The 1,153,433-nt window shown below is 43.4% G+C and overlaps 4 protein-coding genes, 1 long non-coding RNA gene, 2 other non-coding genes and 1 pseudogene across 37 annotated transcripts; 6 read left to right on the top strand and 2 right to left on the bottom strand.

Annotated features, from left to right (window-relative positions):
* The first annotated feature begins 27,652 nt into the window (after window positions 1-27,652).
* On the top strand, window positions 27,653-28,256 carry LOC117311929 (chromobox protein homolog 3 pseudogene; annotated as a pseudogene).
* A 42,697-nt stretch (window positions 28,257-70,953) lies between these two features.
* NR3C1 (nuclear receptor subfamily 3 group C member 1) lies at window positions 70,954-201,989 on the top strand. Of its 11 annotated transcripts, none has more exons than XR_012330897.1 (10): window positions 71,748-72,254; window positions 74,668-75,879; window positions 168,687-168,853; window positions 174,884-175,000; window positions 181,530-181,808; window positions 182,322-182,466; window positions 186,293-186,423; window positions 197,100-197,257; window positions 197,833-199,908; window positions 200,457-201,989. XR_012330897.1 is itself a non-coding variant. In XM_073802652.1 (10 exons), exons 2-9 carry the CDS (start codon window positions 74,681-74,683, stop codon window positions 197,983-197,985), a joined length of 2,349 nt encoding a protein of 782 aa, XP_073658753.1. In that variant the 5' UTR covers window positions 71,748-72,254; window positions 74,668-74,680; the 3' UTR covers window positions 197,986-198,002; window positions 199,687-201,989. The 11 variants fall into 11 exon arrangements, 9 of the variants coding, with proteins under 9 accessions (XP_073658751.1, XP_073658749.1, XP_073658754.1 ...); XR_012330898.1 differs by having other exon boundaries at window positions 197,833-200,674; window positions 201,252-201,989; XM_073802652.1 differs by having other exon boundaries at window positions 197,833-198,002; window positions 199,687-201,989.
* On the bottom strand, window positions 171,961-222,295 carry LOC141278335 (uncharacterized). The gene is made up of 3 exons (XR_012330899.1): window positions 222,140-222,295; window positions 172,797-172,854; window positions 171,961-172,236 (listed from the first exon to the last, which is right to left on the bottom strand). It is a non-coding gene; the product is annotated as an uncharacterized lncRNA (long non-coding RNA).
* Window positions 222,296-244,413: 22,118 nt separating this feature from the next.
* ARHGAP26 (Rho GTPase activating protein 26) lies at window positions 244,414-728,706 on the bottom strand. Of its 5 annotated transcripts, none has more exons than XR_002174220.3 (24): window positions 728,167-728,706; window positions 612,787-612,882; window positions 611,109-611,170; window positions 606,090-606,161; window positions 600,525-600,626; window positions 593,822-593,932; window positions 586,551-586,655; window positions 584,960-585,089; window positions 581,289-581,389; window positions 573,832-573,926; window positions 555,332-555,410; window positions 480,870-480,906; window positions 452,129-452,194; window positions 447,578-447,652; window positions 428,671-428,758; window positions 426,915-426,973; window positions 425,076-425,181; window positions 354,593-354,752; window positions 330,719-330,857; window positions 317,555-317,708; window positions 265,450-265,725; window positions 259,575-259,666; window positions 248,282-250,455; window positions 244,414-247,889 (listed from the first exon to the last, which is right to left on the bottom strand). XR_002174220.3 is itself a non-coding variant. In XM_019924624.3 (24 exons), exons 1-24 carry the CDS (start codon window positions 728,318-728,320, stop codon window positions 250,367-250,369), a joined length of 2,313 nt encoding a protein of 770 aa, XP_019780183.1. In that variant the 5' UTR covers window positions 728,321-728,701; the 3' UTR covers window positions 244,414-250,366. The 5 variants fall into 5 exon arrangements, 4 of the variants coding, with proteins under 4 accessions (XP_019780183.1, XP_019780184.1, XP_019780182.1 ...); XM_019924624.3 differs by having other exon boundaries at window positions 244,414-250,455; window positions 265,450-265,479; window positions 265,615-265,725; window positions 728,167-728,701; XM_019924625.3 differs by having other exon boundaries at window positions 244,414-250,455; window positions 265,615-265,725; window positions 728,167-728,699.
* A 54,614-nt stretch (window positions 728,707-783,320) lies between these two features.
* FGF1 (fibroblast growth factor 1) lies at window positions 783,321-893,000 on the top strand. 5 transcript variants are annotated; one of them, XM_073802645.1, is made up of 7 exons: window positions 783,321-783,546; window positions 787,615-787,838; window positions 801,592-801,748; window positions 870,637-870,839; window positions 886,049-886,152; window positions 889,444-889,523; window positions 890,827-893,000. In XM_073802645.1, the coding sequence occupies exons 4-7, from the start codon at window positions 870,671-870,673 to the stop codon at window positions 891,041-891,043; spliced, it is 570 nt and encodes a 189-aa protein (XP_073658746.1). In that variant the 5' UTR covers window positions 783,321-783,546; window positions 787,615-787,838; window positions 801,592-801,748; window positions 870,637-870,670; the 3' UTR covers window positions 891,044-893,000. The 5 variants fall into 5 exon arrangements, with proteins under 5 accessions (XP_073658746.1, XP_019780181.1, XP_073658745.1 ...); XM_073802644.1 differs by lacking the exons at window positions 783,321-783,546; window positions 787,615-787,838 and adding an exon at window positions 791,326-791,710; XM_019924621.3 differs by lacking the exons at window positions 783,321-783,546; window positions 787,615-787,838; window positions 889,444-889,523 and adding an exon at window positions 791,330-791,710 and having other exon boundaries at window positions 890,830-893,000.
* A 13,160-nt stretch (window positions 893,001-906,160) lies between these two features.
* Window positions 906,161-906,267, top strand: LOC117311958 (U6 spliceosomal RNA). The gene has a single exon (XR_004526148.1). It is a non-coding gene; the product is annotated as a U6 spliceosomal RNA (small nuclear RNA).
* A 26,314-nt stretch (window positions 906,268-932,581) lies between these two features.
* Window positions 932,582-932,654, top strand: TRNAE-CUC (transfer RNA glutamic acid (anticodon CUC)). The gene has a single exon. It is a non-coding gene; the product is annotated as a tRNA-Glu (tRNA).
* Window positions 932,655-1,128,175: 195,521 nt separating this feature from the next.
* Window positions 1,128,176-1,141,109, top strand: SPRY4 (sprouty RTK signaling antagonist 4). Of its 13 annotated transcripts, none has more exons than XM_073802639.1 (4): window positions 1,128,176-1,128,420; window positions 1,131,484-1,131,548; window positions 1,137,629-1,137,689; window positions 1,137,907-1,141,109. In XM_073802639.1, the coding sequence occupies exon 4, from the start codon at window positions 1,137,954-1,137,956 to the stop codon at window positions 1,138,851-1,138,853; it is 900 nt and encodes a 299-aa protein (XP_073658740.1). In that variant the 5' UTR covers window positions 1,128,176-1,128,420; window positions 1,131,484-1,131,548; window positions 1,137,629-1,137,689; window positions 1,137,907-1,137,953; the 3' UTR covers window positions 1,138,854-1,141,109. The 13 variants fall into 13 exon arrangements, with proteins under 13 accessions (XP_073658740.1, XP_073658741.1, XP_019780176.1 ...); XM_073802640.1 differs by lacking the exon at window positions 1,137,629-1,137,689 and adding an exon at window positions 1,133,089-1,133,139; XM_073802641.1 differs by lacking the exons at window positions 1,128,176-1,128,420; window positions 1,137,629-1,137,689 and adding exons at window positions 1,128,430-1,129,378; window positions 1,133,089-1,133,139.
* Window positions 1,141,110-1,153,433: the final 12,324 nt, after the last annotated feature.

Below are 1,153,433 nucleotides of genomic sequence, written 5' to 3'. Positions count from 1 at the left end.
GGCATCATTATAGTACCTGCCTCATAGGTTGTTGTGAGGAATAAACAAGATAACCAGTGTAAAAGCATGTAGTTCATTTCCTGGCACGTAGCAAGCCCATGGCAAATGGTAGCTATTATTAATGGTGGTGGTAGAAGAAGTAATGGGCCTCCTTGACATTGCTCAGGAGAATTAATAAATGTAGTAAAATAAATAAATTCCTGCTGCTACTCATCCTGAAGCACCGTATATATTTGCCCTGGTGAGAGCAACTAGACCATTGCTAATAAGTGTTGACAGTTGCGAGCATCTGCTGTCAGTGACTTTCCTCTTCAGGCTCATATATAAAGCCATTGTTTTGGTACTCTGCTTCATCTTAACACAAAGTAAGCACTCAACAAACATTAGTTCTTCTTAATAGTATTATTATGCCACGCCATACTTCTCCCAATTGTTGGTCTCACAGACTTGTTCTATCCAGTTTCAGGTGCCCTGGAGGATAATTGCCCATCTATTTGAAATGCCCTCCTTGGCATCCAGAGTTAATTCTTGTCTACTCCATAGAGCCTACGTTTTATGTCAGACTCTCCCAAACGTACCCTCCAGGTATCATGAAAGTCTATCCAGCTGTTTCCCGGGATGTGATGACAGGCAAACTGACAAACTTAATTTTATGAGCGTAGTTGTGAAGGTTCTCTGTGCCCTGTGCCCTGCTGTTCTCTGTGGCTAAGCTTTCATCAGCAGCTTGAGGGCGGGGTCCTGTACCACCCATCCAAGCACATCTAAGCACAGGGCTTAGCCTGCAGTGGGTCTTCATTAAAGCTGGTAATAGACACTGCCGGGAAAAACTTCTAGGAAGCACCACCTCTCTTCCTAAAAGTTCCTGGACAGAGAGGCACAGCACTACCAAAGCAAACTTCCTGCCGCACACAGTTTTACCTGGGTGAACTCTCCTTGTGAAACTCCAGTGCATGAGCCACTTCTAACAGTCCCATTTACTTTTTAAAGAAATGAGGCTATTTTCTTCTCTATTCCACCATTCCAGAAAACTATCTGTAGATTTTTTTTTAAGGCAAGAACAATCTAATAATGAGTAATTTCACTGGTCTATATTTAGTAGCAAGGAAGATTTTTTTTTTTAGGTCACTGCAGGGAAGTTCTCAGAAACTGTAAGTTGGGAAGGGCTGACAGAAGGTAGATGTCATAGTTTTTTTTTTCCTTCTAGAGCAGAGGGATTCGCCATCAGGAACCAGGTCTCAGAGAGTAGGGACTCAGTTTCCTCATCAACAAAACGGGTGTTATAGTACTTACCCTGTGGGGCTTTGGTGAGGATTAAACAAGATAGCAACTGTAAAACGCTTAGTTCAGTTCTTGGACACTCTTGGTCCATCTCCACCTGTCCAACTGTCGGCCACCACCTCCATTACCCCCCCTTCGCTGGATAGCCTCATGGCTGGTTCCATACTTTAGGCTCCTCCCTCTAATCTCCCAGTTTGCCCTTGTCCTTCCTAAAGCCTAGCTCTGAGGTGCCTCTCTCTGCCTTGTTATCTTTCTAGACTTCCTTAGGCCTTGGGCTGGTATTCTTGGCCTCCATCACTACACTACATCCCGTAGTTCTAGACCTGCCTCCCACTACCTGCCTGCACAGTCACTTAGAGTTTCCCAGTCATGCTGTGTGCCGTCCAATAGATAGCTAATACTTTGATTAAATGAGATGATTTATGTAAAGTCATTACATGAATGCCTAGAACATGATAAATAGTATTGTATTGATAACTATTGGCATTGGCATTTTGAAATATTTTGAGCATACAGAAAAGTTTAGCATAGAAAGTAACAAATACTCATGCCCCAGCCACTCACCTTTATCAAATCATAATATTATGCCATATTTTTTCATATCTTTTTTAAGAAGCAAAACATTCCAGGTGTTACTGAGTTGAAGCCCCCTCTGTACTCTTCCCACCTCCCATTCCCATCCCTCCCTTCATAGCAGTGGCTACGGTCCCAAATTTTGTATTAATCATGCTTTTATATTTTTATCTTGTGTTCTAAAATTTTATTTAAGTGGTATAGTGTGGTCCATAGCCTTTTTCAAATTACATTTTTGGTCAACATTATGTTTTTAAGATTTATCTGTGTTGGAATATGTAATTTTAGTTAATTCATTTTCATTACTGTGTTGTATTTCATTATAGGAGCATTTTATAATTTATTCCTTCCACTTTTGAGAGACATTTATATTGCTTCCAAAGTAGAGATAGAATAAATATCAGAGATCGTTGTGCAGATGAGAAAATGGAGCTAGAGAAGGGAAGTAATTTGGCTAAAGTCGTAGAGAAGCTAGTGGACACAGGACTTTAAAGGAAATTATAGTACCCTGCAGTGGCCAGTTTTTGTTTGCCCAACAGACTTTCCCATTTGCTTTTTTCAGATTCCTTAGAAGAACTCATTCCTCATTCCACAAGACCCTGTTGGGAGTCATTCCCTGGCCAATGAGCACGAGAGCCCATGACTCAGTGGTGGTCAATCACAATACCAAGTTTCTTGGTGAACAGTGATGGGGTCAGAATAGGCCATGTGACTTAAGCAGAGCCAATCAAAATCTGTAACTCTGGGGCTTCCCTGGTGGCGCAGTGGTTGAGAGTCCGCCTGCTGATGCAGGGGACACGGGTTCGTGCCCCAGTCCAGGAAGATCCCTCATGCCGTGCCGTGGAGCGGCTGGGCCCGTGAGCCATGGCCGCTGAGCCTGCGCGTCTGGAGCCTGTGCTCCGCAACGGGAGAGGCCACAACAGTGAGAGCCCCGGGTACCGCAAAAAAAAAAAAAAAAAAATCTGTAACTCTGACAAGCTGAAAAAATACATGCCTGGGGTTTCCAGAAAATATTTTTCTGCCACGTAGAGAGAGTCTACCTCCAGCCAACAAACAAAGAGAAGCAGAGACAGAGGGGAGAGAGAAAAGAGAGAAAGACACAGAGAGGCTTAATGACATTGTTTGAGCCTTTGGAGAAAGCATTCCTAAACTTCTCATTTATGAAAGCTGATCAATACCTGTCCTTCTCCTTTGTTTTTAGCTTACCCAGTTTGACATGGGTTTCTTTAACTTGCAAAACAAAAGTCCTGACTCTGTTTCCTCCTCTTTCTGTTCTGTCACCACTGCACCCCCTAGATATTCAGTAAGCAGTTAATTGAAAATGATGATCGCGGTGAAGTCATACGAATACCACTAACCTTGGACTTAGGAAACACAGCAAGACTAACTGTGGTCAAAATTATAATGAGCCATTTCTCTTCTCTTGTATATTTTACTCTGACCTGTCATCAATTCATTCAATACATATTTATCATGTTCCTACTGTGTGACAGATGGAAGATGCAAAACAAGAATAGCACAGAGGACATAGAGGTAATAAAATACTTTTCTAAGTATTTTGTAGGAAGTGGTACAATATTAATTCTAAATAGACTGCCATTAGGAGATAATGCCTATTCAAATACTTAGAGAAAAAACTAAAAAGCCAAGAAAGGAATTAAATGGTATATTTAAAAATACCTGATTAGCCTAACAAGAAATAGGAAAGAACAAATAGAGGAATGAAGAGGAATGGACAGATAGAAGACAAATAATAAGGCAGTAGTCTTAAACTCAACATTATCAATAATTACATTAAGAATAAATAGCTTAAGCCACCAATTAAGAGGCAGAGACTTTTTTTTTTTTTAGTCCAATAAAATTTTAATTTTTTACATTAACAATTGTATTTCCCATTTGCACTTTTTTTTTTTAACATCTTTATTGGGGTATAATTACTTTACAATGGTGTGTTAGTTTCTGCTTTATAACAAAGTGAATCAGTTATACATATACATATGTTCCCATATCTCTTCCCTCTTGCGTCTCCCTCCCTCCCACCCTCCCTATCCCACCCCTCCAGGCTGTCACAAAGCACCGAGCCAATATCCCTGTGCCATGCGGCTGCTTCCCACTAGCTATCTACCTTACTACGTTTGTTAGTGTGTATATGTCCATGACTCTCTCTCGCCCCGTCACAGCTCACCCTTCTCCCGCCCCATAACCTCAAGTCTGTTCTCTAGGAGTCTGCGTCTTTATTCTGTCATACACAGTGAAGTAAGTCAGAAAGAAAAAGACAAATACCGTATGCTAACACATATATATGGAATTTAAGGAAAAAAAAAAATGTCATGAAGAACCTAGGGGTAAGGCAGGAATAAAGAGGCAGAGACTTTTAAACGAGAAACAAAAGCAAGACCTATTTGTTGTCTGTAAGATACACACTTTAAATATCAAGTAAGGTTAAAAGCAAAAAGATGGAAAAATATATCATGCAAACTGTGAGGAAAGCTAATGTGGCTACATAATATCAAACAAAGATGACTTAGGAGTAACATCAGAGAAAAGGACAAACATTTCATAATGACAGAAGGGTCATTTCATCAGGAAGACATAGCAATTATAAATGTGTATTAACTTAGAAACAGAGGTTCAAAATACATGAAGCAAAAGCTGACAGAACTAAAGGCAGAATTAAGATAAAGTTACAATTATAGTTGGAGATCTTAACCTCCCTCTTTCAGTAATTGGTAAAACAAGTAGACAAGTAGACAGTAACTGATAGAGCAAGTGTTGTATATAGAATATCCAAATGCTATTAATCACCCTGACCTAAATGATATTTATAGACCATATGAAATCACTGCAGAATATACATTATTTCCAAGTGCATGTGGAATACTCACCAGAATACCCCATATCCTCAAATATAAAATAAGTCTCAATAACTTTTAAAAGATTAAGATAAAAGCATATTCTCTGACCACAACGACATTAAGTTAGAACTTAATACCAATAAAATATCTTAAAAGTCTCCAAATATTTTAGAACTAAACAATGCATTTTTAAATGACACATGGACCAAAGAAGAAATTAGAAAATATTTCAAAATGAATGCTAAAGACAATACAGCATATCAAAATGTGCGGGATATTGGTTAACCAGCATTTAGAAGGAAATTTGTAAATTTAAATGCTTATTTAGAAAAGAAGAAAAAGGGCAAAAATCAGTGATTTATGTTTACACCTTAAGAAATTAGAAAGAAAAGAGCAAATCAATACCAAAGTAAATAGAAAGAAAGAAATAATAAATATAACAGCAAAATTCAATGAGATGAAATGAAAGACAAACAATAGAAAAATTTAACAAAACAAAAAGGCTATTTTTTGAAAATATTAATAAAATTGATAAACCCGTAGTGAGACTGATTAATGAAGAAAGGATGAGAATACAGATTACAAATGTCAGCAATGAAAGAAGGTGTGTCGTTACATGTCCTACAGACATTAAAGGGTAATAAGAAAATAGTATAAACAGCTTTATACCAATAAAACTTGACAACTTAGATTAATTGGACAAATTCCTTGAAAAATAACTTGTCTTTCCTTGAAAGACATTCAAAGCAATCCCAATAAATGTCAAGTTGGCTTTTTGAGGAAAGTGATATGATGATTCTACAATGTATATGGAAATGAAAAGAACCTGAAACAGCCAAAACAAGTTTGACCCAGAAAAATAAATTTGGAGGGCCTCACACTACCTTATTTTAAGACTTTCTATGAAACTACAGGAAGCATGACAGTGTGGCATTGGTATAACAAATAAATCAACGAATCTGAATACAGAGTCCAGAAGTAGACCTACACGTATTTTTCGATTGATTTTCAACAAAGAACCCATGGCAATTTACTGGAGAAAATAAAATCTTTTCAATGATTTGTCCTGGAAAAATTAGATAAGTATGCAGGAAAGAAGGAAGAGAGGGAGGGAGGGAGGGAGGGAGGAAGGAAGGAAGGAAGAAAGGAAGGAAGGGAGGGAGGACTTTATACCATATACAGAAATTAATTCTAAATGGATCCTAGAGCTAAACATAAAAGCTTGAACTTTAGACCTAAACATGAAGACTTCTAGGAAAAAACAAAAAAAAACAAAAAAACTTAGGATAGGGCTTCCCTTGGTCGCGCAGTGGTTAAGAGTCCGCCTGCCGATGCAGGGGACATGGGTTCGTGCCCCGGTCTGGGAAGATCCCGCATGCCGCAGAGCGGCTAGGCCCGTGAGCCATGGCCGCTGAGCCTGCGCGTCCGGAGCCTGTGCTCCGCAACGAGAGAGGCCACAACAGTGAGAGGCCCGCGTACTGCAAAAAAAAAAAAAACTAAAAACTTAGGATAGTATCTTCGTGAGCTTGGGATAAATGAAGATTTCTTAGATGATACAAAAAGCACTAATCATAAATGATAAATTAGACTTCATAAAAATTTAAAACTTCTCATTAAAAGATAGGGATAAAATATTTATAATGTATAGATTATGCACAAAGGGTTTGTATCCAGATATATAAAGAACTATTGCAAATTAATTTAAAAAAAAAGTAAAGATGGGCAAAAAAACTTGGATACCTCACAAAGAAGATGTATGAGGGGCCAGTAACACATGAAAGTGCTGAATACCTTTAATTAAAACCATGAGATACAATTTCATATCCACTAGAGTAGCTAAAATCAAAAAAGCAATACCAAATTTCGGTAAGCATGTAGAGCAGCTGGCATTCTCGAATGTTTTTGGTGGGATTGCAAAATGGGACAGCCACTTTGTAAATCTGTTTGGCAATTCCTTATAAGGTTAAAGATACTCTTATTCTATAACCCAGCAAGTCTACTCTGAGGTGTTTATTGAAGAGAAATAAAAGCATATGTCTACACAAACCCTATACAAGAATATCCATACCAACTTTATTTAACATCCAGAACCTGTCAGCAAATGTCCATCAGCAAGAGAATGGATAAACAAACTGTGGTATGTCCATATAATGGAATAGTACTCAGCAATAAAAACGAACACAGTACTGATATGTCCAACAACATAGACAAAACTATTGTGATAGAAATCAGAGCAATGGTTTTCTGCAGTAGATTAGGATTGATTGGAAGGAGGCACGAGAGAGCTTTCGAAGGTAATAATAAGGTAATGAAATAATAATGAGGTAATGAAAGCATTCTGTGTCCTGATTGGAGTATTGGTTACAAAAGTCTATATGTTTGTCAAAGCTCACCAAATTGAACAAACATTTGGAATCTTTGCATTTCACCATGTGTAAAATTTACCTCAGTAGAAACAATGATCTCTTTTCTATTAAAGGGGAGACAGGGTGCTACTGAAGGAAGATGTACCTATGAATCCTGGCTTGACCGCTTACTAGCTAAGTGACCTTGAGCAAGTTACTTACCCTTCCATAACTTACATTCCTCATCTAAAAATGGAGATGATGATAATACCAATCTCATTATGTTTGTTGGGAAGATTAAAGAATGTAGCCCCTGAAACCGGCTTAGCACAATTCCTGACCTGATCTCCTGCCTTCCCAAGTAGGCTCAGTCTTGAAGACCTAGTTAGTCCTTGTATCTTTCCTATGAACTCACCCTCTTAAACTCTAGCCCTCACCACTTTGTTCTTGATCCTTCTCTCGCTCAGTACTTTGTTTCTTCACCTCACATTTTGATAGAGCCCTCTAGCACTCTCCTCCTTTTCCCTGTGTTTAAATGTGATCCCCACAGTAGACTACAAGCTCCTTGAGACCAGGACTCTCTCTGCTATCTTCACACCCCGGGAGTACGGGAGGTACCCAGGTGGTATTCCACAGTTGCTTCTCCGTGTTATTATTTAATTTGTGAATAGGTGATACAAAATTTTAAGGTGGAATATTCAGTGATGAATCTCACATTGTTCAAGAATTTTAAATAATAAAAAATATTCAATGAAGAGTCTCTTTCCAATCTCTCTTCTCTCTGGTTCGCATGCCCCCAACACCACCAAAAAAAAAGAAAACTCCTGTTATTCCACATATTTCTCTGTGAAAATATGATACGTATTCTTATTTTTCCCTCTTAGTTACATAAAAGGTAGCTACCATAACACTTGTGCATTTTGTTTTGTTTCAAATGACAATGTATTTTGAACCTCTTTGCAAATCACTCATAGAAATCAATCATAAAATGTCCTATTGATTCATGTGCTATAGGTTATTTCTAATCTTTTGCTGTTACAAAAATGCTATAGGGAAAAACTTTTTATACAGACCTTTCACACATGTACCAGTACAGCTGTAGTATAAATTCTTAAAAGTGAAATTTCTGGGGTAAAGAATCTGTGCATTATTAATTGATACTGTCAAATTGTCCTCCCTAGGAGCTTACCAATTTATATATCCACAAACGATGACTGACGCAGCTTGTTTCCCAAAAGCCTCGCCAATAAATGAGTGATCAAACACTGGGATTTCTACCAAAATCATAAGTAGAAAATGGTGTCTCAATGTAGTTTCTCTCATAGGAACCTGAGACTCTCGTTATATGTTTATATACCATTTGTTTTGTCTTCTTTGTGAATTGTCTATACCTATCCCTTGCCCATTTTTCTTTACAATTGTTGGCCTTTTTCTTTTCAGTTTCAAGTCATTCCTTATATATCGGAGAGATGAATACTTTTCAGTACGAATTGCAATTTCTCGGTGTGTCCTTTGAATTTATTCTCCGCTCTTGTGGTTTCGAATGCTAGGCCAAGTGGTTTTAATTTTTACATACTTTAATTTATTCTTTTATTTTATGGCTTCTAGATTTTGAGTCATAGTTATTAAGGCCTTCATATATATTTTTTTGATTTGGCTGTTTCATTGTACAACAGATAACCATCCAAAAAGATGGAAGATTTCACTGTAAAAATGGAAACCTCAGGAGTATTAAAAGAAAAGACAGATGCTCCTTGACTTGAGCTGAGTCCAATTTAATGGACACATTTTGCACGTTTGGGGACCCACTTAACTCCACATTAGACACAGAGAAGGAATCTTGCTAATCTTGCCTGGGGACATTTTACTTTGATTATCCCGTTGGCTGAAACATTGATGGCAGCTCTAACTGGGAACTCATGTTTCTCACTCTGGCTATGGTCCAGACACTTTTTCTAAGTTGCCGCTTTTGTTGCTTTTGTTGCATTTCTTTGTTTTGCTTTGTTTTCTCATGAGCAGGAAAACAAGCAGTTGTCAGCCACAGTGACTCAGAGACCCTTATCATTGCCTTTTTCTGCCTATCACCGTGGGCCAAAACAAGGGAATTAAATCGTTCACGCATTCACTCATCCAACAAATGAATGTATTAAGCATCTATTAAATGTAAGGCAGCCTGCTCAGTGCTAAGCAGACATGATGGAAGAAAGCAGGCAAAGCCACTACCTGCCTGAAGCTTATATTCTAGCATGAAAGGTTGATCTTAAACACGTCATAAGAGCTAAGTGCCAGGAAAAGTTATAGGGTGTTGTCAGAGTTTGTAACAGGAACCCCTGCCCTAGTCTGACAGATCAGGGATGAATTCCCTGAGGAAGTCTCTTTGGAACTGAGTATTGATGGAGTAGGAACTAATCAGGCAAAAGGCAGACAGAGACTTCCAGACAGAGGGGGAAAACCAGAAGAGAAATGGCCCCAAGGCCAGAAGGAGCATGGTGCCGTATAGGAAGCAAAGAAGGGTGAGGTGATTGGCTTGGAGAAGGGAAATGGCATACAGGCTACACAGGGGCTGTTGTCAGTTGGGTTCCCTGGCTCTTGGGATCACCAACTAGGAGGAGAAGAGGAAAGAGTAAGATTACGTGGACGGAGAAGTTGGGCTATGGTGCAGTCACAAGACTTCAGCTGACTCTGCAGGGAGCTCTGAACTGGGATGCCCTTCAGTGTTGGGACAAGGGGGACGGCCTTCCTGTCCCAATGTTGAATAGTCAGTAGGCCTGGGCTGCTCTCTGCCAGCTAGTGCTGATAGTTGAGGACTGTCAGATGGCAGCACTGCCAACAGCTGGGAGGAGAAGTCCTTTGTCCTGGAAGGGAATCTGGGCAGCAGAACACAGTAGGAGCAAATCCCTATGAGCATTTCAGGTCATGCTAAAGAATTTTAATTTTGTTCCAAGTGAAGGAGGATGCCAAAGGAGAGTTTTACGCAGTAAGAAAAATCATCTGATTGACCTTTAAGAGTAGTCTGGCTGCTTTATGTACATATTTTAAGTGGATGAATGTGGAAGAAGAGAACGCACTTAAGAGGCAATTGCGGGCTTCCCTGGTGGCGCAGTGGTTGGGAGTCTGCCTGCCGATGCAGGGGACACGGGTTCGTTCCCCGGTCCGGGAGGATCCCACGTGCCGCGGAGCAGCTGGGCCCGTGAGCCGTGGCCGCTGAGCCTGCGCGTCCGGAGCCTGTGCTCCGCAACGGGAGAGGCCACAACAGTGAGAGGCCCGCGTACCGCAAAAAAAAAAAAAAAAAAAAAGAGGCAATTGCAGTGGTGGCAGGGACTTGAGTGGTAGTGGAGGAGAGAAGTGGGAGGTGGGAAGGAGTTTGACTGGGTTTGGCCACAGTGTCAACAAGATTTACTGATGGATTGAATGTGGTTTGGTGGGGAAAAAATAGAGGAATCATAGATGATGGCTTTGGATTGAGGGTTTGGATTGGGCAGTTCCTAGACGGTGGTGCCACTTAATAAGATGAGGAAGACGGGAAGGAGCCCTGTTCTAGGCCTTCTCATCACATATCCCAGGAAATCAACTTTGTAATACAGTTGTCAGCTATTTTCTATCTTTGTGCTATTCCAAACACACAAGGACACGTTACCCATTCTTTGGGCCATAGTTTTCACTTGAAACACAGGTCAAAAGCCTCTCATCCTTCAATGTCCAGGTCCAGTGCTACTTCCTCTGTAAAACCTTCCTTTTTCATAAAAACATTGGTGTGTGTATAGATCCTGATATTTTATATTTGGGGAAACTAGAAATAAGGGAAATTAACTGACTTGCCCAAGACTGTACTGGATACCAACAGAGCTGTGACTAGGCTTCAAGTCTCCTAATTCAGTTGCTGAAAACTGCATTAAGTCAAGGGAGAATGGAAAGTCAACAAGGAGGGGCAGAGTGAAGGCCAGATCAGTTAGGAGTTGATTATGGAGGTCCAGGCAAGAGATGATGGTAGCCTAGCCTAGGGTGAGAGTAGGGAGAAGAAGTGAACATATCTAAGAGGCTTCTAGGAAGTAGAATGGCCAGGACTTGGTGTTGGTTTTGGACAGAGGATGTGAGGGAGAGGCAGGTGTCAAGAGTAACTCTTTGGATAACCTGTCTTTCCCCAAGCTTGGAAGCACCAAAAGAAGACTTGGTTGGTGAGGAAAGATCATGAGTTTGGTTTTAATTTCATTGTTCAGACCTGAACTCATACCTCTGGGGTTAGGGGCTTGGCACTGGGGCCTCCCAGTGGGATCATTAGGTGACTAGTACTTGAACCTCTGTGGGAAAACTGCAGGGCTGGTGCTCAGACCTCGAATGGCTGTTTGTCCCTGGTACTTGGAACACCGAGAAACAATGGACTAGAGCTTCACGCTGCGCCCTCTCCCTGCCTGTCTCCTGCCTTCCAAATTTCCATCCCTGCTTCCCACCGGCAGAACCTCACTTGGAAACTCAGGTGTCTGGGAAATGCAGTATCACAGAGCAGAACATGGGGCAGTGAGCTTGGGGCTGAAAGACCTTAGATAATAACCAGAACAACAGGTTTAGGGAATGAGCCCTGGGTTAGGAATCAAAACACTGGGTTTTCTTTCCAGCTCTGCCATCAGCCAGGTGTGACCTTGAACATGTCACTTCCCATCTCTGAGTCTCTTTTCCCTTCCTTCAGATGTGTAAACATCTCTTTGATGTTGCACATACTTAGGTGTCTGTCCTTAAAGAAGCCTTCTCTGACCCCCATCACTTAGGGATTTGGTGCCTCCTGTTCCTCATATAAACACGCCTCTCCTAACCTCCTTTTTAAAAATTTACCTTACTTTTTAACTGAGAAATACGTAACACACAATTAAAAGCACAGATCTTAAATGCTCAGTTGGGTGAGTTTTTGACAATTGTATACACCCATGTAATCACCAGTAAACTTTGCCATTTTAAAAAAATTTTATTTATTTTTTATTGAAGTATAGTTGATTTACAATGTTCTAATTTCTGCTGTACAGCAAAGTGACTCAGTTATACACAAATATATATTTTTTTAATATAAAATTTGCCATTTTAACCATCACTTAGTATACAATTCCGTGGCATTAATCATATTCACAATGTGTGCAACCATTACTACTACCTGCCTCTTAGTATCACATTGCATTTTACTTGCCTGTTGATAAGTGTGAATCCCCTAATAGAGAGTAAACCCTCAAGGGCTAGAATCATGTGTTATCCCAGTGATTGGCGTTTAGTAAATACTGGTATTTGTTGGTTGGTTGAACAAGTGAGTGAAGGAACGAATGTCTAAAGTCTCACTGAATGTGTCTTTTTATCTAGTAACTATAATAGAGTCATCTAACTTCTCCTTTAATTCTCCTCCCTTTCTCAAATGTTTATTAAGTATCAACAGGTTGTGCTAAGCTCTAGAAATCAAAAGACAACCTGGGCAGAATTCCTGCCCACAAGTCCACAGCCAGGTGAGGGGGTCCAGACAAGTAAATAAAGTGTAATAAAACAATTAATTCTTAGGAGGAAGATGAGCAGGGTGGGAGTTATGGTTGCAGAAATGAGGTTATGCCTTATACTGACTTGGAAAATCAAGGACAGCTTCACAGAGATTAAGAAAACAGGCTTAGTGGTGTTGAGTGGCAGGGTGGGGTGCAGAGTCTAGAGAAACTGCAAGGAATTCTTTAGGGCCAGAGTCAGGGTCCTTTCTCCTCCTGGAGTCCCACTTTCTGCCTCAATGCATGAGACTGTTTTTGGCAGAGAAGTAAAATAGTGTCATTAATTTTTTTAAGCATAATGGGTTTTGCTTACCCCCTTCCCACCCCACTTCCTCTTCACTAAGGTTCTTCCTTGTTTCTCAATGCTTCCCTGTTTCTCAATGTTTCCCTTGAGTTAGTTTCTCCTCTTTGTGCATGCTTTCTTTAAACGGGTGGCTTTCATTATTTGTGGCTTCTCATATAAGGTCTTTGTTCAAGACCTTGGGGTTTTCCCAGAGAAAGCCATGTAAATCTCTAAAATAGTTTTACATATTTATTGGTCTCATTCAAAAGTAGCTGATAAGGGAATCTGTACGTCCTTGCTACTATGAGTACTCATATTCACACACACACACACACACACACACACACACACACACACACACACTCTCTCATGTCCCCCACTCTACCTCACTCTCCCATTGTATGTATCTTAAGGACTCAAACCACTAAGAAGTAGTTGTCTGTGGTCAAAATGGTGTTATCAGACTTTAAATAACTTAGGGACCAAGATGGTCCCTAAGGGCTGGGTGATTAGATGGATGAATGGATGGATGGATGGATGGATGGATGGATGGATGGATGGACGGATGGACGGACGGACGGAAAGGTGAATGACCGAGACAGTCAAGCTTCTGCAATCATGCCGAGGTCACCCTTAGTAACAACCCTTAGTAGGCAACTCAGAATGGGTGTTGGCAATAATGATGACAATAGTAATAATACTGATGATTGTGTAATGTAAGTGCTACAACAGAAGAATGAGAAGATGTTCTGAGAAAGGATGTCAATGAGATTCCAAAGAGTTAGTCAGGGCTAAGACTTCATGCTCTCCCTCTTTTGTTCATTGAACTGAATATTTATGGGGCAGTCTTCTTAGGCATCACCTTTTGTTCAGCCCCTACTATGCATTGTCGTGAATACAAAAGAAGTAACAGATGGCATCCTTGTGTGTTTTAGGGTAATTCGTGACCTGACGTAAGAGATCCCCTTCTCCTTGTCAACCCTAAATTAAGTGATTGGGTGAAAGATTGTGAACTCTCAAGCATGGGAATCACCCAAAAGCGTTTTTCAATAAAGACTTTATTTTCTACTCAAGATGATATTAAGTAATAATAAGATATTATCCACACTTTTTCTCAGGTTCTAACTATGAGGCATCTTACTTAGATAGTTTGAGAAATCCAACCAAGATCATACCCTATTTTCAGAAGCACAGATAGAGAGGTCCATCTATAGGCAAGCTCAGTGGAGATGTAGGGGGAGGACATGCCTCTCTCTCTTTTGTGCCCAAAATGGTTTATTCAGAGAAAGATATAAAGATGTAGAAGAGTATCTCATGCTCTCCTTTCCACCTCTCATTGTCACAAGGGAAATTACACATGACATTGGATTAGCCCAAGTGTCGCATTGCCACGCAGTCCAAAACTCCCTCTTTGCCCATATGAAAGAGGGATTGTCGTGTGGCCAGGAAGATTTCCAGAGGATGCAAAGCAAGGTTATATGAAGACCCTGGCTTCTGCCCAAGAAGAAATTTGACTCCAGTTGCAGAAATAGAAATAACTCAGAAGTCCTACAAGCCAAGGGTGAAAAGATGAACCAACCTCACCAGCTCCTCTTATGAAATGAAGGCGGAAGTATTTGACAGTAAGGCTATAAGCAGAAGTAGCAGCAGCTAAAAAGGCAGGAAGACCTGTGTGCAAGGTGAATTTACATTCGAGCCAGAAGTGTCAGCAAGCACAAACTGTGAGGGGGCGCGTTGTGCTTGGCACACGTTTTCCACACACAGCTCATTAATCTGACGGATTCCAGGTTAATCGTCACCTCCCTGAAGAAAGCTCCCTAGTCAACCCTATCGTCACCCCCTTACCCCACTCCTGCCCCCAGATATGGAGACTTGATCAGGGTCCCCTGTATATGCCCTCATCAAATCCTATGTTATTTAGCCCATTACATTAATCACATTTGTGATTAGTCATTTACGAGATTATCAGTTGCCTCTCTCTCTCCCTGACTGGGCTATCAGCTCCCTCGAGGCAGGGGTCACGTCCGTCATTTTCTTGCTGTACATACTCAGTGTTCGCACAGTGCCTGGTTTGCATCAAAAAATAAATAGTTTTTTGAAATATTTAATGAGAAGAAGCATTTACTCTGCAGAGGACACAGCCTTGAGAAGATTGAAATGAGGAGCCTGGCTTCGGAAGACAGGTTGTTGCAGCGATTTACTTTCCCGCCAACAGGGTACGAGGGTTCCCTTTTCTCCACATCCCACCCGTCACTTGCTACTTGCGGTCTTTTTGATGATAGCCATTCTGACAGGTGTGAGGTGATATCTCGTGGTTTTGATTTGCATCTCCCTGACGATCAGCCATGTTGACAAACTAGTGATTACCAGTGGAGAGGCGTATGGGATTAAAAGATACAAACTACTATGTATAAAATAGATAAGCAAGAAGAATACTACATTGCAAGGCACAGGGAATGTAGCCATTATTTTGTAATAACTTTAAAGGGAGTATGATCTATTAAAGTATTGAATTACTGTGTTGTACCTCTGAAGGTAATATAAGATTATAAAGTATACTTCAATTTAAAAAAAAAAGAAGAAAACAGGTTGCTGTTGCTGTCCCTGGAGACATACCACCCAGCCTCTGGGTTTGAAGCCCTGGGCCCCTAGCAACGGCACCTCTGGGGTCCCAGTTCCTGCCGCAGGATGCTTAAGGATGAATACTTGGTTACCTACATATGCCCCCAAAACAAATAGCAGAGGGAACGAAACACAGACTACGTGCCACATAAGCAGAATTATTACTAAAATTAATGCTTCTCAAAGCCTCAGAAAGGAGTCAGTGAATTAAAGGTTTATATTAACCTCATTTCACTTTTCTTTTCATTTACAGGAAATTGTTTTAATTTTCCATGTGCATCTGTTTGATGTTTACGTCACTGACTGTATTAAAAAAAAATAGCTGCAACATTCTGTTTTGTTCTAAGTTATTTAAATAGAAAAAGGACCCCAATCGATATCTTATTAGTTGCTGTATAATAATTTGTTTTCAAAGTACTGGATTCTTTTAACATTTAGGATACTATACATGTCTTTCCTATTTGGGAGTGAGAGAAATATTTTTTAAGAACATCATGTTCAAATAAATAAGGAAAACATCTCCCTTCTCTTCAGTGGTCCTAGGCATCGTATTTTATATGATTAACTTAGATATCCAGGCCATTGAACTGTCTGGGTTTTCTATACTTTTTGAAAGAATAAGGCTTTTTATGGGATAGGTAGAACATTACTTTGAAGCAGGGTTTTTGGACCTGACAATTCTTTGTTTTGGAGGCTGTTCTGTACATTGTAGGATGTTTAGCCTCTCCTACCCGATTCCAGTGGCATACACCCAGCTAGAGTTATAACAATCAAAAATGTTTCCCGGCATTGCCACGTGTTCCAGGGAGCAAAATCACCACTGTCGAGAACCGTTGGTTTAGAGGGTGGGAGAGGCTAGCAGGCAGAGACTGTTTCTTCATCCTTCAAGAAAGGCAGACCTAGATGAGGCAAGACCCATCTTTGGCCTTTTTGGTCATATTGGCCTTTTTGGTCATATATTTTCCCAATCACCAATTTGGTCTCCTTAAACCACTTTGGACTGGATGCCGAAATGCTTCATAGAGTCCCATCCCTTGGTGAAAACATGGGACAGAAAATGTCTTTCTGAAATGCCTGGAGGCTTCCCTCCCTATACAGTGGAGAGAATACTGTACAGGCATCTAGTCAGACCAGCAGTCTGCTACTTGTTCCCCATGTGACTCTGGGGACTCCCAAGCCCCTCAACTATACAAAGTCCTGGTACAATACTTGGTTCCCATATCAAAGAATGGTTGGAAGAATGAAATCAAAAGGTACCCAATTTTGTTTTGCACAAGTGACAGAGTCAGACCAAGTAATACCTGTCAATGTAATGCCCTTTCCTGAGAAAATTACTTTATCAGTGGCAGGTAGAACAGAGTGTGGTTATGGGTCTGGTCTTTGAAATCTGAGCAGCCAGGGCTGAAAGCAGCTACCTCATTTTACCAGTTGCGTAGCTGGTATACCGACTAGGACACATAACATCTCTTAGCCTCTCTTTCCTCATCAATAAAATGATCGTAACATCTATTATAAAGGGGAGACTGTGAGAATTATAGAATATATGCGAGGCACATTGTACAAGTGTCCAACATAGGAGAGGCACCCACAAGTCATGTTTGCCATGGCTGTTACCATTGTTAATAAGTGCAGAAAATATTATCTGCTGTCTGGCTCATGGGAGAGACATTTGGGAGCAGAGTTTCCCTTAGGATCCCTAAACCAGAGCTTTAACGGGAATGTCCACTTAAATTGCTTTGCTTAAGTCCAACAGCGCAGGAAGTCATGTTGGAAAGATTAGTCCTTTGTCAGGCTTTGATGGCAAGAACTGTGTCTTATTCATATCTATATTCAAAGCACCTAGCACAAGGCATGGCCAGAGTAGATGCATTCAATCCTCTACTTGACAGGTTAAATTTCTAAGCATCTGCTGGGTACCAAAAACAGTTCTAGGGTCTGGAAGAAGGAACAAAGATGAGCAAAAACAGGTGCAGTCATGGCCCTCATGAAGACAAGAGTCCTATTGCAAAGACTGCAAATCAAAAACTCACAGGGAACAGGCAGATGTCAGAAAAGCCACACAATCTTTTTGGTCTCTTTAATTTTCCCACTTATGGTAGACACATAGTTATAGAGAAATCATTCTCAACCTAAAAAAACCCAGCATTATAAAAATGCTAGTAAATGGCAGACACTATAGTCTCAGTTTTAGAGACAATAGTGCATGGTAAGAAGTGTGGTTCGCAGGAGAGGAGAATGCTACTACTGAACAGTAAAGGTGGCACAGTCTCCGAATGGTTTTGAGATTTCTGGCTCAGATCAGTCTGAAGAGAACTGATTTTCGATAGTGGGGTGCTTGTAATGGACAGAGGGTGGCAGGCAGTTGCGAGGGCCATGGGTAAGATACAGTATGATCTCCAGAAGACTGGGTTATAGGAACCATATTCCCTGAGTCCCTGAGCCCACAAGGCTGAGCCACGTACCTGACAGTGTAGGCAATGTTGCACAACTAGGACGATAATGACTGGCCTACCTCTTTATAAAGATCTTTTTTAACATTCACCCAAACTATAGAGATGGGGAAGGAAAAAAAAATACTTTTCATTCAGTCGTCTTGAGAAGACTGTCAGAAAATTCCTCTCCAGGTGATTTTAAGTATCTTGTTCCTGTGGGAAGAAGCCAATAGAATTAAGCATCCCTCTGCTAGATTAAATCTTAGTGCTTTTAGAATGGTTAATGTGTACAGGGCTTGTTAAATGACTGGGGTTGGTCTTCATCTCCTGGATGCCTACGATTAGAGTCTTGACGGAGTCACATGGGATGCCCCAAGAGAGATTAGGACCACCCAACTTTTTTTTATTTTTCTTTTTCTAAAATTTTGGTCTTTAGGCTGAAGCATCACAGGACTCTGGATAAGGAACAGAATGAAGGTAGGATTATAGGGAAAGGCAAAAGGAGCTAAAGGACATTGAAAGAGGAGATTTCAAAAGAGTTTGGGGTCATCATAGTTTTAAAATAAATGTGGAGCAAAATTCCAAACTGTGCATTATTTCCTTCTAAATAGGACATTAGCTGGGTCATTTTTAATTAAGAGGTCTGCAACATTCTACATATAAGAAATTGTGCTGTTTTGTGGTCTTTGTCATACAGGTTTCAGACTCGTCTGGTTTTCTCTTGGCACACTTATAAAAGCAAGTATAAACTGAATGCTATTTTAATAACCTTTATGGTACAGTATTATATATTAGATGCAATTCATTGTTTCTCACCCCGTATTTATTTCCCACAGCATACCACTGCTTTTACATTAGATGTTTACCCTACAGGGAGAAAAATGGGTCTGAAATATAAAGCTAGCCCTTTCTTTTTACAGACATCCTGTAATTAGCCCAAGTTTTCATCTCTTCACAGCAAGATCCCGCTGCACAAAAGTTCTCTTTTCTCAACATATTTTTGCCAGATGTTTCCACCAAAAAAAAAGTGTAAGGCAAAGTATTTTGTGTGCATTGGTGCATATGACTTCATCCTTAGTAACTGCCTCAAAATGCTCCACCTCCTTAATTAAGTGAATTAGTTCTCCTTCAGTTCCTGTGTAGAGAACATCTATTGTCTCCATCTTCACAAACTCTCAGCATTTCAGCCATGTGTGACTGTCCCGTGCGCCCTCAGGAGGGGTCAAACAGCTTCACTCACACTCATACTATATTTTTAAAACCCAGAGTAAACACTTTAGGTTTTTGACCGATGAGAACTCAAATCACTGCAAATTAACATGTGAAATTGCTGTTCTCTCTCCAGTTAACCTTACAGTTTTATCTGATTAAAGGATGATTCTACACTCTGTGTTGAAATATTATGATAAGTTTGCATCCGTATTAGCAGTCAGGCTCTATTTTGTTTCAGACAGCAAGGTTTTCAGCTTTGCTAGAGGATACTTCTATGTATTCTAAAATATTTTCCAGAAGATCAGCGCCCCTGAGGCCAGGGAGATCAGGAGAGGCAGGAGGGAGGGACTCTCTGGGAAGAGCAGGAGAGGAGCAGAGGGCGATCGCCTGGCCCACTCGGGCAGGGGAGGCTGCTGAGCTCCCAAGCTGCTTCCTTCCCTATCTGAAGCCCCACCTAGGCCGCGTGGGTCCTGGAGGCATAGGAAGGAGGCCGGGGAGATCAGGAGTGACAGGCTGGAGGGGCCATCCAGGAGGAGCGGGAGAGGAACGGAGGGCAACTGCCCCACCCACTTGGGCCAGGGGAGCCTGCTGAGCTCCCAGGCCGATCCCCTGCCCTCCAGGCCACATGGGTCCTTGGGGGCATAGGAGGGAGGCTAGGGAGATCAGGGGAGGCAGGTGGGAGGGGCCCTCTCAGACCCCAGACTGGAGGGCGTTTGCCCTGTTCTCTTGAGCCCAGGAAGCCTGCTAGTGCCCAGGTGAGGTCCCCTGCCCTCTGAGACCAGGCTGGGGGGCAGGCCTGGGCCCCTTCTGTTCCTTGAGCCTAAGCCCCATCCCCCACAGCCCCCAGCACCATTTCCAAGTTAGAGAACTTTCCAAGTTAGAGAAGCATTGGACCCGCCCACCACCCAAACCTCACCCTTGCTTAGGCCCCGCCCTCCACAGCCAAGGCCTTCCCCCCACCACACTTTTTTTTTTCTTTTCCCTCGTCCTCTTGTTTACTATTGTGGTACTGAGGTACCTTCCAGTTGTTGATTCATTTATATTTTTATTTTTACATTATTTCTAACATATCTGTTAGTTTCTTAGTCTAATTTTATTTTTTACTTTGTTATTGTTCTCTTTTTTTTTTTGCCACCCCACATGGCTTGTGAGACCTTGATTTGAAAGCCCAGGGTTGGGGGGAAGCTGCTGTGGTGGGAGCTCCGAGTCCGAACCACTTGACTAACAGAGAACCTCAGACCCCAGGGAATATTCATCATAGTGAGGTCTCACAGACTGCCTCATCTCAGCACCAAGACCCAACTATTCCCAACAGCCTACAAACCCCAGTGTTGGAAGCCTCAGGCCAAACAACCAGTAAAACAGGAACACAATCCCACTCATAAAAAAACAAAAAAAAATGAGATGGCCAAAAAATATGTCACAGATGAAGGAGCCAGGTAAAAACCTACAAGACCAAATAAATGAAGAGGAAATAGGCAACCCACCTGAAAAAGAATTCAGAGAAATGATAGTAAAGATGATTCAAAATCTTGGAAATAGAATGGAAGCACAGATTGAGAAAATACAAGAAATGTTTAACAAACATCTAGAAGAACTGAAGAACAAACAACCAGAGATGAACAACACAATAACTGAAATGAAAAATACACTAGAAGAAATCGATAACAGAATAACTGAGACAGAAGAACAAATAAGTGAGCTGGAAGACAAAATGGGGGAAATAACTGGCAAGGAACAGAAGGAAGAAAAAGAATGAAAATAATTGAAGACAATCTCAGAGACCTCTGGGACAACACTAAATGCACCAACATTCGAATTATAGGGGTCCTAGAAGAGGAAGCAAAAAAGAAAGGGTCTGAGAAAACATTTGAAGAGATTATAGTGGAAAACTTCCCTAACATGGGAAAGGAAATAGTCACCCAAGTCCAGGAAGCACAGAGACGCCCATCCAGGATAAACCCTAGGAAAAAGACACCAAGACACATATTAATCAAAGTAACAAAAATTAAATTGAAAGAAAAATATTAAAATCAGCAAGGGAAAAACAAAAAATAACATAGAAAGGAATCCCCATAAGGTTACTAGCTGATATTTCAGTGGAAACTCTGCAGGCCGGAAGGGAGTGGCAGGATATACTTAAAGCGATGAAAGAGAAAAACCTACAACCAAGATTACTCTATCCAGCAAGGATCTCATTCAGATTCGATGGAGAAGTGAAAAGCTTTTCAGACAAGCAAAAGCTAACAGAATTCAGCACCACCAAACCAGCTTTACAACAAATGCTAAAGAAACTCCTCTAAGCAGGAAGCACAAGAGAAGAAAAAGACCCACAAAAATAAACCCAAAACAATTAAGAAAATGGTAATAGGAACATACATGTTGATAATAATCTTGAATGTAAATGGATTAAATGCCCCAACCAAAAAACACAGACTGGCTGAATGGTTACAAAAACAAGTCCCATATATATGCTGTCTACAAGAGATCACTTCAGACCTAGGGACAACATACAGACTGAAAGTGAGGGGATGGAAAAAGATATTCCATGCAAATGGAAATCAAAAGAAAGCTGGAGTAGCAATACTCGTATATGATAAAATAGACTTTAAAATAAAGACTGTTACAAAAGATAAGGAGGGACACTACGTTATGATCAAAGGATCAATCTAAGAAAAAGATATAACAATTATAAATGTTTATGCACCCAACATAGGAGCACCTCAATACATATGGAAAATGCTAGCAACCATGAAAGGAGAAATCGACAGTAACACAATAATAGTAGGGGATTTTAACACCCCACTTACACCAATGGACAGATCATCCAAACAGAAAATAAATAAGGAAACACAACCTTTAAATGACACAATAGGCCAGATAGATCTAATTGATATTTAGAACATTCCACCCCAAAGTGGCAGAATACACTTTCTTCTCAACTGCACACAGAACATTCTCCAGGATAGATCACATCTTGGGTCACCTCAAGCCTTGGAAAATTTAAGAAAATTGAAGTCGTATAAAGCATCTTTTCTGACCACAACACTATGAGATTGGAAATCAATTACAGGGAAAAAACTGTAAAAGACGCAAATACACGGAGGCTAAACAGTGCACTACTAAATAACCAAGAGTTCACTGAAGAAATCAAAGAAGAAATCAAAAATACATAGAAACAAATGACAATGAAAACACGAAGACCCAAAACCTATGGGACACAGCAAAAGCAGTTCTAAGAGGAAAGTTTATAACAATTCATTTTCACCTCAAGAAACAAGAAAAATCTCAAATAAACAATCTAACCCTACACTTAAAACAACTAGAGAAAGAAGAACAATGAAAACCCAAAGTAAGTAGAAGGAAAGAAATCATAAAGATCAGAGCAGAAATAAATGAAATAGAAATAAAGAAAACAATAGCAAAGATCAATAAAACTAAAAGCTGGTTCTTTGAGAAGATAAACAAAATGGATAAACCCTTAGCCAGACTAATCAAGATAAAAAGGGAGAGAATGCAAATCAATAAAATTAGAAATGAAAAAGGAGAAATCACAACTGACACTTCAGAAATACAAAGGATTATAAGAGACTACTACAAACCAGTATATGCCAGTAAAATGGACAACCATGAAGAAATGGACAAATTCTTGGAAAGATACAATTTTCCAAGACTGAACCAGGAAGAATTAGAAAATATAAACAGACCTATCACAAGTAATGTAATTGAAACCGTAATTAAAAATCTTCCAGGGCTTCCCTGGTGGCACAGTGGTTGGGAGTCCGCCTGCCGATGCAGAGGACACGGGTTCGTGCCCCGGTCCGGGAAGATCCCACATGCTGTGGAGCAGCTGCGCCCGTGAGCCATGGCCGCTGGGCCTGCGCGTCCGGAGCCTGTGCTCCGCAACGGGAGAGACCACAACAGTGAGAGGCCCGCATACCGCAAAAAAAAAAAAAAAAAAAAAAAAAAAAAAAAAAAAAATCTTCCAACAAACAAGAGTCCAGGACCGGATTGCTTCACAGGCTAATTCTATCAAATGTTTAGAGAAGAGCTAACACCGATACTTCTCAAACTCTTCCAAAAACTTGTGGAGGGAGGAACACTCCCAAATTCATTCTATGAAGCCAAGCAATTTTGTAAGGTCAATAGTGGAGGTGACCTTAGGAAATCTGATTCAGCCCCCTTTTTTTGGTAGCTGGCAAAACAAAGGGAGTTGCCCCAGTCATACATCTAATTGGTAAAGACATCTTGACCCTCATTCTCTATTCCACATCTGCTAATAACAGATGGCACTGAATTTTCATGTGGAAAACCAAAAGAAAACAACAACAACAAAATCCCATCACCTTTTATCAATGACATAGGCTTAGTATCACTGATGATGATGCTACAGATACTCCTACCAGTGGCATGTCAATATTTCTCTCCAACTATTTATTTCATGGGTTGGGCTGATGTAGCCACGCTCTCATTTAATAAACTTGGAATACAGCACGATTGTAAGCTCCCAGAAGGATGGGTGGCATAGGGTTAAAGAGGAGGAAAAAAGTCTTTCTAGTTAGATATGAGTCCAAATCTCAACTTTACCCTTTATAGAAATGACCTGGGCAAGTTATTCAGTTTCTCTAAGCCTCAGTTTTCTCATTTAAAAACTGAATTTTTTAAAATTGGGATATAGTTGATTTATAATGGTGTGTTAGTTTCTGCTATACAACAAAGTGAATCAGCCATAGATATCCCCTCCCTCTTGGACCTCCCTCCCATCCCACCCATAGGAACTTCTTCAGAGGGCTGTTGTGAGGAATGAATAAATGCATTGATGAGCATAAGCATGGATAGTGTAATACCTGGCACACAGCAAGCATCTGACATACAGCTTTTGCTATATTTGGTTAAAATCCCAAAGCTTGGGTGGATAGCCCTAGAGTCTGTCATACAGAGTGAAGTAAGTCAGAAAGAGAAAGACAAATACCGTATGCTAACACATATATATGGAATTTAAGAAAAAAAAATGTCACGAAGAACCTAGGGGTAAGACAGGAATAAAGACACAGACCTACTAGAGAATGGACTTGAGGATAGCGGGAGGGGGAAGGGTAAGCTGTGACAAATTGAGAGAGAGGCATGGACATATATACACTACCGAATGTATAATGGATAGCTAGTGGGAAGCAGCCGCATAGCACAGGGAGATCAGCTCTGTGCTTTGTGACCACCTAGAGGGGTGGGATAGGGAGGGTGGGAGGGAGGGAGACGCAAGAGGGAGGAGATATGGGGATATGTGTATATATAGAGCTGATTCACTTTGTTATAAAGGAGAAACTAGAACACCATTGTAAAGCAACTATACTCCAATAAAGATGTAAAAAAAAAAAAAAATCCCAAAGCTTGGCAACTGCCTGGATTAGAGAGGCAGGGAGAAAAGGAGCAGAAGGCAGCATCACAGATGAGGGTGAGGTTTCAAGCCCAGGTTACTAGACATTCCTAGTCCTCTCCAGTATCCACCTTCTCTCTCCCTCCCAAACATGAGAGACCCTGCATTTCCCAGCCTCCTATCAGTTAGGTGGGGGCCATGACTGGCACTAAGGTGAAACTAGTAAGTTGCCTAAAGTAAAAAATATAAGGAACCACTGGCTTTTGGGGTCACACCAGTGCCAGTCCTGTGTTTGCATGACCCAGAGAGCCCATGCCTCCTTAGATGTCACACTAAGGGCTTCACTCCTCTCAGCCTCGTCCCACCCCTGAGTAAAGCCATGTGACGAGGGCTGGCCAGTGAGCTGCACCTGGAAGTGACCCTCAAGAGTCAGTACTGGACAATCCTCCATGCCCTCTGCCTCTGCCTCTGCAACTGAGGAGGCTGCCAGTTCTAGATGGTGGAGCTCAGTGGCTCCATGTCAGAGTCCCTTGCCAGCCTACATGGACATGTAGCATGATGGAGAGAGGAAATTGTGTTGAGCCACTGAGGTGTGAAGAAGCTTTTTTTTTTTTTTTTTTTTTTTTGCTGCTGTAGCGGCTGCAACAAACCTAGCCTGTTTTTATTCTCATTATTAGCATTATCCCAATCAAAATAAATCACTTCATTTTTGTCACTCTTCTGAGAATCGAGCCCAGGCAGAGTGAAGTTGAAATGTTAGCCTTGGCCCTTTCTAGTTGTATTTTCTCTGAACTTCAGTTACCTTGGTCGATAAAATTGCACTAATAAGCCATGACTTGCAGGGTTCCTGGGTGAGGTTGAAGTGCGGGGTTGCATTCTAGCTGGCTGTAAGTGGGAATGTCCTTCTTGAGAAGCTTCTCGTGGCAAGGGAATGTCTCTGTGTCCCCAAGACCCAGCACAGTGTCTTGGCATGTTACAAACGTTTAATAGATATTTGTTGATTAAGTTAAAAAAGACCGCTTTACAAGTTATAACAAATTTTCTACAGAGTAAAAGCTATGAGCCATCAGTCAACCAAGAAAATGGCCCAGATTTTCTCCTGGGTCTCCCTGTGAATCTCTTATTCTTTCAGTGCCTGCATCAGCTGAGTTGTCAAGGTTACCTGCATCATCTTTGAAATATTATTAGATGTTGACCCATATTGTGTCAAAATTATACATAGACCTGAATGTGTGTTTGCCTCCCCTACTGTTCTGACTACTCTCACTCTCTTTTCTCATCTGTTTCCCTCATTCTACTGTACTTAAATTGATGAAAGAGTTTAAAGCCTGGCTCTTTACCAGAATGAGATATTCTGTATTATACTGACGCAGTGAGATTTCAAGGGACTTAGATTCAAACCTTGAATAAGTTGCAAAGTTCTTTTCTTAGCATTTAGGTGACATTCCATCTGTTCCTTCTAAATTAAGTAGATACGACCTGGAGTTCCCCTCATAGTTCTGATCAGTTCTCTTACATTCTTAAGCTTTCATCATTACCACCATCATCCCCACCCTCACCATCATCCCCACCCCCATCATCTTAAGCTTTCATCATTATCACCATCATCCCCACCCCCGTCATCTTAAGCTTTCATCATTATCACCATCATCCCCACCCCCGTCATCTTAAGCTTTCATCATTATCACCATCATCCCCACCCCCGTCATCTTAAGCTTTCATCATTATCACCATCATCCCCACCCCCGTCATCTTAAGCTTTCATCATTATCACCATCATCCCCACCCCCGTCATCTTAAGCTTTCATCATTATCACCATCATCCCCACCCCCGTCATCTTAAGCTTTCATCATTATCACCATCATCCCCACCCCCGTCATCTTAAGCTTTCATCATTATCACCATCATCGTGTCAGCAGTGTATTTATCTGGTCCTCTGTTACTCTGTTTACTCTAAGTGCTCCACATGCCTTGTATCACTTAGAATAGTGAAACACATGCCAGTATTAGTCCTATTCTACAGATGAGCAAGTTAAGGTTCAAGAGAATAAGAAACTTAGATATCAGATATAGGTAACTAAATACCAGAGCAAAGATTAAACTCAGGTTCGGTTTGACTCCAAATCCTGTGACCTTACCTTGCCGTTGTACTGACTAAGCAAGAGAAACACGAAGGGGATCTCAAAGGTGACCCAATTCCTTCCTGTTTCATTAAGTTTTAAAACATATATTTGAAAAATGGCAGTGATACCTAATATTCTGAGTATTTCAGTAGGGATGGGAAATGGGGAAGAATAATTGGCAGTCCAGTCTGAAGAATTGGGCTTAAGTAAAACATTACTTAGAAAAATATACCCCATTTCTTTATAACTTACATTTTTAAGAGAACAGGAAGGGGAGACAATTTGGCAAAATTGTTGATTGAGAGACAATTTTTTTTTTTTTTTTTTTTTTTTTGCAGTACGCGGGCCTCTCACTGTTGTGGCCTCTCCCGTTGCGGAGCATAGGCTCCGGACGCGCAGGCTCAGCGGCTATGGCTCACGGGCCTAGCTGCTCCACGGCATGTGAGATCTTCCCAGACCGGGGCACGAACCCGTGTCCCCTGCATCGGCAGGCAGACTCTCAACCACTGCGCCACCAGGGAAGCCCCCTGAGAGACAATACTTTTTAAAAGTCACATTTAAATGTGTGCATGGCTAGGGACTTCCCTGGTAGCGCAGTGGTTAAGAATCCGCCTGCCAATGCAGGGGACATGGGTTCGAGCCCTGGTCCGGGAAGATCCCACATGCCGCGGAGCAACTAAGCCCGTGAGCCACAACTACTGAGCCCGTGAGCCACAACTACTGAAGTCCGTGTGCCACAACTACTGAAGCCCACACACCTAGAGCCCGTTCTCCGCAACAAGAGAAGCCACCGCAGTGAGAAGCGCGCACACCACAACGAAGAGTAGTCCCCACTCGCCGCAACTAAAGAAAGCCTGTGCACAGCAACGAAGACCCAACGCAACCAAAAATATAAATAAATAAATGTATATAAAAAAAAAGTGTGCATGGCAAGATTAAAAAAGTTAAGGAAAAATAGCTCCCCAGCCCCCTCCCCCTCAGATGTGGCTGGAGCTTGAGGCGTGTAGGGCTGGAGACGCGGCAGACCTGGGACCCAGAGCGGCTCGGAGGCGGTGAATAATAGCTCTTCAAGTCTGCAATAAAAAATGGCCTCCAATAAAACTATATTGCAAAAAATGGGAAAGAAACAGAATGGAGAGACTAAAAAAGTCGAAGAGGCAGAACCTGAAGAATTTGTGGTAGAAAAAGTACTGGACCATCATGTAGTGAATGGGAAGGTGGAGTATTTCCTGAAGTGGAAGGGATTTACAGATGCAGACAATACCTGGGAACCCGAAGAAAATTTAGATTGTCCAGAGCTAATTGAAGCATTTCTTAATTCTCAAAAAGCTGGTCAAGAAAAAGATGGAACAGAAAGAAAATCTTTATCTGATATCACTGATATCATCAGTGAATCTGATGATAGCAAATCAAAGAAAAAAAGAGATGCTGCTGACAAAACAAGAGGTTTAGCCAGAGGTCTCGACCCAGAGCGATAACTGGTGCCACAGACAGCAGTGGAGAATTCATGTTTCTCACGAAATGGAAAGATTCAGATGAGGCGAACTTGGTGCTGGCAAAAGAGGCAAATATGAAGTGTCCTCAGATTGTAATTGCTTCTTATGAAGAGAGACTAACTTAGCATTCTTGTCCAGAAGATGAAGCTCAATAATTGTTTGCATTGCTTTATATATATATATTTGTTTTTTGATTTATTAGTGTGAAGAAATAACTACATTCTAATGAAAATCAAGTTTGATATGTTCGTTTTGAAGTAGTATTGGGGAAGTTGTGGGGTTTTTGGGGGGTTTTGTTTTTGTTTTTTTTGCATCTGTAGCACTGGTTACTTTGAACAAATAAAAGCTTTCTGTAGTTGCTTCCTTTAGCAGAAAAGAACATTTGATACCACGGTATATTATTTCCTCTGCATTAGAGAACAGCTTTTCTAAATGTTGGGGAGAATCTCCATAGTCATTACTTAATCAGAATTTCGAATTTGCATTTAACTCATATATGCCTAAGGACCATTCTGGGTTTTTTGTAGGTGTATACATAAAATACGTATGTAAATGGTTTGGGGTTTTTTTTGGTTATTGTTTAAATACATTTACCAAAACAAAACCAGCCTTTCACAACCATGGATAAGCCCATGTTTCTGGGATTCTGTCATTTTGAGCAATATAAGAAATCACTTCAACTTAAATTGAAAATTTAAGTCTTAACCTTTCAAATTAAATAATTTTGTAATTAATTAGACAAATTAATGTAAACAATTTAAATTGGATATTTTTTTAAAGCAGCCCTATCAGAATCTGCATCCATATCTACCATCATATAAAGGCAGTTTTATATGTAAAACCCCTGAAAGGAAAATTTTATCTCTGTCGACCCAAATGAAAAAACTAGAAAACTTCTGGTATGTTTTAATTAGCCAAGCAAGACTTAGTTAAATGGATATTTAAAGCTTCCTTTTGGCAAACGATTCTTTTATAAGAAGTTGAAATCCCCGTGCTGTGTTTACTGAAAGACTGTGATACATGGAATGTCTCAGCCTTGTTCATGGAAACCTAATCAGATGGTTAGAGATGTTGGCAATTTAGGATCTGCAGGAATAAACGAGGGAACAAACTTTTCTAATCTAAACTTGACCTTCGTGTTTTTTCAAACTTTACCCCAACCCATTCCTTACATGTAGGCTCAATCGTCTCAGTATTTTGGGTTACTGGTGCAGCAGAAGCCAGGAAAAACAATAACTTTGTAGTAATCAGAATATTATTCAACTACATATTGTTTACTGTATTTTAAATACTGGTGAACAGTGGTCAGTAAATAGTTTTATGTTCCTTTAAAAAAAAGTTGATAAAATGTATACTAATATTATTCTTCAGGCTAATTTAAAGCATTACACTTTGTTAAAAATAATAAAATTTTCTTTCGAAAAAATGACCTTTCAAACTGAATTTCTTTAACTCTTGAGGTTGAGCGTCCTATGTCTGTTGGCCATTTTTATTTCCTTCTGTGTGAATTATCCATAAAATTTGCCATTTTCTATTGAAACGTGTGTATATATAAATAATTTGCAAGAACATTTTATATATTATGGAAATTAGACCTTTTGACTGTCATTATACTGTATTTCCCAAGTTTGTCATTTATACTTTCTTTGTTTATGGCATTTTCTGTAAAAATTTATTTTTTCACTGTTATGTTTAAAAAGGTAGCTTTGATACTTCCTATAACAGAGAAAGAATTTGGATGTTAAGCCTAGTTTCACAAATCTATTTCGTGCCAATAACAAGAAGGCAGGGAACCACTGTATAATTTGTGAGGCAATTTGCAGAAGACTTCCTGTTAGTCTCTGGCTTCATTAAACGATAGCCGTGTGCTGATCTGGCTACTTTCCATGCAAGGCCTGAGCCACCCTATCAGCACTCACATCAGTTTGCAATGCCTGGTTGATCAGAATAGGTGTTAGCACCAGCCCATAAAACTACCGCTAATTTATGGATTTGTTGAAATGTTGAGTGATTTGCTGCTGAGAGAAAGAATTTAAGAAAGAGAAGGATGAAAGAAAGCTGGAAAGGAGGGAGAGGGAAAATAAACAAAGAGAAAAGGAAAGGACAGAATAAAAGCAAAGGAAAGAAATAGGAAAAGAAAAAGACAAAGAAAGAAGTAGAAAAGAAAGTTATTGAAAGAAAATGGAAAGGTAAAAAAGGGAGAAAGAATAGAAGGAAAGGGGCTTCCCTGGTGGCGCAGTGGTTGGGGGTCCGCCTGCCGATGCAGGGGGTGCGGGTTCGTGCCCCGGTCCGGGAAGATCCCACATGCCGCGGGGCAGCTGGGCCCGTGAGCCGTGGCCGCTGGGCCTGCGCATCCGGAGCCCGTGCTCCGCGGCGGGAGAGGCCGCGGCGGTGAGGGGCCCACGTACCGCAAACAAAAACAAAAACAAAAAAGAATAGAAGGAAAGAAAGAAGAGAATCAAAATATAAGTGAAGATGGAGGATAGATGGATGGATGGGTAAATGGATGGATAGATGGGAGGGAAAAGAAGGAAGTGAGGGAGGCAGGGAGGAAAGAGAAATCAAAATATAAAACTTCAGGCTAAATTCATTTCAATTATACAAAGAATCATAAATCCTAGGGATGAAAGGGAATACAAAGTTCCTTTAAATCTAAAGCTCTCCTTTTGCAGGAAGAAAAGCTGAAGCCCAGTAAGGATGAGTAAATTCCCTCAAGCTCACACAGCATGTTCATAACCGCATGAGAGTCAGATTCCAGCCCAGTCTCCTGACTTGCAGTCTAATATACCTTCTCTCACATTTTGTTTCACTGGAAACTTGCTATTTGTTTGAGTTGACTTCCAACAACTTCCAACATAAATAATATTATAGCCCAAAGTGGGCCTTTTGCTAGACCAGAAAATCTTACCCCATGTGATTTTATTAAATTGTAACACATTGTCATAACAGAATTTAACCTATGATGTGTAAACACCAAAAAAACAAATGAGCTAGCAGTTCCTTCCTACTTTAAAAAAAAAAAAAAATTAAAAGGGAAAGCTGTTTGCAACCTGTAATAGAAAAATGTATTTCAAAAGAAATAACTTGGGAAAAGGCCAAAGTCTTCATTACTATTTGGTAGAATTTTGATTTTGTGCCATAGGTACCTGAGAAACATTGTGCTTTTGTCTATTGCTGTTTAGGAACAGATAGTTAAAGAGAAAGAGAAGCGGGAGGTGGATGTAATTGCAGTTGGCTTTTCATTTCAGTGAGTGTGATTTAAGTTCGAGATATGACTTTCCTAAGAAGGGGAGTGGATGGTGAATGGTTGAACATCAAAAAGAAAAATTATGAACGACTGGAAAACCATAGTATTTCTCCAAATGCCCTTAAACACAGAAAAGATCCCCTTTCACTTGATGTAAATGTGCCCCTCATTCTTGTTGTCAGGAGGCAGGACTGAGTGAGACCTCAGATTTCTTTCACTCCTATGATTCTCTATGATCCTCTAACAGTATAAAAAAAAAATCCCTTTGCCCTAAATAACCAGTTATTTTTTCTGTAAGCCCATTTTTATTATTTTTTGAATTTTATTTTTTTAATACAGCAGGTTCTTATTAGTTATCTGTTCTATACATATTAGTGTATATATGTCAATCCCAATCTCCCAATTCATTCCACCACAACCCCGCCTCCTCCTGCCCCCTGCTTTCTCCCCTTGGTGTCCATACATTTGTTCTCTACATCCGTGTCTATTTCTGCCTTGCAAACCGGTTCCTCTGTACCATTTTTCTAGATTCCACATATATGCGTTAATATATGATATTTGTTTTTCTCTTTCTGACTTACTTCACTCTGTATGACGGTGTCTAGGTCCATCCATGTCTCTACAAATGACCCAGTTATTGCTCTGACTTTCTATTTTACTTTGGCAATGGGGAACTTGCTTCATTCTATTAATTTATTTTGGATGACACTCTGCTATATTATCTTAGCTGTTTAGAATTGGTGCCAATGCTCTCAGAGTATTTAGTTTCATCCATTCATTCAACAAATATGTATTGAGCTAAGTACCCACTGGGTACTGTTTTAGGTGTTGGGCATACAGCATAAACATCACAGATTAAAAACTCTGCCCTCACAGAATCGGCACTCGGGTGGGAGGGTGGGCAGAGATAGACCATAAATAAAGTGGTATGATCGCATATGGTGTGTTAGGAAGTAATAAGTGCTACTGTGAAAATGAAACAAGGGGCTAGAAAGGGCAGGGGTAGTAAAGGAGCCTTAATTTTCAGTAAGATGATATGGAACCAAGGCAGATGGACTCTCTGATGAGAAAACACTTGAGCAAAGACCTGAAAGAGAGAAGGAGTGAGACACAGGTATATGGTCCCTTGGTTCTAGTATCCCCGGTGGACACCAAAATCCATGGATGCCCAAGTCCCTTATGTAAAGCGATCGAATTGCCATTGGCAGTTGGTTGAATCCACAGATGTGGAACCTGCGGGTACTGAGGGCTGACTTTATCTGAGGCATCTTTCAGGAAAAGGGAACAAACCTGAGGAGAGACCTTTGGGCTGAGTGGCGGAGGCACTGTGAGTGAGGGGAAGAGCTCAGAGAGGTTGGTGCCCAGAGCTTGTAGGGCTGAGTAGCCATTGGAAGGACTTTGACTCTAACTGTGAGTGAGGTGAAAAGACAAGACACTGGGGATGCTTGAGCAGAGGGCCGTGACCCACATTTTCACACTATCACAGTGGCTGCTGGGTCGAGAACAGCAAGAAGGGCAAGGGCAGGGGCAGACCCACCAAAAGGGACAATGCCATTCTAGGCAGGAGGTGATGATTTGTGTCATGATAGTACTGGGGAAGGAGGTATGTGGCAGATTCTGATATACTGAGGCTAGAAATAAGAGAATTTGTTAACGGACTGCATGTGAGGTATGAAAGAAAGGGAGGAGTCAGGATGATTTCAGTACGGTCTCATTACCTTCATTCCATTATATAGTCACATAAATCTTCAAAATCCACTGCAACCCTCTTCTTCTCTACCTCCAGCCACCCCAGGTCCAGTTATATTTACAGCCAATATGTTAATACAAGTTGTCTGCCATTAGGCCTTACAGAATCTATTCTGATTTTCCCTTCATATGAGCTTACAGAGTCCAGACTGAGTTTGACTGTCATTGTAACTAGATTTTTGTTATACATGTTTCTTCTTCCTTTCCTATGGTTTCTAGAATTTTATTTATGTTTTCATGGCCTGATTGTATATGAGCTTCTGTTGTTATTTTTAAACTGGGGAAGCATACTTGGGAGGGAGGGAGAGATGAAGGAAAGGAGAAGGGAATGGATGGATGGATGGATGGATGGATGAATGGATGGGGAAAGAGATAAAGGGATGGTACAGCCACTGTGGAGAAAAGTATGGAGGTTCCTTAAAAAACTAGAACTAGAACTACCATATGACCATAATTCGAAAAGATACATGCACCCCCATGTTCATTGCAGCACTGTTTACAATAGCCAGGACAATGAAGCAAACTAAATGTCCACCAACAAAGGAATAGATCAAGAAGATGTGGTACATATATACAATGGAATATTACTCAGCCATAAAAAAGAATGAAATAATGCCATTTACAGCAACATGGATGGATCTAGAGATTATCATACTAAGTGAAGTAAGCCAGACAGAGAAAGACAAATGTCATATGATATTGCTTATATGTGGAATCTAAAAAAAAAAAAAAAGATACAAATAAACTTATATACAAAACAGAAATAGACCCACAGACATAGAAAACAAACTTATGATTATGGGGAACGGGGGGAGGGATAAATTAGGAGTTTGGGATTAATATATACACACTACTATATACAAAATAGATAACAAACAAGGACGTATTGTATAGCACAGGGAATTCTACTCAATATTTTGTAATAACCTATAAGTGAAAAGAATCTGAAAAAGAATATATATATAACTGAATCACTTTGCTGTACACCTGAAACTAAAACAACATTGTAACTCAACTATACTTCATTTTTAAAAAAAAGAGAGCTAAAGGGAAAAAGCTAGGCAAAGGTTGGGGTGGGGGGGTTGTTGAGAGAGAGAGGGAGAGAGAGAGGGAGAGAGAGAGGGAGAGAGAGAATATGAAATGGCCAAATAATAAATAGATAAGTTGAGTTGGAAAGTAAAGATGTAAATGCAAGGAGACAGAGAGAGTAAAAGAATGTGATGGCTCAGGATAGGTTCATCACCCCTCTCGGAACAATTAAAAAAAATAAGTGTAGCCGGTGTAGCAGCAGTATGTCCCCAAGCTGATGACTAATAGAACTTAAGGTAATAGTTCACATTAATTTATTTTGAGGCAAAGGATAAAAAAAGAGAGAACAAAATTTAAAAGACTAAGAGGAAAACCTAAGTTCAGTATATGCTAATTCAGAAAAATGTTTTTATAACTTCAAGAAGGAGGACAGCATTCTAAATTTATTGTTCTAAAAAGATAGCAAGATAGGATAAATAGTAGCACCAGGATGATGACTTGGATGTGTTAAATTTATCACCTTGAGACCAGAGTTATTTATATATTCATGCTCCATATCCTTGTATGATAGCTTTTAAGAATATATATAATAGAAAAGCAGAAAAGAAACAAGTGAAGGAAACAGAGTGAAGAGGAAATATTGATAAGAAAATAAAGTGAAGGATAAAATTAATACACAACCACTCACCTCCCTCAGAAAAAGAAAGAAAAACAAATGCAAACATGAAGTTCTGCAGAGTCATTAGAGATAGTCTATAAGTTTGGTTTTGAGCTCCTTACCAACCAAAGCAAAGAAGAAAATATGATAATGTATAAAAACCTACAGTTTCTATAAGGTTAAAATAAACAAGCACTATTGTGGAAGCTAAGACTAAAATGTAAAGAAGCTGTGTTCTGTGGGGCCACATAATAAGGATAAAGACCTTGACGATATTCTTTCAACAAATACAATAACACGTTTCTTAGAACCAGTTTCTTCTTAGGCTCTTAATGAATTTTTCATCTTTTCCCCTTCTTGAGCAAAACATCACCTCTTAATTCTGATCACTTTTATTTCATATTCATTGTTTTAGAACAATTACAAATGTACCATAAAATGATCGTTGCCACCATGGTAACCATTTGACCTGGCTGTTACTTTGTATATGCCAGTTAACGGGATAAAAGGGCAACAGTTTCTAGGTGTAATTTCTGCAGATATTTTATGTAAAACAATGACATTTTTGCAACTTCTGCCATTTGACCTGTGTCGAGCAAGCTTTCTGGAAACAAATCCACTTGACAGATTCCACTATGATTAGGACTGAATGAAAACCTTCTGATTGGGACTGAAGCCATGATTGTTGGTTGCACTGTGGGTGTTCTTAGGCCGGGACAGTTCTCTGGGCGTCACCATCATTAGTATCAATATGGCCACATAATCGGTCCCTCACTTTCGCAACCGTTACAAATGTGCTTGAAATGGAGCTCATTTACAATCTAAATGCATGTACGGGATGGCAGTCAGGGCACTGTGCTAATTTAGGTATTGTGTTTTTAGGGGCAACAAAAGATATGCTAATATTTTCTTCATCTTCAAATTGACTATAAATTGTGCACCCTTGTATACCTCCTCCTCAGGCAAATGAGGAAGTCCCAGTTGTTAAAATGAATGTATAAAAATCAAAATGAAAGTTTTTATCCTGGCACCTCTGCTGGATGACAGAGAATTATCAACAATGGCAATATTGCCCTGGAACACAGGATTTCACTTCTTTCCACTGGGTAGTCAGAACGTGTGTGGGGATTTGCTCTCAGCCCCTCCAAAAGTCCCCTCTTCCTCTTGTCTTAACCCCTCTCCCCCTCATTCTTGTGCCTGTGCAGACATCTGAGTCGCCCACTGATCACTTTCACTTCTGCTGGGGAAACTACAGCACGCTTCTTTAGAACGTGGAGAAAAGGTAAAAACTTAGATCTTCTGATACCAAATCACTGGGCTTTGGAAGGTCAGTCATCTGTCAAGACCAACAAAACCATAAAATGCCCACGTGTCTCAGAGGAGCACTGGGGCGTAAATGGGGAAGGAATAAAAAAGAGTCAGAAAGGGAAGAGAAGAAGAAAGAAAGGCAAAGAGGTGAAGACAGAAACAGTGTGGTGTGAATATCCACGCACTCATCTATAAACGCTTGTTGAGCATGGGGAAGTGCCTGGCACCAGACGTCACATGTTAGTTTCCACTAGGGTCTGACTCTGGGAATATCTGCTGAATCAGTAGCTCTGAGCTGAACAAGGAAATTCACCCAAATTAAGAGAATCATGGTATTAACCAGGGTCACTCCAAAAAAAAAAGTTACAGCCGAGAGGAAGAATCCTCTGATCTGAATTTTTCTCATCTTGTGAAATTCCCTGCTCCACGTTCAAAGCAAACAACACATCCATGGTCACCATTTGTCCGTCAAGGCCTGTGCAGTTGGCTTCCTCTGGAAAAAGGAATCTGCGTCACTACTAAGCTAGATTTCGTTCTTCTGCTATTTCTGAGTGTTAGCCCAGAAAGGGGCCAGCTTCTGTGAGCAGGGCTGCAGAAGCAGGTGCAATTTATGTCCCACAGATACTAACTTTGATAAGCACTTAATGGAGGCCTACTTTGTGTAAGAATGGAGAGAAACAAAGTACAGCTCCTACCCTCTTGGGGCTTTTAACTGTAACTTCATGGGGAGAATTTTCTTGTGTGTGGCTCCTTCCCTCAAAGAACAAAGAAGGCGTGTCAGAGGCTGCTTCAGTCAAGTGTCAGGGAAGGGAGGTAGGTGGTATTTTCATTCCCATTCTACAGCTGGGTAAAGTGAGCTCTAACAAAGTCATGTTACTTGCTAAAGGCCACCCAGAGGTCAGAGCTTCAGAAGAAAAAAAAAAATTGATCACAGGGCTGATGTCGTGTAGCTGGGTAGTTTAAAATGAAAAGGAAGAAAACATTCTTATCTAAAAAGAAATGTGTCGCTCTGAGTTTCTCGGTTTCATTTACTCAGCAAGTAGGTGCCACGCACTATTCTAGCAATGAGGATATAACGAAACTCATATGGTGCTAGATAAGAGAGCCAGACAAGGCATTTTTTAACATATATATGGTGCATCAGGTGGAAAGTGCTATGAAGAAAAGGAAAACATAGGGGGTAAAGCATGCTGGGTGGGGGCTGTTTTAGATGGAGTGGGTGGGAGGCTTCTCTGAGGAGATGACGTTTGAACAGATGTCTGAATAAAGGGAAGGAGCTCGTTATGTGGTTATCTGGGGGACTCGGGGCAGGGGAACAGCAATTAGAAAGGAAGGTGCTTGGCAAATTTGAGCAACAGCATGACCGGAGCACACAGAACCTGGGGTGGTGGGGAGACGCGGCCAGCAAGGCCGCCAGGGGCCAGGGGGTCACCTCTGGCTTTGACACTGAGTGAGACAGGGAGCAATAAAGGGTTTTAAGCCAAGGACTTGCCATGACCTGACAGTTTGAACAAGATCCCTCTGGCTGGTGTGTGCACAGACTGGAGCGAGGTGAGGGGAAGCAGGGAGGCAGTCAGGAAGCCGTTGCTGAAAATTATCCTGTAAATGAGAGACGGTGAATCCTCGGGTGGAGGTGGAACAGAGGGCCTGGTGAAGGTGGTCGTTTCCACGCAGGTTCTCAAGCGTGAAGTCTGCAGGATTGGCTGAAGGGTGGGGATGGGGTATGAGAGAAAGAGGCTTGCAGATCAGAAAACTTAGCTGTGCTGTCAATCTCTTACAACCTCATATTCCAGGATACCCATCGGGCCAAGGAATACCCACCCTTCTCCTGGACACCCGGCCTTTCAGCCTAACGAGATGACTCTCTGTTTAGTCCTGGTTCCACCCATTGCTAGGTGAGAGCTTAGGGCCCGTGAGGGGCCCTCTCAGGTCCTCAGTATGTTGGCTGAGAATTAGGGGTGGTCATTTCCTCTCTACTCACTTCAAAAGGAGGTGTTGAACAAAACTCTAGAATTTAGGCATCTCAGGCTTAGGGATTATGATGATTAGTTAACATCATAAGCACCTTCAGAGTTAACTTTATGAGTCAGCTGAGTTGACTTTGGGGTATTATTAATAGATTCCAGGAAGCTCCCCTGCCCAAAAGTCTCGCTCTAATGGCCTCTCATGATGAAAGGGTTTCACAGTTAGTCTGATTCTTCCCTGTTCAGGCATCGTGGACCCCAGACATACTCCTTTAAAACAGAAACTCTGACTCAAGCTACTGTCGGTCATTTGCCATTTTAGGTGAATTTTCATATCAGGTTGCCTTTCTGCCATTATAGCTGACTTAAGTTTGAATGGGAGGAAGGAAAGAATGAATATGGGGCAGAGGATGCGACAGCTGGGGAGTTGCTGAGTATGTTGTGGACAGATTGAGAAGATCCCTTGCAGGGAGAACCTCCAAAAATACATTCTGTCTATTGTGAAATATTATCCAGATTTGCCTCACGTCATAGTGTCTCTCTCATCTAATAATAATGCAGTCCTAGAAGGGCACCTCCTTGAAATAATTGCAACAAGTAGCTACGGAAACCAAACTGTTTCAGAAAAATGTTGAATTCATGGAGAACAGCATGCCTTAATAGCCCCTTTGGCTTGCTTTGTTTAAACAAACTCCCCCCAAGCATCTCACGCTTCGCTAGTTATGAGTGTCCCTACATTACCTCAGCCTTTTACAAAGTTCTTTTCCCCTAAATATTTCTGGAAATGCTCAGGGATACTGACATGTGATCAGAAATAATTTGGCTGACTGTCCCCACCATGGCGGGAATCCATGGACTGAGACTCTGACGCTTCCCCAAAGATGCTCCTCGGGGCTAGAAGTCTGTCCCCATCCCCGTGGCTGTTACAGTGACCATCACCTGCAATCCTGGTGAATTTGGAATACCTGCCAGTTCCCTAAACTGGAAGCTCTTATCACATCCCTGCTCAGCAAAGCAAGAGGAGGACGCTCGGGGTGACATTCAGCCAGAAGTCCCACGGCACGTTTGCTCAACCTCAGAGGTCACAGTGGCTCGTGGTAGGGCTTCCCCACAGGAGGTGTGAGAGCCAAGCAGGGCACTGTCAGCCCCCACCCTGACAGTTCTCCCCGAGCACTGCGTCTCCAAGGTTGAAACTCTGCTGCTGTCACCCTTGCAGCTGCTCTCATCTCCTCGGGGAGAGTCGTCTCTGTGCCCAAGCCAGGATAACTGGAATTCAAAGTCAGAGGATGTCGTTGCTGTAGTACACTCAGCTAGGGGACCCGCTGCAAAGTTGCTTGAGTGCCAATGTATTTCTACCGTTATAGGGTTATCATTCTCCCAAGTCACACCCACTGTGCCTTTCTCCAAGGTTGCAAACATGCCCCAGGCTGCCCGGATCTGGAGAAGTTCTGGGATCAGTTGAGAGACTCCCTGTAATTCCCACTCTCCACTACTGTCAGCCTTTACTCCTGGAATTGCAGTGCCAGTTTCCTTCTTCCCTGGAGGCTCCTGTTCCTCTACAATATGTCCTCCACCTGGGAGCACCTCGTTTTGCAGATGTTGGTTTGCAGTGCATTGGTGGGCAGGATTCCAGTCTTTTCTCGGTAGGTTCCAAAGCCCTTCTATTGAAAATCAGTAGAGACAAATGAATACATTGGGAAAGGGAGTGGACTAGTTCCCTCCTAGAAGCTCCGGAGCCACAGTCTACGCCAGGTCCTGGACTCTGTCGTCCTAAACCACGTCTGAACCTTTTCCCTCTTCTCCCCTGAAAGGACAACCAACCGTCCATCCCATGAAGCCACAAAGACTAAAACCTCCTCTCTTCTCCCCCCATCTGTGTTCAAGGAACATTGTAGATGATTGAATTCAGGACTTGTTTAGCTGATACTAATGGTTAACTGTGAGTTCCTAAGTGGAAGTCAGAATTATCTGCAAGTTCAGAATGGGAATGTGTTTTTAGTGTTTGCATGTAAATGCTCAACACTCCCAAACAGGGTGGGACCTGGTTGAGGAGATAGGCTGTGAAATATAGGCTACCAACATCTTTCCTTAAAATAACATGCATTGTGAAACTTTTCTCCTCATAAAAGTAATATATCTTTATTGGAGGAAGTAGAAAATTACAGAAAAACATGCTGAAGGAAATAATAATCAACTGTCATCCACTTCTGAGAGATAACCATGGTTAATATTTTAATGCATTTCCTTTGAAATTATTTAGCATAAATTAATATATTTTAGAAAACATAATCTAATATAAAGGCATGAAATACATTAAGATTTTTTTTTAATTCATTTGTTTTATTTATTTTTATTTTTGGCTGCATTGGGTCTTCGTTGCTGCACTCGGGCTTTCTCTAGTTGTGGTGAGCAGGGGCTACTCTTCCTTGAGGTGCACAGGCTTCTCATTGCGGTGGCTTCTCTTGTTGCGGAGCACGGGCTCTAGGAGCGTGGGCTTCAGTAGTTGTGGCACATGGGCTCAGTAGTTGTGGCATGCGGGTTCTAGGGCGCGCGGGCTTCAGTAGTTGTGGCTCGCAGGCTCTAGAGCGCAGGCTCAGTAGTTGTGGCGCACAGACTTAGTTGCTCTGCGGTATGTGGGATCTTCCTGGACCAGGGCTCGAACTTGTGTCCCCTGCATTGGCAGGCAGATTCTTTTTTTTTTTTTTTTTTTTTTTTTGGCGGTACGCGGGTCTCTCACTATTGTGGCCTCTCCCGTTGCGGAGCAGAGGCTCCGGACATGCAGGCTCAGCGGCCATGGCTCAGGGGCCCAGCCGCTCCACGGCATGTGGGATCTTCCCAGACCGGGGCACGAACTCATGTCCCCTGCATCGGCAGGCAGACTCTTAACCACTGCGCCACCAGGGAAGCCCCAGTAAAGATATATTTTTAAAAGACAGTACTATATGTGTTTTATACACACAATTTATACATACCGATATATATGTATATATAAATATGGATTACTAGTAAGTATAATACAATAAGTATACCTATACTTATTATTTTATTGTAAGCATTTTCCCAGGTAATTAGGAAATCATGGGGTTTTTTTAGAGAGGTTTGTTTATTAAATAACAATAGACCACAATGTTTCAGGTATCGCATATTCTTTGTGTTAAATAGATACAGAGTTAACCAAAACCTGCATGTTCACATGCAAAAATCCTCTTTGACCCTTTGTTAGTTCTCGTTACCTGTCCTAGCTTGAGAAGAAAAAATGTCATTTTCCTTTAAGGGGAAATCATGATTTATGATGGCAGCATTCCATCTTATGGATGCAACATAATTTATTTAACCATTCTCCCACTGGTTGAGATTAGGGAGCTTTCTAGTTTTTTATTAGCACACAGTGCCTCTCTTATTCTTAGTGAGGTAGGACATATACTTAGGAGCAGAACTTCTTTCTCAAGGGATAGATATTTGGCATTTGTGGGTATAATGTCATGCGAACAGCCGGTTGTAATGTGGTACCAGGTTCTAGGTGGGTGACTGGGCTGGAGAACAGGCAGCAGCACATGGTTCAACTTCAGCTTTTGTTTCTGGTGGGAGGAATCCAGATACCCAGTTCCTAACATTCTTCTATCTTAAAGTGGATACATTACCTTGTCAAATCACTTAACTTACCTGCCTCAGTTTCCTTATCTAGAAAATAAGGATAACCTCATCGGTTTTGTAAACGGTAAACTCCTACACAAGGTGAAGCATTCGTTTAACCATATAATGTGCTTATAGAGCTAAGTGAATTCATCAGTGCTCTGCCTCAGACGGCTGATTTTGATTTCTGGATCCATCGTTCATTACTTATTATTATGTAACTTAGGCAAGTTACTTAACTTCTCTTTTCCTCCATTTCCTCATCTATCAAATGGGTAATAAAAGCACCTCATAGGTGAGGATTAGGTAAGATCATGCTTTTAAAGCATGTAGCATGCATTCGTTACTATTATTGTCATTGTAACTTACTATTAAGCAGTGGGTTTAGACTCAGGGTGAAGCTGTTTGGAAGTCACTGGCTTCCCGTTGAATGTTCTTAAAGCACTGGTGGTGTGAGTATGTCTATATCATGCAGTTACAAATGTTACCAGAATACCGAGGTAACTTTATTCAAAAGGCCCAAGCAAATTAGTAAAGTCAGTGTTTTTCAAAATGTGCACCTGGAAGTTGTCGTTTCTGCAGTGTGCCCCAGGGACCTGGTAGGGAATGGCGTGCTAAATTGAATGGTAAGGGCAATGGGAATTTCAAGACCCGCCCCCCACACACACCAAGAGCATAGCTTTGTTTTCATGGCAAAAATTGTTAGCTGATGAACAAAACCATTTCTCCTTGGACCCACAAGTGGACCCCGTGTCCCAGATCCCCTGCAGGTAGGCGTTACCATGTGACATCGTGGGCCTTGTAGTCTCGGTCTCAGCTGCCCACCTCTGCCACTGCTGCATGAAAGCAGCCCTAGGCAGTGTGCAGACAAATGCGTGTGCTATATCCCAGTGCAACCTTAGGAAACTTTGCTGTAGTTTGCCAGCCCCTGGACTGGAGCACAGCAAGCAAGGAAGAGTTGTACCACGTGGCTGGAAAGGCAGAAATTGCCCCATAGGAAAGACCTTGTGGACCCCAGCGTGAAGTTTTCCTTTTACCCGAAGAGCAGAAGGGAAGCCTTCATAGGGTTTTGGAAAGAGTATGATCTGGTATGAATAAGCCCTCAGTCGACCAGTATTTCGGTTTTCAATCACCATGTGAACCACTGGTCGCCCTTGATTACTTCCTCTGTAGTGCCTCCTCCTATGGAAACTCAGAGCAAGCTTCTGACTGAGATGGTATCAACAGCCAGACCCCAAGGCGCCTCATGTGGCAGCATTTATAACCTTGGTGAATTTGCCGCGGCTTTCGCGTTAATCCAAGGCAGTATCGGAACCCCGAATCTGTCGGCCCACATCTCTTTCTTCCTGTCAGACTTACACTAAGTTCAAATGATAAACGTGTTAAGTCAGAAGCCCAGCTTAGTGACTGTCAATGAAAACCATAGTTGCCACCAGTGAGCTGTCCCCACCGACATACCTACATTGGAATAACATAACAATAATCCTGATGGTTGGCGTCTACTAACATGTGCTGAGTACGGTATGAAGCACTCAGCCTGATTACCTTGTGTCATCTTCACCACAAGCCTAGCAGGTAGGAACCGTGGTTAAGCCCCCTTTACAGAGAAAGCCAGAGGTTATGTAACTTGTAAGATGACAAAGCTAGTGGGCGGTAGAGCCAGGAACTGAACCACATGGTACAAACTAGAGTCGGGGCTCTTAACTGCTACAACATGGTGTCCCAAAGAAGGCAAATATGCTCAGAAGGTTGCTAGGGGACGTTAAATCCACGAGGGAAAGGAAGGCAGAAAATCCAGTTTTAAGGTGCAACCATTTCACAGAAGAGTGATATCGCCGGCCGGTCCTCACCTCACAAAGTCCTTTGGTTACAGCCTTGCACCCACTTCTACCCTGGCCATGGCCTTCCTGCTAAAACAGGAATTCCCAAATCCTGTTATCTCCCAGATGGGGCCTAAGAAAGCAGTTCTGAGTTTTGTTTTGCCAACGCTCTTTTCCCTCTGCATCTGGTCTTATCTGCCATTCTGCCCCTTTAGTGACTTTGCATCTATTTTAAGTGAACTTCATAGTCAAACTATGAGGGTAATTCCTTCCACCCCACCCCACCATCAGGGCAGTCCCCAAACATGATTAATCATCCTTACCTAATAACATGCAAAGTGCTTCAGAATCCTTATTTATATCCTCCTGTAAAAAAAAAAAAAAAAAAGGAAAGAAGGAAAGAAAGCAGCCATATCTGAAGTGGGATGTTTCAGAAGAACACAGTTTGTCCCACTAAATAATGAAAATCCTTGTCTCTAACAGTGTGGACCAGGGCTCTTACTCAAGGGTTAGAAATGTTCACAGGGGAGAGCATCCAACTTTTGAACTCCTTCAAAGAAAGCAGCAATGGAGGAAAAGGTCTGCTTTGGTAAACAAAACGGGGTCCGTACGATTTATGAATTACATCCCCATGAACAAGTCAAATCCTCCACCTACTAACATGGATACACCACCCAGAGAACAAGCGAGGTACTTCACTGTGAAACATGTTGGGGGAGCCAGTAATCACGGGGCCTCATGGGCTAACCCCAGATACACAGCTGTTCAGTGCCCTCCAGAGCCTGCACATCTCTCAAAAGGACGAACTTGTGACTTTGGGACAGTGTTTGACCCACGAATTAGTGCAACATAAAGTTGTAATAAACTTTGTTTTTTCAAAGTGCTGCTTTAATGAGCAGATGAATTATCATGTGGGAGTTTAAAAATTAGTCAACAGACTCTTAACAATCAAGTCCTTTAAACTTGGCCCTCCCTTGCCCTCTAAACTACTCTTGATCATAATCTAAATGAACCTTAACTTCTCACCTAGAATGGAACACATGTATTCTTATAAAACAAATATTAATGGAATAACTCTTGTGCTTTATTCTTTTAGCTGATCTGTATCAATGTAGCAACATTCCAAAGAAAATAGAAAGCATATGTTTTTGGTTTTTAATAACATTTTTCTTTTTTGTTATTACCACGGACATAATTCACATAACGTAAACTTAACCACTTTTTAAAGTGCAATTCAGTGGTATTTAGTAGAGTCTTAATTTTGTACAACCATCCCCACTATCTAATGCCAGAGCATTTGTATCACCCTGACAATAAAACCTGCACCTGTTAGCAGTCTCTCCCAATTCCCTTCTTCTGAAACCCCCTGGCAACCACTAATCAACTTTCTGTCTCTGTGGACCTGCCTATTCTGGACATTTGACATAAATGGAATCATATAATATATGGCCTTTTGTGTCTGTCTTGTTTCACGTAGCACAATGTGTTAAAGGCTCATCAATGTTATAGTGTATATCAATTAGTACTTACTCCCTCTTATGGCTGAATAAAAGTCTGTTGAATGGATGCACCACATTTTGTTTATCCATCCATCAGTTGATGGACATTTAGGTTGTTTCCACTTTTTGGCTCTTATGAATAATGCTGTTATGAACTGCCATGTATAAGTTTTTGTGTGACTATATGCCTTTATTTCTCCTAGGTAGATACCTAGGAGTAGAATTGCTGGGTCATATGGCAGCTCTATGTTTAACTTTTTAAGGAACTGCCACAGTGGCTGCACCATTTTATAATCGCATCAGCAATGTGTGGGAGTTACAGTTTCTCCACGTCCTTACCAGCACTTATTATTTTCCTTTTTAATTTTTTAATTCTAAAATTTAAAAATTTTAATAAAATTTTTTAATTCCTTTTTAATTTTATTTTTTTAATTTAATTTTTTAATTCTAATTAATTTTTTAAATTTTTAATTTAATTTAATTTTTTCTAATTAATAATTTAATTCCTAGTGGGTTTGAAGTGATACGTCATGTGTTTTTTATTTGCATTTCCCTAATGACTAATGATGCGGAGCATCTTTTCACGTGTTTATAGACCATTTGTGTGTCTTCTTTAGAGAACTGTCTATTCAAGTCGTTTGGCCATTTTTTAAAACATAAAGTGGTCTTTTTATTATTAAGTTGTAAAAGTTATTAATATATCCTGCATCTAGACTCTTATCAGGTACATGATTTTCAAATATGTCTTCCATTTTGTGGGTTGTCTTTTCATGTTTTTCGTTGTGTTCTTCAAAGCAGAAAAGTTTTTTATTTTGATGTGGTCCAGGTTATCAGTTTTTTTCCTTGTTTGCTTGTGCTTTTGGTATCATATCCAAGAAACCATTGCTTAATCCGAGGTTATGGAGATTTACACCTGTGTTTTCTCTAAGTGTTTTATAGTTTTAGCTCTTAACATTAATTCTTCGTTCCGTTTGGGGTTAATTTTTATATATGATATGAGGTAAGGATCCAACTTCATTCTTTTGCATATGGCTATCCAGTTGTCCCAGCACCATTTGTTGAAAAGATTATTCTTTCTTCATTGAATAGTCTTGACATTCTCAGCTAAAATCAGTTGTCCATGGACATAAAGGTTCCTGGACTCTCAGTTCTATTCCATTGATCTAAATGTCTATCCTTATGCCATTCCACACTATCTTGATTACTATGACCTTGTAGGAAGTTTTGAGGTCAGGAATTATGAGTCCTCCAACTTTACTCTCCTCTTAAAAGATTATTTTGCTCTTCTGGGTTAATAACTTTTTAAAACATCAAGTTAAAAATGAAGCTGCAACTCACTAAAGAAAGACAGTTTCAAGCAGGCACTGTGACCTGTGCTTGGTATATGCTACTTTTGAAATGTTTATTGCATAGACTGGATTGGTTTAATCTCTAATTCTGAATGCCAAAGTCACTTCTTCTTTTGAGCCTTTCCTCAACCCTTTCTCCTTTCTAAGAAACCAGTAACTTCTTCATTCATACACTGTACATACATCTATCAGCACCTGGAACATTTTATTATATTTATTTCTTTATATGTCTATTTCCCCCCTTAGACTATAACCCCGTAGAGGACTAGAATCATGTCTAATTTGTCTCTGGATCCCCAAAGTCATGTCCTGAGTAGAGGGCCAATATGTGTTTGTTGGAAAGAGAGAAGACAATAATGAAAGAAGGGAGGATACTTGAGAAGGGAAGCAAAGTAAAAGAGAAAGAGAAAAGAAATAGCTAACACTTACTAAATGTTTATAATGTTCCAGGCATTGTTTTAAGAGGCGTTATCTCATGCATTCTCACAGCAACCCTATGAGATAAGTACTCTTATACTCCCCATTTTACAGATGAGAACCTAAGTGACGGGGCTTCCCTGGTGGCACAGTGGTTAAGAATCTGCCTGCCAATGCAGGGGACACAGGATCGAGCCCTGGTCTGGGAAGATCCCACAGGCTGCGGAGCAACTAAGCCCGTGTGCCACAACTACTGAGCCTACGCTCTAGAGCCGTGAGCCACAACTACTGAGCCAGCACCCACAACTACTGAAGCCCATGCACCTAGAGCCCGTGCTCCGCAACAAGAGAAGCCACCGCAATGAGAAGCCTGTGCACTGCAACGAAGAGTGGCTGCCGCTCGCTGCAACTAGAGAAAGCCCGTGCAGCAATAGAGACTCAATGCAGCCAAAAATTAATTAATTAATTTTAAAACAGAACGTGAGTGACAGAGTTCAACAAAGTCACACAGCTAGCAAGTAGCCTAGGCAGTCTGGCTCCTTGGTCATGTTCTTCAATACTATGCCAGGCTGCCTGTCAAATAAAGACTAAAATAAAGATCCTTGGGCTCCCTTTAGAGACTGGTTCAGTAGGTTTGAGGTGGTGCCCAGATATCTGTACTTTAAACAAATTCCCACATGATTTGGTGGAGCGCTCAGTTGGAAACCGATGCTGTAAGGAATGGCCAAATAAAACACAATGGAGGGTCAAAGCCAGGAGGATTTTGCTGTGATGTCACGCTTGGGAGGAAATGCCAGGAAAAGCAAGAGAAAACTGGGTACTAGTAAAGACGAGGGGGAAAGAAAAACACAAGCTACTGGTGGTCTAAACAAGAAGTAGAACTGACCAAGCAGTGAACACGTCAGCCACCCCCTACTTTGGCCCCCAGCTGGCCCTGGCTGTGACTGTATGGCATATCCTGCAATGACATGTACCTTCTACCAAGTCCTCATCATACCTAAAATAATAGGATTTCAGAGCATCCTATGAGCAAATAAATGAACCATAAGGGCAAATAAGAACGAAGAGTAAGAGAAAGAACTAACATTTACTTACTTCTTCTTATATGCCAGCCTATGTTCTAGATACTTTATGTATAAGAACTTACTTAATTCTCATAACAATCCTATGGGGCAGGTACTATTGTCTTCCCTCGTTTTACAGGTAAGGAATCTGAGGTACACAGAGGTTAAGAAGCTTGCCAAGGTCACATGGTAACAAATGGCAGAGCCAGATTCAAACCCAGGAAATTTTGCACAAGAGCTCACACTCTCAGGCTGCTTCTAGACGAAAGATAAAAAGGAATGAAGGATGAGGCCATTAATGGTGCGATTTAGAAAAGCTACTTGGCGGGACTGCCCTGGAGGCCCAGTGGTTAAGACTCTGCACTCTCAATTCCGGGGGCACAGGTTCCATCCCTGGCTGGGGAACTAAGATCCCACGTGGTGCACGGTGTGGCCAAAAAAAAAAAAAAAAAGTGACTTAGTTGCAAATTTTCATTTGAGAAAAGTGAACACACAAACCCTTCTGAGGCCCCCTGTTGCTGACCCACCTCTGGTAGGAATGTTAGAAAGACCAAAGGGCACTTGGCTCCCTCCTCCCAGAGACTACAGGGGGCACCATGGGTGGCTGGTCATTTGGACTCCTGTGGCAGTGGAGACAAGCCAGTACTGTTCCAAGTGTCTAAGACTCCCAAATTAGGGTTAATTGAGTCTCTTTTTGGTAAATTTCATTAAAGCAACCATCCAAAAAAAAAAAAAAAAGAATGTATTTGTCCTGAGTTATCTAGGTAGGGGAAAATGACTTTTTTAAATGACCACTATTTTGGTAGCAAGAAAAGTTTGAACGATGCTACCAGGAGCTCTGAAGGAGCCCCCTTTATCTCTGGAGATTTTAAAACATGTAAAATGTCTGGAGGATATACTTTTGCATCTGACCTTAGGATCTGTAGAAACATTGTTTGCTGTGTTTCCTGATGGTGACTGAAAGCCAGCAACGAGTGGGTTACATCTAGGGCAGGGATTGTCAAGCTCCACACTGCTGGCATTTTAGGCTGGATAATTCTTTGTCGTGGTGACTGTCCTGTGCATTGTGGGATGTTTGGTAGCATCCCTGGCATCTACCCATCAGATGCCAGTGAGATTCCCCCCCTTCCAGCTGTGATAAACAGGCATCGCCAGCTGTTCACTGGGCAAAAATTACCCCCAGTTGACAACTACTGATCTAGGGGAAACCATTGTAATTAATGGCTCCTCTATGATCTCTTCATGCTTTGCATGAAATGTTCACATTTCAAGCACAGTGCTTCAAATACTCAGGTGTTATCCCTAAAAATATTTATAAACAAAATACATTTAATAGCAGGATATGAATATGTTTGTGTCCTTGGAAGAGGGACACATATGTTCTTGGTGATAGTAAATTGGTAATACTACTATTATTATTACTATTAACTATTACTACTACTGTTATTAGTGTCAAGTACTGTGCTAAAATTAGCATAAATAATCTCATTGAATCCTCACAACAGCCCTAAGAGAGAATCCAATCATTATGCCCATTTAATAGACTGGGAAACTGAGGTAACTAAGTCAAGATCACATATCAGATCAGAAGCATCAGAGCCTGTGTCCTTTCTGGTTCTGCCCTAGTCCAAGCCAGTTTCTTTCTCACATCATGAGCTTTGTCATCTCTCGAGAGGCTCACACTATATCTATCTGCCCCTACTCGACACCAACTCTTGTTCATCCTTTAAGTCTCAGTATGCCTCCTCCAGAACCTTCCCTGATCCCTGACCTCCTTTGTTCCTGTCACACCCTGTACACATCTTCATTACTGCATTTACTGTGTCACATCATCTGTTTGTGTTTCTGACCCCTCTTCACTGGGAGAGCTTTGAGGGTCAGAAGCTTCCCTTACTTATCTCTATCTGCAGTGCCTTACATATAGGCATACAGGAGGGGCCCAATAAATACGGGCTGTCCAGTAAAAACTCTGCAGCTAGGAACAGGATTACTTCTGCATGGGTTGAAAGAGATAGGGACCAGAGCGGAGAAAGACAGTTGAAAAGAGGAAAAGAAACGTTCCCAAGATCATGTAGTTGAGGGTGAGGCAAGAAGCGGTCCCCAAAGCCAAAACTGAAACCCAGTCCCTGTCCCCCTGCTCAGTGCTTTGTCCACTGTATTGTACAAACATTGATGGTCAAGTGAGTTTGTTTATTTTTGGCTGCATTGGGTCTTCATTACTGCGCGGGCTTTCTCTAGCTGTGGCGAGCGGGGGCTATTCTTCGTTGCGGTGCGCGGGCTTCTCATTGCAGTGGCTTCTCTTATTGCAGAGCACGGGCTCTAGGCGCGGGCTTCAGTAGTTGTGACACACGGGCTCTAGAGCTCAGGCTCAGTAGTTGTGGCGCATGGGCTTAGTTGCTCTGCGGCATGTGGGATCTTCCCGGACCAGGGCTCGAACCCGTGTCCCCTGCATTGGCAGGCAGATTCTTAACCACTGCGCCACAAGGGAAACCCCTGAAAGAGGTTTTGATGGCACTGATATAAGTAAACAAATGAATTTGTGGGTTGACACATGACCAACAATAAATTCATAAAAGGTAAATATTGACATCTGAAGATTATATGTCACTATGTTTACTGTGTAGAGAACTGGACCAGGAATTAGGAAGGCTTGCATGTTCATTTTGGTTCCTTGGCAAATCAGTGAAGACTCCAGTCAAATCATTCCATTTCTCTGTGCTTTTCTTTCTTTTGGCTGTAGAATCTTCCTGGTTAAAGAGCATGTAATCAACTTCTGTGCTTTTAAATGTCTTTCTCTATTTGAGCATGCTCAGCTGGATTGGGAAAATCTGTGGTTCTCTTGGGTTTTAGAAGGATAAAATCCCACAGTGATCTGTAACTTGGGTGGTTTATACAATTATAGAACCCCAAAGCTTTGGGGAGCCTGATAAATCATACAGTGACATTTTCCAGCTGAATTTCTTTTACAGAATCCCCAGCAGGTGCTCAACAAGTCTCACTTCACATTCCATGATGTAAGGAGGAAAGTGGTTCAATTTGAAGGAAGCTAGTGCAGTGCGCGCGCGCGCACGCACGCGCGCGCGTGTGTGTGTGTGTGTGTGTGTGTGTCCTTTCTGATTGGCGTATGCCTATGTGTCCATCTCACGTTCTGTAGGGCTTATGATCTGTTGGTTTCCTTACATTGCCAGTCATTAGCACAGGGCTTAGTGACAACAATAATCATGTAACGTAACAGTACTTATGAAACGTCAGAGACTGTGCTAAATGCTTAACATAGAATAGCTTGTTTAAGCTGTATAAGAAACTTATGAAGCAAATACTATTATTACCTTTATTTTTCAGATAAGGAAACTAAGACTCAGAGAGGTTAGCTAACTTGCCTAAAGACGCATGTCTACTAAGAGGTACAGTCTCAAGTTTATTTCAGAGAGAGCTGGAGCTATTAATAACTCAATAAATGTTTACTGAATCCAATTAATGATATCCCTATCTACCACCACCTCTCATTCCCCTGCTACAGATGAGAGAAAAGTATAAAGTTTGCATATGGAAAACGATAGCAATATTTGTATAAGTATTGTGGATTTAATTCAACTGAAGATTGGTTTTTCATATTATTGGAGGTTTTCCTTCAGCTATCAAGTTAGAGTTTCAAAAACACAAATTAGAAGAAGATATAAAAATATTTTAATATATACTTCACTAAGCTGTATTTACAGATACTGTATTTAAGTTAATATATTATCAAGTCTACTATAAACAAATCAGTATGGAAAGCAGAGTAATAATTTAGGCTTCCCTAAAGAGAAACTAGATAAGACATTTCTTTTGGAATATTACCAGGCTTTATTTTTTTCTTTTAAAGCACAACCTAAAATAGAGAAGCAATTTCTATATTAATAAAAAAAAAAAAAGGAAATCTGAGGCAGATGTAGCCAGCATGAGTGAATTAACTGCAGGTTGACGTTCTCATTTATAGACATGTGTTTTAAATAAAGAAGGAGATTGACCATCTCACCTAGTTAATCATTAACTGGAAACTCTAGCCAAACTCATGAAGCAGGTAAAGTTTATTTTCAGGCGTTCAACTGGCTTCTCTCTCTGGCTGCTCTTTTGGGGTCACCCTAGATGCCTAGTAACCTTAGCCTGCCTCTCTCTTCCAGCAGCACCCTGTGTTTGAGACCTTTACTTCTTATGTCAGGATCCTTTCAGATGCAAGTTTTAAAGAGCTAACACCAACGGGCAGAAGGGAAAAAAAAAAAAAAAGAATTTATCGGAGTGTGTAATTGTCAAGTCTAGGGGTAGCCCTAGCCTGAGGATCTAGACATTCATATTATGTAATTGAGAATCTATCTAACTCCAGATCCCTTTCCTTTTTCTTATTTTTTTGTAAACCTCTTTCTGACAGAGGTTCTAAGTAGTAGAATACAGCTGCTCCAAGCTGGAATCTTATCAGCTTAGCTACTCCTGTTGCAAAAGGGCAAGTCCCTGAAGGTCTTAGAATGAAGGCTCATTTGTGCCTGTCTCATGCCCATCTCTGACCTAAGGCCAGTCCTAGCCCATCTATAGAGTTTGGGATGGGGTTAATCCCATCACAAACACATGGACTCAAGTTGGGAAGAGGATAGTTTTCCAAAGGAAAATTGAGGTCCTAGTACTACCATATGCGGAGAGTGAATGTGTGGCAGGCATGAACAGTATCTACCCCATCTGGTTATCGTAGGAGACGTACCAGGCACCCTCATAGGATGGAGATGGAGCATCAGAAGCCTGTGGTGCCCCTAAATGATCCCATGCAGGTGACTCTTCTTAGTTCATATGTAAACCAATCCTCTTGGATTTATAATAAGTTAACATAAGGATGCATCCAGCAAAACTGGATCCATAAGCAAGATGTGAAGGATCTTCAGGTGGTAGCTTGTTTTGCATAGCCATCCACGACTAGTGCTCTAACTGAATTCTTCTAGAATGCCTAGAGGAAGATGACAGTAGAAATTGAGCTGGTAATAGGCAGTTTTTTAATAAGCCCATTAGTGTGGCACATTTGGGTGCTTAATGGTTGTCATGAATCACATTTGCCTGAGTAATTCCAATTCTGTACTACAGAAATACTTTCACAATGGTGCATAAAGATATAGATACAAAGATATTCATTGCAGCATGGCTGAAAATCGTGAAAAATTGGGAACAACTTAAATATCTGTCAATAAGGGAAAGGTTAAATAAATTATAGCCAAACAGTGGAAAGCTGTGCTGGTATTACCTGAAAATGTTTTATGGAAAGATGTCCAGAAATATCTTATTTGATGAATAAGGTTGAAAAAATGTATAGTAAAATCCCATTTTTGTTTTCTTAAGAAACTGTGTGCACATGCATAGACAAGAAGGGTCTGAAAGAATGCACACCAACTCGTTAAAACTGTTACACCTGCAAGATGGGATCATATGGGGGAGAGTTTTTACTTTTTAATTTATGCATTTCTGTCTTCTGTATGTTTGGATTTTTAAAAATAAGGATTTTTTAGCATGTATATTTTAAAGTTCTTTTTAAGACAGAAGTAATATCTAAAATTATGTTTTGGGCTTCCCTGGTGGTGCAGTGGTTAAGAATCCACCTGCCAATGCAGGGGACACGGGTTCGAGCCCTAGTCTGGGAAGATCCCACATGCCATGGAACAACTAGTCCGTGTGCTACAACTCCCGAGCCTGTGCTCTAGAGCCTGCGTTCTAGAGCCAGTGCTCCGCAACAAGAGAAGCCACCGCAATGAGAAGCCAGTGCACCGCAACGAAGAGTAGCCCCTACTCGCCGCAACTAGAGAAAGCCCGGGTGCAGCAACAAAGACCCAGTGCAGCCAAAAATAAAATAAATTAAAATTATGTTTTTTTCTTCTAATGCCATCCATACGCAGATAGTCATTTCTTCTTGGGAGCCCCCAATGTTCCCTCTGTAAAATCTTTCTCCACTTACCATTTTCATAACTCATACCCTCACTCCTCACTGCTCTCCATTTGCTCTACAGAATGACCCAGTCAAGACTTACAGCATTATTAGGCATTATTTCTAATAAAAAAAGATGGACTTCTAAGGCATATGTGGAATGTACTAACAGAATAGCCATTCAATAACCTTTTATTTTTTCCCCCCTCACAATTTATCCCCTCACTAATATCAGGGATTACTTGAACTCTTTATAATAAAACTAAATTTAGATAGATGGATAGATGGATCGATGGATGGATGGATGGATGGATAGATAGATAGATAGATATCTCATATGTGGAATGAAATTGAGCAATTCGAAACAGATTTGTTGATCTGATGAACAGAAACACATGCGAAATCACAGGGAGGTAAAATAGGAAATGAAAATCAGGACCAAGGAAAGAGGAATAAAAATATGCTGGACATAATTCAATAACTATTTGCTGATGGTAATTATAGGGATGGAAAACCCATCAGGCCTATGGAGCTAAAATTAATCAGCAAGTATTCATGGAGTGTGCCTCCCGCTTCTATTACTGGTTCTGGCTTCCTGCCTGCCCAGTGCCCAGGCTGGAGACATTTGCACGACAGTCAGCTTGTCAAGACAGAAGGAGCAAAATAAGCAGGCAGAGGCTCACAGCAGCCTTCTAATACCCCATCATGTTCACTGGAATCACAAGCAAGTGAGATAATTTCCTTCTGTGAAAGGCTATAAAACTAGCTTAAAAGTTGTAAACATCACTACGTCAACTTAAAAGAGCCGATTACTAGAGGTATTATTTCTGCAAAGCAATAGTCAATTCATTTGTACACTCTGAAATTTTTAAAGTACAAATCCTTATTCTTCTATTAAAGTTGGGAAGAGAAATCAGTAGGACTTGTAACAGCTATACTTAATTTTCAGGGTTCTTTGTTGACAACCATTTTAGGTCATGACTAATTCCCCTAAAATGTAAAATATGATATTTGTGTCACTGTTAGTATTTTGATAAATAGTTGTTGTAGTGGACATCTGTTGTTTTCTGCATGGCCTTTTCTCCTACTTTAATTTAAAAGCCCAGTTACTGGGAGGAGCATCTCTCCTCTCTCTCTCTGTCCTTCTCTCCTTCTCACTCACTCTCTCCCATTTGTACCCTACTTTTTTTTTTTTTTTTTTTTTTTTTTTGCGGTACGCGGGCCTCTTACCGCTGTGGGCTCTCCCATTGCAGAGCACAGGCTCCGGACGCGCAGGCTCAGCGGCCATGGCTCACGGGCCCAGCCGCTCCGCGGCATGTGGGATCTTCCCGGACTGGGGCACGAACCCGTGTCCCCTGCATCGGCAGGCAGACTCTCCACCACTGCGCCACCAGGGAAGCCCTGTACCCTACTCTTAAATGTCAGTGGTGGGCACTTGACCTAGGCTTTGGCAAGCAGAGTATACATCCCTTACATCTCTTGGTCATAATCATTGCTTCAGGGATGAGCCCATGACCCAACTAGACCTATGAAGCTCCTCCCAAGGACATCCACTAAAATTTTTGGAAGAGAACTTTCCACGGAAGTTACTAAGCTGGTAGAGTGTTTTAAATCCAGGTGCTGCGGGCCACCAAGTGGAGATAACTTTCCCAGGAATAAAGCCAAAACAGAGGAAAGTAAAGCTAAGAGAGAGAGTTCAAGTCCTTTTGATATCATTTGAGCCCCTGCATCCAACCATGCCTAAAACTAAACTTCCTTTTGACCTTTAAGTAAATCAGAAAACTTTCTTTTTGCTTTAACAGTTGGGTTTCTTTTAAATCCATCACAAAAATGTCCTGATAAAATACTAATGGCAAATTTTCTTTGTGTTATTTCCATAAGAAATAACCAAATAAACCGGAGAAGACCTTTCATAATTCAAACGAGTCATGCTCACCTCCTAGAAGCCCTCCTGACCACCATCTCTATGCCCACACCTTCCTCCCTACCTTTAAACAGCCAGGTGACTTGATGCATATGTACTGTAGGTGCAGCTATCACCACATTTCTACCAGTCTGCCTTATTTGATAATGACTTGTTACTGTGTCTGTCTCCGTGTCCTCCAGCACACAGATTGTATCTTCATAATTTTTACATCCCTGCAGCCTTACACTGGGGCCTAACATATAATAGCTGCTATCTTGTTGAAGAAATTGTATTTTGCTGAAGAAATGAATGAATGGGAGAGAAAAATAGTCGGAAAAGTCCCTTCTGTTAATAAAGATTCCATGATTAATGGGAACTGTGGATAAAATAACTAGTATCAGAAGACCAAAGTATACCAAACTGATATATCCAAACTGAATCCTCAAACTGTCAGTCATTGGTGGCTGTTTAGTTGAGAAATTGTCTTTTCTCTGGTCATTAGGATTGAGAAGCTGGGTGAATGGGAAGGAGGTGGTTGTTGTTTTTGTTTGCTTGTTTGTTTTGCAAAACATCGGCTATATTTTAAATTCCATAAAATTTAATAACCTCTCGCAAAATGCTAAGACTGAAACATACAACCTGTAACATAGAGTATAGGTTGTAGGTTGTAAGGGTGGAAGCAGGGAGAGCAGTGGTAGCCAGAAGCTTGCTGGTAACTAGAAGGCAATCCAGTAGGGCGGCTTACAGTAGGGGCCTTCTGTGACAAAGCAAAGAATAACAAGATACTGAGAAGTGTAAAAAGAGGCAGCACTGTCTGTGTAGCACAGGGTGATCAAGTGAGAGCAAGTTTTACAATTAATATGGGCGAACTCTAGAAAAAAAATCTACTGCAGGGCTTCCCTGGTGGCACAGTGGTTGAGGGTCCGCCTGCCGATGCAGGGGACGCGGGTTCGTGCCCCGGTCCGGGAGGATCCCACATGCCGCGGAGCGGCTGGGCCCGTGAGCCATGGCCGCTGAGCCTGCGCGTCCAGAGCCTGGGCTCCGCAACGGGAGAGGCCACAACAGTGAGAGGTCTGCGTACCGCAAAGAAAAAAAAACAAAAAAAACCCCACAAAAACAAAAAAATCTACAGATTGGGATAGGATCAAGGCATTGGGATGCAAAAATAATCCCTCTATGTGGGCAAATATCTTTTTTTAATTAATTTTTATTGGAGTATAGTTGCTTTACAATGTTGTGTTAGCTTCTGCTGTACAGCAAAGTGAATCAGTTATACATACACATATATCCACTCTTTTTTTAGATTCTATTCCCATATAAGTCATTACAGAGTATTGAGTAGAGTTCCCTGTGCTATACAGTAGGCCCTTATGAGTTATCTATTTTATATATAGTAGTGTGTATATGTCAATCCCAATCGCCCAATTTATCCCTCCCCCACCCTTTTCCCCTTGGTAACCCTAAGTTTGTTTTCTACATCTATAACTCTATTTCTGTTTTGTAGATAAGTTCACTTGTACCCTTTTCTTTAGATTCCACATATAAGCAATGACATAGGATATTTGCCTTTCTCTGTCTGACTTACTTCACCTAGTATGATAATCTCTAGGTCCATCCATGTTGCTGCAAATGGCATTATTTCGTTCTTTTTTATGGCTGAGTAATATTCCATTGTATATGTGTACCACACCGTCTTTATCCATTCCTCTGTTGATGGACATCTATGTTGCTTCCATGTCCTGGCTATTGTAAATAGTGCTGCAGTGAACACTGTGGGGCATGTGTCTTTCCGAATTATGATTTTCTCCAGATATATGGGCAAAAATCTTAATAAAATTTCGAGATGAGTAAGAAAACTTCTGAGTACTTGAGTTCCAGTTATGACATGTTACTGGTATTTGGGGTTTCCCCTCCCCTTTCCCACTGCAGAGCAATCAAGCCTAACTTTCTTCATGTGCTTCAAAGATCTGGACTTGAGCTCTAGCACTGCCTCTGTTTCCTTCCCTCCTTCCACATGCTCCTCCCAACTTCTCTCAGGGGCAGCTTTCTATGCACTCACTTCCTCCAACCACTGGGCCTTCTCAGTCTTGGCCAGACAGTCTTCCTTCAGCAAGGGCAGTTTCTGAAAGTCCATCTCTTCCATGGAGCTGCTAAATGACTGGTTCGCCTTCCTTTGGCCTCCAAAATGCTTCCCCTGTCCAACCATATCTTCCCACCTCTGCCGCCACCACCCCAGTACAAGCCTGTGTCTTACCCTGGACCAATGCGCCTGTCTCCTCGCTGCTCCGCCTGCTTCCTGTCTTAGCTTCTGCACCCCAGGCTCCACGTTACAGGCGGAATAAGCTTTCAAGTAGTAAATTAGATTACATCCATAATCAGTGTGCTGATAAATGTTTAACAGCTGCTGGGAGAGAGTATCTATGTATCTATTATACATTTTACTGATATAAAGAATGCGTATCACACAATTTACCAAAAAGTAATAAAATATACAACACTTTTTCACAGTAAATTCTATCCATATATAACCCACTGATTTTCACAGAACGGTTTCAGTGATTTTTGCCAAACTCTTGTATCCATAGTCAACCTACAGCTGCAATTCAATTATGTTTGGCAAAAGCAGATCATGTTTGGTTAATATTCAATTCAGCAAAGAAGGTGCTCATGCCACTGCAGTTCAAACATGAATGTTGGTGATTTCTTTACGTTAATGGGCGAGATGAAAGTGAAACAACAAAGATGAACGTTCGGACTACACTTTGTCTACAATATGAGTGCTTCTTTGCTGATCAGATAATAGTTTTCAAGTGCTGGAAAAATATTTCCTCAATTTTTTGTGTTATTCATAAAGGAACACACTTTGAAGTTCAATCTTTACTGTTAAAATGTTCTCCTATCACTTTCTTAGGTTTAGACAATCAACACAATAAATCAAGCTCTGATTTGCAGTGTTTTCCAATTTCCATAGTGTAAATACTACACCATGATTGATTTCAAACTACTGAAATAACATTTCTGAATGCAAAGTTGGGAAGAGATGCTGTATCACACCAATTATATAGGCTATCCATTATGCAGGATGGACAGAAGTAACTTTAAAGCATAGATAATAGTAAAATAATTAAGAAATGACGTTTTGAGCATTTATTACCGTTCTTTTTAAAGTATTTTATTTAATTGTAAGTTTCTAAATAATTTCGTTTTTAATCTTGGCCATGATGAGCAACTGACTGACAGAATTCCTGAAAATTTAGCAATCAGCTCCCCAAGCTGGTACAGCTGGCTCCAGCATTCTTCTGAATTGTCACTCCTCTGCTCAAACTTTCAGGCCACCCATTGCACTGATTATCTGGGCAATGAGTAAAGAGAGGCAATGACAATTCTCAATAAAATTAATAAGTCCTTTTGTTGTGATGAATTAACAATGAAAAAATTCTACACATCCCTCCCTGTTTTCCCAAGCTTGGTGTTTAAAAACTCCTTTGTATGCATCACCCTGTTTGACTTACAGATTCCTGTGAGGTAGCAGGGGTAGATATCATTATCTTTCTTTTACAAATAGAAAAGCAAGACTGAGAAGTGAATGACTGGCCCCAGCTGATTGAGTTAAGCCAGTGACAGAACTGGATTTCAAATTCAGGTCTCATATTGACAAACAAGAGGCTACAGAAAATTTGATTAATACTGACATCAAATTTAAAAGTTGTAACCAATGTCCTTTTTAACACTTCGGAGTCTGATATAAAGTACATTCATATCCTGTTAAGGGACACCCGCCCCCCCATGCCAAGGATGTTTTGATCTTTTAACGCCACTATTTCTAACTTAGCTTAAAACAAAACAAAAGCCCAGGGTGACCTAATAAATAAATAAGGTGTAAGCACTAAAATGAAAATGTAGGTTTTCAGAAATGAGCTGAGGTCCCACCTAGAAATGGAGCCAATTGAGACAATCTCTACCAAAGGAACACGGGATATAAAAGGAGATTAAATCAGAAGAGGAAGAAAGCTAATGACATAATGGCCAGCCACAAATGCCACGGATGAAAAACAAAGTACATAATACTTGTTACAGTGATTCAGTGTGCTTGCTCTAATATCTCCAAACACTAAAAACATTACTTTCCTGCTCACTGCAACATTTATCTCATTTATCTGCTGATATTTACTTCAACGTTGAATCAGGTACTGCTTAGACTAAGCTCTGCCGGCGTAAAGAATGTAGACTTAACAGGACACTCAGAAGCATATCATGCATACGAGTACAAATTGTGATATTTTAGGTAGCTTATGATGAAATCATTGAAAGCATCCTGAGAAGCAGCAAAACACCAGGGATGCTGATAACAATTTAACATTTCCCAGTTCATGTGAGAATGTTAATTCCAATTACAAAAAGAAGTACCAAAGTGGAATTCATTATGATTAAGAACTTGCTGTTCTAAGTGTGAATTGTTTATAAAAGGCAGGTCTGGTGTAAAATGCAAATATTGAAGCACAGAGAGATGGGGCATTCGAAGCTCAGCTGGATTCCCTTGAACCTCTTACCTCTAAAGTTAAACAAAAACAGCAGTGTTTCCCAAAGACAAGATACTATTTTAAAGAGACATCTAATAGCTATGATAGCTGTAGGAACACTTTTGTGTGTTTTTTTTTAACGTCTTTATTGGTGTATAATTGCTTTACAATGGTGTGTTAGTTTCTGCTTTATAACAAAGTGAATCACCTCTACAAATACATATATCCCCATATCTCCTCCCTCTTGCGTCTCCCTCCCACCCTCCCTATCCTACTCCTCTAGGTGGTCACAAAGCACTGAGCTGATCTCCCTGTGCTATGTGGCTGCTTCCCACTACCTGTTTTACATTTGATAGTATGTATAAATCCATGCCACTCTCTCACTTCGTCCCAGCTTACCCTTATACCCTTCCTCGTGTCCTTAAGTCCATTCTCTATATCTGCGATTTTATTCCTGTCCTGCCCCTAGGTTATGCAGAAACTTCTTTTTTTTTTCAGATTCCATATATATGTGTTAGCATACGGTATTTATTTTTCTCTTTCTGACTTACTTCACTCTGTATGACAGACTCTAGGTCCATCCACCTCACTACAAAAAACTCAATTTCGTTTCTTTTTATGGCTGAATACTCTTCCATAGTATATATGTGCCACATCTTCTTTATCCATTCATCTGTCGATGGACACTTAGGTTGCTTCCATGTCCTGGCTATTGTAAATAGAGCTGCAATGAACATTTTGGTACATGACTCTTTTTGAATTATGGTTTTCTCAGAGTATATGCCCAGTAGTGGGATTGCTGGGTCAAATAGTAGTTGTATTTTTAGTTTTTTAAGGAACCTCCATACTGTTCTCCATAGTGGCTGTATCAATTTACATTCCCACCAACAGTGAAAGAGGGTCCTCTTTTCTCCACACCCTCTCCAGCATTTATTGTTTCTAGCTTTTTTGATAATGGCCATTCTGACCGGTGTGAGGTGATAACTCATTGTAGTTTTCATTTGCATTTCTCTAATGATTAGTGATGTTGAGCATTCTTTGATGTGTTCGTTGGCAATCTGTATATCTTCCTTGGAGAAATGTCTATGTAGGTCTTCTGCCCATTTCTGGATTGGGTTTTTTTGATATTCAGCTGCATGAGATGCTTGTAAATTTTGGAGAGTAATCCTTTGTCAGTTGCTTCATTTGCAAATATTTTCTCCCATTCTGAAGTTTGTCCTTTTGTCTTGTTTATGGTTTCCTTTGCTGTGCAAAAGCTTTGTAGTTTCATTAGGTCCCATTTTTTAATTTTTATTTTTCTTTCCATTTCTCTAGGAGGTGGGTCAAAAAGGATCTTGCTGTGATTTATGGCAGAGTGTTCTGCCTATGTTTTCCTCTAAGAGTTTTAAAGTGTCTGGCCTTACATTTAGGTCTTTAATCCATTTTGAGTTTATTTTTGTGTATGGTGGTAGGGAGTGTTCTAATTTCATTCTTTTACATGTAGCTGTCCAGTTTTCCCAGCACCACTTATTGAAGAGGCTGTCTTTTCTCCATTGTATACTCTTGCCTCCTTTATCAAAAATAAGGTAACCATATGTCTGTGGGTTTATCTCTAGGCTTTCTATCCTGATCCACTGATCTATATTTCTGTTTTTGTGCCAGTACCATACTGTCTTAATTGCTGTAGCTTTGTAGTATAGTCTGAAGTCCAGAAGCCTGATTCCTGCAGCTCCGTGTTTCTTTCTCAAGATTTCTTTGGCTATTCGGGGTCTTCTGTGTTTCCATACAAATTGTGAAATTTTTTGTTCTAGTTCTGTGAAAAATGCCAGTGGTAGTTGGTTAGGGATTGCATTGAATCTGTAGATTGCTTTGGGTAGTAGAGTCATTTTTATAGTGTTGATTCTTCCAATCAAGAACATGGTATATCTCTCCATCTGCTTGTATCATCTTTAATTTCTTTCATCAGTGTCTTAGAGTTTTCTGCATACAGGTCTTTTGTCTCCTTAGGTAGGTTAATTCCTAGATATTTTATTCTTTTTGTTGCAATGGTAAATGGCAGTGTTTCCTTATTTTCTCTTTCACATTTTTCATCATTAGTGTATAGGAATGCAAGCAATTTCTGTGCATTAATTTTGTATCCTGCTATTTTACCAAATTCATTGATTAGCTCTAGTAATTTTCTGGTAGCATCTTTAGAATTCTCTGTGTATAGTGTCGTGTCATCTGCAAACAGTGACAGCTTTACTTCTTTTCCTATTTGTATTCCTTTTATTTCTTTTTCTTCTCTTATTGCTGTACTAAAACTTCCAAAGGTATGTTGAGTAATAATGGTGAGAGTGGACAACTTTGTCTTGTTCCTGATCTTAGTGGAAATGGTTTCATTTTTTTACCATTGAGAATGATGTTGGCTGTGAGTTTGTCATATATGGCCTTTTTTATGTTGAAGTAGATTCCCTCTATGCCTACTTTCTGGAGAGTTTTTATCATAAATTGGTGTTGAATTTTGTCAAAGATTTTTCTACGTCTATTGAGATGATCATATGGCTTTTACCCTTCAGTTTGTTAATATGATGTATCACATTGATTGATTTGCATATATTGAAGAATCCTTGCATTCCTGGGATAAACTCCACTTGATCACAGTGTATGATCCTTTTAACGTGCTGTTGGACTCTGTTTGCTAGTATTTTGCTGAGGATTCTTGCATTCGTGTTCCTCAGTGATATTGGCCTGTAGTTTTCTTTTATTGTGACGTCTTTGTCTGGTTTTGGTATCAGGCTGATGGTGGCCTCTTAGAATAAGTTTGGAGTGTTCCTCCCTCTGCTATATTTTGGAAGAGTTTGAGAAGGATAAGTCTTAGCTCTTCTCTAAATGTTTGATAGAATTCACCTGTGAAGCCATCTGGTGCTGGGCTTTTGTTTGTTGGAAGACTTTTAATCACAGTTTCAGTTTCAGTGCTTGTGATTGGTCTGTTTATATTTTCTATTTCTTCCTGGTTCAGTCTTGGAAGGTTGTACTTTTCTAAGAATTTGTCCATTTCTTCATGGTTGTCCATTTTATTGGCATATCGTTGCTTGTAGTAATCTCTCATGATCCTTTGTATTTCTGCAGTGTCAGTTGTTACTTCTCCTTTTTCATTTCTAATTCTATTGATTTGAGTCTTCTCCCTTTTTCTCTTGATGAGTCTGGCTAATGGTTTATCAATTTTGTTTATCTTCTCAAAGAACCAGCTTTTAGTTTTATTGATCTTTGCTATTGTTTCATTCATTTCTTTTTCATTTATTTCTGACCTGATCTTTATGATTTTTTTTCCTTCTGCTAACCTTGGGGTTTTTTTGTTCTTCTTTCTCTAATTGCTTTAGGTGTAAGGTTAGGTTGTTTATTTGAGAAGTTTCTTGTTTCTTGAGGTAGGATTGTATTGCTATAAACTTCCCTCTTAGAACTGCTTTTGCTGCATCCCATAGGGTTTGGGTCATTGTGTTTTCCTTGTCATTTGTTTCTAGGTATTTTTTGATTTCCTCTTTGATTTCTTCAGTGATCTCTTGGTTATTTAGTCATGTATTGTTTAGCCTCCATGTGTTTCTATTTTTTACAGATTTTTTTCCTGTAATTGATATCTACTCTTATAGCCTTGTGGTCGGAAAAGACACTTGATACGATTTCAGTTTTCTTATATTTACCAAGGCTTGCTTTGTGACCCAAGATATGATCTATCCTGGAGAATGTTCCATGAGCACTTGAGAAAAAGTGTATTCTGTTGTTTTTGGATGGAATGTCCTATAAATATCAATTAAGTCTATCTTGTTTAGTGTATCATTTAAAGTTTGTGTTTCCTTATTTATTTTCATTTTGGATGATCTGTCCATTGATGAAAGTGGGGTGTTAAAGTCCCCTACTATGATTGTGTAACTGTCTATTTCCCCTTTTATGGCTGGTGGAATTTGCCTTATGTATTGAGGTGCTCCTATGTTGGGTGCATAAATATTTACAATTGTTATATCTTCTTCTAGGATTGATCCCTTGATCATTATGTAGTGTCCTTCCTTGTCTCTTGTAATAATCTTTATTTTAAAGTCTATTTTGTCTGATATGAGAATTGCTAGTCCAGCTTTCTTTTGGTTTCTATTTGCATGGAATATCGTTTTCCATCCCCTCACTGTCAGTCTCTATGTGTCCCTAGGTCTGAAGTGGGTCTCTAGTAGACAGCATATATACAGGTGTTTGTTTTTTTTATCCATTCAGCCAGTCTTTGTCTTTTGGTGGGAGCATTTCATCCATTTACATTTAAGGTAATTATCCATATGTATGTTCCTCTTACCGTTTTCTTGTTTTGGGTTTGTTATTATAGGTCTTTTCCTTCTCTTGTGTTTCTTGCCTAGAGAAGTTCCTTTAGCATTTGTTGTAAAGCTGGTTTGGTGGTGCTGAAATCTCTTAGCTTTTGCTTGTCTGTTAAGGTTTTAATTTCTCTGTCGAATCTGAATGAGATCCTTGCTGGGTAATCTTGGTTGTAGGTTTTTCCCTTTCATCACTTTAAATATGTCCTGCTACTCCCTTCTGGCTTGCAGAGTTTCTGCTGAAAGATCAGCTGTTAACCTTATGGGGATTCCCTTGTATGTTATTTGTTTTTTTTTCCCTTGCTGCTTTTAATATTTTTTCTTTGTATTTAATTTTTGATAGTTTGATTAATATGTGTCTTGGTGTGTTTCTCCTTGGATTTATCCTGTATGGGACTCTCTGTGCTTCCTGGGCTCAACTGTTTCCTTTCCTATATTGGGGAAGTTTTCAACTATAATATCTTCAGATGTTTTCTCAGTCCCTTTCTTTTTCTCTTCTTCTTCTGGAACCCGTATAATTCGAATGTTGGTGCGTTTAATGTTGTCCCAGAGGTCTCTCAGATTGTCCTCATTTCTTATCATTCTTTTTTCTTTATTCTGCTCAGTTATTTCCACTGTTTTATCTTCCAGGTCACTTATGTGTTCTTCTGCCTCAGTTATTCTGCTATTGATTCCGTGTACAGTATTTTTAATATCATTTATTGTGTTATTCATCACTGTTTGTTTTCTCATTAGTTCTTCTAGGTCCTTGTTAAACGTTTCTTGTATTTTCTCCATTCTATTTCCAAGATTTTGGATTATCTTTACTATCATTACTCTGAATTAATGTTCAGGTAGAGTGCCTATTTCCTCTTCATTTGTTTGGTCTGATGGGTTTTTACCTTTCTCCTTCATCTGCTGTGTGTTTCTCTGTCCTCTCATTTTGCTTAACTTACTGTGTTTGGGGTCTCCTTTTCACAGGCTGCAGGTTCGTAGTTCCCATTGTTTTTGGTGTCTGCCCCCAGTGGCTAAGGTTGGTTCAGTGTGTTGTGTAGGCTTCCTGGTGGAGGGGACTAGTGCCTGTGTTCTGGTGGATGAGCCTGGATCTTGTCTTTTTGCTGGGAGGGACTATGTATGGTGGTGTGTTTTGGGGTGTCTGTGAACTTAGTATAATTTTAGGCAGCCTCTCTGCTAATGGGTAGGGTTGTGTTCCTGTCTTGCTAGTTGTTTGGCATAGGGTGTCCAGCACTGTAGTTCGCTGGTCGTTGAGTGGAGCTAGGTCTTAGTGTTGAGATGGAAGCTTTTGCCGTTTGATAATACGTGGAGCTGGGAGGTCTCTGGTGGACCAATGTCCTGAACTTGGCTCTTCCACCTCAGAGGCACAGGCCTGACACCTGGCTGTAGCACCAAGACCCTGTCAGCCACATGGCAATAAGATGTCCTTGTCAAATGGGGTCCTAGCTGATTCTGAACAGAACCATGAGACACACAGAGACATTCCAGGGACAGTTTTTTTAAAATAAGTTCTGACAACCCACATAAGATGCTCGTGTTGGCTTAATATAAAATTAACATATTCAATGGACTATCATATTCAAAATTATTAATACATATAAAAATTTATTTGATTCCCATTTTCATTTGATATCATAGATCTAAAGTGGGGTGGAGGGATAGGATGATAGAATCAATGGAAACTACAGCCACGACAAGGAATCATGGGCTATAGGAAAATAAGTTACAAGGTCTCCTTATGTCAAAGGAAACATGTGATAAACAACAGTAAAGGTGGGAATGAATGTGGTATACGCTGTGCTCTTTCTTCATCAGGCTGTCTCTTAACTGAAACTACTGAATGCATTCATCTCAAGTAATCCAGGTTCTCCATTCTCCCTGGAAAACATACTGATTGATGCAGGGCAGGCTGAACACTGGGGCCGAGATTACTTCCTGTACTCCACACATTGCTGTTCCCACCAGTTATGCTCTGTGCTTACCAACACTTCCTGGTGTTTTGGGAGTTTTTTTCCCCAAAAAATATGTTTATTCCATTTGTGTCGTTCTTGTAATTACTTGATTTAATTAAATATTAAGTAAAATGATGAAATATGAGTAATAGAAGAAATAGTTGTTGTTCTATAAAATCTAAATGGAAAAACGCCCTATAAATAACTGCTGTCAAACTAGGTGGATGTAAGACTACTTTAAAAGATTGTGGCAAGGGCAGGGGGGATGAACCATAAAAATTTAGAAATCTACACTCATTTTGTAAGTATTTTAATTTGTTGCTCTTTAAAGAAAACTGGGGAAATCGTAATACTACATATTAATAATAATTGCTAATGATGATCGAACACTTAATATACCCCAGGAATTAGTCTAAGCACTTCACATATATTGAACTTGTTTACTGTTTATAATAACTTGAATTAATACTATTATCATCCCCATTTTATAGATGATGGAAACTGAGGCACAGAGAGTTAGGTTGCCCAAGGTTACATTCTTCATAGAGGTGGTGGAGGCCAGCCAGCCAGTCTGGCTCTTAACAGCTATGCTGTACTGATGCCATGTGGGTACAGTTTATACATGAATGAAAACATGGAACGCCAGTCAGTGGGCTCCCCAAAGCTTTAGACCTTCATCAGAGGATTAGAAAATAAATGTTCAATCACAGGTTGTAGGTTTTAAAGCTTAAAATTTCCAAGTATAATTTTTTTTTTAAGATTCCCTTGCTTTAACTTTTTTTTTTTTTTTTTCCGGTACGCGGGCCTCTCACTGATGTGGCCTCTCCTGTTGCGGAGCACAGGCTCCAGACGCGCAGGGTCAGCGGCCATGGCTCACGGGCCCAGCCGCTCCGCGGCATGTGGGATCTTCCTGGACCGGGACACGAACCCGTGTCCCCTGCATCGGCAGGCAGACTCTCAACCACTGCGCCAACAGGGAAGCCCAACTGTTTATTTTTTAACTGACTTTTTAATTGAATTAAATACCAGTCCAGTCCCATCAGTGAGAAGGTTTTACCCTCTACGAAGGGGCAAGTGAAAACGGTGGTCTTAAGTACATACCAGAATGGGAGTTGAGATCTGTGTACACTGGCATAGGGATTTACTGTAGATACTTGAGCAGGAGCATGACAGGATTTCATTGATTTGGAGGAGTAATCTGGCAGTGAGGGCTGGATTATTTTAATAGAAATGATACAAGAGATGAACAAAATGGGAGAACTCACTTGGATAATATATCAACTGCTATATAAATGTAAAAAGTGGTTTGGTTACTATTCAGGTTTAAGGTTTTATTGACCTTAGGACACAGTCTCAGACCCTTTCCATTCCTTCCTTCCTTCCTTCACTCATTCATTTAACAGATATCCACTGGGCACCTACTATGCGCTAGTGATATAGCGATGAAAAAGACAGACACAGGCTCTGCCACCACAGGGCTTTTATATTCTAGTGGAGGACACAGAAATTTAACAAATGAATCCAGAAATAACAAACTATCACTGTAATGTGCTACCAAAGTACAGGACAGTATAGGAACAAACAGTAATAGGTCTTTGTTTGTTTTAGGAAGGAGTACTCGGGTGTTTAAACGTAAGACAGTTAAAATGAGGATCTTGAGTACTACCTGTACACATTTCATTAACTCATTTGGCCTCCACAACAATTCAGTAAAAGTGATATTATGACTAGTTGACTGAATGTTTTACTATAACTACGTACTGGTCTGTGTTGTAGGAGTGGGACATATAGCAATGAACAAGACAGAAAAGGTTCTTGCCTTGATTGAGTTTGGATATATTACCTTCATTCTCACCTTTGCTTCTGAGACAATCAAATATATTCCCCCTCAGACGGGGATTCATCCTATTTCTTCTCCTGTAGTAATTATAACTTCCCAGGGTTACAGATTAGTAATTTTCATATCTACAGATTTAAGATAGTATATATAAAACACTTTCAATGGTGCCTGGCAGATAGCAGAAGTTCAATAAATATAAACTACTGTTAGAATTGCTGTTGTTATTACAATGCTTAATCTCATGTCTTTTCTGGTACACTGGATTTCATTTCTTGAACTAAATTCCATACACACTTACTGCAAGCCTATCATGGAATTTACATACTCTTTCATGGAAGTTACAAGATCAGTGAAGAAAAATCTCGTTAATAGTGTCTATTTCTATCCTCCATGCTTAGCTGTGTGGTCTTGGATACACCTCAAGCTCTGTAAGCCTCAGTTTCCTCATGTTGAAAAATTAGAGTAATACCTATCCATTCAGCTATTGTCAGCAGAAGTGGGCAGCAGACGTGTGTGTATGTGTCTGTTGGGTTAATCAATAAATGTTAGCCATAAAGCACAATTCTAACTCTGAAAAGCAAACACTGGGCTAATCTACAGTTTGTGCATGCTTTCAAATGAGCATGCAAGACTAAAGAATGAGAGTTTTTTTCTATCAAATTAAAAAATTAACAGGCATATTTAGACCACTGAAAAGAAAAAATCAGGAAAATTCCACACTTTTGCTCCATTGAAAGTGTTTTCAAGGGTGATTTTTAATTTGAAATGATGTGTCCTCTCCCATTTTAAAGTTATCCACTGGACCTGCAGGAAAAAATGAGTGGGGAGAAAGTTAACTGGGAACTCTTATAAAAGCGGATGTTGTTTAAAAGCAGGGTATCCACCACCTACAATGTGAACAGGTAAGAGAGATGAGGTGGATTTCTTTTAGAGCACAGATTCAACTATGCAACAGGTTTATGGTATGGGAAGAGGTACTTGATTAGGTATCTGTTATGGTCCCTTTACATATATATGTACAAATTATTATATGTAATATACTACATATATAAATAGTTCCTACTATTCTAAGCAGATGTACAAGGATGATCATTTCAGTACGTTACTTAACTCATTTTTAAAACATGCATAACATTTTGTATTGTAGGTTTGAGTCTTGATTTTTTTTTCATGAAGCTGTTGGTTGTTTGGGGACCCAATGCAGCAAAGACATCTGATTCTAATATTTGAGACTCAGAAGGCAGGACACCTGGCAGGTAGGCTAAGTAGCGTTCTCGAGTCAATTCTCATTTACTATCCACTATGAGCACCCAAGACAGGGGCCTCCCTCCAGTTGACTTGAACCAAGGGAAAGAAAAGAGGAATCATCTCGTCTGTATCCAGAGGGGTTTTGTTAACAACTGGGTTGCTCGGCTTTCTTCATAAAAATTCTCCTGGCTGAGGGTTCTAGCAGCCAGGGTTGGCTGAGGGTTGGCAAAGGTCTTGGTTCCCTTCTCTCTTCCGAGGCTGTGAGCGTATCTTCCTTTGCCAAGATGGCGGCCCTGGCATCATCTGGAGGCGGCCCGCGCAGATCGCCTTCGGGCGGGCGGCTCGCTAATAGCCTAGTTCTCTCCCGTCATCTCGAACGACACACGGGGCAGCGCCTACACCCCAGAACCGAGAGAGGGCAACCTAGGCTGCCCGCTAGAGAGAACCTTGGCCAAGATGGTGGACGCGCGGCCGGGCGGTGTCAGCTGCCTTTACCAAGATGGCGGCAGGCGGCTTCCGGCACGCACTCCCCCCAAATCCTCTGCAAGATGTCAGGGCAGAGCAGCTGCCGCCGGTCTGAGCGCGGCCGGGCGCCCGGGCAGAGCTAGGTGGAGCTGCGGCAGCCTCCGACCCCGGCTGCAGCTGGCAAGCGCTGTCACCTGTGGGGTCGCAAAAGTTACCTCCCCAACCCCTAAAGCAACACAGCACAACCTTCCTCCGAGTCACACAAATCATAATATGTGCCGCCCAAGGTAGGCGGCTCGATCCCGGCGTCGCCCAAGCCCTCCAGACGCGGCGAGCTGGGGAAGGGGGCTGGGGCGGGGGCCACCGGCGCGGACTCCTCTCGCCCCACTCCCCTTTCGTTGGGGACAGGCCACGTGCTTCCCTCGGACAGAGGGGGAGGCGCGTAACGGGAAGAGCTGGAAGGAGTTTAATGCTGACATTTTAAAGCTGCGTGTGTTCTGTTTTATTTGGAGGGATGGGGGTCCCACGAACACGAAAGGGTGGGCGACGCATTGAGGCGAGTGCAGCAAATGTCAAGATTCGGGGGAGGGGCCTCCGCGGGAAACTTGGACGTGGGCCCCGAAGGGGGTGGAAGGAGAGGTCAGGAGTTGGGGTGGGGGAAGGAGGGCGTACTGTGCAAGCAACTTACTGTTTCGCTTGCAACTTGCTTTTAAGCCTGACACCTCCCGCTTTCCTTAAAAATAATAATTTAAAAATGCAAAGAAATCCAGTTCGCTGGAGGTTTTGCATTTGGCGTGCAACTTCCTTCAAGTGTGAGCGCGCTAGGAGGGAGGGAGAGATGGGGGTTGAACTTGGCAGGCGGTGCCTCCTTCTGCCGCCGCCGCCGCCGCCTCGCAGGCTCGGAGAAGAGGGTGGGGGACAGTCGGGGCGCAGGGGAGGGTGGGTTCTGCTTTGCAACTTCTCTCCCGGTGCGAGCACGCGGCGGCGGCTGCAGGCAGGGCCGCCCAGACGATGCGGGGGTGGGGGACCGCCGGCACGCGACTCCCCCCCGGCCCAGAGTATGTATGCGCCGACCCCCTTCCCTGCCCTCCCCTCCCTGAAGCCTCCCCAGAGGGCGTGTCTGGCCGTCCGGCCCTACGAGGGGCCGAGACGCCGCTGCACCGTTTCCGTGCAACCCTGTAGCCTCGTGCGAAGTGACACACTTCGCTCAACTCGGCCCGGGGGCGGCCGCGCGGACCACCCTCGCGGCTCTGCTGCGGGCCGCGCCCCGGCTCCCCCAGCCAGCCCGCTGTCACCCGCAGGGGCGCTGACGGTTGCTGCCGAGGGACCGGGCGAGCTCCGGAGTGGGTCGGGAGTCGCAGAGCTGGGCTGGGGCGGGAAGGAGCAGCGAGAAGAGAAACTAGAGAAACTCGGCTTCCCTCCGAAGCCCGCCCCAGAAAGACCAGGTCGGCCCCCGCCGCCGCCTCCTCTCCTTTTTCCTGGGGGGTGAGGGGTGGGGGTCGAGGAGAAGCCTCGGGCGCCCAGGAAGCAGCCTCGGCGGGGGCCGTGCCGGGGGGCCGCGGGCGGGCAGGCGCCGTCGCGGCCGGGGTGGCGGGGCCCGCGCGGAGGGCGTGGGGGCGGGGGCCGCAGCCGCCCCTGCAGTTGCCTAGCGTCGCCAACAGGTTGCACCGTTCCCCGCGCCGCCGCGCGGCCCCTCGGGCGGGGAGCGGCCGGGGGTGGGGTGGGAGCGCGTGTGTGTGCGAGTGTGTGCGCGCCGCGGCGCCGCCTCCGCCCGCCCCCAGCTCGGTCCCGCTCGTCTGCAGCGGCCGGGCGGCCCTTTCGCTTGTCCGCGCTGCCTCCCCTCCTCCTCCTCCTCCTCCATTTTGCGAGCTCGAGTCTGTGAGGGGAGCCCCAGTCACCGCCCGCCCGTCGGGGACGGATTCTAGTGGGTGGAAAGAGACGCAGCAGCCGGAGCGGCGGGAGCGGCGGGGCGCCGGCACGGAGGACGCGCGCCCGAGAGCCCCGGCCCGCGAAGACGGGCGCGGGGCGGGGAGCTGGCTTGTCAGCCGGGAAATGGGAGACTTTCTCAAATAGGGGCTCTCCCCTCCCCCCATGGAGAAGGGGGCGGCTGTTTACTTCCTTTTTTTAGAGAGAAAAAAAATCTCTCGCTCCCGCTCCTCCTGCTTTCACACGCTAAGTTGTTTATCTCGGCTGCGGTGGGAGCGGCGGACGGTGTGGGGTGAGTGGCGCCGCCGGCAGAGGTAAGGGGAGGGGAGGGCCGGGGGCTGGGCCCCCACGGGCGCTCGCTCCCCGAGGTGCGGGCCGGGGCCGGGAGGCCGTTCGGGGGCGCCGCGGGAGCCTGCAAAGTTTTATTAGCTTCGGGTAGTGGGGGTGGGGGCTGGCGAGGGCCGGGGGACGGTGACGACAGGGCAGCGCGCGGGTGACAGCGCTGGCCTCTTCCTCTCCCTGGACCGCCGTCCCCTGGCCGAGGGGGAGGAACCCGAGCTCTCTGCGAGTGGAGCCTCGTCGAGCCGTCCGGGTTTCCAGGCTCTCGTTCGCTGGTGAGGAATCCTGGTCTCTCTCTCTCTCTTTTTTTTTTTTTCCTTCTTCCCCAAGTCCCTTTTCTTTTCCCTCCCAGGGGGCCTCCCAGACACCCATTTTTTTGGTGAACGCTGAGCCGCGTCTGAATCCTGCTCGCCCGACTCTGTCCGCTCCACCCTAGAGCGCCCGAGCGCGAGCAGGGTTTGTGTCGAGGCTCCAGTGCGTCTCCTTTCTGGCGGGCGCGCAGGGGTGTGTGTGAGTGTGTGTGTGTGCGCGCGTGTACACACGCAGGGGGCTGACAGCCTGCTACTCGGAGACTTCGGCCAGGGCTGGTGTTATCTGGTAGAAGTGGGCGTGTCGGAGAAAGAACTCAACAGGTCTGGACATATTTCTTTTTTAACCTCGCGCTTTTCTCTACCCCCCCCCCCCCCCCGCCCCGCGAGGGTTTGTTCTTTAGCGCTTGGCATCACTTCGCTCCTGACGTTTTGAAGTGGCCCCTTTTAGAAGAAGACCCTCCCGAACCATAATAGTTTCGTGGTGCGATTTTTGACAAGCGCTAGTCGGACGTTTTGAGGTTGCAGACTTGGTAATTGCAGCCTTGTAATGCTGCTTAAGACCCCTTGGCATGGTTCATTAAGGCCAATTACTGTGACAGGGTTATTTGCAATTTAAACGGGGGGATAAAATCGTTTGAGGGATCGTTTCGTTTTATGAAGTATTGTTTTGGTTTCGAGTTTGAAGGCAGCTGTCAAAGTGGCGTGGAAATTCATTAGGCTCCATTTGATACCTTGTGTTTAGAGATCGTTATCAGCTAAACACGGCGGAGGGGCGGGGAGATAAGCAGTTTACCCTCAACCTCAAGATTTGTAGTGGCACGTCCCCACCTCTCTGTCTACCTTCATCACGCTCCACTTTTAGCGAGGGCCAGTGAAGTTTATGCTTCTTAAAGTCTCTATACGGGAAAACTCGCCTTTCATTGGACAGGATTTGACTATACTGTCGCAAATATGCTTATCAAAGTCTCTGCCCGCCTCTTAAAACATCTTGATTGTCAACAATCTTCTAGCAACCTAACCCTCTTGAGAGTAGGCTCAGAATTAGGATAGGTGAAGGTTTAGAATGCAGGGAGAATTATTCTGAGCATTGTATTATTTTACTTGGATTTATATGAATGTGATTTTACAGTTCTGGGGTGGTTATTTTTCCCTTTGTTTTTCAATACTTCGATATATGGAAAGGAAAATCTTAATTTAGAGACATAATAGTATTTCATACTGAGGGTCTTAAGCAGTTTTAAAAGAAAATGTAGCTTCATCTAGATTTTATTGTGTTGTAAGGGTTTGAGAGAGCTATATTTCTTATACCGTATTTAAAATATTGTAATGAGAAGCTACTACACATTCCTTTTTAAATCTAAATTTTAGTTAGCTTGTATACAGTGTGTTTCATTTCATATGTCCAAAATTTGAAAGCAGGCACTATTAGGCACATTCAGTAAGAAATATCGGTTAAAAATAGGAGCCTTTTCCTACCCTATTGGAAGATGAGCAGACCATCATTGTTTATCTTCCAAGTAAAATGCATGGTTCACCAGTAGATTGTACTAAAAGGTTTGGATGTGTGACCAGCTGGTAGGAGAGGAATTGGGAGTAATTAGAGATAGAGAATTCTAGCATAGTGTTTATCAGATTTTATGTTTATTAGTTCTCAGAAAAGCCAACAGCCTTGACTGGTTGAAAAGAGGTAGGAATTTCAATGATCATACTTCCTTTTTTTTAATTAAATACTTTGACATCAACTTGAACCTTCAGAATAAACAGATGTAATGAATTATAATGTCCGTGATTAACAAAGTTACCAATTTGTGAGTGGCAGGATGAATAGCCAGGCTTAGTTTGATACAGTTTTGTTCTCAGCTGTGCAAATGGACTGCATTGTACTTTTAAATGTGGCACACTGAATGCGAGCAGGAGACACGGCTTTTATTTTACGGAAGTCAGAATCTACTCTTCTGATAACAAGGAATTAGATTCGGAATTAACTAAAAGGTTCATTTAACAGGCTCTTACTAATCGGATCACGGTGATAATGTGATTTTATAGCTTATTATGTCCCCCTCTCTTTTTTTTGTAGCTGATATTCACTGATGGACCCCAAGGAATCATTAAGCCCCCCCAGTAGAGAAGAAATCCCCAGCAGTGTGCTTAGTCGAGAGAGGGGAAATGTGATGGACTTCTATAAAACCCTAAGGGGAGGAGCTACTGTGAAGGTTTCTGCATCTTCACCCTCACTGGCTGCTGCTTCTCAGGCTGACTCCAAGCAGCAAAGACTTTTGGTTGATTTTCCAAAAGGCTCCGGAAGCAATGCGCAGCAGCCAGATCTGTCCAAGGCAGTTTCACTATCAATGGGACTGTATATGGGAGAGACAGAGACAAAAGTAATGGGAAATGACCTGGGATTCCCACAGCAGGGCCAAATGAGCCTTTCCTCTGGGGAAACAGACTTTCGGCTTCTGGAAGAAAGCATCGCAAACCTCAATAGGTCGACCAGTGTTCCAGAGAACCCCAAGAATTCAGCATCAGCTGCTGCCTCTGCTGCCCCCACAGAGAAGGAGTTTCCAAAAACTCACTCTGATGTATCTTCAGAACAGCAAAATTTGAAGGGCCAGACTGGCACTAATGGGGGTAATGTGAAGTTGTATACCACAGACCAAAGCACCTTTGACATATGGAGGAAAAAACTCCAGGATTTGGAGTTTTCTTCTGGGTCCCCAGGTAAAGAGACAAGTGAGAGCCCTTGGAGCTCAGACCTCTTGATAGATGAAAACTGTTTGCTTTCTCCTTTGGCAGGAGAGGATGATCCATTCCTTCTGGAAGGAAACTCAAAAGAGGACTGTAAGCCTCTTGTCTTACTGGACACTAAACCTAAAATTAAGGATAATGGAGATCTGATCTTATCAAGCCCTAACAGTGTGCCACTGCCCCAAGTGAAAACAGAAAAAGAAGATTTTATTGAACTCTGCACCCCTGGAGTAATTAAGCAGGAGAAACTGGGCCCAGTTTATTGTCAGGCCAGCTTTTCTGGAGCAAATATAATTGGTAATAAAATGTCTGCCATTTCTGTTCATGGTGTGAGTACCTCTGGGGGACAGATGTACCACTATGACATGAATACAGCATCCCTTTCTCAACAGCAGGATCAGAAACCTATTTTTAATGTCATTCCACCAATTCCTGTTGGTTCAGAAAATTGGAATAGATGCCAGGGATCTGGAGATGATAACTTGACTTCCTTAGGGACTTTGAACTTCTCCGGTCGATCGGTTTTTTCTAATGGCTATTCAAGGTAAGATTAATGCTTTCTGTTTCTTGAGAATGGTACATTTAAGATCAATTGATAGATTTAAATATTCATTTATTTGAATGTGTTCGACAACAATTCAAGTGCTTTTTCATGTGAATAAGTTTAAGCGGGCTCTTGAAAGTAGGCATGGTAGAAAACCTAAGTGATTGGTCTGTACAAAACCCTTCCCAGTATTTTTTTTTTTTCCCCCTGAAATAATGGTATTTAGTATCCCATTGGCCAGTAATAGAAATTTTTATGTAAAAATTTAAAAGAATACTGCTCATTTACAGGTGTCTTTAGTAAAAAATATGTAAATTCAAGGGGCTATAGTGTTTAGAAATATATATTTATTGTGCATATTTTTAAAGCTGTTTTAGAATATGCTCTTACACTACGATGAAAAACACCCGTAATACTTCACGTAATCAAACGTTGTGCTGTATTTGTACATTTGTGAAGTGTTAGCCTGAGGAGATTGAAGGGTTAAAAATTAGAAGTACTAACAATGAACCCTTTTCTTCAAACTGAACCTTGAAGAATCTGAGTTCTGAGATTGCTAAAGCAATGCAGTCAGTGCGCAGTGTACCTGACGAGAGTGTTAGACGTGGGACTTGCCCACAGCGTTCCTGACCTAAAGCAGATAAGTTGTGTCTGCTGATTGGTCTCTTTAAGAAAGGAATTGGTGGCAACACGGTGCTTGATTTTACTTTCAAATGTTCTTACAAGTTCTCAAGTAGATAGCTGATGGCCAACATTGTTGAGCTTCAGTCTCAGCTATGTTTGATTTGTTTCTCTGTCTCCTTCTTTCTGCATCATTTTTAAGTATATTGACATTTCCTTTTGACCTCAAAAAGGTCTGTTAAAATGTAATTACCAGGAGAAAGTTCTAAATGTAGGTGTATCTTCCTAGGAGTTAAGTTCTCTATCCTGCACCCCCACCCCCAGTTCAGATAAATGTATATCACATTTTAGGTGTGAAGGAAAATATAAAAATGTAATTGTAGAGACACAAGATTGATTGATTAATCAGTGGGTTTTTTTGAGGGAGGAGGAAGGGCATAGTAGACACAGTGATTTCTTTGTATGTAAGTACTGTAAGTTCTTAAATATTCGTGTTCACATTAACTAGTCATTGAAGATTTTATTTAAAACTCTCTTTAAAAATGCTTTTTCTGTTAAAGGTATATTCTAATACTGAGGTGTCTCTTTTCTTTCCTCTTTAAGTAGGAAGCTTTGCTTGTTGGGGAAAAAATTTAGACTTAGATTTAGGCTATGTTCTGTTCCTTTAAAAGGCTTAGATGTTTCTTATCAAAAGAAAAAAAAATCCTTGGCTCTTGTGTGTCTTAACGTAAACTACCTACTAATCTATTATTAAAATAATAATTATCTTTTACTTAGAAGAACACTTCAGCTTTTTATTGCTATCATTCTGAATTGAAGGTTTAAAATGTTTTCAGTAAGGAGATTTGAGATGTTATCGCATAAGCTGTTGTGTTTAAACGTTAAAAGACATGCTGTGTTTTAAATTTTTCAATCTCAAATTTTTGGCAGTGGAATTGATGATTGAATGTGCTTGTTTGTCTTGAAAGAGTAAGTACAGTTGGTTTGACTAAGCTTTCTGTAGGAAACTTACATTGATTTATAAAACATGGAATCGTACAAAGAAAAATCATATATCTTAGGAAAAGCTTGGTGATTATTAATGCTTTTTGTTCTGATAATCAGCATGGTAATGTTATCATTTTCCTTACTGTAAAAAAGGCATGGAACAAGAACTTACCATTTTCCATTCACAATGAACTTTCATTAAGCCCTATAGAATCTAGGATCTGGAGAGTAAGTCTTAGATGAATATAGTTATCCTTAAATCATTAAAGATCATTTTAGTACTTTTTCTAGTAGTTTATAACATTTAAAGTGTGTCAGCCTCATAACAGCCATATGATAGTAGACAAAGCAATGATGATGTGGCTCTTTCAAGATTCTTTAATATCCAGTGAAATGATTATTTTATGCCGATGTGTGAGTTGGAATTATAATCAGTAGTTTGTGTCCTAATGAAAAGGTATAATATCTTTACAGGATAGTTTGAGAAAGCTTGAAAATTTTGTACCTTATGGGATTAACATTGGGAACTGTGATTACCCAGAACAAAGCTTCTTCCAAATAAATTGAAACAATGTTTCTTTTTCACCATCATTGAATTAGCCTGTTGTTTCCAAACAATAGCCTTGATATAACTAAAATTGGTTGCTTTCTCTTCTCTATATGTTACTTTGGTTCCAGCCAAACATTAAGGCCAGTGACCCTGAGTAATCAGCAGGTAAATCAACATGTTGAGACAACTATACTGAATACTGACTTTCTGAATTTAGATATAGAAATATTAAATCCACTAATAACTTGCCTTCTATTTAAGTTTTTTTAAAGCAAAAATTGTAATTTGACTTTTTAAGATGTCACCTAAAATTGCTTTTTCTTAGTATGCTTGAAAAAAGTCACTTTACACTCTGTTTTGGGAGGGAAGGCAATTCCTTCTGATGTGTCAACATAGCACAACATCCAGTTATTATGTTAAATTGTAAAATTATGAGTGTCATGATTGAGCATAGTAAAGTTTTTTTTTTTAAGGTTTAAGTTCGTTGATAGTAAAACAAGAGAAACCTCATTGATACTCAAATACATTCTTTAAGTAAAACGAACTAGCCATTCTACCTTAATATGCTTTTTAAATTCTGAAATTCAGTAAATTTAGCATAAACGTGTAACATTGATGAAGGCAGATTTCTGCATGATTTGATTTTCAGCATTGTTTTACTTGAGCATTAATGGTGAAACTGCTGAAAAGAGGCAAAGAAGTAAATGGTTTCAGGTGGAATTAGAGCTTTTATTGGGATTATGTTGAAACTTTAGTGTTAAAAAGTTGATCGTTTTCTGAAGAGTATGATTATTGGAGAGAAAGAATGACGCAAGATGAATTTGTAAATTCAGTCTTAGGTGGAGTTTAGGGCTCTGTTGGTTGCCATTTAATGAAGCTATGAAAATTTATGTAGATTTTAACAGCTCATTATTAATTGCACCTGTGTCTAATTTTATTAACATAATGCAAATGAAGACCTGTACAAGCATAGGATGAGTGAAGCAAATTCTGTCCCTTTTTCATTTTTCTAATTAACATCATGTTGAATGTTTTCTCAGAGAAGGGAGGCATAAAGAAGAGATTTTTATTGATTTTCCCCCTTTTTTATGGATACTTTCTTTACTTCCTTTTTCCTCTCCTTCCAGAGGTTCTGCCAGTGAGTGTTTCAGTGTCTTTTTTAACCTTAATGTTTCTGATATTCACTCATAAAACGATTTCTGAATGTTAAAGGAGATTTGCTTTTGGCTCTTTGTGTATTTTTAGCTTTATGATAATCTTTTCCTTTTCTTAAAACCCTCTACTTCTTTATGGCTATATTAGTAAAAGGAAAAAAAAAAAACACAAGGTAAAACACATTGTGTATTCAGGTGTGTCAATTTAGTGTGGAATGACTCCAGTATAGAAATGTGTGATTAGCGTGTGGTCAGATTTTATTGAAATTACTTCTTGTGATGTTTCTTTGGCTAGTCCATTATATTTTTATAACTGATAAAATAATTTGTATTATAATGCTGTTTTGGTTTTATCTATTGATGTTACAGATATTTTAGTTAATCTGACCACTTTCAACATTATGTTGACTGTTTATAAATTTTATGAAAGACCTATTCTGAAACATACCTTCCATAAATGTAGCTTAAATGCAAATTGTAATAGTAGTAAAATTCATATGTGTGTAGAGATCACTTTAGGGGCTTTTTGAGATTTTAGTGAAGGAGAGATTGACTCAAAAGGGTTTATTTTAGTATGAGTGACTAATGTGAAAGAACATCTGTATTAATTGGTTGATTATAAGTCTTAATCCACACTGGCCTGCAGGTGATTGAAATAGGCTAGTTGTTAGGAAATCTTAATTTACGTTGGGTTTAAAATAAGCCTGGGACATATTTCTTAAAACCCACTTTTTCTTACTTTTAAGATCACACCTAATTTTACTGAGCAGTAAGTTCTCATTATGTACTGCTGTTTATCTGAGCAAATTAAATAGACAAAATAGGTTTGTGCCTAATAGCATTTACCCTTCTGAGGATATCCTGGTAATTGGGTAATGCCGTTTTTACAGGTATTTGCCAAAGTAATGGGCACTTGCTTCCATATTTCTGAGTCAAGGAAAATGTATATTGGTAAATCGTGTTGCAAAAGAATTTTCAAGAAATATTTTGTTGAATTAAACTATAACTGAAAAAAATCAACTACTTATTGACCTCTATAGAAGTGTTTCGAAGCCCATGCTCTCCTTACTTCTGTAACTTCAGAGAGCCAGCTGCTCTCATTTCCTTCTGGCTTGTTCTACTCGTGTTTTGTATTTTCAAGTAAATAAAAATATTCTTATGGGGAACTTCCATTTAGGGGAAAAAAAAAAAGAAAAGATCTGTTAAGTGTTCCTCTCTCTTTGAATTGTGCATGATCATTTTTATGTTAGCCTGGATTAGAGTGTGAGTTTTAATGGTAATTTTTGTATTGATTTTACCCAGTAAGTTATAGTTTAGAAAGTAAGCAGTTTTATAGTGGTTCAAAAATTAGTTGTAGAGAGTGATTTCAACCCCCAGACACCTAATTTTGACAGGTTGCCTTTTTATTCCTCACTACCGTCACAAATGTCCCTTGAATACCGGTTTCCAGTGGAGTTTGTGAATTAGAGGGTATTGGGGGAAGGCAGGCAAGAGAGGGAGGGGCGGTGGAGATGTGGAAAGGTGGAAGATAAGTTTAGAAACATCAAGAGCAATTCCGAAAACCAACAATTTGGATCAGCTGTCACGAAGTCAGAGGACTAAAAAAAGAAAAATTTAGGGCTGTGTTTCAGGATTACAATTTAGTTTCTTTTATCTGAGGTAAAAATCTAAAGCTAATTGTGGCAATATAACCCTGATGTTTATAGGATTACGTTGTTGTCTTTTGCTATACTTTATTACCAAAAAAAAAAAAAAAAAGATGGAATGGAGATTTTAATTCCTTTTAGATTATTTCAGCTAAGATCAAGTTCATATTTTCCCCATTTTTATAGGCTGCTATTTAATCAATAACAATCTAATTACTGGCATGTAGTTGAAACAAGGATGATGTGTTATGTTGATATAACCACTTTATATTTCCTAGTGCACTTTGACATACACTGTCATCTGACTATGGAGTACAACCCTCTTCTCTAGTAATATATTTCCATGGGTTGCATATTTTTCTGCTGGAATGTTAAGGAAATAAGTTCTTATTTATGTTACATATATATAATAAATTATGGGATTCTGCAGTTGCCAGATGGTCATTTAAACTATTTATATTGCAATATGGTCCTTAAAGCCAATTATTTTGAATGGAGATGTGTCATCACCTAATTTTATCTCTGGGCCAGTTTAAATATTAATGACTTATCTTAGTAGAGCTGCATGCTTAAACATACTTTTCCAGAGTAACTCAAATATTAATTTTGAGTGCTTTAAAACTTTTTTTCTTTTGAGCAAGTTTCAGCGAGATTAAAACTATCTATAATACAACAAATTTAGTGAAAGCCTCTTATTTTAGAATTTTTTTCTTTCACGCTGTTAGCGCTCCAAAAATATCTGTGGGGAGAGAAAGGTTTAATGATATGATTAGCTGTAAATGTTTAGCACGTTATCTTACATGGAATTTTAATTTTTTTAACAATTTGAGAGTTCAACTTAAGTATGCAGTGTTTAGGACATACAGTTTGTTGCAATAAATGTTAACTTTTCTTTTTACAATAAAATTAACCTTTATTCTAGTTGATTTCATAATTATTCTTAATATTTAGCTGTGGCTATTATGAAAGTATATTTGATAGCCAATTTTTTAAAGCTATTGTGAAATGACATCTAACTTAGTACATGCTTTATTATTTCATGCTGGTTGGGGCAATGCAGTGACTTATGACCTTATGATTGTCACATGTTGAACTGTAAAGCTCTACCGGTTTGCTATGGACACTTTTACTTTGTTGTTGTTTTACTGTTTTTGTGCTTTTGTAATTATTGGGGATAAGGGTTTTCTTAATTTTAAGATGATATAAATTGCAAGTTTGGTGGTTTTTTCCCCTAATCTTCAAATCCCTTCCAAACAATTTAATTTAGTTATTCAATAGTAGAAATAGTAGAAGGAAGTAGACCAAAAATTAGAAGACTTGAGTTCTCAGGCTGAGCTGAACAAATCTATGACCTTGAGTAATTAGGTGTTTTAGAGTCAAAATATTTTCTTTACAATTATATACGAATTATTTTCAAAACGTGTGTGTACTTCTGTTTCTAAAATTCTACAATCTTCTTAACCTATTGTTTTAGTGAAGGAGGCAACTGGGGTAGGGAATGATATACTAAAACTGGGTCTTTGTACATTATCAAGAAGTACAAGACAAGAATGAACCCAGATTTGGTATTTTTATGAAATAATAATTTAAAATAACGTAGTTGGTGGTACATAGAAAATAATATGTAAACACTGTTGTTGGTAGAGCCAGAGAGGTGGGGCTCTTGGGTTCTCAAGCTTGCTTTCTATGTTTGGTACAATGATTTTAGATTAGAGCTTAAGGGGAGTTGAGAGCTCATCTACTCCCCACACTCTCATTTCTGAGATGAGGAAATGAGACCTATAGAAAGTGTCTAGAGAAAGATCACAGAATTAGTTAGTGGTATCACACTTTGAATACCTAATTCTCAATAGTCTAAACTCCTCAGCAGGCTTCTCTCAACATCTAGTCTCTAGTTGTAGAGATCTGAAACATAATACAGATGAGGCAGGTATTCTATGAAAGTTACTTTGAAGTTAACTATATTGTCCATATTCTTTCCTATATATTTTTAACCTTAAAAATCTTAGGAAAAAAGATCATTAAAAATCTTTAATTTTGTGGCACCACTATGCTAAGGACTTTGTATGCATTCATCTCATTTAAACCTCTTAACAATGCTATGAAGATTTTTAATTCTAGTTTCTATATTGTTACTGATTCTGTCCTTAACTTTGCAGTATTGAAGGCAGCTGTTATTTACCTTAATTTTATAGGTGGGGAAATCTGAGACATTTAAAGAAAAAAAGAAAAACATAGGAATACTTAATAGTGATCTGAAGGGAAATATTTGATATTGTGTTAGAAATCCCTCTTGGATCTTTAATAATTTTTATTTGTCATCAGTGAATTTGTAAACAAAATATAAAGGAGAAATGGGATCATGCCTCTCTGCTGTCTTGCATACATTTGTGTAGTCACTTACGGCTCCCTGTCACAGTTTCAGCTTCTGGAAAATAGGGAGAGCACCCAGCATTCTTGCTTGCGAGTCTTATGCATGGTGGTTTACTTTGAAAATTAAAAAGTACTATAAAAATTCAACGTGGAATTCTTAAAGCTCTGCAACGTCTACTGAGCTCAAACCAGCATGACCCTCACTGGCTTAAGTACATTGGGACATCTGTGCCTATGGAGGTATTTCCTATTTATCAAGCACTAAGACTTTTTCAGTGTCTACTATGTATAATCCCTGAAGGGTCATGGATCCCAGTTTTATAAGGACTAATATATTTAAAACTTTCTAGTGCCAAGATCGCTTTTTTACATTGATATATTTTTCAGTTTGGGGTTTTTGTTAGCTTTTCAACGCCATCTGAACTTAATAGCCATACTGATAACTTCAATCACATTGTTATCTTTTTCTAAATAAACGCCAGAATACCCCCCTTTCTGTTTTACTGTCTGGTATTCTTGTAAAATCAAGTATGCAAAGATCCTTTGTCATTAAGAAACTTTAATTTGAAAAGCTGTGAGAAAAAGAGCTTCTGACTATAATGAATACCAAAATTTATCCTAAGTTCATAAATTTGGGAGAATTATGAAGCTCACTTGACTTTATTTACTGACTTTTTTCTTTTTGATAAAGTGGTTGAAAAAAACTGCAGAAAAATTTAGTGGATTAAACCAAAGATATAAATCTCTTTAGATAACAAAGAACCAAGTACAGAAACACGTTAAGTGGCAGTTTCTTATCACTAGACACATACAGTGGGCTGGTGTCGGTGCAGTCAGTGGGTACTAGGTTTTGAATATAATCTAAGAAGAAATGTTTCTAAAGGATAGGTAAGAAAAATAGGTGAAATAATCTCTAATTCAATATATTAGGGATGAGTGATCCTTTAATTGATAATAATCATTAACAAGATAATAATCACTTAACAAGATAATAATCACTTAACAAGACTGTGCGGTGCTTTGGGGGGTACCAAAGACACTATTTGAAAGAGAAAACAGAGAAGCCGGAAGAAAAAGTTAGAACTAAGAAATCCATGGAAGAAGAAAATGGAAGTTCTAAATGCCAGTTCCAGTGTCTGGTTGAATCTGATTTTTCGAATGCCTAAGTGCTTCTGTATGAATACTGGGAAATATATAAGCAGCCTAGTTACACTGTGTTAATAGGTGGACGAGCCACAAAGGCCTGTCCTAGGAAGGGAATTCTTGAGATGGGTGGAGTGGGAGGTTAACTACAACATCTCAAAGGTCCTTCCAACTGCTCTGGCAGCAGCAAACACTTACTGAGCTAGGCATTGGGCATCCACAGATAAAGAAGAGAGATATCCCCAACCGCGACTTCACAGATCTTCTCGAGGTCTTCATACTTGTTCCACCCTGCCTCCCACTGCACCCCACCCCACAACTTTCCACATCCATTTTGCTTTTTGAAATGTCCACTTACCCCAGAAGGCATAACTGAAACTTCATAGAGGAGGAGAGTGTGTGGATGCATGGGAAACAGGAGTTGATTCAGTTATTTGGGATAAAAAGGCGGTAACAAGGAGTCTGAGACAGATGGAAAGAATGAGCTGATTAGATGAGGAATGAGTAGTTGGGAATGAGCCAGCAGGAGACTTCGTCACCTGTGGAGGAAACTAATATGTACAGTGTTGTCATCCTATACATTACATGATATAAGACGAGGAGAAAACATGATTTGCGTGCTTAGTGCATAACCTCAGGTTATACCCCCTTGGTGTAAGACTTTCTTTTTCTTCTAGTCACTTAAGAATATCTCCTAACTCTCTAGAAGAAGCATAATCCTCTTTTTAGGTCCCCTGATGCATTTTATGCCTGGGAACATTCTCCTCCCGGATATCTACATGGCTCTTTCTCTCACTTTATTCAGGTCTCCACTTAAACATCAGCTCCTAAGAGAGGCCTCTCTGACTGCTTTATCTGAAATAGTAGCATCTTTCACATACTCTTCCCTTCCCCTCAACATTATATACCTAATTGTTTGTGTCTTATCTGCTCACCTGCTGAAACCTGAGTTCCATAAGAGCAGTGATATTGTGTGCCTTGCTTATTCCTATATCCCAGCAAGTCGAAGAGTGTCTAGCACATAGTAAGACCTCAATAAATACACGTTGAATGTATGAATAAACAAACTTCACATATAAACTAAGATGTATAAGGATGGATTGCACTCCTGTCTTTCCAGAGAAAGGATATGTCAGCAGATAGTATCACTGAGAGAGATGGTAGCCCAGGTTATCTTCTCCAGATAGGAAACAGGTTTTAAGATGGGTAAGCGCTTATGTATCCAGAGACAAAGTGTACATAAAGAATTTTATTTTTAATGGTTGTCAGCCTTTAAGTTGGCTCTAAGACTTTGAAATGAATTGCTCTTTCACAGTGTCTTACAACAACTCTGGTACATTTACCATTGGACAAATTAGGGTAACCAAAGCTTTGAAACGAAGAGTTTGAGGTTTGGCTTTTTAAAATTTATCCTGCTTAAGCTAGTAACCTTTTGTAGCTTTCATCTTTATGTTTTTCACTTGTTTAAGAATTGAGGTTATGCTTGCAGACATCTAATGTGTACATTTGTGTTGATTTATCTAGACAAGTCAGGCAAGAAATCATTTTGCCCATTTTTCAGATAACTGTGTGTATAATGACTAAATACTCCAAGAGAGGAGGTATCTTATTTTTGCTTGAACTTCCAGATTATCGTTCTTCAGCTTATTTAGATTTGACTTATTCTACCTATAGTTTTGACTTCTTCTATCTATGGTATATAGCAGCAATTCAAAGTTAGTAGGATAAGTTATCTCTTCCACTAAGAGTGGTAGGAGAGTTCAACCTAATATGGTAAAGACAGTCACAGAAAAGAGAAAATGTAAGGTAAGTAGGTATTAGCTAAAGCCAGAAAATCAGATGTGGTCATTTAAGAATGAACTGCTTTAGTATTCAGGAAAAAAAGAGGGGAGGACCAAGGACAGTGCTCTGGAAGGCATCCAAAGAGAGCAGCCACAAAAGATAATGAATAGCTGGAGAATTAGGAGACAACAACTTTAAATTGGGGCGGGAGAGAGTGGTATATGCTGTCAAGTCAACTAGGATAGAAGAGAGAGAACAGAATATCATAAATACGAGAGACTGTTGTTGAAGCCAGTCTTTAAAATGTATAAACGTTCTCAGAAGTCTCAAAGTGAAATCCTAAACGGAACAACAACACAACTAGATTTAATTTAGTTATTTAAATTCAGAAAGAAAGGAAGAAACCCTGAGTTTGAGATCTTAATCGGTCTTTCAAATTTAGTTGAAAATATTGAAGTGGATAATAAGAAACATGCTTGTGAGACCACAAAGACCCTGACACTGGGTGAGGAGTAAGAGACAAAGGCAGGAAACCAGGGGGGAATTAAGTTTCTGTTCCCGGAGAAGCCAGCACAACAGAAAAACAAAAAACAAAAAAAAAACTGGCCATACCCTCATTCTAATTGACTGCAGCCCTGCTTTCACTGTTATTCCCCTAATCAAAAAATGTCTGTGATTCTGTTACTTACAGCATTGCGGTTCTCCATCTTCCTTCCACCACAACCCATACGCCAAATAGCAGCCACGTGGATACTCCAGAACCCTTGGAGAACGTGGGTTATGCACAATTCATGCAGCTGTATCCTGATCTGTCATATCCAGGAAAGCACATCTGAGTGTAACTGAGATCATAGGATAGTCTGTGAATTGGCTCTTCTAAAGATGGTTTTTGTTTATTACTATTTTCACAAATGCCTTTTCAAAACTTACAAAAATGATGTGTTCATTCCCTTCAGCAAAATTATACCAAGAAAATGTAATAAACTTTTCCTTATTGTCTCTCCTTTCCTCTTTCTTCCTTCCTTTCCTTTCCTGTTTCCCCTTCCACATTTCTGTATACTCATATAAGCATACACACGCACATATAAAGCGTTCTGGGTTGTTTGTTTTTAAATAAGAATAGGATCATCATATACCAGTTTCTCTGCAGCCTGCTTTTCTAACAGTACACGCTGAACATCCTTCCAGATAAACAGATGTAGATCCCATTCTTTTTAATTAGTTGTACAATGTTCCATTCAGGTTGTTTCATGATTTTTGCCACTACAAACAAGGCTGCAATAGACACCCTTTTCTGTGTATCCTTACAAATAGCAACTTTGTTTCTAAACATAGATTCCCCCAAAGTAGGGTTGCTGAATCAAGGGTACATACACTTACATTTTTGACAGGTATTTCCAAATTACTTTCACAAGGGTTACAGCAAATCATTCTAAGCTGGCAGTGTTTTTACTTTATAATGAAAATACGTAAATCATTATTAATAACAGATTCCCTGCCACAAGTCCTAAAATTGATCACAACATACCAGCGTGCCATATGATGTAGCTGAGGACTACTGCAGTCTGGAATTCAGCCTCATCCTCTCTGCTTTTAACATTGTGTAACCTTCTAGACCAGTTTGATGCCCACTCAACTTCGTACACTTTCTTTTATGTAGCCCAGCCCATAGTAGCCTCTTCCTTCATCTGATGGTATCCAATGGCAACTACTAACCATACAGGTTTTTATACCTAAGTCAGTGATACAGCACATAGTAGGTGCCCAATAACTATTTGTTGGATTAATACTGTTTTCTTTATTTATTATTTATCTCTTCAACTAGATCCATTCTTTTAAGACAAGCAAAGCTAATGCTACAGCACTTAGCACTTAAGATACTCAGTTTAGGTTGGCTTTTTAAACAAAGAACCACAGAGAAGAAGAGCAAATAACGTGGTTTTACCTTTAGTCATATATTTTACCCCTTTCAGGGCAAATTTGGAACTGTAAGAATCCAGTACCAGCAATAACAGTAACAACATTTGTGTTCAGCAGTTACTATGTGCAAGGCACAAGTCAAGTTGCAAAGGATACAGCAGCGAGCAAGGCCAGTGTTGTTTCTGTCTTTGTGAAGCTTATGGTCTTATGGATGTTACATTTAAAATATTTGTAGGAAATGTTAAAACAATGGTGTCCGATTTCAGGCTCTTTCCAGCAGAGGCTGTGGAATATTTATCTCTTCATTCAGCATTTAGTGCCACTTCTGCCAGGCACTGAAGAGAAAGCCCAAAGGCAGCCAGACCTTTGCTGGGAGGGCAACTGCTTGTTGGTGATAGACCTGTTTCCCAAACTAGCTTCACCGTTTCTGTATCTGTGTGTAGCAGCAAAGGAATAGACAGAGTAGTTGATGTTGGCATATACGCCAAGGGCATTCCTTGTTCAGGAAGGGTGCCAGTCCCCATCACTACCTAAAACACAAACCACCAAGGAGTGTGCTCCTGTCATTCACTTCAGTGGAAGCCAGTCTTTCTGTCCAGTCCTCACTTTTCATATGAGGAAACTAAGGCCAAGTACAGTTAGGACAGTACTGTGGGTAAGAATTAGGACTCTGCAGTCAAATTCTCTGGGTATGACTGTTTAACAGTTGTGTGACCTTGAGCAAGTTTGTAACCCTGTAAGCCCTCAGTTCCCTCACCTTTAAAATGGGCACAATGAGATGACGGGTATAAACCCCATAGCACAGTGTCTGGCCGTTGTAAAGCACTTGTGAACTGTTAGCTAATTTTAGTGACATGGCTAAGATTAGACAGCTCCTTAAATGCCAGAGGTTCCTGCTTGAGGACTGTGTCCATTATGCCAGACCATGCTATTCATAAGCTGTTTTTAATTAAGGTAATTCTTAAACTAGCTTCATTGTGACCTTAACTTTCAAACTAAGTAATTATAGTGACATAATGGAGCCTTTCACCTCTGGTACCATTATCAGATTTTTTGGCTGTAAGTTTGAAGAGGAACTGAAAAATGCATATGTGATGGATGTTTTGTTAAAATGAGTGCAGAGTGCTTCCCTTCTGGCTCTTCTCCACTCCATCCTCCCTCCCCACCACACTCCTCTACTCTGAGTCACTCTTCCACTACTTGAACCTCTTAGGAACTCCGTTAAGGTAAATCAGGATAATTGTCTGAAGAAGAGCAATCCTCTCACGTCTTGACAAACTTTTGCGGTTTTATAAGTAAGTTCATTGCTTCTGTCATCTGATCTCTTTATGTATCTTTAGCTTCTTCTTAAAGAGAATATTAACTCTCTAAAAGTCATATTACAGTATAAAGTTTCTACCTCTTCAAAGAGGGACTTTAAGAAAATAGTTTTTTAATGATTCAGAATGAATTAAATCTCAATTAAAAGGACTTGACTTTCTGGATGTAGATTTCCAAATACCTAATTGTTCATGTTGATATCTAAATTTATTCTATTTCAACAAGCTTTTCCGTGTTGGAGCCATCTTTCAGGAGCAACTTTGTTTCACTTTCTCTGCTTTCTCAAAGTGAATTTGTTTGATAGCTGTATCAGGTAGTACTTGCTCTATAACAAACCGTCCCCAAATTTAATGCCTTTAAAATAATACCCATTTTTTTTCCTCATGAGTCTTCAGGTCAGCTGGGCAGTTCTGCTGCTCTGGCCAGGCTCAGCTGATTTCAGGTGGACTCACTCAGTGTGTCTGCGGCAGCTGGCTGGTTGACTGTAGTGATGAAGGCTAACAGCCCTGTCTCATTATCCAGCAGGCTCTCCAGAGCTTATTCAGAGTGTACCAGCAGGGCTCCAAAAGAACCAGCAGAAGCATGCAAAGCTTCTTAAAGCCTAGACTTATTTCTACCTATTATCAAAGGTTCTATTGGTCAAAGCAAGTTATAAGTCCAGGTCAAGATTCAGGCAGGAGGTGCAGGAGCGGCAAAGTTACACTGCAAAGGGCATGACTAGAGGGAGGGGTCCTCTTTTGCGTTGTGTCCCAATAGTTATGGGAATTGGGTGGATTTGAAATTGTGATCCTTCGGTTGGTGATATTCTAATTGCTTATGAAACTTGCCCAGGGTGGAAAGGCAGAGTCATTGTGACCAAAAGGATAAAAGCCTGGAATTCAGAGACTGAGGTTCAGATTCCAGCTCTATCACTTATTTCTGCAGTCCTGCACAACTTAACCTTCCTGGTAGGCACTCAGTAATGGTTAATTCACCTGTGTAATTTATTATAAAGAAAGGGTTAGGTTAGGTATGTGCTAAGTACTTACATAATTGCTTTTATTCATGGGTCCCATACTCTACTCAAGGTGTAAGACTCAGTTACTTCTTTAGAATAAAAAGGAAGGAAAGCGTGTTAGGGAAGGGAAGAGGAATATTTGGCTAATTGTGGCCTCAAAATGAAGTGACCATTCACTGGGGAATTTCCCTATAAGAAAAGAATGGCTGAGACCCATAGTTAAGAGAGAAAAATCCATAGGTCTCTTTGGGTAGGATTCACTGTGATTCGTGGGGTGAGAGTTAGACACAATCCAAATCTACATTTTAAAAAAAGAATTCTGGCCCCTCTTAGACACACCGGGTGCCTTAACATCAGATTGGGGAGCTGTCATACCTAAATCAGGTGTTACATGAGATAGGGAAAAGAACAGTATCATCCCACATTAACAGTTCTAAGTAGACTGCTTTTAAAAAATTAAAGGAGCCACCTAGAAATAAAATCACATGAATTCTTTTCCTTGTGCTGAAAACAGTTGTCATATTGGGTAGCAACTAGACACAAATCTCTCTATCCTACTAGTAGGAAATAGAAAAGGTCACACAGACACAAACACACATATATATGGTAAAATTAAATTAGCTCAACTCACACAAAGAGCCAGGTATTTCAGAATCCAGACAATCAGAAACGTTAGCTGGAGTTCTTATTGCCTCTTCTAGGAGGGTACCGGGTACATGATCTCAAAAACTGAAAACTGAGACGGAACCACCTCTGGCATCAGCTAAGGGTGTGAACACAAGTCAGGTGATTTGTACCTCAGCCACCTTTCATGCTTAATAATTACACAGTATTCTAAGAAAAGAACATTTGGGTATATAGTTGACCCTTGAACAATACAGGTTTGAATCTTGAGGGTCCACTTCTATTACTGAAAAAAATCTGAGTATGCACTACTATACTACACAGTCCACCGTTGGTTGGATCCACAGATGTAGAACCAAGGACGCAGGGGATATGGAGCGCCAGTTGTAAAGTCATACTCAGATTTTCACTGCGTGATGGGGGTTGGCAGCCAACCCCCATGTTATTCAAGGGTCAACTGTACTTATTTGATTAATGATAAATAAAATATTTTAGTGTGGACAACGAAAGTGTTTAGTTTAGAAGCCCTTAGTATTTTTTAACGCTAAGCTACTGGTATTTATGGATTTCAATCTTTGCGGTTTTTTTTTTTTTTTTTGGATCATTTCCCAATTTCATTCTTTACAAAGACAATTTTCAACCATAAACCAAGGGAAACCAGCTTCCCCAAATATACTTAGGATCCAGGGATATTTTCCCGAAACATTAATGCTAATTTCATGTCAGTACATGTTTGCCAAACCAACAAAAATAGACTGTGCTAAGGAAAGAACCTTAGTTTGGAAGGACAGTTACTTGGAAAGAAGAAAATTTCGTCAGGCTTGTGAAGTTTAGTACTCAGAAGTGGATGGTCATAAAGAGATGGCAGTAGAAGAGTGTTTCTCCCCACTAGTACCTGCTGATCATGTGGGCCACTAAGTGTATGACTGAGGACCTTCCACCTGTTCAGTGTTGCACTTGTGCTTCAGGGAAGGTGGAGAAGTCATATTCTTCCTGATCTCAAAGGAGCCTCCATCTAGCTGGGGAGACAGGATGTAGATCCATAAAGTAATTAAGAAACAATGAACTGTAGCAGGTGCTGCAGAGTGTTCCAGGGCAAGACAGAGAAGGTGAGATAGAAAGAATCCTGTAGAAGAGGAGGCTCCCTTAATGTCATAGATCTGTAGGGCCTCCAAGTCCTTATCGGAGAACTTATCTAAGGTTCCTTACCACTCTTAGCAATCGAATTGCTACTGCATTTGTGAGACATAGAAAGGCTGTGCTTAACCCTTCCAATTTTTCAGTTTATTTCTCCCACTTCTCTTGTGCGTCAAGTATGAGAACGTTTTCAGCTTCCTGTAATCATCTAAGTTTACTCTCTTTTTCCTCTACACCTTTCAACTTTCTACTGGGTAATGACTTTTCCTATTTTGCTTAGAAAAATGCTAATTGGCACAGACCTAATTTCAGGAAGCCTCACTTGAAAGCTGAGGGTTGCCAAAACTGTGGTAGAGCACTGTGCCTCCTTTAAAAGGGGAAAAAGAGGGAAAAGTTGCAAAATACCAAACCCTGCCCTGTTTTTGCATCTCTCAAATATTCATCCAGAGACCATTAAGAAATTAACACGAATTTTTTTGAAATAAGGATTTTTTTCTTAGTTTTTTAAAAACGCACTTTACACTTAACTCTTTTATTCCTCTTTCATTAATCAATTGGGCAAGTAATGCAAACTGATAGTCTCAGAGGAGTAGATTGACAGAAATTAGGTGGCGGTGTGCTATTATGATAGATGCTGATCTTTTGATTACTTTTGATATTTTATGTGCTTTCCAGAAGTTGACAATTTGCTTGTAAATGGAAGTACATTATCTTCAATTCTTTAAAACATGTAAAAAATTTGAGTAACATTCTAATTTGTAAAATGTGTGTATATATAAAAATTTTGTCTCTTAAAAATGTATCACAGACATCTTCCATGTCAAACAAATCTTTCTTTTTTCTTAATTTTTATTGGAGTGTAGTTGATTCACAGTGTTGTGTTAGTTTCAGGTGTACAGCAAAGTGAATCAGTTATATATATATATATATATATATTTTTATATATATATATATATATATATATATATATATATATATATATACACACACCCACTCTTTTTTACATTCTTTCCCCATATAGGCCATTACAGAGTATTGAGTAGAGTCCCCTGTGCTACACAGTAGGTCCTTATTAGTTATCTATTATACTATACTATCTATTATAGTGGTATATATATGTCAGTCCCAATATTCCAATTTATCCCTCCACCCCACCCTTACCTCCTGGTAAGTTTGTTTTCTACATCTGTAACTATTTCTGTTTTGTAGATAAGTTCATTTGTACCCTTTCTCAATTCCACATATAAGTGATATCATATGATGCTTGCCTTTCTCTGTCTGACTTCACTCAGTATGACAATCTCTAGGTCCATCCATGTTGCTGCAAATGGCATTATTTCATTCTCTTTCATGGCTGAGTAATACTCCATTGTAATACTCCACTTCTTTATCCATTCTTCTGTTGATGGACATTTAGGTAGCTTCCATGTCCTGGCTATTGTAAATAGTGCTGCAGTGAACATTGGGGTGCATGTATCTTTTTGAATTATGGTTTTCTCTGGATATATGCCCAGGAGTGGGATTGCTGGATCATATGGTAGATCTGCTTCTTTATTTCTAACATCTAAATGGATATACTATATTTAACCAGATCTCCACTGAAGGGAATTTAGATTAACTCATTTGTTCATATGTCAGTGTTGCATGGTTCATCTCTGTGTTTGTTTATATATGTATATTTTCACCCTCACTCTTTCAAGTCTTTCTGTAGGTTTAAGTCTTAGAAAGGAAAAGTTCTGAAACTGCCTTAAGTAACATAAGAAACATTAAATAGTTTTCTTGTATTTTTCTTTAAAAATTATGTGTCCTCTAATGATTAGCTTTCACTGACATGTTCTACAGAAAATTCCTAAAATCTTTGGTTTAAGAATAGGTGGGGGCTTCCCTGGTGGTGTAGTGGTTAAGAATCTGCCTGCCAGTGCAGGGGACACGGGTTCAAGCTCTGGTCTGGGAAGATCCCACATGCCGCGGAGCAACTAAGCCCATGCACCACAACTCCTGAAGCCCGCGTGTGTAGAGCCCATGCTCTGCAACAAGAGAAGCCACCGCAATGAGAAGCCCGAGCACCGCAACGAAGAGTAGCCCCCACTCACCGCAACTAGAGAAAGCCCACGCACAGCAACAAAGACCCAACTCAGCCAAAAATAAATAAATTAAATTAAAAAAAAAAAAAGAAAAAAGAATAGGTGGGATGACTAGACTTTCTTAGCTGAAAGAGTGAGGGCCTGAGAAGGATTTTGGATAAGTTCAAATATAGCTGCTGACCTGATGTCAGCCTGAAGTCTGGCAAGGTTCTGTGTTGAATCTAGCATCTCCCTGCATGCCAACATCCCATTACTGAGATCTGTGGTTTTCATCACTCCATGATAACTATCCCAAGTTATAAGATAGGGCCTCTGAAAACAGGCAGAATATGAAGGCCTAAGGAGCTTAGGAAAAGTAGCATAATCTAGATACTAAATGAAAACGTGACTTGAGAATTCAGGTCCTTTCTTCTTGATTCACCATGAGTTTTTAATCCCACTGCTCTGTAAAACACTCCCCGGGCTGATAGGAGGCTGAGGCAAGTTATTAATGATTTAGAATATTGGAAAGTTAAACAACATAAATATTGAAGAGTGAACAAACGTCGGGAAAAGACAATAAAGGCAGTGGCATATTTTATATATTTAATAGAGTGGCTTAAATAAGACAGTTGTAGAAGCTGAGAGACAGGAAAGAAAAAAATGAATCTATGTGGTATCTTGAAAACACATTTTTCTGTTTTACCCTAGGTACCTTTTTTTTTTCCCTCAAGGTAACAGTAGTGTGTGTTTTTTCTTTAAATTTCACACGTCTGTAAACCTAATAAATAGGTTTTTTCTATTTTTTTTTATACAGCAGGTTCTTACTAGTCGTCAGTTTTATACACATCAGTGTATACATGTCAATCCCAATCGCCCAATTCAGCACACCACCATCCCCACCCCACCACGGTTTTCCCCCCTTGGTGTCCATAGGTTGGTTCTCTACATCTGTGTCTCAACTTCTGCCCTGCAGACCGGTTCAGCTGTACCGTTTCTCTGGGTTCCACATATATGCATTAATATACGATATTTGTTTTTCTCTTTCTGACTTACTTCACTCTGTATGACAGTCTCTAGATCCATCCACGTCTCAAATGACCCAGTTTTCTTCCTTTTTATGGCTGAGTAATATTCCATTGTATATATGTGCCACATCTCCTTTATCCATTCGTCTGTCAGTGGGTATTTAGGTTGCCTCCATGACCTGGCTATTGTAAATAGTGCTGCAATGAACATTGGGGTGCATGTGTCTTTTTTTTTTTTTTTTTCCTTGCGGTACGCAGGCCTCTCACTGTTGTGGCCTCTCCCATTGCGGAGCACAGGCTCCGGACGCGCAGGCTTAGCGGCTATGGCTCACGGGCCCAGCCGCTCTGCGGCATCTGGGATCTTCCCGGACCGGGGCACGAACCCGCGTCCCCTGCATCGGCAGGCAGACTCTCAACCACTGCGCCACCACGGAAGCCCGCATGTGTCTTTGAATTGTGGTTTTCTCTGAGTATACACCCAGTAGTGGGATTGCTGGGTCATACGGTAATTCTATTTTTAGTTTTTTAAGAAACCTCCATACTGTTCTCCATAGTGGCTGTATCAGTTTACATTCCCACCAACACTGCAAGAGCGTTCCCTTTTCTCCACTCCCTCTCCAGCATTTGTTATTTGTAGATTTTCTGATGAAGCCCATTCTAACTGGTGTGAGGTGATACCTCATTGTAGTTTTGATTTGCATTTCTCTAATAATTAGTGATGTTGACCAGCTTTTCATGTGCTTCTTGGCCATCTGTATGTCTTCTTTGGAGAAATGTCTATTTAGGTCTTCTGCCCATTTTTGGATTTGGTTGTTTGTTTTTTTAATATTGAGCTGCATGAGCTGATTATATATTCTGGAAATTAATCCTTTGTCCGTTGATTCGTTTGCAAATATTTTCTCCCATTCTGAGGGTTGTCTTTTGGTCTTGTTTATGGTTTCCTTTGCAGTGCAAAAGCTTTCAAGTTTCATTAGATCCCATTTGTTTATTTTTGTTTTTATTTCCATTACTCTAGGAGATGGATCAAAAAAGATCTTGCTGTGATTTATGTCAAATAGTGTTCTTTCTATGTTTTCTGCTAAGAGTTTTATAGTGTCTGGTCTTACGTTTTGGTCTCTAATCCATTTTTTTTCCCATATAATTATAGAGTCTATTTATTTATGGAATAAAGGACCAGCTAACAGTATAATCTACACTAAAGCCATGATAATTCTTCATGAACTTAGTTGGGAGTTATCCAAAGTTCTTCTGGGAGTTATTCTGAAAAGCAACTCCATTATCTTCTGACATCAATAATGTGAACCATCATAAAGGATGTTTCAAGAGTCTGGCTAGTGAACTTCATTTCCATTTTGCTTTGGATCAGTGGTTCTCAAACTTCAGTTGCATCAGAATTACTTGGAGAGTTTGTTAAAACACAGATGCTGGGACTCATCCCCAGAGTTTCTGCTTCAGGAGTCATGGGGTGGGGCCTAAGAATCTCCAGTTTTATTAAGTTACCAGATGTTGTTGCTGCTGTTGGTTGAGGTCCACACTTTGAGCAACATTGTTCTAGTACCCAGTTAACATGCATGGAAGATACCTAGTCTACATTTCTAAGTTGGCCAGCATCCAGGGAATTTCAGGGGTCTTCCAAATGCCATCAACTCTACTGAAGCTCTCTAGAGATCCCATGAAGCTCCAGACATCTCACAAACCCTTTGGACTTCTAGATAAAGATGTAAACATATGAAAAACCCAGAGGTAGGGGGGATTACAGTTCTTAAATTTCTAGGAAAGCTTCAGGCCCTTGGAGGCTTTGCTGACTTTTGAGTCCAGATCATAGGGTTATCCTGCAGCCTACCTAATTATATACTTGGTCCAGTTGATTTTGTTTTGACTTAATTCTCCCCAGCAGACCAGACCCTGTGATACTTTTAGCATCTCGCCCCTGCCCAATTATGCCTTTCTAATATTACAGGCCTATTACATATACTCCTAAATTCACAGCCATTTCAGTGAGTTTTATGATGATTATAATTTGCTTTCCGGTCCCTTCCCTCCCCCCCCCCCCACACACAGTGTATTTTATTTTTACAAGAGATAAATAAACTGACACCAAGCATTGTAAACGGATGACCACAACAAAAGCAACAATGATTGCAATTACCAAACACGAAACACACTCATACCATGCCATAATATTGACATTCAGTCCAGTAATCGTCCACTGTAACAGCTCCTTTACTTTGCTGTGAAAATTGATTTGTATATTTTTTGCCTCTGAGTCCTTATGGGATTTTTTTTTAATTCAAACAGAAAGTCACAAAAATTATAATCATCCTCATTAGTTCACTCAGTCCCATGTAATTAATTTTTTTTTATCTTGATCTTTTGTTAGCACTTTTATGAATTCATCAGTTTTCCATTAGAGGTCTGAAGATGCTTATTCATTCAGTTCAGCAGTATAGTCAGTTACCAGAAACCTGTACATGTCAGAGTCTTTTCCATGCATTCCCTGAAGATGAAACCCTTTTATAGGAACATTTTTGAAAAAGTATCAGAGTACACCCAGAAAGGTCTGTAAATGACAAAAGACTTAAAAATGACCATGGTTAAAGATTTGATGAAAGTTCATAATAATGCAGTTGACACGGAAATTTAGTTATTTCTGAGATATACATTTTAAAGTAATAACTAGCATTATGACTTATTATACCAGAACATATAAGATTTTTAGAAATTTCATGTAATGTCTGAAACATTTACATTAACATATTTCCGTACAAATAACCCAAACAAAGTACAGTATTAGTTGTTTTTCTTGTTTGTTTTTTTATACTGCAGGTTCTTTTTTTTTTTTTACATCTTTATTGGAGTATAATTGCTTTACAATGGTGTGTTAGTTTCTGCTTTATAACAAAGTGAATCAGTTATACATATACATATGTTCCCATATCTCTTCCCTCTTGTGTCTCCCTCCCTCCCACCCTCCCTATGCCACCCCTCCAGGCGGTCACAAAGCACCGAGCTGATCTCCCTGTGCTATGCGGCTGCTTCCCACTAGCTATCTACCTTACGTTTGGTAATGTATATATGTCCGTGCCTCTCTCTTGCTTTGTCACAGCTTACCCTTCCGCCTCCCCATATCCTCAAGTCCATTCTCTAGTAGGTCTGTGTCTTTATTCCTGTCTTACCCCTAGGTTCTTCATGACATTTTTTTTTCTTAAATTCCATATATATGTGTTAGCATACAATATTTGTCTTTCTCTTTCTGACTTACTTCACTCTGTATGACAGACTCTAGGTCTATCCACCTCATTACAAAAGGCTCAATTTTGTTTCTTTTTATGGCTGAGTAATATTCCATTGTATATATGTGCCACATCTTCTTTATCCATTCATCTGATGATGGACACTTAGGTTGTTTCCATCTCCGGGCCATTGTAAATAGAGCTGCAATGAACATTTTGGTACATGACTCTTTTTAAATTATGGTTTTCTCAGGGTATGTGCCCAGTAGTGGGATTGCTGGGTCATATGGTAGTTCTATTTTTAGTTTTTTAAGGAACCTCCATACTGTTCTCCATAGTGTCTGTACCAATTCACATTCCCACCAGCAGTGCAAGAGTGTTCCCTTTTCTCCACACCCTCTCCAGCATTTGTTGTTTCTAGATTTTTTTGATGATGGCCATTCTGACTGGTGTGAGATGATATCTCATTGTAGTTTTGATTTGCATTTCTCTATTGATTAATGATGTTGAGCACTCATTCACGTGTTTGTTGGCAGTCTCTATATCTTCTTTGGAGAAATGTTTTTTTAGGTCTTCTGCCCATTTTTGGATTGGGTTGTTTGTTTTTTTGTTATTGAGCTGCATGAGCTGCTTATAAATTTTGGAGGTTAATCCTTTGTCAGTTGCTTCATTTGCAAATATTTTCTCCCATTCTGAGGGTTGTCTTTTGGTGTTGTTTATGGTTTCCTTTGCTGTGCAAAAGCTTTGAAGTTTCATTAGGTCCCATTTTTTATTTTTGTTTTTATTTCCATTTCCCTACGAGGTGGGTCAAAAAGGATCTTGCTGTGATTTATGTCATAGAGTGTTCTGCCTATGTTTTCCTCTGAGAATTTGATAGTTTCTGGCCTTACATTGAGATCTTTAATCCGTTTTGAGCTTATTTTTGTGTATGGTGTTAGGGAGTGATCTAATCTCATACTTTTACTTATACCTGTCCAGTTTTCCCAGCACCACTTATTGAAGAGGCTGTCCTTTCTCCACTGTACATTCCTGCCTCCTTTATCAAAGATAAAGACCATATGTGCGTGGGTTTATCTCTGGGCCTTCTGTCCTGTTCCATTGATCTATCTTTCTGTTTTTGTGCCAGTACCATACTGTCTTAATTACTGTAGCTTTGTAGTATAGTCTGAAATCAGGGAGCCTGATTCCTCCAGCTCTGTTTTTCATTCTCAAGATTGCTTTGGCTATTTGAGGTCTTTTGTGTTTCCATACAAATTGTGAAATTTTTTGTTCTAATTCTGTGAAAAATGCCACTGGTAGTTTGATAGGGATTGCATTGAATCTGTAGATTGCTTTGGGTAGTAGAGTCATTTTCACAATGTTGATTCTTCCAATCCAAGAACATGGTATATCTCTCCGTCTATTTGTATCATCTTTAATTTCTTTCATCAGTGTCTTATAATTTTCTGCATACAGATCTTTTGTCTCCTTAGGTAGGTTTATTCCTAGATATTTTATTCTTTTTGTTGCAGTGATAAATGGGAGTGTTTTCTTGATTTCACTTTCATATTTTTCGTCACTAGTGTATAGGAATGCCAGAGATTTCTGTGCATTCATTTTGTATCCTGCTACTTTACCAAATTCATTGATTAGCTCTAGTAGTTTTCTGGTAGTATCTTTAGGATTCTCTATGTATAGTATCATGTCATCTGCAAACAGTGACAGCTTTACTTCTTCTTTTCCAATTTGGATTCCTTTTATTTCCTTTTTTTCTCTGATTGCTGTGGCTAAAACTTCCAAAACTGTGTTGAATAATAGTGGTGAGAGTGGGCAACCTTGTCTTGTTCCTGATCTTAGTGGAAATGCTTTCAGTTTTTCACCATTGAGGACAATGTTGGCTGTGGGTTTGTGATATATGGCCTTTATTATGTTAAGGAAATTTCCCTCTATGCCTACCTTCTGCAGGGTTTTTATCATAAATGGGTGTTAAATTTTGTCGAAACATTTCTCTGCATCTATTGAGATGATCATATGGTTTTTCCCCTTCGATTTGTTAATATGGTTTATCACATTGATTTGCGTATATTGAAGAATCCTTGCATTCCTAGAATAAACCCCACTTGCTCATGGTGTCTGATCCTTTTAATGTGCTGTTGGATTCTGTTTGCTAGTATTTTGTTGAGGATTCTTGCATCTATGTTCATCAGTGATATTGGCCTGTGGTTTTCTTTCTTTGTGACATCCTTGTCTGGTTTGGTATCAAGGTGATGGTGGCCTCGTAGAATGAGTTTGGGAGTGTTCCTCCCTCTGCTGTATTTCGGAAGAGATTGAGAAGGATAGGTGTTAGCTCTTCTCTAAATGTTTGATAGAATTCGCCTGTGAAGCCATCGGGTCCTGGGCTTTTGTTTGTTGGAAGATTTTTAATCACAGTCTCAATTTCAGTGCTTCTGATTGGTCTGTTCATATTTTCTGTTTCTTCCTGATTCAGTCTTGGCAGGTTGTGCATTTCTAAGAATTTGTCCATTTCTTCCAGGTTGTCCACTTTATTGGCAGAGTTGCTTGTAGTAATTTCTCATGATCTTTTGCATTTCTGCACTGTCAGTTGTTACTTCTCCGCTTTCATTTCTAATTCTATTGATTTGAGTCTTCTCCCTTTTTCTCTTGATGAGTCTGGCTAATGGTTTATCAATTTTGTTTATCTTCTCAAAGAACCAGCTTTTAGTTTTATTGATCTTTGCTATCGTTTCCTTCATTTCTTTTTCATTTATTTATGATCTGATTTTTATGATTTCTTTCCTTCTGCTAACTTTGGGTTTTTTTGTTCTTCTTTCTCTAATTGCTTTAGGTGCAAGGTTAGTTTGTTTATTCGAGATGTTTCCTGTTTCTTAAGGTAGGATTGTATTGCTATAAACTTCCCTCTGAGAACTGCTTTTGCTGCATCGCATAGGTTTTGGGTCGTCGTGTCTCCATTGTCATTTGTTTCTAGGTATTTTTTGATTTCCTCTTTGATTTCTTCAGTGATCATTTCGTTATTAAGTAGTGTATTGTTTAGCCTCCATGTGTTTGTATTTTTGACAGATCTTATCCTGTAATTGATATCTAGTCTCATAGCATTGTGGTCGGAAAAGATACTTGATACAATTTCAGTTTTCTTAAATTTAACAAGGCTTGATTTGTGACCCAAGATATGATCTATCCTGGAGAATGTTCCATGAGCACTTGAGAAAAATGTGTATTCTGTTGTTTTTGGATGGAATGTCCTATAAATATCAATTAAGTCCATCTTGTTTAATGTATCATTTAAAGTTTGTGTCTCCTTACTGATTTTCATTTTGGATGATCTGTCCATTGGTGAAAGTGGGGTGTTAAAGTCCTCTACTATGAATGTGTTACTGTCGATTTCCCCTTTTATGGCTGTTAGTATTTGCCTTATGTATTGAGGTGCTCCTATGTTGGGTGCATAAATATTTACAATTGTTATATCTTCTTCTTGGATCGATCCCTTGATCATTATGTAGTGTCCTTCCTTGTCTCTTCTAATAGTCCTTACTTTAAAGTCTATTTTGTCTGATATGAGAATTGCTACTCCAGCTTTCTTTTGGTTTCCATTTGCATGGAATATCTTTTTCCATCCCCTTACTTTCTGTCTGTATGTGTCTCTAGGTCTGAAGTGGGTCTCTTGTAGACAGCATATATATGGGCCTTGTTTTTGTATCCATTCAGCCAATCTGTGTCTTTTGGTGGGAGCGTCTAGTCCATTTACATTTAAGGTAATTATCAACATGTATGTTCCTAATCCCATTTTCTTAATTGTTTTGGGTTCGTTATTGTAGGTCTTTTCCTTCTCTTGTGTTTCTTGCCTAGAGAAGTTCCTTTAGCATTTGTTGTAAAGCTGGTTTGGTGGTGCTGAACTCTCAGCTTTTGCTTGTCTGTAAAGGTTTTAATTTCTCCATCAAATCTGAATGAGATCCTTGCTGGGTAGAGTAATCTTGGTTGCAGGTTTTTCTCCTTCATCACTTTAAATACGTCCTGCCAGTCCCTTCTGGCTTGCAGAGTTTCTGCTGAAAGATCAGCTGTTAACCTTATGGGAATTCCCTTGTGTGTTATTTGTTGTTTTTCCCTTGCCGCTTTTAATGTGTTTTCTTTGTAGTTAATTTTTGACAGTTTGATTAATATGTGTCTTGGCGTATTTCTCCTTGGATTTATCCTGTATGGGACTCTCTGTGCTTCCTGGACTTGATTAACTATTTCCTTTCCCATATTAGGGAAGTTTTCAACTATAATCTCTTCAAATATTTTCTCAGTCCCTTTCTTTTTCTCTTCTTCTGGAACCGCTATAATTCGAATGTTGGTGCGTTTAATGTTGTCCCAAAGGGCTCTGAGACTGTCCTCAGTTCTTTTCATTCTTTTTTCTTTATTCTGTTCTGCAGTAGTTACTTCTACTATTTTATATTCCAGGTCACTATCCGTTCTTCTGCCTCAGTTATTCTGCTATTGATCCCTTCTAAAGTGTTTTTAATTTCACTTATTGTATTGTTCATCATTGTTTGTTTCATCTTTAGTTCTTCTAGGGTCTTGTTAAATGTTCTTGCATTTTGTCTATTCTATTTCCAAGATTTCGGCTCACCTTTACTATCATTATTCTGAATTCTTTTTGAGGTAGACTGCCTATTTCCTCTTCATTTGTTAGGTCTGGTGCATTTTTATCTTGCTCCTTCATCTGCTGTATGTTTTTCTGTCTTCTCATTTTGCTTATCTTACTGTGTTTGGGGTCTCCTTTTTGCAGGCTGCAGGTTCGTAGTTCCCGTTGCTTTTGGTGTCTGTCCCCAGTGGCTAAGGTTGGTTCAGTGGGTTGTGCGGGCTTCCTGGTGGAGGGGACTAGTGCCTGTGTTCCGGTGGATGAGGCTGGATCTTGTCTTTTTGGTGGGCAGGTCCACGTATGGTGGTGTGTTTTGTGGTGTCTGTGGACTTAACTATGATTTTAGGCAGCCTCACTGCTAATTGGTGGGGTTGTGTTCTTGTCTTGCTAGTTGTTTGGCATAGGGTGTCCAGCACTGTAGCTTGCTGGTCGTTGAGTGAAGCTGGGTGCTGGTGTTGAGGTGGAGATCTCTGGGAGATTTTCACTGTTTGATATTCTGTGGAGCTGGGAGGTCTCTTGTGGACTAGTGTCCTGAAGTGGCTCTCCCACGTCAGAGGCACAGCACTGACTCCTGGCTGCAGCACCAAGAGCCTTTCATCCACATGGCTCAGAATAAAAGGGAGAAAAAGTAGAAAGAAAGAATTAGTAGAAGAAAGAAAGGAAGGAAGGAAGGAAAGAAGGAAGGGAGGGAGGGAGGGAGGAAGGAAGGGGAAAAAGAAAGAAAGAAGATAAAGTAAAATAAAAGTAAGATAAAATATAATGAAGTTATTAAAATAAAAAATAATTATTAAGAAAAAATCTTAAAAACAAAAAAAGACGGATGGTTAGGACCCTTGGACAAATGGTGCAAGCAAAGCTATACAGACAAAAGCTCACACAGAAGCATACACATACACACTCACAATAAGAGGAAAAGGAAAAAATCATAAATCTTGCTCTCAAAGTCCATCTCCTCAATTTGGGATGATTCGTTGTCTATTCAGATATTCATGTATTCCAGAGATGCAGGGTACAAGTTGATTGTGGAGCTTTAATCCGCTGCTCCTGAGGCTGCTGGGAGAGATTTCCCTTTCTCTTCTTTGTTCTCACAGCCCCCAGGGGCTCAGGTTTGGATTTGTCCCCACCTCTGCATGTAGGTCGCTGGAGGGCGTCTGTTCTTCGCTCAGACAGGACGGGGTTAAAGTAGCTGCTGATTTGGGGGCTCTGGCTCACTCAGGCCGTGGGGAGAGATGGGCACGGAGTGCGGCCGGCATGATGTTGCACCAGCCTGAGGTGCGCTGTGCGTTCTCCCGGGGAAGTTGTCCCTGGATCCCGGAACCTGGCAGTGGCGGGCTGCACAGGCTCCCCAGAAGGGAGGTGTGGACAGTGACCTGTGCTCACACACAGGCTTCTTGGTGGCCGCAGCAGCAGCCTTAGCGTCTCATGCCCGTCTCTGGGGTCCGCGCTTTTAGCCGCGGCTCGCGCCCGTCTCTGGAGCTCCTTTAAGCAGCGCTCTTAATTCCCTCTCCTCTTGCGCCAGGAAACAAAGAGAGAAGAAAAAGTCTCTTGCGTCTTCGGCAGGTCCAGACTTTTCCCCGGACTCCCTCCCGGCTAGCCGTGGTGCACTAAACCCCTGCAGGCTGTGTTCACGCCGCCAACCCCAGTCCTCTCCCTGCGCTCCGACGGAAGCCCGAGCCTCAACTCCCAGCCCTGCCCGCCCCGGTGGGTGAGCAGACAAGCCTCTCGGGCTGGTGAGTGCTGGTCGGCACCAATCCTCTGTGCGGGAATCTCTCTGCTTTGCCCTCCGTACCCCTGTTGCTGTGCTCTCCTCGGAGGCTCTGAAGCTTTCCTTCTCCGCCACCCACAGTCTCCGCCCGCGAAGGGGCTTCCTAGTGTGTGGAAACCTTTCCTCCTTCACAGCTCCCTCCCACTGGTGCAGGTCCCGTCCCTATCCTTCTGTCTCTGTTTTTTCTTTTTTCTTTTGCCCTACCCAGGTACATGGGGAGTTTCTTGCCTTTTGGGAGGTCTGAGGTCTTCTGCCAGTTTTCAGTAGGTGTTCTGTAGGAGTTGTTCCACGTGTAGATGTATTTCTGGCGTATCTGTGGGGAAGAAGGTGATCTCCGCGTCTTACTCTTCCGCCATCTTTCCCTCGTCTCCTGTTTTTTTTATACTGCAGGTTCTTACTAGTCATCAGTTTTATACACATCAGTGTATACATGTCAATCCCAATTGCCCAATTCAGCACACCACCATCCCCACCCCACCGCGGTTTTCCCCCCTTGGTGTCCATAGGTTTTTTCTCTACATCTGTGTCTCAACTTCTGCCCTGCAAACCGGTTCATCTGTAACATTTTTCTCGGTTCCACGTATATGCGTTAATATACGATATTGGTTTTTCTCTGACTTACTTCACTCTGTATGACAGTCTCTAGATGCATCCATGTCTCAATAGATGACTCAATTTCGTTCCTTTTTATGGCTGATTAATATTCCACTGTATATATGTACCACAGTTTCTTTATCCATTCGTCTGTCAGTGAGCATGTAGGTTGCTTCCATGACCTGGTTATTGTAAATAGTGCTGCAATGAACGTTGGTGTGCATGTGTCTTTTTGAATTGTGGTTTTCTCTGGGTATATGCCCAGTAGTGGGATTGCTGGGTCATATGGTAGTTCTATTTTTAGTTTTTTAAGGAACCTCCATACTGTTCTCCATAGTGGTTGTATCAATTTACATTCCCACCAACAGTGCAAGAGCATTCCCTTTTCTCCACACCCTCTTCAGCATTTGTTGTTTGTAGATTTTCTGATGACTCCCATTCTAACTGGTGTGAGGTGATACCTCATTGTAGTTTTGATTTGCATTTCTCTAATAATTAGTGATGTTGAGCTTTTCATATGCTTCTCGGCCATCTGTATGCCTTCTTTGGAGAAATGTCTATTTAGGTCTTCTGCCCATTTTTGGATTGGATTGTTTGCTTCTTTAATATTGAGCTGCATGAGCTGTTTATATATTTTGGAGATTAATCCTTTGTCCGTTGATTCGTTTGCAAATATTTTCTCCCATTCTCAGGGTTGTCTTTTGGTCTTGTTTATGGTTTCCTTTGCTGTGCAAAAGCTTTGAGCTTTCATTACGTCCCATTTGTTTATTTTTGTTTTTATTTCCATTACTCTAGGAGATGGATCAAAAAAGATGTTGCTGTGATTTATGTCATAGAGTGTTCTTCCTATGTTTTCCTCTGAGAGTTTGATAGTGTCCAGTCTTACATTTAGGTCTCGAATCCATTCTGAGTTTATTTTTGTGTATGGTGTTAGGCAGTGTTCTAATTTCATTCTTTTACATGTAGTTGTCCAGTTTTCCCAGCACCACTTATTGAAGAGACTGTCTTTTCTCCATTGTATATCTTTGCTTCTTTGGTCATAGATTAGTTGACCGTAGGTGCGTGGGTTTATCTCTGGGCTTTCTGTCTCGTTACATTGATCTATATTTCTGTTTTTCTGCCAGTACCATATTGTCTTGATTACTATAGCTTTGTAGCATAGTGTGAAGTCAGGGAGTCTGATTCCTCCAGCTCCGTTTTTCTCCCTCAAGACTGCTTTGGCTATTTGGGGTCTTCTGTGTCTCCATACAAATTTTAAGTTGATTTGTTCTAGTTACCTAAAAAATGCCATTGGTGATTTGATAGGGATTGCATTGAGTCTGTAGATTGCTTTGGGTAGTATAGTCATTTTCACAATACTGATTCTTCCAATCCAAGGACGTGGTATATCTCTCCATGTATTGGTATCATCCTTAATTTCTTTCATCAGTGTCTTATAATTTTCTGCATACAGGTCTTTTGTCTCCCTAGGTAGGTTTATTCCTAGGTATTTTATTCTTTTTGTTGGGAGTCTTTCCTTAATTTCTCTTTCAGATTTTTCATCATTAGTGTATAGGAATGCAACAGATTTCTGTGCATTAATTTTGTATCCTGCACCTTTACCAAGTTAATTGATTAGCTCTAGTAGTTTCCTGGTGGCATCTTTAGGATTCTATGTATGTAGTATCATGTCATCTGTAAACAGTGACAGTTTTACTTCTTCTTTTCCAATTTGTATTCCTTTTATTTCTTTTTTTTCTCTGATTGCCAAGGCTAGGAGTTCCAAAACTGTGTTGAATAATAGCAGTGAGCATGGACATCCTTGTCTTTTTCCTCATCTTATAGCAAATCCTTTCAGTTTTTCACCATTGAGAATGATGTTTGCTGTGGGTTTGTCATATATGGCCTTTATTATGTTGAGGTAGGTTCCCTTTATGCCCACTTTCCGGAGAGTTTTTATCATAAATGGGTGTTGAATTTTGTCAAAAGCTTTTTCTGCATCCATTGAGATGTTCATATGGTTTTTATTCTTCAACTTGTTAATATGGTGTATCACATTGATTGATTTGCATATATTGAAGAATCCTTGCATCCCTGGGATAAATCCCTCTTGATCATGGTGTGTGATCCTTTAATGTGCTGCTGGATTCTGTTTGCTAGTATTTTGTTGAGGATTTTTGCATCTGTATTCATCAGTGATATTGGTTTGTAATTTTCTTTGTAGTATCTTTGTCTGCTTTTGGTATCAGGGTGATGGTGGCCTCATACAACGAGTTTGGGAGTGTTCCTTCCTCTGCAGTTTTTTGGAAGAGTTTGAGAAGGGTGGGTATTAGCTCTTCTCTAAATGTTTGATAGAATTCACGTGTGAAGCCATCTGGTCCTAGACTTTTGTTTGCTGGAAGATTTTAATCACAGTTTCAATTTCATTACTTGTGATTGGTCTGTTCATATTTTCTATATCTTCCTGGTTCAGTCTTGGAAGGTTATACCTTTCTAAGAATTTGTCCATTTCTTTCAGGTTTTCCATTTTATTGGTATAGACTTCCTTGTAGTAGTCGCAGGATGCTTTGTGTTTCTGTGGTGTCTGTTGTAACTTCTCCTTTTTCATTTCTAATTTTATTGATTTGAGTCTTCTCCCTCTTTTTCTTGATGAGTCTGGCTAATGGCTTATCAATTTTGTTTATCTTCTCAAAGAACTAGCTTTTAGATTTATTGATCTTTGCTATTGTTTTCTTTGTTTCTATTTCATTTAGTTCTGCTCTGATATTTATGATTTCTTTCATTCTGCTAATTTTGGGTTTTGTTTGTTCTTCTCTCTCTAGATCCTTTAGGTGTAAGGTTAGATTATTTACTTGAGATTTTTCTTGTTTCTTGAGGTAGGCTTGTATAGCTATAAACTTCCCTCTTAGAACTGCTTTTGCTGCATCCCATAGGTTTTGGGTCTTCGTGTTTTCATTGTCATTTTTCTCTAGATATTTTTTTATTTCCTCTTTGATTTCTTCAGAGATCCCTTGGTTATTTAGTAACGTAGTGTTTAGCCTCCATGTGTCTGTGTTTTTTACCTTTTTTCTCCTGTAATTCATTTCTAATCTCATAGTGTTGTGATTAGAAAAGATGCTTGATATGATTTCAATTTTCTTAAATTTCCTGAGGCTTGGTTTGTGACCCAGGATGTGATCTATCCTGGAGAATGTTCTGTGTGCACTTGAGAAGAAAGTGTAATCTGCTGTTGTTTGATGGAATGTCCTATAAATATCAATTAAATCTATCTGGTCTACTGTGTCATTTAAAGCTTCTGTTTCCTTATTTATTTTCATTTCAGATGATCTGTCCATTGGTGTAAGTGAGGTGTTAAAGTCCCCCGCTATTATTGTGTTACTGTCAATTTCCTCTTTTACAGCTGTTAGTAGTTGCCTTATATGTTGAGGTGCTCCTATGTTGGGTTCATATATATTTATAATTGTTCTATCTTCTTTTTGGATTGATCCCTTGATCGTTATGTAGTGTCCTGTCCTTCCTTGTCTCTTGTAACATTCTTTATTTTAAAGTCTATTTTACCTGATATGAGTATTGCTACTCCAGCTTTCTTCAGATTTCCATTTGCATGGAATATCTTTTTCCATCCCCTCACTTTCAGTCTGTATGTGTCCCTAGGTCTGAAGTGGGTCTCTTGTAGACAGCATATAGATGGGTCTTGTTTTTGTATCCATTCAGCAAGCCTGTGTCTTTTGGTTGGAGCATTTAATCCATTCACATGTAAGGTAATTATTGATATGTATGTTCCTATGACCATTTTCTTAATTGTCTTGGGTTTGTTTTTGTAGGTCCTTTTCTTCTCTTGTGTTTCTCACTTAGAGAAGTTTCTTTAGCATTTGTTGTAGAGCTGGTTTGGTGGTGCTGAATTCTCTTAGCTTTTGCTTGTCTGTAAAGCTTTTGATTTCTCCATCGAACCTGAATGAGATCCTTGAACGGTACAGTAATCTTGGTTGTAGGTTTTTCCCTTTCATCACTTTAAGTATATCATGCCACTCCCTCCTGGCTTGTAGAGCTTCTGCTGAGAAATCAGCTGTTAACCTTATGGGAGTTCCCTTGTATGTTATTTGTCATTTTTCTCTTGCTGCTTTCAATAATTTTTGTCTTTAATTTTTACCAATTTGATTACTATGTGTCTCGGCATGTTTCTCCTTGGGTTTATCCTGTATGGAACTCTCTGTGCTTCCTGGACCCGGGTGGTTATTTCCTTTCCCGTGTTAGGGAAGTTTCCAACTTTAATTTCTTCAGATATTTTCTCAGGTCCTTTCTCTCTCTCTCCTCCTTCTGGGACCTCTATAATGCGAATGTTGTGCATTTAATGTTGTCCCTGAGGTCTCTTATGCTGTCTTAATTTCTTTTCATTCTTTTTTCTTTATTCTGTTCTGCAGCAGTGAATTCCACCATTCTGTCTTCCAGGTCACTTATCCGTTCTTCTGCCTCAATTATTCTGCTATTGATTCCTTCTAGTGTAGTTTTCATTTCAGTTATTGTTATGTTCATCTCTGTTTGCTTATTCTTTAATTCTTGTAGGTCTTTATTAAAGATTTCCTCTTCTCGATCTTTGCCTCCATTTTTTTTCTGAGGTCCTGGATCATCTTCACTATCATTATTCTGAATTCTTTTTCTGGAAGGTTGCCTATCTCCACTTCATTTAGTTGTTTTTCTGGGATTTTATCTTGTTCCTTCATTTGGTACATAGCCCTCTGCCTTTTCATCTTGTCTATCTTTCTGTGAATGTGGCTTTTGTTCCACAGGCTGCAGGACTGTAGTTCTTCTTGCTTCTGCTGTCTGCCCTCTGGTGGATGAGGCTACCTAAGAGGCTTGTGCAAGTTTCCTGATGGGAGGGACTGGTGGTGGGTAGAGCTGGCTGTTGCTCTGGTGGGCAGAGCTCAGTAAAACTTTAATCGGCTTGACTGCTGATGGGTGGGGCGGGGTTCCCTCCCTGTTGGTTGTTTGGCCTGAGGCAACCCAACACTGGAGCCTACCTGGGCTCTTTGCTGGGTCTAATGCAGACTCTGGGAGGGCTCGCACCAAGGAGTACTTCCCAGAACTTCTGCTGCCAGTGTCTTTGTCCCCACAGTGAAACAGAGCCACCCCCTGCCTCTGGAGGAGACCCTCCAACACTAGCAGGTAGGTCTGGTTCAGTCTCCCCTGGGTTCACTGATCCTTCCCCTGGGTCCTGATGTGCACACTACTTTGTGTGTGCCCTCCAAGAGTGGAGTCTCTGTTTCCCCCAGTCCTGTCTAAGTCCTGTAATCAGTTAAATCCCACTAGCCTTCAAATTCTGATTCTCTAGGAATTCCTCCTCCCGTTGCCCGACCCCCAGGTTGGGAAGCCTGACGTGGGGCTCAGTACCTTCACTCCAGTGGGTGGACTTCTGTGGTATAAGTGTTCTCCAGTCTATGAGTCACCCACCCAGTAGTTACAGGATTTGATTTTATTGGGATTGCGCCCCTCCTACCGTCTCATTGTGGCTTCTCCTTTGTCTTTGGATGTGGGGTATCTTTTTTGGTGAGTTCCAGTGTCTTCCTGTCGATGACTGTCCAGCAGCTAGTTGTGATTCTGGTGTTCTCAGAAGAGGGAGTGAGAGCACGTCCTTCTACTCCGCCATCTTGGTTCAGGCTCCCATAGGTACCTTTTTAAATGAATTATTTCATACATATCAAAAGAAGTATATAACATATGTATGATTTACAGAATAATAAAGCAAACACTTCTTTGTACTCACCTCCCTAACATAAGGAAGAGATCATTACGATTACCTTTGAAGCTCACTGCATGCCCCTTCCCAGTCATATCACCCTCCTACCCAACCTTTGGTAACTATAATACTGAATTTTGTGTTTTTGCTTTCTTTTGCTTTATGATTTTATTACCTATTTATGTATCCCCAAATGATACATTATTTTGTTTTAGATGCTTTTTAACCTCATGTAATGGACTCAGGTTGAATGTAGTCTTTACAACATATTTTTTTGTTGTTGTTGTTTTGTTTTGTTTTGTTTTGTTTTTTTGCGGTACATGGGCCTCTCACTGTTGTGGACTCTGCCGTTGCGGAGCACAGGCTCTGGACGCCCAGGCTCAGCGGCCATGGCTCACGGGCCTAGCCGCTCCGTGGCATGTGGGATTTTCCCGGACCGGGGCACGAACCCATGTCCCCTACATCGGCAGGTGGACTCTCAACCACAGCGCCACCAGGGAAGCCCTACAACATATTTTTTTTTAATTCAATATTGTAAGTTCATCCGTATAATCTGAAGTATATTAATACAGATGTATGTTATGCCTTTGATTAAATATAGTACATTTATCTGTTCTCCAGTTAATGAACGTTTGGGTTCATTTCCAGTTTTCTGCTGTTTCGAACAATGCTGCTGTGAAAATGTCTCTTAGTGTACCTTCTGTAAGAGTGTTTTCCTAGGGAATTATATCTAGAAGTGGAACTACTCAGTGAGAAGGTATACACATCCACAATTTATAGATAATTCCAGATTGTTTCCAAGCAGTGTTGTAAGTGTTCTTTTTGCCCCACATGCTCACCAACATGTGGTAGTGCTGGTCTTCTGTGCCAGTTTGGTGTATGTGAAATATTTACATTTTTATTCTTCATGGTACCATATAAGTAGATTTTAAAAAAATATTTAGAAATCAAGGCAGGTTTTTTTTTTTTTGTTTTCTTTTAATGCAGAAATTGAGATTAGGACTTGGAATAAACATTGTTTACAAAAGTGCCTGAAAGGAAATCTTTTTGGTATTCTGGAGCTACTCTGCCTCATTGAATAAAACTAGTATGTTAAATTACACATGTATGGTTTAGAAGTCAGAGCAGTAATTGTGCTTATGGAACAGAATGATAGTAAGCTGTTTCTGAGTGACTGTACTAAGGACACTTGCTGTGAGTCCTTTTCGGCCTCCCCAACTTATAGTTGCTAAAAGTTCCAACAAGCTTTAAAGACTCATGTTAGATGAGAATGATGGTGACCAGCTGTGTTAGAACATGGGAGCCTACTGCAGAAAATTTTGAAACTTACTACAAGTGTTAAATGAAGGCTAAGGAAGAGAGGTGGGAAAAAAGGTTGGAGAGAATCCCTTGAGCAGTTTGTGGGAAGACAAAACAATTATTTGGGAAAGGAAAGAAAAATGTGATAGTATTTTACCCTAGCAACAGCGGCATAGGTAATTGTAAGTTATAGTAACGCAGAATTCTTAACAATATACAGAACATTCCCATTTTTGATCCCATTTAATGATAATGCTAGGAGAAATGTATCATTTACCACTGCTTTATTGATAAGGAGACAAAAGGTAAGAGAGGTGAAACAAGTTGACACCCATCTGGTAAGTGACAGAGATGTCGTGCATCCTCAGGGCTCTTCTTCTCAAGCTCACAGTTCTTTTGCTTCATACTTTTCTTACTCCTGAGCGTCACAGCTGCAGTTTCTGCTGAGGGTAATGTCTGTCAACAAGCACTGCTTCTCTGTCTTCTGAGCACTCTGATGTCCTGGTAAGGACTAAGAAGAAAAAGCTGAATTCCTGCTCAGGAGCTTACAGTCTTATGGAATGATGAAAAAGACTGATACGTAACAAGAAGAGATCAAAATGGTTTCTAATTAAATGCTAGACTGTGCAGTACAAATCTGCTCTAGTTGTAAATCAGAAATCAAGGGCACTTTCCAGAATGGAATAAAAGTGCGAAAATTGAAAGTTAAAGTTATTTTCAAAATTCTAATTGAGTTTTCTTTTAAGAAAAGCACATTCATTCTGGTATTTAAGGTATTACTAATTTGTCTGGTAACTTCAAGTAGCCACGTAATGTAACATGGATGTACATATAATGAAAAAACAAAAACATTTTTAAAGACTACTACCCAAATGTAAAATACAGTTTTTTCCTTTTCTGGTCTTTGGTCAATTAAGGACTCATTTAGTTATGAGTAAGACTCATGGAAAACATTTAGTTTCCTGTATTTCTATACTTTTATTAATAGCCCTCCATACTTTTCATTTGATTTTTCATTTGGCTGTGGTGTAAAGAATTCATGAACATTTACAAAACAAATTTTAACAGTTTTTCTGAATTGATACATCGTTAGTGTCAGATTGCCTTCACAATCTCAGATACTAAGCTTCTAACTACTTATAATTCCTGATAATTTGCTTTTATATAGAGCTAATTCATTGTATTTGAACTTGAGTTTTCTTCAAGCCATTTTATGGATTTCTTGGGAGTCATTAAAAACTTCTAAGTGAGAACTTTTGGGGCTTCTGCATCTGTCATGAAATTGTTCAGGCGAGTAGGTGTTTGAGTAGGGGTACAACCGATAATAGCCTGAAGCCAGACCACTATAACCTCAGCTAAAGGCCAGTCATTGCTAAAGCCTGGGAAGACCAATGTGTTGTAATACACACATCTGTAGCCAGTGTCCTTAATACACTGGCTTCATGTCTCAAGACTCCCTTCTGTAAATATGCAGCTTCAGAAATTCATTATCATTCTGCCCCAGAAGAGAGAATCTCAAAATTAACTTATTCCCTCATTTTAAGTAAAGTTGGCTAAATAATAATGACATATTTATAATTAGTGTCTTTTTGAGAAGGATGATGATAACGCACATTATACTTCAGAGTTACCATTTTGTAGGTCTTTTAAAAACAACAAGTCAATAGGCTTCCTCTGCCTGGAGACTGTGCAAGTGGTACCATTTTGTCATTGGCTCCTAGCTGCCAGCCCAAGATGACATAAATTCAGCCAAAGAGAGCAAACTTAAGTTGATAGCATCTGCAACGTGTTTCAGAGCTATTATTTTTGAATAGATATCAGAAAACATCTTTTTTGAGGGTTGGGGGAAAAGGGTTTGGAGGGACTACTATTATGAAGATCCACTGAGCTGCTTCAGCGTTGTACTAGTATCTTAAACCAAAGAGCAAGATTCCATTTTAATCTCCTTTTCCATGAATTTTTAACTTTGTCCATTAAAAAAAAACCTCTCCACTGAAATACATTCTTTATTAGCCAAGTGAGTATTTATTATAACATCTTTCACAAATTGTATTATTGTTTGATCCTCATAGTCTGGTGAGGTACTTAGAGCAAGTATAAAATTATCCCTATTCTTTTGAATAAGAAAACAGGTTCAGAGAGATTAAGTGACTTGGATGTTAGTTCAGCAGAGCCACGATTTGAAACTAGGTCATTACTTCTTAGTCTGTGCCTTTTCCCACTATACTTGAGTGCTTTCTGCTTCACAGAATTATAAACATGAATATTTACTTCTCATATTTTTCATTCAAAAGTGCATTGATTTTGTAAATTAAGGCATTTCTGCCCATTTTCATGGTTTTCAAGCACTTTCATCCATAAGGAGCTCCCTTTGAAAGCTTTTGTGAACATCTTTTATCTCATCTTTCGAAGAAGAATAAATGACTAGTGATTGGTCAGATTCCAGTTCCAGGGAAACTGATTAGAAAAGATGCACAGGTACCAGTGTGCTCACAGCTTTCTTACAGTTACACGCATTATTGTGTAGAGCCTCTTCAGCACGATGCCCAGATGACCTGATCACCAAGCCAAATGTGAAGTCCTGGATCCCAACCTCAAAACCCATAATCTCATCTTCTCCAATGAGTAGAGGTAAATGTACAGTAAGTAGGAGATTTCTACAGATGAAACATCCTTAAAACAAGTTCTAAAAACACTGTGATGGCTTTCAAATTTCCCAGAATCCTTATATCCAATATGGTTGAACTCTTCTCAGAAAAAGAAACTTATTTGAATTGCAAAATCTTAAAGATGTCTTAAAATAGGTGACCTTTAAGGTACACTCTAAACTTGAAACTGATACTTGAACACACCTTCACCATCTGATTTGATATTGTCAAAATGTATGAGGAATTAGAGCTCTAGTAAGTTTGGAGTAGTTGTCTCAAAATAATATAATTCTACATGATGGATTATTTTTTCCTATTTAATTAAACTTCACATTAGAACAGGATTTTTCAGCCTCAGCACTACTGACATTTTGAACTGGGTAATTCTTTATTGTTGGGGGATGTTCTGTTCATTGTAGGCTGTTTAGTAACATCCTTGGCGATCAATCATTAATCTTTTTGTCTCTATGCATTTGCCTATTCTGGAAATTTCACATCAATGGTATGCAATAAGTGGCCTTTTGTGTCTGCCTTCCTGCAATTAGAATGTTTTCAAGGTTCATCTGTGTTGTCACATTTTAACAGTACTCCATTCCTTTTTATGACTAAATAATATTCCATTATATGACTGTACCACATTTTGTTTAATCCACTCATCAGCTGATAGACATTTAGGCTGTTTCCACTTTCTGGCTATTGTGAATAATGTTGTTATGAACATTCGTGTATAAGTTTTTGTGTGGACATATGTTTTTTATTTCTCTTTCATAGATACCTAGGAGGGGCATTAATAGATACCTATGTTTAACCTTTTGAGGAACTGCCAAACTTTTGCACAGTGGCTATACCATTTTCCAGTTCCGCAAACAACATATTAGAATTCTAATTTCTCCACATCCTTGCCCATACTTGTTATTCTCTTGTCTTTTTTGTAAGGGCCATCTGAGTGGGTGTGTGTATCTCATTGGGGCTTTGATTTGCATTTCTCAAATGACAAATTAAATTGAACATATTTTCAAGTGCTTCTTGGCCATTTGTATATCTTTGGAGAAATGTCTGTTCAAATCCTTTGCCTGTTTTTTAATTGGGTTGTCTTTTTTTTTTTTGCGGTACGTGGGCCTCTCACTGCTGTGGCCTCTCCCGTTGCGGAGCACAGGCTCCAGACGCGCAGGCCCAGCGGCCATGGCTCACGGGCCCAGCCACTCCGCGGCATGTGGGATCCTGCCGGACCGGGGCATGAACCCGTGTCCCCTGCATCGGCAGGCGGACTCTCAACCACTGCGCTACCAGGGAAGCCCTGGGTTGTCTTTTTATTGTTGTTTGTAAGAGTTGTTTATATGTTCGGAATACTAGACCCTTATCAGATACATGATATGCAGATGTTTTCTCCCATTCTGAGGGTTGTCCTTTCATTTCCTTGATCGTGCTATTTGAGTCACAGATGTTTTTCATTTTAATGAAGTCCAGTTCATTTTTTTCTTTGCTTGTGCTTTTGTTGTCATATCTTTGAAAACAAGTTGCCTAATCCACTGTCACAGATTTTTCACCTGTGTTGCCTTCTAAGAATTTTATAGCTTCAGCACTTATATTTAACTCTTTGATCTGTTTTAAGTTGGTTTTTGTATATAGTATGAGGTAGGGATCAAACTTTATTCTTTTACATATGGATACCCAGTTGTCCCACCACTATTCGTTGAAAAGACTAATCTCTCCATTGAATGATTTCAATACCCTGGTTGAAATCAACTGACCAACCATAAATGTATGGGTTTATTTCTGGACAGTCAATTCTATTCCATCAGTCTACATGCCTGATTTTATGCCAGTACTACACTGTTTTTATTAACTAATTTTTCATACTAAGTTTTGAAATTGGGAATATGAGCCCTCCAACTTTGTTCTTTTTTCAAAATTATTTTGGCTATTCTGTGTTTCTTGCAAATTCACATGAATTTTAGGATCAGCTTGTCCATTTCTGAAAAATGGCAGTTGGAATTTTGATAGAGATTGCATTGAACCTGTAGATCACTTTGGGGTATATTGCCATCTTGACAGTATTAAAGTCTTCCAGTTCATGAACACATGATGTCTTTCCATTTGTGTAGATCTTTAATTTCTTTACAGTGTTTTGTAGTTTTCAGTATAGAACTCTTGTGCTTCTTTGGTTAAATTTATTCCTAAGTATTTTATTCTTTTTGAAGCTGTTGTAAATTTGTTTTTTGTGTTTGTTTTTAGTTTCATTTTCAGATTGTTCATTGCTGCAGTATAGTTATGCAACTGATATGTTGTGTTATTTTGTATCCTGCAACTGCTGAATTTGTTTATTAGCTCTAGTAAGTTTTTCGGGTAGATTCTTTAAGATTTGCTATACATAAGATCCTGTCATTTCCAAGTAGAAATAGTTTTGTTTCTTCCTTTCCAATCTGGATGACTTTCACTTCTGTTTCCTGCCTAACTGGCCTAGCTAGAACCTCCAGTGTAATGCTAAATAGCAGTGGTGAAAGTGGGCATGTTGTATTGGTCCTGAACTCAGAGGGAAAACTTTGTTTCAGTATGTTGTTAACTGTGGGTTTTTCATAGATATCCTGTATCAGATTGAAAAAGTTCCCTTTTTTCCTAGTTTGTTAAGTATTTTTATCATGAAAGGGTGTTGGATTTTGTCAAACACTTTTTCTGCATCTACTGAGAAGATTATGTGGTTTTGCTTTCAGCCTCTTGTATAGTTTATTATATTGATTGATTTCATACACTGAACGAACCTTGTGTTCCTGGGATTACACTCACTTGGTTATGGTTTATAACAGTTTTTGTATGCATCTAGATTTAGTTTGCCAGTATTTTGTTGAGGATTTTGCCCTTACCTTTATAAGGGATATTGTTCTGTAGTTTCATTGTAATATATCTGTCTGGCTGTGATATCATGCCACTGGCCTCAGACCAAGTGAGGAAGTGTTCCCTCCTCTCCTGTTCTTAATTCTTCTTTAAACAGTTGGTTAAATTCACCAGCTAAGCCATCTGGGCTTTGTTGGAATTTTTTTGATTACTAACTTAATGTCTTTACTTATTATAGGTCTATGATATTTTCTGTTACTTTTTGAGACAGTTTTGGTAGTTTCTAGAAATGTGTCCATTTCATCCAGGTTATCTAATTGGTTGGTATACAGTTCATTGTGTTCCTTTATAATCCTTTTTATTTTTCTAAGGTCAGTAGTAATGTTCACACTTTCATTTCTGATTCTGGTCATTTAAGTCTTCTCTTTTTTTTTTTTTGGTCAATCTAGCTAAAGTTTTTATTGATTTTTTCACTGAAGCAACTTTGGGTTTTGTTGATCTTTTCTATTGTTTTTCTACTCTCTACTTCATTTATTTCTACTCTAGTCTTTATTATTCCTTTATTTATGCTTCTTCGTTTTCTAGTTTCTTAAGGTGGGAGATAAAGCTATTGATTTCAGTTCTTTCTTCTTTATAAGGTAAACATTTACAGCTATAAATTACCCTCTTAGCACTGCTTTTGCTGCATCCCATAAATTTTGGTATATTTTATATTTTGTTTTCGTTTATCTCAAGGTATTTTCTCATTTCCCTTGTGGTTTTTTTTCTTTCTTTAACTAATTATTTGGAATGTTTAATTTATATATATCTGTGAATTTTCCAAATTTTCTTCTGTTAATTTCTAACTTCATTCTGTTGTGATCAGAGAACATAATTTGTATGATTTCAGTCTTTTAAATTTTATTTGACTTGTTTTATGGTCTAATGTATAATCTGTCCTAGAGAATGTTCCATGTGCACTTGACAAGAATTAATGTTATTCTTTTGTAGTGTTTTTCTTTTGGAGTGTTTTACAGATGTCTCTTAGATTTATTTGTTATAGGGTGGTGTTCAAGTGTCTATTTCCTTGCTAAATTTCTTTCTAGTTCTGTTATTGAAAGTGGGGGCATTAAAATTTCTAACTAGTATTACTGGGTTATTTCTCTTTTGTTAGGTTTTGCTTCATCTTGTTGTTTGGTGCATATATGTTTATATTTGTTACTCACTTTTATCATTATACACTGTCCATCTTTGTCTCTGGAGACAATTTTGGTGTTGTCTACTTTATCTGATATTAGTATAGCCACTCTTGTGTGTGCTGTTTGAATGGAATGTCTTTTTCCATCTTTTTATTTTCAGTTTACTTCTGTCTTTAAGTCTGAGTCTCTGTAGACAGCATATAGTTGGATCATTTTCTTAAATCCATTCTGCCATCCTCTGCCTTTTAATTTGAGAGTTTAATCTGTTGATATTTAATATAATTATTGGCAAGGAGGACTCTTTTGTTCCTTAGTTCCTCCATTACTATCTTCTTTTGTATTAAAGTTTTCTAGTGTGATAATTTTAATTCGCTTGTCATTTATTTTACTCTTATTTTTTGAGTTATTTTCTTACCGGTTGCCCTGGAGATTACATAGTCTCTATATATCTCTATATTAGATTGTTATTGTTACAGATTTCATCTTTATATATTTTGTGCCTGTCCACCTTGATTTATAATTACTGTTGATGCAGTTGTCTTTTCAATAAGGAAGGGAAAAGGAGTTATAAACAAAAGATACATTTACACTGTCTTGTGCATTTACTTATGTAGTTACCTTTCCTTGTGTACTTTATTTCTTCATGTGTATTTGAGTTACTGTGTAGTGTCTTTTCATTTCAGCCTGAAGAACTCCCATTAGCATTTGCTGGAGGGCAGGTTTGCTAATGATGAACTGCTTCAGTTTTTGTTATTTGGGAATGTATTAATTTCTCCTTCATTTTTGAAGGATTGTGTTGTCAGATATAGAATTCTTGACTAACTCTGAATTCTTATAGCACTTTGAATAAGTCATCCTACTGTCTTCTGGCCTGCCCCTGGATAGTTTCTGATGAGAAATCACTTGTTAGTCTTATTAAGAATCGCTTGAACATAATGAGTTGCATCTTTCTTGCTGCTTTCAAGATTCTGTCTTTAGCTTCTGATAGTTTATGATGTGCCTATGTGTGGACCTTTTTGCGTCTATTCTTTTGGAGTTTGTTGGGCTTCTTGGATATTTTTCATAAAATTTGGCATATTTTTGGCCACTATTTGTTTAAATATTCTTGCCGCCCTCTTCTCTTCTCCTTATGTGACTCCCATTTTGCATATGTTGGTGTATTTCATGGTGTCCCAGAGGTCTCTGAGCCTCTGTTTGGTGTTTTTGTTTGTTTGTTTTTTTCCATTTCAAGTTTATTGATTCTTCTGCCTGCTCACATCTGCTTTTGAGACCCAATAGTGAATTTTTCATTTCAGTTATTTTACTTTTCTGCTCCAAAATTTCCATTTGGCTCAGTTTCATAATATCTCTTTATTAATCTACTCAATTTAATGACACATTTTTGTTTTTACTTTCCTTTAAGTTCTTTAGACATAGTTTATGCCATGGAACACAGTTAAAACAGCTTTGTCTAGAAAGATCAACATCTAGGCTTCCTCAGTCAGCTTCTATTCTTTTGTGCACTTGCCATACTTTCTTATTTCTTTGCATACCTTGTAATTTTTTTTGAAAACTGGATATTTCAAATATTACAATATGGCACTTCTTCCCCCTTTGCAGTGTTGGTTGTTTTCGATGTGTATCGTAGATGTTGTGTGTTTAGTGACTGTTTGAACTAATTCTGTAAAGGTTGTATTCTTTGTCCATTGTGGACCCTGAAGTCTCTGTTCCATTTGCTTAGTGTCAATTAATGATTAAACAGTGGTTTTATTAAATATCTGGAAACAATAAAATTTTCCAATCTTTGCCCAGGGGCTCAGTGTGTGTGTTAGGGTGAGCCTTTAACTTTTAACTCCTGGAGTTTACAATTCTGCCTTAGCCTTTACTTCCAGCTTCCATAGAGATTCAAGGTCAATAGGAGGTGAAATCCTAGGGCCTTCTTAGATCTTTCCTGAAGCCATGCATTTGGCCTTCTAGATTTCCAGAATATGTCAGACCTTTTCAAAGCTCCAGACTTTCCTTCTAAGCTTCTGGTTAGTTTATTGTTTGCCCCCAACTGTTATCCATCACCTCAAGCAACAGCAAACTAAGACATTAGCATGAACATTGCCAACAAATCCCTCACCCCCAGCCACACATTGCAACCATGCCCCCTACTGCTGAAATATAGCACTTGAGCACTGAGCCAGGTCTGAGTTAGGCAAAATAAAGACACTCTTTTTGAGGTGGTCTTCTAGGGAGCCACCAGAATGGTCAGAACAAATAATTAGAATTCTTTGCAAATAAGGTTCATTTTACTACCTCTGGTACTAGGAATGTGGGCTGTTATTTTCATGACTACTGCTAAGCTGGAGAGTAGGGGATGGGACTGAGTAAGTTAAAAACACCACAAAGTTTGCTATTCTTAACCAAGAATCAGTGGCAGGGCTGGGGGTGGGGTGGGTGTTGGAATAAGCATTGTCTGGGTTGCTGCAAGCCTTTGAGGGTTCCAGAAACATTGGTTCTGACCGTTTGTGCCTTCTTATTCTTTGCTCCTAGCGGGGGTGGAATCTGGAGTTCCTTACTCCACCATTTTTGCTAATTTCACTCTTTTTTAAAATTTTTATTGGAGTGTAGTTGATTTACAATGTTGTGTTAGTATCTGCTGTACAGCAAAGTGAATCAGTTATACATATATCCACTCTTTTTTAGATTCTTTTTCCATATAGGTCATTACCGAGCGCTAATTTCACTCTCTTATATTAAAAGTGCTTTTTGAAAAACCCAAATGTTTTTTCTCTGAAGTCTCTCCAGTTCTGAAAAATGGAAAATACTGTCATGGCCCTTTGGTTTGGAAAATGAATTCATATTCGCCAAAAGCCAGCATTAGAGCTCTTGCAAACTGTTTTACTGTTGGTCTTAACTTTACAATCTATCGTCTTGTATATTGGCTACTACACAAGTGGTCCTGAACTGTCACAAGTTCAACTTTGGAACAAATGAGCTTTTTTGTAAAGAAGTTGCAGTTGTTTGAAAAGTACATATTTATGCCTTTTCCACCAAACTGCTTTTCTTGGGAAACCTAGAAAATTCTTATAGCAGCTGACAAACATTTCAAGCCACTCTATGGTGGTACTGCCCACCATCCAGAAGTTTCAGCAGTAGTGTCATCTTTATCTGTATGGTGGTATTTGAGCAACTGATTGATTTAGTAGTGTTTTTCAGACTGCTCTGAAGAACTGTCACGAACTATAGTGGTAACTCCAGGAGATGGGGTCTAACACAGAGAAATCTACCCAGGTTTTATTACATACCTTTCCAGTGAAGCTTTTCTTTGAAGAAAGAGTTCTAGGGTTTTAAAATTTATTTCAAATGCCATTTGTTATATTATATTTTTATGTAATTTTAGTGAAATTAATTGAAAATAGAAAAAATTATGGTGCTGATATAGGGATTGTAAAACGTGTCTTTTCACTTATCACAAATGATTTTTAAAAATCTAAACATCTTTCAAAACCATATCATATAATACACTAGAAGTAGTTTTACTAAGTTTGCAACTAGTGGCAGAGATTAGAACTCATGCATTTAGTATATTTCAAAAAAAATTTTTATATTCCAAAATTTTGATCAAATATTTTGCTATAAAAAATGCCTTGGATAATTATTCTTTAATCACGTATGTGAAAAATGTGGCTTTTCTTCTGCAACCTAGTAAGCTTTTCACAGTATCACTGTGGCTTTTAAATTTTTACTCAACAGAGTAAGCTTGAAACCACACATACCACTTTAAACTATGCATTCATGTATGCTTTTTCCTATAAAATACATGAAACTCAAATCTGTAATTTTGAAATTCAAAAGTGGTTTTATTTTCTTTAATAGAAATAAAAGCTTGATTTTTAAAAATCCAAACCGAGGAAACAATTGTGTACTTTGGTACATTTCTCTATTAATATTGATTATATACCATGTGGCCCATTAATTAATAAAGGCAATCACTTCAGAATTCATGAGTGGCAGAAGTCACTGAGTACTTTGGGAAATAAGAGGAGAAAGCTTTTGTTGAGGATCATTGAGGAAGATTCTAAGGCAAAAAGGGGCAGAATAAGCAAAAATCTAGAGGTTCATTATAGGCACTCAGAACATACACGTTAAGTAAATGAATGAAGGAATTTAAGTTGGCATATTGAGGGACACTGAGAAAACATACTGACTGGAAGACAGTTCCTGCAAGAAATTGGTGAGAGAGATGCTACAGTCCAGATTTTGGTGGGCCTTGTTAAAGTTCTGGCTTAATTTTTATAAGGAAAAGAAGGTTTGATAGAGGTTTGGAAATGAGGCTTGGGGCTGATAGTGGAGACAATGTGAAGTTTTAGGGCAGTGCTTTCCAAACTCTGTTTAAGTACAAATACAAGTTTGATGGTAAGCCTGGCATTCCAATTTCAGTTTTACTGGTTTCAGCAAAACAGCTTCACTGATCTGATTGCTTCCCATATAGATTAGTATTATGACTTTGTATAAAATATGCTTTATCAGTATGATATCACTTCTACCTGCTTTATGTGTTGGGGGTTCTGCATAAGGGTTACTTTTTAAAACGAAGCATTTTGCAGCTAAGGGCTTGAAAACTCTTGTTTTAGGAAAATGGATTAAAGCAGGTAAAACTACAGACAAAGAGCAGAGTTACGAGGTTCTTGTGTTCAGACTTCTTTGGTAACATTTACACAGTAGCATTCCTTTCAGAAATACTTAATGGTACCAGATATTAGACAGTTGTAATGGCTAAAGTGTTCAGAGGATGCTACAGTATTCATGACTCATAATCAAAATGACATTAAGGCTATCCCTCTTCAAAATTACATCATTTACTTGTGTGGAATACTTGCTGTTAATGCAGGTGTCCCAGAGCCTTTCTTCCTTTCTCATGTCCTCTTGTGACCTGTGCACTGCTGAACTAACATGGGTCTCACTGAATATGATTAAGAAAAAACATCTCTGATGGAGAAGTCTCTGTATACTGAATGTTAAATAATAATGTCTTTTGGAAAATGGCAGCAAAATATTTGAAAGGATGACTAAAGAAGTAAAAAGAACAAAACTTAACAATTCTATAAATGTTTTGTTTATTGGGGTGGGGAATGGGAAGAGCTGCTGGTAAGAGAGGATACGAAGAGAAGAGATGTCTACTTTCATTTCCTTGTAGCCCAGCCCCATTCAGCCAAATCCTGACATACTTTACTGAAAATAAATTTCCTATTCAGCAGCACATAATAACCTAAAGATCAAGGCATCTTAACTGGGCTGTTTTCAGATGAAAGAACTGTTCATTTGGCTTGAAAAGATATTCAAGAAAATATCTACTAAAGTTTTTTCTTGTTTACCTCAGGTTTTCTGGTTACCTATTAACCAAAATTTCAGAACTACTTTAGTTCTGGATGTCTAACAACTATCTAAGGGAAGGTGAGGCTTGGGGGAAGATGAGATGATACTTAGGAATACATACCACCTTAATATAAGAGACAATTAAATTACAATTATGAAGGTATGTATTTTTCAGTGAGGACAACTAATATATTACCACAGTATTTTCTTTTTTATCGAGTGTTAAAAATGCTAATTTGAAGGTACTACTCTGAAAAACTTACATAAAAGATAGTGGGGGAGGTGAAGAAAAGGAGGAAAGCAAGCCCATGGCATTACCCTATTTGTAGTTCATTACCCTATTTGTAGTGCCTACATTGCCCTTCTTTCGTTCAGCTCTAAAATGAGGATTACAGAATTCATTTAAATTCTTTTAATTATAGAATTATTTTTCACTTAGTAGGTAAAATGTACATCTTTTGATTTCCTTCAGTTTCAGCTTTCTCGTGCTTTGATGCTCAATTTTATGCAGAATAGAGTTGTTTTGTTAAACAAAACTTTTTTGTTTATGTTTTTTTCATTGGTTAAAATTGAAAGGGAAAGTTAGATATTTATCTGAAAAATGGAACTATTTATAGAAGAATTATATTTAACTATCAACCTATTAAATTTGAATTTTGTCAATACTGTGCATAATCTTATTACCAGGCTATTTATCACTGTGTTGACAAACCAACTTGCTGTCCTGTAGAAAATGTACTAGGAAATACATTACCCATATAAAATAAAACTTTCAACCTATTTAATGAATAGTTGATGATTGTTAGCCCTTTGGGTTTAGAAGTGACTGAGAAAGTGAGGAAGTACCACTTTTGCCTCATCATTATTTTGAAATCCTGTTTATAAGCTATATAATTCCCAAGGCCATGAGTCTAGCACCTTTCCAGGTATTAACTGTTGTAACAAAGACAGAATTTGATTTTATTTACCTAGTGAAGTCTAATTTAAACCTCACACCCTAGTGAGATCTTAGAAATAACATGTACTCTGACCTGTAACTAGTCCCAGTACTCTGTGTATGTCCTCTCTCTTTTGGGGCTCCTAAAAGAGAAATTTAACGTAAGTATGATGATCATTAATACTAAACCCCCCACCCCTAATTTTTTTTAGAAAGTAGTATAGGATAGTTTAGTAAGTTATTTGATAGAATTTGCACATGATTTTTTTAAAGAAATGGAAATTGAGAAACAAAAAAGTTAAAGACGTGGCAGAAGAATTATTATCATAGGACCAAAGGTTGCAGGAACTAACATTCCGAATTTACTGGGCATAACGGACTTAGAACATGGAGAAACAAACAGACAAAAAACAACCCATACTAGCTCCAAGGGCCTAAATAACCCTACATTTAATAAAATGATTCACTCTGCCATTTGGGCTTGGAAATTAGGTAAAATTACTGAGATAACTAGAAAATGTCTGTCATGAAATGATTTGTTTAGGGTCCTCTAATAGTAAAAGGTGTAAGTCTCTAGAACCTACTGAAAAATTGACTCAAGAAGCATGTAAGAAGAAGCCAGAGAAGCCAAGTCGTACATAATAGTTCTTTCTGTTTTATAGTAGTTAGCTTTGGATGTTTCTGTGGTCTTACTAGCTTCGCCCTCTTTCCACAGAGGCTGTTGAAGGTATCTATCATTTCTGTGTTCGGTCATCTTTTTGCTCCAGATATGCACCTTTAAAAGTACTTTTGGTTCCTAGGGCCCTTTGAGCTGGGGTTTGTTCAAAATGGTTGGTGACTTGATTCTAGGATTATTTGATGAGACATGCCCTTTTTATGTCTGTCACTCATTTTAACATTCATTGAACACACTGAGTGAAAGATAGGTTCTGAACTTTTCAATGGCAGCTGATAACAATGATAGCAGATAATCTTGGGGAGACATTTAGGGAATAGCGATAGTAGACAAGTTTGGTCCAAAAGAAAAAGGTTTATTACTACCTGGTTTTCCCTAAACTAGCCAGTGTGGGTGGGAAGAGGCTCTCCCAAGCGCCAAGTAGCAAACATGATTTCTGAGGGCAGACCAGGAATCACTTGTTTGAATCATCGTGCTATTCTTACCCACGTCTCTCTTGTTAATGAGAGTTCATTGTTTCTGTTTTTTACTCCTCCTCTGGACATTCTGTTTATTTTACTATTCTCAATCTGCACACTAAACACTGCGTATTTAAAGGTTTCAGTCTAATTAAGTTCAAATCCATTTTAAGATAGATATTGTAGCCTTTAAAAGTTATACTTAAAAGGTACTTAAAATGATTAGAGGACACCACTCATTCCACTGATAAACTATTATTTTAAGATTGTCTATTGAGGGGCAATTATTTGACTTTAAAACGCTGAGGTTATGGAAACTGGATTATAATATTTTAGAGCAGTATTAAAAGTAATACCTCTAAGAATTTAATAAAGCTTATAAACCTCTCTATTGCTCTGTCTTGAAAAGACAGTCTGACTCTGTCTGTAGGCATTCATTCTTTGTGGCGTGATTGGTCGACAAGGAGTAAACAACTTACTGTAAATGGGCACCACGCCAGCTGGCTTCAAGCAGCCTCAAGCTTGTGATTTGCAGTCAGGGTTAGGAAAATGCCTTTTAACTTATTCATTTCCGCTTCTTTTAAACAGGGAAAAAAGGCACAACTATACTGATTTAAGTACCTCACAAGATCTTTAGGAATCCCATGGAACTTATCAGTACTATTTCACTGGGTCTGAATACCTCTCACGTAACAATGATAAGTTTTAAAAGGCAGTTTTAAATATTAAAAGAAATTTTTCGAATTGGCTTGCCCTCACCTTGTCTATTTGGGATTCTGTTTGGGAGCTTCTCTGACCTAGTTTCAAAGAATTTAATTTACTGGCCAACACTATTTTGGGAAAAAAATGTTGTACAAAAAACTGAGTTTGGGCTTCCCTGGTGGCGCAGTGGTTGAGAGTCCGCCTGCTGATGCAGGGGACACGGGTTCGTGCCCTGGTCTGGGAGGGGATCCCACATGCCGCGGAACGGCTGGGCCCGTGAGCCATGGCTGCTGAGCCTGCGTGTCCGGAGCCTGTGCTCCACAATGGGAGAGGCCACAACGGTGAGAGGCCCGCGTACGGCAAAAAAAAAAAAAAAAAAACTGAGTTTTTTTTTTTTTTACTTTATTTTTTTACTTACATAAGATAAACCCAAAAAATATCTTCGAAAAGAGGGAAAGAACTTACCTTTCCTCTAAAGATGTATTATGCCCAAAGCAATTGTTTGGAGCTGATGAATCATTTAACCACCTAAGCCAACTGAGGGTCATCCCTGCATGAAAAGTGGAGGCTCCTGAATTTTGTACAATTTTTTATTGAAAAACTAGTCAAGGCCTAATGGTCTTCTTGAATATTCTATTATACTGTATCCACAATTCAAGAAATGCTTGTGGTTAGTTTTTTGTTTTTTTAATTAAGGTTAGAGCAGTTTTGTGGAACCAAATTATTAATTTGAAGGTTTCTAAAAGATTTTTGTAGATTTTTATTTACTTGGAAATTGGATGAAGGACATTTTGTCTAAATTAAAATTTACTTCAAAAATTAAAGCATTAGGGGGGACCTTCAAGATGGCAGAGGAGCAGGACATGGAGAGCACCTTCCTCCCCACAAATACATCAAAAGTACATCTACATGAGGAACAACAACTACAGAACGCCTACTGAACGCTGGCAGAAGACCTCAGACTCCCCAAAAGGCAAGAAAATCCCCACGTACCTGGGTAGGGCAAAAGAAGAAAGAAAAAACAGAGACAAAAGAATAGGGACGGGACCTGCACCTCTGGAGGGAGCTGTGAAGGAGGAAAAGTTTCCATACACTAGGGAGCCCCTTCATGGGCGGAGACTGCGGGTGGTGGAGGAGGGAAGCTTCGGAGCCATGGAGGAGAGCACAGCAACAGGGTTGCAGAGGGCAAAGCAGAGAGATTCCTGCACAGAGGATCAGTGCTGACCTCACCAGCCCGAGAGACTTGTCTGCTCACCCGCTGGGGCGCACAGGGGCTGGGAGCTGAGGCTCAGGCTTCGGAGGTCAGATCCCAGGGAAAGAACTGGGGTTGGCTGCATGAACACAGCCTGAAGAGGGCTAGTGCACCACAGCTAGCCGGGAGGGAGTCCAGGAAAAACTCTGAACCTGCCTAAGAGGCAAGAGACCATTGTGTCGGGGTGCGCGAGGAGAGGGGATTCCTTCCCTGTCTGCCCACAGAAGGCAGAGCACTGCCTAAACAAGCTACAGAAACAGGTGTGAGCCGTGGCTGTCACCTCGGACCCCAGAGATGGGCATGAACCGCTATTGCTGCTGCTGCAGCCATCAAGAAGCCTGTGTGCGAGCACAGGTCACTCTCCACACACCCGACCCCGGAGCCTGTGCAGCCCGCCACTGCCAGGGTTGTGTGACCAGGGACAGCTTCTCTGGGAGAACACATGGCGCGCCTCAGGCTGTTGTGATTTCGTGTTGGCCTCTGCCGCCGCAGGCTCGCCCCTCATTCCAATTATAACTACCGTACCCCTCCCTCCCCCCGGCATGCGTGAGCCAGAGCCTCCTAATCAGCCGCTGCTTTAACGCCGTCCTGTCGGGGTGGGAACAGAAGTCTGAGGGCAACCTACACGCAGAAGTGGGGCCAAAACCAAAATTTAACCCCAGGAGCTGTGCAAACACAGAAGAGAAAGGGAAATCTCTCTATGCAGCCTCAGGAGCAGTGGATTAAATCCCCACAATCAACTTGAGGTACCCTGCATTTGTGGAATACCTGAATAGACAATGAATCAACCCAAAATTGAGGCAGTGGACTTTGGGAGCAACTGTAGACTTGGGGCTTGCTGTCTGCATCTGATTTGTTTCTGATTTTTATGTTTATTGTAGTATAGTTTTTAGCACTTCTTATCATTAGTAGATTTCTTTATTGGTTTGGTTGCTCTTTTTTTATTTTTTTATTTTAATAATTTTTAATTATTTTATTAAAAAAATATTTTTTTCCTTTCTTTTTTACTCCCTTTTCTTCTGAGCCATGTGGCTGACAGTGTCTTGGTGCTCCGGCCTGGTGTCAGGCCTGAGCCTCTGAGGTGGGAGGGCAAGTTGAGGACATTGGACCACCAGAGACCTCCCAGCCTCATGTAATATTAGTCGGCGAGAGCTCTCCCAGAGATCTCCATCTCAACACTAAGGCCCAGCTCCACCCAGCAGCCAGCAAGCTCCAGTGCTAGAAACCCTATGCCAAACAACTAGCAAGACAGGAACACAACCCCACCCATTAGCAGAGAGGCTGCCTAAAATCATACTAAGTTCGCAGACACCCCCAAAACACATCACCGGACACAGCCCTGCCCACCAGAACGACAAGGTCCAGGCCCACCCACCAGAACACAGGCACCAGTCCCCTCCACCAGGAAGCCTACACAAGCCACTGAACCAAACTCACCCACTGGGGGCAGACACTAGTAACAATGGGAACTACGAACCTGCACCCTGTGAAAAGGAAACCCCAAAGACAGTAAGTTAAACAAAATGGGAAGACAGAGAAATATGCAGCAGATGAAGGAGCAAGGTGAAAACCCACGAGACCAAACAAATGAAGAGAAAACAGGCAGTCTACCTGAAAAAGAATTCAGAGTAATGATAGTACAGATGATCCAAAATCTTGGAAACAGAATGGAGAAAATACAAGAAATGTTTAATAAGCAATGTTTAACAAGCACCTAGAAGAACTAAAGAGCAAACAAACGATGATGAACAACACAAAAAATGAAAAATTCTCTAGAAGGAATCAATAACAGTATAAGTGAGGCAGAAGAACGGATAAGTGACCTGGAAGATAAAATAGTGGAAATAACTACTGCAGAGCAGAATAAACAAAAAAGAATGAAATGAATTGAGGACAGTCTCAGAGACCTTGGGGACAACATTAAACGCACCAACATTCGAATTATAGGGGTCCCAGAAGAAGAAGAGAGAAAGGGTCTGAGAAAATACTTGAAGAGATTATAGTTGAAAATTTGCCTAACATGGGAAAGGAAATAGTCAATCAAGTCCAGGAAATGCAGAGTCCCATACAGGATAAATTGAAAGAGAAACATGCCAAGACACATATTAATCGAACTGTCAAAAATTAAATACAAAGAAAAATATTAAAAGCAGCAAGGGAAAAGCAACAAATAGCATACAAGGGAATCCCCATAAGGTTAACAGCTGATCTTTCAACAGGAACTCTGCAAGCCAGAAGGGACTGGCAGGACATATTAAAGTGATGAAAGGGAAAAAACCTACAACAAGATCACTCTACCCAGCAAGGATCTCATTCATATTCCACGGAGAAAATTAAAACCTTTACAGACAAGCAAAAGTTAAGAGCATTCAGCATCACCAAACCAGCTTTACAGCAAATGCTAAAGGAACTTCTCTAGGTGGGAAACACAAGCAAAGGAAAAGACCTATAAAACAAACCCAAAACAATTAAGAAAATGGTAATAGGAACATACATATCAGTAATTACCTTAAATGTAAATGGATTAAACGCTCCAACCAAAAGACATAAACTGGCTGAATGGTTACGAAAACAAGACCCGTATATATGCTGTCTACAAGACACCCACTTCAGACCTAGGGACACATACAGACTGAAAGTGAGAGCATGGAAAAAGATATTCCATGCAAATGGAAATTAAAAGAAAGCTGGAGCAGCCATACTCATATCAGATAAAATAGACTTTAAAATAAAGACTATTACAAGAGACAAAGAAGGACACTACATCATGATCAAGGGATCAATCCAAGAAGTTATAACAATTGTAAATATTTATGCACCAAACATACGAGCACCTCAATACATAAGGCAAATGCTAACAGCCATAAAAGGGGAAATCGACAGTGACCCAATAATAGTAGGGGACTTTAACACCCCACTTCACCAAGGGATAGATCATCCAAGATGAAAATACATAAGGAAACACAAGCTTTACATGACACATTAAACAAGATGGACTTAATTGATATTTATAGGACATTCCATCCAAAAACAACAGAATACACATTTTTCTCAAGTGCTCATGGAACATTCTCCAGGATAGATCATATCTTGGGTCACAAATCAAGCCTTGTTAAATTTAAGAAAACTGAAATTGTATCAAGTATCTTTTCTGACCACAATGCTATGAGACTAGATATCAATTACAGGATAAGATCTGTCAAAAATACAAACACATGGAGGCTAAACAATACACTACTTAATAACGAAGTGATCACTGAAGAAATCAAAGAGGAAATCAAAAAATACCTAGAAACAAATGACAATGGAGACATGACGACCCAAAACCTATGCGATGCAGCAAAAGCAGTTCTGAGAGGGAAGTTTATAGCAATACAATCCTACCTTAAGAAACAGGAAATATCTCGAATAAACAAACTAACCTTGCACCTAAAGCAATTAGAGAAAGAAGAACAAGAAAACCCCAAAGTTAGCAGAAGGAAAGAAATCATAAAAATCAGATCATAAATAAATGAAAAAGAAATGAAGGAAACGATAGCAAAGATCAATAAAACTAAAAGCTGGTTCTTTGAGAAGATAAACAAAATTGATAAACCATTAGCAAGACTCATCAAGAGAAAAAAGGAGAAGACTCAAATCAATAGAATTAGAAATGAAAAAGGAGAAGTAACAACTGACACTGCAGAAATACAAAAGATCATGAGAGATTACTACAAGCAACTTATGCCAATAAAATGGACAACCTGGAAGAAAGGGACAAATTCTTAGAAAGGCACAACCTGCCAAGACTGAATCAGGAAGAAATAGAAAATATGAACAGACCAATCACAAGCACTGAAATTGAAACTGTGATTAAAAATCTTCCAACAAGCAAAAGCCCAGGACCAGATGGCTTCACAGGCAAATTCTGTCAAACATTTAGAGAAGAGCTAACACCTATCCTTCTCAAACTCTTCCATAATATAGCAGAGGGAGGAACACTCCCAAATTCATTCTATGAGACCACCATCACCTTGAGACCAAAACCTGACAAAGATGTCACAAACAAAACTACCGACCAATATCACTGATAGATGCAAAAATCTTCAACAAAATACTAGCAAACAGAATCCAGCAGCACATTAAAAGGATCATACACCATGATAAAGTGGGGTTTGTCCCAGGAATGCAAGGATTCTTCAATATATGCAAATCAATCAATGTGATACACCATATTAACAAATTGAAGGATAAAAACCATATGATCATCTCAACAGATGCAGAAAAAGCTTTTGAAAAAATACAACACCCTTTTACGATAAAATATCTCCAGAAAGTAGGCATAGGGAGAACTTTCCTCAACATAATAAAGGCCATATATGACAAACCCACAGCCAACATCGTTTTCAATGGTGAAAAGGTGAAACCATTTCCTCTAAGATCAGGAAGATGACAAGGATGTCCACTCTCACCACTATTATTCAACATAGTTTTGGAAGTTTTAGTCACAGCAATCAGAAAAGAAAAGGAAATAAAAGGAATCCAATTTGGAAAAGAAGAAGTAAAACTCTCAGTGTTTGCAGATGACATGAAACTATACATAGAGAATCCTAAAGATGCTACCAGAAAACTATTAGAGCTAATCATTGAATTTGGTAAAGTAGCAGGATACAAAATTAATGCAAAGAAATCTCTTGCATTCCCCTACACTAATGATGAAAAATCTGAAAGAGAAATTAAGACTCCCATTTACCACTGCAACAAAAAGAATAACATACCTAGGAATAAACCTACCTAAGGAGACAAAAGACCTGTATGCAGAAAACTATAAGACACTGATGAAAGAAATTAAAGATGATAGAAACAGATAGAGAGATTTACTATGTTATTGGATTGTAAGAATCAACATTGTGAAAATGACCATACTACCCAAAGCAGTCTACAGATTCAGTGCAATCCCTATCAAACTACAAATGGCATTTTTCACAGAACTAGAACAAAAAATCTCACAATTTGTATGGAAACACAAAAGACCCCGAATAGCCAAAGCAATCTTGAGAAACAAAAACGGGGCTGGAGGAATCAGGCTCCCTGACTTCAAACTATACTACAAAGCTACAGTAATCAAGACAGTATGGTACTGGCACAAAAACAGAAATAAAGATCAATGAAACAGGATAGAAAGCCCAGAGAGAAACCCACACACGTATGGCCACCTAATCTTTGATAAAGGAGGCAAGAATATACAGTGGAGAAAAGACAGCCTCTTCAGTAAGTGGTGTTGGGAAAACCGGACAACTACATGTAAAAGAATGAAATTAGAACACTCCCTACCACCAAACACAAAAATAAACTCAAAATGGATTAAAGACCTAAATGTAAGGCCAGACACCATAGAACTCTTAGAAGAAAACATTCGCAGAACACTCTTTGACATAAATCACAGCAAGATCCTTTTTAACCCACCTCCTAGAGAAATGGAAATAAAAAGAACAATAAAGAAATGGGACCTAATGAAACTTCAAAGCTTTTTACACAGCAAAGGAAACCATAAAAAAGATCAAAAGACAACCCTGAGAAGGGGAGAAAATATCTGCAAATGAAGCAACTGACAAAGGATTAATCTCCAAAATATACAAGCAGCTCATGGAGCTCAATATCAAAAAAGCAAACAACCCAATCCAAAAATGGGCAGAAGATATAAATAGACATTTCTCCCAAGAATATGTACAGATTTTCACAAACACATAAAAGGATGCTCAACATCACTAATCATTAGAGAAATGCAAATCAAAACTATAATGAGGGGCTTCCCTGGTGGCGCAGTGGTTGAGAGTCTGCCTGCCAATGCAGGGGACATCGTTTCGTGCCCCGGTCCAGGAGGATCCCACATGCTGCGGAGCAGCTGGGCCCGTGAGCCATGGCCGCTGAGCCTGTGCATCCGGAGCCTGTGCACCACAACGGGAGAGACCACAACAGTGAGAGGCCCGTGTACCGCAAAAAAAAAAAAAAAAGGGCTTCTCTGGTGGCACAGTGGTTGAGAGTCCGCCTGCCGATGCAGGGGACACGGGTTCATGCCCCAGTCCGGGAAGATCCCACATGCTGCGGAGCCGTTAGGCCCATGAGCCATGGCCACTGAGCCTGCGCGTCCGGAGCCTGTGCTCCACAACGGGAAAGGCCACAACAGTGAGAAGCCCACATACTGCCAAAAAAAAAAAAAAAAAAACCTATAATGAGGTACCACCTCACACCAGTCAACATGGCCATCATCAAAAAGTCTACAAACAGTAAATGCTGGAGACGGTGTGGAGAAAAGGGAACCCTCTTGCACTGTTGTTCGGAATGTAAATTGATACAGCCACTGTAAACACTATGGGGGTTCCTTAAAAAACTAAAAATAGAACTACCATATGACCCAGCAATCCCACTACTGGGCATATACCCTGAGAAAACCATAATTCAAAAAGAGTCACGTACCACAGTGTTCATTGCAGCACTGTTTACAATAGCCAGGACATGGAAGCAACCTAGGTGTCCGTTGACAGATGAATGGATAAAAAAGATGTGGCACATATATACAATGGAATATTACTCAGCCATAAAAAGAAATGAAACTGAGTTATATGTAGTGAGGTGGATGGACCTAGAGTCTGTCATGCGTAGTGAAGTAAGTCAGAGAAACAAATACCATATGCTAACACATATATATGGAATCTAAAAAAAAAAAAGGTTCTGATGAACCTAGGGGCAGGACAGGAATAAAGACGTAGACCTAGAGAATGGACTTGAGGACATGCGCAGGGGTAAGGGTAAGCTGGGACGAAGTGGGAGAGTAGCACTGACATATATATACTACCAGGTGCAAAATAGATAGCTAGTGGGAAGCAGCTGCATTGCACAGGGAGATCAGCTCGGTGCTTTGTGACCACCTAGAGGGGTGGGATAGGGAGGGTTGGGAGGGAGACGCAAGAGGGAGGAGATATGGGGATATATGTATACATATAGCTGATTCACTTTGTTATATTGCAGAAACTAACACAACATTGTAAAGCAATTATATTCCAGTAAAGATGGTAAGAAAAAAATTAGAGCATTATATCTAAGAAAAATATGTGTCTTTTGACAGTAAAATCTTACATTATCACTTAAGAATAAAGTAGTACGTTAGTTTGTATCTTTCACCCTTAAATACTTTAAAACCTCTTTCAAACCTGAAAGTCTTTAGGTAGGATTTAACTGCATGGCATAATACCTGATTATTAAAACAAGTCAGTTAGTTTTCTTTGGTGAAGAGACATTTATTGAGGTGGCATATGTTTCCCTTTCTAAGATCACTTAAATTCCTGTCTGTTCTTTCAATGCATTTAAAACTAATATAACTGCACGCTGTAAACAGAAGGACATTTGATTTTAGATAGCATGTCCTTTCATTGTTAAAATATGAAAGTAATTTTTTTAGAGCATACAGTGTACTTTAGTGAATGTTTCAATTCTCCCTGAATCAGTATTTTTAAGTTTTCTTGGGCCATAAACCCTCTTGAGAATCTGATGAAAGTAACTGACCTGCTCCCAAAGAAAAACTTCACGAGACACAGATACATACAGTGGCTTATCATTTTACCAATGAGGAAATTCTTGGAACTAGCTAAAGCTCATTCATGAAACTCGAGTTAATAAATAAGCCCTATGGTTCTGTCAACATTTCAGAAAGAATACAATCTAGAAGGGTTAGGTTTGAACATCTCTGTTGTTACCAAAGTTTACGGAACTCAAATAATGTGAAACTCCTTTCCTCTTGAAAAATAAAAAAAGCAGGTCAGAACTGGGATTAGCATTTGCCATTTCATACAATAATGCTTTACTTATTTTGAATTGTAATAATGGGCTAAAAATTAGGATATTTGATGATGTAAACAATACTAAGAAATTGGCCGTTATCTCTAAAAAGTATCCATGGCAGTTTACAAAAAAAAGTGAAGTCGGGACATTTATCTTAATTTGAATTAAACTAGAATTTAGTAATGACAGGGGCACCAAACAAATTATTTTGATTGTGTGCCCCAAGAATGTAACATATAAATTATATGTTCTGTCACTTCTAACTGGTGCAAAGACTGTGATGAGTAAAAAGTAGCTAATCACCAAATTAGAATCCCCTGGGAAATTCTCAGGCTGTCGAGAAAATAGCAGATTTAATAAATTTGAATTTGGGGGCTCAGGATTGGTTATTTATATACTGATAAAGCCTTCTAAATGCTTCAAATATTTCTTCTGAGAATTGCTGGTAACATGATAGCTGTGGCCATTATAGGAGTATTCTGTCATATTTAGATATTAACAATATTTTGTGACTGAAAAATTAACCCGGCATGTAAAAAAGGACAAGTTATAAAAGATGTTGAGATTTTCAGCAATATGAATGAAAATGTTTTTCCTCTAATTGAGAACATGATAAATTACAATTACAGAAGGGGAACAGACTTCATGGCATTCTTCTATAAACCAAGAAGATATGTCCATGATAATCAATTCATGCTATTAAGTGAAATTTTAAGTTCACAATAATAAATTTTTGCTGTACCAATCTCAGTAAGAAAAAGTTTTTCATAAATATTATTTGTTTGGGATATAGGATTTATAAAGTGCACAGTAATCTTCTGATTGATCCTAGTCTAGGATCATTTCACTTATATATCTATATATATGTGAACATATATATGCATTTTATTTGTATATCATTTATTTCATTCACCACGTAATGTAGTACCAAGGCAAGCAGCATAAATTATAAAAGGGCAACATTTTGCTAAGCATTTTTATCATCACTGCACTGCATCAAGTGTGTGTTTACCCACATGTGTCATTGTGCAAAATCTTAGAAAGCCACAAAAAAAACACCCAAAATTAAGGGAATGGGAATGTTGTGAGGGATTCAGCTATGCCTAAAATTACATAACAAAACCCACTTGACCTGTTAGGTCATCTTTAATACCTCTTTAGATGTGTCCCAGGCCTCTCTGATCTGTTTGGAGTAAAATTGGTCTGAAAGTCTTAAATGGTTTTTGACCCATATTATTATTTCCTAATAAGCATGTGGTATAACTGGAAAGTTATGAAGCCATGACACTTGCTGGTCTAGTGCAGTATGTACAAACTACTGTCTTCCAATTACAAACCATTGGACAGCTTCTGCAAGATTGGTAGGGGGAAAACCTTTAAAAAGAAAGCCATTATTTCTTGTCATTTTACTTAGCTGAGAATGTAGTAGAACGAGTGAACTGATAAGAGGATGGAAATATTTTCTACAAACAGTTTAGTATTTATAAAATTCATTTCTAAGTGTTTAAAACATCATTTCCAAAAAATAAAATAATAAAAGAAAACACCATTTCCCCTCTTTAAGCGATATGTTTCATGCCATAACACAACAGGGAGTATCTGAGTTATATGACGATTCTGCTCTGTCAGATGTTTTTGTTCATGGTGGTGAGGTAAATACAGCCCCGGACCCATCCATCCCCCTTTTTTTTAATAAAAGAAAAAATTACTCTCACCTACGTGCTTATAATGAAAATCTTGACTTTTAAAAAATGTTTAAAAAAATTTTAAGATCATTTTTTACGAAGTCAAGTGTGTGGGGTGTGGGCTGTTAAGAGTGTGGGCAAAATGACTGGACACAGATTGGTACAAAATAATGGAAGTCTTTCAGTGTCACTCTAAGGAGTTCGGATTTTATTCTGAAGGCGGTAGAGAACCATTATGTTTTTGACCCAGGATTGATTTGCTCTAAGCTGTATCTTAAAAAAATTACTCTGGCAGTCACCTGTAGGATTAGTTATATATTTATTGCTTTGTTTTATTTGAGGAAGGGAGAGCTGCAGAAGAGAGACCATACAGAAAGGTGGTTATATGAGCCATTAACAAAGATCAGGCAAGCAGGAGTAAAAGCATGAACTGGAGTGGTAGCAGTGGAGAAGGAAATACATGGACAGACGTGAGAGTCACTTGGAAGATATGATGAGGCAACCGATTGACCTTGGAGAATCACTGGTTTTTGTCTACACTATTGACATCTTTCCAAAGTTACCAATTACCTTCTTGTTCTTAAATCCAGTGGACACTTTCCAGGAACCTACTGTGTACCAGCCCTGTGCTAGATACCAGGATCCTGTTTGTAAAGGCTTCTTCCTATGGTTTTTGTAACCTAGTACTCTTTCTAGTTTTCCTCCGTCTACCTCTCTGGCCTCCTCTTTGCAAGTTCCTCTTCCTTTTAGAGTTGCTCAGAGCTCTGAACTAGGCCGCCTTCTCACTTTCTCCCTCTTCCTGAATAATCTTATCTCTTCTGTTGCTTTGGCTACAAGCTGTCCATATGCAGTGGACACCTGTATTTTCTGTGTCTCCAGCTCAGATGCATTCTCTCAACCTCCTGACACTTACTTCCAACTACCTACTGACTGTCTTCTCTTGGATGAGTTATAGCCCTCTCAAGCTCAACATGTCCAAAATAATTCATCAACTTATTCCAAGCCATGCTTCCTTTTGCCTCCTTCTTTGATCTTATACTCTGTCCTGCAGCTAGAGCATTCAAACATACAGATAATGATCAGATCACTCCCCTGTTTCTAATGCCTTACGGTCTTCATTGCTTCAGGACAGTCTAACAGTTCACCGTGATTTCAAGGATTTTTAGGATCTGGCAATAAGCTTTTTATTGTGTAACTTTTCCAAACTATTATTTCCCTCTTTCTTGCCTCTGTGCCTTTGCATAATGCTGTTGTGTATATATCACCCCACCTCTAACCCAATATCCTTTCCACCTGGCTAGCCAGCTCCTCCTCGTGGGTAGCCAAAAGCCAGCTAAAACTCACATCCTCAAGCAAGCCCGCTCCTGATCCCCCACATCTGGGTGAGATGTCCCTCCTTAGTACCAGGCATTTTCTCTATCCTAGCATGTATCCCATTGTATTACAGCTACCTGTTTACTTATCTCTGTCTCCCATTAGTCTAAAAGTTCTGTGAGAGTAGAGGACTGTGTCTGTCTTTTTCACTGTGATATACCCAGTGCCTGGTACATGATGGGTGCTCAATAAATATTAAATAAATATTCAAAATATTTATGCAAAAAATAAATGTGAAAAAGTGAGCAGGAAGAGAGAGGAAGTTGGAAGGCAAGGAAACAAGACTATGAAAGATGTAGGAAAGGAGCAGGATAAGAGGTAGAAGAGTTGAATTTGTTTTAGGAAATACTGTGTTTTAGACCAGTGTAACTGAAGCAAAAAACTGAGGCCTGGGTGTGGGCAGAATCATCAAACGATTGGTAGTGGTAGGTGACAGAATGGAAAGATATCCAAGCTCCAAAGTAGACCTAGAAGAAGGAGTAAAGTCCTCTAAAATGATAAATACTAGCAAGGAGGATTAGGGGATGGAAAGATAAGCCTATTCCACGTACAGCTCTCGCACATAAGGGATTACTGAGTCATGGTAAAGAGAGTAACAGCAGTGGTAGAGGGAAGGAAGAGATTTCTAATTCCTCTTCTTGGCCTTTAATCTCAGACTGAAGCTGTGAGAGGAGGAGTAGCCATCGTCAGACAGTGTCGTAAGGAAAATGGTGTCAGCGGGGAAGCTTGGGTGTTTTGTAAAGCAGTGCAGCTAAGGAAAATTGTGCTAACATTTTTTAACCAGCACCACCAAAAAAAGACAGTATGATCATCTTTGACTCTCCATCCTTCCTCAGGGACTTGGGAGGGATAAGAAGAGAAGAATTCTTCTGAGTGTAAGAAGCTTCTACCCTCCACCCGTTCCTTATTTCAGTTTTTACCACACGTTACTCAGCAATAATTAGGAATTTGTATAAAATTTCACTAGGATGGCATGCATGGAGAGAAAAGTAATTATTTGGATGTTTTCCTCTGCCAATCCAAGGAGTATTTGTGGAAAAATATTTACAGTATAGTAAAACCCATTCTCCTTCTATATTCATATACAGACTTTAAATTGAGCCCTTAAATTTTTTTAAAAAGGAAAAGCAATTAATCTGACAAAAAAGTATATTCATATAATACTGTGTTGAATGAAGGAGTGATTCAGTGGATAAATGCATGAACATATTTATGGATAGATGGATGGATATGCATAATGATAAGGATAATGGATGGGTATGGATAATGCATCTAGATCGACATCAGGGCTTGGCAGGCGTACAGCCCACAAGCCAAACCTGGCCCTTCAAAAGCCATGAGCCAAGAATGGTTTTTACATATTTAAAGGATTGTAAAAGCAAACAAGTAAACAAAGAGTACGTGACACACGGTCCACAGAGTGTATAATATTTACTGTCTAGCCCTTTACAGAAAAAAACTGCTGACCCTTCATCTAATCATTCTTTTCAGTGGGTGTATGATATTCATCATATGGATATATATAGTCTGTTCTCATTATTCTCTCTAGTTACGTTCCAGAGTACTCTCAATGAACATCGAATTAGCAAATACTGAGAGCCAGATACTACCAGGACAAATACAGGGTTAGGTTTCTATGATCCTTTGTTCACAATATTTTTGCCAACCTATCAGTATGTAACCTTGTTTCATGTGTGTTCCTATTTAAAGCTGCCTTATTTAGTAAGTATCACTGATTCATTTACATTGAACTCATGGCCAATAGCACTGTAAATCAGGCCTGATCAAAGCTTTTCTGATACTATATCACTCCTCTTAAGGTACATCACAACCTTCTTGTGCTTAGGAATACTAAACAGTTCATTTTAAACAGGGAAGTCACCAGCAAAAACACAGAAATGCAAAAACATGGCATTAAATATACCACAAAAAGGACACTTGTTTACAGTATGAGATCTGAAACATAGTGTTTCATAGTGTCATTTTGTTTGACATCAGCTGGGAACACGTGCATTAAGCAACTCAAATTTTTCACCATTCTGTGCTCATCCACAAAAGGCCAGGAAAGCACTGTGAGCAATTGATTTTGGAGTTAAAAATAAATTTCAGCAAGTAGGCGAACTTGCAAATACGGAAGCTGCAAATACTGAGAATCACCTATACCAGTTTATCTGATCATTAAATAAGTTTTTAAAAGTAGTTTTACACTACCTTAGAACCTTCCCTGATTTTTAGTCAATGTTGTAGCTTATAGTTTCAGTGGGCATTTTCAGTAGTTTTATCAGAAGTCACGTTTCATATCTTATAATTGAAGTCCCAAAGTATGCTATACGAAAGGTGAGTTGACGATGTGAGGCAAAATCAACAGATATCTATCATCATAACTTTTGAGCTGGAAAAAATTTTAAACCTTCACGGAGGTCCTGAGATTTGAGATGAATACTAAAGAATCGTGTGCAGGGTAACTCTATCAGGCTACCTGTATTTTGAGGGTCTGGGCCTCAGACCAAAAAGACACAAATGGACAGGAATTCAGGTAATATGGTCAGAGGACAGAGTTTGAAAACTGACACTGGAGTGTGTACTTAAAGGAGCAAGAGCTCCACCTGGAAAGGCAGACTGGGCACAGGCAGTGGAGAGCTGTATTTGCTAACTGAACAAACTTGGCCTCTATCTTCTACAAAGCAAAGCTATTGTCTTTTGAGGGATTGCATAAAAGCTGCATTTTTAAAAAATAAATTTATTTATTTTTGGCTGCGTTGGGTCTTCGTTGCTGCACGCAGGCTTTCTCTAGTTGCGGCGAGCGGGGGCTACTCTTTGTTGCGGTGCACAGCCTTCTCATTGCGGTGGCTTCTCTTTGTTGCAGAGCATGGGCGCTAGGCGCGTGGGCTTCAATAGTTGTGGCTTGTGGGCTCAGTTGTTGTGGCTTGTGGGCTCTAGAGCGCAGGCTCAGTAGTTGTGGCACACGGGCTTCATTGCTCCACAGCATGTGGGATCTTCCCAGACCGGGGCTGGAACCCATGTCCCCTGCCTTGGCAGGCAGATTCTTAACCACTGTGTTACCAGGGAAGCCCGAAAAGCTGCATTTTAGTGGCATATAGTTGATAGAGCTTTTACCTGCCTGAAAGTATCGATGTCATTTCACCAAATGATATTCCTCCGTGTACAGTTTGGTCTAAGTTGCTACCATGGGAGTGCGATTGCACATTCTTGACTAGGGAGAGGTGGTGGCTTTTTTGAGCTGAAGTTCGTGGGTACCAAAAGTTCCTACCTAATTAAGCTCTTGGCAATCTCCATTTCTATGCATAGTAAAACGGGTTTCCCAAAAAGTCATTGTGTATGCCCTCTCGTGTCTATGACAGATATCAGAAATGTCATGTAATTTAAGTGGAATTTACAAGAGAAGAAGGTGGCCTTTAATTCTTTAACAGTGTGATAACCCTGTAAAAATAATTAACATAAGATTTGGGGCACAGAGCTAGTGGCACTGGCTTAAGTTACAAGTTTTCGTGTGCAGATTTTTTTCTCTTTGTTTTTTTTTGGGGGGGTGGGGGGTGGTTCGCGGGCCTCTCACTGTTGTGGTCTCTCCCGTTGCGGAGCACAGGCTCCGGACGCACAGGCTCAGCAGCCATGGCTCATGGGCCCAGCCGCTCCGCGGCATGTGGGATCTTCCCTGTCCGGGGCACAAACCCGCGTCCCCTGCATCGGCAGGCGGACTCTCAACCACTGCGCCACCAGGGAAGCCCTTCTCTTTGTTTTTTAATAGAAGTAAGGGGGAAATGCCAGTACTAATTCCAGTTTCATTTCTTACAAATGGTAGTGACTGCAATTTATAAAAATGTTACAGGTTTTATTCCCTTTTGTAACAGATGAGAATATTTTGAATTTTAGTCTCTACTTTCTTACCACTTTAATAAAAGACAATTAGAATAAATTGCAGTTAAAGATAATTGCAAAAGATTTTTATATTTATGGATATGTGTATATTTGGCATTTTCTGTATCAAATACACATTTTATATACTGTTACATCTAAGCATCAGGAAAAGATGGAGGGGGGACTTCTTATTAAGAGGAGCTTCTCCTCTGAAAAGGGATGTCTTTTACAGTGCTACTTACTGAAGCCTGTATTGTAAATCATAAGACACTGAGCACATACAAGGTCACCCACTTACTGCTGCTTTGGTAACATTAGAAACCAGTTTTCAGTAACCTTTGTAACATGTACTGTGTTTCTGCCAAGCAACCTTTAATTATAAAAGAATCTTACTTGATTTTCTGATTCTAATTTTTTCTCCCTAAATTTAAAAACTGCTTGCTACGTTTTTAGTTTTTAAAAGTATAATTAAGTTTTGAAGTTTCTGGCCATTTCAGTTTTGCTGCTATACTTTATTAACATCTTTTAAGAATGCTTCATTTTGACCACTCCTGGGATCTGAAAGTTATTTTGGTGGCAGTCTTTTCCTTGTAATCCTGAGAGTATCCAAATTTGGGAAATTTAAATTTTCTAGATCTATAATTTTATTATAGAAACACAAAAATCCAGTTTCCTATATATTGTTCAAGGCCCTAGGCCTTTTGTCAAATTATTTTAATGTATTGATGGCATAGTAAATGGAAAAATCATAAACTGATGCTGACTTTTTAAGTAACTGGATAGAGACCTGTTTTCCTCTTCCATCCTGTCTCATCTTTTCTTCGGGAGACCACTCTGTATGGATTGAAGATTTGAGGTCTGTGGGTGGGACCTAGGTGGGAACAAATTAGGAGACTGTGCCATACTGCAAATGGCAAATGCCCGAAATTTTAAGTTTGTTGTGAGGAAGGGGGAAAAAGGAAACAGTGAAACAGTGACCCTGACATAGCCCCTTGGCTGACCACAGCCACTGCTCATTTAACCAAGCGGATATCAGCTCAGTCGCTTGCCAGTTGTCTCTAGCTTTTCAGTAACTTACTTTGATAACCTAGATTTAGGATTCTGACAGCATGCAATGTATGCCTCTCAATAATCTGCCCTTTATTAACGGTATAACATTGTATGTTCAGCATAGTGGTTAAGAGAGTGGCATCTGGAGTGGTCTACCTCATCTGGGATCCAGATACAGATATTTGCTAGTTGTGTCGCTTTCTTTGGGAAAATTACCTAACCTTTCTGAGCCTAAATTTCTTCATCCATAACATGGGGCTAATAATAATGCATGTGCAAGATGAGAAATTTGACGCCACTAGTTGCTAGTTATATATGACCTTGGGCAGGTAACTTCTCTGAGTGCATTTTCCCTGGCTATTTGGGGATAATAATAGTATCTACCTCATATGGTTGTAGTGAGGATTGAATAAGGTAAGGTTTTTCTAAGGGTTAGAAAGAGCTAATATTTATAAAATACTTAGACCAGTGTTTAGTACATAGTAATTACTCAATTGTATCATTGCTGTTATTTTGCTATGGCTCTGTTTGGTTGACTTGTGTGCTAACAGGATACACTGAAGTAGAGTTTAAGAAGTGACTTCATGTTAGAGAAAAGCAAACTTTTATACAATGATGATAAGTAGTGGAAGACTGTTGGGAGTCTGTTTTTCTCTCTTTCGTGTCTAATTTATCCTAGTCCTTTTAAAGTCTGGATTCCCCAAACTAGATACAGTAATAATGTAATATTTAAATGCTAAGTACTGTATCACAGTAAAGTAACTTAAAGACTGCTCCATGTTATACCTTACGGGAACATAATTAATAAAACTGTAATTCAGAAAAAATGCTGGCCTAAAATTGATTTATAAAAGTAAATGCTTTTTATTAACTGTCCTTTTATAAATTAATTAACCACAAACAGTTGAGTGAGAACATATGCAATTTCTCTCTCTATAATGTTGGCTTTTTAAATCTATATTACTTGCTGTATTTGGAAGAGCACAGAAATGGAGATCATAAAACCTGGACTTTAGTCCTAGTGCCATCACTAAATCCCTCAGGACCTTGCAGAGCTTCAGTTACCTCATCTCTAAATAGGGATAAGAATACTGTTTACCTTCCAAGAATATTATGAAAATAAGACAAATTGCTAATGTGAAAATACTTTGAAAAGGTTATGTATTATCAATATACACAGGATGACAGTACTGGGACTATTGCTACTAACAGTGCATAAAAGAGAGGCAGCATAGAGCACGTGCTGCTAGTTAAGGGCATGGACTCTGTGTAGCTGGAATGCCTAGAAGAGAAACCTGGCTCCACTAATTGCTAGTTACATGACCTTGGACAGGTAACTTCTCTGAGTTTGCATTTTCCTTGTCTGTTTGGGGATAGTAATAGTACCTACCTCATGTGGCAGCGGTGAAGATTGATTAAGGTAAGGAATGTCAAGTTCACTCACATTGCTTGGTCCTTAATACACACCTGCTATTACTGGTTCTCACGAAGATAGTGTTAATTGTTGCTGTTCATCTCTGGTTGTTTGCCATTATATGTCTGAGTTAGAGAATCATGGACATTAGAACTGAAAGAATCCTGAGAAAAGTATCAGGTGCAGCTCCTGCCACCTGCAAGATAAGTGGCTTTATCTGTGAGTCCCAGAAGAGGGAGCTTGGAATTCCAGGGAAGCTAAATGAGTTATCGATGGTCACTCAGTGAGTTGGTGGTAAGACATCTGGAATTTCTCTGGTTGCCCATTTCTGGGAATGGGGGGACAGGGATCTGCTTTGCACTAAAATGCTGTGCCTTTCTAAATATGAAAATGCACTATGACCATTTGTTACTAAAATTTCTGTCTTACCACCTTTCCCTAGATGCTATCTAACGTTTGCACTTCATGGCTTCCAGATCTCTTGGGACCTTGGTTAGACAGTATTTTCTACTGTTCTTTAGTATCTTTCTTGGTCCTGTTCTGTTGTCTTTACTTTGAGGTTCCCAAAAGAGCCATACTCTATATCAAAAGACCTCTGCACACGCTACCTTTTCTCCCTTGACCTCACTCCCTCTTCTCCTTACCTTTCCAGCTTTTAGCATTGATGTCATCTCCTCCAGGAACACTTCCCCGACACCTCTCTCTACCTAAAGGTCCTTCCATATTCTCCCATGGCAGCGTGAACCACAGAATATTATAACTGCCCATCTCCTTGCATGTCTCTTATAGTGGGCTATAGAAGCTTCATGAAAACAGAATCTGTGTCTATCTAACTTCTCATTGTGACCCGAAGTACATAGCACGTTTCCTATCTCCTATAGCTCCTGGTTAAGAATTCGGTCAGCCTTCCTTCCTTGCTCAGGACTTTCTGGATCCATCTCAGAACATTTTGGGGCATCTCCTTCTCTTGGTTTTGCTAACATTTTTCTTACTGCCTTTTTTTTTTTTTTTACATATTTATTGGAGTATAATTGCTTTAAAATGGTGTGTTAGTTTCTGCTTTATAACAAAGTGAATCAGTTATGCATATACATATGTTCCCATATCTCTTCCCTCTTGCGTCTCCCTCCCTAGCCCACCGCTGCAGGTGGTCACAAAGCACCGAGCTGATCTCCCTGTGCTGTGCGGCTGCTTCCCACTAGCTATCTACCTTACGTTTGGTAGTGTATGTATGTCCATGCCTCTCTCTCGCTTTGTCACAGCTTTTCCAATTTCTCCTAAAAATTGATTCTTCAAATGTGTATGCATAGTAAATGTTATTGATCTGTCATCAAAATGCAGAGGAGCACAGAACTCAGTAAAGAAGCTCCTCAGCAAGAGGTCTGAGAATCTAGATTCCAGTTCTCAAAGAGCTACCACCTTGGTGGCCTTGGACAATTGACCCTCTGAGCCTGTTTCTTTATTCTTTTTTTCTTTTTTTGGCTGTGGTGGGTCTTGGTTGCTGCGTGCGGGTTTTCTCTAGTTGCAGCAAGTGGGGGCTACTCTTTGTTGCGGTGCGAGGGCTTCTCATGTGGTGGCTTCCCTTGTTGCAGAGCACGGGCTCTAGGTGTGCAGGCTGCAGTAGTTGTGGCACGTGGGCTCAGTAGTTGTGGCTTGCGGGCTCTAGAGCACAGGCTCAGTAGTTGTGGCGCACGGGCTTAGTTGCTCCATGGCACGTGGGATCTTCGTGGCCCAGGGTTTGAACCCATGTCCCCTGCATTGGCAGGAGGATTCTTAACCACTGCGCCACCAGGGAAGCCCTGTTTCTTTATTCTTAAAGTGAGGATAGTAGTAGAGCTCATTCTGAAAGATGTCACCAAGATGAAAATAATCAAGATAATTCCTGTGCTGCATTTGGCACAGTGCCTAACACATATTAAGTGAAAATTAACAATAATTAATTGTAGATTAAATTAGCAAATTAACAGATTAAATGAGGTAACCAAAAGGAAAGAAATTCTGTTAGAACATGTTTCAGAGCCTTTTTTTCTGTGAAACACCTGCAAGGCACCTCTTTGTTATTCATACTGTTTTGACTGTGGCTGTCCTGGATTCCTGTGGAAGGTCTGAGTGACCAATTTGTCATTTTGAACGTGGCGTCAGTAGAAGAGCTTATGACTCATCAATCACGTCATCCTGGACAAGCATCAAATGGGTGTGAGCCAGGACATGATGTGCTGAAAGACATTCATTTCTCCTCTTTTCCTTCTCTGTGTTTTCTTTGCCACAAAACTCTAGTCATGTCAAGCCCAAACGTTCCATAGTAAGAACATTTCAGCTCAGTTCATAATAAAAATTGAGGGCGTTTGTGTATATTATCTGTTGTAAATTGAATAATGCTATATTCAGTCATAATTTATTTCAAATAGGTCTTTTCTTTCCCAAGGATTCTACTTTAATAATGAAAGAATAATAATTCTTTAAGAATATTTAAGAGCAGGTTTATATTAAGTATTTAATGTCCTTTCACTTTCAACTTTCTGGTTGTAAAGCAAAATAACTATATTAATACTAAAGGATATGAAGCATATGTCCTGTTAAAAGAGTTTTGGCAGTTAGAAGACTTGTCTTCTGGCGTTGAAAAGGCATGTTCCTTAGGGCAGCTGTGAACAGTATATACAGATGTCCCTGAAAAGACCAATGGTGGATGTAGTTCTTTGTACTTTTGTACAGATTGGCATTCTGGTTGCTGAGTGATTGACTTCTGTTTTCAGTTCTTCTGTTCAAACTCACTATTGTTCTAATGACTTTGCTTAAGTAGAGCACCTCCTTTTACTATAAGCCATCAGAGCACTTACCTTTAATTTTTTAAAGTACGCAAATGAGAACCTCATAAATTAAAGAACAACTATAATTCAGAGTCAACCCATCCAACCAAGCCTTTGGCAAAAGGAACTTTCCTTTGATTTGCTTTCCTTTAACATTCTACGGTCAATTTTTGCTGATTTTTTTCTTTGGAGCAATGACTTGTTTAATATATTTCAGGCTTTTGACTTAACCAAGTAATATAGGTTAATATTTTGAAACTACAAGAGCTTAGAAAACATCTGAAAGAAGAGTTTTGCATACGCCCACAGATTGAAAAGTTGTTTCATTTTTAATAGATGAGCTGCCTTCATTATGTATACTTAATGGCTGGCACTCAAAAATATTTGGTAAATGAATGATACCATCTTTCAAAATATTTAACCCTCCCAGAAGGCAGAACCAAGGTTTGGATCTTCTAAATTTTTGCATTTCCATGTAAATTTTGAGAGTCAGCTTGTCAGTTTCTACACACACACAAAAAGCCTGCTGAGATTATGATTGGTATTGCATTCAGTTTATAAATCAATATGGTGAGAACACACATAACTAACATTTTATATCCTTCCATTTAGTTAGATCTTCTTTAGTTTCTTTCAACAATGTTTTCTAATTTTCCCTTAGAGCTCTTACCTTTTTTTCCCATTTATTCCTATGTTTTGTGTGTATATATATGTATTTGTTTTGCTGTACTCATAAGTGACATTAATTTTAAATTTCATTTTTGAATTGTTTGTTGCAATATATAGAAAGAGGGTTGATGTTTGTATATTGTGCTCTGTCACCATACTAAATGTATTGATTTATTCCAATTTCTTTTTAGCCAGTATTTCTTTGAATATCTTTCTGCTTCGTTCTCACTGTCTTCCACTTCTGAGACTTCATTTACATGTGTGTTAGGCCATCTGATATCGTCTCTCAGGTCCCTTAAGTACTATTAATTTTTCATCAAGTCTTTTTTACCTCTCTGTTCTTCAGACCATATGAAAATTCCATGGATATTGCGTATGTAACAGTTCACTTAATCCTCCTGTTTTTTGTAAGGTACCTCTGCCCTCAGCTCTGTCTGGAATCCTTCATTCCAGAGCCCTTTTATTTTGCTCTTTACAGAGAAAGGCCTTCAATCTTCTGTCTAGGAGGGGATAGATAGGGTGAAAGGAAGGATGATAACTTCTAGTTTCAAAAACTGGGATCAGAATAACAGAGGAATCCACCTTGGAGGAAACAGAAAATATGCAGAGAGAAGGGACTTTCCAAAAACCTATCATCTATATGCTCAGAGATAAGAAAAATATTGCATTCATCAAATAAGAGTAAGGGGCTTTAAAAAAGGGAAGACGTTTTGGAGAATAAAAGCAAACTCTTGGAAATTAAAAAGGTGACAGCATAGATGCAAAGCTCAGTAGAAGGATAGGGATATTAACCCAGAAATAAGAGCAAAGAGACAAAGAAATGGAAAATAGGAGAGAAAATGAGAGGACCAAAGAGTTCCAGAAAGAGAAAATGTAGACAACAAAAGGAAAGAAATCATCAGGGATTGGAATAGGAGATGTAATATAGGGATTAAGTTATTTGTGCCTTTCCCTATTTATTTTACTTAGAGTTTGAAAAAGAATTTACTATAGAACAAAGCATACATAAGAATAAACAAAACACACGTATATACAATTTATTGAATAATTATAAAGCTAGCACTTGTGTCAGTATCATGCAGGAAAAGAAAAAGAACATTGCCAGTACCCTGGAAGCCTGCAGTGTGACCTTCCCAGATTACAGTCCCATTTTGCTCCCCCTCCCTAGAGGTAACCACTATCCTGATACTTACAATTATTTTCTTGCTTTCCTTACTACCTATACATACACCCTTAAACAATATCTTAGTTTGCATCTTTTTGAAATTTAATGAATAGAATAATATTACATGTATTATTTTGTGTCTAGTTTCTTTCTTTCTACATTACATAATTCATCCATGTTCCTATATTTAACTGTAGTTCACTGCTGTTTAGAATTGTACCACTGTTTATATATCCGTTCCATTATTATGAACATTTGAGTAGTTTCTAGTTTTGGTTTATTAACAAAAAATGCTGCTGTCAGCATTGGTATACATTTTACTGTATATGCACATTAATGTCTTGATGAATATTAATTTCTTGGTGTATGTCAGGTGGTGCAGTTGCTGGATCATAGGATATTCTTGTCTTCATCTTTACTGGGTAATGCCAAACTGCCTTTAAAAGTGATGTACCATTTAAACTCAGTTCCTTCTTATTGTTAAATGTTTAATTTTTGGCAATCTGGTGTGTATGTAAAATGGTATTTTATAGTGGTTCTAATTTACATTTCCCTGATTACTAACAAGGCTCATAAAATTTTGGAATTCCTATCTTATAAAGTATCTGTATAAGTTTTTTGTCCATTTTTTCTAGCAGGTTTTCTGTCCTTTTATTTGAAACGTAAATTTGTAAATATTCTCAGAGGACAAGTGGCTGGGGTGCTTTTCCTTAGATTTTAGCCTAAATCCTGTATCATTTTGTCAGTTCACGAGTGCTTTTAAGGTGATTTTTCAAAACATTTTTTATCCAGCATTTTGTTTTTGTCAGGCAAGTTGGCCGCATAACCTGGCCTCCCATTTCTAACAAAGAAAGCTGTAAATGCTCAACAGACTTGGAACCAATCTTCCTGATTTTGACCCAACCTTTAACCCAAGTTTCTGAGCTTTTTGGAAGTTCTGTCATACTAATTAGGTTGCTTCTTAGCTTTCCCCACTGGTAACTTAACAGACCCCAGGACACTCAATCCAATATAAAATATTGCTGGTATTATCTCTTCTCTTTTTCCCCCCCAGCGCTATTGTGGTATAATTGACAAAAAAATCACTTCTCTTATCTTTATTCTTAGAGGTTTATGCCTTTTAAAACAAATGTCATTACTCTCATTTTACTGGGCTCCAGAGGGAGCTGAAATAAAAGCTTGCGTTAAAAATATCATCTTTAACCAGAACTATAGATGGCTGGTCATTTTATTTTCAAGCTCACAGACACTTCAAACAATAATATGGCTAAAAGAAGTATTAAGTGAGCAACAGTACAGGCTCTGATCATCATAGACTGTACCATCAGACTTGAAATATTTTTAAATTGATTTAAAGTTAGGGCTTTATAGATACATCCTCAGTGGACTAAGTGTTGAAATAATGTCTGAAACATTCTTATAAATCAAGAGAAGACAAATACCCCAGTAGAGAACTAGGCAGTGATCATCGCTTGACAGCTGACCAGATTTGTTTTCTGTTTGGAGTGGATGCAGGGACATGCATGTGCCTGCTTTCCTGGAACCAAGGGGAGGGTAGGCAGTTTAACACCATGTGTGAAAAGCCCTAAATTATCCATTGGCTTTCCTTGACCTTCTAGGTATTTAACTTAAGTATATAATCAAAGCTGTTTGGAAAGGTTTATGCAGTGGTATTTATAATAGTGAAAAAACAAAAACAAAGAGTGACCAATAATGAGGGACTGGCGAAGTTAAAACTTTGCCACCATCAGAGAATCATGTAGTAAAAGGTTATCTATTGACATATAGGACGTTTTCTCAAAATGCTAAGTAACGAACAACAAATGAACCATGTCTCACATATAAAACGCTGAGCCATCTATAGTATTATCCCCAAAATAAATAAGATGAAGGATTTGTATAGAAGTGTTTGCTGGGTTTTCTCTGACAAAAGTAAGATGGCATTTCTTTTCTAATTTAAACTTTTTGGTGTTTTCCAAATTTCTTAACTAAATATTATTTTTATAATTTTAAAAAGTATCTTCCAGTTTAGCTTTATTTGGCAAATTACTTTTTTAATGTATCTACTTGTATATTTCTAAATGAATGTAAAGCAATAATCTTGGAGTAGATTATGGATTAGATATAAAGAAATAAACTAGGAAAAAATAGTTTGGGCTTTTTATGGACATAGTAACAAGTTTTCCTCAGTGTGGGGATCATAGTTGTATTGAGTTTATTCAGTTTTCCTTTCCCACATGAATGAAAAATGGGGCAAGTCCACACCTAGAACCGCCTTAGCAAGTAACACTCTACTGCACATGATGCTTGCAGGAAGAAAAGCAATTTTCTATTCCAAATGAGACCTTCAAGCCCACAAATAGAGTCAACGAGTCATTTCAGCTACCCACTGCAGTGGCAAGAAAAGTGTGAGTCTTTCATGGTCTCTACCGTAAAACTGTTTCTCATTCTTTTCAGGCTTACACTACATTTCAGAAATAAAAATTATCTTTATATTACTCTTTTTGGGGACTATGAGAAAAATTGAAATTTCAGACAGGGATGTCAGATCTGCACTGGTATTCAGCACGTTGTTTCCTGCATACAGAACTAACTGCTTACATAAGAACTCAATTTTAAAACACTCTCTAATGGCTGACTGTTCACGTTCTTATTCTTTTAAGGAAGGGATGTGGTTTAGTTAAAAACAATTTTTGTAATACTTTTGATAAAGTGTTTAAGATAAGTTTGTGAGAATACAGCGTTGATTTTGTTTTTAAATCTTATGCAAATTATTTTAGAAAAAGAATTACTATTATTTGATCATAATTGCATATCAAATTCAGAGCTTGTAGATTGCAAGTTTCCCACTGCAACAGTAGCTCCCATTTATCTGTTCTCAAAAAAGTGCTGCTCGTGCCCTTGAAATTTTTATACTCCTAGGAATATCCCCAAAACTTTTTAAAGCAAAAATCATGTCATCACTTGCTTTCAGAGTTTCTTTCCCATTCCCATATGGTTTCTGAAATGTTAGCAGACACCATTTTAGAAGAAACAAGTTACTTGTCTAATATTCTAAATTGAACTGCAGTAATCTACAGAAAAATTAAAGCTTGCTTGTTCTTTATTAAGTTCAGCAAAGTGAAACTATATGATAGCTTATGTTGCTTATCACTGTTATGAAATTTTATTGAGAAAATCTGTACATAGATAAACATTGAAGTCATAGTACATTATATTTTCAGTATGTTTTGACTGATATTTAATTATATAATTTAGCAAAGGAATTTTAGAACAATTCACATGTGTTTTCAAAATGTAGTCACCCTTTTTCATCTATGTCTGGAGAATGCACGGTAAATAGATAATAAATGAGTATTGGTGAAAAGTAGTAATTCTAGATCTATGGTAACTGTTACTTTGGGTATCACTTGACCTTAGTTTCTCTGAAATAGGAGCTCTTAACATCCTATTATCACTATAATGTTGTACTAATTTAATCTACCATATAGTTAGCCAGAAGTCTATTATTACTGTATGTGCTAAAAATTTAAAAAGCAGTAGACTTTTCAAATAAACTGAAAATACATCTAAATAATTTTTTTTAATTTGAATTCTGATTCAGATTTAGACTTTGCCTCTCAGTATTATTTTTTATTTTATATTGGAGTATAGTTGATTAACAATGTGTCAGTTTTGGGTGTACAGCAAAGTGATTCAGTTATATATATATATATACATGTATCTGTTCTTTTTGAAACTCTTTTCCCATTTGGGTTATTACAGAGTATTCAGCAGAGTTCCCTGTGCTATACAGTAGGTGCTTGTTGTTAATCTGTTTTAAATATAGCAGTGTGCACGTCAATCCCAAACTCCTAATCTATCCCCGCTGCCCCCAACCATAAGTTCGTTCTCTAAGTATGTGAGTCTGTTTTGTAAATAAGTTCATTTATATCTTTTTTTTTAGATTCCACATATAAGTGATGTCATATTTGTCTTTCTCTGACTTACTTCACTTAGTATGATAATCTCTAGGTCCGTCCATGTTGCTGCACATGGCATTGTTTCATTCTTTTTAATAGTGGAATAATATGACATTGTATATATGTTCCACATCTTCTTTATCCATTCCTCTGTCAGTGGACATTTAGGTGGCTTCCATGTCTTGGCTATTATAAATAGTGCTGCAATGAACATTAGGGTGCCTGTATCCTTTTGAACCATGTTTTTCTCTGGATATATGCCCAGGAGTGGGATTGCAGGGTCATATGGTAGCTCTATTTTTAGTTTTTTAAGGAACTTCCACACTGTTCTCCATAGTGGCTGCACCAGTTTACTTTCCCACCAACATTGTAGGAGGGATCCCTTCTCTCCACACCCTCTTCAGCATTTATTGTTTGTGGACTTTTTGATGATAGCCATTTTGACTGGTGTGAGGTGATACCTCATTGTAGTTTTGATTTGCATTTCTCTAATAATTAATGATGTTGAGCATCTTTTCATGTGCCTCTTGGCCATCTGTATGTCTTCTTTGGAGAAATGTGTATTTAGGTCTTCTACCCATTTTTCGATTGGAATGTTTGGTTTTTTGATATTGAGCCTCATGAGCTGTTTGTAAATTTTGGAAATTAATCCCGTGTCGGTCACATCGTTTTCAAATATTTTCTCTCATTCTGTGGGTTATCTTTTCATTTTGTTTATGGCTGTGCAAAAGCTTTTGATTTTAATTAGGGCCCATTTGTTTGTTTTTGTTATTTCCATTACTCTAGGAAATGGATCGAAAAACATCTTGGTGCAATTTATGTCAAAGACTGTTCTGCCTATGTTTCCCTCTAAGAGTTTTACAGTATCCAGTCTTACATTTAGGTCTTTAATCCATTTTGAGTTTATTTTTGCATATGGTGTTAAAGAGTGTTCTAGTTTCAATCTTTTACATGTAGCTGTCCAGTTTTCCCAGCACCACTTATTGAAGAGACTGTCTTTTCTCCATTGTATAGTCTTGCCTCCTTTGTCGTAGATCGATTGACCATAGGTGCGTGGGTTTATTTCTGGGCTTTCTATCTTGTACCATTGATCTATATTTCTGTTTTTGTGCCAGTACCATACTGTTTTGGTGACTGTCGCTTTGTAGTATAGTCTGAAGTCAGGGTGCCTGATTCCTCCAGCTCTGTTTTTCTTTCTCTAGATTGCTTTGGCTATTCAGGGTCTTTCATGTCTCCACACAAATTTTTAAGGTTTTTTTGTTCTAGTTCTGTGAAAAATGCCATTGGTAATTTGATAGGGATTGTACTGAATCTGTAGATTGCCTTGGGTAGTATAGTCATTTTGACAATATTAATTCGTCCAGGTTAAGACCATGGTGTATCTCCGTCTGTGTCATCTTTGATTTCTTTCATCAGTGTATTATGGTTTTCCAAGTATGGGGCTTTTGCCTTCTTAGGTAGGTTTTATTCCGAGGTATTTTATTCTTTTCGATGTGATGGTAAATGGGATAGTTTCTTGAATTTCTCTTTCTGATCTTTCATTGTTAGTGTATAGAAATGCAACAGATTTCTGTGTATTGATTTTGTATAAAGGGTCCTGGGACTAGTTCTCTAACTAGTTGAGCTTTAATTTCTAAGTCCTGAGTTTCAATTTATGCTTCTATACAATGGGATTAGTAACATCTGCTTTCAGGATATTAATGAGGATTACAGAGTATATATCAGGTGCCTAAGACGTAAGAAGTGCTAAATGGTAGCTGTTATTATATAGTCCAGTTGAATATATAATTCTACTACCCTAGCACCTTTTTTAAATTAAATAACTACAGTGTTGTTTGTTTTTTTTTTTTGGCTCTATCAGTCTTCTTGACATCAGTGGACATGTTAATTTATGTCCATGATTTTCTTCTAGTCAATAGATGTAAATCTTCCATCTATAAAACTGGTAGTGTGGCTAGACAGCTCCTTTCTAGTTAAGGCTGTATCCTATTAAGTGTTACGAATTTTTCAAACTAATACAGAAATTATTCACATCATTGTATATCCCCAGCTGGATACTTTGGTGGAGTAGTATATTTCATAAAAATTAAATGCATTTCAAAAAATTCTAAGGTCTAATATGGTAGTCAGGCATAACTGCTTCAAAGCTCCTCTAAGGGCAAAAATGGTGTTTTGAATATGCAAAACACTTCTATTTCTATTTTTGTATTTTTGATACGAGGTCTCTGTGTTATTAACTCATAATTTAATGGCTCGTGTGACATTGTCTTAATAATGTAGAATGTGAATATGCTAATTTAAGACTTAAGTCAGTATAACAAGAATCTAAAGGAAAAATGGAAGTGACTAGGATACTTTTGTATCTTTTTAATTATAGATAATTTCTACTTCATTGTGATAACAAGGATAGTCAGAAGAAGGAAAAACAGAAATTATTTTTGATGTTTACCTTTACCTCAGGACTATCTACTTGATGACTCACACACTCTTTTAAAAACTCTGTCAAGCTGAACAGATATTACCCTGCGGGTCCCTGCCAGATAACACAGTGATGAGGGTAAGGAGCCTGGATTTTGGAATCAGACAGTGCTGAATTCAAATCCAGATTGTGCTAATGCGACTTTGGCCAAACGCCTGGCTTAATTTCTGTATTCTCATTTGTAAAATGGACTAGTGGTAAGGATTATTTGAGATAATACATTTATTAAAGTCCTTAGCCATGGATCTTGGTTTGCAAAACTAAAAGTCAACCAATTGGTGTCCAATACTATTATTACTATGATGGGAGTGTTTTGTTCCACCTACCTGAAAACCTTCCCAGTCTTAAATTTTTCATCTAACTGCCTGCATTGCAGATGTCCCTAGAAGAGGAAGGAAGAAAGGAATAAGTAACCTTTACATCATTCCAGAGACTAATTTCTTATTCCTTTCTTCCTTCCTCTTCTAGGGACAAGTTCACCAATGTTCTCACTGTATATAAATACTTCAAATTATTCCTTTAAATTGTTTCAGTGGATATCTTAGAATCAGGGTGTGAAGTGAGAGCATCATCATCAAAACCTGAGGGAAATGCATATCAGTAAGGAAGTTCTCATACTAATGTAAGAATCTAATTTAGAATCAAGTCTTGGCTTTTGACTGAAGGTGGGAGTATGTGGCTTTAGACCAAGTTCAGGTTGGTTTTGAGGGTTTTGTTCTTTCCTTTATACTAAAATAAAAATGAATGTAGACACAGCTGTTCTGCATTTTGTTTGATTTTATAAACATCTTAGTAGGAATTGTGCTAATTGTACAGTATGAGATATACATTAGTGTGACTAAATTTTCAAATGATACACAGACTGTCGCACAATTATAAGGCAATTGTTTTTACCTATTTGACCTGCTCTGGCAATCCTTATTTGGCCAGAAATCTTTTGCAGATCATGTTCGGAAGCAGGCACAGGGAATTTGCTTCCTTTTGCTGTATATCACTGAGACATCAAACCACAGCCCTCAAAGTAGAAGGCAGTTCATCCCTCAATTTGAAGACCTAGATCCACCTCATCTTCTCAGTTTTGCCACTTCATTGTAGGGAGGGAGGTGGAATACTGGTTGAGAACGCTGATTTTGGTGTCAGAAAGCTAGGCATTTGAATCCTGACTTTGCTAGTCACTGTGTCACTGTAGGCAAGTCAGCTTCTCTAAATCTGCTTCCTCATCTGTAAAACACTGAAAACAGTACCCACCTCGTACGTTTGTGGAGAGGATTAAAGGGGATAATGTATATAAAGAAAGAAAGAGCTTGCAGAGTGGCTCCTAGTAGTAGTGAGGTGATAGATGTTTATGAGATTGTACCCATAATACAGTTAACATGTTAGCTGCCTCAGATTCTTTTGCAGAGTATAAAAAGATGTAACATATAAGTAAGCTAAATAAAATAACATATACTGGACACTGTAACAAGATGCTGGTGATATAAGAGGCCTAAGACATGGACCCTACCTAAAAGGAATTATTGATGGAAATATAAATCAAAAGATACCATGTGTAAAGTGCTACATGGCAGTGTTTAAGGGAGTCTAGAGGTTGTCTTGGATCAGAAAGGCCACGGCAGACACTCCAGGCTGGAAGAAGAGATCTCAGGACAAGCTTCGAGGGAAATGAGGCACATAGTAGTCCCTTCATAAATACTTGTAGAGGGACTTCCCTGGTGGTCCAGTGGATGGGACTCTGCGCTCCCAATGCAGGGGCCCTGGGTTTGATCTGTGGTCAGGGAACTAGATCCCTCCTGCCGCAACTAAAAAAGATCCCGCACATGATGAGGAGGATCCCATGTGCCACAACTAAGACCCGGTGCAGCCAAATAAATAAATAAAATAAATATTAAATAAAAAATAAATATTTGTGGAATATAGGATCCCTAAGGTGATAAAGAAACCAAATGGTTCGTGTAGAGGAGTGGGAAGACATATAATTGGAGAAAGAAAGAGGAACCAGATTGTGGACCATGTTGGGCTTGTACTGCTTATTACACGGAAGGGCCTCGGAGATTTTTAATTATGATGAGAAAAATGAGTTTTAGCGTTGTAGGGGACATAATGGAAAGAGAAGCAGCCAGAGCCAGGAGGACTACTTAGTATAAACCACTGCAGTGGTTAAGGCAGGAGGTGAGGGAAGACATGCATTAAGATGGAGGCAGAGTGGACAGAAAGGGAAACATACATCATAGGGAATAATAAATAGGATGTGGAAAAGAGCTGGAATTGGCAACTAAGTACTAAGGGTTACTAAGTATAGTGAGAGGAAGTCAGGTCTCTGAGAACAGAGTAAGATATTTAGAAATATGTGGTGGTTGTAGTTGAGGTGGAAATGCACAGCGTTTTTTTCTTGTCAAGCGTTTCACAGCAGTTATATTACAAATTACAGTAAATGATCAAAATTCCAGAATCCAAAAATTAAATAATTTCCTTCAAACTAATGTAAAATGAAATAAAATACAAACCATCAACTTAACACTATTCTAAATTAAAGTACAAACCCAAAACAGACCACAGTTGTGAAACCTACGAAGTAGACACACATGACTGAAACCAAAGAGGACTCCCGAAGTCCAAATAACTGAACGTACAAAATACAAAAGATGCAGGTACAAGCCCCAATTAAAGCTTATAATGGAATTACAAATAATTATAATAACCACAGCATTCAGCTATGGGACTTGACTCCTAAGTTACCCACTGAGTAGCACTGTAGGAAGACAAGGTATTACCACCCCACTCCCTAAAAATAAAACCCAAGTAAAACTACAAATACATTGGTATATGAGAAAAAACAAGTCATGAAAGGACATTCTTAAAAATTAATCACAACTGAGATTCAAGCTCAAAAATTTTGTTCTTGCCTTATTTGAAGATGTCACATTCATAATTCTGCATGTACTAAATCATAGTTATTCTTGTGTGCTCTTAAGAAGAAAGCATCAGATAGAACAAAATCAGGTCTTCATTCTAGAAATAACCATGTAATGAAAAAAGTTTTCTCCTCACTGTGCTTGCTACTTACTCTTGGTCTTAGTGTTCTGTTACTAGAACATCATTACTCCTCCCTTCATTGAAACTCATGTCCCTCAGTGCAGGCCTGAGCAAATGGAACTGAAAACATGAAACAAGATTTCATCTCTTAGGAACTAAGTTACCCAGCACAGCCACTAGACTGAGGACTGATCCTTCCAGAGAGAAAGAAACACAGAGGAAAACACGTTAGATTAGACTTTAAGAAAGGAGCATATAGATAGGGTGACCATATTCTCTCTTCATATAAATAAAAATACAGGTCCAAAGAAGTCTTTCACAGACCCAAGTATATTCTTGCCTACTTCCTACCCCTACCTTGGGAAATAGTGACAGCTTCTTTGGAGTTTATTGATTCAACTCCTTCATTTTACAGACAGGGAAACTAAGTGCAGAGATGTTAAATGACAGGCCATTGGTGTCTCAGAGATCTAAAAAAAGACATCTCCTCCAACAGTCATCCTTTACTGAAAATGTTCCTGGACACTACAGTACAGCTTTACAGAACAGGCTTTGTTGCTCTAACCTCCTCCCTAAGATGAGTGAGTATAAATGATGCATAGTTTGAGGAAACTGTCTTAGTAGGCACCTAAAGTTAAAACCAATAGAAACCTCTCTCAACAAATGCAAAGCAAAGAGATTAATCAGTCTTTTTTTTTTTTTTTGGCTTGCTAAATAAGATAAAATGCACTCTGCTAAAACCATTTAACAGAAATATTGTGAAAGCCTTCCCCCAGAGTATTTTTCTATTTGATTTGAAAACTATTCCATAGCTTATTATCAAACAAATCAGTAATCCTTTAGCTAATGCAGGGATAAATGGGCAGTCAGAAAATATAATCACCTGGTGTGTGCAGCTGAGTATTTACATGTTTCCTAATGAACAAAGATAAGAAAAGTGCAGGTGACTGTAATGTGTAAAAATCACCTCTTAGTGCTAGTGCTAGAGGGAAAAATAAAAGCAAATTACTAACTCAAGCTAATCACTAAACTGGTATAGTCCCTGGCCTCAGCTCTGTTTTGAATCTCTTTTTGGACTTGTCTTGAATCAAAGAATATTTACAGCTACCTCAGTAGGGCAGTTGCTCCATTTTAAAAGATAGTTTAGAAGGTCTTACAATAAGTTTCTGGTCCTTGTTGAATTTTCTTTTTTTTTTTTCTCACTTTATGTTGCTTAAAGATTTATAGCAAGGATTTCTTAACCTCAGCACTGTTGACATGGAAGCTGGATAATTATTTGTTGTGGAAGACTGTCTGCTGTGCATTGTGGGAGGCTTAGCAGCACCCTAGCCTCTTCTCACTAGATACCAGTGGCATTTCCCGAGTTGTGACAACCAAAAATGTCTCCAGAGGTAGCCAGATGTCCCCTGGGGAGTAAAACTGCTCCCGATTGAGAACCACTGCTTTATGGTATTAGGACAAAAACTGGTAAGCCAGTGAGAATATACCTATTCCATTTGTAGTTGGTAAAAATTAATCGAGTTGTAGCAGCTTTATTTCCAGGATTTTTTCCCACGTTAATATTTGCTGTCTGAGATAATATCAGTTTTGCTTTTTTCCAAAATGAATTTCTTGCATTTCATTGAAAAATTGTTGATTAAATTCACTTAAATTGAAGGCTAAGCCAACCACACCATTTGGGTTTATCGTAGTTTATCGTCTCTCTTCCTTCCTCCGTGGGGGAAAGCCTCTCACTTAGTAAGCAATACTGTATCATTTCGCCAAGTACATTACAGTCCCCATTTAGAAATAAGGCAATTGAGATTTAGAGACATTAAAAGGTCACGAAGCTACTACACTGCAGTTAGGTTATGAATTCTAGCATGTCTGACTTAAAGTCCTCACTGTCCTCTTTAACAGCAGTTCTCAACATGTGATCTATGGACCCCTGGGAGTCCCCATTCCTTTCAAAACTATTTTCATGATAATACATAGTCTTTATTTGCATTTTTCACTCTGTTGACATTTGCACTGATGGTACCAAAACCAATGATGAGTAAAACTGCTGGTGTCTTAGGGTACAGTAGTCATTGTATTTAACTGCAGTATACTCACAGTTAAAGAAGAAAGCAAGCCAGTTCCACTTAAAGATACCTTTGAGGAAGCAATATACTAATTCACTTAAATCTCCACCCTTTAATATATGTGTCTTCTTAATATCCATTTTGTGTAAAGCACTTATGCTGCATATGGTATTTGATGGTTGTCTCAAACAGTCTTACATGTGCTTTTCTTTAAGTTGAGAGTTGAACAAACTACTTTTTTCATGGTATAGAATGGATAAACTACGGGTTTTCAGCCTTGGGAATTTGGCAAATGTTTTCTCAGAAATGACTGAAGTGAGCTTATCACTTCAAGGAAGACAAGTGACAGTACTTGTTGCCAATCAATAAAAATTAGAGTTTCCCAAACAAAATGCAGAATTTTGGAAACCTTGTATCTGCCACTGTGAGCTTGACAAATACAACTCTTACATTGTATAATGAACTGTGTCAACATTTGGAAGATCTGCATAACTTAGTGAACCAGTATTTTCCAAATGACTAATGCATGACAGTTCAAAATCATGCATGGGTAAAAGATCCATTCAAAGTACAAGACAGACCAGTGGATTTTAATGTAACACAGGTACAAAAAAGTGCACTGATAGGGTTTTAGATTCCTCATTGCAACACTAACGTTCACGAAACTAAACTGTCGATTTTTGGTGCAGAATCAAGAAAGAATATCTACAATTACCTGAACTTAAGTTTCTGGAGGACCATTAACCTTCCCCTGTCTCACAGAGAACGTTCTTCAAAGCACTTCTCATTCCTTGGGATCCTCCAGAAAGGAAGGAGAAGTTGGGGGAAGGGAGAAAAAAGGAGTTAATGCCTGAGGGTTAAGGAGAAACATATTGTTTGATGATCACCAAGCGTGTGCCACTACTTTATGTAACTCAAATATATAATCTACACAGAAGATCCTAAAATGGTACTAATAAGGAAAAAGAGTCAAGGGTTTATCAGCCAGCCACTGTCACACAGTTGTTAAAGCACTGGAGCTAGGATGTAAGTCCAGATTTGTCTATATATATAGCTGAATCACTTCTTAGTAGTACTACCATGACACTGAAGCAGCCAAAAATATTCTGCTACTCCTACCTAGATCAAAGTTTCTAGGTCCACTGTCATTTCAGTAACACATTTTCATGTATGATATGACCTCTGTATCCTCACAGTGCATGGCATACAGATACCAGGAATCGTGCTGAAAGGGTGTAATTTACCCGCACGTTTTACATGTTTCTTAAGGTGTGTGTAACTTCCATCCATCCGTGATCCTCCTTTCATCAACTGCCTTTCTTGCAAGAAAATTAAATAGAAAAACCTGCTTTATACGTATCTTTTCTCTCTCTAATGTAAACTCAGTAGCCTCAGGAATAACTTGATGTCCAGCACTCTTTCCATTTTGAGTGGGAGACAGCATTCAAGTATTCACCTGAAACAACATATTTTGCTATTTCCACTCTTCACTTAAAAGAAAGTTCTCTGGATACAGTCAGTTCATAGTAGAACCTCTTAGCATCTCCAGAATGTTTGTTTGACACAGCTGTAAACACACACTGAGCAAAAGACGGGGACAATTCAGCTTTTCTGTTCAAAAGCGGGTGTAGGGCTTCCCTGGTGGCGCAATGGTTGAGAGTCCGCCTGCCGATGCAGGGGACACGGGTTCGTGCCCCGGTCCGGGAAGATCCCACATGCCGCGGGGCGGCTGGGCCCGTGAGCCATGGCCGCTGAGCCTGCGCGTCCAGAGCCTGTGCTCCGCAACGGGAGAGGCCACAACAGTGAGAGGCCCGTGTACCGCCAAAAAAAAAAGCGGGGGGGCGTGTAATATGCAGTCTTCTTATGGTGTGCTTTTTCTTTCTTGTTGTCACGTGTCTTTATTAAAAGATGATGATTCTGTATGGTTTTCCTTTGAGTTCTAACCATTTTGTTGAACCAACCCCGCCCTTTTAGCAGTATCATAGGGTCACAGTTGCAATTGAATAACATTTTGTGTTCTTTCATTTCTCCCAATGGGGTTCACTGTAGGCCATCATAGTGCTCATATTTGTGTGACAAAAACTGATTTTTTTTCATTGATGTCAGTGGTACACTTAGCAGCTTTCCATGTATTTAGTTTTTATCTGATGTAGCCTAGAATGACTGCCAGAAGGGATGCCGAAGGCCTGACTTAAGTTCCAGATTCTTAGTTGCAGTTTGATCAGTCCATTTGTTCATGTAGTTTTTTTTTTTCTTTTTTTTTTATGTCTGCATTGGGTCTTCATTGCTGCGCGCGGGCTATCTCTAGTTGCGGCGAGCAGGGGCTACTTTTCATTGCAGTGCACAGGCTTCTCATTGCGGTGGCTTCTCTTGTTGCAGAGCACGGGCTCTAGGTGCATGGGCTTCAGTAGTTGTGGCTCACGGGCTCTAGAGCGCAGGCTCAGCAGTTGTGGCGTGTGGGCTTAGTTGCTCCGCGGCTTGTGAGATCTTCTCGGACCAGGGCTCAAACCTGTGCATTGGCAGGAGGACTCAAACCTTCTCGGACCGGGGCTCAAACCAGGGCTCAAACCTGTGCATTGGCAGGAGGACTCAACCACTGTGCCACCAGGGAAGCCCTGTTCATTTAGTTTTAACTTTCTCTTTTGTTTGCCATCTCTAGCTCACAGTTGAGTGGCCTGAACGTGTTTTGCATGTGCTCTAATTATAACTGAGAATTTGGGAATACTGTCCTAGATTTTAGACTTAATACTACTTACATAATACTTATATCAGGCTTTCTCATAAAATCTTGTTTTCCTGAAAGAGAAAACAATGAACATTTATCAGGTGCCTGCTGGAGGGAGGGAGGAACTATGTGCTAGACTTCCTGTGTGTTCTCTTGTTTTCACAACACACACACAGGTGATGTCCTTCGAGTTTACTTGTGAGAAAACAGAGGTTCAAAGTAGTAGATACCTATCCAAGGTCACATAAGCTTTGAAATGGTAGAACTGGGATCTGAAACATGTCAATTTGACCACAAACAGGCTCCCTGATCAACCTCCAGCAACTGCGTGACCTCATCTAGAGGTGATGGCATCCTTTTCACAGGGTTGTTGAGAGGACAGATGAGATTCTATTCATGAAAGTGTATTAATACTATAAAATACTACCAAAGTACTGTTTAAACATTTTTAATATGTATTTCTGTGTGAGTGTGTGTGTGTATATATATATAAAATTAGTTGAGGAAACATTGTAGAGTTAACCTTTCAAATCAATAAATATTGCACTTATTTTCCATAAACTAAATATACAAACAACTGGATGGTCCCTAAAAATAGATGTCAGATGACAGAGATTGGCTGAGCAGGAATAGGAGCATCTTCAGAACAGAAGCCAAGGAATTTTTTGCTTCCCTAACACATTGCTCTGTTCACTCACTCCAAGACCTTCCTACTTCTCTGTAAAACTCTGGCCCAGAGCAGCTCTGCTACATTAGTCACAAGTTTCCATTAATCAAGGATGGTTCGTGCCAGACCTACAGCAGAGTCATTTCAGGTTATTCTCTTCCATTGTAGGCTTTCAATATGCACTCAGTACACTCTCCCAAATCTAGCAGGGGATCAATGCCTTGTGATGCAGAAGCATCCAGAAATTCTCCTTGACAGTGTTCAGAGAACAATATGAAACCCTGGGGCCTATTCCCAGAACTGGAGTGGTGGGAATGCTGTCAGTCGCTAAGCCTCTAGATAAACATAGGGTTGGCTAGCTTCGTTTGAGGACAGAATTCAGGGGGAGCTTTGGAGTTTATCGACCTAATTATTTAAAGTGACATTTACAAAACAAATTGTCATTCTACAATTAACTTTAACTTTTTAAATATTTATTTATTTAAAATGTTTGGCTGCGTTGGGTCTTCGTTGCTGGGCGGGGGCTATTCTTCGTTGCGGTGCACGGGCTTCTCATTGCGGTGCCTTCTCGTTGCAGAGCACGGGCTCTAGGCGCGCAGGCTTCAGTAGTTGTGGTTCACGGGCTCTAGAGCACAGGCTCAGTAGTTGTGGCGCACGGGCTTAGTTGCTTCATGGCATGTGGGATCTTCCTGGACCAGGGCTCAAACCCGTGTCCCCTGCATTGGCAGGCAGATGCTTAACCACTATGCCAGCAGGGAAGTCCAACTTTTAACTTTTATTCCAAAAATAGAATAACAAAAAAATGTTACTTAATAAATATAATTTCTAACCATGTTAATTACCCAAACAATTTCTTAAGTCAGTTTGCTCTGTGATTTAGTTTAAGCATATTCGTAATTGAGATTTAATAATAATTTATTATTTATGAATAATTTATCCCTAAATGCCATCTCTTTTAGAGAATAGGCAGATAAAGAAAATCTCAGGGAGAGATTTCTTATATAGGTGATGAACAATACACTTTTAATGTGTAAAGTTCCAAAATCAACAGATTGCTACCATCCGTATGTTTGAAGAACACATGACCAGAGAAGGAATTAGCAGTCTCTAGAAACTATTTTCAGGGACTCTTTTTTTTTGTTTGTTTTGTTTTTGTTTTTTTTTTTGTTTTTACGGTACGTGGGCCCCTCACTGTTGTGGCCTCTCCCGTTGCGGAGCACAGGCTGCGGACGCGCAGGCTCAGCGGCCATGGCTCACGGGCCCAGCCGCTCCGCGGCATGTGGGATCTTCCCGGACCGGGGCACGAACCCGTGTCCCCTGCATCGGCAGGCAGACTCTCAACCACTGCGCCACCAGGGAAGCCCCCAGGGACTCTTTTTAGTTACACAAGGTTAGAAAGGTTAGGAACTCTTTTGAGTTATACAGTACACAATACAGTTTGGGTTCTAAAGTTAGCATGTAAGATGAACATTCCTTAGAAATATACAACATTGGAAACCACTGTATCATCTATAATGAAGGTTTTATAGTTAATCTTTCCTCTAGCATTAAAGGGATCACTGTTTCGTTGGTTTATAAAAATATATCTTTATAAGCAAATGTGGCAAAATGTTGAGAATTGGTGAGTATAAGTAAAGACTATACATCCATTGCACAATACTTTCAACTTTTGAGTGTTTGAAAATTCTCAAAACAACAAGTTAGAAAAGGAATATTTATCTTTTGTGGTGAGAAATCTACAAAATGAAAACAAGACCTAGCAGGAGAAGCAGATTCCCATTTTCCATCTTTTTCTCCAGGGCATATGTACACAGAGTGGGGAGGGCAGCATAGTCCTTACTGTTGAAAGCCCAGTGCTGGAAAAAAGTCTTACTTGCTGCAAGCCAGACTAGAAAGTTGTAGGAGGTAATGTTTCTGCACCATTCTCTTCTAAGTCATAAAAAACTGTCATTTCAGCTAGGATGACATTGGAATGAGAGATGCTGGACCAAACTTTAATACAGTCATACCTCAGAGATACTGCTGGTTTGGTTCCAGACCACAGCAAGAAAGAAAATGTTGCAATAAAGCAAGTCACTTTCCAGTGCATGTAAAAGTTATGTTTACACTATACTATAGTCTGTTAAGTGTGCAGTGTGTCTGAAAAACAATGTATATACCTTAATTTTAAAATACTTTGTTGGGCATATACCCAGAGAAAACCATAATTCAGAAAGACACATGCACCCCAATGTTCATTGCAGCACCATTTACAATAGCCAGGTCACGGAAGCAACCTAAATGCCCATCGACAGACAAATGGATAAAGAAGATGTGGTACATGTATACAATGGAATATTACTCAACCATAAAAAGGAACAAAGTTGGGTCATTTGTAGAGATGTGGATGGATCTAGAGACTGTCATACAGAGTGAACTAAGAAAGAGAAAAATATCATATGTTAATGCATATATGTGGAACCTAGAAAAATGGTACAGATGAACCGGTTTGCAGGGCTGAAATAGAGACACAGATGTAGAGAACAAACCTATGGGCACCAAGGGGGGAAAGGGGTGTGTGTGTGTGATGAACTGGGAGATTGGGATTGACATGTATACACTAATATGGATAAAATAGATAACTAGTAAGAACGTGCTGTATAAAAAATAAAATAAAATTCAAAAAAAATACTTTGTTGCTAAAAAATACTAACCATCTGACAATTTTGCAGCATTTGTTAAGTGCAATAAAGTGAAGCACAATAGAACAAATGATGTGTATATTGTAAGAAATTTTAACTCAAGCAGAGGAATGGGTAGAATTGTAATGAGACTTGAATGAAATTAGAAAGATCCCTGTACAATATCTTAAAATTAGAGGAAAAAAAATGATGTCCTAAGGAATCTTTGGCGGTTGATGGAATATATATCTCTTGATCATGGTGGTAGTTACACAATTATCCATGTAACAAAACTCATCAATTGTATACTTATAAATGGTTAATGTTATTGTATGTAAATGATACTTTAGTAAAGGTGATTATAAACAACTCCCAAGCAACTAAAAATTATAATATCTAAGTCCATTCTTTTTAAGGGATACGTTTTTTTTTTTTTTGCCACGCCCCATGGCTTCTGGGATTTCAGTTCCTTGACCAAAGATTGAACCTGGACTACGGCAGTGAAAGTACCAAATCCTAACCACCAGACCCCAGGGAACTCCCAGGGAATACTTAAAAAGAAATTACCTCACTCTTAATTTTGTATAGAAGAATAAAACGTTATTTGACTATATCTAGGTAGGATATTTTAATGCTTGCTAGTACTTGAAGCCAGAGTTCAGTGTGAACATGCTCACTGTGGAGTGAGAAGGTAAGAGAACTGTATTTTGATACTTCTGTGACAGTCATGACAGTTAAATCGTCACACTGCTTTCTTCCTTTTTTAGCCCTGGAATGAGACCAGATGTAAGCTCTCCTCCATCCAGCTCCTCAGCAGCAACGGGACCACCTCCCAAACTCTGCCTAGTGTGCTCTGATGAAGCTTCGGGATGTCATTATGGGGTCTTAACTTGTGGAAGCTGTAAAGTATTCTTCAAAAGAGCAGTGGAAGGTAGTGTGTGTTTTGAAGAGTTTTATTATTTCTCTGGTTCCTATTTCTCAGAGTGGATTCTGAAATTTCTATTATATGCAAAGCCTATTAAGGCTAGAAGTCAGTAAAAGCAGGGGGAGGAGGGTAGCTCCTAAGTGCTCTAGTGGGGAAGAGATACTTTAAAAAACAAACTAGAATAAAATAGAAAACTATAAACTGAAGGGAGGGAGTATGGTCAGAGAACAGAAGATAACTAAGAAAGTGCTATCATGTGAAATGATGGTGTTAGGTTTCAGCAGTAACTAGTGCTCATTGTGTTAGTATTATGGGCTTTAATTCCCATGAATTAGCTGGTTTTAAAGCCACCAACTATTCCAGTCTGGCAAAAATGAGTGATAATGAGAACTGTGAGGGGGAAAAGTGTTTTGTTTTGTTTTCCAATAAGCCAGGCCTGTGCTTTGTGATATAAATGTGGTGTAAGACCTGATCCCTGCTCTCTGGGAGGTCACAGTGTACTTGGAAGTGAAAGATGACTTAACAGTTACAAGGTACAGAGATTATAATACAGAGGAGCAAGTGACAAACTGCCTGAGGAGGTCAGGAAAGAAGGTGTTTTAGAGGAGGTGACTTCACTTGACAAGTATTTATATTCATGTAAATTTTACCCTTGTTACAGATTCAGCCTGCACATCAGCTCCTTACAGAAGGAAAAATTCATTCCATAAGCAAATTATTGGAAGTCACACTAAAATTTTCTAATATGACCAGTGAATCCTCTTAGAAAAAACTGTTTTGTAATTTGGTTATTTGTAAAGCATTTGGAAGGCAGTGTGGCCTGAATGGATTACCTAAAGCTCTGATTAGATAATTAGATTTTTTAAAAATTAACGTATTCATTCACAGTACGAGAAAGATTATTATCTGGCTTCAGTTGAGTTTGCATGTCCTTAAGAGTTAGATGAGTCATTTTCTTTTGTTTGGATTGCTTTTCATATATTAACAAACTATAAAATTACTTGTGTTATCCCGCAGAGAGCACGGGGATGCAGGCTTTAACCAGTTTGGTATCATCCAACTACTGAGTAGAGTCATTAAGTAAAGCCCACCCCTAATTAATGCAATGTCTCTAACAAAGTAGATGTTATTTACCACAGACAGAAGCTTCTTCTTGTCCTTACTTTATTCAGCACTTTCTTCACTGATTAGTTCTTTCCATGGTATATATAAATGCAGTGATAACAGTATTACAGTATTTCTGTACATCAAAATAATATTGACAAATTTTAATTCTGAAAGTGAAATTCAGAATGAGACAATGGAGCCTTAAGAGAAATACAGGAATTAAAAAAATTTTTTTTTTCATTTGTCCTCATTTTAACTAAAATCATTCCTTAAAACAGGGCTACAAATTCCAATTCCAGTGCCTACAGGGACTGAGTGTGGGTCATTCTGGCCAAATATAATACAACTGGGCAAGGAAGGGCAGTTATTTATGTTAGAGAGTGCAAGCATGCCCTACCTAAAAGCATCCAAATGCAATTTAAAAAAGAAAAAAAAAGCTAAACATACTACAAATAAGACATCACTGCAGGCCATATGCCCTCTGGCCTTAATCTCTGCTTTAGAATTAAATTCTTATACTTGTTTTAAGGTAAAATTTCATTGAATATTAGCTATACTATTTCAAAATGTATACCTTACAAGTATTTCAGTTAAATATGATAGCTAGATTACATGATTAATAAGAAAGGTTAAAATGTGAACTGTGTTAAGTAAATCCTTTATTTGGACTTAAATTTTCTCCAGGGTCACTTCCAGCTCTAAAATTCTGTAATCATTTGCTAAACTAACTTCATGGCAGTTCTACTTTTCCTTTCTAGACATGATAGAAATCTGTTTTTAAGTCCAGATACATATTTTGGAGCACTTTCTTGAACACTTACAAAGATGAAGCTTGTATGATTTTCATTACACTACATTCATTCCATTTTTTTTAACACCTGCTAGATATTATAGGTTGTCCACCAAACTGGCAAAGTATTGTAAATACCCAAACATTTAAATATTTTTAGGAAATTTGCAAAAGTTTTACTTATTTATTATCCATACAACCCAGATCGAGGATTGATATTTTGAATTTTTTCATTCATTATTCTAGGAGTTGCTTTTTTGCATACAGAGAAGAATTTGGGTAGCTCCATTTCTTGAGATGTATACTAGCTGAATGATCTTTTTTTTCTCTGAGTCCCTTTTTCTTATGTTCCCTTTGCACAAATTGCATATAATCTTTGTTGGTGGGTCATAATGGAGATGGATATCAGCTACCCTTCATTTATGACGTACCAAGCACTATGTTTTATATGTCATACCACTTAATTAACAGCTCTGTGGGATCTTAGATGCTATTATGATCCATATTTGACAGACTAGGAAACTGAAGCTCACACAGTTTGACAGAGCTAGGATTCAAACATAGCTGTCTCCAAACAGGCTCTTAATCTCAATGCTACACTGACTTCCTGAAAGGATAAAAATCGCATCTCCTGGCCGTTTATAATCTAGTTAAATACTGAGATGAAAGCAATAACAAGGGAATTATTTACTAGCTAGTGTTTATTGAGTGCTTACAATGTGCTAGGCACTATTTTAAGAACCTTCTACACAACTGCCTTTAACCCTTGCAGAAGCACAGCAAGGTAAGTGCTAATTTTCCAACTTTACAGATGGAGAAACAGGGGGTTCGGGAAGGTTAATAAACATTACTAAGATCACACAGCTAGGCAGTAGAGCTGCAAATCAGACCAAGGGCTTCCTGGCCCTTTGCCAAGTGCACTTTGCACTATACCACACAGTTTTTGAGAGCAGTAAAGAAAGATGCTCAAGCTGACAGTCACAGTTCACATTTGAAACTTGGATACTTCCAGTAGGGTATACAAACTACAGAAAACCCTAGGACATGCCCTTTGCTGTGCTGCCCATTTCCTATACCACTTTCATTATCTTGATCATGTCCAAGCATCACTGTTCTATTTACTACCTAATATTTTTCTTGGATCACTCTTGTTTATAACTTTATTTTAAAACAACTTTACTATCTCTACCGTATTAGTTATCTATTGATGTGTAACAAATTACCCCCAAAATGAGTAGCTTAAAACAAGAGATGTTTATTGTATCACGCAGCTTCTGAGAGTCAGGGATTTGAGAGCAGCTTATTAGCTGGGTAGTCCTGGGACTCTCATGAAGTTACATTCAGACTGTTGGTGGAAGCTGCAGTCATCTGAAGGCTTGTGTGGGGCTAGAGGATCCACTTCCCAGCCCATTAACATTGCTTTTCGCAGGAAGCTTCAGTTCCTCATTATGTGGGCCTCGTCTAGTGCTGCTCTCAACATAGCAGCTGGCCTCCCCTGGAACAAATGATCCACAAGAGAGGCTGTGACAAATATGGGAACATAATATCTTTATAACTTAATCTCAGATGTGATATACTTGTCACTTGTGCTGTATTTTATTGGTCACACAGACCAGTGCTGGTATAGTTTGGGAAGGGACTATCTAAGAGTGTGAATACCAGGAGACAGAGACCACTGGGGGCCATCTTGGAGGCTGGCTACCACATCTACCAGAAATAGAAATAGAATCAATTGCCAAAAATAGATTTTTACCATAAAAATATAAATACAATGCAAACAAAACAATGTTGAGAAATTCCAGCTGGCCCGAAGGCTCTTCTCCTGACATCTGCTCTCTCTTTTTAGTTAGAAAGGGAATTTACCAAGTGGTAAAGGACACAGGAATTCCAAACTAAGATGTCTTATTGTCTTATCAAAATGATTGACAGGGAGTGACTATTAGTGGTACATGTCCATGCCTTGTAAATAGTGACCACTATTCTTTTTATAGATAACGCACCCAAAGGCTTGTCCAACTTCATACTAATAACCAGAAAGAGCTGATTTGAACTTACGAAGGTACAATGCCCCCTGATCGTGTAGCTCAGATTCTTAATTGTGCTCGAGACATGCCTGGGATAAAGAAATCATTATTAGCATAGCATGCACATTCTCATCTTTTGGTTAGATATAAATAACGCATTGAAACTTTTTCTGTGTTTAGCAATGAGTAATTTTTTCAATTAACTACAGGACAGTGATTCAGGGATATTCTTACGGGGTAGAACTTCTGTGTATTATAACTGCTTCAATTATGATGGCATCTGTTGTTCCTACTTAAACTGTATAGAGGATAGAATTATTGCATTAGTGCTTCCATTTCATGTCCAAGTAAGGAAGCTAGCAAACTTACACAATACAGAAAGGAATTGAAACAGCTCGTACAGACATTTGGCATTGGAGAACAACTCTGGAACAAAGCTGAATTGTAGACCATTAGTCAATTCTGTGGCCTATTTCTCACAAAGAATTGAACCTGATACAGTTAACCATCTACCCCAAACTAATGCTTAACAAGCAGTGTGATTTAACATGTTAGGAAGAAATGAATATAGTTTATTTTCATCCAAGTCAAGTAGATTATTCTAGGCATAAAGTATCTTTTCCCAGAAGTTAGACTAGGTATATTCAACCTAATGAATTGATGATTATGATTTTTTCTCTTTTCTTTGAATATGATTTATTTTTGAGAAGACAAATGTCCTGTAGTCTTCTGAAGACCATCCCCTCTAGTGTAAAGACACAGACTCTTAATTATCTAGTGTATCTATTTAGATATGCTGGTCTTGTGTAGGAGGATCCTTTCAGCTTTTGCCAGGCTAGCAAATCTTCAGATAGTTTTCTTCAACAAAAGAGGGTACAATTGAGGGGAGGGAGAGGGTAGGAAGACTTTCTGTCTGTCCCTTTTTTTGTTGTTCTTTTTAATTAATTAATTTATTTTTGGCTGCATTGGGTCTTCGTTGCTGTGCGCAGGTTGTGGTGAGCGGGGGCTACTCTTCGTTGCGGTGCGCGGGCTTCTCATCGTGGTGGCTTCTCTTGCTGCAGAGCACGGGCTCTAGGCGCGCAGGCTCAGTAGCTATGGCCCGAAGGCTTAGTCGCTCCGCGGCATGTGGGATCTTCCCGGACCAGGGCTCGAACCTGTGTCCCCTGCTTTGGCAGGCGGATCCTTAACCACTGCACCACCAGGGAAACCCTTTTAAATTTTCCTTGAAAATTTCTGAGAGGTGAAAACTGCATTTCTGCCTCTTAGCACATTTAATACTGGGTGGCAGAAGATTTTAAACAGTAACCATCTTTAGTATTTGGAGTCAAAAAGCATGTGAAATAATGAACAAATCTCCCTAAGTCCTATATACAGTAGCTTAGTTTGCCAGGTCTGTGATACACCTAACTAATTGCTGGCAACCTTAACATAATTTAAGTGTTTACCTATCATTTTATTTAAAAATTTGGAAGGGGAGCATGCTTTATTTGCATACGGTGGTGCAATGCTGAATTAAAGTCATTTTCCTTTTGTGACTCTCACAGTATTTTTAAACCAGTTTCCTCTTTCTCTAGTCCTCCTTAGCATTAAGTTAGAAATCATAATAAAATAATGAGATCTTCTATAAATAGAATAAATAAAATACAGAGATCTTCTGTAATTGGTAGAAGAAACAACTGTTTAAAGCACAATTTAAAGAACAGCTTATCAAGAAAGAGGTTACCCCTGGTAGGTAGGGACTGGAAGGGGGCAACAAGAGGGTTTGTGGGGGAACTGTTCTGCTTGATATGAGAGCTGATTACATGGAAGTGTTTGGCTTATGAAAATTTATTAGGTTAGGTGGTACACTTAGGATTTGTGAGCTTTTCTATATGTATACTGCAGTAGAGTTTTTTTTAATGAACTATGTTTGTCAAACAGAATATGAAAGGCTTTTTATTTTAAGTTGACCTCTCAACTTTGTAATGAATGTAAGAAAGTACACTGTATGTTTCTTAATCAATGCCTTTGGTCCTTGGCTATGTTCCACCCAAAACAACAACAACAGCAAAGAGCCTCTCCATAAAAATATCCTTTAAGGCCTGTGAAATTTTAACAGTGTCTTTATTTTCCATATAGGACAGCACAATTATCTTTGTGCTGGAAGAAATGATTGCATCATTGATAAAATTCGAAGAAAAAACTGCCCAGCATGCCGCTACAGAAAATGTCTTCAAGCAGGAATGAACCTGGAAGGTAACGTAAAAATATCTAAAATGAACTGTCTCTGCATCATATAAAAATGTATTGTTTTACTTTTTAAAATATACATAAGCAGATGTAATAATTAAAAGTTGGATTTTTTAATGAGTATTTCATATTCTGCTTAAGTTTATTCACCAACTTTTACTGTACACAGTGAGTTCAGTGTAGCCAGACTATATGCTAAGAAAGAAAATTATGTAATAATGAAACTTATAAGACTTGAAGAAACATTACTTTGATCTTTCTTCTTTTTTCAACCTCAAAACTATTTGCTACGGTTAGAAATGTTTTTATACTAGATATAGTTACATGTCCATTATTCTGTTATTTACCTTTTACTTGGCACATATGTGTATATATAAATCTTTTGTTACAAATCTACAGGGGGGAAAAAACTCCTCAAGGAGGCATTGGATGGGTTTTGTTTGTTTTTCAAGCAAAGAAGAAATCTGAAACTAGTTATAAGTTTCATATCCTGGTTTATATAACAAGCTGTATAATTAAAATTGATCTCATCATTTAAAATCTTTCCTCTGGAAAAAACGTTTGGAATTTTGCCTTAGTTGAAACTGCAAGTTCCATGAAGGTGGTAGTGGTGATCTAGTAACCCCTGTGCACTTTGATTCAACAGGTACTCACCAAGGCAAGCACTAGACATAAAACAGTGTCTGCATTCAACATCAGTAAAATAGTGCCTGTATTCAAGTACTTTACTGTCTAGTTAGGTTGCAGAGTCAAACACAAAATGGTACAGCACACTACAAAAGGAATAGAGAGCTACAGGAGCAAAAGGAAGGTCACCTAATTCTGTCCTAAAAGGCAGGGAAAGCTTCCTAGAAGAAGCAACATTGAATTTTAAATCTAGAGAAGTTGAGTAGGAGTAGGTGGAAAGTAAGGGCAGAGGCATGATCAGACTTGTTATTTTGGAAAGACTAATCTTGTCGAATATGGTGATATTAGAGGGAGCATGGAAACCATGTGGTTCTTTTGACAGAAGAGAGACTGTTGGTGCTATCTAGTACACACTGTGTGTATATGTTTTTAAATATAAAGTAGATTTATGGGTGTGACTGTAGTCTAATTCCCCAAACCAGACACACAACATTATCTTCTCAGTTCTTCATATTACTTCAATAGCAAAAAAGACAGATTAAATTAGTCTTTTCTTCACCATGTTTTACAGACCTTCATGACACACCAATCACTTTATTACAGAGTGTCAACATGTTAAACATTGCTTTAAAGAAAATGATAGCTGGGACTTCCCTGGTGTTCCAGTGGTTCTCTGCGCTCCCAATGCAGGGGGTATGGGTTCAATTCCTGGTTGAGGAACTAAGATCCTGCATGCTGCACGGTGCGGCCAAAAACACAAAACCCAAAAAATATTTTAAAAAGAAAAAAGAAAATGATAAATGCCCATCTTCTTGTAGGTGTTACAAAAGCTACAGAGATTGATTACACATTCATGTAGAAGTTCACTTTCAGTACCACAAGGATAATTTCTTCTTGTTACCAAAAAACCCAGATAGTTATTCCTAACTTTCTTACATATCACATCTCTGTGCATATTCTAGTTTCATTTTTCTGTTCTCTCACCATTTAAATAAATATATATTAGCCCGTGTCAGGTTTTAGTGCTTGGTTTATATATTTTTTTCTCCAGCCCCAGTTTTTCTACTTTCCTTTAATCCCCATGTTTTCATCTCAGCTATTTTATATTTAGAAATAAGTTTACTCAAAGGACAAGCTCAAATAAAATTCTGTCATATCACTAATATAGTGTGGTTGCTTACCCAGTAACATTTTAGATGCTTTCCCAAATACACATCAAGCTTTACTTTGATCTTTGGAGCTTTAAGCTCTTTTGAGCAATTCCTCCCCTATCCCAAGTATAAGGGAATTTTTTTATTCAAAAGAAATAAGATATATCACCTATAAAATAATGATTCTGATGGACCAGGCTAGTAAGTTTGTCCCATTTCTCCTCCTTCTTACAATTTAGTAACAGCTGTAGTGCCCTTTGCCTTTACCTCACCGGAAGACCAAGGCAGCGAGTGACATCTCATTTTCTCTGTATTATCAAATATACCATCACTGCCATTTCTAATCAGGTCTCCCGTTGAAAAGTCAACTTTTTTGAATGAATAAAATTTAAACGTACAATTTAAACTAAGCTGCAGTTTCTCAAAACACAAATAAAAAACCACACGGCATGCTTCTATAAGTTGTCATATAAAATATCAGAATACTGGGGAAACTAGCCTTTGTCAAGAGCTACTACATGCTAGTCTTTGATATACATTCTTCTACTCAAAGAGGTTATTTTGGACCCTCATATTAAAACCACCTTCAAGTAGGACCAAGATTATTAACCTCATGTCCACTTACACTACACAGTTCTAGTTTGTTATTTAATCATATATTAGCTATTAGGTAGCACGTATCGTGCAGTTGATAATGTAACTCTACTTGTAGAAAAATTTAAAGGAAGGCTTTAAAAAATCTAATAGAGTTTTTGTGTATATGTGGTTTTAGTGTGAAAGCCTCACTTTTGTTTTTAATTATTCCAGTATATATAAAACTTTTATTTGGAGTAGGTATGTGTGTGTCCCAGAAGTATTTGGTGGGCAATAATACTTAATAATACTTAGTACTTAAGCATGAAACACATGGCTGAACTACATTGTTCTTCTTTGTTTTTCTTTAAACAATCTTTAAAAATGTTCTCTTGTTCATCGGAGTGTTTCCCCTAAGCAGTTTCATGATAGCCCTCTCAGAGTAATTTTGCAGACGCAGTCACCTCTCTCAGAGCCCAGTGCTCTCCATAAATGTAACTTAGTACTGCAAGTGCTGTATTTTTATACTGTTGCTCCATACCAGGTGACTCTCAAGATTTATTTTAAGGCAACCTTCTTCACTGCTTAAAGTGCCTGGCCTTTGAGTACAGTAAGTTTTTTAATGGTGATCCTAAATGTTTTTTCATTTTAAGGTGTATTGTAATTATTCCTAATTATAGTTTTATTTTTGTCATGAGGGTCAAGTGGAACTTATAGGCAAGGAGGCTTATGGTATCAGATTTCATAACTAACATTTTTAAGCTAAGTTTTAAGCTAAATAAGATTTCTTTACTTTTCTTAAGAATGAAATGGAGCTATCACAGACTCGTGAACACTTCTGTAGCGATCGTATATTGACTGCTAATCTCCTGTATGCTCCAAGGGGTCAGGAACTTAGAGGAAAATCTTATTAACTAAATTGTGATTAAAAATAGTGATTGCTTAACTAATTCAATTAACGACTCCTTGCCACAGCTTTGTGAAAATAGTACAGAGTCAGCACAACACAGTTGGGCTCAATAGGCCTTTCTGAGCTTGAAGCATCAGTTCTTAGATAAGCAGTAAGAAATTAAACTGATTATATATTGAGTACAGAAGATGATTTTTTACCTTTGATCTTTATTTTTTTACGTTTTTATTTTTTATTGAAGTATAGTTGAATTACAGTGTTGTGGTAATAACTGCTATACAGCAGAGTGACTCAGTTATACATATATATGCATTCTTTTCATATTCTTTTCCGTCATACTTTATCACAGGATATTGAATATAGTTCCCTGCGCTATAAATTAGGGCCTTGTTATGTATCCATTCTGTATGTACCAGTTCGCATCTGCTAATCCCAAACTCCCAATCCAGCCCTCCCCCACCACACTCTCCCTTGGCAGCCACCAGTCTGTTCTGTGTCTGTGAGTCTGTTTCTGTTTTGTAGATAGGTTCATTTGTGTCCTATTTCAGATTCCACATATAAGTGTTATCATATGGTATTTGTCTTTCTCTTTCTTAGTATGCTGATCTCTAGTTGCATCCATGTTGCTGCAAATGGCATTATTTTGGGGTTTTTTAATGTCTGAGTAGTACTCCACTGTGTACATGTACCACATCTTCTTTATCCATTCATCTGTCGATGGAGACTTAGGTTGTTACTGTGAACAGTGCTTCTATGAACATAGGCATGCATGTATCTTTTTGAATTATAGTTTTGTGTGGATATATGCCCAGGAGTGGGATTGCTGGATCATATGGTAACTCTGTTTTTAGTTTTCTGAGGAACCTCCATGCTGTTTTCCACAGTGGTTATACCAACTTAAATTCCCACCAACAGTGCAGGAGAGTTCCCTTTTCTCCACACCCTCTCCAGCACTTCTTATTTGTAGACTTTTTAATGATGGCCATTCTGACTGGCATGAGGTGGTACCTCATTGTAGTTTTAATTTGCATTTCTCTGATAATTAGCAACGTTGAGCATCTTTTCATGTGCCTATTGGCCATCTGTATTTCTTTGGAGAAATGTCTATTTAGGTCTTCTGCCTATTTTTCAAATGGGTTGTTTCTTGTTGTCGAGTTCTATGAGCTGTTTGTATATTTTGGAAATTAAGCCCTTGTCAGTCACATCATTTACAAATATTTTCTCCCAGTCTGTAGATTTGTCTTTTCGGGTTTTTTTAATCGTTTCCTTTGCTGTGCAAAAGCTTGTAAGTTTGATTAGGTCTCATTTGTTTATTTTGGTTTTCATTTCTATTGCCTTGGGAGACAGACTTAAGAAAACATTGGTACGATTTATATCAGAATGTTTTGCCTATGTTCTCTTCTAGGAGTTTTTATGGTGAGAAGACTTTAAAATCCTCCAGTTCGTCCTTGTCCTTTCTTCTTTGTTTTAATGTGGAGTGTAGGAACACATATTCTAGACAAATTTAAAGTTATGGTTAATTGAAGTTTTTACCGTACTGTTTCAGTATATTGACTGGGGATATGCATGTTCTTGTTTACTTTGTCAACAGCCAAGTACATTCCACGATTTGGAGATCTGGGTGTCAGTGAGATACCTTTGGTTGTTTAAAAGTTTCCTTACGTGTAGGAGCTCTTCCTTTTTTAAAACTTTATCACTCCTCTGTAGACTTGGACTATGTGAATTCAAAATATTCCGCAACTGTATTTTACCACCAGTTGTGGCAATGATCATTCTTATACAGCGCTTAACATGTGCCAAGAACTGTTTTACGCATTTTATATACTTTAACTGACTTAGTTATCAACGGACCCTATGAGGTAGGTACTAATATTATCCTCATTTTACGGAAGAGGAAACTAAGGCCCAGGGAATAACTTGCACAGATACCCAACTACTCAGTGGCAGAGAGCCAGGATTATATTCGATTATATTCAAACATGCTGGTTTCATATTTATGCTCTCTCTACTACTACAGCATAGTGTATCTTCAATAGAGCGTGGTAAAATAAATTAGAACAGATCTATCGTGATCCTGTTTCTCTGTTTTGAAATGTTAACTAAAAATTCTTAAATGTCTCAGCACGGAGCACAATAAGAAATGGGACCATTCTATTCAGTGTAAACAGCAGGGTTTTTTCCCTTTCTAACACTGTACATTGAGATACATAGTTCTTGCCACCACATCTGTCCTCCACAAACTAGGTACTTTGGCATTTTAGGGACAGACGATCTAATAGTGATTAGCATTTACTTTTTCTTCTTTCATACAAATTACATTCCTTGCCCTTCCTTGGAGTTCTGAGTGCTTTCTCTTTAGGAATACTAAAATTCTTTTCTTGCCTAATATTTTTATTTGTCACTAGAACAAGTAAATTCAAGAGTGAATACTAAAAAAATCTATAGAATCCATGCTGTAATTTGACTGTACTGTTCCAAACTAAGTCAAAAATAAAAGATGGTTTTAGTTACTTTATATATTACATGAAAATGGATACTTTAGGCTTACAGAGTCATGAATATAAATCTCTCATAAAAGGGAAATTATCCACTGGTAATTTATGTAAAGAAATTTAAAGTTTTTGTCTTCATCTCCACAAAGGTTTTTAAGTCCCATATAGTATCCATCATATAAAGGTAAAAAGTAGATTCTTCTGCTGTTAGAACTAATACTGTTTGTTTTTAGTGTGTGATCTCCTATGTCATCTTACTGTCTTGATAAGAAGGGGACTTTGTGCAAGCGTATAAACGGTATCACTGTCTTCATTACATATACCCATAATTAGATTAACCGTAAGCCACAGTTACTAGTCTGGGATTACAAACTGAGATTCTTTCTTTCAGTTGATAATAAAAGTAATTTGCTTTGTATAACTAATGACAGTTTTTACTTTGGAGAGAAACTGAAACAGAAATTACTTTATGGAAGAATCTAGGTGAGTGATTTGCTTATATTGTTTTAACATAGTGTTATAAGACACTTAATTTGATATAAAGTATAACTATAATGAAGAATGGCTTATCTGTAGAGGAAATTAATAAATGAACGGTTCCTCTTGATCCTTTGCTTTCAGGCAAAAATGTGTTTTTCTCTTATCATAATTGCTAAATAAAAGATTTCTCCTCTTTCAAATTAAATAGTTGCAGAAATTAAAATACCTCTTTAATGAACTGTGCTGCCCAGATTTTCCCATTACAGCTGATTTCTGTGTATTTTTTTTTAATATACCCACAGCTCGTAAAACAAAGAAAAAGATAAAAGGAATTCAGCAGGCCACTACAGGAGTCTCGCAAGAAACTTCTGAAAATTCTGCTAACAAAACAATAGTCCCCGCAACGTTACCGCAACTCACCCCTACCCTGGTGTCACTGCTGGAGGTCATTGAGCCGGAGGTGATATATGCGGGCTACGACAGCTCCATTCCAGATACAACTTGGCGGATCATGACTACACTCAACATGTTAGGTGGGCGGCAGGTGATCGCAGCGGTGAAATGGGCGAAGGCGATACCAGGTAAGATGCAAAGATAACGCAACTAAGGCACAAGTCTTAGAATCTTTTAAATAAAACATTCGGGCTTTCTATCACCCTGGTCCCATGGCCTCCTGCCATCCCCACTCCATCAAGGGGGGAAAGGGTATAAATATCAGGGGAAATTTTTTTTTACCTTAAATTCACTGAATGAGTATCATCCCAGAACAGGACTCTTGGCTTTCTATTTTACTATTTAGTATAGCATTTTACTATTTAGTATAGCATTTTACTATTTAGTCCATATTTACTCACATAGACAAAAGGTGACAAAAATTGGCAACTCTTAAGTTTTCTTACATTGAATGCTATTAAAAAGTACTGAGGGCTTTGGTCTTAACATGTCAGATGACAAAGGAAAACTGTGCCCACTTTGTGCTTCCTTTCCTCTATCTGTTAAGAGTCCTCCAAAACTGTCTTTGGCAGCTCCCAGAGAGATGATCTTCTCTTTGGCAACTAGAATGTTTCCTCATACCTTTATTCCTCTTAATTCAGGATTCAGGAACTTACATCTGGATGACCAAATGACCCTACTGCAATATTCATGGATGTTCCTCATGTCATTCGCCCTGGGGTGGAGATCATACAGACAATCAAGTTCCAACTTGCTGTGTTTTGCTCCTGATCTGATTATTAATGAGTAAGTCATTTGTGAGTCATTTTCCTTCAGGACTGAATCAATCCTACCAGGTATCTTGGAACTGGGCAAACTTGAAATAGAGTTTATCAGTGCTTGAGGCAGGCCAAGTGTAATGCAGAGCAAATTACACGTGGCATTATTACTGTAATTTAAGGATTTTTTTTAAATAGTGAGCATCGCTTTGGGTCAGTAAAGTCTACAGCAAGTAAAAAGGAATCTTACTGTGGCCTTGTTTTAATTAGGTAACCCTATTTCAGAAAGGAAACAGATGCAGTGTTTGCATTGCATGATGCAATTCATACTGCTCTTGCTTTCAGCAGGGACAGTTACAGATGGGGATGACAGGTATGGACCCAGAGACAAGAGGTATCTCTTTGCATGGCAAGGCTCACTCAATGTCTGTGACTTGGAAAGAACATGAGAACAAGATTTTATTTTTAAATTTGGGAGAGAACCAACCACACTTTAAGATTTGATCAATCAGCTGTTCTCTAGTCCTCTAGGCCTGTGAAATACTTCAGATATCCATTCCCCCGTACCCAGTGCAGTTGTTTTCTAACTAGTTTTCCACCTCCAGTTTATCCTCCATCATGCTAAGTTTTTCTTCCTAATGCAGTTTGATCATATAATGGATCACCCCGACACACAGGTGTCTTCAGTGAGCACTCAGGGCATACTCAGCATGGTTTCTGGCTTTCCAGAATCCAGCCTCACTTTATCTCTCGTTGTTCTCCTTCACATACTTTGTTCCCACTCAGCGTGATCTGTTCTTCAAACATACCCCTAGCTCATGATGTTCATACCACCATGTAAAACCTCTCTGCTGTACATCCCTAGCTCTCATCCCTTTCTACCTTTTTGTACTCACAGCTTATTTCCTTTATTAGAATGCAAAGAGGAGAGTCACACACTCACATATACCTACCCACTGGTCTGGGCACAGTGAAAACTGAAGGAGATTTGTGTTCATGTGAAAAAAGATAGAGATGTTAGAATTGTGAGCTCTGGGTGCTCCTAAGAATTCCCAAAAAATTAATGAAATCTTAAACCACATTATTAGAATAATAGTCTCGTTGTACTCTATGTGAGTTAACCCATCATTAGTAGTTTGTGTTCAGGATGCCATATTAAAAGTAACAGTGACTGTAAATATGTCCAGAGTGGCAAGGAGTTTGGAAATTAACATCAGCTGATGAACAGAGGATGAATGGAGGAAGGGGAAAAGGACACTTGAGAACGCTGAGGACAGCCTAAAAAGACATCCTGTGAAGATAAAGCAAACATATTGTTTTATCTGTTGGGTATGCCAGGCATAAAAAGAACAGGTAGAAGTTATACAAGAGCATCTATCTGAGCTGAGCTGAGTGTGAAATGGGAGGGGGCTTGCCTGATGTAGTAAGCTCAAATTATTGTATCTATTTTAGTAGAGACTGGATGGTGCTAGCTCTAAATATTTTAAAAGAGGCTGAATTATTGAGTTAGACTTGGGGTGGTTGCTCTATTGGTAATACTTATTTTCCAGCACAGTATTCATTGAATCATATTTGAGTACTTACCAAGTGCCAGACACTATTTGAGAGCTTGAGCTATAAGAGATGAGGCCCCTGCTCACATACTGATGAGGAAAATCAAATAAATGACCAAAATTATTTCAGAGAGCCATGACAGAATAGTGTGGGGGGAGGGGAGAGGGGTATAGGCTACTTTAAATTTGGGGACCACAGAAGGCCTCTCTAAAGAGCTGAGTGCTAAATAGTACAAAGAACAGCTTATAGGAAAGGTAGGGCATCTCAGGCAGAAAAGATGAGTACAAAGGCTGGAAACAACCTTGGCATGTGTAAGGAACTGAGAGAAAGCCACTGAGGATGTTCTGTGAGTTTAGAGAAGTGGACAGGGACCGAGTCAAGCAGCATCTTGTAGGCCATGAAATAGAGTTTAGATTTTATTCTCGGAGCATGAAGCAGCCAGTGCGCGGGGGAGGGGGGATTTCAAACAGGGGAACATCAAATACTTACCACACTCCTAATTTGTGCCTGGTACAGTATTAGCAGAGAACTACAGCAGAGAACAAGACAAACAAAGTTCCTGACCTTTATGGCTTACACTCTAGTTGAGGAGACACAGAGAAGCATCAAATAAAGAATCTCAGACTGTGATGGAGTTTTTACTAGAGAGAGGCCTTTTTCAGATAGGGTGGCTAGTATTTGAGCTGATGAGACCTGAAGGAGAAGACCAGTCTTCATAGTGAGAAGAAACATGACAAGAGGCGTGTGAAATATGTACTATAATCACACTCTTTGTATTCCAAGAAGCGGCCATAGCTCTGCCGTCAGCTGGTAGGCACTGCCATGTGGTTCACCAGACCAGATCTCCACCCATACTCCTCTACTTTAAAGAAAGAAGTCACCTTGACTATCTGTTGCCAAAAAAAAAGACTGCTCAAAACCACTGCATCACAACTTGACAAGATTTTAAGTTGTTCGATCAAATTTAACGGATAAAAATATGTAGCTTATATGTATATTCAGAGACATTTGAAATTTCTTAGTACTTGCTCCTCATTTCAGAATCTGACCATGCTTGCTTAAAAAGTTAAAAACATGTTGACTGGGCTTCCCTGGCGATCCAGTGGTTAAGACTTCGCCTTCCAATGCAGGGGGTGTAGGTTCGATCCGTGGTTGGGGAGCTAAGATCCCACATGCCTCGCAGCCAAAAATCCAAAACATGATCAATGTTGTAACAAATTCAAATAGAGAGTTTAAGAATGGTCCACGTCAGACAAAAAAATCTTTAAACCAAAACAACATGTTTGACTACATTTACTCTTCTTAGTCACTTGCAATTTGAAGTCATTTAATTGGGATTAAAACTGTGAACAGGTTTATATGAAACACCAGCATATCCTCTTTTATAAAATTAATCTAATTCAGAGTTTTTATTTGGGGGGGCACTCAAATTTAGACTTAAACAGTTACAGCATAACCTTATAGCATAACCTGGTATTTCTTACATAAAGTAGGAGTTAACAGAAATTTTTTCTCAGTGTTCAACTTTATTGGAGGATAAATGGCTTACAGAAACAATAGCTTTTAAGTGGGCATTCTTATTTCCCATTCTTGTGTCCTTATGCTGTTGTGATAATAATCATCTTTTTTTTTTTTCCTGTTAAGTCCAAGATCACTTTCTGTCAGAAAATTAAAAAAAAAAAACAGCTCTTGAAGTATTTTTGAAAGCATGAATGAGGCTCAGTTTCAGGCTCTTAGTGTCATTTAAAAAGTCTGAGACTCTATTTGAAAATCATAGATGTGATACTAACTGTTGAGAATCCTAACTGAGAATTCATTTGGGGTACCTTTAGTGGGAAGAATATTCAGTTTCATAATGTCAGTCAGAGACAGATTTTGGGTATCAGAGTCAAGTTCTAATTCTGACTCTCTACATAACTGTAAACAGTATCACATACAGTTGTCTTTAGAATGGAATGCTGTGAAAGAAAATACCGTTTGATTTTCAAATGGGTAGGATTTAAAACTGTGTTGTCTAACTGGACATACTCAAATACTACCATAAAACCTTTATTTAAATGAATAACTGGTAATAAATTCTGTAGAAATAAATTATAAAATACTTAAATAAAACAAATGTAGAAAAATAATTTCTCCACTATATTAAGGAAAGCTTTCCAAAATTCTAATCCAGAGAGAATTAGCATTAATTGCAATAGTTAGGTGAGTTCATGGCTTTGCAAAATAGAACAAAAAAGTACTTTTTTGGGGAACAAGAATTATTTCTTCCTAACTCAAACACTGATATTTGTCTTTCACAGGCAGAGAATGGCTTTACCCTGCATGTATGACCAATGTAAACATATGCTATATGTTTCCTCTGAGTTAAACAGACTTCAGGTATCTTATGAAGAGTACCTCTGTATGAAAACCTTACTGCTTCTCTCTTCAGGTTGGTAGAACACCTACTCTCTTCTAATATTCACCTGAATATTCAAAAGCATAAAATATAGAAGTCTAGAAACAAAGGTTTATTTGTATGTATACAAAGCACTAATAATTATACCAAGTCTAGTTTCCTGCTAGTCAGGTACCTTAGATTTTCATAAATGTAAATTTTAGAAAGGTACAGCCAGTGATACCAAGATTCATAAGATAGATAGGTATCATGGAGAAATGGAGAAGTATATGAATCACATGGCAAGGAGGAGGCGGGCTCTACCGACCTGTAATATCTACAGCCTTCTTCCTTCCTGCAACCTTTGACAATGCCGAAGACACAGAGAAGGAATGCCAACAAGAATGATTTTTGTTTCTCTACTACACTGTTATTTGGTGACAAATTTTAGTTATACAATGAGTACTACTGCGTATAAGAAATTACGGATGAGACCTAATAAAACTTAAAAGCTTCTGCACAGCAAAGGAAGCCATAAACAAAACGAAAAGACAACCCACAGAAAGGGAGAAAATATTTGCAAACAAAGTGACCAAGAAGGGATTAATCTCTAAAATACACAAACAAACAGTTAATGCAGCTCAATATCAAAAAAACAAACAACCCAATCAAAAATGGGCAGAAGATCTAAATAGACATTTCTCCAAAGAAGACATACAGATGGCCAACAAGCACATGAAAAGCTGCTCAACATCACTGATTATTAGAGAAATGCAAATCAAAACTACCATGAGGTATCACCTCACACCAGTCAGAATGGCCATCATCAAAAAGTCTACAAACAGTAAATGCTGGAGAGGGTGTGGAGGAAAGGGAACCCTCTTGCACTGTTGGTGGGAATGTAAATTGATACACCCACTATGGAGGACAGTAAAAAGTTTCTTGAAAAACTAAAAATAGAGCTACCATATGATCCAGCAATCCCACTCCAGGACATATATCTGTAGAAAACCATAATCCGAAAAGATACACGCACCCCAGTGTTCACTGCAGCACTATTTACAATAGCCAAGACATGGAAGCCACCTAAATGTCCATCGACAGAGGAATGGATAAAGAAGATGTGGTAATACACAACAGAGTAGAGTATTAGCCATAAAAAAGAACAAAATGATGTCATTTGCAGCAACATGGATGGACCTAGAGATGGTCATACTGAATGAAGTAAGTCAGGCAGAGAAAGACAAATATCATATGATATTGCTTATACGTGAAATCTTTAAAAAAATGATACAAATGAACTTATTTACAAAATAGAAATAGAGTCACAGATGTAGAAAAACTTACGGTTGCCAAGGGGGAAGCAGGGGGAGGGATAAATTGGGAGATTGGAATTGACATATACACACTACTATATATAAAATAGAAAACTAGTAAGAACCTACCATATAGCACAGGGAACTCTACTCAATACTCTGTAATGGCCTATAGAGGACAAGAATCTAAAAAGAGTGGGTATATGTATATATACAATATAACTGATTCACTTTGCTGTACAGCAGAAACACAACATTGTCAATCAATTATACTCCAATAAAAATTAATTTAAAAAAAGAAATATGGGAGAAACAGATATAACCTACAAAAGGTGTGCTTGATTACTATTAGAAGGTTGGTTAATGCAGCACTGGAGCTCGACTGCTGGACGGAGGTATTCTATCTAGAGTTTATAGAACAATCTTGAAAGTTTAGATGAAGTTATTGGTGTATGAACTTCAGTGAGACTACTTTCAGCTAGCAAAGGCATATTAGAAAACTTCTGAAAAATAGAGTATCTTGTCTATCTTAGTAAAAATACGGCATTTTCAACAAAAAGAAGCCTTCATTCCATTAGTAACTGTGGTTTCAAAGTTGCTGAATAACTGTAAGCTGTGGATGCTCACATGACTATATCTATTTAAGCTTTTCCAAAGCACACATCAATATTAATGCCTTCGTACTATCTTCATTTTACAAAACGTTGTTTATTTAATGTCACTAGATTTAAGGAATATTAATATTTCAAAGTAAGAAAAATACTCATTTTTAAGGTTACCTGTAGCAGTACTCTTGTTAAAGAAGTGAGCTTGATGTTGTTTGAGGAAACAGTTAAATTTCTGATCATGAATCATTTTGATTGGTAATATCCATGTACAGGTCAGTGCTAAGATACTAACCTTACTGGTAAAAAATGATGCTTTAAGTTTTATACATTCCAGACTCACTGAGCTATATTTTTTTTTTTTATTGTAGATGATAAGAAAAAGTAAATTGAACCAGTATATATCACTGGTTCTTTAAAAAAAAATAAAATCAGAAGAATGAAAATACATACCTTAAGATATAATTAGACTTCTACTCTGACAGAACACTGATAGGTATCCTTACCTCCTGCTAAAAAAATGCTGGACTAAAACTTTGTGCAGGCAGGTACTGAGAGAGGTAAGCTGCACTCTGAAGCTAGCTTTCTCTTAGAGGATATTTGCAAAGCCTGGTAAATTAGTATACGTAGTAAGTTTAAAGACAAGTGCAACTGTAAAAACAAAACAAAACAAAAAAACAATGATGGCTCTAAAGGCAGATTAGACACATCTGAAGAGACTTTAATCTGAAATACATATCTGAAGAAATTAGCCAGAATACAATTTTTAAGATGCATATATATGTGTGTATACATGTATTCATATTTATATATGTGTGTGTTATGTATGTATGTAAGTGAACAATGATAAGAGGCATGATTGAGTGAGGAGGTCTAAAACAGTGCTTCACAACTCTTTTCATGTCAATGCTATAAAAAAACAGCATTCATACATAGCACAATGAGGTAAATGAATAAGGCTACTTGCAGCCAGTGGCAGCCAGCATAACAGACATTATCAACACATTTGTAACCCATTCATAGCACACCGGTTGAAAAAGCTCTGGTCTTATTATAATCATCAGAGATCCAAAATGAAAGGTGAAAAGACAGAATGGCTGAAAACTTTCCAGAACAGCAGCAATTGAAGAAAGTGGAGTAAGTTTTTTCAGAAAGCTAAGGAAAAAAAAACTGAAAAATGAGGGTGGCTTTCCAGTTTCAGCTCTCACAGTTAAACAGCTTGGCAGTTATCACTCCCATCCTCACAAATAACTAAAAGCTGAGCAAACTGACAGTCAATGACTTTTTTTTAGATCCATCAGTGAAGTAAGGTCACAGGGCAAACCACTACCTGAAAATCTGGAGAAACAGGCAAATACAGAGAAGCCCAGCCAAGATCAGCTTTCTGGAAGCAGAAGCTACTGGAGCCAGTAACATAGGAACACTTACAGCATTTTTTATGAATTTCTGGAGACCAAGTGAGGAATAGCTGGCATGTTAATAAAAACTCTGGGGACCCAGTCTTAGGGGGTTGTCCCCCACAGTTTTCTGGGGTTTACCTCCAGAAGCCCCAGCAGGTTTTCAAGGTGAAGATCAGAGAAAGATTCCCTCATGTTTCTGACCTGGAGAAAAGGGGCAAATAGATAATTCCAGCCCCCTGTGTCTCATGTAAGGGAGGAGAAGGAGGGAAAAAAAGGTTCAGAAGCACGTCTAAAGGTCAGAGCCTACGGACTCAGGCCTACTATAATTAATTAAGAAAAAAGAAAAACCTGAGATTTAACCATAAAAGTATAAAACACTCCACATCCCCAACACCTTACAACCATATGAACAGAGTTCCAGTATAATCCAGAATTACAGCTGGGAGAGCTACAGAACACAGCTATTTAAAGAAGGTGTTCTTAGGGAAACTCCAAGACAACAGGGGAAAAAAATAGGAACAAGGAAATTAGAGGAAACTGAAACCTCTTAACACCTATAGCTTCAGAAAGCCTTAAACACAACTGCTCCTAGCCAGATTAAAAGCCTAATTAATTACCTCAGTTCTGATATGTCATATCCAGCTTTCAATTTAAAACTACAGTCTGGAGAGAAAAGCATCAAAACCAGACTCAGACATGACACACATGTTATAATTATCAGATAGGGAATTTAAAATAACAACAATTAATATATTAAGGGCTCTAATGGAAAAAATAAACATATAAGAATATATGGGTTTTGTAAGCAGAGAGGTAGAAACTCTAAGAAAGAATCAAAACGAAATGCTAGAAATTAAAAATACTGTAATGAAAATGAGGAGTGCTGGGCTCATCAGTAGATTTGACACAGCCAAGGAAAAGAATCACTGAGCTTGAAGATACCTCAGTAGAAACTTCCCAGACTCAAATGCAAAGAGAAAAAGGAATGAAAAAAATGCAACAAAACATTCAAGAACTGTGAGGACAATTACAAAAGGTGTAACATACAAGTAATGGGAATATCAGAAGTAAAAGAAAGGAAGGAACAGAAGAAATATTTGAAGCAATAAAGGCTGATAAATTTCCAAAATTAATGACAGACGCCAAAGCACAGATCCAGGAAGCTCAGAAAATACCCAGAAAGATAAATAAATAGCAAAAAGTCTATACCTAGGCATATTTTACTCAAATGACAGAAAACCAAAGACAATAAGGAAATCTTGAAAGAGGCCAGAGGAAAAAACAGCTTGCTTGTTCCTTATAAAGGAACAAAGATAAAAATTACATTAGAATTCTCATTAGAAACCATGCAAGCAAGAAGGTAGTGAACTATTTAGTGTTGAAAGAAAGAAAAAGATCACCCATGTAAGATTTGGTGTCCAGTGAAAGTACCCTTCATAAGTGAAGGCAAAAGGAAGACTTTCTCAGACAAGAATCTGGGAGACTTAGTCGCCAGAAGACCTGCCTTGCATAAAATGTTAAAATAAGTTCTGCTGAGGAAAAGAGATTAATTTAGTTCAGAAACATAACATTTCATTTTTCTTCTTAATTGATCTAATAACTGTTTAATAATAGCAACAGTGTATGGGATAATTATAACATATGGATAAGTGAAATGAATGTCAGCAATGTTAAAAGGATGGGGGTGAAGAATTGGGAATACTGTTTTAAGGTTACCTGCACTTCCTATAAAATAGTACAGTGCTATTTGAAAGGAGATGTAGATTAGTTGTAAATGTACATTGCAAACTCTAGGGCAGCCACTAAACACAATTTTAAAAAGAAGTAATAATTGATATACTGAGAGGAGAGAAAAATAGAATCATATGAAACACAATAAAAACTAGAAAAGGCAGAAAAAAAGGAAATAACAGTGAGTAGCAAACAGTCACAAACATGTAGATATTAATCCAGATACCTCAACCACTTTAAATTTGAAAGGCCTAAGTATACCAATAGTCCTTTTCTTTTTTAAATGAAGGTCAAAAGAAAATGTGCCACCACAGATCCTCAGTAAAGTAATATTGAAGGATATACTTAGGCTAAGGAAAGTAATCCCATCTTTAAAGAGGGAAAAAAGAACAGAGAAAGTGGTAAATATTTAGATACATTTAAACTGACACTGTATAACAGTAATAGTGTCTTTGGGGAGTTAAAAAATAGAACTAAAGCACACAATAATTACATACATGCAAGAAGGCAAGAAGGTGGGCTTCCCTGGTGGCTCAGTGGTTAAGAATGCGCCTGCCAATGCAGGGGACACGGGTTCAAGCCCTGGTCCGGGAAGATCCCACATGCCGTGGAACAGCTAAGCCTGTGCACCACAACTACTGAGCCTGCGCTCAGTAGGCTGCGAGCCACAACTAATAAGCCCACGTGCCACAACTACCGAGGCCCACGCACCTAGAGCCCCTGCTCCACAACAGGAGAAGCCCACGCACCGCAACAGAGTAGCCCCCACTCGCCCCAACTAGAGAAAGCCTGCGCGCAGCAACAAAGAGCCACTGCAGCCAAAGATAAATAAATAAATAAAATACATTTATTTTTTTAAAAAGGGAAGTTTGATAAGTTAAAAATGAGTTTAAATTTCAAGGATGACAACAAGAAATAGAAAGAGTGTACAGAGTATACAAAGTACATACCAAACCATGAGTGGTTGGGGGGAGAACATGGTAAGAAAAACCAATCCAAAAGGATAAAAGAAACGAGAGGTGGTGGGTGGGGAAGCATAAACAAAGGCATGATAAGAGGAAGTAACAAATAGATGGTACAAATAAATTCAAATATATCAGCAATTTCATTAAATATAGATGGACTAAATGCTCCAAGGCTCCAAGATGAGAAGATATAGAAAGTGCAAGACTGGATTAAGAAAACAGTCCAACTTTGTGCTATTTATAAGAGATACACCTAAATAAAGATGTTGAGTGGCTGATATACTATGCATAGTGTAACCCAGTGGTGGCAAACTTTCTGTAAAAGGGCAGATGGTAAATGTTTTCAGCTTTGCATACAGTCTCTGTCAGTAGTACTCAAACTCTGCCCCTTGTGACGTGACCACAGTCATCAACAATACTTAAGGAGAACAGGCATGGCTGTGTTTCAGTAAAACTGTATTTACAAAAACAGGCTGCAGGTAGTGGGTCATTGCTGACCACTGCTTTACCCAAAAGAAAGCTGAAGCAGCTACATTATTATCAAAATAGACTCTAAGGCCCCCCCCCCAAAACAGTTCTATATTTAAAGATACTCATTAGATAAAGCATTCTACTCACCAGGAAAATAATTCTGAATATATAGCCCTGAACTACACAAAGCAAAAATCCCAAGGATTATTGGGGGTAATTTGGAATGGATGAAATTCTTTTAAATATAAATACTGAATAGGATTTCTCCCCTAATTATTTTTAGAATGAGGACAACCAGCAGGGAAAAAAATTTATAAATAAGCAGTCATTATTTTAAAAATTAGCAATAACTAGATTATTTGTAATATAATAATGTGTAAAAATTAACCCACTTTTAAAAATGTGTAAAAATTAACCCACTTTAAACATGGCAGTGATAAGAGTATCACTCCTGATTAAGTGGCCTTCATTTTCACACTAACACTGACATCTCAGAAGTGTCGACTTTGCTTTATGGAATCAGGACGTTTTCATATGTATTCTTTGGTCTAATCCTAACCAAAATCCTATGAGTGATATACCACATTAAAAAATGAAGGATAAAAACATATGATCATCTCAATAAATGTAGAAAAAGCATTTGACAAAATTCAACATCCATGGGAGGGAGATGCAAGAGGGAAGAGATATGGGGATATATGTATAGCTGATTCACTTTGTTACACAGCAGAAACTAACACACCATTGTAAAGCAATTATACTCCAATAGAGATGTTAAAAAGAAAAATTCAACATCCATTTACGATAAAAACTCTCAACAAACCCAGTATAGAGATAGGGTACCCGAACATAATAAAGGCCATATATGACAAGCCCACAGCTAATGTCATACTCAGTGGTGAAAAGCTGAAAGCTTTTCCTCTGAAATAAGGAATGAGAGACAAGGATGCCCACTCTAGCCACTTCTAGTCAACCTAGTACTGGAAGTTCTAGCCAGAGCAGTTAGGCAAGAAAAAGAAATAAAAGGCATCCAAATCAGAAAGGAAGAAGTAAAACTCTAACTGGGGTCTGCACATCCTGGGTGGTCTAATTATTACTGCCTGTTTAATTGTAATCAATAAAGCTATTTGAAAAAAAATTTTTAAGAGTTGTAAAACCCTCACTATTTGCAGATTATCTAATTTTATATATAGAAAACCCTAAAGATGCCATCAAAAAAAACTGTTTGAACTAATAAATTCAGTGAGGTTGCAGGATACAAATTCATTTTACAAAAAATTAAGAAAATAATTCCATTTACAGTTGCATCAAAAAGAATAAAAAATATAGGAATAAATTTAACCACAGAGGTAAAAGACTTGTACGCTGACAACTGAGACGTTTCAGTGAAAGAAACTGAAGGAAATAAAAATTAAATGGACATTCTGTGCTTATGTATTTGAAGAATTAACATTGTTAAAATGTCCATACTGTTCATAGCAATCAACAGATTCAATGCAATCCCTATCAAAATTCCTATGGCATTTGTCACAGAAACAGAACAAACAATCCTAAAATTTGTATGGAAGCACAAAAGACCCAGAATAGCCAAGCAATCTTGAGAAAGAAGAACAAAGCTGAACACACGCCCTGGTTTCAAACTATATTATAAAGCTGTAGTCACTAAACAATATGGTACTGGCATAAAACCATTCACATAGATCAATGGAACATAACTGAGAGCCAAGCAATACAGCCGTGCGTATACTGACAAAGGAGCCAACAGTATACAATGGGGAAACGACAGTCTCTTCAGTAAAGCTACATGCAAAAGAACGAAACTGGACCACTATCTTACACCATACACAAAAAATAACTCAAAATACATCAGACTTGAACATTAAGTCCTGAAATCATAAAAGTCCTAGAAGAAAACATAGGCTGTAAGCTCCTTGATGTCCGTCTTGGGGTTGATTTTTCGGATTGGACACCATAAGCCAAGGCAACAAAAGCAAAATAAACAAATGAGACTATATCAAACTAAAGAGCTTCTACACAGCAAAGGGAACCATCAACAGAATGAAGAAGGAACCTACCAAATGAGAGGAAATATTTGCAAATCATATATCTGATTAGGGTTAATATCCACAACATATAAAGAACTCATACAACTCAATAGCAAAAAAACAAATACCCTGGTTTTTAAAATGGGCGAAGGACCTGAACAGACATCTCACAAAGACATACAGTCAACAAGTACCTAAGAAGGTGCTTAACATCGTTAGTCATCAGGGAAATGCATGCAAATCAAAACCACACCTTACATCTATTAGAATGACTATTATCAAAAAGCCCAAAGATAACAAGTGTTGGCGAGGGTGTGGAGAAAAAGGGGACCTTTGTGCACTCTTCAGGTAATGTAAATTGGTGCAGCCACTATAGAAAACAGTGTGGAGGTTTTTCAGCAAATTAAAAACAAAACTACTGTATGATCCAGCAATTTCACTTTGGGGTATTTAACCATAGGAAACAAAATAAGATATGGAAAAGAGAAGTGCACCCACACGGTCACTGCAGAATAATTTATGATAGCCAAGATATGAAAACAGCCTAAGTGTCTGCTGATGGATGACTGCATAAAGAAAATGTGGTATATATATTCGCTGGAATACTACTCAGCCATAAGAATGAATGAAATCTCATCATTTGCAACAACGTGGATGGACCTTGAGGGCATTATGCTAAGTGAAATAAGTCAGAGAAGACAAATACCATATAATCTTACTTGTATGTGGAATCTAAAAACAAAAGCTCATGGACACAGAGTACAAACTGGTGGATACCAGAGTTGTGTGTGTGTTGGGGGGGTGGGTGTTGAGGGATGGGAGAAATGGGTGAAGGGTTTAGAGAGTACAGACTTCTAGCTATAAAATAAATAATTCATGGCGATGTACAGCAGGGTGCCTACAGTTAATATGATACTGTATATTTGAAAATTGCTAAGGGTAAAATCTTAAAAAGTTGATCACAAGAAAAGTTTTGTAACATTTATGGTGATGGATGTTAACTAGACTTATGTGGTGATCATTTTGCAATATATACAAATATTGAATCATTGTGTTATACACCTGAAATTAATGTAATATTATATACTAATTATATCTAAAATTTTTTAAATAAAAAAAATTTTTTTAATTCACTGAGAAAGAGTAGGAAATGGGTTCAGGGAGGTTATACTCAAGTCCACAGGGCAAGTAAGAATGAAAAAGACTTCCTTCTCCTGAACCCACTGCTTTTCCTCTATTCCAGCATTTTCTAAGATGTCAGCAGCAGTGAAGTTTTAAGTTTGGGAAACAATGTGTTCCCCTCTCTGGAGAGTGCATCATTATAGCTCTGAGAAGTCCTGAAATCCAGAAATCTGCCTAACTTTGTATTACACACTTAGTTTTGTTAAATTCTGACCATCAAATCCTTTTTTTCCTAATCATCATTAACACAGAACCAGAGTTCCTAGGAGCACACCTTAAGAAATGCTAGCATGCACAAAAGTCATAATCTCTGCAAGACTAAGTGAAATCATGGTTAACAGTCTGTTCACAGTCCCTCTTACTGGTATCATTTTTTGAAGAGTAGTGTGAAAAACTGATTTTATACCAACTTTATGATCCATGAGGTATTTTCTATATTTCTGTACATAAGGAAAGGCAGATATTTGCTCCCCAGTAAGGCATATATATAAGCCACATAAAAAATCAAGTTTCTTTTTAGATTGGAATTGTACCAACTCAGTATGTTAACACAGTGATTAATAAAATGTATTTCATGCTGATTTTAAGGTCCTAATTGACTGGTGATATCACAGATATTCCAAGATGTAATTGGAAGAATAAACACTGTTTTGTTGAAACTGTCTATGTCTGTACTAGAATTAAACTCAAGGGCAGAATGACAGTCAGTGTATTATTCATTTGGTCTTCAAATTAGCTTTGTGAACTAGGGGGGAAGGTGTTGACCATCTCCATTCATAGATGAGAAACAAAGTGATAAACCCAAAGTTAAGTCTTCCAATTTTCTATTATCCCATATTCTCTCATGGCTGTATTTTCATAATCCTTCGAAAATGCTTATGTTTTAATGGAGTGCATTAAGAACAGATAGACTGTGTAAACCATGAACTGTGCTACTACTAATAAATGCCCTACTTGCATAAATGAAAAGTTATCACAAGAAAATTCTTTAATTGCTTACATCTTAACCTTTTAGTTCCTAAGGAAGGTTTGAAGAGTCAAGAGCTATTTGATGAAATTAGAATGACCTACATCAAAGAGCTAGGAAAAGCCATTGTCAAGAGGGAAGGAAACTCCAGTCAGAACTGGCAGCGGTTTTACCAACTGACAAAACTCTTGGACTCCATGCATGATGTAAGTGTCAAACAAAAATCCAAATATCAAAAGAGACATAAAGTATGTCCTGATTAGTGTATATAATTGTATACCACTAGTTGTTGGGGTTTTCTTTTTTTTTCCCATTTATCGATTTTCGTGATGGTTCGATTTCAACCTATAAAGTTCAGTTTGGCACACATTTCTCCTAAGGCCAATTATGAAATACTGTTTCATCTAATTATGTGCATCTAACATCATGATGCTAGTACAGAATTTAACAGCACTATTTTTTTTAAAGGTAGAATTCCTTATTTTTGTATGAATTTATCCAGTAAGTTCGAATGTGTCCTTCATATACTATGGTACTGCAATTCTTCACGAAATACTTAATTCCATATAATTCTATATACAATTAAAGAAATTCAAAGATATTTGGTACCTGAGTGCTCATTTTATTTAGGTAAACTTCTTTTTCACCTGGGGAATTCCAGCAGAGATTGGTATATTCTAAGTCAGAAATTAAAAAAAAAAAAAAAGAGGCCAACAACAAGCATGAGATATCCCTACTGCTAATTTTTTAAGACTGTTCATTACTATATATTCTCTTGCAGGTGGTTGAAAATCTCCTTAACTATTGCTTCCAAACATTTTTGGATAAGACCATGAGTATTGAATTCCCAGAGATGTTAGCTGAAATCATCACCAATCAGATACCAAAATATTCAAGTGGAAATATCAAAAAACTTCTGTTTCATCAAAAGTGACTGCCTTAATAAGAAAGGTTGCCTTAAAGAAAGTTGAATTTATAGCTTTTATTGTACACACTGTCAATCTGTCCTGTAGCAGTTTTTTCTTTTTTGTTTTTGTCTGGTTTTGGTTTTTGTTTTGTTTTAAATACGCACTACATGTGGTTTATAGAGGGCCAAGACTTGGCAACAGAAGCAGTTGAGCCATCACTTTTCAGTGATGGGAAAAGTAGAAAGTGATAGTTGGTGGATCCCAGAAATTAGAAACAATAACATGGGGGTAAGCTCCACTTTCAGAGAAGGGTGGCACCTAAACCACCAGTGCCTGAAGTCTGCGTGATGAACTTTCTGCTCATACTTTTCACAGTTGGCTGGACAGAATTTCCTAGACTTTTTGTTGGTGTACTTTCCCCTGTATAGTTAGGATAGCACTTTTTGATTTATGCATGGAAACCTGAAAAAAGTTTACAAGTGTATATCAGAAAAGGGAAGTTGTGCCTTTTATAGCTATTACTGTCTGGTTTTAACAATTTCCTTTATATTCAGTGAACTATGCTTGCTCATTTTTTCTTACATAATTTTTGTATTCAAGTTATTGTACAGCTGTTTAAGATGGGCAGCTAGTTCATAGCTTTCCTAAATAAACTCTAAACATTAATCTTCTGTGTGAAAATGGGTTGGTGCTTCTAACCTGATGGCACTTAGCTATCAGAAGACCACAAAAATTGACTCAAATCTCCAGTTTTCTTGTCAAAAAAGCTCATATTTTGTACATATCTGCTTCAGTGGAGAATTATATAGATTGTGCAAATTAACCGTCCTAACTGGTGTAGAGCACCTAGTCCAGTGACCTGCTGGGTAAACCATGGATTACAAAAGACTAATTAAAAAAAATTTAAAAATAAAAAAAACTACCAAGAGGCCCTGTTTGTACCTAACGCCCTATCTCTGCAGCGGTTAGATGGCAAGAAAGTTGGTAAACTGTCTTTCAGGACCTTTTGTTGTAGTTCGTATAACTTCTTAAAAGTTATGATTCCAGATAACCGGCTGAAACACAGCTGAGAAGATTTTAATCTGTCCAAGTAATTCCTCCCACTAAACTTTACGCCCCCCCGCCCCAAAATCTGTAATATGGCAAAAGTGGCTAGACACCCATTTTCACATTCCCATTTGTCACCAATTGGTCTTTCTTTCCTGGGGGTACAGGAAAGCTCAGCTACTGATTTTTCTGATTTAGGACTATATGTCAGACTTCCGTGTTCGTAAAACTATACATCCCTTACATCCTTATGTGTGCCATGGAGTTCAACAAAAGTCATGTGAATTTCTCCTCCTCACTGTTGAGAATAATTATCATTTTAAACAAGATAGAAGCTGTAGTAGCCCTTTCTGTGTGCACCTTACCAACTTTCTGTAAACTCAAAACTTGTATTTACTAAGCCACAAGAAATTTGATTTCTATTCAAGGTGGCCAAATTATTTGTGTAATAGAAAACTGAAAATCTAATATTAAAAATATGAAACTTCTAATATATTTTTATATTTAGTTATAGTTTCAGATATATATCATATTGGTATTCACTAATCTGGGAAGGGAAGGGCTACTGCAGCTTTACATGCAATTTATTAAAATGATTGTAAAATAGCTTGTATAGTGTAAAATAAGGATGATTTTTAGATGAGATTGTTTTATCATGACATGTTATATATTTTTTGTAGGGGTCAAAGAAATGTTGACGGATAAACCTCTATGATTTATAATGTGTGCGAGCATTCATACAGGCAGCAGTGGGCTCAGAAACCAAACAGGTCTGCTCTAGAGGAAGAGGGAAATGGAGACTGGCCCTGTGTGCTGTGAAGGTTCGCGAGGCTCCATCCCATTGAGGTCAGAGAGGAAGTAACCCTCTGCCTCCCAGAATGGCCACCCTTCTCATTCCAACAGTGAGTCTGTCCGCGCAGGTTTAGTTTACTGAACCTCCCCTTGCGCTAAAGTGTGTAATCAGGGGACAGAAAGGCGGTGCTTACACACCTACAGGCACCATCACGTATAGCCTCTCCAACAGTTTAATAAAAACAGAGGCTTTAGAAGTTTGGCAATAATACGCATAGAGGTACCAGCAATATGTAAATAGTGCAGAATCTCATAGGTTGCCAATAATACACTAATTCCTTTCTTTCCTTACAAGAGTTCATTTCCAAATGAGGACATGTTTATGTTTTCTTTGAATGCTTTTTGAATGTTCTTACTTTTCGGTATTTTAGAGAAATTATTTAATAAAAAATGTAATCATTTGCTTTTTGAATGCTCTCTAAAAGGGGCTATTCCTTTGTAATTGTTTAAATTGATCTCAAAGTATTTTAAAATGGTTTGTAACCCAGCTGGATGTGAAATTTTTGGTGCCTAAGAAATACCGCTTGAATATTATCATCAGCGACAGTGTTACGTTTCAGAAAGAGCTTCTGAAAGATAAATTATTATTCATTTATAGAACGCTGCAGAAAGCACATCACACGGGAATCTGGACTTTAGCCCCAACGACCTTGGCTCCCCCAAAATAGAGCTCAGTGAATAAAAGATATGTGCACTTTGTGGTTAAAAGGAAATGGACTGACACTCATAAAACTATAGGAGGCTGTACATTAAATGGAAAAAGAAGCTGTGACAATTTAGGATATGTGGGAAAGAAGAAATTTACCTGAATTATGTGTGAGTATAATTATGGATTTAAGTGAAGAAAGCTATGGTGCTATTTGAAAGCAGCTTCATCTTCTATGTATGTGGTATCTTGCCATCCCAAGCTGTTGACGTTTGTAGTAATTTCAGCGAAAGGTGACGTGCCTAGGTGACTCACAACAAATCTTGAAAAGTATTTTTAATTACTGGTGGAAAAAAATGACCCTCTCTATATTTTTAGGCCTTGCTATGGGATACTATACAAGTGCTTTGGGATATGTATACCCAACTGTCTAAAACTATGAGGGAACCCTAAAAGAGCACCTTCCTTCTCCTGGGGAAAAAAAAAAAAGACACCCCAAAAGGAAAACTAGCATGATTAGTGTTTATGAAGAGCTTAATATTTAGCACAGGATGAGCTCTGGATATGCATATAAAGGAAAGCCAGCCTCACTTCAGAACTGGGGGATGGGAGAATGAGCAATTCCAATTTCACTTATCTATCTACACAACCTATTATCGTTAAGTCTTATCATTTTAGTTCTCTGTTAAATATCCTAAAAGTACATCACCATGAGATAAACAATATTATTATACTTTGATCTGATAGAAGTCAAGAACTGTGGCAGCCCTCAGTGAGATTTTGATCTTGGTGGATCACCCAAAAGACTGTAGCTGTAGAAGAAAGTGTTTTTCTGTACCTGGTTTGAGAATTGGAAGAGAAAATAAGAGTGTAAGGAGGACATGTTAACCACTTGGAATGGAAGTTCATCGTTTTCAGTCAGCCTGGTCCACCAAGGATTAGTTACCAGGTTTTTGGGAAAGGATTACCTTCTCTCTAGAAAATGCCTGAAAGAAGGATTTTATTTTCTGATGAAAGGCTGTATGAAAATACCCTCCTCGAATAACTTGCTTAACTACACATAGATTCAAGTGTGTCAATATTCTATTTTGTATATTAAACAAATGCTATATAATGGGGACAAATCTATATTATACTGTGTATGGCATTATTAAGAAGCTTTTTCATTATTTTTTATCACAGTAATTTTAAAATGTGTAAAAATTAAAACCAGTGACTCCTGTTTAAAAATAAAAGTTGTAGTTTTTTATTCATGCTGAATAATAATCTGTAGTTTAAAAAAAAAAGTGTCTTTTTACCTACGCAGTGAAATGTCAGATTGTAAAATCTTGTGTGGAAATGTTTAACTTTTATTTTTCATTTAAATTTGCTGTTCTGGTATTACCAAACCACACATTTGTACTGAATTGGCAGTAAATGTTAGTTAGCCATTTACAGCAATGCCAAATATGGAGAAACATAATAAAAAAAAAATCTGCTTTTTCATTATATGACTCCAACATGCTTTTGTAGAACTCATGCAGTTCCAATTTTCCTGCTTTTTTCCTCCCTCTTCTACTGAAGGTGGAGTTACCACTTCAGGAAGCTTAAGATGCTAAAGTGGACATTTAAATGTCAGTGTGGCAATGGTTACACGCTAATATGGCAGAAATTCAAAATGAGCTTAACCCTGGCTTCAAAGACCCGAAGACTGTCCCATCCATGCCTCAAACGGTCATGTACCAACTACTGTTAAGGGAAGGAAGAACTCACTCACTCCTAAGCCTTGAACTATAACAGTCTTTCTTTATCATGAAAACTGATATTTTATGTAAATAAATGTATTATCTAGTCAAAATTCTTATCTTAATTTCAAATCAGCTCTTTCTTCAGAAAAGGACATAAACATTTAGTAAATATAGCAATCTATATAGTATTTCCAAAAGCATATTGTGTTCAGGTCATATCCATGAACTGGATGATCTAACAAACTTTCCTATCAATACTCTTCTCTCCACAAGTGACCTCCATCCCTAAGGAAAGGGTATTATGATTTTAAAACCAAGTTTGCCTTACCCGTCATATGTGCACCAAGTATTTGCTACGTACCCACTATATGATAAATACTGAAGCTAGAATATGAACAAGAGAAATACTATTGCTACCCTCAGTCACTTGCAAAAGTGTAAACAAACCTCCTTTCCCAGTGTCTTAAGGTACAATGCAGAAGTGCCAGATGATATGGCACCAGTATGTATACACATTATTGCTTTACCATTCACTTCAAGTATTAGCCTTACATTTGTAGAACACTTGCACATACATTATACTAGTTAATCCTCGCCTACCCAATAAATGAATGAAATAAAAACAAATTCTGAGGAAGACATTAACTCTGTTTTATAAAAAAGGGGAAAAGCTCAGAGTTTAAACTGATTCATACCTGCTAACTCCCATCTTATTGAAGTTTGAATGAAAAATCTTTGTAATGAGGCCACATTTATCACATGTCAGAGAACATGCCTCTAGTCTACAAGCTCCCAGGGAACTGGTGTTGCTTTTCTGTTGTTAAACTAAGCTAGTGTTTCACATTTGCTGAGCACTTACTTTGTGCCAGGCATCATGTTTCAATATATTATCTCATTTAAACTTAGCAACCCTATAAAGTGCTACTATAAAGTATACTATTAACCTCATTGTATTTATATGAGGAGACTGTGGCTTAAACAACTAACTTGCCTAGGTCACAAAGCTTGGAGTGGTTAAGTACGACTTTTTTTTTTTTTTAAACAAACACTGGGCATCTGGCTCAAAAGTCCATGTTCTTAAGCACTACTGAGAAATTATTAATACAAAGCTCCTAACTAGATTAAATGAACCTATATTGACCATTCTATATCAGCCTTTTGACATCATCTCATTTAATCTAATCATTTTTACTACCATATCAATTTGGACTTAGACATTTAACAATGATAATTCCTTCTCTTAAAAACATGTGTCCTGGGCTTCCCTGGTGGCACAGTGGTTAAGAATCTGCCTGCCGATGCTGGGGACACAGGTTTGAGCCCTGGTCTGGGAAGATCCCACATGTCGTGGGGCAACTAAGCCTGTGTGCCACAACTACTGAGCCTGCGCTCTAGACCCCGCGAGCCACAACTACTGAAGCCTGCGCGCCTAGAGCCCGTGCCCCACAACAAAGAGAAGCCACCGCAGTGAGAAGCCCGTGCACAGCAACAAAGGAGCGCCCGCTCGCCACAACTAGAGAAAGCCCATGTGCAGCAACGAAGACCCAACGCAGTCATAAATAAATAAATAAGTTTATTTTTAAATAAACGTGTCCTATCCCTTGGGGATGTTGATGGTAAAAACAGCTGCTCAGAGATGCAATACCCTTTGGTTTGTCAAATATACAAGGAACCTGTCTCACTAACACCTAAAGGAAAATCAACAAACTTATTTCTTCAAGCTATATAGGGCACATAGGCTACACTCAAAGTGAGGAAGACAGTTGTTTTTAAATGAAAATTGATGCAAAGTTTATTCTTAGTTTGGCAAGTAAGAGCCTGATTTTGGGTGCTGAAAATACAGAGGCATTTACACTAGTTGAATATGTTTTTAGACCTTCAGCTAATCTCTATTAACTGGCAGTAAGTGGCTCTTAAGAGCATTAGTAACTAAAGGGGTCTCCTTTTTTTTTTTTAATCAAGCTTCTGTTTCCCAGTTAAAATGAAAAAAAAAAGCATTTTGCTAGGGAAACATTTTTTACTTTATTCGGTTACAGACATGCTAATCTCACAATAGTTCATACAGACCAGGGATCCCCAACCCCCAGGCCATGGACTGATAGTCCGCGTTAGGAACCGGACAGCAGGAGGTGAGCGACAGCAGGCAAGGTGAGCGAGAGCGGGCGAACAAGCGAAGCTGCTTCTGCTGCTCCTCATTGCTCCCCATATCACTCTCACTACCTCCTGAACCTAACCCCCCTCCCAGGTCTGTGGAAAAATGGTCTTCCACAAAACCGGTCCCTGGTGCCAAAAAGGTTGGGGACCACTGATATAGACCACATCAGAAACCAAAAAAACTTTCCTAACTCTATCCAGCCCACTTGAATAAAAAGTTTATACTGTTCACCTTCTATACCCTCTCCATAAATAGTCAATAGAATAATATGTGTACACAATGTAAATATGCCATAGCTTTTCTATTAATGTGGCATGGTCTTGGAAAGTACTGTCTTTGAGTATACATGGGATTATACTGGAAATAAGAATCTAGATCATCCAAAGCCATTAGGGTTGTTTGCTAGCATTACAAGGAACGGAGATAAAAATAAAACTCTTGGCAGAGGGGAAGATGGTGCAAGAGTAAGGCGCAGAGATCACCTTCCTCCCCACAGATACACCAGAAATACATCTACACGTGGAACAACTCCTACAGAACACCTACTGAACGTTGGCAGAGACCTCAGACCTCCCAAAAGGAGAGGGGATTAAGAGCGCTGCTTAAAAGAGCTCCAGAGACGGATGCGAGCCGTGGCTAACAGCGCAGACCCCAGAGACGGGCATGAGACACTAAGGCTGCTGCTACCACCACCACCAAGAAGCCTGTGTGCGAGCACAGGTCACTATCCACACCCCACTTCCGGGGAGCCTGTGCAGCCCACCACTGCCAGGGTCCCAGGATCCAGGGACAGCTTCCCCGGGAGAACGCACAGCGCGCCTCAGGCTGCTGCAACGTCACGCCGGCCTCTGCCGCTGCAGGCTCACCCCGCACTCCGTGCCCCTTCCTCCCACCCGGCCTGAGTGAGCCAGAGTCCCCGAAGCAGCTGCTCCTTTAACCCCGTCCTGTCTGAGCGACGAACAGACGCCCTCTTGCAACCTACATGCAGAGGCGGGGCCAACTCCAAAGCTGAACCCTGGGAGCTGTGCGAACAAAGAAGAGAAAGGAAAATCCCTTTCTCCCAGCCTCAGGAGCAGCGGATTAAACCTCCACAATCAACTTGATGTACCCTGCATCTGTGGAATACCTGAATAGACAACGAATCAGCCCACATTGAGGAGGTGGACTTTGAGAGCAAGATTTATGATTTTTTCCCCTTTTCCTCTTTTTGTGAGTGTGTATGTGTATGTTTCTGTGTGAGATTTTGTCTGTATAGCCTTGCTTTCACAATTTGTCCTAGGGTTCCATCTGTCCATTTTTTGTGTTTTTTTTTTACTTTAAAAAAATTTTTTTTCTTAAAAATTTTTTATTTTAATAACTTTATTTTATCTTACTTTACTTTATTTTAATTTTACCGTCTTTCTTCCTACTTTTTCTTCCTTTTATTCTGAGCCATGTGGATGAAAGGCTCCTGGTGCTGCAGCCAGGAGTCAGTGCTGTGCCTCTGAGGTGGGAGAGCCAACTTCAGGACACTGCTCCACAAGAGACCTCCAAGCTCCACATAATATCAAATGGGAAAATCTCCCAGAGATCTCCATCTCAACACCAGCACCCAGCTTCACTCAACGACCAGCAAGCTACAGTGCTGGACACCCTATGCCAAACAACTAGCAAGACAGGAACACAACCCCACCCATTAGCAGAGAGGCTGCCTAAAATCATAAGTCCACAGACACCCCAAAACACACCACCATACGTGGACCTGCCCACCAAAAAGACAAGATCCAGCCTCAACCACCAAGAACGCAGGCACTAGTCCCCTCCACCAGGAAGCATACACAACCCACTGAACCAACGTTAGCCACTGGGGACAGACACCAAAAACAACGGGAACTACGAACGTGCAGCCTGCAAAAAGGAGACCCCAAACACAGTAAGATAAGCAAAATGAGAAGACAGAAAAACACACAGCAGAAGGAGCAAGATAAAAACCCACCAGACCTAACAAATGAAGAGGAAATAGGCAGTCTACCTGAAAAAGAATTCAGAATAATGATAGTAAAGATGACCCAAAATCTTGGAAATAGAATAGAGAAAATGCAAGAAACATTTAACAAGAACCTAGAATAACTAAAGATGAAACAAGCAACAATGAACAACACAATAAATGAAATTTAAAATACTCTAGATGGGATCAATAGCACAATAACTGAGGCAGAAGAACGGATAAGTGACCTGGAAGATAAAATAGTGGAAATAACTACTGCGGAGCAGAATAAAGAGAAAAGAATGAAAAGAACTGATGACAGTCTCCGACACCTCTGGGACAACATTAAATGCACCAACATTCGAATTATAGGAGTCCCAGAAGAAGAAGAGAAAAAGAAAGGGACTGGGAAAATATTTAAAGAGATTATAGTTAAAAACTTCCCTAATATGGGAAAGGAAATAGTTAATCAAGTCCAAGAAGCACAGAGAGTCCCATACAGGATAAATCCAAGGAGAAACACGGCAAGACACATATTAATCAAACTGTCAAAAATTAAATACAAAGAAAACACATTAAAAGCAGCAAGGGAAAAACAACAAATAACACACAAGGGAATCCCCATAAGGTTAACACCTGATCTTTCAGCAGAAACTCTGCAAGCCAGAAGGGACTGGCAGGACATATTTAAAGTGATGAAGGAAAAAAACCTACAACCAAGATTACTGTACCCAGCAAGGATCTCATTCAGATTTGATGGAGAAATTAAAACCTTTACAGACAAGGAAAAGCTGAGAGAGTTCAGCACCACCAAACCAGCTTTACAACAATGCTAAAGGAACTTCTCTAGGCAAGAAACACAAGAGAAGGAAAATACCTACAATAACGAACCCAAAACAATTAAGAAAATAGGAATAGGAACATACATATTGATAATTACCTTAAATGTAAATGGATTAAATGCTCCCACCAAAAGACACAGATTAGCTGAATGGATACAAAAACAAGACCCATATATATGCTGTCTACAAGAGACCCACTTCAGACCTAGAGACACATACAGACTGAAAGGGGATGGAAAAAGATATTCTATGAAAATGGAAACCAAAAGAAAGCTGGAGTAGCAATTCTCATCTCAGACAAAATAGACTTTAAAGTACGGACTATTAGAAGAGACAAAGAAGGACACTACATAATGATCAAGGGATCAATCCAAGAAGAAGATATAACAATTGTATATATTTATACATCCAACATAGGAGCACCTCAATACATAAGACAAATACTAACAGCCATAAAAGGGGAAATCGACAGTAACACATTCATAGTAGGGGACTTTAACACCCCACTTTCACCAATGGACAGATCATCCAAAATGAAAATAAATAAGGAAACACAAGCTTTAAATGATACATTAAACAAGATGGACTTAATTGATATTTATAGGACATTCCATCCAAAAACAACAGAATACACATTTTTCTCAAGTGCTCATGGAACATTCTCCAGGATAGATCATATCTTGGGTCACAAATCAAGCCTTGGTAAATTTAAGAAAACTGAAATTGTATCAGGTATCTTTTCCAACCACAACACTATGAGACTACGTATCAATTACAGGAAAAGATCTGTTAAAAATACAAACATATGGAGGCTAAACGATACACTACTTAATAACGAAGTGATCACTGAAGAAATCACAGAGGAAATCAAAAAGTACCTAGACAAATGACAATGGAGACACAACAACCCAAAATCTATGGGATGCTGCAAAAGCAGTTCTAAGAGGGAAGTTTATAGCAATACAATCCTACCTTAAGAAACAGGAAACATCTCGAATAAACAACCTAAACTTGCACCTAAAGCAATTAGAGAAAGAAGAACAAAAAAACCCCAAAGTTAGCAGAAGGAAACAAATCATAAAAATCAGATCAGAAATAAATGAAAAAGAAATGAAGGAAACGATAGCAAAGATCAATAAAACTAAAAGCTGGTTCTTTGAGAAGATAAACAAAATTGATAAACCATTAGCCAGACTCATCAAGAAAAAAAGGGAGAAGACTCAAATCAATAGAATTAGAAATGAAAAAGCAGAAGTAACAACTGACACTGCAGAAATACAAAAAATCATGAGAGATTACTACCGGCAACTCTATGCCAATAAAATGGACAACCTGGAAGAAATGGACAAATTCTTAGAAATGCACAACCTGCCAAGACTGAATCAGGAAGAAGTAGAAAATAAGAACAGAGCAATCACAAGCACTGAAATTGAAACTGTGATTAAAAATCTTCCAACAAACAAAAACCCAGGACCCGATGGCTTCACAGGCGAATTCTGTCAAACATTTAGAGAAGAGCTAACACCTATCCTTCTCAAACTCTTCCAAAATACAGCAGAGGGAGGAACACTCCCAAACTCATTCTACGAGGCCACCATCACCTTGATACCAAAACCAGACAAGGATGTCACAAAGCAAGAAAACTACAGGCCAATATCACTGATGAACATAGATGCAAATATCCTCAACAAAATACTAGCAAACAGAATCCAACAGCACATTAAAAGGATCATACACCATGATCAAGTGGGGTTTATTCCAGGAATGCAAGGGTTCTTCAATATATGCAAATAAATCAACGTGATACACCGTATTAACAGATTGAAGGAAAAAAACCATATGATCATCTCAATAGATGCAGAGAAAGCTTTCGACAAAATTCAACACCGATTTATGATAAAAAAGTAGGCATAGAGGGAACTTTCCTCAACATAATAAAGGCCACATATGACAAACCCACAGCCAACATCACCCTCAATGGTGAAAAACTGAAAGCATTTCCACTAAGATCAGGAACAAGACAAGGCTGCCCACTCTCACCAGTCTTATTCAACATAGTTTTGGAAGTTTTAGCCACAGCAATCAGAGAAGAAAAGGAAATAAAAGGAATCCAAATCAGAAAAGAAGTAAAGCTGTCACTGTTTGCAGATGACATGATACTATACATAGAGAATCCTAAAGATGCTACCAGAGAACTCCTAGAGCTAATCAATGAATTTGGTAAAGTTGCAGGATACAAAATTAATGCACAGAAATCTCTGGCATTACCATACACTATGATGAAAAATCTGAAAGTGTAATTAAGAAAACACTCCCATTTACCACTGCAACAAAAAGAATAAAATATCTAGGAATAAACCTACCTAAGGAGACAAAAGCCCTGAATGCGGAAAATTATAAGACACTGATGAAAGAAATTAAAGATGATACAAATAGATGGAGAGATATACCATGTCCTTGGATTGGAAGAGTGAACATTGTGAAAATGACTGTACTACCCAAAGCAATCTACAGAATCAATGCAATCCCTATCAAACTACCACTGGCATTTTTCACAGAATTAGAACAAAAAATTTCACAATTTGTATGGAAACACAAAAGACCCCGAATAGCCAAAGCAATCTTGAGAACAAAAAACGGAGCTGGAGGAATCAGGCTTCCTGACTTCAGGCTATACTACAAAGCTACCAATAATCAAGACAGTATGGCACTGGCACAGAAACAGAAATATAGATCAATGGAACAGGATAGAAAGCCCAGAGATAAACCCACACACATATGGTCACCTTATCTTTGATAAAGGAGGCAGGAATGTACAGTGGAGAAAGGACAGCCTCTTTAATAAGTGATGCTGGGAAAACTGGACAGGTATATGTAAAAGTATGAGATTAGAACACTTCCTAACACCATACACAAAAATAAGCTCAAAATGGATTAAAGACCTAAATGTAAGGCCAGAAACTATCAAACTCTTGGAGGAAAACACAGGCAGAACACTCTATGACATAAATCACAGCAAGATCCTTTTTGACCCACCTTGCAGAGAAATGGAAATGAAAACAAACAAATGGGACCTAATGCAACTTCAAAGCTTTTGCACAGCAAAGGAAACCATAAACAAGACCAAAAGACAACCCTCAGAATGGGAGAAAATATTTGCAAATGAAGCAACTGACATAGGATTAATCTGCAAAATTTACAAGCAGCTCATGCAGCTCAATAACAAAAAACAAACAACCCAATCCAAAAATGGGCAGAAGACCTAAATAGCCATTTCTCCAAAGAAGATATACAGATTGCCAACAAACACATCAAAGAATGCTCAACATCATTAATCATTAGAGAAATGGAAATCAAAACTACAATGAGATATCATCTCACACCGGTCAGAATGGCCATCATCAACAAATTTAGAAACAATAAATGCTGGAGAGGGTGTGGAGAAAAGGGAACCCTCTTGCACTGCTGGTGGGAATGTGAATTGTTACAGCCAGTACGGAGAACAGTATGGAGGTTCCTTAAAAAACTACAAATAGAACTACCATTTGACCCAGCAATCCCACTACTGGGCATATACCCTGAGAAAACCATAATTCAAAAAGAGTCATGTACCAAAATGTTCGTTGCAGCTCTATTTACAATAGCCAGGAGATGGAAACAACCAAAGTGTCCATCATCGGATGAATGGATAAAGAAGATGTGGCACATATATACAATGGAGTATTACTCAGCCATAAAAAGAAACGAAACTGAGTTATTTGTAGTGAGGTGGATGGATCTAAAGTCTGTCATACAGAGTGAAGTAAGTCAGAAAGAGAAAGACAAATACTTTATATGTGCTAACACATATATAGAGAATCTAAGAAAAAAAAAGTTGCCATGTAGAACCTGGGGGTAAGACAGGAATAAAGACACAAACCTACTAGAGAATGGACTTGAGGATATGGGGAGGGGGAAGGGTAAGCTGTGACAAAGTGAGAGAGAGGCATGGACATATATACACTACCAAACGTAAAATGGATAGCTGGTGGGAAGCAGCCGCATAGCACGGGGAGATCAGCTCGGTGCTTTGTGACCACCTGGAGGGGTGGGATAGGGAGGGTGGGAGGGAGGGAGATGCAAGAGGGAGGAGATATGGGAACATATGTATAACTGATTCACTTTGTTATAAAGCAGAAAGTAACACACCATTGTAAAGCAATTATACTCCAATAAAGATGTAAAAAAAATAAAAATAAAAAAATAAAACTCTTTCCAAGTGGTGGTAATAGGGGATAGTGTGCATAAAAACCAAACAAAGATTCAGAGAACATGAAACTATATCATAAATACCTCTTGATCAGTTTCACTACCAAGTATGTGGCAAGTGTGCTAGAGGAGTCAATTAAAAGACCACTAAGCCAATACTAAAACTTCAGCGTGATGTTCCTGCCCTCAAGGAATCAAAGATGAGACACGTGGCTCATCAATTCCATTGCTCTGTGTCTATTCCAAAGGAAAAAAACATGGGCACACGACGAGTTGCATGCAGATATTCACAGCACCATTATTCATAATAGCCAAGAGGGGGAAAGAACTCAAATGTCCATCAACACAACATTAATGAATGAACACATACACAAAATGCAGCAGAGCCACACAATAAAATACTACACAGCAATAAAAAAAAGATAATGATGCATGCTATAATATGGATGAATCTCAAAAACATTATGCTAAGTAAAGGAAGTCATACCAAAAAGACCACATATTGCTTGATTTCACTTATATGAGATGTCTAGAGAAGGCAAAGCTATAGAGTCAGAAAGCAGATCAATGGCTTCCTATGGCTGGGGATGGCATCAGGGCCTAAGTGAAAATAGGTATGAGGGAACTGTATGGGAAGATGGAAATGTTCTAAAATTGCATTATAATGATGGTTTTGCAACTCAGTAAATTTAATAAAAATCACTAACATGTACATTTAAAGCGAGTAAATTTTATGGTATGTAAATTTATGGTATGTAAATATAGATATCTACATATAGATATATATAAAATATCTAGGAGTGGACAAGCAAAGTATAATTGCCATTCACTGTATCAGAGGCTGGTACAAAGTACTTTGTGCAGCTGTTTTTCAGGAAAGCCTATGAAAAGGTGTTTTCGTTGTGCCGGGTGCTAAAGGAAGAGTTGAAGTTCAGCACAGACAAGGACTTACTCATTTAATATTAATAGATTTCTCTCCCAATCTTTTATATGTTGTACTCACCCTGAGATAGCAACCATGCACAAACAGACTGCCAATGTGACAGATAACAAAAACTCATAGCATACACGACTGCTCATTTTAAATACAAAAGAATGTGTGGCACAAATACTGTTAATAATTTTAGACCTTAGTAGTTACAACTTCATAATGAGACAAATGTGGGTTCAAGCCTTACTTTTGTCCTTCACTAAGTCTGCGACCTTGGGAAAGTTCTACAGCCACTTTAAGCCTACTTCCACAACTGAAAAATGGAAGTAATACCAACATCTTAAAGGAATGAGAATTAAATGAGATACGACATATTTAAGCTGCTTTAGTTCAGATACTACCATACAGCAAGTGCTCAAGACATGTTAGATTTCAAGGAAATATAAAAGAAAAATCTAAGACATCTAAGGAAATCTAAAAGAAGAGGGGAATTTTGTTTTTAATGCTCTCCCAAAAAACATACATAAAGGGTCAAGGTGAATCAGATGAAGAGTGATGTGAACACCAGAACTGCATACAAATTTCCAACCTCACATATCCTAATTAATAAAAGTCACACTGTTTTGTTACTGGCCTGCATTTTCATTATCCTGTACATTCCCAACTACCAGACCTTGGCAGGGGTCATCCAGAGGCACTCAACATTCCTTCAGAGAGGGTCTTCCATTTCCAACCCATATCTGAAAGCATGAGAAGAGCAGTGCCAAGGCAGTAAGATCAAAGGAGAAGTGGGAAGTTATAGATTTGATCTAAGTCTTCTGTGCAGAATTTTTCTTGGTCAATGAGAAGTCTGGCAAAGAAAGGGAACCAGCCTGTTTACCCCACATGGAGAGTTTCCCAAAGCTATCACTGTAGCTGATACGTATAAATATGAACTAAATTTCATTAACTGTTATTAGTGAGAGGGAGGGCAATCTGAGCTAAAAATCAAGATTGTAAATTTTACATAGCCAAGGGAATAGAAAACATATCCACACACAAAACTTCTACACAAATATTCACAGCACCATTATTCATAATGCCCAAAAAGTGGAAACAATCTAAATGTCCATCAACTGATAAATGGATAAATAACATGGTATATTCATACAATGAAATATTATTTAGCAATGAAAAGAAATGAAATACTGATACATACATTTTTTGGATGAACTTTGCAAATACTATGCTAAGTAAAAGAAGCCAGTCAGAAAAGATCACATATTTTATAAACCCATTTACATTAAATGTCCAGAATAAACAAATCTGGACATTTATTATGGACAGAAAGTAGATTTGAGATTCCCAGGGGCTGGGGGAGGAGGAGGGGATATTAAAGAGTGACTGCTTAATGGGTACCAACCTTCTTTTTAAGGTAACGAAAATGTTCTAAAAGAAACTTGTATTGATGATTGCACAACTCTGCGCATACAAAAAGCCTTTGAATTGTACATTTTACCTGTACGTTTTTTGGTATCTGAATTGTACGTTTTTTGGTATCTGAATTATAGTTCAAAAAAAGATGTTTAAAAAAAAAGGAAAGAGGGACTTCCCTGGTGGCACAGTGGTTAAGAATCCGCCTGCCAATGCAGGGGACACAGGTTCGAGCCCTGGTCCGGGAAGATCCCACATGCCCCAGAGCAACTAAGCCCGTGCACCACAACTACTGAGCCCGCACGCCTAGAGCCCGTGCTCCGGAACAAGAAAAGCCACCGCAATGAGAAGCCCATGCACCACAACAAAGAGTAGTCCCCACTCAGCCCCCGCTCACTGCAGCTAGAGAAAGCCCACACACAGCAATGAAGACCCAATGCAGCCAAAAATAAATAAATAAATTTATTAAAAAATAAGAAAGGAAAGAACTAGATAACCTAATTAGCCCTATATCTATTGAATTGAATTTTCAGTTAAAAACCTTTCCATAAAGAAAACTCTAGGCCCACATGGTTTCACTGGTGATTTCTACCACACACTTAAGGAAGAAATAATACCAATTCTACAGAATCTCCTCGCAAAACAAAACTGCACAGGAGGGAATACTTCTCAATCCATTCTAATCCATTATGCTGATACCAAAATTAGACAAAAATTACAAGAAAAGTACAGACTAATATCCCCTGTGAACATAAATGGAAAAATTCTACACAAAACTTTACCATATAGTATTTAACAATCAATTACAAGGATGACACATCATGATCAAAGGGTTACACAAGGAATGCAAGATTGGATTCACATTTCAAAATCAACCGATGCAATTCACAACAGTGAAAAACTGAAAATGAAAAATCCATATGATTATCCAAATAGATACAGACAAAGCATTTGACAAAACCCAACATACACTCCTAATTTAAAACAAACTCTTAGCAAACTAGGAATAGAAGGAAACTTCCTCAACTTTATAAAGGGTATTTACAAAACATCTTCTGCTAGTATCATACTTAATGGGAAAACACTGAATATTTTCCTCCTAATTTCAGTAAAAAAAAAAAAAACAGGGATGTATATACTCTTACAACTTCCATTTACCACTGTACTGGAGGCTTTAGCCAATACAATTAGGCAAGAAAGGAATAAGATGCAATGAGATTAGCGGGAACAAGTTAAACTACCTTTACTCATAGACAACATGATCATCTATCTAGGGAATCTACAAAAAAGGTACTAGACTTCAAAAAGTTAAACACAGGGGCTTCCCTGGTGGCGCAGTGGTTGAAAGTCCACCTGCCGATGCAGGGGACACGGGTTTGTGCCCTGGTCCGGGAAGATCCCACATGCTGCGGAGCGGCTGGGCCTGTGAGCCATGGCTGCGCATCTGGAGCCTGTGCTCCGCAACAGGAGAGGCCACAACAGTGAGAGGGCCGCGTACCACACACACACACACACACACACACACAAACACAGAATTACCACATGACCCTGTAATTCCACTCCTAGGTATAAACCCAAAAGAATGGAAAACAGGTACTCAAGCAAATACATTTACACATGTTCATAATAGCAGCACTATCCACCACAGCCAAAAGAGGGAAATAGCACACATGACCATCAATGGGTGAATGGTTAAATAAATTGTAGTATGTATAAACAATGGAATAGTACTCGGCCATAAAAAGAAATGAAGTACGAATTCATGCTACCATGTGGATGAACCTCCAATTAAGTGAAAAAAGCTGACACAAAGGGTGATATATTGTATAATTTCATTCACATGAAATACCTAGGATAGACAAATCTATTGATATAGAAAGAAGGCTGTTGGCTGGCAGGCTCTGGGGGAAGAGAATAATGGGGAGAAATTACTTTATGAGTAAAGGTTTTACATTGGGGTTATTAAAATATTTTGGAACTAGACAGAGATGGTGGTTGCACAACACTGAGAATATACTAAATGCCACTGAATTAAATGGTTAATTTTATGTTTTATTAATTTCATCTCAATAAATTACTAGTTTTAAAAAAAGCTACTAGAACTAATGAGTTTAGCAAAAAAAGAAAATTACAGACCAATATCACTGATGAGTATAGATGCAAAAATCCTCAACAAAATACTAGCAAACAGAATCCAACAACACATTAAAAGGATCATACACCATGATCAAGTGGGATTTATCCCAGGGATGCAAGGATTCTTCAATATACACAAGTCAATCAATGTGTACACCATATTAACAAATTGAAGAAGAAAAACCATATGCTCATCTCAATAGATGCAGAAAAAGCTTTTGACAAAATTCAACACCCATTTATGATAAAAACTCTTCAGATAGTGGGCATAGAGGGAACATACCTCAACACAATAAAGTCCATATACAACAAACTTACAGCTAACATCATACTCAACAGTGAAAAGCTGAAAGCATATCCTCTAAGATCAGGAACAAGGCAAGGATGTCCACTCTCACCACTTTTATTCAACATAGTTTTTGGAAGTCCTAGCTTCCAAATCAGAGGAGAAAAAGAAATAAAAGAAAACAAATTGGAAAAGAAGAAGTAAAACTGGCACTGTTTGCAGATGACATGATACCATACATAGAAAATCCTAAACATGCCACCAGAAAACTACTAGAACTAATCAATGAATTTGGTAAGGTTGCATAAATAAGAACACACAGAAATCTCTTGCATTCCCTATACACTAACAACAAAAGATCAGGAAGAGAAATTAAGGAAACAATCCCATTCATCACTGCAACAAAAAGAATAAAATACCTAGGAATAAACTTACCTAAGCAGGTAAAAGACCTGTACTCAGAAAACTGTAAGACACTAGTGAAAGAAATCAAAGAAGACACAAAGAGATGGAAAGATATACCGTGTTCATGGATTGGAAGAATCAATATTGTTAAAATGATTATACTACCCAAGGCATTCTACAAATCCAAATGCAATCCCTATCAATTTACCAATGACATTTTTCACTGAAAAATGAATTTTACAAAATCTTAAAATTTGTATGGAGACACAAAAGACTCCCAATAGCAAAAGCAATCTTGAGAAAGAAAAATAGAGCTGGAGGAATAAGGCTCCCTGACTTCAGATTATACTACAAAGCCACAGTCATCAAAACAGTATGGTACTGGCACAAAAATAAATATAGATCAATGGAACAGGAGAGAAAGCCCAGAAATAAACCCACACACCTATGGTCAATTAATCTATGACAAAGGAGGCAACAGTACACAATGGTGGAAAGACAGTCTCTTCAACAAACAATGTTGGGGAAACTGGAGAGCTACATGTAGAAAAATGAAATTAGATGATTTCTTAACACCATACACACAAAAACAAACTCAAAATGGATTAAAGACCTAAATGTAAGACCGGACACTATAAAACTCTCAGAGGAAAACATAGGAAGAACACTCTCTAACATAAATCACAGCAAGATCTTTTTTGACTCACCTCCTAGAGTAATGGAAATAAAAACAACAATAAACAAATGGGACCTAATGAAACTTAAAAGCTTTTGCACAGCAAAGGAAACCATAAACAAGATGAAAAGACAACCCTCAGAATGGGAGAAAATATTTGCAAATGAATAAATGGTCAAAGATTAATCTCCAAAATATACAAACAGCTCATGCAGCTCAATATGAAAAAAACAAACAACCCAATCCAGAAATGGGCAGAAGAGTTAATAGACATTTCTCCAAAGAAGACATACAGATGGCCAACAAACACATGAAAAGATGCTCAACATCACTAATTATTAAAGAAATGCAAATCAGAATTACAATGAGGTATGACCTCACACTGGTTAGAATGGTCATCATTAGACAATCTACAAGCAATAAATGCTGCAGAGGGTGTGGAGAGAAGGGAACCCTCTTGCATTGTTTTGGTAGGAATGTTAATTTATACAGCCACTATGGAGAACAGGATGGAGGTTCCTTAAAAAACTAAAAATAGAATTACCATATGACCCAGCAATCCCACTACTGGGCATATACCCAGAGAAAACCATAATTCAAAAAGACACATGCACCCCAATGTTCACTGCAGCACTATTTACAATAGCCAGGTCACAGGAGCAACCTAAATGTCCACTGACAGATGAATGGATAAAGAAGATGTGGTACATATATACAATGGAATATTACTCAGCCATAAAAAGGAATGAAATTGGGTCATTTGCAGAGACGTGGATGGACCTAGAGACTGTCATACGGAGTGAAGTAAGTCAGAAAGAGAAAAACAAATATTGTATATTAATGCATATTTGTGGAATCTAAAAAAATGGTAGAGATGAACGGGTTTTCAAGGCAGAAATAGAGACACAGATGTAGAGAACAAACGTATGGACACCAAGCAGGTAAAGGGGTGGTGGGATGAAATGGGAGATTGGGATTAATATATACACTAATATGTATAAACTAGATAGCTAATGAGAATCTGCTCTATAGCACAGGAAACTCCACTTTGCTGTGCAGTAGAAACTAACACAACATTGTAAAACAACTATACCCCAATTAAAAAAAAAATGGGCTGAAGACTTAAATAGGCATTTCTCCAAAGAAGATGCACAAATGGCCCACATGAATATGAAAAGATGGCTCAGCTTCACTCATCATTAGGGAAACACAAATTAAGACCACAAACCTTCTACCTGTTAGGATGGCTATTACCAAAAAGTCAAAATACAACAAGTGTTGGTGAGGATGTGGGTAAACAGGAACCCTTGTATACTGTTGGTAGGAATGCAAAATGGTGGAGTTGCTATGGAAAACAGCATGGAGCCTCCTCAAAAAATTAAAAACTTAAGTACCATATGATCCAGCAATCTCACTTCTGGGTATATATCCAAAAGAATGGAAATCAGGATCTTGAAGAGATATCTGCACCCCCAAGTTCACAGCAGCCACTATTCACAACAGCCAAGATGTGGAAACAATGTAAATGTCCATCAGGGGATGAAGAGATAAAGAAAATGTGGTATACATATACAATGGAATGTTATTTAGGCATTAAAGAGAAGAAAATTCTGCAATATGCAACAACATAGATGAACCCAGAGGACATTATGCTAAGGGAAGTAAGCCAGTCATAGAATAATAAATAATGCATGATACCACTTACATGAGACATCTAAAATAGTCAAACTCATAGAATCACAGAATGGAATGTTGCTTGCCAGGGGCTGGGGGGAGGAGGTTAAGGTCAGGAAGTTGCTAATCGATAGGCATAAAATTTCAGTTATGCAAGATGAAGATCTGCTGAACAACACTGTGCCTAGTTAACCATATTGTATTGTACACTTAAAAATTTGTTATGAGGGTAGGAAAAATTTACTATTTTTCTGGCTCACAGAGCCCTCCTTGAAGAAAGAGCTTAATGTACAATGTCAATAAATAATTTGGAAATACCTTCAAAGTCAACGGCGAGGGTGACTTATAAAGCAAAGAAGAAAGTTTTGTTACTGCATGTGTTTAGTAATGCCTTTGAAAATCTGTGTTTAGCAGTTATTTCAATAACATTATATAACAGTCTGAAGCATTAAAAACGGACTGGGGCAAGGGAATGTAGTCAAAAGACTAAAAATAATTTTTATCTAAATTATGAGCTTTTTCAAGTATAGCTGGTACTTTCAATAAAGTCCACAAGAGAGCTGGCAAATCTCAAGCTATAATTAAGAATTTTCAAAGATTAATCTGTACATGAAAGCAAATAACACAACAGTGGAATTATTCAAATTGCAGGCTTCAGGAGGTCAAAAATAAGACAAAGATTTAGATTAAAATGCTGATTTTGTAGTGAACAGACCTCTAATCCTAAAAATGTGAAAATATACTTTCTACCATGGAAATACAGTGTGTCAGCATCCTCCAGGATTGTTACAATTAAAAAGACAGACAATAAAAAGTGTTGGCAAGGATGTGGAAAAACTGGTATCCCTATACATTGCTGTTGGAAATGTAAAGTGGTGCACCCACTGTGTAAAACACAGTGCACTTCCTCACATAGTTAAACCTAGAATTACTGTATGTCCCCGATATTCCACTCCTAGGTATATATTCAAGAGAATACTTTTTCTTACAAAATAGTTTTTCTTACACAAAAACTTGTATATGAATGTTCACAGCAGCATTATTCACAATAGCCAAAAGGTGTAAACACCCAAATGTCCATCAACTGATGAGTGGATAAATAAAATGTAATATATGCATACAATGTAGCATTATTCAGCCATAAAAAAAGAACGAAGTACTGTTACATGCTACAACATGGACAAACCTTAAATGCATGTGAAGTAAAAGAAACCAGTCACATAAGACCACATATTGTATGATTCCATTTATAAGAGATATCCAGAGTAGGCAATCCATAGAGACAGAGAGTAGATGAGCTGTTGCCAGAGCAAGGGAAGCAGGGAGAGAGGAAATAACTGCTAATGGCCATAACGTTTCTTTTTCAGGTGATAACAATGTTCTGGAATTAGTGCTAATGATTGCAGAACTTTGTGAATATACTAAAAATCACTGAATTGTACACTTTGAAAGATACAGTGCATCAGAGCAGGGTGATACATCTGATTAAACAAGGCACAATCTCTGTGACCTGGGGGCCATGAACAGTTCAGCTGTTTCCCACTTAAATATATCACAAATTACATACCTTCTTGTGGCCAAGTATCAAAGACAGACACTGTCAAATCACAAACATGAACCAGAAAGCTGATATGACACCACCTCTCATGTACAAAGCTGCCAGAGATTCAGCTGAAAGGCTGGATTTTGCTGAAACCTCTTATGGTTGATGTGTTCCAAGAATTCATCAATAAATACACATTTAAGTACAGAGCTGAGAAAATATTTTTCCCAAGCACTTCTTGCTCTAGCCAGATCCATCTTTTGGTCTTCAGAACTACAGGAAGAAAGTCTCAGCATTATTTTTACCTTGAATACGAATGTTTCCAGAATATACTAAATTCCTGACTAAGTGTTTTATAAGAAACTGTGTTCTGTGTCTACAACATGGGAATAAGGCACTGTAATACATATGATCCTAAAAGGACCCATTTCCCCTACCAGTTATGGGTAGATGGGAAGAAATTTGTCCCAAGCATAGTAATTAATATCACCAATGATATTCAATAATCTGGAAAAGAGCTGTTGACTACAGCAGAGGTTGACCTTCAATTATAATGAGGGTCAATAAAGGGCCAATTACCCAGAACATTAAAATTCACCGACAACAGCTTTTAGCACTCCATTTTTAAAGAAAAAGGATTATGCCCTTAGTGTTTACACTCCAAATCCAAAATTGTAGGATGCTATCAGGGGCTCTTATAGTCAACACAGACACTCAAACCAAGCTTGTAGTACCACAGATTACATGTGCTTCACAGCAAAGGCCTACGTTTGTGTTGATCACCTACCCCCAGAGCTTAGCACAGTGATTAGCATTTTATTAGTAACATTTCTTAAACTAATATTTGATGAAATCCAATCTAAAATAATGACCTTAAGCCACTGTAAAATGGGAATTTAAAAAAATATAACATATCCCTCTTATACCTCTACTTACGAAAGCAGTAGAGGAAGAGAACTTTTAGAGGGATTTTTCACGTTCCCTTTTTCTTTTTTTTTCTTTGCGGTACGCGGGCCTCTCACTGTTGTGGCCTCTTCCGTTGCGGAGCACAGGCTCCTGACGCGCAGGCTCAGCGGCCATGGCTCACGGGCCCAGCCGCTCCACGGCATGTGGAATCTTCCCAAACCGGGGCACAAACCCGCGTCCCCTGCATCGGCAGGCGGACTCTCAACCCCTGCGCCACCAGGGAAGCCCTCAAGTTCCCTTTTAAAGCACATACTGACTATAGTCACTCTTCCAAGAGCAAATTAAATAAGTACAAAGAAATACTGTACAATAGACGTCTACCATCATTTTCGCATCTGGGGCAAAGGATGAGCTTGGATAAGTTAAATACTTTATTAGCCAGGCTGCCCACAGGAAGGGACTGATTATTCTCTTTTGACCCCATGATAAAGGATTAAAATGAAGTCATTTGTTCTCAGGTTCTAGGGACAAGCTGGCCACACGTGTTTACAATGGACCTCCCGTACAAACACAAAAAGAGAGAGAGCAGAGGGCAAATCCTAGGTGTTTCGTTAATAGATTATACCTGTAGTGAAAAGGGTTTCCTCTGGTTTGGGGCCACCACCTATAGGCTGCACTACAGTATCCTGTGATAACTGTGTAGCGTGAACAGACAGCAGGCTCTCACCTCCACCACCTACAAGTTACGTGAGCTTAAAACTCGTCTAGGCTTTAGGCTCTTCATCGATAAAACACGTAATCATCACCGCAGCTGACTCGGGATTTGCTCAAGGAAGAAATTAGCTTCTGTATATGGAAAACAGCTGGAACAGAAAGCAGATACTCGAAAACATAAATCCCCTCCCTGAACCTGTCACTGGTATCAGAGGTAAACCCAGACACACACACACACACACACACACACACACACACACACTCCACAAAGGTTTTCCACGGCAGTTTTCCAGCACGTGCATCCAGGGTGCCAAAAAGAATTAGGGTGTCCTTGCCCTCGGGGAACGTCCAGTCAGGCTCAGGAGATGAGCAGCTTGAGCGGCTATACAGACTTATCACTAGGCAGGCCCGGCTGCGGCTGAACGCCTGCCGAGCCAGTGTGAGGCAGACACCCTACACACCTGGGCGGGTACTTAAAAAGCTGGGCCACAAGTGCTAAAAACTCGACTCAAACCAGCTTAAGCAATACTACAATAAAAAAAAGCCGTACCTCAGAGAGTACGATGTTGAAGCTCAAAATCGGCTTCTGGCAGCACTCACCTCTGCACACGTCCGCCTCAGGCCGAGATGGGTTTCTCCCTCGGTCTGCAACATGGCGCCGGCCACCCGTTTGCCTGCGGCAGAGACGCAGGGCTTCCTTCCAGACGGCCTTTAAGAGCCCATACTTACTTCTCATTGGCCCAAACTGGCTTGGGCCTGCCTACCCTTCAACCAATCAGTAGCAAGAGAGAGCTGACTAATCATGACTGTCTTAAAGCCTAATCAATGGGTGGAAGGGACGCTTCAGAGTCAATCGCGCTGTCTATTACAAAGCACCCAGTAAATGAATATTTGGTGAAGGAATGGATAGAGTAATGAATGGCTGAATCTATAATATAATGGAATATGTGCTCTTTTTGAAGGATTTTTTTTTCCGGGGAAGGACGGGGGGGAGGGGTGCTGCTTTTGATTTGAGTTCCATATAATTACAGTCACCTGAGCATACCCGAAATGACTTCATTGGAAAGCTATCAGCAATTAGGCAGACCACCATTAATATTACCAATCAAGTAGTACGAGTCAGGCAGTATGTAGAGTGTAACTTGGGCTTAAGAGCACAGGATTTGGAGACAGGCCTGGGTTCAAATCCTGTCTCTACCATTTACTAGGTATGTCATCTTGGACAAGTTGCTTAACCTCTGGACGTCTGTTTCCTTATCTGCCAAATGGAGAAACCACAGTTCCTACCTCACAATGTTTTTGTGAGGATTCAATAATAAAACATAGGTGAATGGTCAGTATACTGAATATTTAATGGATGCTAGCCGTTATTACCATTCACAATAAATCCATCCCAAATCAGCTTTACTTTCATGTAAACTGTACGTGAAATTAGGAGAGGAAAGGCACCTGTTCTCTGGCTGATAAAGCATTAAAATAGTCCTCTTATTAGCTGGAAGAATTGGGAGAAGGCAGGCTGCTCTTATAGAAGGTAGACTGGTCCTGTTCTATGATAATGCCATCCTGGATGCCCTGCCACTAAGAAGGCAAGCCACAGATAATATTTTTGTTTCTTCTCTATTTTTCTAAAATAGACACATGTTACTTTTACAATGAACAACAAATAAACAGTTGATCTTAGTTAAGTATCAGAGTGACAGGCATGCACAATAATTCTTTGGAGTTGACAGGAAGATGGGCTACTGTGAGCTGGAAGACCTCACTGGAGTAGGAGGTGGAATCTTCAGCTCTGGGAGGAAGACAGGGAAGGAAGTGGGTGGGGGAGGGGGGATATGCCAGAGGAATAATATGAGCCCATCTTTGGGGACAGGAACATATGATGAACAGTTACTGCTTTGGTGCTGAACATCTGTTTACCGTTCTTCTAGTAACACTCCCTCCATATTCTTTGGGAGAAAGGACCCTCTATCATTCTCAGTTCACGTGCTGACCTTGCCCCTGAGCTTGACTAGGCAGATGATGAGTCAGCATATTCCATCCAAGTAGATTAGAGGTGGTCATGGGAACCAAGTTGGTCCAGGGTAAAGCCTAGAAGTTTTGCTGAAATTTTGGGGACAGAGGGACTCTCTGAGGTACTTTAGCTGATAGAATGCCCACCTGGAGCTATGCCCACCTGGTGGCTATGTTGGTACTGTGAGAAACCCTGCCTGAAAATGAAATAAAGCTGAGGGAAGAGACAGAGGGGGCAGCTCTCTGATGACGTCATTGTGCATCTGGATACAACCATTTCTGAATGCAATTGCATCTCCTGGTCTCTTCACTTCTGTGGGCCAACAAAATCCTTTCTTATTTAAGCCATTCTGAGTTTGGTTTCTATCACTACCAGCCAAAAGAGTCTCATTCAGGGACTTCCCTGGCAGTCCAGTGGTTAAGAGTTCACCTTCCAATTCACGGGGTGAGGGTTTGATCCCTAGTCAAGGAGCTAAGATCCCACATGACTCTTGGCCAAAAAAAAAAAAAAACAACCAAAAACATAAAACAGAAGCAATATTGTAACAAATTCAATAAAGACTTTAAAAATGGTTCACATCAAAAAAAATCTTTTTTTAAATTAGTTATCTATTTTATACACATCAGTGTACACATGTCAATCCCAATCTCCCAATTCATCACACCACCACCACCCCCGCCCCCCGCTTTCCCCCCTTGGTGTCCATACGTTTGTTCTCTACATCTGTGTCTCTATTTCTACCTTGAAAACTGGTTCATCTTAAAAAAAAAAAAGTCTCATTCAGTGGCATACCAAAAGAAGGCATACCAACAGAACACCTTGCAGGGAGGAATATTTTATCATGACCTGGTTTAGAACTGCCAGCTCAGTAAAAAAGCACACCAGCTCTTAGCTGTTTGACTTCTCTATAGACAATGTATCTCCTTATTGGTGGCCCCAGGCACACTGCTCCTACCGTCCCCTCCCACCCCATCCCCACTCCCCATCTCTGCCCTGGTCCCATACAGTCAATGAAGAGGAATCATAGATTTTGAAATGCTTATGATCTCAGAAAGGCTCTAATTCAATCACTCCGTTTATCAATAAGGAACTAAGACCTGGAGAGCGAATAAATTTGGCCAAGGTCTGACTTGCGTTGGTTCAGAGAAGCGTTAAGAAGGGGCAGCAGAGTGCCCGAGTAACCCATGAAACAGATGAGCAACATAAAATAAAAGTCCTCCGTGGGCCTGGGGCATTTCTGTTCCCGTGCCCTCTGCTATCCACCGGGTGCGGGTATGAGTGGGGAGTTTTTTCAGTCTACTGCTTTCATGCTCAAGGATTCAGCCACAGCCATCAGCTCGAAAGACTAGTCTATTTTTATCCAGGCAGAGATTCTGGCACTTGGACCACGTCTTTGTTTCAAACACAGCTGAAGAGCTGGGTTGGAAGAGCAGAGATCTCACCAAATCCCTTGTACCTCCTCACACTGGCACACACCATCTTAAGATCAGGAGTTCTCGGAAGGGCTTTTGTGGATGAAAAGCTAGGAAACTGTCCCTAAAACAGTTTACGGACATCTCCGGATTAGGGGTCCACCAGCAGTTATAGTTTCACATATGTTGATGAGGGATAAGATTGAGACCCTAGACCCGCCCCTCCCTGATCAAAGTTAGATGACTGTTCTGGAAACAACAAAATCCCCACTGCATTTCCCATCCCCCCACCCCCACCCCAAACATCTTTCCCTTTAGTCACTCTTACCCTGGGTTAGTTGTAAAACAAACAGAAAGGCTGCTCTCTCCATTTCTGCCTACACCCTTAATTTGGTCCTGCTGGGCAGTGAAACAAGTACCTTGACGAGAAAGAAGGGGTAGAGAAGGACAAAACTACTGTGTTATTAGATTGATTTTCTGTTGGGCATTTGGCCCTAGACAACTGTTTATAAGGAAGGTCAGGTGTCTGAAGATCTGGGTTCAAACACCAGCTCCAGCAGTTACAGGCTTTGTGAACTTGGACGAATCATTCTGTGCCTCAGTCTTCTCATCTGTAAAACGGAGCCCATCGTACCAGCTTCACAGGGTGCTAAAGTGAAAGGGAGTCAAGTAAGTTCTCCCTTTAGTGTTCATGGATGACAGTTACCAGGTCAGATTACTGCCTGCCAAGTTCCTTTCCCACATCTCCACACTCAAAGAATCCAGCAACAGAGGCCCGTGGGACACTCGCTGGGTCGCTGACCTGGGCAGCAGTCCTGCTCGAGCTCAACTCCAGACATCCTGGGTCTCAGACCGGTACTAATGTCTTTAATGGCTCCGAGCTACACTCATATTTACCAGAAATACATAAATCAGGTAATTATGGGTGGCACAAAACAAAACAGGGCCCAAGGAAGGTCAGGCTGACAGAGCACAGAGAAAAACTCCCCTCCGGCGCTGTTCCCGCCCTGGCCCAGGGTGGAGGCCAGCAGGCCCTCATCTGTCAGGTGGGAAGCATCAGCTGGGCCTGAAGAGTTAGCAGCTGTTTTGCCTGGCTGTGGCCTCCCACCTCCAAACAAACCTGGTTGCTTTCTTTTTTAACAATAAGGTAGAGGCAAGGTACTCTAAGTCCCTTCCCAGAAGGGAGGCATGAGCGCTCCATCCTGCAGCAAACAATCCTTTATTCATCCTGAAAGAATCTTCCAAACTCTTCCTAGGCCAGCAAATTCCCTATAGAAGGCTTCTGCAGTGGAAGCAGCCAACTGTCTTCAGAGGGAATTTTCTCCTTTATGGTTGAAGTCTGCAGTGGCCTGTGAGAGGAATGGTTTCTGTCCTACTTTGTTGGTCCCGACAGGATGACCATGGGACAAGGCCCTTTCAGCAGCTCTGTTCTTCACAGATGGAGCCTTCTTTGAGTCACAGCTTAAATGTTGCCTCCTGCTTGGAGCTGTCCCTGACCCCATACACCCTTCTGGCACCAGGAATGTCTCCTTCACAACTCTCACATCTTTCATTTTTGTTCATTTCTTTATTTGTGCACATTTGACTAATGCAAATCATTTGTTCCTGGCTGTCTTCTCTACAGGGCTGTGAGGAGAGGAGGGGTCAAGTCTGTCTTAATCATACCTGCAACCCCAGGATTTAGCATTGCGCCTGGGCCCCAGTGGGTGGGTGTTGAATGGGTCTCACCCATGTCACTTCTTTGGGCTTCAGCTTCTCCAACAACAAAGGACAAGCTTCTGGATTACCTGACAATACTGAAAACCCTGTGATTCTGTGAGGAGAGGGCTACAAAGAGCCCGGACAAGTTCACCTCCATGAGTCAGGCTCCCACATATAAGCAAAAACTGAGGGAGGGCTTACAAGTTTCCAGCTAGCAGTTATGTTGAAAAGCTGGGCCATGCCGTTGTCGGATGACTCATTGCAGATGCCCTCACACCCTCAGCAAGGTTAGAGACCTCATCGGAATGGGGATTCCTGGCCAAAATGCAACTGGAGGTTTAGCATGCCACAGCAGCTGAACAGGAAGGGTACCAGGGAGAAAGAATAAAGGCGATTGGACCACACTAGGCCTGGTCTTCAGCTGAAGCATCTTCTTCCGTGTTTGGGGCTCTACCCTCCACCCTCCAGTCCCCCAAGCCTCTCACCCCTCCCCCCAGAGCCCTGGACTGAAAGCTCAGGCAGGCAGGAGTCCCTGGACCCAGCTCCAGTCTCTGGGCTCAGAGGGAGGAGATAGTCTTACTGCAGACTCAGAAGTGCCTGTCCATGGCACAGACTAAGGATGTCATTTCCAGCTGGGGGTTCACAAGTGCCAGTTTTAGAAAGGTCCTCCTCCCCCCTTCTGTGGGCTCTTTCTAGTCCTGTATTTTAACCCCGAAAGGGATCCATTGTGGCAATTAGCTAATCAGATAAACCCCTCTTCTCTGCCTTTTCTCTTGGCAATGAAGAGCAGTTTACACGCATATTGAAATCAAAGTGCACTTACCCTTTGAATTGTCTAAGAATCTCTATTACTGCTACATTTGCATTCAAAGTGTGAAAGGACATGTTCAAGGACATTCAGGGAAAACTTGTTGTAGTAGCAAAAGATTGAAAGGAGCTTAATGTCCATCACTAGGAGATGTTGAATAAATAAATAACTACATCCCCAAGTGATGCAGCCCTACGTAGCCATTAAAAAGGAAGGTCTCTATGTATCGATACAGAAATATTCCCAAGAATATTAAAGAAAGCAAGATGCAGAAGAGTGTTTACAGCATGCTGTCATTTACTTAAAAATCTGCATATACCTAAATGCGTGTTACATGTGTTGAATTATGTCATCCCCAAATTCTTACGTTGAGGACCTAACGCCCAGTACCTCCAAATATGATCTTACTTGGAAGATAAGGTCTTTACAGAGGTAGTTAATTAAAATAAGGCCATGAGGTTGGACCCTAATTAAATATGACTGGTATCCCTATAAAAAGGTGATATTTGGATACACATGCACAGAGTGAGAACGCCACGTGAACACAAAGGCAGAGATTGGGTGATGCACCTACAGGCCAAGGAATGTCAAGGATTGCCAGCAAGACACCAGAAGCTAGGCAACAGGCATGGGACATACCCTCTCTCACAGCCTTCAGAAGGAACCAACCCTATCAACACCTTGTTCTTAGACTTCTAGCCTGCAGCAGCCTTGGTAAGCTAATACAGCCTCTGTGTGTGTGTGTGTGTGTGTGTGTGTGTGTGTGGACAAACACACACACAAAAAGCCCAATGATATGGATTGCCTCCACAGAGGGAAACAGAGGTGGGAAAGAAAAATCTCACATTTCTTTTATACCTTTTGAATTTTGGACGCAGTGTGTCTATGTATTACCTTCTGAGTTCCTCCAAGCTCCCCACCCCAACCCCCAATAAATCATTATATATACAAGCAAATAAAAGTAGCCTTCAGGAGACTACCCTCCTCACCCAGAAAATAACCACGTCTTCCCAATCTAACCTTCAGGTATCAATATGCTTTCACCTCTGGTGCCAAGTCCGACCGATTGTGAGGGTTTGTTTCTGGGCTCGGAGGAGGAGAGTTCATCAATCAGTTAGCATGTCTGCCAGGTGTAGGGAGGGACCAAGGGGCGGGAGCTACAACATCGGCCAGCCCTGACCTATCCCATTACTGGCCCAGGCTGGGAATTTCAGGTTGGTTTGGGAGTGTAGAGGGTAGTACACAAGTAATCCTCATCTTCCTGTAATGGGAAGCCTTATTATTATGGAGATCTACTACAGTGTATGGGTCAGACAGGTGGCTCCCGAATATGTGACAGGATGACTCAGCTCACGTCTGAATCTGGGCCAACTGTGTGTGAAGAAATCCTTCTTCCTTTCTGGAGTAAATGGGCAGATGGATAGTCATCGTGTGAATCACAAAGCCCAAGGCCCCAAATGTTTGTACAGATGGAGAAAAATGAGATCCCGTGCAGGAGGCGCCCATCTCCTCAGACTATGGGGTCTGCCCCCTGCATGTACTGCATCTGTCAGAATGCATGCACTCCAAGAGGCAGACCAAGCCCCCGGGGTGGAGGGGCGCAGAGCCTTGGCGTGACCACAGGTACTGCCTGGACCTTGGCCACCTCCCAAAGTAGAAATGACCAGAAAGTTGGAACAAAACTCATTGTGGAAGAAATTAGAACAAAGGCTGTTAAGTGAATGCCAGGGTCAGTCTAACCCTGCTTCTAAATATCATAGGAAAACATGACCATGTGTGCAAATGGACACCTCACATGTCAGCATTTTATGCTGTTTACATATTATTCTATCTCTGGGGGATAATAGCTAAAGCCTTTTAACAAGATCAGCTTTTTCTCTGATCTCATAGAAAGTAAATTACCCCAGCCAGCAAATCCAGGATACATTTTTTTTTTTTTTTAATGGCCAGAGACATCCCCTCAGAGATCTGCTGCGAAGGCAGGAGATCAGGGAGACAGGTAAAGAAAGAATACAAGTTCACCTGGAAGAAGGTTGAGATAAAGGTGAATTTGGAGCCTTGGACTCTACCTTGCATAAGAACCAACATTCTAGTATTTAGGCAAGATTATAAAGCTACAGCGAAAGGGCGATGCTTCTAGGGCACAGTGGTGCTCTGTGGTACTCTAGGCACGTTATACATGTCTTTTCCCCAAGACAGGCAAGTTCAGCGCTGGGAGTACGTTAAGTCAACAGCACAGAATCCTCGATCATGAAGAGGATGCAGTATAAACATAGAAACAACCAATGACAAGGCAGACTCGCGGGTTATACTAACAAAGGCGCGGAAAACATGCTCTGGGAGCAGAGAAGAGGGAGACAAGGAGACTTCCTTTCCAGAGAAGGTGACTTTTGAACTCAGTTTGAAAGGTAAGTAGGGATCTTCTGGGTTAAAAAATGGAGGAGAAAGGAGAGTCCAAACAGAAGGAAGACCTCGTTCAAAGGCTCACTAGTGAATGAATAAGGAGGATTCAGGGAACCAGCAAGCAGCCTCGTATGCTGGAGGGTGGGGATTTGGGGAAAGATGAAGCTGGAGAGGTGGGCTGAGCCTTGCATGCCCACTCGAGAGTCCACACTCCATCCTTGAGTCGCTGGGGGAGCCAGCACATGCTTCACCATGGTGGGAGAATCATCACATTTCCTACTCCGGAGGTAACTTTGCCCTTAATGTGAAGAGTGGACCAGGCTTGTGGGACCTGGTAGAAGGGAAACTAGGTAGGAGGCTGCTGAAATAGTCCAAGGGAGAGAGAGATCATAAAGACCTGAAAGTCAACATGTGACATGAAGAGGGAGAATCAGGTCTGGGCCGTTTGGGATTTGGAATGGACAGGACCTTCCTAAAGGAACAGCTCGGGGGAGGATGATTTTGAGATTTCCAACTTGGCTTGTGACATCACCCAAAACAGAGGGCATAGGAGAAGGGGGGGCAAGGTGTCATTTTGGACGTGCCGAGGCTGAGGTGCCTGCGGGTCATCTAGCGATGTCCGGCAAGCAGGCAGAGATATGGGTGTGGAGCCCGGGAGAGAGGAGTCTGGAGGAATATCTTTCTTATGACACATTCCTGTCAAGCCTCCATTCCTGGGGTTTGGCTAAGGCCACTGTGGACAGATTGGTGGCGGGGAGTGCTACTCTGAGATCCTGAGTGTAGACTCTCCCAGTCCTAAGAGCGAGGCAGGTTTCTTCCTCTGCCTCTGTGTGGGGACCAGAATTTGCACAGGCTCGTGTGCCTGGCAGAGAGTGGAAGTGAAAACATATTCCACTGTTCCGGGGGCCTAGCACTGAAGTTCCGTCTTCAGCCACATGTTTTCCAGGTAAACTTCTCACCCAAGATGAACTTCTTGCAGAATCACAGAAGTCTCCAGAACCCCAGGGCTCAGCTAGCGAACTGGAACCTTGAGATGGGAGAGAAAGAGGCAGGAAGAAGCTCTCTCCCCACGCCCCCGCCCGCCATCCCCAGGACCCCAGTAGGAACTGAAGTCAGAAGAAAATCAACACTAAAAGCAGTTGGTGATTGGTGTTATCAGAAGATGGGCTGGCCAGGGCAGGTAAAGGAGAAGGAAAGAAGTTCCAGCATATTTTAATGGAATGGCTCTGATTCTAGATAATTTCAGAATGACATCATAATAACATTAGTTTATACCTGAAGATACGTCAGGATGCATGAGCATAAAAGCTATATCATTTGCATTATCTCACTTACTAAACACCACCCTTGTGAGTTTGGCTCTGTATTAAAGTTATTACCCCCATTTTGTGGATGAGGAAAATTGGAGGCATAGAGGTTTCATGACCTACCCCAAATTGTCTATCTGACGAGTGGCGTATCTGAGTTTTGGAAGCAGTCTGTCTGACTCCAGAGGTGCCCTCTTAACCACAAAGCCCCAGGCTCCCCAGCATATGTGTGCAACTTTGTGCTGCTAAAAGTACTGCCACATATTTATGTCCTCCAGATGGACAGCGACAGGGCCAGGACTAAACTTTTAACCTGAAATGGCTTTCTATGGAGTTCACTGGGGCTGGAAGGGAGACCCAGGATTTGGTGCACTGCTGTCGCTTCCAGGCATATGAGCCTGAGACATAGCATCAGTCAACCCCACTGGCCTCCACCTTATGCAGGATGCACTTCATAAAACCTGCATTTCCTATAAGACCACACAGGGACCCCAATCCTTGGACCACAGCTGCCAAGAGGAACTGAAACAAAGTGAGTCACAGAAGGCAGATGGAGAGTCACATTTTGTACTGCAAACCCAAAACGCTCTCTTTAGCAAATCCTCATGTTGGTTTTGTACTCATTTTCCTCTTGGCTTCTAAACTCTTTAGACTACACCCAGGGTTTCATTACTGTTGTTAATTGATTAACAACAGAAACTGCTGTCAGTTACTTTGTGCGCTGGACATTAAAAAAAAAAACCCACATAATTTCAGACTTACAAAATGTTGCTAAAATAGTGAAGAATTCCTGGACACCCTTTCCCCCCCACACCTCAAATGTTAGCATTTGCTCTATTTACTTTATCTATCAATCATTTTTTTCTTTTAACATTTAAGATGTTGTAGATCCGATGCCCTCTATCCCTCAGTACTTGTGTATATTTCCAAAAAGTCTGCCTACAAATCCTGCCTCTCAAAACCACAATGCAATCATCTAAATCATATTAACACTGATGCAATACGTTAGTTACCTAATCAGTAAACCTTACTCAGATGTTGCCAAGTGTCCCTGTAATGTTCTTTTTAGCCCAAGAAAATCCACGATTAGGTGTTACATTCCCTTTGTCACGTGTCTTGACATCTGGAACAATTCCTGAATCCTTCTATTTCATGACATTGACATTTTTGAAAGGAACACACCTCCGTTTGGTTTGTCTTCCTCATGGTGAGATTCAGGTTATATACTGTTTTTAGGAATTCCACTGAGGACATGATGAGTTCTTCTCAATGCCGCACAGAAGAGACATGCTGTCAATTAGTCCTAGTAAAAGGTAGTGTCCGCTGGTTTTTTCCACTGTAAAGTCACTCTTTTTTTTTTTTTTTGGTGGGGGGTGCCTCTCACTGTGTGGCCTCTCCCGTTGCGGAGCACAGGTTCCAGACGCGCAGGCTCAGCGGCCATGGCTCACAGGCCCAGCCGCTCCGCGGCATGTGGGATCCTCCCAGACCGGGGCACGAACCCGTGTCCCCTGCATCGGCAGGCTGACTCTCAACCACTGCACCACCAGGGAAGCCCTGTAAAGGCACCCGTTTATCCTTGTGATCAATGGGTCTCTTGTGAGAAGATACTCTGAGACTTGGCAAATATCCTGTGATGAATCATCCATTGACGATTCTCGACTGACTCAAATACTGTTATGGTTGCCAAATGGTGGCATTTTAATTCAGTCATTCCTTCTGCCATCATGAGTTGGCTCTCAACTGTAAGGAGGAGCTTTCTTGTTCGCCTTATTTATTTATATTGACATGGACTCGCGAATTCTTACTTTATTCAGTTTGTTATAATTCTTTACTACCATCTTTTACTTTGACACTCAAATTGTCCCAGATGTCTGCCAGGTACTTTATGTAAGATATTTCATATAATTCTCAAAGCAACTCTATGTAGTAGGGATTATGATGATCCCTATTTTGCAGACAAAGAAGTTGAAACTCAGAGAGATTAACTTTTGTAATGTTTAATTGGTGGCGTTTCCAAATTTTGATGCCAAATGCTTGACATATACGTACATATACAGGTATATGAATTCCCCCCCCCCAATCCTCCTGATGTCCCTGCCATATAGGAATTATCCCCTCCCCTCCTATTTTAAGATGGGAAAATAGGCTCAGAGAGGTTAAGTAATCAGTCACAAAAGCTGTGATGAGAATTCGGAGGCCTAGTTGAAATCCTATGCTGTTCTTCAGCAGACCACGTTGCCCCTTTAAGCTGTTTTTCCTTTTGCAGATGGGATCCATAAGCATCTAGTCTTATTTAATTCTACTCAGGACAGAGGAGGTAAAGCTGTGGCTTTTTTACTCATTGCCTGCATTTGTAACTATTTTTGCTTTGGCTAAAAGCTACCCTGATTCTAATCAGCACCAAAGCTAGGAAGTTGTGGTGATTTAGATCTTGCCAGAATCCTTGGCGCTCTTGGAAGTTCATGGCAACTGAGTTACTAAAAAATTTAATCTCTCAAGGTGAATGTGTTCATTCCAGTTTTTAAGGAAGACTTTGGTGAGGTCGTTCATCATATAGTCACCCTTGGATTTATTGTCTATGTAAGTATGGATTTTTCCATTACTATGCTTGTGTTAATCACAGCACAGTGAAGAAACTTCTCATTCATGAATCTGTAGGCCAAGGAGAGTTGCTAATAGCTACCTAAGGAGAACCCAGACATTTTTGATATTTAATTGAAAAGGAAATGCGTGTATTAAAGCATCAATCATGTCCAGCTTTGACCCCAGGTGACCTCAAAATGAGGTTTGAGGACCACCAGACTTACAATCACCCCAGATGCCCATTACAAACACAGAGTCTGTTACTCTAGGAGGTGGATCGAAAAAGATCTTGCTGCAATTTATGTCAAAAAGTGTTCTGCCTATGTTCTCCTCTAAGAGTTTTATAGTGTCCAGCCTTACACTTAGGTCTTTGATCCATTTTGAGTTTATTTCTGTGTATGGTGTTAGAGGATATTCTAATTTCATTCTTTTACATGTAGCTGACCAGTTTTCCCAGTGCCATTTGTTGAAGAGACTGTCTTTTCTTCATTGTATATTCTTACCTCCCTTGTCATAGATTAATTGACCATAGGTACGTGGGTTTATTTCTGGGCATTCTATCCTGCTCCATTGATCTATATTTCTGTTTTTGTGCCAGTACTATACTGTTTTGATTACTGTAGCTTTGTAGTGTAGTCTGAGGTCAGGGAGCCTGATTCTTCCAGCTGTTTTCAAATGGGACCTAATTAAACGTAAAAGCTTTTGCACAGCAAAGGAAACCATAAAGCCCACAGAATAGGAAAAAATATTTGCAAACAAAGCGACTGACAAGAGATTAATCTCCAAAATATATAAACAGCTCATGTAGCTCTATGTCAAAAAAACAAACACCCCAATCAAAAAAATGGGCAGAAGATCTAAATAGACATTTCTCCAAAGAAGACAAACAGATGGCCAAAAAGCACATGAAAAGATGCTCAATATCACTAAGTATCAGAGAAATGCAAATCAAAACTACCATGAGGTATCACCTCACACCAGTCACAATGGCCATCATCAAAACGTCTACAAACAATAAATACTCAAGAGGGTGTGGAGAAAAGGGAACCCTCCTACACTGTTAATGGAAATGTAAATTGGTACAGCCTCTGTGGAGAACAGTATGGAGGTTCCTTAAAAAACTAAAAATAGAACTACCATATGATCCAGCAATCCCACTCCTGGGCATATATCTGGAGGAAACCATAACCCGAAAAGATACATGCACCCCAATGTTCATTGCAGCATTACTTACAATAGCCAAGACATGGAAGGAACCTAAATGTCCACCGACAGAGGAATGGATAAAGAAGATGTGGTACATACATACAATGGAACATTAATCAGTCATAAAAAAGAATGAAATAATGCCATTTGCAGCAACATGGATGGACCTAGAGATTACCATGCCAAGAGAAGTAAGTCAGACAGAGAAAGACAAATCTCATATGATATCACTCATATGTGGAATCTAATTAAAAATGATATAAATGAACTTATTTACAAAACAGACTTACAGATTTTGAAAACAAACTTATGGTTACCAAAGGGGAAACGTGGGGGGAAGGGATAAATTAGGAGCTTGGGATTGACATACACACAGTGCTATATGTAAGATAGATAACCAACAAGGACTACTGTATAGCACAGGAAACTCTACCCAATATTCTGTAATAACCTATATGGGAAAAGAATCTGAAAAAAGAATGAATATATGTGTAACTGAATCACGTTGCCGTATACCTGAAACTAACACAACATTGTAAACCAGCTATACTCCGATAAAATTATAAAAACAACAACAACAACGATACAAACACAGAATCTGGGGCCTTGTCCCAGACCCACTGAATCAAAATTCTTCAGTTTTAGCAAGCTTCCCAGAGACCCCTGATGCTCACTAAAGTGGAAACGGATGCTAGGGCCTCTGACCCAGCGTTGTTCCTGCGTACTCACAATGATGCTGGCTCTGTACCAGCAAAGTCAGCCTTTAGGCTACTTGACCTCTGCCTTGCCTCTTGCCCACAGCAGTTATCAAGGGAAGGTAATCCGCCAGTTTCACTGCCCTTGGGGAATGAGCCTGGGGTGGGCTCCCATCTCCTCCCTCCTGCAGGCAGCAGGCAGCAGAGGGAATGCATCGTCCCTCAAGTACTCTGATCAACATCAAGAGTTCTCACCTTCTAAGGGCAACTTCCCTTGGACATCAAATTTACAGGAGTGAAAAATCGAGTTGACCTACATCACGTGTTTAAGCCAAGCCATGTGAGTCACAGGACACTGCATTCTGACAAGTTATGGCTTTGGTGTCTGCCCAGGTGTGTTCATTTTGGCCATGACTGGAGACGAAAGTGGGGAGAAACACATGATATGCGGGGCTGTCCTTTACGGGGGCGATGGGCAGAGCCCACACAGCCCTAGGTGCTTCCCAAGACTGGTAGACTGGACACACTAATGAATATGAAACAATGCAACAAACATCTAGAAACTGCCAACTTTTTCCAAGGTATTGAAGAAATCCACATTGTAATACTATATTATTGATTTTGGAGGATGGCCAATTTTATCAAGTACATTAGTAAGTGTCATTTCATTCAATGGAAACAACCTTAGAAGCATTCTTAGGTCCATTTTACAGATGAGGACACTGATACTCAGAGAACATAAGTGATTACCTCAAGGTCCAGTTGTTTGGAAATGGCAGAACCAGACTTCATGTCAGGTTTTCTGACTCCAAATCCAGTGCTCTTTCCTCCTGGGAAAGGATCAGACAATCAAGGGGGAGAAAGGACTGCACAGAAACCACTCTGAAGCTTTGTCTAGAGCTCAGGACTTCAGCTGTAAGTGAAAGAATTCAATTCCAACTTTGGAGCAAAATAAGAGTTTATTGGCTTATGTAACAGAAGAGCTCAGGTATGTCTGGACGCAACACGGAGTGCTGGTATTCTTTTTTTTATTTTATTTTAATTTTTTGATTGAAGTATAGTTGATTTACAGTGTTGTGCTAATTTCTGCTGTACAGCAAAGTGATTCAGTTATACATATATATACACATTCTTTCTGTTTTTAATATTCTTTTCCATCATGGTTAATCATAGGCTATTGACTATAGTTCCCTGTGCTATACAGTAGGACCTTGTTGTTTACCCATTCTATATATAATAACTTACATCTGCTAACCCCAAACTCCCACTCCATCCCTCTCCCAACCCCCCTCCCCTTTGGCAACCACAAGTCTGTTCTCTATGCCTGTGAGTTTGTTTCTGTTTCATAGACAGGTTCATTTGTGTCATATTTCAGATCCCACATATAAGTGATATCATGTGGTATTTGTCTTCCTCTTTCTGACTCCACTTAGTATGATAATCTCTAGTTGCGTCCATGTTGCTGCAAATGGCATTATTTCATTCTTTTTTATGGCTGAGTAGTATTCCACTGTATACATGTACCACATCTTTATCCATTCATCTGTCATGGACCTTTAGGTTGTCTCCATGTCTTGGCTACTACGAACAGGGAGCACTGGTATCGTCTCTCTTAGCACCACTTCGAGGCTTTCCAATTCGTAGGCAGACTTCCCCAACAAGGAGACAAGAGGGCCGCCAGCAGTCCTCACAGCTTCAAATCCAGAAAGAGAAAGTCTCTCATCACCACAGTCTAAGAAATCCAGAAGTTGGTTCTCAGACTTCATTGGGTCTTGGGCCCATTCCTGGATCAACCCATTACTTTGGCTGAGTGGATCTGATGATCTCATAGGACTGGCTAGGGTCACAGGTTCACCACTGGATCCAGGGTAGGTTGGTGTCAGTCTACCCAAAATCCTGGGACCTGAGAGTAAGGGAGGGGTGGCTCCCCAGAGAAAAACTGAGGTGCTGTTAGCAGAAGAAGGGGTACTGGCTGCCAAACAGGCAAAATACAGCTATTCCCCTTGGGGTGGAAAAGATGAAGAGCACTTGAGCCTGAGAGAACCCGGGGGGCACAAGTGGGAGACAGCACCTTGCACTTGGGTGTGGACAGAGTAGGTGCCCAATAAATATTGATAAATGAATGAATGAACGTTGCTTCAGACTGTGGTAGAATAATGAAGAGTGGGGGCCTCTGGGGCATAGGATACATAAAGGAACACTGGAGAAAAGATGCTGGGGCCATACTGAGAAGCACCCTGTGTGCCATGCTGCTGTTTTTCAGGTCATGAGAGCTTCTGAAGGGTTTCTGATCAGGGCTGTACCATGGTCAAATTTGGAGGAAATAAACCTTGAAAATTTTGAAGTGCTATACTAAGCAAGAGCATTATGTTCTGTGGGCCAGGAGTGCCCTGCTTGCCTGTGAAGGTTTTCCTGTGAGCTGTGGAATCCCTTTATCTGAAAGTCCTTGAGACAAGAAAACTGTGAGCACGTCATGGGGAAGGGTCGCAGCAGGCTATCCCAGCCTGATTAGACGCACCCTTTCAGGGCCTCCAAGTATGTAGTCCCACCCAGATGAAGGTGAAGGTCTGAACTCCAAGACACTGGAGTTTCTCAGACTCACATTTGCGGGATGGTCGAACAGGTCTGGGTGTGGCCCTCAGGGTGTGTGAACATCTTTCTTAACCAAGGAGCACTTGACGCCATGCAATCCCATGTCGTGATTAGGCATGATTTATGGGCATTCTCTATCACAACTGACTGGGGGTCCTTGACGAGAATTCCAGGATGAAATGTCTCAACACTAATGTACCCCCGGGATGAGCCAAATCGTCAAGAGACGACTTGTATCAACTGGGGTTGGAAGCGTATGGGCAGAGCGCTCCGAACGACACCATTCCTCCCTATTCTTATGAGCAGTCATGGCTGCTTCTGGTCCAGAATGGAGAACAAATGTCAGAATTATTAAAAAAAAAAAAAAAATGCTGTGCTTGCTGAGTTCAGGCATCAAGGCTCCTCTTTTGCTGAACTCATTCCAGGAGTGATCACACTGGAGCAGTGCTTGCCCATTTTATATTGCAGAGAATATTTCAGATCTTCTGCTTGCTTTCTGAAGCAACTTTTCTAAGAGGTGCACTACTAAAATCTCAACAAATAAATACTCAACATAAAGTATGAGGTCTCTCAAATAAAGAGAAGTAGCAGACAGAGTTCATGCTAAGAAGTCATTTGAGGATGGGGGGGGGAGGGGACGGCACTTACCATGCTTCCCTGATATGACAAATTCACCTGCTGTGACCTGGATACCTTGTCCCAGGATGAAGCCCTGGCACTGTGGATTTCACTAGGTCCCGGGCCTGTTCCTGAACCAACCAATCACTTTGGTTGGGTGGATGTGATGATCTCAGAGCCCCAACCAGGGTCACAGGTTCACCACTGAATCAAGGATGGATGCCAGCCCACCCAACCCCATGGAACCTGAGGGTGGGGCTCCCCAAAGAAAAACCGAGGTGCTGTTAGCAGAAGAAGGGGTACTGGCTGCCAAACAGGCAAAAACAACAAGGATTCCCTCCTCCCACCAAAGGGTGAGGGAAGTGAAGGACATTTGAGGGCTGGAGCTCCAGAAACCTTCCCCAGAGTTGGGGCAGTGTGGGAGTTAAGAGCATCTGCCCACTGGGGTTGAATTTCTGCTCTGTTACTCATTAGCTCAGTGACTTTGAACAGGTTACCCAACCTAATATTTGGCTTCCTCCTCTCCAGGATAGGGTACCAACAGAACCTATTTCATAGGATTGATCTGAGGATTAAATGAGACGATGCACGTAAGGCAATTAGTATAACGGAAGTGCTCCATAAATGAAACTGACTAGGTCACTGTCATCTTGACATGCAACAGTTCAACCCCACTCCCCGGGGGAGACCTGGGTGAGAGCCTCACTCTGTAAGCAGACCGTAGTGGAAGTCAGATGTTTTCTGTGTCCTAAAAGCACCCACCCACCGTCTGCTTTGAGTTCTCATGCTCTTTCCTCAAGCTCTGAATTTTTAAGATCTCATGACGTTCAAGAGGGGGGTTAAAATGCCAAAATTCTCTATTTTGGAGCATTAATAGATCACGCTAGAAACACTGGCTCTCCCACAAGAAGACACATGCTTGTGGGATTTCTCTGGTAGTCCCATAACAGCCTGAAGGTCTGTCGTCGGCAGCTGGATTGGGGTGGGGAAAGGGACCGTTTTCAAATTGTTACATTTTAAAAAATTTGTACATCATATATTGCCAGCCAGAAAAACATGGCTGAGCCCTCTGCAGGGACTGCCTCCTTGCTGTGTCCTCAAGGATGCTGGGACTGGCAAAAGATTGCAGCTGGAGTCCCTGGGGCTGCCCAGAGAACCAGGAGTGTCTGCACAGAGCTCCAGAAGCGGGGAGCTTTTCTCCCAAGATGAGGGAGCAAAGGGCTCCTTGGAGAAAAGAAAGTTTTTAATCAAAAAACTGCCTGCTCTTACTCCAGCCACCGTAAAACCAAGCTGTTTGTCAGAAATTGTACTTTCTGAAGGGCTCACTACTGCAAAGGCCGTAAGGAGGTGGTTGATATAGTTCCAAGGAGGGAGGAGGCTGATGTGGGGGATTGAAGAACCAAGTCAAAAATGGAAGGAAAAACTTCCATCCAATTAAAAAAGTTTACGCATTTATGTAAAATCACATGTGCGTATCTATAAAGAAAATTTAAAAAGAAACCGTAAGAGCGTATGGGCTCTAGAAGCAGACAGACCTATGTTGGAATTTCAGTTTCACCACTTCTTAGCTTGTGTGACCTCCCTGATCCTCAGTTTCCTCATCTATGAAATTATAGTATTCCCTTCACATGTTTTGAGGATTCAGTGAGTTAAGGCATGTATAGTAGTGTCTGGTACTCAGTAAGATAGTGATAAATGTTAGCTGATATTGTCATTTATTGAGAGAAGACAGAAGGCTAAAGACCAAGGGAGTAGGGGTACAATTCTCAGAAAGACCTTATCTGCTCATGTTCCAATCATAGTGAACTCACCTCTCTTTCTTTCTTTCTCTTTCTCTCTTTCCCCTTCATGCCTCAGTCCTTGCTGTCCTTGTGCTTTCTCTCCATTTTTCAAGATCTCCAATGTCACTTCTTTGTGAAGCTTTCTCTGGTACCTGCCTCCCAAAGAGAAAGGATCAATCTTCCCTGGAGCCCGGGACTACCCACCACACACAGAAAGTGTAGCAAATTGCACATGGTAAACTCTGGTTCTTGTAGACCTGCCATCACCGAGGCCAACTGTGAGTTCCCTGGGGACAGAGATCATGTCATATACTTCCTGGTTTAAACAGCTCCTGGCACACAAGAGGTCATCACGAAGTGTTTGCTGAATGGAAGCATGAAAATAGAGGGTGACTGCTCTAAAAAGATGGCTCCACTCTAAGGAAAAACAGAAAGGAAATGGACGGAAGCTGCATCCTGGGAAACTTCAGTTAGACACAAAGAATTCCCTTGGTGAGAGTGTTAGATACCAGACCAAGTTCCCATGGGACAGTGTGGAATTTCCTTTAAGGGTCTTGAAAAAGGAATACTTCTTGTGGGTGATTCTGATGTGGGTTTGCTTGAAGGCAGGTCTCCAGCCTGGTTTGAAGTTCATAAAACCACCCATAAGTAATTTAGATGACAGAGAAGGGTCGGGGCTCTTGGTCAGCTGGCCATCCAGATGGTTTCTTGCACCAAGTGCTAGCAAGGAGGCTGGGTAAGAATGTGGCTGTGTGTGTCTGAACAGAGGCTGGGAAGTCTCTCCCACAAGCCTGAATCCCGGGACGCAAGTGAAGAGAGTAGCTTGCCAAGGACCACAACATTGTCACCGCGTGTTCAAGCACCCACGTCTAATGATCCCATTTCTTTCTTTCAACCGGAAGTGCAGAGGAAGACAGGAGGGAAGGACTGGAGTCCAGAGCAGTGGCCTCCCACCTCCTGTCACATGGTCAGCCCCCCAGGGGCCATCTGGCCCCTGCCACATGCCAGGCCCTGTCCTGATGGAGGTATTAAGAGGGTGACATAAAATGTCAAACATTTGATGACAAATAATGAGTTAATTATAGGTAGAAAGTACTATGAAAGGGCAAAATGGTATGATCAGGAGAAAAGGTGGAAAAAGAAAGATGGTTCCCCTTCACTGTCATTCCTCCATCTAACACAGGCAAGGCAAGCATTACTCTCCCACATCTCTTTCACAGATAAAGGTTCAGAAAAGGCAGAGAATCATTTAATAATTTTAAAAAAAGTCTTTCCAATAATCCACACCCCCAAATGCAAAAAGGACATACAGCCACTGTGTCAAGAGGAACCTTTTAGTTTTAGGGTACACACAAGACCAAGAGGTCACCAAATGTGATTTGGTGCCTAGAGAAAGGACCTGTGAATTCAAGTCTTGACTAAATTTGCTGCTTGGTCTTGGGAAGGCATATCGGCTACCTGGGTTTTAGCAAACAGAGCCTGGGGCAGGCCTCCTGGGGTCAATGTCACAATACACAGTGTGACAGGAGTTGCCAAGTGCTGTGGGGATACAGTGAGTCAAGGCTTCGATCATTTCAGCCGAAAACCATCCTGCTCTGGTCCCCACTGGCTGATACCGGCCAGGTAACGCAGGGTGGTGGTTGTGAAGGATGCAGCCTGGCTGGGTACCGCTGCAGTCTCTCCCATGCGCTGAGCCTCGCCGACCCCGAGCAGGAACCACGTTGGTTAGAGGCTCCCTTGGCTGCTGTGCAGGCTGAACTCAGGCAATCCTGACTAGCCCAGCACAGTTAATTAGCTGCAGCTTAGCACAGTGCTATTAAAAGCAGGGCGAGCCAAAGACACTGTCACATCTGGGTAAGAGAGACATGTGGTATCCGAGCAGAGGTTGAGAAAGAATTGAGAAAAGAAGGAATGAAAACCCTGATTTCATTCCCCAAAGAGCAAATGTGTTTGAGGTCTGAGAAAATCTTTCATTTACGTGATTTCAAGTATCAATCAAGTCCACGTCTAACCAAGGTGCTCTTAGGACCAATCATGCGGCCGGAGCTAATAAGCGAAAAACACCAAACCAACCACAGGATGTGACACAATTTGAGCTCTGCTCTGGCGGCTAAAAGCAACAAGAAAATGAACACCTTTCCCATTAGAAAAACCGTAAGAGTAGAAGTGATGGGGGAGTGATGGGAGTCTGGCGGAAAGGGCAAGGACATAGATAAGATACAAATCCGTACATACATTTCATTCTCCACACGATGGGCATCAGTTATACATGTGTGCCACTCAGGAGGTCTCACCTAGGTACCCTATGACCCCACACATCTATGAGGCTTCAGATGCTGGGACAATTTTCCAGCACAGGGTGTAAGCTCGGGGAAGGCAGAGGTGCTGTGAATCCGTGCTGTTCATAGGGGTAAACAGCCCTTATTAAGTGGCAAATGAGGACAGTATAAACAGTTCACATGTGACCCACATATTCAAATAGTCATCCCTCAGAACGAGGCACCAGGGGATACTCACTCGCCTTCTGCTTGCCCAGGGCAAGCTTCTGGAGCCAGAAGCCTTGCCCTCCATCCCCAGAGTCCAGGCTCCCCTGCCCTCTCCTTCTGGCTCCTCTGTTCTCACAGCAGAAGCTGGGAGTGAATTGTAAACCTGGGTCCCAGGCTGCAACTCAGGATGTACCTGGAGGGGATATGATGAATGAGACAACTCAATAACATGAGCTGGCCTGGGACAGCATGTTACAAGTGACTGATTTACAACCCTGGGGGACACGCCCAGCTGTGTGGTGGGACTGTCTGTATTTTGGCTCTTTATTCCATCCTGTGTTAATGAAGTTCCAGAAAATGGTTGATTTGATGATCAAACTGAGGGAGAATAAAATATGTATTGTAGGAGATAAAGTCAGAAACATTCATTGGAATGTGACTCTTTGGGGCTTAACTGTTTAACATGCATGACAGCTTCCCCTCAAGTTCACGAGCAGTTGACCTCTCCCTAAAGGAAATCAGAGCTCCCCAGAGCACATCAGAAATCAGCACTGTGGTTGTCACCAGTGACCTCAGGAGCCCAGACTTGTGATCTTTGATCATGGTCTTTGCTTATTTGAAAAAAATATTAAAATATGCATCCTGTCAAAACTTTATCAGAAACTCAAGAAACAAACATACCACCAAATGGAAAAGTCATTTAATTCAAAAATCATACTTCCACTAGTTTCACAGGGATTGTCACATAAACCAACCGAAAGTAAGAAAGCCAAGTTTCAGAGGCCACCCAACAGAAACTGTATTTTCTTTACAGATATGCTTAGTGACACAAAAGCACATTTTTTTTTCTTTTCAAGCCTGAACATGGCAACACTGTTTTATGAATAACAGGGAAAAAGTTCTATTCTAGTCACAAGTTACTTTTTAATTACGAAATAGGATTCTACACACACCAGTCGATATTCAACACTGAATCGAAGTTTAAAACAGTGCATTTATGTTTTTCAAAAAAAAACCTTAAAGTGCCATTTTTAAGTAGTTTATTGATATTACATCACACAGCACTTTATAATACACTCAAAGGCAGCCTAAGTTGTGAATTAAACATGCAAATATTTTCTTCTCCAAAATATGGACAAAATGTCTTTTAGAGTGCTTGTGAACACTAGCCTACTATGAACCCCTAATTGTTTATGAGTTTGATCTTTTTTCAACATGACTCTTAATAAGTTAATAAGGAATAGAGCTATAGATAGTAATCATCTGATAAATACGAACAGAGTTTTCAAATGGCACTTAAGTTACATCTTTGCTCGTTCTGATAATCAATAGCCTCTCTTGGTTCTCTGATTCTCCAACTTCAAATCTTAAAGGCTGTCAAGGCTCAGCAACCGCCAGCTTAGGCGGGTTTTTCTAGAAGACAGTCTGTATCTTTACATATGTAAATGTGAGCTGTACATATACATACACAAACACACACTAATACGTATACACTTAAGAATCATCAGATGAACCTCTTTTCACAGGTTCAAGGTTGACCCTGGCATCTGGATACCCAAGGAAGCTGCGTGTAGGGTCTGTTTGGACAATTTGGTAGAAATGGTAGATGTAGAAATGATTGATGTCAAATGTCTTGGCCTCTCCAGGTAATGCTGACACTTTGTCACTACTCTTGGTTCTCGCTGACTACACTAAATGGAATTTTGATGTAATAGTAATTCCTATACTTACACGTGTCCAGGACTGTGCTAAGCCTTTGCTCTCTAAGGCATTCTGCCTTGAAAACTGTTTTCATCTTGTAGTGTCCTGTAAAACTTCTGTAAAAAAATTAGCTGTGAACTTTTTATGTGATAGATTTCCCCCCCTATTAAGAACTGTATTTATCCCTCTTTTAAAAAATCCAAAGTTCTTCAGGATGGTTTGCCTTTCTCTTTCTGCTCTTAGCCTTACTTTATACCCAATCCTTTTTCTCCTAAGAATACAAGTGCTTCCATTAGGAGATCACATTTTAGCCAGGGCTGGCTCTGAATGACGTCTGAATTCTCTATATGGCCTCTCCCTGTGCTTTGGGAAGCTCTTTAGTTAGACAAGTACTGTAGGTGGTGGAAGGAAACAAGCTAATTATGACTTGGTGGAGTCTGGTCTCAGGCATGCTGTAGGTTTGTGCAAGGTCCATTATTCTATGGCTGTTGTCATCTGGAGGTTACATTTAAAGAAAAGTGGTTCAGCACACCAGCCTGGCTGCCAAACACATCTGAGCATGATAAGATACATTTTTTAAACGCCGACACAGGGTGTGTGAGAGGACACCCAGTTGACTTGAAAGAGATGTGGGGCAGGGCTGTCTAGGTAAATGATTACTGTCAAGTTTGCCAGTCATGACAGATTAACTCCCTAGACAGTATAGCCAGGACATTCCTTTTAAAGTCAGGTAGCTAAGTGGCTGTTTAGTTTCTTCAGGGCTGGCTACCTACTTGGGTAACACGGTTGCTCATAAAACATTCGATGCTAGGGCGAACTGTGAGTGCCATGATGGCCACTGCTGTACCTGGGAGTCCTGGGTCTATAAAAATGGATGGTCCAGACTTGCTTCTTCTGGAAACAGAAGCCAGAGGATGAAAGGTGCCAGTAGACAGTCATGAGTAGTTGATCATGTTATGTTCAGTCGATTATTTCTGTCTCCCCACTCCACAATCACGGATGTTTTTAGAGTCTATACAGTCAAGACAGAGCTTTTGGTGTGACAGGGGTTGCTGTTTTCAAGAGACACAAACTCTGATGGTAGAAGGACTTCCCTGTGAGCTACAGGTATGACACACATAACTGCAGAATCCTGGCAAACAGTGAAATCACCTTGTCACTAGCATGACTCTGTGTTGCTAATGCCGGTTGGCCAATACCTGATTGTTCATTTATTCTCCTTCTCTTTGCCTTTCTATCCAAAAAGCACTCAGCAAGAGGACATGAACTAGAATTATGCTGAAGAAACAAACAAACAAACCCCAGTTTGGTGTGACAGAAGAAAACACACAATGGCTGTAGAAATACTAAAACACTAAGCTAAAAACTGGCTCCAGTCCTAGGATACAAAGGCCAGCAGTGCTATACAGGGTCCATCCCTCTATGTCCAGATTTGAAAACAGAAGAGAATATCATCAGTCTTGAGCAAGTCAGGACTTTACTTGCCTGGGCGGTGGGGGAAGAACGTGAAACTAGTTGTCTTCTCAAGGCATGGCATTCTGTAACTACAGAACTCTGCTGAGTACCTGGAGGAGGTGGGAGAGACTGATCTTGATGCCCCCAAAAGACTCAGGCTATGTCTGCCTACCTGATCCCAGGGCCTTCCAAAAGCAACACGAGGCTCCTGGGAAAGCTCAGGGATTTTGCTCAATAGTATTCCACTCTGATACCCTAATGTGCCCTAAGATTCCCTATTCCAGAAGACAGAGTTAGAGGTGGGGAGCAAACACAGTGGAGGGTAAAACCTATTTTCAGCCTTCAAGTTCCTTCTTCTTTGTCGGCTCATATCCTGAACGGTGTCTCCAGTTCTGTAGATGATGGGAAGGAAGGGAGCCTGGCCAGGGCAAGGAAGCAGAGCAGCCATCTGTCAGGGCCCAGCACGGTCCAGAGAAGCTGGGAAGGGGTCTACCTAAAATTCCCATTGGCAGTAGCTCCATTTCCCCCGGCTTTGGATCAGAGGTGAATGAGGAGGGAGGCACATGCTTCCAAGTGGTCAGGCTGGGGCCAAGTGTCGGCAGGTAAGCTTCAGAGGAACTTCCAAATCCAGGGCCTGGGACTTGCGGCCGTCCCCACGTTAGCTCTAGTCAAGGTTCCAATGGGGCAGGTGGTGATTTCAAATGTCCAATGTGTTAAAAGCATTATGCTGCACTCTTTCTATTTGGAAAGCACAGTGGTAGAGAGTGTGCTTGTCCCTCTAGCCCCTTTGAACAGGTCCCCAAGCTGTTCAAAGTCCGCAGGGAGGAGGTATAGCCTGCTCATATAGCCTGCTCATATGTGCCCTTTCTTCTTGGGTTTTCAATGATAGCTTTCCTGAGTCCCATCTCGGTCTTCTCCAGTCTTAATTCTTGTTCCCTGATTCGGAGGTGGTGCCTCGCTCACTGCTGGGTGAGCTCCTGGGTAATAGCTGTGTCATCCTTGAGCTGACGGAATGAATCACAATGACAAACTCCTATTAACTTTAAAGTCATCTAGAAAGCTATAACAGCACAATCTCCACCCCTCTGTGGAGGTTTTTCTTTGTCTTATTTTGGAGCTATCGGGAATCTGAGATGAATAAACATGTTTAGGGAAAGGGGAAGAAGCAGCATGTCAAGAACGAAAGATCCTAAGAAGCCAGGTTTTCTTGGAACTTAGACACACACATTTGCAAACTAGCTTGGACTCCTTTATAAAGCCTTAGAAGATGTGCGGAAGAGTGAGATACAAGGAGCATGCAATTATCCCGTCTTCTGTCCTGGTACCTTGGGGTATCAAGAAATACACCTGAGAAGAAAAATGAAACAAAACAAAAAAATCTAACCCCTGGCCTCACCTGTTTAAATCCTGAGCTTCATCTTACTACTGGGTAGGAGTTCTCGGAAAAGTTCATTGCCTGAAGATGCTCCTTCCATCTCCAAATCCAAAGCCCAAGAAATGCTCAAAAAACCACATCTGGATAAAGAAGACTGAACACCATTAACGTGTCACGCCCACCAACAAGAGCCAGCAGAGTGTGTGGAAATATCTTCTCCTTCCTCAAGGCCAGAGAAGGGATGATCTTGACTCTCTTCGACCTTGTGTCCCCTCTCTCCCTCGTATACACACCTGTTCAGCAATCAAAGCTTAAATGTGTGAAGCAACTAGCTTATAGAATATCAAATATAAAACTTTGCCATATAGTATTTCAAATCACTCTATTTACACGTTTATCTTTTCAAAAAAAAAAAAGTAAAAGATACAGTAATTCAACACAATTCAAGTTTTTCTTTTCCTCTTTAAAGTTCCCTCAAGAGGAATTCCAGAAGCAGGACACACTCTGGAACAACGCCACCATCCCGAGGGGCTCCTGTCCTGGAGAGCTTGACAGTCCCTCACTTCGGAGTTTGTCTGCCCAGAATCACTCTTGCAAGGACATTCAAGTGTGGAAATACCGGGACTCTCTTCTTTGGAAAGCCAAGTGAATTTGAAATGTCCAGGCCAAACTTCCCCACCCAAGGCAGTCTTCCACATGCCCCAGCCCCTTCTGGACCAGGAAATTCTCTTTCTCAGAAGGTACCCATCCCACCTTCCATGCCCCAACCTTCTGGCGTCCTCCTGAATCACAATGGCTTATGCTATTAGTCTCATGCCTCAATAAGCCTGAGAAACAATTCCCTTTTTCTGAGTGGCAGTGAACATGTATGTCCTTTTAAACTAGAGGCCATGGGGTTAGTCCAGGAATCATGCCTGAAAGCTGCCAGGGCACCAGTGCTGAGCAGCCCAGGGCACTGCCAGGGGGCTAGTCAGTGAAGGGCTACAGGCAGGCGAGGACAGGGGAAGGGACAGGTGAACGGGAGGGAATGAGTCAGTGGGAGGGTATTCCCCTTCGGGAGGCAGCACGTTGCCCTCTAGAAAGCAGACACTAGTTGCATGGAAGAACAGAAATATTAAGCCTGTATGTAATTTAATCTCAAGAGGTTACTAGAGTTTGTTCCAAATATATCCTGGTGCTGCTGAAATTCATCAGAAAGGGAGCAGTTCCCAGCTGCTATTCTATCTGCCCCCAAGTAGACCTTGATCTTCGGCTTCAGGTTGTTGGAAAACCATTCAAAAAACGGCCAAAAAGCAGGGAGAAAAAAATACGTCACGCAAAGAGTGTGTTATTTTTTGGTTTGGTTTTAGAGTAGGTTGGGTTGCCGTGGTTACGAGGCAATGGCAGCCTTCGGTGGCAGAGAAGTTCCTAGCTTGGGATATTATGTTCCTAGCTTGGGAAGGGGGCCATGGGGGCGGTGTGTGTGCTCCCCTGCATGAGAGGACTGGACAGAATTCTGCTGGTGCTGGGACAGTGGCTGCTTGAGAGATGGTGAGAGACTGGATCTTATGTAAACAGCGCCATAACCCTTCTCCATCCTGCATGCAAACAAACAGACCCAGCCGCCTATAGCACGGCAGGTCTCAAGTATTTAGAGGTGGGGTAGAGAGAGTGTCTACTGTAAACAATAGCTGTGGATCCAGACTGGATCTCAGGCCACTGCCCAGCCCTGTCAGAGCCAGCTATACTGCAACCTCCTGGGGACTGCTTACATCTCACTTACTTCCTTTATCAGAAGGTTGGGGTTTGGATGACTACTGAAACAAAATGAGCACCCCACGTAGGGTGCTAAATGAGAGAAATGGCTTTGTAAGCCTTTCTTGTTATCAAAATCAAACGGCCTCCTCCGCTGATTTACTTCTGTTTCTTGCAGTGTCACCGCACGTCAGCTGAGATTATCATGGGGATGGGTGACACCAGAGTTCACAGAAACATTCGTGTTGACAGGTAGCAGCAGAGTCAGTCACCCTGCACTTCTCAGCGGCGAAGAGCAATGGCCCACAACAATGGAATCAGCCGTTGTCATGGACACCATGAAAAGCTCAGCAGTTCTGCCAGGGCCCATGGTTAGAGGAACTCCACGTAGTTCTCGGGGATGAGGCCCGTCTTTCCATTCAGAGTCCCCTCCAACCAGCCAGGCTCCTGAGATGGATGCACTGTACAGGAAGCGGGGAGAGAGTGAAAAGAAATGACGTTACAGATAGGGTAGGAGGTGGATGCATACTGTGTATGTGTGAAGGAAGTTTAGAGATTGGTGCAGTCGCTCGTTAAGTTACATAATTCTCAGATTTGTTTAAACCAGAGTTTCTCAACCCACTGGGGGACCTGGTGAAGGTCATTCTGAACTTTCTCCATAATTAAAAGGGGAAGAGACACAGGCATTCAAAATTCTGCATACAATTTTAGGCGTTTCATGGACTTTCTGAAGTTCCTGGTTTAAACTATAAAGAAGTAACAGACTTCTGCATTTTAGGTTAGAGGTCACAGTTATGATATTCTACCTATATATTTACCTAAGTATCCATCCATCCATCCCTGTACTCATTTACTTACCCAGTGTTGACTATGTACCAGATAAAGTACCTATGGAGGACTGCTAAGAACTAGTCCCTAAAGATATGTAGCTCCTAATCATGCATTGTACTTCCCTCCGAATCCATACCCTCTGCTTCTAATTTCCTTGCAAATTCCCTCTGCAATTTTTTTTTTTTTTTTTTTTTTTGTACTTTATACTCTTCAAATAGCCCTCTGGTGGTTCCAACCATACCCTTCTTTAGTTTTCTTTCCTGTTCTCTGGAGTTTTCCTCCTTCCTATACACAAGTCTGAAAGCTGTCTTCTCCCTCTCTCTATTGCAATTTAAAAAACTTCTACCCTTTTGATTTTTCCACATCCAAAGAATATATACCCAATGTTCTGTGATGTCACAAGCCATCTCCATGGAAACTACTGTGATACTGTAAAAATTATATACAATCCAGCTGAGTCTGCAAAGCAGCCAACAGCAGGAAGGAAGAGAGAAGGAATCCTGGACTTGGAGAGGAGGGCTGTTCATGTTTTTTGAACTGGGAATATACAAATCACTCTTGGGCGAGGCAGGACATTTGTTCTTACTGTTTTAGGAAAACTCCAATCCTCTGAGATTGTTTGGAGAGAATGAATTTTCCTCTATTCCCTTCCTAGGCCAATTAAGTGACTTCCTGAGCTTGTTTTAGAAAAGCATTTCCGCCCACAACACTACTATAAAACTCTAGTTTCAGTTTGTAGGGAAATAAGAAAGAACAGAGACCAAAGGAAGTAAATGGAGAAGCAACAGAAGGACACACACTGAGGCTCATAGAAGATCATGGTCAACCTTGGCTAGATCTTGAAGGCTTCTTTAGGAAAAGACAAGGTCAATCATCTATGAGGTGGCCTCCAACATGTTTCCCTGATTTCATATCTCTAGGCCTCAGGAATAAACCCAAGTAGCGAGGGTACTTCGGATTCATGACACCACACAAGGAGGAGTCTGGGGGACAAGTGCCGTGGAAGAAAGAACACAACACAACTGAAAAGCAACCTGGTCTCTCCGATGACCAAGATCTCCCAGCCTACCGCTAAAATGCTAGCACCCAAACACCCCTGCCTTCTGCCCATCCATCCAGCTCACACTGCCAAGATCACTTCAGTTTCTTCAACCTATCAAGTGATAATAAAACTCTCTCCCCCTCAGTGGGTTCTTGTGAGGGTTCAGGAACCAATATGAAGAAAGCACAGGAAATACTCAGTACAGATGAGTCAGTAGGAGACCCTGTGTCATTTGATCAGCCATTCAGAATGGTCAGCAGGATCCTCCTGGTAAAAACCAAGTAAGGACCTGGTCTCCACAACCACCTAAACTTGGGGAAATCTCAGATGTTCAGAACCCAAACCAAACAAATCAAACTCACTCCCCAAAACAAAAGACCTAGAAAGAAGAAACCAACCAAACACACAAAACGAAAAACAACAAAAAAAGACAAACCCTCCGCCCCCATCTGACAGCAAAGCTCCTAGTTGAGTTGCTGTTCTACCGGATGCACCGAGTCCATCTCTCTCAGACTTTCTCCCTTCCTGGCCAGCTGTTCAAACACAGCTCAGGTGCAGAGGTGGTAATGTCTGTAAACATTAGAAATGGAATTTGCAGAATAAGGGGAGAATCAGAGGGGACAGAGGAGGCCCTCTAAACTAGAGAACAAGAGCTATGTCATGGGGGACGACAAGGGACAGTGCAGCCTTCGGGTCAGATTGCTGACTCAGAGTCAGCAAGTCAGGCTTTAGGAAGGGATGGTACCAGACCAGGTGCAACAGAACCACCTGGATGCTTATTAAAACTGCAGATTCCTAGGCCCCAGCACACATCAGTTACAGCAGAATCTCTAGGAGTGGGGCTCAGGGATCTGCATTTTAACTCATTCACATAAAGTTAAGTTATAACTCTTCTGTGCCAAAATGCCTCTGTAATGAGGGTGATAATAAGAATTAACTAATGGAGGACAGAGGCAGCCCCAGATGCCTCTGGCTTTCTGTTGTCTTTTGTTGCCCTTCCCCACACTTGAAGGCTTAGCTGAAGTCCTACCTCCTCCATAAATATCCTCATGGAACCCCATCTACCTGCTCCCTCCCTTCCCCTGGCTCCTGGAACGCTCATAGTACATTCCACATATTATTCATAGGTCCTTTTTTTTTTTTTTAAAGAAGATGTTGGGGGTAGGAGTTTATTAATTAATTAATTTATTTTTGCTGTGTTGCGTCTTCGTTTCTGTGCGAGGGCTTTCTCTAGTTGCGGCAAGCAGGGGCCACTCTTCATCGAGGTGCGCGGGCCTCTCACTATGGCGGCCTCTCTTGTTGCGGAGCACAGGTTCCAGAGGTGCAGGCTCAGTAGTTGTGGCTCACGGACCTAGTTGCTCCACGCCATGTGGGATCCTCCCAGACCGGGGCTCGAACCCGTGTCCCCTGCACTAGCAGGCAGATTCTCAACCACTGCGCCACCAGGGAAGACCCATAGGTCCTTTTAATGCTGTTCAAATGTGTTAAGCTTTGTTTCCCTAGTTTTTTTTTTTTTTTTTGCGGTACGCGGGCCTCTCACTGTCGTGGCCTCTCCTGTTGTGGAGCACAGGCTCCGGACGCGCAGGCTCAGCAGCCATGGCTCACGGGCCCAGCCGCTCCGCGGCATGTGGGATCCTCCCGGACCGGGGCAGGAACCCGTGTCCCCTGCATTGGCAGGCGGACTCTCAACCGCTGTGCCACCAGGGAAGCCCCCTAACTAGTTTTTTAGTGCATTTAATTTTGTATTCTATCACTCAACATTCTTCACTGACTCCCCTCTGGTGAATTATGATGACAGAAGCGAACACGCTACAAATGATGACCGGGAAACAGCCGTGGACTCAGAGAGTTAAATATTTATTGACTCACTCGGACCTAAGGATCCTAGCTTGTATTATTATCATCCTTATTTTACAGATGAGAAAATTAAGGCTCAGAGAGGTAAATTAATTTATTCAGGCTCCCAACGGTAGACCCAGAATTTGAATCCAGCTTGCTTGGTCTCAGAGACCAAGCCCTTTTCCACTACATTATGCCTCTATCCAACCAGAGAATGGGATCCTTGAGGGTAAGAATGATGATGCTCATGGGGAGCACATACTGAGCAGTGGGCCCTTTGCTAAGTGCTTCCTCTGCATCCCCTCTTTCCATCTTCAGAAGGACTATGGAGTTGGTTCTATTATCCTCATCTTACTGATGAGAAACTGAGGCTCAGAGAAGTGAAGCATCTTGCCCCAAATTACACAGCTGGTAGACGATGGAGGTGGATCTGGACTCAGGACAGCTGACCCTAGGGTCTGTGGTCTTAAGCACTACCACTTTGGCCTAGCCTAAGGCTCTGGACATCGAGGATGCTCATCGTAAGTACTTGTTGGGTTGAATCGCACCAATGTCCAACCTTCTGAATTGCACCAGTGTCCCATGTGCTATATAAACACACAAGGTGTTGCAGTGAGCTGCCTGGGCAGCTCTCCAGCCCAGCAGGCATATAATAAATATAAGCTGCTGCTGACACGGGCGTGCTTCCTGCCAACTACTCTCTCTCAGCTCAATCCATATACACTCCATACACCCCTGCACAGGCAACTCATGCTCTCCCCGCTCCTTCGCTCACGGTGCACAAGGAACAAGTGTGTGACTGAGATCTCTAACGGCGGGCTGCCCCACAGGGAAGTAGCACTGGCTGGAACAGGTGCAGACCCCCGTGTAGTTGAACGCATGGGCTCATTTAACAAACGTTCATTCAGCACCTACCACGAGCCACACACTGTGCTAGGTCCCTGCACATAGGATAGAACAAGCAGAGGAGATTGTGCTCTTGGGGAGGGACCATCTACAGTAAGTAAGCACGTAATTGTAGGTAGTGATGAGGGGAAGGAAAGAGACTGGGATACGGAAGTGGGTGGGTGGCCAAGAGTTCGAAAAGCTAAAACCCAAATCATCCAGGAGCCAGCCGGGCAGTGGGTAGTGCAAGTGTAAAGGCCCCAAGATGGGGAGAAGCTTGTTGTGATTTCAGAACAGTGGTGTGTAAGTTTTTCTTAAAAAGCCGGCTCGTCAATGTGTAACTACTCAACTCTGCCACTGTCTTGCTATAGATAATATGTAAACACAAAGGCGTGAGTGGCTGTGTTCCAGTGAAGCTCTGTTTACAAAAGCAGGCAGCGGGCTGGATTTCACTGGCCGGTCATGGTTTGCCAGCCTTATTCGAGAACATAAAGAAGGCCTGGGAGGCTGCTCTGTATCAAGGGAGGGTGAGAGGGGGCCACACGGCAGGGGCGGGACCTGCAGGTCCTTGTCAATAATTCTAAGAACAACAGGAGGCAAGATAACATGATGTGACTTCCATTTCTCAAAGATCAATCTGGCTGCTGTGTAGAGCCTGGGTTATGGGGTAAGAGTGGACGCAGCAAGACCAGTGAAGCAGCTGGTGGAAATGCCCGGGGGAGACATGGAGAGGCTGGGGAGGCTGAAAGACTCCGCCGAGGAACTCTCTGGGAACCCCGCTGCCTGAGATATCCTTTATCAGCAAAGGAAACCCAGGGCAGCCCTGCTGTGCACTCACACTGCACCTGGTACCCCAGCAATGAAGGATCCAGCCCATGTCAGTTCTTGATAAAAGTATCCCAAGAACCCAATTTTAGTGAACGCCATGTGAATATTCCCGGTATCACTAATCATGTTGCTTCTAGATGACTAATGTTCCTGAGAACGTGAGTTATTTTTCTTTCCAGTTACTGTATGAGGTGCTCTTGGTGAAATGGCCAGTTTCCTAGTATACTGGCAAGGGCTGACACTGGAGTTATTTCTGAGTATTGCACAGCCATTGCCCACTGCACAAAGTCCAAGAGCTGACGGAGCAGCCTCTCCAGATTCACAGCGGGCCCCTGGAATCCAGAGGCTTGGAGATTAATCATTACGAACAACAGACTTTCCCCTCAAGGTGCCCCTCCCTCTTCCTCCTCCTCCTTTCTGCTTCTTGATCCTGAAAAAAGACAAGACACACACACACACACACACTCACTCACTCACTCACTCACTCACTCACTCACTCACTCTAACTCTGTCATTAGGAAACTTTCTTCTGATTGGTCTGATGATTTAATCTGACAGCTACAGAGCATCCAACTTATATCGTCCTTACCTGGAATCTTCAGCAACAAATTACCGAGAGAGAACAAGGAAAAAGATCTCTCTAACACGTGAATAGTGCTTTCTCCCTTTAATGCCCGATTACTCCTAAAGAGGTGAAGGGATGGGGAAAGTAGGGTCGAGGTAGTATTTTCTAAAACTTGGACATCATAAAATATTACCAGCCAACCAGTCTGAAATCTGGATGGACATTTTGTCAGATCCTTCTTCGACTGCAGCTCAGTCAACACTGTGAGGTGTTGTCTTTGGGGCTTAATTTGGCCTTTTGCTCTTCAGGGAATTGGAAAAGGTCACTGGCATTGCTAGTTAAAAAGAAACTAGTGTCAATGAACGCTGCCCCTGGAGACCATGGGAAGGCGGGGTAAGGCCTCTGACTCTCTCCTGCTCTCATCTGTCCTTGTAGGATTTATGACAATTACTGAGTGGAGGGGCGGGAGTAGTAACAGAACCTGCTGGGAAGGAAAGGACTTGGCAGTTAAAAATCAAGTGTCTTTTAATTTCTTTTTTTGGTTAGCTACTTAAACCACTTCAAAAAAGGAGACTTAAGAACTGAAGAAGGTGGGAATGCCAAATGGTGCAACCCCTCTAGAAATCAGTTGGGCAGTTTCTCCAACAGTTAAACCTAGAGTTACCATATGACCCAGCAAGCCCATGCCTTGGTGTATCACCAAGAGAACGGAAAGCCTACGTCCCCACAAAAACTTGTATGCATGTGTCTATAGCAGCATTACTTATAACAGCCAAAAAGTGGAAACAATCAATATGTCCATCAATCAATGAATGGATAGACAAAACGTGGTATATCCATCCAATGGAATATTACTCATCAATAAAAAGGAATGAGGTTCTGAGGCTTACTACAGCACGGATGACACTGGATATAGTGCAAAGCAAAAGAAGTCAGTTACAAAGACCATGTACTGTATAATTCCACTCACATGAAACATCCAGAGCAGGCAAATTTACAGTGACAGAAAGCAGACTAGTGGTTGCCTAGGTGGCATGGAGTAGGGTTGGGGTAAATGGGGCATGACTGCTAAAGGGAACAGGGTTTCTTTGGGGGTGAGGAAGATACTGTGGAATTAGATAGTGATGATGGTTGCACAACTTGAAATGTACTAAAACCCACTGAACTGTACATTTTAAGTGGGCAACTTGTATGGTATGTGGTTACCTCAATAAAGCTCTTTAAAAAACGGAAGAAGGCTGTGCTCAGGAAGAGGAGTCCCAAACAAGCCACACACACACACACACACACACACACACACACACACACACACACACACACACACAGACCTTCTGAGAGCTTAAACCAACTCTTCCCCCGGGATCGGGGGTCCTTTGTGTTGTCAGAGTGAAGAGCTGATAGGAACACGGCAGTCCCTTGCCCATGGGAGTAGTGGACTGTGGTTTAGAGGACAGACCTTTAAGCTCTGGACTCGCCTGTAGATGTAGGCATCTCTCAAATATTGCTCACTGGTAGGCAGAAGACCCTCCCCTGTCGACAGCATAGGACACAGAGCCTGTGCATGCAGCCACTCTGATTCGTCTGCCGTGAGAACTGTGTCATGTTATGGCTGGGCAGTGACTCTCCCACATGGGCCTGTTCAGGGGACACTCTCCAAGGACATGGTCTTGGACAGCCTTCAGGGGACCCACTCCTACAGGTGTGCCAGGACCTAAAAGCTCTAGCTGCTGACAGGAGAGGCAGTTGGGCTGGCTGTTTGTACGCTTTGATTTTTAAAGGACCCAAAAGAAAGTCAGTGGAACAAAGGTTTAAGGACAGTGCTTTAGAGGCTCTGAGAACCCTAAGTGAGGATGCAGGCCCAGAAGGCCACACGCAGTTGTAGGCTCATCCCCAGCCCTGCTGGCTCAGAAAGTCGAGGTCTGCCGAGTGGGACCTGGGAATCCCCCAGGTGCTCTGTGACCTCTTTCCTGTTCTGTCTACCCATATGCCTGATTACTCTCTCTGCCATGCTGAATGCAGGGGCTGGCCACACAGGTGGGCAGTCCCTTTGCATACGGATGCAGTCAAGGCTGTTCCCCAGGAGCCCATCTCTGCTCTGGCTGGGACCTCAGGGCCCTTACAAATAACCAGGACCCAGGGTGTCTAGGTGCAGTACCTACTGCCCAGCTGGGCTGTAGCAGCTAAAAAGGAAAAACTGTCACTGTGAACGATCAGAGCATCAGGGTCTTTTTCTGACATGGACGTAACGAAATGATGGTCATCATCGTAACAATAACAACACACTGAAAGCTTAATATGTGTTGAGTACTATTTTAAACGTGTGATGCACACTACCTCAATAATCTCTCAAAACTGTCTGGTATCTTTCTATGACAGAGGAGAGGACTGAGGCACAGAGAGGTTAAGTCACTGCTTGAGGTCACACAGAATCAAGTGGTCAAGCCAGGGCCTGCGCTACGGTGGCCTGAATCTAGAGTTCAGGCTCTCCGGTGCTACATGGGAGCCTTGGCTGCCCTGCATTTCTGGGTCTCAGGCGGGTGGTAGGAGACACCGTCCCGACCTGGGTGGGACCGCGCAGCCGTGATGGGAAAGGAACACTGGGTAGTGTGCACTCACCCCTGCCAGGGAACCCTGCCCCACCCCACCTGAGGTCAAGAAGGGGGGGCCCAGAAAATGTCCAGTTCCTGAAACCAGACAGCTGGTTTTTGCTTCCTCCTTTGAGCAAAACAAACAGACCCTTTCACCCAGGGATCCAGAAGGATTAACCCCAAAGGAGAACTACATCTGGAGGAAATCTCAACTGTAACAGAAACTTGGGCCTTTCCCCAGAATCCTGATATTTCTTGTAGGCAGATAATAAGTTATGACAAATTATAACAACAATTCCATCAAATTGCATTTTGAAAAATATTCCTTTTTTTTTTTTTTTTTTTTAGGGAGGAAAACAAACAAATGATGCATGAAGCAAGTCCCAGGCTCACGGGGCAAGTGCTCCGAATCCACTTTCCCATCAGGATGCCTGTGCACCAGCTGGTGCCTGGCAGGGCTGGTTCCACTGTGGGGTCATCCACCCGCTCCCGGCAGCTGGGGGAGGACGAGCAGGAATGCAGCGCAGCTTATCTGCCCGGAGCTCACCCAATGCCCCACCGTCTCAGAAACAGGCCTCTCCTGCCGTGGACAGTGAATCCCACCGAACCCAAGGCTGGGCACAGACCCTGCGGCTTTAGCCTCCTCCCTGAGCTTCTGACCACTCGCAGGATCCCCGTTCTCCACTCCTTCGTCTCCTCCCTCCGTCCAGCCCCCAGATGCTCAAAGCCTGTGCAGGTATCATCCCATTTCATGCCCACAACACCTCGATGACACTGGCTCTGTCACAGTGAGGAGGTGATTCCACGCGTCCTCTTTTTTTTTTTTTTTTTCACTCGTCCTCTTTTGATAGTGGCCCCTAAAGCTCTGCTGCTGCTCTGTTATTTTGGGAAAAGACACCCCACCCCACCCCATGCTCCTTTTTAGTCTTACCTGTTCTGTTGAGATTTTCCTTAGGTAGAAAGGAACTTTGACAACGCCAGTGATTTATTTGAGAAACTCACCATTATCGAAGACCGTCCCTGCCGTGAATGAGAGCTCTGAGTCGTGTTCCGCTTTGCAGGCATATAAGGCTTTTGCCTTCCGGAACGGTGTGCTGGGGGAAAGCAGTTTATTTAGCATTTTTTAAAAACCCTCTGAAAGATATTTAATCTCTCTTCCTCCCCCTTCCCTGCAAGCCACCGAGCCTTCTCTCACGGGAAGAGCCTGACAAGGCAGTCAGATGGCAAAACACGAGGTGGAAAAGTTGCAAAGGTCACCAGAGCAGAAACGAGAAATATGCAGAGGACAGCCATAAGCCTGGAAAAACCACACTTCTCGTGGGCTCACCTTGTGCCAAGTTTAAACCTGACTTGTAGGAGCTGAACGGTGGGAGGGCAGGCTGGACCCCATTTCTGGAGCAGGACTAGCTAGGGGGGTCAGTGGAGGCAGGAAAGAACCCCTAACTCTAGAGAACACTCACAGCAGACCCTGCTGAAAGCGGCCAATGCTCGGTGAGTCAAAAGGAGAAATTCTAGCAAAGCCAGGTTTCAGCTCCAGGCCCCGGGCTGACGTTGGCTCTCCCACATGTTACTTATTTCTCATTGGGCTGGTGGAGCAGGTTTCCAGAGCTGCAACTCCCGGAACCCCAGGGTAGGGCAGGGAGCAGACAAGGTGTGGGTGTGAGCGGTTACACACGTGTGCGTATGAGCATACGTGTGCACTCATGTGGGGAGGAAGAAGGGAGAGGGGGCATGATGCAATTTTCTTGTGCCTTTCTCATCCCAGGAGTGCTGACAGCCACACTCACTGCGAATCAGAATCACTTTAAAAAACGCAGATGTCTGGGTTCTACCCTGACTTGCAGATATCAGTATTTTTATAAAGCTCTCCAAGTGACTCTCATGAGCAACCAGGGCTGAGAACCATCCTTCCAGAGCAGGGGCTGGCAAACTCCTTCTGTAAAGGGCCAGACAGTAAATATTTTAGGCTTCATGGGCCGTATGGTCTCTGTTGCATTTACTCAACTCTGCATTGTAGCACGAAAGCAGCCACAGGCAACATGTAAATGAATGAGTGTGGCTGCGTTCCACCAAAACTTTACTTACAAAACACGGGGGGCAGGCCGGATTTGACCTAACGGCTGCAGATTGCTAACCCACATTCTAGAGTGCAAGTCGCAAGTACTGGTAAATCAATTTTTGCTTTGATATCCAACCAGTCCCAAATGAGCTATGGACTTCTCAAGGGTCACAAGAAAAATGACATTTAGCAGTCAAAAGTTGGCTCTTTATTTGCTGAAAGCAATCTCTCTCTCCCTCAAAGCCAGCACATTTAGGGGCTCTAGGGCGGAGTAACAAAAGAGGAAGTAGGTCCTCTGGGTTAGACAATTATTCAAGGGATATATATTATTTGCTTTCTCTTTATTTGGCTAATGGAGAGCCTCAACGACCCAGGGACGCTAAACCTTCATGGCGCATTTATTTCTAGTGGCTGAATGAGTTTTAGCTGAGCCATGGTTGGTCTCAGGTAAATCCAGAAAGGGTCAGAAGAGGCAGGGCACTTCGGATCCTTATGGAACTGATGCTCTTGGAGTCACCAAGTCCAGCTTCCCTCTGGGAAAGAGAAGCCATGGATGTTTGGAAACCTATACCAGGGCCAGAAACCTAAAACTTTTAGCCTTGGTTCCATGAAAATTGAAGGAAAGATGACTTAAAGGGTCTGTTGTACAGATAAATGGTTATCCAGAATTTGTTGCCAGGGTACGGTTTACTGGTGTTCTCGCTGGTCTTCTAGTAGCCAGGAAATGATAACTGGGTGGGAGAAAACTGGGAAAGTGGGAGAACACGAAGTGGGTTCGCTGGTAGTGAAGGGAAAAAGAGTCTTTAGGACATAACAGCTCCAACTAGAAACCAGCTCCTCCTGTGTACTTATCATTAATGTCACAATCAAGTTCAGGACAAGGGGCACATTCTGTGATCTAACTAAACCAAGTCTGTGTGTTGGCCAGCAAGGGCCAAACAGCCAATGCGCCGCTAAAATTTTGTTTTTGTTTTTGGAGGGAGTAGGGAACAGAGAGGAGGAGTCATCTGGCTGTGAAACGCGTTAAAACAGCCAAAACTCCGTACGGACAGGCAAGTGGAGCCTGTGATGACATGGAAGGTGGAAGGAGAATTCAGTAGCCATGAGCCAGGGTCACTGTCCCTTGAGGATGGGGAGAGGGCACAGGGACCAGGGACGGGGAGATAAAAGGTGAGGTGAAAATCATCTGAGGCAAGCCTCCTCTGGCTGGATTTTCACAGAGGTTACTTATTAACCTCCTCAAATAAAGGGAATGGGACAAAACAGGGACAAGCCAGGGAAACCAACTGGGGTATCTGGCAGGAAGTAAGCAGAGGGAATGGCTCAAGTGCCCAAGATTATCATTCAGGAGGAGTAATTTTCCACTAATATCCGGTTTTAGGAATTTAATAATGATAACATTCAATAAAACAGTACATTAAAAATGAAAACAAAGGTCAGGAAAGAGCTTTTTTTTTTCCTTGCTTTTCTCTCAAATTGAGAGGTGACAGACAGTCTACAAGAAGGTCTTTTCCTCCGAGACTTCCTCCTGCCCCCTTGGGATGTGCACAGGACTGGGAGGGATGATAGAGGGGTGCTTAAAAAGGAGCTATTCCTGTTCCCCAGGACTAGGGTTGCCAAATAAGATACAAGGCATCTAGTTAAATTTGAACTTCAGATCAATGAGGAATACTATTTTAGTATGAGTATGTCCCAAATATTGCATGGGACATACTTATACTTAAAAAAAAATCATTTGCTGTTTACAATTCAAATGTAACTGGGTATTCTGTATTTTCATTTCATTTGCGAAATCTGGCAGCCCTACTCAGGGGAAAGTCTTCTCTTTGTAAAAGTTTGTCAGCCCGAGTCCTCCATCCCATGCCATACTCTCTCCCTATCAAAAGCCCTGAGCGGTTTGTGTTAGGTAGGGTTTCTACCAAAACAGATCCTGCTGGCACAGAGCTTTTGTTTGTAGGCTTTGGCTCTGATTAAAGAAATAAAAAAAAAATCCCCCCTAAGCATCTTTGGTTCTTGGGCTCCCTAGCTCCCTATTCTCTGCAAAGCATCTCCACACTGCACACAGAGAGCCTGAGGCGCCCGTGACTCTTCTGTGACAGCGCCCTTCAGACCTCAGCAGGGCCTTCAAGGGCATGAGCAAGCTTGGAACCTTCTGCTTGTTCATTGTTAATTTTCGCCTGTGAGCATGGCACAGGGCCAGGAAAAGCACTCAGAGGAGTTTCCCTCAATTGCCCTTGCAAATCCTGCAGAATGACAACCCACTCTGCACTGCACAGGGAGCTGGGCTCAGCTAGACTGGCAGCGTGCGACAGCTTGATCATTTAGGCATAATTTCCAGGAGCCCCTGTGTGAATCCAAGTTATGAGTTCGGGGCTGGGAGCTTTTCTAGGGGAACAAGTGAAAGGAAAGGGAACTGCTCCTCCAGAGTCCCCTTTCTCTGCTGTGCTGTGAAAGGCATCTCCATTCCTGAGCTTGAACTAACAATGCTTTGGAGAGGGGAGACCAAGCCACTTCCAGAGGAGATGTTATACAGAAGTTCATGGGCCCATTAATCAGGTCTAACTAAGTTTTTATTTTTAAAAGCTCTGCCCAGGGAAGGAAATCTGAAGCTTCAGGATCTGGAAGCGGATTTGGGGGAACGGTTCGTTGGACCTGAATAATGGGTGTATGCCCCCACCTCTTGGCTGTATACTGCAACAGCAATCGGGGATTTTTGCCCTCTCTGTGGGCTAGCTCCCCAGCTGTGTCCCCATCCGTGCTCAGCTTGGCACACATGGTCAGCTCAGTGATAGCCAACTGCAAGCCCTACTCTGCCTTGCCTATTTCAAAAAGGCAGCTTCCTACAGGGCTGTGGAACAGCATCAACCAAATGGTGCCATTGTAAGGACGGCCAGAGTGAACAGTACTGTGTAACCATGAACCCAAACACACGGGGTGAGCAGATTCTATTGCCACTGTCCACTGCCAATCTGGAAATATCAATACTCTGGGAAAGGTGCAGCTCAAGAAGTAAAACCTGGAAATATCCTGGAAGATGGGAGTGGGGAGGTGGAGATACTGGAGAGGCAATAGGGCCCCAAAGCTTAGAGATATAAAAAAAGTGAATACCATCCAAGCAGAGTGCACTTCAGTTTTTTTAGCTGAATGATTCTACTGTCCTGAGTCCCCCAACCCATTCTGTCCAAGGGCCAATATTCTGAAGATTTTATTTCCTTTTGAACGAATTGAAGGGGCCACATTTTGGCTCTGGTTCAGGTCTCATGGGGCAATCAATGATCTAACCAGAATAGCCCGAACCATATCTGGCGTCCTAGAAAGTTAACATCTCCCAAAGTGCCTAGAATATACCTAAGAAATACTTAGGAAATAACTTGAGTGTCAGAAAAAGTATAATCTGAATTTTTACCTTATTCCCAGGGTGAGGATAAAACAATATAGTGAAAAGCTATCTTTTCCATCTTCAAGGGAAAAGCTAGACAGAAAACCTAGAGGAGCAGGTCAGGCTCTGGGGCCGGGAAACATGGGAACTTAAATTTGGGGCCACCCATGTGTTTGGAGGAAAGAATGCTGGTTGAGGGCAAGAAGTCCTGAATTCTGGATTGGATCTCATGAGTCGTGTGACCATGCACAAGTCACTTCTCTGTGCCTTAGTTTTGTTTCTCTGTAATAGGGTTCAGGCCATTTCTTCTCATTCTCACACGAAGATAGAATGAAATGATAGATATGGAAGTGCCTGGAGGAGAATTAAGTTTATATATATATACATATATATATATATATTTATATATGTGTATATATATATATATATATATACACACACACACACATATACACACACATATCTACATATGTGTGTGTGTGTGTGTATATATTTATGTATGTATAAATAGCATGGGGTTTCTTTTTTTAAAAGTGAGACTCAGCTTTATAAATTATTTAAGACCCTATGCTGGGCCCACCCCTTAGGAAAAAAACAGCTATGAGAAAAGATGGATGAAAAATTACTGCCAAGGCCCAAAATACTTATGATGCTTCAACTGGGCTCTGCGTTTTGGTTGTCTGAAAGCAGAGATTAAGTTCGAGAGACACACATGCTCAGGACCTACATAGCAGAGGGATTCTTTTTCCTGGATTTAAACAGCTTCTTTTCTCCAAAAAACTCAAATGTAAAGAATTAAGTGTCATCAAAGCAGGGAAAAACTATAGCTTGGCCCCTGGGGGGAGGAACTAGGTCAACCCTCAGAATGAGGTGTCGCCTGTTCCAGTGAGAGCTAAGGGTTCACAACACGTGGAGACAGATGTAGGCTGCGAGCACCAAGCATTCCTGGGACTACATGGGAGGTGAGGAGGCAGCCACGAACAACTTAAAGAGAAACTGCTTCATATCCCAAGCCTTTACTCTGTGTTATATTCATCTCTCTCCCAACTGGTCTGGGTCTCATCAACTAGGTGTCAGTACACAAGGCTGAAAGCCCAACCCCACAGATAAATGTTGCCTGATGCTATCTGATAAAAATGAGGGAAGAAAAGGCCGGTACGTGTCTCAGCACTGCTCCCTTTGATATTATCTTATGCTAAAGCACAGAGAGCCCCATGGTTCAGAGAGTGATCCAAACAGGAGCCCATTCAAGAGGCACTCTCTCCCCAAACTCTAGGCATCACAGATAAATTCAGTAACCAGAGGAAGGGCTCAGAAGGGTGTGGAAAATGCCATGCTGGTTCATGCAAATAGTCCCTCCCAGCTTTGGTCTCTGAGGCTGGAATCCCTGCTCAGCTTTGGATAAGCAGGAACGGATTGGTCATCATCTGTGACTTTACCTGGAGTCTTCACGAACCGCTTCTTCTGGCCTGTCAAAAAGCAAGTGCAGGTTTGGATGGCAGGGAACAAAGTTGACGAGGAGGCTGAACACTGCATGAAGAGAGGACCAAGCCAATGAGAGAACAACAGCAGCAACAGAAAAGCAAACAAACCCTGCAACAGACCTGATGGGGGATGAGTCGCTGGACGTGGATGAGGTGGGCATAGGGCTGGATGGCGCCGAAAACATGGGCCAAGATGGCGAGAGGGGTGAAGTTGGGCTTGGATTCGGGGGGCTGCAAGACATAACCACCAGAAAACTCGTCAGCACACAGGGAAACCACACGGGAGCACAGGAGGTTCAGGGGAGGCCAAATGACAGGGAGCTGGAGACCGGAGGAGCACTGAAACTGTCCTCAGTGCCAAGTCACATCTCTCCAGACCAAACTCCGTGTCTTCCAAGTAATGCCCGCTCTGGAACTCCTCGGAGTGTTAACATGTCTCTTCGCCCTGCAGAACAACTGCTTCCTAGGTGGCAGGAGCTTCCTCAGTTGGGTCCATTGTGCCTTTGGCCATGGATGAAAAAGGCCCTGAACCCACGTCCATGGGTTCCCACACCCACATCCTATCACCGACCTCCATCTGGGGCAGGGCTAGCTCATAACCAGCCTTCAGCTTCCACCGTGTGAGTGTTTTTAAAGTCGTGCCTCAGCAAAAATGACCATTCTTCTGGGCCACACAGGCCATTCCGCCAGGAAACAATTTCCTGTTTACATTTTTAACGAAACGGGCCGTGTGCCATTGGAGACCCGGAGAAGGACTGCGTTAGAAAAGTGATAGCGGATGGAGGACAGGGCTGGACACACACCTCTCAGGAGAGGGCATACAGCTATGCGCAGGGCCTAGTTGTCCCTCTGAGGTTTGCTCTCCAGGCTTATTCTTTCTTTTTTCATGGATTTTGGGCATTTTGACGCTCAAAGAAAAAGTCTCAGATGGAAGGCAATGAAAAAATGAGGAACTGAAAGCTTAAATTTGTCATTTTGTTTTATTTTTTGATGGGTGGCTGATCAAAAGTTTGGAGAGGACAGGTTGAAATTACTCACTAAAATATGGTTTGTGGATTTTAACTAGTCACGCTAGCCCTTTGACTTATTTCCACAAATTACACAAATAAACATCTTAGTAACTCTGTAAAATTGCATTAAGCCACACATAGTGCAAACAAACATCAATGACTGAGAAAACAGCCCGGAAACCACCCAGCCACAACACCACCTGCAGCCCTGAGCCCCAGCCGGTGGCTGGGTTATGTGGCCCAAGCACTGTACAGAGGTGAAAATGACAGCAATCCGGTTCCAGGGGAACAGACTTTCTAAACATACTGGGATTTAGCAAGAACACATAAATGTCCTGCTGAATGAGACATCTTCAATTCAGAGGAGAGACTCAATAATGGCCTTAATTATCTACAGCTATAAGATAAATTCCTATGGAAATATACAGTAAAAACCCATTGTGTGAGTTCATCAGATAACCTCGGACTCACTGAAAGAAACATTTATTAAATGTCACTATATGCATTATATTTCTAGAATACAAATTTCATGAGCAGGGATTTTTGTTTACTTTGTTTACTGCTGTATCTCCAATGCCTAAAACAGTGCCCAGTAGGATTTCAATAAATAGAGTAAATTAATGAATCTCATTTAACCCAGCCATCTAGTCAAGAGGCACTATTATAATTCCCATTTCATAGATGTGGGAACTTGGGCCAATTTGAGGCTTGCTAGAAGATATCCAGGCTGTAAGCGTCAGGGCCGAGGTTCAGACCCCAGTGCCCTGGCTCCAAGCCCAGGGCTGTTGCCACCACAGTGTACCACCTCTGGGGTAGCAGGACTTGCTCTGATCCTCTAGGCTGTACCAAGCTTCTTTACAGACCCCGCCAGAGCACTAGAAACCTTAACCACTGATTTATGAGTTTCCTTTAGATGCCTACCACATTTGCAGGGGAAAACGGGAATGCAGCAACAGACAGGCCCAGCAAGACTCGACACATTGTAAATTCCAACAAAATCCCCAATTCTGCCTCCAGTCTTGTGTGTGGTAGATTCCTATAGCAGATGGAATTCATATAACAGAAGAGACAGAATTCAAAGAGTATGGCTTTTTTCTCTTTGCCTCAATTATTCCAGCAATAACTACTTATTGAACACATTGTGTGATCAAGACAGTAAGTGGTATACAGCTCAGCATTTACCAAGGTCCCCGACTTGATGAGCTTACAGTGTATTTGACAAGATGGGACAGATTAAAACACAACTGTAATATAAGACAGTAAGTAAGCTTCATCAGCTAAGGGATCAGTTACCCTATGATTAGTTTAATGCCTGCTCCCACACTTGATTCTGTCTTGGGTCCCGGAAGGAAGTGCTGCCTTATTTCTACTGGGCAGTCAGTCCTCGGTTAATCCACAACTGCAGCTGGTAAGAAGGGCCTCGCTTTCTGTCCCCTCCCTACAACTGCCCCCCCTAGATGGTGACCCAGTGGGCAAGGCCTGGCTATTCCAACTGCAGCCCAGCCTGGGAACCCAAATTCTGACCAGGGACAATCTGGAGGTTTATAAGAGCAGCCCAGGCCCAGAGGCCTGAACTAATCTGTTCCTTTGGTCAGTGGCCAACACAGGACAATTAAAAAGTCCTTAAGACCTTTTTTTTTTTTTTTGAGTTTTCTTTTTAGTGGCTTTTCTAAGTAGGAAACACCTCCAGCTTCCTACCTCAAGTGTACCAAGAATCATGCCTTTGGCTAAAGGCATAGTTGGAAACATATTCTATGAACACAATGTGGGTTCTGAATGTTTTTTCACATCCCTGGATATCTAAGTGGTTCTTGGCCACTTAGCACATGGCTGAAATTATCTGGGGGTGCGCTTGGAATGCAGGACGTTCATAACGATTATAAGAAGATACTCTTCAATCTCCAGGTCCATTGCCATAGTATTAACTGTGAATTTTAAGAACTAATAGAATTTCACTTGTTTGCTTGTGTTTTGGTCATAGCAATAACATTTATTTGCCATAAAATAACCACAATCGAAAACTTATTACCACTATGCTTCAGTGTAACAGTAAAATGCATACTCCACAGTACTTCAATGATTTTTTAAACTACGGATTGGAATTATACTCTTTGTTAATTTGTGCTCCAGAGGCACGTCAACAAAACTCAACGTCAACAATACTACTGAACACTGTTATACACCACAATGACTGATGCCTGTAGCAACAGAATGACTGTAAACATATAAATGTTCCTCAAAGAAACAGAGAGCATATCATGTATCAGTTTTGATGCAACTTAGAGAACACACAGGTGGAAAATAAGATGCACAGGGATGACGATAATGGCCCAAGACTGTTTGTATAATCTTATACTCTGACCACAGAAGTGTCTGGCTATAGGTTACTTAAAGTGACAACAGCACTCCTAAAAAAATCCAAGACATGGGCTTCCCTGGTGGCGCAGTGGTTGAGAGTCCGCCTGCCGATGCAGAGGACACGGGTTCGTGCCCCGGTCCGGGAAGATCCCACATGCCGCGGAGCGGCTGGGCCCGTGAGCCATGGCTGCTGAGCCTGTGCGTCCGGAGCCTGTGCTCCGCAACGGGAGAGGCCACAACAGTGAGAGGCCCACGTACCGCAAAAAAAAAAAAAAAAAAAAAATCCAAGACAAAACAAACTAAAAACGGCCAGCTTTGGTATTGACTCTGAAACCTCCAATATCGAATTCTCAAAGTCTCTTTCCATTAATGAGGACAAGGATAACAAATGATTGGTGTTAGGATAGGAGAAAATAATTTTATAACTACAATCTTAGCAGATGATCCCCTAAGGCTTCTCTACAACCTCAGAGTCCAGCTGAATGCCCTAGCACATTTTTCACCCTAAATATTCCTGGGGTCCTGCCAGGCCCCCCACATCAGGGCCCAACTATAGCAACAGCAGCTTAAACTTTAAGGAACACTTGTTGGCCTGGTTTGGGTTCAAGTGGAAGGCTTGCATCGGCTTTAGTTTGCTAGTCCACGGTGTCCTCAAAAGGAGTCACACAGCCCCAGCCAGTCCCTTTGACAGTGACTGGACAGGGAAGAAATAATAGTTTGGGAAGATAAGGCTCAAAGGCCTGGCAGCATGCTGGGATGTGGCTGAGTGTGCAAGTACAGTGTGTGGCAATATCATCAGCTTGACACCCTTCTGTGGTGACTCACTTGACTGATGGGGCATCTGGAGTACCAGCCAGGGCATGACTACCAGGCCGTGGACAGGGCTGTCCCAGCAGGCTCCCAATCTGATCACGGATGTGGCAGACCCTCTCATGGCTCCACAGCATGGGAGTGAAAAACCTGAGCTGGTATAAGATAAGCAGTCGGCAGACCATTAATCTTTAATTCTGATATGCAAAATTACAGATGGCTGTGTAGGAAACTGGGAAATATCACAAGAAAAGCAGTAAAATCACACATAATTTATACTGCTGATAATCACTGTTAACAGCTTGCCAAATTTCTTCACTTGTCTTGGGTGGGGTGGTGTTGCAGATAATACTACATACATAGTAGCGTATTTTTTTCACTTAAGTATTTTCTGATGTCATTAAGTAGCCTTTGATATATTTTAAAAACCATAAAACTCTTTTCCCACTAATGAGGCTAAAAATAACAAACAACTGACATTAGTTCAGAGAAAATAATCTTTAAAGTACAATCTTGGCAGATGACCCCCCTGAAGACCTCTCTACAAACCCCACAGTATTCTCAGACCTACAGGATAGTCTACTGTATGGTAAACCCTGATTTATGTACCCCTTTTCTTATTGTGTACATTCAGATTATCCCTCTTCGGCCATAGTACTGCAACTCACATTCTTGTAGAGGATCACTGCCTGTGTCTCCAATTGTTTCCTTAGCATGAATTCCTGGAAGTCAAATTAGTGAGTCAAAGGCTAGGAGCCTTTTTTAAGGGTCCTGATACATCCTAGCAAATGGCCTTGCAGAAAGGTTCGACTGAATTGCATTCCCACCAACAGCGTATGGGGGCTGCCCCTCCCCTCTCACCACGGCCCCACCAGCACAGAGAACGAGCAATTGAAAAAATCCGATGGACATTTTTCCCCCAGCCCACAAAGGTTACCTTGGACTCTTCTCTTTCCTAGCATTTCCAGTGGTAAAAACAAATACAACTCCTCTCCCGTGTCGTTTCCATCTGCAAGCAATGTTTAATTTTCTAAAGGGCATTCTGCCAAGAAGGTAGTGTGGGGAAGGAGACAGGCAGATGGTTAGAGAGACAGACAACCGCAGCCTGTGGGGGTGCTGAACCCCTGGCCATGTGGCGTGGCTGATCCAAGAGAAACAGGGAGTGGTGGGTGGCTGGCTCAGTCTAGGACTCTCAAAGACAGGGCTAGGTAGGAGGGACGAGGTACACATGGGGAGCCAAAGAGCGTCTCGCCAGCTGCGCAGTGTGGAGAGGTCACAAAACTGGCATCGACGTCTCTCTGCCAGGCAGTGGTCTGAGACCTACGGGCTGGGTTCCCGGTCACGGATCTCAGGCTTGACCTGAATGCTCACTCCCTCAGTCCCCTTTCCCCGTTAGGCCTAGAACGGGGATGGTGCTATTAAGTTCAAGGGGGACTGCCTGTATTTTTTTCTTCTTTCCCCCTATAATGAGAGAGGATAGAAAATTCCATGAAAACCTGTAAAGTCCCATCTTATCTAGTCCTGAATTAGTGACTTCTTCTTCCTTGGAAAATATCCCTTTATGTCTTGAGTTAAAGCACCACAAAAGGAGAGGGAAGATCAAACTCCAGTTGGGAAAACAGGGTCAAAAGGAGTCCTGGTAAGCTGGAGAGTGGTGAATCAGAGTAAATGACACAAAAACCAATTTCTACTTGTTGAAAATTTGAACGTATTCTTTACGTGTCCGCTGAAGCTTTTACAACACAGAAAGCCTATCTATGTCCTGAATTTTCAGTATGTGCTTCACGACTTTACAAGAGGAAAAGTCCACATGCCCCCAAGTTGCACTGCTCTGTATTCTTTTCTGACTCTTACAAGTATGCACAGTATTTACAGATTCTTTCCCCACATCTAATATAATTTAATACACATTTTTATTCAGATAATAACAGAGTCCTGATTCTTATTTTAATGAGACTAGCTGGTGAAATCCCCTTAAGGCCTAAGCAATTATATGCAATTGCTTTGAAAATAGTTTTTAAATAATTTGCTTTTAAAATAGCTTGACAAGTCTACAGGGCAGTGGTTCTGTTTTTCCAGCTTTTCAAAAAAATTTCTGAAGTTTAAGTTCCAAATAAGTTTCAAACTCAGATGGAGTATGTTGGAAAAGGCATATAATTCTGAGATTAAATAAAATCCAAAATCTTAGAATAGAGAATCTGTTATCCTTAAGGTTCCTCCAAGTCAATAAATCGAACCCTCTCATGCACAATAACAAAGAAGTACAAGGTAGAGGAAACAACTCTGGATAGGAAGTAAAGATGCCTGGACAATGGTCTCAGTTCAACTGCTCACTGCAGGGGAAAAACCCTCAAGGGAAAGAAAGGACCAGCAGGGTAAATGGAACAGACGCCTCTATTGTGCTCTGCGCTGCACAATACTAATCGAGGGGAGTATTCTTTCCTCGTAATTAAACCTGAGGATAGCCCCTCAATCTTCTTCAAAATCACATTTCAGCTACATCAGAACTGGTTCTTAAAAAAAAATGTATTTACTTTCTTTCAACTAAATAACCTCACAATTTATGAAGTTATTTTTAAGGAAACGCAGAAGCGTTTGGGGAGCACTTCGAAGGGTCTATAAGGTGACATTTGCTACTTCAAAAGACTGGAACGGTTGCCGAGAAATCCCAGCATCTCCTTACTATACCGAGTGCAGTACAACTGTCATTCTCTATATAGTGAAGATATTGCAAAAACAAATGTATTCACTGTAACTGAAACAGAAAAGCAATAGTGCCACTAGATTCAATCCTCTACTATCCTGAGGCATAACTTAGGTTTGCTCTAAAGTCACCATTCTAATGCTGGGTGTGTTTAAACTAATCTTAAAATTTACAAGCAAGAAACTGTAACTGCCTCAGGGGATTGAGAATGGGGACTGGGTACACAGGCACAGACTGGACATTCACTTTATATTTTACATTGGTTTATACTGTTTGAGTTTTTAAATCGTAAGCCTATATTATTTTATAATAATAGTGGAAAGCACTCTTCTATAAATGGCACTAGGATAACTGGATATCTATATGGAAAAAGTGACACAACCTCTACCTCATATCATACCTAACAAATGATTTCCTGGTGTATTACAGGTCTAATTGCCAAAGGCAAACAATAAATGAGGGAATGCCTCTGAGAACTTGGGTTGGGATTTATCCAACAGGGCATAAAAAGCACTAAGCATAAAGGAAAATACTGATATACACGACTACATTAAAATAAGAAATTTTATGTATCAAAAGACAACCTTAAAAGAGAGTAAAAAGACAGCCTACAACATAAAAATACATAAGGGCACATACAAGACTATACACAGAACTCCTACTGATCAGTAAGAAAAAGGTAGACCACCAAGTGGGAAATGGGCAAGAAACTTGAGCAGGGACTTAGAAGAGAAAATGCAAAAGAAGGGGGCTCACCCTTTCTGTAATGCAGGAAGCGTAGATTAAAACCACAGTGAGATGATCCTGCTTACCTACCAGAACGACTAAGATAGCTAATATCAAAATGCTGAAAATACCAAGTGTTTACAAAACATGGAACAACTGCAATTCTTACACTTTGCTGGAGGAGGGGTGCAAACTCCTCCACCCACTCTGGAAAACACTTTGGCCTTATCGAGCAGAAATGAAGCTATCATTCTCCATGACCTCACAGTTCATTCCCAGATGTATACCTAAAGCAGGGGTCCCCAAACCGGGACTGCACGCGGCCTGTTAGGAACCGGGCCGCACAGCAGGGGATGAGTGGCGGACGGGTGAGAGTGAAGCTTCATCTGCCACTCCCCATTGCTCCCTGTTGCTCACATTACCACCTGAACCGTCCCCCTGCCCCCACCCCCCAGTCCGTGGAAAAGCTGTCTTCCATAAAACTGGCCCCTGGTGCCAAAAAGGTTGGGGACCACTGCCCTAGAGCACAGTGTGTATATATGAGAAGACATATATGAGAATGTGTACAGCAATTTATCTGTAAAAACAAAAACTGGAAACAAGCTAGAAGTTGAGCACAAGTAGAATGGAGAAATAATTTTAGTATATTAATGCAATTATGCATTCTGCTACAATGAAAATAAATAAATGAACTACAGCTACATGAATGACTTTTAAAACTGTTGAGCAAAAGAAGTCAGACTCAAAATAATAAAGCAAAATATTCATTTTAGGGGTGCACCAAGTCAATCATTACTTGCAGATTCTGCAGTTGTGAATTCACCTATTTGTTAAATTTATTTGCAAGTCCAGAATCAGTACTCAAGGTGCCTTCATAGTCATTTACGGACACACACAGAGCGATGAAAAACTTAAGTCACCCTGAGTCACCCAACATGCACATTCCCAGGTGAGGTCAAGCAAAGGGACGCTCTGCCTTCTGTTCCAGCTCTGTAGTGTCCCTACGTGCAAGAAGGCTGTGACATGCCTTACAAAGAAAACATGTGCATGACTTATAGCGCTGTTCGCCCTGAGTTTAATGTTAATGAAGCAATAGTAATATTAAGTAAGGTGTCTTTAAATAGAAACCCATGTAAAACAAGGTTATGTACTGATGGGTTGACAAAAAAGTTGTAACCAGAGGCTTGTAGGAACCTAACCCTGTATTTCCTGTAGGAGCAATGGTATGATATTCACTAATTCAGTGTCTGTGGTTACTTCATGGACTGTTACTATTGCAAATAACAAGAACCTGTATCAAAGAGCTAAAAATATAAATAAAAACAAGGAATTGATTACTGTAAATATCAGATTAGTGGTTACCCCTGTGGGGAAGGAGAGGACTGTGATAGGGGAAGAGAAAGTGAGAGATGTGGGTGCTTCTGGGGTCCTGGCAAGGTTGTATTTTTGACCTAGGGGGCAGTTGCTAAACAGTAATTTGTGAAGTTGTATAATACATCTCACGTACTTTTCTATATAATAAAAAATACGTGCAAACCTACCTTAAAACACTTAGGGACAGTAAGTATATCAGTGTATTAACAGCATTCTCTGGGTGATGAGAGTAAATGTAATCTTCATTCTTTGTGCTTTTAGAATATTTTCCATATTTTCTACAATTAATATGTTACATTTAAAACCAAAACAATTAATACATGTTAACAGAAGAAATACTCTCCCTAATCATACAAATGGCTACTTTTATTCTCTAAAGGAAGGATGTTTTAATAGGGGCAAAATGACAATTCCGTCATTGTTGCACCAATCCGTGGTTTAGGTTGCACGATACAGTTGGCAGTTCCCAACTGTTTTTACTGTTTTTCTTCTTTTTCAGTCAAATACAATCAACAACTATTTACTGAGTGCCTTCCATATGCAAGAACTAAATTTCCCATCCTTCTGTCCTCACTGAGGAATTATGTTGACTCCTCTAGAGCCTTTTTTATTGGTAAAGTTATTACAGTAAATCAGTGGTGTTTTCCTTTCCCCCGCGCATGGGGAAGTCGAGGAAGGACATCTCTGATGTCGCATTCTGAGTCTGCGGACAAGTTAACAACACTGGCTGAAAGTCCTTGGCCATCTGGCATCCCTTTCTATACGGTCTGCTTTCAGGGAGTACTTCCTGTTTGGACTAGGGAGAGGAAAAGGAGGGAAAAGGATTTAATAAGACTCTAAATGTCCACTGATGAAAACAAAGGAATATCTAAAATTAGAAGTGGTGGCCCAAGATACTTGGGTGGCCTACCAGTAACCCTAGGGAAAGAGGATTCCTTGAAAAAGGAGCCTAAAATATTTCACTATGTTCACTACTCTCAGCAATAGAAAAAGCACTTCTGCTAAAGATAATATCCAGGACAATTAAATTAAACTCCTACAACACACAAAGCTTGGTCCGGATACCATGAAAGGCGTATGAGGCAAAGAGATAAGGAGACATGAACTTTGATGCTAAGGCCATTGGACTTTTCTCCCTGCAAGCAAATAGCTGGCTTCTCTCAAATTCTAGTGTTTATTCTTTAGTCTAAACATGTGGAAAATTGTTTCTGATCCGATTTTAACCTCCTCAAACGTCTTCCCCACTCCATTTGTATCATCTATCCCTGGCCTTGCTCCTTCGGTGTGACCATACCCAAACCCCACTTTCTCCCTACCACCATGCTTGCCCTCCACAATGGCTGGCTCAGGCGGCAGCCCAGAAATGCAATCTCACTGGGCTTCGTGGTGATTTTCACCCCTTGTTCATTTGGTTCTGGGGAGCTTATTGACTGGACTGGAAAAAAACTTTAAATGATTTTCCAGCAAAGTCACCCTTTCCAGTGGAAAAAAAGAGTTTTAACATCTGTGAACAAAAACAAACTGAAGGAAAATGATTTATATATTCTCTAGTTCTTGTGCTCCAAAGCCAAACACCCACTAAGAATTCAATGAAAACAGACACACCAAAGTACCATTAATTCTAATCTCACAAAATTAAAATTTCTATTTTTTTCAGATCTGAGGTAGATACAAATTTACTAGGAACAATCTATGAGTGACTAAGCCAATTTACAATGTCAACAAGAGTTTTCAATACAGAGTGCTTACCCTAAAAGAACCATTCGTGGTGATGATTTCAAAATGCAAATCTGATCATGTCATGTCTTTGCATAAAATACTCACTCAATGATTCCGCATTGTTTCTAGGGTGAAGACCAAGGCCTTCCTACCTTGACTACTCTAAGAATCGCTAGCCTGGCTTCTTTACCTTTTACCACTTGAATCCATCCTACTGCACATCATAACTACATGAACCTCCTAAGCACATAGCTTAATAACTACTTGTTGAATGTTGTTCAACAAATAGCATTTTCCCACTCATAAGCTCACCAATACCTACTGCATGTAGAATAAATGGCTTGCCCTAGTCGAGTGGGATATGTAGTCACAATTTACTCGTGCCCACCAGTTTTCCAACTCCCGTTCTTCTGGTTCATTTGGAGAAGTTCTTCGAGACCCCAAGCAATACAGGTGGGTCCAGTGTCCCACCGATGTCACCGTATTGGCAGGCATGTGATCCAGGCCGGCCAGTGAGAGGACCCCCCCTTCCTCCTGGCCACAGTGGGTCAGTGATGGACAGGTAACTGATCACAGTTCATCCATGGGGTCTAATGTATGAATGCTCTTCTTAATGGATGCAAAATCTAAATGTATTGGCTGAGAGTAACCAGAGATCCTTTTTTCCTATAACATGGCAAACATCTGTCTGCAAATGAAGTTTTGTTTTGTTTTGGTTTTTAAAAGAGGGAAGAAGAGCCAAGCAAAATAATAATTTGGGCTCCTGGATTCAATTGTGCTCGAGGTTAGATTCGCCCTGAGATTTCCCAAAATTGTAAGCTTATAACTTCCACTTTTTCCCTAAGCTACTTGGGTTTCTGTCATTTGAAGGTCTTTCACAAGACGTCCTCAATGCTCTTCTTTGCAGTCATTACTTGCCTCCAAGTCAGCAAACTTTCTTAAGGGCCATTTGGTAAATATTTTAGACTGTGGAACAACAGGCAAAAATTAAGGGTATTACATAGCTACTTACATAAACATTTAAAATGTAACAGTTTAACAATGTAAAAACCATTCTTATTTTATGAGCTGTAAAGTAAAAATAAAAACAAACAAACAAACAAAACCAAGGTGACAGGCTGGATTTGGACCATGGGCCATCGTTTTCCAACCCCTCTTGTAGTCAAACTGGTTTACACGAGCCATGAGCATGCTGTAAGCCTTTCACTGCAATGTTCTTGCTGGTGATGTTTTTCTCCCCTGGAACGTCTCTTCCCTTGCCACTAACTACTACCCAGCCACCACTCAAAGCCCATCTAAATGTGAACTCCCACCTGAGGCTTCTCTGATACCGCAACAAAGTGAGGTCTTTCTCCCCTGAATCCTCGAGGACTCTATTTCTCTTCCAGTCCTGACCCTACCTTGCATTGTAGTTCTCCTAATCCTCTTGCAGCTCTTGCACACTGGGAATGCTTAGTCAGTTTCTTTGGAATTGACAGTATCTAAAGGCTACACTGAAAAAACAAAACAAAAAAAAAACCCCAAGAAACAAAAGAACTCCATAGGATCGAAGTAATCAGTAAAGGTTTATGGATCCACCAGAAGCACAGGGTAAGCCACGGAAGCCAGACATTTCTGAATCAGAATTATCTGACATCATAAAACAGAACAGCTCTCACTCCAGCGTTGCCATGACAGCTGTAGTACAGCCACTTGTTTGCTTGTCTAGGGTGGTTATGCCGAACAAGTACGACAGAAGGGGCATTTTGGACATTTCGGGCCTGGTGGGGCGGGAGAGGGGCACGCTAGTCTAGGGTTTGATGGACTCCTGTGTCTCAGTCTGCTCACTCGTGTGAGCAGTCAGCAGTCCCTTCTGACTGCTGCATAGTGTTGCCCAAACTCAGTCATCTGGGCCTCGGCCTCCAATCTTCTTACCATTGTATGTGTTTTAATATAACAACAGATACTATAACATATAGTATATAATATTAATATATAACATTTTAATGTTTTTCTCTAAATTGATCTTCTTAATAAAACAGAAGCATCTACGTTAGTCCATTCTAAATAATAAAACCTCACTATTATTAAAATGAAGAAGAAAAATTCACCCAGGCACCATTTAAAACTTTCCAGTACCTCAGTGCCACAAGGCTCACATTTCGGACATTTCTGTTCTCAGTTACCAATCTTTTTATTTCCTCTTGCAGAAACATAGCATCTATTTTCCCAAGATCTATTTAATTACCCCAAAGAGCGAAATTATTTAATAAAAAATGTGTATGTCTATTTCAGGCAAGGTGTTGACAGTCATTTAATATTTTTCCCCTCTTAACTTTGATATCATTTGTCTATACTATCATCATCATCATGTCAACATTCACTTACTGTGTTTTGCATTCCTGTGAGAGCAGGATTTTTAAAGGTAGCTTTATTAAGGGATAATGCTATGAAGCTGACTCCCTATTTTAAGTGTACAACATGGAGAGAGTTGTGTAATCATCACCCATAATCCAGTTTTTTAATGCTTCTAGCAGCCCCAAAACGTCGCTCCTGCCATTTGCAGACAAGCCCTGCTCCTGTAACCAGCCACGGGCAACCACCGATCTACTTTCTATCTCTAGAGATTTGTCTTTTTCCAACATTTCACCATAATGGAGTCATACAATGTGTGATCTTCTTTGTCTGGTTTATTTCACCTGCAGATGTTTATAGTGGGCCAACAGCTTTCAAAAGGCAGGTGAAATGAAGATGGTAACAAACACTGAGTACTAACTTTTACTGAATACTCGGTATGTACCAGTCATTCTGCCAAGCTTTGGGAGGCATTACCTTATTTAATTTTTCCAAACAACCTCAGGAATAGGTACTATTATTCTCATTTTTCAGATGACAAAACAGAAGCTCATAAAGTTTAAGGATCTTTGCTTCAAGTCAATCGTCTAATTAGTGGATGAGCTGGGATTTGAAACTAGCCCTAACTCTTAGCCACTGCGCTATCTGCCTGGTGTTTAAAAAAAAAGTCTCAAGATGAAACCAACTGAGATTTTCCTTTTAAAAAAAAAAAACAACCAAAAACCAAACTAACAAACAAAAACTTTTCAACTCACAGGAGAAAGCAATATAGAGTTCACGGTGCTAGGGAAAAAGCCTTTGAGGGTGCCTGGAAGGGAAGGTTCACCACAGCGGGCACTCCAGCACCTGCTCAGCACAGCGAGCCTCCACGGGGCACAGACCGCCCCCCCACCCCGCCGCCCCACCTTCTAGGCTCACTGCTCCTGCCTCCCAGGCAAACCGGAAGCGGCCTGCTCCTCGCAGTACCCTTCATTATATACGCCCTTGCCCTCAATCTACTGCAGCCTTTTCACTTTGTTTAGAAAGCATGCATTGGAAGACATAAAAAATAATATATTTAAGGCTGTTTATGAGCAAATTTCCTCCAAAAGCCTCAACCTGGTCCATTTGTGCCATCTGTTACAAGGGAAACTAGAAACCACCTGTCTGTCTGCCTGAGCTCTGCTCTTATCAAGGAAGTTGTAATTACCTCTTTGGTGAAGGATTTGAATCATTACAGTAAATCCCTTATTCAGCACATATTGTATTAGGAAGGCATTCTGACCCTAAAACCCAGGGTTTTTATCCCCTTGCCCTGCACAGATGCAATAAAACCTCAGCTCTTCAAAGCCTGGCAGAGTGAACTGTGCCTTAATCTTGTTTGTTATTCAATGCTAAATATTTACTAAACAAATATTTCCTGCACACTTAACTACACAGCAGGTGCTTTGCAGGCACCTGGAACACAGCAGAAAACAGGTGGAGAGAGGCTTCTGCTCTCAAGCAGCTTATGTTCACTCACAGTGAACTTGAAGGCAGGGTGTGAGCACAGGCTGGGTGGAGGGAAAATATCAAAACATCCATTTGCGTTCCTCATCTGATCCTTATAAGATCTGTATTTTATAGATGCTTTCTGATGTGTATAAAACAATGAGTAGGATAGGTAAATACTTTATAAATAGGTAAATAAAAACAACAGACACGTATTAGAGGTACCTGCCCCAAATATTTTTTTCTGATAGTATTTTGATCATCTTAGTGATTAAAATTGTTTAGGAAACACTATTCTTGTGTGTGTGTGTGTGTTAACAGACAAACAAGTAAACAACACATCACTTTAGATGGTATTAAGAGCTATGAAGAACATTTAAAAAGCAGTGTGAAGGTGACTGCCAAGTGGGAAAGGGTGGGTGGGGTGATTTGAATTCCACGGATGGGTCTGCTTCTTTCAGGAGTAACATCTCAGCTGAGAGGTCCACGCAGGAGAGTGCTCAAGCCTCCTTCTCTTAAACACCAGAGCATCTTTTAATTTTAACCATTTGGGATTAAAACAAAAACCAAGCCCCATTTCCTCCTAAGCACCCTCACAGTCTCTTTGCTTAATCATAGAGCCTTTTCCTGGAACACCGTGTGAACTTAATGGAAAGGGTCTCAATTTTGAAGGGAAGAACTATTGAAAGAAGATCAGTAGTAAAGGCTGTCCTGGCTATAGCAGAATTCCCAGTAGTGGCTGGTAACAGCCAAACATAGATTTTCTGCAAGAAACTGTTTCCTCGTAAAGCTAAAAAGTCATTCCTTTGGGGGAAATAAGTGTGTGCTTTTTCAATGAAGTCTCTATGTGCCCTAAAATAAGTATGTTGCTTGGCTCTTTTCAGAAGAAAGAAATCACATAAATCCCAAACCAACCGACAAACAGCCTGCAGATGTCTCTTCCCTTGTGTGAACTGCCACATCTCCAGGTCCCTACAGAACCAAGCATGAGGTTAGACACCCTAGATATTACACCTCGGTTTTCTGGATCACTCTTTCACTACCTGAGGTATGTAACATCTCTGAAGTTCTACTCACTTTTTGTCACTATATGCACGTGAATTCGCCTAGAAGGGTATTTGCGGTAAGCCTTCTACCATGTCATCCTCCAAGGCCCACACCATGTCTCTGCCAGATCCTCTCCTCATCATCACCCAGGCTTATAGGGACAAGATAGTACTCTGCACATACTTAACCTTTCTCTCATCCTCCCAGGAAACTATGGAAAGGAAAGGAGAATCTCCCCAAGGGAAGACTATTGCAAATCATACAATTTAGGAAAATACAAAAATGAAAGCGAATAAAATGTATTTTCCAAAATAAGAAGTTCTTGCACCATCACGTAGCTGAATGAGTCCAGCTGGGTTGGAGCCTAAAAATCTGTATTTAAAAAATGTTCTCCTCACTGCCCACAACTCCAACCCCAGCCCTGTGGTTCTGATATGCAAGCAGAGATGGGAACCACTGATCCTTGGCTTCTACAGAGTTCCAAGTCAGCTTTGGAGATTACTAGCAAATGGGAACACACCAGGGACTTAGTAGCACGCACCTTGGTGATTATTTTCTTCCTATAAAATTTCTGATTTATTCACATGGATCTTGTTATTATTTTTGACACAGCAAGTATGTGTAAACTTGTTCGCCAGTGTCTTAATAAAGTGTCAGTGCTTATCTGTGATTTGGTCAAAAGAACTGAAGGAGTTCTGAGGAGACGGATCAGTTTAAGCTGGAGGAGTTTGGGAAAGTTTCCCTTGAGTTGGAAGGTTCCCATTTTCCATTTTGGGGTTTCAGATTAACGGGGGCTGTGGTCAGCCTTGCAGCTGGAAAAGGAGAATCAGTGTCCAGGGCAAAACGAGCCCCCCGCTCTCTGCTGAAACAAGACGTGGCAACAGCATATACACAGGCTTGCTTTGAAAATAACAACTCCCACTGGTGTAGACTGCTTACAACCCTCCAGGCTCTGGGCCGAGCACTTTTGGTCTCTGCCTCGTCCCAATAACCCAAGAGGGCCGCCCTGACTTTGCAGAGGGGTAAGAGGAAGTTTGGAGAGGTTGAGTCGTTTTCTAAGAGCCAGAAAGCGGGGGTGCTGAGACTGAAGTGAGGCAGCCTGACTCCAGTACAGCCTCTTCTGAACGCCTGTGCCCGCCGCTCCCCTCCAGCCTCCCCCGGCCCCTCACAGAGTCCTGGGCATGCATACTCCACAGGCGAGGCGCACAGAAGTGCCTGGAGATGGCTGATGCCAACACAGTGAGCCCACTTAAAAGGGAATTTGCTTGAAGCGCCCTAGAATCTGTTAAAGCAGGTAAATCCCAGTTCCAAGATCAAATGTTACAAATAACATTACATAGAAAATAAAAGAAAAACGGTTTGGGAGCCTCTGAACACTTTCATTGGTTGTCTGTTTTCAGAGAATCCCTGCCGTATTTGATAAACAGACTTCTAGATGAAAACACTATCCTTAACAATAGTGAATTAACAGTTGAGTGCAAGAGTCTGGGGTCAGACAAGGCTCCAAAACTGCTTTGAATCCTGGTTCTGCCACTTATTAGCCGTGTGACCATGGGCAACTGTGCCCCTCATTTTCCTCCCCTGCTTAAAATGGGGATAATCAATAAAAGCTCTACCTCAGAGGATTGGTGAGAATTAAAGGGGATCATACACATAATACACTTAGCATACTGAAGCTTGGTACGCCGTAAGCATTCACTAAATGGTAGCTATGATGATTAGGATATGCTCGACTTGTCCTGAAAAAGTGATTCTTCTATTTTAAAATGAAACGTGGACTTAAGGACGCAGTACTTGTACCATCTATAAATCCGAAGGCACTGATGCAAACAGAAGTGAAAATGAAGATGAAACTGCACCAGTACCTGCACCAAAAGGAGAGAAAAAGTAATCTGCCTCCAGTTCTAGGGCTTTCATCCCAGGATCATTTCCCCTCTTAGCATAGCCCTGTCACTTGTGTCTGCACAGCAAAGCCCCCAGTGGAAAACACACAGAGGCAAGTTCAGAGGCGCTTGGGTTATGTTACCAGGGCAGATCAGTCCACTGGGATCAAATAACCTACGCCCAAAGCCCAGAAGTTCATGTTCAAGTGGAGGTGTCAATACTGAGCTGTGGCTCATCTAGGGACCTTAATTAAGCCCCAGCCTCTTTTTCAGGGCAGGCCGACAGGAGGTGTCTGTTTTTCCATCGGCTCTCACAGAAAAGCTGGTGGTGTTACGGAAAGTGGGCCTGGGAAGGTGGGCGGACAGGCACTGCCCACCGGCCCACACTCATTCTGGGCGTGTCTAGGGAGAGGATCTGAATTCCCGGGTGCACTTGTGACAGCCGCCGGAGAAGCCCACGTGGAGAGGGCGGGTGAAGAGACAGAGTAATAGGATAACACTTCCTTCTTGGCGTGCGCCTTCCCCCAAGGATGATTACACACTCTTAAAAGCAGCACCACATAGGTTTCACACAAAAGCTGCTGGAGATGGTGTTGCTCATTCTTATAATATTCTGCAAGGTGAGCAGCCAGGGTCGCCATCATTAAGTGGACAAGGTAGGCTGAGCCAGACCCTCGGACATTAGGGCTCAATGAATGGCTTAGTTTCTTGGGATGGTGGGCAGGCCACTGCAGCAGCTTCCCTTCCTTCTTTGCCTTCTAAGCCACGGGTTTCTCAACATCTAACTTCCCCATCCCTGTCTTCACCCCTCCGCCCACAGGCTAAACACTGGTTCTTTAAATAGGGAGGCTCTTTCAGGAAGAAAGGCGTAGGGAAGACTCACTGAGAAACTTCCCACAGGGAATGCAAGGTTGAGTGGGAAGAGTTAAGGGCTCTAGGAGCAGGTGGAGTGAGGGCGGGAATCCTTCCGACTTCATCTCGCTCTCCTTTGAAAACCAGGGAAAATGTTACCCCAAAGGGCCTCAGTGAAGACTGCATGAATCTATATCCACAAAGGGCCGGGTGCCACATCCGGCACTAGAAAGCACCCCCATAATAGCAAGCATTGATAACTTCCTGAGCTTGACAAACTAGCAGAATTAAGGAAAGGAATAAATAACCTTAGGTTCTGGGCAGTTATATCTGCCTTTCCAAAGTAAAACTAACCAGGAAGAAGGATGCCAGGGCTTTGCTTCATTCACACATCCAAGGCCAGCTTATTTTCTCTCCTCCTTCCCACCCCATGGTTTTTGGTAAAAAACAAAAACAAAACCAAAAAGGGGGCATGTCCCAAAATATATATTTTTTAATACATAAACATTTATTTTTTTAAATACAGACAGAAAACCTATTGTTCCTGTTTCTAGCTATAAAAGCAATTTGTGCTCAATGTAGAAATCAAAGAAACAATGAAAGGCAAAAATAAAACTAAATACAACCCTCAAAATTAAAAATAAAACTACCAAATGATCCAGCAACTCCACTTTGAAGAAAACGAAAACACTAACTTGAAAAGATATCTGCACCCCCATGTTTATTGCACCATTATTTATAATAGCCAAGATATGGCAACAACGTTAAGTGTCCGTCAATGAATGAATGGGTAAAGAAGTTGTGGTACATATACACAATATTATTTGGCCATAAAAGAGAAAGAAATGGTGTCATTTGTGACAACGTGGATGGAACTTGAGGGCATTAGGTTAAGTGAAATAAGTCAGACAGAGAAAGACAAATACCATATAATCTCATTTATATACGAAATCTAAAACCAAACCCAAAAAGTCCACTGAGCTCATAGATAAAGAGAACAGATTGGTGGTTGCCAGAGGCAAAGAGGTGAGGGGTGAGGGGTGAGGGAAATGGAGGAAGGGGGTTGAAAGGTACAAATTTCCAGCTATACAGTAAATAAGTCATGGGGTGTAATGTATAGCATGGTAACTACAGCTAATAATACTTTTTGCATATTTGAAAATTACTAAGAGAGTAGATCTTCAAAGTTCTCAACACAAGAAAAAAAATTTTGTAACTATGTATGGTGTTGAATGCTAACTAGACTTACTGTGGTGATCATTTTGTAATATATACAAATATCAAATCATTATGTTGTACATTTGAAATTAATATAATGTTACAGATCAATTATACCTCAATAAAACAAAAAACTAAACAAAACCAACTATCAACATTTCCGCCCACATGTACCACATGCCGACTGTTTTAGAACCTTTACATGTATACATATGCATTCATGCGTATTTGTTTTGCCCATTAAAATGGCACCATAGCTTACATACTCTTTTATTCTGCTTTTTTCAATGAAGTAGTTTATTATAAAAGTATTTCCATGCCAATAAAACTGATCAACAACATAATTTTTAATAGTTTCACTGTAGTCCGTGGCTGTGTGATAATTACCAAATTATCGTCATTGTTGGACACTGAAATTCTTTCTTTTTTTTTGTTGTTGTTATAAATAATACTGTGATGAAAGTCCATCCACCTCTGCAAATACCTGTGATTATTTCCTTACGATAAATACTTACTGAGTCAACGGGTTAGGGTTAGCCCATCTGAAGCCATCTGACCCATTTCCATACTATGCCCAAGAAAGGTCATGCTGTTTCAGAATCCCACCCACAGCGGGGCAATTTGGTCTCACAAATGGACCTCCCCTTCTTCGGTCTCTTGGGTATATGGATTTTGTTGCTTCTGTCAAACGAGCCCATCAAACCACTGAGACAAAAATGGGGCTGATCTAATCTAGGTTCAAATCATTCCTCCAAAATAAATGTGAGCTCTAAGAGGAGACTGCTCTGAACCACTGCAGTGTTTCAGAACAAGGGGGTGGTGAGAGAAGGCAGGGGAGGTTTGTTCTGCCTCAGCCTCTTCTCCTGAATTGAGAATTACTGGCTTCCTCCAGTCCATCAATCAGCAAGCCGTGTCTGAACACTGAACTACAGCAAGGGAATGAATGAGCTTATATATAGTAGGTACACACATGCTGAGCACAAACGTGACCCTGGAGACACTCCGGCAGGTAAAATGTCCTTTCATAACCCTCATGGACTCAAGGGGGAATGTTCCTCATGCATTTTTTTTAAAAAGGGGAGACAAAAGGATATGTGATAAAAAATTAATCTGGGTTGAAGGCTCAAATATTCATAATGAGTATTTCAGCTAGTTAAAAAGAGGCATTTCTCCAGCTCCCGATGGTCAAGAAGGGACAGCTGGCATTTTGGAGTTGGCAAATTCCTCCTGAAAGATCAATGTTGTCTCTGTATTTGATAGACTGATCTGGTCTAAGGTTTATTTGTTGACATAGATAATGTAATATTCAGACCATCAGCGTGTGCACACATATGCTATTTTCCCTTAACCCCTTTGCCTCCGTGAAACTTTCAGAATCTGAATGCTTTACCCACGTAGTGGACAGTCAGAGTTTCTGACCAGGGGCAAAGGGAACTTCAAATGAGGTGGCTACCAGGCAAGAGGAAGAGACAGAACAAACAGTGTTCAAGAACTACAGGTTATCCAAAATTCTACTGAAACTAAGAAAACGGAGTCCTTCCGCAAGTGCCTTCTACCATCTCCCCCATCAGAATCTCTGCCTGGACCACAGAGCGAGGCTTGTTTCGATGTCTGCGAGGAGCAGGGTCACTGCCGTGGAGCCTCAGGGCTTACACTGGTAACTGGGGGCCTGTGCTGGACACCTAGGCTCGGGTGAGGGAAGCCATTCCCCTGGTGCGCCTTTGCCCATAACCAGAGGCAGTGAGTGGTCCGGGGGAATTTCCACTGGGGGGGCGGCTGCTGCTTTCTGGGTAAAGAAAGGGAAGGGAAGAGCTTAAGAAATGAGTTGCCTGGGCTTCCCTGGTGGCGCAGTGGTTGAAAGTCTGCCTGCCGACGCAGGGGACGCGGGTTTGTGCCCCGGTCCGGGAAGATCCCACATGCCGCGGAGCAGCTGGGCCCGTGAGCCGTGGCGTCCGGAGCCTGTGCTCCGCAATGGGAGAGGCCACAACAGTGAGAGGCCCGCGTACCACAAAAAAAGAAATGAGTTGCCTGGAGCCAACTCATTCTGCATGCTGTTCCCCAACAGATGACGGACTGTCGGTGCGTTTTGCAACTGCTCAGGGTGGGGGGCAAACTCCCAGTGGGTTAGTGCCAAAGCCCAGGGCCTTGTGTCCTTCCAGAATACTAGCTGAGATGAGTGAAGAGTAGTAATAGTTAATATTTACACAGGGCTCATTTCAAGGCAGGTCACGGAGGGCTCTGTTCTCATTATCTCCTCAATTCCCTGCCACAAACCCAGCAGATGAGGAGCCTAGATATATGAATTTGGTGTTCTGGAAAATCACAGAAAATCTTCCAGGACATTTTTTTTTTGCTCTGGGTCTACCCCAACCCACCTCCTGCCCTCATCTCCGGAAGTACTCGGCCAGGTGTTGTGTCTACATGTTTTGAGAGGTTACACTGCCACCAGAAACAGCCCAAATTCCCCGATAGGCCCTATCCAGGAAAAGAAACAGGCTCATGTGCCGCTTTTAAATTGCATGGGGTATAGGAGAAGAACTCTAAAACCAAACTAGTCATCCTGATGCCGATGTGTTGGGTTCAGACGGAGTCAACAAAACTAGGTGAGCATACGCCCGTCAGGGCTCTCAGCAAGTGGCAGCATCAGCTTCCCAAAGGACCTGTGCTCTAAAGGATCAGGCGCACTATGATTAACCGAGGGCCACACCGTGCAAAAATAGTTTCCTTGACGTGATTTATGGAAACAACTACTTACAAAGGATTTGAATTTGAGAATGGAGTGGCTAAAGATAGAGAGACTATTTACTTAGGAACTGGCATGGCCAGGCCACCATCCAGTGAGAGCAAAGGATTTGTCTCTATTTCTAGGAAACTTCAGGACATCCTGGCCTGACACATCGGGTGACGAGTACATAAAACTCAGTCGCTATGCGGCTAATTTCTAGGCCAAGTACTTCAGGCAGGTGAGAAATTATCTTGTACATCTTCCGTGTTAACGACAAGCTCTGGATAAAGGAATTCTTAGCTCATGAACAAACAAGTTTTATTTTTTTCAAAACAAAAATGGATTTATTTAACAAACAGTTATGAAGCATCTGCTCTGAGCCAGGCCTTATCCTGGGTGCTGGGGGTCCTATGATAGGCAAGACAGTATGATGCCTGCTCTCATGGGGTTTAGAGCATCTCGAGGAGAGATGGACAGGTAAGTAAGTGAGTTATGAGGCAGGATAAGATTTCAGACGGAAAGCGCTATGAAGAAAATAAAACGGGGAGATGGGGTAGACAGTGATGGGTGGGGGTCAGAAGGGTCAGGGCAGGCTGGGGCATACGAGGATCACGGAAGAACCTTCTAAGGCAGCAGGAACAGCTGTTGCTAAGGTCATGTGGCACGAACGAACTGGACTTGTACAAGGAACGGAGTAAGCACAGGAGCATGGCAAGCAAGGAGACAGCCATGTGAAGTGAGGCCGGAGAGGTCAGGTAAGGTAGTCAGCAAGGGCCAGGTCACGTAGGCCAGGATACAGAGTTGAGATTTTATTCTGTGTGCAACTAGAAGGCACTGGAGAGTTCTAAACAATTTCCTGAATCTGAAGCGTTAATAAACATTTGATGTATTTATAGAATTAAAAATTAAGAAACAAAACAAAACAAAACAAAACCACCCGCCCCCGAAAATCTCAAAGGTGAGTACCATTTCCTAAGTGGGAAGCCCAAATTCTACTTTTTGCAAAACTGATTGTCCAGAAATCTTTTTCAATGTATTTTATCTGTCTACTCCTTCCTGTAAAAAACAAATTTGTATTACTAAGTTCCAGGCACTGTGCTGGGTTGCTGAGGAGATACAATGGAGGAGACATCATCGGCCCACAGAGACTGTGAGACAAATAACCAGGCGATGACAACTTGCTGTGATAACACACTATCAGGGGATACGTGCTTCCCTAATATGCAGGGGTTCCCCTACCCAGTCTAGGAGGGAGGGTAGGGGCGAGTGGTGAGAATTAGGAGAGGCTTTCTGAAAGAAGTCATGTTGAATAACACAGCTTCCCTGGAGGTGAGAAAACACAGGGCGAGGTTGAGGAAGTGAAAAAAGTTCGGTAGGGTCCAAGCAGAGGGTTTAAACAGAGTCAAGCAAGGGTATATCACCCAAGGCCTCTCAGTTAATAAGGATTCTGGAGTTTATGGTATCGATGGTGGGGGAGAAGCATCAAGACTTTAAAGCAGGGGAGTCCAGATTTGCACATCCCAAGGGTTACAGTATAGAGAATGAGCTGGAGAGACCAGTCAAGGGTCAAGAAGACCAGAAGGGCAAAGCTCGGGCAGGGGTGGAGGCAGCAGGGATGGAGACAAGTGGGCTGGTGTGAGAGGGGCCGAATTGACAGGTCCAGATGACTGACGAGAAGTCAGTGATCAATAAAAAGGACCGTAAAGAAAGCTGGCCACGTTTCCAGGCACCAGATGGAGAGTGGTAAAATGCATGGAAACGGGAAGCACAGGGTGAGGAAGAGGGCTGGGCGCAGGGCTGCGAGAGAAAGCCTTCGTGCGTGGAGTCAGCTGGCATTGGGGCTCGGCAGACAGTTGGACACACGGGTCTAAAGAACAGGCAGAATATCTGGGATACGGACAGTCTTTGGCATGTTGCTGGCAACCAGAACCACAGAAAGTGGTGCGATCCGTTGAAGAGTTAAGAAGAAGAAATAACAACTTTTAAGAGCCTTCAGAGGAGACAAGCAGAGAGAGAACAAGAAAACCAGCGTGTGCGGTGCCGCCTAAGACAAGCCAAGAGAGGGTTTTAAACAGAGGGGGCCGCTGACCACGCCCAATACTGCGAGAAAAGAAGCAAGATGGGGGCTGAGAAGGGTCCGTGAGGTGTGACAGGAAAGACACTGGTGACTTGAGCAGAGTCAGCAGGGTAGCTAGGGACAAAGCCCAGGCTGAGCGGGGAGGGTGGAGTGGGGGGGAGGGTGGAGTTGGGGGGAGGACGTGGAGACGGGAGGGATGCCTATATTTGGTCTCAAAAATAGGGATGAAACAAATTCAGCACAGAACTTTCCCCACATTAGCAAATCAAATGTAGATTTTCCAAACATTGGAAATAACTCCAGATATAAAAAATGGGAAATAAAAGGGTCATTTCAGAGGAAACTGCCTGAGGCAAGAAAAGCTGAAGAAACCCTCTCAAGATGTCTCCCTTCAAATGCCTTGTGGGGTGGCCACCCAACAGCCTGGAGCTAAGGACCCTGCGTCCCTCCCGGTGAGCTTTGCCCCAGGTCTAGGGGAGGTGATGCCAGGGAACCAGACTTCAACTGCAGCTTACTGTCTGTTCTGAGAAGCAAGGGCAGCACGCAGGGGAGGAGAGCACTGCCAGCAGAAGAGAAAGTCATGGTCATGAAAGGCATCACAGGTGGTCATGGGCTGGTCCAAAAAGCTGACATGGTTACTGATTATGCTGGGGGTGCCAAAGCTCTCTCCTCGCTGCCTCTCCCGCTTGTCTATCCAACAACTATTTTCTAAACACCACCTTGACGCCAGCAGAAGTACTGGACACTGAAGAGCAGTGAGACCCAGTCCAGTGGGGGAACCTGGTATCTACACAGAAGAAAGTTCTGCAGTTAGTTAAGGGGAGCGTGGTGGGCTCAGCGGCCTGGAGTCATAGGATGGATTTCTCTGTCTGCCCTGTGCAAGCTGTGTGACCTTATGCAAGGGAAATGATCTTTCTGAGTGTCGGTTTCCCCATCCGACAAATGAGGTCATAGCAGGCTGCCTCCTGGGTGACGGCGAGTAAACGTGAAGGTCTCAGTTCACTGTCTGGCACCGCAGGAGCCCTGGACAGATGGCGGCAGCTGTTGTACTAATGACAAAAATCGGCCCTGGCTATTGTGACAACTCAGAAAAGCAGTACCCCGTGCAGTCAAGGACAAGGGGGTCAGGGAAGGTTCCCCAGCGGTGCTCACAGTGGATCTTGGGAAGGCTAGCAGACGTCAGCAAGTGCAGGTGGGGTGGGGGACACCAGGCATGGGGAACTGCAATCTCCTGTCTTTCTACGTCTCTCGCAAAGTCGTTAACCCCACACAATGAATACGATGCTCTTTTTTTCTGGTGCTGATGCCACAGCAAGAGCCCAGGACTTGGAATCAGAAGGTCCAGGTTTGGAGGGCAGCCTCCCAGCTTAAGATTGCCACACCCAAGAGAACACACCACCCAAGCCCTCTCAGCCTCAGTTCCTCTCATTCACAAAAGGTAGGCGCTCGCTGCCCTCACTCTTCCGTCAGCCAGTCCCTATTTATCAAACACCCACAAACAACACTGTCAAGTGCAGGGCACACAATCGTGCACCAGGGACAGGCGTGCCTGTGAGGTATGGTACAGCTCAGTGCACGAGCCAGAGGAGTAAACGGGCAACTAGAGTACAGCGTGCAAAGTGCTGTGATTGGCGAAAGTGCAAACATCAAATGAAATACTCTATACGAAGTGGCTCTGAAAAGCAGGAAGCCTCATCAATATATTCTGTAGTATTATTCTAATACTGCTAGCCAGATTCTAAATCTCCCAGGAAGTTTTCCAAACTTGTAGTCTGCTGACGGCATCTCGTTTCCAAGGCAGCTACGGGTCAACGTGTACATCAGATAGGTGTCTATGTCCACTCTATATATGCTGCTAGGCTCTCTGCGGTCTGGTAATCAACTGTGACAGAGCATCTTGGCATTCGATAAGGCCTGCCCACCCTGGGTAGCATTAGGGTTGGTGATATCACATACATTTCATGGATCCAAACCCTAAAGGCTTGTGATGCAGTCTGCTATGCCGATCCCTTTATTCAACGTGCACTTTGTGGCAAAACGTCAGCTAAGAGAGGTCCTGAGAGGTGGAGGGTACAAAGACAAACAAGATGGCTCCTGGTTCAAAGATGATCAGTTTAGTTAGAAAGACACTGGACACTAAGGTGAAGAGGTGTTATAATTAATGCTATGCTGTATCCAACTGGAGGGATGATATCATCTATCACTCAAACCAGGACTGTGAAAGAGGGGTGACACTGCTAAATTTATACCTGGGCTATAAGCATAAATTGAGCTATATGGTCCCTAGATAGAATATAGGGGTCCAATTTTCACTCAAAGTAATGGCACATAAATGTCAGAATCAATATATATATATATATATATTTTTTTTTTGGCCACACCGCCTGGCATGCGGGGTCCTAGTTCCCCGACCAGGTATCGAACCTGTGCCCCCTGCAGTGGAAGCACGGAGTCTTAACCACTGGACCGCCAGGGAAGTCCCAGAACCAAAGCATACTGATACTGTAGCCTGATTTGATGTAACTCACGTTTTTGCTTTCCAGGAAACTAGTTACCTCTTTTCATGCTTCCTTGCAATATATATATATATTTCCACATTGGACCCTAAAGGCATTTGGATTTCAAGATTATGAGCTGAAAATTGCATAAGGATGATAATCAGATACTTGAACCTTTTTTTTTTATGGCAGAAATTTACATTATAGTATTGAAATTTAAGTTTCCATGCCATTTCTACCCTTCTGCCTGATGACTTGCCACTTACGTTTATGTTAAACCCCCATCTAAAGGTATTTCCTCCTCAGGCTCCACAAGGAACTTTCTAAGTGCTTTTGAATATTAACATGTAACAGCGTTCTCCAAGCTACCCTAGGGCTAAGCCAAATTAATTTCTCATTGTTAGACTCGCTTTCTATATCCAGTGGTAAAAGGGCTTCTACTTTAATGCGTGTGAGCGTGGAGGGGATACTCCCAGAAAGATGAACTGGAGGAAGGACTAAACATATGCTGGAGACATCCATATGTTATGGGGTTCAGAAGTCACTCTCCTGCCTAAAGGGCTCCCCTGCCAGGCCTGCAGGTAATTTCCCACGTGAAATTCACTTTCAAAGAAAAGTCCCTTTGGATTAAAGCCCACCATCTAAGAAGTGAGCTTCTGTTCATAAACATGCAACTAGACTTGGTGGCCTGATATGCTGATATCAGATTATCTGCAGTCTACAAAGCAGCAGATGTCTCACGACACAGGTGACATGACTTTCCATCTTTCTTAAGGGACAAATGCTTGGCCAACCTTTGGCTCAGAGAAGACATATATCTCATAAAGATGATTCTGTCTCATTTCACAGGTCATATTTCAGAGGAGAAACTTAAAAAGTGAAGAGGAAAAAAAGTCAAAGTTGGTTAAAAATTCCTTATGTCAGTTCTCTCCCAAACCTAAAAAAAGAATCAGAAAGAAACACAAGCCTGTTTTTACAAAAAAACCCTCACTCCTTCCCCCCATCAAGTATACTAGACAGTATAAAATTTCTGGACCAGGTAGATATTAGGAATCTTCTACATTTTGGTATCCATAATCCTTCATAACAAGAAGCGTATAATTTTTTTCAGCCTGTTCTAATAAACACTAAAAATTTGGTTAAAAAACCAAAATCTATTCTGAAACATGTCTGAAAACACATACTTGCAAAAGAAAAACATCATGCCAAGCTGCGGAATGGCAGACATCCTTTCTTCATGACAAGATGATATCAAACAGATTTTCCGTTAGTGTCACCAGAGTACCGCAGTCCCTAGGCATTTTGCTTAATGTGTCCCATGAGTTGCCTTTCATGATGTTTACCAATCCCTTTGTTTATAAATTCTGCCAGCTGCAAGCATGACCCTAGATGCCTGAACTTTTCCTGGTTAAAATAATACAACCACTGAGGTCACTTGTGAAGCACTAGTAAGAGTTAGCCCTTATGTTACCTAAACAGCCATAAACAGGAGAGAGACTTTGGGGCTCCTTTTACATAGGAAAGGAAAATCTTTTTAAAGTGCTGGAGCAGATGTATTCTGAGCACGTGGGTTCTCTGGCATTCTTCCTGTAGCTCCATATCAAATTTGAAATGTCGTTAAATCACAGGTTTACACTTAAGCTTGCTTATCTCTCGTAATGGACTTGGACACATATCAAAGAACTTGCCCATGGGCACTTATCAGTCCCTGACAGGCATGAGGCTTAGGAGTTCAACATAGTACTTCATTGCTCACTTGTTTAGAAACTCAGATGTAGTGTATCAGCCAGTATTTGGATAAGGGCTCCAATTACCTATGATCCTAGGTAATCCTATATTGCTCCAGGGTTGCCTGGTTATAAACTACAGCTTCAAAATACTCTTATGATGGATAATTCACAGCCGTGGGCTACAGGTCTGTCTCTATATCTATAAATAAAATATATGAATACCCTTCAACTGGTTTGGAGAATGGGGAGGTTTCTCTCTTTAATTTTCACATTCATCGATGGCTTTGAATGGCTATTACCTCAGTTGATATTTCCAAACATTATAAAAGGGTATCAGTATCAAAGGTAGACAGGGAAAAATAAGTGTCCCTTCCCACTGACCCCCTCTTCAGAAGTAACCATCATTATGAGTTTCTTGTACTTCCTTCTGGAGATATTACATGAACATACAAGCTTATGTGTGTATGTATGTGTGTGGATGTGCCTGTACGGGCACCTGTGTGCGATTCCCCCTTCTTTTTTTTTTTTTTTTTTTACATTTGAGTACCTGTCTTTATTAGGAAAATTATAAGTGCATATATATCTTTTCATTGATATGACTTCAAAGTAGAAATTGTTGTTTCTCAAAAGGAGTTGTGACTCGTTAAAAAAAAAAAAGCACACTGCATATAGAAAGCTGCCTTCTTCTGGACCATTTTCACATTATGTGGGAGATGCAATTTAAACAATACAAAATACAGTATTTATCACATTTAACACTGAACCCATCACTGCTCAGAGACTGAGAGTCCAGCAAGGTTGCAGAATAACAGCCTATGGGATTTCTCAACATGGCAATGTCAGTGGTCTCCTTAGGGGACTTGAAGGTTTCCAGGGAACATTTCCCAGGGATGGGAAATTTCCCAGGGAATATGTGTAGAGGGATCAGGATCCCACAATTCTCATCCAGCTACAAAAGGATGCACCACCTGGGAAATGTGATGAATTCCCAGTCCCCCTTCTTTTTAAGAACAAATAGTAGCAAGTTTTTACATTGTTCTGAACACTGCTTGTTTTCCTTAACAATATATCCTGCAGACTGCTCACTCCATCAGCCCATGAGGAGATGCCCTCTTGTTCTTTTTAATGGCTACATCATATACCATTGCAGAGGTGGATCTTATTCAACTAGATCTTTACCAATGAACACGCAGGTTGTTTCCTATCTTTTGCCTTCTAATCAGACAGAATCTCTGAGCTGGAATGGGACAGAAGGGGCCCTGTATAAATACTGACGTTTTGTCCTACTCACTACCATCCTTCTTTTAAAACACACTGATGTCTAAACAACATGGAGAGACTATTTGGAAGAAATGGACGTCAGCCTTCCTGCTGCTACACACAGAAAGATAAACCCTCTCCTCTCTTCTAGAGCTAACGACTGGTTTCCAAAGCTGAGGAAGTTTTGGCGTTGCCCTTGAGCAGCAGCTGAATCCTGGTAAGAGGAGCTACTGGCTTTGCCAGAACCCAATTCATCCTGTTGGGCAGACCAGCCTGGGCACCCAGGCAGCCTCCATCAAACAAAAATTCTCTGTAAGGTAAACCTCTTAGGTTAGGGAGCCTAGTGTGGAATCTAGGTCACAGTCGCCCCTCCTTTCCACATAGCATCATGCAGGACTCTCATTCTGGTGGGGCTCTAATTTAGTACTCACACAGGTCTTGGACCAAAAAAAATCCCTAAACAGCAAGGTGGTGAAAAAGTCTCTGGAGCTGGACTGCCTGGACTTTGGGCAAGTTACTTAACTTTTCCAAGGCTCAGTTTACTCTCTGTAAAATGGGAAAGTAATACCTACCTCAGAGGGTAACTGTGAGGATTAAATAAAATAATGCATAGGTAAATTGCTAAGCAAAGTGCCTGAACTTCATAAGGGCTCAAGAAAATGTTAACTACACTACTATTAATAAAACAATCCAAAGCCACTTCTTTTTTTTCTGAGAAACATCTTGACCTCACCTTAAAAATAGATCTGTGGTGAATTTTGGCCTTGGGGTGATGTTCTGGTCTCCTGACTCCTCTCTCTCCAGGCCCCATGTTTCTTACACACCCCGCAGAATGGCTTGAGCACACAGTATCTTCGCCTCCTTGTTTGTGTTCAAGCATTTCCAATTGCCTACAAAGTCTCCCACCTTCACACGGGTAGCTTTTACTCACTTCCCAAGACACAGCCCACAGGGTGAGGCTAAGTGTCCCTCCTCTGGATCCCACCGTGTCCTGAGCCCACCTCCCTCACAGCACCGTCAAGCCGTCTAGAAGGGACCTGGGAGCAGGTCTTCGTAGGAACTGAACCCTAAATTCCTGGCACCCAGCTCAATGTTAGCACGCCATAGCTACCTGGTAACTGCTTGCTGAATTCAAACGAACCCCATGGTGACAAGGATTCCAGTCAGCCTGCTTCATTTCCTCAATAAAACATAATCTATGCTTCTGGTATATTCTTTCAATCAACAACACAGGTATCTGCACTTCAGGTGTCTATACTCTTAAAAACCTCAATTTAGAGTCACCTGTCAAAAGCAGGGCTGAGGTGACAAGAGGACAGCCTTCCTCTAAGAGAGCTCCTGCTTTCTACCTGCCATCCCCGTAACCAGGCAAGTGACCAGAAAACCACACATTTTGTTGAGATTGTTCTCCTCCCTGCAGCACGGTAAAAACGACCTTTCAATACTTCAGTTTAGCATTTTACTCTACAATTAGTCAGAACCAATAGGAGAAACAGCTGTATCTAGAGAGCCTGACTTATTTTTTGCATACAACTGCTAGGAAAGATGTGGTCTATTGCCCTATTCCAAGTCATTAATGCAGAGACTCATATGACAAATTAATATCAGAACTTGCAACTCTTGCTGAACGGTCATGCTTTGCTTGAAGAGAAAACTGAATTATACATTCCGTCATGTTTTTCCCTTCTTCGTCATAGCTGCTAGGTAGCTCAGGGCCCTTTGATGGTGAATAACCCTCTTCTTCTCTGAGCCTTTGTTAAGCTGCTATTCTTTATTCTCAGTTTACTCTACTGCGTCCGTATTTTGAGAAAGAGCAATGAGCCTTACGTTTTTGTTTGGTTATCAGCAATGCTTGGAGGGCAGGTGTCACCAGATACCTGGCACATGGAACACATTTGCCTGCACTGTTACCCAACTGTGCTCTAAACGCACAAACACCATACAGAACTTGTTGGCACACAAAGACTTGAAGTAAAAAACAAATGCCTGCACTTGGTAAAGGCTTACGAGTCGTGAAAAGCTGTCCTAGTTTTAGCTGGCAACAGGAGCCAACTGTGTATGGAACGGTTGCTGCACAGATTTTTGAAATGGATACGATGCCCAAGCTGTAAAGCCCTCCTTTGATAAGTGTACTGAAATCACTCCAGCCCTTAGGGGCACAGTTGTACCTTCCAAGCAATAAAAGGAAGGAAAGGGAAAAAACGAAGAGGAAGTTCAATCCCCAAATCGCAAACCTAAGAGCAAACTGGAACTGCAATCAGTATGTTCCGGGATTGTGCCGACACCAGAGATGAAGGGTGGACTTGCAAACATCCTGCTGTCCCCTCTTCATTTTGGAGAGAAGTGTAAGCGACAAACAGATGGTCAGCTTTTGAGGGACAGTTTTTAGTTTTGTTTTTAATGGCAGAAAACGAACAAATGAAAGGAAATCTCATGAGTATGAAAAAACACTGCTTACCTGACATTAGAGGGTTATGGAATGCTTAAGGAGAGATTAGCACCTCTGCCAACATACTTGCAGTCTAAAGAGTTGGCTGTAGAAAGCTGGAAACTTTAGAAGGATGCGTGCTCTAAAACTGCATCCCCTTCCCCTTCCTTCCTTGTGATGGGAGAAAACGGCCACTGTCTTCCAAGGATGGGCTGTATCAGTCTTATCTCTGAGTATCTGTCAAAGCTCCAGATCTCAAGTGTGGCTCATGTCCAGGCTACAAACCATGGGCAGGAATGAAGGACTGGTCCTCAAGACGATGGAAGACTTGTTGGCCTGGGGGCTTATACAGGCCTCTGTTCACATTCTGGTTCTGCTTCCTCCCAGCTCTGTGATCTTCGGGATATCACTTCATCTACCTGAAACCCAGTTTCCCCATCTGTAAAACGGGGATGTTGGTGGTGTTTGTTTACCTCGCTGGGTTGTAAGGAAGATTAGATAATGCACGTAAAATCCTGAGACTAGTGTCTGGCAACAGTAGACAGCCATTAAACATTCACCCTTTTTCCTCCCTGGAATCCCCCATTTTCATCCTTTATATTCTCTGTCCTTTGTTACAGCTTATCCCACCTCCTTCCTGTTCTCCTCTCCCTCCCTCCTTCTCTTAAACTTTGGCCTGACCTCTTTTTACAGGCACTCATTCACCGCTACTTATTCTCCTACATACTTCTTAGCTCCCCTAACTTGCCCAGCACCTGAACTTTAGTGATATAGGGAATGGAGGGTGAGAAAGGGAGAACCAGTGATGGGGCTGCTGCAGTCTATCTCTTTTCTAGCCCAGCCTTAGAAGTCTGTCTTCACCCAACCACCTCTAATAGAGCAATCAAGCATAGAGGTTGGTTGGGGGTGGGGAATACTGGAATCCGACTACCCGGGTTCAAATCCCACTTGTACCCTCAGGTAAGTTAGGTAACCTCTCTGTCCTCTTTCCTCACATGTAAAATTGCGGTGATAATCCCTCATGCATTATGATGATGCTATAAATAAACACGTCAAGTACCTGGTACATCCGTGCTTACTGAATGTTAGCTACCATCATTGTCACCACCATCATCCTATATTTTATGGAGACTTCACCTCCCCTCATAATATTTTCAACCCTTGAGAGCAAAATTTGTGCTCAGGCCCTAGAGGATCAGGCCCTAGAGGATCAAAGTAAGGTGGAATTTTCCAGCAGCTCTATGTGATCCTGGCAGAAGAGTCGGCTCTTATCCACTCTCGTAGGCTTTGGACAACATCACCACAAGTTGGAGACTGGCGCATAGCTCAGTGAGTCGGCTGTTGGCTGCCCTGCCGTTTCTGGCAGGGCACCAGAAGATGCCACCACCCAGTGGCCTGAGGAGCTCCCAGAGCCGCTGAGCCCGAGGATACACTGTCCCCGTGTGTTCACGGCTCTCACAGAAGAGCAGGGGCCAGTGCTTTGAGGTTCCCTTTCCTCCGGTTAATCACATGCTAGATGCACTCCTCCGCACACTGTCATTAACACTAATGGAGGCCGGGCCCTGGCACACCAGTGTCTGCCACGCGTCCTCTAATGATCTGTAATGGGCACTGATAATGAAACCTTTTCCCAGAAATTTGTTTTTTAAGTGAATCAACTTTGTCCAGAGCTAAGTAATAAAGATGACATTTTCTTCATTTTTTAAAACCAAAAACTATGCTATTCTGGAAGGAGCCAGTTAACTAGGACTAAAATAAGAAACTCTGCAACAACCATTTGGACTCAAAAAAGGGACATTTTCAGAGAACATATGAGGAACTAGTGGGAACAATAAAAAGCAGTACAGATTTGCCTTCTGGCATGTAAAGGCACCAGATCCTTCACTAAATCCATGTCAGAAAGACCTGCAGAGTCGACATTTATGGTCTGGGCTGCCTCTCCTCTGGGCACCACCCCTTCTCCATTCTCACAGTCCATGTGCTCTGAGTGTCCATCCACCTCCTTCCACCCAGACAAGGAGTAACAGGCGACGCAGGCCCAGCCCAGCAGAGAATCACACCCTCTGGCCACAGATGCTGGGTAAGGGATTAGAGAGGTGATTCAGTTTGGACTGAGAAGAATCAGGCCCAAAGGACCTCACACTTTTAGGGAAGAATCAGGCCCAAAGGACTGTTCACACTTTTAGGGAAGAATCAGGCCCAAAGGACTGTTCAAACTTTTAGTGAAGACTGTTCAAACTGTTCTCTTCTCCCAGAGCTGGAGTTTTAAGGAAGTCAGTCCAGCTGTTGGCAATCATCTTACAATCAAAAGGAAAGTGCTTACCTAAGAGAATAGTCAACATAGAGGAAGACTGAGCTGAGAGATGGCAAGAGCTGAGTCCCAATGGCACGATGGCAAGACCTGAGTGCCTGGATCCATGCATTCCTGAAGCAGATTTTCCTGTGCTTATCAATTATGTAGGTGAACCAGTAAGTTGCATTTCAGCCTAAGGTAGCTGGGCTGAGCTTTCTGTTACTTGTATCAAGAACCCTGATTGGTAAATTTTCTCAAGCTGACACACACGGTCTTGAATATAATGACTGCCTATTCACTGAAAAGATGTCCTACTAGGGAAGTTTATACTAGTGCTCAATTTCCAGAAACACGTGAGGAGGGCAGGAATAGTCAGCTCTTAGGAGAGCTCAGAAAGGCACTGGATTGCGAGAAATGCAAACACTCCAAAAGCAAAGGCTGGACAGTAACTTCTACAGTGCATGGTGCTTTGTGACAATGTGTCAGCTAGAGTTGAACAGCGGGGATGCAGTTTCCGTCATTCACTTATAATTTGAGAAAGAGAATGGATGTTACTGATCCGAATGAAAATAAATACCAGGCTCACTTTAGTAGGTTTAGCACAGTAACTGAAGGCTAAACATAGCAACTCTGTCTAAGGAGTAAAAAAAAGCAGGAATTTTCTGTAAGGCTATGTGATCCCTATTTATATTCTCTCCTTATTAAGCCCACTAAGACTCTGGCCTGCCCCAATTCTCTCCGAGCTGCTTTCCCCATTCTGAGCTCAGAGCTACTCTCTTTGAGCTATCGCCTAACTCCAAGGTAAGCAGCTCTTGCTGAAAGCTAAAGGTGTCAGGATTTGTCTGATGTGTTTGGTGCTGGACTATAACACAGACAGGAAGAATACAAGCTTATTTTCAGACCTGTTTTGTTCAGTTTTTACAACAGAAAACTCAGAGCAAAAAAGCAGCAGCGGAATGTTGTAGGGTCTTGTGTGACATTTAGAAATGAAAACAGGCCTTTTGTGGAAAAAAATTTGGCCTAAAAAAATAAAGAAGAGTTCCAGATGGTGAGGTCTATTTGACTGTGAACCAAAAGTGGGATGAAAGTAGGGAACATCTCAGGCAAGTCAATTATACAAGATAAATCGATAGAAGATGTTCCACTGGGATCCAGCTACCATAGAGTTCTGGAATGGGAAGACAACATTACTAGGCTTTCCCAGCTGTAGCACCTAAAGAAGTAAAGAACCATATTGACATAAGAAACAAAACAACAGTAATATTATAGATGAAAAGCGTATGTTCAGACAGAGTCAATTACGAGCAGCTCCCCACATATGCCTGGTATGTTCCTGCCTCTGAGCCTTTCCCTACTGTCCCCCTTGCCCAGAACACCCCTGGTCCCTTCTGTCTAAATCCAACCCATCTTTCAAGACCCAGGTTCAAGTGCCAATCTGATCACAAAGGCTTCCTTGATCGTCCTAGCTCAAAGCCATCTCTCCTGTTGGGGAATTCCAGCGGCACCTCATCCTGCAGCATCTAGACCATTTGAGTCTTGTTTTACAGTAACTGTATATTTTATATATCAATAATATATATGATTATATAGAATGACTATATATTCTATTTTTTCTTTTAACATCTTTGAAGTCACCATGCTGTCCTTTATATCCCTAGGATTTAATTTATAAGTGGAAGTTTGTACCTTTTGACCCCCTTCACCCATTATATATATATATTTATATATTTATATATGTAGATAAACTAAATTAATATATATTTATATATGTTATCTATTGCTGGGATCTCTCACTTTAAGGGCACTATCCCCATCTAGCTCATCTTTAACATTATGTGTTTACATATTGAGGACATTCAGTAAATACCATTGAATGGCTGAGGAATACTTTGGTTGCAGAAGACTGAAACACCGTGAACTAGAGGAAGGAAAACGGGGCACAGGAAGCCACCTCTCTATCTTTTGTTTCTCTATGCACATTGGAATGACAGCAACTGGACTCTCTCCCTGTGGGGGAACATGGCTTCTCACCATTCTAGGGGGTAAAACAGATTCTTAACCCAGTTCCAGTTAAAATAATCCCCATGAAAATATTAGGGTTGGCCTGGCTCGGTCATGTACCCCTACCCCCCATTTCCCCATACTATTACCAGAATTGTGGTGCAAAATCTCTATCAGTGAGGAACGAGGTTTCCCACCAAGTAACTCTACAAAGAAATCAAATTTAATTATTTAAGCACCCATGTTTTTATTATAACCAGTGGACATCTTTCTAAGATACAGCACACGTATTTTCTACTTTCAAAACCAGAATACATCAAGCGGAGTTTACTTTATTGAGGAATCAGGATTATAAATGTCAACTACTGTCTTGTGCTGTCATATAGTTGTGACCCAAGGGACTGCTGGGTATGAAGGGTGACCTGCTCTTTATCCAGACCTCTGTATTACTACCATCTTTACATATTTTTTTCTCCTAAGTTCTCTGTACCTTGCCTCATCAGTAATTATTAAGTTTTGTTCTGTGAATGAAGAGAGTGAAGTGTTATATTCCAAAATACTGGAGAATGGGACATCTTGGAGTCAAGTTTGTTACAACTGTGTGCAAAATAAGGTATACATGTTGGGCAGGGCAACCTTAGAACCTGCTCTCCCCTCTGTTCCTGCTGAAAAGTTCTGTCACCCAGCCCCTGTGGCCACAGATGACTAAACTGCAGAAGCAGCTAGCTGGCTCGGGGTCTCCGCTCCAGAGGCTGGCCACCAGCCAAGGACAGGGCCCGGCACAAAGCTGGACTCAGTCAGCCGGTCTCACCCTCAGGAAATCGGGCTGGGAATCAGAGAATTAGGTAGAAGCAGAAGATGAAATTCTGTGAAGAGGGAAGCTATGGGGTACCACCGGAGCCACGGAAATCCAAAGCTGTGGACGCAGAAGCCACGAGGGGGAAGAAGATGCACACACAGAATAAGCCGGGTGTGAGCATCAAGCAGGAGCAGCTGGACGCCACAAGGGCCAACACACCTGGTAGGTGAAGGGTGGTGATGTGGAGCAAAAACAGCCACCCGACTTCGTTTTGGTCCCGGCCTTCCTCCAAGTGGCTCTACCTCCCTGTAGCCCCAGCTCTTTCCAGCCTTGCCTGGGTTCCTGACCTGTGTTTCTGCCCATCATACTCCCTTAGTCCCCTCAAGTGACCCGAGGGTAGCCAACCAGGCTAGAAACCAGGTGAAGGTGTGGGCCCTTCCAGCTATTCAGAGTGCTCTGGTGCTCGCTGTCAGGTGTGCGCTGGGACTGGTCTAGAGGGGGAGGGGCTGTGATACTCTGTAACTCAGATATGCTGGATCCCTTCTCACCCCGTGCCCACCAGGAAGCAAGACGCAGCGCCTCAGTACAACCACCCAAGGACACTTCATGTCGTCAACTATTGTTAAAATGACAACTGTGACATTCATCAGGGCAGGTAACTTTTACTGAGCACTTACAACGTGCTAGAAGCCACACTTAGTGCTTTATGTGAACTATTTCATTTAATTCTCAGAACAACCGTATGAGGTAGACACTACTATTACTCCTATCAAACAGACGAGGCTTACAGACGTCAAGTAACTTCTTCATGGCAACACAGCTCATAGGCAGTAAAGTCAGGACATGAACTCAAGCCTGTCCCAGAGCCTACGCTCTTAACACTGTGACAGCCTGAATAATGAAAACCTGACTTGTACCGAGGACTTCGTGAGATGACATGGAAGAGGGGTCACATCACACACCGCTTATGAGAAACTCGTAACATTTCCTTTGAGATAGTTCTGTTCCCCCAAAGCTCCCCACCCAACTGACAACGCCCTCATCTCTCTTCCCTCGTCTCTCCCCAGTCTCCAGAACTCTCAACCTGGACGCCCCACTCAACAAAGCCAAAGCCTGCCCTGAAGAGTCCTGACCCCACTTCCAGATTTGCAAAGATGCACACTCCAGTCTCTCAGCTACCATATGGAGCAAAGGCAGCCCCACGGTGAAGCACGGGAATGCGGTCGGGAAAGGATCACATTCTCTCCATAGAAAAGGGAGTGTCTTTAGAGGTGGCGAAACACAGGGCAACTCATCTGAGCAGAGACAACATCTTCTTTCTCTTCTTTACTATAAATCCTTTTTTTTTTTTTAAAGATTTATTATTTCTTTATTTTTGGCTGCGTCGGGTCTTAGCTGCGGCACGCGAATCTTCGTTGAGGCATGTGGGCTCCTCGTTGCGGTGCATGGACTTCTCTTTAGTTGTGGTGTGCGGTTTTTCTCTTCTCTGGTTGTGGCACGCAGGCTCCAGGGTATGTGGGCTCTCTAGTTGAGGCGCACAAGCTCAGTAGTTGTGGCATGCGGGCTTAGTTGCCCCGTGGCATGTGGGATCTTAGTTCCCCGACCAGTGATCGAACTGGCGTCCCCTGTATCGCATGGCGGATTCTTTACCACTGGACCACCAGGGAAGTCCCCTTTACTACAAATTCTTGTATTTCTCGATGAACCTGGAGTAAAGCTAAGCCTGAGGCTGCGGCAGGACACATCCAGGGTTCTGCTGGAAATCGCACTGCTCTCCTGTTTTGGGGGTCCCGCATACTGATTACATATTCATATTCTAGAGGAGGGTCTTGGGTTTCTGCTGAACATTTTGAACACAGAGACCCAATTCTTCCCGAGTGGTGCCAAGTTCAGTGGGTTACACGGTGAGCTTGCTTGTACTAGGTGCACCAAAAGTGAGGAATAAGGAGGGAAGCCGGCTCGGACTGCGTTTCACCAGGAGCATTCAGGTCACTGCTGACAGAGCTCTCTATGGCCCGATTCAGAGCAAGCTGTATTCAAAGTATCAACTCAGCTCAGGTTCTATTAAGCCTCCCTTTGTATCACCACTGGAATTGGTTACTGAACCACACCTTGAAAAGGATAAACTCCAGTAGTTGACATTTGTGGAAGTGGAAGAAAGGCCTGGAAAAATCAGCTGACTTTGCAAAGAAAAATACTGCAAGAAGAGTTTCTTTCTTTGCAGTGATGAATCAGGGTGCTTGCTTGTGGACATATCACCTAATTGGCTCACGCTGAAATTAAAGGCAGAATTAATAACTGGCTTGTGAGGCAGAGGGAATTTAACGTAGAATTTCCTTTGAGACAAAGAACCAGAAAAAAGAGCCCTCGTCCTCCATAGAGATTTAGGTGTTGCATGAAACTTTACTAGCAAAACTTCTCTTGACCCACAGCAAGGCATAGTCTCTTTATACTTATTTTTCCTGGCTACTCTGATACAGAGTTTAAAGAACTAGTAATTCTCAAGAACTTTCCTTTTCCATATAAGGTCAGAAAACAATCCTTCGAAGTATGAATTAAATTTCAATTTAACAGTATATTTGGTGTAGGGCTTTACACAAGAAATTGTTACAGGTTTTTGCAACAAGTATTAGTAAACTGCTAGTTTTGGGGTAAGAAGAAAAGTACAATTGTCCTAATGAGAAATCCTCTTGTTAGGTGTGGAAAAAATTTTTGAAGTGTAACATATTCAAACGATCAAATTCCAACTTTTCATTCCTTTCAATATTTTTTTCTCTCTACATCATTCTTATGCTCCAAATTTAAAATTCTGAGGCATCTAAAATGTTAGATCCATAGTGGAAAAAAAACAAAACAAAACAATTGGGAATGGTACCATTTTCTTTCATAAGCCCAGTGCTTGAAAGTAGGCAGAGTCTGAGAGGTAGAAAGTCTCCCAGGTAACAGAATAAAAAGGTTGGGTCATAAAACCAGAACTCCTCCCCCGCTCTCAGTAAACTGGACCAAGGCAGACAAGGAAGTTACAAACTTAAAGCAGATCTAGAAGAGATTATTGGAAACCCCGCCTATACAACGTAAATTGCAAAGGCACTTCATTCAACCATAAATATTTTTGAATGAATGACCAGACCACTCACTTATGACTTAAAATCTGTCTCTCACTGGCAGCAATGTTCCCCTCATGTCCGTAGATCTGATTTCCCCCATGTGGACTGTCAGAGATTTGAGGGGAGAGTGTTGTTCAGTCTCTTTCCTAGTGCCTGGAACGGTGCCTTAAACGGAAGGTATTTATTATGTGTTTGCTGGCTGCCTGGGAAGGGACTGTCCATCAGATCTGGCTGATTCTGGAGGCTGATGTTGGTGGGGTCTCCAGGCGCAGGTAGGCTACACTGGCAAGTATTCAACTGGTGGTGCCGTACTCTAAGAGGACACATAAAGCAGAGCGAAGTCTCTGTCCCTGAGATTTAAGAAATGGTAGAAGCTCGAGCAAAAGCAGTCAGTGGGGCTCCTCCGCTAATAATTATTTAAATTGCAGCCTTCACCTGGGACAGTGCTGGGTCTAACTGCTGTCTGCGATGATCACCTTGGCTCTGTCGGTCACTAACACGTGGACCTTGTCTCTACTGGATTAGTGTGTCCGGGAGTCCCATGATTCCACTTCTTAATTCTTGATCTTCTGCCAGTTTATTTTCACTGTGACAATTGCGCATCGTAAGTACCCCCACAGGATGACTCAGGGCATATTTCCTCTAATTCCACTTTCACACAGAGGGTCAAGAGAAGAATGGGAAAGAGGATGTGTGTGTGTGAGGGGGTGGGGGGCTGTTTCTCCCCCAGAGGAAGCAGGGAGTTACATGGCGCTCCTACTACCACGTCTGTGTTGTAAGGTAAGGTGTATGGAAGCTAGGGGAGGTGAGGGTGTAGGCTTCCTCCAAGACAGAGTTGAAGCCAACACACTTATTTGAAGATCAGAAATCTCTGCTGTGCTCCAGCTTTGGATTTCCCAACTTGCAAGCAGTACTCTTCAAGTCTAAATGCTGAAGTTAGTGGGCTCCCACTCAGTGAGGTCTGACTTGATACGCCGACAGCCTTGGCAATTTCCTTCTCCCATCCCACCCTGGGTGCCGCTATCCTTAAATTCTAATCTGCCCATTTTACCTGCTTAAATCGTCTAAGGTTCTGAGTACAGTAGTGAACAAGACAGACAGAACAGGGCTTTCCAACTTGCTCAAAACCCAAGATGATTTTTCTCCTACGTCACTGCTTTAGTCACCAAAAAACTAAACAAAACACCTATTTTTAGTGTGTCTGATCCCTAACAGTATCGCTTCCTCTACTCTTACAATAGAAGCTTAAAAGAATGATAAAATTACTAAATTGTTCCTTTTTCATTAGCAGGAAGCATGTGATCTTACTATCCAGAAGGTGGGGAATGGATAGTGACGAACACAGGTGATTTAGGCCATGTGTCTGAGGTTACCAGAGCAACTGCTAATTATTATGGAGTAACTCTAGCGCAGCTCCATAAAGGTCAGGAGTTAAGGTTTTTCCATTATATATTCTGCTTTAAAATAGGGCTTTTAAAGGAAATTGGGTAGATGGCAGATGGAGAATGACAGATGAAGATCAGGTGAAAGAACTATATAGAGCTCAAGAAAATTGAACTACTTAAATTTCACCATGTTGGTTGAGAGGATGGGAGAGGAGCTCATGAGTAGCTAGCTGACTTTCTTGTTTCCTAAGTTAGGGCTTCCTAATTTAATAAGAAATCTGAAATCAGTCCAGACGTAGAGGTCTAACTAGATCCACTCTACTTAGCTCCCTGAGACAAATTTCCTCTGCTGTCCTACAAGAGTTACCATTTGCTAAACTGACCTGGAGTCCTGGACAGACCAGCTTGGAGTGGAGGAGTCACCTGGCCACTGAATGAATGATTCAAATAGCACTAACTTCATTTAAAACATACCAAAAGCATCACCTTTCTGTAGGACCCTTATTCTTCAATCAAATAGCAGGCATCTCACTCAGATCATTAGTTACTGAGGATACAACAAATGTTAAAGGTTAAAAAAGAGAATTGTTTCTCACAAAGATGTACTCCACAAATTTAAGAGAATAAATAAAAGAATGTCAATTTCAAAAAAAAATGAGTAAATCTATTTTATTTTTTTTCTTTTCTTTTTTTTTGTGGTACGCGGGCCTCTCACTGCTGTGGCCTCTCCCGTTGAGGAGCACAGGCTCCGGACGCGCAGGCTCAGCGGCCATGGCTCACGGGCCCAGCCGCTCCCCGGCATGTGGGATCTTCCCGGACCGGGGCACGAACCCGCATCCCCTGCGTCGGCAGGCGAACTCTCAACCACTGCACCACCAGGGAAGCCCCGAGATCGCTATTCTTTTGAAGGATCTCTGCCATAATAATACCATCCATTATGAGAAATACATTTTCCCCCTCAAAAGTAGAGTATTTTAGAATAGCATTTCCTAAACAGTGGGATCCTGTTTTAAGAGGCTGAAGAGAAGCACTGTAAAACCATCTTCTGCAGTCAAATACATTTAGGAAATGCAGCATAAGACATGCCCCTTGGGAGATTCACAACGGACATATTAAAGGCACAGAAGTCCTCTTGTCAAGAATCGGTTGAACTTTGTCCCACTCCATTCTTTCCACCTGTCTCCCATTCCTGCCTCAGTTTGGGGAATGCTGACCCAGAAGTCTCACATCTTTTGTACATGCTGATGCTGACCCACCACTTTCAGTGTCACATACCCTGAGATCTCTTCTTCCGTCAATGCAAGGGTCTTGACTTTCTCGTGTTACACACATAGTATGTGCTCAATAAAAATACCTATTGGCTTGATTAGTTGATGTACTCACCCTCTCTTGATTTACGACCAAAAGGCAAGCATTTGCAAAGCAGCTGGCTGGCTTCCTTGGTGAGCTGTAAAGTATAGCACTGGTGAGCTAACTGGGTTCCCCTGAGGGCCAAGGGCAGGGTGCTCTTAAGCTCCACTACTGTTATCACTGCAGGGACAAAGTGCCAGCGATGACACACGCTTGGCCCTGAGTGCTTTACATTGAGGTATATCCAGATGTTTTTCTTGTGGAAGTCTATCAGCCTAACGCATTATGACCACGGTTCTCAGACTTGAGCATGTGTCAGAATGACCTGCAGGGCTTGTTAGAACACAGATTGCTGGGCTCCTCCTCCAGAGTTGTTGACCCAATAAGTCTGGGTGGGGCCTGAGAACATGCATTTCTAATGAGCTCCCAGGTGACACCAATGATGCTGGTCACAGGGCCACACTCTGGCAAACACCGTGCTGAGCTAAGACCCTGCCCTGGAAGAGCAGCATGCAGAGACCAAAGCAGACTACAGTACATGGTTTTCTATATTCTTAATGCAGAGAAGGCATTAAAAATAAGACCCCAAGGCTGTTTCCAACTAGAAATGTGTTCCTAGCTAAGGACGCATCTGCTTTCCAGACTGACTAAGAAGGTTTAAAAAGCAGTACTTGAACTCAAATATGATTTTAATTTACCCAATTTAGGATCTGGATCAACCAATAAGATTCCTCCAAATTATATACACAGGGAGGGAGACAGACAATCTCAGATCTAACCCAAAGCGAGAAAAACAGCCTTTCAGAGTTCCTTCCAAGTCCACTTACAGGCATAATAATGCTGAAAGCCATGCAAAATCGTAAGCCTATTTCCTTCCCTAAAGACACTACCAAAAACTGGAGATTTAAAATGCCTGACACCTACTTACACATATAAAATGCAGCTAAATCCAGAATGAAATTCGTTCGTTCATATGTTTAATTAAACCCCAAGGCTTCAGCATCTACTCCATGTCATGGCAAATGGGGGAACTGTTTAAGATTATTTGGTAAGATTAATTAGTGTACAGAAGAAAATGCAGACCCTTTATATGATTTTAGCTCATAAAGGGGGGAAGAAAACAATCTGTGTGAAGGAAAACATCGTTCCATTTGTGACTTCCACTCTGCTGGAAAACGGGGATGCTGGCTGAGCACTGGAATGATGGCCAGTCCCCGCCTCCTCCCATACCCCCTCTGCTGACACGCTGGAGCGATCCAAGCCCACGGACAGCCCTGGTGCTTGGGAAAGAAATCCTGCTGGGTCACAAAGTGTGAGGCCTGCCTCGATCGATTTTTCTGTGAAAAAAAAGAACCGCTAATAACCAAACACATTTATCCAATAAAAATCGGATGGGTCACCAGGCAGGAATCTCCACCCTCAACCAAGGGAAGCCAGCTGGGCTCCTGACTGGCCCGGAAGATCTTGGCTGGGGAATGGGAAAAGCTGACAGGAGGCCTCTCAGGAAACAAGAATGTGGGTCATGTCAGTGACGAATCTCTGAAAATGTCAAGGGAAGCTGGCCTGGTACTTGGAAGAGCTGTGGCTATGGTGGCCCCAGGAGCCTGAGATGTAAGAGGGAAGGTTCTGGGCTTGTCCAAGAGACAACCACGACCAAGCAGGCTGGAGCCACCGTGGGGGTGGTGAGGAGTAATAAGAAAAGGCACATGACTCCTTGTGAAAATCATTACGCTTTCGAGCTATTTTTCGAGGTGGGGAATGCCACCAAATTTTCAGGCAAAACTGTCTCGAGAGACCTTTTCTGCTTGGAGGTAGGTAAGAAATGGTATCCTCAATCTAACAGGAAAGATCCTCTTCCCACAGCAAACTGACTCAACCACAGAGGAAAACTTCCTCTTTCAAATCCCTGCATCCCAAAGAATGACAAAACAAAGATCACTGGAGCAAAATCATAGCTGCCTGTTTGGGTGTAACTCTCTTGGCATAAAATAGCACTTAGATGGTAAAATTACTTTTAAAAATATGCCATTAGTTATCAGTTGTCTAATGCCTTTTATTCCTTTAGTGATTCATTTGGTCCCAATAAATAACAGCTAGGCATGCAGCTTATCAGGTACCCCATGGGATGTGGAGGTTCCCACATGTCTCAGGAACAGGCTTGCCTACCCCAGCTGGTCTAGGTTTAAGATGGGGCAGAACCTGACTCTACAGTAGAAGTCCCCTTCTTTTCACTGATACTCAAAGACTGACCTGACAGAGAGCTCCAGGCTACCAAGATAGTAAGCCTGTGTGGAGAGATGAGCAGAACAGCCTGGGACATCTCTCTGCACCCGAAAAATACACACCAGGGTTGACAGAATAGAGGGAGAGAACGGATGGTGTGGAAGAGGGCCTCTGAGTCATTACCGGTAACTGCCATTCACAGTGCTGTACATGTAAATGATATGACAAAAGGTGATCTCACTTAACTGTCACAACACATTTTTGTGGAGGGTATGATGACCCCATTTTACAGATGAAGAAACTGAGGCAGAAAGTCCTAAAGTAACTTGCCTCCTTCCCCTCCAAATCTGTACCTCCTTTACTCTATGTTGGTTTTCTCCACAGAACTTCTCAACATTTGATATTTGAGATACTGATGTTACCTTACTAGAATATAAAATCAATGAGCGCAGAAATTCTAATCTTTCTATCACTCTATCTTCAGCACTCAGAATAACACCTGGCCCACAGTCAGTGTTCACCAATGTTTGTTGAGTGAATTTTGACTGAATAAGCAAAACAGAAGTAAAGTTTTAGAGATCTCTCTCCAGGCAAGCTTTCCCCAGGTTTCAGATGAGAGCCGCTGAATCAAATGCAGCAGGAGCCAACAGTGCTTCAGAGAAACAACTCTGCCTGGAAGCAGGCCTTGTTTATCCTCCGAATTCCAGGCACTGTTCTCTTGCCGCCTCTCACTGGCCACTAAAACCAGAGAGGACGGTTGACTCTGGCAGAATTTGAAGGCGTCTGGCATGCACACATCTTTTAGGTAACCAGAAATAACTTGGAAACGCATGTGTGTGTGTGTTAAGCGGAAAGGATGAGAAAAAATTAGTTTTATTGATGGGGCTACTGGGCAGTGAGTTATTTTTTAGGGGTGGGGACCACTTAGGCAGAGAGAACTCCAAGGCTGGGTTCCTCCATTGCTGGAATCATCCTCTGCTCTCCTGGCCTTCTTTCAATCCTAACCAGCCCCTCCATCCCTACCCCAGCGGTCTGAAAAAAGCCTTCCCCTGGTCGGTTTTAATTTGGAGGAATTACTGCAGTATCTCAAGTCCCTAGTGGGATGTCCCCTGACTTCTTTCTCAGCATTTGTTTACTTCCTCCTTAAAAATTACTGTCTCCCAGAAAAGCGATGGCACGAGGCCATCTCTGTTGGTCACTGGGAGAGGAGAGAGAGACTTATTTCTGCAGTCCTTTGTAAGCACCCAGTGAATGACCTCCGTTCTTAGAGACAGGTCAGCCCCACTCCTTCCAGCACCGGCAGCGGGCATTGGGCACGTTCAGGGGCATGTTCAGGGCCAAGGAAGAGCACCAGCCAGTCGATGTTGGTGCCAGGATTAAAACCTAGGGCTTCCTGCTTTCCATGCCTCAGCCATTGCTATGGGTTTTGTTTTGTTTCTGAACTTCTTAGAATCTCATTTATGAGTCATTTTCTTTCAAAGAAGATTCTGAAAATGGAAAGGCTAATCTCCATGTGCCACTATGCTACAGTGAGAATCTTCCATACCTGACCCAGGCAGCCCAGTGCCATCCCAAGGAAGTTGCCCATGACTCTGACTTGTGTTAGTTAACTATTGCTGAAAAAACTGGCCTAAATTCAGGGGCTTAAAACAACCACAATGTATTCTTTTTCATGAATCTGTGGGGGTAACTGGGCAGCTTTTCTGTTGGTCTTTCCTGGACTCATTCATGTGGCTGCATTAGCTGACGGTGGCCTGGGCACTGGGCTTGGCTGGGACAGCGGGCTTCCTCTCTCTAACAGTCCTTCATCCTCAAGGAGGCTCGGCTGTACTTTTTACACGGTGGCTGGGTTCCAAGAGGAGATGGGAGGCTGCAAGGCCTTGTGGCCTGGGCTTGGAAGTCATATAATGATCAAATCAAGTCAGAGGGTAAAGGCCGGCCTAGATTCAAGGACTCCACCTCTTAATGGGAGGGGCTGCAAAGATTCTTTGGCCGTATTTAATTTATCACAGGCCTTGGAGACAGAAAAGAGAGAAGATAGTGACTAAAGAGTATCATCTGTTACCAAGCAACGTATGAATTTAGTGTGGCCAAATCTTATAACTTTTCAGAAGAAGCTGGAAATCTAGATTAAAAAAAAATTTACTAATAGACTACTTTTTAGAGCAGTTTTAGGTTTACAGAAAAATGGCTCAAAATAACTTAAGAGTTTTCATATAACTCTCCCCTTTCCCTAAGTTTCCCCTATTATTAACACCTTTCATTAGTGTGGTACGTTTATTGCCACTGATGAACCAATACTGATACATTATTATTATTGCTATTATTATTAACTAAAGTCCACAGTTTACATTAGGATTCACTCTTTCTTTTCTATGGGTTTTGACAAATGCATAATGTCTTGCATTATGCATTTAGTAATATCTACTATTAGGATATCATACAGAAGAGTATCACTGTCCTAAAAATGCCCTGTGTCCTTCCTGCCCACTAATCTTTTTACTGATTCTATAGTTTTTCCTTTTCCAGAATGTCATATAGTTGGTATCATACCATACTGCAGTCTTTTCAGAGTGGCTTTTTTCTCTTAGCAGTATGCGTTTATGGTTCATCCATGTCTTTTCATGACTTGATAGCTCACTTCCTTATATCACCAAATAATATTCCATTGTCTGGACGTGCCACAGTTTGGTTATCCATTCACCTGCTGAAGAACAACTTGGTTGCTTCCACGTTTGGGCAATTATGAATAGGCAGGATTTTGTGGGCCTAAGCTTTCAACTCATTTGGGTAAACACCTAAGAGCGTGATCGCTTGATCGTTTTGTTTTTTTTTTTTTCGGTACGTGGGCCTCTCACTGCTGTGGCCTCTCCGGTTGCGGAGCACAGGTTCCGGACGCGCAGGCTCAGCGGCCACGGCTCACGGGCCCAGCCGCTCCGTGGCATGTGGGATACTCCCGGACCGGGGCACGAACCCGTGTCCCCTGCATCGGCAGGCGGACTCCCAACCACTGCGCCACCAGGGAAGCCCCTTTGCTCAGCTTTTAACTGGGTGGTTTGTTTACTTACTGTTGAATTTTAAGAGCTCTTTATATATTTAGTATACTGGTCCTTTGTCAGATATGTGTTTTGCAAATACTTTTTCCTAGTCTGTGGCTTGGCTTTTCATTCTCTTAATAATGTCGTTCCCAGAGTAGAAGCTTTTAGCCTAAATGAAGTCCAACTTACCAATTTTTTCTTTCATGGATTATGCTTTTGGTGTTTCTTTAAACAGTCATTGCCAAACCCAAAGACACCTAGATTTTCTATGTTGTCTTCTAGAAATTTTATAGTTTTGCATTTTACATTTAGGTCTATGGTCCATTTTGAGTTAATTTTTGTGAATGCTGTAAGGTCTGTGTCTAAATTCATTATTTTGTGTGTGTGTGTGTGTCTAGTGGTTCCAGCATGAAATCTGGATTTTTGTGTGAAGTGACCTGATCTTAATGGTTTGTTCAATCTTTTTTTTTTTTTTTGGTGGTCGTGGTGGGGGAAGAACTAAGTTCCCCCTCGCCCAACACACACATCTGTAGACTGTTTTTCTCCATCCTGGATTATCTCTGCCTCTCTCATCCCCTTACCTGAAATGCTCTTCATCCACCCATATCATCTTACCCAGTGCCCACCTCACATTTCATCTACGCCACTTTTCCCGACACTGACTGGTTTGTGTACCTAACAGATACCCAGTTAAGAGCTGTTGAACTCTAAATGCACTTCTGAGCTCTAAGCCCCATTTAGCACTGCCATTTACCACCATTTTTCCTCCTCAGCCAGAGTGTAAACTCCCGGGGAGGCCAGGAATCCTCTTTTTCTCCTTTACCCCAGGTAGATCAGCAGAGGTCTGAGCATAAACCAGGTCAGCACTATTTGCTGACCATTTTAGATGAGCTAAACTTTGGTGTCTCGGCTCACCAAGTGTCCTTTGATCTTTAGGAGAGACAGCAACCTCAAGAGGTCCAGCTGAGGACCTGCCAAAGATAGGCTCCCTGCAGCCTTGCCCTGGCAGGCCTGAAATGGTGGCATCTCAGATTCTGATGCCTGATTTAGCATTATGTCCACACAAACAAGAGGACCTTCATCTCCTTGGAGAATTAGAAAAGATTTACAAAGGAGACAGCAAAATGTGGCCTCCAGAGTACCAAGGGACGCTGAGTCACAAACAAGTTTCTTTCATTATGATTGTTATGTGGTCAGAAGGATCATTCCAGTCATTATGAAAACAATGAAAAACAAATGAATGAAATAAAAAGAACACACAGTTTTCTGGTGACTGGTTTCCCCACGCTGTGCCTAATTTACAGTCAAGGTAATGGTAATCCCCCACCCCTCGACCTGGTCTTGTGTTTTCATCTGCGTCATTAAGTGTCCCCATTCAAGGAGCTCTGTGCACCTCCAAGTGAACAATGACGGAAGGAATGAAAGGGTCCAGGACCGAGGCTGAGACCCAAGTGGTCTCGGCTGGTTGCAACTGAGTCCCAGCACCATGGCAGAGGGTGCCTCAGAATTCACTGACTCAGGGAAGTACTGTGGCTTCCGCTTGCCGGGATGACCTCTCATCCATCTGTCGGTGGTCCAATCCCAGGCCAGGCCAATCCCAGGCAGAATAAATCTGGCAGGCACAAACTGGGCAACAACATCTCCTGGCCCTGGGTTTCAGAAATGGGTGGAGAACCAGCTGCAGAGTGTTTAGGGCTGCTAGCATGGCCCTCATCAGGTCCGTAGCAAACGCTGGTGTCAGCACTGCTTCCACCTCAAGAGCAGCCCTCCTGGAGCTCAAGACTTCCAGGTATCAGTTAGCTATTCACTGGGCTTGGAAGACAACAGTCTTGCGGGAAACACACCCACATTCCTACCTCCCATCCTCCACCAGAGGCAAACAAGTGGACTGTTCCTGGCCTCATCCTCCCTTCCTTGGGAAAGCCCCCCAAACATACACCAGGTAGGGATGCATCTGGCGTGAAGCAGGCAAAGTGACCCCCAGTGTTTTATGTAAAACAAATCACATCTAGATAACTGAAAAATAAAAAATCCCAAGCCCCCTCCTCCATGACCTGTTTAAAAGACCAAACCCCCCATTTCCACATAGCTGCCAAAGTAGCCTCTTTGGACACACTGTACTCAATGGTGACTTGGGGGGCTCCCAGCCCCCAGCAGCTGAAAACAAAGATTAAAGACCACTAGTTGGTGCCGCCGGCTAAAATCAGGGAGTCTTAAGCAACCTGGGCTAGAAATTCAACCTTGCTCATTCTGAGCAACAAATAACTCCAGCAACTGCAAGGAAAACGGCTCCAGGAGTACCCTAGAGAGCCATCCATCAAGGAAGGGAGGCTCCACAGGCAAGTCTGGCCACGGAGAACCAGAGAGGACTCACTGCCCACAAGCTGAACAAGTTAAATTATTTTGAGCATTTGAGGCTAGTTCTTGGTAAAAAAAAAACACCACATCATCTACCTGATAACAGGTAATTACATTTCTTGAATATCAAGGTAGGACTTAAAGCTGCCAACAATGAAAAAGAGACCTGATTTTCTCAATGTACAATTCCATCTTACACTGTTGCTGCATTTTCTAAGTGCCTCATATCCATTTTAGAGTCATTTTTCCTTCCAAACCTTAATATCCCTCAGTCCCTTCTAAGGCAAAAATTGTTAGACCCATTTTGCAGATCTGTAACTATGTTGGCAAGATAGAAAGGCGGAGCGCGATCATGCAACCACAGCAGGGAGAGGGGCAGGAAAAGGTTCTGACATCCTGGGGCCTCACCAAGAGAAACAACTGTCCTGAAGGCAATTTGTGGCTGAACCTCAAACTATTTTCACCAGAGAAAGGCAAAGTCAACTCTGTTCTTCCTGAGTCTTATACAACTGTGGCTGGAGAGTCCAGCTGTTTTGTCATGGCCTCACATTCTTTATGCAAAGGCTCTAGTGGACAAGATTTATGGGGTGGTCCGAAGAAGCAGGCTAAGTAATGTGGGATGTAACCACAAAAGAGAACTTTCTGGCCCAAGCAGAGTAGATCTAGTTTCCGTGGAGGGTTGGACAACCAGCCTCAAAACTGCCTGTCTCAGCTGTGGGTGCTCGACACCCAAGAATGAAGCAACAGAGGTTCTTCTCCTTTAGAGAATGTGCTCTGTGATCACGGTCATGCTAAGGTTTGAGGAGTTGAAGACTCACAGAGCACCTGGGAGCTATTTTCTCTGGAAGTGGACACAGAGATAGCACTGAACATACTCAACATAATCAGGGAGAAGGGAAACTGTGACAACACAAATGAGTGAAGCAGACTTAGCTACAAATCTACTGAGCTACTACAGTGCCCGGATGTTTGTAAAACTAAAAGAAATTGCTTTTCATGCCCAGCAGCCAGCACAGGCAATGAGCCGTCACCAAAGCCATCTCAGCAGGTAAATCAAACATCACCAAGGCCAAGAAGCGGTATGTTAAGAATAATGATTCCCCTTTGAGATGATGACGCTTAAAAACTCCAAAACAAACTTAGCCAAGCTTCCAAGTTGAGGGAGAGGGTTTAAATCAGGTTCATGGGACAATACTCAAAGTCAGATGGGGCCAGACAGCACATTCTGGGCAGAATGGCTGAGCAAGGGCTCCCTGTGGCCAGCAGCCCGACGTCATACTTACAGTGAGTTGGGCCGGGTGGGTTTGAGCACATCCAGGTCTGGGTCACTGGAGTTCATGTTGGGCTGTAAGCTGCTGCTAGAATTAAGGATGCTGTTTGCGTTTGATGAGACGACAGATTCCAAACTGGAGTCGATGAGGCTGTTTCTCTGTTCCTCTGGGGGAAGAAAAAGCCACAAACTCCATATTAATATTATTCCATAGGGAGAGTCTGCTCCTACCTATACCAAAGTTTACAAATAAAGAGATTAGATGGAGCTCTCTGGTGCCAATGAAGCTACGAAAAGGACATAAGAAAGGATAAGAATTACAAGTGGGAAAGGAAGAGCCCAAGAGTAACAGGTGACTTGAAACTTTAGAGCAAAACTCCGTCCTCCACTTAACAGGACACATCTCCCTTGACAGACGGGACACATCTCCCTTGACAGACAGGACACATCTCCCTTGACAGGACACATCTCCCCTTTCATATGACCAGCCTTTTCCTAAGAGTGGCCCCACCACCGCACCACAAATTGTGTCTTCTTTGGACTGGCAGATGGTCAGAACAGAGAGAGCCTTCAAAGCCCCCTTACAATCAATCATATCCTCTTGGTTTGGTGACATTCACCCTTTATTCTAAAACTCCTGCCCCCAGCATGGTCTTACTTGCCTAAGCCATGTCCTACCTTTGACCCTATAGTACCATGCCATAAAATATCTACTCTTTGGACATCCACTTCCTTATGGCTCTGCAGTCTAAACCCCTGACCACTCCCCAGATAGACTCTTCTGGGTTGCTTCTAGCTCCAAGTATTTGATGTTGAGCTTCCAGTTAATTCTTTGATCAATAGATCTGTAAGGACTACAGAGTAGTCTGCATATACAAAACTGAGTCCATGTTCCAAGCAGTCACATTAGTGCTTGGAGAATATTACCAAGTCAGAAGGGAGAAAACCCGAGTTCCCACCACTGACTGGCTGTATGGAGTCAGGGAATATTCCTTGACTCTCTGTTTCTTGGTTAATGCAGCTATAAAATAGGGAGCATGAGAAATGCCTTACACAGCTCGGGGAGCTGTCATGAGGATCAAGTGGGATCACAGGCAAGAATGCGTTTTGTAAACTTCAGAACCTTGCTCAAAGAAAAGAACTTTCTGTTTCTTCACATCTTTAAAAACTTGGAACCATGCACTGAAGAAAACATTTTGGGGATTATTTAGCCAAATGGCATGGGCACCACTGCTGCAGCAAAACATTAGAGACATACAATGTCATTCTTGTTCCACATTCCTTACAAATACACCATATTGGAATCAACCGATGTTTTGGGCAATCAGTTTACGTATCAAGAAATGTCACGTCTGGGTTAATCCTCACTGGACCTTTCTGAAATGAGCCAGAGGTATACCATATCCCTAAGAAGAAGACTAGGCTCGCTGATATGGTAGTTTAGAGGTCAAGAAGTGAACTCAGCTCTCTTTAGGCAATAAAAGGGATGAGGCCATGATAAAAAATACTCTTCCCTTGCACTACTCATGTATGTAAAAATATACTTATGAAATGATGTTAGAGTAATCTTCACATTAGGTACACACATACAGAAACACACAAACATACATCTATACACCAATACCACCTAGTATCTTGGCAAATTCTCAATGCCATGTTTGAAGCCCTACGGAACACTTAAAAACCCCGTGAGGCTTATGGGAGATTCCTGAACTCTAATTAGGTTTTGAGAAAAGTAGATTATTGATTCCTGAGGTTTAGAACTATTCATATTTCAAAAGCTTGAGTTCCAAAGAGAAACAACAAAGAAAGAGAAATCAAAAGAGTTACATTGAGCCACGATGTAGAAGGACTAACAGGGCCTGCAAATGGGTACTTGCTACCAGGAAAAAAAACAACTCTAAAATTACATAATTAGAGGATCATTGAGGGAATGGACATGCCATTTATCAGTATGAATCAGTATAAGTAAAATTTTCCTTTGCACAAAATACTCATATCAAGACTCCTGAAAAAGTGTGAGGAGCCCAAGACTACCTTCATTCCAAGGGGAGTAAAGATGACACATCTTTGGGGCTCAGTGGAGATGTATTCTGCTTCATATGGGAGGAGAGATGAAGAGTTTTATTAGCTCTGGTTTGAGGCCAAGTTCGCAGGACATAATAATCTGAGTTCATAGGAAATAGAAGAGTATAACTAAAGCTCTTATTTCTCTGTGATTACATTTACTTGTCCATGAGAGGGTTATAATTCTATGAATTAAAAATAATGTCATACAAAAAGAATATCAGCTTTTCTAAAATATTATCAGGACTTTTTTTTTTTCTGCCTTACGATGCATTAGAAAAACAGAGTATCTGAAATGAAACCTTCTTCGATTTTCATTTTTTCAATAAATATTTATTGAGCTCCTCCTGGGTACCAAACCCTGACCCCAGACAGCAGACTCTGACACTAATTCGCCGGTATTTTAATCAGATGTATACTAGACTATTGATTAACTTGCACATATTCACTTGTTCATATGTTTACCTTTCTCAGTATAAGCAACCTAAGGTTGGGCATGTGACAGACAACACTTTGAAATCACAATTTAAAAAAAAATTATATAAAGATGCTTTGCTTTATAAAATATTTTATCAGAATCCTAATGTTCATAAAAAGATCTGATTCTAAAAAATGGACTTAGGTAAAAGTTTTAAGAACATATCTCCCATTACAGTATTATAGACTGGGTCTCTCCACGAGCTAATGAGGAAGGCCGCAGCATGTGGAACATGATATTTGTTTTTTCTTGTTTACTTAAAAAAATTTTATGCTGGGGGGGCTTCCCCGGTGGCGCAGTGGTTGAGAGTCCACCTGCCGATGCGGGGGACACGGGTTCGTTTCCCGGTCTGGGAAGATCCCACATGCCGCGGAGCAGCTGGGCCCGTGAGCCATGGCCGCTGAGCCTGCGTGTCTGGAGCCTGTGCTCTGCAACCAGAGAGGCCACAACAGTGAGAGGCCCGCGTACCGAAAAAAAAAAAAAAAATTTATATTGGGGTATAGTTGATTTACAATGCTGTGTTAGTTTCAGGTGTACAGCAAAGTGAGTCAGTTATACATATACATATATCTATTCTTTTTCAGATTCTTTTCCCATGTAGGTTACTACAGAATATTAGGTAGAGTTCCCTGTACTATACAGTGGGCCCCTGTCGATTATCTATTTTATGTATAGTAGTGTGTGTTAATCCCAAACTCCCGTAAACCCACAACAGAACGAGGATATGGGCGGATAATGAGGACTCGACTGTCCCTGGACTGGCAAAGTCAACAGAATAAAACAGATGGCTACGCCCAAACTGAGCCTGAGGATTTCTAGTATTCATTTACTGGAGGACACAGAATTCTTTCTGCAAAAAATAAATTCTTTTTGAGATTATATTTTGACTTATAGTTAGATATCTAGGACCTGTCACATATGGTGTAACCTACAACAAAACAACAACAAAAACAAAAGATCAGGGAAAGGAGTTTTTTGTCCAAAGAGAAAATGCCAAAAAATTAATCATAATATTCCATAGTTTTGCAGACAAGATGGCCAAAGACGCAGACTCTTTACTGATATCCCTCCATGGGCCATATGATAAGGAAATCTGAAACCTGGCACTCTCTGACTATAAGATCACTACAGTTTTCTTTGACAGGAGACCTCACGTAATGAGACTGAGAGCTTCTAAGCGGACAGATGTCTAAGCTGAAATGCTGACGATCTTTCCTGAGGGTGAGTAGGAAGGTGATTATTCCAGAGAAGGAGTGGGGAGTGAAATCAATAGCAAATCAAATGTTTAGTGGTTAAGGCAAACTATACTACGACAAATTCTACAGCATTTGCAATCCGTTAAGAAATAAAGAGAAAATGATTCAGCAATGTCACTCGAAACAGGAGGACTTTTGTCAGGTGGGCAAATGAATACTTGCTCCTGACAGAAAAACAGAATGAGAACAGGCAGCCTAAAAGATTTTTTTTTTTTTAATTAACCAAATCACTCAAATACAGAGCTGGACTTCTCTGAGTCACTGATGATTCAAACCAGCTCTGGCATCCGCATCAGAAGGTGTAAGAAGGACCGATGGCAATTATATTGCTGAAGAAAAAAAAATTACAGGCTAGTGGGCTGAAAAAGGAAAACAACAACCAGCTATGAGTCAAACCGACAAGATCAAATGGCCAAAACAGAAAGAATGCCCCCAATGCAAGAGTCTTCTGGAACTGGCTGAAGGCAGTGAGAATGCTTGCTTTCCTCAGGCATGTTTGTCCACAAGAATCTCTCTTCATATTAGTCACAGAAAACAAGAGCTCAGAAACAAAGAAATGATAAAATAAAAGCCCAAACAATTGTAAACATGCATGGGTAACATGTTGGATGCTTTCATGAACATGTGTTCTCCAAGGAGTGACAAACTGGATGTGGACTTGGTCCTTAAAAACACACACTACCGAAGGGCAGGGCCACGTCTGCCCTCACAGACTACATCAAGCATCCATGACGATGACCGGTGAGTCAGTGTCAGCTCATACATTCCTGGTGCCCAGGCCGTGCACAGTAGAGATTAGAGCTCCACAACAGTCATGACATACATAATAAGCATAAATAAGGCAACACAAACGATCAGAACGTATTCTGTTAGCACACAGGAGGCAGTTTTGTGTGATTGAATTTTTCAGGTGCTTCGGGCAGGGACCACTAATGTCCTTGAAACCAAAGTACTAGTTACAGTGGGCAGAGTCTGTGTTTTTTTGTACAAATCAGGAGCGGAAAAACATGAGTATGCAACCAAATCACTGCAACTAAAAAAAGCAACCGCAGAATAATTTTGGTGATATTGTACTTGTTCTGGGGGTTGCCATGGAAATCTGGGAGCTAAGCTCCTTCACTTTCCATATTTACCAAGTGATTCCCGCTCGCTCCGATGACAAGCGTGCCACATCCAAGACGCAGGGTCTCTTGATCACAGAACTCAGAGGCGAGGCCAGGAACGCACATGCCAAATCCGCCTGGCTCGGCAGGCCTGAACACGTCTGGCCCACTGAATACTCAGAGCTGGAGGGTAAATAGGAAACACAGACCTTCGACGCCACTTTGAGGGAGGTTTCTCACCATGCACAGAAGTCTGTCATCATAGAGGCTGATATCTCAGCTTTCCATGAGGTCTCAGACGAGTCGTCAGAAAGAAGATCTTTAACAGCAGCTCCTGACGCCTCACAGAGCCCAAAGGAGGGAACTCACTCTCCACATGATCAAACAGGAAGAAAAGGGAATCGCAAGGCAGATGGAGGTTCTGCAGAGACCCAGGGCGTTACACCAAAAATATTAAATGCAAAACGTTTTGCAAAAGCAAAACGCCCAGAGGCTTTCCCGGGCTATGGTGGAGCGAGAGGTGTACTTTCTCTTGCTTGTTAAAGTTTTGCAATGAAGCCTGTAATGTATCATCTTGACAAGACAAGGATAATAGCATAGCAGCTTAATGAATTTTGCAATAAAAAATGAGGGCACAGCAATTTCTGAGTTTACCATCTCTGGGAAACACCCAAGTACACAGGAAGCTTGGAATCAGACTTTCTAAAGCAATTTTTCTCCTCTGTAGCTTTTGCTGCTGATAAGAGTGGTGTGCCAAGCCCCACTAAAATCTGAGCTGGTCTGCTTTCATGCTGACCCAGCCTCAGTCCCTACGATAAAAATAATCTGAAGAAGTAGTTTGGGCAGCATATTTGAGCACATGAAAATAGGCTGGGCAATGTTTTAAAAAATAATCTTAAAATGTAGTTGGGGCAATGATGGACTAAACAGGGAGGTGATGAGTGAAAAATGTGGTCAATGTTGTTTGGACCCTAGATGCAGGACATGATATCACAACTTCTGGCAGGTTGTCTTCAGCAAAACCACCACTGATTTTGGTCCCCTGTGGACTGACTGACATTCTCTCCCCATGGTGCCCATAATAACCCTCTGCATTGCAAAGGGAAAGAATGCCAGTGAAAATGGAGTGCATGAGAGAATGGGGAAGTCATTGTGGCTGGCCCAGGACGGAAGTGATTCACTGGGATGAGACATGGAGGTACAGTGGGGAGCCTCTCCTGAAACAGCATTTCAAAAACCACGGCGTAGGAACGCGCCTCTAATTAATGGCTGGACAGGGAACTGAATGGTCACAGTTAAGCAGACACTCTGCTACTCACAACATAGCCCTCTTTCTTCCCTGAGAACTTACTTTTCAGGAGGGACAGTCTCCCTTTAGTCTATGGTTCCCCGGTATCTGAGGAAGCCTACATACAGACTGCTTACACCACTGCTCATGAGAAAGAAGAAAATGATAGATTTACTTATTTTTATGCCATGACTCATTGCAAAATGGGTTTGAGATAGTAAATGAAGTGTATGATTAGAGAGTTTTGTTTTTATCGCGTAAAAATTAGGCAATACATAATAAATATGCATTCCTCTCCAACTGAAAAGTACAGAATAGCATACAAATAACCTAGATGTATTTTGGTGTGTAAAAGTCCAGTTGTTTTTCCATACGTAGAAACAGACACCTATTTTTTTCTTTTAACAAGGTGGGATTACATAATGCCTAATGCTACAATATCTGTTTTACATAGTGATAATGCCAGAGATGAGAGGCTGGAATATGCTCTTTTTTATTTAATGATCTACCTTGAACTTTTTTCCTGCCATGAGCTTTCCACAGCATCATTTTTTAAGGGCCACATCAACTATGCGGTTCTCACTCACACATGGTAACCATACATAATTAAGATAAGAACCACATTACACCTTACAGTCTGTGTGACAACAGGAATCCCTGTGGATAAACATGGCGTCTGCCAAAACAAACAGGTGTGTCCAGAGCGCCCAGGATCTGCAGCGGCAACCTGAGAAAAGACACATGCTGCAGCTTTGATGGCTCCGAGAGAGGTATTACATAAAGCTCTGAACAGTATGGATTCCCAGTTATTTTTCAGCAAGGAAGACACACATGTTAAGTACATGAGCTGAATTCTCAACCTCTCCCTGGGCCTGTCTGGGAGAGGGTCCAGGATGAATTAACTGAACTAAAAGAATTAATCAGAGCGATAATCCCAGCTGCCAGTTAACAAGATCCATGTAAAATAAAGCCTAAGAATCCATTCCCACCCCACCAAGGCTGCACAACTCGTCCCAGGCTGCTGAAGTGCTGGCACTCCAGCATCAAATGGACTCCCTCTGGGGCCAGGGAGACTTCGCATTACCCTCACATAGGGGCCTCTCCTTTGGACTCTGCAGGCTCCAGAGGGGGAATATTTTCTTAGTCAAACATAAAGTAAGACTATAGCCTGATGATAATCATCGTAATCTGAGCTAACATTTATTAGGTGCTGAGTATGTTCTAGGCCCACTGTCAAGTACTTTACATGCACTGGCTCTCTTAATCACGGTAATTCCCCTCCAAGGAAGCTATTATTAGTGATTGATTTTACAGATGAACAAATGGAGGTTCAGAAATGAAAAGTAATGGACTCAGGCTTCCCTGGTGGCGCAGTGGTTGAGAGTCCGCCTGCCGATGCAGGGGACACGGGTTCGTGCCCCGGTCTGGGAATATCCCACATGCCCCGGAGCGGCTGGGCCCGTGAGCCATGGCCGCTGAGCCTGCGCGTCCGGAGCCTGTGCTCCACAGCGGGAGAGGCCACAACAGTGAGAGGCCTGCGTACCGAAAAAAAAAAAAAAAAAAAAAAAGATTAAAAAAAGTAATGGACTCTAGGTCTCAGAGATGGTGGGTGATAGAGATGGCATTGAAAAAAAGCATTGAAACTACAGAGCCCCTGCTTCCAACCACCACCAGCCTGCCCCAAACCCCAACAGAGAGTCTAAGAGACACTCCGCTAATGACAGAAGACAAGCAACCTTGACAATCCCTCCCTCCCCCAAGCTAGTGCTTCTCTAACTTTAGCTGGCATCAGCATCACCAGGGTGCTTTTAAAATTACAGAGGCCTGAGCTCCAGGCATGACCTGATTCAGAATGTACTGGGGAGGAGACCAGGCATCTGTATCTTTCAACAAGCTCCTTACATGATTCTAATGCACACCCAAGTCTAAGAACCACACTTCCAAGAAACATATTTTAACACCTTGGGACAGGTATACTTTGGAGATATTTTGGGTTTGGTTCCAGACCACTGCAATAAAGCAACTATTGCAATAAGGCAAGTCACATGAATTTTTGGGTTTCCCAGCGCATATAAAAGTTATGTTCACCCTACACTGTTGTCTATTAAGTATGTAATAGCACTACGTCTAAAACAACAATATACACACTTTAATTACAAAAAAACTTTATTGCCAAAAAAGCTAACCATCATCTGACATCGCAGTGTTGCCACAAACCTTCAATTTGTGGAAAGCGCAGTATCTGCGAAGTGCAATAAAGCAAAGTGCAATAAAAAGGGGTATGCCTGTGTTAAGTACTAAAAATTCGGGACAAAATAAGTGATACGTGTCACCCTGCAACCTTTTGGAAGAAATCTTAAAAAGTACAAGACCTGGGCGCTTGGTTCCCTCTAATCCTCTGGCTCTACCTTCTGCAGTTGCCTGGAAAAAGTATAGCTTTCACCTAGACATACCAGTCCAATCTCTGCTGCATGATGTATCTGCGTGTTAACTTGGAGATTAAACAGTAATCTCCTTTGCTACCATTCATCTGGCAGCACAGTCGAAAAACCTCCTTCCATCTGTTCTAAAGTGATCACAAACGAGAGTGACTGCCTTGGCCCAGCATATTAAGTGACTGCTGAATGCACACTGCTTGCTGCAGAGCTGGGGTGACATGGGGGGGTCATCGTGTGGCTGCTGCTTGCCACCGTATTGAGGAACCCATTCAATATGGTTCAACTGCCTCCGTGGCAACGCTGGACTCTGGGACAGATGGTTTTTATTGCTTCCTTAACTCAGTGTAGCAAGGTTTTCACTTCGGCAGCTCAAGAAGTGACAACATGGCATGGGGAAGGGGCATGACTTGGGTACAAATCCCTTCTCTGCCGTTCGCCAGCTGTGTGGCTGCTTAACCCTTCGAGCCCTGGTTTACTTGTTTGTAAAATGTGGATGATGAGAACCTACCTCATGGGGTGATTACCAAATATAAGGATGAGATGAGATAACACTGGGAAAAGGAAAAAGCCATCTGGAGAAGACTCCACTACCACTCTCAGATTAAAGTGGAGGAGTCTTACAGAGGTGCCTGGGCACACAACTGGTCTACCCACACGGAATGAAAAACTCCTTCTGGAAAATAAAACACACAGTGAGCATCAACTAACATGCCAGATACTTCCATGACAATCTGAGGCCAGAGTGTTGGCACAGATTCACTTCTAAGAGATAAGAATGGGCTCCAACTTCTGCACAGGGCAGGGGCACTGCAGCGAGGTGAAGGGGAAACGTGTGCTGGTGGGAAGCACCCAAGGGAACTACTCTGGGAGTTCTGGGCTCATCAAGCATGTCAACTAGGGGCTGAACAGAGGGCTGACCCATGGATCACAGAACAAATATTAAACTGCAAGTATGCCAATGAGGAGGAAAAACATAACTGAACTCAAAAGGGAGTAGGCACACAGACATAATAGGAAATGAGGTTCTGAGAGTATCATATGAAGTCTGAAGGTAGAAGAGAGGTACATGGAGATATTGTGTAGGTGTACGTGTTTGTGTGTGTGTGTGCGTGTGTTCTCACAGGTGCGATCCCTGTAACAAGATATCTACTCTGTGGCAAGAATCTGAAGAAAGGTAAGGTCATGTGAAACCTGGAGAGGTGTCACAACGAATCCAGAGTGCACAACGTGAAATCGACAGATGAATGGCGAGTGTCCACAGTGATATAAACAGCTAATGGACAACATCTGAACCCAGTTCCGGTTGAGCAGACAAAGGAATCTTGAGTTTGTGTGTTTAGGTTAAGAAGAAGGATCTGAGCCAGTCAGAAATTTAGAGCAAGCTCTGTGGACTCCAAACTGTGGTACGTATTCCACAGGTGGACACACAACAATTCTAAGGTCAAATGTGGATGAACATTTTTTAGCTGAACAGTTTCATATTTATTTTAATGTATATTAGAGAGTAATACAGTAAGACAATAAAATTCACGTTGTAGAAATTTTACTGAGTAGGATGAGGCCGTGTAAAGAAGTGAGCTGCTTTCAAATTGATTTATATAAATATATTAAACAAACAACAGTGCAAAAGTTATGTTTTTGTAGCCCAAAGAGTGAATGAAGGCCTATGTAAATGATTCAAGTTTGGGAAGTACTGAGCTAGGTATGGAAAGAGGCCTTAATCTGAAAAACATCACTGTATGGAAATACAGCATTTTTTTTCCCCCCACAAATTACCTGCAGTCTTCCCCAGCATTTTAACTCCAAAGAGTAAACTCAGTGAAGTGCTTTGATAGTCTTCTATCTTTGTCCATAGACCAAAGGGGAGGGTTTGTGTGTGAAAACAGTACACTGTGACCTGCTCATCTAACGGTGGCGAGTGGCTGCACCGCAACCTAGGAGGGGCGAGAGCTGGCAGAACCTTCCAGCTCCTGCTCCTATGGTGCCTTTCCAGGCCAGCCTGGACGTTACTCTAATTTCCCAGGAAAATAAGGGTTTCTAAAATCAACTCTAAAAAGTATATGTACACACGCACCCCTATGTGCTTTCCAATGAAAATGTTTCTGCAGAGAAAGGGAAGAAAGTTGAGCACCCCACAAATATCTGCGCATATGGAGATTCCAGCCCCATTTCCAGGGAGCGTCTCCTCGTGTTCAGAGGGAAGATGTAGTGCTTCACTGTCTTCCTGTCTCCCATCCTCCTGTCCCCTGTGTGCAGACAGGGACGGCTTGATCTGCAGCTTAGGCACGTCTGCTTTCACACATCCTTAACTTTCACCTGCTGCCTCGTGTGATAAAATTAATCTTGGGCAAGGATCTAATTGATTTTCTCCTAATCGCCATCTTCTTTCTTACATGCTCCCAGAATATGCTTTAAGACCCGATCCAGAGCTGCCTCTGTTTCCATCTAACCATAAACTCGGCACTATTTCAAGTCTTAGAGGAATTTACCAATATCGTCTGATCTGTCCTGATCTGCACTGTACATTGCTTAGTACAAAACCTTAGGTGACTGTGGCTGTCGTGGAAACATGAGAAGCATCTCACCCCACAGCTCGATGCTGTGTTTGTGGCAGATGTGGGTGAGGCCAGGCCTGTTCCAAGTGTTCTTTGTTACAGACCACAGCAAGAACGACCCCAGCCAGATACTTAAGGGAACACAGGCTATTGTTCGATGGGAAGCCAATCCCAGTATGGGTCAAAGCCCTAAAACTGTGCATATCTGCTGACCTAGAAATTCTTCCAGGAATTGATCATAAGGAAATCATCATGAATATGAACAGATTTAGCTATGAGGATGATTATAGTGGCTTTACTCATAAAAGCAACACATCTGAAACAACGTCAGTGGTTGCACCAACGTGCATATTATGTGATATGACGACCTCTTTAAAAGCAGTGACCTCCGAGGGTGGGGAAGATTTGTGTTCAGGAGTAATGATAAGGAAGGCCATTACTTCTGAACGACAAAGGGATAAAAAACATTTTCTGTAACAAAGATAGAGATGTCAATCCAGATATGGAGTCTCTTTTCTCTTCAAAGCAAAGAGGGTCATTTTTCTGATTTGTGCCTTTACTGTAACTCATAGAGAATATTATATATATTATATATATATACAATAAATATCATATTTATATAAATATATAAAAATAAACATATAAATACATAAAAATATAATAAGTATATAATAATAATAGCACCGCCACACCTCCCAGCATTTACTGAGAACCATCCGAAGTGCTTTATTCCTCACAACAAGCCTATAAGGAAACTGTTATCCCTGTTTTCCAGAAGAGGAGATTGAGGCCATGCAATGGCAGGTAACTGGCCCACGTCACACAGCCAGGGAGCAGCCAAGGAGGACTCTCACCCAGGCGCCCGGTGCCCATGAGTGCTTTCAACCACCGCGTTCTCCTGGCTCCCTGAATGCACGCATCTGAGAGCAGTTATCCTGCCGACTTACCATTACTATTCACTTGTCTACATCCTTTACTCAAATGTGAGCTCCTTACAGACGAGGTCACGTTTTTATACTCCCTGGTGTCTGCATGTGATTAAACAGGAACTAATAATAGTAGCAGCAGCTCTCCATCGATGGCCCTTGCCACGTCTAGGCCTCTGCCAGCTGCCTAGCTGCATAAGTTCATTGAATCCGCACCACTTCCCTGTGAGGTAGGCCCTATTATCCCTACTTTACAGACAAGTAAACTGAGGCTGAGAGAAGGTAGGAGGCTTGCCTGAATGCTGTCACCGGCACAGGGACCCAGGGCTGCCTGCCTTCGGGCGCAGCTGGGACCCTCGACTCCCACCCTCCACCCCTGGACTTCCTCATTACAAAGGCTGAAACCAGACTGGAGATTTGAGGGCCCAGTAACCCAGCTGCTGCAAAGCACTCAGAAATCCAGAGGTGAAAACAAGATTCGATACAGCTGTGGTGAGAACACTCTGCTACTTGCAACAAGGAGGGCAATGCTCTCCTATTAACCCGTGAATTAATTCCACACATTTACTAAGCAGCCACTGTGTGTCAGGCCCAGGAGAGGTGGCGGGGAAGGACGAGCAAGCCAAACAAGGCCCCTGTGCAGAGAGAGCCCCACTGTAGTGGGGCGTGTGACTCGCACAAATAAGCACCGAGTTACAACCCGAGAAAAGGAAGGGAAACTGGTTCTAGGGGAGCCGCTAACAACAGACGGGCCGAACAAGCGACGCCTGAGCTTAGATCTGATCGTGCGGCTGGAGGAAAAGGGGCTCAGCTGTCTGCCCACAGGGGACTGGGAAAGAGGATCCTGGGCGGCGTGGCCCTCCCTTTCATCCTCAGCACCCGCTTCCTGTCCTGTCGAGGTTACTCAGCCACGGAACCCGGGAGGGTACAATGGCCGATACAGTGTCCTCAAGGACACAAAAGGCAGCAACGCACACAGAGAGGCTGGAGGTGAGCACCCCGGGCAGCTGGGAGGAGGCCTGGATGTCCCCCGGGGACCACGCTGGCCCTGAGTAGTGGCACTCACGTTTCTCTGTTGACTGCATGGTGTGGAAGAGCGTCAGGGGCCTCTCGCTGCAGGATGGGGGCTTGGAGTCACTGCTCTTCTTCCGAGACAGGTGCAGCTGGGCATTGGTGAGGGGCGCGTCAGGCACGGTGTTAAATATCTGCAAAATAGTTTCATAAAAAGGTTACACGCTACTGTGCACTGGGGAGACAGCACAGGTCCAGACAAGTACGACCGAAAAGCCTGATGGAGTCTAAGAATCAGCAAGAAAAAGACTGAAAAAGACCACCAGGATTTGCTCAGGACTCTATTTTAAACATCTCTAGGAATTGGCACGAAACATCCTCCTTTGGAAGCGCATCCCGAGGTTCGGGAACCATTCACTTCCACTTCTCACCCCTTCTGCTGTCATTTCCACAGATCTGCTTTTTGTTGTTCTCTCTCCGGAGCCAATGGAAAGCTGCTGTGCTAAATGTAAGCCACTGTCTGCGAAGAGGGCTTAAAGTTTTTTGACCACCTTTGTCCAGAACGGATGAACTAAAACTACTTTACTTTTCCTCATTGGTTCTGTTTCCCAGTTCTTAACAACTGCTTCACAACTTTCTGAGGCTGTGAAACATGCATTGAAATAACATCCCCCCAAAGAAGCCCAGAACAGGGCAGCATCTTCTAGTCCTCAACCCCAGAGGGAGCACCTAGTTCAGCAGCTTTGTGTTATCTTTGATGCCGAGCATTCTTTTTCTTATTTAAAAGAGGGAAAAAAGGTTGTTTCCCCCAAATCTTGATGATAGAAGTAACATACATACTACAAACAGTTTGGAAAATGTAGAAAAGCGTCAGGAAGAAAATAGAAAAATTCTCCCAATTCCACTGTTTAGAGGTAACCACTGTTAGCATTTGAGTTTTATTTTCATATGAGGTTTTTTCTTTTAAGCTTACATTGCAAAAAAAAAAAAAGTCTATGGTAAAAACTGAGAAGAAAATTACATAAAAATCATGAAAATGCTCATCTTTTTTCCTACAGATCCAAGTACGACAGAATTATTATAACAGCTACCACTTACATGGCGCTTACCATGATTACAGTCACTGCCACGCAATATCGGCTCCCTAGGGACCAGTCATTGCGTGTATTTTCCATGTAGCTCACTCAGTTCTGAGTGACCTTGAACTTCAAGTACTGTCCTCACCATTTATAATGAAGGACTGAGGCAGAGAGGTTAAGCTGCCACAATTACAGATACACTTACAGATGATAACATAGAAACCTATGTCCCTAGATTTTCTCAATTCCTTTTAAAATGCATATAATAACAACAACACTAATTCATTCAATCTAGAAAGATCTTTTCAGCATCTCCTTTATACCAGGCACTCTGGGTACAACAGTGCTTGAGGCCAACACGTCTCCTGTGGTTAGAGAATTTGCATCTAGTAGCTGTGATTTACTGAGTATCTACCACGTCAAGTGCTTTGTATGAGTTATCTCATTTAATGTTAAAGCACACTTCTCCATAATTGGAATTCTATTCTTTATACAGTTTTGTATCCTATACGTTTTCTCTAACATTATATTGTAACATTTCCCCCTTCATGAAGAAAATCTTTACACCTGATTCTTCCTGGTTGTATAACACACCCACTGTATTAAGATATCAATATTCATTGATCCACTCATTATCATCTCTTACTCTCTGGAGCTGGCCTCCTTCTGGATTTTCTCTTTCCCAACGATCACGAGTAATGAGAGCACAGTGGTGGCACCTCCACTCCCCTCACCTATGCGTGGCCCTAGACACATCAGAGTTTTTCTCATGGCTTTCTCTCCTTTGTGTGTGCATTTAAAAGCAGAACTCAGAAGCTGAGACATAGGAAGCAAAGTCATAAGAATGATAAGAATTTCAGCCAAAACAGCTGCTCTCCATGAGTTGGCAGGTCCTTGGGCTCCAATGATGCCAGCCAGCTGGTTCAGTCAGTCTTGCTCCCAAACACAGCTGTCTGAAAACATCATTATCATATTTTCCCTAGGGGACTGAATTTTCAACAAAATAAATTGAATCACTACATAGCTGAGTTCAACTGGGGAGAGGATGTAAGGAGAGAAGGGGACCTAAAACAAAAACAACAAAAACCTCCTGGCTGGGCTTCCCAGGTGGTGTAGTGGTTGAGAGTCTGCCTGCCGATGCAGGGGACACGGGTTCGTGCCCCGGTCCAGGAGGATCCCACATGCCGCGGAGCGGCTGGGACCGTGAGCCATGACCGCTGAGCCTGCACGTCCAGAGCCTGTGCTCCACAACGGGAGAGGCCACAACAGTGAGAGGCCCGCGTACAACAAAAACAAAACAAAACAAAACAAAACCTTTTGGCTTCCAGAGGAGTGGGAACCCCTAAAAATAAGTACCAGTGTTACACATGTCACCAGGCTCCTTCTGAGCATCTTCAAGGGAAGAAAAGAGAAATTATGGTTGTTGTTGAGCTCAAGGACCACTAAGCTTCTCAGAAGCTCTCTCCCGCTTTGTTCTGTCCTCCAACAATGCTGAGCCAGGGCTGCTCCTAAGTGACACCCCGTGCACCATTACCACTGGCACTTGCTCCTAGATAGGAGTGTTTGCCCCTGCCAGCCACTGTGCAAGGTACTTTACATGACTTATCTCTAAGTCAAAGGTACTAAGCAGGATGACCATTCCACAAGGAGAGATTTCCTAATGCCACATGGCTTAGCAGGAGAGGGGCTGGGATGGGACCCTAGGGCTGTAGTTTCTAACATCTCCACTCCCCACCTCTGCAGCGGTCCTCAGCATTCAGCTTTTCTTCTCCAGCTAATCTACACTACAGAAGCCAGTGCCCAAACCCACAAGTACAGATTTCAACAAATAATGATATCCCTTAGCACCCTTCTGCCTCTGGCCTTAAGTACAGCATGTTCGGCAATCCGAGCTAAAAAACATCTGGGAATGAATTCAGACACACTGATAGGTCCCCACCTCCTTATGTCTGGCCTCCAAATTTTTTCTTTTCCTTTTATTTTTCCTTTTTCATTTCTTTTCTCTTATTTTTTTAATACTTTTTATTGGAGTATAGTTTCTTTACAATGTTGTGTCAGTTTGTCTCTTTTCCTAAAGAGCTACTGAGAATGAGATCCTCACTCAACCACAATGTGAAGAAAGATAATGCACATGCATTTTCACTTCAACTGTCACCAGAAACGTGAGCATTTCTTCTTTCCTAAAAACTGTAGTACATGCTGGAGAAACAAAGAAGAGTGAGTCGTGAGGAAGGACCATGGATTTAGACAGATGCGTGGAAAATTGCTTTCAAAACAGTGTTTATACACGGGCAAACGGGAGGAGACACGGGAACACATGAGAATTACATTCTGCTCATTGGCTGCTTTCTCTAAAAGGAAAGCTACTGGAGCATACTAGAATCAGTTCTAGGAGATGGAGACTTTCACCATGGGCCAGAGCTACAGTCCTGAAGGCCAGCTCTCTGGGTCTCAGTGTGAGCCAGGTCCAGGCTTTTGAAGAACTCCGAAGGGCTATTCTTGAGATCAAATGATGTGCAAGTGAGGCCTGCTGCGAAATGTGGAGTGCCAGACACAGGACTGTCACCACTATGATTACACATGGTTTTCCCAGGCACCAGAGCACCTCTACAAATCAGACCAAGTCAGAACAGAAGACACAGACCTTCACTAAGGAGTCTGGGCAATCATTCCCCAAATTACTTTTGTTCCTTTAACTCTGAAACTTGAATACATGCAAGTTGTTAAAAGGCTGCTCACTGCCTGGCTACCTTGTCAGCCAGGCCAAAAGATGTGTCTGTGAAAAAAGCTTGAGTTGAATTCTGATGAGAATCCAAACGCTTCACAGTTTTGCTGGTTGTTCCAATCCTATTTTGTTTGGAAGGGATGACTTCAAGAGAATCCCATGAAGTTTCCTTCGTTCTGTTGAGAAGAGTCACTGTACAAACGCCTCTGCTGAACGATGGAAGCATGAGCTCATGTAATCTCTGAGCAATGCATTTATGGAGCTCTACCATGTGCCTGGAATAATCTCATTTCACAGAGGCTTTCCAACTTAACACAAAAGGGGGGGATTTATTCTGTGCCCCAAGTGCCCCATTAATTCTGTTCAAACTTACAAACGAATTCTGACTTAGTCAGGAATGCCTTAGAAATAAAAGTTACAAGGAAGGCTGTAAGCCTTCTGGAAGCTACCGGGGAGTAAGATTGTAAAATAAAATAAAAATATGATTCTGGGGCTTCCCTGGTGGCGCAGTGGTTGAGAGTCCGCCTGCCGATGCAGGGGACAGGGGTTCGTGCCCCGGTCTGGGAAGATCCCACATGCCGCGGAGCGGCTGGGCCTGTGAGCCATGGCCGCTGAGCCTGCGCGTCCGGGGCCTGTGCTCCGCAACGGGAGAGGCCACAACAGTGAGAGGCCCGCGTACTGCGCAAAGAAAAAAAAAAAAAAAAGATTCTGGATAACGCTCCCAAGTATCCCCAATTTCAAGCTTCCTGTAAGTGGAATTAGCAGACCTGCAAATACCAAGCTGCTGTTTCTCCTTAAGCTGTGTGGCAGAGTGGTCAGGGGTGACTTGGCAGAGGCCGTCACATAGAACTGGGCTGAGTCCTGATCCAGCTGGTCAGTGGGCAGACCTACAGCTACACTGACTTCACCGTCAGAGACATTGGCATCACTGCCATGTCACGGATGTCACCTATATGTGGAATCTAAAAAAAAAAGGTACAAATGGACTTATTTATAAAACAGAAACAGAGTCAGAGATGTAGAAAACAAGCCTATGGTTACCAAGGGGGAAAGGGAGGGAGGGAAAAATTGGGAGATTGGGACTGACATAGACACACTACTATATATAAAATAGATAACTAATAAGAACCTACCTTATAGCACAGGGAACTCTGCTCGATACTCTGTAATGACCTATATGGGAAAAGAATCTAATATATGTATAACTGATTCACTTTGCTGTACAGCAGAAACTAACACAACATTGTAAATCAACTATACGCCAATAAAAATTAATTAAAAATAAACCTAAACACCATCCAAAAAAAGTATATATATATAGGAAAGGAATTTACAGTCATTATATGGGTATAAAGCAAATAGGTGTTGGAGCTATACAGACTTGGGTTCAACTCGGGCAAGAGCCTTAACCCCTCTGAGACTGTTTCCCTTGTGTAAATGGGGATCTAACACCTGTCTTGCAGGGATACTGAAAAGCTAATGCATATTAAATGCTGAGCACAGAACCTGACAGAGTGGGCTGGAGGTAGTGGTGGTATAAGTGACAATAAAAATATCCAAAGTTTATTGAGTGTTTATCATGCTGTTATTTACATGGATTATCTCAGGATTTTACTCTACTATTATTCTTGTCATCTTATAGGTGAGGAAACTGAGACTCATTGAGACTAACAGATTTGTTCAAGGTCACATAAATGAGTACAGCTGGACTGGGACTTAAGACAGCTTAGCTGGACTGTCTGGGTCTTAACCACCTGTGGCCTTTATACGTGTCAGTAATTTGAGAGACAGAGGACGAAATGCAAAGATCATAAGTTCTGGAGTCTGATGGATCTGATTTTAGTCACTCACTAGTTCTGTGACTTTGAGCAAGTTATATAACTCTGACCTTTAGCTGTCACATCTGTAAAAACTCCCGGGACTGAGGCGAGGACTGAAGCACCTAACACGGTTTGACACTCAGCGTTCAAAAGACATGATTGCATTAATAAAAAAGTATAAGAAGGGAAATAACTGGAGACTCAACAATGAATTATCTGCAGTCAGGACATGAAGATTTAATTTATAAGTGCAAATTTAATTACTGCTCTTTGTATAACATCGATCTCAACTGCTTACAACATTAGAATTTGCTGTTCTTTTCCCGTTGCATTGTCTACAAAATTCAAATTTCACTGGCCCCCCTCGGGCCCATCTTGACATTGAAGACCATTGACACTTGTGGAATTTATTCTTAGCCATGTCACATACACATTTTTATACCTTTTCCAATCCCATCTGTAACATGTTCCTGCAATTTACAAGGATTAGAAGCCTTCCCGTAACGTGTGTGGTATACTCTTTATTACGTGCTGTGATTTTTATGGGAGGAAAATTAGGTCATGATGAAGAGTTCCTGGTCTGTAACTGCAAAGTAGCTCTGAGAGAATAAATCAATGACAGAGGCCTAGGATTACAAGGCAAAAGAGAAAGGCTTCTATAAGAGAAGAGACTAAGCATTTTCCTAAAACATAAATGTATCAGGGTTTCAAGTAACAAAAAATAATAACAAGTCATGGGCTTGGTTAGTCTGAGGAGTATCTGCTTTGGAGGTGGAGGATTAGGCCTACGGAGCATGGCTCACACACTGCCCACTCTTTCTATCCACAGGCTGTAGAACAGGACTGCTCAGGGCACGAGAAGCCATAAACCCAGCACCTTTCTGCTGGAAAGCCAGGCACGTCTTAGCAGGGCTCATTTAATATACCAGTTAAGAAGCCAAATTCAGAGGCTACAGACACAGAGAGGTTTTTTTTAAGGAGAGTTGGAAGTCCGATGTCCTGTTGATATCAGCATTTTGGCCCAGGGAACAACAATTCGGAAAGTAGTTTGAGTAGTTTTATTAAAAGTCCCTCAAAAGGAAACAATTCCATTTAGTAACTGGCAGTATATACAGTCAACCTGGGTAATCCATGGGATACTGTGATTTTCCTTATCTCCAGAAAGATTCTATTTCCTGTTTTCTTTGCTGACAGAGAGGAATGGATTAAAACATAACAAAACTCCACCCTTATTTGAGAACCATTAAAGGAGCTCACACAATGATTGGTTTATCTGGGGCTTTATTGGCTGGGGGTGGGGGTGCTGCAGAATACAGATGTTCAGATCCACAACCTTATGACACTAACGAAGAACTGTCTGCATGGCACTTGACACAGCAAATGGAAGAAAAGCCTGTGACAGAAGCATTCCAGCTGAGCATATAAGTAAATCTAGCTTATTTCTAAACCTAACATGGACAGGACCAAAAAGAATACACTCAGAAACCAATGTAAGGAAAGGTAACAGCAACAACAATAAATCAACGAACAGATGAAAAAAGCCATGGTCATGAGGCACAAGAGTAAAGTGTGCAGGCATTCTTCTTCATCACCATCATTACCATCACCATCACCATCATCATCAATTTTGCATATCAACAGCCGATTGAAATAACAAGGAAATGAAATACAACTGCCCAACACTTTGTCAGTTGCCAGAAACTGTTCAAATCAATTGCATTCTATTAATTGATGCACATTTTGTGTACAAACCCCAACACTGATACAATGGATTCCAAAGCCACCGACATCTTGGTAAAAGCAGATCAAGGCAGTTTGGTGGGCCCAAATCAACTCAAATCAAGACAACCTTGAAAGACACTACCATGTTAACAGGAACGCAAGTTTGCTTAGGACTCGCTGCTTACACTAGCTGTTAAGCAAGGACATCCATGGTTGCTCACTCTTCTCCTTGACATATAAGATTAAAAGTTAACATGTATTAAAAAGGGGCAAAAAAAAAAGGGGGGCACTGATCTTTGGGCATTTCTAAGAATTAACAACTCAAAGATCACCACTCCTACCTCTTCCAAAGCCTACTGATGGACTGGAAAAAGATGTTTTGTAAAACATCAATAGCCATTCAAAGGAGCAATACTGATAAAAGCACACGGTGCATGGGCACATGTGCACACCCAGGTCCTGCTTCATGTGCAGAAACCCTTTTGAATGCCACAGCCAAAAGAAACATCGTGGACTGTTCAAAACAATCCTACTATTACATGTTGGAACTTAACAGGAAGATGTTAAGACATACACATAATCTGAGATTTCATGTTTAACCAAATCTATGAAAAGGTGGCAGTATGATTCTTGACAGGATTGTTTTTCCTAGACATTTAAATTTTTCAAAGTCATTGGCAAGCTAACCTTTAAAAAGAGAAATGAAAGGAAAACCTTGTAAGAAATTGCAGAATTTCTGGGCTTTTCGGTATCTTGAACAATGACAGCGTTCAGTATTTTGAAATCTTAACTAGATGCATATAAATATTGATAACTTCCACTATAACCCCAAGTATTGGGCTAATTGATGTTTTAAGGCTCAGGGTGACAAGGTGTGAGCTGGGTAAAGATTCTGTGCATATAGAAATGGTAACTTAAAATAATTATTACCCTGGGCTTCCCTGGTGGCGCAGTGGTTGAGAGTCTGCCTGCCAATGCAGGGGACACGGGTTCGAGCCCTGGTCTGGGAAGATCCCACGTGCCACGGAGCAACTGGGCCCGCGAGCCACAAATACTGAGCTCTGCGCGTCTGGAGCCTGTGCTCCGCAGCAAGAGAGGCCGCGACAGTGAGAGGCCCGCGCACCACGATGAAGAGTGGCCCCCGCTTGCCACAACTAGAGAAAGCCCTCGCATAGAAACGAAGACCCAACAGAGCCAAAAATAAATAAATGAATAAATAAATTTATAAAAAAAAATTATTACCGTAAAGCAAACAGAGAAAGAGCCAAAGTCTTTGCCCTCTGAACTTTTAACTCTGAAATCTGACTACAGATAAAAAGACTCAGACTCTCAAGTCTGTTCTTTAGCTTTCAGAGAATCCAGGTCAAGTCCAGGGTATGGAGCTGTTGATGGGAAATGATGCCATGAGCTACTATTTCCCTTTAGGAAGTCTGGCAAAAAGACCCAAATAAAAGCCATTAGGATCCTACTCTACCCTGTAATAAGTAAAGGCTGTAGGTCAAAGGTTACAGTCTCTGGGCAAGACTTTTAAAATATATAGCCACAAGCTTACTACAGTGTGGTAAACTCTATGGTTTTGTTTTTATTTAGTGAGTGATTCTGATATCAGCAACCAGAGAACAACCTGGTTCACCTTCCAGGGATGTCCTTCTCAAGTGCTGATACAATCATTTTCCCTCACTACTTGGAATCCCCTGAGAGCTCCCATTTTTCAGAAGGAAATGCCAACCTTTTCCCATAGCTTTCAAGACCCTTGACAGAGAGGCTCAGTCCAATCTCTGGCATCATCTCTGACCACTTGCTAACATAACCCAAAGTTCTTTCACAACCATTTCGTTTTAATACACACGAGTTGATTGATGTTGATTAACTGATTAATGTTCCTCTGGAAGGCTGTCCCCCCATCTCCATTCTTGCTCTGCCTAGAAATTGTCTATTTATCTGTCAGAGCCAGGTACAAGCAGAATTAAATTATTTCTCCTCAGTGGTACCACACACTTTATTCATCTTACTGGATGCCACTTAGCACACTACATTATGGTTAGTTATATCCTGAGAAAACAGGAGGGCCTTGGAAAACACGGTCCTGTCTCATTTATCTTAGGTCAAGAGTAGGTGCTCAATAAATGCAGTCATTAGAGATTAACAAGAATAGATTTAATAGCTTGAGTTACGAAAGGAGTCCTAAGTTCAACCCTAGTTCTTCTCCTAACAAGCTGTTTTTTCAACTCTATGGACTTTAGGTTCAAAATTTGTAAAATAGAGCTAAAAATACTGACCTTACAGTGTTGCTGTGAAAAATAAATGATATGATGAATAAAAGGCTGCTTAGCACAATGCCTTGGGGACAATAAGCTGTAAGTAAAAGTTAACTATTACTATCATTAGTTTTAGTACTGCTGGACTATGTACATTAAAAAGACCCATTACCTTCAACTGAGTAAATAAATCAGTCTGTATTAGCAACATGGAAAAAGAAGAATTATCAGGAGCCCCCATGCATAATCCTTATCTTCTGGCTTTTTCCTCTCTGCCTTCACTTACGTTGGGATATATATTTTGTACAAATTGGTCCAAACATTGCTCCCCTCCCCAGGGCTGTGCAGGAGGTGAAGGACCAAGTTTCTGAAGCATCACAACAGGGTAAGTATGTGGTTAGCGTACTTAATTTGACCAAATTGAACGTCTTTGAGAAACACATCACTAAGGCTCCCATGAACGAGAAACAGGTGGGATCTCTGTGACAAGAGATGATCAGCAGGGGATGTTTCTAGACAAACAGGTGCTCTCTTTTTTCTTCTTTTTGTAAACAAGCTTCTGTCTCCTTTTTTTGAATTTTTGAATTTTCTTTTATTTATTTTCTTATACAGCAGGTTCTCATTAGTCATCAATTTTATACACATCAGTATATACATGTCAATCCCAATCGCCCAATTCATCACACCCCCACCCCGCTCCTTCCCCCCTTGGTGTCCATAGGTTTCTTCTCTACATCTGTGTCTCAATTTCTGCCCTGCAAACCGCTGCAGCTGTACCATTCTTCTAGGTTCCACATATATGCATTAATATACGATATTTGTTTTTCTCTTTCTGAATTACTTCACTCTGTATGACAGTCTCTAAGTCCATCCGCGTCTCTACAAACAACCCAATTTTGTTGCTTTTTATTGCTGAGTAATATTCCATTGTATATATGCGCCACATCTTTATCCATTCATCTGTCGATGGGCACCTAGGTTGCTTCCATGTCCTGGCTATTGTAAATACTGCTTCAATGAACACTGGGGTGCATGTGTCTTTTTGAATTATGGTTTTCTCTGGGTATATGCCCAGTAGTGGGATTGCTGGGTCATATGGTAGTTCTATTTTTAGTTCTTTGAGAAATCTCCATACTGTTCTCCATAGTGGCTGTACCAATTTACATTCCCACCAACAGCACCCTTTTCTCCACACCCTCTCCAGCATTTGTTGTTTGTAGATTTGCTAATGATGCCCATTCTAATTGGTGTGAGGTGATACCTCATTGTAGTTTTGACTTGCATTTCTCTAATAATTAGTGATGCTGAGCAGCTTTTCATGTGCTTCTTGGCCAACTGTATGTCTTCTGTGGAGAAATGTCTATTTAGGTCTTCTGCCCATTTTTGGATTGGGTTGTTTGTTTTTTTAATAGTGAGCAGCATGAGCTGTTTATATATTGCTGAGATTAATCCTTAGTCCATTGATTCATTTACAAATATTTTCTCCCATTCGGAAGGTTGTCTTTTCGTCTTGTTTATGGTTTCCTTTGCTGTGCAAAAGCTTTGAAGTTTCATTAGGTCCCATTTGTTTATTTTTGCTTTTATTTCCATTACTCTAGGAGGTGAATCAAAAAATATCTTGCTGTGATTTATATCAAAGAGTGCTCTTCCTATGTTTTCCTCTAAGAGTTTTATAGTGTCCGGTCTTACATTTACGTCTCTAATCCATTTTGAGTTTATTTTTGTGTATGCTGTTAGGGAGTGTTCTACTTTCATTCTTTTACACGTAGCTGTCCAATTTTCCCAGCACCACTTATTGAAGAGACTGTCTCTTCTCCATTGTATATTCATGCCTCCTTTGTCATGGATTAGCTGACCAAAGGTGTGTGGGTTTATCTCTGGGCTTTCTATCTTGTTCCATTGATCTATATTTCTGTTTTTGTGCCAATACCATATTGTCTTGATTATTGTAGCTTTGTAGTATAGTCTGAAGTCAGGGAGTCTGATTCCTCCAGCTCTGCTTTTTTCCCTCAAGACTGCTTTGGCTATTCAGGGTCTTTTGTGTCTCCATACACATTTTAAGTTTTTTGTTCTAGTTCTGTAAAAAATGCCATTGGTAATTTGATAGGGATTACATTGAATCTGTAGATTGCTATGGGTAGTATAGTCATTTTCACATTACTGATTCTTCCAATCCAAGAACATGGTATGTCTCTCCATCTGCTGGTATCATCTTTAATTTCTTTCATCAGTGTCTTGTAGTTTTCTGCATACAGGTCTTTTGTCTCCCTAGGTAGGTTTATTCCTAGGTATTTTATTCTTTTTGTTGCAACGGTAAACGGGAGTGTTTCCTTAATTTCTCTTTCAGATTTTTCATCATTAGTATATAGGAATACAAGAGATTTCTGTGCATTAATTTTGTATCCTGCAACTTAACCAAATTCATTGATTAGCTCTAGTAGTTTTCTGGTGGCATCTTCAGGATTCTCTATGCATAGTATCATGTCATCTGCAAACAGTGACAGTTTTACTTCTTTTTTTCCAATTTGTATTCCTTTTATTTCTTTTTCTTCTCTGATTGCTGTGGCTAGGACTTCCAAGACTATGTTGAATAATAGTGGTGAGAGTGGACATCCTTGTCTTGTTCCTCATCTTAGAGCAAATCCTTTCAGTTTTTCACCATTGAGAATGATGTTTGCTGTGGGTTTGTTGCATATGGCCTTTATTATGTTGAGGTAGATTCCCTCTATGCCTACTTTCTGGAGAGTTTTTATCATAAATGGGTATTGAATTTTGTCAAAAGCTTTTCCTGCATCTATTGAGATGATCATATGGTTTTCATTCTTCAATTTGTTAATATGGTGTATCACATTGATTGACTTGTGTATATTGAAGAATCCTTGCATCCCTGGGATAAATCCCACTTGATCATGGTGTGTGATCCTTTTCATGTGTTGTTGGATTCTGCTTGCTAGTATTTTGTTGAGGATTTTTGCACCTATATTCATTAGTGATATTGGTCTGTAACTTTTTTTTTTTGTAGGATCTTTGTCTGGTTTTGGTATCAGGGTGATGGTGGCCTCATAGAATTAGCTTGGGAGTGTTCCTTCCTCTGCAACTTTTCAGAAGAGTTTGAGAAGGATGGGTGTTAGCTCTTCTCTAAATGTTTGATAGAATTCACCTGCGAAGCCATCTGCTCCTGGACAGTTTGTTGGAAATTTTTAACCACAGTTTCAATTTCATTACTTGTGACTGGTCTGTTCATATTTTCTATTTCTTCCTGGTTCAGTCTTGGAAGGTTATACCTTTCTAAGAATTTGTCCATTTCTTCCAAGTTGTCCATTTTATTGGCATAGAGTTGCTTGTAGTAGTCTCTTAGGATGCTTTGTATTTCTGCGGTGTCTGTTTTAACTTCTCCTTTTTCATTTCTAATTTTATTGATTTGGGTCTTCTCCCTCTTTTTCTTGATGAGTCTGGCTAATGGTTTATCAATTTTGTTTATCTTCTCAAAGAACAAGCTTTTAGTTTTATTGATCCTTGCTATTGTTTTCTTTGTTTTTATTTCATTTATTTCTGCTCTGATCTTTATGATTTCTTTCCTTCTGCTAACTTTGGGTTTTGTTCATTCTTCTTCCTCTAGTTCCTTTAGGTGTACTATTAGATTGTTTATTTGAGATTTTTCTTGTTTCTTGAGATAGGCTTGTATAGCTATAAACTTCCCTCTTAGAACTGCTTTTGCTGTATCCCATAGGTTTTGGATCATTGTGTTTTCATTGTCATTTGTCTCTAGGTATTTTTTGATTTCCTCTTTGATTTCTTCAGTGATCTCTTGGTTATTTAGTAACATATTGTTTAGCCTCTATGTGTTTCTATTTTTTCCAGGGTTTTTCCTGTAATTGATACCTACTTTTATAGCGTTGTGGTCAGAAAAGATGCTTGATATGATTTCAATTTTCTTAAATTTACTGGGGCTTGATTTGTGACCCAAGATGTCATCTATCCTGGATAATGTTGCATGCACACTTGAGAAGAAAGTGTAATCTGCTGTTTTTGGATGGAATGTCCTATAAATATCAATTAAATCTATCTGGTCTGTTATGTCATTTAAAGCTTGTGTTTCCGTAATTATTTTTATTTTGGATGATCTGTCCATTGGTGTAAGTGAGGTGTTAAAGTCCCCCACTATTATTGTGTTACTGTTGGTTTCCTCTTTTATAGCTGTTAGGAGTTGCCTTATGTATTGCCTTATGTATTGAGGTGCTCCTATGTTGGGTGCATATATATTTATAATTGTTATATCTTCTTCTCTGCACTTCCTGGACTAGGGTGGCTATTTCCTTTCCCATGTTAGGGAAGTTTTTGACTATAATCTCTTCCAATATTTTCCCAGGTCATTTCTCTCTCTCTTCTGCTTCTGGGACCCCTAAAATGCGAATGTGTCTGTGTTTAATGTTGTCCCAGGGGTCTCTTTGGCTGTCTTCATTTCTTTTCTTTTTTTTTTCTTTATTCTGTTCCGCAGCAGTAAATTCCACCATTCTGTCTTCCAGGTCACTTATCCGTTTTTCTGCCTCAGTTATTCTGCTATTGATTCCTTCTAGCGTAGTTTTCATTTCAGTTATTGTATTGTTCATCTCTCTTTGTTTGTTCTTTAATTCTTCTAGGTCTTTGTTAAACATTTCTTGCATCTTCTCGATCTTTGCCTCCATTCTTTTTCCGAGGTCCTGGATCACCTTCATTATCATTATTCTGAATTCTTTTTCTGGAAGGTTGCCTATCTCCACTTCATTTAGTTGTTTTTCTGGGGTTTTATCTTATTCATTTGGTACATAGCCCTCTGCATTTTCACCTTGTCTTTTTGTGGATGTGTTTTTCGTTCCACAGGCTGCAGGACTGTAGTTCTTCTTGCTTCTGCTGTCTGCCCTCTGGTGGATGAGGCTGTCTAAGAGGTTTGTGCAAGTTTCCTGATGAGAGGGACTGGTGGTGGGTAGAGCTGGCTGTTGCTCTGGTAGGCAGAGCTCAGTAAAACTCTAATCCGCTTGACTGCTGATGGGTGGGGCTGGGTTCCCTCCCTGTGGGTTGTTTGGCCTGAGGCGACCCAACACTGGAGCGTGCAGGCTCTTTGGTGGGGCTAATGGCAGACTCTGGGAGGGCTCACTCCAAGGAGTACTTCCCAGAACTTCTGTTGCCAGTATCCTTGTCCTCAGAGTGAGCCACAGCCACCCACTGCCTCTGCAGGAGACCCTCCAACACTAGCATGTAGGTCTGGTTCAGTCTCCCTTGGGGTCACTGCTCCTTCCCCTGGGTCCCAATGCACACACTACTTTGTGTGTGCCCTCCAAGAGTGGAGTCACTGTTTCCCCCAGCCCTGTCAGAGCCCTGTAATCAAATCCCGCTAGCCTTCAAACTCTGATTCTCTAGGAATTCCTCTTCCCGTTGCCAGACCCCCAGGTTGGGAAGCCTGATGTGGGGCTCAGAACCTTCACTCCAGTGGGTGGCCTTCTGTGGTATAAGTGTTCTCCAGTTTGAGAGTCACCCACCCAGCAGTTACGGGATTTGATTTTATTGTGATTGTGCCCCTCCTACTGTCTCTTTGTGGCTTCTCCTTTGTCTTTGGATGTGGGGTTTCTGTTTTGGTGAGTTCTAGTGTCCTGTCGATGATTGTTCAGCAGTTAGTTGTGACTTTGGTGTTCTCCCAAGAGGGACGAGAGCATGTCCTTCTACTCCGCCATCTTGGTTTAGGCTCTTCTCACTTCTAAACAGGTGCTGTCTTGAGGGTGTGTGGATGTGCCAGGGACAACATAAAGCAGTTCAGGAGTTATCTTCATTTTTAACCCTTTGTCTGAATGTCTAGTGTTAATCCTTACTAAACAATGAGGGAGAGGGAGGAAGGGGAGGAGAAGAAAGGGGAGGGGTGGAGAGGAAAGGCCATATGTTTTAGCCAGTTAAAACACAGAAGCCTTTTTCCGTCTCTTCAAAAAAGATGTTTTATGAGGAAAGAGAAACTGAATTTTCTCACCAGGAAAAAACTCACTCTCTTCTAAATGTCAATTTTAAAACCAAAGATGTTTTCCCAGTTTTAGACACTGATGAGTTAGCTCTCCATACTGAGGCTTACAAAGGGTATGTGAGGACTGAACTTGTCACTACCACCAAATGTTGCATGCCCCCTGGTTATGTAAAAAATGGCAGTTCTGAGGAGAAACAGAAGACCATTGACAGAACCAAGAAGATTCAGAAAATATAAACAGACCAATCACAAGTAATGAAATTGAAACTGTAATTTAGAATCTTCCAACAAACAAAAGTCCAGGACCAAACGGCTTCACGGGAGAATTCTATCAAACATTTAGAGAAGAGCTGACATCCATCCTTCTCAAAATCTTCCCAAAAATTGCAGAGGGAGGAACACTCCCAAACTCATTCTATAAGGGCACCATCACCCTGATACCAAAACCAGACAAAGATATCACAAAAAAAGAAAATTACAGACCAATATCACTGATGAATATAGATACAAAAATGCTCAACAAAATACCAGCAAACAGAATCCAACAACACGTTAAAAGGATCATACACCATGGTCAAGTGGGATTTATCCCAGGCATGCAAGGATTCTTCAATATATGCAAATCAATCAATGTGATTAACCATATTAACAAGTTGAAGGAGAAAAACCATATGATCATCTAAATAGATGCAGAAAAAGCTTTTGACAAAATTCAATACCCATTTATGATAAAAACTCTCCAGAAAGTGGGCAAAGAGGGAACCTACCTCAACATAATAAAGGCCATATATGACAAACCCACAGCAAACATCATTCTCAATGGTGAAAAACTGTAAGCATTTCCTCTAAGATGAGGAACAAGACAAGGATGTCCACTCTCACCACTATTATTCAACATAGTTTTGGAAGTCCTAGCCACGGCAGTCAGAGAAGAAAAAGAAATAAAAGAAATACAAATTGGAAAAGAAGAAGTATAACCGTCACTGTTTGCAGATGACATGATGCTATACATAGAAAATCCTAAAGATGCCACCAGAAAACTACTAGAGCTAATCAATGAATTTGGTTAAGTTGCAGGATACAAAATTAATGCACAGAAATCTCTTTCATTCCAATACACTGAAAACGAAAGATCAGAAAGAGAAATTAAGGAAACAATCCCATTTACGACTGCAACGAAAAGAATAAAATACCTAGGAATAAATCTACCTAAGGAGGTAAAAGACCTGTCTGTGTCGAAGAAGACACAAACAGATGGAGAGATATACCATGTTCATGGATTGGAAGAATCAATATTGTGAAAATGACTATATTACCCAAAGCGATCTACAGATTCAATGCAATCCCTATCAAATTACCAGTGGCATTTTTCACAGAACTAGAACAAAAAAAATCTTAAAATGTGTATGGAGACACAAAAGACCCCGAATAGCGAAGCTATCTTGAGAAAAAAAAAATGGAGCTGGAGGAATCAGACTCCCTGACTTCAGACTAAACTACAATGCTACAGTAAGCAAGACAATATGGTACTGGCACAAAAACAGAAATATAGATCAATGGAACAGGATAGAAAGCCCAGAGATAAACCCACACACCTATGGTCAAGTAATCTATGATGAAGCAGGCAAGAATATATAATGGAGAAAAGACAGTCTCTTCAATAAGTGGTGCTGGGAAAACTGGACAGCTACGTGTAAAAGAATGAAATTAGAACATTACCTAACACCATACACGAAAGTCAACTCAAAATGGATTTAAGACCTAAATGTAAGACCGGACACTATAAAACTCTTAGAGGAAAACACAGGGAAAACACTCTTTGACATAAATCACAGCAATATCTTTTTGGATCCACCTCCTAGAGAAATGGAAATAAAAACAAAAATAAACAAATGGGACCTAATTAAACTTAAAAGCTTTTGCACAGCAAAGGAAACCATAAACAAGGCAAAAAGACAACCCTCAGAATGGAAGAAAATATTTGCAAACAAAGCAACTGACAAAGGATTAATCTCCAAAATTTACAAGCAGCTCATGCAAGCTCAATATCAAAAGAAATCACACAACCCAATCCAAAAATGGGCAGAAGACCTAAATAGACATTTCTCCAAAGAAGACACTCAGATGGCCAAGAGGCACATGAAAAGATGCTCAACATCACTATCAGAGAAATGCAAATCAAAACTACAATGACATATCATCTCACACTGGTCAGAATGGTCATCATCAAAAAATCTACAAACGGGCTTCCCTGATGGCACAGTGGTTGAGAGTCCGCCTGCCGATGCAGGGCACACGGGTTCGTGCCCCGGTCCAGGAAGATCCCACATGTCGCGGAGCGGCTGGGCCCGTGAGCCATGACCGCCGAGCCTGCGTGTCCGGAGCCTGTGCTCCGCAACGGGAGAGGCCACAACAGTGAGAGGCCCGCATACCGCAAAAAAAAAAAAAAAAACAAAAAACCTACGAACAATAAATGCTGGAGAAGGTGTGGAGAAAAGGGAACCCTCTTGCACTGTTGTTGGGAATGTAAATTGATACAGACAGTATGGAGAACAGTATGGAGGTTCCTTAAAAAACTAACAACAGAACTACCATATGACTCAGTAATCCTACTACTGGGCCTTTACCCTGAGAAAACCATAATTCAAAAAGACACATGTACCCCAATATTCACTGCAGCACTATTTACAATAGCCAGGACATGGAAGCAACCTAAATGTGCATCAACAGATGAAAGGATAAAGGAGATGTGGTACATACATACAATGTAATATTATTCAGCCATCAAAAGCAATGAAATTGGATCATTTGTGGATGGACCTAGAGTCTGTCATACAAAGTGAAGTAAGTCAGAAAGAGAAAAGCAAATATCATATATTAACGCATATATGTGGAATCTAGAACAATGGTACAGATGAACCTATTTGCAGGGCAGGAACAGACATAGAGAATGGACGTGTGGACACAGGGGGGAAGGGGAGGGTGGGATGAATTGGGAGATTAGGTTTGACATAAATATACTACCATGTGTAAAATAGATAGCTAGTGGGAACCTGCTGTATAGCGCAGGGAGCTCAGCTCGATGCTCTGTGATGACCTACATGGGTGGGATTGCGGGGGAGGCTGGGAGGGAGGTCCAAGAAGGAGGGGATATATGTATACATATAGCTGATTCACTTCGCTTGTACAGCAGAAACTAACACAACATTGTAAAGCAATTATACTCCAATAAGAAAAGGGGGGGAATATGTTCACATGTTAAGAAAAATAAAAAAGAAACGCTGAGCAGTTGCAGCCACCAATAAGAAAGGAAAGCCTGTCCAATGGGAACTACATGCAAACCTTCCAGTGATGGGGAGTGAGGCATTCTTGGAGACCATCTGCGAAAACGGCAGCCCACAATTCCTCCCACGCCTGTGCATGCACACTACTCCTCCCATCCAGAGGTGGGGTCTATTTCCTGCCCCTTCAATCTGGCTGGACTTGTGACTTGCTTTGACCAACAGAATGTAGCTGAAGTGACACTTTGTCTATTCTAGGCCTAGGATTTCAGAGGTCTTGCAGCTTCTGTGTTTGCCCTCTTGAGTTTGGCCTAGACTACTAAATGATGAGAGATCTCATGGAGAGAGAGGGCATGTGGAGGAGGGCCAAGGTGTCCTAGCCAACAGCTAGTACCAAGGTCCCAGACATGTGGAGTAAGGTCATCTTGGAGCCACCAGTTGCAGTAAAACCACTGCAGCTTGGAACACACATGAGCCCTCCCCAGATTTCTGGTCCACAGATGTGTGAGCAAAACAAGTCATTGCTGTTTTACGTCACTAGGTTTGTAGATGATCTGTTATGAAGCAACAGATAACTGAAACAGACAACTGAAACAGACATCTTACGGTTCTCTCTCTCTCTCTCTCTCTCTCTCTCTCTGAGTGGCTCCAAAGGCTACATGCCTGGGTTTCTATACCCTCCATCTGTGCTGTCTTCTACTTATTCCTGGGTCCCTCCCAATTTTATTCCAAGGCACAAAGTACACATCTCATGTAAAATGTTCTTAACAACACGAGAGAGAGTATTATACCACTAACTGTGGGAGACATACAGTTAAGACCTGTATTAGGGCTTGTTCAAGAAAGGGGGCATTTGCTATCAAATGCTTGTTGGGGGACAGGATGAAATGATGCTGTTGGAAAGCATTTCTTCAAGTGAGGTTTCAGGATTTTGTCCAACTTCCGACAATAAAGTTAGAGAAGTAGTCACTTACGACATTTGTGTGTGCATTTATATCTCTAGAAAATTACAGCCAAGCCTAAGGGAACGCTCATTAAATACTGTTAACTAAGATCTTCATATTGTGGATTTTAAAGGAAGATAACAATATTCACCTGAGGACAAAAACATGCTCTGTTGATGGATAATGTTAAATTCCCTTGGCAGGAAATTCCTCCAAAGCATTGTCTCCAGAAAGCCAGGGGCTCTCTGGGCGTGGCCATGTATGCTTTGGGTTCCTGTGAGGTGAACATCACAGGTTTCCAAAGGAGGCTAAGGCAGCATCTGCTGACTTTATGCCAGATCAGGCCCAAAACGACATTTGAAAAGGAGTCAAACTGCCTTATTCTAAGTTGTTTTTACCAGAAAGGCAAACCTGATGAATCTTAACGACTTTCTTCCCAGAATCATGTACGTACACAGGTCTTGCATATAACATTGGCCCATCATGGATCCCAGGTTAAAAACCCCTATCGTGGTGGTACACTAGCTCCCTCAGGACTGGAGACATACACTCTGCTGCAGCCTTCATCCTAGGAATGTTTCCACTGACACTCCTGCACTGGCTTCCACAGGAACATAAATCTCACTGTGAATCATCCCACTCTCTCGCAGAGACTAATGAAGAAGAACATATAATGAAGCACTATAATACTCTTTTAATATGTACCTCACCAGATACACAGCATAGAGGAACATAATTTATAATCCACCAAATCAGATGAGTATTTTCACCAGTTCCTGCCCATATACTTGCAGGCCTGGCCATGCATTTCCTATTTCATTTCTATTTCTATATTTTGTGCTCAAGGCGGGATGGCTGCTTGTTTACACAAGTTTTAATATTGTCATTAGCAGTATCCGGTCTTTTTTCTATCACACTACTTTTGAATGTTTTCTGGCTTTAAAGGCCCAAGGACACCAAAAAACTGTTAAGGTTCAAAAATCATTAGATGTTACCTGCTATAAGCTCGTATATGCCCCTTAGGGACATGAAACATAATCAAACTCCTTAGAAATCTGTCTCAACATTTAATATTATTTTATTTAACAAAAGATTAAGTTTAAAAATGATCATTTTGAGAAAGGGGCATATGTGACACTCAGAGATGGACTTATGCTCTATTTTCAGAGAATTCTGTTGAGACTGCTAAAAACAATGGATTACAGTTATTGACACTTACTTCTGGCTGGATTCTTGGCTAAGTCTTTTACGTAAATCACCTTATCTAATCCTCACAACAAAACAGAATAAGGGAGGTGGCTCACTGGCTAGCTGGTCATCAAACTTGCTTCCCTTTGCTCTGCACAGTTGGGTGCTTTCCCAGCCTCCCTTGCAGTTGGATGGGGTCACATGACTGAGTTCTGCCAATGGAACGGCGGTGAAAATAAGGAAAGCATCTTCTAGGCTTGGCCCATATAATCTTACTCAATCCTCCTTGCTCTCTCATTTCCCCCACCAACTGGTCGATTGTAGAGACCTGCAGAGCAGAAGGCAGAGCTACAAGATGGAAGGAACCTGGGTTGCTGAATCACAGTGCAGTACCCCACCCTCAGAATACCCACAGTAAACTGGTATGTGAGCAAGAGATAAACTTCTATTGTCCTGAGTCACTGACATTTTGGGGTTATTTGTCACAGCAGTCACACTGTACTGAAAGTACTTTTATGAGCATAGAGAGGCTGAGTAATCTGCTCATGGTCACACAGCTATTAAGAGGTAACAGATTTAAATCCGAGTGTTTTGTTTTTAGAAAACATGTTATTAACTGCTATTTGATTATATTCCCTTTTTCCAAGTTAATTTTCATCATACGTAACATAATCTTCTTTTATACCTGATTTACTATATTTGTGGGAAGTGGTTGGACAGAGTCCAAAGTTTGAGAGAAAGAGAAGATAATTTCTTCAAATAAATTATCTGATTTCATATCTCTTTATTAACCATGTCAGAAAAAGGCTATGTTGTTTACACAATTTTGCAGGAGATCTCCGTTACTCTGTGAAAGTTTATATTCAGAGATTCTTTAGTAATTACTAATGCTCTATAACAAATTATCCCCCAAACTTAGTGGTTTAAAGCATTTAATATTTCTACCACTTTCTGTGAGTCAGGAGAAGGTTAGCTCAGTGGTCTCTTATGCGGTTGCACTCAAGGTGTCGGTTGGGGCTATATCATCTGAAGGCGTGACCATTCACTTCCAAAGTGGCTGACTCACACATGGCTGGCAACTTGGTCTGGTTGTTGGTAGGCAGCCTCACTTTCTCTCCACTGGGCTGTGTGACCACCATCACAACATGGTGGCTTGCTTGCCCCGGAGTGAACAAGTCCAGAAACCAAGGCAAATGCGACAAGGTCTTAGGACTGCTCAGCAAAGTCACAGACCATTATTTTTGCAATTTCCTATTGATCGATTCCTACTGATCACATTGGGATCAGTGCTGATCGCTTATTCACAGTTGGAAGAGGATACACAAGGGAGCGACTACTAGGAGACAGGGGTTACCAGGAGCCACTTTGGAGCTTAGCTACCACAGGAACCCACCCATTCATCCAACACATACACTGAGCACATACTGAGGAACTGGGGACAAAGCACAGAAGAAAACAGACTAAAGTCCCTGCTTTCATGATACACACATTCTACAAGAGGTCAGAAAGGCAATAGGTGTAATCAATAAGTAAATTATATAGTATGCCAGAAAGTGGTAAGGAGAGAGACGGCATGATCAAGGGGAGGGGGAATGCCGGGGTTGAGACTGTTCGCAATTTAAAATAGAGAGATGTCGGTGGGCCTCACTTAGGCTTGAAGGAGGTGAAGAAGTATGCCAGGAGGAAGAGCGTTCCACGCATTGCAAACGGTAACTGCAAAGCCCTTGAGGTGGGAGTGTGTGCCATGGGCAAGGACCAGCAAGGCAGTCGAGGTGGCCGTAGGAGGGAACTCAGGGAGAGGGCTGTAGGAGGTGAGACGAGGCAAGTAACAGAGGGGAGAGCAGAGACCCTGTAGGACATTCAAGGCTCCTGGGAGAGCTCTGACTTTCACTCTGTGAAATGCGAAGCCACTGGACGGTTCTTAGCAGACAACTGATACTATTTGATCTAACACTAAAAAAATCTCATTCTGGTGGCTGACATCGGAATAGACAGGCCAAGGGTGGGAACAGGGAAACAAAAATTAGGAGGCTCCTGTAAAAATCCAGACGAGAGCTGATGATGGCTTATTTTGGAGTGTCATCAGTGCAGGTGGTTAGCGGTCAGATGCTAGATTTATTTGGCAGGTGACCTAGTGCGATCCATTCACCTTTCTAGGTAAAGGTTTTATTTAGGAGGAACAGCATTTTTATTATATCCCAGCACCTTGGGCTGTCAAATGGTGCCCTGCAGTTTCTGAGAAGCTTCAGAGAGATGTGCTACCAGGAACTGAGGTGGGACAGATGGGTGGAGCTTCATGTCCCTCTACCCCAGTTTTTAAGGGCAGCTGTGTTGACATACTTCATTATGTGGGGTGAGGGCAACCTTCTTAAGACAGGCCAGAAACTCCAATGCCCTAAAGGAAAAGACAGACACGCCCCCCCGCCCACACACGGTATGAAACAATACACCATTTATAAAACTATAAAGAAACTATAGGTTAGGAAAAATATTTGAAACACATGAAAATAGTTTACTATTCTAATGTTTTAAAAAAACTCAAAAATTCATAAGAAGACAACCAAGTGAAAAAAAAACAAATGGGTAAAGGGCATTTTCAAAATGAGCCTCCTAGTAGTACCTCCTTCACTGCATTGTTATGAGGTTAAAAGGACAGCATATGTAAAGTGCTTAGCACACAGTTCCTGTTACAAAAGAAATGCCCAATATGTTGTCCGCCACTACCGTCACCACAACCGCCACCGTTGCCACTGATGCAATCCCAAGATGACTATCACCGCCACCATACCACCACCAGCAACTTAGTCATCATCACTACAGTGTAAAAGCCACCACTGATGTGAACCTCAGTCAACCCTGTGGGCCAGTTTCAACTCAGCTCCCACCCAAGTAAATTCTCCACTTGTGGTGACCAATGATATATTACCTTTTCATGATTTTCTATTAGGATCTCAATGACAATGTTCTGAAACTTGATATCCATGATGGCTGCTACCGTTTCTTCCTGAGGACGCAGCAGGGTGGGTCCGAACACCACGCCAAGGTTTGCCACCGTCATCAAATTCTGCTTGTGGTTGTTAGCAACGCTGGTAGGAAGGAAAAGAAATGGCACAAATGAGAGAAATAGTGTATGAGTGGACAGCTGACCTCCTGTACCCTTCCCATCTTCAGACGCCTCATCTGGTAGGAGCCAGATCTGGGGACATGTTCGGATGCCTCTGGAGTCCAAAGAGAGACTTTTCTACTCCTATTTTCGTCTACCAAAGGTTCAGAAATCTCCAGTGTTTGGGCTCTTTTGTTATTTCAGGATACGACACTCCTTACAATTCCCATTTTGCTTAAAACAACCAACCAACCAACCAACCAACCAACCAACCAAAGCAGCTTGCCTTCCAAAATGTGAACCTTTGCACATCTGAATCCCTATTCTGCAAATCCAGGTAACTGCTAATCCCTCTTAGTTACAACTTTTAAACTTGGCTGCTGCTTAAACCGCTGTGATCATTAGCATTTTCTCTAGTGCAAATATTAAAAACTCCTGATGGCTTTAATACATTTGCAAATATAGGCCCAAAACAGACCTAATTTTTTTAAATGGGTAGATCTCGGTCAGGAAATTCAGCACTTTAGGCTCAAAGTATTAAAGCCCCATCATATTAGACACGTGGCTTACATTAAGCCAAACATTTCTGCATAAACAGAAATAAAAATGCACTACTGTACATCCATGTATATGGCTGTGTTTATATTGTCACTTACTCTCAAAGTCCAAGGAACACACAGGGTCAGGAGTATTGGGGCTGAGTAAACTGCTAAACACATATGCATATTTCTGGATAAACAACTACTCAAAACATATATCTGAACTCCACACCCAGGGCACCATGACCTAGCCATAAAATTTCATTGTTCATTTGCTGGCCCCATGTACACAAATATACCAATTATCTATTGACAACAAATAAGTTAAAAGTTAAGGCCATTCAGTATTGTTAAGAAAATATTAGGGGCTTCCACCTAATATTTCCACCTGTTAGAAGAAGGAAACTATTCATTACTAGAAACTAGAGAGAAATTGGGCAGAGATGCCAGTTTGCACAGACATACCTCCCTAGCACTTAGTGCTATTTATACTGAGTATTTGTTTTTCACACAATTCTATAAATGTTTGCACTGTTTCTCTTGGATACTTCTATTTTGTAGGAGGAAAAAGAGGTTCTACTGCTTTAACTGCTGGTTTTGAAACTGAGCCTTTACTGAACACTACATTAACCAATTTTATCAGCAGATGTGTATTTTTCTTTCATTTTCTAGGGCTAAACGTCTAATTTCATAAAAAGCTCCTCCTCTGAAAGGGATGGTTAAGTCTATGAAACGTGAACTGTGGAACAGCCCAGTCAGGAAGGGAACTTGCTTTCTGATTGCTAAACAATACCTGCAGCAAGGAGATGTTTCCACTGATGCCTTGGCCTGTTTCTGGTCCAAGTAATAATATTTTACAAACATTTTCTGAGTTCTAGCTGAATCTCCTGATGTTACTTATAGTTTCCCATTCTACCCAAAACTGTATCAGGTTTCTAGTCTGAAAGCGTTAAAGCAAGGGGAAAGGCTGGCAAAGGGGAAAGGCTTTGGTTCTGGGCCTCAGTCAATCAGTAAGTCTGCATATTTACAAGCTGCTTGTAACACCACTACTTTCAACATCAGTTCCTTTGTGCAGGAAGTGAGTTCCATGCCTTTATACTTCCCCTCCCAAATAAGCCAAGTCAGTAGACTTACCCTCTTGTCACAAAAGTCCCTGTGTAAATGAATCAACAAGCTATTTATGTATGAAAGCACTTTTAAATTGTAGACCAATATAAAAATATAGGGTTTGGACGATGATCACTTTCACCATCACGCTTCTCAACACAATCTGACTAAAGCAACAGCCTCTTAACAAGGCTCTCTGACTAGACTCTCTGGGTTTGGCGGCACCCTGCCTGCCACCACCAGCTACCGTCTACAACTTGGCTCCACTCAAGGCAGTCCTCTGTTGAAAACTACAATGGCCTCACACCTCACTGGGTCACTGAGAGAGAACACAGTGACACAGTGTATGTGCAAGTGTTCAGCGACGCTTGCACAGCTGGAATGTTCTGATATTGGTGACCATAAACCACTGGTGGGCTGCACTGTTTTTTTAATGTCAAACTCCTATGACGTAGCACAGCTTTTCCAACTCACCTCTAAGCCCTCTGTCACCTCCCAGCTCTGGGTCCCTGAGCAAGGGAGTCAGTGTTTAAGCTTTGGGTTCCTCATCTTTTAAAAAAGGGGATGAGGGCTTCCCTGGTGGCGCAGTGGTTAAGAATCCGCCTGCCAATGCAGGGGACACGGGTTCCAGCCCTGGTGCGGGAAGATCCCACATGCCGTGGAGCAACTAAGCCCGTGTGCCACAACTACTGAAGCCCATGCGCCTAGAGCCTGTGCTCCGCAAGGAGAGAAGTCACTGCAATGAGAAGCCTGTGCAACGTAACCAAGAGTAGCCCCCGCTCGCCACAACTAGAGGAAGCCCGTGCGCAGCAAAGAAGACCCAACGGAGACAAAAATAAATAAATAAAATAAAAAAGGGGGTGAGGTGAATAATACATCTACTTCGTGAGGTTGTTGTATCAGTTAAATGTGTTACTGTGTGGGAAATGCAGTGATGATTATTATAACCATTCACTACCCATCCTCTTTCCACTTTCACATCTACCTGCCTTTGTCAATCCTCTCCCTAGAACGTTCTCTTACCCTTCTTTCTTTGCTTGGCAAACTGTTGGTCTTCAAGGCACGGCGCCAATGGCTCCCTTCCCTTCTGAAGTCTCTGTCTAGTCTCTCCCCAGCCCTCCACCCCTCAATGAAGGCAGGAGTGTTGGCCCCTGGATTTATTACATGTTATTAAGGTCTCGACTACTGCCTTAGGGTAGAGACCGTGCTTATTTTAGTTGGTAGCACCAGTGCTGAGAGCAGTGCCCGGCCCAGGAGAAACACAACAAATGTTCAATGAGGTGTTAAAAGACGACCCGAGTTTCTGAGTAGACATTAAACAATAATTCTCAACCCAACTACTTACTCAGAAAACCTCAAATTATTATTGATGATTTTTGGGGAATGTATCTCAACTCTCCCAACCTCCCTTTTCAAAGTCTGGAACTGTGTTCCATTTCTTAGATTTAATTAATGAGCAGTAATTACTCCGATTTACTGGCCCAAATGACCAAAGGCATTTGGAAAAAACCTATGGTAATTGTGGATAAGCATCTCTGAATATAAATACGCTTGAGGCTACCCAATGTAACTCATTTCCTTTTTAATGATCCATTTTATTTTAGAACTTAAAAAACACATTGATCTAAGTCTTATGAAACTTTTGGGGAAAAAGGCTATACCTTTCATGACCAGCTACCATTATCTTTCGGCACACTGAGGTAACAAATTGATCTATCACTTGGTTATTACTGCTCACAACTTGGTACAGCTGTGCTCATTACTCCAGAAGGAATTATTAACGGCTGGAGATTGCTGTGTATCCCAGAGAGAAAGGCACAGACCTCAGTCTCTGCTGGCACCAGCCATCCATTATAACTTGATGCATTTACCCATGTGTGGGAGGAGGGCTGGCAGAGCACTGGGAAGCCTGGTCTAGCCAAGGCCACGGGGCTCATTCATTAGTGAGGTCTATAAAACACAGAGAACTTGCTTTCCGGGTTGGTAACTGAGCTGCCTGAGCTCTTCCCCACACAGCCCAGAATGTCATGTTGAGTCTTGACTTAAAATCCACACACAAGAGTCTCTTATGCATTATTGCATATTCCACCGAGGGAGTCTTTGACAGGCCTTCCCTAGGTCCACGTGGACTCTTCTGTGGAGAATTCTAAGACAACTGCCAATTCTACAGGCTTCCTCTGCAGGCGGCAGAGAAACAGTTTCCACGTGCGATTTTAAGGGAAAGCCCAGTTCCTTTTGTGACTGTTCAGAGTTTGCCACATCAGCTGAGAAGCAGGGCATCTCCTGAGGGGCATGCCTTCAGGGCAGTTGGTGGGGGATCGGCACCCCATGTTCCCTGTGGTTCCCTAATGAATTACGGTTAATGAGGAAAGAGCATGTTCCAAGGAAAATGGCCATTGCCACCGATGCTTCAAGGGAAAGTGGATGGGGACTCTGGATTGGTCTGATACCCTCTGAGAGGCAGAAGGGGGTAAATCACTTCCAGATGAAGATGGTGGTGGGGGAGCACTATGAGGGGAGGAGAGTGGAGGCAACTCTTTTGGGGCCTGTAATGCAGAGATGTCCATTGCTGTTCTGGGGATCACATCTGTCTTCCTAGCATTTAAATGAGAGTCAGAGCTCTGGAAGTGCTGAGCGGTACTTTATAACCACAGACTGGTCCTGATGTACCAACAATACCTAAGCCTGCTGCTAGGTCTGCAAATAGGTTTCATCTTGAGGCCTGCAGTGCTATGTCGAGGAGTGTTAAAGTTGCATCCTGGCTCCACTGGACACAATGTGGTGACAGATTAGCACTACCTGCGATGAACCAGATGGGTGGAGGTTACAGCACAGCAACACTTTTATCTGCCATCCTTTATTTGTTTGTTTCAGCTTCCAGTGTTAAGTAATGACAACTTAGACTTGCAAGGTGTTTTAGAGTTTACAGGAGCTCTGCAACACTTTTTAATGTTGTTTGAACTTCATATAAGTCTAGAACAGTAGCTCTCAAACTTTCTGACAATAACCCATGGTAGGAAACATATTTTCCCATATAACACTTCACTAGTACATACGTACATATATACACACACACAGAGAGGTACACACACATACGTACTTGCATATCAGAAACACGAGTTACTAGAAGCACAAGTTTCAGAAACAGTAAGTGTGATAAATTCTATTATTTTTTATTCTACTCTGGTCATCTTTCTGCTACTAAATCCATTTTACAATCCACTAATGTGTCATGACTTAAAATTTGAAAAATGCCATTCTATACGTATGGAGTACAAATATTATTTCCAATTTATAAATATGGGGGAAAAAAAGCTAAAGGAGACAGGATAGCACAGGGAGTGGAGTCATACAGACATTCCCAGCTGGATGACAGTAGGCAGGTCACTTGGCTTCTCTAAACCCCTTTCTTCACCTATAAAACACAAGCAACAGTACCTACCTCATAAAGTTTAAGGATGATTAATAAGACTAAGTGAGTCAAACTCTTGGCCTGAAATAATGGCTTACTAAATGACAGCTAGTATTGTTCATGGTGGTGGTCAAGGTCGTGGTGATGACAGTGGTGAAAGGAGAAACAAGTGCCAATTTAAGTCACGCTGTAAATTGGTGGTGTCACCTGGTGTCCTGCTTCTGCCTGGCGCAAGGAACCCTGTCTCTTCCACCTGTATTTCAAGGGCTATTTTTCTCTTCTGGTTATCCTTTTTTTTTTTCATTTCTTCTTTTTTAAAAATTATGAAATACTTCAAATCCACAGAAAAATTCAAAATATATTATTACTTATTTTCTATCATTACCCTATAAGCACCTCACATGACAGGCTGAGAGCCTCATAGGAAGCTACAGCAAACCCACCACACTCACTTCGCCTTCAAGGGCACCAACTTGCCCCTGGCCTGCCTGGCAAGTCCTCCCCTAACCACCCGCCTGCCTGCAAAGCCCAGTTCTAGACACCTCCCTGACGGGAGGCCACACAGAGCTCTAAGTGATTATGTTCACAATCAATGCCGTGGGACATTTCTACCCTGACTGCTTCCCTTCTCACGAGTGTCTCAGCACTGGGGGCTGGATCCAGATCTTGGAGTGCATCCCCTGCAGCACACAGGCAGGCACTGGGTAGGCCCCAGGTTACCAATTCGGAAAGTAGTTGAGTGTGTGGGCACCTAAGCTGCAGTAAATATCACTTATCTCTCTACTACCCTCTCAGGGATAGAGAAGCTCCGAGCTCTGGGGCCAAGAAGGATTAGCTGGAAAGGAAGCTGCTGGAACTTATACTTTTTTTGTGGCTACCCAAGGCAAGTTTAGTTTCAAGGGTTGTCACTGAGGCTCCTTCCACCAACTTCAACTTCATCCTTGGTATAGAGTGGGTAAAGGGTGGGGGGAATCCTCACCACCACTGGCTGAGAGTTTTTTACTGAGTCAGACTGTGTGTGTGTGTTGCCTGGATACCACCTGAACTCGGGGAGACAGGACCAGTCTGGATGGTGCTCAGGAGGCTTCTGCCAAGGAAATCCATCAGAGCCATAAATACAGCTTTGCTGGGCTGTCCTGATGGCTGGCACCAGAATGAGCGTTTAAAATAAATTTTTCCGTGCACTTACTGGGGTCATGCTCACCAACCATATTTAATATCTTTCTGGGAATGGTTATCCAGTGAGAAGCCAGATTGGAAGCTCTGAATAACTGAATGCTGCTTATGATGGATACTTTTACCCAGTATAATCTTCAAGACAGCTCCTTGAGACAAGTAGGTGAGACTATCGCTGCCATTTAACAGAGGAGAAAACTGAAGCACTGAGAAGTTAAGTAATTTGCCTGAGGTCACACAGCTAATGAAGGGCAGAGCCAGGAAAGGAACTCGGGGTGGCTGCAGAGCCCATCATCTTCACCTTAGCACTCTGCTGCTCCCACACAACTACGGGTCAGTTCAGCTGGGCTGAAAGAGGCATTTTGTTTCCTCAGAAAATCCAACCACAAATGAATACATGGAGCAGTTACACGCTTGGGCACGTGGGGAAAAAGTAGTGGTTATAATAGAGGGAAAAAAAGCCGCTCCCTCATTCGCCACCCAAATCACTAAACCGGAAGAAGGAAAGAAAAAGCAAGAGAGAGGAAGAAAGAGCATGTATGCCTATGAGAGTGATACTGGGCTAAACATCATTTCTACTCCCTTCCTGAAGTGGCTTCATGCTTGACAAAAACATGAAAATGACGAAATAGCCCTCAAATATGACAGCATTCCATTTGCAGTCGGCTGGCAGAGTCAGAGAGCTGCAATCATGAAAGAGTGAACACTTTAAGACTGAGAGAGAAGGATGAATTAAAAGGAAGAAAGGAGGACGGGCCAAATGGATGATTTCGAGAGCCCCCTCAAAAAGACAATTATGGCCGCATGTGCAGCCCGGCAGGCTGCTCCGCTTTCATCCAAGGGTCTCAAAGCTCTGTGAATAACTACCAATGTCTTCTCTGTTTCTGGTGAAATGTGTAAAACTATATTTCAGACGGAAAAACTTCACTGCTAAGATGTTAAGTATTGACAAGTATCACATACATCGACTTTAACGCCCGCTTACAGAAGCCCACTTGGTACCGAAAATCCTTCAGAGAAAAGGAAAAAGGATTTGGGTAAATGCAGCAAAGTCAAGGTACCTCTTGGCATATAGCTTGCAGTCTAAAGTGGAGACTGTTCTAAAATCTGAGCGTGCAACCAGCTCTATTTCCCCTCTGGTCTCCTCCAATCCAATACCACTACCTGTTTGAAACCCACCAAAGGTTTCTGACTGTTTTGAATTACAGGTTAAAAATCCTTGGCCTGCAAGATCCCACAAGATCTAGACCCTTCTCCACCATGCCCCCCTTGGCTAAAACTGGGCTAAAACTCTCGTTAGGCCTGGGTGCCTTCCTTCCTAATACTGATGCTCCCTGACGGGGAAGCCCTGCAGCCCCTCTTGATCTGGCTTTCTCCTCACTTCCCAAAGAGGTCTTTCTGGATGCCCCATACCAGGTCAGATACCTCATTACAAAACTAATTCCTCGATTCTCCTTCCTAGCACTTGGTGAATTATGTCATTATTCACGGAATTGTCATTGTCTGTCTCCTCCACTTACTAGAAGTTCCAAGAAAACTGGGATGGCATTATCCTCCCTTACTGTCCCATCGCCAGGGCCTAGCACAGAGTTTGCCCTTATCAGGTGTTGGGGAAAAAAGAGAACATGCGCATGCTTTGGGAGGCCACCTTCCTCTGAGGTTCTCAAGGCTCAGCTGCACTGAATGCCTGGTTTAAACTTCCACATAATCTACTGGTGTCTCAGCTCCTTTGCTAAGTGGGACAGTGGTCAGGGGAGTGGCCAGAGCAGCTCACCCTGACATCGACAGCGTGGAATAAACCAGGCAGCTCTCATTGGCCACAGTGCTAATCTGGAAGGTACGAAGGCCATAAGATACTCATAGGGTATAATTATCATTATCACATGAGTGATCTAATAAGCATTATAAATGACAGCATAAGCTTACCATATTATACCAGTCTCTTTCCAATATACTTAAACTTTATAGCATAGTGTCTCCTGCATCTCACTTTTCCTTTTCTTATCCCTTTCTGAAATCCCTTTATTTCCTGCCTGCCTTAGATTATTAACATCGTCATCAACAACAACAGCAATTGATACTGACCGAGCGAGCACTTCCTGTGAGACGAGCATTAAGCACCGCAGTGATTACCCCATTTGATCTTTACAATAACCCTATGAGGTTAAGTTCCAATACTATCCCACAGGAAGAAGCTAAGGCTCAGAAAACCCAGAAATTTGTCCCAGGTCACATATTGAACAAGTGGTAGGGCTGGAATTTGATGCCACGCAGTCTGCAGTCCAGAGCTACTTACTGCTCCTAGATGCTCTCTGATACAATGCTGTGTGTGTGTGTGTGTGTGTGTGTGTGTGTGTGTAAACATGTGTGAGATATAATATATACAGTATATAATCTGCCATTTTTATCTCACTTGCCTCTCTTCTTTTCTACATAGCCTAGCCTTAAAGAGAACATGGGTATAAGGAGAACCGGATTATTTTTAAAAGGATGATTTGAAAGCAAACAAGGATATTAGGTTCATCTCTGCCCATCAACAGTATAAAACCCCTAAGCTTTTCTACTGGGAGAAAACTAATCTGGGTCACGGGAATTACTGGCCTCCTCCGGAATAGGCCAGGTTTCATTAACAATAAGAATTATACTTTTGCTGCTAAGCTGCTTAATTTTTCTAAATTAGTCACAGCTGTTTAGAGACTAACAACAGGCCAACCTGAATTCTATTTGCCCTACATGGTCTCAGCTACTTGGTATTTGAATAGTTTTGTGCACATGGAAGGCACATCCCTTCAGTCTAGGGGTTACTGGATGGACTTCCCCACTCTGGTCCTGGCTGGTTCAGGCTCTGGCCTGTAGCTGTATTCTTGGACCCAGTCCACAGGCCCAGATGGGGAAGCACAGCACTGGTCCAGGGAACCCTGCTTCCTGGAAAATTACTTAACTATTTCAAATTACATAACAATCCATTATAAAGTCCAGTGTCATTGTCATTTCCAAAGCATTTTACAGTTTTTAAAGTCCTTTCACATGATCATTGATTGACTGATTTTGAGGCTTATGTTCTCCAGTCTATAGAGAGATGCTGGAGCACAGAGGAGGCATAATAGTTGCACCGGTGCATGCCAACCTGATGTCACGGAGCACTGCAAATATATCAGTTCCTGCTGGTGGTGACACTTCCTTCAATGGCTCAGCCTCTCACCTTTAGGCGAGCACTGTCCAAAAAGGCAGGCCATGGAGAAATTGCCTTAGGACTTTCTACTGCCTATTATGTGCCAGGGACTTCTTTAAGTGCTGAGGATACGGCCATGAGCAAAACAGTCACCCCCCACTCCCAAACACCCTGCTTTAAAAGCTTACGTTCTTTTGGGATTGGACAGACAATAAGCAAATAAAATCTAGGGTGGAAACAGAGCACTTGGGGACTGTCTGCAGTTCTAGGCACAGTGGTGAGGGAAGGGATCACTGAGAGGGAGGTATGTACTAGCGACCTGAAGGAGGGAAGGAAGCAAGCCACGTGGATCTCTGGGAAGAGCGCTCCCAGAGCGCTGGAGGCCTAGAGTCTAAGTAACAGCCTCTAGGTGCTAGTTACCTGCTACCTAGCTAACAGTCACCCACAAAGAACACCAATATTAAACGTGTTATGTAAACCTTTATAAAGCCCATCGAACTGAACCATCTTAACAACCTTTAATTAACTACAAGAACAGATCCATATTACTACACCCATTTTACAGATGAAAGGTCAGGGACAAAAGGAACTACATCAAAGGTTAAGGGATTGGCCCCTTACCATGTGACTTAGCTCCAGTAAGAATAATGGCTCTAAGACTGAGCAGTCAGGGGTTCTCACTTTCCATGAAATGCTAACCTCGTTGCTGCTTCTATGAAATGACGATAATCCTTTCAGGAGGTAGAATCAAGATTCCAAATCCACTGATGGGATTATGGGAAATGTTACTGAGGGAGAAACTGACAGACTGAGAGAGAGAGAGAGAGACAGAGAGAGAGAGAAACACACATCTATACATGCAAGCACGGACACACACACATATGCCCTGGGTAATCTATCCCCTTTCGTAAAGATTTTTCAAATAAGGGAAATAACCCATCTGATTGGCATAGTTTTGAAAAGGAGTGTACCTTCACCTCAAAAAGGAAACAGACAGAAAATTACATTCCTTGCCATGAGTCTGAAACAAATCAAGAGGCTTAGGTTGAAAAAGCTGGCTTTATATAGCAAGGGCCAATGTACCAAAATGACTGTAATTTATAAATCTATATGTACTATCAACGAACTTCTGAATTACATGTGAATAGGCAATTAATAGAGAAAACAATTATTTCAAGGTGTCCTGAAAAGTTCATGGCAGTTCATGTACAAGAGTTGACACTCCTTCGAAAAGTTCCGGAGGTCAATTAGTACTAACCATGAAAGACGAAACCCCAGATCTCTAACATCCATGAAGAATTATGTGGGTAGAACATCAACATTTTTATATATGTTTACATGTCTGATGCTAAAGAATAGAATTCTTAAAAAAAAAACAACCCCAACAATATACATTTCACAACCCACAAAAATTAGAATAAAAATATGAGTGAATGACATCTTACTACGTCTCCCCATTCCTGAAGTTCTATACAACATCTCCTAGCTCCTTGCTGCACCTGAATTGTTATCGCCCAAAATTTTAATGTAGTCCAAGCCTAAGTGAAACAGCAGCTCACCTTATTTATCTGTACATATAAAATAATTGTGTTTATATATAGTGGTACATGTTAGAATAAGAGTGAAGAAACAAACCCTTCTGTTACATTTATTGCCTTAATTACAAAAATAGATTCATCAGGGAATTATGCCAGGAGACTTCTTTTTTCAATGCATGCCAGGCAAAACCTGATTTATCCTCCTCATAGGCAGAACAAAACTGGAAACTCACTGAATTCTGCTACTTTGGGAGCAAATTATAAAACAAAGTACAGTGTCGACAAACAGGAATTACAGATCCAATGTGTGAAAACCAACATATCATTAGGCAGAGAACAGCATATAATGTCTAGAAACAGAGACACAAATGATTCAAACAGTGCAGTTGAGATCTGGGCCCCGATCTCCCGTCATTCAGGCTCTTGGTGAGTATCATCTGCAAAGCTCAAACCCAATACTTTTCAATGGGGAAGTCAAGGTGTTTAATGACAAACTTCCGGAATGCTTCCAACTGTGCAGGCATCAAACCCCGATACCTTAGCTCTTGTGATCTTGCTCTGCTGGGATCTTCGGAAAGGTGGGTGAAGAATGCCAAGCTGCTGGCAGTGGAGACGGGGGAGAGAATGCAGCACAGGCTGAAGAAATACTTTGAGGACCCAGTGGTGCACAAAGCCCAGGAGAAATGCCATTAAGGGGTGACTTTAGCAGACCAAACTGGGTATGTGGCAACCCGCAGAGATGAAATAACTTAATGAACATCAGGTTCTCAGGTAACTCCAAACCCCTCACTGTGGCCCATGTGATTTGACCCTGCCTATCTCTCCAACCTCTTGTCACGCTGTTCTGCCCTCACTCCAAAGGTCCAACTTCCTTGGCCTTCTGCAGGCCCCTACACATACCACGTCTGCTCGTACCCAACTATGACTGAACACCCATGAGATCCCACAGCCCCTTCTAGGCATTGCAGCAGGGAACAAGATAGGCAAGATCCCTGCTTTCCATATGTTTGCACTGTATTCCAATTGGGAAGACAGTACACAAATATATCAGTAAGAATATCTGACTGTGAAAGTGGCCAGAAGAAATGAACAGGAGCATGTGATAAAAAGCAGTGAGGAGCGCTATTATTTAACATTATTTTGGAAGTTTTAGCCACAGCAATCAGAGAAGAAGAAATAAAGGGAATCCAAAATGGAACAGAAGTAAAGTTGTCACTGTTTGAAGATGACATGATACTATAAACAGAGAATCCTAAAGATGCTACCAGAAAAATACTAGAGCTAATCAATGAATTTGGTAAAGTAGCAGGACACAAAATTAATGCACAGAAATCTCTGGCATTCCTATACACTAATGATGAAAAATCTGAAAGTGAAATTAAGAAAACACTCCCATTTACCACTGCAACAAAAAGAATAAAATATCTAGGAATAAACCTACCTAAGGAGACAAAAGACCTGTATGCAGAAAACTATAAGACACTGATGAAAGAAATTAAAGATGATACAAACAGATGGAGAGATATACCATGATCTTGGATTGGAAGAATCAACATTGTGAAAATGACTCTACTACCCAAAGCAATCTACAGATTCAGTGCAATCCCTATCAATCTACCAATGGCATTTTTCACAGAACTGGAATAAAAAATTTCATAATTTGTATGGAAACACAAAAGACCCCGAATAGCCAAAGCAATCTTGAGAAAGACAAACGGAGCTGGAGGAATCAGGCTCCCAGACTTCAGACTATACTACAAAGCTACAGTAATCAAGACAGTATGGTACTGGCACAAAAACAGAAATATAGATCAATGGAACAAGACAGAAAGCCCAGAGATAAACCCAAGCACATATGGTCACCTTATTTTTGATAAAGGAGGCAGGAATATACAATGGAGAAAAGACAGCCTCTTCAATAAGTGGTGCTGGGAAAACTGGACAGCTACATATAAAAGAATGAAATTAGAACACTCCCTAACACCATACACAAAAATAAACTCAAAGTGGATTATAAAGACATAAATGTAAGGCCAGACACTATCAAACTCTTAGAGGAAAACATAGGCAGAATATTCTATGACATAAATCACAGCAAGATCCTTTTTGACCCACCTCCTAGAGAAATGGAAATAAAAACAAAAATAAACACATGGGACCTAATGAACTTAAAAGCTTTTGCAAAGGAAACCATAAACAAGATGAAAAAGACAACCCTCAGAATGGGAGAAAATATTTGCAAATGAAGCAAATGACAAAGGATTAATCTCCAAAATTTACAAGCAGCTCATGCAAGCTCAATATCAAAAAAACAAACGACCCAATCCAAAAATGGGCAGTAGACCTAAATAGACATTTCTCCAAAGAAGATATACAGATTGCCAACAAACACATGAAAGAATGCTGAACATCATTTATCATTAGAGAAATGCAAATCAAAACTACAATGAGGGCTTCCCTGGTGGTGGAGTGGTTGAGAGTCCGCCTGCTGATGCAGGGGACACGGGTTCGTGCCCTGGTCCGGGAAGATCCCACATGCCGCAGAGCGGCTGGGCCCGTGAGCCATGGCCGCTGAGCCTGCGCGTCTCGAGCCTGTGCTCTGCAATGGGAGAGGCCACAACAGTGAGAGGCCCGTGTACCGCAAAAAAAAAAAAAAAACAAAACAAAAAACAACTACAATGAGATATCATCTCAAACCGGTCAGAATGGCCATCATCAAAAAATCTACAAACAATAAATGCCGGAGAGGATGTGGAGAAAAGGGAACCCTCTTGCACTCCTGGTGGGAATGTAAATTGATACAGCCACTACGGAGAACAGTATGGAGGTTCCTTAAAAAACTAAAACTATAACTACCCTACAACCCAGCAATCCCACTACTGGGCATATACCCTGAGAAAACCATAATTCAATAAGAGTCATATACCACAATGTTCATTGCAGCTCTATTTACAATAGCCAGGACATGGAAGCAACCTAAGTGCCCATCGACAGATGAATGGATAAAGAAGATGTGGCACATATATACAATGGAATATTACTCAGCCATAAAAAGAAATGAAACTGAGTTATTTGTAGTGAGGTGGATGGACCTAGAGTCTGTCATACAGAGCGAGGTAAGTCAGAAAGAGAAAAGCAAATACTGTATGCTAACACATATATATGGAATCTAAAAAAAATGGTCATAAAGAACCGAGGGGCAGGACAGAAATAAATCACAGATCTACTAGAGAATGGACTTCAGGACACGGGGAGGGGGAAGGGTAAGCTGGGAAAAAGTGAGAGAGTGGCATGGACTCTGTGTATAGTGTATATATACACTACCAAATGTAAAATAGATAGCTAGTGGGAAGCAGCCGCATAGCACAGGGAGATCAGCGTGGTGCTTTGTGACCACCTAGAGGGGTGGGATAGGCAGGGTGGGAGGGAGGGAGACGCAAGAGGGAAGAGATATGGGGATATATGTATAGTTGATTCACTTTGTTATAAAGCAGAAACTAACACACCATTGTAAAGCAATTATACCCCAACACAGATGTTAAAAAAATAAATAAATAAAATAAAAGTTAAAAAAAAAAAAGCAGTGAGGAGAACCAACTTAGGCAGGCTGGGGAAGGCCTCTAAGGGGGAGATGTGTGAGCTGAGCCCATTCATCAGAGTACAGTCTGGAAGTCTACAGATGAGGAGAATACAAAGTGCACGTGCAAACACACAGGCAAGTAAGAAGTCCTATCTTCAACCACAAACATCAGAGCCTGCCTGAGACCTCTTTAAAAGTTACATGCTAGAGGAGTTTGCTTCCTTTTCCACAGGAATTCCAAAGTCTGTGTCAACAGCTCTTTAGCACAAGCAGAAGCCCTGGGATCCTTGCCACCCCTTTGGTTTCCCACAGAATGATGAGAACCTCCCGCGGCCTTCAGCGGCTCACCCCACCCCATCCACCTCTGTGGCCCCAACCCAGTTCGGAAGCGGCTCTTCCTGAAAACGCGTCACTAGTAGACCTACTGCTCAGTCTTGCAAACAGAAGGCCACCTTCCAGGAATATACGTGAAGGAGAGAACCACATTGCAATCTTGGTGATAGACGCCAGCATGTGGTTGGGCTATGTGAAAAGCTAAATAATCATTAAACAAGAGTGGGAAACAAACAAAAGAGGAACCCTTTAGAAAGATGAAATGTGTCTGGCAAATTTGAGGGGAGAAAGTAGCAGGGTTCAGGGAGCCCTGCTACTCTATGGAAGGTAGGATTCAGAGTGTTCACTATATAAATGTCAAAAAAATCACTTGAACAAGTCTTCTCTATGAATTGGCATTGGTATTGGTGCTTAAAAAAACAAACAGCAAATGGCTTCAAGAAACGAGTGCATCAGTTCTAGACTTGACTGTCTCACGAAGCCTCAGTGCAGCTGAAAGTCTTTTAGACTCCTGACCCATTGAAGGCAGGATGCCTGCAGGTGCACCTTGGGCATCAAACGACAGAGCACATGGCCATGAGTCAGGGGTGTGAACCACAATGTCAGCTCAGCACAGGCAATATCTTTGGATATGCAGATCTCTGCGACTCCCGCAAGGACCACGGCCTTGTGAGGCTCTGACACCTGGCTACACACATACACACACACACACCCCTACTTGGATGCACACTCCCTTAAACATATACACCCCCATGTATGACTCCCCCACTCTCAGTACAGACACAGAGTGTGTTATTTACGAAATAAAATGCTTCTATCTCCCTTAAGACAGAATCAGTAAATGTCATTAGATGTCAGTTTGGTCTTTAAGGTGTAGTGGCCATTTAAAAATAGCTCTCCTTTATTCTTTCTCTTGGTGTTATCATCAGGGGAAAAAAACTAAGACTTATGCCCCTCCCCCCGCTTTTTTGTATTATAAGTGAAAAGCATCCGTTGTGGTACAATTGAAAAAGACAGAAAAACACAAAGAAAATAAAACTCACTCATAATTCTACCAATCAGAAATAACTACATTTTATCCAGTTAGTTTTTAAGGTTTACATGTTATGTCCTATGCTTTTCCTAGGCACACACACATACATGGACACACATATCTTAAAACAACCTGGAATCATACTGTATGTACACAGTTTTATAACCTGTTTTTACTGCTCTACTACGAATTTTTCACATTATCATTCATTCTGATGTTCTACATACTTAAGGTTTACAGTATTCTACTGTATGGATATTCCATAATTTATTTAAGAAATTCCCTTTTATTGGACAATCCAATTGTTTTCAGTACTGGCACATCTTTCTTTCTCTAGAATAAATTCACAGACATGGAATTTCTGGATGAAAGGGCATAAACACTTTTAATACACATTTCCAAACTGTCACCTAGGAGACGTCTATCATTTACACTCTCACCTAGAATGCTTTAGCATGCCTATTTCTCTGAGCCCTAAGGCAATACCATTTTGAAATTTTTAATAAGTAGTAAACAATATTGTACCTATCCTATTTTTTCCTATGAATTTTACTTTATATATATATATATATTTTAAACATCTTTATTGGAGTATAATTGCTTTACAATGGTGTGTTAGTTTCTGCTGTATAACAAAGTGAATCTCCTACATGTATACATATATCCCCATATCTTCTCCCTCTTGCCTCTCCCTCCCATCCTCCCTATTCCACCCCTCCAGGTGATCACGAAGCACCGGGCTGATCTCCCTGTGCTATGCGGCTGCTTCCCACTAGCTAGCTATTTTACATTTGGTAGTGTATATATGTCCATGCCTCTCTCTCACTCTGTCACAGCTTACCCTTCCCCCTCCCTATATCCTCAAGTCCATTCTCTAGTAGGTTTGTGTCTTTATTCCCGTCTTACCCCTAGGTTCTTCATGACTTTTTTTTTCTTAGATTCCATATATATGTGTTAGTATACGGTATTTGTTTTTCTCTTTCTGACTTACTTCGCTCTGTATGACAGTCTCTAGGTCCATCCACCTCATTAGGTTGCATTTCTTTGATCAGTTAGGATATGAAATTTTTTCCAAATGTTTATAGACCCAATGACTTTATTAAGGGTCCAGACATAACAACTAGTCTCCTACAAAGAAGACCAAAAGTATCTGGCAAGGATGGAACCTTATTTCTATGTTTTTAAAAATAAACACAGTTCTACACCTATTAAAGTATTCTTGTAATTATAATTCATCTATTTTTCATGAAATTTAATGGGCAAGAAAAAAAGAAAAAATACCTGAGATCCAATTCTTCTCTATGAAGCCAGGCAAGGGTGAATTTCCCTGCCTCCGCATTTGGCGCAGGAGAACAACTGTGTCTACAGGAGGGTAGTGATCTGCCTTGCTCATCAACGTATGCCCAGTACCTGGCAGGACATGTGCTTAATAGATATTTGTGCGCTACCCGCAGGCTGATGACCTGAGGTTCAGAATATCAGCCCCGCTGATTTCAATATAGCCCACCCATGCCAATGGGTACCAGGGCACCTGGAAGGCAGCATATAAACGTTTGTGGATGCCAAAGAGGCCAAAAAAGGATCATCGTACCTCTCTGATCTACTTCACAGGGAGGTTGCAAGGACAAAGCAAGAGAGGTGAAAAGCGTTCTGAAAACTATTTGGTGCTGTGCAAAGTGGGATGAGAAGGAGGGGCGGGGAGAAGGCAGAGAACAAGTTTAAACAGAAGACTCAAAGAGACAGGACTGATGAGCACACGCAGACACCGTTATAGTGAAGCAGGCCTTGGTACGAAATGAGTCTTTCTTCTCTGGTATTCTGTAAGCTGTGCACGGACATAGCCTGTCTCCCTGGAGCCTGGGAGGGTGATACAAGAGGCAGGGAGGGTAACCAGGCCACCAAGTCCTGAAAACCAACTTTCAATTGTGGGCCATGGCTGTTGGGCTCTTACTGATTACTCAAAGGTTCTTCTTTATACATTTTTCTTTCCGTCTAGAGTGTTCTGCAGCTTCTCTAGGATGTGTATGTGTGTGGATTTAGTTTTGTTTCTCCTTTTGGAATTTGCTGTGACTAGTGAATCTGATGTTTCAGATCTTTCAATTTCAGGTCCAGCAGGAAGTTAGCAATTAGCAGAACTAAGCATTGTGGTGCAAGTTTTATGAGGATCAGCATTCTGACTTGGGAGAGAAAAAAATTCCCTACGATAAGAACTTACTCTAGGAAAGAGTCAAAAAAAAAAAGAAAAAAAAGGAAGAAAGAGAAAAAAGCACACAGTTTCTGCATGTTCGGGGGCCAGCATAGCAGGCTTTGGTGAAGGTGAACCTCTGAAAACAACTGAGGTGGCATTTCTAGTAAGACCTGACAGGAAAGAGCCACACTCTGGTAATTCCTGATCAAGCAGATTGGAGTTTACCAGGCAGGAGCCCCACGCCTGAGACGCAGGAAGAGGCGGTGGTGGTTTGCAATGGGCTGGAAGGGATCAGGCCTGCTCCAAGAGCACAGCAGGCACCTACAAGATGGGGACAGAGGGGGGCTTAAAGCTCGTGCCCTTGATTCCTGGTTCTGCTGTCTCCCAGCTCCCTGTGTAGCTCCGAAGCAGAACCACTAACAACCTGGCCATGTATATATAACATACAGACTCAGTTATGAAACATGGCAGTAATCACTGGAAGGAAGCCTGCTACTTCAAGCTCCTGTTAGAAAGGCTACTGCTGCTACTGATTTCTGTTCCACACCCTCCAGACTCCTGTACTACCAGAGCCACTAGAGCCCTCCTGGAAACTAGAACCTGTTGCCATGGTAGCTGTTTTCCCCACTCTCAGGAAGGGCACACTCCAAGCTATTATGATAATAAAAAGCTTTTATGTTTCACCTCCCCTCCAGCTTCTCTCTCTGTCTTGTCCAGTTAAATTCTGAGTAGTGCTCACAGCAGAAATTGAAATGTGGGCATTTCAATGACAGCAATGACAGAAAAATTAATAATCCCATTTCCACAAAGAGGGAAAGTACAAAATAACTGTTCAAAGCAACAGTGTGTGTGTATGTGTGTGTGTGTGTGTGGGTTAGGAAGAGAAAAAAAAAAAAGAATGGAAAGTAATTAAAGAAAGACATTCTCTGAAGAATATTAGACCTGAGAGACACCAAAGCACTGTCTGGTCGGATGTTGAGGAAAAGAGAGGGAGAAAAGCCAGTAATGGTAATGGCTGATGAGAAAGAGTCCCCCAGAGGGCTGAGAAAACAATCTCCTTTTGTTAACAGAAGCCAAAGGAAAGAGTAAGAGCTGTCTGGAAGCCCAGCCACAGACACATTTAAGGACTAGCCCCCTGGAGAGAAATCAAGGGTGATGTATCAGTCACAATCCTATATTATGGGACTTGTTGGTACCCAGCATGGAATGCAAAATGAAAAATAATGAGAAAGAAATAAGGACTATTATACCATGATTGGAGCAACCTTCTATATTGTCCTTATCTCTAAAAAGGCATCCCTCCGGCTAGCATTCATTCTCATTCTCATTCTCTCCTAACTCTGTTGTTATTGTCCATGAGTGAGCCGTCCTGGCATGTGACTCCCTCCCGGGGATGCTTCCCAAGTGAGGGAAAGCTTCAGACCTCTATGAAGTCCAGAAAATGGAGATAGGTGTATTGATTCACATGCAGAAATGAGAAGCAAAGGAGAAGCTTAGGAAAGTCAAGCCCACACCAAAGACACAGAGATTTCCTTTCCTCTTCACAAAGCCAGGGGAGTCCCCAAAGCAACTGCCAAGCAGCAACTATTCTGGTTTGATGCCCAGAATACCTAAAGCTGAAAGAAAGAAGGTTAGCCCCCTAAACTTAGACCATTGGAGGTGATTAAGCCTAAGATTAGAGGTGACAGTAAGTACAGAACAAACAACGTTCAGCTATAAAATGGCATGCCTAATGGATAGCAGTCAAAAACCATTTTCACAACAGAGAAGTTCAAAGAGAAGAAAGCCAGCATCACTGAACTTAGTTGTACCAGGACTTACGGTGCCAAAGGCAAGGTTAGTGACAGGAAGTGCATTCACTACTTCCTAATGCCATGTGTGCCATGGCTGTTTGGCCCTTCTTTATTGTTCAAGAATTCTTTACAGATTTTCTCTTTGTCTAGAGTGTTCTGCAGCTTCACTGGGATGCATATTTGTGTGGACTTAAGTTTTATTCCTCCTTTTGGAAGTTGGTGTGATTACTGAATCTGATGTTTCAGGTCTCTCAAGTTAAGAAAATTCTCGGCCGTAATCTCTTCAAATATCTCACCTTCTAGCACATCCTATAGGCATTCTCATTCTATCTTCCAGGGCTCTTCAAATATTTTCTATTTCATTATCTCTCTGGATTGCATTCTGGCAATCTTCTAAAGTCTATACTGTTCATTAAGTCTCTCATGAACTTTGTTTAATCTGGTATTTATTTGGAGGTTTTAATTTTAATAATTTTTTAAAATTTATTTCTATAAGTTCTTTTTGGTTCTTCCAATACTGCCTGTTCTTTTGGGTTTAATCCCTTCTTTGTTTTTAATTAAACACATTTATTTTATGGTCTCTGTGGGATTTTTCCATTATTGTTTCATTATTTGAAGTTCGTGAATTTTGATACTCGCACTTCGATACATTACTCCCACTGACTCTAGTTGATAAAGGATTATTTCCTTGTGTCTTTATGATTCTGAACTCATCTGCAGTGGAGTTTTAGTTATGGAAATCCTAGGTACTTCAGGTCGAACAGGTACTCTTTAGCCAGTACTCAAGGAGTATCAACGAGTGATATTAGTAGAATAAATTTGAATGTGGTCACAAGTTTCCTTACAGATCCCAGGCTTGAGACAGAAAAGTAAAGTCCACATTTTCAATGAGGGTGAAGCCTGTCCAGAATCCCTGATTAATGTGGGGGTCTCATTTCTAACTCCTTCCACCCTCAAGTGGCCCCCAGGTCTCACCTCCATCCCCACATGATTTTAAAACCCAAGGTAATTGACACTGATTACCTGAGATTTCTCTACCTCCCAACCCCTATCTCTACCTTCCCAGGACAGCTGCAATGTCAGAAGGCCCTAATTAATTAATTTTCTAGGGAAATGGAACTTTTGCTTGACTTGCTGTTTACTACTGATGAAGACTCAGTCTCTGGAAAGATAGATTTCAACGTGAGTTAAAATTGATATTTCTAAATATTTTTGTCTGATAGAGATGTAAATAAGTTCTGTCCAGGAGACAGGATAATCTCAAAAGTTAAGGTTTTATTGCCCTACTGAACATTAACCAGTTACCAGTTTTGAATCTAACTCACATGTTATTTTCAGTGTTCTTTCTTTCATCAACTATGTAAATAAGTTTCTCCTATCCTCTTTTGAGTCAGCTTTGTATTTCTACCGGCAGCCTCAGAAATCTTTGGTATGTGCTCATTCTATACTTTTTAAAAAGTCAAATTAAAAATTTTTTTGAAAGTTATACATGAATTCTATTGAAAATCTATCAAGTATAAGGCAATGTGTTAACTTCTTTATATATGCTATATTATTAAATTCAATTCCCAGGAGGGAGGGGTGATTATTCCACTTTGACAGATGAGGGAACTGAGGCCCAGAGAAACTGAGTAACCTGTTCAAGGTCACCTAGCCAAGAAGGAACTGAGCCAAGAAGGAATATTCAAATCCAATGCTCATGTTCTTTTCTCTTCATAATATAATGAACTGAATAGTATTTTCCTATAACATCTACCCATTGTTGTTAATACTGCGAGTTGTTCCTTCCCTTTTAAAGACAGAATGTTCCAGCTAATGTAGATTAAAATCACACTAGCCTTTTATTTATTTATTTAAGCAATTACAAGTTTATTCAAATTTTAAATAGAGGACATTTATCAAGTCACTAAGGTAATAAGACTGTCTAACATATCAGCTCTTGACACGTGTGTCTACAAAAGCCCACAACTTACATACATTTATTTCTTTTGATATTAAATATTTGGTTATTTACAATAGTTAACAATGATTACCATATACTTAAGCCTCTTTTCTCTACTTTCTTACTAAATTTTGCCAAATTGCTTTCCTTATGGCCTTTAGCCTTGTACCTTTTTTTTTTTTAACATCTTTATTGGGGTATAATTGCTTACAATGGTAAAATCACACTAGCCTTTGAAGGTAGATAATTCAATCTGCTGTTTCCCATTTACCTTACACTCAACTAAACCTCCTATTGATTATTCCCATGAACTGATTTTATGTTAAACTTGAACTCACACTAAAAGTAACATAATTATTAAAACAGTAACAAAATTAAAAAATAAAAGCATATCTTACGATATTGTTAAAATACGACTGGAAATTTTATGCTCGGAAGAAACTGACAGTTAAAAGAAGTCACAACAGGGCTTCCCTGGTGGCGCAGTGGTTGAGAGTCCGACTGCCGATGCAGGGGACACAGGTTCGTGCCCCAGTCCGGGAAGATCCCACATGCCGCGGAGCGGCTGGGCCCGTGAGCCATGGCCGCTGAGCCTGTGCGTCCGGAGCCTGTGCGTCCGGAGCCTGTGCTCCACAACGGGAGAGGCCACAACAGTGAGAGGCCCACATACCGCAATAAAAAAAAAAAGTCACAACAGGTATGCTATCTAACACAAAGATGAAGAAAGACTACATGTTTGGTACTCTAACATTATACCTCATGGTCAAATATACCAAGCACATTTCTATAACAAGAAGAGTTTAAAGGAAACTTAAAATGAGAATTCTGAACTTTGAAGTCTAAGTTATTTAATTAGACAGGTTCTTACATTAAAAAAACAAAAAACAAAATAACAAGAAAGCTGTAAAGGACTAGCTCTTCTCAACAGCAAAACAATTTATAGAATTCTGAGAAGTTAGGAATCCGAGTTTGAGCTACTTTTTAAAAATTGAAATTCTACAAAAATCAATTTTCGAGAACCTCCAGATTTCTGTAAGCTATAAAAAAATATGTCCCAATGAAACTGTCATCAAACAAAATATACTGAATATATCTGAATCAAAAAATATTAGATATTAATAGGCAACATAGGGGAATATTCAGGTTAGTTCTGCAATGATAGAATTTGTCAAATTCTCAGGGTACTACTTTTTATAGAATTAAGTAAATTTGCTTTAACATACTCACAGGGAAATTTCTTCTAATTCTTACCGTGTACTCCTGTAAAGAAGTGGCTGAAATAATCAGATTTAATGGAAGGCTATTTTGTGATTTTTATTTTAGCTAGGACAGTGGTTCTCAAAGTGTGGTCCACGGACTCCTGAGAGATCTCCAAGACCTCTTCAAGGCTTCTATGAGATGCAAAAACAGTATAGGTAAAACTGCTGATGCCTCAGCACTAATCTAGCAGCGGCACCGAGCTGCACCAACAGTCACTGTATTCTTCACTACCACAAACCCACATGTTAAAAAAAACAAAAACAAAAACACAATTTTACTTTAAAATACCCTAAAGTAGTAAAAATTATTAATCTGATTAAATCTTGACCTTTTAGCACACATCTTTTTTATATTGTAAGGAAATCGACACAAAGCCCTTCTGCTGCATACCAAAACTGACTTGAGGAAAAGCAGTTGTGCAATTATTTGAGCTGCAACCAAACATCTTTTTTTATAAAACACCATTTTAGCTTCAAACAACAACTGAGAAAACTGTGGTTATTCAGACTTTGGTATTCGGCAGACATTTTCTCAAAAACGAACCAAGTGAGTCTGTCACTTCAAGGAAAACAACTAACAGTATTTGGGGTAATGATAAAATTCATTCTTTCAAGCAGTAAGTATAATTTTAGAAAACTTGGATTTGCCACCATGAGCTTGACAGCTTCCCAATACTTAATGATCTTTTAAAAAATGAGATTAGTGGTGATACGAATAATATGATTTTAAAAAAATATTATACGATGAAATATGTCCACATTGGAAGATGTGAATCAATATTTTCCAAACGACCAATGTGCATTTTAAAAATCATGCATGGGTGAAGGAGGAAAGGTTTCTACACACTAGGAAGCCCCTTCACGGGCGGAGACTGCGGGTGGTGGAGGGGGGAAGCTTCCGAGCCGCGGAGGAGAGCACAGCAACAGGGGTGCGGAGGGCAAAGCGGGGAGATTCTTGCACAGAGGACCGGTGCCGACCAGCACTCACCAGCCTTAGAGGCTTGTGTGCTCACGCGCCGGGGCGGGCGGAGATGGCAGCTGAGGCTCGGGCTTCAGTCTGATGGCAGAGAGAGGACTGGAGGCGAGAACACAGCCTGAAGGGGTTAGTGCACCACGGCTAGCCGGAAGGGAGTCCAGGAAAAAGTCTGGACGGCCAAAGAGGCAAGAGACTTTTTCTTCCCTCTTTGTTTCCCGGTTCGCAAGGAGAGGGGATTAAGAGGGCTGCTTAAAGGAGCTCCAGAGACGGGCGCGAGCCGCGGCTATCAGCGCGGACCCCAGAGACGGGCATGAGATGCTAAGGCTGCTGCTACCGCCACCAAGAAGCCTGTGTGCAAGCACAGGTCACTATCCACACCTCCCTTCCCGGGAACCTGTGCAGCCCGCAACTGCCAGGGTCCCGGGATCCAGGGACAACGTCCCCGGGAGAACGCACAGCGCCCATCAGGCTGCTGCAACGTCATGTTGGCCTCTGCCGCCGCAGGCTCGCCCCGCACTCCGTACCCCTCCCTCCCCCCGGCCTGAGTGAGCCAGAATCCCCGAAGCAGCTGCTCCTTTAACCCCGTCCTGTCTGAAAAAAGAGCAGACTCCCTCCAGCGACCTACACGCAGAGGCGGGGCCAAATCCAAAGGTGAACCCCAGGAGCTGGGCGAACAAAGAAGAGAAAGGGAAATCTCTCCCAGCAGCCTCAGGAGCAGCGGATTAAATCTCCACAAACAACTTGATGTACCTGCATCTGTGGAATACCTGAATAGATAACAAATCATCCCAAAAGGGAGGTGGACTTTGAGAGCAAGATTTATGATTTTTCACCTTTTCCTCTTTTTGTGAGTGTGTATGTGTATGCTTTGGTGTGAGATTTTGTCTGTATAGCTTTGCTTCCACCATTTGTCCTAGGGTTCTGTCCGTCCGGTTTTTTTGGTTTTTTACTTAAAACATATTGTTGTTCTTAATAATTATTTTTTATTTATTTTAATAACTTTATTTTATTTTACTTTATTTTATTTTATCCTCTTTCTTTCTTTCTTTCTTTCTACTTTTTCTCCCTTTTATTCTGAGCCATGTGGATGAAAGGCTCTTGGTGCTGCAGCCAGGAGTCAGTGCTGAGCCTCTGATGTGGGAGAGCCAATTTCAGGACACTGGTCCACAAGAGACCTCCCAGCTGCACATAATATCAAATGGCGAAAATCTCCCACAGATCACCATCTCAACACCAAGAACCAGCTTCACTCAACGACCAGCAAGCTACAGTGCTGGACACCCTATGCCAAACAACTAACAAGACAGGAACACAACCCCACCCATTAGCAGAGAGGCTGCCTAAAATCATAATAAGGGAACAGACACCCCAAATCACACCACCAGACGTGGACCTGCCCACCAGAAAGACAAGATTCAGCGTCATCCACCAGAACACAGGCACTAGTCCCCTCCACCAGGAAGCCTACACAACCCACTGAACCAACCTTAGCCACTGGGGGCAGACACCAAAACCAACAGGAACTAAGAACCTGCAGCCTGCAAAAAGGAGACCCCAAACACAGTAAGTTAAGCAAAATGAGAAGACAGAAAAACACACAGCAGATGAAGGAGCAAGATAAAAACCCACCAGACCTAACAAATGAAGAGGAAATAGGCAGTCTACGTGAAAAAGAATTCAGAATAATGATAGTAAAGATGATCCAAAATCTTGGAAATAGAATAGACAAGATGCAATAAATATTTAACAAGGACCTAGAAGAACTAAAGAGGAAACAAGCAATGATGAACAACACAATAAATGAAATTAAAAATACTCTAGAAGGGATCAATAGCAGAATAACTGAGGCAGAAGAACGGATAAGTGACCTGGAAGATAAAATAGTGGAAATAACTGCTGTAGAGCACACTAAAGAAAAAAGAATGAGAAGAACTGAGGACAGTCTCAGAGACCTCTGGGACAACATTAAATGCACCAACATTTGAATTATAGGGATCCCAGAAAAAGAAGAGAAAAAGGAAGGGACTGAGAAAATATTTGAAGAGATTATAGTTGAAAACTTCCCTAATATGGGAAAGGAAATAGTTAATCAAGTCCAGGAAGCACAGAGAGTCCCATACAGGATAAATCCAAGGAGAAACACGGCAAGACACATATTAATCGAACTGTCAAAAATTAAATACAAAGAAAACATATTAAAAGCAGCAAGGGAAAAACAACAAATAACACACAAGGGAATCCCCATAAGGTTAACAGCTGATCTTTCAGCAGAAACTCTGTAAGCCAGAATGGACTGGCAGGACATATTTAAAGTGATGAAGGAGAAAAACCTACAACCAAGAATACTCTACCCAGCAAGGATCTCAGATTTGATGGGGAAATTAAAAACTTAACAGACAAGCAAAAGGTGAGAGAGTTCAGCACCACCAAACCAGCTTTACAACAAATGCTGAAGGAACTTCTCTAGGCAAGAAACACAAAAGAAGGAAAAGACCTACAATAACAAGCCCAAAACAATTAAGAAAATGGGAATAGAAACATACATATCAATAATTACCTTAAATGTAAATGGATTAAATGCTCCCAGCAAAAGACACAGATTAGCTGAATGGATACAAAAACAAGACCCATATATATGCTGTCTACAAGAGACCCACTTCAGACCTAGGGACACATACAGACTGAAAGTGAGGGGATGGAAAAAGATATTTCATGCAAATGGAAACCAAAAGAAAGCTGGAGTAGCAATTCTCATATCAGACAAAACAGATTTTAAAACAGACTATTACAAGAGACAAAGAAGGACACTACATAATGATCGACATATCGATCCAAGAAGAAGATGTAACAGTTGTAAATATTTATGCAGCCAACATAGGAGCACCTCAATACATACGGCAAATACTAAGAGCCATAAAGGGGAAATCAACAGTAACACATTCATAGTAGGGGACTTTAACACCCCACTTTCCCCAATGGACAGATCATCCAAAATGAAAATAAATAAGGAAACACAAGCTTTAAATGGTACATTAAACAAGATGGACTTAATTGATATTTATAGGACATTCCATCCAAAAACAACAGAATACACATTTTTCTCAAGTGCTCATGGAACACGCTCCAGGATAGATCATATCTTGGGTCACAAATCAAGCCTTGGTAAATTTAAGAAAATTTTCCGATCACAACGCTATGAGACTAGATATCAATTACAGGAAAAGATCTGTAAAAAATACAAACACATGGAGGCTAAACAATACACTACTTAATAACGAAGTGATCACTGAAGAAATCACAGAGGAAATAAAAAAATACCTAGAAACAAATGACAATGGAGACATGACGACCCAAAACCTATGGGATGCAGCAAAGCAGTTCTAAAAGGGAAGTTTATAGCAATACAATCCTACTTTAAGAAACAGGAAACATCTCAAATAAACAACCTAACCTTGCACCTAAAGCAATTAGAGAAAGAAGAACATAAAAACCCGAAGGTTACCAGAAGGAAAGAAATCATAAAGATCAGATCAGAAATAAATGAAAAAGAAATGAAGGAAACAATAGCAAAGATCAATAAAACTAAAAGCTGGTTCTTTGAGGAGATAAACAAAATTGATAAACCATTAGCCAGATTCATCAAGAAAAAAAGAGAGAAGACTCAAATCAATAGAATTAGAAATGAAAAGGGAGAAGTAAAAACTGACACTGCAGAAATACAAAAGATCATGAGAGATTACTATAAGCCACCCTATGCCAATAAAATGGACAACCTGGAAGAAATGGACAAATTCTTAGAAATGCACAACCTGCCAAGACTGAATCAGGAAGAGATAGAAAATATGAACAGACCAATAACAAGCACTGAAATTGAAACTGTGATTAAAAATCTTCCAACAAACAAAAGCCCAGGACCAGGTGGCTTCACAGGCGAATTCTGTCAAACATTTAGAGAAGAGCTAACACCTATCCTTCTCAAACTCTTCCAAAATATAGCAGAGGGAGGAACACTCCCAAACTCATTCTACGAGGCCACCATCACCCTGATACCAAAATCAGACAAAGATGTCACAAAAAAAGAAAACTACAGGCCAATATCACTGATGAACATAGATGCAAAAATCCTCAACAAACTACTAGCAAACAGAATCCAACAGCACATTAAAAGGACCATACACCACGAACAAGTGGGGTTTATTCCAGGAATGCAAGGATTCTTCAATATACACAAATAAATCAACGTGATACATCATATTAACAAATTGAAGGAGAAAAACCATATGATCAACTCAATAGATGCAGAGAAAGCTTTTGACAAAATTCAACATCCATTTATGATAAAAACCCTGCAGAAAGTAGGCACAGAGGGAACTTTTCTCAACATAAAAAAGGCCATATATGACAAACCCACAGGCAACATCGTCCACAATGGTGAAACACTGAAACCATTTCCACTAAGATCAGGAACAAGACAAGGTTGCCCACTCTCACCACTCTTATTCAACATAGTTTTGGAAGTTTTAGCCACAGCAATCAGAGAAGAAAAGGAAATAAAAGGAATCCAAATCGGAAAAGAAGAAGTAAGGCTGTCACTGTTTGTAAATGACATGATACTATACATAGAGAATCCTAAAGATGCTACCAGAAAACTACTAGAGCTAATCAATGAATTTGGTAAAGTAGCAGGATACAAAATTAATGCACAGAAATCTCTGGCATTCCTATACACTAATGACGAAAAACCTGAAAGTGAAATCAAGAAAACACTCCCATTTACCGTTGCAACAAAAAGAATAAAATATCTAGGAATAAACCTACCTAAGGAGACAAAGACTGGTATGCAGAAAATTATAAGACACTGATGAAAGAAATTAAGGATGATACAAATAGATGGAGAGATATACCATGTTCTTGGATTGGAAGAATCAACATTGTGAAAATGACTCTACTACCCAAAGCAATCTACAGATTCAATGCAATCCCTATCAAACTACCACTGGCATTTTTCACAGAACTAGAACAAAACATTTCACAATTTGTATGGAAAAACAAAAGGTCCCGAATAGCCAAAGCAATCTTTAGAATGAAAAATGGAGCTGGAGAATCAGGCTCCCTGACTTCTGACTATACTACAAAGCTACAGTAATCAAGACAGTATTGTACTGGCACAAAAACAGAAATATAGATCAATGGAACAAGATAGAAAGCCCGGAGATAAACCCATGCACATATGGTCACATTTTCTTTGATAAAGGAGGCAGGAATGTACAGTGGAGAAAGGATAGCCTCTTCAATAAGTGGTGCTGGGGAAACTGGACAGGTACATGTAAAAGTATGAGATTAGATCACTCCCTAACACCATACACAAAAATAAGCTCAAAATGGATTAAAGACCTAAATGTAAGGCCAGACACTATCAAATTCTTAGAGGAAAACATAGGAAGAACACTCTATGACATAAATCACAGCAAGATCCTTTTTGACCCACCTCCTAGAGAAATGGAAATAAAAAGAAATATAAACAAATGGGACCTAATGAAACTTAAAAGCTTTTGTGCAGCAGAGGAAACCATAAACAAGACCAAAAGACAACCCTCAGATTGGGCGAAAATATTTCCAAATGAAGCAAATGACAAAGGATTAATCTCCAAAATTTACAAGCAGCTCATGCAGCTCAATAACAAAAAAAGAAACTACCCAATCCAAAAATGGCCAGAAGACCTAAATAGACATTTCTCCAAAGAAGATATACAGACTGCCAACAAACACATGCAAGAATGCTCAACATCATTCATCATCAGAGAAATGCAAATCAAAAATACAATGAGATACCATCTCATACCGGTCAGAATGGCCATCATCAAAAAATCTAGAAACAATAAATGCCGGAGAGTGTGTGGAGAAAAGGGAACACTCTTGCACTGCTGGTGGGAATGTGAATTGGTACAGCCACTATGGAGAACAGTATGGAGGTTCCTTAGAAAACTACAAATAGAACTACCATATGACCCAGCAATCCCACTACTGGGCACATACCCTGAGAAAACCATAATTCAAAAAGAGCTATGTACCAAAATGTTCATTGCAGCTCTATTTACAATAGCCCAGAGATGGAAACAACCTAACTGCCCATCATCGGATGAATGGATAAGGAAGATGTGGCACATATATACAATGGAATATTACTCAGCCATAAAAAGAAACGAAATTGAGTTATTTGTGGTGAGGTGGATGGACTTAGAGTCTGTCAGAGTGAAGTAAGTCAGAAAGAGACAGACAATACCATATGCTAACACATATATATGGAATCTAAGAAAAAGAAAATGTCATGAAGAACCTAGGGGTAAGACAGGAATGACCTACTAGAGAATGGACTTGAGGATATGGATAGGGGGAAGGGTAAGCTGTGACAAAATGAGAGAGTGGCATGGACATATATACACTACCAAATGTAAAATAGATAGCTAGTGGGAAGCAGACGCATAGCACAGGGAGATCAGCTTGGTGCTTTGTGACTGCCTAGGGGGGTGGGATGGGGAGGGTGAGAGGAAGGTAGACGCAGAGATGGGTGGGGGGAGATATCGGAACATATGTGTATGTGTGGCGCATTCACTTTGTTGTGGGGCGGAGGCTGGCACACCATTGTGGGGTAATTGTACTCCAATAAAGATGTTTTTAAAAAAAAAATGCATGGGTAAAAGAACTATTCAAAGCGCCAAGGCAGGCCACTAGGTTTTAGTGCAATTGTGAGTAAAAAGCTCACTGACATGATTTCATTTTCCACACTTCAACAAACCTTTAATTACCACTTGCTGAGTTTTGGTGTAGTAACAAAAAACAATATCCAGTATCACCCGAAAAGGTTTTTAAAAATATGTCTTCCTTTTCAAAGTACGTATATGTGTGTGGTGGGATTTTTTTCCCCAAATCCTTTAATGACAAAATGTACAGCAATAGGTTGGATAAAGAAGATATTATCATCTAGTTAACTTCTACTAAGTCAGACGTTAACGAGATTTACAAAAATGTAAGATGTCATTTAATGAATTTATAAATAAATCTTTAATTTTTTTTTCAGTTTTAATTTCAAATACTGTAAATACAGATAGATTTAATCCATATAAAACTAAGGCTGCTGGAGCCCTTAGTAATTTTTACGAGTGTAAAGGGGTGCTGAGACCACAAAATTTTAGAAATGTTGAGCTAAGAAGATAATACCTTGGGTGGGGTATTCCTTCGGGGGTGATAAAAATGCTTTGGAAATAAAGTTGATGGTTATATAGCACGGTCAATGTACTAAATGCCACTGAATTCTATGTTTTAAAATGGTTATATTTATATTATATGAATTTTGCTTCAATAAAAAAGAATGTTAAAAAAATAAAGAATATAGTACTTTGGAACCACAAGAGTCCAGCTGGTCTGGCACAACCCCTTTCACAGAATGAATACTAAGGACCATTTACTATCCACCTCAGTCTGAAATCACCTTAGGCTCTTTCTGCTTGACATGAAATTTAAATATTCAAGGAGGTCTTTTCCTTGAAAATAATGAAGACCATGACTGAGTTTTTACAACTTGGCTCAAACTCCTGGGTTTTATAATCTCATGCATCTCAGACCAATAAATTTAACCATTCTGTCAAAAGCCAGAACACAGTCAACTATTTATCTGCACATCCTAAGGACACAATGCACCCTGTACGCCATATTGTGATAGGTGCTGGGAACAAAGGGGTGAGCAAAAACCACAGGTGGTCCCTGCACTCTGCACTCTTGTAGGGCTCATACTTTAGTAGAAAAACATTCATCAGACAATGGCATGCATTTAGAGAAACGATACAGTAGTCAAGAGTTCTCTATGAAGGAAAGGCTTACAACGTCAGAGGCATGTAAAATAGAAGACTTGACTAAACTGCAGAAGGAAGAAGGAGTCCCAGAGGACCAGTTGCACCAGCTTCACCCAGGAGCTTGTCAGAAAAGCCAGATCCCAGACCCTTCCAAGAGCTACTGAAGGAGAATCTGCATTTTATTTAACAAGCTTCTCAGGTGATTCCCCTCTAAGAAGCACTCACTGTTCTAAAGAATGGATAGGGGTTCATTCGATGAAGGAGTATTCCGGTAGAGGTAACAGACCCAGGCCCTATGGTCAGAGAGAGAAAGGAGGGCATGTCTGAAGAAAGCTATAGTAGCCAGAACAGGAAGAGCCTGGGGGGACGGTACAGGGGCTCTCAGGGGCTGGCAAACAGTAAATCTGGGCATGAGTAAACATAGGGGTTAGAAGGGACTGTAGTCTCCTGAACTCTATCAGGCAGGCCTTCCTGGCACTAAACTGCTTTCCAAACAACAAACCCAACAGTTAGATACTCATCCTTTGATAGTTGCTGAAGGGCAAATTCCTTTAATTCCAATGAAAGAACCAAGTTCTTATAGCACAAGTGGCAACAGCTCTGGTTCCCCACAGTGAAACAACAGGGTGGTTTTGCAAAGCCTTAATTTGAATGTGTGTAAGAGATCTTATTAACTTCCTGATGCCTCAGAGGGCCCTCATTACCAGGAAGGTCTGAACTCTCAAGAGGGAGTGACTGTACTCTGGATTCTGCATAAATCTTTAGGCTCGGTGTATTTGAGCCCCTGATAATAAATTTGGGTCACAATGCCACTGACCGTGGTGAACACTGTATCTAGTGCTTGGGAAACTGAACGGAACACGACCCAGCGAGCCTGCCAAACTCCAGAGACTCCTCTGCAGGAGCTGCACCAAAGAGACGAGATCAATAAATATTTGAGAGAGAGAGAGAGAGACAGAGACAGAGAGAGACCGACAGAGAAAGAGAGAGAGAACGGGATCCACAGCTTTGTAGCTCCAGGTGTTCATGGATGTCTGACCGTGGAAGAAACCAGTTATGCCCAGCAGTACCCTCTGTATTGACTAAAACAAAGTCAATCCCTGGGTATGAAGATGCCCCTGGGAGAGGGAAGAATCACGATGTGGTCAGGCTGCAGAAGAGAATTTACACTGGAAGCATCTCAGCAGCAGCCTGAAGAGCTAGGAAGGGCAGGAAATATCTTGATTTAAACAAGGAAGACTGGCTCCATCTCCATCTAATAAACCCTAAAGCAAAGTCCAAGGTGAAAAGAACCCAAGGTTAGAATTTACGGCTCTTTGAGGTAATTTCTTACTTTCTCATCACTTTGGGGATTTAGGTGTATTGGCAAAAGTACTGTCTGTACGATAAAAAAGACAGATGGAGGCCCAGGTTCATTTCCTCCATAGTTGAAATTCTAAATAAACGACAGACAACGGGTCTGTGTCATTTTAGCAATGCCAGAGGGGGCTGGAAGTTTTCTAGTTCATTGAATGGCTATCTCCAGCTTTACAATTCTTTTTCCAGATACTCTGGAGAGAAAAGGATTCTTCGACAAAGATCAACTTCCTGACATACGGTCAGTGGAAGCTGCATTAGCAGCCACTGTCTGGAACCCCAAACAGCCAGCTCTGACAATCAAAGACTGGGATGAAAACAAGAGTTTTCTCTTGCTTCTTTGTGCAAATCACTGATGAACAATCTATCAGCCCTAAGAGGCTGAAAGTTCCCTTGCGTAAAAGGGATCAATGCAGCCAAAACTATTTAAATATTACAAACACTATAATAAAAAAAAAGTTAAGAGACAGTCTCAACAACCAAGACAATTTCCACCGGACTTGAATTTCAGGGCGTTCTTTTGGTTAAAAGGTCTGCTTCCTTCCTTGTCCTCACCAGCCACTCAGGGCTGGGGCTCCTCAGCTAACTTTTGGCGCTCACTCAAATCCAGCTGGAAGGGATCAACACTTGGTTTAGCTGAACAAATGCTTTGGAGCGCTCTGCATATGCCATCACCTACCTCAAAGTCTAGGACTGCCTGAACAGGATCTGGCTTTCAGTGCTGCCTGTCTAGTTACAAAGCTCAAAACTAATGACTTCACTTAGAAATTATTCGTTATACACACTTATTGCCCCTGCCTACTTCTCCTAAGCTAATCTCCACCTTGGCTCTTCCCCTCTGTGCTCCAACTACACTGCTCACATGCCATTATCTGGGAGCCTCTTCCCTCGTGTCCTTTTTCTTTACCCAACTAAATTCTACTAATCCTTTGGCTCTTAGCTCAACCCCAAAGCCACCCAACTCCCTGTCACTAAGGGAGTGAACTCTGCCGCAGTTTGTCATTACGTGTGTATATGGGACTAGCTGGTGAAGGACTCCCCCACTCCCTCCCACCAGAGGATGCTCTGTGAAGCACCTACAGCAGGTCGGGCAGAGTGGGACCAATGATGAGGCAGACACTGGGTCTGTCATCAAGGAGCTTGTCCTATAACAGACAAGAAGAAAAATTGGTGAATTAAGTGTTTCAGAGGCTGTGACCACAGCATGCACAATGCACAGGGTTGAGGTGGGGGACAGCAAATTTTACCTGCGCAGAAAGTGTTTGATGGAGATAAGGGCATAAGCAAAGGTAGAGAGGTGCACAAGTCTGCGGGCACTGCAAGCGGCTGATGGTTCCCAGAGCGTCAGGCCTTTGGCATGGAGTGGACAGGAGTGAAGGTAAAGGGGAAACGGTTTCCAGATGAAGCCTGCCTTCATATGCCACGCTGGAGAGTGCAGACTGTGGCTTTAAGTAGGGCAGTGAAAAGGGCAGGGTTCCCTTTTCCTTACAGACATGTCTCCCTCCAAATCTGTGGAAACTCAGGCCGTATTCCTTCCCCTGCTCTCCTGCCAGATTTCCCTGGAGCACTCCATGCATTTCGCTCAAGGGAGCAAAAAGGAGTGAGAAGCTTTTCCCTGCAATCCAAATTCACTTGTATGAGGCATCACAAATCAATCAGCGCAGGGAGCTGAGAATCCAGCGCCCACGTCGGGGCACAGACAGCCCAATCTGCTTCAATTTCATTTTCTTTTCTTTTTCTATTTTAATAGCTTATGATAAAGAAACTTCTTTTTAAATTTTTTAACATGGGATTAAGCAACAGGAATACTGTGGCCATGGCTGTAATCCCAAATCCCCTTGGAAATTAATCAATCCCCTACACTCATATCATTAAAAGTAAGACCTTCTTCAGACTGTTAAATTCCCCCTGAATTACAGTTTTCACTATACTTTGAATGCATCTGCATGGACTGGGCTGGTGGCATGATACAAATGTCAACAACATGGATGGATGGATCCTGCCGAGATACCTTCAATAAATTGAACGTGGACAGAGCTACAGTGTCTTATCTTGGAGAACTTTATTTGCTCTAAAATCACGCTATAATTTTTATCATGTGTAATGACTTAAAATTGGTCCTCTGCAAATGAAGTATCTCAAGGACTTCTTATGAGAGAGATAAGCCCCAAGATACAAGATGGGATAAAGACATACTGAATCTGAGTTAAGAAGTAACGAAGTAAGAAGTTAAGAAGAGGACATAAAGGTGAGATTCTTCTCAATACAAAAAATTTTTACTGAGCACCTACAATGTGGTCAACAGACTAGATGCTGAGGATAGTCAGGCAAATAAGACTTGATCTCCCAACCCAGAAGAAACATCCAAGTGGAACGAAGGGGAGAAAGGGAGACAAAGGTAAATTTGGCTACAGTAAAACTGACCATTGGACCAGCTATTACAGTGTACACTTGGGGTGAAAATGAAGCCAGAATTTTAGATGTATTTCTAAATGGTAGACCAGCTTCCTCAGGAAGGTGAGTATTGCCCATGGCTTAGATCATTAATAATGTAAACTAGACCACATCTAGGAAACAATGCAGCCTGGGACTAGGGGAAAAAGAAAACAAACTCAAGGTGCATTAAGGACTGCCCTCAACTGGTAAATATACTCTGCTGAGATTCTTCATGACTATAACCTATTGGTGTGGTCCAGAAAAATATATGCTCAACAGTGATGACCTTTGATCTTAAGGAATGCAATAAAATGTTTAGCTACGAATACCCAAATAAAGATAAGCAACATCAACCTTTTCCCTCCATTTTTCACACCCAACAAAACTCGTGAAGTTCTGTAGAAAAAGATCATTTAAATAGCCACCACGGGAAAGACTAAATCACCTAAGACTTCTTTGGTTTGAAAAGGAATAATCTTGTTTTATGAAATTCAAAAGGAAATAAAATACATTAGAAGGAAAGGTCTGCTTAAAGTGAGCTATATACCAATTCCCATCATCTTGGCTTCAGATCTGTAATTAACGCTTATGTAGAGGTGGAAGGTAGTGAGGAATAAAACAGTCTTGGAACTCAGATAGGATCATGGATACAAATCCTGACTTTGAAACTTGGTATCAGTGTAGCTTCGGGCAAGATGTGTGACTCTTTGAATTTCAATGTTCTCTTCTGTAAAGTAAAAATCCCAGTATCTGCTTTTTGGGATTTTTGCAATGATAGCAGATACTGAATAGTAAAAGCATCTGACACATGGCAGATCTTCAACAAATGCAAAGCAATTTTACTATTCAACTTTTTATGTTCATAAGTATCTTAAGCATGAATTCTGATCCCTCTTGACTTTTAAGCAGGAACAAATAGTGACAGGAGCTTTTCTCCCTAGATGGAAAGAGTCAACACAGCTCCATATTCCTATGACAGTCCAGAGAGAACACTCAGCTCAGTCACCCTGAAGGAATTTCTCCAAACCCTTCCAGGGTGATGTCATTATTGTCTCCCGGGGGTCAGGGCAAGTGTCAAGGCTGAAGCAACTGGGGCATTAACACAAGCTGAGAACCAGCAACAGATATCAAACAGCCATTATAAATAGCAAATGAAGACCCAAAAATGCAAAGTAGAAAATACAGTGTTCCATAAAGTATTAAAACATTCCCAGCAAAAGACCCTGACAACAGTTAATGAGGTAAAAGTTGCCATTTTTGAGCACTGACTCCATGACAGACAGGCACTTTGCAAGCATCAACTTTCATGATGCACTTTCCATGCATCAACTCAATCTTTACAACAGGACTCTGAGGTAGGTCCTACTGTTCCCCCCATTTTATAAATGAGGGCACAGAGGCCCAGATGTCAGAAAATTGTAGGAGGCCCCCAGCTGTAAGTGGTGTAAGTGGAATTTGAACTCAGGTCTGTCGGACTCCAGGGCTTCACTCTTGAACGACACGCCATTTCCAAATACATCAGTGGTAAACCAATTACACGGTTATTATCTTAAATAAACCAAGTAACCGACTCCCCAAAAGACAGGCTTAGTCTTTGTGAGTTCGATTTTGGTTCATTCTATAAGGTGTGAGTACTAACTAGGACACATCCAGGAGCTTCTGTTCTGATCGCAGGCTGCTCCTTCCAGTTTTTGTTGCTAGATCTTTCTCTCCCTACTTCTAAATGCTACAGTGCCTGGGACTCTGTCCTGGGACCTGTCCTCTACCTCTACAGATGTCCTAAGAGATGTCATCAGTTCAGCATTGATATATATGTAAGAAAAAGCATCTGAATGCTCACAGCTCTCAACAGAACCTTGGATACGTTCATCCCTGATCTCTGCCTGCCCCACCACACCCATACAACAAAACTAGACCCCCCTTTCTTTCCTGTAGAAGGCCAAAGCCCCAGAAATCATCCTTGACTCCTCTCACATGTCACGTCCAGCCCTTAAGTCAATCCTATCGGCTCTATCTTCAAAATAGATCCCAATGTGACTACTTCTCACCACTTCCACCACCAACATCCCAGTTCGGGCCTCCAGCATCTTCTGCCTGAACTACTGCAATAGCCTCCCAATTGGTCTCCCTGACTCCGCTCTTGCCCCAGTTCAGCTCATTCTCTAGAGATCAACAGACCAACACTGGAGAAATGAAGAACAACGTGAGGGACGAGGGGAAGATGGCAGAAGAGTAAGACAGGGAGATCACCTTCCTCCCCACAGATACACCAGAAATACATCTACACGTACAATAACTCCTACAGAACACCTACTGAACACTGGCAGAAGACCTCAGACCTCCGAAAAGGCAAGAAAGTCCCCATGTACCTGGGTAGGACAAAAGAAAAAAGAATAAATAGAGACAAAAGGATAGGGATGGGACCTGCACCAGTGGGAGGGAGCTGTAAAGGAGGAAAGGTTTCCACACACTAGGAAGCCCCTTCGCAGGCGGAGACTACGGGTGGCGGAGGGGGAAAGCTTCGGAGCAGCAGAGGAGAGTGCAGCAACAAGGGTGAGCAAGGCAAAGCGGAGAGATTCCCGCACAGAGGATCAGTGCCGAGCGGCACTCACCAACCTGAGAGGCTTGTCTGCTCACCCGCCGGGGCGGGCGGGGCTGGGCGAGGAGGCTCGGGCTTCGGTCGGAGCGCAGGGAGAGGACTGGGGTTGGCGGCGTAAACACAGCCTGCAGGGGGTTAGTGCACCACGGCTAGCCAGGAGGGAGTCCGGGTAAAAGTCTGGACCTGCCGAAGACGCAAGAGACGTTCTCTTCCCTCTTTGTTTCCTGCTGCTTGAGGAGAGAGTACTAAGAGCGCTGCTTAAAGGAGCTCCAGAGAAGGGGTGCGTGCCGCGGCTAAAAGCGCAGACCCCAGTGATGGACATGAGACGCTAAGGCTGCTGCTGCTGCCACCACCAAGAAGCCTGTGTGCGAGCACAGGTCACTATCCACACCCCACTTCCGGGGAGCCTGTGCAGCCCGCCACTGCCAGGGTCCCGGGATCCAGGCACAACTTCCCCGGGAGATCTGCACGGCGCGCCTCAGGCTGGTGCAACATAACGACGGCCTCTGCCGACGCAGGCCCGGCTCGCACTCCGTGCCCCTCCCTCCCACCCGGCCTGAGTGAGCCAGAGCCCCCGAAGCAGCTGCTCCTTTAACCCCGTCCTGTCTGAGTGAAGAACAGACGCCCTCCAGCGACCTACACGCAGAGGCGGGGCCAAATCCAAAGCTGAGCCCCCGGACCTGTGCGAACAAAGAAGAGAAAGGGAAATCTCTCCCAGCAGCCTCAGAAGCAGCGGATTAAAGCTCCACAATCAACTTGATGTACCGTGCATCTGTGTAATACCTGAATAGCCAACGAATCATCCCACATTGAGGAGGTGGACTTTGAGAGCAAGATTTATGATTTTTTCCCCTTTTCCTCTTTTTCTGAGTGTGTATGTGTATGCTTCGGTGAGAGATTTTGTCTGTATAGCTTTGTTTTCACCATTTGTCCTAGGGTTCTGTCGGTTTTTTGGTTTTTCTTTTTTTCTTAAAATTTTTTTTTCTTAATTATATTTTATTTTAATAATGTTATTTTATCTTACTTTACTTTATTTTATATTCTTTCTTTCTTTCCTTCCTCCCTTCCTCCCTCCCTCCCTTCTTTCTTTCCTTCCTTGCTTCCTTCCTTCCTTCTTTCCTTTTCTCTTTCTTCCTTCCTCCCTTCCTTTCTTTCTTTCTACTTTTTGTCCCTTTTATTCTGCGCCATGTGGATAAAAGGCTCTTGGTGCTGCAGCCAGGAGTCAGTGCTGAGCCTCTGCGGTGGGAGAGCCAACTTCAGGACACTGGTCCACAAGAGACCACCCAGCTGCACATAATATCAAATGGCGAAAATCTCCCACAGATCTCCATCTCAACACCGGCACCAGCTTCACTCAACGACCAGCAAGCAACAGTGCTGGACACCCTATGCCAAACTAGCAAGACAGGAACACAACCCCACCCATTAGCAGAGAGGCTGCCTAAAATCATAATAAGGGAACAGACACCCCAAATCACACCACCAGACGTGGACCTGCCCAGCAGAAGACAATATCCAGCCTCATCCACCACAACACAGGCACTAGTCCCCTCCACCAGGAAGCCTACACAACCCACTGAACCAACTTTAGCCACTGGGGACAGACACCAAAAACAATGGGAACTACGAACCTGCAGCCTGCAAAAAGGAGACCCCAAACACAGTAAGACAAGCAAAATGAGAAGATAGAAAAACACACAGCAGATGAAGGAGCAACATAAAAACCCACCAGACCTAACAAACGAAGAGGAAATGGTCAGTCTACCTGAAAAAGAATTCAGAATAATGATAGTAAGGATGATCCAAAATCTTAGAAATAGAATAGACAAAATGCAAGAAACATTTAACAAGGACCTAGAAGAATTAAAGATGAAACAAGCACTGATGAACAACACAATAAATGAAATTTAAAAAACCCTACATGGGATCAATAGCAGAATAACTAAAGCAGAAGAATGGATAAGTGACCTGGAAGATAAAACAGTGGAAATAACTACTGCAGAGCAGAATAAAGAAAAAAGAATGAAAAGAACTGAGGACAGTCTCAGAGACCTCTGGGACAACATTAAACGCACCAACATTCAAATTACAGGGGTTCCAGAAGAAGAAGAGAAAAAGAAAGGGACTGAGAAAATATTTGAAGAGATTATAGTTGAAAACTTCCCTAATATGGGCAAGGAAATAGTTAATCAAGTCCAGGAAGCACAGAGAGTCCCATACAGGATAAATCCAAGGAGAAATACGCCAAGACACATATTAATCACAGTGTCAAAAATTAAATACAAAGAAAACATATTAAAAGCAGCAAGGGAAACACAACAAAAAACACACAAGGGAATCCCCATAAGGTTAACAGCTGATCTTTCAGCAGAAACTCTGCAAGCCAGAAGGGACTGGCAGGACATATTTAAAGTGATGAAGGAAAAAAACCTGCAACCAAGATTACTCTACCCAGCAAGGATCTCATTCAGATTTGATGGAGAAATTAAAACCTTTACAGACAAGGAAAAGCTGAGAGAGTTCAGCACCACCAAACCAGCTTTACAACAAATGTTAAAGAAACTTCTCTAGGCAAGAAACACAAGAGAAGGAAAAGACCTACAATAACGAACCCAAAACAATTAAGAAAATGGGAATAGGAACATACATATCGATAATTACCTTAAATGTAAATGGATTAAATGCTCCCACCAAAAGACACAGATTAGCTGAATGGATACAAAAACAAGACCCATATATATGCTGTCTACAAGAGACCCACTTCAGACCTAGAGACACATACAGACTGAAAGTAAGAGGATGGAAAAAGTTATTCTATACAAATGGAAATTAAAAGAAAGCTGGAGTAGCAATTCTCATATCAGACAAAATAGACTTTAAAATAAAGACTATTACAAGAAACAAAGAAGGACACTACATAATGATCAAGGGATCGATCCAAGAAGAAGACATAATAATTGTAAATATTTATGTACCCAACATAGGAGCACCTCAATACATAAAGCAAATACTAACAGCCATAAAAGGGGAAATCGACTGTAACACATTCATAGTAGGGGACTTTAACACCTCACTTTCACCAATGGACAGATCATCCAAAATGAAAATAAATAAGGAAAAACAAGCTTTAAATGGTACATTAAACAAGATGGACTTAATTGATATTTATAGGACATTCCATCCAAAAACAACAGAATACACATTTTTCTCAAATGCTCATGGAACGTTCTCCAGGATAGATCATATCTTGGGTCACAAATCAAGCCTTGGTAAATTTAAGAAAATTGAAATTGTATCAAGTATCTTTTCTGACCATAATGCTATGAGACTAGATATCAATTACAGGAAAAGATCTGTAAAAAATACAAACACATGGAGGCTAAACAATATACTACTTAATAACGAAGTGATCACTGAAGAAATCACAGAGGAAATTAAAAAATACCTAGTAACAAATGACAATGGAGACACGACGACGCAAAACCTATGGGATGCAGCAAAAGCAGTTCTGAGAGGGAAGTTTATAGCAATACAATCCTACCTTAAGAAACAGGAAACATCTCGAATAAACAACCTAACTTTGCACCTAAAGCAATTAGAGAAAGAAGAACAAAAACACCCGAAGATTACCAGAAGGAAAGAAATCATAAAGATCAGATCAGAAATAAATGGAAAAGAAATGAAGGAAACGATAGCAAAGATCAATAAAACTAAAAGCTGGTTCTTTGAGAAGATAAACAAAATTGATAAACCATTAGCCAGATTCATCAAGAAAAAAAGGGAGAAGACTCAAATCAATAGAATTAGAAATGAAAAACGAGAAGTAAAAACTGACACTGCAGAAATACAAAAAATTATGAGAGATTACTATAAGCCACCCTATGCCAATAAAATGGACAACCTGGAAGAAAGGGACAAATTCTTAGAAATGCACAACCTGCCAAGACTGAATCAGGAAGAAGTAGAAAATAAGAAGAAACCAATCACAAGCACTGAAATTGAAACTGTGATTAAAAATCTTCCAACAAACAAAAACCCAGGACCCGATGGCTTCACAGGCGAATTCTGTCAAACATTTAGAGAAGAGCTAACACCTATCCTTCTCAAACTCTTCCAAAATATAGCGGAGGGAGGAACACTCCCAAACTCATTCTACGAGGCCACCATCACCTTGATACCAAAACCAGACAAGGATGTCACAAAGCAAGAAAACTACAGGCCAATATCACTGATGAACATAGATGCAAATATCCTCAACAAAATACTAGCAAACAGAATCCAACAGCACATTAAAAGGATCATACACCATGATCAAGTGGGGTTTATTCCAGGAATGCAAGGGTTCTTCAATATATGCAAATAAATCAACGTGATACACCATATTAACAGACTGAAGGAAAAAAACCATATGATCATCTCAATAGATGCAGAGAAAGCTTTCGACAAAATTCAACACCGATTTATGATAAAAAAGTAGGCATAGAGGGAACTTTCCTCAACATAATAAAGGCCATGTTTGACAAACCCACAGCCAACATCGTCCACAATGGTGAAACACTGAAAGCATTTCCACTAAGATCAGGAACAAGACAAGGTTGCCCACTCCCACCACTCTTGTTCAACATAGTTTTGGAAGTTTTAGCTACAGCAATCAGAGAAGAAAAGGAAATAAAAGGAATCCAAATCGGAAAAGAAGAAGTAAAACTGTCACGGTTTGCAGATGACATGATACTATACATGGAGAATCTTAAAGATGCTACCAGAAAACTACTAGAGCTAATCAATGAATTTGGTAAAGTAGCAGGATACAAAATTATTGCACAGAAATCTCTGGCATTCCTATACACTAATGATGAAAAATCTGAAAGTGAAATCAAGAAAACACTCCCATTTACCTTTGCAAAAAAAAGAATAAAGTATCTAGGAATAAACCTACCTAAGGAGACAAAAAACCTGTATGCAGAAAATTATAAGACACTGATGAAAGATATTAAAGATGATACAAATAGATGGAGAGATATACCATGTTCTTGGATTGGAAGAATCAACATTGTGAAAATGACTCTACTACCCAAAGCAATCTACAGATTCAATGCAATCCCTATGAAATAACCACTGACATTTTTCACAGAACTAGAACAAAACATTTCACAATTTGTATGGAAACACAAAAGACCCCGAATAGCCAAAGCAATCTTTAGAACGAAAAATGGAGCTGGAGGAATCAGGCTCCTTGACCTCAGACTATACTACAAAGTTACAGTAATCAAGACAGTATGGTACTGGCACAAAAACAGAAATATAGGTCAATGGAACAGGAAAGAAGTCCCAGAGATAAACCCACGCACATATGGTCACCTTATCTGTGATAAAGGAGGCAGGAATGTACAGTGGAGAAAGGACAGCCTCTTCAATAAGTGGTGCTGGGAAAACTGGACAGGTACATGTAAAAGTATGCGATTAGATCACTCCCTAACACCATACACAAAAATAAGCTCAAAATGGATTAAAGACCTAAATGTAAGGCCAGACACTATCAAATTCTTAGAGGAAAACATAGGAAGAACACTCTATGACGTAAATCACAGCAAGATCCTTTTTGACCCACCTCCTAGAGAAATGGAAATAAAAACAAAAATAAACACATGGGACCTAATGAAACTTCAAAGCTTTTGTGCAGCAGAGGAAACCATAAACAAGACCAAAAGACAACCCTCAGAATGGGAGAAAGTATTTGCAAATGAAGCAACTGACAAAGGATTAATCTCCAAAATTTATAAGCAGCTCATGCAGCTCAATAACAAAAAAAGAAACAACCCAATCCAAAAATGGCCAGAAGACCTAAATAGACATTTTTCCAAAGAAGATATACAGACTGCCAACAAACACATGAAAGAATGCTCAACATCATTCATCATTAGAGAAATGCAAATCAAAACTAGAATGAGATATCATCTCACACCGGTCAGAATGGCCATCATCAAAAAATCTACAAACAATAAATGCTGGAGAGGATGTGGAGAAAAGGGAACCCTCATGCACTGCTGGTGGGAATGTGAATTGGTACAGCCACTATGGAGAACAGTATGGAGGTTCCTTAGAAAACTACAAATAGAACTACTATATGACCCAGCAATCCCACTACTGGGCACATACCCTGAGAAAACCATAATTCAAAAAGAGCTATGTACCAAAATGTTCATTGCAGCTCTATTTTCAATAGCCAGGAGATGGAAGCAACCTAAGTGTCCATCATTGGATGAATGGATAAAGAAGATGTGGCACATATATAATGGAATATTAGTCAGCCATTAAAAGAAACGAAATTGAGCTATTTGTAATGAGGTGGATGGACCTAGAGTCTGTCATACAGAGTGAAGTAAGCCAGAAAGAGAAAGACAAATGCCGTATGCTAACACATATATATGGAATTTAAGAAAAAAAAATGTCATGAAGAACCTAGGGGTAAAACAGGAATAAAGACACAGACCTACTAGAGAATGGACTTGAGGATATGGGGAGAGGGAAGGGAAAGCTGTGACAAAGCGAGAGAGTGGCATGGACATATATACAGTACCAACCGTAAAACAGATAGCTAGTGGGAAGCAGCCGCATAGCACAGGGAGATCAGTCCGTGCTTTGTGACCACCTAGAGGGGTGGGATAGGGAGGGTGGGAGGGAGGGAGACGCAAGAGGGAAGAGATATGGGAACATACATATATGTATAATTGATTCACTTTGTTATAAAGCAGAAACTAACACACCACTGTAAAGCAATTATACTCCAACAAAGATGTTAAAAAAAAAAAAAAAAACAGATCACGTCACTCACTCCTGAAAACCGTCCAGTGGCTTCCTAATGGAACGGAATTCAAAATTCCTCCCATGGCTCCCCAAACCCTACCTGGCTGGTCCCTGCTTAGCTGTCCAAATTCATCTTGTGACACACTGACATTATTCCTAGAAGAAGCCACTTATGTTTCCAGGTCAAGCAGGTCCCTTTCTCAGGGAATTTGCACTTACCGTTCCCTCTGCCTTGAAGAATCTCCCTCTAATTCTTCACATGGCTTTGCTCTCCCACTTCATTCAGGTAGTGACTTAAATGTCACACTCTGACCATCTGATCTAACAGTTCCTTGCCCACTCCCATCATTCTAACTGCATTCCCTTCCCTGAGAGCACTTAACACTTTCTAAAATTATCTTTATAATAGATTTAGTCTGTATTTTTATACCGTATTAAAAAAAAAACAAAACTCACTGCTGTGTTCACAGGACATAATAGTGAGTAGGTGCACCTAACAGGCAATCCCTTACTGGAATGGCCATCTGAACTCATGATGAAGTAGTTCAAAATGCCCTGTTATACAGAGCTAGGTCCCAATCCTGGGGCTTCACATTAGAACTTCCCCATCCAGATGTCCTGAAGCTGAGTGACAGCTGGCTTGGTCATTCAAAATGGGAGAAGACAGCATGAGGCAATAAGAGCCTAGGTTTTGGGCATCAAGAGAATTCCGCATCTTATCCCCTATCTCTAGATCCTGCCCAGGCCCTGCAAAGCCTGCATCAAACAAGCTTATTTTCCCCAGACAGGTTGCACCACTGGGTCAGTTCCCACAAACACTACCTTGATAAGGCTATAAGGACATGAGTCCAAAAGTAAGACAGGCTCTCTGGGCATCCTAGCTCGACCCCAAGGAGCCACCAAAACGATGCAAGGAGTTGCTCCAAGGCCCAACCAAGGCGCATAAGCTTAAAAACACGTTCATTTAATTCAGTCTGACAGTGAGAAGGGTTTGTATGGGGCCCACACTACCAGGCTGGCTGTACTCTGACAGCCCCTGCAGGTGTTTTCAGTTAAATGTTGATAATCAAATTAGCTGCACAGCACAGTTAACTCTGAAATGGCAAACAGAGCTTCCTGGGTGATCTCCCCATATGTCTTACTCTCAGGCTAAGTGCAAAGACCGAAGAACAAAGGCTAAAGTGAAGGGCAGCAAGTGGAGGTGCTTACAGGCATGCAGGGTGGAAAGAGAGAGGGGAAAAGAGAAGGTGGGAGGGGGGTTTCTGCTCTAGCAGTCCCCAAAGGAGAAGGTGCTTACTTCAGAGTGTCAGGATAATTTTATTTTTAAGTTTACAGGCTCACCCCACCTAACTTGTTTTGTTGTCAACTATATAAATCCTTGTGCCCTCCCACACCTTTACCCCTGCCAAGTTGACTTGGCACTCAGATGTGGCTAAGCTTCTCAGTACTCCCAACAGAACATAAGTTGAAGGAGGGAAAGGTCTTCTGCAGGACTGGTTATGAGAAACCAAAGGAAAAGTTAAAACTGTGATAATTTGGTAATCCCAGGACCTTTTCCATGACCAATGTTATTCTTGCCGACTTCAGCTGGAAATTGCCTTTGGGGTCCAGATTTGCAGAGCATGGTGAGGAGATAATGTGCGTGAGTGGAGGACTGGTTCCTTGAAACAAAAATGTCATGTAAATTTCATTTATTCTATTACCACTGATTCCCTTAAATGGCTCCACCACAACCACCTGTTTCACCAGCCAGCCATGGACAAAGTACTTAAGAAGCCCAAAGAACTCTGATGTTGCAGAAGTCTCTAAGGTGGTTTTCTAGTTCCTAAGCAAATCAAACCCACTTGTTCCTATTTCGTCACAGTGGTACCCAGAGCCAGCTTTCAATTATTGATGTTAATAGAGGGGCTGGGGGGGGGGCCACAATTTTCAATTATCCACGTTAAGCTGCAACATACACATTCCTGAAAAGTTCTCTCTAAACTGAAATTCTGTATCTGAAACCCCCCTTTCCCGTTGACTGCTATAAAATATCAGAGGTAATCTGAAATGGCAAACTAATGACACACTGAACCAATGTCTATTCTTCAGCCTTGTTAATCATGGCCCATAGATGAGCGAAATGAGAGGCAGGACTCAGGTCTGGATGCTGACAAAACGCCCAAAATGGGAATTTAAACCCAGCCAGGGCCAGGACTAAGTGAGGCAAGAGAGACAGGTGGGGTGCACAATTTTAGGAGGCGATGACCTACAACCAGCCTGAGAGGGAGCATCTCCTCAGCACTTCCTTATTTATTTCTTTTAAAAGGTTAAGATTAAAACTTTATTTTAAAATATTTTCATTTTTTTCCTTCTAACCTTTCTTATTTGAAAAATAAAAAAGGTGAAATAAAAGTAATACTAATCATCCATAATTTTGCCGCATTTTTGAGAAATATAATCTCCCCCGTTGTCACCACCGTGAAATCTGGTCACCGTTACTAACAATTTGGTGCATGTTCGAGGCCCTTTTCCTTATACACACAAACTCATTCACATATATTTTTACTTAAAAAAATTGATCATCTTTAGCACTTACTTAAATTTAAAGAGGCTCTCCCTCTCAGGATTGTTAAGGGTCATCATCTCCTTAAATTGTACATCCCAGGTGTCTCTCTTCCCTCACCCTAGTCCCAATCCTGCTAGATACATCATCCTGGTGTCCTGGCTTACTTTACCTACTGGCAAACATTTTTTATTGAGTCACCATAATGTTATTGGCTGGTTAATGCAGGAACCAAGTCTTTGTTAAGACTTTTCTTTCTCTCTTCATCAACTTCCTTGCTTCCTTCCTTCCACTTCCTGTTCATTCACAGGAAGTAGGAAACAGAGTAGTTATGTGTTGGTTCACTTTAATGGTGGTAGAATAAACAAGGCAGGCAGACACTAATTGGCCTTTAGAGGCTGGTAATCAGGGGCCTAAGGATATTCCTGGCAACCAGGGTTGGGGAAAGAGAGAGATTCTCAGCCTGTACCCCAGAAGATGAGAGCCAAGGACCAACAGCTAGAGCCCCTCTCTCATCACTGAGAAGCCACAGAGCAATGAGTGGTCCTGGCCTTAGACCCCTCTGGGCGGTCCAGATGGCTAAACAGACCCAAAGTCTGCGCAGTTTGCCGTTACAAATTCCTCATACCAGTTAGAAATTTTGCACTCATCCTCAAAAGAGACTTCCACAAAGAAGTTGGCAGGGCCTCATCACCTTTGCAAGCAGAAAACATGGCTCCCCACAGCCATGGAGACCTGTTTAAGCCAGGAACCCCTGGAGCCCACTCACCTGCAGTGAGGCCTTTATGACTTGTAGCTTCTTGGTCTCAGGGGTGCTAGGGCTATTTTATGGAGGCTGTGGCACATGTTAAAAGCCTTCACATTTTAGAATAAACAGGACCTAAGACTATACTTCCAGGGATCATTTCTATAGTTCGTTATTGTAGAAAAACAGGACCTGCCAAGGCTGCAGGGAGGACAATGAGAAGGGCAGGTGCTGGGGTATCTCTATGTCAGATCTCTGGGTGGTTCAACATCAGCTGGTCCAAAAGTCTATGAAGAGATTCGCCCCTTTGGTTCTTTTCTCCTCCCTGATACTCTAGGCCTCCATTGTACCACGTCCACTCCAACCTCCATAGCCTAGCTAACTTCTGCTTAAATCTTTAACAGTTCAGGTTAGATAGTAACATACTGGCTCCCACACACTGAATGCATTCAAAGAACTGAGAGCACTGCCTGGGACACAAGACATGCCACATGCAGTATTCTGTATCTATATGAACCTACTGCTCCAAATGAAAACTATGTCAGGCAGATAAACCGATTCAGTCACTGTGGAGAATGACTTGGCAATATCTAAAAATAGCAAAGCTGCACATATGCCTTCACTTCCAGTGCTAGGTATACATCATGTCAAAACTCACACATGTGCAAAAGGATGTCTGCAAAGATGTTCACTGCAGCACTGCTTACAATGGTAAAAAATGAGAAACAATTCTAAGTGTCTATCAATAGGGGAAAGGGATAAATAAATGTGTCATTTTTACACAGCATTTACAGGACTGAACTAGCATTTATCTCAAAAAGATAAAACTGAGTGAAAAACACATGAAAAATGAGAGTACTCTCTGATACCATTTACGGACAGTATGAGACATACACACACACACATACCAGATGGTTATATGTGGACACAAAAAATCAATTTTAAGTATGAAAACAGAGTTCAAAAGGATACACATTAAAATTCATGTTAACTTTCCACTGGAGGGCAAAGGGAATGAAACTGGGGAGGACCCCAAAGAGGATTTCAGTGTCAACATGAGAGAGAACAAACAAGAAAAATGTTAACTGTCACATCAATACATATACATGTCTAAATATACACATGAAAAATTATTCCAAATATATACATTTTGCTCTATTTTCCCCCCCCCAAAAAAAAGGAAGAGAAGAGGGACAGAGGGCATGCTTTAGGAAATCAGAAGGATTCCTTCGCTTGTCTTAGGGAACTTGAAAAAGCTCTGTGTATGTCAAAGGCTGATAGAAGGTGATAGGAAAGAGAAAAGAGTTTTAAAAAATGAAGTTAAAAATAACTTTTATAGGGCTTCCCTGGTGGTGCAGTGGTTGAGAGTCCGCCTGCCGATGCAGGGGATGCGGGTTCGTGTCCCAGTCCAGGAAGATCCCACATGCCGTGGAGCGGCTGGGCCCATGAGCCATGGCCGCTGAGTCTGCACGTCCGGAGCCTGTTGCTCCGCAACGGGAGAGGCCACAACAGTGAGAGGCCCGTATACCGCAAAAAAAAATAAAAATAAAAAAAAATAACTTTTATAAATGCATCTTTAATCAATACTATCCTTAGTAGTAGTTCCCAGACTTTAGTGTAGATAGTCACTTGGGAGTTTATTAAAAATAGAAGTCTGTAACCTCCCTACCCCAGCCCCCAACATTATGAATCAGGAAATCATGAATGGAGCCCAGTACTCTCCTTTTCATTAAGAAAAAAATATATATCCTTAGTACCGTAAAGCCTTTTAGTACTGAGAAACATTTAAAAATAAACTTAAAGTAAATGAAAACTGCAATTTTAATGTAAAAACCTATTCCCCTTTGCCCATAAGTAGATAGCTAATAGTGGCTCTTAAAAGAAAATTTTATATTTTGATGATGATAACCTAAAGTCATTCTATACAATGTTTATTTACATAGCTCTATAAAATGTTGATCCTGTAACAGGACAATAATTACATTGTACAATGTACAATTGAAATGTTAAAGGCACACTCGTTAAAATTATGAAAACTTTTGTTCTAGGTAACAATTAACTTCAGTGGAACAATTCGAGAGTTTTCACTAAGGAATTTGAAAAAGAATACATACATGTGGGACTTCCCTGGTGGTCCAGTGGCTAAGACTCCTCACTCCCAATGCAGGGGGCCCAGGTTTGATCCCTGGTCAGGGAACTAGATCCTACATGCCAAAACTAAAAGATCCCGCATGCCACAACTAAAAAAAAAAAAAAAATCCCACGTGCTGCAACTAAGACCTGGAGCAGCCCCCCCCGCAATAAGATACATGTATGTGTATAACTGAATCACTGTGTACACCTGAAACTAACATAACATTGTTAATCAACTATCCTCCAATATAAAATAAAAATTAAAAAAAAAACTAAATAAAAGTCACCAATGTAGAACAACACAGCTTTAAGCTATCAAGGCTGTGTTATCCATTATCTACTGATGACCTCCTCTCTTCCTGCTTTCCCAAGCAGAGTTAGGGCACCCCCCCAGGGTTCCCATAGCCCTTACCTCACACCTGGCACTAGCACACAGATCTGTGCTGTAGTTTACCTGTGGTCATATCCATGCTCCTCTCTAGGTTGTGAGTTCCTCCTAACAGGGAAGGCCTCATGCTCTCTTTGCTACAGTGTCTAGCATAGTGCCTGGCAAGCTGTAGGCACTCAACAAATAGCTCTTGAATGAGTTAGCACGTCTGAACAGGTCTTAGACTTGAAGGCATCCAATGAAAAAGGAGGCTCCAGCACAGAGTTGGCAGACCTGTTCTCTAAAGAACCAGACAGTAAATATTTCGGGCTTTGAGGGCCATATGGTTTCTCTTGCAACTTCTCAACCAGCCAGTGTAACTCGGAGGATGCCAGAGATAATACATAAATAAAGAAATGTGCCTCTGTTCCAACACAACTTTGTGAACGCTGAAATTTGAATCTCATATAATTTTCATGTGTCCTGAACTGTTTTTCTTCTTTTGATTATTTCCAACTATTGAAAACTGTACACAACCGTTCTGAGCTTGTGGGCCGCACAAAAACCAGCAGCAGGGTTTTCCAACCCCAGCTCTAGCAGATCTGGGCACATAGGTAGGAGGAAGAAGCTCAAGATACCAGATAGGCTGGAATAGACTGAGTCTAAGAAGAGAAGAAAGGGGTCTATGTTGAATGAAAAGCCAGTGGACCCTCACAGTACCTAAAAATGGGACAAAAAGATACAATACAGAAACAAAAAACAATGCAGTTTTTTTGCTGCTGTTCTTTTATTTTAAACCAGTTCTACCCTAACAGTAAAGCTCACATTCAATGAACTAATGGCTAAGGAAGTCAGAAAAAAATTGGTATAGTTAAAAGTCATTAGTAAGACTAGTTGGGAAAAAAACAAAAGCTTTTTGCCCCTATCTCAAGCATTGCTAAGATATATTCTCCTTTCTCTCTGATGCCCACTCTCAGGTAGAAATGCAAATGAGCAGGGAAGTGGACAAAAGATGGGGAGCGAAAGGAGACCAAAGGGATTCTGTCTCAGAACGCCCAAGCATTGACTGTCCTGTCCTGTTTTACCAAGTCTTGTGCATAAAATCATAGATGTCTTCAAAGTTAAAAGAGGCTCAGAATCAAAGAATCTGCGCCATTCATTAAAAACAATTATAACTTTGTAAATAGCACACATTTTATAAAAATTCAAATATAAAGAAGGCAAGAGAAGAAAACATAAGCACCTACAGATAACAACAGTTAAGATATTGCTGGGTATCCTTCTAGACTCTGTTTTCCTTAACTGCACTGTGTGTATGTATGTCTGTGTTTGTGTTTTTTTAATGCAAAAATAATCCTCTTTATTTTATAGATGGAGAAACCTGAGCCCTGGTACACTTGCTCAAGATCATGAATAAAATGAGTTTGTAAAAACTCAAGATCTGTACCTTTCACCTGTTGGGCCAATGCTTTCTCATATCACCTCCTAATAGAAATAAATCATCAGCATCTTGGATAAGTTAGTGCCTTGTTAGCACAGGTGCTCAATAAATTAATACATGGTGGCATGAATGATGCCAACTGGGCTGCCCTGTTTATCTCAGCTAAGCTCTGTCCAAGCCAGCTTCATCAGAGAAGCTGCTAATTATCAGTAACACCAGAGAACACAGTTTTTAACATGCTTGCCAAATCCCAAAGAGCACAGGGATACAAGGACAGCCTCCTTTAATAGGAACTGACATAGAGCCTAGAATCTTTGCTACTGAAAGTGCTTCACTTTGGAATATTCTTTTGGTTTTACTTTAAAATGAGGCACAGTTCTGGGTCTTTTGTAGGTTAGTTTATCCAGCATTCATTTCTGGATTCTCCACATGTCATAAGGGGGACATTACAAAGAACAGAAAGCCGCATGATGTTTGCATTAGGTTTGCCTTACATTTCAACTGAGTAAGATCAGACTTAACCATGAATAAAACAATTTCTGATAGGTCTATTCATGTCAAGAATCATAACACCTTACATACTCCAGGTCTAGTTGTTCTGCCAGGGTGGCCCGTGTGCCCTGGGATCCCACCCCAGTCCACTCCCACTCCAGTGCCAACCAGCCTGCCAAACCTGCCCAGCACACGCAGTCTGCAAAGGAAACACTCCTACACAAGGCCATGCCTTTAAGACTGGGAGAGGTAGCTGTTTTGCCTAACTCTTAGAAACAAACACAGAAAGAAAGAAAAAAAAAAAGAAACTAGAAGCAGAAGGGTATGTTCCAAATGAACGAACGAGATAAAACCCCAGGAGGAAAAAAAAACTTAATTAAATGGAGATAAATAATTTACCAGATAAAGAGTTCAAAGTAATGGTTATTAAAATGCTCACTGAATGCAGGAGAAGAATGGAAGAAGACAGAACTTCAAGAAAGAATTAGAAAATATAAGATAGAACAAATCACAGCTGAAGAATATGGTAACTGAAATGAATCAGCAGATTAGATGATACAGAAGAAGAGATCAGCAATCTGGAAGACAGAATAGTGGAAATCACCCAATCAGAATGACAAAAAGAAAAAAGAATTTTGAAAAATGAGGATTGTTTAAGGGACGTCAGTGAGAACATCAAGTGTACTAACATTTACGTTATAGGGGTCTGAGAAAGAGAAAAGAGAGAGAAAGAATCAGAAAACTTATTTCAAGAAATAATGGCTAAAAACTTCCTTAACCTGGGTTAAGGAAAAAAGAAATAGGTATCCAGGTCCAGGTCCAGAGAGTCCCAAACAATATAAACCAAAAAGAGTTCACACCAAGACATATCATAATTTAAACGGTAAAAGTTAAAAACTGAATTTTTAAAAGCAGCAAAAGAAAAACAACTAGTCACATACAAGGGAACCCCCCCATCCCAACAAGGCTACCAGCTGATTTTTCAGCAGAAACTTTACAAGCCAGAAGGGAGTGCTAAAAGGAGAAAATTTACAACCAAGAATACTCTACATAGCAAGGATTCAGAATTGAGGAGAGATAAAGAGTTTCCTAGACAAGCAAAAACTAAAGGAGTTTACCACTACTAAACCGGTTTCACAAGAAATGTTGAAGGGTCTTCTTTAAGTGGCAAAGAAAGGTCATAACTAGAAATTTTTTAAAAATGAAAGAAAAAGAATCTCACTGGTAAAGGCAAATATATAGTAAATGCAGTGGATCAGGCACTTAAAAAGCAAGTATGAATGTGAAAAGACATAAGCAGTAATTTAAAGTCAACTGTAAGTAGTTGAGGAATACACAAAATTAAAATATGACATAAAAAACAAAACATGGAGGGGGAGGAAATATTTACTGCTTTCAGAATGTGTTCAAACTTAAGCAACTCTTAGATTCAAATAAACTGTTACATCTATATAGGTCGATATATATGAACTTCATGGTGACTACAGACCAAAAACCTACAAGAGCTACACAAAAAATAAAGGGAACAGAACCTAAATATAATGCAAAAGAAAATGATCAGACCACAAGGGAAGAGACTAAGAAAAGAAATGAACACAGAAGAACTACAAAAACAACCAGAAAACAATTAACAAACTGGCAATAAGTATATACTTATCAATAATCACTTTAAAAATCAAAGGACTAAATGCTCCAATCAAAAGACACAGGGTGGCTGAATGAAGACCCATCTATATGCTGCCTACAAGAGACTCACTTCAGATCTAAAGACAGACTGAAAGTTAAGGGATGGAAAAACATATTCCATGCAAATGGAAACAAACAAACAGAAAAGGCTAGGGTAGCAATACTCATATCAGACAAAACAGACTTTTAAAAGACAGTATACAGGGCTTCCCTGGTGGCGCAGTGGTTGAGAGTCTGCCTGCCAATGCAGGGGACACGGGTTCGAGCCCTGGTCTGGGAAGATCCCACGTGCCACAGAGCAACTGGGCCCGTGAGCCACAAATACTGAGCTCTGTGCGTCTGGAGCCTGTGCTCCGCAGCAAGAGAGGCCGCGACAGTGAGAGGCCCGTGCACCACGATGAAGAGTGGCCCCCGCTTGCCACAACTAGAGAAAGCCCTCGCACAGAAACGAAGACCCAACACAGCCAAAAATAAATAAATGAATAAATAAATTTATATAAAAAAAAGACAGTATACAACAAAAGATAAGGGCATTACATAATGATAAAGGGGTCAACCCAAGAAGATGATATAACATTCATAAATATTTATGCACTCAACATAGGAGCACCTAAATACATAAAGCAAATATTAACAGAAACAGAGGAAGAAACTGACAGTAACACAATTATAGTAGGAGACTTTAATACTCCATTTACATCAGTGGATAGATCATTTAGACAGAAAATTGATAAGGAAACATTGGCTTTGAATGACACATTAATCCAAATTGACTTCACAGATATATACAGAATATTCCACTCCAAAAGAGCAGAGTACACATTTTTTTTCAAGTGCACATGGAACATTCTCCAGGATAGATTACATGTTAGGCCACAGAACAAGTCTCAGTAAATTTAAGAAAACTGAAATCATATCAAGCATCTTTTCAACCACAATGGTATGAAACAATACATCCATTACAAGAAGAAAACTAACACATGGAGACTAAACAACATGCAGCTAGACAACCAATAGGTCAACAAAGAAATCAAAGAGAAAATTTAAAAATCCCTGGAGACAAATGAAAATGGAAACAACTTTCCAAAATCTATGGGACAGCAAAAGCAGTTCTAAGAGAGAAGTTCATAGTGATCCAGGCCTACCTCAAGAAACAAGAAAAATCTCAAATAACCTAACTTTATACCTAAAAGAACTAGAAAAGAACAAACAAAACCTAAAGTTATCAGAAGGAAGGAAATAATAAAGATGAAAGCAGAAGTAAATGAAATAAAAACTAAGAAACCAATAGTAACACAATAAAAGTAAGAGCTGGTTTTTGAATAGATTTTTTTAAATGACAAACTGTTAGCCAGACTTATGGTGGGGTGAGGGGGAGAACCAAATAAATAAAATCAGAAATCAAAGCGAACTTAAAACTGATACCAAAGAGTAACAACGTTACTAAAACAACTATATGCCAACAAATCAGACAACTAGAAGAAATGGATAAATTCCTAGAAACATTCTATCTCCCAAGACTGAATCAGGAAGAAACAGAAAATCTGAACAGACCAATCACTAGCAATCAGTCATCAAAAAACACTCACGAAACAAAAGTCCAGGACCAGACAGCTTCACAGGTAAACTCTACCAAACAGACAGCTTCACAGGTAAACTATCAAAATACTCATGGCATTTTTCACAGAACTAGAACATATAATCCTAAAATTTGTATGGAACCACAAAAGACCCCAAATAGCCAAAGCAAGCTTGAGAAAGAAGAAAGCTGGAGGTATTACACTCCCTGATTCCAAACTATACTACAAAGCTATAGTAATCAAAACAGTATGGTACTGGAACAAAAGCAGACACATAGCTCAACGGAACAGAATAGAGAGCCCAGAAATAAACCCATGCTTACATGGTCAATTAATTTACAACAAAAGAGGCAAGAATACACAATGGGGGAAAGACAGTCTCTTCATTGAATGTTGCTAGGAAAACTGGACAGCTACATGCAAAAGAATAAAACTAGTCCACTTTCTTAGACCATATACAAAAACAAAACAAAAACAAAAAACCTCAAAACGGATTAAAGACTTAAATGTAAGACCTGAAACCATAAAACTCCTAGAAGAAAACATAGGCAGTAAGCTCTTTGACATCAGTCCCAGCAATACTTTTTAAGGTCTGTCTCTTCGAATAAGGGTAACAAAAACAAAACTAAGCAAGTGGGACTACATCAAACTAAAAAGCTTTTGCACAGCAAAGAAAACCTTCAACAAAATGAAAAGGCAACCTACTTAAAAGCAGAAGATATTTGCAAATGATATGTCTGATAAGGGATTAATATCCAAAATATATAAAGAATTCATACAACTCAATATCAAAAATCAAAAAATCTGATTAAGCTATGGCCAGAGGACCTGAATAGACATTTTTCCAAAGAAGACATACAGACAGTCAACAGGCACATGAAAAGATGCTCAACATCACTAATCACCAGGGAAATGCAAATCAAAACCACAATGATATATCACCTCACACCTGTGAGAATGGCTATTATCAAAAAGATAAGAAACAAGGCCTTCCAAGATGGCCCACACTCTGTCTATAGAGAGTGTATCTCCCTGAATAAACCTTCTTTCACTTTACTATGTCTTGCTCTTGAATTCTTTCCTGCACAAAGCCAGGAACCCACACTTGGCGGCCATTCCAGGGACTCAGACATGACTTGGGATGTGACCATTCTCTCGCACCCCACTCTCTTTCCTGCAACATCCTTTCTGGCACCCAATGCGGGGCCTCAAAGGCCATAATCTCGATCCGCCTATTGGGCTAGGGCTTCCCTCTGAAGGGTGGCTGGGACTTACCCTGAGCCATGTAGATTCAAGCAGCCGGTTAAGTGGCAGCTGACGTCGCCTGCAGGATCTGGCAGAGACCAGTTCTCTGGCCGTGAAGAAGCGCACTGAGGCCAAGGCTTTTCCCCCTCAGTCTTTCTCATTCTCCTATTGCTCTATCTCTTTGGGCTTGAAAAGATCCACCCAGACGACCACCAAACATCCAAATTAAGACTGTGCGGCAAGTAATTGACAACTTGGTTGGGTCTAAAGAACTCCTGCCCCGGGGCTTACCTGGTGGCACAGTGGTTGAGAATCTGCCTGCCAATGCAGAGGACATGGGTTTGTGCCCTGGTCTGGGAGGATCCCACATGTCGCAGAGCAACTAGGCCCGTGACCCACAACTACTGAGCCTGCGCATCTGGAGCCTGTGCTCCGCAACAAGAGAGGCCGCCATAGTGAGAGGCCTGCGCACCACGATGAAGAGTGGCGCCCGCTTTCCACAACTAGAGAAAGCCCTCGCAGAGAAACGAAGAACCAGCACAGACAAAAATAAAAAATAAATAAAATAAAAGATAAGAAACAAGTGTTGGTGATGATGGAGAGAAAAGGGAATCCTTGTGAACTGTTGTAGGGAATGTAAATTGGTACAACCACTACAGAAAATAGTATGAAGGTTCCTCAAAAAACAGAACTACCATATGATCCAGCAATTCTACTTCTGGGTATTTAGCCGAAGACAACAAAAACACTAATTTGAAAAGATACATGCATCTCAATGTTCACTGCAGCGTTATTTACAATAGACAAGATATGGAAGTAAACTAAGTGCTCAGTGATGGATGAATGGATAAAGAAGATATGATACATACACACACACTGGAATTTTTACTCAACCATAAAAAATAATGAAATCTTTCCCATTTGTGACAACATGGATGGACCTAGAGGGTATTACGCTAAGTGAAATAAGTCAGACAGAGAAAGACAAATACTCCAATTTTTCCTTGGATTGCCCCTCTCCCATTAGATGTGGTTCTACCAAGAATGTCAGCTGAGTACCCCACTACTGCCTCGCCACAGAAGTGAGTGCATTACCCAAAGGAGGCCATTATGCTCTCTTCATTAGTAACGTTAACCTGTAGTGGAATCATAAGAAGACAAAGGTGTTCAGAGTTGAGACATTCAAAAGGTAGTGCTCCAGGGCCCCCCATTAGTTCCCCGGATATTTTCCACCCTTTATTTCATTCACTATTCAACAAATATTTATGGAGAGCTCCTCCTGCTACGTGCAAAGCTTTGTTGCAGGCAGTGTACAGACAGACAAATTTTCATCCTCACAGAGCTTACATTTCAGTGAGAAGAAAACAATAAATACATAAGTCAAATATACAGTATATTAGATGGTGATACATGTTATGGAAAAAAATTAAACAGTGCTAGTGGGTAGGGAGCACTGGGGCTGGAGGTTGTAATCCTAGAGCAAGACCTCACTGGGGAGAGAGAGGATGGAAAGTGGGCAGAGCAGGTCTAAGGATCAAAGGAGCGAATAAATCCTAGGGCACAGAAAATGAGACTGAAAAGGAGCAGCCAAGGAGGTAGGGGGAAAAAACAGGAGAGTATGATGACCTGGAAACCAAGTGAAGAACGCATTTCAAGGAGGAGAGAGTGTGAAACTGTGTTAAGTCCTTCAGAACCATCAGGGAAGGTAAGTTGAAACTGACTTAGCAACACCAACAGGAGGCATTTCAGTGGAGCAGTAGGTGTAAAAGCCCGAGTGGTGGGACTTCCCTGGTGGCACAGTGGTTAAGGATCCACCTGCTAATGCAGGGGACATGGGTTCGATCCCTGGTCTGGGAAGATCCCACATGCCGCGAAGCAACTGGGCCCGTGTGCCACAACTGCTGAGCCTGCGCTCTAGAACCCATGAGCCACAACTACTAAGCCTGCGCGCCTGGAGCCCGTGCTTCGTAACAAGAGAATCCACCACAATGAGAGGCCCATGCACCGCAGCAAAGAGCGGCCCCCGCTTGCCGCAACTAGAGAAAGCCCATGCGCAGCAAAGGAGACCCAGCGCAGCCAAAAAAACAAAAAAATAGCCCGAATGGTGTAGGTTCAAGAGAGGATTTGGACACGGTGACACAGACAACTATTTAAGACATTCTGCTGAGAAGAGCACAGAGAAAAGGAATGGTATCTAGAAAGGGATGCAAGATCTAGAAAGGTTTCTTGTTTCATTGTTTTTGTTCTTCATTTGTAAAGGATCACAGAAATTATAAGTGCTGATGAGAAAGATTCAGCAGAAACTACAAAGTCAATGATGAAGGAGATAGAGGGCAAAACTACTGGAGCCAAATCCTTCTGGATGCAATCGGGGATCGGCTCTAGTGCCCCAGTGATGGGACTGCCTTTAGGTAGAAGCACTGAGTGTTCTTCTATCACCCATGGAGAGAAGACAGGAACATGGGCGCAGGTGTGGTGGCTTGTGGACGTTCTCCTGTCGCATCTATTTTCTCAGTGAAACAGGAAGCAAGATCTGAGACAATCATCTAGAAGAGAAGAGTGAATGGTGTAGGGACATGGAGTAGGATGTGAGGCATGTAAGGGCCCTTGAAGTTGTGTTCCAATGTCTGATGGTTCAACTCTGCTTTCAATTACTCCAAGAAGGCTGTAAGTAAATTCCCTTCTTTTTTGAAAATTAGCCACAGTTGACGTCTGTTTCTTACAACCAAAAACCTAATACACCAATTCTTCCTTGGGGCCTTAGGGTTACCCCATTTTCTCACTGAAATCCTGACTTTAATAAAACAGTGATTCTGTTCTATCAAATCCTATGCACCTCCAAGTGAACAGGAAGAGTCTTGCAGTAGACCAACAAGTCAGACGTGTTGGGTTCCTCTACCACCTTGCACAGAACCAAGAAGATTATACTTACAATACCAAAGTGGAAACACTAAATCAGCATGCTAAACTGCTTAAACAAAAGCATTTCAATACATGTGAGAAAGCAGAAAAGATAGATACCAAAATTCAAATCGCCTTAACATTTCTTCAAATGCCCTTTTTGAGTTAAACTGCCAAAGTGTTTACCAAGACAGAATGAAGACAAATACATGTACAACTGTTCTTAGAGCGTAGATTAATCCTTCATTACAGATTTCAGTGACTCAGGGAGGGGGACCCATGTGAAGACTACACTAAGGGGTAAACCGGAGGCAAAGAGAACCGTTCTCACACTGGATGAGACTCTTTAATCTGGGAATGGCATCTGAAAGGCAGTCACACTGAGCAAGAAAGAAGATAAGTCAGACTCTTCCACAAAGAGAAACATTTCAAAGATCACAAAGATGAGTGGAAATTTCCAGACCGTGCAGACTAAGATGACTCTTCATGATAAAAACGTGTCGCTCCCTCTCCAGGAAATTAAGAGTTATTAAGTTGCAGCAAAGACAGCTGCTTCTGAGATGAAATCAGCCTTGCGACACCAAGAAGCAGGAGGGTGAGGGTGAGAAGCTGCTGACCTCCCGTGGAAATCAGCACCACACAGCTTGTTTCAAACAGGTGCACCACTCCACAGGGCATGTGACTCATGAAAAGCTCCGAATACTCACAGGGAACTGTAAGGCTTGGTGTAAGGTGTGACCTGAAAGCAGATAGCAATGGCTTTCTCCCAGCTGACCCAATGCTGGCTCACCCTTTGCTACGAAGACTGAGATAGATGCTCAGCCCTTTGGCCCAAACACACACAAACTGCCAAGAAAACAAAAGCAAAGCAAAAGTAAACATATGCACACATGCAAAGCTCCCAAGTGGGTAAGAGCCATGTGTGCTATGTTTTCGGCATTCAGCCCTAAGGGTTTTGCTTGCCAAGAACAAAACTGTGAAGAGAGCCCCATCCCTTCAGTATGAATGCCTTGTTTTGGTTTAATCGTTAGAACAATTTCTCCATCTTCCCTCACCTTCAGGTACAGTTCCATGACCCTCCTTCCTCCATCCCCTGATTTCTCTGAAAGCCTACATTATACTACTTGCCAGATGCTCATCTAAGAGATTTAGGTGGATGAATTAACTTAACCCTCACAATGACTCTAAGAGGGTAGGTGCTATTGCTGTCTTTAGGTTTCCCAGAAAGAAGAGTCTGAGGTGAAGGCTTATATGACACTATTCTATTCTACTTGGGGGTTCTCAGGAGGAAGGAGGCAGAGAAGCTAACCCCTACCTGCTTCAAGCACCAATACCTGCTCCATCTCTTGGGACCATCTTCCGAGAGGCTACCTAATGACTGCTATTCAGTATGCCCAGCTCTCACCTCCCATTAGTCAAAGTCTTATTTTTTTAATACTCCTTTGCTTTTTTTAATACTCCTTTGCTTCCAGGTTGTACACATGTGGACGGCACTTTGTGTCATGTCTCCCTCGGGTGGGCGGTAAGAGGCAGGAGGCACGTGGTAAGGGCATGAGGCTACCAGCTATCAGGCTGCACCTGCGTGAAACGAGTTGGAGGCTACACAACTGGTCACCACAGTGGTGGCTGAAATACGCACAGGAGAAGCCAAGAGAATCTGATGTGCTAATTTAAATGTTTCTAATACAATTATTATATCTCCTTATTCAGATGAGGAAACTCAGGCATGAAGAACTGAAGTACTTCACACAGGTTTCAGAAGAGATGAGCAAAACTAGGCAGTCTGGCTCCAGAATGTTCTCTTTATCACTGAGCTCTCAAGCACCTACAGATGAACTGCAATTACCCTGAAGTCTGCCAGCTGCCTCGCTGCAGCTGCCACATTTGCGCTACAATAGCTGTGAGCTGGTTGGAAAACCAGTCAGTGTAAGAAAATAAATATCACAGATAATGCTCACCATGCAATGCAAAGAGGATACGGCAAGAGAGGGCTTCAGTGCTCAAAACAGTGCAAGTGAATCAGTTAGTCACTGACACTCCACCAAAGAGAGACACTTAATGAAACCACCCCCATGGCCAACACATAAGAAATCTGGCTCAAAAGAGCGGAAATAAATGAAAGAGAGACTAAAAAAGACAAAGAGAAAAGATCAATGAAACTAAGAACTGGTTTTTAAAAAGATAAACAGAACAGACAAACCTTTAGCTAGACTCACCAAGAAAAAAAGGGAGAGGACTCAAAATCAGAAAAGGAAGAGAGGGAGGGAAGGGGGGAGGGAAGGAGCAGGGGAGGGAAGGAGGGACGGAAAGAAATCTGGCTCTGATAAGGGTTGGCAAAGAAGAAACAGAGTCGTGTCCATGCTTGTTAATACTCTCATGTATATAAGACCCTGAAGTAAAAGAGGGCAGCCACTAAGAGAGGAAAACATAGCATCCTCTCCTTTGCTCCTCCCTGAATTTGAAAGGGAACTCTATAGGTGACTCCATGGGTTCAGAAAAGGAAGTATCAAAGGTGTATCAAAAACCAGGAAAGTCACTGAAAAAATTCACCCAAACAGAAGCAGAACAAATCAAAACAAACAAGAGACCCAAATCAAAGGGGCTCTAAGACTGCTGAGTGTTCACAGCTTGAAGCTGAGCATTTCCCCTTTCACGATGGGCATTTCTTATGATGTGAAAGATTTAGTTCCCTGAATTCAGGAATTTTGATTTTTTTTTTTAAAGCAAAAAATTTAAACTGAACTTGTGTCTTTCCTTCTCCTAACCCTGAAGGCTGGAAGGCCACAAAAGAGAGAAATTCCTGGGTTGAAAGTAAGTGAAAGTCTGGCAAGTAGGCTGAATAGGGGATGAGCTCTGATTTCTTCTGCATTTCCATTAATTTAAAGTGCTAAGTTGCCTGTTTGCTTTAAAATATGTGTTTGTCCTCTTTGCAGTGTCCCTTTAAATAGATTTTCCTTTGGCTCTGCCAACAATAGCTAGAGAAGGTCCTTTGAGAATCCCATTCTTAGTCTTAAAAAAATACACTCTTCTCCCTGCCCCAAACACATCAACAGGCCTGGAAGCAGTATCTCTCACTTCTTCCAGGGATCTCCAATCTATCAAAAATAATAAATCTTTCAGGAAGAAAACAGAGCTGGTCAGGGAAATAATTCTCCCAGCTCATTTCTGTTTGTTCATGATGTGATCACCAAATATCAAGTCCCTTTTTTGGGATCAGCAGACAGATAGGTCAAGGGCTGAACACCCTAATGTCTACCCCATGGCCAGGCACAACAGGGACTACTAGGAACTAGGCAAACCGAAGAAGGCATGCCCAGGGGGATGTGGTGTGGCCCTCACTTACTTCCAGCCAATTGCTAGCAAGGAGATCTGAATTTTTCCAAGTAAAATGACCCCTGTTAAAAATGTTGGAAACCTGTCCAAATTTTTAAAACAGCGATGTGGGGGACAACAATACCAAATCGAGCACATGTGTGGGCTGCTCTGGCTAGAGGCCCTTGTTTGCAACCTCTAGGTAAGACACAAAGATAAAGTAAGACAGACTGCCTGTCCCCCGGGAGCTTATGACCTAGTAGGAGTGAGAAGATACGTACCTTGTAAATTGTCCCACAGGTGGAATGTGACACACGTTGAAAGACAGGAATAAGCAAAGGCTATGGGAGTTCAGGAAAGCAAGAGGGCACCTGAGGCAGAAAGGATTCTTGTAGGCAGTGGCATTGGAGCTGAGGCTAAAGAATGAAGTAGACTTTGGCAGGCAGAAGGTGTGGAGGGGCCGTTCCAAACAGAGGGAAAAAAAAGAGAGGGAGCGGGGAAGAGGATAGTTGAGAGATGGTTAAGAGATGCTTCATGCTTCTACCCAACAAATACTCATGCGCGTCCACTGTGCACCATGCAGCAGCGATGCAGTGTGATCTTGAGGGACACAGACGAGGCTGCAAAGTCTGAAAGGGTCCAGTCCGGAGAAGGTCCTGGAGGCCATATCCAGAGTTCTGTCTTAAGAGCAAGGGGAAAGCTGCCTTTGATGTTTTTTTAAGCAGGGGAATCACAAGTTGGGATCCACAGTGTTCCAAGTTCCCCTGCTACAGAGCATGCATTCTGCGGCCTGGCAGGGAGCCAGAGCTCCACCAGCTAGAGCAAGCCAGCAAGAGGCCTTTGCAAACAGCCTGGGGAAGAGATGATGACAGCTTGGACTAGGGACGTAGTGATGGACACGGAAGAAAGTGGACAGATTCAAAAGATAGTGAGGGGACTCCCCTGGTGGCGCAGTGGTTGAGAGTCCGCCTGCTGATGCAGGGGGCGCGGGTTCGTGCCCCGGTCCGGGAGGATCCCGCGTGCCGCGGAGCGGCTGGGCCCGTGAGCCATGGCCGCTGGGCCTGCGCGTCCGGAGCCTGTGCTCCGCGGCGAGAGAGGCCACGGCAGGGAGAGGCCCGCGTACCGGAAAAAAAAAAAAAAAAAAAAAGATAGTGAGGGGTTAAAATCACCAGAACTATCGGTCCAGGGTAGGAGTCAGTGGGGCAGAAGCCAAATGGACCTGGAGAATGTGGTCAACGTGGCTCTGGGGGGGCTATCAGGCCACAGCACCCGTGGCCCGGCAGCCAAGCAATTCTGTGCCAGCAGCCGTGGGTGTCTAGTGGTTACTAGAGAAAAGAAAGGTTCCGAAGCCAGGGTGTATGGCCAAGGGAAGGCTGCCAGAGAAGTTCACCGGAGCTTTCCATCTTAGAAAGACATCATCTCAAAAGTACTGTTTTCTTTTAAATGTGCTTTGTAAAATTCCACGGCTATTTTGTTTGGACTACTCTTGATGGCAAGGAAATAAGAAGCACTTCTCGTATGTTCAACAGCTCTCCAGTAAGCTAAATCTTATCGTCTAGACTTGGGATGGAGGAAGAAGGCATAGTAGAGTATGTATAAGATATATGCTAATGCCAAGTAGTCACTTCCTTTTATTTGGACCCTTTCTTGAGAACTTTAAGGGATGCTAGTTAACTACCAGGGCCCATCCTCCTTGGTGCCAAAGCCTAGCAATGATTCTTTTTTTTTAATAACCACAGGCATCTTTACATGAACCCAATTCACTCTGCATCTAGATCATGAAGGAAATGTGAATACATCCTTCCTGACTTGCAGGGATGCCTGGAAGTACTCAAACTACAGTCAAAGGACGGAGAAAACAGCCAAGCCACTGGATGTTCAACCATGGATAACTTACAGCAATGGAGTCTACCTATTATTTTGATAAGGTCTCACTTGTAGGCCAAGCCTTTGCCCCACAATATTGCTTCCTGATCCTTGCAATCTATAGAATTTTGTCCTTTTGGGAAAGTCACACGTAACAGATTATCCAAGTAAACATTAAGCAATTGGGTAATGAAAAGAACAGTAGAGAATCAGCAAGTGGCAATGGGACTCAAGTTGATTTTGCCCTCTTCATTTCTCTCTCTCACCCTCCATCCCCACAAATCTTGGTGTTTCAGGGTATATGTGCCCACATGGCAGGTGTATTCATCTCCCCTCCCAAATTGGTCTTGTCCCACATGTCCTGATCGAGTTAGCACACCATGCAAAGATCATTCAAGAGACTTAATACTCTTTGTTAAATGTTATTTTACCTGGATTACTTGCAGTAGGCACTATGAGTTGCCTACTCAGAGCCCTGCTTTTATATGGGTATCCATGCCTCCCACAAGTGACCCAGGTAAATCCTGTTTGGGGTAAAAAAATCACAGTGGTCCCATTCCCTTTGCTAGTGAATGCTTCAAACCAATGAGATGTGATAGGAAGTCTATTGGAGAACTTCTGGGAAAAGTATCATCACATCTCTTAAAAAGAGACTCAGAGAAGAAATACAGTTACCCCTGAACCATACTTCTGCACAGCTGCAAATCCTAATATAACTTTATAGTTGGCGCTCCATATCTGTGGTTCCGCACCCATGGATTCAACCATATTGCATTATGCATACAAACAGTGCATATTTATTGGGAAAAAAAAAAAACCCATGTATAAGTGGACCCCCACAGTGCAAACCCATGCTGCTCAGGGTTCAACTGTAATACCTTACTGCCCTGGACAACCGCTCAGGTGCAGATATGCAACACAACATCTTATGATCCTAAAAGGAGCTAGCCAACACAGTGAAGCTGGCTGTGAGCAGGACCGTGGAAATAACACAAGTATTTCATGAGCCAAGAAATTAACCAACCCTCAGGACTGATTTTGTGTAATGACACAACAGATTCCCTTATTGTTTAAGCCACTGTGAATTGGATTTTCTGTTTCTTGCAGCCCGAAGCATCTAAAATGATACAATTCTTCTTTGGAGAAGCAAGAAAAGGGCTCTGGCTTCCTGACAACACCAGGCAACAAAGGAGTAGTTGCCTCAAAAAAGAAAAGAGACTAAGATTTATTTCTCAGTAAGTATTTCGGGAAAACCAGCTGTGAAAAGGTATTGTTAATAGCCATTCCGGATGTATGAAGAGCTCTTTGAAATCCTCCCATGCAGCATAAACACTGTAATAAAGTTCCAATGAGCCACTGTGAATGGTATGTGTGGGGATATACAGCGTACTTGGAGTCATAATGGTATGCAAACATTGGGGAGCTACCATGAAATTAGTCTTTATTACTCATCTACTCTTATTTCCTTCTACAATTATAAGATTGGGAATTTTTTTCTTTTTTTGCCCCCTTTCTATCTGACGAAAACACAGATTCACGTGATTGGAAGGGAAGTCACAAAACCAGGCTCAGAGATGTTGAATGATTTCCACAAGGTCCCAAAGCCAGCTGGGGGCAATTTTCTTTATTATTAAAAATGCTTTGTGTGTGATTTTAAAACAAAGTCATTTGCTGAACACTCAAGTTAATGAAAGGCGAATAATTGTAGAGACATGGGAAATCACAACCAATTTTTTTTAGTAATTTAATTATGCAAATAAAATCTCCTTTTCTGAACTCACTGCTTTGAGTTTCTTCTTCTCTTCTTCTAATAACCTCCTAAATTCCAATCCATTCCTCTCAATACCATTTCTCCCTCCTAGAGAATCCCTGCATATGGCCCATTCTCTAGGCCAGTGGTTCTCAAAAGACTGTTTGCCTGGGAAGTAAATTAAAAATGCAGAGTCCCAGGCAGAGTCCAATTCAGCAGATCAAGGCGGGGGCCCAGCAATGTAAATGTCAATGCAAACAAGCACCCCAGGTGAGTGTAACCATCCTTTGAGGCACATGACTCCAGACTGTATACTAGATTCCAGGTTCCAAATAGAAAACATCTAATTTTCATAGTAGATTTAAGCTGGGACAACAAAAATATGTGCAGAGTTGCCTATAATTTTTATGTTCCCTCTGAGGTCTGAAACAAATCCAAGAGCTCTGCGATTTGGATGTACCCTGGTAATCATTTGCGTGGAGGTCTGGAGTTTTTATTCTTTCCCCTCTGAATGTATTTCTACTTGGGATTAAATATAAAATGTCTTAACTCTTCCTCCACAGCTAAAGGAAATCAATTTCGTAAAGTGTTTCAAAAGAGTACTTAAAAAAATACACAAAATATCTTCCCTTTGAACCAGATGCCTGGGATGTACAGGGCAAACACAGTAAGTAATGAGAGAAGTAAACACCAGGTTTTCCAGCAGAACCAACCCTGAAACCAAAACTTAGGAAGGAAGCTGACCATTAAGTAAGTAGACCAGAGGAACAATAGCTCAGGCATATCCTTGGGTAAGTCTGAACCTGAGAAAACAGGAATGAAACAGACAAACCCCTTGTCCCAAGTTAACTTTCCCTTCCTGTTCGATTTTAAAATAGGACAGTGCTGTAAATGAGAATAGAGAGTTTACGTAGAATCTTAGAACTCCTCTGGGTGCCAAAACATTTTTTCAAACTGAAGTAAATACTCCTTACTGGATTCAGCAGTGCTCATTTATACTCATCTCCTCCAGGACATTTTAAATCTAGAGGCTCCAGAGACCAAGAACACAGCACGCTGGTAACGGGAGTCTGTGTGTTCTACCATCATGACCAACTCACATTACAGCCATGAGAGCTTGTCTATATGTAGACTTCTTAAGGATCACATGAACAAAGGAATGCCACTTAACCTCACAGAACCAAAGAAAATCACTGTTAAGTATCAAAGATAACACACAATGCTCCAGAAATGCTATAAAATAAATACTCCAGCAACAACATTGGTTTAAATTCTTTAGAAGGCAAAAAGTCAAGGCCGTAGCTTTAACATGCACATTCCAGCTGTACTTCTCCTGGGCTTAGGGACAAAGACTGAACTTAATGGGGTTGGGAGAGAAGAGGGTGGAACTAGAGGGAGAAAGTGAAGCGTCCGCCAGGAGATGAACAGGTTCTTTGGTCCAATACCCACCTTAAGGGTTTTGGATTTTTTTATTTCTATTTCTTTTTCTTTAGGATTCCTAACAATCCTCAGGGCATTTTAAAAATGGGAAGATTCAGTCTGGCTTTACTGCATCACCAATGACTCTTGCTCTCTCCCAGTCCAATTAATCTCTCATCACACTGCACAGCCTGAACAGCCTGACTGCCTTCAGCTGCTTCCTATCCCTTCTTCAGCTGCTCCCAGAAGCCATGGAGGCCTCCCTAAGACCCAGTGGGCATTAAACAGTCAGCAGCATCGCCACACGTGCTTGGCTGGACGATGTACCTGGAACTTCCTCTGTTTGGGTGCAGGCCTTTCAAGTGTGCAACTAAGATCGAAGCCAGCTTTCCCGTTTCACAGATGCCTGACTGGGTTTGTGTGGAACAGGCACCACACCGTCATGTCAGAGCATCTGGAGTTACTTTTTAAAGCCCAGTTCCCATTATTTTAAACACACTCATCAGGATTCTTTGACATTTGCGGGGGAGGTGCATATACTCCTTGAAAATTTGCATGCTCTCAGCTACACTTAATTGTTTCTAAACATGCAGTTCAGAGATGGCACGGCAAGAAAAAACATGTGACCTGGAATGGAGCAACCCTTTACTCAGCCTAACTGCTTCTCACCAGCATGCAAAACTCTTGTTCCTTCATCATTAAGACCTATGGAAATCTTTATGGTAACATCTATACTCTCTCTCCAAAATATCAAGTGCTTGGTAGAAACATGAAAACAAATCATCATCTCCCTCGGCAGAGTATCAAATTATCCCAGACATGACTTAACGCCAGAACAAAGTGTGGGTAAGCGCTGAAATTATAACACGTCAGTTCCACAGCATGTAGAGTTTAACAATTTAGGTTAACTGTTATAGTCTGTCTTTTCTTATGCACTAGTCTCCAATAAAGAACATCCATCAAAGTTAAGAGAAGGTTAGAACATCCACACATGTAGTGCCTGATACAGCAAGGGGTATCATCAGCAAGGCCAATCCAAAGCAGCTCAGGCAACAGTAAATACACAAAAAATCCAAACCATTCCAAGAGTATAAATATCCCGAGCAGGAAAATCAGGCCCCCACTGACTTTCTTTGATTCTCCTCTATTCTTCATACTTCTTCAAAGGCTTTAATACATGTAACATTTAAAATCAATGACATTATAGAGAAGGGGGAGCCTACTATCCATATTTGACAGATGAAGAAACTAAGGAATCGAGGGGTCAGTGGCTTGTCCAGGGCTAGTTAAGTCGCTTGTTAAGAACAGAATCAACTCTAGAAGCCAGGCCTCTTTATTCCACATCCAAGGTCTGTAAACTTGTAACATATTCCTGTTTGCTCTTAATCATCACAAGAACATGTAACTCCTGAAAAATCTGTTTGGTGATCTGGTATCATGGAGGACACACTCCTATTGGCCTTGATCATCACAAGAACACAACCCCCCCTGCAAACTCTGCCTGGTGGCCTGGTGTCCTGGGCACCTCCCCAGCCTCCACTGCAAAGCCCATCTGGTATGTGCTGCTGTTACCCACTGCAGTTAATATTTCCCACATTTCTTTCCTGAGCCTCCGGCATACCTGATGCAACAGTGGGAGAAGGAAACATAAGCAGAACTGAGACCAGCTTTAGTGCTAAGATAAGAACTTTCCAGGGTTGAGAGAAAGGCCAGCAACAGTCTTAAACCTACTTTGCCAAGTGGTTCATGAGCAGCTGTAACATCTGCCTATTTTTCTCTGGGAGCCGATGAACAAGGCTGTGGATTTCAGAGACCCGTGACTCCTGGTTCTCCAGCTCTGTGAAGGAAGGAGGGAGGCGATACTGGATCAGGGCCACAGTTAAACCAGTTTATAAGACAAAAATCAGAGGAAACCAAATGTTGGGAACAAGAGACTGAGGATTTCTCAGAGGTATAAGATCCTGTTCTGTGTACTTGTGACTAGACTGAGTAGATCTAAAAGTGCTTTTAATGCTGCTTTCCGTAACAGAGTTCATTAAGAAACATGACTGATCTCACTTAAAAAATCAGAAATTACCTTCTGAGACCAACAGGCATCAAAAAGTTGAGGTTCTCAGCAAGGGACTTGTAGCAAGTCAGTTAACACTTCTGGGCCTCCATTTTCCCTTCTAGCCAGTGCCTAACACGGTGATAGGTATGTGGCCGGTGCCCGATAAATGTTTGTTAAATAAAGATGTGAACAAGCAACTATGAAAAACAAATGACCGTCAGAAAGTTCACGCCAAAATGATGACGTGATGAAATGGAGCCAGTCAACTGCATACTTGGAGCAGGAACAAACTCGGGAGCAGCTGGCTATACAGAGTGGCAGCTTCGTTTCAAGGAAGGAAGGAACTTTATGCACTCGTCAAGGGATAAACAAATTGTACATGAACAGCCTTGCAAGGGTCTCAAATATCAAAATAACACCTCGAGACAGCATCAAAGACATCAAGGGAAATGTCCAGTTATTCTCAAGTCATGTGTGACAACCAGCCTGGGAGAAGAAAGGAATGGCAGATAAAATAAGGAAATGTTTCTGCCAACCTATAACCTAAATCACGGACTGTCACGTTCCCTTGGTTGAACTTGGGTACGTGGCTTCGTTTCTCTGGGAAGTACATCGATGGCACTCATCACACCTATTTATAGGACTGAGGTGAGGTTTAATTAGAGAATGGTTGCTATGGGTTTGGAATTTCTCAGAGAAAGAAATCACATAAACAGCACCTTCACTTCCAGCTTTCTCCCAGGTCTTTCTCCTGCTTTACGGGGACAGCTGTGTGTGGATAAGGCCACCAGAACAGAGGTACTCCTAAATTAGGCCAGTAGTAGCTACCAGGCTAAACAAACTCTGACGGCTTAAAGGAAACAGGGAGAGGCACAGGCTATGGACGTAATAGCACGGTGGGGATTCATGCCAGACTTAAATCTGATAATCTTACTGCCCCTTACAGGTGGCCTGCCCCACATAGACAGAGTCCAGTATACTTAGGGTGGCTTGCACCTAAACCCTATGTATTTTAATACCAGTAATATGGTGCTCAGGGCTTAGATGATATAGCTGAAGAAAGATCAGAAGCTATAAATGCAAGCCATGATGGAAAGAGGACTGGGAAGTTACATAAATGGTGCCAGATTCAGGGAAATACGTCCGATGCTCAATTTAGGTAACGGGCAGAGTCTGATTCATTCCGAAAAATGCTACTCCAGGGCTGGAAAAAACCCAAGGACTTAGAACTCCAATAATCAAAATGAGAAAGGCAAACTTGCTTTTCTCACCTCTCTGTCACTCCCAAACTCACTTCTGACGTTTTTCCCCTTGACTGTAAATTCAACGTGCTAACAAGGCCCTTAGCAATCTGACTTGGTTTCGCTTTTATTCTGTGACAGTCTCAGGAGTGTTTATGTGGGTAGTTTACAAGCAGAATACGAGGGATTAGGTAATACTTATTTTGGGACACTGACTGTTCTTTGAAATAGCAAAATCTATTCCTTTCCCCTTAAAAATGTGGTGAAAAGAAAACTTACTTGCTGCTTTGATGAAACTTCTTTGGAACTGGTACATCATGAGTGGTCCTGGAAGCATTCTGAAATAAAAGGATACACACTAGTCAGCTTAATGAAAACAATCCTATTCTCGCTACCTAGCAGCCTAGAGGCGGCCAGACTGTATTACATTTCTCAAAGACAAAGATCACAGGCAAACAACAGCAACTCAGTTTAGTCCAACTTAGTTTTCCCTTTTGAAAGGGTCCTGAGATTTCACCTGAAATGTTCATTCTTTCTCCTTTTTAAGGGAATGGATACAACTTATGTCTCATAGAGTCACAACCAGAAAAGTACAAATGCAAAAGTCTAGCACAAACTGAGAGATTTCCTTTTCAGTCAGTGACTCGCCCTCCACAAGAGCATTTTAAGATGTGTCTGAGAAACAGGCAACTAACCCAACATTTGCAATCACCTGCTCTCAAACTCTCGTCTTCCCGGCACCTTAGGCACTTCATCTGGATACACTATGCAAGACTTTTGTAGGTGTTTTTGTGGCAAATTCACTATGGAGTGTTGCTCCAGAATGCCAAAGGACTAGAACCCTTAATATTAGGCATGACACAATCAAATTTTACCTGCTATTTAAAATATATTTTATACTTTATACTTTATTTTATACTAATTGTCCATTAGCTAATCAATACCAACATGCACAAATAAGTACCAAATACAAACCTCTACCATTTGGTTTTGTGTAAACTACAATGGTAGTATTTGGGATATGAATATGTTTTATGAATATGTTTAACTGTAAACTTGAGGGTTTTTTACTGATAGTCTAAATGATAAGCTTCTCAACAGACGATCCATGAGTCTTGGTTCAGATTTTATTTTATTCTCATCGGATCCCCTGATTCAACTCTTAGTCATCACTTGCATGACATCTCACTCTTGACTCCAAGAGCCTTCCAGCAATTCCCCAACAGCCAATAAAACCTGCATCACCAATTCCTTTTCTGTGGCTTTCGAGACAACTAAATCTTGACAAACCTGTACAAAGGCTTATGCAATTCGTGATTATAGTTCTCCTCTTTGTTTAAGACTAGACCCCCACTTTCCTGTGTGAGAAGAACTACAGTGGAGAACTATCATACTCCTATACTTCACATCCAGCATGGCTTTCAGTCTACTCGGGAAACTGAGATGTGAGCAGCTGGTCAATCACCCACTCCCTTAATAACCAAGGGAGGGGTGGGAGGTAGCAGGAATATTACACGTATTATTACAAGGAAAGCAGTCTCCTCTCCAATGAAGTCATATTCTCCAATCTAAGCAGAAGGAATCAAAAAGGAGCGCCATAAAGTTCTCATTTTTGAGGAGCAATGTCAGCAGTATACTCTGTCTGTGCAAGGCGCAGAGCTCCCCAGATACGTAGGGTACGTAATCACGCATTCTCAACAGAATAGGATACGCAATCCCTTGTTTTTTTAGCAGATTATTCGGGGATTGCAGGGAATTCCACATTTGAGGTTCTGTTAAAGGCTAATCATCATAGTGGCTTCTCAAAAAGAGCAAAGCTTCCTAAATCACTCATAGCACCACTGCACAATGGCAACCCATCAACTAGGGATGATTTATAATCGGTTTGACCAGCTGAGCTAATTGCACCCACACATAAGCTGTTTCCACATCTCAAACACCCACCCAACAGCTCTCTGGAGGCTGAAAATAAAACTTTCTTCCTGATTGCATGACAACAAGCTGGCATCATGCACCGCAAATGGAAAGTCCCTACCTTAGGTAGGTTTTCAAAGCACTAGTGATGGTCTTTATCTCCCACTCGGCGCAGATATCCGTTTCTGTTTCAGAAGCTGTTTTGGGGTCTAAAATGAAGAAAAGACAATGGGTAAAACAGAGCAGAAAATACAGCTAAACACCAAGCATACATAAAAGCATTCAACCTCCCTACTAAACAAAGAAATCCAGAGTAAAAAAGGACACCTATTTTTTCCTCATTAAATTAGAAAAATGTTTACAAATCCAAATATTTACTGCTGGCAAAAATGCAATGAAACTAATCCTCTAAGAAACTGCTGGAAGCAGATGAGATAAATGCAACAGATTTGAAAAGCAATTTGGCAATACGTATCAAGTCCTAAAAAGGTTTAGACACTTTGAAGCAGTAATCCCACTTCTCACAACCCATCCTCAGGAAATAAGATAAGGCATGAGAAAGTTACACACATCCCAAATGTTCAACATACACTGCTCTTGAAAACAGCAGAACAATTTTTTTTTTTTTTGGAGCAGAACAAATTTTAAAAGAACAACCTATACAGCCCATGATAGAATGATTAAGTTCATCATGGTATATTCCTGATGGAATATCATGTTGCATTTACATGATAATGATAACTATATAGCAAAATGGAAAATGCCTGAATTATCATGTAATGTCAAGCAAAAAAAAAGATTTTAAAGTTTGTGAGAAACTCAAATGAACAAAGGCTGAAAGGAAATACTCCACATTGAAAAGAGTGGTGAGGTTAGAGTGGTAGAATTGTGGGTTTTATATTTTCTAAACTATGACTTGATTCCATTACTTATCTATTTTAAATGGCCCTAAACCAAGACGTGCAATAAAACCACCATAATGATATCAACTCCTGATCACTTCTTCCTTTGTTTCCTCTTGTGTGGACTTGCAAACAAGTGTGTGTATTTCAGATAAATGTGTACTGTAAAAGAGAAATAATCCTTGCAGTCGTTCTGAGCGGCACACAGGCAGGCGAGAGTACGAGGCAGAGGCTGAACTGTTTCACAAACCAGCAGACCTCCGTCTTCTGGCTGGCGAGGTGGTTGGAAGTAGAGTCTCTCAGGGCATTGAAGGGGGAATCCAGCTTCTGGCGATGTGCCTCCCAGCTCCCGTTCCTCTTTTCAGCTGGGCGGCTACCCTTTTCTCACACCTACTCAGGGGAGGCCCCACCCTTCCAGGGGTGGGGAATGAGATGTCTCTAGACCCCGGGACTGGTTCAAGGTGGTCCAAGACTGGGCAGCATGAAATCCAGGACTTATCCAGGACTTTTCCAGGACAGGGGAAAAGACACCTGCTGTGCTTGCACTGGGAGGTTATACTGCTGCTCTAGGTGCCACAGCGTGAAGCGTGAGAGGAGAGCCTGACAGACACAGCCAAGGTGAGAGAGGCAGAGAGAGCAGGTCTGGGTGACATGGTTTGAGCCATTGCGTCTCGCCATGCCTTTTTAATCACGTAAGCCAATAAATTCCCTTTTTCCTTAAGCTCGTTGAGGTCAGGTTTTCTGTTTTTTATAATTCAGAGGTCTAAATAATATAGTAGAGACAGCCACCAGACTGTCTCTTTCTGGACAGTCTCTGAGAAGAAAGAGGTTCCTTCTGCAGGGCCCACAGCCTTTCAGCTGGGAAGGGGAATGAGTCACAGGTGGGCACAATACATTTTCTATTAACTGGGAAAGAACCCACTTTCATCCTAGTAGGAAGAGGCCAAATAATCATGAGTGGCTTAAGGATTTAGGCCCTAATCCCCAAGTAAGGACACAAATCCAGCTGGTACCTACTGCTCTCTGTGTGTTCCCCTAACACACAACGCAAGATGAGAGGATAGGGCCCTGGTTCAATAAGTGTTTGGTTCCTAATGGCAGCATGGCTGTTTGTTTGCAGGTGATCCTGGGCAATCATGAAGCCTGTCTTGTCATATGAAACAAACAAGGAAGAACCTAAAGAGCATGATTTTATTTCTGGGGCCATAGAATTGTGAACTCCAGAGTTCAGTCACAGCAAATTTCTGAAAAGTAACAAAGTATGGTTTTCCAAATATCCAAAACCTCTCCAGCTTTAATTCTTTTCTTGCTTTGCCATCTCCCACTCCTTTAATGGTTTCTTCCTGTGGAAGTGTATGTACCAAAAAACTTTGCTTCATGTGACCTTTTTCCCTCTGCATCTCCAAGAAGCATGGAGAGCTGCCATAGTTTGTGGTTCCTGGACACGAGACAAATGTTACTGTACATTTTTCTGTGAAACAAATCAACTTCTACCCAAGAAGAGTGAACAGGACACTAAACAAGCAGCATTTGGCAGGTCTGGGAGTTGCGAACTGTTCCATGAACCACATTGAGCAAACTAATGATTAGCTTCCACTTATACAGGCTCTGTAACCATAGGAATATTGTACAACATTACAGAGAGGAGAGTCAAATTACAGCCCGGCTAAAGGGGTTTTTATAGCACTGATGAGGCAAGGGTTCGTAACTTAAGCACGTCCATTTTAATTCATTTAATGTCCAAACTAAATTGAATACAGCCTCCCAAGCTACCCCGTTTTCAGAAACTGTTGCCAATTGCCATCCCTCCCTATCGATGCTCCCTTCACTTACAGAAGCTTCCTGGCATACGATGCAGAGACATATTTGACAATTTTCTTCAGAACTCAGTACGTATCTCCTAACCGGGACACTTGACTATGGTGGACTTAGTAACACTGACCAGAGCTAGAGGAGCAGTCCAATGTACAAAAAGGTATCACGTGGATACAGCGAAATGAGTGCATTTCCTCCACGAGCTACTCCCACGTGAATTCAGAAACACAGGAGATGTGGACTGGAAGTGGTGGTTACAAGGGGAAGTAGTCTTAGAAATGTCACAGTGGATCAGACAAGACCCAGGTCCACTGTTGTGCTCCTGACAGAGACACTAAGAACCTTCTGGAGGAAGGGATTAGGAAAGTCGCCTATGTACTCCTACTCTCCTAATGACACACTATAATGTATCAAAATTAAAGTGGATGTGCCCTGAACCAAGACGGCGGAGTAGAAGGACGTGCTCTCACTCCCTCTTGCGAGAACAACCAGAATCACAACTAGCTGCTGGACAATCATCGACAGGAAGACACTGGAACTCACCAAAAAAGATACCCCACATCAAAAGACAAAGGAGAAGCCACAATGAGATGGTAGGAGGGGCGCAATCACAGTAAAATCAAATCCTGTAACTGCTGGGTGGGTGACTCACAAACTGGAGAACACTTATACCACAGAAGGCCACCCACTGGAGTGAAGGTTCTGAGCCCCATATCAGGCTTCCCAACCTGGGGGTCTGGCAACGGGAAGAGGAATTCCTAGAGAATCAGACTTTGAAGGCTACGGGGATTTGACTGCAGGACTTCGACAGGACTGGAGGAAACAGAGACTCCACTCTTGGAGGACACACACAAAGTAGTGTGCGCACTAGGACACAGGGGAACGAGCAGTGACCCCAAGGGAGACTGAACCAGACCTACATGCTAGTGTTGGAGGGTCTCCTGCAGAGGCGGGGGGGCTGCAGCTCACCGTGGGGACTAGGACACTGGCAGAAGAATTTCTGGGAAGTACTCCTTGGCGAGAGCCCTCCCAGAGTCCGCCATTAGCCCCACCAAAGTGCCCAGGTAGGCTCCAGTGTTGGGTTGCCTTGGGCCAAACAACCAACAGGGAGGGAACCCAGCGCCACCCATCAAAAGTCAAGCGGATTAAAGTTTAACTGAGCTCTGCCCACCAGAGCAACACCCACCTCTACCCACCAACAGTCCCTACCATCAGGAAACTTGCACAAGCCTCTTAGATAGCTGCATCCACCAGAAGGCAAACAGCAGAAGCAAGAAGAACTACAATCCTGCAGCCTGGGGAACAAAAACCCCATTCACAGAAAGACAGACAAGATGAAAAGGCAGAGGGCTATCTACCAGATGAAGGAACAAGATAAAATCCAGGAAAGGGCTTCCCTCGTGGTGCAGTGGTTGAGAGTCCGCCTGCCGATGCAGGGGACACGGGTTCGTGCCCCGGTCCGGGAAGATCCCACATGCTGCGGAGTGGCTGGGCCCGTGAGCCGTGGCCGCTGAGCCTGTGCGTCCGGATCCTGTGCTCCGCAACGGGAGAGGCCACAACAGTGAGAGGCCTGCGTACCGCAAAAAAAACACAAAAAACAAAACCCAGGAAAAACAACTAAATGAAGTGGAGATAGGCAACTTTCCAGAAAAAGAATTCAGAATAATGATAGTGAAGATGATCCAGGACCTCGAAAAAAGAATGGAGGCAAAGATCAAGAAGATGCAAATGTTTAAGAAAGACCTAGAAGAATTAAAGAACAAACAAACAGAGATGAACAATACAATAACTGAAATGAAAACTACACTAGAAAGAATCAATAGCAGAATAACTGAGGCAGAAGAACGGATAAGTGACCTGAAAGACAGAATGGTGGAATTCACTGCTGCGGAACAGGATAAAGAAAAAAGAATGAAAAGAAATGAAGACAGCCTAAGAGACCTCTGCGACAACGTTAAATGCACCAACATTCGAATTACAGGGGTCCCAGAAAAAGAAGAGAGAGAGAAAGGACCCAAGAAAATATTTGAAGAGATTATAGTAGAAAACTTTGCTAACATGGGGAAGGAAAGAGCCACCCTAGTCCAGGAAGTGCAGAGAGTCCCATACAGGATAAACTCAAGGAGAAACTTGCTGAGACACATAGTAATCGAATTGGCAAAAATTAAACTCAAAGAAAAATTATTGAAAGCAGCAAGAGAAAAACGACAAATAACATACAAGGGAACTCCCATAAGGCTAACAGCTTGTAGAAGCTCTACAAGCCAGAAGGGAGTGGCATGATATACTTAAAGTGATGAAAGGGAAGAACCTACAACCAAGATTACTGTACCGTTCAAGGATCTCATTCAGACTCGATGGAGAAATCAAAAGCTTTACAGACAAGCAAAAGCTAAGAGAATTCAGCACCATCAAACCAGCTCTACAACAAATGCTAAAGGAACTTCTCTAAGTGAGAAACACAAGAGAAGAAAAGGACCTACAAAAACAAACCCAAGACAATTAAGAAAATGGTCATAGGAACATACATATCGATAATTACCTTAAACGTGAATGGATTAAATGCTCCAACCAAAAAACACAGGCTTGCTGAATGGAGACAAAAACAAGACCCATATATATGCTGTCTACAACAGAACCACTTCAGACCTAGGGACACACAGAGACTGAAAGTGAGGGGATGGAAAAAGAAATTCCATGCAAATGGAAATCAAAAGAAAGTTGGAGTAGCAATACTCATATCAGATAAAATACACTTTAAAATAAAGAATGTTACAAGAGACAAGGAAGGACACTATATAATGATCAAGGGATCAATGCAAGAAGAAGATATAACAATTATAAATATATATGCAACCAAAATAGGAGCACCACAATACATAAGGCAACTGCTAACAGCTATACAAGAGGAAACCGACAGTAACACAATAATAGCGGGGGACTTTAACACCTAACTTACACCAATGGACAGATCATCCAAAATGAAAATAAATAAGGAAACATAAGATTTAAATGACACAACAGATGAGATAGATTTAATTGATATTTATAGGACGTTCCATCCAAAAACAGCAGATTACACTTTCTTCTCAAGTGCGCACAGAACATTATCCAGGACAGATGACATCTTGGGTCACAAATCAAGCCCCAGTAAATTTAAGAAAACTGAAATCATATCAAGCATCTTTTCTGACCACAATGCTATAACAGCAGATACCAATTACAGGAAAAAACCTGTAAAAAATAGAAACACACAGAGGCTAAACAATACGTTACTAAATAACCAAGAGATCACTGAAAATCAAAGAGGAAATCAAAAAATACCTAGAGACAAATGACAATGAAAACACGACGATCCAAAACCTATGGGATGCAGCAAAAGCAGTTCTAAGAGGGAAGTTTATAGCTATACAAGCCTACCTCAAGAAACAAGAAAAATCTCAAATAAACAAACTAACCTTACACCTAAAGGAATTAAAGAAGAACAAACAAATCCCTAGTAGAAGGAAAGAAATCATAAAGATCAGAGCAGAAATAAATGAAATAGAAACAAAGAAGCAATAGCAAAGATAAATAAAACTAAAAGCTGGTTCTTTGAGAAGATAAACAGAATTGATAAACCACTAGACAGACTCACCAAGAAAAAGAGGGAGAGGACTCAAATCAATAAAATTAGAAATGAAAAAGGAGAAGTTACAACGGACACCACAGAAATACAAAGCATCCTAAGAGACTACTACAAGCAACTCTATGCCAATAATATGGACAACTTGGAAGAAATGGACAAATTCTGAGAAAGGTATAACCTTCTAAGACTGAACCAGGGAGAAACAGAAAATATGAACAGACCAATCACAAGTAATGAAATTGAAACTGTGATTAAAATTCTTCCAACAAACGAAAGTCTAGGAGCAGATGGCTTCACAGGTGAATTCTATCAAACATTTAGAGAAGAGCTAACAACCATCCTTCTCAAACTCTTCTAAAAAACTGTGGAGGAAGGAATACTCCCAGACTCATTCTATGAGGCCACCATCACCCTGATACCAAAAACAGACAAAGATACTACAAAAAAAGAAAATTATAGAACAATATCATTGATGAATATAGATGCAAAATCCTCAACAAAATACTAGCAAACGGAATCCAACAACACATCAAAAGGATCATATACCATGATCGAGTGGGATTTATCCCTGGGATTCAAGGATTCTTCAATATACGCAAATTAATCAATGTGATACACCATATTAAGAAAATGAAGAAGAAAAACCATATAATCATCTCAATAGATATAGAAAAAGCTTTTGACAAAATTCAACACCCATTTACAGTAAAAACTCTCCAGAAAGTGGGCATAGAGGGAACCTACCTCAACATAATAAAGGCCATATATGACAAACCCACAGCAAACATCATTCTCAATGGTGAAAACATTTCCTCTAAGATCAGGAACAAGACAAGAATGTCCACTCTCACCACTATTATTCAACATAGTTTTGGAAGTCCTAGCCACGGCAATCAGAGAAGAAAAAGAAATAAAAGGAATACAAATTGGAAAAGAAGAAGTAAAGTTGTCACTGTTTGCAGATGACATGATACTATACATACAGAAGCCTAAAGATGCCACCAGAAAACTACTAGAGCTAATCAATGAATTTGGTAAAGTTGCAGGATACAAAATTAATGCACAGAAATCTCTTGCATTCCTATACACTAATGATGAAAAATCTGAAAGAGAAATTAAGGAAACACTCCCATTTACCACTGCAACAAGAAGAATAAAATACCTAGGAATAAACCTACCTAGGGAGACAAAAGACCTGTATGCAGAAAACTATAAGATACTGATGAAAGAAATTAAAGATGATACCAACAGATGGAGAGATGTACCATGTTCTTGGATTGGAAGAATCAATAATGTGAAAATAACTATACTACCCAAAACAATCTACAGATTCAATGCAATCTCTATCAAACTACCAATGGCATTTTTTATAGAACTAGAATAAAAACTCTTAAAATGTGTATGGAGACACAAAAGACCCCAAATAGCCAAAGCAGTCTTGAGGGAAAGAAACAGAGCTGGAGGAATCAGACTCCCTGACTTCAGACTGTACTACAAAGCTACAGTAATCAAGACAATATGGTACTGGCACAAAAACAGAAATACAGATCAATGGAACAGGATTGAAAGCCCAGAGATAAACCCACGCACCTATGGTCAACTAATCTATGACAAAGAGGCAACAATATGCAATGGAGAAAAGCCAATCTCTTCAGTAAGTGGTTCTGGGAAAACTGAACAGCTACATGTAAAAGAATGAAATTAGAACACTCCCTAACACCATACACAAAAATAAACTCAAAATGGATTAGAGAGCTAAATGTAAGACTGGACACTATAAAACTCTTAGAGGAAAACATAGGAAGAACAATCTTTGACATAAATTACAACAACATCTTTTTTGATCCATCTCCTATAGTAATGGAAATAAAAACAAAAATAAACAAATGGGATGTAATGAAACTTCAAAGCTTTTGCACAGCAAAGGAAAACAAGACAAAAAGACAACCCTCAGAATGGGAGAAAATATTTGCAAACGAATCAACAGACAAAGGATTAATCTCCAAAATATATACACAGCTCCTGCAGCTCAATATTAAAAAGACAAACAACCCAATCCAAAACTGGGCAGAAGACCTAAATAGACATTTCTCCAAAGAAGACAAACAGATGGCCAAGAAGCACATGAAAAGATGCTCAACATCACTAATTATTAGAGAAATGCAAATCAAAACTACAGTGAGGTATCACCTCACACCACTTAGAATGGGCATCATCAGAAAATCTACAAACAACAAATGCTGGAGAGGGTGTGGAGAAAAGGGAACCCTCTTGCATTGTTGGTGGGAATGTAAATTAATACAGCCACTATGGAGAACAGTATGGAGGTTCCTTAAAAAGCTAAAAATAATATTACCATATGATCCAGCAATCCCACTACTGGGCATATACCCAGAGAAAACCATAATTCAAAATGACACATGCACCCCAATGTTCATTGCAGCACTATTTACAATAGCCAGGTCATGGAAGCCACCTAAATGCCCATTGACAGATGAATGGATAAAGAAGATGTGGTATATATATACAATGGAATATTACTCAGCCATAAAAAGGAACAAAATTCGGTCATCTGTTGAGACGTGGATGGATCTAGAGACTGTCATACAGAGTGAACTAAGTCAGAAAGAGAAAAACAAATATTGTACATTAACACATATATGTGGAACCTAGAAAAATGGTACAGATGAACTGGTTTGCAGGGCAGAAATTGAGACACAGATGTAGAGAACAAAGGTATGGACACCAAGGGTGGAAAGCGGCAGGGTGGTGGTGGTGGTGTGCTGAATTGGGTGATTGGGATTGACAATGTATACGCTGATGTGTATAAACTGATGACTGATGAGAACATGCTGTATAATAAAATAAAATATAATTCAAAAATTTTTTAAAAACTTTTTTCTCTTCAATTGAGAAGGTAATATATGAACACGGCCAAAAAAAAAAAAAATTCAAGCAAAACAAATAGATAAACATCAAAAGGTAACGCTTTCCTGTGCTAGAGATGACTCAATAATGGTTTTGTGCATGTATGCAATCTCTAACAGTATGTACATAAACAAGGAGTTTTATGAATATGTACAGCTTTCTAAAAACACAAATGGAAGCACATTATAGATGTCGTTCTGTGCACTGCTATTTTCATTTAACAATATCTTAAGAAACTGCTCCATATAATAACACTACCTTACAGTACTTCACTGTACCATGGTTAGTGCCCCCATTCATGGAGATGAAGGTTGTTCACTGGTTGTTGCTATGGTAAACAATGATATAAACCACTGTTACACTGTATATGTCTTACCTAGAGAAAAAATTCCTATAAGTGGAATTTCTGAGTCAAAAAGTATGTGCATTTTTAATTTTGAAAGATACTGCTCAACTAACCTCTCAAAGGTTGTACCATTACATTTAAGCATGAGTGTGACTCCTTCCTCAAATCCTTGACAACAATGTGTAATCAAACACTTTGATCTTATAGGTTAAAAAAAAGTTAAAATAGGTTAAAAAAAAAGTCATCTGCTTTAATTTGCATTTTTTACTGAGGAGGAAAATCGAGAATCCTCTCCTATGTGTGTGTTTTAAAGTCAAGTTTACTGAGATATACTCAACCTTTTAAAGTACACACTTCCATGATTTTTGACAAATATATATACAGTCATGGGGTAACCACCACCAGAATCAAGATGTAAGTCATTGTCATCACCCCCATCCCCCACAAAAATTCTCCTGTGCCTCTTTCTCCATAGCCAGTCCCCTCTCCCTCCATCTCTAGCCCCTGGCAACCACTTTCCATAGCATAATACTTGTGAAATCCATCCCTGTTGTTGCATAGGCCAGTAGTTTGATCCTTTTATTACTGAGTACTATTCAATTTTATGGACATATCCATTGACTAGTTGGTAGACTTTGGGTTGTTTCCAGTTTCTGGCTGTTACAAATAAAGCAGCTGTAAATATCTGCATTCAGGTCTTATGGACTACATTTTCATCTCTTGGGTAAATACCTAGGAGTGGAACTGGGTACAAATATGTAGGAGTGGGTCATATGATAAATATGTTTAACTTTATCAAAACTTCCAAATGTTTTTCCAAAACAGTTGGGCCATTTTGCATTCCCACCAGCCAATAGGAGAACTCTAGTTGCTTCACATCTTCATCAACACATGATATGGTCATGTGTTTAATTTTGAAATTTTAGGTATTCTAGTAGGTGTGTAGAAATAACTCATTGTTAAAATTTGCTTTTACTTAATGACTACTGATGTTGGTCATCTTTTCATGTACTTTTTGGCCATCTGTGTATTTTCTTTGGTGAACTGTTTGTTCAAATCTTGTGTCCATTTTAAAAACTGGGGTGGTTACATTCTGACTACTGAATTGCAAGAGTTATTTTTAATACATTTTGGATACAAATCATTTATCAGATACATATTTTGCAAATATTTTCTCTTGTAGCTTGTCTTTTCTCTTTCTTAATATATTTTTAGGAGTAGAAGCTTTTTTTTATTTGGGTAAAGTTCAGTTTATCAGATTTTTCTTTTATGGTTCCTGCTTTGTGTGTTTTCTTCTTGAAGTTTAATAGTTTTATCTCTTAGGTTTAGGACTATAATCTATTTTGAGTTAGTTTTTGTATATAGTTTAAGATAAGGGTTGAATTTATTTTTTTCTCATATGGATGTCCAGTTGTACTAGTACCATTTGTTGAGACAAATGTCCTTTCCCTATTGAATTATTCTGACACCTTTATCACAGATCAATTGACCATATATGAGTGGGTCCTAGTTCTAGATTCTCCTGTCTGTTCCAGTGATCTATATGTCATTCCAAAGAAAATATCATCTTGCTTTCCTGCATTTAAACATTAGTTGTATTTTGTTTGTCTTTATCTAAAATCTTCTTGAGCCTTTCACATCCTCCATCTCCATTACATCTTTGAGGAAGTTGTTCATGTAAGTATACTATCCTCTGTGTAAATTAAGACTTCGTTTTATTTATCCTACAGGCAATTCTTGCAAGGCTAGATTTAATACTTGGCAATTTGATAAGCAAATCTGCTTATCAATTTTTTTCTGATTATAAAAGTTGTACCTCTTAAAAACTTTAAACACCTTCCATATCTAGTGCCTAAGAATCCAGAGTACTTACAGCCACTTCTGTTCTGAGATCCAAAAGCTACTGCTGTCTCAAGTCCCTGTCTTAGGAGAACCTGCCTGAAGCATCCCTATAAGCAAAGATGACAGTGGGAAGAGCAGACAGGAAGATGAGCATCCATCTGTGGTCTCCATTCTCTGGCAAGTCCAGATTGTGGTTAATAGTGACCTTACTAGTTCCCAGAAGGATCAATCCTTCATCCAAGCAGTCTACTCTCTCCCAGTCCTGGTCATCATTTGTCTGCTCCTCTTTACTGGTGGCTAAAATTGGAAGTATACAACGTGCATGACTCTGCTGCTTCCACAAGACTAGTCTTCAAACCTTGGGGCTGTTTCTGCAAGCCTTTAGGTCTTAGAAGTTGTCATGAAAAATATCTATTACTTTAGGGTTTCTTAGGGAAGAAGCTCTTGCTTGCTTTTATTTATGCTGTGCTGTGAAAGGGTGTGAGAAATGAAGGTCCCAGAGGAGTCAGAAGGATGGTTCATGGCTGGATCAGATATCAGTGGCATTCTACTGTAACTTGGTGCTTTAAAGCATCGCAATTTAATACCTTCCATGTGTTCTCTATAGCACCAACCTTACTTTAAACATTAGTAAAACAAACAAAAACTAAAATCAAAACAAAACCGGAAAAAGTTACAGGATAAGAAGAGAAAAAATAGCAACACTAAACTTTCATTCCTTCACCACCACTGTGAGAAACTAATAAAGACACACACACATACACACACGAAGAGACAGAAAGGTTCAACAGCACAGAAAATGAGGCTCACAGTGAACATTCTGCCTGTCCCCAGAGGAATATCCACCAGGCAAAGCTCAGGTGAAGCCCGGAGGAAGACCCACCTGGGGGAACAATGTGATAGGCGACGGCCTTTCGCCCACCCTAAAGTATAGCCGAAGCCACCCCAGGGAGGGGTGCCATGCTGCACTGCTCCTACCCAACCAGAGCACAGCTCAGTATCCTGAGATTACAATCCGGGCAGTGAAATGAGACTGGGACAGAAGTGGAGGGGTGTCTGCTTATATAAAGGGAAGTGAATTCAGAAGGGGAAAGTCCTAGAAGAAACATGACAGTGACAAGTGAAGAACCACAGCACACTTCAGATTAACCAGGAAGTAACTCCACTTCTCCCAGAACCATGACCAAATAGCAGAACCAGGAGAAAACTTTTCATGAGTACAGGTAGGTCCACACTAAATGAAAGATTTAAGAGCGCCAGAAAGTTGGATGGAACCACGTACAACAGTGCTCTAATATCATGTGAGAGAAGGATTCTAACAGGACTCAGGAAAACTGCAGCAGAGCAAGGAGAATCTACCCACAGTGAAGTTAACTGCAAAGATTTATAAACGTCTCTGTGTTTAGGTTTAATGAAAAAGAAGATAAAAAAGCTGATAAAATACTTGTTTTCATGAAACACAGAAACCAAAGCACTCTAAAAACACTTCAGAAAGCATCTGTTCTGTATTATAAATAAAATTCAGAAAAATATGGATGTTGTGAAATAAGAAATCAAAGCAAAAAAAGAAACAGACTGAAATAATAAAGGTGATAGCTGAAAGGCAGAAATGAAAAGAGCTAAATAAGTTAGTAAAAACACTGAAAATTCAATTATGCAATTAAAATTTGCATTATAAGCAGCAAAAAAATCAGCCCAAAAGAAATTTAAATAAATGGCATGGATATAGAGTGCAAGTTTTAGAATTTTGCTATAATGCAAAGAATCTAGAGAAAAACAAACATTAAAAGATGAAAAATGAAGACGATTTATTTTTTTAAAGACTGAGAATTGCAGAATAACAAACAGAAAAAGAATCTGTTTTCCTTTAGAAAAATATGTGTGAAAACTCCTTCACTGGACTCCAACATGTATAAGAGAATGACTATATGGTGATATTTAAAGTAGTGGAAAGGGAAAAATTTTCTCCTTACATGGTTATTTGTCAATCAGATAAGTATTTGAGGAAAAGGAGAGTTAGTTTCCTTTTTGCATGAATATATTCCAGATGGATTTTAAGGAAAATAAAAAGGTTTTGTAGTCCTGAAACGGATAAGGTCTTTTAGGGCATAATCCGTATACGAAAAAGACTGACTTCATAAAAGATTTGAATTCATGAAAATTTTAAATATTCATAAGACAAAACAAAAACAAAAGTACCATAAATAAAGTTCAAGATGATAATCTGAAAAAAAATACTGGTAACATAGCCTCCATACCTAAAACGGTTTTAAATTCAAAAGATGAATACATCAATAGAAAAATAGGGAAAGAACACAAACAGGCAATTCATGAAAGAATAAAAACTGGCAAAAAACATAGGAAAAATGGTCAGCTTCCACCAGAATTATTTTCAAAAAGTACTTACAATTTAAATGCAAAAAAGTAATAGAGTATGGCAAGGATGTGTGTGGTAAAGGATACTCACCTCAGACTTTGCTGACAGCAAATTTGGGAATATCAATTAAAGGCCTTGAAAACATGTACATACCTTGACCCAGCAATTCAACATCTTAAAATAAACCCTAAGGAAATAATTAAATATGCATATAAAAATTAAAAATAGGGACTTCCCTAGTGGCACAGTGGTTAAGAATCCACCTGCCAATGCAGGGGACATGGGTTCAAGCCCTGGTCTGGGAAGATCCCACATGCCACGGAGCAACTAAGCCATGCACCACAATTACTGAGCCCGCACGCCACAACTACTGAAGCCCACGCGCCTAGAGCCCGTGCTCCGCAACAAGAGAAGCCACCGCAAAGAGAAGCTCGCGCACTGCAACAAAGAGTAGCCCCTGCATGGCAACGAAGACCCAACACAGCCAAAAATAAATAAATTTATTAAAAAAATTAAAAATAACAACAGCTAACATTTAGTGACTAACATGTGGAGGCTCTGGACTCAGCAACCCACATGCATCTTTTCATTTAATCCTTCCATTATTACAGAGGCAGAGGCTATTACTACAGATAATGAGATAGAAGACTAGACGGGCTTAAATAATTTGTGTAAAGTCAAATGGACAAGCAGTTTAATTATAACTTGCTTAACTCCAGAATGTACACTCTAAACCTCTGCTATCCTGTCCCATGGGGATGTTCACCTGAGTGCTTTCTAGAATGATGAAGAACTGAAATCAGTCTATGGATCTGGGAATAGGGGGCTGACCTACACAATACATGACCCAAAAAAGTCGCACTTTAGAGGAACCTGAGTAACATAAAATAGACACTGTATTGTTATGTGAAAGAAGACTGCTAAAAGCATTATATATGCACAGTGTGATTCCAATTTGTATTTTTTATGTTATATGATAGAATATTGTATTTAAAAGGTGACAGTCATATGATGAAATGGTCAGTAAAGACTGTCTCTGGTCTGCCCGACTTTTATTTTTCTTCTTTCTACTTTTTCTATTTCTCCAAATTTGCTACTATGACCACTCATAACTTTTAATCAGAAAAAGGTATTTAAAAATCTATACGTGGGACTTCCCTGGTGGCACAGTGGTTAAGAATCCGCCTGCCAATGCAGGGGACACGGGTTTGAGCCCTGGTCCAGGAAGATCCCACATGCCGCGGAGCAACTAAGCCCGCGCACCACAACTACTGAGCCCATGTGCCACAACTACTGAAGTCCACGTGCCTAGAGCCTGTGCTCCGCAACAAGAGAAGTCACCGCAAAGAAAAGAGGCTCCCACTTGCCATAACTAGAAAAAGCCCACACAGCAACGAAGACCCAATGTAGCCAAAAATAAATTAATTAATTTTTTAAAAATCCCTTATAAAAAACTATACAGGGAGAGACAGACATGTACTGAACATGCATAGACAGAACTGTCTGTATTTTTTAAATGTTGAGCTAAACTTTAGAAAGATTTATCTTTACTTAACATACCGGGGGAGAAAAAGTAAACAAACAAACAGTACACACATGGAAGCCACGCTATTTCTAGGAATCTACAAGTCTTCCTCCTCTTCACTCTTCAAAGACTAATGACCTCTGTTGCCAGGAGGAAGGGATGAGGGGCAGCACTTGGTATGACACTAGCAGGAAGCCACACCGCATATGCTATGAGAAATTCTGGCAAGCTTTCTTAAGGAATCCTAATCAGCAAAATACGATGTTCTCATAGTCTGGCTCTTCTATTCTTCCTCCTACCTACAGTCCCCCAATGTATCAAGAGTACACAAAGCCAACTCCGAGTGATCAAAGGAAACCTCTGGTTTTACTTAATTCTAACTCATATTTTCAGTAATAAAAATGCACTATTCCATTTCTGAGAGACTGACCAATAATCCAAAATCTTAGTACCTGGTACATAATAGGGCATCCAGTGAATATAGAACCCAGAATAGGGAATGAATGGTTCACACTCAACCCAGCCATGTCAGGGAGAGGCTTTGGAGTATAGGAGCCATATTTTTTACACTCTTGGCTAACCCAGTATAGGACAAGTACCAAAAACTGATGAAGATGAGAGCATGTTCACAAAGGGGAAAGGAGACAGGGCTCTGCCTTCAGGTCTGGAGTTTCTCTGACCTAATGGGTGATCCCTCAATTCCAAGATCTCACGTTTAACTTAATTGATCCCTCAATTCCAAGATCTCATGTTTAACTATCTCATGTTTAACTTAATTGATAGTAAGAATCCCAGATACCATTCTCAACACTTCTGATTAGATCTTGCACTGTGGTCATCTCTCAACTCTGGTTGAACCTCAGTTTGGGATCCAGTCTATCTGTAATGTCCTCCTGGCAGAGACAGCTGGCCTTGTGACTTTTCAGCTGCTGGTTTTTATTTCTCATGACATTTCTGAGATGTTCATGATTATTTTGTCTGTCCCTAGGAAAACTGAGGAAGAGAACAGGACAAATATCTTGTTCAAAGGTCACTAAGGGAAGTGATAAAAACAAGATCTTTTCATACCACTCTTTGCTTAGCACAAATGAGCTAAGATGGTTCTTTTTTAAATTAGCAAACCCGTCTAAAATGTCGTATTTCTTTTCATTAGTGTCACCTTACATAATCATCTGCTGCCTCTGAAATCTCTCTGCCCCTTCGACTCCCCTGTACCTAGTTGGTTACAAAGTCCCACTGATTCTCTTTCTCCAGTCATTTTGAGCCTGTCCTTTTTTCCTGACCTCAGAGCAGCTATCTGGCTCAGCCATTGATCAGGTATGCTCTGCCTAATCTATACCAACTGTCTTCTTCCTCCATATGATTCCATGATCAGATGTGTGCTCCACATTGCTGCCAGCATTATCCTCCTAAAACTAGCATCTGATAGAGTTACACCTATGTTGGACATACTTTTTTTAAAAAATCACCCAGTAGCATTATTTCAGAAAAGCACTCCTCTATCATTCTATTAATAATCCTGCTCAGTCCCCAGGGTTCTATGGACTAAACCCTCACACACCCTACTTGCCCCCCACCCACCAACCTCCTAGAGGTGGCATGGGATCACCAGAGACAGGCACAGGATCCAGGCCATCGGGATCAATCTTCTGTACGTCATGTGACTGGCCTGAGACTGTGAAATGAATCATGTGAATGGCCCCCACATGGACCAATCGAAGTCCACCCTGGGACCTTCTGTCGAAACCATCAAGAAAGACACGCTTCTTTCAGTGATACAAGCTTCAAGGACCACTGAGGCTGGATTATCTGGGACCTTCCCACAGAGAATATAGTCAATATGAAGACAAGTAGAGCTTACAAATAATGAGAAGCCAGAAGAAAGGAGTGGGAAAGCCTCCAACAAATGTGGAGTCACCAGACCCCGCCATGCTTCTGCCATCTTGGACTCACCAGTAATGTGAACAAATAAATGACTATTCTGAATTGTCTTCTTGACACTTTTGTGTAAAAAGAGTACTAACACATACAACTCCACTACTTTGAAATTTTAATAGCATCTTACTTCCAACAGAGGAAAAAAAACCCGAACTCCTTAGCACAGTATTCAAGTTCCTCAACCAAAGGGGCCATTTCAGCTTTTCAGCTTTCACTCTCCTGTTGCAGCCTCAAGTACTTTCAAATATTAAAATACTACTACTACTAGTGAAATCAATACTCTTGGTTCATGACATGTCCTGAATCTGAATTATTCTTCTGTTCTCTCCTTCACTACTCCGTCTTCTAGATCCAGCTCCCACTGGGTGCCAACATCATATTTTACGTTACAGTTTTCACATACATGCATAACTCCCCCTACCTGGATACTCTGCAAACAAAGAATGACTCTTTCTAAAGTTTCATCTCTAGCACCTGACAATCTGCTTCAGAGAGCAGACACTCCACAAATGTTTGCAGCTCTGATTGGAAATGAACGACTGAGGACTGATACCTGTTAGACTGTTCATTCTTTCTTACGTTAGAAGTTTTCAAAAATTAACCATATCACTGTACAACGCAGCAACAGCACTCTTGGGCATTTATCCCACAGAAACAAATTAATCTTCATACAAAAACCTGTACACAGTGTTTACAGCAGCATTATTCACCCCCAGACTAGAAATAACCCAGCTGTCCTTCATAGGGTGAATGGCTAAACAAACTGATCTCACTGCAACTACCATACATGAGACTTTTGCTTACAAGAGGCAAGTAGCTCTCTCAAAAAGGGACAGTTTTTCTGATCAACATGAGAGATGAGATTTCTATACATATGAAAATTATTTTCAGAAACTGGGATGGCAAAAAAAAAAAAAAAAATACTAACAAAGAGCAGTGTCCCTGCCCAAAACACTGAGCGGGGACCCTGAGCGACAGTCTCTCTCTAACACTGCGTGGCTAGGCTTCCATGGGGATGAGTAACAGCCAGGGACCTGTGAAATCTGATCTGTTTGCCATTTAGATCCACGTGACTCACCGAGGCTGCCTGCATTCATATCTAAAAATACAGGAAATGTGCAGCCTAGGCAAATTTGGCTCATTGGCTCATGGGTTTTTGATTCAAATGCTGCACATTTACAGACAGTGGTTGTATATTTATACCAGCCAGCTGCAAAGGAGCTTCTGCTGCTCAAATGACAGAGACTAGGTGGGAATCTAGAAGCAAAGAGGATCAGAAGACTTATCTGCTGCTACACATTTTATCTGGGAGTCATGGGATGACACCTCCTCAGTCACTAGGAACATGAGATCTGAGGTCCTCTGCAGGCTAGAAGGACTGAGCTTCCTTGGGCCATGGGTGTGCCCCATGAAGTGCCGGTCTCCAAAGAGGACAGAGGGAGTCATGAGCTATTAAAGACAGAGTAGGGTGTGGCGGTCACATGAGTGGCGGAGCGCTACTTGGACTGGTGGTAACCAGGTCCACAGAGAGGGTGTGGAGCCTTGGACTGGCCATTTTTTGTTTTGTCCAATTCCATGCAATGTCTCTTCCAGTAATGCCCATGGCCATGACCGCTGGTGAGTGGGTCAGTTGGTTTCTGGGATTTACCTCTTGGACACCCAGATTCCTTCTCAAGAGGCTCCCCCTTCAACCGTTGGGAACTGCCTGGCAGAGCCACTGCACTCACCCATCAGGATACTCAGCAGCTTCTGCACTCTGGAATTGACCCCCACGATTCGGTAGAGCCCTTGCTCATTGATCCCTGAGAAGAGAAACAGTGATGATTTAATTAGAGGCATGTCAGAACACAAGTCAGGCCAACCCAGCCAAATGCACTTTTTTTCATTTTCTCGGGCCTTCTAAAAGCTGCTCTAATTAAAGTCCCCTGTCACTCAGCTCTGCTCTTAGCGAAGGAGTGGGATTTGGTACAACTGTCTAGGATTTCATGGATGTGCTGCACACTTCAGCCCTCGTATTAGTTCAGTCATCAGAGGGGCAGGAAACCTCCCTCTTCTCTTGCCAAGGCAGCATCTGAAGAGTTTTGAAAGATGCTAAATATATACTTTTAAACATATCATATTTAACCAGTTTTTTAATTTAAAAAGACAAAAATGAAATGATAAAAAAAATTTTCATACTACAGAAAAGGATGAACACTTTACAAATTACTTTCACATAGAGAAGGCAAATATTGAGGTGCTGGGGCATTTTTAATTTTTGACAATATTAGCCAAAACTGAGAAATTAGAAAATCCATTCATTTGTGGTGCAAATACTCTTCATAAAGAAAAAAGAGGGGCTTCCCTCATGGCGCAGTGGTTGAGAGTCCGCCTGCCGATGCAGGGGACACGGGTTCGTGCCCCGGTCCGGGAAGATCCCACGTGCCACGGAGCGACTGGGCCCATGAGCCATGGCCGCTAGGCCTGCGCATCCGGAGCCTGTGCTCCGCAACAGGAGAGGCCACAACAGTGAGAGGCCCGCGTACCACAAAAAAAAAAAAGAAAAAAGTGGGTCACCTTTCCTAAACCCAAGAAAACGTTCAAATAGGCTGAAAGGGGTTTACCTTCAAACACCCAAACAAAGAACCAAAACTAACCCGCCTCAGTACTTTGTTCATTTAACTGCAAGGATTAGATCATCACTGTATCATTTACATTCAGACCAACTGATATGAAATGACTTTTCTCCTGCTGGTCCTAAGCCCATCATATCTGACACCTCTCAACTAACTGGTCTCTTGCTGCTTCTTATTCCCCTGATGTCCATTCTCCACCCAGTACCCAAAATGACCTTCTCAAAGTATCAATCAGTTCAAACCATCTCTTTTCTTAAAAACCTTCCAATGGCCTCCCATTGCATCTGGATCACAATCAGAACTTACCGCGGCCCGTAAGGCCCTACATGGTTGAGCACAGGCCCACCTCTGACTGCTTTATCAACCACCTTCATGCTGCTCCAGCATGAAGCAGCCTTCCTGTTACTCCAATATACAAAGCTCATGCCTCCAAACCTCAGCCTCTGAACAAGATTCCCTCTACCTGTAACACTCTTCTCCCAGCTCTTTTCATCATTCAGGTCTCAGCTTACATGCAACCTCTTCAATAGAAAGCATCCCAATGACCAACACTATTGGCCACTGCCTTACCCAGTTGTCTTTTCTTTATAGTAGTTAACAGTATCTGAAATCATCTTTCTTATTTGGTTTCTTGTTTGTCTTCCCCCACAACTACCATGTAAACTTTAAGTACAGTGATTCTGTCTTCTTTACCGTTATATCCCCAGCACCTAGATCAGTCTACAGTACAGGACAGAATGAATAAAACATTCGTCAGTTTGGGGTCAAAACAAAATTTCCTGGAATAAACTTGGGAAAAGGCTGATTCTGCAGTGTCTTCAACAAGACCTCTACAAAAGTGGAACTGATAAACAAAAGGAAGTGGTCTGGAATGAGAGGATTTTACAGTTCAAATGGATTGTAAAAGCATGTACATCAGGACTTTCCTGGTGGTCCAGTGGTAAAGAATCTGCCTTCAATGCAGGGGACATGGGTTCGATCCCTGGTAGGGGAACTAAGATTCCGCATGTGGCGGGGCAACTAAGCCCTCGCGCTACAACTACTGAGCTCATGGACTCAAGGGAGTCCACGTGCCACAAACTACAGAGCCCATGCACCCTGGAGACTGGGCACCACACCTAGAGAGAGAACCCACATGTCACAACTAGAGAGAAGCCTGCGTGCTGCAACCAAGACCCGACGCAGCTGAAAAAAAAAGAAAAAAAAAAAAGCATGTACATCACCCTGCCTGCTTCACCGGCTAGGAGACCCTGGGTCTCCTAAGGGATGGGCCCCAAGTTACTGAGTAGCAGAACCATTATTCATTCATGGGGTGGCTTGAAGGGCTTATCCTTTCTGAAACATCTCTACTTCTTTTGTCCTTGTGCTTTCCTGGAGCTTGACACACTCCCAGCTCCTGCTGGATGATTAATGGACCTCAGAGAGTACGGGAAGTCTGTTCACCTCTGGTCACCACCAATATGTGTGTACATACACGTACTGCAGTAGGGAGACAACCCACTTCCTTCCAAGCATTTATGCAAAAATGGCATTTAACACACACGGTCCTCGATTCCTCTTTGTGCTAAATGAAAACTTCTCTAGCTGTTAAAATACATCATGTTCATCCTCATTTTAGAGGGGGAGGGGACGAGGAGGCAGAGGCTAAGAGACCAGACCAAGTGGTGACCCTCTTCTTCCTCTACTGCTTATTGCACATATTTTCTGGTTTTATATGAGAAAAAGTCATCCTCCTGAGCTATGCGTTTGCATTTATCACACAGATTCTGTGAAGGATTTTAAATGATTAGGTGGCCCTCTTGGTTTTGGCGGCTGAGAACTGAGAGACTAAGCGGTCAGCCCACCTCCGGCATGTACGTGAACTTCATCGTAGAGGGGAAGGGACTTCTGTTTTGAACTCATTTTTAGCTCCATTTTTATGCCTTTACCTTTGTTAAGCCTGTACCTCTGATTTCTCATTCTTTTCTTTTAAAATGATGAGCAAAAATCAACTGGCTGTTGAAAAATTACCTTAGTAATATACACTTAAAAAAATGTAGAAACTGCAGTTATGGAAAATAGACAAATCCATGGAAGATAGTGAAAACCAGCAGAGACACCCACTGACAACCTGTGCAGGTATGATCTCTCCCCTCCCCGCTATCCCCAGAACCCGTTCAGAGTGGGCAGGCTGGTTCGTAACTTGCATTTTTCACTTGATATATAATAATGAAAATCTTGGATTTCAATAAATGTATTTCCACTGCATTTTTAGTGATTCAGTGTTTCACCGCATGCATGGAGCACACTGTTGATGTAACCAATTTTTGAGACATTTGGCCAGTTTTTGATTTTTTTACCTTAACACCATAGCATAAACATCTTTGTGGCTCAAGTTGGCCCATGACCTTATTTCCTCAAGATCAGTTCCCAGAAATCTCGCCTACTACTTTACATTCTCTGCCTATATTTTACGTATCTTTGCAAGCTACCTTAACTCTTCATTGAAGGAAGGTATAGCAGAAATAAGGAAACATCTATAAGAATGTTAGCACACATTAAAATAATTACCTAGGAAAGAATACTTTTTGACTAGATACCTAGGAATAGAACTTATAAGGGTATTTTTTTTTCTTCCCCTCTACTCAGTGCTTCATAGCCTTTACAAACATGCTTATACTTCTGAACTGGCATATTTCTGTTTTAAAAGACAGAACTTCCTCAAACAAATAAAAAGGGCTGGAGGGTTGAGAGGCTGTAGAGTAAGTAAGATTCCCATCTTTGACAATGGTTCAAATCAAATCCAGTGGAAAGACAGTGATCAGCTTTTCTCTGCGTACAACAGACAGTGCATTCAAAGCTCAAAACTGCCGGAACTGAGGAATCCCCTCTGCGGCGATCTTTGCGGAGGGGATGGAGATCACGGGGATGAACCAGCTTCCCTGACCTCAAAGCGCTGTTCCTACGGACCCAGGAAAGGTCAGTGTTTGACAGGCAGGGCCTGACCACAGCACCACGGCAGGAAAACAGGGGCCTGACCCCTTCTCCCTACCCAGATAGTGCCCAGGGCAGGGTTCCTAACCTGGGGTCTACAGACCCCCAGTGGCCCACTAGAGAATTCAGGGTGTCCATCAACTTCCATAGGAAAACAACCACACCTTTATTTCCACTAATCTATAACTGAAATTAAACATTTCCTTCCACTGCAATATAAGCAACAAATCACAGCGTTAGCAGTACCTGCAACTTGGTCAGAAACCACAGATATTTTCCGAACACGTTACCGTTGTTACAGATACCCTGAACTATCACTATTTCTGAATTATGCTAGTTATCAGACCCACCACTGTAACTGAAAGTGTTAGCAAAGAAACACATATATTATTATATCACAACCATGGTTTTAGTATTTTAACTGAATTTCAGTAACTGGATTCCTTATAATCCTATGTATTTGATAAGCATGCATTTAAAACAATCTTCTGATCAGCCGAAGAGGCTGACAACTAAATCAGTTGAGAGCCTCTGCACTACAGAGCAACAGGCCTTGTGGAAACACACCGCCAATGGCATTTGGAGAGTTAATGAGTCACTTGAAATTGGGAAACAGCAGGTAGCAGGTCTGCCACCTCACCAGATGTGTAACCTTCACTGAGAATAATGCCATCTGTTTAACTACTTTACCTCTGGTTTCCACAGCGTGGATGCATTTCCTGATGATGCTGAAGCCAATGCTGTCCAACTGTGCAGCTGAAAGAGGAAGAAAGGGGCAGTCAAGTTGCTAGCCGTGCACACCAACCCCGGAACAGTGCTTGACCAACCCAGAATGACTCAGTCCCATGGTGTGGCCATGTAGCCTTTTCATTTTTTCCACTGAAAGTACAGGAATGATTCAAAATGTAAAACTGCTGGCATTCATGAGGAGCTTACCATATGCCAGGTACAGTGCTAAGTACCATTTTGCACATACTATCTCATTTAATCTTCATGGTAACTCTCTGCAAGGTTATCCTCTATTTACAGCTGACGCAACTGCAGCACAGTGATGAGCACTTTACTGAAGGAATAACTAAGCAAACTTTAACTTGTTTTGTTATTATCAGGAGCTGTAGGACTAACTGCTTGTTGGTCTCCTTCAAAAAGCATAAAGTAAATGCTCGATAAATGTCAGGTAAGTGCTCCACAGAGCTCACCTTGTTTAATCCTAGCAAGTCCTCTAGGTTGAGTCCCAAATTACACATGAAGAAACTGAGATTTGGCAAAGCTAAATATCTTGACCAAAGTTGCAGAGTTAATATGTGGGAGACTTGTTCCAGAGCCTGTACAACCTTAACTGCCTTAAAAGTGACTGAAAAATAAAATAAAAGTAAACATTAAAATAAAAAGTGACTCTGAGTTAAAGAGAGGAATAAAATTCTGCTCAGATGACTAGAAAAAAGGAAAAGTGACCAGGAGGAAAATCAAAATAGCCAAGGACAAAGAAGTTATCTAAGGAAAAAGCAATAAGGCAGAAGAGCCATCCTCTGTGTGGTAAATCAGCAGGCGGTGACAGGTTCTCCATCTGCTCCAAAACCCCCTAATGTCACTCAGAAAATAAATGGCAAATAGCAGCAACTTTTTCCACAGCATAGAACCAACTGCCCACTTGGCAACAGGGCTGGAAACCCACCAAAATTCATCCCCATGCTTTGGTTACCCAATGATTAGACGTGGGTGGTAATCTTCAAGAATGGGTTCATCTTTGACCTCCTTAAGACATCAGGACAAGACATTCTACAAACCAGTGTTCCAAGTGGAAAAGGGAACGGCAGAAAGGAGGAAGGTATTTATAAACATTTGTCATCATCCCAGGGCAAGAAATAAACTTGTAAAATATGAGAACTGAGCTGAACTTGAACTCAGCTTGGATCTAACCCAAATGGAATCTCTCCAATTCTTAATATATACGGGTGAATGTAGGTCCAATGAAGAAAATAATCCTTTAAAAAAATCACTGAAAATTCCCCAAATCAAATTAAAAAGGAATTCTAATTTCCCCAAACTTCTCTTCCCAAAGCGAATCAGCTCTTGCTCTTACATGTGTACTTATCACTTGGTGGTACTTATTAATAAATATACTTGGCCTCTAGGATGGTAAGTAAAGTACCAGACAGGGAGGAAAACAATGTTCTTCTTCCTGGAGACCACCTGCTATACAAACCATTGTTCTTATACCCTTAAAGCTATAAGGAGCCTACTAACTCAATCCCTTGCTTCTTCTAGTATGAACCAAGTGTTTACTCTGCAAATCGGTTGTATCAAGCTTTCTGACTCAGATCGAGATCACTCTTCCAAATGAAATTCAACTCATACCACAGACTTTTCCCAAATTTTATAACAAACTATAATACACAGCCTAAAAATCTGTTGGAATCTAGGCAAGATTTTTTTTAAATAACGACCTTATTGAGATATAATTCACATATTGTAAGGGTCACTCATTTAAAGCTTACAATTCATTAATTTCTAGTATATTTACAAATATATAGATCACCACTCTCTACATAACATTTTCATCATTCCCCCATGAAAAACCTCATACATGTTAGCAGTAACTCCCTATTTCCCCCACTCCCTCAGCTCCTAGAAACCACAAATCCACCTTCTGTCTCTATAGACTCGCCTACTCTGGACATTTCATATAAATGCAACCATATGATACACTGTCTTTTGTATCTAGTTTCTTTCACTTAGTATAATGTTTTCCAGATTCCTCTATGTTGTAGCATTAATACACTTCATTCCTTTTTATGACTAAATAATATTCCATTGTCTGGATATACCCCATTCCATTTACCCATTCATCAGCTGTTGGTTTCTGCTTTTTGCCTATTATGAATAATGCTACTAGAAACACCCACATACAAATCTTTGTGTGGACGTATATTTTCATTTCTCTTCAGTATGTACCCAGGAGTGGAAGTGCTAGGTTATATGGTAACTCTATGCTTAACTTTTTGAGGAAATGCCAAACCACCTTCTAAAGCACTGGACCATTTTACATTCCCACCAGCAACATATGAAGGTTCTCCACATCCTTGCCAACATCTGTTATTGTCTTTTTTATTACTGCCGTTCTGGTGCGTGTGAAATGGTACCTCATTGTGGTTTTGACTTGCATTTCCCTAATGACTAATGATGTTGGGCACCTTTTCATGTGTAGGGGAGAATTTTCATTCCTTTATACAACAGTCAGAACAGAGCCTACTGGCAAGTATTTGTTAGAGGGAAAATTACTTTCTATACTAAAGGAGGTTTCCCAAATGTCCATAATGTGATTCAATAGTCAGTTGAAGCCTTTTGGTTCTTCTTTTGAGATGTGCTTAAGAGGATCCTTGCATAGGAATGATAGTCAAAGAAGTTTGGGAGATTAAGAACTGCAGTTGTGGACAGTGCTCTGGGGAGCTGCTGAGACAGATTCCAAATTTGGAAATTTTAAGAGTAGGTTTGTGAACATGGTCTTGTTCTAGGCATTGATGAACTTCTGTTCTGGACAAAGAGTATTTTGCTTCCTTACCCTGTGAACATGGGTAAAAGTTTTGAAAAACTGGAAATAACCTGGCAGCTGACAGTGATGACCCCAGTGGCCAGAAGATATGTGCTCATAAAGCCACCAGCCCAACTAGCAGAAGAAATACGGACAAAGCTAGATATAACCCTGTAGAGACAAATCAGTCCTTGACCTTTCCTCATGGAACTGTGGGAAGCTGGATTCTTTTCTAGGTAAGTAACTGCTAATGGAAGAGAACACAATGGAACCTCCCACGTATATCCAGAAAGAAACTAAATTCCACTAACCTACATTAACTACAATTACTTATTTTGGAAAATGACAAAGCAACCCCCCGCGCTCCCCCCACAAATCTCTGAATAAATGTTCCTTCTTTGGTTTTCCCAACATTAGAAGTTCTCCATTTTGTTTTATACCAGCAAACCCCTTTTCTTGAACTAAATCTTACACAGATGCTACACATAAAGGCCTTCCACATTACACATGTAACAGTATTTATTAGTATATATTAGTTGTCTAAGTCCAAATACATATAACAAATTCACATACTGCAAAGTCAAACGCTAAGAGCGCAAGGTAACTCTCTATTAGCCTCTGATGTGTTCAAGTCGCGTACTGATAATGATTGCAGTTTTGTAAACAAAACTGTGTTAAGAAATGGAATTCATATCAAACAACAGTTCCCAATAAGGAACTCAGGAAATACAGTTTACCTATCATTATTCCAAATCTCTGAACTGGAACTGGTATAAATTATTACACTGCCCCCTGCACTAGCACTTCCCTGTATCTCTCTGTCTCTGGTACCCCTCCACCACACACGCACACAGGCACACGCACACGCCCACGCACGTACACAGGTTTGACTGCTACTCTCATCAACCTGAGTTTCCTGCTGATGTTATGATTAGGTTACTAATGATGAACAACTGTTTTCTCATTTATCATGTACCGAGTACCCCTGATGTGATAGGGACTACAGTGCATCCATACCCAGATCATTAGTCCTGATCTCTGTCCAGCAGGTACATAATCTAAGTTAATTGAGATCTCCTACTTGGAAAATCCAGTTTCCACTAAAAGGTTTAGAACGCCACCACCACCAAGCAGAGTTTGCTAATGACAGAAAAAGTCTGAGCAGCCCGCCAGATGGAAGCGGCTGTCCTTAATCCCTTCAAGCAGGTGATTCAGCTCTTTTACTGAGCCCAGGCTCAGAAAAGGTCAGGGATTTATTTGCAATTGCTGTATCCTTATAATCTCCAGAAATAATCTCTCATCAAATATCTACTTGCATTATTCCCTTAATTTGACTGCTGATGAATTGTTGCAGGGCCGGTGGCTCCCAGGCCTGACACCCACCGTCTGGCAGTTAAGGCTTGGACCAGCTTACCTTCCTGACTCGCCCTCGAGTTCACCTCTGCCCAGGTTTACGCACAGCGCAGGCCAAACAGTTGTCGTATAATGAATGTTCACAGAGCTCGCACCAAACACCCAGGCTGACCCACCAAGTTAGAAAAGGGTCATCCTCTTAAGTGTCATGTCAACTTTTGAAGCATTATTTGTCTGCTTTTAGAGAAAGGAAAGGGCCAGGGTCACACAAACCTATTTTCTCAAAGCTCTCTGGAGAACAGGAGGACATGAGACAGGTGGTTTGACTCTCAGCCAACCTGGAGAATATTCGGGCTGAAGTGGGAGGAGGATGCCTGGCCGACCTTTGGGGTTTATGTTTATCATGCCCAGGGTACGCACTCAGACAGGAAGGAGGCAGGTTAAATTCAGGAACTGACTGTCTTACTGCAATGGGCTTAAAACAACAACATACTGTAAGGTTCAGTCAAATTGTTTAAAAGAAGGAAGCTGGTGGGCCAGGTACACACAGGATTTTAGCATAACCTTCAATGCCCTGTTCTGTAGCTTCTAGTACCTCACACTACCTCATCTGACACTGCCTGGCCTTAAAAAAAAAACAAAACAAACAAAAAAGCCCCAAAGAGGTATATGGGTGATGGTAGAGGGTGAGAACTCCAATGAAATCGTGAGCCTCACCCTCAGCACTCCCCTTCTTTCTCACCCCCCATATCCAAATGATCACCTCAGTTTTACCTCCTACTGAGTCTCAATTGTATCTAGTTCTCTCTGCCTTCACCACACCCACCCTGGTCCTGGACCAGGTCCTGGTTATCTGCTACCAGGATGGTTGCAAGGCCCTCCTAACTGGTCTCTTCACACCTCCTCTGGCTCCCTCCAAGCTGCCCTCCACCCCGCAGCACCCATGACCTTGACAAAACCAGACCACATCACCTCTCTGCTTAAACACTCAGTGACACCCCACTGCTCTTGGGACGATAACCCCAGCCCTTAACATGGCCCACACAGCCCTGCATGGTCTGGCCCCAGCCTCATCTCAGTCCCTCCCCTATGTCTCAGCATCCCAACCACACTGGCTTCCTCTCCGAGTATCCAACTGACCACGCTTTCTCCTCAGCCTTTGCACAAGCTGTGGATTTCACCTGGGAGCCCCTTGGCCCAAATAACTCAGAATTCTCAGGTCTCCCCCATCAAGTATCATCTCCTCAAAAAAGCCTCTCTGAGCCCTCCACCTGGATTAATGCCTCCATCATGCACTTGGATATAATGCCATCAACCTCTCTTTCAGAGTATGCAGCACAATTACAGGTTTACCTTTATTAGTATAATGCTGGGAATTCCCTGGCAGTCCAGTGGTTAGAACTCTGCGCTTTCACTGCCAAGTGCCCAGGTTCAATCCCTGGTTGGGGAACTAAGATCCCACAAGCTGCATGGTATGGCATGAATGAATGAATGAATGAATGAACGGTATGATCCTGCAAAATTGTCTGTCTACCAAACCAGATATGCGTTCATAAAGGCAATGGTCCATGTATAACTTTACTTATTTATTTTATTCACTACTATATCTCTGTCTTTCACTGTCCCCTATAGTGCTAGAAATGAAGTGGAAGCCTGTAACTTTTCATTTGGTGTAATTTTTCATTTTGGATGCAAGGATAGGTAAATTGGTGACTGAATGGCAGGAAGAGTTGCTGAGGGGCAGCGTCTTAGAGTCAAAATTACCTTTCAAACTTCAACTGATGTACACCCTATGAAAGTAGATGAGTTAAGTAAGCTTCTGGTCCTCAGCTAGTCCATCTTTTGTGAGGATACAGAGGTTAAATAAAGAAATGAATGGCTTAATCTAACCGCTTCCTTCCTTCCTGTATCAGTACAAAGAGGTATTACCACCAAGCAGTACAGCCCCAAGAATCAGTCCTAGAGAAGGGAAAAACGAAAGCTGTGCAAGCCAAGACATGGAATAGAAGAGATAAAACCAAGTTTAGGTTTCCTGGACACTCTGAGAAATCTTTTGCTTGCCCACTGAGGCATCACTAGCACTGTGCTGCGTGTGGTATGAAACTAGGCTGGCTACTTCTTTTCACGTCACACTAACTGAGCCATCTGAACAGTCAGACAGGCCTGAGCATGGAGAAAGCTCTAGAAGACAAGAGCATTCCCCCCTAGAATTTGGTGCTACCCACTCTTCAGGTCCAGGAGCGCCTCTGCTAAAAATTACTGACCTGCTGTCGCCTATCTCCAAATCCTCAGTATTCACAACACCCAGAAACTAGGCAACAAGTGGCCAAATCACCAATTCTGAATAGAAGAGACCTTTCCATATCACAGGTTGACTGATGGACATGTAGTCTGAAAAAATGATGCTTTGGGATATGCCCAAAGTTACCCCATATGTGCATCCCAGAAATTCTAACAGACCTCAGACCTCTCCTCAAAAGGAGAGGAGCTGACCTACATGAATTAGATGGAATTACCACTTTGCTAAAGCTGGTATTTGACAAGTTTTTCCTAGTCTGAAAAACTTCCCTAGGAAATTTATTCAACTTTCCTTTGATCAAAAAACCACCTTTCAAGGGTTTTTTATGGGAGAAATGGAATTTGCTAGAAAGAAAAACAAGAGAACTGAGACGTAAAGGAAGTCACTGCTGTGCTTTTAATATGGATGGATACAGGAGGTTGTCTGGAGTTGCTGAGGGCGGCCCACCATTTTATGGACAGTTCCCGGGGCATGTTCTCACCACAGAAATTTACTCAATTTCCCTACGTGATTTGCTCTTTAAAGCTCGGCCTGCCTCGCTCATTCTGAATTTAATCCATTTCAGCATCATTAAAAGCCATGAAGAAAAACACCCACATTGAATTCTCCCATCTGGAGAAGAGATTTCCAATTGGCTCACACACTCAGAGGGGCTCACACCCTTTCTCCTCAGCATGTGAAGCCCCAGAGTTGCCAGGGCTCCCTGGCTGTGGCCCCTGGAAAACCATCTTCATGAAGCTTCCAGTGGGCCCAGGAAAGGTGTGAGTTCTCTACTTTGGCAGTTACCCAGAGCCAGTTTTTAATCCCAGATCAGCTCCCCAATCCTGTGTCCCATCCCATTCCACTGCCAACTGCCCTATACTCTGCTCCCCAGCGAGGTACTCAGGGAATACGAATGAACTTTAATATTAACTGAAGTCACACAGACAGAAGTGGTATGTACTGGAAAAAGAACAATGAGCTCTAAAGCCAGACAGACCTGGCTTAGAATCCGGCCTCTGCCACCTCTGGCTGGATATGATCTTAGGCGAGAAGCTTCACCTTCCTTACCTGTGTGGTTGGGATAACTCGCAAAGGTCAAATGAAATGCACAGCAACTGAGACTTACTTGATATTCAAAAATGGTCATTAACAGTACTACAATATTAGGATGTAGTCACTACAGCACATCATAATATTTGAATCAAACTTTCCAGTTGATGAAAAACTCTTCATACCCAAGTTCATGTTAACCTTACAATAATCCCATGGGGTACCTATTATTACTATTCTTACTAATAACTTCTTGCTGTGTTTCCACACAAATTAAGTATGATGAAGGACAATACATTAGCGTTTATGGAATAAGTTAATAAATTATAGCTTACTTGATTTTTCCAGTATATCTGTTAAGTTTTTATGATGAGAAAAGCCAGGCTCATGATGTTAAAGTGGTACCAACAATGATGATGGCAGTAGTAACATTTACTGAGCACACAGCATTGCTCTGGGCGAAGCACTTAATTGCATCATATCATCATCATCACCATCCCTATTTTGTACCAGGAAACCTTGGCTCAAACAAGGCTAAGGAACTTCTACGTGATTACGGCGTTAGTGAGTGGTGGAACCAGGATTCTAACTTGGGCTGACTCCAGGGCTCATCCTCTTCTACTCCCTGCTCTTCCACTGAAGTTCACATAATTAGTCAGAAAAGGACTGGGGCTGGGGTCACATTTTCTGGATTCTGCCCTTTCTACTCCAGTAGCAGTTCCCAAATCTAGCAGACCACAGACTCAGGGGCATGCTTGTTGCAATGCAGATTCTGGGTGCCCTCCCAGAGGCTATGCTTCAGTAGGTGTGAGAATCACACGAGATAACACTGTACTGCACACCAAGCAATTAAAACTATTATCAGTAAAGACAGATACAAACGCTTACTAACTATTAATTAATGGGTAATATCTATTCCACAGTCCCCATCTGATAATAAGGATTCACCAGTGCTATGTACCTCAAAATGTAATGTTGGCTTGTGCCATTGGGGTATATGAAATGATTCTAAGTAGTTCACAAATAAATATTTGCGATAGTTATACACTTATTTTAATAAGCATTATAAATCTATTGGTTTATCACACAAAGCATGATATGTTTTTAAATAAATGTAGTCTAAAAAGAGTGAATTGATTTTAAAAAATAGTAAGTAAATAATATTACAGGTGGCATACGTATATGTTAAAAAAATAACGAAGGTGACAAACAACACATTTGGGAACTACTGTCCTAACTTGTACCACACACCACCTTCAACTTAGCTGAAAGGACAAGACGGGAGGGTACCACATTCTACCAGCAAGCTGTCCTATTTCAATAGTCATCCCTGATTCCTTGCTGTCTTTCACACCCCATATCCAATCTGTTAGCCAGTCCCATCAGTAATAACTTACACCTAGAATCCAACTACTTCTCACCATGTCCATTGCTAATACCTTGGTCCAAGCCACCATCATCTTCTGCCTGGACTGCTCCAATGGCCTCTCAACTGTTTCTCCTTTTGCCCCCTACAGTTTATTCTCTGCCGGCAGGCAGAATCATCTTTTAAAAATATACATTGGCTCATGTCACTCGCCTGATCACAACTCTCCAGGGACTTCTCATGACACTTACACCACAATCCTATCTCCTGACCACAGCCTCACATAGTCCAGCCTACCCAACCACTCTCCCTCTGGCCTCTGCCTTTCTAGTCACAAGGGTCCTTCCTGATACTCCTTGAACACTGCTAGTTCATCCCCTCCGCCGCGGGGGCCTTTGTACGTGCTGGTTCCTCTGCCAGCTCCTGACAGGCCACCCTCCCTCTGTTTGTTCAGGTTTCTCCTCAAATGTCACCTCTTGGGGGAGGCCTCCTCTGCTCCTGGTATCTAAAATAGCCACCTTTCAGGGGAGGGATGGACTGGGAGTTTGGGATGAGTAGATACAAACTATTACATATGGAATGAATGAACAACAAGGTACTATTGTGTAGCACAGGGAACGATGCTCAATATCCTGGGATAAACCATAATGGAAAAGATTAAAAAAAGAATGTGTGTGTGTATATATATATATATATATATATATATATATATATATAAAACTGAGCCACTCTGCTGTACAGCAGAAATTAACACAACATTGTAAATCAAGTATACTTCAATTAAAAATAAATTTAAAATAAAATAAAATAGCCACCCTTCCCTTGTTACTCTCTATTCCTTTGCTCTTACTTCATGGCCCTTCTCTCCGCCTGGAAGCCTCCCTCTGTTTGCTTGCTTACTGTTTGCTGTCTGCTTCTCTCAACAAGGCAGATAAAGTCCCTGCCTGACAGCTTTACTGTAGCTTCAATACACATTTCCTGAATGAAGCAACAAATACAACCCACATTTTCACCAGCAGAGACACCAGAAATCAATAGGTAAAGAAGTCCTCACACTCTAGGAACATCAGTGGGGAGCCGCTGGCTGAACACTGGTACCTTCTAGAGTTCAGGGGCTCTGCAGGGGGAAGCACAAGACCAACAGGACTGACAGGGATCTCATTCATCCCCCGGCCTCTATGCATGAATGCCACCAATCAGAATTTTCTTCCCTAGCTAACCACCTACACAGGAACCTATCTTCTTTTTCATGGTTTCTGGGGACACACATAAAGAAAAAATAAGCTGAGAGGGACTGAGACTAAAGCAAGTAGAATAGGGAGCAGGAGGAGAGATGAAATCCCTGCCTGGCCTGGAATAAACCTGCCAGCTCTCAGCCTGAGTCAACGGAGGCTCGAAGACAGCTGTAAATTGTTCCAGTTCTCAGCCAGACACAGGCAGCCAAAGTGGCTGCGTCCGGGCTCTTGCACAGTACAGGCTGAGGCCTGCAGATCAGCTTGGAGGGGTGGGGTAGGGAGGACTGTTTCCTTGTGGGCTTTTACATCTGCAATCTCCTAGTCCCCCTTAAAATTCCTAATCAGGATAGCAGCGAAGGAGCACAGCTTCACACAAGCCTGGGTAATGCGAACCATCTTAATCAGGACCATTTGTCGCCTACCTGGGACTCTGGACATCTGAGAATGAATTACAGTCCAGTGGCCTCAATTCCTTTCTGCCTTGAGGCCTGGGTGGCTGTGCACTGATTTCTCAACCAATAGAGATCACCGCCAGCTTTCCAAAGGTGGAAGTGTTTCAAGTGGAAAACCAATTGCCTCTGTCCAGCTAGATCCCTTTCCGGCCTCTACCTAACCATCCTCCCATCTTATCTGCCCTAGGAACAGTTTAGCTATTTTTTGATCACAACAAACTCTGAGGCAATAAAAGGCAGGGAAAGAGATCCATTCAGAATCTGAGGCCTAAGAACTGCACCTGGAGTCACCATGAAGTTGTATGACATGGGCATACATCACCTCTCTGACCCTTTTCCTCATCTCGAAGATCAGGCATGGTAGAAATCAAATAAAGCAATGTCTGTGAAGGCACTCTGAGGAACTCTCAGAGAAACTGTCCAGTGTCGGGCTTTCATAAAAATAGCCTCTGGTTTCGGATAACGATGATGTTATTGATAATAACAGCAGAGGGCAACATTTAATGACTGCTTAGAATACCAGGCACCACTGATTTAAGAATTTCCATTCTAATCCCACTGGATCCTCTCAACAAACCAATGATGTAGGCGGTAAAAGTATCCTCATTTTACAGATAAAGAAACCGAGGCCTGGAGAAATTAATTTCCCAAGGCCACACACTCAGCAGGCCACGAGGCTGGGATTCCAACGCATGCGTGTAATAATACTCTAGAGCCAAGGTTCCCAACCATTACTCACTGTTCCCCCACGCCCCTCCGCTGTGGGCAACAGTACTTGATAGCCTCCACTAAATCCTACATGTTGAATGGGAGTTGCACACTCTGAACACTGATTAGGGTCGGAAGGAATGATCTTGAGTAACCACAAGTTTGCACTTAGGATGAAGCCTCAGTTTTCTCATCTGAAAATGGGGTCAATACTACCATCTGTCTCATAGGGTTCTTACAAAGATCAAATAATATAATGTAGGTCAGACACTGAGCACGTTGCCCCCTACAGAGTATGTGCTAACGATAATGTTTACCATTAATGATATCATTAATCAAGAGCCTGCGCTTGGTGGCAGTGGGGAAAATCTTTCAGTCTCTGTCTCAACAGCCCTTACACTGGGCTTTAAGAGTTAAAGATGCCACCAGGGACCTGCTCACTGTTGCTTGGCTGAAGCCCAAACTGGGATGCCAAGGGGCAGCTGGCACCTGCCAGGCGGCAGCCTGCTGTCTGTCCAGAGCCCACACCACTGAGCGGAAGGGGATGTTAGGCCACAGCAAGGTCACACACTGGCTGCATCTGTCAGCCTAAAGTTGGCTGAGGAGAGGATGGATTTGTGAAGTGTCCTCTAGGACAAGCAGAAAGGCTCTGGACTGTCCAGGTAAGTCTGAGGAGCACCACAGCCAGCCATGTCCTTGGGGGATGGGGTGTCACCCAACAAAACGGCCGGGAACCCAAAGAATAGTATCTCTGAGACAACAACCCGTTCCTTCTCCTTCCTCTCTTGCTAGACCCCAGCACACTCAAGCTGGGGTGTTGCCACGCCACAAGGGCCACAGCAACCAGCTGTGCCGTGCACACAACTCATAAGGAAAAGCAGGGTGCAGGGGGTCAGCACTTGGGGAGATAGAATGAGGCCATCTCCCCTGACTGTGGCTCAGGAGACGAAAGTGGTGGTTAAGGAAACCTGCCATGGAGGGGAAAGGAGAAAGAAGGGCCGAGAGGGGCTGGGGGCAGTGGGAAGGGAACACAGGCCAGGGAAGGAGTGAGCACCTGTCTTCTATCAGCCTGGCCTGGCAGGCGCGGAAAAAAACCTGGAGGGGAAGGTGCCCTCAGCTGACTGCCTCGTGGGCCAGCGCACAGGAGGCCAGGCTGCCATGCCCACTAATGCCGTCTATCCTTCCCAGGTTTAAGAGGGGAAATGTTCTATTTATAAGGCATCGACCAGTGGAGACCTGGCAGCCGCTGGATGGCTCTGATCCCATAGGGATCCTGGTTACCCGTGGCTGCCTTCCCCGGCCTCTCAACTGTGGGTGTTCTCACAGCAAAAGACTGAAGGCAACTGGAAGCAAAAGGCAAAAGAAAAGCCTCTTTCCTGCCCTTCGTTGCTTTCATGAGACTGCTGGACTTTTAGCGATGGCTGAAGGCTTTAGAACATTTTAAAAAGAGTGACCCATGTGATCCCGTCAAGCCTTCCCATGTGAGCTTCAAGACTCAATCTCTTTTTCTGTTTTACAGATCAAGGGAAGCTGAGGCAGAGAGATGAAGGGAATGCAGACACCACAGGCAGGGCAATGGGGAAGCAGAGCAAAGGTAATGATGCCCTTCCCATCTCCTCCCCCAGTGCTCAATCTTGTCCTCATGAAAAAAGAAAATCCTTGACCCAGCACCATCAGAGAGTCTGACCTGAATAACGGCCGAAAGAACGAGCATGTGTAACAGAAACAACATATAAAGCAGCTTTGGTTGTGTTGTCAAAGGCCCATGGGAGAGTAGTGCGTCATGTTACAGTCCTGTACCTGGGAAGCTCAAGTCACTGAAACATGTGACTCTGGCTCTCCCAGCATCATGCGTGACATGTGAGGAGCAACAGATGGCTCTCAAGAGGAGGCTCACTAAGAAGGAACACGGGATGGCCCCTCAAAGAGCCAGGTGGGTTAGGTATTGGAGACTGATGATGAAACTCCTTCCAGCCCCAAGGGGTTGGCCACACAAGGACAGATGGCATGGCAGAGCAAAGATCTCATGCATATCAAGAATAGCGGGGGAAATGATGCTGGCAATCAGGCAGACTCTGGTTTGAACATCAGCTCTACCACTTCTCAACTCTGGTACCTTGACTTCTTTAAGCTTGTTTGCTCACTTGCAACTCACCTGTGAAAAGCGTTTCTGCGAACGGTACCCATCCATGTACCACACTCAAGCTCCCTGCCACAACCTCATGCTGTCTTGAATAGACTAATATTTAAAAACCTATGTTTGTATTACGCTAACGGTTAACAAACTTATAGCCCATGGGCCAACTTCACCACTGCCTGTTTTGTAAACAGAGCCACCCCCTTTGTTTCCATATTGTCTACGGCTGCATTCACACCACCATAGCAGAGCTAAACAGTACCGCAAATCTGAAAATCTGGCCCTTTCCTGAAAAAGCCCACCCCTGGCGCTAAGCAGTACCATTTAGAAAACTGGGGTGGAGGGCGGGGGTATGTTTACTTGTGTCCCTTGCCACCAATACACATTAAATAAATATATAAATTTAAATGGCAACTGAAAATGTTTGTCCAGTCCTATCCAAAATGATCTTGGGTATCACCAGCAGTGCACACACCCCACTTTGAAAAATGCAGTCGAGAGGATTCAGTGAATTAACATAAGGCATCAAGCCCGAATCAGCACGGGTGTTGGCTGCTGCCCTTCGTTCTCCTCCCCTGCTCCCCTCAGAAGCAGTTCAGCCAATCCAGTGTGCTCTTTCCTCCTCATATGGGAGAGGCATGACCAGATAACAATAAGGATAACAACAACGGTAATTAGGCACTTATTCACTAATAGGCCAGATAATGTGCTGAGTTGTTATCCTCACAGCAAGGCTATGAGGTAGGGGTTGTGATTTACCCCCATTTACAGACGATGAAACAGAAGCTTAGAGAGGCCCAGCACTGACCTGCAGCTCCATGGCCAGTGGGCCCGCACGATAATCTGCACCATCAAACGGTACCCTTCACGGAAACAAAAGCTCTCCCAGTCCACCCAGCAGGACCTTCCCACAGGAAATAACCTGAAATATGCACAAAGACTGATGCACAAGGATGCTCAGCCTGATGGCATTGGTAAAAGAAAAACTCTGCAAAGGACATTCAAGACCACTGACAGGAAATGGTTCAAAAAATTAGGATGTAAAATTATGACAGATCATTCAACAACCATTACAAATAATAACGGTTTTATTATTTGTATTTTTTATTATTATAAACATATTTGTAATAAATAAATATATAATATTTATAATATAACATATTTGTATGTTTTATTATTATAAACAGGTTTCATCAACTGGGATAATGCTTGAGACTTTTTAAAAGCAGAATCGCAACAGCATATTCAGTACAATGTCAATTAAGTCAAAATACATATTGACATTCGCAAAATAAATATAAGACATCATGAAAAAAAAGGCAAGGAAGAAAAGAAGTATCTCTGGGGATGATATTATTGATGAGTTTTACTGAATTTTTGAAAATCCTTACAATTTCCTTTATATTCCACAAAGAGTTCATAATATTTTTATAATAAGCAAAAATACAACACTGCCAACCCCCTTAGGAATGAGGTTCAGATATTCAATGTCTGCACCCTACAGATAACTAATCCTTCTTCCAACTTTGCAAACTTTCTCCTGTCACTGCTCTTCCCCTCACTGCCACTGTGAATGACAAGTTGGCAAACTGCAGTGGGTTCTTGAGCATTATGCAAATACAAAGGTTTGCTGCCAAAGTACTAGGTTAAAAACAAACTGGAAGGGACAAGCCTCTTAGATAGCCTCATCCACCAGAGGGCAGACAGTAGAAGCAAGAAGAACTACAATCCTGCAGCCTGTGGAACAAAAACCACATTCACAGAAAGACAGACAAGATGAAAAGGCAGAGGGCTGTCTACCAGATGAAGGAACAAGATGAAACCCAGGAAAAACAACTAAATGAAGTGGAGATAGGCAACTTTCCAGAAAAAGAATTAAGAATAATGATAGTGAAGATGATCCAGAACCTCGGAAAAAGAATGGAGACAAAGATCGAGAAGATGCAAGAAATGTTTAAGAAAGACCTAGAAGAATTAAAGAACAAACAAACAGAGAAGAACAATACAATAACTGTAATGAAAAATACACTAGAAGGAATCAACAGCAGAATAACTGAGGCAGAAGAATGGATAAGTGACCTGGAAGACAGAATGGTGGAATTCACTGCCGTGGAACAGAATAAAGAAAAAAGAATGAAAAGAAATGAAGACAGCCTAAGAGACCTCTAGGACAATATTAAATGCAACAACATTCGCATTATAGGGGTCCCAGAAAAAGAAGAGAGAGAGAAAGGACCCAAGAAAATATTTGAAGAGATTATAGTAGAAAACTTCCCTAACATGGGAAAGGAAATGGCACCCAAGGCCAGGAAGTGCAGAGAGTCCCAGGAGGATAAACCTAAGGAGAAACACACCGAGACACACAGTAATCAAATTGACAAAAATTAAAGACAAAGAAAAATTATTGAAAGCAACAAGGGAAAAACGACAAATAAAATACAAGGGAACGCCCATAAGGTTAACAGCTGATTTCTCAGCAGAAACTGTACAAGCCAGAAGGGAGTGGCATAACATATTTAAAGTGATGAAGGGGAAGAACCTACAACCAAGATTACTCTACCCAGCAAGGATCTCATTCAGATTTGACGGAGAAATCAAAAGCTTTACAGACAAGCAAAAGCTAAGAGAATTCAGCATCACCAAAACAGCTCTACAACAAATGCTAAAGGAACTTCTCTAAGTGGGAAACACCACAGAAGAAAAGAACATAAAACACAAACCCTTAACAATTAGGAAAATGGTAATAGGAACATACATATTGATAATTACCTTAAACGTGAATGGATTAAATGCTCCAACCAAAAGACACAGGCTCGCTGAATGGAGACAAAAACAAGACCCATATATATGCTGTCTACAAGAGAAGCACTTCAGACCTAGGGACGCATACAGACTGAAAGTGAGGGGATGGAAAAAGATATTCCATGCAAATGGAAATCAAAAGAAAGCTGGAGTAGCAATACTCGTATCAGATAAAATAGACTTTAAAATAAAGAATGTTACAACAGACAAGGAAGGACACTACATAATAATCAAGGGATCAATCCAAGAGGAAGATACAACAATTGTAAATATATATGCACCCAAAATAGGAGCACCTCAATACATAAGACAACTGCTAACAGCTATAAAAAAGGAAATCGACAGTAACACAATAATAGTGGGGGACTTTAACATCTCACTTACACCAGTAGACAGATCAGCCAAAATGAAAATAAATAAGGAAAACACAAGGTTTAACTGATACATTAAACAAGATGGACTTAATTGATATTTACAGGACATTCCATCCAAAAACAACAGAATACACCTTCTTCTCAAGTGCTCATGGAACATTCTCCAGGATAGATAATAGCTTGTGTCACAAATCAAGCCTTGGTAAATACAAGAAAATTCAAATCATATCAAGTATCTTTTCAGACCGCAACACTGTAAGAGCAGATATCAATTACAGGAAAAATATCTGTAAGAAATAGAAACAAATGGAGGTTAAACAATACATTACTAAATAACCAAGAGATCACTGAAGAAATCAAAGAGGAAATCAAAAAATACCTAGAGACAAATGACAATGAAAACACGACGATCCAAAACCTATGGGATGCAGGAAAAGCAGTTCCAAGAGAGAAGTTTATAGCAATACAAGCCTATCTCAAGAAACAAGAAAAATCTCAAATAAACAATCTAACCTTACACCTAAAGGGACTAGAGGAAGAAGAATGAACAAAACCCAAAGTTAGCAGAAGGAAAGAAATCATAAAGATCAGAGCAGAAATAAATGAAATAAAAACAAAGAAAACAATAGCAAGGATCAATAAAACTAAAAGCTCGTTCTTTGAGAAGATAAACAAAATTGATTAACCATTAGCCAGACTCATCAAGAAAGAGAGGGAGAGGACTCAAATAAATAAAATTAGAAATGAAAAAGGAGAAGTTACAACAGACACTGCAGAAATAAAAGGCATCCTAACACTACTACAAGGAACTCTATGCCAATAAAATGGACAACCTAGGGCTTCCGTGGTGGCACAGTGGTTGAGAGTCAGCCTGCCGATGCAGGGGACACGGGTTCGTGCCGTGGTCTGGGAAGATCCCACATGCCGCAGAGCGGCTAGGCCCATGAGCCATGGCCCGTGAGCCTGCGCTCCGCAACGGGAGAGGCTACAGCAGTGAGAGGCCCGCGTACCGCAAAAAAAAAAAAAAAAAAAGGACAACCTGGAAGAAATGGACAAATTCTTAGAAAGGTATAACCTTCCAAGACTGAACCAGGAAGAAATAGAAAATATGAACAGACCAATCACAAGTAATGAAATTGAAAGTGTGATTAAAAATCTTCCAACAAACAAAAGTCCAGGACCAGATGGCTTCACAGGTGAATTCTATCAAACATTTAGAGAAGAGCTAACACCCATCCCTCTTAATTTCTTCTAAAAAATTGTGAAGGAAGGAACACTCTCAAACTCATTCTATGGGGCCACCATCACCCTGATACCAAAACCAGACAAAGATATCACAAAAAAAGAAAATTACAGACCAATATCACTGATGAATATAGATGCAAAAATCCTCAACAAAATACTAGCCAACAGAATCCAACAACACATTAAAAGGATGATACACCATGATCAAGTGGGATTTATCCCAGAGATGCAAGGATTCTTCAATATACGCAAATCAATCAATGTGATACACCATATTAACAAGCTGAAGAAGAAAAACCATATGATCATCTCAATAGATGCAGAAAAAGCTTTTGACAAAATTCAACACCCATTTATGATAACAACTCTCCAGAAAGTGGGCATAGAGGGAACCTACCTCAACATAATAAACCCACAGCAAATATCATTCTCAATGGTGAAAAACTGAAAGCATTCCCTCTAAATTCAGGAACAAGACAAGGATGTCCACTCATGCCACTATTATTCAACATAGTTTTGGAAGTCTTAGCCATGGCAAACAGAGAAGAAAAAGAAATAAAAGGAATACAAATTGGAAAAGAAGTAAAACTGTCACTGTTTGCAGATGACATGATACTATACATAGAGAATCCTAAAGATGCTACCAGAAAACTACTAGAGCTAATCAATGAATTTGGTAAAGTTGCAGGATACAAAATTAATGCACAGAAATCTCTTGCATTCCTATACACTAATGATGAAAAATCTGAAAGAGAAATTAAGGAAACACTCCCATTTACCACTGCAACAAAAAGAATAAAATACCTTGGAATAAGCCTATGTACGGAGACAAAAGACCTGTATGCAGAAAACTATAAGGCACTGCTGAAAGAAATTAAAGATGTAACCAACAGATGGAGAGAAGTACCATGTTCTTGGATTGAAAGAATTAATACTGTGAAAATGACTATACTACCCAAAGCAATCTACAGATTCAATGCAATCCCTATCAAATACTAATGGCATTTTTTACAGAACTAGAATAAAAAATCTTAAAATGTGTATGGAGACACAAAAGACCCCGAATAGCCAAAGCCGTCTTGAGGGAAAAAAACAGAGCTGGAGGAATCAGACTCCCTGACTTCAGACTATACTACAAAGCTACAGTAATCAAGACAATATGGTACTAGCACAAAAACAGAAAAATAGATCAATGGAACAGGATAGAAAGCCCCGAGTAAACCCACGCACCTGTGGTCAACTAATCTATGACAAGGGAGGCAAGGACATACAATGGAGAAAAGACAGGCTCTTCAATAAGTGGTGCTGGGAAAACTGGACAGCTACATGTAAAAGAATGAAATTAGAACACTCCCTAAAACCATACACAAAAATAAACTCAAAATGGATTAGAGACCTAAATTTAAGACTGGACACTATAAAACTCTTAGAGGAAAATATAGGAAGAACAATCTTTGACATAAATCACAGCAAGATATTTTTTGATCCACCTCCTAGAGTAATGGAAATAAAAACAAAAATAAACAAAGGGGACCTAGTGAATCTTAAAACGTTTTTCAAAGCAAAGGAAACTACAAACAAGACGAAAAGACAACCCTCAGAATGGGAGAAAATATTTGCAGACAAATCAACAAAGAATTAATCTCCAAAGTATATACATAGCTCATGCAGCTCAATATTAAAAAAGCAAACAACCCAATCAAAAAATGGGCAGAAGACTTAAATAGACGTTTCTCCAAAGAAGACAAACAAATGGCCAAGAAGCACATGAAAAGCTGGTCAACATCATTAATTATTAGAGAAATGCAAATCTAAACTACAATGAGGTATCACCTCACACCATTTAGAATGGGCATCATCAGAAAATCTATAAACAACAAATGCTGGAGAGGGTGTGGAGAAAAAAGAATCCTCTGGCACTCTTGGTGGGAATGTAAATTGATACAGCTACTATGGAGAACAGTATGGAGGTTCCTTAAAAAACTAAAAATAGAGTTACCATATGACCCAGCAATTTCACTACTGGGCATATACCCAGAGAAAACCATAATTCAAAAAGACACATAAACCCCAAAGTTCACTGCAGCACTATTTACAACAGCCAGGTCATGGAAGCCACCTAAATGCCCATCGACAGATGAATGGATAAAGAAGATGTGGTACTTATATACAATGGAATATTAATCAGCCATACAAAGTAACGAAATTGGGTCACTTGTAGAGACGTGGATGGATCTAGAGACTGTCATACAGTGTGAAGTAAGTCAGAAAGAGAAAAACAAATATCGTATATTAACGCATATATGTGGAACCTAGAAAAATGGTACAGATGAACCGGTTTGCAGGGCAGAAATTGAGACACAGATGTAGAGAACAAACATACCGACACCAAGGGGAGAAAGTGGTGTGGCGTGGTGGTGGTGTGATGAATTGGGAGATTGGGATTGACATGTGCACACTGATGTATATAAAATGGATGACTGAGAACATGCTGTATAAAATGGATGACTGAGAACATGCTGTATAAAAAATAAACTAAATTAAATTAAAAAGAAAACCATAAAAAATAATCTCAGCTATTTAAAAATGCATAGGAGTGATTATATTAAGAAAACATACTGGGCTTCCCTGGTGGCACTGTGGTTAAGAATCCGCCTGCCAATGCAGGGGACACAGGTTCGAGCCCTGGTCCGGGAAGATCACACATGCCGCGGAGCAACTAAGCTCGTGTGCCACAACTACTGAGCCTGTGCTCTAGAGCCTGCGAGCCACGACTACTGAAGCCTGTGCACCTAGATCCTGTGCTTTGCAACAAGAGAAGCCACCGCAATGAGAAGCCCGTGCACCCCAACGAAGAGTGGCCCCTACTCACCACAGCTAGAGAAAGCCCAAGCGCAGCAACGAAGACCGAACGTAGCTAAAAATAAAATAAATATGTACAAAATGGATAACTAATAAGAACCTGCTGTATAAAAAAATAAATAAAAGACAAACTGGAAGGAATGAAGGAATTAAGACTGGGAAGCAAAGAGGAAGAATTATATTTCCTTCTTCTGGAGAGAAGGGAGGGCACTTTTTAAGCCTTTCTAGCCTAGACTGAAGCCCATTCCAGTTGGCTGTGGGCACCTGTCTGCACATGAGTGCATCTGCAGAGAGCACAGGTACTACACACACACACACGTGTGATGGGCCATCGGTCTATCATCTCCCAGGGGTCTTAACCCCATCAGCAGACCATATACTCCTTAAAGGTAGAGGCAACTGTAAAGCTGGTTGGTGTCCTCACCCCTCAGTACTCATGTCACCCAGCGCCATGGTCCTTAAGAATTCCAAGAGGTATTAGTTGAATGAAGCCTGGACTCCTACAGTTAAGTCTAGTGAGAGGTTCAGGTCGATGCAAAGAACATGTTCAACAAGAGTAGGAAGCAGAGAAAATGGCTGCAATATTCTTCTGAAAAGCCCGCTGGGGCCAACAGTGTGTGACAAGGCACACCTAGGGCAACTCGGGCATATTCCTTTTAAATGACCCGACTGACCCATGGAATTCGAGTTAATACTCACAGTAAGGGAAGTGGCACTAGAAGCCAAGATTAGGAGACATCCCTCTCTGTCTCAGTCTGTCAGTCTCCAAACAGCTGGCAAAGCAGCGGAAGAGCAGCATTTCTGTAAACAAGCTAATCTTTTCAGAGCTAAGCTGGCGGTGACATTTATTATTTAAAACTTCAAACTTGGTAAAGACGAACTCACCCTAGAAAAGCCTGCCTTTCCCTTGCTCTCATGCACCGGACTGTGTACCCTCTCTGACAAGTTCTCAGCTTCCCAACTGTCTCTCAGGTGGGACTACAGGACCACAGCAGCGGGGCTGAGAATAGGTCCCTTCCTAGCTCCCCCTTCTGCTTCTGACCTGGGCTCATGTCAAAGGAGAATGAACCAATTCTCATAGAGCCTTTGGGGAGTAAATCTCACAACTGCAGCCAACGTAAAGCAAGAAAACAGGACATGTAGACTCAGGAGATACACATTAAGGTGGCAAAGGGTAAGATGGGAAGAGGAGGGGTCCCTGCCCAGGGAAGAGTCCTGTTCTTTGTAATAATAAAGGGGAAAATCAACGACAGTCATTTGCCGTTTAGAATGATTGACACTGGTGTGATCACCTCAGTAAAGAAGCTTAGGAAGCAACAAACCAGACTTTCTTCTTCTCTGTCTATTCTTACTCCCATCTTTTCCCTTCCCTCCACTACTGGGTAAGAATTTGACCAACTAGAGAAAACTCAGTGTCACTGATGTATATTCCTGACATTCCAGAAACAAAGCAAGGTAAGGGTCCTGATGGCAGCCGGATCCACGGTTGAGCAGCTCATATGACTGCCAAAAATAGCAGATCGGTTTTTGAATTTAGTATGTAGGGATTAACCTAACCAAGAAAACAGAAGACTTCTAGGCAGAAAAGTAAATGTCTGAATAAATGGAAAGACATTCAAAGCTCTTGAAGGAGGTGACTTATAAAAGTGTCAATTTTCCCAGCTGTATGTAAACCAATGAAGTTAGAACATTTCTAAATAGACATTTCTCCAAATAAGACATACAGATAGGGACTTCTCTGGTGGCGCAGCAGTTAAGAATCTGCCTGCCAATGCAGGGGACACAGGTTTGATCCCTGGTCCGGGAAGATCCCATATGCCACGGAGCAACTAAGCCCGTGCGCCACAACTACTGAGCCTGTGCTCTACAGCCCGCGAGCTGCAACTACTGAAGCCTGTGCGCCTAGAGCCCGTGCTCCGCAACAAGAGAAGCCACCGCAATGAGAAGCCTGTGCACCGCAACAAAGAGTAGCCCCCGTGTGCAGCAACGAAGGCCCAATGCAGCCAAAAATAAAACATAAAAATAGAGCTTCCCTGGTGGCGCAGTGGTTGAGAGTCCGCCTGCCGTTGCAGGGGAGGTGGGTTCGTGCCCCGGTCTGGGAAGATCCCACATGCCGCGGAGCGGCTGGGCCCGTGAGCCATGGCCGCTGAGCCTGTGCGTCCGGAGCCTGTGCTCCGCAATGGGAGAGGCCACAGCAGTGAGAGGCCCGAGTACCGCAAAAAAAATAAGTAAAAAATAAAATAAAATAAAATAAATAAATAATAAAAAATTTTAAAAAGACATACAGACAGCCAACAGGCATATGAAAAGATGCTCCACACCATTAATTATTAGAGAAAATACAAATCAAAACTACAATGACGTATCACCTCACACCAGTCAGAATGACCATCATCAAAAAGTCTACAAAAAATAAATGCTGGAGAGAGTGTGGAGAAAAGGGAACCCTCCTACACTACTGGTGGGAATGTAAATTGGTGCAGCCACTATGGAGAACAGCATGGAGCCTCCTTAAAAAACTAAAAATAGGGCTACCGTATGATCCAGGAATGTCACTCCTGGGCATATATCTGGAAAAGACAAAAACTCTAATTCGAAAAGATACATGCACCCCAATGTTCATAGCAGCACTATTTACAATAGCCAAGACATGGAAGCAACCTGTCAACTGACAGATGAATGGATAAAGAAGGAGTATATATACACAATGGAATATTACTCAGCCATAAAAAATAGTCATTTGCAGCAACATGAAAGGACCTAGAGACTATCAGACTCATACTAAGTGAAGTAAATCAGACAGAGAAAGACAAATATTATATCACTTATATGTGGAATCTAAAAAATAATACAAATGAATTTATTTACAAAACAGAAACAGACTCACAGACACAGAAAACAAAACTATGGTCACCAAAGGGGAAAGGTGGGGGAGGGATAAATTAGGAGTGTGATTAACAGATACTTCTATATGTAAAATAGATAAGCAACAAGGATTTAATATACAGCACAGGGAACTACTATATCCAGTATCTAGTAATAACCGATAATGGAAAAGAATCTGAAAAAGAATATATATGTATAACTGAATCAATTTGCTGTACACCTGAAACTAACACAATACTGTAAATCAACTATACTTCAATAATTTTTTTTTCATTTTAAAAAATATTTGTTACTTGTAAAGCATACTGTGAGAAACAACATTCAATGATTAAACCATTACTAATATTTTTTAAAGTGTCATTTTTCCACAAATTAACCTGTACACTTCAATGCAATCCAAAATGAAAATTTTAAATTTTTGAGGAACTTATCAAACTTAAGCTAGAATTTATATAAAAGGATAAAGGTCCACATTCAGCTATGTCAACCCTTAAAAAGGAGAGTAAAGAGAGGAGACTTAAACTACTAGCTATTAAGATCTGCCTCAAAGTCTTCATATTAAAACTGGAGAGGTATTAGCACAAGAACAGACAGACCAAGGAAATAAAGAGCTCAGAGACAGAGCTCAGATGTGCAAACTTAACAAATAAAGCTGGTATCACAAGTCAAAGAGGGTGAGAATGGATAGCTTGGTAGATGTTGTTGGGAAAACTGGCTTTTCATGTGGATAAAAACAAAACTGAATCTTCATGAAACACCATATACAATGGTATCAGATGGATTAGAAACCAAACTGTGAAAAACAAAATCATGAAGCCAATAAAAGAAAATGTAGGTGCATATCTTTGTGACATGGGTCAGAAAGGCCTTTTTCAAAACACAACTTGAAAATTGTAAACCAGAAGGCAAAAATTTTTTTGAATATATAAAAAGTAAGACTTTATACTCAAGGAAGGATATCACACATAATATTAATTGTCAGATAGCAAAATGGGAAGATATATTTAAAATATCTACAATTGGGCTTCCCTGGTGGCGCAGTGGTTGAGAGTCCGCCTGCCGATGCAGGGGACACGGGTTCGTGCCCCAGTCCGGGAAGATCCCACACGCGGAGCAGCTAGGCCCGTGAGCCATGGCCGCTGAGCCTGTGCGTCCGGAGCCTGTGCTCCGCAACGGGAGAGGCCACAACCTGCGTACCGCAAACAAAAAAAAAAAACCACAGGGAGATAAAAGATACTCATTGTCCAAGAATACACTTGAAAGGTACACATTAGAACGGTGAAGGGGAGGACAGGAATAGGAGGTGGGAAAAGAACTAAAAGGGAGTGAGTGAATGAATAAACGAATGAATGAAGGGCGAAAGGGAGGGGCCTGTGGTGATCATGTGCCACAAACCGGGGATTATGATTATTTCAGTCACTGTACCTGAGATCCAAACAGAGAAGAAAGAGGAGGTGAAAAAGGCTCTGCAAAGAAATGTGCATGTATTTATCTGCTGCCATCCTCTCCTGGCAACTGGGCCACTTGGAAAATACCAGCAGCTGCCAGACATTATTTATGGTCCTGTCTTATACCCCACAGGCACTGTACGGCCTGAGAGAAACTTCAAGAGAAAAGCAACAAATTCAGAAGTGTCCCCAACGAAATTCCCTTTTGCTACCTGTCTCTTGAAAACATTCTGGTTCTGTGATAAAATGTTGGCATTGAAATTCCCACCAAAATATTTTCTAGAAAGGAAAATGCTAGACATTTGTAAATGGCTATTAAAGGTGAAAAGTGCGATGTCCCGCTCTTAAATTCCTATCAGATTGACTTCTTACCTTTAAAAAAGTTTTGACTGTCATATAAACAGAGTTGCAGAACAATCAGACCCTGGGCAATAGCGCCACCTGTGGCGATGAGCGCAGTGAAACTGCAAATCACTGCCATGAGGAATACGAAAGGGACAAGCGCTCTGGAGGGGAGGGGAAGCAAAGCTAAGGCTTGTGTGATGTGAAGAGGGGTTCCTACTGCCAAAGGACGGGAGGAAGCACCAACCCAGAACAGTCCTCTGGTTTTGCCAGCTTGGAAATCAGTGAACAGAACATCTTTTAGAATTGTAATACCCGGGACTTCCCTGGTGGCACAGTGGTTGAAGAATCCACCTGCCAATGCAGGGGACATGGGTTCGAGCCCTGGTCCAGGAAGATCCCACATGCCGCGGAGCAACTAAGCCCATGTGCCACAACTACTGAAGCCCATGCGCCTAGAGCCCGTGCTCCGCAACAGAGAAGCCACCGCAATGAGAAGCCTGTGCACTGCAATGAAGAGTAGCCCCAGCTTGCCAAAACTAAAGAAAGCCCACAAGCAGCAACAAAGACCCAACACAGCCAAAGATAAATAAATTTATTTAAAAAAAAAAAGAATAGCAATACCCTAGAAAAGCTGTTTCTATCAAAAGTACTCCTGGAAAAGTGGGCAATATGTTTAACACATTTTTCTTTCCCACTTCCTAAATGAAAGTGTAATAAGCCATTGAAGAATCATCAGAGACTCGAGGCAGCCAACTCTCTGCACCCTGTGGATAACGGGATGCCGGAAGCAAAATGTTGCAAATGTCTGTGTTTCCCAAGATAGAACTTTCTGTATCGTTCTTTTCCTAGGGAGGTAGAATATTCTCATGGTTGACAGCAAAGATGTTAGAATCAGACAGAACTCAGATTAAATCATATCTCCTGAGTTCACCAACCTCAATTTCCTAATCTACAAAGTAGGTCAAAAGCACCTACCTCAGTCAGTGCTGTGAGCTTTAAATGAGCTAATGTGGATAAAACACGCTGAAACACAGTAAGCAGTCGATAAATGCTACCTATTAATCGCCATTATTGTAAAATACATACTCTTTGTCGACAATGCAAAGTACACAGAATATTTAAAGTAGAAGGTCAGTGTCTCGCAATAATCTGCCCTCTATCCTGAGTAAGAGTTTAATGATAAATGTATTTCCAGACTTTTTTTCTATCAATGTATCTAGATGAGTCAACTAATTTATTTTAATAAATGCATGGTTCTACCACCTGAATTTTTTAAAAACTCAATGAACAGTATACTGTGGATACCACTTCTGCAAATATACCAAGATCTCTCGTTCTTTTTGAAGGCTACATAGTACTTTATGATATTTTTAATGGACTTCCTATTGAACATTTAGATGGTCTCCAATTCTTCACTATTATTACCGATGCTCCAGTGAACTTTTTTACAGAAACATCTTTGCACTCCAGCCTATCCTTTAGGACAAATCACTGGGTCAAAGGATATTTACATTTTAAAGGCTTCCGACACATATGCCCCAAAGGCCTTACAAAACAGTACAACCAGCTGCTATGGCCACCAGTAGAGTCATGGTCATCTTTCAAATCTAGTGGCACTTATCTCAAGGAGAGAGAAGTAGGTTCGTAAGGTCAAAAGTTACAGGCAAACTTTTGGTGTGGGGTGAAGGGGGGGCTGGTTCTCCATTCATATGCATCTCGGCCCCCACAGTTCCTGGGTCCTTCATGACAGAAGTGTCTCCCAGGTTAGGACATGGTGTGGGCATCTGTTATTTCACCCTGCTTGGCATCTATACTCTCTTGTCCCGGTGGCTTCCCCGATCTCCCTTTGGTAAACCACCCTGCTCCCATTTTATGAATACTGTTGAAACCATCCATCAAGGTGTGTTGTCTTCCCCTGGGTAGGCCACAGCTAGACCACCTTGATGCTATCTTTCCTGGGAACTGGACCTTCAGAAGAGTGAGGTAAGGACTAAAAAAGAGTTTAAGGGCTTTATCATCCTGCAAATATCATCCAGAAGACCCTTTCTCATTGGTCCCTGGGTCTCCAGAACTGGTCTGTTTTCAAGCCTTGGTTCTTCAGGTCTTCCTACCTTACTGTGAGTTACACTGAGGCCTTCTGTATTCCTTTGTTATTATTATTATTATTATTGTACTGTTATTTTAGGCCAAGTTAACCAGAGTTGATTTCAGATATTCTAAAACAATCCCACCTGACACGGGCGGGGGGCGGGGGGAATGACTTGTTTCCTTGAATATTTATTTGAAAAAAATTTCCCCTTGTTCAATTCCTGAAGGAAAAAAAAGAAACGTTTTTTCCTCTCCCAAAGGCCTCTTAACCTACCAATAGCAACCATTCCAAATTACTTAATATTTTATTTAAAACTTCTGGTAGAATCTGTATTTTGGAAGGAATGAAAGAGAGAAAATCTCTGTCCTATAATGGATTTCACACACACTAAAAACAGCTCATCCTTTTGTCCACATGAAGAGGTACTGTTTTACTGACACTATTGGAATTCACGGTAGGGCTATCTTGGAATTTTTTTTCCAAGTGGATCTTACAAAGCAAATCTGAGGCAAGGGGACAGAATTTCCTTTGTACTCTGGTAGCAACGTGGAAGGAATTTGTTTTTTCCCCTGTGCACCAAGGAGATAATCAGCCCAAACACTCTAGCAATAGCGGTTTCATTTTAATCCCATCATCTTTACAAGGTTACAGGTGCCCTTGGAAATCATGATTAACCAGAGTGCTCCGAGCCAGTAGCAGGGGAAATGTGCTGTATATTCTACACAGGCCGCCCAGAGTCACTCCCAGGAAAGAGGAATATTATTACAGAGTTCTTCGTCTCCACTCTTAGTTCCCCAAAGTGGCAACAAGGAACACAGAGTTAGTTACTAAGCGATCACTAAGATGGTTCTGGCTCTCCAGTGCTTGGAGCGAGACTGTGAGGGAGGCAAAGTCAATTCTGGCTTCCCACAGGACAGGGCGCTGGGGGAGCTGGGTGTTATCGGATTAAGTGACTTTTAAGTGGTGACTGGAGCTACATTCTTAAGACAACAAAGGATTAACTGAGATAATGTACATAAAAATTCTTTGTACAGTGTGAAGGGTTATACAGTGCAAGATGTCATCACGGCCTTGCCAGTCGGGCTCACTGACCGTCCTGGAGTCACTGACGCCGTAAACTGGAGCAGAAGTAGCTCGGCTGCACTGGAGGAATGGGGAGACCCAACATGCCCACAGCACCTCCTGGTGGTTCTTCCCCAGAATAGCAACTTCTCCAGGCCCAGGCCCACCCCCACCCGTAGAAAAGTATCCAAGCAATATACTTACTCCCTTCGCTCTGGCTGTCTTTGTTCGAGTTGTAGACCTGGAAAACAGAAATAACATTTACTTGTGTGAATTTTATACTACCCTACCCTACCCAACGAACCCTTCAGGTTCGCTGAAGAAAACCATTACCTTTTCCTTTTCCCTGGTTTGTGCTAGACCAATGGAAGGCAATTCTGGCCCCCAAATAGAAATCCCTTCTATAATTACCTACATCCCAGTATTTACTTCCGCTCTTAAGTGTGTGCACATCAGAACCACCTCTGGAACTTTATTGTTAAAAAAAAAAAAATCATATTCCTCCTTTAATAAAACCCCAAACTTATGTTTGTATATAAACTAAAAAGGAAGAAAAAAATGTAATTAGTTACAAATCATTAAGCATTAACTGCACACCAGGCAACGTGCTAAGCAATTCACATGAATTATCTCAAATTATCTATGCAACAATTCTGTTGGGTAGGAACGGTTATTATCACTGTTTTACAGATGGAGAATTTGAAAGGCTTAGAGAGAGGTTAACTAAGGTCTCACAGCTAGTACGTGACATAGTGTGGACAGAGATACATTACAAACTCTTAAGTGCTAACACTGGGGAATGAGACCAATCATTTTTTACTTCATATACTTCCATAAATTTGAATGTTATAAGGAGAATATATTACTTTTACAATAGAAAACCCTTTAATGATTTACAGAATTCATAAAAGGGAACGTACCCCAATAAAAAACGACACACTGAAAGAGCTGGCAAGCTTTTTCTTGTAAAGGACAGGTTGGTAAATATTTTAGGTTTTGCAGGCCAGGAGGCAAAAGTCAAATCAATGATATTATACAGGTACTTGTAAAACAAGAGAGAAGACAAATTTCCACAATTTCTTCTTGACAAAATTCAAAATTTAGTAAGTTTTTGAGATACAGGTATAATATTCCTAGCAGGTGAAAATCAGGGTTTCATGGCCCTTTTCAGAGATGCTTGGCTTGGTTCATCCAGGGGTTAAAGAACTGGTTCTCAGGCAAGAGTGGTCAGTACAACCACTTGGAGTATCTTTTCCAAGGAGTACAATTTTTTGAAATACAGATTGACTAATCAGAAGAATAGAATTTTTTATAGAGGAAGGATAACATTTAGCTTAAATAGAGTTCAAAATGTTTCTCATCATCAAGTCAATTGCAAATGTTCATCTGTAAGTACCATGTTGAGCTCATGGGCCATACAAAAATAGGTGGTGAGCTGGATTTGGCCTGTGGGCCATAGTTTGCGAATCCCTGATATGCTGACATTATTAAATAAGATAATAAAGCCTCTGCTTTAGAAAAAAAAATCATAGTGCCCAAATCTTGCTTTGGTGCTTATGATTCTGTAGGTATGAAAAGGCACAGCATGAAACTGGTCATAACTTAAAAAATAAAAATAAAAAAGGATATTCCAAATGATTGTGATGCCCACTGTTGGTTGAGAGCCACTTATTTAACCCTTTGAGGAACAGAGCCAAGCATCTCTGAAAAAAGAGCCATGACACCCTAAGGGGACTTTTTACCTGCTAGGAAATATGGGTGAGATGCTGGTCAAGAGCTGGGCAATAGTTCCAACACAGCCCCCCGATTGCCTTGTGTCACTGGGTTACGTTTCTCACCGTCTGCAGGTCTCTACTGCCCCTGCCCCTTGGAGTCAGCCAAGAAGGTCTTTGAATTATCAAACAGATAATTTAACAAACCACTCCATTTTATGATCATTATTCATTTCCTGAAGAAGACTACAAAGACACACAGGCACTTACTGAAGGTCAGAAAGATGAGAATAAAGGGGTTTCTGAACTTCAAGCATTATTGTCTGATGAATGAAAAGGCATCAGTTTATATGCATAAAAGGAGTCAAAAGACTGTGAGCCTGGTATGGCCTTTTTATTTTTTATTGCGGTATGCCGGCCTCTCACTGTTGCGGCCTCTCCCATTGCGGAGCACAGGCTCCGGACGTGCAGGCTCAGCGGCCATGGCTCACGGGCCCAGCCGCTCCGCGGCATGTGGGATCTTCCCGGACCGGGGCACGAACCCGCGTCCCCTGCATCGGCAGGCGGACTCTCAACCACTGCGCCACCAGGGAAGTCCTGGTATGGCCTTTTGGAGGGAGGAAGGCCAGTGCGCTTGGCAAATAGTGCACAACAGAGAAGGGCAGGAGATGAGGATGTGGCAGAGAGAGGCAGCGGCACAATCCTGCAGAGCAAAGTGAGTAGCCTCGTAATAGCGAGGACCAGCCATTCACGGTCAGTGGCATGCACTAAAATTGGACAGGTAGGTGAGGGAAACACAGGGGAAGAGACAATATTTGGGCAAGTATTTTTTCCAGCCATCCTTGCTCACTTCATGTCTCCCATTAAATTCAAACTTCCTATCCCAGAGAAACCTGCTCCTGTTTCTAAATGGCAAAATCCAGAAGGAACAACAAAATACAGGGCTTTCAGCCCTCCTTAACTAGGAGGTGAATTTGCAGCCAATTACTTTCTTTTCATGTTTCCTGGGGCTCAGGAGGCCCAGTCCCGGAACACCCAGTCATTCCTCAAATCAGAGAGGCGATATCGATGAGCCAAAGGCACCAGGAACGTGTGCCGCCCGATCCTCCGAGGCCAGGCCATTAATCTCTGTCTGGTTTGGCTAAATGAGCCAAGGAGAATGAGTCTGAAATGAAGCTAGCAAACCATGCCTGCCAGGACTGCGTGACTACATGGCCCAACAAGGAAGGCCCGGGGTGGGGGAGCAGCCTCACCATCACACAGGCCAGATGCTGGCGTGGGAACAGCACTAAGGGGCAATGGCTTTGTTTACCCAGCACTTACCAAGTGCCATACGTGACACCATCAAATCTTTTTAACAACCTGTGGGTCAGGTACTAGTGTTATTCCCATTTTACAGGTATGGAACCTGAGCTCCAGAGAGGCTACATAGTTTGTCCAAGGACACAAAGCTGGAAGGTGGTGTACTAGTCTATCTTGCCGTTGTAGGGATGTTCCAACTGTCATTTACTTTTCCAGGCAGTGGCAAATGCACACAACTACCAAGCCATACCAGCAGCCTATGGTTTGTAAATACCTTCCATTCTGGCAGAAGCAGAGGGCATGCGATTTGCCATTTAGAAATGCTCTGTTCTGGGGAAACCTTCTTTAGATCTCATAGCAGCCCACTAATGTCAGACTGAGGTTCAGAGACAAGGGCAATTTCCTAAAATAAAAGGTCTCTTTGGCAGTGGCTTCTGTCTTAGGATTGATTAGTAGAGTTATCTTAGGTTTGTATGCCTTCAAGTAAGCCTCTCAAGAGCCTCTGTCTTAAAAGGACAGAACTCAAGTCTCCAGGATCGATTCAAGGGGACATGAGTCACTCAACAATTCCTGAATTATGGCTCCTAGGAAGAATAAATCAGTTAATACACAGTTTCAACAACCCAACTTAAGCTAAAGTCTAACCATCCTGCTTAGCCAGAGTACTCTAAGACCTGGCCACATGCTAGTTTCTGAGCCCTCTGGCTTTCTATAGTACTTTCATTCAGAGATGCACTAGTTTCTGCTGAACACTGTGCATGAGAATTTGTTAAATATCCATACCAATGAACACTTGTTTTCAAGTGCATGTTTCCAGAGAATACAAATTACATACGTTTACTCTATGTTATCAGGGTCCATCTGAGATTCATTATAAAATAATTACAACAGCAATAACGGATTAATACAAACGATGGTGACAAAAGCCTTATTATGTGTCAGACACCACTCTGAGCACTCTATATGCATTTATCTTGTTTAGTCCTCACACCAACCTAATTATTCCTGACATATAGATGAGAAAACTGAGGCATTAGAGAGGTTAGGTCACTTGCCCAAGGTCAGGCAGCTGGAATTGGGCAGAACACAGACAGAAACTCCTACAGTCTGTCTCCAAAGCCCAAGCTCTTAACCACTAACCACGTGATACATAAGACATGATGATGATGATGATGATGATGATGACGACGCTAAAGGTGATGAGATGTCTGTGCAGCTAGGGAAGGTGAGTCACTGGAAGAAAGAATCTGCCACGAGTTGGAGAGAAAATGAAACTGGGAATGGCCTCTGATTCCAGCCTGAAGCATTCACCACTAACCCACGTGACCAGCTGGCACCTAACACAGAAGTAACACTTCATATTCTTTGAACCACAGGGCTCGATTCTGAAGATAAACACCAGGGCAGGAAAGTAGGTCTCTGATACAAATCACAGGGTACTGCAATTCTATGAGTCCTCACCCAGAAGCTATGATGGGAGTACAATTTAATTAAATCAAAGGAGGGTGAGGAAAGCTTTCATATGCTCCCTCTGCACTAAGACGTGATTTTGCAATCAATTCTGTTCACTGCTGAGCCAATTCAATTTACGTGTCCCTAGAGAATTAAGAGAGAATACAGAGTCATTTGGGTTCCCAGAATTTTTCCACGGGTGTCCTTTATTACCATTATCCAGGCCTTACCAAGAAAGCACAGAAAGGAAATTTTTTTAAACTTATAAATTAAAGGCATAAATAGAGCAATAAGCAGAAAAAGCAATCTCACTTTTCCCTCTGACACACAACTGCATTAGCACTTGGCTACATCACGCTTTGGATCAAAATCAGCACAAAATGAAAGTGTTGGAGAAATAGATTCATGGGCAAATTCACTAAAATCTGTTGCTCATTTTTCAACTGCACTTGAATTCACACCTAAGCTTTGTCATTCCCAGAGGTCTCTTCCAAGTAGCCTGGAACGTCTAAACCCCTCCCACCGGCTTGTTCCTTGGATGTGCACATGTGGGAACACACAAAACAGAGCTACGGGCCCACACCCCAAAACACTGCCCAAGCTGGTTCTACACCATCAGATATAATTTTTGTCCCTCCGCTCTGTGCGACACAATGGATCCACCATCACTAGGACTTGCTCTTTTAAACTGTTTGTCAGGGGTAACAGATTTGTGCTTATCTGCTGCTTCGGTTCAAAGTCCAGATCTACCAGTTACTGGCTATACAGTCCAATCACTTCACAATTCTAAACCTCAGTCTTTGCTAGTGTAAAATAGGGACATTAATGTTCCCTATCTCTTAGGGTCGCTGTGAAAATTAAATAAGACAATAAATAGAAAACATTTAACACAGAGAGTAGAATACAAATTCTGTGGCCCACAGAGCATTCTGTAAAGATGACCCTTCATCACCATCACCAGGCCAGATGTTGGCATAGGAAGAGCACTAAGTGGGAATGGCTTTGTTTTACCCAGCACTTACCGAGTGCCATATGTGACATCACCAAATCCTCCTCTTCCCTTCTCTTCACATCAATACTTATCCCCTACGGGATAAACGGCTAAGGATGGGTATGTGGTTTGAGGGATACAGTGACACTGGCCTCATTAGCATTGAAATTTAACCAAATGAAACTAATTAAAGGATTAACGGAAAGCATAAAATCTAAAGTCAACTTTAGCAAGAGTTCTCAATGTTTTCTTGAATGGCAGTTAAATATAAAAGTAACTACTCACCACAATCACTTTTCCACCACCGATTATGTGCCAGGCATCATACTCAGCATTTACATGAATTATTTTATATCATACTCCAGCTGATGGGGTACTACCACTGCCTCCGCTTCACACCATCTTGTAGGCTAAATAACTTTGCAAAGGGTACAAAGCCAACAAGTGGCAGAGTCTTCTAGACTAGATCTGTATTGAACCACAACTTCATAGACCTTCCCCACCCAGTCGCACTTTCCAAAGGAAAAAAAAGCTTGGTGACCAACAAAGAACTCAAAAGAAGCTAAGCAGTAATTAAAATCGTAACAACACAACCAATATGTAAGAACAGAATTTCCACCCAATTTAACAGTAATTCTACAAACTTCCATTAATACAAGTATAGCAGTAACTGAAAACCACAACCAGCTTGAGACACTTTGGGACACCCAAAAAACACCCGTCAAGCAAAGAGCGCACAGAGGGCAGACAGGAGAATTAAGAACTACAATCCTGCAGCCTGTGGAACAGAAACCATATTCACAGAAAAACAGACAAAATGAAAAGGCAGAGGATGATCTACCAGATGAAGGAACAAGATAAAACCCAGGAAAAACAACTAAATGAAGTGGAGACAGGCAACCTTCCAGAAAAAGAATTCAGAATAATGGTATTAAAGATGATCCAGGACCTCGGAAAAAGAATGGAGGCAAAGATTGAGAAGATGCAAGAAATGTTTAACAAACACCTAGAAGAATTAAAGAACAAACAGAGTGAACTATACAATAACTTAAATGAAAAATAAACTAGAACGGATCAATAGCAGAATACCTGAGGCAGAAGAATGGATGTGACCTGGAAGACAGAATGGTGGAATCCACTGACACAGAACAGAATAAAGGAAACAGAATGAAAAGAAATGAAGACAGCCTAAGAGACCTCTGGGACAACATTAAATGCAACAACATTTGCATTATAGGGGTCCCAGAAGGAGAAGAGAGAGAGAAACGACCCAAGAAAATATGTGAGGAGATTATAGTCGAAAACTTCCCTAACATGGGAAAGGAAATAGCCACCCAAGTCCAGGAAGTGCAGAGTCCCAGGAGGATAAACCTAAGGAGAAACATGCCGAGACACACAGTAATCAAATTGACAAAAATTAAAGACAAAGAAAAATTATTGAAAGCAACAAGGGAAAAATGACAAATAACATACAAGGGAACACCCATAAGGTTAACAGCTGATTTCTCAACAGAAACTCTACAAGCCAGAAGGGAGTGGCAAGACATATATAAAGTGATGAAGGGGAAGAACCTACAACCAAGATTACTCTACCCAGCAAGGATCTCATTCAGATTTGATGGAGAAATCAAAAGCTTTACAGACAAGCAAAAGCTAAGAGAATTCAGCACCACCAAAACAACTCTACAACAAATGCTAAAGGAACTTCTCTAAGTGGGAAACACCACAGAAGAAAAGGACCTACAAAAACAAACCCATAACAATTAAGAAAATGGTAATAGGAACAGACATATCGATAATTACCTTAAACGTGAACGGATTAAATGCTCCAACCAAAAGACACAGGCTCACTGAATGGAGACAAAAACAAGACCCATATATATGCTGTCTACAACAGAACCACTTCAGACCTAGGGACACATAGAGACTGAAAGGGGATGGAAAAAGATATTCCATGCAAATGGAAATCAAAAGAAAGCTGGAGTAGCAATACTCATATCAGATAAAATAGACTTTAAAATAAAGAATGTTACAAGAGACAAGGAAGGACACTACATAATGATCAAGGGATCAATCCAAGAAGAAGATATAACAATTATAAATATATATGCACCCAAAATAGGAGCACCTCAATACATAAGGCAACTGCTAACAGCTATAAAAGAGGAAATCAACAGTAACACAATAATAGTGGGGGACTTTTTAACACCACATTAACACCAATGGATAGATCATCCAAACATAAAATTAACAAGGAAACACAAGCTTTAAATGACACAATAGACCAGCTAGCTTTAATTGATATTTATAGGACTTTCCATCCGAAAACAGCAGATTACACTTTCTTCTCAAGTGCACACAGCACATTCTCCAGGATAGATCACAACATGGATCAGAATCAAGCCTTACTAAATTTAAGAGAACTGAAGTCATATCAAGCATCTTTTCTGACCACAACACTATGAGATCAGAAATCAATTACAGGGAAAAAAACGTAAAGAAACACAAACACATGGAGGCTAAACAATAAGCTACTAAATAACCAAGAGATCACTGAAGAAATCAAAGAGGAAATCAAAAATACCTAGAGACAAATGACAACGAAAACATGACGATCCAAAACCTATGGGATGCAGGAAAAGCAGTTCTAAGAGAGAAGTTTATAGCAATACAAGCCTACCTCAAGAAACAAGAAAAATGTCAAATAAACAATCTAAACTTACACCTAAAGGAACTAGAGAAAGAAGAAAAAACAAAACCCAAAGTTAGCAGAAGGAAAGAAATCATAAAGATCAGAGCAGAAGTAAATGAAATAGAAACAACGAAAACAATAGCAAGGATCAATAAAACTAAAAGCCGGTTCTTTGAGAAGAGAAGCAAAATCGATAAACTGCCAGACTCATCAAGAAAAAGACGGAGAGGACTCAAATCAATGAAATTAGACATGAAAAAGGAGAAGTTACAACACACATCACAGAAATACAGAGCATCCTAACACTACTACAAGCAACTCTATGCCAATAAAATGGACAACCTGGAAGAAATGGACAAATTCTTAGAAAGGTATAACCTTCCGAGACTGAACCAGGAAGAAACAGAAAATATCAACAAACAAATCACAAGTAATGAAATTGAAACTGTGATTTAAAATCTTCCAACAAACAAAAGTCCAGGACCAGATGGCTTCACAGGTGAATTCTATCAAACATTTAGAGAAGAGCTAACACCTGTCCTTCTCAAACTCTTCCCAAAAACTACAGAGGAAGGAACATTCCCAAACTCATTCTATGAGGCCACCATCACCCTGATACCAAAATGAGACAAAGATACTACAAAAAAAGAAAATTATAGACCAATATCACTGATGAATATAGATGCAAAAACCCTCAACAAAATACTAGCAAACAGAATCCAACAACATATTAAAAGGATCATACACCATGATCAAGTGGGATTTATCCCAGGGATTCAAGGATTCTTCAATATACAAAAATCAATCAATGTGATACACCGTTATTAACAAATTGAAGGATAAAAACCATATGATCATCTCAATAGATGCAGAAAAAGCCTTTGACAAGATTCAACACCTATTTATAGTAAAAACTCTCCAGAAAGTGGGCATAGAGGGAACCTACCTCAACATAATAAAGGCCATATACGACAAACCCACAGCAAACATCATTCTCAATGGTGAAAAACTGAAAGCATTTCCTCTAAGATCAGGAACAAGGCAAGGATGTCCACTCCTGCCACTATTATTCAACATAGTTTTGGAAGTCCTAGCCACGTCAATCAGAGAAGAAAAAGAAATAAAAGGAATGAAAATCGGAAAAGAAGAAGTAAAACTGTCACTGTTTGCAGATGACATGATACTATACATAGAGAATCCTAAAGATGCTACCAGAAAACTACTAGAGCTAATCAATGAATTTGGTAAAGTTGTAGGATACAAAATTAATGCACAGAAATCTCTTGCATTCCTATACACTAATGATGAAAAATCTGAAACAGAAAGTCAGGAAACACTCCCATTTACCACTGCAACAAAAAGAATAAAATACCTAGGAATAAACCTACCTAGGGAGACAAAAGACCTGTACGCAGAAAACTATAAGATACTAATGAAAAAAATTAAAGATGATACCAACAGATGGAGAGATATATCATGTTCTTGGATTGGAAGAATAAATAATGTGAAAATGACTATACTACCCAAAGCAATCTACAGATTCAATGCAATCCCTATCAAATTACCAGTGGCATTTTTTACAGAACTAGAAAAAAAAATCTTAAAATGTGTATGGGGACAGAAAAGACCCCAAATAGCCAAAGCAATCTTGAGCTCACAGCTCATGCAGCTCAATATTAAAAAAACAAACAACCCAATCCAAAAATGGGCAGAAGACCTAAACAGACTTTCCTCCAACGAAGACAAACAGATGGCCAAGAAGCACATGAAAAAAAAAAAGCTGGAGGAATCAGACTCCCTGACTTCAGACTATACTACAAAGCTACAGTAATCAAGACAATATGGTACTGGCACAAAAACAGAAATACAGATCAATGGAACAGGATTGAAAGCCCAGAGATAAACCCACGCACCTAGGGTCAACTAATCTATGCCAAAGGAGTCAAGGATATACAATGGAGAAATGACAGTCCCTTCAATAAGTGGTGCTGGGAAAACTGGACAGCTACATGTAAACTGGACAGCTACATGTAAAAGAATGAAATTAGAACACTCCCTAACACCATACATAGAAGTAAACTCAAAATGGATTAGAGACCTAAATTTAAGACTGGACACTATAAAACTTTTAGAGGAAAACATAGGAAGAACAATCTTTGACATAAATCACAGCAAGATCTTTTCTTATCCACCTCCTATAGTAATGGAAACAAAAACTAAAATAAGCAAATGGGACCTAATGATACTTAAAAGCTTTTGCACAGCAAAGGAAACCATAAAGAAGATGAAAAGGCAACCCTCAGAATGGGAGAAAATATTTGCAAATGAATCAATGGACACTTTGTCCATTAATTAATCTCCAAAATATATACACAGCTCCTGCAGCTCAATATTAAAAACACAAACAACCCAATCCAAAAATGGGCAGAAGACCTAAATAGACTTTTCTCCAATGAAGAGAAACAGATGGTCAAGAAGCACGTGAAAAGCTGGTCAACATCACTAATCATTAGAGAAATGCAAATCAAAACTACAATGACGTATCACCTCACACCAGTTAGAATGGGCATCATTAGAAAATCTACAAACAACAAATGCTGGAGATGGTGTGGAGAAAAGGGAACCCTCTTGCACGGTTGCTGGGAATGTAAATTGATGCAGCCACTATGGAGAACAGTATGGAGGTTCCTTAAAAAACTAAAAATAGAATTACCATGTGACCCAGCAATCCCACTACTGGGCATATACCCATAGAAAAACATAATTCAAAAAGACACATGCACCCCAATGTTCACTGCAGCACTATTTGCACTAGCCAGGTCATGGAAGCAACCTAAATGCTCATCGACAGACGAATGGATAAAGAAGAAGTGGTGCATTCATACAATGGAATATTACTCAGCCATAAAAAGTAACGAAATTGGGTCATTTGTAGAGATGTGGATGGATCTAGAGATTGTCATACAGAGTGAAGTAAGTCAGAAAGAGAAAAACAAATATCGAATATTAACACATATATGTGGAACCTAGAAAAATGGTACAGGTTAACCAGTTTGCAGGGCAGAAATTGAGACACAGATGTAGAGAACAAACGTATGGACACCAAGGTGGGAATTGCAGGGGTGTTGGTGGTGTGATGAACTGGGAGATTGGGATTGACATACATATACTAATATGTATAGAGTGGATAGCTAATAAGAACCTGCTGTATAAAAAAATAAATAAAATAAAATTCAAAAAAAACCAAGAGCACAGACAGAGAGAACTGACAGCTTTGCCCAGGACTGTGTGGTAGGCAGAGTTTTGAGTAGAGCACCACATTCTAATACTAAGCAAACTCTATTAAACAGGATTATGTAGGATCTTTTAGTAACACCCACCAGAAGTTACCAGTAAGACACCCTTGGCCTGTGCAACACCAACCAATCACGGACATGAATTTTTGGATCGAGGAGGCCCTCTCTTTTCATGGTGGTCCACAGGCCACAGTTAGAAAAGCTTTCAAGAATGAACTGTTTGAAATACAAGACATGACACCATAAAACTCCTAGAAGAGAACATAGGGAAAACATTCTCCAACATAAATTGTACCAATGTTTTCTTAGGTCAGTCTCCCAAGGCAATCGAAATAAAAGCAAAAATAAACAAATGGGACCTAATCAAACTTATAAGCTTTTGCACAGCAAAGGAAACCATCAACAAAACGAAAAGACAATCTACGGACTGAGAGAAAATATTTGTGACCAACAAGGGCTTAATTTCCAAAATATACAAACAGCTCATACAAACTCAAAAACAAAAAAACAAACAACCCAATCAAAAAAATGGGCAGAAGACCTAAATAGACATTTCTCCAAAGAAGACATACAGATGGCCAATAGGCACATGAAAAGGTGCTTAACATAACTCATTATTAGAGAAATGTAAATAAAAACTACAATGAGGTACCAACTCACACCAATCATAATGGCCATCATTAAAAAACCCACAAAGAACAAATGCTGGGGAAGGTGTGGAGAAAGGGGAATCCTCCTGACATGTTGGTGGGAATGTAAATTGGTGTAGCCACTATGGAAAACAGTACGCAAGTTCCTTCAAAAACTAAGAATAGAGTCGCCATATGATACAGCAATTCCACTCCTGGGCATATATCCAGATAAAACTATAATTAGAAAAGATACTTGCACCCCAAGGTTCATAGCAGCATTATTTACAATAGCCAAGACATGGAAGCAACCTAATGTCCATCAACAGATGAATGGATAAGAAGATGTGGTACATATATACAATGGAATATTACTCAGTCATAAAAAAGAATGAAATAATGCCATTTGTAGCAACATGGATGGACCTAGAGATTATCTTTCTAAGTTAAGTAAGGCAGAAACAAATACCATGTGATATCACATACATGTGGAACCTAAAATATGAAACAAATGAAGTTACTCACGAAACAGAAATAGACTCACAGACATAGAGAACAAATTTATAGTTAACAAAGGGGAAAGGGGGTGAGGGGGGTAAGTTGGGAGTCTGTGACGAGCAGATACAAACTACTATATATAAAACAGATAAACAGCAAGGTCCTACTGTATAGCACAGGGAACTATATTCAGTATCCTGTAATAAACCATAATGGAAAAAAACCTAATTGTTTGAATCTTTAGCCTGTGGGGATAAAACCAGTTTGAAGAGCTTGGAGTAAATGAGGATATGTCTCAACTCGAAGGTTCATAGCTGAGGAGCTGGGTATTGGTTTCTCCTTCTCCCATTAGAAACAGGCCTCTTGTCACCCCAGCCCGAGTAACAGAAGGTGCTCCAGAGAAGCAAGTAAAGTGGCTGCTGCTGCTTTTCTAATTCTCACCTGGCTATGCTTCCTCTGCCTTGCCTTTTCCACTGCTACCGGTATTGCATTTGCTGTCTTAGGGGAGGCCCTTTTGAAAGTGAAACCAATAAAAATATATCTGATGGCTCTTCCCAATGACCTGTTCCTGAACAAACATGAAGACCTTGCTCTTTCCCTGCAGAATTACATGCAAAGAGGTTTAGTAACTGGAATAGAGCAGACCACTCAGTAAGTATTGATTGGATGAACAGTTTGTGGGTAGAGGAATAAAAGAGAGATGGAAAATTAAAAAAAAAAAAATCCTCATGTTGAAGCAAGGAGGACAAGGCATTGATGCATCAACCAGACAGAAAAAGTAAGCCAGATCTATCATTTCCAGGTGGGTATATCTCATCCTTCTAAACACCTGGCAAATTCTCTAGGAATCTTTACCTTAGAGACAAAGGGAAATACACAATTCAGGTCTTATTACGAGACAAGATAAAGTACATTTATCTTATTTGGCTTGACTCAAGGCTGTCAGAATCCCTCATACAGCCATTTATTTTCTATGGGACACCGTTGAATGCTAGCTCTACACCCACCAACTGACAGCAAATGCTACTAATAGTCCATGGGGTCACCAGGAAGGGGTCACTGTAGCTCAAGGTACCGAGGATCCCTCCCCCATGCAACAGAGGCGCCTTAGGACAAAGGCAGTCTCTTGGAAAATGGCCCAGCACAAGCAGCTGTGCTCCCAAAGCCAACTGGATAGCCTCTTGACGGCCCCTGAAGACTTGCTCACCAACACACCAGAAAGCCAGTGAGTAAAAATGACCACTTGCTGTTCACGATTATGACAACGACGATGGATAGGAAAAACACACTTTCTGTTCTATTAGTTCAAGCATTGCCTGCTGCTTTGCACCTAAGACTATAAAGGGCTTACCTCCTGTACAATTCCTCAGTAACAGTGCGGGGAAGCCAAGTGCTCAGTATACGTGCTCCCGGCTCCCTCTCCTCAGCAACCATGTTCCTCTGTTTCCAGGGATTCCACCCTCATTTTCCTTGGGAGCCACCCCACCACGCTATTGCCAGGGGCTGGGGCTGAGTCCAACTCCATCTTCAGGTTTGGCCAGGGAATCCAGACCTGGCATCCTAGTGTGCATGTGATTCGCCTCAGGCCAAATGCAGTGAACAGGACTTGTTTTTAATGCTTGTTATCACAACTGTAGGGAACTAGGTCTTGTCATGTTGCTAGGAGAGTAGGACACATGCCTGGAGCTTTTGTGGCCAACCCTTGCCACCACAGAGGCAAAGCCTGAGTAGGACAGGCCAAAGGAAAGTGGGGCTGTGATAGGAAGGGAGACCAGATTCTGACGGCGTTGTCTGAGCCTCAGAATGCAGCTCAGTGTCATCCCTGCTCTTTCCATGAGTGAACCAAAACATCTTTTTTTCTTTAAGTTGTGTTTCTACTGCTTGCAGCCAAGAGCCGTGGCAAATACCAAAAAAGCTCATGAGAGAAAAGCCTAGTTAAGCTTCATAGGGAACTCTAGAATGAAGAACAAAGAAAAATAAGCAACAAAGTAGAGGGGGAAAGAAAGTAAATTCATTCATCCTTGAGTTCCCCCCTTCCTCCTACCTCACATATCCGTCCAGTAACAAGATTTCTCACCATCATGTATCCTGAACCTATCCCTCATCCCCATTTCTTTTCCTACTGCCTGAGGTCAGGTTTTGTCTTCTCATCTGGATCTCGACATTGGCCTTCTCCCGATTCTCGCTGGTCCCTCTCTTCTCTCTGCTCTAATCTATCAGACACATAGCTCCCGCCAGATGTGTTGCCCTAAACTACAGCTCCAGCTGGAGAAGAGAAGCCTTCAAGACATCACAATACTGGTCTTCAAATACTTGAAGGGCCGTCATGTCCAAGAAGGGGAAGACTTACTGTTCTGAATGGAGATGAAAGTCAGGGTGGAGTCCCAGGAAGGCCGATTTCCGCTGGATGAAAATAACCGACAGTTATGAGCTCTTCCTGGTCTACTAAAGCAAGCAGACTGACTGAATGTCATTCCCACACAAAGGGCTAAGCCCCATTTCGTCCAGAAGGCGGCCCTAGGCATTCCTGGGCTGACACATTCAGCTTCACTTGAGGTTTCATTATTGTTAGCCTGTCCTTTCACCTGTACAAGACTTGGACGGATTCCAGAACAAGAGGAAATGGAGTTGGTTGAGGCAAAGTAGGTAGACAGAGTGTGCTGAGGGCCCTGGAGACTTGGCATGCGGGCCTGGTTCCACGGGCCTTTTTAGCTGTGTGCCTTTGGATGGTTTATTTAACATTTCTGAGTCTGTTTTCTTATGACGAAGGACGGCTAAGTAATAATACTTTGTGGGAGTATTGGGAGAATTAAAAATAGTTTCACAGTGCCTGAAAGTGCTCAAAAATGGCATCTCCCTTTCCTCTGCCTCCACAGAGGTTTCCTACTGGCTGCAGACCTCCCTGCCATCTCCTCTCTCTGACCTCTCACTGCTCTAACAGGCCACTCTATAGAATTGAATGCTTCAGGACACAGCTCTTCATTTCCCATTAGTTTTTCATCTCCAAATAAATCCCCGGTGGCCAGTTCCGTCTTACACTTCTATGGGGGTCCACCCAGCATCTAACACAGACAGGGCTGGGCATATATTCGGTCCAAGAAATCGCTCCTGACTGAGGGAAAGGAGCTTAAGACCCAGGATGCACGTTCTCTCGTCTGAGTCTTTCTCAGTGGGTCAGAAGCCAGTCATGATGACCTTGATAAGCAAATTGGCCTTATAGCGTTCTACTTGGAGTGCTGCTGGCAACTACTGCCCTTCTCTACGAGAAATCTCGAACGGAGCTGATAGAATTTCAAGGGAAAAGGTGAAACGGCTCCTCCTGGAGCATGCAGGTGGTAGGGTCCACCCAGGTATCCAGGGAAGGGGTAGGCTAATTATTTTAACCTATTTCCGGGCCTGGTAAATTAAGCACGAGCAAAACGTTTCTGGGGTTACTAACACTGAACGTTGTGGGTGAGCGCTTCTCCTCCCCCACAGGACTTCGATTTGCATGCTATACAAACATTGTTACCATAGTTATAATTCAGGAAGCTTTACTGTTTGACCTCAAGAAAAAATCAACCTCAAATCAGGATAACACTGACTCTCGAGACCACAATAGATCATCAGCGGGTGAGACCTGCCAAATTCCTTCAACATTCTAGAAGGAACTACTGTATTTGGGGTAACAAGCAAGCAACAAGAAGAGGAAACTCTGCAACATTATGCAATTTCCTTGCATTTCATATTCAGAAATCCTGAAAACCCCTATAAGCAACCTGCCTAACTTTCAACCCAAGATCGGAGTCACAGCCAGTGTAAACAAAAACTGGACACAAAAGAGGAAAAAAGTAATGTACAGAAAAATATTGCAGGCAAATTTTAAAGGCAACAGAAAGGACACAAGCTCACTCGATATCAAATGCATAACAGTTAAATAGACAGCGTGTGAGCTGACATGTATGTGGAACGTGGCTGGCTCATAATGGGGGGCGTCTTCTGGCTTTAACATTTCCTGGCTTCATGCTCACGTAACATTAAAAAGGGTGTGAACCCACTAGCCCATCAGCATGGTGTTTCCATGCGGAGAGGAGGGATCACCTCCCCATCCCCCAGACAAAGACTGCAATCTTAAACAGAGGATGTCCTTCTGTGTTCCTCTCTCCCCCAGCTCCTCCCTCTCTCTCTGTCTCTCTCTGTGTGTCTGTGGAAATAGTGACACAGCACCACCAACAGAAGAAGGAAGCTTGTTCTTTTGTGCTTTGGGAAACCGCAAATGAGAAACTCCTCGGTCCAGTATACATGGTCCCAAAGTAGGAGCATGTGAGGTCCTGCTGCCGGAGCAGGGACCTGCCCAGGAGGAAGGACAGCCAGAGGGTGAGTCACTGCACAAAACCCACCCCTTTCGACTTCCAGTCCCTCTGTCCTCCAGAGGACTTAAGGCAAGTGTCTTTTACACTGATCTCATTAATCCTCACAATGTCCCTTTGTGAAGCAGGTGGTGAATTTATTCAACACAGACACAGGTGACTTCTTTCTTTGCCTCAGACAACTGCGAAGTCAGAGTACTGCATTTCTAGATAGATGACTCAAAGCCGAGCTCCCTCAGATGCAGGTCCTATCCTAAATCTAGGAATAATCCCGATGCCAACCCATGCATACGCAGCAAGGTTTCTGGGAACAGTCACTCTGATTTCCTTGCTCTGAAGCTTGTAGAAAGGGGATCCCTAGCTCTATGACATGAGGAATCTCTGTATTTTCCTACAATCTCCAAGAAACAGAGTGGGGTTTGCAAAGTAGAAGAGCAGATTCTAGAATTCTTTCTGGTTTTACAGAGGTTAGAAGTTACTAGGCTGAGCCCTTCCTCATCTCCACACAGTGTGAAAGGGAGGAGGTTTATCAAGATTCCACAGGGCGTCCCACACAGTGATGGGGGTAAACGGTAAGGTTGGGACCTTGGAAAATGACCTCCATTCTACAGTTAACATACTGTTACATTTGCCTTATCACATATCTGGCCATCTCTCTCTCATCCACCAATCCATCTTATTTTTCAACAAATTTTAAAGTAAGTTGCAGACATCAGGACTTCTCATCTAAACACTTCTGTAAGCTTATCATTTACTAAGGTTCAACATTTATCAGTCTTTGTAAGGCAAAAGTTACCTACAATGAAATTCACAATTCTTAAGGGAGTGGTGACAAAGCCATATGTGCACGTGCCCTGAAGCCCTAATAAAAGTAGAGACTTTTCCATCACTTCGGCCAGTTCTCTCAGGCCTCTTTTCATCTTACCCCCATACACACACACAAACACACACAGGCATGCACAACCATTGTTCTGTTGCATTTTCATCTGCTCCCACCATTCGTTTTGCCTGTTCTAGAACATCGTACGAATGGCATAATACTGAATGTACTCTCTGTGGCTGCTTTATTTCACTCAACATAAAATTTTTGAGATTCATCCATGTTGTGCCCTAAATTAATACTTTTGGGCTTTTTTTATTGCTGAGTAAAATTTTATTACTTGAATAGATCACTGTTTATTGATTCTCCTGTTCATGGACACCTAGGCTGTTCCCCCTCTTTGGCTATCATAAATAAAGCTGCTCTGAGTGTCTCTGTGTAAATCTTTTTGAGGACCCCTATGTTTTTATTTTCTCTCGTGTAAATATCTAGGACCGGAATTGCTGGATTGTGGGGCAGGCTCTTTAAGTTTGTTGTTAAATAAGAAACTGCCAACCTCTTCCCAAATGCTCGTGTTACACTCTCACCAATAAGGTATGAGAGTTCTGAGCACTCCACATACTCACCAACACGTGGTATTGTCAGTCTTCTAATTTTAGTCATTCTGGTGGGTGTGTAGTAGTATCTCATTATGGTTTTAAGATGCGTTTCCCTGATGACCAGTGGTGTTGAGTACTTTTTCTTGTGCTTACTGGACATTCTTAATCTTCTTTCATGAGGTGTCTCTTTAAGCCTTTTGCCCACCTTTTAATTGAGTTGTTCCTTTTATTACTGAGTTCTATGAGCGCTCTCTACATTCTGGACCTAAGTCCTTTGTCAGATGTATGTTTTGCAATATTTTCTCCCCTTCTGTGTCTTGCCAATTGACATTCTCAACGGTGCCTTTTGATAAGCACATGTTTGTAATTTTAATAAAGTCAAATTTTTCATTTTTTGGTAGGCCTATTCCTTTCTGTATCCCTGTTAAGAAACCAATGCTAACCCCAGATTGCAAAGATTTTGTACTGTGTTTTCTCCTGGAAGCTTTATAGTTTTGGCTTTTATGTTTAAGTTTATGATTCATCTTGAATTAATTTCCCTAGTTCCCCTAGTTTGTAAACATAATTTACAGCTGCTTCTGAGTCATAGCCTGGATTTGGAACTCACTGGTTTAAAATACAAATTTAGGACCCAGTAGCCCTAACCAGCCTTGCTCCCCTTCTCCCCACCCCCCAGAAAGCTGTCACATGGAATTGATCCATATCACCTCTGGGGGTCTGCACACTATTAACTGATACGTGCTCCCTACCCACTCAGCTCAGGACAAGTATGCTGAACTTTATAAAGACCTATATATACGCTCAAGGCTAATATTCAGGGACACAGCTAACTACACGGCTACCTATAAACTATGATCTGAATAGGCAGGGAGCCTGCGAGCCGACAAGTAGAGTGGTCTCGACCAGCCACTGACTTCTTGTGTGACCCTGATCAAGTCTCTCCCCCTTTCTGAATCTTATTTTCCTAATCCACCAAAAGAGAGGCTGGAAATAGATCTGCTTAAAAATTCCAGACTCCCTTACTTCCTAACCTTTTTAATATCCCACCATCAAAAATAAATTTCTTTGGGCCTGAAGGGCTCATGTCAAGACAGCATTCACTTTAAGGGTTTCCCATTACAATGGAAGTGTAGCACCTTATATCTTATCAGCAACCTGTTAAATTGGAATTTGCTGACAATTAAGAATGAGGTCCTGTAAGTTTAGAGGAACAGGAAGTAAGGACTGAAAAGGAAAAGGAGGCAGGGTTGGAAGGCTGCTGATCAAAGGCCAGCTCGGCTTACTGAACAATATGGTTTAAAGCTGACCAGGAAGAAAGGGTTTTTATCAGTGTTCACATCAAAAGCACAAAGTACCCAACCCAAGCCTCCCTTGCTTCTTCTGCAGAGAGAGCCAAAGCATGCCATACACAGGGCCACCAAGCTCAGTTACGAGCACAGCCAGCCACCAAAGTCAACTGGGAGGGTAAGCCCGCTGGGATCCCCTCCCTAGGGTGGCGGACTTAAGAGATTAGGACATGCCTTACTTCTGACCTGAATTTGAGAGCATGGCAGGTGAACACACAAATCAAAAGCCGCTTCTGGGCCCTTTCCTGCAGCTCTTGATATGGTTGATATACACTTGATAGCCTGTGTCCTTTAAATGTTCACTTCGCTTGAACCTTTCCGGCCCAGCTCCCCAGGCAACTCTGTGGGTTCCTCTGCCCTGAGCTAATCTTTCTGAACTTGGATAAAAAGGGATTTGTACACAAATATTATATATGAATATAAAATCATCACAAATGCAGTCATCATAAACATAAAATAATTATAAATATAAAACAGACATACATATTTACACACACAGTTGCTTCTCATTATTCACAGTAATTATGTTCTTTAAAGTCACTACAATTAGCAAACCTGAATCACTGCTCCTAGGGGACATGAGTTAGGGTCCTATGACCCTCTGGTCGCAATATTTTCATCAACTGATCAATACAGAACCCTGTTTTATGTGTGTGTCTGTTTCAAGACACCTTATCTAATATATACCATTGATTCATCACCATTGCACTCATGGCTACAGCACTGTAAGTGAGGCCTGAACGAAGCTCATCTAACATGTGTTTGCTCCGTAAGGCACATCACAGTCTTCTTCTGCTTAGGAACAGTAGTTGGCACCTTTCGCACTGTGCAGGGGGCCGTTTTAAACGGTGAAATCACCAGCAAAAAAGCACAAAAACACAAAATATGTTGTACTAAATAGCGAAAAGAACACCTATTTACAGTATGAGGGCTGAAACAAGAAGCCAGAGGGTCACCTTGTCCACCCTCAGCTGGGAACGTGTGTGTTAAGCAACTGAAGTTTTTCTTTGCTCTGCACATATCTGCAAATGACCGTGAAAGCACCACAAGCATTGACCTTGGGGTACAAGGAAGTTTTAGAAAGTAGGTGAATTCACAAATACAGAATCTGCGAATAACAGGAATTAACTGTTATGTACATACACACACATATACATGAAATATTTTGAGCATACATAATAAAACTACAAAATGACTGAAGTCACCCAGGGACTCACGATACAGATTTAACAGATATTAGCAGTTTTCTAAATTTGTTTCTAATTGAGATCTTAAAGAAACTGAGTATCATACCCCCTTAACCTTATCTCTGTCCCTTTCTTCCCCTACCCCAAAGATGGTATGTACCATTCCTACAAGTGTTTCAATACTTCTACTACATGTGCACATGTCCACAGACATTATTTTTATGTTTTTAAAATGTACATAAATAGCTTATACCATACATGTATCTGATCTTGCAACTTGCTTTTTCACGTACTATTATGTTCTTAAGATTTATCCACATTGATACATGCAGATCAAGTTTGTTCACTTTATCCACTGTAAAGTGTGCCATTAATAAGCCATCGTCTATCCATAACAATATAGGTTATTCTCAGTTTTTCACTATTACAAACCACGCTGCAGTAAACAACCTTTTTCCGTGTCTCCTTTTGTACTCATGTGTGAGTTTCTTGGCAACAGAGTTAGCAAACTACAGCCCGAGGGTCACACCCAGTCAGCCCTGTGTTTTGTAAGTAAAGATTTTTTGAAAACAGCTATGCTCAATCACAGATTGTCTGTGGCTGCTTTTGTGCTATGATAGCAGGACCGAGTCGTTCCAACACAGATCATCGTAGGGTATGTGCATGTTCAACCTTACTAAGTTTTGGATGGATTTTCCAATTCATACTCCACCAGCAGCATACTTTGAGAGTTCCTTGGCTTACTCTAAAAATTCCCAAAGCTCCTTCCTTGGCTCTCTTTACTTATCCCAATCTCTTTCCACACACAACACCTGGAAATTTCATCCATTTCCACAGCTTTAACAAATGCCTCTATGCAGATGGCTCCCCATCTCTAAACATGTAACCCGACCTCGCCCTGGCTTTCTGAGGAGCACACCTCCATTTCTCACTACTTGCTGGTCATCTCCATCTCGGAATTTCCCTACACCCCAAACCTAGCATCTGTTCCTCCTCTCACCACAAAGAAGGGTTTCTTGAGACAATGGGAGGAGTAACATCTTGAAACTTGTGAACAAGCAGCTAAATTAGAACTCGTTTTCAGTTGGCTGATACAAGGCCATTTAACAGCAAGAAGAATACACAAACCTATTATCACACAGCAACTCTGCTCCTTTCTAGCTGTGACACCTCTCTGTGCCTCACTGCCCCACCTATTAAATAGGGATTATTCCACCCAAACCGAAGGATGAGACATCAGCAGGAAAGCTGCTGGCATAGTGCCCAGCACAGAGTACATGTTTAGTAAAATACTCAGTAGTTAATAATCATTGTCTTGGTTAATGGCATCACTTTAATCTCAGTAACTTGGACCTAAAAGCTGAAAATTCTGTCTTTTTAGTCCCACATCTAATCAAGTGACAACTATATTTTGTTTTCAAAGTGATGACCATATCCATTCCTTCCTTTTTAGTCCCAAGACTACTTCTGGGGAGTTAGTACCTCTTACTTGGAATGTCTTCAAACTGGTTTGACTTTTGCCCTCCCCCTGCCAACACGTCCTTCATGTAGGCGAAGCTCTGAAATCGCTTCTGCTCCAAAACCTGTATGGTCAGATCACCCCTGACAGTATAATGTCCAAATTTCTATGTGAGGCCTCTGGCAGGCTGGCCCCAGCATTTCTATCTTACTTCCTATTTTCTCTTTCCCGACCTCACGCCCCAGCTACACACAACAACTGGCTATTTCCTACATCTGCCCCAGGTTGTTCTGTCTAAGAATCCTTGTTCCTGTATTTCTGGCCAAGAAATCCCTTCTATTCATCCCTGCCTATGCAGGGCCTTCAAAGCCCTACTTATATGTGCCTCTTCTCCTAAGCTGTCCTCAACTCCCTTGTCTAAAATCATCTCTTCTATTTCAAAACACTGTTTTCACACCTCACATGCATCACTTCCACTCTGAAATAAAGGCAAGGCGACAGATTTATTCCTGTAGATCCCAGAGGCCCTTGTGCACAGCTGGCATTCAATAAACATCTGATGAATGACATGATGAACCAAAGTCATTTAAAGTTCTATCAATGCACATCCTAGACTCAGTTTACATTAAACTCAGTTAAAAAGTGCCAATCCAATCACCCAAACAAGTTACGAAATTAAAAATGAATCTAGGACTTAGAGAACCCTTCAAATCTGGGAAGAGCAAATTGCCGTCTGTATCAGCATTTTAAGTATCAAATTGCTCACTTATAGTTTTGCTCACACCAAGAAAGTTAAGCAGTCAGCATCAGGGCAAGACACAGAACCTAATTTCCTCACTCCCAGAAGTGTGTCAGCCATGAAAAAAAAACAGGGTCACTTCAAGCCGTGTGGCAGCTCACGCGGTTTCTTCTATGGCAGCTAAACTTTACATACTCCATGTGCTTAAAAATCACTGCTACCGGGATTTCCCTGGTGGTTCAGTGGCCAAGACTCCACGCTCCCAATGCAGGGGGCCTGCGTTTGATCCCTGATCAGGGAACTAGATCCCACATGCCACAACTAAGAGTCTGCATGCGGCAACTAAAGATCCCACATGCTGCAACTGAAAGATCCTGCATGCAGCAACGAAGATCCTGTGCCGCAACTAAGACCTGGCACGGCCAAATAAATAAATATTTTTTAAAAATCACTGCTACTCTTCTTAAATCATCTTGGAGCACTTCAAATCAGTTCAGAAATAAAGACTTTGTGATAATTATAATCATCTGGAGAGGAAAAAATCAAGGTAGGTCTCCACCTTACACTGTTTTGATGCCCAAACAAATCTCAGGTGAATATCTACCTTAGAATGGAGATGCATTCAAGCAAAGATAAAATACTTAAAGTGGCTCGTAGCCTTAATATATAAAGGGCTCTTATAATCAGTAAGAGAAAGGTAAATAGAAAAACAAATGGAACAAAGGATAAACTATTTGCAAAAGGGGGACAAGTATTCAATAAACATGGAGAATATTCAAATTTGACAGAAAACAAACTGAAATTATAACAATGATATTATTTTTTAGTTTTTGAAAAAATTAAAAGATTTTTTAAAAATGGTAACGGTATAGATGTGGGCTCAGGGAAACAGACATTCCCGCGTGTGACTTACAGAAGTATAAATTGACAGTCTTCATTGAAGAACAAGCTTCGAAAATGGATCCATGTGTTCACCAAGTATGACACTTCTATGAATTTATGCTAAGGAGAGAATCATAGACAGAAGCCCACAGAGGAATTTTAGTGAGTACATAAACCTCCCTGATATTATATGTAAAGTGTTATGTGTTTATACATTTTTCTGAGGAGAGTGCATACAATTTTCTTAATATCATCAAAGGAGTTTGTAAGTCACCCGAGGACTTCTGGTTGTGGAATAATCTTTAGAAACAAGGTGTGATGGACACTGCTAGCTGTCTATAAAATGTCCATTCTTCCCTTCTTCCTTAACAACTGACCCCTGATTATGTAGAAGCAAAATGTCATTCAGCTGAAAACACTACAATTCTCTTAGGTAGGAATGTGAGTCAGGTCCAGCCAAAGAGACACAGCAGATGCAAGCTAGGGATTTCTGGAAAACTTCTGTTCCTCTGACACACACATCAACTCTTCTTTCTTCCATCCTTCTCCCTGCTTGAACCCCAGACACAAGGCAAGGAGGTGCAGCAACCATCTTGCAATCATGAGGTGACAAGGAAAACAAAAGCTTACACCCTAAGGATGGAGAAGCAGAAAGATGGAAAGAATCTGGGCCCCTGAAGGCTTCACAGAGCCACCATCTGTCCCAGACTGCCTATCCTATGTCTTAAAGCCTAAATATCCCCCATTTCATTGGTGGATTTTCAGTTGTTGACAGCAAAACTCATGGTTAAACTTGTACATATGAGAAAAATATAGTAAATTAAATGAAAATCCTACTTACAGTACAATACGTGTAAAGTGATCCATTTTGTTTACAATAGAAAAAAACGTTGAAAACACAAAAAGTAGCCCCTATTCCCTGTGAGTGAGATGAGTGATACTCATTTTCCTCCTTATGCTTTTGGTCATTTTACACATTTGACCATTTTTAAAACAACAGAAACAAAGGATTAGCATCTTTGAGCCTGATTCACCATGGAGTAGCATGGAGAATCAGCCTCAGACATCAAGGACAAACACAATTATCTCCCTTTCAGATGAATTCAGATTCCTTCCTTCTATTCCCCAAGGGACTCCACGGGTCTGCCAGGCTGTATAACCGCATTACTCCTGTCCTGCTGTCCTTCCCACTCTTCCCTGTTTAAACAGCAGAGTTTCCCTGTAAAGTCTGAACAGCAGTGACAAACCCATCCCACCAAGAGACATCCCCTCTCCTGCCCCAGAGGGGAGCCGGCAGCCATGTTTAGGGGATCACTGCCCTGATTCTGCTCTACTACTCTAATTTACACAGCTAAATGAAATGATTGTTCTCATTAAAAACAAGCCCATGTCTTATTGCCAGTGCAGGCATTCCCAAGTGCTCCAAAGCTGAGTTTGCCTGGGCCAGCAGCCAGCCATCTGCACTGCTCCAACAGCTTATGTAACTTGCTGGGTTTCCACCTTTGGCTTGGGGTATGAGGAGGAGTGTGTAAGGCAGGAAACAGACTTAGATGGAGCTGTCAGTCCATCATGTCTGAACAGCCTGCTAAACATTTGGTCACAGGGTTTTTTTAGCCTTTGAAAGCAACATAAAGTGAACTGGATCGAACTAGCTTACATGCAGCAACAGCAAAAAAAGGAGTCTCAGGTCAAATGGATTGGAGAAAAGACTTCCGAGTGAGCTAATACAATGAGAGCCTCCAAGAGTCCCTTTTCTATGTCAACAGGCTACAGAGTAAAATACAGGCAGATGCATAACTGTAACAGACGATAGGAAAATGGGAATCTTTCCCTTAGTCAATAACTTCTGAAGTTTAAAAAGGAGGGGGAAGTGGGCTTCCCTGGTGGCGCAGTGGTTGAGAGTCCGCCTGCCGATGCAGGGGACGCGGGTTCGTGCCCCGGTCCGGGAAGATACCACATGCCACGGAGCAGCTGGGCCCGTGAGCCATGGCCGCTGAGCCTGCGCGTCCAGAGCCTGTGCTCCGCAATGGGAGAGGCCACAGCAGTGAGAGGCCCGTGTACAGCAAAAAAAAAAAAAAAAAAAAGGAGGGGGAAGTGCTGAATTAGCTCTAAGCCAGGTTGGGGTGTGCTGACACCATATGTGACTCAAGTACCTTCTCCCCAACCAGGGACAAAGGCAACTCCAGTTTGATTCTGGCCCGCAGCTCTGGAGGAGGAGGAAGCAATTAGTCCTTTTAAGTAGAAAGTATACAGAAAGATCATATGATTGAAGATAATTCTGCCCTGGAGAAGAGTAGCCAACCCGCTGCTTATAATGATTACCAGGAGCACACTCAGCCCTTCAAAGAACTTGCCAAACATTAACTTGTACTCTACCTAATAAAACAGACTTTAGGAAATCTCATCCTGAGGGTAGCCCATGGCTTCTCCACTTCTGGGATATGCACGCACCAGTAGAGAAAGACCAGTAGAACATGTATCGACTGTATTTGTGGTTTGGGGTTGTTAATGCTTTGTCAATTTGGCCCAAGTTGCTTCAGGGAGAGATGTTTTAAGAGAGGCAGTAGTAAAGCAATAAGGGAATGGGTTTGCATCTAAGTTCAGCTGTTGGTTCTGACACTTACTGGCTATGTGACCTTGGGTAATATTCCCCAATATTGATAATAGAGATAATTATAGTACATACCTCTGCAGAATACTGTTACAATTAAATGTGGTAATACATGAACACATCTAGATGTGTCTGGCATATAATAAACGCTGAAACGATGAAGTAACTACTTATTATTACTACTTCACTGGATGGTAAGTTTCCTAAGAGCTGGAATCAGGACTTTACGGTTATGATTCCCTAGAAATACTCTAGCACAGTGTCTAAGAAGCAGGTGCTTAATAAATGCATTATCCACCTTACTCAAAGTGGAAGAAAAATAAAAAGGTTGGGCCAGAGCTAGAATGAGAAGTTCAGGAGCTGAACTGTCTGCAGAATCAGGGTGATGGCCCAAAGCCCTGCCGATAAATGGCTGGGACAAGCCAGGGTAAGAACGGACAGCAGGACAATTAGATCTCGACCAGACAGATAGAGTGGGAGAAAGGAGTTGCTCGACCACTGGGGCTAAAAATGATTGAATGCTCACACACTTATAATACCCCGAGCTCCCAAAGGAGCCTCCCCTGCCTCCCCATCATCACCACTGGCATGGCTGCTCACGTATAATATCTATTGAACACTTACTATGTGCCAGGCATCGCACCTTAAGTGACACATATCTCATTTAATTCCCCCAACACACTGCTGAGACAGGTACTGTTATTATCTGCATTCTAAAGTGAGGAAATAGGGGTTTCCCTGGTGGCGCAGTGGTTGAGAATCTGCCTGCCAATGCAGGGGATACGGGTTCGAGCCCTGGTCTGGGAAGATCCCACATGCCACGGAGCAACTGGGCCCGTGAGCCACAACTACTGAGCCTGCGCGTCTGGAGCCTGTGCTCCACAACAAGAGAGGCCGCGACAGTGAGAGGCCTGCGCACCGCAATGAAGAGTGGCCCCCGCTTGCCACAACTAGAGAAAGCCCTTGCACAGAAACGAAGACCCAACACAGCCAAAAATAAATAAATAAATAAATTTAAAAAATAAAATAAAATAAAATAAAATAAAGTGAGGAAATAGGCTTAGAAACTTACTTAACCACCCAACTCGCAGGTTAGTGAGGCTGGGACTGGAATTGGTGGTGTCAGACACCAACACCCATGCCTTTTATCACTAACCGGGTGACACTGCCTCCACATGCAGCCTCTCTAGCTGCATTTTTCTCTTCCTGGTGACTACTTGCCTTTACAGAAAAGACAAGTTTGCAATGGGAAAAAAATGGCCAAAAGACGATATGGGCATTTCACAAAAGAAGATATCCAAATGGTCTCTACATCATTACTCATCAAGGAAATGCAAGTACACACCTAATGAGATACTACTATATACACACCAGATTGGCTACAATTAGAAAGATGGTCAGCTCCAAGTGTAGGTGAGGATGTGGAACAATTAGAACCTTCATGCACTGATGGTGGGTAGGGAAATGGGTTCAACCCTTTGCAAGACTATTTGGCAATATCTACCAAGGTAAACATATGTCTATCCTGTGATCCAGCAATCCCACTCCTAGGGATATACTTAAGAAAAATGAGTGCTTATGGCCAACAAAAGACATGTACGAGAATACTCCTAGAAGCTTTACTCGTAAAAGCTCAAGTTTAGAAACAACCCAATGGTCATCAACAAAAGAATGAAAAACTTGTGATATACTGCCCATGATGAAATGATTTATATCAACAAAAAGAACAAACTAGTACTACATGCAAGCATGGGTGAACCTCACAGACATACATGGAGGGAAAGAGGCCACCAAAGAGAGTATATGCCACATGATTCCGCTTACACGAAGCTCAATGTTTATGGAATCAAAACAGTGGTTCCCTAGAGGGTGGGGGATTAAGGGAGGTACTGACTGGGTGTGCTAGGGAGCCTTCTGGGCTGGTGGACATATTTTATAACTTGATCTGTGTGGTGAATATATATTTATAAATTTGGCTTGAAAGTGACAGTAAAGCATGACCCCTGAGTTGATATTTCTCTCCAGAAGACCTTATTCTGGAGTTTCTAGCTACTGGTCAGGCAACAGGACTCTGCCAACCTCCCACTCCCTTCTCTTCCCTCCCCTCCTACATGTCTAACACAGGGACTGTAGGATTAGCACCTGGGAGTGGGCTCACAGTGGGGCAATTTCCCTCAATTCTCACACAAATACCCTCTTTGCCCCCCATATAAATAATGTAGCCAGAATCAAATCTGGGTACTTTGTCCCTGAATTTTTCTTTTCCTTTTGATGGTGTATGGAAGAAATGTTTATATCTTTGAGAAGCTATAAGTCTGCTCCTGCCATTTTCTTCTCCGGGGCTTGACAGGGCAGCCCATCAGTGGCATTCCTAGTCCTCAAGAGGCACATCTGTGTGGGTTAAATCCTAAGTGAAAACACTGAGTCAAAAGGAAGACTGCAGTACCTGCTGCATGCACCTCAGTTCCCTGCAGGAAAGAATCTGCTTTCTGGGCAGACTCACTCCAGCTGGAGATGCAGATAAAACTGGAGTGGAGCAAAACCCAGACACCAGCTGGGAGCTCAGAATTTACTAGACTTAAGAGAGGAGGGGGAGTTTATTGGTTTGCTTGCTCTCTCTTTTTTTTATTCTTTTTTTACTATTATTATTTAAAAATTTTTTAATTTTAATAATTTTTTTAAAATTTATTTTTTCTTTCTTTTTTTCTCCCTTTTCTTCTGAGCCATATGGCTGACAGGGTCTTGGTGCTCCAGCCTGGTATCAGGTCTGAGCCTCCAAGGTGGGAGGGCCGAGTCCAGGACACTGGACCACCAGAGACCTCCCAGCCCCACGTAATATCAATTGGCGAGAGCGATCCCAGAGATCTCCATCTCAACACTAAGGCCCAGCTCCACCCAACAGCCAGCAAGCTCCAGTGCTGGACACCCGATGCCAAACAACTAGCAAGACAGGAACACAACCCCACCCATTAGCAGAGAGGCTGCCTAAAATCATACTAAGTTCGCAGACACCCTAAAACACACCACCGGACACGGCCCTGCCCACCAGAAAGACACGGTCCAGGCCCACCCACCAGAACACAGGCACCAGTCCCCTCCACCAGGAAGCCTACACAAGCCACTGAACCAAACTCACCCACTGGGGCAGACACCAGTAACAATGGGAACTACAAACCTGCAGCCTATGAAAAGGAGACCCCAAACACAGTAAGTTCAACAAAATGGGAAGACAGAGAAATATGCAGCAGATGAAGGAGCAAGGTAAAAACCCACAAGACCAAACAAATGAAGAGAAAACAGGCAGTCTACCTGAAAAAGAATTCAGAGTAATGATAGTACAGATGATCCAAAATCTTGGAAACAGAATGGAGAAAATACAAGAAGCGTTTAACAAGGACCTAGAAGAGCTAAAGGGCAAACAAACAATGATGAACAACACAATAAATGAAAGTAAAAATTCTCTAGAAGGAATAAATAGCAGAATAACTGAGGCAGAACAACGGATAAGTGACCTGGAAGATAAAACAGTGGAAATAACTACCGCAGAGCAGAATAAAGAAAAAAGAACGAAAGAATTGAGGACAGTCACAGAGACCTCTGGGACAACATTAAACACACCAATATTCGAATTATAGGGTTCCCAGAAGAAGAAGAGAAAAAGAAAGGGGTCTGAGAAAATATTTGAAGAGATTATAGTTGAAAACTTCCCTAACATGGGAAAGGAAAGAGTCAATCAAGTCCAGTATGTACAGACAGTCCCACACAGGATAAATACAAGGAGAAACATGCCAAGACACATATTAATCAAACTATCAAAACTTAAATACAAATGAAAAATATTAAAAGCAGCGGGGAAAAGCAACAAATAACACACAAGGGAATCCTCATAAGGTTAACAGCTGATCCTTCAGCAGGAACTCTGCAAGCCAGAAGGGAGTGGCAGGACATATTTAAAGTGATAAAAGGGAAAAACCTACAACCAAGATTACTCTACCCAGCAAGGATCTCATTCAGATTCAGTGGAGAAACGAAAACCTCTACAGACAAGCAAAAGTTAAGAGAATTCAGCACCATCAAACCAGCTTTACAACAAATGCTAAAGGAACTTCTCTAAGCAGGAAACACATGAGAAGGAAAAGACCTACAAAAACAAGCACAAAAAAAATTAGGAAAATGGTAATAGGAACATACATAGCGATATTACCTTAAATGGAAATGGATTAAATGCTCCCACCAAAAGACACAGAGTGGCTGAACAGATACAAAAACAAGACCCGTATATATGCTGTCTATGAGAGACCGACTTCAGACCTAGGGACACATACAGACTGCAAGTGAGGGGATGGAAAAAGATATTCCATGCAAATGGAAATCAAAAGAAAGCTGGAATAGTGATACTCAGATCAGATAAAATAGACTTTAAAATAAAGACTATTACAAGAGACAAAGAAGGACACGACATAATGATCAAGGGATCAACCCAAGAAGAAGTTATAACAATTGCAAATATTTATGCACCCAAAATAGGAGCACCACAATACATAAGGCAAATACTAACAGCCAAAAAAGGGGGAATTGACAGTAACACAATAATAGTAGGGGAATTTAACACCCCACTTTCACCAATGGGAAGGTCATCCAAACTGAAAATAAATAAGGAAACACAGCTTTAAATGACACATTACACAACATGGACTTAATTGATATTTATAGGACATTCCATCCAAGAACAACAGAATACACTTTCTTCTCAAGTGCTCATGGAACGTTCTCCAGGATAGATCATATCGTGGGCCACAAATCAAGCCTTGGTAAATTTAAGAAAACTGAAATCGTATCAAGTATCTTTTCTGACCACAACACTATGAGACTAGATATCAATTATGGGAAAAAACCTATAAAACATACAAACACATGGAGGCTAAACAATATGCTAATAAATAACCAAGAGATCACTGAAGAAATCAAAGAGGAAAACAAAATACCTAGAAACAAATGACAAGGAAAACACTACGACCCAAGGATGCAGCAAAAGGAGTTCTAAGAGGGAAGTTTATAGCAATAAAATCCTACCTCAAGAAACAAGAAAAATCTCAAATAAACAACCTAACCTTACATCTAAAGCAATAAGAGAAAGAAGAAGAAAAAACCCCCAAAGTTAGCAGAAGGAAAGGAATCAGAAATAAATGAAAAAGAAATGAAGGAAACAATAGCAAAGATCAATAAACTAAAAGCTGGTTCTTTGAGAAGATAAACAAAATTGATAAACCACTAGCCAGACTCATCAAGAAAAAAAGGGAGAAGACTCAAATCAACAGAATTAGAACTGAAAAAGGAGAAGTAACAACTGACCCTGAAGAAATACAAAGAATCATGAGGGATTACTACAAGCAACTACATGCCAGTAAAATGGACAACCTGGAAGAAATGGACAAATTCTTAGAAAAGCACAACTGTCCAAGACTGAACCAGGAAGAAATAGAAAATATAAACAGACCAATCACAAGTAATGAAATTGAAACTGTGATTAAAGATCTTCCAACAAACAAAAGCCCAGGACTAGATGGCTTCTCAGGTGAATTTTATCAAATATTTAGAGAAGAGATAACACCTATCCTTCTCAAACTCTTCCAAAATATAGCAGAGGGAGGAACACTCCCAAAGTCATTCTACAAGGCCACCACCACTCTGATACCAAAACCAGACAAAGATGTCACAATAAAAAACTACAGGCCAATATCACTGATGAACATGGATGCAAAAATCCTCAGCAAAATACTAGCAAACACAATCCAACAGCACATTAAAAGGATCATACACCATGATCAAGTGGGGTTTATCCCAGGAATGCAAAGATTCTTCAATATATGCAAATCAATCAATGTGATACACCATATTAACAAATTAAAGGATAAAAACCATATGATCATCTCAATAGATGTAGAAAAAGCTTTCGACAAAATGCAACACCCGTTTATGATAAAAACTCTCCAGAAAGTAGGCATAGAGGGAACCTACCTCAACATAATAAAGGCCATATAAGACAAACCCACAGCCAACATCATTCTCAGTGGTGAAAAACTGAAACCATTTCCTCTAAGATCAGGAACAAGACAAGGTTGCCCACTCTCACCACTATTACTCAACATAGTTTTGGAAGTTTTAGCCACAGCAATCAGAGAAGAAAAAAAAATAAAAGGAATACAAATCAGAAAAGAAGAAGTAAAGCTGTCACTGTTTGCAGATGACATGATACTATACACAGAGAATCCTAAAGATGCTACCAGAAACCTACTAGAGCTAATCAGTGAATTTGGTAAAGTAGCAGGATACAACATTAATGCACAGAAATCTCTTGCATTCCTATACACTAATGATGAAAAATCTGAAAGAGAAATTAAGGAAACATTCCCATCTACCATTGCAACAAAATGAATAAAATACCTAGGAATAAATCTACCTAAGCAGAAAAACGACCTGTATGCAGAAAACTATAAGGCACTGATGAAAGAAAGATGACTCAAACAGGTGGAGAGATATACCATGTTCTTGGATTGGAAGAATCAACATTGTGAAAATAAATATACTACCCAAAGCAAACTACAGATTCAGTGTAATCCCTATCAAACTACCAATGGCATTTTTCACAGAACGAGAACAAAAATTTCACAATTTGTATGGGAACACAAAAGACCCCGAAGAGCCAAAGCAATCTTGAGAAAGAAAAACAGAGCTGGAGGTATCAGGCGCCCTGACTTCTGAGTATACTACAAATGTACAGTAATCAACACAGTGTGGTACTGGCACAAAAACAGAAATACAGATCAATGAAACAGGATAGAAACCCCAGAGATAAACCCACGCATATATGGTCACCTTATTTTTGATAAAGGAGGCAAGAATATATAATGGAGAAGAGACAGCCTCTTCAATAAGTGGTGCTAGGAAAACTGGACAGGTACATGTAAAAGAATGAGATTAGAATACTCCCTAACACCATACACAAAAATAAACTCAAAATGGATTAGAGACCTAAATGTAAGTCCAGACACTATAAAACTCTTAGAGGAAAACACAGGCAGAACACTCTATGACATAAATCACATCAAGATCCTTTTTGACCCACCTCCTAGAGAAATGGAAATAAAAACAAAATAAACAAATGGGACCTAATGAAACTTAAAAGCTTTTGCACAGTAAAGAAAACTATAAACAAGACGAAAAGACAACCCTCCGAATGGGAGAAAACATTTGCAAACAAAGCAACTGAAAAGGATTAATCTTCGAAATATACAAGCAACTCATGCAGCTCAATATCAATAAAACAAACAACCCAATCCAAAAATGGGCAGAAGACCTAAATAGACATTTCTCCAAAGAAGATATACAGATTGCCAACAAACACATGAAAGGATGCTCAACATCACTAATCATTAGAGAAATGCAAATCAAAACTACAATGAGATATCACCTCACACCGGTCAGAATGGCCATCGTCAAAAAATCTACAAACAATAAATGCTGGAGAGGGTGTGAAGAAAAGGGAACCCTCTTGCACTGTTGGTGGGAATGTGAATTGATACAGCCACTATGGAGAAGAGTATGGAGGTTCTTTAAAAAACTAAAAATAGAACTACCATACGACCCAGGAATCCCACTACTGGGCATATACCCTGTGAAAACCATAACTCAAAAAGAGTTATGTACCACAATGTTCATTGCAGCACTCTTTACAATAGCCAGGACATGGAAGTCCCCTAAATGCCCATCGACAGATGAATGGATAAAGAAGATGTGGCACATATATTCAAGGGAATATTACTCAGCCATAAAAAGAAACGAAATTGAGTTATGTGTAGTGAGGTGGATGGACCTAGAGTCTGTAATACAGAGTGAAGTAAGTCATAAAGAGAAAAACAAATACCATATTCTAACACATATGTAGGGAATCTAAAAAAAAAAAAGGTTCTGAAGAACCTAGGGGCAGGAATAAAGATGCTGACATAGAGAATGGATTTGAGGACACAGGGAGGGGGAGTGGTAAGCTGGGACGAAGTGAGAGAGTGGCATGGACATATATACACTACCAAATGCAAAATAGCTAGTGGGAAGCAGCTGCATAGCACAGGGAGATCAGCTGGGTGCTTCGTGACCACCTAGAGGGGTGGGACAGGGAGGGTGGGAGGGAGATGCAAGAGGGAGGAGATAATGGAGATATATGTATATGTATAGCTGATTAACTTTGTTATAAAAAAACAAGTATGTCTCTTCACATAGGCCTATATTCCTTTTTAAAATTTTTGTCAGTTAATGTTCAATTTCTTTGTGAGTCTTAAGTTTCAAATAAAGAGATTACCATGATTTCAAAAAAATAATAATAAATAAAATAAAATAGATAGCTAGTGGGAAGCAGCTGCATTGCACAGGGAGATTAGCTCGGTGCTTTGTGACCACCTCGAGGGGTGGGATAGAAAGGGTGAGAGGGAGATGCAAGAGGGAGGGGATATGGGGATATATGTATACATATAGCTGATTCACTTTGTTATACAGCAGCAACTAACACACCATTGTAAAGCAATTATACTCCAATAAAGGTGTTAAAAAAAAAGAGAGAGAGAGGAGAGGGAGAGAAGAGAGAGTGTCTAGTGGAAACTGCCAAGGTGACATGTTATTTATTAAGGAGAGAAAAATAGAGGAAACATTAAGAAAAACTTCTTATAAATGCCCCCCAACTTACAATGATTTTATTTTTTCACAAATAACAACCATCTATTATGATACTTAACAAGATTAATGATAATTCCTTAATACCATCTGATAGTCCACACTGAAGTTTCCACAACTGCCTCCAAAACCTCTTTTTGTAACTGTTTTGTTCAAACCAGGGTCCAACCCTGGTGCACACATTGTATCTGGTTAGGTGACAAAAGTCATTTTTGTTTTTAACAGTCTCCCCTCCCTTTTCCTTTACTATAGTGTTGCTGCACTGGAGGACTTTAATCTAAAATGCTTTAATTCTTTAAAAAAAAAAAATCCGAAAGAAATTTGGTAAACCTTTGTTTTTTCGGTGTTTTTTGTTTGTTTGTTTTTGCCATACCACGTGGCTTGCCGAAACTCAGTTCCCCAACCACGGACTGAATCCTGGCCACAGCAGTGAAAGCCCAGAATTGTAACCAGTAGGCCACCAGGGAACTCCACTGGTAAAGGTTTTGATTTGAGAAAGCCGACTGGTCAGACAGGTTAGCTATTATACCACCCATTATGCCTCTTTGTATTTTCTTCTCAATTTCAACCCTTACAAGAAGGGCAATATTCCCTTCTTGACATAAAGCTCCAACAATAAGATCATAACGTTTATAGGGTATGCACTAGTGGCAAGTACTGTGCCAAGGAATTTTGATGGATTTTCTCATCTAACTGTACAAAGAACTCTATGAGGTTAGTGTTATAATTATCCCCATTTAACAGGTTAAGAGTCTGGGACACAAGATAATTCAAATAATATGTGATGAGGCCCGAATTCAACTTCAGGTTGTCTAAAACCAGACCACACACTTCATCATCATTCTCTACTGGTGTTTCCATTTTGAGTTTGAACAGCCTAGATCAAGGTTGGCAGGGGCTACTGGCTAACCCTGGCCAGTAGACAGGGACACAAGTAAATGGAGAGCACGCCTTTCTCCAAAGGGAACCAAGGATTTCTCAGACATTATCTCATACCTCCTCATCGCTGGAGAGAAAGAGAGGCAAAGAAATGGGAAAACACATTTGGGGCACTACTGCTATTGAGGGAAACTGCATCCACTGAGGTACCCCCACCGATGACCTTGAACCTCAGGCGTGCCATATAGCCCCTCTGAATACAGCTAAGACCGAATGAGACAAAAACCTGACCCCACTGCAATGAACGCAGAAAGGAAAATTTTAAGACTCAAATGTGCTCATTCATGGGAAGGTCTGCAAGAGCCTAGGGATGAAATGGAAAATGTTGTCAAGATGTCAGAGTCATTGAAAATAAAGTCAGAGTGGTCAAGAGGAACCGGACCACCTTCCCATGCCTCTGCAGGTGATCCATCAATCACCCACCCAAGCGCCTGAGGAAACCTTTCAAGGTAACACTCATGTTTTTCGTGCTGGTGAATTTACCCTGGAAGGAAAGCAATAACGGTAAAAACAGAAAAACACAGGATACCAGAGGCTCACTGAACTGTGCTAACGATGTCCAGCCTGGGGCATCTCTGACTCACTGACTTCCTCAGTGAATTTCTGTGGTCAGGGTAGGATAGCAGGTCTGTCTCTGGGGGGGTCCAAGTGTGAACTGTTTCTGCTTCTTTTCCCTACCACCTTCCATCTTCTTCCCCAGCCAGGAGATGGCTCGGGCTTCTGGAGGCAGCTGCATTGGACCCTGCCAAGTGGAGAAAGTCAAGCTCACAAATGTCAGTTCCTAACCCAGGAAACTGCAGAATTCAGCACAAAGACCCGAGGCTAATGTCCAAAGACCAGCATCATACAGGGGGAAGAAAACCCACCTGGGCTGACCTGTGGCAGCCCTGTGACCTCCAGTACAGTCAATTCAACAAACAATTTGCCAACCTTCTATGTGCCTTTGAAACAAACCAGGAAATGTAAAGAGGATTCTTCCTTTGCCTCCTTTCTTTGCAGCATCAGGTTAATTGATGACTGTGCACCAATAACGAAGTGCTGTGTAACTGTTTTAAGTTCCCTTTACTGGCTGAGCGAAGCCACAAAACAAATGGCACAGATCACGAACCAAGCAAAGCCAGAGTCTCAGGGACGAACCCAGGACTTATGTGTTACTTTTATATAGCTTTCTTTACCCATCACCACCCATAGCCCCCTCTGAAGCACATCTATATGACCCCTTTCAGTTGCTCATTCAGGGGCCCATCTATCTGTTCCTCAGCCTGCCCAGGATCTAGTCCCCTTTCTACTGTTAACACTCCTCAATTTTCCTTTGGGGAACTACCCCTTCCCTCATCTCTATGTGGTCGGGTGGAGCCAATCCCTGGATTGGCATAGGACTCAGGTCTGGCCCATCAGTCACAATGAGCACTTCAGGGAACAGACCTGGTCCAAGCCAATGAAACGGTCAGCCCCGGGACTTCTGCTGGAACTCCAACTCCTCTGTGCTGAGCGTGCTATGTGGGTAGAGTGTAAACCAGGAGCTGCTGGTGTACAGGGGCCTCTGTGTGTGTGACACAGTGAGAAGCACCTACCTGAGCACAACGCCAAGCAAAGAAAAGCAGGAGCCGACAGGTTCAGATTCTAAATCCTCTGTAGTTCACACACTACGTAAGTTGATAAGCTTGGTTATTTTTGGGTTTTTTGTGGGTTTTTTGCGGTACGCGGGCCTCTCACTGTTGTGGCCTCTCCCGTTGCGGAGCACAGGCTCCGGACGCACAGGCTCAGCGGCCATGGCTCACGGGCCCAGCCGCTCCGCGGCATGTGGGATCTTCCCGGACCGGGGCATGAACCTGCGTCCCCTGCATCGGCAGGCGGACTCCCAACCACTGCGCCACCAGGGAAGCCCCGATAAGCTTGTTTTTAAGAGCTGAAATTCCACCTACAGGGAACCAGATGTCTCTACAGAACTGTCTTTCCAATCTAGTTTAGTAAGTTCTCAATTTATATTTTTGGCATGTCAAAAATATCTTTCCCTGTCAGAATATCTTATGAACGCTGCATTTTTCAATACACAGTCTTATTGGGTGTGCTTTTATTCCTTGGTTGAATTTATGTTGAATGGATATATTTATTACATGTGGATGTTAAAGACTTCATGGAGGGCTTCCCTGGTGGCGCAGTGGTTGAGAGTCCGCCTGCCGATGCAGGGGACGCGGGTTCGTGCCCTGGTCCGGGAAGATCCCACATGCCGCGGAGCGGCTAGGCCCGTGAGCCATGGCCGCTGAGCCTGCGCGTCCGGAGCCTGTGCTCCGCAGCGGGAGAGGCCACAACAGTGAGAGGCCCGCGTACCGCAAAAAAAAAAAAAAGGCTTCATGGAGACGATACAAAAATACAGTAATGATGACTGGTCAAACGTCCTGGCATGACAGATACCGTATCCTTGGGTTACTTTCAGGGTCAGCAAAAGCACAAACCAAGAGGATCTGTCCTTTCCTCAGTCAAAAGCCCCTGCCCCTCAGAAACAGGAGCTGCTCTGCACAGACTGCTAGTATGACATCAGTTCACTTATTTCCTTTATAAACTTATGATTTCCTTAAAGGAGGTGCTTTTTAAATGTTTCATATTCCTATTTCAGGCAGATTTTCAAAAATGCTTGTAAGGAGTAAAGCAGTATTATGGAATTATCACCATGTAATAAAAATCTGCAGAATCCTTCCTGGGAAAGGACCGCCAGTGAAGTGAAATAGAATATGGTGATATCAAATCTTAACTTGGGTATAAGGTTCGAAAGCTAACGTTTAAGGCAAAACCCAGATAGAGTGAGAATTTCTCTTGCAAAGCCCTTAAGCGGCACACATAGCCTGACGCACTCTGCTTTGTTTAAACTGTACTGTACTGCCCAGCAGTCAGTCCCACAGAGGCTTTCCCCCAGTTGGTGGCTCCCTCCGCTGAGCACCTGTCAAAGCAGTTGCTTGTGTGCAGAGGCCACAATGAAGTGGTGCTGCTTACAGGATGCTTACAGTTGAATTCACTTAAGATAAATGCACGTACCTCAACTAATCTCATTACGCTTTCACTTAACACTATCCACGTCACCCACGACACAAAGACTGGAGTTGCCTTCACCCTATATAGTCCTTTATTAAGCAATCTTAGGTACCCGGTATAATGAAGTTATACACTGTAGAGGGGCGGGGGGCTACGTACATGGGAAACATCTAAGGAACAAAGCCAAGGCAAATTAAAAATACTTTGTGACTAGTAATTAATTGTGTGTAAGAGACAGGGATCATATCAGGACCATCTAATCTGGTGGTTTTCAACCTATTAGTACAGAATTCTTTTTATCAAAAATCTACCAATCCATTGGCTCAATCGAATGTGCAACTTCCATACACTAAAAAGATGAAAGCGAGGCAGCTCTAGCAGAAGCTGGGAGAAAACCTTTTCACCTCAACAACCACAGAATCCCAGAGATTCCCGAAACACACTTTGAAAAACTACCGATCTGGAGATTATTCTCCCCCGCTTTCATTACTGCAGGCCTAGGGAGGGTAAGCAACTTTCCCAAGGCCATGCAGTTAATGCATCACTGGGCAAGACACTGACTTTCCTGACTCAGTGTGCCACCGTATCCATGACAAATCGGCCCCCTCCACTACCCCCCACCCCATCCATAAGATGTGATATTTCAAAACTGTGTGCAAAAGGCTAATGGAGATTTGGAAAGACTAAGGTCAGCTGTACCAGGTCAGGCAAGACTTCGTTTGGTGCTAGATCTTATAAAGTAAGTCAGAACTGAACGAATGGAAAAAGCCATTCAGGTGAAATGCAGAGTGTGAGAGTGGAGATGTGTGTCTGGGAGAAGGGTGGCAAGTGAACTGAATGGAAGGTCTTGGAAAGGGACAGAACCTAAAGCAGGAGGGGAGAGAAGGAGAAAGGAACGGAAGGAGAACACATTAGGGCTGCTAAATAGCTCAGGAAAACCTATTTCCAAAAAGACGTACCAGCTTCCCTGAAGACATGCCTGCCGAACACGTTCAATAGTCCTCACGAGGAGACAGTGTGTGTCTGGAGGGAAAGGCACAGGCCTGGGGCCTGCATCACAAGGCCTGGATGCAGAAGGAGGCTCTGCTAACTCATCCACAGAGGATGAGTGCAATTATAACTACCAGCAAATTAAATGAGCTAACGTTTAGAAAAATACTTTGCAAATGTTAAACCAGTATACAAAGTTACCACATTTAAGAACAAAAACAGCAAACTCTTAGAGGAAAACATAGGCAGGACACTCTATGACATAAATCACAGCAAGGTCCTTTTTGACCCACCTCCTAGAGAAATGGAAATAAAAACAAAAATAAACAAATGGGACCTAATGAAACTTCAAAGCTTTTGCACAGCAAAGGAAACCATAAACAAGACCAAAAGACAACCCTCAGAATGGGAGAAAATATTTGCAAATGAAGCAACTGACAAAGGGTTAATATCCAAAATTTATAAGCAGCTCATGCAGCTTAATAACAAAAAAACAAACCACCCAATCAAAAAATGGGCAGAAAACCTAAATAGACATTTCTCCAAAGAAGATATACAGATTGCCAACAAACACATGAAAGGATGCTCAACATCACTAATCATTAGAGAAATGCAAATCAAAACTACAATGAGATATCATCTCACACCAGTCAGAATGGCCGTCATCAAAAAATCTACAAACAATAAATGCTGGAGAGGGTGTGGAGAAAAGGGAACCCTCTTGCACTGTTGGTGGGAATGTAAATTGATACAGCCACTGTGGAGAACAGTATGGAGGTTCCTTAAAAAACTACAAATAGAACTACCATTTGACCCAGCAATCCCACTACTGGGCATATACCCTGAGAAAACCATAATTCAAAAAGAGTCATGTACCAAAATGTTCACTGCAGCTCTATTTACAATAGCCTGGAGATGGAAACAACCTAAGGGTCCATCATTGGATGAATGGATAAAGAAGATGTGGCACATATATACAATGGAGTATTACTCAGCCATAAAAAGAAACGAAATTGAGCTATTTGTAATGAGGTGGATAGACCTAGAGTCTGTCATACAGAGTGAAGTAAGTCAGAAAGAGAGAGACAAATACCGTATGCTAACACATATATATGGAATTTAAGAAAAAAAAAATGTCATGAAGGACCTAGGGGTAAAACAGGAATAAAGACACAGACTTACTAGAGAATGTACTTGAGGATATGGGGAGGGGGAACGGTAAGCTGTGACAAAGCGAGAGAGAGGCATGGACATATATACACTACCAAACGTAAGGTAGATAGCTAGTGGGAAGCAGCCGCATAGCACAAGGAGATCAGCTCGGTGCTCTGTGACCGCCTGGAGGGGTGGGATAGGGAGGGTGGGAGGGAGGGAGACGCAAGCAGGAAGAGATATGGGAACATATGTATATATATAACTGATTCATTTTGTTGTGAAGCAGAAACTAACACAGCATTGTAAAGCAATTATACTCCAATAAAGATGTTAAAAAAAAAAAAGAACTAAACAGTAAGCAATCATTGCATGTGAATTAATCCATTCCCATGAAAAGCCAATGTCAAAAGGGCTCTTGCCTCCAATTCTCCAACATTAACAAGGCGTTTGTAGGCATCAGCCTTCCAAGATTCCGAAGTCAGGAGAACGAGACACAGAGAACCAGAGGCCCGCCCGGCCACCCGCCCGAGGGTTCTTGGTTACACCGTTTCAGATATTGCAACGAGGCAAGCCAAGAAAAGCTCCACTGGTTATTTGGGTCAGAGACACTGAACTACCCAGATATTCAAAAAGCAACCACTGAAGTACAGACAAAGAAGATAGCCAGGGGAGTACCAAAATCAGATCCGCCCCCTAAATGTACCAGAAGCAATCAGGGTAAGAATAAAACACTATATATAAAATAATGTAATTGATCAAATAGGAAATAAGACAACAAATGGACTCTAAACGTGCCGTAAGGATACAGAAGGAAAAAGTTAAAAGTGTTAGGGAATTGCCTTCTCTACAATAATCTCTTCAAAATGTAGATGGAAAAGGAGAGGGAAGGGCTTAGAAGCCAGCAATAAACACAAAAAGCCAAGGAAGGTCAAGGAAGCAAATTTCACATCCTCTGCCAGCACTCTCCCCACCACCACCCAAAAGCCAAAGGAGAGTTTTTTTTGGTTTTGTTGCTGACCTACTTTTGAATATCCATGGTATAAATAAGCATAGTTTCATAAAGCCTGTCCTGTGTCTTAGGGTAGGTGACAGAACTCACTCCTTCAAAACACACTGATGGTTTTCATTAAGGAGTTCAAAGGGGCTTATTTTATTATTTAAACCTCCCTTTTACTCAGCCATAACCAACGGGTATTATTTTCAATACTGTTATTTTTTACATAAAAGTAATACTGATGCATGGGTTAAAATCAAACTATACAGAAAAATAAAAAATGAAAAGTTAAAGTCCTCTAGACTCTCTCACAAAAGATGTAGCCTTTAAATTTTTTAATATCATCCCTGGAAACGAATTATTTATATACTAGGAAGGGCACGTGTGCATACTCATAAACATCGTTTTATTTACTCAAAGGAGATCATATTACTCAAAAAGTTTTGCATGTCACCATTGTCACATTGCTTTTCCCATCAGCACAGGCAGGCCAGCATCAGGTCAAAAGCACTGCACAGTAATCCGCTGTACGGACGCGCTGTAAAGGAATAAACCAGTCCCATGCTAGTAAGGCATGTGAGCAATTCCTTTTTTGTCTGCCTGTCTATCTGTCTGTGTATCTGTCTGCCTATCTATCTATCTATCCATCTATCCATCCATCCACCTGCTATATTTATTAGCTTTTTCAAACAAGCTGCAATGAACATCCTTATCTGCATCCCTAGCATTTGCTCTAAGCCACTCTGAGCTATTAAGGGTCTGTTTTCATCCTGCAGTTAACTCTCAGTTCACTAACTGCACTAAAAAGGTCGGGAAATACTTCTCTAAAACAACCCAAAAATCAATCCTAACACCAGTGAAAACTTACTGAACTATGGTGTAAAATGGAATAAATGAAAACTTACTTGGATAACCTGATATCCAATATATAGAAATATTTACCACTTTTAAAACATCATAGAAAAAAAAACAATACAATATAAAGATTTGGGAACAAGCCTTTCTCTTTTTAAAAAAAGATCCAAAGTGGTAACAATCTTTTAAGGCAGTCCCTGTTGTCTCTAAGTCCCCTATTCAGATGAGTTTTCTTTTCCTCCAGTGTTAGAAGGGAGCCTAGGGGCTGCAGCTGGTCTCTGAGCAAACCACTCTCTTGAAACAATCTGGCATCAGAGGCTGAGAGGGAGCAGGCCTTCCGATGACTGAAGGTGAGCCAGCCAGCGGCCCTCACTGCTTCTCACTTGCTCCTCTTCTCCATCAAGCGACCTCAGCACCATGTATCACTGCTTAGTATCCTAAACCTCAGGTATCACATAGTTAGGAAATTAAGTTCACCTGCTTAATGCCAGTTCCCTCAAATGTCATTCTCCCAGACATGACACAGACATCTGTTTGTCTCAGATGTCACTCATCAGAGAGGCCCCCCCAACTTCCCCCAGACCAGCCTGGTGCTGAACTGAAACATTTCAGGATATGGCTTCTCTAGGCTTCAATTTCCTCAAATGCGACATGGGGACCATAACTGTACTGACCTCACAGGACCATGAGATAACACGTGACACTCTTGGCGAAAGCATGGTACACAGTAAGGGCTCAAAAGGTGTCGGCAACTTTTGACATCATCAGTCTCGGTTTTGAAAAACGAGCAAGCATAGAAAAGAGTGCTCTGGCTCTGACTACCAGAAGAAATAGATTTTTGCTTAGAGATATGATTAAACCTGCTCAAGCTTCCTGCAGTACGGCTAATTAGTTATACCCTGGGGCCTCCTCAGCCCAGGAGATAGCAGCTAATCCAGGGCTGCAATGAGGCAAGGACACAGCTGACTAGAAGAGGGGTGTGTGGCGGGGTGTCTCCATGGTGCAAAAGATAGTGTGTGACACTTACTGACTACGGCCAAGTTCCAGGCAATTGGAACCTTTTAGATGCTTTCCTTCCTCTGCCATTTCGGTTTCTTCACAAAAATGTTATTTTTATTTTATTTTATTTAACTGTGGTAATCCTGCCCTGCTAAGTAATCAAGAGTTTACAGTAAAGTTTCTAACACAGTCCCTTGCAAATGTGAGGTGCTAAAGAGAAACACCTGTAACTTTCTTTCTTCTACCTAGAATATGTATCAAACACACATAACACCATACCAAGTGTCATTATAATGCACATCTCTGACAAAAATGACTTTTAAGTCTATACTTCACTCCTTAAATTCATTCAAACTCAAATCTCCAATGTCACCTAAAGAACTTATAGAATCTTGGATTTCACCAAAGTGGGACTGAAATCTGAATTTAAACTAAGAGAATCACACAAAGTTTCACATAAGAGTATTCTTATCCTGAAAATTGGCTAATTTAGTCTTTGACTCATTCATTCATTCCAGACTTAGTTAGGCACCACCTTCCCCAGAAAGCCTTTCCTCCCTTGCCCACCCACAACTTACAGTAACATTCACAGCAGATTACTGTTGTGGTCCTTGTTCTGACTTCCCCACATCACTCCCACTTCTCGTAATGGCACCTCAATGTCCTCAAATGTCAGGTAGATGGCTCCTGACCTTCCTACCCACATGACCCAGATCTGGCCAATCAACATATTCTGTCCTTCCTGTCTGTGGTCACAGTGATTGGCTGAGGGCTGAGCATGGAATCCAAATTCAAGACTTTTGTTGGAACTCCAGGGGAGATGGGGGAAATAAGGTCTTCTCACTAGGGTTGCTGGTGGTGATGATGATGCAGGACTGGAGCCACCAGAAGTGGATGGCTGTTAGTTCACACATGCAGAGGTGCAACCTACAGATGAAACCAATAGAGAGGAAAACGGGAATAGACAAAGTCTACCCCTGGAATTTTCAGTACGTATACCCCAAACTTCTCTTTTCTGCCTTGGGCCAGTTGCTGGTATTTGGAAGCAAACATGCTCACATATACAGCTTGGCTCCATTGATTTCTTCACATGCCCATCTCCCTCCACAAGATCGTGAGCCCATGAAGGGCAGAAACTATGTCTTACTGCCATTCTCTGCCCATAATTAGAAGGCCTGGCTCAATATGTGTGGCAGCACTGTGCTCAGAGGGGACTTTCCTACAACCAACTATCCTATTCAAGAAAAGCTTCACATGGCACCCGGTTCATTAGCTTAATGTGACTAACAAAATGCACAAAAGGGATCTGATTAGGGGCTGTCTATACACACTGACGGAAAACAAAATGCTGCATTCTTCCCTTTTGCTACAAAAGAGTCATCATTTATTAACTCTGTATATACATCCCCACCTTAAACTATCAACAACAACAACAAAAGCCACAAAGTTTTCAAAGCAGTGTCACTGAAACACCATCACATGAGAAGAGCAGAGCGACCACAGCAGGAAGGCAACAAAAGCAGAGGGAACAGCCTGGTTGGGTGCCCCGCTTCTCAACCTGTAAGCCTCACCCTCAGGGGAGCGCCGCTCTGAACACGTCTGCGATCTTCTATGGAGATGATCCACAACTGGGTTACATTCTCACTGGGGTCTGAGATGCCACAAAGGTGGAGAACCACTGCTCTAAAGGATACAAACGGCATTTCTGGCATTTTGTTTCTCTTCCCTTGCTAATTCAGTTAGGTGAAAATGACCGTCACTCAGGGAAAAAGACAAGAAATAATTCAACTGGAGCTGTTTTACCCACAAAAGATAAAGAGTCTCCACGGAAGAGGCCAACATAAAATCAAACTTTATTTATGTGTTTGTTTAAATCTGGCCTCTGGTGGAAGAGGGAATAATTTCTCAAGAGTAATTGTCTCTAATGGAAGGATCAGTGGCAGCCTGCAAATGTCCAGCTGGATGGAGTTGGAAAAGAGCTTCATCCTCACCCTGCCCAGCCTGCTAACCTGTAAAGGTTTCTTCACAAAATGGCCAGCCTACCTGAAATGAGGAAATGGTGTCATTTATTATAGTGGAAAATAGGAAACAAACTAAATGTTCATTAGAAAGAAGGTCATTTAAACATTATAGCATAAGACAGTGCAATCAACATGATTCATTAAACAAAGATTTACTGAACATCTATTATGTGCCAGCGCTCTGTTGGGAAGTAGAGACACAACTGCAAATCTAAAAGCTCTACATCTAAATTCATTAACATGGTAAAATCTCTGTGACAGCCATTCAAAGAGCACACAAACCAAAAGAGCACACGAAACACAATCCCATTAATTAATACACACACACACACACACACACAATCACATGCATGTAAAGATACATGTACAAAACAGTGGATGAGTGCAATTCCATTAATAAGTATAACTGTATTTAGAGAGGACTGAAATGATAGTCACTAAAATGTTACTTGCGGTCATCTCTAGAAGGTGGAAATTTCGGTAACTATTATCTTCTTCATATTACTTCCACCATATTATCAGGATTTTTAAGAGTGAGCGTATAATATTTGCATGTTAAAAAATTTTTTGAAACGTATCACAAAAAAACCAAGCTGGAGATCTAATGTGACTTTTTTTTTTTGAGAAAAGAGAAGCTGAGGAGAAGTTGTAGGTCTTTATTTTTAATAACTGAGTAATAATTGCTCACCCCAGGGGCTATGGTCCCATATCACAATATATAAGAGAACGGGCTATCATACCAGATGATCTGGGCAAAATTTTACCTTTGTCACTTATGAGCTATGTGATTTTAGGTAAATTAATCTCTGTGCCTCAGATCCCCAAACTGTAAACTGAGGCTAGTAAGAAGACCTACCTCATAGAGTTGCTATGAGGATTAGATGAATTAATAACAAAGGGGGAGGAGGTGATGATGATGCTGTTGGAGAAGAAGGAGGTCAAGCTGCCTCAGACATACTACCCATGAACAAGGAGCCCTGTTTGAAACATCTCTAAGTACAAGCCTGACTCAAGCCCTTCCAGCCTTTCTTTGATCCATTCCTCTCATAGCAGCAAGGTCCACATCTCCAAGGGTACCAGAAGCTTCTAGAAAACTCCTGCTCATCATTAACCCCATCAGTTTACCTCCCTCCCAGCCAGTATAATCCACATCCATGCACTACCTTCTCCTACCTCCATAGCTACAAGTATGTTACTTCTCCAGCCTTGAACTTCTCCAGCCTTGAAATTCCTCTGTTCTCCAACAAACTGGGTTCTTCCCTTGTCTTTGTGGTGTGCGTTAAGCCTTACCCAAGTAGATCCTCTTGGTTCTAATTACTGTTTTATTTTCCTTCCCTTTCCTTTCCTTTCCATCCCTTCCCACTCTACATATCTTAGTGCCTAGACTGGTCTTTAAATATATTGATGTTTGAGGCATATTATTCTTCTTCACTACCACTTCAACCTTAACCTCCTATTTTCCCAGCCATCCAGCCATCCAGCCATTCACCTACCCACCCTTTAGTGATTAACAACAGTAAGACCAGCATTGTGCTGGGTGCTAAGCCAGGGTGGGCAACTGAGACTGGGAAGTACCACCACACAATCAAAAGTTAAATTGATACGGCACACAACTTCTCACAACCGTGTAGTTTAATGGCTCTATTAAGATTCCAATTACTCAACTACCCTATACAACTGGAGTTGACTTTGTCTTAGACTTTGTCTTAGTGTCACTTATTTTAATACATATGTGGTCAAGTTGTATCTTTTTTTCTTCTCCTGAATTTTATTCCAGACAAAATATTATAGCACTAAAAGAACATTAAGAAGAATATTTTGTGCTTCCCTGGTGGCACAGTGGTTGAGAATCTGCCTGCTAATGCAGGGGACATGGGTTTGAGCCCTGGCCTGGGAGTATCCCACATGCCGCAGAGCAAGGCCCGTGAGCCACAACTACTGAGCCTGCGCATCTGGAGCCTGTGCTCCGCAACAAGAGAGGCCGCGATAGTGAGAGGCCTGCGCACCGCAATGAAGAGTGGCCCCCGCTTGCCACAACTAGAGAAAGCCCTCGCACAGAAACGAAGACCCAACACAGCAAAAATTAATTAATTAATTAATAAACTCCTACCCCCAACATCTTAACAAAAAAAAAAAAAGAAGAAGAAGAAGAAGAATTTTTGTTTGGTTTTTGTTTTAATTTTTTAAATTTATTTTTGGCTGTGTTGGGTCTTCATTGCTGTGTGCAGGCCTTCTCTAGTTGCAGCGAGTGGGGGCTACTCTTTGTTGTGGTGTGCGGGCTTCTCATTGCGGTGGCTTCTCTTGTTGCGGAGCATGGGCTCTAGGTGCGCGGACTTCAGTAGTTGTGGCACACGGGCTCAGTAGTTGTGGCTCACGGGCTCTAGAGCACAAGCTCAGTAGCTGTGGCGCACAGGCTTAGTTGCTCCACGGCATGTGGGATCTTCCCAGACCAGGGCTCAAACCGTGTCCCCTTCATTGGCAAGTGGATTCTTAACCACTGCACCACCAGGGAAGTCCCAGGAAGAATAATTTTTTTAAAAAGCCACCACCCTGACAGCAGCTGTTTTATTTTCTCATATCTTCTCTGTGTTTTTGTACGTGTGTGTGTGTGTGTGTCAATTTACACACTTGTAATCATAACACACAAACTCTCATATTACTTTTCTACTTATTGAGTAAGCACTTTTCTGCATTCATTATTTATGGTTTTAAGAGCAGTATAAACGTTCAAAGAGTTGTCATACCACAGTTTACGTATTTATTGCCCTACTGATGACAACATAGATGACTTCCATTTTAAAAGGTAACTCATTGACAGGTTATCTTCCTGTATATAAGCCTTTTCTTCTTTTCAATTATGGACTTGGAATAAATTTTTCCAGCCCTGGGATTATCAGACCGAGGCTATGAAAAAAAAAAAATTAAGGCTTTTAATAGCCATATGGCTATTAAACTAAAGAGTTTTAAAAAGTAAATGTGCCTACAATCAACACTATTATCTACACTAATAGAAGGAAGCAGAGTTGAAGATAATCCAAGTTATTTCTGTTTACAATTGGGAGGTCAAATATTTACACATACTTTTACAGATTATTTATCTTCTTAATTACACTTCACATGCCAACAGAAAGCATGCAGATAAAAAGAGATCAGGTATGTCTAAAGTACTCTGAAATATTAAAAGACCAATACAAATTTCAATGCTGCTGGGGAGCAAGGGGACATCAGTCCCGGAATTCTAAGAAGGCCAGAAGTCATCTACACACTGAGAGCTGCCTGTGTACGTACGCACGCCCTCTCCTATGGTATGCTGTGAATGCCATTGGAATAGCTTTCCTATTTGTGACTCCACTTGGTTCTGAGTCCTCCAAGAGAGAAAGGCAAGTGTGTGTCAATATTTGACTCCCTTCTGGACTCTTTTCTACACCAGCCCAGCCATACAGAATCATTGCCATTCTGTATGTTGCAAAGCAAATCACTAAAAACAGAAACCAGACTGTCTAAAACGTAAGGGGAAAAGGACTGGGAGAGAAAATAAAATAAAAGTCTTATATTAAAACTGTCTACTAAAGATTAAACTAAACTACAAATTTTTACAAGCCCTTTAACTCACCATGCTCCTCCTATTTACCCTGGATGGTTTTCAAAAGCTTGCCTCTACTCCCAAGTGCACATAAAGCCGACGAAATCACCATGGCTGGATCTCAGCAGTATCCTACACTCAGCCTGCATCCCCACATGTGGCACCTATGCTCCTGTGCAAGGCATGATTTCATTTGGCCCAGGGGTGCATCCTTGAAAAACACTTGTGTTACAACGTTAAGAAAGATATTCCCTTGCTGTTCTTTCTTAAGCTTTGTGTACATCTAAAAGAAGTCTCCAACTGGTACTGGCATGTCTTTAACATTTAACAGTTGCTAACACTCTTTTTTTTTTTTTTTTTAAACAGAGAGAAAAGCTGGGCATAAACTAAGAGGTTTTAGCAAGTAAATGTATCTAGTTAAAATTTAACTATATAGGTTTGTCTCCATTTTATTTATTTTTAGGGTTCCCTTATATAGGAAGTGATACTAGTTCACCTAGTGAGAAATATATTTCTTTTTTTTTTTTAATAAATTTATTTATTTTTGGCTGTGTTGGGTCTTCGTTGCTGTGCTTTCTCTAGTTGTGGCGAGCTGGGGCTACTCTTCATTGTGGTGCACGGGCTTCTCCTTGTGGTGGCTTCTCTTGTTGTGGAGCCCGTGGCACACGGGCTTCAGTAGTTGTGGCATGCAGGCTCAGTAGTTGTGGCTCTCGGGCTCTAGAGCACAGGTTCAGTAGTTGTGGCACACGGGCTTAGTTGCTCCGCGGCATGTGGGATCTTCCCGGACCAGGGCTTGAACCTGTGTCCCCTGCACTGGCAGGCGGATTCTTAACCACTGTGCCACCAAGGAAGTCCTGTTTCTTTTTAAAAAGGAAGTTTTGTTAAGTAAAGAAGGTGAAACGAATCAAATACAATAGGACAAGTGTTATGGGAATGTGACAAAAATGAAGAAGGATGTAGAGAAAAACTGAAGTTTGGAAAACTGCATTAGGCCTATTTACATTTTACACTTGTCACCTTTTGTATGTCTTCATCTCTTCAGCATAACTGTTATATCCTTAAGTGGAAAGGGTTATATTTTAATATCATGTCTTACTCCAACTGCTAGGCAACCTATATAGAAGCAAATCATCTAGCATTTCTAATTGCTGTCAGTTAAAACAAAAAATTAAAACTAGACATAGTGAGTCCAATGAAAACATTGTAACTTCAGATTTGTTTTATCTTGATTTCTCATTGATCTTTTTGTCCATTTAAAAAATCATTATAATTTAACTTTGTTTATCTTGACTTCTGATTGCTTTTTGCTCATTAAGGGCTTGGAACCCTTCAGCTTTCAGGTTTCCCCCTTGTTAATTATTTGATCATCGGTAATGGATATTGTAGACATTCTAGTAAAATAGACAGGTGATTCCTTTATAATGTTTGACTATGTGGAATCCTTCTGACGTTTAAGTTATTTTGCCCCTAATTTATGTTTCCAAGATATTCAGACATTAAAGGTTAATGAAGCATTCTCTGTAGTTATGTAAAAGGTTGTGCCCACTCTATTCTACCCTCAGTTCATCTGGCTTGCTTGTTTTGGGGTTCATGCAGCTTCTCTTACCACTCAAGTAGAAGCAATGCTTCGCACATAAATAGCGATATTTATCAACCGGAGATTTAAAAAAAAAGAAAAGAAAGAGGAAGAAAGACTTGTCACCATTCAGTCTTGTTAGTCAAACAAGGAAAATTCTTGCAGATCTTCTGGCTGGCAGCCCCTAAACTGGGAATATATTAAGACTATAGAGATACCAAATATAAGTCATCATATCACTGCCCAACAATGCAGATGATCTGGAAACTTGGCAAAAAGGGTCTTGGCTTTTCCTATTCTTCCCCCCGCCCCCATTCTTCTACATAGGCAACAGCCAAAAGCAACCCCACCCAAATAGTACATTCCTGTTTACTCAAGAAAACTCCAGAGGGGAGAGGTGAGGGGGGGTTAAAGAATGCAGAAAAGCAAAACAAACAAAAAACTGAAAGCAGTTTCAAGTTTGTCAGGGTAAAATTCATGTGGAGGTGCCTAAATGAAAGAAGCCTCAGTAGAGAAAGAAATATCTGGCATCATCTGTAGAAGATAAGCACAGGAAAGTTTTATTTGGGAAATAATTTCCATGTACTTTTCCGCCACCTGCATCTCTCCTGCTTTGCTTGAACATACGAAGTTACTCATTAATTCAGTCTCGATACCAACCACAAAGCTATATCTTAAAGGGTAAATGATATTTTTTTAACAAAGCCAGGAGTGCTGAGGGTTAGGAACATTGGCCAGAGCTCAAAAGATGTGTAATTTCCACCGGGAGGTGAATCTGTCATCATTTTTGTTTAATAGACATTGAAGATGAAAACAACAAATCTGGAAGAGAATCTACAAGCAGAAAAAATATGAACAGAGTAAGGAGGGTGAACTGAAACAGTGTTCAAAACGGACATTAGAAGACTATCAGTAATGGAATTTTAAGAAAGGCAAGACCTCTAAAAGTTGAATACTTTCAACACAGACCAGTTCCTTGTGGGAGGATGGAAAATATCAAGCGTTGGGGAAGTTAATCTTAGCTCTTCCTCTGATTAACTGTATGACCTCAGGCTAGTCATCAAGCCATTTTTATTCCTATTGCCAAACTGGTCATCAGGAATACCAATAGGTCCAGTGACAGGCTGAAATTGCCTAAAACTAACAGTGCTACTCCTGTTACGCCATGATTTCCCTTTATGACAAAGGAACATTTAATGTCTTGGGACGTCTTTAACATTCAACGAATAGTGACTGAGTGTCAACCACGTGCTGGGCCCTGATCTAGACACTGGGGAGACAAGGGTGAGTGAGAGAAGGTCTAATTCAAGGAGTGTCATCCTAAAGGTGGGAAACAAATCATAAACAAGCAAATGGAGTAGAGTGTACCAAAGATACACAGGGTGATGGGACAGAAGGTACCAGAGGTTAGGAAGAGGCAAGATGGTAATGCTATAAATAGGGCAGTTAGGAAACTAAGAACGTGCAATTTAGGCTGAGATATGATGAAAGAGTGAGCTATGCAAAAAAACAAAAACGTGAAAGCTGATTGGCAGAATGGTTTGCGTAAAGGTCCTGAGGAGGGAAAGAGATTGGTGTGCTTGGGAACAGAAAGGTGACCAATGAAGCTGGCCTTTCTGGCCATACCAGGAGTTTGGGTTTTATTTTAAGTGAGCAGGAAGCTACTGGGGTGCCACGAAAAGTGGACTACTTTTCTCATTAAGCTTAGCCTTTTTAGGTACCAAAATGTTAGACCATTTTTTGACAGGAATTTCTTTCACATTAGATCACAGATTTTCTTTTCTGAAACTGAGGGTGCAGAGCTTAACTTTTTCTTGTTGACTTGGGCTCAGTGTCCATTACTCTTTAGTGCTGTCATCCACAGGGAGAACAGAGGCGTTTGAACCAAGATCACTGGGCTTTTACCATCCAACTTCTTTCTTCTTCCTCTACTACCAAAAGTCACTCTCACTCAGGTTGTCCCAGCTTCCTTATTGGAAACAACTTCAGCTATGACCGTTGGGCCATGCATTACACTGCCTCTTCTATGCAATCAAATGCACAGATTTTGTGACAGTTATTGCTGCCTAAAGGCTATTTCCATCACTAGGCCCTTGGAATACAAAGACAGATCAACCCCATATAGTTGCCTCTATTTCAAGGTTCATAAAAGTGTCACAGATGCCAGGGTTTGTCCAAAGTGGGGCCACCAGATCAACTGGATATGGTAGGCAGAATTCTAAAGATGGCTCCCCCAAGACTTTGGTCCTGTGGTTGTTCAAACACTAGTCTAGGTACAACTGTGATGGAGTTTTCCCAATTAAAGCCCCAAGTCAGCTGAACTTAAGACACAGAGATGATCTGGATGGGCTTAATCTAATCACGAGTCCCTTAAAAGCAGAGAGTATTCTCAGGCTGGTAGCAAAAGAAAAAGAGAGAGTCAAAGTATAGGAAGGATTCCACATGCTGCTGATGTCTTTAAAATGGAAGATGCCACGTGATGAGGAATGAGATGCTGCCTCTGGATGCTCGAGTGGGCCCCGGCTGACGGCAATGTGGCGACTGTGGACTCAAGTCCTACAAACACAAGAAACTGAATTCCGCCCATCCCAGGGTTGAGTTTGGAAGAGGACCCTGAATCCACAGGAGAACACAGTCAGCCATCACTTTGATTTCAGCTGGAGCAGAGAACCCAGACACACCATGCTGGATTTCTGGGCTTCAGAACTATGAGCTGATAAATGGGAGTTGTTTTAAGCCCCGTTTGTGGTGATTTGTTACAAAGCAATAGAAAATTAATATACTGGGTGAAGCAGGTATCCAGTCTGCCAAATAATGACGAAATGAATAAACAAATGAGCTCTCACTATACCATTCCTACAAATGTCCATGTAAGAGCACAGCATAATGAAAAGCATATAAAATTAGGAGCCAGCAGCCCTGGGGTCTAGTCCTGGCTCTGCCACTAAGTAGTTGCAGGATTCAGCATGGAATTCATTCTCCTTCTTGGCCTTTCTTCTACAAATGAGGGAAATGTTCAAGCTGACTGTTAGGGTCTCCTCCAGCTCTGACATTCTGTGAGATGAACCATTCCTTATTACACAAGAAAAGTGAAAAGTGAACTAAAAACAAACGTGCACATTTTTCTCTATTACTTTACTTTCAAATGATACTCATCTTTTCCTGCGTACTAGTGTACCTGTGTCTCGGGTCACAATATTTAAAGAAGGTTGCGGAACAAAAATCTGCAATACTTCTCGTTGTAAATATATTCAACATATGATTGCCGCATTTATTTTTAGCACTGGTTGTAAGAGCACCTCAGAGGCGTTTCAATATCATAGTTAACTAAATATTTAGGCAGTCTACACAGCTCATCTTTGTGTGAAAGCTGAGTCAACACAATCCTAAAACTTATTTAAAACACAATCTGGATGTCAAATTAGGGGTTGCGGGGAGGGAAGACAGATATCTAAATACACAACTTAAAGCCTAAACAATGTTCCCTGAATGAAAAATGACCGTACATGTTTGGGGGCCTCTGTTCAAATTCTCATATCTATCCTTTGAATTTATCACTACTGACTCATATTTTAAAACAAACAGAGAGAGAAGGGCCCTTACATATATTCCCCTCTTATTTCAAATGTACTCATGCCATGTTAAAGTTGCAAGTCATTCCAAACTGAAACACTATGAAATAAAAGTCTCTCTAGAAAAGCTGTGTGGAGCGTATGTCGCGGTTCAAGTACTTTTCCACATTGGAAACCTGAGCATGTGCGAATGAAAAGATAATGTGTGAAAGTGGGAGGAATTATTGTGGGGAGAAGACAGAGAGAGAGAGGGAGAGAGGGAGAGAGAGAGAGAGAGGGAGAGAGAGAGGGAGAGAGGGAGAGAGAGAGAGAGAGGGAGAGAGAGGAAGAGAGGGAGAGAGGGAGAGAGGGAGAGAGGGAGAGAGGGAGAGAGGGAGAGAGGGAGAGAGGGAGAGAGGGAGAGAGGGAGAGAGGGAGAGAGGGAGAGAGGGAGAGAGGGAGAGAGAGGGAGAGGGAGAGAGGGAGAGAGAGGGAGAGAGAGGGAGAGAGAGGGAGAGAGAGGGAGAGAGGGAGAGAGGGAGAGAGGGAGAGAGAGGGAGAGAGAGAGAGAGAGAGAGAGAGAGTTTTGCTGTGTTTAGATAAGCACAAGTCTCCTAAGCAGTTCAATTGCTAAATTCTCTGCACTTCAAGCTGAACTCTGAGTTGTCACGTAAGAGTGCTGGAGGACTTCCTATAAAAAGCAGGGTGCGCTGCAATAAAAGAAGATACTTCCCAATACAGGGCAGCAGGGAATAAGAATAGGGCAGCACAGAAATCTAGATCAAACCAGAAAAGAGACCCTTCTTAGGGAGGAGGACCTGCCTGTCTGCGTGCACTGTGTGCATATATCAGAAGGAGGGCCTCGTTATCACAGGATAATTGGTACAAAATCAAAGCCGCAAGGTGAATATCCCTAACATGGGGACCAACATTTTATGATCAAATGGGGGTCTTAGGTGGGGGTGAGGGGGTTGATCAGGACTTTATCTAGAAAAATGAAATAACAAATAATCAAAATAAGCTTCCTTTATATAAGATTTAAATTTTTTTAAAGAAGTTTTTAGAAAATCCCAGATTCATTAGCTTTTACATTCATGATAAAGTTGTATTTTATTTTTTTACTTTTTATATTTTATTTTTGGTTGTGTTGGGTCTTCGTTGCTGTGCATGGGCTTTCTCTAGTTGCGACGAGCTTGGGCTACTCTTCGCTGTGGTGCGTGGGCCTCTCATTGCAGTGGCTTCTCTTGTTGCAGAGCACAGGCTCTAGGCACACAGGCCTCAGCAGTTGTGGCACGCGGGCTCAGTAGTTGTGGCTCACGGGCTTAGCTGCTCCGCGGCATGCGGGATCTTCCCAGACCAGGGCTCGAACCCATGTCCCCTGCATCGGCAGGCAGATTCTTAATCACTGCACCACCAGGTAAGCGCCAAGATTTAACTTATTTCACCTGTGCACGAAATCTTAACAGACTAACTGTTGATGAGAAGTAAAACTTTTCAGACAAGATGCTCTGATAATGCCGTAAGATAGTCTTTAAGTTCAACTTTAACTGCACAATAAAAAAGATGGTCATCACTGCATTTAAGAGCCTCATCAATTTTCGCAAGGTCCATTCTTAATTCTTTGATTCAAATCATTCTCATTTCAAGTATCTAGCAAGTTGCCATCCTCAGGCGTTTTCTCCTCATCAGCTGCTAACTGGTCTAACATCCCCAAGTCCTCCTTTGTCTATGACCAGGCACAAGACTCAAAAAGGTCTCAATACCACTCGATATGACTCAATACCACTTCCGTAGACTTCATAAAATCCTGCAGCTTTTGTGAGATTTACAATTTCCCTGTGCCCTGCTTTTGAATATTTATCTGCCATTCAGAGTGAGACCAGGACACAGACAAGATGTCTCACAACAAACAAAAGTATGAAGGGAGGAGGACAATGGGTTAAGCTGTGACTAATTTTATTACTGGTCTGTCATCAGTGAATGTTTTCAATGAATCCTAACCTCTGCTTCCATAGGTAAGCTCCTAACTTCAGGGACTCACATAATGAAAACACAGACAAATACCCCTACCCGTATAATTGTGCCTAAAGCCGTGCCTAGCTTCATTATGTAGTGTGGGTTTAAGCATTCCCAACGAATCCTCAGTTGTCTTCTACAGTAATAAGTACAAGAAGCCCTCCAGAGGCTGTTCTAAACAAGTAACTGGGCTGGCTGGATTCCACTCCTTGCCAAAGCCAGGATTCTGGCATTCCGAGTGAGCCAAGCCGAGGAAGCAGCAAGCTTTACTAGGATCCACTGAGTATGCTGCATGGTGCATGGGGAAAGCCTGAGACGTGTCCTGGCCAGAGAGACAGGCTTCGAGGACACTAACATCTGGAACCGGTCATCGTCTACTTCCACTCTCCCTTTTAGAGGCCTACGGAGTGTTTAGCGTTACTAACCTAAACAAGGTTCCTGACACAAAACACTGCAAGATGTCTTCTTCAGTCACTCCTTGGACAGCTTCCCCCACAGGGTCAAACGAGGACATGCTATTCTACAATGTGTGGTGCTGGAGATTTGAACCTGGGCGTTTGCAGAGGATCCATAAATGCCCGTTAATATGATGCCAAGACTTCTTATTTGGATATATTCATTTTTCACATAGTCCACAGTATCCATTGGATTTTTAAAACAGTCTCTCATCTCCCTCCCCTGTTCCAATACCTCCTGTCTACATAATTTTCCTCCAGGCCAATCCCAGTACGTCACTAGGAGTTTATATATAGACCATATTTCCTCAATTCTAGACACTTTTTTCCCCTGAAATTGGAATGCATCTCACAAACCTTGTTTATATTTAATAAAATGTTTCCTTCTTGCTCGCCGAAAGTGATTATTAAACTGACAGTGTGCCTCTGAATTGATGTCATTTCAGCTATATAGGAATTAGCCCTGTATCAAATATATCAGTAAACTGGTAAATTGCATGTTCCTAAACAAACAATAAAAAAACCAAAAAGCCTAAGACGGATACTTCAGTGTCCCCATGAGGACACAGGGTGGGCCTCAAAACACCTGAAACACAACTGAGCTGATGTCCTATCACCACTGGATACTAGTCAAGTTTCAAGCACTTTCTCAATCTATCCTGAGTGGTCTACGTCCCAGATACTGTGCTATTGGAAAAAGTTACTGATCTAGGCAGGAAGACCTGACAAGTTCCTAAGAGGGAGGATACAGAGATCCCAAAGGGAAGCCGGTAGGCTGAACTAATAAGGAAGCTGAGTGTGTTTAGGACAGAAAGAAAAGAGACCTGGGGAGAAAACAGGCCCAAATGAATGACTCCAGAAGGGCTGAGGTTGCATAGAGGGTAATTCATCAACTTGTTAGAAAACACATTATAACACAGAGGAGAGGTATCCTTGTGAATTTTCAATTATAAGAACAAAGGGACTCTACCAGAAGCCAAGAAGGCTGATGTAGGGACTCTGACATCAGGAGCAGAGGAAAAAACGCATACCTGATCTGAGCTCTAAGTTGGTGAACATTATAATAAGTCCTCAGAAAAAAATCCCATTTATGGGGCTTAACATTCTTCTACTTCCCAGGAAGAGTGCAATTAACAGATCTTGACTACTGTCTGGTAGTCTGTAATAACCACCCCAAAGTCTAGATGGCCTTTCCCAGAGATGGGCTGCAGAACTAGAACATGGAGTGTTCGCAAATCCCTTGTAAGAGCCCCTTTGTTTAAACGACACTTGCTGGCCTTGTACCATGTGTAAAAGGATAGGTGGAAACATGCCCCTCAGTGGTCTGAAGGTTCTGCAGGAATCTCTTATACCAGACTGAGACAGCTCTGTAGCCCCATCCCAGGTGGACAGTTGAAGCTCACCTTCAGGCAGAGGGAATACCTAGTCACAGCACCTTACAGCAAAACTCTTTTGGCTGGTCTCTTGTCAACTGGTACTCCATCATAAGTCCCACCTCACAAAAAATAAAAAGAGAATTAAAGGACAGTCCTGTCCATATAAGACAGGCTGCCTCAATTTTTGCAAGTCCTGAAATACTGAACTAGCAGGACACAGACAGTGTCCCCCAGGGTCAGGACTTGAAGGGCCAGCCAGTTAGAGAGGATGGAGGTGGTGAAACCAGCAGGTGCTTGAAATAGGCTGGCAAAAGCTCCCAACTTATGGGAAATGAGGCTCTGAAGCTATGAAACACCACATCCATAAACATTTGGTGCACAGAGACTCTCTTGCGTGGAGGTTTTAAAAACAAAAAAAGTTGTTAAGTTTAAAACAACTAGCCACTGTAGTGCACAGGACTGGAAAAAGGTATGACAAGAGATGGGAAAAGGGAACTATTTATGGCAGGTGTCTACAAGGGCAGGTGTCTAATCTGTTGGCTTGTTCATTAATTCTCTCAATGCCTCCATAGTGGCTGTACATACTTGATACCCAATACATGTTCACTGACGTGAACTCCAGAAGCTCAAAATGTTGAAGAGCAGCTTACATCCTCTCATGTGTCAATGAAGGAGAGTGACAGTGGGGAGGGACATCCTGGGTGGTACAGGGTGCTCAGTTTATCAAGTTACACCACAGCACAACTTCAGTGCACTGGCTGGGGCAAGGTGTTAAAAGCTACATCCTCCTCTCCGTGCCATCTGGCTGCTACCATCTTAATAAAAACACACAAGCAAGTACAGTAACTGCCAAGTGCCAATGGGGTCTCTATCATAAGTAGGCCTAGGATAAGTTGAACTAAAACAAGGGCAGATTCGCAGACCTTACAATCATGAAGTTGACTTCCTTGGTCAATAACTCAGACTGGCTGTCAATGCCAGAAACACAACACTTTGAAAAAAAAACAATGCAACCAAATAAGAAATAACATGCAGAAAAGGAAGAATCACGTTAAGGATTTCTTCTTTGAACTGGGAATAGAAACTGAAAGGAATAGTTGTTCAGGAAAAAGAAAATGCAATGGTGATTCTACTTTTCTTGCAAGCATAACTTTTTCAAGCTATTCAAAAATTAAAAAAAAAAAAATCACGCCACTAGCCTGAGTATAATTGTTAATTGTGGCAGCCACAAAAAGGAAAATGCAAGTACTAACCAAAATGAGGTAAATATCGGTATCAACCTAACACAGAAGCCCAATGGTGTGACTGAAAACTACCCCCCAGTGCATGTGTGTACCCTCTCTCCCTCTGCCTCCGGTTCTCTGCCTGTCACCCTCCCTCCCTCTTTGTTTCTCTCGCACACAAACACACACACATTCACTCTTCAAAGTTCGCCCTTTGTATAACTCATCTATAACAGAAATGTGGTTATATTTTATCTCTGGGCAAGCTCAAAATGCAAGCAGACAGTAGACAAATGCACTTAGCAGTAAAGCCTTCCAAAGTCTCCTTCATGGACCCAGACCAAACAATATGCCATTCCTTCACTGGGTATTAAGAAGAGAGAGCTGGGACTTCCCTGGTGGTCCAGTAGTTAACACTCAGCACTTCCACTGCCATGGGCCCAGGTTCAATCCCTGGTCAAGGAACTAAGATCCCACAAGCCGTGCAGTGCAGCCAAAAAAAACAGCAACAAAAAGAAAAAAGAGAGAGAGCCCTCCCCCAAATATTTATCCTCATGAAACAACCAGGTCCACGTGAAATGACCAGGTGGCAGTGGACCACAGTGCCCCCTGACAAACTAAGAAACGCTATGAGCGTTTTTCCTTAGCACCTCACATACAGACATCTTGCATGCCACTTCAGAGGATTCACAGACATTACTGTCACACCCCTCCTCTAGTCCATCCTCAGATCCCAGAGTTAGCATCCCTGTTCACCGCATCAGTGGAAGTGACTCAAGTTCTAGCTACCTCCTCACACTTCAAACTTGCCTTCTGTGTCTAATTCCTCTGCTTGTACCAATCCTCTGTGGACTGTGATGAGTCCACAGACCAAGTCAACTACATGGTAGATGGAGTTTAGAACAATCTACTGAACAGTCTTCAACCCAGTAAGAATACTGACTAACACACCTACCCAAAGAAATAGCACACATTCCGTTTATGGTGAGAATGATAATGGCTCTGGTCCTGAGCCCGCTCACACGGAGGAAAGTATTAATCGCTAGGCCTTTGAGCCCTTTGCCAAAAAGACGGGACAGTAGTACACCCTAAGTAGCCCCATCATTCTGTCTGCCAAGATACTTCAGTGGTATCTGGAAATTAAACCTCAGGACATTTCCGTGCTTGCTTAATGTACTGTTGCCATGTTGACATAAATGAACAAAACTGGCCTGACAAATTGAGAATCACATTTTTAGCCCCAAGGTTTTTTGTTTGTTTGCTTTTTAGTATTATTATTTTTGCTTTCTTGCTTTATATCCTATTCCAAACTCTGCTCCAAAAAATAAATAAAAATAAGCACATCATACTTAGGTTTTTATAAATCATTATAGTTCCACTGACTATAACTAACCCAAAAGGCAGTCAGTCTACAGTCGGGATAGATCTTGCAAGTCTCTAGACAATGACCTAATCTATGGGCAGGCATATATAAAATCTAAAAGTCTCTAGAATTCACTTTTAAGTGGACAGCTAATTTTTAGAGAATTAATGTGAAACAGTGTGTTATCTCCTCGAGTCTCATAAGTACTATTACTCTCCCCAGTTTACAGTACTGTTACTCTTCCCAGTTTACAGAAGGTTGAGAGATGTTAGGTAAGTGGTTCAAGGGTCCATGGTAGAATCAGGATTCAAATTCAGATTGGCTGACTCCAAAACCCATGCATTTAATACTTTTCCTCCTACCAGTAAAGTGAACTAGGACAGTAGGAACCCACTTGCATACACAGTGAAACCCATTTGTGGAATTACAATAAATGACTATTGCCAGCTTCTCTATTGTACCTTATCATTGCAGGTATGCGTGTACATGCACGCATGTGCATGTGTATATACACACACACGCACACACTTTTGCTTAGGGTATATATTTTTTATGTTATAAATAAAGGGCCAAAGTAAAGAAATCATCTCAGGAAATGGAAGGCTAAGATCAGCCCTAACCTATCACTCTTACCTTCTTCAGCATGGCCACAAGGATGCTAGTGGTCACAGGTTCTCCTACAGCATGGCAACCTGACCACTAAAAAACATAGCTCTGAGCATAATTATGCATTCTGCATAAATTAAAGGAAGGCCAGCAGCAAGAAGATACACACACACACACACAATACATACACAAGTACATGGATATACTAATATTATATATACATATGTGTGTGTATCTATCTATCTGTATATAGATAGATAGATACACATATGAATCCTAACTTATTGTTAGTGCTACAGACAGTATACAACAGTTAGAATATTACAAACTTCTCAACCAATTCCAGATCTTTGGTCTCTAATAAGCCTTCTAACCTGAGACTTTCTCTGATTCAGGACACTGACTTCTGCCACATACCAACAATCACTAAGAAATGGAGAAGAACTCCTGAGCAGCAGGGAAGTAAATGTAGTTAAATGCAAAGCCTGTGGCTAAAAAGAGGAACACACTCCTGGGTATTCTTTTCTTCATTCATTCATTCATTCATTCATTCAAAAAATATTTATTCAACATGGATTCCCAATCAATATGCTCAGTGATATTTGGCCTGGGGCTCTTCTAGTACTAGAGATATAGGGAAGAACAAGAACACCAAGATCCTTGCCTTCGAGGATTTCTATTTAGAGGGGCCCAATAGTGACCAGAACCCAAGACATTCAACAAATGAATTCAACTGTAGAGTACATAACAGAACCCAGCTCAACTCACCGCCCCCCAGTTAATTCAATGAGTCATGAGTGCTTATTATGCACTCCAACCACTAAGCACTATAGGTAAATAATATTAAAGACAGAAAGACTGTAATCGCTCTCTGCCATAAGTAAGTCAACATCCTCCTGAGATGACAACACACAGAGGTATGAACTAGGTGGAGAAAGTGCCAAAGCCAGGTGTCATAATCCATCCAGATGTCTGGCAGAGCCAACAAGCACTAGGAGAAATATGGCATTCATTTCTGCAAAGTAGTTCCAAGAGGGAAAGTTAAAAAGTACTCCAACATATTTCAACACTAAGCGTCCCCTCCCCACAAATAAAAAGACAAAACCAAAAAATCCACGTCCGTTTACGCCAAGAATGTTGATGATTTCCTTAGTCTGGCGGAAGTAAAGCTCTCTTAAGATTTATGGTAAAAGCAAAACTAATTAGCAATGATTAATTATAAGAGGGCATGTTTCTAATCTGAGGAATCTTAGCTCAGCTTCTGGCTCCCCTCACCCCCTTCTCTTTTTGCCTTTAAAAATAGAGGTGAAGATGGGGGGAAACTTGCTTTTCTGGGCATTTGGTCAAGACCACACAGCACGCGGGAGCCATGGCAGCTGGCCGGGGCCTGGCTGGGGCCACTCTCCTTCTGCTCGGCCTTTGGCTGTAACCATTAGACCACACGTCTGTGCTATTTTCCCAATGACCAAAAGGAAACATGTTTAAAACCATATTAGAAAAATGGCTTTACTTTTCGGATTTGTTTACTTGTTCTGGTGTTTTCTTCCAGGATGGTGGGCCAGGATTTTGGGGAACACACCTAAAAAGAATGCAGTCACAATGGTATCATGAGCCTTCCTAACTTGACCACACTGGAGCCCGATTCAGCAAACCCAAAGATAATCTCACAAAAAATGCTTATCTTGTTCCACACCTCACCACAACCTAACTCGCAGACCTCCTAATATTCAAAATGCCTCCAAATTCTTCTTCTGTCCATATATTTCTAAAAAATACCACCCTTGACTTAAATCACTAGGAAATATGACCACTTTCTGGCTTTTAGGGTATAAGAGAAGGCTGCAGAAATAGACCTAAGAACACTTCAATCATTGTTCAAATGAACAAAGTCATTCAAAAAGAAACCTCTCTTTTATTGACTGCCTTTCCTGCAGAAGAAAAAAAAAAATTGAAACTACTCCAACCATAATGTCCACTCCCATGAATCCCTGCCATGATATCTGAAAGAAGGCCAATAGTAATTGGTGTTGCTGTGAGATGCAGGGGGTCCCGCTACGGAATGTCTATTAAGACCATACCTCTGGATGCCTGCTGATGGTAATGTTCCTTTAAAAAGCCAAACCTCTAAACTGTTCCAGGTTAAACGAAACTAAGGAGATGTGACATGGTGGAAACCTGGATTAGAAAAAAATATTTTAGTGGGCCAACTGGCAAAATTTGAGATCTGTGAAACAGATAATAATATTGCATCAATGTTAATTCCCTGGTTTGATAATTATACTGTGGTTATGAAAGATGTAACATTTGGGATACCTGTGTAAAGGGTACTCTGGAATTCTTTGTACTATTTCTGTGATATTTTTATAAGTCTGAAACAATGTTAAAATGAAAAGTTAAAAAAAGCTAACACACAAAAACACACACACACACACACACACACACATACATACAGCCTCTGATAAATTCTTGACTTGCAAAAACATCATCTTGCAGATAGAGGAAACAAAATAGGGAACTTTTAATTTGGCCTTAATTCTGACACAAATGAAAAACTAACTGGCGACAGAAACCTTCAGAGTTAGAGCCTCGCCTATGCCAACCTCTTCAGAGAAGGTCAAGCAGTAGTTAACCTAGGCCACAAAAATGGAGGAAAGGGGCTTCCCTGGTGGCGCAGTGGTTGAGAGTCCACCTGCCGATGCAGGGGACATGGGTTCATGCTCCGGTCCGGGAAGATCCCACGTGCTGCGGAGCGGCTGGGCCCGTGAGCCATGGCCGCTGAGCCTGTGCGTCCAGAGCCTGGGCTCCGCAACGGGAGAGGCCACAACAGTGAGAGGCCCGTGTACCACCAAAAAAAAAAAAAAAATGGAGGAAAGAACTACCAGAAAATATGAAATTATGTGTAGCATTCACAAAATATGAAATTATGTGTAGCATTCATTATGCTACACATAATGAAATTATGTGTAGCATTCAGAAGGAAGAATAGTGACTGCCCTCTAGAATATAGAGTGGCATGCATCTTCTATCTCTTTTCTATCTCTTCTCAGAGATGGACCCACAGGCAAAAGGGCTGAAAGGGACTCACACACTAGCCAGGTGGAGGGGCACACTATCTCCGGGCTCTTGGCTGACAGCCCTTGTAGCTGTTAGAGACTGCAGCTCCCATGGCTCCTTGAGAAGACAGGAAGATTTTCAACCTGGGAGTTAGACGGGCCTTGTTAGCACCTGGGGGCGTCTGACAGGTTGCTGACCGCTGCTGGAGTACAGAGGTGCAGGCAGCCTGAGGTCCCCATTCAGATCGTGCAGCCTCATGGACCTGGAGAGCAGCAGCTCAGGTGGACCTAAGAAGTACCCTTTATATTCACCACTCTCAACCTGAGCAGCAGGGGTTGGTTGCCAACAAGAATGAAGTGAAAAAGTCCTATCAACCAAGGAAAGGACACCTGAAAAAGTTCGGTTTCTACCATGGGCTTTAGAAAACAGAACTAAGAGAAATGACGGGTGTGATCCCAAGGCCAGAAATTTGAAAAAGAAATACTACTACTACTACTATATATAGCATGAATCATGTGCCACTGTTCTATGTACTTTACATACATTACTGTATAAAAAAGGAGAAATACGTACGGCTGGGAAACATGAGAAAAGATTTTCAATCCCATTAGTTTTTTGTTTGTTTTTTTTTTTTTTTGCGGTACACGGGCCTCCCACTGTTGTGGCCTCTCCTGTTGCGGAGCACAGGCTCCAGACGCGCAGGCCCAGCGGCCATGGCTCACGGGCGCAGCCGTTCCGCAGCATGTGAGATCTTCCCGGAGCGGGGCATGAATCTGTGTCCCCCGCATCGGCAGGCGGACTCCCAACCACTGCGCCACCAGGGAAGCCCTCCCACTAGTAACTTTGAGAAATGCAAATGAGACAATTCTCCACCATCAGATTGACATACATGTACATACACACAGAGACCCACAATAATACAGTACTGGCAAAGGTGTGGAAAAAATGGGTACCCTCATAAGATGGATCATAATTTAGTACTTTTCTGTGGAGAGAGTAATTTGTCAATATCTATTAAAACATTAAATGTGCATATACCATTCAACCAGCAATTCCATTTGGTAAGTATCCTAGAAAAATGCTCAAATAGGTAGATGGTAGGGCAGTGATCTGAGGCTTGCAGAAAATGCTAAAGACAAGCAAATGGGCCTTTATGTTCTATGTAGACCCAAAAAATGAACAAAGAAGTGAGAATATTAAACAGTGGATCTGTGCAGGTCTATAAAGGTAGGTGGGGAATCACCAAGGAACAGCTTCAGTTTAGAACACATCACACCAAGCCAATACTTTCATTTTCCTTAGGTTCATTCATCTGATTATCTGACAAGTGGATACTAAACACTTACTCTGTGCCAGACACTATGTATAAAAGATATAAAAACCTTTAAAAAAAAAAAAGTGACAATCGTCTTGTCCTCTGGAAGATGGTTATCCAAGCAAGAGGACCGATAGTAATCAAATAATCACACTAATCGATGTACAACTATAAGCTGGGACAAGGGCTTGGAAGTAAGTCTCTCAAAATATCTTTGCAAAGAAATGGAGAAATGGGGTCCATAGATAGCATACAAGGGTCCATGAACTTCAATGGCAGGGGGAAGAAAATAAACCTTTATTTACATTAGCCTCTAACTGAAATTTAGCATTTCCTTCAAATATGAACGTGGGAAACAACCACATTAGTGTTAGCAGTATCTGCAACTTTGTCACCGGTAGAAATCACAGATATTTCATGTTACTGTTGCTGCAGGTAACTTGAAATATCATTTATATAAGTTGTCAGACTGCCCTCATATCTTATTATTTACTGTGTTAATAAAGAAGTATATATTTATTATATCACAAATGGTTTTAATATTTTGATAACTATATTTCTATATTTTTTCCTTTGTAAGCCATATATTTTATACATTTAAAAAATTACTCTGAGAAAGGATCTAGAGGCTTTACCTGATTGCCAGATGCATCCATGGCACAAAAAAAGATTAATGGTCACTCAGCTAAATTCTGGTACAAGTAAGTGGATATGTATCTAAATGAACTATACAATCAAGAAATTCAAAAAAAAAAAAAAAAAAAAGGAAATTCAAATAACTTCAAATCCACCCACACAGTCTCAAGTAACGGAAGCAACATGGTTCGCGAAGGAAAATAACCTCAGTCATCCTCAATCCTTCCCCTTAGTTTTGCCTCTAGTTTTTCAACAAGTATTTGCTGAGCGCTTACACTGGGCCAGCCGCTGTGCTCAGCAATGGGGAAACTGCAGCAAACAAATGAAATTTCTGTTAATGTGGCCCTTCCTCATCTTGGTATCCTCATTGTTCATCAAGGTAATTGGTGGACAATCTATAAATGTTTGCTAAATGCTAAAAGAAGAATGCTTAGGACCTGAGTAAGCACCACCAGTGTGTTATTAAAGTGTAAGGTTCAAGCCAAAATCTTCTGGCCACCAACATTTCCATTTCTTAGAAGAGTTTCATCAACTCTCCATCACAAAACAATTTCACCTAACCTCCTCCTCTTTTCTCCCAACTTGTAGCTCAGGTTCCTCAATTAACTGTTCTATGATTTTCATGAGAAACTGTTCTTCTAAAGGACATCTAACCAAAGGGAACAAGGAAAGATGTGAATATTACTAAATTTCTTCTAAGACTTGAGCACACTGGTGTGATAGTATAGGTACTGTTATGAATTCTACCTATATAAAAACACTCACATGATTCAAAGATGAAGCTTGCAACCAGCTTCTTAACTCAGTAAGAGAAAAAGAAACACAAACAAGTAACATGGAGGTATAATCCAATTTCCCAGCAGCTTGGGGCTGAGTGGGGGTGGGAGGTGGGGAAATGGAAAGTAAATTAGGAACCTTGCTTTCACACGCTTCATCAGTTCACTCTATGTGACATTACAAAGAGAGCTTTCACAAAACGGGCGGAAGTATCCTTCCAAACCACCCTTCTACTCAGAAAGAAGTGAGACCTGCATCACCACACAGGAGCTTAGCAATTCCACCCACACCTTCCTAACCATCCATACTCCTTGGATTGCTTATTTTACTAAGAAAGGAAAATGTAAGCATCAGCAGTAGAGTGATGAGCTGAGCCTGGCATACAACTGGGATTACAACTTACCAGGCCTGGGCCGCATCACAGCAAATGAGGCTAAAGATTACTTCATGCTTGTCCAACTCATAGCCTGAAAGTTCAGACTGACTGCTAAATGAAATTACATTTTCCATGCTAGTGAAAGCAGTCCCTGCCCTGCACTCTGGCGAGCCCGGGCAAGGCGGGTAAGTAAACTCTGTGTTTAAATGAGCCAAGTAATTTAGAAACGAAGCTAGAAAGAGAATCCAGGTATCCCTGCCCCTGCTCTCCAAAAAGATAATAGTAAGAACTAACTTTTAAAGAGCACTTCACCATGTAGAGGCCTTGTGCTAAGCACTTTACCTATAGGTTGGTCCTTACAAAACAATCTTATAGAAAGATACTATTATCATCACCATTTTGTAGGCAAAGAAACACACTCAGAGGGACCAGGTCATTTTCCAGTGTTAGAGAGCTATTAGTGGTGAATAGGAATTTAAAGCCAGGCTGCCTGAGCCCACATTCTTAACCACCATGACATTCTGCCTCTGACCACGGGATCTCATCTGAACGGTCATCAACCTTATTTTTTCCTTTAAAAAACAGCTCACTCTTTTGGATATCAGGTGCAGACTGTAAGATGTAATGCAACTGCCCATTTATTCTATGAGTTCTTTAAGAACTCACGGACTGGAACTTGGGCTTAGCAGAGAAAGGTTGAGAGAAGGGCACACTTTGCTCAGTCTCGAAGTCCACAAGGACTAAAATGGAAGATTTCTTTAAAATGGAGGTGAGCAGTAGGAAGCCATGCTGTCTTGTCCACTTGCTAGAGGAGTGGTTTTTCCTTAGTCTCCCCGTTTTTCCCTTCTTCCATAGCAGCAGCCACAACAGAGGAGCTCCACTTAAAAAGGATGGGTAGATGCCATTCAACTACGACTTCCTAATAATTCAGCAGTGCATAGGTTGTAGTAAAAAGAGCACAGAGCTGGAAGCTAGGAGACCTGGATAACTGACCCAAGATCAACCACTGACTGGCCTTTTTAGGTAGTGTTCCCGCTTATTTAAATAAGGGCGTGATACTGGCCTGGCTGTGGGCTTCATTCTGCTGCACAGTTAGGAGGTTGAGCCATATGAATTCGCCAATATCTGGCCATTTTTGACTTACAAAAGTGGCAATTTCATAGCTTCAAACGAATATATGTATTTACACACAATCTCTGATGCTACACCACCTGTTTCTTCCCTCTTAATTTAATTCCACATAATTCTGGCATCTGCCAACTTTCTAACTTTCTGGATGTCAAAAGAGATTCAAGTACTGGCTCAAAGTGGAGAAATATTTAATTTTACTAAAGAATCTTTGGGTGTGAAGGAAGACTAATACCTCTAAAATAAGGAGGTAAGAGAAGCACTTCCAGACACACGCCACTAATCACAGCTGCGGGAATATGTGGGAACACAGTTTAAAGATTAGAGTGGTCCAGGTTCTGAGACTCCAGGTTACCCTATTAGTCCCAATGACATGCTGAGTCATCTTTCCATATGGGGGAGAGAGAATAATAAATACATCAGGTTGGGTGTATACGTGTTGGTAATGATGGTAGACTGGTACTGATTCTAATCTGCTTGTTTAATTTAGTGAACATGCTATAAGCAATATATAAAGAGAAAAGGAGAGAACTTCAGTTATAAGGAGCCAAGAGAAAGGAAATTTGCTGTCTCTAAAATTTCTCCCGGTTGCAGTATTTATGCAGCTTGAACTAAGGTTCTGTGTCTCATTTAATATGGAAAGTCTATTCTCAAGTCTGAGACAGTGGCCACAGAATATTAAAATGAAAGCTTATGTGGCTGGAATGGTGACTCTATAGCTTGTCAGCCCAGATTTAGTAGAAAGTGAAGAAAATCCAGCAGAATCATTTCAACATCTGTAGGCCTTTTTTCTTTTCTTACCCTACTGCACTAGCTAGGACTTCAAGTACCATGCTGAATAAGAGTGGTAAGAGTGGACATCTTTGCCTGGTTCCCATTCTTAGGGAGAAAGCATCTAGTCTTTCACCATGAAGTATGATGTTCAGGGTAAACTTGTGGTTTTCACTCCTGGCCAAGTATCAAAGAAAAAGCTCTCTGAACTGAAAATTTAATGGAGTATAGATATCAGAGTTGGGAGAAACTGTGTCATTTTTGTCTACCTCATGTCTACTGCCCTTCCTCACATAACAATACTTTGATTTCTCCTCAGGGGAAGCCAACCTTCCTCCACCGTTTATACAGTTCTAGTGCAGTGGGCGGGTGAGTCACATCTGGTCAATTCACCTATCCCATCCTCTAGTCCAAGTATTTAGTTCACTAAAATTCAAATATGGGACTTCTTTGTAATTATTAGGCAAAGCTCTCTTTCTACTATACTTAGAGACCAGGGATATCAGGCCATGACTGAAATTTGGCCTTCTACCGGTTTTTATAAATAAAGTTTTATTGAAATGCAGCCACACTCATTCATTTACATATTGTCTATGGTTGCTTCTGAGCTACAAGAGCAAAGCTGAATAGCTACCATAGTGTCTATGCAGCCCCCAAAGCTTAAGCTACTTACTATCTGGCCCATTACAGAAAAAGTTTCCTGGCTCCTGTTCTTGATAATAAGATGTAAGCCTGGAACAGTTAGGAAGCATATCACCACTACATAGAAAGAACCTATTGGAAATGAAGCCAACACAAAAGAAGAAACCAACTCCAAATATTATGGAAGCCCCTGGATTCAGATGGGCCAGAACTACTATACCCCAATATTTTTCAGTTATGGAAGCCAATGACTCCAGCTTTTTCTCAGACAAATTTGAATTGGGTTTCCTTCATTTGAATTCGAATTCATCACATGGATCAAAACCATAATGCTCATTATAGAAACACAACTCTAATTTCTTCCTCCATTACATATCCATCAATAATATAAGACATTTGACTTTTCTTTAGTCTAGAATGTCACTGGGTGCTAAAAACTGTAATTTATTTAACGATTAACTAAAACATTGTAAAATCAACTGATTTGGGGTTCATTTACGGTTTTTTTTCCAACCAACCATCCTGAGGTGTTATTGAACAATGCAAGAACAAAAAGGGTGGAAACCAAGATCACCAACGGCTCCAAAAAAAAAAAAAAAAGGAAATAAAATACCCAACGCTTAATAATCAATCACAGAACAACCGAGCTGTAAGTATAAAAACAAAAGATAGGTGCTGCCATTAACATCTCCCTGAAGTAAGGGAAATACTCTAAGATCAGCTAGAGAAAGAGGTTTCTGCTCCCTTACCAAAGCCAAAACTCCCAAGGGGACAGCTTTAACTAATTAGGGAGATGGTGATTAAAGCCGGAGCTGCTAATTGTCTACTGGGTATATACCTCCGGTAATGCTCCCTAGAGGCTCTCAGCAATGGGAGACAAAATCAGGCCTAATATTCCTGCCAATTATACTGTCATCACATTTCTGTATTTCTCTCTGTCTTTAGGAAACTTAAAAGCACACGGAGGTGTGGTTTTCAATGCAAACTCTATGTTGCTAAGAGGAAATAAATTTATATTATGTTTAGAAAACAATTATTTGTGCTTAAACTTGTTTTAATGTGCACATTCTGGAGCAAGGAGATGTCTCTCTCAACAGCACACTTTCCATCTGCAGAGGTCAGATGTTAATCTACAGGAAAACTAAGGTGGTTAGTAAGAAAGCCAAGCATATGCAGACAGAAAGCAAATATCAAGTGGTGGGAGAGGGAGGTGGGGAGGCTTAAAACGCAGTGAGTGGAGCAGTTTTAGAACTCCAGCTTATCGGAGGGAACACACACACACACACACACACACACACACACACACACACACACAAAAGTGGGTTTTTCACTCATACGAAGAATAGTATGCCCTGAAAGCATTTTTCTTCCTGGGTATTTCCTCCGCTATGAGTTGAAGAAACATTCAAGAGAGTCAGAGAAAGTACTGTAAAAATGTACTGAGCGAGGACTCTTAGAAGGCAATTTGACATTTTACCTCTATTAAAGATGAAAACCAAAGACATTTAGGGCTAGATATGGGTTCTAATTCTAGCTTTGCCACTGTGGTGGAAACTGTGAGCCACCCCACAGTTTCTGTTCTTCCTCCTTGAAGTGATAAGATCCCCTGGGCACCGGCTGGGCCCATGGCTGCCTATGTTCAGCCTACTTTTCCCATCCTCCTTGGTAGATATATGTGGCCATGTAATTATTTGGGGGCCCACAGAAGTGAGGTGTGCATCTTCTGGCTCCCAGATGCTCTCATCTCCATTATCTGCCTGGAAAATGGAAATGAATGGAACATGGAAAGCCATGGGTTGAGGATGGCACTGATACCGACCAGGGTTCTTGGCCTTCCCCAATCAACAGAAATTGACTAGAGGCCAGACAAGAAATTCAGGCAAGGCTTTATTGGGTCCACTGCTGCAGCAGGTGAGGGGGAGTGAGAACAAGTAACAGGTCCCTGAAGGGTGTCGAGATTGCTCCTTATATGGGGTGAGGGTAGGGGTGTGTCCAGGGGTCAGGCTGGAGGGGTAGCTTAGGTGGTTTGCCCACCCCTTAGGTGGTGTTGCGTGCAGGGGGCATGCGCAGTACCGGGCTTTTGCTCCCGACCCCCTGCTTTTGCTCTGGGTTCTTCAAAAGTGGCTGTGAGGTTTTTGGCCTCTTTTTATCTTTTGTCCAGAATTTGCCCCAACTGCGCATGCACCCAGTTATTTTCAGTCCCTTGTAGTTTCTTTGTATTTTGTTGCTCAAGGAGAGGTGTGTCCAGGTGCAAGCACTGCAGCAAAGGGCCCCAGGTCCCAGCCTGTCTCAGCACAATGACCCTGTTAGGCACAGACTGCTCACTTCTGAACTCTGAGACAGAAATAAACCTCTATCTTATTTAAGCCACTGCACTTTCAAGTCCCTCTGTTACAGCGACGTAGCCTGTACCCTAGTAATATAGCCACTTACAATCTGTGTAACTTGGGGCAAGTTATTTAACCTCTTCTAAGTTTCGGTTTCCTCATCCGTGAAATGGAATCATAACACTTACTTTGTAAGGCACTAAGAAGAGTAAATGGGTTAAGAGAAGTCATGTGCCACATCTGTGCCTTACACACAACTAACGGTAGGTGACAACAGCAAAGATATGAAGGACTACTTAGGGAACTGCTTCCAAAGGCCTATGACATCAAGCAGCTATTGTGCCCACAAAGCCCCGAAGGTAGAAATGTGTATCTGCTTTTGAGAGAGCTATCAAAAGTTATCAGTAACAAAGTATTCGGGGAAAATCAGGGGTATCCTGTATCTTAGCCCAGCAGAAGAATTAAGATTAAATAATGTTTAATTACCTAGAGTTTAGCAAACTGCACCTAAATCTTTAAATAGTTCTTTAAATCTTGCTCTGTATTATTAAATGTTATACAAACACTAGTTATTTGCTTATGCTTAGTTGCCTGTATTGAGTTCCATGTTTGGATACAAAATACCTGAGTAGAAAGTGACATGAATCGATACAGACCACCTAACCAGGGTAGGCTAAGACAGAGACACACAAATGAACTGGAATCATCTATACTGGACACCCCACTTGATGCACAGAGTTCTGCAGTCAACAGAGGCTATGCATGCCTCATGTCCCTTGCACATACTTCCCCCTTTTGACAGTGCCTTCATAAGTGATCATTATTGGTCCAATTACTGGCCCTCTGACAATGTGGATTCTTTTTATCTTTTACTGGTAGGACATGGTTAGACCGTACTCTTACGACTTCTGTAACCTTGAGATTTGCTGAATACTGGGGTTGAGATCCTTGGCCGCAAATTAAGATGACTACTGTGACTCTAGGGACTTCCCCCAAGGTTTTTCCGTGGGTTTCTCATGTCACAAGATGCAGAAAAACCACAAGATTACATCACCCAGCAAAGACCAGCATCTCTGAAATGGGAGCATGGATCACTAGGTTTAAGTCCTTTCGTGGGCCCGGGTAATCCCACTGCTTATAATGGGATGTGAACCAACTACGGCAATGGGAGGTTGAACCAGAGGGCAATGAGTAAAGGTTCTGCACCATCTGTATACACTTTTATCATCATCTAACCTGTTAAAATGGATCTGAGGTAACGCTTTGCACTGCAGTTTGTGGAGGCATCGATAGGTATTCAGTAAGCCAGACTGGACTGTGCTTCCTCTAAGAGTCCTCGGGGCGCTACAATTGCCTCGGTGAAGGGGGGGTCTCTGGTGTGGCATCATGCAGGACCCATGCCTTAGACTGAGAGGCCAAAGCTCAGGAGTTGCATCTACACAGAAGCAGTGTCAATATCCACAAACATCAGTCCAGGAATTTTAAAAAAAGTCCCTCTGGTACATTGGTCTCAAGAGCCCAAGGCTTTATTTAGAGCAACGGCAAAAATCACTGCACTAAGGAAACAACAAACAACTCGGGACCTTTATTCTTGCTCTACTTCCCTGAATTGTTACTTACAGGTTCCCTTCCATCCATGGCTTCCATCCAGAGCCTCCGGTCCTCTTCAGACAATGCCTGCATGGTGATAACTCCGGGCCTGCGGAGAAATGAGGACACGGATGTGAACCCAGCACCACAGGTAGAGAGATCCTGATGAAGGTGAGCCTTAAAGAGACATCTAAGTGACTGAGCGAGAGCCTGCTGGGGTTGACAGCACAGAGAGAGAGAGAGCACCCCTCAGCTCTTCAGAGCCACCTTCCAGCCTCAGAAAGCAAAGCTATCACCCCCAAATCCCTCTCAATAATCCCACCTCCCTCAGGGAGGTGGGAGGAAACACAGAAGACAGGACTCTACATACAGGTAAGGGACACAGAGGAGTCAAGTGATTCCCTTCAGCGTTTGAGATCATATTCATTCCTCTTCTCCAAAATGCTTACTAGGGTACTTTACTCCCAGTAGGACTACAACAAACATGTTCTTAAGTGAAGAGAATTACTGGACTCAATAAAAAGAGGGGGAACATCCACGCTGGAGGGATCCTGGTTTAATATCTAGTCCAATGATTCTAAACTGCTTTTGACATGAAAAAGTCTTATGGGGGTAATGGGTGTTATAATTATGGTTATACTAAATGTATACAGCATTTTTAAGTGAATCTTTACCATGGCAGATGCTAAGGTCTTTACATGCATTAGCTCTTTTCACTCTCTCCTTGAAATCTGCTTGCCCTTTCACACTGAGCACAAACCCTTCAGAAAGCATGCACACAATATCAAATGGTGTTTATTGCGTACCCCTTACAGATGTCACCCAAGAAGAGGTGTGTGCCACAAACATGAACTTGGGAGAAGGGGCTACAAGCCCTCTATGCTCATTAATGCAGGAGTTCTTGACTTAGGGTCCACAGATGGGTCCCAGAGAGTCTAAAAACCACCCTCCCCCACCAAATGTGTATGTATTTTTCTGGACAAACAATTCAAACTGCAACCCACAAAAAGTTAAGAATTAGTGACTCAAATCCTCATCTTTGAAGTTTGAGAAAGCCTAAAAGGAAGGCCGAAGTCCCCTGAACAAGAATTAAGACTGCAGCACTGCTCAGGATCACAGAAGAGTGCACACACACACACACACACACACACACACACATACACACACACACAGAAACGAGCTCCGCGATGCCCTGCGCAGCACAAGCCTGGGCCCACGAGCACCAAAGCCTGTTCATTCAACCCACCTATAGTCACTGTTCCTGGCTTATTTCCATAGTTCCAATGAATAGGCTAGATCTATTAATACTTATGTTGAATGTATTTTAAATATCATATTTGTTTCTTCTCAGTCATCATCCCTCAACATCCCTGAAGAAAAAAAGTTTTCAAAGATGTGAACATGTTAAGTAGAGATGGGCCGGGGATGAGGGACACTGGGGTGCGGGTGTGAGTGCGTGAGGTGGTGAACGAGGTCGGGGGGTGGGAAGGGGACAGAGAGACAGAGAGGGAGGAGCAGTGGGGGGGAGGGGGGGGAAAGGGTGGATGAGAGGCAGGTGATGGGATGGACACTGACTCCCGAGAGGGCAGTCACTCCCGTGAAGGCCACACTGCATGCTGGCACCCAGACACAGTGACTCAGAAGACACAGTGACTCCCTGAATCGGCCAGGACACTCCCTCTTCTTCTCAGAAATTCTCATTCTCAGGCCCAAGGGCCCATTTCCCACCACTATCAGCACACCCAGTGTGCCTGACCCGCTGGGTATCTGCAGACTGCTGGCAGCCACAGCCCTGCGGCCAGGGGCTGGGTGGACTGATTCTACTTTTCCACCTTAAAGCCAGCCACACACAAAGCTTTAACAGCTTTGAGATAAAAATTCTACAAAGCTGCAGTCCACTGTGGAACTCTAGTCCCTGGGCCTGGACCTCTGTGTGTTGCTCCAAACGTTGTTGTGCCTGGACCCCTGGCTTCAGAATCATGCATGCCCTTAGCATAGAGGTGCCCAGCCCAGCCCCACCTCACTGAACCTGAACTTCGGGGCTGGGCCTGCGAACTTGGATTTTAACCATCTCCCCAGGGGATCCTGAGGCCACGGGATCGTTGGAGATACAAGCCACGGGAAACGTTGGAGATACTGCGGCCCCCAGAGAGCTCTGCCCACCCAGACGCCCCCCTTTTTCCTTCCTGTTCCCCCCACACTGGAGAGCAAAGACGCCCTCCTCTCCCCGCTGGGGTAGAGCTACTCTCTACATGCCAACGCGTCTCCAGTTCATTTCCTGCTAGGTATTCACCAGCCAACAGTGAGACCACAAGAGCTGCCTTGCAGACCAAGGTCTCAGGAACCTCGCAGATGTCACATCAGCTTCGTGGCACACAGTGTAAAATTTCTACCCAGAGCCACAAAGAGGAAGTTCAGACAAACTCAGAGGCAGTGAAGGGTGGGCCACTGGGCCTTAGCAACCAGGAAAGTCAACAGGATTTGTTTTCATTTCGAGAAGAAATATCAAAATATACACTCTTTTCCACATGTGGTTTTGTTCTCCTTTTTTATTGTGTGAGGGGGTAGTGGAGAGCTGACTAAAGTAGATTTGACACACTTGATTCTAAGCCTATCACCCCAGGTTCAGAAAACTTTCTCTTAGCCTGGTGTATGTACATCTGGATCTGTACGTACTATCCTTTCTAGGCATCTAGAAAACACTCAGCTTCAAATTTCTTTTCCTTTGTTATCCCTTAAACCACTATTACATAAATATCTTATGTGTGTAATTCCTAGAACCAAGGTAAATGCGTCAACTTTATTTTGGAATCAAGCAGTTAACTTCCTTTCCATATTTACCATCTCTATGCCCCTACTAACCACCATCCCTCAAAACAAAAGAAAACAAACAAAACTCTCAATGGCCCTACACGTTCCATGTCAGTCCCTGTAAGACAGTATGCTTTCATTCAGGTATCAATTTCGTTCATTTCTGAAATGCATCTGGCTTTTCATAACAAAAGTGGAAAGAAAAAGAGAGGGAAAGAGACAGAACTCATGAGGTGGGAGTGTGGAATGAGAAAAGGAAAATATGACACAATAAAAGAGAAATGGAGTAAATGACCAGAGCTCTTTCCAGCTCTGCAAAGAATTGTGACCCTCAGATACAGAGAACAAACTAGTAGGTACCAGAGGCGAGAAGAGTGAGAGGGGGGACAAAATAGGTGAAGGGGATTAAGAGGTACAAACCACAAAATAAGTCATAGGGATGTAACGTACAGCACAGGGAATACAGTCAATATTTTATAACTTTGTATGGTGTGTAGTCTATAAAAATATCAAATCACTGTGTTGTACACCTGAAACTAATATTTTAAGTCAACTATACTTCAATTTAAAAAAAACAATTGTGACCCTATCAAACAATATAATAAAAGAACAACTACAAGAATAATAACCCAGCACTGTGTGCCAGATAGTGTGCTAAGCATTATCTATTAATTAATTCATTTCATCTTCACAACTACATCATGAGGGAGGTATACTCTCATTATCCCATTTAGCAGATGAGAAGATCAAGGCTCAAATAGGTTAAGTACCTTGTCCACAGTTACAGAGCCAGGATCTGAACCAAGCAGTCTAATGCTTTGCCCTCAAGCACCAAGCCACGGGAAACGTTGGAGATACTGCGGCCCCCAGAGAGCTCGTGTTGACCACCCACGTCCCTTGCCATCAAAAGGGACTAGACGCTCCTGCAAGGTCTTCAGTGAGCTCCTGCCTGGGATCAAATGAGGGCGAATGATAAAGAGCTCTGTGAAACCTAAAGTGCTTCCTAAATATGAGGGCTCAGAACACCACTGCAGGCAAACAGCCAATCCAAAAACAGGAATCCAATAATGGCCAGTGGTTCTCCACATTTTTTTCTGCCTCTAAATACCCAAGAGATGGAAAGGCAATGAGTTTTGTAAAAGAACACGAAAAGCACTAATCACAAAAAATAAGGATAAATTGGACTTCACCAAAATAAAGAACTTCCAGTCATCAAAAGGTACTATTAAGAGAGTAAGAGAAGATGTTTGTGATTTTTATCTCCAATGAGATGAATATCCAGAATATGCAAAGAATGCCAACAAATAAATAGGAAAAACATGAACGACCCAATTAATAAAATGGATAAAAGACTTGAATAGGCATTTCATAAAAGAGGACACACCAGTGGTCACAAGCATAAGAAACAGGGTGAACATGATGACTCATCAGGAAAATGCAATTAAAACCACAATGAAATAAAACAAACACCTTTCTGAATGGAGAACATTCAAAAGACCACCAATAACAAGTACTGGCAAGAATGCAGAGTTGCTGGAACTCTCATACATTGCTAGTGAGAGAGTACAGTGATAAAACCACGTTGGAAATATCTACTAAAACTAAATGGACACCTGCCTTCTGATCTAGTAATTCTACCTCTAGATGTATCCCCTAGAGAAATGAGCGCATACATCCACCAAAAGACACATTCGAGAATACTCAGTTTTATTCATAATGGCCACATTTTGCAACAACAAAAAGCCAAATACCCATTCATAAAAGAATAAACTGTTGTATATTTAAACAATGGAACAACAAAACAACAACAAAAAAGAACCAACTACTGCAACAACATGAATGAATCTCATAGACTTAATAATGAGGGAAAGAGGGCTTCCCTGGTGGCGCAGTGGTTGAGAGTCCGCCTGCCGATGCAGGGGACACGGGTTCGTGCCCCGGTCCGGGAAGATAAGACGTGCGGCAGAGCGGCTGGGCCCGTGAGCCATGGCCGCTGAGCCTGCACGCCCGGAGCCTGTGCTCCGCAACGGGAGAGGCCACAACAGTGAGAGGCCCGAGTACCACAAAACAAACAAACAAAAAATAATAATAATAATGAGGGAAAGAAGCCAGACATAAAAGACTACCAACAATGTGATTCCATTTATATGATGTTCAAATACTCACAAAAGTCATCTGTGGTGACTGAAGTCAGAACAATGATTTTGTCTTGGGGAAGGAGTAGGGGCCGTGAGTGGGAAGCAGCCCAAGGAGACCTTCTAGGATAACAGAAATGTTCTACAACTTGACCTGGGTGGTCACGCAGGTGTGTGTGTGACTGTGTGTGTCTGTGTCTGTGTGTGTAATGTCATTAAGACATAGACTTAAGATTTATGCATTTCACTCTGATTACGCCTCAGTAAAAAAAAAAAGTTTAAAAAAACCCAAGATATACTACTTCTCATCTAAACTTATCCTGACTCTAGTGCTCCCTAGCAGACAAGTAATTGAACTACTCTATGCTATTCTTTAAAAGGTAGATAATGAGTGCCTACCTCATGGGGTTGTTGTGAAGGTTAAGTGAAATATGTGTAAGGCATTTCAAAGTGTCAGACACACAGTAAATGCTCCAAAAATTAGCTGTTATCACAGGGGCAAATGAGCGGCAGGTCAGTGGAAGGAATGGACGGCAAGTCAAAATTATGGAGGGAGAAGAGCAGGTTAAAAAGGAAAAGAAATGAGCCACGGTGCTTCTGATACGCATGACCCCACCCCCAAAACACTGTCACACAGTACTGAAAAATCACACCTCTACCAGAAAGCAAGCCAGGCCAAAGACTGACATACAGGTTCTGACATCACAGCCATTTCCTTTTTCCTCCTGAATAAAGCATCACAGTGGCCTACTTCCCCCTTTTGGAATTAATGTCCGATAACTGCTAAGGACAAAGAAGGAGCCTTCAGCAAATTCTAGAAAATCTGCCAGGGTGCTCCCACTACCCACCAGATGAGAGAAAGAACAAATGACTTACAATCCTTCCTGTGGCTCAATCCTACAATTCTACATCAAATACAGCACCTCCTGTTCACTCTGAATATGTCCTTGGTTAGTGCTATATCTGGATCAGCTTGAGAAGCATGAACAAGGATCTGCAACTTTCTCTCAGCACCTCACCTCTCACACTACACAGGCGATGCAGAAAACAGTTATTCACCTATCACAGGGCAAACTGCTACCCACCGCCCTATCTCCTTCCAACTCTGGCCTCCACAAAGGGCCCTCATAAAGCAATACATAGTTTATCGGCACATCCAGGAACCTGGGACTACTGATGTCAGCTCACAGCCTTCTCATCAGCCAGGAGCAAGCAGAATCACAACCAGCCCTGATTCCAGGCTTACTCGACAACCTCCCTACTCTAATCTTATTCCTGAATCTGAGTCAACAGTGGTGATCTCAGTGGCTTGGCAATTCACCCACTTCCTACTGGACCAGGAAATGCTATTACTAACTCACTCCACCCCGCTGAAACAAACACACTCAGAATCTAACAGTACTGTTCTTTCTAAATCGACCTCCAAAGATCTTGGGTTTACTCATTCATAAGACTATAAATCTTATGCTGGCAAGAGTTCATTCCCCAGCTTCTATCCACACTATGGCACATTTAAGGGTCAAGTTCAGAGTAAAAGAAGGACTGTGGCATCCACAGAAACACATGTACTCACAGCCTGTACGTGAAACCTACCTCACTATGTTTAGATAGGAAGACAGAGGGAAACAATGAAGGTCTGGAGAATGGACTGCCATCCACAGCTGAAAAGAGATATGCAAGCGCCAAAGGAAGTGGTCCTTTGCTTTTAAAGTGCTACTTGGAAAACTGGTCCCTAGCCGTTTCTTGGCAATTTTAAGTGTTCAAGGTTTCAGTAGATCTTCATTTACACAAACATATGGCATATCTTCATTTACACAAAGATATGGCCAACGCAGAATAATCCTGGAGAATGACATCTCTTCCGTGTGGGTATGAAATTACAGAGTCAGACATCTATAGTGACCAGGCAAGTAAGCAAAATGAGTGAAACTGGATAAGATTCTTCCCTGCCCCAAGGAAAATAGGCTCGGTCTCATTTTCCTTAAAACATGCAGCCTGTTATTCTTCTGCACTTTTGCTTTCTGATAAAGTCATAGGAACAAAGGGGGTTTCCCCTCTATGAGAAAAACAACAGTGCAAATGCAAGGCAAAGTGGCAGCTGTCCCCTGTCATCACGATGGGGGACAACAGGGCATGGTAGAGACTGCAGCAAAGTGAAGAGCACACATCCCACCCAAAGGAGGCATCCGCCATTCAGCCGTATAAACAACTGGCACATGGGAAGTCACGATCAATATTTACAGATTTTTCCCACTTTAGAATGTTGCCTTAAACAACCCAAGCCAAACCAAACATGTCTGTGGACCACCAGCCTGAGATTTCTGGGGTCTGTGTTCGTCCTTCTCTGCCTCTCCCTACCTGAGCTCCACCCCAGGCCATCACCACATGTTATAACATCATCTCATGCACCGGGACCAACAACGATGCATGTCTGTATTCTTGATGCACCTCACAGTCCAACTTAGCAGAAGCCTTCCCAGTTCATCAATGAAGGAGGACCCTGGGATACTTTCCCATTTTTTCCAATACTGCGGACCCAGTGTCATCACGGGAGGGCAACATTCATCTACTATCTGGAGACAAAAACTTATGAATCTGCAGAATTATGCATGCTCTGAGATAATCAACCACTGACGATGCTTGTGCATTACATATCCTTGCACATGAGAAGAATACATATGGCATGGTAACCTGGGTGGGGTACAGGTGAGAGAAATAGAACGTGAGAGGGAAACCAGACGTTGCAAACCAGTGGCCCACCAACTGCAGCTAAGGTTTACTGAGTGTTTGTTATGGGCCAAGCACCAGGCTAAGGACTTCGCTTGCATTATCATTTGTTCCTTGCAATGAAGCAGTACTATCATTATACTTCTTTTAAAAACTGAGACTCAGAAATGACTTGCACAATCTTGCACTGCTAGGTAGCAAGAAAGCCTCAACTTGAACCCAGTCTGCCTGACTCTATAGCAAGGCCCATACTTTAAGCACAACACCGTACTGCCCCCTTGTGCAGGCAGAGTCTGTGCCCTGGGGATCCAGGGTGACCAGTTCCTTAGGAGGAAGGAGGGAGGGAGGGGAAAGAAGGCACTTCTCTCTTTCATTCTCTCTCTCTCTGGAGGAAGGAAAGGGGAGAGGGAGGAAGGGACTTCCTCTCCCCCGCCCCCCACCCCAAACACACATACACACAAACACTCTCTCTCTCACACACACACACACACACACACACACACACACACACATACACACACACCCCTTAAGAAGTTTTCAGAAGCAGGCTTCTAATCAATTATTTAGAAAGGATCTGATCCTAATGAATGAATGAACCATAACCTATTATAACCTACAGCAGTGACGTCCTGGGAGGAAAGGTCCTAAAATAATTAGGACCATAGCAATGATAATAGTCTGAAGAGTAATATTGCCAATCACATCAGATAATTTCCTATATTTTATTTTAAAGGAGACTGAAGTCATGACACAGGAAGCCCAGACAAAGACATCTTTGGCACATTAAGTTACACGGTCTTAAATGAAACATATTGAGTGCCAGTGATGTGCATGCCATGGGCACCGAGGACATAGGAGTAAGCAGATTTCAACGCCCAGCACCAGGAGAAAGCATTATTAACTGCCAGGATGAGTAACACTCAGGGAAAATGCAAACACCTGTTATTTTGATAACAAACTGAAAAATACTCTAATTCAAGAAATCTTCTAGGTCATTTATCAATTTTTCTTTGTTAGTATTCTATCTCATGATGATCAGACATGCAGGTAAGTGGAGTTTGCTGGTTGAACCATCTCCTTTCTTTGGACTTACGTGATAGCAAAATTTTCGTTTCAATTTTTAAAAAATAAACTCATTTTATATTTAGAAATTGGCAAATAAACTGGTATACTCAATCAGTAAAACTCCAAATTTCACTATGCAGGCTAAAGAATAGAAACAGTAATAAGAATAGAAATAAGTAACAGAAGTAATATAAATAAGGTTGCCTTACTTCACACCATAGTCCATTAACGAACACATCCCACTCTTACTTAAACCAGAATCCATCAGCAAATACTTTCTCATTTAACTTTTTAAAAGGGAAAAAAAACAGTAATTTAAAAAATACATGAATTCTAAAGATTCTAAGAACTTCTTAGCTAGCTCATTTTACAGAACAGCCAAGGAGCAATTCAGAAAGCACAATATTCCACCCCCCCCCCCACCCAAATCATGGAAGTCAGAGCAGGAGAACACCCTCTGAGGAAGGAAAACGCCATTTCCTCTCCAAAATGTCAATGGCACTGAGACCAGCACTCTAACCAACCAGCAGGAAGGCAAAATCAAATATTATTTCAAACAAGGGGTGAGAAGGGGAGGGGAGGGGAAGTTTGAAACCAGGAAAAATGGATTCATCTGTTGCAAAAGATAAAGACAGGCCACACCAAGAGGGAAAAGCAGGACTGGCTGGTTCTCAGCACACACACTAGACCGTCCCAATCACTCATCTGTTTTCATTATCCTCGAATAAGCTGTCCCTGAAGCAAAGAGCTCGACACTTGAGCTCAGAAAGCAAGGTTAAATGTAATGTTTAAACAGAAGTTACATTAACTGAGCATGCTTGCTTCTGCAGGAAACTGGGTATGAAATGATGTATCACAAAAGGGTGGGAGGAAGGAATTTCTAGAGAAAGAATGAGTCACTTAGAATACCCTTCCTTTAAGAGGTAATATGATTTCTGCCACAGAAACACACACACACACACACACACACACACACACACACGCACCACTGACTACCAAATGTCAATGTATAAAGGACGGCTAATTTTCAACGGGACCAGCTAATAGTCACTAATACATATACAAAACTGCCACCTAGAGGCTGAGCACTGAAACAAAGTCTGTTACATAAGATGATTCTTTTTGGAAAACACAGTCTTAACGCTCACACCATCTCACGAAGACACACAAACAAGTACATGCATACACACCACATACCAAACTAACAGAGTATTATTTTAACTTAAAATTAGTACGGTTTCCTTTTGACACCATAAATTGGAAGGAGGGGCTTAAACCTTTTATCTTGTATAGGAAATGTAGACAAATAACGGGTTATCGCATATATAATTTGAAAACAGATTCTTCCCCTGGCAGCCCCTTTGCGGATATACACTTAAAGCACCTGTATTCACCCACAGCTTACTGATGACTTGAAGAGTCATGGCGCTATAGGAAAAAGGCACGCCATCAAAATGAAACAAACGGGCTCAAAGAAATACCCTCCAAAGCTATGGCTCACCATTAAGAACAAGGAAGTCCCGGGTTTTACGGCAGAGCAAAAAACTTCAAAGGAACAACCTCTTCTGACAGAGAACTACTATCAGGGAAGAATATTACAGCATTCCACCTTCAAAATAATCCTGCAAGGTAGGTATGATTAGCCCCACCTTACAGATGTGGTTAAACCGCCAGCCCAGACTCACACAGCTAGTAAAGAAGCAGATCTCAAACTCAAACTTAGGGCTGCCTCGATCTTTTACCAGCATCACGCAGCCTTCTATAAAAATGGACTTGAAATAAGAGTGGTGACTCATTGGAGGGTTGGGGTAGATTACTCAGATTTTCCATTAATCTTTCTAGCCGCCACTATTCTTACCAATCTCCCATTTTCCTGTTTTGTTTTTTTTTGTCCTACCTATACAGAAATGCAGTTTGTGTGTGTACTCGCTCAAATTTTAGTTTAAATATCAACTAACATGATTCAGCTCCTGTAGTCTCTTACATGGTACTTCACCAAAGTCCCGAAGGAAAGAACAAAATAATCTAACTCAAAAATTGCATTACCATAAAAAACAAAATTGAACAACCACACGCACACAGTACTGGATTAAAAACTGGATAAAATGACGTTATTCTGCCTCTGGGAGCAAATTACCTGAGACAGATATTTAGAATTGAACAGAGTTATATAAAACATACCTAATTAAACAACCAGCCAACCAATACAAAGAAAAGCTCGTACACTGTGCAAATACACAGTACACGGTGGGATGCGAGGATACAATTGACAGTGGGTATGACACGCCAGGCTGGGACTGGTTCAGAAGAAAGCTGTCTCTCTTTACCTATTCGTGGAAAGCTCACAGAAGGAGGACTTTGGATTTGGTTTGCAAGAAAAATCAGATGACTTTTAAGAAGGAAAGTCCATTAGATTCATAATGCTTCATTAACCTTTATATCTCCACGGTCAGTAGAGTCTCCAGTATGTAGTTATGGTTAATAAATGAGGAAGGGAGGGGAGGAGAGAGGGAATGAAAATTCAGGGCATTCTAGTCATGCCATCATTCTCTGTCAGAGTAGAAGGGTGAAGTCCTTCTGTGTGTTACATCTTCCCTACAGCATTCTGGTCCTTCAAGTTTGCTGGAACACTCAACATACTAGTACTTATACCTTCAGTTGCACGAATGTATGTGTATGTGTCTGCCCATTCTACAATCAACGGTAAGATCCATGAAGGCAAGGACTGTGCTTGTCTTGGTCCCTGTGACACCAGCAGCACCCAGTACCCCTGTTGTCCTAATAAGTTGTCCTTTGCTGCCCACCTCTGGAGAGTACCAAGGGTGGGAATGGGGCACTCAACACCCTACATAACGTCTTGAAATGTATGGACTTCTGTTGGGGTCAGCTAGTCCTGGAAAACATAAAGCATTCTAATTATTTCCTTTCCCCAAGTATAAACACCACCTCTCAAGAGACTACATTGATTCAGTGCATCAAAAAGAAGCCTTTTGTTTCTATTATTCTCCATATGGTTTAGTGGTCCCTCCTGGAAGACATCTGGGAGAAAATACACATGTGTCACATACATCTGTGAGACATCTCTTAAAGATAAACAAATGCAGAGATGCTGGGAGATGACTACCACCATGATTCTCTAGCTTAAACAAATATTTCCCCTACATTTGCTCATTCATTTCCATAAGTTACTGCACGGTGGAGTTAATTGTTCAAAGTGACTGAAGACAGACATTGGCAAGTATGACACACCACTACCCCTAACAGCTGCTTTTAGATGAAGTCCCATTTTTACCCCAGAATTTTACACTAAGCTCCCTCAAAAAGAGTTAACACACTTTAAAGAAAAAATGATAAATCTATTCTTTAGTCCATTAACCAATATAACATATAAACTTTCAAATGTTTGGTTCTATGGTAAGGTAATACAAAGGCACCAAAGAATGCTTCTTTATTAAGGGATAAGAAAGGATGACTTTTTAAAAAGCTAATGAAAGCTTAGGCTGCCGTAAAGAGTATCCAGAATACGGAAGATAATTTACGTGAAAGGAGTGTGTGTGGGCCATCCATCTAAAAGGCTGTCGGGGGCCCCTTTTATGGCTGTTTCAGTGAGAAAGGCCCTCTTACTCAATACTATATTGGTTTGCTAGGGCTGCTGTAAAAAGACCCACAAACTGAGTGGCATAAACAACACAAGTTTATTAGCTCACAGGTCTCGAGCTAGAAGTTCGAGCACAAGGTGTCAGCAGATGGGTTCCTTTTGAAGTATGGAAAGGAGAATCTTTTCCATCCCCTTCTCCTAGCTTCTGGTGGTCTGCTAGCAATCTCTGGCATTCTTTGGCTTGAAGACACATCACCCTGATCTCTGCTTTCATGGTCACATGGCATTCTCCCTGTGTACCTGTCTGGCTCTGTGTCAAAATTACCCCATTTTATAAGGACACTAGTCATACTGGATTCGGGCCCACCCTAATCACCTCATTCTAACTTAACTACCTCTGCAAAGACCCTATCTCCAAATAATTTTCGTTGTCAGAGAGTGAAGATTAGAATTTCCACGTATGAATCTGGGAGGTACACGACTCAAGCCATAACAAATATCTTCTAGGAAAATAAGAAAATATTCTTCTTCGGAGAATGCTGTAGCAACACCCACAACTACTACAACCCACACATGTTCATTTAAAGCCACGTAATATTGTAAGTGCTAGAGTCCTGAAAATGAATTGAAAAACAAAACCAGAAGGGAAATTCAAAGAAGCATCACATTGATTTGATGGACATGGTACCTCGGTCTAAGCAATTTTTCAGTTTGGAACTGAAGTCACAAGAATTTCTACTAACTTTCACTTTTCAGGGTTGCAAACAACAAAATTCTCTTCAAAGAAAGCCAAAGGCATGAAGAGCTAATATGAGCCTGTGCGACATTTGCTCAGAAAAGTCCAGGGGTCTTCAGCATCTTCTTAGGTCTGAACCTCCCCCCAAAACTAGTACTGTGAAAAAGGGGAAAAAAAAAAAAAGGCAGACACTAGAGAAAAGGGATAGATGCGATGTAATTACGTAGAGTTATGTAATTATGTGGAAGTCAATATGGAAGGATGGAGGATACAGAGAAGGGAGTACAGGTCTAGTTTTGTGATGTTAAAGTTGTAAGAGAACTTAGATGTAAGAATTAAAAGTAACGTTCTGAAATGTATCCACGGTATTAAAGAGGATCTTTGACACAAGAAGTTCAAGAACTATAAATCTAAACCCCTAAGCGCTGGATTAACCCTTAATTTGATTTCTAGCTCATTCATGGGTCAGAGTCACAACAGTTCTTCCTAGAGGACGGAAATGTCAGAGATTAACCCCTTTCCAGCAGGATCTGAGGATTAACAAATTGATGGCAACGCGTTGGGATACAATGAAAACAATCAACTGATAATGGCACTATTGCTTTGACTTCTTACTTATGCTAGTCTCCTGAGATAAACAGAAATGAGTGTCATCTTAAGAATAAAAGGTAAAAGAAGAGGTGTACAAAAAATACATAGCATTTATGGAACCATGTGCCCTGTGCTTGGCCTGTGCTCTCTCTGCAGTGCCTCTTTAAACTGTTAGTCACGCAAGGGCTCTCTGAAGGGTTCAGGGCAGGAAATATGGGAACAGAAGCAAGTGTGCTGCTTTAGTTCACCCACCATTAGTTTACGCACCAAATGCCAATGATTAGAGTGAGAAAGCCCTCCTCAGATTGCAGTCAGCAAAGTGACTGTCAGTGGTGGCCCTGAAATCCAAGTACAGATAGCACTGGGCTTATCACTCGAAATGTTTCTGAAAACCCTGAGTTCTGAGGCAGCAAAGCGCCCTACAATGAGGTCCTACGACCCTCAGTTCAAATCCCACCTGAAACTTGGGTAAGACTCACCCTCTAAACTGTAGATTCCTCCTCAGTACCAAGAGATACTTGGAGCACACGCCACCCTGGGCTGTAGTGAGGATTACACGCGAATTACATGAAATACATGAACAGTGTTCAGCTTCCAGAAAGCGCTCCCTTACTGCTGGTCCCCTCACCCCACCTCCATAGTTAACTAAAAAAGTGGGTTTTACTGTGGTCATAGCTGTTGCTTTTCTCCTGGTAACCTGTAACAGAGGCTGGTGATCACCTTTACTACTAGCTATATTCTCCTCCACAAGGCTAAGAATTAAGCTCCTTAGTAAAGAAGGCTGAGGGTTTTTTTATTTTTGTTTTACTGTTGCTTGTTATGTTTCTAATAAGGAAAATGCTTTCATGTGCTCTGAGAAAACTGTACTGTGATATGCCTGCTGTTTAATGTACCAATTCTGATTAAGAATAGAGGGTAACAGAAGAGCTTATTCAAAAAGTGGATTTCAGGGTCTCTCTTGCATAAAGTCAGATTATATAGGTCTGGGGCCTATAGCTATAGTTCTAACAAGCACCCCTGTGGATGCTGAGAGTGAGTGGTTCTCACCACACAGTAAGAGACACTGATGTCATCAGCTTGCAACCCCAACCTCCTAGAACATCACTTCCTAAAGGCTACAGCTTCTGCTACAGAGCAACGTGAAACGTCATCACTGAGCCTGAAGGATAAAAGTATTCAACCTTAAAACCACACATCATCACATATTCTAAGTCAAATAATCCACACTTTAGCATGTATTAATATTTTGATAGAATAAAACACTAATAGATACTACATAATGATTATCCATGCTACAGGTTAACATACTCTGGGAACAGTCTAAAACCTCATGCTATTAAATATAACCATTCCCGGGCTTCCCTGGTGGCGCAGTGGTTGAGAGTCCGCCTGCCGATGCAGGGGACACAGGTTCGTGCCCCAGTCCGGGAAGAACCCACATGCCGCGGAGTGGCTGGGCCCATGAGCCATGGCTGCTAGGCCTGCGTGCCCGGAGCCTGTGCTCCGCAACGGGAGAGGCCACAGCAGTGAGAGGCCCGCGAACCGCAAAAAAAAAATATATATATATATATGTGTATATATATATATATATATATATATATATATAACCATTCCCTCTTTTACTTTCACATTTCCTAGGTGCTAAACTTTGCATTTTGCCCCTCTGTCTACCCAGCTCAGCAGGTAGAAGCTGAGAAGTCTGTGGAAGGTTGAAAAGACAGCACGACAGCTAGCAGCACATCCCCTCCTTGCTAAAGTACGCTAGTGAAAAAGCAAGGTGTAGGAGTTTTCCAGAGAACAGGACTCCGGGCAGAGTTCCCAGGAATGCCTCCCCTGAGTGTGTGGAAATGCCTTTTCCCTCTCACCTCAGTCCCTTCCTGGATGTGGGGGGAAAATGCAGAAAGACACTAAAGAAAATACTGCCAACAGTACCCTAACCTTTGAGACCAAAGACGACAACCTATATAGAAAATGGAGAGAAGGGGTTTCATTGATGTTCTGTGTTATTTCGGGTGATGGCCAGTCAGGTGTGACCACAAAAGGAGACACAGAAGGGGCTCAGGCAAACCAAGTTTCTTATATTCACAGGTGTTAGAAACAGGACACTTGGCACACCACACAGGGCCACATGGGAAAGCACCAACGCCATCCAGGAGGCAGAAGTGGTCGGAGGGGAGAGCCTAGACCACGACCTTTGTTAAGAGTTTCTGCAGCAAAGGCAAGGCAGGGATAGGTAAACCGTTTAGGAGTGGCTGGTCTGAATAATTTCTCAGGTGCTAATAGGCTGTGGGAGTGGTCCCTAGGTGTCTGGTAGAGGAATATTGCCTCCTGGGCTGTTGGAGCCAGCAGAGGTGCTGTGGCTCTGGACTGGAAGTCCACACGTCAATGGCGCTCACCACGCTGAGCCCTCGGCTGACTCTAAGAACTGGTCGGCCCCGAAAGGGGGCAGGCTCTCCCCAGGCAGAAAGCATCACAATACACAGAACATCAAAACTACAAACAATGCAACAGTACTATCTCCTCCCCTCCTGCTTATTAAGAGGAGATGGAGCAGCCTCATTCTGCTCCACAACTGCATGCCCCTCCGCTTCATGCCAAGGGAACCAGAGATGATGACCTAGAAGAAATCGACTTCCCAAACCCACTCAGTATGCTGAATGTGACACATTTGCTCTCAGCTTATAATTGGGACGTGCAAAGCTTTTCTGGGCCTAATACAGGGGGAAGGCGGTAGGAAGTGTTGGTAAGGGTGGAAATGAGATGGAGGAACCATGGTGAGTTTTAATTGCCTAAAAAGCAACTCTCGGCAACTTCTGGGAGACTTCTGAAGAAGAAAACAATTCAGCTTCAGAAAGAATCACTGACCTCATTTCCAAATCTAACAAGAGCTGCAATGCAGGGCACTGCCCTCACCCAGGCAGTCCTGCAAACACGCGATCATCTCTGGGAACTATTCAGCTGACCAGCATCAAACAACTGGCTCCATTTCCACACAAGTACATCTGCTAATCCATCTTTCATGGATTCCAACAATATGAACTCCAGTAAATTCCATGCTTAGAATAGAGGAGATGCCTACAAGGGCTTAAGGCATCCTGACTCAGGATCTGTTTAAAGTCAAGCATCATCTTCGTTTGAGGCACACTTTTTGCAATCCCCCTTTGCTACCCCAATTCCACCTACCCCACCATACAGCCCTTCTCCACTCCCTTCCCCTCTCACAATCCACACATGGTGAACGATTGGGGTACTCTCTTTTCTTTACAAATGATACTGATTTCTCTGCATTTAGAGTCTAGCTCTTGAAATATCAAGTCAGGTAAACATGCAGGACATGCTAATTAACAGATAATAATGGCTAACTGTTGAGCTTTTATTATTTGCCAGTCTGCCAAGTGTTTTATATGCCTTCTCTTCTTGAATCCTGACAATGCTAGGAACCAGGTACTATAACCATCTTCATTTTCCAGAGAATGAAATCAAGACCCTGCAAGATTAAGTGATTTGCCCAAAGTCACATGGCTACTCAGCAGCAAAGTCAAAATTTAGATCCGGGTTGCCTGACTTGAGAGCCAAAGCTGTAATAACTAGACTGCTAATGAGACACGGTTAGTTTCCATGAACGTCTGATTTAGGCTAAACAGGCATGCTCTCTCCACGGGCGCTCTAGCAGCCTCCGGGGCCACAACACAGGGACACACCATGCCTCAAGAAGGCATTTCAAACCTGGCAGCACATGGAGCAGCCCACGCCAGGTGGTACTCGCGCTCCAGATCCTCTAGAGCTGCCGTAAAGTGGCCACAGGTAAACGTCCCAGACAGGGTAGATACTGGCTTGACAAAGTGGTGTAGCTTTTTTAAAACAAGTAAAAAATAAAGGGGATAAATTAACAGCATTATAGGACAATCATGATGAGATTTAAGGATCTTTGTGCTAGCACTGCTGATCTTGAATAGACAGCTCAAATAAGCTTAACTCATGGCTTTCATTCAAAGAATTAACCTGTTGCCAAGTAAAGTGTCTCAAAGAACTGGAATGCTGTCAAACTAGCTTAACACCATGAAATGGTACAACTTAATGAGACTGTAAATCTTGAGGAACACAACACAGAGCTCCCTCTCCTAAGACTGTTATCGAAAGCGGTTTGCTTTCTTTCCTGGATGCACACACACAGTGGTAGGCGAAATACTGTAACTAAAAAAAAATTTTTTTTGAACATCTTTATTGGAGTATAATTGCTTTACAATGTTGTGTTAGTTTCTGCTGTATAACAAAGTGAATCAGCTATATGTATACATATATCCCCATATCCCCTCCCTCTTGCATCTCCCTCCCTCCCTCCCACCCTCCCCATCCCACCACTCTAGGTGGTCACAAAGCACCGAGCTGATCTCCCTGTGCTATGCGGCTGCTTCCCACTAGCTATCTATTTTATATTTGGTAGTGTATACATGTCAATGCTACTCTCTCATAAAAGCTTTTTCTTTAATTGATAGAACTTCTTCCACTTTTCCCTTTACCTAACTCCTTTCGAATCATTACATAAAAATTTTTAAGTAAAAAATCTTAAAGAGCTGAAACAGTCATGCTAAACAGTTTTCTTTAAACATATATTCATCCTCCTGAGACATAATACACATTCCCAAGAAGGGAATCCCTGACATTAAAATTAAACCAACCAATCAGGGGTTCAGGGCTGAATCTATAGTATGGGGAGGCTATACTGATTCTTGCAAATCAGTAACTGGCCTGAGGTCTATATGGAGAAGGGAAAGAGGGGGAAAAAACCAGAAAATTTTGAATGAATGGAAAAGAAATCCAAATTCGGCAATGTTTGTTCCTGAGAAAAAGTGTGACAACTACTCACCTGTCTACTGCTTCCACGTCAAAGCAAAACCGCTTCTCAATAGAGTCCGTTTTCCGCCGTGTGCAGGATTTGAGGGTGACTGATTCATCTTCTCCCTGTTGGGAACACACAGACTATCAAGATGAGGCCAGAACTCAGGCCATGCTCCTCTCCAGGACAAACGTGCCACATACACAGAAGTGGTCATTTCATCTTCTCAAACCTGAGTGTTCAGGACCACAGGAGGTGGAAGGTTGGTCATAAACCTTCTCAGACCACAGCCTCATGCAAATAAAATCTGTAAGCCATGTTTAATACTTAGAGCCCAATGTCTTGAGTACTAACAGATCACGATGGTACAGCATCAACCCATGCTAGGTTAAATTCTTGTTGATATTGGCTTAAATAGGTTTAATTTATAGGTTTGATAAGAGTTGAAACAAGATTACCTTGAGGTCTCCTTCCAACTCTGGATTTCTATGACCTTGGTTCAATGGTCACTTCTCAGGGAAACATTTCTGGACTGGGTCAAACACCCCCAGACATGTCCATATAGCACCATGTACCCCTCCTTCCCTCACAGCACTGATCACAGGTAAGATTTGCTGTTGCTGTAAGTGATGATTCAAATAATGTCTCTTTCCTCATTAGGCTCTAAGCTCCTTGAGGGCATACTGTACTGTGTCTGTTTTTGCTTACCCTTGTGTCACCAGCGGCCAAACAGGCCCAGGAACAGAGTAGGTATGCATTAAATATGTTTTAACAGCTTTACTGAAGTATAATTTTTAAATTTATAATATATTGCACATGTTCAAGCATACAACTTATGAGTCTTGACATCTGTATACATCTGTGAAATCATCACCACAATCAAGGTAGTGAACATTTCCATCAGCCCCAAAAGTTTCCTGGTAAGTCCCTTTGTAATCCATCATCCCTCCACCCAGTCCATTCCCAGGTAAACACTGACTCTGTTCTCTGTCATCACAGATTAGTTTGCATATTCTGTAACTTTATACAAATGGAATGCTCTTTTACGTCTGACTTTTTTCACTCAGCGTAATTCGTTTGCGATTCACTCATGTCGTACAAATCAAGTTTATTTCTTTTTGCAAACGATATGACCAATAAGGGGTTAATATCCAAAATATAAAAACAGCTCATGCAACTCAACAACAAAAAAGCAAACAGCTCAATTAAAAAATGGGCAGAAGACCTGAATAGATATTTTTCCAAAGAGGAAACGCAGATGGCCAACAGGCGCATGAAAAGACGCTCAACATCACTCAACATCAGAGAAACACAAATCAAAACCACAATGAGATATCACCCCACTCCTGTCAGAATGGCTATCATCAAAAAGACCACAAATAACAAATGTTAGTGAGGATGTAGAGAAAAGGGAACCCTTGTACACTGTTGGTGGGAATGTAAATTGGTTCAGCCACTACATAAAACTGTGTGGAGGTTCCTCAAAAAACTAAAAATAGAATTATCATATGATCCAGCAATTACACCCCTAAGTATATATCCAAAGAAAACAAAACATTAATTCAAAAAGATACATGAACCCCAATGTTCACAGCATTATTTACAATTGCCAGGATATGAAAGCAAGCTAAGTGTCCATCAACAGATGAATGGATAAAGAAGTAGTGGTGTACAATGTTCACTGCAGCTCTGTTTACAAGAGCCAGGACATGGAAGCAACCTAAGTGTCCATTGACAGATGAATGGATAAAGAAGATGTGGCACATACATACAATGGAATATTACTCAGCCATAAAAAGAAACAAAATTGAGTTATGTGTAGTGGGGTGGATGGACCTAGAGTCTGTCATACAGAGTGAAGTAAGTCAGAAAGAGAAAAACTAATACCGTATGCTAACACATATATATGGAATCTTAAAAAAAAAGGTTCTGAAGAACCTAGGGGCAGGATAGGAATAAAGACACATGTAGAGAATGGACTTGAGGACACGGGAGGCGGAAGGGTAAGCTGGGACAAAGTGAGAGAGGGGCATGGACATATATACACTACCAAATGTAAAACAGATAGCTAGTGGGAAGCAGCCACATAGCACAGGGAGATCAGCTCAGTGCTTTGTGACCACCTAGAGGGGTGGAATAGGGAGGGTGGGAGGAAGACACAAGAGGGAGGGGATATGGGGATATATGTATATGTACAGCTGATTCACTTTGTTATACAGCAGAAACTAACACACCATTGTAAAGCAATTATACTCCAATAAAGGTGTTAAAAAAAAAAGTAGTGGTGTATACACACACACACACACACACACACACACACACACACACACACACAGGAATGCTACTCAGCCATTAAAAAAGCAACTTTGCCATTTGCAACAACATGGATGGACTTGGACGGTATTGTGCTTAGTGAAATAAGTCAGACAGAGAAAAACAAATACTGTATAATATCACTGTAGAATCTAAAAAATAAAACAAATGTGAATTGAACAAAAAAGAAATAGGGGCTTCCCTGGTGGCACAGTGGTTGGGAGTCTGCCTGCCGATGCAGGGGACACGGGTTCGTGCCCCGGTCCGGGAGGATTCCACATGCCGCAGAGCGGCTGGGCCCGTGGGCCATGGCCGCTGGGCCTGCGCGTCCAGAGCCTGTGCTCCGCAGCGGGAGAGGCCGCAGCGGTGAGAGGCCCGCATACCGAAAAAAAAAAAGAAATAGACTCACAGACACAGAAAACAAACTAGTGGTTATCAGTGGGGATAAGGAAGGAGGGAGGGGCAAGATAGGGATAGGGATTAAGAGGTACAAACTACTATGTACAAGGATATATTGTACAGCACAGGGAACATAGTCAATATTTTATAATAACTATAAATGGAGTATAACTTTTAAAAATTGTGAATCATTATGTTTTACACCTGAAACTTAGGTAATATTGTAAATCAACTATACGTCAATAAAAAAAATTAAACATTAAAACAATAAAGGTAATTTTTAAAATCCATGGTACAAAAAAAAAGGGCCTATTTCTTTTTATTGCTGGGTAGTATTCCATTGTACAAATGGAATGCAACAGTTTTATCGCACAAGACTAATTTATTGTCTAAAAACATAGAGGTTTCTGCCCCTGATTTCTTCTCTTCCTGTCACGTAGGAATTTTTTAGGGTTCCTTTTTCTCCTATATCTGCCAATCTTTTTTCCTAAACTAGGGGGGAAATTAGCAAACTTGCCTAGTTTGTTGAATAATAGGAAATGTGACTGCGTATGGTAAAACTTAACCACCCACTAATATCAGAACAGCACACAAAACACAGAAGACCTAGGAAGAGGTAGTTTATATTCACAAGTCTTACACCTATTGTCTTTTACTGAATGGCTAAGATTAATTTCTCAGATTGCGAATTGCTCCTTCTGCAACACGTAAATGTATGACTGGAAATGCCCAAACATATGAACTTCTGACCATGTTAACGTCTAACTCTATTTCTGATTTAATGGCGTTGGACTACCTCTCACTTTGAAAGCTTAGGGGGAGGTGTCCCTGAGAAATAGGAGAAAACAGGGGAACTATAAAAGATTGTCAAATATAAGCAGAAATAAGAAGAAGATAAGATGCTGTTCCCAAGACGACCATTCCATATGAGGCAAAATCTATAAAGAAGATCTCTGTTTAAGTAGTTAAAAAAACAGGGGATGGAGATAACAATCACTTAAACAAATAAATGAAGAGTTACAACCGTAACAAACACTACAATAAAAGAGGCATGGGAAGCAGCCGCATAGCACAGGGAGATCAGCTCAGTGCTTTGTGACCACCTAGAGGGGTGGGATAGGGAGGGTGGGAGGGAGGGAGACGCAAGAGGGAAGAGATATGGGAACATATGTATATGTATAACTGATTCACTTTGTTATAAAGCAGAAACTAACACACCATTGTAAAGCAATTATACTCCAATAAAGATGTTAAAAAAAAAAAAAAAGGCATGCTGTGCTACAAACGCCTACATTAAGGGGATGTGACCTCGGCAGGAAGGTCAGCAAAGGCTTTCTTGGGCTGAGACCCGAAGGATCTACAGGAGATAAAACCAGGAGCACAGATCAGGGGTGGAGAACAGCAGGTGGAAAGGCCCTGTGGTGGGGGTCCATGGAGCCCTGGGGAACTGAAGGGAAGCCAGTGCGTCCGGAATCCCCATGCAAGAGGGAAACTGGGCTGAGAAAGGGCTTGAGGGAAGCAGGGACCAGATCATGCAGACTGTGGTCTGTATACTGTGAGCAGTGGGAACATATGAAGGGTTTCAAGCCAGGAAAGGGACGGGGTCAGCTCTGGGCTGCTCTAGGGCTCCCAAAGAGAGCACCCTCATCTCACAGGATAGAACGCGGGGAACTGTCTTTCACCACACACAGGCCTTGTCTCCAAGAGGATGCAGAAAATCCGCTCACATCTCCTGGACTCAAGCTAAGAGAAAAGCAGGTACTTTCAAAGGAAAATGATCCAAATGAAAGGGACAAGGAAGGAGAGACAGGGTGGACAAAGAGCGTGTTAGGAAAAGAAAACACCCTATATTCTACGTTAAGTCTGCCGCCAGCTCCTAGGAGAGCTTTGTACAAGCACACATACAATGACGTCACATGATTCTCCTGTATAAACTGAGCAGACATCACCGCTGGACAGCCAGTCTTCACATTTCCTCACCCTGAGGATGAGGAAACAGAGTGGCGTCATGGAAAACTATTATTTGACACATATACAGTATTATTCTCTTTTATTATGATGATGAACCTCAGAATCAGGAGATGTAGGCTCCAGAATCAGGGTTTGAGCACCGGTTCAAAGTAACTCTTTCCACATACATCCTTAGAAATCATTCTCTCTCTCCAACCCCCAATTTCCTCTTTTGTAAAGTAGGAAAAATGGATAAAACAGGATGATCAAGGACAATGTTTTAGAAAAATATAAAACAAAATCTAAATATAAGTAATTATTACTAGAAAAATTATTTCATATAATATCAAGCTCCTAATATGGCAGCCTCTATTACGTGTCAGGCTCAGTCCCAAGAAGTTTATATACACTAATGTATATAAACCTCTTAACAACTCAGTGAGGTGTTTCCTATTATCCCACTGAAGTCCAAGGAGTCCCAAACACACACCATAATTCATCTCTGCCCTTCACTTTCAAGCATGGTAAGAAAGCAGTAGAGAAAATACAAGAGAGTTCTTCACTCCAGCTTTAGGAAAGCACAAGATAAATGGTCCCAAAATAAAGACTGTGTGAGAGAATGACTCAGTGAATCTGATTTCTAGGACTAGGAGTTAGAAAAGGACTATGACTTGACCCAAGAAAGGCAGACCTAACTCTATTTCCATTTCATGAATAGTAAGGAACTCCTATTAACAGAGATTTTTAATACTCCTTCTAACTCTGTAATTTCTCTATGTTTTGATATTTTCACATATCTGCTTTCCTGAGATTATTTATAAGTCAACTCTACCGCTAACAAGACACATTAAAAGAGCCTTGGCTAGGGCTTCCCTGGTGGCACAGTGGTTGAGAGTTCGCCTGCCGATGCAGAGGACGCGAGTTCGTGCCCGGGTCCGGAAGATCCCACATGCCACGAAGCGGCTGGGCCCGTGAGCCATGGCCGCTGAGCCTGCGCATCCGGAGCCTGTGCTCCGCAACGGGAGAGGCCACAACAGTGAGAGGCCCACGTACTGCAAAAAAAGAAAAAAAAAAAAAGAGCCTTGGCTTTTTTTTGCCTTGATACAGGGAAGTACAGAGATGTTGATCAACTCCTGCATTGTGGTCTAAGAGAAAGAAAGCCAGAAAGAAAAACTGGAAATGGCAGAGAGCAAGGGGACAGCACGGGGGAGTAGCTAACAGTAATGACAACAGTGTGACATCACTGACCCGGGCAGTCCAACCTCAGGGCCAGTGCTCTTAGCCTCTACACTGTAATGCCCGCACATATGCAAACCCAACAGGATGCACAAAAATTTGCCACAGAGAAGAGGGCCAGGGTTGGAATACTTACAGAGGACTACTTTATCAACAGATTAGACACAGCCAAAAAATTATTTAAACTAAAGACAGAACAAAAGAAATTATCTAGAGCGGAGTCCAGAGATTCAAAGAAATGAAACATATAAATATTTTTGTTAAAAAATATTTAAATATTTCCAGAAGGAGATACTGAATAATAGAAAGAATGGGGAGGGGGGCAATATTCAACATGATAGTTGGTGAGAATTTTCCAAAGTTACTGAAAGACACCAATCCTCAAATCCAGAAAGGCCAAAATGCCTAAGCACAACAGATTGGGGAAAAAAAGAAAAAAAATCAGAGAAAGGACTGTCATAATGAAATGTAGAATACCAAAAGAACACAAAAAAGAAGATATTATGAGGAGCCAGAGAGAAAAGACAGATCACCTAAAAAGAAAATGTAGACAGACAGAGTACTCCCAGAGGAAAGGAGAACCACTGGGGCACAGCAAGGAGCTCCCAGCAGTGGGGACCCCGCAGATGCAGCCTGACTATCTCCTCCAAGGACGGCCACAAGAATACCTTCCATCCCACATGCTCTTCAATGCAATGTGACTTTGATACTCCGTTCATCAAGAGGCAGGGCCTATGTCCTCTCACACTGAAATTGGGTGGGCTTTTATGACTGTTTCAACCAACACATGGGGCCAACCTAAGGCAATATGACTTCTAAGCCTCGGTCATTAAAAGGTTTTGCAGGGTCTCCTTTTGTTGCTGGAATATTCACTCTTGAATCCTTTAGCTACCCTGAGGCTGCCATGCTGTGAGGAAACCCAAAATAGCCCACATAGAGAGGCCAGAGGACAGGCCCTGAGACTATACAGAGCAAGAGGAAAAGAAGGAAGAGAATGGGAGAGGAGGTCAGGAGAAAGGAAGAGAGCTATATCTGACCAGCCCAGAGCTGCTTCAGACCCTTATGATCCAGCTCCAGTCACTATCTGATTGAAACAGCATAAGAAACCCTTAGCCCAAACTATCTATCCAAATGCTCCGCAAAGACCTTACCCACAGAAACTGTAGGAAATGCTAAAATGACGTGTTGTTTTCAAAGTCACTACATTTTGGGGTGACCTGTTACACAGCAACAGATAATTGGGACATCTAAACTGCCAACTGGCAGCCCTCTGGGGTTGAGAGTGACAAGAATCAGTTTCACAGGATGAGGTCATCCAAGAATTTCTAGCATCTAAACACATTATACACACTTAACACTGTATATATGTGAAATACAAAAAGCTTTCTTAATTGCAGCTGCCAATGTAACTTAGTGCTCAAAATATTCATCTTGTTTTATTTACTTTTTCAGGTGCCATGCCTCCTGGAACTACTGTATAAAAATTAAGAAAATTACAGTGAAAATTGAAGGTGTTAACTTCAAACATGCATTATACTCATCATATGTTAACCAAGCAAATCAAGCATGAAATTTAAAAATGAACTCACCCCCTTTCCTCCTGACTTTTGGTCAAATGGTACCATGGTGATTTGTTTGGAATCCCGTTGATATGTACAGTAGTGCTTCACCCAGGAAGTTCCAAAATGACCTGCAAGGTAATATTCCCCATAAAACATCTCTACACGTCCACTGCATGCTGGAAAAACACACAACCAGTAACTCACAATGCTCACCTATCCTTAAACTGTTTCTAAGGGCGATATACTCTCCACACCAGCTAGACGTGAACAGGCAGAAATCTGATTCCACAAGCTGGAAATGGAACCGACCCAGGGCTTTCCCCAAGGACCAAGGAACACTGCTTGCCACTAAATGCTGCATCCGATGGGTCTTAAAATATAAGGGAAGTAGAGGTTCCCTGGGGAAATTAATTCACTTTCCCATATTATCAACCTCCATCTGAAGTTTCCTTTCTCTCCCCTGACAGGAGTAAGATGACTGAGAAGGAACACAGAAAAGCTCCTCAAAGTGGTTGTCACTGTTCCCATCTGGTGCGATGGCTTCATGCTTCCCACACAGCTGTTCTGCGACCATGTGCACACACGTACAGGGGTTCTGACCTACTTCCAAACCCCTAATTTTTACTTTAGCAGAACTCAAGAAGATCTGAAAAGCAGACAAGGAAAACCCAGAGACACCAGACATGTGGAACAGAAGTAACTGTAAATGCTCAAATGTAATCTAAGGAGTTTGTCCCTCAAAATTATCCCTCAGGAAAGAGGCAGATGCCCTACAGACAAATTCTGACAGTATCTGATTTTATCAGGTGCCTGGCCAATTACCTTATTTCAAACAATGAAGTATTGTTATAGAAAGAAGGCCTGATTGGCATTATTAGCCTGCAAGGACCTCAATCAATACGAGTTCTGGATGCTTATAGACATCACATAGCAGATATGATTAAAAAACAATAATGATAACATGAAAACAGATTTAGCAGACACTTAATAATTATTTTTCAGGGTGTGAATGCCCATTGCAAGTGTTGGATGTCACTTAGTATACTTAAAAAGCAACAGAGTGTCTACCCTGGAGCATCAAGGACAAATGAAAACACCAACCATTCAACTGTGTTTCTGTGGCTTAGGGAATAAATTCCAGTGACAGCACAACACAAAGATTTCAAAAGTGCTGTATCTTGGACACTTTGAGCATCATAATAAACAAGGACAGTAATGGATTTAGCCTAATGAACAAAATGGGAACTCAAAAGTCCATACTGACAGTAGAAAGATGGATGGATAGACAGATGAGAGAAAGAAAGAAAGAGAGAAAGAGAGAGAGAGAGAGAGAGAGAAAGAGAGAGAGAAAGAAAGGAAGGAAGGGAGGGAGGGAAGGCGGGAGGAAGGAAAGGAGAGAAGGAGGGAGGTAGAAAGCGGGAGGACACTTCCTTATAGCACACCGAAAGGCAACTAATAAATGTGGGGCGAGTGGCAGAGCTGCAAAATCACCATTTTGCGACCATCACAGTAAAGGTCAGTCCAGGCCAGGATTGTCAATGGATGCTAACTCCATGGGAGGCAAAGTCTGATGAGGGAAGGGCACGGTCTTAAGGTGTCCGCCCCACAGACCGCTTATCAGTTACAAGGGAAACATAGTGACAGCACAGTGGGGAAAACAGAAAGTACCTTGACTGGGTGATCAAAATCAACAAGACCACGGAGGGCAGAGGAACATCCTTTGCTCCAGATGTGGCACCCGGGAAAAACACAGCATTACTTATGTAGGATTTGACCAGGGATGCATGACCTGAATCTAATCATGAGGAAACATCAGACACACCCACAATGAACAAATTCTATACAAGAACTGGCCGATATTCTTCAAAAACGTCAATGTCATCAGAGGAACTGTTCTAGGGTAAAGGAGACTAAAGTTGTCATATGACAACTAAATGCTGTATAACCTCCTGTACTGGAGGAAAACAAAATGCTCTATAAGGGCATCACTGGGACAACTGACAGAATGGGAATATGAAATATTGTTTAGATGAAATATCTTATCAATGTTAAATTTCCTGGATATGTAACTGTGGTTACATAAACGAATGTTTTGAGAAAATACACACTGAAGCCAAGAAGCATGGTATATGCAACCTGTTCTCAAATGGTTCAGAAAAAATTATAGTGTGTGTGTGTGTGTGTGTGTGTGTGTGTGTGTGTGTGTGTGACTGTGATATGCACACACACCCATACAGAGAGAGAAAGAATGATCTAACTGGAAAAATGGTAAAAATTCGTGAATCTGGGTAAAGGTCATATGGTCGTTCTTTATACTATTCTTGCAACTTTCTGTAAGTTTGAAACTGCTTCAAAATAATGTTACAAAAACTTCCAAACTAAAAAAAAAAAACTGTATTCTAATGATATGCTCTGGACCACTGTGTTGGAGAATCAAAATATGGTTCTAATGATAATCAAGACATTAATGTTGAAAAAACACATGAAGTGTTTGAATAAAATTGTACAATGTCATGTGAGTGCTTATACTGACTTTACACGTAAGTGACCAATATTAATAAATTAAGTATTTTAAGTGGACACTGAACTGTATTTTTATAGTCCTAAAAATTTTTATTTTCAAGTTGACTGAAAACTTTTGGGGATGGTCTTCTCATTGGGCAAAGAAGATACGACCATATATTCAGGTATAACACACAACTAAAGTAGCTTCTGTTTTTTACAAGCCTTAACAGGCTCACACCTGCAAGAATAAGGGACATAAAACTCTCATCACAACTGATGACCCAACCTCCAACCCCATTACTACACCTCTGTCACCAGGGAACAATTTTAAGTCCAAGGAAATTTTTGAGTAATCACTAAATAGAATAATCACTGAAACTGAGTGTTTTGTTCCATTAGGAAGCAGATAGGAGTGAAGATATTTAACTAATCCTAAATCAACAGTGCCCAGCCAGAAAGCACAGGTGCGAGACTACAAGAAGAGCTACCCATTAAAGAAAAACAATGCACTTTCTTTCATCTCTAGCACCGCACGCATGAATTAAGTCTGCGAGTGCAACAGCCCAGTGCACGAATCTGAGTCATCGTTGTAAACTCTGAGTTAGCAGCACCTGGCATTTCTTTCCTTGATGTCATATGGGCAAGTCAATGGCTCTTCTTCCTGGCTCTTGAAGTGAGCTTTTGTTTCTACTTTTCATAAAATTTTAAGTGTGTTGGAATGACAGGGGTTGAGGAGAAGAGAGAAAGGGCCTAAGTCATGATTGTTTGGGCCTTGCTGAAACAAGTCTCAAATGAAAACAAAATCACAGCTATTAAGTCTACTGAAGGATATGACAATAAGCTCCAGCCAGCCAGACCTTTCCAAGGCCTCTACCCCAAGGGTATGGTATATAAAGCTACACTGAAGGTACAGGAACCTCAAGAGTAGAGTGACACCAGGGAGAGAAGGGGCACCGCAGAGCCTCAGTGAATTCCAGGTTGCAAGGAAATTCCCAGTTACAAAGGAAACGTAACACATCACTGGGAGGCAGACAAGACCTGGTGGACAGCATCTCTGCCCTAGGAAACCTAACTATAAAATCACTCTCCTTCATCGAAATACGTACTCCAGGCCAGGCACTACTGGATACACCCCCCAGCTCCTGGGGAAAAGGCAAGAGGACACCCACACCGCTGGCCGACCCAGCACTCACGTTTCTCCTGGACGTAGAGGTACCCTTCCATGGTGTAGGGACTGATGGTCTTGTGCTCGAGGGGATTCTCTTTCATCTTCTTCATCAGGGATTCCACTTCTGACCTGGTGCCTTCAAAGCGATTTCTTGTCTAGGATGAAAGGAATTTTATTCAAATCAAAGAAATGAAACCCTGTTCCCATCTCTAGCACTTCAGAACATCAACCTACAGAATTCTTAGATCTAAAACCAGGTAAGGAACATTCAGCCATCTAGGAATCAGGCAAAAATGTTCCCTTTTAAGAAATATACTTTGGCCTTAAAGCCCTATGTCAGAATGACTCTCAAACTCTAGGGACCATCAAAATCACCTGGGGAACCGGCAGGAAATGCAAATGACCAGTTCTCACCCTGAAAGATAAGTTTAGCGCCTCTCAACCCAGACATGCGCATTTTTAACAAGCATCCCAGGCCACTCTCCACAGCAGGGTACACCCTCCACCTCCCTCCAGGACAGAGATGCTCTTTCTCCAGCTGTTTGCTGATGGCTCCCTCCTCAAATGGAGCTGCTTCACTTAAGGTTACCCCTCCCCCAGGGCACCCTGCACCCGGCAACTAGGCGAAGCCAGGGGCCAAAGGGGGAGGGTCAAGGGACCATCCCAGCTCCGGGGGCCCAGGGCATCGGCTGAGTCCTCGCCACTCAGCTTCTCCTCCGGCAGGGCCTGCTGCCCTCACTCTGTCACAGGTGCTTCTGCCAACACTGCCTCCGGGGGACCTGCTCTGCATAAATCTCCACTTCAGAGTCTGCCTTCTGAGGGACCCGGCCCAAGGGAAGCCATGCTTTGTGACAGCTCATCCCAGACCCTGCAAACTCCTGTTCTCTGAGGCACTGCAGAGAACCATGAGGGGGCAAGCTCAGGCTTCTTCAAGCATGCAGTCCAACCCGCACAGACACACTTGGGTTTATTTGGGCCCAGGATCATCCAGAGACAAAGACAACATGCAGATTAAAGTGGCCCCATCACACAGGGAAGAAGGGGGTTTGAGCCCCAGTGACCGCTAACCAGAGTCCTCAGCAGGATTCCGTGCACGCAAAGGTCCTGCTGCTTACAATCTGGGAAAGGAGATTGGGAGTAAGGCGCACCTACTTGGATCTCCTGGCAGCCTCACTGAGAGTTGAACAACAGCACACCCTTTGAGCCCAAGGCCAGCACGTGTACCCCATCCCCATCCCCTGAACACACACACTCTATGGTTTTATGGGGCCAGGCGGCTAGATGCACAGAGGGAGGCTAGGCTGGGTGGGGCTGGGACTTCCACTGCCAAAGGAAATCCTGATTCTGGCCCTACAGATTTAAAACATAAGCAGCAGCAGCATTTCCGAGAACATAAAAATAGTGCTTTGAAATAATGGAGGAGAGGATGATGCTCTAACCTGGGACCATCCAGCACCCTAGAAATGCCTGACCCCCACTGCCCTTTGAACCCAAGCAAGACCCACCCTCTCCACCTGCATCTCAGTCCATTTAAGTGATCTGTATGCAACCAGACCCATATTTTGTTTTTCCTTCCCTTAGCGAGGGAACGGAAGCCTGTCCCCTCGCCTACTCACGTTCTGTATGCTGATAGTCAACTGCGTCTTGAAGTCGTTGAAGTCCTTGGCCAGTTCATAACCATGGTGATAGAAAGTGAAGAGTCCTTGTAGGAATGCCAGTAGCTGTAATGAAGGCAGAAGGGCAAACTTAACATAGGCAGGTTCAAAAGGTACTATGGAGCTGTATCTGAGTTCCCAGCCCCGGTTTGAAAGTCTAGAATAAGGTAATAATAATGGCTATCGTTTACTGAGCACTTCTTACATGCCAGGCACTGTAACTTCATATGCCCTGTGTCTCACTGAATATTCATAACAGCCTATGAAATGAATACTGCTATCATCTCCAACTTATCAGTAAGGAAGCAGATTCAAAGAGGTTAACTAACTTGCCCAAAAAACACACAGTAAGTGGCAGCCAGGATTTGAAACCAGGCCTCCTGGCACCAACATCCAAGCTCTTCCCCTGTGAAGCCTCATCACCTCCTAAGAAAATCACTTCTTCAGAAGCTGAAGACCAGGGCTCCCACTCAGTCTCCTTCTAGTATATTCATAATATCAGGTTATCACGCAGAAGGGTGTGGTTATGTTGATAACCAACAAGGAAGGGAGAAAAGGAAGCTGGTGGGTCCTGAGTCTGCAGTCTAACAGGCAAAGTCAAATCAAAGAAAATCACCCAGATCAGATTTCAGCTCAAGCATGTTTCTGTACTTTCCAGAAGCTCTCCAGAAGTAAACACTCTGGACTCCTTTATTAAAATAATCTCATGTTCCCACATTTTCACTTAGGTGGTTTCCCTAAATTCTCACTTAAAGTGTCACAGCCTAAAAGGTAAGCCCATTCCTTGTTTAGTCTTGTCTTTAGTGAAGAATGAAAACATCTGTTCACTACAATTCTCACAACATGCCTTCATATACTTAAAAACCATTAACGTCCCCACCCTGAGCCCCTGTCAGCCTTCACTTCTCCAAGCTAAATAAACGTTCCTGCCGTCTCTCCTCCCAGTGCCCATATGTAAACCTCACTGTTGTTATGCTTCCCTGGCCCCTTCCCAAGCTCTACATATCCTGTCTCAGTCCCAAATCTCAACCTGAAGACAGGATTACAGTTAAAGCCTGAACAAGGTTCAGAAGAACCAGAACCTCACCTCCATCACAAGCCCAGTTCTACTACATTTGGAGACCAGCCCCATTCTAACTTCTCAATGTCAACTCACACCGTCTGAGTTGTCCCCTCTGACCTGCCTCAAATACCTGTTAACCAAGACACAGCTGCACCACTTTATATTGTTGTGTTTAATCTTCTAGTCCTTAAATGAACATACCTTTACTTATTAAACACAATCTCACTTTGTTTCACCTACTCTCCTTTTTTGAGCAGCAGCCCTAATAATGAGAGTAAAGGAAACTCTCACACTTTGCTTGTGGCAGGAACGGTAAGCACCGAGGTATATACTGACCTGTCTTCAGACAAAGCCACATGCCCAGCCCACTTTATCAAAGAGCTCTGCACTGGAAAGTCAGGCAAAACCCCAGCTTATAACAATGTGATCCCTTGACTTCCTGCTGCCATTGTCCCTGGAACATCTGTTCCCTTAGATCCTTACAGGAGGAGAGGAACAGGCACTGCTGGGTCCTCTGGCTATAAAAACATCTAGAGGCACCATATATACACCCTTCACCTAAATTAAGGAATGGGTGGTAAGCCACAGAGAGTCACCAAAGACTAATAATGAACTCTTTTCTTCAAAGATGACCAAAGTCTTTGCAAAGTCCTCTATGTAAAATACATTTTTGAGAACGTGGCCCACACTTTTCCTTCTAAATGGCTCCAGTAATGGAGAAGAAGGAGCTCTTATGCCAAACCTAGTGCCAGTATTCACAAGGACAACAGTCCTTTCTTATCTCTGCCCTCCCTGTTGTCCTTGAAGGCTGCGCCCCATCACTTTCCCAGGGCACTGAGTCACCCTCTAGTGGAGAATAATGCAGAAGATAAGCAGCTGATTCTCGAGTCATCCCTTCTATTAATGCTGATTTATGCTGCACTTACAGTCAACAGGGCCTCTCTTACTCAGGGTAATTAACTATCTCAGACAGCTTGCTAAGATGCCACCTGGGTATACACACAAGCACTCCAAAGGCAGAGAGCTGCCAATGTTTATTTTGGTTTTCACTTCCTCTGGTATCATGGCTGATTGTCCATTTTTTCTACAGGAAATGATGCCTTCGGTATTGTTATCTTTGGGCCACTTCCTTCCTTCTCCCCTCACAGCATCTTTCGTCCCCTCCCCTACCTCCCACACACTGTATGAATCTTTGAACCTATGACCCCAAGGGAAATGAAAGTCCACTGCTCAGGGAGCTGGGCACGGCCCACAGAAGGACCCCCGAGATGCAAGGATTTGTCTGCCTCAAAGAAATGGTTCTACTCACACACACAGAGGAAGCGCCTGCTGTAGCCTCACCTGGTTATCAGGTAAGAGAAGCCAGCACGTCCACCCAGGCTCCTCCCTGGACAGCCAGACGTGCAATCACAGCATGACAAAGCAAATGCCAGAGGAAGACCCTCCCAACCCTCCTCTGCCTTCTGCCCCTTCCTTGTTTTCCTCTGAGAATAACTGTAAGAAAATTTATTCCTATTTCCTAGCTGATAACACAGATTTTTTAAAAAATAATAAACAAAAATGTAACTGCGTTATTAGTGATGGTTACAACCTTCTGGACTACGTGATAAATTTAAGGTTTTTTCCATTTATAGAATAGAGCTACTGTTTTGGGTTGAATTTTTTCCCCCAAACCCAAAAGATACAAAGTCCTAAACCCTGGTATTTCAGAATGTGATTTTATGTGGAAACAGGGTCTGTACAGAGATAATCAAGTTAAAATGAATCCATTAGGCCCTAATCAAAAATGACTGGTGTCCTTAGAAAGGGGGGAAATTTGGACACAGTAACAAACACAGAGAGAAGATAGTCCTGTGAAAATGAGGAACTGAAGGGAGGCATCTATAAAACAAGGAATGGCAGATACTGCCGGGAAAGCACCAGAAGCTAGGAAGAGGAAAGGAAGGATTTTTCCTTACAGGTTTCAGGGGCAGCAGGGCCATGCTGACCTTGATCTCAGACCTTTAGCCTCTAGAACTATGAGACAATACATTTCTGTTGTTCTGAGGCACCCAGTTTGTGGTACTTTGTGACAGCATCCCTAGCAGAAGAATACAGCTACCAAGAACCATTCATTCACACCGACGAAGAGAAGGGCAGCCAGTAAAGGGATGAAAAGCTGGGCTGGGTAAGCCAGGTAACTCCCTTCAACTTGTCTTTAACCTGTTACTGCAGTGGATTACGGTAGAGATTGAGATCATCTATGTAATGGGCTTAATTAGCACAGGCGTGCTGGCAGGGGCTGCTCAGCCAGAAGGACAGAATCAGACCGATGTGTCAGAAAAGGCACTGTGCTGACAGGGTCGGGACAGGATGCCACTGACCAAAGCGAAAGAATGACAAGCTGCAATGGGGCGGAAGCCGTGAGAAGGGACAGGAAGGCACAGCAGCAAGAAATACTCTGGAGGCGAAATTCAGAGGCTGTGGAGCGTGACGAACGTAGAGAGTGAGCTCTCTGCCGCAGTAGGTAACCTTCAATTAGGAAAACTCAGGCAACAGACGGGATATGGCTTCACCTTCATGAAGCCAGTCGTGTCATTATCTACGATCCCAATCTCCAGAACATTTAGTACCTCAACAAGAAAATTAAGGTTTCCAGGGCCCACAAAAATATACGGTTTAGATCCCAGAGTCTGATTTTTCTTCCTTAGCATACTAAAATTTTGTTTCTTTTTCTGAAGGTCAATAACTTCCGGCACTTGAAGTTACTTTCTAAGAAACAAATGAACATAGTCGATGTACATGGAGGTTCCTTGAATGGTTGGAAGATTCCCTTGACTGCAACCAACTCAACACATGAATGTGCACACCAGGCACCCCAACAATTTAGTTCAATCGATTTTTTTGCTTGTTTCCTTTCCGCCCTTAAGTAGTCAAATGCTGTTTCATAGAGATTAAGAGTCAGACCACTACAGCTCTGCTATTTACTAGGTGTGACCTTGCAGAAGCAAATAAATGTGCTTCCATTTCTTTACCTGAAAACAAAAACAGTACCTACCCTCAGAGATGATATAAGGATTGAATGACATAATGTGGTAAAGCACTTATTACTCACACAGAACATGACAGAGTTTCAGCTGATATCATCGACCGTTATTTCACGTTCTTCTTTTGTACAATCTAGGCCAGCGGCTTAAACTTTAATGTGCAGCAGAATCGCCTGGAAGGCTTACAAAAAAATAGATGACTGGGCCCTACCCACAAATTTCAGGTGTGGGGTAGAGCCTGAGAATTTGTATTTCTATGACTTTGAGAACCAGTGATCTGGTCAGTAGCTTTTTCATTGTGTGACTCTCTTCTCCCTACCCACAGCTCCAGCCACTCACCTGCCTATCAACTGGTGTGCTCAGAAACAAGAACTTCTATAGAAAAGTGAAGGTCACACATCTACATCCAACCTCTCCGCCAACTCATTTAACTTAACTCAGGACAAGCTCCTACCACTTTCTCTTCACTCTAACATGAGACCAGACCTTTTTTTCATTAGCTCTCCAGGTGCCTCACTTTATGACTTCAAAAACATCTGCAAACCACAATGGTTCTCTACTTTTTAAATCCCTCTGGTACATCCATCCTATGCATGCTGGCACTGAACTGCTTGCTACCTTGGCTAGCTCTTTACCATAGACACTGATTCCCCAAGGAGACTGTGAGCTCCTCAGACAGAGCAGCTGGGTCATCAGCATTTTCTATGCTATTCAGAAAATAAATGCTTTTACATTTACCAAGACTGTATTAAACCAAGTAGGCCCTGTTAATACTGGCACTTGACTCACCTGCTCACTTGAGGAGACCCTGGGTGGCCAAAATTGATATATTCCTCTACTTCAGAATAAAAAATAATCGCTAACTGGGTCCTAATAAGCAATTATATAATAACTGGGTGTTACTTAGGTTAGCTCTATTCTAAGCAACTTACCTGGATAAACTCAGGTAATCCTCCTAACATCTTTATAAAAGTGGTATTATTATACCTGTTTCACAGAGGGGAAAACTAAGGCTCAAAAAATAACTTCCCCCAGAATGCGTAGCTGGAAAATGGCTGAGCTGGGATTTAAATGCAGGCAGTCTGGTTCTAGAGCCCTTGACGATGATGCTACACTGCCTCTCAAAAAACCTAAGACACTGATATACTACGGTAGCATGCCAGGAAACAGAAGGATAAATCTTTATAGATTTCTTTAAAAAAAAAAAAAAAGAGGAGGAAGAAAGGTAGGAGGAGGATACGGTGGGGGAGGAGGAGAGGAAAGCCCACCTAGATGAGCAGAGTCAACCAGCTGAGCCCAGCCTAGACTAGATGAACCCCACAGATGTGTAAGAAATAAACGTCTGTTGTTGTATAAGGTTTTATGGTTATCTGTTAGTCAGCAAAAGCTAACAGATATGATATCTGATTCACTCTATGGAGACATCAAAATGGACACACAAAAAAACAACTCAAAAATAGGATGGGTCAATTAAAATGCAACTCATCAAAATCAGGTATTTATAGAATAATACCGAACAAAGTATACATAAAGATTATGAGAATCACACTGGTTTTTTTTCCTCTAGAAGTTCTAGTAAAAGCAAGTGAAAAGGCTAATTCTTCATGACAGCATTTGAATTCCTGCTCCAGCCACGAGAGAGATGAGACTTTCTTTTAGTCAACCTGTGATTGAATGGCTAGTTTTAACACCTCTGGGCCCCAAGCAGGGAAATCAACAAGCTTGCTTTCTCTGACAGATGGCTTTCCCCATCTCACAGACCCTGCAGAAAGATGTGGATTTTGACCTGAGATCTTGGCAGAGATCATTGCTGGAAAGGAAGCTGGCTCTAAAGTTTCCCTTATTCAGATAAGACTGAGGTAATTAATAGCTTTGAAGAATCTGCCAGATGACATGGCTGGGAGTAGACTCCCAAGATCAAAATAGCTCCAGCAAAGTAAAAGATGGACGCAACAAATTCCAAGGCCAAATGGAGTCTTGAAACTACCAGTAAGTCTACGTGCCTAAAAAGCACCCCCAAAGTTTATAAATTAGAAACAGGGCACAGACCATTCTTGACCAAAAAGAGCAGTCACTCTCTTTCAATTTCTTATAGTTTTGTTATTTGCTTAAGAAAATCACTTTTTTTTGCGGTATGCGGGCCTCTCACTGTTGTGGCCTCTCCCGTTGCGGAGCACAGGCTCCGGACGCGCAGGCTCAGCGGCCATGGCTCACGGGACCAACCGCTCCGCGGCATGTGGGATCCTCCCGGACCGGGGCACGAACCCGTGTCCCCTGCATCGGCAGGCGGACTCTCAACCACTGCGCCACCAGGGAAGCCCCGAAAATCACTTTCTTAAATCTAGGTAGGTAATCTCATTTGTATAGAGACCCCAGGCTTGGGTCTAGATCAGAGGTTGCATTCAGCTGAAAAATTCAAGATCTGCAAGAGTTTTAAATTGAGGCCCACATGCTTATTTGGTGTTTCCATGGATTCTGAACACTAGTGCCACAGAGGGGTAGAGCAATACCACATCTGCACAAAACCACAACCACACTGGGGTGGCCTAAGCTACAGCCAGACGTGTCCCCACATTGCAACCCTTCATGCCCAATGGAACTTTCTGTCCAAGTCCAAATCCCATCACGATTCACTCAGAACGATCTCCATGTTGCTTGGTTATAACAAACTTAGTGTGAGAAATTGCTTTATATCGCATCTTTTAATACATGTCTGGGATAAGGAGGGGCTTTGAACTTAGGAGGCAAAAAGAGAATGGTTTCCTTGGGTTACTGCTACACTTGCGTTACTTGAAGGAGAGAAGAAGCAGGGAAGGAAGGAGGAAAGTTAAGGTGTCATCACTATTGTTTGGCAAGATGAAAACTCCTCCCCTCCCCTACTCTGACTTGGAAACCAACCAGCACAACGCAAGGTAGCTAGAGGATGGAACCATTGCTGAATGCTCTACACCCATGTCTGTGGTTGTACTGGGAAGAACCCAGGGTAGCCAGTTGACCAAGCACTGTTACTAGCAGAAGGCACAGCATCAGGGCTGGTCAATCTCTTCATTAACAACTTAGAGCATTCCGTCATCTAGGTAGTTGGAATGAGGGGTGGGGGATGAAAGTCTGGGTACACAGTGAAACCTTGAGCATCTACTTACAGGCTCCACGAACTCAAACATCTTTCTCTCTTGGACTTCTTGCACCTTGAAGACATACTCCAGGGATACTTCATAGAAATGCTGCCGGACCAGGTCCACTTGGCTGTCTGCCTACAAACAAGATGGAATTTCAGAAAAAAATCAGGTCACTATCTGAGGAGGGGATTCAGCAAGCAGGCAAAAAAAATCTCTGGAGATGGTTTTTAAAAACAAATCCAGTAGCATGAAGCAGAAATAAGAACAATGATCATGGTTACCCGAGCGCTAATTTTGTGCCAGGAACCATGCCCATAAAGCTGTACATCAGGGCTTCCCTGGTGGCGCAGTGGTTGAGAGTCCGCCTGCCGATACAGGGGACACGGGTTCGTGCCCCTGTCCGGGAGGGTCCCACGTGCCGTGGAGCGGCTGGGCCTGTGGGCCATGGCCGCTGGGCCTGCGCATCCGGAGCCTGTGCTCCGCAAATGGGAGAGGCCACAGCAGTGAGAGGCCTGCGTACCGCAAAAAAAGAAAAAAAAAAGCTGTGCATCATTACCTTATTCAATCCTCATTATACTTTCAGTTATTTAACCCTCATTACGTTCCTAAAAAGAAGATATCCTTACCCGTAATTTACAGGAAGTAAATGAAATCTGCTAACGTTAAGGAACCTGACCTAGTTGGTACGAGGCAGAGCTGGGATTTCTGTCCTGGCTGATCTGCCTCCAAGACCCCTGCACATTCCTAAACCACTAGACTCTACCGCCTCCCCACACCCTAGGCCAACCTAAGTTCCATGCAAGACAGATTTTTAAAGAGAAAAAGAAAACATACAGGGCCATCCTTCTAAATGAACAAAACAACCTGATAGGGGGCAGAGGACCTCAGAGAAGAACATTTTCACACGGTCGCACATACTTTCTTTGGACGAGGATGAACTATTAGTTTACCCCAAGCAGAGTAATTACATTGCTGCCTCGGAACCTCACCTCCCTCTCTGTACAGGTGTGTGGTTGTAAAGGTCCACACCTGGCTACAATTAAGCCACTGATCTGGGATCCAGAACCCAAGGGAGAAAATGAGCATGTGTGGAGTAGCAAGACACTGTGCTGGGAAGTACCTTAACTCTCACTATAAAGCTCTTACCCTTTCCACTCTTTTCTTTAGAAATGAAGTATGTCATTCGATAACATACTTTACAAAGACAAAGCCCCCAAAGGAGTATTTCTTTCAGTGTTCCTTTGTCAAGATTCCTGCAGAACAAAACTGGGACAGACCTTTTACTTCATTATACCAAATATGGTACTGCTAACCTGACATCTTAAGGAGCTGGCCAATCATTCATTCATTCATTCATTCATGGAGTTCACAGCATGATGAGGAAAAGAGATAATTAAATAATCATGTAAATAAAAAGAAAATGACAAACTCTGGAAAAGCACAAGGCGCCATGAAACAACCCAAAAGACTCCATTCAAGTCTCCTGCTAGCAACTTTCTCGCGGGGCAACTTCCATATTAATATGCAGAAGGCAGTCCCCTAAGTAACAGCTGCACAAAACCAAAATGAAGGGCTAAGCCTGGGGGCATCACCTAAGCCTCCAAGCAGGAGAGCTGATGTCTGAGCACTGACAGAGCTTTATTTGGAGACCGTGTTTCAGAAAGTGCTTGCACCACGCCCCCTGCCAGGTGTAGCCGATGGACCAGTGCCTGACACACCTTCCACCTGGGCTCCTGCCGGCTAAGGCCCGTTAAGTCCCTGTAGTCCTTCATTTCTCATAGTGCAAATCCAACACACTTACACCTAGGGATGCGTCTATTTCCCTGACCTCCCCCACACCCCCGATACATCCTCTCTGCTTGGGCTTGCCAAGTGAGACACAACAGAAATAAAAGTCATTCAGAAAAGCTGCAAGTTAGGCAGGGCTGGAGGAGCCAGGAGCGAAGTCCTCTGAGAAGAAGAGCAGAGCCCAGCGTCAGTGAGAGAGCCAGGAGAGCAACAATCTGGGTGGGAGTTGCAGTTCTATCATCTTCTAGCTGGTGGGACCCACTCCAGTCACTTATCCTCTCCCGGTCTCTTCCCCACACCTGAAGGCTGGAGATGTTATGATCTGCCCTTGCTCTGAGTAGAGCTGTTTCAAAGAGAAAATGAGCTAAAGGATGTGGACATTTGAAAACCAGGAAGTGTTCTGTGCACACTGGGGGTTATCACCAGGGACATCTGAGCAGATGGGCTGTAATCCCTGCTCCTACCCTAAGCCAGCCACACCTTCTCTGGGCGGTTCCAACCCTCGCCTCACCGGCCTCCCTGCTTTCTGTCTCTGCTCCCGCAATCCAGCCTCCACCCAGCAGCCAGAATACCTTTCCTTAATCTCCATCAGCTGTTCTCACAGCTCCTTCAACACCTCCCCCTGGCCTCTCCCATGGTCTGAAGACCCTGAGGAACCGGCCCAGCCCTCCTTCCCTACCCCTCTCCCACTGAGCTCCAGCTGGGGCTCCTAGCTACCCTCCGACACTCCGAACTCTTTCTTGCCATGCAGTCTTTGCACTTGCTGTTCATTCTGCCTGAAAACCTCTTCCCCTAGATAAATATTCAATTTTTTTAAACTTTAATGCACAGTAAGAAATACCTTTTACATTATGACCCAATAAACAAACATTTATAATTAGGTGCAACATACTTTCATATTTTTCACTCTAGTCTAGCCTATTCTATGTCATGACCCAGTAACTCAGATCTTATGACACACCCATAATTTAAAGAACATTGTCCTAGCTTTTCACCCAGCTTGCTCTTTCTCTTCATTCTGGTCTCCATTCAAATGTCACCTCTTTAGAGAAGCCTACAATGACGTTATTTTAGGTATGTTACCCCAGGGAGTCTCTATCCTATCTCCCAATTTATTTCCTTATCACTACATGAAATTCTTACTTATTTCTCTCTCTTTTCATGTATTGCCTACTAGAATATAAAGTCGATAACAGCAAAGGCCTTGCCTCACTTTTCCATTCCAGATCCCGAACAGGGCCTGGCCCACAGCAAACATTCAACTGATGCTTGAGGAATAAATGAATTGATCTCTATGTGGCCCAGCACTGAGAAAAAAAGCATAACAATGCATTTCCAGAGGAAAAGGAAGATGAAATCCCAAGTGGAATGGTAGGTTGCTCCTGCCAATGCCCCTCTCATATGCGCCATAGAATTTACCACATCCTTAGCTCCTCTTGTGATGGAATCAGAAGCCAGATTCCAACCCCTGGGCAGGCAGTTCCTCTGCCCTGTTACTTAAGAAGCTGTCAATCTACCAGCTTGTCCAAGACCCACCAACCATTCCGTGCTTCTTGGAAAAGAAAAATTCTCCTAGACTGTAGCTTCCGATCATTCATTTCACTCCCCACAACACACCCAACTCCTGAACGGACTTTCACAGAAGCGTCCAAGAAATAATTTGTCCAAGGAATGATTTATTATCTTTGAAGCCAGCTTCTGAGCCACTGAAGAAAACACTGGCTTTTAAAAAGTCTTCCACTAGATGGCAGTGTCACTCCACATCGCTGCCCAGTCATTTCAGCCACCAGAGGTCCAGGATGGGCTAGAATTTACAAGTATTCATGCAGGCCTGCAATCAGGGAATAATTCTGGATCATCAAAGGAAGTAGCTTCCGTTACATGTGTAGTAGGTGATTCATAATATTGTTAAAAGTTGATCTTTTAATAAATGTAAGGAAAATCATCACTAAATAGCTGGAAGACCTTGAGTAAATCACGTAACCTCTGCAAGGAACTCAGGTCCTGCATGCGAAATTCTAAGAGGTTTAACCAGAGGATCACCAAGGTCCCTCCCGCTCTCCAATTCCCTTAGCTTGACACTCGCATTGAATAACAATGGCTGGCAGGCAGCCCAGCAACATCCTTCCCCACAAGATGGCCAGAGAAGAGCTTACTGGGTTAAGGGAAACGGCTCCAGAGTCAGGAGCCAAGGTTCCAATCCTTGCTGACTAGCTATAGGCAGGCTATTTAAACATCTCTGAGCCTCAGTCTCCTCCTATGTAAAAGAGAGGGAATCCACCTGTACTTCATAGGGTGGTTATGAGGGTTTGAGCACATTCCACATAACAGCGCTTAACATGGCGCCTGGTACATGAATATGCATTCAGTAAACACGGGCCGCTACTGTTGCTGTTGTTAGTAAAGATATTATCATTATTATTGTTATTATTATGAGATTTTTTATTCAATTTAATTCAGCTTAGGTATAAAAAGCAATGCTTGAGAACAGACCAGGACTTGCAAGGAAGACCTGCAGCCCACTCCTTGCCTTCAAAGTATTTAGGAAGTGTGAATGGGTAAAAAAAAGACAAGGATTGTAGCAAAAAAGCATAATGAAAAAGTTTCCACTAAGATAAATACTGACAGTCAGTGCTGCAGACAGAATGTTTGCCCACCTCACCACTACGTTCATATGATGCAACCTAATCCCCAGTGTGATCGCATTTGGGTGGGGCCCTTGGGAGGTGATTAGGTCATGAGGATAGAGTCCTTACAAAAGAGGCCAAGGGGGCTCCCTCACCCTTTCTGCCATGTGAGGAGACAGCTAGAAGACAGCCATCTACGAACTGGGAAGCAGGCCTCACCAGACACCAAATATGCCAGTGCCTTGATGCTGGGCTTCCCGATATCCAGAACTGTCAGAAACAAATTTCTGTTGCTTATAAGCCACCCCGTCTAGGGTATTCTGTTATTGCAGCCTGAACCGACTACGGCAGCCAGGAAGAATGCCATCCAATTTGGGAGCAGGGGAGGGGGAGGAACAGGCCAGTTATGGGGATAATACTTTATATTTGTGTAGCGGCTGTAATTTACCTTCTCATCCATGAAGTAGGCAGGACAGGTATTTTATGAGTATTTTACAAAGGAACTAGAGCTCAGAGAGACCAAGTACTTGTCCCGGGTCACACAGTCAACTACATAGCAGAGCAAGCCTTGTGAAGAAGGTATCTCTGCCAGTCCAGTGTTCTGGTCCCCGTATTGCTATCTCAGGGGGAGATGCTATTGGCACAGCCCTAAAAGAAAATGTGGGACTCATTGCAGACCAACTCACCAGGAGCCAGGCATGGAGAGAGCAGACCGAGAGGAGAAGTAGCCTCACTCTGGTGAAGTCATGCAGGTAGGATAACTGTACTGTGGGCCTCCCGGTACCAGTAGGTGCTAGAACAATCACATATCCTCTCAGCTGTGAGTAACTGCACTCGTGGTGCATGGTCACCTAACTGCTTAGGAACTACAGTTAGCCAGATCTGGTGATTGTGAGCTCCAGCCAAAATGCCTTTCCCTACCGTTTCCAAACCCTAAACGCCAAATGATGTTAGAAGAATGATAACCGATCAGGACAGATCCTAAATGGAATTACGTATTTGTCACAGACAATTCACATATCCTTGGGTATCTCCTAGTGCCCAGAGACCCATGTAGAGCTGGGAATAGCCTTTTCTGTATCATCCAATGAAAATCAGCATTTCCTTAACCTTCTCAATCACATTTGACAAGATTTACCCGAGCAGCTTTGCTACTTCAAGAATCTCTTCCTCCTGCGTTGGCTACTTTCTCCCTAACCCAAGCAAAAAGTCTTCAAGGAAAGGTCAGCAGTTTCTTACTTCCTACAGCTCACCCCAAATACAATTGCTGCTGCTTGGTTGGCCAAGAACTGATCTGCAAAGCCCACTATAAACACTTCCTGTTAATAAGTCTGTATCCGTCACTCAAACAACTGATTCAAACACTCATTTCAAAGAAAGAGTTCTGAGCACAACACTTCCTAACTGAGGGTGTGTAACAAATCCTGGGCTCCACCATCTCCTGAGTAATCCTCATCTTTCAACCTCTGACCCTACCATCTTCATATGAACAGAAGTACTGGCAAGGAATTTGCTCAAGAAGAAAGGAAACTGAAGAATGAGGGCTAGCTTGGAAGCCACAGCCTCGCTTTAACACACACCTGAGATAGTTCAAGCAAATTGTTAAGAGCTAAATAAGATGATATTCATGTAGCCAAGTTTGGAGTTCCACTAGCAAACTGCCCTGTCTCCCCAAAACATAAACCCCCTCGCCATGCAAATCTCCATGAACTAAATAAAAATGGTCACAGCTCCAAGGCCACAAATCTGACTTTTCTTTCCAAGAGAACTACTCTTAAAAAAGACCCCATGCAAATCCAAAAAAAACAGGGGCAGACCAGAGAATTTACTTTTTTGAAACAAAGTTACCTAAGCACAAAATACATGAGACAATAAAATACTGCTTAAAAAAAAAAAAAAAAAGACTAATGTCAAGCACTGGTTGGAATAATTTTTTTTTTCATTTCACATTAAGGAAGGATGACCAAAGTGTTTCAGATGCTAACATTTCAAATCAGTGATGTAAGGAGGAGGTGGAAAGGCAGGGTAAGAGAGTACAGAATCAAGGTCAAGGGTGAGAGAAACAGGAAAACAGATCTCAGTTTGAAAGGAGGAAGCACAGCCTAGTGATTAGGGTGATCTGGACCAGCTGCATGTTCCTTGCTGTGGACAGGCGGGACGGCCGTACAGCGTGGCTGCATCGGGAAGGGACAAAGGCAATGCGGGCAGCAAGCGTGGAATGAGGGATCAGAATGAGGCTCCAGCAGAGAGTAACCAGAACAGCACCACGGAAAGATTAAACACTTTATTCAGATACTAGTAAAGTTTCTTACCTCCTGCAGCTGAGATTCTTTCTTTTTGGAAGACAAATTCAAGTGTTTTTCTAAGATGCCACAATACTTCTCTGTCTCCTTGTCATACTTCTTTTTGGCTTCCTGGCAAAAAAAAAAAAAAAAAGAGGAAAGGAGAAAAAGACTAAAATGTTGCAGGAATGAAAGCAACCTGGGTCAAACTCTTCCTGCTCATCTTCATGGCTTCGTCATTCCCTCAGACCCAGAACAGTGGCACACCACCCATCTCCTACTCTTCCAATAATGCCATGAAAGCAAGCAACCACCCATCAACAACAGCCCAACCGTTTTGAGGGTCTATCACAGAGGCGCCACTACTATGCCAGAAATGAGGTAAATACCAGTATTTCAGAGTGGCAGAGCCAGGGTTCCACCTTCTAGAAATTTCAGTTGTAAAAGAGAAATCTCTAGTTTCTAACTCACAAGTATGTTCAAAGCCAAAGAAGGGAAGTTACCTGTGAAGCTAATCCCCAAACAGGAAGATCCACTTACACCTTAAATGGGACAAGTCTAGACTAAGAGTAGATCCAGCTTTAACTGTGTCCACAAAGTATGTCTTAATTTGTAGACCTAAATATTCCTTGACGCAATAATATCACATATGGGTCTTTAAGCTGAGGAATAATTCAAAACAAAGAAGACATTATCTTCCCAAATATGTTCACTGTGGCATCATTTATAATAGCAAAAAAAATAAAAAGCAACAGCAACATTGCTGCCCAAGCATAGAATTTGGGATAATTAAAGTATGGGGCATCCAATAAACATAACTAGGAAGGCTAGCATGATACAAACTCGGTGTATCCTACAGGGAATGTGTCTACCTACAGACAAACATTAGATGGGAAGATACTTCAGTGAAAATACTTGAGTTAAGAAAATGGGATAATGGGTGATTTTTTTCCCTCCATTTGGGAAATGTTTATTATCCTATATTATTGCTTTCAAAGTTTTATATATATATATATATATCATATTATACAGAATAATCCCTGCTCCCCCAAAGTCACTGAAGTTCTATTTCTATTCCTTATTTTACAGATAAGAAAACTTAGATGCGGGAAGTTAACTTGTGTAAAAAGTCACAGAGAGTGACGGAGCTGGAGTCCGAGCCCAGGACAAGCTGCCTCCAAGTCCACACTCTCAGCCACACCTGGAAACACTGTCATAGGCGGTCTCTCTTCCCTCCACATTTCAGTGGGGATGGCGGACAAAGGGACTGAAAGAAGGTCTACCATGGCCTGGTAAACAGGATCAAATGTACTAACTGGGTGCATCATTCCAGCTTTTGACTCACGTGGAGCCCACAGCAGATATTTTTCTGCAACTCCAAGGCTTACAAGAGGAGAAAAAAATTTGCGGCCAGATAAGGAAGCTCAGATACATCTCTTCATTTAATGACGATATAACAAGCAAGCACTCGGTGTTAGGATCCTTCAGGCACTGGAAATATAATACAATACAAGGCAGAAACGGCCCCACCCTCGTGGTGGGGCTGTTCCAGCAGAAGGAGAAACACAATTAACCAGTAAACAAACAGTCTGATTCCAGACCGCCGCAGGTGCCACGAAGGAAACCAACAGGGTGCAGTCCCAGAGATTCCTGCAGAGAAGTGCTCCAGAGAGGCCTCACTGGGGAGGGGAGGTATGATCCAAGACCTGCCCACCTCGTAAGGGGCAGAGTGGAGCCTTCCAGACTGGTAAGTGCAGATGCTCTGGGCAGAACACACTGGGCCTACGCGTGGAGGCATTACCAAGAAGCCGTCACCGGAAGCTCTGAACAGCACCCGTGACAGCAGAACACCATTTATCTGGTCAACGGCAAGACTCTAAGCCTCACAGAGTGGGCAGAATCATCATATACCCATTTGAGCTGGTATGTACCCATTTCTACAAATCTGAATTTTGCTTGAAAGTTTTACATACACAAACAAACACGCAGAAGCATGAGAAGACAAAGCTGGAGGAGACATTACTCCTTCAAACGAGGAGAGGTACAGGCAAGACACTTGACTCAAGCAATGCTTTTCCTTCACAGAAGTCAGCGACTTTGAGCTGGGGTTCCAACTCTGACTGATGCTCGCACAGGCACTCCACCAGCCTCGTCGACAACCCCCAAAAGAGAACCCTGCGCCAGCGGGCCAGAGGCGAGAAAGGGCTCAGCAACATGAGTCACTGGCATTCTGTGACTTTCTGGCAACTCGACCTTTGGGGGAATAACTCCTCTAGGATTGAGATCATGTTCTTAGAAGACAGGAGGGTGGTAAGACTCAGTCACTCAGGTACGGAGATGGTGTTCCCCTTCCAGGGAGTCCACGGTGGGTGGTGAAATGGATCCAGGACAGAGTTAGGATCCTGGAAATTATTCCCAACTCCGTACAAACCACTACCCCTCTGGGACTCAGTTCCCTCATCTATAAACTAAGGATGACTAGACGAAATAATGGCTCAAGTCTCCTCTTTCAGCTCAGAGACTGTCTAACAAAAAAAAGCATAAGAACACTCATCCCATCATAGGACTGTCAGGACTAAATGAGATAAACCATATCCAGTGCTTGGTAGAGTGCTTGGCACATGGAAAGTGCTCAATAGAATTCAGTGCTGATGATGCTGGTGGCGGCGGCAATGATGTGGTCCATCATCTAACCCCACCGCCTCCTTATTAGGACACCACTTGCTTTCCAAGTTCCACGTCCATGAAGGCGACCCGTCACAGCACCCACCACAACTTGCAGTCACACGCTTATTCATATCATTCTGTCCAGTGCCTTTCTCCCTGCACACCATGAGCACGGTGACCACATCTGCATTTACCTGCACCGAACAGCAGTGTGGAGCACGGTGCCGGGTACACAGCAGGCTCTCCCCTGTTTTTTATGAATGAACTGTGTGTATCGAATAGAATAGTTAACGTCGAATGATTTTATGACAGTGTTCTGAGCGGCACTTTATAGGAGTTCACTCATTTCTTCCTCATAATAACTCTGTAAGGTAAGCACTCTCAGTATCCCCATTTCTCAGCTCAGGAAACGTGTGGAGGTGGTCAGCAACCTCTCCACGTTTACATGCAAGAGGCACAAGCGGGATTTGGACTCAAGCAGTCCCACTCTTAGCCACTCTCTCTGATGTCTATTCTACTTTCACTGGAGAGCCCAGCTTCGGCTGCAGGGAAAATAAACTCCCCCAAACTCAGAAATCTAAAAGCAGGGCCACAGCTATGCCAAGCCCCAGGGTCCGCTCTACCCCAGAGCAGCCACGTTAGCACAAGAATCCTCCTCACGTGCAGCCTTCACCCCCAGAACTCTAACTTCTGCTTCCTGCAAGTAGCAACAGGTTGTTATAGCAACCGAAGTGCACCAGACCTGGGAGGAGGAGGAAGGGTAATTTTAGCATCACACGGGCAGACTTCAGAAGTAAGGTCTTTTTTTTTTTTTTTGCGGTACGCGGGCCTCTCACTGCTGTGGCCTCTCCCGTTGCGGAGCACAGGCTCCGGACGCACAGGCTCAGTGGCCACGGCTCACGGGCCCAGCCGCTCCGCAGCATGTGGGATCTTCCCAGACCGGGGCACGAACCCACGTCCCCTGCGTCAGCAGGCAGACTCTCAACCACTGCGCCACCAGGGAAGCCCCAGAAGTAAGGTCTTTGAGGTATTCCTGAGTCTGCTCCCTAGATGGCCTAGTAGAGGGGTTGTTTCTCTGTGTTCTCTTAAACACACGTAATACTGTGATATACATGTACGGGGATGGGGGGGTGGGGAAGAGGAACAGGTAGACTGAAAAAAATAAAATAAAATAACGAAGGGGGAGGGATGAGAAATCATCCCCAACGTCATCACCTCATTCTTCAACAGGAATGAGAGAAGAGAATGTGTGTGAGGGGAAACATGTTTTGGTGAGTGACTATTTCATATAAATTTTTTAATTCTTGTGTTTCTCACCATCTATAGCCCCCAGCAAAGTACCTGCTCCTGTCACTCGGATCACTGATACTAACCCCAAAGGAACCCACTGAGCCTTCTGCTCTTCCTCCGTGGTAACTATGGTAACCCCCATGCCGCCCAGGGAAGAGGCTGGAGTGAGAGGCGTAGGAGACACCTACTGGAGAAGTGACTTCTGGAAAGATAACTCAGTGAATGAGCCACTGTGTATTTGCGGGAGGGGAAAGCACAGGCCCCAAGGCCACGAAAGAGACGGTGCTCCTTGGGTCTGAGAACTCAGAGAGGGGCACTCGGCATTTTCCCATCCATCCCTGGGCTTGTTTCCAAGTCTCGGACAAAATCTTAGTGGAATAAGACTTCCTTTAAACTATACATTCCTTAACCTCGGATAGAAGACCAATGAGCCCCAATATCCTCACAAATGAAAACTGTAAAATTGGTAGGGAGGTGCTGTAACAGTGGAAGAAGAATCTTGGCCATGGTCCCTCCTTCAAACTAGGGCCATTCCTCCCTCTGAATAACCCCGACTGAACCGAACATCTCTGTCACGTCCTAATCATATTCATTTTTAAAAAGCACATGCACTTAGTTGGGGGCTGAGGGGAGAGCACACTTCGTTACACTTCAGCTATGTTTTTCCCACCTACAGGCGGGCATCTCTCAAGGCCATTTCACAACTGAGTAAAATCCACACCTTCTCCACAAGTTAAGAGGGTGATGTTGCCCAAAACCCCCTGCAGGTGGCACAAGGGACTGCGGCCGAATGACTCACAGCTCCAGGAAAAAAAAAAAAAACAGGAAGAAAATCTTGAAAATCCTTTCGCTTTCATTGATTCCAATGAAAACATCTTGCCCGCAGGTGGTCTCTAACACTCTACTGAAGGTCAATCTCGCTAGGGTTGTCTAGTGATTTATCACAGGGCAGGGGACCCCAGAGAATCCACCTTTAAAAAATGAATAAAATTCCCTTCTCAGTCTTTCAGTAACAGGTGAGAGTCAGCCAACTTTTAGCTATAGTCCCTCCAGGTCAGCTATAACAAACGGTGGCCTCTGGGTTGAAGCAGTCCCGCTTTTTGACTTGCACACTGTGTAACACATATTTTTAAATTATTTGCCAGCATTTTTTGAAAGCCAGGAAATTTCATATAAAACTCTTTAACTTTTCAGTTTCTCTTGAAAAAAATGTAAAGGTCTAACGACAGAGGGCTCCTTTTCATACACAGCTAAAGTGGGCTAAGAAGAGGGTCCCCATGCCCCCAGGGGCCTATTTGCAACCCCCGTCCTAGGCTCCAGTCCTGGACCTCCACAGACATACAATTCCATGGTGTCTAAACACACAGGTATCTACTCACACAAAGGAGGCGTGGTTTCCTCCTTCGGATGATTTATGAACTAGCACAACATGATTAGATGTCAAAACAACAGAATGACAGCTCTGGGGTTGACCCCTCAGTCTTACTTCAGACACTTGTGAAGAACAGATGAGCTGGGCTCTAAGCTTATTTGCCCAGGATTCCCTGAAAACGGTGGGCTTAGATCTTCTGAAGAAGGTGTTGTGTTTTCCAGACCTCCTGCCCTAAAATCCAAGAAGAAGGCTTGCGAAATTCTCACCTTGGCAGCCCCAATCTGCTCCTTTCGAAATTTCTCCAAGGGAGTGATGAGCACTTCGCTGGCATTCTCAATCTGGAGGGGAAAAGCAGAGGGGTCGGGGAGGGGGACAGAGAAGCAGGGTCAGTAAAGAACCACAGCAGTGCTGGCACAAAAGGCCTCCGCATGCTTCAGTATAAGATCTCAGTAAGCACAATGGTGCACGTGTCACCTCTTCCTTACACCTGACCCGACAGCATGCCAAATCAAAATCCAGTCATCAGTTCAAAACACAGCATTCTTCCTGTGCATGAGTAAGATAGATTCTTTAAAAATAAAAATGAGGACCTCTAAAAACGTAAGCAACCACACTGATGGCAGAGCGGAACTGGTGGCAGAGTAGGGTCCAAATTTCAAGCTTCAGGTGACATCTTCTTGTAAATGCTCATTCAGCCAAGTTATATTTAAGTAGATATATTTAAAGGAGGTCAACACTGAGTCTAGGTTAACCCTCCCCCCAAAAAATCCTCCACTTTTGGGGGCATGAAAACCACCCAAGCCTGATTCTGTGTAGCCCTACCTGTTCTGGACGGGGATCAGGTCGCTTGTACCTCCTGGCCACTGGCTGCTTTTCAACTTCATCTCACCGCGCTCACCCCCTCAGGTCCTGCCCTCAACTAAACGGTCACCCGAATGCACCTCAAATGGGCCAAACCTGCCCCACTTCTGAGCCTTTGCATTTGGCTGTTCCCTCAGATGCTTTGTCCCCAAATACTTGTGTGCACAACTCATTACTTATTGTAATTCAGGTCACCTCTTTAGAGAGGCCTTCTCTGACCACCAATGCAATCCAAAGAAACCTCCCACTACCCCACTTCTGAAGTGTTTTCTTCAGAAGATGTAAGCCAGCTGAAGTTTTCTGGTTCAGCATTACAAGACGTGCACATGCATGCGCACACACGCACGCCACCCTCTTGTAAATGTTCACTTGTCTACCACCATCCCCAAAACACAGAAGAGTGCTGAAAAAAGGAGCACTCAAACATTTTTCAATGACTAAATGAAAGAATGATTTCTTGATTGCCTGCCAACTGTGTGACCACAGGCAAAACATTTAACCTCTCTGGGCTCTAATTTCCTCATCTGCAAAATGAGTGGGGTGGATTGCTCCAGCTCTAAGATTCTATGGTCTTTTCTAAGACAGCACAATATTTTACAATCTTTCCTTTTAAGTCATTCATTGCTCACTCGTCATTCAACTAATTATTTCAGGAATCTCGTCACAACAAAGCATTATTTTTCTAAATCACATGCCTATCCATTGCAATGAAACCAACAGGGTAAATGCCAGAAGCCATAGATGGAGAGAGCAAAGAACTAACTAGACAATGCGAGGGGTAGAAGGTGGCAGGTCTCCAAATTTATTGCCACTTGCCTTTTCTTCAATTTTGAGAGCACTTACTTTAAAAGAGAGCATTTTAACTCTAGAGTGTTGCAATGTTATTTAACTTGCTTGATTTTTATTGTCATTTGATGTCGCTTTACTGGCTCACTTATTTCAGTCTTTTCCACAAATCAAGTGCAAGTCTCTGAAACTCACAATGGAGCTCTGAGCCACTAAGCCATTGGTTCTCAACATTAGCCGAAGGTTAGGCTCACCTGGGGAGCTTTTAAAATTCCCGATGTCCAGGCCACACTCCAGACCAATAAATTAGAATCTCTGTACTTCGATCCAGGCAAAAGTGTTTTTTAAACTTCCCAAGTTGTTCCAGTGGACACCCATGGGAGAGAATCCAGCCCTAACTAGATGCTAAATATACAAAAGCCCTAACTTCCCACCTGGGAATCAGGACACCCAAGTCCTTGTCCCAGTCCTGCTACAGCACGCCATCAGCCTTCAGGAGACCTCACTTTTCTTAGCTGTCAAATGAGGGACTGCACACAGTGAGGAATACAGTCTGTCTGGGTCTAAGATTCTATGACTATGTAATTTCCACTCAGTTCCAAGCACTGTGCTGATATTCGAGGCACAGCGGTCCATTCTCTGCCCTTCAAGAACTCATATTTCGGGCTTCCCTGGTGGTGCAGTGGTTGAGAGTCTGCCTGCCAATGCAGGGGACACGGGTTCGTGCCCCGGTCCGGGAAGATCCCACATGCCGCGGAGCGGCTGGGCCCGTGAGCCATGGCCGCTGAGCCTGCGCATCCGGAGCCTGTGCTCCGCAACAGGAGAGGCTGCAACAGTGAGAGGCCCACGTACCGCCCAAAAAAAAAAAAAAAAAACAAGAACTCACAGACACGTGCAGTGACTATCAGGACACAGTGTGGTACATGCAGAATCAGAGGCATGAACTAGACATTCAGAAAACACAAGGGATGGCCAAATATCCCATCTGGGGAGTCAGGGAAGGCTTCCCAAAGAAGGTACAGCTTTGCTAGGCTAAGCTGAATTGATGATGAAGCTGTCACAGGGTGAGGAGGTAAGGAAGGGGCTTGCGATGGCCAGATACTCAGACGCAGACAGTAGAAACTAGATTCACTGACATTAATAATAAAATTGCAGAGGCAAGCTGGAAAGTATAATCCAGTCATTGTTCCCTTACCCCAGACCTTAGCAATCTGCAGGGTATTCATCGTGATTTGCTCACCATACCCTCCACCCCCAAATAATAACTCTGCCAAGAATCAGACTCAAAAGAATCACTTCCCTTTCTGAGGCACTAGCACGTGCACAAACACACAAGCCTTCCTCTGCCTCCACCCACTACCATCCCTGCTGCTGCTGCTGCCACCGCCGCCCTCCTGATTCTGGTTCAGGCACCCAGCAGTGAGCAATCAAGGCAAATAGCGTCTCTCTCTGCAGAGCAGAAAGTGAGAGGCTTCTGCTCTAGTTGGAGTTTTAAAGAAATGCCAGCTGCTTTGGTATCACACGCACTTGGGTTTGAATCCAGGCTGTGCTACTTATTAAACTGTGTGATCTTGGGCATGTTACTTAGCAGCTGTAAACCTTGGTATCTTCATCTGGACAACGGTGATGATAAAGGTCCCACTTCACAGAGTCATCATGAGGGTTAAAGTAGAAAATGCATGGCTACATGTCTTGGTAGAGGCTGTGAACTGAACTGCATCCCCTCTAAAATTCATATATTGAAGCCCTAACCCCTGTTAAATTAAACAAGGATGCCATTAGATTGAGATGACTCTAATGCCTTAGCAGCCTACATAAGCAAACCAAAACCTCAAGGTTAAGAAACTGAAATCTAAGAAACTGAAACCAATCACAAACAACTAGACTTTCCCAAATAAGGCAACCGCTTAAGCTAGAGCCAATCAAATAATTTCCTTGCTTTGTTTACACATCTGCTATATAAAAGTCTTTGCCCTACCTCCTGTTGATGGAGTGCTCCTAACCACTTCCGGGTTGGTTCTCCCCAATTTGAATCAATTTTTTTTTTTTTTTTTTTTTGCGGTACACGGGCCTCTCACCGCTGTGGCCTCTCCCATTGTGGAGCACAGGCTCCGGACGCGCAGGCCCAGCGGCCATGGCTCACGGGCCCAGCCGCTCCGCGGCATGTGGGATCTTCCCGGACCGGGGCACGAACCCGTGTCCCCTGCACCGGCAGGCGGACTCTCAACCACTGCGCCACCAGGGAAACCCCCTTGAATCAATTTTTGTTTAAATAAACTTAAACATGCCTCAGTTTATCTTTTAACACCCCCTATGTGATAGTATTGATATTTGGAGATGGAGCCTTTGGAGATAATTAGGTCATGAGGAGAGAATCCTCATGATGGGATTAGTGACCTTGTAAGAGACAGGACAGTTTCCCCAACCTTTTCTCTGCCCTGTGAGAAAACAGCAAAGAGGTGGCTGTCTGCAAGCCAGGAAGAGGGCCCTCACCAGGAACCAAATCAGCCAGCAACTTGATTTTGGACTACTCAGTCTCCACAACTGTGAAAAATAAATGTTTGTCGTTTAAGCCACCCAGTCTACGGAATTTTGTTACGGCAACCCGAGCAGACTAACACAGTAGACTTAGTCCTGAAACCACTGGCTGTTAGTACGGGAAGAGAAGAAAAATTCTCCTTGATGACTCTTCCCTGGGCCTCTGGAGCACTGCTGCCTAGAGACAAGCCCACCTGGCGACAGATCAGCATGCAGCTTCATTCCTGATGTCTTAGGAATGAGAGGAAGGCCCCAAAGAGCTTCCTGTGGATCCAAAATCCCTCATCTATGAATGCTGAACCACATCAGAATAAAGCCTTGTACAGAAGATCTCTCTTAAGAACCTGGAGATCAGTGTTTGATTCTCGAATTTGCACACTGCCTCTCTTTGAAGAACTTCTTATAGTTCCCATCATTTACTAAGTACCCCTTGATTGGATGCCTACCAACATGGCAGGCAGGCACTGCGTCAGATACCCTGGAACTAAAAGTGAAGGAGGGGCTTCCCTGGTGGCGCAGTGGTTGGGAGTCCGCCTGCCGATGCAGGGGACACGGGTTCGTGCCCCGGTCCGGGAGTATCCCACATGCCACGGAGCGGCTGGGCCCATGAGCCATGGCCGCTGAGCCTGCGCGTCCGGAGCCTGTGCTCCGCAACGGGAGAGGCCACAACAGTGAGAGGCCCACGTATCGCAAAAAAAAAAAAAAAAAAAGTGAAGGAGAGCTCTTGGATGGGTTTAATAAGGTGAGAAGGAGGGGAGCAGGGTGGGGCACCTTCATTCCCATTCTGCCAGTAAGGAATCTCAGGCTCCCAAAAGTTAAATAATTCAAAAGACCCACCTTAAGTCATATACTTTATATATACACCTTACAGTGAATCTGTAGGAGGACAACAATGTGGTTCTAAGTTATCCAGGGTAATCCTTTAAATATTTACAAAAGGTTTCAAACCCAGCAAGGATGAGAAGATGAGGCTTGCTCATGAGCCCAGAGCACTCTAGTGGCAGAGCCTGGACTCAAACCCTGTTCTTCTGACAACAAATCCTGTGTTCCCTCGATGTGACCACACTGTCCAGGACCAAGGGCAGCCCAGCCATACTCACCATCCGTATCCGTTCATCTTCAAGATTCCTGAGGACAGTGGCAAACTCCTGCAAAGACCTTGCTGAAAAAGAGAAAGAGGCCGTGAGGTGGAAGTAGAGTGACAGGCCTTCCAGATACAGCTATTGTGTTATGGACTGAAATCCCTTGGCATATGCAGAGACCTAAAGACAACTCTTCCCAAGGCTCCCCTTATCTTTTCATCATTAATCATTAAGGATGACCCAGAAATGCAGGATAATCCACCGGGCACTCTAGCTAGGGAAGGGTTTCCTTCAAGGAAAAGACCTGCCTGTTCCTGAGAGAACCCAAGACTGATGGGATGCTGGCCAGCTCCCAGGCTCCAGGCTGGACCAGGCAGAGTTCCTCTTTGGAGTTCAAGGATTTCCTGCCCAGGATTTGACCTCCTCAACCTTTGTCGTGGGGTTGCGTCAGAACCCAACCGTTTCTTTGCACCAGAGCTGCACAAACAACACTGCTGGCATTGGAAGCCACATCTCTGGCTTTTCCTTGGGTTCCTCCTCTCTGAGTCCTCGAGCCCCTTATTACTGCAACACAGCTGGCAGCACAGCAGTCAGATGTGGACAGTCTCTTTCGCCGGGATTATTCCAAAGGCAATAAGCATTGAATACAATAGCCCTAAGGATATTTGAGACATTCATGTAATGCTGGGAAAAACATCTGTATAATCAGGAGTTACAACAATGATACCTTTTCACCACTCTCAGCTGTCTCCCAATTCCCTCTGCTCATCCCCAGATCCTGATTTTCTGCATGCTAACAGGGAATCCATAAGCATTTGGTGACTTAATTCAATGTAATTTGCTCAACTCTTCCTCACTTAATGGAGTCAACCAAGATGCCCAATGGAAGAATAAGGTGCAATGACTAGGCCCTGACAAAGACAGGTGTCTTGACACTGCAAATCCTCTGTGCTCAGTGTTGCCCACAGAAGATGGACAGGGGATGGTGAAGAGCGACACGGCGCAGCAAAGCTAACAAATGGTAACCTCCGCTCGCAGCGTCTTGTTAAGGAAAATGCATGGGAGAGGTGGGGCCGTGACCCGGACACGGAGCTCCTCTCCCCATCCGAAGGCAGCGACGGCTACAGAGCTCTAGCCAACTGTTGCCAGGGCAGAATGAGGGGCCGGCTGCTCAGGCTCCCCAATTTTCAAAGAAGCTAGAAAACTGGAACTTTACATAAATTCAACTTCCATGGTAATTCAATTTTAAAAAATGAGCGCCCAAGAAAACATGGCTGCATTAGGACCTCAGCCCATGAGCCATCACCTGCAACCTCTGATCTAACTCTTCTCCCATCTACCCGTGTTCTGCTTTTGCTCTAATTCTAAAGTACTGTGGTTGGGGGAAGAACGTTGCAGAGCCAGTCAGAAGCAGAACGCTAACAGAGGGCGGAGACAGGAGCCCCACAGCGAACCTTCCCGCTTTCTCCTGCAGGCCGCAGGGTGAGAGCCACTGCAATCCCAGGGCTCTGAGGAGAAGCCCTGGAGAGCCCCGGGCCCTGACCTTCACTCAACTCTGCCCGCTCCACTCTTAATACTGACTTCTTAATTTACAACACTTACATACTCCCTATTCCAGGGGAAAGACTCAGGGAGGACACTGAAAGCTGTGGTACACAGTGGACTTTTTAAACTCTTGCATGTGGTTATAACTTACCTATGCACATTTCATCATCTGTTTCTGCATCTCCTATGCACTGAAACTTAAATTCATTTAAGGAATCTGCAAATTTCCGCTTCGCTGAAGACAAATCTAGCAAAAAAGAAAATAAAAGAGTAAAAAATACGAATTACTGAAATAAACCTGCTTTCACGTTTCCTGCACTTTTTAGTCCTTTTACTAATACAGCAGCTAGCAGATATGTTCCTGAGTCCATCTCAGAGCACAAAAGAATGTAAATTCAACACAGTGAATACTTGTTTATAACATGAAGTAATTCAGAAGTTAATATTTTTGCTACATTTGCTTTAACAAGTCTGGTCCTCACTCTAACTCCTCAGGCTACGCATCGAGTCCTGCCGCCTCCAGCTGACACCCGTGGGGGTCAGCGAAGCTGCCCTCACTCACATGAGACTCAACAATACCTCCAGCCCAGTGCCACGCACAAGGGAGCTGGCACAAAGGGCTTGGAACTTCACAGGAGCAACCAGACCACCCCTTCCGACTCAAGGACGCGGGAGGCCCGAGTTCTCAGAACCCTCTGGGCTCCACTCAAAGCGGAGCAGCCGCCAACCTGACGAATCTCCACCTGAACCAGTTTCCTGGGTCACCTCGTTCCACCGCTGCCCCGAGAACAAAGCCCTGGCACTGTTCTGAGTTGGGGTGAAAACACACCCCACACATGGTATCTATAAAGAAACCTCCTGGAGGCCCTTGTCAAATTTAAAAAATAAGCTTTCATTTAAGACAGTAATAAAAGCCAATGATCCTTCCTGAACCCTCAGCTTCTGTTAAGGGTATAAACCACCGAGGCACCTTTAAGTGGCCTGACAGACAAGGCTGCTAGGCACAAACATGCTAACTTAATTCCACGTGCAGCCTTCCTGCAGATGAGGCTAATCATTCAAATTACCCTCGGACATGTTTCCCTCACTGAAGGGGAAATGGCATTATGTTCCAATTCCCAGAGGAGGGAAAGATGAGGCATAACCGGCAATGAGGTCTGGCTTCAATAAGGTGCTGGGGGGAGCGGAGGGCGGGGATTCTGGCTTCCCAGATCAACAGAGCCTCTTGGAATATAAGCATCCACGATCCTCAGCCCTTCTCTTCAGCTCTTAGATTTGTCCCTCGAGGTTAGGGGTCACGGTTTTTCCACCTGCTGGTTTGTCTGTTTCCTCTCCAGGTACCTGGCACTGCACCCTGCTCAGTACATGATGAATAATGCGCGTGTATGGAGGAGGGGGCTGGGGGACTGTACACAAATCCAGCTGCCAGTGTTGAGTTCTCCGATCCCAGTGTCCATTCCAAGCAACGGTGCCAGTGGAAGAGCCAGGCAGGGCCATCCTGCTGTTCTCAGGTCTGAGGCTCCGACCACCGTATGGATACCAGGGGCTCCTGCTCCGGGACCACCCTCCCAACCTGAGCTCGGGTGACGCGGGTCCCCAGCTAGCCGTGGTTTGTGCAAGGAAGGCCCTCTGCTCGCTCGACACCAGAAGAGGAAGGCACTTGGAGTGGAGGAGAACACAGGAGCCAACGGCCAGCAGTCTCTGGTCTCTCCCTGGTTCGGTCAATTTAATGGAATGGTTCTTGGCCAGAAGTCCAAAGATGCCGACAGGGGAATCAGGCATCTCTTAAGACTGGCCAACCCAGGCTGAGGAGATCCCCAAGAACACACATCAGTCCCTGGCAAGTCAAGAAAGAAACAGATGCATCTGAAAGTCAGAACACTGTGGGGAGGAAGGACAGGGGCGGCCACAGGCAGGCAGGAAGAAAATGAGGGAGAATAATCTTTCCCAGACAAAGACAAAGCCCTCCGAGAGGCCCCACGTGTGGGCTGCATGGTACTTAGTCTTGGGCAGGTGGTACTCAGTCTTGGCTTTGCCAGAATGTTCCCCTGATCAGAACTCACAGAGAAAGGCCTGAGCAAAGAGTAAGAACAGGACTGCTTCTCTATCCGTTCAGCAACCCCCCTGTGCCTCCCCAATAGGGCAAGCAGGACTCAAGCTGGACCCTCTTCTCAACAAAGTGGAAAAAGAGAGAGAAGTCAGCCAGGCTTGGGAAAGTTCCCGGCACACACCTGAAAAGCCATGCTGCCAGGGGCAGCTGCCAGGAAGGATCAAGGAGTGGCCCATAATGCACGACGGGGCCTCTGTGGGGCCTTCCACAGCAGGCCCACTGAACCGGGAGCAGGCCCGTTAGCTTACAACCAGAAGGTAACCTGATTCCCTGTGCGGTGGCACACAGCACACCCCGAGAAGCGCTGTGGGCCCCACGAAGCCGAAAAAGAGGCCAGTGCCCTGGATGGGAGATTAGGTAACGAGTCCTGGTATGGAGTCAATACTGGGCTGTGGGCCCAGGAGGACAGCTGGGTAGAGTGAGAAGCCCAGTTACTGGAATCTGAAAAGGAACTCACCATGGGCTTGAACGACACATGCCAGACACAGCACTCTCTGGGTAAAGGTACAGTGGACACCTGCTGTTTCCTTATTCAGCATTACTCCCCGAACTTAGGAACATCATCTCCAGCTTGCTTTGGAGAACCTCCCTTCTCCACTTGTGTTACATGGGGTCCTGGTTCTACACTGGTCAACCCCTTCCCCAGCCCCTTGCCCTCACCCCAACCTCCACTGGCCCCTGGGTTCGAGTTGCAGCTCCAACATTTACCAGCTATGGAGCTAATCCTGGGTTAGTCATAAAGTCTCTGTCAACTCACCTCACAGAAGTTGTCACCCTCTGAGTGAGGAGACCCACCGAAGCTGCGGGGCTGCCAGGATAGCCAGCAAGACACATGGGGGAAGCACTCTGTACACTGTCAGCTTCAGTTCTGTTCAAGGATGGGCTACTCTTCCTTAATGCATTAGTCCTCCAGTAACAGGACCCAGGGAAGGGAAGCATGATTACTGGTACTGAGAGCTCAGAGAAGTTAAAGGACTGACATAAGAGCACACAACCTCTAAGAAGTGGATCTGCAACTCGATCGAGTCCTCTGAACTGAGGTCCCTGTGGGCACACCATGCTGCCTCACCCCATTCAGATCAACTCCTCTCCATTACTTGGGACAACAGAGAGGACATCCAAAAGAGAACACCCAAGAGCCACTGCCTCTTGGCTACTGCCACCCAGTAAGAGTGCTGGCATCCTATGCAGGTGATCATGTTGGATATGCAGCTGCACAGAGACTTCTTTCTGGAGCCTTTCACTCCGATGCTCACAGGAATCTCACATGCACATTCCAGTAAGAGGAGAGGAGAAGGCGGGGAGGCTGGCGCTGGGTGCATGCCAAGCTCTGTGGCCCCCTGCTCACATAACCCCACTGTTTCATGTTCAGGCAGTGCAAGACACAGCGAGCAGCCAAGCAGAGGCAATAATATTTACTTTGCAGAAACATCTGTTGCTAGAAAGGCAGAATGCTGGCCAGAGTGGGGAGAAGGCGTGACTGGCAGCCTCTGGGGAGGACAAGGATCTGCTTTACACAGTTAAGGAGGCTCTGCCGCTGAGTGAGGAGACCAGGCGGGTCGGGATGTGGAAGCAGCTGGAAGTCTGGGCCCTGACGGGCTGCTCCTAAAGCTGCCTGCTCACTGGGGGACCAGAGAAAAGTGCCCTTCTCTTCCTGGAGATGCCATGCTCTGCCACAGCAGACACTAATTCTGCAGAGTTTAAGAGAGTAAGCCAAGCATAAACCTTTCTTTCACCAAAACAGCTGGTTTATCCTAATTTTTGTTTTGTTTTTTTTTTGCGGTACGCGGGCCTCTCACCGCTGTGGCCTCTCCCGTTGCGGAGCACAGGCTCCGGACGCGCAGGCTGAGCGGCCATGGCTCACAGGCCCAGCCGCTCCGCGGCACGTGGGATCCTCCCAGACCGGGGCACGAACCCGTGTCCCCTGCATCGGCAGGCAGACTCTCGACCACTGCGCCACCAGGGAAGCCCTATCCTAATTTTTTAAGTTAGAATATACCTTGATTTACACAAGCTTTACCAGTAATAGCACCAGTCAAGCCACTTCCTTTTTTTCCTTTGGTAAAACTTAACACACATGTGCACAAACACACAGGCTCGTGAACACGCATATAATGAAGGACTCAAGGTAACCTTACAATTATATTTATTTTCAGTGCATCTGACCTCCAAAGTTACCAAGATCGGGTATAACGACCCTTAAAACGTTTTGCTACTCTGTCACATGTTCCTGGACTTACAAACTGATTACAGTTAATAAAGACCAACTGCCGAAAGAAGCACTTGAAAGAGGATTGGCCTCCTGGCTGCTTAAAACACAAGAACACCAAAGTCCCTAGGCCTTGTTAATGTCTCCCTTCTCTGAAAGCCAAATTACACTTACACTCTGTGCCCCATCACCCTGCATTTAGAATGACTCTGGAACTAATGAGTGGTTTTGTATCACAATGCACAATGAGTGCCTAGGACAGGGCTGAACAAGGTAGCCCTCAAAGCCTGTTGCATCCATCTGATTGGCCACAGCAACACAACCTGGCTTGTCTGGAGTGTCTGAGATTCCCCAGATGAGAGGACCCACGATGAGAGCTGAGAGGTGGACATGAGCCCGAGAGGTTACAGCTTTTCCCCACAAGCCCCATTCCCAGGTAAAACTCAACACACTCAAAATGAAATTCTCTCTCCCCTCCTACCGGCTCCCCAGAGAGCCAACCAAGGGCCCCTTCCTATGTCCTTCATTGGGCAAAGGGCACCATCATTCATCCTGCCACACAAGTCAGAGTCAGACACCCATGCATCGTCCTTGACGGCAACGGTGTCCTTCCCAAGTCTGTCCATTTTGCCTCCTAAGTATCTCGGTTCTGCACACTCCATCACTACCAGCAACCCCTAAACCAAATACCCCCATTGCCTGGATAACTGCAGTTGCCCCTCCCTGGTCTCCTCACATCCACTTTTGCCCCTCCGGCAGTTCTCCACCCAATCGTGTCGGCTCCAGCAGTGAACCCTGCGACGGTTTCCCAGAGCTCTAAGAACAAAGACCAAAGTCCCTTCCAAGGCCTGAGAGGTCCTGCAGGGTCTGGGCCACCACCTCCCAGTGGGCTCTAGAAACCCTGGCCTCTGCCAGTTCCTGGAACGGGCCCAACTCCTGCCTGCAGCCCTCAGCTCAACAATTCCTTCCTCCAGGAAGCCCTCCCTGACTCGTCTAATCAGACCAAACCCTGCCCCAATTTCACTCCCAGAATCCTATGTACCTCTTCTTCACAGCAATTTTATATCACTCAGGTAATTATCTGATTAGTATCTCCCTGACTTGTAAGTTCCATAAGGGTGAGGACTGTGTCCCTTCATGCTCACCACTGTATCCTCAGATCATGTATCCTCAGAACCTAGCACAGTGCCTGACTGAGAGTGGGTGTCACAGAAAGAACAAAGGGAGAGAGGAAGTCAGGCACTCCACTAGTTCATCACACTCAAAGGTGAAATTCCCGATTTTATGCTTGATGAGTGAAAAAAAGCAGATTAGGTACATTAGGTGAAACTTTCCAACTTATGTAAGTCTGGTTGGAGCTTACATATGTAAGAATGTGCTTACTGTTAACATACACCCACCTGCCCTGATGCTGTCCATTGAGGAAGATTCCCACGGAGCTGAAGAAAGAGCTGGCAGCGTGCACGTAAAGTAAAACCTTCTCTACACCAAGTGACCAGGGAAAATGAGCTACAAACACGTCAACTGTTGGGCACAGCTAAGTGTCCCCTTTCAGCCCCAGCACATCCCCAAGCCTGGAGCTAAAACAGATGAAAGAAGCGTTCCCAGTTGACTCTTCTCTCTTTCCCCGTATCTGGGCAAGCTGAGAACACATCCTACCAAAACCTGTGCTTGGAGAGAGGCATTTCCCCAGGTCTGCATGTGGCATTTTAAACTGAGTAACTGTAAGAAAAGCAAGCGACGTCCCCTTGTTAAATGCCTGAACCCTACATTATATAAGCAAAAAGAAACAGACCATGTTCAAATCTTACAATACTAACATTTGTCTCGTTTCTCTGATGTGCAGCCTTGCCTGTGGCCTCTAGATGGCGAGCAGCTGTATCAGAGAAGGTGTGCCAAGACTCAAGGAGAAACAACAGGGCCAACCTTCAACCTGTCCCACTGATGAAGACACCCACTGGAGAAGCAAATGTCCAGTGGACATTTGTCAATCAGCAATGGAGGGAGGGGCCCTGGCCTCCACGGGGGAAGAAGTGTCCTAATACATTCCAAGAAGCTGTGTTGATCTTATCCATTCAAGCCTGAGACATGGAGGAGAAGGGATGAAGTCACCACCGAAGTGCCTCTCGCATTCTTTCAAATCTGGCTGGAGGAGACTCGGAAAACCTCTCATCTCTCCAAAGGGTGATATGCCCACCAACCACAACAGCCACGGCACGTCACATAAAGTCCATTCTGATTACACATCTGCGTGCTTTCCCTAAGGCCATTTCCCCTAGAACTTCATTTCCTAAATGAGGCCATAGCCAGCACTGACTCCGGAGAATCTGTTTTTTCAACCAGAGCACTAAGGGTAATTAAATTTTCAGAGTTGATTTTTAAAATGAAATCAAATAGAGAACAAAGAAAGGTGTGTCATCCTTTTCCGGATGAGGTTTCTGATTCTATTTGCATGAAAACATCCTTCAAGAATATGGGAGACCAAACCCACCTTAATCTATATCAAAATAACTTTAAATATATTATGCATTAGTTTATTGGATACTTACTGTGTAATATGTACCTACTAAGCAATTTAAATCATTTTGTCCCTACAACCATCGTACTGAGCACGTATTATTACTCCCATTTTGCAGACCAGTGAACAGACTCAGAGAGGTTAAATAACCTGTCACAGCCACACAGTTAATAACCGGTAGTTTAAGAAACCTGGTCTCTCTGATCCCCAAACTCTTAACTATTACACCATATTGTCTAATTTACTCAAATATTTGAGAATCTAATATCAGTGTGCTCAAAGGAATAAAAAGATGACATGTACACATTCCATATCCTGGAGGAGAATACAATTTAGAAGGGTTGATCTGTGTATACAAAGATAAATTTAAGCAGTGCATGTTAAGGCAATCTGAGAATTAAAAGGAAAAAAAATAGCCACAGAAGTGTAAGAGGGATACTATTTCAGCTGGGGCCACTGAAGGAGGCTTCCCAGAAAAAAAAGAATAGGAAGTGGCATTTGAAGTGCACCTTAAAAGTTCAGTAGTATTTGGATATCTAGAAATGGGAGGAGGTGCAGGGCAGGGAGGCAGGGATGGGAAGGTATTCTAAAAGCAGGAATGGGAAGCAAAGAGATGCAAAAGGAGAGGACCTACCCAGAAATAGCAGGAAGCCCAGCTTGATGGATAGGAGATAAGACTGGGAAGAGAAGTTAAAAGGAACTGAATGCCAAGCTAACGAATTTGAACTTCATCCCCAAGGAAATGGAAACCAGATTTTTATGCAGAAGAGAGACTAGATCAACTTAAACACTGATTAAGCCTTTCACTAAGGAGCTAGCCCAGAACTTAGTTTGGGAACTTCTACTCTGACTTTCTATCCCACTTCACCCAAGAACACACAACCACAGTCAAGGGGCTTTCTCCCTGTGGGATGACACCTCTCAACCTGGACGATGGTGCTCACCACTCCGCCTGGAGATAGGGAGAGCATGAGGGATTCAAAGAAACTCTGCTCCCTACCAAAAAGTCCAAGTTCAGGTACAGTTATGAGTGATCAATAGCATCATCACGGTATATACATAATTACAGCTGACCCTTGAACAACACAGGTGTCAGTCACATATAACTTATAGTTGGCCCTCCATATTCACAGTTCTTCCACATCTGCAGATTCAACCAACCACAGACCACGTAGTACTGTAGTATTTACAACGGAAAAATATCCACATATAAGTGGACCCACCCAGCTCAAACCCACGTTGTTTAAGGGTCAACTGTATATACAAATGATGTATACAAAGACATTTGTATTTCCCAAGTGCTATATCAGCTTTTCCTCATAAGAATATTGAGAGTTTAAGTGATTACATTTGATCTTCTATAGATAAGGAAATCAAGGACTAGCTGAATGACAGTGCATGTCACATAGTAGGTGCTTAATGAATATTTGCTAATCAATGATCATTATGTTAAGTGAGTCAGCATCAGACCTACAATGTATAAAAATTAATAAAAATTAATAAACTCTAATTAAAATAGTGTCAGGAGGCCAGAAGGGCAAGCTCTCATGCCCTACAAAGTTAGTGCTCAGGAGGAAAAAGACTTCCTCTTCTTGCCTGGCAAGAACTTAGCCAATGAGAGACTGTCACAAGTCAGCCAATGAAAAGCCACTATACTTTGAACTCTCCATTCCTCCAGTGGATTCTTTGTTTACTACAGCCCTCCCAGCTTCCTTCTCCCCTCTTTGAAAGGGTTCTCCTCTCTTTGCTGGGCAGGGACTCACATGTGGCTCACCATGATTGTAGACCCCAAAAGGAAAATCTTTGTTGATTCCAAATAAACCCACTTTGTACTAGAGAAATAACTGGCAGTCTATTTGTTTGAGGTCAAGATTTTGGTGGCCCGAATGGGGATCGAGAGAAGACCCCCAATGACTCCAAGGCTCGGGAGCAAACAGGTGTGACACCCACTTCAAGCCCATTATCGCTCACTGCTTTTCTCACCAACCCTGGGGTTTGAGGGTAAGTTTTTCTCCCTCTCTCCAAATCCAAGCTTCTGCCCTCTCTGCATTTTGAACCTCTGCAGGTCTTATTTGGGATCTATTTTTAAGACTCTGTCCTTTCTGGTTAAGGCCTTGTTCTATATTCAAGCACTCACCTGGCACTTCAGCCTGATTTTTGAAGTCAGGCTGTTCCAATTCAAACTGTGCTAGCCTTCAGTCCATTCCTTTTGGAATAGGGGCTGTTTCATTGGAACTGTGCCACTTCAGCCTTGGGCCTGATTCCTTTTGAAGTAGGGGCTGGGGCTGTTGTACTGGAACTGTGCTGTTAAGCCTTTGGCCTAACTCCTTGGGGACTGAACTGCTCTAGTGGAACTGTGCTGTTATATCTTTGGCCTGACTCCTTCAGAATTAGGCTGTGTCATTAGAGCTGTGCTGTGCAGCCTTCAGCCCAACTCTTTCAGGACCAGATTGTTCCCTTAGCACTGGCTGGTATTCGGCCTGAAGTCTATTTGAGCTGTTTAGGCTGTTTGAAAATTACTCTCTGCTCAAGAGAAAAACCTCTGAGAGATGGGAACCCAGTTATGTGACTATTTTGAGGGCACTCCCCACATCGGGATTCCAGCCAGTTTTGTTTAAATACCACAATCCTTCCTCAGGCGCATTTCTAACTAAATGGACCTACCTAACCAAAGGTAATTTAGAATATCAAAGCCATTATGGGGAACTTTTGAAATCCCCAAACTTTTCTTAAAACCGAATTGGACAACCACAGCTCAAAAATTTCCAAAACTGAATGAAATGCCTATTTTGATTGGTATTTTGAGGCTTCTAAACATTATCAGAAGCCTAAAATTGCCTTTCTGCAAAATAAGATCTTAAGGTTAACTGAGACAAACAAATGATTAAAGAAAGATAAAGTGGCTTCTGAAGCCTCCAGCTCCTCTTCCCGGGTTCCTTTGTCCCAGGCTCTGCCTCTGGTGCCATCTTCTTCCTTTCCTTCTCTGCCACCTACACCTCTATACCCTCAATTCCCCCATACTAATAAGTCTCTGGTCGAACTTCCCTTTACTCCTGAAACTCTTCCCACCCCCTTTTCCTCTAAACCTATCAGAACCTGATCCTCTAATTAAGTTTTCTGAGGATCCAGAGGCCAAACACTTAATTTCTTATATTCCCTGGACTAAAGTTGAACTGCAAACCACAGTCAAAGATTTTCCCAAAGTAACCAAAAATCCTCACAAATTTGCTGGGGAATTTAATATAGCCATTCAAGTTTATCAACCTTATTGCTCTGACTTATATCTGTTAGTCATATGCTTGTAGGTGAAGGCCAGGCCCAGCACTGGATGAAAACTGCTAATAGGGAAAATCCTGAAGGTCCCTAGAATTACAACTGGGAAACCAGCCCACTCACTGACTTACTGTATTAACAGACTCAGGCAATCACTAGGCAACTTCATCAGGCAATTCCTAGGGCTTTTCCAAAGTCTGTTGATCAAAACAAAATTCAAGCATTCAAACAAACTCTGATGAACCTGTTCATAAGTATTACAACTGACTTCAGATTATTTTTAAAAGAAATTCTGGTCTTCCTTCAGATGTTGATTCCATTCACACAGCTCTTAACTCTATGTTTATTAATGGGCTAAACTGGGACCTTTCCCTTCTAGTAAAAAGGACCAGGATGGAATCCACTCCAGATTTAGTTAATCTGGCAAACCAGCTCTCTCACACTGTGGATGAATCACCTAAAAGGAAGACTGCTATAATTCTTAATCTTCAACTACAGCAAATGAAGGCCCCAAAATGAAACCAAAACCCTCCTAGTTTCTGCTATTACTGTAAAGAGCCAGGATATTGGAAAAGAGATTACTACAAATTTAAGCACTTCAGGTACCTTCAGCTCTCTAACCAGCCTTTCCAACGTCCTCCCAATTCTCAATGGCGGGGCTGCAACGAACTATAGAGGCTCTTCCCAACCCTCCTTCTTAATCGGCTAGGAGAAATATTTCTCCAGATTATGGATGAATCTCTTCCAGTCCTGACATTGGAGCCACACTCTCAGTGCTCAACCCCACTATGACAAAACAGCCCCAGCCTCAGGATACTAAATGAGTTCAAATAGTGAGGATCTCTAATGAACCTCAAAAGGTTCCTGTCTCTGAACCTACTCCCTTTTGTGTAGGCTCTTTGAGAGATAACCCCCTTTCCTCTGTAGTTCCTCTGCCCCATCCATTTATTAGGCTTAGACTTCTTAGAAAAGTACCATGCTGAAATTTCTTTCTCCTAAAAGGGGAAAATAACTCTAGAAGTTGACAGTAGTCATCAAAGCAGCCAGCCAGGTGAATTAAATGACCCTTTGACATCTTATATTTGCTCCATTTCTGATAATACTAGAGCTGATTCTGGAAACACTGATCATTTGTCCCTATTGAATCAGCTACCAACCTTCTTAAGGGCAAAATCTCCAACTGATATTGTCAAAATTCATAGCGCACCTCGCATCAAGATTCAAACAGATCCCTCAAAACCTCTCCCCAGAATTAATCAATACCCTATAAGAAGCTCTTCAAGGTACAAAGCCCATATAGAAGAGTACAAGTCTCAAGGCCTCATTATCCCTTGCACTAGGCACTATTTCCTGTAATACTCTTATTTTTATGGTAAGAAGATCTAAGGGCCGAGGGTAGAGGTTTGTCCAGGACCCCTGAGCAAGAAACAACATTATCCCTCGACACCTTGCTGTTCTTAACCCTCATACATTACTAACATCCACGCCCATGAAAGCAAATTCTTTACTGATGAATTGATGAATGCAGGGCATTCTTTAGTATTCCAGTTGAAGTTAGCCAGCACCTCTTTGCCTTCAATTGGGAAGAAAAAAACAATTCATCTGAACAGTAATGCCTCAGAAATTTATTTCTCACAAATCCTGAAGGCTGATTTGGATGATAAAAAGTTCTCTGGAAGTTCTACTTTGTTGCTATACGTTGAGGATTTACTTCTTTGTTCTTCTTCTCGAGCCTCCTCACTGGAAGGTAACATACACTTGCTAAAGCTTTTAGCCTTAAAGGGACATAAGGTCACCAAGAAAAAACTGCAGTTTCCCAAAACCCAGGTTCAATGTTTAAGGTATCTGGTATCAGAACAAAGGCTACACCTAGATCCAGATAGCCTTCACAGTGTCTTAAGTTCCCCAAAACCCAAAACTAAGCAACCAGCTGTGAGGTTTTCTCAGGCTAGTTGGTTATTACTGAAACTGGATTCCAAATTTCTCTCTTATGGCCAAACTTCTGTGTGTTTTACTGAAGAACAACCACCCTGACCTAATTTTATGGGAAGAACCAGACAACACAGCCTTTTAAAGGCTTAAAGGAGAATTTAGTGAACCCACTTGCCCTTGGGCATCCCATTTATCAGATTCCCCTTTTCCTTTCTGTATAGGGAAATGAACGGAAGGGAACATCCTTGGGGTACGCACCCAAAAACATGGGGACCACCATCGACCAGATAGCATTACAGCCAGCAAATGGGCGCTACGGCACAGGGAAAACCCTCTTGCCTTAGACCCATTACTGGCATTGCCCTTTTGGTTAAGGCCAACAAGAAAATCATTGTAGGATCCCCTTTAAACATTTTTGTACCTCATGCAGTAGAAGCCCTCCTGAATTTTCATCACACTCAACATTTCTGTCAGCCACCTCACCTCCTACGAAGTCCTTGTGTTAACTGCTCCTCACTTATTACATTATAATACACTTCACCTAGCTACTCTTCTCCCCTATGTCACCAAAAAAGTCCCTCACAACTGCTCAATGCTGAGAGATCACCTCCTGACTCTTCGTGACGACCTGTAGTAAATTCCTTTGGGTAAGGTTAACTTCTCATGGTTCACTGATGCTTCTTATTTAAAAGATGACAATGCGAACGTTGTGCTGGGTGTGCTATTTCAACTCCTTTTGATATTGTTGAGGCAACATCTTTACCTATGGCTACCTCAGCCCAACAGGCTGAATTATACGCTCTTACACAGGCCGATATGTTCGGTAAGGGCAAAACTGCCAGTATTTATACTAATAGTAGATATGCTTTCAGAATAGCTCATGATTTTGGAATGTTGTGGAAGCAACATGGCTTCCTTACTTCCAGGAGAAATAAAATTTTAAATGGCCCCTATGTTCAGGAATTATCAGTTGTGATACTTTAACCCACCACTTTAGTTATTGTTAAGATTCCAGGGCATTCTAAACTTGATTCTCTGGAAGCTATGGGAAATCACCTGCTGACATTTCTGCAAAGAATGCTGCCCTTAAAGAAACCAAAAGTAGCCAAACCTCTGTCATAGTCCAAATAAATAGTTCACCAAATGGTAACTTAGAAAAGCTGGCTAGAGAAGCCTAACAATTGGCCTCAAAAAAGGAAAAACAAGGTTGAAAATTAAGCAATCGTTGGTTTGATAAAAAGAGAAAGCACTGGTTCATACCAAATAACGACCAGTCCTACTAGAGACTCTAAAATTCCCACTCCTCACCACTGTACATCCATTCAGCCATTGGTCTACTGACAAAATGATAGCATTTGTGAATCAATATTGGTGGGAAACATTAAGAAGACTGCAAAAAGTGCCTACCTCACTTGTCCCACTTGTCCAAAGTACAACCTAGGGAAGCCTGGCTACTGCTCTCCAACATTTTAAACTGCCTAATAGATCATTCAAGTCTGGCAAATAGATTTCATACAGCTTCCTCCCTCCTGTTGATATAAATATATTTTAGTCATTGTATGTTTTCATACTGGACTGAATGAAGCCTCTGCCTGCAGACAGGTTACTGCCTCTCCTGTGGCTAAAGTTCTTTTGGAAAAGATTGCCCCTACCTGGGGAACTCCTCTCAACCTTCATAATGATCATGGAACCCACTTTACTGATCAAGTACTTCAACAAGTCTGCCCTGTTTGGCTGGTTTTATAACACTTTCACTGAGCTTATCACCCTCAATTCTCTGTTTTAGTTGAATGCACTAATGGCATCATTAAGACTCAACTGGAAAAATTTGTAGCAGCCCTCCAAATACCTTTGCAAAAAGCACTGCCGTTGACCTTTCTAAATCTGGGATCCACCCCTTCTGAAACTCAAACTTTCACCCTTTGAGAGAGTCGCAAGATGCCCAATGCACTTGGCTCATGCTTCTTTTAACTCACATATGGTAAAAGGACAGTTACTCCAATATTACAAAGGCCTAATTGCTTCTATTAAAAATAACCGTTTTTGGATAACTAATAAGAACCTGCCGTATAAAAATAAATAAATAAAAATTTTAAAAAAAATTTTGGTAGAGCAATCTTCTCACAGTGCACTCTCGGGAGGTGAATACCTTAAGTATCACAACTTGCAACCTGGATGTTTCATTTACTGGAAAAGACACCTCCAGAAAGACTCTCTTCAACTTCACTGGAAAGGACCCTATCAGGTACTACTAACCAACCTTTGTGAAGCTGAAATCCAGGGAACAGACTCTTGTATTCACATAACACACCTAAAGAAAGCAGCAAACCAAACTGGATCTGCACATCATCTGGTGACCTGAATGTAAAGATTCCCCAGAATTGAAGCAGACAATATCTGATGAGACAGCTTTTCCAAGATATCTGGACCAGGCCTGCAGAAAGTTTGTCTGCCAAACCTTTGATGATGACACAATATTTCAGATCTTCAGGTCTCCAATGACTATGATCTTGATTAACATACGGACTTTAGATAAAAGTGCCTGAGAGCTCCCCCTCCTACCCCTCCTTATTACTTGGATGTGACCTCAGTAGGTTTCTGTGCACTTTCCCTCCAATGTGGAACACTACACTCAGAAAATTTCCTTCCTTACATTGAGGGACAAAAAGCTGCTAAAACCAGAAAACCTAACTCTTGACCAGTGATGCTTTCAGAGAAGGATCTTGATCAAAAGGGGGAAATGAAAAAATTGATAAGCAAAAACCTCAATTAAAATAGAGTTGGGAGGCCAGAAGGGGGAGCTCTCACACCCAACAGTGATAGCAGAGCCCAAAAGGAAGTAGAAAGACTTCCTCTTCTTGTTGGCAAGAGCTCATCCTATGAGACACTGTCAAAACTCAGCCAATGAAAAGCCACTATATTTTAAACACTCAATTCCTCCAATGGACTCTTTGTTTACTATAGCCCTTCCAACCTCCTTTTCCCCTATTTAAAAGAGTTCACCTCTCCTTACTGGGCAGGGACTCACATGTGGCTCACCACGGTTGCAGAACCCAAATTGCAATTCTTTGTTGATCCTGAATAAACCCATTTTTGCTGGAAAAATAACTGGCAGTCTATTTGTTTTAGGTCAACAGATGAAAACTCAACCTCTAAAGACTCCAGCCTTAAATGTGAATTGCTCAGCCCTGACACAAAGCAGACTCCAGCCCTAAATGTGAATTGCTCAGCCCTGACACAAAGCAGAACAAGAACACAGAACACTGAGGTACAGGATTCAGAACAATTACATTTACATAATGCCCCGAGACCTTATAAGACAGCAGGTCAGCATAGGAAAAACTCCCTGAAGGAAAAGAGTGATGGTTTGCTTAGTTAAAACAAAGAAATCCATTTTGTGAGGGACTAATCAAGTGAAAGGAATAAAAAAAGGGTATTTCCAGGCCATTCAAGTACAAATGTGTGCGCAAGCACACGCACAGAGCAAAGTCAAGGGCAATTCAGAAGAGTGTGAAGTGCATGGATGCCATGAACAGGGGTTCAAACCCTGGATCTGCCAATTACCAGATGTCTGACTTTGGGCAAATTACTCAACCTTCCCAAACGTTCAGATAACTATGAGGATAATATGTACCTCGTGGGAAGGAAGGAAGAAAGGGAGGGCGGAAGGGAGGGAGGGAGGGAGGAAGGAGAGACAGAGGGGTGAGAGAGAGAGAAAGAGAGAGAGAGAAGGGAGGAAGGAAGGAAGGAAGGAAGGAAGGAAGGAAGGAAGAAAGAGACAAAGAGAGAAAGAGAAAGAAAGAGAAAATAAATTATGAAAGAGCAAAGCACAGGGAAGCCCTTAGATGCTGGTAGCTTAGACGCTCACAGCACAGGCTGAGTGTAAGTTTACTTGCAGGTTAGAGATAACAGAATCGACAAAAGGAGACTCAATTAGAATAAGAGTTAAGAAATTTTTGCCTCACTGATTCACCAAACTAATCAAAGAACCCCATTCTAGTGAACTATGAAAAACACATTTGAGTCCTTAACGGTTTTCCTCACATGCTTAGAAAACCCTAATGCATCTACAAATTAAAATTTTCCTTTCACACACTGCAGATGAAAGCAAAGACAAAAATCCTGGACTAAATAACACTGTTTTTTAACTGATCTATAACTCAAAGCAATATGTGTTTCTTCTTGAGAAGTTTATTAAACTCAAGTGGTACCTTTTAAATGTACTGGGGAAAGAGTGGTATCATCAAACCCTTTATGTCAATTGCCTGGGGAAGGAGGCCAGACCCAGATGAAACAGATAAAAGAGTGAGCGTGCTCACATGACATCAAGCTGAACGGGATTTTCAGGATTCACAGGCCTGAAGTGCCTAGCTAGCTTCCTGAGAAGCTGAAATTTGTGCTTTGCCCCTAAAACAGGCATATTTTAGAAAACGGTGGGAGGGGGACATGAAGAAGAGACCACACAAGTCAGACCAAAGGACCGGCAGGGAGAGTGAGTCAGACGAGTACTGGGAAGACCAGGAGGGGCCGGGGGGCGGAGCTAGAGTGCAGGCTGAGAAGGGTGAGTGTCCTCTAGGTCAACATCACTGCATTATGCTCAAGACTGAGCAGAGGAACAGATTGGGGGAGGGACAACTAAGCCCAGCTTGGGCCTCAAGACTTAGCTTTTGCTTCTAGAATGTCCTCCCTTCTTAGAGCAGAGCTTCTCAAACTTTAAGATGCACCCAGTCACCCGGGGATCTTGTCAAAATGTTGATTCTGATTCAGTATGCCTGGGAATCTGAGACTGCATGTCTAACAAGTTTCCAGGTGATGTCAGTGCTGCTGGTCCAAGCATCACACTCTCCAAGGGTTGGGATTCCCACCCGAGACCCTGAGAGCAAAGATCACGGTGTCTTTATCCTTCCAGGACAGTGCTTAGGGCATACAGGACTTCAATATATATATGGGAAGAATGGTTTCCTTGAGAGGACTTAAACTGTAGCAGAAAGGACAGAATAGAATCTAAAACAGAACCAGAAACGGGCTGCATCCTTGCTTATCCACCAACCATGCATGTGAACCTAGGGAGAGTTACTTAACGTGCTCGGCCTTAGCAAAGTCATTTGAAAGCCAGAAGGATGAACCACTTGATCTTTAAGGCCTTCTAGCTCTACAACTCCACCCAAAATATTTTTTTCTGTGTCTTTTTTAAAAAATCATTTTAATGGTGAGGATATATACTAGATATTCCTCCAGCGAGGCACACCTCTGTCATTCTCAGACAGCAGTTTCCAAAAATCCAATTGAGAGAACACAGATTCTGTTGGTCTCGGCAAATAACCATAGCAACTAATACCCCCCAAATAAAATGATGTCTTCACAATGATGTACTAGCTCAATTAGATTAACAGGGTGACGTGTACCATCTCAAAACTTATCATCATAAATTTACAGTGAAAGCCAGACCTTCTTGGAAGAGGTTTATAAGTAAAAGAGAGGCCTTGCCAATAAAACAAAGACGGGACAGGGAGCCAGAAAACCTGAGTTGATGAGAAACTGGAGCAGGGCTGCCCTGCCTATCCTAGATCCACACAGACACAGCCCATCACCCAGATGTGTATCCCGAACTTGGTTGACCAGCCGCAGATCTGAGTGCCATCACTTCTACCAGGGAGTTAGCAAGTAACTGTCCTCTCTCCATGCCTCCTTCATGCATATAATGAAAGGACACCAATACTGCTCCCTCAGAAAAGGCTTCTAAGAGATTTAGCAAAAGAACTGTAAAGCTTTTAAATAAAAAAGAGGATGTTTGCAAAATAGTAAATTAGGGATGGTACAACTCATCCTGGGGTGCAGATCTTCCTGCTCCAAGGTCTTCAGATTGGAGTTGGAATTGGGAAAAGAAAATGCAGCATCTATAAGTTCTATAATTTACCATCTTTACACACCCTCAGGCCTGCCTCTTCCTGGGTCTGTGAAATCACATTCACTCTGAACAAACTCAGGCAAGCAAGAACCTCACTTGAAACGCAGGAAGAGGGAAGCCAAGGCCCATCACCTCCCTATAACCCCCAAACCCTTTCCAGCAAAGGACGAAAAGAAAACAACAGACAAACCAAAAGAATCAGGGCTCAACTTCCATTCAACTGTTATTAACTCAGAAAGTCCAGGGCAGCAAAACCTGGAGCTGAAACACAAAATCAGCTATATCACCGGTGGTTCTCATCAACAGCTATGATAATTTAAGGGTAGTCAAGGCAAGACAAGGCGCGGCGAGTAAAGTGAGGCTTTCCACCAGCCACATAAGCCTAGAAAAGTGGGTAAGGGCTGTGGCTTTGGGAACAAACTCGCAAGGTTCAAAAGCCCACCTCAGCCCCCTACACGGTCTCTGTACTGAGTTTCCACCTGTATGAAATGGAGAAGAAAGGAAAGCTGCCTCTGGGGATTTCTGTGAAGAAAGAAATGATGCTCAGAAGTGCTTAGCACCAGGCCTGGCTAAGCCAGCAGGCAATAAATGATAGGTATTTGTAGTACAGAGTTTTACGCAATAACGTAATCAAATGTCAGGCTGACTTATTTCTGGGTAAAGATGAGAGGACCGCCAAGCCACTCGGCCTCCTTCCACCCACCTTTACGTCCACCACCCGGCTGACCTCCCACCATTCCTATGATCTAAAAAGAATCCACCTAATCCCTGGGCACAGCTCAGACTCTCCTCCTCACTAATACCACGCCACAGCACCAGAAAAGTTCAATTAAAAATGGAAAATCTGTCTGTTGCCCCTGGATTAAATTCATGTTTCCTGAGGGGGAAAAAAGAAAGTACCTAGCAATTCTGAACACAGCCACACCTAATAATGTTCTCGAAAGTTAGTTTCACTTTCTTTTATCCCCTGTTTAATGAGCCACTTCCCTGCTTGCCCCCTTAGGGGAGGCTGTGCCCCCGGACCAAGCAGGGAAGTCCAGGTGGGCACCATTCCACCCTCCTCGCAGGTTCCACAGGAAACCCTATTTCCCCGCTGTACTGCCTCCTTCCCCAACTGTCCCCTCCCCAGCGCCGTCCCCCAGTCCACATAAGAAATCAGGCTCCATCTAGTTCTCAGAGTACCCCCTCACCCCACACCATCACAGAATTTGAGGGACCAAAGAGTAGTGTTTCTCAAAATACAGTAAAGCATCACTTGTGACAGACTCTCCTAGGGAGTCCAGGCCAGCTACCTGGATTCAACTTCTGGGGCCAGGGCCCAGGAATCTGGACTCCCCAGAAGTTTTCATACATGCTGAAGTTTGAAAACTGCTACCACCTGAACCCTCAGAACATCTCATACTCGTACCAATCATGGAACCTCTCCAGATCATGAAGGAGCTCCTCTGCAGAGAGCAAGCTGGAACTTCTGACTTCTGGCAGAAGGTTTACAAATGTTCCCAAAGTGACAGTAGAGGTGGGAGGAGGGAAAACCACACTTCAATTTAAAAACCACAAATTCCGAACCCTGTGCCCTTTCCCAAGAATGTTTTCAATCACATCTCCTACTGTGAAACCCAAACAACCAACTAGGAAAGCCACTCTATTTAGGACTTGATTTGTACAGACCAGGCTCACGGCACTTGGAGCTGAAGAATGGCCCTGACTGCCTAGAAACTGATCCAGAAATCAGGCTTCCCAAAGAAGTGGCAGCTACCTTCAGCGCCTGGGGAGCCAAGTGCTCCTGGACCAGGCCTGGGCTGGGGCTGCCAATACAGGCTCTGCCCAGTTAATCTTCTCTGAGCCTGCTAATAGTAAACCTGACACAGACTGCACTGAATCCAGAATACAGGCCCACAGGGCCCGAGAGATAAGAGTACCTGAGGCGCTTCCGGGGTGTGCAACCTCGTTCAGGGACCCACACTTGGAAGGGCCTGCTTGGTTTAATGCTATCCTGTCATCATCTTGAGATTCTTTAATTTTTATCTTTGAACTTGAGTTTTTTAAGTGAAGTCTGGTGTGATGGTAGAGCATGTATATGAGCTGAGGCAAGAGCTACAACAGGAGTGTCATGCATGTCTGCCAGGGTTCCTTTTGGCCCCATGTGCATAGGGTGTGATGCCCCTTGAATAAAGGACTTTGGTGGACCCACAATGTGTGGGAATTGAGCCAGACTAAGAGCGAGCACAAGGTAAGTGTGTGATGTCCACAAATGAATAAGTGGGAACACCGACAGCCCTGAGAAGCTACGCTTTCCTTTCAAACCAGAACTCACGAAATGCAAAAAGGTGGCAAGAGCATCCTAAGAAACATGAATGACTGAGGAACCCTGCCATGGCCTTCCTTACTCACAGTATTTCCCTGGATAAGTGAACTATTATACTGTCCATGACAGGGCAGTCATAGTCAGTATAATAGGGCAGAGAAGGATGTAGCAACACAGTCCCATTTCCTTTCAGTCCTTGTTTATTCATCAGTAAGCCAAAGGGAGAACGTGTTGGTAGAATGTGCAAGTATCAGGAAGTGAAATAAAAACAGCTCTGTTAGGGCACTTTTCACAGAAATAAAACAATCCTAAAGTTTGTATGGAACAAAGAAGACCCGAAATAGCCAAAGCAATCTTTAGAAAGAACAAAGATGGAGGCATCATGCTCCCTGGTTTCAAACTATATTACAAAGCTATAGTAATCAAAACAATGTGGTATTGAAATTTAAAAGACACTCAGATCACTGAAACAGAATAGAGAGCCTAGAAATAAACCACAATATACAGTCAATAAATCTACTAGAAATGAGCTAAGAATATACAATGGGGAAAGGATAGCTTCTTCAGTAAATGGTGCTGGGAAAACTGGACAGCCACATGCAAAAGAATGAAACTGGACCATATGCAAAAATTAACTCAAAATGGATTGAAGACTTGACTATAAGACCCCACACCATAAAACTCCTAGAACAAATCATACATGGCAAACCTCATGACATCAGTCTTGGAGGTGATTTTTTGAATTTGACACCAGAAGTAAAGGCAATAAAAGTAAAAATAAACAAGTGGGACTACATCAAACTAAAAAGCTTCTGCACAGCAAAGGAAACCATCAACAAAATGAAATGGCAACCTACTGAATGGGAGAAAATATCTGCAAATCATATATCCGATGAGGGGCTAATATCCAAAATATATAAAGAATGCATACAACTCAACAGCAAAAATCCAAACAGTCTAATTTAAAAATGGGCAGAGGATCTGAATAGACAATTTTCCAAAGACAAACAGATAGCCAACAGGTACATAAAAAGAAGCTCAACATCACTGACCATCAGGGAAATGCAAATCAAAACCACAATACGATATTATCTCACATCTGTTAAAACAGCTGTTTATCAAAACGACAAGAAACAAGTTTTGGCAAGGATATGGAGAAAAAGGAGTACTTGTGCATTATTGGTGGGAATGTAAACTGGTGCAGCCGCTATGCAAACGGTATGAAGGGTCCTCAAAAATTTAAAAACAGAACTACCAAATGATCCAGCAATTCCCCTTCTGGATATGTATCTTAAGAAAACAAAAACACTACAGATAATCTCTGATTTACAATGGTTCAACTTACAAATGGTGCAAAAGCAAAACACTCTCAGTGGGAAACGTACTTCAAATTTTGATTTTTTTTCAGGCTAGCAGTATGCAATATGAGACTCTCTCATGATGCTGGGCAGTAGCAGGAAGCCACAGCTCCCAGTCAGCCACACAAGAGTAAACAACTGATACACTGACAACAATTCTGTTTTTCACTTTCAGTACAATATTCAATAAATTACATGAAATATTCAACACTTACAAAATAGGCTTTGCATGAGATAATTTTGCCCAACTGTAGGCTAATGTAAGTGTTCTGAGCATACTTAAGGTAGGCTAGGCTAAGCTATGATATTCAGTAGGTAAGATGTATTAAATGCATTTTTTACTTACATTTTCAACTTACAATGGGTTTATCAGGACATAACCCCATCATAAGTCAAGGAATATCTGCAATGCAAAAAGATATATGAACCCCATGTTCTATGCAGCATTATTTACAATACCCTAGACATGGAAACAACCTACGTGTCCATTAATGGATAAATAAAGAAAATGTGATGTGGGTGTGTGGGTGTGTGTGGGTGTGTGGGCGCGCATGCTAGAATATTATTCATCCATAAGAAAGAATGGAATCTTGCTATTTGTGGCAACCTGGATGGACCTTGAGAACATTATGCTAAGTGAAATAAGTCACAGAAAGACAAACGATGTGGGATTTCACTTATATGTGGAATCTTAGGGGAAAAAAAAAAACAACACTACCTCATAGATACAGAAAACAGACTGGTGGTTACCAGAGGCAGGGGGTGGCAGATGAGCAAAATGGGTAAAGGTGGTCAAAACGCACAAACTTCTCATTATAAAATAAAGGCATGGGGATGTAACGTACAACATGGTTACTATACTTAAATATACTGCATTGCTTACTTGAATTTCGTTTTTAAGAGAGTACATCTTAAAAGTTCTCAACACAAGGGAAAAGAAAACTTGTAACTACATATGGTGACAGATTTTAACTAGATTTATTGTGATGATCATTTTGCAATATATACAACTATTGAATCATTACAATGTACACTTGAAACTAATATAATGTCATATGCCAATTATATCTCAATAGAAAAACTATTTACAATAAAAAACCAGTTGAGTCATTTTGTGCAGTGTTCTGGTCAGAGCAAAATTAATATGCATATAAGCTACGCAATATGAATTGTATAATTTCAGTGGTTCTACATACAAGTCAGCTGATCTCACATTTACATTTAAAACTGGCATTGTACAATATCAAGATGAACAGTAAAATTCATACTAATAGTTTAAATTTTCCATTGTTCTTTCTTTACAATAGCATTAAATAACAAATTAAAAAACAAACAAACACACACTATAAGAGAGACCATAAAAGAGAAGGCCTTACATTTTAATACCTTTACCAGCACTCATTCGGGGTTTACAAACAAGGGGCCCCACAGATGAGGCAGCCAGCCCTGGGCACAGGCATGCCCGAGACTGCTTTCCCACCTGCAGTAACTTTCTCCTTTCCTCCAGCTGGCACCCTGAGGAAGAGCTCCACTGCTGCGGCATCACGGGGCCCAGGCCAGCACATCTCTGGCCTGCACTCCTCACTGGTCTGCCCACCCCCTCCCGCTCCCCTCCAGACCATGTGTCACTCAGCTGCCCAGGATGACCTTTTCAAAAAGCAGATCTGATCTTGTCACGGCCCCTTCCAAATGCTTCCCAACTGTAACTCTTCCCTTTCATCTCAAAATAACTACAAATCGGACTAGAGTTTGTGGGTGGGGGAAACTCGCCTCAAGGGGACATGCCACTGGCCTCGCCCTCTCTCAGACCTCTGGCCGGCTCAGATCCTCTAATGTGCCAGGACCCCTCCAGCCACAAAGCCCAGCACATTCCCTCTGCCCACAGCACTCCCCCAACCCTCTCCACCTTGTTGCTGTCACCCTTCAGATTCCGCTCAGAGGGTCACTTCCCCGGGGAAGTGGCCTCCTCTCATCCCCCACCCACTCTCAATGGTAAGTTCTCCCGCCTCCTAGAACTTCCCTTCCCACCCCTTTACACGGTAGGTAATTTCCTTTGATTTTCGTGGCTGTTTAATGTGTACCACCAATGACATAAGAAACACCAAGCAGGCAGTAGCCAATGTGTTTTGTTCATAAAAGGACAGTTATCGGGCTTCCCTGTGGCGCAGTGGTTGAGAGTCCGCCTGCCGATGCGGGGGACACGGGTTCGTGCCCCGGTCCGGGAAGATCCCACATGCCATGGAGCAGCTGGGCCCGTGAGCCATGGCCGCTGAGCCTGCGCATCCAGAGCCTGTTGCTCCGCAACGGGAGAGGCCACAACAGTAAGAGGCCCGCGTACCGCAAAAAAAAAAAAAAAAAAAAAAAAACAGGACAGTTATCACAATCCTAGTATGTAGTAAGCCCCCAATAACTTTTTTAAATAAATTAATTCAAGTGACTCTTTTTAAGAGTTGAGTCAGGAGAGTGACAAACTCTGCAACCCTCTTTTTACATAAAGGGAAAGCTGGATCACTGAAACGAAGACCAGCCATCCCTTTATTCACTCCATTACACTCACGAAATCAAACAATGGGAATCCATTTCCTAGGTTTAGCCTTGAAGCCACAAGACACACTTTCTTCCTCATCCAACAGAATGCCTACAATGTTTTCAAGGTACCACTATTTCTATCTTAAAATCACTTTGCCTATAGGAAAAGAATTTGCATTTGTATACCTAGACAGCATATCTAGGTATATCAGAACTTTAAATACATAATCTGGTGACAAATTACGTCTTGCAAATGCAGAAACCATCCTTTCTAATACACCAGGTACCACTTGAGGGAAAACACACACACACAGAAACATACCTGTGGGGGCAATGTTTCTTGATTTGGCTTTGGAAGGTCACCTGACCCAGATCGCCCCAGACTTTTTTTTCCCCCCCCCCCCCGGTACGCGGGCTTCTCACTGCTATGGCCTCTCCCGTTGTGGAGCACAGGCTCCGGACGCGCAGGCCCAGCGGCCATGGCTCACGGGCCCAGCCGCTCCACAGCATGTGGGATCCCCCCAGACCGGGTCACGAACCCGCATCCCCTGCATCGGCAGGCAGACTCTCAACCACTGTGCCACCAGGGAAGCCCCGCCCCAGACTTTTTGAATCAGAAGTTCTGGGAATCAAATCTGGAAGTCAGATCTGAAAATCAAACTTCCAGATTGGCAATAAAATTTGGAAATCAGAGTAACTTTAAGAACCGCTGTTATAGGAAGACATTGTTGAGTCATTTGTTTAAATGCAAGGGGACTGGAGGAAACTACTGACACTGAACCTGAGAAAGCAGGGACACAAGAAAGAAAAGGAAAGCGATGCCCCGTCCTGGACCCGGAAAGTCCCTGGCAACAAGCCTCCAAGAAAGAAGCAGGAAACTGTTCCCAGAGAAGAAAAGGAGCCTGGAAAAACCCTCGGTCATTGTCGGCTAGGGTTGTTAATTATTCTGGCCAGTTTATTCTTATGGACACTTCCTCCTCTTTCAAGGTGCTCCGGGGACAGCCAGTAAGGAACCCTGACATCTGTCCCCCTCGCTGCAGGAAGGACAGGGTGAACATGAGCCGGGGAATGCACAAGCAGGGCCACGTCTTGCGGTCTCACAGCTTCCTTTAGGCTGAGGAGGGTCCTATAGCCAGGAGCCCTCCCGAGAGACTGGAATTCCAGCCACTGCTGGTCCACCCTCCCCACCACCTGTCTCCTGCTTCTTTGTCAACCCAGAAGCCCTGAGGAATGAGGTCCACAGGAAGCCTCTCAGCACACCTCCACCAACTTCAATATCCCCTCCTGCAGTGGGCTGAATAATGTCCCCCAAGTTCATGCTCACCCAGAACCTCAGAATGTGACTTTACCTGGAAACAGAGTCTTTGCAGATGTAATTAGCTAAGATAAGGTCATACTGGATTAGAATGGGACCTAAATCCAAGGACTGGTGTCCTCATAAGCAGAGGAGAGGACACAGAAACACTGGGAAGGAGGGGGCCGAGATTGGAGTGATGTAGTTACAAGCCAAGCAGCACCAAGGATTGCCAGGAGCCACTGAAGCTAGGAAGAGGCAAGAAAAGATCCTTACACAGAGCCTTCAGAGGGAGCACAGTCCTGTCAACACCCTGATTTCAGACTTCTAGCCTCCAGAACCATGAGAGAATAAATTTCTGTTGTTCTGGGCCACCCAGTTTGTGGTAATTTGTTATGGCAGCCCCAGGATGCTAATACACCTCCTTTCTTAGGAAGCCTAAGCCTTTAAGTCACATTGTGGCCAAAATCTAGGGCTTCTGCAACAACACAAAAAGGAATGCTTGGGGGCTTCCCTGGTGGCGCAGTGGTTGAGAGTCTGCCTGTCGATGCAGGGGACACGGGTTCGTGCCCCGGTCCGGGAAGATCCCGGATGCTGCGGAGCGGCTGGGCCCGTGAACCATGGCCGCTGAGCCTGCGTGTCCGGAGTCTGTGCTCCGCAACGGGAGAGGCCGCAACAGTGAGAGGCCCGTGTACCGCAAAGAAAACAAAACAAAACAAAAAAAATGTCAGCAAGTGCATGAGCCAATGCACAAACAGCAAAGTCAATGGCATGCATGTCCAGCCCTCGTTCTTCATTACTCAGCCCAGAAATGGGATGGGTGTCAGTAATTCTGCCTCTGTGTGACTTCTCACAGCTGTGATTATACTCCTGTTACAGTGTGTCCCACACTATACAGATCACTCATTTATCCTGTTATTCATTCAAAAAATTATGTCGTGAGCATCTATGTGCCTGATACACTAGTCTGGAGAGACAAATGTAAGCAAAAAGCAGACACAGCCTGTGACTTTATAGCATTATAAATGGTGATGATGAGGTGTCAGTCAGTCATTAATAACCTCACATCAAAGCTGAAAAACAATAAACCAATCTTGTTCATGAGCCTGTTGCCTCTGGTAAATTATTTCCTACTCTGGGTTCCCAAGGCCTAGAACAGCACCTGGCACATAACAGGCAATCAATAATTCTGAATGGCTGGAGGAAGAATAGGTTGAGAATGGGTAGATGGATGGAAGGAGGGGTGGGGACAGTGCCTGGGATGTAACAGGCAGTCAGTAATAGGATAGATGGATACACAGAGGGATGGATGGACAGATTAGTGTATGGATAAGCCTCATACATAGCAGGCATTCAATAATGATGGACAGACGGAAGGATGGATGGATGGATATCCAGGGAGCAAAGCACCTGGGATGAAACCTGTACAAAATACAACCTCATCGTGCAAAAAAGTTCCAGAACCTTCTTAAGTGGTACCTCTGGAACCACCTCATTTCATGCCAAACCAACCAGCTGCCTCCTAGCATCTGAAAGAAATAATAATTCTAAATGAATCTGGTATCCACCTCTTCTGTAAATATTTAGTAGAAAATCAGCTTCACCAGCACAAATATGTTCTCTCTTGCTTCCCACCCCTCCCCTTTCTTTCTGTAATCGGGATTTTAAAAGCCTGTTTGGGGCCTCCCTGGTGGCGCAGTGGTTAAGAGTCCGCCTGCCGATGCAGGGGACTCGGGTTCGTGCCCCGGTCCGGGAAGATCCCACATGCCGCAGAGCGGCTGGGTCTGTGCCATGGCCGCTGAGCCTGCACGTCTGGAGCCTGTGCTCCGCAACGGGAGAGGCCACAACAGTGAGAGGCCCGCGTACCACAAAAAAAAAAAAAAAAGCCTGTTTGGTTCATTCTTCTCCACCACGGTAAGTATTTACTGCTCTAAAATGTTGACTCTTGCCAAAATGCACCACAGACCACTTACCTGGTTGCGTCATTCTTAATTATTATTTTTGTGATTCTTTACCTAAGAGAGACTTTTCTCTGAGGGCATCAGAGCTGGCTCTGAAAATTTACTACCATTTACACCTGGGGGCGGCGGGGGGGCTGTGGGACGGCAGGTAGAAATACCACAAGCTGGAGAGAAAAAGGATAGGGTGGGAGGGGTCCCTCTGACAGCATGTCCGGTTAAAGCCCCCTTCTATGGCAGCCTGTAGTAGAGAAACTGTTTGTAGTAAGACAAACAAACAAACAAAACACAACAGAGCTCCAACATAAATGTTTACCCTTGCATTGAACAGCTGAGTCCCAGAACAACAAAGGAGATCCCCACACACCTCATCTTTGGGTCTGGCTTGTATCAGGTTAGATTCCCTGCACTTCCAGGCTCTCCTTGGTCTCCCATCAGTAATGAAGTTCAAGTCATTCAGACCCAAGGAGGCCTTTCTTCCCTTTGATTTCCCTCTGCTGAAGGTAAGAAGAACTTTTGAGTCTCAGAACAACTGTTTCCTTTGCTCCCAATTCAGGCCCAACAGGAACATGTATCTTCGGAGCAACAGTTCATTCACTCATGCTTTACCTCTCCACTAAGTGCCTCCCATGTGCCAGGGACCGTTGGAGGCAATGAGAATAAAACACTGAACAAAACTGATAATAGTCCTTGTGCTCCCCAAGCTGCAACCCGGTGGGGATAGACACTCAACAGACACACACACACAGACACACACACACACACACACACACATCATCTAAAAGTTCACTGGCAAGAATATAAAAATGCGGATGGCAGCTGGGAAGGAATGATGTAAAGAGGAGAAAAGCAGACTCCCCCTCCCTCCCCATGAGGCAGAGGGGGAAGTGGCTGATCAGCTACCCAGAAACAAAAGACTTTTGAGACAGGCATTAAGAATTCCTCTAACCTTGTGGTGATGGCTTCACAGGTGTACACAGATGTCAGAATTTATCAAATTGTACAATTTAACATGTGCAGTTTTCTGTATGCCAATTAAGTTGTTTAAGAGAAAGAAAAAAAAGAATTTCCGCCCCTCCTCCCAAATTGGCTACCTACCTCTCATGATCTCCAGGATGATGAAGGTTCCTGTAGCTACAAACTAATAAAAATGACTTAGCTACCCCAAACATCCCACCCAGCCATATTCCTGTTCTTGATCTGCTCACAGCTTCATTCATTCATTCCACAAGGATTTATTAAACACCTACTACAGGTCAGATACTGTCCCCTGTGTTCTCCATTATACGACGAACAAACGCATATATAACCCAGCTCTCCTGGAGCCTGTAGCTTCCTACAAATGCACACCCAAGCAGAATGCTGTCTACATACTGAGAAGGACTTGCAAGATTCTCAGAACACGGAGTTAAGGCTACTCTGAAGAATTTTCACCATCATGAAAGACAACAACTTATTGTAAGCTTACTATGTGCCCAGCCCCTAAGTGCTTTAAAGGTATTACGTCATTTAATTCTCCCCCAATCCCTTTAAGATAAGTATTATTGTTTAAATCCATTTTACAAATGGGAAAATTGCCAGTTAAGTGGCAGAACCAAGATATAAACCCAGAGCCAGGCTCTAGATCCCACAATTTTAAAATCTAAGCTATAGCGTGAAAGGATAAGTTGCCCATCAACTGCCCCAGAAAGCCACTTTATAGTCTAAGCTATTCTTCCAGTCCAAATTTTGCTAAGCAGATTCTCTGACACTCCCCCATTAGTACTTCCACCACCTCTGGAGCTTGACAAAGGCAATTTTGAGAAGTGAGGGAGGTCACAGGTTTCAGAGCAGCAAGACTCTTCGAGAGAGAGATTGACTCTGACATCTCTCTGTGCCAAAAGAAGGGCTCAATGGTGCATGGAAAGACAACAGTTCGATTCCCTGGCTACAGGCAGAGTGATACCCAAGGCTTTCTGGCTGGTAAACATTTCTGTTGTTGGTCTTTTAAGACAGAAGTAAGGGACTTCCCTGGTTGGCACAGTGGATAAAACTCCACTTTCCCAAGGCGGCGGGGGCGGGGGGGGGTTCGATCCCTAGTCAGGGAACTAGATCCCACATGCATGCCACAACTAAGACCTGGTGCAACCAAATAAATAAGTAAATATCAAAAAAAAAAAAAAAGGCACAGGTAAGACACAAACTTACTGGGAGAGATCATAGCTATAACGATGACAGAGTCCAGAGGAACACAGAACACAGACCTCCACTGGATCAAAGACACTTTCCATCAGCCCTCACCCACGGGCTCAACCAGATCATGTAAAATCCATCCAACTGCTGGCAGTACACATGCAGCCAGGAGCCAAAAATGCATCAACATGTGAGAATGCATGTGTGAAATGATAAAAACCCCTGTGATGACAAGTCATAGGCATCTGTATTAATAGCACAGCTCCTATCATTAGAGTCATTCAGGGAAAAATGAGATAAATCTGCTCTAAGACAGCCTCCATGAAGAAACCAGACTCTCTGAATGTCGTGAGAGATATAAGGATGGCTTTAAGAATCCAGATCCTGCCACACTTTCTTTTCTAAGAAGGCCTTTTACCTTGGCCAGCAGACACATTGATCAAGAGGAGTCCGGCAATGAGTGTGCAAAGGGCTGGTCCCATGTCTCCAAAAGACAATGGGGTCCCCTCGACAATACCCACTAACATCTGTGAACATCCCACAATGCCTCAAAGGCTACGTGTCTCCCATCTGAGACCCGCCCCTTCCAAACTACCTCCTGCTGCTCTGAGCCCCTACCTGGTAAAGGGTCCTCTAACATTTAGCCCTACTGCTTACCTCACTCACAAGACCCTTTTGTTTCTCATTAATATTTCTCAACCCAGCATTACCTGCCTCTGTACAGAAAACCTGCAGAACCCTCTAGAACAAGTGCTTATCCTAACTTTAGGAAAATATGCCACTAGAAATGGAGGAGAGTCTAATGATGTATTGTGGGGGGGAAAGGAGGACGCACTGAGCACTACAGTAACAGAGCAAGTGTCCAGAGAGGGAGGAGGATTGCAAGAAAGAGGGAGAGCTTTAAGAGCACCAGTAGGTTTTCCCTGGAAAGGAGGGTGACCACCTTCTCTACTGATTAACTGTGTCTCCAACCACAGAGCATATGCTATTCAGAAACCACATGGCGGTAATATTTGAAAACGAACACACGTTCCTTCCTGAGCACCATTCATCTTTCTGGAAGACAAGCCAACACAAACATGAGTGCTTTGGGAGGGAAGAGAAAAGATGCGGCTGCAGCTGCTTCACCTGCTCTGAAGCCTTGTGATTTCTGGTCATTGTGTTTGTAGTTGGTTTTGTTCTTGTTTTGTATGAGAACCTGTCTCGCTCAAGGATGAGGAAACAACAGAGTGGAGAGAGTCCACTCCTACTCACCATGAAAACCTACTTGAATTGCTTCCACTAAGATGAAAGTTATCCTGTCTTCTTAATGGTTTCAATCTTTCATAACATTATTTAAAACTGCAGATCTTCATTCCCATCCTTTGCTTCCCTTTAAAGTGTTGTTTGTGGTTCAGAGAAGATGGTGATAAAACCTTTTTTAAAAAATTATTTCTTTCTTTCTTTGGTTGCGTGGGGTCTTAGTTGCAGAAGGCGGGCTCCTTAGTTGTGGCTCCAGGGCTCCTTAGTTGCAGCTCCAGGGCTCCTTAGTTGCAGCTCCAGGGCTCCTTAGTTGTGGCATGTGTGTGGGATATAGCTCCTTGACCAGGGATGGAACCCAGGCCCCCTGCATTGGGAGCACAGAGTCCTATCCACTACACCACCAGGGAAGTTCCGATAAAACCATTCTTTTTAAATCAAGTTGGAGCTGGGAATGGAGTCAGCATGGAAGGGATAAATATCACAGCAGAGACAGTCAGTAAAAGATAATCTGGAGCATTACCTCCAGTTTAAAATCACTTTAGTGCAAAGATAACTAACTGCTCCTGGGATCCATAACACACCAATATTTATCCTCTGACAGTTACTTCTTGATAAGGTCAAGAAACCAAACAGGAGGAAAGGAAGGACTGCTTGGCCCAGAGATCAGAAATCCACTGGTTAATTCCCACAAGCCATGGCTGGACCACATAGAGTGAGGGAGCAGATCCCTGTTTTAAAGAGCTTCCAATCTTGCTCTTGGAAAACCCAATGATAAAAACTTCCCGAAGAATCATATGTTAGGGCACAGGTGTTCAAAACTAAAGTAACAACCCTCCAGAAAGTAGGCATAGAGGGAACTTATCTCAGCATAATAAAGGCCACATATGACAAACCCAGAGCCAACATAGTTCTCAATGGTGAAACCATTTCCAATAAGATCAGGAACAAGACAAGGTTGACCACTCTCACCACTACTATTCAACATAGTTGTGGAAGTTTTAGCCACAGCAATCAGAGAAGAAAAAAAATAAAAGGAATTCAAATTGGAAAAGAAGAAGTAAAGCTGTCATGATACTATACATAGAGAATCCTAAAGATGCTACCAGAAAACTACTAGAGCTAATCAATGAATCTGGTAAAGTAGCAGGATACAAAATTAATGCACAGAAATATCCAGCATCCCTATACACTAATGATGAAAAATCTGAAAGAGAAATTAAGGAAACACTCCCATTTACCACTGCAACAAAAATAATAAAATCCCTAGAAATAAACCTACCTAAGGAGACAAAAGACCTGTATGCAAAAAACTACAAGACACTGACGGAAGAAATTAAAGATGATACAAACAGATGGAGAGATATACCATGTTCTTGGATTGGAAGAATCAACATTGTGAAAATGACTCTACTACCCAAAGCAATCTACAGATTCAATGCAATCCCTATGAAATAACCACTGACATTTTTCACGGAACTAGAACAAAAAACTGCACAATTTGTATGGAAACACAAAAGACCCCGAATAGCCAAAGCAATCTTGAGAAAGAAAAACGGAACTGGAGGAATCAGGCTCCCAGACTTCAGGCTATACTACAAAGCTACAGTAATCAAGACAGTATGGTACTGGCACAAAAACAGAAATATAGATCAATGGGACAGGACAGAAAGCCCAGAGATAAACCCACGCACATATGGTCACCTTATTTTTGATAAAGGAGGCAAGAATATACAATGGAGAAAAGACAGCCTCTTCAATAAGTGGTGCTGGGAAAACTGGACAGCTACAAGTAAAAGAATGAAATTAGAACACTCCCTAACACCATACACAAAAATAAACTCAAAATGGATTAAAGACCTAAATGTAAGGTCAGACACTATAAAACTCTTAGAGGAAAACACAGGCAGAACACTCTATGACATAAATCACAACAAGATCCTTTTTGACCCACCTCCTAGAGAAAGGGAAATAAAAACAAAAATAAACAAATGGGACCTAATGAAACTTAAAAGCTTTTGCACAGTAAAGGAAATCATAAACAAGACAAAAAGACAACCCTCAGAATGGCAGAAAATATTTGCACATGAAGCAACTGACAAAGGATTAATCTGCAAAATTTACAAGCAGCTCCTGCAAGCTCAATATCAAAAAAACAAACAACCCAATCCAAAATGGGCAGAAGACCTAAAGAGACATTTCTCCAAAGAAGATATACAGATTGCCAGCAAACACATGAAAGGATGGTCAACATCACTAATCACTAGAGAAATGCAAATCAAAACTACAATGAGGTATCACCTCACACTGGTCAGAATGGCCATCATCAAAAAATCTACAAACAGGGCTTCCCTGGTGGCGCAGTAGTTGACAGTCCGCCTGCCGATGCAGGGGACGTGGGTTCGTGCCCCGGTCCGGGAGGATCCCGCACACCGCGGAGCAGCTGGGCCCGTGAGCCATGGCCACTGAGCCTGTGCGTCCGGAGCCTGTGCTCCGTGACGGGAGAGGTCACAGCAGTGAGAGGCCCGTGTACTGCACAAAAAAAAAAAAAAACTACAAACAATAAATGCTGGAGAGGGTGTGGAGAAGAGGGAACCCTCTTGCACTGTTGGGAATGTAAATTGATACAGCCACTATGGAGAACAGTATGGAGGTTTCTTAAAAAACTAAAAATAGAACTACCATACGATCCAGCAATCCCACTACTGGGCATACACCCTGAGAAAACCATAATTCAAAAAGAGTCATGCAGGGCTTCCCTGGTGGCGCAGTGGTTGGGAGTCCGCCTGCCGATGCAGGGGACACGGGTTCGTGCCCCAGTCCGGGAGGATCCCACATGCTGCGGAGCAGCTGGGCCCGTGAGCCATGGCCACTGAGCCTGCACGTCCAGAGCCTGTGCTCCGCAACGGGAGAGGCCACAACAGTGAGAGGCCCGCGTACTGCACACAAAAAAAAAAAAAAAAAAAAAAAAAAGAGTCATGTACCACAATGTTCATTGCAGCTCTATTTACAATAGCCAGGACATGGAAGCAACCTAAGTGTCCACCGACAGATGAATGGATAAAGAAGATGTGGCACATATATACAATGGAATATTACTCAGCCATAAAAAAGAAACAAAATTGAGTCATTTGTAGTGAGGTGGATGGACCTAGTCTGTCATACAGAGTGAAGAAAGTCAGAAAGAGAAAAACAAATACCATATGCTAACACATATATATGGAATCTTAGGGAAAAAAATGGTTATGAAGAACCTAGGCGTAGGACAGGAATAAAGACACAGAAGTAGAGAAGGGACTTGAGGACACGGGGAGGGGGAAGGGTAAGCTTGGATGAAGTGAGAGGGTGGCATGGAGTTATATACACTACCAAATGTAAAATAGATAGCTAGTGGGAAGCAGCCGCATAGCACAGGGAGATCAGCTCAGTGCTTTGTGACTGCCTGGAGGGGTGGGATAGGGAGGGTGGGAGGGAGGGAGATGCAAGAGGGAGTAGATATGGGGATATATGTATAGCTGATTCACTTTGTTATACAGCAGAAACTAACACACCATTGTAAAGCAGTTATATACCAATGAAGATGTTAAAAAAACAAAAAAACTAAAGTACTTCTTTGCCTTGCAAAGAAATCACTGTAGGCAAGATTCTTTCACGAAGTGCTCACCTAGGTAGCAACCATACCACATACACAACAGAGCTTTCTCTAACCCCATGTTACATGAAGCGAGAAGCATTCACCTTGGCTGATGAGCTAAGGCTTGAGAACTACCTACGGTGAGAACTTGACCACAAAAAATAAGGAAAAACTGGAAGAGAGTAAAGGAGGGAAACATGATTGGGAAAACCACAGGGCCACTCACGACATTTACTTCAAACAAGTTTTTACTTGGCTCAAGGTCCCATGGTCTCAAATTTAAATGACCCCAGGAAGAAAGGTGGCCACCCAGTCCTGTAATGTTCTATCACCATCAGAATGCTGACGAAAAGCTCAGGGAGTATCTGTTCACAGTCCAGGCAAAATCAAAACTAGTGTCTAGAGTGACTTACAGTTTATAAGTAAGGCGGCTGAGAGTGCTGGCGTTCTACAGCAGAAATAAACAGTCCCAGGTCGCACTGTGGGCAGAAATCAACTTTTCCAACTGAAGTTCAAAATTCCTTTCTCCCAAGCCACTCCCCTTCACCAACTAAAACTCCACCCCCTCCAGACACTGCCATTCTGCTGGGCTGAACAACTCTATATGGAGCCCCTCCCAGGTGCAGGCACTATTTTAGGTCAGAACAAACCCAGCCCAGGCGCCACCCTCCTGGGGCTTACACAGCCCTGCTCTCTTCTGAATCAGAGGGATCCCAGGGTCCCCAAACACACACACCACCCAACCCTCCTGGCTGAGCATTTGTCCTTGCTGTTCCCTCCACCAACAATGTTTAGCTTCCCCGTTTCCTCTCATTCAGATGGACCAATCCGTCCAATACCATCTCCTCCATGAAGTCCACCCCACTGCCACACCAGCCCGACTGCAGCTTCTCCCCTCCACCCACACAAAGCAGGCGTCACTCCCCTCCCTTGAACTTCTTCATGTCACTCTACTTGTGCATGTAATGGCAATTAATATGTTACTGTCCATTGCAGTATTCACTGTGACCTGGGCTTGGGCTGGGCTGGGACAGCCTCCCCAGGGCTCAGTTTCTGTATCTTTAAAACAAGGAGATAAGAATACCTAAAAATAATAAAAGGAAAAGTAGACACCTTTTAGGGAGTTCTTACCATGTACCAGAGAAATGTGAAATTTACAAACATTACCTCATTTGATCCTCAGAATGCTATGAGGCATGCACTGTCATCCTCCTTTCATAGATGAGAAAACAGAAGATCAGAAACGCTGAGTGATTTGCCCAAGTCCACAGACGGCAAGCAGCAGAGCAGAGGTTCCCACTCTGGCAGCCCTCCACCCGGGCCCTCTCTTAAATCACTAGGCTCTACTGCCCTTCTTTTCTTCAGTTTCCTACCTACCTCACAGGGCTGTTCTGAGATAATACAGGAAAAGGCCTTAGCACACTGACTGGTTCTGGGTCTTTCTGTTCCCAGAAAGGTAGCATCCTTTAAGGGAGAGCTATTGGCACATGTGTGTGCTTTAATCATACTAATCAACAGATAATGGATGAATGAATAAATGAATGCATGAAATGAAAAGAATGAAGGGCATCAGCTGAACTACCAAAATAAGAGAAGGAAGCATCTTACAAGTGCTTACTTAACATTCTATATATAGACCCGCACAGGGCAGCACAAAATGTAGCCTCTTTCCGATGCATTGTTATAAGGGGCAACGGTGTGAGAGGTGACAGCAGCGGGGTGAGCAGGAAAGACACAGCACCTCCCAGGAGCAGCAGGCCCAGTTCTGCAGCCCTCCCTAAGATGAAATCCCCACTGGAGGGAAATCCCATCCGAATCCTCTTTGTCAGGGCAGAGAAGGTCAACAAGACTAATCCTCCAGGGGACCTGGAATTCTGGTTCACCTGTGCCACACCAAAGGACAGCCTCCCGGGAGCAAGACACGTGCCTCAGGGTGGCACACCCCACCCTCCTCCTGCTCTGAGCTGACTCATCCTCGCCTCACACACGCATGCACCTCAGCTCCCACCTGAGTGCAGCCACTATCCCAGCATGTGACCTTGGGCGGGGCATGGGCCTATCCAAGCCTCATTCTTCTCATCTGGAAAATCCAGATAATCCCAGAGCTACCCTCAGAGTGCTGATGGGAGGAGTGGACAGATACTCCACGGAGCCATTGCCTGGCACGTAAGGAGCACTTGGTGTCTGCCAGCTATAAACGTACGCAGACAATGGGGACACAGAGGGACCCCAACATCGCCCTGCACTGCCCTTGCTTCCAGGAATGGCAGCTTGGCCCCGTGCACTCCAAGCAACCAGTGCATGGTTCTTTACAGGAATTATGTGGCCAATCTCAGTGTGGCACACGAACTATACCTCTTTGACAATAACAAGAACTGCAGCTGGTCTTACAGAGGGGGAAAGACCAGTGGGTGGGGATAGAAAGGGGAAAATGCAAACAGGGAAATGGAAGAGAAGGATGTCGCCTAACCAGCTGCCGATATGCCAAGAGCTGTGCTGGTGGCAAGCCCAGACTCGGGAGAAAGCAGACACAGATCCCTTCGGGGACTCAGCGCTCAGTCTATCAACAAAAGAGACCCGAGTGTCAGTCCTGCCCCTCAAGCCATCACAGCAAATATCAGCCAGCTGGGAGATCGGCCACCAGCATTTGGACATCAACCAGGGCAGACAACTTGGCTGCTTTAGCTGGTTTTAGTCTTCAGAAACTGATATGCCTCTGTACATGAACAGCAGACACAGAAGTCTCTTCCTTTTCTAAAAATACACATCTGCAGTTCAGCACTGAGAAGGCCATCTAGAGCCCATAACAAAGCCGGCATCTGCAGATGTCTGGGCCCCAGAAGGAAAAGCATTTCCTTTATCAATAGCAAAGTCACCCGGAGGATGACTCTGTCTCGGGGAACAGCATGGCCCAGAGGTACTCCGCGACTGAGACAGACTGGACCTAACTCCCACCTCTGCCACTTGCCCTGCTCAGTTAACTTCTCTCAGCCTCAGTTTCCTCATCTGTAAAGTGAGAGTGAGAGCCGCCGCATCCACCTGGTAGGGTTCTTGTGAGGATCAGAAATGACTGCAAAGGGACTTCCCTGGTGGCCCAGTGGATAAGAATCTGCCTGCCAACACAGAGGGCACGGGTTCGAGCCCTGGTCCGGGAAGATCCCACATGCCACGGAACAACTAAGCCTGTGCGCCACAACTACTGAGCCTGCACTCTAGAGCCGCGAGCCACAACTACTGAGCCCACGTGCCACAACTACTGAAGCCTGCGCGCCTACAGCCCGTGCTCCGCAACAAGAGAAGCCACTGCAATGAGAAGGCCGCACACTGCAACAAAGAGTAGCCCCCACTCGCCGCACCTAGAGAAAGCCCGCGGGCAGCAACGAAGACCCACCACAGCCAAAAATAAATAAAATAAATAAATTTATTTAAAAAAAGACTGCAAAGCACCTAGGACAATTCCTGGCACACAGCAGGCCATCAATACACAGGAGCTTGGTCATTCCTGTAATCCCAGGGTCTCCCTCTCCCTTCATCCCTCTCTTATCCCTGAAATAAGCCAGCCAGGAAGACAAAGACTGATTTTCCTGCTCCCCGGGCAGCTCACTCCTGAAGGCCATTGCTGGTGTGTGTTCTGGGCAGCAACTCCAGGGCCAAGCAAGCAGGAGGCTGCTTGTTAGCAGATGGAGTGGAGGAGGAAAAGAAAGCCCATCCCCCAGTCCTCAGGGAGGGCTGCTCCATGCACCCCAGCCTCAGCTAAGGACCAGGGGGCAGAGGGAAGATAAGGCAGGGTCCCTCCGGAAAGGAGGCCACAATCGTCTGAGAGGGTTTCCTTCTGGAGTTCACAGACAAGGAGCTTCAGAAGGTCCTGCCTGAATCCTCTGAAACTGAATATGATTTGGGGTGAACATGTACTTTCCTGGGAGACAGTCCAGACATCCATCAGACTCTCAACAAAGTCTGTGATACTCCCCTCAACAAAAGGCTTTAAAACCACCAACTCATTAAGAGAAAACAAGAATGTCTGAGAAAAAGAGAATAACATAAAATGATCTCTAATTTTTTGTTCACATGTAATGATACTTACCAGGTGCTTTACCATGTGTCACGTCACTCAGTCCCCACGACAGGGGAAAATGACAGTCACCATCCCCAGATGAGGAAACTGAGGTTTAGAAGAGGATACCACTTCCCAAGGCCCCTGGATGAGCAAATGGCAGAACCAGGATGCAACCCCAAGAGCGTCTGAGGCCAGGGCTCAGGATCCTCGTCACCACATCACAGTGTCACCTTCTCCAGGCCAAGCCCCAGATCTTACAAACTAGAAGGAAGGGTGGAAGGAAGGGCAGAAGGGAAGCGGGGGCGGGGGTTAGAACCTGACTTACAGTTCAACAATCTTTCCACTACACCCATCCTTCCTGTCTTCACACACTGACACTGAGAAAATTTCTACATGTCAGGAAAGAAACAAGAAGTCGTAAGGAAGTATACAGAAAGCTGGGTGTGTTACATCAGTACCAAAAGCCTCAATTTCCTTGCTGGAAAGATGGGGATTATAAACGACTACTCCGTGCACATCTGGGATGCAGTAAGCATTCATGAATGGTACGGCATCATTGTAATTATTAAAATCTGGTGAAATCGCATGTCCTAGTGATCGAAGGTGCCATCTTTATGTCAATGAACCCCACACTGTTGGCTTCAATGAGCCCACCTCCCTGTATCCCTGAACTCTGCTCAAATGCTGCTGAAAGAGAGTCCTCGCTTTGGCTCCCAGCACTGATCAACCAGGGAAGCCAGCTGCGGCAGCCAGCAAGACTTGGGAGCAAGCCTGGGTCCCAGAGCCAACTCTCCGACATCATCTGAGGTGCAGAGAGGTCTTGGAAACCTCCAGGGTGATTACAGGAGGTAGGGAATATTCATGAAAGGCTTCTCCAGATACTGAAAAGAAAAACAGAAAGTAAGTATAAGAAGTTCTGAAAGGTGGGGCAGCTCCACCTCTGAGCCAGATATGCCAACAGGTGAAGAAGCCAGGATTTGGATGGACAAGGGCTTGGGAGAACAAAGGTTTGGGACACCTCTGACTCACAGCCCCTTCATCCCTACAAGAAACCCATCTAACTGATGTAATTCTTCAAGGAAGATAATTTTCATGAGTTGGACCCACTCTTCACAGCCAGAATATACCAACTCTAGCACCATCGATGACGCCTCCACACAAAAAACAACTGTTAACAATAACAGCTGCATTTATTAAATAATTATACTCTGCACTGTCCCTTACATATATTATCTCATCTAAGCCTCAAAATGCATGGAATTTTGAGATAATTCCCATCCCTGTTTTACAGATGGGAAATTAGCCTTGGAAAGTTGAAGTAGCCTGTCCAAAGTCATAGGGCTAGTAGGTGACAAAAGAGATTGCTCTTACTACTATGTGTTTTCAGATAAAATACTGGGTTCTACCCATGGGGCCTCTAGACATCTACTTCTCCTAGTCCTTCCAGAAAGTGAGGAACTTACTTATTCCACTCTATCCTAATCCAAAATACTTTTTATGCTAGGCACTGAACCCAAGATAAACTCCACCAAGCCAAGCATCAGTTATGCTCAGAAGCACACAAGAGAGGGGCTTAAATAATACACAGTATACGTGAGGTGAGGATATTAACACATGAGGGAAAGGAGGATGTGACCATGAATCTTCTGTCGCACAGACCGACATATGCAGAACGTTCCACACTCCTCTCTTCTCAAGAACAATTTCAAGAAAAGATGCCTTCTCCCAAGAGAACAAAACTCCAAAATGTTAGTAGAGTGTCTCTAGAATAAGGAAAGGTGGCCAAAGAAGAATGGAAAGGAAATATCACTTGAAAAAAAAGCACACACATAATACCATGCAAGTGTTCTCCATTAGATTTCCCAAAGCAAGTCATGACTTTGGAACCCACCCATTAACACAAATCAAAATAATCTGAACCAAATGTTCCCATTTAAAGGCCCTTTCCCCCTCGAAGAGTTCTACAATGTTCTACCAGGGTAAATGCACTCTCGTACACCAGGCCACCTCACTCCAGTAATTACCACCAGACTTGAGGTTTGCTTGGCTCTGACCAAGCCAGCAAAAGTCTATGAACCCCAAAACCGAGAGCAAAGATCACAAGAGCAGTGGGGAGAGGTAGACACAATGAACGTGGGAAATTCTGCAACGGTACCGCCCTCTGGAAATGAAACTCTCTCTCTCTCTCTCTCTCTCTCTGGATTTCTGTTCCTAGGTCATCCTTCAACAGGACTCACACCCTCTTCAATTGGCCATCTCCTTTGCTCCAGCCGGAGGGATCTGTCACTTAGCAACTACTCTCCAACAAAATACTAAGGAAAACTGGGAAACCAAAACTAGGAAGCCAAGATGAAGTCAGACTTTTGACAACTCTTGCTCCCGTGCCCTCATGGGACAAGCTTCAGGCAGAGCCAAGAAATCCATAGTTTCCATCAGACCTGGGCTCAGAGTGAGCCCTTGGAGATCCTCATGCGGTAAAAGATAGATTCCAACGTTACTAACCTCCCGAAATAAACTGTTACGGATCCAGTTTTCATACGTTTATAAAATCTGTTCTTACGACTTTTCACACTTTCAGTCTCAGGGAAAATAAATGAATTACATGTGTTTACTATCTACCGTGTGAAAGGAACATTTCTTTTTATGTTCCTAAATTACCTCTATTGAACCTTTTCTTAGAGGGGAACAGAAGGGAAAAAACTTCCAGGATAGATGTTAAAGGGGTGGCTAATCCAACTATTATTCTAGGATTTTGTGAACAAGCCCACGCTTACCCTAGCCATTCCTTGAAACTTTTCTCCCAGCTTATGAATGGAGTATGTATACGGGGAGCCCAAGAAGAAGGCTATGTGAAACTCCACAGATATCTTTTCTGCTGACTCTGTTGGCCAACTAACGAGGCTGAAATAATATCATGGCAACTACCACTCAGCCCGGGCTCTCCCATCTGTTCACCTAGGAACCTTGTAACTATCTGAAATTTCTATCCATTTACTTGTTTACCGTCCAGCTTTTCCAAGTGAATCTGGGTTTCATAAGAGTAGAGCTTTGTCTGCCTTGTTCACAAGCATGTAGAACATTTTTGGCCCCATTAAACAATTGTCAAAGGAACTTAACAGTAACTACGTGCTTTGTGAGGTTGCCTAGGCTTCTGAACAAAGACGATGGGCTTGTTCCTTCCTGAGAGAAAAAAGTAATCTATGGATTATTCCTCCATGATGAGGTAAAGCTCTGCCAGCCCCTCCCCATCATATATTCACATGGCTGTGGGTAAACTCAGTTCAGGTTCCACCCCAAAACTGTGTAAGCTTAGCCTTTGTAACAACTGCAGATTCATAAATCACACTAACCATGATGATACAGGGACTCAATAAACTACCCAGGCCCTGAATGAGCCTATTCAGCAAGAGGAGAGTCAACATATACGTGGCAGATTATATGCTCCAAAGATGGCCACACCAACACAGCCCAACCCATGTGTTATTCTTATGATGAGTGAGACACAGGCACTCATCCATTAAGCGGTGGGACTACACTCCCCTCCCCTTGAACCAAATGGGCCACTGCAACAGCCTCAACCAAAAGAACATGGCGGAAGCGACACTGCACAACTTCAGAGGCGAGATCAAGAGCCAAGATGGCATCTACCCGTTGTGCACTCCCTCCTGGCCTTGACACGCGACTTGGGAGCCCGCAGCCACCTTGTGGAGATGGAGAGACCATACAGAGAGACCACATAAAGGGATGACCAGTTGCTCCCACCCCCAGCTGTTCTGGTCCTCCCAGCCCAGGTGCCAGACACGTGAGTGGGCCAATGAGTCAGGTGATTCCAGCCCCAGCCCTCAGGTCACCCTGGATGACGCCGGGGAGAGCCGAAACAAGGTGTCCCTAGTGAGCCCTGCCCACACTGCAGATCCATGAGTAAAAAATAAACCTCGTTGCTTTAAAACCATCGAGTTTTGAGGTAGTTTGTTTTTCTGCCACCGTAGCTGGAGCAACATACCAAATCAGTAATAAGAGTCCCTCATCTGTAGTTCTCACCGCCACGTCCTAATGGGGGGGTGGGGGGGGGGGACCAACACTTCAGTCCACATGCAGTGTATATTTACATACAAATATACGATCCCAAAATCTCTGGGTCAAGGAAAGTCATAAAACAAGAAGCAGAAAAAATACAGAACTGCACAGCACACAAAGCTCTTCCAAGTTCTCCGGTCTCCGAGCTCTTTGGACTCAAAGAAGCTGAGTCTGGCTCTTCGGCCAGCTGCCACTTTCCCCCTTCACTGTCCATTTTCATTCGCACGAACAGAATGGAAAGTGAGAACATTTCCCTTTTGAACAAGCTCTTTTTACCAGCCTGTTCACTCTCAGAAAAGCCTTACTCCAGAACTTTTTTGTTTTGAATAGGACGGAATAGGGATTATTTACCTGTGTGAGAGCTCTCTTAGATCTGTTTTGGCAGACTTTCATCAACCAAACTTGGAAGGATATTCTTCTAATGAGGAAAATCCTTTAAATTTCACTATTTATTGAAAGAACATTTCACATGCATCTGTCTATGATCCCACATGGGTGTCAGCATCAGACATACATGAGTTCAAATATCAGCTCGACCAATTAGCAGCTGTGTGACCTCGGGCAAGTGACTTAACTTCTCTGTACATCAGTTTATTGTACCTGTGATGGAGATAATAATAACCCTCAAAGGGGTGAGTTAATATAGCTAACATTTATAAAGTGCTTACCATATGCCAGACACTGTTCTTAGTGCCCAAAGGCACTCAGACCATACCTGGCCGAGGGTGGGTACTCCATAAGCAGCGGCTGCCATGAGCATCATTATTACTAACGTTAACATCAGTAGATGACAATTTTTTCCTATGACTGAAGCCATAATGCTTTGGGATAACTCTGTAAATATCAACTCTTATTACAGCACAAGAACCATGAGGCTCAAATTTATAGTCAACTCATAAAACTGTAAACTCATAAGATGTATAAGGATCATCAGAGGTGTCTGTTAAAAGGAAGATCCCTGGCTACACCTCCTGAGATTTTGATTTAATAGTCTGGGATGGAGTCCAGGAAGTTGCTTTCTTTTTTTTTTTTTTTTTATTATTTCTTTTTTTAAATTTATTTTTGTCTGCACTGGGTCTTAGTTGCGGCACGCGGGATCTTCGTTGAGGCACGCGGGATCTTCGTTGAGGCATGCAGGATCTTTCGTCGAGGCATGCAGGATCTTCCGTTGAGGCATGCGGGATCTTCCGTTGAGGCATGCGGGATCTTTGTTGAGGCATGCGGGATCTTTCGTTGCGGTGTGCAGGCTCTTCGTTGTGGTGTGCGGGCTTCTCTCTAGTTGTGGCGTGCGAGTTTCCTCTTCTCTAGCTGTGGTGTGCAGGCTCCAGGGCGTGCGGTCTCCGTAGTTGTGGCACGAGTGTTCCAGAGGGCATGGGCTCTGTAGTTTGCAGCACATAGGCTCTAGTTGAGGCATACGAGCTCAGCAGTCGTGGCACGCAGGCTTAGTTGCCCCGCGGCATGTGGGATCTTAGTTCCCTGACCAGGGCTCAAACCCGAGTCCCCTGCATTGTAAGGTGGATTCTTTACCACTGGGCCACCCGGGAAGCCCCAGGAAGTTGCTTTCTTAACACTCCCAAAGGTGACTCCAACAAACCCTACCCTACAGATGCTTGTGTAAATATCTGGACTAAATCAGTCATGATGCCACAGAAAGAGCATAAGCTCAGAGTCAGAGTTCTGGCTTCTAGTCTCAGCTTTGCCTCTAACTAGTTCTACAGCTGGGACACAGTCCCTTAACTTCTCTGGGTCTCAATAAAATGCAGGCTTCAGACTAGGTAATCCCAAAGGTGCCTCCTTCTCAAAATTGATCCCACAAACTGACCACTAGAACCAAGTCCCTCAGATACCCCCTTGTTTTGTGCATTTGTAGCAAATGAGCTAAGAGCTCTAATTTATTAAGCCCCACTGTGTGCAAGACCACTGCCTGGGATGCTTCATTCAATTATTTTTAATGTTCACAACCGTCAGACGTTCAATAACTGCCTGAGGTGACACAGCCAGTAAGTGGCAGAGCCTTGATTCTATCCCAGGTTTACCTGACCCGACACCTGTGTTCTTACACCATTATGCCTTTGGCCGTCTCACTGAAAAATTCATTTCTTTGCATTTCTTTTTTGTTTTGTTTTGCTCCATTGAGAATTAAAGGTAAATGCCTATACTCCTCAGCTCTGCAAAGAACCAAAGGACAAGAACAGGACAGAGGAGGAGAGAAAGTGGGCCAGCTGGGAACCACAGCAGAAAAAGTGCGTCTTCTTATCATCCCAAAAGAGCTCAAATGAAGCTCAAAAAACAAGATACCAGGTCAGAATGATGTCTTTAGTAGGAGGAACTGCAAGGGAAGTTGGAAAAGAGGAGAGCAAAGAAGTGAACACAAGCACTGAGGTTGGTCGGCGGGAGAGGGTGAACAAATAGTATTTCACCAAGATCTTCCCTCCGTTTCTTAATTGCTCTTACGGGAAGAACAGGACTTTCCGACAGAGTATCCTCTACCGCGCTTAGAGATACAATGGGAACGTTTCTCATGATGTCCACTCTTTTGTTTTCTCTTGCCAAGTAACTTAAAAGGAACCTAATCCCAGGCCTCTCCCCTCCAAACTTCATTACTTCATCCTGGGGACTCAGAGGGAAAACGTAAAGCTGGTACGGAGGAGGAGAAAAAGTATTCACTATGGCAAGTTCCAGAGAATGGGTTTATACAAACACTGGGTTTCCAAATTTGTTCTGTGAGAGATTTAAAGGGGTGTCTGAAGGACAGGTAGCCTGGGGTAAGTCTCAAGGAAAAAGCACAGGACTTGAAATCAGAAAACCCCAAGTTCGGATCCCAGCACCACATGGGATACGTCCTATCTGACCTGGGTCAAGTTACATCATCTTCCTTCAGATTCCACATCTGTAAAATGGGCACAATAACACCGACATCATAGACCTGTCTTAAAGAACAGATGGACTAATGTATGTGAGATGCCTAACACGGTATCTGACCCAAAGTTTTTCTAAATTGGGAAAGAGGTAAGCAAAAAATGTGCCATAAAGTCTTCTTTATATTTGTTCAGTTTCAGACATCTTCAAACTACTCTGCAGGGAGACTAAAGATGGGGGGCACCCTGCAATTCTCTTCCAATCTTCACTCTTCTAAGTAACCCAGGAACAACTCCTGTGAAAACAAATGCCTTTGAGATGTGTCAAAACACCCATTGATGCCAATGAAAACCATGGTGATTACTTCAGACTGGGTGCATAAGAGACTCAGTATCATCTGAAGCCCAAAACAGAGCAAAGAGAAAAGGTGGCCTAATAAACACACCCAGGTAAGGGCATTTAGCTCTTGCTTTACAGGTGTTATATTGAATTCCAGTACTGGGAGGAAGGAAAACTTCTTTTAAGTTGTAAATGATCTATAGGACTTGTTCATCACAGAGGAGAAGGCTATCAGGTTTTCAGGAAGCCAGCACCTCTCTCCAGGGGCTAAGAATGAACCCTAGATTCAGGGAGAAGCCAAACCCCAGAGAGATCATTAACCGAGTGAGGCAGTGACTTGGCATGTCAGTTCAGGGCCCCGTGACTTAAGGTGCCTGGCCCTGGAATTCAACAACAGAGGAGGCTGGGGTCTGGCAACAGGGTCAGCTATCCTGTCTTTGCTCTCTAACAATCCAGACATCATGTCAAGGTATGCAAGGGTTCCATTCCTGAGAGAAGCATGAATGGCTACCAAGGCTCTGGACTCAGCATGGGCTTAAATCCTGGCTCTGCCATTAACTAGCTCTGTGATTCAACTCTCTGTGCCTGGATTTCCTCATCTGCAAAATGGGTATAATAAGAGAACCAATCTTAAACAGTTTTGTGAGGACTGTATGAGTGAATACAAATAAAGAGCCTTGATCACAGCAAGTGCTCAATTAAATGAAAGCTATTACTGCCTACCTCATTGTGTTATGAGCCAGCCCTTATTGGGCTTTTCTTCTGTACCATGTGCTAACCATAGGTTGCTTCCTTTAGTCCCCCAAAGCTCCATGAGTCTATGAAAGTAAAGCACTGAGCTCAATACTCTCCCTGAACATAGAAAAGGCTCAACAAAGGGGACCCACTCTTGCTACTGTCATCACCCAATCAAGCCCAAAACACCCCTTCACTCAGTTCTAAAAAGACACCTGGGTAAAAACAATTCAAAGAAAATCACCCATTAGCATCTATTGGGTAACATACAAATTGGGTATTTTTATGAGTCAGAGCCTCTTGTTGCATCAAGCCTTGATATTACCTTGAATATTTCATTTTAATTCAGATTCCAGGACCCAGGAGTTAAATAAATAAGGCCTCCTTGATACTCTCTTACACTGGGAGTCTATGGCCAGAAGAGAAGAGAAGGGGTCTCTATACCACAAATCTTACCTCTGATGGTTCAAAATGCCATGAGCTTTGAGAACACCTATTTAAAATCCAGAAAAGCTTGTGTGCTGGTAAGCATTAGCTTTATATCACTTCATGAGCCAGGCAGAGGCCACCTCAACCATGAAAGAAATACCAAGAAAAGATAAAGAAAAGATGTGATAAAGCTCAAACTTGGTTCCAAAAAAAGTCAGTCCCTAAAAGCACTTCTTTCTATTTCTGATCCAATCCTTTTCTATCAGAGGAAGATAAAATTGACGCCCCACCTGCCCCAGGCTACTTTGCTCTAACAAGTGACAGTGCTCACCTGTGGACCAGGGGGACCAGAGCCTCAATGTTGTAAGTAAAGTTCTGTTACTAACAATAATCTTGGTCTACACAGTAGGAATGGCACTCTTCAGGAGTATGGCACATGGTTAAATGGCCACAGATCTTTAACGCAAGCTTCTCTGCAATGTGAATTTGCCATTCCTCTTATACAGAAGTGAAGTCCATTTCTCCACTCCCTTGAATCTGGGCTGGCCCTGTGACTTCCTTTTGGCCAGCAGAACGTGGCGGAACTGATGCTGCATGAACTCCAGAGCGTGGGCCTCAAGAGGACCTGAAGCTTCCACCTTTGCCCTCTTGGAACACTGTCCTGAGACTGCCATTCCATGGAGAAGCCCAGGAAGAAAGACCACATGGTAGAGGCCTTGTGACCCAGCCGAACACACTTGCATGAGTGAGCCCAGGAGAGGCTAAGAGAAGCACCCAGCCAATCTACTGAGTTGCCGGAATAGACACCATCGTCACCTTCAGTCTCAAAGGTTTAGGATGATTGGTTGTACGGCAAGAGATAAGGGGATACAGGTACACTAACTGGATTTTACTTTGTTGTGGAAACTCAATTCAAAAATTATCTCAAACTTCTCAAACTCAAGAACAGGCAAAAGCTAGGTTGCTGGAACTTAGCAATAGTGGTTACCTTAAGAGAGGAGGGATGGGATGGGAGCCTTATGGGATGCTGATAATTTTATTTCTTGGCCTGAGCAGTGATTACACGGGTGCATTCACTTTGTGATAATCAAGCCGTGCAATCCTGAAGCTGTGGACTTTTTTGGATATGTACTAAACTTCCATTTTTAAGTTTAAAATAAGCCTCTCTTTGAGAAGCAAAGGTGTGTAGCTAAAGGAAATAAATGATCATGCTCACAATTTCTTATCTGTTGATCAAAATTTCCTCAGAGAAGATATAACACACACAAGTCCAGTTTTAAAAACTGAACCTCACCTGTTAAATATGAGCATGTTTCTTCCTTGCCAGAAACATGACCCATTTATGAATCTAAAGACATCCTGAAACCCCAGGAAACTTTGTAATGCCATGGTCAAGATATTCAAGTGCTGAAATTTTCATGTCATTTCAGAAAGATTGTATAAATCATTTCCAAAGTAAAAGGTCCTCAGAGCTTCTGCACTCACAGGTATGTCTCCCTTGGTAGGTCACATGATTAGTGGACATTTGCTCCTGTCCAAAACATCCACTAAGACATTTGGTCCACACCAAAAGTTCCTTGAAATTTGGTCCTATCAAAAATATCCATGAGTCGGGCTTCCCTGGTGGCACAGTGGTTAAGAATCCGCCTGCCAATGCAGGGGACATTCGAGCCCTGGTCCAGGAAGATCCCACATGCTGCGGAGCAACTAAGCCCGCAAGCCACAACTACTGCGCCCGTGTGCCACAACTACTGCAGCCCTTGCGCCTAGAGCCTGTGCTCCACAACAAGAGAAGCCACCGCAATGAGAGTAGCCCCCGCTTACCACAACTAGAGAAAGCCCGCATGCAGCAACGAAGACCCAACACAGCCATAAATAAATAAATAAATAAATTTTATTTTTTAAAAAAGAGAATCCATGAGTATATTTGGTCCATGCTACATGGTCCTTGATGTTTGGCCCGGCCAAAAACACCAATGCTTGGAAAATGTCCCTGGGCTCAAATAGCCCGTAACATTTACTTACACTTTTGGTTTACAGGATTAATACATAAAAAAATACTGCCGTGTCTTATTGGTCCAATAATTGTATTGAGGCTGTATTGCCAATGATAACTCTCTTTGCCTCAGTAGTCTAGCTGGCAATGCCACGTGGGGTTGGGTAGATGGGTCAGGGTTCAAATCCTACAAAATAGCAGGATTTCTATTAACTATGCATAGCCAGGAAGAGTCCTACAGTTAGAGAAATGAACAGAGGATGACTGACAAGTTGAGGATGGAATCTCATGATGTATGGTGCGTTAACATGTTGTTACTAGGCATTTGGATGGATGTGGCTGGGTCATTCAATAAGAGCTGAGTTTGAAAAGAGGAACTTTTTGGCACTCTCATGCCAAAGCCAAGCAGAGTCACTTGTTCACACAGAAAGAGGTCAAGCTGCTATGGAAAACGGGAGGCAAGTGTAATGTAAACACTTTACAAAGTACCTTGCTTGTCTCCTACCACATAGAGGTCTGGGTGTGAGAGTCACCATGAGGGGGAAACCAGGCATTTAATTAACTCCCATACAAGTACCCCATCACCCAGGGTTAAGAGGCAATACTTCCCTTGAATCAGTGCCCTATGGAGGTACGATCACAGTACCCACAAAAATGTCTGACACCATTTAGAGAGGTTTTAGTGGGTGTGACTCCCACACTTATCAGTCAATTGGTGGGGACCACCACACCCTCAGCTAGTGCCTACCTACTGGCTGACTCAGCCTGACCAAATCAGGTGTCGAATCCATAAGACATTAGTAAGGTTTCCCCTACCAGTAAACCACTGACCGTTGGTCAGACAGCTGCAAAAGAAAAAAAAATGATAATAATAACCCTTCTTCTGCTGCTTGGCAATGTAACATCTTTATTTGAAAATTCCACCAGAATATGGCAGAAATAGTATACTCACAATAGAAAAGCCAATGCTGCATTATAATGGTTTTTGTCACCATTTTCATTTCCTTAAGAGAAATAGGACTAAAAGGCACTGGCACTTTGGAGAGGAGAACCTGCAATGCTTGACGTACGACTAGTCGGGATTCGGATAACATTACAATCAGTCAAGGTGGGACAGGAAAACAGCAGCACAACATTGGTGCTAAAGGGAAGGAAGGAAAACCCTGAATAGGTTAAAAGGACACACAGAAGAGGAACCAAACGCAACACTATCACAGGTACTTCTAAGAACTCTTCATGATATTCATGTTGATGAGGTCCTATTAATGTTATGAGAAAGAAACTCATTAAAGAGGCAAGTAAATAGAATTGAAAGCAGACTTTAACCTTTAAACCCAACTTCAAACCCAAACCCAATGCATGGAATTCAAACTCCAGAGGAATATAATAAAGTGACCAGACGCAGAAAACCATTTCTTATGCATGATCCCTGTGCTCAAGATGACGACAGAATTCCTATTTACATAACTTACGACGATATTCAATATTTAAGTGCCAGTCCCACATTATCCATAATGGCACCTTCAAGGGGGCACCAACACAGTTCACTCAGTTATTTACTGTGCACAGTGTAGCAGTGGGTTAGACTATGCCATTGATTCATGCACTAATGATGAAAAGGTGAGAAGACACAGATTTACATATGAGAAGGTACTTGCATTTGCAAGGGAAAGAAATCTCAACATTAACCCTTCACTGCGCATGATGGATTTCAGAATTGCAAATGTAAATGGGATTAGACTACTCCTAACAAATGCACAAGTGAGAGGATGCTTGTTTCACTTTTCACAATCACTGTGACAAAAAATATCTTCTTCGTGTCTAACACGCGAGCATACAACAATGGAAAGTAACACCCATAAGTGTCATCCATGTTGTTTGGACTCCCATTTGTGCTTTTGGAAGATGTAAATGAAACTTTTAAGCACTGTGAGGGATGCAAAAGAAAAGTTAGGTGACCTAATGGTTTATGTTGAGAAAATGTACGCTCATGGAAGGCATGGCAGAAGATGACTAGAAGCTCCAAGATTTCCACCAGAAACTCGGAATATATATGTGTCAGTACTGAATGGCAATCACACGACGGACAACGCTGTGCTGACACAGCAAATTTCAAGAGCTGATGGTAGTGCACCATACCTCAATCTGGAGATTTACTGACATACTAAAAGATGAACAGCAAAGCAATCAACAAGTTAGCACCCAGGCTCTTGGTAGTCACACTCAAATACAGCCACCAACTACACAATACCAACAAAATCAAATTCGTATTACTGAAATTGTTTACACATATAATGAATATAAAACCAGTAATCAGTCAATATACACCTGAAAGATTGCTCAATGACTTAAGAGTAACCCTGACAAACTTCATGATGAGGATGAATAAGAATAAATGTGAAACCCAAAATTCAGCATGAATTACAATAAAAATAATGTAAATAAAATTTTAACTAAGTAAATGTTTGTACCATTTAATGAATCATGGACCAAATCTCTCAATGAAAGTTTTGGACAGGACCAAATTTCAAGGACTTTTTGGCACAGACCAAACAAACATTCTGCAAGAGATCACACAAACTCCATAAGGCCACATCTCTTTCTCATCTCTCTGTCCCCCAGTTCCAGCACTCTCATGCCAGAGCCAAGCAGAGTCACTTGTTCACACAGAAAGAACTCAACAAATGTCTGTGGTTGGTAGGACATCCCCAAAGCCCTTAACAATGTTTATATCCCTTGACTAAGTATAATTCCTCTTCAAGGACTCTATTCCAAGGAAATGATTTTATTAAATGGGGACAAAGACTTATGTGTGAAACTATCAAGTTCTTTAATACAGCGAAAAAATAAGAATGGAAATACTCTAAATGTTAAAAGTTAGGAGATTAGATAAGGAGATTATACTATATCCATAAAGTAGAAATACACAGACATTTAAAATGATATTAAAAAATGACATTTAAAAAGAGAAAAGAGGGAATTCCCTGGTGGTCAAGTAGTTAGGACTTGGTGGTTTCACTGCCACGGCCCCAGTTAAATCCCTGTTCTAAGATCTAAGAACTAAGACCCCGCAAGCCACAAGGCATGGCCCAAAAAAACAAAAAAAGAGAGAGAGAAAACAGGTTCTCTCTTTGTGGTAGGATTATGAGTGTCTTTCTTCCTACTTCTTTATAACTTTCTGTAATTCTCAAATTTTCTACAAGGTACAAGTATTCTTCACTTTTTACTTAATCAAAAGAGAAAAGAAAGTAAAAAACTGGAAAAATGTGTTGAAATAAAGGTGATTAACATTATAATGTATTACTCTTTTAGTATCTCTTTATGATTTTAGTATCTCTTTATGATTCATCCATTACTTACATTCCTTGCCTGGAATCATCACTTCAGCTGTTTACATATCTTGAACATTTTACCAGACTCAACTCCCACTGAATCACAATAATATATTTATCTATCTTTCTTTCCCTCTAGGCTCTAAGCTCTTCATTTTCTTTGTAAACCCAATGTTCAACATAGTGTTTTGCTCTTAATGGGCACTCAATATATTTTGACTGAAAGTTGCCAGATGTCAGGGTAACGACAAGAGGATTTACCTAAACTGCATGGCAGCAGTGGCCATGTTTTCCTATATGTCCCATGCCAGGCACACAAAAGATCCAAAATAAGTATTTGTTATTCATCTTAGCTTAAGCTGCCATAATAAAATACCATAGACTGAGTGGCTTAAACAACGGATATTTATTTCTCACAGTTCTGAAGATGGGAAGTCTGAGATCAGGCTGCCAGCATGGTTGGGTTCTCGGGGGGACTCTCTTCCTGCCTTGCAGGCAGTCACCTCCTTGTTATGGGCTCACATGACTTCTTCTTCGAGTATATGCATGGGGTGGGGAGGAGGGAGAGAGAGAGAGAGAAGGAGGGAGGGAAGGAGGGAGGGAGGGAAAGAGAGAGAGGGAGGAAGAGAGAGAGGAGACAAGGGAGCACATGTGCACACGCATGTCTCTTCTTATAAAGACACTAATCCTATCCAATCCCACCCTTATGATCTCATTTAACTTAATTACCTCCTTATAGACCCTATCAAATACAGTCACATTGGGTATAAAAGCTTCAATATATAAGTGGGGGGGACACAATTCAGTCTATATCATTATTAAATGAAAACTGACATTTCACCTCACTGGTGGACCAGTAAGGTGACACCAAAAATAGACTATTACCTGTGACCAGAACAACGGCTGAAAAACTTCATCCTATGTGTCTTCTGATAAGGTGCACCAAAGACAGGTATAAGATTTTGGTATGTCTTCATAATTTCATGCACAACAGCAAGTCAAGAAAGAATATGGGGAAACACAAAAGACCCCAAATAGCCAAAACAATCTTGAGAAAGAAGAACAGAGCTGGAGGAATCATGCTCCCTGACTTCAGACTATACTACAAAGCTACAGTGATCAAAACATTAGGTACTGGATTTCCCTGGCAGTCCAGTGGTTAAGACTCCACACTTCTAATGCAGGGGGCACGGGTTCAATCCCTAGTTGGGAAACTAAGATCCCACATGCCACGTGATGCAGCCAAAAAAAAAAAAGTATGGTACTGGCACAAAAACAGAAATATAGATCAATGGAACAGGATAGAGAGCGAATGAATATACCCACGCACTTATGGTCAATTAATCTACAAACAAAGGAGGCAAGAATATATAATGGAGAAAAGACAGATTCTTCAACAAGTGATGCTGGGGAAACTGGACAGCTAACATGTCAAAGAAAGAAATTAGAACACTCTCTAACACCATATACAAAAATAAACTCAAAATGGATCAAAGACCTAAATGTAAGACTGGATACTATAAAACTCCTAGAGGAAAACATAGGTGGAACACTCTATGACATAAATCACAACAAGATCCTTTTTGACCCACCTCCTAGAGAAATGGAAATAAAAACAAAATAAACAAATGGGACCTAATGAAACTTAAAAGCTTTTGCACAGCAAAGGAAATCATAAACAAGACGAAAAGACAACCCTCAGAATGGCAGAAAATATTTGCACACAAAGCAACTGACAAAGGATTAATCTCCAAAATTTACAAGCAGCTCATGCAGCTTAATATCAAAAAAATCAAACAACCCAATCCAAAAATGGGCAGAAGACCTAAAGTGACATTTCTCCAAAGAAGATATACAGATTGCCAACAAAGACATGAAAGAATGCCCAACATCACTAATCATTAGAGAAATGCAAATCAACACTACAATGAGGTATCACCTCACACCAGTCAGAATGGCCATCATTAAAAAGTCTACAAACAGTAAATGCTGGAGAGGGTGTGGAGTAAAGGGAACCCTCTTGCCCCCTTGGTGGGAATGTAAATTGATATAACCACTATGGAGAACAATACAGAGGTTCCTTAAAAAACTAAAAATAGAACTACCATACGACCCAGCAATCCCACTACTGGGCATATATCCTGAGAAAACCGTAATTCAAAGAGTCATGTACCACAGTGTTCATTGCAGCTCTATTTACAATAGCCAGGACATGGAAGCAACCTATGTGTCCATCGACAGATGAATGGATAAAGAAGATGTGGCACATATATACAATGGAATATTACTCAGCCATAAAAAGAAACGAAATTGAGTTATTTGTAGTGAGATGGATGGACCTAGAGTCTGTCATACAGAGTGAAGTAAGTCAGAAAGAGAAAAACAAATACCGTATGCTAACACATATATATGGAATCTTAAAAAAAAAAAAAAAGAAACAGGTCATGAAGAACCTAGAGGCAGGACGGGAATAAAGACGCAGACCTACTAGGGAATGGACTTGAGGACATGGGGAGGCGGAAGGGTAAGCTGGGACAAAGTGAGAGAGTGGCATGGACATATATACACTACCAAATGTAAAATAGATAGCTAGTGGGAAGCAGCCCCATAGCACAGGAGATCAACTCGGTGCTTTGTGACCACCTAGAGGGGTGGGATAGGGAGGGTGGGAGGGAGGGAGACGCAAGAGGGAAGAGATATGGGGATATATGTATATGTATAGCTGATTCACTTTGTTATAAAGCAACTAACACACCACTGTAAAGCAATTATACTCCAATAAAGATGTTAAAAAAAAGACACAAATGGGACCGAATTAAACTTAAAAGCTTTTGCACAGCAAAGGAAACCATCGACAAAGTATAAACACAACCTACCAAATGGGAGAAAATATCTGCAAATATTACCAATAAAGGATTAATATCCAACATATGTAAACAGCTCATACTACTCAACATCAGAAAAACAAACAACCTGATTAAAAAATGGGAAGAACCACGAAATAGACATTTTTCCAAAGAGGAAATGTAGACGGCCAACAGGCACATGAAAAGATGCTCGACATCACTAATCATCAGGGAAATGTAAATCAAGACCACAATGAGATATCACCTGACACCAGTCAGAATGGCTGTCATCAAAAAGAACACAAATAATAAATGTTGGTGAGGATGTAAAGAAAAGGGAACCCTCGTACACTGTTGCTGGGAATGTAAATTGGTGCAGCCACTGTGGAAAACAGTATGGAGGTTTCTCAAAAACTAAAAATAGAACTACCATATGACCCAGCAATCCCACTCCTGGGTATATATCCAAAAGAAAACAAAAACACTAATTCAAAAAGACAAACACGCCCCAGTGCTCATAGCAGCACTATTTACAAATGCCAAGATATGAAAGCAGCCGAAGTGTCCATCAACAGATGAATGGCTATAGAAGATGTGGTTTACATATACAGTGGAATACTACTCAGCCATAAAAAAGAACAAAATTTTGCCATTTGCAGCAACGTGGATGGACTTGGAGGGCACTATGCTAAATGAAATAAGTCAGAAAGAGAAAGACAAATACTGTATGATACCACTGGTATGTGGAATCTAAAAAATACAACAAACTAGTGAATATAACAAAAAAGAAGCAGACACACATATAGAGAACAAACTAGTGGTTACCAGTGGGCTGGGGGGAGGGGCAATATAGGGGTGGAGGAGTGGGAGATACAAACTACTGGTTGTAAGAGAGGCTCAAGGATATATTTACAACACAGGGAATATAGCCAGTATTTTGCAATAACTGTAAATGTAAAGTAACCTTTAAAAATTATATAAAAAAGGGACTTCCCTGGTGGTCCAGTGGGCAAGACTCCACGCTCCCAATGCAGGGGGCCCGGGTTGTTCCTTGGTCAAGGAAATAGATCCCACCTGCGTGCTGCAACTACGAGTTCGCATGCCACAACTAAGAAGTCCTTATGCCGCAACTAAAGGTGCTGTGTGCCGCAACTAAGACCTGGCAAAACCTAAATAAATAAATAAATAATTTTTTTATTTTTAAAGAAAGGAAGAATTTGAACCTGGATGTGATATATCCAAACCTGTGCTTTAGAACAATTAATGAGGGAGCAGTAAGTCTGGATCCAGATGTGAAACACAGGAGGTGAGAACTACCGTTAGAAGCCATTTCAGGAGTCAACTGAGTGCTGTGGTGCTGCCAGTAGGAATATCTATGGTGCTAGTAGCAGGGAGAGAGGGGAAAGAGTAGATGCAAGGGGTATCACCCAGGTCAGAGCCACAGGAAATTGCTACCAACTAGATGAGAGACACAGACAAGGAAAAAGCGGCAAAGATAGTTATAAGGGGAAGGGAAGATGTCAGGGCTGGGGGGGAAGGTGGGGGGAGAGCTGACCATCCAAACATCAAGGGATGGGAGGAGGAGGATATGCTCTGCAGAAGGAATGGGAGGGTGGTTTGCATGTGAGGCATGCTGAATCTGAGCTGCCAGGCGAAATCCAGGTAGAGATGCTAGTCAGTCAGCTGGAAATGGATGCAATGAACCCCAGACGTCAGGCCAGAGGTGGATACCTGAACATCAATCCACAGAAGTAAGATAGCTAAGGAAACTTAAGTGAACTGAGCACAGAAACTCAGAGACCATCATCTTCAAACAACAGAAAGAGAGGCCAAAGAACCGAGGAAAGGAAACAAGGAAAGGTCAGAGAGGCAGGAGAATCAGCATGACGCAGTGCCACGAACCAGAAAAGCCACATCTCCAGGCTGGATGGAGTGCTCAGAACCAGCCGGGGCACAGAGACACCGAATGGCTGAGACGGAGCACTTGGATCTGGCTTCCACGTGATCAGTGGGACCCTTGGACAAGCTGTTTCAAAACGGTGGGGAGAGCAGAGCAGGGAACCCCAGAAAGCGAGAAAGAGGCAGCTGCTAACAGGCTGAGTACCTATGGGGGTGCCAGGCATCGCGATAGGATTGTGTATGATTACCATCTTTAATCCTCACAAACAGCCCTCAAAAGGAGGTGCTATTATAATTTGGATTCAGAGCATTTTGTGTAAAAGTTAATAAAAGGAGCGTATCTACAACGTCACATTTGCCTGTCTGAAAAAACAAACCTCATACATATTTTGAGGTAGCTGCGGAGATTCGAGAGCAGGCACGTAGGTGGAAACAGATTATCAAAGAAAATGATACAAACTGGGAGGGGGCAGAGTACGGAGTGGTCTGGAGGGACTAAGCACAACCCTCAAAATGTTTGTAATGGCAAATGGATTTAACTCCCAGTGGCTTCCGTGTGTGTGGCGTGCCTGTGTGTGTGTCTCTCTGTCTGTCTCTCTGTCTCCCACAGGAACTGCTTGGGAGAGAAACGTACAGAACCATGCTGATGTGGTCAGTTAGCCCCAGTGCAAACTTGTACTATTAGTAACAATTTTTGAAGGTTGATTTTTCTTATCCACCTTCACAGCTATACTAATTAAAAAGTCTGAGTTCAGCAGACCACTCATTGAAAAAAATCAATGTGATGACGCATAGGTCATCACAACTACGAAAAAATCTAGTAGAAAATTATAGAAAAACAGAGTATAACACACTCTCAGAAATATTTCCAACCTGTGGAAATTTTACACAAATGGGAAAGTTGGGGGGTTTGGAATTCCTTCACTTCTTCTTCCTACCCTCTACCACAACTCATTTATCACCAGAAAATAATTTTTTATTATCACCATAGTCGTCCTCAATTGCGCTAATTAAAAGATACAAAAATCACCTTGCTTTTCTCAGCCAGATACTTAAACTGTACTTGAAAGTAATGGGCTGTTCTGTTAGAATTGTTTTTTTTTAAATGCTAGCAATTCAGGGCTTGCAAGAAGCCCCAGTAATAGCAGCTTCTTTGGATTCAGAAACCCAAAAATCTGTGGATGCTGTTTGACATTTATTGAACATGAATAACATCCCCACGTGCTGTGTTCCTGAGGCTTGCCCAGCATTCTAGGGAAAGACTTAACGCACACAGATAGGCTCAGAAAAGGTGCACCATGGACCAATATACCCTAACACTAATCACCCCTTCCTACTATTCTCATCAGGCCAAAAACATCCATCATTTGTACCTCTCCAAGGCAACAACAGTATAAAGCTCTGAGTTTGAATGTTGCCTCTGCCACTTCCCAGCTGGAACAGTGGCTCAGGGTCTGAATCAGTTTCATCCCCTGCATGAGGGGAATATCAGAGCCATGAACTGGAAACGCTAGACCGATATGGCAGACAGCAAGGGGCAGCAGAGAGAGCCAGACACTCTGGGCACCCACTCTGGGTTCACCCTTACCTACTAGGCTGGGGGATACTGGGTAAGCTCATCATTCATTTCCTTTAGGTTTCATACTCTTCCCAATTATCATGTCTGATTTTAGCCAATTAGCCTTGAAGTTTTGCTTTTTCAATCCAGAGACCCCCAATCCCATCACGTCGTCCCTTCCTCTCTCCCAGAATGAGGATCTAAAGTGCTCACTGCTCTGCAGATCTGTAGCTCTTTCAAGTTAATACGGGTGGAACTTGTAACAACCATTTCCAGAACCATTCTTTCTTGCTGACTTGGGTGGAGGCCAAGGAGGCAGCCTCACTCTTATCATCATCTACTGGGGGAAAACCCCACTGGAAGCTGATGCTCATTCCTACTGACAAAGGTTTCAAAGGAACCTGATGTGATCCATACATTGGGTGACCATATCCAAACCAGGGCAGGTTTGAGAAAAGGGGCACTATTGATAATCATTCTGAGATAGCAGCTGTGACCCAGGACATACAGTCCATCCTGGCTGGGTCCTCGGCAGGGAGGAAGTGGGTATACAGCCTTCTCTCTCCCTTCTACCAGGTTTCAATCAAGGAAATCTAGAGGTCACAAAGTTACAGTAACCTCAAAGCCTCCTCCCCTCCCTTTCAGGACCAGCCTTTCCCTGACTCCACAAAAGCACACGCCTAACCAGCACTTACTAACCTACATCATCAAACTGTGCCTTTCCCTTGAACACAGTGGCCAATTTCCAATAACAGCAATAGTGAGGACCCTGAGCACAGAAGCACCTAGGTAGGTCAAGCAGAAATGCAGTCAGACTAGCTGGTTTGGGCTGAGGACAAGGTCAGGCTGACGGAGGAACGAGAAGCACCTTCTGTTTGTCACAATCACCCAGCACAACAGTCTGAGTCTTGGTAGGGGAGGCAAAAACCAGATTTGGGCAACACCACGTAAGAGCCACGTAGCAGCTCTCCCTGAGAGTGCTGGGGTGCTGCCAACTTCCTGAAATACAGAGAATCACCCACACGACCAATCCTTGTAAAATCGGACCATCCCCAGCCTCACAGAAGCTGTCAATCACCAGTCCCTGCACAGGAGAGGAAAGCCTTTCTTCTTAAACTAACCCAAAGACATAGTATTTTAATTACTAATTATCAGGAAAAGGAAAGCAAATTTGTGTCAAAACAAAAGCCTTTGGGTAAAAGAATAATATATTTTTTTAATTTTCAATTTCACAACCATTTTAGAATTGTCCAGGAAGGACCTTGGTTTATGTGTTGGGCTTAAAAGAAACAAAAAGGGAATAAAATAATCTTAATTCATAATGACTTGTTTTATGATGCATACTCTGTAAGCCCAAGAAAAGTCTGTGACAAGAAAAATTAAATCAGTAAAAGTGGAATAGTACAAGGTGCAGGAATAATCCTTCCATTAAAATGAACTCCAATTTTTTTCCGTAAGAACAAGCAGAGATGTCAAAGAGGACAACACTTTCCATTTTTAACAGATACTTATCTCCTGAGTATCTCCAGCATTTCATACAACCTGCCAGAGCTTCCCAGGCAGTTCCAGGCTGAGGACCCCAATACGGAGATAATTCCTACCCGTGAAGGAACTTCCCAAAGCAAAGCGTCTATTCCCCCAGAAGAGGGTGTGCAGCTGTTCCCAGAACAAACCATCTACTAGTCCTACTTCAATCCTTGCTAGACCGAGCAAAGCCAAGGGAACAAAGACCAGGAAGAGTGATCTTGAAATTGATTACAGCGCTGGAAAAGAGGACATAAACCACAACATTTAAGGAATAAAATGCATATCAACACTTCCTGGATGCCAGGGGGAGTCATAGCTGGTAACAACTGACATTTATTGAGCTCTTACATGTACCAGGCACTAAGTGAAGCACTTCTATGCACTAAGCTCATCCCCCAACAATCCTGAGAGGCAGGTTCTTCTACCATCCTCACTTCGGAGGTGAAAAACCAGAAGCAACCTCTAGATTTCGGTCAGCAGAGCTAGAAATGGGCCCCCACGTTAACTCAAGTACCCACACTGTTGACCTCTACATTATATATACCCTTCTATTACTGGTCACCCAGCTGGCAGAAGGGGAGGCCAGGACTGGACCCCAGGTCTTCCTGGCCCTAAAGGCCATGCTCTTAACCCACAGTCTACACAGTTACCTGAATGCTATGGCTGGTCATGCTGCCCCACTCTCCACCAATAGGACAAATTCTACTATCACCATGAATAACAGAGGACATCATTTATGGAAGGCTTGCTGTGCCAGGATAAGAAAACTTTGGCTTAGAGACGTTCAGGTGACTCAGATCTCAAATATGTACGGGAGCCCGGATTTGAGCTGGGTCCCTTGGACTCCAAAGGCTGAGCTCTCAATCCCTCCAGCAGACACCAGGGCTGTAACAAGACCATGACCACAGGCCAGGGGACCTGAATACAAACAACCACGGAGGCCAGGAGGCCAACTCCAGAGTTGGTTGTCACAGTCACTGGCTCGTATTCTTCAAGTCTCACCCAGCAGCTTCCTGCTTATTACACACACACACACACACACACACACACACACACAAATAGAATAAAAAGCCCAGAAGCTCAGTGTCCTCATTCACAGCAGGTTAGAAACAATCAACCCAAAGGGAGTGAGAGGCAGTTAAGTGACAATCTCAGTGACTGCAGGTGAGGTGACAAATGACAGAGAAAGGGGAAGAAAATGAAAAAATGAAAACACAAAATTACATGGTACATGAATGAAACACATAATAACAGGCCTGAATCAACAAGAAAAAAACTGGCCTCTGCTTAAGCATCCACTGTTTTTAAAAGCAGGCAAATGCTTAACATTTAAACCAGGTTTTGATCAAGTATTTCAAATTTTTCAAGTCTTGGCATTTGAAATAGTAAGAGGCAGAGGGGTTTGGTGGCAATAGGCATAGAGGACAGTGGACTGCCCTGGGCTTCAGTGCTGAGAGCTGCAGCACACCCAGCTCTGTGGCCAGGGACCCAGGGAAATCACCGCACCTCAGGGGCCTCGGCAAGTGAGTGGGCCTCCCTCCGCCTTCCACCACTAGAACTCTGTGAGAAAGAACACGGTACAGGGACAAGTCATGTGCTTTGGAGCCAGGCAATCCTAGGGTGAGTCCTAACTACCCCACCGGCCACTCGTGTCTGGTTTGCTCACGATGATGACCCCGGTGCCTGGCACACAGAGGAAATCCAGTAAATGATTATTCAGTGACTGAATGAAACCATGCAATCTTGAATAAATTACTTCACTGTTTCTGAACTTCATTTTCCTGCACTGCGAAGCAGATATGACAATTCCTACATTACGGAATTGTAAGGATGAAACGAGTTAATTCTGTAAACGCTTGCAGAGGAGCCTTACTGTACTGTGACATCTGTACCGCTCATCTTCAGCTACCTGGAAATCTGACCTATGAAGCAGCCCCCACTCCCCTATGATAATGGACAGAGGAAGCACAAGTGCCCCAGCCTGTCAAATATATGAACTGCAGTTTGAGGAAATATCTACACCCTTCCTCGAAAAATAATCCCCAAATTCAATACTGTCTCACTGGTCATTAATACCCTTGTGAGCTAGAAAGATGTTCTAAAATTTGCAAATGAAGACACGGGGCACAGCTGTATTTCCCTGGGCTAACTAGCAAGTCGGTGACAAAATCTAGACCTTCTGACTCTGCTTCCTCCTCATCATCATCTCTGCTCAGCCACTGTAAACTGAATACCCACAGGCATCCTGTGCAGAATTCTACAAATCCCAGGCCAGGCGGACCAACTACAGGAGGAAAAGCAACACTTAAAGTCACAAGCAGATTTTAAAACGTGTTCTGAGCACTGATTCCATCGAGGACACCTATAAATGATACTTTCTGGCTCAAGAAAAGTTTCCTCCTCTCTGATCTAGAATCTCTGCTAGACAGAAAGGCCTTCTTAGAATATTGGCTCCTAAGAGCTTCTTGCTTTATCCTTCAGTCAGTGTTGCCAATTTTGCTTTTCAAAAAAAGAAAAAAATGTCCTGAATGTCCCAGGAGGAATTTATCGTCCCTCTAAAGAATTACAATAGAAAAATAAAAACCCTTTGAACTTTTGGTGGCCTGGGGGCAGGGAAGAGATTAAATCAAAGGAGCCAGCGACACTGCTGCAGGCTGTGGGGAGGAGGGGCAGTCTCCAGGAAGAGGCTGCTGACCTGGGCCCCCTCCTGGGCTGGGCGATGGGGAGGGACCAGGCTTCGGGGTCCTCCCTCTCAGACTCCATATCCCCATCCTCATGTCCACTTCCAGCAGGCGGGAGAAGAAGTGAGACGCCCCCACCCCCACCCCAGACCCTTTGGCAGTGGGTGGAAGCATCTCACCACCCTCTTCCTCCAGAATTACTCCTCCTCGCTCAATAATGCTGATGATATTATGATATTAATCATTCTGATAACAGAATTATTATTACTAATACAGAGTATGGTGTGTTAGCATTGTGTGTAATACATTGTTGCAGCACTTTAAATATATTAGCTGATTTAAATTCTCACAACTAGCCTATGAAGGAGGCCATGTTATTATACCTAAGATCACACAACTAGGGAACCATACTCTTCACTCAAGCCCACTTCCCAAGCTTGAAGGAGAGAGGAAGAAGCCTCTTTTTCTTGTTGGAAGGAAGGCAGAACACAGATCTCACATACAGGAGGCAATGGATAAATATAAATGAATAAAAAGAGCACTTAGCCTGTGTTCATACTAGTTATCCCAGGAAAAGGTATCAACCCACTTCTTCCCTTCTTTGCCTGGAGTAGCAGAGGGCAGAAGACCCTCAATAAGTATTTGTTTAACATAAGCCAGATCCTCCCCTAACTCCTAAAACACAGTTCCTGGACATTTTGCTGAAAGCCTAGACCTTATGGCGGTACTCTTGATGCCGTGTTCCATTAGTAAGGCCTCCTGGGAAATCCTTTTCTAGTCAATGCTTTGCGCTTGGATCTCTCATTTCTTACATGCTCTGAAGGCCCACAGAGACACAGCTGCTGGGACCACTTTCTGTGGGCGTCTTGACAGTTAAGCACGGTGGCAGCCGGCAGTCTCACCTCCCACCTTTGCTGGATGCATCATCAGCCTGCTTTTAATCCTGCCAAGCTCCGTGCTGCCTGGCACCAGAGGCCAGAAGCTGCACATGGGTAATAATTTAACAAATCACCTGTCTGGCTCTCCTGCCAGGACACCCACCCTGGAGCTCATACAGCTGCTGATGCTAGGGCTGCAGTCCTGCGGGATGGCAGGTAAATGGCAGGTACCAGGGTCTCGGGGCCCACACGCTTTCCAGCTCTGTCCTGCCAAAGAACATCCAGGTGAGGTGTTTGATAAGAGGTGACCCTCAGAGTCTATACCTCCCACTCCATACCTAGCTCCTTGGGGATTTTTAAGTACTCCTATTTAGCCAAATGCACAACTAACAGAGCTCTCTTCAAGAAGCAACAACACATACTCCCAGAAACCTGGATGGCAGGAACATCCCAGCACACACCTGTAAGACACAGTAAGAGGAAAGCAAACTGCAGCGACATCCACCACAAACATTTTGAAACCTAAAGAGTTCCGCAACCAAACAACCAAAATATGTGATGTGAAACTAACTGCGAAGCTTGTTCCAAAACGTATGAGTCACACCCAGCCCAGGACCACAGGAAAATAAGTGAAATGGTTCTCAAACCATTTACAATACCTACTTATTGTGTTTGCCGTTTACCTATAAACCACTGAAAGAAAAGATCTTTTCAGGGTGACAAATAAGATGCCCACTTTTAAAAAATGACAATTCTGCCATGACAGACCTTACAAAAGGACAAATTGTTTTGCTCACTGCAGTGGTAGGGGCAAGTTAACCTAAGGAGAGACTGCCTTTAAATAACCATCAGCAAGATGTCACAAGCAATTACAGCTGTCAAATACTTGGCAACACGCACATTATGACATTCACATTAAAGACAGCAGAGCACAGATTTTTAGGTTAATCTAAAAAAATGTTCCAAACCAGACTCTTAATCCTATGTCTTGAGAAAGAAAACGGGCTTTTTTTTTTTTTTTTTAAATCACGATACTTGCTTCTGACCTGTGCTTTGAGATTGGTTTGCCACTAACACTAGATAACGCCAGGGTGACACGGTGTATTCCAAAAACAAAGACAGCAGTGTCTAAGGTCACAGAGGCCCTCCAACCAGGCTTCGGGGTGGACACTGGGGGAACTGGGGCCGCACTTACCAGTCTGTGGCTTTACTTCTGCAGAGAGGAAGGGGAGTAGCGTGCCGAGTGGGGACTTCCACCAAGCACCTCAGCAGCCAACACTTCCTAGCTGTATCTGTTTACATTTTAAAGGAGCCAAGCAGAAGCCACAGCCCCACGTACCCCATCGTTCTCTGCAGGTCAGTGTCCTTACCTGAACAGAGTTAAATGCTCGTGTACTTAGCACGAGCTTCAAAGTCAGATGGCTCGGGGTCCCATCCCCACTCTATCTTTACCAGCCACGTGATGCTGGCCAAGTTACTTTATAAGTTTCTACAGCTGTAAAACGGGCAAAGTGATACCACCTGCCTTGTAAGATTGTTGAGAGAATTACATGACAGAATGTACTGGAAGTGCTTAGCACAGGGCCTGTCTCAGCAAGAACACTCCATAAATGACAGCTGCTCTTGGCAACATCATCAGTATTTCCATAAACGGCGGCTCACCTGTGAACCAGAGCAGCAAAGGTCGTTAATCCACTCAGTCATTTAGCAACTATTTACTGACTGCTCCCGCAAGTGCCAGGCACCGTGCTAGAGGTTACAGATACAACGGTGAGTAGCGTGCGGCTCAAACTTCAGTAACTCCAGTCTGCTGGGGAGACATGCACATAACCAATGTGGTGGCCAAGGTTCCAGATTAAAACAAAAAACACCCACACAATAAAACAGTACAAATGCCTTTTCATAATTTAGAATGAATTTTATTTGTGACATGGGTCAAAAATATACATATCAGGTACTATATGATATTTGGTCCTTACACAGGAATTGTACTAAGATTCAACCGTGCACTGCTTTTGCCAACATACCCACAGAGAGTTAATGTTCAACAGTGGGCTAAAGGTCAGCACGAACTGGACGAGCTGCCAGATCAATATACACCAAAATGAAGATAGCCTCCCCCTTCAGAGACGAACAGAGTCCAGGGTGTATGTCACCAGAAAACGCACAATCACAAGACTAAAGACTCATAGACATCCAGCTGGCTGCATTTATTAAGTGTGAGTATGAGTCATCAGGCAACTCTCTAGGCAAATGTAAGACTAAACGGATAATTCATCAAAAAGTTAGTGCAACAGAAAGATGAAGAGTGAGCCAACTCTAGAAGAAAATGAACGAGCAAAGACCACCCCAAGATAATGATGACCAGCTGAGAAGTCAATTCAATTATTTCTTTAAAGCCCAAGGTGATACTCTTTGAAGAAATTCCTTATGGAATGGAGTTTGTTCAGCAGATCAATAGTTTATCACTTCCAATTTATTTGCCTCAAAGGGTTGGGTCAGGTGCCACTTTATGGCCAACATAAAAGTTCACATGAATTAACCAAAGCAGGTCAAAAATCCCTTTATCTAGATCTAACTCAATTTATAATCAGCTGAGCACCAACGAGCAAAGGACAAAGATGAGAAATATTACACATCAAGGAACCCTATTTCCTAAAAACAGATTTTAAGCAAATACGGCTTTTTAACAAACATTCCTCCTAGCACAGAGTTGACATTGGAAACTGATTCACTCACCATATGGAGAGAGTTACCCAGACCAGTGCTTCTCAAATTTAATGTTCATATAAATCACCTGGGTATCTTGTTAAACTGCCAGTTCCAATTCTGTAGGTACCAGGTGGGGCTCAAGATTCTGCATTTGTAAACAAATTCCCAGATGATACGGAAGCTACTGGCCCACAAGCCATACCTGGAGAGGCAAGGACCCAGACCAGCCAGCCATGATCCAGCAATGAACATCCCCCTTGCAGTGAGGGGGAACAGATGTTCAGGGTTATAGATGGCTCAGAGAGTATAGTGGAGGCCAAGGACTCCACTACCTGGAAAAATGCACATGTGCACTTGCAGCCATGGGCACATACACGCAAAATAGAAGGAGCCTCCCCACCTCTGTGAGGTGGTCCGTGGAACCCAAGATAAGAACCTCTGCCTTAGGAGCCTGCCGGTTACTGTTGCCAACACCAGATAACCTGGGTGTGGGGTAGAGGGATGCATCCCCTTGACCACTTTGGCCCATGTGTGAGCAATTCATGCACTCTTCCCTTGGTCGAAGGTAACACAGTTAAGACACCATAAAGATGACGCATAATAAATGAGAAATAAAGAAAGAATATCAGGAAGCTCCAGGATCTGTCTCCAAGATATGGCTGACTCACCTTGAGCCTGAGTTCCACCCCAAGGAGCCTCCCCTTCTGGCATTGTCTGTCCTAAGCAGAGCAGAGGCTGTCTGCATCCCACCATTATGTGGCATTGCCTTCCCAGATGATTAGGTTTCTAGTCTAGACCTGGGAGTAGAAGACTCTCCTCCCTACTTACTCTTTCTTTCTTTGTTTTAACATCTTTATTGGAGTATAATTGCTCTACAATGGTGTGTTAGTTTCTGCTTTATAACAAAGCCTACTTACTCTTGAAGTCTCAGTTTCCTCACCTGTAAAATGCAATTAAGAACAGATGCCATTTTCATAGCATTCTGGGGAAAAATAAGAAAGTGCATACAGGATATGCCTGGCACACTGCAAGTGCTTTAAAAATGTTTCCTTATTATTATGTTTTGATTATTACGCCCTTTATGAACTTGCAGAGATCAAGACCCATTCCCAAGGAAAGAGTTCTTTCTTTTCTAAATGGAAGAACTTAAATGCTATGCTGCACCTTGGGGGGCAAAGCCAGCTCCCACTGTCCTGCCACTGCACAGATACACAACAGCCATGAGAGAACCATGCTGGTGGCTGCTGCGGCCAGTCACAAACCCTGTGGCTGTCTTTTCTGCTTCTTTTTTTTATTGTGGTAAAATACACTGTGATTGTCTTTTAACAACCACTGTGGCCAGGCATTGTGTCTCTCTACCACCGTAATCAAGATCATATCCAAAGCCTCCAGCTCCAGGCTGGCATCGTTCAATACGAGCCTTAGTTTTTATTAGCATCTTGAACTAACCAGGCCAAACCCAAACACGAAATGGCTGTTCAGAAAAAAAAAAAGAGCCACAATGGTAAGAAACCCTTAATAATTTGTGATGTTAATTTATCCAGCAACCTTTTGTCCACAGACCTCAGAAACTCTTAACAAGAAAGTTTTACTAGTTTGGGCTTCCCTGGTGGCGCGGTGGTTGAGAGTCCGCCTGCCGATGCAGGGGGCGCGGGTTCCTGCCCTGGTCCAGGAGGATCCCACGTGCCGCGGAGCGGCTGGGCCCGTGGGCCATGGCCGCTGAGCCTGCGTGTCCGGAGCCTGTGCTCCGCAACGGGAGAGGCCACAGCAGTGAGAGGCCCGCGTACCGCAAAAAAAAAAAAAAAAAAAGCAAGTTTTACTAGTTTGCACAACAATCCTAAGGACATTGGGGTGGGTAAGAATTGGGTACTCAACTTTGGGGTCTCCGGGAGCTCTTTAAGCTCCAGTGTTCCTCAGTGCAAGGTCCAAGAATCACCAGCTTTGGTCACCTAAATGCTTATGAAAATACACATTCCTGGGTTCCACTACAACTGCTACATCAAAATTTCTGGGGAAGGAAACTCCAGTTTTTAATAAATCACCCCCAGAAAGTTCCAACTCACACTAAAATTTTAAACCAAGCTAAGACCTACCCCCCAGGAAAAAAGGCAGACAAATAAATACACCCAAAATTTTGCCTACAACTTCAAGGGATTCACAGACCTTCTGAAGTCTTCCCTTGGCCTCACAGGTAAAAACTCCTTGTCTATAACATCACTGATCACTGTTTCCCAACAATAGTCATTCACATACTACCTTCACTTTCTTTTTCCAAATCCATACTTGTTTAAATTTTTTAAATAAACTCATTTTTACTTACATGTATTCTGAAAGGAAATTTTATGTGTAATAGCTGTGAAATTGTGGGTTTGATCCTTAGCTGTAAGTTTTCCAAGTAAAATATATAATTATCAATACCAAAAAAATGGTCACTGCATATCCTAAAACCATCTCCCACGTTACCTAAGTGACATAAGTTCGACCCCTCTTCGGGAAACACTTTAGTGTCATCCAGAGATACGGACCCACTGGGGGATTTTATGAGGCACTCGTGGCTTGTGGCGTGAGGGGCTGTCTATCCTGGCAAACCCCAGACGACCTCACAGCCTCAGTCTGCGTATGCCCGGCACAGCCAGCTCTGGGAGAGAGGGCATTCCTTCCTGCCAGAAGGCCAGGAGATACGACACACTGACCTGTCCACATGCCCTTTCTGTGACCGGCCTGCCCCCATCAATGAGGTGAGACACGCCCATACCATCTCCAGCCCTGCCTCCTCACTGCAGGGACAGAGGTGGGCATCTGAGCCAGCAGGGCCAACCTGCTTCTGTTTGGGGAATCTGTAATTAGGGCACAGAGGAGCCTGTTCATTGATGCTGAGCATTCAAACTGGGGAGTGTTTCAGAACTGGGCTGGGGCGGCCTCTTTCTCCCTCGTGCACACACTGAGCGGAGAAAGCTGGTCTGTGGAGGCAAGTGAGAGGAGTCAGCAGCAGCCCCAGAGAGAAAGTACACGCAACCCAGCTCCAGACTTCCCAATTCCTGGTTCCCAGCCAGCTGCACTTCCTGCCCTCAGGGTCCATGGGACATGCCAGCATCCCAGCAATAAATTTCTCCTCTCGGCTTCAGTTGGTTTGAGCAGGCAGCTGCTCCTTGCAACCCAATCACCGCTAAACTAAGACTCCTTGTGCTGCACAGCCCCGGCTCAGATGACCAGGTGGAGGGGAAGAAAGGCCAGGGGCCAACAGCCAGGAGCTGGAGCCAGGGCGGGCATCCTTCCAGACACACCCAGAGAAAGGGTGAGGCTGGAACCCTATCACAGGGACACGGAAGGGGGATTCTTGTGGGGGTCCCCTCCACATCATTCCAAGTGAGAGGTTCACAAGCTGAAGGTGGCAAAGCATAAGAAAGATGACAAACAACAGCTGGCATTTACTGAGTGTTGGCATATGAGCCGGGCTCTTTACAATTACGATCTCATTTATTCTTCCCAAGAGCCCAAGGAAGGTGGTAATGTTATGTTCCCAACTTTATACATGAGGAAACAGACTCAGAAAAGTTGAGCGCTTGCCAAGGTGATAAAGCTCCAGAGTCTGAGCTCTTACCCATCACGCTACGTTGCTTTATGAAACAATACTAAAGGCCAGCACAGAGACCCCATGCAGAGCTCGTGTCTGAGTGACAGCAGAAGGTGCAGCCACCAAAGGGTCTTCCCTCCAGCAGCCCTGCCTCCTGTGCCAGTCCCCGACCCCAGCCAGCAGTACCACACCTGTGGGCGCAGCACCAAGTACATAAGGGTGTGCAAAGGTAAGAAGCCGGGAGAGGGGTGCCACCTGGCTGGGGTGTGGTTTGGCTGGCCCAAACAAGGCCCAGTGGAGACTGGCTTGGGTCCAGATCACAGACACAGGGTTAAACTAGAGTGATTTTTTTTTTTTTTAAAGGACTCATTTATTTTATTTTATTTTATTTTTTTTTTTTGCGGTAGGCGGGCCTCTCACTGTTGTGGCCTCTCCCATCACGGAGCACAGGCTCCGGACGCGCAGGCCCAGTGGCCGTGGCTCACTGACCCAGCCGCTCTGCGGCATGTGGGATCTTCCCGGACCGGGGCACGAACCCGTGTCCCCTGCATTGGCAGGCGGACTCTCAACCACTGTGCCACCAGGGAAGCCCGATTTTTTTTTTTTTTTTAAACAGTAACTGGTACCTGGCATCTCCTCTGTGGTCCCACATGGGGTGGAAAGGAAGATACACTCCCAGGCCAGGCAGATCTAAGCAAACCTGTCCAAGAGCCATGCTATCAGAGCTCCTAACAAATACTGGGACAAAAATCATACTCCCAGGCTTGGGACTGGATGACATGCTAAGGGAGGGAAAGCAGAACCTCAATCATGACCCCAGAGCCTGCTCTGATACCCCTGTTATTCATATCTCATTCCTAAAACCTGAAACCCAGAGCGGACAGCTAACCTGTCACAGTTCAGGTGACAGGTTCCCCAAACTCCAAGTAGATCTCAAGTGTGGTCAGGAATTTTAAATAAGGCACCTGAACTTTTCAATGTTTGTGCAGCAAGTTTTCCTATGAAAACAGTGCTGACGCATCCACTTCTCACCACCTTTGCGGGAGGAATGAACAGTGCGATTTGACAAGGCTGGATGATATGACTGTTCTGGGCAAGGCACTGAGCCAAGGACTGAAGTCCCACCAAACTGTCCTCACCAGCTTACAAGAGGCGGGCACTTACTGGATGGCCGCAGGGATTTGGGGTTGCAGTCTATGGTCAGGGAACCTGAGTAACAAAGATGCTGGCTGAAATGGCGGCCGACCCAAGATCCAATGCCACCCATAGACCGCCTAAGGTCCTCTTAGTCTTCATCATGTAGACAACAGGAAAACCCATCTTATAAACCAAGGCTTTCAAGGCACCATCCCCTCAGGGTCCCACCTGTTGTATCTCTGGGTCTTCCTCACTCGGCTCCCTGCTTCCTTCTCTTACCCTCAGAGGGAGATGGTCCCCCAAGTGCTGCCCAAACCCCTTACTATAGACTGAATGTTTGCATCCTTGCCAAAATTCACATATTGAAACCCTATTCCCCAACATGATGGTTTTAGGAGGTGGGGCCTTCAGGACGTAATTAGGATTAGATGAGGTCATGAGGGTGGAGCCCCATGATGGGATTAGTGCCCTAAAGAGTCACAAGAGCACTTGCTCCTTCCCTCTGCTCTCTGCCAAGTAAGGATACAATGGGAAGTCGACAGGCTGCAGCCCAGAAGAGGGCCCTCCCAAGAACCAGACCATGCCGGCACTCTCATCTTGGACTTCCAGCCTCCAAAACTATAAGAGATCAACCTCTGTTGTTTATGAACCACCCAGTCTGTGGTGCTTTGTCATAGAAGCCCAGACGCACTAAGACACCCCTTCTCCCTCCCTTGGCTACAGCAATAACTCTGCGAAGGTGGCACGCACCTCTCTCTCCGGCCAACTCCACTCCTGCTTTTCCAGCCACCTGCTGAGCTTCGTCACCTGAGCACTGTGCTGGCACCTCCATCTTGCTCCCTCCCCTCCTACCTGTTTCTCTGCCTGAGTTCCTTATTTCTGGCACAGGGAAGAGAACTAGCATTTACTGAACTTCCAGCACTTGCCAGGCACCGTGCTGGGTGTTCTCCACGCTCCTACAGCTAAAAATCATTACAGCCTCCCACCATCGCCTCTGTCTCTGGCGGCTAATCAGTGATCCGCCCCGTCAGCGTTCTCTCTCATCTCACTGTCCAAGTGCTGGGCAGGCACCCTGGTTGCCCAGGGCAAAGTGAAAAAAAAAAGAACACAGTTTATGCAATCTTTCTCCAAAACCCACAGCTGGGCTACACCCGACCCCGCCTGTTCCTTCTCCCCTGACCCTTCCCAATGTGAAGCTGTGTGAACAGTGGGTCCAAGGGCTCTGTCCCTGTCTCTGTCCACGTCCTGAGCACCACCCCATCTGCCCTCCCCAATGATGTGCAATCCTCACTGGTGTGTGCTGAGCACAGATTTGGGAAATCCTGGTACAGTAAAACACTTTCATGTCCCCATGAAAAAAAAAAAAAAGGACACTCCGAGTGTCTCCCACTTGGCCTCCCCACCACAGTCTTGCCTGTAGGCACCCCGTACTAGACACTATCTTCTTAAAGCACAGCACCCACGTCACCAGGACCTTCTACGGCACCTCCCCTTTTCCTCCATGCCAACCTCAAGTGCCTTGCCTGGCCCTGGAGGCCTGCCACAAACTGGCTTTCACATACCTTCCAACATACTGCTGCTCACTGCTCCCCCGCCAGCCTGCTGGGCTCCAGCCAAGCCATGTGACTTCTGTCCCTGAAGCCAGGCTGTGCTTTCCAAGCCTCAGCACACAGTTCCCTCCATCCAGTGTGCCTTTTTCTCCCACTTCTTCAGACTCACCTCCTCTTTCTCCTCGGCCTGGTGCAGGCATGGCACCTCCTGGAAGGTGCATTTGCTTATTCCCTTGTGGAGAATGACCGTGTCCTCCTGTGAACTCAGGAGTCCCTCATGTACTCCTCCGACGGCACTACTGAATTGCCTTCTCCTCTATGAGACTGGACGTGCCTTAGGAGCAGGGACTGAACAGGATTATCTCTGCAGTCCCCACCATACCTAACACAGCTCTTTTCACCAAAACAATATCCATTCATTCATTCAACACGTATTTACCCAGTATCTACTATGTCCCAAGGTGCTACAGGGTGTTCGGTATATGATGGTGAACCAAAAAAGACATGGTTCCCACCCTCACGGGCTTCCCAATTAGTGAAGAGACAAACTTTAACCAGTGCTTACCCAGATGAGTGTGCAGTCAGCATGGCTCTATGCTGCAGTAGGCAAGAACCAGGGTCCTACAGAAGCACAGGGAGCCAGGAAGGCCAGCCAGGGGAGTGAGGCTGGGATGAGTCTGAAGGAGGAGTGGTGAGAAGGGGAAGTGGCAAAAGTGCTCCAGGTTTCGGTGGTGGCGTATGCAAAGGCCCTGTGGTGGGTAAGAATGGCAGGCCACTGCAATTGGACAATGTTAAGGAAACAGGAGAAGGATGCACTGTGACTGGGGCATCTCAGTAAATGCATGGAGTGAATATGAATACATGACCTACACCTAATTAGCATACTTTTTTTTTCACACACACACACTGTATTTTATTTTTACAAGAGATAAATAAACTGACACCAAGCATTGTAAATGGATGACCACAACAAAAGCAACAATGTTTGCAATTACCAAACACGAAACACACTCATACTATAGCATACATTTTTTGTCAGTAAAAGCAACCAACCTTAGCTCTATAGCAGAACACTAAAGAAATATATATATATGCTTCTTTCCCATTTGAAAGAAATTTCCTCCTTAGCATGAGCGCCGTTCCCAGAAAAAGATTAAAGAAAGTTCTCCTAGCTAGGAATGGAAAAGCAAGCAAGGCTGAAACCTGATAAAAATCATATAAGTCTGTAAGTAACAGAATGAAGCTGGCCACCGGACTGGGCAAATAAACAGCCTGTGAATCACCCTGCATCAATAATAAGAACAGAGGCTAACCACTGGCTAACAACTGTTGAGCATTAACTAAGAGTGTTACCTGCATTCTCTCATTTGACTTCACAACATCCCATGAAGCAGGTACTAATGTCACCTCCATTTTACAGAGAAGGAAACTGAAGATCAGAGAGATTTATAACTGGTCCAAGGTCACAAAGGCGATGAACGGTACAGCCAGGATCAGTGGGATGCCAGAGCTTTACCCTTAACCACCATGCTACACTGCCTCACAAGCCAGCTATAATGTCAGCACTTCTGGAATTGTAATTTTTTTTTTTTTTTTTTTTTTTTTTGCGGTACGCGGGTCTCTCACTGTTGTGGCCTCTCCCGTTGTGGAGCACAGGCTCCGGACGCGCAGGCTCAGAGGCCACGGCTCACAGGCCCAGCCGCTCCACGGCACGTGGGATCTTCCCGGACCGGGGCACGAACCCGTGTCCCCTGCATCGGCAGGCAGACTCTCAACCACTACGCCACCAGGGAAGCCCTGGAATTGTATTTATTTTTTTACCTCCCCCCATATTTAAGCTACTAAACACGGACATTGCAAACAAGATGAAATAATTTCTGAAGGAATGCAATGAAACTTCTAGTGTCAGCTCCCTTCCTGTTCTATGTCTCCCTCAAAACACCCCAACTCTTCCTCCAATTTTAATAAGGAAAAGTTTTCCAGTTCATTGCAATACTTAATATCCTGAGAGAACAGGAATTGGAAACGGATGAATCTTCTCAGGCCACATCTCAGCCAAAGTCAACAGACTCCAAACCCCTCTCGTAGGCAGTCGCTGTTTACAGTACATCTAACCGGAAGGAGACGGGGTTTCAGATTACTGGAAAGCTCTTGCCATGGTTTTCCCAACTCTTGACAAGTTCTGAGTCTTGTCTGTGAAGGACAATATCATGCTTTCCCTGTCAACAAATCCTTCCCCAATCTATTTCTACTCCTCTCTCTCAAATCCTGTCTGAAGTAGCCAGGACACAGGGTAAATGATCAAAGTTTACCGACCTGTTGTGGGTAAAACTGTCCACCTACTTGAGGCCTGGCTGATCCTCCTGAGGAGGGTGGTGGTGGCCTAAGTAAGACACCAGCAAGATCTCATTAAATCAGTAATGGTGACCCCCAAAGAGCCAACGCCCAAGCCTGAAGCTGGCTGGCTTTATGATCCCCCCTCACACCCTCAAAGACCCATCTGAGCACGTAAAGGCCTAGGTGATAGGAGTGCATTTTAGACCTGCATTCCTGAACCACACTGTTATGGGCTGAAGTGTGTCCCCCACCCCCCTCAAAATCCATATGTTGAAGTCCTAACCCCTAGGATCTCAAAGTGTGACTATATTTGGAGAGAGGGCCTTTAAAGAGGTGATACAGGTAAAATGAGGTCATATGGGTGGCCCTAATCCAATACGACTGTTTCCTTATAAGAAGATACTAGGATTTAGACAATGACAGAGGGCAGACCGTGTGAAGACACAGAGAAAAGACGGCCATCTACAAGCCAAGGAAAGAGGCCTCAGAAGAAACCAACCCCGCCGACCTTGATCTCAGGCACCGAACCTCTGGAACTGTGAGAAAATTAATTTCTGTGGTTTAAACCACCCAGTCTGTGGTACTGGGTTATGGCAGCCCCAGCAAACTATATATGCACACTATTCGAGTCACTCCAAACTCCAAGTCACTCCCCATCACCCACTCTTGGCAGGGCACAGGCAGACTGGTTTCCCCTCTGAAGCAGTCAGACACTGGGCACATACAGCAGGGCATCTGGGCACAAAAGTCATGATCAGACAGGTACTGAGTGCTTGAGTCAATGGAGACTTTTGTCATTGGGACTGGGAGCCCAGGACAAAACCATTTATGTTTGCGTAGTTAATTACAAAGGCGGTAAGTAGAATTTTTCCTTCTGGAAATGAATGGAATTCAAATGCAGTCACACCCCTTCACGGACAGGTGCCAAGGCCCAGCTCCAATACCTCGGTTTTAGCCCAAACATGCTATGGGGAGTTTTTCCCATATGCAATAATAAAGAATTGTGTTAAACAGTTCCTTACAGCACACTGCAGGGGGAGGATTTCTGCCCAAACAACCCTCCTACTACAGGAAGAGAGGAGGAGGCTCTGGGGGAAAAGCAGGAGAGAGGGAGCCTTAACAAAAGGGCAAAAGACGTCATCCAGGGAATGAGAACGTCAACTCTTCACAGCAGTGAGGTGATGAGTAAGCTTATTTCAGGGGGTGCCAGGAGTTCTCAGAGTCCTATGATTAGGTGAGGAGGCTCCAAGCCATGCAAGTTTCCCAGAGGCTCTGGGGCTTCGAGAATTACTTAAAGGCCAAGAAATAAGGAGAGAATATTTCCGTTGGGCGCTGCGGAAGCAAAGGCAGGCAGGGGTGGGCTCAATGGGCTCAAAGCCTGGTACGATGCTGGGCACCTAAGTACCATAACAAAACAGCTGGCATTTACGAGGCAATCGCTGAGCCAGGCACTGTGTAAGCACACTTCCCACACCGGCTCACTGAAACCTCACAACAACCATAGGAGGGAGAACTGTCATTACCACCCCCATTCAACACATGAAAATAAGACCAGAATATAACCTCTGCGAAAGCCTGAGTTTTTTCTCTATTTTGTTCACTAGTATATTCCTAGTGCCTAGAACAGTGGCTGGGACATAGCAGGCACACAGTATTTATTAGGTGAATTAATGAAAACAGAGGTTACAGGTCAATGTCACAGAAGGAGCAGGCCCGGGATTTGAACCCATGCTGTTGGTGCCAGATCCCACACTCTCAGCTTCTGCTCTGCCACACACGATGGAGAAAGCTCGCTAAAGAGCTGGGGAAATCACCTGGTGTGAAGACAGCTTGGTCCACTGCACTTTTCAGCGTCTACACCTTCTGCTCCTTAGCACAGGCAATGGTACTCTGCACCCAGAGTACACAGCAAAGTCAACCAAGGGGCCAGGGCCCATAGATGATCGGAAAGAGGGGCAGCCAAGAACGTGCCCTTCCCTCATACCTGTGACACTCCCTGAGGCCTCACATACCAACTTGTGTCATATCCAGTAACTCACCTGAGCGTGGAACGCGGAGCTGGAGGGAAAGTGACTGGAAGGAGAGAGATTGATTCATCTGACTCACCAGGAATATGTTCAATAGAGCTGGTACCATCTACGACAGAACTTCCCGAAGTACGGTGAGCATCCAACTTCGCAGTGTACAAAATCATCTTACATGGCACATAAATACACATTAGAGCTGATATATTGATCTCTGAGGTTACTTTCTATATTGACCAAAGTATACTGGTACTTTATTTATGGCCAAATTATAAAATACCCTTTTCAAACAAAGAGAGGCCTTTCAAAAAGAACAGTACTCCCATTTATGTAAACACATGAGGTAAACAATAGGTGATGCGTTATGTGACAGAAAATCATCATGGAAGTACGCGAGTGACTGAAGTTTGGGAACTGCGGTTTCCTGAAACTTTCTAAGTTCTCTGTGTCAAATGTTCCCATCCCTGCCCCTCACGTGTCCACCCAGACATGCCACAGCTCAAAAGGAAGAGAATTTCCAGAGACTAAATTTTTGAATTTCCTTCAAAATTTCTTAATAAATGACTACACATGAGAGACACAGACAGTGACAGAGAGATTGAGAGAGACAAAGACAGAAAAAGAGAGAGAGAGAGAGCACAGACACAAACACAAAAGGCATGTTCATTAGGATATTATGAAGTTAACAACAGGGCTTGAGCTGGGGCTAAAGCCCTGCCCTCTGCTTGGGGAGAGCTGTAACACAGAGCTCCTTTTGATACCATCCTGAATTCCACACCGATTCTTTCGGCTATTATTTTATTGCATGGTAGCTGAGCTCAGCCCTGTCCAAAGACTCGTACTGAGGTCTCTGGGACCTGTTCCAACAACAACACACAATGAGGCCTTCTCTCTCTGATAAAGCCAGGAGCCCCTCCCTCTGTGATCTGCCCCCCTGCTCCTCCCAGACAAAAGTAAAGTCCCATTTTGAGAAGAATTCTGCCAGCCACATGCGGCCTTCTCCTCCTCACCTTCCCTGTTGGGGATAATCAAGTTTCAGGTCGGCTGTGGGTGGGAGGACAAGCTAAGCTCCAGGACGGAACCTAGGAGTCGGGCCAGTTCCTGGGAGAGAAGAATGCCTTCAAGGCCATGTAAGGAAAAGCTGAAAGGGAAGCAACGGTACCAACCACCTGCTCTAATCCAACATGAGCTCCACAAGAGCAGGGGCTTGTCTGACTCCAAAGTCAAACGCAATCAGTGACTGGTGCTCAGGAGGCGCACGGTAAACACGTATTATGAATCAATCAGTCAAGGAGTGAATGAGTGAGTGAACAGATGGATGGATGGATGGATGGCCCCAGCAGTGCTGGAAGGAGTAAGTGAAGAAGTATGTATGACTGTAAGATTATTTTCTCCCTTTCTGCTTGAGAACTAGCATCTGTATAAACAGGAGACCCCAAAGGGCTACTTTTCCCTTTTCACAGCCACCCACAGCAGGTGGTAGATTAACAGCAGGACCTTTGACCCCTGAACCAACTGGGCTTATAGCAGAACGCAGCAAACCGAATGCAACTTTGACTTTCTCCAGGACATGCTTAGACACTCCCAACTTGTGTCTTGATCTCTGGACCAAGGAAGAGAAGAGCAATTCTGAGAATGATAATGATAATGACTTGTACCAACAGACTTGACTCCTCCTTCTGTAAAGTTCAAAGTCCTTCACATCCTGGCTTCTCTCAAGGGACTTTTATTTAGAGAATATAATTTTTTTCCTTTCCTTTTCCTCTTTCTCTCTTTGCTTATCTGCATTTTCTAATCATTTTACAATGAACGTAGATTACTTGAGTTATAAAAATGTCTAACACAGACTGATGAAACACACAAATAAGACCATTCAGAAAGGACACTGAAAGTGCATATTTTATAGAGTTTCACTTGAACGTTTCTACATTACAAAATTTAACACTGCCACGTCATGCAATTGCACTCAACTAAGTCCTCTGAAAAGCAAATTGTAAATTTCTGATAAAAGTCAAAGCTCATGACTTAAAATCAGAACACCCGGTCATACAGGCACTTATCTTATAAAAGGGGCAACTATCTGCCGGGCGAAGGGCCAGGAAATTAGACAAGTACAAGGACACAAGCTTAATAAGTAATGTTCTATATATGGTTAAAACATATGTTCTAATTTGTCCACGGTAAGAAAAGCTGTGCAGCAACCCTTTCCTGCGGCAGAAACCTCCAGAAGCCAATAGGGGCCAGGGTACCCTCTGCAGTGATAGAAGAGCTTTCCTTTCTTCGTGGGGCTGGCTGGTCCATTTTGGGGCCCAACGCTGGTCCCAAACAGATGGACCATGCTCTAAGCAGCTTGTAACCACCGGCTAAGAAGGGCCTCCCTTTCTGACCAGTCCTCGGACCTCACTGTCAATGGCCAGTCTGTCCCACAAAGTGGTGACAAGGAAAGCAGCTGATCTAGCCATCAAAAGACCTAATTTCGAAGTCCCGTTCTAGCCAGACCCTGCACAACTCAACGACTGCATGCCTTGGTCACTCCGTTTTACCAAAAGTTAGTACCATCAGCCACATCTCACAGGCTGTTGAGCGTAAAAACCAAGGCAAATGTTAAATTGGGAGGGGGAAGAAAGGGAAGGGAAGGGAAGGGAGAAATTATTTAAGAACCACTAAGCAAAATTTGATACCAGTTAGATGGATGGGATTCCACCACCTCACTATGGCTGAAGTGTAACAAGCAGAAAAGAGATTCAACGCTGTTGTTCAGTCCAGTGTTCACCTAAAATACAGAATTCTTAAACTGGAAACTAGAAGAGAAATGGATAGAACTTTGCAATTTCTCATTTTCTAGCCACAGGAAATGGCAAAGCATTTAAACTGTGGCCTATAAGAACTGCATGAAGACAGCGGATAAGAAGCCCCTGGCTCCCAAGGGGAGGCAAGGGGGGAGCCACTTGCACATGGCCCAGCAGAACCCTCTGTCCCGCAGACAGTCATGAGCACCGGGGCAGGCGCTCACATCCTATCCTCAGCCCCAGGAGCCAGGGTTGCACCTCGGGTGTGAACTTGAACGTTCAGGGGATGTATCAACAAAAGGGGTGAGGAGGGCAGCCAGGGTAAAGACTTCCCAAGGCTGAATCAATAGAGCCATCTGTAGACAGAGGGGCAGCAAACAGGGTATGTCAGACACACCGGAGCTGTGTGGGCTGCCGCAGGGAGAACTTGATAAGTATGGCCCACGGCAGCCAACCTCAGCAAACTTTTCACACACGAGACCTCCACAGTGAAGGGGGACCAAAGTGCTGGGCCTCTGGAAATGAGATTTGAGGTAGAAACGGCTGAACAGAGGGGCCTGGGTTTTTAAGAGAACAGGCTGGGTTTGAATCCCGGCTCTTCATCTCTCATGCAGTGGCAAGTTAGATGAACAAGTTACTAAGCATTCCTGACCGGAAGTTGCTTCACACAAAAAAGGAATAAACACACCTCTCTAACACAATTGTTGCTAGGGTCAAATTACACCATGCCTGAGCACACTCATTAGCACTGTGCTGGGCTCCATGCATTGCATTCTTGTTAATTTCATGCCTCAAACCGACACTTTTTTGATTAATTGGAAAAAATGGCTATGTGTACTTAAGGATCATGTTACAGAAAAATTCTACTGCTTGACCCCAGGCTAGAGTGTAGATACTGGAGAGCAAGACTGGGGGCGCCCCTCCCCCTCAGGACCCAGGGCTGCTATTCTGTCCCACAGCTCTCACCACAGTTCTGCTTCTACAGAGCCTCCAGCCTCAGCAGAAGATGCAAAGAAAACAACCGCCTACCCTGAAGAGAATCAAATGTCGGGTAGCCCCAAACATGCCTGAGAAATCCATCCTGAGCTTAGCCTGGCTTCCTCACACTACCAAAGAGACTGAAGACGGCATGAGCCCATCCACTGCATATATTTACAGAGTCAGACGGCGAAGGAAGGAAGGGGGTGACGTGCTTGGGAGAGTCCTTTCTTGGTTTCTCTAATCTTCTATTTTGGTCTCACCCAGGCATCACTCCAGATGCCCACAATTACATAAGAAAATCAGGAAGGAGGCAAAACACAAGGGCCACCATGGATGCCAACCACCTCTTTGCCAAAACCTTCTTTGGAAAAGTTGTTCCCAGATTCAACCACCAACTTAAACTAAATACCGAAGCACACGTGCACGTGCACGCACACACACACGCGCATTTGGGTGCCAATTTTACGATTCCAAGTACAACCATTAAGAAAAAAATTTATCACTATCACTGAATATAAAAAGAACAGTCTTAACTATTCCAAAATAATAGGAGAGATGCATTCTCAGAATAAGACACATTATATAAATTTAGCTTTGTGAAAAACCCGTTATATTGTCTGTATTTTTCTCAGCAAAAACTGTGGGACTCGGCATTTGAGAACTGACGCTCCAGAAGGAGACATTGCTACTTTCCTGTAAAGGACTATCAACTGTGGGAAGACTATAAAATGTATTCCAATACCTGTGTCCAAAAACAGCAATGGAAAGAGAAGCGTTTTGCCCACTCCGCCAAATATGAAAAGAGAAGCAGCATTAGCCTCCGTGGACATCAGGATCTTTCTGGCTAACTCCAGCTGCCCTTCCTAACTGTCCTAATTTAAAATCTGTCCAGCTCACCTTTCTGAGTTCTGGCATTTTACTCCAAGTCATCATTGCGTTGCTGGCTAATCCAAACCTCATTTTCACTTTTGAGCCTTCGTGTAAACCCATTCTTTACTCTCCTTCCTCAAAAATCTGCTCAAGGAGAAATGTACTATATGACCCAGCAATTCCATTCCTAGTTACCTACCTAAGAGAAATGAAAACAAAGCCACACAAAGTAGAGGATGTTCACAGTACCAATAGACATAATAGCCAAACAACAGAAATGATCCAAATATCTATGAACTGGTGAATGGAAAAACAAAATGTGTCCATCTGTACAACAGAACGAACTAGTGATACATGCTACAACAGATGAACCTGAAAATTGTGTGGTAGGTGAAAGAAACCAGACACAAAGACCGCATATTGTATATATATGACTCCATTTCTATGAAATGTCCAGAAAAGACCAGCATACAGAAAACAGATCAGTGGTTGCCTACAAATGAGAGCAGGATTGACTACAAATGGGCAAGAGTGACATTTTTCATAATAATAGAAAAAAAAGTCCCTGCTCAATTCTATGCTTAATATGATGTTTGGCAGAATTCAGTGAGTTTCTATTTGGTGAGGGAGCCACTGAGTGAGTGGATGCGTGAATGAATGAACAAATGAAAACTAATTTCCCAGAAGCCCTCTCTAGTAACCTGAACCACATACTTCATTCACTCCTGTCAGCCTCAGCAAGTTATGTGTAATAGTTATATAACAATGAATTGTGTTACATATATGTGTGCGTACGTGTGTATGTATATGTGTGTACCTATATCATCTAAATCTTTGGATTAGGTTGAACTATATGAAATTGTCGTTTTTGTAGGTCAAAAATGGTTGGTAGAATATTGGTAATTTCATGTGATTCAACCTATACATGCTATTTTTGATGTAGGAGACAAGAGAACAGAGGCATTTAAAAGTCAGACCAACCTATGTGTGGCTCCGGGCTCCATCCCATTTTCGAAGCTTCAATGTCCTCTGGCAGAAAAATGGGGATAATCATAGGCCCTTGCTCCTAGGGAAGCCGTGAGGATTACTGGGACAATGCATGGAAAGCACCTACCAGTGTTGAGGCAAAGTCACCAAGGAAGTGCTCGGTAAATTACAGCAATTATTGGTACGTGCTGATCCTATCTCTCTATGAAACTATATATTCCTCAGTTCCCAAGGACTGGGATTTTTTGTATTCGTGTGTTCCCTAGACCTGCAGACAAAGGATGCTCATTGCTGGAGTCCTGCCCAGGGAAAGCTTCCAAATGGCTCCTGAAGCCTGAGAACACAGCTTCCTGGATGCCACCAGAGTCCCTGCCTGCGGACCCCCAACTCCTCCAAGGTGAACTGCAAACATCGCTGCAGGACTCTTGCGATTCCATTCCCAACATCCTCCTCACCACAAGCTCAGCAATACCATGCAGTAGAGGAAATGCCATCAGAGAGATTTCCTTCTGGCTTATTTCTCAATAAAGACGTCCGGCTGCTATGCAACGAGCGTTTTAGTGGATGATGGGTTTCTACTGGCAACAACAAAGGATGGTGGCTGCAGGGGAGAAGCAAATAAAATTCTATCCCTACATCCTATTCAAAATTCCTCAACTCATTTGTAGTAATCATAAAGTTAGACAATGACTCCAAACAGGGGAAACAGTGGGATTAAATTAGGGTTGCCAGATTTCACAAATAAAAATACAAGACAACCAGTTAAGTTTTTTTCGTTTTTTTTTTTTTTTGCGGTACGCAGGCCTCTCACTGTTGTGGCCTCTCCCGCCGCGGAGCACAGGCTCCAGACACGCAGGCCCAGTGGCCATGGCTCACGGGCCCAGCCGCTCCGCAGCATGTGGGATCTTCCTGGACCGGGGCACGAACCCGTGTCCCCTGCATCGGCAGGCGGACTCTCAACCACTGCGCCACCAGGGAAGCCCCAACCAGTTAAATTTAAGGTAAACGGCAAATATTAGGGACTGACCCGACATTACAAAATTTTCATTGTTTATCTGAAATTCCAGTTTAACTGGGTATCCTGTATTTCATCTGGTAACTCTAGATTAAATTGGTACCACAGAACTACTTTATTTCTCTGACACAGGAGAATGCATCTTCAATTCAATTAATTGTTCTTTAACCACAGAAAAACTATTTAGGCCAGAAAGATAAGGTTCCCAAATTTAGTGAGAATCTCTGTATGAAGCTGGATTAAGGGGTCTATACAAGCCACCGTTTACTGAGGTTGTAACCAGCACTTTGCTAAGCACTTTATATGCACTATTAGCTCACTGAATCCTCAAATTAGCCCTATGAGGGAGGAGCATGTACTATTATCTCTATCTTACAGGTGAGGAAACTGAGGCTTAGGGGAGATAGAATCAAACCCCAGTTTGGGTCTCTCAATTTGAACCTAAAAATTATTAAGTCTCAAGGCCTCTCACCAGAGTCCCAGACTCAGCCTACAATCTATCAGGTGTCCCTGAGCTAATTCCACATTTCCAATGCTCTGGTAAGTGAATTATATCTCAATAAAAGCTGTTAAAAAATGTTCATCCAATATCTACTTCTCTATCAATAAAACTGAGAAACTTCAATCCACAAAACACTCTAGAGCCACTTCGGTTGATGATTATAATTGCTTTTCCCCTCTGCCATTCTACCGCCAGATCTCAGCAATTTCACTTCTAATGAGCCTTTCCACTAAAATTAAGGACAGAAAAAACAAAAAGGTGACCAAACCTTAAACGAGTTAAATCCTTCTGACTGGATACAACTCTGTTAAAGGATGCTCTGAAAATAAGACTAGAATCAAAATGAAATTTGAAAAATGTCAACTCAACACATCCATTTATCTCCATCATCACCAGTGATCATAGAGCTGGGCTACAATTGAGAAAATTGTAGCCATTACTGTAAAAAAGAAAATTCCCTGGGGACTTTCCTGGTGGTGCAGTGGTTGAGAATCTTCCTGCTGATGCAGGGGACATGGGTTTGAGCCCTGGTCCGGGAAGATCCCACATGCCACAGAGCAACTAAGCCCATGTGCCACAACTACTGAGCACGCGTGCCACAACTACTGAGCACGCGAGCCACAACTACTGAGCCCGTGTGCCACAACTACTGAGCCCGTGTGCCACAACTACTGAGCCCAAGTGCCACAACTACTGAGCCCACGCGCCTACAGCTCATGCTCCGCAACAACAGAAGCCACCTCAATGAGAAGCCCGTGCACCACAACGAAGAGTAGCAGCCATAAATAAATAAATAAATAACATTTAAAAAAAAGAAAATTCCCTGGACATTCATTGTAAACAAAGGCCTCATTCTTACAGAAGGTACCACAGAACAGTTTTTCTCATCCCAAGGCTCACAGTCTCTAGAGCTGCCAGGGGTTTAAGAGGGAACAGATCCTCTATGATGTTCTTCTTTTCAGTCCAGTTTTTATCCACTTTCTCCAAGGTTACTGAATCTGACCCACGCCCACTCTAGTCTCACCAGACTGAAGGCCACAGCTTATATGGATACTCTAACCAATGGCTGGCATTACAGATGAGCATGGATGGCATGGATTTAAATCATTTTTAAAGAATGCAGTGTTTCCCTGAGACGTGTGGGCTATACTCTAACCACCAGAGTTCAGGACAAGGCCTTTTCATCCTTATTCCCTATAAGGAAAACAGTTGGGTATGGTGACATTCTTCAAACACGGGAGTAGACAAAAGCGGGGGGGATTTCTTCATCATATTTGCCTTTTGGAGGCAATATATCTCCTTGGTAACAATTCTAAAAAAGAAAAGGGGGGAAAAAAAAGCCTCTACTAAATCTCACACCTTAGCAGGCAGCCTAGAAAATATGCCTGTGATTCAGGCAAGATACCCATTCCTTTTTCTCAAAGGATGCTTAGTTTGTTTCCTTTTGTTTGTTTTTATCAAAAAAGGGCATCTAGTATCTTTCCATGTGGATCTCATGGCTTTCCCCACCTATGAAATGGAGATGGTGGCAAGGGTGATAGCATCACTACCTTCTAAGGTTGTTTTGAGGATTCACCGAGAGCGTGTACAGGATTTACAGAAGTCTGCCACGCAGGGCGTCATCGATACATATTAGTTAGGACTGTCACTATTCCCCAGCACAGCACTAGGAGCATGGATGTTAGCTTAGAGATGACAGGAGGTAGAACTGTATGGTGTGTAAGACACGATTCAGAGGTTCCTGCGGAAATTCCCCAGCTCAAGACCAAAGAAGTGAATTAAAGCCATGTCGAAACAATTTTAAAAACAAAGAAAAAGCAATCAGCCCTGGGCCCCAACCAACCACCACACAATTAAAGGTGCCTCAAGCACAGGAAACAGCACCTACAGTGAGCTGATGACTGAACCATACATACAATCACACACATTCCATCTGGAGCCTGTCTGTGCCCTGATGTTCCTCACAGGATGGGGAGGTCTGGACACTTGCTTTTTTTTTTTTTCTTAATTTCATTTTGGCCACGCCACGCGGGTTGTGGGATCTCAGTTTCCCAACCAGGGGTTGAACCCAGGCCCCCACAGTGAAAGTGCCAAATCCTAACCACTGGACCACCAGGGAACTCCCTAGACACTTGCTTAGACTGGAACAAGAAATAAGCCTGGCTCATCATCTCGACCCCTGCTTTCCTCTCACCCTGATGCCAAGACCTTCCAGCAGACAGACACCACACGACTAGGAGGTTCCAAGCACACGTGAGCACTGGAAACACGCTGCTGGGTTCCCAAAAGAAGAGCTGCAGAAAGTCAGGAAATCACTGCACTACCACCACAAGCAGGTCTATTAATGAAGCACAAATAATGGGATTAGACAAAAAAAGAGAAAAAGAGCTTGGCCTTCTGAAGGTAGTTCAATGGAAGAGAAGCCCAAAATAAAGGGCCGGGGAGTGGGGGTACTCCGATGAGTCATAAAGAACAGACGTGAGTAAGCTGTGTGTCTCTATCGTCCTCCCCAGCTCTGCACCCCAACATTTAAGTTAGGACAAATGTATTCATCATTCATCCACTTAGTCTGGGTTTTTTATAGTTATTTATTCTGCAGCCAGTGCTCTCTGGTTCACCATGCCAGACAAAAGGCAAGATAAGTACGGCTCCTCTCAGAGCTCGCATTCAAGGATACGAGGAAGATAACAAGGTACCACCTCTAGATTTGCCCCAGTGGATCAGCCATTTCATTTAATACTGTGCGTCCCACTGCATCAGGCCAGTGAGTCAAGCAGGACAATAAGCAGCCGTGAAGCCAATTACAACGATGCTCCTGTGGCTCGTGTCATTCCCTACAGCTGGCAGAACAAAGCCTGTGCAGGAATTCACAGGTACGAATACTCTCCGCCTCAAAGCATCACTGCTAGGGCTGCTGAAAGATCAGGTCAGTGGGGGACAGATGAGGTTGGGAGTCTCACCATATTGCAAATTAATAAGTTTCTCCTTATGACCATTTGTGGAGAGGCTATTATTTGCCAGTCACTGTGCAGACAACTGAGGATACAGCCCCAGACCCTGTCCTCATGGAGCTTAGAAGCTAAGTGCACCCTTCAGTCTAAGTCGTAAAAAGTTACGAGAAGGATCCAAAATACAGAGGACAAATCTCCAAAGGGGAAAGGGGGAACACATTAAAATATGCCTCTAAGAAAACCCATAGTGGGCTTCCCTGGTGGCGCAGTGGTTAAGAATCTGCCTGCCAATGCAGGGGACCCGGGATCAAGCCCTGGTCTGGGAAGATTCCACATGCCGTGGAGCAACTAAGCCCATGTGCCACAACTACTGAGCCTGTGTGCCACAACTACTGAAGCCTGTGTGTCACAACTACTGAAGCCTGCACGCCTACAGCCCGTGCTCCCCAACAAGAGTAGCCACCACAATGAAGCCCGCGCACTGCAAGGAAGAGCAGCCCCCACTTGCCGCAACTAGAGAAAGCCTGCGCACAGCAATGAAGACCCAACGCAGCCATAAATAAATATTTTTTTTAAAAAAACCCATAGTTGCTGTCTATCAACAGATGAATGGATAAAGAAGATGTGGTAAACATATACAATGAAATACTACTCAGCCATAAAAAAGAACGAAATTTTGCCATTTGCAGCAACATGGAAGAAGTTGGAGGGCATTAGCCTAAGTGAAATAAGTCAGACAGAAAAAGATAAATACTGAATGATATCACTTACATGTAGAATCTTAAAAATACAACAGGGCTTCCCTGGTGGCACAGTGGTTGGGAGTCCGCCTGCCGATGCAGGGGACATGGGTTCATGCCCCCGTCCGGGAGGATCCCACATGCCGAGGAGCGGCTGGGCCCATGGGCCATGGCCACTGAACCTGCGCGTCCGGAGCCTGTGCTCCGCAACGGGAGAGGCCACAGCAGTGAGAGGCCCGCGTACCACAAAAAAAAAAAAACAACAAACTAGTGCATATAACAAAAAAGAAGCAGACTCACAGATATAGAGAACAAACCAGTGGCTACCAATGGGGGGTGGCAATGGGGGGGGGAGGGGGAGTAGGAGGTACAAACTATTGGATGTAAGATAGGCTCAAGGATGTATCATACAACACAGGGAATATAGCCAAACTTTTACAATAACTGTAAATGGAAAGTAACCTTTAAAAATTGTACACAAATAAAAAAAATTTTAATGGGATAATAAATTATAGATCTTACCTCAAAAAAAGAAACCCACTGTTGTTACTCATGATAGTATTCACTACTGTTAGAATTGTGACACAGCAGGAAAGGTGAGCACATTACTAAGGTTTGGTAGGTTTGCTGCAGAACACATTCCGGGTACCCCTTCCAGGCATTCCAGCTGGGAAGGAAGAGCCTCACCTCAGCAGGGCTGTGTGCATGCCCAGGAAGCTGCCAAAGGGCTGCTGGGCTTTAAGGAGACACCCCCACCCCCCATGCAGAGCAGCACAGCACAGCAGGTGAAGAGGCCCAGGAGCAATCCCACCTGGATTCTTCTCTCAGCTCAGCCTTATGTCCTACAGCCCTGAGCTAGGCAATTGCTCTCTTTGGGATATAGTTTCTGCAATTATAAAACTGCAAGAACAACAGAAAAAGGAGAAGTATGGGAGCAGAAAGGGGGACACAGGACGATTTCACCGAGTGCGTGCACACAAACAACAGCCCTGAAAGCCAGCTTAAGATGACATGACTTGGTTCCTAGTGGAAACTCTGTGCTCCTCCTCTTCCTCCTTCACACTACGAAGAACACTTTCGCCATTACCACCCAGGCAGAGTGTTTTTGAAAAGCAGCTCTTGGGCAATCCACAACTTCCTAAAATGATGCACGATGCTTGAACTGACTGGACTATTGGAACATAATATCCAGCTGGGCCCCAGCCAAACCCCCCGCTTCCTTGCTGCTGACCCCAGGCAGAGACCAAAGGGGCCTGGCAATGGCCTAAGAGGCCAAGGCAGAAGGTCACTGAACAGGGAGGCCTGGGGCAGCTTCCAGAGGAAGTAGCACTTGAGCTGAGATTTGAAGGAGTAGTAGTTAGGGGAAAGGAGGCAGAGAAGGGCGGCATCAGAGGGAACTGTGTGTGCCAAGGCCCTGTGATGGGAGTCACGTGAGCATCAAAGGGGTCAGAAAAGGCACCTCGCAGCTGGAAAATGCAAAGATGGTACAAGATGAAACTGGAAAGGCAAATGGGCCAGACCAGGAGACGGGGGTGCACTGGGGGCCGCTAAAGGGATTTAAACAGTAAGGTGACATGATCAGATTTTTACTTTGCAAAGACCATTCTGGCTACCGAGGTAGTCACAAGCTAAACAATGAGTCCTGGTGGCAAATACTAGCAGCCACAAAATGGAGACAAGTGTCTGAGACACCAAGGAGGAAGGCTGGGGAAGAGAGGAAAGGAAGAAAGTTCAGGTGAAGGGAGATCCAGGTCTTTCCCTTGCGACTTGACAGCATCAACATCAACTGGGAGCTTGTGAGAGATACAGAGTTCCAAGCCCTATATCAGAACCTGATTTTAACAAGGTCCCCAGGCGACTTGGATGAGCATTGAAGGTTGAGAAGCACTGTTCCAACGCAGCCTGGGAATTAGTCTTTGGAGATCATCCATTATACCACTGATGTCTTGTATTTTTAAACCCAGCTTTTAAACACAGTCTGTAGGGCTTCCCTGGTGGCGCAGTGGTTGAGAGTCCACCTGCCGATGCAGGGGACACGGGTTAGTGCCCGGGTCCAGGAAGATTCCCACATGCGGAGCGGCTGGGCCCATGAGCCATGGCCGCTGGGCCTGCGCGTCCGGAGCCTGTGCTCCACAGCGGGAGAGGCCACAACAGTGAGAGGCCCGCATACCGCAAAAAATAAAAAAAAATTTTAAATAAAATAAAATAAATTTTAAAAAAACAGTCTGTAACGAAGTTGCAAAACCCAATACCTCCCTTAAAGCTTAAGTAAACTGGAATCACAGATGAGGCTTGCTGTGAAAGAACTCTTCCTAAACTAGCCAGGAGAGCAAATTGGCATGTATCTGCTTCTTGACTTTGCTAAATCTACACATATAGCAACCACGTAGGGCGACAACAGCTATGACACAATGAAGCATCCTTTATCTACCCTCAGAGGATCCAGTTATCACCTAAACAGAATCCAAGCCTCTGCCAGAGATTCCAGAAATACCTATGAGTCAGTCACCTCTGAGAGACACTCACACAACTATTCACCTTGCTACCCACTTGAAAAATGAAGGAAGCCACTTGCAACATTCATCAATCTTGTAGATTACAATGCTATCTAATTATAAAGATACTTGTTGGCTCAGTCACTGCTTTTCTGTGACGCCTAAAATAAGTCTCTTAATCATTATGTGTCCCAGCTTTTCCCCAACTGCAAAACAGGAACCCTAGCATTTATGCCCCCAAGTATGCTTTAGGGATTAGGGAAATGATGTTTTCAATGCTCTTAGATGTACATCTGTGCTATTTAGTTCATATAGCTTTGATTATGTCACTGTGCTACTCAAAACACTTACACTGGCTTCCCAGTATCCACTACATGAAGACAGTCTCTTCACTGTGGCACCCAAGTCTTCTATAGTCTAATCCCCAAAACCCTGGCATGCTTATTGCACAGATGCTCCAGCCAACCCAGACTGGTTATGGTTCCTGAGCAAACTCAGGCCTTTTCAGTCTCTGCTTTAGCTAGTGAGATTCCTAGTAGAATCTCACTACTACTAGGAACCCTATTGCCAATCCCTCCTAAGTCCAAACCCACTGTATTGAGATCCAAAGTATGTGTAGGCGTTGGCCAAAGGGGATGGGGAAGGCACCAGGGATACCAGGCAGAAAGAACAGAAATATTCAATGGGTTGAACCCATCATCCATTGGAGAAACCAAAATAAATTTAGGAGGACTGGAACACAGAGCACAGACATGAAGACAATGTGAAACTAAGGCGCAGGCAGGGGCCAGAGGACACAGGGCTCAGAAAGTACTATCAAGACATCTGCACCTTATCCTAAAAGGGCTAGTGAAAAGGTTCTTGGGCTTCCCTGGTGGCGCAGTGGTTGAGAGTCCGCCTGCCGATGCAGGGGACCCAGGTTCGTGCTCCGGTCCGGGAAGATCCCACATGCCGCAAAGTGGCTGGGCCCGTGAGCCATGGCCGCTGAGCCTGCGCTCCGCAATGGGAGAGGCCACGACAGTGAGAGGCCCACGTACCGCAAAAAAAAAAAAAAAAAAAAAAGGTTCTTGAAAACAACCAAACTATAATACTTGAGACTGTTTTAGGGAAGGCAGAAGGTACCTCTAAAGACGTCTTATGAACCTCTTTCAACCCACTGTGCCCACCAATGAAATTCAAACTGTTTTCAGGAAATATCTGTGGCAAATTTAATAGTAGTACATCATCTCTTTTAACCTGAGATTATAATCACAGAACTATAGACCAAATAGGAAATTTAGCAATCATTTACTCTAAACCCTTATTTTAAAGATAAGCAAACTACAGTCCCCAGAGATTAAATGATTTGCTCAAAGACAGAGGCAATTTGTGGCAGAGTCAATATTCAAACCCAAGTCTCATGGATTTCTAGGCAAGGGAGAACAGGATGCAGTAAACATTCCAATATAGGAATCAAAGCATTCATTCATTCACTCAACAAATATTTATTTATGTACCGGATGCTATTCAAAGCACAGGGAATACAGAATTGAACAAAGATAAATATCCTTGACCTTATACAGTTTTCATTCTAGTAGGGAGAGACAGACAAAAAAGAAACCATAATAAATAAATTATATAGTATGTTAGAATGAGAAACGTACTACAGGAAAAAGTAGAATGGAGAAGTAGGATGGGAGGGGCTGCCAGGTGAAAAAGCGTCAATTGAGCAAAGACTTAAAGAAGGTGGGAGTTTGCAGGACACTGAGGATTTGAAAGGTCATGTGATTTCTACCCATTCCATCATAATTTGCCTGTACGAAGTGCAGGTAATAGGTTGACATCCATCCACCAAGTTCAACAAACAAAAATCCACAAAACTCACATTCTCTCTGATATACAGGAAAAAAACAACTCTCCTTCCAGCTTTAATAAGAGGCCTTGATAGGCTGATGAACTGGAATGTAGTGAAAAAGTGGATAAGGAGGGAATTTCAGGCTGGAAGCAAAACAAGTACATATTCTACATTTTGATAATGAACCAAGACAATTTATTTCGGTTACTGCCAAATATGGATTCAAATGTGGGTCGCTTCCTGAACAGACCAGAAATGAAACTGAGATTGGCACCAAGTTCTCAAAACCTGATGATGAGTTGTCCAGAACAGAGAAAAAGCAGGCATCAAAAGAGGAAGAACAATGGAAATTACAACTCTTAGAGCTCAACCCCATCTTCCCCCCCAGAGTATGCTGTGTAGTGGCAAAGGGTCACCATCATGATTCCAAGGAGCCCATACTTTCTGAGCCATCCTCACAATAACCCGATGAGGTGGGTACTTCTATCAGACTTACTTCACAGATGAGAAAACTCACACAGCTGAGTCTCCGAGAGGTTAAAATGCCCACACGGTTCACAAGCAACATGGATAGGAATGGAACCCAGGTCTGACTCCACAACCCATACTGGGGCTCAGCAAACTGTGGCCCCTGAGCCACGATGGGTTTTACCTTATTAAATGGTTGTAAAAGAAAAAAAAAAAAGGCATAAAAGAAGACTATGCGACAGAGACTGTATGTTGCCCACAAAGCCTAAAACGTTTACTATCTGGCTCTTTACAGAAAAAGTTTGGGATCCTTGTCGTCTAATCCACTAAACTAGCCATCAGCAGATTCAAAACAAGCGCTGCAGGATATATTCTGCTTCCCAAAACATAAGTATCACAGGGGGAAACAGGCTCTGGAAAATGGAGAACTATTTTCGCATACTGGCTGGGCTGTAAGATAATCAACTGTTGCCTGGGAGGTTATGGATCTGCTACGTTACTTAATAGTTCTCATACAGAGTTTCGTGCTTTTTACAGTTTGTCCCAGCAGGGGCAGTCCCCTCTCACCCTCCTATCCACCGGACACCCCATGCCCTGCTCACTAGGCACGTGGCTCCCAAACACTATTCTCAGCTGCCCATGGTCTGCCCAATCCTGGTGGTCCCCAGGGCTTCCTCACTGTCTCATTTCTTGCCCTCCAAATCTGAATTTCCAGGGTTACTTTACTTAAAAATAGCCTGATAGCCCAAATTAACTTATCCAAACATGGCCAAGAACCATGAGATATTTGGGAAGCAGAGCCCTTTCTCTTCCCTGGATGACCCTGTTCAATCTATGCAGGCCAGGGTGGAGGAATTTTGTTGCCCTGGCAGCCCAGCAGCTATCCCCTCTTCTTCTGTATTTACAGCACCCTAATATTCCTCTGGGAAACCATCCATTCCTGACACTTGGAACATGGACCTCATATGCTGTTGACTCCACTCTGGGCTCAGGCCAGGGGAGCTTCAAGGATTATCTCAAGGATGTGCATGTGATTCAACAAAAAGCCAATGAGAACCACGCTCAGGGCTTCGGTTCGAACTCTTGGCCACAGGTCCTCTTGCCAACGTGAGGGAAGAGGCTGAGAATGGCATCAACCTATAGGAAAACAGCATGGAGGGATGCAGAGAGACTGGGGCCTACAGACACCGTGTGAGCCACGGGACCCGGGCTGGTTGGAAGTCAGAACATCCCTGGGCTTTCCAGCTCCAGACTACAATCAATTCTCTTCCTGCGTAAGCAGCCTGGACTGGGTCCTCCCTCCCTCGAGATAGAAAGTGGCCTGTCTGGCACGCTCAGAGTGGAATGGAATCGTCATGTCTACAATGTGCTTTATGAAAACCGACTGCAAGGATGGTGATAACAAAAGCTGCCTTCACAGTCAGCAAAGTACCTCACCAACACTCCACGTCCATGCTGACAGCAGGGGAAGCTCGCCTCTCTTCTCCCAACTGCTCCCGGAATGTGGGGCTCCCTGAGAGCTGTCCTTCTCATTTAAGGCCGAGTTATCTGATTAGAGCTGAGACCAGTGAGGCTAAAACAGTAAGACTCTCACAGTCAGTCTTTCAAATTAGTACACTTGATCTCCTCCCACCGAAAACTAGTAACCCTCAAGCCTCCAAGGGAAAACAGAAAAAAGGCAAAGGGAATTTAACAGTCAGTGGGTGAGTTCTCTTGCTTCTATTATGTCCAAGGTTGCTTGGCAACGGGCCTCAGCCTTGTCATTCCTGTGGAAGAGCAAAGGAACGAATGTCAGACCTCCAGGTCACGCAGCATGTCCTGTTTATGCCCCGAGACTCCAGGGCAGGGGTGGGTTCGTGCTGTTCTACAAAAGTGGCCAAATCCAGCCCACAGAGCACCTGCTGTCTTCAGGGGCTCTCCCACACCAGCCTCGAACTTTCCCCTTCAATGAACGTAAGCTGTGGATGTGGATGTGCCCCCAAAACAGATTAAAAATACTTTCAGAAACAGCTTGTTAGCAAAACAGAGAAAAGGTTCTGACACGGAAAGAGCTCTGTTTTTATTTATGAAGATAGTAGAAATCAGCAGGGAGCGGAGGGCATGGTGTACAGTCGGGAAAACACGGGCCAGCTGGTGTTTCAGGTTCAGGACTTTCTGGAATCCTCCATGATCCTGTGCATTCCCTGGCCACCTCCAAGGATTTGGATGCCGAAAGCACTGCCACAATGCTCTGTGTGTGACTCTAGGTCATGAGCTCATTTCCAACAACTGAGAAGTGAGTGGGGACAGAGATTTCTGCATTTGGCAACACGTTTTAGAAGTAACTGTGGCACCAGAGCCCTGCACAGTCAGTACACTGCAAGGGAGGGAGGGAAAGAATGTGGGTCAGTGAGTCTCTAGTGCTCAGATGTCGCCAAGCGGGGCATATGTGCGCACACAGAGAGACGTGATGCTGTTTCTTCTCTCTCCCTGCCCACTCCTAAATTAAATATCTAAGAACGGTGGCTTTCCACACAAAACAGAGACAGAGCCCAAGAAAGACAGGAACAAGAAACTGATGCTCGTGCTTAAATTCTATTTAGCAAGACAGCAGTCCTAGAAAGTAAAGGACTGTACGGGAAGCACTGTCTTTTGTTGGCCGATTCCTGTTAAGACCCATTTGTCCACATAAAACTATCCAAATGAAGTGATATTCACTCTTGTAAAAAAGTCACTACAATGTTTCAGAAAAATTTTCTACAGACAGTATGCCTGGGTGGGAGTAATACCCTGGGAGAACAATGTGGTCCCAGCTGGAAACACTGTCAGCAAACAACATACAGCCTGCAACATGAACAAAAGAAATATTTTTTTAATATTTTTAGAGGAAAATGAAAAACAAGTCTTTTAAAATTGATTATCAGGCTTATAAAGGATGCCTTCCCATTTGTGCTACTTTAACTAAAATGACTGTTAAAACTTAACACCTTTAAATGAGAGGGTACAGAGACTACCCTAATTTTCAAAATCTCTCTTTTTAAAGAAAAAGACATGAACAATCAGCCTTGTTGACTTAAGAATCAGCTGTAAGTCCCTTTCTTCTAGGTGTGAAGATTATGAAAAGAATCACCTCATAGAAGGTTAACTGGCCCAGCCAAGGGGACCTAGGCCTCTCGCTTGGTGCTACTTATGACACAGATTTTAAAACGTTAGATTTCTCTTTCCTTTCCTCTGCCTCATAAACATAAAGATAAAGAGGTGAAGAAAGATCTAAGAGAGAAAAAGAGCCAGCACAGACAGAGGGATGGGCAGCAAGGAGGAGGCGGGTGAAGCATCAATCAACTCTTCGTTCTGATTCTTGCTTTTTCTAACTCATCAGCATTTCCTGTGCTACCCCAAAGGTAGACTGGATTGTCATCCAATCAGAGCAGTCACATCTGATCTGTCCAAGAAGGACTCTTTAAACAAAATAAAATCTAAAGAGAACCAAGAGATGCTAGAGGCCATGAACACTTAGAGTTGCTTTCAGAACACACAGTCAAGTGGTCGGGCTCTTTGAAGGGACACTTGATATCATTCATTCAACACGCACTGGGGAGTTTAAAGGGTGGGACAGGTACATTACCTATAAAATGGGGTAACGGCATAGAGGAGGGGGCCACGTGGTCAGGGGAGGACTCTTTAAGGGGACCTTTGGCTGAAACCTGAAGGAGGAGAAGAAGCCGACCCCATGAAGAGCCGTAGCAAAGGTGTTCCAAGCAATGGAAAGGTCCTATGGCTAGAAAGTGCCTTGTCCTGAATCCCCGGAGAAGCCAGCCTAGATATGTTCTCAGAATGTCGTGTGCTGTTGTTTTCCTCAGAACCACCTCAGTGTTCAAGTCTGCTGAGAGACAAGAGTGATGGGGAGGTGGCGGGCGGGGGGGAAATAAAAGGACTGGAGTTCGAAACGGGAATAACTCATAACCAGAGGATAGAGATCACCAACCTCCACTTAACACCAACACTTATCCAAAAGGCAACTTTTTGTCCAGTCCTGCAACAGATACTTAGATTAGACTTAAGGATAGAACTCCCTGTTAGAAGTCAGCTGCCTGCTCAAAAAAGTGAAGGTGGTCACCTCTGGGTAGTGAGGCTAGGGGTGAGGTGGGACAGGCACCCATGGGATGTGTTACTTTTAGAATGGCTTCTGACAAGTCAGCATCCCAAACAGTCCTGAAGAAGCTGCAGAATCTTGTGAGTGGATGGGTGTAAAACAAAGACATCAATATAATAATGACCAGAGTATGAAGCCCAGTCTAATTTCTAGAGATAATCCCTAATACATGGGTTCATCTCCAGTGAGAAAGCCAGAGACTCAGATGTAGACACTGCACAAAGACAATTTTTAAAATATCTATATTATTCCTACCTTACAAAAGGTGAAGTAGTCAGTCATTAGAGTAGCAATAGCTGCAGTGACTTGGGCCCAGATGCTGTTCACAGCTAGCTCATTTAACCCTTATAATGTTCTCAAGCAAGCACTATTATTCCCACTTCATAAATGAAGAAACAGAAGATTTAAAGGAATGGGCTAAGATTATAGTCAGCAGCATAGCACTGGTTGAGAGCAAAAGAGTTCACAGTGGATAGAGGTTCCAATCCTGAGTCCAATACTTTTTACTTGGATGAATTACTTTTGCTTTCTGTGTCTCAAGTTTTCCAGTCTATAAATTGCGGTATTAGTACATACCACATAATACCGTTGTGAAGGTGCAATGAAATAAAGTTTGTAAAACACGTAACAAAAGGTTCTGACATATAATAAAGTTACATGGTGGTAAACATGCTACTACTATTATTATTGTTCAAATGAATGTAACCACATGCATTCAATATATGGGACTCTTCATTCTGTGGAACTCTAAAAAGACATCTTCTCTTTGTCTCCAAGGTTCTGCTCAACTGGCAGGAAAAAAAAGGGGACAAGTAGAGAGATGGGAGCTGAATCTTAAAGATATGGAAAGAAATGGGACAGCCTATATAAATTTGCCTAAGGAGCTAATGATGGCATAGCTAAAAGAAAGTTCATTATAGATTGGTTAATGATCATGGAAAAAAGAGAGAAACAACCTAACTGTCCAAAAGTAGGTCATTAGTAAGTCTTGAAACAGTACACATGGAATATTACACAGTCACTAAAAACAATCTCAGAGAGTGGGTAATGATATGGAAAGATGATCATAACCTGAGTAGAAAAGATGATAAAAACCAAAATGAGTATCTCTAATCGGTACTATTGGTATGATTTGCATTTTATTCACCTGTAATTTCTAAGTTATCTCTCATCAACATGCATTACTGGTATAATCAGAAAAAAAAATTACAAGTTTGTTTTTGGAATGCTTGGTTTGTTTTGTTTTGTTTTTTTAATGATTAGCCTACATGATGAAAAAGGCCAGGGATATACACCTCAAAAGAAGGCAGAAGGTGCATCCTGCTTTTTTCATGTTAACGACTTTGTGAACCATGGGGTTGTCAGCAGGAGGGAGAGAGATGTAAGCTATCTGATCCAGGTCTCATTTACATATGTCCAAAATAAATTGTTTCCAGAGATTCTACTGATAAAGACTCAGATTTCATCATACCCACTTTCCTAACCTATCCTAAATAGGTTTCTAGGTCCCTAATTGGCATTATAAATATACATAATTATATCTGGACCTATTCAACTAACCCAAATACCATGCTCTCATTCAGTGTCCCCAAATTTATTTTCGTGAAATGTAAGTCACTGACCCACTTTTGTTGAAGACAATCTTAACAGCACCCCCATCTCAATGATAAAAAATGAGGCTTGCCATCAGGTCCCATTAGAGAAGAAAAAAATAAGGTCCCCATCAGAAAAGCTAACCAGCTGGCCAGCCGTTCTATACCTTCTCTGGTTCTGAGCGTCCTTTCACCTCTGGAACCTAACACAGGAAGTGTAACAGGAAAGGGGACCCCACACAGTGTTTTCTACAAGATGGGACCACTGATAGCCCACATCTCTTCCCGGTTCTACAGATTCACAATCAGCTCAAATCTAGAAGTCTTATTAACTACAGCCCTAAAACTCTGGAAATTGGTTTCAGGTCATTCCCTTCACAAAAGTCTTTGTTTTTCCCCAAATCAAGAGGTTAGAGATCAGTCACTTTTTTGGCCCTTTAGTAAGGCAAAATGGAGTGGGGGGAGGGCACAGTGGAAGAATGAGAGGAAAAAAGAAGGGAAAGAAAAAGAAGGGACAGAAGCAACTGAGAGAAAGAGAAAACAAACAGATGGTAGAGGATGTGTCAGCTACATCTGGGCTAGCATTTCCTAGAATATAAGGTCTTTTGTAGGGAAGAAGGACTTTCATGTTAAGACCTTAGATAGCCCCAAACCACTGCCATTTCAGCACCTATGAAACTTACTTCTTTACCAACAGTTCCTGGAATAAAGCTAAAACCCTCCAAATGTGACTATCCAAATCAGTGTATCACTGAAATTTTTTCCTCTGTAGAAATAAAGGATGTTACTCTCTTCAGCTCAAAACAAAGGCATCTACCTACTGGATACTGGGTGTTCCTTCCCACTTAACACCAGGAGATTACTCTCTCCAAAGTAAGATCAAAACCCAGAGAAAGACAGGATAAAAGAAGTCCTAACCAGAGACCTACATGCACTCAGGAATGAGTGTGAATTAGTCCTGCCGCAGTAGCACATTTGTCAGGGGGGTGAACAGAACAGAGAAGGAGTTCCAGATTCAAACACCCTGGCACTGAAACTGCAGCATTCTGGAGAAGCACAAATCGGTTGAATGCACTGAAGGAAAAGGATATGTAGCTTAACACGATCTAAGGACAAAGCAGACAGGAGAGCACCACACTTTGGACCATGGGTTAAAATCCTGAGGAAGTGGTTGCCTAGGGCTGGGGGGAATGGGAAAGATGTTGGGGATGATGGCTAAGGAGTGCAGGGTTTCTTTGGGGGATGATGACCAAACATATTCTATAACTACTTGTGGAGATGGATGAAAAATTCTGTGACCATACTAAGAGCCATGAACTGTACACTGTAAATGAGTGAACTGTGTGGTATGTGAATTATATATCTCATTAAACTGCTTTAAAAAATCCTGAGGCAGGACCTCCAAGGTCTCTGCCCACCATTGCCTAACCCCATGCTGGCACATTTGAGGAGCTCAGTATCTTGCTGCTTGAGGTGTCACAGTAAGAGACATGAGTCATCATCCTTCTCCTCTGTAACATTTCACAAGTCTTTCATTTAAGATAACCACCAAAAGCATTTCAATCTTCTTTCTTGAAGAGACTCCGTTCTCCAGATTTGAGGGGAGGGGGAAGATGAGACCCCAACATTCAGAACTGAAACTTGTGAAAACAAGCCAATTTTGGGTTCTCGTCAGTTGATGACCATCTTTACGCTTGAACTCTGTGCCTCAAAAAAAAAAACCCAAGCCCTGTTGGGTTGTCTTTTCATTGCAGTATGGCGTGAACTCATGCCAGCCGGAAGAGGTGGGGGAGAAGGAAGCAAGCCAAAGACAGATCCCAAAAGACACGGGGGCCAAAAGCTCTCAGTTCCACTCCAGTTTTCTATGCAGTGGAGCAGAGCTTCCCTGCTGGGAAACTGATTCCAAGCATGCTGGCTCTGTAAAGAGGAAATGGGATTTCTTTCCGGAGCCAGAACCATCTTGTAGCTCTACACAGAGCTGGCAACAGTGGTAGCTTGCTGACCTTGCACACTGAGCTCAGGGCGGCTTCGATCAGAGGGCCAGGAGACGGCAGCAAGCAAAGCCACCTGTAGTCTCCAAGGCCCGGTCAGAGGACCAGATGCCTCGGGCGCAGCCAGGACTGGGCGAGGCATCCATCCCCAGGGCTTGCCTGGCCTCCATACCTCCCACAGCCAGAGTTGTGAGACTGATGCTCGGCTGGGTACCGACCCAGGGCAGGATTTGTGTCAAACATCTCAAGGCACTAGTCAGATAGGCGGCAGGAAAGCCGCAGGGCCCATCACCCCCAGGGTCCCACCATCAGTGGCTGCGGTCTGCTTTGTCACCCAGCCCTCCCACAGAGGCTGAAAACCAGCTGAGATCAGAACAGAGATAAGGAGGAGCGGGTTGCCAGAAATGAGTTGCCCGAGGGCAGCTCTGAGGCAGCAGGTGAAGATGAGCCTTCTCTGGGTTTGGGGCACCTCACCTTCCAGGACCATCCGCCAGTCCCTCTACTGCTCTCCCCAAGACAAGAGTCCCCCCTAGCTGTGCAACAGCTCTGACAGCTCATTACGCTTCCTCAAGGTTTTTAGAGAAAAAAAATGTGCAACGTAATTACAAGCTCCGACCCCAAATGACTTTAACCCTGACAGGACTCACTGTGGGAAAATGTGTGCCCTGTGACTGCCCGTGAGCATGAAGTTTCCCTGCAGGAGCTTCTCCGACCCCCAGTGCCACAGAAGCGTCCTGGCTCACAGGCCAAGCTCATGGGACAACTGGATCCCAGGCATGGAGCCACATGCTGAGATATCTGAAGTCGGGAGAACTCGCACCCTTTGGAAACAATGCCCCATCATTCCTTGACCTGCCATAACTTCCCCTTCCAGATACCTGAGGATGGCCGGCACAGCTGTGCACTGCAAGGAGGGGACAAAGGATCTGAGACAGGCTTATGTAGAATCTCCTCAGGCCTATTCAACTTAATGTGTGGTCCGAGGACCCCCTCCATGCAAACCACCTGCGGAGGTCCCTGCAAGGAATGCAGATTTCCGGACCTCACCCCAGAGCCTGTGTACCAGAATCTCCTTGGGGGGAATCCAGGAATCTGCAATTAAGTAAATTCTTACACACATTCACATTTAAGAACCACTACCTTATAACAAGGACAATCTAGAAATGACAATAATGACATTCCGATTACAGGGCACTTACCATGGGCCTGCTTACCCTGCTACTCACAATACCTACAAGAATCTCATTTATTCCTCAGAATCATATTGGAAGGTGAATATTTATCACCCTCGCACTTAAACTGCTCTCTCTAGTTTCACCTCCAAAGGGCAAATCCAAAGACCTTCGAGCAAGCCCTCACCCAAACTGCCAGGAGGACACACCTCATACTTAATCAGAACAAATCTCTCCACCCCTATTCTACCCACCTATTCTGCGGAATGTGGATATTCCCCACAATTTCAGCCCCCACTCTCTCCTCTTACTCCGTGCCAGTGGTTCTGTACCTGTGCTGCACATTAGCAGTACCTGCAGAACCTTTAAAATTCCCCAGGCCCAGGCTGCAGCCCAGACAAAATTACATCAGAATCTCCGGGGATGAGTCCCAGACTCATCTACCTGGAGGGGATTTCAATGGACAGCTAAGGTGGAGAACCACTGCCTGGACCTCTAATAGCATCTGGTGAAACCCAAACCTACAGCAGTACCTCCATCTCTCTCCAGAGCACCTGACCTGTGCTCCCCACCACCTGGTAGGTGTCTCCACCTGTAGGTCCCATGGAAACAACTCAGCAAGGACACTTAACCCTGCATCCCCCATCACACACCACGGTTCTTCTCCTGGGGTGCACAGTTCAGCCAGTGCCCCAAGCCCTAAGACAGAAACCCTGGGGACACCCCTGCTCCTCCCTCCTCTGTCCACTGTTGACTACGTTCTCCTCTTCAGCCACACCAGCAGGTCTCCCATGAAAAGTGCCATGGAATCTTGATTTCTCCTCTATAATTTATGGGCGTTCGTTTGAATATTCAAATAATGATTCCATTGAGTAAAACAGATTTTCAGTAAAGTGTAGTCCCCGCCACTTGCTCTGCATACTCCCTGGCACAGTGCCACCTACCCTGACACCTGTACCTTAGTCTGAGAAGCACATCTTTTTTTTTTTTTTTTTTTTTTGGGGTACATGGGCCTCTCACTGTTGTGGCCTCTCCCGTTGCGGAGCACCGGGGCACGAACCCGCGTCCCCTGCATCGGCAGGCGGACTCCCAACCACTGCGCCACCAGGGAAGCCCATGAGAAGCACATCTTTGCCCTTCCCTCCTCTCCCCTCCCGGCATGATGGCCACATGATGTCCGTTCTCCCACACACTTCTGCTTCAGGGCAGTGCGAAGCAGAGTGGAGCTCAAATCACTGGTAAAATATAGGACTATTTTAGATGATACAATGACAAATATTGTTCAATTTAATGATTATGATTCAATGACTACTTAAAGATATTCTAGAAAAAAATATATTGCTAACCACATCAAACCTATGATTTCAGAATGCTATAAAGTTCCCGTTTGAAACAAACATAATTTTTAATGAGTAGACTTTTTCAAAATAAATACATGTGGTAAAGATGGGGCAGCAATAACCTAGGTGTTTTAAAAGACTGATGGTTAGGAACACTGTTTCCTTGGACTTGATGTCTTCACTTGCCTCTCCCCAAGTTCTCTGCTCCCTCCCCCAGAGACCCTTTTAAACTGATAGGAATCATTGTACTGTGGACTGTCTGTTCTTCCCTGGCCTCCTGAAGAGCAGGGACTATGCCCAGAACTCCACTACCAGGAGCCTTCCACCCCAACGTGAGCAGTCCCAGGCATGGGAATAGAGACCACAGCCAACACGTGCCTTCCACCAGGGGAAGTGCTAAGCTCTGCCGAAGAGGCAGCCAGAAGAGAGAAGGACAAAAGCGCCCAGCTCCCTCGCCACTCCCCAGAGAAGCTTCACCGACAGACAAGGTGTGCCTACTGGCCCAAAGTCACGGTCTCCAGTCACCAAAGGTGGGAGACTGCCCTCCTTTACACCTGCCAAACTTCCGAAATAATGCGCACACTGCACAAAGATAAAAACTCAACAGCACCCTCACTAGAACCACAAACAAGCTCTCTGGCGCCCCGCATGCAAGTGATCCCCAATCCAGCTCTGTCTCATTTTAGGGAATGACTTTGTTGTGACTTCTGATCCCAGAATGAACAGTACACACAAACTGGGGAGTAGGAAATGGAGAAAATTCTAAGTGTTGTTTTATTACAGACGCCACCCTATAATGAACCAAATAGTGAGTTTCCTTTCTACTCTAAAATGTGATTTATAAAATTCAGTTCACTCAGAGCTTTCCAGAAACACTCCTATGAGATATTCATTGAAATGAAAAATGTACATACCCTCTGGCCCAGCAGTTCCATTTCTAGAATGCATCCTACAGATCTACTCACGCATATGCCCATGACAGGTACCAGGAGGTTCACAGCGGCATTGCTTATAATGGTAAAAGGTTGGAAATCATCTAAATGTCTACTATTTGGGGACTGATTAAATAAACTATGTTATGTCCATACAGTGCAATACAATGCGATGCTAAAAATGAATTTGCTCTATACGTACCAATGTTGAATAATATTCAAAATACATTAAAATCGTGCAAAATGCAAAAATATGCAAAACAGTGCATATGGTATGCTACTGGAGAAATATATAAATCTGTATTTGCTGGCACATGCATAAATTATATCTGAAAAATATTCAAGAATGGGTAAAATGTTGCCTGCAGTAGAACAACTAAGGATTTGGAGACAGGAGAAATTTGAGGATGCTCACATTCCTTCTTGTCCCCTCTAAACTGTGTACTATTGATAGGTGTTACTGACATAAACTTTCAAAAAAGAAACATAGGTATGAATTAAAATAAAAATGCTTTTTAATTTTGTTTCATTTGCTCAACTGATAATCATCTTCTACACCTGACCCACAAGTGTAATAGTGAGATGTGCAGTCAGGAATCTGTTACGGTTTGGGTCCTATCTGCTTGACAGTCTCTGTGGCACAGAAACAGCCTCAAGTTCAACTCAATCTGCCTGGAAATCTATCTAAAGTCTCACGGGAGAAGCCAGTTCATATTTTCAAAGTGTTCAAATCAGCCTGGAATAAACTTAAAAGCACATTTGATAGCAAGATCAGATGAGCTTTGAAACCTACCTGTGGTGTTTTTACAAACCATGTAAAATGGGGTTTATTTTGGCTTTTCCTGTGTGGCAGCAGCAGGAGTCAAACCTTAGCTACTGGCTTGGCCCAGAGAAGTCAGCCAGTTAACAAGGTTTGATCCAGAATTCCCAAGCCCCTCAACCCTTTGTCCATCTGGCAAAGAAAACACACACACACACACACACACACACACACACACACACACACACACACACACGGACACACACACACACACGGACACCTCCAGCCCCAGGAATCTCCTCTTTCTAAATATAGTAAGTACTGCCCAGTCTCCAAGCTCACCCTCTGTAGCATTCTGTGCCTTCCAACCGAGGTGAAATGAGCCAGATATAAACACACCGTGACAGCTTCTGGCCCACACTGCCAAGCTGTTTTCCTTACTATTTCCTCTCTTTCTCCACTCTGGGTTTCTACAAAAATGTGTAAACCCCAGTGACTATAATTTGTAAATATTCCTTTGGCCACTAAGGCTATTTTCCTCACCCTACCAAATGTGATTTCCCTGAAATTTGAGGTCAGAATAGCCTATTATATATGGGCAAAGTCACATCCCATCTCCCATTTTATCTGTAAGACCTTGCAGCTCAGAAAGGATTTCGGACAGGTCCAAGGCTAATTAGGACACAGCCAATTAATTGTAATCTCTCTCTCTCTCTCTCTCTCTCTCTCTCTCTCCCCCCACCCCGCCCTCACCCCCGGTTCCTTTAGAATCCGTGTCAGTGCCTAACAGAAGGGCTTGTTCAGGGATGCAAGGACCTAAACAGTCGATGTCAAAGAGCTTTAAAAAATGGAGGCTGGCAACAACTCCACCTTGAGGAATCTATCCCATGGAACTCCTGGGACCCACACACAAAGGTGGGTGTGCAAATAATCACTGTAGCACCTTCTATGCTGAGGCAATCCAAATATCCCTCAACAGGAGACGGGGTAAATAAGCTATGGTATCTCCACATAGCAAAGCTCTCTGCAGGCATTAAAAAGAATACACTGTGTATGTGTACTGACATGGAAGATCTCTAAAAGAGAGTCTCAACCAGAAAAGCAAAACACAGAATAATTCATATTCTATAACCCCCCCCCAAGAAAAAAAAAATATGCACAGAAAAAGGACAAGAAAAAAAGCACACCAGTGGTTAACTCGGGCAAAAGGGTGCTTTACTCTGTATAGTTCCACACTCTGTGATTCTTTTATGAGAACGTATTCATGAACTGCATACATGAATTTTTTTGTCTTTGCACTGTAAGATTAGGTCATCCATTCATACTGTTCATTTTACCTCCAAAACTAATCCTTCCCAAGTCATCTTTATTTCAGAAAAGAGCGCCATCATTCACATAATTGCTCCAGCTAAAAACATTTGAATCATTCTTTTTTTTTTTTTTAAGATTTTTTGATGTGGACCATTTTTAAAGTCTTTATTGAATCTGTTACAATATTGCTGCTGTTTTATGTTTTGGTGTTTTGGCCCTGAGGCATGAGAGATCTTAGCTCCCCAACCAAGGATCGAACCCACAGCCCCTGCATTGGAAGGTGAAGTATTAACCACTAGACTGCCAGGGAAGTCCCTAATCATTCTTGACTTTTATTCTCAAAGCCCAAATCCAATCAAATAGCAAATCTGTGGGCTCTACTTCCAAAAACACCCAGAATCTGACCACCATCTCCAGTGCTGCCACCCTAGCCCAAGGTGCCATTGCCTCTTACGTCACCTATTATAACAGCCTTCTAACTGCTCTCCTTGCCTCCATTCTTGCCCCACTAAATTATTCTCCACACAGTGGCCCCCATAATCTCTTAAAAACACAAGCAGGATGATGTCACAACCTCCTCCTGGCTTCCCATCACACTTAGAATGAAACCCAAAGTCCTTTCTGGGACTCAAGACCTCTAGGACCTGGCTCCCGACCTCTCTCCCTGTTCATTTGCCATCACTCTGCTCCAGCTACACTGGCCTCCCTGCTAGTCCTCAGACACCCCATGATCTCTCCCGCCTCACGAATTCTGCACCTGTTACCACCACCTTAAAAGCCCTTACTCTAGGCTAGGGCTTGGAGGACACAGTAAGAGTGGAGCAAAGCTGCATATTTGAAATGAAAGCCTTCCTCTGGTGGCCTAAGATATATAATTTGGAACATACTGGGTTATAATTTTAAAAATTGAAACTAGGGTCAGTCAGAAATTTAATCTAGAAAATCCACTTTGTTAGCTTCATACTGGCATCCCTCCTTTGGCTAACTTTTAAAAATGCAATGGCCTAAACAGGGTAGCAAAGTCACCTTCATGAATTGCTTTCCCCAATAGCTTGGTGGTGATAATGGTTCCTCCCTGACCCATTCTCATGTGGTCAATTCCTGGGATTTGTGATCATTAGCTTACACTGGCCAGCACTGGGAAGTTCAGCCTGAGGCCTCTGCCCAGAGGGACGCTGGCTGGCCTAGCTGGAGCAGAGATCTGAACCACAGCCGTGTCAGAATCACCTTCCAAGCCCTGGAATGTGAAACTGATCAGTCAAGTGCATCTGAGGTTGAGGCAAATGGAAGCAGAAAGTCCTCAAATGAGGGCAAATAGAGAAAATCTACCGAGGGGAGTGGTGTTCACTTAATCATCAAAAGTTTTATGGGACTAAAAAAAAAAAAAAAAAAAGTTGTATGGGACAAAGTAAAAGGATTAAAAAAAAAATCCAAGGTATAAAATAGTGCCCAACAAAAAGATCTGAATAGACATGTCAGCAAAGAAAATGCACCAATGGCCCTTAATCATATGAAAGGATGCTCATCATCGTTAGTCATCGTGGAAATGCAAATTAAAACCAAGAGATATCACTTCACGCTCACTAGCATAGCTACAATCAAAAAGACAGACAGTAACAAGTACTGGTGATGATGTGGAAAAATTGAAACCCTCAGACGATCCTGGTGGGAATTTTAAAGGATGCCTCTGCTGCAGAAAACCTTTAGGCAGGTTTTTTAAAAAATTAAACATAATGGGCTTCCCTGGTGGCGCAGTGGTTGAGAGTCCGCCTGCCGATGCAGGGGACACGGGTTCGTGCCCCAGTCCAGGAAGATCCCACATGCCACAGAGCGGCTGGGCCCGTGAGCCATGGCCGCTGAGCCTGCTAGTCCGGAGCCTGTGCTCTGCAACGGGAGAGGCCACAACAGTGAGAGGCCCGCGTACCGCAAAAAAAAAAATTAAACATAAGTTTATTCATACATCCGAGCAATTCCACTCCTAGGTAGGAAATGAAATAAGAAATGAAAACACATGTCTGCACAAAGACATGTATTTCAAGGGTTGAAATTATTCTGCATTATACTGTAATGGCCAACACACGTTATTATACGTTTGTCAAAACTCATAGAATATACAACACAAAGAGTGAACCCTAATGTAAACAATGGACTTTAGTTATAACACTATATCACTTTTGCAACAAATGTACCACCTGAGAGGAAAGGGTGTGAGGGACTCTATGGGAACTCTCTATACATTCCACTCAATTGTTCTGTAAACCTAAAAAGTCTCTAAAAAATAAAGTCTATTAATTATATTTTTTAAAAAAGGAGGGAGGGGAGAACTTAAGGCTCAATCAGTGTGCTGAGTGCAACAGATTAGATGCAATTTATTCAATCCAATTGAGAACAGAATAATTGGATTAAAGTGGAAGGACTTTTTTTAAAGCCAGTGTTATATAAAAACTACAAAATCTTGTTTGGATATAATTTGCCGTTGTTTATATTTGTATGAGAAATACTCCAAATGTCAGTACTGCAAATTACCACCGTTTACAAATAATTAGGAAATGCCTTTTTTTTTCTTTTATTTGAAAGGTGCTAAAGCAAAGCAAAGGAGCTGAGAAAAAACTTTTTGCTACCTAACTCCATAAGCATTTGTTCCATTAGGATTCTGTGAGTAATATAATTACTCCTAAACAAAGCAGGTTGGCACTGAACAGCCTTTGGGAATTTATACCATTAATGAAGGACTCACCTCACTACTATAAAAAGCCTACACCAAGTCCTAAAGAAGTATAAAAGGGTGACATGCTCTAAGCACACAACTCTTGATGTTGATTTTTTTTTACTCTTGTTTTAATGAGCAAAGAGGATGAACTATTTATCTTAACAAGTCAGACTCAAGAACAAGTTTTTGGCCTCCATGTTCAATGCTTTATTACCCAGTTAAAAGAGAATAACTTTCAGTTATAAAATAAATAAGTCATAGGATGTGATGTACAGCATGGTGACTATAGTTAATAGTACTATAATTGTATATTTGAAAACTGCTAAGAGAGTAGATCTTAAAAGTTCTCATCACAAGAAAAAGAATTCGTAATTATGTATGGTGACAGATGTTAACTAGACATACTGCAGCGATCATTTCATATTATATACAAATAGCAAATCATTATGTTGTACATCTAACATCTAAAATGTGTCATTTATATCTCAATTTTTTAATTAGAAAAATAAATGAATGCTAGGAACATATGCATTTTCTAAAAAATATTTAAAAAGAGAGAGAGTCATTGGTAATCAGTGCTACTACCCCCAAAGAGCAACTCTACTGCTTCAAAAAGCCAAGAGATAATCAGACGCCCTCATTTATCTCACTGGCCTACAATGGCTCTTTAATCATACGATGAAGAGAGAAACACAAAACTTGAGAGCACAATACAGAATCTTAGCTATACTTTGCTACTCAGGACTCAGAGTCTGAAAAACAACAGGGACAATATTCTCACTTAATCTAGCACCTGCTGCATGTTTCTTCTTTCTAGAGTCTAGATCTCCGAACAATTTGCATCTTCACTGCCAGCGTGTCTACTGAAGCACTGAAGGGTCATGTTCAAGAGAAGGCCCTGCAGTCCACGGTCAGCTTCAAAACTTGGTTGCACAACTTCCTAGCTGTGTGACCTTAGACAAGTTACCCAAACTGTAACGTGCACACAAATAAGTATTCATCCCACCGGACAGAGGTATAAAGACTCACGAGACAATGTGTGCACTTAGCATAGGGCCGGGCCCTTGGTGAGTGTTCAATAAACAAGAGCTGCTGGCGAGGTTTCAGGTTTTCTGTTTGCTTGTTTGTTTGCTGAGGAAACTGACAGTGCCCCCAAGGTCTTACAGTGTATATGTGGTAGAGCTCGGACTAGACATCAGATCTGCTTGATAACAGAGGCCTGGCTCCTTGCATTGCACTCTGCTCCCCAGACCTGGGTCTCCTCAGGCTGCATATTATGGGCTCCAAGTTAACTCGTCCGAGTCCACTTCTTAAATGAACTCAATACTGATGTGTTCCCTATCTACATAAAAGGGCTGGAGCCATATATAAATGCATTCTTGGAAGGCATCTTGTGGAAGGACTGCTATAAAGAGAATGTTATGTCAATGCCCACTAGGATTACTAATGTCCAGAATCCAGACCACTCTGAAATGTGGCATTATCCGTGGAGATGAGTGGTTATCAACCCAGGACCAGAGAAGATTTCTGAAACATTTAAGACAGACATGCTTTTTCTGGGACACATCTGTCAGACTGGGCATTTAGATTATGGCAATTAATGACAGCTTGCACTATATAAGAATATAGATATAATTTTTACTTTATTTTTTTTTCTGTAATGTGCGTTTAGGGTCCCTATTGAGCCTCATGAATGCCCTCTAGCAGATATTATTAAAACTATTTAGATCTCATCTTTTTTTTTCCTTAAGTAATGCACTACCTAAATGTTCTTTCTTCATGCCTTAGCAAAAAATCTTATAAGTGTGATCTCACCTAAGTACATCAGACTTTTTATCTGTCTCTCTGCCTAGGGTTCGAGCTCCAAAATACAGAATTTTGCTTTGTATATATAGTTATGACTACAGATGTATACAACCCTATTTCTGTTAAAAGATAAATGTCCGTTGAATTTAAGATTTGATTATTGACAGACAAACAGCAGCTAAAATTTATTGTTGTGGGTTTTGCTGGCATTCTTATAAAACTACTTATTTCTGTTAAAATTCTCTGTGGTTGCCTTGGAGATGTGATGCAGGTCAGAATTACTAACCTCCGCAAATACAATGAAAAAGGCATGTCATCCCCAAAAAGTCTCATGAAAACTATGGTCTCATAGTTTTTTTTGTAAAAAAAAAAAAAAAGTGTCTCCCGGCAGGCTACCAACCGCAGAGTAAGGCTTTTTTCAGTATCACACACCCTGCCCCAACTTGACTGAAAAGCTCACTGACAGAAGTGGTTGGATCCTTGGTCTTGTTTCGGTAGTCTCCCCTGTGTCCTTCAAGGTACCATGAACTAGAATGAATCCATCCCCTCCCCCTCATGAGACACCTGGGTTTTCCCTAGGACATGGTTCAGTCTTTGGGACTCCACCTCTACTTAAACCCCACTGAAGAAGAGCAGCTTATGGGTTCAAAGTTTCCCACCTGAAATTCCAATCAAGAAAACTGTGCCTCAAGATGCCCACCACCATCTAAGAGAAAACTATTAAAATTACACTTCTGATATCCAGAAGGGGCAAATCCACAGAGACAGAAAGTACATTAGTGGTTGACTAGGGCTGGAGGGCGGGAGGATGGGGAAGGAGGAGTTGGGAGCAAATGGTGGGGAATGACTGCTTATGGGAACGGGATTTCTTTTGGGGGCAATGAAAATGTTCTAAGACTGACTGTGGTGATAGCTGTACCGCTCTGCGAATGTACTAAAAACCATTGAACTGGGTGCTTTAAGTGAGTGAACAGTATACTAAGGCAAATTATATCTCAATAAAGATATTCTAAAATGTGCATTCCTGCCCCACTCCTCCCACCTGAGACTATCAAAATAAGAGAACTCACTCTGTCTCAGAAAGAAGTCAAACTTAAAGGGGTATATCCCCAGCAGCAAGTCCATAAACCAACTCTGAAGGTGGAAAGAAACACAGTTCCTGAAAACCCACATCACCTCTCAAAACCAACAGCCTAATTCACTTTCAGCTCTGTGAAACCATATTTGGTTTGCCATCGAGTCCATGAGACAGCCAGACATGAAGTCCAGTGCATTCTGCAAGCTTTTCCTGCAAGGCAAAGAGAGGCAGCCAGCTCAGCCACTGGATGGCGGGGGGGGGGGGGGGGGGGGGGGCGGCGGGTAGAGGGGTTAATCTAGCAAGAAGATGGAAAATTTAAGCTATCAGAATGTTATTAGGAACAACAGAGATGTTGAGAGACTTTTTATTTTTTGTCTTTAACTTGTGAGGCTTTTTTGTCATAACCATGACTTTATACAAATAGGATCACCAGGCTTCTTCCTACCAGTGGTTAATACATACACAACTGTGTAAGTTACCAACAACTGGCATGAAGAAGGCATGGGCCTAACTCCTTGCATCCAAATCAAAAAACTGTTCATTTGGATGGACAATTCTGCTCTTAGCGACTCTTGCTCCAAGTCTTGACAACCCTGAATGCTGGAAGATCATAACAGCTATCATTAATTGAGCAATGCTATGCACCAGGCTTCAAGCTAAGTGCTTTCTTTACACGCACTGTTTCATTTTGTGCTCACAGCAACCCTAGGAGGTCAGAGTGGCTACTCCCATTTTACACAGGAGGAGCTCAGGCTTAGTGACTCACCCAGAGTCAATCAGTAGGTGATGGTGTCAAGAATGAAACACAGAAAATCCTAAAACTCTTAATTCTACAAGTCTGAACTTCATCGCCTGCCTCTATCATCTTTACAGAAAGAAAAAAGGACTAAAACACACAGAATCCTCTTGACTGAGACACAGATTAATCAGGTCGAGGAAAGAGTGCCCACAGAAAAGGCCTGGACAAATCAGCACAGAAAAAAGTGACTCGGAGTCACCACATCAAACAAGAACTTTCTCCAAAAGCAGGATTTTTTGAAATGTAGGTCCCAAATTATTTTATTGCTTATCTTCCATGTGTCCAGCCCAGAGGTTTGAACTCCAGGGAAAGACTTCAAGGAGTTCATTTGTTTATCAGTTTATCAAGGGGAATCAAGAGACAACAGACCTACAGTTTTGCTTCAGAGTTAAGTGCACAGGCTCTGGAATCAGACAACTTAATTGCTGTGATGCCTTGGGCAGGTTACTAATCTCTCTGAGCTTCAGTTTCCTCCTTCATAAAGTGGAAGTAGCAAGAATAATGATCTAGCTGAACTTCAGCAATCCCAGTTTTATTGTCTCAGATTAACACACAATGGAAACCTTAACCCAAAGATCTGTGAAAATTAATTACAAAATAAAACCATAAAATTTTAGAGCTGGAAAAGCCTATAAATCATCTAAACCAGTGTTACTTACACAGTTATGTATTTATTTTTACGTATGTATTTTTTAAAACACTGGCTTTACATTTACAGCAGTGATAAAGATGATCCAAAGAAAATGAATACACAAACACTAATATAGTAATATACAATGCAAGAAGCACCTAATGACAACACAATGACAACACAATGCCCGAAGTGTGGTAAATAGTAATCACCTGTACCCTTTTTAAGAGGTCACATGACCTGTTCAAGCAGTAGTAAGAATAGAAGAGTATAGTTAGAAATAGAGCTGGATATTAAGAGATTAGAACACCTAGTTCTCCCCCAAGTTACAGAGCTGGTCCATTCCACTAGCCAATTTGAATAACTCTTTAATTTTATCACTGCACTGTTTCCTCCTACCCAAAGAATTCTTACATGCCCTCCCCACCCCCCAAAAGAACAGTAGCAGGCAAATAAACTGCCAGTCACACAAATGCATCCTCCTCAGACTGAAGGCTGAGATACAAAATGCAAGTCCAGATTCCAACAGGCTTGGTCCAGGGGGTCCATTCTGGGCAAGAGGGATGGGGCAGAATTAAGAGCTCAGCATCAGCAGGAACTCCAGCTCTGGCTCAGACCATGTGGAGGCTCAAAAACCACCCTGCCGTTAGAGCAGGGTGGCTCTGCGCTAATGATTTCTCCAAGTCTGTTTCCTCATTTGTAAAATGAGTAACAGTACATGAGATAATTTGTGGCTGAAGCAGTGCCTGGCATGGAGTAAGTCTTTACAACCACAGGGGCAGCAGAACTGTCACTACTACTTCAGTGCCTGGGGCAATATCTAACACACAGAAAGCACTCTAAATGTTTGCTGAATAAAGCAGAGGCCCAATGAAAGCCAGCCTGAGAGTCACTCAAAATTAATGGGCCCGGGGCTTCCCTGGTGGCACAGTGGTTAAGAGTCCGCCTGCCAATGCAGGGGACACGGGTTCGTGCCCCGGTCCGGGAAGATTCCACATGCTGCGGAGCGGCTGGGCCCATGAGCCATGGCCGCTGAGCCTGCGCATCCGGAGCCCATGCTCCACAACAGGAGAGGCCCACGTACCGCAAAAAAAATTTAAAAAAAAAAATTTCATGGGCCCAACCTATAAGTGGGCCCCTAACTTACTCCAAACCAGGGTCACATATTCCCTGAACCAACGATGGTCCTGGTCATTGACAAAAGAAGAGTCTGTTCATATGCTTCAGGTCACAGCCTCCAGCAGAGACCCTGCCTCTGAGGAGCCTTATCACATCAAAGTTCCATGTTTATTTCACCCCAAAACACTGGCACTTGCTGCCCTGGGGCTCCACTGTCTCCCTCTTCATTTTTAGAAGCAACAGGCTCACAAAATGACACCTCAGGCACTTGACTTTACATCTCCTTTATAGAGGCTTGGGGACAATTCTCACACCTAGGGCCCCACTCTGCCAATGCAAGCTTTCTTAGCTGAAAGATACCACCTATTAAGAAATCCATCACAGAGAAAGGAAAAGTCAAAGACAATTCCACTGTCTCCCTTTTTTCCTGATTCTCAAAACTAAAAGATGGACCAAACTATTTTTAAATGGGTAGACTGAAAAGGCACCCAAAAAAAGAACTCAACAATCCAAGGCACTCAACAATCCCTAGAGCACTCCTGTTTGGCCAGAAGGAGACATTCCCTGGCTCTGCAGAAGACAAGGCAAATCATACACAGAATGCAAAACTCATTTCTCCCCTGCCAAAGGGAAATTTGCAAAAATTGTTTTACAAAAGGTTTGAGGATCTATAAGGATGAGTTTAAACTTCTCCTTTCTGAGTGAGGACCGAGGACATTCCTTCTCAGACTTTTGAGTTTTCAAGGATATTGGGAGAGGTAAAAAGGGGAGCGAGGGAGCGGGAGAGGGAGAGGATATGTTCGTTCTATTTTTAAACCCTCGCCCACAGTTTAGAGTAAAGGAACACTCTGATTCTGTACTCCCACCCTTATCACCTTCTGCTAAACACAAGAATCAGAACCTGCACACGTACGTGACCCTGATTCTAGATCTGGGTGGTACAGGCTGCCAGTACTCCAGAGAATCTCGAGCTGACAGACCATCCCACCCACCCCTTCTCTGTGCAGCAGCTGTGCCTTTCGGAGAACCCGGCGGCCCTGAGCAGGCTGGCGCTGCGCCCAGGGAGCGAAGAAGGCACAAACCGCCTTTTTCCGAGGGGAGGCAGCGCCCCCTTGGCGGGGCCCACTCCATTCCCAAGGCTGGGCACCCAGGGGTTAGCAACTCTTCCCCAAGGGAGCGGGAGTCGTGGACGCGAAGGGGTTTCCCAGCAGGCTGCGGCGCACCAGGCACTCCAGTCCTACTCCCAGGACACCTGTGTGCCGCGCACACCCGCCGCGGCGCCCCAGAGCGCCACTCGCGCTCGGTCTCCTCCCAGCCACCCCGGAACGCAAACGGCCGGGCGACGGATCTTTTCCCTTACCGTCTTGTTGCTAGTTCGCCCATTTTACGTATCCTTCCCGCCCCACTACAAGCATCTACACCCGTCCCTCAGCGCCCGTGGGCAGAAAACCAGCCGGACACGCGACCCCCAGGGCTGAGCGCCTCCCGACGGCCCCTCCCGCCCCCGAACTCCGTCCCCGCCAGGCTCGGGGGCACTCACTCTTGAGCGCGCTGACGAGTGACTTCCCGTCCTTGATGAGCTCCTTGATGAATTTGTTGGTCTTGTCCAGCTCCGCTTCGTGTGACTTGAGCGTCTCTCGGAAGTGCGGGCTGTCGAGGCAGCAGTCGCTGAATTCGAGCGCGGGCAGCCCCATGGTGTCTGCGGCGCCCAGACGGGGGGCGCGCCTCCCCCGGGGCCCCGGCGGCCCGCAGCCCCGAGCACGCACGCGGCGGGACCCCGGCCGGCTCCCGCGACGGCCGCCGGCTCCACAGGTGTGGCGCCGGCTAGCCCTGCGCGCGGTGTCCGCGGGCGCGCACGACTTCCGAACCGAGCCGGGACTCGAACGAAGGGCGGCTGCTCCGGCGGCGTGCAACCGAGCGGCCGGGGAGCAGGAAGCGCAGAGACGGACCCGCAGCGGCGCCGGGAAGGGAACGAGAAGTCGAGCGAGTGCAGCCGCCTCCTCCCCGCCTCCTTCGCCTGTTCGCTCTCCAGCAGCCTCGAACGCCCTCTCACAGCAGCCTGGGCCGCTCCGCCGGCGTTCGGACCGCACTAACGTGCTAGCAATGACCTAATCCCAGCCAAGCCAATCAGACGTCCGGGCCTCCGGGTACGCCCGGCCCTTCCGCGGCTATAACCCAATCAGCGGTGTCCAGAGGCGGGGCCTGGCCCAGGGGGCGGGACCCACGCCACTGCCTAGGCCCGCAGCACAAGCTCCGCCCGCACCCGCCCGCGCGGTGTTGCAGACCCGGAGACCCGAAGGTGAGCGCTGCGGCATGCCCCGTACCTTGCCCGCCCGCAACCGAGATGGTGCGTCTGAAGGTCTGGGGAGCGGAAGAGCCTAGATGTGCCGAACATGAAAAATCTGGGAATTTAGGGCTGCAGTCCCCCTCACACTTCAGGCAATCGAGCTTGCACTCAAAACGCAGCCTCCTGCCCCAGAGGAACCCCGAGCGCACCAAGCGACCACATCGCCCCTAGGAACAAGCTCCTTCTTCCAGTCGAGCAGAAAATATTTTCATCTTAAAATTACCAGCTCTTCTTGCCTGCAGTCTTCCCGCCCCCTACAGTCCGGCCCCTTCACGGCCACTCCTACTCAAAACCCGCCCACGGCTGCTCTCAGCCGAAGGATCTAACATCCTTACGAGAATTTCAGCCGCCTGTTGTTTCACTGCTGGGCACCTAACACAATTTTACATAATTACCTCCACTGCCTGTCGTCCTTTGCTGCATCGTGAGCTTCAAGAACACGAGCCAGTTTTCTTGTGCGCTGCCGCATCCCTAACACCTAGAACAGTGGCCGGCATCTAATAACATATTGAGCGCTTACCGTGTGCTATGGCGATTGATAAATATTTGTGGAATAAATGAATGGATCCTTTCCCCTCCTCCCCCACCCCACCCCCAATGCGTTGCCCTGTAGCCCTTTGGTTCCACCACAAGTATCAATCCAGGCAGCTCACGCACTGCACTTGCCAGGCTGGATCCCACAATGTCTAGTGCTGAACTGTGAACTCCTAGAAGATAGGGACTGTCTTGGAATAAAATATTTGTATGTCTAGGAACTAGCAGCCCTCCAGTTAGGTGGTTTTGTGTGGTGGTGGTGGTGGGGGTTGTTGCTGTTGTTTTTCACATAGGTCTGCTATGTTTAGGCACTAGGCTAGATGCTAGAGATGCAAAGATGAATAACACAGAATAAACCTGACTGCTACTGGTTAGTGGGAGAGACAAGCGACAAGCAATAGCAATGCTGCATGGTAAGTTAGGATAGAAGGCCTGGGTGCTCAGGAACGTGGAGAAGGGATTGCTAACTCAGGGAGCCAGAGAAGGCATTGATGTCGAGGTACTGATTTATTAAATGCATAAATGAATGAATGTGATCTATTTGCCAGTTGCAGCTACAAATTCAGACTTGATAGCAGGCCCAAACAGCTATCAGATGGATAATTAAAACCCTGAAAATAGTTGTTCCTCACCTGCCAAGAATGAGAAAGATGTGGAATGGAAATCCCATGAAACTAAATCTGTTTAATGCAATATCTTGAGCACTTAAAAGTAGGTGTTCTGACTCTTAAACGATACATAACAAATCACACCAAAACTTAATGGATTAAAACAACTATGATCTCTTTATTTTCTCTCATAATCTCTGTGGGTCAGGAATTTGGGAGAGAGCTTGGCTGGGTGATTCTGGCTTGGGGTCTCACACATGTTTGCAGTCATATGGTAACAGGACCATCTCCCTCTCTTCGGTGGGCTCAGGACTTCACTGTGTGGTCTCTCAGTGTGGTCTAGTTGAGTTTCCTCACTGCATGGCAGCCTCAGCGCCCCAGTGTGAACGTTCCAGCTCACACGAGGAAAGCTGAATCACCTTTTATGACCTAGCCTTGGAAGACAAACACTCCTTCCACCTTCATTGGGTACAAGCAAGTCACAAGCCCAGATTTAAGGAGAGAGTAATTAGACTGTACCTCCAGATGGGGAAGTAACAAGAAAGGGAGATATTAATGCAGCCATCTCTGAAAAAAACCAATCTGCCACTGCGGGCCTAGCACAAGGCAAAGTATTCAATAAATGTTAAATGAATGAAACAAAATGAGGTCCACAATTATTTATTTTTATTCTATTGAGTAATATTGGGCAAATGTGCATAAACATATATGTATTAGTAAGAATAATGATAAATATTACCGATCATTTGTTAAGCTGTTTGTGCCAGACACTATGCTAAATTATGTACATGCATTTAGTCCCTACAAGGGAAGACTGGTACTAGGATAATCCCCATTTTTCAGATGAGAAATTGAGGCCCAGAGTTGTAACTTGAACCAGGTTACCTAGCTAAGAAGAGTGTGTGGCACATACACAAACATATACCTTCATGTGCCTGTTTACAAGTGTGTGACTTCTTCTGAATTTATTCCAGAATTTCCACAAAGACCTCCCACACTTTCTGCAATATTATCAGAAGAGAATCAGAATGTAGTAGTACCGAGTACAGAAACTGGCCCCTGGAAGGTGCAGCTGTCTCTCTCTCCCTAGAAAATAAGCTCCATGAGATAGAGATTCTGTGTTCACTATACAGCCCCAGCACCTAGGACAGCAAAGGGCACTTCAAAAATGCACAATGCCAATGGGAGGGGCACCTGTTTAATAAGGAAGAAACAATGAGTCATGTAACAACATAGGTTGTGGCCATGAATGCAAACAGAACAGAACACTTAAGGCCCAGAAATCACTGTCATATGAAATATAGAAACTATTTAGGCAACACGATTTGGCCAAATTTCTTGGATGAATATCTGAATTCCTTCAAATTAACCAGTTAGTTCAAATACTTCTAGTTTTGATATCAATGTATTTTAAATCCATATTATTTCTGCCTTCAATTGTCCAATTAACTTTTTTTTTTTTTTTTTTTTTTTCTGCATTGGGTCTTCATTGCTGTGCACGGGCTTTCTCTAGGTGTGGCGAGCAGGGGCTACTCTTCGTTGCAATGCACAGGCTTCTCATTGTGGTCGCTTCTCTTGTTGCAGAGCATGGGCTGTAGGTGCGCAGGCTTCAGTAGTTGTGGGTCACAGGCTCTAGAGCACAGGCTCAGTAGTTGTGGCGCACAGGCTTAGTTGCTCCACGGCATGTGGGATCTTCCCGGACCAGGGCTCGAACCTGTGTCCCCTGCATTGGCAGGTGGATTCTTAACCACTGCGCCACCAGGGAAGTCCCTCCAATTAACTTTATATCTACCATACAATTACCTCCCATTTGTAGAAAACAGGAAAGCACTCTCACATATGTTATCTCCAAGCCCACACAATCAGAGGTGGGCAAGGGTCACTGGCTCATGATTCCTGAACACAAGCTAGAGAATGGAGCTGGTCTTTGATGAAAGTTCATCAGTCCTCACGTAACTGAGGACCAGGGATAGTGTAGCTTCAGGGCAGCTTCTGGCAGTTTAGGTGGTGACATCAGTATAAGGTCTCTCTCTCCATCACTCCAGCTGACCATCCTCTGTGATGTCTTCATTTTCAGTGACTCTTTCTGCTTCTCCAAACTTACATCAAGCACTATTAGCAGTAAGAGAGTTTTCTTTCCAAGAAGTCTAGCAGAAATTACAAGACTGAAACCAGAGGTGAAACAGCCCCACTCCTAACACATAAAGCGTTGGGAGGAGTTGTTCCCGCAAAGGACAAGCAAAGAGCTGTTAACAGGAGAAGAGAGAATTAATTGCTGCTGAATAGGCAGAAGCAATAATATGCAGTACACCTGACCGGTCCCCCAATCCCCCTCAAAATGAGTGTTCCTTCTGCTACATTCTCCTGGTTTTGTAGTTCTAGTTAGCATTTATTCAGCCTTTTGTATAGTTGATACCATGTCTCTCTACACATGACTTCACCTTTGTGTTCTTACTGGATAAGACATCAATTTTCCTATTTTAAAATACTGATTTGGGGGTAATGGAAAATCTATATCTTGACTGTGGTACATAGGCATCAACATTTGTCAAAATTCATGGCTGCATTTTATTGTATATAAACTGCACCTCACCTCAATAAGGTTGGTTTTAAAAAATGATGGTGGTGGTGATGTTAACGATATTTATTAAGCTTTTGCTGTGTAGTAGGATTCATGCTAAGCACTTTATTGTATTTCCTCACTTAACCTTTAGTAGAATCCTGGGAAGTAGGTACTGATACCCTTCATATTGGGTGGGCCATAAAGTGCCTTTGGTTTTTTAAGTAAAAATAAAAGACACATTTTTCATTTTCACCAAGAACTTTATTGAACAACGTATTCACTGTTTTGTTCCACTACCTTCTGCCATTTTTCAGGCAACTTCATAATTCCATCTTCCCAAAATTTTTTATCGTTTTGAGCAAAGAACTGTTCCAGGTACCTTTTACAGTCTTCCAGGGAATTGAAATTTTTTCCATTAAGAGAATTTTGTAAAGATCGAAATAACTGGAAATCCGAAGGTGGAATGTCCAGTGAACATGACGGATGAATCAGAACTTCCCAGCCAAGTCTGTAACAGTTTTTGCCTGGTCACCAAAGAAACATGCGGTCTTGCGTTATCCTGATGGAAGATTATGCATTTTGTGTTGACTAATTCTGGACGCTTTTCATCGAGTGCTGCTTTCAGTTGGTCTAATTGGGAGCAGTACTTGTTGGAATTAACGTTTGGTTTTCCAGAAAGAGCTCATAATAGAGGACTCCCTTCTAATCCCACCATATACACAACATCACCTTCTTTGGATGAAGACCGGCCTTTGGTGTGGTTGGTGGTGGTTCATTTCGCTTGCCCCACGATCTCTTCCATTCCACACTGTTGTACAGTATCCAGTTTTCATCACCTGTCACAATTTACTTTAAATACGGAACGTTTTCATTATGTTTCAGTAGAGAATCGCATGTGGAAGTATGGTCAAGAAGGTTTTCTTTCACTTAACTTACGTGGAACCCAAACATCAAAGCGATTCACGTAACCAAGCTGGTGCAGATGATTTTCAAAGCTTGATCTGGATATTTTGAGTATGTTGGCTATCTCTCGCATGGTACAACGTTGATTGTTCTCAATTATTGTTTTGATTTGATCGCTATCAACTTCAACTGGTCAACCCAACCATGGAGCATCACCCAGCAAGAAATCTCCAGCACGAGACTGTGCAAACCACTTTTGACACGTTCGATCAGTCACAGCACCTTCTCCATACACTGCACAAATCTTTTTGTGTGTTTCATTTGCATTTTTACCTTTCTTGAAATAATAAAGCATAATATGCTGAAATGCTGGTTTTTTCTTCCATCTTCAATATTAAAATGGCTACACAAAAATTCACCAATTTTGTTAAGTCTATTTTTAAATGCACGCTGGTATGACAGCTGTCACATACAATCTAACAAAATTGTTTCAAATGAAGTTAAAGACAACTAAGTGCTACCAGAGCCATCTTACGGAAAAAAACGAAAGAAATTTTTGGCCCACCCAATAGATAAGGCAGCTAAGGCTTCGAGACGTAAGATGCCTAAGGTCACATAGTTAGTGGTGGAACTAGGCTTATTACTCAAATCTATCTGCCTTCAGTAACTATCTCCATACAAGGTGTCTATCAGAAAGACATTTTACACATGTTAAAAAATTAATAATAATAGCCAAATACCTAAAAATGGAATAAAATCACACATGAATGAGAGAGGAGGAGAATTCTATGTGTTTTTCCAGGACCTTTTGCTAGTATGTCCCCAATACATCAATCATTATACTAGCCTCTAATTTGTTTTGGCTTTAAATCCCAGGCCCTACAATTCGAGTAGTAGCAACTGACTGAAGCAGACATGAAATTCTCATTTTCCTCCAAAGAAGAAAGAGTAATCTATCCTTATAAAACCACTGGCTTGCAGTTCTTTAAGGGAGGTAACAGCACTTAATTAACATTCTTTGGCTCAAGATATCAATGAAACTCATATTACTTCTACTACACAAATCTGTTTTATATGTTAGCAATTTTTTTTTTTTTTTTGCGGTACTCGGGCCTCTCACTGTTGTGGCCTCTCCCGTTGCGGAGCACACGCTCCGGACGCGCAGGCTCAGTGGCCATGGCTCACGGGCCCAGCCGCTCCACGGCATGTGGGATCTTCCCGGACCGGGGCACAAACCCATGTCCCCTGCATCGGCAGGCGGACTCTCAACCACTGCGCCACCAGGGAAGTCCTCCATTTTTTAATAATTTATTTATTCTATGCCTGCTGCTTTTCTACCCAATGTCCACTCTCCCATCTTCTTTACTCATTCACTGAGGAAGTACTTATATAACATTTACTATGTTCCAGATACTCTTCTAAACACTTTATAAAACTTAATCTCATAACAACACTCTTATTATCTTATCTCCATTTTATAGGGGAGGAAAATGAAAATGAATCACCTATAGTCACATAACCACTGAGCAAAAGAGCTGAGATTCTAACTGGTAGTGTACCTCCAGACTTAGCCTATGTTACTAGCAGAACCTTAAGTGCCCAGCTACAGATTCCTCTGGCTTTCACACAGCTGCTCGTGGGCATGGGCCACTTTACTGGCCATTGAGATATGATTGGAAATCTACTGGGTAGGGTTTTTTTTTTTCATAAGGAGACAACTAACACATGCCTTTTGCCCACCTTCCTTCCCTCTTCTTTTTGCCTAGAATGTGGGTACAATGCATGGAGGAACGGCAGCCATCTGGCAATCATGAGAAAGAATGCCACATGCTAAGGACTGATGGAGGAAGACAGTGGGAGCCAGATGCCTTGGTGACATCCGTGAGCCACAAAGCTTATCCCCAAAGTGCCTACCTCTCAACTACTCATCACATGAAGGGGAAAAAACATAACCTCTTTAAGCTCCATTAATGGAGTTTGCTGCTACTCAAAGCCAAACAAACTTTAACTGATAAAATGCACTAATCACAAAACCTACTGTTTTACCTCCTGAAATTTGGTCATCTGCATTAATACGTGGTTCTTAGGTCGTTTCCAAAATGGAAAATTATTAGTTTTAAGGATGTTTTCTTTTTTTTTCTTTTCTATTATGCTTTATTACAGAATATTGAATATAGTTCCCTTTGTTATACATTAGGACCTTATTGTTTATCTATTTTATATAAGTAGTTTGTATCTGCTAATCCCAAACTCCCCATTTATTGCCCCCTCACCCCCTTTCCCCTTTGGTAACTGTTAGTTTGTTTTCTATGTCTGTGAGTCTGTTTCTGTTTCGTAAATAAGTTCATTTGTGTCATACTTCAGATTCCACATATAAGTGATATCATATGGTATTTGTCTTTCTCTTTCTGACTTACTTCACTTAGTATGATAAAGTCTAGGTCCCTCCATGTTGCTGCAAATGGCATTATTTCATTCTTTTTTATGGCTGAGTAGTATTTCATTATGTATATATGCAACATCTTCTTTACCCATTCACCTGTCAATAGACATTTAAATTGTTTCCATGTCTTGGCTATTGTTAATAGTGCTGCTATGAACACTGGGGTCCATGTATCTTTTCGAATTGGAGTTTTCCCTGGATATATGCCCTGGACTGGGATTGCTGGATCATCTGGCAACTCTACTTTTAGTTTTTTAAGGAACCTCCATACTGTTTTTCATAGTGGCTGCACCAATTTATAAATATTTCCACCAACAGTGTAGGAGGGTTCCCTTTTCTCTATACCCTCTCCAGCATTTTTTATTTGTAGACTTTTTAATGATGGCCATTCTGACCACTGTGAGGTGGTACCTCATTGTAGTTTTGTTTGCATTTCGCTAATAATTAGCAATGTTGAGCATCTTTTCATGTGCCTGTTGGCCAACTGTATGTCTTCTTTGGAGAAATGCCTATTTAGGTCTCCTGCCCTTTTTTTTTTTTTTTTTTTTTTTTGTGGTATGCGGGCCTCTCACTGCTGCGGCCAATCCCGTTGTGGAGCACAGGCTCCGGACGCGCAGGCCCAGCGGCCATGGCTCACGGGCCCAGCCGCCCCACGGCATGTGGGATCCTCCCGGACCGGGGCACGAACCTGTGTCCCCTGCATCAGCGGGCGGACTCTCAACCACTGTGCCACCAGGGAAGCCCTCCTGCCCATTTTTTGATTGAGTTGTGGTGGTGGTGGTGGTTATTGAGTTGTGTGAGCTGTTTGTATATTTTGGGAATTAAGCCCTTGTCCGTTGCATTGTTTGCAAATATTTTCTCCCAGTCTATAGGTTGTCTTTTCATTTTGTCTATGGTTTCCTTTGCTGTGCAAAAGCTTGTAAGTTTGATTAGATTTCACTTGTTTATTTTGCTTTTATTTCTACTGCCTTGAGAGACCGACTTAAGAAAACACTGGTACAATTTACATGAGGGAATGTTTTGCCTATGTTCTCTTCTAGGAGTTTTATGGTGTCATATATTTAAGTCTTTAAGCCACTTTGAGTTTATTTTTGTGTATGGTATGAGGATATGTTCTAATTTCACTGATTTACATGCGGCTGTCCAGCTTTCCCAACACCACTTGCTGAAGAGACTGTGTTTTTCCCATTGTATATCCTTGCCTCCTTTGTTGAAGGTTAATTGACCGTAGGTGTGTGGGTTTATTTCTGTGCTCTCTATTCTGTTCCATTGATCCATATGTCTGTTTTTGTGCCAGTACCAAACTGTTTTGATTACTGTAGCTTTGTAGTATTGTCTGAAGTCTGGGAGCGTGATGCTCCAGCTTTGTTCTTTTTCCTCAGGATTGCTTTGGCCATTCTGGGCCTTTTATGGTTCCATATAAATTTTAAGATTCTTTGTTCTAGTTCTGTAAAAAAATGTCATGAGTAATTTGATAGGGATCACATTAAATCTGTAGATTGCTTTGGGTAATATGACCATGACCATTTTAACAATGTTAGTTCTTCTAATCCAAGAGCATGGGGTATCTTTCCATTTCTTTGAATCATCTTCAGCATCCTTTATCAGTGTTTTACAGTTCTCAGAATATAAGTCTTTCACCTCCTTGGTCAAGTTTATAAGAAAGTTTTCTTAAACATTTAGAGTAAAGACAATATCTGATTTACAGGGCAGGAATGTGTATTAAATGAGGAAAGATATTTAAGAAAAACAATAAACCATTAATAAACATAAACTTTTTCAAAAGCTGAGATGAAACCACAAAATTGTCAGAAGACAATTTCAATACAGCCTCAGGGTCACTTGGCTCAATAAAAGTAACTGGCCTATTTCTTACCACTGTTGCTGCTGAAATGACCAAATGAATCAGCTTACTTATGCAAAATAACCTAAACTAAAGTAGGCCCGTACACCTTGCTCTCTTTCTTGCCTCTGGATCTTCTCATACATGTGCATACTTTAAATTCACATTAGCATATTAGAGGTCCTGAGAAGTCCTGCAGTAAATAATCCTGTGAGATTTTGCTTAACCCAGTATTTCTCATATTTCTTGGAACATAGAATCCTGTTTTTCCTCCAGTGTTACATTCCACATAGTGCTCTAGGAAACACATTCAGGAAATGAACAATATCACAGACAACAGGAATAGGGACATAAGGAGAAAGGGTTAATTGTTAATCTTTTGGTTGCCATTTCAGTGGTTGCAAAATAGAAATTTTGTCATGGGGAATTAATAAACTTTCTAAAGCAACTAGAAAACTATCATATCCAACTTCAAATACTTATTAATGGATGAACTTTTCTTCCATGGGAATTCATATTCTGTTAGATGGCTCTGGTTTTGAGGTGATGCTGTGGTTTTTAGTGAGTGCCTGGGTCTACTGAAGGTGGCACTGTTGGGGGCAGAGGAGGGCAATATTTCAAAAGAGAAATTATTCCATCACTTTCTTCTAGGGAGAAGCCAGTATGAAAAATCAATACTAAAATGGGTTACCTTCATCTAAACACTGGGCAAAGAGGATATAATATCTGCTGTATCTACAACAGTGGGTGATGGCAGATTTCTTTATTTTTTTTAAAATTTATTTTATTATTTATTTATTTAGCTGTGTCGGGTCTTAGTTGCAGCACATGGGATCTTCATTGCGGCACTTGGGATCTTTCGTTGCATTGCACGGGCTCTTCATTGCAGCGCGCAGTCTTCTCTAGTTGCGTTGCACAGGCTCTCTAGTTGTGTTGCGCAGGTTCCAGAGCGTGCGGGCTCAGTAGTTGCAATCTGTGGGCTTAGTTGCCCTGCAGCATGTGGGATCTTAGTTCCCCAACCAGGGATTGAACCCGCATCCCCTGCATTGGAAGGCAGATTCTTTTTTTTTTTCTTTTTTTTTTTTTTTTTGCTGTACGTGGGCCTCTCACTGTTGTGGCCTCTCCCATTGTGGAGCACAGGCTCCGTTTGCGCAGGCTCTGCGGCCATGGCTCACGGGCCCAGCCGCTCCATGGCATGTGGGATCTTCCTGGACCGGGGCACGAACCCGTGTTCCCTGCATCGGCAGGCAGACTCTCAACCACTGCGCCACCAGGGAAGCCCGGATGGCGGATTCTTAACCACTGGACCACCAAGGAAGTCCCAGACTTCTTTTATTTTCTTCCCTACTTCCCTTTGTAGTTCTTTTCCAGAATTCACCATCGTTATATTTTTATTACCCAAAACTCATCTATTAAAAAATTTTATTACAAAACTCATGGCTGTAATACTCTCAAACTAAAATACTAAAATTTTCCAACTTAGAAACTAGACATATTTTAAAGCTTGCGTTGTCTAAAAAGTAACAGTGTGAATTATCCCTATGCTTCCCAAAGCTGGTCTGATGACCTGGGCCTGCCCAGAAAGAAGTATTCTTCTTTCAATGCAGGGGGCCTGGGTTCGATCCGTTTCAGGAACTAGGCCCCACACGCATGCAAAAACAAAACAAAAACAACCAGTGACTGTGTAATGAGTTTTTTATGATGCTACATGTATTCCACTTAAATGAGTGCTTTTTGAGATATGTCCTTCTTACATATTTGGTACTGGTATACTCATTTTTTGGTATTAACATACTCCTTTTTTTTTTTTTAAGATGATGAGTGAAGATAGTAGCTGTAGTCTTTTTAAATATCCTTCGGCAAATTAAAACTTGGAAGTCCTCTGTCCCTCCAACTTTGTTTATTGTTTGTTTTATCTTTTATTTGATGGTTAAGAAAAAGTGCCTTGGGCCAAGGGAACCTGTGTGTCTTGTTGGCTGCTGTGTTCCCTGTGACCTGCAGAGAGCCTAGCAATAGTAGACTATCAACACAGTTTGACAGATATTAAAAGTTTGAGGCACATTAAAATCTTCAAGAGTTTATTTGAGCAAACATCAATTAGAATTGGGCAGCATGAAACTGGGAGTGGTTAAGAGTACTCCACCCACAGGAGCTAGGAGAGAGGACTCCGAAGCAAAGCAAAGAAACTATTTGATTGGCTATAGCTTAAGGGGTTGCCTTATTTGGGAAAGCCTCATTGGCTGTTTGTGATTGGTTGTTCTTAAGTTTCATTTTCTCAGATTCCAGTACACTGACTGGCTTGGTTTAGGTTTTGGTTGCATAGGCCACCAAGGCATTAGAGCCACCTCAGTTTGATGGTCTCCTTGGCCTCCTTGTTTAATTTCTTTAACACAGACTAACCAGAGGTTGGCAGACTTTTCGATAAAGGGCCCCACAGGGTCTGTTGCACCTACCTGACTCTGCCGTTGTGACAGGAAACCAGCCACAGACTACATCAATGAAGGAGTTTGGTGGTGGTGTCCCAAAGAGCTTTACTTATGGACAGTGAAATTTGAATTTCACATGATTTCCATGTGTCACAAAATATTCTTCTTTTTATTATTTTTCCCATTTAAAGATGTAATACCTATTCTTACTTTGTAGACCATACAGAAACAAGCAGTGGGCTAGATTTGGCCCACAGACCATAGGATACTTGACCCCTGGGCTAACCAAATGAAAGAATGAGTGACCAAACACAGAGTAAGGCTAGAAATTCCAGAGGTGTAGGTCCCAATCCTTCCTTGGCACTGAGTAACCGTGACCAAATTAAAGCACAGGAATAACTTGTTTTCCCAGCTCTAAGTTAGCGAACGCAATTCAAATCTATTTCTTAGAGCTATTGTTACTGATAAGTATTATAAATGACAGTGGGGAAACATTTTGCAACTAAGAAGGATCAAATAATATATCCATGAATATAAAAGAGAAAATATTGACAGTAGATAGACCTACTAAATTGATTTAAAAGATTTAATTTCCTACTGTTTTCAATTTTAAAAAATGATGAAAGCAGGAGTCCCACTGAACGCCTATGAATTATCTTTGAACTGAACTATTTATGGAATCACAGAACTGTGAAGCTTCAGAATAAAAAGAGGGACTTCCCTGGAGGTAGAGTGGGTAAGACTTCGTGCTTTCAATGCAGGGGGCCTGGGTTCGATCCGTTTCAGGAACTAGACCCCACACGCATGCTGCAACTAAGAGTTCGCATGCTGCAACTAAGAGTCTGCATGCCACAACTAAGAAGTCCGCATGCCGCAACTAAGAGTCCACATGAAGTCCTCATGCTGCAATTTAAAAAAAAAAAAAAGATCCTGCATGCCGCAACTAAGACCTGGCACAGCCAAAAATAAATAAATAAATAATAATTAAAAAAAGAAGAACAGAAAGAGATTATGGGAAACATCCAGTGCAATCACATTGTTTTAAAGGCAAGGAAACTGAATACTAGGGAACATACTTCCCCAATGTCACTAATTTAGAGAATGAAAATCGTCTAATAAGAAAAGATACCTTCTGAAGCCTGAATCAGAAATAAAAAATCAGAAATTTCATTCTTATGATGAAAGGAACACAGGGTTTCCATTCCTAGATTTAAACACTGGATTTGACACATGGTTTTGAATCTCAGTTACTTAACTGAGTCTCAATGTCTTCATCTTCAAAACAGGAATGATAATTAATATCTCATAGAATTATAGTTAAGAACAAGTAAAATAATATACACAGTACACTGTCAGGCACACAATAAATGCTCAATAAATTGTAACTTGAATTTCTATTATATGAACTTTTAAAATCTCACAATTTACCATACCTGCTTAAAAAATATAGTAAATTTGTGGTTTTTAAACTGAGCTAAGAAATAAGACCTAAATATTTGATGCTCTACCAAAAATATTTTTATCTTTATTAGTTGAAATACTTCCTTGAATTTCTGTTTATAGCATTCCTGAAAGACAACGTAAGGCTGTTTTCAAACTTGAAATCACCAACATACTTTCACTTTAGGAAGGGATTTGCTTGACACCACTTAAAACAAGTTTGTCACTGAAATACCCCAAAGATTATTCAACTACAGAGAAATCCTAGCACCTCTAAATTTGTATTTTTGTTTCCTACCTGACAAAATTTTGTGAAGATAAGGAATGTAGTACTTAAAACCTAGTTAAGAATGTCCTCAAAAAAAAAAAGAATATCCTCAAATCATCTTTTTCAAAAGAATGCCGAAAGCAAACTCTTGAACGTTAGACAGACATGGGTTTTAACCAGAGCCCTGCCACTTGCTAGCCCTGTGACCTTGGAGTTAATCCATCTAAGCCTCGAGATTTTTCAGTGTAAGATGGGGATAGTAACAGTACCCACCTCACAGGAATTTTGTGAAGATTAAATGATAGGATGCATATAAAAAGCTTACTTAGACCAGTGTCTGCACTGCAGTAAGTGTTCCCAAAAAAATGTTAGCTAAGTTAAATGGTAACTAACCACTTTGTTGGAAGATGAACTTTGATGAGTGCCCTTTTAATAAACTTTTGTTTCCTCTGGCAGATGTTAGGTGAAATTGTAAAAGATTGATTTTTCAGCATAATCCCATAAATTGTGAAGGGCGGGTGCTCAAGTTAAGGTGGAACCAGAGGTAGGTTTCCGCCCTTGTTCTATAAGAGCCCCAGGTTCATTTCAGGACCTAAAAGAAAATGATTTGCTGGTTACTTTGGAGACATCAGGATCTTAGTTTTCAGAGAAGCTTCCCTGCCCTCCTACTGGAAGCTAGTCCCCAGTCTTAGTCTTCACTGTTATTCTAAATCTTAGACCCCTGATTGTTTTCTTCAGTGTAGACATAACAATTTGAAGTTATTCTGTTTATTTGTTGACCCCCTACACACATTGTCTCCCTCTCCCCCACTCCTCCCCACTCTGCTAGAATGTAAGCTCCCTGTTGGCAAAGTGGTGCTGGGACTATGTGGTTCATGGCTGTAACCTCAGGGCCTAGGACAGTGTCTGCGTATTGTAAATTCCCAGTAACTATCTAGTGAATGAATGAACGAATGAATAAATGAATGATTTTATGAATGGGCAGCCCTGGCAGGTGCTCAGTGCTTCAGGCTTTCCTTAGAAGTGTAGAAATGAAGGTGAACTGATCTTGTAGTGGCCACAAGAGGAAAAGAGAACTAGTAAAATTCACGACCACCCAGACCCAGTAATGAAGTCTGGGACCACATGGACTCAGAATTTCTAGGGGGAGGGAACAAAGGAAATATATGGTAGCTGGGCGACCCCAGGACAAAAAAATTATACACACACACACGCATGTGTGCATGCATACAGAAATACACTATCCAGTGAGACTTGGGGTAAATTAGAACTTGGTAGGTTGTTTCTTATTTCAGGCACAATAATCTTTCTTTCCTTGGCCTCTGGGTCACCACCCACTCACTGCCTCTTGGGTCTCCTTTCTCACTGGTCCCTCCTCCCTGGTTTCCTTTGCTGATTCCTCCTCATTTTCCCAACTTCTGAACACTGGATCATTCCAGGTTGTTCCTCAAACCTCCACTCCATACACACCTCCTAGATGACCCCAACCTGCCTCATGGCTGCAAATACCATGTGCACACTAACAACCTCCAAATATCTATCCTCACCTCGACCTCTCCTCTGAACTCCAGACAGGTACACATACTTGAATGCTCAATACTCTCCTTGTATTATATATCTAAATAGACATCTCAAACTTAAAAAGAGACCAGAACTGAACTCTTGATTTTCTCCCCAAACCTGCTCTTCCCAATGGCAGATCCATCCTTGCAGCTGTTCAAGCCAAAACCCTTAGAGCTGTCCTTTTCTTCCCTCTCTACAATCCACGTCTAATCACTGGCAAATTCTCTTGACTGAGTCTCCAATATACACCTATAATCTGACTACTTTTCTACCTCCTGGCTACCACGCTGGTCCAAGCCACCATCCTCTTTTGCCTAGATTATTACGGCAGCCTCCAAACTAGTCTCTCTACTTCTGCCCGTGCTGCCTGTAGTTAAGTCTCCAAGCAGCCAGAGTGACCCTTTCAGAACATTAAATTGCATCAATGATCTCCTCTGAGCAAAACCCTCCAATGGTTTTCCATCTTTCCAAAGTAAAGGAAAAGCATGATCTGACCCAGGATACCTCTTCTCATCTCATTTCCATCTTTTCCCCCAACTCGCTCTGCTCCAACTGGTTGACCATCCATATGGATTTCAAATTAATTTAGAAAATATTAGTCTGAAAATTTGGGAAAAGGCTTAAAAGATCTGACTATAAGTAAATAAACTGTTTATGCTGGAGAAATGCCTGATTTTTTTTTATTAGTCATTCTCTGATCCCAAGGCATCAGATCAGCATAAATATTTTAGGGCCTTTAACACTTGCCTGGAGTTAATCTTTTGGGCCAGAAAATGCAAATTAGATTACCTCCAAGTTTCCGCTGATAACCCTTGACGATCTTGATCTTGGTCTTGAATAACATACCCTTTAGCTTTTAGTATTTTAGGGGGTGCCTTTTTCACACTATAAAAGTACCAAGGCTAAAACACCTGCTCCACTTAAGAGGAAACATAGACTTTCAACAGACGTTTATTGAAATCCTACTGTGTTTCAGGTACGGGCTAGGCATTGGGGAATCAAGGATGAACAAGACATGCCCATGTCTTCAAGGAACTCACAAGGGAATCCAGGTGGCAGCAAGAGTACCTGATCTTAATAGTGCAATGACGGAGGGATGCCCAGTGTGCTATGAAAGCCGACCAGAGGACACCCAGCTCAGCCTGGAGAGGACTGACAAGGCCTCCTAGAGGACACGGCACCTCAGCTGAAGCTTAAATTACGTGCAGAAATGGGGGTATAGGGTAGGTCATATTCCAAACAGGAAGTACAGCACGAGCAAAGCCATGAATCTGTGTGCTGTGTGTAGGAAACCACAAACGTTCGAGGCAAACCACTCTTAAGGTGAGACTGGAAAGGAAGACAGAGAGCAGGACGCAGGGAACTTTATTTAGCATTTTAAGGAGTATGATCTTTGTTCATAGGCAACAGAGAGCCACTGAGGCAGGAGAGTGTGACTGCTGCACGAACACGCTTAGAGGCAGGCAGACCAGTAGGGAGGCTATGGCCACGTCCAGGTAGAAGGTGCTGCAGGTCTGAATTAGGGCAGGAGCTGGGGAGATGGGGGAGAAGGAGACAGACTTAAGAAATATTGAGTTAAAATTAGTGGAACTTGATGTGAAGGAGACAAGAAGGAGGAGGTAAGGATAACACTGAGGTTTCTATCCTTGAGGGTATTACCAAGTACAAGTAGTAATAGGATCAGGCAGGAAGATGATTTCACTGTTAGGTATGTTGAACTTGAAACATTAAGGGAAAAGCATTCATTCATTTATCCATTCATTCAAGAACTATTTATAAATTACCTACCTTGTGACTGTCCAAGTGTGAATCTGAAGGGAGAGGGGTCTGGACTTCAGAGAGTTGGGTGTCATTAGCACATGGGATGAGTTAACCTTCAAGGACGGCTGGCACAGTACCTGGCACAAAGGACGCTCTCCTTGGGTACCTGTTGAAAAGAATGAATGAAGAGCTATCCCTGTGAGAGTTTGTAAGAAGAGAAGAGCTGGGGATCAACGATGAAGCTCTAGAAAACATCAATGGTTCAGGGTTGGGCAAAGGACACAGAAATGGAGTAGTCAGAAATGTGGAGGACTGGAAGGGTGTGGTGTCATGGAAACAAAGTGAGGTACACATAGGACCCAAGTACACACACATTATCAGGTATCAGAAAGGCTTCATGAATTATTTCTAAGTTGAAGGTGAAATAGGTCTCTAGAAAAATCTGGATAAAAATGAGCATTTCTTTTTTTCTAGAGTTTTGGAAGCTTGGAAGCTTGAAATCTAAGGGCTACTGGGCAATAGTTGAATTTCTAGTTACCAAATTTCATTACCAAGTTTGTGCTATTCTGTGCTTTTGCTTTAAATCACTTTGGATCACTGTTTTTTTTTCCATTTATGATGATTAGTTTCTGTTCTTGGTGTTCACTCCCTAATGCTGATTTAAACCAGAGGCTATAACTGTCAGTATGAGAACAGCTGAATGTCTAAGACCTGACAACAGCATTCAGTTAGTATTATTTTCATGTGCTGGTGATAAAGATGGTGGCTTCTGGTGAATGCTATGTGAGTGTGGTGATTACTGGTAGTAGACATCTGATCATCTGGTTTTTTATTGTTTGCATTTTGTTTTGTTTTTTGCCTACCCAGCATCTATACCCATTTTTATGGTAATGGCACTTGAGTTTTTCCTGGGGAACCACTGTCTTCCCCATTTCTAGTCCAGGTCATTTGGGTGGAGCTGACTGCACTGGGCTTCAAGGACAGGGCATGTGACCCAGCGTTGGTCAATAAAACACTGCAACCCCCTGGGTTCAGTGACTGGCTAAAGAATGGGTACATGACCCATCAGGCAATGAAGTAGTATTCTTGGACTTGCTAGAGAGACCAGGCCAAAGATATTCTTTACTGAACTTAAAGCTGGATGAGTATACACCAGGAGCTAATGTGAACCACTTCATCACGGGGAGAGCCTGTCCGAGAATGAAGCTAATACAGAGGAAAGAACTGCTGAGAGATGAAGAAAGAGAGAGAGACTAAGTACTAAAGGCATTCTTGGAAAGCCCAGATCTGGCCACACCTGAAGCTACACTTCTCAATTACGTGAACTAAAAATTTCCCTTTTTAAACTTTGGCAACATTTTGTTAGCTTTTCTACCACTTGCAACCAAAAAGTCCACATGAGAGACGCAATACCACCTCTCTTGTTTCTGCTTCACCCACCAACTGGGAATCAACTGTCTAAAGTCAAAGTCACTTCCTTCGGCCAGCCATCCTGTGAATGCAATCCACACTACACTCGGCATTTTCAGGTCAGCCTCTCGTCACCTCCTGCATCAGCCTCCCTCTCCATCGCTACTTTGTGTCCCAGAGCTCTGTTCATCACCTGAACTCACTGAACTTACAAAGCCCTAAGTTCTAAGATCCACTGCTGTGGTCCTCACTGCTTCCCACGGACTCTTCCTGTTTATTGTATTCACCTACAGCAGGCTCTTTCTACCCTGCCAATTGTTTGTTTTAATAAGTAGAGGCAGGACTGGATGGAAGCCACTTCTGTGCCCAGGCTTGGAAAGCCCACTGCCAAATGGTTGGGTTCTGGCCACCACCCAACACCACTCGGTACACTCTGTTTGAGCTCAAGTCTTCTTGTCCCAAATGTCGTACCTGCTGCTTTTTTTCCCTCTCTCCTGATGACAAGTTTAGCCTGATGTGATTCGCACCTCTGTCATCTCTACCGTTGCCGTGACACCCAGGACCTTTGCCATTTTCCCTCAGGAATCTTGGGAATTTCTGGGAAATCAGACCTTAGTGGTCTAGAAGAATCTAGCTTCCAAATACCATTTCACAACTACCAAGATGACACTCTCTCTCCTCAGATAAGGTTGTATCCCCTTTTCCTGCCTCCATACAGGCAAGGTACCTGTTTGGAGACATCCGCCAAGAATGGAAAATAACTTTCTTCAGAATTATATGAGGATAAGAATTTTTCCTTTGGCTTTTTCCTGAAATAACAGGGAAATAACAAAGGGACCAATGCTTCTCTGAGTGCAGATGACAAGGTGATCTCCTTCTTCTGCTTTAATTATCTTTCTCTCATTAAATAAGTATAAATTCAGTAGTCTTCCACGTTCTTGTCAAGCCCCAGAGCACTGTGTTGTAACCATTCAACTCAAATTCAACAAATATTTAATTGAGCATCTATTACATGCCAGGCACTGTGCTAGGTAAGGGGTGTACAGAAGAGAACAGGACAGGCAAGAGGCCTGCTTCTAGGTCCTACTCCAGTGAAGGTTAGAGAGAGGTAGCACATACATGTAACAAATAAAGGAACAAAACGTCAGACAGTGAGACGTGCTATCAGGAAAATATAAGGGGTATGGACACCAAGGGGAGAGGAGGGGTGGGACGGATTGGGAGATTGGGACTGATGTATGTACACTACTATATATGAAGTAGTTGGCTGGTGAGTACCTACTGTATTGCACAGGGGGAAAAAAACAGGTACAATCTGTTTGCAGGATGTATATTAATTTTAAAAATGCATTCCAATATATGTTAAGTGCAGACAAATACTGTTTGATTCCACTTATACGAGGTACCTAGAATCGTCAAATTCATAGAGTCAGAAAGTACAATGGTAGATGCCAGGGGCCTGGGGGTGAGGGGCTGTGTGGAGGAGGGGAATGGGGAGTTAGTGTTTGAAGCGGACAGAGTTTCAGTTGAGGAAGGTGAAAAATTCGGGAGACGGATGATGGTGAGAGTTGCACAACAATGTGAATGTACTTCGAGCCGCTGAACTGTACAGTTAAATATGGTTAAAATAGTATGTTTTATATTATGTGACTTTTACCACAATAAAAAGACATTAAAAATAAAAGAAAATATAAGGGGATAATATGTTTCAGAGTTAGGGGACTATTTTAGATAGAGTGATCAGAGAAGGCTGTTCTGAGGAGGTAATATCTGAGTTAAAACCCAAAAGAAGAGAAGGTACAAACCACATGAAGACCTCGGAGAGGACAGAGGGTCAGCACATGCGAAGGCCCTGAGCTTGCAGCAAGCTTGCATTACGGTAGGGGTAGGTAGAATAGGGTCCAGGGACCAAATGCGGCCTGCCTTCTTTATTTGTATAGCTCAAAAGCTAAGAATGGCTTTTACATTTTTAAATGGCTGGAAAAAGAAATATTTCATGATGCATGAAAATTATACAAAATTCGAATTTCAGTGATCATAAATAAAAATTTTTTGGAACACATCTCATTCATTTATATATTTTCCATGGCTGGTTTCATACGTCATCGGCAAAGCCAAGTCATTGCAACAGAGGTTGTGTGCCCTGTAAAACTTAAAACATTTACTCTGGCTCTTTGCGAAAAAGTTTACAGACCGCTATATTAGAGGAACAGGAAGAAATACCTTCCCAGTCTTGAGAGAACCTTGAATTTCTTTAATGATTTCTGATCCTTTTGACTGTAAATAACAGAAAACCTGTTTCCAGTTGACTTACGTAACACAGAGGATTAGCGACAGCCATAAACTCTTTGGTACTTTTCCCATCAAGAGGTAGAAGCTATGTCATCTCTTTTTGAAGCTGGGTGGGCTTTGTGCCTGCTCTGACCCACAGTACGTGATAGAAATGATCCTGTGCCAATCCACGCTTGGGCCTGAAGAGCCTGGCATCTTCCACTTTCTGCCTCTTACAACACTTTTGGAGCCCTGCATCTCATGTAAGAAGTCTGACCACCTCGGATGGCCACGCAGGAAAGTCCACATGGGCGTGCTCTGGTTGAAGGTTCCAGTTGAACCTAAACTTCGAGCCATCACCACCAAGATGCCAAATATGAGAGAAGCCATCCTAGACTCTTCAGATAGGCCATCGGCCAGCTGAATACCACTGAGTGACCTCAGTTGATGCTACATGGAACAGAAGAATCACCTGCTTGGCTTCCTGGACCACAAAATTGTGAACTGTAATAAAATGGATGCTGTGACCGCCTGGAGGGGTGGGACAGGGAGGGTGGGAGGGAGGCAGACGCAAGAGGGAAGAGATATGGGAACATATGTATAGGTATAACTGATTCACTTTGTTATAAAGCAGAAACTAACACACCATTGTAAAGCAATTATACCCCAATAAAGATGTTAAAAAAATAAAAAATAAAACATCACCAGAAAATAAATAAATAAAATTTAAAAAATAAAATAAAATAAAATGGATGCTGTTGTAAGCCACTCCATTTTGGGATAATTGTTTCACAGCAACAGATGACCAAAACAAACAATACAGAAATTTTATTACCTCACGTAACAAGAAGTTCAGGGGTAGATTAGGGTCCATCCACAACATATCCTGGTTCTGCTTTTCTGAAATTCCTTGGCCTCTGCTCTCTGCTTTGAGTTGGTCTACTTGTTAGACTGGCAGATGGCTGCAGCAGTTCCTGGAGTCTCCTTCAAACCTGACAATGTCTAGAAGAAGAAGAAAGATTGTTCTTAGGAGAAAGAATATGCAGACTGATCAGGATCTACTCTGGAATTAGGGATGGAGTCTCCTCCTCTGAGTCACTAGGGGAAGGATGGACACGATCAAAATTCGTGGAAGAAAGGTAGGAAGGAAGGAAGTGGATATTGGGTCAGCAACCCACTGTGTTCAAGGTATCTTTCTTCTTCCTATCATTCATTTATTCATCCATCCAGAGTATTTTAGGTTGAACCATATGAATTTTTTTTTAATAAGTCAAACGTAAATAACAATAATTTCAAATGGTTAAAGTTAATATTTAGCAAACCTATACTATAGCGGTAGGCATAGAGCTAGATGTTAGAGCTACTGCAATTAAATGGTGCTAAGTTTAGGGAAAGGAAAGAACAGGGCCAGCTATATAATCAGCAAAACTCAGTCAAAATGAAAATGGAGAGCCCCTTGTTCAAAAATTATGAGGAATTTCAAGATGGCAACAGCAGAGCATTAAACTAAGCATGGAGTCCTTCTAAGTACAGGGCCCTGTATGATTGCCCAGGTTGCACGGCCAAGAAACTGGCCCCGGAAAAGAACAGGTGTCCACAAGAGAGAACAGCAGGGGGCCTAGTTAGATTAGGGGGACCAGGAAGGAGGACGATCTTTTTTGTTTGTTTGTTTTGCGGTACGCGGGCCTCTCACTGTTGTGGCCTCTCCCGTTGCGGAGCACAGGCTCCGGACGCGCAGGCTCAGTGGCCATGGCTCACCGGCCCAGCCGCTCCGCGGCATGTGGGATCCTCCCGGACCGGGGCACGAACCTGTGTCCCCTGCATCGGCAGGCGGACTCTCAACCACTGCCCCACCAGGGAAGCCCGGAGGACGATCTTTAAGCAAGGATCTGGAGGATGGATATGAGTAGCCAGGTGAGAAGTGGAGGAATGCAGATCCCCAGCAGAAGAATAGCATTCCTCCTTCTCCTCCATGTTCCAAGTTGGTTAAGAGACTTAGGTTGGCCTGTCATCAGTTGTGATGAGACAAAAAGATAAAGGTAACATCCCTTTCCCGTCTGTGCCAGCTCAGGCCTTTTTCCCAACCCTTTTCTGTGCTCCAGATCTTAGCACTTGGGTAATCTACCCACATAATCTGACCCTTCTCCTGCAGCACCACAGATGGTCAGGACAGCCCCAGAGCGGCCCCAGCCCTCTCTCTCCGGTGCTCGATTGCGAGTGCTTCCTGGGACAACAGCCTAACCTCCTGATCCAGTTGGCCTAGGCTCGTCATAAACAAGGAAGAATCCTCCCGGTCCTCACATTCCCCAAACCGCAAACCATGAAGATAGCCAACACTAATTGGACCTCAAACATTTTTATCAACAAACCTGAATCTTTTCCCTAAAATCACTTTCTTCCATTTTTAGTTCTACAGTGTTCCTCTTCTATATTGGAGCCTGTGGGGGCTTGGCGTAGTGGGCCTCCAAGTTGGTTGTAAACAGAATCAGATGAGAAGCTTATTAAAATTACAGAGGCACCAGCCCCATGCCAAACCCAGCTCCTCTATTTTTCACAAGTTCCACAGGTAATCCTGAGACACTGCCAGGTCTCTGAACCACTGCTTTAGCAAGCTGGACAGAATAAGGAAGAAATTCCCATGTGGCTGGCAGGAGTCAGAACGTTTCATTTCTGTTGTTACATGTGACCCCTCAGGCAAACTACTCTCATTCAGGGCCTCAGTTTCCCCATTAAGTCCTGTGGTGATGATCCCTCCCTAACACCTCTTCCCCAGAGGCTCTCTGTGTCGTAAAACTCTTGTTGCCTTCCCATAATCTAGTCCCCCTTGTGGTGGCAGCACCTCAGTTTCTCCTGGGACTAACAACCCCTCTCCCACTCCAGGTAGGCTTGGTGGGAATATCAATCCAGGTGCTCCTATGCCCCCTGGCTGACCTGTAGGCCCAAGACCTAAGTTTGGCCAACCAGAGTTTCTCTCCCAGGAAATTAAATCTTGGGACAAATGAAGCAGAGACTGAAAATAAATGGAGTTGATTCATCTGGTAGGGGTGACCAGGGACCCTGCTCCCTGAGCTGTTCTGGTTCCTGTGCTTTCAGAAACCTAGTTCGCCAGCTTTTCCTTGGCATCTATGAGCAACCTCACACCCTTCTAATAAATTCTTTTTTTTTTTTGGTTAAATGAGCCACAGTTGGGTCTGTTGCTTGCCACCAAGGAATCCTGTTTCTTAGAATCGAGTTGATAGCGCTCTATATGATAATGGTGTCATAGCTTCCATTCTTATAAAGCCATTATGAATAATGCTCTTTTAACTAAAGTAACCATTCTATGGGAAGTCGAGTTTATTTTAATAATGACGTTTTTGTTCCAGTAATGACAGTGAAACCTCCTCAATAGGATAAGAGATTATTCACTGTCCTGCTGAAATACCTTAAATGGAAACAGGCTTTCAGTAAATACTCTTTATCTAAACGAGGTTCATTGTTCTGGACCTCAGGGAAGGAAAAGAAAAGGGAAAAAGGAAAACAGCTTGGTTTCCATTTAAACCATCTCTCCTTCAGCTGCATCTCAACCTTTACACACAAATTTAAGAAAAGGCCTACACTTTACGTACTTAAAGGAAGATTGGAAATTGCATCCAAATATGCATCTTAAGGCATAACTACCACAGAGGAAACAGCTTTAGTGGTTTAGTGGTTGAACCCTTTCCTCTCAGCAGCCTCTATTTTATTTCTACCCCATCTCATTGTTACAGTTATTACTATCTCTTGCCTTTGTTGACGTCTTCATTATTATGATTCTAGCTAACAGTTATTGAGCACTTCCTGTGAACCAGGCATGATGTTGGATGTTTTACATGCATTACCTCATTTAATCCTTGTAACGGCCCTTCATGCTCATATTATTATCCCCATTTTACAGAGGGGAAAACTGAATTCAGTAAGGTTAAACAATAGGGCTAGCGGGCAACAGAATCACTTAATCATTTATTATCTGTGTGTCCCTATCTGTCCCCAAGCCTTCCTTCCACTGTGCCCCATTGCCTTAAATGAAGGTGCCCGCTTAGTCCAAAGCATCATTGGAAAGAGTATTAAATGAGGCACTGCATCTCAAATACAATGGCAACTGAACTCACTGTTCGTGTCATGTTCTGTTTCCTGACTATAATGTACTGGAAGATAGGAGCAATGTTTCGTCCATCACGGTTTCACCACACGTGTCTAGCATGGAGGAAGTGCTCAAAAAATTATTGTGGAACCAACAACTATTTTGTAGGGTCTTTAGACCTAGGGACCAGCACGGGGTTAGGAGAAAGAAGGGCTAGTGTCAAGAAGCCCCTTCCCAGGAAATAGAAAATTCAGGTACCCCTAGAAAATTCAGCCAATGTAAGTCTGGTTAAGCCTTTAAATAGCATCAGATGATTCTGAACTTGGGACCCTTGGAAGCTCTTTCTCTTCCATCTTTTAGGCACAGTCATGCTTTGGCTTGAGTTTATGAGGAGTGGAAGTTTCTAAAAATCTGAAAGGGGAAGTATAAGCTAAAGGCTGAAGTATCAATCATACTTTTTCCAGGGCTGGTTAGCTCACAAAATGCTCAAATCTTGCTATGATGCTCTCCGTTGAGGACCGGATATAATGTTATTTTATTACTTTCAGAACTAGAGCTAATCTTTGGTAGATATAAGACCCACTTATATCCTTTTGTGCCTCCGTTCCTCAAATGTGGAAAACAGCCAAATTAGGACATAAACAACCAACCAAAATTTCCCACCAAGTCTATATGGTTCCCTCAGTAGAGTCTTGTTCATTCCCTGCTATTAATTCAGAGTTTGGCCTTTGGATTCAGGCCTTTGGCTGGGCCCTGTACCAGCTGAGTGACCTTGGGCAGAACACCGTAAGCTCCCAAAGCTTCTGCAGTCTTGCCTGTTGTTGGGAGAATGATAATGTGATGTGTACAGAATGATTTGCCCAGTGCAAGGCACGTGATAGGCAGGCAATAAACTGTGACTTAGGAATAGTGATATCTCTGCTGGCTCCACTTACACATTTCATTCAAAACAGTCCAAAACTCCAGTGTGTTCTTGGTGTTTTAAGTGGCAGGTGTGATCTGAAGTCATCCTTCAACCATGTAGGTGACTTTCTCAACTTCTAAATTATGAGCAGAATTAATTGGGAATAAGGCAATGAAGCTACATGGACATATTTATCATAACACTTCTGTCCTGAACTCTCCCTTGGAAAAGTTTCAATAAACTACATGTATTACCCTTACAAAGATTGCTTTGATCATTTCTCAAGGAAAATAACCATTGGTATTGCACAAACCTTGACTGTTTTATGGCCCAAACTTTCTGTTTCTATTTCAAGGCTCAAAGGTGAGGCATGGAACAGGTTTGATTTTGAACATAGTGCAAAGATGACACATTACTGCTTTCTCAAAAGGGACTCTTAACGGGCATTTCAAAACCCCCATCCTCCCTCATTTTCATTAGATCACTGGTCAGTCCTTGACAATTTCAAACCAGATGATTTCAAAGGTTCAAGAAACCCACTAGATCACACTGGCTACAGGTAGGCCCATTTGAATGAGAAAAACCCTTACACAGGGACAACAGAACTCTTCTAAAGTTAGGTGTGGCTACCAGGACCTACTTGAGCTACTGAAATGTGGGCAGTACTCTTTAAGAATCAGAACATGATTTTATATGTCCCCCTTCTCCCTGCCAGGGTCAATTGAGATGGATCTGGATGTGTGGTGTGAGCAAAATAACCTTTTGTTGTTTGAAGCCACAGAGATTTTACGACCACTGGATTCTACAGCATAACCTAGCTTATCCCAACTGACACAGCAAAGAGCTAAATGCATGTGACACGGAAACCAGGCATACTCATGGTGCCATGCTTAAATCCTCTCATCTTGGTCAACAATTAACTTCCAGAAGCTAGTGGTTTGGTGGGATGGAGAAATGAAGCTCTGAATCACAGTCAACGTCAGAATAGTTTTAACAGACCAGCGGAAAGATTCAAAGAGACCTTTCCAAAAGAGATCAAAGAGATTTCTCTGCCATCATGAGAGTGAGAAACACAGTTCCTAAATCTGGACTTCTCATTTATCTATAGACTAAGTCCACTGACATCCTAGAGAGAACCCAGAGCAGGCTGTCTCTCCCTCATCCTCTGGCACTGCCCAGGGGAGTTGGAGAGCTGGGACTGACCTCAAACTGAGAACACATTTGGATAATATCATCCAGGCTAAGTAACCCTCACTCTAAGGAGTTTATAATAGAGGAAGGGCTCAGGGTGATACCAATCTTGTACATGTCCTCGATTCCCAAGCCAGCCTCTCCATGAAGGAACCAGTCATTTTCCATATATTTTCTTCTTATTGTTGGAATCAATAACATTATTTATTATTTTAATTAAAAATGCACCCGATCTAAATCTCACTAGTAATAATAATGATGATCATTTGTTGAGTGCTTTCAACGTGGCACTCAACAAACACTTTACTTTCATTGTTTTACTTAATCCTCACAACGACTCGATTAGGTAGGAACTATTATCTCCTCTTCTATAAATGCAAAAAACAAACTTCAGAACAGTTAAATAACTTGTCGAAAGTCGGCCAGCCTAGAAATGGGAGAACTTATACAAATCCAGAAGCTGTTCTCTTAGACAAGGTACCCTTTACTCCTGGTCCTGGCCATAGTGTTAGATCTCAATTCCCACACCCAAGACAGAAAACCCTGGAGTTTTTCCTTGTCTTCGTTTTGTTGCCAGTGACCTGATTATATCATTTCTGGTCTTGAACTAACGTTGCTCCAGTATATTCCCTAGGAGAAGCAGGCTCTCCACACCTGCTTAGCTTCTTCCTGGCTTTGCAAAGAAGAGTCTGGGAAATTAACCTAAGAATAAAGCAAAACAAAAAGATCCAAGGGGGAAAAAAAAAAACTCACAAAGGGAGAGAAGTTATTTTCCACTTTGATAATTCTGTGTGACTAACTAGTAACTGTGGAAGAGAAAAGGGATCTGTGGGCTTGTTTGAGAGCCTTAGGCGGAAACAGACACTGTGAGACCAAGAAGGGGGCGGAACCAGAGGCTGCAGCCAGGAAACAAAGGACAGGAAACAGGATTTCTTTTATTCCTACGCCCAGAACAAAGCTGACGTGAAGTTTGGCAGGAAGAGGGACCACCATTTCATACTTCTGGTGGAAAAAGTACTAAGCGCTCAACATTGAAGATATTTGGGAAGGCATGAGTCATGGAGGAGTGACGATACATAACATTCTCTTTCTGAGAACAGGCATTTAATATTCCTACTCAGCATACTTTGACTGCAGTCCTCGTGCCTTTCATTGGAAGCCAGATAAGGGCTAGAATCCTCTCACCTTGTTCATGATGGGATGCTCAACTTGGAAAGCTAAGCTCTTTCCTACTCCCCTTCTTTCTCTCTCTCCTATATTGCTGGTCTCTCTTCCTGCAATGCCTCTCCCACTTCTGTTAGTACAGGATACTCTTCTTCATTTTTATTTATTTTATTTATTTATTTATTTTTGCGGTACACGGGCCTCTCACTGCTGTGGCCTCTCCTGTTGCCGAGCACAGGCTCCGGACGCGCAGGCTCAGCGGCCATGGCTCACGGGCCCAGCCGCTCCGCGGCACGTGGGATCTTCCCGGACCGGGGCACGAACCCATGTCCCCTGCATCGGCAGGCGGACTCTCAACCACTGCGCCACCAGGGAAGCCCTTCTTCATTTTTAGATATTAGCTTAGATGTTACTTCCTCAAAGGAGCTTTCTCCAACCTTTATTCTGTAGCAGAGATTGCTAGTTGCCTATCCAGGATTCATACTCCCTTCTTCCTTGTTAGGTGCATCCTTCTGGTTTTGTTGGTGGTGAAGTTCCCAGTAAAACACTACGTTTCCCAGCCGCCCTTGCAACGGGGGCAGCCACGTGACACAGTTTAAGCCAATGAGGTGTGAAGAGAAGCTGTTAAGATTGTACCTCTGGAAAATTTCCCTAAAAGGGAGGTCAATTCAACCAGCAAGCAAGCTAGCCCTGTTTGCATTTGACCCTTGCTGCTCCTGGACCTCTGTCATGACGAACAGCGCTCCAGCAGCCTTCTACTCAGCATGAGGTCAAGGACAATATTCTGATGATGGCAGAAAGTTAGAAGGAAGCTAACACTCTGATGACACTGAAGAGCTGCCATACCAGCCCTGGTCTATTTACTTCCAGACTTCTCATCCCCCAATGGGAAGAAACAAACCCTAAAATGTTTAAGCTACTGTTCATTGGATTTCTGTTACTCCTAGCTGGATAAAACCTCCACTGATGATCCTCACACGAGTAAATAAGTACTTTCTTGATTTTGCTCTCAAACATACTGTCCTTTTCCTTCACAGAACTTCAGCTTTACAATTATTTGTTTGATTAATAGTCTATAAGCTCCAGGAAGTCTGGGACTCATTCTCCTTTGCTCGCTGTTATATTCCCAGCACCTAGAAATCTGGACTAGATTTTGGGGGTGACCATTGGATTCCATTGCTGATCGGCCCCACCAATGACTGAAAAAACAGTCTGAATGTCAAGAAAGCACACAGGAGTCCTTCAGAGGAACTGCACTAATGTTGGAATCTCTGAAGAGACCAAGTAGAAAATAAGCCGAGCATCTAGATCAACAACAAAGCAGAATAAACTTGCCCTTTTAACCCAAGCTGTCTTGTTATTTCATCGCCTGGACTAAGTTTTTGCAGGAGACAACGGCACGGCTCTTATACAGAGGGTTCAGTTAAATGAGAGCACACACGATAAACCTGTGAGAATTTTGGAATTATTAACCATGGTCACTGTTGCGATGATACTACTATTTCGTGACCATCTCCTTCAACTGTTCTTTCAAAGTAATTATTTGCATTTATAACCAATTTCTCTGCTTAGTAACTCCCAGGCTTTTAGCATATTGACTTTCCTCTATGGGAGGACATTATCCAAATAAAACTTTTGTTTCATGTTTACTTGTGTGTGTTGGAAAGAGCCATTACTACCAGAAACTGTTTAGACTTCGTTCAATTTCATTTTTCCTGGAAAATATTTTCCAATTGTTGCTTTGGTAGAAACATGTTACCTGGATAAATATTTGTCAAAGTGTGGTCGCACTTCTTCCCACTCAGGATTTAATAAATTTGCATAGACAGTGCACAGTCATGCAGAGCACACACGCAAACCTCAGCTGGGGAGTGTAAACTTGGCCATCGACTCCTGATTTGCAAGCAACCCCTGACTGAGTTTGGGTTCCTCCAGAAGCCGACCTGGATTTGAGAGCAACTAGTTGATGCGGGAAGTAAAGGTGATAGAGGGAAGGAAAGCCGCCAACAAGGGGTGTGCTGGTTAGTCAGCAACTACAGCGAGTGACTGGAACTTAACCCGACAGAGAAACTCTGAGAAACAGTATAAAAGCCACGCCTCAGAAGTAGCCCACCAGAGGGGTGAGGGAGCTACGGTACTTTTATACCAATTTCCACCATCATTGGTTGAGGCTACTCTCAGGGATGTGAATTCCCTGAGAGCCCACAGAGCAGGGCAGAGGCATGGGTGGCCTTCTATGGTCCTGGACAAAGCCCTCAAGCACACAGGTGCAGATCCTGGCAGTTAGAAAGGTCTAGAGCACAAGGAAGAAGTAAGGTCTAAAGGGCAATGAACCTCTGCTACAGCCTCCTTCAAGTAAAGCTCAGACATCAGTATCCTGTTTCGTAGGTGATATAGGAGAAGTCTTGGGATGGCACGTGGACAAACATTTTTTTCAATAGTTATAAATTAGGTTTAAAGTTCCCTTTTACTTAATGCATAAGATGTTGCTTTTCCACTTGTGAAAGTGACGTAATAAATAAATTGTAAAAGAAATCAAGTAAAACCAAAGTGATCCATGGATTTAAAGAAGAATAGTGAAGAAAACAATCATACAGATGGTATACCAATACACAAAGGTAATGAGGAAATGACTGAAGTTTGGGAAACACCGATGAGTATTTTACAGATAGTGACACAGAAGCATATAGCTAGGCCACTAAGTGTTTAATAAATGTCTATTGTGTACCCAGCACTCTTCTAGAATATAAGAGACTTACGAGGCATGAACCCTGCATCAGGGATTTTACCAGTGGTAGCAGTGGTAGTAGGAATGGTTAGCATTTAGTGAGAGCTTATGCTTACCCTCTCCTTGCCTGCCTTCCTCTGGGAAGCTGTAGCAACTTTCATAAAACACGTGAAACAATTAAGCGCTGTCTATGCAGAAAATGAGGGCCAGACTTTGCTGGAGGATGGTTTCATTAAGTTCTTTTTGGCTGCATTGGGTCTTTGCTGCTGCGCCCAGGCTTTCTCTAGTTGTGGCGAGCGGAGGCTACTCTTCGTTGCGGTGTGCAGGCTTCTCATTACAATGGCTTCTCTTGTTGCACAGCATGGGCTCTAGGCAAGCAGGCTTCAGTAGTTGCAGCACGCAGGCTCAGCAGTTGTGGCACACGGGCTTAGTTGCTCCGCGCCATGTGGGATCTTCCCGGACCAGAGCTCGAACCCATGGCCCCTGCATTGGCAGGCAGATCCTTAACCACTGTGCCACCAGGGAAGTCCCTCATTAAGATTTCAAAGAAGAGAAAAGAAGCCTTCATGGTAGCCTGAGCAAAGACAGAGAGAAGCAGCCTAGCCCATCAGCGGTCACAGTCAGAGAACAAGAAGGCACAGCCTTGGATTCTGTATCCACTGACCTATTTCCTACCCCACAAGCTACAGAGCTGGACTCAGCCGCTGGGAGCTGGAAGGATGGAGAGGAAGATAGCTGCAACGACGCTGCCAAGCAGCCCCCAAAATGTGCCGTGTTGAGAGGCAGCCTTACTGTGTAAGAAGACATAGAATCCAGATGACCATTTTTGGATTTGTAACTTCCTATACAGAAGTCACATTTTCCAGTACATCTTAATTCTATTGAGAGAGAGAGAGAGAGAAAAAGAGAGAGAGAGAGAGAGAGAGAGAGAGAGAGAGCGTGAGAGAGAGTGTGTGTGTGTGTGTGTGTGTGTGTGTGTGTGTGTGTGTGTGTGTGTGTAATGGCCAAATATCATTAACAAAAGGCAGGAAAATGAAGAAAGTCATTAGGCTAGGACGGGCTAGGAGACCTGCACCAGCTCTGTGCTCTTCGGGGGAAGGTACAGTTGCGCAAGAGCCTTTGCTGGGCTACATCTAAGTGTTGTGTGGCCTCCGGCGTCCATCACACATGTGTAGGCACAAATCTGGACTGACAGCAACATCACATTCAATCAAGTCCTAGTCTGACCCAGAAAGCCACAGACTTGCTACAGAAAATGCTTGAATGGTTGACTCGGAAAACAAATAGGTGCTCATTTGCATTCAAACTTGAATTTGCATGTTGTTTATTTTACTTCGGTGCAGAGAAGGGAACTGCAGTCTATGCTCACAGAGCCCCACATCCTTCTAATTTCAAACTGGGTTCATTAGCCAAGCCTAAAACAACCCACGACGGGGGCAGGAAGGAGTGAGAGGTTTAATCAAGAGGGCAGGTTGGAATCAGATAGCCTGGGTCTGAAAGCTGGCCCCTCCACGCACTCTAGTATGAGCCCTGGGGGAAATGTGCTTACTTTTCCAGAGCTTTTCTTCTTCTGTCAAACGGGGACAAAACCAATACCTACTTCATAGGTTGCCATGCGAAATTAAATGAAGCAAATTTTTAGCTCGGTGCCTGACTCACAGTAAGTGCTTAAGAAATGCATGATTACAACTAAGTATGACTGACTTCTATGGTAGCAATCTTCATTCTACCTTTGATGTCCTTCCCCACTGCAGAACATCAAAGGATACTATTAAATTAATTAAACAAGGAGACCATTAGACTGAGATGGTTCTAATGCCATGATGTGACGGCCTACGTAAGCAAACCAAAATCTAAGCCTGGAAGTACCTCAAGCTTACGAAATCAACACCTAAGGACAAAGAGCCAACTAGGCTTTAAGCTACAGCCAATCAAAGAACTTCTTTTCTTTGCTTCCACATTTTCTCTCCGTTAAGTCTCTCCCCAGCCCCTGTCAGAGGAGCGCTCCTAACCACTTCTGGATGGGCCCTGCCTGATACGAAATGATTTTTTGCTCAAATAAACTCTCAAAAATTTTAATATGGCTGCATTTATATTTTAACAGTACAAAGAGGAACTGACACAGAAATGGGGCAAGATTTGACCAAATCCATACCTTATAAGGAGATAAAGGAAGAGAGAAGAGGAGGATGAATGAGTAAGGCTCTGAAACACCAAAGAGGAACGGAAGATGGAGAAGAGAGAGAGCCCAGCGTAAGAATACACGTCTACCCATAAGCACAAATTCATCTGACTGTGACAGAGGATAACATTTAAGATAACTTGGCAGGAAACTTCATGTGTTTATTCCTAAATAAAAAGAGGAGAATTAAAATGTCTACTGGAAGGGGGACAGAAAGCCATGCTGCTGTAGTATCAAAGCACTGAGGCAGCCATGTGGCCAGAGAACACTTCTTCCACTGCTTTATTTCAGGAGCCCTGGTCTCCCCAGTACCACGGAGACAGCTTCATGATTTTCTGCTCCCACTTAGGCCCCCATACAAACTGTCCTCTACCCAGCAGCCAAAGTTATCTTTTAAAACTATAAATCAGGGCTTCCCTGGTGGCGCAGTGGTTGAGAGTCCGCCTGCCAATGCAGAGGACGCGGGGGCACCGGGAAGATCCCACATGCCGCGGAGCAGCTGGGCCCGTGAGCCATGGCCGCTGAGCCTGCGCGTCCGGAGCCTGTGCTCCGCAACGGGAGAGGCCACAACAGTGAGAGACCCGCGTACCACACACACACACAAAAAAACCCTATAAATCAGATTATGTTACTGCTCTGCTTCAAATCTTCTCTTAGCACTTCCCACTGGAATTCAAGTCAAATCCACTCTCCCAGCCGTGGCCTGAAAGGTCACGACCTGGCCTCCAGTTGCTTCTCCGGCCCCCTTTTGCACCATCATCCTGCTGCAGGGCTGTTCCGTCCACCTGGACCGCTCCTGCCCACATCTGTGCCTGGCTGGCTTCCTAGCATGTGAGGCTCTGCTCAGACCTCACCTTCCTGGAGAGGCCTTCCTCAACCACCCAACCAGCTGATCATCCTCCCGCCCCATTCTCTATTCTATCACTTTCTGCTGTACCACCGGGCAAAATCACCATCTATGTGTGTTTACACACTTATCATCTGACTCATCCTCCCTGCCCCAGGACTGAGCTTCTGGAGAGAGGAAACTTGTTCACGAATGAATCTCAGGGACTACGGTGGCACCTGGCACACAGACAAGATTTCTTGAATAAATAAGTAAGTAAATGTGCATTTCAGTCTCTTAAACCCTCCGCTCTCCCCACCTCCCCGCCATGGGGGAATCTCTGATGTGGAGCTATAAGCAGAAGCTGTCTGAAGCCAGCCTGTCCTTCTCTGTTATGAAGATCTTACCACGTTGAAGAGCAGACGGTAGGGGACTCAGGGAGCTGGAAGGGTGAGGGCCTGGCTTTGATGGGGAGAGGAGGACCGCAGGCTGGTGAGTGATGAGGCCCTGGAGACATTCCCTGGGGTCACCTGGAGACCTGGGAGTTGCAGGATGGGGTGGCTCACGGAGACAGGTGTGAAGGCTGGCCCTGTGCCCTAGAGGCATGGAAGTGCAGGGTCCGCAGACGTCAAATGCTCACCTAAACCTGGACAAGGCGCATGCATCAGTCCTTGTGTCCCCTATCGGCATCTCCCTCACATCCGGGCACCCTGTGAAACCCGGAATAATACACGACACTGAGTCTCCTGAAAGTCTGACGCAATGGGGCCTTAGAGTTGGATGTCATTTGATTTTTTAAAAATTAGGAAGCGATGGGACATTTCAGATGCATGTGAGTTCTGGAAACACTCCACTTGCTGCTCCAATACCTACTAAAGAAATACCCACATTTACAGCAACCTTCCTTATTAAGACTTTAGAATGCCAGGCCTGGCCTGGGCACTTTTTGCCCCTTACTCCCCTTAAACCCCAAAACAAGGCTATGAGGGAGGTGCTATTATTATCTATTATCTATCTATCTACCATCATTATCTAGTTGTCACTATCTATTACCAGCTATCATTATTATTTATCATTACTACCTATCATTTTCTATTATCTATTTAATCGATCATCCGTCTATCTATCTATCTATCTATCTATCCATCTACTAACAGATTGAGAAGCCGAGGTCCAGAGACGCTTGGCAGCCAGCTCCAGGTCCCTCTGGGGTACGTGGCAGAGTATGGGGCTCCCTGCCCCTCAGCACCCAGAGGCGGCTCCACTTTGAGGTCAGTCCCCTTGAGACCTGCACCCCTGCCCTTACCCCCTCCGCCTGCAAGGTCTGTGAACTCCTGACCAAAAGCCAATCCCCTGGCTAGGGCTTTCTGCATCAGTTCTTTGTCTTGCTTCTGGAAACAAGCAAGAGCGGGCTGCCTGCCTGTCTGTGGATGACAACAATCCCCGAGTCTGCTCTCCGGGTGGAACAAGGTGTTCAGTCCTGCACGGCTGCAGGGCAAGGGAAGGGGGTGGGGGATTGCTTTCCTCTAGAGGTTTGGACTGGGATAATTTTCACCCTGAAGAGGTTACAACACGCAAGCACTGAGGTGAAGTGAGCTGGCCCGAGTCCTCCCCTCCTCTAGCACCTGCTGGAGGTACCAAAGGAGCCAGAAACACTGCCTGACCTTAGCAGTTCCTCCCTACCCACTGCATGATATTAAAGATTGTTTTCTTGCCTCAAAGACACAAAGATCTCTTCCTAGAATACCTGGAGGCAGGTGAAGTGGGCAAATACCACATAGAAAAATATATGATCACTTGCACCTTTCTAGCAAGGAACAGCAGTCTATTACGCAGTGTATCTTTTTTTTTTTTTTTTAAATCATTGGGGCTTCCCATCTGCTGCCCTAACCACATTCCTCACTGCACCCCCAGTGCAGCCCTACTGCCCAGGGTTTTTCCTGGATGGAGGAAAGATCCAGGAAAATGAGTTCCTAAGGGAGCATTTGAGGTTTAATCACTTCCTTCTTGGGAAGTGAGGGCAGGAAGGGGATGAGGGTGAGGAATAGCAGTTAAAAAGAGGAGCCTAGGGCTTCCCTGGTGGCTCAGTGGTTGAGAGTCCACCTGCCGATGCAGGGGACGCGGGTTCGTGCCCCGGTCCGGGAAGATCCCACATGCCGCGGAGCGGCTGGGCCCGTGAGCCATGGCCGCTGAGCCTGCGCGTCCAGAGCCTGTGCTCCGCAACAGGAGAGGCCACAACAGTGAGAGGCCCGCGTACCGCAAAAAAAAAAAAAAAAAAAAAAAAAAAAAAAAAAAAGAGGAGCCTAGAGAAGATTATGTTTTGGACAAAGGAATGACTCCAGTGATGGAAGTTCAGACACAAAGGCAGGGCAAGAGATAGCTGGGACCCCATCACATCACAACGCAAGTCTCTGGCTGCGGCCTGAGGAATCTGCTTGGCTGTTGAGGGAGCTTCCCCATCCCAGCTGTTTTTGGGCCTGACCAGTAAATCCTAGGATGCCATATGTGCCCCACTCTGTCTCTGCCCGCCTCTCCACAATCCCATGTGTTACCAGTTTTTATTCATGAAACTAGGCCTGCACCCAGGGCCAGTGAGGAGGGGTGGAGGCAGCCCAGGACAGGCTGAGCTTCTAGGACAGAAGTGGCCTCAATGTCAGATACTTGGCGGTTCAGGGTAATTACATATTCTCACCCGGCTCAGTTAACAGGCTTAGTCAATGGAGCTCTTGATACTCGGGGCACTTGTGGACTAGGGGCCATCAAAAGGCTGCTCAGTAACCTACTGTAGAGCACAGGGAACTCTACTCAGTACCCTGTAATGGCCTATATGGGAAACGAATCGAAAAAAAAACTGGATATATGTATATGTATAACTGATTCACTGCTGTACACCTGAAACTAACACATTATAAATCAACTATACCCCAATAAAATGTTTTTTTAAAAAGGCTGCTCAGTCCTGTTGCTGCTTCCAGAAGCTGGGGAGGGGTCGGGTGTGGAGTTGACTGACAGCCCCTCTGAATCCTCCCCAGGGTTGGTGCCCAGGCACTTTCCAGAGCCGCTCCCAGCAATGACTGAGCATGGTGGGGTCCTAGCCCACGACTCTAACTCTGGCTGAAGGACCCTCCATTGGCCTGGCTGAAGCTCTTAGAACCACACTGTGGTCTGAGTCTCAACGCTAACAATCATCCTTCCCCAAGTCTCCTTAAACAGCTATCAGACCAGCACAACAGTCTGAAGACACTCCCTGCCCAATCCTGCTCCCTCCCTTCTCCGCAAATAATCTCTTGCACTTCATCACATCTTGGCATTTGCTTCTCAGAGAACCCAAACTAGCACAGGAATGGTTGAGAAGGCAGGCAGAAGAGATGGGGCTTGGGGCCTGCCTCACTCACCACCAGGAAGGCTGAGGACATCATCCTGAGTAGAACAGGGGACACAGAGAACCACTGGCACAAGGTGGCAGCCCAGTGGCTGAGTTTCACTGGTGGTGGCCTGGGGACGTGTCTGGGTGGAAGGAAACAGCCTGACAGGTCGAGGAATTTGAATGATACTAGGGGGGAGGGGGAGTGTCTACAAGAAGGGCAGAGTTAGCTGGTTATTGCTAAGATGTCTTGAAGCTGCAGCCACAGAAGAGAAACCCAGGGTCCTTAACAAACAGTTAAACAAACAGCTAAAGGCTAAGTGTGAGAGCCAGAGGGTTTATTTGGTAGTTTACAAAGAGGCCCTTATTTCCTGCAGTGGACAAGCTAACAGAGCCGAGGAACTGAAGCAGGACTTGACTGTCTGAGTTTCAGAGTTCCAGAGGCATTCAAAAGCTCAGCCTCGACTAGCTGTTGTGCTAAGCTCACACCCTGGCTGGAAAATCTGGCCCTTGAAATGGTGGGATGGGGACATCTGGACAGATGCTCTAGGAGGTGCCTCCGCAGAGGTAGCTCACCTCTTTCTAGTAAGAGTTAGCTCTGCCCTGTGCTGGATGGTCTGGCAGAGGCTTCTCCTCACAAAGGCTCTCGGGAACTGCGCTCGCCGTTCGCTAATAAGGATTAAATTCCAGGATGTGCTGGGCCTGATAAGGGAGGAAAGAGGCTGTACGACGAGAGCTGTAAGACTTAGCTAGCATGTGCCAGCAGGAGCTGGAGACCTCAGGGATTCGACTGGAGGGTTCCTGACCAAAGGGTAAGAACACGGGACTCTAAATACTTTGACTTGGAGATACTTTCTTGGTCCATGGGAGTTAATACTTCCTGTCCAGTACCCCAGGGGTCAAGGCAAACTTACTGCTAGGGTAAGCCTCCAAGAGGGCCCCCATGCCCCCTGCCTCCTGGTACTCGTGCCCCTGTGTAATCCCTTCCCTAGAGGCTGGACTTATGACTCACTTCTACCAAGTAGACTATAGCAGAAGTGATGGGATGGTACTTCCATGATTAGGTTGGCTTAAGTCTTAGCCTTTCTCTCTCTCCTTCCGGTTCTCTTTCTCCTTTTGGTGCTCGCTCTTTCTTCCTGAACACACACTTTTTCTTTCTCTCACGGAGTCCAGCCACCAGGGAAAGGTGTCCAGACTGTCTCGCGGGAGAAGCCACACGGAGAAGGGAGGTCCTGGAGGATGAGAGGTCACGTGGAAGAGAGCCATGACATCTCAGCCAGCACCAGCTGCCAGCCACGGGAGTGAGCCTTCTTGGGAGCAGCCCCTCCACTGCCAACCAAGGCTTCAGACGATGCAGCCCCGGCTGACACCTTGACTGCAACCTCATGAGCGTCCCTGAGCCAGAACCATTAAGCTGAGCCACTTCCCACCTGACCCATAACAACTGTGAAATAATGTATATTTGTTGTGTGAAGGTACCAAGTTTTAGGGGATTTGTTCCATAGCAAGAGACAACAAATCCAATAGCTCTTAGGAGGCTGGAGAGAGTAAGTGAGCCACGCTGAACAGAGTGGAAATGCCTGATTTGCTCTAAAAGACAGGAGAGGGAGGAATAAAGAAGCTGAATGCTGGAGCGGATCCATTACACGAGGCCAGCGGATCACAGGATACTGTCCCATGGGACGGTCCAGATGACACACCATTAACTAAGACCACCAGGACCTTATTAACTCAGCGTCACTAGGAAGTTTAGTGGTGGCTCTCCTCTGCAGGCCAGAGGGGCAGTCACAGAGCTGGGCTTGTTAATATCCATGGGGATGACCCCTCATTCTCAAGTAACAGAAGCCAGATATCGATCATCAGAAGCCAGCTCTGCTGGCTTTCATCGTAACCACTGGCAAGTTGGGAGGGGCAGCCAAGGGAGACGGACCTACAGGGGGTTGTGGCGATGGCTGACAGAGCAAGGCATTCCTAGATGCAGAATAGGTGGGCATCTCAGAGGGATACCATTTATAACAACAACAACAAAGCAAGAGTCGGGGAGCAGGAGATGGGGGGCAACTGGCCCAATAAAGAGTCATGGTCCCTCACTCAGTTTCCGGATCACATCAATTTTCAGATCCAGAACCTGCTGATTGAAGAGGTAGATGGGTCCTTAACAGAGAGGACCCAGAAACACCATGGCAAGTACACACTAGAACATTTACTCAGGTTATTGTACACTAAGAAAATGGGAATATCCAGATATTTAAGAGACCCTTGGGCAGATCTGAAGTGACAACGATAGCCAGAGACACAAAGCATTATCATGGTGCCCCCTATAGAGTAGGGGCCTGTAGGGATCCAGTTATAAATGGAATCATGGTATAACATCTGGCTCATGGTAGGTCCAGTGGGTCTGTGAAACCACCCAGTGATCATTTCCCCCATCCCCGAGTGTAAAATTGGGATCGATAAGTTCAGCAGTTGGTAGGATACCTGTATTGGGTCCTTGGCCTTTGGCATAGGAGCTATCATAGTGAAGAAGGTCAAATGGAAACCTCTGAAGGTGGCCCCTCCTTCCTGGCCAAGAATGTAAATAAAAAAGACTATCAATACATCCTGGATGGATGGAAAAGATTAATATCACCACTAAAAACTTAAAGGATACAGGGATGGTGGTCCCTCTTGTATCTTCACTTAATTTGCCAGTTAGCGCCCTGCAGAGACCAGATGGATCTGGAAAATGCCTGTAGATTGCTGCAACTCAACCAATTAGTAGCCCTGATTGCAGCTACTCTGCTGGAAGCGGTATTTTTATTCTAGAAGATTAATAAGGCCTAAAGTACATGGTACGCAGCTCTTGATTTGGTAAATGCACTTTCTATTTTTGTTAGAAAAGAAGATCAGAAACAGTTCACATTATCATAAAACTGACACTTATTTAGTTCTGCTTCCATGCTCTTTTAACTCTCTCACCTTCTGTCATAATACAGTCCAAAGAGATCTGGACCACCTGGACATCCCATGGAACTAAGATTACACTGATTCATTACATTGATGGCATCAGACCGATAAGACAGGAAGAGAAGGAACAGGATGAACAAGACACTGGAAGACTCAGGAAGACAAGTGCATCACACAGAGCAGGATACTAACGCTGTGAAGATCCAGGGACCAGAGCCACTGTGAAGTTTTTAGGGGTCCAAGGGTCAGAGATGTATCAGAACATCCCCTCTAAAGTAAAAGACAAATTGCTGACAGACCCAGTGGGAGAATCACGATGCAGTTCCAGGATTCTAAGGCAGGGCCGAGCAATCCACAGCAGACAAGCATACACCTTTGGAGAAACAACTCGTGCTGTGTTGCTGGGTCCCAGCAGAGACAGTCTACAACTGCCTATTATGAGCTGGGGTCTGTCAGATCCACCAAGTCACAGAGTTGGGTGGGCCCAGCAGCAGTACCATGTAAGTTGGAAATGGTGTATTTGGGACCAAGCTGCATGGATCCAGACTCCCAGGTCACCTATCACAGGCGCACAAGCATCCCTTCCCCAGCTCACACCTATGCCATGTTGGGTGTCCTTTAGATCAGCTGCAGGCAGGGGAAGAAGGCCTAGCTGGCTTTATAGATGAGTTGGCCTGGTTGCCAGGTACAAGGCCAAAACGGATGGCGGCTGCAATATAGCCACATTCAAGGGTGGTCTCGAATGGATGAGAAGGAGACAGAAAATCTTCTCAGTTGGTACAGCTGCAAGTGATGCATGTGGTGACCCATTTTGCGTGAAAGCAAAAGTAATCTGAGGTGAGAACATGTAGAGATTTATGGGCTGAAACCATCAGGTCATCTGATCAGCATCATGGAAGAAAAAGCGCTCCTTATTGGAATGGGAGAGGCTCCTGGAGTGCACCTGGCCTGAAAGGAGAGAATTGAGACACTGCCTAAGAAATGAACAAGAAATCTGAATCTTCTGTCGCCACCTTGGAAAGAGATGAACACTCCGAAACTGACAGAAGAGGGAAAGTGGGAGTGGGGTCCTTCTTACTCTCCCTTGCTGGTGTCTTCTCACATCTGTGAGAAGATGGGCAAGTCCTTAGATTCTTCCAGTCCTTTAATTCCTTATTAAACTAACGTCTTAGAGGATGTCATGGAGCCTTGTGGCCTAAAGTAACACCTGTATGCCTATGGCTCCCAAATTTATATGTCAGTTCATCAAAATTAAAAACTTTGTTCTTCAAAGATCATAATCAAGAAAGGAAAAGACTACCCACAGAATAGAGAATAAAATTTGTAAATCATATTTCAGAGAGACACTTGTATCCAGAATACACAAGGAACTCTTAGAACCCAAAAATAAAAGGACAAATAATCCAATTAAAAATGGGCAAAGAATAGAAAAAAAAAAATGAAATAATGCCACTTGCAGCAACATGGATGGACCTACAGATTTTCATACTGAGTCAAGTAAGTCAAACAGAGAAAGAGAAATATTGTACGGTATTGCTTATATGCGGAATCTAAAAAGAAATGATACAAATGAACATATTTACAAAACAGAAACAGACTCACAGACTTAGAGAATGAACTTACGGTTACCGGGGCTGGGCGGGGGGTGGGGGGAAGGGTGGAGGGAAGGGATAGTTAGGGAGTCTGGGATTGACATGTACACACTGCTATATTTTAAAAGGATAACCAACAAGGGCCTACTGTATAGCACAGGGAACTCTGCTCAATGTTATGTGGCAGCCTGGGTGGGAAGGGAGTCTGGGGGAGAATGGATACATGTACATGTGTGGCTGAGCCACTTTGCTGTGCACCTGAAACCATCACAACATTGTTAATCGGCTATACTCCAATATAAAATAAAAAGCTTTTAAAAATGGGCAAAGAATTTGAATAGGTATTTTTCTAAAAATGATACACAAGTGACCAATAAGCACATGAAAAAATGTTCAACATCATTAGTCTTCTGGGAACTGCAAATCAAAACTCAATGAGATACCATTTCATGCCCACTAGGATGTCTATAATCAAAAAGACAGACAACAACAAGTGTTATTGAGTATCTGGAGAAATTGGAATCCTCATACCTTGCTGGTGAGAATTTAAATTGGTACAGCTGCTTTAGAAAACACCTTTAAAGTTCCTCAAAAAATTAAACATAGAGTTACCCTGACCTAGGATTCCACTCCAAAGTATATACTCAAGATAACTAAAACACGTGTTCACACAAAAACATGTACATGAATGTTCACAGCAGCACTATTCATAATAGCCAAAAAGCGGAAACAACCCAATTATCCATCAACTGATAAAGGGATAAACAAGTTACGGCATATCCATACAATGGAAAGTTATTCAGTCATAATAATGAAATACTGATGCTGACGGATGGACCTTGCAAACATCATGCTCAGTGAAAGAAGCCAGACACAAAAGGCCATAAGTTATATGATTTCATTTTTATGAAATGTCCAAGATAGGCAAATCTATATAGAGAGGAAGTAGATGACTGATTGCCAAGGGCTTGAGGGGACAGAGTACTGGGCAGTGACTGCTAACGGGTATGGGGTTTCTTTTGGGATGATGAAAATGTTCTGAAATTAGATAGTGGTGATGTTTGCACAATCATGTGTATATACTAAAATCTACCACACTGTGGACTTTAGAAGGGTGAATTTTATGGTATATGAATTAGCTCTCAATAAAGCTGTTATAAAAAGGAAAAAAAACATACAACTGAGAAAGAATAATGATATGTCAGTAAGCCACAAATGATAAATGCTGGAGAGGGTGTGAAGAAAAGGGAGCCCTCCTACACTGTTGGTGGGAATGTAAATTGGTACAACCACTATGGAGAACATTATGGAGGGTCCTTAAAAAACTAAAAATAGAGCTACCATATCATCCAGCAATCCCACTCCTGGGCATATATCTGGAGAAAACCATAATCTGAAAAGATACATGCACCCCAGTGTTCACAGCAGCACTGTTTACGATAGCCAAGACATGGAAGCAACCTAAATGTCCACCGACAGATGAATGGATAAAGATGTGGTACATATATACAATGGAATATTACTCAGCCATAAAAAGGAATGAAATTGAGTCATTTGTAGTGAGGTGGCTGGACCCAGAGTCTGTCATACAGAGTGAAGTAAGTCAGAAAGAGAAAAACAAATAGCATATGTTAACACATATATATGGAATCTAGAAAAATGGTACTGATAAACCTAGTGGCAGGGCAGGAATAGAGATGCAGATGTAGAAAATGGACTTGAGGACATGGTGGGGAAGGGGAGGCTGGGAAGAAGTGAGAGAGTAGCATGGACATATATACACTACCATGTGTAAAATAGATAGCTAGTGGGAAGCTGCTGCATAGCACAGGGAGATCAGCTCGGTGCTTTGTGACCATCTAGAGGGGTGGGATAGGGAGGGTGGTAGAGAGGCTCAAGAGGGAGGGGATATATGTATACATATACCTGATTCACTTTGTTGTACAGCAGAAACTAACATAACATTGGAAAGTAATTATAATCCAATGAAGATGTAAAAAAAATAGAGATAATTAAAAAAAAAGATGTGGTACATATATACAATGGAATATTACTTAGCCATAAAAAAGAATGCAATAATGCCATTTGCAGCAACATGGATGGACTTAGAGATTATCATACTAAGTGAAGTAAGTCAGACAAAGACAATATATGACATCACTCATATGTGGCAACTAATTTAAAAAAGTGATACAAATGAACTTATTTACAAAACAGAAACAGACTTACAGATATCGAAAACAAACTTATGGTTACCAAAAGGGAAACGGGGGGTGGGGGAGGGATAAATCAGGAGCTTGGAATGAACATATACACACTACTATATATAGGATAGATAACCAACAAGGACCTATTGTATAGCACAGGGAACTCTACTCAATATTCTGTGATAACCTATATGAGAAAAGAATCTAAAAAAGAATGAGTATATGTATAACTGAATCACTTTTGCTGTACACCTGAAACACACAACACAACACTGTAGGTCAACTATACTTCAATAAAATTAAAATTAAAAAAATATAAAAATAAAATACAAGACTCCTTCCGTCAAAAAAAAAAAAAAAAAAGAACAGGTTGGTGTGGACCATTTTCTGAAAGTTCTCACACACTCCCCTTCGCCCACCAAGGCTCTGTCACAGGCCAGGTGAGGAGCCCTGGTGTTTTTCCATCACAATTTCTTGGCCTCAGACTCAACATGGCCTCAGATTACATGACTTTTCTACTTTCTTTGCTTCTTTGTGTTCTGTTGGCCAACACTTGCCTAAGTTGCTGAGGGAAATCTAGTTGAACCAGGAAAAAAAAATCTAGGGTCTGTGGGACAGAAATTCAAGCTTAATTGTTGTAGAGCAGTGGCTTTCCAAGTGTCCTGGTACATCAGCATCACTTATGCAGCAGTCCTCAAATGTAAATGTGCTCAAATTGCTGAGGGACCTGTGGTTAAAGTCACCTGTTAAACATGAAGCCATCCGCACCCTGTCTATTTAAGTGAGTCTGGGGTGGGACCAAGGACCCTGCAATTTTTTTTCTGTTTTTTTTTTTTTTTTTTTGCAGCACGCGGGCCTCACACTGTTGTGGCCTCTCCCGCTGCAGAGCACAGGCTCCGGACGCGCAGGCTCAGTGGCCATGGCTCACGGGCCCAGCCGCTCTGCGGCATCCGGGATCCTCCCGGACTGGGGCACGAACCCGTGTCCCCTGCATCGGCAGGCGGACTCTCAACCACTGCACCACCAGGGAAGCCGGACCCTGCATTTTTGAACAAGTGCCCAGGAAACTGGATGCAGGCAGCCTGCGGACCACACTGTGAGAAATACCTCCTAAGGAGCTCGTTAAGGATCCCGGGGTCTGGGTGTGGCCACCCACCTACCGATTCAGAACTTGCAGCTCTATGTGTGTCCTTCTCCACAGAGGAACCCAGCACACAGCTGGGGCTCCGCTGCCACAGAAAGCATTTCATTCAGAAAAAAGCAGCCAGGCTTTCATTTTTGAGGTCTCTTCGTCCAGGGGCACCCGTCACCCGCTGAAAATCAAGGTACGACAGCTGTCGACACAGAAACCCTGGAGAAGAAGTCCCATGTGCCCCAGCAGTTGAGATCCTTAACAAAAATGACTACAGAAATGGAAAGTATGATTGTGATCATTTTACACAGCTTTTCTCTCTTTTCCTGGGTCTCGTGGGAATTCCCAAGGTGAAAGTGGCCACCTGGAGCCACCCACCTGGCTGGGAGACTGGCCACTCCATGATTGAGGAGCAAGAGGGGCAGTGGCGGTAGCTGTATCTGTCCATCACCCAGAGTCAGCGAGTCTGGCGCTCACCCTGAACAGCTGCACAGCAGCACCTGATGGGCTGACTCTGCGGCGGCGTCAGGTGCCAGGTTGCTGCAACTGCCCTGGAGAGAGTGCTCTGTCAGAGGGGCTAACTGCACCTGGTGGGAACGATGTAACCTCCAGGAACGCCAGATTCGCCTGCATGCAGACAAGTCCACTGGGGAAAGTCAGCAGCCTCAGCACTGAATTATGGCTGATTCAACTGCAGAAGCTGTGGTCAGACTTGCCTGTTAGGTGGGATGCTTCTCAAGGGGACCAGAAGGCTTCATTTGGAGTTTATGATAAAACTGAAGTTTCATTCAAATGAATGTAACCCTCATTTCCCAGTCAAAGACAAGTGGAATCATGGGTCATTCCTTTTTTTTTTTTTTTTTCCTTCGGTACGCGGGCCTCTCACTGTTGTGGCCTCTCCCATTGCGGAGCACAGGCTCTGGACGCACAGGCTCAGCGGCCATGGCTCACGGGCCCAGCCGCTCCGCGGCACGTGGGATCTTCCCAGACTGGGGCACGAACCCGTGTCCCCTGCATCGGCAGGTGGACTCTCAACCACTGCGCCACCAGGGAAGCCCATGGGTCATTCTTAAGCTTAAGCTCCTGTCCTGATCTCCCACCTCCAGCGGGTGTCACTGGGGATGCTTAAGCCACTGCTCTCGCTCATTCATTCAACAAACATTTACCAAGTGCCTACAGTGATCATCTAACTCACATTGTCTAAGTGATCGCCCTGGGCTAGGCACTGGGCTAGAGCTGGCATGGGCGTCTTATGCAATTCTCACCAAACTATATGAGCGAGGGACTCCATTTTACAGATGAGGACACTGGGGATCAAAGAGGCAAAGCAGGTTGCCTAAGGTGCCACGACCAATGAGAGATACAGCAGGCTGCCGGACGGTCAGCCCTTCCTGTGTGCCAGGCTGAGCTGAGGCAATGTCCTCTTCCTGCCTTTAGGTGGGTTCACTGATCTCTTCACTCTACAATCAAACCTTTACTCTTTCTATGCATTCTGCCCCTCAGCCTATCCACCCTGCGCCCTCTGGCACTGGCCCTTCTTCCTATCTATCAGCCCTCCTAGGTAGCTTCTCCTGGCTCCTCCTGAAGCCTTGTCACCACTCTCTCGATCTTCCCTCCACCCTGCGGCTCGCCCGCTGCTTGGCCTCTCGAGCCCTGGTGCCACTCAGAGTTCTCTGACACTCAGCTCCACAACCTTTCTCCCAGGAAGACACCCCTGACCCACCCCCTCCCCACATTCACGACTCCACAGTGTGACCTCATTGCATACTGAGAATGCCTTTGTCCCAATGTGATATCCCATGTTATGACAGGTGGCATTTCTATTTGTCAGAATCCCCTATTAAAATGGCTTCGTGACGTTGTACTGGTGCCCATCCCCTTCCATCACGGCACATGATGGGTTCCCAATACATGTCTGTCAGACTGACCAGAACTGACTCACATGCCTTATGCATCAGGGTATAGGCAATAAAAAAAAGCAGGCCTGATATTTTAACACAAGAAGGTAGGCGTAACCTCACGAATATCACTCATGCTCAGAAGGGAGAAAAACAGGACAGATACATGGTAACAAAAACTACACAGGAAAGGCACACAGGTTAAATACATGACTCAGGAATCTGACCACCTGGGTTTGAGTCCCAGCTCCTCCACTTGGTAATTATGTGACCTGGAGCCACTGATTTCACCTCTCTGACACTGTGTTCCATCTGTACGTGGGACTAACATCTTACAGGGTTGTGGGAGGATTAAATGAGATAATCCACGTGCAGCATTTAAAGGAGCACATTGTTAATGTTTGGTGAATGTTATATTTATTTTTTGTTCATAATATATGGATTTGATAGTAAGAGTAAGGGAGGAAACTAGGAAGAAATGAGATAGTATGTTGAGACTATGGTACAAACCCCCAAGTTAGAAAAAAAATGCAGGTGAGAATTGGCCAACCAGAGGCCCAGACTTTCAAGTTTGTAATTAGCTGCCGTAACTAAAAATTAAGAAACTTCATGTTAAGCAAAAATCCAGAGTTCTGCCCTCTCTTGAGAAGCACGAAGAGTTGACAGCTCTGGGCTTCTACTTCCCCATGGTGATAACTGTCCTGATTTGTGTAATAACTGCTCATTTAAGAGCAAACACCAGCTCTCTAGCTCCCCCAGCACCCCCCCTCCCCACGCCCTACTGCTTCTTACCTGGCCCGCTTCAGAAAATAGGCATTTGAGTTTGTGACCCCTCTCATAGGTGATGCCTTCTCAATAACAATTTATTCTTATGCATGGTTCTCCTTTGCTCAAGAATCTAGTATATCTCCCTCGTACTTCCATCATCAAACTCAAACTTTAACTGTCACCTCCTCAATCTGGGGACTCATCCAGCCTCACTTCCCAGGACTCCCCATCACACCCCAGATCCTCCTGGTACTGGGCTGGCACGGGCCCTCCCTCCCTTCTGCTCACCCGAAGCCCCTGCCAAAGCTAAGCTCGGGTCCAGCCACACCCTGCCCCAAGCTTCTCCCATACTCTGCATCCTGGAGTCCTCTCCCTCCCCCAGGCTTGCACAGCGCTTGGGGCAAGAGCAACCACGATCCCAGTGCAGTCAGGGGCTCTCGGGATTTACCCCACATGGAAATCTGCCCTTGTCCACTCGGTTCATTCCTTTCCCCCTGCCCCTTGGGGTCCCCGTCCCTGATGGACCTATTCCCGGACTTTTGTGATTTAAAACAAAACCAGAATGGAGTGGGAGAAATAGGACAAGAGATGTGTGAGGTTGGGGGAAAAGGAAGAGAAAAACAGGGCAACCCTAGGGCAGGCGGTTGAGCAGGAAGGAGAGAAGGACAGGCTGCGGCAGCAGCGGGAGAGAATGGAAGGCCAAGGACAGAGAAGGGGACTTGTGTGCTTCCACGCTGCCTCCCCCTGTAGCCAGAAATACAGCCTCTGGGCCCCTCTCCGTCTTTGGTTCCCAGTGGCAATCCCATCTCCTACAGGAGAGTGGAAGCTCCGTGAGGGTGGAAACCCTACTTAACGCTCTTTTATATCCCTCAGAGCCCAGGGATTCCACAGGTTCATGCAGAGTGACTGACCTCAGTCTCCTCAGGTGTTCTCAGGTAAGTGACCTGAAGAAGACGTCGGGCATCAAGAAGGTGGGCTCCTAGATTTCACCTCCTGGCAGAAGTGTGATGAGATCAGATAGCAACGTGGTTTTGTGTCCCAGCCAGTAACTAGGGAGATGCTCCAGACTAGACAGCAGCGGTGCTCAAGCTAGAGCCTGCAGCGCAATCACCTGGAGGGAGGGGGCGGAGCCACTTATTACAAGAGATCACTGCCCCGCCTCCAGAGCGTCTGATGCAGCTGGTCTGGGATGGGGCCAAGAATTTGCTTTTCTAACTACTTCCCAGGTGATGCTGATGCTGCTGGACCGGGGATCACCCTCTGAGAAACCCAGCTCTAGAGTGCAGGGCTGCGGTCTGAGTGAAGCCACATCACTCAGCTACTTTATAGAAGAAAAGTAACTGTTTCCTCACCGCCTCCCCCGCTTTCACTGCCTAGCAGGTCACTCAACCTTCTGCTTCAATGCCTTCACCCGGACCATGGATGCCCATGGCAATGTGGAGGGCGCTCCCATGTGGCACAAATGGAAAATTACCTGAATTGTAACCTACTCGCTCTTACCCTTAATAAAGATTACTGAACAAATTTAGTTTTACCTGCTGGACAAAAGATCCTGGGAAACGTGAGCTGTTCATCATTCACTAGATCTGGTCCACGTGTAGAGGAGGGGCCATGGGTCCATTAAGGCGGGTGATGGGTCGAATACTTGGCCCAAAGTTGCCTGGGGACAGCAGAAATGATTTATTCTCATGGCTTTGGGATTTTATAGGGTGAGAAGTATTTTAGGAGAATAGTCCAAACCGGATTACTCACTACATTCTCTGTTGGAGAAGACGCCTTTGTAACAGACGTTAGAACTGAATAATTTCAAAGCCCTGGAAACACTATATGACTAAGAAAGAACCTTAGGATGATTATGAACAATTTCCCCTCTGACTTTCCTGAAATTAGAAAGCTGGCATTATTAACTGTGATCTAGTGTACAAACACTCCGGCACCCAGCTCGGTTACCCACTGATTCATCGCAAGCACGCAGCTTCTCACAGGCGTTACAACATCCTTATAGGCTTTGCTGCCACCTGCTGCTCGGGCCTGGGATGTGCAGGAGATGGTAACCAGGAAACTGTCAGCTCAGCAGGCTTCTCAGACTTCACAGGACATTAGAATCAGCTGGAGGGCTTGTTGCACCATAGATTTGGGGGCTCCACCTCCAGAGATTCTGATTCAGCGGGACTGGGATGGAGCCTGAGAACTTGCACTTCTGATAACTCCCTGGGCGATACTGATGCTGCTGGTTGGGGGGCATGCACCTGGGTGGCATTTGTAGTTTCTCTTTATGTCACACATTTTCCAGACCTTGACCATTAATCAGTGTAAGTTGCAAATAACCAAGAGCCTCTAATTCAGGGTTTCTCACCTTGGGCACTATCGATATTTTGACGTGATAATTTGGTGCGTGTGTTTTTTGGGGGTGGGGGTTATTCTGTATGTTGTAGAATGTTTAGCAGCATCCCGGCCTCTACCCACTAGACGGCCAGTAGCAGCCCTCTCAGGCTTCACCAGACGTGACGTCCCCAGTTGAGAACCGCTGCTCTAAAAGGTAGGCAGATTTTCCTCTCTCATTTGGTAGACTGTGATGGCACCCTCTAGTACTGCCTTAAATACGTAATGCTACTGACCTATAGGAAACTTCCAGCTCTGTGAGTTTAACTAACAGAAAAGAATAGCTTACATTTGTAGACTACCTACTCTGGGGCAAGGCACACTGTTAATGCTTTTTAATTACCCCCTTTAATTCCTACGACCACTCTTTTACTGATGAGGAAACTGAAGCTTCCATGGGTTTTAAATAACTTGTCCAAGGTCATGGTTAATACCAGCTGGATCTGGGTGGTGCAAGGGGAGTGTGGAGCTGAACCAACCAGCAGAGTCCAGTAAAAATACAAAGCAACTCACAAATACAAGCCACGTGTGTAATTTTACATTTTCTAGAAGCCACATTAAAATAGTATAAACGGTCAAATTGATTTTCGTATCTTTCATTTCACCCAACATTTACATCTAAACTGTTATTTTAACATGCAACTAATATTTTTTACATTGTTGATATATCTCACCTTGTTTTTTCTACTCAGCCTTTGAAAGCTGTGCGTCTTTTACACTCGCGGCACCTCTCAGTGTCCACCAGCCACAGGTCAGGTACTGGAGAGCCACACATGCTCCCAGCTGCCACACAGCATCACACAGGACTAGACTCTCCACCTCAGTCCAGCCACCCTCCAGCCTCCATGTGTGGAGCAGCATGTGTCAATGTCACCTCAATGTCCTTCAGTTTCTGCCTACAATTCAGCTATTTTATCAGATCCCTATACCTATTCATGGACCCTGCAATCTGTTCTTGGAATATCTCTACGTATTTTAAAATGAGGGCTACAGTTTTGTGAAATTTATCAAACAGTAGATTCCTCATCTGGTGGCCAGACTGCTGACTATCATCTAATTTTAGTTCCAATAGCTTTTCCAGTGGCTGTTTTCCCACAGTCTGTGTTTGTACTTGCATGATAGAGATCATTCATCTCATCTGACGCTAACCACCGAGGCATACGTTTAATTACACTCTCGAGTCTTTTGGTTTATCTCCCAACATCTAGGAATGTTCACCCTCATTCAGGGACTCTGCCTTTCAGCAGCCTCTAGATGATGTTTCTCCCTGCAGTTCTCATGCAGCCTTTAGTAAACGTTTCTGATCTCTTAGGAAACCATTTATTCTCTAGAGAATTTTGCAATAAACCCCTTAGTCTTAGCACATTTGTTCGTTCAAATTTTACAGGTATGAAAAGCAAAACAGACTTAAGTACTAAGGTCAACTTACACCAATTAAAAAGGAGTAATAAGAGCTCATCCTTATGAAATGCTTTCTATAAGCCATGCGCTGTGCTCAGCACTCGACACACATTTTTTTCTTTTTTTAAAATTAATTAATTTTTGGCTGCGTTGGGTCTTCGTTGTTGCACGCCGGCTTTCTCTAGTTGCGGTGAGCGGGGGGCTACTCTTCGTTGCGGTGCGCGGGCTTCTCATTGCAGTGGCTTCACTTGTTGCGGAGCACGGGGTCTAGGCATGCAGGCTTCAGTAGTTGTGGCACGTGGGCTCAATAGTTGTGGCTCACAGGCTTAGTTGCTCCGTCGACACACATTTTCTTATTTATTTTTCCTAATAGTCCTACCAGGTAGGTGCAACTAAAATTGCATCTCGAGGTGAGGAGAGGAGGCACAGCATTTAAGAAACTTGCCCAAGGTCTCCCAGCTAGCAACTAGCAGAACTGGGAGTTGTATCAAAATCTGTTTAATGACAGAGGTGATTGCCTCATCTCTACACTCCACTGTCTGAAAAGTGATTTGCAAATATTGTTGTTATTCCTGAGTTTGTAAGGGTGTGGTTCTGGATTACATCTCATTCTCTTGATGGGGAAGATAGATAGATAGATAGATAGACAGACAGATAGATAGATAGATAAATGCAGCATTATTGACAATGGCCAAGATATGGAAGCAACCTAAGTGTCCATCAACAGATGAACGGATAAAGCAGATGTGGCTAATATATACAAGTTAATATTACTAAGCTACAAAAAATTGGAGGGCATTATGCTAAGTGAAATAAGTCAGACAGAGAAAGACAAACACTGTATGATACCATTTATATGTGGAATCTAAAAAATACAACAAACTAGTGAGTATGACAAGAAAGAAGCAGACTCACAGATACAGAGGACAAATTACTGGCTACCAGTGGAAAGGGTGGGGAGGGGAAGTGTAGGGGTGGGGAAGTAAGACAGGCTCAAGGATGTATTGTACAACACGGGGAATACAGCCAATATTTTGTAATAACTGTAAATGGAGTGTAACCTTTAAAAACTGTGTAAAAATAAAAATTAATACATCAATAAAATATAAAATTCTTGGTGTTCTAGGGACTGCCTCTGAAGCAAGATGCCAGGACCACTCAGGATGCAGGGCTCTTGCCTTGAAGAGGGGGCTGAGACTCGGGTCCGTCAGGAGGTCACATCAGGAGGCTCAACAAGGTCATGTCAGAACCCAGAGCCAGGAGAGCATGGGCGCCAGAGTGTGATGAGTTTAGGAGTGAGTGGGGGTGGGGATGTGGAAGTGAGGAGGGAAGACAGGTCTCCAGGAGGAAGAGAGGGAGAGAGGGTGGGAGAAGAAGTGTGATAGGGCTCGGGGGGGTGGGGGGTGGGGAGGGAGGTTATGATTTGCTTTGCAGTTTTGTTTCATTACACTTGAGCATGTTGCAATGCTGATGGGGGGAAAAGTAAGAGTTAAAGATACAGGAGATCTTGGGGAGGGGGTGGATGTGAATCAGCAAGGACCCTCAAGAATCAGGACAAGGCAGGTGTTTGAAGCCCATGTGGGGGACACATGTTTGCTGGTTTGATATCAAAGCTTTCTTGCATCTGCATCACCCCATCACTTCCCACCGCCACTGTCTGCCAATCAACCACTGTCAAGATTCCCATGGCCGAGTAGCTTAAGAAGTGTTTATAGTCAGAAACATTTTCCTTCCACTGGACATAAGTTCCTATCCCTGTCAGTGAGGAAAGCACACATCACACGATACCAGAACACATATCCCCAGGCAGCCCCATATGCACGAGACATAGTTTGATACAAGAGCACCACATCTGTCTCCACCTAAAACAGCTCGCAAGGGGTCAGCCTCAGATCCCTGAAATATTGCACCATTTGGATTACCTTCCTTAAAAATCCCGTTAAAATACAAACGGGTCAAAACAAGCAGGAAGAGAGCACCCACATTCACTGCAGCATAATTCACAACGGCCGAAAGGTAGAAGCAACCCAAGTGTCCATCAGTGGATGAATGGATAAACAAAAGGTGGTATGTATGTTCATACAATGGAATAGTATTCAGCCCTTTTTAAACAGGAAGGACATTCTGATACATGCTACAACATGGATGAACCTTGAGGACATTATACTCCGTGAAATAAGCCAGTCGCAAAACAATAAATACAGTATGATTCCATCCACACGCGCTATCTAGAGTAGTAAAATCCATAGAGACAGGAAGTAGAATGGTGGCTGCCAGGGGCTGGGGGGAGGGGGGAATGTGGAGTTGCTGCCTGCTGGGTAAGGAGTTTATTTGGGGACGATGAAAAGAGTTCTGGAGATGGATGGCAGTGACGGCTGCACAACAATGTGAATGTACTTAAAAGCCACTGAACTGTATACTTAAAAATGGTTAAGATGGTAGCTTTATGTCATGTGTATCTTACCACAATTAAAAGAACTAATTTAAAAACCTAGCTCATTTAAAAGGGGCCACTTGATCCCTTGTTCTCATTTATTATTAGACTGCCTCAGCTTTGCTTCTCAGTAAAGGAAACTCAGCAGACAGCAGGACATCTGGGGAGCTGGGATCTGGGAGAGCTGATGAGAGGCGACAGTCCCTGTGGCTAGTAATTCCCTGGGCTATGGGATGTGATTTGAGAAAGGGCAGGTCTTGAATCCCATCCTGACCTGAGAGGGACAACCCTGTGGGATCCTCAGTAGCAGGAAGAGAATGTGAGCCCCAGACACCTTGGGGAGCTGCTTGGGGGGCGGGGAAGGGAGACAGCAGCCTCTGTGGACTTGCCAAAATGGCAAGTAGCCTCCCTCTGGGGGAGTAATACTACTACACAGTTATTATTACTATTCAGGCTTCTGTGAGTCAGCAACACTGGCTTATTTAGAAAACTCACAAGCTGGCATAAGTGAGCCCTGACACTGTGAGTCAAAGTGAAGGGTGGGTGTGAGAGTGGTGGACCCACACCCATGACCCATGACCCTCCCAGTCTAGTGCTTTCTTTAATTCGGCCAGCACCTCCTCCACCATCAGACCCTGGGAAAGGAAGCCACTTGGCCACAGAGAGCAGCATCTGAACCCTCATCAATGAGAGAGAGACAGAATTGTTACACTAATATGGAAACACTAAAGGAAGGAATAAATTTCATCTCCATGCATCTCTAGCTTGAGTTCCAAGCTCAACAGATGCTATTTTTATCAAATACTTTGTATTCTGTGACAGGCTTTGCCAACGTTCTATTTTTAGACACATCAGAAAAAGTCCACTTTGATTTCTCTTCCTTCTGGCTTCTCCCTCCCCGTTTGTGGGAGGGGTGGTGGGTTGGGTGGGACCCTGTCCTTTCAATAGAAAGTAAGTGACAAGGAGATGGCAGCCACCCGAAAACTCACCCTGGTGCCAAGACATCCTGATATGGGCTCTGCCTCCTTTGCAAAATGACGTCTTGTCCTGGCTTCACCCCATCCCAGATGGCAGAGCTGACGGGACAGGAAAACACACATATTTTAGAGTATTGACAGCACCGTTTCTCCCTGCCCCCACTTCCTGTGAAGGAGGATTTAGCTTTGGCCCACGAAGTTTTGGAGCCTATCTCGCGCAGAAGGTAGGAAACCATGGGAAGGGGTTCTGCACTGTGTGGTGCTGTGACTAAGATGCCTTGATGGGGTCACTGAAGCAAAGGCGGAGAAGCACCTAATGGAAGAAGCAGAACAGATCAGAAGGTGAGAAGGGGGACAAGGGAGATAAGAGCCAGGGATGGGCTGAACTGGGAGGAATTAAAGAGATGAATTCTGGGGGACTGGAGTAGCTGCTGAGCTGCCATGAGGAGGATTTGGGAGAGAGATGGGAGACGGCTTTTCAGAAATGTTCTTGGTGTTATGATTGGAATCCATCCTCCCCCTTGGCATTTTTAAGAGATTTCCGTAGAGACATAAAGTGGTTTGAAAGTTATTTTTTTGTATGAGGGCCTGGTGTTTATTCAAGGCAGCCTGGACCGCTGGAGGCTAGCGTTTACTGGTAGAGGAGAACCACCCTTCACCCCACTTCTCCCATCAACGCAGACTGCAGTCCAGCTATTTCAAACTGGTATCCAGTGGGCTCGGTTTGGACCCCAGATGGACCTTGTGTGGCTCATTGAGAGTTAATTTTTTTTAACCACCATTGAAAATTGGGATTTCACATTTAAAAAGCCCACATTTCCTACTTCTCTTGAAAAAAACCGGAAAATCTGGCAACATGAGACTTTCATCCCCATAAGGCAAAAATAAGCACATGCTCTCTGGTTGACCCCAGTGCCCACCACTCACAGAAGGTGTGCACGTGCCCAAACACCTGGACAACTTCCTACATTTATACTTCTTACCATCTGGTAACGGCAGACTAGATCATCGGGGTCTGCTTTCCTGCTGGGGACAATTAGAAAGGCTGGACAAAATAAGAAAAAAATCAGCCTGAAGGCACCCAAAACTTAAGAAGATCGTGAAGAATTGCCAAACCAAGTTCCGGGAAAAGATGGCCATTCAGGGAGACAAGCCCAACAACTGGGGGCCCTTTCCCCCTTGGGATATTGGCTGCCTCAGGAAGAGACAACTAAGAAGCTGAGAGGTTAAGCAGCACCTAGGCAGCTCTGCATGTCTAAGGGGACACACGGTGGGATCCAGTGCCCACCAAAGGAGCCGGGGTACTGTAACTCCCCGTTTTAGACAAAGACCCTGAAATTGCACCTTAAGACTAGGTGAACTGAAAATAACCAGATTTTGCAGAGTCCCAACCCAGCTTCCAATAAGCTTAATGCTTCAAACTGGATTAAGGCCAGATTGGCCAGACCAGGTTGCTAGTATCCCCAGGTGCCTAGCAGAAGCAAACGTAAGTACAGTAAGTCCTCTACATACAAACCTTCAAGTTGCAAAGTTTCAAAGATGCGAACGTGCGTTCATGTGTCCAATCACCTAAGTTAGTTCTGTTTGAGGAGGCACACCTGAACATAGAACGGTACACAAGGGTTGCAGCAGTCGTTCAGAATGCAATCCAGTGCTACTGTGTCATCTACAATGACAAAAAAGAGCTACTACCCAGACATCACTGGATCGATTTTTTGAAGAGGGTAGATAGAATTGAATCCAGCAAGGAACCAGATCCTGTGCCATCAGCGTCAGGCGTGAGTGAAACTGCAGCTCGCCCTCCGTCTCCTATCGCTGACGATCCTTCAGCTCTGCCATCTCCCACCTCCTCCCTCTCCTCCAGTCAGTAACTCTTCTTGCCTGTTCACTCGATGCCAGCCCCTGTACGCCAGCTGTTGTACTGTACAACTGTACTTTTCAAGGTACTGTACTGTAAGACTAAAAATGTTTATTTTTTGTTTGTTTGTTATGTATTATTTGTGTGAAAAGTATTATAAACCTATTATAATACAGTACTATATAGCCGATTGTGTTGGTTGGGGACCTAGGCTAACTTTGTTGCACTTACAAACAAATTGGACTTATGAACGCACTCTCAGAACGGAACTTGTTCATATGTAGGGGACTTACCGTACCTCTGGAGGAAGATAACACCATAACGTCTCACTTTACTTCTACTAACAATTTTTCACACACAATTCGGTCTGAAGGTACCGAGACACATGAGGAAACAAGACAACGTGAATGAGATCCAACAGAAACAACTACAATAGAAACAATCCCAGAGAATTCCACTTTTGGAGTTACTGGACACAGACTTTGTGCAAAGGAGATAAAAGATGAGATTTAAAAATATGGCAGAGAACTGGAAATTTTTTTAAAAAGGGACAATAATGATTTGAAAGATAACCAAATAGTAATTTAGAGTTGAAAATATAATAACAAAAGTAAAGAGCTGACTGGATGGGTTTAAAGCAGATTAGACACAGTCAAAGGGAGAAGTGATGAACTGGGAAGTCGGTTAGAAGAAAACATCAGGATGAAACATGGAGAGACACAAGGATGGAACATACAGTGGAGGGAATAAGAGATGTGGAAGATAAAGTGAGGATTGAAGTTCTAGAAGGAGACGAGAGAGAGAATAGGGCAGGAGCAATAATTTGAAGAGAAAATATTTGAGAAATTGCCAAAATTGACGAAAAACAAGCCACAGATCCCAGAATCCCTGGGAACCCCAAGCAGGATAAATAAAAACTACACCTAGGTACACGTCATAGTAAAGTATATGAAAACCAAAGACAAAGAGAAGAAAAAAACGTTAAAAGCAGCTATCATTACTTGAAAAAAGGAATAGACTGTTAGCTTGCTTCTTGACAGAAACAATGGAAGCTAGAAATTAGTAGAATTTAAATATCTTTCAAGGGCTGAAAGAAAAGAAGTACCAACCTAGAATTCCAGGCCCAGTGAAAAGAGCCTCTAATAACAAAGGTTAACTTAAGACGTTTTCAGGATTCTTTACCAGCAGCAGACACTAAAGCATGTTCTTTAAGGGAAAGGAAAATGATTTAATGTGACAGATTACAGGTGCAGGAAAAAACGAAGAACAATGCAGAGATTAATTTGAGGAAATCCAAATGAAGTAGACTGTACAAAACAACAGGGCAATGTCCACTGGGGATTTAAAAAGTTAAAATGTATAACAAGTACACATAAGTAAGGAGGGAGGGGTAAATGGAACTAAGATGTTCTAAGGTCCTTGTATTACTATGGAAGAAGATAAAAATGTTAATTAACATTAGACTTTGATAAATCAAAGATACATATTGTGATCTCGAGGATAACTTCTAAATGAACAGTAAAAAAAAGTATATAACTTGCAACGTAAGAGAGGGTAAAACAGAATATTTAGCCACTCCAAAAGCAAACAAAGAAAGGAGGATAAAAAGAACGTAGAGCATGTGACAAGTGGAAACATTTAATAAGATGGTAGATTTGAATCCAAATATATCAGTAATTTCATTAAATGTAAATGAACAAAATACGTCAATTAGAAGTCAAAGAGTATTGAGCTGGATTTTAAAAATCTATATACTGTTTATAAGAAACACATCTAAAATATTAGTTTTAAAAGGTTGAAAGTAAAGGGTAGACAAAACATAAATATTAAGCAAAATCATATTAATATTTATAGTATATATTAATATCAGACAAAACATATTTTCAGGCCAAAAGCATTACTACAGCTAAAGAAGGATACATCATAATTTTTAAAATTTCAATTCACAAGGAAAATAGAGTGATTATAAAATTTGTATACATTTTATGATGTGGCTTCAAAACATATGACACTAAGATGGACAAAAATCACAAGAAATGACCAGATAAATAAGTAAGGATATAGATTGTTTGAACATGATCAGTAAACCTGACTTCCTGGAGATATATACATATATATTTTTTATATATGTATATATTTTACACCCAGCAATTATATATTTTTATTTTTATTTTTTTTTGCAGTACGCGGGCCTCTCACTGTTGTGGCCTCTCCCATTGCAGAGCGGCCATGGCTCACGGGCCCAGCCGCTCCGCGGCATGTGGGATCTTCCCGGACCGGGGCACGAACCCGCGTCCCCTGCATCGGCAGGCGGACTCTCAACCACTGCGCCACCAGGGAAGCCCCCCCCAGCAATTAATAGAATTCAGGTTCCCCAAATATTTATGACTCTCACTTCCTCACCTTCCAAGCAAATAATAGGACTAAAATTCTCCACCTCATTTTATGTTAGGTGTGTCCATAAGACTCATTTTGACCAATGAAATGTGAGTAGGAGTAACTGCCAGGTGCTAGTGTAACAGTAACCATCTCTCCCCTTTCCTTCCTGTAAGCTGAGGGCTGGACCTCCCTCAGTCTGGGCCCTCAACTGAGAATGACATGGAGCAGAACTGCCCAGCCAACCTACACATGGACATGTCAACGTTGATGTATGAGGAACAGACCTTTGTTACTTTAAGTCGCTAAAATTTGGAGATTATTTATAAACGTAGTATAACATGGTCTATCCTGACTAATACAAGCAGAAAAAGAAAAGGATTACTTTTCAGGCACAGAGGTGAGCCTGTCTTGAAAGAGTACGGTGTGACAAGTCCTGGTGAGTTCACTATGACTTAAGCTCTGGGGAGGTGGGGTGGGAACAGGGCTGTCGCAGGAAGAGCGGCTCCCAAGAAGAGCCCATAAAGACTGCCTGGAGGCAAGTTTTGAAGGACCCTGGGTTAATAATAAGGAATGGATACTATCCTGGAAGTTTTTTGAATGTTCTCCAGAAGTTGGTGAGCGGCTGAATATTGGTAGTAACTGAGAGGATGAACTGGGGAGAATCTAACTGGTGGGAAAGGAGGGAATTAGGTGGGGAACTTTTCCCAATGAACGTGTTACACATTTTTCCCCACTTTCTGGAGGTAGCCATTTTTAAGAACTTGGTGAGACTTTTCCCAACAATTGCATGCACAAGCAAACACACACAAAAAACCAATTTTAAAAACACAACTCAGATCAATCTCATTTAACCCGCTGTTCTGAAAATGTTTTTCCAGTTAATATCTTCATGGTTATTTTCTGTGTCATCTCAAAGAAATTTGCCTCTTTCTTTTTTTTATTGGCTGCTCAGTATACTATTGTACGGATGTACCAGATGATGTAGCTGTTCCCCTCTTGACAGACATTTAGGCTGTTTTCACTCTTGCCATGTTGCAGCAACCATATCATGAATCATACCCGTAGATCTTTGTCTCTTTCTCTACAGACAGCAAGACCAGTTTTGCCACCATTTTAATGGTGAAAAGTTTAGGCTGGGTAACAGGAACACACCCAGGCAGGTCATTTGAGATGACAGTTTTGGTTAGGGGGTGCCTGGTATGCCTCGATTATGCTCAGAATGGTGTCTTGAACATAGTGGGTACTCAATAAGCACCTGTGGAATGAATGAATGGATGAATAGGTCCACATCCACTGCAGACACGTGGACGAGGCCTGCCCTGCCCCCATCCATAACAGGCTTTCTCAACTCCAATACTACTGACTTTAGTGCTAGCCTGGATACTCTGTTGTGGAGGGCACTATCCTGAACACTGCAGCAGGCTTAGAGCATCCCTTGCCTCTACCCGCTAGGTGCCGTGAGCACAGCCCCAGCTGCAGCAACCAAAAATGCCAAATGTTCCCTGGGGAAAATTTGGTCCCAGTGATTTTTAAATATGGACTGTATTTGTGTAAGGGCAAAGGCCCTTTCTAAAAACAACTGACTCTGCAAAGGTTGATCCTATTCACCAATCCTCCCACATTAAAATGGCCTTTCTTCCTGGGTTCTCACAGTCCTTTCATAGAGATTGCTGAATACCTTTTTCTGGCTTCAGACTTTATTCCTAACATCTCCATGAGTTAGGTCAATCTTCGTAACATACAATCCTCATTCTACGTTCTCTCATCACTGAATACCCCTCCTTGGAAGTACTTATCAAATGTGAATTCTTACATTTATTTGAGAAAGTACTACATTAATCTGTTTCCCCTCACTCAATTCCCTAGAGGGACTCATAAGTAAGAATTTGGCATGTCACATGTCAGTTTTTGCTCACCATTTTTATGTCTGGTACCCAAAACAATGCCTGACAGACAGTAGATGCTCAATGGGTGTTGGGTGGAAAGATGGATGGATGGATGGATGGATGGACAAAAGCCAAGGGCTGACTGATTCACCCATTTTTGCCCTTGTGCCTTCTAAAACAATTTTGAAAAATAATGTTACTTATACTCACATTTAAAAATTGACGTTAAACGTTCACCACTAAGTTGGTAGATGGATTCAAGATAATAGCTTCCAGCATATTGTAAATATTGGAATTAAAAATTTAAACTGTGACAACATTCTTTAAATGTTTAAATGTTAATCTGTTATTTTTATTTCTAATATTCTCTACAACTTTCACGGTACTCTCCCTCAAATTCAAGGGATGGAAGAGACAAAGTTGTTCAATTAAAGACTGCCTTAATTAGTTATGAAGGGAAGTTGAATTAAATTTTTAAAGGAAGCTTCCAGTTTGAGAACCTGGACCTGGAAATTTTTACATTCAGGGTTATGGTTCCTTAGTAAGATTTTTGAAGAGTGAGGGGTATGCTTTCCAGTAAAGGTAGGACTATTATGAACACAGACATGTTCTCAGGCAAATCAGTTTTAGGAAAAGGTACCTAAAGAAACTGGGAACCTGGAAATTGGTTCTCTAAAAATAATCCCTGGTGTGCCCATTGGAAAGTCTTGAAGACCACCATCCTAGGGGTAATGCATGCTAGTGGCCAGCAGAGGGAAGTGTTGGACAAGCTATTGGGCTCCATCTCCCTGGCTCTCCCTCAAGGCAGCAGACAGAAAGGGCAATTCACCTTGCATGCAGTGGGGACCACAGCCTGGGCGGCCCCACCCAGTCCTCTCTGGTGTGTGTGTGTTTGCACAGTGAATTATTCATAGGAAACTGGCTCCACGGAGAATGGAGGCCAGAGACTCTCCATCCTGTACCTAGAATCAGGGCCTGGGACTGTAAACAGATGAAAACCTTCTTCTTCTTTCCCTTCAAGAACTGAGGTTGGGAAAAGAAACTGAGGATTGAAGTCATGGGTCTGAATCAAATGTGAGGTTTTTGTTATTCTTCTTATAAAATGAAAACAACAGTGAAATCTCAATAATTTATGGAGACAGGGAGCAAAGTGACGGAAAGTTCCTGCTATTCAGTCAGATGATGGGGGCTGGGATCTCTCTCCTTGGCAAGCTCACCTTCCCCAGCCTCTGCCTCTCTGGCTGTCAGATCGGAACAGGATTACCTTCCCCACAGAGCTGTTGCGAGGATAAATGAGACAAACGCGAGCAGAGAGCTCAGCATGAAAATGGCATTTAGCAAGGGCTCAAGAAATGACAGTGGTGATGGCGAAGATGATATGGAATTGGCATTTTGTCAGGCATGAGGGTTTTCAAAGCTTCCCATTCAGGTCTGAAGAGGAAGAATCAGAGGCAAAAACCCAAGCTTTTTAAATATTTTCAGTTTTACAAGCCTAGGAATTAGAAGCGGAAACAGCCAGAATCAGTGTGATTCAGTGTAAGAGCCTCACTCCTCCCCATTGCTCACAAGTGCCTTCCAGGGGTGGGGTCCCACCCAGTGCTGGTAAGAGGGTCTCTGTGTCTACAGCAGTGTGCCGATGACGGCCAGATGCGTGTTGACTATAGGACATGCCCACCAGCCTCAGATATAAAAGCAGTGACTTTGTTCATTAGATTGATATTCTGTGAAACCTCAAAGGGTGGGGATGAACTGGTTAAAATAAAGTTAGTAATTTGGACTAATAGCTCAGATATATTAAAAGTAAGGTTCAGAGCAAGCCCCCCTCCCCGCCTTCTGCCTTATACGTGGAAAGGTAACAGGGACATAGTTGAGAGAGAGGCATGGAGACAAGTTGGATGAGATAACTGCCCTTTCACCTGGCAGCTGTCCAGCCCCCAAATAGCTTTTGTGTTTGGTCCAAAAATAAGATCACATGAGAGGGGGAGAAATAAATACACAAGTGCTTGTCCTTGGGCTTTCTGTGGTTACACCAGCCGCACTGGTAGGGACCCCATGAGGGTGGCCTGACGACGCACTCCCCAGGCTCCCCAAGGCTGCGGAGCCCACCTGCATCAGGGCGGGTGTGGTGTGTGGTGTGCACACGGCCCTTCTCTGGGGGCTCCCTGAGCTCCATACACATCAGAGAGGGAGCAGGAGAGAGAGAACACGCAGCTCCAACAGCCTGGACTCCAGGGGAATAAGGGCATTGCCTCCTTTGGTGAAGGCCACGCCCTTCCTCCCACGGTGGCCTGCCTGCAGCGGTCCTGGTAGGACAGTGTGGATGCTGTAGGCGACGCAGCTGCCGTCACCCAGAAAGAAAGTGCCCCAGAACCAAAGTACAGAGGTGAGTGCATCCGTTCCTCCAAGGGGCTCCGATTGCTGTGGACTTTCCGCTTGGCTTCAGGCTTGTGCTCTGCTCTCCCCCCACCCGCCCCCTGCTTCTCCCTGATCTGAGTCGGTGGCAGGCTTGAGGCTGTGTGATGGATGCTAGACTAAAGCATTCCTGTACTCCCTTCTCTCATTCGGAGGCCAGCTTGCTTCCAGAAAGAACTGGGTGAGTCGAATGCTTAGCAGGGAAGCAGGAAAGGGTTTCTACAAAGTGAATTATCTTTACTGAGATCCAAGAAGACATTTCCCAGAAAATCATTAGACAAATCCCATTGCAGTAATGCTAATGCTTAGTTTTTTAAAAGCTCTGCATCGAATAGGAGATAAATAAAAGGATGCCAGCTGATTCCCTGTAACTGGGCAAAAGGGAGAAAACACAAATGGCATCTGTAGAGATTCCTTTCCCCCCTTCCCCATCTCTCCCTGATGACTTTAGAACCCTGCATAACATACTTAACAGATCCAAGAACTCTCTTCTTTGGTTGAGAACAAGAGGAATAAAATCAAGGGTTTGGGGAGAATTGCTCTGTAAGCAGAGTCAAGGGGCAAAGCAGAACGACATTTTGCAGAGTTTTGGGTTCTCCTTCTAACATCTCCGCCACCCGAGCACGTGACATGTACCTGTGCCTATTGAGGGTATGGACAGGTGTCTCCATCGCTTGCACACGCATACCGTTATCCCTCGGCTCAGGACCACAAATATCTATGCTCAGAGTAAAGCCAACAACATTGCTGGGAACAAGATAACTCCTTGAATGAGTCAAGATTCTTCTAGTGACAATGGACTGAAATCCAGTTTGAAGAGACTTAGACCAAAAAAGGGAAAAATGTTTTCCTCATGTAACTGAAAGAGCCAGCGTTTTGATATGGTGGGATCCAGGTGCCCAGATGATGTTATCCTGAATCTGTCTCTCTACATTTCTTGCTTTGCATCCCTGTGTCATTCTACTCCCAGGAAGACTCACTCATCCTGGTGGTAAGGTGGCTGCCAGCAGCTGGGGGCTGACATCCTACTGGCCCAGCCAACCTACAAGAATAGGTGTTTCCCTTTCCCAACAGTTCTAGCTAGAGTCTCAGGGTCACAGTTCACTGAACCAATGTGGGTACTGTGTCATCCCTGCCATGGGGGTGTAGTCATCCCCACCCAAAACCACACGGCCTGAAAGCAATGAAAGGCTGGGTCCCCGAAGACAATCAAGGGGGCTGCATGCAGGATGGCCAAGGTCATTGGTTGGCACTTCGTACGGCTTTTTTTGTGATCGTCTAGATTAAGAGCCAGAGCTCCTCCAACATAACCCCGCCTCTTTCCTCCCTCTTATAGTCCACAAAAATGTATGCGTGACAGAAAGTCTCATAGAAAGGATAATTATTAGTAGAACAGGTGACTAAAAGACCCCATGGTACGTCATCCCTAGAGACCTGAGAGTGGGAAAGACACCAGAAGGCTTGTCTCTGGCTCAGACTACCCACCATGCCCAGACCCACTGGGCCCCCAACCTGCCTGTGCTCCCACGGGTCTCCCCTTCCCTTCACCCACCCTTGCCCACTTCTTCCTCCCTCTTCTCTGCTAATGTGAACCCATCTTGCCTTTCAAGGGCCAGACTCCGTGCTGCCTCCCCTCCGAGGCCGCATCTGGCCCACCCAGCCTTTTCTGTTCTCTCCCTCTCCACACTGGGACAGCGCTGCCCCTCGGCATTGCAGTCCACTGTTTACCTGTTCTTTAAGAACTGCATGTACCTTAGTTTCTCTCCCAGCTTGGATTTTACATTCCTGGGGAAAATTAAGTTTCATCCCCAGCCCTCCCTGTGGTGTCTAACACACATTAGGTGCTTCCAACCAATAAAAATAGATAAAAACAGCCTCCCTAAATAGCTCAGAGAGGATGGCTAGATTACTTGAGATCCTTAATTCTGATTGTATAAGTAATATAATAACTATGACAAACACCGATGGAGCTCTGAATGTATACTGGAGCCCCTGACAGGCATCATCTCAGGTAATCCTCACAGTGACCCCACGAGGTAAATACCACTATTATCCCCATTTAACAGATGGGGAAACGGAGTCTCAGAGAACTCAGTCACTTGTCCTAGATCAGAGAGCTAGTAAGTGGCAGCGTGGGAGTTAGAACCCAGGCAAGCCTACCATCTCCTTTCCTATTAGATTCCTCAGTTACATGTTTATCAGTGGTACTTCCTGCTCCCTGATTTGAAAGAGCGAGGGGCACAGGTGATTGGTCAGAGAGCAGGAGAAAGTTCAGATATTTTAGGCCCCTCTTCTGCCTCCGGGGCTCCCAGTGCCTCTACAGGGGGTTCGCCCAGCGATGAGGGGTCACACTCCTACCCCAGAGCCAACAAGAAGGTCAGGGGCAGAGGAATTTCACAAAAGGAGGTACCTCTGGGGCTCTGCAGAGAGCGAGGTGCTTTTTGATGAGATGAGCTCTTCGATTAGAATGGTCTTTGGGGAAACGTTAGCTGGAGGGTGGGCTTTAGAATCTGTCTGCCGGTCCGGCTGCCCATCACCAGGCATGGCCTTGTCCTTTCTCCCGCCCCCTGAACAGGGTGACCAGGCCAGAGGCCTCACTCAAAGGGCAGCTTGCAGGATTTGGAAAGCAACCAAATTCAGCAAATGCAGATCTCCAAGGAAACCCAAATCCTAAGTAAACGGTATTTTTTGTTTTATAACGTCTGTGCCTCTGCATCCAGCTACCGGCCTCTTGGTTGACACCATCACCTGTGGTGCTGGGAGCCCTTGGTCTGAGGGTATCTTGTTTCTCTGATGCACGTGAACCTGCTCTTGTGAGTTAGCACCTTCTCGAGAGCAGATCCTGTTGGGTGTATGCCATGAATCCTCACAGTCTCCCTGAGAGGCTCAGAGAGCTGGCATCCCCACGAGGGAGGCACAGTGAGATGAAAGCACATTCCCAAATACACAGAAGCAGGGAGGGGGCCGGGACTCCGGGAAGCGGGCCTCTGAGGTCCAAGCCTGCTTGCTTCCCCAGGCGGTCATGATAGAACAAAGCTAAAACCCAAAGAATTAAATAGGCTAAGTAATAGGCTTTGGGTAAATATTTAAGAGAAAAACCGCCACTAGATCCAAGAGAAATAAAAACAAATATTCACACAAAAACTTGTATACAACACGAATGTTCCAGCACCGTTACTCATGATATCTAAACAGAGGAAATGAGCCAAATGTCCATTAACTGATGAACAAAAAAAGATGGCGCACCCATACAGTGAAATATTATTCAGCAATAAAAAGGGATGACGCGCTGATACATACGGATCGAACTACCATGTGGATGGACCTTAAAGACACTATGCTTTATAAGGAAAAGAAACCCACGCTGTATGATCCCATGTATATGAAATGGCCAGAACAGGCGAATCTACAGAGACAGAAAGTAGACCGGTGGTTGCGTAGGCCTGGCGGGAGGGCAGGGATGAGGAATGATTACTAACGGGTATGGGGTTTCTTCCGGGGATGACAAAAAAAAGTTCTAAATTAGACAGTGGTGATGGTTGCACAACTTTGTGAACATACTAAAACCACTTAATTGTATACTGGAAACGGGCAAACTCCATGGTATGTGAATTACATCTCAATAAAATTGCTCAGAAAACCCCCAAACCATGGCTAATGAACCCAGTGACAGGGCTTTGCTGAAGGATGTGGTCTTACCCCGTCTGCTCTGATAAGCTTATGTCTCATCCCACCACGCTTGGCCACAGGCCACCCAAACAATTCAAGTGGAAAGAATATAGACGGAAAAGATGGGCTCCATAGATTTCTCCCCAGAGTCTAAACTGGAGGATCTTTTTTCTTCTTTCTTGTCCAGATCATTTTAAATTTTATGGAATCAATCTCACTATTCAGTTTTTGTTTCTGGGTTTCAAATCATGCTTCAAAATCTCACTGTTCAGTTTTGTTTCTGGGTTTCAAAATCATGCTACCATCCTAAGATGGTAAATCTCATTACCTAATGCTTTCCTCTAATGCTCTTCTCTAATGTTGTCCTCTAAGGTTTGTCTTATTACATTTAAACCTCTTATTTAATTGGGAATTTAAAAACAAACTGGGGATCCAGGTTGTTCTTGTTTGTTTTGCCAAATAGATAGCCAATGATTAGATCAGGAGTTTTAAAATTTGAGATTAAAATGGACTTGGGGCATCTTGTAACTTCCTGAAACTCAGTATGAAAACGTGTGTGTGTGTGTGTGTGTGTGTGTGTGTGTGTGTGTGTGTGTGTGTGTGTGTGTGTGTGTGTGTGTGTGTGTGTGTGTTGTATACATTCCAACGCACCAAGGCAAGTCAACAGGACAGCTGTTAAACAATTACAGGGGAGGCCTGAGTGATTCCCCATAGGGAAAGTTCTCTGTCACATATGAAGGGAGAATCCCACCCACTTTGGCTTTGACGTGTTACTGAGGCAGAGAACGAGGGGTGCCTCTCACTGGCTCCCCTGGGCCTATAACACTTTAGGTTTCTGATCATTGGCTGACAAACCAATGGAGCTGATACATCATTTTAGGTGACAGAACTTGGGGTCCTCCTGTCACAAAGAATTGGAGGAGGTTTCCTGTCCAATAAATATAAATAAATGATACAGTGAAAATAAAACTGCCATTCCAAAGAAAATAACAGATCCTTCCGTGCAGACTCGTGTGTTCACATAATAAACGTATAAGCAACTCACTGTGTGCCAGGCACTGTCTAGACTGGTGGTTCTCAAAGTCTGGTCCGTGGACCAGCAGCATCCGTATCTCCTGGGAACTTGTTAGACATGCAAATTCCCAGGCCCGCTCCAGACCTACTGAATGAGAAACTCTGGAGCTGGGGTACAGTCATCTGCGATTCTGATGCACATTCAAGTTTGAGAACCATTGGTCCAAGTACTGGGAATATAAGGGTGAAAAGACAGATAAAATCCCTGCTCTCCTCACGGACTTTACATTCCAGTGTGTGTGCTAGGAGAAGACAGACAACATATAAGTAAACAAATAACTGAACATGATAATTCTCAGCTAGTAAAAAGATCTATGAAGAAAAAGAAAGATCTATGAGGGGCTGATTTAGAACAGGTGGTCAGGGAGGAGGGTCTGAAATGAGACCAGAATGGTAAGGAAGGGCCAGCCATGTAAAGAATCAAGGGGCAGAAAAGAAATGCATGCACTTCAGGCAGGGGGAACAGTAAGTACAAAGGCCCTGAGGCAGGACCACACTTGGCCTGTATGAGGAACAGTGAGGCTGGAGCACAGTGAAAAGGAGGAATGCATCGGGGATGGATTTGGAGGGGCAGGTGGTAACAGCAAGCTCAGTTTTTGTTCTTAGTGCCAAAGAAAGGCACTGGGCAGTTTTGACCAAATAGAAACATGATCCAATTTACCTTTTAGCAGGATCCCTCTGGAATGAACTGTAGGGGGTAAGGGTAGAAAGAAGCAGGGAAGTCGGCGAGGAGGTATCGCGATAATGCAGGCAAGGAATATTGGCACTTAGACCAATGTGCAAAGATCTATTATTAAGTGAAAAACAAACAATGCAGGACCGTGCCTAGTAAATCGCTTTTAAGCATACACACATTCAAGTGTGTGAAGACATTTCTGTCCCTCAAAGGATCCAGAAAAAAAAGTAAATAGTGGTTATCTTGGGAAGAAGGGGGGTTAGTGAGGGTCATTTTATACCTCTGTGTACATTGTGCATTTTTAACATGTGCGCAAGGCATTACTTTTATTTAAAGATAAAATATTTTAAAATAAACATTGAAAAGCTGAGATCTAGGAAAACATACAATAGGCTATGGGTGACCAATATCAGAAAGAGGAAGCCTACTTCTCATGGGTGTGACCCTCTCTAATTAGGCGTCCTCCCCTGAAGCCGCTGAGAGCCAGGCTGACAAACTGGGACAAGTTCCTGTCCTTGGGTTAGAGTGGGATCAGAGCGAGGCACCTTCTCACTGGAGGACCTCTGGACCCCATTTCTGTCCTGTAGCTCTGGTAATGTTTGTGTCTGTCAGGTCTCCTTGGGCAACCAATACAATTTCCTGTGAATGTCTGCTGTATTTCCCTGTGCCCTATTTGTCAAATTGCTCCCCTCCGTCATCTTGGCAGCCGGTTCGCCAGGAGGCCAGCGTGCCCTTCATTTAATTGCATGATTGGGCATAAACAGAAGGAAATACTTTACTGCAGGGAGAAAGCGGCAGGCAGTATCTGATTTCTCCTGTCAGTTGATTAGGATTTGTTGAGTCCGAACAAGGTCAAATGAGATTAGAAAGAAAATGCAGTGTGTCTGGTATGCATTTCACATAACTGTACCGTTTATGTAAACAGGATGCACGAAGGGGAAATTTTAAAGCAAATACTGAATGTCAGCCTCAAGGTTCAAGAACAAGAAACCAGGGCTTATGTGTTATGCCGGGAGAGAAAGAAAATTTATTTTCTGGGACATCTGGAGTCCTACTGAATCTATCACGCTCTGATTCCTTTTTCATGTTGGTGCAGTTAAAAAGTGACAGTTTTACATCTGATTTTCAGAGGCACTGAGCACAGAATAAGAAAAAACCAAAGAAACGCCCCATTCTACCTTTCTCGTCCTTCTAAAGCTCTTATAAGTGGTTTAGAACCACTTTCTGTAATAGCTGCCGCTGAAGTGCTTGATAGTGAGTCAATCTCTTAGGACACGGAAGGAAAAATCTCACCTCCAGCACCGGCCAGAACACTCTAGACGTGGCTGACTCCGGCCAAGGCCACACCTCTGTGGATAAACCTACCCGGCTTCTACTAGGATTTTTGTTGGTCCTCGAAATCTGTCATTTTCTTCCTTTCTCAGATCCACCCTCTGCGGGGCTAGTAAGCATATAAAGTTTTAATCACTTAAACATCTTAAATAGTTTTAATGGCTTTAAAAGTGGTCTAAACGCTTTGAGGGAAGATATGGTTTCTGTTACACACTCTCTATAGGATCTAGCATCTTGTGAACGCTTAATAAGTGGCTTGGACAGCTATTATTTCCATGGACTATTTCCTAGCCCAGAGCTGGAAGGCTATTGTGAGGCCAGACTTTTAAACTAGGAAACGTCCTGTCCCTTCCCATGTTAAATAACAGAGGGGCCAGGAAGTATTAACATTATCATGTCTCATGACTCCAAGCATCTGAACATATATTATTTAAATGATAAATCTAGATATGGTATGTATACATACACACACACACACACACACACACACACACACACACACACAATGGAGTACTACTCAGCCATAAAAAAGAATGAAATAATGCCATTTGCAGCAACATGGATGGACCTAGAGATTATCATACTAAGTGAAATAAGTCAGAAAGAGAAAGACAAATACATGATATCACTTATATGTGGAATCTAAAATATGACACAAATGAACCTATCTATGAAACAGAAACAAACTCACAGACATAGAGAACAGATTTGTGGTTGCTATGGGGGAGGGGAGGTGGAAGAGGGATGGAGTGTGAGCTTGGGATTAGCAGATGCAAACTATTACATAGAGAATGGGTAAACAACAAGGTCCTACTGTATAGCACAGGGAACTATATTCAATATCCTGTAATAAACCATAATGGAAAGGAATATGAAAAAGAATATATATGTATAACTGAATCACCTTGCTGTACAGCAGAAATCAACACAACGTTGTAAATCACCTATATTTCGATAAAATAAATTTTTTAAAAATGATAAATCTAGACACTTCCATTTCAACATGGAAGTTGAAATAAATATGGAACTTGAGGGAAGTTAAACCAACACATTAAAAAATTCAATATTGAGGAGAATTATATTACAGTAAGCACTTTAAGGAACTGAGGAATCAGTTCCCAGTATTTGGACAGGAACATTGCCGAACAACACCTGATATGTAATAAAGAAACTGGTTTATATCAGTAGCTAGTGGTTGTATTTGCCTGAAAGCTGTGTGGTTTTTTGGCTTTTTTTTTTTTTTAACAGCATTTCACAACTAGATGTAATGGAGAAGTAACACTAAAATAATGACTTACACTTGCATTACCGGTGTTCAAGGTGCTGTCACATGCTTGGGCACATTTGATTGTCACCATAATCGTGTTGGCTTGCGGGAAAGACGTGGTTCGGAAAGCCTCATGAATCTCTTTCAGGAAGGAGGGAGTCAGGGCCCTGAGATGCTGAGCAGCCCAGAAATGGTCAACAGCCCTGTGTGGGCAGGTTCAAGAGTGCTAGCCTGAGGTGGGAGACCAGCTTTCAGAGCCGGTGAGGACTTAGAAACTACGGGGGCAACCTGGGTGAGACGCTGAGCTGTATCTCTGTCCTCGGTGTTTTCAGGGTGTTTCCTAACTTTACAATCTATCATTCCATGGGGTTAAAAACAGTTCACCTGCCCCCTGCATGCAGCAGAGCAATTCTCCAATATTGAGAAGATGACTGTCTGAAATATTTTCATCTGTGATCCAGAGGTCCTTTGGAATCGTGCAGATGCTCGAGAAAATGACTATTTTTTAAAAAGCAAATTATTAGGACCTTTGAATATGTGGTAGTGGCAATTCATGGAGGTTCCTGTTAATAAAGTTTGCAGAAATCAACTCTTTCTGCACCTCTCAAGTCCCTTTTAGGAGATCTGTGGCTCATCCGTTATCAGAGCTGTGTGATGTCTGTGCCTCTAGTTCTGTCACAGGAGGTGAGCTTCTCTGAGCCTGTCCCTTCAGAGGCACATGAAGTCTCCCTGGCTGCTCCCTGATGAGTCTGGAGAACAGTTTTCCACCCCCACCTTCCCAGAGAAGGGAGAGACCAGTGAGCATATTTCTAATTCCAACAGGCCAATCTGTACCTCCTATCTGAATCACCAGGTGGGCAGGCTTGCACACACACTCTGTGACACCTCCCAGGCTCAGACGCCTGCATAAGCAGGTAGGACTCTTCATCAACTATAAGAAACTATTAATCATGTTTCCATTTGGTCTCTTCAAAGACACCTCCCAAGCTGTATCCTTTCAGTCCAGTTTCATTCCTCACCTTGCAGCCAAAGAGTTATTTGTACAGGCAGCTTCCTCTCTTCGTTACCCCATCCTGGCCAGGGGCACAAAGATGCCACCCATGGTCCACTGAAGAAATCCCCACCGGATGGTTCGCCTAGTTCAGCATGGACAGGCTGGACCACTGGTGAGGAAGGGCAGAAATATTCTCTCTGCAGCCCCTCCCCAGCCCTAAACTGCATGCCCACTGCCTCGAGCAGCTTTGCAACATGGGAACAGCACAGACAGACACACACACACTGCCACACACAGACATCTACACCCTGTGCGGGGATGCCAGATGCCAGGAGCAAAAAGGATTCCCTTTCATCCAGCAGCCTTCTGATTGCAGAGGAGTGTCTCTGAGCCGTGACCCGCTGTTTCCCTGCCAACTGAGGCCTCAAAACAAACAGGAATCTGCTCAGACAGGCTAGTAGTCCATTCGGCTCAGCCATTTGCCCCAGGACAAACCACGCTAGAATAACACCCAGGAGAGCTGCCACGGCCGTCTGCTGTCTCTGCCTCCCTTCCCTGCTGGCCACCAGCTCTGTGCCCCTGGGCCTGCCACTGGCTGCCCAGGGTTGGGGGCCCTTAGAGCTCCGTGTGCATCCCTGTGGGCGGGGTCGCTAAGGCAGGTCCCCTCTGCAGATCAACGAGGCCAGACAGAGACCCAGAGGCTGCATTATCAGTCCCCCGCCTGCCTCCCTGCTTCCCGCACAGCCCTGCGGGACTGGGAGCCAGCTCTGTGGCACGGTGTCTGCAGGCGGACCAGCAACCTGATGTACATGCCACGGTCCGTCCCCTCTCCCCACACAGAGCTGCGGCCACCGGGAGGTTCAGAGAGTCGGCTTGGGGCTGCTGGAGAAGCAGCTGCAGCGCGGGGACAGTGACACCACAGAGCGGACGAGACCAAGTGGATCCCCTTTCCCTTCGACCGGAGAGAGGAGCAGCCCTCAGCCTGCAAGCTGTTCAGGTAAGAATCAGGGTTTCTGTTCTGAGCAGGTTATAGTATATCCAGAGCTGAGGTGGAGAGTTGTGTGTGCGTGCGTGCGTGCGCACGTGCGCGTGTGTGTGTGTGTGTCCCAGTGCAAGTATGAGGCTGCTTGGAATAAAAAGCAGGGCTGGCTAATCGCACAGACATGTAAAAATAGCACCTGGAGTGCAGAGACTGTGAGAATAATCACGCCCCCGCTGCCCCCTTTATCTTCATCCCCGCACTGCCGGGCCACGAGGACTGGAGGGGGCGGAAGGTTCTCATTCACTAAAGCCTCTGTGGTTCAGCAGGACACGGTGGCCTTCGTGAGCCTGCCTGGCATCACCCTGCTTGCCACACTTACCCTCTTAGGTAGCCTGGAAATTCAGGCACCTAGAAATCCTGTCCACTGGGTGGGCACCTCAGATTTGTTCAACCTTTTGATATAAAAGTTGGGCTGAAACATAGGATTATCTGAGTGTGTTTGAGAGGGTGGGATTCTGATGGCCCTGCTGGTCACCTGGATTACTTCTTACTGTCCTGATCTCCTTTGAAAATCACATCCTCATTTCAGGGCCCCTCCAGATAGGCACTGGCAGAGAGGGAAGGGGAATGGCTAGCCACCGGGCACATTCTCTGGCACTGACGCTATCCACACCTACGTCACTATTATATGCCTAAAGTTATGCAAGGCTTCTAGACGGAGCGCTCGAAAACTTCAGACCTCCAGGTGCTGGGGTGGGAATTTCAGGCGTTTAATCACGGACCCATTTTTCAGAGACCCAAGAGGGCACCCACTTATCTCGCCTCTCAGGCGCAAGAGCTCGCTCTGCGCCTCAGCAGACACAAATGCTCTGTGCTCTCTCCAGCTGTTTAAATCCACCCCCACTTTCCTGCTTTGGTAACTGGCACTTTCCCTTTCCTTTGCTATAGGGATGCAATTGTTTACGATTTAGCTCCGTGAACACCAGTGGGCGGATGCAATCATCCGGGCAGAGGGTGAACTGGGCTCTGAGTGAGGGCGAGCCAGCCCAACAGTGGCAAAGGGTTGGAGAGAAATCAGCTTTGCCAAGTGGTGTCTAGCAAAGGGCTGGCCAGCTGCCTTCCAGGCTGTCTGGGTGAATGAATGTGGATTTTGGTGGAGACCGTGATTCACAGTCGCAAACTCCCTTTGTTTTCTTTGTGTTGTCGTCGAGGGCTTCCGAGGAAATTCCCCTTTTGAGATCACGTACCTGACTGTCTTCTGTTGATTCTACCTTTTTAGCATGAGGAAATGGATTTGTAAATGCAGTACTTCATCAAAAACAAAGTTAATACACGAAAAACTAAGGGACAAGACGTTGAGTTACTTGTAAACTTCCTCCCAAATCTGGTGTGCACATACACATATAGGGCTTGCCAGGTTCCAAAAAGGATTTAAGGAAGCAGTATCCAGTTAATTAAAATGGTTTGATTTCACAGGCAGGTAGCACCAACTCTGAGGATGATATTTCCACGGTGACAGTGGACAGACATCCATGCGTTCTATCTACACCTAGCAAAGGGATGTCTGATGCCAGGATAGAGATGTGCTCGCTCACTCTGCTGACGTGCGTTATGTGGACCCTGAATAAACTATTACAGGTCATGGAGCTGCTGGCCCCCCTGTGCCAGCTTCCAGCAGTCAGAGACCATACAGAGGGGAAGACACACCCCTTCCACCTCATCCAATAGGCATTACTTGGCTAATGCAATACTCCTTGATTTAAGCTACTGGAAAAATAATCTGCAATCAGTCGTGCTACAGACATACCCTGTTTTAGGTCAATCTAACAACTATCCAGGACACAGAAATTGTACGTGAATGACTGTTTTTCCTTAAGAAAGGATTCACTCGTCAAGTTCATCAAGTACTGTTAAGGTGTCCCACCTAAAGATGGGACTGGATCCAGCCCATTCAGCCATAGAGAAAGGTGAGGACTTACCTGGGGGGGCAGGTAGCAGAGAATGAACCTGGGCTGACAGGATGTCCAACTCAGCTGGGAGGTAAAGGAGTCCAAGGTAGAGGAACAAGGACAAGCATCTGGGCCAGTGGCCTATAGCGAGAGAAGAGGGAGGGAGGGAATAGTAATTATTATTATTACTATAATATATATTTTTTGGTTGCCCTGGGTCTTAGTTGCAGCTCCCAGGCTCCTTAGTTGTGGCATGCAAACTCTTAGCTGTGGCATGCATGTGGGCTCTAGTTCCCTGACCAGGGATCGAACCCAGGCCCCCTGCATTGGGAGCGCAAAGTCTTTTTTTTTTTTTTGTCTGCCTTGGGTCTTTGTTGCTGCGCACGGGCTTTCTCTAGTTGTGGTGAGCAGAGGCTACTCTTCGTTGCGGCACGCGGGCTTCTCATTGTTGGTATGGCTTCTCTTTTTGTGGAGCACGGGCTCTAGGCGCACTGGCTTCAGTAGTTGTGGCTCGTGGGTTCTAGAGTGCAGGCTCAGTACTTGTGGTGCACGGGCTTAGTTGCTCCGCAGCATGCGGGATCTTCCTGGACGAGGGCTCGAACTGGGTCCCCCGCGTCGGCGGGTGGATTAACCACTGCGCCAGCAGGGAAGCCCAACAGTAATTATTTTGATTCCTAAATGTTACTACTTAAGAGAGGCAGCAGAATAGTGGTTAAGTACATAGATTCTGCAGCCAGGAAGAAGCTGGGGTTCAGTTCAGACTCTGACACTTACTAGTCCTGTGACCTTGTGCCTCAGTCTCCTCATCTGTAAAATGGGGTAATAAAGTACCAGCCTCATTACTGAAAGGATCAAATGAGTAATAGTCTTAGCTCAGTGCCTGGTTTATAATGAGTAAAACCTAAGTATTTCTTGTTGTTACTGTTATTACTATTATTATTGTCATTGAAAGGTCAGTTCTGAAAAGGCTGCTCACAAGTCCATTTGTTCCAAGGTCCAAAGTGACTCTCTGAGTGACCACCAGTGCCACCTTCTGGGCAGCTGGAGGTGCTTTTCCTTGGTGTGGAGTTTTGCTTGCATTTCCCAGCTTTCAGAATCGAGGAGCTTCTGTGCTGGTGGCCAGCGTTTCTTGAGCCCTTATATGAGCCAGGCACCGTGCCTGACTTTACGTGTGTGACCTCGCCGGATTCTCGTAACAACCCTGTGAAGTAGGGCTGTCACGGCTGCAGGAATTGAGCTCGGTGGGCTGGGCCATTTGCCTACAGTCACACAGTTACCAAACTGCAGAGCCAGGCTTACACCCAGGCTGTGCTGCTAACCAGTATGCCGTCTATGATTTGGGGGACCACTGGAGGTGTCCTGACAGGCAGGTGGAGTTTGGTGACAGATGGACTTCAGCAACAGATGAGATCTGAAGGCCCCAGAAAGTAGACCAGAATTTGGAAGCTTTGCCAAGAAGACAGCAGAACCCTACATTGGCCTGGGGACAGAACCTCAGCCTTGAGGACCCATGACCTTTGGGGCTCGGTGTTTGGGAACAAGACATGAACGCAGGCCCTGGGGGACAAGGTGGGCCTCAGGCCTTCCTGCCGCAGGCAGTGGACGGTGCCCAAGAAGAGAGGAAATGGTACAGAGACGGACACAGCAAGGGTGCTGGGCCAGATATCCTGACACCCCTCTAGCCTAAGGTCAGAGGTCATCTTGAGCTAAGGCCGAGGTCAAGACTAGGTGACTCCAGCCGTGGAGAGAGGAGGAATGGGCAATCCAGAACGTAGTATCTGGGCTCAGTGAAGTTTATAGTGATGTAAAAGGCTTGATTTGCCAATGCAATTTCTCTAAATTGAACATTTAAAACATGACACACAGAGATTTGTTTTACGCATAATTGCTCAAGCCCACCTCTCTGACTTCAGCCGAGGAACGCTGGCCATAGGAACAGGTGTGAGAGTGTGCCTACCTCACACCAGGGCTGTGTAGATCTGGGGGTTACTGATGGACAAGACTCATCTCTGCCGCTCCAGAACCTGTGGTCTGGCCCAGGTGTTTTCAGACTTTAATGTGCATGAGAATCACACGGGAGCTTCTTTAAAACACCAGGTTCATAGAGAACAGACGTGTGGTTGCCCAGGGGAAGAGGAGGGAGGGACAGAGTGGGAGTTTGGGGTTAGCAGGTGCAAACTATTACATATAAAATGGATAAACAACAAGGTCCTACTATATAGCACAGGAAACTATATTCAATACCCTGTGATAAACTATAATGGAAAAGAATATTTTTAAATGTATGTCTATGTATAGCTGAATCACTTTGTTGTACAGCAGAAATTAACACATTATAAATCAACTATACTTCAAAAAATAAGTTAATTAAAAAGATGTTTTAAACTTCAGGTTCCTGGGACCTACCCACACAAGTCCTGAAGTAGCCGGGTTCATGAGGGGCCCAGGATTCTGCATCTCCTGGCTGGGGCCCAGCTGGTTCTGATACCTTTGGTCCACAGGTTACAGCTGAAGAAGCCTCGGGCTGACCGTTGCTCCAGTTCCCTTGTCTTCATTGCTGTTCATGAGAACAGAGTCACGGGGCCTGAATCAGTGGCAATTAGCCTCTTCTCTGTCACAGCTTCTTCCTGGACCACCATTTAACTTAGGCTAGACCTCCACAGCTGGTAATAACAGCGACAGCCCGCCTACTGCGTACTGAGTTACCATGTGCTGGGCACAGTACTAAGCCCTTCACAACCATCCGGTAAGTTAGGTGCCATTATTATCACATTTGACAAGGGAGGGGAAAGGCCCCACTGCCAGTATGTGGCAGATCTGAGATATGAACCCAGGCCCCGCAGATCCCCAGAGCACAGCCACGGAACCCCTGGGCGAGGCTATGAACATAGTTTTAGCTTCTCTGTCAGTTCAACCCTCCTTTCTCACTCTTGGGTGTCTTTCTCCCCTTCACATTCCTATCTTGTCCTCCCCCATCCCGCGACTCCCATATAATTTCTTCAGAAGATGATGTGTCCCTGTGGTTCCCTATTTTTATCTCATTCAATAAGTCAAAAAGGGTGTGGTCAATGGGTGGGTAGAAGGTAGCTGTTATGGGTTAAATTGTGTTTCCCCCTCAAATTCATATGTGGAACTCCTAACCTCCAGTATTTCAGAATGTGAGCTTATTTGGAGATAGTGTCCTGACAGAGGTCATCCAGCTTTGTTTTGTTTTGTTTATAAATTTATTTATTTATTTGTTTATTTTTGGCTGCGTTGGGTCTTCATTGCTGCCTGCGGGCTGTCTCTAGTTGCGGCGAGTAGGGGTTACTCTTCGTTGCCATGCGCGGGCTTCTCATTGCGGTGGCCTCTCTTGCTGCAGAGCACAGGCTCTAGGCACGCGGGCTTCAGTAGTTGTGGCGCATGGGCTTAGTTGCTCCACAGCCTGTGGGATCTTCCTGGACCAGGGATCGAACCCGTGTCCCCTGCATTGGCAGGCGGATTCTTAACCACTGCGCCACCAGGGAAGCCTGGTTATCAGAGATCATTAGGGTGGGTCCTAATCCAGTATGACTGGTGACCTTTTAAAAAGGGGAAATTGAGACACAGTGACATATACAGAGGGAAGATGATGTGACAAGACACAGGGAGAAGATGGCCATCTACAAGTCAAGGAGAAAGGCCTGGGCCAGATCCTCCCCTCAAAGCCCTCAGGAGAAACCAACCCTGCAGATGCCGTGATTTTGACCTTCTGGCCTCCAGAACTGTGAGACAAGAAATTTCTGTTGTGTAAGCCACCCAGTCTGTGATACTTGTTACAGCGGCCTTAGGAAACGGCTACAGTAGGAATGAGATTCCCCCTCTAGGCCCTGGGTCTGGGCTGATCTAGGTGAAGGCCACACATTCTGCCAAGCTGTGGCAACTTCTTCTTTAATTCTGAGTGCTTTTCTGTTGGCTTAAATAGTGTTCTTGGGAGCCACAGGTAGGCCCAAGGCCCAGGAAGGAAGAAGGAATGAATGGAAAGGATGAAGAGGAAGCAGGGAAGGGAAAGCAAAGAACAAAGGAGGCAGGAGCAGAAAGAGAAAGAGACTGGAGACCAGGATGGGCACACTGGAGGCCACCCCTGACCAGTTCAGGTCATGCAGCTCATTCATGGGGCCCCTCCTGCGTGCCAGGAGCAGGCCACTGGACCTGGGACCACCAGTCCCTACTTTCATGAAAGGTAGAGGCTAGGCGGGTCCACCGACATCCATCGTGCAGGAACTCCCCCTGCAGGCACAGGGCAGAGTGCTGGACCCAGTCAGGGGCTCTGGAAAAGCTTCGGCGGGGAGGGGATGCTTGGGCTGAGATCTGGAGCATGAGCAGGGGTCAGATGGGTGAGGGCTGAATGTTTCAGGTGGAGGGAGAGCACGAGCAAAGGTCACATGGTGTAAAAAGTGTGGCTTCACCAAGGAGTGGAGGGGAGGCCAGTGTAGCTGGAAGGCAGGGAAGCAGGGGGGCAAGTTGGCATCAAAGGGGCAGATGTGGGCTGGACCACAGTGGCCACACTGAGCATTTCGGTCCTTTGCTGAGAGCCACCGAAAGCCAGAGAAGGAGGAGATCCTCTATAGGGTAAACTCTGAGTTCAACAAAGGACAAACAAGTTGCTGGCGCAGTTCAGCAGTGGGTCAGCCCTGAAGCAAGACAGCAGGCTTCCTGAGCTCACAAATCTAGGGTTGGCTGTGTCATGATTAAGGAATAAAGTTCCAGGCCACTTCCCAAATAGTGTTCTAGCGCAGTCCCCCTCAGCTGGGCATGTTCTAGGTGTTGGTCACGGCCCCACTGGAAAGGGTTTAAATAGGGACAGCTGTCTCCTGCTGATGAGGTTAATTTGTGAACTTGGCAGCCAGGCCAGGCTCAGACTGGGGTTGACCAGGTGGCCCCTTCTTTGGTATCATTTGAAGGACACAGAGAGGCCTTGTGACTATAACCTCTCCTTTGCCTGCTGAACTTCGCCTGAAGCTATGGGAGAGGGCCAGCCGTCAGCAGGCCAATTATTCAGCATAAGATTCAAGCTGTGAAGGGGAAAGAGGCAGGGGCAAGAAGCCCAGGCAGACCCCCTGAGGCACCAGGGGTGAACGTGGGCAGAGACAGGTCTGAAAAGAGGCAGAGAGTATAAAGGAGGAGCGCAAAGAACTTGACGCCAAAATTTGCCTTATTCGTGATTTCACACAAGCAGCAGCAAGGTGGGCCCTCAGCTGTGGGAAGTCCACCTTGGGGTTTGCAGCCCTCTCCTGTGCCCCTGCTACCAGAGACGCACACCCCATTCCCATCACTGGGAAACTCCACATCGACGCCAGCGGTTGTCGGCATAACCCATGAGTGAGTCCTGACGTCAAACTGAACGCCACACCTTTGCCATATGCCCTGCCGGCCACAAAAAGAATTCCTTTCCTGGGCTTCCCTGGTGGCGCAGTGGTTGAGAGTCCGCCTGCCGATGCAGGGGACAGGGGTTCGTGCCCCGGTGCGGGAAGATCCCACGTGCCGCAGAGTGGCTGGGCCCGTGAGCCATGGCCGCTGAGCCTGCGCGTCCGGAGCCTGTGCTCCGCAGCGGGAGAGGCCACAGCAGTGAGAGGCCCGGTACCGCAAACAAACAAACAAACAAAGAATTTCCTTCCAGCAGAGGGACTGGACTTGGCTTAGCAAAGATGAGTCCTTGGGGCAAGTGGAACACACTTTGGAGAAGAGAAGGGACTTTCAGGAAGGTGAGAGCAGCCAGGGGGCCTCGTGGGGAGCGAGATCCTCCCACTTCTCTCACATCGCCCACTGGCTCTAGCCCCACCAGCCTCTCTTCCATTCCTCTGCTGTTCCACGCCCTTTCCTGCCTCTGGGACTTTGCAGTTGCTGTTCCATCTGCCTGGAGTGCTTTCCCCACAGTTCTTCACATAGCAGACCTCTTGTCAACTCCTTGAAGAGGCTTTCTCTCCTGTTATTCCCTCTCCTACCTCTGTGTCCTTCATGGCACTTACGCCAGTCTGTAGTCATCTTGTCAATTTTTAAAGTTTGCTATGATTCATTCTCCCCCCTAGAACGTAAGCCTCAGGAGGGGAGGACCTCATCTGTCTGGTTCCCTGCTATATCCCCAGGGCCTAGGACAGAGCCTAGGCACATAGTAGGTGCTCAGTAAATGTTGATCCAATGAATGAGTGAATGAGCGACTGGTTCAATCTTGGGAGTGGGAAAGCCAAGACCAAGGACAGCAGTGGGACCCCCCCCCAGCCTCTGTCGCTCCTCACAGCTCTAGAAAGGGGCACGTTACGTCTGAAAGCAGCACCGACAAGTGCGCGTCGGGGTCCCCGACCCTGACTCAAGTGGGCAGGCCCCTCACACTGCCCAGGACCCCATACTTAGCATCGGCTGCTCTGGTCTAGTGTGCGCAATCTCAGCTCTTCAGAGAACTCGCTTAGGGAGCCTGGAAAAATCCAGCCTCGTTGTATTATTCATGCTCAAAGATGAATAACTTCTGTTGGCTGATGGACATCAAAGGCAAACAAGTGATGTCAGGCACCCAGAAGGGAGACATCGATCCGGCGCGTTCCAACCCTCGCACCCGGGGAGGTGGGTGGAGCCGCTCATCCTCGCCTTTGCCACCAGGTCCCACAGGAGCGGAAGCAGCGTCTGCACTGATAAATCAGTGCATGCACAGTGCTGCCCCAGTACCTCCGGGACACAAAGCGCTGCTACAAAACCAGGCTGCGCTTGTCCTTCCTCAGAATCTTCGTCAGAATTTAGAAATGGCACCTGGAGGACAGCGGAGAATGAGTACTTCAGAGTCCCTCCTCGGAGTCCACACGGCAAGCTGCAGCCCTGGGAGAGCGCGTCCCTGGTCCAGAGTCCCAGGCTGGCTTGGCCCCGGCTTCTTGGCCTTTAGTGCTAGGGTGGTGTTTACGTTAAAGGAGCAAAATGTTCCTCCTTAAGCCTCCACTGGTTTTTCGTGTTTGAAATGCTAATGGGGATGTTTCTAGGGGCAGAGATTCAGGTCAGCTTCAGGATGGTTTCTTCACAAGGATAAAATCCCCACTCCGCTGGCCTCACAGAACTTGCTGCCGTTCTCCCAGGTCAGTCCTGGGATCCCTGCTGAGGGCTCGGGAGGCAGTGTCCTAAGTTCCTTGGAAAGAGAGCTGACACGGGAGACCAAGAATTCTCCTGACGGCTCCACTTCTGCCCTGTCTCTCTCAGCATCCTTTTCCTATTTCAGAGTGACAGTCTGCGGGGCGTGATGCTAGGGGGTATAATGGTTGGGGCAGGACCGCTTGGGTTTGAATTCTGGCTCTGACACACAATAGCTGCACAGCCCTGGCCAAGTTCCGTAACCTCTCCACTTCTGTAAAAGAGACATAATAACGGCGCCCATACCCTAGGGCTGTTGACGGTACTATGTGAGTTCATACAGGTGAAGTCTGAGAGAGTGTAAGTGTTATATTATCAGCATTAGCCGTTACTCCCTCATAGGGCTGACTTAAGACTTCAGTGAGACAAAAATGTTTTACTACATAATGCATAGCACACAGTGTTTGCTCATTAAAATATTAATTATTGGGCTTCCCTGGTGGTGCAGTGGTTAAGAATCCACCTGCCAATGCAGGGGACATGGGTTCAAGCCCCGGTCTGGGAAGATCCCACGTGCCGTGGAGCAACTAAGCCCGTGATCCACAACTACTGAGCCTGCGTTCTAGAGCCCGTGAGCCACAACTACTGAGCCCTCGTGCCACAACTACTGAAGCCCACGCGGCTACAGCCCGTGCTCCGCAACAAAGAGTAGCCCCTCCCCCACCCCACTCGGCGCAACCAGAGAAAGCCTGCACACAGCTATGAAGACCCAACACAGCCTCAATAAATAAATAAATAAATATTATTGCTACTGATAATCTTCGCAGTCTGGCTAAGGTTTTCTGGAAGCTTTCCTAAGAATGCATTTGAACTGAAAAAAATGATCTTGTGTTAGGCTTTTGTGGTGCTTGTGTGTGCACTCTGTGTTATCATTTTGTTTTTTGTTTTTTACAAAAATCATTATTACTAAAATTCCTATTAGAAAAATTAAAAAAAAAATGACCTTGGAACATGAAGGTCACCTGCTGCCCTGCTGTTCCCCTGTCAGTCTTTTTTTGTTCCAAGGGACAATTATCACCCTATGCTCTTTCAGCACTTAAAATCCACATGTCAGGAACCTAGAACTAGCCAAGAAAGCAACAGCCCCCTTAAAGAGTTCAAGCACAGAGCAGACGAGCCTCCCTGTTCGGCAGTTTTAAGCTGCAGGCGTTTGCAACAAACAAGTAAAGAAGCCTTGACTTCCGCGAGGCTCCTTAGCACAATTCCTTAAAAGGCTTTGGGATTCCCACCCCTCCAGGGGGCGCGCCGTTCCTAGGGGCATGGAGTCCTTCAAACTTTTGCTGCATGTCCCCTGACCCTGGGCTTTGAGTTTAAATTATTTGAAGTCTGACTGCAGGGCGAACTTGACGGCCTGCTGTAGGCTGTGAACTGCACAGTTATTCTACATTCAGGCCGCCAGATGCCCTGCCCCACCCTCCTGAGTGACTGTGGGTAAAGAACTTGTCCTCTCTGTGCTTTGTTTTCCTTCTCTGCAAGAGTTCCTCTCGAGAGGGGGTTGTGGAGGTTATTAAGGGGACGTGGACAGCTCCAGCTGTCTCTCTCCGTACTTGCTAATTTCCTTCCCATTCCTCTGTGGCCCTCCTGACCATCACATAGTGGGGAATATGGAAAAACCCAGCGGTGATCAATGTTGCAGAGGTTTGCAAATATTCCCCTGCACTAGGTGACCATGAGCACATCACTTGGCTTTCGGAGCGGCACAGAGAGATGGATTACGGGAAGGGGTCCAGGTCATAGTCTGGAGGAGGGGATGCTGGCAGCCCTAACCCTCGGTCCAGCCCATTCTTGCACCACGGAGACCAGGCCCAGAGTATGGATTTTCAGCCCGTGGCTCTCCTGGGTCATCAGACCTTTCACTAAGGCCTGAAGATCGATGGTCTCCCATCATGGAGGTGGACCCCTTCCTGACACACTCTGACCTTCCGCAGATGCCTCCCTACCTCCCACTGCGGCCAGAGGATTTAACACACAGCTGGTTCAGGATGGGTCCAAATGCACACAGCGCGAGTTGGGGGAGAGCGTTTCCAAGGCGATGTCCAAGTTGTTTCTAGCAACCCACTGACCTGACCCTCCCCGCCTTGCGTTGTCCCAGAACTGAGCCAAGATTGTGGAGGGCGGCTACACCTTGGGATGTCTGGCCGGGACCCTACTGTGGTGGGAGGTTCGGCTCCCACGCTGGAATGGGCCCTGGGGAAGGTCAGGGGGAGGGTGAGCCAAAGCAGGCTTCATCGCCTCCCTGTAACCTCTCGCCTTTCCCGCTTCTGCTGACAGCATGGCAGTCAGATGTGGGGTGTGGAGGCCTCTGTTTCAGGAACTATAAAGAATAGCTCTTAAAAAAAAAAAACAAAACTCTAAACATGTCTTGCTCTAGGATGGAAGCATATCCTGAATTGGTGACTTTAAAGTCTTTTCATCTGCTGCAGACCAAGAGGAAGATCTCTGGTGACTAATGAGGAGTCCTACCTTCATCAGACTCTTGCAGCATTTTCTTGAAGTCAAGGTCCCTTTCTCTTCCTGGCCAGTCCCACATCCTGCTGGGCCTGTGTTGGCCAGCTCCTGCTTCTCATTATCTCTCCCCCATCCTCTTTAAAGGCTTCTCACTCCACCCAGGGGTTTTATTTTTAAACTTGTACGGTAATGTTAGGGCTGAGCAGGACACACTGCCCACATTCACGGGAAACTGGGCTGCCTGGAAAAGCATCCCCCTTTTCGGAGACGCCCTCCCTCCCCTCCGTCCCTATGTACTGGATACCTTCTCCATGAGGGGTCCTGCCCCAAGGATACAACAATGAAGAGAGAGACATGGTCCCCACCCTTGAGGAGCTTACATTCTAATGAGGCAGGAGAGTGGGGGACAGAGTATATACAAACACACACGCGCGCGCGCGCACGCGCGCGCACACACACACACACACACACACACACACACACCAAGTAAGCCAACAAATAAAGAAATAAGTAGAAATTGTGATGAGATCTACAAAGGAAGGAAACAAGGTCCTGGAACAAGAGAAGCTGTTACAAATTGGGTAGAAAGGGAAAGCCTCTGGAAGGTGACATAGAAGCAAAGGCCAGAAGGATTAAGGGGCTCCAGGTATGCAAAGAGAAGGGGTGAAGAGTAGACTATCCTTTGTGGAGGGAAGAGCATGCGCTAAGGCCCCGAGGTGGGCAAGAGTTTGTGTGTTCTAGACTCCAGCAGAGGCCAGGATACGTCAAGTAGAGTAGACAATGGAGGAAAGGTGAGGCTGGGGAAAAAAAAAAGATGAGGCAGGAGAGGCGTGCAAGGACAAGACCATGCACAGCCTGGACTCATGCAGAGAGTTGGGGCTTTATTCTGAACGCACTGAAAGCCACTGGGGGATTCGAATTAGAGGCGGCACACAGCAGCGGACATTTTAAGATCCTCATTTGATCCTGAGTGGAGATTTAACTCTAAGAGGGGTGGAGGGAAGGCAAGGGTCTGAGTTGGGAGGCCCGGGAGTCATGCAGAAAGGAGATGATCGGGGCAGAGGCTAGAGTGAGGCAGGGCCACAGCTAGAAACAGGCTGTCTCTTCCAGGAATTAGCGGGCTGCTAAGCATCTTGCTTCCAAAGAGCTCAAAGAACAGAGCTACTAAGACAGAACAGAACACCAAGCCCCCAAGTCATGGACTTGGTCAGAATAAGCAAGAGTTTACCTACCCTAATGCCTATACCTAGCCACGTGTGTTAGGTTTCCACACAGAATTAAGTAAGAACTTTGTCCAACATTGGCTCCCGAGAGTTTCTGAAAGGTGTAGAAATATTCTGGTTTCTCTTTAAGCCACGTCAGCTCTCTCTATGCATTACAACTTTGCCTGGGATGTGAGGTTGAATGGCTTTGACTAAGTGATCTGATCTACATGCAAAACTCAAAGGTGACTTTATATGCCTGAATGACCTAAACAGGGGTCCCTGCTCTCCAAGAGAAATACGGCTATGTTATACTCTTTGGAAGAAAGGAGACAGAAAACAAAACAGAACAGCAGGGTAGCCATTCTACATAGAATAACAGTAATAATAGTTACTGTTTGTTGTGTACTTCAAGGCGCTTTACTTGTAACTCATTTAATCCTCCGAAAGCCTGTTGAGGTAGGTAACACTCTTAATCCTTTTTACTGATGATGGAGCTGTGGCTTAGAGGGAAAGGAAATGATGTTTGGTGGTAGAAGCAGCCGAGTCACGGCCCAGAGGCTGGTCGGCCTCCATTGGCAGGACTCCTGACTTCGTCCCAGGGCTTGGTGGCTGTCTGCTTTGGTCACCACTGTGTTTAAAAGCAGCACAGAAAACGACCTCAAGGATATCATCCAAAATGCCAGTAGAACAGGGATATGAGTAACTTTGTTTTCTTTTTCTGTTTCTTGGTTTTCCTTATAATGTTCTGAATTCACAATGTCTGGTACATAGTGGATTCTCAAAAACTTTGTATAATGAAGTTGTTGAGTTAATGAGTATGCATTACTTAAAATTTTATTTTTAGGTAAGTAATTTATATCATTATAGGAAATTTAAGTCATTCTAGAAAATACAATTTAAGAGAATTAAAATCTACCCATCATCCAGAGATAATCACAGTTAAAACACTGATAATATTGGTCCCCTCCAGTTCTTTTCCTGTGTTTACGTATGTCTGTATTTGTGTGTCTGTCTCCTTACCTGCCTGTGTGCGTGAGAAACAAAAATGGGGTCATACTGTCTTCGCAGACGTCTACTTTTTCATTTAGCAACATATCATGGGCATTCTCCATTCCAATTAATATTCTTCTAAAACAGAATTTTTAATGGTGGCAGTGTGTTCCTCTATAATCTAATGAGTCCTCTGTTATTGGATATTCAGTTCATTGTCACCATTATTAATAATGCCATAAAAAACATTTAAACATAGCTCTATTACTATTAAGGAGGAAAGAACATTATATATTGAAATACAAAAGAGAGAAAGACATCTATTTTTAGGGCTCTTTTGGGTAGGCCAACCACATTGCTTGCATCTGTCCTTCAGAATCACTTAAAGGATGGGGAGATGTCATCTGGAATGTTCCACATTTTCCCAGGCCTGGTCACTTGTCACCTCTCAAGTATGTTTTTGTTGCAATTCTGCCACCATGGAGGTGGGTTAAGGAAAATCCCAGTTGTGGCTAAAATGTGGGCCCTAAAGTTAGACAACTAGATTTAAATTCCAGTGCTATCCCTAAGCAGCTATACGACCTTCAGCTGGTTCACTGTTCGGAGCCTCAGTTTCTGTGTGTAAATGGCACATACCTCAGAGGATGTAATGAGGCAAAACTGGTAAAGCTCTTCTAGCATCTGTCCAGCATGGAACAAATGCTCAGGAGATGGTGATTTCTATTATTATGAAGGTAGAGGAAGACTTTCCTCACAAGTTCAGTGCTTTGGGAAACTCCCTCCCGACCTACACTGCAGGATCTGAGGAAAATGAATTGAAAAATCACTCAACATACCTTCTGGCTATATTGCCCTTTTACCCTCTGTGTATGCACGCGCACACGTGTGTGAGTGTGAAGTCTAAAGTGTTAAAAAAACAATGAACTCAGTTTCCCTTCCTTGCCAAGAACCAGGTCTGTGAGATTAGAGATATATTTAAATTCTGTTGTTCACAGCTGCATAAGGAATGTACCTTTTCTTTCCATTTTGCCAGCTGTGTTTTATAACTGTCTATCCTAAGATAAAAACAAAGCAAACCAAAAAAATGCAGGACTATCTACAACAGTTCTAAATTGCTCTCAGTTTTATATAATAAAACAGAAAATATCTAACCCCTAAAACACAGACCACAGAAAGAATTAACCTGACTCATCTATCGTACAGTTTAACAAAGACACACTACTGGCACATAGTAGGTGCTCACTGAACCCTGTTGAATATATTTATTGAATATATGTTTTCCTTACAAACAGCAAGCTGTCGCAAAATAAGTCAGTATATTCATTTCATCTAAATACTGTCAGAGCCTATTCGGAGGGGCTGAAGAAGATGATAGATGATTAAATGAACAGATGCTTTCTGAGTTTGTAAATTGAGTGTTGGGAAACTTTCTCCTCCTAATTCATGGCTCTTGAAATATGTTTATGATCCTGGTGGAATTGTGTAGGGATTTCTCTAAACCTCCATCAGGGGAGCACATGTGATAAAGCACTTCTGATGACCAGGCCAAGTTTTTCTATTTTTGTCTAAATATGGGAAATGTTCAGAAAAATCTTAATGTATGTGTAATAGTGTATTCTCAATATCGAAATGGCTCTGGGGATCACAGATACCACGTCTGATTGTAAGGTAACCCAATGCTGGGCCAAGATTTTAATTGCAGGTCAAAGCCTTGAAGTCGAATAACTCTGAGACCCTGTAATTTCCAAGTAAATCACTGGAAGTGGTAGAACTACCAGCATCTACTGCCCTTAGGTATTCGTTTCTTCCTATGGTTTGAGGGTGTCGGTGGAGATCACACTAGGAGAGATTCAAAGACAAGATATGTCTTCTGCTCTCATGATGTCATAAGCCAGTGGAGGGGAGAGACAAACCAACAACTGGATGGAATCTTAGAAGGAATCAAAGTATTGCTAGGCAAAGCACCGCACCATGGGTCCTTGAAGGAAGGAAGGAAGGACGTTTATTACTGGAGAGATGAGGGAAGGCTTTGCAGTGGATATAAAATGTGATGTAGGCCTTGAAGGATAAGAAGAATTTTAGCTGATAGAGACTGGAAGGGAAGGGCCTTCCAGGCTGAGGGAGTAGCATGAAGCAACTCATGAAGCCCTGGACAAGCAACAAGGAGGGGAGGGCCCCACGTGGCTGCGATGGGGAAGGACAGGGTGGAAGGTAAGGTTTTCAGACAAGATACGGGGTCATGGAAATCCTCTGCTAAGGACTTAGGGCCTTAATGTCTGGGAAGTGGAAAGAAATGGAAGGTTTCTGATAATGGAAGAGCGCACGTCTTCCTTTAGAAGAGGGACTGGGTGGCCGTGCGGAGAAGTGATTAGAACAGCAACGCTGCGAGACCAATCTCAAGGCTATGGCTTCCGTTTTCCTTTTCTGGTTAGCCTCTTAGCAGCTTTGGGCAGCATGGCCCAGAGCCAGTTTCCCCTCTGAATTATGTGGTCCTATACCTTGGGGCCTCTAGTCTCCCGTGACATCTCCTTTGAGATCACCGGCTGCATTGGGGGTCTCTAAGAATGTGGGGTGTCCCCCAGGGCGACTGCCTCTGTCCGCCTCTCTCTTCAGGTCGTTCTCCCTTGAATATCCCCTCTCTCCCCTTGGCCCCGACCCTCCCGCATCTGCTTCCAACTCTGGCTTCTCTCCAGAGTCCCACTTTCAGGTCCCGCTTCACACTCCGCTCTGTACGGATGGTGTCTCTCACCCGGGATGCAGCCCACTCCACAGTGCGCTCGGCACCTGCCCTGCTGATCGGGCTTCTGGTTCTGTCCATTCTCCCATGCATTCCCCCATCCTCCCCACCCGCGCCCTGAGCTATCTCTGACTATTCCTTTGTTGAGTTCCTAGCATTTGCCAAATCCTCTTCATGTTCCTCCCCAAGCGACTTTATTTATTTATTCATTCATTCATTCATTCATTCATAGACATTTACTGAAACTGCTGTGGCAGCCACTATAGAAGAAATACATATTCTATATATTGATAGAAAACTAAAAATACAAAAAAGTATAGACAATATTTTGGCATCTTCCAGACTTTCTGCTGGTTTTATATAGTTTCAACTTCTTGCATTAACAAAACTGCATGAATCAAGTTTTAAGTAATATAATTTGACTATAGGGTAATGCATACTTATTAGAGCAATATTGTGATATACAGAAAATTTAAATGAAGAAAAAGAACTCACCCAGAATCCTAGTGAAGATCATCATTAGCAATTGGTATATATATATAAATATATATATATATATATATATATATATATATATATATTGTTTTTGCTGTACGTGGCCTCTCACTGTTGTGGCCTCTCCCGTTGCGGAGCACAGGCTCCGGACGCGCAGGCTCAGCGGCCATGGCTCACGGGCCTAGCTGCTCAGTGGCATGTGGGATCTTCCCGGACCGGAGCATGAACCCATGTCCCTATATATTTTTCTAATTATTTATTTTATTTATTTTTTAATTTTTGGCTGTGTTGGGTCTTCATTGCTGCGTGCAGGCTTTCTCTAGCTGTGGTGAGTGGGAGCTACTCTTCGCTGTGGTGCACGGGCTTCTCACTGAAGTGGCTTCTCTTGTTGCGGAACACAGGCTCTAGGTGCACAGGCTTCCGGAGTTGTGGCTCGTGGGTTCTAGAGCGCAGGCTCAGTAGTTGTGGCACACAAGCTTAGCTGCTCGGCAGCATGTGGAATCTTCCCAGACCAGGGCTCGAACCCGTGTCCCTTGCATTGGCAGGCAGATTCTTAACCACTGGGCCACCAGAGAAGCCCTGTATATTTTCTTAATATAATCTCTCCTATGCGTTTTTAAATAGCTAAGGTTATTGTGTACGGGGTTTTTTTTGAATTTTTGAATTTTATTTTAGTTTTTTATACAGCTGGTTCTTATTAGTTAACCATTTTATACACATCAGTGTACACATGTCAATTCCAATCTCCCAATTCATCACACCACCACCACCACCCGCCACTTTCCCCCCTTGGTGTCCACATCTGTGTCTCTATTTCTGCCAGGCAAACCAGTTCATCTGTACCATTTTTCTAGGTTCCACATATATGCGTTAATATACGATATTTGTTTTTCTTTTCTGACTTACTTCATTCTGTATGACAGTCTCTAGATGCATCCACGTCTCTACAAATGACCCAAGTTCGTTCCCTTTTACGGCTGAGTAACATTCCATTGTACATATGTACCACATCTTCTTTATCCATTCATCTGTCGATGGGCATTTAGGTTGCTTCCATGGCCTGGCTATTGTAAATACTGCTTCAATGAACACTGGGGTGCATGTGTCTTTTCGAATTACGGTTTTCTCTGGGTATATGCCCAGTAGTGGGATTGCTGGGTCATTTTTAGTTTTTTAAGGAACCACCATACTGTTCTCCATAGTGGCTACATCAATTTACATTCCCACCAACAGTGCAAGAGGGTTCCCTTTTCTCCACACCCTCTCCAGCATTTGTTGTTTGTAGATTTTCTGATAATGCCCATTCTAACTGGTGTGAATACAATACCTCACTGTAGTTTTGATTTGCATTTCTCTAATAATTAGTGATGCTGAGCAGCTTTTCATGTGCTTCTTGACTATCTGTATGTCTTCTTTGGAGAAATGTCTATTTAGGTCTACTGCCCATTTTTTGACTGGGTTGTTTGTTTTTTTGATATTGAGCTGCATGAGCTGCTTGTAAATTTTGGAGATTAACCCTTTGTCAGTTGCTTCATTTGCAAATATATTCTCCCATTCTGAGGGTTGTCTTTTCGTCTTGTTTATGGTTTCCTTTGCTGTGCAAAAGCTTTTAAGTTTCATTAGGTCCCATTTGTTTATTTTTGTTTGTATTTCCATTTCTCTAGGAGGTGGTTCAAAAAAGATCTTGCTGTGATTTATGACATGGAGTGTTCTTCCTATGTTTTCCTCTAAGAGTTTTATAGCGTCTGGCCTTACATTTAGGTCTTTAATCCATTGAGTTTATTTTTGTGTATGGTGTTAGGGAGTGTTCTAATTTCATTCTTTTACATGTAGCTGTCCAGTTTTCCTAGCACCACTTATTCAAGAGGCTGTCTTTTCTCCATTGTATATCCTTGCCTCCTTTATCAAAGATAAGTTGACCATATGTGTGTGGGTTTATCTCTGGGCTTTCTATCCTATTCCATTGATCTATATTTCTGTTTTTGTGCCAGTACCAAACTGTCTTGATTACTGTAGCTTTGTAGTATAGTCTGAAGTCCAGGAGCCTGATTCCTCCAGCTCCAATTTTCTTTCTCAAGACTACTTTGGCTATTTGGGGTCTTTTGTGTCTCCATACAAATTTTAAGATTTTTTTGTTCTAGTTCTGTAAAAAATGCCATTGGTAATTTGACAGGGATTACACTGAATCTGAAGATTGCTTTGGGTAGTATAGTCATTTTCACAACATTAATTATTCCAATCCAAGAACATGGTATATCTCTCCATCTGTTTGTATCATTTTTAATTTCTTTCATCAGTGTATTATAGTTTTCTGCATACAGGTCTTTTGTCTCCTTAGGTAAGTTTATTCCTAGGTATTTTATTCTTTCTGTTGCAGTGGTAAGTGGGAGTGTTTCCTTAATTTCTCTTTCAGATTTTTCATCATTTGTGTAGAGGAATGCAGTAGATTTCTGTGCACTGATCATCAGTGATATTGGTCTGTAATTTTCTTTTTTTGTAGTATCTTTGTCTGGTTTTGGTATCAGGGTGATGGTGGCTTCATACAATGAGTTTGGGAGTGTTCCTTCCTCTGCAATTTTTTGGAAGAGTTTGAGAAGGATGGGTGTTAGCTCTTCTCTAAATGTTTGATAGAATTCACCTGTGAAGCCACCTGGTCCTAGACTTTTGTTTGTTGGAAGATTTTTAATCACAGTTTCAATTTCAGTGCTTGTGATTGGTCTGTTCATATTTTCTATTTCTTCCTGGTTCAGTCTTGGAAGGTTATACCTTCTAAGAATTTGTCCATTTCTTCCAGGTTGTCCATTTTATTGGCATAGAGCTGCCTGTAGTAGTCTCTTAGGATGCTTTGTATATCTGCGGTGTCTGTTGTAACTTCTCCCTTTTCATTTCTAATTTTATTGATTTGAGTCCTCACCCTCTTTTTCTTGATGAGTCTGGCAACTGGCTTATCTATTCTGTTTATCTTCTCAAAAAACCAGCTTTTAGTTTTATTGATCTTTGCTATTGTTTTCTTTCTGTTTCATTTATTTCTGCTCTGATCTTTATGATTTCTTTCCTTCTACTAACTTTCGGTTTTGTTTGTTCTTCTTTCTCTAGTTCCTTTAGGTGTAAGGTTAGATTGTTTATTTGAGATTTTTCTTGTTTCTTGAGGTAGGCTAGTATTGCTATAAACTTCTCTCTTAGAACTGCTTTTGTTGCATTCCATATGTTTTGGATCGCCGTGTTTTCATTGTAAGTTGCCTCTAGGTATTTTTTGATTTCCTCTTTGATTACTTCAGTGATCTCTTGGTTGTTTAATAACATATTGTTTAGCCTCCACGTGTTTGTGTTTTTTACGTTTTTTTCCCTGTAACTGATTTCTAATCTCATAGTGTTGTGGTCAGAAAAGACGCTTGATATGATTTCAATTTTCTTAAATTTACCAAGGCTTGATTTGTGACCCAAGATGTGATCTAACCTGGAGAATGTTCTATGTGCATTTGAGAAGAAAGTGTAATCTGCTGTTTTTGGATGGAATGTCCTATAAATATCAATTAAATCTATCTGGTCTATTATATCATTTAAAGCTTGTGTTTCCTTATTTTCTGTTTGGATGATCTGTCCATTGGTGTATGTGAGGTGTTAAAGTCCCCCACTATTATTGTGTTACTGTGGATTTCCTCTTTTACAGCTGTTAGCAGTTGCCTTATGTTTTGAGGTGCTCCTATGTTGGGTGCATATATATTTATAATTGTTATATCTTCTTCTTGGATTGATCCCTTCATCACTATGTAGTGTCCCTCCTTGCCTCTTGTGACATTCTTTATTTTAAAGTCTATTTTATCTGATATGAGTATTGCTACTCCAGCTTTCTTTTGATTTCCATTTGCATGGAATATGTTTTTCCATCCCCTCACTTCCAGTCTGTATGTGTCCCTAGGTCTGAAGTGGGTCTCTTGTAGACAGCATATATATGGGTCTTGTTTTTGTCTCCATTCAGCGAGCCTGTGTTTTTTGGTTGGAGCATTTAATCCATTCACGTTTAAGGTAATTATCGATATGTATGTTCCTATGACCATTTTCTTAATTGTTATGGGTTTGTTTTTGTAGGTCCTTTTCTTGTCCTGTGTTTCCCACTTAGAGAAGTTCCTTTAGCATTTGTTGTGGAGCTGGTTTGATGGTGCTGAATTCTCTTAGCTTTTGCTTGTCTGTAAAGCTTTTGATTTCTCCATTGAATCTGAATGAGATCCTTGCTGGGTAGAGTAATCTTGGTTGTAGGTTCTTCCCTTTCATCACTTTAAATATATCATGCCACTCCCTTCTGGCTTATAGAGTTTATGCTGAGAAATCAGCTGTTAACCTTATGGGCGTTCCCTTGTATGTTATTTGTCATTTTTCCCTTGTTGCTCTCAATAATTTTTCTGTCTTTAATTTTTATTTGATTACTATGTGTCTCGGCATGTTTCTCCTTGGGTTTGTCCTGCATGGGACTCTCTGCGCTTCCTGGACTTGGGTGGCTGTTTCCTTTCCCATGTTAGGGAAGTTTTCAACTATAATCTCTTCAAATATTTTCTCAGGTCCTTTCCCTCTCTCTTCTCCTTCTGGGACCCCTATAATGTGAATGTTGTTGCATTTAATGTTGTCCCTGAGGTCTCTTAGGCTGTCTTCATTTCTTTTCATTCTTTTTTCTTTATTCTGTTCTGCAGCAGTGAATTCTACCATTCTGTCTTCCAGGTCACTTATCCATTCTTCTGCCTCAGTTATTCAGCTATTGATTCCTTCCAGTGTATTTTTCATTTCAGTTATTGTATAGTTCACCTCTGTTTGTTTGTTCGTTAATTCTTCTAGGTCTTTCTTAAACATTTCTTGCATCTTCTCGATCTTTGCCTCCATTCTTTTTCCGTGGTCCTGGATCATCTTCACTAGCATTATTCTGAATTCTTTTTCTGGAAAGTTGCCTATCTCCACCCTAATTTAGTTGTTTTTCTGGGGTTTTATCTTGTTCCTTCATCTGGTACATAGCCCTCTGCCTTTTCATCTTGTCTATCTTTCTGTGAATGTGGTTTTTGTTCCACAGGCTGCAGGACTGTAGTTCTTCTTGATTCTGCTGTCTGCCCTCTGGTGGATGAGACTATCTAAGAGGCTTGTGCACTTTTCCTGATGGGAGGGACTGGTGGTGGGTAGAGCTGGGTGTTGCTCTGGTGGGCAGAGCTCAGTAACACTTTAATCCGCTTGTCTGCTAATGGGTGGGGCTGGGTTCCCTCCCTGTTGGTTGTTTGGCCTGAGGCAACGCAACACTGGAGTCTACCCGGCTCTTTGGTGGGGCTAATGGCAGACCCTGGGAGGGCTCACACCAAGGAGTACTTCCCAGAACTTCTGTTGCCAGTATCCTTGTCCCCACGGTGAAACAGAGCCACCTCCCACCTCCGCAGGAGACCCTCCAACACTAGCAGGTAGGTCTGGTTCAGTCTCCTATGGGGTCACTGCTCCTTCCCCTGGGTCCTGATGTGCACACTACTTTGTGTGTGCCCTCCAAGAGCGGAGTCTCTGTTTCCCTCAGTCCTGTCGAAGTCCTGCAATCAAATCCCGCTAGCCTTCAAAGTCTGATTCTCTAGGAATTCCTCCTCCCGTTGCCGGACCCCCAGGTTGGGAAGCCTGACGTGGGGCTCAGAACCTTCACTCCAGTGGGTGGACTTCTGTGGTATTAAGTGTTCTCTGGTTTGTGAGTCACCCACCCAGCAGTTATGGGATTTGATTTTATTGTGATTGCGCCCCTCCTCCCATCTCATTGTGGCTTCTCCTTTGTCTTTGCATGTGGGGTATCTTTTTTGGTGAGTTCCAGTGTCTTCCCGTTGATGATTGTTCAGCAGTTAGTTGTGATTCCAGTGCTCTCGCAAGAGGGAGTGAGTGCACGTCCTTCTACTCTGCCATCTTGAGCCAATCTCCCCATGTGACTTTAGACCCATTCCCTCCCTTCTACTCTCACAGCTCTAGTTTCACATCTTTTGTCTATTTCAATTCAACAACTATTTATGAAGCACTGGGGATTGTGCTGGGGGTACAGGTGTGTGAAGGAAGCACACGGCCCCTGTCCTACACGAGCTTGCAGTCAAGTCAAGAAGATGAAGATTAAGCAAGGACTTGAAGGGCTTCCCTGGTGGCACAGTGGTTGAGAGTCTGCCTGCCGACGCAGGGGACACGGGTTCGTGCCCCAGTCTGGGAAGATCCCACATGCTGTGGAGCGGCTGGGCCCGTGAGGCATGGCTGCTGAGGCTGCGCGTCCGGAGCCTGTGCTCCGCAACGGGAGGGGCCACAGCAGTGAGAGGCCCATGTACCACAGGGGGAAAAAAAAAAAAAAGCAAGGACTTGAAGACTGATGAATTTTTCTGAGATGGAAACACACAGCAAGTGCCCTTCAGCCTCTGCTCTGCCTCTGCCCAGCCCTCCCCCACCCCCACCAAGATTTTCCTATAAAATGTTACCAGACGCATCTTCCCAATTCCCTTCTCAAAATTCTCCACTGGTTCCCCACTGCTTGCAGATAAAAGTCTACACTCTTCAGGACGGCATCATTAGGGGGTCCTTGATGGTGTGACTCCAAACTACATGCACGGTCCTGCACATCCTGCACGCACCCCCCTGCCCCCACAACGGCACCAGTCACTCAGGCTGAGACCAGACCACCTCTACCTGCCCATGCCCAGGCCTTTGTTCAAGCTATCCTGTTCCTCTGCCACAGCTTCCACTAAATCCTCCTGGACCGCTTCTCCCTCCAGCCTTTGGCACCTTCATCACAGCATTTATCACAGTCTGTCTTGCTCACGATTCAGCTTCTCATCCTCCATCAAGGACAGGGAACTTGTCTTATTTATCTTGAACAATCGAACAACAAAATAATAGCTAAAACGATGAGATGCTTCAGATGTGCCAGGCGCTGTGCTAAGTGCTTTTACCTGCATTACCTCCTTGCACCCTCATGATGAATGGGTGGGGTGGGTGCTATCACTGGCCTCACTTTACAGGTCAAGTAACTGCTGCTCAGAGAGGTGAATTGACCCTCTGGATTTAAACCCAGGAAGCCAGACTTCAGAGCTCATGCCTTTGACCTCAACTCCACCTTTATTCCCTCGTTGTGTCTTGTCAGGTCCCTGTGCTTAACAGGCCCTTAGTAGGTGTGGCTCAATTAAGTGAATGGGGACAGTGAAGCCAAGAGCAGTCTCCTCAAGGTGATACGGCAAATCACAATCGCTGGGCAAATGCAGGATGTTCAGTGGCCGCGTCTCCTCTTACATGTGTTAACTAGGAAATAGAGCCAGTTTTCAGAGCAAAGCTAAACATTTTTGACTGATTCAGGGGCAAAGGATTAGATGGAGGCTTACTGAATCCAGGAGGATTTAAACTGATTGGATTTGGGTGGCGACAGGCTGCATTCACAGCCCTTGTTGGTCCAGGCATCCAGAGCACTTTCCTTTCACATATCCGCGGCCTCTCTACTGAGTCTGAGAGGAGGTATTTCATGAGGGGAATACCCTCTCCCCGACACTGGACTAGATCTGTCCATTTCCTTAAGGACAGGGCATGGTGCGGAGCGCCAGTCCTCCCCGTGGGCCTGCCCTGCTCAGCTCCAGACAGACCTGCCTTTGTGAGCAGGGCGGGCGGGTGGGCGGGCGGGCACTGCTTGGCATCCCACGTCCTGGGAGCGGGGCCAGAGGGGAGAGCTGGGACAGGAAGGCTGGGAACGGAATAGGGCTGCTTTCCCAGAGGGCTGAACACGCAGCCACCACCAAGCCGTCCGGGTGCCCCCTCCATTCGTTTCTGTGATAAATGAGGCAGGAGCTCGCCCCCGAGAGCCTGCAGGAATAGAGCCCCAGCCTCCAAAGCCTGAGAGCATCAGGCACTTTGACCTTTCAGAGCCGCCCCCAGAAGAAAACATTTGCAGCGTGGGACATTCGGTAGTGGGAGAGCATCACTCCTGCCTTCCTACTGCCTCTCCCCGCAAGGGCCTGGGAGGGGCTCCAGAGGGCCTCCTCTCACTTTACGTCTTCACTAGCCTTGCGTCTGCTCGTCTTACTAACCTGTAGACATCTTAATACGCCGCTCTGGGCTCCGTATCTTGGCTTAAATGCCATATGCCCTTCTCTGAACAAGTCGGAGCATGTACAGACAGGCAGACAGACTCGTAAATAAGTAAACGTGGGGAATCTTGTCTAACATGCCGCGCTTTCTACTTTCTGACTCAACCATGCCACGTTGCTGCTGCTGCATTTTGTGAAATCTTCCATCCCACACCCTCCAGCACATTACCCGCCATCCTGAAGACTTTTAAGTGAGCAGAAACGAGCTTTGAGGAGCTGGGACCTTTTGAACACACTCAGACCACGGGAGTCACTCTGTTACAAAGGCAGTGAAGACTCCTAATACCAAGCTTCGCTGAGGGGTAGGCCCGTGACGCTGCTCCAGATCCAGTCCTCTGAAAGGGACCTTGACAGGGAGGCAGCGGCTGTTTCATTGACAAAGCCTGAGACTTTTATCAGATGCCATGCCGCACTAGAGCGGCTTGTGTTACGCGGAATCCCCCCAGCCAAGGTGCAGCAAGGCAGGCCAATTATAAAAGGCAGAACAAGGCAGATTGCAGGGCAGGGGTTGGTGGGGGTTGGGTGGGGTGGGGGACTGTGTCTCATCACAAAAGAGAAAGGCTTGCCAGAGAGCCAACCTGGGGAAAAGGCATTAGCTCCATCTTCTGTGCTCACGAAATGATGAGAAAGATTAGGGCTCAAGAAAGGGATTAGTCGGGCTTCCCTGGTGGCACAGTGGTTAAGAATCGGCCTGCCAATGCAGGGGGCACGGGTTCAAGCCCTGGTCTGGGAAGATCCCACATGCCGCGGAGCAACTAAGCCCGTGCGCCACAACTACTCAGCCTGCGCTCTAGAGCCCGCGAGCTACAACTACTAAGCCCGTGTGCCACAACTACTGCAGCCCACGCACCTAGAGCCAGTGCTCTGCAACAAGAGAAGCCACCGCAATGAGAAGCCCGCACTCTACATTGAAAGAGTAGCCCCTGCTTGCCGCAACTAGAGAAAGCCCGCGTGCAGCAACAAAGACCCAAGGCAGACAAAAATTAATTAACTAGTTAATTGTTTTTTTTAAAGAAAGGGATTAGCCAAGTCTGTCTACCCGAGAGGCTCTGCAGCGTCTCCTGAGAAAAGCTCATTTGTGGCACTTGAAGAGGAAGGCTGTGTGATGCTCTCAGGACCACGGAGAGCTCTGGATGGGCGAGACCAAGGGGGGATCTGAAGACATGGGGAGGCTCTGGGTGTGTGAGTTACTGATGTTAAAAATGTAAAGCTTGATTGATTCTGATACATAAGACTCATTAGGTAGAGGTAAGAAGCTTGGAGAAAAACACGCCATTTACATTTTGGGCACAGGATGCCAGCAAGGACAGAGGCAGATAGCTCGGTGAAGTGAGCCAGGGCACAAGAGGAGACGGGAAGATGAAGCGACAGAGAAGAGCCTTGTTGGGGGAGGTCCTGGGTCATTCATTGCTTGAGAAAACCCCAGCCAGGGTTTGGGATGGCCTTTTCCAAGGGGGAGCGAGCCAGCCCTCTTCCCAAGAAAAACAGTTCCTGAAGTCCTGTGTCCAGAGTCCCGAGGGAGGCAGAGGGAAGGGGGAGGGGTTCCAGGTGAGACGGTGGGAGGCTACAGTCCCAGCCACAGTCACAGAGCACGAGGCCTGACTTGGGTTCTGAGATCTCTTCCCACCGAGAGTGTGAGACGGATGCTTGTGGTGGGGCTCCTGAGGTAACTCAGGCATAATAGTAACAATATGGATACTTCTAACAAGATGTAATCTTGTTACATATAAGGTAACATTATTTATCTGTATCATCATCTAACATGGATACAGTGCAGCACTGTGCTAAGAAAGCACTTTATATACCCTTATCTCGTCTTATCCTCACAATATCCCTATGAGTGTAGGTAATATTGTTATCCCCCTCGTAGAGCAGAGGAAACTGAGGGTCAGAGAGGTGACACTGTTTAGCTTCGGTCTCACGTCCAGTAGTAGCCAAGACAAGGCTTGCCTTCTGCAGGGCTAGCTCCAGGGCCCAGGTTCCTGTCCCCCAGGGAAAGGGCTCCATCAGCCCAGAGAGAAGGAAACCCAGGATGTGGACACAGCCACAAATCTAGCCCGGGTAGAACGGCCACAAAACACCTCCACTGTCACTTACTGGATGGCTCCTTCTGTATCAAACCTAAGGCACCATAAGTTGTAAGATACGCCATCATTTTAGGTACCACTAAGAAATCAATGCCTATCCTAATATTAGAGACGTTAAAATACCAAAAGAAAACTGCATCTGAGGCTTGGGGAAATGTTCTAAGTGCTGTGATGTGCTGAAAGTCTTGCCTCTGCTACCTTCCTTCAAGCCAACAAATAGCCCTTTCTTCTCACCCCTGCTGTTAGAGAGGAGAACACAGCAGAGGCTGTGTCATGGTCAGTGACACAGCACTACGGAGCTGGAGAGCCTGGATGTGTCCTTGGCAACGTCCTGTGCCCCAAATCCCTTTCCCTAACCGTCACGCAACACTGCCTCTGAAGGAGATGGGCCATCTCTGTCATTTGTTCCTTCTGGTGGGCAGCCAGCTAAGCAAACCAAAAACACAACAGAGGCACTGACTTCAAGAGAAAAGAAAACCTTGTCTCGTTCATCTTCACAGGCTCATCTATGCCTGGATTTACTCCAAGTCTCAAGCTCCCCCTGCACTCTGGGGATGCATCATCCTCTGGTTGCCAGGTCAGGTGACCCATTTAAGAAGATCTTGCAGCTCTGCCCTTCCTTCGCCTAGTTCATAAACCTCTTCAGTCCTGGCTCTTTCTCTGACCCATCTCTCCTTTTTCCCAAACTCCAGTTGGTGATTTGTGCCAGATTTTGCAACATCATCCTTGACCCTGAACTTTATTCTTCCCACATCTTCCTTGCCTCCTCCCATCTTTCCAAGTGTCCTAACTCTTTGGCCTGACCCTGCCCTGTTCAAGAGCCTTATTCACATCTTAATCACTTCCTAGCTCCATTTCACACCTCCTTCTCATTTAAGGCTTTCTAGAATCCCTGCGTGTCAAAATGAACACATGGGGAAAAGAGATGTGGAATGAGGAGGTAGTATGTGCGGAAAAAACCAAATGGACCACTTTCCTTGTTTTAATTTTTGATGCTAAGACCTCCATCACCCACTGTGGGCTGGGTAGCTACAAGATGGCCTCTTGGTTTCCCAGCTGTGTATCATCATATATCTGCTTGCCCACTGTCGTGACCCCTTGGCTGTCCTTCCCATGATTTTCCATAGTGAAGGAGGCAATTGTGCTTTCAAGAAATCTTCTCCATCTCTTTGAAACACTCTTGTTCCCTCCCCTCTGGGCCACTGAGTCACTCTTTCCCTGCACATCTCTTCTCAGAGCTTTCCCGACACTGGAAATGAAGGAGAGTACTTTCTCAATACTGCTCCCCACTTCAATGAGAAATTAAAATCGCAACTTGGACACGTCTCCTAATGGCAAAACCATTCTAGTGGGAAATGCCCATGTTCTTTTTTTTCCTGATTAAGCTTCTTCTCACGCAGCGTCTGTCCTTCAGAATCTCTCTTCTTTTCTGCATGACTGTCTCAACTCAGCCTAACTTCCCACAAAGCCCCAGTTCAACAAAATTTCCACTTTCCATCTGTGTAAACTTTTACTGAAGGTTCAATATTATTTGTTTTCATGTTTGATTGAAGTGCTAACCCTGCTCAGTACAGGTTTCCTTTGCTCTGAGTTCCCCCAGGGCAGAGACCCGTCTGCTGCATACTTTCATTCCATCCATGCATCAAGAGGACACAGTAAATACGTGCTGAGGGAATGAACGACTCACAGCCACTGCTGGGCTTCTACATCCATTGAGGATGTGAGCGCCACGAAGCATCTGTTCATGCGACACATCTCTGTGGTACCCTACCGTGTGCCAGGCCCAGTATTAAGCATGAACAAGAGTCCCTGCTCTCTTGAAGCTTCACTTCTAATGGAAAAGGATGGTTTAAAAATCATTAAATTGGAGTCTAGCCACCAAATACTGGACTCTAATAAGTATGTTGGAGAAAGTCTTGAAACGACCGCAAGTTGAATTCATGCTCGCCCTGGGAGAGCTAAGAAACTGGGAGAGGGAGAGTCAGTTAGAGAAAGAGATGAGGACTTTTTTAACAGCGTTATTGAGATGTAATTTACATACCATACAACTCACCCATTTAAAGTGTACGATTCAATGCATTTTACTATAATGACAGAGTTGTGTAAATACTGCCACTACCTAATTTCAGGGCATTTTCATCCTGCTAAAACCCGCACACCCATTAAGCCATCACTCCCCAGTCCCTCCTCTCCCAGCCCCTGGCAACCACAAATCCACTTTCTGTTTCTACAGATTTGCCAATTCTGGACATTTCACATAAATGAATTGTATAATATACAGTGTCTGTGACCAGCTTCTTTCACCAGCATATTGTTTTCAAGGTTCATCTATGTTGCAGCATTTTATCAGTACTTCACTCCTTTTTACAGCCAAATAATACACTCCACTGCATGGATATACCACATTTTGTTTATCCATTCATTCATGATCTGATGGACATCTGGGTTATTTCCACCTTTTGGCTATTATAAACAATGCTACTCTGAACATTAATACGTGCGTTTTTGTACGAACATACGTTTTCATTTATCTTGGGTATATCCTTAGGAGTGGGGTTGTTGGGTCACATGGTAACCCTATGGATAACCATAAGGAACTGTCAAACTGTTTTCCAAAGCGGCTCACCAACTTTACATTCCCACCAGCAATGTACAGGGGCTCCAATTTCCCCACATGCTTGTCAACACTTGTTATTATCCATCTTTTGATTATAGCCATCCTAGTAGACGTGAATGGTATCTCACTGTGGTTTTGATCCGCGTGTCCCTGAAGGCTAATGACGTTGAGCGTCTTTTCACACGGAGATGAGAAGATCTGTGTTATGTTTGCGAGGCAGCCACTGATCTGATTCCCAGCACAGTGCGTGCATGTCACAGGTGCTCAATAACGTTGCTGAATGAACATAACTAAGAACGGAGCAAAGAAAAGTGCCTTGAAGGACGCCGGCTCCATGAGCTACGGCAGGCCTGGAAGAGGACTTGGATGAGGGAGAATATTTTGCAAAAGTGAAGCAACGTATTTTGATCCCCCTTACCCCACCCTGCTGCCTTTAAACCATGTTCCATTTGGAGCCTCCCTTCCCGGAGGCTAGGTCAGGAGCCCTGTCACCTGGAGCCAGGGAAGGAAATGGAAACGCCAAATAAAGAGGGCAGTCGGCTCAACTGCCAAGATTTGTAGACAGAAGATTTGAGAAATTGCCTGAGCTCCCTTTTAACACAGCAAGGGCTGGGCCTGGCAGACAGACTGTGGAGCTTCTATCACCGTGTAAGGGGATGCCCACCTGCCACAGGGGTCAGCCTTGAAGATGATGTGACTGTGTGTGTAGGGGGTGCAGGTGGCTGTATCTTTGGCAACATCCCGGTGAGCCGGGGGTAACCCTGGCCCTGCAACGTGGGGAGGCCTGGAGAACGGAGAGGATGGACAGGCCTGAGCCCACGGCAAGTGGGCGTAGTCTGTACTCCAGATGTCCTGCTGTTCCTGTTTGATACAGATGCTGAGATGAGGGTCAGAGGCCATTGTGTGGTGACCTGTAGCAGCGCTAGGGACAGACCTCCTGGGCTGGGAGGCAGAGACCCAGAAGGGCCCATTGGCCAGTAAGAGCTAGTCAGCCAGGGAGCCTCCCTGGGCCCTGACCAAGCGAAGAGAGACCAGGGCCTCAACTTGAGTCGTGAAGGCCGCGGGTGGGCAGTAACAGAGCAGGAAGAGGGCTCCACACCTAGACCTTGGGCCCCAGAGGCCCCTGAGTGAGGGTCTCGACTCTTCCAGTGAGAGGCTGAGTGACCTCTGCTCCCCTTACAGCTAGACGATGTTTCCGAGAGGAGCAGGGAGGGTGGCCAAAGATGGGGGGACACTCTAGGGGGCGGAGCATCACCCAACAGGACCTTTTAGCTTCTTGTACTGGATGAGACTGATGCCGCTCTTCAACGACCTAACAGGTGAGGGCTTGGGAGGAAGCCCAGGCCACAGACAAATGAAAAGCAGCTCCAGTCACGTTCTGTGACAAAACTGGTGACAAAACTGGTGAGCTGCTTCGCTCAGCAGTGAGCCAGGCCCACATGGGCAGTGGGCGCAGGATGCGGTTGGAATCCAACCTAAGTCTGCTTGTGGCTGTGTCTGTGGCCGCTTCCAGCGGTCCCTTCTGGAGTCAAGGACCGTCTGGGCAACTCTCCACCAGAACCAGAAAAACAGCTCCAAGTGCACGTCCTTTGACATGTTTACCTAGGATGCTTTGAGAAGCTTTTGGAGGCGTGTGGATGGGCCAGGCTGAGAAAACATCTCTCCTCTAACTGCGGCTCCTCCCATTTCTTGAGCCCTTCCTTTGTTTCAGGTGCTGTGCTAACACTTACACATGTCACCGAATCCTCCCAGCAACACTGTGGAAGTAGAGACTCTTATTAGTTATGCTTTATAGGTAAAGAAACCGGGGGCTTGGTGAGGTTTCCCAGGCTCTTCTGTGGGTGTTTGGATCAGTATTTGAACACAGTGACCTGGCTGCAGAGGCCGGGGACTGGAGCACCGGGTATACGGCCTCTTATTTTTCTATCTAAAAATTCCCCTTAAAATTGAAGCAAGAGCTGTTTATTAAAGAAAAAATTTTTAATGTTATTGTTTCGTATTTGTAAAAAAAAAAATACTTGCCCATTTCACAACAGTAAGGATGGTTGAATAGAAAAATGACATGTAGCCAAACTGAGTGAGAATTCTCTTCAGCGACTCTTCCCCCAGCACAAGGCAACTCCAGCAAACTCAAGGCCTCAGCTTCGTTGGTTATGTAACATTACCCAAAAGACACTACACCCAGCTCATCTCAAAGCATGTGTGTTTCCACCCATCCATCCACCTACCTACCCATCCATCCATCCACCCACCCACCCACCCATCCACTGATCCATCCACTTTTTCATCTCACAGTTATTGAGCCTAGTAATGTACAAAGCACCAGGGACCCAAATGAACAAGGAAGTTCCTTCCTTTGAGAAGTTCACAGTTGGGGCAGAAGCACCCCCAGAGTACAATGTATACAGGTGCAGATGGTGGTTCAGCAGGCATGGAGTACAGAACAGATTAAAAAAAAAAAAAAAAAGGAGTGAAGAGAGGCAGGCATGAGAAGGAGGGGCTTTGCCTGGTGAGCTACCCCCAGATCTCTGCACCTTCTCTTCCTTCAGGTCTCAGCTTAAATGTTACCTCCTCAAGGAGTCTTGCCTGACGATTCTAGAGTTGGGTTTACCCTTTATTCTCTGCCTTGGTTCCTTGAGACTGAATGTTTCTGTCTTTGTCTTTTAATTCATGTGTGCGGGTGTGTGTATCATCTGTGAAGTCCCAGGTACAATGTGGTCCCATAAGGACAGGGACAATATTCCCTTTTTCACAAAAGTATCTCCAAGGCCTGACATACTTGGTTTGTTGTTTGGTGCCTGAATGAATAAAGGTTGGAACCAGATCATAAAAGGCCTTGAATGCCAAGCTAAGAAGTTTGGGCTTTGGCCTGCAGGCAGTGAAGAATGAGCAGAGGGTATCTGAGTGAGGATGAAGCATGATCAGATCTGTGGTTTGGGAGGACAAGGCTGGAGGTGTTGTGGGTGAGGTAACAGGAATAAGCTACAGAGAGAAAAATGAGAAGCAATCGCCTTGGATAGGAGTCAAGATTCTGCTGGCCCGACCCAAGACACTGATGGTAGTGAAGGAGAGGAACGAACACGTAAGGAATATTTAGGTCAAATCATTAGGAGATGCCTGTGGGTAGCGAGGGAAAGGGGATATGACCAAGGTCTGTAGAGCTTGGGTTACTCTGTAACCACTGTACTGTCATTCATTAAGGCAGAGGCAGTGTGGGATTTTGGAGACACAGGTGGAAGCTGAGGCAGACAAGGACACGCAGGGAGAGGACGACAGCACGCACATGGTTGAGAGAGGACAGCTCGGACAGACCCCTGAGGGATGCTGGACGTCAAAGGGGGGGCTAACGGACAAGAACCAGGACAAGACACTGAGCAAGTACAGTTAAAGAGGACCTGGAAGCCAGTGCAACTGTCGAAACCAGACAGAGGAGAATTGCCTGGAACGGAACTGAAAGCTCTACTGTCCATGGGGGTAGAAGAGTCCATAAGAGGAAACAGTGGACACCCTGGGTCAGGCTGCCCCTCAGCCTGAAGGTGGGTGCAATGGGTCAGATCTTCTGATGGTTAAAGCGAGGGCAGACGGCGCTGGGTCCAAGTGAAATCTCCCAACTGGCACATGTTGAATCGATTAAGAGCAGCTACAACCAAAGTGCGGCTCCAGCAAACCACACAGCCTCAGGCCACCTCTGGCTCACGGGTCACCGGTCTGCAAGCCCAGTTTTGGAGAACCTCATGGGCAAGCTTTTCCAAGGGCAGTTTTGGTGGAAGGAGGACTCCAGAGGGCTGGGGATGAGTGAGAAGGGGTGGAGGCAGTGACATTTGGGGGGGAAGCTCGGCCGTGGGGAAAGCTGATAGTGAGGAGGGAGCAGAAAGGCCCCAGGGACAGTGGGAAGGAGCCTTTAGGTGGAAGACATTTAGCAAGTTTGGGGCTGAAAGGAAAGGCTGAGAGCACAGCATTCTTGCCCTCTTTTCAGAGGGCTTTACAAGTGTTATTGTTTTCTCTTTATATTAGAAAAATACCTGCGATGTATTTCCACCGACCCCATCCCACTCCCCAGAGGTCATCATTTTTTCAGGTTTCTATCGATGTATCTACACAGGCACATGTAATTTTAAAAATCAGTTACGGGATAATTCCACACATATTGTTCTAGAGCTTTCTCTTCCCCACTTATCTAGGTTCATAAATTGTATGTCCAGCTCTCTCTCTTTTTTTTTTTCCACCTGCCTGGGATTTGCTTGGCTGTATAATTTATCATTTCACTACTCATGCAACATGGTTTCCAAGCTCTTTCTGTGGCAAACAGTGCGGCTGTGAACCTCATACATTGATCTCTGGGCCCTGGGGTGAGTCCCTCCATAAGACAAACTCTTAATATTGGACTCACTGGTCACAGAGTCCGCACACAGTGTGTGGCTTCCTCAAAGGACTTGTTCAATTTGTCTGCTTCTTCCTCAGGGCCTGGGTATAAAAAAATGCAGGGAAGAAGGTTTGTTTCCAAGGAAGCTTGTACAATTGAAAACAAGGCTTCAATGTATCCCAATCTGATGACTATACAGCTTTCTTTTTAATCAGGATGCTGTGAGTAGGGTGGTACTTATTTATAGGTAACGCCTTCAATAACCTGATAAAGATGGGACAAATACAAATAACTTTCAGAGAAAATAACACTCTACTCTTCTTGGTTTGAACATCCACCTTCTAGGACTAGAGTCAATATTTGAAGAAGATACTGATTCCCGAGGGCCCAGTGAAATACGTTAAAAGAGCCACAATGTGGGAAATTTGATCACGTATTTCAGGGAGACCAAAGGTTGAAGGCTATTAAAATTTTTTTTAAACAAAATTAAATGCCTAGGATTTGGTATTTGATCTGTGAAATCATCAGTTTAATTATATTTGCAGAAGATCATTCTTTGGCACAGAGGAGGGAAAACCCTCTCTCATTCCTACAGAGAACACAAAAACAGGCAGGACAAACAAGGTGAAGCATAAACAGCCTCTTTCAGGGACCCTGATTTCCCGGCTGCGGTCGGCACACTTAGCTCAGAGCGCCCTCTTCTGGACCTGGGCTCCACTGCATCAGCCTGGGCCCAGCCCACGAAAGGCAGGACAAGTCTGATTTTCAGTTTGCAAAGCGGCTCCAATTCTAGCTTCAACACATCTTTGAGTTTCTTCTGCCTTAGTCACTGAAACCCCAAGATGTTCTTTTTCAATATTTGTGCTACATTTTCAGGTTACACAGGACTCTGCCTCCTCTTAAGAATGATTCCTTGGTGACTCTTTTTTAAAAAAAAAAAATACCCTCCTTAGATCTGAGTTAAGTCACTGGGATTCCTCGTACGTTTGTTAACTGTCGGGAATAAATTCATAATTTTGGATAAGTGGGAACTAGGTCTAGAAACCCACGGAGAACGTCAAACAGTTGTATGTGTCATTACCCAATGCATTTGAGCAAAGTCTGTTTAAGACTGTGGGTTTTTGTCTCATTCCAGAAAGTTGTCAGAACCTTAGGTCAGCCTCGTATTTCCCCTATTCCTTTAGCAAATACTGCCAAGCACCTACTATGTGCCAGGGGTGTTCACAATGGGGGACAAGAGGAGGATCGTGTCACTTTAATCCCTCATGTGTTTTTACTGCAAAACAGCTGAAAATCTATGAGCATCATAATGGGTTACTGGAGCCTCAATAAAGTTCTTTCAAATTACCTGTTAATCTATCATGTGCTGCAACTATTACATTTAACTAGGTTAATCCTCTCAACTCAGAAATGGCTTCTAGCTTCTTTAAAGGGGCTATTCAATCCGCCAAAGAACACGCTCATAATCTGTTATGACAAGAAGGAGGGGCTAGGATGAAAGGAAACAGCTCTTCTGAAAAACTGCCTGTTTTCCTTGGAGCCAGGGTGGCCAGAGCTGAGGCCGGCCCCCGTTTGGATGTGGGAGCCCACAGTTACCTGGCACTTTCTTCATGAACCCTGCTGGGTCAGCACCGGCCTCTAACCAGCGACGCGCCCCCTGCCCCGCTCATCCTCTGGGCAGAAGAGAAGCCCCCTTTCTCTTTCTCCTTCAAGGAAGACCTGGGGCCCATTTGCCAGACTGAGCGGCATCAGGTCCTGGAAAGGACCAGCCCCAAAGAGGGGAATGCTCCCTTGCAACCAGACCACAACGTTTACAGAGTCAAAGACAACAATAACAGCACTGGGGAGTGAGCCAGCAAGGTCTTCCAGGAGAGACAGGGAAATGACGCAAGGCCGAGGGCTTTAGGCACCAAATCCCAACACAACTTCCAATGAGATTCCACTAGTTATTTATGCTCTGACTTTCACTAAACTTCAGATGAGCCTCGGAGAGGCAGACATCCTTTCATCCTCACTTCTCTTAGATTTGTAACCGCAATACGATGCTTCTTTAGGAAAGTCATGGATCCTTCTAGTCTGCTATCCAAATGATAAGTGAACTTGGCTTTTTAAAAAAGCTAACCTTCTCTCTAAAATCGCTCCAGATTTCCAAGGGGTGATTCTGAACGACTGTATTCTGTGGGCTCGCTCCATCCAAAGTTCTGAACTTTCAGGTGCCCTTTCCCAAGTTACACTGTTTAATTAAACCCAGTTCATTCAATTCAACTCACCAAATATTTATTGAGCCGAGCACTGTGTTAGCAAAAGACCTGAACGCTGCCCTCAGGACATTCACAGACCAAGGGATGAGACAGATGAATAAACAAATCATTTCAGTCCAGCATGGTAGGTGCAATGACAGAATTATGTACAAGGCAGCACTTTTAAGCCTCTCATGGAGTTATGGTCTGGGGGGAGAGCCAGACATTAATTGGAAAATTGCACAATTAAAAGTAGAGTTTAAACTTTGACCAGCACCATCGAGGAGAGGCAGGCGGCACCATCGGAGCTTTAATGGGACATGTGGTCAGGGAAGGCTGAGTAGGACATCCTTGAAGAAGTCGCAATTGAGACGTGAAAGATGGTTCAGGGTGAATTAGCTGTAGAGTGGAGGGCACGGTGGTCCTGCGTGGGAAAGCATGTGCAAAGGACCCGTGGCAGGAGATCACATAGTGTATCCAAGGGACCAAACCAAAGCTGGTGTGGCTAGAACACAGGGCCGGAGGGAGACTGTAGGGTGGCTGGGCCAGAGGGGTCTGCAGGGCTGGACCCCAAGCATGTCCTGGTCAGCCATGGCCTTCACTTCTGTGTGCTCTTCTCCTCATCTGTGTAAAGGGGATCAGAGCAGCATATACCTCAAAGGAATGAGGGAATCCCTTTTAGCACTTTGAGGAGTGCCTGTGAGTATCGGCTGCTGTTACAATGTTGTAATTATCATCCTCATCCTCTCACCACGATGAGCCTGGGGATGAGGACCCTGCTGGCTCAGGTCAGGTATTTCTTTTTAACACTTCACACTAGCTACATGGGCACAGTTCCGTAGAGGTCTCAGAGGCCACAGAAATCAGCAAAGACTCCTACAAGGGTGACCGCTGGCTTTCTGGAGACATTCTGAATGAATGACCAGCTGGACTGCTGACCACAGGGCTCAAAAACAACCACCAAGAGTTTATCCCCAACTACCTAGAAAAAAACCGAGACAGAGGAAGGACGACAGTGCCTCCCGAGAGCAGGCTGTCTATAAATAGAAAATTACACTGAAAGAAGACAAATCGCACTTGATGTGAACCCATTTTTGACTCTGTCTGGAAATGCAGGGCAGAAGGAAGTGGAGGGGACAGGGAGTGAGAGCAGGTGTGCCCAGGCTGAGGCTGCCTGCCTGCGGACCGGCATGTACTGTGACCAGAGTGATGACGAGGGGCTGTGCTGGCTGCCAAGGCACCCACACCTAGGGACAGACCCCAGCGCTCCCGGGCTGCTTCTGTGCTCTGACACGTGCCCAGACTGCAGATGTTGGCCCCCGGGCTGAGATGGGGAGAAGGGATGTAGGGCGCAATGGGAAACATGGAAGGAGCTTCAGAGGAGTAGGGAGAGCAGGGCTGGGCTCCTGGGCACCTGTTTCCTAAAATGGACTGTTGTAGCGTGGAATGGGATAACCTATCCGGTAACTGCTCTCAGTAAACATCCGCTAACAAATCAATTAGCGCTCTCTTCAGAGCAACCTGGAGCCTCCAGTACCCACGGCTCTTCATCCCAGTTCTGTAACCCCTTGGCTGCATGGCACTAGGGAAATTCCGAACATCTCAGTGCTTTGTATGTCTCATTAGAAAAGAACTGCAGGGACTTCTCTGGTGGCACAGTGGTTAAGAATCCGCCTCCCAATGCAGGGGACAAGGGTTTGAGCCCTGGTCCGGGAAGATCCCACATGCCGTGGAGCAACTAAACCCATGCACCACAAGTACTGAGCCTGTGCTCTGGAGCCCGTGAGCCACAACTACTGAGCCCATGTGCTGCAACTACTGAAGCCCATGTGCCTAGAGCCCGTGCTCCGCAACAAAGAGTCCACCGCAATGAGAAGCCCGCGCACCGCAACGAAGAGTAGCCCCCGCTCGCCACAACTAGAGAAAGCCCCTGAGCAGCAACGAAGACCCAACACAGCCAAAAATAAATCAATTTATTAAAAAAAAAAAAAAAGAATTGCAACCTGACCATTTAAGTGGCTCTGCATCAGAAATATTTACAATAATAAGAGGTAACATTAGCATGTTTTCACTACGTGTCAAACACTGTTAAGAACTTTCCAGGGAGGTCACAGCACCAATACTAACACATGAAGTCAGAATGTCTGGGTTCGAATAATAGACCAATGCTTTCCTGGATCTGTGGCTTTGAGCAGTGACTTAACCTCCCTGGGCTTTAGTTTCTTCATCTGTAAAACGGGAGTGTTCATACTACCTATGTCATAGGATTCAGGAAGGACTAGATGAGGTAGCGCAGAGAGCCTGGAACTGAGCACCTCAACCCTCATGCTTATCATCATTATGAATTCCCTTGGTCTATGCTACCCATCACCCCTTATGACAGCCCAGGAAACTGAGGCTGAAAAAGGGCTGGGTGTCCACACGATGAAGTATCCTTCAGAGCTAAAAACAAACGAGCCATCAAGCCATGAGAAGACATGGAGAAACCTTAATGTATATTACTGAGAAAGAGGCCAATGTGACAAAAGGTTACATCCTGTATGATTCCAACTACACGACATTCTGGAAAAGGCAAAACTACGGAGGCAGTAAAAAGATGAGTGGCTGCCAGGGTTTCAGGGGGAGGAAGGTAGGGATGAACAGGTGGAACACAGAATTTTTAGGAGCGTGAAATTATTCTGATACTACGATGGTGGATACATGTCATTATTTGTCCCAACTCACAGAATGTACACTACCGAGAGTGACTTCTAATGTAGACTATGGGTTTGGGGTGACTAATACGTCAGGGTAGGTCAATCAACTGTAACAGATGTACCTGTCTGGGGGGGATACTGACAGTGGAGGAGGCTTGCTTGTGTGCTGGAGGGGACACGTGGGACCTCTCTGCACCTTCCTCTTAATTTTGCTGTAAACCTAAAACTGCTCTAAAAAAAAAAAGTCTATTAATTAAAAGAAAAAAAGGTTAAGTGACACAGCGCTCGGGAGGCAGAGCTGAGACTCAGAGCCAGGGGTCTCGCCCGCTTTCCTCGGCTGTGGTGGTAGATTCGAGCTCCTCTGGGCTGAAGCAGGGCGCAGGGAAGAAGCGGGCTGGGGCCCAGCAGGAAGGACAGCGGGCACCTCTGTGTTATCTCTATGTGTTCCTTGGTCTACAGAGGGGATCCCCAGCGCTTGCCTCTCTGAGCCAGTGGTCCCGCCCGAAAGGTTCACGGGATGGAGACATGGATGCGGCTGCGTTACCACCTCCCCTTGTTAACACACACTCAGCTCCTGGGGGAATCATCTGGGTGTTTGCATGCTGGAATGAGCGTGTGTGTAAGCGATATATCTATACTCACAGTTTGAAATGTTTCCCCTCCGACTCAGGCCCTCACCTCCAACAACACAAGGACTCCCCATTCTCCACTGTAACACATTTCTAGAACCTGCACCTTGTAGCCGATTATAGGTATTGATCATATTCTTCCATGAGAATAATAGAGTGACGGGGAGCTATATATTTAAGATCTCTGTCCATAGTGAGATATTAAAGCAATACCCAGCTACTATCAACCACCGTTAGAGTTTCAAATAATGAGGTTACGAGCCAAACTATAAAATATATGTATTGACTATAAAGGGGATTGAACAATCACAGTCATAAGCATCCTTCTTGCCACCACTGTCATCACTTACTAGCCACGTAAGACGTGTCAAGTTCTGAGCAGGTTATGTGCCTTACGTCATTTGATCTTCTCCTTTTAGGTATGTAGTACTACTACTGTCATTTTGCAGATGGAGCAACTGAAGCTCAGAGAGGTTAGGTGACTTCCCAAGGGCACACAGCCACTAACTAAGTAGTGGACTCCACAGACTGTATTTAACTGCAATACTCACATTTCCTGGCCTCTTGAACCTTTTGGACATTTCATCTTGATACATCCCCACGGATCCCCTCTCCCTCCTACTTTAAATGTCAAGCCCTAGCACACAGCCTGGCACAGGGGAGCTGCTGATCAATGTTACTCTCCATCCCTCCCCAAGAGCACCCTTCCTCCACCATCTATCTGCCCCTGCCCTCCCCCACCCGCATCTCCTCTCAGAGGAATGAGCTGTCTACTGGGTGCTTCCCAAACTAGAGGATGCCTAAGAATCACTTGGGGAGGCTCATTATAATGTGGACCCAGTAGGTCTGATGTGGACCCAGGAATTTGCATTTTATAACAAAAGGGCCATGTAATTCTGATTTGGGTGCTCTCTGGATCATACTGAGAAATTTTTTAAGAAAACCAATGTTTCTTATTTGCAACACTACTTAAACATGCATGTGGTTAAAAAAATTTAGAAACCTTAAAAGAGTAGCTGGTTATAAGTACATCTCTCCATGTGCAAGGGTGTTCATGGCAGGAGTTTGGATAACAGTGGAAAACTAAAAGTAAGGTAAATGGCCATCCCTGGAGAATATATGCAAATACGGTAAAGGCTACCTGTAAGATCAGAACTTACTTCTAGAATTTACTTATATGATATTTGTTGTTAAACATTACAGATAAAAGGTATCAAAATGGATAGATCTCAGATACAATGTTGCGTGAATAAATGCAAATCGTAGAACTATACAAAGTGCACCGTTTACGGGCATTAGACTCTCTCTCTCTCTCACACACACACAAGTTATAATAGTGGCTGCCTCAGAGGAGGGAGGACAAAAATGTTCAGAAAAAGGGAAACGAGGAACTTCAACTTTCCCTCTAATGGTTTATTTTTTTTTTCCAGTGGGTATCAAAAATTATCTTTTATTGTGGAACTAGTAACTACATTCTCCTGCAATTATTTCCTTCATATAAAAAAAATCTAAAGTAAATTTGAGAAAATGTTAACATTTGTTACATCTGGGTAGAGCACACACAGGTGTTTAATTATTTTTGTTAGTTTGTTTTTCTTAAATAAGAAAGAAAGCTACCCTGCCTCCCTAGTCACCCAGTTTCCTTCCCTGAAGGCAGCCGGATGTTTATTTTGTACCCGTCTAGGTCAGTCTATGTGTTAACAAGCATACAAAGTCTAATGTGATTCTCTCCTACCTCCTCCAGGACCCAGTCTCATCAATTAAACTCTCCTTTAATCTCCAATCTATTCAATCCCTTCCCCTGAACATTTCTTCTTGACAAACATTCCCAGGTCTCTCATTTGAGAAAAGCTTCTCTCCATTCCTACTCCTTCAAGGCACAATTCTCCTCTTGGTGTGACCACAGTCCTTCCTGGGCGGGTGGCGTGGACTCATTGCTTCCAACCGCTCACCATTGACTCAAGCCTCTCCTCCCCTCACTTGGTTCCTCCATCCATCCATCTGTGGGAAAAGAACTCCATGGCCACTTCTTGGTCTCTATGTCTCTTGACTCTTCTGCAGAATCTGATGCTTCGGGTCACCCCATTCCTGACCTCGCCTCCTGCCCTGACGTGTGCCATCGTTCTCCATCCGTCTCTTTCTTTCCCCACTTCCTCGTCGCGGCTCCCCTTCTCCCACACCCATACCAGGGCTGCCCCCACGGTCCACCAGTGCTTTTTCGTCTTCTCTTCTTTCCACTCATGACCTCACCACACCACACCCCGCACTCTGACCCCCAAAAAGCGTTTTAGTGAGGACGCTTACTTCCTTTTGGGTTCGCTTTCCGTGACCTCAGAACCACATTTCCAACTGTCTGAGGGATACACCCATCTCCCTGTCCTGCAGACAGAGCAAATTCGACCTGCCAAATTCAAAGCACTTACTCCTCAGGAATTCTGTATTTCTGCTAGGTAGGTGCTTCTCAAATTTAATATGCATACAAGTCAGCTGGGGCATCTTGTTAAACTGCAGATTCTGATTCTCTAAGGCTGGGGTAAAGCCTGACAATCTGCATTTCTAACAAGTACCTGGGTGATACTGATCCAGGGACCCCATTTTGAGTAGCAAAAGAGATTTCCATTCTCTAAGTCAGGGGTTCTTAACACTGTCTAAAAATCAGAACCACCTGGGAACTGTACTAGGTATAACACAGTTAAAACTATGCATACGATAAAAAAAAAACTCAAGTAAATTAACTCCTCTTTTGCCTGGCCCCAACCCAGACAAATGAATCAGAATTTCTGGGTGTCTGGTGTAGGCACCTGCATTTGTAAATGACTACTGAGCACGTGCTTGGGACTGTGCTAAGGACTAAAGAGACAGTGGTGAATAAGACAAAGTCTTATGGAGCTTACAAGTTAGTAGAAGTGATGGTGCTAAAAGAGAAAAACAAATACTGGAGAGCATTTCGGATAAGTGCTATAAAGGATAAAATGGAGTTCTGAGGTAGAGGAAGACTGAGAAGGGGCTACTTTAGTTAGGCTGGTCAGGGGTGACCTGCAGAGGTGACATCCGAGCTGAGATACGAGCCATGAGAAGGTGGACAAGCAAAGGTCTAAGGAAAGAGGAGCACTTCAGGCTGAGCGAACAGTGTTTCAGACAGAGGGATCAGTAAATGCAAAGATGCGATGGCAGGTCCATGCTTGGTGAGCTCAAGGAAGACAAGAAGAGCCAGTCGTGTGAATGGAGCAGGGAGGAGAGGAGAGGGTGAGGCTGGGAAGAGGCTGGAGCCTCACCATGAGCCTGGAGGACACGGTCTTCCCATGGATAGAGCAACGGGAAGCCGATGCTAGGAGGTTTTCAGCAAGCAAGGGGATATGATCTGACTTAAGCAAGCTGCTATATGAGGGCAAGAAATGAAACAAGGAAGCAGGTAAGAAATGATGGTGGATTGGAACATAGTGGAGACGACAGAAGAGGCTCGACTGAGGATATATTTTGGAGATAGAGCTGGCTGATGAACTGAATGGGGCTAGGTGAAGGACAGAGAAACGACGACTGTTCCTTTTTAGGGACACTTAGGAAGATTTTTAAATACCTGAGGAAAAAAAGCTGGGGAATTGGGTGGGGAGAACCAACAGTTCTGTCTAGACCATCTTAAGTTTAAGATAATTATTGGACATCCAAGTAGAGATGTTGAGCAGGAAGTGGATTATAAGATCTGGCTATAAATTACCTTTCCAGCCTTACCCCTTCCCCATGAACTAACTCATTATATATGAGCCATCCTTAATTCAAAGTGTACTGTTTCCCAGACACAGACACAGAAAACAAACCTATGGTTATCAAAGGGGGAAAGGCAGGGGTGGGGGGAGGATAAATTAGGAGTTTGGGATTAAGAGATACACACTACTATATAGAAAACAGACAAACAGCAAGGTCCTACTGTATAGCACAGGGAACTATATACAGTATCCTACAATAACCTGTAATGGAAAAGAATCTGAAAAAGAATATATATATATATATATATATATCTCCTTCCTAATATCTCTGTCATTCGTGTGATTTGTGTCTCCCGGGAACTCTCATTAAAACGTGATACCTCGTTTGTAGCATTCGTCACTTTCTCCCCCCATTTGTGTGTATTTACCTCCCACGCTGGGTGTAAGTTCCTGGAGGGCGGGGCTTGCATCCGACTCTTGTACCGTCTCTGTCAGTGACATCCAGAAATGTGCCCAGCACATAAAAGGCTGTTCATTAAACGTGCTGAATAAATAAATGATTAGGACACGCCCTGGGATGATAGCCTGTGGTTAATCTAGTCATTGGAGATCAAAGGTGGGAGGTTTTCTTAACCCTGAAGGAACTGATGCTTGCCGACTCCCCAGATCATCGGTACGGAACTACCTAGTACAATGCTAAGAGTCTTGGCACATGTACATCATTGTTTATCTCTCAACAGTAATGCATGTAACCTGCTTAGGCCAAGAGTGTACGCCTTAAAAAAATCTGAATCTAATTTATGAACTCACTAAAGAAGCCTATTATTAGAAAAGCTGGTGGTACGGTCTTTCCTAAGAAAAATACTGCATTTGTCATCGTCACCACTGCTGCTCCAGGCCCAGCTGTGATAAGACTGGACTTTGGTCCACTCTGCTTTCTGTGGATACACGTTCATCATGCTGGGGCACTGGAAACGGGTGTTGAGCCCTGACCATTTTATGACCTTAGGCCCAATCTGTCCATGAGGTGTCACTAAAATCAGATTGATTTATTCCAGTGCCCTTTGCGTCACCGTGTGCCACGTCATGGATTCTGAAGTGGGGAAGAGACCATAACAGGTCAGACATTGGATCTTGGCACACAAGCTGACAGACACTGAGAAAAGTGAGAGAAAGACGAGCTAGAAATGGAGAGGAGTGACCACGGAGGGAGGCTGGGCAGTGGCCTCAGCTCAGAAGGGTGTGAGAGGTAAAGGAGGCCTCCTGAAGGAGCAAGGGTATGGAGGTCGAGTGAGATGAAAAGAGAATAAAAACATAAAGGATGGGGGGCTTCCCTGGTGGCGCAGTGGTTGAGAGTCCGCCTGCCGATGCAGGGGACACGGGTTCGTGCCCCGGTCCGGGAGGATCCCACATGCCGCGGAGCGGCTGGGCCCGTGAGCCATGGCCGCTGAGCCTGTGCGTCCGGAGCCTGTGCTCCGCAACGGGAGAGGCCACAACAGTGAGAGGCCCGTGTACCGCAAAAACAAAACAAAACATAAAGGATGGGGCAGTAACAGAGCTGCTGGAGGAGGATGGTAAAAGAACAACACTCTCAATGCCAGCAGCCATCATCTACTGAGTGTTGGTTACAAGCCAGGCACTGTGATAAGGGTTTTATACAGACTGTCTGACTTACTTTTCTCATGACCTTGTAGTAGGTACTACCATTTAACCCATTTTACAGATGAGGGATGTAAAAATCAGAGAGGTTAAGAAATTCACTTGGGGTCACAGAGCTAGCAACTAGAAGAGCTAGGACTCAGGCCCAGCTCTGTTGGACGTCAAAGCCTCAATCCATAACTGCTGCTCTCTATCACCTTCTGATATTGATTCAGGGGCATTTCCTCTCGCCATGCCCGGTGTAGGCTAGGAAACGCAATGTCTTCCAACATCCCCAAGAGTGAGGAGCTGGGTGATGAGCTAATCTGGAGGTGTACTTCAAAAGCCCTGCCATGACTGAGCTGTCTGTCGGGTCCGTGAGCCCCCGGAGCAGAGATGCTCTCATCCGTCATCAGGGAATACTCACTCCATTGTGTCAGGCCCCACCTCAATGTTTTTTTATTGTCTGCTCTTCACCATGAGTAACGCCACTTTCCATTTTAAGCTGGGAGCTTCAGGAGATGACCACATTATAAGCCAGGGTTGAAAGCTAAGCGCTGCCTGGGGGATTACTCACCCACTATAGGATGCAGCCAACATCTCACCCTCCCACTCAGGATGCTGCTGGAATATCCTCTTCCTTGCCAAAGCCTAAAGGAAATCTGGTTTCTCCCGGAATCAGGCTAGGAATGGTGCCAGGTTATCAGAAAGTTGGCAAGTGAACTGGTTCTCCAAGTAGAACTACTGTGGTTGCTCTGGTCCCCTCCTGGGTGGTTGCTTGTTTATTCATTTGGCATTTGTGGAAGACCTACTATGTGCCAGGCACTCTGTTCCATGATAGAGCTACTGCAATGATCTACATGGCTTTAGTTCTTGTCTTCAGAGTTAAGTCTAGGGGAGAATGAGCAGGTGATTCCAATAAAATGTCATAACCAGGAGAATGTAATAAAGAATATGACGATGGGAAGCTCAGAGAGTTTGGGGAACTAACAGCTGAAGAATTTATGTCAACATAGGAGAAGCAGGAGCTGGCTAAGTTCCTTAACTGTAAGCAACCCAAAATGACTTTGACTGATAATAAACAGAAAGAGAATTTGGAGAAGCTGGGGTTGCCCACAGAATCACTGGGAAGGTGTGGTAGGACTGAATCACACTGCAAGAAGGGTCCAGCCAGACTAGGACCTGTGTGTGTGTCTGGCGGGGTATCCCTCGAATACAGGACGGGGCTTTAGATGCTGGGCAGTCAAAAAGGATGACAAATGTCCAGGACAACAGGTAGAAGTGGGGAAGATGGGGGGCAGAAGGCTGTCTCAGAATGACCTAAGATACTGAGTCAGAAAAACCAAAAGGAGCAGCTTCAAGAAGCACTGACTTAACTGAGGTGAGCAGGCACTGGGGCCACAGCCACGCTCTCAGGCACTGACTTCATGAGTGAAGTTTGCTGCTCAACCAAAGACTTCGAGGCTCTGTGGGGAAAAAAGCCTATTGCCAGCAGGTAAGTAGGAACTATGTTTTGAGCTTTCCTCTTTTTTTTTTTTTTTCTTTTTTGGTGTTCCTGGGGCCATTCTGGAAGGTCACAGTTCTGAGTACATGCTTGAGATTACAGAGCCCAGCTAAATCAGAAAAACATTCTCTGCAAAATAGTTGGAAAAGATGGTTTGGACCAGCCAATGGGATGATGATAATAACCGGCCTTTATTGCTTGTGCTCTCACGTGCTTACGTGCATTATTTCATCTAATCCTCATTATAAGCCTATTAGTTTGCAGACCAACAGACGGAGCAAATGGCTTGGCCGAGGTCCCATTGTGAGCAAACTGTGGAGCTGGGAGGCAACTGTAGACTTGCTTTACTAAACTGAGAGTCTGTTGACAGAAGACACAAAGAAGTGAGCCTCAGATGAAGAAAAGTGGTCATAGAAGAAAACAGTTTTGTTTCTATGCTAAGAGATTGGAAGCCTCATTCCTTAGCTATTACCTCTCTCACGGGTACCATTTTGAATCTTAAGTTATTGCTCCCTACTGAGAAATTTCCAAATTTTATACTTTAGCGAGGTACTTTTAGCAGTGACTCAGGGTGTTAACCTCTAGATTGCAGCAAGAGGTATATATAGTATTTTTAATGAATTTTTAAAATAAAAATGTCTCTACACAAATAATACATGCTACTTGTAAAAAAATTGGGGAACTATGGAAAAGAAAACAAAAATCACCTGTAACCTTGCCACCTAATAATGGCTATGGTCACACTTTGGGGTCTCTGTGTATGTATGTATGTATGTCTGTGTGTGTTGTAGCCTCTCTCTCCAATGCATATACATAGGTATTGTGTTTTAAAACCATAGTTCTTAATATCTTAAATAATTGTTATTGCCTCAATTTCACCTTCTTCCTCAAGGGGGAATTGTATTGGAGTATTCAACCTGGCAAATCTACTAAACGAGTATCAGTAGACAGAGTAGAACGTGATATGGAATGCAAGGTCCTTTGTTCAAATGAGTGGGCAGAAGACATGGGGGCCTCCTGGGGTACGCTGGATCTCGTGTGTGTGCCTGGTTCTTTCAGGAGGATTTGGTTTTTCATTATTTACTAATATTTCTAGTTGGTAAGCATTGCCTGAAAAGCATTTAACGTAATGATTAGCCTAATCACTTATTCATTAGCAGAGATTTATTGCACAATCTACCACGCAGATGACACTGAACAATGCTGTGTGGATAAAAAAGTAGAGGAGTAGCTTTTAGAACTGAAGAACTGAGCACCGAATGGAATCCTGGTTCTGATCCCACTTCCCCTCCTCTGGCCTAGGGGACCCCATCCCTCCCCACATCCTGGTCACAGGGAGTTCAAACCTCCACAGTCCAGCACACACAGCCACGTGGCCTTCTCAGGCAGGAATGCGGTTTGGCCTTCACAGCCCCCGCTGAGCATCTCCTTCCGGAGCCCACGTGGCTCCAGCCAGCACAAAGCCAGGTCTATTCGGTTGCTGCTATTGTCAACTCCTGGCACACCCAGTGCCAGCTGTCTCCTGTCCTTTTCCCAATTCATCAAGACAAAGTCCTAGCAGCTGAGGAGCCCTGCATGCTCCCTCTGCGCAGCCCAGGCATCTGTTTTGTGTTGGGGGTCACTGGCCGGTCAAGTGCTTGCACCGTGCAGCTGCATTTGCTGATGTAAACAAAGCTGCCTGCATGTGAGTTTTCTGACCCTGAAAAGGCCCCACAGAACCATCCCCTCAGGCCGCCATCAGACTTTGCTACCAGTCCAAGGGGACAAAGAAAATGGACTGGAGTTTTAGTTAATAAGTAACAGCCAAGAGGGAAGCAAAGCACCTGGTTCCTTCCCCCTTTTCTTCCTGGACCACCATTCCTCATCCTGAACTGAGGCAATGTCACTGCCAAGGACATCCACGTGGCGGCCCAGCAGGCCAAGGGTCAGCTGGCTCCCCTGACAGCAGTGGATGCTCCACCTCACCCCTCCTAGTACAGAGCTCTTTTCTACTCCTGCTTTTTGCTTTGTTTTCCCATGCTTCATTAGATTTTATTTTTAGTTACAAAAGGAAACAGTTAAACAACACTTTAGTATCCATTTTAAAAGTTAATCACCTCCAGGCCCACCTCTATTCTACCTTTCAGCTGCAATATCTCATTGGCAAACAAAACAAAAAACTAAACACTAATACAGATTAAAACACCTCCTAACTCTGGGAGCCACTTAATTTCTCAAAATCTCAGATTTTTTCCTCTGCGAAAACAAGAACAATGTTTATGCTACTTCAGCTCCTATACGAAATCATGAGATGATATCTATGAAATACTTAATATGACAGTACAAATACCTTAGATTTAGTTACATACTTTTGATCTTTAAAATTTCTTAACGTGGATTATTTGATCATATTTACTCTTATAATTACGTCCTGTGGCAAATGATACTGGTTTTACATTTTCAGTAGTGATACTAAGTTTCCATTTGACGTGAATTCCAGATTGAACACTGATTCCACTTCAAAAATACTAATTATAACAAAAATACAAAAAAACAAAATTGTAGCTGCGTAGATCTAGATTATTCTGGACCATACATTCTGTATATATAGAAAATAACCCCCTCAAAAAAAGAAATGACAAAGAGAACACAAGAAGACATGAAACCCCGATCAAACCCCAATCAACCAGCTAGCCAATCAGGCGGCACAATCTCAGAGCAAACACGGACAAGCGTGGCGTAGTGTTGGACGGAGCAATGCAGGATGATTTTCAATGGCTTTTTACCACCATCATGACCCAAACAGCCAGTTAGTCCTCATTGGCCCCCAGCCCTTTTTTGTGCTCCCCACAGCTTTCTTTTCTTATCCTGGCACGCCCCCCTCCTGCCGCAAAGCCTCGAGGCATTCAATGGTCTCCCCTAGAACCATCCAGGTGTGTCTCCCGCAGGAGTTCCATGCTCCAAAATGATCATTCCCATCCCCCAAATCACACTCTCTTTAAAATAGGTACGTTTCCAAAGCATCAGCCACAAATTTTAGTTGTTCTGTTTAATAAATGCCAACAAATATGCACCGAGCATCTATCAGGTACAAGCCAAGAGTGTGTGTCTACGGGGGAAGGGGGTGCGTGAGATCCAGTCCCCGCCCTCGAGGAGGTGAAAACTCACTAGGGAGGCCAACCGGAGGATGCAAATAACTATAATTGCAGGGTAGAATGTAGTAACTGCCACAAACAGCTCCAGCCAACAAGCTGCAGGATGCCGCAGGAGGAAACAATGAATTTCAGCTTAGTGAGGCTCAGGACAGGTTCAGTCACGAGGCAGCACTGGCCCCCCCGGAGACGCATCTGTCCTTGGCAAGATTATATGAACTCCTGTGGCCTCCCAATTGGTGGGTTTTCTCGAGTCCCTTGCCTATGCTGGGCTAACGACCGCAAGAAGGTTTAGCATCCTAACGCTTCTTTCCTGAAACGTGCCAGCTCCTTACCCAGGAGGATTACGCAGTCCCCTCCAGTTGGTGAAACAGATTAGGACACGTGCGGCCGTGCTCACATCCCTGGGCCCACCCACTGAACTCCTGACCACCCTCCAAGGTCTCAGCTCAATGTCACTTCCTCCGAGACATCTCGACCACTCTCTATCTACTGGTACCCTCTCCGCCTCCAGTCACGGCTATCTCATTTCAACAGGGAGATACACGCACTGGCACTGTAATAAGATGTTCTCATTCAGCTGTTCACTTCTTTTTTTTCATTTTTTTTTTTTCTATTTATTTTTGGCTGCTCTTCGTTGGGTCTTCGTTGCTGCGTGCGGGCTTTCTCTAGTTGCGGTGGGCAGGGGCTACTCTTCATCGCGATGCGCGGGCTTCTCACTGCGGTGTCTTCTCTTGTTGCAGAGCACGGGCTCTAGGTGCGCGGGCTTCAGTCGTTGCAGCCCGTGGGCTCAGTAGTTGTGGCTCGCAGGCTCTAGAGTGCAGGCTCAGTACTTGTGGCACACGGGCTTATCTGTTCCGCGGCACGTGGGATATTCCCAGACCAGGGCTCGAAACCTTGTCCCCTGCACTGGCAGGCAGATTCTTATGAACCACTGCACCACCAGGGAAGTCCCTGTTCACTTTTTTAAAACTTAATATTGCAGGGAGGTCAGTGATGCAATGGATAAAAACTTAGTATCTCCCCCACAGGAATAAAAACAGACAACGAATGCAGAGACTTCGCTCGTTTTGTTTGCCTATGTGTCCTTAGTGCCCGATAAATCACAGCATTTAGTTGAATGAATTAATGAATAATAATAGACTGATTCAACCTCATCTCCTCCTGCAGTCTCTTCATCTCCCCGGTTGGTTTGTTAGTTTTTGTGGTGTGGGATCAATGGTTTTAGAAAACACATAGGATGAATTTCACATTGATTTCATCTATTGAAAATACTCATATTTGGGTTCAGTATGGCAACTGGCCAATCAGTATAGTTTCTCAGGCTTTGGTTCACGAGGGGACTTCTAAGCGTAGCACGTGACCTTTCAGGAAAACTGATACAATACACAGCACACCGGGACCATCATCCCCGCCCTCCACCCTCCTTTCTTTCAACAAACACTACTATGCATGTATTATGTGCCAGTCGGTGCAAGATACTAGACATCAAAAGCTGAGCAACAAAATCGAGGGCTCTCCCTGATGGAGCAAAGTCGAGGGGGAGGAACTGTCAGTAAGCGGCTGCAGTGAAATACAGAGGGACAAGGGCACCTGCTGGGGGGTTGGGCCTGGACCTGCGGCCGGTGGTCAGGGAAGGCTTGTCTGAGGAACACCTGTGCGGAATTCTAAGGGAGAAGTAGGAACACCCTGCGTGAGAGTGGGCAGTGGGGAATGTTGGCAAAGAGAGGTGCAGGCCAAGGCGAAGCAAGTTCAAAGGCCCAGAGGTGACAGCAAGCTTGGAACCAAAAGACATTTACCCTCGTTAGAGGCCACCGAGGGATTCGAGGCCAGGGACTCTTGGGCTTTCTTACTCAATACCAAGACCAGGAAGGCTTGGAGGCAGTGTGGGTCACCGGTTACACCTCAGGAAATGACTGCAATGTAAGCAGGACTCTGCCGCTTTATTCACCGTCTGAGGGCGGGCCCAGCAACACAGCAGACTCTTAACAACCATTTCCTAAGTGAACAAGTGAAGTCCCCTGAAGGTGACCTCAGCCATCTCCTCTGGTGTCACCAAACCCCACAGAATCATAAGACCAAGAGGCATCTTGAGAGCCAGCTGGTCCACTTTGTCCCCTCCAGCCTGTCTGACCTGCCCTCAGACCTGCCAGAGATGACACCATCTTGTAGATTTTATAAAGTTAGTAGCAGCATGACTCGGAAATTCATTTCTTGAAGTCACACACATACAGCCGAGGGACAGACGACTTGTCCAGTCATCTGGTGAGTCAGGGCAGGATGGAAAAGAGCAAAGAACAAGAGTCCTCAATGACCAGGCGGCAGGTCAGGCAGCAAGGTCCCTCTGGCTCCCCTGCATTCTGTGTCACCTACTGAGACACCAAGGTGCCTCGCTTCCCAATCTGGTCCTGAATGAAGATCAATGAGCCCGCATTCCCCCAGCAGCACCTTCTCCCGTGGAAATTATATTTCCGGGTATATCTGGTGGTGAGATTTTTCAATCCGACTTTAGCTCATCTGCTGGTACCATGCGCTGGCTGGATGCTGCCATCCTTCTCAGGGAAGGCTACTGGGCCTGTGTAACCAAGGCTACTGGCTGGACAGCTGTGAAGAACGGACACCACATCTGGCCTAAACCCACATCTAACCGCATACATGATTCCACTTTGTAAAATGCTTACATCTCCATGAATGGAAATGTTAACAGAAATTATCTCTGGCTGATAGGATCATGGAGAATCTTTTAAAACTTTTTACTGCTGTTTACCTGTATTTTCTAATTTTTCTATCACTCTCTCATATTTCAGGATTTCTAAGGGGGCTGACGGGCATCCTCTGCTTATCTGTGGAACTGATAGAAGAGTAAAGCCCAAGTAGTAACCCTTCATTTCCCAAAGTATGAGGCATGTGCCCCTATTGATACAGGAGAAATTCTGAGTGGTACTAAGACACCTTTCAGGACCACTGCTTAGAGAAAGGGTGCCCCCTTTGAAGCCTCCTTCAATCATTTTCACTATTCAAGGAGGAGGCTTTAGCTTGGTACAGTTTTGCTTTCAACCCCCCTAGAAGAATTGTTGTTCTCTCTGTGTAACCAAAAGAGCTGAACAGGCAGGAAACAGCACCTAAGCAGAAGCCAGTGACTGCTGTCCTTTGACTGTATTTGTCTTTACGACTGCCTTCTATTTATGGGATGTTTTTGCAATTATACTAGAGAGATAAAGCTTCCTTTAAATAAGGAAACTGAACTTAAGTAAAACTGCACTTCAGTAATAAAATGTAAAAGTAAGGAATGTGGTGAGGGGATAATGGTCAGAGTGACGTAGGTGCACCCCTGTACTGAAGCCCAAGGACAGTGGTCGTAACCTCTGGTGAGGGTAATACCACCCCAATGGAATATCAGTGCACAGCAGCACATCCCAATAGCTCCCCCAGGTTTTGATTTTTGTCTGTTTATCTTATCATTTCAATATAAAAACAAGAGCATGGAAATAATAAATGAGGAATTTGCTCAGATGGTGACCCAGGCAGATGGGGGACAACTTCAGAACAGGATTCCAAGTTTGTCCAGATAAGTCCTGCTGGAAGACTGAAGGAAGGAGGAGGCTCCTAAGAGCAGATAGAATTTCTTTGTAATGTTTGCCCTGAGGAAAGAGGCCCTTCCACAGGAAGAAGGTCAAGTCCGGTCTATTTTTATAAGAGCATTTCAAGTGGTTAGTGGACTTATTTCCTGTGGTTCCCAGGAATTCTGCAGCAGGCTCTCAGGAGGATGCTGGTGATAGGGAGCAGGGACTTGATGAGTGAGAATCAATAATTATCTCTATATTTGCTTCTCTTTTTCTATAAAAATAATCCAGAGGAAAAACACTTGCTTTAGAAGAGCAAAGTTCATGACAACAGAGAGCAGAATGCGACATAAAAGTGTCCCATTGTTCCTTAGCGTGTGGCAGAGTCTTTAGGTCAAGATTTTGCAAGCTGAAGACTGATTTACTCACTCATTCCCTTCCCTCCCTCATTTACTCAAGAAAGGGTTGAGCAACTCCTCTGTGCCAGGCATGGTTTAGAGGCTGGGGAGAAGGTGGTGAATAAGCATGACTCTGTCCTCCAGAAGCATACGGGCGAGTGGGGGAGAAAGACATCAGCAAGTAAACACATGGATGGACGTACAATGAAATTACAAATGATGGGAAGTGTTGAAAAGGGAAAGAACAAGAGGCAACAGAAGAGAATGAGAGAGGCAGAGGGGGACCGAACTTAGGCCAGGAGGTCAGGGAAGACCTCTGAGGAGGTGGCACTCCACCGCCATCTGCGAGGCGGAAAGAGGTTGGGAAGGGCATTGCTGGAGAACCATGGGTACGAAGGCAGCCATGTGGAGGAGACCACCACGGACTCAAGGATCTAAGAGAAGACAGGAGTGCATGGAACATAACAGGCCAAGGGAGGGAGGAATGGGAGGTCAGGCCAGGTCACAGGGTCTCAGGCCATGGTAAGAGTCTGGGTTTTACTTCATGGAAATAGAAAGCCACAGAAGGTTTTAAGCCAGGGAGTGATCATCTGATATAGGTTTTAAGAGATCTGATTCTGTGTATAGAAATGACCGGAGGGGGCCAAGAACAAAAGAGAGGACTACTTTAGAAGTTAAGACAGGAGCTCGTGGTGCATTGGACTGGGTATTGACAGTGGATGATAAGAACATAAATTCAATAGCCCTTAACTAGAGTCAAAGGGCTTGATCACGGGAGCTTAGAGAGGTTGACTAGCTAACAGGGCTGGGACCAGGGTGGAAAGAGGTCACTTGCTTCAGGTGCAAAATTTACTCAGAAATCAAGAGAAATACTATGTTAATGCAAGGTTTTTAAAAAATCAAATTTAATGCAGAAAAGTCCATGATGAACAAAATATCAAATTTCTTTAAAAAAAAAAAAGGATCAGTAACAGTGCTGTGCTAAGCCATATAAGAAAGCTGAGGCAAAAGGGAAAAATCAGTAACTGATCCTGTCTTTACGTAAAAGTTTGACATTTTGTTCATTTCCTCATTCTTGTCCTGTCTAGCTGACCGTCCCCACCTGTAACACAAGAAGCCCCCATGTAACCCTCTGCTCTGAAGTCGATATTATGGAAAGAAAACTAATGACATAGATCATCACAAGCTCCCCGATGGTTTAGACAGTATCCCTTCTCCTTACTCTGGAGATTCAGACAGAAGGTGCAAAATAGTTGCTTCATAAATATTTCTGATGGAAGTGTTAATGGCTAAAATTTATCAGGCTCTTAACATGTTAGATACTTTGCCAAAAACTGTTAAGTACAATTATCTCATTTAATTCTCACAACAATTCTGAAGTAGGTATATAATTACCCCTGTTTTACCATGCCTGGCATATACTTGATAGGCATGTAATAAATATAGGAAGAAAGGAAGGATGAATAGATAGAAAGGAAAATAAGAGAAAGAAAAAGTGATAGGCCTTCCACTATTTCTTCAAAGTCCTATAGGAATAACTAGTGATTCCAAGTCTGGCAAACGCTATTCTCTAAAAAGTGCTATTCATCTTGTGTAAAAGGATTGGTAGAGCAAGGAAGCTAACCTTAAATATCACCTTCTTCCACAGGGAATATTTTTGATAAGTGGGGGTTTTTTTACACCTTTTCCCAACAGCTTTTCTCAGAACATAGTTCGGGAATATTTTTGATACGTTGGGTTTTTTTTACACCCTTTCCCAACAGCTTTTCTCAGAACATATTTCTTGAATTCATTCATTCCCATATATTTACTGAGCAATTACTATGCATCAGGCACAGATCTAGGTGCTGACAATACCAAGTGAGCCAAAGGAACCTGATCTGGGCCCTCCTGAGGCTTCCATGAGAGAGAGACAGAGAGAGAATGTGTGTGAGACAGACAGTAACAAGTAAGCAAACACATAAATAAAATCATAAATTATCATAAATGTTACACAATAAACACATCTGGGTCTGTGTTACACAATAAACACATTTGGGTCAAACACATAGGGAAGGGATGGGATCTCCCCTAGACAGGGTGGGCTCAACATAAGTAGACTCAGGGAGGCTCCCAACAGTCACGCTGCCAAATACGCTGTTAGAACTTTTGCAAATCAGATCAACCAAGCTCCCTACAGAATGTGACACCTGACAACCTAATGACCTGTTCCTATGCAGAACAGTTTTGAAAAGCAACACCCGTTTATCTATTTTCTGTACAAACAAATCCCATAGAGAAGTTATGCACACCATCAAGGGTTTAGGAATACAGTATCATGAAAACATTAGGAAGCGTTCTCCCTTCTGACCGCCCCACCCCATGGGCCCACCTAAATGTCTAGATTTATCGAATTCCAGAGGAGCCCCTTGAACATGACAATGTCAAGGAACCAAGGAAGGTAGGCTCTTTGAAAGTCAAGAGGAATTATGTGCAAAAAGATGGCAGCCCAGAGAAGGAAGAAGTTTCTCTGACGTTTCTCCTTACTTCTTGTTGCCTAATCCGCTTTCAAAGGCCGGTAACGTAGAAGCGCTCCATTTTTCAAACCACTCCACCCAACGTAATGGTGCTTTGATCTCTAAAACATGAGAGGGGAGCAGTGGGTGGTGGAGGATATTAATGGCTTTGAAAGGTCAGTTAGAGAAGAAAAGAAATAAACAAGGAGAGAAACCATGAAGAGCAGAAGGGATGAGGGCAAACCATGCTTCCAGCTACCTGCCAAAATTAAAGGCAACTCCCGTGAGGCCATGTTTGACATATGAGTGTACTGTCCTCATTATTGGTCCCGGGCTATCATTGTGATTTTTCTGATAAATGGCATCTTGACTGCAATGTGCACATCCCTGCAGACGCTAGATACCAGGGGCAGATTTCTCTCTTAGTTGAGCTTCTTGGATAGAAGATTTCAACTCACTTCCAAGCTCTTTCACCCCTTATCAAACACCAGTCATTTCCCGGGGCCTTCAGTGGTGATGCTCTCTTGCTCCATCTCCTTCCCATAAGGCCCACCTGGTTCCTGCCAATAGCCGAGCTGCGTGTGGACCCGTGTGTGGAATACCAGTGACAGTGACCTGGTCACAGGACCCGAGAGCTATCAGATGTGCTGAAACAGGGCAAACAGTGCAAACTGAAGACTGGTCCCTTTTGGACTTTTCATGTGGGATCAAAGAGAATTGGCAAGTGAAAGGAACTTCTAAAAATAGCCAAAGTCCTTAAAAAGAAATAACGCAGAAGGAAACAAGTTTTATATGTCCTGATGCAGGCTCTGCAAAAACTAGGCCCTGGAAGGCTGGCGCTGGGGTGGGGGATTCTTTTCTTCCTGCCCTTGGGCTGTGACACCCACTGGGTCCCTTTGGGAATCCTGGGCCCCCCGCCCACTTCCTGCATGGTGCTGGACGCCTCTGCAGGAATGTAGCTCTTGGGGCACAGCTGGGGCCTCCGTGGCCCGCTTTCAAGATCCAGAATAGACTCTGACATGTGAAACGAGTTCCATGGGGTTTACAGTTCCTCTTTCGTATCCAAGCACCTTACAACACAAAACCGCACGCCAGGACTGCTAAGTCTTTTTCCAGAGATGCTTGGATATCTCTCTCTGGCAGAAATGGGAATTCTGTCTTTTTTATTTTTGAGTGTTTTGAGTGAGCATGGGGCCCTTGGAAACGAGGCTGCCCCATGGAGACGCAGCAGGATAAACTGATGTCTTGGGACTGAGGGTTTTATTCTTGGCTAAGCCACAGATTTGCTTTGATAAGCCGTCAGCCTCTGGGCGACCCGGTTCTCTTGGCTAAAGAAAAAGGAGAGCCATTCATCCAGCCGGGATAACAGCAGAAAGAGCAAATACGAAATGATTATCAAGTACCTAACGCAGAGTCTATACAACAGACACCCCAAGATGCTTGTTTACTCGTATAAAATGCTTTGTGAAACCCCAAGTGTTATAAAAATGTAAATAATCAACACGCTAAAACATAGGCTCTTATTAATTACACTCATGATACCTTTTATTTCCAAAGCACTCACTACATTGCAAGGCCCTTCCCAGGCCTCACGGCCCCATGATGGGATCGGTCCTGTAACAGCTTCCTTTTACAGATGAAGATCAGAGAGATTAAATGACTTGCCTGGTCATGCAAGTAGTTAAAGACGCAGGAGAAACCAAAAGCCATGTCTATGAGAACTTCCCTTTTTCATGGCCTTTCCAACCCAGTCAAGAAGGAAGATCTTTTACTCAGTTTACCCAGTAGCCTCTGGCCTCACCCCAGCCCCTTTAAAAGTAAAAGCAAATGACCCTGCCGTGACAAAAGCCAAGACGGGGGCTTCCCTGGTGGCGCAGTGGTTGGGAGTCCACCTGCCGATGCAGGGGACACGGGTTCGTGCCCCGGTTCGGGAAGATCCCACATGCCGTGGAGCGGCTGGGCCCGTAAGCCATGGCCGCTGAGCCTGCGCGTCCGGAGCCTGTGCTCCACAACGGGAGAGGCCACAACAGTGAGAGGTCCACGTACAGCAAAAAAAAAAATAAATAATAATGTATGTAACACAGAGAGATCAGCTCGATGCTTTGTGACCACCTAGAGGGGTGGGATCGGGAGGGTGGGAGGGAGGGAGGCGCAAGAGGGAGGAGATATGGGGATATATGCATATGTATAGCTGATTCACTTTGTCATACAGCAGAAACTAACACAACATTGTAAAGCAATTATACTCCAGTAAAGTTACTAAATTAAAAAAAGAAAAATAATGTATGTAAAGCACTTAAGACAGTACCTGGTACACAGTAAATGCTCGAGAAAAGGTCACTATTTTATTATTTATGGACACATGTTATTATTTATGGGTATGTCCATAGGAGGCTATTGGGGAACATATGGTAGGGCAAGCCCTCGGTATTTCCAAAGAGATAACAAACACATGCTTCAAAAGACTGAGTTTGGAGAAGCCAAATTTTCCAGGTCAGGAGAGAAGAAAAAAAAAAAAAGACCCAACAAACAGACTCTCTTTCTATGAGCTGGAAGGTCTGCTGATTTCAAGAAAGGAATGTCCTTCCTGGGCTGGTTCTGGAGACTGTAACTTGCACAACAGATTCAAAAGATTTTTGGAGACACATCAATAAGAGAATGCTAGACTAAGGGGGCGAGGGCTGCCAGAGCCCCTGCAGAATCACTTTGCATTTGACTCGAAGCCCCAGGGCTTTAAAGCGTCCGTCTGCAGGAAGGATATTTCCGTTGAAGATGTATGCAGGTCTTCAGGATGACTAAGCGCGTGCAGGATGCTCTGGTCCGGGGTGTACCATTAAAGTTCAAACAGAACTGGGGCCCGCAGAGCACACCGCTGCACCAGGGAGCGCTCTGTTTTTCCTCTCGAACGGAGGCTGTTTTCTCTAAGCGCTTAAAAGAATTCCTGACCTTCAACTAAAAGAGGCTCTATGGGGGAAGTGTTTTAGGGGTGGATAAGCCAGACTGCAGAGAATTAAAGACCCATAATCAAGGGAAGTTAGGTGGAGACCAGATGAGGAAAGCCTTACAGGTCATGGATATTGGAGGAGAGTCTTCAGAATGTATACGTCTGCTCAGGTTTTCTACTCTTCATTGAGTATGAGAGCTAAGGCTGGGATTGAGCAGTTGGGTGACACAGCCCAATTAGATGAACATCCCCTACTTCCTGTCGGCTACACTCTGTCTAAGCATCTATGCCCCTCTTATCCGAAGCACAGCTTGATGACTCTGGTATGGGCCAAACTGTAAACTCCTTAAAGGCAGACACTGTGATTTCTACTACAGGTCCAGAATCCCTTATTTGAAAAGACTTGGGGCTAGATATGTTTCAGAATCCAGAATTTGGGGGCTTTTAGAAAGGTGGTATGGTATGTATACTGTATGTTACGGAACAACTCCAGTAGACGCTGGTCTAATAGCCTATAATCAAGCATGTCAGTACCTTTGAACCAGACTATATGAATATTAACAGGAAGTAGAATAAATAAAGACTTTAAATAGTCTCAGGACAGTTTGGGTCAGGTTTTGCCACATTTGAGTTATGAAAGGACTTCTGGTTTTCAGAGTCTTTTGCATTTCAGAATTACAGATTACGGATTTCGGGCCTTTCTTTTTCTTTTCCTTTTTTCCCCCTTCTTTTCTTTTGTAAATTTCCAGGACATCTGCAGCATCCTGCTCCTGGCAGGCGCTGAGTAGAAGTTGTCAACCAGAGTATAACATCTTTTTCTTTTAATATAAATTTATTTATTGGCTGCGTTGGGTCTCCATTGCTGCGCACGGGCTTTCTCTAGTTGCGGCGAGCGGGGGTTACTCTTCGTTGCAGTGCACGGGCTTCTCATTGAGGTGGCTTCTCTTGTTGCGGAGCACGGGCTCTAGGTGCATGGGCTTCAGTAGTTGTAGCACGTGGGCTCAGCAGTTGTGGCTCATGGGCTCTAGAGCGCAGGCTCAGTAGTTGTGATGCATGGGCTTAGTTGCTCCTCAGCATGTGGGATCTTCCCAGACCAGAGCTCAAACCCGTGTCCCCTGCATTGGCAGGCGGATTCTTAACCACTGTGTCATCAGGGAAGCCCGAGTATGACATCTTGATCTCCCTGATATAACACCTGATTCTGGAAGCCAGGGAATAGTTTATTCTCAGTGACTTTGGGATATTTAAGGATTAGAAGGATCCTAAATTACAGAACAGGAAATGAAGACTACTGACCCCATAGGTTCTCTGTCATCCTGGACAGTAACACACACAAACCCAAGAAATATACTGAGAACTGGTCACTAGTGTATCAGAGCACCTAAGCAAATGAGAAGAGAGCTTCACTGTACATCAGGGATAAGGAAAAATTCTACCCTATCACTTAGAAAATGATATTTTCAAATATTGCTAAAAGATCACTAAATGTTAAAAATCAAGTTTGTTCAGTCCTAAGTCAAGAGCACGGATGATTGGCAAAACTAAACAATAAGATACACAGAGGCTGAAAAAATCAAGCTAACGTCTATTGAATGCTTACAAGTTTCCAAGCGCTGGGCTCAGCACTTTGCATGCATTATCTTTTAAGACTTATGGAACTCTGTGCAATGGCTACAGTTTTGGGGCCCCATTCTGGAGATGAGGAAACTGAGGCTCTGAGGAATTTGCTAGTGAGTGTCCAGCCAGGACTCCAACCTCAGTTTAGCAGTCAGAGGAAAAAAGAAGGAAGGAAGGGAGGGAGGGAGGGAAGGAGGGAGGCAGAGAAAAGGAAGAATAGAGAAAGAAAAAAAAAAAAGCCTTGACTTAAAGCATTTGCCACTCTCTGTGGTATAAATACTCTCACTGGGGCCAATTTCAAGCCACTAATGGTTCAACAACTGGCTCGCAAAATTCATGAATATTTAATAATTGGCTTTCCCAAACTTGTAGGAGCCATCTCCTACACACCACTGCCAAGTCCATCCCCCGGCCATGTCCATAGTTTACTGCTAACTTTGCAAGATGAGATTTCAGCTCATGGAACAAAACTGCCTTAGGAAGTGATAGCCCAAGCCAGTCAGCCATGACTCCATTCCTTCCTCAGACCTGGTGCAGATCACCAAGGGTGGAGCAGGAAGAAAAGAAAGAAGAACACACTCCCTTTCCTCACCAGAGGAATGAAGTGGGTCCCTGCCAACCTGACACTCCCTGGCAGAAATAACAACACCCGGAACTTTCTTCCAGACCCTACCAACTTTCTCTTGGTCAGATAAGGAGGTCAGACTTGAGACCAAAGGGTCTGACTCCTTCCTTTAGATCCTTTATTTCCTTAATATTTCCTTTGAAGAAGTAAGGAAGTATCTTCTACAAGATGGGAACCAGGTTTGGCCCTGCTTTTAACCCAGGGTAGGATATTCCAGCCCTAATTTGAACCCAATTAAAATACACGTGTGCTCTTGGCTTAGCTACTCTGTTAATACCTGTAGGACATCACCTTCTAATTAGGTGTCCTGATAATATGTTTCCATGAGAGCCTCCCGAGAAGGGATTGGCCTGGTATTCGATCAACAAACGTGCACAAGGCACTGATGATGTGCAGCCACCTGCTAAGGGCTGGGTCTAGAAAGAAAAGGCACAGCGTCTGTTCAGGGCCTCAGAGACTGATGAAGGAGATAGTCAAGCAAATATAGTTAAATTATATTTATTCACGCTTCCAACAAATGTCTATCAAATGCCCATTCAGTGCCAGGCATTTTACCAGGTACTAGGAGACCATGGTGAACAAGGCAGATTGGTTTGTACTGTCATGGAGCTGACAGCTCAGTCATGAAGAGAGACATGAATTAAATAATCACAAGAATGAAGGTGTAATTAGAAACTGAAGTAAGAGCTCTGAGGAAATGTTAGATGGTCCCCTGAGAACTAGAGGAATCTGATCCAATTAAGGGAAGTCAGGTAAGGCTTCCTTGAGGAACTGACAACTGAACTAAGACTTCAAGAAAAAGTAGAAGTTAACCAGGTGAGTGGGGTAAAGAGGAGGAGGAAAGGAACAGCGCTCCAGAGAGGGAACAGAGTAGGTAAAGGTCCTCAGGTAGGCGGGAATGCATGGTTTCAAGGAAGTGGAAGGCTAGTTTGGAGAGATGAGGAATGAGGCAGAGGAAGAGGCCAGGGCTGGTCCTCCCAGAGCCCCACAGGCCTTGTTCTGGCCTTAGTCTTTATCCCAGAGCAATGGGAAAACAATGAAGGCTTTAAGCAGGGCATATGCACAGCCATTACACCCAGTGCTGTGACAGAGTAAATGGAATGCTGCTATGGGAGCATTAGGGAATCAACTAATCTGAACTGGTGTGTGTGGAATGGAGGAAGAGTAGGGGTGTCAGGGCTGGGGATGTGTCCAAGCAGGCTTCCTGGAGGAAGAAATATCTGAGACGAATTTCTGAAGGATGAGTATGACTTAGAAAGGCAACGGTGGAAGGGTGGAGGAAGGGGGAGAGAGAGAACGTGGCTGGCTGAGTGTGAGGGTATGGGGAGACTCCAAGAAGAGCAGGCCAATAAGAGAAAAGGCAACAAGGTTAGGTGGAGACCAGATGAGGAAAGCCTTACAGGTCATGGTGGGGTCTGGGTTTTATCCTGACGGCAGCAGGGAACCCACTGACACAGTCAAAGATCTTCAGCAGGAGAGGGATACTCATTTTCACATGTTAGAAGGGTCCCTGGCAGCAGGGTGGAAAGTGGACTGGAAGAGAGCAGTGCTGGAGAAGAGAGGCCGCTGCCGCCTGCCTCAGCAGCCCAGGTGAGAGAAGGTGTTGCACCTGCACTCAGGCAGCACAGTGAGAATGGAGTAGGGAGGGTGATGCTAGGAGACATTAAAGAGGGACAGATGAAAGGGCTTTGTCACCAGTGAGATGGGTGGGAGTGATTTCTACTCTAATCAAAGAATAGTCGCAACAAAATGATTTCTATTTGTGCTGAGTCTTGCCTTATGACCTTGTACATGGTGAATTTCCGTAAATGCTCCATGTGTCCTTGGGAAGAACGGTGTTGACTAATTGTGGGGTGCAGGGTTCTCTTACATGGTTCATTCCATTAAACACGTTAATTGTGTATTTCGATCTTCCACATCCTTAGTATTTTCTTGTCTGTTTGCTCCATCATTTATGACAGAAATGTGTTAAAATTCCCCACTGTCATTGTGAATTGGTCAACAACTTCTCTTTACGTATTTGTCAATTTTCACTTTATATATTTTGAGGCTATGTCATTAAGTATACACGTTTAGAATTTTTATATCTTTCTGTTGAACTGATCCACTCTCCATTATGCAGTGATCCCTTTTATTCCTGATCATTCTTTTTGTCTTAGACCTACTTTATATGATATTAATATTGCCATACCAACTTTTAGTTTTTTGTTAACATCTGGTGTCTAGTTTTGTGTGTGTGTGTGTGTGTGTGTGTGTGTGTCTGTTTTTCATTCTTTTGCTTTTAACCTTTCTGTGTCCTCATGTTTTAAATGTGTCTCTTGTAGTCAGAGTGTAGATGGATTTTTTAAAAATCCAGTAGCTAGTAAATTTAGCCCATTTACATTTATTGTGATTATAAATGTATTTGAATTTACTTCTGCCACGTAATTATGAGCAATTTTTAAAAACATGTCTATTATTTTTCTCTTTTTTCTAGATTCCTTTGGATAAGTACAATTTTATTTATTTCACCTGTTTTCCCTTATCCCTACCAGTTGCTGACTGGAATTAATGCATTTTATTTCTTTTCTTTGAGTAGTTACCCTTAACGTTTAAACATGCATACTTGACTTATCAAATTCTAAGGTTAATTAATATCTCTAAGGCAGAGTTAAGGCTTTTGGGTGATTCCATTCAAAGATACAGGATCAAGGACTTAGGGCACATTTGAGACCAAAGGTGAGATCTGTTTTACATATGCTGGGTTTGAGGACACATACCCAATTATCACCTTAACGGATGCCTACACATCTACCTTCAGTGGCTTAATATACTTTGCAAAATATCCTCCTTCATGGGTATTCTGCATTGCTTAAGCAGTGACAGGAGTTAAAAACAAAATTAAAAAAATAAACATCACTGTTTGCCTTCCTTTGATTCTTAGAACCATGTCTTCCCTTTGACCTAGTCACCAGCGCCAAACTGAACACTAACGTGTCCTAGAAACAGCAAGCTTCACAAACATTCCTTCGGTAACTGTCGATAAGCTGAGAACTGAGTCTGAAACAGTGACCTGGATTCTCTCTTACATAATGATGGCTTACCTTTGCCTCCTCCATCTTCTCTACTATGTTTGTGGCTTAAATGACGAGGGAGGAGGGGCTTAGCTAATTTCTGCCACATATGAGAGGGAAGGAAAAACTCCATTTCCATACCAACTGAAAAAATTATTTTAAATTAAGCATTCAATCGCAGCTGACCTAGAGCACATCAGGATTCAACTAGTTCAACAAAACCACTCACTTGTATCTCCTAGAGGTCAGGTCACAGTTGTAAACTTTCCAAGTAGTGTTATGAATACTGTACCCAGTTAACCCTTCAGACAACTCTGAGGTAGGCAGGGTGGGGATGATTAGAGGAAACATCTCGGAAGGAACAAATGACTTGCCCGGGCTCCCAGAGCCAATCTGTGTGCAGCTGGGGCTGTACAGTGTTGCTCACTCTCCCACACTGAAAAGTGACTCTTGTATTCCTGCGTGAGAGCGTATACTTAACATCCTGTCCAGGTGTCAGAGTTCAGGATCTCTTCCAGAGGCTACAGCTAACAAAATATATCAGGCTTAACATGGACGGTCCAATAGGCCTGGTGTTCCCCTCACTTTAGTGTCACTGGTAAGTCCAGAAAAATCTCCCCAGGGCCCCAAATCTCAGAGGGCTGGGCTTAGCACACCACGATGACATGGAGTCCATTGGGCTTGGTCTTTTCCATCTCCCAACACACACACAGATAACCCCTTCCCCCGACAGCCAACAAAAAGATAATACTAACCACAAGCAGGGTTTATACATTATGCTCAATGCCTGATTTCACACAGTTAATGGATTCATTTGTTAGAGCAATTTGTGAAAATCCCCAAGGGCCTGGTAAGGCTGCTGCCTAATGGTTTTATCACGTCATATACTTCCTTCATTCCTATCCTTTAATTAACAATACTAGATTGGCAAGGAACTCTGGACCAACCACTGCTAAAAATATAGGTAAATTGTGAATAAAGCAAAATGGGGGGAGGGGAATTTTCTGCCTCTGCAGTTCCCTCCACCAACAAAAAGAGGTTTCATTTTTTTGTATGTTTTGGCCGATTCGTAATCCCACTGATACAGTCTATCGAATTCACATTGACACAAGGCTTACTTTCAGGCATCAGCAAGTCACCTTCAGGTTTCAGGTACGGATCTGAACTTAAGGGCGACGGGAGAAATCTGAAGTCAGTGCAGCCACACCATCACCGTCCCTCTTACTGGGGGGCGCAGGCAGAGATCAGAGGCATGGGCTTGTATAACCCCAGGCTGCAGTACAATCAAGGGGGAGGGGATGCCCACCGGCCTCTGATACAAGGCCTTTAACTTCGTGGTTTACACACACATGAATGTGAGCGTCAGTATAATTCTTGGACAGAACTGATGCCTCCAACCTCGGCCAGTGCATCTGTTCCCTGCATCCCAGTGGGATGGAAGAAAGAATGTAAATGGGAAGAGCCAAATCCATACACAACACGTAGAAACCAACTTAATGGAGACTCCCCACGGGGGCTGGATCTAGAAGGGAGGCTGTCCTCACCACGCAATTACTGCACAACCAGGGCTAATGGGGACCTCCATTTGAGAAAATCCAGGGACGGCAAGAAACAAAATTCTGCCCATCGAAGATGGACAACACAAATGGCTCTTTGTACAGTGAAATGGCCACCACCAGTATATGATTATTTTCTCCTATACCAAATTAAGTACTCAGTAAGTGCTTGAAAACAAACAAAAAAAACCTGATGGAACAAAAAATATGGATTATCTCTTAGCTGTAATTTAAGGAAGAAGGATCATTGTTGTATGCTAATGAGAGGTGATGGGTGAAGATGCCCATGTTTGGAAGCACTAAACTGCTTTACATTGAGGGGATCCAGAACGGAGCGGAGGAGGAAGCGGAGGGAGAGGAAGATTGAAAGGCTGGGACAGAAAAGGACTGAGTACAGAGACAATGAGAGAGAGTGTGAGAGACAGAGGTGGGCACAGAGACTCAGAGGCTTGTGGGTAAAGAGAGGGTTTGGGAAGAGAGAGTGAGGCTTTGGGAAGGAAATGCAAAGTGCTGTGCAAGGTGAACTCTGCAGTCTGCCCTATGAAACTGATGTATATGAAATTAATTTTCCATATGTTATTGGACTATGTGAAAAGGGCTGGACAGAGTTTCACCATATGTGAAGGGGATATTTGGAGTGGTCTGACTTTAAAGATAGTTTATATGGTGTATGCAAAACTCTCTTTGGGGGTCCTTGGAGGAACTTCAAACCACAGCCCTTGTGGCTGTAGACTGGGAGAGATGTACTAGACACATTAAAATGCCTAGAGCAGAAGAAACACACGGAGGCTTCCAACATGAGCCCTAATTCCAAAGTCACTGGGACAAATCACCCAGATTGCTCCCTTGATTTCTGATGGAATCACCTTCTATGCGAGCAGCTCCATGAGGCCGCTCCAGGGATGCGTGGATGGGAGTGTGAGAAATGCAGGAGGCTGGCTGGCCTTCCGTCAAGTTCACAGGGCTCCTAACACCTGGTGACCTGGGTTCTCTGGGAAATGAAGAGATGCACGGGGGCAAAAGCAGAGGCTGTGGGTGGTGACAGCCAATACCTGGGTCACAGATGAGTAACTTAAGGAATGATCAGGTCGTGGGGGCAGATGTATGTGCCAGGCAATGGGTAAAATCCCCACTTCTAATACTACTACTGCGGTCCCAGTAAAGTCACTTCACCTTGTCATGGCTATTAAAGGCAAGTTAGGGCTTTCTTTCAACAGACCCCTTTTGAGGCTCACTTACTAGCTGTTGACCTCGGACAGGCCACTGAGCAGCTGTAAGCTTTGGTTTCACTTTATAAAAACATGAGGGGGCTTCCCTGGTGGTGCAGTGGTTGAGAGTCCGCCTGCCGATGCAGGGGACACAGGTTCGTGCCCCGGTCCGGGAAGATCCCACACGCCGCGGTGCGGCTGGGCCCGTGAGCCATGGCCGCTGAGCCTGTGCGTCCGGAGCCTGTGCTCCGCAACGGGAGAGACCACAACAGTGAGAGGCCTGCGAACCGCCAAAAAAAAAAAAAAAAAAAAAAAAAAACATGAGGATAACATTAGCATCTGCCTCAAAGAATTATGGTGAGGAGGACAGGAGTTAACTTGCAGCCCACAATATGTTAATGATGATCATTATTATGATAAGGCCACTTGATAATCAACGTGTACAATGAGCACCTACTCGCTCTTGTAAGATGAAGTTCTCATGTTGGTTTCCAAGTCTCCTCTTCACCTCTTTCTTGTACCGTCCTTGTAGTCAGCACCAATTCATTCTCCTAAATGGTGGGGTAAGTAGATATTTTAAAATACTAACGTTTATTGGCTTTGCTTTTTAGTCCTCAGCGGTGTCACGGATGCATTTTCACACTAAAAATATAAATTTGTATATAGTGGGTATATACAACATTAGAGGATGATAATAGGCAGTATGGTGGTTTCTGTGTCAACAGTAAGTATGTCTCATTAGAAAATAATTAGGAGGAAGATGGCCTTAGTCCTAGGAACAGACTACCGTCTTCCCTGTGTGATCTGACGATATACAGGAAGCTGTGGACCCAGGCAATTGCTAGCAGAACCTTCAAAATGCTCCACCCCATAAAATGTCCTTTGGCAGTGACTGCCATTTAACAAACCCCACTGATGGGGGCTTCCCGGGTGGCGCAGTGGTTGAGAGTTCTCCTGCCGATGCAGGGGACACAGGTTCGTGCCCCGGTGCGGGAGGATCCCACATGCCGCGGAGCGGTTGGGCCCGTGAGCCATGGCCGCTGAGCCTGCGCGTCCGGAGCCTGTGCTCCGCAACGGGAGAGGCCACAGCAGTGAGAGGCCTGCGTACCGCAAAAAAAAAAAAAACAAACACAACACCTCCACATGCCTTCTTCTCCAGCTCTGGTTCTGTTCCCACCAGTAAACCCAGAACTGTCCTTTACAAATTAACTGTTGGCTGCCTCGGAAATGCCCCTCACCGCCACCTACCCCGCCCCCGCCTTCCCCATGGGTCTCCCATGCCCAAGCTCCCGGGGCTATCTCCATACAAGGGCCTCAGCACCTGGCCAAAACAGTGGGAGGGTGGAGGGCACAACCTCAGTGCTGGCCTCTCGGCATTTGCGGGTTTCAGCCAGACCCTGAGTGTTATTTTAGTGCAACTTCGGCGTTTAATTTGAGGATGTGTGTGGATCAGAAGGAGGAACCAAAACATTATTTTTTTTCCTCTCCGCCAAATGATCAAATTTGATGTTCTAAAAAACACACAGCCTGGTCCAGAGCTGTGTCCAATTGGGAAGTGCGACATGCCTGAAAATCCCTCCCCTACCAGGGACCATCCTTCCTTAACCACTGGCCACAGCACAGGCCTGTTTACTGTGGACAGCACCTGGGCAGTCTGTGGTTACCACCCGCCCAGGAGCCTGTGCCCTGAGGCTCTCCTTCCCTTCTTGAAAGTGCACGCTGCACCTTCGCTGGAAGAACGTTCTACAGGGTTGTTTAATTTCTTACAGCCTTGAAAGCGCCATAACCAGGAGCTGCTCAGCCATGGCTGAAGGGGAAATCACAACCTTCACAGCCCTGACCGAGAAGTTTAATCTGCCTCCAGGGAATTACAAGAAGCCCAAACTCCTCTACTGTAGCAACGGGGGCCACTTCCTGAGGATCCTTCCAGATGGCACAGTGGATGGGACAAGGGACAGGAGTGACCAGCACAGTAAGCACCCATCTCACCTTTCTGGTGCCTTCCTTAGTCAAGGACGGAAGAAGGGAGGATAGCTAAAGAAGGGCTGTACCCTCTTCCCCAAGGCTCTATTCAGGCATGACACCCTCAGAGGCAGGGGGAACAAGGTGTAAAGGGTCTACGTGTGGAAAAGGGGGAGTTGTGAAGGCTACAGCCTGCCTAAAGAGGTCCTATTTCAAGAGTTTAAGAGGACTCTCTGTTGACCTAACACAACTGCTGTGAGATCAGACTGGCTACCAATGTTCAGTTGTTCCAGATTTCTGTAACTAGCGAGAGGTCTGGTCCCCAGGGCCCTGCTCGCTCCATGACAGGAAGGGCCACAAGGGGCAGGGTTGGCAAACCGCCCCCCCCCCCCAAAGACATGGGCTCAATTTCAAGTTAACTGACTCTCCAGGTTATCTTCCTACTGGGCTTGATTTGTGAAATCCTAGTTCATAATCGTAGTCTTACACATCATAAGTTGTGCTTGCTCTCACATCTGCATATTGTGCAGATGTGTTTGGGGTAACCGGGAGGAGTGAAGTCATTCTCCAGACCTTATAGAAACCAAAGGGCAAGAGCGATTCCAGCCAAAGGCCGACTATCTCTTCCGGGCTTTCCTGCCAGCCCAGCTCCCAGATGGTGTTGATAAATGGAGGTATGACCTTGGAGAAAAGAATCTCCTCGACTATCTAAGAAACAAAATCTCTTCGTTGTGCTTTAGTACTTCCGGCGGTGGTGTGTATGTTTGATGTTAGGTGTCTGGGTCCTACTGTGATGTGCTCAGGGATTCCCTGAGCACCACCAAGGCTTTAGATGTTGGAGAGGAGCCAGAAGTCAGATCTGGTCCCTGATAGGAGGGTCTGTAGGGTCAGACGTGTCACGCACCAAGAGAAGGAATGTGTGGATGCAATCAGGAGACACAGAATAGCACGGGTGGAAATTAAGGTTGCTGCAGGATGGCTTTAAAATGAAATGCAGAACACTGGCTTTGATGTGATGGTTTCTATATCAGGTAGTCTTTCTTATTCACACGATATGCACCAAAGGTTGCAGGCACTAAGCACTAACGGTCACCCCAGTGGCGCTCACTCTCCATCCTCAGATGCACAGGTGGTGGGGACGGAAGCCAGCGCTTACCAAACCAGGCGGCACTGTCCTGTCCTTCCCGCCCACCAAGCAGACCCTTGAGATGAGAAGCAGGAAGACTGAGGTTGGGGCTGGACGCTGCAGGGTTAGAATTTTTTAGCTTGGTTTAGATGGCTTGTCTTCAGATGGGCCTGTTGAATGCCTTATACCCGATGCAAAACAGGTACCAGAGTGAAGCAAAAAAAAAGACTGCTGAGTAGGTCAAACATCTACAGAAGCAATGTTTACTGCAAATAAATGGACTCAGACTGCAGTCTGTTGTGTTGTGTCAGACAAGCTACACAATTCATGTGATCTGCCTCATACAACACAAAGGGAACAAGTTGTAATTTCTCAAAGGTTTTAAACGTTTCTAATAAGTCTTAGCTTTCCGAACCAACGGGAATGCTCTCTGGTCCTTAGAGTCCCAGGAGAAAAAACAACCTTGGTGATGTGTTCCACGGCGTTAAGCTGGCTCTTCTGGGAAACCTTAAATTCTGGGGTAACAAGAAGCTACAATTACAATTCCAAGTACTGGAATTTCTGTACAAATGGTAGATGACTTCACTGTTAACATTATAGACTGCACTCTGGGTACGGAACTTTGGGACAACTTCTGCATAGCGCTGCGAATTCAGCTGCCCGACCTCAGATGTCAGGAGCCCTGGAGGGCAGCATACGGTAGCGTAGGAGTGTGTGTGAGGAGGTGTGCACACAAGTGATGCTGGATTAATTACTTTCCAAGTGAACTTGGGCTAGTTACTTAACCATTTTGGCCTCACTTTTCTCACGTGTAAAATAAGAATGATATTACGTGCCTCACAGGCTCCTTGGGAGGGTTCCGTGAGATAACGCAGTGAAAGTTCTTGACACATTCCCCTGACGCAGAGCCACAACTCAGCACGTGTGGCTATTCTTGCCACCACTGTCACCACCACCAAGACTTCCATGTATTCAACGCGGCACACGGAGATACAGTACAACACTTGGGGACCTTGCCTAGTCCCTTCTCTTCAATAACACTGCCCTCCAGGAAGGCCAAGGGTCTATATTCAGGTTTTGATTCAAGGCCTCTCTGGCAACATTCAGAGTCGTTGCGTTGGCCTATTTACTTAGTGTAGAACTAAGAACAAGGGACAAGGAGGGCAGAAGTCAAAGTCGGGTGAGTGAGCAGAAATACATCCCCGTACCTGTCAGTGCCAGGAGAGCTGGATCATCCACATGGCCCCTGCAGAGTCAGGGGCCCTAGATTTAGAGACAGAAACCTTGAGTTCATATTCCTATGCTTCCACTTTCTAACTGAAGCAGCACTAGGCAATTACCATTCTCTCCATTTTGCATAAAGTGCTGCCAAAGCAGCTTCCCATCCCCCAGCCCCAAGACCCTTCCAATCGTTCTCTCTTGTCTAGCAATGTAAAAGTCTCCAGGGTTCCCAGCTATCTCATCTTGGGGGAAAATACTGAGGCTCAGTTTCCTCACCTGTGCAACGGGAAGAGCAGCACTGCCTTGTGTACCTGACAAAGCTGAAAACTCTTATGTGAGATCCTGCAGCCAAGAGGACTCCCTTCCTACCAGGGATGCGCCCTGTAAATGGGGTTCTGTTGCCCTCTTCTGCCCAGTGACGGTACTGCCACAAGCCTTCTGAATTTCAAGTTTCTTCAGAAACAGAATCAACCTGGGCAGGCATGGAGTGGATGATCCCTGAGTGGTTGGCACAGCCTGGCGATGGAATGGTTTCTATTCTTTGATCATTAGTTTGAGCATGACTGGAGGCCATGGTGACAAGTAGAGAGCTGCACTCTAAGACTTCCTTCAGGAAGAATATTTCTAAAAGCCAATCAAATATTTACGGAAATCTACATAAATCATGCAAGGTAGAACTGCACTCCTTCCAGCTCTACAAGGCAAAAACACAAAAAAACAAAAAACCTACGTTCACAGGTCTTCCTTTTTTTAAATTTTTTTTAACATCTTTATTGGTGTATAACTGCTTTACAATGGTGTGTTAGCTTCTGCTTTATAACAAAGTGAATCAGCTATACATATACATACATCCCCATATCTCCTCCCTCTTGCGTCTCCCTCCCACCCTGCCTATCCCACCCCTCCAGGCGGTCACAAAGCACCGAGCTGATCTCCCTGTGCCATGCGGCTGCTCCCCACTAGCTATCTATTTTACATTTGGTAGTGTATGTATGTCCATGCCACTCTCTCACTTTGTCCCAGCTTCCCCCTCCCCGTGTCCTCAAGCCCATTCTCTATGTCTGCATCTTTATTCCTGTCCTGCCCCTAGGTTCTTCAGAACCTTTTTTTTTTTTAGATTCCATATATATGTGTTAGCATACAGTATTTGTTTTTCTCTTCCTGACTTACTTCACTCTGTATGACAGACTCTAGGTCCATTCACCTCACTACAAATAACTCAGTTTCATTTCTTTTTAGGGCTGAGTAATATTCCATTGTATATATGTGCCACATCTTTATCCATTCATCTGTCGATGGACACTTAGGTTGCTTCCATGTCCTGGTTATTGTAAATAGTGCTGCAATGAACATTGTGGTACATGACTCTTTTTGAACTATGGTTTTCTCAGGGTATATGCCCAGTAGTGGGATTGCTGGGTCGTATGGTAGTTCTATTTTTAGTTTTTTAAGGAACCTCCATACTGTTCTCCATAGTGGCTGTATCAATTTACATTCCCACCAACAGTGCAAGAGGGTTCCCTTTTCTCCACACCCTCTCCAGCATTTATTGTTTGTAGATTTTTTGATGATGGCCATTCTGACCGGTGTGAGGTGATACCTCATTGTAGTTTTGATTTGCATTTCTTTAATGATTAGTGATGTTGAGCGTCCTTTCATATGTTTGTTGGCAATCTGTATATCTTCTTTGGAGAAATGTCTATTTAGGTCTTCTGCCCATTTTTGGATTGGGTTGTTTGTTTTTTTGATATTGAGCTGCATGAGCTGCTTGTATATTTTGGAGATTAATCCTTTGTCAGTTGCTTCATTTGCAAATATTTTTTCCCATTCTGAGGGTTGTCTTTTTCATCTTGCTTATGGTTTCCTTTGCTGTGCAAAAGCTTTTAAGTTTCATTATGTCCCATTTATTTATTTTTGTTATTTCCATTTCTCTAGCAGGCGGGTCAAAAAGGATCTTGCTGTGATTTATGTCATAGAGTGTTCTGCCTATGTTTTCCTCTAAGAGTTTGATAGTGTCTGGCCTTACATTTAGGTCTTTAATCCATTTTGAGTTTATTTTTGTGTATGGTGTTAGGGAGTACTCTAATTTCCTTCTTTTACATGTAGCTGTCCAGTTTTCCCAGTACCACTTACTGAAGAGGCTGTCTTTTCTCCATTTGTATACTTTTGCCTTCTTTATCAAAGATAAGGTGACCATATGTGCATGGGTTTATATCTGGGCTTTCTATCTTGTTCCATTGATCTATATTTCTGTTTTTGTGCCAGTACCATACTGTCTTGATTACTGTAGCTTTGTAGTATAGTCTGAAGTCCAGGAGCCTGACTCCTTCAGCTCCGTTTTTCTTTCCCAAGATTGCTTTGGCTATTCGGGATCTTTTGTTATTCCATACAAATTGTGCAGTTTTTTGTTTTAGTTCTGTGAAAAATGCCACTGGTAGTTTGATAGGGAATGCAGTGAATCTGTGGATTGCTTTGGCTAGTATAGTCATTTTCACAATGTTGATTCTTCCAATTCAAGAACATGGTATATCTCTCCATCTGTCTGTATCATCTTTAATTTCTTTCATCAGTGTCTTATAGTTTTCTGCATACAGGTCTTTGGTCTCCTTACGTAGGTCTATTCCTAGGTATTTTACTCTTTTTGTTGCAAGGGTAAATGGGAGTGTTTCCTTAATTTCTCTTTCAGACTTTTCATCATTAGCGTATAGGAATGCCAGAGATTTCTGTGCATTAATCTTGTATCCTGCTACTTTACCAAATTCATTGATTAGCTCTAGTAGTTTTCTGGTGGCATCTTTAGGATTCTCTATGTATAGTATCATGTCACCTGCAAACAGTGACAGTTTTACTTTTTTTTTTTTTTCTTTTGGCTACCTTGGGTCTTCATTGCTGCCTGTGGGCTTTCTCTAGTTGCAGCAAGCAGGGGCTACTCTTCATTGCAGTGCACAGGCTTCTCATTGTGGTGGCTTCTGTTGTTGTGAAGCATGGGCTCTAGGTGCTTAGGCTTCAGTAGTTGTGGCACACGGGATCTAGAGTGCAGGCTCAGTAGCTGTGGTACACGGGTTTAGTTGCTCCATGGCATGTGGGATCTTCCCTGACCAGGGATTGAACCCGTGTCCCCCGCATTGACAGGCGGATTCTTAACCACTGCACCACCAGGGGAAGTCCCAGTTTTACTTCTTCTTTTACGAGTCTGAGGTCTTCTGCCAGCGTTCAGTAGGTGTTCTGTAGGAGTTGTTCCACATGTAGTTGTATTTTTGATGTATTTGTGGGGAGGAAGGTGATCTCCACATCTTACTCCTCCATCATCTTGAAGGTCCTACCCACAGCCTTTCTTTGTCCCCAGCCAGCTGATCTGCCCTGGGCAAGATAGGGAAGTTTTCAAAAATGTGTCCTCTTCCTACCTCCAAGAGAATCAGTTTCCTAGAACCTAACACAAGGCCTTGCTTGGAGTGGTATAAACTACGATGGATGCCTATGTATGGGCTGCTGTAATGTAGACCTGAGTCCAAGGTCTCCACTGGTGGGAATTTCTGGCCTGCAGAGAAGATGTTTTTGGTTCATCCCTTTACGATGGCTCAAATCACTGCTGTAGGAAATTAGCAATGCAGACTGTGGACGTTTGTTACTTCGCCATACGAGGAAGGCCAGGCAGGATGACAGAGGAGAGCTGCAGACTGCGAGAAGGGGCATGGGGGGCAGGGTGTGAGAAGCTTCATGCTGACTCCTAGGGCTCGACTTGGGGAGGCTAGTAAATGGTCGTGTCACCAGGAGAGGGAGGCTCCTGGAGGAGGAACAGGGGCAGGGAAAGAGGACCTGCTCCATCTCAGACACAGGGCGTTTGAGGAGCGCCTCGTGGACCAGGCAGCCCTCCTTGGGGTTATCACTTCACATTTACTTGTGCGATTATTTAATGGTTCTCTCCCTCGCTGGGCTCCCTGAGGACGGGGACTTTGTCTCTTACAGCTCAACACTGCAATTTGTGTGTCTAGCACATTGCCTGGCAGCTGGGATCATGCTCAAGAAATATTAACTTGATGAGTTAATGAATTGTGTTGGTGGCAGGTAAATTCAAATTCAACAATATATTCCATAAATATCTATCTAGCACCTGATATATGCCAAGCACTTCACTAGACTCTTTCATTTCCTCTTAGCCACGATCCTGTGAGGTTATTAATTATCATTCAAAACTAACTGCCCCGTGAACTAACCCTGTGAACACAGGGCCTGGCACCAGCCAGCAACTGGGAAACCTGGCACCGACCCACAGCTGCATCTTCCAGGACCCTCTCCATAGCCCACTACCACCCCCGACACCAACAGCACAGCCGTGCATCCCGCACACTGATCAAATAAACCTGCTGAATTCACAGAGTCCACCATGTAGGTCAGGTGGGTGTAGGTGCAGGGCCCATCACTGCTGTTTACTGGTTTCCTGTCACCTTGGGGAAGCTACTTTTCCTCCACGTGCCTCAGTTTCCTCATTCTAAAAACAAGGATGGCAACAGTACCCACCCTCATAGAAAAGTAGCAATTCTAACTGTGGTAGTTTGTGAAAGTGTTTAACACCCTGCCAGGCCCATGATAAGCGCTCGGAACACGGTATTTATCATCATCCTCCTCCTCCTGAAGCTTGCTCGGCCTTCCTTACCCAACCATATGATCTTGGGAGTCTGTTGAGATAAGCCAGATGCTACATCAGCTCCCTCCATCTCAGCGTCTCCGAGACTGTCCAGGCTTGGAGCTCTGAAGGCCTGGCATGCAGGTACCTCATGCCCAGGCGCCAGCCCCACAAGCCCTGCCCTGACCTCTCCCCCCGGCAAGCTGTCTTGGGCAAAGCAAGGAGGAGCTCCATGCCTGATTCTGCTCTTCCTGCTAGAGTTTCCTCTCTGCCTAAGGGGGCCGTGACTTATTCCTGGACAGGATTCATCACTGGAACAGCAACTGAAGGATAGGAAAATGCTCACGAGCATCCCAAACCTGCAGCCCCTCCTGCGGCACGCACCCCCTTGCCTCGCCAGGCACGTAGGAGGTTGCACGGAGAGCGGGATTACCGGCACCACTCACCACACAAATGGAAATGTTCCTGAGCAAAGTGTGTGCCAATCAAATATTTATAAATCAAACCACATCCTAAAGGCAGTAGAGGAGTTCACTGGTCCCAAGAACCCTGCTCTGCAGCCCTTTAGAAAGGGCAGGCTCCTTCCCTGCCGTGAATCCCTCCTGCCCCTAGTTCTGGGGGCAGTCCGGACTCCGGTTCTGCTACCACTCGGCACCTAATGGTGAAGGCACTGTGTTCCCCATAAGCCTGGGCCAAAAGTGAAAACAGCTTTTCAGAGGACCATGGTGGGCAGAGCCGGGCCAGGCTGTCAGGCATCAGAAAGAGGGGCTAGTGTCCAGGCAGGGAGGCACGCTCTCCCCAGCGGGATGCCATGCCGAAGGCCTCCCTCCCTCTCCTCCCCACCGCTCCCTTATCTGCTTATACAGAAGGGGTTTTTCCAGATAAACTTTTTTTTAACTATCACACAGTCCATGGACTATATCAAAATTTCCCAGGCACCTTTTTCAGATCCTAAAGGGGAAGCAGACACCTTCACACATTCTAAGAAAAGTTTTTTTCGTGTGTGTGTGTGTGTGTGTGTGTGTGTGCGTGTGTGTGTGCGCGCGCGCGCCTATTCTAAACCACTGGAACTTTTTTCTTCCACAAACTCCATTTTATTTCTTCTCCGTCTTTCTCTAATGTTTTACGGCGCCCGGCTTGTGGCTACATTTTAATTATAAATGCCACTGACATAAAACAACCTCACGGAGTTCTGAATGAGGGTGACCTCATGTTGGGTAAACACGGCAAAGGACGGGAAGTCTCCAACCCAGAATAAACCAGGCACGTAATCTCTCTTGGCCTCTGTCTGGAGAGCAGAGGTGGAACGCAGGCCTCTTTTAAAGGCCACGGAGGAACGTGCTGCAGACGTTCATCCTGCTGAATGCACCGGCTGTAATCTTATCTTTAAAAATTCCTAGGGCAGGACAGGAAGATACTAGGATGGTGCCCAAGGCTCATGTCTCTTGCCACTGGCAGGCTCCTAACTCCTGTTCTTTCTTTCTATCCTTGGAAAGTAAGCGATCATGTGTCTTACTGTGAATCAACTACTATTGATAGCTAATGGAAGGGTCTGAGGAGCAGAAGAGAAAGCCGGAGATACCGGCTTATATTTCCTCAGGAAAAAAAGGAAGAACACCTAGTCGGGGACCAGCATATCCACTCAAAGCCCTGGATTCCTCCTTACGTAGGTTCCCCTAAGTAAAGACGCATGAAGGCATCCAAAGGATGAGGGTCCAAAGGATGAAGCAGGAGCAGGGTCTGCAAAGGCGATTTGGTACATTTCAGTTATTTGACATTTACTTTTGCTACATCAGCTATTTCCAAACCAGCACACCCTAATGCATGCCTAGAAAAGGAGCAGGATTGCATTCCACTGGGGACACTATGGTTACGAATCCACCAGGCAAACGCCTCCAGCCTTCCTGCAGTGCTTTATAAATTTGAATTTCTCTAAGAAACTTGTATCTATCACTAGAGTACCTTTATAAAAACTGCTTTCCGGGCTTCCCTGGTGGCGCAGTGGTTGAGAGTCCGCCTGCCGATGCAGGGGACGCGGGTTCGTGCCCCGGTCCGGGAAGATCCCACGTGCTGCGGAGCGGCTGGGCCCGTGAGCCACGGCCGCTGAACCTGCGCGTCCGGAGCCTGTGCTCCACAACGGGAGAGGCCACAACGGTGAGTGGCCCGTGTACCGGGGGAAAAAAAAAAAAAAAAAAAAACTGCTTTCCATTTCTTCTGCTAAGTCAAAAGTCGCTGTCCGCATTTCAGAACTAGGGAACACTGAGTTCCCATAGAGCTAAATGATTTGTCTCGTTTTTCAAAAAGTACTCGCTCCTTCATCCTTGGGATGCTACAGAGCCACTGACCTTCCCGCTCATAGAGAGTAAGTCCTAAATTCCCCGTATGGGAGGGAAGAGATGCTCCCGCTCTGTGCGCTGGGTGCTAACCTGGTGGAAGGTGCTGGAAGAAGAAAATGAACAGAGCAGGTGTGGCTTTAGTGGCCCTTCACCAGCTTTCCTGGTTCCCTGTCTGCCCTTAAGAAGACGCACCTTTTGCAGATACCTATGTTCAGGTCTACATGGTACCTGAGGTCAAGCCTGCACTGGGTCATAGAGCACCGCAGGGGTCAGCAGCAGCAAGAAACTGAGTGTCTGCCCACCAACCAAGAACCAGGCTTTACACATCAACTACCCACCCCCCACCCCCCAAAAGTACGAAAACATCAGTAGCCCCATCACCCAAAGTGAACCACTGTTGTCACCTGGCTGTTCTTACCTCAGAACTGTGTCTTCAAAGAAATGAAGAGTTAGGATGAAGGGAAAGTTGCTTCCACTCCCCTCCCCAGCCTCAACCCTTCTCATCCTCCCCAGAGCAGCCACTGCTATGCATTTGGTCTGAATTGAGCGCACATTTTTATCTTTTACTCCCTATCTATTAATGAGCTATGCGCATTGTTTTATGTTTTTTACAAAAATTTCATCAAGGATTTACCATAAATAGTCTTTTGCAATTTGCTTTCTTTCACTGCACATTATTTTCTGCTTTTCTTTGAAAGGGAAAACAATTAGAGAGAGAGAGAAAAAAGAGAGTTTTTGTTGTAGTTGCACTTTTGTTTGCTTTTAGCTCAAAAACAAGTGGGGTGTTTGCTACGGTGCTGCTTGATCACTCTGGGTCGTCTGTACCCCTAACTGGGTGTCAGCCCCTGAAGGCAGGGACCTTGCCAGCACTGAGCACAGCGCCCAGCACACGATGACCGGTGCATGAAAACGTGGTGACTGGGTGGCTCTCCCTGAGCCCCCTGCTTGCTCCAGGAGGGAGGAGCTGCTGCTTCCACCCAGGCTGTTGGCCAGGCCCTCCCTCTCTTTCTGAGCCCCCCTCTCTCACTCGCTCTCCTTCCCACCCCCAAGCAGCAGCCGCAGGAGGATGTAGGTTTGGAAAACTGGAATGAAGTCACACTAGGGAGTTGGACACCTAGTCAGTTACACGAGCAACGCGCTGGGTGTTACTCCTTCCTGCCAGCTCTGCTTGCAGAAGGATATATGCTTAAGAAACTCAGCCAGAAAGAAATCCAGTGAAAATGAGCTATGAAACTTGGACATCCTGGAGAAATAATATTTACAGAGGAAACTCTTGAGACGAACTCTCAACAGTACCACAGCCCTGGTGTTGGGGCTCAGGGCCGAGGACTGAGTCCTGTGCCAGGCAGCTCTGCTTCATGTTTACCTCCATGGGGCGTTTACACAGCCAAGACGGGACTCCTCAGACAGCAAAGTCAACCCTACTTAGCCCCACAGAGAGACAAACGGGCACTATTTAAGGCATAGGACAGAAATGGACTAGAGAATGAAAAGCTTTAAAAAAACCTCTTCCTTGGTGATAATGATGTGTCAGTGTAGGTTCATCAGTTATAACAACTGTATCACTCTGGTGGGGGATGATGATAATGCCGGGGAGAAGGCATATGGTAAATTTCTACACCTGCCCCTTATTTTTGCTGTGAACCCAAAACTGCTCTACAAAATGACGTCCGTTTAAGAAGATTTTCCTGGATTACCCAAAAGGACTTGCCCTTTAGGACTCTTGTTGCACCTATAATGCGTCTGACTAAATACCTACTTATATGGATGGTAGGTGGAAAAAAAGTCCCAGGCAACTAACATCACTCAATCCTACGGCTATGACATGGGATCCTGGATGGTCATCTGCCATCTGGTACACGTCTGACCTTGAAGACAAGGGGGACCAAGGAGGGAAGTGAATATGGCTTGATTTGGACCAATCTCCCTGATAACTGGAGCTCAAGGTATTGTACGAAAGACAGGAAAAAGTAGGATACCTGAAATAGGTGAGCCTGGGTTCTGGTCATGGTTGTGCCCCTGATTATAAGTATAATGTTTGGTAAAACATGCGCTTACCAAACTTCAGTTTCCTTACCTGTGGGACAGAGCCAGTGCCACCTTCCTCCAGGGATGCTGTGAAGAGTGATGAGGGCACCTAAACACAGTAAAAATGGCAGTCATCGTACTGGACACTTCCAGGCATCAGATCATTAAACCCCACAATTCCGTGAAGCAGATACTATCATTATAGATAAGGAGATAGAGGTAAATACCATGCCAAATCATCACACAGCTAGTACACAGCCAAGCCGAAATCTGAATTCATGCAGTTTGCTTCTGGAGTCCAAACTCTTTTGTTTCCTCTTTATATCAAGATAGAAACCAGCATGATGCCTGGCACATGGTAGGTAATCAGAAAATGATTATTCCCTTCCTTTGGTCTCTCTTAAAGATACAGGATTATGATGGGAAATTGACACAAAGTACATTTGAAAGTTCTCTGAAAACCGTGAAGTCCAATGAAAATACAGAGCATTAAAAAAAAATGTATTGAGATAAATTCACATACCTTACAATTCACCCATTTAAAGTATGCAATTCAGTGGTTTTTTTACATTCAGAGATTTGTGCAACCACCTCTATAATCAACTTTCATCACCCCAGAAAGAAACCCTATACCTCTTAACCCAAAAAGAAACCCTATACCTCTTAACCACAGTTTCCCCTTCTCTCTCCAAGCCCTTCCTCAGCCCCTGGCTACCACTAACCTACTTCCTGTCTCTATGGGTTTGCCTACGCTGGACATTTCTTTTAAATGGAATCATACAATATGTGGTCCTTTGTGAGTGGCTTCTTCACTTAGCATGTTTTCAAGGTTCAGCCATGTTGCAGCATGCATCCGTACTTTGTTCCTTTTTACGGCCAAATAATACTCTATTGTATACAGCATTGTTATTAAATGTATTTACATGATTCCCAGACTGTTAGAGCTGAAAAAACTCTAGAGACTGAATCCAAACCACTCCCATTTTACTAACAAGGAGACTGTAGCCTGAAGGTTAAACAGCCTAGCCAAGGTCACCCTGCTGGTCAGTGGCAGAGCCCAGCCTTGACCCTTACAAACTCTCAACTTGGCCCCATCCTACTTCACTCCACAAAGCGTTATTGGAAACACAATTCAAAACGTGCAGCCTACTGATGATGGGCCAACAGAATCATCTCTGCAACGATCAGCCTAACATCATTCATTCAGCAAATGCATACTGTCTGTACCCGGAGCACAGGGCACTATGGGAGGCACTGGAGACTGAAGGAGGAACAGGATAGCTAAGATTCCTGCCCTTTCTCCCAAGTGTGCAGTCCCCTGGGGAGGTAGAAATTAATGAGTAAAGCCCTAAACGATAAAAATAAGTGCACACTGTACAAAATGCCATGAAGGAAACAAACAGGGACCGAGAAAGACAATGATGCAGGGACTAGGGTGGCAGGGGTCCTGGCTGAAAGGACTTGCTGTGCAGAGTGTGGAGGGGCACTTGGGTGGGGAAGGCCTCTCTGAGGAGGGAGTTTTAGGCTGAGGCCGGAAGGAAAAGACCATCTTTGTGAATATTAGGGGAGAGGAGATACCAGACAGAGGGCAGAGCGTGTGCCAAGAGCCTTAGGCAGGAGGGAGCTCGGGGTGAGGCAATGACTCAGGGAGCAAGTGGTGTGACCCGAGGCTGGAGAGGGGAGGCCTCTGGTCTGCGCTCTCATGCCTACCTCTCAGAGCTAAGCGGAGTTAGGAAGACTGGTGGGAAAGGAGATCGTGGCTTCCGCTTTCCTTCCTGTGAATTAAATAAACGCCACTTGCCAGAGGAGGCCCTGAGTTTCTGTGGCTAAGACTTCCAAGGACAAGAGAACTGCATCTTCAATAAGGGTGATGTAACTATGTATCACCCTTAGGATGAATCATAAGATAAGGAAAAAAGAGGGAAATGAGAAAATACAGACATATTAATAAGGAAGTGGTGAAATGATTACGGTACAGCCACATAATGGAACACAATTCAACTGGCAAAAAGAAGGTAACTACTGAAGTGGAAAGATTTCCAGTCAGTTGTTAAGCGAAAAACACAAGGTGTAGAACTGTATGGTATTTCACCATTTGCTAGGAGAAAAAAAAAAAAAAAAAGGCAGGAGGGATAACATCTCTCTAGAAGGATATATTCCAAATATGTCTCAGGGGGCTTCCCTGGTGGCGCAGTGGTTGAGAGTCTGCCTGCCGATGCAGGGGACACGGGTTCGTGCCCCGGTCCGGGAAGATCCCACATGCCGCGGAGCGGCTGGGCCCGTGAGCCATGGCCGCTGAGCCTGCGCATCCGGAGCCTGTGCTCCGCAACGGGAGAGGCCACAACAGTGAGAGGCCCGCGTACCGCAAAAAAAAAAAAAAAAAAAAAAAAAGTCTCAGAGGAGTTTACTTGTTTGTCTCTGTCTCCCCAGGAGAACGTGCCCCAGAGGAAGGGCAAGGATCCTGCCTGTCCTGTAGCCCCATCAGTTGGGAGTGGGAGGCTGGAAGGACTGAGAGAAGACATTCACCATCTCCTCTTCTATGTTTCCAAGTCTGAAACATGGGAATATATTTCTAAGAAATTAAGTGAAAACAAGGGGTCTAGAGGTGCCAACCGAAACCCTGTATTCCTTCTAGCACCCCTTGCGCCTCAAACTTTGACAAAGTCAACCCTTAGAGGGGTCAGCTGACTCCAAGAGAACTACTGGGTGCTCACTGGTCCCCCGTCTAGATTTCACTCCTTATCATAACAATGGCTATGACCAAAGAAATTTTCCAGAAGAATCCAGAATTCATTTCAATTCCCAAATGGGAACCATCAAATCACCTCTCTCCAGAGTCACTCCAGGGAGGATGAACAAATGAATAATTATCAAGTGGGACTCCAGTGAGGTATCCAGCAGTGAGCAAGGCACCATGGGAGTATCAGTCAGTATAAATGGAAAGAAGGCAACTCAGGGTATCTCAGTCCTCGCCCTCAACTTCAATGTCTCTCAACCTCGGCACTATTGACATTTTGAGCTGAATAATTCCTTGATGAGAAGGGCTTGCCTGGGCGCTGTAGGATATTTATTTAGCACCATCCCTGGCTTCTACTCACTAGATGCCAGTAGCACCATCCCACCCCAGCTGGGAAAACCAAAAATGTCTCCAGACATGGCTAACTGTCCCCTCTAGAACAAAATCATCCCCAGGTAAAAAGCACCATTCCCATCCCAGGTGGCTGCTTCATTCTCCCTTTCAAATGCCAGGGTTTCCCCTCTGCCTGTATCCCAGTGGGGTTGCCACAGAGGTTGGGGGTTGACTGAACTTCATTGTGGGTGAGTTACCTGAGTTTCTTATGTGCCAAGCAATCTAACTTCCTGGGAACCTCTTCTATCTGGGAAAATAACACTATCAGATTTTGAAAAATAACAATCTGTCCACGAGAAGCTCCCACACCAGGAAGGCCCGGGCCATAAAAAGGCACCCCTGCCAAAGCAGGTTGATAACTGAAACTGAACACCCTCAGGCTGGCCGGTTGCCGACTCTATGATCCCCCCAAGATCACTGGGATGATGGAGCCAGGGAAGTGAATGCTGTTTCCTCCTGTGACAGTGCCCGTAAAGTGCACGTGGGGTCACGTTGTAACGAACAAGGCAGATGGGTGGGCGAGCCCGCCATCCTCTCTCCTTCCCTCGAGAACATGATTCCCAATGGACAGCTTTCTTTGGAGGGCAAAGAAAAAGGAACTGTATTTCTATGTTTTGATTAATTTGAGGCTCATCCTTGAGGGCTCTGTGAGATGAATGAGCAGAATTTTCCGTGGCTAACTGTCTTGGCCGCCAGGCCCTATCGGCAAAAGCTTAGTGTTTATTTACTTTTGCTCGTGTTATTTTTATTTCAGTTCAGCTGCAGCTCAGTGCGGAAAGCGTGGGGGAGGTGTATATAAAGAGTACGGAGACTGGCCAGTACTTGGCCATGGACACCGACGGGCTTTTGTACGGCTCAGTAAGTATGAGGCTGACATGCTTCCAGACTCGGCCAAGGTTTGAGGTTTCCAGAAATCTTGTTACATGGAGTGATGCAAACTATAAAGCGTCAATTAGTCTCTGTTTGTTATTTTTTCCAGCAGGATTCCCACCCTCCACCCTGCCTTATTTTAGGCACAAACATAAAAGAGTTTCTTGCGGGATTCTCTCAAAATACTCCAACGTATTATCACATAGACAAAGAGAAAAAACATTGATTGAAATTTTAGTAACTCATCCAGTCACTCGCTCCAGAATACCCAATCCCACTTCATTATTTCATTCCAAAAATGTTTCTTGAGCATCTACTATGGGCTATGTAGGTGTGTCTCTTAAGGCTTTTTACAAAAATTGCAGAGCCCAGACTCTAGCAGTTGATATTTCATGCATAAAACTTTGAAAATAGCCCTTTTATTCTGGAAGCGTCACCTAAAAGGATAAAAAGTTTAATAACTTGGGCTTCCCTGGTGGCGCAGTGGTTGGGAGTCCGCCTGCCGACGCAGGGGACACGGGTTCGTGCCCCGGTCCGGGAGGATCCCACATGCCGCGGAGCGACTGGACCCGTGAGCCATGGCCGCTGGGCCTGCGCATCCGGAGCCTGTGCTCCGCAACGGGAGAGGCCACAACAGTGAGAGGCCCGCGTACCGCAAAAAAAAAAAAAGAAAACAAAAGTTTAATAACTTAATTCAACAAACATTGAGCAAACGCCTCCTGTTGTCCAAGTACAGTTGGGTACTGAGAGGGTGCAAAGGTGAATAAGCCACATCCTTGCCCTGGAGAAGCAAAGTCCAAGAGTCTATTCAGTAGCTAAAATCCTGCTGCATCTCCTGCTCCATCTCTCTCCTAGTTAATGCTTTATATATGTTTGACTCGGTACATATTGATCTTTGTGAGAAAAGAAGAGAATAGGGTCAATCTGATTTTGTCCCCATTGGTATCTCTGGTAAACGATTTGAACGGAAAGAGAGCTGAAGCCAATGGCTGCAGGTTTTGAAAATATTTCTGGAGTTCAATGATCCTTTCTCTGTAGCCTAACAACTGAACATTAAGGCTTCACCAAACCCCCTTCTTCCCTTTTATGAAAGATGTCTACCAAAAGGCACCCAGTAGGTGGGATTTTAGTTTGGGGCTCCCTTTAACTTACATCAAATCGCCAAGTAGCAATGGGCAAAGGAAACTCCCTCTTGAAGCTGTAATCTCAGCCAGAGTTTGGGATGTGAACACAAGTTCATTTTTTTTCATGCTGCCCACTAGGGCTCAGGAGATGAGACCATCAGAGGAACAGGTAGTTCCTGCAGGCTGTTTGCTGAAATATGGATTGATTTGGACAACTTGAAAGGGTTTGGAGCTAGGCAGTGACTGGTACATAGGGAGTAGACTTTTTTTTTCAGGCAGGCCTTCCAATCAGCAATAAAATCAACAGGCCAATCAATCATTCAATCTCAGACTCATAAATGAATCCCATGCCTCTGCCACTTTGGCAAGTTACTCACCTACTCTGAACCTTGTGTGAAACGAGGACAGTAATGGATAATTACCGCATACTTACATACTTAAGAAGAGTCAGAGAGACAACGCACAGAACCCGCCCACTGGTGTAGCAATGGCAGCTATAAGGCAGTCGGTTTACAAATCCCTTACCCTCATTATTTCTTGCATTATGTGTTACAATTTTATGGCTTTTCCTCCTTTAAATCAATTCTGATGTTTATTATAACCTTCTCTTACTTGTATAAAAATTTGATAAAGACTCCCCTAAATCCAGATACGTCTAGGCTCCAGACACCCCCTTCTCCCACCATAGTCCTGGACATCACTGATTCACCTGACATGTTCATAGGGTGATATTAATACATTATGCCTAAGAATTTTTATATTCCCCCATTGATAAAGATAAGTTCTAAAATATCTCAGGGCTCTGCCTCATGCTCTTAACCCATTTTAGGTATTCATCCATCCTGATACAAATTCACGTGTGTGGAAAGGACATATTTATTTAAAAAAAATAAGTCTGAAAGGCTCTAAAACATTAATATATTTATCTTTGGGAGTGCTACACGGCTGATTTTATAATATATGAATGCCTTTCTGAATTTTCCAAATTTTTTACAGTTGGTATCTGTCACCTATGTAATTGGGAAAAAGCATGCTAAATATAAAAAAGAAGTTAATTAAAACAATAGGCATGAATCAACTCTTCATCCCCGGGCCCGTGGCACTGCACGAAGTGCACAGTAAGCACTGACAAATCCTGGTTGAGGCACAGGTAGAGCATCTCCAATTTGGCCTGCTGACTCAGCCTGGGACTCAGCCATTCTGTGTGTCAACCGCTCTAGTGTAACAGACACATCAGGTGGGGGACGTGGCCGCCCCGAGCTTCGTCACAGAACACAGGCCTGACGCCCACTGAGCGGTGTCATGGGGTGACTCCTCCCTTGCAGGAGAGTGGGCAACCCACCCAGGTCCAAAACTGCCTACCTCCTCCCACCCTTGACAACGTGCATCGAACCATAATGTCTGGATGAGTTCCTCTAGAGGCAACAGAGTCACCTAATTAAATATTACATCTATGTCCCATCTTGTTCCAAAATGATCTGAAGTGTCTCACCCAGTTGTCACTGCACTAGACTACAGATGAAAAAGGGGCAGAACACTTCCTGTTATGTAGTTCCTTACTAAACAAAGGTAACTTTTCTGAATACTTTAATGAACTCAAGAATCAGATTACATTCATCACCTAGCTGATGTGCACCTATTATCTGCAAAATTCTTTGTCTTGGGGGAGACACAAGGCTGACAAGATTCCATCTCTTCCCTCAGTAGGACTGACAGTCTAACAGACAAACATGCCACAAATAGAGAATAAACAATAGGACTGGAAACCACCAGAAAGGGACTCACCAACCACTATATGGGTGAAGAGGTAATATAGAGATCACATGACTTGGAATTGGAGCAAAGTCCATACACAGCATATGTATGTTAATACTCCTGTTTATATCCAAATATAATAAATGTATTCTAAAATCTTGACAAACAGAAAGGGCAAAGAACTGGGATTCCTCCCACTCTAACAGATGAATTTTAGTAAAGCAGTAACTGTTGGTAGATATTTTCAATGTAATTGCACTATTTAATATGTATTAACTATCTCTCCAACTTAATAAATTTACATTTGCATTGGATCCCACTGTGTGGATGTACCGCTATCCACTTAACCAATCACCTTTCCATGGGTATTTACGTTGTTTCCAATATGTCACCATTATAGCCAATACTTCAAAGAACATCCTTGAAAATACCACTATCTCATAAGCGTCAGTTCCTAGAAGTGAAATCCCGGATTCAAGGGTAATGCATATTTTAAATTTTGATACTTATTGCCAAAGTCCCCTCACAAAGTTTCCATCAACTTATCTCACCAACAGTGTCTGACAGTGACTATTTCCCACTCTCCCCCATACTAAGACTTGTAAATCTTTTTGCTCTTTGCAGATGTTATAGCCAACATATTAAATCATTTTTGAATTTGCATCTTCTTGCTAGTGAGATTAAATATGTTTTCATAGGTTTATCACCGATTTTTTTTTTTTTTTTTTTTTTGGGGTACGCGGGCCTCTCACTGTTGTGGCCTCCCCCGCCGCGGAGCACAGGCTCCGGATGCGCAGGCCCAGCGGCCATGGCTCACGGGCCCAGCCGCTCCACGGCATGTGGGATCTTCCCGGACCGGGGCACGAACCCGTGGCCCCTGCATCGGCAGGCGGACTCTCAACCACTGCACCACCAGGGAAGCCCTTATCACCCATTTTTAAAACAGCAGACATAGTATGCCATTTTGATAATACCCTAAGTTTCTATCGATATGGCCCTATCTATGTCTCTCTGTGTGCTCATACATAAAGAGGTACAGAAGGATGTTCATCAACTGTTAGTAGGTGCCTATATCTGGGTGGGTGCGCTTTGGGGTGATTTTTTTTCTTTCTTTTTTTTAAAGTAAAGTTGTGCTTTTCTTTTTTACAAGTACCAGTCTTTTGATAAGTAGCAAAAAAAACAAAAATCTATTCTCACTGAAAAAAAAAATCCTTTAAGTTCCAGGACATGTTTTATGCTTAGGACACATTTTATGCAAGCATTTATGTTCATAACAACACTAAAGTAAAACCCTGATACTGTTGGTGAAAATCACAAGGGTGTAAAGTATAATTGGTAGGTTTTCATTTATTCTTCAAGACCAAACTTAAGAATGCCCCACTGCATCACAGTCTAGTTTTACCCATTTTGGATGCTTTTCATGGTCAAACCTAGGTGCCAGGCCTCTGCAGAGACAAAAGACCCAGCTCTACCCTTAAGGTACTTAAAGTCATTCAGGATTTCCCAAGTGGGAGACTCTAGGGTCCTGAGCAGAGCAGAGGTGAGGGGAGTTTACATAACAGCAGATGTACATTGAAGGCTCATTATGTACTGGGTCCCGTTCCAAGTCGTCATTTCTATCCTCAGAGACAGGTTCCGTTATTTTCCCAATGTCGCTGAAGAAGAAACTGAAGCACAGAGAGCCTCACTAATTTGCCCAAGGTCACACAGCCAGTACACAGAGGAACCCGATCTAAAACCACTCACTAATCATTCTACTCTTTCCCGGTTTTATTTTTTTTAGCAGACACCCAATGAGGAATGTTTGTTCCTGGAAAGGTTGGAGGAAAACCATTACAACACCTACGCATCCAAGAAGCATGCAGAAAAGAATTGGTTCGTTGGTCTCAAGAAGAACGGAAGCTGCAAACGCGGTCCTCGGACTCACTACGGCCAGAAAGCAATCTTGTTTCTCCCCCTGCCAGTCTCCTCCGATTAAAGAAATCTGTGCTGGGTGCTGATCACTCCAGAGGAGCCCGAAGGGGTCCTCACCCGGTTGACCCCAAATTGTACGCTTGATCGTTGGCCGCGCTAACCCCTGGCCCACAGAGCCTAAACTTGTAACGTGCTTCTAAACGCCCAGTTCACTTTTTTTGTAAAGCCCTTCACCCTGGCACAGTTTGGAACCGAGGGACCAAATGGCTTTTAGGGGCCAACTGGCTGGCCAGTCTGGGTCTGGTTTGGAAGTCCAGTTGCCTCTGGGCATCTGATGCAGGCTGAGCCTCCTAATGCATGGGTGGAACCAAATGAAGTGTGAGCAGAGGGCTGCCAAGTGGGCTGTAACTGCATGCAATTCCCTCTACAGAGTAAACCCTGCCCGCAAGTCCCCTGAATATCTGGCATGACTCCCTTTCATCCTTTCAATCCCCCACGATTATTAGCAGAGAAGCTATGGCTCCGTTAGAGGAAGGCAGCTTTCCATGAGTGGAAACAGGGATGAATAAATCCCCTCTCAGAAGGGATTCAAATGGCAAGGGGAGACTGACTGGATTCTAGTGGACAGCTTAGAAGGATGGGATCTCAAGGCGCAATGAATGAAGGCTGAGAAGCTCAGGCACAGGAGAGCAGAATGAAGGCAAAACCTTGCGAGTTCTTACAACGCCTTGACTTCCCCAAAGTTATTCGGCAGCAGGAAGCCCCTCGATGATGCCAGGTGGAGAAGAGAACTAGGTTCTTGATAAACGCCAGGACTCTGGCTATTGGGAAATTCATTTGGGTCTGGGGAGTGGGTGTGGGAGTGATGAGAAAGGGAAACATGGGCTGAGGGGACATTATCCTCCAAAGAGGATGATTCTAGAAGTGAGAAGGAAAGAGAAGGGGATGCCATGACCTGTGCTTGGCCACCAGAAAGCGGAGGCTTTGGGGTCCTGGGGCAGTGCTTACAAATCACATGGGCATCTTGTTTGACTGCAGGTTCTGGTTCAGTAGGTCTGCCGTAGAGTTTTCCCATTTCTCACAAGCTCCCAGGTGCTGTAGATGCTGCTGCCTCCCCCCCCCCCCGCCCCCTCCGCCCCGTACTTTAAGTAGCAAAGTCCCTAAAAGCGTTATTCAAATGAAGGGGGCTCAAACCCGACCCTCCCGGCCACACCCTTAAAAATGCACGTCCCCTGGATCTTCCCGCACTCAGGCAGCATCAGCAGTCACGCCTGAGTTAAGGAGCCGGGGTTTAAGGCACTTTGGCCCAATGCCTGTAAAATGCCCATTTAGAAGATATACAAAAGCATACTTCAAAAACGTTAAACGCTCACAAACAGCTTTTCCCAAGACACCATTTGTGTGACGGTGACTTATATAAATATGCTTCCTGCTTAAAGTAAACTTGACCCAAGCGGCTAGCAAATTAGAAATACCATTCATCTCTGACATGATGCTGTTGCCATGTAAAGGCCTTTAATAAGCCATTTAAATTTACTGTGAGACTATACCTTTTAGGCACATTTAAAAATATATAGCTCAAAGGCAGTTAAACTGATTAGCACTCAGCCACCGAGAATGATAATAATAGGATATGATATATAAGCTCCTCAATTATCTACTACTTAGACTACATTTACCTTAGAAAATGAGATTTCTCTTTGTTTTCCACTGTGCTGTTCTAAATTTTCCTTTGCAAATGGGGATTCTTAAGCAATGATATAATTGTGCATAAAAACTGATGAGAATGCTAGCTCATGTTTTATGATCAACTGCAGTAATTATTAATGGAAAGGTAATTCCTTAGTAACTGAACTATTTTGAATGGAAGAAAAATGACAATTTGTGAAAGTTCAGTGTGATACTACAATTGTGGAACTGAAACACGTTAACGCTACAGTTATATCATTCTGCATTTGTACAGCAAAACGTTTCATAACTGTTTTTGTTTTTGTAACTTGGATAAGACAATTTGATTTTATTTTAGTAAATCTTTGCAGGCAAGTTGGGAATAGTGCACTGTGGCTTGACATCTCTTGACTATGAAGATTTGGCCAGAAAAAGGTACCCACAGAGGAAATCCAAGATATTTATAATGGTCCATAATTTTTAGTGTATGAATCAAATTCAAGTATAACATTGGCCAAAAAAAATGAAAGCTGTGGCTAACAGATGAGATGGAAGTCTGTGGTTGCAGAGACCCAAGGCATTGAGAGGAAATACTACTGTGACCTTGACAACCTCAGCCCAGTCGCTATTCCTGTATTTGTTCAATGAATATGTAAGTGCCAACGGTGTGCCAGGCGTTTTACTGGGTCCTGGGGCCCCTGGGAACCTTGTCTGTCTGGTTTGCTGCTGTATTCTCTCCCAGGGCATTATATTTATGACGCAAGATGCTGAGGATTCATTTCTTTCAGTCAAGTAAAAACAGAGACTTTGTAGGTTCCTGCTGAATAAACAACAAGTCCCAGAAACCAAGGTTTTGGAAGAATTAGCAATCCCCAGCATAAGATAAACCTCTATGGAAGTGTCAGAGGACATGGCAAGGTAAACCTAACACTTCAACTGCAGAACCGTGTCAGTTCAGGGGGACCACTTTCAAATCAGGAAAAAAAAGGCTGTCCGGTCTTGTAAGAAGGGAGTCAGTGGCAGCTGCCTGCTCCGTTTTGAACATGTTCTCGTTCCTCAAACATGGAGCATTCCTGTTGCTCTCTCTCTCTCCCTTGAGAAAGTCCTGGAGCCATCTGCCCATCAGATGCCTCTCGTGTGGATTCACTTTCAGGCCAACTGTTAGGAATTGCCTGACATTCTATACAAAGCATCAGGAAAGTATATGCTTTTGGATTGTTTTCAATGTGGTGGTGGAGGTGGTGGAGATCTGTTTCCTTGGAAGGGGTGATAATTAAAGCCCCCTATGGCCAACAGTGTGGACTTACAAAAAACTGACTGGAGCATCACATGTTACTGAAGATCAGGGTCCTTGCTTTGTGTTAGAGACGGAGCCCAGGCCCTCAGCCTTGTAGAACATACTGTTCAAATCAACCAAGTTCCTGGGCTACAAAGCAGACCTCTGAAGAAGAAGATGCTTGTCATTTTACATCACTCTCTCTTTTTTTTTGCACCTTAAAAATATTAATAAATATTCCACTTATAGGGGATAATGTGTCTCTGACTTTTTGAGCATCATCATGTCTCGTCTTCCTATTGAAGGACTTAGCCAGCATCCCTGAGGTGTGGCTGCTTGGTTTTCTACACTTAGCTTGTTATCAGATATGAAACTTTGAAGGCTGATAGGAAGAATATTTTTCATTTTGTTTGGAAACCTAAGGCAATCATGGTGCTTTTCTAGGGATCCATTAGGGAAATGTATTCAGGAAGTTTGCCCCCTGAAGCAAGGACCATAACTAACGCAGCTGACACTATTTCTTCATCCGTAGCACATGAAATTATGCTACCATCGTAAAGCTGACCAGCTTGCGCTTCGGCAAAAACACAGTGACCTGAAAAAAATGTTAAGGACTTATTTACAATTTTAAGTCAATGGCAAGAGGTGCATCTCTTGCATCTCCAGGACCTTGATGTGGGGCTAGAGGTTTGCCCATCAGATTTTCTGAAATTATTATCACATTGAAAAACATCTCCTCAAATAAACTCCTGAATCTTATGACTTCTTATTCTTAGGAGGAAGTACACTGTTGCCTAGACATTGTGGCAGAATCAGATCACACACATGCACACTCGCACACATGCAAACATATGCACACACTTACTACATATGCATGCATGCTCACATATACACATGCATCTATAAAAAACAGTTGGGCGGTGTTTGCTCACTCAACGAATTACATATCACCATCAATCCCTCCTTTTCTTTTTAAAGTTGCCTAAGGCAGTATTCTTCTACTTTTTGGAGCTGGAGCAACAGTAAGAACTACATTTTTTCTATCCCATTTTCCAACCCAGCACATATATTACCTTTAACATACACACAACTGAAACCAAAAAATGTCACAAAATTATATATATGAAATGCTCTGAGATTTTTCTATTACACTCCCCTAAAAGAGGCTGGTCAAAGATCAATTAAATGGGGTCATGACATTCAGAGTCACAACCACAGTTTGAAAAACACTGGCTTAATGTAACCATTCTTCTTCCCAAAGATGACCAGACCCTACCAGGATCCTGTATTATGACTTTAGTGTTTTCAAAGGCACGGTTTGTTCTTGAATAAACAGTACAAGGGGACTTCCTGTTACCCACGAACCACCTGTTTAGAGGGCATCGTGGATTCTTTTAGCTGGTTTGCTACTAATGCACTATGAATGCAATGATGCAGACCCCACAGGCAGCCACTGCTGCCTCCAATGCTGGTCTTAGCAGATTTCTGCTCTCAGAGCCCCGGAGACCTTGACCCTCTCCCCTGCTACGGAATTCTCATCACTTTGGGGCTTGAGGTCATTCCCTCCTTAACTCCCACAGTCTTCACTTCATTCCTCTCTCTAGCCCCAACAATTCCTACTTCGTAACCATTTCTAAACAATACATGAAAAGTGGACTGAGCCAGGAAAAGACTAGAAACCCAGGGCCTCTGAGCATCCTCCCCAGCCTCCATCACTTTTTGGAAATGACGCTCTTATCTACCTAAAAAAAAAAAAAAAAAAGAGTGTACCATTCATGACTCAGTCACAAGATAAACATCATTGCTACCAGACTATATCTTATTCAGAGATTCAAAAATTCCCATCTTTGCTGAAGCAACCGAAAAGTGTAACCCTGTGCCCTAAATGTTTGAGGGGTTAGGGTGGCTGAGAATTGGCCTCTTATGGGGGAACTGGACTGCAAAGAGAAAAATATAAACGAAGTCACCTTTCATAGTTCTCTGAGTGACGTCCTGCCTGCCCTGTGGCAAAGGGGGGAGGGGAATCCCAAATCCTTAATGGCTTTGGGGTTGTTAGCTATTAATAAGCATGGTAAAAGTGACACACTAAACAAAGATGCGCCCTTAACTCGACTTTCACAAATTAAAAAAATGCTTTTCAGGAACAGTAGTGCAAAGTAAGAAGCCCAGGTAGGCAGTGGGACATGTATGCTTTCCATTTCAAAATTCCTAAGGATTTGTTTGACAAGCGTTAAAAGTTGAAATGATAGCTCATAAAAAGTGGCACACCGCCCCTCCTTCCTACTTGGCTCCCTAAACCTGCTCTTCACCCCCAGAAAGACTCTCTTTGCCACTGTACGTAAAATTTACTCTAAAATCTAGGCAGACAACTTAGCACCTGAGACGTGGGGATCTGACATCGGACGCTCCAGATCCCCAGGATTCATCTAATATCCTCTCAGGTTACAAGGGAAATGTACTAAGCGAGTCTTGGGACCTTTCTGTAACATGGTACCCACTTTGCGGTTGACATATTGACCATGACATACTACACTGTTAGCTTTCCACCAACAGCTATAAAATTAAAGAGAGAAACCAGGTCACACACAGCCTGAAGCCAGAGAGTGGATCTGCTTTAAAAAACGCATATATTGTAGGACCTTGTTTTGGTGTTTTGGGGTCTTCTGGGGGGTCTGAGAATGTCTGTGATGTGGGGAGGGTGTACTTCCCAAGTTGCTTCTTTCCTTCGTGGCTTCCCACTGTCACACAGGCTAAATTTATACACTCAGCAGCTAAACATTGGTGTCTATTTTATTATATAAACAAGCAAAACCTCACCATGTCCCCGATGTGCTTTTCTATCAGCCTTAATGAAGGGTTGGGCATTCCCTCTTTGGAACTGTATTCAGTGTCAGGATTTGGTGCACTTGGCTGCAGCTTCTGGGATGTAGCTGTAGGCAGGCAATTTGTGCAGATCATCACAGAAACACATGTCATTGTGATTTTCGTATGTTTTCCTGCCTCAGGAGAAAAATTTTCTGTGTGACCTAGCGATACATAAGAGCAAGATGCCAGATTATTTTACTGATTTGCCTCAGCCCCAAACATTTTCTCCAAAATAAGTTATAGGAATGTTATTCCGTATTAACATGTTTTGTGTACATTGTAGAAGCAGGACTGCTCATAGCCTGGGAATGTCAACTGCATTCAGAGTTCCATCAGTTCCTATAGAAATGAACGGTAACATCTATGGCATTCTCAAAATAGGAGCACCTGCGTTAGGATCCCTGAATCTGACCTGGGAAATGGTGTTTGTTTTAGAACTGGCCAGATTATTTCTGATTAAATACAGGATAAAAACCCAATCCAGGGTGGCTGTGCAGAGGGGACAAATGAGAGAGAAACTGGTCTCTTTATCCTTGGTGCTACTGGAACATGTCACATAATATTTAATTGGAGTGAAGACGAGAGACGATTTTACAGATTGCTTGAAAGTATGTAACTCCCAAGCAACCTAAACATCTGGGGAGAGTTCGATACGGCAGAAGCCTAGTCCATCCAGTCCAGTCCGCAAGATGAACAGCAGCAATAAATTGAAAAGGAAGCATCCTTCCTCAGTTCCCCACTAATTCACCCACCGCCTACTGAGCGTCTAGCACTGGGTTAGTCAGGGTCTGATCGGGAGACAGAAACCATGGCAATAATTTAAACAGGAAAATGTTAATGGAAAGAATTTTTAACTAGTAAAAAGGGATTGACTACAAAGGGGTAAAGCGATCTCTGAAGATAAGTGGAACAGCAGATGTAGGGAGCAGTTACTATCCCCAAGGCTGAGGAAAGTATTCAAGGAAGGAACAAATTTGCGAGGGGCCCTTCTCTGGAGAATGAGATTCAGACTTCATGGGCTATGGCCCACAGGGGATGGAGTATCTCACTACGGTGCTTCAGGGAGCTTCCCACTGGAACACTGGTGAAACTCCGGAAGTAACTTGCTGGGGTGCCAGTGACACTCACTGGAGGTCGTGTACCACCAGGTCTCCAGCAGGAAGCTGCACAGTAGCCACTGGGCCACAGGAGCAAGAAGAAAAGCGCAAGAACCGCAGGGAAAAGCCCCTTCCTCTCGCAGTGGCCCTCCAGCGCCCTCTACTGACAAACCTTAAGTTGGTTGCTGGCAAAGGAGAAATGATTACATGGTCCAGCTCCAGTATCAAAACATGATTTAAATACCATGCTGGGCACAATGAGAAGACGAACAAATGCGGTCCTCACCCTTAAAAAGCTTCTGACAGCAGTGAAGAAAGTCCCTACATGAAAGCATCAAGTTTTTTCAGCTTTGTCCCTTTAAAAAATGCCATCTTTCCAAAGCCCTCTAAGCTGCTCTGTATGTTCAAGGTACTTCCTTTAGATATTGTTAAGTCAGTCACTCATTTAAATCACCCAAACCAAAGTACTACCCACATACAGAAGAAGGTAACTCTGGGGTCAGACTGGCTGAGTTGGAGTCCTGGCTCTTCCATCTACTGATTTGGTAACTTGGGGCAGGTTACTTAACCCTCTGTCCTCTGTTTCCTCCTCTGTAAAATGAGGATACACACAGTACCAACCTCACAGGCTTGTTGGGAGGTTCCAATGAGATGGAGACATGCAAGAATTTTTAACACAATATCTGGCATATGATAAGGACTGAATAAACATGTGCTATTATTTTTATTAAAATATGATTATACACACTATGTAATATGATAGGGCTTAAAATGATCTTTTAGAGTCTCCATTTAGGTTCCCAGTGATTGCTTTCATGAACTTACATTTGAAGAGAGGTTGCTTCACAGCAATTCATTTGAAAAAGACACAAGAATCTTAACTGCCTCCAAGCTTACTTCTGTAAAGCACAGATTACGTTACGGAATTGTCCTACTGTAGTCTGAGCTGGTTAGGCCACATCTGGGCTACTGCGTCTCATTTCAGATGCTGCATATTAAGTTTCGCAAATTTAAAAACACGTTACGGGGAGGCTAAAAGACGAAGAGTAAGGGGCCAGAAAAGCATATGCCAAAAAAACAGTGGAAGAAATGAGGTGAGTTCAGTCAAGGGAAGATTTAAAATGAGATATTGTGGCTCTCTTCAGATCGTTCAAGGCTCATTTTGTTTTTCTTGGTCATAGCCAAAATGAATACAGGTATTTGGAACTTGACGAGGAAGCGATTTTTGGTTCAGAACAAAGCAGAAAACATTTCTAACAACTACAGCCATTCCAACCATGGTTGAAGCACAGCCACAGACAGTGATTGACATCTGCCACTCCCGCCTCGAAGCCTGGATGGGCACCTGTGGTCGACTCTGTGAGGCATCATCCAGGTCTCCCTTCAGAAATGACCCTCCCAGCTGCTGACAGTATTACCTGCAGGTAGATGGCCTTGGTGAGGAGAGCTGCCTTGCCCAAGAGCACGCCCCTCTGAGGTGGCCTGCGTATGGACATAACTGCCCGGCCGACTTCGAGCAGCCCTGAAGGATCAATCCAGCTTCAGACCTTCTCATAAAGTCAGCTGAGGCCTCTACACTGAGACTGCCTCAACTTCTCCTTCTGCCCTGTCCTGCCTTCTTCCTTCCTACAGGTGTTGATCCTAAGATCCCTAATAAACTTCTGGCATGCTAATCTTCATCACGGAGTCTGCTATCAGAGAAGCTTGCCTGTGATAACACCTATCCAGGATGCTCGAGGCACTGCTCTGAGCAGGGTAACTGCAAAGGTCCCCCACAGCCCCGTGACCCTACACAGTCTTTGGGTATCCAAAGCTGAATGTTCTAAGTCTACAAAGTTCCAACCTGTCTCTACTGCGTGCGTCCATGTGGATGACCCTCAAGAGAAATCTCGGCCTTCTTTCTACTCATCTGACCTGCGGCTTGCCTGATGTCACTGGGAGGGGCACCTGTTGAGTCATTAAACTGTTCATTCAATCACTTGTCCAGCCTTTCAATAAATATTTATGACGGCCCAAATATGCACCAGGCCTGGTGGGTACAACAGCGCACAAAGAGGCTCTCTTTTGGAGCTTACGTTCTAGTGATGGGAAACATATGAACATACTATTTCCCAAATTTCAGTCATTTGCATACTGCTTCCAAAATGTTTGCCTATATGCCCATTGCCTGATCACGGTACTTCTTATTCACATGGCTTATGAAAGGTGGATTCCCAGTTTTATCTGCTTTAGGCCTACTGCAAGCAGAAATATTCACAAAGGGATAAGCTCCTACTACATAGATTTTTTTTAGTATTTATTAAACATAGAACTTTAAAAGAAAAAAATGAACACCTGCATATCATCTTTCCCATATACATATGCCACACCCTAGGAAACTATTCACACAAAGGCTCATACAGGGGAATGTAAAATTGCACGTGTGACAGGTGTTTACAAAGGAGAAGTATTCAGTGCCCTCAGAATATATAATGGGGGGAATTTAACTTCGCGGGCTTCCCTGAGGAAGTGAGCTGATATCTGCAAGAAGAGTAAGAGTTGACTAGGTCAAGAGGTGGAGTGTGTGCTGTGAAGAACATTCCAGATAGAGGCACCAGCATGTGCTAAGGCCCTGTGGCAGGAGGGAGCACAATGCCAGGGAGGCTCAAGAGTGGAAAGCATGGGGTGCACTGAGCCAGCCAGCAAGGAAGAGGTCAGCGATGGAAGAGGGAAGGTAGGTGGACTCCACTCTCCAGCACGTGTAGGTAACCAAGTGGAAGCTAAATACATCTACACGATCATTCTCTCTCCCCCTTTCCTTCCCCACACAACTGAATTTATATCACTTCTCTAGACCCGCTGCCAAAGAACACAAATAATCAGTATCAGCATGCATGTTTCTGGCCTGGGTTCAAATCTGGACTGTAAAATGTATTCCAGACTTAAAACTTTGGGGTTGAGGTTATATTTGTTAAATATTTAGGTCTTCCCCTGAGGCTTTTATTCATTCCATCCAGCAGGTGAAGTACAGGAAAAGGTTGTTTGTTTCCAACAAATCCCCTTATATCCAAAAGGAAAGCAAGGTTTGCCAGCATAGTCAAGGGTGAGAGAGAAAACAAGAAAGCAGGGATTGTGTGTCTGAGTTCCATTCATATGGAAAACATGAACTAATTGGTGTCTTCGTGCTGCTGCTTCCAGAGATTCTGAATTTAACGTTTATGTCCAAGTTTGGGTAGCTATGCTATTAATCAGTCCAAAAACAAATGAAGCAGCTTAAAAAGAATCACACAACCAAAAACCACATCCTTCACAAGATAGAAAAACAGAAGGATAACTTGGAAACTCTTCAGGCTTGGTGCCAGTTTCAGGGTTTGGGGGGGAGATTTGGCGGCCTGATGGAGACGTCTTAATCTGGGTATGAAAATAGATTTTTAAAAAATGTTTACACAGATCTAATGAGGAAAACTTGACGGACCACATTACCCTTGCAGTAACTGGCTTCTAAAAGACCTATGATCAAATAGCAACCCCATAGAAAGAACAAAGAAACGAAAGAGACAGAAAGAGAATATAGATATAATAGATTATTTTCTGTCTCCAGATTCTGTAAGAACATGACTGATTAAAACAGCCATTCAGAATTTATCTTACTCCTTTTTCTAGACGCCACAGAGACCTGCCTTCCTGACAACCAAACAAAGAAGAAAAGTTCCTGCTGCTACAGAGAAGGGATTGTAGCAGATACTGGAGAAAGAAGGGAGAAAAGGGCTCTAATGAGGAATCCGCTCCCCAGCTGGGGAACATGATATATGAACAAATCATTGAAGGCAACAGGGGGGAGCGCTGAAACAAACGTGCACAGGGTGCTGCAGGAGCCCAGATGGGAGGAAAGGTTCTTTCCAAGGGAGGTGGGGAAAGCTTCCCAGAGGTGGTGTGTGACCTGCGTTGGAAGAGATGAGCAGGTGTCTGCCAGGTGGGAAAGTGGGAAAAGGAAGCAGGACCACGGGGTCTCACCCCGTTCCTGGATCAGGCACTGGAGAGTTGCTTGTAACAGGTGAGTTATACACAGTCAAAGGCAGCCCTGAAAACCTGCAAGGAGGTGGATGCGCCATCCCCCAGGAAGTCTCTGGCATGTGTTTGGGCAGCTACGTCACATGAACGTTGTAAATAAGTAAACACCGTAACCACGCTGAGCCAGCAAAGCGCTCCCAGTACGAGGGGCCCAGAAAACGTGGGTAACAGCAGAGTCCTGCCTTGCCCTCTCTCCCCTGGAAGCACATATGCATGGAGTAGACTGGCAGGCAGATCACCCATGCTATTTATCTTTCTCCTTTTTTTCTCTCTCTTTCTCTCTTTATTCCCCCATCTCTCCCTCCTGGGTGAGTAAAGTTGGTTTCTTCTGTTACCTACATGTGTGCGATGTCACTTTCCTGCCAAATATAGGGCATCAGCTTGGAATTACCCAACTCTGCTATTAAGTATATGACTTCCCTAAGCCTGGGTTTCTCCATCTCTAATACAGGGAGAATATTAAAACCTTCTTCATAAAATTAATGATTAAATGAACTAATCCGTGCAGACCGCACAGAACTCTGCTTGGTACAGGGTAGGTAGTCAATAACCATTCACTGCAATTATTATTACTCCAATCAGAGGAGACAGCGTGTGTCAGGACCTAGAAGTGCAAAGGAGAATGGTGTGTTTAAAGGATGGTATGCAGCATAACTAGCAAGAGGTGAGGCTAGTAAGGTAGGCTCTGGGGAATTGGTACAAGTTCTTTATTGCAGGACTACGTTCAGTCTCTGCCTTTGGGCAAGAAGGAAGCAATGGAGACTTCAAGCAGGTAAGTCATAACTCCACATTTATATTAAACTGAGATAGGTCTGGTTGGAGTATGGAAGAGAAGATGGGAAAACAAGCCAGGAAGCTACTGTAGGAGCTTGGCCTTAAGATAATGAGAAGATGAACTGATGACGATGATGATGGTGGTGGTGATGACTGCCTTAGTGAGGGTTCCACCAAAACAGATCCTGAGACCATGACATGGGTACAGGTTGGGAGCAGACCCCAAGAAGCACAAGTGAGGGAGGGAAAGTAAGACAGGGATGGCAGAAGGACCAACGAAGGTGCATCACCAATCAGGTCACTGCTGTGGACTGGGGGGGGGGGGGGGCGGGCTCAGTTCCCCTGGGAGCCTCTTAGAGATAGTGGAGAAGACACCTCAGAATTGCCCCAACAAGGAACGTGGGTACTTATCCATTGATGCCATCCTTCTCTGGTTGTGAGCTTCCACTGGACGCGTAGTCCCGGCATTTCTGGGCTTCTCTGCCTCCCAACTGAGCAAAGTCGTGTCACACCCAAGGAAGTCCTTGGGCAGAGAAAAAGAGGGAGGCAGGCCCTTGAAATAAGAAGCTGTCAGTCTGTATGGGGACTGTCCACCAGGACTGCACACGAGCTCAGAAGTGGCTGAAGAGATATGCAGCAGGGCGTGATGATGATGATGATGATGGTACTAGCTACAGCAGGTAACCTTGTGAGTGCGTACTATGGGCCGGGCGTGGTGCGAAGCACTTCATTTAAAGGCATTCTATTACAGTCTTTCGTACAATCCCTAGAACATGATGATGCTATTAGTATCCCCATCTCATAGATGGGGAAACTGAAGCACCAAAAGGTTATGTGATATGTTCAAAGTCAAACAGCTAGTAAGGGATGAAGCCCATGCTTGGGCTGATGCAGTCTGACTCCAAAGCCCACACCTTCAATCACCACTGTATACTGCCTCAGAGAGAATGGCAATGAGCTTGGACGAAGGGATGAATCTGAGAGTAGTTTAGGACAGTGCTGTCCAATATGGTAGCCACTAGCCATATGTGGCTACTGGGCACTTGGAAATACGATCAGTGCAACTGAAGAATTGAAGCTTGAATTTTATTTAATTTGAACTAATTTTAATTTAAATAGCCATGCATGGCTACTGGCCACTCCATTGGACAATGCGAAGTAAAGATTTGGAACACCCTGCCCTTGAAGAAAGTGACGATGACTTAGACCTTTACCAACATGGCAATGTTACAATGCATCATGAAATGTGTCACAGTTAATTAGTTACAAAGAGTATGTAAAATTCTGAAATTCATAAACTTTTTATTTTTGTATTTAAACAATATTTTAAAAAATAAAACTAACGTAGGTATATTGTTTTAAAAGTCATATGGTACTACAGGTTTTTAACAAAAAACAGTTGTCCCCCTTCCTATCGTACTCCTGGTTCCTGCTTCCCAGAGGCAGCCACTTTCATTCCTTCGAAACATCTCTCCTGATACTTACCTTTGTTTTTCTAAACAACATGTTGATATTTCATTTCTTGATTTTTCTTCAATATTAAATAGTATCTATAGTATCTATTGGTTTCATTCTACGGAAGATAAGGATTTAGCTTTTTACCCTAGCCCCCAGCCAGCTATATTATAGCCTCCAGCCCATCCCAGTGACCTTCCCATCCTCCCTGTATATTCACATGACATTACTGGTCAGTACAAGATTCAATGCTTACATTCCTAAAACTATGTAACCATTAGTGACAGATAAGCCACACAGATGATTGCATGTCTTTTCTTATACAAGTATGTTTTTCATTTCCTTCATTTTCAACTTTCTCGTCACTAATTCAGCCCCCACATTTCTGACAAAAGCTCTAATAAGCCTCTCAATACAGTCAACCACATTATTTAGCAGTTCAATTTTCACTGAGATGTCCCTCCTGGAGCCCTCCAATCTGTGAGGCTGCCCTCAGGGCCTCCTGTGGGACAATCTCCCTGTGATTTCCTCCACTATTTTCCTGGGATTTCTTGTGCCTCTCTCCTGTTTTAGCTCTGCTGCTCCAGGATCTCACGCAGTCTTCTTTTTTATTTAGTCCCCCAGTTTCAAATATTTCCTCCAGTAGCTTTTTTACAACTGGTCACGTGAAAAGTTATTTTACAAGAACTTTGTGCCTGAACATGTCTTCATGCTAACCTTACACTTGGGTTGACAGTCTAGCTGAGTATGAAAGTCTTAGCTGGAAATTATTCTCACTCAGAAACATGAAGGCATCGCTCTTCTGTCCCCCAAGCTTACAGTGCTTATGTGAAGAAGTGTGATGCCGTTCTGATTCCTGATCAATTGAATATCAGCTCTTCTCCTCTCTGGAAGTTTTCAATATCCTCTTTCAAACACCTCCAGTGTTTGAAAGGTTATAATAATGTGCCTTGGTGCAGATCTTTTTATTCATTGTGTTGGGTGTGCACTGGACCCTTTGAATCTAGAAATGCATGACCTTTTGAGCTAAGGAATTTTCTGGTAAAACTTCTTAATTTTCTCCTTCCCATTTACTCAGTTCTTTCTCTCTCTCTCTCTCTCACACACACACACACACACACACACACACACACACACACACACACACACTCCCCCCCACCCCGCCCCCACCTCTTACAGTTCTCTCTCTCTGGAGACCCCTAATTAATACAATTTGTTAAGCATGAAAATAGTAATACGATTTTGTAAAGAAAAACCTAATGTTTGGAGATGCACGCTGAAGTATCTAGAGGTAAAATGTCATGATGTGTATAATTTACTTTACAATGGTTCAGCAAACACACGCACATAGATAAAGCAAATACGGCAAAATGTTAACTACTAAATACATGTGATGAGTGTGTGGGTCTTTATTATATTCTTTTTACTTTTCTGTTCAAAACTTCCCAGAATAGAAAGTCAAATCAAATAAGAAAATGAAAAATCAGGGCAGTAGGTAGGAATTGGCACTGTTGGGGATTCATCTGATGCCGCTGGTAATCAAGTAGATGAAGTTTTAAAAGCTTCTGTAGAGAAGTGGGGTACACAGGAGACTCGTGAGCAGGAGGGAGGCAAGAACTATTATCAAGACTACTGCTCACCAGGAGTTTCGAGAGCTATACTGTCAGTGAAGGGATGGACCAAGGAAAAGAAGTCTATCCATTGGCCTACGGATATGGGTGTCCTCAGCTCTGGATTATGAGAAAGAAGAGTTTCCCTCTAAGAATTTATAATCATGAGCCTGTGCTCAAGTAGATTTGGGCTACAAATTTATACTACATGCCTGGCCTAAGAGCCCCTGGCCTTAGAAATTAAAATAAGACGATGGTCCATGATATTCTCTGGATGCCAGGAAAAGCAAACAAAAACCTCTCTGCAGATTCAAGCCCCCAAATCAGGATGTACTATTTTTCCATGTTTAATGCGCTCCCAATCACTGGTTCATAATCCAAAAACTACTTATAAAAAGCTGAATGAGAGTGCTCACTTCGGCAGTACATATACTAAAAGTGGAATGATACAGAGGAGATTCGCATGGCCCCTGTGCAAGGATGATACACAAATTCGTGAAGCGTTCCACATTTTTTGAATTGGGAGATTGGGATTGACATATATATGCTATTATGTATAAAATAGATAACTAATGAGAACCTATGGTGTAGCACAGGGAACTCTACTCAATGTTCTACGGTGACCTAAATGGGAAGGAAATCTAAAAAAGAGGGAATATAGGTATACGTATAACTGATTCACTTTGCTGCACAGCAGAAACTAACACAACATTGTAAAGTAACTATACTCCAATAAAAATTAATTTTAAAAAAAGTTGAATGAGACAGAGACAGCAGACACAATAACTTGTTCAGCAGCACGGCTGAACACCCAAGAAATTCACGTGCTGGAAATACTAGATATTAATTGGATATAGACCATAAAATAAGCATAGTTAAAAACATTTTTCAAAAGGGACTTATAATGTGAGAAACTAAAAGACTATCGGACTTCCCTGGTGGCGCAATGGTTAGGAATCTGCCTGCCAATGCAGGGGACACGGGTTCGAGCCCTGGTCCAGGAAGATCCCACATGCTGTGGAGCAACTAAGCCCGTGCGCCACAACTACTGAGCCTGTGCTCTACAGCCTGCGAGCCACAACTACTGAGTCCGCATGCCACAACTACTGAAGCCCGCATGCCACAACTACTGAGCCCGTGCACCTAGAGCCCGTGCTCCACAATGAGAAGGCACCGCAATGAGAAGTCCGTGCACCGCAACAAAAAGTAGCCCCTGCTCACCACAACTAGAGAAAGCCCACGTGCAGCAACGAAGACCCAACACAGCCAAAAATAAATATTAATTAACTAATTTTTAAAAAAAGAAGACTATCATGGGCCCTAGTCAGATTTAATTCAGAAAGGAATAAAATAGAAATTCAAATGAAAAATAGAGATATTGAAATTAACAACCAAATGGGTGGACTACTTCCAGACGACTGAAGTGATTGTGAAACACTCACACAGATAATAATGATAAAAACATGATTTTAAAGAAGTCTTTTAAAAGAGCAACCCTGGAGAGAGTCTGAAAGAGGAAGAAGAATGAGAGTTTACTCTCAAAAAATTGTCACAGTAAAGCGTAAGAATTGAGAGTTTATGTCTTCCTGGCCTGAGGTAATGCCCAACTCTTACAGCTATAGCTGTAAAAAGAAAAATAGCAGTGGAAAACCACAGCCTTACCAGCTAAGGTGCCAGAGATCAGAGTCCAAGGCTGAAAATGTAGCTAGAAGTCTACAGGAAAAATACTGGCAGCACAAAGAAACCACAGAAGGAGTATACAACTCTGAGTATAAACTCTGCCCAAATCCCTGGCCAAGAGCTAAACTACGCATGTGTAGGAGGAGGCCCTATGCGGCCTGGTGAAAAAGTGGGCCGGAGCCAGAGACAAATCTGCTCCTGAATAACAGACCTATGTGCAGCCCTATCTGTGAGTCTGCTGCCTTTTTTTTTTTTTTTTTTAAACTGAGTAAACTTTCCAACCATGTACAAGTCAGGTGCCAGAAAGTTGGATCTTACAAGCTTGAAATATAAGGGACAGAGCCCCGAACCATCCAAATAGCTAGAAATTAGGCAGAAGGGAACCCCTAGAAGAAAATCAAAAAAGAATGACTTCCATCTCTGTTGAAATCCTTGACTAACCAGCAAATCATAGAGAAACAGGAAAAATCACAAAGGACCAGGAAAAAAAGTAGCAATGGAAAGCCATATGAATACAGATATTAGCTGCTGCATATCAGAAGGGAGACAAAGTTTGCAGGTGGAGTCCAGACAAGTTAATTGCCTACTAGAACCAATTATATCTCTATATCTATCTATCTATCTAGCTATATATATATCTGATAATATATATAAGATGAATACAACAGAATCTATAGTTGCCATAATGTACTATCTACAAGGCCCAATTTTCAACCAGAAGTTACTACACATGCAAAGAAATATTAAAGTGTGCTCTTAGGGCTTCCCTGGTGGTGCGGTGGTTGTGAGTCCGCCTGCTGATGCAGGGGACACGGGTTTGTGCCCCGGTCCGGGAAGATCCCACATGCCGCAGAGCGGCTAGGCCCGTGAGCCATGGCCGCTGAGCCTGAGCGTCCAGAGCCTGTGCTCCGCAACAGAAGAGGCCACAACAGTGACAGGCCGGCGTACTGCAAAAAAAAAAAAGTGCACTCTATACTCATGGGAAAGGGCAGCCAATAGAAACTGACTCTGAAAGGTTCCAGATGTTGGGTTTAGTAAACACAGACAAGCAGTTACCATAAATATGTTCAAAGAATTAAAGGAAATTGGGGTATAATATCAAATGAACAGCTAGGAATTCTCAATAGAGAAAGGGAAACTAAAGCAAAACAAAACAAATGGAAATTCTAGAGGTAAAAAACTGAAATTTTAAAAGTTTACTAGATGAGCTCAACCACATTTGGGGGTGGCAGAACAAAGAATTGGAGAACTTGAAGACAGAAAAACAGAAGTGCCCAAACAACAGAAAGAATAAAGACTGGGGAAAATTAAGGAGAATCCCAGAGATCTGAGGGTACAATGTCCAAATGTTCATTACATATGAAACTGGAATTCCAAAGGATGAGGAGAAAGACAAAGAGCCAGAGAAAAATATATGAAGAAATAATTGTTGAAAACTTCCCAAATGGGCACAAGGAAACTCTTAGGGGTGATGGAAATGTTCTGTGTTTTGACTGTGGTGGTAGTTCCATGTGTGCATACCTTTACCAACACTCATCTAATTGTACAATTTAAGCAGATGTGCTTTACTGTACATACACTGTATCTCAATAAAGTTCAAAAATGTAAATGATGAAATATATCTCTCCTGTCCACTAAAAAAATTCTTACAAGATGGCTTAAATGTTATGGACACATCTAAAGAGAGAATATGGGTAAACAGAAAAATAATTCTGAAGAAATTAACCAGAACACCGTGAGATCAATGAGAGGTCAAGAGACAAGGAAAATAGAATGAAAGGAAGAGCTGTGGTATGAGAGATGAGTGGAAATGGGGACTGATGGTATTTGGAGCAACTTCCACTGAGAATTTTCCAGTTTTGATGAATCCTAAGGTTTAGGACACCTAAGAAGTCCTATGCAGTATAAATAAAACTATAACCACGTCTAGAACCACAGTTGTGATTATGGAGAATGCCATAGAGAATATCTCAAAAACAGCCAGAGGAAAGAGTGATTACCTATAAAGTGGCATTTATACTGGCAGCAGACTCTTCAGCACAATAGTGGCCAAGAAAGAGTAGAATCTGGTCTTCTAAATGCTGTGAAAAAATAAATAACCCACTCCCTGCTGATACTTCGTAACCAGCTAGAGTCATTTCTCAACAGCACCTTCTGCTGTGAGCTTTCTTGTTACCTCTTCACTCCCAGTCCATCAAAATATGTCCAGTCTCTTAGGCTATTAAGGGATTTTATTTAAAGTAAACAGTGTTAACGCACTGAGGGTGTTAATGATTTAATACTGTGGACTGCCTGTGTTGACTTAAGCCATTTTTATTATAAAATTAAATACACACAAATATATAAAACTGGGTATAAACTCTTATGCTTATAGTTCTTACACGACTATTAAACCAAAGTTATAAATAAGCATATGTGATTTATTTTTAAAGCAATTTTTTAAAATTTCAATGCCAATAAAATCCAAAATACAGACATAAATGTGATAGATACGATTTTGCTGAGATTAAAGAACTGAAATTGTGTTTAACGGCAGAAAGATATAGCTGTGTGTCTTCTCTTTTACCAAAGGAGGTTCAGTGTGATGGGTCTGGAGTCAGGCTGCCTGGGCTGAACTCCCACCGTTTGATAGGGGCAAGTGACTTAATCTCTTTAAGCCCCACCCCCTCCCCTGTAAAATGAAGATGATGAGTACCTACTCAGAGGGATGTTGTGAGGATTAAAGGCAACAACACGAGCAAAGTACTTAGCCCACAAAAAGGGGTTTATAAATTATTATTGTTGTGGTGGTAATTTGTTCTTTTTGACAATAAACCCATTATATCTTCTATTCCATTATTCTGAAAGGGTAATCAATTAAATGTGGTACCCTAAAATACAAAACCAAAAAAATTCCATCCAAGGGCAAAAATCCTAATGAACGTAGGACTTACAAAGTTGGCTCTTCGCTGCATCTTTGCCTGTAATGAAAAAGGTACCAGCTATACCAGCTTTTGAGGTTGGAAAGCCTCTGTTAGTGGGAGCCACCTGAGTACTCAGTTCACACACCCTGTTTTCTCTTCAGTCTACCCTGTGACAGGATCTCAATGGCCTTCCTTTGGTCCCACTGTGGGTTTAAACTCCCATGCAAACCTGGGAACTGAAAAAATATGGCCAGACTGAGTCACAGGGTAATCATCCAGGTGATCCAAAATAGGTTTACAGCCCTTTTTAAAGATCCTCCCAGAAACGGAAAGACACACACACACTACCACCATCACCACGCTAAGATTTAACAGCTTCCTGGACATGAAGAGATTTAAGCCAAAGGAGTCCCTCCAGGGGTGAGAATCCTAGACCTGGTGACAGGCTGTAGCAGGAGACCGGAAAAGGGAGGGTTTGTCATCCTTTAGGGGCAAAGAATGCTTACACGTTAAAAACAAAAAACAAACAAACAAAAAACATACAAACCACCACCAACTCAGTCTACCAAGAGGGCAAGCCCAACCGTACAGAACAAAATCTTATCATTTTAGTCTTTATGGGATGGCAATTTACGATAAGAAAGGCTGGGCTGAACCATCTCTACCATGTTTATCAAGGGAAATTTAATAAGCAAACTAGCAACATTGGAGGAGAAACTTTTCACTACTTAAAAATACAACCATTTTTAAAAAATGACTTTAGCTCCTATCGTATACAAATGCAGTGACTTAAATTATAGCTATCTCTTAATTAAGGAAAGTCTATCAAGCTCTCGGTCCCAAAGGTACATCCTTGAAGGTAATCAAAATCTATTCCCCATACTTATAGTTTAGGTTGGCCCTATGCCAGTTATTCTAAACGGATAAGGAATTAGCTGAGGTACCTGAGTCTAGGTAGGTCGAGACATATTTTACAAATAAAAGCAGATTCTTCTGAGAAACTTATTTCTCACTTGGCACTTTCTGCCTCTATCTTTAAGTGCTCTCCCACTGGCATGGCAAACGTTGGTGAAATGTAGCAAAGACCACATAAAGTGGATCACATGAAATACTTAACAAAGACCACTTTGACCCAAGCAAACCATTATACCATGGCCTAAGAAAGTTGCACACAGAGGCTGGCTCCAGTGGTGGGCTCCAGCCCATCACCTGGATCCCACTTGCCCTGTATCCAAATTGTGACTGCCTTCCCCCTCCTCCGAGAATCCTGAGGCAGCTAATGAACAAAAAATTGGTGGAATTCCTCAAATCCTTTAAGAACACTAAGTACAAAGAACAGTGACTAGACTTAGATCAAACACCAGATTCTTAGAAAACAGAATTCTCACATATAAGCCCCCCCCATGGCGCCAGTTGCCAATTTAAACTAAAATATGGGAGTGGCCAACGAATTAAAAGCAAGGACTCAAACAGACACTTGTACACCCATGTTCACAACTGCACTATTCACAACTGCCAAAAGGGGGAAGCCACCCAAGTGTCCATCAACAGATGAACGGATAAACAAAATGTGGTACATACAAGGAAATACTATTCAGCCATAAAAAGGAACGAAGTGCTGATACATGCCGCAACAGAGATGAATCTTGAAAACATTGTACTCAATGAAATAAGCCAGACACAAAGGGACAAATATTGTATGATTCTATATTTGTGATACCTAGAATAGGCAAATTTACAGAGACAGAAAGTAGGCAAGAGGTTAGTAGGGGCTGGAGGGAATGGAGAGTTACTGCTTAATGGTTACAGAATTTCTGTGTGGAGTGATGAAAACGTTTTGGAAACAAATAGTAGTGATGGTTGCACAACACTGTGAAAGTAATTAATACCATAAAACTATGCACTTAAAAATGGTTAAAGTGGCAAGTTTTGTGCTATATGTATATTTTTTCAGCACAATTTTTTAAAATGAGAGAATCAAGTCCCTGAAAACAACCCACATGTCCTTCAGCAGGTGCCTGGATCAACAAACTGTGGTACATCCATAAACTGTAATAAGATTGAACAAACTATCGATACACACAACAACTGGGATTAATCCCAAGGGCATTATGCTGAGTGAAAGTAGCCAGTTTCCAAAGGTGACACACTGTAAGATTCCATTTAATTACATTCTCAAAAAGAAAAACTCGAGGGATGGAGGACAGACCAGTGGTTGCCAAGGGTTGGGGATGAAGGGAAGTGTGTGCTCATAAAGAGATAGCACAGGGGCTTGCCTGGTGGCGCAGTGGTTGAGAGTCCGCCTGCTGATGCAGGAGATGCGGGTTCGTGCCCCGGTCCGGGAAGATCCCACATGCTGCGGAGCGGCTGGGCCCATGAGCCATAGTCGCTGAGCCTGCGCGTCCAGAGCCTGTGCTCCGCAACGGGAGAGGCCACAACAGTGAGAGGCCCACGTACCGCAAAAAAAAAAAAAAAAAAAGAAAGAGATAGCACAGTGGTTCTTTTGGGGGGTGATGAAGCAGTTCTGTACCTGACTGCGGTGGTAGTCATATGAATCTAAGCATATGTTAAATTTCAGGGCTTCCCTGGTGGCACAGTGGTTGAGAATCTGCCTGCCAATGCAGGGGACACGGGTTCGAGCCCTGGTCTGGGAAGATCCCACATGCCGTGGAGCAACTAGGCCTGTGAGCCACAACTACTGAGCCTGCGCGTCTGGAGCCTGTGCTCCGCAACAAGAGAGGCTGCAATAGTAAGAGGCCCGCGCACCGCGATGAAGAGTGACCCCTGCTTGCTGCAACTAGAGAAAGCCCTCGCACAGAAACGAAGACCCAACACAGCCAAAAAAAAAAAAATTCAGAACTACTCATCAAAAGTTTTTTAAAGTGAAGTTTAAAAAAACAGTGGGGTAAAAGGAGAAATAGCACTCATTGCTATCACTGCTCTTTGTAACCTCTGATCATCGCCTCCTCTCTTGCACCTCCCTGTGTTTCCCATGGATTTCTCTACCTCTTAAAATACCCAAAGATCAGAGTCTGGAAAACATGCTTTGTAAAATTATAATGAAGGGTCCATATTGCTATTCCTAGAAGGAGTTATTTTCCCTGCACCTCATCCATCCACATATAATCACACTGTTTGTCTTCCTAGCCTTGATACCTTTCCTGGACAAAACCTGATTCACTCGGTAAAAGAAATGTGGCTGTGTCCAAGTGCTACCGTCCACGGGGTCCTGCAGAGTATCAGAGCACACATCTACCACGACACAATGAGAGGAACGCTCAGAGTGCTTCCTCTGAGGTCCACACTTGGCAAATTTGTGTTCTCGCAGTGGAGCTTCCTAGATTGTTTAACAAGGACAGTCCCCCCATCCCAAACCTTCTGGTTTCAGGACTATGAGTGCCTGTAAGGATCCAGTCCCACAAAAGCCCACATCTAATGCTCCATCTAACAAACACACCAAAAAGCTGTGGGAAACTTTGGATCCAAACCAATGGTCTGCAGGAGAAAAACGGGAAGAGAAAGCTCCCAGCTAGCTCATGTTTCTGTGGCAATTCATGCTACACTGGAAGCCCCTGGGGCATTATTTATGGAGGCTACAGACAGCTACAGGCTCTGGGTGGGAGCTGGGCAGATGGGAGAAAGCGGACAGAGAGGCACTGGCCTGCTTGATCTCATCATGTTCTCCCTCACCTCTCCCCGCTGGGCAGGGGTGTCACCCAGTGAAAGAATACTTTACAAGCAAGCCATTCATCAGGTCCCTAATTTAAAAGTTGGAAAGCGTAACTCTGGAGCTGGTTTTGTCATCTTCCGACACCTCATTAACCTCGTCACTGTTCTTCTGTCGAGGGCAAGAACCTCGGGAATTACTACAGAGGTTCCGTCCTGAACACTCAAGCAGAAGAAGAAACAGCAACACTTTGCCTGAAAAAGAACTCCCCCGTATGACCACAAGAGTTGTGTCAGATCACAGATAAAACAGGAAGGACGTGACAAGGAGAAGAAGATCTACCCAGACTTCAGTAAACTTAGGAATATTCATCTTTATCCAGAGAGAAACAGAGGAGGAATCATAAATAATAACCAATTTTTCATAGGCCTTTCTAGTAAAGGGGAAGATGTTACCCCACTTCTCTCTGAAGGAGACATCTGAGAAGAAATAGCCAGGGATTTGAACCATACTGTGTACCAAAAAGCTGCACGTTTTGTGAATTTTGAACTGAGCCCAAGTATTTCTTTTTTTTTCCCTCTCAATGGCAAAACTAAACTTAGTGTTTTTGTTTGTTTGTTTGTTTGTCTGTTTAATTTATTTATTTTGTCTGCGCGCAGGCTTTCTCTAGTTGTGGCGATCAGGAGCTACTCTTCGTTGCGGTGCGTGTGCTTCTCACTGCGATGGCTTCTCCTGTTGCAGAGCATGGGCTCTAGGCACACGGGCTTCAGCAGCTGTGGCACGTGGGCTCAGTAGTTGTAGCACTCAGGCTCAGTAGTTGTAGCACACGGGCTTAGTTGCTCCACGGCATGTGGGATCTTCCCAGACCAGGGCTCGAACCCGTATCTCCTGCGTTGGCAGGCGGATTCTTAACCACTGTGCCACCAGGGAAGCCCCAAACTTAGGTTTTAAATACATAAATAAAGCCTAGGAATGTAGTTCAAACTGAAACTATGTCCATTTATTTTCTGAAACAGATAAAATGAAATATAAAAACGTTCACTCAACCAAACAAATATTTCTCTGTCTGGTATCATGGACACGGGAGGAAGCTACTAGGCTCTACTGGAGCAAAAGCATCCAACTCCATCTCATTACTGGTGAGAATTTGGTAAGACTTAGGGAGAAGCCCAAGGGAAGAATCTACAACTCTAGCTCTTATCTGAATCTTGGGCATTCTCGCTTGCCCACAAGATCCAGATGCCCTTCCTTTCTTGGTCCCCTATAAAAGGAAAGTTACAGAGCCCATTACCCCTACCACCAAAAATAAGGAAGAAGAAGACATCAAGAGGCCAGAAGATGAATTCTAACACACTTACCTATCTTCTTTGGCCTAGAGCAAGTCACCAGGGCTGTGACACTGCTGTCCAGCCTCTTGGATCCCCTCCAAAAGGTCTAATGGGTACCTTCATCAATCTGAACAGAATGGAAGGGAGGGGAAATGTGGCAGACACAGCAAGGCCAGATATTTTCTCTCTCCTACTTAGGAATGAATGGTGCATGTGGACAGACTGCTAGACAAGCTGGAACACTAATATATTCTGGGAATGTTGACATCCTAGGCACAAAATATCGAAAACGGGTGATTTGTAGAACAGAGGACACATGAATGAGCCCCTGGCTCTCTCCTCCGAGAGCAAAGGACAGTGACACATGCCTGGCCCACAGCCCTAACCATCTTTCAGCATCTCTTTTGGTTGCCTTTTTTTCCTCTTTTTTTTGCATAAGGGTCTGTTCTTGGCCTCTTCCACTCTCCTTGGGTGACTACAGCTGTTCCTACATCTTCAAAGAGAGCCTCTCCCCTGACGCCCCCCACCCTGTGTCTGCCCTTCCTTGGGGAGCTGTGGGTCTGTATGTTCAACGACCCACCGGACATTGCCAGTTGGGTGATCAGCAAAATCCTTGAAAGTCTTTAGCTCTGCCCTGCTCAGTCCCGAATCTATTCCTCCTCATTAACCCACGAAAATTCAGAGTTCCAAAGCAAAAATTACTCCAAAGTGATTCCCATGATGCTTTTTTAGTCTCAAAATCAACAGAGTTCCAGCAAAGAGAAGGCAGCCAGAAGGTGACCACGTTACAGACACACCAGTCTACCCTGGGCAGGCTGGGTGGATGGGTGGATGGGTGTGGGGAGGTATGGGCAGGATGCATAGGGAGCAGTTCCCAGGAGACAGAAGTGGCTCCTTGAAAGTTGGAGAGGCTGGTCAAACAATCCACTGCCAGCTCCAAGAGCGTTCCATATTTATGCTCAGTATAATCATTTAGAGGACCTACCTTATTGTTCATAAGTAAGGAAAATTACAAGATTTCTGTGGGGTTTGCTTACATCTTGGGATATCAGGACTTTTATAGCTTCCTTTAGCAAAGTCACCATGTGCTTAAGTAACATAAAATCGTCGAAAGAATGAGAGAAAAATCTTCTAGAAGGAATGAATGTTGAGCAGTCTCTGATTCTTGCCCCCTCCTTCAGGTTCTTCTACTGTGCCTGACCATTGCCTCTAGTTGAAGCAGAGACAAAATAAATTTTCTTTGTTTCCATTTATAATGTCTCAGATCAGCTGATGACTTTACCAACAGCATTATAAAACAAACAAGAAAACATAAATAAGGAACGCTTATGTCCTAACAGACAGTTTTAGAATTTGAAATCCAGACATATTTAATCACCAAACTCTTTAACTTTCTTTTTATAAATGCGGAAACTAAGGCCCAAAGAGAGTAAGTCAAGGGCCCAAGGCCACAAAACTACAGTGTGGTAGAGGCAGAACCTGAATTTGGGGACTTGCCTCTCCATCTTATGCCCTTTTCATTCTCTTATGATACTACTCTTTAAAAAAGGTCTTGATTCCCTCCTCCCTCTTGAGGTTCGCTCCTCCTTGCCTCTACTACATGGCCTCCCCGAACCACCTTGGTTCCTTGGCTCATGGGAACTGGGTCACCCAATTATCTTTCTATAGTCAAGGTCAAACTCCAACCACTCAAACAAAACAAGCCTTTTTCCTTATAAACCTTCCACTCAGTCCTGGTTTCCCATCCAAGCAACAAGTCTGGTTTACAATGTAGTTACCTGGGAATGCGGATTGACATCCTTGAGTCCCTGTGAATGGCCATGGTTCAGGTAACTTGTTCCAGCCCATTTAGGAGTCTACAGGGAGTCTCCCAAACAGCACAGGGAAACAGACTCTCAAATGTTATGTATTACATCTTCAATATATTAATGCCTTAATCATAACTCTAACCACTGCACTTATATATATATGCGTATACACACACACACTCACACAATAAGAATTATAACAAATGTATTGAGGATGATTATTCTTGCTGTGACATTTAGCCCAAAATATCAACAAGAAGGCACCTGAAGAACATGAGATTTTATATAGCGTGATGCAGTAAACTGAGTCCTGAGCCGGAAGTCATCATAATGTGTTCCTTATCCTGATTTAGCTAGCCAGGACTCTTAGAGCCTGATCTGCATGCCAACTCGGGATATCTGAGGAATCAGCCTAGGTCAGCAGCAATCACATTTGCTTCAGGCCCCCAAAACCTTATAAGATAATAGTTTTCAAACATCTGGCTATCTCTGACGGATAGAGATGAGAGACAGTCTCCACATTTGTAAAAGATAAATGGTTGAGGATGGACATTGTACGACGTGTTAGATTCCTTGGTTTGCCTCTTAGAGAGTGTTTAGGGGGAACGCTAACTTTTTTCTTGAACTTTTGTTTCTGGGGACTTAGGAGGAAACAATAAAGTGCTTCCTTTTCCCATTCCCCTCTCAGGCAAGGCCTGAGCACCCTACCCATCTCCCCATCCCTTCTTCCCCTCTTCCCTCTCCCTAACCTCTATTCTTAGAAGAAAACTGCATTTTTGATTTAGGGAATTGCACTAGATCATCCCAGAGGGAAGGAGTGCGGCCTCTGCTTCGCACCAAGGCAGCAGAAGCAGCCGTACTCAAGAGGGTGGCTGAAACTCTTTGGAAGTTCAGGGTTTGGGAGTTGCTGTATATAGTACTTGAACATCTGTACTCTGCTGATGTACCACACCCTGAACAGGAATGAGGATTGCTGCTAAGCCACGAAAATTGAGGGCAGTGCCAGGGGCTTCTGTGTCTTCCCTGGGCCTGTAAAAGGAGCTCTTTGAAGGACATCTCTGGACCTCTTGGAGAAGTAATGCCCAACAGATGGCCAGGAAAAGCCACCTGGAAATAGCAGTAAATGTCCCCAATACTCACCAAATCAATTTATGAGGCCAGCATTACTCTGATACCAAAACCAGACAAAGAGATTGTAAGAAAAGAGAACGACAGACCAATATCCCTCATGAACATAAATACAAAAATGCTTAACAAAGTATTAGCAGATTTAATCTAGTGTTACAGAAAAGGATAACTGGGGTGTATCTATACAACAGAAAACTACTCAACAATGAAGGTGAAGAAACTACTGATATGCATGACAACATGGAGGAACCTCAAAAATACTACACAAAGCAAAAGAAGCCAGACAAAGTGTGTATGTATATATCGTGTGTGCGTGTGTGTGTGTGTGTGTGTGTGTGTGTGTATACACATAAAGCTTATAAAGCTCTAGAGAAGATGAATCAATTGTATGGTGACAAAAAACAGATCAGTGGTTGCCTGGGGTGTGGTAGGGTAGGGAGGGTGAGGGGTGAGGGGTGAGGAAGGAAATTCTGTATATCATGACTCTGGTAACTGTTACACGGATGTATAACTCTCTCAAACCTTTATCAAGATGTACGCTTAAGCTGGGTGCTTTTTATTTTATGTAAAAAACAGTTCAATAAATTTTACTTTTAAAAAATTTGAGGGCTTCCCTGGTGGCGCAGTGGTTGAGAGTCCGCCTGCCGATGCAGGGGACACGACTTCGTGCCCCGGTCCGGGAAGATCCCACATGGCGCGGAGCGGCTGGGCCCGTGAGCCATGGCCGCTGAGCCTGCGCATCCGGAGCCTGTGCTCCGCAACGGGAGAGGCCACAACAGTGAGAGGCCCGCGTACCGCAAAAAAAAAAAAAAAAAAAAAAATTTGGGAAAGCAATTTTGTCTAATAGAGGCTCTAATTTTTAAAAGACCACAACATTTGGTAAGGGTTGGCCAAAAGAACTGTAATCACTTACAGCAGGGGTCCCCAACCCCCGCGCTGCAGACAGGTATCAGTCCGCTGCCTGTTAGGAACCGGGCCGCACAGCAGGAGGTGAGCAGCAGGCAAGCAAGCAAAGCTTCATCAACCGCTCCCCATCGCTCGCGTTACTACCTGAACCATCCCCCACCCCTTGTCCGTGGAAAAATTGTCTTCCACGAAACCAGTGTCTGGTGCCAAAAAGTTGGGGACCGCTGACTTTCAGCACCAAGGATTCCCTAGAAGTGGTACCACGGTAGTCTCGGGAAAGGTGGCAACCCCAACCCTAAAAACCCTTGAATACTCAATAACTAACTAGAAGAGACATTGCATCTAAAAAGCCATGGGCTTGATGTTCCTTGACAGTCCCTGAGAGTTCAGGCTGCAAGGCTTGCAAGGGGTTAAGACCCTTCCTTCAAGTCCTAAAAGCCTTTTTTTGGTTGTTGTTTTGGCAAGGCTTTCTCATGAGAGGTGTTTAGGAGCTAAGGGCAGCGCCAGATGACAGCCATCAAGAAATGGGAACCTCAGTCCTGAAACCACAAGCAACTGAACTCTGCCAGCAACCTGTATGAGCTTGGAAGTGGATTCTTCCCCCTGAACCTCCTAAAAGGAACTCAGCCCTGCCCACACCTTGATTTCGGGCTGTGAGACCAAGAACAAAGGACCAAGCTCATTCAGATTTCTGACCTACAGAACTGTGAGATAATGGATTTGTACTATTTTAAACTCTAAGTTTGCGGTAATTTGTTATGGCACCAACTGAAAACTTAACACATGTTATAACAATAATAACCGTCTATAGGAATTCTATAGATTTTATTTTTAAGTCTTTATTGAATTTGTTACAATGCTGCTTCTGTTTTATCTTTGGTTTTTGGCTGAGAGGCACATGGGATCTTAGCTCCCCAACCAGGGATCCAAATTCGCACCCCCGGCATTGGAAGGCGAAGTCTTAACCAGTGGACCGCCACGGAAGTCCCACTATAGATTTTATTAGACTAAAAAACCAAAGAGGGGGCTTCCCTGGTGGCACACTGGTTGAGAGTCCGCCTGCCGATTCAGGGGACACGGGTTCGTGCCCCAGTCCGGGAAGATCCCACAAGCCGCGGAGCGGCTGGGCCCATGAGCCATGGCCCCGGAGCCTGTGCTCCGCAACGGGAGAGGCCGCAACAGTGAGAGGCCCGCGTACCGCAAAAAAAATAATAATAATTAAAAAACCAAAGAGAAGAGAGAATCAATGTCACAATTCTAATGTTTTTCTTTTTGTTCACATTTCATGATAAAAGTAACTTAAAACATGTCTATCTACTGGTCTATATCCCTAACATTAAACTTTCAATTTCCCCTTTGGTTTACCTGAATAATTCCAAGAAGTGAAATTTCATATAGAAGAGATGACATCTTTACAGTAGACCTTCTGTTTGTATCAAAAGATTTGAGTTTTTCTTCATTACAGTACAGAGGTGAACTTTGCTAAGAGACTTTCTTTGATTTCTGAAGGAAAGAATATTTAACATTTTACTCTACATACTAACATTTTACGCTACATACAGAATTAGCTGTGATTTCAAAACTATTCTTAAAACCCAGACACACAACTTTCAGTACATCAACCTTATAAGTACACAAGAAAGTCTCAAGGTTAAGCAAGACGTTCGTTTTTAAAGATGGGATTTTCCAGGTACAATCAAAATGGTTTATTAGAAATCTGTAAGATACTCTCCCTTGATTCACTAAGCAGTGGCAACTTACTAAATACCCTTTTTTTCCCCTTAAAAAGTTTTGAATGAAATATTTTGCTTAGAAACCTGACGTTAGAGTAGCATAACACCCAGGCAGAGGTGAGACTGACACGTGGCTCCTTGGAAATCACTGGAGTTTACACCAATCCAAAAGCTACCTTTAAAACTATTTGATTTTATAATGCATTAGTTAAAAGGGTCTTTTAAAAATTTTTTTATTTTATATCCAACTTTCTGAAATAATGGAGATGGTGCCAGGATGGCCCACTGGTCACTGTGTCAGGGGCTTGCCTGGGGCAGGGATGTATTTTTAGTCTTCACTAGGAGAAATATTTTCAAAAGGTTAGTGGCTGGGAAGTTCCTATTCTTCCCTAATTCCAGATGATAATTCCACTGTACAAACATAAAGTGTCTTTTCATATTTCCTACATTTCCGTCCACTTCTTCACACCTAGGATTATCTCCAAAGCACCCAGACATTTAATTTTTTTAAGGATTCTTACACTAGATTATTTATAAGCTAATTATCTATAGAAGTTCCATGTCCTTAGTTTTGCTTTCTCCCTCTTTCTAGCTGCCATGTCTAATTGCAATTGTCAACCACGGTTTGTTAAAAAGACAAGCTGCCTCATGGAACACTGCCGTTAGGACACCTTTAAGGAAGCCAGTCTTAGCTACCGGAGGATGAAAAGCCTGGAGGACAAAGGAGATGCCCAAGCCAGCAGCCCTCATCAACTGCAAGACATGTGAGTGAGGCCATCTTGGATCTTGCAGCCTAGATGGAAACAGCCACGCAGCCACATGAGTGAACCTGCCTGAATCCAGCAGAAGAACTACCCAACCAGTTCACAGAATGGTGAGAAAGAATAAATCATTATTATATTAAGCCACTGTGTTTTGGAGTGGCTTGTCCCAGCACAGGCTAACTGAAATATTAGTAAAATATTGAAAGCTTTCTGCTTGAGAGACGGAGTAAGACCAAAACACCTGACTTTGACATTTTATCAGAGGCCCTTCTCAGAATAATAATAATAATAAAAGAAGAAGAAGTAGAGGTAACAGCTATAAATAAAAAGGCTTAGGATTGGAAAGGAAAAAATAAAACTGTCACTAGTTGGAGATGACATGATTATATATATGTGAATAATATAGAAGAATCTACTAGGTTTAAATAAGCAAATTTAACAAGGTCACTGGTTTAAGGTTGATATTAAAAACTTTTTTCCTATAGGCAAGCAACAAATAGGAAAATTAAAATGATGCTATCTACAATAGGATCAAAAAGCATGAAACACCTGGAAATAAATTAAAGATCTGTAAGACCTCTGCACTGAAAACTACAAAGCACTACTGAGAAAAATAACACCTAAAAAAGGAAGAGATACAATATGTTCATAGACAGGAAAGTTCAATATTCAATTATTTCACGTTTCCCCACACTTAACTACGGATGCTACGCAAGTACAGACAAAATCTCAGCATAGTTGTTTCTTCTTTTTCCTGGAAATTGACCAGCTGATTCTAAAATTCATATGGAAAAACAAAGAGCTAGAATAAAATAGACAATCCTGAATTGAAAACAAAATTGAGGGACTGAAAACTACCAAATACCAAGCTACATTAATTAAGGCATTCATTGGGTATACTAATTCGTGCAAAAATGGACAAACTGACTGATGAAACAGACCCACACCTGAGTGCGTACTAGTATGAGCAAAGATAGTCTTTTCAATAAAATGGTCTGAGTTGATTGGATATTCACACAGAAAAAAAGAACCTTGACCCCCTACTTCAAACCACACATCAGTAAATTTTAGACAGACTCAAGATCTAAATGTGAAAAATAAGACAATATAGCTTTTAGTAGAAAACTAAGCGGAAAATCTTCATGATTTGGGGGAAGGCAAAGATTTCTTATATAGGACACAAGCATTCTGCCACAGAGGGGAAAAACTGACCAACTGGATTATATTGATCTACAAATTAACACTTCTGTTATTAATACAAAATTAATTACTTTGTTCATCCAAAGACACTATTAGTAATGTGAAAGGGCAATTTTGATATTTTGTTCATTGTGGATTTTTAAAAATTTTGTCACGGTAAAATATACATGAAATTTGTCTTTTTAACCATTTTTTGAAGGTGCAATTCAGGGGCATTAAGTACATTCACATGGTTGGGCACAAATTAAAACTCTGTACCCATTAAACAACGGTGACATAAGAGGCTCCTGACCCCGCCCCCCATGGATGCACTGCGTATACAGGAACAGGTGAATCAATTTTCTCTCAGAGAAATCCAAAAACTAGTTGAGTAACTCCTACACACTGGTGACTGAGAAAAAAACCACATCAAGATGGGAAGGAAAGACTGAGAAACACTCTCCCCATAGACTCAGCCCCTGGCATAGCACTTTACAATTCGGAGGGAACCCTTAACTCCAAGCTTTGCCCAGGGGAACAAAGGATCTGGATCACAAATCATCTAGTGCCCCAGCTCTTAAGGCTGTCACCTGAGGTTCAGGTCCCCAAATCACCTAGCTCTGAGCGCCAATGGGGCTTGCATTCATAAATCCCACAAAACTATAGCAAATACATAAGCAGTTGTTACATGGGTGCATGAGGACTCTCCACGGCTATTACCAAGCCCCCAACTCCCAGCTCCGCTCAGAGAGATCAGACAAAAATGTCCATCCCTCAGTTTCTCCCTGGAAGTGATCAGACTTCCCCAGCTGCTTTCTGAGGTTCTGGCTTCTACGCAGCCTGCATGTGGGAACTGACAGGGATCCTCTTGGAAGCCCAAGAGAGCTGGGGGGCACATCCTCTACTGTCTCCCCACGGCTCACTCCAATACTAAAACCAAGTCACCAGCTTCTCCCTGGAAGGAACTTGTCCATACTTCTAGCACCCCAACTATTATGGCTACTACCCAAGGGACAGCCTCCCAAATTACCTAGCTCTGGGAACTGATGGGACTCAGCATGCATGAGCCCCCCAGGACCACGTGAAACAAAGAGGTGGTTCTCGTCTGTGGGAGTGCTTGTGCGCCCAAATATTCTCTCTGGCTCAGCACAGAGGGAGTAAACAAAAATACCCAGATCCCAGCTTCTTCCTGATAGGTGCTAGACTATACATATAATGTCCCGATTTTCCCAGCTGCTGCCTGAATGCCAGGCTTCCAATCAGCCTGCAGAGGGGGCTGAAACGGGAAGCAATGAGTAGTCCTCCGGGAACCTGAACAGGCACGTGGCATTTCCCATGTCTTTCATACACTGACAGATCTTGGCACATCCTCATCTACTGGGAACCACTAAGAACAAAGATGGTGGCTTGACTATGGAGAACAGTTTGGAGGTTCCTTAAAAAAAACTAAAAGTAGAGCTACCATATGATCCAGCAATCCCACTCCTGGGCATACATCCAAAAAAGATGAAAACTCTAATTCAAAAAGATACGTGCACCCCCCCCGCCATGCTCATAGCAGCACTATTTACAATAGCCAAGACACGGAAGCAACCTAAGTCTCCGTCAACAGAGGAATGGATATAGAAGATGTGGTGTATATATATATATATATATATATATATATATATATATATACATATAATGGAATATTACTCAGCTATAAAAAGAATGAAATAATGCCATTTGCAGCAACATGGATGGACCCAGAGACTATCATCCTAAGTGAAGTCAGTCAGACAGAGAAAGATTACTTATATGTGGAATCTACAAAAAAAGATACAAATGAACTTATTTATAAAACAGAAACAGACTCACATAGAAAACAAACTTATGGTTACCAAAGGGGAAAGGAGGAGTAAGGGATAAATTAGGAATCTGGGATTAACAAATACACATTATATATAAAATAGATAAACAACGAGACCTACTATACAGCATAGCATTTGTATCTTGTAATAATCTATGACTGAAAAGAATCTGAAAAAAATATATATGTAGTTGTATGGCTTGGACAATCACAAAGGTTTGAGAGGCAACTAGGAGCTCAAGGTGGGCTAACTGACTAGGCTCATCTCCTACACAAGTCTAGTCTGTCAAGGCTGAGAGAGATGGTTGTTTTATCTAATGTGTAGAAACAACACAGAGAGTCAAGGAAAATAAAGAAATAAGGGAATATGTTCCAAACAAAAGAATAAGATAAATCTCTAGAAACAATCTTAATGAAATGGAGATAAGTGATTTATCTGATAGTTCCACCTACTGGTCATAAAATGGTCACTAAGGTCAGGAGAGCAATGCATAAAGTGAGAATTTCAACAAAAGAAAATTAAAAATATAAAAAAGTGTCAAAGAGAAATCAGAGATAAAGAATACAATACCTAAACTGAAAAATTCAATAGAGGGATTCAACAACTGACTAGCTAAAGCAAAAGAAAAGATTAGTAAACTTGAAGATTTGATGATTTCCACTACCCTATCAAAAGAACAAAAAGAAAAAAGAATAAAAAGAGTGAAGATAGCTCAAAAGACTTACGACGTACTATTAAGTGAATGCATATAAATAATACAGATGTCTGAGAAAGAGAAGACAGAGAGAGCAGCAGAAAGATTATCCGAAGAAATAACGAATGAAAACTTCCCTAACCTGGAGAAAGAAACAGACATCCAGATTCAGGCAGCCCAAAACATACCTAAAGAGATTCACGATAGGACATGTTATAATCAAACTGTCAAGTGTTAAAGACAGAGAATCTTAAAAGCAGCTTGAAAGAGGCTACTTGTTATGTACAAGGGAACCCTTGTTCAGCATATTTTGCAGAGAAACATTTCAGGCCAGAAGGGAGTGGACGATGTATTCAAACTGATGAAAGAAAAAAACCTGCCAATCAAGAATACTCTACCTGGGACTTCCCTGGTGGCACAGTGGTTAAGAATCCACCTGCCAATGCAGGGGACATGGGATCGAACCCTGGTCTGGGAAGATCCCACATGCCGCGGAGTAACTAAACCCGTGCACCACAACTACTAAGCCTGCACGCCACAACTACTGAGCCCGCGTGCCACAACTACTGAAGCCCACGCACCTAGAGCCTGTGCTCCACAACAAGAGAAGCCACTGCAATGAGAAGCCCATGCACCACAACAAAGAGGAGACCCCGTTCACTGCAACTACAGAAAGCCCGCGCAGAGCAATGAAGACTCAGCGCAGCCAGAAAAAAAAAAAGAATACTCTACCCAGCAAAGCTGTCCTTCAGAATTGAAGGAGAGAGAGTTCCCTGGACAAACAAAAACTGAAGAAGTTCATCACCACTAGACTGGCTGGACAAGAAATGTTACAGAGAGTTCTTCAAGCTGAAAGAAAAGGACAGTAATTAGTAACATGAAAACATGTGGAAGCATAAAACAAACTGGTAAAGGTAAATATATAAATTCAGAATACTCTAAATTGTAATGGTGCTAGATAAATAACTTATAACTCTAGTATAAAGGTTAAAAGACTAAAGTACTTAAAATAACTGTAACTAAACTAATTTGTTAATGGATGCACAATATAAAAAGATATAAATTGTGACATCAGAAACATAAAATGTGGTAGGGAGTGTAAAAATGTAGAGCTTTTGTATGTGATGGAAGTTAAGGTGTTATCAGCTTAAAATAGACTGTTACAGGATGTTTTAATGTAAGCCTCATGGTGGCTACAAAATTTTAAAAACTATAGTAAATACAAAGAAGATAAAAAGAAAGGAATAAAAGCATACCAACATAGAATATTATGAGATCACAAAGGAAAAAAGCCAAAGAGGAGGAAAGAAACAAAGGAAATACAGAACAGCCAGAAAATAATAAACAAAATGGTAATAGTAAATCCACGCCCACCAATAATTAATTTAAATGTAAATTGATTAAATTCTCCAATAAAAAGACATAGAGCACCTGACTGGATAAAACGACGACAACTCCACCTATATGCTACCTACGGGAGACTCACTTTATCTTTAAGGACACACATAGACTGAAAGTGAAGGGATGGAAAGAGATATTTAATGCAAAGGGAAACCAAAAGAACGTAGGGGTAACCATACCTACACTGGGAAAAACAGACTTTAAGTCAAAAAAATGTAACAGGAGACAAAGAAGGTCATTATATTGATAAAGGGGTCAATTCATCAAGGGGATATAATAATTGTGAATATTTATGTATCCAATACCAGAGCACCTAACTATATTAAGCAAATATCAACAGATCTGAAGGGAAAAATAGACAGCAATACAATAATAACAGGGGACTTCAATACCCCGCTTTCAACAATGAATAAATCACGACAGACAGATTATCAATAAGGAAATATTGGACTTAACTTACAAGTTAGACCAGAGGGAACTTACATGTTAGACCAGAGGGACCTAGTAGACATATATAGAACATTCTATCCAACAGCAGCAGAATACACATCCTTCTCAAGTATGCATGGAACATTCTCCAGGACAGATCATTTGTTAGGCCACAAGTCTGGACAAATTTAAGAAGACTGAAATCATATCAAGCATATTTTCTGACCACAACAGTATATAACTACAAATCAATTACAAGAGGAAAACTGGAAAGTTCACAGAAACATGACTAAACAACATGTTTCTGAACAACCAATGGGTCAAAGAAGAAATGAAAAGTGAAATTAAAAAACAACTTGAGACAAATGAAAGTGGTAACATGATATACCAAAACTTAAGAGCTGCAGCAAAAGCAGTCCTAAGAGGGAAGTTTACAGCAAAAACACCTACACTAAGAAACAAAAAAGATCCCAAATAAACAATCTAACTTTACCCCTCATGGCAGTAGAAAAAGAATGAATGAAGCCCAAAGTTAGTAAAGGAAGGAAATAACAAAGATCAGAACAGAAATGAATGAAATAGAGACTAGAAAGACAATAGAAAAGATCAATGAAAGCTGTTTTTTTTGAAAAGAGCTGTTTTTTTTGAAAAGATAAACAAAATTGAAAAACTTTACCTAGACTAAGAAAAAAAAAATAGAGAGAGAAGATTCAAATAAATAAAATCAGAAATAAAAGGAGACATCATAACTGATAACACAGAAACATTAATGATCATAAAAAACTACTATGAACAATTATATACCAACAAATTAGATAACCTAGAAGAAATGGGTAAGTTCCTAGAAATATACAACCTACCAAGACTGAATCAAGAAGAAACAGAAAATATGAACAGAACAATTATCAGTAAGGAGACTGAATCAGTAATAAAAAAAAAAACCTCCCAACAAAGTCCAGGACCAGATGGCTTCACTGGTGAATTCTACAAAACATTTAAAGATTAATTAATACCAATCTTTCTCAAACTCTTGCCAAAAAATGAAGTGGAGGGAATACTTTCAAATTCATTTTACAAGGCCACTATTATCTAAATACCAAAGCCATATCAGGACATGACAAGAAAAGAAAATTACAGGCCAACAACCCTGATGGACATAAATGCAAAAATTCTCAACAAAATACTAGCAAACTGAATTCAACAGTACCTTAAAAGGATCATACACCAAGATAGAGTGGGATTTATTCCCGGGACGCAAGGATGGTTCAACATATGCAAATCAATAAATGTGATACACCACAATAATAAAATGAAGGATAAAAATCATAGGCAGACAAGAGAATCAGATTCACAGATGATTCCAATTTCAGAGCTAGCTGAGAAGTACTTTAAAATAACTGTGCTTGAGGACTTCCCTGGAGGTTAAGACTTTGTAACCACTGCAGGGGGCATGGGTTTGATCCCTGGTCGGGGAACTAAGATTCCACATGCCACACCACATGGCCAATAAATAAATAACTGTGCTTAAAATGCAAATTAAAACCACAATGAAATATCACCTCGCACTGGTCAGAATGGCTATCAACAAAGAGAACACACATAACAAATACTGGCGAGGATGTGGGGAAAAGGGAACCCTTGTACACTGTTGGTGGGAATGTAAATTGGTGCAGCCACTGTGGAAAACAGTATGGAAGATTCTCAAAAAACTAAAAATAGAATTACCATATGACCCAGCAATTCCACTCCTGGGTATATACCCAAAAAAAAAAAAACCCCACTAATTTGAAAAGATACATGCACCCCAATGTTCATAGCAGCATTATTTATAATTGCCAAGCCATGGAAGCAACCTAAGTGTCCAGCAACAGGTGACAGATAAAGAAGATGTGGAATATACATACAATGGAATACTACTCAGCCGGAAAAGAGAATGAAATTTTGCCGTTTGCAATAACAAGATGGACTTGGAGTAGGTGAAGTACAGGCTGAGAGAGCTTAGGGAACATACCCAAGATCACTCAGGCTATGAGTGGTAGAGCTGGGGCTTGAACTCAAACCTGTCTGAGACAAAGTCAGACTCTTACCCACTTTACTACGTAGCTTCTCTTGACTAGTTAACTAAAGACAAGCAGGTTCATCTGAAAAGTGGGGATAATAACAAGCAGACGATTTTGGAGCTTGAGGATGTGCATTCTTAGCTCTTTCAAAATTCCAGCTTTGGAGTCTTCAGGATCTACCAAGAGAACTCCATATTTTCCAAAGTGGAGAAAGATGGCATTGGTCATTTGATGGGAGTTCTCTTCACTTCTTCAAACTCAGTTGACAATGACTTATCATTTGAAGAGATATAAGGGCATTCATAATGAGGTTTGCTCATTACGGATTTTTTGTTGTTTTTGTTTTTGTTTTTGCAGTAGGCGGGCCTCTCACTGTTGTGGCCTCTCCCGTTGCGGAGCACAGGCTCCGGACGCGCAGGCTCAGCGGCCACGGCTCACGGGCCCAGCCACTTCGCAGCATGTGGGTTCTTCCCAGACCGGGGCACGAACCCGTGTCCCCTGCATCGGCAGGCGGACTCTCAACCACTGCGCCACCAGGGAAGCCTGCTCATTACGTTTTAAAATAACAGTAATTGTTGTTATTGCTTTGTTGTTGAGCTGCTCATAGATTACGTTTTAAAATAACAGTAATTGTTGTTATTGCTTTGTTGTTGTTGAACTGCTCATAGATTACGTTATAAAATAACAGTAACTGTTGTTATTGCTTTGTTGTTGTTGTAACTGCATTCAGAGTTTGGATCAGCAAGCCAGTGGCTCCAAAGACTTAATGCGCCTCCTTCAATGTTTAGCTTCTTACCAGGCGGTGCCTTAGGTCGTGAGGAGAGAGCAGTGCAGAGTCCTGTAAATTTGGAGCTGTGAATTATCACCGCATGAAAACACTGCCAGGCCTTTCAGTGTGAGTTTGTTCTACTCTGCTACAACCTGAGAAGAAACAGCCCAGGCACCATGACTGAAAAAAGAGACTGCCCATCAAAACAGTGCAAAGCAGACAAGTTTTCATTTATTTTCTTTGGAGAACTCCTGTTGGCAGCTGCACCCATTTGGTTAATGGAATATTCTTGACTCATTCAGCAGGCTCACTGAGGGAAAGGAGCCACGGGGACAGGGGCAGGATGGAGAGCTACGCTCGCTCTCCTTTGGCACGTTCTCCAAAAGTGGAGCCTTTTCGGCGACTCCCAAAGATAGCATGTTGACAGGATGGGCGTTAGAATCATGATGAAAGACTGGAGGAAACAGCATGAAAATAAGACACAGTCTCAAAGGGAAGGAAGTTAAAGGGTGGGGCCTCTTTGCCCTTGCCTGGCACCTTGCGGTGGGGCACGTGTGCAGTGAGGGGTAACAATGGTCAGCATCAGGCCCACCTCCAGGCTGACGACTTTTACACGAGGACCTGGCCTCACCTCTGCGTACCTCGCCTGCCCAGAGACTATTTATCCCACGAGCAAACTGGCTCATCCTCCAGGACCCCCGAGTCCTCAGTCCCACTCCTAGTGCTATTTGTGAAGGGCAGCGGCTTGCAGATCAGGAAAGCTCAGAACACGGATTCCCAGAGCCCATGAAAAGGCCTGCGGCCAGGAATTGTGCCTATCAACCATGTGCTGTATGACTTCATGCCCAGCCTCTCAATCTGTGTCCCTCACCTCTGAAATGAGAAGCTGACAATTTTTCACAGCATTCCAAAAACAACTCTAAGTGCCACTTAAAACCTGTGATAGATGTGGGAATTTTAACAAAGCTGTATTAGCAGGAACTTTTGGTTCCAGGTAGACCAAATCTCATTACAGTGAATATAACTACAACAAAAAATGATGCCAAACTCCCCCCAAGACCCATTTATTTCTAGCAATATTTAATACCATGTAACTCCAAGACAACCCAAGAGTCTGATAGTCCCTTGGAGTTTTTTCAGGTTGAATGTATTAATACACTGAAGAGAAAAACTCTTTAGTCAAATATTAACTTTTTCTACAAATTATTCCCAATGACTGACAATTGTACAGAGCTTTGAGATGTTTCATATCAAGACCTACGTCTCTCTCAAATACCATTATGACCATTTGTCATTTACATGCTATCTCTCTGTTCCTCTGACTCTGATCTCCCCAAGCCTGCCTTCCCTGTGCCCTCTATCTTGATACCTGCTCCATCTCGAAGTGGCATCTCTTGGCTCAAAGACTGTTTAAAAGATCTCTGGGTAGCGGATGTTCACTAGACACCTTGTGGTGACCATTACTCGATGTATACAAATATCGAGTATTTATGTCATATACCTGAAACTAATATGTCAATTAAACCTCAATTTTTAAAAAAGTGAATTTATGGTATGTAAATTATATCTCAATAAAGCTGTTAATTTTTTTTTTTTTTTTAATTTTAGGATCTCTGAAATTCAATTTGGGAAGGACTGCCTGACCCCAGGGATATCCCCTCACTCTGGGTTCTGGGTTTGGTTAGCTGAAAAGCTTTGCTGGGACCTACCAAGCCCATAGGCTATGACACACCCCTAAGGAGGACAGTTGAGCCACTCGCAAGCACACAGACACACACATCTGCATAAGGAACAGTTTTAAATAATTCAATTCCACCAAGTCCAACCTCCCTCCCAAGATATCGAACACACACGGGCAATGAGAGTAATTTCCCAAGTTGAAGTAGAAAGAATAAAGTTAACTAAAAAATGATAAGGAAGGAGTTAATTTTCCAACAGTAATCAGCTTCCAGGAATATGAATACAAACAACTCCATTCAAGAGAAAACAATCTTTCTTTTTTCTTGCAAAATAGGAGTTTTGCCCCACAGTATTATAAACAAAAAACTAGCCATCCATGAGGACAGAGGAAAAACACTATAGACTTCGCCATTCTCCTGTTTTGTTTATTCTACCTGAGAAAAAGGGGCATGAAGTCACATGAACTCCTGCACTCTAGGGCCTAAAACGTTTTTTCAATTGCATTTTATGTCAAACAAACAAACTTTCTGAAGCACGGCCATTTGCTGGAGAAGAACGTAAATCTGGACTTAATCAGCCTCAGATGACCCTCGGGATTGTCCGACATGACCATGAATGGAAAATTACTAAGCCCCAGAAGGTATTAGTGTGCACGGCTGTGGATCTGCTCAACTGGAGACTTTCTCTTTCCTTTATAGATGGATTTTGTCCCTTGGACACCTAAAGCTTGAAGGGGTAGCTGTAGGGCTATCCAATGGGGCCAAGGGAAAGGGATGAGGATGAGGGGGGAGAGAGAGAGCTTCTGAGGTCACCCAGTTCTCAACAGAAATGGGAAGCAACACATGGGAGTTCCCTGGTGGTCCAGTGGTTAGGACTCTGTGCTCTCACTGCCGAGGACCCGGGTTCAATCCCTGGTCAGGGAACTAAGATCCCACAGGCTGCGTGGCGTAGCCAAAAAAAAAAAAAAAGGAAATGAGAAGCAAGACTTACCAGTTACCAAGCTGACCACAAATATATCAAAGCTTTCCCCTGGGACACTCTACTCTGCCCTCCATCAATATACAGAACCCTGTTGCAAGTGGAGTCTTCCAAAAGGATCTCCTCCAAAAGCAGATGTACATACACCCTCAGAACAGAAGGATGCAGTTCACCTCCTTTGATCAGCGCCCTCTACTCTTGTCTGTGGGCTCAGAAGACTCTGGAACAGAAAAGGTACAGGCTGGGGGAAGTAGCATGGGTTTTCCTACTTTTGCTCAAATGTCCAGGACTCACTCCCCGAGACTGTTAAGGTCATGAAAAGCAAGGAAAGGCTGAGCCACTGGAAGACCAGAGGAGCCTGGGGAGACAGGACAACTGAATGCAATGTGGATTGGATTCTGGAGTTGAGCTAATAGTAATGTACCCATGTCTCCTAGTTTCTCAGTTTTGACAAATGCACCATGGCAATATAAGATGTTAAACATGGGGGAAACTGGGTGAGGGGTATATGAAAACCCTCCGTACCTCTTCGCAGCTTTTCTTTAAACCTAAAATTATAGCAAAATAAAAAGTTTTAAAAATACAAATTCTGAGAAAGTAAAATCCATGATGATGGTACAGCATGGAAACCTTGTAGCAAGAGCAACAGCACAGCAGACGCCTCACAAGTGTTTATGATATGCTGGGCACTGAGCCATGCCCTCGACGGAGAGTACATACTGAACCCTCTCAACAACTCTATGACATGAACCCTATCTTCCTCCCCTGTTCCTAAATGAGGGAACTGAAGATTAGAGAGGTCAGGTAACGAACCCAAGGCCACAAAACTGGTAGGGGGCAGAGGCACAATTCAGACCTAGACAGAATAACTCCAAAGACTGTTTCTTACTTGCCATTTCCACAGCACCTCCCATTTCATCTCTTTCCTTCACAAGATGGGGAAACACTTCCTTGAATGGTAACTCAAAGAGATAAGATAGTATATAATAAAGGCACAAAAATATTAGGGCTCTCATTCCAAAGAGGAAGATTAAGAGATGGGCTCTGTTTCCTTCCTGCCCCCTTCCAAGTCACCACCATTTGTAGTCATGCGTTAAAAACATGGTGAACACGTTACTATTTAAACACGGTAAAGCCACAAAGAAGGATCTAAAATAGAAATCAAAACCCTCCCTGAACACCCAACCTCTAGTTCTAATCATCAGCATAAGAAGGGGTATGTTTAAGGTCCATAAAAACAAGAGTTCATGCACAGAGAGAATACAGATTTGTTCACCAAATCCTTGAAGATGAGAACCCTGGTAGCCCTGAGAACTTTATAGGAGTAATTTTATAAATAAACAAAAGCCAGATTTAGCATAAAGTGAACTCCTAAAACTCTCTCTCTGGGGAGTTGGCATGAACAGAAAAGGTAAAAGCTCTCCGGAGGGTTTAAGATGCATTCCTGGCTGATGAGCCCTTGCAGGCTGTTGAGAGAAGCAGCATCCCCATGTTTCAAAATTATCATGAGAGAGCTGAGCCATGCTCCCCCGGGAGTCAGTAAAGTTCACTGAAGAAATAATGAAGTTACATATTAGTTAGGAATCTTTTCAGCTGCAAATAACAGAAAACCTAATAATGGCATTACCCCTGTTGGGACATTTATTCTTCACTTACAAAAAGTCTGGAAATTGATGATCTCAGAGTTCATTCAGCAACTCAACAATTTTGGGAAGGCTGCAGGTCTGTCTTTCCATCCTTCTGCTTAATCATACCCAGCGTGGAGAGAGGCTTTTTGTGCTTACATTTTTCAATTCCTGATGTCAAGATAGCTGCCACTGCTCCAGGCATCACCATCCCATGCTTTCTCTTCACAAGGGTCCACTGATCTGGGAAGAAAATCCAACCTAGTAGCACTCAGTAGATTTCTCTTTAGGTCTCAATGGCCCAACTAGGTTTGGTCCCTTTTATGGGCTGAAGGTAGCACCCCCCCCAGCCCCCACCCCCAATTCATATGTTGAAGCCCTAACCCCAGTATCTCAGAATGGCGCTGTACTCCAGACATGGCCTTTAAAGAGGTGATTAAGTTAAAATAAGGCCATTAGGGTAGGCCCCGATCCAGTCTGACTGGCGCTCTTATAAGACAAGGGGATTTGGCACACCGAGGTGTATCAAGGATGCTGCACTCAGAGGAAAGACGAGGAAGGACACATCAAGAAGGCAGCCATCTGCAAGCCCAGGGAGAGGCCTCAGGGGGAAGTGATCCTGCCAGCACCCTGAGCATGGCCTTCTAGTCTCCAGGCTGGGAGAAATAAATTTCTGTTGTTTAAGCCACCCGGTCTGTGGTGTTTTTTATGGCAGCCCGAATGAACTAACACAGTCCCCTAGCTGCAAAAGGTCTCTGAAAGGGAGACTTAGGAAAGGAAATGGGACAGCATGACTGTCTTAGGCTGGCACTCTCACCCCATACAAAACCAGTGTTCCCGGCACACGAAGGCATAAAGGGTTGTGGTGGTAACTACTGGGTAGGCAACTAACAATATTATTTATCACAACTCTTGAGTAGAAAGAGCTGGATTACAACCTGTGCTACTGAGCAATGACCATGAGTAAGACACAGAGCTTGAGTTCAGTAAAATGAATATAATAATTTATAGTTATTCTCCTTTTGACCCCTCAACTCTGAAATTCTAAATCTGAGGGGGCTCTCCTCAGAAAGGACTTCGTTTCTACAGCAAATGAAAACACACAGAGTACCTATTCCTAAAATGCAGCTAACTTACAATATTTTCGGTTCTGTTCCCATTTTCACTTACTCAATAGCTCATTTCCTGCAAGAATGGATTCAACAAATGTAAATCTCCTTTTCTTACATTTTCAAGGCCCCAGGAACTGAAGGCCCCTGAATGAGTTGTAAACATATGAATGCAGGCACACTCCACAAAATGAAAGGCCCACCACTTCCCTATTAGATTATAAACTTCCTGAGGGCAAATACTGTTGATAATCGTTTCTGTGATCCCAGAGGCCACTACACAAAGTGGCCACAGAGGGCTCCTGGACTCAATGAATGGAAAACACAGCCTCTGGAAATCCATCTTAGGATTCATTGGTTTCACAAAGACCTAGCCAATATTAGCAATTAATTTGTGCTTCTTTCGTGAAGATGGGTCTCAGTGTCCTTAAAGTTAGTCAAGGATCAAATTATTTTCTTCTCGAAAGAGCTTCACATATTGGGAAAGCCATCATTACGGAATGGTAAGTGTTCTTATGTTAAGAAGTTTCATTTTTTAAAGTGCTAAGAAAAGATACATTAGTTAATGAATAGTATGAAACAACTGGCTATGTGAGAAAGAAATTTGCCCTCTATTGTATCATTTATTCTTCCCCCCCCCCAAATTTTAGCAGGATTAAAGATTTAAATGTAACAAATAGAAAACATGAGTGATTTTTTAAAAAATCATAGTTTATGTTAGTTTCTGAGCATGTCCAGAAGAAAAAAAAAGAGAGAGAGAGAATTGACAAGTTTGCCATTAGAATAATTTTTCACATATTAGCTGGAAAAAAATAACAAACACAACCAAATGGCAATTGATACAAAGGGGAACTACTGATAAATACTTGGGACAGAAAAGGATTATTTTCCTTTATTTATAATGAGATTCTCAACTCATTAAGATGCAGATAAATAATATAATAGGAAAATGGTCAAGTTTACATGAGCAGGAAGTTCATCAAACAATGCTCATTTATCTGGGAGTAAGGCTGGATGCCTACTCTGAAGGAAATATTAATTTAAATAATAATAAAATACACTTGTTTTAAGGTCGACAGCGTTAAAAAGTTTGATTTTACAGGTATTTGTGACGGTGTAGGTAATCAGGCATTCTCATACATTAATTCTGGACTTTAAACTGGTATGACCTTTCTGAAGGACAATTTGACACCTGTCAAAATGTTAACTTCCCAGACCCTTTAATCCAAAAAATACACCTCTAAGTGGAAGTTACTCTGACTTGAATATGGATATAGGTAGCATTGTTTGTAATAAAGCAAAACAACCTAAATATTCATTAACAGGAAGCTGTTAAATACGTTAGTACCGGGCTTCCCTGGTGGCGCAGTGGTTGAGAGTCCGCCTGCCGATGCAGGGGACACGGGTTCGTGCCCCGGTCCGGGAAGATCCCACATGCCGCGGAGCGGCTGGGCCCGTGAGCCATGGCCGCTGAGCCTGCGCGTCCGGAGCCTGTGCTCCGCAACGGGAGAGGCCACAACAGTGAGAGGCCCGCGTACCGCAAAATAAAAAACAAAAACAATATATACGTTAGTACCTTCACACAATGGAACGCTCTAGAGCACTTTTTTTTAATGAGTAAATCTGAATTTATTGAAATGAAAAACAGTCAAAACAAAGCGAAAAAAAGCAAGTGGTAGAACAAGATGTCCAATTTGCTCTCATTTGTGTTAAAAATACATATAGATTTGTACGCTCGTATGTGCCGAGAACGTTTCTGGAAGGATATACAAAATGCTGTGAACTGTGGTTACGTCTGGAAATGATTCTTTTGAAATTACTACCGTGATTGTGTATTGCTTTAGCAATAAAAAAAAAATACAGTGAAAATACAAAACGTCCCACGTTGCTTCCTCTGAAATTCCTCAAATGGGAAAAAATAAGCTAAAAATGTTAGGACTTATCACTTCCTCCTAAGTGTGGGCTTTTGGAGAGAGAGGGACAGGGAAATGCCCAGACGGAGAGGAATCTCTTGGATGAATCTTTCAGAGCTCAATTTGAAATGGAATGTTCTGAAACCCCCTGAGTGTGGGTGAGGAAGGGGCTAAAGGGCTGAGGAGCTGAGGCAGGGATCCTGCCCTCCAGCACCTATTACCCCCCAACCCACCGGCCCCTCGCCCACTTGGGTCGCCAGCGCCACACTGCTTAGGAAAAGCAGCGGGACTTGGTTCCTTAATCTCTTCGAGACCTTAGAATTAAAGTCAGCTAGGGAGGGAAGGAGAAGGGGTGGGTGAAGGAAGGCCCCCTGGGAAAGAGATCAAACAGAATGGAAGCATCTCTGACTTCTGGGTCACAAGCCACTTAGAACAAACGCACCCTCTCCTACAGCCCACCCTGGGCGCCAGCGCTGGAAGCCAATTCTGAGTGATTTAGGAAATCGGCCCAGCCCCCGGGGCGGGCAGGAAAGGAGCGATTAAGGGCGAGCGGGAGAAGTGAGGCTTCCTCGGGAATGAGCGCATTTGGAAGCGAGGCAGGAAGGGGGCAGGAAGCTGCTCTCATAAAACAATCTGACAATTATGTGTCAGTCTAGGAGAAGGGCTCTGGAAATTATGGGGTTACCGTGCCACACTCCCCGGCCCTCCCCCTGCGATGCCCTCACGGCTGCAGTGAGCTGCAAGAGGAAATTATATTTGGGGCCAGGTGTTTGTTGCCCTACGTTCAGGTTCAACCTGGGACTGAGCAGTTACACTCACATGCTGAGGGACACAAGTCCCTGATGCCCTTGACAAGCACGGTGGCCACACTGACTCCAGCTGGCCTGGCATGCTGGGACTGCGATGACCATTCCTGGCACTTACCAAATGCTCACTGGAGCCAGGCGCATCACCTATGTTAACTCGCACGACAACCCTCCAGGGGATACTGAGACCCAGAGAGGCTCCGTGACCTGCCACAGACAACTAGCTAGGGGTGGCAGAGCAAGGATCTGAACCCCAGTATTCTGCCTCCAGAGACCCACACTCAAAATCCAGTTGAAAACATATGTTACAGGTATTTTTCATAAGAGCATCCGGAACCACTGGTAGAAAGAGATTCCTAAGCAGACTTCTACCCAAACACAGGTGCTGCCTTCTCCTTGTCCATCATTCATTCATCCATCCATCCATCCATCTATTCATTCCTTTCTTTCTTCCTTCCTTATATTTTTTAAGTACCAATGGTATGACCGACCAGCAGAGTTAGGTACAAGACGCACTCCTGCTTCTGAAGACAATGAGAAGACACATTTTACAGACTTAAGAGTCCAAATACCTTTGCAGTCTCCTCCTGGGCCTCAATACGATACTTTTAGGTCCATCCTGGGTTTGCCTGGAGCAGACACATTCCTTCAAAGGCTCAGGACCAGGAACTTTTCCCAGCGCACACATTTGACAGAGTCCTGGCAGATTCCGGCCTCTTGCCCACCACCCCCATTTCAGAGGGGATGCTCTGGGAGGTGGCAGGACATTTGTTCAGGGGCCGGGGGCGCGGGATGGACAATCTGACCTTTCCCTCATGGGCTGAGAAAAGTGCGGCTCTTAGAAGCTCCTTCACGGCACCTAAGAGGAGTTCAGCAGAGCAGCGGTCAAGTGTCCTGACTCCACCAATCACTCACTAGCTGTGTGACCCTGGGCAAGGTGCTTCACCTTTCTGAGCCTGTCTCGTAAAGTGAGACTGTCATGAGGATTAAATGAAACAACATGCCGGGTTTGAGCGGGAGTGCTTCCCAGGACGTGGTAAACGTTCACTGAGTCTTGGCTATGACCCTGAGGGTGTGTGCTGGGTGTGGTGGAATCAGCCAGTCCTGCTCCCACTGCCTCCTCTATTACAAAACAGGCAAAAAGGCCAACAGAAATGCTTTACTTCCTCCCTAGCTCAACTGCACCATACCCAAATCGCATCTTTATGAAATGAACTATACCTGGTCACATGATTATTTCCTCATCGCACACTTATTAATTACTTGCAAACGCTAAGGCGGACAATATGCACCGTAGGTAAAAAACCAAGGCCTCGAGAGCTGGACTTCTGGGGTCAGATCCTATCCCTGCCACTTGGGCAAGTTACTGAACGTCTCTGAACCTTAAACACCTCATCTGTAAAAACAGGGATAATAGAGATAATTCTTATCCCATCGGGTAACTGTGAGCATCAAATGGAAAGATGTAGTGTCATCTGTGCCTGGCTTCAGGTAAGGACCCACTAAGCGACAGCCACGTTTGTTGGTGCTGCCGCACTGCAAACTGAACATGCAAAACAGACGTGACTTATGAGATAAGATGAACGGTGCTCATGGTCTTTAGCACATAGACGGAGCTAGAGAAAGCAGAACCTACATGCCAGTTAGAATAAATGTCTGGATGAAATAGCAACTAGAACACAGAATTGAGAAGGCACCATTAAAATCTCTTCGTTTTCTGTAAATTTCATTGAGATACTACTGTCTAGTGAAGAAAAAAGAAGGTAGAAAATGGTGGTAGGTGGTAAAGGGCTCCCAGAGGCTTAAAATTTGCAGTTGTATGTTAACTGGTTCAGTGAAAGGAACTTCCAATGCAACTATTTCCAGAGACTACTTCTTAGGGGTGAGGATTTACCCCCTTTCTCTGGGCAGCTCCTTCCCTAGCATCTGCCATTTCATAAGGAGACCGCTAGGTAACAAATATCCCCTCACCACTCCAAAATTTCTGCCATAAGTAGAGCCCCTTCAGTGCTTCTGTTGTCTTATAATTGTTTAAAATAGTATTTTGTGTGCATTTAACTATTCATTCTTCATATTCCTTATCTATAGTAACTGTAAGCTTTTATTTATTTTCATTCGCACACCTGCCCTGGTGTCCTGCGCATAGTAAATATGCAAATAAGTTCTTACTCCCTGACAAATCTTACCTGGAATCTCTAAATGTCCAACGTTGACTGGTTTGCAAACAGTCCTGAGCACCACTCAAATAAAAACTAGAAGGGGCCAGGAGGGGGCAGTGATGGGGCAGAGCTTACCAGAGACAGGGAGATGCCGGTTATTATCCTAGATGACTTCAGGACAAACGGAAAACATTTGGATTTAGCCCAGGAGAGGGTGCTACCTACTTCTAAGACAATCTCGCCAAGAACGCTGGGCAGGGCCTGTCCCCTGAAGTGAGGCTGGGGTTTGGGCTTCTAAGCAGCCCTTTTACCAGTGCGGCGAGGGGAAAATGCTCTGACTCCCCGTGTCCTCCGCTGATACAACAACCTCTTCTTCTAAATTGGACGACAGTTAGGAGTCTAGGGAGCATGAACATATCAGCAAAACAGTAGCAAAGCTTCTCCTTTTGTTCCAAGCATTTATCCAAGCAGCTTACTGGGCTCTGGATAACATTTTAAAAAAGCCCATCACCACTCTACCACCAATACATACTCTAAGGGGTTTTTTTAAAAGGCCCTGAGAGGGACTTTCCTGGTGGCGCAGTGGTTAAGAATCCTCCTGCCAATGCAGGGGACATGGGTTCAAGCCCTGGTCTGGGAAGATCCCACATGCCGCGGAGCAACTAAGCCCATGCGTCATAACTACTGAGCCTGCATGCCACAACTACTGAAACCCGTGCGCTCTAGGGCCCGCATACTGCAACTACTGAAGCCTGCACGCCTAGAGCCTGTGCTCAGCAATGAGAGAAGCCACCACAATGAGAAGCCCACGCACTGCAACGAAGAGTAGCCCCCGCTCGCCGCAACTAGAGAAAGCCCGCACACGGCAACAAAGACCCAACGCAGCCAAAATATTTTTTTAATTAAATTTAATGAAAAAAAATTTTTTTTAATTAAATAAATAAAAGGTCCTGAGAAAAGAAGGGAAGTGTTAAACGTAGGGGTAGGTGGTTAGAGATCATGGGATATTGAATAAACCCTAAATTTGGACCTTCTCCCAGCCCTTATATAAGGTATCATTCTATTTCCAACGATATTCAAAGTCCCTTTTGTCTTTGTGGTGGAATAACTTCTCTGGAGTCTGGGATCCAGAAGGCTGGCCTCTACATTCTTAGTTGCACCCCTGATCCTTTCTCCCCAAAGCCTTCAGCTCACTAGGCCCAGACCTTAAACAGGAAACACTGCTAGCATATTCTCAGCAATAAGGTGGGATTTTTGCTCATAATCCCCTTTAAACGATACACAGATCACTCACCTGCTTCTCATCTGTCTTTTGACAAGGCAGATGTCCGCCTTGAACAGAAACCCCAATTAACAAAGTAGTAAGCGAACAGGAAATAAACTGAATGTTACGTTGTGGCACCTGAGGGGAACCTGAGTTTAAAAAGCTTGATCCTGTTGGTGGGAGTATAAATGCAGAGGACACTGCTTACATATTTAACATACCCATTCACCCAGCAACTCCAAGTCTATGATTTACTCCTACAGATACATTGGTCCATATGCACAAAGATATACATACAAGTGAAACTGTTCACCAATGTTTATCATGGCAAAACTCTGGAAGAAATGGCCATTAACAGGAGACTGCTTAAATTAATTGTGGGACACCTGCTGTACAATGGGACACCATGCATCAGACAGAAGTCAATGTGTAGATGCTGATTTGGAAGGATGTTTATAATTATTATTTAATTTAAAAAACAAAGTATACTATGGTGTATGTAATATGTTCCCATTTATGTTATACATATATACATTTATGGATATACTCACTTTTTTTAAAAAAAAGAAGGGCTCTACACATATGGAAAAGTTCTATAAGGGTGTCCCCAAAGCTTTTGTGACTTTGAAGTAGTGGGACTGGGGGTATGGGGCACATTTTCTCATAGACGGTTTTGACTTTTTTACATGTGTTACTTCTGTGATCATAAAAACCAGTCTCCAGGAGTGGTGGGCGCCCCTCTCACCTGCCTTTAGAAACTCTGTTGGCTTTATTCATCTATACCTAGAGTCCAGGTGACAGAAACACAAAAGTGGAGGACAATGGCATGGGACGGACAAGTTCCTGTGGCTGAGGGGACATGAGTTCAAACCACATTAGGTATGACACCATTGTTTTCACTTTTTGGTTCTCGGGTAGTAAGTGATGCACACTACACGAGGCTCTTATGAAGGATGATCTTAATGATACAATGCAGTATCCTGGGGAGACTAAAGATTGGTGACTCGGCAGGAACGGGTACATTGTTCTCCTCAGCTGAGAACGACACTGTGCCCTGAGCCCTCTAGTTCAAGGAAAGATTAGATATGGTTGTATGAGCTGGGATGAGGCTCAGCTGTGAGGACCAGAAAATCTCAAGTAACAGCACCTTAAATATGACAAAAGTCCTTTTTTTCCCTCATATAAAAGGCCTCAGGGGAGTTTCCTGGCGGCCTCGTGGTGAGGATTCTGGGCTTTCACTGCAGAGCTTTCACTGCCGTGGCCCAGGTTCAATCCCCGGTCGGGGAACTGAGATCCCACAAGCCACGCAGGGGCTTGCTTACTTCATTCATTCATTCATTCATTAAAAATTTAAAATTGAAACAAAGGCCTCAACGACAGGGCACAGTGGGCTACGCCTTCTCTCTTGCTGCTTCTTCGTGCATGGCTTCAACCTCATGGGGCAAGATGGCAGCTTCTACATTTCAGGGAGCGGGATGGAGGAAGACGTGAAGAAGAAGGGGCAAAGTATGTACACATAATGCCTCCTAAGTGGGATTTCTGGAAGCTGCCACCAGGCACTTTTACCTACTCACATTGGCCAGAACTCAGTCCTATGGCCTACCTAGCTGCAAGGGAAGCTGGGAAATGTCGTCTTAATGCCAAGTAGCTATACGCACATCTTAAAACTGGGGTGTCTATGTTATTACCACAGAAGAAGGGAAGAGTAGATCCTGGGAGATGGTTAGTGGTTTCTCCAACACTGATCTAACCTACTTTCCCTTGCCCCCGAACCTACTTTTCAAAGATAAGTATCATCTCACCGAATGGCATAGGTAAGGAAAAGTACCGTGCTTTGCCATATACCTACCTTTATAAGCTTAGAAAAAATGTTTTGCTAATATTTTAAGAATGAAAGGACAGCAAAATGTGCTGGAGTTTCACTCACCTGTTTCTCCCATCTCTGAACCCAGCTCTATAATCTTGAACATGAATGGGATATACTAACTCTTGGGGACAGAAACGATGTCACTCCCATGAAACTTCCACAATAAACGTCCGCAGAATACAGTACAACTGGTTGGTGATGTAATTCGGAGACTATTTCCTGTGAATAAGATGATATGCACTGGAATAGAATACTATTTATACTATGGGAAAAGCCCGTGGGGCATCAGATTTAGAATCAAGGAAAGAGGAATTCATCAGCTGATTAAACAGGATCCCTGGGGACCACAGACAGCAGTGTTAACAGTCATAAAGGACTTGGGACTTCAGAGATGCCCAAGTTTAAGAAGGACTAATTCCTCTTGTAGAGAAGATAGTGGCAGCTCTCCAGGCATTCCTATCGGACACCCATCTTCAGAGCCACCAAAGACTGGTGGTTCAGGGAGTCTCTGCCACGAGGGACCTGAAGCGTCCCTGCCCCTGTTGTATCTGTCACTTACAGCAGGTTCCCAGACACGCACGGGACAGCTCTTCACTAGGAATTACAATTAGGATGCTTTTGTGTGTCCCAGCCTACGGGCCACCAGTTAGCAGTAAAAAGCCAAATGTTTAAACCCAAAAGTGAACCTCCATGTTGTGGCTTTCTGTCTTGTTAAAAACAAGTCACTTTATGGTTCCTTGATCAAGAAATAGCATAAGAGTATAGAGACAAAGGAAGAGAACAGTGACATGAAGGCAACAGACTAAGCCAGCCCCCTGAGGATGACTCAGAGAGGTGGGAATCAGAGACTCCAATGCAGGAGCATTGCTCCAGACTTGCAGATTTGAGACCACTTCGTTTCAGCATCTGTGTAGCTGGACACTGGCCCCACGTTTGGCCCATGTTCTTAGGCCCTTGGCTAGTGGGGACTCAGTGGTCATCATGCCAGCGAATGTGTCAAGCTAGGACTCCACCCACTGCCTACTGGGTCTGGGCCCTACAGGTTCTATTTAGGTGCTGAAACCTAAGACATGACCCCAAATCGACTCCTGAGTTCTTCCCAAACCTGCATCTCCCAGTCTTCTCCATCTCACTAAACGACCAGGGTCTTCTGCTAAGTGCTCAGTCTGAAAGCTCCCTCTCTCACACCCCACCTCCAAACCATCAGCCAATCCCACTGGCCCTGCCTTCAAAGCCTATCTGGAACCTGACCACTTCTCACCACTCCCACTGGTCTAGGAGACTCCCCCTCTCACCTGAGTTACTATGAAGCCTCCTAACTCGCCGCTCTCCTCTCACCAACCCCCTTCACCTTGGAAATCCTAAGCCGAGTCAGGGCACCCCTTGGTTCTAGACCCTCTGGGGGCCTCCCCATTTCACGAGGAGTAAAAGTCCACATCCATCGCAGCCTCCAAGTCTTCCCCTCCCACCTCACCGCCGCACCTTTCCCTGGCTGTGCTCCAGCCCCCTCCCCCCGCCGCAGGCCAGGCAAGCACCACTACTGCCCACATTGCTCTCCCTCCAGCCGCCAGCCAAGTCTGCTCCTACACTCCCGGCGAGGTGCTCTCGCATGCCACCCCCCCCCCACCCCCCGATCAGAAACCTTCCCCAACTACCCCTTTACCCTACTTTACTTTTCTTCGTAGTATTTATCCCCACTTGACAGAATATGTATTTACTGGTTACTGTCCATCTCTCTCCACTGAAACAAGTTCCACGGATACAGGATATTTTCTCCCTAGAACAGTGCTTGGTACAGAGCGAATACTTGAAGAACAAACGATGTTGCACACTGCTCAGCTCACAGGCGGCACAAGACCAAACAAACAGCCCCAAGGACGATAGAAAACCCAGTCATCTATATGAAAATGCGTCATGCCTTTTTCCACAACTAACCTTTTCATTTTTTCCATAACAAACCCATTAAAAAGCGAAGGAGAAGGAAAGTTTCTATTTGTTGACTGAATGAGGGGGAAAACCATTTACTGAGCACCTATTATGTCTCAGGCACTATTCTGGTTCTGGAGTATAGAGTCAAGATAGGAAAGCTCCTTGTTTTGTGGAGTTTATGCTACAGAGGGAACAGGGAGGCAGAGGTCCAAGCTGAAGAAGCTGGAAAGAATACCATCAAGAAGCAAACAAGATTGTTAAATAATTATTAATAACGCGTATTTTTAAGAAATCTTTCTTAAAATTACCAATAAAAATATATCTGTTTTATACATGGGGACTTACTTATGAGTCTCTTTCGACACCCTCGCCCCACAAAAAATCCCGCACTTAAAATCGAAGTATCTATATACTTGTATTTCATATATATTAAATTAATACAAGCTGTCCATCTCAGAGCAGCTACTTTATGACTTCTTTTAAATGATGAACTATACCACGTCAAAGACAAGGTCTCTTGTGTATGAATTAAGCAGTTGATACTGTACGTACTCTGCCACGTGCTTAGAAGGCACCCATTGAAAATCAGTGGATGATTTCTCACAGATCTTGAGAAGTGAATTCTGCAGTTCTCTCTGACCTATCACAGCAGCTATTTCAGTACACTGCTGAGAGGCTGCATGCTTTTATTTTAGTAGAGCTGGTGAAAATTCCATATGGATTCCTCAGTTCACAAAACTGAATGAAAACACAGAGCCCCTTAAAATAAAAATAGACTCATTTGGGAATCACAAGGGAAATGTTACTTATTCTCAGAGCCTTCAGCTTCTGGTATCCCCAGCGGTGGGAACCTACACTGTCATTCCAATTTCCTATCAACTTGGCAGGGCTCTGTGTCCATTTGGAATTGTAATAGCCCGGATTTCAGTTTGGGGAGGAAGGAAGGAGTCATTGCATTCCACCAAAGAGTCCTCCAGCTGAATCCCAAGAAGCCAAAGTTTCAATGTCAACGTTCTCCCAAAGGAAAGAGAAGCCTGCGTCTAATGAGTTTACCTGGTTAGCGCTGCATAACCCAGTTCTGGGCTCTCTTTGCTGGTCTTTCTTTGGTAATGTTGCTTGGTGTAGAAAATTCCGATTCCTGTACTAGGTGTTCTGGGGTTTGGTTTGGTTTTGTTGTTTTTGCAATTATACACGGATTTTTCATACTAAATACCCTAGGCATTTCAGACCAACAGTACCAGGATGTGTATATTCTTACTGTTCATGCCCCACTCCTACATGCTATTTAGGATATGGGAATTGCAAGGAAGGCCAGTCAACCTGCCCTCACCAGTCGCTCCAGCTCTAGCTCCTATTACCTCGGTCAGACAGAGAAGCCAATCCTATTACGGTGCGGGGGACACTCAAACAGGGTGGGAGGCAGGAGGTGCCTCTAACGGGCTTTGAGTGGCCCAGGTGAGAGGCATGACGTGGGGCAGCCTGCTGAATGCCGACTGAGCCCTGAATCTGTGGTCCCTACTTCCCTCTCCCAGACTTTTGTTTCCAAGTAAGCAAGTGATTTGCGTGCAAACAGTTACACTCCACAAACAAACCATTTCCTCTTCCTTAGGCGAAGGCAACTGAGAGGAGAGGGCAGAAGAAACACACCTCTTTAGAAAAAGGGGGATCGTGTTAAGGCCTTCTTACGCCCTTGGGCTCTTCATTTGAGGGCTCCACTCTCCCCACTTGATGTAAACACATTACACAACACTTATATCCCCTCTTAAAGACGTGTGTTTCTTCCCTGGTAAGATTATGGAAGGATTTTAAAATTTCACTTTAAAAATTATTTGGGGGGGCTTCCCTGGTGGCACAGTGGTTGGGAGTCTGCCTGCTAATGCAGGCGACATGGGTTCGAGCCCTGGTCTGGGACGATCCCACATGCCGCGGAGCGACTGGGCCCGTAAGCCACAACTACTGAGCCTGCGCTCCGCAACAGGAGAGGCCACGATAGTGAGAGGCCCGTGCACCGCGATGAAGAGTCGCCCCCGCTTGCCACAGCTGGAGAAAGCCCTCGCACAGAAACGAAGACCCAACACAGCAAAAATAAATAAATTTTAAAAAATATTATTTAGGTCTAGGGAACTAATGTCTGAACAATGCATGGGAAACGCAAAAATGTAACATACAAATTATTTTCCAATGAAAGTATCTAATGGACACAATTTAAGCTGATTCAGTGCCATGATGCTAGCTATTGCAGGCATTAAATTACACATTTACTGATCTAAATTTTGCGGGTTTCTTTTCTTTTCAATATTTATTTATTTAGGCTGCTCTGCGTCTTAGTTGTGGCACACGGGATCTTCGTTGCGGCACGCAGCCTTCTTAGTTGCCTCATGCGTGATCTAGTTCCCCGACCAGGGATCGAACCTGGGCCCCCTGCCTTGGGAGCACGGAATCTTACCCACTGGACCACCAGGGAAGTCCCTGGGTTTCTTTTCATATGTTGAAAAATACATTTATATTATGCTATCTCATATATATATATATATATATATATATATATAACAAAAATACTCTCTCTATATAGCATTTTTTCAGGGTTAAATATTGCCTGAGGCCCTTAAAATCTCACGGGCTCTAAGCCCTGGGCCTATCGAGCGTAACAGATACATTTGGGAGTTAAATAGTCCTCTCAAGAACAAACAAAAAAATATTAATGTGTAAAGTTATTGCAAACCCAGGGTAGCAAATGGATAAACATGACCAGAAGTTCAGTTCAGTTCTGTTGGGGCTCCCTTCCAATCCAAAGGCTCTACTAAAACCCTGGACTTTTACACCCACTCCCCTCCAGCCTCGCCATAGGAAGCAGTAATCCCACCACAGAGGTTTCTATTTCAGACCCACTGTCATCCCTTGGGACTCTCCTCCAGGCTGTCCTTCCTAAACCACTTGAATCTCATTTCTCTTGCAGTTGATTTTTTTTTCTTTTTTCAAGATGTTAACAATTTCTGTGGAACCATCTGGATGTTATTAAGAAAGTGTCCCGGGTCCTCTGAGGCAGCTGGCTGCGGCCTCTTGCCTTGTTTCCTGTGTCCTGAATGTCTAAGTTGACTTTCATAAGAAATCTGGAATATTAGCTTAAAAACAGAAACAGTCAATATCTTCCCCTGGCTGCGACTTTGCATTTTGAGCTCCCATCGTTGGCCCCAGCTCTGGGAAGGATGAAGCACGTCTGTTTTAAAAACAGAAGGCCTGAGTGCCCGGGATGGACCAGAAATCCAGTCTTCCCCACCCTCCCCGGTAGGCCTCACAAAACTTTCCTTACGTCGCTGCTGACCAGCCACTTCCACATCTCCGACCCCTCTTCCAAGTTGAGACCCCTCCCAGCCCATCTTGGTCCAAGAGTAAACACCAGTTAGTTCAACTCTAGCAGACTCTCTCCTAGCATCCCTGAGGGAAAAATAATAGAACAAAGGCTTAAAAAAGAGGCCCCAGATGACAATGATTCCGTGGTTGAAAGGGGTGACGTGAGTAGGGGGGACAATCAGGGACTTTTCTAACCACCAGCCAGGAGCAGCTGGGACCCGAACAGAGAAGCACCCGAGGATCGGTTTTATTACTCAGAGTCTGCAAATGGGGCTGGGGCATTGGCTCACCTCCCTTCCTGCTTGTTACTCAAACAATGGCCAAGCCTTGGTTGCTGGCCGGGACCATTTGCCTTCCCTCTAAACAGGCGCTCATGCCACCTCCTTCTTCCGTCCTGTCCTTAGGCCTTCACCCCCAACCTACTTGCATCTCACTGCCCTTTCGATTTCACTGATACAGTTAACGCTTGATCTCTGGAAGATCTCAACACTCCTAGACAGTGCTATCAAGTCAGACCACATGGTCAGGGAGCCCACGCTACCTAAGAAGCCCAAGCACAGAGTGACTTTCTGGAACACAGCCTGACCATCTGTCTCTGATGCCAGTGGGACCAAGAGAAGCGTTGAAGGGAGGCATACAGTTCACTCTCCTTCGAGGATTCACTAAGGAGGGAGGGCTGTGCCTTCACATTCCTAATTTCCTTGTCACAACTCGCAGGGGTCTGGTGTGTAACAGACACCCAAAAGTGGGCCCCCCTTCAAATCGTTTCATTTTGAAAAACGTCAAGCTACAAAAAAGTTAACGGAATACTTCAATGAACTCCTGTATATCTTTTACCTAGATCACCAATTGTTCAAATATTACCACATTTGCTTTCTCCCAATACTTTTTTTCTGATTCCTTTCAAAGTAAAGTACAAATATCATGACAATTTTATCCCTCAGTTCTTCATACTTAAATACATCCCTCAGTATTTCCTATGAGGTAGGACATGCTCCTATACAGCCACAATACCATCATCACATCCCGGAAATTTAAAATTGAAAAAATATCATCTGACAACTCGTATTCAAATCTCCCCACTCGCCCCAATCAATGTCCTTATAACTTTAACTGAGATATAACCCACGCATCACAAAATTCACTCTTTCCAAGCATTCAATTCAGAGTTTTAATATATTCACAAGGTTGTGTAACCATCATCCGTGTCTAATTCCAGAACATCTTCATCATCCCAGACAGAAATCCAGTAACTAATTATCAGTCACTCCCCATTCTCCCCTCCCCCGCCGCCCTTGACAACCACTCGTCTACTTTCTGTCTCTATGGATTTGCCTATTCCGGAAATTTCAAGGAAATAAAATCATAAAATATGTGGCCTTTTATATCTGGCTTCATTCCCTTAGCATAATGTTTTTGAAGTTCCTTCATGTTGTAGCATGTATTATTTCATTCCTTTCCTGGTTGAAAAAGATCACATTGTACAGAAATACCAAATTTTGTTTATCCCTTTGTTAGGTGATGAACATTTGGGTTGTTGTATAGCTTTTTAAGAGCCAGGATCCAATCAAGGACTACACACTGCATTTAATTGCCAGGTCTTTAGTTTCCTTTCATCTAAATCACTTATCAGTCTACATCATTAATTCTAGAACATGAGTCTGGATTCTAGAACATTCTTCCTTTGTTTTCTCTTTTTATCTTTTACAACAGTAAATTTTTTGAAGAGTAGAGACTGGTTGTCTTGTAGAATATCCTCGTGGATTTGTCTGATTGTTTCCTACAATTTGATTCGGGTTAGACAATTTTGGCAATAATGCCACGTGGGTGAGGTTGTGTATTTCCTGCTGCATCACATCAGAAGGAATATAATGTCAGTTTGTCTCATAATTTGTGATGTTAAATTTGATCATTTGATTATTTGGTATTTACCAGATCTCCCCATTGGAAAGATATACTTTTCTCTTTGTATAATAGTAAAATAAATAATATTGATATACGTAATCTTTAAGACTGAATATGTTTTCCCAACAACTTTTAACAAAAGATTTTAGCCTCCCATGATGATCCTTATCTGAATCCGATTATTATACGTGTTACAAAACAGAAATTTTGTGACTTTTCTAACTCTGTTCATTCCTTCCACATACAGTTGCTGGAATTTTGTTTAAAAAAAAGCTTCCCTGGCTCTATTCCACCTTTTTAACCACCACTGTCAACTCACGAATTTTTTTCTCAATGTGTTATAGTCAACATCCCTGTCATTTTTTTTCTGATGTTCAAACTGTTCCAAATTTGAGAAGAGGGAGCCAATTCGGGCTAGCTCATCCCTTTTTGACATGTCCCCATCAGTCTTTAAGCACTTCAATACTTTGTGACACAATAAAATGTTCCAGATCACCTCCTATTTTCCCTTCTCCAGAACTTAAAGCAGCATTTCTTCAAGAAGACCTGGTTTCTTTGGTGAATAATGGTATTTAGAAACCAAGATTTGGGTGCTGGATGTGCTCATTGTTACTGAGTTGTTTCAGATGTTTTTGCCTGAATGACTCATAACAGTTACTTAAACCCTCCATGTGTAACATCTCTTGTGATTTTCATCTGGGTTTCAGTTAGTAGGTAACACTACTGCACATTCAGTGGATCCTGAATATTATAGGTACAACAGCTGTCATCTTTGTAGTACTTACTAAGTACTCAAAAGCTTTACACTTGGTATTTCACACACCGTACTTCACTTAATCTTTGAAACAACTCAATGGTGTAGGCGTTATTATTTATCCTCATTTAACAAATGAGATAACTGAAGTAGAGAGTGAAGGTCACACAGCTATTAAGTGGCAGAGCTGGGACTAGACTCCAGGTCTGTCTGACTTTAGACCTGCTGTACTACTAGGTGATACTATGCCAATAACAATCACTGTGAAGGAAATGTAAGTGTGTCTTCAAGCTTGCGATCCACTCCTGGGTGTATTACATCACATGTGTAAAGCAGGTATGGCCACGGTAATCCACCGTGGTATAAGGAGAAGGGACAAGGCTCACTGATGAGGGGGTAAACCCTTCTCTTTTCCAGGTCTCAGATACATCATCTGTAAACGTGGAATAATGATACTTAGCTTGTGTACTATATAAGGTTGCAGTGGGGATCAAAGAGTGTCATAAGCAGAAACCTCGGCAAGAATTATAAAGCTTCCTCTACTATAAGGAAGTGGCTTTCCAATCAAACAGTGAGGGTAAGAATCATCTCAGGGAGGTTGGCGGGCTGGGGAGTGTGCTATATTTAAAGTGCAGCTTGCCAGGCCCTGCTCCTAGAGTTACTGATTTAGTGGCCTGATGTGGGGCCCGGGAATCTGAATTTTTAACACGCTTCCAAGTGATTCTGATGCAGGTAGCTCAAAGATCACACTTAGAAAAACTCTCATGTAATTAAAGACGATAAGAAAAAGAGATGATAAACCCATGCTTAGAAACCACTTTTACATCTTTTCAGACCCATTCCTTGCATCTGATTGCTTTTTCTTCCTCAGGCTCAAATGTCACTTTTCCTGACCCTCTGACACAGTCAGCCTCTCCTGTTACCTGCTCTCATCACATCCTTTGATTCGTCATAGCACACAACAACCTGATAACTACTTAACTTCGGTGCGTAATTAGATGCTTAATGTCTGCCTCTCCTGATACAGAGTAAGCATCAGAGGACAGTAAGTAACCAGGACCTCTTCAGTATGCCCAGTGTCCCAACACAGCGGAAAGTCAATAAATGTCTGTTTGACAAACGCACAAATGAAGGAACAAAAAGTAATACTAACTTCATTACTAAACAAAGATTGGATAGAACGCAGAATTCATAAATAATACAGAATAAAGTTCATTACCCACATGAATAACTGGATGCCCCACTTCCTGTTCTCAGCATCTTTCCTGGAGTCCTTGGAAAGTTTTCATAGAGGAAATTGCACTTTTAATGACAAATTTGGGGACAATCTGCTCTGAATAGGCAGGAATTCATAATGAAATTATGGCCCTCTGCTCTGGCCTCTCCTCCCACTTCCTTCCCCTTCTGGCTTCACTTGTCATCTCGAGCTGAAGCAGCAGCATCCTCTCTTCCTGCCTCCTGCCAAGTCTCTCTAACCAGTACCATGCAGGAGAGCTGTCTGCCTGGGGAGGGAGGGTGCTTCCCTCGGGTCATCATTAATTGCATGTGTTCCCCAAGTTATGTGTATTTTCACTGGTGCATTTATCTCTATCCTGAATGGGGCCCGTAAAACTGCTTTACGGTTTTGCCTCAGGCCAAATGAGCATTGAATTTCACAACCAGAGTTTATGCTCGTATATTTATGGCAAGGTGGAAGGCAGGGTTATTTTGTTTTAAATATTTGTTTCTCTGAAGTGGCTGCTGACTCTGTCTGGAAAAGCTGCAAGAATACATGTGAAGGGGTAAGAACAGGAAGCACTTCTATCAAGTGATGGCGTTCAGGACATACTACCGCAGCGCACAGCACCTTGGCATATTGACTATTTTAAGCTGAAGGAGTTTGAAAAAATGGCAGAAGCAGAAACGTCTCTCTGACCTTCCTCTTCCCCTTCTTCCCTGAAGCAGGTCGTTAGACCCTCTTGTAAGAGATATTTTCTCCATATCCGGAGGAAAGAAGCATCTTTATCTTCAAGTCAGAGACACATGGAAAAGAAACCAAACAGGACTTGCTAAGTTTCCCCCAGTTTACTACACTTATTTCCTCATACTCTTTGTTCTACCATATTTCTACACGGCTGTCTGCTCTCCATCAAACCCAGCATAAAAACACTCAGGTTTAACTGTTTCTTCAGGTCTTCACTTCCTTTTGAAGGCTCCGGTGTCATGTAAAACTTATATTAAATTTGTATTCTTTTCTCCCGTTGTCTTCGTCAGGTTAATTTTCGGACCCAGCCAGGGACACTAAGAGCGTCAAGAAAGATTATTTTCCTCCCCTAGACCAGGTTTCCAGAACTTTACAGCAAGTGTGAACTTGAAGCAGCAGCATAGTACGAAGTGGGGACCCCAGGGAACGGAGTTTATGCGATAGTTTTCTATCAGGACCCAGTTCCCAGAACATTAGGGTGAACGACGAAGATCCCAAGCATTTTCAAAGCTTCAATTTTAACTAGACGTAAGAGCCTCTTAGTGTCTGAAACTCACTGACATTAGGAAAACATTAAGAGGAAGATGCATAACGATTCTTACAAATCTGGTCAACCTAATTTTCTCGGGAAAGTCTCTTTGGTTTGGGCACACCCCAGATTCAGACCTGAGGACGGCCAGAGCTACATGTGACCCAGCACCAGGGTTTGTTCGTCAACCCAACAAACCTCTTTGCCTGAGGCAATACGATGCAGGGGCTCACCTAGTTCCAGTCCACGCTCCACCACTTACTAGCTGAGTGACAGAGGACGCGGTACTTCCTCTCTGGGCCTCAGTATCCTCAACTGGCAGATGAGGAAGGTAATCTATACTGAGGGCAACAGTGTATTCCTCACAGGAGCGTTGCGAGGCCTGAGTGGAAAATGTGTGTACACAGCTTAACACAAGGCCTGACCAAGAGTGCGAATTAGCCGCTATTATTTCAATGTCCGAATTCAAAGAGGTTCTCAGTTTTAAGACACATACTTACATGATGAGGTCCAGCTGCCTTCCTAGAGCAGTAGAGTGATCAACTGTGCCCGTGTGTGTGATCACCCAGCACCCCCTGGGTGTTTTCCAGTTTAGGGAGTGGCCCACATCCTAAGTCCTGCTTCCTGAAGGTAGAAGGTGCCTACCCGCATTCCTGGCTTCCCTTAAAGAGGGAGTGCAGGTGTGGGACTGGTGTTCTCTAATCAGAGCCAGAGAGCCTTCACTTCTCAAGAGTGACGTGCAGAATCCATTTTGTAGGGAGGCCAGGGGCCCAAGCATCTGGTGCTTGGGGGGCAGCCCAGGGGAATCTTAGGCACCCAGGGTCCAGTACCATGGTGTGAACTGCACTCTGCACCTCGCTGTGGCAAACCCGGAGCTTTTCCAGGACAGTATGTCCGTGTGGCTTGGCCCTCGTCCCTGGCCACAGTCTGATACTGCTTAGCCCTCTGAAGAACCTGTGAACCACGTAATACCCTTCAATAAATTTCCATTTCTGCTTCAACTAGCCGGAATGGGTTCTGGGGCTGGCGACAAAGAACCTGCTCAAGGTCCCTGTCCACTGGGTTGGCCAAATATGAAGGCAATGAATTCCGAGAAACCATCGAAGCTCTTTGATTCAATGGAAAAGTCAATGTAATGATTAGTGTTTGTAGAGAAATGGAGCACTAACTGGGACCTGGAAGTCTTTCTATTAAGGAGATTTTCATTTTCATGGAATTTGTTGTAACTTTGTCTTCTACTTCTAATGGAGTAATAGAGTAGCAAAACTGGAAGGGGCTTTAGAGATAGTCTAGATTGCCCCATCAGTTTCAATGAGGAAGTGGAGTACCAGAGAAGGAAAGTGACTTGCCCAAGGTCACACAGTAACTGCCGCCTAGTGTAAAGATCACTAGCTCAGAAGTCAGATCCTGGCTCTGCTACTTCCTAACTGTGTGATCTCAATCTAGCCTTGTAGTCTCTGAGCCAGGTTTCTTGGTCTCCTCATTTGCTAAATGAAGAAAATAACAGACCACATCTTACAGGGTTCTTGTGAAGAATAAATGAAATACTGCATCTATAGTGCTTAGCATGTGCTCAAAAAATAGTAAATATTAAATAAATGATAGCTGATATTATTAACTTACCCTTAAGTATTTACCACAATCCACTATGAGCCAGGCACTGTCCTAGAGGTTGGGAATATAAAGATAAGTAAGACATTCTCACCCCCCAACAAACAAAAGTCCAGGACCAGACAGATTCACTGGTGAACTTTACCAAATAGTTAAAGAATTAATACCAATCCCGTCAAACTCTTCCAAAAAACAGAAAAGAAAGGAATACATCCAGACTTATTTTACGAGGCTAGCATTACCCTGATATCAAAACCAAACAAGGATACCACAAGAAAATTTACATTTAAGTTTAAAATTTACATTTCCTGACTAATATAGATGTAAAAATCCTCAACAAAATATTAGCAAAGTAAATTCAACAGTATGTTAAATGGATCACACACCATGATCAAGTGGGATTTCTCCCCGGGATGCAAGGATGTTTCAGCATTTGCAGATCAATCAATATGATACACCATATTAACAAAATGAAGGATAAAAATCATAAGATCATCTCAATAGATGCAGAAAAAGGATTTGACAAAATTCAACACCCACTGATGATAAAAACTCTCAACAAATGGGGTATAGAGGGAACATACCTCAACATAATAAAGGCCATATCTGGCAAGCCCACAGCTAGCCTCATACTCAATGGTGAAAAGCTAAAAGCATTTCCTCAAGATCAGGAACAAGACAAGGATACTCACTCTCACCATTTTTATTCCATAGTATTGGAAGTCCTAGCCAGAGCAATTATTCAGGAAAATGAAATAAAAGGCATCCAAATTGGAATGGAGGAAATATAACTGTCACTACTTACAGATAACATGATAACTGTATATACTTTAAAGCCTAAAGACTCCACCAAAGAACTGTTATAAGTAATAAGCAAACTCAGTAAAGTTGCAGGATACAAAATCAATATACAAAAATCTGCCCATTCCTATACACTAATAACAAACTACCAGGAAAGAAATTAAGAAAACCCCATTTACATTTGCATCAAAAATAATAAATACGTAGGAATAAATTTAATCAAGGAGGGGAAAGATTTGTACCAAAAACTGAAAGTTTTCAGACACTGATGAAAGAAATTGAAGAAGACATAAATAAATGGAAAAATACGCTGTGTTCATGGATTGAAAGAATTAATATTATTAAAATGACCATAGTGCCAATGCAACCTACAGATTCAATACAATCCCTATCAAAATTCCAACAGTATTTTTCACAGAAACAAACAGTCTTAAAATTTGTATGAAACCATGAAAGACCCCAAATAGCTAAAGCATTCTTGAGAAAGCAGAACAAAGCTGGAGGCATCATGCTCCCTGACTTCAAACTATATCACAAAGCTATAGTAATCTAAAAAGTATGGTACTGGCATAAAAACACATAGATCAGTGGAACAGAAGAGACATCCCCAAAACAAACACACACATATATAGTCAATTAATTTATGACACAGGAGTCAAAGAGTATACAATGGGGAAAGGACACCTCTCCAATAAATGGTGCAGCTACATACAAAAGAATGAAGCTGGATCACTATCTTACACTAGACACAAAAATTAACTCAAAATGTAAGACCTGAAATCATACAACTCCTAGAAGAAAACACAGGTGGTAAGCTCCTTGACAACACTCTTCGTGATTTTTTTTTTTTTTTTGGATTTGTCACCAAAAGCAAAGGCAACAAAAGCAAAAATAAACTAGTTTACACCAAACTAAAAAGCTTCCACACAAGAAAGGAAATCATCAACAAAATTAAAAGGCAACCTATTGAACAGGAGAAAATATTTACAAATCATATATCTGATAAGGGATTAATATCCAAAATATATAAAGAACTCATACAACTCAATAGCAAAAACCCAAACAATCCAATTTTTAAAAGGGCAGAGGATCTAAAGACATTTTTCCAAAGAAGACATACAGATAGCCAACAGGTACATGGAAAGGTACTCAACATCACTAATCATTAGGGAAACGCTAATCAAAACCACAATGAGATATCATCTCACACATTTTAGGATGGCACCGATGTGCTTGACAATTTCTTGTTGTAAAGTAATAAATTTTAAAGTATTTGTAGAAGGAGTGGCTTAGGTCAAGAAGATGGACACCACCTCCTCTGAAACCCATGACAAGAAGGTAAGGATGAATGAGTTTATCACTTTATACTTTAAAACCCCTAGTCTCTTTTTCCTCTGGATAGTGGGAGATGAGTCATCTCCTGAGGCAGAGGAAGGCTGGAACAGCTGTTAAAAGTTGTTAAAAGACAGGTGAAGGGATTCCTTCCCAACCCTCAGATATATGCTGCACCTTCTGTGCTGGCCCACTGGATCACTAAAAGTCACTAAATCTGAATCCCAGTTCAGGCTCAACTAGGGCATACTACCACACTCAGAAAGGCCACTTCATCCAAGCTTAAATATTCACCTACATTTTGTCCCTAACATTCTTGTGTATGATTTCATATTTTAATTTTAAATCTTTAATTCTTTTAGAAATTGTTTAGATTTATTCCATAAAGCAGTAATCTAATTTTGTTTCCAAATATTAGTCAGTTGTTTCAACACCATTTACTGACTAACCTATCCTTTCTCCACTGGTTTAAAATACTGTCATTATCGGGACTGGTCCACAGAAACATGAAACTGACGTTAATGTTGAAAAGACTCTTCTCCACCTTTAGTTGAAAGTAGACTGTGGCTTTGAGGCAGAGGACCAAAGCCTTGTTTCTAAGACTTGACAGAGCTTGTGCTGCCTCATTTACCAACGTGCATGCACAACCACCGGCCTTCCTCTCTCCCATCACCAACTACTGATGGCTCAGAACAAGCACTATGGAATCAGAAAACCCACGTTTTCTAGCTCCCTCTTCACTATCCAAGTGACACTGATTACAATATTTAGTAGCTCAGTCTCTCCCTCTGTAAAATGGGGATAACAGAAGTACCACTGCCCAGGCAGCTGTGAGGATTACAGCAGTTAAAGTGCCTGAGCAATACTAATACCAGCAGAATGTTATTTATTATTATCAGTGGTGATGTTATCATGATTCTCATTATCAGCACCTAGATGAGCTTATGATGGATTGTGGAGGACCCGTATTTACTGTTCATACATTCAGCAATTCCTATTGAGCATTTACTGTGTTTCGTCACCATTCTAGCAGTGAACAATAAAGAAAGATCCCTACCTCCTTAGAACTTACATACTAGTGGGGGGAAACAGTTAAACCAACGGCCAAAGAAGAAAATATCTGGGAACGCGAATAGTACTACGGTGAAAGGAAAGCAAAACTTCATTGGGGAGCTTACCCTAAATTGGCAGTCAGAGAAGGCCTCATAAAGGAGGTAAATTTTAAGGTGAGGCTCAAATGAGAAAAAGGAGCCGATCAGAAGTGTGTTGTCTTTCAAATATTTGGAGTTTTCCTAGACTTTTCACTGTTTTAAACTTCTAATACAATTCTACTGTAGTCAGAAAATATTGTCCATATAATTTTAATCCTTGTAAGTTTATTGAAACATGTTTTATGGCCCAGGATGTGTTCTATCTTGATGAATGTACCATGTGCACTTGAAAAAAATGTGTACTCTGCAGTTGTTACACACTGTTGCATACATACCCATTAGATCAAAACAGCTGATAGCCCTCCTCATATCTTCTATGATCTTACTTATCTTTTTGTCTAGTAGTTCTATTAATTGCTGAGACAGTAGAGTTCATTTTCTAATAATGACTGTGGATATGTCTATTTCTCCCTTTAATGCTGTCAACTTTTGTTCATGTATCCTTTTTTTTTAAAAATCTTACTTTTTTTTTCTTAATTAATTAATTTATTTTTGACTGTGTTGGGTCTTCGTTTCTGTGCGAGGGCTTTCTCTAGTTGCAGAGAGCAGGGGCCACTCTTCATCGCGGTGCGCGGGCCTCTCACTGTCACGGCCTCTCTTGTTGCAGAGCACAAGCTCCAGACGCGCAGGCTCAGTAGTTGTGGCTCACGGGGCCTAGTTGCTCCGCGGCATATGGGATCTTCCCGGACCAGGGCTCGAACCCGTGTCTCCTGCATTGGCAGGCAGATTCTCAACCACTGCGCCACCAGGGAAGCCCCTGTTCATGTATCTTGAAGCTCTGTTACTAGGAGCATGCATACCTATGATTGATCAGTTATGAATGGACCATTTTATCATTATGATATGTCTCTCTTGAATTCGTTATCTTAAAGTCTACTTTACCTGATACTAATATAGCCAATCCAGCCATTTTATGCTTACTATTTGCATGTTATAACTTAATCTATCCATTTACTTTCAATCTGTTTGTGTCTTGATACTTAAAATGGCTAGAGACAGCATACATTAGTCGGATCTTGTATTTTTGTGCAGTTTGCCAATCTCTGCTTTTAACTGGAGTGCTTATCCTATTTACATTTAATGATTATTTATATGGTTGGATTTAGGTCTAACATTTTACTATTTTGTTATCTGCCTGTCCTCTCTGTTTTTGTTCTTCTTTGTCTACCTTCTTTTGAGTTAATCAAACATTTTTTTTAGAATCCCACTTTATCTATGAGCGTTTTAGGTACCCTCTTTGCCTTTTTGTTTTATTTTAACTCAGCAGTTGCTCCAGAAGTTACAATATATATCCTTAACATTTCACAGTCTTCTTAGAGTTAATATGATACCATTTCACATGAGTTTAAGGACCTTACAACAGTATATACCCATTTTCTCCATTCCCTTTCTTTATACTGTAGTTTTTATAGATGTGAGCTGTTAATAAATCCCAAAACACAATGTTATACTTTTTCTTTTAAACAGTCATACGTACTTTAAAGGAATCAGAAGGAAAAATGGCCTTTGCTATTTATCTCCATATTTACCATATCCGGTGCTCTTCATCCCTTCCCGATATTACAGATTTCCCACTGGTATCATTTCCCTTCCTCCTGGAGAACTCCCTGTAGCACGTCTTGTAGTGCAGTCAACTGGCAATTCATTCTCTTAACTTTATTTATCTGAAAATGTCCCCTCTGTGCCCCCTTCCTTCTTACAGGGTATTTTTGCTGCATATAGAATTCTAGGTTGGTTTTTGTTTCTTTCAGCATTTTAAAATTACTGTCATCTCTAGAAGCCTGAAAACAGTGGAACAAAGCCCCCAGTCATTCATATTCCATCTCTCTGGTTGCTTTCAAGATTTACTCTTCAGGGGCTTCCCTGGTGGCGCAGTGGTTGAGAGTACGCCTGCCGATGCAGGAGACACGGGTTCGAGCTCTGGTCCAGGAAGATCCCACATGCCGCGGAGCAACTGGGCCCGTGAGCCACAACTACTGAGCCTGCGCGTCTGGAGCCTGTGCTCCGCAACAAGAGAGGCTGCGATAGTGAGAGGCCCACGCATCGCGATGAAGAGTGGGCCCCCGCTTGCCACAATTAGAGAAAGCCCTCCCACAGAAACGAAGACCCAAAACAGCAAAAATAAATTAATTAATTTTAAAAAGTCTCCATTCTTTATGTGCTCAAAAAATCTAAATATTCTTAAAAAAAAAAAGATTTACTCTTCATCTTTAGTTTTCTTCAGATGCATGATGTTTTGTCTTGGGTATAGTTTTCTTTTTACTTATTCCACGTGGGGCTTATTTGGTTTCATAATTAAAATGTATGACTTTAAATATAGGACATTTTCAGCCATTATTTCTTCAAATATTTTTCTGTTCCATTCTCTTTCCTCTATTTCTGGGACTCCGATCAAATGCACGTTAGACCTTTTTATATTGTTCACAGGGCATGAGGTTCTAAACTCTTTTTCCTGTCTATTCCTCAGCGTGGATGATTTCTACTGATCTACTTCCAAGCTTATGAACACTCTTTTTTGTTATCTCCAATCTTCCATTAATCTCATCCAGTGAATTTTTCCAGACACTGTATTTTTCTGTTCCAGAATGTTGATTTGGTTCTTTTTGTAGTTTCTTTTTCTGCTGAGATTTCCGTTTGTTCATTCACTGTGAGAATATTTTCCTATAGGTACTTGAATACAGTTATAATAGCTGCTGTAAAATCTTTGTCTGCTAAATACAACAAATAGGTCATCTAGTGGTGGGTATCCAAAGATTGTCTTTGCTTGAGTGTAAGTCATGTTATTCTGTTTCTCCATGTCTAGTAATTTTGTATCATTTCCTGACCAGAGAGAATGAAATGCTATAGAACCTCTGGACTCTGTTATATTTCTCCAAGTAGTGTTATTATTATTATCTTGTTCACTTTTAGCAGGCCAACTGACTTGACTAACTTGAAACTCTAAGTTCTGCTTCCCTTGCCGTGGGTGACAGCTGATATCTCTGTTGAGTTCTATAAGCCTTATTCTGGGCTGTTGGGAGTCTACCCCACGCAAGCGTAATTCAAAGATCAGCCAGGACTGTGGGCAACTCTTCTCTGGTCTATCCCACTTTTCAAGCACAGACTCTTTCCCAATTGTATCTGCTTTTGATGGCTCACCAGTCCCTCCAGGTAGTTGTTTGTCTATTCTTTCCTGAGTTTATAGTTGTTATCTGTGTGAGAGCTGGTCTGATAGGAGTGAGTTAGGTATTACTGGAAGTAGTCCATTGTAAATTTTTAAATGAGACAGTGACAAGAACTTATTTACTTTTTTTTTTTTAACATCTTTATTGGAGTATAATTGCTTCACAATGGTGTGCTAGTTTCTGCTTTTATTTACTTCTTAAAGAAATAATTTTGGCCGCTACATGGGGGAATGAATTGTAGCAGGAATCAATAGTGGAAGCAAGGAAACCTGTTATGAGGCCACTTTCATGGTCCAGGAAAGAGTTGGGGTGGCTTACACCACGGTGGGAACAGAAGAAATGGAGAGAAGCAGACGGATTTATGTGCAAATGTAAAGTCAACAGGATTTGCTAAAGGATTAGATGTGGTGGGTGAGACAGAGAAAACGCCTGGATAATTGGTGGGTTTACAGCCTGAGCTCTTGGGTAGATAGATAATGGTGTCTTTTCATGAGATAGAGAAGACTCAGGAAGAAGTAGGTGGGGTGGGGCATATTAAGACATATCAAGTCTGAGGTGCTTATAAGATATGTAAGAAGAAGTGTCAGGTAGGTGGCTGGATATATGACACTGGAGTTCAAAGCAGAGGTGAGAGCTGAAGGTATAGATTTGACGTCTTCAGTTTATGTAAGGTATGTAACACAATGGGATTGAGGAAAGAGGAGGTGAAGAGAGATGGTTGCAGGAACAAGCCCTCAGACTCATCAAAATTTAGAGGTTCAGCAGAGGAGAGGAGGCCAGCAGAAGAGAAATCAAAGAGGTATCTAGTAAGCTAGGAGAAAAATCCTAGAGAGAAAAAAAAAAAAGGCTTTAAGAAGAGATGCTGACACACCTGTTAGAATGACTATTATCAAAAAGACATAATGACTATTATCAAAAAGAAATACCAATTATTGGTGAGGATGTGGAAAAAAGGGAACCCTCGTGCACTGCTGATGGGAACGTAAACTAGTGCAGCCGCTACGGAAAACAGTACGGAGGTTCCTCAAAAATTTTTAAATAGACCTACTTCACGATCCAGTAATTCTACTTCTGGGTATTTATCCAAAGAAAATGAAAGCACTAACTCAAAAAGATATATACACCCCCATGTTTACTGCAGCTTTATTCACAATAGCCAAGATATGGAAATAACCTAAGTCTCCATCAATGGATGAATGAATAAAGAGGATATGGTGTATATATTTATAAGGTAATATTATTCAGGCCTAAAAAAGAATGAAATCCTGCCTATCGTGACAACATGGATGGACCTGGAAGGCATTATGCTAAATAAAGTCAGTCAGACCAAGAAAAACAAATACAGTATGATCTCACTTGTATGTGGAATCTAGAAAAACAAACAAGCAAACAAAAACACCTAGGCGCCAAGCTCACAGACACAGAGAACAGATGAGTGGTTGCCAGAGCAGGGGGTGGGGGTGGGCAAAATGGGTGAAGAGGGTCAGAAGGTATAAACTTCCAGTTATAAAATAAGTTCATCACAGGGATGTAATGTACAGCATTGTGACTACAGCTAATAGTAAGGTATTGCATATCTGAAAGTTGCCGAGAGCAGATCTTAGAAGTCCTCATCACAAGAAAAAAATATTGTGTAACTAGGTAAGGTAACGGATGTCAACTAGACTTGTGTGATCATTTCACAATATATACAAACATCAAATCATTATGTCGTACACTTGAAACTAATGTGTAATGCTATGTCAATTAGGACCCTATTTTAAAAAGGAAGGAATCATGAATTGAACGCTGCTCTGAATTTGAGGAAAATGAAGACAGGGAACAACCTTTAGATTTTGTGTGGGAAGGCAACCGTGAGTGAGGGTCTGAAGCCCATGTGGGTCATCCTTGAGGAGAAAACTGGAGGGAAGGGGCACGTCATATTGGTGATTATGGAGAATATTTGTAGAAGTTACACTGCGAATGGGAAAGAAATTGGCCAGTGGCTGAATGGGGATGTGGGTCAAAGAAAGCTTTCTTCAGTTTAATTCTGGAGTTACGAGAACACGTTTGTATACCGATAGGGAAAATCCACTTGCCTTTACTGTGTGGCATAGCTGGATTCAAATGCAGCCTGTATGTTCTTGGCTTCCCTTTTCCTACTCCACATGTCCCCAGAGAGGGAAAAAAGCGTATATTTCACTATGCAGCTATCATCAATGGATACAGAATCCCACTGCCATCTAATTATCAACAGGGACCTCGTGGTCAATGATTCTAACAGATCTACATTTAACACCCTTTGTAAAATGTTGGATACATATGTATGAAAATCTTTGTATAATAAGAGAATTTTTCTCTGGGTGATGTGGTCAGTCAATCCTCTTAATGCTGAGTTACATGGGCCTTTCCTACAATCCCTAGAGGAGCAATACAGGTTAGTGATGAGAATACAGACTTTGGTATCACTCAGATTTAAGTTCAAGTTCTGGTTCTGCCTCTTCCTAATGCACTATCTATTTTTAAAACAATAAACACAGATCACTGCCCAACTATTTGTGTGTCTCCTAGACTTCACTTTTATATCTGACTTTCCATTCTTGTACTCAATGATTACCCTGTACATAGAACTGTAGTTGATATGTCCTGCAACCACTTTAAAATCTACCTCAGCACTGGGAACCTGTGAGTGTAGGTGACCCGATCCCTGCACTCAGTATTTGCACTGCGGATGTGAGAAAGTCCACACCCCCAAAAGTTTCCGGCCACCAGGGATCACTAAATTGCATAAGCAGGTGTCCGTGCAAAGTCCAAGAGGTTAATCATGAACAACTTATTTTATCTGTGGCTAGGGAGGTAGACTCAGTGTTGTCAACACCAGGCGAACACACAACAAAGCATTTCCCAAGAGAGATCCAGAGAGATAAGTCAGAGAGAACTAACTGCACCTGTTACAAAGATTACGCTTTTCCTGGGAATTCCTACTGGTTTTCCAACAACTGGTCATATTTGTCCACATAAGTCACTCTTTTCCCCTCTATCTGAATTAGTAATACTCAGAACAAAGACAAAAGTAATACTTCCCCATGAAACCTATTAAAAGACAGGGCACTCTCCACATCAATGGAAAGGATCAGATTTCCCATCTAAAGTCAAAGGAAAAGATCTGAGAGTGGTAACGTGTGGTTACCACTAGAAATTATATTGAGAGTCATTTATTCAAAGATTAGATTTCCCATTGTTCTCATTTTAGGGTCTGGAATTTTCCTGAAAATGAAGCGACAGGAAGAATAGTTGTTTCCTAATGATTTGCATATACTTGCTATGCTACCCTGACAGCCAAAACCATTATAGTATCAAACTAATAGTACACTTCAGAGTGAAAGAGAGAAAATAGCGACTCGTTTACAAGTAAAAAAATAAATATTTGGGGGAAGGCTTTTGAGTGTTCGTCTAGTTTAACATACTGTCCCAGCAAACGGAGCTCCTGTACTCTTGCATTAAGGAATGTTCCTTCTCTGGCCTCTTTAACACTTGAAATGAGCAGACAAGCCTCTGTTACCACCAGCAACTCATCCACATTGCCCCTTCCACACACATACACGCCAGTCTGAGAAACTCAATCTTCTTGCTTCTAAACCATGAAAGGCTGCCTCGGCCCCATGGTGCCGAGGAGTCTAGGTATCCCAAGAAAGGGCTTAGATCGTAGGCTTCACAGTCCCTCCCCTGGGAAAGCCCTGATGACAGCAGCAGTGGAGACCACCACCAAAGGTGGAGGCTTGTGGGTGAATTATTATGATTTTTAAATTGTAAAACTCCTTCCAGGTCCAACCAGAGTGAACAGCACAGATTCTGCAGGAAACAGCAAAATTACGGAGAGAGGAATTAATGGTATAGAATACGCACGGTGGTCAAACTGAACAGGAAATCGGCCTGTGCTGTGGCTGTCTAGTCTCTCTGGACTCCTAGCATCATTTTTACCAGCCTAACAAATATTACCTGGCTTCCTTAGGAGAATTAACATGACCACAGCCATCACAGAAGACTGAAGATTGGAATCCTTTCCATTTTCATCAAAGGGGTTGGTTGGGGCCCTTTAATTGATGAGGGTAAGACTATGTGTTTATAAAAGAGAAAGCATAATATTTTCAGCTGTGTCCCCTAGAAGATGTACGGTTTGGAGAGGGAAAACTGTGCTTCCTGGTATTAAATTAAGGGCAGGATTTTTCACTGTGCCCTATAGGCCACCTGCATCAAACTCCCCTGTGGCATCTGTTTCAAATACATATTCCTGGGCTCCCGCCCTCACAGATTCTCATCTAGTGATCAGAGGTGGGTCCTAGGACTCTGCATTCCCGACATGCTCCCCTAGTGATTCTCAGGTGCCCTAGAGTTTGAGAATCACTAGCACAGGGTATGGGAAGAACTATTACAGGGCTGAGCCTCGTGGAAGAAAACAAACAGATTTCCTGCATCCCTATTTTCAAACAGGCCAAGGTTACTGCATACATAATAAAGGTAAGATTGTTCAATACGGAGTCAGGACAACCGGCTACCCATGTGAAAAAATAAAAGTGACTCCTGCCTCACACCATACACAAAGTTAATTCTAGGTAAATTAAAAAAAATAAATGTGAAAAATCAGCAATTCTTTCCCTTTACAAGGAACAAAAGGAGAATTTTTTTTTCATTTTGTGAGAGGGAAAGGTTTTTTTTGAACAAGTTGCAAAAAGAACAAATTATAAAGGAATGACTTATCAATTTGGCTACATGAAATTTTAAAAATTCTTTATATATAAGATTTGAAATATAAAAGATAAGCAACCAGCTAGGAGAAGATATTTGGAACACTCAGAGCTGACAGAAGGCTACTAGTCATACTTAATAAAGAATTTCTACAAATCAGTGGGAAACAGAAAACCCAATATAGAAATGGACAAAGGATACAGACAATTCACAACATACAAATAAACAAATGAAATACCCAACAAGCAAACGAAAAACAAGGCTTAATCTCACTAACACTCCAGAAAATGCAAACATTGAAAAAGTTATATACTGTATACTATTTTCATACCCATCAGACTGGAAAAAATATTTTAAATCGGAAGATATTAAGTGTTTGCAAGAATCTTAAGAAATGACAGCTCTTGTACATTGCTAACGGTATTACAAGTTCATTGAATCAGTCTGGAGAGCAATCTCTTAATCTCTACTTCATTGTAAAATGTACATTACCTTATGACCCATCAATTCTACCTATAAACAGTGAAGAAAATTTCCTGTATGGGCACAAGGCAATGTGTATAAGAATGTTCATTTTGGCACTGTTTACGATTACACGTTAAGAAAAAAGGAAAATAAGGGGAATGTTTTCCTTAAAAGCCGAACTATCCATCAACAGGGCAGTGAATAAACAAACTGCGCCACATCCATAGAGGGGATCACCAGCAATTAAGATGAAGTAGGTCTACCGAAGTAACAGGCATAAATCTGCAAAACACAGCGGCAAAAGAAAAGCATATTCCCAAAGGCTATGCACAGAATACCACTTAAATAAATCCTTAACATACAAATAGGATATGCTGTTAGGTGAACCATGAGGTATGATTAACAGTATGAAGCATGCATGCAAACGATGCCCATCAATGTTCAGTTAACGGTTTCTTCTGGGGAAGGGCTAGCCCTCACGTTTCACGTCTGAAAAAACTGATCTGAAGCAAATATGACAAAACGTTAACATGTTCATCTGAGAGGTGAGTAATGGATATCTGTTTGTATTATCTGTGTAGGCTGAAATGTTTCATAATGACAAGAAAGAGATTTTAATATAAAAACAAAAATCAACCACAAAGATGTTAGCAGGTTGTGTGAGACTGCTACAGTCCGTTATAGTCCCATAATACATGGAGGAGGCCAGGTGGGTGGGAGGCTAGGTCACCAGGTTTTTCAAAGAAGCCTGGTGGGAAGCAGAAATGAAAAGATTTTTGCAAGGGCTAACTCCTACAGGATTTGGTTAAAGCAAAATTGGAGAAGTAGTATTTACTCATGGACAGAGCAAAGGAGATGCTGATAACTACACACGTGAAATGCTGCCTGGAAACCAAGTGTTTTTAGCGACAGGAGATAATGTGGTTACATTTTTTCTTAGTAAATAAACCTGTCATAAAAATAGCACCAAAGAACCCAAAGAAATGAGGAGGCCTAGTTAGTGTGAAATCCGGAAAACGAAGGTATCCTTTGTGATATCCTGAAAAAATACATTTGGTCACAGACTGGAAGAGGTTGGTCTCCAAACAAACCACATTCCAAGACCCAGAGGGCTTGCTCTTCTCCTAGGTGCACCCTAGGCAAAAAGGTTCCCTTGAAGTCACAGCCGAAGGGCTAGTAGGTTAGTGTAAGCATCTCCTTTTCTGGAAATCTTGGAGAAGACACAAGGGTCATGCTTGAGTGACATACTGCTTGGGGAAAAAAGGAATTCCAGACCAGAATCTAGTGTATCACAGATGCCTGGGGAGCATTTGTTGAACTTGTAGAACTGCCTCCATAAATAGAGGACAACCGAGGCAACTAGACAGAGGTAAGTGATACGGCTCTCAGTAAAATTCCATCCTCATGGACCATGTAAACTTTCTACTTTTCTCTTTCTCCTTTTACTTCTGCTTTTACCCCGTTTTGCTCCACTTTCCTGTTTCCCTCTACTTATGCTTTTGTCAACTTGGCCCCAAGAGTTATTTGCTCCAGTTTTTAAGGATGTCTCCAGGACTGTCACTTGCTGATGGAGCGATGTATGCTTTAAAAAGGCCTTTCACTTGGTAAAGGAACTTGTTGATGTCAACCCAGCAGCCCCTATCCGACACAGGGATCTATAAGCCAAGTGCACCAGGGGATGCTGGGCCCCTCCCCTGTACCAGGTGATGAACTTTTATTAGTCAAAGCCAAACATAGTAGGATTCCTCTTGCCAGTGACTATTTTAGGAATGAGCATGATTGCCACTCTGGCCAAGAGATAGGAGGAAAGTCTGCTCAGTAACTCATTTTGCCCCTAAGAAGGTCACAAGACAGGACCATTCCCTTTTCCTACTTTTCTAGTTGACTATATGAGATGATACCCTTAGCGACTGCAGCCATCCTGTGACATGGGGACAAATCTAAGCGGAAAAGCCATACATGGAGAATGGCAGAATGGCAGACAGAGGGAAGGTAAGGACCTGACACTACCACTAACCAACGCTGCAACAACCCTACCCTAGGACTGCTCGTTAAACGAGCTAGAAAATGCCCTAAATATTTAAGTTGCTTTTAAGTGGGTTTTCTGTTTCTTGTAGCAGAAACTATCCCAACAGTTACCTCCAACCCCAAACTGTGATTTCCAGATTCCCTTACGTGAGCTCTTGGCCAAAAGCATCTCTGTGAAGACTGTCCACATCTTTTAAAATAGGGGTCATTTTGGGCCAAGAGACATTTGCCACTTGAGGATTTCCAATCTCTCTTCTCCTGTGTAGCATTTTAGAAAGTCCACAATTTTGGAAAGCCTTCAGGCACTCAACAAAAGTGTGGGTACCAACAATAAGACAGGCACTCTTTTAGAAGTGGGGAATTATAGTGGCGACCAAGAATGAGGCAGTCACTGTTTTCATGGAGCTGACATTCGAGCGTGAGGGGCAACAATGATAAATGAGTCAACAAAGAAGTAAACAGATGACGTCAGAGAGTGATAGGGCCGTGCAGGAAAGGAAGCACAGTGCTGGGATGGCGAGTGACTGGTGGGGCGCAGGACCATTCTGGACAAGGTGCTGGCACAGGTCTCGCTGAGGAAGTGACATCTGCATGCCAATCAGTGAAGGAGCCAGCACATGGGGATCTGGGGACAATTTCTCAAGCAGAGGTGAGGACCACGTGCAGAGACCTGGGGAGGAAATGAGCGTGGAATGCATCGGGAGCAGGAAGAACACGTGAGTAGCTGGAGAGGCACGCGAGAGAGGCAGAGGTTGAAGTTGAAGCTGTTTGCAGGAACCAGGTCAGGGAGGGCCTTGAAGACCATGGCAAGGAGCCTGGATGTTATTCTAAGTGCAGAGGGAAGCCACTGGTGCATGTGCAGGAGGGCATGACAACCCATGATCCAATTACCAGGTTTCATTGCAGCCTGCCCTCTGGTCTGCCTGCTCAAAAAGGCCATTTTATCTCTTTCTCAGCGAGGCAGAGCCCTAAACACGGATCGCAGTGCCCTGGGATGCAGCCTAAGCTGAGGCGGACAGAGGGAGGGATTTCACTATGCCGAGGCTCTCATTTTGGTCCGATCCCCACACAGCCCACTTAGGAGGCTGGCTCCTCTCCACGAAGGAGATGTGGAACCTGACATATTAAATAGTCCCCCCCACAAAAAAAAACCCACTTCTTCAAGTTCACTGCCCTGTTGCAGATCTCACAACAAGCAGTGAAACTTTCTTTAAAAATAAAGAACGAAACAAAGAAAAGAAAGTAGGTCAGGGCTCTTCTGCCTGCTAGCACACTGAGCGCTGGGCCAACTCCAAAAGCAACCGCTCCACTTGGAGGTCTCTACTGCGCAATCTGAGTGATGTCAGGACCGAGGGCCTCCGAAAGCCATTCGGTTTCTGAACCTGACCTCACCCGTGGTTTTCCTGGTAACTTTTTCAAACCATTACTTCCTGCCCTGTGCTTTATTTATCCCACATGTTTATTTTCTATAGTCTATTCCGAAACAGAGCTCTGTGTGAGTTTCCAGGTCACCGCGTCCCATCAGGGCAAACTCGACAGATGTGGGATGAGCTGGGAGATAAAACAGGCCATCACCGCCAATGCTGAGCCCTGGCTGCCACCGCTGAGTGGGGTTCTTGTTCCGGGGCCAGCCAGGGAAAGTCAGCATCTGTGAGCTGTGCTATCTGCCTTTCTTCTCTGAAGGACGTCCTGTGGGCAGGGCAGGTCCCTCCAACCCGCACCCCCGAGAGCATCTCTTGCTGACATGTTTAACATGAGTATGGAGGTCAAAGAGACATCCACAGATTCCTGAGAAGCCTGCTTTAATTTCTTTTTGCTTCTGAGGGCACCAGCAATTTCCTTCCATTTAATTCGTTCTTCGGGGCTGCTGGCACAGCCTGCTGTTGTCACGGCAACAAGGACCAGCAAGGCTGCTCTCTGAGGTTAGTGCACCCTGTGGCCCACTGCCCGCAGGCCTCAGCCTCCTCTCCATCAACCCTGCCTGCCCTGAGCCAGGATGCGGCAGTGCCCTGCCCCCCAGCAGCCTGCCACCACTGCCAGGCCGAGAGCGGCTGCAGTTTTCAGACAAGACTGATGCCCTTTGTTCATCTACCAGATCCCAACAAATTAAAACAAAAGCAAAAACAAACAAACAAGCAAAACCTCCCTAGAAAACCAACCCCCAAACCTTTGAACTCAGTTTTGCTAAAACTAAGATTGATCTTTCATGCCTCTGGAACCACAAGCTGAAATTTGGTTCCTGCTGTGGGCTTTGACCCCTTCCACCTAGGAAACTGATTCTTCAGCATCTTGTTAGGATGGTTCGGTATTATGAGACTTGCGTCCATGATGGTGGTGGTGATGGAGACAGTCCTGATGAAAACTACACAGTCAAGGGAAAAGCCTTCCCTGTGTTCTCTACCCTTTATTATGATTTACTTATTATATATGATTTATTATCACTGCGTTCCTGATACTTAGGGCACCTGGCACACAGTAGGCCTTTGATACCAACTTACTAAATTAATACCATTCACTGGCCTCTTACCGTGTGCCACGCACTGTACTACTTTATACACACGTGTCTCAGCTTTTGTTGGAGGATGACTGAAGTCAAAAAAATCATTTCTTTCACTCTCACCACCTGCAAGGCACTAACCTAAGCACTTTACATGTGGTAACTCAACTGATCCTCGGGACACCCTGGAGTGAGTTGAAGGGTGGCCCTAAACAGGTATGTCGATGGTCTAACCCCCAGGAACTACAGACGTAAACTCGTTTTGGAAAAAGGGTCTTTGCAGATTTGATTAAGTTAAAAATCTCGAGATGAAATCCTCTTGGATTATCCAGGCAGGTCCTACATCCAATGCCAAGTATCCTTAGAAGACAGAAAAGGAGAAGACATAGGGAAGAGCGGAAGACAAGTGAAGACAGAGGCAGAGACTGCAGAGATGCAGCCACAAGCCAGGACAGCTGGAGCCGCCGGAAGCTGGAAGAGGCAAGGAAGGATTCTGCCCTAGAGCCTTTGCAGGAAGTGCAGCCCGCAGACACCTTGATTTTGGACTTCTGGCCTCCAGAACTGTGAAAGAATAAATTCCTGTTGTTTGAAGCCACCAAGTCTATGCTAAACTGTTACGGTAGTCCTAGGAAACTAACATAAATACTATGCTTTACAAAGTCAGTAAGTGGCAGAACTGGAATTTGAACCCAGAGAGTCTGGCATGAAGTCCTGACTCTTAAGCATAACATTCATGCCTGAAATTCATTTCCTGAACATTCTACTATGTCTTGTGTGTATTAGATGCTGGGGATACAGCTCTTAAAAAAAGAGAGAGACAAAGTTCCCCATGAAGCTTATGTGGGAACTGAGATTCTGAGAGGACACATTATTTGCCTAAGGTCACACAGCTGGTGGAATTAAAATGTGAACTCAAGCATCCTGACTCCAGAGCCTGCCCTCTACTCTCTAAAACAGAAAGGGAGCTGGGGGGGGTGGGGGGCTTCCCTGGTGGCGCAGTGGTTAAAAATCCGCCTGCCAATGCAGGGGACACAGGTTCGAGCCCTGGTCCGGGAAAATCCCACATGCCGCGGAGCAACTAAGCCCGAGCACCACAACTACTGAGCCTCTGCTCGAGAGCCGGCGAGCCACAACTACTGAAGCCTGCGTGCCTAGAGCCCGTGCTCCACAACAAGAGAAGCCACCGCAATGAGAAGCCCGTGCACTGCAACGAAGGGTAGTCCCCGCTTGCTGCAACTAGAAAAGCCCGCGTGCAACAACAAAGACCCAACACAGCTAAAAATAAAATAAATAAGCTTTTAAAAAATAAATAAAACAGAATGGGAGCCACCGACCTAGGCCATCTGTAAACTATAATTAAAGACAAAAAATGGGGAAGTGTGGCGAACTGCAGTAGCTGTCCCCTTTACCTCTGAGCAGAGTCCCTGTCCATAGGGTTCACTCAGACTGCCTTGTGATGGTGGAGCCAACTGGTCTACCACGAGGCAGAGATGGTAACCCTTTTCTATCTCTGCCAGCAGGATGGCCCAACCTCTAGGGAAAACACCTTGAAGAGGTGGTTAATATCAACATAGCCTGCTTGCAATCTAGAGGGACAAAGACATTTGACTTAAGTCTCCCAGCACCAGGGTCAGGTCTGCTCCTAAGTTTGCAACGAAATAATCTGAATTCCACCTGGAGAACAAAATGACTTATTAAGTGAAACCAGATATCATTCCCCAGGTCCAGGGGTAAAAGCTCAAAGCGGTGCATCCGTACTTTCAATGAAGCAGAGATATTGTGCTCTGGGACTTCCGACACCTAAAGACAAACACACTGGAGAGGATGAAGGTGCCAGAAAGGGCCGGAAATGTGTTTCCACATTTTTTTTCTTCCTTGGAGGACAAAAAAAAATGAAAGACAAAGGTAGGTTAGCCTGCATAAATGTGGTGCAATTTCCTTTTTTGAATTGACTTTAACTAGATCAACTGCAAAAGCAAAGAAGGCAAAGAATGAGGGGACTCAAAGAATGAAAGAAAAAGGGAAGGATAGAAAAAGGAAAAAGAGGGGGACAAAATAGGGAAATCCTTCCATAAAAGGGAAAGAAAAATATGAGGGTGAAGTGGCAAGAGGGGACAGTGACAGAGGAAGATAAGGAGAAAATGAAAGAGAGACAGAATCAAGATGGGTAGCCAGAGGAAAGGCAAGGAGGAAAGATGGTGATTTTCAGTGTCAGTTTCCAAATGACCCTCCACGTGGGGCTCTGGCCACCCCCTCCCTTCCGCCACTGCTCAGAGGACTCTCTCTCAGTCTACTGAAGAGGCAAGAGGCTATCAGTTTACAAGAAGAGAGGAAGCAGAGGAAGAGGAAAGAAAGCAGACAAATTACTAAATGAGGAAGCCAATTACCCAGCACGCCATACTTCAAGCTGTCAGAGGGCTGCAATTCCTCAGGCACCTTGGAGCAAAGTGGGACTGAGAACTCTAGAGCTCGCTGCCATCTGGCCTTTCCAATAAGATAAGCAGCACAGACTTCCTCCGGCCACATCCCACAGCCGGCATCCTGAATGAAATCTTCCCAAATCAGAGACCGCTACGACAGTGCCACTGATCGCAGGGTCACAGGAGCAGAAGAGGCCTCCAAGTGCAACTGCCCAGGAGTCGCTTCGGTTTCCTATTTGCACCAAGGACAGGGCTTATTTGGAGGCTTCTGCTGCCTCCTCTACCAGCAACAAACAGAAAAGCCAAAAGCAACAAACATCTGCTTCAGTCCAGAAGCTGAGGATGGCGCGGGGTGAAAGATCTTTTGTGTCTGCCAAAGGCCAGTCCCTGGAAGGCAGTTCAGCACACAAGTGACTTAACTGATGGAGCACTCTTTATTTTCACAGGAAACCCTTCCCAAGGTTGATGCAGCACCAAGTAAATACCACCTCATCTAGCACGCAGGCTGGCAGGATATCGGTGCACGATAGCAGTCCCCGTACAATTTGACATGGGGAGGTGAGGGCAGAGAGAGGTCAGACAGGGGATCAAAACGCCTGGAAAAGAATCCTGTTAGTCAGTGGCAGGTTCCACTTTGCAAGAAATACGAGTTTCAGAGAAGAGCTGGGGCACAGGGCAAACAGCAGAGGCTCGGTTATATAACATCTCCATCTCGAGGAAGCAGCCGCACCAACTCCAGCTGTGGAGACTTCCACAAAGTTTAAACTTACGGTACACTACATCTTCTCATTCCCTGAATAAATAAAAGTCATGTGACGCAGCTGGCTTGAATCTCAAGGAAAGCGAAGAGTCCCAGGAAAAGGGAACTGCTAGGTGTGCAGCGATAAGTTTACCTGGGGGATTAAAAGACACCGACCTTTCAGTGATTACTACATCCTTACATCCCCCTGAAAGTAGAAATGGTAAATCAGCCTGTCCCCTCACCAGCACGGTGCAAAACTCTATAAACGACTCTCCTTCTCCAACCACTGTCAGGGCTGCAGCTCTGGGAAACATTTCTAGCGGCCGATCCACCCACTGTCATGCTCTACCAGGTAAAACTGATTAGTCACATTCGCAGTTTCTATAACAACGTTACTCAGCGTGAGGCCAGTGGCCTACCTGCGTCAAGATCACCAGGGGGACTTGTGGAGAACATAGATGGCCGAACTGGAAGTTCTTGGGTTGAAAAACCACTCTTCTGTCACATGCTGTCTATGGAACCCTTCCTGCTTGCCCTCCCTCTGTCCCATCCACCCTTCCATCGTTCCTCCCTGTCTCCATCCATAACAGCCTTCCCATGAGGTGCTGCGTTTAATGCTAAAGGGATCTAAAGCCTGGAGCTCACACTGAAAACGGCTGCAGCAAGGCAACACTCACCAGGGTACACATGGTCCTATAACTTGACTCTAAAAGCTCCTACAGGTCCAGAAGAAGATGAGTTTGGCTCCGTGTGTGAAACGCAGGGCTTCTAAAATATTAATATATTTGAGAAAACGAAAACACTAACAATCACGAGCAAGACCTTGTCACTTTTCTGGACAATCTACTGTGGGAAAAAAATGTGTAAACAAAAACACGTTTATCAAATTTGCCAATAATTCTTAGCTCCCTACACTGCCCTTATTTAGTTCTTTGATTGGGACACACAGAGCATAGCCCCCTTCACGCCATGTGAGGAAGAAATAAATCCGCTTAGGTCTGTGCCAAGGCAGTAAGTCCGCTGCTGGTTGGAGAGACCCTTGCAGAGACCAGGGATTTCTCACACACAGGCAGAAGTTTTTCTGAGCCTGCATTCTTCACTCCGAGGTGACAAGAAGAGAGTGGCAGAGATAGCTGCAGGGAATGCACTTTGCAGATGGTCATGAGACCACTCTGTGCATCCTCTCTTCTCATTATATCAACATGGTCCATGAGAAAGGAAACACAGTAGCTGTGAATTACATTCTAGCCCAAAGTGAGATCCCAATACCTTGCTTCAGGGAACACCGACTAGATACTCTGCTGTTTGGGGAACAGATGCTGATACACTTTATCAGTGCCCTGGTGAGCTGAGAAGCAATTTCCGTCTCTGAAGAGGAACTCATTCCTGAGATTCCCAGTGGATTTCCATCTTTCTGTGACATCTCCGTCGGCCTCCAGTGGCCCTCCCCCGTCTCCCTCTAACTTTGCATGAGTTCGCAGGATTCTGTCACTGTCCTTTCCAGGTTCACGGTCTCCATTTCTCTTTTCCACAACAGTGCCCTTCACTGCCCTCCTTCCCTGCATCTTTTCAACCACCAGAAGCGTTCAAATGAGGATGGAACGAACTTCTTGCCCAAGTTTTGCATGAATTTTAGTTCTACAAATAAACAGGGGAAAAATTCTCCAAGAATTCCATGTCAACCATAAAACAGGCTTGTGAGGAACACTGGTTTCCTCTCAAAGAAAACGCCAGCACACAGTGCATACCATGGAAGGTTCCGGAGATGGCAGCAATGTGGTTTCAGCTCTGCGGATCCAACTTAAACAAGAGAGAAATCGACCAGAAGGAAACCCTGTCTGATAACTATTAAAAATTCCATTGCTCGGTAAGAAACAACTTATTTCCTGTGAGGTGGGATGCTGGGCATGCCATCAGTTGAGGCGTAGAGCAAATCTGCCTTGGGAAAGATCCATTGGTCATACAGTCAAACGCTATTGTATTTCTGCCCATTTGGATTTTGGACAAGGCTACCTACCACGCTGGTTTTCAAACTCTGTTCTACACTTGTGCTCTCCATGTGTCTGTCCCACCGCCTCCAGGCCCTGACTACATAGATCGGTGTGTCAGATCAAGAAACATTAACAAACAAACAAAAAATTCAAAAAGCTTGAAAACCACTAGCCTAGCACAATAGTTTCCATGGGTTTTCAGGTGCTCGGGCCAAGAAAAAAATGGAAAAACAGAGGAAATCACTCAACCTCAATACCGCTATCGACCACATCAGCGATGTGGCCTGAAATCTAGCAAGAGATTATGCTGACTCTGGCAGTTGCCAGATATTTGGACCAGCATGGGGTGGGCTAGAGAAATGGCTTTTTCAGGGAGACATTTTTCACCCTCTTTCCCTTTTCTTGATTTATAATAAGCGATTTCTCAGAAAACTCTCAGCAGCTGATACGCCTAATAAGAAAACCCTCTGAAGACTGAGACTCTGCATTTTTAGCATCTCAGGCTGAACTAGAGACTTCGAAGGTCTTGAGTTCTATCATCACTTTTAACTGCCTTAGCTGGCTGTCTCTGTGACCTGTTGTCAACATCAACCTTCAGTGAACAGCCAGTGGGTGGACTCTTGAATCTGTTCTATCGGAGCAGATCCAGGAAGCTCCCTTAAAAACAGGACAGGCGGGGCTTCCCCCGTGGCGCAGTGGTTAAGAATCCACCTGCCAATGCAGGAGACATGGGTTCGAGCCCCGGTCCAGGAAGATCCCACATGCCGCGGAGCAAACGAAGCCTGTGCGCCACAGCTACTGAGCCTGCGCTCTAGAGCCTGCAAGCCACAACTACTGAAGTCCGTGCACCTACAGCCCATGCTCCACAACAAGAGAAGCCACCGCAATGAGAAGCCCAAGCACCGCAATGAAGAGTGGCTCCCGCTCGCCACAACCACAGAAAAGCCCACGTGCAGCAACAAAGACCCAACACAGCCAAAAAATAATAAATAAGTAAATAAAATAAAATAAATTAATTAAAAAACAACAACAACAGGACAGGCAGTTTCTCAGCAAGAACAAGGGGAGGGTTAGGGCTTTGACGTATATTCTCTCCAATTAGTAATGGGAATTCTCAGGCTTCCCTGGTGGCGCAGTGGTTGAGAGTCTGCCTGCCGATACAGGGGACACGGGTTCGTGCCCCAGTCCGGGAAGATCCCACATGCCGCGGAGCGGCTGGGCCCGTGAGCCATGGCCGCTGAGCCTGCGCGTCCGGAGCCTGTGCTCCGCAACGGGAGAGGCCACAACAGTGAGAGGCCCGCGTACCGCAAAAAAAAAAAATTAAAAAAAATAATGAGAATTCTCAGTTTTTAGAAAATCTTGTTTATTATAGGTCTTGGCCTTGAAACTTTCTAGAAAACCACCTAAAAGCATCAGAAGGACAAGTTTGTGGCTCATCACTTGTCCACATGTAAAGAGAGCATAGTTATGCAAAACTGGGGAAGGGGAAAAGTGGCTATTGTTTTCCACCCATATTGCCCGCAGCCCCCAGCCCCCAATCTCCTCTTTCAGCTTCTGGACTGGTGATTTCTCCAAAATACTCAATAATGTCACCTTCATCATCCTCAATCCTCATTTTTGAGCCCTTACTGTGTGCCTGGCATTATGTTTTATACACATGGCCTCATTAACTCTCACAATACACTTGCAAAGTAGACCATCATTATCAGCATTTCCAGGTGATAAATCCACGGCACAAAATTTTTAAATGACAACCTAGGTCACAGCTGGCAAATGATGGAGCCAGGACTCAAAGTCACTACAAAACCTGTGCACTGAAGCAGCACAGAGACAAAGGAGGTGTTACCTCAATTTACCCAGTAAAGGTCAGGCTGAAGTAAGACAGAAAAAAAAAGAAATAGAGAAAAGTTTGAAGACTTGACTTTCATTTATAGCTAAGCCAAACCAGATGCAGTGGTACAAAAATTATTATTACAATTTGAAGGTATTTCAGTATACCAGGTGAGAAATTTATGAGTAAATAGATTGCTTGAATCAAAAAAAAAAGGGTAGAAAACCATTGATTTCTTTAGGGACGTAATGTCGGGAAGCTTTCCCTTTGAAGGTTCCTGGGTCTGGCCAGGAATATGAAAGGCAAATTAAAATATGAGAGGCATGTTAAAGGATTTCCGTGAAAGTCCAAGTTCTCTTTCAGTAAACTGAGTTGCCTAAGAGAAGTCTGTCAAAGGTGACTAAAGACAACAGGAAAACTGATAAGAACATGCCCTTTGGTGTCATCTTTGAGGACTTCTAAGAATCTATAAGTAGTATTGTTAGAAGTGATCAGAGAAGAGTTTTCATTAATAGTCCAAAAAAAAAAAAAAAAAGAAAATCAAACCTGCATTTATTTATCCTTGTCTTTTGAAAGATTCAGGGCAAGAAAAATATTCCCGTTGCCAATAACCTCTTTACCCTGTCTCTTTAGCACCAAGCCCCTGGATCAGAAGCATGCAGCCTGGCATACACAAAAAATGGTAAGAAATTATGATCTCCCTATTTGTTATCCACAGAGATGACATATGTCTCAGACTGCTCTGAAGATTATGAGGATGTTAGTGATGGGATTATTAACTTGGTCCACAAATGATTTGCAGACCTAACAATGGGCAGCATAAGGCCCCGAAGAGGTTAAGGCAATCTGGTGGACAGTACAGAGAATGCTTCAGTCCGACAAGAGATCACCAAAGAGACCTGACTCCTTCTGTGTCTAAAATATATACAGTCTTTGTTGCTCAATAGAGTAGGTGGGTTAAATCTCACTGATGGAGGTTCCAGCCTCAGCTCAGATGGAAGGGACAACCAACCCCACATGACAGACGCAAATGCCATCAGGAAGTTTCCCCACCTACAGCCAGGACACCGCCACACGTATGCAGTGACCACAAACAGGCAGATCTGGGTTTGCAGGGTGACATATACATACTCACACATACACACTACCAAGTATAGAGACCCTTAAGCACACGCCAGCAAACATACATTGCGTGTGTCATCCAGAGAACAATGGTTTTCCATGGCAGATGAAGGGCCAGATTGGGGCTGGAAGGCAGCCTGCCCCAGAGTAGCAGGCATAGAGAACTGTGCCTCTCAAGTCCACAGAGTTTCTTCTGTGGTTTGTTCACAGTGAGTCTATGTTCCAGACCCCTCAAGGGTTCCTGCAATGACACATGGTTCCCCCAGACTCTAGGAACTTTCTGCTGACACTGCCTGGGCTAAATTATTTGTCTCCAAAGACCCTAGCTTAGGGGTATCCATCCTTTTCTTATCAGTTATCAAGTCTTGTCCCTTCCCTATAAAATCCATTTACGGTAGAGCACACAGTCAATTGTCAAAGTTTACAAACTATTTTACTACGGGATGCCAACCATCTCAGGATGCCAGCCATACTCCAGATGGGTAATTAATTAGGTTAAATCCACATACTTGACAAGGAGGCATGGATGGGGATACTTATTCATAGCACTGCTGGTCACAGCATAAAGTTGGAAACTACCTAGGGGGAGTGGATCAATAAACTATGATATAGTCAATCCAAGGAACACAGCACTGCAGGTAGAAAGAACGAGGTAGATCTACATAGACTAACATGGAGAGGCTCTGGGGCATTTTGTTGAGTGACAAAAGCAACTGGCAGAATAATACCTACCATATGATTTACATGTCATCATTCGTCACCATAAATTCATATGTTTTATATAGTCTCACACACACACACACACACACACAAACGTATAAGCATATCAAGATCTGCAAGGTTACAAACCAATTGGAAAAACCTTAGGTCCTCCAAAGAGTAAAGGGAAAAGGCCCCGGGGTTTGGGCTAGTGGTTAAAGGAGACTTCAGTCTTACCCTGAAATTTTCTGACTTTGTTTATAAGAACGATGTATTTGTGCATTACTTACATAATTAGAAATGATATTAAAATGTTTAAATAAATCAGATAGGTCTGTTCTAGCAACGGGGCCCCTCCCCCTGAACACACCTAAAAGAAACAAAATTAAGTACCTCTCCTCCACCCCCAGGAGACTGCCCGTGTGATCTCTCCCTCTTAACACATGTTTCCTGAGGGCCTACTGTGTGCAGAGCCGTGTTGTGTAAACTAGTCTCTTCCTTCAGCACAGAGCCTCCCTCTCTCAAGTTTCTTCACTCCCTAATACTCCCCACAGCATATCTCCTAAGGCCAAGCCCTTTTCCCCTGGGGACCCCAAAACTCCTGAGCTCTGGTTTCCAAACTCTGACCCTGAGCCTCAGCCATCCCAGGAACTGACCTTCCAGGCACTCAGCTCTTCCGCCACAAATATTAACGTAACCATTAACCTCTGTACCACGTAACTACACTTACTCCACCCTTGACCTGATGGGGAGCGTTCCCAAGTCTACAAAGGTTAGGAATGGGGAGAGAGATTCCCCACCAATCTCTCCCCACCCAAGCCTCATGGTAGGAAAAAACCCACAGTGAAACACAGATCCCATCTGAACACTGCCCCCACCCCCTGCTATACACAGAAACAGCAGATTGTTATTTTGAAGTTTGGGATCTGCTGACCTCCTTCCCAGACATCCAGGTTTTGCTCTGGCTGCAGCTGGAGAGAAAGGAGACATCCGACACTAATGAGATTTGGTTCTCATCTCAGCTTTAAATCATTTCTGCCAAGGAACACTCTCCGGGCCAAGGCTCAGCTTCATTCTTCCTTGATTTTTTAAAAAGGCCTATGGACCCTGCACTTGAAGGTCAGTTTCTACTCACTTGCCCTTCTCCGGTCTACCTCCCAAACCAAAAAATGTTAAAAATCAAAATCCCAAAAGGCCTGGGGGTGGTTTGGCAAGTGGCAGGTTTCTCAGGGAGAGAGAATTTGTGGGTAAAGGGTTAAACATTAACACACTTCCCTGGAAGGTCTCTTCTCCCCCGTTAATGGAGCCCAAGTGCAAACCTTGGCAGGAATCGCACATTAGCTCATGACAGGTGTAGGCTTCATGCTGGTTGCTGCTGCAATTCCAGCAAAAAGTCGGGGACATGGGGACCACTCCATGACACAGTAGGCTGGAACAGATTGCTTTGCAGAGATCTCTTCTGGCTGAAAAAATTCCCTGTAACCATTTCCTTGACACGCTGTCAGAACGGCCTGTTTCCAAGGTAATGGCTGCCGCGTGGGGACATAACAGACATCATCTGTGGTCTTCCAGAGACGAAGTCGCCAGTACAGCCCCGCTGCATTCTTCCAACAGAGCCATTCATCTATTCAGCGATGTTTATAGTATTGGGTCCCCTTGTTACACACTACCCAGAAGCCTGCCTGGCTCTCTGCATCACGATTTTGTTCACTTTTTACTCTACATCAGGGATTGCAGACTCACACATCCATGGGAGCCAGCCAGATAATATAAATGACCGAAGCAGGCTAGTGACAACCAGAAGGGACCCTGCCTGTGGGAGAAGAGAGAAGCTACTCTCACCTCTAGTCGATAGCTGTAACTTCAGAACGCTTTTCTGGAAGAGTTTTTTGCAGATCTCTTCTGATTGAAAGTAAGTTCATACGCAATATCCCGACACAGTGTCAGGATAGTCTGTGTCGTGGGCCGAACCATGTCGCCTTAAATTCATGTCTACCTGGAACCTCAGAATGTGACTTCATTAAGAAATAGGGTCTTTGCAGATGTGATTAGTTAAATAAAGATGAGGGCATACTGGATTAGGGCGGACCCTAAATCCAATGCCCGGTTTCCTTGCAGAGGAGAGACACAGAGACACAAACACGCAGAGGAGAGACACAGAGACACAATCACACAGAGAAGAACGCTATGTGAAGACAGAGGCAGAGAACGAAGCGATGTATCTACAAGTCAAGGAATGCCAAAAACTGTCAGCAATCACCAAATCCAGGAGAGAAGCGTGGAACCAGCTGACTAGGAATGGAACCCTATTGGATTTTTTTTTTTTTTTTTTTTTGGTCTTTTAAATGAGCAAAATCTTTCAATGAAAGAGAACAAAAGCAAATATACTTACGGGCCTTTGTGCTCCGTGGTGGTCTTCTATCTGAACTACCACAATGACTCCAAATCTATCCTGGCTCCTTTCAATCCATTCTCTACACTGCAGCCCAAGGGATCTTTTGAAAACCCACATCAGATAATGTCACCCATCTTCCTCAAATCCCTTAATGATGTTCACTGCTCTTCCAATAAAGAGTAAAATCCTTATCAAGGCCCACAAGGCTCTGCAGACTCTGGCCCCTGCTCCCCCGCACTCCCTGCCCTCCAGTCTCAATGGCTTCCTCTAGTGCCTTGTGCTCCCTGTGTTCTCTTTAACCCCAGGACCTTTGCACATGCTGGTTCTTTGCCTCAAACATGCTCATCGCCCACCCCCACAATGTGCATATATACATACATCTGTACACACACACGCACGCATATACACACTCCTCTCAGCTGGCCAATGCCTCATCCTTCAGCTCTCATGTTAGTCACCATTTCCTCAGGAAAACTTTCCCTGACCCCTGCCCCATCTAAAGTTGGTCCAATCTCTCAGATACTCTCATGGTACCATGTCTCTCTCAAATCTAGACTCTCTCACCTAAATGCATGTGGTCATCTGATCCACATCTGCTAGACCCCAATGTATCGTAAGCACCATCCCTCACACCTAGTACGGTCCTTGCCATACGGTGGGTCTCACAGGAGGCACTACAGTGTTGTACCCCAAGGGGATCTACATGCTTGATTTCCTTCCATTCCAGGTTAAACAGCCTCTACAGCCTCTACTCCAATAGCCCTTGGCTTGTACTTTTATTATAGTAACAGTTCACATTTTGCACTGTTCTCTGAGGTTCACGTCTGTTTCAGTCTTCTGACTATTGGCCATCCTGTGGGCAGGGATGACACTGTGTTACACATTGCATTACCCAATGTACAGGATGAAGTCCCTGTCTTACTTAATATTTGTTGGATTCTTAAAGGCATATTGAAAACTTTGCCTTGAAATGACAGTAAGGAGGCCTTGTAGAGATGTGGGGATCTGTGTGATTTTGAACCCCTTCATTCACTTCCTTGTGCCTTAGTTCCTTACCTAGAAGATGAGGATAGGACAGTATCTACCACAGAGTAACACTGTCAAGGTGGAAAAGGCACACATGCTAGCTGTGGTTAGTGCTATCTTTTGCTGACAGGGTGAGTCAATGCTCTTCTTTACATTAAACATTCTAATAATAAGAGCAGCTAATTTTTTTCTAAGATAGAGATTCTGAAACATGGTTGAAGGTTGAGGGAAAGGCTTCACTGGAGAAGGAAGAATTCAAGATGCAAAAAACTTAAGTACAACTGAGGGACCTGTTTGGGGAACCACTGACAGAATCCTCCCGCCCTGGCCAGGCCCGACGGTAACCACTTGCATGAGTTACCATCCAACAGGAGGTCCTGGTAAGGAACGCGGAACTTACAAGCTACCACCCACCGAAAGAATTTAAGAAAGGTCAAAAGGAGAGACGAGACGCCCATCCGTATGTCCTACCAACCTCCCAGAATCCATCTCGCTGGAATCCATCTTGGCTGAGCGATGCACGCACCACCAGGAAGGATCCTGCGTCAGAATGATTGGCCAGAGACAACCCGGAAACTACCCTCATTACCATAAAACCCGAGACTGCGAGCCACGTGGCAGAGCAGTTCTCCTGGGTTCCCTGACCCTGCTTCTATCCGTCCCGCGCGCCTTTTCCCAATAAAGCCTCTTGCTTTGTCAGCACATGTGTCTCCTCGGACAGTTCATTTCCAAGTGTTAGACAAGAGCCCACTCTTGGTCCCTGGAAGGGGTCACCTTTCCTGCAACAGACCTGTTTCCCAAAAGTAGCAGAAGAGAGGGGATAAAAGGCACAAGTCAAGGAGGGGAGCTTTGGACCGGAGGGCTACTCCTTTGCAACGAAAGCCCTACTTTGTAGGAAGCCTTCATTAGCAATGCCCGGTTTCCCACTGCATGGATTCTCCTCTCTTGTAAATGCCTTGCTCAAATGGATCTAAACTCAAAGTTTTACCACTTGTTCTCAACTGGGGGCTATTTTCCCATCCCCAAAGACATCTGACAACATCTGGAGCCATTTTTGATAGTTACATCTTAGGCGGAGTGGGATGGGGAGTGGGGGTGGGGGCAGGTTACCGCTGCCATTTAGTAGGTAGAGACCAGGGACACAGCTACACATCCTATGCATGGAACAGCTCCCCTACCCCAACAAAGCAGCATCCGGCCTAAAGTGTCAAGAGCGCCGAGGTTGAGAAACCTTGTTCTAGACCATTACATTTCAACATCTAGGGGTCCTGGACCTATACTCACAGACATCACGTCACAGGCTTGGGTAATTTAGTTCCTGCGGCATTTCAACTAGCCCCTTTGACCAAACAAGAGCCTTCCACAATAATCAGTGTGTTTTAAAACTTGTAGGGAGTTCCCTGGTGGTGCAGTGGTTAAGAATCCACCTGCCAATGCAGGGGACAGGGGTTCGAGCCCTGGTCTGGCAAGATCCCACATGCCACGGAGCAACTAAGCCCATGCGCCACAACTACTGAGCCTGCGCTCTAGAGCCTGCGCACCACAACTACTGAGCCCGTGTGCTGCAACTGCTGAGCCCACACACCGCAACTACTGAAGCCCGCACACTCTAGGGCCAGTGCTCTGCAACAAGAGAAGCCACCGCAATGAGAAGCCCGCACACCGCAACGAAGAGTAGCCCCTGCTCACCGCAACTAGAGAAAGCCCGCACACGGTAACAAAGACCCAATGCAGCAAAAAATAAATAAAATTTAAAAAAAAAACAAAACAAAAAACTTTTAAGACCATAAAATAGTTTGCTCTGATCCAAACTAAATCTTTCATCTCTTCCAAATAGACCCCCAAATTCCCCGTTGTGGCCATCATCCTTCAGAAGGGACCACGGAGCCTCAAGGAAGCCCAGGCTGTTCAGTGTACGCAGGAAATTTGTGATTAATCACTTCAACCTGCTTTACTTTAACAGAGATTTTCCAAGACCTGTTTATTGTTCCACTACTTGGCTGCTCTGGAGTTATCTATGACCGAAGTCTTAACATTTATTTGTAGAATCGAAGAAGGTATATTTTTACTCTCACATTCCCTTCCAAGTCCCTGAATTAGATTAGTGTGAACTTTCCAAAATAAATTCACCTTTGAGCTGAAACTAAGCATGGAAAGTTTCAGCCCAAAAGGATACCTTATTGGAAAGTGAGAAGCAAAGGAAAACGAGGATTATAATGGATATTTTAGTATAACTTCAGCACTCCCAGTTACGAAGAATAAAGTATTTGTTACATAAAGGACTCTCTAACAGAGTTGATGTATGCGATCCAGGGTTGATGTTCTATCCCCTTTTCTTCAGACTTATTTAAGAAAAAATAACTGGAAATAAAGAGAATGGAAAAATCAGCAGGCACATGTGGATCTAATTCTGTACACTGTCACTGGTTAAGTCCAAGGAAAGAATATTTTATCAGAATGAGAAAAGGCGAACCATCAAAAATAGGAAGGAAGACCTCTGATTCCTTCACTCCACAAACTTAATTTGTTGGACCATGACTGTGGTCTAGCAGCGTTTGTCAACAACTCAAAGTCAACATTTTATGTGGATGGCCATCATGAATTTTTTCCTACAGAAAAATATTCTCATAGGTCTGGGAGATCTGTAATATAGATAGCTCTTAGGGCATTTGGAGTTTTTCTCTTGATATTCAACATGGAAAAATATTTCCCAATCACCTCCAACCCCTGAAAGATTCAAAATCTGAACTATTCTAAAGTATGCACCTTTTCAAAACTCCATTCGTAGCCATAACTGTGACTTTGCCCCATGAGACCCAAATAAAATACTATTAATTGATGCAGCATTAAAACTAGTGCAACAATTTTTAAAACTGCAAAAAAAAAAAAAAACAAGGCCTATCCTCTAGATAAAACTCATTTTCAAGTAATTTCTCACAACAACAGAATGCTTCCCCTTCCACGTCCCCTTCCGCCACCGCCACCGCCCCCCGCCATAAAAACACACACAGTGTCTTGGGCAGAAGATGAATATATAAAACGGATAAAAGAGAAATTGCTCTAGTAAAGCAGTGGTTCTAGAAGCTCAGCCCTCTCTCCCTACTCCCCACCCAATAATCTTCTTTGTCCGCTACTGACTGTCTGGATAAACAACTACATGAAACAAATAGTTTCAGAATGAGTTTTTTCATTTTTTTTTAATAAATTTATTTATTTATTTATTTTTGGCTGCATTGGGTCTTCGTTGCTGCGTGTGGGCTTTCTCTAGTTGCAGCAAGCAGGGGCTACTCTTCGTTGCGGTGCGCGGGCTTCTCATTGCGGTGGCTTCTCTTGTTGCGGAGCACAGGCTCTAGGCACGCGGGCTTCAGTAGCTGTGGCACACAGGCTCAGCAGTTGTGGCTCGTGGGCTCTAGAACACAGGCTCAGTAGTTGTAGCGCACGGGCTTAGTTGCTCCGCAGCATGTGGGATCTTCCCAGACCAGGGTTCAAACCCGTGTCCCCGGCATTGGCAGGTGGATCCTTAACCACTGTGCCCCCAGGAAAGTCCCAGTTTTTTCATTTTTCAATGAAGTGAGTTGGCACCATTTAGAGCTAGTCCTTATTTTGGCCACAGGAGCATGCACTGATGTCTCCTCAATGAATTTTAAGAGCTCACATAAATAGAAATTACTGGGGAGTGTAATTTGGGCACGTGGATTTTTGTTTTTACTTTGCTGGATTCTGTGCCATTTGCTTTTTTATTATTTACCTCCCCCAAAGCAGTTTTTACCTTTTAGAAAATATCTCTTGAAGAAAAGTAATATCTTACCAAGTTTCCTTTTTGTCTTTTGGTTAATACTTCTTTTCAATTGTTTGCCTATCAGCAAATGAAAAAAAATAAAAGCAATGAAGTCCTTCTTCCTTTTCCTCCACCTATAATGTGACCCAACTACTACACATGTCTATGGAATTATTCAAGTTGATATACACTATATAGTTATAAAAGGGTCCTGTGCATTATCTCCTATACATTTTCATTTACATAGTCTTTATGAATGTAAGATGCTTGCACTGTGATGTCTGTCACCCACTGATGGTCAGGGTTGATTCTGTTTCTTTAGATGGCTGGAAAGAAATCCTCCCCCACCATCATGGTCCCACGGATGTACCTCCCACTACCTCTTATCAAAGAAACCACATTCCCAGGGGGAGGGATAAATTGGGAGATTCAGATTGACATATACATACTACTATATGTAGAACAGATAACTAATAAGAACCTACTGAATAGCACAGGGAACTCTCTGAATACTCTGTAATGACCTATATGGGAATAGAATCTAAAAAAGAGTGGATACATGTGTATGTATAACTGACTCACTTTGCTGTACAGCAGAAACTAACACAACATTGTAAATCAACTATACTCCAATTTTAAAAACTTAATTAAAAGAAAAAAGAAACCACATTCCCAGAAGAAGAAAGACAGATCCTCCTTCAAGGCAGGTCCATCTTCCCAGGGCATGTCTTTGGCACAGGCTACTAAAATCAAAACACTCATAACCTACAGGATATGTATATTAGGTAATTCTATGTTTTTTTAATAAAAGCATTTATTAAAAATCACAGGGTCTTTAATTTCTACTTGGAATGGGAAGACATCTTAAAAACTTTTTTCATCAGAAAGCGACCCCCCAAAATGCATATTATCACCAAAACAATAATCACCATCTCACATCGGTAATCCCGCCGAAGGAGCCTGTACAAGAGGAGTAGCAGCAGACGACAGGGGACTGCGGAAGCTCGTGTTCCCTCAAATATCCTTAGCGCTCCTCTCTAAGACGTGGGGGGGAAATCAAAGCAACTGAAATTGTGGCTTTTTCCTGGCCAGTGCTGGAAAACACTATCCCAGAGGCTATGCACCTTACCTAATGGTCCACATTTCCAGGGAGGCCGAATTCAGACAGTGCATTTGGATGGGCACGTGGTTTGTATTATTTTACTTTAGAGAAAGAAAAAAATTGAGCAATCCTGGAAGAACTCCATATTCTTCTTTAAAGAAAAAAAAACTTTAAGTTCCTCTTAAAAACTAGTTACTACTTTGATCAGGAAGGAAGAGTTTGGAACAGCTGTCCCTGAGTGAGTTGGGAGAATGTTAATCAATGTCCCTTCTCTCCTGGACTTAAAGATTAGCTCACATCCCAGGCCTCTGCAAAAGGAAACCGCATACACTTAACTTTTGAGACAATCGTCAGGAATACTTCTGTAACAGTAGTAGCAAGTCAGCCGGATCTAAAAGACACTCGAGTCTGGAAACGTACCCTGAGGCAGCAAGAGCCCAAAGGGTCAGCAGTGGGCTGAGTGGACATTTGAGAAAATCACTTGCTTCTTGACTAAAGCTCACCAGGAAAAAGTCAAAATTAACAAAAACAGAATGAAAATTAAATTGCCACATAAATGGGAATCTCCACTTGAGCCAGAGTCGTCTTAGGCAAAATGATCCTGCACAGACCATGCTAGGTTAAAAATATATTAAATGCGATTTCCTCTGTACGCTGTTAAGAGAGGAAGGGAAGATGTAGGGAAATGCATAACCCCGTTTTAATAAAATCAACAGTAATCCTCCCAATCCAGGATAAAAATGTTTCTTTCCATATGATCGTTCGCACACCGAACTAGGTGTGAAAAGATATTACAAGATGCCAGTCTTCGTAACAGAGAAGAGAGTAAGAGAAAGGAAGGAAAAAGAGTTTTTAAAAAGAGAGGTAGACTGATTGTCATTGGATAGAAAAAATATACACAGTCTAATAGTATGGAAAATTAAAACTAAAATTCTATGGTTTAATTACAAGTGTGCAAAAATTGAATATGCACAAAGACTAGAACTAGAAGATGACAAAAAACGGACACTTATTTGCTTTCGGGATGAAACCATGAATACTTCTCTTAAAGTCAGTGCATTTTAGCAATATGCAATATGAAAGAGTCTCTACCTGCACTTAACACGCTTTATAACACACGAGCTAGAAACGTAACATTAGGACAAAAATGAGATGCATTTGAAAAGTGGGTGAGGACAGGGTGGTATACGGGATCCAAATGAATCAGATACAGCCTAAAGAATTCCAACAGTTTGCACAAATGGGACAAGATGTGAAACCGGTCCCCTCCAGCAATTTCCTCAGGCACCTGGTGGTCTGGGGTCTGTGACCTCACAGGAAGCAGAGACCACCACACCAGAGCCGCACAGCACTGAAGTAAAGGGCCACATCTCAACTAAATATATTAAAACACGTCCCTAAGTCGATCAATATGGCAGCAAGATGCTCGCTTTAAATGGTGGATGGGAAACTGATCAGAAAAAAAAAAAAATTTGAGGAAATAAAATATTTAAAAATGTAAATGTGACGGAAATTATAAACAGCCTAAAGGTCCTCTCCCTTCGGGAACAGCTGTGTCTGCTAATCCCTCGAGGAGTCCTCCCTGCGATCGCCCTTCCTTCCTTCCTCCGTCTCTCTCTAATAGCTCCCTTGTTCCTGTTGGACAAAACTAGCCCTTTGTGGCTGCTCTCAGAACAACATTAAAAACAGGAATAGGGAAATTGTAAACAGGAGGCTTCTGGTCTACAGGCGAAGACACACACAGACCTCTGAGGCCTACTTCATGCTAAGCAAAGAAACAGATCTTTGTTGCTAAAGGGATTAGGGCTGCGGGATTTCGGAGGCACTGCTGAGGCATTCAGCTGGCCTGAAGTAGGGGCTTTGTAAAGAGATACCTCCATTAGAGGTCTGTGAGCGGAAATCATTCATACTCTTTATACAATCTGGGTAATGTGATAGTGTTGGACTGTTAAACGCCTCTGGTGAGGCAGGGTCCTATCTCCTTGAATGGTAAATTCTTCAGCAGCTAAATAGATGGCGGTGTAATTACCTTCACTGACTTTTTTTATTTTGGGGGGGGGTGGGTCTCCTACCTTTAACCCTTAGTGGGAGTAACATTAAAGGGTCACCCGGAGCCAAGGAGGCAAAGTCTTCCCAAGTCGGCTCAGAGGCAGCCTTTAGATTTGGTGTTGGCAACGGACACTATCAAAAATGGCACACTCCGAGCATCACCTACACACAGAGGCAATGCCTGCTCTGTCCCTGTGTTCACCATGATGATCGAAGTCTTCCTAATTGCCCCCTGCCCTTGGCCTTGAACGCCCCCAACCTGCCTGCCTAATTCCTACCTATCCTATACCTGCTTCCACCTACCGGCCCTTTCTTGCCTCGTCCTCCCCAAGCTGGGCTGGTGGCCCACACAGCTCCCCATAAACGTGGAGACTCTGTGTGTCTCCTCATCCCAGTAGACGATGAGCTCCTGAAGGCAGCTGCTTATTTACCTTTGTACCCACAACGCCTGGCCCTTTGTAGATGCCCAGAGCTGTCGTCCAGCAGGAGAGCAGGGCAGTTGGATTGCCCTGTCTTTGGATCAGTCCCTATGGTAGCCGGGAAGACTACCTCCCTATGTGTTTGAGCGGCTTATGAAGAATTTATTTTGTAGTTCATCAGTGAACCCTCCCAGGGAATGCAGGGGGGTCTTAAGAGGCCAAGCAAAAACACACTGTGGCCAGTTAGGAAGGAAATATGAGCCCTCCAAGGAAGACAGCAAGTGGTCACCTCCTCGCAAACGGCCAGAAGCTTTCTTAGCGACCTCGCCGGTCCCGATCCTGACTCCACGCTCTTCTTGGCTGAGGGAGTGGCAGCAGCAGAATGAAATGTTCTTTGGGTTCATATTTAGAGTCTCTGGATCCAAATAGTCATTATGGTATCAGCTGTTATAAACTTAGATAACTTTCCAGACCTGACTTCAAAAATAAATGTCAAACTGAGAGGGAAAAAAACACTGCCATCAGAGCTAAGAGACACTACCTGGCCTTTGCCTGGTATGATCAGACCCATCCTGATGGCTGACAAATGCATTCTGGGAGAAAGGACAGCTCTGGGTAGATGTGGGGTTTTGCAGTAATCTCACTTGGAAGGGGTCCTGGTTTCTGTTTATAAGATGGACCTGCAAATACAATGAGGGCTTTGCAACAACTGCTAGAAGGCTGGTGTTTTTCTCCACTGATACTCTCAGTTCTCCAGGACATGCTTCTATATGAGCACGGCCCTGGCCATCATTAATTGCTGGCTCTTTCCATGGTTCACAATTTTCTATCTGGATTAACTCTCTCCTCACCGTTTGGCAGGTGGGTCTTTCTGCTCTTACGTTATTAACATCACTGTCTGCAAAAAGCAGTTAAATATAGAAGGAAGGAAAAAACAGCTTTGTCTCCAATTCTGCCACTTAATCATCCACTCGGCCAACAAATGCCAAGCACCTACTACGCGCCACACACTGCACTAGGCATGGAGAATGTGAAGATGAGAATGAAATGGGACGCCACGTGAAGAGGAGGGAGCCCAGAGAAACAGAGCGGTTAGCCCCCTGACGGCAATCTGCACAAGGCATTGGAAAGCACGGAGGAACAGAAGGGGTTCAAGGAAGGCTCCCGAAGACGGTGAGAATTTAGCCTAGAAGATTCTGGATGAAAAAAAAAAAGCCATAAACTTTTGGGACAATTGAGGAAATATGAATGTGAACTACGTATTAGATAAAGTTACTGTATTGATGTTAAATTTCTTAGATGTGTTAACAGCATTGCAGTTACATAAGAGAATCCCCTTGTTCTTCGGAGATACAAGCTGAACTATTTACCAGCGAGGAATCATGAGATCTATAAATTACGTTCACATGGTTCAGAAAAGGACATATCTGTGTATGTATAACATATGCACATACAGGGGCTGGGAGAAGAGAGAACAAATACGGCAAAGTGTTGGTGAATCTAGGTATACGAACGTTCATTGTACTATTCTTTTAATTTATTATATGTTTAAAAAATTTCAAAAACCACTGGATAAACAACTTAAAATATACATATACACATGGATGTGTGTGTGTGTGTGTGTGTGTGTGTGTGTGTGTAAATAAATATTACAAGGGCTGAACACTGGACTGGGAAAAGGAAAGTGGGAGTCAGATAAAGACAGAAGGGAGGCACTCCAGGGACAGGAGATGGCTGGAGCAGAGGATTTGTGGGTAGTAGCTGGTAAGTATCGAACTGCTCCTGGCCCAGGATTGGCACTTGTATAAATCTGTCAACTGAATGAAGGAGTTAAACAGCATCGCTATGCAGGGAACTGCAAGCAGATCAGACTAAAGGACGCACAGAGTCTGTGTTAAGGAGTGCCAGCTGACTGGGCCGCGGAGGCAGGGCGCCTGTGGCAGAAGCCTTTGAATATTCTGCTCAAGTCCTGAGACTTTATCCTGTGGGCAATGGGAGCCACAGCAGGAGGTGCTGTGTCAGATTAGCATCCAGAGGGACCACCCTGGCAGTCAGGTGGCACGTGGAGCGATGGAGCACAGACCTGGAGGCAGGAAACAAGGGCACCAGTCAGGATGCCTTTGCTGCCTTTGCACAAAGCCCTGGCTGGCTCTCACCAGCTGAATTCATCAAGAGGCTCATTATCCAACACAGCTGCAAGCTTCGAGATGACAGACAGCACAGGTGGTTGAGTCAGTGGCTCAGCAACGTCACCATGGGCCCAGGTGCCATCTCTCTCCACTCTAGCATCTTCTGTGGTTGGCTCTGCCTGCAGACTACCTTTCCTCATCTTCAGAAGATGAGGCAGCAGCAGCTCCTCGAGTGACATATGGACACAGCAAAGACCACAGACAGAAGGGAGCCATCTCTTCTTTGGTCTCCTTCTTAGCAAGGAAAACTTTTCCAGAAGCTTCCCAGCAAATCTTCCCTCCCCATCCCACTGTCCCAGATGGGGTCACAAACCCATTCCAAAACCATCCACTATCAAGGAAATAAAATGACATATTTGGCTTAGAATAATAACTTACACACGGGAGGAATCAACTACTCTGAATCATCACCTGAAACACTTGGGAGCCTACGGGTCCAGGCAAAGGATGCTAGAAGCCTAAACTATGATAACGGTGGTAAAAAGATGGGGAGATGATAATGGATTCAAGATTTCTTTAGGAAGTTTTGTTGGCAGCAGTTGGTGGTGGACTGAATATGGAAGAGGAGGGAAACGAAGGAAGAAAGGACACCCTCCCCTCCATATTTCCAGCTTGGGTGAGTGGGTAGAAGCAAGTGCTACTAACTGAGCCAAAGAATCCAAGAGAAGGAAGGGAGGGTTTGGGGAAAAGTTGGTTTGGGGCACGTTCAATGTGAAGGGTCTGTGGGCACTGAAATAATTGTGTTGGGCCATCAGTGGAGTATATGAGTCAAACCATTATCCCAGACAGGTGGTCCATACTCAGACATGGTTCTCAGACAGGCTTTGGTCCATACAGACGTTTTTGAACCAACATTTAATCACTGAGAGAGTCCAAATAGGATTATGTAGGCTTCTCAGGGAAAACTGGAAAATCTGGCAACACGGGTCCTGAATTCCTACATGTCAACAGTTGGGTGGAAACCAGGGGCAGCCATTCCCTTCAGCTAGAACAAGAGGTTCTCTGGCCTGCCACACTCAATCCATTTCATTCACTAACTTTACCCACCCGGCCCCTGAAGGCATTTCCATCTGATGCCCTGCTGAGAATGGCGGGCTGCAGGAGAGGGGGAAGAGGTCAGAGCTGCAGATAGACATCTGGTAGTCACTAGCATTTAGATGGTGGTCAAAGCCCTGGCTGTGGATGCCATCACACAGAGACAAAGTGGAAGGAGAAGTGGGTCAAGGAGGACACCCCGGAGCCATCACTTTTTTAGAAATGGAGAAAGAGAAATTCATGCAGGAGAGAGAAACTGGAATGGAGCAAGTGAGCCTGAAGTCTCAGGAGCTAAGAGTCTGGAGGTGGAGACAGGGCTCACCTGTGCCAGATGCAACGGGAGGTCCAGGGAGAGGAGGGTCCAAAGGAAGCACGGCACTGGGGAGATGAGTCGTGTGTGCCCTGGGAGCCACCTTGGTGGCACGGCGAGGGAAAAGGCAGATGGCAATGGGCTGGATGGAGGATGAGAGATAAGTGGAGACAGGGCACATAGACGGCTCAGGTGAGAAAGGGAGGAGAAAGGATGAACAGAAGCTGGAGAGGTTATGGGGTCAAGGCATGGACCCTTTGTAGGATCAGAGAGACTTGGACATTCTAAAGGGAAGAAAGAAGCTAGCGGTGAGAGGAGGCTACAGAAATTAAGCTAGAGGGATGAACAACAGAACCGAGTCCAAGACGAGGGAGTGGGAGCAGGGAGACGCCACGGTCAGGCACAGGTGCCCGGATTCACCACAAGAAGGACTCCAAGGCTGGGGGATTGGAGGTGAAGATAAACCTGTCAGCAGACGAGGATGCTCTGAAATGGGAGCGCTACTAACGGACCTTCACAAGGTGGGGGCTTAGTAACCTTTCAAAGGGATGCTCCCAAGTGTCCATCCTTTCCCATTAGGTACGAAGGCCGGGGTGGGGAGCCTGGGGACGCGTAGCGCCACATGCCCTGAACTACAGGCAGCAGTGGTGGAGGGCAGAGCTGGCTTCCAAGCCCTGGGGCAGAGGGAAGGAAGCGCACGCTGGGTGACCTGGATGATGAGTCTCTGTGGGAGGGGGATGCAGCAGCTCTGCGGGTGGAGGGGAAAGCTCACAGCACCACGCACCGCTTGAGAGGTGGCCACAACACAGTCGCTGGGTCCTCTCTGGTGCGCACCCTGGCTCGGATGAATGTCTTGCTCCGTCCCCTATGCTGAACTCTCCTCAAAAGCGACTGCCAGGGCTGCCCTGGTGGCGCAGTGGTTAAAACTCCATGCTCCCAATGTAGGGAGCCTGAGTTCGATCCCTGGCCAGGGAACTAGATCCCACATGCACGCCACAACTAAGGAGCCCGCCTGCAGCAACTAAAACGAGCCCACGTGCCACAGCTAAGGAGCCCGCAAGCCGCAACTAAGGAGCCAGTGCAACCAAATAAATAAATAAATAAATTTTTTAAGAGGGAGGGAGGCAGGAAGGAAGGAAGAAAGCACCCCATGGCATTTTTCTGAGGCAACTTTCTATCCTGGGGAATCAGGCAGATTCTAAGGCAATGGTTCCCCTGGCAGCCCACGGTTAGGGTCAAGGCTTTCATTGGGACAAACGAATCCCCTCCTGGTTTGGGGCTGCAGCACTTACAGGGCTGCCCGAGGCCCTCAGCTCCAGACCAGCCTCTGTGGTCCACATTCCACAATCGCGGTGGAAGCTCTGAGCAGCAGGGAGAGTTTCCCACAACAACACACACGAGCCCCTTGATGTCCAGCTCCAGATGTGACTTCCAAATTCTCAGTGACTTTCACCTTAAACTATGTTGATTGAGGACAGAGGTGAAAGGTGACTGAGTACCATCAATGAGGAACCCCCAAGCTCGCCAGTAGACTACAGCATCCACTCTCCTTTTTCCCACATTTTAATGAAACGGCCTAAGCATAATTATTCGGATTGTTACTCTTCTGTGTCTGGCTTATTTTATGGTGGAGTTGCTATGAGACAAAAACAAACAGAAAGCTCTTTTTTAAATAAAAACAATACAGGAAGAGAAATATGCCTGGAAAGGCCACTATCTTGATATTCAGCATCTCCAGGATAACTAAGCTTTTGCTGATATTGAAAACCTCCATGTCTTAAAGACTATCTCTGATCTTAAAAATAACAATAATCTGTTTACAGCCCTTGCACTGGAAAAATCAATATTCTTTAATTCCTTCTAAAAACCAGGGGCATTAAAATAGAATCAAAGCTCCAAGAGGGAGGCATGCTGGCATCATTTCACTTGCTTTGAATTACGTGGTTAAACCCAGCATGCATTTCCCTAGAGAGGAAGTGGAGTCTTCTTTCAAGAACACGCTAAACGCCCATCTGTCAGAAACAATTTGGGGGTACTGAGGTACAGAGATGAAGAATAGAACAGACCATCCCTTGAGGTCCCTGCCTGTGCAGAACACTTCTGCCTCTGCAAGATGATGTACTCGTTGTCCTTGATCAAATGCCCCCGCATGACAGGCATGGTGCCACCCAAGCCAAGGGCACAGCCGTGCAGGTCTGTAAGAAGCTCTCCTTCTCCTGTTAGAGCCAGGTGCCCAGATAAACAATCACAAGACAATAGCACATTATGAGAGTTGAATGCTGATGGGAACATACCCCAAACACCACTATTAATTATCTATTAGTGGGAAGAGGGCACCATTGAGAGCCGACCTCTCGTACTACCGTGGGCGCTTGGGATTTCACTTGTTTCTCAATGAACACAACAGCCCTCGGAGGTAGGTGTCCTTATCTTCATGCTCTGAGTGATGCCCCAGGTCACCAGGGTAGCTTGCTCCAATTCCAAAGTCCCTGTTCTTTTTATGCCAAGCAACATCTCAAGTACTATTCTTGAATATAGTCTTTCCTGACTCCCTTAACTGAATGTTATTTGTACTTCTGTTAAGGCCACTACCTTCATCTAGAAGGACAGTCATTTGTCTACTTGTCAGTTTTATAGGACTATAAACTTCAAAGCAAGGAATGGCATCTCTTTATGTATTTTTTGTGTGTGTATCATTTTTTAGATAAGAGGTGGCTCTCTGATGAGGTGATGCTTAGGCAGACACCTGAAAGAAATAAGAACAGCCCTGGAGGATGGGGCATGGCATGGGGGACATCCCAGCAGAGGGCACAGCCAATGCAAAGGTCCTACATCAAGGGGCAAGTTTGAGGGACGAAACCTCTACCCCACCCTTGTCATTCTGTCCCCTTTCCCTGTTTCATTTTTCTTCAGGGCATTTTTTGCTCTTTGACCTCACATTTATGAGTTTATCTGCTTACTGCCTACACCTCAACTAGAAATGAGCTCTGTGAGGACGTGCTTTCACCACTGCTGCTCCTTAGAGCCTAGAGCCGGTCTGGCATATGCAGGGGACTCCATACAAATTTGTTTAGAAACATATGAATAAATGCACACAGCATTATACACATTTTCAAAGTTTTGTTTATTTTTATTATGCACTTATGTACAACCACTGAACTAAGCACTTTACACACACTATGGCATTTAATCCTCATGAAAACCCTACTCAGGTGGGTACTCTTAACCGCATTTTACAGGGGGTGAAACTGAAGTTAGAAAAAGCTTGCTCACGGTGACTCAGCCATTAGTGGTGGAGCTGGGATATAAACCCAGGTCTGATCCAAAAGCCTGTGCCTTTTAACTAAAGCATTATTCTCGTACATGGGAGGCCCCTGACAAACAGTCACCGGATGGAGTCAAATATATTCAGGGCAGAGGAGGGGGCAAGATCAAAGACGGTGTAACCTAGAATATGGAGAGCAGGTTAAAAGATGCCTCATTCTTGTACGGAAGCTAAAAAGACCCAACATCAAAGATAGGAGGTTAGCCGAATGTGCACTTTTTCCCCCAGAAATTTACCTACCTAAGAAATGAGACGTCTAAGTGTCTGACTTCTAAAGGCTCCTAGGCTATGTAACTCAAAAGGAAGACACTGATTTCTTTTTTTTTTTTCTTCTTCTTCTTTTTTTTTTTTTTTTTGTGGTACGCGGGCCTCTCACTGCCGTGGCCTCACTCGTTGCGGAGCACGGGCTCTGGACGCGCAGGCTCAGCGGCCATGGCTCACGGGCCCAGCCGCTCCGCGGCATGTGGGATCTGCCCGGACCGGGGCACGAACCCATGTCCCCTGCATCAGCAGGTGGACTCTCAATCACTGCGCCACCAGGGAAGCCCAAGACACTGATTTCAATGCAGCAAGCAGCAGAGAAGGTCAGCCCTCAGGAACGGTCATATGATTAGGGGAGGCAGAGCGGTGATGCCGGAAGTTTTTGGTGACTCCAAGGAAAGGCTGAGCAGGATCAGAGTTTACTCAGGAGGCCCTGCCTATGGTGGGCTGGAGAATTCTGCTCTGCTGAAGGGTCAGTGACAAACATAAAGCTCAAAAGGTCTTCATCCAGGGCTTCCCTGGTGGCGCAGTGGTTGAGAGTCCGCCTGCCGATGGAGGGGACACGGGTTCGTGCCCCGGTCCGGGAAGATCCCACATGCCACGGGGCGGCTGGGCCCATGCACCATGGCCGCTAAGCCTGCGCTCCGCAACGGGAGAGGCCACAACAGTGAGAGGCCTGCATACCGAAAAGAAAAAAAAAAAAAGGTCTTCATCCAGAACAGGTTAGATAAAATAGCCCACCAAGTCTCACTAACTCCTTTGCTTTGATTTCATGCTTACTAAGACCAATCCAGTTCCTTGATACTGAGAATGCAATTCCCAGAAGTGTATCGCTGGTTTTCTCCTCCCAGCTACACTGCTAAGTTAGCACTCGGGCTTACGAGTCAGGCTCTGCTGCTGGTACGGGAGCTCCAAGCCTGCTCACTCCCGGGTGAATTTAACACGGGTTCCCCACGTGGTGGGTCAGAGTGAACCCTGGGCTCAGATGCTGCATGGCAGCTGGGGGTCCAGCTCTGCCTTCACCACCTCTGTTGGATGGGATCATGACCACTCCTCTGTCCCCCAGGTTCTGACCCTTGGGTGAGAGTACGGCTATAACAACAAATTCGCTGATCCAAGAATCACAGTTATCACGAAATAACACATCAGTCATCACAGGGAAATGAAGGCTTGTCCCCACTTCTCTTATTAACACTGATCTAAATGTATTTTTTTCTTCTACCATAAACACAAGTTGGGTTTCCCAACATCAAACCACCTTTCCCTCCTCATCAATGGTAACTACACGCAGAAATTAAAAGCGCTGTAGCCCTCATGTCCGTATTCTGATCACTTCTTTGAGATCACAGAGACATCTTGTGCTGTGCTGCGGTTTACTGACTTCCAAGTGCCTTCATGGGCCATCTCGTGGCATCCTCCCAACAATACCCTCAAGGTAGGCAGGGAAATGCTTACTCCCCATTTTAAAGAAAAGGCAACAGACCCCAGGAGGCCACACAAGTTACTCAAAGGCCCAAGGTCCCAGAGCTAGAGAAGGGGGAGCTGGCCTCAAACCCAGGCCTGTGACCTCACGCCCTTTTCCTGAACTGCAGGACCATGGGGGCCATGACCTACCCTGGCCCTGATGACGCTTAACCCTGTGGATGCCGAAAGAGCCAGTTTGTGAGCTGAACACCAATGTATTCACAAGCAATGTTTCAAACCCTTACCATGGTACTCTGTACTAGAGACTGAACTTCAACTCTCACAGTGGTGAAATAAAAAGGTGAAAAAGGGACTTCCCCGGTGGCACAGTGGTTAAGAATCTGCCTGCTAATTCAGGGGACATGGGTTCGATCCCTGGTCCGGGAAGATCCCACATGCTGCAGAGCAACTAAGCCTGTGAGCCACAACTACTGAGCCTGTGCTCTAGAGCCCACGAGCCACAACTACTGAGCCTGCACTCTAGAGCCCAGAGCCCACAACTACTGAAGCCCGTGAGCCTAGAGCCTGTGCTCTGCAACAAGAGAAGCCACCGCAATGAGAAGCCCGCGCACCGCAACAAAGAGTAGCTCCCGCTCGCCGCAACTAGACAAAGCCTGCGTGCAGCAACGAAGATCCAACGCAGCCAAAAATAAAGAAAGGTGAAAAGAACCTCACATGGCACAATACTGAGTGATTTAGAAATTAATAGTAAACAATGTTTTTAAATAGCTAACATTTATAAAAACTAGCACTGTCCCAGGCACACTTCTCAGAGGTGGCAGAACCAGCTGGGCTCATCTCAGGCTGAGCGTCTTGGCCCCAGACTCAGAGTGAGCAACTTGGCTTTGTAGGTTCTTTCAGAATTGATCAGCCTCAAGTTGGGTCTGACCCCTGAGCCTTCCACCCCAGCCCCCGTCCACACTGCCTCTCAAAATGGCCAGAGCAGGCCTTGTAACCGCCCAGCTGGGGGAGTCAGTCATCCTTCCAGACCCTCGTCTCTTAACTACTCTAATTGCAAACACATGTTCTTACACCACCTCCAACTCAGGCAAACAGGAGACAGAAAAACACTTAGGAGCCCTCAATGTCAAGGGGCATCAAGGTGCTGGGAGCATGACCTTTTCTGGCCCAGGTGCTGGAAAATAAGTACCTCTACCGAGCTCCTCCCTTCCCCCAAACTGAAAGCAGCTCTGCCGGCCTAAGCCGGGGCTGCAACCACATGCCATTTGGGCTCCACGGCACCCGGCTTCTTGAATCAACCTCTACCTTGCCAGTAACTTGGCCTACCAATGCACCAAAAATAGGCGGCCCTCCTCCTTCCTTTGAGGCATTTTAAGGTAAAACGCATTTGATCCCCAGGGCAGACCACCCCTCAGACTCTCCCCGGGAGCCATTCCAACCTGGTGTGGCTGCTTCCACTATGATGTAAGATGGACCCTCTAAGCGACAGGCCTCACACACTGTCCCCAGGCGGCCGCTCCAGACGGCTTCCTCGGCCCAGAAAATGGCATCACTGTGTCTCTCAAGACAGAAATATCTGGGAATCATCCTTGATCCCCACTTTTTCCTCAACCCTACACCCCCCATCCCCCAATTCTACCTCCAAAATACATCGCAAATCTGTCCATCTCTCTCCATCCCCACTGCCTCTTCTCTAGGTCAAGCTACTGTCAACACTTACCTAAGGGTCCTGAACAGCCTCCTGACAGGTCTACCTGCTTCCCCTCTTGGACTGTGGCACACGGCTAGTTATGTCCAAATCCAGTCTGCTCTTCCTGAGGAGTTGGGAATACGACAATCCATTCCAAGACCACATTTCCTAGACGCCCCTGCAGCTAAGTTGGCCGTGTGACTTTTTACTTGCCAGTGAAATGTGAGTGGAAATGAGATGTGTACAAATCGTGCATCATTTGTTTAAAAGGAAACTGTTTGCCAGGATTTCCTCTCTAATTCCCTTTCTGGGAGACAAGGAGCGGAGGCAGCTCTGACCACAAAGATGAACACAGCCACCTAGGGACGGTAAATGAGAGAAAAGGAGGCTCAGGTCCATGATGATCTTGTGGAGAGCTCTTCACAGGAAGAGACCAGAGGACAGCAAGACTAGAAACAGAGAGATCAGTGTCAAGGCTATTGTAGACTAGAGGACGGAACAGGTACAGCTTTGACTACAGTATTGGTAGCACTAGAAATGGTGAGATGTACCCAGATTCTGGGTATAGATTGTAAACACAAGCAATTGAATTTCCTGGTAAATTCTACTGGGGGGATGAGATTAGAAGTCAAGGATGACTCCCAGGTTTTTGGCCTGAGGAACTGGGAGGGTGGAGGGCCCATGAACTAGGATGGAGGAAGAGTGAAGATGGAGACTATATGGAGAGGATGCTCAGGAATTAAATTTTGGACCTGCTTAAGAGTAGAGGTTACTGGGCTTCCCTGGTGGCGCAGTGGTTGGGAGTCCGCCTGCCGATGCAGGGGACGCGGGTTCATGCCCCGGTCCGGGAAGATCCCACATGCCGCGGAGCGGCTGGGCCCGTGAGCCATGGCCGCTGAGCCTGCGTGTCCGGAGCCTGTGCTCCGCAACGGGAGAGGCCACAACAGGGAGAGGCCCGCGTACCGCAAAAAAAAAAAAAAAAAAAGTAGAGGTTACCAGTGCCTGAACCTGGAGTCAACACTAGTTGGATGTGAATCCTGACTGATGCTTACTTAACCTCTTGACCACAATCAAGCTACTTAAACCCTGTGTGCCTCAGTGCTCTCATCTACAACATAAGGACTAATAATGGCCCCATCCCACCAAGTTGATATAAAGAGGAAATGTACACATTCCAGACTTTCTTTTGTGCTGTTCCAGTCTTCCAAAAGGCTCCGAACTTTTGAGATCAGGAAGAAATCTTCCCTCATCTCTACGCCCGCTTGACCCATCTCAAGTAACACTAAGTCCCCAAGATTCTGAAAGCAGAGATGTGGTTGTCTGCTGTGGTCTGGGGACAACTGTGAGGAAGCTTTCAAAGCAGCTGGTATAGGAATCTAACTAGAACATTTTCTTCACCTCAGATTCCTGGCAAAACAAGGCCTGCAGTTAGAAGGGAAAGGTTTTAATTACAAGGCCACCTGTCCAGCCATCTGAAGCCAACCCCAGCCTTTGGCTGGTTCCCTGTGGGCAACAGGGCATTTAGGGGAACCGTGCTCAGAGTCCCTGATGCTTTCACATTTCACAGCCTTGTATGATCAGGGAGAAAATGAACAGTTCTCAGAAACAGGCCCCCGTTACTGCTCCCCTTCCCATTTGTTATTAAGGATGGAAACAAGATACTGAGGGTTTAGGTCATGAAGAGCCTGAATTCCTTCCCCTCCTTTCCTGTGGTCAGATAAGGTGGCCCCAAAACCAAATGATCTTATGCTCTCAAAGCTAACGATACTCCTCTAATTCCCCCTCCGAATGGAGGTAAGTGGTTTCTAAATTTTTATTAATTGTCCACTGACATTTTTAGACTGACAAATATATGAAAGGCAAGCTGGCTATATTCAAACCTGTGAATTCTAAATCAGAATTAATGGAAATTCCTAACTCTCAACACAGGGAAGAAGGGAGGGAGGAAAAGAAGGAAGAAAGGGAAGGAAGGAAGGAAGGGAAGGGGGGGAGAAGAAAAGAGAAAAGGAAGTGAAAGTAATGAAACCCTTTTAGGGGTATCATTATTTAAACCATATATCAACAAAGAAAAATTCAAATATTTCCAACTTGGGCCTTTTCTTTTTTAAAGGAATAGACAAAGGCCGCAGAATAATGTGAACCCAAGTACAAAAGGCACCAGGATTAATTAAATTGCAGATGGTACAGAGACCAGTTCATTATTCATTAAAACAGTTTCCATTTCTTCGGGGGCCCGTAGCTAGACGACATTTCCCAACCTCCCTTGCAGTCAGTGTGACCATGTGACTGAGTTCCGGCCAGTGGCACAGACAGAAGTGACAGATGCCATTTCAGGCCTGGCCCATTAAAACCTCCCACGGGGGCTTCCCTGGTGGCGCAGTGGTTGAGAGTCCGCCTGCCGATGCAGGGGACACGGGTTCGTGCCCCGGTCCGGGAAGATCCCACATGCCGCGGAGCGGCTGGGCCCGTGAGCCATGGCCGCTGAGCCTGCACGTCCGGAGCCTGTGCTCCGCAACGGGAGAGGCCACAACAGTGAGAGGCCCGCGTACCGCAAAAAAAAAAAAAAAAAAACACCTCCCACAGGTAATTTGCCATGTTCCTTCCCCTTCTGTGTGACCTTGGGAGCTACAAGTTGAAGAAGGTGGAGCCACGAGATGGAAGGAACCTGGGATGCTGAAGCACCGCTTAGAGGAGACCCGTCTGCTGACCAGAGACATCTGGTGAGAAATAAACCCGTACATGATAAGCCACTGAAATGCTGGTGTGTATCTGTTCACGGCAGCCGGTGCTCCATGAACTAATACACAGCTCAGATCTTACCCATCTCCTCCAGACAGCCTCACTTTGGCATCTGCGAATGCGGAGTTTTCATAAGACCTTATCAGGGGTTGTAAGTAGAGTCAATCAGCAGACTAACTACAATCAACACCCATGTTGGCCTTTTCGGTCTCAACCTCATGACTTACCTAGCTGAAAAGTGATGCTCTCATCAGGAATATGTTATTCCAAAACAGCATGCACTAAGAACATGCTGTCATTTCCTTTAAGAGGAAGAAATTACATTTAGCAAGATAAGAGTTCCTAAATAAATAAAAGGCAGCAATTAAACAAGCCATTAGCTTGCCATAATAGCGTAAAGAGCATTCTCTCTACTGACTGGCCGTGAGCGCCACGAGGGCAAGGACCATGTCCACTGGTTCACCACCGCGCCTCAGTGTGTGCCTGGCACATAGGGGGCATTCAACAAATACCTGCCCACTGGATGAGAAGATGAAAGGAAGCACTTGCCTCGGCTCACCTCCTTCCTCATGTTCACACACCCCTCGTTCTCTATATACTTAGTATACATATGATGCTTCTCCCTGCCACAGGGCCATTGCACGTGCCCTTCCTTCTGCCTGAAACGACCTGCCCCTCCTCCTCTCCCTCACCTTCACTGTCTCCTTTGGCTGGTTACTCCTACCCCTTTTTCAGATCTTGGCACAAGCATCCCTGCCAGGTCTCTCTGTGTGTCTTACTTACCAATTGTACATTTACGCGTGTGATCATCTCCACAGCACTTGTCTATTTCTGAAGTTACCCTGTTTATTTGAGCATGTGTCAATTACCTGTTTCCTCACAAATGCACCAGGGGCCTTGAATGTCTCACCCACAAATATCTCCCAATGCCCCCCACAATAGTGTACGGCCCAGAGAAAGTCCTCATTCAATAGGCTGAATGAATAAATGACTGTCAGATATCATTATTCTCATTTATTTAGTAGATTTTATCCAGTCAGCCCAATCACCAGAGTTTTTTTTTCTCTCTTCCTATTTTATCATCATATATAGAGAGATGGATATCTGTTAGCATCAGTGAGATAAAAAACCATGAATATGACACTAATAATACAGAATCAAAGTAACCTAGGGCTTCCCTGGTGGCACAGTGGTTAAGAATCCGCTTGCCAAAGCAGGGGACACGGGTTCGAGCCCTGGTCCGGGAAGATCCCACATGCTGCAGAGCAACTAAGCCCGTGCACCACAACTACTGAGCCTGCGCTCTAGAGCCTGCGAGGCACAACTACTGAGCCTGTGTGCTACAACTACTGAAGCCCGCACACCTAGAGCCCGGGCTCCGCGACAAGAGAAGCCACCGTGATGAGAAGCCCACGCACCGCAACGAAGAGTAGCCCTGCTCACCACAACTAGAGAAAGCCCACGGGCAGCAACAAAGACCCAATGCAGCCAAAAATAAATAAACTAAATAATTTTTTTAAGTAACCTATCATTTATATTCTTGCCTAATAACCGTGTGTTTAGTGCCTTCTCTGTGCACGCACTATTTCAGTTACTGTAGGGACATATCAGAATGAATTAACAGAGTTCCCTGTCCCCGAGCAGTTTACAAATCATGTAGCAGGATAATAGTTGATAATATTAATGGTGGATTTTTCCCCAGGTTTCTTTGTATCCATGGCCCTCGCCCTAATCAGTCTGACAGGCTAGTCTGGGGATGAGAAAGCAGAGAGAAAAAATTCCTTTTGAGCTTCAAAGTCTACAGCCTGTTGGAATGGAGCAGATTCTGGTAATTAACACTTTGAGGGAAAATACATGATCGTATAAGGCTTCCTGACTCCAACCTTTCCAACTGGGTGACCTCTAAGGAAGAAGGAAACAACAAAAATTCCAGATGGGTTTGGAAGCTCTGAGCGCAGGGCTGACCCATGCCCTGTGAAGCACCCAGACCTCAGCTAGGTGGTAGAGCTGCGTGATACACTAAAATGTCAGGCAGCTGTGCAGAGCTGCACGGCTCCAGCATGGCACAGGGCAGAAAAGGGCCCTGTGCGTCCAAGAGAGACACCAGTGCAGTAAAGAGAGTACAGCAGCAGGACCTAAGAGGCCTTGCAAAGGGAAACGTGAGATAAGGCAGCAGCGACCTACATGTCCAGTGATTGAAGGCTTAACAGAATGATGTACATTCCAGTAGATGCCAGCTGGACAGATGGCATCTGAGGACGCGATATACCACCTCGCAGGTGCCTTGGCCCCAATCCTCTAGCACTGAGAATGCGGCCTGGGGCCAAAGAGAGTGTCATGGAGAATGGGATGGTATATTTGCAAGCAGATGGGGAGCTCAGAATAGAAACTGAGTTAAAGGGAGTTAAATTGACATGGTGGCACTAAGAGTCATACCTGCTGTACAGGCTTGAAGAGTTAAGATTAGTCCTAATACAACCACGCTAAAAGGCAGAGGTCACCATAGGCGGTGGAAATTAAGGAGAGCTATGGAGCTGGGGAGCCTTGGAAGGCTTCAGCAAGGAGGTGAAACGTGAGCAGAGGTCTTGGACTGGAAGAGTTTTGAGAGGTGGAGACGTGAAATCATGAGGCTGGAGAGAAACGCATTTCAGAAATGGGAAAGCATAAGCAAAGACGCGGAGGCAGGGAAAGCTTTGTATAAAACCATGCCTTGTACGACTTGTCTACAGCTCAGGGTATATGTAGGCGGGAGCCTGATATCAGTAAAATAATGGAGAGCCTGAAAGGACAGACTGAGGAGTCTGGTCGCTCCATGGTAGGTAATAGGGAATCCCACAAGGTGACTGAAGAGTGGATGATATGACCACACTTGTGCCTCGGGAACACGGAGCTAGCAAGGATCCCCTGGAGGAAAAAGAATACAGGGAGAGGGCAACAGCCAGCCCTCAGATGAGGGGCCCGCAGTGCAGGGGGAGCTACAGGAATTGAGGAGATCCTTTTTTTTTTTTTGGCCATGTGGCGCGGCACGCGGGATCCCAGTTCCCTGACCAGGGACTGAACCTGTGCCCCCCACAGTGGAAGCGCGGTGTCTTAACCACCAGACCGCCAGGGAATTCCAAGGAGAACGTCTTGATGGAGATCGAGTTGGGTCTGCTTGGCAGGAACTGAAGTGCGGGTGGGGGAGGAAGGAGCTAAAGATGGTTTCAGGTGCATCTGGGGGAATGGGAGCTCTTAGGAGAGGCCGGAGGTGGGGTTCAGGCTGAGAGTAGAACACCTAGGTTGGAAATATGGACCTGGATCTCAGAAAGAGGGAGAAATATCAATATTTGGCATTAGTTCTCGGAGTTGGAAGGAACTTTAAAGATCCCCTAGACCACTGCTTCTCAAACCTTAAAAGTATATATGTGAATTTCACCTCAATATCAAAATGAATAAGTGTCCCCCCCCAAAAGTATACCAATCATTGAGGATCTTCTTAAATTGCAGATTCTGTGTCAGGAGGTCTGGGGTGAGGCCTGAGATTCTGCATTTCTAACAAGCTCTCAGGGGATACTGATGTTGCTGGTCCAGGGACCACGCTTCGACTAGCAAAGGATTAGACCAATATTACCCCAAGTATAATACACATGTGTGTGGCGGTGCATGCAGAAATTTCAGGTGAGTCATAAACACTCTATTTTAAGATCTACACAGATTTTCACTTACCATTGTGATGTGAAGTTTCCTTTAAGTGCATTTAAGGATTAAAAAGTTGACTTGAAGAAAAAATAATAAATAACAAGAGAGGAGGCATGCATAGGTGGCAAAAATTGGGCAGGGGGCCTCCAATTACTGAAGTCTGAGGAATGCTTGTAGGAAGCCTCTGAGGATACTTGTAGGAAGAGAAAGAAATCCCAGTTTAGAATAAATAGCGGTGATGCCGGAGGGAGAAGTGTTGCTTGATGGAGCTAGGTGACTAACAGCGAAAGTGACTAACACTTGCGAGCATTTCCGGAGCCCGTGAGCCCAGCACTGACCTGGAGCGAATCATCTACTCCTCACAACAGCCCTGTGAGGTCGCTGTCAGTGTTGTCCCCAGTGTCCGGATGAGGACACCGTGGCTCAGAGAGGTTGCCCAAGGTCAAGTAGCTAGTAAGTTCTGGAGCCAGGACTTGAATCCAGGGCTGGGGGACTCCTTTCTCTCCATCACACTGTACCCCAATCCAGCAGGCTCGATGCTTCTACAACATTCTCCTCCTTCCAATGCTGCTGCTGCTCATTTTCTTTCTCTTTTTTTTTTTGTTTTTATTAATTTTTTGGCCATGCCGCAGGGCACGCAGGATCTTAGTCCTCCGACCAGGGATCGAACCCGCGCCCCTGCAGTGGAAGTGCTAGAAGCACAGGGTCTTAACCACTGGACCACCAGGGAAGTCCCGCTGCTCATTTTCTGTTAATGCAGCTCAGTGTAACTCTGTCGCATTAATGCCACTAAGAATGATGTGATTTTTCCAATTCCCTGAATTCTTTTTATAAATCAGGGATTATCATTCCCATTTTTAAGATGACAAACTGAGGCTCACTGGGGTCACACCGCCAGGACTCAGAACTTAGGTCTGCCTGACTCCAGATTCAAGGCTTTTCCTACAAACCTACCCCGACCCCACTTCTCTTGGTGTGTAACTGTTAAGAAGAAGACGTCCTTCCCCAGACTGGAGTGGCTTCTTACCATTTGCCAAACACATGTCCCCCACCTCACTCTCTGCCTTGCTGGACACATGACACCGTTTAAACCAATTCAGACTTTAACCTATAATCTTGGTGTCAGTTGGTGGCTAATAGCTGCCTTGTAACTTTAATCGGCGCACCAGATCTCCGGCAGGTGCAGACAAGCCACAAAGAAACCCACTTTGAATCTCTGCATGCTGGAACCATCCCTAGATTATAAACCGAACCACATGCAGTGTCAGGCAAGGCCTTTAGTTTTACCAGGAATGCTACAAAGATTTTTTTAAACCAACCTTTGTTTTAGATGTCACAGAAAGGAAAAATACTATAAATAGCTCTCATAGGGCAGCTAGTAAAATTATTCTTCTAAACCAACATCTATTCATACAGCATCACGACCCAAACCCCGAATACTGTTATTTTGCAAGGAGAAAGCCTTCTAGAAGCAAGGATTTCAGGGTGAGACAAATAACACCTACTCTAGATTCTAGCCTTAATCCCCTCTAATTTATGTTCAATACAGCATTTTAAACAATCACTAGTTTTCTCTTCAAAAAGGACTTCCATCTAGAAGCCAGACTTCCTGACTTTCGTTTCTTGTCATTTCCAAAAACTGCCCCCTCCCCCTCCCCCTTCCCCCCTTCCCTCCTTCCCTCCTTCCTTCCTTTTCCCTATTTCCTGGTTCTGTGCTGCTTTACACAAACGCTTACATCTCCTGAATTCTGTTCAGGGCCCCATGACACAAGCACAGATTCTTCCCCTCTCCTTCAATCCATATCCCATTCACACAGATTGACCCATCTCGGTTGGCAACAGTCTGTCTAGCACCGGCGGGCAAGCACAGGGTACGTGCACACAGCGTCTGAAGAAGTGAGAGCAACACGGCATCATGATGGGATTGGCCGGGACACAGAAAACCCCAAGTCCTGCCACAAACCAGCCACTGTCCCCACAAGGCCCGTGGGGGAAAAGGGCACACAGAGAACAAGCAAGGCCAAATGACACTTTATTATTGGTGGGTGTTGGCCTCGGGCTCTGAGCAAAACTCCAGCGAGACCGGCTGGGCTGTGGACTCCCTACTAGAGCGAGCTGACCAAGAGGGAAGGTCCAGAACGTTCACTCCCAGGCCCAGTTCTGATCCTCCAACAAGAGCCAGCCACCACTGTGACATCCGAGGGAGAACAGCACGCAGAGGAAATGGGGTGATGGACTCCATGCCCAGAGTGGAGTAAACCCAGGCCACCTTCCCAGACCTTCTCCAGCCAAGGGAGAGAAAATGAGTGCACTGGAGAGAAGGACCAGGGTTGAATGAATGGATGAACCGACAGACAGACAAGAGAAGAGGTTGGAAAAAGACAAGCCAGGCCTTCTCCCAGTGGGCACAGGCCTCAAGCCAAATGACTGAGCACAAGCATCTCTTCAAAGACAACTTCCACCTAGAAGGGCAAACAGGGCAGGAGCAGGACCCATCTTTTAGCCCCTAAGTAGCAGAGTGAGAAGACAGGAGAGAAAGTCCCTTGCAGGGAACACTGCCTGGACCCTCAGGGTTCCGGCCACATGAAGGGACAGAGAGGCCCATCCAAGGTTAGTCTGCCCCCATCCCTTCCACACACGTTTCAATCCCTCCTCTGGGCGTGGCCCTGGCAGGTATCAACACCTCACTTCCATACTTGAGAGCTGGGTAGGAAAGCACAAGAGCTGAGACATTCTACCTTCCTTTTTCCAGGATATGTTCTTCAAGCAAAACCAAGGCACTTGGTGATGCTGGGGAGGAGGGAGCAAGCCTGGTGGTTGAGAGCCCAGACTCTGGAGTTAGACCACAGGGGTTCAAACCCCGGCTCAGCCACTGACTAGCTGGTAACCTCAAGCAAGCCAGCCAAGCCATAGGAGTCTTCAGTTCCTCATCTATGCAACAGGGCAGCGATAGGAGCAACGTCACAGACAGTGTGAACATCACGACTCACGGAAGATGCTGAGCATGGTGTCAAGTCTGCAGTGAGCACAGAGTACATGCTGGCTGCCCTGACGATGACGGTGATGAGAGCGTCGCTACTACGACAATAGTACTTATCATCATCGTTCTCATCACTGCAGTTTCCCTCTAGCCTGCACGCTACCACAGGGCAATGAGATCCCTGCCTCCCTGCTTCCTGCCCCCATTGCTTCTCCTCTGCTGATGACCCTTGTCCACCAAGGTGAATTCCAAGTCCTTCCTCCCGTGGAGACAGACTCACTCACATGGTGCTGTGGAGGCAACGCTAAAGGACACGGGCGCTCCTCATTTCAAAGATCACAAACTGCCAACAGGCTGACTTCCCTGATGGCTGTTGTCCTGATGGACATAAGCCGAAGTTCCTGCCCAGCTACTCAAAACAAATGCCCAGCTCACCTCTTTCCATCCCCATCCCCACCGAATTTTATGAATTTCTTTGAAGGGAGAAACATGGATTTGCTAAGCCTTCTTCTAGTTCGCTTACAGTCCTACCTCCTGTGAATACTCTGGTAGCTGTTACGTGATTTGAAGAAACACTAGGAGCAGAATCGTTAAAAATAGTAACAGAACAGAAATTTCTACCTTAAACAAATCATTCCAACAGATGGAACTGAAAGCATTTATTATCCCTCTCTGGTCTGGGACTTTTCAAGTACCGCATTTCCAGCCGGCCAGACTGGGAGCTATTTGATAGTACCTCTCTGACCAATTACATACTAATTAAAATCCCTCGGTGTGGGCTGGGGGGAGCAGCTCTGCATATGGACTTCAATTACTGGGCCCTAGTTTTGCCAAGAAAACACAAAGGGTTTTTCTGGCTGGATGCTGAGGCTTAGAATGAACATATGGCCTGCGTGGGAGGGGAGGGTGAAGAGTGTAATCCTAAACAGGAAGTGGAGGATTCCCCCTCCGCACACACCACCCCGTGATCTCCTGAAAGCAGCTACGTACCAGGGTTACACAGAATCCCTGCTTAGCCCGTGGAACAAACGGCAGCGAGCTGCCACCCGGGACACGTCATTCCATCCCGGGGCCATTTCTGGATCGGAAGTCTTTCTTGCCCCCCTCTGACCTCTTCTTGGTGTTGGGATCAGAACCTCAGGTCTCTCCCTAGGTTTCACTGGGCCTGGGGTGGCAGAGTATTAATTTTTGGCTCACCAGAATCCATTTCCTCGTCTCCTGGTTACGCTTTCCCAAGCTTCCCAGTCCACAAGGCGCTGGCCGGGAGGAACGCTGGCCCAGTTCTGACCAATCAGCACAACTTAATCCCTCCGGCCACAGCGTCTGATTCCAGGATGGGCATCTGACCCAAACCAGTACAATCAGCATGACTTACAGGATGTGCGTGGGAGCTCCTGCTTGGGTAGATATGTTCCCTATCCAAGCTGGAGGTGTATAGGTGATGAGTCTGAAGCTGTGGCAGTCATCTTGCTGCCACAGGGAAGAGCAGATCTGAAAATGGAAACAACCCAGGGGAAGCAGAACCAAGAGAGAGAAGGAGGGAACTCAGAATACTGTGATAGCACTTAAGGTCCTGGATCCAGCCATTCCTGAATAAATCCACTCACGGCTTTTCAGTACTGGGAGCCAATAAATTACTTCCACGCTTAAGCTGGCTTCGGTTAGGCTTTCCATCCATTTGCAAAAAAATACATGAACCTATCTGGCAGAAATAAGATTGGGAGGCAGGACGTTAAAACAATCACAACAACAACCATCCAACCCTATAGGGATCCAGCCTGAAAAGAATATACTTGCTACAGCCTCTGTGGAGCTCTAGGGATCTTGGCCCAGAATCAAAGAATTCTAGAGCTAGAAGAGACCTTGTGGACAAAGCATCCTTTTTAACGATATTTTCTGTCTTTCTTTCTCTAAACAGGTATGTAGTTCCTGATGGTCCAGAGAGGAAAGACGTGACCAAGGAAGCAAGACACAAACTCTTCTCATTGCTCTCTCAGGGCCGTGTATGTATCTGTTGCTCAGTAAAACTTTGTTGCATGAGCATTATAGATCCAGTCCCCAATAGTCACTCTCTCTAAAACATGCAGCTCATGAGTCTTCTTTCTTTATGGCCAATATCTCCTGCAATAAATTCCTTAATGGACTACATTTACTTCCTACAATAATCTCTCTCTCTTTCTTCGCCCTTTTCTTTCTTTACGTGATGCTAGCGTGGCATTTCTTCCTATTCCCCATTTTGCCCTTTCAGTTGCTCAAAACCTTTACTTCTCGATTCAAAGTAATGACATTGACTACAGGCACTTAATAATCCAGACTTTATTCATTTGTCTGTCCTTTAACTTCTACCTCAAATCATGAGTTTTCTACCCATCCTCACCCATCCTTTACCTCTACTCACAAGCACCATGATTGTATTAAAAACAGCTGTAAGCACTACTCACAATTGCCAAGACATGGAAACAACCTAAATGTCCATCCACAGATGAATGAATAAAGATGTGGTTCATATATACAATGGAATATTACTCAGCCATAAAAAAGAATGAGATAATGCCATTTGCAGCAACATGGATGGACCTAGAATTATCATACTAAGTGAAGTCAGAAAGAGAAAGACAAATACCATATGATATCACTTATATGTGGAATCTAAAATATGACACAAACGAACCTATCTACAAAAAAGACTTACAGACAGAGAACAGACTTGTGGTTGTCAAGAAGGAGGGGCGGCGGGGCGGGATGGATTGGGAGTTTGGGATTAGCAGGTGCAAACTATTATATAGAGACTAAGATAAACAACAAGGTCCTACTGTATAGCACAGGGAATTACATTCAGTATCCTGTAATAGACTGTAATGGAAAAGAATATGAAAAAGAGTGTATAAACACAGACATGGAATCACTTTGCTGTACCACAGAAATTAACACAACATTGTAAATCAACTATACTTCAGTTAGATAGATAAATGAATAGATAAATAAACAACAGCTGCAAATTTTTACCCCCTGCCCCCAGACATCACACACATACAAACTAAAGTCAACTTGTCGCCACTGAGTTATCAACATCTTTATGACTGTCAGGAGATCTGATCTGATCTTCTTCCTAGGATCTGATCTCATTGCCATCTGAAATACTTTTATTCAGGATGATAAAATACTTCTGTTCATGATGACAGCAGAAAATAAATCTAAGCATCTATTCGTTGTTGGCTCCTTACACGACACGATCGGTTATTTAAACTTCCTGTGACTAAACTCCCCCTACTTCTATGACAGACGAATGCATTTGCCAGTGTGTAATGTTAACCAAGTTCTGGTAACACACAGACGGAAAGCTTCACGTAAGTGTTAAATGAGGTTATTACTCTCTGGAATCCCATAGGCCACTGGCAGCCCTTAAGAATTACAATTATTAGTTTTAAATTCCTTTCAGAGCATCTTAGGAACTTATAGGTCTTCAGAGGAAAAAAGATGAGGGATTTTGAATGAGATTCACAAACTCATTTGCTCTTTAATCCAAGTGGAACCTTTTACTAGAACTTTGGGCTGAGAAGGGAGAAACTTAATTCAGGATAAAAAATATACAGGTGATACCTTGAATTTCTGCCACGTCCCTTTTGCCAAAACTCGCCACCGCTCACACGTGTCATTTGACCACTGGTGTTTTTCTGGGGCAAGAAATACAAACAAAGAAGAATTTAAAGACATTTACTATGGATACAAATTCTTCCTTTCTTATTGCCATTGTTAATGTAATTCCATTTAGATCATTTCCCTAGAAATCTTTCTTCTTACTCTCCAGCTTCAAAACTCTAATTCCTTACGGGAACTGGCAATCCACCTTTCCCAGCCTGACTTCCTCCTCTACTGGGAGACAAAGCTGGGCCCCATCTCACTGCTTCCTTCTTCCTTTCTCTCTAGGCCAGCACCCTGCCCACCCTGGTTGCCCCTCTACTGCCAGGGGTATGGGACCTGGCCTGCTGAGAAGTCACCAAGGGGACAGTTGACACAATTCTGAAAGGCAGGGGAGCGAGCTCCAGTGCAGTGACTTTCACCCACGGGAAACAGGGGTCAGGCGGGACGGGGAGAGAACCAGACTCCCCTATATCCATCAGGCCGCAACTACGCTGAGGCGCGATTCCTCCTGCAAACTGCCTGCAGCAGCCCCCGTGCCGAGTCAGCTGCCTGATCCTTCATGGCTTATTCTGAAATAGCGGCCAGCATGAAAATTCCACGTGTCCTACTGTATCTTCTCCACTTCCCCTCCCACTCCTGGGATTTCACCTCCCTGATAAAACTTAAGTGCCTTAGCCCTTGCCTCAGACTCTGCTCTCTGCAGGGCCAGGCTGAGATGTTTACCTTCTCTAATCCAGCATTTCTCAAGGCATGACTTGCAGACCACCTACATCAGAAGCCTCTGGGGTACCCGCTAAAAAAGGCAGATCCTGGGCCCAATGCAGAAATTCAGACTCAGTAGGTCTGGGAGGGGTGCTAGGAATCTGTCGCATTAAGCCCTACAGGTGACTCAAACACCCTAAAATATGAGGACCGCTGGGCTTCTTGCCCTTTCTCCCACATTCTCGCTGAGTCCTCCTGACATCTGCCAACACTGTGTCCCTGGCTCCTGCACCTGTCCTCTCTTCTTCAATCCCACTGGCCCCTGTTTGGGGTTCATCTCCTTTCTCCTGGAATTTCATCAGAGCCTCCTGAATGTTCTCTCCACGTACTTCCTTCTGAACTTGGACTAAAATCAGAGATCAGGCTGCATGCTTCCCAGAGCACCTGGCACACTGCAGCACAGGAGTGGGCACTCCAATTCTGTCCTGGATACACAGAGAGTCCCTGAGGGCGTGGGCCTTCAGTCAGGCAGCATCAGGCCTCTGCTGGACTAGTGCTCCTGCCCGTGTTCAGGATTTAATTCTTCTGCCATTGCTACACTCACTCTGCCAATCATGACAAGGTGGGCCGTGAGGACCATGAGACAGGGCCGGTCCATCTATCCCCATGTAACCCCCTATCTAATGGGGCACGCTGTACAGAGTGGGCGCTCTACCTAAGCTGCTAACGGCCAGAGTAACAGAATGATAAAATTCCCTCCTTTTTCTCCTTTGTCTCCCTTTCGATCCTCCCATTCCTGTGTTACTCAATTCCCTCTCCTAACTGATAAACACTCTACCAACAGCTCGAGCCCTCTCCTCTGCTCTCTTTGGCCTGACTTTGGCTAAAATCCATTTGACTGCACCTGTGTTCTGTTTATTTCCTTCTCCACGTGCCTTTTCTCGGTGAGTTAAGAAAGTGAAGTAAAAATGTCCTTCCTTATCACAAGGACACAAGTTGTATTGCTTAACTGTGAAATTACAGCTAACATTTGTTAAGCATTTACCATGCATTTACCAGGCGTTTCCTAGTTTAGTCCTCTCAACAGCCCTAATAGGTAGGTACTATTTTTATCCACCTTTACCAGTGAGGAAACCGAGGCTTTGCAGAGATTATAACTTGCCCACAGAAAGTGCTGGAGTTTGTCTGATCTTAACCATCCTGGTACATTCTTTCTACACTACCTGATGATACACGGTGACTGTCCCCACTGCAGGTACCTGGAATGGATGCCCCACACTGAACAACTGTCCCCAAGTCCAAGTTCACAGCTGCTGTGAGTCGACCCACCCAGACAGCAGGTTACCAGCTTCACAGTCCTCCTGTTACTCCATCAACCCTCTGGTTTTTCCTGATCTAACTTTCAGTCCCATTTGCCACACGCTTGGGCCACATCAAGCAGACATTTCATTTCTGGATAACACACAGTCTTCGTGTTCGGCTTGCCTTGTGAGCATTCTTGCCACATCGAGCCAGCAGCTCCTTTCCCCCCAACATTCTTCCACAAATGTCATCCACTCCATCCCCCTAAAACCCTGCATCACCCTCTTTCACCCTAGCATCCAAACCACTACATGAATGTGTCTCAGAGCCACGCCCAGTGACTCCTGACAGTTTCTCCTTTGAAACCGCCTTCCAAAAACTAATTAGCCCTTAATCTCCCAGTGAACTCTTCTCCCTTCTCAACAACTCTCTGTGGACTCTATTTCCTTCTCTTGCCTCTTCATCCTTCTGAGCCTTTAAAACCGACCAAGATCTGAGCCAAGGACAAAGTTAATTATGCTGCTTTCGTATGCCACTTGTTTCATCAAGGCGTATGAGCTAGCCCCCAGTTTCAAAAGGCCTGAGGTATCTCATGATACTCCTGTTTCCCCTTCTTGGATCCTTGGGAGAGAGTAGCCATCTACCATCCTAAGCTTAATTGAACTTTTAATTCAAGCTTGGCTTTCCAGCCATCTCACTCTCCCCAAGCGTGCACATCTGGAACCATTCACAAAGTGGTGGCTGAAATTTCCACTAATTCACATGGAATGCTAGGGATGGAGGCCATTGGGAGGGCCTCAGCTTCCCCCAGGTCCCAGGGCAAGTAGTTCTACTCTAAGAAATGCATGCATCAACAAACATCCTAGAGCATGCCCGCTGGGAGCAGAGCCTGAACCAGGGCACTGGAGCAGCCGAGCTCTGTATGTGGTGGCCCTGAGGCATATGCAGACATCATAGACAGTGCTATGGACTGACATGTGGCCCCCCCAAAATCTTTATGTTGAAACCTTAAACCCCAATGCGACTGTATCTGGAGAAAGGGCCCATAGGAGGTAATGAAGATTAAATGAAACCATAGTGTAGGGAGCTAATCCAATAGGACTGTGGCCTTCTAAGAAGAGGAAGAGATCTCTCAATCTCTCTATCTCCCCCAACAATGTGAGGACACAACCAGAAGGCAGCGGTCTACAAGCCAAGAAGAGTTCTCACTGGAAACCAACCACGCTGGCACCTTGATCTTGGACTCCTCAGCATTCAGAGATGTGAGAAATAAACTTCTGTTGTTTAAGCCACCCAGCCTGTGATATTTCGCTATGGCAGCCTGAGCTAATTAACACTGACAGCAAGCTCTTTTGTCCACATCCAGACAACACGGTTCACAAGGAAAACCAGGAATCCAGAGCTCTTACCCTCCTCACCGGTGTGGCCACTGTGCCCAGAGAGGGTACAGAAATCAGGGAGGGCAGCAAGGAAATTGGGAGAAACACATGTGGAAACTCATCCATTCATTCACCAATAAGCATTTATGGAATGACTACTGTGTGCAATTATAAACATTTTCAAATATAATATATTCATATTGGTTTAGAAACACATGAAAGGAAGATCTGGAAAGACAGGCATTAAATGGATAAGGGTCACCTTTGGGGTGGCAGGGGAGAAAAGGGGCAAGGAAGATGAAGAACCCTTAACGATGTAAAATTGTTTTAATGTGTTCACCTATGAAAAGAGGAACACACAAACTTGCAAATAACTGCTGAATGAGGAAGAAAGGCAGTATGCAAGGCTTAGTGGGTCCAGCTTTCCTGTTTGACAGGCATTCCTACTCCCCAGGCCTTTTCTCTGGGACCTGGGGATGTAATGGCTTTGAAGGCATCGAGGGCTTGTCTGTCCTATGAACAGCTGTATCCCCAGAACCTAGCAAGGTGCCTGGCACACAGTAAATGCCTCCACACTGGTTGCTTGAGTGCGTGAATGGCCAGAGCCCTACAGGAAAGTTCCGGGGAGGGTCTAACCCTGGCCAGGAGATTCAGCTGAAGTTTCAGGAAACATCTGGGACAGTGTTTGTGGAATAAGGCCTGAGTGTGGGGTAAATGGAGAATCTGTAAAACAGAGGTTGAGATGATTCAAGGGACTCTGGGTGGCACATGCCCCAGGAGAAAAGCAAGAGGGACCAGAGTTCTGCAAGTAGAGTCAAACAGCCCAACCCTTACAAGGGACACTAATGTCCCCAACAAGAGAGCATTCCCCCTCTGCCACCAGACCACCAAAGCCCCCAAGTTCCCATACGGTCCTGTACAGACCCTGCCCTCCCAAAACAAGTCAGAGTCCAGAATGGAAATGACTTGTCGCAATGCCATGTTGAGATTCAGCACAGCATGAAGGGGCAGAGCACAGGCTCTGGCTCTGGCCTACCTGGGATCGAATCCCGGCTCCGTCACCTAACTGAGTCAGCTAACTTCTGTGCCTAAGCGTCCCCACACATAAAACAAGGATGTTGTCCAAGTACCTTTCTCTATGGCAAACACTTAGAATGGTGCCTGGTCCTAGGAGAGAGGTGGAGGTTGAATAAAACTCGGATTGATTTGAAGACAGCCAAGTGAAATCACGTGACTTCACTCACAGAACCCATCATCCCAACTCTGAGAAACACGCTGCGTCAGAACTTATATTTGACGCGTCATGGTGACGATCTTTAGAGGTGTTAACCTGGCTAGACTCAGTGACACGGACAGAAGAGGGCAGAGGCCAGCTTGTGGTGTGCACACACCTTCTCCCAGTGATTCAGACACGAATGTGGGGACTTCTGTGAAGAGATTTTACAGATGTGATCAAAGGCTCTATTCAGTTGACAACAAGGAGGGATGATTATCCTCCATGGGTCCAACCTAACCAGGTGAGCCTTTAAAAGAGACTGAGCTTTTCGTAGAGAAAGAGATTCAACAGCAGCTGGATCTACAACTGCTTTGCTGGATTCTCCCTTTCTGACTGCTATGGACAACAGCTTCTGCCATGCCCATGGGGTTCTAGCTGGCTTGTCATCTTCCCTTCCTGACGGCTTGCCCTACGGATCTGGGGCTCACTTAGCCAACCTGCACAATTACATAAGCCTTGTAATACATCTATTAGAATAGATATCTCCTACTGGTTCATGCTTCTCTGGTTGAATCCTGACTGATATAATCATTTCCCAGAGAGTAAACTTGGGGATGCAATGAACCACTTCCCATTTTCCGTATCGAGCACTGTTAAGGATCAAGGGGCTGAATGTGAGCACCAGAATGCAGTTGGTTCTTTTCATTCACAGGAGTTCTGTGCCATACAGTCACCGCGAACACTGAATTAATGAAAGTGAACCACGGTTCCTAAGGGAAATAGATGGTTAGGTTCCTGTGAGCCTCTCGTCACATTTCATCAAAGGATCAATACGTTCTTTGTTTTAGGTGTGCTTCCATTTAAGACCTTGTTTAATATGTATGATTGATTAACATTAAACTCAGGGTCAGCAGCACTTCCTTCCACCGCCTGAAGGAAGCTTATCTGACACACCTATCTTCTCCATAAGGCACATCACAGCCTTCTTGCGCTTGGCAATACTAGCCAGCACTTCCACACTATGCTGGGGGTCTATTCTACACAGTGTAATTAATCACCAAGAAAAAATACCAAAGATGTGACACAGAACAGAATGTAAAAAGGACACATTTATTGTACATGAGCTGAAAAGAAGGCAAAGCGTCACCTTGTTCCACCTCTGCTGGGAACGTGCACGTCAGGGGACTCAAATTTTTCTCCACTCTGATCACGTCCCAAATGACCACAAAAGCATCACCAGCACTGATTGGGGGTCACAAATTTTAGTGAGTAGGTGAAACTCCAGCTACAGAATCTGTGAATAATAAGAAACAACTGTTTTACTCCTTCTCCTTTCAAACCCTTAAAGAAAGGTTTTTTTCTCTTCCACTCCAGGCATGAATTTCTCGGGTTTGAATCTACCCTCATCCCCCTTGCTCTCTCTTGGCGTTCTGTCCTCAGCTTCCACCCTCGCAAGCCATGCTGGATGTTCTCTGCTTCTCTGCTTCCTGAGAATGGCAGAAAGAAGACCAGATCCGAGGCTGCGCCATGATCAAGGCAAGAAGCCACAAGGCCTGGGTGAAGACAGAGGCAGCAAAGACTGAGGAAAAGCCAGGGGAGGTGGACCCTCCCTTGGTAAACACTGAGGGGGCTGGGGTTAGGGAAGAGGAGCTGAAGGTGACTATGGTTTCTAATTCCATAAATCCAGTATGTACTGAGGAATTGTGCTTGAGATTCAGAGTAAAATGCTGTTGGTCCCTGAGGGAAGGGAATGAGTTCTGTTTGGGACCCACTAAGTTTGAAACGCCCACAACATCCAGACGGTACAGGTATCAATCAGAGCTGAGTCTCAGCTGCAGAGAAAAGCAAGCAACTGCAGCTAATTCAAGTAGATGAGGAAATTACTAAAGGAGATCTGGTAATTTACAGAATTTCCAGACTGGCCACGGAACCGAGACTGGAACCTCCGCAGACAGGAGCAAGCATTACATTCATCCTAATCTGGTCCAGTGAGGAACCCCTTGTTGAAACCACTGGAAACAAGACTGTAGCTCACAGCTCTGACTCAGGACTCTGCTTCCAGGACACTGCTGAGTTCTGAAATGTGGCCGCCACCGCCATCCTCAAAGGACGGATTCTGCATGGGCCCTGTTTCTGATCAGAGCTGGGGTCACAAGCATCTCACAAGTACGGGCCACCTGCCTGTGCTGTAGCTACCAGGCTGGGGACAGGGAGTGGGGATCAGTCTCTGGAGTCGGAAATGGGTCCTGCCTCATAAGGGGGGAGATTCCCTGTACAGAAGAATGATGCTCAGCTAGTGGGCGTCCAATCAGAATAACAAATGCCTGCTGCAAGAGATTCAGAAAGGTTAGAAATGCGAATAGGAATCACAGCTCCCACTTTTAAGCCCTTACTGTATGTCAGGCGCTCCATGAAGCGGTTCACATGCATTGACAAGAGTTTAAACTACACGAAAAGTATTACGTGGGTATAGAGAAGAGAGGAGATCCAGGGAGAGCAGAGCAATTTACTAGGGTGGCCAAACACACTTGACTGAGGGGTTCCCTAGTGAGGACTTTCAGTTATAACACCAGGGAAATCTCAGCAAAACCAGGGCAGGTGGTCAACCTAGTCTGGTCAGACAGATATGGGTCCAAATTCTGGCTTGTGCACCTGGGAAAAGTGACTTCACTTCTTGGAACTTTGGCTTTCCCATTTATAAACGGGTATAACAAAAGTATCTCCCTCGGGCTTCCCTGCTGCGGCAGTGGTTGCGAGTCCACCTGCCGATGCAGGGGACACGGGTTCGTGCCCCGGTCCGGGAAGATCCCACATGCCGCGGAGCAGCTGGGCCCATGAGCCATGGCCGCTGAGCCTGCGCGTCCGGAGCCTGCGCTCCGCAACGGGAGAGGCCACAACAGTGAGAGCCCCGCGTACTGCAAAAAAACAAAAAAAAGTATCTCCCTCATAGAACTGTTGTGAAGGGTTAGAGATGACATGAACAAAATTCTTAGTACATCACCAGGTATATATTAAGGGCACCAAAAAAAAAAAATAGACATTATTCTTATTAACTCCCAGAGAACTTGAGTTTGTCCACATTACAACAAACGGTAGAACCAAGATTTCAATCCAGGACTGAACAACTCCAAGCTGTACTTTAAATCCCTAAGCATTTATTGCAACCCTATCCAGATGGTGGTTGAAGTTACAGGACGATAAAGGAAGGGGGACAGACCAGGGTTAACACTATCAGCTATCCTAATATTTAAGGCAGAAAGAAGAGGCAGAGCCAGCAAAGAAGAGGAGAAACAGATCACAAATGGGGGAGATACGTTTGTGAAAGTAGAAAAATTACAGAAGTCAGGAGTGGCAAATCAGATCCAATGCTGCAGAGAAATCAGTAGGTTATAAACACATTACTCTTCCAATCAGGCAAGAAAAAGTTAAAATGAGAAAATTGAGGGGTGTTGACTTCCAGCAATGATGGAGCAACAGAGACTGACTCTACCCCTTCAACAAACAGAAAAACACACAAGCTTTATGAGACAACAGTTTTAAAACACTGGACAACAGAAAGCACAAGATAATGATCCCCTGAGGGAAGGGAAACAGATTAAACCCTAAGGGTGCCCCAGCTCACTGCCTGAAGAGCATTTTCAGGCTGCAGTGCAGGAAGGGCTAATGAAACAGATAGAACAACCACCAGAGGCTCATGTGGGGCCAAGAGTAGTTCACGTTCCAACTGACAAGAATGGAGAGAATTCCTAATATATGGAATATCAGGAAGGTCCTCAGGAGAGTGTTGCTTCAATATGGAGGCCCAATTAGCTTAAACCAGATGTTGGCAAACTTCTTAAAGGATCAGATACTAAGTATTTTAGGCTGTGGGCCACACAGCCTCTGCTGCAATCACCCAGTTCTGCTGTTGGAGCATAAAATATGTCAACATAAAACATACCACAGATAATATGTCATCAAATGGGTGTAGCTGTGTTCCAAAACAATTTTACTTCCCAAAAGAGGCAGCTGGCTTGTGGGCCACAGTTTGCCAACCTCTGGATTACACTAAAGTTTGTTCTGGAGTCACCCAAGCAAAGCTGAAAGGCAAGCCTCAGAAGTACCACACTAACCCCAAAGACCTTAATAGCACCCCAGAACAACAAAGCCCAACAACATTTAGAGGAGCACCAAAAATTCCAGCACTCAAAATTATTTACAATATCTGGAATCCAATCAAAAATTCATGCAAAGAAGCGAAAATAAAACCCATAATAAGGAGGAAAAACAACAGATCCAGAAATGTCACATATGATAGAAATAGTACATAAAAACATTAAGACAGTATTATAACTATACTGTATAAGCTTAAGAAAGTTAAAGGAAAGCAGGAGCATGTTAAGGAGAGACATGAAAGATAGAAAAAAAGTTTTAAGTCAGATTTCTATATATGAAAAATACAATGCAAGAGGTAAGATAAACTTGATGGTGTTAACAGCAGATTAGCTATTGCAGGGGAAAAACCAAAATTAATGAATTTAAAGACACAGCAACAGAAACCATCCAAAATGAAACACTGACAGGGGAAAAGAAAAAAACACACTTCAAAAAAAAAAAAGAGAGTCATCAGTGAGCTACTGAACACATAAAGTAGGCTATTATACTTGTAAGTGGAGTCCAAGAAAAGAGGACATGAGTGGGGGAATAAAAATGTATTTGAAAAAATAATGGCTCGAAATTTTCCAAACTTAATGAAACCTATAAAATGCAGTAAGCTCAACAAATCTCAAATATAAGAAACATAAAGATGACCACACCAAGGTGTATCATAATCACATTGCTTATAACCAGTGATAAAGAGAAAGAAATTTGAATGGCTACAAAAGGAAAAAAAAAAAAAACAGACAAAGAGGACTAAAGATCGAAAGCACACTTCAGAAACAATGCAGTCCAGGAGACAGTAATTTCTTTCAAGTACTGAAAGAAAACCAAGTGTTAACCTAGAATTCTATACCCAGCAAAACTACTTCTCAAAAACACAGGTCAAATAAAGACATTTTTGAACAAAGAATGAAAGAACTCATCATGAACAGACCACCACTACAAGAAATGTTAAAGAAAGTCTTTCAGAGGGTTAACGACAGCGAATGTAAATTTGGGTCTACACAAAGGAATGGCGAGCACCAGAAATGAAAAATATGTAGGGAAATATAAAATAACTTTTTTCTTACTTTAAGAAATCTCCTTACAAGAGAAGAAACTATGTAAAGGAAATATGTTTAACAACAATGCTTTGAGGGGTTCACAGCACATGCAGAAACAAAATGAATGATAACAATGGCACAAAAGGAGGAAGGGGGAAAAGGTGGAAATGAACTGTTCTAAGATTCTTATACTAAACCTGAAGTGGTATGATGTTCCGTTAAAGACTGTGCTTACCACACATGTGGTCACCTTATTTTTGATAAAGGAGGCAAGAATATACAATGGAGAAAAGACAGCCTCTTCAATAAGTGATGCTGGGAAAACCGGACAGCTACATGTAAAAGAATGAAATTAGAACACTCCCTACCACCATACCCAAAAATAAACCCAAAATGGATTAAAGACCTAAATGTAAGGCCAGACACTATCAAACTCTCAGAGGAAAACATAGGCAGAACACTCTATGACATAAATCACAGCAAGATCCTTTTTGACCCACCTCCTAGAGAAATGGAAATAAAAACAAAAATAAACAAATGGGACCTAATGAATCTTAAAAGCTTTTGCACAGCAAAGGAAACCATAAACAAGACGAAAAGACAACCCTCAGAATGGGAGAAAATATTTGCAAATGAAGCAACTGACAAAGGATTAATCTCCAAAATTTACAAGCAGCTCATGCAGCTCAATATCAAAAAAAACAAACAACCCAATCCAAAATGGCCAGAAGACCTAAATGGACATTTTTCCAAAGAAGATATACAGATTGCCAACAAATACATGAAAGGATGCCCAACATCACTGATCATTAGAGAAATGCAAAATCAAAACTACAATGAGGTATCACCTCACACCAGTCAGAATGGCCATCATCAAAAAGTCTACAAACAGTAAATGCTGGAGAGGGTGTGGAGAAAAGGGAACCCTCTTGCACTGTTGGTGGGAATGTAAATTGATACAGCCACTATGGAGAACAGTATGGAGGTGTCTTAAAAAACGAAAAATAGAACTACCATATGACCCAGCAATCCCACTACTGGGCATATACCCAGAGAAAACCATAATTCAAAAAGAGTCATGTACCACAATGTTCACTGCAGCACTATATACAATAGCCAGGACATGGAAGCAACCTAAGTGTCCATCGACGGATGAATGGATAAAGAAGATGTGGCACATATATACAACGGAATATTACTCAGCCCTAAAAAGAAATGAAATTGAGTTATTTGTAGTGAGGTGGATGGACCTAGAGTCTGTCATACAGAGTGAAGTAAGTCAGAAAGAGAAAGACAAATACCATATGCTAACACATATATATGGAATCTAAAAAAAAAAAAAAGTTCTGAAGAACCTAGGGGCAGGACAGGAATAAAGACTCAGATGTAGAGAATAGACTTGAGGACACGGTGAGGGGGAAGGGTAAGCTGGGACGAAATGAGAGAGTGGCATGGACTTACATACACTACCAAATGTAAAATAGATAGCTAGTGGGAAGCAGCCACATAGCACAGGGAGATCAGCTCGTTGCTCTGTGACCACCTAGAGGGGTGGGAGGGAGATGCAAGAGGGAGGAGATATGGGGTAGATGTATATGTATAGTGGATTCACTTTGTTAAAAGGCAGAAACTAATACACCACTGTAAAGCAATTATACTCCAATAAAGATGTTAAAAAAAAAAAAAGACTGTGGTTAGTTAAAGACGTATACTGTAAAACCTATAGGAACCTCTGAAAAAAGATAAAAAGAGGTACAGTCAACTAAATCAATAAAGGAAAACTTCCCTGGTGGCACAGTAGTTAAGAATCCACCTGCCAAGGTAGGGGAGTCAGGTTCGAGCCCTGGTCAGGGAAGACCCCACAGCCGGCAGAGCAACTAAGCCCATTAGCCACAACTACTGAGCCTGAGCTCTAGAGCCCGCGATCCACAACAAACAGAAACCACCCCGATGAGAAGCCCGCACACCACAACAAAGACCAAACACAGCCAAAAATAAACAAATTAATTTTTTTAAAAAATTATTAAACCAATAAAGGAGATAAAATGGAATCATATCAACTGCAAATTGGCACAAGGTATCTTTTAAGGGTGTTAGAAATATTCTAAAACTAGACTGTGGTGATGGTTGCACAACTCTGTAAATTTACTAAAAATCACTGAGCTGTATATTAAAATGGGTAAATTTATGGTATTTAAATTATACCTCAATAAAGTTGCTAAAAAATTAAAAACACTTAATCCAAAAGAATACAGAAAGAAAAAAGAAAACAAAAATCAGATGGGACCAATAAAAAACAAATAGCAATATGACAGATTTTAGAACACGTTAAAAAGTAGAGAGGTCTAAACAATTCTGACAAAGAAAAAGTTGAAGGATTACTCTACCTGATTTCAAGAATTATTATAAAGCTACAGAAATCATGACAGTCTGTTATGGGCATAAAGACAGCCACACAAATAAATGAAACAGAATAAAATCCAGTCATAGATACATGTATTTATGGTCAATTGATTTTCAACTAAATTTCTCAAAGCAATTCAATGAGGAAAAAACCCATCTCTTCACCAAATGGTACTGAAGCCACTGGTTACTCCTATGCAAATAATAAATAAATAAACAACCAAAAAAACAGATAAAAAACCTTGCTTCACACCACAAAAAGTTTAACTCAAAATAATCAAAGACTTCAACGTAAAAGCTAAAATTATTAAACCTCTAGAGGAAAGAAAAGCATAGGATAAAATCTAAGTGAACTGGGTTAGGCAAAGATTTTTAAAATAGGATATAAACCATAAAAGAAAAAAACTTATACATCGTTATTTCATCAAAATTAAACATTTCTGGGCTTCCCTGGTGGCGCAGTGGTTAAGAATCCGCCTGCCAATACAGGGGACATGGGTTCGAGCCCTGGTCTGGGAAGATTCCACATGCCGTGGAGCAACTAAGCCTGTGTGCCACAACTACAGAGCCTGCGCTCTAGAGCCCGTGAGCCACAACTACTGAGCCCAAGTGCTGCAACTACTGAAGCCTGCATGCCTAGAGCCTGTGCTCCACAACAAGAGAAGCCACCGCAATGAGAAGCCCGCTCACCGCAACAAAGAGTAGCCCCCGCTCGCCGCAACTAGAGAAAGCCTGCGCGCAGCAATGAAGACCCAACACAGCCAAAAATAAATAAATTAATTAATTAATTAAAATTTTTTTTTAAAAAATTAAACATTTTTGCTCTTCAAAGGACACTTAAGAAAACAAAAAAGCAAGCTACGTACTGGGAAAAAATATCTGCAAAACATATATCTGATAAAAGAAATGTATACAGAATATATGAAGAACTCTTACAACACAGTAAGAAGAAAGAACCTGATAAAAATAAAATGGGCAGAAGAGATATTTCAAAGAGCAGATATCGATGGCAAATGACAATAGCTACCACTACACACCCATTTGAATGTCTAAAATTTAAAAGACTGTATCAAGTTCATCAAACTGAATGAACTACCAGCGGCATGGATGAATCTGAAAAGTATCATGGTAAGTGAAAGAAGCCAGACACACAAAAACTACACACTATGTGATTTAATTTACATAAAATTCTAGAAAAGGCAAAATTACAGTAATTAAAAGCAAGTCAGCAGTTTCCAGGGGCTGGGGTAGAGGTCAGGGATTAACTGCAGAGAGGAATGAGAGATCTTTCTGGGGTGATAGAAATGTTTTACACCATAATTAGAGTAGTGGTTGCAAGACTTTTTATACCTATCTAAACTCATTGACTTGTACACTTAAAATTGGTTTTATTGTATTCAGTTATAACTCAAAGCTGAAAAAAAAACACCTTTGAACTCAGTATTTAGACCCAAGCATGGAGGAGACTATTCACTAGGGAAAATATTCGAACTTCTATAAACCATCCTTTGAAATACTGATTTTGGTTTCTATTCTATAGTATAGACAATATATGTGTACATTAGCATAGGTATACACAGTTGACCCTTGAACAAGGCAGGGGTTAGGGGTGCTGACTCCCACACAGTAGAAAATCCTCATATACTTTTACAGTCGGCCCCCTGTATCCATATATTCAACCAGTTGTAGATTGTGTAGTACTGTGGCTCATGCTTACTGAAAAAAATCTGTGTATAAGCAGACCCGCACAGTTCAAAGCCATGTTGTTCAAGGGTCAACTGTAATTTACAAATGAATATTCATTCATGGAGGCACATCCTCCATATTTTTTCACTGATAGGGATGAACCATTTAAAACATGTGGAGAGGGTTTCCCAGGTGGCACAGTGGCTAAGAATCCACCTGCCAGTACAGGGGACACGGGTTCGAGCCCTGGTCCGGGAAGATCCCACACGTCGCGGAGCAGCGAAGCCCGTGCACCACAACTACTGAGCCTGCGCTCTAGAGCCCACAAGCCACAACTACTGAAGCCCGCGTGCCTAGAGCCCGTGCTCCACAACAAGAGAAGCCACCGCAATGAGAAGCTCACGCACCGCAACGAAGAGTAGCCCCCACTCGCCGCAACTAGAGAAAGCCCGCGCGCAGCAACGAAAACCCAATGCAACAAAAAATAAATAAATAAATAAATTGATATTAAAAAAAACCCAAACATGTGGAGACCTCCAAATTGGTTGGGGTGGGAGAAGCGGAAACCAGATTGCTATAGCTACTGACAGGTGAGGGCAACAAGCACACCTCTCTTTCAAGACACTGGGTGAAGAGAAAGGGTACAGCTACAGGCAGAGTGGAGAGTTGAGGGAAGGTGGTTACATGTAGGATGGGTCATTTTAACGTAGGTTTAAAGGAAGGAGTCAGAAAACATAGATCATTAATAAAGTCGGGGGGCAGGGGGAAGAGAAGGAAACACTACAGATGAAATACCTGGTCTGCAGGAGGAGATGATTCTGGGGTCTCAGTAAAGAGTTGTGAGAGAGAAAGCTGTCTTTAATGAATTATTAAGCAAGGTCTTCAGTGCAAGGGGGAAGAGAAGGTAGGAGAGGAGTCTTTGGAACAAGCAGCATGGGCAGTAATGTGCAGAACTGACTAGATGTGGACCCACATATAAATAAGCAGTTGTGAGAAAGCAGCTGAGGATCTATCATCAAGCTCTTTCTACGGCAGTGGTACCCACCACACGCTCACATTCCTGATGTAACCCTGAGATGGTTGACAGGAGTCAGCTGCTTATTAGACTTGGCCACTGAGGGCAATGTCCCTCCACGCCTCCCCCAGCAACGGGAAGCGCCCAGGAAGCGGAGGTTGGTAGGGACTTAAGCAGAAACTGGTAAACTGATATCTGTACCTCTAGGCCCCTTTGGAATTCATCCACCACCCACAGGATCTTGGGCCACGAGGCCCACTTTGGCCTCAGATGCTAATTTTGGGCCCACTGGTCAATGCTAAGCTGGGCGCGGTGGTTGTGTAGGTGGGGACCACCAGGAAGTAGAGGAAGTGGGACTGGTGAATCAGGCAGGGGCCCCGCTTCAGCGCGGCCTGACTCACCCCGGACCATGGGAATGGGCACTCTGGGGCCGGTGGCGCCATCTCTGAGCAGCACCAGGGCTGTCAGGGGCATCATTAGTGGTTGCGAATGCTTGCCCAGCACTTCTCACAAGGTGGCCTTGGGGCCTGCCCACACGCCATCTGAGTAACTACGTCCTCTTTACCTTCCAGCAGATCCAGATGAACTAGCACTTCACCTCCTGACTTCACTTCTGCGTGCTGCCCTGAGTGGTACGGTGAGCTGAGCCCTAGAGATGGTACTTCTTTTCAAACCTACTCATCCCTCTTCCCTCACTACCCGCCGCTGGAGGATTCAGGAGACTTAGAGGTAGGGCCTCTGACCACCTTCTCTTTTCATGTGTCAGCTGCAAACTGACTTCCCAGAGAAATCCAGACAGCCTCTACTGCCAGTGTGAACACTTGATATGAGGGTTTCTCTCATTTCCCTATCTACCTCTAGTAACTCTGCTTCTTCACTCTGATGAAACAACCCTCCTTCACTTTTCAATTGATGTAGTTCAGCTGCTGTCAGTTCCACCCCTAGCACCAGCCTGGCTCATCAGAACACCACATTCTCCTGGCCACAGCGACTGGTTCAACAATGGACACAACTCAAAAAAGAGTCCACAAGACTGAGTTCTGAGAGTTTTGTTGAACTCTTAGAAGAGAAAATCATTCCCTGCTGTGGTTACTGAGAGCACAGAATATGGGCCAAAAGTTACTGGCAGCTTTTTTTCTTTTTTAAGATGACCCTTATGTGCCAAGAACTGCCTTAAGTGTCTTTATGTATACTGTCTCATTTAATTCCCACATCAGCCCCATGAGTTATAAGTTCTATTATGAGGCAGCATAGTTTGGAGATCAACAGTACTGACTCTGGAACCAGGCTACCTGGATTTAACTTCTGGCTCCATCATTTACTAGTCGTGTAACGGGCAAGTTATTTAAACGTTCTGTGCCTCAGTTTCCTCATCTATAATATGGGGCTACTAAGAGCCCCTACCTCATAGGTTGTGAAGATTAGTGAATTTATTTACATAGAGTACTTGGAAGAACACGAGGCAGAACAGCAAGTGCTCAACAAATTTTAGCTATCACTGTCACCATCACCATCATCATCATGTCCCATTTAAAGACAAGGAAACTAAGGCACAGAGATGTTAAGAAACATGTCTACGGTTGTGCAACTAGTAGGTGATGGCCTGGGGACTTGAATCAAGACTGCTTCTGGCTATAGAGACCATGGTTTTGGTTTGGTTTTGCTCTTTTGGCCGTGCTGCGTGGCTTGTGGGATCTTAGTTCCCCAACCAGGGATCGAACCCATGCCCCCAAGCAATAGAAGCCCGGAGTCCTTACCACTGGACCACCACAGAATTCCCGAGACTATGTTCTTAACCATGAAACAGTACTTCCTGTGCCCTAGGGCATCACCTTGGTCTGCAGAAAACAGAGAGATAACACACACAAAACAGAGCTGAGAGGTGGAGAGGGTAAAACAGTCCTGAGGACATTCTCAGGGTGCCTTGAACCAGTTGTCTTACTCTGTACAGCTGCTATAACAAAAATGCCATAGACTAGGTAGCATATAAACAATAAACTTCTCACAGCTCTAGAGGCTGGCAAGTCCAAGATCAAGGCGCCGGCAGACTCAGTATCTGATGACTGTCATCTCACTGTGTCCTCACATGGTGAAAGGAGTGAAAAGAACTTTCCAGAGTTTCTCTATAAGGGCACTAATCCCATTCCTGATGGCTCCACCCTCATGACCTAATCATCTCCCAAAGGCCCTCACCTCCTAATACCATCACCTTGGGGGGTTACAGGTGTTGTAACATACGAATTTTGCAGGGACACGAACATTCAGTCTATTGCACCAGACAAGCCAGAAATCAAATCTCTCTTTGGAGTTTTTAATAATATTAACCAACAAAACTCCTCTACCTCAATCCAGTTTGAGCTGGGGTATCTGTCCCTTGCAGTTGAAATCCCTTGGCAACTTGACTGAAATAGCACCCTCGTATTCTGAGCCTGAATGGTCCCAAAAGAAGAGAAAACATCGCCATGAAAGCATTTACTCTAGGGTTACCAAATCAGAGCTGTCCATTTGTTCGGTCATTCATTCATTTCATTCAAGCACCCTCCATGGATGGCACTATGTTAGTTGCCAAAACATTCTGAGTGGACTGGGCATAAGGCATTTCAGCATCAAAATATCAATGGTGTTCCCATGAGTATATTAATTAGGTCCAGCTCCGGCCTCAAGTAGTCTCAATTCTCCTTCTATCTGTCAGAACAGAAGTCTCTGGAATCTTTACAATCTATGCCAGATCTTTTCTGAGCTCTGCATATCCATTGCTATAGCTGGACTCTGGCCTGGCTTTAAATGCAAAAGGTAATGGGGAATTTCTGCACAGACTAAATTATTCACCTCCATCGAACGACATAAGCAGCATTCAATCTCCAACTGTGGACACAGTCTTCCCAGACCAAAGTATTCAATTGAGGTCCAAACAGGAAACGCAGATGCCAAACAGGTGACTTAGAAGGCAGGGGTCAAAGCCCTCCAACCAGCAAGGTGAGTCGTTTCCTTCTTTGCGTCAGATCTGCACACAGAGAACCCTTGAGGGCTGGGATTACTTTTGATTTTTACATCACAAGCGTCATAGAAAATATACAATGAAAAACCCAATGATTCCTCGGAGAGTTCATTGCTCTCCCGTCTCCTTTGATTCCCCTGCCTCCTCTCCACATCCTTTGAACTCCTAAAAGGACACTTTGAAGGCATGTCATAAAGCAGTTTTTCATTCATGCTCCGCTCTTTGATGATCTTGCTGTTTGTCTGAACTGCAGCGTCCACAGGATGTCCGCCGGGCAAGCTGAAAGCCAATACCGATGAGGAACGGCCAAGCGAGGATGAGCTTGAGTGGCGCCCGTCAATAAGAAGAGAGCGGAAGGGAGGACAGAGCCAGGTCGGAGAGGCCTGAGCAGGATTTCTGGTCTTTCTTGCAGGTCCTACCCTTCAGAGCGGTCACTTGTGAGAGAGGCCAAGGATACCCGAGGCCAGCAACAGCTCACTCCATCTGCTAAAGATTTTGTTCCGATGCTTCCCTCCTGCTCTGACTCACACAGGAGAGCTCTCTGCTCACCCCACACTGCACTAACCCAGCTCCCACTTGATGAAAAGGATGATGGGCTTTGACTTTTCCCAACCTCTTCATTATCTTCTAGTGCAAGTTTCATTCATTTCAAAGCTAGGAAGACACCATGAGGTGGGGAAAGGAGAGAGAGAGAGAGAGGAGTGGAGGGGTAGCCAGCCAGGTCTGCAGATACACACCTTCCTTCACCTTGCAGACTGACCCAATGGCTGAGAACTAAGACTCTTTATGTATGACTCTTAAGAATGTTAAAATACTCCGGAAATAGCCAGTGGCCCTCAAAACAGCAGCCCTGGCTCCCCTGGCCTAGGGATGGGTAACTATGATGAGCGTGTCATGATGAGAGCCTTCCACGAACCTGAGTGTTCTCAGATCCGAAGGGAAAAGAAACCACTCCCTTCCGCGATGCAGTGAGTCTGATTCATGCTAATGAAGTGGCTGGGCGCAGGGTTGGGGGGGAGGGTAAAAACCTTCATCCAGCTGTAAACATTCAATACATTAGAACCCATCACTCTGGAGGCAAGCATGTGGTGTCAGAGGGGAGGGTGAAGACCCCACTCATTCTCAAGTGTTTAGTGAGTGCCTACCAAACCCTGGCAGGACAAGAGTGAGCCAGACAGATCTCTGCCCTTGTGGAGCTAATGATTTACTGAGAGGCCAGACATTCAACACTTCCACTCACTCATATATGCATAATTATAAATTGGGACACGTGCCTTGCAGAAAAAGTATAGGGTGTTATGCGAGAATTTAACAGAGAGACACCATTTGGACACGGGGACCAGGCTACATGGAGATCTGGGAGGGCCCAATCTAAAGGGGTGTCATTTAAGCTGAAGGGGAGAGGGAGCTCGGCAGGCACAGAGTAGGGAACAGTAACGTTATGAAGGGGGAACAGCATTTTATGCAAAGCGAGCAGCATATGAGAAGGTCTGGCCGAAGGGGAGACAGACTGGAGGGGTCCACAGTCAGCAAAAGACCTGCGAGGAGTAAAGAGTCAACCAATGGGTACAAAGCCTCACAACATGCCAGACGCTGTACCCAGTACCAGGAACACGGCCGTGAACGTGATTCACAAAATCCCTGTCCTCCTGGAGTTTGCTTCCCAGATGTTACCTCGTTGGGAACCAGACTCCAGCAGAGGCACCAGTAATTCAGGCTGCCTGGCCATGATGAAGCAATGGACAGGGCTACTTCATACACTCCAGGGTTTTCTCATCCAAAGGGCTCACGGCGTGGGCCACCAACTTCAAGTGAGCAGCTACTCTCATTTTTCCCTGCTTGGATGGACGCCAAACCAAGATCACCCGTGGGAGTGCAGCAGGGGACAGGTCAACCCAATCAGACAAGGAGAGCACCCATTCCCCTGTGCTGGCAACTCCGGCCCACGGTGGCCAGGGGTCTGGAATGGTCTCCAGGCCCGCCATCCATCAGTTCTAAGTCCTGAAGACAGTTCTGGCACAGAGCACAGTGGCTTGTGCGGCATGGGATTTTTGAGTCAAACAGAACTGGCTTCTTATCCCAGCTCTGCCACATGCCAACTGGACCCAGAGCTTTACCCTCTCTGAGCCTCTCTTTCTTAGTCTATAAAAGAGGGTTAAGGGTTACTAGGACCTTGACCACAGGGTAGTTGTGAGAATCAGGAGAGTTAGGGCATGTAAAGCACTGAGCACCCTTCACAGGGCTCAGCATCAGCAACTGGGGCTATGACGACTGTGACGGATCCCACTTCCCTGCCTGGAGGTGCCTGGTTTAATGTAGTTTTCGTAAAGCCCCGAACTACAAGGCCAGCAACTAAGCGCACCACACAGCCCTCTCCCCTTTATCCACGCATTGCCCGGGGAAACCAAGGCAGAGTTCAGCATCTAGCCCGGCGTAACCCCAGGACTTCAAAGTCAGGAATGTTCATTTCTGAGAACAGTGAAGCAACCACAGGAAGCATGCAGAAGCAACAACTGGCCGAATTAGTCCCATGGGAGTTACTCGGACATATCTTCCACTCAAAAGGACTTTGTGAATTTTCCATTGCAAATATTTAATATCGAACTGGGTTCTCTCTTCCTTCCGCCTTTGTCGGTGGAGTGCTCGAAATAATTTTAATATTAGCCGAAGCCAAGGAAAATTAGAAAGATAAATCTGCAACATTTACTCCCCCTTCTCCCCCCTCTCTCCCTGCGCACAGCATATCCCACAGCCAAACTTCAGTGATTTGAAGTCTGTCCCAGTTCGCCAGCACGGCAGCTGAGCAGTTGCTTTTAAGACAGACGACATGGTTTAAACGCCGGCCCTGTTACTTATAAATTTTACGATTTTAGGCTCATAACTTATGCTCTTTAAGCCTCAGTTTCTTCCTCCATAAAATGGGGACGGTAAGAATCCTTACTGAGTTACTGAGCATGAAGGAAAGTTCCACAGGTGAACGCTAGTTGCTATTATTCCTACTACCTGTTCTGTTCCCACCATGATCTAGGTCATCCAGAGATGGCTCAGGGACAGCCGGGCTAGCAGACGCCAAACAGGCACGAGCTGACAAAGGAGAAAAGCATCTTCGGCTGGAATGGGGTGAGGAGCCTTTGCTTCCTCCTTGGAAATTGACAGGCTACCCAGAAGGGAAGATCTGTGTGAAATTTAGAGAATCCACCGGTGGCCAGGTCACAATGCACTGACTCGGAGGGAGCTGCCTTCCTGTTTCCTGTCATTTCCAGCCCCCAGACCAGAGCTGACACCAGATCCAAATCCTAGACCTTTATAGAGTAAATTTAAGAACCTCTATAGGGTTTTCTTTTCTTCCGTCCCTTGCAATTCCCTTCTCGCAGTGAACCATACAGTCTGACCTCACGGAACTTATAGTCTAGGAAGGAAGATGACAGACCATAACGTCATCAATCAGGAAAAGTCCTCTGAAGGAAATAAACTTCCTTCCATGTAGGAGGTGGACAGTGACCAGGGACAGGATCTCAGGTGGGGTGGCCCGGGAAGGCCGCCCCAAGGAAGGGGATATGGGGTCCAACACTGCACCAGTGACCAAAGAAAAGGCTATCTAGCTAATTCTTTACTTTCAAGGCAATTAACAGGTCCGAGGAATAAGTGCTTGAGAACAAGTTAAAGGAGAAGTACTAGACTGAGGGTCTTTCCCATCTAATCCTCTCCTCACACCCCCATCACCAAAGCATGAAAAGGTTAGTGCAGGATGGACCCAGGAGAATCGAATTCACCTCCCACAGATGGCCCTGAATCATTAGCAGAAACACAGGTCTCTCTAACCTGTGCCAGAACCACCACTAGATTAATGACGATCAGAACAGCAAAAATCACTTACTGCGTGGGGCGCACGCAAGGCAGCAGGCCAGCACTGCCTTGTGTTCCCTCGTTTACTCCTCCCAACATGGGGACGATGATACTGTCATCCCCATCTGCATCTCACTCATGGGGAGACCCAAGCTCAGGGAGGCACAGCAGCCCAGGGGAACACAGCTAACTGGAGGTGGGGCAGGGAGGCTGCGAAGTAGGTACTATCATCAGCTCCATTTCACAGTTGAAGAAATTAAGACATGGAGAGGTCAAGTGACCTATCCAACGTGGTGCAGCCCATAGCGGGTAGAAGGAGGACTTAAAGCCAGGCAGACGATGCCAGCGCCCAGGCACAGAAGAACCTGAAGCGTGTGCAGGGAACAGCAAGTCCTTCCGTTTCTCTGCAGCGGCAGGTGTACAAAGAGACACGAGGGGGCGTCGACATTCATTCAATGAACATGAAAGATGTACAGAACAGCCCGGCCTGGTACCGCCTTTCCGGAGCTTCAGTCTAGTAAGAAAGCCAGAGACGGACAAGTTTATGCACATCACCTGTGTATATCCATGACTGCTGGGACACGAGATGAGGAGTTTAGGGTGTGATGCGTGTAGACAAAGAGAGGCAACTAGAGAAATCTGAGGCAGGTCCTTGTAAGGGTTAGCTGAGTGAAGAGCAAACGTGCCAAGTATCAGGACCCTGGAAGGAACATGGCAAATTTGAGGAAATGACGTAGAGTGGAGAGCCCTGGGTGCATGGGTGAGGCGAGGGAGGCAGGGAACAGGAGAGGAGTCTGCAGAGCTCGGCAGCAGAGAAGATGGAGAAAGTGATGGGAGGCCGGGTTGCAGGGAGCTCACAGGCCAGGCTGAGGAACCTCCCTCCACCAGTAGGTCTGGGGGAAGCAGACATTGCCACAAGCAGAACTACACCTCCAAGGTCAGTCATCTGGAGACAGGAGTCAGGAGATTAGGGAGGAAGCAGGACTGGTGGTACGGAAACAACATAAACCAGGGGAAAGGTGGCAAGTACCTGGAGGAGATGGAGGCAGGCGAAGTAAAGAGGAGGGAAGGAATTCAAAGAGTCAGCAGAGAGGGGAGGGACAGGCCCGTAAGGATGCTAGGCATCAAGGGGGAAAGCCGAGCCCTACCTGGGGACTGGGAGCGTGGGGCTGTTTAAAAACCAGCAGGAACGGGCTTCCCTGGTGGCGCAGTGGTTGAGAGTCCGCCTGCCGATGCAGGGGACACGGGTTCGTGCCCCGGTCCGGGAAGATCCCACATGCCGCGGAGCGGCTGGGCCCGTGAGCCATGGCCGCTGAGCCTGCGCATCCAGAGCCTGTGCTCCGCAATGGGAGACGCCACAGCAGTGAGAGGCCCGCGTATCGCAAAAAAAAAAAAAAAAAAAAAAAAAAAAACCAGCAGGAAGACCCAGGGGCCATCAAGTGTGGTTTTAGCACATTGAAGGAACGCCTGCTGGGTGACAGCTACTGAGCTCCGCGCAGAGCACCCAGAAATGCTCTAAGAAACAAACGCCGTTGCTCCCATTCCACACACTGGAAATCTGAGGCACAGTGAGGTAGACTGATGGGGCCTCCCTGGACTAAAGCCCATCCCCCTCCACTACCTGTGTGGCTTCCCTGCAGCTCTTCTTTAGGTTTAAATCCTTCTCTCATCTACACCCATTTGCTCGGGTTCTACCATCCAAAGCAACGGAGCCTTCCTGACGACCCAGCCTGCGTTGATCCGGGAACTGCCAACCCTTGGTCAAAAGGTAACTCACAGGTAAGCTTTGTTTGACCCACACGGAATTTTCCAAAACATGGGTTTGTTGTCAACATTGAAAAGTTAGAAAATTTTACATACAAATCCAGATATCTAGCTTCTCTTGAAAACCCAGTTTATCTGGTGACACTGGGTCCACCTTCTCACAAGGCAACAGCTGTCTTGAGTTGAGGCAGCTGCCCTCCTGAGTGGCCACAAGCTTTCTGGTTCACCACAGTCCCCACCCAAAACACCCAACAACCAAAACAGACACTAAGCTGTGTGACCGCGTAAGAAGGCTGTTCCTTTAAAACTAACAGTCACTTTTATCTTCAGGGCAAAAGGGAGTGGTGGAGACTGGGGTTAACTAGAGAATACAGCCTTCAACTATAGGAGAGCTCCACCTGCCTCGTCTTCATAGACATCTGAGACTCTGACCTCTGACTGTTGCTATTTTATTCTTATTGGGAGGTCAAGGAGAAAGGCTACTTGGCTCGCATCCCAGTCTGGGACCACCCAAGAAGAGACCCTCCCTCCATCTTGTCACCACCCCATCTCCACACAGCTCCTGAGTTATTCACCCACTGCCACGTGGATTCTAAGCTTTCATTCCAAAGGCTGTCCAGCAGGACAGCCCAGGGAAGTGGGGACACAGAAGCGTTCGCCCAGCACCGTGTGGGAATAAATACAATCCAAGTGAAATAAGGGCTCATGCTGAGGCTGGCTCGGGTCTTCAATAAAACGGGACATTCTTTCAGAGCAGTGTCCTCACAAAGGAGCCGAGGAGGGAAAACACTCCTGATTGCAGAGCTTCCTCTCCCTAGCCAAGACTTGGCATGGAACAGAAAAACGAAACACACCCCGGCTCCTCTCTAGAAAATCCCAACAGGGGGAATAGAAGCCAAGATGTAAAAGGTGAGAGGTGGGAGTGAGATCAGTGAAATGAAGAGGCAGGTGCCCTGTGGCCTGCTCTGAAGGTAAAACCGTGGCTATTACTTCAGGTGTCCTGGGTTCCTGCTGTTTAGAAGGACAGGAACTGCCCAATATCTCCCAACACTCTCTAATGTTCATCATTCCAGCCCTCTCTCATTTCCATCTTACTGGATTCTCTGAAGTCTGCAGAGGATTTGTCAACAACAGACTAGCTCGGGCCCTCAGGAGAAAGAGCCTTGCCTTCCAGCCTTCGGGAGCCACCCACACGCACAGGCTTCCCACGCTTCGATCTGTGCCTAGCAGTTCTCTGCAGAACCCGACCGCCAAAGTGTTAAGCGCGGGGTACACTGGGGTGATGTGAAGAGCAACCGCAGACATGTTCCCGCCCCTCGCAGAGTTTATAGCCAAGTAGGAGAGAGAAACAGTAATCAAATGATCACATACATTCATGCATGCATTATTCAAAACAGAACCACGGGGACTTTCCTGGTGGTCCAGTGGCTAAGACTCTGTGCTGGCAATGCAGGGGGCCCGGGGTTCGATCCCTGGTCAGGAAACTAGATCCCACATGCCGCAACTAAGAGTTCGCAGGCCGCAACTAAAGATCCCACGTGCCACAACTAAGACCCGGCACAGCCAAATAAACAAATATATAATAATAAAAAAAAAACAGAATCACGTACTCTGAAGGAAAGAGATAGCCCCGTGCATGCGTGTAATAAGGTGATCAGGCGTAGGAGTATGGTCAGGGAAGGAAGGCTTCCCAGGGTAGCAAGAGAGTGGGGCAGGAAAAACATTCCAGCAGAGGGAACAGCCAGTGCCCAGAAGGAGGCTGGTACCTCACTATGCCTGCTGTCCTGTTTCCTCTCAAGCTTTGGTTTGATTCCAGTGTGGTCCACTTAAAGGACCTGAAGCAAGCTGGGTGGGCTCTGGGAAGGGGTTGGCATAAGAGCAGGTGGGAGGCAAGAGCCCCACAGCCAGAGGAGGCAGGTTTCCCCAGAGACGCTAGCCCACCACCAAGTTAAAAGCTGCCTGGGAGGCAACAGGACCACTGGGTTGTTTCTAGGGTGGGAGGATGTCAGCTCCCATCAGTGACAAACCAAAGACAAGATGAGGAAATAAGACATGTCCCCACCAAGCTCTCTGGAAGGCCAAGTCAGATATTACTCAGGTCTAATTTCAAATACAAAAATAACTGACAATTTTTACAATCATCTTTTGTGGTACCTCGAAGTTCTTGCAAACAATACCTTCAATGTATAATAACTATTTTCAATTTGTGTAAGAGACATCATTCCAACCTGGTGACCACCCTCAGACGTGCTTCAAACAGCAGCCAGTGATCTTTATAAAACATGCCTCAGCTCACGAGGTGCCCCAGTTATCAACTCTCCAAGTTGATGCTCCCACCGCATGTAACATGAAGTCGAAAAGCCACTCCATGATCTGGCCCTTACCCAAGGCATCAAGCTCACCTCATCCCCCCTGCCCCCTGCTCACCATTCTGCAGTCAAAATGCCCTTTTGCTCAGTTCCTCCACCAGGCCAAACATGCCCTGGCCTCCAGGCCTTTGCACGTGCTGTTCCCTCGCCAGGAATGAAGTCACCACTTGCCTCCTGCTGGCACCTTCTCATCTCTTGGATCTCAACTTAAACATCACTGCCTCAGAGGCCTGCCTTAGTCGCATCATCAGAAGCAATATTCTTCCCGCTCAGCCTCAACTCAGCCTATTTTCTTTCTTTTTCAGATGCATGCCCCAACCAGGAATTCTCTCCAGTCCCTGCCGGCATCTTCCGCTTTTCTACAATTTGCGTATTTCTCGTTACGCTCTCCCACTAGACTGTGAGCTCCGAAAGGAAAAAGACCTCACTGGCCCTGATGGCGATGTTTTCCTACCACCAGCACAGTGCCCAGCGCACAGGAGCTGTCCAGTCACTGCCAACTGTCGAATGAATACACTGTGGACTCTGCAAAACGACTGTTGCGGACACCTCCAAAATGTCCACTCAGTCAAGAAGCAAGGCTGCGGAACCATTCTTGATCAGAGCGCACCAGAGAATGACAACTGAATGCCATCTGTCTTTGATTAGACTGGATCAGAAATAAAATTTATAATAATAAAGGACAAGATTGAGACCATAAGGGAACTTGTGACACAGACTGTACATCAGAGAAGAGTATTGTATCAATGTTAAATTTCCTGAGTTTGATAATTCCACCATTCTAAGCTAGAAAAATACACAGATGCAGGCTGAGATACCTTAGGAGGGAAGCGCCATGACGTCTGCAACTTACTTTCGAAAGTCCAGCAAAAATAAATATATTTGTTTATGTCTACACACACTCACATACTGCATTTGTTCAATCCTTGCAATTTTTCTGTAGGTTTTAGGTTTTTCAAAGTAAAAAGTTGTGGGGGGGTGGGAGGGAATAAACTAATAGATGTATAAATAAACAAATAACAGAGTTTTACTTCTCATTTTTGGTTGAAGTGATGTGATTTACCCAAGATATATGAATAGCCTGTGGCAGGGTCGAGATTACGACTGAAAACCCCAAACTCCCTGACTTTCTCCATTTCCACTGCATCAAACAACCCACTTGGACTCGTGACAGTCTCAAACAGGTCACTTTAGGGCCCTGAATTGAACTACTGGTTGGATATGCACCAGCTTAAAAAAAATCAAAATGATGTTGGGTAATCTTAATCTGGGACTCTTGCTTCCAGACATTTTACATTACAAAATAAAAGCCTTCTCATTTGCATACATCTAGCCCAGAGACCATCAATCAAACATAAGTTCAAGCCCGTTCTGCCTGTCCCCACATGGTATGTGGATTATACCTCTAATAATAGTGAGCTACAGAACTGGTGGAGGGGGAAAGACTAGCACTGAAGTTTTAATTTTCTATTTTTATTCAAATTAGTCAGCTTAATCTTTCCTGTTTCTTTTCCACCTATGACATCTGGAGCCTGTGCAACTGTGCATGGTCAAACTCCTACTTGCCCTTCGGCTCCCAACCTAGATTCCTCTTCCTCCAGGAAGACTTCCCTGATTTCTCCAGGATAATTTAGGAACTCTTCATCTGGGCTCCCATAGTCCTCTCCTTTCTGTATAAAAAAATTAAACCTCATCATTCTAATTTTTATTGCCTGGTTGCTTGTTGGTCCCCATCACTGGAACGCACCCTTCACAAGGGCAGGAGCTGGGATGTCAGTGGTGAGCCTGTGCCTAGCCCACAGAGCACAAGTGATAATCCACTGAGCGGAACTCCACTGAAAGAGCTGGCCCAATCCCACTCTTCACGAGATCTTAGATGACCCATGGAGGGCAGCCTGGGGCCAGCTCTCCCCAAGCAGCTCTAGTGAAGCTTTTCTTCTGCCTGTTGTTTCAGGTGTCCTATATCACATCCCCTTTGGGACAGGAAGTGTCCTGTGTCACTGTTTTCTCCTCTTGTTCTGTTATCAAAGGCTGGACCAGGGAGTTCCTGAGCCAGGATCAGGGGGCTTGGGTCCAGTTACCCACCACCTGCTAGAACAGCGACTTGGCCGCATTGCCAAGTAGGGAACAACACATGCTTTATTAAATAATAATACATACTGCTCACTCCATCTGGTCATTTCAGCTCAGGGATCAGCTTTAAAGTCTCACCAGGGTGGGACAAGCAGAATGGGCTTCACGGGTGGCGGGAGGGGCAGATTTGCAGGATGCAAATTTGGGGGGTTCTGAGGATTTGACTATGGGGCAGTTTTTCACTCGTTCTAATCCTTCCAAGGAAGACTCCAAACAGAAACTCTACCCTACTGGTATCCATGACGGTAACTGCAACTCCACGTGGTGGAAAAACAGTCCGACAATGCAGATTTGATTCCCAGCTCCCTCCCTCCAATAGCCTGTGAGCTGGGCGGGTTACTTAACCTCTTGGAAACACAGTTCCAATCGCCATGAATGGTGGTCGACACCTTCCTCGTGGGACTGTGAGTAGAAATGAAGAAGATAATCAGATAACCCAGCATGTTGTAAATGATACACCTTGTACAGAGTACTCTCAAACTGTGACAGGATTCAGGAAATCTGCTCCCTTGAACAGATGATCTGCAGGAATTGGGAGAGTATGAAAGAGCAGGCTTGCCAGGGGGTTACAGACTCAATTACAAGAGACAGCACACAGATACCCGCTAGAAATTCATCACGTACTCAGTCAAAGTTGTAAAACTTGCTGGGGCCATACACATAGTAGGCACAGATGCTGCGTATCTTTTTCACATTCCTTACCCCACCCCCTACTCCTGGGCCCCAGATTTTCACAAGCCGAATACTTGACATGGTGCACTCTTCCCCCAAGGGTTCTATGAGGGCTGAGAAGACAATTTGTGTACATCACTGTCTTGTACATTTTGTACACACACACAAGCATACATCACCAACCGAGAATTTAGCCCAAAATTCATTGTGTTTCTGTTTAGGGAAGTGTTCGCCCACATGGGGATCTTCTGGTCCTTGAACGGAACTCAGCATTCAGGACACATCATCACCCTGGGGGGGTGCGGGTGGGGAGAGCAGGAAGCAGAATCAGTGCCCAGGTCCCTGAACAGTATCTTTGTCCTGTGTCCCAACACCCCTGAAAGCCCCCTTCCGTGGATCCGTCCCTCACGTCTCCACCAAAGCCTGCCCGTATCTCCTCCTTTCCCTCCAATCCACCCCGCATACACCAACCACCATAGCCCCACCTTTGTTCTCATTACCTCTCACCTGGACTAGAGCCACAGCCTCCCCGCAGTCTTCCTGGCTGTGGCATGCTGCTGCCCCACCCCTCCCCCAATCCACCCTGCACTCTGCAATCAGAACGGTCCCGACTAGAACGCTCAGACCACAGAAGCCCCTTCCTAGGATCCTCCAGGGGCCCACATTCCCCGGGAAGGCATGTAAGCCTCACCTCATTCAGCAGCTTCAGCTGCCCTTTCCTCCTTCATCTTATCAAGCTGCTTTCAGTTTCCCCTCACCCTCCACGCTGTCCCCCCAACCCACCCACCCCGGGCCTTTGCTATCTCTTCCTACCTCCCGGAAAGCCCTTCCCATCTTTGGCTACCTCTTATCACTCTTCATGACTCACTGGGGCACTTCCTGTAGGATGTGCTCTCTAAAGCCAAAGTTGGGGCCAAAGACCCTTCCTCTGGTCCTACGGTCTCCAGTTTAACTAGTTTAAACTGGTATTACAGGTCCACGAGCCTGACTCCCTAACTAGGTATTACCTTCCTCCAGTAGGCTGGATCCCATACATTCCCCAGCACCTACCACCGTGCCTGAACACTGCCAATGACCAAAACAAATGTTTGCTGAGTTGAAATGAACCTCCAACTCCCAAACAGAATCACAATAGGCAGTTCAACGGAGAGCCCCCTAGGTCTGAGGAAGGGAAGAAACAGAAGGCCTCCGGATTGATGGAGCCCACGCTCGGCCCTGGGAGACCCAGGACCTGGACACTCAGAGCAACTGGAGGACATCCAAGTATTGCCTAAGGAGAGAACCGGCATTACTCGGAAGCTGCCTCGGGCCTGGGCAGCCATCCCAATCATGCCAGTCTTGGGACTACCCATCTCAAAATGGGATTTGCACATCTGAGGGCATGTGCTTATGCTAAGGAACGCACAAATCCACAGGATAAGAAAGTACACCCTCCTGGACAGTCTAATACTTTAAAGCATTTTTTCAACAGGTAACATTTATTGAGTACTTGCTACGTCCCAGACACGTGTGTCAGTTCATTTAATCTTCAAAATGGTCCCACACAGTGGGTACTATGAGTTGCCCCCATTTTCCAATGTAGAAACCGAGGCCCAGGAAGGTTAAATAAGCTGTCTGAGGTTATAAGACAGCAAGCAGCAGCAGTGGAGTTCAGACTCAGGCATGTAGCTCGAGTCCACTGTTAACCATTACACTACACTGCCTTTCTTCAAACCACTTTACAGAAAATGAGAGTGATGTTATGGAGTTAGCTGCACACCTCATGGTCTTTGTGGGGTTTTTTGTTTTTAAGATAAAATACAGGACTTCAACACCCAGGCCTTGCTAACTCTTCCAAGCTCTTTCCCCCCCCCCACCCTCCACTCCGGCCTCTTCTTAGTTTCTGGAAGGTGCCAAGTTCATTTCCGACAAGGAATGTTTACACGTGGTGACCCTCTGCTGGGAATGCTGCACAGACCCTGCCAGTTCTCCACCCAGCCGGCCCCTTGTCCTTCACGTCTGGGCTCAGATGTTACCATCTCAGATAGGCCTTGCCTGATGACCCTGTCCAGGTCTCCCCCTGCTTCTCCAGCCCAGCACCCGTGCCATCCCCTGCATGGCATTGTTCCCAGCAGGTGGGAACACCTTCTATATCTGGACACTGTTTCCCCCACTGCCCTGCAAACCTCACGAGGGCAGGAACCTTTCTGTCGTGTTCACCTGGTGCCAAGCAGTGAAGCGCTCAAATATTTACTAAATCAACGAACAAACGGATGGACGAATTAATGAACTCATTAATCAAGGGAAGTAAGAGCTGCAGGAAAGGAAGAACGGTTACCTTAGGCTTTCAACTCTGGGAGATACGCTTTCACTAAGAGTATTGGTATTTCGGTGAAAAATTTGAGACTAGACTTCAAGATTATGAACCCATGCTTTTGGAGAAAGTGACCTACAGAAAACTCCAACCCATTCATCTGTTCTGACTCGTGCGAACATGAACTTTGCCCTCTAAAGAGGTAGTCCTTGGAGAGGACCATGAAACTGCCCAGGATGACCCTGTGTGATTCCGGGCAAGGTTGGACAGGCAAGCACCCTCAACACTGCTTGAAGCTTTTACCCCAAGAACACCGGCTGGAAGGGCCTAGAATCCCTAGAGGAGCTCCTCTGGGAATGCGCTCACGCAATTACTATTACCCTCAAATGTGAGAGCCAAACCTCTGAGTCTATACCACCTAACCTCAAGGCTGCAGTTCCCCGTGCAAAGGAGAGGTCAGGGTGCAAAGCTTGGGGAGCTGCAGCCCGGGAGAGGGTGGAAATCAAGCCTCAAACTCAGCTAACCTTTGGGGTACACTACGCACACACCTGAAGCTTCTCCACCCACACCCTTGGGAACATGCTTATGAAGGGCAGCAGAGGGGAAGTGGGTGGGGAGAGGATAGTTATTAAAAAGACAGCAGGAGCCACAGGGGAGGAAATGTCTCTGCTATTACTCCCAGCAGGTCGCTATTGTAGAAGAAAAGTAATACGTTTTTAAAAGTGCCAAACAGGAAGGAAGGGCATGGTGGGGGATAAAGGAGATCAGAGCAGGTCCGAAAAACAAAAATTAAAAAAAACACAAATGTCCTTCTTGGAGCAAAATTGTTCTGCAGGGAGACAGCTCTCAGCAAGCTTCTCTCCCTCCATTCTGAGGGGTTTTTTTTCTCTTAGTGTACAATTTTTTTTTTTTTTTTGCAGGGAAGGGCAGGCCTTCTCTGCTTTTCTCCCCCTTTCTTTTTGGCTCCCTTACCAGGCCTCTCACACCTTCTGGGTTCCAAGAGCATCCTGAAGATACTTACCAACAGGAAGCCAGACAAGGAGGGAACTGACACAGTCGTTAGGTGCCATAAGCCTGCTGACGAGCTGCCAGTTCAGCCTATTGAAGATGTAACTGAAAAGCCACCACTTCACTCAAACTAGGTCACCTCCAAGCGCTGTGGATGTCAGCTGGGAGCTTGCCACTGACCGAGAACCGAGGAGCCACGAGGTTAGTGGTTTCCCCTGGGGACATGCAGAGGCCAAGGGGACGAGCGAGAGATGGAGACCAAGGAGGGGATTTGTGAGAACAGCCAGAGCAGAAAACCAGGAGGGAGACATCCACAGGCAAGGGAGGAGAATTTAATAGTCAAGTATTTTTAGAAAACTATGTTTAACAATTTGTTATTAGATTTTTTAATAAACTCATAAGCATCGTGAGTCTTCAAGAAAGGATTATGCTCTATAGCCCGATCCCCATGTATTTGATTAGAGGGTTCCATTTTTGAGAACCACCTTGCCATCTAGTGTCCTTCAGAATACACTTTGAGAAATGTTTATTCATGTCCAAAGGGTACATGACATCAACCCTGGCAGGAGTGTCTGGGGGGCAAGCTATGGCTCTGTTCTTAACCCCGTCTGGTTCAACATCATTAATCTGTTGGCATGCCAATCAGATTGGAAGATGATCCTAAGCTGGACGGGGAAGCTGACAGGAGAGATGGTAAAGCCAGGACTATGGGCAAACAAGACACTTAAAAGGGATAAATATCAGGTCCTGCATACGTGGTCCAACAATAACACAAAGCATTCAGGATGGTGGAAGATGGGGCTCACTGTAGTACATACATAAATGACTGGGAACTCCGTTGACTATGAAGAGGGAAGACAAGAAGCTGGGTCCTTGGTGAAAGCATCTGAGCTTTTTTTTTTTTTTTTGGCGGTACACGAGCCTCTCACTGCTGTGGCCTCTCCCGTCGCGGAGCACAGGCTCCGGACGCGCAGGCTCAGTGGCCATGGCTCACGGGCCCAGCCGCTCCGCGGCACGTGGGATCCTCCCGGACCGGGGCACGAACCCGTGTCCCCTGCATCGGCAGGCGGACTCTCAACCACTGCGCCACCAGGGAAGCCCGCGTCTGAGCCTTTTGAACAAGCTTCACCTGAAAGCAGGGCCAACCCCCCAGCCCAGGGCCCTGTTACATTTATCAACAAATTCTCCTTAAATATTGAATTTTCTTTCTTTCTTTCTTTTTTTTAATCTGCAACATAAACATTCCAAATGGATAATACTGTCAAGTATACTAAGGTTTCCAAAGGCGATACACTTTAAAGAAGAAATGGGGGCTTCCCTGGTGGTGCAGTGGTTAAGAATCCGCCTGCCAATGCAGGAGACATGGGTTCAAGCCCTGGTCCAGGAAGATCCCACATTGCCGCAGAGCAACTAACCGCATGCACCACAACTACTGAGCCTACGCTCTAGAGCCCGCGAGCCACAACTACTGAGCCCGCGTGCCACAGCAACTGGAGCCTGCACGCCTAGAGCCCATGCTCCACAACAAGAGAACCCACCACAATGAGAAGCCTGCGTACTGCAACGAACAGTAGCCCCCACTCGCCTCAGCTAGAGAAAGCCCGCGCGCAGCAACGAAGACCCAACACAGCCAAAAATGGAAGGAAGGAAGGGAGGGAGGGAGGGAGGGAGGAAGGAAGGGAGGGAGGGAGGGAGGGAGGGAGGAGGGAAGAAAGAAAAAAGAAGAAGAAATGAAAGAAGTCTCAAATCAAGGAGAGAGGTCTCACCCTTCTGGCTGGTCAGATGACTCTTGGAGTTTAGCTTGTGCATGGTTCTGGGGGGCCAACCTTAGAGGGACAGAGACAAACTAGGAAAATTTAGCAGGATGAACAGGGTGCCTCAAACCACGTTACACAAAGAATTACGTAAAAGAAATTTTAAAAAGAGAGACAGACAGACAAGAGATACAGAGACTCGGGAGGGTCTAGCCTTCCAAATAGAAGATTTGTGAGGGACACAGCATTCCATGAAGAAGGAAACCAATGCTCCTTAATTTTCTAGAGGGAACACTCTTGAAAAACTGTTGAAAGCTACGGAAACTCTCCCCAGGAAAATGAACATGCTACAAAATTCTGCAAGTATTTTCAGGGGATTGCTTTTCCCCCCCAACCCCCATTACTACCATAGAAGCCCATCCATGGACTTCCTCCATAGAAGACCAAAACCAGGTTAAATCCTCATCAGGATTAGGCATTACCTGTGTGATATCCCCACACCCACCCCTGCCGCAGTAATGAACTAGTAGCAATGGACGCTATTATAAGGAGGCAAGCATCAGCTCAGTAAAAGACACACATTCCCCCCCTACACTGTTGGTGGGAATGTAAACTGGTGCAGCCGCTATGGAGAAGAGTATGGAGGTTCCTTAAAAAACTAGAAATGTTGCCACATGATCCAGCAATCCCACTCCTGGGCATATATCCAGAGCAAACCATAATTCAAAAAGATACATGCACTCCAATGTTCACTGCAGCACTACTTACAATAGCCAAGACATGGAAGCAACCTAAATGTCCATCAACAGATGAGTGGATAAAGAAGATGTAGTATATATATATACACAATGGAATATTACTCAGCCATAAAAAATGAAATCATGCCATTATGGATGGCACTGAGATTATCATACTAAGTGAAGTCAGTTAGAAAAAGACAAATACCATATGATATCACTTACATGTGGAATCTAAAATATGACACAAATAAACTTATTTACGAAACAGAAACAGACTCACAGACACAGAAAACAAACTTATGGTCAGCAAAGGGGAAAGGGGGTAGAGGAGGGACAAGTAAGTTTGGGACTAGCAGATACACACTACTATATATAAAATAGATAAAACAACAAGGTCCTACGACATAGCACAGGGAACTATATTCAATATCCTGTATTAAACCACAATAGAAAAGAATATGAAAAAGAATATGTATATATGTATAACTGAATCACTTTGCTATATATCAGAAACTAATGCAACACTGTAAATCAACTGTATTTCAATAAAAAACAAAAACACACAAGCATGCAAATACACACAGTCTAAGTTGAGAATTACTGTTCAGAGAAAGAAAGTTTTTAATTAAAAAAAAAAAAAAAGACACAGGTTTCTACCATGCCTGCCATCTGGAAACAGAAAGGGCTGTCTGGCAAGTAGAGAGCTTATCTTCATTGGAGGTATTCAAACAAAAACAAGAACATTTTCAGGGAGGTAGTAAAGAGGTTCAACCATGCCACTGGACTCAGTGAGCCAAGGCCTTTCAGGACTTTGCTGCTGAAAAATGTGGTCTGAGGACCAGGAGCATCACCTGGGAGCTTGTTAGAAATGCAGAATCTCAGGTGACTCCTACGCATGTCAGTGTTTAAGATGCACTGCTCTAAGGTATCTAAGATTCTCTAAGGAGAGAGAAATAGCAATACTGTGGTCCCTCAGCAGCAGTATTCACCTATGCCTCCAGAGATCCGCCATCTTTTATTTTTTATTTTTATTTTTTGCTGTACGCGGGCCTCTCTCTGCCGTGGCCTCTCCCGTTGCGGAGCACAGGCTCCGGACGCACAGGCTCAGCAGCCATGGCTCACAGGCCCAGCCGCTCCGCGGCATGTGGGATCTTCCCAGACCGGGGCACGAACCCGTGTCCCCTGCATCGGCAGGTGGACTCTCAACCACTGTGCCACCAGGGAAGCCCCCGCCCTTTTAATTTTAAGTAAGTTTGGGTTTTGAGGCTATAAAGTGGGGACCCTTCCCTAAATCCTTTTCCCGTCCTCAACCCATTGCTTGAGTTATTTCTTGATCATCTCAAAAGCTACAGATGGAAAACTAAGGGGAAGAATGGAATAATCCCCACTTTGTCTCTAATCCAGGTCCAGAACTTAAAGAGTGAAAAAGCAATTTTAAATAGCTATCTTCATAATCATCTCCTTTACTAAAAATAAAGATAAGATTTATCACGCACTCACATGGGCCATAAACCCTGCTACCTGTTTTTTTAGTTTTTTAATCCCTTGTCTTACTTAGTCTTCACAATAACCCTATAAGGTAGTGACTATCATTTTTTTCTTTCATTTTACAGATGACGAATCTGAAGCTCAGGAAGGGTGAGTGACTTGCTCAAGGCCACACAGCCAGTAAATGGGAGAGCCAGGCCTTGATGCCTACGTTCGAGTTCTCAACCATGAAGCCACATGCCTATCGCCTTTAGAGGAAATCTCTGATCTTCTGCTCTTTTCAATAAGCAGTAAAGGTAGCCCGAAGCTGTCAAGTTCCCACACAGCTCATGCAAGTTATCCAGAGATGTAGCCAGGCTGCTGGCTGGGCAGCTCCAGACACAGGTGCACCAAGGTCTCAGATCTCAGCCCTCCATTACATTCTGTTCATTACACAGGAAGACTTAGAGGTCACGCTTTCAAATCCTGGCCCCTTCCTCATTATCTGCTCCAGCATCAGAGTCCTCCCAGTCCTGTATTGACTTGCTTTATCTCCTGGCTGCTGTCCCATCGCCATTAGATCCCAGGCATTTGAGCAAAGTACACAACTATCCAGTTCTGGCTGAAAGGAACTGACTCGCCATTCCTTCTCTGTAATTTTGGGCATAGTCTGAGAGGATTTAGAAGGTGTCATTGACTTGGAATTACAGTTCTTTGTTACAAAATGAATTTCCGGACCACGCTGAAGGGACTAGCATTCCCCCTCGCTCTCACACAAGCAGCTTTGTTCCCCTTCAAAGTGTCCCTCTAATTGCACTGTGCACATTCACTTTGGACTCTGCTGCTTCTCAAGGAGGAACCTTATCAAAGAGAACTCAGACTCCCTCTCGTACTAAACATCTGCAGCCTTCGTTTGGAAATTCATCATGGGCTGCATATTCTCCCTTTGGCTTATTACATTTTTAATTTCCTAGAGCTACTATACTCTTGTATGCTTTTGCCTTATATGCCCAACTGGGTCCCTTAAGGCAGGGACCGCCTCTTAGGTTACCATTGTTTCCAAAGGTAACCGCTTTGTTTCACAGCAGTCTGGCACACGGCCTTGCCTATGTTAGACGGTCAACGACCATGGAAATGATTGAAAACTAACTGATTGAATTTTACATATTACCAAGCACATCTGTTGCTACGTTCAAAGTGAATTCACTCTTCCAGATACATTTGGAAGGGGGGGGGGTCACAGGGGGGAGAAAACTAACTAAGCATATTGAGCTCCTGAAGCACATGGTGTTGTGTAAAAAACCCTAACATTATGGTTTCAGCTTTAAAAGAGGTAACAATAAAACTTGCTCCCATGAGGTAGGACTAAGCCACTAATCCCCGGTACAGCTGGAAACACAAAAGCTTCTTGAAGTTCAAAGACCCCCAACCCACCTGGTTAGACAATAACCAGGCCAAAACCTCCTTTCTCAGCTGCTCTTGTTAGCGTGTGCTCCAACTCTCAAACCGATTCAAGAGAACTCTGGCGATTTTAAAATAAACTTGCCTGAGAAATGGGCCACAGTGTATTTTCCTTCCAAAGAAACAAAGATCCTGGGTGACACTGGCTAGAAAAAGCAGGGTGTTTCCTCTAGTAATAAAGGAGGGTAAGTTCAGTAAACAAAACATTTTAAAACTTATATACCAGGTGCTGATTCACTTTTTGAAATACTGTCAGATTTCTCTCCTCTGTTCCAGAATAACTCTTTCTGGTCTGTTTTTCACTCAACCAATATAGAGAGCCAACTATGCTCTGTAGCTGTCTACTCCGTGCACAGACAAAAACAGACATGGGCTGTTGGCTTTTTCACACTCAGTTCCTTCAATATCGCAATTTCTTCTGCTCTAATATCAGCCTTTCCATAGAATCTCTAACAGGGTTGCAAGAACCCCCAGGTCCCAAGGCGAGGAGGAATAATACAGTAACCAAAGCACAGAGCCAGGGCAAAGTTCATGTCTATGTTACTCTACGTGATAACCTCACAGGGGAAACGGGGCTGAAGATACTCCCCATCCCGGAGGAAAAGTGCCTGACATTTTTATAAATGTTCCTATCCACAAATATTATTTAACTTTAACCCAGGAGTTGAAAATGGAAATGTCTGCAGGTACAAACAGGTATGGGAACTGGGTCAAGTGAGCAGAGACTCAGAGTCAGGAATAAGAAGGACAAGCGGGGGTCGGGGGGGAAGCTGAGACCACTGAGGGGCCTGGCCTGACTGGGCACCAGACAACTGTTCCCACAAAGGGGTGCAGCCCAGTGTCCCTAGTTCTTCTGATCTGTCAAGAGAAGCCAGCTCTAGATTTTTATATGGAATCTCCCAATTAAAAAATACTGACTCCATGTGGTGACCTAAATGGGAAGGAAATCCAAAAAACAGGGGGTATATGTGTACATATGGCTGATTTACTTTGCTGTACAGCAGAAACTGACACAGCAGTGTAAAGCAACTATACTCCAATAAAAAAATTAATTAATTAAATAAAATTAAAAAAAACAAACTTGCTTCAACAAATCCTCAAACAATGTAATACAACTGTTAGGAGCCTGGGCTCTAGAACCAGATCAGCTGGGTTTTTGAAGCCCAGTCCTGCCATTTACCTGCACGTGACCTTGGACAACTTACTTAACTTCTTCGTGTCTCATTTTCCTCACCTGAAAAACAGGTATCAGTGCTTATTTCATAAGGCTAGTGTGAGAAATAAAGGCTCTATATCAATTTTAATACATAATTTGATATATAAATATGTAGATTATAAATATAAATTTATGTATGTATAAATATATAATATATATGTGATTAGAACAGCGCCTGGGCCATAGCAAACACCATACAAGTTTTAGCTAGTACCACTATTACTTTGGCAAACACCGTGTAGAACAAACAAGAAACTTCTCTCAAGAAGTTCCTGTAAGGACTTCCCTGGTGGCACAGTGCTTGAGAGTCCACCTGCCAATGCAGGAAACACGGGTTCGAGCCCTGATCCGGGAGGATCCCATATGCCCTGGAGCAACTAAGCCCATGAGCCACAACTATTGAGCCTGCAAGCCGCAAGTACTGAACCTGTGCACCACAACTACTGAAGCCTGCATGCCTAGAGCCCGTGCTCTGCAACAAGAGAAGCCACCGCAGTGAGAAGCCCACGCACCGCAACGAAGAGTAGCCCCCACTTGCCACAACTAGAGAAAGCCCATGCACAACAACGAAGACCCAGTGCAGCCTAAATAAATAAATAAAAGTTCCTGTATAGGCCAACACTTTGATACCTTAGTCTCATTAGCCCCTAATGCATTCATGGGGCCACAGACCTCAGCCTCCTACAGTTGTGAAGGTTTGGTGAGAAGGTGCTCTCTGCTTCCACCTGCCAGCCATCCCCAGAAACTCAGGGACACCATGCAGCTAGACCCATGGAGGATTCTGGGCGTTGCACGTTAATGCACATCAGTTACCTCTCCGTGTTGGTCCCCTCACTCCCCAGGGGTGAGAGTGGGCTGGTGATCACTCTGCTAGGCAGACAGAACAGCTGAGGATGCCTCCTCAGACAGCACCTTCAGTCACAGAGATGTTCTGGGCACAAAGCCCACTGGGAAGCTTGGTCCTGATTGGCAATTCAAGGCTAGTGCACTGGTCCTTCCGCCATATTTTTATGATGGACCATCACCCTGGGGACTACCAGGCACGTATCAGCAGTCCTGGCTTCCTGGATCACTGCAGTATTGCAAAGAGGTTTTCCAAGCCCCTTGCCTATAAATGTTTTTCACCAGCCCAGGCAATTCTCTCACTCCTCACACTGAAAAGTGTTTTCTCCAGGCCTTCCTACAATTCTTACTGAGCTAACAGTGATGTATCCGCTAGCACTTAACAACAGAAGGCTTAGTTTAAAAAAAAAGGAGGGGGGTGGGGAGTGGGAGGAGATAGTAATTTGAAGTCGTATCTTCAACCCATATTAAAAATTGTCCTTTTCTTCCTTTGATTTCCTTTAATCTAGTCTCATTCCTTTCATGTGCTGTGTTTTCCTTCACAATAGTAACAACAAAAGCTAACATTTACTAAGCACCACACTCATTTCAGACCCTCACATCCAAGCCTCACAATAACCCCAGGACACAAATACCACCAGGATCCTAATGTTACAGATGAGGAAACCCAACTCACAGCCTATAAGAATCTTGGCCAAGGTCAGGCAGCTAGTAGGTGGTAAAGCAAGAGGTCAAAAAACAGGTTTGTGGGCTTCCCTGGTGGTGCAGTGGTTGAGAGTCCGCCTGCCGATGCAGGGGACACGGGTTCGTGCCCCGGTCCGGGAGGATCCCACATGCCGCGGGGCGGCTGGGCCCGTGAGCCATGGCCACTGAGCCTGCGCGTCCGGAGCCTGTGCTCCACAACGGGAGAGGCCACAGCAGTGAGAGGCCCCCGTACCGCAAAAAAAAAAACAAAAAAAAAAAAAACAGGTTTGTGACTGCAAAGCCCTGTGCTTACCCACCTGAAGAAAGAAGATCATCCTATTTCAGTCACGTGGTAGCTGAGCTTTCCTAGTAGTAGGAGAACAAAGACACACTCTACACTCAGACACTAACTTGGATATAGCAGCCGCCGTTCCAGGCCTTCACCTCCCCACTCCACCTCACCCAAAAGATATCTGAAGACGAAAATCAGTTCAGGGCTTCCCTGGTGGCGCAGTCGTTAAGAATCTGCCTGCCAATGCTGGGGACACGGGTTCGAGCCCTGGTCAGGAAAGATCCCACATGCCGTGGAGCAAATAAGCCCGTGCGCCACAACTACTGAGCCTGTGCTCTAGAGCCCGCGAGCCAGAACTACTGAAGCCCATGCGCCTAGAGCCCGTGCTCTGCAAGAAGAGAAGCCACCGCAATGAGAAGCCCGGGCACCACAACTGAAGAGTAACCCAGCTCACCACAACTAGAGAAAGCCCGCGCACAGCAACGAAGACCCAATGCAACCAAAAAGAAAGAAAGAAAGGAGGGAAGGAGGAAGGAAGGAAGGAAGGAAGAAAGAAAGAAAGAAAAAGAAAATCAGTTCATAAGGTAAAAGTGGCTTGCATTATAGGCAGATGCTACATAAACCTAAAATGTTAATGTTATTTGGAGGTACCTGAAATAAGTTCCTAATAATAAGTCTTACTGGTCAGGCATATGTTTTTAAATCTGTTTGGGTTTTTTAATTACTAAAGCAAAAACATGCTCATAACAAATTCAAATAATACTGAAGCATATAAAGTTTTTTAATAAAGGGACAAAGTGAGAAAGAAAAGAACTCTTCCCCACCATGTTCCAACTCCTTGAGTATCTTTCAAGATCTTTCCAAGAACATACTAACATAGTATACATATAGATCTATGTGCATATACAGTTTTCTTTTTCAAACTCAGCATCATATTCCATCGTTTTGAAGTTTTTATTCAATACTGTATTTATTTACATATCTCCATGTCAGTTTGTACCAAACTATCTCAGTGTTTTTAATCAACACAACTGCCTTATGTGCAAGAACTGAAATGTAATCAGTTACTTGAAGAACATTTGGGTTATTACTATTTTGGGTGTTAAAATAGTCATGTACATCTTAAGAACCTTTAGTTGACAGTATGTGTCCCAGTGACCCATCAGCTGATTAGGGTTACGACGTTTGGTACTGTTGCTAAAATGGAGCATACCTTCAGTTGAATAAAAGATCCAACTCATAAATAAAACCATCCCAGCTGCTGAGATTACTAGCTTTTCAACAGTAAAACATATAACTGAACACCAAATCATTCATTCATTCAATTATACATTCAAGTACTTGCGGTCTACCAAGCTCTATGTTAAGCCCAAAAGGTTAAACAAAAGACCAAGCCTCACTTCCTGCCCTTGAAGAACTAAGAATTCAATGGGCAGACATACTCATCAATGCATTCTGCATAAAGTTTAAGAGCTCTTCTAGGTTAAAGTAAAGGAGCCTCTAACTCTGGAGGAGATGGAGGTGCCTGAGAAGAAACAGCTAAGAAGTACCTTCAGTAGGAGTTTGCTGGGAAAAGAAAGCCAGAATAAAGGACAGGGCAACCTTATTTTACAAAATCTTGTAAAAGCACCCAGCGTGTTCAGAGAACTCAGAGCATTCTGAGAGCTTCTAGAAGGGAAATGCCAGGAGAGCAGGACGGAAAGAGAGATGGAAATTGCGATTGAAGGGCCTTGCCTATGAAGTTTAGAAATTTGGATTTGAGGTTGTCAGAGGGGAAATACCACTCCAGGAGCATTTTGCATCTACCACAATTTGTTTACGCATCCATCTGTAAATGGACTTGTGTTGTTTCTGGGTTTTGACTATTACAAATAAAGGTGCTACGAATATTCACACATCAGTCATCTTGCTTCCTTTCTTTTCTCTTGGGTAAATAACTAGGAGTGGAATGGCTAGATCACAAAGGAGGTGTGTGCTTAACTTTTTAAGAAATAGCCAAACTATTTTCCAAAGTGGCCATACTATTTTACATTCCCAACAGCAGTGTAGCAGAGTTCCAGTACTCACATCCTTGCCAACACTTAGTATGGTCAGTCTTTCCAATTTTAGCCATTTTAATAGGTACTAGTGCTATCTCATTGTGGTTTTAATTTGCATTTCCCTAATGACTAATGATGCTGAACATCTTTTCATCTGTTTGTTATCCATATACCTTCTTTGATGAGGTGTCTTTTCACATCGTTTCCTCATTTTTTTTAATCGAGTTGTTTTATTACTCAGTTTTAAGAGTTCTTTATATAAATCCTAGATACAAACCCCTTATCAGAAAAATGCTTTGCAAATATTTTCTCCCAGTCTGTGGCTTATCTTTTCATTCTCTTAACAGTATCTTTTGAAGAGCAAAAGTTTTCAGTTTTGATGTAGTCAAATTCATCCATTTTTTGTTTGATGGGTCATGCTTTTAGTGTCATAGCTAAGAAATTTTTGCCTAAGCAAAGATCACAAAGATTTTTCTCCTATGTTTTCTTCTAGAAGTACTATAGTTTAGGTTTTAGATTTAGGCTTACGGTCCATCTCCGGGGGGCAATCTGAACACCTGTGGGGGTACTGTTATTTGTCATAGTGACTGGAGGGAGGGATTCAACCAGCAATTGGTGGGCAGGGATGCTCGAGGTCTTACAATGCACAGGAAACATACACACCATGCCCCACAGGACTTTCAAATGTCCTGCCAGACATTCATGTGGACCAACTGCTTATAGTCACATGGATATCTATTTAGCTCTTATTTCAAAGTACTAAAAACTTTAAGGAAAGTTTCAAAAATCATAGTCAAATCTTTCTTTCTCTTAAATCTAAAGTTTTTCCTTAAAAGCAGCCATTTCATCATGTCTTCTAGTACATTTGTGCCTGTGCATTTATATATCGAATTATGTATTTTATTATAAACTAATTTCTTTCATTTCTCCTTTTTAATTCAATTATGGCATTACTCTTTTATCTTGTGTGTGTAGCTGGTAATGGTATCATACATTAGCAACATGAAGAGATTAAAGACACTGAACTGAGTGAAGAATCAGAATGACACCTACAGCGATACCACTTAGATGTTAAAATATCACAATTAGATAATTAAAGGTTTTAGAAACTTGCCCATAAATTAACTATACAAATTTTCTAAAAATGCATAGAAAAGGCTACACCTTATACACACAGTGGCCTAAGGAAAGCAAGAAATGGAAGCAGGGCAGGAGGAGGAACGGGAAACAACAGCATCACAGGAGGGGCAGGCGCCTTGCACAGACGACGACAAGGCTGTACCATACACGGAGAGGTACACTTCATTCAGTGTCCTGCCCCTGAGGACCAGTCAAAAAACAAAATAACATTTTAAAATATTAAGTTGTCCGGGGCCGCTGCCTACCCTAAGGCTCATTTATAGTTACACACCTAAGAAGATGAAAGATGCAGATGGCCTCATGGATGGCGCAGGAAAGCCGAGCATTGCTCCTGCAACATTCCAGCGTCACCACGAAGGGCAGGGTCCCAAACCACTAACATGACACCTGATTCTGGTGTGAGGGTCCTCAGAGGCAGTATAGAGGGGACTGTAAACTGCTAAAGAGATAAAGATATGTGCAGGGAGAGAGGCAGAGAGGAAAGAAACTTGTCCACATACAGGAATAAGGCAAAAATGTCCACTCAGCACTTCTATTCAACACTGTCCTAGAATCCTAGCCAGGGCAATAAAGCCAGAAAAATAATGCCATTTACAACAGCATTCTAAAAACTTAAAATGCTTACAGATAAATTTAACAAAAGACAGGCATGGCCTGTACACTGAAAACTACAAACCACTGCCGGGAGAAAGAAAGACGAAATTTAACAGAGAGGTCTATCATGTTCACAGATTTGAAGACTCACTATTTTTAAATAATTCATCTGTATGGATTTATTAATTCATTTGAATATGTTTTAACATCTCCTATGTCCCAGACACTGTTCTAAATGCCAAAGACGTAGCAGTGAGGAAGATTAAAAAAACAAAATCCCTGCCCCATAGGGCTTACATTTTAATCAGGAAAGACAAAATAAATAAAATATGTACTTCATATGGTGATAAGTGCTAGGGAGGAAAACAATGCCGGGCAAGGGGATAAGGAATGACCCAGGAGAAAGGAACTGAAAACTCAGATGGGGTGGAGCCGTCTTAAAGACCTGATAAAAGTGTGGAAGGGAGGCTTATCACGCCTAGCGGGAAAAGTACTCTAGGCAGAGGAAATAACAAAAATTCTTTAAGATGGGGACAAGCCTAGAATGTTCTGAGAACAACAAGGAGAGCAGAGAGAGCAGGGGGAGGGTAATAGTAGATGAGATCAGAGAAAGAGCAGATGGCCAGTTCCGGTAGGGCTTTGTAGGCCGCTGTCATTTTAACAGACTTTGGCTTTTATTCCGGGTGACATGTGCAGCCATTGAAGGATTTTGAGCAGAGTGGCATGACCATGACCTGATTATACTTCAGAAGGATCCTTCTGGCTGCATGTGGAGCATGGTAGGGTCGGGAACAGAAGCACAGTTAAGAGCTGATCACAGTATTCTAGGCAAGAGGCAGCGGTGGCTTAGAGCCAGCGTGGTGATGGAGGTGCAAAGCACTGAACTGCCTCCAGATAAACAAGGCAGAGTGGACAGGGTCTGCTGAAGCACTCAGTGTCGGAGAGAGGGGTCAAGGTTGACTCTAAGGGTTGTGGCTTGAGTACACTGTGGAATAATCACTTCCCAGGGTCGGGGAAGACTGTAGGAAGAACAAAATTGTAGGGAGGAGCAGACAAAACTGCTGCCTGTTAATTTTAAGATGCCTGTTGGATATCTGAGTGGGGATGCTAAGTGGGTAGTTGGATAATATGAGTCTGACACTGAGGAGTCAGGTCAGAGCTGGAGAGGGTCCACTGAGAGAGGGTATTTAAAGCCAGCGTTGAAGGTCACCAAGAGAGTGAGGGTGGGTAGAAGAGGTCCAAGACAAAACCCTGGGACAGCTCAACAGGTGAGGCCTGAAGAAGAGGATCAAGGAGGCAGTCTGAGAAGGAGTTGCTAGGTGGCAAGAAGAACACCGGCAGAGTGTGGTGTCCTGGGAGCCACCTGGAAAAACTGTTTCAAAGAGAAGGAAATGATCAATCATGCCCAACACTGCTCACAGGTCAAATATTAATTCATTTATTTTTAGCTGTGTTGGGTCTTCATTGCTGCACGCGGGCTTTCTCTAGTTGCGGTGAGCGGGGGCTACTCTTCATTGCAGTGCGCGGGCTTCTCATTACGGTAGCTTCTCTTGTTGCAGGGAGCAGGCTCTAGGCGCGCGGGCTCTAGGCACTCGGGCTCAGTAGTTGTGGCTCACGGGCTCTAGAGCTCAGGCTAAGGAGTTGTGGTGCACAGGCTTAGTTGCCCCGTGGCATGTGGGATCTTCCCGGACCAGGGCTCGAACCCGTGTCCCCTGCATTGGCAGGCGGATTCTTAACCACTGAGCCACCAAGGAAGTCCTCACAGGTCAAACGACAATGTTGGAGAAGTGACTGTTGGATTGGACAACAGATGCTAGAAGGGTGGGCAGCCAGGCTATTTGGGGAGCTGTACGGCACAGACAAGGTAGGCAGAGCTCTCTCGCTGCCCCCAGGAAGCTTCCACCCTTCCCTCCCCGGCTTCTCTCTCACCACCTCGTCTCTGCACATGCTGTGCCCTTGATCTCAGTTCCCCAGGGAAGCTCTCCCAACCAGGCTAGATGCCCCACTGTAGACTCTCATGGTAGCAGGCACCCATCTAGGTCCCGGGGGATTTTCCTTTGGTGTGTTTGACAGTGTGAGAAGTGTCTACACGCCTGCACTCCAGGGATAGGGACCGTGCCCCTCCACTCAAGAAACTGCACCTCGCGCAGGGCCTGGCACGGAACAAGCACTCAACAAACAAGTAGGAGACCAGGGAAGGGGAGACTTAACAGGCACTAGTGTGATCAGGCAGAGCCGTAAAAGTGGTGAGGTGAGACGTGCATCCAACTCAGAAGGGGGAATGGGATCGGGCTTCCAAGGGTAGACAGGAGAAGGCAGTGTAAGGATAGAAAAAGCCTTCCTCCAAAATGCAGAGCTGGACTGGGTCAGGCATCAGAGACCACTCTAAGAGAGCTGACTACCATGACTGGAGGAAACAGCAGAAGGCTCTGAAATCCTCTCTACACAGTTTAGACTCTTGTTTTTGACAGAGAAGACAGCATAGGTGAACTCTGCGATCAGAGGCTGGGAAGCCCATTTGGCCATCGTGGCAGTAAGACAAATGTTAGGCTGCCCCAAACATATCAAGGAAAGAGCGGTTTTGTTTGGGGGTGGAAATTCATCACCTACTGCTGCAAATTAAAAACCCCTGAAAAGAGTAAACGTTCACCCTTGAAGCAAGGATAATAACCTTATCCAGTGCCTACCACGTGCTGTAGGGAGTTATCTCATTTAATCCTCAACTCCCTGACTGCCCCATGTGAGATCACTCTCTCCTATCACCCCGGTTATTCCCTTCAAAGAATTTTATCACCATCCATAGTTATCTTGTTTGCATGTTTCTTTCCTGCTTATCATCTGCCCTCCACGTGCAATTTAAGCTCCTCCAGGCAGGAACACTGTCTGACTACACCCCTCTGCTATCACAGCACCCGGCACAATGCGCAACAAATGTTCACCAAGAGAATGAAAAAGCTTTGTGGAAGTGCTACTACCTATCTGTCCTACAGATGAGGATTCCTGCCCTTTCATTTTTTTTCTACTTTAGCATTTAAGCTATTTGTATGTTTATACTGAGGCAGCTCTACACAACCTCACTGCTTTTCTACTAGCAGCAAGGCTGGTCTCAGCCCCAGCTCCTCTCTCCAAACAGCAAGATCTGTCCCTTCCCTATTTAAAATTCAAGCACCCACCCCCTGACTATGTGAACAAGCCCCTGCTCCCTCTCCCCTCCCTGTCTCGGCCTCCCTTGTTTCTACAGAGATGAGCTTCCCTTGGGTGTGCCCAGCTAAACCACTCAACTGCCCTTCTTTGTCAAGTCTTCCATGCCCCCTGTGTTAGTTCCCCAGGGACTAACATAACCAAGTACTGCCAACTGGGGGGGCTTAAAACAACAAATATATTCTCACAGTTCTGGAGGCTAGAAGTCCAAGTCAAGGCGTCAATAGAGCCATATGCTCCCTGAAGGATCTAGGGAAGAAACTGTCCCATGTCTTTCTCCCTGCTTCTGGTGTCCTGCCAACAACCCTTGACGTGTCTTAGCTTGCAGCTAGATAACTCCTATCTCTGCCCCCATCTTCACGTGGCCTTCTTACTGCCTCTCCATTTCCTCTTCTTCTAAGGACACTAGTCACATGGGATTAGGGGCCCACCCTACTCCAATATGATCTCATCTTCTTTTTCTCTTTTTTAATTTTTATTGGGGTATAGTTGATTTACAATGTTGTGTTAGTTTCAGGTGTACAGCAAGGTGAATCAGTTATACATACACATATATCCACTCTTTTTTAGATTCTTTTCCCATATAGGCCATTACAGAGTATGGAGCAGAGTTCCCTGTGCTATACAGTAGGTCCTTATTAGCTATCTATTTTATAGAATGACCTCATCTTAACCAGTTACATTTGCAATGACTCTACTTCCAAGTGAGGTCACATTCTGAGGTACTGGGGGTTAAGACTCCCTGATATTTTGGGGGGGCATAATGTAATACCTAACTCCCCACAGAAAGGGCTGGACCTTCCTCTAGCTGCCCGCAGCCTGTACCTCACTTAGTGCAATTATCACACTGCATTCTAATTAGTTTTTAGTGAATTCTCTCCTTTTTCAACAGGGATGACAAAGAGACTTTACCACCTGTGGCAACTCAAATATGTAAGTAGTGAAAAAAATCCTTCGACAGACGAGCTGTCTGTCACAGGTGAAGGAATAAGGCAGGGGCAGAACATGTGGGCTCGAATGGGCATGTGACACACAGGGGGCTCTTGGGACAATATAAGCCTGTGATAAAGCAAACTAATACAGTCAAGTTGGGATGAGACTTGGGATGAACCTGTTTCTATCAGGTTCCCTGGGGCTGCTGATGCGACCGGACCATGGACCATCCCTGAGGGCAGAGACCGAGTCTTACTCATGTTTGTATTATATATTGCATGGTCCAAGGTTGGAAGAATGAGTGAATACTAAAATGCTGCAAACTACTTGAAAAACTAGGGCAGCTGAACTCCTGCTATTTCCCTCATTTAGCTGCTCTTCAGAAAGAAACCTCTTTGGCAGGCACCTGTCACCTGTTGGCCTGGAATGTTCTCCCGGTAGCTCGCCCCTAGGTTTAGGGAAGGTAGCTGTTCACCCCTGCATACCAGAGGTCTCAACCTCAGACTGGGCTTTGTGGAGCTAAGGAAATGCAGATCCAAGGGGAGAGCAAGTTAATCCCCTCTCCCTTCCGTCCTCTCAGCCTGGAGAGGCTTCCAGTGAGGAAATCCCATCTCTCTGCGTGCCTCAGAGGACAGCAAGGGACGGGACTCAGCACAGAATGAGGTTAGGGTGGCGATGCCCTTTAGCAACCCTCACTTAACTGGCAGACCAGCTCTCGCCGCTGTCTCAGACGGCGCTCCTCTAAGTTACCACCCTCCACCCCGGCCCTGCCAGGTGCAGCCCCTGGACTGGGATCTGTCTTCCACCGAGAGCGGTCAGAAGCTTCGGCAAGCAAGGGTTTGGTCCCAGCCGCTCAGGAGGTCCATGTAGGCCACCAGACGCTCTTCCACACCTACACGCACACACAATGGACAGGTCAGCTGAGAGGGGCAGGCACATGTGGGATTCCTGAAGTGGGGGGGGCGAGGGTCTGGAACAAACCTGCTCTGCACTCCCACGGCTCCATGCGCAAAATCCAGTAATGGTCTGGGCAGAGCTGATTCAGAGGTCAACTAGAGGGCACCCTGATTTCTCCAAGAAACACAGGTGTTCAATCCCACACGTCAGCCTTGCTTTTGCTGACAGGCCATGACTGTGGCTGGGAAGGCAGGGGAAGGGGGTGGCTTTTGTCTGTTCTGGGTGTGACAAAAGTCACCTAAAAGGCAGCTAAAGCTCTGAATGCAGGTGGAAGAGAAGGCAGTAAAGAGAGGGCCTGACGGGGGTGCGGGTGACCATCTCTTCCTACTGACAGGACTTCAGCAAAATGTGATTTCCTGGGTCTCTTCCCTACACAAATGGCTTTTTCTCTTTACTGCAGTCCCGGCCGCTGGCTGAGAGGCACGGGGTGGGTGGACGGCAGAAGCAACGGGAGGGTGGAGAAACCCAGGAGGCTCAGCCCCTGACCGCCCAGGCTCCCCTGGCACTTCCAGAAAGGAGTGGAGCCCACGGAGAGCCAGGCGGCTGGAAGCCAGCAAACGCGGAAACCAGCAACCCGAGGAGAGCTGCAAAAGGTAACCTAGAAAATGAGAGGGTTTATGGGAGAATTCGGCCTGTAACCCTAGGGGATGGGCCAACACAGGACACAGTAGATGCGCCCCTGTGCCAGCCTTACTGCTCTGTTAAGTGAGGAGTGAGGCTAAACGCCCCACTCCAGGTCCTCTCCGGCTCCAGCTCTGGAGTGCGGGGCAACGTCTGTGGTGCGTACCCGTGTGTGTGCACGCACACGCATGGATGCATATAAACACACACCTACTTATACTCAGAGCCTCGCCCTGAACGGCAACAAACCAGGAGAGATGCTGGGGAGTATGGGGGCTCAGTGTGGATCTTAGAATCGGAGGGCTTAAGTCCCAGCTCTGAAGCTCACTATAGCTGTGTGACCTCATTCAAGTGACTGAACCTCGCGACTTCCACCCATTACCTGTTGAGTCGAGCTAATAACAGTGCTCACCTTTCTGAGGCAGGAGAGAAACTCAAGCTTCTCCACCTGGAGATTCTATATTTAACAAAAAGTACTGAACTAGGTTATCAGGTATGATGCATTTTAAGTATTTATTTTTAAAAAAATTTTAACATTAATAACAAATGTAGAACCTGACCTAATAGGAAAGTCAATTTTCCGGTTTTGACAGTCTACTATGGTTACAGAAGGTATTATTGGGGGAAGCAAGGAGAAGGGTACACAGCAATTCTCTGTACTATTCTGCAACCTCCTCTGAGTCAAACTATTTCAAAATAACAAGTTGTTTTAAAAATTAACACACACAGGGGCTTCCCTGGTGGCGCAGTGGTTGAGAGTCCGCCTGCCGATGCAGGGGACACAGGTTCGTGCCCCGGTCCAGGAGGATCCCACATGCCGCGGAGCAGCTGGGCCCGTGAGCCATGGCCGCTGAGCCTGCGCGTCCGGAGCCCGTGCTCCGCAACGGGAGAGGCCACAACAGTGAGAGGCCCGCGTACCGCAAAAAAAAAAAAAAAAAATTAACACACACAAAAATATTACTACATCTATAATGTTATTTGAAAATAAAGTCAAAAATCTAAATTTGAGGTTTTATGTAAATGAGATACCCTGGAAAGTCTACCCCGATCCTCCCTAACTTGTTATTCTGCCAGAACCCCTAGTTACGATGAAGATTAAATTAGATAATATGTATACAGCTCTTAGCATAGCGCCAGGCTCAGAGCCTCAATGTTTGCTGTTTTTTAATGCAGTAATAATTATTACCCAAGATGGCCACAGAGGAAACCAGAATTTCATTTTCAGCATGTACAGATCACACCACAGCCATTTTGAATAATGCTCTAGATGTAAGACTACTGACACAAAAATGGGTTCATAATATGTTAAGCGAAAAAAAGCAGGTTACAAGTCAGTATGGACAGTTTTACCCTATTCTTTTTAAAGATACTGTAGTGAGTAGCTAAAAGCATAGGCTATGGAACCAGGTTGCCTGGGTTCAAATCTCACCTTAGTATCTTAAGCAAGGTATTTAACCATTCTGGGCCTCAGCTTTTTCATCTGTACAATAGGTTTAATCATAAAACCAACCATTGGATTGTTGAGTGATTAAATCAGTGCACACATGTAAAGTGCTGGCAAATAATAACGTTCAAGTGTTAGCCATCATCAATTAGATTTTATTTCACATTAATTTATAGTCATTAGGAAAGCATCTGGAAGCACATACAAACACCAAAAGCGGCAGCAGTCATCATCCTGAATAATAGGATTTTTTTTTAAATGGAAGTATAGTTGATTTACAGTGTTTCAGGTATACGGCCAAGTGATTCAGTTATACATAGATCTATCTATTCTTTTTCAGATTCGTTTCCATTATAGGTTATTACAAGATAGTTAATATATTGATATTTCCCTGTGCTATACAGTACTCCCTTGTTCTTTAGCTGTTTTATATATAACACTGAATGATAAGACTTTTAGCTTATTTTTGCTGATATTCTCATTTTCCCACAATTAATACAGGTTAAAAATAAATCTAAAGTTCTTAGGTTAAAAAATGCTTTACAAAAAACTTGGAGAAAGAGTCTGTAACAAAAACAAAACAGCAGATCCTACCCTCATCCAAGGGGAGTCTGAGTTTTGTTAGTGTCTCAAAGTAGCTAGTCGTGAGTGTCCCCAAGCACACGGCTCTCAAAAATGTTGCAGAACACACCCGTGTGGGTCAAAAACATAATGGAGATGTATTTCTACCCACACACGTAATCCCATGTCCAAATATACCTCACACACATATGTACATATTACCAAAGAGAGGAGATTATGAATGCAAGTTACATCTAGTCATGGAAAGGGCCTTGGCAAGCAGCAACCAGAGGCACAAAGAACATTCTGTAGGTTCCCGGCGCTAGGGTTCCTACGCAGGTCCTAACCCTCAACACTCAGCGTCGACCAGCACTTGCCTGCCTTCCAGAACGGCTACCTTCTCACAACGCCACCACTTCCCTCAGCGGTACTGGCCATAGGGGACCACACTGAAGGACCACGACAAGCCAAGCCAACATCCAGAGGCGGCCGGGCATCCCGCCCCGCATCCCGCCCCCACCTCCCTGAGTCCCGCAGGGGCAGCAGGCAGTGGCGGGGCGTGGGGGTGGGGCGGGGTCGTCTCACTGCCCTGGACCCGCCTCCCTCCACGGGCAGGGCCCCAGGCGAGCCGCTGCTGGAGAGCTGCCTCTGATCCACCGGGTTTCGTTACATGAAAATAAAACACCGGCCTGTTCTGGGCCTGCCCAGCACATTAGTGGGAGGAAGCTATAAAAGCTGCCAACATGTGTTACCTCAAGCATGTTCCTTCTCAAATACGCCAGGAGCGAGGCACGGTCTTTCCTCTGCTCCCCGCCTTCCATCTTTTCGGAAAAGGCTTTCTGTGTCCCGTTTATTGACATCCTGGCCTCTTGGCTGGTCCAGCTGCACCAGAGCCATTCGCCCTCCTCGCCATCAAAGTGCCCCCGTTCCGACCCACTGCCTGTAATGCACGCTTCCAGACCACACGGCCCCACTGGCTGCTCGAAGTCTGGCTCCGAAACCAAATAAAAAGCTTTTCACTTAAACTCCAGTTTACGTGCAGCAGCTCCAAAGCCTTACTTTCACGTCTTACGCAGCTCCCACCTGAATAAATTTGCTCTAAGTGCCACTTTTCCATTTGTGGATTATGAAGCAGCGAGGAGGGCTAAGGGACGGCCCCACAGGATGCCACAGGCACACAGGGATGCAAAGTGACCCCTTAGGGACCGAGAACACCGAGGGATGCCAGGACCCACGGCAGTGCACACCACAACCCTGGTAAGGGGAGAAACCACAACTGCTCCTGGCTTTGTCATAGCTGAAAGCATGGCTACTTCAACACAGTCCTGGCTTCAAATCCCAGCTCCGCAGATTCCTAGGTGTGTTTCCTTGGGACACAGGCCAGCCTTGGAGCTTATTTCCTTACCTATAAAATGGGGACATGGGACTTCCCTGGTGGTCCAGTGGTTAAGAATCTGCCTGCTAATGCAGGGGACACAGGTTTGATCCCTGGTCCAGGATGATCCCACATGCCACAGAGCAACTAAGCCCGTACACCACAACTACTGAGCCCACAAGCCCACAGCTACTGAGCCACAACTACTGACGCCTGCATGCTCTAGGACCTGCAGGCCACAACTACTGAGCCCGCGCACCTAGAGCTCGTGCTCTGCAACAAGAGAAGCCACCGCAATGAGAAGCCCGCGCACTGCAACGAAGAGTAGCTCCTGCTCGCCGCAACTAGAGAAAGCAGGCGCGCAGCAACGAAGACCCAGCACAGCCAAAAATAAGTGAATTAATTTTTAAAAAGAAGGCAATTTAAAAAAACTAAATTGAAAAAAATAAAATAAAATGAGGACAACACCCCGGGGAGAAGCTACTGGAAAGACTTAATGGGATGATGAAATATGTAAGTTCTTACCATCATGACTGGCACACATAAACCCCCTGAAAAACAGGACCCATTATCACTCAAATTCATTTTTAAATGTGTGAAGCACGTACTTCGTGCTAGGTATAAGCAAAACAGACAATGGTCCCTGGCCTAAAGGGCTCACAGGGTGGGGGTCAAACAGCCAACCCCCTGTGACCACTGCTGCAATGGCTGTGCGCACACACAATGCAGACGGGGAAGGAGAGCTAAACCTGCCTGGGGAAATCTGGAAATAATGATTGTTTAAAACGTATTAAAATCATTTAAGGCCTGATGACATCTGGTAGCTTCCACCCTGGCCTCATTTCCCACCTACCCCTCCCCCACCCACACTCCTATGGGCCTTCGCTCTGTATCAGGTTCAGCCCCACCTCGGGGCCTCTGCCTGGGATGAGCCCCCCAGCATACCCATGATTGGTGCCCTCGCTTCATTAGGGTCTCTGCTCACATGTCACCTTCCTGGTCACCCCAAAAGACTTCTGTCCCCTTACACTGCTGTATTGTTCTGCACTCCCCAATATTGCATTCAAATCTACTTGCCTACGTGTTTATTATCCATCTTCTCCGCTAGAATGTGACCTCCGTGAGGGTGGGGACTTTGTTTTGTTCATCACTGTGACCTCTGAATCTAAAACACTGCTGGAGTCAACAAGTTAACGAGCCACAGTTAGAAGTTGGGGGACTCCCCACACGTGAAGCATGAGGCTAAGAGTGTCATGTACGTGAGTATTTAATCCTCACCACATCCTACCGGCCTCTCCTGTTGGACCATCACCAGGAAGAGTGGAGTTGGAAAGATCTGGGGGTACTGTACCCAGACCCAGTCTCCCCCATCATCGTTCCAAATTTTAGTGGCTATATTTCTGATATATGGCTCCCAGGGACACATCCCAAGACAAGTAAGGAAAGCCCAAGGCCTCTCCTACATCTGAGAGGCTTGCCTTCCAGAGTCTGCCCTCCCTAAGGATCAAATAGGGCTCAGCAAGCCCCACATAACCACAGCAGCCACCATTTACTGGATGCTTATGTACAGACTTTCTCTCATGTCCTCCCCACAACCTCCTTCGTAGTTATGACCACCTCATTTTAGAGGGGGAACCAAGTGTCAGAGAGGTTAACTCACTTTTCATGCTCACACGGCTAAGAAGTCGCAGAGCTAGGACTCTGAACCCCGGTCCGTCTGATTTCAAAGGCCATGCCATTACCCACTATTTCCCCAGTGCCTCCACACTGCCCATACGGGTTCTCCCCTAGCCTGGGTCAGCCTCCTTCGTCACTGACAGTGCACAGCAGAGCAGAGAGCAAGGGCTCTGGGCCAGACAGACATGGACTCAAATCCCTGCCTTGCCACTTCTTGTGTGTTTGGGCAGGTAGTCACCCTCTGAGAATCTTGATTTCATCTGCACGGTAGGGTGGGAGATGCCCACCCCAGAGGTGCGAAAAGCAATGGAGACACAGGCCCGCAGGTATGCAGCCAGGCCCACACAGCCAGTAAGAAGCGGTTCTGGGCAAGCCTCAAGTGGCTGCAGCTGCCCTGCCACTTCCCCCAGCTGGGTCCTGCCCGGTGGCCACCAAGGGCTGGGTCGGAGTCTCCCTGTCCTTCACAGGAGAGCCGCCCCCAGAAGGCAGAAGACAGGCGCTCTGCCAGCACCTAGTAAGTGCCCAATTCACTTTAAATACACGAGCACCCATCTCTCCTTGCACATCAGCATCATCTGTGGACGAGTTAACGTGATTTACTAAAGCCTTGGTTTACTTTCCTGTAGAAGAGATGATCATTCACCTGCACCCAATAATTATTCAAAGAGGTGAAGCATGTTAAATGCTTATAGCAACACCTGACCCATGAGAAACGCTCAATAAATGTTAGCTCATGATTGCATGCTATTTCCTAACCCAGGAAACAGACACTAGAAAGGCAACCAATTTGCTCGACATCTCACAGCTGGTTCAGGGATTTGGCACCCCCCCGTCCCCCAGCCTGCCTGACCCCAGGCCACTTCCATGTGGACATTAACACACCCACTCAGTGACCAACACTGGACACTGGAGAGAGAAACGTTATGTTTCAATAAAAAACTACAGCACGGCCTTATGGGTATCCAATTCTGGTCCTGTTCATTGTCTTTGAGCTGCTTTTCCCCTCTTGGTAAATTACACTTTACCTTTTACTTTGTTACCTCCCTGTAAATTGTATTGGATTCTGCCATCCTGCACATTTTCTGACCTTACCGAATTCTCCACTCTTCTAGTTTCCCATTTTCTCCCACCCTCCTGCCGTGGATTCACTGAGCACCACAACCTGACTGCCCAGTTCCTTATTGGAAGTACAGGCTGGTCGTGACTGACCTTTCCCGCCAAGATCTGAAGAAGCCTTGCAAGCTGAAGCTAGACTACGATGTGATAAAAACTTCAAAAGACTCATCCCCACGACAGGTCATGAACTCTCTCATTTAAATGCCTGATAGTTCACACCATCCAGCAAACATCCTCCACTGCCACGTCCAACAGATGGTTCAGCGAGTCCTTAATGAACAAAAGGTGACTGAACGTGACATGAACTTACATTGTTTAAAAGGAGAAATGTCTCCTCTGTCCTTGAACAAGAGGACAGACTGACAAAGACTCTCTCCTTGACCAAACTGGCGTTAGGCTTCTCTGAGCCCCAAGCCCTGTTCTCAATGAGGCCTTGACCTTGGCCTTCCTTGCCAGGCCTGCACAGCCCAGTCTTAGCAAGAATCCTGCTAAGTCAGTTTAGAGAGAATCCCCTACCTTTGATGTCTCAAGTCCTTGGCCTGCCTTTAGCAAGAATCCTGTTAGATCAGTTTAGCAAGAATCCCCTACCCTTGATGTCACCTCTTAGTAGTTTTCCATCCACTGAGGCCCTCACCCTGTTCCTTGGGGGTAGATCCCCACCTGTCTTTGTATTCAGAGTTGAGCCCCATCTCTCCCCACTACTGCAGTACCCCTAATGCAATAGCCCTGAATAGAATCTTCCTTATCATTTTAAGGAGTGTCAGAATAATTTTTTCTTTAACCGCCCTAAGGCTTGCTTCAAGTAGGAGGGCCTCCCCTCCCTGAAAAGTCTCCAGTCACGTCCCAGTCAAATCCCATCCCGGATCTCCTGAGAGCCACCTCTCTCCCCTGCCCAGCACGAGCAAACCTCTAACAACCACTGCACTGGTTCTCCTGCCACCGCCCCGTGGATCTTTGCTTCTAACAGGCTGGCTGCCAGCCCCCCACTTCTCAACCATCTATTCACGCAGAGAACACGAAAACACTGAAATGTTATTTCCCATCTGGAAATGCCTCAGAGCTAAACATTATGTAGGATGTGATGGCGTTCATCTCCCCCAAGCGAGGCTGAGAGAAACACTGAGACAGGAGGAGACTGCTAGCGGGAGGGATGGTGCGTCAGCAGGAGCTAAATTTAGCAAACGAAGCCTCTAACTTCATTCTTTTGTGGGGGGGGGGGGCAGGGGGGAGCGGCAGGAGAAAAATGTATGCACATATTTAAATGAAAGAGCCTTTGAGAGAGAGGGAAGGAGAGTCCACATCCCTCTGGGACCTGCAGAAACGCCTGGAGGGGGAGGCATGCCAGGAGGGGGAGTGCTCTTAGGGGGGCTGCCCCAAGTCAGTGGAAGGGCTCCACCTGCCCAGCCCCGACCCAGGAAACCAAATCCCTTGGGGGAAAGGTCCCTTTGGACCCAGTGAACGCGTGGTTACAAAGGAAGCTGCAGATTGAGAAATTCAAATGGTAACTGCTGGGGGCAAGGGAAGCAGGTGGATTCTGAAAAGCTAGAAGTTCTGGAAAAACCTGTAACACGGCTTTGAACAGATTTTGTTTTCTAGTAGAGTGGCTAGTATAAAAATACGCATCATCTAGGCCCCAAAGCCTCCAGGGAGGAGAGACCTCCCAGGCGATGCAAAGCGGTCATCTGAGCACGTGCAGAGCCCCTGCTCTGCCTGTAGCCGGCTCTGTGGGGTTGGGCCAGTTACCCCTTTCCAGGCTAAGGGTAACAGTCTTTGAAATAAAGGTAACAGCCCAGCTGCACTCTAAGACATTATAAGATACTCTATTTCTGGGCTTCCCTGGTGGCGCAGTGGTTGGGGGTCCGCCTGCCGGGGCAGGGGACGCGGGTTCGTGCCCCGGTCCGGGAGGATCCCGCATGCCACGGAGCGGCTGGGCCCGTGGGCCATGGCCGCTGAGCCTGCGCGTCCGGAGCCTGTGCTCCGCAACGGGAGAGGCCACGGCAGTGAGAGGCCCGCAAACCGCAAAAAAACCCTGGGTTTGTGTGCAGGGAAGCGGGTGGACATCATCAGATTCCACCATCACCACCGCCAGAATCAAGACTTCTGCCTTGACCTGGATAAAAGATCCATTATTAAGATATCTCATTGCACTCTGAAAAATGTATCAATCCCCACAAAGGGATAACACTCTCACTGTAAGCAGAGTCATTATAAATCAGTAAGAAAAATACAAGCACCGCAACTGGGAAATGAATGAAGGGCGTGAAGAGCAATTCACAAAAACATACAAATAACTTAATTCTATGGGGAAAAAAAATGGGCAGCCTTACTGGTAACCAGAAAAGGGCATAATTAAAATAGAAACGAGAAAGCTTTTCCCACATATCAATTAGCAAGTTCCTAAAAACCCAGTAATACCCAGCAAGGGCCAGGGATCAGAGGAATCTGAACCCTGGTGCATCGCCAGTAGACGGCAAGGTGGCCTGACTTAACCAGGGGCAACCTGGCCAGAGGAGGACAGAAATTCTTAAGTGGACAGCCCATGTGACCTAATAATCCCACTTCTAAAGCTCTGTCCTACAAGATTATTCAAGGATGTGGACAAAAAAATACATCTAAAGATTTAACCACAATATTTTATAATCCTAAAAAATGGGAAATGACCTTCTGTCCAGTAAGAGATACATCTATATGGTGAAATACAACTAAACTAAAAAATCAGGCTACAAAAACACAAAGATATAGGAAAATGTTTATGTTACCTATTAAGTGAAAAACAAATTCTAAAGCTATATAGACAGTAGAATCAAAATTTGCATGTAAGCCATCACTAATACACGTAGGCACACAAATAAAGTACTAGAAGGGAATACAAAAGTATTACCAGGGTTGGGGACTTCCCTGGTGGCGCAGTGGATAAGAATCCACCTGCCAATGTAGGGGATACGGGTTCGAGCCCTGGTCCGGGAAGATCCCACAAGCCACGGAGCAGCTAAGCCCATGCACCACAACCACTGAGCCTGCGCTCTAGAGCCCACAAGCCACAACTACTAAGCCCACATGCCACAACTCACCTAGAGCCCGTGCTCCGCAACAAAGAGAAGCCACGGCTCCCCAATGAAGAGTAGCCTCCCGTTTGCCGCAACTAGTGAAGAGCCCGCATGCAGCAACAAAGACCCAATGCAGCCAAAAATAAATAAATAAATGTATTTGTTAAAAAAAGTATTACCAGTGTTATCTCTAGAAGTAGCATGACCATAGGAGGTATTATTTCCTCATGTTTACTTTTCTGTATTTTCAAAATCCTTAAACAAATAAGCAATTCTTTTGTATTCGGAAAAACTGTATATCATTTTTTAAAAGACAGAAAGGAGGAAAGACGTCTTTCCTTCTTTCTAATACGTAAAAGGCATTAAACAACTCCAGCCAGAAAAACTGCCACAGGCCCCTTGCTCAGCACACCTTTCAGAAAACTTCCTCAAGCACATCGCCGACCCCTAAGGAACTCTCAGTCCCTGGGCCCTACTTTCATGCTTCCTCTCGCCCTCCTTTCACCAAAGGTCTGTCATCCACAATTCACGCGAAGAAGGTAGATCACAGCCCAAGTCCCTCAGACACCGAGGGTCTGTCTAGTCCTCGTCTCGTCCAGCCTCCTACCTTTAACCAAATGAAGCCACAGAGTGTCAATGGTTTTCATGATTGTTTCAGAGACTGTCAACTCCTTGGAGCCTCTCTCACAAACCCTGAGGAGGGCAAGCAGGCAGGCAGGCAGGCAGCACCCCGGGTTTATGAGAAGGAAAGCAAGGCTCAGGAATTGAGGGCAGGAGCCCAGAGCGGGCTTACAGTCCAGCTCTCTCCAATCCCACTGACTCCAGACCCTCTTCAGCCAGCCAGGGATCCCCAGCTGGTAGGGCATGGGGCCCTGGCATCCCCAGCCCCATTTGGCCAGGGGCATAACTGTCTACTGACCCTTCAATCTCCCTCATTCATCCCCATCTCAACCCTCTGTCCCTGCTCCTGCTTCCATAATAAAAAGGCTCGGAGAGGGCTTCCCTGGTGGCGCAGTGGTTGAGAGTCCGCCTGCCGATGCAGGGGATGCGGGTTCGTGCCCCAGTCCGGGAAGATCCCACATGTCGCGGAGCGGCTGGGCCCGTGAGCCATGGCCGCTAAGCCTGCGCGTCCAGAGCCTGTGCTCCACAACGGGAGGGGCCACAACAGTGAGAGGCCCGTGTACCGCTAAAAAAAAAAAAAAGGCTCGGAGAAATTAGGAGAACCTCCTCTCACAACTCATTAATTTAGTTAACTGTCTAATCTTTTACTATCCTCTCACCTCATAGATCAAGAACTTCTCGTTTTCAACGTATGAGCCAGAACTCAGCTATGATTGATAGAAGCCACCAAAGTCGACGTGGCTTAAGTGGAGAAGAGTGGAATTCATTAGCTCATGTTACTGGGTTGTCCAGAGTGCACGTTCAACTTCAGGTACAGCTGGATCTAGGTGCTCAAACATCAGCGCTCTATTTGTCTTTCTTTCTCCATTCAGCAAGCAAGATATTCACCAACAGAATCAATAAATTGCCTTCGGTGGGAGAAATTTTTAAAATAAAAGGATTCACCAACAGGCTCACATTTACATCCTACCAATTCCAGCAAAAGTACATCAACTTCCTCAAGAGCTCTGGCAGAGAAGTGCCAGGAAGGACTCAACTGGCTACATGCAACAGCCCAGTCCTAGGGACACAGGGCAAAGGTCAGTCCCCTCTAGCCACACAGGAAAAGGTGTTCTCTTCCTAGAAGGAAATGGGAGATGCTGGAAAGGAAACCAACAGAGTTCCACCTTCACAAATCTCTTCCACTTTAAGAACAAGTTAGTTTCTTGGCACAGGTATTCACTGGCAGCAGTAAGCATGGATGACACCATCGAGCTGGGGTTACTTTGCCACCCAGTCAAAATGAATTATTAGCCAACAGTCACAAGAAATGCCCAAATACTACAATGAAAATCTAGGTGAGAAAGTGGTTTTTTTACTCACGTTTACTGAGGTATGACTTATCTACAGTAAGATTCACCCTTTTTAGCAGAGTTCTACCAATGTTAGTGAGTGCACGCAGCTGTGTGACCACCACCACAATCAAGATACAGAACAGGGCTTCCCTGGTGGCGCAGTGGTTGAGAGTCCGCCTGCCGATGCAGGGGACACGGGTTCGTGCCCCGGTCCGGGAAGATCCCACATGCCGCGGAGCGGCTGGGCCCATGAGCCATGGCCGCTGAGCCTGCGCGTCCGGAGCCTGTGCTCCGCAACGGGAGAGGCCACAACAGTGAGAGGCCCGTGTACCGCAAAAAAACAAAAAACAGAGCAGCCTGCCTGGCAGAGGGGGTGGTGCCATTGTGAAAAAGGGGCTCTGAGGGACTCACAGCAAGCAAGGGCCATGCACCTTGCTATTACCTTGAGGAGGAGCCTTCCGGGCAGAAGGAACTACCGGAGCAGAGGCCGGAGACCTAAAGGAGCTTGGAGTGTCTGAGGAACAGCAAGCTGCCCCGCGGCTGCAGGGAGCACAGCAAGGGTGGGAGAGGCTGGGGATGAGGTGGGAGAAGAGCAGGGCCTCAAACAAAGCAAGGTGATGGCGCCTTTGGGTTTCACCCAAGTGAGATGGCAAACTGTCTAATCCAGACCTCCCACACCATCTGCCTGCTCCACACTGACATTCAGGGGGCTGGGTCCTGCTGGAGAGTATCCCCCAAGTTAGAGCCAGGGCAAACTCAGTCTCCACACCCACCACCTCGCCACTGTTAGTCTTTGACTTGAGGTACCAGCAAATAGCTCAGTTATGAGTACTTAACTATGAGCCAGCACGATTCTAATCATGGAGCTCTTACAGAACTGCTCGGCACACAGTAGGGTGCCACGCAATTCACCATCTTAATTAAGCACTTTTCAGAGTAAAAGAGGGTACATTAGGACTCCCCTGGTGGCACAGTGGTTAAGAATCTGCCTGCCAATGCAGGGGACACGGGCTCGATCCCTGGTCCAGGAAGACCCCACATGCTGCGGAGCAACTAAGCCCGTGCGCCACAATTACTGAGCCTGCGCTCTAGAGCCCGTGAGCCACAACTACTGAGCCCACGTGCCACAACTACTGAAGCCTGTGCGCCTAGAGCCCGTGCTTCACAACAAGAGAAGCCACTGTGATGAGAAGCCTGCACACCACAATGAAGAGGAGCCCCCGCTCACCGCAACTAGAGAAAGCCCGCGCACAGCAACGAAGACCCAGCACAGCCAAAAATAAATAAAAGTAAAATAAATTTATTTTTTCTTAAAAAAAAACAAATGATGTCAGAACCAGAAGACCTTCCCGGGCCAACTAAGAGTCAACACTATAGTTACCTCTTCTTACTCGTGCATTAACTTGAAATTCACTTCTCCGGGAAGGTGTTCCCAATTCCCCCAATCTGCATGAAGGACCCACAGCACCCTTTAGGTTCTCTGCTGCAGCACTGCTCACAGCCTGTAGCTCAAGAACCCCTTACGAGTCCATATACCCAACCAGACTGCAGCTCCAAGGAGGTGGGGTCTGGATGCGTCCTGTCCTCCACTGCGGGCATCCACAGGGTCTCCCAAAGAGCAGGTGCTCAATTCCTGCAGCTAAATGAACTCATTTGGTCTCTCATGTGTATGCTTGTCTGACCCTGGTGATGTCACTACAGAGTGAAATACTCTTACATTTGCATCTGGGTTCTGTGGGAGCGGGACCTTTATTTCATTCACTGACATGTCCCCTGAAGTCCAAAATGCAGTGGCCAGTAGGTAACGGTACTCAAGTAATGTCTGCTGTGCTTCTAGTATCTTTTCCAAGGACCAGGTAACGCCTATGGGGATTTTAACAACAGAGGGAGGGACAGCCTAGCGCTCCGGCGGCACTGTATCTAGTTATAATGTCTAGTGCTAGAAGTTAAGACAGAATCAAGACAGGAGATCCCATCCTACCTAGGCACTAGGCCTTATTTCTCTCTTGTCACGTGATTTCTAGGCTGTGTCTTTCTTGCAGAAACTTGCATGTATCTCACCGGATGAGGAGGAACCCAACTTCCTAGCCCCTTCCACCCCCAGACGTGGCTCTCCATAGCAACTGGGAACCTGAGCTGGTAATCTGTCTCTTCAGCCAGACCCTGGAGCACACAATCCCCTCCCTAGAAGGAAGAAACCAGCCCAACACAGGCTCCAACGAGCCAGAAAGGAAGGACAGTTAGAAGGAAAACACAAAGGCTGCTCTCTCGGTCCTGCCCTCTCCTTTTCACATGCAGTCAGCCCACATTCCCTGCGGCGGGTGGGGGGGTGTCAGATAAAACAGCAGTGGGCAGTTCAGCTGGTCCACCCGGACTAGTTACTGCCATCCGACCCCACGGGCAGAGCCCCCTTCCGGGTTCCCAAGAAGGAGAATCCTGCTCTGGACATTCGTCAGCATAAAAGACCAGCTGTGGTTTGGGGGCAAACATCCTACCAGCCGTCCAGCTGCCCACAGCCATGCCAGGGACATCACTCTACCAGGGACCCCACGCAGCCAATCAAATACATCACAGACCACTTTACATCACCTCTCCTACGGTCTTCTCTAAGGCAGCCCATCCAGCAGAACACAAGTGGGGGTGGAACTCATGCCAACACTTGAGCGGCTCTCACAAGACACTACCCACTTTGTTTTTCCTACATTGTGCGCCTAAGATTTCAGAAACCCTCCTTACCTTTCTCTACCCAGAGGGCCTCTTTCTCCATCTGTTAGGGATCCTTTTTCTTTCCCCCCTCATAAATGCAGATGTCGCTGGAAGAGCCATTAAACCTAAAACGAAATTTTGAGTTAATTATCTGTCTTTGGACTTAGAAGAAGGCTTTGCAAGGTAAAGTAAATTCTTTCTGGAACCTTGTGGATTTTTCTCCCTGACCCCTGATAATCTTACTTTCCCACTATACAGGACTTTTTTTTCCCTGAGTTAACTTCTCTAGGTTCAAAAAAAAAAAAAAAAGAAAAAGAAAGAAACACACTTCTGGTTGTGGGAGGAGGGGAGGGGGAAATAAGCAAATACAATGGGGCCCCCTGGCCCCCATCTGTTCCAAATCTTCCCCTCACAGGATGTAATGTCTAAAAAGCAAGAAAAATACTCCTTCCTCTTCCAGCATTGGGCAGGATCTTGCATGCAAAGAGAAGAATGTCTGGTTACTCTGTGGGTTTTCATCTGCTTTTTAACTCACATGTGGCCAAACTACCCTGGCTGCCCAATCCCATTTCTCCCTCTCCCCCCAAAATCCCGGTGCTCAGCAGGGCTCACCGCTCGTGAAGGGCATCCTGGTTCAGTCAAGGAGCTCCCACCCCTCCACACCACACCACCAACCCCTTTGGCACAAAGGATCTGTTCTAAGCCTGGCCAATGACTTCTGCAGACTTCTCAGCTGAAGACCTGCCAAAGGGAAGCCAGGGCCCCCAGAGGAAGTGGGGCCGCCCCTGAGGGTAAAATGAGTGGGCTCGGGGGCCTGAACTTCTTAACCTGCGCTCTCACGCCCTGCTTCCAGGCACTCGGCACACGGGTGCACACGCGCAGCCAAGTCCTGCGCATCTCAACAGGAAGGACGTTACCCAGCAGCTGCAACGTCCCTACTGATGCCTTTCCAACGCTGGGAGGGCGCTATTTACAAGAAGCGCAGCCGGAGGGACTAGACGAGTTCCAACTTTATTTCAACCCACCCTTCTTTCCGGCTTCGATAGTTCTCCTTGAAATTAAAGAAGCCTTCCTCCCTGAATTGCCCGATTTTTACGCAAGGATAGAGGCTCTCATTTAAATGATTGAGAAACCCTGACTGAGAAGATGGCAAATGACCCCCCTGATCTGCCGCTCCCCGTTTGGCGCCTCACCTTCCTCTCTTCTACACCAGGCCCGCCCCGACCCCACACCCCACCACCTCCTTTGTTTTTCCCACATTGTACACCTAGGATTTCAGAAACACTCCTTGCTGCCTTCCCTCCCCCACCCCCAAGCGTGCTCCTTGGCACATACTCATTTTTTATGCTGGTGCAACCCAGAGCCCCTTGCAGGCTTCCTCTTACCCTGGCTCCAAATTCTCCTTCCTTCCTGCCCTCTCACCCCTTCTAATCACAGCCTCCAAGGCCCTTGTGCTCTACCCTCACCCACCCCCTCCTCTGACCTTACAAACTACCTCCTCCTTGCTATTCCTCAAACATACCTCAGGGCCTTTGCACTTGCTGTTTCCGCTACCCAGAGGACCTTCTTCTGGGGTGTTTGAAATTCTGGCTGCCTCACGAGATATAAACTTCTGCCTGAAAATTACCTCCTTAGAGGGGCCTTGCTCCTAAAAAGCACCCCCATCACTCTCTCCTCACTCTACCCCACACCTGCTTTATTTTCATTCACAGCTCCTTTCCCCACAAAGGCTCTCTCCCTGACCAAACTTTAAACAGGCTCCTCTGAGCCCTCTTCTCAATGAGGTCCTGCCCTTGGCCTGCCTTCAGCAAAGAATCCTGCTAAGTCTTCCCCTACCCTTGAGATCCGATCAAGTTCCTCATTACCCATCTTTGATGTCTAAGTCCTTGGCCTGCTGTCTGCAAGAATCTTGTTAAGTTGGTTTAGCGAGAATCGCCTCCCCTTGATGTCTACCTCATCCACTGACCCCCTCAGTCTGTTGATTGGTTCTAAACCCCAGCTGTCTTTGCCATGCTCAGAGTTGAACCCAATCTCTTTTCCCTATTGCACTCACCTTCAATCAAGGCTTCCCTACCACTTCAACAGGTGTCAGAGGACTGTTTCTTTAACACCATTCGACATCATAGGGTCTTTCTGTTCATCTGTCTCCCTCCACTGGGCTATAAACTATAAGCTCCATGAGGGCAGGGTCTCTATGTGTTTTGCTCTCCTCCAGCTCTCTAGCTTCTAGAGCAGTATCTGACACGCAGCAGACACTCCCCAAATCTTCGTTGAATGTACAAATCTAGCGACCTCCACTTGTCTCTTGGTCTCAGTTTACCTGCCACCTCCTCTGGGAAGCCATTCCTGAATCTTCCTTACCCTATATTTCGTCTAGCCGTGGTCAGACTGATCACAGGGGATACTTCTCTGGCTTAATACGCACTTTTAACTTGTTATATAACATACTAACAAAATGAAACAAAGAAGTCTATCTTGACCACCTGCCCTCCTTCCCTTCCACAGCTCCAGCACCCACCTCCAGCCTGAATTCTCTGTTACGTACATCCATGCACACACCGGATCACCTGTCTTCTCTCCCTGCTCTTCCCAACACACACATTGCCTGACCCCCTAGCCGGGAGCTAATTAAAAAGGGAGAGGAACGGGAGCCCTGATGGGGTCAGCTCTCTGCTCTCTAAAACCAGGCCCAGCTTTGCCCCCCTGCCATCACCCCCGCTACCCACTGCCGTCTTCCTGGCTTTCTCCACCCCCGGGGAGGAAAGATGCCACTTCTGTTGGCTGCCCTGCAAGAGGGCAATGGAGTCCACAGGCCAGCCCTTCTCAGCTCACTTCTCCACTCCCAGCAAACTTACAAGGCCAATGCCGGGCAGACTAAGCCGCCCGAGTCCTACTGCTCAAAGCTGCAATCCTGGAAGGCATGAGAGTTCATTAGGCCCGAAAACCACGGAGGGAGGGCCACTGCCCTAGTGGCTGGTGAGTTCCCACCAGCTCCAAAGCCTCGGGGAGGGAGTCTGGGGGAGGGGAAGCTGGTTATAGAAACAGCCCAAGTAAGTTTCCACATAAAGGAAAAGTAAACAGATGAAGGCTCTTCCTCAGCCCTTTGAGCCTCTCAGAGGAGAGCAAACCTTCAAGTGTTTGTCAAAAAGCTAATCCGATTTTAAAATGCTTTGAAAGGGCTGGAAGAGGAAATACCAACTACTGACCACCCCCTGCACTGGCCTGCAGCCTAAGCGTGGCCACTTTCCCCTCCCTCGGCCTCTGTCTTGGGGGTACTGTTCGTACAGAGACCCAGAGAATCGGAAGGTACCTGGGCAGAAGCGGGAGCCAACCCTCGTCCACTCAGTCGTCCACTAAGGGCTACTGACCCCTCTTTCTGCCAAGAAAGGCGGCTTCACGAGAGCAGAAAACCGGCCGGGATTGGAAAGCAAGGACTGCACGCAGCCTTCACGCCAAGGCACGCTCACTCCACGCACACCCTTCAAATCTAGAAGATATTGAATTACCCTGGCCCGGCTTCCTGGGGGCAGGGCAATTATCTCCCCTCCCCCACCCCGCACCCCAGGTGGGCCTCATTTCTGGCAGCCAGTTCCCTCCCAGGTGAAATGAGTTTCCAAATGGGTTTGCCCAACAGCAATTAAAGGAATAGCAAACCCTTCTCAAATACTCCAGAATCTGGTTCTCTCTCCCTTGGACAACTTTACCAGATGCTGTCACCTACTACCATCATGCTAGGGTGACCAACCACCCAGGTTGCCAAGGACTGTCCGGGTTTTAGCGCTGAAAGTATTGCATCCCAGGATGGTTTGTCACTTATCACTGTGGCCTCCCCAACCTTCTCCCCTCCCATCCCCACAGTTTCACAAGGACACATATTTTGGCAAGGTGGGCTTCCTGGTATTGCTCCCTAATCCTGATGCCCTTGCTGGGTTTAGAGGAAAGGAAAGTGGTAAATCTAGAGGTTGAATTAGTTTCCTTCTACCAGAGTCTTTTAACTTAGAAAAAGGAAAATAGATAAGAATAATACCAGACATGCAGCACTTTACTGAACATACAATACCTTGTTCCATTAATCCTATGAGGTTGGTACCATTTCCCAGACTGGGAAACTGAGGCTCAGGATCACAGATAATAAGTGGTAGGACTGACATTCCAATGCAGGCCGTGACACCAGCGCTCACAGACTAATTCACTATATTAATCTGTGGTCCCTAAAGATGAAGAATCCTTGTCATTTTGATCACAGAGGATGAAAACAATGTAAAGCTACTTATGCGAGACTGAAAGGGCATAAATTCACATACGTGGAGCAACACACGAAAAAAACAGGATCGTGAGAGAAAAGGGAACCTTCATACACTGTTGGTGGGAATGTAAGCTGGTGCAGCCACTGTGGAGAACAGTATGGAGGTTTCTCAAAAAACTAAAAATAGAACTACCATATGACCCAGCAATCCCACTCCTGGATATGTATCTGAAAAAAACAAAAACACAAATTAGAAAAGATACATGCACCCCAATGTTCATAGCAGCATTTTACAATTGCCAAGATATGTTGATGAACCTGTGTTCATCAACAGATGAATGGATAAAAAAGATGTGATATATATACATATATATATGTATATATATCACACACTGTATGTACATAGTATATGTGTGTATATATATATACACACACACACACATATATATATATTACCCACAATGGAATATTACTCAGCCATGAAAAGGAATTAAATTTTGCCATTTGCGGCAACATGGTTGGACTTGGAGGGTATTACCCTAAGTAAAATAAGTCAGAGAAAGACAAAAATTATATGCTATCACTTATACGTGGAATCTAAAATATACAACAAACTAGTGAATATAATAGAAAAGAAGCAGACTCATAGATATAGAGAATAAACTAGTGGTTGCCAGTGGGGAGACGGGAGGGGGAGGGACAATATAGGGGTAGGGGACTAAGAGATACAAACTATTATGTATAAAATAAGCTATAAGGATATATTGTACAACATGGGAAATAGAGCCAATATTTTATAATAACTATAAATGGATTACAACCTTTAAAAATTGTGAATCACTTTATTGTACACCTGTAACTTATATAATATTGTACATCAACTATACTTCAGTTTTTTTTAAGAGAAAAAAATAAGTAAATTGTATGGAACCTACAAAAAAAAGAAAGAAAGTGGGATTATGAGACTGTGACCACAGGTTCTCATATAGATGGGACCCAATAGCTGCCGTGAGAAGAGGGCCAGGTTCACAGTTACGGCACCACTGCCCTGCTGCAGAGTCTCACCAGGTAACCCTAACGTTGGCCCTACCCCCATCCACCCTCCCAGTGGCTGCTAGATGCATCCGTTAAAACTCCAACTGATTGTTTCCAACCCTGACACCCCCAAGAGCTGCCCTGCGTAACAAAATCTAGGTCCCTCAGCCTGAGTCTCATCCATTGCCTTGAAAATATAAGTGGAGGCCAACTTTACAGGAACCAATTTGGCAGGAGAGGTCAGAAAACTTTAAGTGTTCATGCCGCTTGACCTTATGATCTCCCTTCTAAGAATGTTGCTCAAGGAAATGGTTGTAACTGGTAGGGATTGGGAGGAGGGGTGACATTTTACACGTAAAGGTGTTCATACATAAGGTTATGTCGAACAACGAACCTGGAATAATGCCCATGACTAACAATAAAGAAATGGTTAACGGAACTATGATGTATCTGATATATCTGTTCAATTGGATATTACACAACCACTAAAATGTATGTTTATGAGGAGTTGAAAACAGCATGGAAAATGCTTGGGCTGGCATGTTAAGAAATACCTGCAGGAAATAAAATTATAAAGACAGTGTGATCACAACTATGTGAAAACAAAAACACTAACTTACAGTGAAAGGACTGAAAGGAAGTGAACAAGATGAAGAGGAACTAACACCAAGCATCCTGCTAACTGCTTTACCTTCTTATCTCATTTAATCTTCACGGCAAGATAGGAACTATTTTTATCCTCACTTAACCAAGGAGAAAACGGAAGCTCCAAGAGGATAATGAAGCTGCCCAATGGTTGCCCCCAGCTGACGAGGGAGAGAAGGGATCTGAACTCAAGATTTGCCCGATTCAGAGCCTGTGCCCTTATCCTCCAAGCTATACCACACCCAAAAGCAGACAGTAGCTTAATTTGGCTAGTGGAACGGCTGGCAACTTGTTGCCCCTCTACTTTCTACTTTTTTATTTTCCAAATTGTCTATATTAACCATTAGTACATTTTTTTCTTAACTTTTCCTTCCACTTCGAAGGTCATACAGGCATGTAACACCGGGTGGGTCGTATTACTTTTTTAATGTAGAAAACAATAAACTTATGACCAAACAACGTTTAAAACGACAAAAAATTCTTTCATCTTGAATTCAATTCTCCACGGTTTGGCTTTCTGCTATCCTTCTGGTCACTAGTCGTTTCAGTCCCCAAGTTAAGTTATTAGGTGACATGGTCAGATCCATGAGCTGGAAAGAACAGCTCTGGGGGTGGAGACGAAGGTGGGACTGTAGAGGCAGGGGAAGCAGAAGGTGGGGGCAGGTGAGGAACTGAGCTGAGCGGGGTGCCCCCCCCCCCCGAAGCTGACCTGGCAATGTAACACACATGTAACATACAGGTAACACACATGGGGAAAGGCCATGCGCATGGTGGCCAAGGGAAACAAACTGTGCACGGAAAAGCATCAGCATAAGACAAACAAAACAACAGAATGACCTGGGGCGGTAATCTGGGCTCCCTCCCCATTTCAGGGCCTCCTGGCTGCACTTGCAAGGCAGGAGACCAGAAGCCTCCAGCCGCCACGCCCTGGAACATCCAGGATGAGAGAGCCGATGGAGAGAAGGGTCACCACCATCCACAACACATGGCTTTTTGGGCCAGGCCTCCCCTGGAACGGTCTTTTCTAGTTTGAGGGAGACAGCAGGCTTTTGAGGAAACAAATTACAGACAGCTTGGCCGCAGCTAAGCAGTAGCAGCACAAAGTGTGAAAAGTTGCAAAAAAGATGCTCAGATTTCGCTCACTTTTCTCTTCAGCCCTGCACGTTGGAGGGCTTTCCAAGTAAGGAAGCCACAATATTACTAGAGGAAATAAAATCAAAAGGACGAACCTTTTTAACTGTAGTTCTCAGCCCTTGAGGGGCCTCAGAAGCACAGAGGAGTGTGGATGAGGGGGGCCTGTTTAAAATGCAGATTTTCAGGCTCGCCCCCAAACATTCTGATTTCACAGATCCTGCTAAAGCCTAGGAGTCTGCATTTTAATGAGCATTTCCCCAAGTTGCTGTTAGGCTCTACTCTATCTGATAAGAAACTCTGGGGGCTTCCCTGGTGGCACAGTGGTTGAGAATCCGCCTGCCAATGCAGGAGACACGGGTTCGAGCTCTGGTCCGGGAAGATCCCACATGCCGCAGAGCAACTAAGCCCGTGCGCCACAACTACTGAGCCTGCGCTCTAGAGCCCGCGAGTCACAACTACTGAGCCCACGAGCCACAACTACTGAAGCCCGCACGCCTAGAGCCCGTGCTCCGCAATGAGAAGCCACCGCAATGAGAAGCCCGCGCACTGCAACCAAGAGTAGCCCCCACGCGCCACAACTAGAGAAAGCCTGCATGCAGCAACCAAGACCCAACGCAGCCATAAATAAATAAATGAATAAATAAAAGAAACTGACTTACAGAGTCTTGGTGGTAGAAGGTCTGACATCTGATATTCAGGGCACATTTCTTAATTATTTCATCTTTTAAAAACACATTACAAAGGGAATACAGGGAATTCTTTGTATTCTTTTTGCAACTTGTCTGTAAGACAAATTATTTCAAAAGGTTAAAATATATTTATTACACAAGTAATATATGCCTATAGTAAAATATCTGTCATAGCGCCACATGACATAAAGTGGAAAAGGGACACCCCCTTCACCGCTCCCACCACCACCACCAGCCCCAACCCACTCTCCGAAGTAGCCACTGCAAACAATTTGGTATATATTCAGCAAACACGTCAGACTTTTGTTTGTGTGTTTTCATTTTTTAACTATAACTAATGCCTACAAGAATGTGATGAAAATGACACTCAGAGTTGTTAGTTGAAGTGCAAATTAATACAACCCTCTTGAAAAGCAATTTAGCAATGTGTATCCAAAAATATAAAAATATTTTGTATACCTTAAACTTATACAATGTTATATGTCAATTATATCTCAATTTTTTTCATTAAAACCTTTTTTAAAAACCCATAAAAACATTCATACTCTTGGACCTACCGATTCCATGTCTAGGAATCTCTCCAAAGAGCATCACTCTCCTGGAATAGTATGTTATCTTTCTTTTTTTATTTTAATTGTGGTAAGAACACAAAATGAGATCTACCTTGTTAACAAATTTATTTATTTATTTATTTTTGCGGCACGCGGGCCTCTCACTGCTGTGACCTCTCCCGTTGCGGAGCACAGGCTCTGGATGCACAGGCTCAGCGGCCATGGCTCACGGGCCCAGCCGCTCCGCGGCATGTGGGATCCTCCCGGACCGGGGCACGAACCCACGTCCCCTGCATCAGCAGGCAGACTCTCAACCACTGCGCCACCAGGGAAGCCCTGTTAACAAATTTTTAAGCATATAGTACTTCATAGCTGACTCTAGACAGTGTTGTACAGAAGGTCTCTAGAGCTTGTTCATCATGTTTGACTGAAATTTTATGCCCACTGATTAGTAACTCCTCTCTTCCTCCTCCCCCCAGCCCCTGTCAACCACTGTCCCACTCTTTGATTCTATGAATTTGACTACTTTAGAAAGCTCATGTCAAGTGGAATCATGTAGTATCTGGCTTTCTGTGGTTGGCTTATTTCATTTAGTATTATCTCCTCAAGGTTCATCCATGTTGTCACATACTGCAGAATTTCATTCCTTTTAAGGGCAGAATAGTATTCCATTTTGCGCATACACCACAGTTTCTTTATCAAGTCATCTGTCGATGTATATTTAGGTTGGTTACACATCTTGGCTATTGTGAATAATGCTGCTATGAACATAGGGGTACTAATATGACTCCAAGACTCTGATTTCAATTCTTTGGGGTAATTCCCACAAGTGAGATTGCTGGATCATATGGTAATTCTATTTTGAATTTTTTGAGGAACCTCCATACTGTTTTCCATAGCAGCTCCACCATTTTGCTTTCCCACCAACCATGTCCAAGGGTTCCAATTTCTCCACATCCTTGCCAATGCTTTTCTTTTGTTTGTTTTGTTTTAAAGTGTTTATAGCTATTTATTCTTTTCCAAGGAAATCTGAACATTTCATCAGAGTAGCAATTACATTCACGAAAAAGCAAGAGATTGACAAACAGCACAAATTGGTACATGGCTTTCCTCTATCGAGTAGAATAAATGCTCCAGAGTTGACGGAAGAAATTGGCCGCGAGGAAAGAAGATTCACTTCAACTGTCCTTAGGACTCAGGTGTCAACGACTGGAGTAGCTCAGACTCATAGCACTCACAAAACAGGGCTTTAATGTTTTCCAATATAATTTTCACTCAACTTTTTGAGGTGCTCAATGGTGTTTCGTTTTCTGATAACAGACATCCTGACAGATGTAAGGTTATATCTCATTGTGGTTCGATGTGCATTTCCCTGATGATTGGTAATGTTGATCCTTTTTTTCACATACCAGTTGGCCATTTCTAGCCCTCTTTGGAGAAATGTCTGTTCAAGTTCTTAAACCATCTCTTAATCAGGTTATTAGTTTTTGTTTTTTGGGGTTTTTTTTGGCTTCTCCCTGTAGCATGTGGGATCTTAGTTCCCTGACCAGTGATGGAACCTGTGCCACCTGCAGTGCAAGTACAGAGTCTTAACCACTGGACCACCAGGGAAGTCCCAGGTTATTAGCTTTTTTAACTATTGAGTTGGAAGAAGTATGCAATCATTTTAAAATGACGTCACGAAGCAATAAGACAGATAGCGAAAAAAAGAAAACAGGATATCAACAGTTGATATGACTACTTCTGATTACCAAGGTGGTGTTTTTTTAATTTAGTTTTGTTTAGATAGATAAACAAAGGAAATAAACCTAAATTGCTAACAGTATGTTAGGGAGGTGGTATTTGAGTGATACTTTTTTCTCTATTATTTCCTCTGTTGAGAGGCTCACCAACTCAGATTTTGCAGACAGACAGGCCTGGGTGAGAAATCCATCTCTCACTGTCCACATGTATAACTGAGGACTTTATGTAAACTCCCTGGGCCTCAGCTTCCTTATGGAAATAATTATCCCCTAAACTTGCTTTGAGAATTAAAATAAGAAAGCACATGGAAACACTGGGTGCTTTATGACCTGACACAGTAAGTAGAGCTATTTTTCTATATTCTTTCTGTTGGGTCACATTTCACAAATCAATATTTAAATGTGGGGGACTTTAAAATGGGGATTAAATTTTTTTTAATTAATTTTTATTTGAGTATGGTTGCTTTACAATGTTGTGTTAGCCTCCACTGCACGACAAAATGAATCAGCCTTACACATACAGATATCCCCTCCCTTTTGGACTTCCCTCCCATTTAGGTTACCACAGTGCATTAGGTAGAGTTCCCTGTGCTATACAGTATGTTCCCATCAGTTGTCTATTTTAGACATAGTATCAATAGTGTATATGTGTCAATCCCAGTCTCCCAGTTCCTCCCACCCCACCCCTTTCCCCCGTGGTGTAAAATGGGGATTAAATTTTTGATAGCCCGCATTTTCCTCATCAGCCCCTCTCCCAGGCCCCTGCTTGGTTTAACTCTGAAAGAGATATTGTACACTGGGCTTTACAGTGACAAGGCACCAGCCCCAGTTCACTGACATCATGAATGAAGACAAGATTTACAAACTGTAAAGCACCTAAAAATGTAATGCACATGAGTCCATTTTTACAGGATGACCCTGAAGGGACAGTGATTAAACAAAGCCCAAGTACTTGGAGTGTTTACCTGAGATGCAATAATGCACTAAGTGAACTCATTAAACGCAGGGGGCGGGGGAGTGAAGATGGAGTGGGGAGGGGTTGTATGCCAAGAAAATCACCATCATTCTTCCACTGTCTGGCCCAAGGCTTCCAGGAGGAGGTGAGATTTCTGAGGGTAATGAAAAAAAGAGTATTTATCTCAAATGCCTTTCAGCTGATCAGAAGAACAATTCCTTGGACTACCTTCATCTAATTTATGGCAAGGTCTATTAGGCTTCCTTCTACGTCTTATACTTTGGAGTTAATCATTAAGGGTCACTCTGAGTCCATGTTTATAGGAAGCCTCTCCTTTCTAAGGGGCTATTGAGAACTAGAAACCAAATGATTATTATTTTATTATGATTACCTTGACGGTGGGCTCAAGCTAACTTTTTCTAAAATTCCAAAGGCACTTGTTCGAGAAAATATAAAACTGTATCTAGTTAACCATGTATAAAATAAATAAGCTACAAGGACATATTGTACAGCACAGGAAATATAGTCAATATTTTATAATAACTATAAATGGAGTATAACCTTTAAAAATTGTGAATCACTATGCAGTACACCTGAAACTAATATAATATTGTACATCAACTATACCTCAATTTAAAAAAACTTTTTAAAAACTATATTCAGTTAAAAGTTAAAAAAAAAATTCTTTTTACTTACTATATCCCTCCCTGAAGGGAACGAACGATTGGATATGTATTCTTCCAGAACTTTTACTTTACCTTTACAAATATATGTGATGTGTTCACATGTGCACATACACACACACACAGTTTTTTTACATAAATAAAACCACACTCTAGATCTCTGCTACTTGAATTTTTCACTTACTAATAAGTCAGAGGCATCTTTCCATATTTGAACATGCAGGGGTTTGTGAGGTAGTTATAGACCCTGGGGCCAGCAGGCTTGAAGCCCAGCTCCCCAACTTACTAGCTGTGTGACCCTGGACAAGTTAATTAACAGCTCTATTCTCATCTATAAAAATATTCTAACAATAGTAATCAAAGGATTGCTGTGAAGATTAAATGAGTTAACATTGTAAATACTGTAAAATACATAAAGCACTTAGAATAGTGGATAGAGTAAGTCCTCTATGCGTTGGCCATTGTTGTGATTTGCCCTGTTCTTCTTCAATGGACAACTGTATTCCATTATTAGGATGAACCGCAATTCATTGAGCCAGCTCCCCGCTGAGAAACACAGGTGATTTCCTACTTTTGCTGCAGTGAGCATTTGTGAACATAGGTCTTTGTGTACATGGGCAGGCACACTGTAGGGTAGGTTCCAAGGCATGGAATGACTGCATCAAAGGCCATTCTCATTTTATGTGAAAGATGGTGCCAAATTTCCCTCCAAAAGGCTGCATTACTTTACATCCCTACCAACGAACGGTGTAGGGATCTACACAGAATCTGTGCCCATCTCCAGGCATCTTCTCAGCACTGACAGCCTGGGTCTTTGGCGTTCTCACTTCTGCACTCAACCTTCCCTAAACGAAAGCTCAATCAAAACCACTAGCAATGCATTTGTCAAAGTCCCAGGGACACCTAATCCTTTTGTCTTTTCTAAAAGGAATCAGATGTTTTCTCGGCTCTGACAGAACTTCAGTTGCCTGGACACAGCCCTGGGATAAGTTTGTAAAACACAAACAGAACATTCCCCGACATCCTCCAGAGAAGCTCACGGGGGCCCACGTGAGGCTCTGCTCTCTATAATGTGTAACAAGAGTTCCATAGCAGCTGGTGTTTTCCTGGGTGGAGATCAGAGCCAGCATTTGTATATAAATATTATCCAAGGGCTGGAGAGAGAATCAAATCAGGCTGGAAGCAGAGGCTGCAATATCCCAGTTGTCTTATTCATGGGGCAGGGTTTGGGCAGGGGTGGGCGGTGAGTACCCCCATCCTTTCCCTGAGCTCCACGATAAAAGGGAAGCATCCTAGCACAGGCCCTCCCCATCAGAACAGCTTATCGTAAAACAGAGGTGGAAGCTGGTGCAGGGCTTGGCTGGAAATCTATGCCAGGCGGAGGGGAAGTAGGGCAAACAGGTGGGCTCCACCTGCAGGGCCCAGACTGGAGTTTTGTTGCCTGCTCTGCAAGGCTGGCCGAGTGCCCACCTGCAGCCACCTGGCTCTTTAGATCATAGCTCCCGTCAGTGACAAGGTGACTACTCACTGAGGTGGCCCTTCCGGCCTCAGCTCCAAGGTTCTGCCGCACAGAGTGACTTCCAGCTGTGCTCAAGGACCTCTCAGAATCCAGGGGAGCTGTGAAGTAGGGGCCTCCCGGAGTCCACAGGTAGGAATGTCAATAATTACCAGTGTTGCCCCTGCTAAGCCCTGCAAGCCCCAGAGCCATTCATCTTCCAGACTTGATTCTCAGGCTATTTCATGGCTCAAAACCATTCGCCTTGGTTCTCCCAACTCTCCCATGCTTCCCACCATCCCCCAGGACTCAGGGCAGGTCAGGTCAGGGAAGGGGAGAAGGCAGGCGAGTCTCTGGAACAGTGGATTCCCTGGATCAGAGCAAATTCCAGGGATGTGACCCAGGGACCCTGGCTCATGTCCATAACAGAGGGAATAACTCAGATGATTATCTCAGGCTCTCGGAAGTGAGTTAAGCTTCCCCTTCCTATTCAGCTCACGTGGGAGGGTCAGCGGGAAGGAAAGGAGGCCCAGAGACCCAGGGTCTGCCTTAGGTCTGACTAGAGGCAGCGTATAGTACAGGAAAGGGAATTACGCTCACTGTGCCTTGGATTCCTTTTCTCTGAGAGCCTGGGGCTCAACACCCAAACATCCTGCGTTTCATTAAATCCACAAAACAGATGTTTGGGTGTGGACTATGTGTCCTGGACACCGTGGACACGGCAACAAACAGACCGGTGCCTGCCCTCATGGAGTTCACATTCCCGGAGAGTTAAATACTAGGAAACGTGTCAAGCTTACTCCTGAGGAAGCAGGTTCCTGGAGGGAATCAGTTGAGCCGCGATCACGCAGCTCCCAAGCGGGCTGCACGGCTCTCTCTCAGACGACACTGCTCTTAACCAGAACACGATAACAACTAACCAGGTGCTCAGCGGAGCTCAAAGACCTGAAGCTTCAGAGCCCTTGCTTATGACAGCCCCTTCCAAGGTCCTGGGAGGGGGTCTGGAAAGAAACGTGTTCACGTGATCTTGGGTTTCTCTAAGCTTTGCCAAAGTCAAGTCTTAACCATGACGGGAAAGAGCGCTGTCTCTCCTCACTCCAGTTTCCCTCTGTCACTCATGCCCTCATGCTGGGTAACGTTCCAGCGGCCTTGGGCATTCAGGGACTCCCAACGCAGGAGTCAAAGCTGGGGGGCGGTGGGGGGGGGCGGACACTGAGTTTGAGTTTAGTGGGCTATGTTTATGTGGTGCGCCATCACCTCCACATGTGCTGAATTACTGCTAACGTCCAGTGGAGGCCCAGCTCCCAGGAGTCCGCCTGCACCCAGGGCCTACCAGCCACTTCCTGACGCCACATCAGTGGTGGAATCACCACATGAACGTGTTCAACAGAGCCCAACATGGACGTGTGTGGTAGGGAAGGAGGAAAGTTTAAAATGTATAGCATCGGACACCAGCCTATGAGAAATGCTAACAATTCATAGACCTGTAAAATCCTAAGTAAAGGATTCGGTTCCCCCAGTTGAGGGAAGTTCTCTTCTGTCAGAAACATCCTCCATGCAGTCAGTTATAACACACCAGAGCTTCTTTTCATTTTCGATGAGAATTGTACAAAATAGAATTCACCAAAATTCCTCTGTTTATGAGACACAAACGGTAGTAATACTACAAACAGTGAGTGTATCTGTATGAATTTACTCATTTTCCACATCTACACTGTCAACAACACCACCTATGTTCACAGCAGCACTATTCACGATAGCTAAGACACGGAAGCAACCTAAGCGTCCATCAACAGAGGAATGGCTAAAGAAGATGTGATACATATGTACAACGGAATACTACTCAGCCACAAAAAAAGAATGAAATATTGCCATTTGCAGCAACAGGGATGGACCTTTGAGATTATCATAATAAGTGAAGTAAGTCAGGCAGAGAAAGACAAATATCATGATATCAATTTTATGTGGAATCTAAAAAAAATTATACAAATGAACTTATTTACAAAACAAATAAGCTCACAGACACAGAAAACAAACTTATGGTTACCAAAGTGGGAAGGCGGGGAGGGAGGGATAAATTAGGAGTTTGGGATTAACACATACACTCTACTATATATAAAATAGATAAACAAGGACCTGCTGTATAGCAGAGGGAACTATACTCACTATCTTATAATAACCAATAATGCAAAAGAATCTAAAAGAGAATAGATATATATAGATATATGTATAACTGAATCACTTTGTTGTTCACCTGAAACTAATACAACATTGTAAGTCAGCTATACTTCCATAAAATTTTTAAAAATAAATAAATTGTCAATAACAAAGAGCAAAGTTTGATCAACCAGGCCAGAGAAAAGGCTGAATTATCTTTTATTCTCTCTTCAGAAAATTATAGTAGAAAATTGTTATCAAACGAAGAAGTGATCACAATGACTATGAGGCCAGAAAATGTAGGAATGAAAAGTATAATAGAGGCGTGTCAGGCAGTTAATTAACAAAAATGTTCTGTTATTTATTCTTATGGATTTTATAGTGCTGGAGGTATTTGATGGCTTTTTTTTTTTTTTTTTTTTTTTTTTGCGGTACGTGGGCCTCTCACTGTTGTGGCCTCTCCCGTTGTGGAGCACAGGCTCCAGACGCGCAGGCTCAGCGGCCATGGCTCAGGGGCCCAGCCGCTCCGCGGCATGTGGGATCTTCCCAGGCGGACTCTCAACCACTGCGCCACCAGGGAAGCCCTTGATGGCTTTTAAAATATGTAAACTGTTGGAGCTCTTTTCTCACTCTAAATAAATACTCTTAATATTGGATTCATAATTTTGTATTATTTCTCTTAAAGACAGCTCTCAAATTGTACAAGCTTCGAGCTCCTATAAAATCTTGATCCTCCCCTGCAGCCACCATCTCCTGAGCAGTTCTGATGTGCCAGGAACGCTGATAAATCCCTCTACACGGATTATCTAATTTAATCCTCGATCAATGCACTGAGGTAAACTAAGGCTTGGAGTATTTATTCTACACAGTACAGCTTTTTCTGCAGGGTTGAAGGAAGGATTCAAAATCACACAGCACAGGGAGCAGCGGCCCTACACAGAATAGGAACTATTACGACAAATTGCTGTGTTTCCTCCCTGAGCCCAAGTTTCCTCTATTTAAAGTTGAAGGGGTAAAAAGAGATTTAAATCTTTGTATGTCCACAGAGGACATCAGTAAAGATACACAGAGTATTGGTAAGAGTGACTGCCTCTGTGGAGGGCAACTGGGGGTGGGAAGGAGACACACCTCACTTGTACCTTCACTTTTTTTTTTTTTTTTTTTTTTGGCTGCGTTGGGTCTTCGTTGCTGCGCGCGGGCTTTCTCTAGTTGCAGCGAGCAGGGGGCGGCTACTCTTCGTTGCGGTACGCGGGCTTCTCCTTGCGGTGGCTTCTCTTGTGGCGGAGCACGGGCTCTAGGCGCATGGGCTTCAGTAATTGCAGCATAGAGGCTCAGTAGCTGTGGCTCGCGGGCTCTAGAGCTCAGGCTCAGTAGTTGTGGCACACGGGCTTAGCTGCTTCATGGCACATGGGATCTTCCCGGACCAGGGATCGAACCCGTGTCCCCTGCATTGGCAGGTGGATTCTTAACCACTGTGCCATTAGGGAAGCCCCGTACCTTCACATTTTTTAACAAGTTAATGAGAAGTACTTGGCACAGTGCCTGGCCCGTGGTAAGTGCTCAATAAACGTTAGCTTTTGCTGTTAGCTCTTGTTATTGTTGATTACATACATAAATTAATTTTTTAAAATAGAGAGATAGGTCCTGCTGTCTAAAGTCCCTTCCAGCTGGATTTGGTGCCTGTTTTACATAACAGTTCCCAGCACTCACCTGTGCCAGCGGCTCTAATGCAATATTGCATTTAAATACTCCCTGCATCTCTAAGTACTGTTCTCATTCCCATTTTGCAAATTTGGAAACAGAGGCACAGAGAGGTTAAATAACATACCCCAGGTCACACAGCCAACGTGGCAGAGGCTAGGATGAACACGCAGGCTGGGTGCCTCTAAAATATGGACTCACTGGACCCCCTCCCGGTATGTTACGTGGAGACCCCAGCGTTTTTTCGTTCTTCTTCTGTGCCGCTCCAACAAGCTTCATGTACAGCAGGACAGCTTCTGGGGGGCCTAGAGTATAGGACAGGAAAGTGCTGTCACTGCAGATGTGAAGGCAGCAAGAAAGCCCTACAGGGCTTATTAACCAGCTAGAGATTAAGAGGGAAGGGAGGCAAGAAGGAAAGAGGAGGGAAAGAAACATGAGTGAAGTATCAACTCCTGTGTCCGACAGAGTCAGCATTTCTCACCTATCCACCCAACTCTGCAAGGGAGTCCGTGTTATCCTGATGCCCACTTCTGAGCGGAGCAGGTGGGCTGCGAGAGTTCTCGAAGCTCCTAGGTGGTGGGACCTGGAAAACCTAGGCCCCGGGGCTCACAGCTCTCTGACAGCAAAGGGCATCCCTGCAGGCTTTCCTCAGCGTGTACAGCCCAAATATTTCCACACTGCACAGCTCAGCTCAGCAGGCCTCAGTGGCCTCTGTCCTGCTAGGGAAGCTCTGGGGGAAGCTCTGGGGACGGGAGGTCTCCTGAGTCGGCTTGCCAAAGCAGGGACACTTCACCACAGGGAGAGAGGTGGGTGAGCCCTGAGTTCTGTTGCACGTACAGACATGGACCCAGAAGCCTAGAGGCATCCTTGGGGATAAATCTTAGACTCTCCACTCAATTCAGGAGCGCTGAGCATGGACCCTTCAAGCACTTGGCACCTCGGCCTCCGTGTGACCTGTAAGGGCTTCACGGGCCCTGCACCTAGGAATGAGGTAGTCCACGTAAGTGTCTCGGACCGCTGAGCACTTAACAGCAACAGGCACCTACCTAATAAAAGTCTCGTCTCAAGCTATGTGACCTTGAGCAAGTCGCTTGCCCTCTTTGATTCACTGTTTCCTTATCCGTAAAACGAAGATTACAAAGTAATAAATGTTTCTCTGCAATAAGGGATGACCCTCCAACACACACTAGATTGAAGGTACCTTGAAGAGAGGGAACAGTCTAACTCCCCTTGGCATTTCCTTTGAGGTACCTTCCTGACAGGGTGTCTTACTCCAAAGAAGAGGCTCAGCACAGACTTGCCCATTTCAAGGCAGAATTCGGTAGTGCCAAACAGTATGTGTTATGGGCTATTCAGACCCGGATTCAAATCCTGCTCTGCCACTCACTTCCCATTAGAAACCTTTCAGAATTTGGTCATAACTACACCTCCAGGGTCCCAGGTCGTAAAACTCTAGAGAGAGCTCTTCTTAAACTGTGTTCATGGAGCGAGGCACACAGGATCCCTGACTGTCTGAAAGGTGAGTTGTAAGGATGCAAGGCCACGGTGAGTACAAAATGGGCTAGCACAGGCTGGCTCAGAGTAAGCGCAGAGAAACACAGTCTAGAGAAGGTCTGAATTAAAAGAAGATGCTAAATTCACAAAACAGCATACCAGGTCCACAATACACTATTTGAAAGGTTAAAGAATTTTGCTAATATGCAAAGATAATACCGCCAATTTGTATTTTCAGGAACTCACTCCTTTTTCTGGTTGTTCCAGGGAAGCTTTTATGAACCTTGTTTTTTTTTCCCCATTGTGAATGTGGAAATGGTTCCATTAGCAAAGGCATATGAATTTTTAACACCCCTCCCCAAAATGGTCTATTCATATAAATGAATCTTAATCTTCATTTTATATTGATAAGCTGCAGAGCTGACATAAACAACATTTTTTTTTCATTTAAATCTGGCTTGTCATTCTATAAACTTGATGCTATTTGCAAAAGCCCCTATAAATAGGACTCCAGTCTTTCTCCCGTGAAAGAAAAATGTGCAGTGACCACGGCTTGGACTCGAAAAAGATGTTTATAGTACTGCTCCAGGCAGAGGCTGAGAAGCTTCTTTAAATCTTAAAGATTTAAAGGAGGAAACTGAGCTACCATCTCCACCCTGGGCCAACAAGACAAAAACCCGCCTCTACCTGGAAGTTTATAGGAAACAAGTTCTGATTTTCTCTGCTAACCACTGGGCCCTTCTTTAGAAACAGCTCATCCACATGGGTCTAGCCTTTCTGTAACATCTGTATCTTTTTTTTTTTTTTTTGGCCACGCCACGTGGCTTGTGGGATCTTAGTTCCCCAGCCAGGGATTGAACCCTGGCCCTTGGCCGTGAGAGTGTGGAGTCCTAACCACTGGACCGCCAGGGAATTCCCATGTAAGGTCTGTATCTAATCTGCATTTGTACATCTAAGGTTTACCTGGGAAACATCCCCATGTATCAGGAAGAAAAGAGGCCTGGATGAGATGACCAGAGGAGGAGAAACAAACGCTAGGTCAACGGAGGAGAAGGGCACCAGGAGTCCGAACGCCAATGCTCTATTCTTCAGCTCGCCACTTCAGACCTATGCTATGGCAAGTCGCCTGCCATCCCCGAGATCAGATTCCTCATCAGTAAAATGGAGCTTAAAAACTCCTTTCCTGTCTACCTCAAGAGGATGGGTCCTTCGCTACCTCCCTCACTAGAGCTGAGAACTGCTGCCATCGTGACCCAGCCCCACACCAATTCACATGGCTGAAATAATGACCAGGTAGTGCAGAGTTGCCAACTCAAGTTCCTAATGTAAAAATGAGCAAGGGGGTGTGCATTCCGTGTGTTCCTCTCAGCTGCAGTGTGCTCCTGCTTCCAACAGCCCGAACTTTCCCCCTTCCCATGCTGTGTCCCTTTACTGCCACCACTGCTCAGCAGCCCTTAGCCAATGACCTTGCCCACAAACGCCCAAAAGGAGAAAATGGTTACACGATGATGGTTCAGGGAATCTTACGTTCCCATTTTAAACAGTAATTAGGAAGGCTATAGAGGCACATGGGGGAAAGGTCTATATAATGCTGAATGAAAAACACAGTCACAGAAATCATACCTATCGCATAGTCTGCAGGCTTTGGATGGAATAAGAACTGGGTTTGAATCCCAGTTTTGCCAACCATGACGACATGACCTCTCAGAGCCTCGGTCCCTTCATCAAAGGAATAGGGATGATAATTCCTTCCTTCTAGAGTTATCGCGAACGTAAAAGGTTTAGCACAATCCAGGCTCCTGGCGAGAGACTTCACATCATGTGCATATGTGGGAGGATAAAGATGAGAACGGATCCCAGGCAAAAGGGCAGGGTCCATTAAAGAGCAGAAGACACATGGTGTTTTGGGTTTTTTTTTTCCCTCTTAAGATTACTATATCTTAACAAAATACACAAACATCAATAGGACTAGACTCTTTTGGACTAGAATAATACAATTAAATAAGACTCTTCTGACCAAAACCCCTGCCCTTCTCACTCACGCTAGGGGGTACTATTCCTAAGAGGTCTTGCTCTTGGGACAATTTCTATGAAAGACAGAAAAACCTGGAGCCTCTGGAGCTTTCCCACCCCAAGCCCATGTAACGCTTCAGCTCAACTGGAATGGGCTGGAATCAGCTTTCTTAAGGAAATCTACATCCAAGGGGGACAGGGAGTGGTGAGGAAGTAAGGCTGGAGAATGAAGGGCAGATTCATTAAAAAAAAAACTCTTAGAGTTTTCCACCTTGGTTGCAGAACCCTTAGGCACCCTCAGCAAACCACAAGGCTGCCCAGTAGGGTGTCACCACCCTCGAAAGGTGGTGGGTTCCCACTGCCTGAGTTTGGGAACCAGGCTCCAGCAGGACGGTTTGCAGCAGACAGAGGGTATTCACCCAGAGGCAGATGACTGGGGTGGGGCTTGATTCGTTTGTAGACAGTTATCAGTGGTGACAGGGCTCATTATTTTCATTCTATGGATCCAACAGACACAGGACGAATAACAGGTCTGAGGCAGAGAAGCAAAGGTTAAGGTGAGGGGGAGAGAGGTAACTGAGGGGGAACCCTCCCAGGCAGGCCCGCCGTGCCCTCTGAATCACGATGCCAGTGAGGGTGAGCAAGGACCAGAGGACATGGGATGCTTGTCTGTTCCTGCTCTGCTGGTCCCAGCAGAAACTCCTTGAGGGCCAAGATCGCATCTACTGTGTGACTGACGCTAAGTGCCCCAGGTGGAAAGAGCTTCATTAAGACCTCATCTAAATGGCTCAGCATCAGCAGGGATGCAGTAACCTGGGGGCCCTCTCACCCTCACTCCTTTACCCAGCGCGGCCCCATTTTCCTCTCCAGTGATAACAGCTCACATTACTAAGGGCCTCCTCCTGCCGGGCGCTGTGCTAAACCCTTGGCACTCACCATTGCATGTCACTTTGCCAACAACCTGGGAGTTAGGGACCGTTACTATTCCATCTTACAAATGAGGAAATGAAGCCTGGAGAAGGTTCTAGGACTTTCCGAAGCTGGTAAGTGGCAGAACCACCAAACTCCGATCCCAAGCTCTCAACCACTGCACCCTCTCCCTCTTTTCATCTCCTTTCTTTCTCCTCTGTTTATGCCAAAGGCTTCTAAGACCATCTCCCTCACAAGTCAGATCCCATAGCTTCTGGGGATTTGGGACTACGCAGGAGGCAGACCTCCAAAGAATAAGGCCCCTCGGGTGGAGGGTTACTGTTTCTGAGATTTCTCAAGAACAGGAAACTTCCTGGACTGCCTGCAATAAATCCAAGCCTTCCTTCCTTTGTGATTTCACCCCGGAGCAACACTCCAGGATGACTCATCTCGAGGCCGGCAGGAGATCTCCTCTGGAGACTGGAGGTGACCTTGGCCGGGCACTCACATCCTGTGCCTGTTTTCCCATTTGTCTAATGGGCAGCCCCGGCCTCCCTGCCAGGCTTGTTATTGGAATATTGGGGTGAACACAAAGCATGTGGAAAATCAATTTAAAAAGAGAATGCAAAATACCGACAATCGTCCAACTTCCAACTACATCCCACATACCAAACCCGTATCTAAATCCCCTCCAATCTGAATTCTAGCCTCCAGAGTTCACCCGTAGTACTCCTGCCTTCTCCCTGTGTACGGGCAAACTGATTCCTAGAAGAAAGGAAAGGTGACACGGATAATAATCCCTTTACTTCCAAACGTAATTAGCCACTACTTCAGTTCCCCATCACCCTATTATAAGCACACACAATACTAAGAACAACTAACAGTCACAGACCCCTAATTAAGTATGTATTTTATATATATTTTTCCTCACTTAATCCCTTTAGGAGTGCCTATGACTAGCCCCACTTTACAGATGAGAAATAAGGTTCAGACCAGTTGATCACACAGCTAGTAGACGTCAAAGCCCAGGTCCCAGATCAGATCTGTCAGTCTCCACCACACTACCCTGCCTTTACTTACTTCCCTTTAAAATTCTAAGCCAGGGGGCTCTCTCACCACCTGCCCCACTTTGTTTTTCTCCATAGTTCTTAGGCTCTTTAGTAATGAACTTACTGCCCTGCCCCTCCCCCATTCAGGTAGACTGTAAATCCACGTGGGCAGGGACTTTTTTGCATGTCTTGCCACTGCTGGGTCCTCTCAGTGCCTGGAACAACGCCTGATAAATAGTAGGTACTGAATAAATATTTATTAAAGAAATGAATTTGGCCAAAAATCCTCATGAGCTACTTTTGTCTGTCCTTTCTACTCTACTGTAGGATTTGGCAGTGTTTTGTTTACCTCAGTCCCCGGCTACCTCTCATCCCTCTCGGAGTCTAGAGCGATTTTTTGTTGTTGTTGTTGTTTTTTGCTGTACGCGGGCCTCTCACTGTTGTGGCCTCTCCCGTTGCGGAGCACAGGCTCCGGACGCGCAGGCTCAGCGGCCATGGCTCACGGGCCCAGCCGCTCCGCGGCATGTGGGATCCTCCCGGACCCGGGCACGAACCTGTGTCCCCTGCATCGGCAGGCGGACTCTCAACCACTGCGCCACCAGGGAAGCCCTAGAACGATATTTTGAACATAGTAAAATATTCCATAAATACTTTCGGGCAGGACTGAACTCTTTCGATGTGGTTTTGGCAAGTGCGCTGGCAGGGGTCTGCTGTCTGGGGAATTCACTGTCTCTGCTGCCCACACCAAAGAGGGTGCTCGGGGGGGTGGGGAACTGAGGAGAGCTGGGAAACGCGTGGAGCTTCCTCTCTGTGGCCCTGGGTCCAGCCCTCCTCGTCCTGCTCCACGAGGCCAATGGACAGGCAGGCGCACAGCCTGATGCACAGGTCCCGTCCCTGGCTTTCATGTGCTGTGTTTCTGACTCATCTTCCCTGGGCTCTGGGAAAGCGTTCTGCGTGCAGCTTCACAGACTGTGCCGAGCAGCCGGCTGTGCAGGCATTGGAAATGATACGGGGAAGAAGAAGGTTCTAATTAAGCAGAGTAGGTGATAGTGTCAGGAAGAAAAAGCAAGCAAGTGGCAATTTGCATATCTGCCTGCAAATAAGAGCGATGACTGCTATCTCCTCCTCTGGCTCCTGTTTGCCCTGTAAATCTCAGTTCACTAATCCAAGTGTTTTCATTATCGCTGTATCACACAACATGCTGTGTGGGACCCATCATGGGGAAATTAAAACCAAGAAGGGGGGCAGAGGGACTCAGGCTACCCTGTTCTCCCATTTCTCTTGTTTACACTAATCTGAAGGTGTTTTTCACTCGGCCATAAACACAACACGGGGTTTTCCAGCATCAAACAGATTACCTTCTTCCACTCATAAAAAGGAACTTCGGGCCCTGAGCTCTCCCCCTCAAAACCATGCAACTCAGGGGCCAGGAGTCACCTTGGCCACTTTTGACACTTACTCCCCAAGAAATCATAAGAACCAAGTCATGGGGAGTTCCCTGGCGGTCCAGTGGTTAGGACTCTGCGCTTTCACTGCATGGCCCCGGTTCAGTCCCTTGTCCAGGAATTAAGATCCCACAAGCCTTGCAGCGTGGCAAAAACAAAACAAAACAAAAAACACGTCATGAATTAAACACCAGCTCCATAAGGAGAGTCCCTGAGTGGGAAGCAACATGATGGTTAAGATAAGCATTTGAATTTCACCTCCACTACCTACTAGCTGCGTGGCCTTGGGCAAATCACTTAACCTCTCTGAAACTCGGCTTCTTCAAATAAAATACATCGATAACAGGATTAAATGTATGACATAAAGCACTTAGCACAGTACCTAACACACTCTAAGTGCTATGCAACCTGCTCCCATCTATGGCCCTCAGTGCTGCCATTCCAACTGCTAAAGCAAACTTCCAGAAAGCTGCGTGGCTCAGTCCTTCCCCTCCATCTCAAAGCTCAAATGTCACCTTATCAGGGAGCCTTCCCTTACCACCTTAAATAAAATAAACTACTACTCCCCTCTCTCATACACACACCCTGCATCCCCCCTTCATTTGAGTCCATAGCACAAAACACTACCTGACATATTACACAAACACACACACACACACACAGTTTGAACAACATGGGTTTGAACTGTGCAGGTTCGTTTATATGCGAATATTTTCAGTAAATATAGCACCTGTATTTTCGTTTTACAGATCTTTAAATTAAGTGTGGGGAAAAGTTTGTGTTCTATTAGAGATCACAATATATGGAATTCAAAGAACATGTTGAGCGTTTGAGTCTTGATTCTATCCAAACTCTTTCAGCTTCCTGTCCTTGGATGAGTCATTTATCGAATCCTTTGTTTTTGAGGCAGAGATAGTAGTACGTGGATTTTCAACTGAGCGGGGGTCGGAGATCCTAACCCCTGGGTAAAGGGTCAAACATATATATTTTTTTAAATTTACATATATAAATAAATATATATATATATTTTGTTTCCTTCACCTAAAAGATAAACTCCAAGAAGGCAGAGCTTTTGTTTTGTTGACTGCTTGTATCTCCAGCACCTACAACAGAGGCGCCTGGCATAGAGTGGGTATTTAATAAATATTAGCTGAATGAATAAACAGAAGCTATTTTTCTGATGACGATGACTAAAAGGGCCATCAGAGACCACAGAGGCCAGAGTTCCTCACAGGCTAGGAAACCGAAGCCAAGAGACATTAGATGACCTGCCTCTGGTTCCTGCTTGCCTAGAACCGCATGGCCGTGGAGGCTGGGGGCCCTGACTCCTGGTGTCTTGCCCTGCCTCAAGGCAGCCGCTCAGACCAACAACTCAGCATATTGGTACCCAGCGCTCCTCATCTGAGGACTGGAAACAATTAAGCAGATGGCGCTCCCTCCCAAGTGCTCCGGACCCGGATGCCTCAGTGACTGGCAATGTATAAAAGCAAAAAGGACAGGTGGAGATACCGCAGCCGCTCTGGAAATCCATCAACGAATGTGCTCAGTGCTGAGGAACTGCAGACAGCTGCAGCACAAAGGAGCCAAAGGCCACTGCACTCCTCTCTCAAAATTCACCAGCATCGAGGACCCTCTTGGCTTTCCGCACCGACTGAAGGGAAGCACTGCAGCGCTGTTTCTGGGGTGCCTGGATGGCTCCCTCTTACACAGACACGGGGACCCTGTGGGGAAGGATGGAAATCCCCACTCCACCCTTCCTAGGGGCACAGCCTCCCTGGAAACCAACTTTTCATCTCTTAGGATCCTTCTTAGGATCAAAATGAGAAAGCCCAGATACAGCACATGGCACAGTGCAAGGCACACGGCAGGCATGCGATGCCAATGACTGTTCTACAGGACGCTGGTGCTAGCCGGAGGCAAACACAACCCCTCCCCACCCGCATCCACCTCACCAGCTCTGAGCTTAGAATCCAGGGTCTTGAAACGAAGGGGGCTATTTGGCCTTAGGAATACAGCACCAGGTCAATCCTTTTCAAGGATCCTATTTTCCCATTCCAGTAGAGTGGAAAGAACTTAAGACTCCACACCAGGTGCCCCTCTTCCTCCAAGCCACTCAGGACCTCATACAGCCCCAAAAGGGAAGATTCCAGCCTGAGGGTATCAGCCGCTCAGGTTCTTTTTTCCCAGAAAGTGGGATCTGGCCCAGAGCTCCCTGGAGGGTGGGGTGACAAAACACGCAACGAAAATTCCCTGCGTCCTTTTACTACCAGTCCCCCAACCAAATAATCAGATTTAAAGTACCAAAGAGGGACACCACCAGTAACCAGAGAGTGGTGACTGAATGAGTCCCATCACTGGCACCTTACTCTGTGTGAGCTGATCAGGTTCCTCACCTCTCTGAACCTCAATTTCCTGATCTGTATAAACAGAATAGCAATGCCAACCTCATGAGACTATTGTAAGGATGGAATGAGAGAACACACTAACCACGGCACATTAGCTGGTACTTTGAACATTCAAGCCAAGAAGCCCAGTGCAGCCAGTGCCGGAGTCACAAGCATTAACTGCTCCCGAAGAACACTGCACAGCAAAGGCAGCCCTTCCCTAGACCACAGACCAGACGACCACTCCACCACGGGCCGCAGGTTGGGAGCAAACTTGAACTCCACCAGAGGCTTCTAGAAATCTTACCAAGCAATGAGGGGGGCGGGACAGGTAAGGGTGCAGAAAGTCACGGGTGTAACTGAGGCCCAAGCAGCTCCTGAAACGGGTGTCCGGCTGTAAATGGTGGGATGCGCCTCATGAAATAACCTGGTCTGATGTTAACTGTTACGTTGGACTTCCCACTGGAAACTGCTACCTTTGATGGCTTGGGACTTCTGGGATGTTCCGGTGGCTGTGTGGCTGCGGGGTTACAAACATAAGCTTGGGGTGTCTCAAACCTAGGTAGGGGTGTCTCAAACCGAGTGGGGTTCCAGGAGCTGGTGACTTTCAGCTATCACTTAACTTCCCCGGGCCTTAGTTCCTCCCCGCCTCCCGACCCTGGGGAGCTAATGACCAGTGCCTGTGTAAGGAGTCGTGAGGCTCAGCGGGGCGGAGGAGCGCTCAGACCCTTCCTGGGCAGGGCCCGGGGCGACAGCGCGGGTCTCCTCCGTTCAAGAAAGAAAATGCGGAGGAAGGAAGGGCGGCGCGCGCGGCTGCACACGAGCTGAGGCCCTTTCTCTGCGGCAGCTGCTGAAAAAATAATCAGAAGAAAGCAACTGGAACGCGAGAGGGGGGCGCGGGGGGGGTGGGGGCTCCTCCCGCAGGCGCCCCGGAGCCGGCCCGGGCCTGTGGCCTGGCCTGGGAGGCCGGGAGGCCGGGGCGCGGGTGCCCGGCTGGAGCGCCGAGGCCCCGCTGCGCGCGGCCGGGCGGGGGCGGCGGAGGCGGAAGCGGGGGCGGCCGGAGCGCGGTGGGGATGTTTAAAGGAAATTTACAATCATTTCCTCTCTGTGGTTTGGTGACAAATCAACAACATCCTGTTCTTTTGTGAGGCTCCGGGCGCCTGCGAGGCGGGGGCAGCGCTCGGGCTCTTAAAGGGACACACACTGGCCCCCCCCTCCCTCCCACCCACCGCTCCCCTGCGGCTCCAAAAAAAAAAAAAAAAAATTACAGCCTCCCCAAGGCGCCACCTCCCGGGGCGCGCGCTCTGCCGGAATGCGGGGGCTGCTGCCCGAGCAGCCCCCGAGCCACATACCCTCCCCCGCGGCGGCGGCTTTCCCCCCCCCTCCCACGCCATCCCGGGACTGGAGAAGTTTGCAGCTGCGCACCCCTCTGATAGATGTCGTAGCCCGGGGACACCCGCCGAGGCGACACAGAGGGGGCGGAGGGGCGCCCGCCCGACGGTTCCCCTCTTCCCCTCCAACCCTGGGGCAGCGCCGCCCCTGCTTCAGACCTCCGGGTCGTTTTTATCCACCTCCTCCAATCCCCTGGCCTCGAATTTTTCCACCCCTAAACTCTGGATTTATGGTTAAAATGTCGACGTACACACACGAGGTTTATAAAACGCCAAAGCACAGAGAGGCTTCCCAAGCTGTAGGAGTAATGAGAATCAGATGGCTAGGACTAGAAAAATAAAATACACTCAACTGCCCTCCTGGGATTTCTTTCGTTCAGTCATTTAATGAGTATTTTTCACTAAGCGCTGGTCACCATTCTAGGCTCTGTTCAGCAGGAACAAGATAGAATCAGCCCCTGCCCCCAGGGGGCTTGGATTTTTGAATGAATGAATGAACGAACGAACAAATGACTTAACAGGATTATTTCACACGCTCTAAGTGCTATGATTAAAGGGTCATATTCTTGAACAGCAGCTTTTAATCCAGAGAACTCTTTGAGCAGGTGACCATCAGACTGGGACCAGAGGGTGAAAAAGCACCATTCCTGGGAAGAATTAGTTGAGGGATCCATACAGGATTCTCAGGAAAGAGACTGAAAGTTGGCGCAGCACCTGAAGGGCACCCAGAGGACAGGTTTCCTGCATAAGGACAAGTCTTGGAGGTTGGCATCCAGGATAAGAGAGACCTGGGTCCTTCTGGTCGGGGCTCTATAACCAGGGCAAGTCCTTCCCCACTCTAGGCCTCACCGTTTCCTCATCTGGAAAATGAAATCACTGGACTAGACTCAGTAGTTCTCAACCATGGTACAAATTCGAATTCCCCAGGGAGATTTTCAAAAACACTGACCCCTCTCCCTGATCCCACCTCAGACCAGCCTGGCACTGGCTTTTTTTTTAAAGCTCCCCAGGTAAATTTAGTGTGCAGCCAGGGTTAGGAACCAGTGATCTAGATGATCTCTAAAGTCTGGGTTTAAAGCACAATGAGAACTATTCGGACTCAGGGTATAATCATTCCCATCATTGAGTGCTTAGCATCTATTATATAATACACCAAATATGCTATGTATATATCAATATTTAATTTAAGTTACCAAAAAAAAAAAAAAAGCCGTACGAAATTAGATATCCCCATTCCACTGGTGAGGAAACTGAGATACAGGAAAATATGAAATTTGATCAAGAGCACATAGCTAATAAGTGGCCTCACCTGAATCCTTTAAGCTAGAGCACCTTTCCAGGGAAAAGGAGCAGCACATTTCTAACTAATGGACTTGTTAATCACACAAAGTAGCTCCCAAGAGAAGAACTTTAATCAAGGGGCTGCTCGTGCATCTTGGACAGAGGCAGGAGACTGGCCTGGATGATCTCTGGTCATCCTGACAGTCCCAAGGTGTGCATGCCCCGAGTGGGGGGTCCCAAATGATACAGTGTGACAGTCTAAGAAGACAGTCTTTTATGTTTCTCTGAAATGATCCTCTTGATCCTTTCAAAGATGATTCCCATAAAACGTGCAGCTTTATCTTAGCCAGACAGAAGAACCATTTGGCAGGGCGAGGAAGAGAGAAGAACTTCCTGTGTACCCCAGCAAGGCGAGGATAGACTACACTCATCCTACAGTCTCCCATAGGGGGCCCACCACTGCCCCTTTCACCTCTTGACCACCTTCCCGTCGGTGCAGTTTCCTGAGGCAGAAGCCAGACGAGGGCATGGTAGGTGGGAGCTGAGACAGGTTCCCAGGAGAGTAAAAGATCTGTTAGAGCAGAGATTAGAAAAAAAAGGAAGTTGATCCATTCTTACAGTGGAATACTGTGCTGCCGTCAAAAAGGAGAAGAGAGCTGTTGGATAGACTAGAAATATGCCTGTGATGTACAAGGTACAGAATAGGATCTCCTCACTGATTATTATGTAAACACCACACACAGGAAACCAGCAGAACCTTCTGGAAGAACAGACATCAAACTGTCATTAGTGATGCCAGGGCAGATGCCTGGCAGGGTGGGGGGCGGGGTCAGGGGAGGGCAGTGGGGGAGTGTGTCCTATTAATGGTATACTTCTACTTTCTCTGTCTTAATCTCCACGTTATTTAAATTGTTGACAACAATCATGTATTAATTTTTCAAAGATAAAGATACTTCTATTTATATATAATAAAGATAAATATTAAAGGGGGAGTGTTAAAGCCCACCCTGGGCCTTGGGAATTCCATCCGGGGTACACCCCCAGCAATGCCATCTTTGCAGAGCTTTCCAGCTGGTGTTAATGATCCCATTGCTCTTCCACAGTTGCTTTGTCCTCAGTGTGTCATGTCCGTGGCAGTCTCTCACCTGGTCAGCTGCCTCCCCGCCAGTCAGGGGGGTCCCACAGCATTTCTGGGTTACAGAAGATGGATTTGAGAGCTGCTAGCTCCAAGTGATATAAGAGATGACAAAGTTCATTTGAGAGGGAAAAATTACCACAGGTGCTACTTGGCAGTGGAGGTAGGGGAAGGGAGTGGCACTGGTGTTCAAAGGCTCTGATTTCTCTGTGTGTCTATATGTTGTTTTGGAAGCTGAGAAATGGAATCTGACAGACCAAGACCTGAGAAAGATTTGTGGTCAGAACCTTATTCCAGAAATCTGAAAAGCCAGGGACAGGGATCCGCTTATAACATTATATGCAGAACCGTCCCCTCCAGTGATAACTCAGCAAATCCAAGACCTAGGTGACCAACTGTCATGCTCTAGGGAGGAACTGTATGGCCACTCGATGCTTCCTCTTATTTATGTTTTCTTAGATCTTTGTACTTTATAAACAGAAAAATGTCGAGGTTAAGAGCATGAGCTAGAAAGACAGAGAATCCAGGTGGGAGTCTCAGCTCTACCACCCTCACTAAGCCTCAGTTTCCTCTTCTTTAAAATGGAAATAATAATAGTACTTACCTCATAGAGTTATTCAGTGAGAATTAAATGAGATAATACAGGAAGTGTCCTGAGCCCTATACCTGGCACACACAGTCAATAATTATTGGTTTTATAACTAACAGTAACAAGATCCAAGGCAGTTATTAACTGTATCTTTAAATATGATACAATGAGAATAAGGAAGGTGACTGACCTTAGTGGCTCAATAATGTTCACACATTTACTAGCTTACACAGCTCAAATATAAGTCCGAATCTTGGCCCCCAGAATTAGAAGTCTTCCAGAAGACCTGTGTCCACTAAAATCCCACGTGGTTGAGCTATTGCTGCATTCAAAAATTATCACCTTCATTCAAAGTCATTCAATAAGGCCCTACTTACGTATGCCCTTGTGTTGGCTGCTGTACAGATAGGTCAAGACAAATGAAATTCCTTCTTTCCATTCATCCGGCCCAGGCCATCTTTGAATCTTCCCAAAGCCCTTAAAAATAGGGATTCTTTTCCTTCTTTCATCCTTTCCTCCTTTCCTTCCTTCCTTCCATCCTTCCTAATTCTGCTCCCTCCTTCCTTCGTCTAGTTATGAGAAAGAAGTTTCTGGGGGTAGGAGGTTTAAACTGATGGGCCATTAACAGCAGAACAAAGCAAAAGGAATTTTCCTGGTCACCAGCCAACAACTTTAGAGTGGTGTTTAAAATTCACTTGCTTAGGGGGAGGAAGAGAGGTTGACCAGGAGACGGTGGGAAAGGATTTCTCCCAGCTGACAGGGAACTGGGAAACACCCTTTGTTATGGCCAGTAAAACCAGCAAACACCATAGCATGCTGCTTGGTTTCTGCGCTACTCTTTTATCATCCAAACTTGAAATGCGGATATGAGAAAGAAAACAAACATCTGTCTGCTGAATCCATAAATAAAATGTTCTCCTTGGCTTCAGACTTAGGGAACACCTGGATCCCTGCTCTGGCTTTGACCATGATTTGCTAAAATATAACACAGCCATAAATTTTTTCTGAGCCCGCAGACACACATGCATTCTCTCTCTCTCTGTCTCTCAACCATACCCTGTCTTAGTCCAGCTGTGGCAAAGTTCAGCAGGAAAGGAGCTTTGGTCATGCAGTGTTTCCCCTATCCCATGTTTGCATTTTTAAATTTTATTTCTTGGCAGTCTGAAAGTCACTGGGGAAGGCAGTTTCAGCACTGAATTCATAAGCAGATCTGTTCTAGTAGAAATGTTCTTCTAGGGATCTCCTCTGCTGCGGAAGGCTGACCAGTGAAGAGTCCTGTTGGAATTTGGAAGCTGGCCCTTGTCACCTCCCTATACCACTGTCCCCTCTCCCACAATGCACTGCTCCAGGAACTTTCATAGCCCTATGGCCACCTACATAGGCCTTAAAATTTCTACAACCTCTTCGGGCTTCCCTGGTGGCTCAGTGGTTAAGAGTCCACCTGCCAATGCAGGGGACATGGGTTCGAGCCCTGGTCCGGGAAGATCCCACATTGCCGCAGAGCAACTAAGCCCATGCACCACAACTAGTGAGCCTGCCCTCTAGAGCCCGCAAGCCACAACTAATGAGCCCGCGCTCCGCAACAAGAGAAGCCACCCAATGAAAAGCCTGCGCACCACAATGATGAGTAGCCCCTGCTCGCTACAACTAGCGCGCCCATGCGCAGCAACGAAGATCCAACACAGCCAAAAATAAATAAATTTATAAAAAATAAAATAAAATAAAATTTCTACAACCTCTTGACCCTGGGAGTTTCTGGGGGCCCCGCCAAATTGCCCAAGACTGCTTAAGAAGTAGTTACACACATGTTTAGGTTTTCCTAGTACAATGACTTCCAAATTCTTTAAAACTCAGCAGCATTCTTTTCAAAGGAACACAAAATATGAAAAACAGATTAAAACTATGGTTCCTGGTTGAAGCCAATCACAATGTTGCTTAAAATGGTCCCTAGAATTCAAAGTTTTGGGGAAAAAAAGCACTATTTTAGAATATCTTTTTTTTTTTTTTTTTTTTAGTTTTTATTTTTTGGCCAGACCACGTGGCAAACAGGATCTTAGTTCCCTGACCAGGGATTGAACCCACGCCCCCTGCAGTGGAAGTGCAGAGTCTTAACCACTGGACTGCCAGGGAAGTCCCTCATTCTATTATTACTTTAAGTAATTTTGTCATTATAATGAAGTCCAAACTCCTCACTATGCCTATAGAACCCTTTTTATCCAGTCTCTGCCTACCTGAGCGCCATGCAGTTATTTCCATGGTGTCTACTCTCTTGATTTACGCCTTGGTTTTGTTGGTGCAGGTCCTCCTCTAGCTTCCTGGGAAAAGACACATGGGAGATAAATTTTTTGTCACCTTACATATCACGCCTTTCCTTTCATTCTTTCTTCACATTTTGATTGGTAGTTTTGGTAGGTATAAAATTCTAGGTTGTAAATCATTCCCCACCAAGTCTAGGCCTCTCCAGTGTCCAGGTCTTTGAACTAGACGTTACTTTTGCATGGAACACATACCCTCACCCTCACCCCATGCCCTTGTGTAGCTAACATCTCATTATTCTTGTCAGGGAAAATTCCCTGACCAGCCAGCTGCACCCCCCAAGGCCAGATAAATCCCCCTCCTAGGTGCTCCCACAACACCTGGTGTTTACCCCCTCATTACACTTATTACACCATATTATCATTACCTGTTTACTTGTTTATGTCCTCCACTAGTTTGTGAGCATAAGGGCTAAAAATACAGAGCCACAGTGCCACTCGATATTTGTAGAGCAAAGGAATAAATGAATGGTTGCAATGTTTTTTCTTTATTATGAGATACAATCTATAATAAAGTGTTTAACAAATGCCCTTACCAGTTGATGCATCCTCCAGATTTTGCAGGTATAGAACAGAATTGGTCTGGGGGAAGAAATGCCACCTTGATATTAGGAGCACAGAAAGAACCCTTATAATTTCTTGTTCAATATCTATCTTCCATGAGGACAGGGACCAGGTCTGCCCTGCTCACTGCTGTGTTCCCAACAACCAAATCATAAGACAGCTTAATAAACAGCTGTTGAATGAATGAACTAGTCCAGACAAAGGAAGTCCTCTGCATTATACTACCAAGAAAATGAAGCGAAAAAAAGTCCCTAAGCTGTCTTACAGTCTTGGGGAAAAAAAAGAGGTTTGGAATGAAAACACAATTCATCATCTTCTCCCACCACACCTCCAATAGCAAACGAAAACCCTCTCCCAATTCCTTTTTCCAGATATAGGTGTTCCCTTCCTTGGACATCTGTATCTGAAGCCCTGGAATTCTTAGGCTCAGACTTGCTCCTTCATAGTCTGTTTCTTTTCAATCATCAAGTCCTGTTGCCTCCTCTCCCTTTACAAGCAGCTTTCACACCAGCCCTCCTGTTTCATTCCTCTTGCTGGTACCCCCCTCAAGGTCCCCATCACCCCACACCTAGGTTTTCACATGGCCCCCTCTTTCACTCTGTCACTTTGACATCTCTATGGGATTAACCTCTCTGAAGCATTACTTTTCAGAGTGTCTCTTCACTGTCTAAAATGCCTTCGGAGGCTCTTAATTTCCTTCCACATTAAGTCATCACTCCTCTCCCAGTTTTCAACCTTCAGAATGACTTCTAATGCTCTGTTTTCCCTCCCTAAACACACCAGCTCGCTTATCACACATATACAACTTTCACTCTGATTAGGCAAGATGCTTCACTGTCTCAGAAACAACAGAGCAGGCTCCTGCACAATTTGCACATTCTCTTCTCTGGAATGTTCTCCTTGCCCTTCTCTTAATTCCATCCATCCTTCCGGACCTGATGTACATCTTTCCTCCTCCAAGATGCCTTCATTGACAACTTCAGGTCTCGCTGATCTCTCCAACTTTAAAATCCAAATAGTGCTTATTATCTTTGCAGCACAATTAAATCCGGATGGATGCCTTATATAAATCACTACACACGGCTTCCCTGGTGGCACAGTGGTTAAGAATCCGCCTGCCAATGCAGGGGACACGGGTTCGAGCCCTGGTCTGGGAAGATCCCACATGCCGCAGAGCAACTAAGCCCGTGCGCCACAACTACTGAGCCTGCGCTCTAGAGCCTGCGAGCCACAACTACTGAAGCCCACGTCCCACAACCACTGAAGCCTGCGCACCTAGAGCCCGTGCTCTGCAACAAGAGACAGCACTCCTGAGTGTGTGCGCCATGTTCCCCTTTCTCTTTTCCTCTTTCCTGTCCCTCCATATGAACACCTCCAGCACGGACATGAGCTCTTACTCTTTCCTATTTTAGTGTTATCGTATGCTTGATTTGCAATGAGAAGCCCGCGCACCACAACGAAGAGTAGCCCCCGCTGACTGCAACTAGAGGAAGCCCACACGCAGCAACGAAGATCCAATGCAGCCAAAAATAAAAATTAATAAATAAATAAATCTATATAAATAAATAAATCACTATACAGTCTACATAGGTTAGTGCGGACTTCTCCACCTAGCCCAGCTGCTCCTTGATGGCAAAGATGTAAGGATGTCCCGTTCTTGTACCCAAGGGTCCCTTAGAGTTCAACACATAGTAGTATTCAGGAGTTGATAAGAGAGGTGTCCTCTGCAACAGACAGACCTGGGTCAATCCCAGCCTCACCAATTACTGACTGTGTGTATTTGGGCAAGTAATTTGGACCCTCTGAGCCTCAGTATCCTCATCTGTAAAATTGGGATAATAGCAGTGCTAACTCATAGCGTTGTTAGGAAGATAAATTAAGATAACACTAAGTAAAGCAATTTGTACATTGCTTTGAAACATGGTAAATACTCAATATATGTTAGCCACCGTTATAAGAGACTCCAATCCCTGTTCTTGAAGTTGAATTTTGGCCTTGATTTTATTTTAGACTTTCTATCACTGAGTCAGCCTTGCAAACAGGGATTTCCTGCCAGTCCCTACCTCTGTATCCACCCCTGGCTGGTCAAAGCATATCCCTACAGACGGTGGCTCGGGGCAAGTTCCATCATGCAAGGTCATCTCAGGCCCCACTTTATTTTTCTTCCTGCCCTCAGCACTCCTGGATTCAGCGCTGAAAATTTTTAGGTGTCTTTGGCTTGTGAACCTTCTTATGCCTTTCTTTATTCTACTTTTTCTTTCTCATTCTCATTGTATTATAAAAGTAATACATGCTCATTATTAAAAAAAATCTTTTTAAAGTATATAAGAGTGTAAAGTGAAGAGCAAACGTCTTGCCTCCCATCCAAAGTTCCATTCTTACTCTTCGGAATGAACCAACTGGCAGCTTCTCACGAGTATTTCTAGAAATCATCCGCGGCTACTGAAACATATACACACACATACACCGTTCTGTGGCTTGCTTTACTCACTTAACAGTCTATAGCCACACTTGATAGGTACAGCACACACTATTTTATGGCAACTTAGATTTCTTTTGTAGAGAGCAACCTTCATTGATTTCATGAGTCCTCTACAGATGGGCCGGTAGGTTGCTACTACTAAAACATTGTGATGAATATATATGTGTGTCTGTGTATGTATATACAAATACATAAATATATAAATTATATATATACACATACATATGTATTTTATACACACATATATATATAATCCGTGGACTCCTTAAGTCTTTAAGGCCTCTGATTGCCAGATTAGAGCAGACTGGGGGTGATTCTTCCCCTTTGGTCCTACCTCCTGAGTTCTCTACTCACACCGAGCATTCAGTCCCGAGACCCACTGACTCACTGCAGCAGGACCACCTTCCTCCTCACCTCAGAATAGAAGAAAGAGGTCACTGGACTGTTTCCTCAGGATCTCACGCAATACAAGTCACAGAACCCGTTTCTCCCTCTCTCTGGGACCACAGGGGAAATCCCTGGCAATGGGGAATGGGATTTCAGAATCTGGCTGTGTTCTCTGGTAGCTCTGAGGAAGTTCCAGAGAAGGAAGGAAACACGTTTTTGGTTCGTGAGACACAATCCCAGCTGTTGTCAGTGGGGCCGGGAGGGATGTGAGTGTGACAACAAAGACAGTGGCTGAGCCGGGCTTTAGGTGGTGGCTAGGAGGAGGGGAATACACAGGGCTTTCATCGTCAGTGACTCGGCATTATTATCCTAGCCCACATCCGTCCCTTTCCGCCACCTCCTTTCTCAGGCCTAGGACAGGATAGAACGGCAGGAACTCGGACTGCTTATCCCCAGCTTGGCCTGATTCATGCAGGACCCTAAGCCAGCCACTTACTGTACCCTGATAGAAGCCCCAGGGGCCTGGGAGAAGTTAGGGCTGGAAAAAGTGCCCCTGGGCTGGGTCTAAGTTGCTTACTTATATGTCTGTGACCCACAGTGGGTTACCAAACCATCCTAAGCTTCAGTTAGGACATTCCCCTACCTGTAAAAAAGGCCAAAGCAACATCAACAGTCCCTGTCTTATACTGCCCTTGAGAGCAGGAAGCACACCAAGCACTTAACACAGGGCCTGGCATTACATAAGCAGTCAATCAATCTCTGATACTTGCTTCACTGATACTTGTCCCCCTCGCCTAGCACAGTGCCCAGTCCAGAGCAGGTGATTAATTAAGACATTTTTTTTCCCAATCAATGAATGAATAAGCTCTTCCTTTCTGATGGGCAGATAAGAAAATTGCAAAGTGACTCCCAAGGTCTCTCCAACCTCACATCACTCCATTCTCACTTCTTTCTCTCCCTCTATTCCTAGGAGAAAAGATGTCCTATTCTCCCTGGCTTGACCACAAGACCCAGCCAAATAAAAAGAATGAGCTTAAGGCCAAGGTCCTGGAATGCAGCCTGCTGCTCCCCATTGCTCGTATTACCACCTGAACCATTCCCACCTCCAGGTCCGTGGAAAAATTGTCTTCCATGAAATCGGTGCCTGGTGCCAAAAAGGTTGAAGACCGCTGCCCTATATAATCTGAAAAACGTCAAGCATAAAATTTAATTTAAGGAGCTTTCAGGTGGGAACTGAATCCTAGTAACAGGTAAGAGCAAATACAAATCCTCTCTGAAGGACTCCAATTTCAACTCATGCCTCAAAGAATGCCCATGAAGTGCTAATAAATTGTGCCTAAAGTTAAAACTCACAAAACATACAAGGAAACAAGGTACCATAAAGAAAACCAGCAGAAACAAAAACCAACTAGTTAGACTCACTAAAATTTGAGATATAGAAATTATCGAGTACAATAAATGTGAGCCTTAAATATATGAGCCAGGAACAAAAGACTAAAAGACTATAAAAAGTAATGAAGCCAATTTGGGTGTGGGTGTGTGGGGGTGGGGGTATGCAGGGAGGAACTAGAACGGATTACATAGCAGATTAGATACTGTTAAAGGCAGAATTCATTTACTGGAAGATGGACCTGAAGAAATCTAGAAAGTGACCAGGGATACAAAGAGATAAAGAATAAAAGGACTACATATGTGACATTGGAGGATAGAATAAGATGGTCTAATATATATTTAATTGTCTTTACAGAAGAAAATAAGAAGAAAGAATAAGGAAGAAGAGGTACTTGTAGAGTCAACACCAGGACTAGTGTGAGGTGAGTGAGGGGCCTAGGGCCTAAAATTTATTTTAGACAATCACTCTCAGAGCCAATCCTGCACTTGTACAAACTCAAGAATGAGCATCTTTTTAAATCTGATGCCCTCACTGGCTATACACTAGTGCTGGCCCTGCTGAGAATTTTTCCAAATTGTTGTAAGACACCAAACTCTGGATTCAGAAATCCCAAGAAGAATAAAGAAAAATATATTCATGTGTACTTACATCAAAGTGAAAGTGCACAGGGCTTGGGACAAATACAAATCAATGACAAAGAAACTACAATTAGACCACAGACTTCTCAGCAGCCACAGTGGAAGTCAGAACGGTATCTTCAATGTCCTGAGATAAAATAACTGGCGATCGAGAATTTCATCCAAGAATTTAAATATGATAGTGAAAGAAAGTCTTTTTTTTTTTTTTTTTTTTTGCGGTATGCAGGCCTCTCACTGTTGTGGTCTCTCCCATTGCGGAGCACAGGCTCCGGACGCACAGGCTCAGCGGCCTAGCCGCTCCCTGGCATGTGGGATATTACCGGACCCGGGCACGAACCTGTATCCCCTGCATAGGCAGGCGGACTCTCAACCACTGCGCCACCAGGGAAGCCCAGAAAGTCATTTTTAAACTCACAAAAACCAAGAGAATTTACTACCAACAGACTCTCGCTGAAGGAAATACTGCAGGATGAATTTCAGGCAGAGGGAAGCCAATCTCAGATGGATATTCTTATAAAAAGGAACCGTGAACAAAGAGATTGGTACTTCTGTAAGCCACCAATGAACAACATTTGATTGTGTAAAGAAACAATGATGTCTCATCTGTCCTGAAAAAAAAAAAAAAGAGTGAAAAAACTGGACTACAACAGGAAATAAATGATGGGGGGAGTTTAAGTTAAAGTAGTTTAAGGTCACTTATTGTTTTGTTTAAGAGGGTAAAAATTGTGATTAAATTTTACTTATTTTTAAAAAAATATTAATTTATTTATTTGGCTGCGCCAGGTCTTAGTAGCAGCACACAGGATCTTCCTTGCGGCATGCGGGATCTCTTTTAGTTGCAACATGTGGGACCTAGTTCCCTGACCAGGGATCGAACCCGGGCCCCCTGCATTGGGAATGCAGAGTCTTAGCTACTGGACCACAAGGGAAGTCCCTGTGATTAAATTTTTAATATCTAGAGGACCCATTAAAAGAATAAATAGAGAGACTGTAACTTCCAAGGCAATCAATGGGGAAAAAATGGGGTGATTAAAAACTTCAATCCATAAGAAGATAAAGTGGAAGGAAAAAATAAAAATAAACCAGGACATAGGGGAAGTTATGTGTAGGTGCAGAGGGTACATGGGAACTCTCTGTACCTTCCTTTCCATTTTGTTATAAATCTAAAACTGCTCTGAAAAAATTACGTCTTAAAAACAAACAAACAAAAAAAACCACCCAGGACAAACAGCACAAAATAAGATAGAGAGAAATCTGACTAATTCAGTAATTTCTAGCTCTTACGTAAATACATTCTAACTGAAATGTTTTGCTCTGCATTGAAAAGACAAAGCTTGTCAGAATGGCTAGAAAACAAAATCCAGTAATAGGAGCTTATTACAAATAAAATAAAAGAGCTAAGTTAGGGAGCTGCTGAAGTTTTCTCCTGCTTTGTCCATATGTGACTTTTCCATAAAGTCAATCAGAACAAATTCGGTCATGTGACGAGAGTTTGATAAAGGAACTATTTGCAAACACGTGGGCAGAGTGTAAGGAAACCACAGGGAAAGCACAACACCCTGGAACTGGGAAAAACAGGCCTCTGTTACCACCTCTAGCACTGAAAGGCCAAGGAGGGCCAGGCAGTTATGAGAACCCATTCTGGCTCCTGCCAATCCATTTTCCACACTGTGGCTAGAATGACACACTCCCTAACACACACACTCACTCATACACATCTATAGCTTCAAGTCTGTTAAGAGCATCCCATAGTCCTTGAGATGGCTAAAAGTGCCTTAACATAGCCTCCAAAGCCTTTTGTGACCTGTCTTCTCTGCCATGTCGCCAGCTTTTACTGGGACCAGGGTCCACCTCATTTTCAGCCTTTTAGTCACTGTGGCCTTCTCTTATATTCTTGGATTCACCATGCATGTTCCTTCCCACCTCAGGACCTTGGCATATGCTGTTCTCTGGCTAGAATACTTCTCACTCTACCCTCTAAATCCTCTTATCCCCACTCATCTTTGTGGGCTGAGCTCAAGTGCCACGTACTGGAGGAACTTTCCCAAAGCTCCACCTTCATCATATACCTTCAGGACATTAATATGTCTCCTGCAGAGCACGTATCACTATTGTCATTCTCTATTCATATTTGTACAAGTATTTGATGAAGGTGTGTCCCACTAGACTGGAAGCTCCATGAGGGCAAGAATGGCACCCTTTTTGCTCACTACTGTACACTGCCTGGCACCTGGCATCTAGCAAAACCTCAATACATATTGACGAATGAAGGAATGAAAACATCCTTACTAAGAGAAGGACACTTTGCCCCAAAACGAGTGTTAAATACCCTAAGAAGCTTTGCCTAGTTTTGTTACACAATTTGCATTCATTCATTCACAGATTATTTACTTGCCATTTCTCTGTGTCAGAGATAACAAAGGGCAGCTTCCTTCAAAAGCCTTTTATGAACATATGGCAAGAACGTGGTGGGAGAGCCTCCAAGCCAGGGCAGTGGATGGCATCTCAGTAAACCCGGTGGGCCCTCAAGGTGAACAGGGAGTGCCTCCCCATTCTTGGCCCATCAGACCCAGAGCAAAGGCAGATGGATTAAACAATCAACCGTGAGCTTTTCCCAGGGCCCTAAACGGTGGCCAGGGCCACAGTCAATGGCACCCAAGTGATGGAACGCTGGCCATTTTGGCAAAGTGGAGCTGAAGGAGCTGCATTTGGTTGGCTCCAGATAATTGCTAACCACAGCGAAAAATCCTCTGCCTCAAAATTCCCGTTTGGGAAAGGGACCAAACGCATTTCCTTTGATTATTCAAATCTACATCCTGTTCTCTGATTTGATTGACTTCACACGTGGATAGTAATGGGTCTATGCCTTGGCTTCCTCATCCTCAATAAGGATGAAAGTTTTTAGGTTGTTTAAGAGCATCAATAAATAATAATAGCAGTAGCAGCAACTAACATTTACCGAACATCACTCTATGCCCGACTCTGTGCTAAGCTCTTTATACATACATACATATATATCATATCCCAATCTTCACGTCAATTAGCTCATGTTGGTCCCCTGCTTAAAACTCTCCAGTGACTCCCCTTGATATTAAAATAAAATGTAAACTCCTTGCCTCTGCAGTCAAGGCCCTACAGGAATATAATTTCTGCTGTCTTATCTAAAACGTCCTCTCCCCTCAGTCAGCTCCAGCAGCATCAACCTTCTTTCTGCAGCTCACAGACACCAAGCTTGTTCCTACCTCATGGCCTTTGTACCAGCTAGCCCTTCTGCCTGAAGTGCTCATCCCCAGATCCCCGCATGGCTGCCTCCTGCTGGTCACGTGGGTCTCAGCTCAGTCACTACCTCCCTGACTCCCCTACCCCCCTCACCCTATTGCTCCATCACTGCACCGTTTTACTGCTGCCGTGGCATGTATCACTATCCGAAACTATCTTAATTTTTTGTTAGCTCCACTATTATCTGTCTCCCCTAACTAGAACATACATTCCATGAGAGCAAAGTTCCATCTATCTTGTTCACTCTTGAATTCTCAGTGCCCAGAACAGAGCCTAGTACATTTCAGGCTTTCCACAAACATTTCTCAAGTAAAAAAAAAAAAATGGGTGACAGACACTGTGCAATAAGAGCTACTATACTCATGCCATTTTGTAGATGAAGGACCTGAGGTCTAGTGACATTGGGTGACATGCCCAAGGCCACAGAGGCAGAGGGTAAATAGAGGAGAAGAGTGACAATCGTAACCAGGCCTAGCTGCTCCAGGACTCGTGCTCTTAATCACTACACAAACTGAGATTCATCCCATGAATCCTGTCATGTATCCTCCCCACTACTACCCCCATATTCATTCTTTTTTTTCCAAAGAAATGCTAAATTAAAAAAAAAATTATTTAATTAATTTATTTTTGGCTGTGTTGGGCCTTCCATGCTGCGCGCGGGCTTTCTCTAGTTGCGGCGAGCGGGGGCTACTCTTCGTTGAGGTGCACAGGCCTTTCATTGCGGTGGCCTCTCCTGTTGCGGAACACGGGCTCTAGGCACGTGGGCTTCAGTAGTTGTGGCACGTGGGCTTCAGTAGTTGTGGCACGCGGGCCTCAGCAGTTGTGGCTTGCGGGTTCTAGAGTGCAGGCTCAGTAGTTGCGACGCACGGGCCTAGTTGCTCCACGGCATGTGGGATCTCCCCGGACCAGGGCTGGAACCCGTGTCCTCTGCATTGGCAGATGGACTCTTAACCACTGTGCCACCAGGGAAGCCCCCCATATTCATTCTTTACATTGAACCTGGCCCAAGAGCTAGGCAGCAAGGAGGCATTGAATAAAGCAGTGCAGAGAGTATGAACTGGTACAACCGCTTTGGATGACTGTTTGGAAATACTAACACTGACCCAGTCCTCAGTTTATATCCACAGATATATTAATATGTGTTCAACCAAAAGCCATGTACAAGCATGTTCACAGAAGCAGCATTCTTAAAACCAAATGCTTGGAGCAATGTAAATGTCCATCGAGCAGAATGAATAAACACATTGTAGGGACTTCCCTGGTGGTCCAGTGGTTAAGACTCCACACTTCCAATGCAGGGGGTGTGGGTTTGATCTCTGGTTGGGGAACTAAGATTCCCACATGCTGGATGGCACGGCCAAAACATTTTAAAAAATTAAAAAATAAACACATTGTAGTATAGTCATAAAATGGAATGTTATACAGCAACAAAAAAGAAAGTACAACTACATGCAACAACATGGCTGAATCTCACCAAGAAGAAGTATCTACGGTATAATTCCCTTTAAAGAAAGATTTTTAAAAATAGACTATGTTAATCTATGTTGCTAAAAGTCAAAATAGTGACTACCCTTGTGGGTGGAGGTGGGGCACGGTGGTGGTTTGGGATGGGAAGAGCATGAGTGGGGCTTCCCGAATTGGGTAATGTTTGGTTTCTTGACCTGGACACTAGTTCTACCGTTGTGTTCAGTTCATGAAAATTCATTCAGTTCTATACTTCTAATTTGTACACTTTTATGTTGTAAAACAATATATTTATGTTGAATCATATGAAATGCCACTTTGTCCATGAAAAGTCGCTGCATATTAGCAACTTCACATGGCCCAACTAAAATGTTATGCTTCAATGAGAGGATTACTTAAGAAAAAATAAATCCTACCCAGTTGAATTGCTTCGTATTATATGTGGCTCTGAAAAAACTAGTTATGAGAAAGAGCCTGTGCCTTCCAAGTGTTCTTTGGCAGGTGGTAAACAGGCCCAGGATGGTTGTAAATTCTCCCCCAGGGCCTGAGGCTGGTGCACGTGGTCGTGTACCCCGGAGTCTGGAGTCCAGCCGGCCCTGGTGTAGTGCAAGTCAGCTGGAGGAGGCCTGAATGTCCTCGAGCAGAGATGAGCCTCTCCACCTCAGGCCCAAGGTGTCAGTGGTCCTGGAACACACCAGGTCACACCTGCCCTGCTCTTTGCACTCACTGTGGCCTCCTTCCTAAACACTTGCAAGGTTCCCATTCCTCAGCCTTCAGACTTCCTAGAGAGGCTCTTCCTGACCTCCCAACCACTGTCACATCCCTTTATTATCCCCTTCATGGATTTGACCGACATCTGAATTTATGTTATTATTTGGGTGTTTACTTTTTATTATTTGCTTCCCTCATTGGACTAAAGAGAGGTATATGAGAGCAGGAGATTCCTATAACTTGTTCACTGTTGTACCCTCACGGCCTGGGATGGTGCCTAGTACCTAGAAGCTGCTTAAATATTGGCTGAATGAAATCAGCCAATGAATGACTGACCAAATGAAATGGCATGAATGGAGGCCAGGGGAGAAAGGGTGGCCCAAATCACAAGTCAAGTCAGAAAGAAGCACGCAACCCCCCATCCCTCTCATGGAACGTGAAAGCCAAGTTCAGCCTCCAGAAAATTGCTGACCCCTCCAGAGTCCGCATATCCCTTCCTTATCCCTGTGCTTCTCTCAGGGTCCCCATGCTGCTGTACGAAGGACACAGACACTTATGAGGTATTTACTGAACCACCCTATGGAGTAGAATTATCATGCCCATTAAATATATAATATCGAGAGTCTAAAGGATCAGTAACTCACCTGAGATCCATCAGCAATTAAGTGGCAGTTCTTTGGGCAAAGTCTAAATATGTCCACTCCCAAAGTCATAGCTCACCAATCACTGCATCAGCTGAGTTTTCAAGATTACCAGGGAATTTCTGTGATTTGCAAGCAAGGACCAAAAGAGCTCCTCTTGATCTTTTATTTTTTTCTCCTTCTTCTCTTCCTACTGCTCTCAGTGGTTGCTCTGGATTTAGCTCCCACATCTAAAATGAGCAGTGTGCTTCATTTGATGTGAATTAGTGCAAATTTGAGCCGTGCCACTTAAATACCTTCATAAAAACCTTGATTCAGTAGCCAAAACTGAAACAATGCAAATCTGACTTTATAGTCACACCTATGAGGAAACCACTCTGGACTATGTGAGGTCTTCAGGAAAGCTTCTTTTGCATAACCTTCCACGGCCCTGTTCAGCAAAGTGTGAAAACCAAGGGTCTTGGAGGAAGAATGGGGGAAGAGGAAGCTAGTGACCTGTATTATTGTAACCAAACTAAAATCTTCAAAATTTCCCTATTACACAGAGCAATTAGAGGAACCTCAAAACTCGCTGTGCACTTGGCTCTCAGCTAGATCACTTGAAAAATATCTTGCCCTTTAGGGCTCATGATAATCCCCTGAAGCAGATACTATGACTATCGCCCTTTTTACAATAGAGATCTGAAGAGATTAAGAATTATGTAAAGTCACCAAGTGTTTAACAACCGCCCCTCCCAAGACTGATACAAGAGAATCAAAATTCCCAGCTTTATATCAAACTATCTGCTACCACTGAAATCCAAGCATCTAAAATCAACTCTTTGGTGAACTATTTAAGATACCCAGTCACACCGTTAAAAATATAACTTTTATCCTGCAAAAACTGTACTAGTTAAAGCCTCAATGACAGCACAGTATGACTGTTTGAACTGTTTCTTGATAAAGAAAACTTTGTTTGCATTTGAGAGTGTTTTCCACTTTCTGAAGTTTTGACGCGCACAGGTAAATAGGCTTCTCTTAAAATTCTAACTTATTCCCATTCATCAAAATGGCTGGGTATGTTGAATAATCATCGAAACGTGTATTCAGCACCTAGACGCTGTTCCAAGGGCTTTAATGTGCATTATTCTATTCAAGGTCCACTCAGACCTTTTTGCTAAGTACTACTATTAGTTTTCATATGACAGAGGAGGAAACTGAGGCACATTCAGTTTGGGTAACTTGTCCAAGGCTGTGGAGCTTGTAAAGGTGAGATTGAACCCCAGCAGTCTGCGGTCAGTGTTTGTACATCTGTCTTTCAAGTCCTCCAGGCTCCAAAGCTGAAAGCCAGAAAGCCTAGGGGCTACTGCCAGAACAGAGTTCTAACCTTGGGGGTGACACATCGCCCTGGCTATCTTCGCTTGCACTAGCACTCCCCAAGGTTCCTTCTGCCACCCCTTTGCCTGGCTGAGTCTGCATTCTGCAGATGCGAAATGCAGGGAAACTTCTCCAGGGCCCCCAGGCTGTGGCCCCTCCTTTGCTCTCCTGTACTCTCTAATGCACCACTGATGTTAACTGTAATTAAATCATTCTTGGAAACAAATAAATCATTATTTGTTTAACATCTCTCTCTCCCCTCCTGACTATATAAACAGTAGCAGTTCCAGAGTTTCCTTATAGGTAGGGGCAGGTCATTTACTTGTACTGGGGGGCTTGGTTTCAGTGCTTCCTATTTGATAGAAGGGTGAGAAAGGTCAATTGAATACAGAAATAAATGAGGGTGCTGATGAAGATTATACGTGACACCATGGTGTCACCACTGACTGTAAGCTCTATATGGACAAAAATAGCATCTATCACTGTAAACCCAATACCTGGCACCGTGCCTGATGCATAGGAGGTGTATAATAATGTTTTGTGGAATTAGTAAATAATGAAAACAGAGCCTGTGACTTCTTATCTGAAAAGGAGGGAAGATAAGACCCAGAGCACAGCTTTTTAAAGCTACATGACATATGAAAACAGGCCGAGCACAGGAATGGCACACAGTAAATGCTCCGTAAATGTCTGCCACTGAATTAGAATTCCTGCCTCTCCTCACTCCCACTGCACTCAGCTCCCAGCTTGATAAGAGGGCAAAGCCCAGAACCGAAGCCACTGGGCTCCCCTGTACACGATCTGGTAGGGGTGAAGACGGTGATAGGGTGAAACGACTATAATTAGCACGGGCGGGAATGCAGGGCTGTTAGGGTCCACCTCCAGCAGAAGAGTTACACCTGGGGAAGAGACAGGGCAGCTTTGGAATGAACAAAGTCACAGGAAGTAGGAAAAAAAAAAAATCCAGCACAGGCCTACCAGCCACTCAATCCAAAGAATGAAGGTGGTACCGTTAAACTGTGAAGGCACAAATGCTTTGCATTCCCCACCATCTTTCACTCTGTCCCCTCTCCCCCAACCTCTGGCCCCTGGGCTGCAGACAGGATTAAAACACAGCAAACCAGAGGGTGTCGGCCACAGAGATGCCTCCCCACAGGCACCTTCACATCAGCCTTTCCTCATGCAGACGCTTCCCAACCTGTCCCCTCATCCTCCTTCAGGTCACGTCTTCCCAGTCTCCAAGTTTCAACTCATAACCACAGCCCCCTGTCAGAAAGAGACCCCCTGGTGCCCAAATTAAAATCAGGTCCTTCGCAGCTCTCCCCATACCCTCAGATCCTGCTTCCATCTCCCTCCTAGCACTTATCATAGACTCAAATTGCATAGTCTGTCTTCCCCCCAAATTGTGAGCTTCACTAGGGCAGGGAGGGCTGTCTGTCTCTCACCACCAAGGCCTCAGAGTCAGGGCAGGCCCCAGGGCAGAATATATGAATGACTGACTGGATGGATGGATGGATGGATTTCTCATAACAGTTACCCCCAAACCTCTCCTCTCTTTAGGTTCCAAGGAAGAGTGGAATATGGTCCCCAGTGCCCTCCCAGACACCGAGTCACAGTCTGCTCAGGCATCAGAGACTCCTCCCAGCTCAGGATGGGGGGCTCCTTCATGGAGCCCCACCAGAGCTGGGGTCTCCTCACTTCTCCTTCAGGAAAGCTGAGAACAGACCAGGAATGGAAGGAACACTGTCTCTTGGCTAATTCCTCTAATTAAGGACACAGGACAGCCACCCCCTACCTCATCTTGACTTTCTTCCATAGTTTAGAAAGGATTTCCTTATTCCCATCCTTTTACTTGTTCCAGCAAGGCCCATGAGCAACCACTGGCTGGAAAATCACTGCTCCAACTTTCCTTGTTTGACATGCTTAAGTGACTTGCAAGAAACAAGTTTTTAGGCTTGTGATATGAAGATGGGGTGGTAGCAAAGTAGAAAGATCCGGGTTGCAAAGATCTAGAAAATCAGCACCACCATTTATTAGATCTTTCATTTATCAGGTGCAGGACCCTTGGCCTCAATTTCTACATCTGACAAATAGGAATAATGATATTGAGCTTGGATGCCTGTAAAGGGAAGACCTGAACAACTGTAAAATACTCTATTGTCCTAGTAAAGAGTTTTTCTCTTGGCATTAAGTAAGGTCTTGGCCCTGAAAGGAAGACTGAGCTTTCGTAGGGGGAGAGCCTGCTCTGCCCCCAGGAGCTGAGTAAGGAAATCACACTGCAAAGGTGCGTTTGAGTAGCGAGAAGCCATTTTAGCCTGGACTCGGTGACCTTGGGTTCTGGTCTGGGTTTGCAAAATGTCTCTCCCTCTGCCTGTCTCCAGAGCGCCAGCACCAGCCCCAGCCCCAGATCCAGCCCAAGGCCAGACCTCTGGCCTGGGCTGGAAGTCTTTCATCGGCTCCCTTGACAACAGCCAAGCACAGATCTATGGTGGCGTAGGAAGAAAAAACCTGCCTCACAACCTCCCCGTGAAGCGAAAACACCATCAAGACAAACCTTACAGGGGATTCAGACCCTGGCCCAGCTCTTATCCCCGCATCAAAGCCACCCCCTACCCCGGACTCCCCGGAGGCTACAGCCTCCTTCGTTCCTGGGCGGAGCTGGGCCTGCTGCGAGGGCTCCCCGCCTTCCCGGAGTCAGGCCTAATGGCGGGGGCTTTTCTTTTCACCGCCCAGGGTTGATGCGCTCCCCCCGCCCCCGCCGCCCCATCATTAACTGCAAAGAAAAGATCCCGGCCATTTCCATTTCCTCTGCGGCTCAAGAGCTCTGTTGTTATTTAATCCCGTGGCCACCCCGGCAGCATCCTCGGCGCGGACGGCTCCACCCATCCACCTGGCCAATTCTCGGCCGCTCCCGCTTCCCCGGAGGGGCGCAAGTAGGGGTGGCTGGGGAGAGGCGCCTACAGCAGCAAAGGGCTGTGGCCTTCGGAGGACACAGGGTCCTCAGGCCCGCGTCCCGTGAGGGCTGGGAAACGCACGGAGAGGGGAGCACTAGCCAGGGCAGCTGAGGGCGGGCGGACGCCGGAGCACTGCGGACATTACCCTGGAGTGGGGGGGAAGGGGGCGCTGCCAGGCGAGAGCCAGGTCTCTATCTGAGTAGCCAGTATCACCCTGGGGGGTACTAGAGCCGGAAGAGGCCTCGGCCCAGTCGCTGTCCACACCCAAGAAATGGGGGGAGGGGTGGTCTGCGCTTACTCAAGGGAGACTCAGCGTCAGGAACCAGATTCACTCAGCAATCCCCACTCCGCCCTTCTTTGACATGGACGTTTGACATTTTCTTAATTTTTGGTAAACGCAGCTTCAAGACCCCTCGCCCCCCGACGCCCCTAGTCTAGAGAAAGAGAAGGCCCTCAGCAGGGGTCTTCCCGTTCCCCCGCCCTCCCGACTGCCTGCGGCGGGTAGAAATCCCTAGATCTAGGTGTGTCCTCCCCCACCCAGCTCTCAGCCCAGGATCCTGAGGCCGCAGTGCCCCCCCGCCCCCCAGCAACACTGACGGTTCCAGCCCAGGCCCGCAGTGGCGTGAAGGTGGCCTTTACCTCCTCTCGCAGGCTGGGAGGGGGTACAGCCCGCGCAGCTGAGCCAGCTGCAGCAGTCGCCGCCGCCCTCCATTCATAAAGGAAAAAAAAAAAAAAAGGCAACAACAACCTCCACCCCTCTTTGTAAAAGAACGACGGCCCCTGGAGGAGCGAGAGCCAGCCCCAGCAATCACGGGTTAAGTTCTTTTCCGGCCCCCCATTCATAAAAAAAGGAGCGCGGCGCATGCGCGCGCGGGGTCTCTTGTGCCCACCCATTCATAGAATCGCGAACTGCGCGCGTGCGCACAGGAGCTCCCTTCCCTCCCATTCATAAAAAAGCCATTTTCCCAGGCAGTGGTTGCAACATCGCCGCGGAGGCAGCGAGAGGGGCTGACAGCGCGGTGCTGGCGCTGAGCAGCGCAGGGAGCAGTGCCGGTTCCTCCGGCCGGCGTCTGTGAGGACAGCGGCGTCAGACCCACTCGGGTTCGGGAATTCACACAGAGGTGGAGCAATGCTTGTGACTCTGTGGCTCCTCAAAGTAAGTCCCCGACCGGCTTCGGGATGTGAAGCTGCCCCTCTCTGAGTCGCGACGCGACTCCCCCTCGGGCTGGGGCAAATGGTGCGCTATTTCTAGGCGCGCCTCAGTGTTCCTTCCCTCTCCCTGCGCCTCCTGGAGCCGCTGCGGTGCGCCGCAGCTCCCTGACGCCCTCGGGTGGGCCGGCAAGGCGCCGGGGGTGTTCACAGCTTGGCACCGGCGTTCCCGACCCCCGGGCACTGCCAAGCACAGCTTCCCCACTCTCCACGACTCGGAAGCTCCGTGCGTGTCCCGGGAGTTTGCTTCTGGCCTGGCCTTTTTCCCCCTGCCACCACCGGCCTCGGGCGCTGTAACAGGCGGCTCTAGGCTCCGTCAGGAGCCACCTCTTGGGTCCGGCGGGCGCCCTCGCCCTGGGCGGCTCGCCCACCCCGGGCTCGCTGCCCACGGTGCCAGCTCTGCCGTAGATCTCCCCAGCCCGCCGCGGCGGCCTATGCTCGACGTAGGTTTTTCTTTCCCCTTCGGAGCCGTGAGGGACTGGGTTTTCTTCCCTTCTGCCTCCCCCTCGATGGTCAGAGCGGGGCTGGCCGGGACTGGGCATTTCTGCTCTCTCTCTCTCTTTGGCGAGGCGGTTCCTTGCCGTCTGACCTTTGCTCTGCTGCCGCATTTTATGCTGTGCAGCTGCCTTGCAGTTGCCTTTTTCTTCCCCGGCCTCTGCAGGGCCCGAGGCTCCTCGGCCTCCTCGTGCCTCCCTATCTCCGGGCACCGAGCTGTGCCAGGTCCCGGGGCCCCCGGGCCGCGCTGGGGCTGTGGTAGGGGCTGAAGGTGCGTTTCCATAACGCCGGGCGTGTGGGAGCTGGAGGAAGAGGCTGCGTGCGTAGGAGAGATAAGGCTCCCGCTTTCTCTCCTTCCTTCTTGGTGGTACCAGGCTTGACATCACCGAGAAGAGAGAAGGATAGAGACGGTACGTTCTAAAAATTCTGAATCGCCAAGCCTATGGGGGCAATGAAGGGGGGTGAGGGCAAATTTGGTCAGCCAGGACAGCTGGAGCTTGGCTCCATCACTGGGACCAGGGCTTTGCCCAGTTTCCCCTCCATACAGACGATCAAAAAGCATTTAGACAGTAGCTGCTCTTGTGCAAGAAGACGGTTTCTCAATTTTCTTTGATTGGGGTCTGGGGATTGTGGGCAGAGGAGGCAGGAGAGGCGGAAAATGGTTGCATGTCTTGATGGGCTGAGCGATGGACGGGAGAAGCGAACTGGGCTGGAGGGGCTGGATGGTGGGCAGAGGGAAGAGCTGCTGGCTGCCTCTTGTACCGGCTGCTGGATTGGGTATCCATATTGCCAGGCCTGGATGAGGGCAGAAGGCTGCCTTCTGGCTCATCAAGGCTCAGAGACCACTTCCCCCACCCCAACCCCAGCATGATTCGCGATGAAAGGAAGGTTGTGGGTTCGATGGGGCGCCCAGACCCAGTGTGAACCCCCTCTTTCCTGCTTCCAAACCAGTGGCATGATTCTCTCCAGTTTGGGGAGGGGTGAGAGCAAGTGCATCTCTGTCTGGTTAGCTGACCAAGGCTCTCCAGTCTCTCTGAGCCTCTTGGGGGATACAAAGCTGGCAGGTGAAGGCCCAGAGCGTTTAGGAAATGTGGGTTTATCAATCTCTTAACAAGCACTGTCTGGCCTGAGGCCCTACCCAATATTGCACTGGTGATTTCACAATGTTTAGCGTTCCCCCGGATCTTCATACGAATGGAGCATAAACATCTGAAAGTTTCAGTTTTTCCCTTAGTGTGTGGGTGTGGGGAGAACTAGGAAAGGGAGGGCAGCCATTGACAATGCCCCCCACACCTACCTCTCTCTCTCTCTCCCCACCCCCCACCCCCAGCCCTCTCTTTCGCCCTCTCTCTTTGCTCTGTCTCCTTCTCTCTCTTTCAGCAGAAGGGTGGGAAAGAAGTTGTAGATGTGTCCAGTGTGAAATCAAATTTTCTGTCTTTCCTAGCCCTTGGGAGGGTCCTCACTTGCCAGAAGGCTCCAGACGAATTCTAATATGAGCAGTGCACATCCTGACCAACTGAGCTGCGTGGCCAGTACTGGGTAGGGGGCATTTTGGTGGCAGATTTCTAAAATCTCCTTGATGGACAAATGTTGGTCAGCTTGATGAGGAAGACTTTAAAGATGTCTCTTGGTTATCTTCCTTCGTAGATTCTGAACTCTAGAGTAAGTGCTCTCCTGCTCATTCCCATGACCTTTACCAAATTACTCTCTGAAATGGCAACATCTCCTTAAAGCTTTGGTAGGGTGAAGTGGGCAGAGACTGATCACATGGAATAGTATGATTCCCGGTTAAAGCAGGGCAGAGGCTGGGGGCATTTGGAGCTCACAGATGTCATTTTTGTTTTCATCCTTCCAGAATAGGTGGAGAGATGGGCTCTTTGGAACTCCACCCCCCCACTCTGGTAAACCTGACATTGCCTCTGCCCAGAGGTTTGGCTGACTTGAAAAACAAACGAAGGCAGCCTTTCAGTGCAGAATTTGAAAGTCAGTGATTTTAAAACTAAGGGAGGAAAAAACACCCATTAACACCTCCAGAAATGTCCCTGAGGTGTGTTGCCCTGGGGTTTAATACTTTGGTATCACCAAAGTATAAATCCTTTGTGTGGGATTCTGTTCCAATGTCTAATGCTATTAGTCCCTTCATGTGACATCTTCCGGCCCCCACGAGTATTTTTCTTTCCCCGGTCCGTCCTCTTGGGTAGGGCCCGGGTGATGGTACCGGGAGGCTTATTAGAGAGGAGCCCCTTCTCTTCAGAGAAGGTGGTCAGTGTTCTTAGAAAGTTACGGCTTTCAATGTGGTTCTGCATCCAGAGTTGTCTGTCATCTGAGCCCTACTGAGGTGGAAGAAGTTCCCTTGTGAGGAAAGCCTCCGGATCTAGGGATAGAATAAAAAATTTTGGATTTAGGATGTCGACATGGCAAGAGTGGAGAAGGTTCCATCTCACGGTCAACTTGGATCTACCTGACAGAAGGGAAAGCAATGACTCATTGGAATATATTTTTACTCTCTCAAAAGAGCCAAAGGAAGAAGGTGATGAAGGGCAACATAACCGAAGACTGTATTACCTCTTCCAGACCAAGGTAGGGGCTGGGTCAAAGCAGATGAGGGGCTAGGAAATGTGCTAAGCTTGGCCCTTAGTCTCCCCATCTGCAGAGTGGGGAGAAGAAACTCCTCCCGAGGGGCCAGGGCCAGCTGAGCAGCTAGCAAGTGTGCAGGGCTGGGGCTGTGCCCCTTGTTACTACTGGGTGCCTAGTAAGGAGGGCTTGGTTGTAAGGGAGCCCCTTCCTCCACAGGAGATGTGGGGTGCTGTGTGATGTAAGAGGCGAAGGATGCTTAGCTCTCGAGGGGGCCTGGGGCCACCCTGCAGATCCGGACAGCTGACGAGGCTGGGGATGTATCCGGGACATGTGGCTGGGTTTAAGAGGCTCCACCGTTCAGCTGTGATCACGATTGTTCTTTCCAAGGACAGTCGGTGGAGGAAGCAAGGGCACCGGGGAGGGAGCACAGATGTGCTGGATCTCACGGAGGAGGGAAGGGGCCCTTCTGGGGCAGGTGGCCATTTGCAGAAAAGTGGTTTCCCTTGTCTCTTTCTGGTTGGGGGGAAGGAGGAGTCATTTCCTGCCCCATCCCAGGAGTAAGCTAACGTCTATTATTGTAAGTCCAATTCTTAGTGGACAAATAAAATGATCTTGGTGTCAGTGAGGGGGGGGGGTCCTCCCCTGGGGTTTAGATTTCTGGTGCCCCATCCCAAACTTCCATGTGGGCCAGTGGTTCCCCAACTGTACCAGTAGTTAACAGACTTCTAGCCCCATTCTTTGCTCACTCTTGACTTCTAATCCCTCTTTAAGGGGATCTGAGCAGACAACAATTCAGAGGGGAATACATCGAAGCCAGAATTTGTAGCCGGTTAGAATAGCCCAGAGCCAAGTACAGCAAGACCTCTCACACTCACCCTAGCACCGGGGCTTTGGAGCTCAGCTGGTTGTGGAAAAAGAAGAGAAAACGGTTGGGAACTGATAACTGGGGATGGGACAACGTGAGGAAAAGCAGCTGCTTTTGTGATCTCTGACAGGTTATGGCCAGAGGTCAGCTCCTTAGTGCTAGTGGTGGGTGGCAGGGAGGAGCAAGGTTTCTCAGGCAAATCCAGCTGCCTAAATGCTTTATTTGCAGCAGAGATTGTCTCCCTCGATGGAGTGTAGGGAAGGCAAGTCCCTGGCTTCCCTCCTCCCCCTTCCCCCCCTTTAAAAAGTCTTTTTGAAGCAATAAGTCATTATTTAGTTGGAGCTTAATGAACTAAACTGGAGTGTTGTCCCAAAGAACCCAAGCGAGAGTGGTAGATAGTGGTGGGCGGGCTCTCCTGAAGCCTAGAGACCTTTTTCTCTGAGCTGTTAAAGGCTTGAACAGCCTTCCCTGAAGGCACCTGCTGGGACTGAATGGGGCAGTGCAGAAACTACCCTTTCATTCAGAGCCCCTTGCCATTTGGCATTAGCTGACCTATAGTTTTCAAAGTACAACTGTCAGGTTTTCCTAATATTTCCCAACTCCTCTCCCTGGGATAAGTCCAGGGGAAGGGGTGGATGGGTGGAACAGACATTTAACATGCCTCTTGATTCTTTCCAGCCAGCCTGCATTGAGCTGTCTGCCGCCTTGATGCTCAGCCCCTCCCCACAGGTACACATGCAATGTCAGGCTCACAGACGAAGCCGCAAATACAGGACAGTGTGCTCTGGGCTTTTCGATAGCCTGCTGATTCAGTACTCTAGGACTCTCTTCTTCTGCCTTCCTTTTACCCTAGCTCCTCCTTCCCTTCCCCACAGACCTGGACCAGGAAGCCGCATCCATGAACGTGCCCTAGGGACCCTTAAGTTCAACTTGATAGGTGGAAGGAGACGGGATTCCCGCCCACTCTAGGCTTTCCTTTTAGGGACTGCTTTGTGGTGAGATCCTACAAATGAGACCCATTCAACCTTAAGAAAACTAAAAATGAAAACTCTTAGAAAAATGGGGGTGTGTGAGGTGACAAAAGGGATGCCAACGAAAATGGAAGTGAAGCTGTCTTGAGCTCTGACCCTTCCTTTAATGACAGATTTCAACCCCCCAGCCTCTGCTTTCCACACTGAAAATTCCCCTAACTGGGGGCCAGTCTGATGTCAGCCCTGTCTGGCTTCATTTCCAGACTGGTTGGGTAAGAACCCGAAGATGGCCCAGTGAGGTTCCCTGAGGGCTGGTGGCAGACCTGGGAGACTGGCGGAGTTCATGGCTATAAGAGAGAAGGGTGCTTCCGTGCCCTTCCATGAATACCCAGGAGTTATTGCAAGTCAGGGTCGCAGGGCTGAAGTTGCAGCCTCTGGAGCCTCTGCTGCCTGGATTCGAATCCTGCCCCGACCACTTGCCTGCTCTATGACCCTTTGTTCTTCCTCTGCAAAATGGGTATTATCCTCCAAGGGGATGGTGAGGATTGAAGGAGAAAATCATTGAGGATTTAGCACAGAGCTTGACACCAAGAAATGTTTCATAAATGCTTGCTGCTCCCCTAATTTTTTTTTTTTTTTTTTTTTTTTTTTTTTTTTTTTTGCGGTACGCGGGCTTCTCACTGTTGCTGTCTCTCCCGTTGCGGAGCACAGGCTCTGGACGCGCAGGCTCAGCGGCCACGGCTCACGGGCCCAGCCGCTCCGTGGCACGTGGGATCTTCCCGGACTGGGGCACGAACCCATGTCCCCTGCATCGGCAGGCGGACTCTCAACCACTGCGCCACCAGGGAAGCCCTCCCCTAATTATTATTAGTAGAAGGTTGGAACGGAGGTAAAAGTTTCCCTTCCTCGTGCTAATCCATAAGGCTGCCACCGAAAATTCGATAGAGGTGCGTCTCTGGCTAAGTGGACTGCTGGCTTTGTTTCTCTGTCCACAGTCTTCCAAATTGGCCATCAGTCTCCCAAACAGCCTAAATGAGGCAAAGCCTCCTCTCTCCTATTTGTATTATAAATCTCTTCCTTCCTTGCCGGGGAAGCAGAGTACATATTAAACTGCACTTAAGTTCGGCAGCGTTGCTCAGACTGGAGGGTGGGTGTGTCCCAGTGAGTAGGGATCAATCTTCTAAGCTGCGGACTTGGGGGGGGCGGGGTTTGAGACACCGTCTAGCTGTGTTGAGGGGTTATCAAACAGGCTATCGGGAAGTTGTTTTTCTTGTCAGCCAAATGAATTCCACCCTCCTGCGGAGGGTCCCGGCTAATTGGGAGGTGAGGCCGTGAAGCCTGAGAAGGTTGCAGTGGTACAGCTCTGAGCCCCTGGTGGCCGGAAGGCATCTTCCGTCAGGGTCGTGATAGGGAAGATGCATTTTAGAATATGCCTGCTGGAGCCATCTTGGATGCAGCGTGTCCCAAGAGAGCTGAGTCATCGTGGACTGAGCTCCCACCCCCACGTCTGGCCCTGAGTGCAGGCCCAGATGTTGACAGCTGCCTCTGGAGAGTGATGGGAGCCTGCTAATGCCAATATCCCCATCGCCTGCAGGCGCTGCGCCCACCCTGGCTTCCTGGTGGGACTTTTCCATGGGACTTTTTCCATGAATCTGCCTTGTGATTCCAGGGCCTATTAAAATCCCCAAGCACTGCCCATGCCTTTTGCTTCCTCCATAGAAAGTGTGCCCGTTCTTATAGAACCCCAGGGATAGAACCAGGGGAAGGAGAGTGGATAAACTGTATAGGGGAGGGAGTACCCACAGCATGGCCAGTCCCAATCCTAGTCCTAAGAGGCAAAAAGCCCAACTACATGGGGCAATACAACCTTCACACCACCACCGACGTTCTGTTGGCAGGACCCTGAGCTTCTGGAATAAGGGAATCGCGTTGTCTTTGTCCTGGTTGGGGGGTTCTGGCTGAGGCACCTCTTGGCTGGCGCCAGAGTCATCTCCTGTGCCTCTGTCAGCATTTTCCATTCTTCTGCCTAGTCACACCTTTTCCTCCAGGCAAAGGTCTGGGACCCGTGGCTCCTAACCCTCTGTTGACCCCAAACCCACTTATTCTAGAAGCAAGGCTTTGGAGTGCCTGCAAAGGATCAAGTGGGCTGAGGTAGCATCCCCTGAAGCTCTGCCCCGTGGCCAACTTGATCCTTGGAAAAACTCCTCTCTCTGAATGCTTAACTAACATCCTCCTGCATCCAGCCCTGACCCCGGGATCCCCAAAGGAGGCTGCCTTGGCAGATGACTTTTCTTGGTGGCAGACCTGCCAGACACTTCAGTCTAACTCTGCCACGGGGAAGTCTCTTCTTTGAAGATGATGCTCTCCTGACATGTGGAGGGAGCACAGAGGCAGGAGGCAGGAGGCAGGCTACCTCTAGGCAGACATCCTCTGAGTTGGGAGAAACTGTGCACAGAAATCTCTCTTAAGTAGATAGGACTGTGGGAGCAAAGCCCTTGTTCATGGCCCATAGTTCATGGCTTTGCGAAGGGGAAGTATCAGTTGACTGAGCAATGAACCTTGCAGAGAAGACTTAATGCTTTTTTCCTTGCAGTATACAGATGAGAACCTTGTGGGTAAGCTCCCTTTCATCCACTTCATGAACTTCGCATCTAGACCTAGCTCTTTATTTCAGACAGGCTGGAAAGCATCTAAAGAGGCCCTTCCCCAATTTAACCATTTCTGATCAAACTGTTGTTTCCAAGCAGGGGAAGTATAATAACAGAGTTGCCCTGAATGCCTTTTTTCTCTCTTCATTCTTTACTATAGAGACATTGATAAGTATGGATGTGTCACTCGGGGCAGGTGTCATTCTCCTGTGATTGGAATACTGGCATGACCAGCTGTGTGTCCCAAGTCTGGAAGGATACAGGGTTAGAACTGGAAGTGGAAACCTATCCACATCCCCTTCTTAAGCATCACCTTTGAGGCAAGGTGAACCTAATAACGGAGGTACAGGGTCAGCTCTCCAAATCAGAACATCATTAGCGTCTTGAAAAAGCATTTACCGAAACCCCATCCCGTAGCACGTTAATCCAATGGTCTTCCCCCCACCCCCGCCAAAGGTGGTTATCTTTCCCTTTTATCCGAACCCTGGCTATCTGTTGTGTCCCCCACTCCCAAGCCCGGTGGAATCTTCCCAGAGTCTAATCTTTCTCTGGGATTCCAAATCGTGCCCCCTTGGGCAGGGGTCTTGGCCTCTGTTGCTATTTCTTTAAATTGATCTCCAGCCGAATTCTGAATGTAAAGGTCAGCAGGCGAGGAAATGGCACTTTAATAGAAAACAATGTGCACTTTCTAAATTTGAACCAAGCCGTTTCCGCTCTTTGATTTAAGTGACTTCCTGGGGTTCCGTGTCAGGCACTGCAGTTGAATCTCTGGCCGGATTCCAACTTAAAATTGCACTCTCTCGGTGAAATTAGAAACTGATCCAGGGTTGGCTTAGCTATTCTAGTAAATAGCATTTAGGCTGAATGTTCAGCTCAGCACTTGGCAATGGGTGATGTGAGTGCCCCTCGGGAGGATTTCCCATCCAAGTTGTCAGAGGTGCACCTACCCAGGCGTTATTAGCCACTAGGTGTTGCTGCTCTCAGAAGTAGTGGTAATAAGTTAATATCCTGGATGTGCAGGCATCAGATACAGCTCTTCCTTCTCTTGTGATTATCTGAAATAAAGGCTTTTGTTTATCCAGCTGATAAACGACATGGGAGCATACAGGGACTGTCTGTCATGGTCCCCACATCCTCAGCATGCAGCACATCGCTTGGTACTTAATACTCGTGCTTATTAGTGCTCAGGAAATCTAAACTGTTGCTCTCTGGGATGGTGATAAGTTAGAGTATGTGCTGTGTGTCAGGCAAAATGCTAGGTCCTAGATATGCATTTTCTCATTTAGTCCTCACAAGAACCCATTTTACAGATGAAAATACTAAGGCATAGAGGTTCAAGAACCTCATTCACAGTAACGCTGCTGGGCAGAGGTGAGAATTTGAACTTGGACCTGATTCCAGAGCCTGTGTTTATAACTGCTAAGCTGTATCTGTCTTAAATCAGGAGCATGTTTCATGGGGGTTATAAGAATGAACTCGGACGGCACAGCTTTGAGCCCTAGTTCTGCTACTGATGGTTTTGTGTGACTGTGGACAAGTTACTTTGAACATTAGTTTCCTGTAACTAGAAAAGGGATAATAATAGTAGTTACATTTTAGGTTTATTGTGAAGAGTCAATGACGTAATAAATATGGTGCTTAGAAGAGTCCCTGGCACATAGTAAGTACTAAATAAGTTATTTCTGCCACTTACTATTGTTGTTGTTGCTGTCATTATTAATCATCTAAGCCATAATGCTGGAGAGTCCACCAGAGGAATTCCAGTTCCCATTTCATTTGGGCTCCCAAGGACCTGACGGGGGTGGGGGTGGTGGGGGGTGTTAACAGGCCACATACTGATGTCTGGAATCCATTCTCTCTTCCGCCCCCGACTCCAGGGCCCCTAGAAGCCTGCTTCTCTACACAGCCCAGGACCTCTGGCCCCATGGAGCCCCCGATCCCACAGAGCGTCCCCTTGACTCCCAGCTCAGTCATGGTCCAGCCCCTTCTGGACAGCCGTATGGCCCACGGCCGGCTCCAGCACCCCCTCACCATTCTCCCCATCGACCAGATGAAGACCAGCCACGTGGAGAACGACTACATCGACAATCCTGGCCTGGCACCTCCCACCGGCCCCAAGCGGACCCGGGGTGCAGCCCCAGAGCTGGCCCTGACACCCGCCCGCTGTGACCAGGACATCACCCACCACTGGATCTCCTTCAGCGGGCGCCCCAGCTCCGTGAGCAGCAGCAGCAGTACGTCCTCTGACCAGCGCCTCTTAGACCACATGGCCCCCCCGCCCGTGGCTGACCAGGCCTCCCCGAGGGCCGTGCGCATCCAGCCCAAGGCCATCCACTGCAAGCCACTGGACCTCAAGGGTCCGGCCGTCCCCCCAGAGCTGGACAAGCACTTCTTGCTGTGCGAGGCCTGCGGGAAGTGTAAGTGCAAGGAGTGCGCGTCCCCCCGGACGTTGCCCTCCTGCTGGGTCTGCAACCAGGAGTGCCTGTGCTCCGCCCAGACGCTGGTCAACTATAGCACCTGCATGTGCCTGGTGCAGGGCGTCTTCTACCACTGCACCAACGAGGACGATGAGGGCTCCTGCGCCGACCACCCCTGCTCCTGCTCGCGCTCAAACTGCTGCGCCCGCTGGTCCTTCATGGGCGCCCTCTCCCTGGTGCTGCCCTGCCTGCTCTGCTACCTGCCCGCCACCGGCTGCGTGAAGCTGGCCCAGCGCGGCTATGACCGCCTGCGCCGCCCCGGATGCCGCTGCAAGCACACGAACAGCGTCATCTGCAAGGCAGCCGCCGGGGACGCCAAGGCCAGCAGACCCGACAAGCCTTTCTGACACCTGGGGTCAAGTCCCGGCGCTTCCCCCTGGAAACTTGGTTCCCTTCTCACACCTGAGAGGGGGCCACCACAGCGAGGCCAGAGGTTTTAGCATCCTCAGGCTGACCCTGCCAGTCTGCCCACTCCCTACCCCCAGCTTCTGAAGAAACAGAGACCACAATCGCCCATTCTTCTCTTCCCCAAAAGGATGAAGAAGCACTTTGGGTTTTTTTTTTTTTTTTCAGGGTCCTGGAACTTGTGTGAAACAGATAGTGGCAGGGGCGTGGTGTGGTTTGGGGGCGATTTTTCTTTTTCAGAAGATGGAACACAGATGTGGACACATATCCGGAAGTTGCAGCTGCTTGAATGCCTTCCCAGCCCTCCTCCTCCCTCCCTCTCTCCCCGCTCTTTTGCATTCTCTCTGGCTGCCTGGGAGGAATCGGTAACTGAGCGGCCAGGGGACCTTGGAAGAAGACCCTTGGAGTTTTGCCGTCTATACCTTCTTCTCCCAGCCTCTACCCCAGTTTGCCCCGACATCTTGGGGAAGGTGTAGACCCTGGCGATCCCTGTTGTATATACTTGGGAGCCCCCTCGTTCCTCGCTCTGCCCGGAGCCACGGATGGATCTAGGAACCACTGCACAGTACCTTTTCTCCCTTCCAGCTTCCTCACTAACTCTTGGGGGTGTTCCACTCATAACACCGTCCTTCGGCTCTTACTGGGTCACAGACTCACCCGCCCGCTACGTGTCCCAAGTTCTCTCTACCCAGATCTTTTCCAGAAACTTTATGGGTAGAGAAGGCCAGGGCGGCAAATTCGAGACCAAATAGCATTTTGCCAATGAGTCTGAGGCTGTGGTCTCTGGATCCAGTCATTACGTTTTTATAGAAGCATTAAACCAGATGCTAACGGTGTTTTAAGAAATAACAGTAAAACACTTGCTTCCTTTTGGGCCACCCCCAGGAAGGGCTGATTTCAAAATCTGGGGGGCGAGCAACCTCAAGGAACACCATCCCCCTCCCCACCAAGAAGAGGATTTTAACAGCAAAGAAGAGAGGCGGCACCTCCCATTGGCAGAGTGAGAGTTGAGGCGAGCTGGGTGTAGGTTTCTTCTCTCTTGATTCTGCTGCTTGCTGTCATAGCCTTTTGTGTACAGTGTCTGTATCTTTAATGTAAATAGACAGATGATGAAAAAAGAGTCTATTTTAGTGTTAGGAAGCCCTGGCGGGGGAGTCAGAAGAATGCGGGTGGGGGAAAGATTCTCCGGGGGCTTCTTGGGATTGAGTCCTGCTTCTGTGCGTGGCTACAATGAGCCCCTCCCAACAGCCCCCAAAGACGTAGCAACTCTTTCTCTCAAGGTGCTAAAGGACTCAGAAAGTGCAGCTCGTCCGGTGGGTAGGTACTTGTTGCATGCAAAAGCTGTAGTGTGTCCGGTCCTTCCTCCCTAGCTATCGTGCGGGGTTTTCGCTTAGTGTGGTATTTTGTGCCTCCCTCTCTTTCCCCCCATGAGAGGAAGTAGTCTGGGTCAGAAAAGCTACCCCAGGTGATATCGGAAGTGCACTAGGCACAGCGTTTGTGGCATTTCCAGTTTGTTCTGTAGGAACAGAACAGCCTCCAGGAAGGAGGCAAGGAGGCAGGTAGCTGCGATGGTCATGCACCCAGTGCTTCTCAAGGACTTTTTTTTTTGTTTTTCCTTCTTGAAGACTAGTAGTAACATCTTATGATTTAGAATAAGTTAATTGTAACCGTAGGTATTTATTGACTGGTGGAAAGGAGGGGAGGGTCTTATTATTTTAGGCTTTATTTATATAACATATGCTGGCTTGTAAAAGGCAAATATGAAATACTGCATCTGCGTTTCCTAAGGCTGATTCCTGTAGCTCCCTTTGCCACAGTCGTGATGGATGTGTGGATGTTCCCGCACAAATCAGAGGGAATGGTAGAAGAAACACATTCAGCCAACCACGTATCCTAATTGAATGTATCACATGTGTACTGAAGGGACTGGAGATGTTTTCTCAGAACAGGTGTGCAGAGGTTACCCCAAAAAAGAGGGCACACGTCCTCGCTTGGTGAGACCTCAGAACTTTTCCCAAAGCCCCTCCCTCAAATGTCTCCATGGGAAACTTGACCCAGTGGCAAGTTGCACTTTGGTGATCTTTGGAGTTCTACACGCACATTCTGTGGAGAATTGACTTACATAAGCTGTGCGCACACACACACACACACACACACACACACACACACACACATACATACACACATACATACATACATATACCCCTACCCCACCATCTCTATCTACATAGACCCTGTTACCCGGCAAACAGCCTCCTAAACCCTGACCTTTTGTGTATATAGTTATAAACATGGATTTTTCTGGGTTTTGGCTTCCTTTTTTCCCTTCCCCCTGTTTTGGCTTGTTCTTTTTGGTTTGCATCTAGCCTGCTAGATGGATGTCTGCAGAACTCTGTCCTGTGTGCTCAGCTTCAGTCCACCCAGCTTTGTCGCATAGCTGTCCCTCAGCATGTTTTCCTTGGCAAAAAGAAAAAATAAAACTGGCTTGCCTGTGGCCCCCGGGGGCCAGTCAAGGGCCACTGAGGGACCAAGCTCGCAGAAACACGACCCATTTCTGTGGCTGCTTCTGGCTGGTTGCGTGTCCTGTCACCAGTGGCCTGCTTGGCTGGATTATGCCTCGTGTTGATCTTTTTTTGAAAAGTGCCAGCTGCTTCCCACTTCTGTTCAACCTGGGGTGGCTGGTGGTTCTGCCTGGAACCGGGGGTGGGATCCACAAACCTGGGTCCAGGATGCTTGTCCTAAGGGGCCGAGGCTGCTTCCCCTCAAGGGTGGGTTTGTGAAGGCCCAACACCCCAGCCGGCACCCTGGGAACTGGGTCTAGGAGAGCCCAGCCCTCGCAGGTAGACGGGGTACAACCAAGGCTTCTGAAGGTCCCTGGCTGGGAGGAGTCAAGACCAGTCCCTGCTATCGATACGGGCCCTTCACAGCTGACCGAGATGGAAGACCATCACGTGATGCGCCTGGTTCTTTCCGTGTTCTGGAGTCTGCGTGCGTCCCTGTTGGGCATCGAGCGAGGCCCAGTTAGATTATGATGAGTCCAAATGTGGAAAGTGTGGGCTGGGACCAGCATCCACATCCCGTCACCTTCACGGTCTCTGCTGCCCCAGGGGATGTCCGGTGGGGTGTAGGCAGCGCAACTTGACACCGCGCAAGTCACCAGGGCATCCCGCAAGCTTCACTGACCTTCTGGTTCATGCCTTCGGTAAGCATTTTCATGCCCTCTGCTTACTGTGACAGGTGACGACAAATCTTGCGCTGCCATGTTTTGCTGTGGGTAACTGTGTGGTGTCTTATCCCGCTTTCTCTTCTCACTGCCCCACGGTTTGGTTTCATGTTACAAACAGAAAAGCTGTTCACGGGTCCCACCCTGGCACATTTTCCCTCTTCACTGTAACCCCTTCTCACCCCACATCAAAAGTTACCACAGAAGGTTTCCTTTGTATAGAATATTTATTTTGAAGCTCTATTTTAATAGTATTTATTTTAGAAAGTCTACTATTGTAAGAGTTCTTCTGTTTGTGAAGAAAAAGCAAGTTAAAAACTGAATGTACTGATCTAGAAAATATATATAAATATATATTGTTAAATATACACAGGGCTGCCGTTTCTCTATGTGTCTGTGTGTTCACACTCCCAACATCTTCCCCCAGCAAGGTGGCACGCTTGTCAAAGAACAAATGGAAGTGAGTTAGCCAAGCTCTGGCAGACAAAGAGGCAGAGGGAGAGGGCTCCTGGCCCTTGTCCTTCCTCTAGGATGACCTGAGAGTCGGTGGAGGAAAGCTTCACTTTCTTATGAAGCTGAGTCCCGCCAGGTGCTAAGTCCTCCGGCAAGCCCTCCCCTACACGAGGGTGCATTGATAACAGATGGACAGCAAAACTGGGAAGTGGGAGAGGTTCATCTGACCTGCCCAGTTGACAAAAATTCTGCAACTCCTTTTAGCCTTGGCGCCCCCGAGCAGGTTTTCACGTACCTACACCTGCAGGCTTATGGAAGGCAAACACAAAAGCCCTTGGCATCTTCCTTATTTTCACTAGATTGGTGCATGTTGCACAAACCCGTCCCCTCTGACCTCTAAAGACTTGCATCTATTAGATGACTTGCCTCTGCCTTTCCAGTGCACCTTCCGTCTATCTATCCCTCTATCTCCCCACCGCGCAGCCACTTCTCAGATGATCTGCTTTCGAGTCATATGCCAATCACAAGGAACGCTTGACTTTGATGTGAACACATACCTCTTGTTTGCTGAAAGAGGAATTGAGAAATAGACATTCTTCTGTTACCAGTAAGTGGGGTCCGACAGCCAGCAATGGTGGGGGGAAGGGGCTGGAGGGAGAGGTGAGATCAGGAGCCCTGGGTCCAGCTCTGGTTTTCTCTGGGGTCACCGGTTATGGTGTCTTCCAAGTCGTTGTGAAAGCCTCGGGGTCCTCATCGAGATCTCCAAACACATTGCGTTCCAAGGATTCCCTGGTCACCATCCAAGAAGGCACAAAAGATGTCCTTGCTCGTTGTGGTCTTGTCTGCTCCTTGGCCCGACCTTGTGGCCTGTCCCACTCCTGACAAGCTAAGTAACTGACACTTGGAGGTGGTTTTTTTTTTCGTTGGCTCAGTCCCAGATACTGTACCAGGCTTTAAGTCTTGGGTGTCCTGATAGGTGGGGACATGGGTCAGGCCTGCCCCTGGTTTTACTTTTTCTCTATTGCTTAGACTCGCCCAAATACTCTGGAGGAAATGGGAGCTAAACAAATGGGAGCTTGTTTTTTAAAATACAGCGTCTAGAGAAACGTTCCACATGTGCCTCCACTGTCTGTCTTTGACCGGCCCTGTTCCTCTTTGTTCCCAGTTATGAAATGACTTAGGTGGCTTAGCATGTAGTGAATGGTTCCTTTTTGCCAGGCACTGAACACACTCGGCCGAAAACCATTGTTAGTTACCTCTTAGAGATGCAGAAATTGAGGGTCAGAGAAGGTGTTACATGCCTGCTAGTTACATGGTTGAAGGGTAGACGGGAAAATGGAAAGTTGAAGGTTTAGCAGCCTAATTTGGGGAAGAAGCACAGGATGGAATAAAAAGACTACCCAGTGATAGAATTTGGAAAAAAAAAAAAGAGGGAAGAAGAAGAATTTCAACCCTCTCCACACCCATAACCACACACCTCCTATGAGGGCACAACAAGCCTGACGCACATTCGACAGAAGAGTGGCGGCAAGCTGTGGGGAGGTCCCAACTCTGACGGCAGACAACCAGAACCCCTTGGGCAACTTTGTCATCAGGCCAGGAGGCCCCCAGCCCCTCCTGCAGCTCCCCAGCTGGCCCCTGCGCCCTGCTGAATCTGCACCTTGAAATGAGCTCAACTTCCCAAAGTTGGCTTGTGAGCTCATCGAATGCACCCCGGCAGACAGCTCCGTGATGGAGGTGTGCGCCAGATGAAAGCTGAGAGGACATTTTTAAGAGTCTTAAGTTTATTCATCGGAACTTTAATAAAACAATATGTCCATGGCCTGGGGCAGGTATAATTTTCATAATTTATGGGTCTCTGAGACAGGAAGAGAGCTCAGGGTTTTATTGTGTTTTGCAGGATAAACGGCATTCCAATTGTCTACATGATGTTCCTTAAGGACTGTTGTCTGGCAGGAACACAGGACTTCTGGAGCCCACCTGGGCCTCAAGGCCTGAGGCAAGGGATAATTATGAATACATCTGTATCTTTTAAGCAGGAGATGATTGAAAAACTCCCTAGTTTCCTTCTGTCATTAGAAGACACTTCCTACGCCGACACCTATGTTAACATTTAACTGTTGCAAGGGTTGGAACCCTCCCTGCTCCCTTCCTCCCCCACCTTCTTTCTCCCTTGGGTCTGGCCTCTTTCTTTCCTGTACCTGAAGAGACTATGCAACCAGCCTCCTGACTGACTCCACTCCCGTTGGATGTGGTGAGGGAGGGAGTGGCTTCGGACGCTGAAAAGAAAATCCACCAGTGACAAAGCAAGAGAAGAGCTTCAGGTGATTCTCTAGTGGAGTCAGTAGTTGGAATACCTGCAGTATTCTAGAAAGCCTTCACAGAGTAACAGAGGTCAAGTGGCCTCAGGAAACCATTACAAAAGCTACTGCGTCTGAGCAGAGACACTGCATTAGCATTTCCAATCTTGAAAACAATCAAATTAGGTTGATATAATCAGTCTCATTTTATAGAGGAGAACCCCCCCCTAGGCTCAGAGAGGGTAAGTCACTCACCCAAGGCCACACAGCTGATAAGTGGTAGACCTTCCTCCACAGCCTGTGTACTGCATGCTAAAGTCCTATTCTAACTTTCAGACCCGATCCAAAGATCACCTCCCCTGGGATGCCCCCTAGTGCTTATGTAGATGTCAGTATAGTAGGTGATCTTTAAACAAGAATACGTAGACTGATTGGGATGGGACTGGAACCTGGGTATCAGCACCGCTTCACAGCACCCCATATGAAATATTGCGGCCCCATCCTCAAACTGATCTCAGGAAGGATGCTGCGTTACCACATGACATTGTAACAACCCTCCCTACTTTGCTCTTGGCCAGCCTTCCTCACTTCCTCTGCAATTAAAAGAGGAATTGCTTCCCCAGACCTGTGGAATTATTTGGGCTGTGGTGGCCAGAGACAAGAAGCTTAACAGGGGAGAGGGGGAGCTTAACCCAGCTAATTCAGAAGTGTAGTCTGGTGGCTTGTGGGTGTGTGGGGCGGCAGAACTGCTCCGGGAGAGACGCACACACGGCGTTTAAGGGAGAAGGTCCCCCTCTGGGCTTCCAGGGGCAAAGTACAAAGAGGGCACAGACCAGGGCCACAGCAGCCCGGGTGGAGTGGAAGGCAGCAGGGCTAGGGTCTGGGGACCCCCATGTTTACAAGCTGAGTTCCTCCCAACCCCCCAGGCTACTGCTTGACCAGTTTCCAGGCAATGCTCCAGCCAGCCCTGGATTACCAAGGCTCTCTGAGGTGCCGGATCTAATCGGATTAAAGAACTAGTGTCCATCCAGACGGAGCCGTTTCCCAGAGAGGGGGCACAGCCAGGGCCTTGGGCCTCACTGAGAAGTGACTGCCACTTCCGCAGGCCTCTCCTCTTAGGGCCATGTGTTGGGAAGAGCAACTGAGCCTTATGGTCCCAATGCCCAGGGCCCTGCTCTGCCACCTTCTCTAGTGTGACCTCGGGAGGGTCACTGCCCTTCTAACAGCAGTTGGAGGATTCGACAATGGCTGTGTGCAGCACTGATAAACGTTGTTACCAATATCTCAGAGGTGAAAATATGTCTCATAGGACGGCGGAGAATAGAAGAACTCGGCCTCCTTTCCTCTTAGCCTCAGTTTCTCCGTCTTTAGCCTGGAAGTGTGGACCATGTAGGCAGGAGACCACAGACTACAGCCCACAGTGTTTTCAAAAACTGTTGGTTGTTCTTTGAAAATGAAGAGGTTTCCAAGCCCAGATCTAAAACTTCTCATGAAAAATAAAAAGCGCTGGCAGGGGACTTCCCTGGTGGCGTAGTGGTTAAGAATCTGCCTGCCAATGCAGGGGACATGGGTTCAAGCCCTGGTCGGGGAAGATCCCACATGCCTCGGAGCAACTAAGCCCGTGCGCCACAACTACTGAGCCTGCGCTCTAGAGCTCTTGAGCCACAACTACTGAGGCTGTGTGCCACAACTATTGAAGACCGCGCACCTAGAGCCGTGCTCTGCACGCAACAAGAGAAGCCACCGTGTGAGAAGCCCGCGCACCGCAACGAAGAGTAGCCCCCGCTCGCCGCAACTAGAGAAAGCCCACGCACGGCAACAAAGACCCAACACAGCCCAAAAAAGTAAATAATAAATTAATTAATTTTAAAAAAAGCGCTGGCTGCTCTGGGCTCCCCATTGCAGCAAATGGTCAGAGTTGAAAGGCAACTAACGGGCTTTTGCTAACAGGGCAGGGTCCCCTCACTCTCACATAGTATCCCTCCCACCCCAGTTCACTGCCCGAGTCCCCTGGGCTGAGCGCCAGCTGGCATTGATCATGGTGTTTGTACCTTGATGTCCCTTAGCCCAGTCTGCTTCTCTTTTTTACATCATCAGCCTGCTCTCTGCTCCTGACACCAGCTGGTGTCAAGTCTGACTGGTCTCCTTGGGCAGTTAAACCCAAAACAAGATGTCCCAACCCCCATCTAGAGGGCTTCCTAAGGATGCCCACCCTGTAGGCATGTCACTCAGGCACAGGTGCCAGAATCATAATCCCAGAGAGGACATCTGAGGTCATGGAAGCCGGTGCTTCTTAGCCTAAGATTTGGGGGTAGGGGGGCGGGGTAGAAGGAGCCCTTTGACACTGTAGATAAATTTCTGTGTGTTTGTGCTTTTTTTTTTTTTTTTTTTGCGGTACGCTGGCCTCTCACTATTGTGGCCTCTCCCGTTGTGGAGCACAGGCTCCGGACGCGCAGGCTCAGTGGCCATGGCTCACGGGCCCAGCCGCTCTGCGGCATGTGGGATCTTCCCGGACCAGGGCACGAACCCGCGTCCCCTGCGTCGGCAGGCGGACTCTCAACCACTGCGCCACCAGGGAAGCCCCTGTTTGTGCTTTTTGTCTGAGAGACACTTTCCAGATTCTCAGAGGGGTATGTGACCCATCAAAATGTGAAGAATCACTGGTCCAATCCACTCACCTCCATCATATGGACGGGGAGGTGAGGCCCTGAAAGCAGCTTGTCCAAGTCACGCAATGGGTTGGTTGCAACGCCAAGAAGAGGAGCCAGGCTTTCTGTCTCTCTAGGAAACTGTGGTTTTCAAGCACTTGTGAGCCAATCTAGTGTCTCCTACCAAAAATTCCCCAAAAGTGACATCAACAGTAATGATGCTACCAGCACCCCTCCCCCCTCAGCCTCGCCCCGGTCCTCTCTGATCTTCACTGGTCTCCTTCCTGCCCTCCTGCAACACGTTGTGATGACCTGTTCACACCTGTCTGTTCACAGCCTGTCTGTTCCCCCCTAGAGATGAGCCCTTGTTCTGAGGCTTCTTGTTCATGATTTCAGGGCTGCCTGGCCTTTGTCACGGCGCACACAGAAGCTTTCCACTGCGGTAAACCCGCAGGTCACTTGCCAGTGACGGGCAGCACTCCAGGGTCTGGGCCTCTGTCCTCTCCCAGCCACACCCACTGGCCTGAGCATGGGGATCAGTATTTCCATATACACCACGCCCCTTGGGAAGTTTCCAGCACAGCATCTGGCACGTGAGTGGCAGTCAATAAATATTTGTTAAACGTGTTAATTAATTAATGATATACCGAGAAGAGAGTCAAAGGGGAAGGGACAATGGCCTCAGGCTTTATTTCTGTTCCTAAAGCTAGCCATGTGAGAGGATGTTGGGTTTCCACCACGTAATCAGAATGATGTAAACAATAGGACCAGCTTCTACCTCGTGTGATTAGCACTTGAGTATTTAAAGCCTGGTGCCAACCGAGTGCTTTTGATCCATTATTTCCTTTCATCCTCGCTCGGCGGCTGTACCCGTTTTACAGATGAAGAAACCGAGGCTCTAGAAGGTGAAGTCATATGCCCAAGGTCACACAAGCCTGACTACAGAGCCTCTGCTTTCCTACCTGTGATCCCACCCCTGGACACTGGGAAGAGGCAAAGCAAGGTGTCTGGCCAGCCAATTATGGGGATGGCTGATGTGTGGGAAGAGGCCTGAGCCCTGGCTACAGAGGAGGAAGACCTGGCTGCATTGCTGCAGAAGCACCCGTGGAATGCAAAGATCTTGGGGGCCAGTAGTATGCAGACCTGAATCTGGCAAATTCCCAGCCCTCTGCTCCCTTCACCACTTGCCTGTCACAGAACATCCCCAAGGAGGAAAAAAGGAAGTCAGTTTAGGAACATATGTTATTTGGTTCTCCTGGCCCTCCTAGAAGAGGCGTGGTTACCAGAAGCATTAATTAAGGGTCAGTACTGAATATTCACCATTCAGACCAGGCCAACATGAGAGCTATTACCGATCAGCTTCAGGGAAAAAAATCAGGGTGGTATTTAATTTTTAAAAATAATTTAAGAAGTCAAATTATAACAGGAATGTTGCAAAAAAGAAAACAACAGGGGAAAAAAAACCCCACTCCCCACCATATTCCCAGCCTCAGTTTAACATTTTGCTATATACCATTCGTTCATTTAACAAATAGTGAGCGTCTACTATGTGCTAGGGACTGTCCTTCCACCTTTAAAGCCATACATGGGATCACACTGCACAAAACTGTTCCTGCAAAATGCTTTTTTCACGCAACAACACACCTGGACTTTCTTCCATACCTCCGCCACTCCACTTTCTCCCTTTGAATAGCTGGTGCTGCGTGTTATTTTGTTTTATGCCTCATAGGCTCCTCTTCCCACCCACCCCTTTGATATGCTCTGCTCTCCACACCGAGCCACCAACCTCAGCTAAACCACACTAGACACACCCTCTGCTCACCCTGCCCAAGGAGATTATTGGTCAAAAACAGGAGCCTCGGGGCTTCCCTGGTGGCGCAGTGGTTGAGAGTCCGCCTGCCGATGCAGGGGACACAGGTTCGTGCCCCGGTCCGGGAGGATCCCACATGCCGCGGAGCGGCTGGGCCCGTGAGCCATGGCCGCTGAGCCTGCGCGTCCGGAGCCTGCGCTGAGCCTGCGCGTCCGGAGCCTCTCCGCAACGGGAGAGGCCACAGCAGTAAGAGGCCCGCGTACCGCAAAAAAAACCCCCCAAAAAACAGGAGCCTCGCTGGGCCGTGACTGTGTGTGTGATGGGGCAAGGTGGGTGGCAGGGCTGCACACAGGGCAGCCCACTGGGGCCATCACTGGGGGACACAGGAAAGTCCTCTCTCCCCAGAACTGCCAAGTGAAACATCTCCAACATAGGGCAAAATCCTAGGTAGTGCAGCATTCACCTTAAAGATGACCATGAAAATAAACAGGAGGGAACAGGAGGGAAGGTGAAAGGCAGTTGTCTTTAAGACACACAGCTTTCACTGGGCTGGCAGCTCCAGGTCTGCACTACTTAGAGATGTGTATTCCACAGTGACCATTGTTTATTTATCCAATCCTTTATTGTCACTGCCCTTAAAACGCTCCAGCTCCTCCCTCCTCTTGAGTGTAAGCTGGATTTAGCGATTTGCTTCCAAAGAATAGAGCATGGAAGGGGAAAATCAGTAACTGCAGTGGAGAGCTTTGGCTGATGCCATCTTGACCAAGTGATCCAGGTTAAACATCACCAGGAAAGTCACGCTGATGTCATATATTCCCTGAAATCATGTGACGAGAAGGCATGTCACCTCTCCTATTCTTCCCCAAATTCACAGCCTCTGTTGAAGCATGAGAAAACAGCAGACAAACTCACATTGAGGGAGATTCTACGAAATACCTGATCAGTACTCTTCAAAATGTCAAGGCCATGAAAAAGAAGGAAAGAGTGGGAAATTGTCACATACTAAGAAAGACAGAAGACATGCTACATGGTGGAAAAACTCATGAAATCTGAGTAAAGTGTGTATAGTATTATACCAATGTTAATTTCTTAATTTTATGGTTATATAAGATGTTAACATTAGGGGAAGCTGGGTGAAGAATATAGGGAATTCTCTGTACTATCTTTGTAACTCTTCTGTCAATCTAAAATTATTTCAAAATAAAAAGTTTTTTCTCAAAATAGAGTTGCCGTATATCCAGCAATCCCACTCCTGCGCATATATCCCAACAAAAACATAATTCAAAAAGATACATGCGCTCCTATGTTCATAGCAGCAGTATTCACAATAGCCAAGACATGGAAACAACCTGTCCATTGGCAGAAGAATGGATAAAGAAAATGTGGTATGTATATACCATGTAATACTCCTCAGCCATAAAAGAGAATGAAATAATGCCATTTGCAGCAACACGGATGGACCTAGAGATTATCATACTAAGTGAAGTAAGCCAGAAAAAGACAAATACCATATGATATCACTTATATGTGGAATCTAAAATATGACACAAACGAACTTATCTACAAAACAGAAACAGAGTCACAGACATAGAGAGCAGACTTGTGGTTGCCAAGGGGGAAGGAGGGGAGCGGGGGGATGGATTGAGAGTTTGGGATTAGCAGATGCAAACTATTATATTTAGAGTGGATAAACAACAAGGTCCTATTGTATAGCACAGGGAACTGTATTCAATATTCTGTGATAAACTGTAATGGAAAGGAACATGAAAAAGAATATATATATATATATATATATATATATATATATATATATATACAGCTGAATCACTTTCCTGTACAGCAGAAATTGCCACAACATTGTAAATCAATTATACTTCAATAAAATAATTTTTTAAAATGTTTACAAAAGGTTTTTAATATATCTTTTTAAATTTTCAGTTTCTTGCCACTGAATTTAGAATGAAAATCAAGCTCCTTACTAAAGCCCACAAGACCCTGCCTAATCTGGCCTTCCCACCCTCATCTTGTTGACCCTCTGCCCCCAACTCCAAGAAGCCCCTTCCTGCTTCTGAGCCCTTGCACTGCCTCTTGCTCCTGCTAAAATATTCTTCCACTCCTTTATGCATGGCTCACTTCTCTCATCTCTCAGTTGAAATGTCACCTCCTCAGAGAGAACTTCCTGGGCTGTCTCTTGTCCTCCTGGTCTTTCCCTTCACTGTGCTTATTTTAATTTGCCATGATATACCTAGGTGTTCATTTACTTATTTGCTGTCTCCCCCCATCAAGGGCAGTTTTATTCACTGCTATATCTGCAGGTCTAGACAATACTTGGAATACTGGTTATCAAAAACTTTTTCCTTTTTATAAAGGAACTCATCCCCCATTGATGGACATTTAAGTTGCTTCCAAATTTTTTTTTTTGTGGTACGCGGGCCTCTCACTGTTGTGGCCTCTCCCATTGCGGAGCACAGGCTCTGGACGCGCAGGCCCAGCAGCCATGGCTCACGGGCCCAGCCGCTCCGCGGCATGTGGGATCTTCCCAGACCGGGGCACGAACTCATGTCCCCTGCATCGGCAGGCGGACTCTCAACCACTGCGCCACCAGGGAAGTCCCAGTTGCTTCCAAATTTTTGCTCTCATAGCTAATATGGCAGACACCTTGGTTGATATCCATCCCGTTTTTGTTTGCGGCGCAAAATTTCTTCCAAGGGTTCAGCCCTTTGCCATATAGTTCAGGCAAAAGTAACTATTCACAGCTGCAGGGATAAGCCCTAAGGAGTGGAATCAAATTATGTTGACCAGTCTCTTTGCTAGTGATTGGTTCATGTATGGACATGTGATGCAGCAATGACCAATAGAATGTGAGGGGAAATCTGCTGGAGGCTTCTGGGAAAAGTTTCTTCATTCTTCTTCTTCTTATTTTTTATAAATTTATTTATTTATTTAGGCTGTGTTGGGTCTTCGTTTCTGTGTGAGGGCTTTCTCTAGTTGCGGCGAGCGGGGGCCACTCTTCATCGCGGTGCGTGGGCCTCTCATTGTCACGGCCTCTCGTGTTGCGGAACACAAGCTCCAGACGCGCAGGCTCAGTAGCTGTGGCTCACGGGCCCAGTTGCTCCACGGCATGTGGGATCTTCCCAGATCAGGGCTTGAACCCGTGTCCCCTACATTGGTAGGCAGATTCTCAACCACTGCGCCACCAGGGAAGCCCTCTTCATTCTTAAAATGACAAACCAAGAAGAAAGGAACACATTGTAGTGTCTTATGACACTGGAACAGCAGTCTTCTTAGTACCATAAATGGAGGTGGTCTGAGGATAAAGGCTAGAAGTTGGATAACAGGGAGAAAACAGGGAAAGAACCTGGGTCCTTTTTGACATCACTGAGCTGCCTAGTTAGCCAATCCTGAAGTCATTCTACCTGGAGACTTCTTTTATCTATCTGAATAAATCTTTTGTATAATTTAAGCCAGTTTGAGGTTGCAGTCAAAGGCATCCTCACTGATGGAGCTGGTAGATTTTCTACTTCTTTACAAGGCTGGTGTTTAGAAATATCATAGGCTTGGGAGGGGCCGTAAGACGTCATCTTGACTATAATCTCAACTGTGTAAGTACAAGAAGTCACCATTTTCAATCTTTTCTGAGATTTTCCTTGGAACAAATGCCACAAAGTCATGTCTTAAGTGGGCCAGTGGCTGTTTTGTAGAGCCGTGTCCATCCAGCTCTGTACAGTCGTCTGCAGCATTCAGAGTTTAGCTATTAGGCTGCCCACAGGTAGTGGCTATTTCTACCCTCAGGTAAAGAAATGTAGGAGGAGTTCAAGGGTTTTTCAAAGTGTATCCTATTTGTTTCTTTAACATCCCCCCAAATCTTCCAAAGTCGATTACATGGTTTGTTGTCTCTATAATCAAAATCATGTTTTCCTTGCAATTCCAGGAAGGAGGGGGGAAGTCAGATCTTAAATAAGTCCCGAATTAGAAACAGTCTTTTCTCCCTCCACCCCGCTAAAGCTACACAGCCCGACAAGTCTTTCTCCTGCGGACTTTCAGACTGGCGCACTGCCAAAAATGTGAGCAAGAATTCGGCCCATTGT

This window comes from Tursiops truncatus, chromosome 3, assembly GCF_011762595.2.
Source record: "Tursiops truncatus isolate mTurTru1 chromosome 3, mTurTru1.mat.Y, whole genome shotgun sequence".
Taxonomy (NCBI): Eukaryota; Metazoa; Chordata; class Mammalia; order Artiodactyla; family Delphinidae; genus Tursiops; species Tursiops truncatus.
This window is presented reverse-complemented; position numbering and strand designations above follow the sequence as displayed.

Coding starts and splice junctions, on each gene's coding strand:
- NR3C1 (XM_073802650.1), top strand. CDS start 74,681: ATGGACCCCAAGGAATCATTAAGCCCCCCCAGTAGAGAAGAAATCCCC. Junction 181,809..182,321: donor ATGGGCGAAGGCGATACCAG/GTAAGATGCAAA, acceptor CTCTTAATTCAG/GATTCAGGAACTTACATCTG. Junction 197,258..197,832: donor TCTTGGACTCCATGCATGAT/GTAAGTGTCAAA, acceptor ATTCTCTTGCAG/GTGGTTGAAAATCTCCTTAA.
- ARHGAP26 (XM_019924623.3), bottom strand. CDS start 728,320: ATGGGGCTGCCCGCGCTCGAATTCAGCGACTGCTGCCTCGACAGCCCG. Junction 428,759..447,577: donor GCTGCTGAGTATCCTGATGG/GTGAGTGCAGTG, acceptor TCTTCATTTTAG/ACCCCAAAACAGCTTCTGAA. Junction 330,858..354,592: donor TAATAGAAAATCATGAAAAG/GTAATATATCAT, acceptor ACTATTTTGCAG/ATATTTAACACCGTGCCTGA.
- FGF1 (XM_073802645.1), top strand. CDS start 870,671: ATGGCTGAAGGGGAAATCACAACCTTCACAGCCCTGACCGAGAAGTTT. Junction 886,153..889,443: donor ACGGGCTTTTGTACGGCTCA/GTAAGTATGAGG, acceptor TCACCATTATAG/CCAATACTTCAAAGAACATC. Junction 889,524..890,826: donor GTGAAATCCCGGATTCAAGG/GTAATGCATATT, acceptor TATTTTTTTTAG/CAGACACCCAATGAGGAATG.
- SPRY4 (XM_019924617.3), top strand. CDS start 1,137,954: ATGGAGCCCCCGATCCCACAGAGCGTCCCCTTGACTCCCAGCTCAGTC.